The sequence below is a fragment of the Myxocyprinus asiaticus genome, chromosome 36, assembly GCF_019703515.2.
Source record: "Myxocyprinus asiaticus isolate MX2 ecotype Aquarium Trade chromosome 36, UBuf_Myxa_2, whole genome shotgun sequence".
In the NCBI taxonomy this organism is placed as follows: Eukaryota; Metazoa; Chordata; class Actinopteri; order Cypriniformes; family Catostomidae; genus Myxocyprinus; species Myxocyprinus asiaticus.
In genome coordinates this window covers 7,954,297-9,027,500 of record NC_059379.1, presented here as the reverse complement: position 1 = coordinate 9,027,500, position 1,073,204 = coordinate 7,954,297, and the positions used below count along the sequence as shown (strand labels likewise).

Below are 1,073,204 nucleotides of genomic sequence, written 5' to 3'. Positions count from 1 at the left end.
TGATTGTTCAGGCTGGGAAATTATTTCAATGTATTGATTCAGTTGGAGTATTTAACATAAATGGATGGCACAATGTGTTTATATACGGTTAGACAAAATATGCCCTCATAAATGTACATAAATAAATACATACAAAAGCCTGGGGGACAAATGCTGAACCTTAATAAAAAGTTAATGACACTGCATTGACACTAGATGGCAGACTTTTTTCAGATTTTTGTCCTTAAATAAGATGCACTATTCGAATTGTACCACTGTGTGGCACCATTTAAAAAAAAAAAAAAAAAAAAAAAAATATATATATATATATATATATATATATATATATATATATATATATATATATATATATATATATATATATATATATATATTTTATTTTTTTATTCTTCTTTAGAGAACCTTCTCAGACATGTTATGGCATTAGTTTATTGGCACTTACGCAGGAGTTGAGTAAAAAGACAAACAATTATCTGGCAAGCAATATTTATTTTTAATAGATTTTTAACAAACACAAACTTTCATTAGAGGAGCAAATCAAAGGCACAACATAATGAACAGTTTTCATCAGAGTTTGCACTCCTTCAGACTGAATGCACAGAGTTTACAGGTACATGTTCCCTTCAAATGTGTTTTCTGAAGGAGCACCAAGACATAAAATTAAATAAAATTATAATGTTTATAACTGTTAAGTCATGTCAAATCAATTCAACACTATCCAGTTGTAACTTGGTTTTAGTCAAATAATATATATATATATAAAAAATAAAAAAAAAATTACTGTAGGTATTCATATTTATTTGTATTTTCTAGTGCTGGTCCCATGCCAGTACAGACCAAATTATTTGAACATTTTATTGTTTAAAAGGGGACAAATGATCAAATACTGCACACAAAAACATGTCAAGATATCATAGCTTTATTGCAAGTAAAATATTTGTTTCTGCTGTGCATAAAAGTTGCCACTTTGTTCAGTCACAGAATACAATCTGAAAGGGGATTTAGTCATTTAAACATTCTTCGGGCCATTTGACCAACAGAGTATCCATTTCAACAATGAAAACAGACATGTTCAGTTCATCATAACAAAACAATATTGTTTTCGCTGTTGCAGATGAATTAATCTGATCCTGTAATAAACGTGACAATTTCGAAATTATAAGTAATACGTTGAATTCTCTTTTAGTATGCCGTGAGTTACTGTGAGTTATGCGTTTCAGTAGAACAAGAACATCACAAGATGGTAGATATTGCAGCATGTTATGTTTCAAGTATTGAAAAGTGTTGCCAATGCATGCAAAATGTACCACCATCGTGCCAGTCCATAACACATTTTTTCCCAACAATACTGCCACTTTGATGCTTTAGTATATGTTTTTTCACGATCGATTAACTAAAATACAAAAGGGCTATATGTTGTCAGATTGGTGTACTTGGAGAAAAAAAAAAAAAAAAAAAACATGTACCACTATTTCATGTTCCTTCATTTATATTTCATTTCATATTTTTTATTCTGTAGTTGGATTTGAATATGCAGTGTTTAATTATGTAATGCCCTGATTGTGCTGACATCACAAGGCTAACAGGTGATCAAACTCACCAAACACTTTACAAACAAGCAACATTTGTTACACGGACTAAATGAATTACTGCCTTTCTCAAATCCTGCTGCTAATGCTGCTCTTAAAAGTAACTTTCTAAATCCCACTAAAACTATTCTACCCTAGACAGTTGTTAGTACAATTCCTCCATCACATCTCCCAAAACTACATTTATAACCAAGTCATGTGTTACTCAGAACATATTTTGTTTTATTATAAAATTAAAATTTTTAGTGAGTAGTACTGTACAGTATATACAGCATTGTATAGGCACAAACACAATATATTTAAATATGTATTCAAATGTGTTCTAGTTGTGGCTTTCAGTCATGTTATGTCCTTCTAAATAAAAGCTAAATGGCTATAGTTAAAGGAATGGTAAATACATAGCACCATTTTTGTTGGAAAACAGAAAAACAAAGCTTTAAAAATATTAGAAGAAAAAAAACAGCTTTCCTAAACATGGTTTTCTTTACAAATTCTCAATGCAGCTTCATTGGAAACACTTCTTTCACTGTCCCTATAATTTAATACATGCACTTTGTTTAAAATACCTCAAAGCAACTTTGTATATGTATTTTTGGCCTTATAAGGAAAGAAAATGACACACAAACACACATTATGGCTAATTATGCAAGTTTCTGTGACAAAAACACACTCTAGGCACTTAATTAGCGTAAAGAAAAACTTTTCCGAGGTTCTTTGTCAACAGAGCAAACATAAAATACTATTTACATATATGTAAAAAGTGTTATAAATAGGTTTTAACCATAGATACTATATACATCTTCAAATTATGACAGTATTGATTTTGTATTTTTGGGGTGGCAGTTGAGTTGATTTTGAATGACCACCCCGGATGAAGATACTAGGTGATTTCACTTCTCTGTGGGTGCAGAGCGATACATTGGCTTAAGAGCTTTACACGATTGCGGCCACAGAAGGTTGCCACCTCACTCTCGTTTTCTCAAGATGACGTAGATTAAACCACTTATGAGTGCCAGAGGGAAGGCTACCCAGGCCAGGATGTAGCAAAAGCCAAAGGACTCTGATGGATGGACCCACTCGCCATTCATTACTGTATAAATAATAGCTCCACTCATAACGAACAGACCTGGGGGAGTAGAGGATAAGAAACATTAGCTAGTTAGAAATGAAATAGAGACCAAAATACAAACAAATGTCTTTAAAAAACTTATCTATACAGGTGTTGGAACAGATAGTAAAAGAAAATAAGTCAGCATATGGGAACTCATTCAATACTGTTTAAAGGGGTCATGATATGATGGATCAAATTTTCCTTGATCTTTTGACATACCGCACTCTGAAAATGTACTACGTTTTGGAACTCAAAACTTCCTTCTCACTGCAAAAAAAGCATTTGTTGAAACCAAGCTGCCAAAACAATTCGTTCTCTACTTCATCCACATTGTGATGTCACACTGTGGTAGGCATTTGCATCTGACCGCCTCCAAAACAACACATCAACGCCTACTTTAACTTATCACCTCCGTAGCCCCGCCCAGTAGTGGTGAGCAGTGAGATGGCAAGGAGAGAGCAGGTCAGTCAAGAGCCGAGAGACAAACATAAAAGTGGGTATTTACTTTCAAGTCTTAAAGGAGAAGCAGATCCAAAACAGAGCGTTTCTGACAGAGGGTCAAAATGAGGGTGGACAATGATCATGTTTTACAGATATATGTTTTTATTTTATTTTTTTTGGGCAAAAACTTTACTAATATTTTAAGTGAACCTAACATTTTAAAATAATAATAAAAAAGGCATGTCATGACTCCTTTAAAATGCAATGGCACCTCATTTAAATTGGGTTGAGAGAATTTCAATTGTTCCGGAGTGAAAACGTTATTTTTAAATGCTGGTAACCGGTTATAACCGGTTAAATTTGTTCTGATTTTTTTTTTATTTATTTATTTTTTTTTTTTTATGAAACTAAAGGCCAAAGGGTTTATCACAGTAAATTTTTGGAACTACACCACTTCACGTTGCCTGAAAAAATGAAACGTGCTTTGATCCTGAATGAAACTGCTGCATCACACATTTCTTTGGCTAACTGCCCATTGTGGATGTTGCATTCTGTGAATGAAGACAACTATGTATAAATACTAAATACAGTATGCATGCATGGCTAATCCAGATACAAGGAAAATATTATTAGAGGTATATTTCTCAGTTGTTTCTAAGTCTTCAATGAATTATTGTTAGAGATGATGCATTAATACAGATTTGATGCTGCCGGGTTTTGACTGAGATCTTTAAATAAAATTATACTTCACTGTTAATTAACTGCTTGTTATGATTTCTACGCCGATCAATCCACCACACAGGAAAAAAAAAAATTGCTTATTTTCGCTAATTTTGGTGAGGCAACTGGCATATTTGGGCTTGTTTTTCCAGATCAGGTCGCTTGTTTCTCTTGTGAGATCTTTCAACACTGTAATTGGTATTTCACCCACCCATTGGTGCAGAGTACTGTCATTTTTCATTACACATTATTAGACACTAAATATAATCTCCAGACCACAAAATGTCTTGAAAACTTAACAGTCCCCAAACTAATGCTGTATCTGCCCTATTCTTATAACTGTTAAAGTGATAATTCACCCTAAAATATTTTCTGGCATCATTTTACTCACCCTCATATTGTTCCAAACCTGTTGCACTTCCTTTCTTCCATGGAACACAAAACAATTTAGTAGGTAGGATGTTAGCCTCAACCACCGTTCAATGAAAGAGAATTGGGACAGAGGGCCGTCATTCTGCGTAATGTCTGCTTTTGTGTTCCGTGGAAGAAAGGAAGTCATGTGGGTTTGGAACAACATGAGGGTAAATAAATTATGAATTTTCATTTTTAGGTGAACTATCTCTATAACGTCTTCGTGAGAGGAAGGAAACATGACAAGGCACTTTCAGAATGTTACTTACTGTCAGGCAGACCACAAACCACCCCCAGAGTGCCAGTCTTGACATTTTATCTTGTGGCAGCGGCCATGTATCCGGTGCCAATCCAGTGGGCACCTGTAACTGTCTTGCTTTGTGCTGTTTACACCCTCAGCATTCCCATGACATTTAGCTTTCAATTAGAGTGCCCTTCCTATCCAACGTGAGCTACTGACAAGAGCCCTAAAAGCCCTCAGTATCTTCCGAAAGATCAAGCAGCCTTGATGGCGCCCACAGAGCCATTCATCATCCAAGAACCGTAATGATCTACAATAATATTCCATCTTCAATACAGCCTAAAGACTCTAAAATGTAATTTAACGTTCATAATGAGAGCTATAATTTGACATAAATTGCATTTCCAGTTACAGAAAATGGCTGCAAAACTCATCTTTCTATATTTGATCCCTTTACACTGTTTGTGGTAAATGAAGAGAGACACCGCTCATTTAGGTGACCTCCCGGCAAACAATTTTTGGTTCTTTTGGGAATGTTAAACAATGTTAGTTTATGGTTATACAAAATAAAATCTAAAAAGAACATTCTGAGAATGTTAGGAATCGATTTGCCAAAAAATAACCAAATGGAACCATACACTAACGTTAGGTGAATGTTCTGTGTTTGGTGACCTTGCCTATCTGTAATTCCGCATGCTGCAGTATTTAATCTTACGAAATTATAACCACATTATCTGCAGGAAGTCTGTCCACGGCAGAGCACATTAAAGGGTTTTCTGCATTGTCTGCTGTTTAATAAGAGTTGACAGGCCTCATTAGATTAACAAGGCCAAGGCCAAGTCTTTTCATCTAGCAGAATAAAGGCATATGCACCTCCATAGAAACAGAGGAGATCAGTAGATGTCCCTTAGATCTCCATATCAGAAAATCATTATGAGGAAGGTTTTGATCTTTTATTAATAAATGGCAATTGATCTCAGATGACCTGAGCCAGGTGTGTACAGTATAACAAGCTCAAACACGTATGCAATTAAGCAATTTACTGTTGTAATTTGCCTTTCACTGCTCTCTTTCATTTGTACTGTGTGTACTTTGGGTCCATTAACACTGCATGAGAATGTCAGCATGTTGTGCCAGCCTCATTACCATTTACAAAAAAACAAATCGATCTTTTTCCATCGTTCATATTCTGTACTGCAGTCGCATATTTCAGCACAACTACTCATTCTTTATTAAAACTAGTTTCTGCTATTTAGAAATACAGTATTACTTTGTACTATTTTTGGTGGTAGTACACAGCCCCCTAAGGCTGCAGACACTCTTTGTATGGTGCTCATAGCCTTTGGAAAAGGTCATGAGGCGTCAGTGTATAATCTCTCGCTGGAATAACCATGTGGAGAGAAAAATGTTTATGGTCAAAATTGTAAATTGTATCCTTTGTGGATTTTTCCTTTTCTCTCTTTATTTAGCAATTGTTATATATATATATATATATATATATATATATATATATATATATATATATATATATATATATATATATTATTATTATTATTATTTTCTTTTTTATTATTATTATTATTATTTTCTCAAAAAAAACAAACAAACAATTTTTTTATTTTTTATTTTTTTTTTAATTGTATGTGTAACTCTGGCTTGACCACAGTGATATTTGTTGAGGGTTAGGATGGGGTTGGGTTGGGTAGGGAATTAATGGGGGTTAAAAAGGGGATAATTGTTGATTCTGTTCATTAATATTATTCTTTGTTTTGTATTATGTATGGGAATCAATAAAAAAAGTGTTAATCACAAGAAATACAGTAAAAACAAAAATGGATATATGGAGATTATGTACAGCAGTGAGCAAATGTTAAACAAAAACAAACATATCTTATATTTTAGCCTAAAATGTGGGCATTCATAAACAACTTCTTGATGTATTTATCTGGGATGCTTTTTGACAGTATTGAAGGAGTTCCCATGTATGTGGGTACTTGTTAGCTGCTTTTCCTTTCCACTATCCAGTCCAAATCATCCATTTCGATGTTTAATTTTTTTATTTTTTTTATTTTTTAATAATTTTTATTATTATTTTTTGTTGTTGTTGTTGTTAAGGGATTCAAATGTAGGCATAAAATAATTTGTCTACAAAACAAATTTTCAACATTTAAATATAATACTTTAGATCATAAGGTTTATTAGATCATAAGAAACACAAATTTAGTCAGTTGTGTTCAGACTGGTACTGTAATGTCATGATACTCACTAGCAAGGATCTGGAATGCTCCAGTAAGGAAGAAGCGTCCACCCTTTTGGAGTGTGAATAGCTGGCAGAAGAACAGGAGGAGAGACAGGAAGCTGAAGATGATTGACAGGATCATGAGAGCTTGGACTGCCTGGATCCAAACTGCAGTACAGAGAGACAGAGAGAAACCATTTCAATACATTAGTGCATTTACTTATTCCTGAAACCACTTAAGGGAGTTTGAGCTTTATAGAAAAAAAATAAAAATAAATTGCTCATGCAGGGAAAGAACCTCGAACTACAACTAGCAATAAGCAGGTCTTTGTCTTCTATCTCATCTGCCATTATCGATCGATCACAGTAGATTTAGTTGCACTGTTATATTCAACTTTGGACAATACCTTTTAAATTACAGATGATGAGAGATGTGCACTTGGACATTTATTATTGATATCGCCATTGCTGGGAAGAGTCAGCAAAAAAACGAACACAAAATATCAGTTCGTAATGAACTCTTGTTGTTGCCAATATTTTGCATTGAAAGGTTTGACAGTTGTATCATGGATATTGAGCACTGGAGAATTCATGGACTGTCAGCCTGCTTGAAACCCTTAATGCATCGTGTAATCACATAATGAAGATTCTGTTCCTAAAAGCTCTTAGCAGGATACCGGTACCTGATATTGATTCTCTTTAGATGTCCCAAGGCCAAAACAAGGCAGCTTACTAGTAGGTCCATTAACTCTGTAATACCTGCATTTTATGGCTTTAAAAGCCCCATGCTTGTGTGGAAAAAAAAGTTAGTGTTTGCATTAGTCCTGCATTACAGGAAATATTTTTCTCTTGTTTTGCACATATTCGTGATTCACACTGAAAAGAGACATTGATTACAAGACAAAAGCTTAGACTGTTTAGACAATACCTTCTTCCATCAACTGAAAATCAATAGCATACTGTGGGAATGTTGTGTGGGACTGTGGGACTGATGAAGAATGTTGTGGCAGATGTTTTGTTTTAATATGTAGTGTGTTATACTGGCTTTGGAATGTTCCATATGTACACCATATGTAGGCTACACTAGGGTGACAAACTCAGTGTAATGGACAACAGACAGTCAAATTATAAATTTTTGTCTAAGCATTGTTTTCCTTCAATTGAGTTTGTGGAATCGTTTTTTTGCTGTTCTTCCAAAGCATGTGTACAGTCTGGGTGCAATTTACTATGATTATGCAAAACTTGTCTAAGGAGAAAAGGTTTTGTACATAAACATCTGTCCCTCATCTGTGTGCCCAAGCAGTAATAAGTGGAATGCACGGATTGTCCAGCATGTCTATTTCTTCTTCGTGGGTCATTCCTGTAGCATCAGGTTTCCACCTCTCTCTCTATCCTCTCATGTTCAGCTGTGTCTGCCGCTCCCTTTATAGCCACTAGAACAGTCAAGCCCTAAAGAAGAATCAGATGTTCTACTCGCACTTAAAATCAGTTTTTTAACGTGAGTGTAAATAAAATTCAGACCCTATACTCTAGCCTAAACAGACCCCTTGCTTCACCCGAAAGCAGAATCAGCCCCTTTACTCCAGCATAAAGTAGAATCAGACCCTCTAATCTAGTCTAAAGGTGAATCAGACTCTCTAATCCAGCATAAAGCAGAATCAGGCCATTTTCTCCAGCATAAAGTAAAGTCAGACCCCCTAATCTAGTCTAAAGATGAATCAGACTCTCTAGTCCAGCCTAAAGCAGAAACAGACCCCTTGCTTCGCCCTAAAGCAGAATCATGCTATTTACTCCAGCATAAAGTCGAATCAGACCCTCTAATACAGTCTAAAGCAGATGTAGACCCTTTACTTCAGCCTACAGCAGTATCAGACACTCTATTTCAGCCTAAAGCAAAATCAGTCTCTCTAGTCCAGGCCAAATCAGACCCCTTGCTTCACCTGAAAGCAGAATTAGGGCCTTTTCGGCATAAAGTAGGATCAGACCCTCTAATCTAGTCTAAAGATGAATCAGAGTCTCTTGTCCAGTCTAAAGCAGAATCAGACTCACTAGTCCAGCCCAAAGCAGAATCAAACCCTTTACTCCACCGCAAAGTAGAATCAGATCCTCAAATCATGTCTTAAAACAAATCAGACTCACAGAATGAGACCTTTTACTCCAGCATAAAGGATAATCAGACCTTCTATTCCAGTCAAAAGACATAGATACTAGATGATCTAGTCCTGCCTAAAGCAGATTTAGACCCTTTACTGCATAAAGTAGAATCAGACCATCTAATACATTTTAAAGATTAATCATACTGTCCAATCCAGCCTAAAGCAAAATTAAACTCTAAAGCCCAGCCTAAAGCAGAATCAGACCCTTTACTGCGGCCTAAAGAAGATCCAGACCCTCTACTTTAGCCTAAAGCAGAATCAGATCCAGTATTTTAGCTTTCACTTTATTTAAGTTCCTACCATCTGCTTGTATCAGCCTGCAGCTAAGTCCTTTTTTGTACGTAGAAGTCCAGTTTATTTGCATAAATCTCAACAATTGACAGTAATACCATTGCTTCTATACAGAAAATGGATATACTGTAGAAACTGAAAAACCTTCTCAAGATAATTATAGTGAATGCACAAGTCCACAAATTGAGGTTTCTTGTGTGCTAGTGTAAGTAAACATTGGCATTAAAATATGAATGTTCTAGACAGTAAAATATTAGGCTAAAGCTCAGGCAGACATGGATAATCCTAAAAGGAGAAGAAATCCTTATTTATGTGCTTGTAAACATCTCAGAATGGAAACAGTTGTGGAAATGGCATTTGTTCTTTTCAGAATACATCTCACTGGAGACCACATGAGTGGACCATTCTTGTATGCATCCATAAATACAGGGCTCTGCTGCTATCTGTGGATGTATTGGGTTACCACACCCACAATACAAATGATACAATTAGGTTTTATCTCTCAACAATTAAGTAAAAATAGAATAGCATCCTCTTGGGAAGTTCATCTGTTCACTGTTACTAAATCTATTAACCTAAAAATACATCCTCAGTTTATCAATCTTCAAGAAGTAAAAAAAAAACATTTCCTTCCTGAAGAGCTATGACATTTGGAGTTTCCTGATATAAGGTGTGGCTGAAGACTCTTTCTGAGCTTGACAACAACCTAATGTACAGCATTTGTCTTCTGCCATGCATCCACTGCAGTACAGGGAAATACCAATAGCCCTGGCGTATTTCAAGGCAGAAAGTTTTGTTTTTGAAGAGGGTATACTCTGTTTGCATTAACATTTCTACATATGGTCTTTGGTGTGCAGAATGTGGCTTAACAGATGATAAGTAAGCACAAGGGAAACATAACACAAAAGTGTGAGTATGTGTGTGTTCATGTTAGATTCCCAGTTTCATCACTGAAACAGCTCTCTATATCAAGATGATGACTAGGATTTCATGCATGCTTTAGCTGCCAGTGTAGTAGCTTCTCCATGTCAGCTGTTCTTTCTCAGTCCTGGTGTAAAATACACCACTCAGGTGATCCTAGGCAACTTTTTTTTTCTTTTTTTTTCACTTGGTTTGATTGCCTAAGTTCAATAGTGTTCCCTGCAGGTACTGTACTTTTCACGTTTAACACTGTGCAGTAGATTTTAAAGGGATAAAATATTCTGTCATTATTTGCTTACCCTCATGTTGTCCCAAGCCCATTTGACTTTCAACCTTCGGTGGAACCCAAAATATGTTAGGCCACATGACAGCCTCAGTCACCATTCACTTTCATTGTTTGAAAAAAGAAAAAAAGAAAAAAAAAAGAAAAGAAAAGTGAATGGTGACTTATAATAAGACACTGCTTAACATATCCTTTTATGTTCCACTGAGAAAAGAACGTCATATGATTTTGGAAAAACATGATGGGGAGTGACTGATGACATCATTTTCATTTTTGGGTGAACTATCCCTTTTAGAATGCAATGCAAGCTGCTCTCCGAAGGCCGTTCATTCAGATAATCAATGGAAGTTAATGGGGCCAGTCCATAAATGTTACAGTTTAAAAAAGTATAGCCAAATGACGTAAACATTATGCATGTTAACATGATTATAATGTGATAAAATTGCTTACTGACCTTATCTGTGTAAAGTTACATCCAATCCCGAAATTACAAGGTTTCGTTGCCATGACAAAAAAGTTGTAACATTGGATATAACTTCACACAGATTAACTCATGTTAACGTTATAACTCATGTTAACATGTACAAAGTAACATATTGTGGTTATCCTTTTAAAGCAGTGTGTATATTAACGTTTATGCACCGGCACCATTCACTTTTATTAAAAGTGTCCAAAATTGTTTTCTTTTTTTCTAGAGAAAGGAGGGACAAGCCTTTTTTTGTGATCAACATTATGTCATAAATGCTGCTAATTCAGCATTCATCATTGACAATATGAAAATAGCACTACAATTATAACTAAGGGTTTTCTTAACTTTAGGGTTTTTCTTGCAAATGGGCACTGGCCATTAGATGCACCCGTGAAAAACCAGACACCCTCTTTACGGAGAGCTCAGATGTCCATCAAATAACTACTTATGCAGTAGTTGGAAACTTTCAAAGAGAAACAACCTTATTGCTTCTGATCAAGCACAGGGGAGAAGGACAGAAAAGCCCTCTGTGCCCACCCCTGCATCACACCACGCCACACCCTAAACAAATACCGCACATCGTAGCTGCTACGCCAACATACTTGGGAGCTATAAAATAACACAGCGAAGCATTCTGGTCCTGCCTCATTACCAAAACACATAGAGAGGCGGTTCTCGTACTAAAACTATGACATCATCTCACCCTCCGAGAACAGCCAATCCCATAACAGGGCTTCCAGTATCTGCTTGAGAACGCCATAGTTTTCTGTATTGATTTTTTTCTAAATGCACCATACAGCAACCACAAGCCTGCTCTGGCAAACAACTTAAAATGGCAATATAGCAGGTATGCATTGTAACAGAAAACTCAGCAACATACTTGAAAACATTTATTATTTTCTGTCTCTCTAGAAATGACTTAATTCTTGGTTCATAGTTTTGTTAACAATCTTGTCACTGGCATTCTGATGTGGTTATGATTCAAATTACGCCATGTTCGGCCTACGGTTCTCCAATGCTACTCCATCACATACACAGTTTCGTAAAGAGATCAGTTTAAATCTGAGCTGCTTCAAATACTCGACCTCTGCCCCACCCTATATGTTCTCAAACCTCTTTTCACCCCGGCACTTTCCACTCCCAAACAAGGGGCCCGAGCTCAGCCGCGGCAGCCAGACTATTTATACAGTCTGCATGAGCTGATGTTGAAGAGGGAACTGTTGTGGATTTAAACTGCATGCTTGCATTCTCAGCCCTAGATGGCAGTATAGAGGTGTGAGTCAAAATGGGCACACCCACCAAAGAGTGTGGTAAACAAGCAAAGGGGCTTTGACAGTTATGCCAAGTTCAAGCCCTCTGTGAATAACCTGCTATGCTGACATACCAAGGGTGCCTGCAGTCAACTTTTTTTTCAGACGTGAAAGCAACATTATAACTCATTATTGTATATGTATGATTGCATTGCAGATTGCTTTTTGACTTCATTTTGAAATAAAATCGTAGCAAGGTCCTACCTCCAGAGTTTGCAGGGTCACATTTATAGTCTGCATTGATTGTGGTGCAGTTTGTCCAGAGGTCTGAGCTGCTGGTGGGATTCACAACCCATGCCTGTTAGAGGATGTAAGAAACCTTATCAGCAAGAAGATAAAGACATCTGAAACTGTGTCCTTCAGTATCTTTTAGTCTCTAATCGCACGTATCAAGTGTAATAACTAAAGACAGACAGACAGTTTTACTTATGCAGATAGATAGATAGATAGATAGATATTGCAGAACAGTTTTACTTACACTGACTATAGTGGACACGAAGAGCAGCACCAGAGCTGCGATGTGCAGAATGACGATTCCAAGTAAGAGGAGCAGCATGATGTTTCCTCACTGTTCTCTGTAAGCACAGAGAAAGTTTTTACTGATAAAGTACATCAGTGAATAGTTACAATATAGTTACTGAACTACTACAAGCTGTCTGAAAATATTGTATCGTTACAGCTGTTTTAGACAGTGTAGCTCCAGTTAAAATAATTTTATTGGTAGGTACAATGCTATCCATTTGTTTTAACCTTTTTATTTATTGTAATACATTTATATATATATATATATATATATATATATATTTTTTAATCTATGTCTTGTATTCTTATTTTTTGTCTTCCTCTTGAATGATTCTGAAATGGACTGTATTTTTTCTTCTTTTTATCATTTATATGTAAAGTACTGTGTTTGTGTATGAAATTGTGAATGAAATGTGCTAAATAAACTTGACTTGCCCTGCATAGGTAATATAGCCTACACAGTGTAATAATATAATATAATATAATATAATATAATATAATATAAAAAAGTTTAACAGAAAGCTGATTTTTACTTGATACATGTCTTTTAATGTCCATTAATATATCTTTTAAATCTAAACTAGTCTTTCATTTTCCAAACTTTAAAGAAAGTTTGTTTATGGCCATGCAATCGACGCTCACACAGTAAGTCCAGTAAATTAGAACGCAGTTAGTTGACATAAACCCATCAAGTGCACCGTTTTTTTTTTCCATCATCAGTTTGGCGCATACACAGTACAAGTGCTAAACAGCGTCCAACAGATTCTTATATAAACCTTAATAAAACGTCAACGACAGACATGCGTATCCCTCTACAGAGTCATATAGCAGAAGTTTTTGGATGAGCCAAAGCATCAGTCTCTCATACTGTGCTCTCTGATCCACACTCATTTTAAACTCATAAACAGGCAACATACTTTTGTAAATCGCTAAACAGCAGCACAAATCCAACTTACTGAGAGCAAAACGAAGTAAGTCCACAACAATGGATGAAAACACCGAAATGCAGCAGCGCAACTCTTGCCAATGGTACTGCGTACTTCCAAAGTGCAGGTCCCTGTGACTAGATTAATAACCTGTATGGAGCAGCAGTTTTAAAGAGGCTCGTTATAGAAGTCCGACACCCTTTTTCTGCGTGGCTACGTCAGGGCGCGCCCCTCTGTGACAGCGCTGTTCCCAATGGTTCTAGAGCGCGCACCCGTGCGTAATAGCGCAGGAAAACCACCGGGCTCTTAGTCATACACACTTAACAAGCTGTGTTTGGTTCTCATGGATACCAAATTTAGCAGGAACAGTGTATTTTAACAAAGTGATATGATCTTTCGTTGGTGTAACCTAAAATAGATTGATTCAGTCATTATATATATATATATATATATATATATATATATATATATATATATATATATATATATATATACTGTAGCTCTGAAAAAAATTAAGAGACCATGGCAAAATTATCAATTTCTCTGGATTTACTAGGTATGTGTTTGAGTAAAATGAAAATTTTTGTTTTATTCTATAAAGAACTGACAACATTTCTCCCAAATTCCAAATGGATGCTTGCTGAAGCACCCCCAGATCATCACCGATCCTCCACCAAAATTTCACAGTGGGTGCGAGACACCGTGGCTTCACTGCGAGACACAGTGGCTTGAAGGCCTCTCCAGGTCTCTGTCTAACATCGGTGATGATCTGGGGGTGCTTCAGCAAGGCTAGGATCGGGCAGATTCGTCTTTGTGAAGGGTACATAAATCAAGCCACATACAAGGTTATCCTGAAAGAAAACTTGCTTCCTTTTGCTCTGGCAATGTTCCCCAACTCTGAGGATTGGATTTTCCCGTAGGACAGTGCTCCATGCCACACAGCCAGGTCAATCAAGGTGTGGATGGAGGACCACCGGATCAAGACCCTGTCATGGCCAGCCCAATCTCCAGACCTGAACCTCATTGAAAACCTCTGGAATGTGATCAAGAGGAAGATGGATGGCCACAAGCCATCAAACAAAGCTGCTTTAATTTCTGTGGCAGGAGTGAAAAAAAAAAAAAAAAGACACCCAACAGCAATGTGAAAGACTGATAGGGAGCATGTTAAAACACATGAAAGCTGTGATTCAAAATCAGGGTTATTCCACCAAATATTGATTTCTGAACTCTTCCTATGTTAAAATATTAGTATTGTGTTGTTTAAAAATTAATATGTTTTCTTTGCATTATTCAAGGTCTGAAAACACAGCATCTTTTTGTGTTATTTTGACCAGTTGTCATTTTCTGCAAATAAATGCTCTAAATGGCAATATTTTTAATTGGAATTTGGGATAAATGTTGTCAGTACTTTATAGAATAAAACAAAAAATTTCATTTTACTCAGATACATACCTATAAATAGTAAATCCAGATAAACTGATAATTTTGCAGTGGTCTCTTATTTTTTTCCAGAGCTGTATATATACAGTTGTGCTCAAAATTTTGCATACCCTGGCAGAAATTGTGAAATTTTGGCATTGATTTTGAAAATATGACTGATCATGCAAAAAAATTCGTCTTTTATTTAAGGATAGTGATCATATGAAGCCATTTACCATCACGTAGTTGTTTGGCTCCTTTTTAAATCATAATGATAACAGAAATCACCCAAATGACCCTGATCAAAAGTTTACATACCCTTGAATGTTTGGCCTTGTTACAGACACACAAGGTGACACACACAGGTTTAAATGGCAATTAAAGGTTAATTTCCCACACCTGTGGCTTTTTAAATTGCAATTAGTGCCTGTGTTTAAATAGTCAATGTGTTTGTTAGCTCTCACTTGGATGTAATGAGCAGGCTAGACACTGTCGACTGTCAAAAGACCTGCGTATCAAGGTAATAGAAATTTATAAAGATGGAAAAGGTTATAAAAAGATATCCAAAGCCTTGAAAATGCCAGTCAGTACTGTTCAGTCACTTAGTGGGAAATTCGGGGATCTCTTGATACCAAGCCAAGGTCAGGCAGACCAAGAAAGATTTCAGCCACAACTGCCAGAAGAATTGTTCGGGATACAAAGAAAAACCCAGAGGTAACCTCAGGAGAATTACAGGCTGCTCTGGAAAAAGACGGTGTGGTTGTTTCAAGGAGCACAATACGACGATACTTGAACAAAAATGAGCTGCATGGTCGAGTTGCCAGAAAGAAGCCTTTACTGCGCCAATGCCACAAAAAAGCCCGGTTACAATATGCCCGACAACACCTTGACATGCCTCACAGATTCTGGCACACTGTAATTTGGAGTGACGAGACCAAAATAGAGCTTTATGGTCACAACCATAGTTAAAAGATTACCATCCCCACTGTGAAGCATAGTAGTGGCTCACTGATGCTTTGGGGGTGTGTGAGCTCTAAAGGCATGGGGAATCTTGTGAAAATTGATGGCAAGATGAATGTAGCATGTTATCAGAAAATACTGGCAGACACTTTGCATTCTTCTGCACGAAAGCTGCGCATGGGACACTCTTGGACATTACAGCACGACAATGACCCTAAGCACAAGGCCAAGTTGACCCTCCAGTGGTTACAGCAGAAAAAGGTGAAGGTTCTGGAGTAGCCATCACAGTCTCCTGGCCTTAATATCATCGAGCCACTCTGGGGAGATCTCAAACGTGCGGTTCATGCAAGACAACCAAAGACTTTGCATGATCTGGAGGCATTTTGCCAAGACGAATAGGCAGCTATACCACCCAAGAATTTGGGGCCTTATAGACAACTATTACAAAAGACTGCAAGCTGTCATTGAAGCTAAAGGGGGCAATACACAGTATTAAGAACTAAGGGTATGTAGACTTTTGAACAGTCTATTTTAGGTTACACCAACAATATAAATATATATTTTTAAATGTTAACACATGAAGCACATTTTAGGTTAACTGACACATTTTTTTACAGTGTGGTATTACTGGAGACACATGATTATGACAGAATTATTGCAGTTCAACTTTGAACTTTGGACTGTTTCTATAGAAACAGAGCAGACAGAGTATTTGACTGCATTTGTACAGTATACAAATGATGACGTGTGTTTTTAGATATGACTGTAAACATAAACAAATACACAAAAATAGCTTTGGGTCTTGTTTCTTGGCTTATTGAGGGGTGTACTTTTTCTTTTGTGGTTGCCATGAGAACAAAAGATACAAACTTGTTGGATGTTTACTCTCGGTTCTCACTGATACTGTCTGTGTGTGAAAATGAGTATGGCCATTATCTGGCCTTTGGAATGTGCAGAATTCCTCTACAGGAGAGATTCCCCTCCCTTCCTCTCGCTTTTTCAGTCATCAAATAGGAAGTCATCGAAAGTAGGGAGGGCAGCAGAGAGAGACTGAAAGAGTGCTGACTGTTTTTCCTGATATGATAGAGTTCACGAAATGTTGGGTTGATTAGGGAATATCAGTGTCTGGATATTGGACAACTGGGCCTTCTTTTTTAATAATAATAATATAACATGTTTTATATACATGTCTTTTTATTTTTTTTCCACACAGATAAGGCTTTCTGTCGACACTTTGTCAGTTTTATGAGTGCATGTTTTGTGGCCCCTACTTTACAGTCCTATCAGTGGTCAATGGTGCTGTCCGAAGCTCTTAGTGATGTTGATTACATTTGTATGACTACCCATGCAGGTTTCCACAACATTTACATGTTATTTGAGTAGGTGACTTACCAAGTAAATTTTTCAACCCACAAAGCAAATATAAGAAATAAATTGTGACAGATTTGTATTTAAGTTTTTGAACAAAGGTTGATTGTTGAATCCAGTAGCGGTTCTAGCTTGTATGGCGCCTTAGGCAAAACCCGCTTCAACACAACACGCCCCCAAAGTTGTTGATGGGGGGGGGTCTGTGTGGGTGCCTCGTGCCACCCCCCGCAAGATGCCGCCCTGGGAAACTGCCCATGTTGCCCATGCCTAAATCCGCTACTGGTCAAATCAGTTCAGCCCATTGACTATCTGGATGGGAACTAAACTCTTATCCAAATGCTACATCATTGCATATCTGTGAGAGTCCTCAGATCAGGCTTGTTGTCCTTGCTTATCATCCACTGACTAAAGCAGAGAGCAATAATCCCTGTGGTAAATGGAATGTACTGGCGTTCCAGTTACACAATAGAAAGCATGGAGAATGCAAGCTTGACATGAGCATACAGTAAATGGGGCCTTGTGTCCTCGATTTTATTTTTGAGCAAACTGTCCTTTTAACATTTTCGGGTGCATTGATGAACCTGGCCATTGTGGTGGAGTCCTTAGCATTGCAGCTAGGAAAAAAAACAAAATCTGTGCACTTTAAAGGTGCACTCAGTAACGTTTTGTTTGTGTCATCTTGGACTTACACTGGCACCTAGTGGTGTGGATGCAGCATCATTCAAAATCAATAGTTTTCAGTTACATATGCCAATATTGAAATTCACTATTCACAATTAGCCATGATTAATTTAATGCAAGAGTGAAAAGATGGTAACTAAGATTAAGAGAGTAGTCTTCAGCTGGTCATGTTATTCTAAAATGGCAGCCCTCATTAGGACGCCCCTCCCCATGTAAAATAAAACAGCTTTTATAAGTTTACTGATATGACTTAAGTCCTAATGTCATGTGAGTGGTCATGATTACAATGTATTTCTTTAGGAGTACAACTTTTTTAATGGGGAAGAAATTACTGAGTGCACCAATAGAAAGATGTAAATGCTTAATTGATCCTCATTGGAAATTTTGTGAAAAACAGCTGCAATATCAAGTGCAGAGTGCTGAAATGCATAGTAGCTATTCATACAGTATAAGCTAAAAGTCATGGAAAAGTAAAAGACATTAAATTGAAAAAATGCTTAAGTATTTTAATTGATTTCATGCATGTTCATGACTACAAGATCTTCTGTTTCCATCTATTTAACTTTTCACAATAATTTCCTTTCTCCACATGTGATTTCTCAGTTCATTTGGCACGGCTTTGAATTCTTTAAAGTAGCAATTGACCTTATGTTTTCAAGTTGAAGTGGTTTGATCCATCTGATTGAACACAAATCTGCATAGTGCAAGATAATGTGAAGTGTAAGAGAAGTAATCAATAACTTTGGTCCATTTTCCCGTAAGAGAAAGTCTGTAAATTTAAATGTGTATAGTTCTGCAAAAGATTAATTATGTCAACTTTAAAGTGTACACTAGCATATACAGTAGATGGCTTCAAAGCAAATAGCATGGTCTTAAAGTCACAAACCTTAAATTCCAATAAATGTAGGATTTGCATTGATATATGCTGCAAGTAGATCACGATGCACACTGTTTTTGTTAGGGTGTTCCAAATTTTGACTTGCGCTCTGATACATCATATCGCCTCATACATGCCAATGTTTATAAAAGACTTGAGAAGAGAGTGGATGGATGGGATCCATGTCAATGTAAAAGTGTTGAATTCACACACGCACGAACACAAACACACACACACCACCTGACCAGCCTCTAATGTTACACACTACAGCCATTAATAGTGTGTGATTTATATTTGTGAGTCACTGAGAGAAAAGCCCTGACCTAAGTGCTGAGTGAGAGGGGTGTGTGACCCTGTCAGAGAGAAAAAGTGTGTGTTTGGGGTAAGTTAGTGGGCTAAGTGTTTGGTTTTTAAAAGGACTTATCAAACCTGTTTGGGTTTGTAAAGTGATTTTGTCTTCTTGACTCTAAATCCCTGCAGATTGGAAACCAACAAAAGTATATGTGCATGATAAAGGTGCTGGATTGTCTGTATACAAATCTAATATACAAACTGAAGGACTTTTCCACTGATAAGCATAATCATTTATTGTTTTGAAACATATGAGTTTATCCTCATACTCTGGAACAGCTCATTGGGGTTATCAACTTCACACCTTGAGAAGGTTGTGTCATTGAATCATGAGGATTTAGGGAAACTGTCATAAATGTATTAGCATTTATGAAGGGTATTGATAATAAATAATAAAGAGAGTGCATGAATGAAACATTTAAACCATTTAAAGAGGTCTGAGTTTATTTTATAAAGTTCACAGTTATTAGAAAACACAGACGACTTGTCTGTGGGAATAAAAGCAACACTGATCTTTTATGTCCAAAGTGTTGAGAGTAACTAAAGGACTTTCAAGGGCTACCCATTAAAAAAATAAAATAAAATAAAAAGAACCAGATGTTTGGTTACTATTATTCTCATTCAGGCCTGTCATCATATTTTCATTATGCACATGCAGTCTGCACACACAACCAACGCTTACACAATGTACAATATGATACACCATAAGCACACATCCACATCCACACCCACACTAAAGCATGTAGACATACAGATATTCACTTATTTGTTGATCTGGCCTCTCTCTCTTTCACTTCCCCACATTATAATGTTTTGTCACACTTCCTGTGGTTTCCTTGGAGACAATGCCATAAATAAACACCAGCAGACAGTATAAAAGCAGATTCTGAATTCTTGAATCATCAAGCGTGATTCAGCAGGAGACAGAGAGGATGAGAAAGACAGTGTCGAGAAATGTATCTTGGTTTTCCTCTACAATGGTAGTCTCACATAGCTAGACTTTTCACAATCAGCACAAAGTGTGGTCCAGTTTGCAGTTTATTCTGGCCAAGAACTGTTGTGTAGCACCAACCAATCTGAATAAAACTTGATTTCAGCTAGTGCTTGCCATTTATTTATTTTTTTTATTTTTTTATTTTTGTATCAGAAAGTAACTGACTGTGACACAGTCCGTGGGCTGTCTGAGGCTGAGACTAATACAATGTTTATATAAAGAGAATAACAGATCGATCAGCCCTCAGACTTCAAGCAGACAGTTTTTGTGTGGTCTGTAGACTCTTGGCTCTACTAGACTCTTGTCTTCTGCCAACTGAGCTTCTACTCTACACTGGAGTATGGATAGTTTCCTATTGCATTAGGCTATGCTGTGTTAGTTTTTGAATGTGGATGAGGTTACGCAATCAGGAGTGGCTCTGATTAGGGATTCCCCTTCTACCCGTTGTGCTGTGGTCTAACTGCACATTGAATAAGACTGCTGGGTTCACATATCTTGTTTCTGTCAGATTTCCTGTTTTATATGAATGCAACTATGAATGCAACGCACAGGCCAATCATATTTTGGTTAGAGGGCAAACCATGTGAACATGTCAAGGAACGTTCTATTTTTGTCTCTCTTTCTCTCTCTCTGCCTTAAATTTCCATGGTATAGCCATGTTGTTGGAGAATGTGAACAATTTCCTGACTCAGACATTCAGTAGTTCAATCCTGCACTCAGAGGATATTACGATTATAAAAATGCACCTGAAATGTATTACATTATGTCATACAGTGGCGCCACTGTGTCACTTGGTAAAAAGTTAAATAGATAGTTATGACAGTTAAGACAAGAAACTGTACATTTCACCCTAATCACACTTATGAAAAAGGACAGTGCTGGTATCTTGTTACAGTGATGGTATCCATTTCAATGTTTTTCAATAGCACTATACACAGTACATATTATTCTAAAGCAGATTCACACGAATGAGATGATAATACCATGGTGCTTTGAATTATTTCCATATACACGAGGATGCATTAACACATGGGCTTACCGAGGCTTGTGGGGTGTGGGGTGGGGGGTTGTGTGTGTGGAGGGGGGAGGTCAGTCGAGTAATCCACCACCATATTCCCCCATTGAAGACACATATGTAAACACGTTTAGAGGTAGACATTGAAATGAAAACGGAGACAGTGTGCAACATCAAAACTTGTCTGTGCAGCGCATGGTTATAGAGTAACAAAGTTCCACCTTCCACTCCAAAGACTTTGCTTGCTGTTTGGTGGTTAAAAATAAAGCTTTGATATGTCAGGACTGTAGTGAAGATTCCAGAGTACATTCTCGAAGGAGAGGGTTAAGAGTAGAGGGCTAAGGTCATTTATTTTTGTGTCCACTGAATCGTATGTTTTGCTGAGGAGAGGATAGCACGCACGTCCCCAGCTAAAGTTTAGACTTCAGCTTTGTAGTCTTGACATAGATGTGAAGGAGAGAGAGAGTGAGATAGGATGAAGGTGGAACAGGAGAATGTCTCCTCTGTCAGTAACTCTAATTATGTAATGGTGAGAGATTTTTAGAGCTCAGTAATGTGAAAGAAACAATGGTAGCAGCTGTTTCAGAATGAGCAGGCTCTGAACTGTTTTCTGGAATGGACAGAAAAGAGGTTTGATATGAATTGGGAATAGAACTACTGGGAACGCAACCTTTGCCCTAAAAGGAATAGCTCACCCAAAAATGAAAATTTTGTTATAATTTACTCAACCCTATGTCATTCCATCCAAACCCAGTTGTAACAGGTAAGGGATGGACAAGGAGGAGGTGGGAACCGGCAGAACAGTCAACGTAAAATTTAATGACATAAACTCAACTTAAAACAACATATTAATAATGTAACAGCGGCCATGTGTGTCTCTCTCTCTCTCTCTCTAACTGACATCTCTGGCTCCCCTTTATCTCTCTCTCCCGCTGATTAGTTGACTCAGCGCTGTGCACTCTAACGGCCCAGCCACACCCTCCTCCTCGTCACACTCCTCCCCCGCCTGATTCAGGCTGGGGCGCAACTGGCCTACCCCACCCCCCCCCATTTCTGGAGGGGAGACGATGCCCTTCCGGTCATTCCACCCCACCTCCTGGGAACCTGGGGAGAGACGAGGGGAAGGGAGAAGGTGAGCGGGAGAGACACAGAGAGGGAGAGAGAGAAGAGAGAGGAAAACTTGCTTGCCGGTCCCTGGACACGCCGTCGCCTGGTCCTCAGACATGGCTGGATGGCAGCTAGTCCTCCAACCCCTGGTGGACAGAATGACTCCTCCATCCCCTGGCGGATGGCAGCGGTTCCTCCAACTCTCGGCAGCCGGCGGCAACTTCTCCATCCCCTGGTGGACGGCAGTGGCGAGGACTCCAGGATAGCGCATCCCTCCTACCTCCCGGGTTTCGGCATCAGTGTAATGGGTAAAGGATGGGCAAGGAACCGGTAGAACAGTCAACATAAACTTTAATTACATAAACTCAACTTAAAACAACAGAAAACACAGAAGCACACACACATAGAGTGGCCGCGTAGCTCTTGAGTCTCTCTCTCTCAAACTGGTGTTTCCGGCTCCCGTTTATCTCTCTCTCGCACTGATTGGTTGACACAGCGCACGTGACCCCTCACGACCCAGCCACGCCCTCCTCCTCATCACTCCGGTGTTACAATAAAAAAAAAATTTTTTTAAATGTTGTACATTGTATAGTGTATTCCAGTATATTTTTTACTGGACAACAAGACAAAAATACTGATTAAGAGTGCTTTTTTTCAGTATATTTTTCTTCTGTGAAGCAAAAGGAGATACTCTTTTTTTATGACATTTAAGCAGAGTTCACAGATGTTATTCATGATCGTGTTCTACTCCAAAATGGCACTGTTTGACGCATCCTGCCAGGTTTTCTGTCATTAAAGGAAGATTTCAGGTTCAACAGAAATTAAGCTCAATCGAAAGCATTTGTAGCATAATGTGAATACCACAAAAATGAATTTCGACTTGCAAAAATCTAGCTTACAATGCAAGTGAAAGGGGCCAATCCATTAAAGTTAAAATACTCATTGTTTAGAAAGTGTAGCCACAAGATGTGATAAAATCACTTACTAACCTTTTCGATGTAAATGTATATCCATTTTTACAGATTTGTTGCCATGGCAATGTAATGCTGTAAACCGTAATAACCTAAAACCATGTGACATTTATGATATAAACAACTTTGGATCTCAAATAATTAGCTAGATTTAACAGAAGAACTTATGTAAGTGCTCTTATTAAATTATAAGCTTCACATTTCTGCCTTCAAACCCTCCAACAATTTGCCCCATTTACTTCCATTATAAGTGCCTCACTGAAACCTTGATTTTTGTTTTTTAAAGAAAAGGAGGGACGAGTCAGAATGTTTTTTTTTTTTATTTATTTTTTTTGTGGCTAAAAATGCTGTCGGTTAAGCTTAACATGTATTGTTCCAGAATATTCCTTTAATTACATAAAATATATATTTTTTAATAGAACACAAGCATGAACAACTTCTGTCAACTCTGCTTAAACGGCTGTAGCTATTGAGGTACTGCTTCTGAGGTTTCACATGCAGTAGACTGATGCAGAAGTGTACAACATTACAGTGTTGTCACTGGGATCATTGTAGTCTCAGTATGACTTTGAAAGGTTGAAGGTAAATTCAAACACACACACACACACACACACACACACACATTTGGCATTTTTATTGACCTGTGTGACTCTCTCAAGCTTTTAAATTGTATAAAGTGAAAGATTTCAGTGCCAACCCCTGTTTAATTCAAAGTTTTTTCTCCAGTGTCCAGCTGTTTTTGAACCACACTTTCACGAATATAACTACACTGTACTGTTGGCAGATACCATGGTCTAAAGTGGTGTTTTGACAGTGTGTAAAATGAGTCAAAAGAGTACCATGGGACAACTGGACACAGGATGACTCTCATGGGTTGGCAGGGCCTGCTCAGATGTTTCGTCTGTATGTTTTCTTTGCTGGATACCCTTAGAACCACACTTCAGATGTGCAGTAAATGTGGTGAATGATTCTGAGCTGAAAATTGGCCATCAGGTTTTATGACCTTCATAGCTTGCCATAATTCTGCATAAAGATTCCATAAATCCCAGAATGCAAACAATGTTATCTGTGAGACAATAGCCAGTCCCTTCCACCGTAAATCACATATATTATAAGATTTCTAAAATCTCCCTCTCATGTCAATATCCGATCAAACAGAGTCTTATTTGTCTTAAGCACGACATTCCTGCAATATTTCAAAGGTCAGGTTTGAGTAGGAGTGGCGATTAAGCCAGAAGCTCTCAGATACTGTACTCAGATATGTTGATGTCAGTACTCTGCCTCTCAGTCTACAAGACCAAACATTTTAAATTCTAAGGACCACTGTGTACTCAAGACAGGCAGGAAGAATGGGTATGATAACATACCCGAAGTGGAGCGAAAGCTTGAGACTTCAATATTTACTTGGTACACTACTTTTTTTGACAATGAACAAGAAGAACAGAGAACAGACACTCCCTGAGATAATTAGGAATGTCAGATTTGTGGTTGGGTGTTAGCTTGTATTAGATGTTAGCTGGTAACCAAGGTTAAAGTCTCAAGCTTCTTGAGCAAGAAATCCAAACCTTAGGTTGCTCAAAAATGACAAGTCTCTGTAAAATGTTTATTGCAAGTTGCTTTAGATAAAAGCACCAACTTTATGACTTATGCAACCTAGAAACTGACCAGTAGGTGTGTTGTTAAATATTTGCTCACAACTTTAATTTATGTCACAGTAATAAAAAAAATAAATACAATAAAAAAAACAATGCAAAACAAGAGCTTTGATGATTTTTGAATGAGCCACCTCTGCATTCTAGGCAATACCCTTTGGAAAGAAAGAAATCACAAATTAAATATTTTTTTATCAATCAGAGATCTATTGGAGACGTTTACTGACATCTTCTGCTTCTTAGAATATTCTCGTTCTAAAAAAAACCAAACAAACCAAAAAACATCCCAGTAATCTCACAGGATTCCTCTTATGTGAATGATAAAAGGTGCCTTTTCTAGTTTCAACATTATTTGTACTTCAAACCTTTGTTTTGTTGGACAAGAAAAGCTAGCTTCATACCATGTGACCCACATTTGCTTTTCAACCTTTGAAAATGGGTAAAATGTAACAATTTACAGGTCAAGCCACACTGAGAGACCCATATCTCTGGGATTTATCCTTATATACCTTATTTACAGTAGCACCATCTTTGATTTTTAAAAGGAATGAAACCAAGGGATAAACATACCATCTGTGTAATGGCTCACATGGTATAAAGCTGTATAAAGTTCCTAGATCCCATCAGATTTTCCTCAGCTCATGTTGTCTGGAGTTTTTTGCCTATTGAATGTTCTTGGAAAGATATTTTTACAATGTTTTGTCTGCGGAACGATCCAAAAACATTTGAAACTGCAGTACAGACCAACGAAGAGACTGTAAGTCTATCCCTCACAGCCTCATTGCCATTCCCTTCAAAGGATGGTGCTGCTGCAAATAAGGCCTACAGGGCCTTAAAAATGAAGATACAAAATATTTATTTTGTTCTGAACCAGAATCTAAAAGGATATTAAGATATATTTAATATTCCTGGAGTTATAGGCACTCCAACTTTGGAAAAACAACACAACATTTTTGTTTATGTATTTAATTAATTATTATTTTATTTTATTTATTTATTTTATTTTTTCCATTTTTGAAGTCAACAGATTTTATTGATCGACCTACCTGTCTCTGAGTAAAAATAGAATAATGACACTGCCACGTTACTAAGGTTATGTAGTTTTACTGCACAAATTATAGGCAAAAATTGACATTTTGATCCCCCCTATATTCTGTATATATATATATATATATATATATATATATATATATATATATATATATAAATTGAGCCAGGGACCTTTTGGTTGAGTTGACAAGGAAAGACCCACCTGAGATCTCCATTATGTCTCTTAAGCTATGAAAGAGTTACCTCTGAGCAATACTTTTTTTCCTCTGTGTGGTTATATTTAGATATATTGCACCTCAGTTCTTGTGGATACTTTTCTAATAAGTACTGTTTTGTCATCTTTTTATATAGGAACAGAGCTCACTATTCTTAGAGAGCCATGACACCCATTTTATCTCAAGTGTATCTTGTAAAACATGTTACCTACAGAGCAAACTTGAACTTATCCAGGGAGTTTCAAGTGTGTGTTTGAGCAGAGCACCAGCATGTTGTTTGTTAGGGCAAACACGTTCTCCTTCTGAATCAACAAACCCAGATGCTGTGCATACTTTACCCTGAGCCTGCTTGTATGTGACATCTGTTTCTGAAGTAGGTTTGTATTTCATAAGACTATGGTGTGCTCATCTGTGCTGTAGTATACTCAGGGAAGTGTTGAGTCAAGACCACTTTATTTATCAATGACAGTCCTGAAGTAGAACTCTGAACTAAACAAACAAAAGCAAGGTGGTGTGGTTCCTGTCTCTAAACTGTCAGAATCACATCACACTTTGGTAGGAAGTGGGAAAGGATCAAGTTGGTTAACAATCTCAGTTCAACAGATGTCTGGAGCAGTTGAGATCACAAGTAAACTGAACTTTGCATTTATGATCATCTTAATGTTTGTGTAACTACTGATATGAATAAAAAAAAAAAAAAAAAACTTTACATGACTGTAAAGTATTATAAATAATCAAAAGTCTTTTTTATGCAATAATATATTCTTTGTTTAGAGTATTTTACCACATTGATATTTTTCTTAACTAATGATTTATTTCAATCAATCATAACAGTTGCTTAAAAAGCTTTCTTTCTTTTCTTAGTTATTTTTTTTATATTTTATTCCTTATGCATATCACTTTCTAAAACTGATAAACTTCACTTTCATTAACATCCATACTTAAGGTCGCATGCCGGGGGCATCGTATACATTTACAGACACCTCACAAACTTCACATCTAAGTGTCAAGGAGCATTCTTACACAAAGCTGGAATAAACTCAAAGTGCCATTGATGAAATGCATGCAAAACAAAGCTTATTCTGGGAGTATAATTCATTTTCAAGCATAACAGGGCTGAATTTAGAAAATCACCAAAAATCCACCCAAAAATACTTTAATTCTTGTCTCAATGCATATGTGATGATTCGAGTTCAATGCTCTTCGTCAGATTCATTATTTTTTTATTTATGTGTGTGTGATTTTTCTCATAGTTTTAATCGAGCACTAATACTAACTTACAATGTTGGGCATGTGTGTTTAACCTGGTTTATAATCTTACATTAGGGACTGATTACAGTTCATTGTGCTGAATTGATAAAAGTTACTTCACAAGCAGGGATTATTAATTTTTGTGTCCAGACATTCAAAGAACAAGAGACAATCAGTTCTTACAAACAATATTGTGTACTTAAACTAACAGATAGAGGTGAGTGAGACAATAACGGTGAGGTGAGAGGTGCCATTCCACTTATATAAAGAGAAGAAGAATCTGTCAAGCAGTTCCATCTCTTTTAAACGTCAAAGTTTGGATTTGGGTCTGCCAAGCGGGCCATGGTTAAGCATCTGCTAGATTGGGTGTAACTATGTGTAACCGACCAGTCGGGGCGTGCTTGGAAAGCTCTTCCTCAAGCTCATGCATTTCTGCTGATCCAGGAACAGAGAGTTGGCTTTGATTGACAAGTCATGCTCCAGAGTCACTTTCGTCTTTACCAGGTTCTGAAGAGTGTTCTCTGCCTCTATCAACCTCTCTCTCAACTTATGAATGGTGACTTCAATCTCCCTTACCTCAGTAATTAACCTAAAATATAGAGTGAGGGAAGAACATGGAGAAAAGTGAGATTAATACAACTGTACCCTTGATTTTGTCCTAACCCCATTTCTACTCCTCCATGACAATAAACACACATTTTGTCATTTATTTTATGTGACCTTAGTTCCTGAAAGGCTCTTTGCTTAGCTCAGCATCAATTTTCATGCTTTAATGCCATCTAAGATGTGTATGACTTAATTTCTTCTGCAGAACAGATTTTTGGAAGAATATCTCAGCTCTGTTGGTCCATACAATGCAAGTTAATGGTGGCCAGGCCTTTGAAGCTCCAAAAAGGAGATGAAGTATGCATATAGGTAATCCAGAAGACTCCAGTGGTTTAATCAATGTCTTCTGTAGCGATCCAGTTGGCTTTAGGGTTTGGCTTCAAAGGCCAGGCCACCATTCACTTGCATTGTATGGACCTACCGAGCTGAGACATTCTTCCAAAAATCTTCATTTGTGTTCCGCAGAAGAACTTAAGTCATACACATCTTAGATGGCATGAGGCTGAGTAAATAATGAGAGAATTTTCATTTTGGGGTGAACTAACTCTTTAATGCTGGTCTGCTGCTGATGGTTCAATGTAAGAAGTTCACCAGCAAATCTTTACGTAGCATGGTCTTTCTGGTTATCCTTGCTGGTCAAGCTAGTTAGGAAGCCTGGTGAGAACCAGCACCCAGAAGACAATATTTTAAGCAGCTATGCTGGTCTTTTCAGCAGGGCTGTTACCTGTGGTGAGGGTTGTCCCTGCAGAGCTCAATGTTGGGTCTGCGAGTTCTTTCTTCCAGGCGAGTCTGGGCCACTTTAAGCGGGTTCTTTTTGTCTCTGATCGTCTTTTTCAGAGCTTCAATCAGCATTTCAGTCTGGAAGATTTCTTGAAATGTCTAAAGGAATAGGAAAGAGAGAGAGAGAGAGAGAGAGAGAGAGAGAGAGAGAGAGAGAGAGGGAGATGAATGAACAAATGACAGTGTCATTAGAGACTTCTTGAGCCTTCTCAAAGTTACAAATAGTTCAGCTGTGATCCAGTTGTGGGGTAAAAAATACTTAAGGTCCCCATGAAATAGTTTGACGAATGCAATTTTCTTTACTGAGTTGGTGCATTTTCTACTGAAACAGAATGTTGGAGCAGGACATGTTGAAGGGACTGTCCTTTTTAAAAAATAGCCATTGGTTTATGTCACAGACTTGCTTTTGCAAGTCACATTTGGGGGAGGAGACATTCTCAATCAATAAAGCATTTTATTGGTCAAACATTTTTATATAACGCTTGCCCCTTGTCATATTATCTTGTATGTGTACAATATTTTTGGTCTGTTATCCCAGAAAACAAAGACTGTAAATTTAAAATAGTACATTTAATGAGTTTTGTCCAATTTTAGACATTCACTCGCATATACAAGTAGATGGCCTCAAGGCTAATGGACATGGACAAAAATCCACACAAAAAACTGCCTTCGATTTCAATGTAAACTTTATTTTTATTTTTTATTTTTTATTGTATGACAGGCAAAAGAGCTATCTTTTATAAAACATTATGTTTAAAGATGTTAGTTGGGGATGTTAAATGAGAATGTTAGATGTTAGATACAAATGTTAGATTAGTTCTTATACTCCATTAGACTGGTAGATGTACAGTATGAAGGATCTGAAAGGGCTTTATAGTTTCCATAGTAGTAGGTCTATATCTTCCATATATATATAATAATACACAGGATCAAGTGTATACAGTTAACATCTCTAGTATCACAACACTGTGAAAGAGAGCTCAGCACTACCTTCCCTCCCTCGTTAACCCCAACACATTTTGATGTTATTTAATTTTGACGAATCACCATCTCTAATGAAGGCTCTTTACTGGTTACCTCATGCTTCTGATAACAGCTACCAATGGCTTAAACCTTATGGACAGCTGACAGAGAGCCTCTTTATGCACTTCATTAACTTTCTTAACAATAGACTCCAGTGTTTAGTGGCTTCCCATCTAGATCTTTATTACGTGCACATGCAGGCAAGAAATGATTTTGGGTGCTTTTTAAACACAAATATTGAGCAGTAAATTTATTTGGAGCAGTGAGAAGGCCTAATCTCTTTCACAAGATGATAGAGGACTCTTTTCTTTTGTTTTTCTTTTCATCTTGTCTTTTTCTTTTCTTTTCTATGAGCTAGTAAAAATGTCTTAATCTTTTGAAAGAATTCTATGTGCAATGAACACTGTACATCCTGTAGATTATATAAGCTTCCATGGTACTTTGTGACTAAATGTACAATTCTAAGTGATCCCACTAGATGGAATTGTTTTTTTTTTTTGTTGTTGTTTTTTGTTAACATCCCCAATCCTAGGTAATCTAATATTCAACCTAAAGCAGCATATATGAGGTACAATACACACTAATAAATGGGAACTTGACTTATGAGGAGCCAATTTTCACTTTATTTGACTTTTTTTAACTGATTTTAGTATCCTGTGTTTACCTTTGCCAGATGAGTCTGTAGATTGTTCTTGGCATCTGCTGTCTCAGAGATACGGTTGGTGAAGGACACATTTACTGTGTTAAACTGGTTCCACATCTCATTTGAAGTGGCGTTGAGCAGAATCTCAATCTCATCCCTGAGTTTGTGAGAGTTTGTGCGTTCGCTCTGTGAATGTACGATGTTGTCATCAGTGAATTTCGACCAGGAGTCTGGAAGACTGATACTGATAAAGCCATAAAGAGAAAAGTATAATTCCTTCAATCTCAGAATTAAAAACATTTAATTATTGTTTCTTAAAGGGGTCATTCACATCATGAGGAATCTAATTTTCTTAAAGGTACAGCAGCAAAGAAAATCTGTTTCAAGCATTGTAAACACAATAACTGTCCACTACACTCACGAGGGGTCCAGGCGATCGATTCCTCTGTAGTAGCTGATACTGTCAGAGGTGTTCCTGAGATGCTGACACCTGTTGTCAATTCTCTGTGCTGTGACCTTATCACTCAAGTCTCTCTCTAGCTCGTGCTGTGCTGCACGATTCGACCTGAGGAAGTACACACAACACACAGCAGGTGTCCACAAACCATTCAGAATGAATATAACCACAATATGCATTGTGTTTCAAAGATGTCTTGATTATTCATCAAACTTTAAATTCTTCTAAACGAAACAGATGAATACAAAATGGACCATATTGAAGCAAACTTGTAAAAAATACATTTGTTTAAGGTTGTTCTGGAAGACTCACGCTAGTTGAGCAATGGCTTGGCCTAAATGTCGTCTCATTCTCTCCTGACATGACTTAATCACCTCTACCTCCTGCAAAAATGATACAAAAGGACTTACTGACTTAATTATGCTATTGGTTTATGTAATAAAATGTGTTATTTACTTACTGAATTTATGCAAAATACTTAAGAGAGACCAATTTGACAAAAAGCCCCGTAAAAAATAATTTATCCAGTCACCATCACTATAAGTGCTGTTGTTTTGAGATTGTAGGTTTTAAAGGGTTAGTTCACCCTCAAAATAAACAGTCATCATTTATTTAACCATGTTTTTTTTTTTTTTTTTTTTTTTTTGCATTTTTCAATGGAACACAAAAAGGCAGAATGAAAGCCTCTGTCACCATTCACTTTTATTGTATGGAAAAAAAAAAAAGACGCAATGACAGTGAATGGTGACTGAGGCTAACAGATTGCCTAGCATCTCCATTTGTGTTCTAAGGGAGAAAGTAAGTCAAAGGAGTTTGGAACAACATGAGGCTGAGAAAATGATGACACAATTTTCATGTTTGGGTGAACTATTCCTTTAACACTAAGACTTAGTGTTTACATTAAGGCTCAGGTGTCTTTACCTTAATTAGATCTCTCTCTACATCATCATGTACAAGGTCAATAGACATCCGTTTCTCTCGGTGGAACAAACATTCCTGAGACACCTGAAAAGGGAAAAGAGTAAGAAAATATATTTGGGCCACAATCACATTTTCAATTTAATTTGAAAATGCGTTGATTTTGCTAAGTTTACGCTTCTCATCCACACTCAAGCTGTATTTCATTTTGAAAATGCTCTACATTACTGTATACTTCGGAAAAAATACCTTAAGAAACTGAAAATGGAGGTATAAAACTCCATTTGGCCATAGATAGATGATAGATATGTACTGTATTGTATTGTATTGTATTGTATTCTACAATTTTTGGAACAGATGTAAATATGGCTGCAAAGCAACATTTAGCAAACTGGGAGAGTTTTAATGATGGCCACATGGTGTATGACATCATGGTGTTATAATGTGACAGGTGCTTTATTATAAAGAACACTCCCTGACTCAACAAATTGTGACAGTGGAAGTACTAGTAAGCAAATGTATCACCATGGAAATGTCTTGTTTCCTGCCAGATGATGGTGTTACTACACTTGAAACTCATCCAAGACACTAGTCACCATGTTTGTGTGGTCTCTATGGAAACAGTCCCTTGATGTAACTGTTATTGGGTAGATCTATTGTACTTTGAGGTTAGTGTGATTGAGAGTGTATATCTTACACCCTACTAGGTTCTGTTACCAAGTGGTTTCTAACAGTGAGTCACCTGACACTCTGCTGTGGGCTTTTCTAGTTACTGGTGCTTTAACTAGATCACTGTGACCCAAATTTGGTACCTAGCTGAGAAAAAAAAAGAAAAAAAAAAAGAAAAAAAAGAAAGAAAAAAGCAACCCATTTGATTCTAAGTCAAAGACAGAATGGAAAATGTTAATTAAATACTAAAGTATTTTGTTGGCACAAAACAAAACTTTACAAGCATCATAAGTGGACCTCAAAGGAAAATATTAAAGGGATAGTTCACCCAAAATGTGTAATTATTTCATCATTTAGTCACCCCAATGTTGTTCCAAACTGACTTTATTTTTTCCATGGAATGCAAAAGGAGATTTAAAGGAATATTCCGGGTTCAAAGAAGTTAAGCTCAACTGACAGCATTTGTGGCATAATGTTTATTTCTTTGAAAGAAAAAAAAAAAAAGAGGTTAATGTGAGGCACTTAAAATGGAAGTGAATGGGGCCAATTTTTGCAAGTTTGATAGCAGAAATGTGGAGCTTATAATTTTATAATTGCACTTACATTGTTTTGGTTTTTTTTTTCTGTTAAAACTTGTGTATTACCTGAGCTGTAAAATTGTTTGAAACATAATTTGTTTTGTCATTTTAGGGTTTTCGACGTTACATTGACATGGCCATGAAGCTGTACAATAAAAAAAAAATAAAAAAATACACAGAAAAGATTAGTACTCGAATTTATCACACTAAAATCATGTTAATACACATATAGTTTATGTCTTGTGGCAATACCTTAGAAACAGTGAGTTTTTTTTTTTTTAAAGTTTGGTTATTGGCCCCATTCACTTCAATTATAAATTCCTCACTGTAACCCCAATTTTTATTTTTAAAGGAAAGGAGGGACAAGTCGAAATACATTTTTATGGTAACCAACATTATGCCACAAATGCTGTCAGTTGAGCTTAACTTGAATTGATCCCGGAATATTCCTTTACGGAGATTGTTAGCGACTGACAGACTCAGTCACCATTTACTTTCATTGTACGGAAAAAGAGCTGCATTGGCGTTCTTCAAAATTTCTCCTCTTTTGTTCCACGGAAGAAAGTCATGCATGTTTTGAGCAATATGAAGGTTGAGTAAATGATGACAGAATTTTAATTTTGGGTGAACTAAAATAGAGTACAGTATGTCCCCTTTAACAATGAGGAGCCCATCCTTATTTGATTGCACACCAACGTCTAATTCAACAACACTTCTGCCACACACACTGACCTGGAGTGGCCCCTCGGTCTCAGCGAGTGCTCTTTCAAGCCTCCTTTTAACCTCTGTCAGTGCTGCTATCTCTGTCACCATGTTGTCTATCTCATGATTGAGCTCAGATCTCCAGAAGCTGATGTCATTTAGCCTCTCTCCAATGTTCTTGCTGGTGGTCTCCTGAGTTCTGCGGGTCAGCTGGTCCTTATCCTGGATCAGCCGGATTGTGTCCATCCGAAGCCTTTCTGCACTATTCCGGGACGACTCAGACTCCCTGTAGTTACTCTGGTTGGACTTGTACCAGTCATCTGGCATGTAGCGTGTACTAAGAGCTGTCCTATTTGAGGGGTAGAACATGGTCTTGGCCCGGACCAGGTCCAGGTTGTCGCTTTGAAGGCCTGCTACAGTCGGGATAGCACTGCCACTTCTGAAGTAAGAATTAGTTCTCCTGGGCATGTTTGAATTTTGGTTGTAAGTCAGGGCGGGCTGGTGGCTCCTATAACTGGTGATGGAAATTGCCGGCAGGAAATGGCTGGTTTTGGGCCGTGCATAAGTGGCCATTTGGGTGGATCCCATTAGCTCCATGTTTCAATCAAATGGCCACTTCTTTCTAGGGGAATCTGGGGTTAATAACTTTATGTGTGGGCTGCATGTGTGTGACTGTCTCACACAGAAAAACATGGGCATGTGGCCCTAATACACTGGGTTAAATGGCTGAGGGAATGTTGAGATGATGCCATACAGAATAAAGCATCAGAAAAACTGTATTGCATTGCATGCATATGTAACATGTTATTATAATTTTTCCTACGTAACTACATACAGTAAAACAAACAAACAAACAAAAAAAAAAAACATAAATAAAATGCTCTACTGTTCATGTGCATTCAAATATGCATACATATGAAAATATAAGAATCAAAGTATAATTAAACTTCCATCTATTTTAATGTGCATTGGCTAATCTGTTACATTTTAATAATCTTTATTAATGTTATTAATGAAAGCTGTATACGTGTTGTATATACATAAAAGGTATTTGCACACCATTAATATAGTGTCTCTGACCTTAGAAATAACGCTTGCACACCTCTTACATATAAAATACTCTGGTTCATGTGTCATGAACTAACAATGAGTGCTGATTTTACAGAGTTTATTAATCTTGGTTAATATTAATTTATGAAAATAAATTGTTCATTGTTAGTTCATGTTAGTTCATAATGCATTGACTAATGTTATCATATACAACTTTTAATTTCAAGAATGTGTTAGCATATGTTAAAATTAACATTAACCAAGATTAATAATTGCTGAAAATTATTATGTATTGCTAGTTAATCTTAATATTAGTTAAGTATAGTAACAAATACAACTTTATTGTAAAGTGATAGCAATTTATTTTGTTTACCCACAAACTAGCCTACTTAAAACAGATAACATACAATGAATCCATGTAATTGCAAAAAAATATTACTAATGAACATATTTGTATTGTATCGTTTTATTGTTGCAAATCTTTAATATGCTAAAAATTAATGTCTAAAATATGCAGATTTACATAAAACTAATCACACTTACTGAGAAATGAGCAAGGCAAACTATAAACATTTGTAAATGTAAATTAGCAGAATGTATTTTAAACTCACCCTGATTAGGAATCTCATCCGTTACTCTTATGAAGTGCTCACACAGGTGTGCACCTCTGACAGGTGTGAGTGCACATCTTTGCTCAGAACTGTGTGAAGAGCTTTGCGCAGGTGCATGAGATCTCTAACAACACTGATGTGCATTATTGAGAGACAAGCCCTTAACCAGTCAACAAGACTTCTGTCAGAGCTTAAGCCAATCCAGAACACAAGATCCAAGTTTACATTCAGGTAACCAGCAGCAACCAAGTACTTTATCAAATGGATAAATAGGCAGACAAGTCACATGATCAAAGTTGTTGTTTTACCCTGAACACCTATCTATCTATCTATCTATCTATCTATCTATCTATCTATCTATCTATCTGTCTGTCTGTCTGTCTGTCTGTCTGTCTGTTTTCCTTCATTAACTGACAACACAGCATAATCTCACTGAATGCTTTCTGGGCAGCTATCCCCCCTGGTGAGTAATTGCACAATTCTCTGTCCAGTAACCATTCAGAATACATGAATTAGCAGTAACAGTTCAGCAGGTTCAGCGACAACGGGTCACTCGGCTCCTCTGAGAGACAGAGGATGGCATGCAGTAGGCATACATTGTTTGGCATAGTTTCATGTCATTTTATGTCAACCATGCCACTAAAAGTACAATTTGTCATAAATAACTTCAGAAATTTGTTAATATGCTATTATTTATTCTATATTTTTATTTTTTTTTGTTAATACACAAATTCCTTCATACCAAATATTTTTCTTGCAGGCCTCATTATATATATATATATATATATATATATATATATATATATATATATATATATATATATATACACACAATATTGCCAAAAGTATTCGCTCACCCATCCAAATAATTGGATTCAGGTGTTCCAATCACTTCCATGGCCACAGGTGTATAAAATGAAGCACCTAGGCATGCAGACTGCTTCTACAAACATTTGTGAAAGAATGGGCTGCTCTCAGGAGCTCAGTGAATTCCATCGTGGTACTGTGATAGGATGCCACCTGTGCAACAAATCCAGTCGTGAAATTTCCTTGCTACTAAATATTCCACAGTCAACTGTCAGTGGTATTATAACAAAGTGGAAGCGATTGGGAATGACAGCAACTCAGCCACGAAGTGGTAGGCCACGTAAAATGACAGAGCGTGGTCAGCGGATGCTGAGGCGCAGAGTGCGCAGAGGTCGATATCAGTCAATAGCTACAGACTTCCAAAGTTCATGTGGCCTTCAGATTAGCTCAAGAACAGTGCGTAGAGAGCTTCATGGAATGGGTTTCCATGGCCGAGCAGCTGCATCCAAGCCATACATCACCAAGTGCAATGCAAAGCGTCGGATGCAGTGGTGTAAAGCACGCCACCACTGGACTCTAGAGCAGTGGAGACACGTTCTCTGGAGTGATGAATCACGCTTCTCCATCTGGCAATCTGATGGACGAGTCTGAGTTTGGCGGTTGCCAGGAGAACAGTACTTGTCTGACTGCATTGTGCCAACTGTGAAGTTTGGTGGAGGGGGGATTATGGTGTGGGGTTGTTTTTCAGGAGCTGGGCTTGGCCCCTTAGTTCCAGTGAAAGGAACTCTGAATGCTTCAGCATACCAAGAGCGTTTGGACAATTCCATGCTCCCAACTTTGTGGGAACAGTTTGGGGATGGCCCCTTCCTGTTCCAACATGACTGCGCACCAGTGCACAAAGCAAGGTCCATAAAGACATGGATGAGCGAGTTTGGTGTGGAAGAACTTGACTGGCCTGCACAGAGTCCTGACCTCAACCCGATAGAGCACCTTTGGGATGAATTAGAGCAAAGACTGCGAGCCAGGCCTTCTCATCCAACATCAGTGTCTGACCTCACAAATGCGCTTCTGGAAGAATGGTCAAAAATTCCCATAAACACACTCCTAAACCTTGTGGAAAGCCTTCCCAGAAGAGTTGAAGCTGTTATAGCTGCAAAGGGTGGGCCGACGTCATATTAAACCCTATGGATTAAGAATGGGATGTCACTTAAGTTCATATGCGTCTAAAGGCAGATGAGCGAATACTTTTGGCAATATAGTGTATATATATATATATATACACACACACACACACACACAAAAATCATATTGATTAGATATTAGGTGTTGTGCTGTTTTTTCTGTCACAGCCTTAATTTGCAAACTCCACCCAAATTGTAAATAAATTATGGAATTATTAGATAATTTCCCTCATGTTAAGAGGGTTATATTAGTAGACAAACCTATATTCTCATTTCATTCATCAGTGTGCATGCAAGATTTATCAATATATTTATTAAAAAAAAAAAAACACATTTAACTATTTAATTTTAGGCTATTACTTTTTTATTTATTTATTTTTTTTTTTTTTTTTACTTCTGTAGCCTGTTTTATCTTGTGTCTCAAGAATCAGCACAATAGTAATTTCCTTCAATTATGCATTTATGGCTTGATGTTCAAGAGTGCAGGTAATCTCTGTGTTTTTTCTAATCTAATGTTTCAGTTCTGATGACACACTAAAAGCTGAGACTTCAACATATGGTGCATGAATGTTTCAGTATGGCTTTCACTTTGTCTCAATTGACCATCAAACTGAAATGTGTTTGGCATTATCAGGTCTGGATCTATATACAGAGAAAGTAGGCGTATATTTGTTTTTACTGGGAAACACTGTACAGTTAATATTTCATGGAATGAAGTTAAGTTGTTGGGGCAGGGTGTGGCACATCTGGACAGAAAATTGCACTGGAAGTGTAAAGTGAATTCCACCTCTACTTACAACACAGCTGTGTATATAGGCAGATTTTTCCTGTAGGTAATGCATTACTGGAATTTCAACTGAAGTTTCCAGCTAGAGTGAATTTCTTAGAATATAGCACATACCTGTGGAATAAATGTTGTCATTTACATTTACTTATGCAGAATAATTAAAGGGAAATTTCACCCAACTCTGAAATTATTTTACTCACTGTCGGCGTCATGTTGTTCCAAACCTGTGTTTTATACTGAACACAAAATGAGTTGCATGCATCTTTTTTTTTTTTCTTTTTTTTTTTTTTTCACACAATGGAAGTGAACGGTGACTGAGGCTAACATTCTGCCTGATATCTCCTTTTGTATTTCATGGAAAAAAGAAAGTTAAAAAGGTCTGGAACAACATGAGGGCAAGTAAATAATGACTGAATTTCCATTTTGAATGAATAAACATTATATTTATATAGCACTTTTCTGACACTACACTCAAAGCGCTTCACACAGTGAACAGGGGACTCTCCTCAACCACCACCAGTATGCAGCATCCACCTGGATGATGCGACAGCAGCCATAGTGCACCAGTATGCTCACCACACACAGAGAGGAGAGAGTAGAGTGATACAGCCAATAAATGGATGAGGATTATTAGGAGGCCATGACTGATGAAGGTCAGTGGGGGGAATTTGGCCAGGACAGCAGGATTACACCCCTACTCTGATTTTTAATGACCACAGAGAGTCAGGACCTTGGTTTAACATCTCATCTGAAGGACAGTGCTTTTTTACAGTATAGTGTCCCCATCACTATACTGGGGAATTAGGACCCACACACACCACAGGGTGAGCACCCGCTGCTGGCTTCCCTAATACCACTTCCAGCAGCAACCTTAGTTTTCCCCAGGAGAACTCCCATCCAGGTACTGACCAGGTTCAACCCTGCTTATCTTCAATGGACAACCAGTCTTGAGCTACAGGGTGATATGGCTACTGACATTTTGGGTGAACTGTTCCTTTCATAATCAATTCTGCATTAATTATTGCTTTTGAAAGTAACACATCTAATCTGCTCAAGTTTATCCAGCATCTTTTTTGTAGTATGAGCAGTTCAAGGATGTTCAGTGCAGATAAGAGATGTGAGTGTGACAGGAAACTGAAGGAGCTGACAGTGTAAAAGAAACTGAAAGAGTCAAAAATGATCAGAAATTAGTAGTTTCAGAATAAATAAACTCACATAAAGTTAAGAACATGGAAAGAAACCAATGAGAGAGAGGAAATAAAAAACCTAACTAACTGGTTTTAAGCTGCATGAAGGGATAATATAGATATTATATATATTATATAATAGTTGTCTCTACATAAAAGGCTTGGTAGAAGTAGGCTATTTTAACATAATTATTATTATTATTATTATTATTTTTTTTTTTACAAGAAATACGTAATACGTACTTATTAGGTAATAACTGTAGATGTACAACTGTACCCTTTTTACAGTTTGTGGATTTTAGTCAGTGTGCGCGCCATTTTTAATTTGAAGTGAGTAAAAACAAGGCAATGCAGTGTGTTCAATGTGTTGTTCTGTATTAAGGTCCTAGGTCACATCTAATTTCACAACCCATGTTATATATATATATATATATATTTTTTGCATGACAACAACCCACAGTGGCTACCGTTATTTGTTTAGACATTCATCTCTCTGAATGTTGGGAATCTGAGCTATGAATCTGTGAGTTAAGTCAGTGGACACCCTCTAATTATTGCATGGCTCCCAATGCCTCCACTCCCCCCTTTATGAGTATGGGTTACTGTTGCTTTATTAAATATTTATTCAACAGGTTAAGAGACACACATGTGCCCAGGACTGAGGCTAGGTGTCGTGGGTTTATCCTGGGCTGGGGTTGTGACACAGTTCTGAAGAGAGTGTAGACATGTACTGACTCATACAAAAATCTCAAACATGTAAGTTTGTTTGCTGAGGAACAGAATGTGTGTTTATTGTGTGAAGTTTGCTCATGCATAAAAACCACTGTAAAATTTTTGTAGGATGTTGTTCTTACATTTCAAACCTATAACCATATAATTCTAGTAAGTTAAATGCAGCCGTAGGCTGTGCATTTAAAGTCTAGGCCTTCAGTGTGATTCATGCCATTAAGAAAACACAGTTTCACAATGAATAAGACACTATGCCTATCATATATTACATGGCAGTCAACTAATAATACCAACTGGCATTTTAAAAACACGTCCATGCACGAAAGCCAGAACTTGAAACGACACTTAATCCTCAAGCAAGCCTAATTTTAACTGCAGCGTGACTGTTATGTGAAATGAACGTCAAAAATAATATTTTTCATAAGAATCTACCGAAAAGGTCTATAATACCTGGAAAAATCTATCTAATAATATCTGCGATTTAAATGTTGCTTGCAAGAAATTTCGTTTCGTCAGGGTACACGGTAATGCTGCGTTCCATTCAAGTTTGATGAGGGATATTCCCACTTGATATCTCCGACCATAAATGCATTCCATTCCCCGACATTCAGAACTGCAACACTCCCGTTAGCTTAGCAGGGGTTTGACTCTCATTACAGATGTCTCCTAACAACCCAACTTATAAACAATGCTGCAGCGCTAGCATTTGTGCTGCAGGTGTACGATTATCAAAAGAGATTATAATGTTTTATACACCTGTTTCTGCAGGCGATTGTTAAACAAGATTTAATATCATGTAATGTGGAAACGAACTCATTTATCGATATTACTTAATAAAGTGAATGTTTATCAATTACTTTGTATATCTCCCTGAGTGTCGACATGTTTGTGTGACATCATGCCCCTGCATCTCGGCAAAATTGGAGTTGAGAATTTCTGCATGAGCCTACAAGTTGTAATTCTGACTTTAAGATGCATTCCATTGCACTTATCGTAGTAGGAAGTTGTGGAAGAATGGAACGCAGCACTACTTTTCAAAACTTGATCCGACACTGAATGCTCAAGCAGCCTAATTTACACTTGTATACTGATGTTGCTATAACAATGCAAAAAGCACTTACCAATTACTTGAAGTGAAAATCAGCCCTCCTTTCCTGTTTAATAAATTAAGCAATCACATGGTCATGCAGAACAGCTCGTGTTTTTAAATCTATAAGGATCTCTTTCTCAATGGTGATAGTGGCAGTGATGACAGCCGATTGGTCAGCAAGATCTCGCTCGCTTTAAATTACGTCACTTAAAGCGTGATTGCGTCACTCAAGGTCAGCTAGAAGGCCTCAACTGGGACATATCCTAAAGATCACACCCACCAAGAACAAATAAATCAATCTGATTGGCTGATGAATCTGACAATCTGACTTTAGTTGCTCATTCACTTACACTGTTGAGGGATTCTGTGGAAATTCTGAAGGCCTGAGGGGGTGGAGCTCAGACTCACGCACTGCTTTGGCTTCGGGCATGCGATTTGTGAAACGGTTGTCACACTTTGCTTGTAAGCATCAAAGAATAAATTCTGACTGGATAAACTTTTCGTTTTTCTCTATTTGTTTGTAGATTAATTAAGAGTGGAAAGCGATTAAAAATACATAGGCAAAAAGGTGATTGAGAATGAAAGGATGAAAAATATTTATTCATTTGGCATGTTAGGCCAGCAGAGAATTTGCCACTGGTTAAATACATTTTTTATTGATTTGCTCATTAGATTTTGATAGCATGGATTTAGCTGTTTAAAAGAATAGTTCCACTAAAAATGAAAATTGTGTCATTATTTATTCATGTTGTTCCAAACCCATATCATATAGTTCTGCCTTATTTTTTAGGGGAACACAAAAGGAGAAATTTTAAAGAAACATCACTCAGCTCTTTTCATTACAATGACAGTTTATAGTGATTTAAACTCAAGCTTTAAAAATGACAAAAGCGTTATTAAAGGATCAGACAAGAAGTTTTTACAACCTGGCTTAATGGAATCATGTTACTATACCTACATTTACGTTTCTTGTTATACGTATAACAGCAGTTTATTTTTTTATTTTTTTTATGAACACTAGAGGGGCTACATTAACGATGGCTTTTATTCACTTTAACACAAATCACAAGTAAACAACAAATTATCAGTTCATGAACATTCTTCACTCTGTTTCTCACACAATGCTATCTTATGACATCAAAAGACATTTACTACAGTGCATGACTCAATACAATTTAATGTTTACATTATGTACCAACTAAATTTGGTGTGATGTGGTTGCATCAGCAGTTGCATTTTTCATGTAACATTTGCTTTTTATGACACTATCGGTTAGGTTTAGGTTTAAAGTTTAGTGTAGGGAGGTCGATTTTGTTCATTTAAAACTCGATAGATAATTAACCTTCAAAACATCATCTGTTTGGAAGAGCATTTAACTCACTTTTACCATCACACAGTGGATATTTCACTTTGAAACTGCTGCAATACTTGTTGCAAAATGATGTTATGTAATTTTGCAAAAATGTCGCCACAGTCACATGATTTTTATGAGATCAGGCTGAGATTTTCCATGAATAATTCTCAAAATTTCTATCTGTTCCTTTCGCAATGCTTTTACTGTATATGGTTTTTACTGTTCCATGACTACCTTTATGGTTCTTCGATGGAGTTTTTTATTTTTGTTTCTGTTAGGAAGAATAGCTCACCCAAAAATGAAAATACTCATTCACTCACCCTCATGCCATCCCAGATGTATATAACTTTCTTTCTTCAGCAGAACACAAATGGAGTTTTTTAGAAGAATATCTCAGCTCTGTAGGTCCATACAATGCAAGTGAATGGGTGCCAAACATTTATAAATTGTCCTCCCTGCTCAGTCAATCTCCACTTCACTTTCACTTTTACATTCTCCATCTTCTGTTTTTGGTGATTCACATTCTTCATGCATATCGCTCCCTACTGGGCAGGGAGGAGAATTTATGTAAAAACTGACTTAAATATTGATCTGTTTCTCACCAACACCTATCATATTGTGTCTGAACACATGGATTAAACCACTGGAGTAATATGGATTACTTTTATCATCCCTTTATATGGATTTTGGAGCTTCATAGTTTTGGCACCCATTCACTTGCATTGTGAGGACCTACAGAGCTGAAATATTCTTCTAAAAATCTAAATTTGTGTTCTGCAGAAGAAAGTCATACACATCTGGGATGCCAGGGGTGTGAGTAAATCACGAGAGAATTTCAATTTTTGGGTGAACTATCCCGTTAACAGCCATGGTCACTGAACTGCTGTGGAGAAGAGCTGTGTGAACTTTCTTCCAAAAATCTTCTTTTGTGTTCCATAGGAAAAATAAATAAAATAATAATAGCATACAGGTTTGGAATAACATGGGAGTGAGTAAACAATGACAAACTTTTCATTTTTTGGGGTGAACTATCCCTTTGAATATTAGCTTTACTCCCACTTTCAGAGTAGTTCACAACATTCTTGGCTCACCATAGCTCCCCTCCTGTTGCTCTCTCAGCCATGGGACCAGAGTTTCTCAGTGTGAGCCTCCCCAACCAGAGCCCCTCTCTGTTATCCCAATGCGGTTTTCTCCCTGATGTATGTGCTTTTACTAAAATAACACTGCATTAAATCCCTGTTAGGCTTCCCAGCCATCAGTCTACAAAAGGGAACATCTACACTTAATAGTCATCCACCATTTTTAAGTCTTTTTTATTTTAATTTACATGGATGTTTGATAAATGTATTCTCTTTTCATATAAACTCAGCTGTGTAGAATTATACAGACAAGCTTTTGAATGGCATTCTCACAGGTGGTCTAAAATGACAACCGTCGAATTTCTCCATCAACAAAGTAAGCTGAGATTCAAAAGGGCATTTGGCGTTGTGCCATCAGATCTATCTATGGACAAACAGTATGAAGTACACACACACATAAGCAAATTAGACGTTGTGTCACGGTCTTTCCCTCGGTTGAATATGCCCTGTAAAGGCATGAACAACAAACCCATCGATGATGTCCTATATGCCCTCCAAACAGCAAACACCTCCCCATTCCCCATAGGCTTTAGTCTAGAACGTGAGTGTAACATTAGAGTATCCTAAATGTACCCCGGTACTGTGCGTCTGGGGGGGGGGTCTGTGGTGTACTACTGCATGCCATGAATGTGTAAGAGGACAAACCCCATTTTATACATGCTATGGAGTCTTGCAAAGAGTATTATGAGTATAGACGAGCAAAATGGAATTTGAATTCAGTTGGGGTTGTAGTTTGTGCACAATTAATTAACAATTAATTAATAATTAATTGTCTTCCCTAAAGGTGGAGCACATAATTTCTGCACTGCTTTCAAAAACTGTCAGTCTTGCCGTTGGATTAACAGGTTCTTTTGAATCTACAGCACGAAACATACAGTGTGTGATTATATATATATATATATATATATATATATATATATATATATATATATATATATATATATGTGTGTGTGTGTGTGTGTGTGTGTGTGTGTGTGTGTGTGGGTGTGTATGAATGTTCAGAATGTTTATTTGTATATAGTTAAGAACAATTATTGCATTTTATGCCTTTAAAAAGTATTTTAAATGTCATTAAAAAATATTTGTAAACACGTCTTTCTGCAAGAGTCTTATTAGATTAATCTCTGATTTGTTATATCTCTTCTGTTAAAATTTGAAATTATTTAATCATTTGGCAACAATTTTATTTATTTGTTTGTTCTGATATTTCTTCCTCAAAAGTAAGAATCTTTAATGGAACTGTTAAGGGAGCAGAATTGTAAAATTCCTTACAATTCCCATCCCTAATCGGGATACTCAAACAAGCAGAATAATGTTTGATAGAATCACAGTGTTTACACTTTTCAGTTACATTAGCCTACAAATAGCTTATTTAGAGTTATCTCGGTAACACTTTACAATTAAGTGCTATTTGTTAACATTAGTAAACAACATTGGTCAACATGAACTAACAATGAACAACACTTTTACAGCATTTATTAATCTTAGTTACTGTTAATTACAACATTAACTAATACATTTTTCAAATCCAAAGTTGTTCTGGTTAACATTAGTTAATGCACTATGAACTAACATTAACTAACAATGAACAATTGTAATTTTACTAGCTAACAGTAACAAAGCTTAATAAATTCTGTAATAAATATTGTTAGTTAATGATACCTAATGCATTAACTAATGTTAACAAATGACACTTTATTGTAAAGTGTTACCATTATCTCTGCATATTAAGTTGGGAGAGGAGTATTTTAACACTGAAAAAAATCCATACATCAGCTTCAGTGATGAAGATCTTGAGGGTACAATGCAGCAATCTGATGCAATGAATGTCCTATTGGTACTGGAGTTTATCAGGTCAAGAGTATTTAAAATATTATTTAGGAGAGTATTTAGTATTTAGAATGGCAGAGAAAAGACTCACTGATACTTATTCATTTGGATCATCAAAATAATAATAATAATAATAATAATAATGTACATAGATAATTGCTAAGAGTGTCAGATTTAAACTTCCACATGCCAAATGGCTTTGAATGCATGGATAAACTGCTGTGCATTTATTGTGAATCAATGCTCTCTGAGGGTTGGGCAGGATGGGTTTTATGTTAACACTATGAGACCTGACACTAGCTGGTATTTTCAGGGGATCAGATGGACTGAGTGAGACAGAGATAGAACCTAACTCTTGATCACTCAAATGACGGCATAGCAAAGCTCAGGTTTCCATGCTGCAGATGGTTTGATAGCTAGTTATTTGAAGTAAGATGAGGATGGACCGTTCCATCTACATTCCTTTTCGTTACTGGGCCATATAACCTACAATTCCCCTCTTCCATCAGCCTCTACAAAGAACACACGTAATAGTTTGTGGCTCAGTGAGTCTTTTCTCTGCCATTCTAAATACTAAATACTCTTTTAGATCCTAGTCAAGATGATGATTTTTAAAATATCTGGATAAACTTTACATTTAAAAACACGCTATTAAAAGGTTTTTTATTTTTTACAGTATAAAATACTGTTCAATTATATATTGCGTCGTCATCGTTAGAGCATCGTATCTCTATTGAAATAAATTGTGGCTTGAGTGTCTTAACATGAATCTGCTGTGCGAGATGCTCCCAGTGTAGACAGGGTGTTATGATGTTCTATGATCATTAGGATGCTGCCTTAGGCAGCGAGGCAGCTCACTAGGTTTTGGTGTAGAGATAGTTGTGCATTAATTCATACTAATACTACATCAGTAATGAAGTTTCTTTACTAACTATAAGATATCGATTTCATGGAGTTTGTCCTAAATACAGGGTTGGGAGGGTTACTTTTGAAATGTATTCCATTACAGATTACAGAATACATGCTGTAAAATATCATTTGTAACATATTCCATTAGATTACTCAAGGTCAGTAACGTATTCTTAATACTTTGGATTACTTCTTCAGCACTGGTAGATTTTTTTCACTTTTTTTGTCTATAAAAACTCTGCCAGTACAGTAAGACAAAATGTTAAAAATACGTTCTCTGAAAAACCTAAATATCATACGCAAAGTTGTTTCTAAAACAAGTTATATCAAACTGATCTTGTTTTAAGGATTTTTAGATATTTTTACAGGAAAACAATACAAAAATTACTATCAAGAATGCAATTTTTGCCCTAATATCGAAGGTCTTACTAGAAAAAAAGAAATTATGATCCAATGTGAATTTTCTTGATAGAAAAATATAATCGTACCTGGTAATGTGCATGTAAAATGGCAAGAAATAGCATTTTAGTTTAGTGTAAAGCTGACAATTTACACAAGGTTTATTTCTATTTCTTCTGCTCCAAACTTACTTCAAACTTACTTCTCTGTCTGCTCGTATGAATGTTACACATCATAAGAAAGTGTTTCAACACTGTTCAAATGCACTTTGGATCACATCATTTATATGTATAAATGTTTTCCATCTGAAAAGTCTAAATATTAAATGAAAAAAAATGACAATAAAATGCAAAGTCATTTCTTCAGTAATCAAAATACTTTTTGAATGTAACTGTATTCCAATTACCAATGATTTAAATTGTAAATGTAGTGGAATACAGTTATTTATATTTTGTACTTTAAATACGTAATCCCGTTACATGTATTCTGTTACTCCCCAACACTGCCTAAATATGTGTAAATCTTATTCAAATCATTCAGTATAACAACTGTGTATCAGTGACTGGGCTGTGGTTGCCACACACTGTAAAAAGTACATGTTCATTAATATTATATGCATCCACTCTTTGTCACTGTTGCTAAGAGTCACCATAACATCTGAATAGTAGTCACTGAGCCATTAAATCTGATTGGCCAATAGCAGCCCCCCTACTGAGCCATAGATAACTGGAATATGATACTTCTTTTAGAAGAAGAAAATGTGGACACATAAGCCATGTTTAAAAATGTATGGATATAATTGCATTAATGACAAAATAGCAAGTGCTTCTACAAACAAATTATGCTACACCTTTTCGCTGAAGTAACTTCACTTTGCCATGTTTGAAATCAACCAATTGAAGTGATTTTAGTGGATGTATGTAGTCAGTTCCCCTCAAATACTTTTTGCCTGTAGCTGTAAAGCTGATATTACATTTTGTATTGTGTAACATGAAAGTATGTTGAAGTATAGGCCTATGTTCAAATTGGAGGGTAGCAATTAGTGTACATTTAAATCAGGCTTGATTCTAAACAAGTTTAACATTGGACATTTTACGGAGCATGCCAATTTAAAGAATCACGGTTGACAATGAGCTTTTCCATATTGAATTTTGTGCTTTCGATGTGTTTTTTTTTTTTTTTTTTTTTCTTTGGTTAGGTTATTAAGTCTGTGTGATATTAATGCTTTGAAAAACCATAAAAGTGTTGACAACTTGCATATGACGATGTGAGTAACTTTCTAAGTGGCATTTGGAATGTCACAGTTCAGGTGCTGGATCATGTGCCATTTAGATACTTTACTGCCACATTCTAAGCCTCAGTCAGTCTCATAAAAATTATTTCCCGATGGGTGGTCTCTGTAATAGGATAGAGAAGCCAAAATAAAGCCTCTTCTTACTGTGTGGAGAGTTTACTATCTCTGTAGCACAATTTCAGGGTTACAGTTTTTCCCATGTTCCAAGCTTTCCGCAGAGGGGTAATCACCGGCATGCAATGTGGTCATTATTAGTGCCACTAATTTGGCTTTGACTAAGAGAGGCCTCTGAGTCTAGACCACTGAGTGTTAATGTTTGTAATGGTTTTGCATTCTTCTCTGTAGGTCTGCTGGAAAATCCTTGGAGGTACCAAGTATGGTACAGTATTGGATTACATAGTGGAACTATACAGGCGCCAATGATCAGATTAGATTAAACCACAGGGGAACGGGATTTCAGATAAACCCTTGCAAGGCACATTTGTGCTTTTGAAAAGTACTTATTTCAGTAAAGGGTAGACGTACAGCTGCGTGAAGGGTAAATAATGCAGATCATAACTGTTTTAAGATTAAATGTTCTAGCGTTTGTTATGGGCAATAGAACGGGAGCAAAATACGCCATCTACGAACTGAAATCATTTGTTAACTACCTTACATCGTAAGCAAGCATGATACGAGATATGATACACATTCCTCAATTTAGGTCTTCTCTTGGGTGTGAATCAGTCCTTATCAGGTCTAAGGGTTTGACATCACGATGAGGTCTAGACGCATGGCAGAGGTGTGACTAATTAAGAACTTACATGTCTGGAGATCTGGCATTCCCAAATCTGTTTTCATCCATTTTAACTACTCACTAAATATTATGCCTGATTTACTGGAATTGTTGAAACAAATAGTTCTGACTGTAAATTCTGATTGGGTGATCCGTGTTCAGTCTTTGTAAGATGCAGATAAACACACAACAGTGACCGCACAGTTTATACTGAAGGGATGGATTTAACCTTGTACGACCCCGCGTCCACATGCGTGGACATGTATTTTGGCTTCACTATACGCAATGCATAATTTAAATTCATTTAAACTAACTGATCTCAGTTTAGAAGACTCTGGGCTGTCAGCATAGGGTTAACTTTTGACACGTGTCATGTGACAAAACAACATGTTTAGCTCTTTCTAGCACATTAATCACTGTCGATCACTCTACAGTATATTATGTGTTTGATTTAACTATAAGTAATAGATTTATTTAGAATTCTGGTTTGTATGAGTGTATTGTTTTCTTTATGTTCTTCCCAAGCCTCCTCGCAGGCCCTGCATTCCAGCTAGGTCTGAATTCCATGTAACCTTAACAAAATGCAACCTGTTAGTTCTCTCAAATCATCTTTTCCTCCAGAAAATGTTTATGGGCATGTAGCTATGTTTTTGTTATTGAGCAATCTTTCTAGCTAATCAACTTCCATGGAATAGATGTTTCATGGACATCACGAGTAAAGAGGCCACACAACTCATGATATCTATCTAAGTGCTAAAAGTACTTATGGCTATGATAATGAATAGTATGTTTTACTATTGTCATAATACTATGTTTGGAGTAGTTTCTGTAAACTTATGTTTGTTTTGTTTTTTGTTTTTTATGAATCAGAATGTTAAAAAATCTGTAATGAAACTGATTTTGCACATATGCCTATAAATGCTAGTATTTCTGTATTTTAAGTTTGTTCACTTCCTGAACTCATCTGTAACTTCTCTTGCTGATTGTTGCTCTTATAATTGTGGAGAATGGAAAACACCTTGTGTCCAGTTAACACTGTCAATTGATTGCTACTTTGATTCTGTAGTTTTTTTTTTTTTTTCATATTGGTCATTGGCAACCGTAAACAATATACAGTTAAGCCAATATACAATAAAATGAACATTTTGTCATTATTTACTTGTCATTTGTGGAGAACAACCAAACCAGAATTTGGCGACAGTAGGTCGAAAGTTATTCAGCTGAAATCGGTCTGTGCTTACCGAAATGCATGGTATGGGCACGTGTAACTCCAGTTTCTGGGTGAAATATCCACCCAGAGTGGCGCGAAAGGTGAGTATTTTTTTGTTGTTGTAAATCAGTGTTGTAGTATTTGAGACTGGACTCGGTCTTGAACTCGGTTTTGAACTTGGTTTTGGTGGACTTGACCCTCTCCGATCTTGGTCTTGACTTGGACTCAAACAAGTGTGGAATCAAATTTTTTCAAGAGACCAGTCAAGTCCCTTCAAAACAAACAAACAAACAAACAAACAAACAAAAAAGCCAGCTTATTATTATGGCCTGTCTGGCAGCTGATTTCCATCATGCATGCAAGATGAATGTTCACGACTACTGTGTGTGAGAATGGTCATAATGCCTCTCTTGGTGAGATATTTAAATCTGTGTTGACTTGCTCCATCCTCAGAAACAGATACAGATAATTTGCAGATACCAAAGAAATTTACAAGCTTCAAGACATGATCCAGGACTTCAGCAGTTTTTGAAAAACTCTTTTTTTTAAAGACGGAATGCCACGAACCTCCCAAACTTGGGCATATTCAGATAAAAAAAAATATTCCTCATCACCACCTATTTTTTATTTTTATTTTTTACAGCCTTCTAACTTCTAAACTAACATAAAACAATGGAAAGCCAAAAGGTGTGTTTTTTTTAATCAAGTTTTAAATAGCGATGAGCACGAGTACTCGACTATTCGAGTACTCGTTCGGCTTTAAATATTCAACTAGTAAAAACGCTGCTTGAATACTCCCAGTTTAATTTTCCTTTTTGCTTTTGTTTGTGATTGTGTCTTACCTAAATCTTGTCATTACAACTCAGTGCATTGGTAGGTGCTGGGGATACATGACATTGTTAAAGTAATAGTTCACTTACAAGTTCTATTTACCTCATTATTTACAGTGATTGCATCGCTTCAGAAGACTTGTAGAATGTATGGTTCTGTGTAAATCTGAGAGCAAATGTTTTGTTTTGTTTTTTGTCATTTTTGAATCATGATGTTGTTGTCGATGAATATTGCTAATTTTTTAATACGTTGTTGAATTGGCTATAAATAGGCTACAGCCTAATCTATAAATTTCACGTGTCATACCTTTTATTTACTAGCTTTAATTTTATTTACTATGTTTATTATAACATTTATTTATGTTTTAGAATACATGACTATAATACAAAATTACTCGAAATGCCTATCCCTTATTTTAAAGTGCAGTTGTAAAAGCACGTAAATTCTGGTCTTTGCTGTAGTTTTTAAGACCTGAAGTTATAGTACATTAAGACTCTGTTTTGTATATTAGAAATGCTTACTTGGCTTACAATGGTTGGAATAGAATGCAACTGAAGAAACTGTAAAGGTTTCGAAAAAGTTTTTTTCTACTTTCATACATAATTTTTTTTTTTATAATTTTAGATATGGTACAGTAGTACTCTATATTAGGTATATATAATTATAATTATATTTATTTATCACACATTATACATTTGCACATATACAGTGAAATTCTTTTTTTTCACATATCCCAGCTAAGCTGGGGTCAGAGTGCAGGGTCAGCCATGGTACGGCGCCCCTGGAGCAGATAGGGTCAAGGGCCTTGCTCAAGGGCCCAACATTTGATATGGAATGAGCTTAGAGTCAATTTAGTTGTTTACACTGTAGATTTAATGAATTAATTTAGATTGCATTAGGCCTATAATATTAGTGTTAAAACTGAGCCGCCTTTGGTCTCAGTTTTTACTCGGACTTGGCCATCTCCAGTCTTGGTCTTGACTTTTAATCAAACCTTTTTTGTCTTGGTGTTGACTTAGACTCGACCCTCTGTGGTCTTAACCTGGACTCGTACTCGAACGAGCTGGTCTCAACAACATCGCTGGATGTGATACAGTCAACAGGAATGCATATTTTATTAACTATACACCCTAACCATACCCCAACCCTAAACCTAACAGTTAATGAAGTAAAAATGTAATCTTAGAGGGAAAATGCAACCTTCAAATCAAGCTTATCATTGTTTATGTGAACGCAATTACTTCCTGGCTTCCATGGAACTGCTTGTGCTAAGGGCTATTAGTAGCAAAACAGGAAAAGATAAACACATTTTAATTGATGCAAAAATGTCTGATGGGAGATGCCGTCTGTCAATAACTCAGAAGAATGAGGTTGTTTTCAAGGTACCTGAACATAAGGTAACAACATGTCATTTTTCCCATGTGATCATGTTGGAACAACAGCCCCTCTCCCTGTTCATTTTCATTCTATGGAAAGGAACAGCTTAGACATTCTGCAAAACATCTGTATGTTCCACGGAAGAAAGAAAAATGCAAAGTAACTCACAGCCTCTCGTTGCTTTAATAAAATTTTTTAATATAATTTGCATTTACACTTACAGACATCTAAGTAAATGAAGAGATTAGTCAATATTTATCAATGGTCAATTTCAATTGCTTTGCACACTGTGGATCTTTAGCAAACCAAGAAAGACAAAAATGGATTTGGACAACAGACAGAGAAACAAAATACAGACAGAGAGGAAAAATACAGAGGCAAAGAAATGGGAAAGAGAAATAGATATCAAGCATGAACAGAAAGAATGAGACCCCATAAACTGCCACACATGTCTGACAGCACACTCGAGCAGGAATCAGAGAGCCAGAGTTCCTGCCTGCTGTGTATGAATATAGCACTCTGTTCGCTGTCCCAGTCATCACATTCCTTCAGAGCCACACGGCCCAGCGGAGGAGAAGGCAGCAGCCATGGAACCCAGCCAAAATCTGGCTTACAATACATCCAGTCTGCATACTGCACCCAGGCCTGCCAACAACCCCGTCATGCTCCCAAAATGCCACAGCTCATTGTGTTAGTTTTTCTCTGACGTAGGTGTCCAGAGCATTGTAGTCCTGCGGGATCACTAAACGCTCATTTTGAGATTAAACTAGCATGGTGAATGGTAGTTCTACTAACCAAAATAGACACTATGTTGAGAAAATGTTGTATAGCTACAATCAAGTCTTGATGATTCATATTGTAGAAGGCTTATTAGCGTTTTACCGGATTTCTAGTATGCAAGAAGTCAGACAACCAATAAACAATGGACAAATGCATTGTAACTTGTGGCTATTTATATGATACTGCACACAGTAGAAGGCCAAGCCACTTTAGGTGTTTTTAAAGTCTGATTATATAAAATTCTAATTTAGTTAATTACACACGTGTATGAACTTGTATGAATGTCATTGAACTAGACATCAAAATATCAAGTCAAGTGGTATTTATTTTAATCACCCAAATCCCTTCATGATGTCACGCATGGGTGTTTCTCCAGTAAACAGATTTAGCACAATTCTGAGGATAAAATGCTAAAACAGAAAGGATTGTTTTGGAGTTGCATTGGGGTGTGTCGATTCTATGGTAAGTTCACTGTGATTAAAGTGCTTTAAAATGAGGAACAATTATCCTGTTTCGGTGGTACAATGGTCCTAAGAATTCAAGGCTATCTGATTGTAATAGGAACGCTGCCCTCTCTGGTCAGTTAGTATTACTACAGCGGTTTGCTGTGGTCTGGTGGGCTGGATGGTCAACTACGTGTTTTTTATTCCTTGGAGCTCAGCCAGCTATGGAAGAAGTGAGTCATCCAGTACAATTCTTATTCTATACACATACAAACATAAACAGACATACACATATAGAAAGAGATAGATAGAGATAGAGATATATATATATATAGACAGAGAGAGAGAGAGAGAGAGAGAGAATACATTTCTCATTTCGGTCTGTAGAGCCACAAAAAAACAAGTACAAATATGGCATTTTATCCTTTTTATTGGCCAATACACTCCATTTATTCACTTTCAAGGAATGATGATAAAATATCACTCAGTTTCTAGAAAATAAAATTAGGTGGGTAATTTATTGTTACTTCATTATGAAGGATGTTAGTCACTCTTATTGTTATGGATGTATCAAAGCTCAAAGTGTCCCATCAGCAGGTCATGTGTACTGACTCAGCAGCAGACAGTTGTAGGCATTTTATCTTTTGAGCTGGACTAGTGGGTTAGTGTGGCTGTGGAAAAGGTGTGGATCTTTCGCCCAAATGAACAAACTCTGGGCGCTCTGAAATGGTTTGCCGGGAAGAGCATGTCCTTGTAAATGTGACTCATTTTATCCACATTTTTTGGGAATGAGATTAGAAATATCTTTATTATAACTCACACGGAAATAACCAAAAGTCATTTAGTCTGTGTTTGAATCACTGAATCATAAAAAAGATTATGCTATTAAACATTTACCTTTATATTTTAATCACAATGATCAGTTACAATGAATAGAAATTACATCAGAACACTCATTGTGTTGAGAACACTTTCATAAATCAGAACATATTCCTTTTGTACACATCAAAAACAAAATAAGAACTGTGTTCTTGAAATGCTTTGTTGATGTTTCATGCATCAGTAAATCAATAAAGTTCTTAAGGAAAAGTTCAACCAAAAATGAATATTCTGTCATTATTTACTACAGTACATGTCGTTCTAAACCAATATGTCTGTCGGTCTTCTGAAGAACACAAAGGATACATTTTAAAGAATGTCGCAATCAGGAACTCCCTTCAAAGCATAAAAATAAAATAAAAAAACACCCAAAAGTGTCATGAAAGTTGTCCATGCGACTTGTGCATCATATTCCAAGTCTAATGAAGGCATACAATCACTTCATGTAATGAATAGACTGAAATTTAAATAATTATTCGTTCTCAAATCAAATCATTGATCTACTCATGCATAAAGAGCCCAAATCAAACATGGAGAAACATTAAAGGGATAGTTCACAATGCAAGTGCATGGGTGCCAAAAAATGTACGCTCCAAAAAGCACATAAAGACATCATAAAAGTAATCCATGCAAATCCAGTGTTTTAATCCATCTCTTCAGAAGAGATATGATAGGTGTGGGTAAGAAACAGATCAATATTTAAGTCCTTTTTTGCTAGAAATTCTTCTCCCTGCCCAGTAGGGGGCAATATGCATGAATAATGTGAATCACCAAAAACACAAGAAGAATGAAAGTGAAAGTTTAAGATTCACTGAGCAGGGAGGAGAATTTATAGTAAAAAGGACTTAAATATTGATCTGGTTCCCACCCACACCTATCAAATTGCTTCTGAAGACATTAACAACTGGAGTCTTATGGATTACATTTATGATGACTTATGTGATTTTTGGAGACTTCAAAATTTTGGCACCCATCCGCTTTCATTGTACAGACCAAAAGAGTAATTCTTCTAAAAATCTTCATTTGAGTTCAGCAGATGAAAGAAAGTTATACACATCTGGGATGGCATAAGGGAGAGTAAATGATGAGAGTATTTTTATTTTTGGGTGAACTATCCATTTTATAAAATGATACCTCTTGCATACCTCGTGACCAAACGTCATGACATCCCTTAAAATGGGCAACTTCACGTCGGTTTTCCTAGCACCATTAATAACAGAACTGGATTTATTTTAATGTGAATAAATTATTCAAGAAGGCAACAGGACAACTACAACACTAATGCACAAGAAACTTTTGATGCAACCGAAGAGGACCTAAATGGAAACTGCGATCGTTAGTTTCCACAATTACTTAATCGCAACAGCGGTATTAATATTCTCATGAAATATATATTGGCATACTCTTTTATCCAACCCATGTGACTGAGCAAAACTACTCTAATATACCCAGCACTGAAATGGCAGGGGTTACCAACCTGTGGACAGTGGCTGACCTCAGCAGCAGCCTGCACAATGAATCATGCTCTCGTGCTATGACTTGCTCATCCATCCACACATAGACCTAGATGACTGCCCATACCTAACCAAACACACACAGATTGCAAGCCCATGCCAAAGGACAGTACAAATGAGCATGAGAAATAAACTCTCATGTACAGACAAATAAGGTCAAAATAAACTCACATGTACACAAAATTGCTACAAAAATCTGGACCAAGACACATGCATGCCCATATTTAAACACTCAAATATTCACATGACAGCAAACAGAGGCATGCTACGTTAAGATATATGTTTCAGATGAATTTACGAGCATGGTTTCAAGTTAGCTCCCATATGACACACCCTCCTGCAGCACCTTATGGGTCTGTCAAAAGTTTTAATTGAGTGCTTTAGAATTATGGCCATGGCTTGAAATGTGGATTTTTCATCCTGTTAAACTCTAGGATTATTCTGAAATGTATATTATGTATATCTATTGTATAGAAGTTATGACATTAAACAGTCACATTGATATGTTTTCTTTTTTTTTTTTTTTTTTTTTTATGTAGTTGAAAGCATTGACTTTGCTTTGCTTAGGGCTCTTATTCACACTGGAACTGTTTTACTCCACTAAAAGCTGAGGCTTTAAAAAATGCTGAAGTACTGCAGACTTTGTAAAACTAGGACATTAGGAGACACAAAACTGAGCTGTCAACCGAAAACATACAGTATTAGTGTGGATGTGACCTGAGAAAGATTTTGCACTCTTTAGAGGTCACTGATCAATTGTAAGCAAATTTGTGACAGACAAAATTGAAGGGTTAGTTCACCCAAAAATGTTGTTTCTCTCATCATTTACTCACCCTCATGCCATCTCAGATGTGTATGACTTTCTTTCTTCTGCAGAACAAAAACAAAGAAGTATATTTCAGCTCTGTAGGTCCATACAATGCAAGTAAATGGTGGCCAGACTTTTGAAGGTCAAAAAGGCAGAAAAAGGTAACATTAAAGTAATCCATAAGACTCCAGTAGGTTAATCAATGTCATCTGAAATGATCCAATCGGTTTTGGGTGAGATCAGACCAAAATGTAACTCCTTTTAAATCCTGACAGCAGTCTCGTTGGCGATCATGATTTCATGATCGTGCCTGAGACTGCAATGGCAAGATGTACAGGGAAAAAGGAGTTATATTTTGTTCTGTTCTCACCTAAAACCAACTGGATCACTTCAGAAGACATTAATTAAACTACTGGAGTTGAATGAATTACTTTAATGTTGCCTGTATCTGCATTTTGGAGCTTAAAATGTCTGGCCACCATTCACTTGCATTGAAATGACCTACAGAGCTAAGATATTCTTCTAAAAATCTTCATTTGTGTTCTTAAGAAAGAAAGTCACACATCTGGGATGGCATGAGGGTGAGTAAATGTTGAGAAAATTCAAATTTTTGGGTGAACTATCCCTTCAACTCTTTTGCACAGAAGGTAAGATTTCCTTGTTTCCATTTAAGCACACAAGATGTTCTTTGGAACAGTCTCAAATCATCTTGATAACATGGATCATCAGATTTTGCACAAAGTTGTGGAGTCAAGAGAGAAAATAATTCAAACTAGAAGCATTTTCAGAACTAGAACTAGATTTAAACCCCTATTTATATGATACTGATTTCAGTTCTTTTTACATTTGAATGTCTTATAACCCAAATGCAATGGCGGAAAAGACAGACTGTAGATATATACTGTTGCAGGCAAGAAAGTGTCTCTTGTGAACTATCTGAATTAGATTTCAGTAATTTTTGTTGCACATAAATCTCTCAGCCAGAACAGAGTCATCAATTGTCTGGGTTCTGGGATAAACACACTACATTTTGGCCAGCCCCCTTTTTTACATTATTCAGTTATGGTCAAAATAAAATCCAGAAAACAAAAGGCATGGAATGCCTACATATCTCTGGTTCAGTGCAGGAAAAAAAGGGTTCAGTCTTGTTTTATTTGTGGGGTAACATGTTTCCAGGCTCCTCATTCTTTTATCCATCCACCCCCTCTGTCTGTGCATATGAAATGCCATCTGTCTCTGCTCAAGTAGCTGCTAACAAGACTGTTCTTTTCCTGTTGTATCTGCACTGTGTTATCCAGTCAAGAACAGAGCTATTCATTCAGCCAGGGGAAGATAGAAATTTGGGAGAGCGGGTTGGTATGAGAAAATGATTTGTTTGTTTCAGCACCCTGGCCCGATACTGCTTTCTCTGAGGTGATTAAATAATGAATGATGAGTGTGTGAGAACAGTGAATGCCAGCGAGGGAGATGAGAAAATTGTAACAGGAGGCAATTGAAACACAAAATTTCTCCCTTCATAAACAAGCTAGATGGATGAGACTTACTCAGCATATACTGTGAATTCGGTGACAGTAGGTCAAAAGTTCTTTAGCTGAAATCAGTCAAATGAAATAAATTCAAACCACTGCCCTTCAATGGCCAAACCTGGAAGTGTGTTGAAATTATGTGTGAGCTCCAGTTTCCTGGTGAAATGCCTACAGAGTGGTGCCAAAAACTAATTGTAAGGTGAGTTGTTTTTAGTTGTAAATAACATACACAGTCAACGGGAATGCATATTTTACTAACCATACGCCCAAACCCCAACCATAAACCTAACCATCAGTGGAGTAAGCTCTGTAATTGGCAAGTGAAGGATTCAATGGCCCATTGTATATAACTGTGGGTCTTTGATCCAGTTGTGAGACAATTTGGGGGCCCATCATTACCCACATGGCTTTATTTCATAGTGTGTGGATGGACAGAATCCTAACAGCTGAGAATGCAGAGCTATGTGAATGTGAACCTTAGAAGAACGTGACAAGAGCTGAGAGGTCATGCTACACACCTTTCCTATGTTTGGAAACATGTAGGCCGACTGCCAAACTGGTACACTAATGTCAGTGTAACAACTCACTATAGCATTAAATTAACTTGCCTGAAAGTAAGATATACTTTTTTGGATTTTTTAGTTTGTTTGATTGAAAATGAGAAGTGTGTTGCCCAAGCAACCTCCAAGATACAGGTTTTTAGTCCCATGGAAACCAGGAAGTAATCACGTTCACATAAACAACGATAAGCATGATTCAGAGATTGCATTTTTGCACTAAAATATATTTTTTCTAACAACGGTTAGCTTTAGGGTTGGGCTTAGGGTTAGGGTATATGGTTAGTAAAATATACATTCCTGTTGACTGTTTTACATAACAACTAAAAATACAACTCGTTGTTTGCGCCATTCTGTGGACATATTCACCCCGAAACTGGAGCACACACGTGCCCATACATTTAGCAACACTTCCAGCTTCAGCCACTGGGGCAGTGATTTGAATTTTGGTAAGCACAGACCGATTTTACCTGAAATCTTTCAACCCATAGTTGCAGAATTCACAGTGAGATCAGTCTGGACATGCAGACAGCATCATACTACATACTACAAACTATGTGATTTTTAACACTACCAGTCAAAAATTTGGACCAGTCACAAAGTCACTGTGGCAGGGTGAGTGAGAGACAGACACAGTGGGTGTGGAGGTATTTATTGGAAATAATAATAAAAATAACAAGTCCATAAAGGGGATAATAAAGTGTCCAAGGGGAATACTGTTCATAATAAAGGGGGAATTTGACATCCTCACGGTGAGACGGGGCTCCGTGAAGGGCGAAGTAGTGTCCATGGAATGGCCCAGGCATGAGCTGGGTCCGTCGGCTGCACACACTCCCCTCCAGGGTTCACGGCGCGAGAGGCGGCAGCATCCTTGGTGGGCAGGTGAGAGGGGAAGGCGGCCCGGCCTCTAGCCCGTCGGCCACGATGTGTGCAGTTCTCCCCCGGTGACTCATTTAATCGGCCCGGGGGTCCGAGGAGCGGGTCCGGCGGCACATCTTCTCGCTCTCTTGCCCAGCTCCCGTCATGAGCCTGGCTGAAGGGTGGCCCTAAGAGGTGGGGTGACAATGACGAGCCAGAGGGGAGGATCATTCCGCCACAGTCATAAAAACCATGAAATGAAACAAATGGAAGTACTGGAATTATGAAATGACCCAAAATGTTAAACTAATCAAACTGTCTTATATTTTTGATATACAGGTGCAGCTTCTTCAAAGTTGCACCTGTTTACCTAGATTACAGCTCTGCACATTTTGGGCATTCTCTCAGCCAGCTTCATGAGGAGGTCAAAGGTTTTTTTAAGATCATGAGAAACAAATTCAGTGTATCAAGTTTTGACTGGTAGTGTATAGAATTTCATACATTATCAAAACTCAAAGAAAATGGTATCTGAAGAAAAAAAAAATCTGTTAGTGTAAACCCACTTTGTTCATTTCATCAGAACCATCATTCACTTTAGTTTTCTGAATAGCAGTAGAGCGACTGGAGACTGAACTACTACTAACATCATAGATGTCACATAGACTGAGCTATGAAAAAAATCTCACTTTTTTTCTTCCATATCTCCCTCTCTATTTCTGTCTCTCCTGTTTCTCTCTCTGTCTGTGGGTGATGCTCTTGTTCTAGCTCTGTTCTTGGCGTGAAACTTCTTTGGTGTTCCTCCAGTTGTTCGTCTCTGCTCATTTTCCACGTGCCCATCACAAGTCATGCCAGGCCTCCCACGACGGAACTCCCTCATTGGGATGACTGAGCAAAAGTCCTCTATTAACCTCTGGTCTATGGCTGCTTGGGATAGCAGGGGCGTAATCATGACCATTTTTTAATAACCAGGTGAAATTCAGAGGAGTTCCTGCCCTTAGAAACAGCTGCAGGCTCCAGTCTATCTAAGGAGACGAGAATGCCCGCGAGGGACATGCCTGTGGGGTCATTAGTGGTTTTGCCCTGTATGCCATACTGCATTCTAGGTGTTCATCTGTACTGCCAACTCTTCTACTGTCCATCCCATATCTCTACTTAGAAATACACTACTGGTGCTGTCCATGCCAAGAAACTGGATCACTTTGAAAGATACTCTAAGCAATATTGCACATACTGTCATAACACAGGACATATCCAATAATGTGCTTACATTACTGGTATTGTTGTGAATTATTCATTGTGCAATTAGAAATTTTGAGGCTGTCATTCTGCCTAAAATCTCCTTTCGTGTTCTGCATTAAAAAAATGAATGTTCAAAAAGATAAGATGATGACACATTCAATGAGTTCACATGCATTTTTGTGTAAATTATCCCTTAAAAGAGTCTACCACTGGATGCAGTTTTTCCTCCTCCACTGTCTTTTATTCTCGTAATTCTGCATCCACAGTGACAACAGCACGTGCACAGACACACAACACATGCAAAGTTTAAAAGAGATCAATGTAGGATGATAGTATGATATCTATTTTTGCAGTAGGATGGTGAGTGGGCAAAACAATATGGCTGCCCTATCATTTTTTGCCACATTGTTGGTTGAAGCTGCTGTCAGGAGGGACTGGTCCTTACTGTCTGACTGTGACCACACAAACATAAAAAGTAAAAGTGAGAAGGGATTGTTGTCAATTAGGGGCTCTTTCACTTTAATTCCTACAAGGTGGGTGGAATTGCACCATCATGCTTTACCCTCAGCTTTTAATCACCTTTATCACGGCTCTCTGTATGTTTGAGTAATGTGTGACAGTGAAGTTCATTTGAGGTTTCAGAGTGCTCACACCACAGTGAGATATTCTGCAATGAACTCATTTGGGCATGACAGCCAAGTGAAACAGCAAATGCGTTTCCTTTAGCTGCCCCTTAATAGCTTCATAAAGACTATAGTAAATAAAGAGTTCACAGCATCATAAGAGAATGTGTCATGAGACATTTTGAGCAGATCTGTCCACTTACACTAATCTTATCAAGTGTGGAATCAGCATCAAATTATGCTTTTCTCCTTTCAAGTGACTGATGATCGTTTGCCTAGATTCTGATTCATTCTACACAGTTTTCAATCAAATTTCTGTGTAATTTAACAATTTATTTAAAATAAATAAAAATAAAAATAAGTCAGATAAATATGCTTTACAATGTCACTCTTCATTCCAGCCCATGTAAGAATATTAGCAATTTTGATTATGAGAATATTGTGCCAAAAACTGTGCCGTTCACGGCAATCTCCCTTTCATTCCTGTGCGGAGTTCTGCAAAGCTTGTCTGAGTGAGCAATGGTAAACAAGGGGGGAGGAGCTTAGCGAAGCGTCAATTGACAGCTTGTCACAGATGCTGTGATTAGACACACACACACACACACACACACACACACACACAATAATTTATACTGTAATGCACTTACAATAGCAGTTATGGGGCAAGGCGCACATACACTATATTGCCAAAAGTATTCGCTCACCCATCCAAATAACTGAATTCAGGTGTTCCAATCACTTCCATGGCCACAGGTGTATAAAATGAAGCACCTAGGCATGCAGACTGCTTCTACAAACATTTGTGAAAGAATGGGCTGCTCTCAGGAGCTCAGTGAATTCCAGCATGGTACTGTGATAGGATGCCACCTGTACAACAATTCCAGTCATGAAATTTCCTCACCACTAAATATTCCACAGTCAACTGTCAGTGGTATTATAACAAAGTGGAAGAGATTGGGAATGACAGCAATGACAGGCCACGTAAAATGACAGAGCGGGGTCAGTGGATGCTGAGGCGCATAGTGCGCAGAGGTCGCCAACTTTCTGCAGAGTCAATCGCTAGAGACCTCCAAAGTTCATGTGGCCTTCAGATTAGCTCAAGAACAGTGCGTAGAGAGCTTCATGGAATGGGTTTCCATGGCCGAGCAGCTGCATCCAAGCCATACATCACCAAGTGCACTGCAAAGCGTCGGATGCAGTGGTGTAAAGCACGCCGCCACTGGACTCTAGAGCAGTGGAGACACGTTCTCTGGAGTGACGAATCACGCTTCTCCATCTGGCAATCTGATGGACGAGTCTGAGTTTGGCGGTTGGCAGGAGAACGGTACTTGTCTGACTGCATTGTGCCAACTGTGAAGTTTGGTGGAGGGGGGATTATGGTGTGGGGTTGTTTTTCAGGAGCTGGGCTTGGCCCCTTAGTTCCAGTGAAAGGAACTCTGAATGCTTCAACATACCAAGAGATTTTGGACAATTCCATGCTCCCAACTTTGTGGGAACAGTCTGGGGATGGCCCCTTCCTGTTCCAACATGACTGCGCACCAGTGCACAAAGCAAGGTCCATAAAGACATGGATGAGCTAGTTTGGTGTGGAAGAACTTGACTGGCCTGCACAGAGTCCTGACCTCAACTCGATAGAGCACCTTTGGGATGAATTAAAGTGAAGACTGCGAGCCAGGCCTTCTCGTCCAACATCAGTGTCTGACCTCACAAATGCGCTTCTGGAAGAATGGTCAAAAATTCCCATAAACACACTCCTAAACCTTGTGGAAAGCCTTCCCAGAAGAGTTGAAGCTGTTATAGCTGCAAAGGGTGGGCCGACATCATATTAAACCCTATGGATTAAGAATGGGATGTCACTTAAGTTCATATGCGTCTAAAGGCAGATGAGCGAATACTTTTGGCAATATAGTGTATCTTAAACTTTTGTATGCACAACATATGCTGTTGTGATATTTTGTTTTAACAACTTCGCAAGAGGAAATGTCTAGATACAAATGTACTTGCTGGTAAAAGTCTTTTCTTTAACCGATGAGGAATTTAGTAAATGGAAACTTGAGCGGAGACTGCCGGGTTTATGGTGCATTCTGGGCTACTGTTCATGGGAGCTTTGGATCTTTTAAGTGTCCCTGGCATGGATCTTACTTCATTTCTCCTTGTTTCCTGTTGGTATTTCAAAAAGTGTTCTCAGGTTTTCCGAACCTCTGTTCTCCTGTACAGAGTTACAGAAGAATGATGTTTCAGGATGGATACTGACCCTAAAAATAACCAAAATGAATACTGCTTTATTTGAGACAGCAAGCTTAATGAAAAGAGTGTGTGAGAGAGAAAGAAAAAAAAGAAGTACTGGTTAGAAAGTGAAAGAGACATACTGTGCAAATTTGTTCACAATTTTCTATCAGAAAAAAAGTGTAATGAGCTGGTGTTTCATTTTTTACACTTATTTTTTTTTTTTTATAGATATACAGTTTGTTGGAAAAATATATTTATGTATTTTTTTTTTTTTTTTTTTAGTATTAACTGTATTTTATGCTATAATTGTGGCCAGCAAGCTACACATTACAAATGAAAACTAAATGAAAATCTAAGCAGTAGAAAAAAAAAAAAAGAAAAAAAAGACATGGACGGTTGTCCTGTTTCTTTCATGCCGAAGTCTTCGGGAATGTATGTGTCCTTTACTGGCAACTCTGGTACCACCCATGGCATCCACGGCACGCAGGGCTAGGCGGGTTTCACAGCTTATAAATACACCCACTGAACAAGGCCTAAATTCACCATGCAACCTCCCCATCTCATACCTCAGAATGTGTGTGTGTGTGTGTGTGTGTGGTTAGCAGTATGATTTGATATCTACAGTATATTATGGGTGTATGTGTGGGTAAGTTCTGGGTATCAGTTCTGATTTGACTGTGGTGTGTGTATATTTATAGTAGTAAAGAAACTATAGCCTACGCATCTGCAAAACAATTTAATCTGACGAGTGCCCGGCGAGCCTGGACTTGGCATTTAATCTTAAAGACTTCACTCTGAGGTCAGGTTATATAATGTGGACAGAACAACTTTGAGCAGAGGCTGTCATTGTGAAATGTCAGAGAGAAACTAAATGTTAATTTTTCAATTCAATATTACCAAAAATGAAATTCTATTTTAATTTTAAATTAAAAACAAATTCAGTTAGGAGGAAATGCTAAAAGATGTGAGTGTTCACCAGATTTTTACTGTTAATCGACGCTGTCTCCAAAAGAGACCACACGTCCACAAGAGTGTTCAATAAATAAATATAAACCAAACAGCACCATGCTACATTGTTTACTGCAAAGAACACACCAGGCTATTAACAAAAGTACATTCCATTTTAAACTTAAGTGCATACAATTGTAAAATCAAAAGATTTAGCCAGTTCATCTTCTCAAATCTTACGTAAAAAAGTAAAACAAGAAAAGAAACGCTTCAATAGACAGTTATGTTAACTTAGTGTTGCGCGGTAAATTGATGCCACAATACTACTGCAGTACTCAAGCTTAAAAATACTGCCAGTACCACAGTGTTTTTCATTAACTACAGCTTTACTTACAGTAGTAATATTCCCAGATAGTAGTGGTTCTCGATGGTGAAGCAGTGTTTATGGTCAAGACTCAACCTCACTGGTAAGGCATGTATCCAATCCCAGTGCTGCAATGGGGGCTGTTCAAAAAGACTAGATTAGAAACTAAACTAGACTGGAACAAAACACGGGTGTCAATATTGAGCAGTTTAATTGTAAACTTCATGAAAATCGTGCCTTAATGTTTTTGTCTGCTTTAAAATGCATTGCTTAAACTGCAAGACGAGAGCAAGACGCAATGGCCAAAGAAGTCCACCTAAGTCATCATCAGTGCTTAGCACACAACTAAAAATTTGAATACTCAGTTTGTGCACTCAACTGTGCATTTGAATTTTAAATTTGATGAATATTGAAACATCTAAGTCTAATTTGATAGGACTGTTGTTCCAGGACCAACAAAAATGTTGATCCAGCATCATGTCCAATCTGGCGAAATCACGGTAAGCCATACAGTACCACACTGTGTCCCTAAACCACTTATGTAACCACAGATCCAAAACTCACAAATAGAGCAATTTAGTATTCCGTTTGCACATGGATCTTCCATAAAGGATCTGATCTCTCATTTAAGTCACGGGCAAATCCCTCCAATCTGTAGTAAACAGTATTACTCACCAGATGCTTGCCTCCACCTATTAACCAGGCCGGTTGCCATGACGGCAAGGCAAATACTGCTGCAGAACCCTGGAGGTAAGGCCGATGTTTGCGAATAGTTGGGTAAGCAGCGTGTTTACCAGTCAGTGGCTCCTCCTGCTGTCGGTCAGGTTTACAGTGCAAATGTTAGAGGACTTCTAATGTCTCGGCACAGTAATTTGCTATACAAACTTGAACACAGTGGTTGTGAGAGGCCTTACGTCTTGTGTCCTAGTGGTGAGGCTGGTAAAGAAAATGATTTTGATCATGAACTTTGCACCTGCATTTGTCTTATAGGTATTTATATGCAGTATAGAATAAATAATCTAAAGACTATATTAGATTACATAAGCATCCTGGCTCAGCCATAGAAAAAAATTTATTCAGGCACACTGATATACAGTGGGGTCCTAAAGTCTGTGACCACTATTGAAAATGCTTCTATTTTTAATTATTTTCTGAATTAATCCATATTTCAGTACACATGATATTATCAGCATAAGGAAAAAGTTGAAAGTTGTATGTCTCCCATTTGCCTTAATTGCAGCATACACTCGAGCTGACAAATTTGTGCAAAACCTGATGATCCATGTTATCCAGCATGATTTGAGAATGTTTCAAATATTTTGTTCTTCAATGGAACCAAGGAAATCTTTTATGTCATAACTTTTCTTTTCTTTGGATTTCTCAAAATTCTAAACTTTAAATAAAATAACTAATTATGCCATGTTTTCATTTGCATTACTTATACCATGCAATCTGCACACTTCTGCCTTATTCTATGTCATTTTGTGGCGTAAGTAGTATGTTTACAATGAAAATACAACAAAGTGAAGTTTACTATGAGTACCCGGATGATGCACTTCTTCAACCGTCAAAACGGAGCGTGGAATGTGGAATTTTGGACACTTCATGCACTCAGCGCATTCAGCGCACGCAGCTTGCCATACTTAGCAGATGGGGTGGAGTTACATGGCTGCATTGCTGGCCTGACAAAACAATTGTAAATAATGAAGAATGTTGCAACTAGCTAAACATCAGGGAAGACTTCACCTTACAAATGTAAGTTAAATGATTTATCATCAACCCACGCGGTGTGAATGTACGTCGTTTGAGATACGAGTTTTGAACTGAGGCTGGCTAATGCGCTAAAGCTAGCGGCAACACATCGCATGTGTTTGAAATGTCAGTTCCATCAGCTGTTAACCTGTTGATGTGCATGCCTGCCCCCACCCAGAACTGATGTCACTTTGCTTAAATTAGTTCACATATACTATAGAGTCTAGTCTAAATAGAGTTAATAATGTTGACATATTATAAAGATGTATAATTTGTCAACATCATGAACAATTTTGAACAGCACACTATATGGTAAATGTTAACTAATTTAAGCAAAGTAAAGTCAAACCCATGGGTGGGGTCAATGAGCATCAACAGGTTAAACAGCGAATGCATCAGTGTAGTAAAAAAAAAAAAAAATACAAATAAAATTTCCATTTGGGACAATACTACACTTTGAAAATTCATACACTACATGGCTGAGTGCATAAGTGTATGGTGCGCCATTTGGGACACAGCTTGAGACTTTTGGATGACACTTCATGAAATGCATCCTTAAAGGTGTGGCAGTACATTTCAAGTGACAAAAGCCTTTCACATAAAAGGAACCAATGTGACATTCTGAAAGATGATTAACTATTGAAATCCAGCTGCAAAGTATTTATTCACCTCTCTATGCAGTTCATCCTGTATTTGACTGACACCTCTACTTAACCAGTGCAGGAGATCATCTGTTCAAAAAAAGAAACAAAGGAAAGAAAATATTGTTGAGAAAGTAGAAAAACTATGTTTCCCAGCATAGAACAGCAGTCAGCAACAAACTTGGGTCATTCTTGGCACTGGTCCAAGCTCAACAATGGTGCCCCATTAAGACTTAATGGCAGAATGGGGATGCAGGACCATGGGCTTTAAAGTCAAGCTATAATCAAAGAAAATATTCTTATTAAGAATATCTTATTAAGTATTATAAGAGTAAGTATTTAAAGGAAGTGTGTAAGTTCTGCGCTACTAGTGGCACCAAACGGAATTACAAAAATAAAATATGTTTTCAAACAACCTTAGCCAACACCCCTTAGACTCATCACACCCTTTCACACACTCTGATTCCCAATGAACAAATAGGCCATACTCAATAAAAGGTGATAAACATTTAATGTCATAATAAACAAGACCGTTATAACATATACCGGACAGAAAGTGTGGCAGAGGAATTGGGGGATCTAGCACAAGAGAAATGATTTTTGTTCTGGTAACTATTAGTAAGTGTAACGACAGCTCCATTTCTGACCATTTTGGCGCCCTAGGTGAGATTGCTGTTGTTGACGGGTGGAGGTGGCAGTGTATTAGCAACTTGTGTTGTGATCTCGTTATTGGCGCACTCAATTGCCAGAGTGTCCTCATCATTTGTGGTGGTGGTGTGTGTGTGTGTGTGTGTGTGTGTACTCCACCTTGTAAATGGGACACAAATTTTCATTCTGGTTTTACTCTGTTATTTGTGTCTTTTAGCAAGTCTTCGAATATTCACGTAGCTCAGTTTATTTTCCTCTGTGCATGTCTGCCATGGTTGTTCATATTCCCCCAGCTGAAGCAAGCAGCCATGCCCCAAACTCACGCTATATATTGAGCTAGAACTGGATGGGTGGAGCTGAGAGGGCCACTCAAAATATAACCATCAATGTTTTGATAGTGCCTGGGAAGCTCAGTGTTAATACTTTTGGGTGAGGTAAGCCCATGATTGGCTTACTCGTCAATGAACAATAAACTGGGAAAGTAGAATGTATTTTGATGTCAAAAAAGTACACTTCACCTTTAAAAAAAATACACACAATGACCTTGCTAACTTGTGACATGACAAAATCATTATCATACAATCTTCAGTTACACAATATGAAGGGTAGTCATGATCTCTTTAATATAGACCAAGGAAGGTAAGGGTAATGTAGGTGATTAAGTGTTGTAGGGCCTATCTGTTTTCATCTTCATTTCTGGCTTAATGTGTAAGGGAAAGAAACAGCACAGACACCACTTTTTAACTTAGCTAGAGATATCCTGGTAACACTGCTGTTGCTCGAAGACCCTTTGTGGTTCTCCACAGGAAGGAAGTTCACCCAAACTCCACCCAGCAGTGTGCAGGGCCAGAACGTGTCAAGGGGTGGTGCACGTGTCTCTACAATGACAGCAGGAAAAAAACAAAACGAGAGAAATATTTGAAAAAAAAATAACAAGCTTGACACTTACAGTGACATTCAGGATGTGTAGTTTGAGAGGCTTCCAGACACCCTGCTTAGACAAATGTTAATGTCTGCTTAAATTGAGTGAACACAGAAAAAGGCAGCCTGATCTTATGAAAATCATGTGACTGTGGCAACAGGATATTACGTGGATCCTTATATTGTGGTAAAATGTCCACTGTGTGGTGCTAAACGCAAGTAAAATTTGCCAAACAGATGAGGTTTTAAAGTTAATGCTCTATTGAATTTTAAATCAACAAAACCAGCCCTACCTCTTAAACCGAACCGGTAGTGTCATAAAAGCAAATGTGAGATGAAAAATGCAATAGCTGAAGCAACCACATAATTTTGTGGTTCTTCTATGACACTTTCGTCTCACATGCTATACAGTACTCGTACCCCATTCCTTTGCATCATAAGTGCAACACTATATCAGTTGAACTATTGTACAATTTGATCACATTTAAACAAGCTTGTAAATGTAGTTAGTTATGTAATGCAAACATTAAAACGTATCGCGTTTCAAGTCATGCATTGTAGTTAAAGTGTTTTGATGTCCAAAGATAGCATTGTGTGAGGAACAGAGAGAAAAGTAACACTGTGTCCGAAATCACTTACTGTCACATTATGTACTGTATTTGATGAAGGATGCATTTCTTGGTCGGTAAAACAGTACGTTCTTTTAGGAATGCATGCAAGTATTATGAATAGAGTTCGGATATACTTCATCCGGGGATGTAGGTCTTGACCCGTGAACCAAATATATGACGTAAGCAGGGTTGGGGAGTAACGGAATACATGTAACAGGATTACATATTTAAAATACTAAATATAAGCAACTGTATTCCACTACAGTTACAATTTAAATCTTTGGTAACAAGAATAGTTACATTCAAAAAGTATTTTGATTACTGAAGAGATTACTTTGCATTTTATTGTCATTTGTTTCATTTAATATTTAGTCCTTTCAGATGGAAAACATTTATACATATAAATGATGTGATCCAAAGTGCATTTGAACAGCAGTGAAACACTTTCTTATGATGTGTTACATTCATACGAGCAGACAGAGAAGTAAGTTTGAAGTAAATTTGGAGCAGAAGAAATAGAAGTAAACCTTGTGTAAATTGTCAGCTTTACGCTAAGCCAAAATGCTATTTCTAGCCATTTTACATGCACGTTACCAGGCACGATCATATTTTTTTATCAAGAAAATTCACGTTAGATCATAATTTCTTTTTTTCTAGTAAGACCTTTGATGTTAGGGCAAAAACTGTATTCTTGATAATAATTTTGGTATTGTTTTCCCGTAAAAATATCCAAAAATCCTTAAAACAAGATCAGTTTGATTAATCTTGTTTTAGAAACAACACTGCATAAGACATTTAGGTTTTTCAGAGAATGTATTTTTAACATGTGTATTTTGTCTTACTGTACTGTGTACCAGTGCTGAAGAAGTAATCCAAAGTATTTAGAATACGTTACTGACCTTGAGTAATCTAACGAAATACGTTACAAATTATATTTTACAGCATGTATTCTGTAATCTGTAGAGGAATACATTTCAAAAGTAACCCTCCCAACCCTGGATGTAAGAACAACAACCGTGAAAAACAATCTCTGGTTTTGTTAAACAAGCACCATTTAAGCACAAGGAACAACTTTCTTGGTATAAATATATCACTTAAAGTTGAAATGAGCTGTCCAACTCATGGTTCACTGACGATCATTTAAATCCATCTTTTTGAACGTGATGTCACCTCAGCTCCTGAGGGATTATGGGATCATAAAGTGTCCAGTCGATCAGTACTTCAGGATCTCACCGGAAATAGTAAGTCATCCGGGTAATTCTCGCTTACTGTTTTATGAATACTGAGGATTCGGAAATAGTACTCTATTGTCATACTGTTTTTGGCATAATAAATAGTAGGGAAGCATGGATTTTCAGACGTAACATGTTCATAGAATGATAATCTGCCATTTTACGTTGTAGCGCCTGCGGTTTTTATTTCACCAGAAAACTGCCGCGATATATACAAGCCATGTAATACAATTATTTTGGTATTTTAAAGTGATTCTGAGACCAGGTGCTTTTAGATTCAATAATGTTTGTTACAGAAAGGATGTGGTTTATGCTTTAATATTTAAGGGCATTACCTAGCAACAAGAATCCTCTTAAATCTTCTGCAGGAATTATATTTTAGGAATATAGGAAGACATTGAGATGGCTATTACCCAAACCCAAATTACCCAGACTATTACCCAACCCAAATAATAATAGGGCTAAAGGTGTCAGAGAAAAGAACACACAACAAAGCAATATGTTATGGTTCGTGCCTTCATCATATGGTTGTTCCTTTGTGTCTGAAGATTGCTAAAATGTCTGTTTTGTGGCATACTACATGTAATATGTATTTGTTTTGTGTTTTTCCATAATCAACTCTGAGTTTGCAAGTCAACCTGTCCTAATACTTGGGTGCAGTGAAGGGTTTGCCACCAAACAATGTCTTCCATTCATACTGCTATAATTCTCTCACCTGCTCAGGAATTAGACCTAAAATCTATGATGACAGTGGAAAAAAACTGTTTTTCACCCACATTACTCACTGTGGAGATGCATTTTTTTTTTTAAAAAAGCACATTTTTAGAGGGGTCAAGACACCTTTAAGACTTCAATGTAAACGCCCACTGTTCTGATTGGCTAACTTTATGCAGCCCCTCAAATACAGCCATATTTGAAACTCAAACAGAAGAAAATGAACAAACATTGCATTAAAATTTATAAAACTACATTTCAGGGTTAACACATAACGTACACCCAACACATTTCATCTCAATGTATAAAATGTTCCTTAAAGCACAGTAACTATAAAACAGTCATGACATTTGAAACATTCGTGAATTAAACTGTTTACTCACGGTTTTAGTAGTGTTTAACTGCCCCATCCTTCAATAACAGTTCCTTTGCAAAGCTTGAATCATATTGTGACTGGTTCCCAAGCAATGCACGCTGATATGAGCCATAAACACATACAATGCATGCTGAAATGTTGTGAATACGCAAACGTAATACAAGACATGGTGACGTTCGGTGCTTCAACCGGCAACAGGCCAAAGCAGAGACACTGGTCCTCACTAAGGATGGGCGATACCAAACTTTTTTTAATTCGATATGATACCGATACTATTTGTTACATTTTTATCGATACCGATATTTATTATTTCTTAAATGGGTATGTGATTTTTCAAAATAATGGTCATTTGAAAAAAAAAAGAAAAGACGTGGCAGAGGTAATAACTAATAACGGTGCTATCTGTAACTGGATAGGCTTTGCCTCCCTGAAAACTTTCCTGTAACATCTTTTGTCAGACAGAGGGTGCTGCAGGAGACTTGGATGTATGGGCATCTTCTTGTTTTTGTTCAGTCTTCTTATAACTTTGTTTGAAGAGGTTACTCGTGTTGCTGCAGTGCGGCACATTCTTGTCACAAATATTGCATCTTGCTGTATTTTTATCTACAGGTGAATAGTAGCACCACACCACGCTATGTTTCCTTTCTGCCATTCTCTCAATCACTCTCAGTTTGATGCAGAAGTGTGTGACCGTGCGCGGTTGCACGCTTGCTTCTCACGGTCATGTGACATGGGCCAGCTAAATAAGTCAGGGATGTTTTGGCACAAGCATTATACAAAAGTACTGAAAACCAATGGCGGGCCGTGCATTTAAAGTCTAGGCCTTCAGTGTGATTCATGCCATTAAGAAAACACAGTTTCACAATGAATAAGACACCCTATGCCTTTGGACATCACACATTATGTCGCAGCTAACTAGTAATACCAATTGACATTTTAAAAACACGTCCACGCACGAAAGCCAGAACTTGAAATGACACTTAATGCTCAAGCAAGCCTAATTTTAACTGCAGCATGACTGTTTTGTGAAATGAACGTCTCCTGAACAGACATTCAAAAATCATAATTTTTCATATGAATCTTCCAAGGAGGTCTATAATACCTGGACAAATCTATCTAACAATATTTGCGATTTAAATGTTGCTTGCAATAAATCTCGTTTCGTCAGGGTACACCGTTATGCTGCTGCTTGATATCTCCGACCATAAATGCATTCCATTCCCCGATATTCGGAACTACAACACTCCCGTTAGCTTAGCAGGGGTTTGACTCTCATTACAGATGTCTCCTAGCAACCCAACTGATAAACAATGCTGCAGCGCTAGCATTTGTGCTTCAGATGTACAATTATCAAAAGCGATTATAATTTACCATGTTTTATACACCTGTTTCTGCGGGCATTTGTTAAACAAGCTTTAATATCATGTAATGTGGAAACGAACTCATTTGTCAATATTATTAATAAAGTGAATGTTTATCTCTTACTTTGTATATCTCCCTGTGTGTCGACATGTTTGTGTGACATCATGCCCCTGCATCTCGGCGAAATCGGAGTTGAGAATTTCTGCATGAGCCTACAAGTTGTGATTCTGACTTAAAGGTGCATTCCATTGCACTTATCGTAGTAGGAAGTTGTCAAATCCGACTTTCCGAGTTGAATGGAACGCAGCACTTCTTTTCAAAACTTGATCCGACACTGAATGCTCAAGCAGCCTAATTTACACTTAGAAATCTCCTGATGTTGCTATAACAAAAGCACTTACCAATTACTTGAAGTGAAAATCAGCCCTCCTTTCCTGTTTAATAAATTAAGCAATCACACGGTCATGCAGAACATCTTGTGTTTTTAAATCCATAAGGATCTCTTTCTCAACGGCACTACCAGCCGTGATGAGTCAGACAGCTTGATCTTACGCTTTTCGCTCTTGAATTATGTACATCACTTAAAGCGTGATTGCGTCACTCAAGGCCAGCTAGAAGGCCTCGACTGGGACATATCCTAAAGATCACACCCACCAAGAACAAATAAATCAATCTGATTGGCTGATGAATCTGACAATCTGACTTTAGTTGCTCATTCATTTGCACTGTTGAGGGATTCTGTGGAAATTCTGAAGGCCTAAGGGGGTGGAGCTCAGACTCACGCACTGCTTTGGCTTCGGGCATGCGATTTGTGAAACAGTTGTCACGCTTTGCTTGTAAGCATCAAGGAATAAATTCTGACTGGATAAACTTTTCATTTTTCTCTATTTTTTTGTAGATTAATTAAGAGTGGAAAGCGATTAAAAATACATAAGCAAAAAGGTGATTGAGAATAAAATTATTTATTTATTTGGCATGTTAGGCCAGCAGAGGAGGCTTTGCTGGCCCTGAGAAATCGCCAGTGTTGAAAACGTTTAGGAGTGGCATCACTATATAATTTTTATATAATTTTATTATCAATATTTTTTTTCAAGGAATCGATATCAAATAAGTAGCTTGTGAGTATCGATGTATCGATCCTGCAGTATCGATGTGCCCATCCCTAGTCCTCACATCTTCCGTTTTTGTTTACACAGACGTTGGCAGCAGCAGAATGAGATGAGTTTTTAAAAGTTGCGCTTGTACCGCTCTTAAAACGCGCCACACATCGCCGGAAACACATCGAAATGATTAAAGATGTCCATATAGTGCATGTGTACAAAAGACTAAAAACTAAAAATACCACAGATGGGTGCAAAAACGGTCCAGGATGCTTTCAAAACAGCACAACAGCAAGATGAAACAGAATGGGGTCCTAACTTGACATCGCGTCTATTAAAAGCGGCACAAGATGAATGAAAATGGTCAAAGCCGTTCATTTAATGCAGGTTTGCTTAGAAAAACATTTAAATCCAGATGACACATGAAGGTGTCATGTGTAAGTCCCATTTGGTTGAATCTACCATGACAGGCCCTTTCTCCTCTTCATCTGTGTAAGTGTGACTGTCTGAGCACCAGCGGGCTGGGCCAATGGTGCAGTGATGAAAAACAGGTGTTGATGTCATATGCAGATGTATTTGGTCCTAGTTGGAGATGGGAGGGAGATGATCTACTGTAGTAGGTCTATCTATCTATCTATCTATCTATCTATCTATCTATCTATCTATCTATCTATCTGTCTGTCTGTCTGATAAAAAAGCATTCAAATAACGGTACAGCATGCTCATAATTTTGTCTTTGCGAACCATATTTAGTTACTTGTATTATTTTCGAAACTTTTGTTAAGTCATTGATATAATATGTCGTACAATGTGTCACCTCAGAAATTTGCGGCAATCTATCGGTGAAGCAAAACCAAAAACTGACGGGACACATTGACATGGTATAATATAAATATCAATTACAATAAATATCCAATTAAAAACATGCTTTTGATTCAAAACGACGTACGACTTTCCGCAAAAGGCAAGTGATTTGCATTACTGGTTATTTGAAGACAAAAATAGATTTTATGACTGCACGACGCTAAATTGTTGTTTGAGGCTATTTGACGCCATCTGCTGGCCATTACATTAGACAAAATCTAAATGTAGGCAGATCCTTAATGTGGAGCAAACATTTATTTACAATAGTTCTTTCACAAACGTTAAAATAATAATAATTATAATTATAATAATAAAAAAATAAATTAAATAAAAATAATAAAAAAACTCAATTTAAATATAATTATGTATATAATTATTTATTATTATTTTTACAGGCACACTCGTGGGGTAGGCTACAACTCTGGAAATCACTGTGAGCCTTAAAGATCTGATCCAATATTTGTTTCATCAAACTTATATACTCTTTTTTTTTTTTTTTTTTATGCCAAACATAATATACTGGCAGGTTACATAACGAACGAACTGGAAAAACATGTTTTGTTTTTTTGTTTCGTTTTGGCAATAGTGAATGTAAAACTGCTGGTCTATAGACTCGATTCTGCGTGTGTCGCGGACCAACTTCACGACTAATACTCTTACAGGCATATTTTTCTTTGTTAATTATAATTGATTTTGGGGTGTAAATACGGTTTGCTGTTATTACTCAAGGAACAGACGGAATGGCTACCATATCATCAAAAGAAACACACAAGAAAAGAGTTCGGTTTGGTAAGTTTTTCAGGTTTCTCCAAAAGAAAGGAGATAATACATGTTAGCATATTATTGCGAGTCAACTTAAAATAATGGTTAAAACTATCCACTGCCACGAAACGAATGGATCGTCTGTGTCCCTAAAACACACAGCTTGTTTGTTTGTTTGTTTTCATGCAAGCAGATCTCCACATGGGAAACCGAAGTCGACATGTTTTACCCAGAGACGGACACATGCAGCTTCCATACAAACGTGTGTTTAGACGAAAGCGTGGTAAGAAAACATTTTTAATGTTTTATGACGGCCTTATGTTCAGTTACACTACTAAACAATGAAACATAATTAAAAGGTTTAAAAAAAAAAAAAAAAAAAAAATGATAATGATGCTGCCCGGGTCATTGACAAATACGGTTGTCCGAGGTGATAAAAAATAAATATTTAGAGCATTGTTTTTTTACAAAAATATTATTTGATGACTTTAAAAGTGTCATGTGGTGTAACCATAAAGTAAAAGGTATAAAATACTTTATTTTCACTTTAAATAAATGAAAGTGCAAACAGTTAAATAGTTTATTTTTAATTATAAACTTTTTCAAGGTAAAAAAAAAAAAATATGCTTAATTTAATATTTAATCAAAAAATAAAATAATATATATCACGTGGCACCTGTTATTTTTCTCAGCGCTTTTTTGAGGATGCACCAATCACAGTCGTTTGTAAGATTTTTTTTTATTTTTTTTTTATTTTTTTTTTTTTATTTCTTTTATTATTTTTATTATAATTGTCTGGAGATTACACGGGCGGATTTCCATTGGTATTTTACGTCCAATCCTTGAAATTAGTAGATTTAAACAAGTATACTTTTCGTGTACAAAATGTTTCCTGTAAAAAAAAGTCAAAACGTCCTGAGTCTTGCATGCGTCCCAGTGGAGGATTCTTCTTTTTCGTGGTTATTTGAAGACAAACATAGATTTTATGACTGCACGACGCTAAATTGTTGTTTGAGGCTATTTGACGCCATCTGCTGGCCATTACATTAGACAAAATCTAAATGCAGGCCTACAGATTTAACGTGGAACAAACATTTATTTACAATTGTTCTTCTACAACCGTAAAAAAAAAAAGGAATTTTTTTTTTTAATATAATTATGTATATAATTATTCATTATTATTTTTACGGGCACACCGGCAGGGTAGGCTACAGCTCTGTAAATCACTGTGAACCTTAAAGATCTGATCACACTTACACTATATTGCCAAAAGTATTCGCTCACCCATCCAAATAATTGAATTCAGGTGTTCCAATCACTTCCATGGCCACAGGTGTATAAAATGAAGCACCTAGGCATGCAGACTGCTTCTACAAACATTTGTGAAAGAATGGGCCACTCTCAGGAGCTCAGTGAATTCCAGCGTGGTACTGTGATAGGATGCCACCTGTGCAACAAGTCCAGTTGTGAAATTTCCTCGCTACTAAATATTCCACAGTCAACTGTCAGTGGTATTATAACAAAGTGGAATCGATTGGGAATGACAGCAACTCAGCCACGAAGTGGTAGGCCACATAAAATGACAGAGCGGGGTCAGCGGATGCTAAGGCACATAGTGCGCAGAGGTCGCCAACTTTCTGCAGAGTCAATCGCTACAGACCTCCAAAGTTCATGTGGCCTTCAGATTAGCTCAAGAACAGTGCGTAGAGAGCTTCATGGAATGGGTATCCATGGCCGAGCAGCTGCATCCAAGCCATACATCACCAAGTGCAATGCAAAGCGTCGGATGCAGTGGTGTAAAGCACGCCGCCACTGGACTCTAGAGCAGTGGAGACGCGTTCTCTGGAGTGACGAATCACGCTTCTCCATCTGGCAATCTGATGGACGAGTCTGGTTTTGGCGGTTGCCAGGAGAATGGTACTTGTCTGACTGCATTGTGCCAACTGTGAAGTTTGGTGGAGGGGGATTATGGTGTGGGGTTGTTTTTCAGGAGCTGGGCTTGGCCCCTTAGTTCCAGTGAAAGGAACTCTGAATGCTTCAGCATACCAAGAGATTTTGGACAATTCCATGCTCCCAACTTTGTGGGAACAGTTTGGGGATGGCCCCTTCCTGTTCCAACATGACTGCGCACCAGTGCGCAAAGCAAGGTCCATAAAGACATGGATGAGCGAGTTTGGTGTGGAAGAACTTGACTGGCCTGCACAGAGTCCTGACCTCAACCCGATAGAGCACCTTTGGGATGAATTAGAGCGAAGACTGCGAGCCAGGCCTTCTCGTCCAACATCAGTGTCTGACCTCACAAATGCGCTTCTGGAAGAATGGTCAAAAATTCCCATAAACACACTCCTAAACCTTGTGGAAAGCCTTCCCAGAATAGTTGAAGCTGTTATAGCTGCAAAGGGTGGGCCGACGTCATATTAAACCCTATGGATTAAGAATGGGATGTCACTTAAGTTCATATGCGTCTAAAGGCAGGTGAGCGAATACTTTTGGCAATATAGTGTATGTACCCTTTTTTATGCCAAACATAATATACTGGCAGGTTACATAACTTTATATTCAAACGAACTGGAAAAACATGTTTTGTTTTTTGTTTCGTTTTGACAATAGTGAATGTAAAACTGCTGGTCTATAGACTCGATTCTGCGTGTGTCCCGGACCAACTTCACGACTAATACTCTTACAGGCATATTTTTCTTTGTTAATTATAATTGATTTTGGGGTGTAAATGCGGTTTGCTGTTATTACTCAAGGAACAGACGGAATGGCTACCATATCATCAAAAGAAACACACAAGAAAAGAGTTCGGTCTGGTAAATTTTTTCAGGTTTCTCCAAAAGAAAGGAGATAATACATGTTAACATATTATTGTGAGTCAACTTGAAATAATGGTTAAAACTATCCACTGCCACGAAACGAATGGAGCTTCCCCTTCTCGTCTTTTTTCGCTTCCGTATTGTCAGTGTCCCTAAAACACACATTTACAGCTTGTTTGTTTGTTTGTTTTCATGCAAGCAGATCTCCACATGGGAAACCGAAGTCGACATGTTTTACCCAGAGACGGACACATGCAGCTTCCATACAAACGTGTGTTTAGACAAAAGCATGGTAAGAAAACATTTTTAATGTTTTATGACGGCCTTACGTTCAGTTACACTACTAAACAATTACATTTTTTTTATTTATTTTTTTAAAAAAATTTTTATTGATAGATGATGCTACCCGGGTCATTGACAAATATGGTTGTCCGAGGTGATGAAAAATAAATATTTAGAGCATTTTAAAAAAAAAATTTTTTTTATACCAAAATATAATTTGATGACTTTATGGTTACACCACATGACACTTTTAATGTAAAAGGTATAAACTAAAGTGTAAACAAATAATTTATTTTTAATAATAAACTTTTTCAAGGTAAAAATAATATGCTTATTTTAATTTTTAATAATAATAATAATAATATATATATATATATATATATATATATATATATATATATATATATATATATATGATTTAATTTTGTCAAATATCAATATGTTTTATCAGAGTTAATCGACCTTAACAAAATCTGCCTTTTCATTAAAATGTCAAAATGTCGTATTTATTTATTTTGTTTGTTCGTTTGTTTAAACTTCCGATACAGTCACTGGGTCTAAAGGCTCCTTCTGTTTGTTTTGTTTTTGTTGTTTTTTTTTTTTTACTACAAAATGGCAACATATGTTTTCTACACCACATGACTATGATTTTGATGGAAAAAGTTTTCACATTTTATTATAAAAAAATAAATAATTAATAGTAAATGATTATTCTGCTATTCTATTTTTTTTTTTTTTTTAAGAATCTCAGCTTTTCATGAGACTAAAATTAGCCCACTTTAAATTCAGTCATTAAAAAAACATGCTTATCATAGAAAATGTTCATTCAAGTAATTGTTTTGTGTGTATTGCATTTTTTATGTTTTTTTGAATAACTAATTTTTATGATTTACACATTTCAATTTCATTACAAAATTCCATTGTTTAGTTGTTTTCAACTAAATTAATTTAATAAAATATTTGTATTATTATTATTATTTTATTAAAGATTACTTAATTTGGATAGAATTTTTTTTTTTTTTTTATGAAATTGAAATGCGTAAATCTTAAAATAAATTTGAGTGTAAATCCGGATAATATATATATATATATATATATATATATATATATATATATATATATATATATATATATTTTAATGAGTGTCTAGTCATTGACCCACCTATTGCACAGCAGTAAAGCATAAAAGTCTTCTATGTTCTCACACTTGGGAATGACAATGATGCACCAACTCTCAAAAGGATACACAAATGCTCAACACCACTACTTCCTGCAGCCTTGCATACCTTTATATCACTAATAAGGACAGATGTCCTAGTTACTACATTACATGGCAATAAGACTCATGTTTCTTATTTAGATGGCTTGGATGGTAGGCTAATGCTTTATCAACAAGAACCAGGATCAGTTCAGAATTGAATTGAATTTAATCTTTATTGTCCAATCTCATGGAAATTGGTCCCCCACAAGGTGGAATAACACAAGACAATACGAAAACATGCAAACATTCACACTCAGTACTCTGCCTTATACCACCGCATTAAAAATAAAATAAATGATTTAATATACCAAATACATTAATGAGCAAAAAATTCCACAAATAAATAACAACTATCTACCATAAAAAGGACAGATAATAAAAATAATAATTTAATGTGCTTGTGTGTTAATCATACACAGGTATAAAGGAGTCAAATAGGGTCCAAGCTCAGCGGTCCACAGATCATGAATCCCATTCTCACAACCTGCAAGAATTAGCAACACACAGATGCAAAGGTGAGGTGTAATTAAGTGTACACTTTTTATGATTCCGTTATGAGAAATATTCTTCAAAGTATGACTTCTTAAATTGTGTATTGAATAAATTTGTCAGTGCTGTAATCTATCTTGTTGAATGTATTTGTTATTAATTAGGTGATGACTCAAATTTCAAGACACTTCTGTTGAACATGATTGTGAAGGACCTACAACCATTAAGGACCATGGAAGGAGCTTGGTTCCAACATCTCACAAGGAGTCTACAGCCATCTTTGCATATTCCGTTAAATGCCTCCTGGGTTCAAGCTGAGCTTCAGAGACTTTATAGGCATAAGAGAATGGAAGTACAGGCTGCCGTCAATAATTCAAGTAACCTTGTTCTCTCAACTGAGCTGTGGAGCTCAAATGAGTCACTGTTCTATCTGACAGTGTCTTGTCACCTAATCGATGAAAAATGGGAGCTGAAATCCTACGTGCTAGATACAGCTCACCTGCTTGTGGAGCATACAGCAGACAAGGCCGTACAGCAACTTTTGAGAATTGCAAATGAGTGGAACATCACAGAGAAGACTCAGGTGGTGGTCACAAACGTTGACGGCATGAAGAAGGTCCATAAAAATGTTTGTAGATGGATATATATACCCTGTTTTGCCCACACTCTGGATAAAGTGTTCGGAGAAGCCATAGGTGACCCTGACTTGAAACATCTGCTGAGGAAATGTCAGCATATAGTTGCGTTTTTTCACCAGAACAACCAAGCCTCACAAAGTCTCCAGGAGTATTGTTCTCATCTCAAGCTTCAACAAAATGAACTGACTCAGAGCACTGGTCTGAAGTGGCTTCCTACACATCATATGCTCAACAATATCATATTGCAGTGGCCTGCCATTTTTAAGGTTTTTGTCGACAGACGAGAGGATGATCTTTGCCTGAATGAAAATGAAAGAAAAATAGTTGAAGACATTGTAGATGTGCTGAATATTCTGAAGGAGGTTACAGAGGAAATAGGAAGGCAAGGGTACAGCCCAATTTCAAATATCATACCGCTGGTCAAAAAACTGAAGGAGAAACTGAATCGCCTGAAGATGAAGGGGAACAGAATAGCACCGAAACTGTCTGAAAGATGTGACTATCATATCGGCAACATCATTCAAAACCGTTGGTTCAGAGTTAGCACAGCACTGGACCCACAATTCAAAACCAGTGTACTGTTGGACTCTGGTGTTGAAAATGAAATCAGGAGAGAAATACAACCTGAGCACAGCAAATATGACACTGAAGAGTTGGTCTTACAAAAATACTGGAAAATAAAAGACACTCCAGTGAAACCACTTGAATTCTGGAGGAACAAAGATGAGTTTGAAAAACTGGCAACAGTTGCCCGCAAGTACCTGACAGTGGTTTCCACTGCAATTCCAATGGAGCGTGTATATCAACTGGAAGAATCACTGATCGTCAACAGAAGAAGCTGCTTGGAGCCAGAAAATGTCAATATGATGGTGTTTTTGAACAGCAATTAAAAAAAATAATAAAAAAATATAATGTTTGCATATATTAAAATCTAAATAAATAAATCCCTATTTGGAACAGTTTGTAAAAAATGTCATAATTTAAAATATGCTACAATAAAAATAAAATAAAATAAATAAATAAATATTGGTAAACCTTGCCATGCATGGTGGTAAAAATTCTATTGTTTAAAAATTATATTGTTAATGGAACTTTCTGAAATAAATATTGTAAAAAAAATATATATATATGTGTTTTTAGAACTAAAAATTAAAATTCACCTTATAGTTGACTGCGGAAATGTATATTCTGTTTAAAGGAGTGTCCCGGGTTCAATACAAGTCAAATTCAATCGACAGCATTTGTAGCATGATGTTGATTACCTCAAAAATATGTTTGTCTCATCCCTCTTTAAAAAAGAAAAAGAAAAGAAAAATCATGGTTACACAAAGCACTTACAATGAAAGTGAATAGTGCCAATCCATAAACATTAAAATGCACAATGTTTCAAAAGTAGGGTAAGATGGGGTAAGATGCCCCCCTTAAGAACAATGTTCATTTACTTTTAAATGTTAACATATATAGATACATTTTTAGCATGTACAGGATGATGATGCATCATCCAGCATATTATCAGTTAAATAAATAGAAACATTTGCTAATTTTGTTGTCAAAGCAGAAAATAAAAAATTATGAAAAGGGGCCAACTTACCCCACTACTGGGGTAAGATGACCCCCCACCTGGGGCAAGCAGCCTCCCCCGGGTAAACTTGTCCCAGGTGTCATTCGATTTTTACAGAATGTATAAGATACATCTGATATCATTCTTACTAATGTATTTTTTTTTTTTTTAATTTAAAGTAAAATATAAACTCAAATATTTTATGTAATTGTTTATTTTTTGTGAGGGTGAACCTACATTTGGCGGAGACCCCGTCCAGAAGATTTTTAATCACCACCTCTGGAGGAGCTTCTCCCACATCCCGGAGGAGGCTGGAGACATGGAGTCCTAGCAGACCGTGTTTAAGGCCTCCATCACGGAGGTGGCCACTGTGAGCTGTGGCTGGTAGGTTGTTGGTGCCTGTCAGGGTGGCAATCCTAGAACCCTCTGGTGGACACCTGCGGTGAAGGAAGCCATCAGGCTGAAGAAGGAGGCTTTTCGGGATTGGTTAGTCCACAGAACACTGGACTCAGCTGACAGGTACTGGCAGACCAGAAGGACTTCAGGAGCAGTGGTTGTGGAAGCGAGAACCCAGGTGTGGGAGGAGTTTGGGGAGGCCATGGAGAGGGATTTTTGGTCGGCCTCAAAGAGGTTCTAGCAAACCGTAAGACAGCTCAGGCATGGAAAGCAGGGATTTGTCCAGGCCATTGTTGGCTGGGGTGGGGAACTGTTGACCTCGCCTGGTGATATAGTTGAGCGGTGGAAGGAACACTTTGAGGAACTCCTAAACCTGACTATCACACACTCTGGAGGAGGCAGGCATGGAGGACTTGGGGGGGGGGGGGGGTTGACACCCATTTCCATGGTAGAGGTCACTGAGGTAGTCAAAGAGCCCCTAAGTGGCAAGGTGCAAGGGGTGGATGAGATTCACCCCAGATGTTGTTGGGCTGTCATGGCTGACACGCCTTTTCAGCATTATGTGGACTGCTAGGGTGGTACCTAGGGATTGGCAGACAGGTGTGGTGGTTTCCATTTTTAAAAAGGGGGACCGGAGGGTGTGATCCAACTATCGAGGGATCACAGTTCTCAGCCTGCCTGGGAAAGCTTATGCCAGGGTGCTGGGGAGAAGACTCCGGCCAATTGTTGCAGCCTCAGATTAAGGATTCAGTCCCAGTCGTGGAACAGTGGATCGGCTGTTCACCTAAGCGTAGGTTCTAGTGGGGGCAAGGGAGTTTGCTCATCCAGTTTACATGTTGTTTTTGGACTTGGAGAAGGCATACAACTGTATCCCCTGGGATATCCTGTAGGGAATGCTGCGGGAGTATGGGGTGCCGGGGCTGCTAGTGCGTGCCATTCAGTCCCTGTATAACCATTGCGAGAGCTGTGTACGCATCCTCTGCATTAAGTCAAGCTGGTTCACAGTGGGCATTGGACTCTGACAGGCCTGTCCCTTGTCACCAATCTTGTTTGTGATATTCATGGATAAGATCTCAAGGCGCAGCCGAGATGTGGAGTGTGTCCAGATTGGGGGCCTCAGGATGGCATCACTGCTATTTGCAGATGGTATCATCCTGTTGGTATCATCATGCTGTGACCTCCAGCGTACACTTGGGAGGTTTGCAGCCGAATGTGAAGCGGCTGGGATGAGGGTCAGCACCTCCAAGTCTGAGGCCATGGTTCTCTGCCGGAAAAGGGTGGATTGCTTTCTTCAGGTAGGGAGAGAGCTGCTGCCCCAAGTGGAGGAGTTCAAGTATCTCAGGGTCTTGAAAATAAGTGAGAGAAAGTTGGCGCATGAGATTGACAGGCAGATTGGTGCAGCGTCTGCAGTAATGGGTCACTGTACTGGACCATGATGGTGAAGGAGCTGAGCCTGAAGGCAAAGCTCTCAATTTACCAGACGGTGTACGTTCCAACCCTCACCTATGGTCATGAGCTTTGGGTAGTGACCAAAAGAATAAGATCACGAATACAAGCGGCCGAAATGAGCTTTCTTCGTAGGGTGTCAGGGCTCACCCTAAGGGATAGGGTGCGAAGCTCTGACATCTGAGAGAGGCTTGGAGTAGAACCGCTGCTCCTACATGTTGAAAGGAGCCAGTTGAGGTGGTTCGGGTATCTGATTAGGATGCCTCCTTGACGCCTTCCTGCGGAGGTGTTTCGGGCATGTCCAACTGGGAGGAGGCCCAGGGGAAGACCCACAAAACGCTGGAGGGCTTATATCATCGGAGGTGAGCTTCCCTCCCTCCAGGATATATATACAAGGCGGTGTGTGAAAAAAGCTCGGAGGATCATCAGAGACTCCAGCCACCCGAGCCATGGGCTGTTCTCACTGCTACCATCAGGTAGGCGGTATCGCAGCATCAGGACCCGCACCAGCCGACTCCATGATAGCTTCTTCCCCCAAGCAATCAGACTTCTGAACTCTTGATCTCCCACGATCAAAATACATCAGCACTGCACTTTATTACCCTTACTCTTATATCTCACACCGGACTGTCATAAATTATATTATTATTATTATATGTTCTCTCTTAACAACTGACTATCAACCGACAGCCTGAATGTCAATACAGTACAATACTGTACATTCTATATATATATATATATATATATATATATATATATATATTTTTTTTTTTAATATATTTTAATTTTTAATTTTTATTGAATAATGTGTATCTATATAGTGAAAAAAAAAACAAACAAAAAAAACAAAAACAAAACAATAACATCGTATTGTATACTGTACAGTGTATGTTATTATTTGTATATTGTTGTGTGTAATTATGTGTATAACAGATGTTTAAATTGTGATGTGTTAATTTGATGTTATTGTAAATTGGTATATGTCTCATCACTGTCACGACTGCTATGTTGATCGGAACTGCACCCAAGAATTTCACACACCATTGCACTTGTGTATATGGCTGTGTGACAATAAAAGTGATTTGATTTGATTTGATTTGATCTCTCGGCTGGCCTGGGAACACCTCAGGATCCCCCAGGATGAGCTGAAGGATGTGGCCAGGGAAAAGGACGTATGGTCCATAAAGTTTACCTTGTCACTTCAAAATAAAAACAGTATTTTTTACTCCAAAAATCTAAACACGTTACTGTGTCCACAGATCTCCCTTTAACAAAAAGACATAACTTTTAATATCCAACATAATGGAATGTCACAGATCACTATTTTCCAATGACAAGACATTAGATCATTTAACCTCAAAACTGTTTTGGATTGAATAAATCTCACAAATGTTGATATTCAGATGAAATATCAAGATTATGAGGAGCACAGACATTCAATAAAGGTGTTGAGATGAGATTTATTGCCATCTATGGTCAAGAGAAAAAGTTAAGGTGGAGGGTCATCTTACCCTATAGGTACACAATGCAAACATTATATGTGTTAGCATGATTTTAGTGTCCATAAGGAGTGTATTTTAAAGGCATAAACATGTAAATATAGAAGCTGTATATATTTATTGTAAATATGTTTGTGGTAGATCACGTTCTTAATGTGGAAAGGAGGAAGTGTTAGCCGTGTTAATATCCACATGCAAGACATTTATTGTTCCACTTTTCAGTGTCACACACTAAGGGTTTGCTTTTCAGCACAATCCCTGACACACACAAACACATCGACACACACAGCTTCGTGCGTCTCTCTCGAACTGGTGCCCTGGCTTCTCTTTATCTCTCTCCCGGCTGATTGAGATAATTCTCTGGCAGGTGTCCATCCTTACTGCTCAGCCACGTCCTGCTCGCCACATACCCTCATCGCCTGACTCAGGCTGGAGGGCACTGGCATTTCTGGAGGGGAAATGTTGCCCTTTTGGCCGACCTGCTGCCAGATGTTTTTTTTTCTTTCACGCCTCCTGGGAACATGAACAGGATGAGGGGAGGGAGAGGGGAGAGAGAAAGACAGAGAGAGGAGAGAGAGAGAAGAGAAAGAAAAACTTGCCGGTCCCAAACACGCCACCAGACAGTACTCAGCCAACTGCACTGCTTCCGTCACTGACGCCGAGCGATGGCACTGGACCCCCTCAGCCGTCCATTACGGTCACTGGCTGACACACTGCTCTAGCGCCACCAGATCGAGCACTCCCTCGACATTGTTATCTTCAGTCAGCAGCGAGGACTCCATGACAGCGCATCCTTCCTCCATATCCCGGGTTTTGGCACCAGTGTAGTAGATCACGTTCTTAACGTGGAAAGGAGGAAGCAGGAGCCGAGTTAACATCCACACGTAAGACATTTGTTGTTCCACTTTTCAGTGTCACACACCAAGAGTTTGCTTTTCAGCACAATCCACGACACACACAAACACATTGACACACACAGCTTCGTGCATCTCTCTCTCTCTGTCGAACTGGTGCCCTGGCTCCTCTTTATCTCTCTCCCGGTTGATTACTGCTCGGCCACACCCTGCTCACCACAATGTTTAATGTAAATGATGAATCTTTATTGTAAATGTGTAATTAATTGTATGTAAAAAATGAATAAAAATAGGCCAATAAATGTAACTTTGAAAAGAAACAGCAGAATTCATTATATTTGCGCTAAAAAGATGGAGTTTTTTTTTTTTCTTTCTTACAACATTTTAATGTAGCTATCGTTGCCTTAAGTTCACTTCAGTTGTAGTGAAGCGGACTGACCACAAGATGACAGCAGGAACATAAGGTATTTACCTGAAAAGTGAAAATCCTGGCCATTGCAGATAACAGTGCAGTTTCCAGCTTTTAGATTTCATCTTGGCAAACAGTGAAAGTATTGAAAATGAATGCTACAGTCTTGGAAAAGTGGTAATGTCCAAATTTTACAGTTGTAAAGGCCATGATTAATAATAATTTATCCCTAACTAAACTTAAAGGGATAGTTCACCCAAAAATGGGTGATTTACTCACTCTCATGCCATCCCAGAAGTGTATGACTTTCTTTCTTCTGCAGAACACAAATTAAGATATTTAGAATAATATTTTAGCTCTGTAGGTCCTCAAAATGGAAGTGAATGGGTGCCAAAAATTTGAAACTCCAAAATCCACATTAAGGGAGCATAAAAGTATTCCATATGACACCAGTGGTTAAACCCATGTGTTCAGACACGATAAAAAAAGAAACAAAAAGTCAGCATTACCAGCATCACATCAGTTTCTTTCTTCTCTGTCGTATTTTACCGTACTTGTCCCTCTGTACAGGCATGCTTAATTCACAAACAAAAAATGTATAAAAAACATACAAATTAAAAAATCTCACAGATGAGATAGGAAAGGAAGTGGGGGTGCGGTTTTAATCTTCTAAAGCTAATGATGGTCATATACTGTATGAGGTCATTGTACTATAAAACATAATGTAAGTTTCAGAACTCAAAACTTCCTCCTCACTAAAAAAAGAGCATTTGTTGAAATCAAGCTGCCAACTCGTTCTCTAATTCCTCCACATTGTGATGTCACACTGTGGTAGACTTTTGCATCTGACCGCCTCGAAAACAACACATCAACACCTACTTTTCCTTATGACATCCGTAGCCCCGCCCAGTAGTGGTGAGCAGTGAGATGGCAAGAGTAGTAAGCTAAAATAGAGTGTTTCAGAATGAGGGTCAGAATGAGGGTGGAAAATTTTCAAGTTTTACAAATATATGACAAACTTTATAAGTCAACCTCAAGGAACATATTAAAATAATAAAAAAGGTATGTCATGACCCCTTTAAATTATTATAAATTATTATAATAACTTTAAAAGCCTGCATGTGATTCAAAAGAAAAATAATTTCCAAAAGAGCACAATAAATGGTTAAAACCGGCTGTGCTACCAAGAAGCTGAAAATGAAAAGGATAATTAGATGATTTGGTAACACTTTACAATAAGGTTGAATTTGTTAACATTAGTTAATGCATTAGTTAACATGAACCAACAATGAACAACACTTATTTACAGCATTTATTAATCCTGCTTCTTGTTAATTAATACATATACTAACACATTTCTTAACATTAAAAAGGTGTGTAAGTTAACATTACTTAACGAACCAACTGTTTTTAGCTTTCAACTGTGTTTGATATAATGGCAAGTTATTTTCTAACACCAAATTAGCAGTTTAGCATGATTACTCAAGGATAAGGTGTTGGAGTGATGGCTGCTGGAAATGGGGCCTGTCTAGATTTAATCAAAAATGACTTTTTTCAAATAGTGGTGGTGCTGTTTTTTACATCAGTATTGTCCTGACTATAGGCTACTTTGTGTTCAGTTGAATACAGTTGAAAATAACTTTGGTGAATTAAAGTACCAATTTCCTTCCGAAATAGCAAAATCTGTACAATATTCCAAACTTTTGGCCGCCAGTGTATACAACAGTTCAATGAATAAGTAAATGTAAAAAAAATTGGAAAAACTGAGTACGGTCACAAAAAGCGCATTTGTGCATGGAACTACTTTCTTACGTAACAGATCAGAATCTGCCGTTGCTGGTTCAAACCATACGATGCGTCCATGTGTCCATTTATGTATGTATGTATGTATGTGTGTATATATATATATATATATATATATATATATATATATATATATATATATATATATATATATATATATATACACATTTAGCAGGGAAATAAATTTACAGTGCAAATTATGGTTACTCCAGAGATGCTTGTGCATCAGAAGCAGGAAATGTCTCACCCCTTACTGAAGCGGAAAATATTATTGGATTGCAAATATTCAATAGCGTCTGAAATTAACGTTCTGATTGATGGATCAGCCTAGTCGGACTGTCTGTCTTGCCAGTGCCATCAGTTGCACTCCTGCAGCTCCATGCACGTTTAGAGAGAATCTCTGTACACTTTATATATATATATATATATATATATATATATATATATACACACGCACACACAATTCACTTAACGGTGCTGCAGCATCGTGTTAGTAGATTGAAAAAGTATAAATGTGTGTGTGTGTGTGTGTGTGTATATACATATATATATATACTTTTTCAATCTACTAACGCGATGCCGCAGCATCGTTGAGTGAATTTTGTGTTTGTGTATATACAGTTGTGCTCAAATTTTTGCATACCCTTGGAGAACTGGTAATTATATGTACCATTTTTAAAGAAAACATGAGTGAGCAGGCAAAACACATTTCTTTTATTTCTTATGGGATTCATATTCAACTGTAGGTTATAACAGAATGGCACAATCATAAAACAAAACATGGCAATAATGAAAAAAATAAAAATGACCCCTGTTCAAAAGTCTTCATACCCTTAGCTCTTAAAACTGTGTATTGCACCCTTTAGCATCAATGACAGCATGCAGTCTTTTGTAATAGTTGTCTATGAGGCCCCAAATTCTTGCAGGTGGTATAGCTGCCCATTCATCTTGGCAAAATGCCTCCAGGTCATGCAAAGTCTTTGGTCATCTTGAATGAACCGCACGTTTGAGATCTCCCCAGAGTGGCTCGATGATATTAAGGTCAGGAGACTGTGATGGCCACTCCAGAACCTTCACCTTTTTCTGCTGTAACCACTGAAGGGTCAACTTGGCCTTGTGCTTAGGGTCATTGTCATGCTGGAAAGTCCAAGAGCGTCCCATGCGCAGCTTTCGTGCAGAAGAATGCAAATTGTCTGCCAGTATTTTCTGATAACATGCTGCATTCATCTTGCCATAAATTTTCACAAGATTCCCGTGCCTTTAGAGCTCACACAGCCCCAAAACATCAGTGAGCCACCACCATGCTTCACAGTGGGGATGGTATTCTTATCACTATAGGCCTTGTTGACCCCTCTCCAAACATAGCGCTTATGGTTGTGACCAAAAAGCTCTATTTTGGTCTCGTCACTCCAAATTACAGTGTGCCAAGGTGTCAAGGTGTTGTCGGGCATATTGTAACCAGGCTTTTTTTGTGGCATTGGTGCAGTAAAGGCTTCTTTCTGGCAACTCGACCATGTAGCTAATTTTTTTCAAGTATCATCATATTGTGCTCCTTGAAACAACCACACCGTCTTTTTCCAGAGCGGCCTGTATTTCTCCTGAGGTTAACTGTGGGTTTTTCTTTGTATCCCAAACAAATCTTCTGGCAGTTGTGGCTGAAATCTTTCTTGGTCTACCTGACCTTGGCTTGGTATCAAGAGATCCCCGAATTTTCCACTTCTTAATAAGTGATTGAACAGTGCTGACTGGCATTTTCAAGGCTTTGGCTATCTTTTTATATCCTTTTCCATCTTTATGATGTCCCATTACCTTGTTACACAGGTCTTTTGACAGTTCTTTTCTGCTCCCCAAGGCTCAGTATCTAGCCTGCTCAGTGCATCCACGTGAGAGCTAACAAACTCATTGACTATGAGTTGTGGAGCACAGAACCGCTCTGAATACACTGTAATAATGCTTATACGCAATACAGACAGGACAGAGTAGCGTGCATAGACTTTGAAGCGAACAGCTTGATTTATCTATTATTTAATTAAATCGTTGTAGCCCTTTGCAGTTAAATAATCACAATGTATGTGCGTGTCTGTTATATGAATGTATACTGTATTAATGACCGTTAAGTACGCTACAGTATTAAAACATAACATTAAAATGTAAATATGCATGCACATTAAAACATACACTACGTCACTAAAATCCAATACGCATGGGATTAGATCCACTACGTCATCGCACTACAGTCTGCAGCGAGGAGTACTTGGCTTTTCGAGCAACTTTCTATTGAAAGTTGTTGGCAACAGCACTGGCCTGACAAAAATAAACAAGATGGTGAACGGAGCTGTAGCAGATGAGACTGCTGTGGAGAAAACACCTTAAACATCATCCCCATTGTTTGATTTAGGTTTCAATATTTGTACATTTTCACAATATGAAGGCTGATTGTTCTTATTACATCTAATAGCAGGGCTTCGATGTTCATTTAGCTGCACAGCTCGTATCTCGCAGGCTAATTGCTAATGAGCTTCAAGCTCTTCACATATCAGATTGTTCTATTACTGTGTCCATGTTTAGTTGGCTGCTTCGCACTTCTCATTTCTTAGTATTCTATATTAATAATAATATAGAGTTTTCTAAACATCATTTTGTTAGAGACTGAAGAGAATACACAGAACCTTATTTTGTGGCGAGCCACCAACGAAGACTTGTTCACGGGCCACCGAAATGCAGCAACCAAAGGATACGAGGAAGTTACATAATAGCATGAAACGTTATACAGCGTAAATCAAACCAAATGCATTGTATGTTGTGTTTTGAAAGGAATTTTATTTCCCACTATGGAGTGGGTGGCAATATCAGCCTGGCCTGGGTAAAACAAAAAGCAAAAAAGGGAAAATATGAAACAAAAGTATAAGGTAAATATTTGAATATGTAATGATTTTATTAGTGCATTTCACTTTGAAATCACTATTGTTCAGTATATTGTACATTGTAATATATCATACTCACTATAAATGTGCGTTTTTATTTGTATTATAGTCATGTTCCTTTGAGCAACATGCTTCTTTTTATGTTGCTATCATTTGCCTATGCAGGACCTGAAGTGTCCTAAAACGGGAGTCAGCACAGAGGGGGGTGAGACCCCTGCCGCTTCCTGGAAGTGGTACAGTTTGATGGATTGCGATCCTTGAAAAATTAATTTACAAATAAAAGTGTCAGTGATTAGTGTATATGTGAAAAAATTACTTTATGTAAGATTAGTGAAAAACAAATGAGTTAGTGTTAGGGAAATTAGTATTTAAATTTAAGTAAATAAGTAAACATTGTTCGTTGTTATTAAGTTGTTGCTATTGAATGTGTAAGATCCATTAAAGAAAATGTGCATAAGTATAATCAGTGGTGGTGTTCTTTAATTGTATATAAAGTTCAGTTTTACATTTTTATATACCTTGCTATTGTTGATGTGTATCATTTGTCAATTCTTTTCCTTTTGTTTCTATCTTCTATCTATAGCATTTTTCAAATACATAAGACATATTCAAAGAATACAACATATGTACAAACAACAGAATTTAAACACAATAAAACAAAAAAAAAAAATATTACAATTATTAAATATTATTATTATTAAATAATATAGTTAATAATATTAAATTACTAAAACATTACAATTATATGTTAATTACAAGTATTATGTGGGGAATCAAGTAAAAAGCAGTCATCAATCACTGCAATCCAAAGTACAGGTGGTCCAGAAGTGCTGCTGCATAATAATACTCAGCTGCCATTCTCTCTCTTTCCTTTGCTCCACATACAGCATTTGCTGCCTGGACCACAGGTTCATCCTCATCTGCAATGTCCATCTCTTCTGCATCCATGATCTCTCCATTTGTTAGGCATATGTTATGCAGTACTGTGCAACAGGCCACAACTTCAGGGGCATAAGACGGGTGAACCTCCAGGGCTTTCAGGAAGATGGATCGCCACCTGGTTTTCAGCTCACCAAATGCCCTCTCCACAACACTGCATGCTGTTGACAGGTGGTGGTTTAAAGACTGTTGATCTGGAGAGTTTAGAGGGTGCCTGTACGGTGTTATTAATTTGACTGGCTGGGAGAGACAGGGGTATCCACCATCACCCACTATACAGCAGCCTGGCATGGGATAGAGCCTCTGGTAATAGACAGGGCTGTGTTTTAAGACTCTGGCATCGTGGACAGATCCAGGGTAACCGATGAACACATCTAGAAATTTCCCTGATGGCCTGAAACTGGATGGAATAAAATTACATTTTCTATTTAAATATCAAGGGCCATCTGCTGCAGGTGGCTTCAGGCGGACATGGCATCCATCAATGCTGCCCACCACCTTTTTAAAAGCAGCAGGCCCAGCCAGCCTAGCAAAACCACTTCCCATTCCTTGAAGGTCGTCAGCAGAGGGAAGCGAGATGACCTGGCGCATGATGGCAACAATCCTTCTGCTGACTATGGACGGCCCTGTGGACGGTGGAGCGGGGGATGTTGAAGGCCCTGGCAACAACACGATATGATGTTGCACTTGCCAGCCAAAAAAGAAACATAAGTGTCTCCATCACAGGACACCAACCTTGGTCACACTCTTTTCCCAGGGCTATCATCAGACTGTGGAATGACCGCCTTGACAGGCAAAAATTTGGGTGGAGGTCACTGACACCATCAAAATATGTGGTCAGTACGGGCACAGTGGTGTTCAGTTGGGTGTAGTTGTGTGGTCTGTCCTTCTATAAGTTAATAACAAATAATGTAATAAATGCGATGTCACATTTATTGGTTCTTTGTATGTTTGTGTTGGCTGAAACTCCCGTTCAGCATTGACTTTTTCCACCGTTTTACTAAACATATAGCTGCAGTCTTCCAAACTTTGTTCTGTAAGGGGATTTTTGACCAGCTACTTACAAAACAATGCACAAAATGAGATGACAACATAGTAAGAAAAGCTAACAAAGTTATATAACAACTTATTGAGATCAGCTGTAGAGAACACTGGCAATTCACTGTTTGTCATGAGTGTTATTGGCTGGTCGGTGTCCGAGTCCAAAACATCAAGCAGTACTCCTTGCTGCAGATGGTAGCTATTGTTGTTGTTTGGGAAAACTTTACCATGGTGACGAAACATTATCCCGCCCTCTGTTCCATGATGTAATCGGTTCCTGCGTAGAGACCAGCGAGCTTTTGGGGCCAGTGCGGAACCAGGTTTCTGGCCCCGGAACAGCCTTTTCTGTGGTGGAAATTCACGGAACAATTCGAGAATTCGCACCGGCCCAGGAACCCGAACCATGTCAGTGGACAAGGGCTATGATTGGAGGATCGCTTCGGGAATCCAGTTCTGTCTAATGCAGGTTTTTCAAAGGATTACGAATAGACCCAACATGAAAGAAAGTTGCAAATTAAGGATTTTTTTTTTTTTTTTTTGAAGGAAACGTGAGCGGAGCTCTCCCATGCAAAACGTATTTGACAGTTTTCCCATTATTGTGTATGTTGCTAAAGATTTTAATTTTTGAATTACTTTTCTACTTCACAGTGCAGAAAAATGTTCTCAGAACTATATATTAATTGTTGATTTGATAGTGATTTGATATTTTAATTAACGTGTTACCTTTGCTAAAGTATGTAATGCTAATAAATGTCCTGCAAAATAAAGTGTGAATTGCTTTACAAGGTCTGCCAATACCTAAAATTAATGCTTTATAATTATTGTTAAATAATGTTAGTACAGAGCTAACATTAGTAACACATTAGATAATGTTGAAATATGTTACACTTTACAATAAGGTTCACAAACATGCACAATAAACACTTTATTATCATTATTTATCATTAAGTCAACAAACATTAATAATGCATTAATTGATGCTCAAATGGTTTCCACTTTACAATAACATTCACAAATATACATAACAGTTTATTATCATTAATTAAGTCAACAAACATTAGTATCGCATTAATTGATGATAATCAAAGGATTTTCACTTTACAATAAGGTTAAAAAAAATTCCATAATATATTTACTGTGTATATATATATATATATATATATATATATATATATATATTAAGTAAAGTAAAATATCACCCATGAACATTGGAGGGTGACAGTTCTTTCGATATCCCTCCAACTTGTATCCTGCAAAATGAATGTTATCATATACACCTTTCAATTTTGAGAATATACATATCTGAGAGTATATACACTATTTATTATAGGCCTTCATATAAATTAACATTAATAAACACTGTAAAGAGGAGCTGTTCCTTGTTAGTTCACATTAACTATATATCTACAAATTAACAAACCAAGATTAATAAATGCTGTAAAAGGGTGTTGTTCATTGCTAGTTCACATTAGCTAATGTATAAAATGAAACTTAACATTATCTTTGTGTTTGTTTTTGAGTGCCACAGTATACAATAGACTGGCATGTCTTAAGGTCAATATTAGGTCAAAATTGGCAAAAAAGAAACAGCTTTCTCTAGAAACTCATCAGTCAATCATTGTTTTGAGGAATGAAGGCTATACAATGCTTGAAATTGCCAAAAAACTGAAGATTTCATACAAAGGTATACGCTACAGTCTTCAAAGTCAAAGGACAACTGGCTCTAACAAGAACAGAAAGAGATGTGGAAGGCCAGATGTACAACTAAACAAGAGGATATGTACATCAGAGTCTCTAGTTTGAGAAATAGACGCCTCACATGTCCTCAGCTGACAGCTTCATTGAATTCTATCCGCTCAACACCAGTTTCATGTACAACAGCAAAGAGAAGACTCAGGGGTGCAGGCCTTATGGGAAGAATTGCAAAGAAAAAGCCACTTTGTTTTTGCAAGCTAGTTTTTTTTTATTTTTTTTTTTTTTGCCTTTTTCTTGTGATATCAAATCATTTCAATTTAGATTTCTAAGAAGGAAAACATTTTCACTATACACAGAAAGCACATAATAGTACACAAATAAAACAAATAACAATACAATTTTAAGTAGGCTATATATGGTAATACAAGATAACGTGTTAAAGTGAACATTACTACACTCATATTAGCTACAGTGCTTAACAGTTTATTGCATATTATTAATTCGTTTATTAGAGTAATAATAAAGTATTAACAGTTTTCATAGTAGCCTAATAAAAGGAACATTAATGACACCTATTAATTGAAATACATATTTAACATCAAGTTACCATACCATTGTTCTTAGTAGTGTTTTCTACACCATGCCAGCAAGAAACTTACCCTGATATACATTTTGTAAGTTTATGTGGGACTATAATTACAACAGTCATTTTTCTTTAATGAAAAAAATAAAAATAAAATTCTAACACATTTTACATATGTACTGTATATAAATATAAATTATTTTAGAGGGGTAATTTTGTGTGTGTGTGTGTGGGGGGGAGGGGGGGGGGGGTATGCCCACCTCTTCAGACCAACTACACCACTGCCATACACATAAGTTAAAGACTGGCTGTGCTGTGATTTTGGCTATATTTAGATGTAAATGATCATTCAGAAAAAGTTAGAAGCGACAGAATGTCTTTCTTATTTTTTATTTTTTTCTCACACAGCGCACAGCCTCCTGTTAGCTTTTTTTTTTAAATGTATTTTTTTTTTATGTGTGTGTAATGTCCAAGGCTGTGTGTATTTTTATTTATATCTGTATTGTGTGTATATAAGTTTAAAGTTTATTATTATGTGTACAATGTACAGACTTGTCTAAATAAATGATCTGAATTCAGATAGTTCAGAAACAGGAATGAACTAAACCCCTGTGATAGTGAGTGATAAGACAGTGATAAAAGAATAAAAACACTCTTCGGCATTGTGGGTAATGTAGTTGTTCTCCATGAATTCAACAGCTTATTATATAACTTAATTAACACTATACAAGACATAAATACTGTAAAGACGTATTATTTTTATGTGTTAGTTGACGTTAACTAATGCATTGAGTAATGTTAACTTAAACATCTTTTTAATGTTAAGAAATGTGTTAGTATATTAATTACTTAACATTAACCAAGATTAATAAATGCTGTGAATAAGTGTTGTTCATTGTTAGCTAATGTTAACTAAGACATTAAATAATGTTAACAAATGCAGTCTTATTGTAAAGTGTTACCCATTTATTAACCCTAGTAAATGTTAATTTCAACATACAGCCTACTAATACATTTTTGATGGAGGTGAAAATGGATATTTTCTCTCCATTAATACACTAACTGTTGATAGCCACAGTTACCTCCAGCTGTAGTTGGAATGGAAATTGACCACAAGGTAGCAGCAGGAACACAATTATGCTATTTGCCCAGATTCTAGACTTAGCATTGGTCAGAATTTTTTTACTTTCTAATTTAGACCCTAGAAAGTGAAAACACTAGGCAAAGCCTAAAGCTTATTTTCCAGAATTTAGATTGCAGCAGGGCCTAACTCTAGGGGACAGTCACACTGACTAATATGTTTGGCTATTACGTTTTTGCTGGAATAAGTGATAAAAAGAACAAAATAAACAATAATCAGTGGAGATATTTGGAAGTCCTATATATATATATAAGTTGTCATCACACTGAACAGAAGGACTCACTCTTTTGCAAATCATAAATAATAATAAAAATAAATAAAAAACTGAGAATATATGCGTTTCAATTATGAATGGAGGAACCAAATGTTTGGCACATTGCACTCATGACAGAGTTGTACTCTCCATATTTCTACACTTCCATAGAAACTAGTTAATAATCTATACCTATTTAGCCTTGCCTACATAACCTACATAATCAACACTGGTGATCTACAACATGAACAAACAAAACAGCAATGACAACCCTGAACACCAGTACAAATTACAGCCATCTGGTGAAGTTTAACAGCTTTCACTTTTATTGAAAAATATACAGTAACTGTTATTTTGCAGGTGGAACTAAAGCAAGGCCATTGTATACACTGTATATATTATATCAATACAGAATAATAAAGACAAAGTGTCAAAAGAAAAACAGAAAATACTTAGAAATTAAAGAGATACTTTTATTTAGTTAATTACAGCTTTAGTGTTTTGTCAACCATTTTCTGTAGGAGCTAACTGGTGTTCTATTTTTTCATGTTATCTAAAGATTTAGTGTTATAAATTATTGTACTACTGTGGTCCTACAATAATCAGGCAAAGAAGCAATAGAAACCCCCATATCATCATATATAAACGTCCCTGTATGCATTGACTTGGGTACTATTAATGGCCTGAAAGAAAACTACTATTCAAAAAAGCTGTAGATGGAGCCACAGTGCTCTCAAAACCCTGCTGTAGTCCAGCATTCCAGCTCATTTTCAATCTCATAAATTCAGTTCCAGACATATGGCCTTCTTCAAAAGCTTTGCATGCAGCATGATATCTCCGAGACTGCTTCCTTAACCCATTATAGAAACTTAAGAAATTGGTACATTTGCAGATCCCTGTTTGTGCTAGCAGACAAAACGACAATGCAGCATTTCAGCCAAATATAAGGCAGCACGAGTTCCTTATACCCCATTGGCAAAGCCCTTTTCCAAACTATACTATACCCAACTTGAAATCACAGTAAGAAACAGGAAGTCAGCATTTCAATCATCATCTTGATTTTTTTCTTCTCAATCATACTTCACTGGTATTTCTGTACAGAGTGTCATGCTTTTTTCACACACCAATGAAAAACACTGACACAGATGAGATATGAAAGGAAGTGGAGGATTAGTTCTAATCTTTGAGAGCTAAAGGTGGTGCAAAACTTAACTGAGACCACCATGCTAAGGTAAAACACCAATGAGAGTTGACTGAAAATGCAAACTGATGTCTATATCTGTGCAATAGTCCTGTACTATAGAAACCAGAAGTGTAGGAATACAAATAATTCTAGAAAATGCTGGTCTCCGCAGTTCTTAGTGTGTTTGTAATGTCAGATTACAGGGCCGACACAGTTCACTAAACTATAACATTAATAAAAAATAGCAAATGTACAGTAAATGAATAACTAAACATAATGTACATATATCAAAAATGGAAAACTTTTAAATAATCTCTCCAAAACTGTAAGTAACTTGAAAGGATTTTGTGTGATTGAAAAACACCTGAACAACTGTTGATATGGATTGTTTGATGATTTTCATGGTAAATTGGAGTCTATTGGAGTGCTACTGTATCTTGTCAGTATTATGGCAAACTAGGTTACTGTTAGCCTCTATTTTTCTTGGTAATTTATAAAGGTCTCATTATAGAGGACCTTTGAAGTTGAAGCGTTTTCCAAGCGTACCTAATGCAATTCCATTAGGTGCCACTGGTGGTGCAGAAATTAGACATTCATCTTCACCTTCACAGAAAAACATGTTTATTCTTTTAAATTCTTTAAGACTTCCAAAAGGAGTAAATATTAAGAAATTGCATTTTTGTCTAAGTATAACTGATGCAAAAAATCAAAGCACTAACTCTCTAAGTGGCTACTGGTTTTACATGTAAAGTCGCATCAGAGGGTGTTGATCTCTCTTTAAAACCTAAATGCAGGAATACATAGAAATAATTACAAGATTCAGAGATGAAAACCCCTCAGAGCTGATGAGCACTGTTTGAAGTTCTAGGCAATATTCTAGACCCTGAATATAAGAGATGTCTCATCTTTTTCTATCTGATCCTATATGACACTAATGAAAAATATACTTCTGCATAGCCCTCTTGACATCAATCTTTTTAATTCACACTCAAAGAAAAAGCTGACAACAAGTCATTGGTTCAACACCAGCCACTCAACCGCAGACTGCTGCTGTCAAGTAATGCAACGTCACAGTGCTTTCGGTTTCTCTTTCTCTTATCAATCTGAACCTCTACACGTCTACATGATTGAGAATTTCATGTGACCTGACAAGAAATCCTTTAACATGCACAAAGCACATGACAAAGTCCAGATCTACAAAATAAACAACTCCCAACATAAAAAAGTAACATATGCCAGAGATTAAGGCCACATCCACACTAATCTGTTTTCGTTTAAAAATGCAATGATTTTGCTACATTTACGCCATTTATTTTTGCTCATACGCACTAGAATGGTGTTTTTCTCCAGTGAAGACTTTCAAAAACGCCCTCCATAACCACAAACTTTGGAAATGATTAGAAAATTGAAAGTGGAGGTTTAAAACTTAAATTGATTAGTGTAGATATGGCCACACTAAGTGTTCTACTGAACCTCCATATTGGACTTCGAAATCATTTAAGTCATCATTTGATCATCCTCATATCATTTTAATACAATTACTTTCTTTCTGCAGAACCCAAAAGAAGATGTTTTAATGAATATCACGGTCCATCTTTTCAGTAAAATGGCAGGAGATAGTGTCTCACTTTAAAGCTTAAAAAGGACCCAAAACTATAATCAAAGTACTCCATGCGACTCGTTCATGATATTCCAAGTCTTCTGAAGCATACAATGGGTTTTGGTGCCCTGTTTAAGCTTTAAAATGAGGCACTAACTTCTGCCAGTATTAGAAAGACAAACTGAGATATTATTTAAAACTTCTTTTAAATTCAGCATAAGAAAGAAAGTCAAACGGGTTTGGAATGATGTGAGGTTGAGAAGTTCATTTTTAGGTTAACTATCCCTATAATCCTTTACATCATTTTGGTTTTATGTACAAGACTTTATGATGGAATCATTGAGGACAAAAATTGTATAAAAAAAAAAAAGAAAAAAACAGGAATCTTAAGACTGTTGGGTGTTAGTTTGGAAGCATTTGGAAGGCATAGGCAAGTTTTATCCAAGTACTGCGTCATCATCAAATCCAGTGAACATGGAAGTATATGAAGTTTGGTTCAACAAAAAACATTTGTATCAGCACTCTCAGTGGTCAACACTGGAATTCATTAATGATACTCACGGGACTGTAAATTACCATTCTGAAATAGAATTACCTACCCATGGCAAACTCAATCACACAAATATGCAAGCACATTCTTCTCACAAGAGTGGCCGCTCTGGAGAAAGTCTCTAGTAACAGAGAGAGTTTGCATACCTGAACTAGGATTTGTAGTGAAAAAAAGCATACTGAGAATTGTAGGCTAGCTAGGGCTAAAACACACGTTTTCCCTTTTATCTCTACACTATAAACAGTCATTGTCTGTGTGCTAGCCTGAACATCCACCAATTGAGCATAACCCACCTCCACCCCTTTTTTCTGTCCTTACAAAAAACATTCTGGCACCGGGAGGTTTACTTTACACCCTAATCTCATCATCATCATCATCCATGTAGGTGAAGTCCCTGTCATCGTGCACTCTGGGTGAGCTGTACTTGATGTTGTCCATGTTCCCGTCAAATTGGTTGTGGGGCTTTTCTTCAAGGACAGTGGAGCCTGAACTGGAGACGGAACAGCTGTCCAGGTGCTGATGATTTCTGGTATGGAGCTCTGGAGTGTAAGGGTTGGTGCTGAGCCTCTGCCGTGGAGGTCGGATTGGAGGAAGGGTCTCCTCTTCCTCAACCTCGTTGGGAGGGCTCTGGGGTGGCGAACTGCATCCCTCGCTACTTTTTCCCTCTTCAAATCCGAGATCGTCATCGTCCCAGCCTTTCTTGTCCATCACGCTCAGGATGTCCCCCAACATGGAGGGCCCAAGATCGACATGGAAGGACATGATGGACTCGGCGTGTTTCATGCCTCCGGTGTATGGAACCGATGGACGCAAGTCAGTCAGCTCACCGAAATTCCGCTCCTCAAGCTCCAAGTCTGATGCAGTGTGCGCCACAGCTCTGTTAAGCGGCTTTCCACCGGCTTCCGGAAAGTTCTTTAAAGGACTCGAGGACACGCTCTTGGGAAGGTGGATTCGGCCTTGTCCTGCGTCATAGTCGTTCAAATAAGGCAGTGAGATTGCATTCTTTACGTAACTTGGTGAGCTACCAGGAGGTACCAGTTTGGCATTGTCAGGCTTGTCGCGACTGACAGACTGGGAGCGCTTACTGCTTCTGAACGTACGGGACAGGAGGCTCTGTTTAGGTGAGTGCTGTTGCACCTCAGGTTCCCGTGGCGGCTCCCCAGAGCGTGTGCTCAGAAAAGAGGTGTCCCCAAATGCATCCCCTCCTCGACCCACGTGCATAGTGTGCCGGAAATCTCCCAGAGGCGCACTGATCATCTCTGGAGTGAGGTCAGCCCGAGATCGCCGCTTCGACTGTGATGACGTGGACACAAGCTGCTTCAGAATAGGCATGATGATGTTCTCAAATACAGTCAAACAAAATCTAAGTCTTTTGTCACCAAGATGTAGGACGTCCTTTTCACAAAATGTAGATCCAGGACAATGGTCAGGATGAAAACTCCTCCAAGAAACAAGGACACATGGCTATTTTAATTCTTATGAAGAATTCGAATTCATCCGTCTCCAGCCTAAAGTATATGTAAACTGACCTATAGCAGAAGAGAAGAGAATGGGGAAAATAAATGCAATTTTACTATACAAGATTTCAACATATATAGCAAATAATCTCAGACAATTCAAAAGTCAAGTTGAATCTTTGCTGTATTTGAGAGAATTGTAAAAAATAAACTATTAAAAATAGAAATACTTAAGAAATATTGGCCTGGGCCATGCAGATGACATTGCAGGCTAAATTTATGTTTTCAAAAGTTTCCTTTTGTCTTTAAATTGCCCGTTTTCTTAGAATGGAAACTTTGACCAACACAGCCCAGGGAGAAAAATCTGGCCAGCGAACTAACTAGAAGCATTTCACCACAAAAGCCACTTGATGTGTTGCATAACATGAAGAGAGACGTTGAAGTGGTTAGAAAATGAATTCCTGTTGACAATACATCCCATTTGCAATGACCCTTTTAATTGTTCTTGGTTGAGGAAGTTCAGTGGTGAAAGGGTGACACATTGCACGAGTGTTGATTTACAGAGCTCTTGTTACTAAAAGATTTACGGTACCATGGTGGCAACCACTTAAACCAAAGCTCTGTACAATTCCAACTTGACTTACTATAACCATTTGAACCATCTGTTTAATCAAGGGTTAAGTCTGGAATTATGACACACAAATTCCATGCCTATTGACGTTCAGTGAGGAAACGTAGTATTGACTTGCATGAACATGTGAGGGTCAGTGCTGGCGTGGGACACTGGTGCTCTAAAAATTATCCTGAAAAAGCACACAAAAGACTTGAGTAAATTTACTGCTATATCCAGAAAGAAACAAACAAACCTCTACGGTCATGTTGGTGAAAGAATCACTATTGGCTAGTTATTTTTTGTCTTTACTCGCCAGCCTTTTGATGACATGTAAGTGTAATGCAAATGAAAAAGATATAAAGCAAACTGAGAAAGGGGGCATCTTCATATATATATATGACTTCAGAAATATAGTACATTGTACATTTTATTTTTATATTTTTCCTTATCGTTTTAATCAAATTTTTAGCTTTTTAAAAAAGTACAAATGTCACATTCTATCAATTTATATGATGTCATGAAATTGCACATTTAGTAATGATACAAGCTGTGACTGTTTGAAATTTCATAGACATTTTAAACAAAAAATTCACAAGGTTGGAACCTAATAATGAAAATTAGGGCTGTCACGATTATGAAATTTGGCTGACGATTAATTGTCAAACAAATTATTATGATTATGATGATTAATCGCCTGTTTTTGGGCTATGAGGACTAATTGTCTGTTTTAGGTCTTTCATGAATGTGACACTTAATTGTCATTCAGACTGTCACAATGTGTGCTTCATGCACACAACAAAGTAATTTATACAAATTTAGCTTGGGTCATATAATAAAATAAGTTATATGACTTCCTTTCCAGGCTTCAAAACCATATGAATGACAATCAAATGTAAAAGTATACATTTTTAAAATTAAAATAATATTTTAACTATCAAAATACTTCTAAATAACTAAAATCTCTCTCTCTCTCTCTCTCTCTCTCTCTCTCTTTTTTTTTTTTTTGGTAAGATTTAGTCTGTCCATTTTAAATTTTCACACTTTAATGATTCATTTAATATTTTTTTTATTTTTTTTTTTAACCCAGTCAACCTGTATAGCTATTTTATTATATTACATTACATATAGAAAAATATTTCTTCTTTTTTTTTTTCTCCCCAATTTGGAATGTCCAATTCCCAATGCACTCCAAGTCCTCATGGTGGCGTAGTGACTTGCCTCAATCCGGGTGGCGGAGGATGAATCTCAGTTGCCTCCACGTCTGAGACCGTTAACCTGCGCATCTTATCATGTGGTTTGTTGAGCATGTTATTGCGGCGACATAGCGTGTGGAGGCTTCACGCCATCCACCGTGATATCCAGGCACAACTCACCATAGAGCCCCACCAAGAGTGAACCACATTATAGCGACCACGAGCAGGTTACCCCATGTGACTATACCCTCCCTAGCAACCGGGCCAATTTGGTTGCTTAGGAGACCTGACTGGAGTCACTCAGCACACCCTGGGATTCGAACTCGCAAACTCCAGGGGTGGTAGTCAGCATCTTTACCCACAATATTTCTTCCTTAAATTGTTCCCTTCCACACATTATTTTAAGGCTCTCCGACTAACTCACAAACCATTATTTCACAATAAGGAAGACTTTGAGATTCTGTTTCTTGCATTACATTATCTTCATTCTCCACAGAAATAGATTAGGTGGGCATCTCCTGTGTCACTGCTTGTCATTAACACTTTGTGAATGAACCCGCAATGACCACAGATATTTGCCATTACATGGTCGTTAAATGAAAGTGAGACATCACTTACATTTTTGCAGGTGTTTGGCACAAGGCTCTGTGGATGGCGCACAAATCAGAGTGTTTAAGAAGCGGTTCATCTTCACACGCTCTCAAGAGAGCTGCTCTGACATCCGTGGTGCGGTTCGATGAGACGCTCAGGGTGCTTTCACACTAGCACTTCTGGTACGCACCAGAGTCCGAATGACAACAAAATTAGTGCCTGACCGATATATCGGTCAGCCGATATTATCGGCCGATATTAGCCTTTCACCGATATATCGGTATCGGTGTATATTTTACCGACAGGCGCCGATATGAAAACTTTTTTCAGAACATATAATGCAGAAAACAATGCTTTAGAATTGGTGTCATAGCGTAGTTTTTCCAGCAGAGCACGCTCCAACTCCACTGTTTACAGAGCTGACTCTGAGCTGACGGTTGCTCTGCAGGCAGGGCGGAGTTAAACGGTCTCTTCACTTAAATTACTAACTAGTTTGTTAAATACATACTGGAAAGTTAATAAAAAATGACCCCATCATTTTATATAACTAATATAATGCTAACCCTTTCCCTGACAACCATATCACTCATGTTTATCACATCTGTTTGCTGTTAGCCAGCTATAGTTTGTCAGTGCAGTCAGTAATATAGCAGATTGAAAGGTAAACATCAGAGCATCTTTTTGCAGCTCAGCAGACAACGGTGCGGTGGTGGATTGTGTGTGGTGAGTGTTGATTTCACACTTCGCTGTTACCTAGTTGGTGAGACACAATGCTGGAAAGTAAAATAAACCATCCGTCTTTTACTCTCCGTGACAACGAGCTTATAGCTATCTAGCTAATCACGTAACTAATTTCATTGTTGTCAGCTGAGTGGAAGCTAATGTGTAACCAAACTGTTTTGTTTAGGATTCACAGTTTGATACCCCCTTCAACCGAACAATTCCAGTCATTGCACTTATAAAATGTAATATTTAAAAGTCTGGTTTTCCAGACATTAAAATAGGATACATAATAATAGTAGATTTAATAAATAGTATATTTGCCTTGTGTAAATAATAATATATAGGAACTGTATCTAAAATAAATGAGGGGTTATAATACTTACAGGCTGGAAAAATAGACATTTATTCATTTTAATACCCTTTATATATATATATACATTTTTTATTTATTTATTTTTTATTTTTTTGAATGTGTTGAAACTTGACACCGGGCGACGCACCCTAAAAACGGCACCGTTAGATCGGGTTCATGCTGAAGAGCTGCTTAAATGTATGTTTTTTTTTCTTCTCTCGTAAAGTATAAATGCCAACACCACCATATGTCAAAAGGACTGATGCCTGTCAACCAAAATATGAGCTCATTGATGTCATTAAATGAGTCTGCTTTTTTATTCCATCAGTTACACCTGGTCGGAGGCTGCCGTATATATTTAGTTTATACATAGGTTTACATTCTACCTACGCTGCCGTTCAAAAGTTTAGGGTCACTTACTCATTCTTTATGTTTTTATTTATTTTATTTTTTCACATTTTAGAATAATAGTAAAGGCATCACAACTTTGGAATAATAGAAATAGAAATTATGTTGTGACTAAAAAAATCCAAAATAAATCAAAACTATGTTATATTTCAGCATCTTCAAAGTGGCCACACTTTGCCTAGATTTTGCAGAAATGTACTCTTGGCATTTTCTCAACCAACTTCTTGAGGTATCACCCTGGGATGCTTTTTAAACAGTATTGAAGGAGTTCCCATCTATATGCTGGGCACTTAGTGGCTGCTTTTCCTAATTATTCGGTCCAAGTCATCAATTTCAAAAATACAATTTTAGTTTTGTAATTAAATAAATTAATATGGTGGCACAATTATATTTTTGTCTGCAAAACTAATTTCAAACATTTAAGCATACGCCTTCAGATCAAAAGGTTTTTAAGATCATGAGAAACATTTCAGGCAAGTGACCCCAAACTTTTGAACAGTAGTGTAAATTTGATGGTGCAGCGGTCAAATATTTAGTAGAATGTAAATTGTGACTTAGTGCCCATTTACGCCACAACTAGGCTAAGTAACGTACGTATAGCTGGTGCAACCAGCCCCTAATGTTTATTTAGCTATTTATTTTATTTTTATTTATTTTTTATTTAAATGGTCAGCCATTGACTGATACTAAACAGTACTGATGTTTATTTAGCTGTTTTTATTTATTCTTTATTTTAATGGTCAGCAATTGACTTATACTAAACAGTACTGATGTTTATTAAGCTATTTATTGTATTTTTATTTATTCTTTATTTTCTCAGTGTTCATTTCTAGAATTTGTTGACAATGTATAATAATAATAATAATAATAATAATAATAATAGTGTCAAATGTTCTTTGGTAAAAATATTTGTTTAAGAAAGCAGCTTTCTGAGTACCTAAATCGGTGCACAATCCACATAGAAAAGGTCTGTTTTCATTCCAGCTCAAAAATTAGCTATATCGGTCACCATATCGTTATCGGTGAATTTTCCCTCTCTAAAATCGTTATCGGTCTCAAAAATCCCATATTGGTCGGGCTCTAAACAAAATTCGGTTCATTTGGGTGATGTGAACACTGTTTTCCGAACTCGGGTGCGCACTGTGTACCACACCCGAGTCCGCTTGAAAAGGTGGTCTGGGGTACGGTTCATGTGAACTCGGGTGCGGTTTGCTGCTAATATAAACCCAACCATACCAAATCACGGAAGTGAACGGCTATTGATGATGTATAATTTGCATCTTTGCAGGCTCCTGATCGTAATTATTATGGTTTAATGAATTTCTCATGCCAGCTTGTGTCCAAATAAATCGACTTCAGAGAGCAGCTCACATTCTTCACATCTCTTGCAACACGTCTGTGGACTCGCGGCAGACAAACGCTAATTTTCTTCACATCATTCCACATTCAGTGCATCCGTGGCAGACCAACATATTGGTTGTTTTGTGCATGTAAAGTTTTGGTGGTAAATCCAAAGAGATGAATACAGTGAAGCTGATGTCTTCTTGAGTTGTTGCCTAATTACAGTGGTAAACAGCGGACACTTGTACTCATGTTGATGATGTAATCAGACTGCAGTTCGGACCCAAAAAATATGATGTGAACAGAGACCAGCGGGGGCAGTGGGAGGAAATGAACTTGGGTTCGGTCCAAGTAATCGAACCAAGTGTGAAAGCCCTCAGAGTTCAACTGAATGAGACACAAGCGCGTTTTCCCGTGCGCTCATGAGATGCAGCATGAAGGGAAAGACCAGGCTAAATACAGCTTCTTAGGGTGCTTTCACACTTGGTTCGATTGCTTTCATAATAGCAGCGAACCGCACCAGAGTTCACATGAACCGTACCCCAGACTACTTTTTCAAGCAGACTAGAGTGGGGTTCGTGGGTGTGCACCCGAGTTCGGAACACAGCGTTCACACCACCCAAACAAACCGAACTTTGACATCATTCGGGTGCGCACCAAAAGTGCTAGTGTAAAAGCACCCTTAATCACTTGCTTTTCGGTAAAACGTTCTTGGTGCTTCAAGACTACACAACTCAATCACTGACGTGTGAAATGTTAATATTTACTAGCCAGTGGTGAATAACAGACATATTTTAGTCGCATAGCGCAAAATTTACTCGCATATGCGAGTGTTTTACTTGCAATAGACCTTATTCACACTAGCACCATCTTTGATTTTTTAATGGGTATGACAATGAGGCTGTGAGGGCTAGCCTTACCATATCTTCAATGGCATGAATGGTATAAAGCTGTATAAAGCTCCTAGATCACATCTGATTTTCCACAACTCATGTTGTCTAGAGTTTGGTACTTTGTATACTGCATGTTCTTGGACAGATATTTTTAAAATGTTTTTACCGCAGAACGATCCAAAAACATTTTGTAAACTGTAGTACAGCCCATTGAAGAGACTGTAAGTCTGTCCATCACAGCCTCATTGTCATTCACATAAAAAAAATTTAAAAAATCAAAGATGGCACTAGCGTGAATAAGGTCTATGTAGAGGGCTGATAAAGCAAAAATTTAATAAAAGAGTGATATGTAAATCAGAAATTAAAGCTGTTTAATTCTGAAATAGGTCAAATCTAGGGTTGTTACAATTTTTTAATCAGTTTAACAGAAGAGCACATTAAGAAATTACAGACAAAATGTAACTCAAAGTAGCATAATTTGCTTTACAAGTGCAACAAAAAATGTGCGATCGAAGACCACTAAAGGGGTGCATGTGGCCTGAAGCACCAATCCCAGCCACAAATCCCCTTTCTTTCCAAATCCATGTTCACCTTGTGATTACATAACCATGAGCTCAGAGGATCCTGGGAGATCAGAGCAGCAAAAGGCTGCATTTCTTCTTATATTTGACTCCAGCTAGTATGGAATCCACAGTACTATGTGCAAGGCTCTTATATCATCAGAAAATCTAGACCTTTACTCACTGTTCTACTCTACTGCATCTGCCTGAGATATGACTTCCAGACCGAGTGCTGACATGATAGTTTTTCTTTTCCCTTCTTACCTTTCTAATGTTCCCAAACCTCTACTTTTGTCTGCTTCAATCTTTTCATTTATAACTTGGGATGGGAATCATCAGGAATTAAAAAATTCTAAATCTGATTCCAATTCCACAATTCTGGTTCCCATAATGTCCTTTAACGATTTTTAAGGAATAAATTGTTAAAGGCACGATAAGGCATTTATTACCCCATGGAGCCTCTTGTCAAATTAGATAATTTCATATTTCAAATCAATAGTAATAAATTGGAAATAAATCGCATTACAAAACACAATTCTTGCCCCAAAAAAAAAAAAAAAAAAAAAAAAAAAAAAAACGTAATACTGCTTTACAAATATAGCATTTAATGCCAAAAAGCTGATTAATTTGTGCGATGCTAATATAAAATGTAACAAAAAAATAAGACAGTGGCAAGAAGTTTGCACTGGGAGAAGAATGCAAATGCTCCAGAACAGTTAACAAAAATCATTCGTTTCAGGTATTTATTTTTGTAGCCAAGGTAAATGGTCAGAAATTGGAGATGGATGGTGCATTCGTGTCATGTTGTAATAACGCGATTCTGACTTTTAAACCATTACTTTCTTTGTAGAAATCTTAATTGTTGTAAACTCGGTATTCTATGAGAACCCCGACTTGATGTTGTGACATCAGGAAAAAGAACCAAAATGGCATTGGCCTCAACAGTAAGAGGTCCTTTACATATATTTATTTTTGGTGTTCCATTTAATTATAGCCAGTGTCACCTGGTGCGCTTTCTTTGTTCAACATTTTGAAAGAACTTATAAAAGGTGAATTTATGAACTTACATTTGATGAAAATTTTGTCTGTCAACAACAAAGCCACGCATGGATCCGTTTTGGTGTTACCGAGTCAGAGGACGTGAACAGCTCCAAGTAGAATCTCTTAACTACTGTAATTCTGACAGGATGTAAAAGCAGCAGAAGTTTAGGATCCAAAACTTTGTCTGGGTTGAGTACTTGTATACAGTTTCATGCATTGCAAAAACCTAGGTGGAGAATGTACATAGACGGTAGACTTCTGCACACGGTTGCAGAGCAGAAGTAAGATGCATATCGAGGCCATGACCTTTTTGACCCAGCACTAGCAGAGGAAAGTGGCAAAACCCTGTCAGCAAATAGATAGAAATACATACAGCATTGCATGGAGTGTAATGTCATACTGTGTTCTCTACAGTTCTGACTAAGAACCAGTTCTCAATTCCCAACCCTTTTTGTTAACTACTCTTACGCAATATTTTTTCTTTGATTCTACATATCCTTTCTCTCAAATTGATACATATTACATGTCTTGGAAGACTAATGATGACTATATCATCCTATTGTAGAGTCACCGCAGAGGGAATTAAAACAAAGGGAAAGTGAAAAAAAGAGAGAGAAAGAGAATAAGAGAGAATCATATGGATTCAAGTGGTCTTTGAGTTCATGGCAAACCTTTAGATCCCCAGATGGGTGCTGAGATTTATCATTTAATAATCATATTATCTGCTTCTTTACAAAGCAGACGCCTCTTAATGTTGATGACCAACAGCAGACAAAAGACCTTTCTAGACTAATCAATCCCTTAAACAAACCAAGATCACAGACATTGAGTTGTAAAACAAACTTAAAATTCTTTAAAAAAAAAAAAAAAAACACTTGCCCAGTTTCTCTGAAACTACGGTGAAAACATTTCAACAAAGCACTTGTTGCCGTCTAGACGGTTGTCCGTGATTCTCCATGTTTTCAAACATGACTACATAACCACCCCCAGGTTGCATGCATGCCATCTGGATGAATGAGATCTAGGCAACATTATTCCAAAGACACGTCACCCCACCAAAACATTTGCATCTCTGACAACAAAAGCCCGTTGAGGTCAGAAGGGACTGTAGCTCTGCGAGAACAGAAGGGGTTTTGATAAATAAGCTCGTCACTCGAGTCAAAGAACTGGCCGTCCTTGCGGAGGATTCAGCTCTGCCCGCTGGTGGCCTGGCCTCATTGTTAAATCACAGTATATCGACCCCACTACTCAGTGTGCTCTAGATAAATATGTTTTGAGTATGTGTGTGTTTGTATGCATGCACAACAAAGAGAAAGAGAGCCTAGTTCCTGTGTGTGAAGGATTTTTCCATTAAGAATACATTTTGTAATTATTGGAAGTAAAAAATACACCGATCAGCCACTACATTAAAACAGCCTGCCTAATATTGTGTAGGTCCCCCTCGTGCCGCCAAAACAGCGTCAACGCGCATCTCAGAATAGCATTCTGAGATGCTATCTTCTCCCCACAATTTTACAGAGCGGTTATCTGAGTTACCGTAGACTTTGTCAGTTCGAACCAGTCTGGCCATTCTCTGTTGACCTCTCTCATCAATAAGGCATATTCATCTGTAGAACTGCCACTCACTTGATGTTTTTTTGTTTCTGGCACCATTCTGAGTAAATTCTAGAGACTGTTGTGGATGAAAATCCCAGGAGATCAGCAGTTACAGAAATACTCAAACCAGCCAGTCTGGCACCAACAATCATCCATGTGATTATCTAATCAGCCTATCATGTGGCAGCAGTGCAGTGCATAAAATTGTGCAGATACAGGTCAGGAGCTTCAGTTAATGTTCACATCAACCATTAGAAAATGGTTTCCCCAAACATAGGGAAAAATGTGATCTCAGTGATTTGGACCGTGGCATGATTGTTGGTGGCAGATGGGCTAGTTTGAGTATTTCTGTAACTGCTGATCTCCTGGGATTTCCACGCAGAACAGTCTCTAGAGTTTACTCAGAATGGAAAAACATCCAGTGAGTGGCAGTTCTGTAGATGGAAACACCTTGTTGATGAGAGAGGACAACAGAGAATGGCCAGATTGGTTCGAACTGACATGGTCTACAGTAACTCAGATAACCACTCTGTACAACTGTGATGAGAAGAATAGCAACTCATAATGCTATTCTGAGATGCGGGTTGGAGCTGTTTTGGCGGCACGAGGGGGACCTACACAATATTAGGCAGGTGGTTTTAATGTTGTGGCTGATCGGTGTGTTATAAAGCGTATCAAGAATGAGAATTAAGTTAGCCTAATTTGCTGTTATGATAACAAAAAATGCCAACTTTTAAGGAATTAGCTTAAATTTATAACATTTACCATTCAAATCCTAACTGAATTGTAATATGGTGAAAAATATTTCATATTTATCTAAATGTATTTCTTTAATTTATCATTGTTCTTTTTGTTTTTACTCAGTAAATTACTTTTAAATATGGTAAGACAAAGCAAAATGACAAACACAAAGCTTAAATTTCCAAATAGAATTATCCAAATTATCAAAGTTCCAAAAAAAGGTTAGTGTCTTTAGTCCTGTTCATGTCAGTTTCCAGCAATCCCAGCATGTAAACATGCTTCATTAACTGCTAAACTCAAGGGATTTCAGAGCATGTAATTTGTGTTAGGCGTCATTACACATCAGTACAAAATCCTAAAAGCTCCTGAAACTCAGCATACTAGTTAAGCTCTCTCTGGACCAATGTATATGAGTATATCAGAATCCACTGGAGACCCACAACTTCACAGCTGCACAGTGAGGGTCTAACCATCTTCGGGGCCGCACTTCAGCGGGGGCCCATTTTACAGACTAAGATCCAGAATAGCAGGAGACCTACTCTGGTCTCTTCAACATTCCTAAGCATCAAACATGAGCAAACATCTCAGTCTGTCTTGTCTGGCAGGAGGTACTAGAAAAACAAGCAATGTATTGTGTTTTTAAAATATCTTGCAGTTTTTTCTAAGTATGATTGTGCCATCAAACGCACAGTTGGATTAATAATACACTCTTTTACAGTATGCACTCAAGTCACACTTTAAGGAATTAAAGCAATCAGAGTATAAATGATTCACATATTTGCAACAAGCATCTTTTAGATGTTGAAACTTACAAGCACACACCATCTCCCATGATTCATGATCATGCTGTTAACTCATGATGTCACCATCTCTTGCGTAAAGCGCACTCGCATGCAAAGCACATGGTGGGAAATCAGATAAGACTGTTGCAAGTGATGCCAGCTGTCACTTAATGTAAACGGCACTATTTATAGATCTGTTTTAATCTTTTAAGAGAGATCATTACTTATTAAACAGGGTGCTGCTGAGCTCCGGAAGATATCCTAACAATCTACCATCATAACAGCATGTTTCTCTAAATATGGTATGAAACACTGGAACTTTTTACCATGTTTTATACAGACCTATAATCAATAAGATACGAGAGGCTGTGATTTAATGTAAATGTAGTTAAAATCTGCTATATAGCCATCACTATATTTATTTTAGCATGGCTGGAACACTGTATTGACCAATGAACTATCCATTTTATAGTTAAGCATAGTTCACAAATAAAATAAAATAAAATAATGATTAAAAAAATAATTTTATTTAATAAATACCTTTGTAGTTACTTCAAAATGAAGTAAATTTTATTTGTATTATTGCTCAAAACACTTTGTATTGCTTTTAAAGCACTTATAGGTGCAGAATTTTACGTTTAAAATATTTACAACTATCAGAGAGTGAGGTAAAACAATGAAGATTTTTTTAGTAATGGAAAAACATATTAGTAATATCTTCATACAGGCGTGTGGAGAAACGGCCTGTGCCAGACTGTAACTCATTGAGATGTAGGGTAGCAGGATTTGAGACACACTCATCCATTTGATTAACGTCAGGACAGAACCCTGGATAATCCCTTTAAGAACTTAACATCGCTTTTAAGCGTCTCCACTTTTCAATTTAAACTGCAAGGTTGCAGGTGCCGGCAGTAAAACTGACACCTACAATTCTTGCTCATTTGGCACAATGCCCTCCATATTAACAGTTACTGCAGTCAAATCAGTCATAAAACTACCAAAACATAAACTTTTAAAAACATAAAAGCCAGAAAAACTTGAAAGTTAAGTATTAAATGCAAACTCTCTCTGCAAGATACCCTGCAAAAAAACGTACACTATGGTGTGATTCTCGACAAATCAGTTCTGAGCACTGCTGTTATCTGTCAAATAACTGTGATGCATTTTCTCAGTATCAAAATAAGCATCATGCTGTCTATACCTCTAACATGTATGCAAAGTGTGTACATTATCTCTAATGCAAAAGCATCTGTGTGTGTGTGTGTGTGTGTGTGTGTGTGTGTGTGTGTGTGTGTTTCTGACCTATACCTTTGGTGACAAAATTTCAAAATTTCAAAAAATAAAATAAATGCCAAGGTTATTGTTTAGTAAACCTAATTAGTTTCAATTAAAAGAGGACACAAATCAATAGGAAGTTCCAATCTATCTCTGTAAACAGGTTTGTGTAAGAGTGTGTAATCGTCCAATTGTCACAGCACACTTGGCACAAACCTTTTAAACTCCCTAGGGCTTTAATGGACAACACTTACAGAGATCAGGAACTGGTTGAAGAGTGCAGCATAAAAGAAACCTGTGCAATTTTCAAATGTCAACTTGTTATTATTGACTACAATTTCAACCTGTTTTTCCTGTTAACTTTGACTGAATAGAACTGAGACTTCATACAAAGCATCACAACAAGGGGCAACTACATCCACGGCGAAGCAATAATTAAAAAAGAATCTTGCTGCGAAAGTTACTTATAGACACCGTTTACACCTGGTATTAAGATGCGTTTCGGGAGATCCAATCACAAGTGGCAAGCACTAAATACAGGTCTCAATGAGGTCGAAAATGTTTTGTGATCAACTCACAGAAACCACATACGTCAAACACACGTGACCACATCGCATTTGAGGTGTAAACGCTTAACCGTCCTGAATGTGTCAAGGACAGCAGCGAAGCGTCACCCCTTACCTGTCAATCAACTGTTGTGCTAAAACAAGTGTTGAAACTTTGCCAGTTATGTGCTGCTTTAAAACGAACTGTCTGATCAGAAAATTTGAAAAAGCAGATACATACAAGCATGAGAACTTCACAGATTTTCAAGGGGTCACAGATGACAAGCATACACATTTAAAGCTCTGCTAACACAGGTACAGTACTTCACTAAAATAACAGATAATTTTGCTCTAAATGTTACATTTGTGCTTAGAATAAATTTCAACTGCACCTGGGAGAAACAGTGCAATGACATAGTGATTTATGTATGCTGTCATGAAATCAAAGACCCTTCCCTCGAAATCCAAACACAAGTGGTCACAGGAGACATATTTAGTGATCAGGTGTAAACAGTGAAGTGTCTCGCCTGACCGCATGTGATCGGATCACCCGAGACGCATCTTAATACCAGGTGTAAACAGGGTCAAAGTTGATTTCTGGGTTACTATATTAAATATTTCCTTAAATAATGTCCATTAATTATAACAAATGCTTATTTGAAGTTCGCCATTGAAAATTATTACGAGATCTTTATGAAATTTACATCAGGTGAGGGCTAAACATATGTTTGAAGGAAACACACACACACACACACACACACACACGAGTTCAGCCACACCACCTTCCCAGTCGACTTCTGAAAGTTTTCTCTTGGCTTGACCAAGACAGGATATTATGTCAGCTTAGTCTGCATTCGGCAGTCAGTGGGGTAAACAGATATACCATGTGTGTTTGTGCTTTGGGTTTCTCTGCCAAACATGTTGATGCAAACCACAAGGATTAGAATGCAGAAAACACTAAAAACCATGTTCCAACCAGTGAGGTCTCATATGCCACACAAACACACATTTGTTGCCCTTTTACAAAGTGGTTTGAGTTCAGGTTTAACTATATAGCCTACTTCTAAATGAAGCTTTAGCTTTTCTGAAAAGCCACCATTACTGCACATTTTCCAGGAATCATGCTGCTTTTAACTGTCAGTCAACTTCTGCAAGGTGAAAGCTGTCGGTCTGTAATATCTGCGTATAACAGACAGAACTTGGCCCTACTAATCAAGTAGATGATTAACTTTCCACATCCTTTCCACTCCACATTCCTGTCGATGTCCTCTACCAAAAGCCCATGGGTTTGGATTTAGCCGGCAATTCTCTGAGAGCTGTTTTTTTTACACACAAACGGAACACTTCAAGCTCCAGGTTGAGAGGAGGGCAAATAAGGATCCATTTTGAAAACGTAAATGACATAATGGCTCTCTGCTCTGGAACAGCTAAGCTGGTCTGAACTGCTCTTATAGCGTCAAAAAAATTCAGGCCCACAAACCTTTCCAAATGGAGTCATCTCGACTCTGAAGTATCGGCATGTTTTTGACAATTTTTTACAAATGTAATACCTTAAACATTACATTACCCGCTAAGAATATACACCAATGCGAGTGAAAACACTGGAGACTGGAAACTGAAAACAGTCGAATCATGGTACACTTCCATGTTCAGGAAAATCTAACCGCGCGTCTTTGAACTCGCAGAATGCACAAGCGCCTGGAACTATTTGCACTAATTTGTAGGCCCAGAAGGTGGCGATATTCACACTTGAGCCATTGCTGTCACAAAGAAGTGCTAGAGGATGTAATCAGCGGTAAACAACAGGAGACAAAGGTAAAAACAACAACAGTGGATGTGCACGTCAAGAACGAGTGTGTGAGGAGGTTGGGAGATACCAGTGGCGGAGAGGCAGCGGTTTCTAAGCTTGATTCTAGTCCACTCTCTGACAACACAGTGGGTCGCCGCATCCCTGACATGGCACAGGATGTGTTAGTGAGCACCAGGCACAGCCCATTGTTTGCACTCCAAATCGATGAATCCACTGATGTGGCCAGCATAATTCAGTTAATAACTTACGCACTTTTCTTGTTAAACAATAAATGATTAAAAATGATTAAATAATGTCAAACAATCTGTTCAGATGAGTACAATGCCATCGTGTACGTTGTGTCACAAGCAGCCCTCTACATTGCGAGTAAATCACTCGCATATGCGACCAAAAAACATCGGTTATTACCCACTGGCAAGTAAATATTAACATTTCACTCACCAGTGATAGAGTTGTGTAGTGTCGAAGCACCGAGGCCCTTTTACTGAATAAAAAGCAGTTGATTAAGAAGCTGGATTCAGCCTCATCTTTCCCTGCATGCTGTCTCATGAGCGCACAGGAAACAGCACTTGTGTCTCATTCAATTGAACTCCGAGCATCTCAGGGAACCGCACCGCGAATGTCACAAGAGCAGCTCTCTTGAGAGCATGTGAAGATGAACCACTTCTCAAGCACTCTGATGTGCATGCCGTCTACAGAGGCTTGCGCCAAACTCCCGTGAAAATATAAACAAGGTATAAACGTATTCATTTTGTGAACGCAAAGCACTCCGGTTTCACTTAACGGCCATGTAATGGCAAATGTACGTGGTCATTGTGGGTTTATTCACGCAGTGTTAATAACACGCAGTGAGACAGAGGAGATGCCCTGCTCTATTTCTGTGGAGATCATAAAATGCAAGAAACAGAATCTCAAAGTCTTCCTTCACAAGAAATAAGGGCTTATGGGTTAATCAGAGAGCCTTAAAATAATGTGTGAAAGTGAAGAATTTAAGGCAGAAATATTTTACTATTGCATAATATAATATAATATAATATAATATAATATAATATAATATAATATAATATAATAGCTATTCAGGTTGGCTGGGTTACAAGAGAAGCAAAAGAAAACAAAACATTGAAAAAGTCCAATGGATAAAAAGTAAATCGGACAAATAAGAGAGATATATTTTAGTTATTTAGACATATTTTGATAATTAAAATATTATAATTATTTTACATTTTTTACTTTTATATTTGACTGTCATTCATACGTTTTTGAAGCCTGAAAAGGAAATCATATACCCTTATTTTATAGGGTATATGATTAATCATATTAATCATCATAAATCGCAATTATTTGTTTGACAATTAATTGTCAGCCAAATTTCACAATCGTGATCCCTAATTTTCATTATTAGGTTCCTACCTTGTGAATTGTTTTGTTAAAAATGTGTACGAAATTTCAAACAGTGACAACAGCTTGTATCATTATTAAAAATGCGATTTCATGACATCATATAAATTGATAGAATGTGAAATTTGTACATTTTTAAAAAGCTAAAATGTGATTAAAATCATAAAGCAAAATATAAAAATATTTTTTTTTTACAATATACTATATTGTGTGAATATATATGAAGAGGCCCCCTGTCTCAGTTTGCTTAATATATATTTTTAGTTACATTATGCTTACATGTCGTCAAAAGTCTGGCAAGTAAAAACAAAAATTTACTAGCCAATGACGATTCTTTCTCCAACATGATCATAGAGGGTTGCACAAGGGAGGCCCACTGTATTTGACTTTGAAAAACCCTGGACTAAACTCATGAAGAGAAATAGTCCGGTGTCTAAAAGCAGTCGTGGCGCACATGCGACAACCTCCTGTGTATAAGCGCACGGTCTTATGGAGTATACTTTGAAAGGCTCGCCTTTAACTGTACGCAGAATCTGAGTGTTCACATCAAAATCAATGTTTACTTTGGGCTTTACAAGTGCCCATATGCCCAAGAACACTTACCGCTTTGGCCAATGGGAGCAGTGTTTTGCATCAGTAAGCACATACCAATTTTAGCTAAGAAAAGTCAACATATTCAGCATATATCCCATATATTAAAACTGGTGCATATTCAAACCTATGATATCTGTGTTCATTGACTTGACTTCAATCCAGGTGTGACACCTCACATCAGTGTGCAATTTTTTATTCTGAATATGGATGCTCATGAGATTTCAGAAAAGAGGAAAATAATCAGTAAATAGCCACTTAAATTTCAGTTGGTTCCTCATGCAAAGCTATCGTATGTCTTCAGAAGATTTCAAATACAGTGCACAAGTCACATGAACTGCTTTGTTTGGAGCTTGACAGCTGTGGTCAATATAGACTGTTGTTGTATGGGAAAATGTTTCTATGGAAAAACAGCATGAGGGTGAGTAAATAAGGAACTTGGGTGAACTATTCTTTTTGATATACAGTACATTTTATCACTGGGTCTCCCTGGGTGTTGCCGGCAATCTTGTGTCTGGAACACAAAAAGGAGAGTGTTGAAGAAAGGCAGACTCACATCGGGTGGTGCCATCATGGCAGAAGTGTTACAAAGACTGTGTACCAACCAACTGGGTACAGCATTGTGGAACGCACAGGCCACTTCCATCCAGCATCTCATTAGAGAGCAAGAGATAGAAAGACAGAGAGAAAGAGTGAGTCCATGCTGTGTGTCTCGGATGAGTTCTGGTATCTGTGACCCGTCAAGTTTCTCCACACTTGCTGAATCACACCCATGGGGGGGGGGGGTGACATGCAAAAAAGACTCTTACAATGCGAAGCCAAGTGGATCCACTATATGGACTGTGTACATCCTAAAGCATTAAATGAAGAACTTCAATTGTCATGCTTTCTCTGAAGACGTTACTTTACTACTTTGTTCAGAGCATTACATGTAATTATATTTGTTTCTATATCAAGGTAGACATTTTTATAACATATGTTTTCTATTCATCTATGTAGATTCACACCTAGGTTCTGTTAACAGACTTTTTGTATTATGCATTTGTATTTTTTCAGATGTTGTATTGATTTTGTTCACAGAGCATGGTGTGACACTTGTGTATAATTATGTGGTAATTTGTAACTTTGATATTTTGTATTTCCCAAATGTTGCATACGACCATGGGACACTATTTTGTATCTTTATTTGTATGGTTTTGTATTTGGTATTCTGTATTTTTGCTTTTTTTTATGGGGTATTTGGTTTATTCAAGTATTTATATACTGATGTTTGTTTATGTAATGCTTTATTGTTACTTCATTATTCACTTTGTATTTTGGAGTGGTTTGTCTTGTGATTTTGGTTATCATTTGACCTATGTAATCATTTGACCTCTTGTTTAAAGATGGCTCCTGTATTAGGCATCGTTATTAGGCATTGAGGAAGGTCACTCGTGACCGAAACGTTTGCCGTTTTCTAGTAAAGTTTTTCTCGCATTGAGTGTTCTTGTTTTGTTTTATTATTTTTTTTTATTTTTTATTTTCTTGCCTATTTGGATTTCCATGGCCTACGAACCTAGCCAAAGGACTTCTATTAAGGCGCAGTGAGTTTTTGGTAATTTTTTCATTGAATCACACCCTTCACACAATTACAATTTATGAACCACTCTGCTCATGTCAAAAAGCTAAAGAGGATGGACATTTCTCGGCTGACCTAAGAGCTTCTAACTGAGCAATGCAGAGTTCAGATAAACTTGGGGTCGTTCATACTTTTGGTCTGGGTTCAAAAGTTCTAGTTTGAGCAAGGCATTACATATATGCATCTGGCTTACAGTGCATAAATAGCAATAGAGAAGCGATACATTTTTTTTTTTTTTTTTTTATCAGCACATGCATTCCCTAAGAATCGAACTCACGACCTTGGCAATGCTAGAGCCATGCTCTACCAGTTGGGTACAGGAACACAAGCAGCACCAAACGCTTTTGCTGGCTGCTAGAGTTGCAAGAAAAATTATTTTAACCCATGGATTTACCATGAATTTATGCAGAAATTGGTCATAACATTTAATCTGATCTTCAACTGTAAAGAAAATACAGCTTCTGAACTGGCCCAGAGTCCTGACCTTAAACAGATTTAAATGCTTTGGCATAAGAGAACAATTTGCACCAGACAGCGCGAGAATATAGCTGAATTAGAGTAAAACAGTTTTGTAAAGAGGTTTTGTAAAGTTCTGATTTCAAGTTCAGATCTCATCCCAACCTCATCTCAAAATCACTTTACTATACCTACATTTTTGCAAAATGGTTTTACGTGCCTCATTGTACGTATTGTGGCAGTTCAGCAATTGCACTTTTCAGTACACATTTGCTTTTATGATACTATTGGGTAGGTTTAGGTTTAAGGTTTAGGGTAGGGAGGTAGGTTTTTTTTCATTTAAACCTTGATAGAGCATTAACCTTAAAAACCTCATCTGTTTTTCATCTCACATTTGCTTTCATGACACCATCTGTTAGGTTTAGGTTTAAGGTAAGGAGGTAGGTTTTGTTGATTTAAACCTTAAAAGAGCATTAACATTAAAACTGCATCTATTTTAGAGAAAACAACTTGTTTTTAGCACCACAAAATGGACATTTCACCTCGAAACTGCTGAGATTTGTGTAGGAACAACGGTTTACATAACGTTTCCTACATATTTTGACCAATACCTGCAGGTATCTCAACATCAGATTTGTACAACTAAATCAATACCTCTTACCATGTTTGCACTCTATGAAAAATAAAGTAATTACTCCGTATTGTTGTGTCTGTAGTGATGTGTCTAAATTATCAGTCACTGGCAAAGGAGGTTCAGGTTGTCTGCAGTAAAATGTCTGCTATAGGCAGTTTCAAACTAAAAGCAACTTCTTTTACAGGTACACAAGGTAGCCTACCAGTCGAGCAGCATTTTTTTAAGATAGCGCCCATGAAAAGGTATAATTTACAGCTTTCTGCTTTGCCCTCAGGAATTCCCCGTCAGAGTCAAAAGGATACATGAGTGCCTTGAGAAATCCAAACTTGCAACATTCAATGATAAATGACTGATTTCTTTATTCTTAAACAGCTGACTAAGTTCCAACCCTGGGGATCTTCTAGTCAGAGTCAGATTTTTCATATACAAAGAAACCACCGAATACTCCAGAATAGTTTGGCACTGAAACAGTCCTATCCGCATTACCTAAAAAGACAACCTTAAAAGACGAAAACAAGACTTTCAACACCATAAAGATGACAGTGTCTGCTGAGCGAGTTATACACAAACATGACAATCGCTACACAAACAATCATAATTACTCCTTATGTACCTCATTCATTAAACAATTAGAACAAATTTGTGTTTAAATAATTCAACAAATCTGTTCTTACCTAAATGGCCACTTCGAGTTGAATGTGAACATATACGAAAGAATGGTTTTACAAATGATTTACACTGAAATACATTCGTTTAACTTGTGCTTTATGAATAAGGCATAGTGTCTTGAAAATCATGCTGAATGTTAATGGTGTGCAATATTTTTATTTTTTTAAATGGTCTTAAATAGTTATAGATTGAGTCTTGTTGGAATTATGAGTTCTCTCTAACTACCTTTAACAGTTGACGGTGCTGCAATTTTAGTTGTTTCACATGTCACAACAGTCAATTGGGAGAAGTTGGCGCTTTCATACAATGAAAAAATTACAAGTTTCCAACTTGTAATTACGAGTTCAAAAAAGAACGCTTTTACTAAAAATACAACATTCAAATACACGAATACAGCACATTCACAACTCTCCTGCAGTGAACAAATACCAAATAACTTAAGTAAAATAAAAAAAGGACTCATGATTCATCTCTTCAGCTGATAAATCCCTGTAAATTCCCTCGAAGAGTGACTCAATACGGCAGCAGGCATTGTTTACATATGTGAACACATGCATGACGTGGCTCAGGTACTGATTGCTCACACACAGCTGTCAGTGCTGTTCAGCTCTATAAGGTCTGAAAAGATCAAGCTCTAGTCACTTTCCACCCTCAAACCAGCGGTTCATGCTTAGAAAATAAGAGTAGCAAAATTCAGAGAGTTCTGGACTATTTCTCAAAGAAGAATTACATGGTCACTCTTAAGACAATTTAACTTGGTAAGCAAAGTTTCCAACAAAATACCATAGTTATGACAATTATTGTAATACAGTAACTTTGTCATGTTTTATGACAGTGCAGTTAAATTGAAGTAATAACAGCTGTAGTGACTATGCTATATTGGTGGTGGTGGTAACCATGGCACCAAGATCAATGATGTGCCTTTGATAAATATAGTTTCAATGGCATCATTATTTGGAGTACTTTCAATACTAACAACCATGCCCAAATCACTTAATCCAAAATCAACAGCATTTAAAGACAATTACTGATTAAATTACCAGCATTTGAATGAATGTATGAATGAGCTCATCAATAGGAAACACTCTGACCCTCCCTCCCTCAACACACACTGACTAGTGTCTGAGTTTACTGGAGCACACAAGTGTACCTCCATATGACCTGTCCCTGTAAACGCCATACTGTCTGTCCACAAAGATACAGAGCTCATGGAACCAAAGTCAAAATACACTTAAATCAACAGGTTTTGAGTTTGAAGGAGAAATAAAGTAGTGATCAACCGATATGGGTTTTTTAATTGCCGATATCCAGAGAGCAGAGTGGGCCGTTACAATGCCGATATATCACACAATTTAATAAAATAAATAACAAACATAAAATTGCTAAAAAATGTATAAACTCTTATTTAGCAACATATTTACTCAGTTTCACACTAAACTTTAACTTATAATAATATAAAATATACAAATATAAAATAATATTGTATTTAAAATGGTAGATAGCAGTTTTTCTGATTTCTGTTTAGTCATCAAATTTTAGGATAATATATTAGAAAGAAGGAAATAACAGTACACACAGTAGTCCAGCAACCATGGATGGCATGTCCACATTAGCAATAGCATTTTCTCAAAAAATAATGAATCAAACCAATTGCACATTGAGTGCATAGCGAATAAGACATTTACTTATAGCGCACGTGAAATGCTTTTACTGTGAAGTTGCTCTCACGTGCTCGTGCGGATTCAGCGGGAGCAGCAGGAATCTACTGACAGTTTTAACAGCCTGGATCGCCTGCTTGGATTGTCACGGAGTGACCGTCATGATTTGTGAATCAGAGGAACTTTTGATCCTGAAGTTTTGATTCTGGCTGATAGAATACGCGCTTCAGAGGAAGATATTAGATGAGCGCTCGACAGGAAGAAAACGCTGGATTTTCGTGAGGTTCGTGAATTACATCTGTTTAATCGAGATATGCGCATATTTGCAGATGGTATATGACATTAGTTTTATTGATATTTGCCTTTTATCATTAGAAAAGAAAGTTAAAAGTTACAGGGAACTGCTGAGGAGAGGCTGTTAGAATACATGCTTTAGAGGTAAATAAATGAGCGCTCCACAGGATGCTGGATCTGCTGAAGTTGTGAGGTTGGTTTATTACATCTGTTTAAACGAGATATGTGCATATTTGCAGATGGTATATAAGTTTTATTGATATTTGTCTTTTATCTTTAGAAAAGTGACAGGGAACGGTTGAGGAGAGGCTGATAGAATACATGCTTCAGAGGAAGATATATGAGCACTCCAAAGAATGCTGGATCTGATGGTTTATTAAGATACATCTGTTTAAACGAGATATGCTCATATTTGCAGACGGTATATGATATTAATTTTATTGATATTTGCCTTTTTATCATTAGACAAGATAGTTAAAAGTTACAGGGAACTGTTGAGGAGAGAGAGGGAGAATGAAACAGGCAAGCACTTTAACATTATGAGCACAAACGCGTCTGCCGTGGCTCTGATATGCGGACCGTTTAAATGACACTGTGTTACACACCGGTCTATCATTGTAGTAACACGAAGGCATGTAACAACAAAATGAACCATGACTGGTCGTTTACATGTCTGTCGCTTCACATGCAAGCAGGCAATTCTCAGCGCACTCAAGAAACAACTCGGCGAAACGGGAAAATGTATCGGCCGATGCCGATAATTAAAATATTGAGAATATTGAAATTCAGAATACTGGCTGATTTATTGGCCTCTGCGATATTTCGGTTGGCCACTAAAAGTAAGTGTGGCAAGTGTCAATCTCTTTACACAAAAGGGGAAGAAATGTATCTAATCCGGTCATTAGCTACGATTAGACCTCAAAATACATTCTATTCATTGAAACACTGACAGTTCGTTCAATTTGTAAGGGTTGTCTGCTTTAAATAAAAGAAAGTATCACAGGTCAAAATTATGTTCGTTTTTTTATGACATCACTATTAATTGAGTTTATTTTTAAGCATCTGATGATCGATACACATTTTTAAGTACTTTCATTTCTGCTTTTTTTTTTTGTATATAATAACTAAATAATTAATCACTAACCTCTCAAGGTGAACAGCCTGCTTTACAAGACTAATATTGCTCATAGTCAACAAATAATTAAACACACTTTATTTGCAATATACACTTGTCCAAGGCTTTTCACTTAATTACTGTAACTTTAAATTAATAAGCACTTTGCACAATTTGTCTTCCACTATGTGAATCCACTAATCATTTTTTGGGTCATGTCGAACGTTCTTTATGTCTAAAGAACCAATAACTGATTAAGTGGAAAAGTGTAAATATCGGTCAAACTGATTATTGGTCTCTTGTTAAACTGGAGACTTCTAAAATCACACTAATGTGAGCACATGTCAAGGCTGCTTGCAGCTGACTATCCTTACAATTAATGAATTGTTCGTCATTTGGACAAACGCATGGGCTAGTAATATAAGGCAATATAAACATTCTGATGACCACGTGATTGTTCCACTTAAAAAAAAAAGTAATGTAAATTTTCTATGGATATGAGTTACATTGAGCATAATGATGTCAAGTGACAGAGGGCATATGTTATGGATCTATAAGGATACTGGATTACTCAAGTGAAGCCAAGAACATCAGGCATGGAGATGGACTCTAATGAAAAAAATAAATTCCCCTTTTTCTCTTTTCATCAACTGCACGCTTGAGAAAGACCACCTGTTACTCAACAAGAGAGAATTAAAGAGAGTAAATGAACGAGTGTTATGGAGGATGAGAGAAAAGCAATGGAGAGGGGGAAGCAAAAGAGAAAGTAAAGATTAATGTACTGACAAATACACACACACAAAAAAGAAAAGCTTTCACTTTCTCAATGTCTGAAACATTCCCTAAATACAAGGTGTCTTCATACTATTATTCTAATGAACACATAAAAAGAGAACTACAGCTCACTGGCTTTTGGATTTCATATTTGGGAAATATGTTGAATTTGTTAAAGGAATATTCCAAGTTAAAAACGCTGCCACCACCAACATTTTGAAACAACAACAACAACAAAAAAACGTCACTAAACTTTCTGGTCAAAATTTAAATAATATGAAGCTGCATTTTGCAAATTGCATTGCAAAACACCATTGACAATTGTTACTGTATGGCCACTCTCACTATTGACTCTGCCTCTGATGTTATCAAGTTCAGGATAACCATGACTAAAGACTAACATTAATAAACTATCGGAAATTCCACAGGGTTTATGAACCTGAAAGAAGACACTAATGGCAACATAAAAAGAATGAATGCAAGAAAAAAGAGCATTAGTAGCCTATTTCGTAGGTGGCCCTTCTTCGGAAGCAAGCTGCGTGAAATGTGGCTGGGCTAGTAATTGGGTTGTTGTGGGTATAAATAATGTGCGTACAATTTGGACTCACACAGAAACAGGAAACTCGAGAGCAACATAGAGGGAGTGATGTCAATACTGTCAACAAAAATGTGTGGCTCAACCCAAAGATATTCACCTGTAGGGAATATCTAATAGCTGCCAATCCTCTATGATTACAGCGACTGGTTTCACACCTTTCAACACTATCTTTGAACATCACATCATGATTTTTGTCATTCCAAAAATAAGAGAAGGTAAAATAAAAAAAAAGTGAACAACAATCTCCACTAGCTGTAAATCTTATTCTGAAACTCAGTCGCAGTCAACAAATGTCTTCATCTAGAAACCAAAGAGAGGTTACCAAAGCACATGGCTTCTACTAGCTGGATTTTATAAAGAAACCAGTTCTTTTTCAATGAGTTCATTAATGTGTATGAGTTCATTACATAGAAAATGGGTAGTCCATCAATAATTTTCAGTAGAAGATGTAATCAGAATTTATGTCTATCCAAAAGCAATAAATACTGATTATTTTGCAGACAAAACTCAGAAAACAAATCAGAATATAAAATCTTGCTTACAAATATCGTTAACCTGTGACTCTGCCGCAAACAATGCTCTGAATATCTTTCAAAGGTTTGATGCCACTAACCTGGAAAATTTCCAAATCCAGTGATTCAGACAGGCCACACTCTCAATTCGCCAACAGTAAGTCAAAAGTTTTGCAGCTGAAATCAGTTTGTCTACAAAAATTCAAATAAATGTCCCCCAGTGGCCGAAGGAGGAAGTGTTGTTGAACATATGGGCACGTGTGAGCTCCACGTCAAATGTCCAGAGTGGTGCCAAAAGAGAGTTTTATTTTTAGTTGTACATGATGAAATACAGTCAACTGGAATGCAAATTTCATTAACTTTTATTACCCCCAAACCCTAAACCTAACTGTCATTGGAGTAATATTTAAATTTTAGAGGGAAATGCAACCACCATATCACACTCACCATTGTTTATGTGAACGTGATTACTTCCTGGTTCTCATGGGATCAGAACCCGTCTCAGAGGTTGCTTGCGAAAAATGCTTTCAGTAGCACCATTTGATGCAAAAATGTCTAAATGGCAAAATCTGGCAAATTTGGCAAAATCCGGTTGATTTCAGGGTACATGAACATTCAGAAGCAACATGTTGATTTCTTGTTTAATCATGTTGCCAAGAACAGCTCTCTAAGTCAGAACGGGTCTGTATCCTGCACATTGACACTGAACATTATCCTGGCAAATTTAATTAGTTATTTTCTCGAATGCACTCATTGACCCAAACTTGGGACAGAAACAACAATCGAGCTACAGAATCATATGTGAGGCTCACCGGCAACACATCACTAACAAAAGTCAACATCTGACCATAAGTCAAAACTCTTTTCAAAATTTTGGCTTTAACTAGAGAATCAGGAATCCATATCACCATGTGAGGAATCATTTTCATGGCCTCCTTGGTTGTCAAAGCATAGCGGGAGCTTAATAAAAAATTTTTTTTTTTTAAATCAGTTAATAAAGACCTCAAGCTACACTAGTTAACGAAAAGTTAAGCAAGGTCATATGACAGTATTCCTATAGGCTAGTCTCAACAGGGTCTTCTTGGAATTAGAGGAACTGGCTCATTGCCTGGTATCAGTGGGGGTCAGCCTGTAGGAAGGGTGGGTGGTACAGTTTCAGAGGAATACGCTTCTTGGCCTCTATGTCAGATTCCTGAGGACTCAACTGGGCTTGAAGCAGGGAGCTCCGGTCATCTTATTCAAGTTCACAAGGAGACCATGCAAAAATATTAACTCTTGGCAAGACATGCATCTGTGGCTAAAATAGTTTTACTTTCACTTGTGCTCTGATATGAATACAATCCAGAAACTGTATGTGCTGAGAGTTTTTCCAAGTTAAAAGACTTCTACATAAAAAGTTGACAATATCTTGCAGCTATTTCTTTCCTGTCATTGTCTAATAAATAGCATGCTGTGCTGCTCAAAGGCAGTTTTACATCCCAATAAAAAGTGACAGTAAAACATAGGACATCACCATCCATAAAAAACACACGTAAGAAATTTTAAAAATGCAGTAATTTGGAAAAAGATTCCTTTGTTGGAAATTTTAGACTTACTCCTAAATAAATACAATAATCTGCAGAGCACACATGATTTAACAATGGCTAGATAAATGATGTCACTCTTTTTGTTATTCTTCCAGGTCTTCGGCTACTTGCCTACACCAGATGTAAATGGGTGATTTAAGTAAAACCACTGATAATATTAAGTTTAAAATTCAATCTTAAACCCTATAGCTTAAACTTTGTCCCAACACATGGTTTAAGTTCATCACAAAAACAGCAAACAACCTCTGTGACACAATCAAATCAACTGGGTAGGTGTTGAATCTACAGTTTTGTTATCTAGAAAGGGCAGGAAAGCCAACGATAAAATAACCACAATAACGAACAACTTACAGTGAAATTGCTTCTTTTCTTTATTCTTTCTAATTTAATGCAATTTTTTCATTACAAAGCAGCAAAAAAAATAAAAAAAATACATAAATAAAAAAGCAAAAGAAAGCTAAACCTTTAGTACCAGTAGTTAGCACAATCAATGTCACAAAATAACCAACATTTGATTAGTGTTAGAACAATGTGCTAAATCTTAAGTATTTATTTTTCATTTCACATCAGAACTTGTATTTTTACATTTTTCAAAATCCTAAAACCTTGTTTAGTTTTAATGAAAAACTGTGGTCTCAGTCTTTGGACTCAACTGTACACTCAAACATGCAGGCTAAATTTAGGAGGGTTAAGTTTTCAAAGCTCCCTGGTTGAACTTTAGTGCCTCTAAACACAGCTGTTTCAACCTCCCATTGAGTATGTGTCGACAGCTGGGCTGATTACATCAGAAAGAGTATGAGGTCGTCTGACCAGTACAAGTGACTCATGTTGCTGAGTCACAAAAAGGCCAAGTCACTACACTAACATAGGGATTCGTCATACTTTTGCAGTTTAAAGTTGGTGACAATACTTTTACAGAAAAAATACACTTAAGCTTTACGAGGGCTGGGTATTGATACAGATTTCCTGACTCGATTCCAATTCACAAGCTCTCGATTTGATATAGATTCATATGGGTATATTTCAGTTATAATGTCATATGAAAGACATTCTCTCCCAGCTAATGCTGTTAATTATACAGGGACCTTCTAACTAGGTACATTACGAAAATATTAATTTTACAATTTAAATTTTATTCGTTTTTCATCATTTTGGTCACATTTTGGCTTTTTCAAATCCATGTATTCAAACAATACCTAAGACATTATATTTCATGTATTATTTTTTGTAACATTTTTATTGTTTAATTGCATAATTTTGTACTATTTACAAGTATTTACACTGATTTTTTGAGCATGTGCTAGAACCGGTACAGTCTCTTTAACAAAACTGGCTTTTCTGTGAAGAGTGTCTGTAGATGAGCGTTTCTATTTTGGTGGTTTTTTTGTTTTGTTTTTGATCAACAACTCACTGTACAGACCAGAAAGGGTATTAAAATAAAAATTATTTAATGACAAATGGGTCGTATGGATCTCATCTTTGGACACAAATTACACAGAACAACTTTTACTCTCAACACTCAGTGAAAGGATCTCGCTTCTGAATAGTCCACCATTATACTACACCATTAGTGGAATTTGAAAATGTACCAGCCAGTTGCAAATTATATACATTTTAGTCGCACAGCGCGAAATTTGATTGCAAATGCAAGTGATTTCCTCTAACTATAGTGGAGGGTTGCGCACAGAGTAAAAAGGGGATCTTGGGATTTAAAAATCGATATTTAGATCGTTCACATTAAGATTGTGATGCATCGGAAAATAAATTTTCCGATGCATCCCCTATTTAATACATCTTTATGGTATTTTAGTATACGATAAAACATTTGTAATAAATAGCTCCGCCTCTAAAACAACTTTCCTTTTCGGCTAATTTCACCAAGGCTTAGTGGGCTATTGGATAATGTTAATGGTGATGTGTTTATTTATTAATTGTTTATGTGAAAATGCATTCTCCTATTGAAGCTTAATATGCAGAGACATTTATAAGTAAGCCATTCAAAAACTGATTTTCCCCAAAAACGTGACATTTCTCTGTTACTTTAAGTGTTCCAACCGGCCTGACACAGCAACATTTTTTTTTTTGCAAAAAAAAAAAATCTAAAAAAAAATTGCAAACGCTATAGTTAGATACGATTAAAATCCACCAAAGGCTGAATAAGGAATGCCGCTTCCGATCTGATCAGCCGCACGTGTGTGGAGCGCTCCAAATGAACGTGACAGGTTAACAACACGGAGACTGATATAAAAGACCAGTACGATTGTACACATTGTGACTGTAACTCAGCATCTCCATCATGCAGGTATACACCGGTTTAAGACCATAACTGGCCTCGGCGTGTGCATGTTGATGAACGGTCACCTTTCTATTTACCCATAAAAAAAAACATTAGTTATATGACTTTTATGGGTGCTTCAGATAGATCGCTGATTAATGCTTTGTTCTGTGACGAGTTTCAAGTGTACCTCATCTATAGGCAACATTTGGCAAGCGATCATTTTGACAAACTTTGCTAGTTGAATTGTAATGGTAAATTATTTCATACTGCTGCGCTGCTCAGCGTGAACTGCTAGAGGGCGCGTCTCTATCTGCAGGGGTTTATGAATAAACACACAAATTGTTTAATATACAATGAGTACTTTCTAGATAAACTTGATAATTTATAGATATTGATTTTTAGATAACTTTCTAGATAGACTTGATTTAGATAGAATGAATACCTACACTGGCTAAGAATTATTTAGCCGTTTTCTTATTCGATTATTTCTGGACATCTGGGTTTATTAGACGTTAATTTATTTTACGTTTACACTCTGTTGACAACTTCCCCCTGTGGTGCATTTTTCTTGCACACCTTTGTTTCCTATAATGAAAAGAACTTGGATATCTCTAACCAGGTTGCCTTGCATTCTAATAAAGAACATACAATTTGAGTACATTTAAAAGTTGTAAAAAATTGAATTGTGAATCGTCCATAAGTTTGATCAAAATTTAGATTTAATTTTTTTGCCATATCGCCCAGCCCTAACAACAACACACTAACTACCAAAAATCAGCTTTATTCAAGAAATCCTTGTTTATGTTTACATGATATTTAAAATCATGTCCGTCAAATCTCTGCTTTTGACATCAAAACATAAACAGGTATACATGAAACACTTGCGCAAATTTGGGGTAATATATATGTGCCGATCGCTATATGATTAAACCGTTTATGATCTTATCCCAATAAAGGAAAGCCGTTTAAAGCATTTACATGACCTTATGCGTTGACAATGCAAGATTGTGCATGTAAATTCACTCAGTGACTCTATCAATGGTGTAGGTTTAAAGTTTGACCCTGTTTGGCCGATCAATGGAAGACAAGGGGAGTGTTTAAGGAACCTGTTTGAAAACAGTAATTATTTTTACAATTCCATTTGGAGATGCTGGCGGCTCAGAAATCACACACTTCACCTTTAACAAAGCTCCTGTGAAGTGTCAAATGTAGCCTAAACAAAAGAGTGAGAGACCAACACGTGAAAAACCATGAAGAAAAGCGACAGATAAGAATGGTGATAAGAAAGGGAATGGTGTTGGAAAAGAGACCAAAAAGTTGGAATTGGCGGGACAGAGAAAATTTAGTAAGAAAAAAAAAAGCTGAAAAAGAACACACTGCATTAATCTATCCATCTATAGCTCTATATGAAATGCTATATATAGTAAATGCACACCCACACACACACTTGCAGAGTGCAACCTTGACCTATATCAGGGTTCCTCAATAGGTGGCCCACGGGCCACATCTGGCCCACGAGAGACAAATGTTTGGCCAGCGCTAAAGGCCTGTTCACACCAAATCCGTGACGATTTTGCGAGACAAAATTCAGACGAAAGGTCTATAAACACAGAGTCCGTAAAAATAAAAAAATAAAAAACAATTTCACCCCTGTACAGTAGGTGGCGCTGTTGCTGTTCTACAAACATTTATACCAGTCTCCTGCCCTGCCCAGCTGTCAGTGCTAGAAATTAATATATTGAACGCTGCATTTATTTACCTAATTTGACATAACTGTTTCTTTATGTTCTTTCCACGGTGTTGATGCATTCTAAGGAGTATATAATGGGTGTTTTATGCGAGTGAGATGAGTAAAGAGCGTTGTTGTATAAATATATGTCCTATTTATATTTGCGCATGTATTTTGCTACAAGTATATTCCAACGGACTCCCAAAGCCAACTACTATTTTTATAATGTCCGGATTAATGCCTGGATAATATAACACAAGGTACTGTGATACAAATACACGTGGAATAGTGCACAGTAAGAATAACATTGCACAGTAAAAAAAATATGATGCATAGCCTAATATTAAAAAATAATTTATAAGAAAACATTGGCTCACGGTCTTTTCTTTATTGAAATTATTGCAATACTTTGCTATATTATCCTTAAGAACAATAACAATATTAATGCTAATAGGTCTAATAATTGAATCAGCAATTAGGGAAAGTGCAGGGAGATGAGCAGGAACAGTTGACTCGCATGGAGGACATGGAGATCCAGATTGTTCATTAATTTTTATTTTCTTTATTTTTTTTAGAAGGCAAAGTTGTGAAGTTTTGTGTATCTGTATACAAACAAAATGATCATAATTGTTTGAACAAATACTGAGAAATAGAACTTAGAAAAAATCTGAATATTTACGCATTACTCTTTTAATATTAAATAATAACAATAATAAAAGCAGCAGCACAAACACTTTGACATTACATTGACGGCCATGGCCGTTGACTTTGTATTGTTGACACAATTTGGCCCTTGGTGAAAATTAGGGAACCCTGGCCTATATCTTCCCTGCTCCAATTGACTGCAGAAAGGTCTCTCTGCCTACTCCCCATTCCTAACTGAAATATAATGAGCTCAGGATATTAACTAGGCAGCTCTGATTCCAGGTATACACGTTTTGTTTAGTCTATCCAAGGCAGATACTGACCCTCTGGCAGCAGGGTTGCTTGGAGACACTAATGCCACCTCTCATAAATATTGACACCAAGAATGACATAAATGTCAAAGGTTAAGGGTCAGTGCCCAAAACCACACAACACTCAAAAGAGTTATCACAGTTTATTACACACACATATGCTATGGTGGCGATAATTTGGTCCTGAAAGTGATAATCAAAGGTTTAGAAGATAAATTAAGGCTCATTTGGTCTCAGTTTTGACCAACTGATTCTAAATGTAAAAGAAAATGCCTTTTTAAAACCCAGGCCAACCCAGGATGCTCAAAAGTTCATTTTTATTTCATTGTGATGTTGAGACAACCCATTAGAGCCAATCAATTTCACTCTGATAACCTTATACAATAACGGCTTGGGGCATAAGAGTAATAAACTATAAAAATGCAGCCATCTGACCAATATGCATCATATACAAAATGTTAATCTTAACCATCTGTATGTTTTAGAGCATTCAGTGTGGGGGAAAAAGAATACACAAGGGGCTCTTGGAAAACTTCACTGGATTCCTGTTTCAGTGCGACATGGTCTTTTCATTCCTTCAAGCTGTTACATAATACTTCACTCAATTTCAAGAGTAACAATTCACCACTTTTTTTTATTTTTTTAAACCAGACACAAGTAGTCACCTAATAGTCTTTGTATTAGCTCCAATGTCCTGCCAAGCTTTTGGCACAACATTATTAATAACTTACAAAATCACAAACCTCTTGTCTTCCCCTTCAGTTTGCAATCACACACAGCACTCACTGGCAAAGTTCCCCATTAGTAATTGATTGTTAATTCCAAACTCATTTTTCACACACTTGTGCCATGGTACAAATGCACTGGCCTCCGAGACGCAGTTAGTCCTACATATTAAATGTTATCGCATGTTAAACAGGAAAGCTGTGTTTCATGGGGAAATTTAAAAAAGGGAAAAGATCCTTTGATTAAAGATTTATGTGATATCCCACCTATGAACTATAACACAGTCAAAAGTCAATGTACTGAACACAGCCAATAAAGAGCTATGACACATGATAAATGCATACTACAAATATCAGATAGCCTAAAATAATCAAATAACCCCCCAAAATATATTGGCAATATGGCAAATTTTAAAGAACTTACTAAAATAGTAAAAAAAAAAAATAAATAAAAAATAAAAAAAAACTCACTAGGGCCACAAACAGTTGTGAAGCCTATATGATATTCAAATGTGTAAAATACCTGCTTGATTGGCCCCTGTCTGCACTCACACTAACACATCCTCAGATTTCATAAACACAACTAAAACAGATGTTAAACAGAAGAGGGGAAAATTTTTTTATATGGGAATTCTTATCAGTGCAGAACACTTAAACTAGAGATACCTAACTGTTTGTCTTATCTAACATAATACTGTATCTAAAGTTCTGAATCTGGAACATGATTAAAAGGCACAATAGCTTCTTTTAAAAATTAAACTTTTTTAAAATTTTGAAATAAATAAATAAATAAAAGCCTTACCACTTTGTGGTCCCTTCTTTTGGATCCCAGGAGCCCCAATGCCAAGTGGAGCTCCTCTCAGGCAACAACAATGGACCAAGTTCAAAACAATAACGCTCCAAACAATAGTCTCTTGAGTAAATATTAACAGAGCACGGGCTCAGCTTGATATATGTTGCAAATATCCTTCAGACTTTTAACAGCCTTATGTTGCAATCACAGATTTAAAAAAAATGTCAAAGTTGTTAAATAGGACAAACAGCGCTGCATCCGAACGAGCGAGCACTCACGTCCCAGTTGCTCACTGTGCTATGGCGCACTAATGCAGTTCAAGCGTCCTGACTGCACTCAGTCTGTGTGACTGCGCTCCGCCTACAACCCCGCCCCCAAGCGAGCATTCTGAGCGACTTCGCCCCACCCCCTCGCTCATTTTAGGTACCTTCGCCCCGCCCTCCAGCTCTCAGTCAGAGCTTGGTCTCCGCTCCCTAAGCTGTGAACTCCGCCTCCCGCCACCTTTTAAAGGACTAGCGTCGGATTTACGACCAAATCCATGTTCTTTGACAGTGCTGACGTTTATATGTGGGCGGTTTATACAGGCCTGTGCTTTGTAGTAACTTGCATTAAAAGTGATTTAAATTATTGGAAATGTTATAAAAGTTTGATGCAGATATTTTCAAATGCTGTCCACATGAATGTACCAAATACTTATATTTCTGTTACGTATTATATAATGTTTGTAAAGTAGGCTACATATTAATTAATTGTATTTATTTTTAATGTTCATTATTGTTATTTAAATATTTAAATATTTTATAATTTGATGTAATATGTAATTATAATATTTTAATATATTTAAATATAACAACAATCAAAAATGTATAAATAATAATAATAAATGTAGAAGTGTGTATACATTTAAATATTTACATTTTAAAATTTGATTTTGTTTTTTTTTTTGTTTTGTTTTTTGTTTTGTTTTTTTACTTTTTAAGAGTTAACAAATGTGAAAGAACAAACAACTCAAAAGTATTTTGTTTGGCTTTGCTTACATTTTATTCAGGGTGGGGAAAAAACATAATTCTTTCATCAGGCCATATTTTTCAAAGACAAAAGACAAAATAATAATAATAATATTATTATTATTATTATTATTATTATTATTATTATTAATTTCCTCAAAAGACAAAATAATAATAATAATAATAATGGTAATAATAATAATTGCCCAAAGCCAGATGACTGCACACGTTCCTTCAAGTGGTTTAAGGTATTTTCTTTTGCTTCATATTTTCTAGTACAGGATATACAGTTTTGATACTAAACAGTTATTATAATACACTGTTTCCTGATACGCAGGCCATAATATGGGCATATTCAAAAGTCCTTAGATGCAGCTCTGGCAGATAATATTGATGATGTGAACCACACACCACAGTATAACACAAAAAATAAACACATTTATAATTTAATTATATTTATCACACATTTGCACATATACAGTGAAATTCTTTTTTTTCACATATCCCAGCTAAGCTGGGGTCAGAGTGCAGGGTCAGCCATGATACAGCACCCCTGGAGCAGATAGGGTCAAGGGCCTTGCTCAAGGGCCCAACAGTGGCATCTTGGCAGTGCTGGGGCTTGAACCCCTGACCTTCTAATCAATAACCCAGAGCCTTAACTGCTGAGCCACCCTATAAAATGGACAAACTGTATGATGGACATGGGCTGTGGTAACAATAATCATGATGATTGGTGTTATTATCCCCCCCCCCCCAAAAAAAAAAAAAAAAAAAAAAAACATTTTTACACTTGTAATAGTGACATGAGTTTCCTAGAGAGGATACACTTTGTGTTTTTTCTCTCTTTTAAAAAAATCAGCACTTTAAACATTTTTTTAAATAAACATTGAAAAGAGCATGCTATGGATTAAAGTTTGTCATTCCTCATTCCCAAACGAGCAAGTATGATATCAGCAAGGACACCTACATTTCCTCCCAGGTAAATTAAAGCTGACAACTTAACATTAATTAATTTATGTATTGATTCAGGTCTTAGTAAAGGTGATAAAGGTTCAAAATTAGTGTGTTATGAGATGTTACAAGCAGTTCTTTTCGCTTACACTAATGTTATGAGGTTTGCAATCGCTATCAAGTGACACATTTCTCTTTTTATGTGACTGTTATGATCATTTGCCTCAGTTCTGATTCACAGTCTGCACAGTTTTCAGTCAAATTACTGTGTAATTTAACAATTTCTTTTACAAAAAACGTCAGATAAATATGCCTGTGGCAGCGGGGGCGTGGTCAAGCGCACGTCCAGAGAGAGAGAAAGCGGTAAATTACTTAAAAAGTGAGTTCAGAATGACCCTCATTTTTGAGCCCCACACCTTTTAACCTTACAATTATGTCTAACACCTGTCTCTAATTAGAGTGAGCTTGGGGAGAGTGGCATATAAACAGCCATGCCACCGCCAGAAGAGAGAGAGAGAGAGAGAGAGAGAGAGAGAGAGAGAGAGAGAGAGAGAGAGAGAGAGAGAGAGAGAGAGAGAGAGAGAGTGAGAGTGAGAGTGAGAGTGAGAGAGTGAGTGAGTCTGGTACCAGAGTCTCACTTGAAGCTACTGAGTTCGTGACGCTACCGAGTTGTGATAAAGACTTTGTGATGATTAAAAGGCTGTGACTAGGAGCCTGTGATGCTAAAGAGTTTGTGAAGCTGAAGAAGTTACTGTGCCAGTTGTGACTGTGTTATCCCTAAGTTTGTGATTAAAAGCTCACCTGAGACCTGAACCTTCCTGTCCCAGTGACCTCATTCCCTCACAATGCCACTCTTCATTCCAGCCCACGTAATAATGTTATCCATTCTGTTTATGTGGATATTTTGCCAAAAACCCATTCATTCCTATGGGGAGATCTGCAGAGCTTGTCAGAGCGAATGACCGTAACCAAGGGAGGCCGAGCTTAGCGAAGGGTCAAGTCCAATTAAAGACTTTCCCAATGTGAGAGCTTTGAAAGGTTAAAAGGTGTGGGGCTCAAAAATGAGGGTCATTCTGAACTCACTTTTTAAGTAATTTTTATTGGAAATTCACATAGTATCACACAGTAAGGACACAGAAACACTTGAAAACTGATGCACAGTTTAAAATACACTGTATGATATAGTCCTAACTGTAGAGATCACATCAATTTGAAGACAAAGCCACATCCCGGACATTTTTTGCCAATTCTGAAATCCTGGCCGGACGCTTCTTTCAGGTCCAAAAAGAGGACATGTCCTGGAAAAAATGATGGATGGTCACCCTATGTAACCATTTATCAGTACTGAAAGGATGTTAGTTGAACATTTCGCTCAACACAGGGGTAAGAATAAAAAAGAATCCTCTCATGCGGCACCCCAATATCATTTTGTGCCCCAGGCAACCGCCTATGTCACCTATGCGACGGGCCGGCCATGTTTATAACACTTTTTTTGGTTTACTTCTATAAAGATCTGAAAGGCAATGTGTACAAAGCTACACTGTTGCACAAAACAGACAAACATAAGCATATTTTGTGCAATATCTCTGCACTTAAAATCTACCCCTGAACTTTCACTCTACCTCACTGTCAAATACAATGGCTTGCGGGCCAGGCAACATAAAGGATTTTACAGCATACAACAGGCTCTCACAAATTGACACACGCCCTCCATCTTTAGGTCATAAATGTCAGGATTCAACAAGAGCATTAAAACCATTAACTACACATAAAAACATCCAAAATAACATTCAAATGAACCTATAATGTACTATCACAAGTACAGACATAACAATTGTGAATATGCCAATTTCGGCCAATGTAAGGAATTCGGTCAGTAAATTCCCAATAACTTCTAAAACAGGTGATTTCTTCATTATGTGCTCTTATAGTGTTAGCAAACATAGGCTGATCAGTGGGCTCATATATAGTGATAAAGTTCTACTCTTTAATTGCCTTCAAAAGCATCTATCAACTGTTTGATCTCTGTATGGTATATTACCCTATTGTGGAAACAAAATGCAATTTAAAAATTAACACAATTCTCCGATGTAACCACAGACAGGAGCTAACTGTGCAGATGGTTTGTGCATGAACTGCACCTGCAGAGCATTATTGCACCTTTAAATAAAATATTGTGAAGTCCAGATGGTGGTATGGTTAAATATTGGGTAGCAACTTATCATTACATTTATAATCTCCAGAGGACCATTTAGTCAACTCAAGAACCCTATCCTACAGAGAGAAAAAAAAAAAAAAAAAAAACTTATTGATAAGTAGTGTTCTTTGTGGATCTTTTTCAAAAAAAGAACCCTGGCTTGATATATCCTCCATGGCCTGTTTACATTACATGAAAAAAACTACATCGAAAAACAATAATCTAAAATCATCCAAATCTAACAATCATCTCCCTCCTACCATTGTTAGATTGATCTAGTCAGAGATAAGTCAAGATGATCTCTTGATGCCTGACTTAAGACTAACATCCAAAAGCATTGCTTCAAATACCTTCAAACTCCAGACATGCTGTGTTCACAATCCTTATATAACCTGAGATTATATAAGCATATTTTCCTTCTATATCTGCTAGGCCAATGCACATTTATCATTTATCTGCCAAAAGCTATTTAGTTGACTTCAGGTAGCTCAGGAGCACCTGTGTTTTGTTAGATTTTTCTTGCTGTTAAGAACACAAAGTTATATTTTTGGAAGGGGGTACATTCAGTTATTAAAAGTTATGTTCTTTGGACAGTTTTAGACATGGATGATTTTACATTAGTATATATTTTTTTTCAAATCAAAATAATATTTTTAAATTTAAATTGCCTTCAGACAAAGAAAATTATAATTGAAAGACACTGTGGCATGTGGTGAGTTCAAGCATCTCGACCAGCCTCACAGCAACATTGACTCAACGTTGACTCAGTTAAGGGTGGGGCTGTCTGTTTGTCCAAACAATGGAAGATTAGGTGAGTATTTGGGAAAACTGTGTGAAAATAGTATATATATATATATATATATATATATATATTTTTTTTTTAATTATTATTATTTTATTTATTTTTTTCAATTCCAATTAGTGATGCAAATGTCGCAGAAAAGTTTTGTGTTTATACTCCTTTAAAGGAATAGTTCACCCAAAAATGAAAATGTTCTCATCATTTACTCACCCTCATGCCATCCCAGATGTATATGACTTTCTTTCTTCTGAAGAACATAAATTAAGATTTTTAGAAGAATTTCTCAGCTCTTTTGGTCCATACAATTCAAGTAAATGGGTGCCAAAATTTTGAAGCTCAAAAAATCACATACGTCAGCATAGAAGTAATCCATAAGACTCCAGTGGTTAAATCAATGTCTTCAGAAGTGATATGATAGGTGTGGGTGAGAAATAGATCACTTTCACATTTTTCTTCTTGTGTTTATGGTGATTCACATTCTTTATGCATACTGCCCCATACTGGGCAGGGAGAAGAATTTCTAGCAAAAAATGACATAAATATTGATCTGTTTCTCACCCACACCTATCATATCACTTCTGAAGGTATGGATTAAAATGCTGGAGTCATATGGATTACTTTTATGATGCTTTTATATGCTTTTTGGAGAGTAACATTTTTGGCACCCATTCAATTGTATGGACCCACAGAGCTGAAATTGTCTTCTAAAAATCATAATATTTGTTCTTTTTTGGTTGAACTATCCCTTTAAGGAGTTCCAGTTGCTCTGGTGTATTAAGACCAAGGAAATCAGCAAATTAGGTAAAAATTTCCACACATATGAATTATGGGGGATCTTCCTCCATTTACATGCATTCCTGTCTGTGACATCATCACCCTTTAAATACAGGGTTCTCTATCTCTCAACCCACCCTCCTCCTTCTCCTCTTTGTCTATCTGCAGACACAGAATAGGTATTTGAAGAGAAAGATTGGTGTATTTTTGATCACCACAGAGAAAGAAAATGATAAGTGTGTGTAAAGACGGAGAAATAAATGGTCTTTCTTTTTAATATCGTCAAAAAGCATGATGCAAATCGAACCATTGTTGATTGGCTTTATACTGTCTGAACTTGGTGGAGCTGTCCGACTGTAGTCTGTCTAGAGGAAACAGATGTTACCAGCATAACAGGATTGTGCAGGTCTGTTGATACCAATTAGCCACACTCTTTAACCCAATGGGAGCAACAGGGGCTGAGAAACTATGAGTGACAGGAAACACATATGGAGTGGTGGTGGTGTAGTGGACTAAACCACTGAACTGGTAAGCAGAAAGTTGTTGGTTCAATCCCTACAGCCACCACCATTGTGTCCTTGAGCAAGGCACTTAACTCCAGGTTGCTTCAGGGGGATTGTCCCTGTAACAAGGGCACTGTAATTTGCTTTGGATAAGAGCATCTGCCAAATGTAACATATGGCCATCAGAGGGCCAAGACACAATATATACCTGGTGTTAAGATGCATTTTGAGTGATTCAATTATAAGTGGTTAGCGTTAAATACAGGAGTAAACAGGGTGCAAAACGTTTTGTTATTGGATCACAAAAACCACATATGGAGGTAGTCATAAACGCATTTGAGGTCTTAATGCTAATCCGTCCAGAATGTGTCCCGGACAGCAGCGAAGCACCACCCCTCACCTGTCAATCAACCGCTGCACTAAATCAAGAGTTTAAAATTTGCCGGTTATGAGCGGCTTTGTAAGGAAATAACTGTCATATCGGAACATTTGAAAAAGCGAATACATACTGTGTACCTGCACGAGAACTTCATGGATCTTCTTCAGTGTGTCTAAGATTATCATGCAGGCACACAGATGACAAGCAGCCTCAGCAAATTTAGACACTCCAGTAAAATAATGAAGAATTCTGCTTGAAATGTTGCGTTTGAATAAAGATTACATTTCTAAAAACTGCATCTGGGAGGAACAGTGTGCCATTTTTTTTTCTTGCTTTGTTTGTCTTTTATTACTTTTTTGTGGTTTATTATCATGTAGCAGCACACTGACATAGTGACTGATGTATGTCGTCATGAAATTAGAGACCCTCCCCTCGAAATCCAAACAGAAGTGGTCCCAGCAGACACTTTTAAGCGACCAGGTCTAAACAGCGATGTGTCTCACCTGACCACATGTGATCGGATCACCTGAGAAGCATTTAGCAGGTGTAAATGGGGTCAAAGATGGATTTTCACACATACCTTGACTCACACCTGGACCTGCATTTCTAAAATTCTCATTAATCAATGGACTGAATGAATTGGAGCAAACGTTCATATTTTCTCAATTTTTGATGCAGTGACAGAGCAGCTTTTACAAACACTTACGTTTCTTATGCACCGCATTATTCTCATCGGAAATTATGGATTCGCAGCATTCTCTGACACGGCAGATTTTAGTTTTTCTTACTCAAGAACTATGTATCTAATTCTAAGGTCATGACCCTTCAAAGTTCCCTTTCAGATGGCCAAATGGCCATTTGTCAATGTTCAAACCAATAACATTTTCAGAAAACATAATTTATTTAGGAATATACTGTGTTCAGGCAGACTGAGCATGTGATTGACCTTGTTTATACATACAGTTAAATCACTTCACAGAAAAGAAAGAGCAAACAACATCATCAAACCACAAAAATAAGCTGTGCGAGTGCCATTTAGTTCTTTGCTGGCTTCAAGTCGGGTCCCTAAGTCCGTTTTCTTTTATCTTCTGAAACTTTGAATAGCCGCATCAAAGCAAGTGGTGATGAATAATCCATATGGCCCAAAGTACACAGGTACAATACATTTGCTTGGTTGCACAATCTTTGAAATGATATCAGCTATGACATTACATCTGGCCAGATAATCAGAGTGTCCATGTAGTACAGTTATTAGCGGCAAAGATGACATCACTGGCAGTGTCTTTGAAAGATCTCAATGAAGAAGTGTGAGAATAGAAACGTCTTGCTAGGTGTTTGAAGTCCAGCACCGTTTGAAATGCTGGCAAAAAAATGAGCTCTGCTGTTTATTTACGTTTGTATGGGGCAAGTGCGACCTGAAGCTCAGACTGACATCATAGAGTCAAATCAAAAGGAGCAACAAATGACCCCGCCCTCCACATACACACCCACCCACTCACCCACACACGCACGCACATAAACACACACCTGCTTCTGACATAAATAACTCTGAATGCTTAACCCGGGGCAATGTTCAAATACTGAATGAGACTTTTTCATATTTGGTCTCTATCAGTTTCACATGGGAAATATACTCGAGCTCCTATCATCAACTTTACGAACACGATGTACATTTCACCTCCAGAAAAACATTCAAAACACAGATTAGCATGAAGCACTTAATTTGACCTTTGGCCTTTTCAGAGCACTGGTGAAAACTGACCTGTGACATCAATAAATGATGCTGGCCTTCCAACTCAAACATGTGCTAAGTGCAGGCAGGCCTTAACCGGATCATAGTCTCTTAGTCGCATTAGATCAGAATGAACTTTGTAACCTCTTGTAATCACCACAGTACTTTGTCAATAGTGTAAAAACAAAAATACCACAGTAAAACCCTCCATTTTTAGGTTTTGCTTTTTTTTTTTTTCTTGATGTCCTAAACACCGTTAGCAGTCCAAGTGCTGAGATACAACCAACAATTTCTACCTTAGACAGGCCTTGTTTTTTTTTCATGTAATTTCCATGTGTTGGTGCTTTTGTCCAGCATTTATTAACTTACTTTGATGGTGTTTTACTTTGTACTATGAACAAAAACAATCAAATAATAAAAAACAATGCTAATAATAAAAGCAATTGCAAAAAAAAAAAAAAAAGAAGAAAAAAAAAATGTATCAAGCCATGCCGTTTGTTCAGGCAACACAATCAAACCCAAACAAAAAAGTTCACTTATGCTGTTGTTTGTCTTTTCAAGTGACTGTCTTTAATTTTAAGAAGGAAGACAAACACAAGCAAAGAAACTAAAGAGCATATAAACAATACTGTCATCTGTGTGCGATTCAAATAAAGCCCAAATTAAGAAAATTAAAATTAATATGTGATTGCTATGACAAATAAACGTCGTGCAACAGATCCAGGGTTGACGTTTGTTGTTACTCTTCAACAGATGTTTGACCAGGCTTTGGGAAAGTAGAAGATATCCCAGCCTTCATATTTTATTCTTCTGTACCAATATTTTCATTCTATCAAACAAATGAGGAGAAGCCAGCAATTGGGGCTCTTGAGCCAGGGGCCAAACTGCTCGGGGGCCGATAAAGTGTGCCATGCTGGCTGGGCGGGTTTGAGCTCTGCTGGGAGGGAGTGGGAGTCCGGCTGCCCTTGGGTCTGAAGAGGGTGCCAGTCTGGGGCTGGCTCTGAGGAGTGGGTGAACTGAGATGTGGGGGGAACGGGGGTAGAGGGGGCAGAGGTGGTGGAGGGGCACAGGGTTCGGGATCTCCAGACTCCGATTCAGTGTAGTTGTAGGCCTGTGCTCGAGAGATCCCCTTCTGCTGCCTGCGCCACGAGTTGTAGTAGGTGGGGTCGCTGATGTAGTGGTTGACGAATGAATGGGTCTTCTGCAGGTTCGGATCCACCTCGTATTCGCTGTCGCTGCCCTGCAGATGAAGATGGACAAAGACAGAAAAGAATAAGTGATGGGGATGAAATAGCTTCCACAATATCAAATTTGATGGAGGGGAATTACGATTTAAGAAGGTGTCCAGATTCAATCTATAGAACCAGGGGTTGAGCTACAAATGATCATTATCCGTGACTTTGATGGACTGGGTTGTACATTTTCTGCCATACTTTATTTTTATCCATTGTTACGATATTTGTGAAGTAGCGCAGAAAATTGAAGGTTTGAAATGTTGCAGTGCAAAGTATAGGTCAATGCCCCAACAATGCGTGAACTTGGCAAAACAAAGGCAACAACAGAAGTTAAGAAAGACTTAAAGAACTAAAATGATGACTGACAAGCGTGAGTGGTGAAACTGATCGGTTTGCTCAAGAAAACATTTGATAAAAAAATAAAAAATAAATAAAAATAAAAAGCCAAAGGTTTATATCATTGCATCTATAGCAAACTTCAAGTTACCATGTCATTGGAGAGTATAATATTGTAATTCTTGATATTTTTAATGTGACATTGATATCACAAGAACTTCTGTGGCAAGAACTCTTTTGGTTCCACAAAGCATTGTGTTGCAGGTTCTTGGTTTTTTCTTTTAATTCTGCTCTCACAATGTGAAAAAAGACAACAGACATGATTCATTTTGGTCACCAGATTTAATGAACAATATCCTATTCCACTGGACTGCACTTGGAGTCTCTTATATCTCGTCCCGATTCCTCACTTAAGTCATTTAACCAGTCTATTTGCGTGTGGCGTTTATGTATTTTCTCCCATTGTCTCTACTTCTAATCCCTATTAGCATCCTTCACTATGAGAATGTTTCTAAAGTCTGTTTTTAAATGCATCTTTCTGATATGCATTTCTGATAAGAAAAATATAAGTGTATCTATTTGGTATCTGTCTGTTTCTAAATGTCATTTACCTTTCCAATAACGCAACTTCTGCATAGAACGCTCAATGTCTGAACACACACAAGCAGCCACACTTGTTGCTAATGTCAATGGCATGCATTTCCAAATATAGAGCCAAACCAGAGTTGTTCTAGAACCAAAAAAGATCTATAAGACTTTATCTGTTGCTAAAATATCCTTGATGATTTGGAACGACTACAGTACGGATTGGTGCCATTAACATGCAGCATTTTGGGAGTCATATTGTAGGGGTCACCAAATAGAGGGAGATTGAACATGTATTTATGAATCCAATGGAAAGAATAGTGATAGCGAGCACTAGAAAGCATCTTCCTGTCAATCATTGCACAATGCATGTCCTCACCCCTTGAGTTGGAAGAGTATGACGGAGGCCCCCAGTCTTAAAGGAGAAAACAAGCGCCTCCTAGAGGTAAAAAGAGACATGGGGTTTAAAGCATTACAATAAGGGCCATGGTTCTGCCATAAATGGGCCATGTAAGTCATATTTCTTGGAGTATTAAATGTTTTCTTTCTTAAAATTGGTGTAGTACCCTTACAAAAAAATACTCTGGTTGTACCATGGTTCAGTGATGATAACAGATAGTAATACCATAGTACTTTGATATACAGTGGGGTCCAAAAGTCTAAGACCACTAGTGTAAATGCTTCTATTTTGCATTTTTATAATTTAATAGAACATTTTTCATAACATATTATATTATCTGCGTAACAATTCACATGAATTATGTACATGAATTTCAGAATTTCTTCTAATTTCTCAACTCCTCCTTTTGCAGTAATGAAAACATGCATTCAAGCTGGCATGGACTCCACAAGTTTGTGCAAAACATGGTGATCCATGTTATCCAGCATGATTTGAGAATGTTCCAAAGAGCATCTTGTATGCTTCAGTGGAAGCAAGGAAATCTGACCTTTTGAACAATAAAGTTAACAAGGTAACTATTCACAAAAGGTCAAACATAAAAATAAAAAAATAAAATAAAATAAAAAAAATGCAATGGTATTATCAGCATGGTAGTGTCCAAAAAACATTTAACATGGTACATTTTAATGGTAATGCCATGATACTTTCTTGTAAGGGTAATGGGGCTATGAGCATGTCTTCTCAACCTGGTCTTTGACACTTTAATGCATTTGCTGGAACAACCCTGTATGATTGCCTACTACACTCTCTGCTATGACAGCACACTGCACAAGAACAATGGACAACTGTGAAGCTCCATCTTAAACCTGCTCTCCATCAATACCTTCCCACTCATCATTTTGGCATTTCTGGCTTATACTTGCAGGACTGGCTGACGGAGTTGACCACAGATATGTACCAAGTACCAAGTGCCAAGTGCCAACTGGAGATCAGAAAAAAAGGGAGAAAGATCCATCATCGCTCAGGCTTGTATTGGTCGCATATACTTTTAAGCATACAGTTCTAGTCAATCCTCACCACCACTCTCCACATTCCCTGCTTCTTTAATCTCACAGCAATTCAGAATCTGTGAATTTTACTACTGCTGAATTTAGGATCTGATATTCAACTCTGTCTGGCTTAAATGTTGCTCCATCGTTTTGACATACTGTATTTCAACCTTGTTACTGTAATAAAAAATAATTTAATAATGTTATTCACAATGTCCATGTGAACATCACCATTTTGGGTCTCTTAAGTGTTCTCTATAGTCTGCCCTAAAGTACTAAGTGCCAACTGAATAGAGGGGAAAAAAAGAACCATCGTTGCCCAGGCTTTTGGGTTTGGATATCCTTTTAAGCATACTTGTCTGTTTATTCATCCTGTCTAGGAGCAACATCATCATTTTGGGTCTTTTACTGTTATACTATGAAATGGAAGAAAAAAATATGTATTTATTTTTTTGCTTGCAGTTCTTCAACCCTTTTATTTACATACAAACTGTAAACTGTATTTGCACAAAAACCCTGTAAAGCCTCATATATGAAAGAATTGTCAAATTAAACTGTTTTTAGTACCATTAGACAATTTAAAAAAGAAATCGTAAAAAATGTTGTTGTTTTTTATGCATCATATTTGATACATTAGGCTGGTCAATATCCTCCTAAGGCCCAGCAATTCATTTTTGTATAGGACATTTGTTATTTAAGTTTTTCTTGCCCATACATGCTACAGTGGTAAATCTTGGTTTATTATCAGAGGACTCCCTGAGCTTTTCAGAGATACCAAATGTTTGAAAGTTTGGCCATGACAACTTCCTTTCCTTGGTCTATACTGTAAATATGGATTGAAATGTATCACAGTTCAATTCAGCACATCAAATACAAAATGATTAAAATATTATTTTAATTTTTTTCAATAAACAGTTTTTTATCATTTGTATTGTATGCACCAAACACTATATTGACATCAAAAAAGGGAAATTGTAAAAGTTTTTTCACTGGGTCTCAGGAACTTATGGTAAGATGACATTATAATAGCTTGTAATGTAAAATACTGAGATCTTTATAATGACAGGGCAGGCTGCATGAAAATACACAGAAATATTAGTTCACACTTTAAATATATCTTATAAAATGTATATGTCAGAATTTTCAAAGCTCTGTGATTTTTATTTCATTTAATTTTTTTTATAGTGGGCATGAATGGAATGGAATGGTGATTGAGAGATATACCTCAAAAGCCTGTTGTATCATATTTGATGCATGTAATTTCAACATGCTTTTTCAATAAAATAATATACAAAATTTTAACCAAGCATAAGTTGCTTTTATTCAGTGAATACTCATTTTAGAATATCAGTAACAATATAATCATTACTGTCACTTTTACTTCATTAAAATAAGCTGTCATTTATCCCAACATAAGAGTCATTGTTTTGCCAGAGATTAAGACAGGAGCTGTCAAATGTTGTGTATCATATTTGATACATACGGCATTATAGGGTTAAGTTTATTCACCCTGCCCATAAGCACTACTATCATTTTGTGCCTTTACTATGTTAGCTGTAACACTAAAAATGGATGAAAAACAACATAATTTGTTTCATAATTCTTCAACCCTGTTTTTGACATGAAAACTCTTTTATATCAAGTTTATTTACCCTGTCCAAGAGCACTACTGTCATTTTGTGCCTTTTCTCTGTTACACTAAAAATGAGGAAAAGCAACAGAATTTCTTAAAACATTAAGTGTCTTCAAATAAGACAACTATATTAAATATATTTTTGGTGGGAAAACGTTGTGCGCATTACTTATCAATTCAAGGTTCATTTTAGTTGCATGTTAGAGCAAGACGACTGACGATACACACAACTCTCCAGTCCACAGTAATTGTAACATACAGACATATGTGACCCACATGCCTCCACTCAAACTCCACAGTGGAAAGCAGTTTCCCCCAAACCAGCCCCACAACCCCCTTAAATCAGAGCTGTAGCTTTCATGCCAAAGACCTGCTGAATCTGTTTCTTTCCTTTGTGCCATTCTTTACACATGTCAAAGACATTTAAGAAAGTGTTATGAATCATAAAGAAATTTGCCTTTTTTGATATCCCTAAAATAATAATAATAATAATAATAATAATAATAAATAATAATAATTGTTGTTATGGGAAAGTTCCTGAAAAATCCCCTTGATATAAACATTATATTATTCAGGGAAGAACACATGATTGCAATATTGTTATCATATAATTAATAAAAAATAATCAATCATAATTTCAAGCTTCATAAGTAGCTTCTAGTTTTTCCTAAAATTTGGATTTATAATTGCAAAGATTAATGAAGATCACTACTCATGTTCTAAGACTTGGCCTAGTGAATGGTGCATGTATTCCAATATATGTATGAGCAATCATTGTTCAAACCCAGCTTGGATCATTTCTCAGTATACAGGTGCATCTCAATAAATTAGAATGTCGTGGAAAAGTTCATTTATTTCAGTAATTCAACTCAAATTGTGAAATTCGTGTATTAAATAAATTCAATGCACACAGACTGAAGTAGTTTAAGTTTTTGGTTCTTTTAATTGTGATGATTTTGGCTCACATTTAACAAAAACCCACCAATTCACTATCTCAAAAAATTAGAATACATCATAAGACCAATAAAAAAAACATTTTTAGTGAATTGTTGGCCTTCTGGAAAGTATGTTCATTTACTGTATATGTACTCAATACTTGGTAGGGGCTCCTTTTGCTTTAATTACTGCCTCAATTCGGCGTGGCATGAAGGTGATCAGTTTGTGGCACTGCTGAGGTGGTATGGAAGGCCAGGTTTCTTTGACAGTGGCCTTCAGCTCATCTGCATTTTTTGGTCTTTTGTTTCTCATTTTCCTCTTGACAATACCCCATAGATTCTCTATGGGGTTCAGGTCTGGTGAGTTTGCTGGCCAGTCAAGCACACCAACACCATGGTCATTTAACCAACTTTTGGTGCTTTTGGCAGTGTGGGCAGGTGCCAAATCCTGCTGGAAAATGAAATCAGCATCTTTAAAAAGCTGGTCAGCAGAAGGAAGCATGAAGTGCTCCAAAATTTCTTGGTAAACGGGTGCAGTGACTTTGGTTTTCAAAAAACACAATGGACCAACACCAGCAGATGACATTGCACCACAAATCATCACAGACTGTGGAAACTTAACACTGGACTTCAAGCAACTTGGGCTATGAGCTTCTCCACCCTTCCTCCAGACTCTAGGACCTTGGTTTCCAAATGAAATACAAAACTTGCTCTCATCTGAAAAGAGGACTTTGGAACACTGGGCAACAGTCCAGTTCTTCTTCTCCTTAGCCCAGGTAAGACGCCTCTGACGTTGTCTGTGGTTCAGGAGTGGCTTAACAAGAGCAATACGACAACTGTAGCCAAATTCCTTGACATATCTGTGTGTGGTGGCTCTTGATGCCTTGACCCCAGCCTCAGTCCATTCCTTGTGAAGTTCACCCAAATTCTTGAAATGATTTTGCTTGACAATCATAAGGCTGCGGTTCTCTTGGTTGGTTGTGCATCTTTTTCTTCCACACTTTTTCCTTCCACTCAACTTTCTGTTAACATGCTTGGATACAGCACTCTGTGAACAGCCAGCTTCTTTGGCAATGAATGTTTGTGGCTTACCCTCCTTGTGAAGGGTGTCAATGATTGTCTTCTGGACAACTGTCAGATCAGCAGTCTTCCCCATTATTGTGTAGCCTAGTGAACCAAACTGAGAGACCATTTTGAAGGCTCAGGAAACCTTTGCAGGTATTTTGAGTTGATTAGCTGATTGGCATGTCACCATATTCTAATTTTTTGAGATAGTGAATTGGTGGGTTTTTGTTAAATGTGAGCCAAAATCATCACAATTAAAAGAACCAAAGACTTAAACTACTTCAGTCTGTGTGCACTGAATTTATTTAATACACGAGTTTCACAATTTGAGTTGAATTACTGAAATAAACGAACTTTTCCACGACATTCTAATTTATTGAGATGCACCTGTAGTTTCCTTTCATAGCTCAAGTGCCCTATCAATACAAGTGTCAAAAAGTCAACAAACAAACAAATAAATAACTAAATAAATATATCTCGTAACATTATTTCTTGAGAATTTTGAGCATGATTTTACCCTCTTGAATGAGAGCAGCGCTGGGTTTTTAATGAGATGCATTCCAGTCATGCCAACAAATTAAATAACTCAACGAGATGCGAACAAACCACCCTCTAATTTCGCTTTGAAAGCTTTTTTCTGTTCAGCGTGACCTCACAGTGAAGTGAAGCCCAGAAACTGAAGCTACACGCTGACACGGTGTGTGTGTGTGGGTGTGTGTGTGTGTGTGCGTGTTGGTGTGTGGGTTTGTGTGTGGTCATCAAAATATGTCAGTTGACACAGAGCGATGTGATCTAATCCTACCCTCCCACTCTAATACAAGCAGGATATGACAGCTGTTCTCTCCTCTAAAAAATGTTTGCGTCCATTCATCCACTCCTGTTATTCTCTCTTGTAAACCAAGCTATTTGACTTTGATCTATATCAATACTCAGTTTAACTTTAAGATGATAAAGTGTGTTATTTACACTACCTGTCAAAAGTTTGGACACATTTGACTGAATTTTAGTTACTCATGATTCTAAAAACATTTAACTTTAAGGCTTATGCTTGGCTTGAAATTAGTTGCAGACTTAAACTGTGCGTACTTAAGAATTTCTTAAAACTAAAAACACATTAATTTAATTTATTTTAATATATGCAACGCATAATTTAAATGAATTAAAACCGACTGAATACTGTTCACAAGACTCTACACTGTCATTTAAGGGTTAAACTTCTGGCGCACCGTGTCACACGTCTACTACGGGCGCAGCGCCAACAAAAGTACCTCTGGTAAGAAACCTCTAAGTTTTTTTTTTTATTGAAACCTGTTTGGTTGTAAATAGTAGCGTCTCTAGTTTCGTTTGATAAGCTGCTTTAAAAAAATCCATTCATTTTCGCACATCAGCACGCTGATAAAGATTCAGTCCACATATGTGGAAATTAGGACTGCATTCCCTCCAAAAAAAATAAATAAATAAATTAGTTATTTTGAATAATTTTCAACATTAACACATCTGTGGGTCATTTCGCTTCATTTGAATATACATTTTGTTATATTTTATTTTGTTATCACTGAACAATACGGTTCAATTCATTAACATTAGTAAATGCATTATTATATATTCACTACACATTTTCACATTAAGAATAAATGTTTTCATCCAAAAGCTGAAAAATGTTGCTTTCAGAGGCTTTAAATGGAGTTTGGATGAAAATAAGTTGCATTTCGAACTGTTCCGAGACCAGAGCAGACAGACAGCTCATTGGAGGTTAATTCATTCACTAAATAGGGAGCAAGGGAGCAAGGGTGCATCGTATAGCTTTCCTTTGCATCTAAGTGCATTCACTCCTAAAATCTGGCCAAAAGTTCCATTTCAGGCAGCAGATGATGTTAGGAACACTCAACATGTTTGGCAGACATGGGACAATGATAATCCATACATAGATTCAGAATTGTATAATACAACATTTTATTTTAACATGGTTGGCAGTGATTTGATGATGTTGGCCATTACTTTTAATCAGAATGATTAATTCAGCTTTATAGAAAATCAGCTCTAATGTCTATAATGTCTCAAAAACATGAATAACCAACACTCCTGGACACATAATATACAAATTGATATTTTTTTTTTTACTTAACTTAGTCCCACTGTCCACAAATGTGGACATCAATTTGTAGGAAAACTATTTGCTCTAGAATAAAAACAAATCAAATATATAGATATTTTTGCTTGTGTATTAGTTGCTAGTTACAAATCAAAAAGGGAAATGGAAAATGCACACAGCAGTCACACGGCAGTCTCAGGAGGTTAAAATACTACATTTTAAGTTTCGATTTAAAAATTTTTAGGCCATTATACAATTCCAATTCTTCCATTTGTATTATTTGATAGTTTTATAACTTTATTATTATGGGAGGGTGTTTTCGAACTTGACTGGCACCGTATACTACCCAGTAGGAAATTAAAATTCAACAGTATATAGAGATCCATTAGATGAAAGTAATCAAATCAGAAGACATAAGCCATACTATAAGCACCATAAAGGGCAGCTGTGCCAAGCCACCTGGAGGATGAATCCAGTTTCCTTTCATAAGACCTCAAGCAGCGTATTCGCTATGGGACACCATCAGAGTGTCACGTGGTCTGAAGCCCTTATACAATCACACCAATTTATTGGCTGATGGCGTTTAAGCGACGCCCCTGGAGAGCTACGTCATGGGCTCCATAAAGGCTCTCACTTTCATGCCACTGAGTCAGATTTTCTGTTCTTCATTGCACGATTTTGTCTTTGTTTGTTTCTAGCGACTCACATCGAAGCAAGGATTAATTAATTCTCCATTTTGAGTGGCGAACATGTAAGGACATTGTTTATACAACGTAAATTTCAGAGCAATTGTAATAGGGTTTTTCCAAACATTACACAGGGACTGCGGTGCTTTTTGAGGCTTGCAGTTTCTCACCATAAAGCATTATCCCCACTTGTTCCAGTTCCACTGCCTCCAGATTTGGAGCTCCATGTGTGGGAGCCGTTTGGGATTTCAACTTTGTGACTGAGAGGATTGGAGTGTGAATGGACATTGGATTCTTCCTCGTGTTTGTCACTCTCCCCCTGAGCGAAAGAACGAGTCTCATTGGACATGCTCTGAGGCCTAGCTCAGCGGACATTTTCTGATGAGCAAAGTGTGCAAAAGATATACCATGCACATCTTGAGCCATCACCATTATAAAACGCTGTATGAGAGAATTAGTCGTTGGAAGGGAACAAATTGGCCCCTTTGTCCCTATTGTCTTTTTCTATGTCGTTCTGAGAGAATGCACATGAATAAGGCAATGGAGGAGTGGCCTCAGACTCAAAGCAAACTGCTCGTGGCGGAGGGGATCATGCATGGGCCGGTGAGCCCAGCCGCAGAACGAGGGGTTGGGGATAAGAGAATATTCCCCAACGGACTGATGGCGAACCAACGCGCAGAGTGCTTCGTTGGTGCAATTATTCTTTCTATTTGTATACGAGGGTCGTCCAGCCTATGGTGTTTGGATGGGCCAGTGGCAATCCTGGAGATTCAGGACAGCCATGTCCTCATCCGGTCAGACAACAGGACGGTGGTGTCCTACATCAATCGCCAGGGAGGAGATCAATCGCCAGCATCTCCTGGCATGCTGAGGCTGGCACGTCACATTCTTCTGTGGGCACGGGGCAATGTGCTGTCTCTACGAGCCGTACATGTTCCGGTCTGGTTAAATATGGGCTCAGATCTCCTGTCCAGACATTACATGCTCAGATTATGGAACAATTCTGGAGAAGGTTTGGGAGAGAGGAAATGGACCTGTTTGCTTCGAGCGAGACATCACACTGGTTTTCCCTCTCGCCCCCGGCACCACTGGTGCATCAGTGGCCAACAGTGCATCTTTTCACATTTCTACCGATCAGTCTGCTGTGCAGGGCAGCATTTTGGAACCCTGGCCGGACTTGTGGAAGTTATGGGTATGGCCCCTCAATGGCGCGCTCTTTTGAATGATGGGTTATCCCCCACTGTGGTTAATACCATTCTAAATGCTAGAGCTCCATCAACTAGGAGGCTTTATACATTCAGCTGGTGTATTTTTGCTTCTTGGTGTACAGTGCAAATTGAAAATCCAGTTCACTGCCCTGTCGGTGCAGTGCTGGAATTTTTGCAGGAGTGTCACGGGACCGGGGTTTCCCCAGCAGCGCTTAAGGTCTATGTTGCCGCTATAGCAGCTGAGCATGTGCTTATCAATGGAGTCTCTGTCAGTAGACATTCTCTTGTCTTTCATTTTATGTTCGGGGTATGCAGGCTTAGACCTTTTTGTTCCATCCACGTTCCTTTATGGGATTTATCTGTTGTTAAAGAAGTGCTCTCGGGTGCTACGTTCAAGCACTTGGCAACAGTTACTGATACGTTTTTGACTCTTAAAACAGCCCTGCTGGTGGCATTGGCATCGTTTAGAAGAGTTGTTGATTTGCATTCCCTGTCGATCAGTCAATGTATCAATGTATGATCAATGTATGGATTTTGCACCAGGGTGCTCAAGGGGTTAAGACCTCATTTGGGCTATTTGCCCAAGGTTATTTTGACATAATTTCGCTTGCAGACTGTTAATTTTCAGGCTTTCTATCCTCCCCCATTTGAGTTGAAGGAGCATGAAAGTTTGCATATGCTTTGTCCAGTTTGGGCGCTGCGAGTTTATGTTGACTGACCTAGCCAGTGGTATAAGTCAGAAAAGTTGTCTGTTGCTTTGGTGGCGCAACAGGGGTATTTCAGTGTCCAAGAATCAGAATCAAAGACTGTCTCATTGGCTTATTGATGCAATTTCAAGTGCTTACGAAGCGCACGGTTTACCTTCACCTTCGGATATTCGAGCCCATTCCACAAGGAGCATGGCATCCTCATGGTCTTTGGCTAGAGGTGCATCCTTGGAGGGCATTTGTATGGCGGCAGGGTGGTCCTCTCCGCATACATTTGTTAGATTTTATAATCTGGACGAACGTTTGAATCCTGCTTCCCAGGTTTTCTCTGTTGGAACAGGAGTAAACTCATAATTCCTTCTTTTTATTCGGATGATTTAGCTCGCTTGTGCGCTGCTACATGCTTGCCATACGGGCTTAGACAGTTGGCAGCTACTGTTCACATGGTGTGATGTATATCATTCCCATAATGAATACGCAGCTCGAGTTCCTTCGAAAGGGAATGTCTCTGGTTCCCTGAGTGGGCTTAGCTTAGCTGGTAATACTCTCTAGCAGCTGCATAGACTCGTGCCTTCCTACAGAAAATCTGACTCGATGGTGCGAAAGCGAGTGCCTTGATGAAGCCCGTGATGTAGCTCCCTAGGGGTGTCGCTTAAGCACCATCAGCCAATAAATTGGCATGAATGTATAAGGGCTTCAGACCATGTGACACTCAGAAGGTGTCTCATAGCGAATACGCAGCATCTCGTTCCCATTCAGGGAACCAGGGTTATGTAACCAGGTTATCCACATAACGGAGACATTAATTTAGCTGGTGATTTTAGAAATATGACTTGAGCATTGCATGAGAGCGAGAAAAAGCAAGCAAGAAAGAGAGAGGCGATGGAGAGGGGGGTGGACTTAGACAGAATGAATCATCTTACCACATTAAAAATCAATTAGTCTATGATGAATGGCCGAGAGTGTATGAAAAATGGCCATGAAAAAATGGCATTCTCTAGAGTTCCATATTTTCCAAAAAGACACACTGAGGACAAAGTCAAACGTGATTCATTCTGACTGCTCACTATCTTTATAATGGTACAACTTCATAATAAGGTTGAATTTATTAACAGTAGTTAACTACATTAGTTAACATTCCATGAACAATACCTTTACAACATTTATTAATCTCGGTTAGTGTTACTTTCAACATATACTAGTAGAAAACTTTATTTATTTATTTATTTTTTATAAATTATCATTAAATTTTTGTTCTTTTTTAAACAAAAAACCTTAATGTAAGGGTTGTCTCTATAATTATAATGAACATCAAAATTCATGTTTATGGACTGGCCCCATGTACTTCCATTGTAAGTGCCTTTCTGCAACCACAGTTTTTGCTTTTTTTCTAAATAAAAAAAGGACGAGTTGAAATTATTATTATTATTATTATTATTATTTGGTAATCAACATTATGCAGCAAATGCTATTGACTGATCTTATAAAATCTGATTAGATTATATATGTTCAAAAATGAAATATAAAAACAGATTATAGATAAATGCAATGAGCCCTAATTCATGAAACATGACCGGAACGACTTTGGTGTAAATCGTTCGTAAAACCGTTCTGATGTAAATTTTTGGATTCATGAAAGTTTTCATATTGTCAAAACGTTAGTTGGTACGAACAAAATTTACACCTGCTCCTGACCATGTGTAGATCGTGTGTAAGACATTCGAATGTGTTGTGTTCTTTCAGGCAAACTGACATGACTATATTTTGATAGAAGTGAAATTTAATAAGTAATGAAAAAATTAACTAGTAATTAAATGATTGAAATGAACCTTAAAAAATAACATAGATTTGTAAAAAAAAAAAAAAAAAAAGAAAGAAGAAAAAAATCTTAGTTCTGCTGGCATTTATTTTTTTAAAGTATAGTTTTTTTCCTCCAAATTCTGCTTATCATTTTTCCAGCAAAAATGCTTGACATTGGGTGACAAGTTCATGGAAAGACACTGTTTGCATTTGATTCTCGAAAAAATGAATGCCCTCTAACATGACTAGTTGGACAGTTTTTTTTTATTTTTTATTATTTGACACGAGCTCTATAATTTAGGTTTCATAATTTAGTATAGGCATCAATAAACCGCATTCAGTTAATAATGTATGGTCAATGCTAATGCAGTAAACCCATAAATAAACACAACAGGGGAAAAAATTTAAAAAGCCCACACACTGTCGTATAGCTTGCAAATCTGTAATATTTACAACGTTTTTTGTCAAAGATCTTCTTCAGGCATTCTATTAATTTCTCTGAAGATTCTTCCAGTTGCAACCATCATAATTTACTCGAGAAGTTTAATGAATGGTCCAAGCAATGTGCTGCAAACTGAACCAGAGAAGTTAATGGTGTTGGACATCCTCCTCCCGGCATGAACTGAACACTATTTACACTCATGTCAAACTATTTTTATTCACGTCTTGAACTGTTGTTTTTTTTTTTTTTTTTTTTTTTTTATGAAATAGCCTCTGATGTCAGCAAAAACATGCGATGACAGTAAGTCCTCACTTTCTTTGAGATGCTTTTGTGCTTGCTACTCTAAATCAAAATTTTACAATGTGAATGCACTTCATTCATAAAATCTATTTAATTACTGTTCCGAATAGATGTTAACAGCATTTACTTGTGAGTCTGGTGCCTTCCTTATATGGCAATCCATGGGCATGGATTATGATCATTGTAAATGAACGTGCACACGCCCCCCATTTACGAATGATTATGAATTTTACACGCAAATTACGAATTCACTCATATATTTACAGTTTCATGAATGAGGCCCAATAACTTTAAGAATGTAAAATAACTGTAACACATGGCTTGTTGCTTTATTATAAATCACAGAGCATAAGGATTTGTTCTTCTTGTTCACTGACCCCACCACAGTGCCTTCTGGTCACTATTCACTTGCACTGTGAGGACCAACAGAGCTGAGATATTCTTCTAAAAAATGTTGTTTGTGTTCTGCAGAAGAAAGGAAGTCATACACATCTGGGATGGGATGAGGATGAGTAAATCATGAGAGAATTTTCATTTTTGGGTGAATTTTCCCTTTAATCTATATCAAAGTTGCTTGGCAACCATAAATAGCCTACTGTACAGTTAGGCTTGTGAACTACTTTACTTGGTGCAAGAACTGTTTATTCCAATTATAACATTTAATAAATGTAGCTATTTATTCAATATTGGTGTGAGTACACTGTAATGACATCAATTGCTAGTCAAGTCTCCTGTGCGCTTCACGTGAGGAGCGCCAATTGTATGACACATGGAGTTGTTGCCTACTGTTTTTAGAGGGTTCCAACAGAGGGTTCTGTTACATATGGTGCTTCATTTCAATTAGGATTGCATATGTAGCTCACTAGATTTAGGAGCAGAGCCTATGTGTGCTGCACAGTCTCAAAAAAGTTCCCCATCGCATGCTGCAGGACACACTTTCTGGAAGGAACATTCTAAGATGTATCAGAATGTTTTGGACATTAAAAAAAAGTCTAATTACCCACAGGACTTAACACAATTAAAACAGCCAAAACCTCAATTAGGGTAGATCAGACCTTTCCTGGAGGGCGGCATCCTACTTTTGAGAAGGTTTCAGCACAGCGAGTCTTGTCCTATTAAAAGTGTGTAAAACTCCCGCTTAGATATCAACACACATGACATGGACTAATAATTCCACATGGCAGGGTTTGTTACCTGTGAATCTGACATCTCAGATGGTTTCTCTGTGAGACTGCTGCTCTCTGCTGGGATCAGGTCATTGTATTTGGTGCTGACGTCCTCATCGGAGTAGTGAAGGCTGCCTGGACTGGGTCGAGGGGGAGTCCTGAGTGAGAGATGTAGGGTGGTCAGAATGTATTCTATTTTATCTTAATATTTTTAACACAAAATAGACTGAATTTAATGACTGTTATGTGTCACAGGATATGAACTAGGAAGCGTGGGAAGAATTTTAATTTCTACATTTCCAAATATAGTCTATTACATTAGAACAATGCTCAGTGTTCTGTGACAGCAGAGGGAAGATGTTTGGCATATTTTGCTGTAGTCTGTACCGAAGGCATATATATCTGACTGTAATGCTCAGTACAGTATAAACCTTCCTTGGACTGGTTTGGCAGTAACTCTGGCCGGAGACAGTTGTCTCTTTGTAAGTGAATGGGGTACAGTGTGAATGTGTGTGAATTTGTTTGTGTGTGTCAAGTGGGGATTCTTTATGAGCATCATGAGACCACCATGAGATGCTAGCTTGGAGGGTTTTCTGCATAATAAAGTCTCTATGACACACAGCAGTGGAGCACAGGAAAATGCCTTGTGAATTCTGGATTTAAAATATCAGCTATTTAAAATATCAAAACCTCCTTCACTGCCTTTATTGCCTGCAGGGTTTCAGCCTGAAATATATATGTTGCTCTCTCAGAAACCTTTAAAAATGAAGTATGAGTGTTTTAAACAAGTTTTAACAGTGCTCTTTAGGAAACACTGTAGACTTGTTAAGCAAATCTTTGGGTTGAACACCAAGATAACACCAAGATTGACTAAATTTGGTATTTTCTGATATTTCAACACAGAGAAAGAGAGATCATTTCATTTACATTTAGTCATTTATGAGGAATGAGGAACACAGCAAGCAATTTATCATACAAAAGTCAACAGTATATGCAGTATCGCACTGCCAAGTTCTCAAAGTGGCTGGAGCAGAGTTGTAGTCGAGTCCAGCTCATCCGAGTCCAATTCCAGTCTGAGACCAGAGTAGGTTGAGTTCAGGCAAGGCCGAGACCAGAAGAGGGTTGAGTACGAGTCGAGACCGAGTGTGAGACAAAACTGTTTATGAATGCATTAAATGTATAGTTTAAACAACTATTGACTCTAGGCTCATGTATCAAATATACAGTAGGCCTACCTCATTTATTTGATCTTAAGCTTATGTTGGCTAAGCAAAATTACCAGTCGAGCATAAAAATGAATCAAATGCCACATCCTAGGTTAAGTAAACACAATTAAATTACAACTAAGACCAGGGACATGCACAGACATTTTGAGGGGCAGTCACTTCAAATATTGCCTGTTATCACTAAATACTATAATTATGCATAAATAAAATAAAATAAAATAAAATAATAATAATTTGGGTGTGCAAGCTTTCATTTTGTGTGGCATTTGAGGGGCACCTCAGCAAAAGGACAGGGGCTCGAGCCCCTAGAGCCACCCCCTCTGCACATGGCTGATTACGACATGTCAGTGTAAAAAACTTTAATGTGCAAAGTGCCTATGAGCAGTGTCGTTTCTATCAATAAGCGGTATAAGTGGCTGCTTAGGGCTCCCGAGCCATCAGGAGGCCCCACAAAGCAAGATCTTTTTTTATTTTATTTATAAATATACTAAAAGCTGGATGTAAGACTCATCATGAAGCACACCTACAAATCAAGACTGAAAAAAAGGAAAAAGATAAAGGAAGAGAAGGAGAAATGCAGCCAGATCACTGGTAAGAATTGGATGTAAGGCAGCTACCTGGCTAGATGGTGATCGTTCGTTGTCATGCATTAAAATGTAACAATTAGTTAGATAAAGTTATGCACTGTGTCCCATTGTAGATAGTTATTGATTGTTATTTATAGTCATTATTTATAGTCATTTATTTTTAATTTGTATAGTTATTTATTTATTGTTATTTTTATTTTTTATTTTTTGTAAAAAAAAACAAAAGTGTTTTATATTCAAATATTTTGAAGACTGTATTGTGGTGTCATTATTGTAAAAACCTAACACAAATGTATTATATATGACAGTGTTTATAAAGAAAGTTAATCTAAACCTTTACATTAAATGTGTTTACAATTTCCCCAATTGCAGAACTATATTCCATAAATTGTAAGTCAAGTAAACATTTCTGCTTACCTCTGCCCGCATGATTTCATCTATGCATTGCAACCTCTTTTTTCTTTTCTTTTTCTTTTCTTTTTTGCAAAAACAACACCAAACCATTCAATTCTGATGACACTAAGATAAGTATTTTTACATTTTTGTCAATATGTGTAGCATTCATGCAACTAATAGTTCTAGCAAAAGACTTACATTTTATTCAGAGCAACGCAGTGCAACTAATAGAGTAGAACAAAACACAGGTGTCTCGAGACACGTTTTTAACAGTTGATGTTCTTTTTAACTTGACAAAAGAACTTTAAAAATTGTGGCACTCCTGCACGATACACCGAAAACACAGTGATACGTGGTGCAACGATCAATGTTTACGTAGAAAAGCAAATGAAAAACAGAATGGATAGACACAATAACGCATTTGGGGTGAAGGGCCTCTTACTATCATGACACAGCTTGGAAGTTTCTCAAAGTTACCTCTTAATGTAGTCTTTTGTTTCAAATGATTGTAGGTAAATGTCCACTTCATCTAATTATTGGTTTGTTCTCCATTTTCTAAAATATCCTGATGCTGTTTTAATGAGTGAGATACTGCTGCAAATGATTCAGTTAGACAGCAGTCTGAACGAATCAGACTGAATAGTGAACTGATTCATATCTTTTTATCCATTTGGCCAGTTCGTTACTCAGTAGAATGATTTAATCATGAATTTGGAATCACTAGTTCTGAATCTACGTGGCAGACTGAAATCAGCTGAAATCAGATTGAAATCAGTTGGCAAGCTGAAACTGTCAGTCAAAGAAATGTCTATTTTTTTTCTGTATATTTTTTAAACAGGGACTCGACTGGACTCGGGGATAAGTCAGAGTCCACACTTGTTCAAGTCAGAATCAAGACCGAGTCCGAACGCTCACATGTACAAGACCAAGACCATGAAAATATAGTCTTGGACTCGGACTCGAGACCGAGTCTGGTCTCTGAGTCTCAAGGCTGGAGTATTAAAGCAGATAGCGCAGAAAAAAAAAGAGACAGACAAGATGTGTTTTTTTATTATTATTATTTTTAAATAGCACAACTTGGAATTTTCATTACCATTGGCTTCTGATGCTGTATAACAATACAACAAACTTGTCATCCAATCGGTTTAAGTTGTGCTGATGTTTGCAGTATATTTGTGTACGAGCTGTTTGTGCTTTCCTCTCGCTGCACTGTTGAATTTGAACCTCCATTCACATCTTCAGCTTTATCATGATGTCGAGTGAAATACAGCATCATTTATCTAGAATGGATCTGTGAGACTTTTAATACACTGATACAGCAAAACGAATAATAAAATGTAACCCAGAAAATGTATTGGAGTACACAATGAAAAAAAAAACAAGCATTCTCTTGAGGGGACAGCATATACAGAAAGTCAACATTGTGCATTCTGTGGCTGTACAGGATTTATTGCAAAGAGTTTGTTATTTTATAGTTCAGGAGACTTAATGGACTTCCTGATGGATGTCACCTTAGGAAAAATATAAATGGACACAAATGAGACACTGAGACTCTGTTGAAATTAATGTGGATATCATTGCTCAGATAATTTGTTCTTGGAAGAATTTGATGAGAAATGTTTTACTTTTGTTGCCGACTTTGGTATCTTGTCATATCTGAGCACAGTATGAGACCTTTCTGAGTTCTCTTCTCATTTAATGTCATGTTCTTAATTTGATTTTATTGCTGTCGTAAAGGAACAATTGAGATATTAAAGAAATCTCATTTGTAATTTCTCTAGCCAAGACTCAGGACTGAGATAAAACAGTTAGAGTAGGGTGATGTAACCTTTAACCCCATGTTTACCTAACTCAGATTATGGACACTTTTTCAGACCAATCATTCTGTCTCTGTAAACATGCCTGGTCAGCTATTCGCTCTCCAGAACAAAACAAAAATCTTACACGCAAAGTTAAATCACACAGCATGCCTTTCTAGCCTTTGAAAACAACACTCTCTATATCACTGAGATTAAACCAAATGGTCTTTCATATACCACTTCATATCTTTCACTGTCCTACTGGTTGCTTTATGTTTTTTTTTTTTTTTTTTTTTTTTAATTGAATTAACCCAGAAGGAGAACTTAAGCAGAATGTCCTTGCTAGTCTTTTCCAATGGGTGCTATCAAGCTCCATTGTAAAGCATTGTGTGGAAAAGAGCAGTGTAAACATTCTGAAATCGACTCCTTTTGTGTTCCACAGAGGAAAGAAAGTGATGCAGGTTTGGAAGAACATGAGTAACTTAAGTAAATGATGGCATAATTATCATTTTTTGGGGGAACTATCACTTTAAGAATATTTTCAAGTCAATGGAAAACAAATGCTTTTCTCTGAACCCAAAGCTTTTATTCTGATGGTGGTTTTTGTTTGAGAAACCACAGACAGGCAGGCCATGACAGATGCTCAGAAGTATCTTAAAGACCATGCTTTTAGATTTCAAATAAACTTTTAGATCTTATGCGCTCAGGGGGGCATTCTTTGAATCCTGGCAGTATCTTGAACAGAGCTTTGTGTCTTGTGTAACTTGTGCTATGATAAATAATGAAAATGTTTTAGGTTATAACAGCAAGACAGCATGCTTGAATTAATGGGATAGTTCAGCGAAAAATGAAAATTCTCTCATGATTTACTCACCCTCCTGGTATTCCAGATGTGTATGACTTTCTTTCTTCTGCAGATCACAAATTAAGATTTTTTAAATAATATTTCAGCTCTGTACATCCTCACAATGGAAGTAAATTGGTGGCAAAATTTTTAAGCACATAAAGAGCGCATAAAAAGTAATCCATATGTCTCCAGTGGTTAAATCCATGTGTTCAGACAAAATATGATAGGTGTGGGTGAGAAATAGATCAATATTTAATTTATTTTTTATCAAATATTCTCCTCTCTGCCCAGTAGGGGGAGATATGCATTAAGACTGTGAATCACCAAAAACAGAAGAAGAAGAATGGGAAAGTGAAACTGAAGTGGAGACAGACTGAGCAGGTAGGAGAATTTATAGTAAAAAAAAAAAAAAAAAGACTTAAATATTGATCTGTTTCTCACCCTAACCTATCATATCGCTTCAGAAGACATTGATTTAACCACTGGAGTCGTCTGGATTACTTTTAGGCTGCTCTTATGTGGACTTTGGAGCTTCAAAGTTTTGGCACCTATTCACTTACATTGTATGGACCTACAGAGCTGAAATATTATTCTAAAAATCTTAATTTGAGTTCAGCAGATGAAAGAAAGTCATACATTCTGGGAAGGCATGATGGTGAGTAAATGAGAGAATTTTCTTTTGGGTAAACTGTTCCTTTAACTCCATACCCTTTTGGGGAAAGATTTTACCACGCACAAGAAACCCTGAATTCAATACAAATATGCAATACTTAAATATAGGAAAGACAGTGAGCCTGTTTTTCTTTTATATCTAATTTTCTTTTATAATACATATTTTCTATACTTGTTTATCCTTAATATACATTATTAGGATAATAAGTTCAGTTCGGGAGGCCATTTAAATGAGTTCAAATTAGTTATATAAATGCCTTAACAAAGCTAAAAATATTAATCTAATGCACTGACAGCTGAATAAGGTCCGAGCAGGAAAACAAAACATGTTTGTAGAACAGCAACTGTGCCTACTGTAAAGTAGGGTTGGACAATATGGCTTCAGAAATTATATCTCGATATTTTTTAGCAAATTGATGATATATGATATATATCTCGATAATTATGTTTTTTCTTCTGAAATAGTGTTTTTTTAATATTTTTTTTTATTTTTTATTAGAGGAACCATCATTTCATCTAAACAGCCATTGTAGCCAAGTAGAATTAATATTTCAAAGGTATTAAATAAAAATCTATTTAAAAGTTATGAAGGCATGTTTCACAGTTTTTCACTAAATTAACACAAAGGAGAGCAAAATGTAATAATTTTCATTGATTTGCATGTTTATACTTATATTTAACAAACAATCATTCATGGAAGCTTAATAAAAATCTTATTTAACTTCATATATTCTTACTAAAACATTTTTCTTTGTGAATGAACAAGGTGTGCAAAAACTACTTTTTTTTTTTTTTTTTTGGAAACCAGATGAATATTGCATCATACTATTTTCACAGTCTGTCTCTTTCATTCTTCTTCAAGGACTCTTATTTTGAAGCCCCTCTAGTTTTGTTAAGTCTTTGTCAGTCCTTGAAGTGTTTTGTTATGAGGTGTTATGGTGTGCTTAGTTTGAATGTTAAAGATTTAGAGTTTGTTCCACTCCAGCGAGTTGTCACTCCTGTTGAGCCTTTCTTCTGTCTCCACTCCAGTGATTGTCCTACTCCAACGTTTATAATTAAAAGATTAAAAGGAAATGCGTCTCCTCTCTTCCTCTCCAAGATACCCACGTTACAACTATATTATTACTGTGGAACCCAGTCAAGTTTATTATTATAATATAATACTGAATTATTATTTTCAGGATACGGTTTGTTAAATATATATTTCTGTCCTATTTACTTCACCCTGAACTTTTTTTTTTTTTTTCTTTTTTTACCGGGTTGCTGCAGAGTTTTAAAAATCTAATTTAAGACTTAAGACCTTTTTCAAGAACTGAACAAAGCAAATTAATACCATATCCCCATACCAAAACAAACCAACACAATCTCAAAATAAATCATGTATCACAGACTGTTACTTAAACAGGCAGGGGCACACATTCAACATGAATTTAACATTGCTTATCAGTAGAAAAGGATAGGCTATATATGTTTTCCACATATATCACATTCAAATTGGTTTATGTACCATTATATAAATAAATACAAAGTAGAGGTCGACCAATATTGGATTTTGCTGATATGATAATGTGTTGAAAGAAAGGCAATTAATATGCCAATAGTTTTTAAAATCGGTAGCCTATATTAAATATTCTTAGTCTTCCTGTGATGGGGAGGGTCAGACAGAGGCTACAAGAGCCCAAATTGAATTAAATTCCAGATGCACTTTTTAACCAAAAAAAAAAAAAGAAAAAGCGTGGAACTTTTAACTTTAAAGGCTGAAATACACTGGGGACTCAGCTGCTTATTCAAACAGATAATGGAAATAAAATGTGCACTCCTACAATAATCTACAATGTATAACAATATAAACAATTAAAAGTAAACTGTCATATTTCATCAACACTATATCATCATCTTCAAAAGTTGATCATTAGTAATCGCTTGTCATAAATTTCTGATGGCCTAATGATTGCTAACTGCTCTGCAACAGCTGGAAACACTGACAAGCCCCCACGTGTTTGGAGAAAATACAACAGTGCCACAATTTCACTCTGAAGGAATGTGCGTGCATTAATGAAATCATATTCTTTTGAGGTTTGATAATCATATTAGGTCATACCACGATGACGTCTTTCCACTCCCAAATTTAAGACCTCATTAAATGATAATTAAGACTTTTGTTAATTCATTTAAAATATTTAAGACTTTTTTTAGCTTACATTTTGGAAAACTGAATTTAAGACATTTTAAGACTTTTTAAGGATCCACGGGAACCCTGTTTTATTTTGACATTGCAAGTACAGTCGTGTTTATGTCACCTACACCAGGAGCTTTTATTATGAAACGGGAAGTGAAAGGTTTGTATGACAGTTATGAGTTTCTCATCTTGTGAACTGCTGTCAAACTCTCCTTTACTGTTCCTCATTTGTAGATTTTGTATATTAACTTTATAGCGGTTACTAATGTTTGGAATTGTATGAATGCTTGAATCTGCAATACATCACAATGCAGGTGAACTGCGCTACAAACACTAGAGCTGTGTCCCAAATGACACAATATACACTACGCTCTTACAAAATGTACTATGCACTCAGCCATGTAGTGTATGAATTTTCAAAGTGTAGTATCGTCCCAAATGGAACACTTAACGGTTTTTTACTACACGGAAGCATTCACCATTTAACAGCTGATGGAAGTGGCGTTTTAAACCCAAGCATTGTGTTGCTGCAAGCTTTAGTGTGCTATCCACCCTCAGCTCAACACTTACAGTATATCTCAATAATATACATATTCACACAGCATGGTATGATGGTAAAGCGTTTAACTCACTTTTGTAAGGTGCTGTCTTCACAGAAGTTTCGCTAGTTGTCATATTCTCCATTATTTACAATTGTTTTGCCAGATCACCATCGCTGCCGGTAACTGCCCCTTCTGCTATGTACGGCAAGCCATGCGCACTGAGTGCATTAAATGTCCAACATTCCACACTCCATTTTGACTGTTGAAAATGTGCATCATCTGGGTACTCATAGTACACTTCTTATTGTTGCATTTTCGTTGTAAACATACTACTCGCACTTCTTACACTTAAAAATGACGTAACATAGTGCAGAAGTGAGTGGTTTGGGACACACCTTAGGCCATAAGCCCTGCCGCCCACGCGCGTGCACACAGATCAGCGCGTAGCCGGTTGGTTCATTCTGAAGCGCACACAGACCATGTTTATCTGTCTTTAATCGCAGACTTTGGCAGATAAATAATCACATATGATCATATCTCCATTTTGATGTTATTTTGATTAATTTGTGAGATTAGTTTATTGATGCACTCTATGATACTTAATGACCAAATAAAAGGCTAATTAAAATCATCGTGATATTTAGATATTGTTGAATTTGATATCGTCAGCAAAATCATCGCGATTATATCGTGGGTGTTCGTTGTATTGCCCAGCCCTACTGTACAGGGGTAAAAAATAAATAAAATAAAAATAATTTTATCCATTTCGGTCTTGGTGTGAATAGAACTTTTGTCAGCAGTTCGTCTTGCAAATTTGTCCCAAATTTGATGTGAATAGGCCTTTACACCTGCAATTAAGGCTGTACTTGTGACCAGATCACCCAAAACGCATCTTAATACCAGGTGTAAAAATGTCCCATGATTCTCTGAGACTGTAAACTTCCAATCAATCCAACACAGGCACCGTAAGGTTCAAATTTCCACTGTAGAGAGAACAGAGTGTGTGAAACTTAATCTGTGCATTCCTCCTACACCTCTGTCTTCATCTCTGGCCAAATAAAAGATCCTGGCATCCCCTCAAAGACCACAGACCTTTGATCCCTCTCAAGGTGACCCAGGATGAAGGAAGGCAGAGGCTAAGAACTAAGGATTGGTAATGGGGTGGATTTCTCCAACATATTGTCAGATGGGATTGACTACACACCTGGGGCACCTGGATCCATCACTACAGGTGTGTGGAGCTATTCATGGCAATACTGTTACTGCAATCAAAGCCAAATATTAGAGGATTTTAGATGAAAATAGATTAAATGGGATTTTATTTTTTGGTTTATTATATTTTATGATATTCAATTAGTGGTGCTTGTTAAGGCATCACTATTTTCATTCAACACATTAACATTCAGCATAGATGCATTAAGTGAGTATTTTTTTTTTTTAAACACATTTCAGAGAGACAGTGGCAGTATAGGTGAGGTCATGAACTAGAATCTGTTATTGCACTTAGTCTGTGACACGTCAGAAAGAAACAGTCTCATAGTGGAAAAATACGCTTTTTATACTGAGTTTTATGATGGAAAGTAAGATCATATGAAGGTAGCCATTTGGTTATCCCATCACTATTTCCACAATGAGTAAAAAACTCCTCAGTTTGGGCTATTTTTGCTGCATTACTGCCACGTGGTTGAAGTCTTATGGGAGTTTAATAAACTATATGCAAAGCAAAAATAAGCACATATAATAATTGATTTACTACATCATCCGAAAATGGAGTTGCCTTTAAGCAAAGTGACGATACCATTAGGGCGTTAAATTACAACTATTTCTGAGCTTGGATTGAGTCGTTTTTGTTATTACCATTCCAGTCGTTATGTAAAACTCAGTAGCTGACATTGGCATTGAATGCACAGAGCCATTAATCTGTTGAAGGAAGCAAAACTCGCCCACCACATATTTAAACTTGAAACCTATGCATGCAATCAATGCTTTAAAGACAAAAACAGCTACTGATTGAGCAAAAAGATACACTGCGAATAAATAATTTTCATAATCAGTATTTTGTCTTGAGGCATAGAAAGACAAAGACAGACAGAGAGACAAACAGTATCACCCTACAGGAGAGGACAGTAAAAATCCACTCACCTGGTATAGACGCCATTTTTGCGGCAAAATGAATTTTTTACGGAAAGTCTTCGGTTGTTTAGCTCCAGGGCGGGAAAGCTGCTCTCGTCCAGGCTGACCATCTCTCCATGTGTCAGTGCATTACAGTTTGAGTTGTTGCCTGAATGCAGATATGGAGACACTAAGTGATGACAGGCCACAGTTTGGATCCACAAGCTGTGATAACACTGAGCTGTGACATAACTTGAACTGTTGAAGATGCTTTGGGTGTAACTAAATTAATGGAACAGAATTAATTTGGTTTTAGACTTGATCAAAACAACAGGACCAAATGTCACCTAAACCAATTTTCTATTACTATTTATTCTTTAAAGAAAGTCATATGGGTTTGGAGCAACACAAGGGTGAGTAACGACGACAGAATTTTAACTATTCATTTAAGAATACATTACACTACCATCTCACCATAACTTCACAGAGTCTAAAATGTATTTTGAATAATTAAGTCTGACTTTCCTAAAATGTGGTCTTATTTTCCAGTTCTTCACAAACATTGGCTCATGGTCAAAGTATTTATGGAATTACAGTGGATAGTTCGAGAACATGTGGCTATCAGGGTGACTTAACTGTTTGGGAAAACATAGCTGAGACAAAACACCCTGTTCTGAGCTAGCAAGTGGTGTTTGCATGTATACGTGTGTATGTGTAGATATGTGTTTGTGTGAGAAAGTGTGTCTTTGTGTGGAAGGGAAAACTGGGCCTCTCGTGCTTACTCAGTGTATTTAACATGTGTAGTAACCCACACAACTGCCCTGCCCCTCAACACTGTTGTGGTCTGCCTGCTCTCATAGCAGAAAAGCTGACCAAACAGTTACACATGCATACCACACTGATGATGTCACAAGCGCAACAATACTGTTTAATTCCTAATGCCTCTCTAACTGAATGACACTTTGAGATAAACAAATACACTCACAGACAGAAAGACAATCAGACTGATGGATGGATGGATGGATGGATGGACGGATGGATAGCTGGATGGATTGATAGAATGACAGACAGACAGAATGATAGAATGATAGACAGACAGACAGACAGACATATAGATAGATAGATAGAATGACAGACATACAGACAGATAGATAGATAGATAGGACGATGGACGGATGGATGGATCATACCTGAGTCAGATTTCTTTGCATATTTCTTGCTCTGGCCTCTGATAATGAGAATGAAAACTAGCAACAGGATGAAAATGAGGCCGACCAGAGCCACAACCACCAGAAACCACCATTCCTCATAAAATGGAGCCACTTTTTGCGCTGGATGTGGACAAAAAAATGCATCTATCATTAGAAGAATTGGCTTCAGAACTATTTCAGTTAGAACTTAAATGTAACTGCCTCAATATAATAAACATGGAGAAAACTTTGAGGGTTTGAACTAACCTGATATGGATGGGGACGGCTGACTTGGAGACCCATATCCATAGTCATTCACCCCTATCACCCGGAAATCATAGCTGACTCCCTGTTTCAAGATGTCCATGTTGAAGGTGTATGATGTCACTTCCTTGGGAATGTCTTTGATTAAAATGTCCCACAACCCTTCATCTGGAATATTATTTTTAGAAAGGAAAACACCTAGTCATACACAGTAGAATGGTCTATAAAATTAATATCCTTCATAAGTCCTATGGGTCTGATAACCTTAAAGTAATAGTTCACCCAAAAATGATTCATTATTATTTCTTCCTTCATACCAGTTTTCTGTAATTGTTGCCCATGGAAGACAAAGTTTGAATATTGTAGATGAAGATAAGATTGAAGAGCTGGAATATAGTGCACAGGTAATATGGACTACTTTTATTTTTTTATGGTCCTTTTTGGAGTTATTCTATGGACATATTCTATGGAGCTGCATGAAATTATTTTTTGCATTGTGAGGGTGAGTAAATAATGACAGACTTTCTGTGTAAACTATTCCTTTAAAAACACTGACTCTTAAATGGGAGTTTATTATTTTATGCTGAACACTGCAGCAGCTGTCAGAACTAATAATCCAGATGCGAGACCTCATCAAACACACTTTCATCTTTACTGGAGGATCTTGAAAATAGATCACATTTCATTGTAACTACATCCGACATTTTTAATTTACCACTGAGACCCCTCTAGTGTGCTATCAGGAGTTTTTTGGAGAACTGGTTTCATAAGCCAAGCCTGGCAGAGAAATTACATAAAAGGATCTTCAGGGATAAGGGTGAAAATAACTTTCCACCTCAACTAAAGATGAACAGCATGCAAATATGGTCTAGCATACATCACAAAGTATGGGTCTTCAATACACACCATTTCACAAATCAATGCCGTGCACTCTTTTCTCATTTGGGCATGACTTCTCAGTCATCGCGGTAATCTGATCTGCTCTGTTTCAATCAAAGTGCTTACATCAATATATCTCCTTCATCTGACACAAGCTGCCATAAGCACCTTTTTACCAGACTGAGACATATGAAATCACTCTTTTTTTTCTTCTTCTTCTTCTTTGGAATCAAATAGACCTCATGCTAAGCCTGGGCGTGATTGCTTTTAAAGTCAGAGACACTGAATATCTGACTTGGATTTACTCATATACAGTACTTTATACATACTCCTCTAAATCAAAGCAGATTGATATTGATTTAGTTTTATTGTAAACTGCATCACAACCAGCATCTCCCACATGAGCATCACGACTCAACATTTGTGGAGAATCTGCAGTAGCTGCTAGGCTATTTATAATGATCTCACCTGAGGGTCTTGCCTCAATTACATAGCGTGTGATGGGTGCCCGTCCGGGATCCCCATTGGCCCAGTGGATGGTGAGGGCGGAGCCATATCGAGAGATGAAGGGTTCACCAGGAGGGCCCGGGGCTCCTGAATACAAAGAAGAAAAGGTGTTACTCATGAGCTTCTGGTTAAAGAGGACAAAAGAAGGAGAGGCAGACCTAGACCTGTTTTAGAGATTCATGGAGCATTTACACTGATAGCGATTTGCAACGCCAAAATGACCTAAGTCATTCATTTTCGATGAAAGTTGAGAGTGACTGTCGACAATGCAACAAAGTATTTGAATTAAATAATTTTAATTGTAGGGGAACGCAAGTATATTTTTCTGACCCCATTAGCCAATAGTTTTTTACTTGTTTAAAGAACAAACCTCACAAAATTGAACAAATCAATGTTTTGATTCTCAGGTAAATGTATCTTGTTTAAAGATTGTTTAGATATTTTTACTGGAAAACTAGACCAAAATAGTAATTACAAAAGAAAAGAAAAAAGGTTCATGCAGTGCAGTGACCACCGATACAAATGACTAGGCGACCTCCAGTGATCAGTTGCTGTTAGTGTGAACGCCCCAACAGAGATAAGCATTCAGACAGACCTTCTCCAGGTCCTGTGGTGATGTTGGCCTCCACCTCTGGACCGTAGGTAAAAGTTCTGGCGCGGATGCGGAAGTTGTACGTGACTCCGTCAGCCAGATCTTTGATTTTCAGCCACAGGGGGGCATTCCCCTTCATGTCCACTGTCACGATCTTACTGACGCCTGGGGGGGAGGGGGAGTGAAGACAGTCGACACAGGCCACTGAGGACTCTAGACAAACACACTGCTTTTAGTTCAGGCAACAAGGGCTCTAAACACACACGCACACACACACACTATTTCACACACGCACACGGGCTGAATGATCCTTGACAAATATTACAAATAAGAAAGGCACTGACCATCAACAGGCATACAGGGTTCGTAGATGAGTCTGTAGCCCTCAATGATGCCGTTAGGGAAGACAGGCTCGCCCCAGGACACATTGACTGAGGTGGTGGTGAGCTCACTGAAATGGATGAAACTGGGAGCACTGGGAGCTGAAAGAGAGAGAAAACAATTAATAAAACAAAACATTTAATCAGGAGAGAACAGTCTTGTGGCTTCATAGCTTAAATACCTCTGCCTGTCTCCCTTTACAGAGATAAGGTCTTTAAACCCATTTTGGCACAACAAAACAGCTAGAACAAAATTACCTGCCATTCTGTATTTGTTTCTATCTTTGAAAATTCAGAAAAATAGTAGATATAATATAAAGACAAATCTTTTTAAAGGAAAGAAGACAGACACAGACTGAAGAGAAACAAAAGTGAAGAAGAATGATTGATGTATTGTACAGCCTGTACTATCTAGCTCAACTGCACAGCATGAGCCAAAATCATTTCATGCCAGTCAATGTGTTCTTTCAAATACACAGATTTTTCACAAACAAACAAACAAACAAACAAACAAACAAACAACAACAAAAAAACAAGGCTTTCCAAAACAGGTAGCTGCAACCACAAACACCTTTAGACGATAACAATACTAGTACTTCAATAAAAGTACTGTCCCCCTTCAATGGACGCACGCCTGGTGTTGAACTGTCCTAATGAGCCGGGAGGAGGATAAAGACGAGCTGGAGGCGCCAGTTTGAGAGAGAGAGAGAGACACATGCGGCCGCTGTGTGTATGTGTCTGTGTGTTTAAGGTGATTTAATTGATTTATGTCAATATTAATTAATATTAATAGTATTAATATTTTCGTTGACTGCTCAGCCGGTTCCTGCCTCCTCCTTGGCCATCCTTACCCATTACATTGGTTTCCATCCTTCTATTTTAAGGTCACACAGAATATTGCTTCCTTTTTAACAATTGTATTTTTTCTTCAAAAATGTTATTAGAATATAGAGTAACAATAAAAGAACCATCACAGCCCAAAACACAATTGGCTGGAACACCATTTAATTCATCTGATCTGTTCTCAATATACTAATTTGACACTTAACTTTAACATAACCAGTTGAATAATATCGGATGACAAAAAATGATTCCCTTTTGTGGTGACAGAGTGAAAAGCAAATCTCCTCCAGAAAGAAAGAACAATACTGAGACTGTGTCCCACAGCCGCTCAGAGCTGTGAGCCAACGCACAGGCATGCTGAAAGAAACCACAAGAGCTGCATAACAGATTCTGGATAAAAGCAGCAGCTCCTCTGAATTTTAGCATATCGAACTTTAAACATACAAACAAGTGCAGATGGGTTTGTGATGTGTCTTGGCCAGTTGTCAGCAGTGATTCACATTCCAAAAGTTTTTGGACACATAAATAATGAAATCATTTCAAATAGTTTCAATCATTCCAATCCCCTGACTGAAAATAAGTGGAACCCTTTAATCCTGTGTTAGTTATATTCACTTCACCAGAGCCCAGTTTTGCATATGCTTTTTTGCGTATGCATTGCTTTTTGTACATGAAAACCTCAATGCATTTCATCATAATTTTTGAGCGAGCTAAAAGAAACCTTTTAGCCCAGTAAGGAAATTAGCCATTAGGCCTTAACTGTAGGTCATGCACCACATGAAAGCCTCACTGCACTTAGACCACCTTGGACTATGACCTCTCAAAAGTTAAAATCCAACACTTCATAATAACTACATGGTATAAAGTATTTGTAAAGCATTAGTTTGTAGTTAATAGATCATTTATAAATTATTTTTCTACATTATTAATTCATTAAAAAGCTACATATAAATAGTATGTTATTTGTTTCTATTCACTTTAGCAAATTATTTATTATTGTTTAATAAATTAACATATAGGCAGTTTGATAATGTATTTTTTTTTTTTTTTTTTTTTTTAAATCCTTAGTATACAACTTGTTAATCATACCTAACTGATGTATTTTAGTTACAACCAGTGGTAAAGAAGGGTTTATGAGAACATTAAGAAAGCATCAATTCATAGTTAATAAAGATATTAAATATGTAATGAATTGGATACACATTTCTGCTTAATTAATGTGTATATTAATGTTTTAGGATCACTTACTATTTAATCAATTAATGCTTAATAAAGGTTTTAATAAAGCACTTACTAATGGCTAGCTAAGAATTTTGCATGACCTAATCTAAAGTGAGAACTATATATGCCTAATTAAACATTTATTAACATGGTTCAACAGTAAGTATGGCCAGCTGGCCAAGGGCCAGTGTGAGAGTTTCGCACATTTGGGACAGTACTTCATTGTCACTAAATCTTCCATTGATCTTGTAAATGTGTCGTACATGTGTCCTAGTCTGATTATTTCATTTAAATTTCAACTGCAATTTCATTTAAGAAATATCCAGTTCTCTTTTGTTACATTCTTCAAAGTGATGTGTGAAAGCACTGACCCGCTAAAAACATCACAACTTCTGTAATCTGTGTATTAGATTACAGAAAGCGAAACGCTCATTTAATGCGAAGCGTGCAGCACATTCCAGCCTCTTGCTGTGTAACAATCAAATGGCCATGTAGCGAACTGCTTATCCAGAAGTGTGGAACTTCCATCAAACAGACATAGAAACTGACACAGTGACCATCAAAATAAAAGTTCGGTTTAAATGGACGTGTGAAATTGAAAAAATTATGACAAAAAGTATATTACTACTGCATAGTAAAAAAGTAATATTCATTTTAATAATAATAATAATTATTATTATTATTACTATTTTTATTATTATTATAATAATTATTATTTTTAAAATTATATCAGGAATAATAATATTTTTGAAAATTTCACAAGTGTGTTGTAGTGAATGTACGTTTTTAATTTATACAATGATTCTCTGTTGTGCTCACATTATTTAAAAAAAAACTGTTTTAGATTCAGCTTTGAAGATTTTATTGAAGCACTTTTTTTAATACAATAATTTAATTTGATGAACTCTTTATGAATTCATTTGATTAGTCATATTTTGATAAAACAACATGGAATTTAGAAAAATAAAATAGAAAACAGAATTTAGGAAAACAAAGCAGAATTAGGGAAAAAAAATATTTCATCGGGTCCTATTTTTTATGCCTTGCAAACTTAAACATTTGTATTTTCTTTGAAGTGATAAAAGTTGTTGATGTATTGAATATCTAATTTTGCTCATTGAAACTTGTCATCAAAGTGGTGATTTGGCTAAAAAAAATATTATATGGGAGACAAATGTGTCTTCCTGAATAGAGCTCCTTCCGACCTGAATCCTGAAAGCTGAATTCTTTGTTGATCAGCATTCAAATCTTAGGATGTTTCTGTCATACTGCAGACATTTGTACATTAAATACTGTGTTTGTATCTTTTAACTACAAGGATTGGTACAAATCCGCCCCTGCATTCTCTGGAAAATCATTACATAAAATGCCCTATTTAGTAACCACAAACTACTGTTATTGTTCCATCCGGCCCAGCACTGACAAAAGTAACATGTACAGCGTGACAAAGTTGCTTATACACTTCAGCAGCATAGTAAGGATATTTTCACTAATGAAGTTTAATAGGCACTGAATTGGCAACATATAATTTGAAGTCAGTTATATAACGTTACATGCTCTTTCCTATTTCATTTTTTTTTTTTGTTTTTTTTTTTGCCATTTCATCACTGTCATGTGACCATAGTGATGTGCTGGCTGTTTCCAGAGCGTGTGCACAGATTGTAGCGGGATTTTTGGACTTTCCGAAACTGATTTAAACAGTAATTTTAATTGCAATAATGAGAACAAGCCTGCTCATAAAGCTTAATAGGATGGCAAATGCTAAAGTGAGGAAGTGAGGAAGTAAAACAGGAAGTTTAGGTGGGACATATCGAAGGGCTCACCAGCTTGTTGAGTTCTTCCTCTGGTCGGTGGGCTGCGTGGTCCATCCCCGGCTGCATTGAAAGCAGCAACACTGATCATATAGGTAGTATAGCCAGTTAGATTCTTGAGCTTCACTCCTCCCTCTGGCAAGAAGAGAGTCCGCAGTTTCTCTGTCTCGTTTTTCCGTTGATATTCCCAAAAGAAGATCTGCGTGAGGAAAACAATACATCCCATACATGGATGAAAAGAGAAATGCTGTCTATTTTTATGTGCAAGGACACTGCAAGTGCAAGTTGGAGCACAAAAAAATACTTACACATTCCCCTCATTCATTGACTTCTCGACATAAATAGGTGGTTATACTCTTTTGATACTTTCTTTTGGCCAACATCACATAATGCACTTCAACAATGTCAGTGAAAAAAATCCATCCGAAATGGCAGAAAAAGCGAGAGGATCTTTGACTATAAATAAAATTAATTCAAAACAAAAATGTATCAATACAAATAGTTCAGTCTAATTAAAATGTACTATTTTACCCAATATTTGTGTGTGCAATGCATTGTTAAGCTTATTAGAGTAGCAAATCATGAGCTTGACAACATAATGAGTTGCCACTGAATTTATTTAAAATAAGTTGCAGCCTACGTAGAGCATTCTAAATTGTTAATTAATGATGTTTCATTTTTTATTAGAACGCTGCCAATATAGGCAGCTAAAAGTAGGACCATCATAGAGAAAATATGTATTGAAGTCATATTGCAAGCCATTTTCCAATCTGACCTTATAACCCTGAATATCTCCATTCTGAGTCTCCAGCGGAGGCGGGTCCCAAGTCACATCAAATTGCGTGGCAGTAGCTGATTGGATGACCACATTTTGAGGTGGGGCAGTCGGAACTGTGAGAGAAGAGAAGATTGATTAAGCTCTAATGAGCTAAAACATGGTTCCCCTTATGTATTCTGGGATTATATGTAAACAGAATCTTGCAGTTAATAAAGGTTTAACCTGCTTCTCCCACAAAAACTTCCTGCGGTGAACTGATTGGTCCCTCACCCACAGCATTGTACACACTCATTCTGATCTCATAGCGCTTGTGTTTCATTAGATCTACAACAAAAGTACACAAACCGATGTCAAATCATAACACAATAGTACTGATAAGGTGTGTAAAATTGCATTTCAAAGGTTCACACAAAAAATGAAACTCCCAATGTAGTGTCTAAATCCATATGTAGTTCCAAACCAAATACTTAATTTGAAAGCTACAACAAGTAAGATTTTAAGTGAATAAAAATTCAGTCAGGCATGGTCAATTAATGTGAGGAGTAAATAATGGCATACTTTTCAGTTTTGGGTGAACTATTCATTTAATACTTAATACACGGACTACCAAATAAAAATGACAAAAAAATCTGATGTTCTACATATTAAATGTTCTCCTGGGGCCAGTGGACCATCTTTGTTTCATTAGCCTTGACTCAGTCTTTGACCAAGAACTGTGTTGGCTTGAAGCCAGAGTAAAATGAAAAGATGAGTCAATCTGGTTATCTTCATCTGAATTCGATTTTCACACTGGTCTTTTGCAGCTGTCAACAGCAAACAGAAACCAGACCAGTCTTAAATTCGTTACCACTCAGTCTGCTCAGCCTCGAACTCATGAGGTGAGAACAGGCTCACAGATAGCACATAACAGTCAAAACAAGGCCACATGGAGACTGCATATTTTCAACTCTTACGGTAAGTAAATCTTTGCTTGCATTGCATTAGACAGATTCATCAATCAGTTTTATGGACTGGGAAAAAGAGCCAGAGAATGGGGTTGAAGAGAAGAGAAGAGGTTTGAAAATACCAACTAAAGAAAGTAACTTACGGTCCAGTTCATACTGAGTGAGGGAGGATTCGCTGAGGTTCCGTATGCTGTAGGGAGCTTAAGAAGAGAGGAATAGGTGGAAATTGATGAAGAATGGCGAATGAAGAATATTTTTTTTTTTTTTTGTATATACTGTATACTGTATCTGAATGCTTACAGGTGAGTTCTGCCCAGCCGGTTGAAGCGCCGTTGATAGTGTGAACGCTGTAACTTCTGAGCCGGTCATAAAGCAGCTCTCGATATCGGATTCGGAATCCCAGAAGAATTCCATTAATCTTATCCTCAGGAGGTGGCTGAGGACGACAGGTAAAAGACTCAGCAAATATCATCACAAGATAATCAACATTGTCATGAAGTTTTTCTGTGTGATTTGTGGGTAGGGTTGAATAACGCTTTGCAACCACAGGTAATCTGTAATCGGAAGCTGTATAAACACAGCACCCACAATTTTGTCAACTCAGGATTTGAAAAACCCCAGATGTATGTTGCTAAGAGCTGAAGGAAAGACATCTTTCATGCATTGCTTTGGATGAATGCAAGGAAAAACCAGATCAAACCAACAAACTATACTTTGGTGAATTCTAAGCACAAGTTTAATGATCATTCAAGCAAATTCCCCCTAGTAAAGCATGAATGAACTGGTTCTGGGGGAGAAACAAATTTACTCACTCTTTCTCCTCAATGAATAAGGACATGAACCAAAATTTGCTTCCTGAGGCCTTTCAGATCTGCCATCTTTGAAAAGGTAATTCAGGGGTAACTTTAAGAACATGTGTTTAACACACATACTATGCCATCCTGCTTTGTAATTACAAACCATTGATGGATAGGTATGGCTGTTGGGTCGTATGAAACAGAAGACACTTTCCACGAATAGGGTACACTTTGGTATACTTTTACTTTTTTGTATGCATTAGAGCAGAGGTATAAATCCTATGTTTGGGGGCCATGCCATCTGCTGCAGGGCTCCATGTTCCTTTATTCTATTCTATTTGCAAAAGGAACATTTGGGAGTCTAAAATTTATATTTCCTATTGACACACTGAAGCTGAAGATATAAAAAAACATCTTAAGCCAAATGTTTGTGTAAAACATCTTAAGTGCCTAAGACTTTTGCATAAATGTATGTTTTGCAAAACATAAATGGAACTATGGGAATTATGCTGTGACTAAACAAAATCCAAAATAAATAAAAACTGTGTTATATCTTCAAAGTAGTCACCCTTTGCCTAGAATTTGCAGACATGTACTCTTGACATTTTCTTAACCAACTTCTTGAGGTATCACCCTGGGATACTTTTTAAACAGTATTGAAGGAGTTCCCATCTATGTTGGGCACTTATTGGCTGCTTTTCTTTATTATTTGGTCCAAGTCATCAATTTTGTTTTTAATTTTTTTTTTTATTAAATTTTTGTTTTATGTACAGATTTAGCTGTTTTGGAAGGAAATTGGTACTTTAATTAACCAAAGTGGCATTCAGCTGATCACAAAGTATAGTCAGGACATTACTGATGTAAAAAAACAGCACCATCACTATTTGAAAAAAAGTCATTTTTGATCAAATCTAGACAGGCCCCATTTCCAGCAGCCATCACTCCAACACCTTATCCTTGAGTAATCATGCTAAATTGCTAATTTGGTACTAGAAAATCACTTGCCATTATATCAAATACTGCTAAAAGCTATTTGGTTCATTAAATGAAGCTAACATTGTATTTGTGTTTGTTTTTGAGTTGCCACAGTATGCAATAGACTGGCATGTCTTAAGGTCAATATTATGTCAAAAATGGCAAAAAAGAAACAGCTTTCTCTATAAACTCATCAGTCAATCATTGTTTTCAGGAATGAAGGTTATATGATGCTTGAAATTTCCAAAAAACTGAAGATTTCATACAATGGTGTACACTACAGTCTTCAAAGACAAAGGACAACTGGCTCTAACAAGGACAGAAAGAGATGTGGAAAGCCAGATGTACAGCTAAACAAGAGGATAAGTACATCAGAGTCTCTAGTTTGAGAAATAGATGCTTCACATGTTCTCAGCTGACAGCTTCATTGAATTCTACCTGCTCAACACTATTTTCATGTACAACAGTAAAGAGAAGACTCAGGGGGAAGAATTCTTCTTATGGGAAGAATTGGCCACTTTGAAACAGAAAAACACAGACATTGGACAACAGATAATTGGAAAAGAGTGTTATGGATCTTAACCCCATTGAACTTTTGTGGGATCAGCTAGACTGTAAGACAAGACAGCCACATCTATGACAAGTGCTATAGGAAGTGTGGGGTGAAATGTCTCCTGAGTATCTGGACAAACTGACAGCAAGAATGCCAAGGATCTGCAAAGCTGTCATTGCTGCACGTTGATTTTTTGATGAGAACTCTTTGAAGTAGTTTAAGTAGCTAAATATAATTTAAAAAAAATATATATAATTGTAATAGCAACTTTTCACGTTATTAATGTGCTGACTATACATTGTGATCAGTTGAATGCCACTTTGGTGAATTAAAGTACTAATCTCCTTCCGAAACAGCAAAATATGTACATTATTCCAAACTTTTGGCCGCCAGTGTATATACAGGAAAAATAATCTTTTTTTTTTTTTCTGGAAATTAGCTAAATCATGTTTTTTTAAGTATTAAAGATGCACTCAGTATTTTTCTTCATCAAAAATGTTTACTCCTAAAGAAATTAAGTCAGTCTAAGACAATATCCATAATTGTGTACATGTCCCAAATTTCAGTGACAGGGTTTCAAAAATGGCAAACCTCCCATAAAATGGATAGAACATAAAACATCTAATTTAATATTCAGTTTGACCCCCAGAAGTTGACAATCAACATTTTCTGATGGTTTCTGATGATTTCAAATGCCATTTTCAAAGCAGTTCATTTTCGAAATGGTATGGAGAGTGCCATAAACAAAGTAGAAATTCCCACCCCCTTACCTGCCAGCAAATCAGAACTGAGGTTGTGGTGTGTGGTGTGACAGTGAGGATGGTTGGAGCTTCATCTGGGGCTGTAGAGAGAGAAACACAAATAAATGGAGAGACATTGATAGATTCCCTGTGAATCTAATTCCATTTCAAGCACATCAGCTACAATGTCGTACGCTACATAAACACTCAAAGTGTGTCAGAGGACCGCATTGTTAAACAAGCCAAACCTGTCTTACAGTCTGACAAATGGTCGTGGGTTTTTAATAGGCATTATGCACAAGCCTGTTTCACTTCACTGAAGTTGCTTAGGTATAATTTAGTCTCGTAGCAACCAGTGATACTGTATTACCTCATTTACACTACTGCCTCCAGCAATGACATCATCGCTGGAACACAATAGCATCACCTGTGTTCGCAGTAAAAGCTTGGCTGCTATCTTGGCTATAAAACAACCCTCTCGTAATAGGCTACAGGCAGAATAGAATCTGTGTGTGAAGCATAATGGTCAATTCATGTGATGCAGATTACATTCAGAATGACTCTACTATATGGTGTGTGTTTGTATGCGAATGAGTATGACAAGGAATGAAGGATAAAAATCCTAATACATTTTCACCATACAGAAATCGGTTTTAACATTAATGCATAAACCTTTTAAGACCTACCATGAGCTCAGACATAGTTAAGCAATGAAAGGCTTTTAAAGATGGCAAAAGTCTGTGTAATTAATAAATGTCAATATCTGAAAATAGCTTCTACAACTGAAATCCCACCAATCAGGGAAGTCACTGTTGCCATAGAAAACTGTGGCAAAGAAGCTGAGTAGAAACCGCCCACTCCCATGAGGCATTATGATTGACATAATCGAGCTGTTCACCCTACACTCTCAAACTACTTCCATGTTTGTATATACCTGAATATTTTCTCAACTTACAATATTTTGCATTCATGCATATAATCAATGATTATACAGAGCTTACTTAAAATCTAAGTCAAGAGTTTTATATTTAACCATTAGTTTTGATTCAGTTTCACTTACATAGCTAGCATGTTTCTGAAAAAATGTTCTTACCATCCTGTAAAGTAGTGATGGCTTCACTCTCTTCACTGTAGTCACTGTCTCCAATATCATTAGTAGCTTTCACTCTAAACTGATAGGAGGTGAACGGCTTCAGTCTGAAATAAAATCATACACCCACAAATCAAGACAAAAGATGCAGCTCAGAATTTGATTTGCTAATTGTCTCAATAAGTGATGTAAAAAGTGCTATACAAATAATATTAAACTGAATCAAATACTCTCAGTTTGTTTGCTGCTTTAGTACTGTGTCCTTATGCATGAATTAATTTTAATTCAAATCACTAAAAACCTTCCTGCAGAAGCCTTTAATGTGATTGTTGTACCTGTCTACGATGTAGGAACTGGACTCGTGGCTAACGGATGCAGAATGGACTGTCCAGTTCTTCTGAGGCAGCTCTCTGACTTGAATGGTGTAGTACCGTACCGGCGATAAACCATCGCTGCCTGGTTCCCATGACAGCAGCACACTGCGTGCCTGTACGTTTTCCTGGGGCACCGTGGGATGGCTGGTGGGCTGAGGCCGAGCTGGGGGTCAGAAGTCAAACATAAACACAAAATTGTTTTCAGAGGTCATATATTATGATGTTGTATGCACAGTAAGTAACTTAGTTACAACACTTATTTTCTTCATTTTTGTGTGACAGTATTTCAGCTGTTAAAAATAGTCTTATTTTCCAGAACAAAGCTACTTTTTTCAGTATGCAGGAAAAAAAAAAAATTCTTTCTCTTTTACAGTATATAATTGTGAAGTTATTTCATTCAGACAGCAAAAGAACCTGTTCAATAAATGAATAAATGATCAATTCAAGTTCCTATGCCAAGGTCCTAGTAAAATAGGTTAGTTAAATGCTGTAGTTCAAATATTCTAATTTATATATCAGATTTGAAAACATAGTGATTTTCGAATCTGATATATAAATTAGAGTATTTTATAGTTTTATTAGTTATATTTAGTGTAAATGTACTGTATATGTTTAAATTAAATGTTCACACCCTAATCAAGATCCTCATTATTTTTGTGAAAGATAAATACAAAAAATCTGATCTGTTAAATATTTTAAAAGATTTTGCCCGTTTAAACATCTGAAATGTTAGTAGCTTGAAGAAGAGCTAACTACTTTATCAAATGGGCTTTATTAAATAGCTTGACTGTAGTGACTGTTTGAAGCTACATTTTCAAAGTAGCTTCCCTAGCAGCTGGGTTTTATGCATGGACTCATTAAACATAAACTCACTGAACACATATAATCCTACAACACAATGAGTGTTTTAAAAAAATGCACGAGATTATGGTGTATTTATGATTCTCATATCAAATTGTGTAACCATTCTTTGTAAGTCTTTCTGGACCACTGCGCTGCATAAATATTCCAAGGTCTGATTATGATGTTCTAGTAGAGGAATGTGGCTTCGCTTGAGTGGAAACCAGTGCAGCAAAACTTCCGCCAGACTTCTCATACCACACCAAAGCAGGCCTGGCTGGAGGGGATTCATTTGTTTATGGATCAACCTCAGTGGACTGTGAACTTTTCAGTCCATGTAAGACATGGATACACAAACATACTGCACATTCTGTGTCAAATTATGTGTCCCCATGACCCATTCCACCAATAAGATCATGGCTGAGGAATCATAATCAGACCCTTGGTCATTTAGTTTTTGCTTCAAGTCATATAAGAGTCTGATGCTTAGTTTGGATCTTATCCTGCTCCACTAATGATGTGTTACGGTAACATGCATTACCTCTCTTCTCCGTGGTGACCACCAAAGCCTCCGCTGCTTCTCCCCAGCCCTTGCGTGTCTGCGCTCTGATACGGAACACGTAGACGGATTCCGGTCTCAGTCCGGTGACCGTATACTGCCGTGCACTGGAGTTCAACACGTCAAATGTGGCTGTGTTGCTATTGGTGGAGTTTAGGCGATATGTGATCTGATAAGCTGCAGAGGAAACGAGTAACATCACAGAAATCCATAAAGCCGTGTTAAAAATTCCTGCGTTGCTGGTCACCAGCATACAGTATGTTGTGTTTTGAATGCTGATATATTGGTGTCCCTAACAGGCTTCCTAACCTGCAAGTCTCCCATGGTCAACCAGCTTCATCAGAAAGACCATGCTGGTTGACCAACACTGTTTGCTGGTCCATCACCAAGACCAGCACCAAACCAGCACTAAGAAGCATAAACAAGACTTGGCCAGCATGGAAATTGATATTGGTCTAAGCTTGTCATGACCCTTACTTAATTGAATTTAAGAAAGTTTTTATAAGCAATTTAATCTATTTAATTCAAATTAAAACAGTTTAATTGAGCCAATATAATTTAGTTGGAATAGGTCAAATCAATGCAATATATTTGGTTTAACTCAACTTTATTAGATTCATCAACATATTATTTTTTTATGCTGGTCCAACTTAAATGTATTAATTTACTAAGGTTTATTTATTTAATTGTTTTATGTTGGTCCAAATTATAATGCCATCCCAGTATGACTTTTTGTTTACTGCATTACGCAAATTAAGATTTTTAGCAAAGAATATCTTAGCGTGCTGTAGGTCCATACAATGCAAGTGAATGGTGGCCAAAACTTTGAAGCTCCAAATATCACATAAAGGCAGCATAAAAGTAAACCATAAGACTCCAGTGGTTTAATCCATGTCTTTTAAAGCGATCAGATTGGTTTTGGGTGAGAACAGACCAAAATGTAACCCCTTTTTTACTATAAACCTTGACATCTGCAGTCTCCTTGGTGATCATGATTTCAAGCTCCATTACACTTTCTCACACCATCTAGCATGCTGTGCATGCGTTAAGATCTAGGAAGTGTAATCAAGCTTGAAATCATGATCGTGCCAAGAGACTACAATGACAAAATTTACAGTGAAAAAGGAGTTACATTTTGGTCTGTTCTCACCCAATTACATCACTTCAGAAGACATGGATTAAATCACTGGATTCGTATGGGTTACTTTTATGCTGCCTTTATGTGCTTTTTGGTACTTGAAAATTTGGTCACAGTTCACTTGCATTGTATGAAAAAGCAGACATCATATTTCCATTAAAATATTTTGTTTGTGTTCCGTGGAAGTAAGAAAGTCATACAAGTTTGAGACGAAAGCGTAAATGATGAGAGAACAACCATTTTTGGGTGAACTACTCCATTAAATGTGAAAGCAATTGGAAGGAGCTGTAGGTGATGTTTTAAAAAAAAAAAAAAAAAAAAAATACAAAAATTATATATATAGCTTGAAATAGCATAACATGTCCCTACAACCTGACAGATATCACTGAAATAGTTGTCGTAAGAAATCACAATTTTCTCTGTTACAACCCTGGGCTCTGTAAGCAGCAAAACATCTGGACAACATCTGCCATGTTTTTGTTGAATTGTATTGCATGTATTTTTGTTGATATAGGGTTGGCTGACATGTCTTTGGAGCTTGGAGTTTTGGAGAGAGGGCGTGTTGTTGAAATGAACAAAATGCTGGAAGTTAGCAAAACATCTAAAACCACTTAAAACAGCTTTAAAGGAGGATTCTGGGTTCAACACAAGTTTTTCTCAACTGAGAGCATTTGTGGCATAATACTGATTACCACAAAAAGTAATTGTGACTTGCCACTCCTTTTGTTTTTTTAAAAAAAGCACAAATCTGGGTTACAGTGAGGCACTTACAATGGATGTGAATGGGGGACAATCTGTAAATGTCAAAATTCTCACTATTTCAAAAGTATAGCCACAATACATAAACAGTATGTGTATTAACATGATTTTAGTGTGAAAAATTGCATGCTAATATTTTCTGTTAAGTTACATCCAATTTTACAACTTTGTTGCCACGACGATGCAATGTCACCAAACCCTGAAACCTTATAATGACTGTAAAAAGGACAATTTAAACAACTTTACAGCTCAAAATTCATGTAAGTGCTTTTATAAAATTATAAGCTTCACATTTCTGCTTTAAAATCCTCCAATAATTGGCCCATTCACTTCCATTGTAAGTGCCTCACTGTAACCTTATTTTTTTAATTTATTTATTTATTTTTTTTTTAAGAAAAGGACTGACGAGTCAAAATCATTTTTTGTGGTAATCAACATTATGCCACAAATGCTGTCGAGTGAGCTTAAATTGTATTAACCCAGGAATATTCCTTTAAGAATGGGTGAAAAAAGGCTCTGTTCCACAAAAATTTGTAATTCTCTTTGAGTGATATTCAGCACATGTAGCATTAATTAAAAACTAAAATAGAGGGTATTCCGTGAAGAGCTTGAACTCATGATGGTAAAAGAAGGGCATTCTAAAGACACATATTTATGTATAAACACAAACAGATATGCACACATATTTAAATACACAAACACATGACAAACAAGCAAACAAACTTTTGTACCCAGTATGATGCCATTAGGCTGAGAGGGTGGCTGCCAGATGAGTCTGACCGAAGTGGTGCGGACTTCAGGAAATAGAATGACCACGGGTGGCCCGGGCACTAAAAAAAGAACACAATACTTTGTTTTATTCTACAATTTTGCTTTGTATGTTCTTCAAAGTGATTCTTTAGTGAATCTACATATATTGTTTGATTATGTTCAACTCTTTGATGGGGAGATGTTCACCAAAGTCCAAAGGCACAACTTGAAACTTGAAATGTTCTGATAATAAGATTTTGCAATTTTGACAAACAATACCGCACGTTTGATAATCGTCTGATGTTAACTTGTTGTCTCTGTATGCAATGTACTAGTATGCCCACCGTCATCTAGGGTACGCTCCAGGATCGGAGGGGAGCTGGGTCGGCCGTCTCCGATGCGGGTGAATGCTAAGACCTGGATTTCATACAGAACATACTTCCCTAGTCCAGTCAGCTGAACACTGTGGCTGGCATTTCCCTCCACTGTCCAGAACTGCAGAGGAGAGTCCGAGTCCTTCTCCTTATACACCACCTGAAAGTAAGAAAGAGATGGAGAGAGAGAGAGAATACTGTAGTTACTGTAGTAACGTCCACAGTGATACATTTTCATTTGAAAACACATTGATTTTACACCTCTCTTACAAATTGGAACAGCATTTTTCTTGTCTGATTAGGGTCTAACAGACCTTATAGCCCAGGATGAGTCCATTTCGGTCAGGTTCGGGAACTTCAAACCAGCGGACCAGAATGCTGCTGGAAGTGGTGGCAAATGCAGAGACATTTGTAGGACCACAGGAGGGGACTGCATTGAAACAGATGAAGAGAAAAAGAGAGATGTTGGTTTATACAGAACAACGCTCTGGTTGAATGGATGTATTTTTAAATCATCCTTTCTGGATATATCTATGCATTCCAAGTTAACATGGTTGATGTCACAGATGTGCTTATTTTATTAGTGATCTACAAATAGTGCTAAATACTGAAGATTTCTTCAATTTATTTTTCTTCTATATATTTATTTTACATCATAATGCTACATTTTCCAAAATGCTAAAACTTTACAAGTTTATTTCCAAGTTTAATTTAGATTTTGAATCTCAGATTTTCAATGTTGACTTTTGAACCTCACTTTGTGTCTGTGTTCATGTCTGTGTGCATGAACGTGTATGAGATAGGAGGATTAAGTTTGTACCAATCGCTGGACACATATCACAAAGTCAGTGAAGCTTGGAAGACACCAGATTTTGACCATTATTGGAAAGTAACACAGAGAATCACTCTCCGGCACAAATCCCCAGACACCACGTGCAGGATTGCAGTAATTTGATTGGCTGAAATAAAACAGGGGAGTCATGCGTACGGCCCCATGTGTTTCCAATTTCCTCAACACTCATTTATTCCTCCCAAACTCAATTCCCTGAAATCTGGTAACTACAGAGACCAAGCTGAGCGGAAGGAGAGAAAGAGGCAAAAGAGGAATGAAAACACTTACCGGTATGTACCCCACACATACACCCGTGTGTGCAGATCTGTGCCCATTTAAGTTTATTTAAACAGGAAATCTTGTGCCCACGTACAGTGCATACAATTGGATGATTTACGGCTTGCATTAAACTCAACATATGTGAACAATGCAAAGCATTTCAAATTCCATATAATAAAACCGATCTGTCTGATGCTAAAATTTTACCAGATAAGCCTCATCTTGAAGCCGTAAAATAGCCAATATATGCACACATCAATACAATCCTACATTATTGTGGCAATCATTAGTTCATAGAATGATCTTTAATCTTTACATTGACTGGCAACCATAAATGGCCTACAGTTAGGGTAATGAACCATTAAATTAAACGAAAGATATTTTTCGAGTCAATGTTTTGCATATTAAGTGTTAATTTATTTTTAGCCATCACTAAACTGAATTATAATATTATTATTTAATATTTAATAAAGTTAATACAGTATATGATATTAATATTTAATATTTTTTTTAAATCTTATGTTGGACATTGTCAATCCTGTACTCTAGATATCGGCATCGGCTATGATATGTAAAAAACATATTGGCTGACCACTAGTCAAGGGGCCTCTCGTGGCTACTTGCTTTTGTATATAACAAAAAAGCATTTCTTTGGTAAAAAAAAAAAAAAAAAGAAACAAAAAAACATTTTTTTAATTGTTTTATTGTTACTCATGAAGCCTGTTTTCTTCTTACCAGACTCTCGGGTTCTGCCCCTTACGGGCTGACTCCAGGGTCCCGCTCCGATGCCGTTGATGGCCTGAACTCTGACCTCATATTCCGTCCACTCCTCCAAGTCCTCGATGGTGAATTCTCTCTCCAAGCGGTCTGCTATGACATTCAGCAGGGCTTTGGACTGGGCTCCAGTCCTGCTGTACTGTACACGGTAGCCCACAGAATCTGGGTTCCCATTATACTCCCATTCGGGAAGAGGCTGTCAGACAGCAGAGAAAGAGTGAGAAGAAGATATAACAGACATGAGAATAGTTATGTACTGTACATTGGATTTGTGTTTCTGTGCCACATACGTGTCTATTTTCAAGAACATACCACCCATCTAAGCCAAAGGCTGGTCTCGCTGGCTGTCCGCAGGGTTACGTTGGCTGGGGCCATATCAGGAGGAGCCTGCAGGGTCTGGATCTTTCTGGAAGGCTGGCTGGGTGGACTGGTGCCCACTATGTTCACCTGACGCATTCGGAACCTGCAAATCCCATCCCACACTTGTCTAAATAAAACTGTTACACTGTTACGTTTGGTTTAAGTGATCAGATCGCTTTGAAACCCATCTGTATTTAGCACTGACGATTTGTGATCGGACCACCCAAAACTGATGTTAATACCAGATGTAGATCAGAGTTGATGGGACAACATATAAAGAAAGGAATGAACTTTGACTACATAGTGCTCTCAGGCCCTCATGAGGCCTTATTTGACAATGAATTCAAGTAATGAAATATTTGATAAAAAAAAATAATAAAAAAAATAGATGTATTACCTATAGAAGGAATAGGGGTTGAGGCCGGTGACCTCCAGAGAGCGGGCATCAGGTTCATTGGCCAGCTGATGGACTATAACCCAATCCTCGTTTTCTCCCACCACACCGACCTGAGAGCAGAGGAGGGGACAGACTCATTCAAGTGTTCAAGAAAAGATCTAGACATGAATTAGAATGTTTCACCCCCTGGAAAAAGAGTGACCCACCTGGGCCTCCACCTGCCAGCGAGAAATTGAGGTCTTGCCATCGTATCCTGGCTTGAACTGCAGGGTTACTGAGCGAGGGCCAATGTTTGAGATGGCCAGGTTTGTGGGAGGGCCGGGAAGCTCTGAAGAGAGAGAAAGAAATATTCTCTGGTTTACAATGTATTAACTTTTTAGTCTAACTTAGTCTTGAATATTCATGCATAATACATCCTGGGTAGAAGGAATTGTTTTAGATGCAAACATTACAGAGATATGAAAATGTTTATCAGTGTTATGGCGCCCTCTCTAGGTCAGATGTGGTGTTGAAAAATAACATTTAAAGGAATATTCCGGGTTCAATACAAGTTAAGCTCAATCGACAGCATTTGTGAAAAAATAAAGATAAAATAAAATAAAAATAATTTTGACGTGGAATATTCCTTTAACATTCTTCCAGTGCATTGCTCTCTACATTCAAATGAAATGTCATATAAAAATTATATTGACTTTGACAATGTGACATGATTTTACTGATGTTTGACAATGTGAGTCTCGACCTCAGTGTTAAGGTGTTTTGAGTGGTTGTTACAGCATTGCTCTGTGATTGCTAGGGTGTTCTGGGTAGTTACTAGTATTCTTGTTGAGGTTGTAAGTATGTTGTTATATGTTTGCTAGGGTGTTCTGAGTGGTTGTTAGAGCGCTGCTATGCGGTTGCTAGGGTGTTCTGGGTAGTAGCTACGGTGTTCTGGGTGGTTGTTAGCAGTTTGCTATGTGGTTGCTAGGGTGTTCTGAGTGGTTGTTCTGAATTTTGCTATGCAGTTGCTGAGGTGTTCTGAGTAGTTGTAAGAGCTTTGCTATGTGTTTGCTAAGGTGTTCTGGCTAGTTACTAGTGTGTTCTGGCTGGTTGTTAGAGTGTTGCTATGTGGTTGCTTGGGTGTTCTGAGTGGTTGTTAGTGTTGCTTTGAAGGTGCTAGGGTGTTCGGATTAGATGCTAGCATGTTTGCTATGCTGTTGCTGATGTGTTCTAAGAGGTGGTTAGAGCATTGCTACTGTATGTGGTAGCTGCTAGTGTGTTCTGGATGGTTGTCAGTATGTTACTATGTGGATGCTTGTGTTCCTGGAGATTGTTTGCATGTTGCTATGCAGATACCAAGGTGTTCAGAGTGACTGCTAGAGCATTGTTATGCAGTTGCTAAGGTGTTCTGGGTAGTTGTAAGAGCTTTGCTATGTGTTTGCTTGGGTGTTCTCTGTAGCTGCTAGTGTGTTCTGGGTGGTTGTTAGAGTGTTGCTATGTGGTTACTAGCAGGGCCGGAGTGGCAATAGAATAGGGAATATCGGGAGATTTCCCGCTGGGCCGGTCAAAAATTGGGCAGGTTAGGTCCGCATGTTGATTGACAAACTTTCATCATATGTCGCATAACAATTGCCAACAGTCCGTAACATCCGGTATTTAAAGGATCAGAATTGCGTTCCGTATTAGAGCGGACGCAGTCTGTATTTTATCATCTCACACCCAAACAAACGAGAGAGTAGCCTGTGAGAGATGAAACTGATGTGCTTCACTTGACAGTGCGGGAAGGATCACGGAAGATCCATCGAGAACAGATAGGCTACTAATAGCTGAATGGATGAACGTGCTTCAGGTACAAGATCATCACAAGTTTAATACTGACTGCAGTCTCACAATCTCAGTTAATTAATCTCTGAAATCCTCTTCCCTAGCAGTGCAGAATGATAATAGCAAAATAATTTTTTGTCACAAAATAACAGAATACTTAAAGTAAATGAATACAGATGCAACAGCACGACACGGTATGAAAATAATGGGACTTCACAGCTCTCAAAAGATTAAACTCAATGAAACAAACTGCACAGAGTGCATTCAATGTTGTATAACTCTTTAAAACCCTCTTAAAGAGACAATAACCATTTTGCCTTTGTCCTGAACATTTACATTCCAAGTAAAAGAAAAGTACAACTGTGTTATTTTTAGTCTTTTATTTCACTCTTATCATTGTAAAATGGCACGTGTTTGAATGGCATGTAAAAATGTAAAAAAAAAAAATCACTCAAACTTAATTGTTTCACTGGATCTGTTGCTATTTTAATTATCTAAAATACAAAGCACTGACCATGTACTGTGAGCCTGTACATCTTGAAAGAGTTATAAACATTAACAGTTCTATAGTGTTATTATGTGCCTAGATAGTCTTTAAAATAAACTTAGTTTACCCAAAAATGAAATTTCTCTCATCATTTACTCATCCTCATGCCATCCCAGATATGTATGACTTTCTGTCTTCTGCTGAACACAAATTAAGCTTTTTAGAATAATTTCTCAGTTCTGTTGGTCCTTTCAGTGCAAGTGAATGGTGATCAGAACTCAGAAGGTACAAAAATCACATAAATGCAGCATAAAAGTAATCCATACAACTCCAGTGGTTTAATCTATGTCTTCAGAAGCGATATGATAGGTGTTGGTGAGAAACAGATCAATATTTAAGTTTTTTTTTTTTTTTTTTTTTTTTTACTATAAATTCCCCTCCCTGCCCAGTAGGGGGCGATATGCTTATGTAAATCACCAAAAACAGAAGAAGAACTCTTAAGAGAGAAGAGTGCTTATGAAAGTGAAAGTGGAGATTTATAGTAAAAAATTACTTAATTATTGATCTGTTTCTCACTGCTTCTCATTTACTTGCATTGAATGGACCAACAGTTCTTCTAAACATCTTCATTCATGTTCTGCAAAAGAAAGTCATACACAACTGTGATGGCATGAGGGTGAGGAAATGATCAAATATCCCTTTAACATTCACTTATTTTTACAACACATACAATGATGTCTTATGACAAAGTGAAAATCTTAGTGAATGCCGTATGTGGTATAATGACATGGAGAGCTTAAATAATTTTCAAGTAATTACATATGTTGCATATTTTTGCTGTGATCTTGTTTTATTGTTATCATCTTCACCTCCAACCCCCCTTTTGGGTGTGGGCTGACTTGGAAATGACATCCCAGGCTGAATATGAATCCCACTCCGGCCCTGGTTGCTAGGATGTTCGGAGTAGATGCTGTGCTGTGTTGCTATTCTGTTGCTGAGGTGTTCTGAGAGGTTGCTAGAGCATTGCTATTGTATGTGGTTGCTAGGGTGTAATGGGTAGTTGCTTGTATGTTCTGGAAGGTTGTCAGCGTGTTGCTATGTGGTTGCTCATGTGTTCCTGGTGGTTATTGCATGTTGTTATGTAGTTGCCGAAGTGGTCTGTTTTGTTGTTAGAGTGTTGCTGTGTGGTTGCTGAGGTGTTCTGAGTGGTCATTAGAGCATTGCAATGTGGTTGCTAGGGTGTTCTGGGCAGTTGTTCTGTGTTCCTGGTGGTTGTTAGTGTGTTGCAATGTGGTCGCTAGTGTGTTCTTGGTGGTTGTTAGCATGTTGCTATGTAATTTATAGGGTGTTCTGTGTGGTTTCCCGGGCATTGTTATACGGTTGCTAGGGTGTTGCTATACAATTGTTAAGGAGCTCTGGGTGGAAGTAGCAATCACCATTAAAAAATTAAATAGTTGTCACAGTTTTCCCACAATTAAAGGTCACTCAGTTACAGATGCCATTGTAGAAAATCACTGTTCACAATCAACCATGATTAAATTAATCCAAGTATCCAATAACAAGATGGTTATTGAGATTAAGTGAGTAGTATTCAGCTGGTCATGCATTTCAAAAATGGCAGCTCCCATGAGGGCACCCCTGCCCCATGTAGAATAAAACAGCTTTTAGAAGGTTACTGATATGATAGTCCTCATCTCATTTGAGTGGTCATGATTTTATACAAACGTTTCAAAATTAGTTTTCATTTCTTTAGGAGTAAAATGTTTTTAATGGGGAAAAAATTACTGAGTGCACCTTTAAATGTATGAGAGAGGTATTCTGAAAAAGGAACAGGAACAGTGCAACAAATCATTCCCAGTCACAGATATTATCCAGGTTTTTATCAGAAGATGAAATATGTCTACACTTAAACTCTTTGGGAATGACATGAAAACAGAAGGGTCTGCATAACTTTGGGCAACCAGGCTAACATGGTGAGACACCATGACCGTAAAGGATTCATATATCTTTCAACGTTAGCATTTCCTTTTGAATGTGTACAGTTAGTGTATGGTTTGAGTCTGGAAGCCATAAACTGTCTAATGAAGCAATATAGGAAAACGATCTGTGTTGTGGGAGTCATAATCTTGAACTCTACACAGCCAGTGCCTTCTGTCAGTTACTCTGCATGTGTCTGTGCTGCGCAGTTGTAATAATGAGCGTTTAGATATTTAACTTTATAACACTCTGTAGTGCTTTAAATGGGAGCACTAAAATCAGTTGTGGTCTAAATGTTTGGAAGAGGAAAATTAAGGAAAGATTGTGTATATTTCATTATGTGTGTGCTTTTCCCTCTTTTATTAAAGGGGTGTAATTTTTTGTTTAAATAATTTTTCCTATCCCAGCTTAATATACAGACAATTATATGTAGTTCATTTTAGGTTGATTCCCCTGAAAAGTTTAAAAACTGAGGCTCTGTGGCACTATCAAAAGATTGCACTGTTTGTTTGAGCATTTGTTTAACCCTTTACCTGGTGGTACACCTGAGGAGATAGTTGAAGAGGACAGTTGACCCTGACCCTTGGAGGTCATTCCAGCAACCTCAATGGTGTACGTGGTGAGTGCTGTCAGTCCAGTAACTCTGTACTCCAGAGTTAGATTAGGCAGGTAGTGTGTGACTCGTGTATTAGTACGGTTATACTCCTCCCATGATATACGATACCCTAGGAAACAAAAATTAATCATGAGACTAATTATTACAGCACTGCAAATAGTGTATATGATTTTGAGAGCGAGGGCTAGTGATTCAGAAGCTGGGGAGTTAAGGGGACAGTCACACTTAATTTTAGGCATGTGATATGGTAACGGGATATTTTTTATATTTTTGACGTGAACCTTCAGGGCTCCTGATATGAATACATAAAAAATGATAAATAGTAAATATAAAATTTTTGAATATATTGTCTGCACCATTTTCAAGACCACAAGCCATGCATCGTCTGTAAAACGTCTTTTCAGTATACAAAATCATGGGTCAGAGTTTACCAACTTATAATAAGCAGTGAAAGAAAAGGTTCTACCAAGATAGCAATCCTGCTTTAGACAGGGTCGGGTCTTTTTGGGAATCAAATGCAAACTATTATATCTTCTACTGAAATATTTGCCAGATCAAGGAGCTGGAGGAATTGCCTAATACAATGTCAGAATTTAGGCGATCAATGGCATCAAAGCAGGATCCTGGGGTCAGTCTGTACGGGGCAAAACTTGTACCTGTCAGAACACCATTCTTCTCATTGGGTTCTCTCCAGCTCACTTTAAGAGAAGTGTCGAGAATCTCAGTGAAGCTCAGGTGTCCGACAGCACCAGGGGCTGAAAACAGAGATCAGACATCAGTCAAGCTCTGAGAACTTCTCAGGTACAGTATACCTGGAGATTCAGAGGGTCAGAGGCAGTAACAGAAATTAACTTTTGCATTCAAGGGATAGTTCACCCAAAAATGAAAATTCTCCCATCATTTACTCACCCTCATGTCATCCCAGATGTGTATGACTTTCTTTCTTCTGCTGAACACAAACAAGATATTTAGAAGAATATCTCAGCTCTGCAGGTCCTCACAATGCAAGTGAATGGTGAGCAGACTTTTGTAGTTCCAAAAATCACATAAAGGCAGCATAGAAGTAATCAATTTGACTCCAGTGGTTAAATCTATATCTTCAGAAGCAATATAATAGGTGTGGGTGAGAAACAGATACAAAATGAAGTCCTTTTTACTCTAAATCTCCACTTTCACTCTCACTTTTACTTCTAAAAGTGAATGTGAAAGTGGAGATTTAGAGTAAACAAAGGACTTAAATACTGTTCTGTTTCTCACCCACACCTATCATGCCACTTCTGAAGATATGAATTTAACCACTGGAGTCATATGGATTACTTTTATGTTTAATTTATGTGATTTTTGGAGCTACAGAGGTCTGGCCACCATTCTCTTGCATTGTATTGACCTACTGAGCTGAGATATTCTTCTAAAAATCTTAATTTGTGTTCTGCAGAAGAAAGAAAGTCATACACTTCTGGGATGGCATGAGGGGGAGCAAATGATTAGAGAATTTTCATTTTTGGGTGAACTATCCCTTTAAGGGACAATATCTGCCACCTTGATTTGATTTTCATATATATATATATATATATATATATATATATATATATAGTTTTTTCTTTATTGGGGCATATTTTTTCTAAACTATGTCATACTTCTGTCAAATGTAATCAATTAATCTTAATACTGTAATTAGATCTCACATTTTATACAAAAATGTACAGTATATACACACAGATCTATCTACCTAGAATATAATATTAAGAGTCAATTACAAATAAATTGGAGGAATTAATTACAGAGGCATTTTTGCCTCACATTTAAATTTTTGTGGACATTTTTGTCCTTTTTAGTGGCATTTTTGCCACTAATCCCCTTTAATTTTGGACCCTGGTCAGAGGTTATCTCACATCCGCTGCCTCGTATAAATATTTGTCTCTTGAGTACAGTATGTACATAACATGTAATGTTTAAAGTGTATGTGTGTATGAACAGCACTCACTGTCTTCATGTGTACGCAGTCTTCGTGGAGGACTGCGTGGTCCGTCTCCTGGTGTGGTGAAGCAGAGGACGGAGGTGAAGTACTCAGAGAATTTCTTCAGGCCGGTGATGTGGCCCACATGCACGCTGTCCTGAAAGTTTGGCCGAACCGTCACTATTGTCATTTCATCTTCCTTTCCCGGTTCCCATGCCAACAGCTAAAAGAGAGCCAGGGACAACGATAGATTACCAGTTTTCCTTAACTATTTCTAAAAACACTGGAACACCCTGTTGCAATTGCGTTTGGTGATGCTAAAACACTGAGGGGCATATTTTCTAAACAGTTGCACCATTTTAGCACATGGTATTTTAACGCAAACCCTGCATCTTATTTCCATTGCATTCACAGTAAAACTCAGCCAGTTTGAATGTTGTGCCATGCATGTCTATGTTCAGTATTTGTCATTTTTCCTGGACAAAACACACCTCCTTTCTATTCAAAAGATGCATACAGGGGGGCCTGGGTAGCTCAGTGGTAAAAGACACTGGCTACCACCCCTGGAGTTCACCAGCTCACTAGTTCAAATCCCAGGGTGTGCTGAGTGACTCCAGCCAATACTGGTGCAAATACTGCCCACAGAAAGCCAGCTGTAAACAGAGCTTTATTTAAAAGAATCTTTTTGTACATATTCTAGAGATCATGGCAGCAGTCATTTATCAAATGATAAGCAAATGTTGGGGAAGAGTGATGTAACAGGACACTTATCCAGATGTACAGTGTAGTCGAATACACTTTCAGCAATTTAAAGAGCCAATTCACGTGTCTGGATAACAGTTGTGGAGCAATGCCGTACAGTCCCTATACAGTCTGCCAGATTGTGTTAGTCTGCTGCATCCTCCACAACTTGCTTGGGAATTGCATTCGGCAATAATTTTGTTGGCATGTGTGTGGCATTACCTGGTTTACATAACGTCTTTAGTGAATCAGGTTCCAAACAACACAAACAACACTATTGGGGGCACAATTCATTCTAAGCGAATTCCCCCTGAGAATGACTGTATGGTCACAGATTTTCTCTCTTGTCCCAATATACTATTGTGGATTATTGGCATTTCAAACTTTATAGATGCTTGAAAGTCTCCTCAGAGGGCACTAAAGAGGGAATGGGAGCCATAAGATTTTTCTAGAAGGAGCCCGCAGAGGGAAAGCACCACCTGCCTACAAATATTCCAGTCCTGGCTGTTGCAGTCTGGGACTGACGTTAAACCTGGCTAACAAGCCGTTAAGACTAATGTGTCTGGCGGACTGTCTCCATTTTATAACTGTCTTATATTATTACAGTTTTACAGAGACAGCCAGGTTATAAAGAACACAAGTGACAGGCAGATCAATTCTGGACCTCTCAGTAAAACCAAACACAAACCAGCAAAGGAGTGAGAGTGGGGAAGCTGAAACAGATTTTTGGCCATCTTAGCATGAAATCTCTTAAACACTTATAAATTGCACTCTTAGACTAAATGGTTCTGCGTAGAACTTTTAAGGGTTATACCACTCAGCTCATATTTGAAAACCTTAGAAAGATCCATATAGGATCTTTTACAAGGGTTTGATTAAAATAACTCTATATGGTTCTTTGTAGCCAGGTATTGAAGTTTGTTAAGGGAATATTCCAGGTTCAATACAAGTTAAGCACAATCAACAGCATTTGTAGCATAATGTTGATTACCACAAAAATTAATTTCAACTCGTCCCTCCTTTTCTTTAAAAAAAGCAAAAATGGAGGTTCCAGTGAGGCACTTACAATGAAAGTGAATAGGGCCAATTATTGGAGGGTTTAAACACAGAAATGTGAGGTTATAATTTTATAAAAGTACTTGTATTAATTCTTCTGTTAAAACTCATATATTATTGAGCTTTAAAGATGTTTAAATTGTAATTTTTACAGTCATTTTAGGGTTTTAGGGTTTGCTGACTTTACATCGTCATGATAACAAAGTTGCAAAATTGGCTATAATGTTACAAAAAAAAAAAAAAAAGGTTAGAAAGTGATTGTATCACACTAAAATCATGTTAACACATTTTTTTTTCTTGTGACTATATTTTTGAAACTTTGAGCATTTTAACGTTCAAAAATTGGCCCCCATTCGCTTTCATTGTAAGTGCCTCACTGTAACCCAGATTTTTGCTTTTTGTAAAAGAAAAGGAGGGACAAGTCAAAATTAATATTTGTGGTAATCACTATTATGCCACAAATGCTGTTGATTGAGCATAACTTATATTGAACACAGAATCCTCCTTTAAAGAACTTTTTAGGGGTTCCAAAAAATACATATTTTATGGATTTGGTTTTGGTTTAATTGCAACAATAGATACTTTATCATTAAAATAAATTAAAATAAACAATAGCTGTAACACATTAAACTTAATATGTATTATTATGACATTTTTCATTGAATTTTTGTGTCAAAAAGGTTATTTGCTTTTAGAAACTTTTTGGAAAAGGGCTTTTGAAATCGAGTTAAGAGCCCTAGGGATATATATACCACCTAATGAACCTTTTCTCTAAGAGTATAAAAATAAAAGCTGCTTTTAATGCATAATCCTCTCAGTAGCTCATCTCTTTGTTCAGATTTGAATAGAGGATTCTCATTCTTTCAGCGTTTACCTTGTAGCCCTGGTTGATACCATTGATGAACTGTGGGTTCGGGGCTGTCCAAGTGAACCGGATTGTGGTGGAGTTGACGGGCTCTGCTTTCACATTGCCCGGAGCAATGGTGGGAACTGATTGACAGGTAAAATGGAAAAAGGAAAAACCAGAGACAGAAAAAGATGAGACTTCTTTTTTTGGTAACAGAATCGAGTTGCTAAACCTCAGACAACAGATGGGTTCCTTAGCTCTTCTGTCTTCACAAATAACACATATTGTATCCATGGCACACAGCACATCTTCATAACAAAGCAACAGCATTAAACAGTGTTAGAAAAAATAAAAATAAAAAATCAATAAGAATAAATAAATAGAGGAAAATCAGATGAACAAATGGAAGATTGATTGAATAAACAAATAAATGAACAAACAAACAAATAAAATAACATATGAACAACAGAATGAACCACTGAATGACTCAAACAATAAATAAACGAATCAATCAGAAACCCTCACCTCCCTGGAGAGTCCACTCGGTAACCTTATGGCAGTAAACGCCCAGTCCAGCTCCATTATATGCCGCCACTTCAATCTCATAGTTAGTCCAGATGATGAGATCCTCTAACAGCAGGTTGGTGACATCAGGGTTGGAGATATTTTTATACTGGATATCCACAGGCAGACCAGTCAGACGATACCTGAGATAAGTAGAGAGTTATACTGTTACTGTCAAGGACAAATGCAAAGATTTACCAATCTTAACAGATCAGAGATTTTCCCTCATAGAAAGAAGGAGATAACCCTGTTTTAAGGACTTTTATAACCATCTCTAAAAATAAACTTTGTCATCTTGGAAACAGAACTGACTGTTGGTATATGTTTGGCAATACCATCTACAAACAACAGATGGCGACAAAGAACCACTCTAGAAATTTCATGTCACGCTGTGAACTTTTCCTGCGCTGTACTGAGGTGATGACCATATGGCGGTTACCAAGGTCAGTTATCATTATGTATGTTTGCAATACCAAAGACGGCCTTCAGCTTTTCTCAGTGATGAACAGGGAAAATATATAAATAAATGAACAAAAAGTCAATTTCACTGTCATCACTGACAGCAAAGAAAAAGCCCTGAAGTGCTCAAATCCTGGAGTAGCCTTGAAATAATACAATACAATCAAATTTATCCTCAATGCTCCTGTACGGTTTGACAGTTTAGACCAAGTTGAAAAGAGTAATATTGGCATAGGCTTCCCCAGTTATTGCATAAAACAAATAGCAAGTTAATATATTGGTGCAGGCATTAGCAACATATGCATAATAAATATGTTGTGTTATTACAAATTTGTTAACATGTTTTTAACATGTTATTAACATGTTATTACATGTAAAATGTAAATATCATTTTAAAAGCAATAATATGTTAAAAGATAGTTAAAGTGGGTAAAATGAGCTGAGATACTATAGACATGAGTAAACAGGTCTCACCGGATGATGTATCCTCTCAAGATACCATTTTGGTGGCTTTCTGGTGGCGGCTGCCACTGAATCATGATGGACTGGTTGGTACGGCCACTGGCAATGACATTCTGAGGGGGAGCGCTGGGCGGCTCCTCTGGAAGAGACACCCTGGAAGAGAGACGGTAAAAAATTGTTTCATGCTGTATCTCCCGAGATGAGATTATCTAGGCTAGATAAGATTTTTCCTCAAACTTCTGGAGAACCAGAGGGATTTGTGTCCATTCTGGGGGCATTTGCTGAGTATCTCATTTAAGTGTCTAAAAGATTCCTTTCAATCCAAGGGCTTTGATTACATTGATTCTTGAAAGAGACACAATCTCACACATAAACACATCCTAGAATTATACAACTGTACACACAAAGCATAAAGATAAATCCCTCTATAGACACAGGCACTCATTTGCCCCATAAGGGATGAGGCAATTTTCACATGCTGTGACAGAGTGATAGAGTTATCTTTATGGTCAGACAGGGCAGAGCTATGATACTTGGCAGGCTTTTGGAACCTGTGATCAGCTCACCGGTCAGTCTCCTTGCTGAACTGGCCTTTGCCAACATCATTGACGGCACACAGGCGGAACTGGTACGAGCGTGCCGGAATCAGACCATTTACTGTTACAGCGGTCGACTCTGGCTCAATGTTTGCCAACAGGACTGTCCAAGGAGCATCTGTGGATAGCAGATGGTGAAGAACAAGCCAAACAAGCATAAGCTACAGAGCGTGAAGAAATACATCACTTGCTTAAAAAAAAAGAAAAAAAAAAAGAAAAGAAGATTCAGAAAATTAGATTTTACATAAGAGGACATTTTTAAGATCTTATGATGATACAAAGTCTTTCTAAGATCATGGATCTTTAAAACATCTACTTACTGGTGCATTAAAGAACCCAGGAGGGCATCACCTTTACTCTGTTAAAGGGATTGTTCAACCTAAAATGAAAATTCTCTCATCAGTTATTCACCCTCATGCCATCCCAGATGTGTGTGACATTCTTTCTTCTGCAGAACACAAACTAATATTTTAGAAGAATATCGCAGATCTGTAGGTCCATACAATGCAAGTGAATGGTGGCCAGAACTCAGAAGGTCCAAAAAGGACACAAAGGCAGCATAAAATAAATCCATAATTCTCCAGTAAGTAAATCCATGTCTTCAGAAATAATATGATAGGTGTGGGTGAGAAACAGATCAATATTTAAGTCTTTATTTTACTATAAACCTTTGACCAGCCCCAACCTTTAGGTGGCTGAATGTGAACGTGAAAGTCACTTCCAGTAAAAAAAAAAAAAGGACTTAAATATTAATGTGCTCATTATCCACACCTCTCATATCGCTTCAGAAGACATGGATTTAACCACTGGAGTAATTTGGATTATTTCGATGCAGCCTTTATGTCCATTTTGGACCTTTAAAGTTCTGTCCACCATTCACTTGCATTGTGAGGACCAACAGAGCTGAGTTATTCTTCTAAAAATCTTTGTTTGTGTTCTGAAGAAGAAAGAAAGTCATACACATCTGGGATAGCATGAGGGTGAGTAAATGATGAGATAGTTTTCATTTTGGGGTGAACTATCCCTTTAAAGGGTGCACTTTAAAATGGAAATTGTCTCTTCACTCACTCACCCTCTTAATTTGCAGAACGAGAAAATGACAAACTGTCATTGTATGGACAAACACACCTCATACATCCTTTAAAATGTCTTTGTTTGTGTTCTACAGAAGAAGTCATACGAGTTTGAGATGGCATAAAGGTAAGTAAATGATGAGATAATTATCATTTTTGGGTGAACTATTTCTTTAAGTCTTTTTTATTTATTTATTTATTTACTAAAAACAGCCCTTCAAATGTCACATAAGTGACCAGGTTTGATGTCAAAGATGAGATATGCAAGAACAAAGTATATTTGGCATAACTGACATCAAATGGCTATACCTAAATTGAATGTTTGAATAAGATTTGAGAACTATGTTCGAGGGGAAAGGTTTCAGCAAATAACTAGAATTGTGTTATGTTCCTCACACAAAGCTATCTCATGGCTTCAGAACACCTGAAATATAGTACATGAATAGTATTGACTACTTAATGGTGTTTGTTTGTCATTTTTGCTGCTTGACAGTCCCACGGCACTGTGGGAATTCTGCAAAATATTTTCTTTTGTGGTCAATGGAAGAAAATAATAGGGGTTTTGAACAGTATGAGTGAGAATCCAAATACAAAGTGTCCTTGTGAGAACTTTCAAACGTGTCTACTTACTGTTTTCAGATACTTCCAGAATATAGCGGATGAGAGGGCTGTTCCCATCAAAAGGTTTGGCCCATGTCAGATTTATGGCTCTCTTTTCTGTTGTGCTTAACACGGCAGTAGGGTTCTCAGGGGCGTGGGGCAACTGCCTGTGGGTCGTATGTTATTTTAGTCAGAGAAAGAGAGAGAGAGAGAGAGAAAGAGTGTGTGTTTGTGTGTGTGTCTTGATAATAATAATATGTTTTATTCATATAGCGCCTTTCTAAGAGCTCAAGGTTGCTTTACAAGAAAATCACATCATAGATGCAATTACATATACTGTATGTAAAAAAAAGAGCCAGTGTCTTTAATGAGCACTACACAGAACATTACATAAAAAAAACAAAAAAAAAACACTGAACGTCAGTGTAACATTTGAAGGAGGTCACGAGAGCGGGATCTAGGAGCAGCTTAACTTTAATGAAAAAATAAAACAAAATACAAAACAGAAATACAAATCAGGATAAATGCTGGAACAGGGCAAGACTGGGAACCAGGAAGCAAAAACAAATGTAAACAAACAGGATAGAAACCGGAGCACAAACTGGATAGAAACACAACTGACAAAGGTAAAACAGACATCAGGGCAATATATACACAGGGAAAATCGAGGTAAATGAAACACAGGTGAGAACAATAGGGAACAGCTGGTAGTGATCAGGGCAGTGAATTATGGGAAATGTAGTGCAAGGGAGACTAGAGACAGATGACAGAGGCAAAACACAGAGCAAAACAACAGTGAATCATGACAGTCTGATTAAAGGAAAAGTAAAAAGAAGTCAGAAACTATTAAAAAGGAACAAGAAAAATATTGTTCAGAAGTGAATTTGCAGGAGAGAAAATGAGTGCCAAGGTCGAAAAAGCAAAAGAGACAGGAAGGAAAGAAGAGTTTTTTAAAAAAAGGGATATGACAGAGGAAGAAACTGGAAATGAACAAGTGAGTATAAAAGGAATTTTCAATTGGAGATTATCAATTGATCAGGGACAACTGAATCACAGGAAGGAAACAGGATGAATCACAACATCTTTGTTGGAACAGAGAGAGAGAGAAAAAAACAGGTAATGGACAGAAATAATAAAAGAGCAATAAAAGAAAGAAAAAAAAAGACAGACAATAACTGCTGGTATTAAATAATAATAAAAAAATGGCTGAAACAAGACTGAAAAACACATTAGAAATAAAGAATCTGTGAAGGTGATGAACACAGATATTGAAAAAACGAATGATATACGATTCACAGAGAGAGCGCGAACAAATAACCAGAAGAGATAACGGAGTAGGTGGAGAGGGAACAGGGCAGAGAGAACGATTGGAAAGTAGTTTCATCTCTGACCTCACACGTAGATGCGCGCTGCGGGAGTCATTGCCACCTACTGATGTCACTCTGCAGGTGTATGTGCCGATATCACCTGACCAGGTCTGAGTTATGTGCAGCGTTCCGTTGATGTCCAGACGCAGTCTAGGCAGAGACTGAGGGATGATCACCTGACTGTCCTTTTCCCAAACAAACCTAAACATACAAGACCAACACCCACATGTTGTTCATTTAGACAAATTTTAACCTATCCTTACCATATGCATTAGTACTTTGGATTTAGTACTTCAATTTAGTCTGTTATTCTGTTTTTTTCTAACTCTTTCTCCTAAAGATAACCTGAAATGCAATGCATTTAACTTCTATAATATTGATAAATTTCAGAGTGAGAGTGCTTGCTAAGGCAAGAATCACTATCACTATTACGATTAGGTTATTTTTTAAAATTTTTTTTTACTCTATGGATATAAATTATACCTCAAATTATGTAGGTTGTTGAGGAGATGTATGTGCTGTTATTTTTAAAAGCAATCAAACTTATTGTTGCCAGGCGGATGATAAAACGGACATTAAATGACGGATCTGCACCTTATTTAGGGAACAGAATATCTTAAAAACGAGGGCTCTTTAGACTTGAGCAAGTAAGCAATGTCCTAGCAACCACCCAGAACACCCTAGCATCATGACAAGCATTAAACAAGCACCACTCACATTCTCTTTATGAAATATAAAAATCAGGTTTGGAATAATGGGTTAAGGAACACAAGTATTTATTGTTAGTTCATGTTATTTCATAATGCATTAACATATCAAGCTTTTAAACATGCATTAGTATATACTAAAATTAACATTAACCCTGTTTGAAGAAAGATTATGAAAACACTTATTTGTAGAATCTTTAACATAACATAAACCCATGAATCATATACAATAAGACCAGGGACTGCGATCCAACTGCGAATTCAGTGACAGTAGGTTGAAAGTTTTGCTGCTGAAATTGACCCTTTGCAAAGCTCCGCCCCCCTTGGAATGAATGGGAGATTGGTCAGAAACACTTTTAAGGTGGGGCTTAGCGAAGGGTACCGAAATTAGAATCACTGCCCCCAATGGCCAAAGCAGGACGTGTTATTGAATGGATGGGCATGTGTGAGCTCCAGTTTCCATGTGAAATGTCCATAGAGTGGCGCCAAAAGCAAGTAGTATTTTTTGTTGTAAATTATGTAATACAGTCTGCAAGAGTGCACATTTTATTAACCCATTTGCACATACAGTATGATCAAACCGGTATGATTACACAAGGCTGGGCTCAGGCGTGCGTGATCAAACTGGTGCAATCTGCATTCATTCTGCTGTTTACCGAGGGACTGAAGCTGTTGTCATAATGAAACAGCAGCTCAAATAGTCTTTTTAACATCACAATATCTTTATTTTTATGTTACAAACATTAAAATAATCACTGAATAAAAGTATAAAGCCGTTACCTTCAGAGCTGACTGTTTTGATGCAGCGCTGCTGTGGTGTTTTCTGGCGTCGAACAAAGAATTTATAAACAAGTTCTTACCTCTTCCAGGGCTGGGAAAGTGGAAGGGCTATGTTTTTAGAACCGTCTATGTTTCTATGCTATGACGAACTAAGAATCCCATGCTGCATTGCAATGCAAACAATATGATGACGCACATACCCGGCAATCGAGTTCACGATCGCATCTTATCTATCATAATCAATCATCTTAAACATCTACAAACCACATTATATGTTTGATAACATATAATCTGACCTCCAGTGCATCTGCTGTGAAGTGTACGGTGACATTTTTTTCTTTATTACAGTGCACATTAAAGAACTCACGTTGGGGAATCTGTCAGTAGATGAGAAACTCACATGCAAAAGGGTTAACTCTACCCCATAACCCAAACCTCAACCCTGAACCTAACCATCAGTGGAGTACAAATGTTAGTAATTTTAGACCAAAAAAGCAACCTCCACATTTGTGTATGTAAAAGCAGTTACTTCCTGGTTCTCACTGAACCAGATCCCATGTCTCTGAGAATGCTCGCAGAAATCACAAACAGTGGCGCTAGAGTGAAATGAAATTTAATTGATGCAAAAATGTCTGATCAAGGATGACACTTGTCAGTAATTCGGCTGAATTAGGTTGATTTCAAGGCACATGAACTTTCGGAAACAACATGTCGATTTCCAGTGTGATCATTTTGGACTGATCTGGGACCAGCTGTTATTTCAAAGACATTCTGTAGCTACCACATAACACCTGTGTGTTTAAAACACTGTGTTTAACGGATCAGTTACATATTACATTTATCAAAAATACACTGTATTGCATTTAGGGAACATCCAAGGTCATCAGACGCTTCTAAAAGGTGTGTCCAACCTCATGCAATCGATAAGACTCTTCCACACATGCTGGATTCACATGCACAAACACTCGTGATTAATTGCATCATGCTCTGGCTTGTTGGAAATCCTTTTACTGCTGCTATCAATAACTGGCTCCATCCAACACAATTACCCCTCCCTCTCATCCCTCATTCTTTATGAAATAAGCAAGAAGCCTCTGCGGTGTTTGAGAGGAGGTTAGAGGGGACAGAGAGAAAAGGAAGAGGAAGAGAGAGAGACCCACTGAATCAGCTGAAAAACAACTCCTTAAAGTCTTCACTAAGTGAAGTCCACACAAGAATACATTGAGAGGTTTTTAATGAGGGTCTGAATCTCGCCTTCAAATCATTCTTCTCTTCTGTAATAGAGGAAGGTTAAGATTTCTGCAAACCTTCAATTCAGCACACTGACATTTCAGGTAGGCACAGTGGTTGTGCTGTAGTAAAGACACCTCTGCTTAAATCTCCGTGTTCTTAAAGGCACCTCCACTTTAAGGTGCACCTTTACATTTGTGAATGAAAGGGGCAGGGGCTTGTGCCCCTGTGGCCCCAGTTCTGTGCATGTCAGTGGTGGTCTGTATTCTTCTGACTTCCTTTTTTTTGCGCTTACATTTTTGACGATATTTTTGCACCTAAACATGGCCAAAATCATTGCAAACCTACAATCAGTGATATGCAAGCAAAGAAAGGGTGTCATGAACAGCAAAACAGATTCACCGTCAGTCTGTATGTGTAAAATAAACTACTCGCAAGTGCAAGCGGGAAGGCGGGTCTATCTGCTTATTGTAAACAATCAAATTAGGTTTTCCTTGATCAGTTTACTCTGACCTGATTGTTTTTATTTTTGTTTTAGATTTTCTCCCCTTTTTCTTCCCAATTTGGAATGCCCAATTTCCAATGCACTCTAAGTCCTCGTGGTGGTGTTGTGACTCGCCTCAATCCGGGTGGCGGAGGACGAATCTCAGTTGCCTCCGCATCTGAGACTGTCAATCCGTGCATCTTATCATGTGGCTTGTTGAGCGCGTTACCGTGGAGACACATGTGACTCTACCCTCCCTAGCAACCGGGCCAATTTGGTTGCTTAGGAGACCTGGCTGGAGTCACTCAGTATGCCCTGGATTCAAACTCGCGACTCCAGGGGTGGTAGTCAGCGTCAATACTCGCTGAGCTACCCAGGCCCCCGACCTGATTGGTTTAACAACGTGAAAGACAACTTCTTCCTCATAAGGCTCAGCATTGTTCCTCTGGGTATCTCTCCTCTTTTAAATATTAAACTTAAATATAAATACATAAAAAAAATTTTATTGTGAGAGTAAAGTTGAGCCGGCACCTTTTATTGATATAAATATGATTCTCAATCTGGTGTTCAAATGTTTCTTCTTGTTGCTGTATTTTAATTATATTTTAATTACTTTGTATTATCATTGGCATGGCAAATGGGTGGATGGATGGATGGATAGATGGAACTTGCTGGTATCATAGAACTAATTCTAGAAAAGAAAATTTTATAAGTAAACTCTATTTATCAATCTGTTCAGAGAGTTTTGTTTTATATGGCTTATTTATTAATTTGTTTTTAGCATGAGTTCTATGATACCAGCTAATTCCATCTATTCATCAAAATGCCTTGCCAATTGAAATTAAAAGTAAATAGAATTAAAATAATGAACAGCAACAATGAAGAAACATTTGAACACCAGATTGAGAATCATATTTATATCAATAAAATGTGTCGACTCAACTTTACTCTCACAATAAAAGAATGTGTATGTATTAATATTTAAGTTTAATATTTAAGATAGAAGAGATAGAAGAGACCCAGAGGAACAACGCTGAGCCTTATGAAGTAGAAGCTGTCTGTCACATTGTTAAACCAATCAGGTCAGAGTAAGCTGGTCAAGGAAAACCTCATTTGATTGGTTACTAGAAGCAGGTAGACCCGCCTTCCCTCTCGTGCTTTCAAAACTCTTTTCAGTGAGAAATACGAGTCAAAAGTGTGAGTGCAACAAAAGGGAAAACGAAACAGTATATATCGGATTATTTCTGGAAAATATTTATGCCACAAACACAAGTAATTTACATGTTTGCAGTAGTTTATTTTACACATACAGACTGATTCTACGTGGTGAATCCGTTTTGCTGTTCATGACACCCTTTCTTTGCTTGCATATCGCTGATTGTAGGTTTGCAATGTTTTTGACCATGTGTAGGCGAAAAAACAGTGCCAAAATTGTAAGCGCGAAAAAAAAAAGGAAGTCAGAATACAGACCACATTTACTTTGTTAATATGAAATTGCAAATTCACAACACATGAATTACACTTAAGAAAGCATTAAAGTATTGCTACTATTTTTTCGTATGCTTGCAACATGATTTACACATTTACAAACCGTTCTGTGCACATCCAATTTATTTTTACGCTTACAATTTGATTTACGCTTTCACAAATTTTACGCTGCGCATGCACATTTTTCTATCACACTTGTAACTTCATTTACGCTTTTTAAAATCTTACACTGCGCCTGAAATTAATTTAGGAGCTCCAGTTTCCAAGTGAAATATCCACAAAGTGGTGTTAAAAGTGAGTTGTTTTTAGTTGTAAATTATGTAATACAGTCAACATGAATTCATATTTTATGAACCATGTGCCCTAACCCAAACACCAACCCTAAACCTAACTGTCAGTGAAGTACAAATGTAATCTAATTGGGAAACAGTAACCTCTAAATCAAACTCATCACTTATTATGTGAACCACTTAGGCTTCTCACACAACATGCTATCTCTAGGACAACAGGATTAGCTTAAACATTTTATTGATGCAAGATGTCTGATGGGAGATGGTGCATGTCAGTAACTCGGCATAATGGGGTCGATATCGAGTACTGGAAGATGCGGTAGCAACATGACGATTTCCCATGTGATCATGCTGCCCAGATAAACGTTTAAAGACAATAATGTGACGTATTTCAGAGTGAAAGAGAACATTCAGTGGGAAATAATGTATGGAGGGCTTTACTTTACTAGTATTTCACTGTTTGCAAGCATCACTATCACTATTACTCACAATTAAGATTGGAGATTTAAACAAACCACTAACACTAAGGCTACGTTCGCACTACAAGCCTTAGTGCTCAATTCGGATTTATTGCTCAGATCCGATTTTTTTGTTTGTCTGTACATATTATTTTTTTTAAATGTGGCCAATATCAGATTCCAGTGTGAACTGGTCACGGTCCTGAACTGACTCGCATGCGCAAAAGAACAACATCAAAAACATCACATGCAGCACGTTGTCATACGGAAGTAAACATGGAGGCCACTGAAGTCAGCATTTACACGTTCAGATGAGAGAATGGGGGACGGGTGGTTTGCTGGTCTTAGCTGGTCTTAGCTGGTCTCTCAGCCTGGTCAGACAGGTCTGTTGGCTGGTTTTAGAGGGGTTTTGGACACTTTGCAGCTGGTCAGGCTGGGAGACCATATCAGTTAGACCAGCTTCGCCAGGCTGGGAGACTAACTAAGACTTGTTAAAGCTGTTTGTATTCAACAGAGTAGGGAACATAATATCATATACAAAAAAATCTGCATCAGCAGAAAAGTCATTTAAAAAATGTGAAAAGTTGTGTTTAGAGACATGCAAAACTGAGTTGTGAATATATGTCATTAGCCGCACCTGACTGAAACACTGGGATCATGCGTTACACCGCAAGTCATGGTGGCTTTTGTTCCTTTGATGACGCTCTGGTCCTGAGGAGGAATAGTGATGCGTGTACGTGCTGGAAGAATGAAATAAAGTAAATGTACACATCAGTATATGCACAGGAGTGTATAACTTAAACTTAATGAAAACACACTCTCTAATTTACTATCAACTGGTATGGAGCTATGGAGCTGGTATAACTTAAGTACAAAGAATTGAATCTGATCTATACATTTCAAAGCACACACAACACACAAACTCACCCCAGACCACAAGGTCAGCTGATGCCTCATCTATGCCACGAGAGTTGCTGGCCATGCAGGTGTAGGTACCGGCATCTGATATGTGGGAGGGGCTTATGAGTAAACTTCCTGACTCAAGGAGAGTGAACCGTGGAAGCTGAACTGAGCCGCTTGCTAGCACACGCTCCCCTGCAGAGATCACAAACAAATACAAACAACACCAATTTAAAAAAAAGTTGGGATAGTATGGAAAATGCTAATAATAAAAAAGGAGTGATCTGTAAATTCTATTCACCCTGTGCTATATTAAAAGCTCTACAACAACACTTAATTTGATGTTTTACTTTTATTTTACCATTTTAACTGCTTTTTTATTTTTTAAATACGCTAATTTCAAATCAAACGATTGCAAGATGCGTCGCTGAATTATCTGGGCTCGGTCTCATCTGAGATGGAAAGTAGAATAGTGGAATCATGTTTTGCGAGTCCTCATTTCAAATAGTTTTTGGAAAAAAACAACAGTCGTGTAATCTGAAAAAATATAAATAGAAAAAAACACTTAACCATGGTATAATCCCTTTAACACACAGCCTCCAAGCTGTATTGATTTAATATACAGACAGTACATTTAGAATGGAAATCTGATTTAGCTCAGCAGTCAATTAGGCAAGTGATGAGAGCAAATGATTCACCATAAATTATCTATATGATAAATACACATAATAGCAGCCTATGTCAAATCACATATACCTTTTCATGTCTGAACAATGCAAATGTGAAGGCATTGCAGCGAAATGGTGGCAGAAAATAACCAGACAGAGCAGATAAAACCGGAAAAAAGAGGAACAGTGAGGCACTGTAGTGAAGTGCAGGCTGGGAGTTGACGCTTTGTAGTTGTTCTTCATAAATGTGTATGCAAGGAGACAATGAGGGATGTGTGTTCTTCACCTTTCTGCCAGGTGATGGCAGGCCGGGGCGCTCCTGAGGTCTCGCAGTGCAGGATGACTGACATGCCATCAATCACAGTGCTGTCAGAAGGGCCAGCCGTGATGTTTGGGGCGATACCTGTGAGATGATCACATGGAATGTATGAGAAACACACCAGTTGTGGAGATACTAACTAAAAGTAGAAGGATAGTTCACATCAACTAATTTTGATATAACTGAGATCTGCATTGTTTTTGTGCCATTTTTTGCAATCAGAGCGGAGGAATGAATGAACGTTACATTTATATAGTGCTTTTGGACACTACACTCAAAGCAATTCACATAGCATACAGGGGACTCTCCTCAACTACCACCAGTGTGCAACATCCACCTGGATGATGTGACGGCAGCCATAGTCCGCCAGTATGCTCACCACACAGCAGCTATTGGTCGAGAGGAGATAGTAGAGTTATAAAGCCAATTCATGGATGGGGATTATTAGGAGGCCATGATTAATAAGGGCCAGGACACCAGGGTTACACCCCTACTCTTTTATGAGAAGTGCCCTGGGATTTTTAATGACCACAGTGAGTCAGGACCTCGGTTTAACATCTCATCTGAAGGACAGTGCTTTTTTACAGTATAGCATCCCCGTCACTATACTGGGGCATTAGGACCCACAAGGACCGCAGGTTGAGCAGTCTTTACTGGCCTCAATAACACCTCTTCCAGCAGCAACTGTAGTTTTCCCCAGGAAGTCTCCAGGTATTGACCAGGCTCAACCCCACTTAGCTTTAGTGGGCTACCAGTCTTGAGCTACAGGGTGATATGGCTGCACAGATAGCCAACTAGTAGTTCCCTTTCGTAGAGCTCGAGCTGCGTATGATCGCTATGGGACACCTTCTGAGTGTCAAGTGGTCTATAGCCCATATACAATCATGCCAATTTATTGGCTGAAGGCGCTTAAGCGATGCCCCCTAGGGAGCTACGTAACAGGCTCCATAAAGGCACTCGCTTTCGCGCTATTGAGTCAGATTTTCTGCTGTTCAGTGCACAAATTGTCATGTATCGCATGAATAACGTAAAAAAAAAACATTATGTTGAGCATTTTCAAATACATTTTCTATCCGGTGAACAAAAGGAAGTACTACACATATTCCCCCATTATATGCTGGGACCTGTTTAGTGTCTAACCCATTTTTCACTACACCAATTTAGCTCAGTTTCTCCCATAATTTGTGTTTGTGAATGAGCATTGAATATTTTCAACTTGAGTTTTGCCACTGCCTCCATGACCAAAGGTCTCGGGGCATGCATAATATAACTCAATGTACAATAAAAATAGGTCTACACACGAGCATGACGGGCTTTCTGTGTAACGAAGGGTGAGCTCCAATTCTGTGAACGAAATTGGACTGTATAAAGGTGTCTGTTTCTCCCCTGTTTGCCCTTTGGTCAGTATGGGATGAGTTCGCCATTGTACACGCCTTGAATGCCCGACAACCAGAATATGGTTCAGTTTCCCCCCGCAGCTTGCTCTGGGGAGCGAACATTAAAAAAACGCTTCCCGAATTCAGCCTCTGTCTCCATGACCAAGGGTCTTGAGACATGCAAACAGAATTCGATGTTCATCAAGCACAAGTGTTCACAAAACACATAGTGAACATAAGCACCACACATTGTCCCACCATAAAGAATGTTGGGCCGTTGTGGTGAACCAATTTTTCTCAAATATATATTCCCCCCAATGTTCACACACTCTTCCCCATTTAAATACCAGATAAAAGGTTAATTCTGTCATGTGTCCCTGCTGTAAATGCATTTCAGGGCACTCATCATTTATGCCTGAATACAATAAAGGCAGAAATATTATTAAATACCATTCAACCAGCCACAGTAGTAGAGGCGCAAAGGCCCCCTTCTGCTGTGCCGCTGGTTGTGGAGCAGTCGTCAAAAGTAAGTCAAGCACGCTGATTACATATCATGTTACAGGCAAGAGACATGCATTAATTCCTCTGTCTGCCCATCTAGCACCTTGGCAGAAGTTGCAGGGCATTTCGAATGATAGAGCATGGTTATGTCATTCAATTCAGACGGGCTCTGCCAGTATTTAATGGGGTTGTTCCAACAGACGTTTCTGTTCAGGAAGCACTGTTTTTGATTTGGGAAATTTACTCTCTCTTAGAAAAGGGGCAATAGAGGAGATTCCCCCTTCTCAGAGAGAATGCGGCTTTTATAGCTGTTATTTTCTGGTCCCGAAAAAAGACAACGGCTTGTGTCCCATTCTGGATTTGAGACTTTTGAATTTCACTGTAATGAAATGTCAATTCAGAATGCTGATGTAGAAACAAACAATGTCACAAGTACAGCCGGGGTACTGGTTTGTGACAATATATTTGAAGGACGTTTATGTCCATATTCAGATTGCGCCGAAACAAAACAGTCGTTTTCTCAGATTCGCTTTTGGGGGTAAAGTGTACAAATTCTGTGTCCTTAAATTCAGACTTGCACTGGCACCACGCACTTTCACAAAATGCATGGATGCAGCTCTGACGCAGTTGAGGCTTCAAGGCATCTGCATTTTGAATTATTTCGATGATTGGTTGGTGTTAGCTCACTCAGAGATTTTGGCTGCCCAATATCGGGATGTTGCTCTCAGCCATTTGAGCAATCTAGGGCTGCATGTAAACCTAGACAAGGGTGTCCTGTTGCCAGGGCAAAAGACTCTGTTTCTAGGTGTGGAGCTGGACTTACAGGCGATGCAGGCGCACCTGTCTCCAGCTCGTATTCTGTCATTACGCCAGTGTCTAGCGATGTTCAGAGTGGGATGTGTTCTCCCTGTGAGGACATTTCACAGGCTTTTGTGGCTCATGATAGCGGCATCCACTGTCATTCCCCTGAGTATGCTGCATACAAGACATTTTCAGTGCTGGATGAACTCCACAAAGGGACTTCAACCATTGATGCATGTGCTTCGTCCCTTCAGAGTGATGCGTGGGTGCTACCAAACTCTGCTGCCATGGAAACGGACATGCCTTCTGATGTTGGTCGTTTCATTGGGACAGGTGTGTCGTCACAAGGTGATAACAACAGACACCTTCTCCATGGATTGGGGTGCTGTACATGAAGGTCGCCCAGTCCATGGAGTCTGGACGGGCCAGTGGGAATATTGGCACATAAAATGACTGGAGATGCTCACGGTGCTGCTTTCATTACGTTTTTCCTTCTGGAGATTCAGGACAGTCATATCCTCATCCTTTCAGACAACTGGACGGTGGTGTCCTACATCAATCGCCAGTGAGGGGTGCACTCTCCTGCCATGCTAAGGCTGGCACGTTGCATTCTCCTGTGGGCACGGGACAATGTACTATCTCTATGAGCCGTACATGTTCCGGGCCGGTTGAACTTGGGATCTTCTGTCCAGACAGGGTCTGACGCCTGGAGAATGGACATTGCATCCTCAGATTATGGAACAAATCTGGAGAAGGTTCGGCAAAGCAGAAGTGGGCCTGTTCGGTTCAAGCGAGACGTCTCGCTGTACCCTCTGGTTTTCTCTCTCACCCCCGGCACCACTGGAAATCGATGCATTCCACCGATGGCAGCAGAGCATGCAGGTCTGCAGAGGGTTTGGGACGATTGGGTTCGGCATCTGTTAGTGCCGCTGTATTGGCCATCTTAAGTATGGTTTTCGACTTTGGTCTCTCTCCTAGAAAAGATGCCTTGGGAGATTCCAACAGAGAGAACATGATGTCTCAGAGGCGGGGCAGCATTTGGCACCCCAGCCTGACTTTGGAAGTTATGGATGTGGCCCCTCAATGGGGTACTCTTTTGAATGATGGGTTATCCCCCGCTGTGGTTGGCTGGCTTAAACCTTTTCATTTTGCCCAAAGTTATTTCTACATCGTTTCGCTCTCAGACCATTAATTTTCAGGCTTTCTCTCCTTCCCCATTTGAGTCAGAAGAGCATGAAAGGTTACATATGCTTTGCCCAGTTCGGGCGCTGCGAGTTTTTGTTGACCATACTAGCCAGTGGTGTAAGTCAGAACAATTGTTTGTGTGCTTTGGTGGCTGCAACAGAGATGTTTCGGTGTCCAAGCAAAGACTGTCTTATTGGCTTATTGATGCAATTTCGAGTGCTTATGAAGCATGTGATTTACATTTGGGTATTTGAGCCCATTCTGTGAGGAGCATGGCATCCTCTTGGGCTTTGGCTAGAGCTGCATGCTTGGAGGACATTTGTATGGTGGCAGGTTGGTCCTATCTGCATTTATTAGATATTATAATCTGGATGAGGGATTTACTCCTGCTTCCCAGGTTCTCTCTGTTGGAACAGGAGTAAATTCGTAATTAATTTTTTATTAAAATTATTGACGCTTTAGCTCGCTTGTGCGCCGCTATATGCTTGCCACACAGTCTTAGACAGTTAGCTGCTACTGTTCGCATGGTGTGAATGTATTTGTTCCCAAAGCGATCATACGCAGCTCGAGTTCTCCGAAAGGGAATGTCTCGGTTTTGTACGTAACCTTGGTTCCCTAAGGGGAACAAGACGCTGCATAGCTGGCCATACTCTCTAGTAGCTGCATAGGCTCGTGCCTTTTGCAGACTCAATGGTGCAAAAACGAGCACCTTTATGGAGCTCGTGATGTAGCTCCCTAGGGGGCGTCGCTTAAGTGCCATCAGCCAATAAATTGACATGATTGGTTCCAGACCATGTGACACTCGGACAGTGTCCCATTGCAATCATACGCAGCGTCTTGTTCCCCTCAGGGAACCAAGGTTACGTATTTAACCAAGACGCTTGCAATGTAGAAAACCACTTTTAGGACAGCTTGACTGTAGTTTAACTACATTAAATTAGGCATAACATGAAGCTTAAAATAGTTTCAAAGTAGCTTCCCCACTGTTTGTCACATTCGTGAGGGTTGGGAAATCACACAAAGCTCGGTTCACACAGATGAAAGAGTGGCTTAGAAACCAAACAAGCAAAGAAAACAACAAAATTAAATATGAAACAACAGAAGTAGATTCACAAGAAGACACTTCAGTGGGAAATGTAGACAGGCAGTCTAGAGAGGTATACATACAGAGGTGTGCAAGAGATGTGAGTGTGTTGGTGTGTAATGTAAGCAGAGGTAAATAGCAGCTAGATTTGGTGTTTAGTGTTTTAGCAAGCTCTCCTTGTCTCTGAGATACAAGATAAGCTCAGTCACTCCTCCATAAATGCTTGCTTTATCTCTCTCTCTCTCTTTCTGTCTCTTTCTAGCTAACTCTTCCTCTCACAACAGGGTATTAATCACAGCCTTAGCACAACAACAAAAAAATCAGAGCAGCAGCCCGAGATATAATGAGGTACTCAAAGAAAGAAAGGATATGGCATAAAAGGCACTTTCTGAAAGTAGGGTAAAAAAGGGCCAGATTAAAAATTAACTAATACAATTGTTTTTTTTTTTTTTTTTTTTTTATTTTATTTTTATTTTTTTTTATTATTATATAAGCTAGCTACTTATCATGCTAGGTTACATTTATATTACATTATGGAGAGAAATTGTGCCACTCTACTTTTTTACTTGTCTTGGTTCCGGAAGTGATTTTCCCATTCATTTTTTCCACAAGGGTATCCTAGAGCTCTTCATAAAAGCGTTTTAAGCAAAGAAACAAACCAACCAGCTCAGAGGTGAATCACAACATTATAAGCTTTGATTTGAAGCCAAAAATTACTTGAAACAAGACAAAGGTACAAGACTGTGCACTTAACCTCTTTAATGAATTAATGAACTACACTCCCATTAAGCCTTGCGAAAGGTGTAATCATACTAAAAACGATGGATAACAAAGGATATATACTGTATGGTATATATATACAGGGTTGGGAGGGTTACTTTTGAAATGTATTCCACTACAGATTACAGAATACATGCAGTAAAATGTAATTTGTAATGTATTTCATTAGATTACTCAAGGTCAGTAACATATTCTAAATACTTTGGATTACTTCTTCAGCACTGGTAGATTTTTTGCACTTGTTTTGACTATAAAACTCTGCCAGTACAGTAAGACAAAATACATGTTAAAAATACATTTTCTGAAAAACCTAAATATCTTATGCAGTGTTGTTTCTAAAACAAGATCAATCAAATTGATCTTGTTTTGAGGATTTTTAGATATTTATACAGGAAAACAAAACAAAAATTATTATCAAGAATACAATTTTTGCCCTAATATCAAAGGTCTTACTAGAAAAAAGAAATTATGATCCAACGTGAATTTTCTTGATTAGAAAATATGATCGTGCCTGGTAACGTGCATGAACAATGGCTAGAAATAGCATTTTAGCTTAGTGTAAAGCTGACACTTTACACAAGGTTTATTTCTATTTTTTGCGCTCCAAACTTACTTCAAACGTACTTCTCTGTCTGCTCGTATAAATGTAACACCTCATAAGAAAGTGTTTCACCACTGTTCAAATGCACTTTGGATCGCAACATTTATATGTATACATTTTTCCATCTGAAAGGACTAAATATTAAATGAAAAAAATGCCAAAAAATAATCAAAATACTTTTTGAATGTAACTGTATTCTAAATACCAATGATTTCAATTGTAACTGTAGTGGAATACAGTTACTTATATTTTGTATTTTAAATACGTATTCCCGTTACTTATATTTCGTTACTCCCCAACCCTGTATATATATATATACGGAGCTCACGGTAGGTCTGTCTTTGAAGTGAAAATGAATGGGATTTTTACTTTGGGAACAAGATTGTTGCACTCTATTATTTCTAATTTTTCGTAATTGAAAATAAGGCAATTTAATATCTTTGTGTTGATCTATTTGACAATAAAGTCTAGAAAACTTAGGTTTTGATAGACGTGATCCACAACATTTAAATAGTACAACCCATGGAACAAAGTATTTGTTTCCACAGGTATTTGTGGAAAGTGACAGAAAGCTTTTCTGACTGAAAGAGAAAGAGACAGACAGAGAGCGAATGAGAGCTAGAGAGAGAGAGTAAAAATAAATAAATGTCCAAAGGTATTTGTGCATCAGACTATGAGAGGAAGAGAGGCATGCAGAGAAAAGATGTAATCCGGAAAGAAGTGCAGATGGATGAACTTACTGGTAACAGCAAGGTAGGTGTTGGTCTGCACCTCTCCCGCCTGGTTGCGGGCGAAGCACTGAAACATTCCGGTGTCATCAGGCAGAAGGCCGTTCACCTGCAAGCTGCCCCCTGCCAGCACTCTGTAGCGGGGGGTCTTCACTGGGCTGATGGGCACTGCATCCTTATACCATACGATATCAGGCTGAGGGACACCTGAGAGAAGCATTCAGTATGTGCACTAGCAATCAAAACACACTCACTTATTGGACACACCCACTTATTCTTTATTACAACAATTTTCCACATTTTAGATGAATTATAATTATATGAATTATGATATTACCATAAGGTTATTTATTATGGTGTGTTTTATATATATATATATATATATATATATATATATATATATATATATATATATATATATATATATATGTGTGTGTGTGTGTGTCAATTTGTGAAGCATGTCGCTGTCAATATGCCGCAACTATACATTTTTTTTTTTTTTTTTTTTAGTACAAGGTATAAGGAGATCCCACCTCTGGCCTGGCAGGGAATATCCACAACTTTCTCCATCTCAGCTGTGATGTGTTTCTCTGGTTCCTTCACAAACTGAGGTGGTTCTGCAGAAGAAATAGAGAGGGCAGGTCAGAGTCGTAACCTCCACATGTCGACTTTCAGAACAAAATAGCATTTCTGAGAGTTCTGCACCTCTGGTATAGTGCTCCAATGACAAATGGACTTAAGGGGGACATATCATGGGAAACCAGATTTTCACTTATAAAATGTACCATGAAAGCAAAATAAAAGTATCTCAGCTATCACCCAGATCATTTATGCAAACTGAGTTGCAATTATAGCTATTATGTCAGTGCACAAGTCAAATAATTTATTAATAAAGCACATGAAAATATATATATATAAAAAAAGATAAATAAATGAAAAAAAAAACAATATATATATATATATATATATATATATATATATATATATATATATATATATATATATATATATATATATATATAATGAGAATTCATACAAGTGAGGGTAAAGGTAAAGGAAAAGGTAATTTTAAACTAAATTATGCCTATTTTAGGTGTAAGAGAGCACGACTAACATTATAAGTGGACTTTGGGGGGATGGTAATGAATTACAACAGCCAGATAAAAAGGCCATTTGGTTATCTCTAGTTTATATACATTCTCACAGTGTAGCTTCCATTGTACTTAAAAAAAAAACAAACAGTTATATGTAAATCATAGGAAGCTTTGTATAGTTCTAGTGTACAATCCACAAATTCTCTTGAAGAATTTTACTGTAGGCTAAACATGTTTACATGCGTGTATCCTGTATATACAGTATGTATATTACCGAGCACATGCAGGTAGGCTCCAGCGCTGATAGAAGGCACGCTGCTGCTACGTAGAACAGCTTCACACTCGTAGAAGCCAGAGTCACTGACCACCGGACTCAATATTGTCAGTCTACGGTTAAAATCACTCAGACCACTCCTCACCGGAATGCCATCCTTCTTCCAACTGATACTCAGCTTAATTAATGGCCTTACAGAGAATAAAAAATGAGAGAGAGGGTCATTGTCAGCCATGAAGCTTTTGTTTTTCCTACTAATTAAATTTAAAGGAATGTTATACATTCAAAACATCTAATGCTCTATCAACAACATCTGTGACATGCTGTTGATTGTTTGTAAAAGCTAGAACATTTTCAAAATCATCTTTTTAGGGGTAAGACTACTGATGAACTTCTGTTAGTGTGTTTTCAATGTACGGTACAGCAAGTCTGGTTTTTGTATTTGTCTGTGTGTAAATAGTTCCTTTCTGGTATTCTTGCATGTCTCATTCAAAAGTTATAAAGAGATTATCAGGGATATGGTTTCACAAGACTGAGACAGGACTTGGAATGTTGGCTACAATTTTACCTAGACAATGTTAGTAAGTAATTTTATCTCATGTTAAAGGGATAGTTCACTCAAAAATGACAAATTGGTCATATGTCTTACTTTCTTCCACAGAACAAAACAGGAGATGTTAGGCAGAATGACAGCATCAATTACCATTCACTTTCATTGTACGGCAAAAAGATGCAATGAAAGTAATTAGTGATTGAGGCCCATCATTCCGTATCATTCTGCCTACATCTCCTTTTGCATTCAACAGAAGTCATATGGGTTTGGAGCAAGATGAGGTCTAGTAAATGATGACAGAAGTTTCATTTTTGGGTGGACTATCCCTTTAACATGTACAATGCTTATGTCTTGTGGCTATACTTTCTAAACAGTGTGTATTTTTACATTTATCCTGTTGCAATGCACTGCCCTTTAGACTTCCATTGTAAGTTAATTTTTGAATGCAATTTTGTAAATTATCAGCATAGTTTGAATGGAGTTGGGAACTGAAATAATGACAGAAAAGTGATAAGATGACAGATAAAAAGAGTGACAGAATACAAAACAGTTCTCGCCTTGCAATCACTGTAATTAAAATCATCCCCTTTCCATTCAAACTGTACAGCAATTAGAGGTCACTCACCTGGCATTGGCCACACACTCCATGGTGACCTCAGAGGTTCCTGAGATCACACTCGTGTTTCTTGGTGGGATCACAATAGTGGGAGCAATGGGGTCTGCAGGACCACCAACATCTAGAGAAGGAGAGAGAGATGTGAGAATGAGAAGGCGGTGCGAACATGAGCAGGTGTGTTATGACACACAGGTAAAGGACATTCTCGAGTGAGTGTTTGTAATAGAACTCTGATGTGTCATATTCAGGTGTGAGGGTGTCCAGGTGTAACAAGTAGCAGCCAATGTGCCGTACGTGTTTCAGCATGTGACAGGTTTGTGTTTGGAAACAAAATGCATATCCCTGCTTTCTTGTCAGCGACATATGTATGTGTGTGAGTGTGTGTCATGCTGCCTGCAGAGACAGTCGCTGCAAAGCTGTGATACCCAAATACAGCTTCTGGGAAGGACTGTCCTTCTCTCTCTCTCTCTCTCTCTCTCTCTCTCTCTCTCTCTCTCTCTCTCACTCACTCACTCACTGTCTCTAAGTTTCTAAAGTTCTTCCAGCTCTAACCTGAAAATATCAGCCAGATCTTATGAAAACTATGTGACTGCAGCAACAGTTTTGCTAAATTATATTACGTGGTGCATTACAGGTATTGTGGCTGTATCAAGGTGCAATATCAACCTTTTTTAAGGTTAATGTTCTGTCAAGTTTTATGTTATCAAAATCTACCTCCCTACCCTAAACCTTAAACAAAAACCTAACCCATAGAATCATAAAAACAGACTGATCTCATGAAATTTACGTGAACATGACAAAATTTTTGCAATTCAAAATTTTTGTGCTGTATAACACATTTGGCTGCAGTTTTCCAGTGAAATTTCCAGCTGGGGGCGCCAAAAGCGAGTAAAATGGTGTCGTATTCAGACAACGTTTTAAGGTGAATATAAGATGGTTATTTTTGAAACATACCTTCCTAACCTAAAACTTTTGCCTGAACCTAACCAATAGAGTTTTAAAATATAAATGAGACATTTAAAAAAGACATACTTACAAAATCAACACCTTAACCTAACCATTAGTGTTTTTAGACATAAACAAGACCTAAATAACAAAATACCTAATAAATGTCTAGACCCTAACCACTAGTGTTTTGAAAAAGGCACATTTTCTGAACCAACCACATAATTTCCTGCCGCTTCTATGACTCTGTCATGTCACATGTGAGCTTGAGTTCATGGCTGGACTTGTACCATGGTCCTCCGACTCTAAGTCCAACGATCTATCAGGTGAGCTACCACGCAAGCTAATCATAAGGGAATAAGTGTATATACTGTATGTAGGTGGGTCTGTAATACAAGCATTAAAATTTAGAGTTTTTCAAGATGCTTTAGAGTAAAAGTGTGTCAATATCATGAAATAGCAGGTTCTGAGTATTAAAGAGAAAAATAAGCATTTATAAAGTCATTTTCAGCCATTAAAGTCATGATTTGAGTGAAAGTGAATAAAACACACAGTTGGAGCTCCTCTAGTGTTCATTTCACCTGGAAACTGCAGGAAATTTTACCTGGAGACACATTTAACCAGTTTTGCAAAAATGTATACACAGTCACGTTTTCACTATGAGACCAGGTTGCAGCAAAAGTAAATGTGAGATGAAAATGCAATTGCTATGACACTTTCGGCTCACATGCATCTGTGTGTGTACAAACATACTTTCTACAGACAGTGTAATGGGCTGGCCCGTCTTGTTTTCTCCGTTCTTGTCATTTACAGCTTGTACGTAGTATTTTCCAGCATCTGGGGCCACAGTGGAGAGGATGACCAGTGTATTGTCCAGGGTGATGGCTCTGTGAGAAACCAGCAAACAGAATCATGGTCAAAAACCCCCAAATACACCCTGTAAGATTAAAACGTTACATTCAAGCATTGATTTATAATGCTGAATTAGAGACATCACGGTAAAAGCACACACCAAATGTTCACTTTTGCTCTCAAGGCTGATATTTACATGATAAGTTCCCCACGGATATTTTAGAGGGACTGTCGAGAGCTAATTCACTGCCATCTCATTATGCCTATACATATACACAAAGAAAAAGTCTTTAAAAACATGACAGAATTTTGAATATTTATTTTTTGTTGTGTTTACACAGTCGTTGAAGCTGTGACTCATTCCGACATAATGAACAAAGAGACATAATTTCTCCATCTGTCAGTTTCCTCTCCATGAAATGACTTTGCTCCATAAATATCACATAAAATACCAATGGCATCAGAAACCTGCAGCAGCTGCAGAGATAGAAGAAATTTCTTCATAAAAAGACAGACATTAATTATTATCCTTATGATCCATTTTATAGACATTTCAGTCTTTTTATTAAGCCTTTATAAAGTTAAAAACTATTAAAATATATAGGCTAAATAAAACACAATAGGCCCTTTTTACAGATAGGATACACTTTGGGTCCTGTTACTTTTTAAAGCAGTAGAGGTAGGGATGGGCGGATTGATACTAAAGTATTGATACTTCTGATACTGATGTGGTATCAAGAATATCGATCCTCACATAAAAATATCTATTCTGATTTTTAATGTTTTTTTTTTGTGTTTTTTTTAACAAGTTATCGTATTATTTAGATTACATGAATATTAATGCATCTCATAAGCTTCAAAGTGATTTTTTTAATCGATTTTAAGTATGTTTATTTATTGTTTATTTCTACAAAAATCATTAAGGTAAAGTGATAGCGGGATGAAAAAAATAAATAAATGAAAAATAAAACAGCTCATCTAACTTTTTGTTTGACCCCTTATGTTAACAATCAACATTTTCTGACCTTTCACTGAAAAAAAAAAAAAATACAAATAAAATAATAATAATTTTTAATGCATTTCAGGCCTTTTTTTTGTACCCTATTAGTGGAAAGTGCCAGGTAAACTGCCATTCATTGCGCATGTAACCATTGTTTCTCCTCTTAATCAGTACATTCACACATCTCACACTGAATAGCCAGCCACATCCCATCTCCAACCGACCACTCCATTGCTGTCCACTGGGCTGAGTCCTGACACTTCCCCATGGAGTGCCAATTACTGTGCCTCCTTTGTTTACAATCAATGTTTTCTCATTATGAGTGTGTGTTGCACAATTGAGGAAGAATTGTTCGTTCTGCGCGACTGCCCACGACTCATCTCGCACACCCACAGTCTCTGAGCTGGCACCTGCGTTCCCGATCTCGGTTCCTCTAGGGTGCGGAATGCTAATAGGAATGTGTCCATCTCACTGCTGGAATACCAAATGTGTGCTGGAGCCCCTGAGCTGTTCTTGCACAAGGCTGCAGATGCTTACTGATGAAGTCAGCGTATTTTGAGGCAGAATTGACAGATGTTTCACTCAAAACATTTTATCTATTGAATGGGGCCAGTACATAAACGTTAAAATACAAACTGTTTCAAAATTATAGCCACAAGATGTAAACATTATACGTGTTAACATGATTTCAGTGTCAAAAAATCTGGGATTTACTGGTGTTACAGCATTTATAAGACTACAGGGTTTGCCAGTGTTACTTTATCATGAGAACAAAGTTGTAATATTGGATACAACATTACGCAGATAAGGTATAAGCGATTTTATCGCTTTTAATACTTTTGAAATGTTGAGTATTTTGACATCTATGGACTGGCCTCATTCACTTCCATATAGTGAGTGCCTCACTGTAACCACATTTGTTTGTTTTTTGTTTGGTTGTTTGTTCTTTTTAATAAATGAGGGATGATTCAAAATTCCTTTTTTTGTAATCGATATTATGCCACAAATCTTGTCGATTAAGCTTAACCTATATTGAACCTGGAACATTCCTTTAAATCTATTGTGTCTGAATATCAACCTTTGCAAATAAAATCAAAATGTATATAGTTATATTACTATGATATGTCAGAACAAGACCTGATTTTGCTGTGTGGCAAAATTAACCTATTTACTTCTATTTACTCAAAGCACATTCTAGGTCTTATTGTGCTAGTTTTAATTTTATTTATTTATTTATTTATTTATTTTTCATATGTTGTTTTAGAGATGGAGCAAGTTATTACATTTTGTTATCAAGTTATTATTATCAAGTTTATCAAGATAAAACTTTCTTTTTTCTTTTTACAATAGGAATAATTTGCACCAATTTTTGTTTACAATAAGACCTGGAACATGTATTAAGAAAGTAATAATGATTAATATTTCTCTCTTGTTGCCTTCAAAATGTACTTTAAAAGTTACTCTCAATAATAATAATAATAATAATAATAATAATAATAATAATAATAATAATAAATATAGCTGCAAGCAGCAATTAACGGGGTTCAAGCGGCATAGGAACTTTGAGTTCATGTGTTACAAGATATGAAGCATTATTCAGACAGCCAATAAGCACCCCAAATGTAGATAAAGCAATGAAATGTTCAGCAACATCAGGAAAATGTACCTTAGATGTATAGTGCTTTTGATATTTTTGACTGTTATAGCATCACCTATTGCCTAATTTTCATGAAACGTTGCATGCTTTTTCAAAAGCATATTTCATATATGCGTACTAAATGTAATGGAAACGGGTTACTTTGAAGAGACCACACACATTTGTTTAAATAATGTGAAATGTGGAAAATCGACATCAGTGATTCTTGATGGTAAGTTGTTTGGAATGAAGAGGTCTGGCACATGATGTGGAAAAGTTGTGTTTGTAAAACACTATAGAATACACAACAATTTTGCATGCATGTGAAACATGATAGCGTCTTCTGGTGGCCGTTTCGTTTTTTATTTGTCCAGACCTCTGGGGCCAGAAGTCAATATTTCTGAATGGTGTTCTTTTGGATAGACAATTTATGTGATTATTTGTGAATACTGCAGCTATTCATAGACTTGCTATGTTATTCATTTTCATTGCATTGATGAATACTGATTTTCTGAAAACTACGGCTTTTTACATACAGTTTGATGACTGTCCTGCATTTTCAAATAAAGAGATCTTGTCAGCGCACAATTGTTTGGTGCTGTTCTTTGTAAAAAAGTAATGCCATCACTTTCAATGTTGTGTAGATGCATGCTTATGTTCTAACAGAAGATGGAGAGAGATGCTTATTGATAGCACAAGGTATTTACAACAGTTGTATGGTAAATAATTATTAGGATGTTTCATGTGTTGCATGGAGGTTCAGGAAGTGTTTGTGGAAAATGTAAGCATCTTTGATACCAGTGTAAATCTCTGCTTCTTTGAGTTAAAGACATGTCAGAGAATTTCAATGCAAGACAGGTTAAAAAGTATCACCTGAAATGGCAGTATGGATTTAGGAAATGGATATTGCAAGAACCTGAGGTTTCAGAGAAAAGCGTAATGCATATTGACTAAGTTTAAGTAGTAAGAAATGGAGGGTGCTAGGAGTAGCCTACTAAGGATACATTTGAAAGTGTAAATGTAAATGTGAATGCAGTAAGAGTATGTGTTGTGAAAGATACTGACTCCTCAGGAAGGTTTAATATTTGTAGTTCAGTTTAAGGTAATGTGACCTTAACAGCTGACAAGACTATACATACAGTAGTATCTCAGAAAGATTTCTTAGAAATATAAATAATTAAGTGGCTAACAGGGGGTCTAATATACAATACTTATGTAGACAAGAGTGTCTGCAGTGCAGTTCAGGGTATGAGCAGTGTGTGGCATAAAGGATTGTTGAGTTTGAATTTGTATTTGGCATGTCCTTGGTAAAGGGTTACAATTTAACAGGGCACATGAGTGGAATGGGTATTTAAAAGACAAAAAGAAAAGAAAAAACCTACAGGTAGCATGCAGTGTAGCCATCAACACTAAGCTAAGAAGTCAGGCAAGTGATTGACACCTATGGTTCTTGAGGCAAAGTTGATGTGATATGAATAGTGTGTGTCTGTGTGAAACACTGCAAAATACACAACCATTCACATACATATAAATCTTGATATCACAAACTTTCATCACTGTTATAGTGCCACCTACTGTCCGATCTCTGCCAAATGTTGCATGCTTCTTCACAATGATATCCTACCTAAGCTTACTAAATTGTATGAAAATCTGACTCTTCATTTAGGAGTTATTGGCTTTTGGGTAGTCTAGGCCCAGTGGCGTCAATTCACCAAAAGCCAAGGTATGGCAAGTTCCGATGACGTCATCCAGTCCCAAATATTTTAATTCCTGACAACATCAATACGTGCTGCAGCCGCCATCCTCAAATATCATATTGAAGTGCCTTTTTACACACCAAATACTCTATGAAAAGCAGCTTCATATAACTCGTTCAAATACATAGACTACTTGTATCGTACATACTGAAGCCATTTGAAATACTGAAATGCAACCACAGGTAAAATCATAGTAGAGAGAAAAACAACAAAAATGCAATACCACCAGCTTTAACATACGACCACACGCATCTAAAGATAAATCACATAGCTTTGTCTATAACCCCGCGAATTAGAAAGTTGCTGTTACGAGAATGAACAGAAATATAACAATAAAGCCAAGTCTCACTTTCTGATGACCTTAATATCTTTTAATTTGAAAAGCTATCTTTTAATTTAAATTTATTTATTGGCTACTTTATTTAAAATAGTTTAATACTGATGTAAATATTAACTAATTAAACTAAAACAATGATGGCTTCAAGTGTTTCTCCTAAATATTGCTTCAAGTTTTTAAAGTAATTATACAAGAGCCAGTAACAGGCCTAAAGCCGAGTAATCAAATAAAGAACAGTGTAAACAGTGCTTTCATTTTTGCAGTAACAGTAGCAATTCAATATTAAAAAGTGATATAAAACATTAAAAGTAATCTAATGAAAAATAGAACTACTTAAAATATTGACATAATCTTTACTTTGTGATTTTTAGATTTACATTAATACAGAACTAATGCTTTCACAGTTTGACTGATAAGAAGAACTGTCACTGAAATGTATTAATGCTACTAAAGTTATCCAGCCAAGAACGGTGAGTGATTTTCTCTTTTTCTTGTCAATAGCCTACTGATGCTTGATTAATATTAACAATAGGCTTATAACAGCTTCAGAAGGTCTATAAGACACAGATCAGATGTTTTAAGATTTTAGATTTTTGTCATGTCTGCATCATGTAATACATAACGGCTGTATTTATATTAATATCACGTCAAGACGGCAAATATGTTTGTCCCATCTGTTTACACACTCGGAATACATTAACGGCTGTGTCTTTATATCATTTTGCGTCAAGAGGGGCATTTTAAAGCGCTTTTAAATGTTCACGTGCGCAACTCACCCTGAGATAGGAGCGCTCTCTATAGCAGCTGCCATACCCTGCCATACACAATTGAGGCCCCTGTCTAGGCCACACCCATATTTTTAAATAACCCTCTGATAGCCAAGCCAAATAAAAGTTCAACTATGTTTGATAATTATTGATAAAGTCTGTCCAAAGATTACTCCTGTACAGGTTTTGTTTATATCACCTAAAAAACCTAGGATTAGTTCACAAAAGTAGGTTTTATAAAAATTCTCAGATATTTAGCGAACAATTTGATTGACTGGCAAAGTTGTTCAGAATGAGGAGATCTATCATATGATATGAAAAACGTGTGTCTGTGTGAAACATTGCAGAATATACAACCATTCACCTGCATGTAAATCGCGATAGCATAAACCTTATAGAGCCACCTATTGTCCAGTCTCCACTAAATTTTGTATACCTCTTCAAAATGATATATCACATATGCGTACTAAATTTGATAAAAATCTGACTTTTCATTTAGGAGTTATTAGCTTTTGTGTAATCTAGGCCACCACCCTTCAAATTACCCTGTTATAGCCATGCCAAAGAAAAATTGTTGTTGACCTTGTCTAAAAGCTGCTGAAAATTTATTGGTCAATGGCGGCCATGTTTTTCGAGATATGCAACTGTGCTTGTAGACCTTGATAGCACCATGGACAAAGACAATGCATGCAAAATTACAGGTAGATCGGACCAATGGCTCCTTAGTTACAGATATTTTTAGGTTTTTCATTTTAATAGCACCACCAAATGGCCGAGGTGCGCAATTTTTATAATGTATCCTCAGAATGACCCCATACATAAGTTTCCTGGTTTTTGTTCCCTTACTGTTCAAGAGTTAAAGGTGTTTGCGTAAAAGTGGCCAATCACACTTCGTATGTTTTTTACCATTGCGACGATGAATCGAAAGTTAATATTTTTTTTTGATAATTATTGATATTAGAACTCCATAGAATCTTTCTGCACTGGGTTGGTTCTAATCGTTCGAACGGCCTAGGACTAGTTTATAAAAGTAGGTTTAGCAAACAAAAACAACAACAACAACAACAACAACAAAAACGCTAATTGCGAAAGCATTTTAATAAAGTAAATTAAATTGGAGATAGCCATTTGTTTAAATTCACATCTTCAGAAGTGATTTAATAGGTGTGGGTACTAAGTCCTTTTTTACTCTAAACTTAACTCTTTAACTTTCACTTTCAGATGTAAAAGTGAAAGTGGAGATATAGCCCCCCCAAAAAAGCAATTTAATATTGTTCTGTTTCTCATCCACACCTATTATATCACTTCTGATGACATGGATTTAACCACTGGAGTCTTATGGATTACTTCTTTGTTTCCTCTATGTGATTTTTGGAGCTACAAAGGTCTGATCACCATTCACTTGCATTGTATGGACCTACAGAGCTGAACTATTCTTCTAAATATCTTTGTGATCAGCAGAAGAAAGAAAGTCATACACATCTGGGATGGCATGAGGATGAGTAAATATTTGGGTGAACAATCCCTTTAACTTTCCAATTAATAAGTGGCAATGAAGCCAAAAATTAATAAAAAAGTGTTTGCTAAATAACCAATACCATACACTGTCTGCAGAGAGTTGCAGAACTGTTTATAAGCAAGCAGAATCCTCAACATAACAACTGCAATGCACTCTCATTATTAAACCCATGGATTAAAAATTATGTTGGACAAATATACCATGGTTATCTGCCTATTTAAAATTAATTTAGTCCAAAAACACTTCAGCACCTGTAATAAAGACACCACAGACAGATTACACATTAGCTCTGAAACTTAGTGAGCTGCCTTGTAATGCAACATTTAATACTGCATTTATTTTTGATGAACAGTCCTTTTACTATTCCTTTGCTTTATGGAACAGCCTTATGAAGTATTGAAATTACTCATTACATTTATTAATACAATAAGATATATTAATGATTTCATCAGTGCAATTTGGCTTGCTTAACAGCAAACTCTGTCTCATATTCCTACACATTGCTTGAAGATTAACCTTTACAGCAGCACTATAAAGACATTACGTTTCAGAACAGTTGGTTGTCACAGGATATTATATCAAGCTCCTGAAATGATTAATGAGTGCTGTATGATTAGCGCAGCTCAACATAGAGGGATGACATAAGAGCGGATGATTGATTTTAATATATCTCATTCACATTCTTGGTCTCAAATTTCTTCTGGTTTCGGCTCACGTCTGATCACTGCAGACGGATACAGGGCCGGTTAATAAGGGCGAACGGCTGTCGGGTGATGATCAGTAGTGAATATTTCACTCTGCCTGGGTCCTGGTGTGGCAGGTGTCAGAGAGAGTCCCACACAGCTGCTGAATTATGGATTGAAAGAGGGACAGCGAGTAGCAAATTAATCTCAGGTGATTCCGTAAGCCTGAGCGCATAAAGCAAGAATAAAGATACAGACTGAGCAGACCCAGCAGCTAATGAGGCAGTGAAGAACACTAACACTCACATTTATGCATGCATATATGGTACATTGTTATCTCCTTATAGACACATACACATTAGTTTCACACAAAAGCAATCACAATTACACACAAACACACACACATATAATCTACACTGCAATCATAAGACCACGAATGCTTTCTCAAGTTGAAGGACAGTGTACAAATAATAAAGTATACACACATGCACACATACATTATGTATGCAGATACATTGTTATCTCCTGATTGACCCATAAAAATGTGGTTTATATAGACACGCACACACACACACATACACACACACACACACACACACACACACACACACACATGTTGGTGCAGCTATCATTATGAGGACTCTCCATAGACATAATGATTTTTATACTGTACAAATTATAGATTATATCCCCTAACCTTACCCCTAAACCTAACCATCACAGAAACCTTTTTGCATTTTTAAATTTTCAATAAAACATCATTTAGTATGTTTTTTAAGCGACTTAAAAAAAAGGCCACGTAAACCACTTAAACCTGCCCACACACACACAAACACACGCACACACACACACACACTTACTGTAAATATGGTTTACATCGCATGCATATACAACCACAAATTCTTACCCAAGTTGACAAGATAAAGGTCATACATAAACATTTTCGCACATGTCCCACATTACCCATAAATATTGCACATATTCATATTTCTGAAAGATAGGCATGAATATAAAATAAGATTAAACTCATCAACCCATTTTACTACAGTGACACCATATGACAAATTTTAATTATAAACTTATTATTAATGGCAAAAGACATGTAACTCAGATATCCCCATGTGGAATTCTGTGATAAATATAAATTCTTATATATTATGTCAGGAATTTTGACCCAAGTTAATAAATATATTTCATAAATCCCTCATGACACCGGAATATATAGTGAATGAATGTAAAATAAACATTTGAGTGGTGCAGTTCTTCTGATTGTTCTAAGCAATCAAACTTATGGTTTTCACCTGGCAGATGAAAAAAATAGGTGAAAGAATTCCACAGATTTACACTGAAAGAAGGACCCTAGCCATGTCTAGGGACCAGAATATCATAGAGACATTTTAATGGTGGGCCCTTTTGACTTGGTCCAGTAAGCAAACACCTAGCCACCACCTAGAACACCCTAGCAACCACATAGCAACTAGGGATGTCAATTTACAGTCATTTTCATAATTGATCATCGTGGAAATTAATGATCAATTAATCGATTAATCATTAATGTTAATATCGCAAAACGCACGTGGAGGACTCAAAATAATATTTGCATGTAGAATATTGTTTAAATATAATATAAATTATTACACTTACGGAATGCAAGTATTGGCATTTTCCTCTTAAAATATTCTTTAATACATTTAGGCTGTGTTTAGAACAAATTTGTGAGTTTAATTACTGTAAATGAATAAGGCTATTGCTAAAAATAACTTGTATACTGTACATATTTGAGTTCATTAAAACTTATTTCGGACCTTTGGACTTATATTTTTATTTTAAAAAAATAAGTCAAATTATAACACGCTTCTTAAACACAATACTTAACAAACTGTTTCTAAGATAATGGTGAGATATCAGCTGAATGTGCCTTCGTGCTTTCTCGACGACCGCCAACGTAATTGTAGGTTGGATTGAAATAAAGAGATCAACAGTGATTGTTGTCATGTTGTCCTTTAACATACTATCACGGTGTGTGCAGAAAACATTAAAGTTAATTTATAGAGAAACGCTCTAACGGTGTTTACATTGAGCCTGCTTCATCTCTTATCTGTGGATGTGTGGCTCTTCTTCAGTGATTTCAATAAGAAGTGACATGCAGCGCCAAGCACCCTATAGCGGCAGATGACTGTATAGACAGCCTTATCAACGTCTGATTGCATGATTTCTTAATGCATTTGTCCTGAAATTAACTAATCGATGATGATAAGGTTATTTCAGTCAAATTATTAACAGAAATTAATCTATTTTCGATTAATCATTAACATAATAGCAACACACTCAAAGCCACTCAGGACACCTTAGCAACCGCATAGTAATACCTTAACAACCACCCTAGCATCATTGTGGTGACTTTTGCACAGGCAAGCACAACCCACTTTTTTATGTCAAAATCCAGAACCTGTCTGCACCTGTCTTTCCTGCCACTGTCTCTCTCTGATGTGTTTGTACACATGTTTTTGGAAAGATTTCAAGGATTTGGTGATTGGTGACTGTTGTAGGATTTGTCGAATCACAGAACTGAGAAATTAGAATGACTGTGAGCTGTTTTCTCTTCTAAAGCCTTCACCTGACTCAGTTACTGCAAAGTAGCATTTAAGTTTACCAAAGAATGTGTGTAGATAAATGGACTCTGCAACTCTGTTCCAAAAACCTAATGAGCTGCCTACCTACTGTAGAAACTATTTTAAGGCATCATTAGGGGCTTCCTAAAGTTTCCAAAAGGATGGCAGAGTAAAGGCTCTGATACACTCACACCGAAGTTCTTCTTCGTTCTCCACTCAGTGCTAGAAAGAAGGTCGGAACAGCTGAGCAACAGTATATTGTTCGCAAAAATTCAGACCCAACCCACATTGTTGGAGCCAGCATTTAGAAGCGCATTTAAATATGAGACGCATGCTGACAACTGACTACATGTAAAACCATTTTGATATATCAATGACAACATGCCTCATTCTATGAATAGAATCCAGATGAGATCAGTAAAATAAGCAGTTTTAACCACTCAATTATTTAAATTAATATATACAGTATATATGCAGTAGATCACATGTAATTTGTCATGTTTACATTCTGCATTTATGGCACTAATGCTACCACACTTTACACTATAATATGCACCCTCTATTATTGTAACTTATGATGAATTATGTGAAATGAATCCACAAAACATCATTAAAAAAATATATATATATATATATTTTTATTTTTTTACTTGTTTCATGAAGACATCCATATTACTGCAAAGATAGGTATATAAAAGGGTAGGGCAACTCCACATGCACTCCAGTGTGTTTGTGTTGACTGATTTTGACTGAGTGAGTAAAATAACCGAATAAATATGTTGCCGTTAAAGCAGGTGGAGCACCGGGTTATTTAACCACCTATCACGTAGAACAATGGAAGCAAGAAGGTGTTTAACAGCCGACATGAAGTTTTGCTCAAAGTTTATGCTGGCAAGCTGTTTCAAACCACTGTAACAAATTCAAAACTATCTTTTTGGCCAGATTTTCATCTAAATGTACATCAATGTAAATGATGCCACACCCATTCTTTCTTCATTTTCACAAAACGTACATTGTATATTGGAGCTGTAATGCTGTCTTCCAAGATATGCTGCCTTCGAAGATGCCTAATTTTGACCAAAGGCGCCAGGACCGTATGCCATGTCTTATCCAATTTTCGTGAGAGCACTAATTCTAAGTGCAATTTTTGTGCCAGTGCAAAGCGCAAGTGGATATGGGGGGGACTGTTTGCACTACTGTGGGTGTAGGTGCACAAACTATTGGTGTATTGTATGTAAATAAAGTGGTGCAAAGCTCAATTGGCTATTTTCCTGAGAAATAGGTAATTGTGCTAAGACGTTTCAAAACCACCTCTTAACTCATCGCAAAGTTCAAATTCAGTTCCCACATTTGCAGTTTGGAGATTCCACCAGCAGGTGCTAATACAGTTATGTCCAAATTCTGAAAGTACAGAACATCAAACTATGGTCCTGACAATCGCAATTTTTCAGGGGGTAATTGCTTGAGATTTGAATTAAACTTTCAAGAGGTCATGGTTTATTGTTTTCAATTATTTTTATTATTATTTGCATTGTTATGTTTATATGTATTATTATTATTGTATTTATGATTTAATTTGTAGCCTACTAGTAATTTTCCACCTGTTGTTGAGATAGATTTTTAAGTCACTGGATGGATGAATGTGCCAGTAGAAGGACAGACTAAAATGTTTAGATTTGGTATGATTTTTTTTTTTTTTTTACCACTTCATTATTTTGATTATATTTTCATTTCGTTTAAAGTGTAATTTGAATTTAGTGTTTCAATAAATGAATTACATTTATCAAAATCAAAATCTGCCGGTAGAAGTGAAGTGCATTCCAATACAACCACTGTTAACACCAGTCATGATTTGTGTGTCAGTTGATGAAAATGATTAATAGCTAATTCTTACATTCTCTTTAACGTAGCGTACATCTAAATTCTGACGAGAACCACATTTCCGATGGGACATTCTAAAACGCTAAATGTGAAAAATGCATAACTTGGCTTAATGAACTAAAACAGTGACCAAACAGTGACCAAACAGTGACCAAACTGAAGACCAAATTCGGTATGCACCTTATTGATGATGCATTCAATATACAGGCAAGCAGATGAGCCCAGAATCTGAATGCAACATGCAAAGTTGCATATTAAGCGTTTTCTTTATAACGGTTTTCAATAAGAGGAAATCACTTAACGTGCAATTTTGCATTCAGATTCTGGGATCATCTGCTTGCTTGTATATAGTTTGTGTCATCAATAAGGCGCATACTGAATTTGGTCTTCAAATATCACTGTTTTAGCACATTAAGCCACGATAAGCGTTTTTCACGTTAATCGTTTTAGAATGTATAAAAATGGAGCGTGTCACTGCCATAGAAATATGCCTGACATTTCAAGGATGCAGTAAATGCACAAAGAACAAAATTTTCTGTTCCTCTTATACATTGAACCTCAGAATTAATTTGCACATGACCCATCCCATTTGTGCTTTGCGTAGGCGATTTCGCCAAACCCACTTGCACTTAGACTTAGCGCAAGCATGCGTGAAAATATCAAAACTTCCGTGTCCATGCCCACTGACTTTGCGCTTATGATTTTAAGCATCGTGCTGCACTTAATGCTAGTGCTCTTAAAGTAGAGCCCATAACCTTTAAAGAGAAGGCAATCCCAGAATGCTCATCGAAAATATTCATCCAAGATGGCGGATGAGTTGAGATAAATGTTGAATGCAAATATGTTTATATTACTTTCAAATCTAAATGGTTTCAAGTGAAGTGCAATCTTATTAAAAATGTACCCAATATTTGTGTGTGCTGTGTATTCTTATGCTTATTAGTCTCATGTTGTTAGCTTAGCAAAATGCTAACATCTCCCATGTGTTTCATGTGTGGAGCACAATTTATTTGCCTGCTGAGTTGTCAATGTAGAGTGTTTCAAATCAGTCACTTATGAGGTTCCATTTCCATTAGGATGCTGCCTTAGAAGACTGCTGCCAGCAGCATGTCAGCTTACTAGGTCTTAGAGCTGAGCTTGAGCGAGCCTATGCTGTATGTGTGTGTGTGTTTGCTGACCCACTAACAGTTATATGTACACACTGGCAAGTGGAATGGCATTTGCCAGTATAGAGCTCTTTCTCCACTCTCTAGGGAACAGCAGAGACTGTAGTAGATGACCTCTATTACACTTACACAAAAACACACAGCACAAGCCACGGTCCATTTAGTGGGAATAGGACATCGGGTGAATATCACACACACACACACACACACACAGTCACAGTCATGGTATATATATCAGGGAATACTTACACATACTGGCAGAAAACATACACACACAGAGATCTACTGGGCACGCATGCACGCACGCACGCACACACACAGCATTCAAAAACACAAGGCCAGTGTAAACAGAATACAGTGGTCCAATAAAACTGACAGATATAATATGTTTGAATTTTCCAGGGAAATCCTCAGGAATTAAATAACACATACACAACCAACACCTGTCTCACAAACAAAAGGTAATGTTATTTCTACAGCCAATATCTGAATGTTTTTTTTTTTTTTTTTTTTTTTTTGCGGCAGATAAACAAAACTAGTCCCTCTGGTGCCATCAGTGCCTGTTGTAACAAAATCCTTTCTGACACTCTAGTCAAATATATTCAGGTCTCAAATAAAACCTTGGTTTCACCACCCACAAAAACACAACCTGAGCCAGACCATGTGTCTTAAGCATTTAGCCCCAACCATGCCTGCCTAACTGCTGTACGCCTGATATGTCCAAGGAAATCAATTCAGCGCTTGTTTGGATCGAACACCCTTGGGCTCTGTGACCTTAAACATCTGCTGTAGAATGATGATTTAATCCCGATTCAGAGATTCCTCACTGAACATGTTTACATGCACATGGAAATTCCAATTAATAACTTAATTGGGTCATATTTGGAATATGTGTGCATCATGTAACCCCATTAAAGGTGCAATAAACAGTTTTATTTTGGAATACCACACATAAGATGTCCCTAATATCTGTTTGTGTTCCATCTGAGACAATATTTCCCTTAGAAAATGTCATACAATACATGGCCAAGTGCACAGTGTATTGTATAGTGCACAAAGTATAGTACGGCATTTGAGACAACTAACGTACACAGTTTAGTAAACAAATGTGACAAATACTAATCTGACAATTCAAGAGTCACACTTGTTAGTGAGAATGTAGTTAATGTGTCTTGGCACAGGAACTGCCAAATCCTCAACAAACACATGGTTAACAGCATATTGTTTTTGAAAAGAGAAACAACATGACAAGACTGTCAAATGAGTAACAGTTATTCAAACACAAAAGGCTGTTCACCTCTTATCTAAATTGAATTAGAGCTGAAGGGAATAGAATAAAATGGAAAAAGAAACAGAACAGCACCTCTCCTTTAACACTCATTTGGAGTGGAGCTGCTCCTTGAATGTGTTTACCATCAGAGGTTCTGATTATACACAACATTAGCCCTCCCAAATAACACAACAAATCAAATGCAGCCAGTGGAAAAGGGCCTTCAAATTGCATTCCCATCCAATAATGAAAGAGTAATGGCTATTGCAGTTAAATGACTGCCTTTCAAACCGCTCCTTGCTCCCTGTAGGCAGTAAAGTAATGAAGGAAGGGTGTTGTCTCCACCATACCAGAACAGACAAGACTGCTGTGGGACTCACAGGCCGATGGTCAGGGCAACTTCAGAACTGTCTCCAGACTTTAGAATCACAGAATTACCTTCTTGCCGATATTGTTTTGTTATGGAAGGATGGATGGATGGATGGATGGATGGATGAATGTATTTTGGTTTAGATGGACGGACGGACGGACGGACGGAACTGACTTTTGGTTTGTTTTGGTATGGTTTGGATGGACGGATGGATGGATGGATGGATTACATTTTGGTTTAGATAGATGGATGGTATAATGTTTGATATAACATGATGTGTAAGTTAATGATATACGTTTTTTAGACAATATTTTGCTCTTTTTTATGATAAATTAATAAAGAATGAACATGGATGGATGGGATGGATGGTATTTTGGTTTAGTTGGAGTCACCTTATAAAAGCTGTTTTATTCTACTTGGAGAGGGTCCTCAAATGGGGGCTGCCATGTTAGGATCATATGTCCACCTGAAATCTTCTCACTTATTATCGGTAACAAACCTGTTATTGGACACTTTCACTAACGGGTAAAATTAATCATGGCTGAGTGTGAGTAGTGAAATTCTACAGTGGCATCAGTGACTGAAAACTTTTGTGTTTAGATGTCCTAAGATGTCAGTGTTAGTCCAAGATGGATACATAAAAATACATAAAACATTACTGAGTGCATCTTTAAATGCGCATTATATGCTTTGCTATCCACATATTGAAGATATTTTCTCAAAAAGAGAAGCTTGGAAAAAAAGACTGGAGTGACAAGCTTCCTTGAAAGTAGCACAGCTCTCACTAAGGCCAACAGGAGCAGTTGTAGAGCAGGAATGGAGGAAAGAGAGTCCCAGCTGCAGCCTCTCTGCACAAAATTGCTTTAACAAAGGGAAACTTGAGTCAGGGGAGCATGGAGAGAGAAGGTACGTGGCTTCTGCTGGACAAGCTTTACCATTCAACAGCTCAATTTACAAGACATTTTTTTTCATTTTCTTCTTGCCCAACATGAGAACAAAAAAAAAAAAGAAAAAAAAAAGAAAGAAAGAGAGAAAGATATAATTTGGGTAAATTATGGGTAAATGGTGGTCTGGCTTTAGTGGGTGCACACACACAAAAGATGAAGTGTTCTGGGTGAGTAAAATGCTTTTCATGAGTTCTTATAACTTCTCATTTTCTGTAACACACCTATTCATTAAAACCACCTCTTAATAGTACAGTCATTAGCTGGTTTTCCATCCACTTATTTTTATGTGAATCTTGGAATATTTCCAAAAAAAAAAAAAAAAAAAAAAGGGTGAATGGAAACACCATAAGGTAAAATAAAATTCCCAAAATGTGCATAAGAAAAAAAAAAAGAAAAAAAAAAAAAATCAAACTAATATCAAAAATGATCTTATTTACTTTCTTATAAAATAAAAAATAAAAAAACATTTGAGTTCCCATAATCTTTCGTAGAAATGTAATAATTTTCTCCACCATTATATGACATTATATTATATTGTCATGTCATGTCATGTCATATTATATTAATCAACCAATAATATAAAGTTTTATTCAATCCTGATCATACAATATTTACCAATACAAATCTTAATCTACTCTAATCTAATCTAATTTAAATTAATCTACAATATTTAAAGTGCAACCTAAATAGGGTGGCCAGACCTCCCATTTTTCCCGGGACAGTCCCGTATTTAAGCACTTTTTCTAGTGTCCCGACATATTCTGAAAAAAATCGTGTTTTGTCCCATATTTCCCCTCTATTAAAATTCCTCTATTGCCTATGCAGCTTCCTCAGTCACGTGAAAATTCTAATCAAAGGTAGCCAAGGATACGGCTTGTAACCAATAAAATCACACCGTTATCTGAAGTACATGATTGGATTAAACTATCCAATCACAATCCCCTATCAATAGATGTCCAGTTAGTGAACTGATTGAAGAGTCAGTTTGAAAGAGCACACAGATGAAATTGCGGCTGGAAAAATGCCAAGGAAGTGTGCAAGTACATTTAATGAAGATCTTCAAAAAGAGTTTACATTTCTAAAAATGGAGTCACAGACAGAGCCTAGTAAAGTGAGGTGTGAGATTTGTGGAGCTCGCTTTTCCATTGCCCATGGAGGCCGCATCATACAGCATGTTCATACAAAAAAGCATGTGGAAAGTAAGTGTGCCACACCAAGTGTTAGTGATTTTGATGTGAAGCAAAGTTCCGAATCTGACAAGGTGCACACAAGTGAAGGACTTTTTGCTTATCATTCTGTTGTGCACAGCCATAGCTTTCCACATTCATGACCTGAGAAAAGTCTTGCAGGCCAGGCTGGAGGAATCATTCATACCCTCTGACATTAAAAAACAGTCAGATGCGCTGGTTAAAGCTGGTGACATGCGAGTGGATGATTTCTTTTGTGCAGTGAGAAACTTTTACTCAGCATCGGTGGATTATGGAAGTGCACACTGATAAAAATTGCTGCCAGGGAAAAGTACAAGGTGACAACTGTTACAGGTGAGGATGCACCCTATATTTCTCATTGACCTGCGCCTAGGTAAGGATACGTCAATTTCATTTTTGCTGGGAGGGGGCTGTCCTGTTTTCCATAAGCAGGAATCTGGTCACCCTAATCCTAAAGTTACTATTATTTGGGAAAATATCAACAGCACTGTTAATGCACAAATTGGCACTGTAGGAAACACAAGTTTGCAAGTACTGGCAAATGTCATTTTAACATCCAAAACAGTCTGTTGCTAGAATTACAGAAGGATGTGAAAGCAAAACATAATTGTATTGTAGAAACATGGCTGTCTCCAAGACATTAATTATCTTGGTCTGTCCTCTGGACTGTGTAATTGCATGATTAAAGGGGAAAGAGATATAGAAAAGGCGAAAGTTGAGGTAAAAAGATTTGTGCTTCTGAAAACCCTGTTTAAACTCCTTGAGACACACAGGTAGTTTCCACTAAAACGAAGACCACCAAAATGAGTACTATCTAATGAAAAAAAAAAAAAAAAAAATTGTGCGAGAATGAGAGATAAGAATTAACAATTTTAGAGCGGAGAGAGTTTTTCAGTGTTAGAAGTGTTATGACAGTCGAGCAGTCCTCCATGGGCTTCTCGGTCAATGCTACGCTTCTTTCATTTTTCATGGAGTATTTGAAACTGCGATAGAGTTGCCAATGGCCTGATTAAAATTTTATTAAATGATTTTTTTGCAATAAATTTGATCTGCTCCACTCATTTGCACGAGGTAACCTTGGCTTAGAGCTAGACGTAGACATTCACTAACTCTATGTGTGAGACACATAAGAGCAAATGAAGAAGCACCACAGGAGGACAGAGAGAGTGAGGAAGACAGAAAGAATTACAGCAATAGGAGATATCTGGACACATCTTTTACTCACCCTCACGCAATTCCAAACCCATATGACTTTCATTCTTACAAGGAACACCAACTTTGAATTTTTCAAGAATATGGCTGCTCTTGTCCATATAATGAAAGTGAAAGGGGACTGGAGCTATCAAACCTGACACGTCGAATGCATGACATGTCTAACACCACCATATTTGTTTTCAGCGCTAAAGTGGATTTTCTTAGAATAATGAACTAAATTTTGAAATGTCTCACACAAAGCTTGGAATACAGCGCACAAGTAGTTAGGACCCCTTTTATGATAATTTTGGATCATTTACATTAAGTCATTTTAGAGCATAACAGCATATATTTTTTGAACAGAAAGTCAATGGGGTTTGAAAAAAGCTGAGGGTGAGTAAATGATGACATGATTTTCATTTGTGGTTGAACTATTCTGCTGTGAAAACCAAAACATAGTAATACACTACACCAACACTGAAACTGAGAATAAATGGCTTTTTGAAAAAATGGCCCAGCCGAATTATATCTACATTTGTCTCACTCTGTTTTTGAATCCTAAAAGATTGCACCAAAGCTGCCTGTCACAGGACAGATCATAGTATAAGAGACACGATTTTGGTTAAAACTAAATTGATAAAATGCATAATTTCTGTGTTTTTAAATCTCCGGACTAGATGCAAACTCACAAAGAATCCTCAAAATATTCCTCACGTATAATCAAAGTGGAAAGACAAAGACACAAAAGTAAAAGAAAGAGAGAACAGTAAAAGAGGAAAATAAATATTTAGAAACTTACATCCGGCTGCTGGGAGGAATTTTGCGTCCATCTCTGAACCATGTAACCTGCGGCTGGGGGAAACAGCGTATGTGTGGTGCTGGTATGACGGCTCCCTCTCCTTGGGATATGGCTTGGACCCGTTCCCCTTCCTCAAAACCTCCCATATCTGTAGTAAACACAGAGACAATTAATAAACACAGGGACAAAGACTAAGCAAAGAACATGACAGGCATATGTGATATAACTCATGTGTTAACAGACTCTTAGCGGTAAAGGTGTAGTTAACGTCTCGGTTACTGTCGTAACCTCCGTTCCCTGATGGAGGGAACGAGATGTTGTGTTGATGTAGTGACACTAGGGGTCGCTCTTGAGAGCCCCGATCACCTCAGATCTTTGAGAAAAGGCCAATGAGAATTGGCGAGTGGAATTTGCATGCCACATACGGGTATAAAAAGGAGCTGGAATGCAGGATTCATTCAGGTTTTGTGCTGAGGAGCCGAGACACGGTCCCGGCCATTTCAGCGGCTAGTACAGCGTTGTGGCAAGAGGGACACAACGTCTCATTCCCTCCATCAGGGAACGGAGGTTACGACAGTAACCGAGACGTTCCCCTTCTGTCACTCACTCAACGTTGTGTCGATGTAGTGATGCTAGGGGTCCCTATGGAAAAACGCCACAACAGCTGAACTGTGTTACGTGAACTGCCGATGCAGGTGCAAGCAAGCTGCTGCGTGCGTAATAGCAGGTGCATCAGACTGCACATAACCTCCCCCAATGCCCCAAAAGACGTCATGTAGTTCCCCACATCCCTGAAGGGGGGAAGCGACGTAACTATCATGGGAGCAGGCCACGCCATTCTTTCAGGGGGAAAAGACCCCATGGAGACCACATCCTGCCCAAAAGGGGAGGTCAACATGTGGCAATACGACACATGGGCTCAGCAGCCGCACATGGAAGAGGCGCGGTGGTAGGTCCTGCCACGAAAAAGGGGGGGGGACTCTACAAACACAACGACCAAGGGAGACGCGGGTCCAATGACAGGGAGACCGTACCGCGGAATGTACATCACAGGGGTTACCGGAGTAATCAGTACCTGTGGAGCACCTATCCCAGTACAGGGCATATTAGACCCTGTAGTGGGGCTGGCTGCGAACTCCCCCGCCGAGTTTGCAAACCATAGGGCTAGGGAGGAAGGACATCCAGGGTCCACGACTTCGTGAACTTGACTGGGGGTAAAAGTGCACATTTTCACCTCAGGGGAGGGGAAAGGCGCTATATGCAATCGATACACCTGGCCAGCTATTCCATATTACCAAACTCTACCTGTTCGTACCTGAAAGAACATGGGGTGAAACCGGCTCAACCCGGAGATTGTAAAATATTGGAAAGTATTGGGTGTTGCCCAGCCCGCTGCTCTGCAGATGTCTGCTAGAGAGGTGCCATTGGGCAGTGACAATGAGGATACCACACTCCTCATAGAGTGTGCTCGAACCCGTAAGGGGGTGGGCACGGCCTGGTTCGAACACCAATTCGCGAATATATGCCACTTTAGGGCATAACGCTGCCTGGTACAGGGAGCTCTGGCTTCAGTGATCGTGTCTACGACTGCTGGTGGTAGACCGCTTAGACCTTCCACGTCCCGTCCAGGGGCCAGACATGGAGATTCCAGAGGTCTGGGCGCGGATGCCAGAGGGTGCCCCGTCCCTGAGAAAGAAGGTCCTTCCTCAGGGGAATCCGCCAGGGAGGTACTGTCGCAAGGTGCGTGAGGTCCGAGAACCAAGTCTGAGTGGTCCAGTATGGGGCCACGAGGGTGACTTGTTCCTCATCCTCCCTGACCTTGCACAGGGTCTGTGCAAGAAGGCTCACTGGGGGGAATGCGTATTTGTGCAGCCCCCGGGGCCAGCTGTGTGCCAACACATCTGTCCCAAGGGGGGCTCCCATCAGGGAATACCAACGTGGGCAGTGGGAGGATTCCCGGGAAGTGAACAGGTCTACCTGTGCTTTGCCGGATCGACTCCATGAGTATGTGGATGCCCACTTCCCTTAACGGGGCAAGAGCTGCCTCTGCGACTTTTGTGAAGACGCGAGGGGACAGGCCGAAGGGGAGGACCTTGTACTGATACACCTGGCCATCGAAAGCAAACCGTAGGAAGGGTCTGTTTTGAGGTAGAACCGAGACGTGAAAGCACACGTCCTTCAGGTCTACCGCCGCGAACCAATCTTGATGCTGGACGCACGCTGGAATGTGTTTCTGTGTTAGCATCTTGAACGGGAGTTTGTGTAAGGCCCGGTTGAGAACTTGCAGGTCCAAGATTGGCCGCATCCCACCGCCTTTCTTTGGTATGATGAAGGGCTGTAGAACCCTTTCCCCATCTCGGCTGGAGGGACAGGCTCTATTGCGCCCTTGTGTAGAAGGGTCGTGATCTCCACACGCAGGGTGGCGGCATTCTCGCCCTGCACTGAAGTGAAGCGGATGCCGCTGAACCGGGGTGGGCGGGCGCCTGGCGAACTGAATCACGTAGCCGAGTCGGATGGTCCTAGCCAGCCACCGCGATGGGTTGGAAAGCGTTAGCCACGTGTCCAAGCTCCGGGCGAGGGGCACTAAGGGGACGATCACATCTGACGTACCTGGGGGTGGTGCCTTGCGGCGGGGGGTGCAGGCAACGCCACGTCGAGGAGCGTTGCTTCGACCCGAGGCGGCTGTGCTGAGGGGGACCTCAAAGCACTTGCTCTGCGTACCTGGCATAGGGCGGGTTAGTGACTGAGGAGGAGGGCCTCTTGGGCCATCCTCATCACAACCGGCTGGCCGTAGGTGTGGCACGGCCAGGCAAGCGAAGGCGGGAGGGCCAGGTTTGCGGGGCCCTGGCTGAGAATGCTCGGTGTGTGGCAGCCGTGACAACGGCGGCCGTGAACACCGTTTATGTGACCCAAGGAGTGGGGGGGGCGTGGCCATGAGCGGCTCCCCGAACCCAGGAACCAATCACCAAGCCGCGAGCACTCAGGGGAGGCTGGAGGGTTCCAGTCCAACCCGATACTCACGCCGGCCCGGGCAAGCATGGCGGTCAGCTCTGCATCGGCCTCAGACTGGGCGGGCCGACCTGAAGGTGGCAGCCCAGTCGAGTCCTCGGCATCCAACATCGCCAGTGCGTTCTCCGATGCAGCAATCGAAGACTCATCCTGCTCACGGGCCCCGAAAGAGACGTCAAGCTGGCCATGAGGCGGGCTGGTCTCATTTCGGAACCGGACGGGAGCAAACAGGCGTGCTGGGGAACAGGAGGTCTGCAGGGAATTACCCGGTAAGACCGCACCCATTGAACTCCCCAAATTGCCTCCAGTGCCAGCCGGGCCGGCCTCACACCCGTGGGTAGAAGGCACAGTGCGGGGGGTGGATAGAGTGGCTTCCCCTCGGAAGAAGATAAGCCATGACCGCAACGTTGCCATGGTCATATCCTCAAAATGAGAACATCTACAAATGCTGCCTCAGTGTGATCGTTGCCCAGACACGTGAGGCAGCACCAGTGGCCGTCGAGGTGGAGAGATAACGACCGCATCCAGGAATCACACAAAGATCGAAAGGCATCTTTAAAAAGATGCGTCTTTAAAAAGATGTTCAACGTCAATGTGTGTGCTCTAATAGAGAAAATATACTCTTTAGCAGGAATATACACTCTTTTAGCGCTGTCGAAGCGCCCAGGGGCGAAATCTGCACCCGTCGTGCAGAAGGAGAGAGAGCTGCTGGAAATCCGCCGTATATCCAACAGCATACGCTTCTTAAGAGGTGAGTGGAACAGCAGTAGTATTCAGCTCGCTGATAGTACAACAGCTCGGCTCCGAAGAAAAAATCTGAATGAATCCTGCATTCCAGCTCCCTTTTATACCCGTATGTCCGGGTGAGTGGCATGCAAATTCCACTCGCCAATTCTCATTGGCCTTTTCTCAAAGATCTGAGGTGATCGGGGCTCTCAAGAGCGACCCCTAGTGTCACTACATCGATACAACGTCGAGTGAGTGACAGAAGGGCAACCCAAAAATTCACTCGTCCTCATGTTGTTGCAAACCCACATTACTTTAATTTTTCTGTGGAATTCAAAAGATGTTAGTCAGGATTGCAGCCTCATTCACCATTCACTGTCTCAATAAAAAAAAAAAAAAAAATTGACTTGTGTGAATGGTGACTGAGAACATACTGCCTCACTTTTGTGTTCTACAGAAGAAAGAAATTCAGAAATGTTTGGAACAACATGATGGTGAGAAAATTATGACAATTAGAATTTTTGGGTAAACTGTCCCTTTAAATGTGTGTCTAACATTGCCTTCAAGTCCTCATAGGCAGTTCCTACTTAAGAGTTTGTAATTACGACGGGATGTGTGTTCAAGTGATTTTGGTCAAAAAAATATGTATTTGCATTATTATTAAAGTTTGCTATTTGTTATGGCTGCCCACGAGATACACACCACAGCAGAATATTTTGTAACACACCGATACATTGTTTCAGTGTCTGTTACCGTCTGCTTTAACTGGAGAGTGTTTGACAAACGCGTTCTGACAGCACGACAGACATCGTCGCAGTTGTCATCTGACTTAAGATAATACGGGTAGCTAGCTATTGGCCATGACATTGACCAGAAGTGGCTGATCTGAACAGATGTTCACCGTGCACTAAATCAGTAGTCGTTCTCATTTACAATCCTATTTAAAATGTCCTTGTGCTCAAACTTGAACTCTCCCTAGATTTTAAATGAATATTTTCCTCATTATTTCCTCATCAGGGTCATTTTGATGATGTATTTTCTCTCTTCTGTGAAACACAAAAGGAGAACTAGGGAGAATGTCAGAGGAAGTAAAAAAATAGGGTCAGAATGACATTGACTTTACATGCACACCAGAAACTGGCTTATTTCGACAAAGTGGCATTCCTGTTTACATGCACTGCAGCGTATACTTTAATTCTGTATACATGCTGCTTGGTCGGTAAGCAGCTTTCTCCACAGCAACATAATTTCCCTGGGATGCTTGTGTAAATAACAAACATGGTATCCATGGTATTCTCTGTTGCTTCCCTTTATTTCCAGATATTCCAGAGTTGTTGCTGTGTTTGTTTCCTTAACCTTCCATCATGAACTGCAGCAGAATTGTGCTGCAAGGGTGTGGTTTCCCTAATATGTAAAACTCTGTGATTCCCCCAATGTACAGGAGCAAATAAGCATATGTGTGAGATAGTTAATATTTTGTATTGGTGTGTATAAATGGGTAAATTTTATAGTGGATGTGCGTTTTTTGACTGTACTCCCAGAAATGTTGAATTCTTTCCACTGTGTTGACTTGTTGTTTGGCTCCATCCTATGACGTTCGTTATATGGCCTGATCACGCACATACGCACTCCTCAAATCCTGTAAGAATGCCTCTTATGCATTCACGTGGCATAAGATGCATTCTCCAGGAGAAACCCAGGTGTGTTAAACTGCTTTCTAGTAATCCCTTGTGGTGTGATGGTGTAAGGAAAATGACATTCACGTTTACATGACATTTCAGAACACCACTTTCTGCAAAAACCCAGGAATAAACAATTTCCTTAAGTGCATGTAAATTTAGTCATGTTTAAAGTGATAGTTCATCCAAAAATGAAAATTCATTCATAATTAACTCACCTTGTTCCAGACTTTCTTTCTAATATGGAACACACACACACACACACACACAAAAAAATAAAAAATAAATAAAATAAAATAAATGAATGCATGTTTATGAGCACTATGAGAGAAGCTCCTTCACAGTGGCTGAAAAGTGTTTTTTAATGCTAAAAACAATGCAAGTTATCGCGTGAATACAAGGGATGTGCATTTTGAGGGCTAGGGGCTCTAAACCTTTTATAGGGGCATTTTTATAGGGGAATTAAAAAAAAAAAAAACACCAAAGCAATATTTGAAATATAAATGAAATCTTTTATCTATACAGGCAGATAAGTCTTTAGCCAAAGCAGGCACACAGAATTTAAAACATAATGACCTGTAACACATTAAAGGGTTAGTTCCCAAAAATGAAAATTCTCTCATTATTTACTCACCCTCATGATATCCATGATATCTTCACCAGAACACATTTTAAGAAAAATAGAAAAAGATATCTCAGCTCAGTAGGTCCTTAAAATGCAGGTGGATGGTGATCCGACATTTGAAGCTCCAAAAACTGTTTAGTGCTTTTGGTGTGAAAAAAGTTAAATATTTAAGTATTTTTTAATTATAATCCATAGTTTCCGGTAAGCTTTACGAGTGAGTGGTGATCACTAGGCCTCTCGTGTGATGTATTCGCGTTGCCATGTTACGAATGTAATCTCACGCTCTCCTCTCGGTTGAAACATCCAGGATAAGCACACAAATGTACCATTGTGAGTAAAGAAACAGATCAATACAGATCTAAACCAAAACCAACGAAGCTTCTGTACAGCATTCCTCCTCCTCACTTGTAAACAGCGTTGCTCTTCCATGTGTCGCACGTGCCTCAGTTCTCACGTGTCTCACGCACCAAAGCGATTACGTCACATGCACATACCGTTGCTTACCAGAAGCGATGATTTAGAGTTAAAAAATTACTTCAGTGTTGATGTTGTTGAAATTATCCCTTTAAAGACAAATAATGATTCTGAGTAAAGGCGCAGTATCGCCTACCTTTCCAAGTGTATTCTCCAAATACTCCACAATATGCATATATCGTAATTGGGGAAGAAAAGAACAAGTAACTTAATTTGCTTATACAGAAGAGCACAATTATAAACAATGAGGCAGAAATCCAAACTACACTTTCTTAATTTAAAGTGCACATATGTTTCCTCAGTCACGCACCCCACGTCTGTTTCCTCACCAGAACCTATGCATTCAGAAGAATTTAAATAGGATACAGAAGCTGCATGGACTACTTTTATGACTCTTTTGGGGTCCTTTTTAACTGCTGATTTTAAAAGGCGGTGTGACGAGGAGGAGGACGTGGCCTGGCCATGAGGGTGCTGAGTCACCTTATCAGCCTGGAGGGGGATAAAGACGAGCCGGGGGCACCAGTTAGAGAGAGAGAGAGAGAGAGACACACACGTGGCCGCTATGTGTTTTATGTTGTTTCAGTTCTTTTATGTCATTGAAGTTATGTTGACTGTTCTGCCAGTTCCCATCTCCTCCTTGCCCATCCTGAACCCATTATACTGGTACCGAAACCCAGGAAGGAGGAGGGTTGCGCTGTCATGGAGTCCTCGCCGCTGCCGTCCGCCAGGGGATGGAGGAGTGCTGCCAGCCACCGGGAATCAGAGGAACCACTGCCGTCCACCAGGAAGATGAGGAGCCATTCCGTCCGCCAGAGGTCGGAGGACTTGCTGCCGTCCACCAGGGGAGGAGCGGCTGTCATCCGCCAGAGGATGGAGTAGTGGCTGAGGACCAGGCGACGGCGTGTCCGGAGACCGGCGAGTGAGTTTTTCTCTCTCTCTCCTCTCTCTGTCTCTCCGGCGAGTTTTTCTCTCTCTCTCCTCTCTCTGTCCCTCCCCCTTGCTCTTTCCCTCTCCCTCTCCTCGTCTCTCCCAGGGCTCCAGAGAGGCGGGGAAGACCTGCTGGCAGAAGGATGGCCGGAAGGGCAACACCTCTTCTCCAGGAAGGGAGGGGAGTACGTCATGCCAGAGGTTTCCCCGGCCTGAATTGGGCGGTGGAGGAGTGTGAAGAGGGCATGGCCGGGCCGTGAGGGTGAGCGGCCGGCGCTGAGTCACCTAATCAGCCAGGAGGGGGATAAAGATGAGCCGGGGGCACCAGTTCGATCGAGAGAAAGAGACACATGCGGCCGTTGTGTGTGTACATATATGTGTTTTATGTTTTGTTTCAGTTCTTTTATGCCATTAAAGTTACGTTGACTGTTCTGCCTGTTCCCACCTCCTCCTTGCCCATCCTGAACCCGTTACAGGCGGCCTGCGATATTCATTAAAACATTTAAATCTCCTTTTGTGTTCAGCAAAAGAAAGAATGTCATATGGAAACGACAGGAAGATCAGAAAATTATGACAGAATTTTCATTTTTGGGTGAGCTATAATCAAACAAATCAAATGATTCCTTCAATAATTCAATTAAAATGTATCCATTTCAAAAGTTTTCAGCACCTGCCATTAACCACATCCACTTTGACATTTGTTAGTGTTATGTACCCCCTCTTTGTATTAGTTCCAAAATCAACCGAAAACCTTGAAAACAGAGAAATAATTTATGCTCTAATATTTTCATGAATTTTGAGTAGTAAATATTGTTGTTGGCCCTGCGCTCTGACCCCAGCTTAGCTGGGATATGTGAAAAAATAATAATTTCACTGTATATGTGCAAATGTATAATGTGTGATAAATAAAATAAAATTTAATTAAAAAATCAATTTCAATAAGAAACGAAGCTGCAAGCAATTTTGAATAAGGGAAAACAGACAACTTATCAACACTTTTGGACCGATTCAAGGACAGGAACGAACTGTTATATAAACATATTTAATGGGAACCATTTGAAGGACAGTGTTTTTCTGGAGTAAATCAAGGCTCTTGCCGCACTAACCAAGGAAAATCAAACTTGGATAATGGCTGAAAACATCCATTGCGAGGTCAGTGGGTAGTGAAACTTAAACCTGGCTTGACGCACCAGAGACTTGCCTCTCGGTTCAAATGCAACAGCTGTTCCTCATGCTAAACAGATTATAAAATGGAGGAATTAATTAAATTCTGAGAGAGGGAAGTGATTGGCTGTCACAGCCTCATCAATCTAATGAGGAAGTTAGAGTGGAGCAGCTGTAGCATTGGTGAGGATTTTTTATTTTATTTATAAAACAGAGGTACATCACCTCACTGACAGATGCTGTGCCTGTGAAACATACATACATAGATAACACAAGGGCACAATCTGAACGCCTGATCACAATTACACTCACAAGGGCTGTCACACACACAAATCCAAAGTGCTTGAGAGTTACTATGGTTACTCACATGCCACTTGTACTTCGGTTCTCCTCTGTAACAACGCTCCGACCCTGTTCCGCACAATGCACCGATAGAAACCAGTGTGCGATCGGTCCAGAGATGGTATCAAATACCTGTGAGAGATAAAACAGGGTTTATGCTCCAAAAACACACTAATATACAGTGGAATCCAAATGTCTCAAATAGAAAATCTGGGATTCACTATTTGATTTACCAATTGACCCCTGAATTACCAAATGATACATGATGTCTAGCGGTCAGATCAAGCCATTTTTAACCATTTTATGTTTTATTTTTATGCCTATTTCTAAATGACTACATTTTAATGTGTCATTGTAAATTGAATTTATTACAACATAAGTTCAGCATGGCTGACAAAAGTGCTAATGCACCAAGTACCCCTTGGAATATCAACCATAATCTACATTTGCAAATGAACAGATATGTGATTCTCTCAAAAAGAAAAAAGAAAAGTAAAAATATAAGTAAAATAAATGTTTCTAGGTCACTAATCAAAAGCAAATTTGTGAAATGTACCATATTAACTCATTTGTACAAAAGGTCAGGGCCCGTATTCACAAAAAGAAATCTTAAGGCTAAAAGTAGATCCTAATAAAGAAATTTTGTTAAGTCAAGTCAACATTTATTTATAGAGCACATTAAAAACAGTTATATAGATAGATAGATAGACAGATAGATAGATATACATAATAATACATTAATAAATACCTTTAAATACAGCAGCATATACAGTATTTACCTATTTAAACCTATTCTAGGAACTATTCAAAAGCTAAAGAATAAAAATACGTTTCCAAAGAAGATTTAAAAATGGCTAATGAAGAAGCTGACCTCACATGGAAAAGGAGACTGTTCCAGAGACTAGGACCTACCACAGAAAAGCTCTAGTGGGGGAGTAAGGGAGGAGATCACTGATATATTGGGGAGCGAGACCAGGGCTGCGTTCCACTTCACTTTTAACATCCACTCGCAAACTCCCCTAAGCACTTTCTCTCGGGAGAATCCCAGACGCCATTTTGGAAGTCCAAATTCCACTTTGTTAAGTGAGCGAGGGAAGTTTCTACTGACATACCCTCAACCCCTCGATGGAAGTGAAGTTAGGTCAATTAAGCAGTTTAGAAAATGTATATTGAGATTTAACAGCATAATACTTGTAGCTACCTTAAACTATCTGTTTGTCACACAGTTATAGCCTATGTGTTCATTGCTATGTTACCATTTTCTGTAAGGCTTGATTAATCCTTTCTAACAATTAATTCTAATAAAATAAAATTAAACATATGAGATTTATACATAAGCCTCTGAAATTACAGCTACATTTTTCCTGAATCTGTGGTTGCATCAGTCTCTGAAAACGTTGTTTTCTCAGGTGCAAAAATCACTTAATAATTCCACAAACTGACATCAGCCTTCAACATGCTCCAAGTGATCAAGGGTTAAGGGTGTTCAAGTTAAACCCATTGCACGTCTTCCGCCAGTAGTGGGCACTCGCGCAACGTAAGCAATGACGTACATCCTAGTCCGTCAGACGGAGGGAAGTTAGCGAGGGAAGGGCATACAAATTTGAAGTGGAACACAGCCCAGATAGTGCCTTGTAGACATAAAGAAGAATTTTGAAATCTACCCTTAATTTCACAAAAAGCCAGTGTAGAGACGCTAAAACAGGGGAGATGTGATAACTATTTCTTGACCCTGTTAAAAGCTTAGCTACCATTTTTGAACCAGCTGTAGGCGGGATAACACAGTGTGAGGGAGACCAATGTACAATGAGTTACAATAGTCTAACCTTGATGAAATTAGTGAGTGGATCACAATTTTCAGGGGCCAGACTGATGTGAAATAGCTCGGTAAAATGGACAGTAGCTATAACAGGCACTGCTGGCCACACTCAGTAATCGAACGGACCATTGGAGAGACTTGTCTCATCAGAAACAGTATTGTACAGCTGCAAACAGCAATGCATATAAAATGTGCATCAAATGTGCTGCCTGCTCCACTTCATCCTGACCCTCATCGCAACGCAACCCCCGTTCTAGTCTAATAAAAACATTATGAAAAGTACATTTGCTGTTCAGCTGTTTATATATATATATATATATATATATATATATATATATATATATATATATATATATATATTACATTACAATACATTTACATTTACATTTATTCATTTGGCAGACGGTTTTATACAAAGCGACTTACAAAAGAGGAAAACATAAGCGAATCATCTTAAGGAGACAGTGGTACGAAAAGTGCCATATTACAAAGTTTCACTAGCATCAGAATAGTAATACCAGTCAAATATAAAATCTTAGTAGTCCGATGATATCAGACAATGCTGCACAAAGAATTTTAATAATTTTCATTTTGTTTCCAGTACTAAATATTTAACTTCTCAATAAAAACACCCTTAAAATGATTTAAAAGAAGAAGCAAAACTGAGAAGCAAAATTGCTTAGGTTAGATGTAAGTCTGCAAAGATAAAAACATTTTACCAAGGGATATTCAAGATATATTCTTTGAAAACAAGTTCATATCTTAATAAATAATGTTTCTTCATGGTGCAGCATCTAAACTTTGGGCACATGTGACATTTGCAGTCTTATCTATTATAATACAGTTTCTCGTATCGTTAAACTCCGTAATCACATGTCTGGATGGTGAAATGCATATGGCAATTGTATGCAGATGAGGACATGCATAGTAAAAACAGGCGTTTTACACTCCATATATGGTTATTTTGGGGAGGAGATGGGGTGGGGAATGAATCACGTGCATGTACACACAATCTTCCGCTAGCTGGGATTTATTAAGGGAAATATGTGCAGGTTATGGCGTATGTACGGTTTTATAAATCTGATTTTTTTTGTGCGTATGCAAAATCTGACTTTTGTGCTTATGTACACGTTTAGGAAGAAATCTAAGCAGAGTTTTATATATGAGGCCCCAGGTTTTTTTATTGGAAAGAAAACGATTTACTTTAGCGATAGATCTCAGGTGGAAAAAGCTACCCTTTTCAACAACACTGATCTGCTTATTGAAAAGTAGAAACGAGTATAAAACCACTATAAGACTCCTTACATGATCTTGTACATTCGACGACAGAGGACCAAACTGGGCAACCAGGCCAGGTAAGGAGTGTCATGCAGGAACCTAAAATCAGAACTTCGGTTTTGCTTTAATTTAATTGTAAAAAAAAAAAAAAAAAAAAAAAAAAAAGTTTTCCAGCCAATGTTTGATATCTTTGAAGCAATTTAGTGCATTATCAAATGAACACTTCTTGTCTAAGCTCAATTTAGGAACAACTCTTTAGGGGCCAAGTAGGGGCCTGTCACTCCAAATTTCATCTAAGAGTAATTCATGAAGCATTTTAAGGCTAAAAGTAGCTCCTACACCCACAACAGCTTAGAAGTCATCCTGAGGACTTCTATCTCCCTAAGAGTGACTCACAAAACGATCCGAAGCATGGCTGCTGTCGTCAATCCATATTAAAAACAATATATTAGAATATTATTATGACATTGACCATTTAAAAAGGCATCACCTGAATCACAATTGTGTTGATGTATTTTAATTATATAATATTATAAATATTTTAATGTTGACACTGAACTTTAAAAAAGGTATTGCCTGAATGGCGAGGGTGTTTTCATTACTGTAAACTTAGAGATGCAGTTACCTCTCCCACAAATTGAAACAACCAAATTATACTGGAGATAAAGGTTTTTTGACAACTCTGCACTCCCTGGCCACATCAAAATAAAACTGTGTAGTGTGGATAAATTGGGATCGATCGATCAATCAATCAATCAATCAAAAGTCTGTTTGTCTGTCTATCTATGTAATGTATGTATGTATGTACAGTATGTATATGTAGCAAAGGGTATGTTGTTACACTAGATTATTGATTTATTTATTTATTTATTTATTTACTACTAAACCTGGGGTATTTTATTTTGAAAGTACCTTTATTGAATAATTTTGTGTTGTGGAGCAGGTCTGGAGTCACATGGTCACAAGTGTAATTTGTTGTTTTAAATTTTCATTTCATTTACTTTGTGCATATTCCTTTAATGCTGTCTTTTTATTTTTCTATCATTAATAAATTAGTTGATATGAACAAAATGGCAATACTGAGCATATTAATTTACATCATGCGTGATCTTGGGAGTAAAGTCGAGACTTTATCCAGTCTCTTTCTTTTTTGCTGTGCCCCTGCATAATAAGAGGTATCTTTCTAATAGCTCCACAAATTGCTTAAAGATACTTTTATTTACCTGTCTATTTTTGTGGTTAAATATGTTTGTTTGTTTGTTTGTTTTGTTCTCTGAAATATTTGATCATTAATTCATGTTGGGAACATTTTAGAGTATGTTTATTCCGAGTTTTATTTCGGGTAATTATCTCCACTTCATCTGTGGTTCATGTGCATTTTTCTATTAAGAGATCTGGTTAGGGTTGCACCAGCTGTGCGTGAGGTCTCACTTAAGTTGAGACCTAAAGTTCACACTAAGGGCTTAGTTACTACTAGTTAGTTTGTAACTAATCAGCGCTTAATTTGTTTGCACCACCTGTTCTTAAGGAAAGACTTAACTAGTAGGTCATAAGCTCTCTGTAAAGTAATGCATAGTCACATAATATGTTGTTTACCTGAGTTAATCCAATAAACAGATTTGTACACAGAAGTGTTAAAAAGCTGTGAATTTCAATTTGATCTTGTTACGGTTGATGTTCAAACCTTGTTTGCTCACGTAACTGTCAGCTGTAATAAATTATATCCCCATTAATATATGATACATAATAAAAGTACATTTGATAAATAGTATATTTGCCCTGTGTAAACAACAATATATAGGAACTGTATCTAAAATAAATGAGGGGTGATAAATAAATACTAATACAACAGGCTGGAAAAATAGACATTTATTCATTTTAAAATCCTATATATATTTTGAATGTGTTGAAACTTGACACCGGGCGACGCACCCTGAAAACTGCACCGTTAGATCGGTTTCATGCTTCGAAAGGATTGAAGCCTGTCATGCAAAACATGAGCTCATTGATGTCATTAAATATCAGTCTGCTTTTTTATTCCATCCATTACTCCTGGTCGGAGGCTGCCGTAAATATTTAGTTTATACGTAGGGTTACGTTCTACCCAAGTTTAATGGTGCAATGCTCAAATATTTAGTAGTGCGTAAACTGTGACTTAGTGGCCATTTACGCCACAACTAGGCTAAGTTGTAACTTATGTATAGCTGGTGCAACCGGCCCCTGCTCCCTTGCCGTCTAAGTGGCTGCAGATTCACATGGTATTTCTCCATGAAAAGTATATATATACTTGTGAAAGTGCAATATTGCATTTGTGTTCTTTTTTGTATGATCCATTTGACATGTAAAAAGTCAGTTTCTCTCATATCAATTGTACTTAGGAATTATTTGATGATTAACAGGCACAGCCAGGCAAGATATGTGCACCGTGAGAGTGTGTGTTGTTTTTCACTGCAGGTATGTAAATGGATCATGGCTCTTTTATTACTTTTAATTGTATAGTTGTTTATTATAATTTGGGGCATTTGAGAAATTAATCAAATATTTCTAATCTTTGTAATACTTTATATTATTATTATTATTATATCATATCTTAAATAGACATATCATATATTGTCATTATGCATACTATACAAATATTGTCATAATTGTAATATTATAATTCTTTTTTGTTCTCTCTTTTGCTGTACCCCTGCATAATGAGAGGCACAGCTAGGCAAGATATGTGCACCATAAGAGATGCCTGATGTTGTTTTTCAATGCAGTGCAGAGGAGTGTGAATTAATGAACTGTCAGAGCTTTAATATTGTGTGAGAGAGTCCGTCATTCACTTAAACACAACACAACGCAGAAGTAAACCCGATACATACAGTATATATCGTTGTCTGTCTTCACTGACAAATAGCTGTTCCCTGTCTACCAATCACTGTGGGCGATTTAAAAGAGCGTGTTAATTAAACGTGGCGTCATCCATAGCAATGAGGTCAACTCTGCCTTACTCTTATCTTAAGATTTCCTTACTAAAACTTGCTCTTAGCAGTTTTGTGAATAGGTTTTAAGCAAAAACTCCTAGCTAGGAACTCTCTGGAGTACTCCTAGTGGTAAGATAAAAATGTGAATACGGGCCCAGATTTCCTTGTTTCCATTGAAGCACACAAGATGCTCTTTAAAACGGTCTCAAATCATGTTTGCACCATTTTGCACAGACTTAAAGAAATTAAATATAAGAAAAAGCAGATACCATTTGTAATGTCAAGAATCTATGCATTTACTAAAAAAATAAAATGCAAAACAGAAGCTTTGCACTATTGATCTTAAACTTTTGGACCATACTGCACATCAAATATAAACGGTATATCAAGCATTATGCAATGGCAAACTGTCAGCATAGCTTTCATAACTGTTTTAAGTGCATATTTTATATGGATAAACGACTCTCTTGAATTATGTTAGCCTACATGAACATCTCTGTAATCTGTCAAACAGTCACACAAGCACGGCTGAGAGCGCTTTCATTTTTGTATCAATGCATTTTCCTTATCTTTTCCTGGGGCACTTCAGAGAGAATGAAAATACAGCTATAGAATAACCATTTTCTCTATATTCCCACCTCATTATGATGATCTTGGATTCCTCTGCTTCAGTGCAGAATGTAAATATGCTTGCAATACCATGTCCTTCTCAGTAGGTGGCACTTTAACATACTCAACGACCATAAGAAAAATACAATTTGGCTGCCCCCATTTTTTATTGCAGTCCATGAGTGTATAAACAGGCAAGATTCAACCATGTCCCAATAGCTTTAAATTCATCTGTCCATGTCCCCTTCAGTCCTATCAGACAATATGGAAAAACTGCCCAAAATGACATATTGAAGGGCCTTTCCTTTAAAGGTGCAGTATGTAAGATTCAGAAACCCTTGTTATTAATGACACCTGTGGCCATTAAGTAATCTGCAGCCTGTTGCTCACGATCACGCGCACTCCATAGTGACCAAAACAAAGAGACAACGTGATTCACCGGCATCATGATGACAGATAAGGTAGCATAATTACAATTACACAGTTATAATTGTTTTACTTCAAACTTTGAGACCGTATATTATATTTGATTCTCCAGCACTGGAACAGGGCTAAAACAATGTGTGGATATAGGTCTGACTATGCGAGACTGTAGTTTGAAGTAATCACTTTTCTTTGCATGATACATTGACTGCATTTATACCATAGCCTATGTCGGCGTTAGCTAGCTAGCCAGCTTTATCAATAGCTGTCAGCTACATTTGGTGGATGATGACAGTATCTGTTTATAAAATAGACTGTATATTATAAATATGTTGACACAATTCAGTATTGATGTGATTCCATCACAACTGTCATTTTGATATATCAATACGCTATTGTTTTATAATTATAGATTGTGTATATTTTCTGTATAACCAAGTTATGTTACGCTAATGAATGGAGCTTTTTGCATTATCTTGAACATTGTCTAGTGTTATTGTAGTTTACCTTGCTGAATAATTACAGATTAACATTATGTCAGTTACTGTGAATCAGCATACATTACTTTTAGTATAAAGAGAAGATCGTTGAAATTATTTGAAAGTTACGAAGCATGGTAGATTGCAATTCGTCAGCGTTAGCAGGCAAGGTCAAGTTAGCTCAAATTACACAGATCAATCCTTATGGCACTATATTTCACATGGTTTGCAGTTATGTAAGCTCACCTGTCCAATAAGAAGAACGCCAATTCAGGGTCAGTTTTGACCCCCAAAACCGAACGAAGGTCCCTCCAGGAATCAAATACACTGCTGATGTTCATTCTAGTTTTCTCTCGACCACGATCACGTTTCCGCTTGGCCAGACGGGATTCAGTAAATGTTTATTTTTTTTTTTTTTGCTTACTCGGAGTTTGTGTAGGAGTCGATGTTGTGCTGTGAGCCAGACATTTGCTGGATTCCATCTCTAAGATAACGTTACCTAGTGTTGCAGTTTGTTGTCGCTGTTGAATAGCGGACGAGAAGCACTGAGGCAAGGCTCTCGGGAGCGTGCATAAACGTCACATCATTTGGATTTTCCTGGCAAAAGCGACCCGCTCCCTTCACATGAAAATCAGTCTACAGGCTTTAATAGGCAACCTAGGAAGTCCGGGAAGGGCTAATTTTTTAAGTTGCGTTACAAGCCGTTCACACATTGGCAAAAAAGAAGGCGAATATTACATGAAAAAAGTTACACATTGCACCTTTAAATAAATCTGCTAAAAGACACCTTTGTCAACTTAGGAGAGCATTGTGGCCTCAAAGCTTACAGACATGGATTAAAAGGCAAAACACTTTTGCTTTCAGGGAAGACAGAAGACTGTCTTGATTTAAAAGAATGAAACAGCACAGAAATGAGAGAGATAGAGGGAAGGAATGCAAGTGAGAGAGAGAGGAAGATGAGGAGGACACTCTGATACAGTTCTACTCAGCAGTCATTGAGTCTGTCCTCTGCACTTCAGTAACTGTCTGGTTTGGTTCAGCTATGAAATCAGATATCAGAAGACTACAAAGGACAGTTCAGACTGCTGAGAGGATTATTGGTTGCCCCCTGTCCTCCCTTCAAGAACTATACACTTCCAGAGTGAGGTAAAAGGCTGGAAAAATCACTCTAGACCCCACTCACCCTGCCCACTACCTTTTTGAACTATTGCCTTCTGGCCGACACTTCAGAGCTCTGAGCACCAGAACTGTCAGGCACAGGAACAGTTTTTTCCCCTCAGGCTATCCATCTCATGAACAGTTAAATTGCCCCATTGAGCAATAACTATGTGCAATAGTTTAGTCTTTTTTATATTTATCCAACACATCCAACCTCTTCTGCCATTTCATTCCTCTGAAAAAAAAACAAAAAAACATTTGCACTGTACATAACAGATTTGTATTTTGCACTGTACACAACAGATAACAGATTTGTATTAGATTTGCAAAACATATGTGTATGTGTGCATGTATGTATGTATGCGTGTGTCTGTGTGTGTATGTACGTATGTGTATAATTATTATTATTATTATTATTTTTTTTTATCTATGTCTTGCTGCTGTTTTTGTATTGTTGTACACTGGAAGCTCCTGTCACCAAGACAAATTCCTTGTATGTGTAAGCATACTTGGCAATAAAGCTGATTCTGATTCTGAAACTTGTCAAGCCTGTCTAGTTAGGACTTGGTGTACTATACAGTTAAGTTTTATATTGTACTCTGACCTGTGTATAATAATAGCTTTGGTAAAAACACACGTTATCGCACAGAGGCAGCTTGTATACCGACAAAAACCTCATTAAGTTAATTGACTTCTTCTTGTGAAGTGGATGAAATCGGATCACCTTAAAGACCATTTTAATCCGAACAACCGCATCTTCTCTCAGCTCAACTGACCTGGACCCAAATTAAAATAACCTGAAGCCCCCTAGGCCACACATTAATGGATTGGAATGATCGCAGACCTCATGGATCAATGATGAGGGAGATAAAAGAATGAAACAGCACAGAAATGAGAGAGATAGAGGGAAGGAATGCAAGCGAGAGAGAGGAAGATGAGGAGGACACTCTGTGTTTCGATCTAGATGCTTTAAAAAGCCACTGACCTCAGATGGCAATCAATACAAACAATGGAGTAAAGCCGGTAAAGAAATCTGTCCAGACACAGAGAATGAGAGACAGAGAGATTGAAAGAGAGATAATGAGACACAGACAGAAAAAGAGAATTAGAGTAAAGGGAGAACATGATGTGAAGAATATACTGTATATATATATATATATATATAGATATATATATATATATATATATATATATATATATATATATATATATATATATAGATATAGATATAGATATATAACAAGAAGCAGAGAACAATAAAAAGAAGGAAGACACCAAGGGCCAGAGATGGAATATCCATAGGCATATATATTGGAATGTCAGTTGTGTGGCTATTCAGTTTGCAACTGGATTGTGGCAATGTAACAATCTGCCATTCAAAATATATCCATAACTGACCAATTTACAGTTGGGCATAAACATTCAGTGTAAATGTATAATAAAACATGGGAAACAGTAACAGAATAATCATTATCAAAATGAGTTAGAATCAGAGCTGCGGTGCTCATGTGAGTGGTGCAGGTTCTAGTCTAAAACGCAACATGTCCTAATCCCAATCTTTCTCTCTCTGTCCAATAATTTCCTTTTCTCGTCTTCAGTGCCATTCAATATAGAAACAAAATGCCCAAGGATGCTGAAGATGATGAAAAGAGACTTTTAAACGGATACCTCACCCCAAAATCGAAATTCTGTTATCCTTACTTGCTTCCTTCCAAACCTGCATAATTTTCTTTCTTGCGTGGAAAACAAGGATACATTTTGATGAGTGCTGATGCCATTCTTGTTCCATACAATAAAAGTGAATGGTGACTGAGGCCATCAGTCCCTAATATTCTTCCAAACATCTAATTTTGTGTTCTATTGACCTTATTCCTGAGGGTCTTACTGGGGAAACAGATGTGGGATGAACTTCAGACAGAAGTCGTTCTGTAGCATTATGTATTATGGTGCACCAGGTACAGAAATTTGAGCTGTACCTGGTGCACCATTTTTCCAAGCTTTTTTGTCTTTTGTGACATTTTTCCGGTTTATTAATTTATGATGTAGTGATGCTCTATGTCACTAGTGCCCAAAGGAGATGCATTTGTGTGACCAACAGAGATGTGTCTCATCTGACCATATATGATCGGATCACCCGAGATACATCTTAATACTGTGATGATGTGCATTAATTACAATACCTGCTGTTCTTCAAGAATCCAATAGATGGCACTGTGTTACAGAAAATGTTGCAAATGGTTTGAGAAACAGATGTACTACAAGACTAACATGTAATGTGCGATTAGTCAATAAACAGAGACATGTTGAGATGTGAGTCAAAAAGTGAGTCATTTTATTTTGAATCATTGAACAAAACAAATACCAGCTATAAACAAGGTCTTAGTGAGTATTGTATTATGTTTTGCTCAAGTCATTTCGGCTAGAACACGTTACAATGTCCTTACAGAGTTTAGGGATAACATGTGCGGTTCGTGGTTCTACATACATCCTGAGGCCACTTCTTTAAATCATCCTCCCAAACTTCTATTAAAGATGGAACGGCTATCCATATATTGTCCTAATTAAGATCCGTCAGACTGTGCTCACACATCTAGAATGAATGATCAACACCGCAACGAAAAATGTATGGATGTATGATGCAACTACAACTGTGTTTACTTCTTAGCGGAAGTACAGTACCTCCCACATTTCATATAAAGCATCATGGGCGTAGGAATAAGGTGGATAATAAAGAAAAATGTGCTTGGAACAACATGAGGGTGAGTAAATAATGGCACAATTAAATCTTTGGGTGAATTATCCCTTTAAAATTCCTTTAATCTGGTTTAAAACACATGCAAAGTTATTTAAAATGTAATCTTTGTATTCAAATTGATTTATTGTTTTTGAAAAATGTTTATACCATTTTTAACACTTAAGTACTATATATATATATATATATATATATATTACTTATATCTTCAATACATGTAAGTGTACACATCTTAAAGTCAAATTGAATAAAAATTGGCCCATTATTTTATTTTATTTTTTATATTATTATTTTATTTATTTATTTTAACCTCCTGTTATGTTCGGATTTGATCCATTTAAGAGTGTGGTCAAAATGCCTTTGGATTCTCCACAACAAAGATTAATGAATAAGCAAAAAAACAAAAAAACAAAAAAAAAAATATATATATATATATATATATATATATATATATATATATATATATATATATATATATATATATATATATATATTTTATGATATAGTACTTGTTTATATTTATGCAATGTCAAGGTGTTTTGAGTGATTACTATGGCATTGCTATGTGTTTGCTAGGGCATTAATAAATTGTTACTAGATGGTTGCTTACTGGACCAAGTCAAAAGAGACCATTACCAAGTCACTATGTCATCCTGATCCCGAGATATAGCATGTGTGGGACCTTTTAATGGAAATCAAAGGGATTTTTCATCTGCCGGATGGACATTTATAATACAAATCATGATTCTGTATTTGTTTCAAAGAGATACAATGTATAATGTTATTTTTTTCACTCATAATGAATGAATTACTGTAAATCTAATGTAAAAGAATAGTACCACCACTGACATATAACCCTAGGTTTTGCTCTTTCCAAATAAAATGTGTGACAAACAAGCCTATATCAATGTTCATGTTTATATTGAAAAGATGTGTGTTGTGTAGCTACTCTTAACAGATTTTAATATTAACAATATTTTACAACAAAACTGCTTCACTTCGTCACTGTCTGTATGAATTGCATTTTTAATGTACTTTCACATAAATAAATGGACCTGGACACAAAACATGAGCTTCATTGACCCGATATCAGAAGCAAGCAGCATAGAGATCTATCAAAATAGAATTCAGTCCATAACAGCTGTACTTAATATTTATACTCAGACTGATTACATACCTGCATGTCAGCCTAGCCATGTGAGAGGCAAGATCGTGTGGGTGTGGACGGAAACGCCTGGAGTGGTGAAATAGAGTGGCAGGGCTTGAATGACTGGCATCTTGTTAGAACGCAGGAGTTGAGAAGAGCTGTTATTAACAAACTATAATGAAGTATCAAACGATATTAGCGATGGGGTTAGCGTGTTGCAGATCCTGCCAGGCACTGTAAATTGCTTCTTGTGTTAAGTATATTAGTGCTAATAGACTAATTAGGAAGTTTGGGAGGTGGTGGGGGTATACTTATTAGTGTGATAGCAAGGGAAAGCTTCACATATGCCCTGGAACATTTGGCTGATGTTATCAATGCATACTGTACATGCTACACATTGCTATTATTACAAGAGGAAAATAAAGATATTCTTACCGGTGATTCTTGGGTCTGAGTTAAAATTAAATACATGTATGACTTGTCCCTCCTTCCTTCATTCCATCCATCCTTCCATCCATCCTCCCTCCCTTCCTCCCTCCCTCCCTTCCTGTTTTTTTTTTTTTATTTCTTTTTTCTTTTTTTTGAGGTGACATTTTAAGAATATTCTGGCCATTGTTTTCTAAATAATAAAAGTGAATGAGGACTGAGGAACCTTACAGTGGTCCAAAGGACATGTACACGGTACACTAAGTTTTCTGAAGTCATACGATAGCTTTATGTGAGGAACAGACCCAAATTAAAGTAATTATTTAGAGAAATCTTCCTGTCTAGTGGGCTTTTTGCCCAAAGTAGTCTACATGACGTTTAGGCTACATTTTGTGTTTCATTCATTATATGAAAAAGAGTAGCTCAGGATATTCTTAGAAAATTAAATTTTTGTGTTTCACAGAAGAACATCATACAGGTTTGAAACGACATGATGGTGATCAAATAAGTTCACGTGAACTATTCCTTTGAGCAGAAAGATACGTATTCTGACAGGTGGTGCTTAGCTCTGAGTTTAACCTTGCAGAGTTCAGTGAAAAATCAAATTCTGCAACTAGGGCCATATATTCAGGGTGACTTCTTCTCTGTCTTCTCATCTCCCTTCCCTTCTTTCTCTAATGAATATAATTAACCTTTAAAAGAGCTGTGAGCCTGTGCAGCAGGTTGAGGGAGAGTCAGTAGGGACCGGGGCTCCAGACATTGATTGATTGATGTTCCAGCCAACGGAGCACAATGTCAGGTCCCCTTTAATTAGCCTTCCGTTAACGGAGAAGAGAAAGGCACGAGATAGAGCGGAAAAGCCGGAGATGAAGTTCAAATGCTCCCCGACTGAGAAGAGTGACATACAGACACCTGCCTGTGCTGATGTTGCCTTGGTAACCCGTCACTGGTCAGACTGACCGTGACTGTGGCTTTAACATATTCGCAAGAGCAATTACACAACTCTTCAAAAATGTCAGATTAAAAAGTTTCCAGTCAATGAACTTCAGTATACTAGTTTGCTTCAACAGCCACAACTCTTACCTATAAGTAAATGCCCACAAATACGCTTACATCATGACAGCTTGACTTATATGACTGAAGACCTTCACTGTCAACTTCAACTTGAATGTCTTTAACTATTCAATTAAATGCATTTGTACATAATAAAAAAAATAAAAATAATAAAAAAAAAAGATATTGTAAGACTCCTGGAGAGGTTAAAGAACTTAAGGGCTCAAGCTCAAGAATTGAAGAGCATCAGTTGATATGAATATGCTGAAAAGGCATGACTCTGAACAAGGTTCAGATGGCTCATCATTTCAGTGGTGGTCGGCCTTGAATTTAAGGAAGTAGACTGAAATGGAGTAAAATTCAAAGACATTCACGCTGTTGCATTCATCTGCTGTAAGATAACTTTTTAATAAAATATTTTATTTTCCAGTATGTATTATACCTATGAACATGTTATTACAGTCAACACTTTGGATATTTCTGAAAATATCCCATGTGTTTTTATATTTCACGCAGAAATGAAAATTATGTCATCATTTGCTTACCTCTCTGTTGTTCCAAACCTGTATGACATTTTTTTTCCCGCTGAACACAAAAAGAGATGTTAGGCAGAATGTTAGCCTCAGTCACCATTCACTTTCATTGCTTGTATTTTTCAGTACTTTGAAAGTGATTGGTGAGGTTAACATCTCCTTTTGTGTTTCACATAAGGAAGCAAATCATACAGATTTGGAACAAAACAAAGGCTAGAAAATTATGCAAGACTTTTCATTTGATGGTGAAATGTCATTTTTAATAATACATGTTTTAAATAATACCTATATGTTTATACATTATCTGAAAACAATGTGGTGCACATTTGACAGTGCTAACTGGAAAAATGTAATTAATTAAAACAATAATAATATATTTTGATGGCTGCTAATTGTTTTAACAGTATTGTAATGTTAAGATAAATATGTCTAATTAGTGGATAAAGATGAATTCTACATATAAGGGAATAAATAAAATATGAAATTACTAATATTTTGTCACAAGAAGTGTGTTAAATAATGGACATGTTTCTGTGACTGTTACATTCAAAAATTCAAAAATTAGACCAGCTGGCCCAAACTGGTTTATCCTGGTTTAGTGCTAGTCTAGCTGGTGAACCAGCATAGCCACATTGTTCACCAACAAAAAATGCTGGAAAACCTACCAGGTTTCTTAACTAGCTTAACCAATCTCCCTTGGTCAACCAGCCTAATCAGAAAGATCATATGCTGGTTGACCAAGGGAGACTGGTTAAGCTAGTTAAGAAACATTCCAAAACACAACATATTTTATGCTTGTTACCATCAAAGTTGGTTTTCAACAGCGTGATCTGTTATCTTTGAATTTTACGGTAGATCTAGACCGTCTCAGATACAATTTCATCGATGCACACACAAATGCACAGCCAGACAGACACACACACTCATGCTGCAAAGCCAACATTTCATCAATGAAAGAATGCTGTTTGGAAGTCTCATATTTCAGGTACAGAAGAGAATCCATTAGCATTGTCTAGACTTAAAGCACTTATCAGTAAGTGTGCTGGTGTCAGATCACAGAAATCTAGCAAATGCTACAACAGACCACGTAAATGTTTACAGCCAAAAAAGAAAACAATGCGGTGCTTTTTTCTGCTTCAATGTGTCTTTGACCGGTGTACAATGCAGGTGATTTCATTTGGTCTGCAGGCAAAGTAACAAGAAGTGCAGATAATGGCTTCAGAATAATCACTGTATCATTAATGAATGGCACTGCCTTGCAGTAACCAAACAACAGTGGCAGTAGCAGTTATGGTGTCACTAATGGCAGGTTTGATGATATAAGAAAAGTGTGTCTGCTTGGATAAAGAGCAGAAAGAGTTTTATGGGAACACTAGAGAAGCGCGGTTTGTTTTAGTAGTGGCGAAGGACTGTGTAAGTTTCTTTGACTGTAAGCAAATGACTCCAATACAATTGATTTTAAAACTTTTTACCTGGAGGCCAGTAAATGAAGTGTGAAATGATGAGCATTTGCTGTTCCCCCAAAAAACTATTTGGACACATCCAGACATGTAAGTCACACTTAGAAATGTATGAATGTCATTGCATTAGATAACAACTTATCAAACCAAGTGACATATGCAAACTAATGATGCTAGACCTTTTTCTTGAACTAACTTTACATTTCTTTGGCATTTTGAAAGTTATGTTTAACCAGCTGGTGCCAAGGTTGCGAATGCTAAGGTGACAAGTCACTTCCATCTGGTGTAGCTAATCACATTGATAACAGACATGATCCATTAACATTTGAGAACCAGAAAGTGTGTAAAAATGTATTTTTGTGGAAAGTTTTGCTTGAAAAGTGTGCTTAAGCTATATTTCTTAAAATAAATGCCATTTGGTTTGATATATTGTTATCTCATACAATGTAATACTCATGGAATTTTAAGAGTAGCTTAAGTCCAAATACTTCTGAAGGCCACTGTAGATTAAAAATCCATGTATCAAATGCTATCTACACTGGTCAAATGGAAAATAAAACAATGTTAAAACATTGTTAGGGGTTTAACAATTCCCATTAAAATGCATATGGTTCAGATGGTGTAGTGTTTGACAAAGTGTGGTAAAATGTGCTCTATGAAAAATTAATCAGTCACAAAACAATAATAAAAAACAAGGAGAATGTGTGTGGCACGAATGTATATCATAAAATCTTTCACTGAATTTCTATGAGAGCACAGTGAGAACTCGTCCCTGCCAACCTCCAGACAAGGCAAATTACTGCGGTGAACTTGAGGTAATTCATGCAGATCAAACGTGAAATTGTCCCTCTTAGTGTGAAAATATGGTGTTAGAGTCTGCAGCAAGAGTGGAACTTGTTTGCTGAGAAGTTAACATGAGAGAGAAAAAGAGCAAAGTAAAAAAAAACCCAAGGGAAACAAGAGTGAGAAAAGTGAGAACGGCCTTAAAACACGTCTGCTAGTCATCTATCTGGTGATAAAAAAAAGGCTAGATTGCTCTTTATGTCTGTTACTTAATTTCTGGTCTGTTCCTCACACAAAGCTATCAAATGGCTTGGCATTTAAAAACAGAAAAGACTTGGAATAGAGTGCATATAGTAAATATAGTCGTATGGACAGTTCACCAAAAATGAAAATGATCTCATTGTTTATTCACCCTCATGCCATCCCAGATGTATATAACTTTCTTTCTTCTGCAGAACACAAATTAAGATATTTAGAAGAATGTCTCAGCTATGATGGTCCTCACAATGCAAGTGAATGGTGACTAGAAGGTCAAACAATGACATTAAAGAGGCATAAAAGTTATCTATATAAAGTTAAATCCATATCTTCTGAAGAAATATGATAGGAGGTGAGAAATAGATCAATATTAACTCAATCTCCACCTTTGACCAGCCCCAACCAGAAGGTGACTGAATGTAAAAGTGAAAGTGTAGATTTACAGTTAAAAAATGACTTAAATGTTTATCTGTTTCTCACCCACACCTATCATATTGCTTCAGAAAATATGTATTTAACCACTGGAGTCTTGTGGATTACATTAATACTGCCTTTTGGACCTTCAAAGTTCTGGTCACCATTCACTTGCATTGTGAGGACTTATATATTGGGTGAACTATCCCTTTAAAGGTATATTTATTAAGTGTTTTTTATTTTTTATTTTTTTTTGGTACTTGACAGCCCCAGTCCCATCCACTCTCATTGTATGGAAAGAGACAGCTTGGAGATTTAGCCTAACTCATGTAGAGAAAGTCATATAGATTTTTTAAAAACATAAAGGTGAATAGTTGATATCAGAACTTTCATTTTCAAGTGAACTATCTATTTAATCAACTGATGAACCTGTCGACCAAACAAGCAACCAAACAACTAATTGACCAACCAACTGAATGACCAACCAACTAGCCAACTGACGAACCAACTAAGCGAATGATCAATTTACAGACCAACAAACTGACTGACTAACTTACAGACCAACCAAATGACCGACCGACCAACCAACCGACCGACCAACCGACCGGCCAACTGATGAACCAACTGATTGAACAACCAACTGTCCGACCAACTGACAAACTAAGCAAATGTTCGACCGACCAACCAACTGACAGATCTACCAACTGACCCTTTAACCAACCAACTGGCCGACCAACCAACTGACAGACTAACCAACCAACTGACTGACCAACCGACTGGCCAAAAGACGGACCAACCAATCAAACGACCAACTTATGACCAACCAACTGATTGACCAACTGACAGACCAACTAAATGTCAGACCGACCAACCAACCATCAGATAAATCGACTGGTCGACTGACAGACCAACCAAGCAAACGTCCAACTGACCGACCAACCAAACAACTGAACATATGACCAACCAACCAAATGACCGACCAACCGACAGACCAACCAAATGACCGACTAACCTGCCAACTGACCAAACAAATGACCGACCAACCAAATGACTGACCGAATAACCGACCAACCAACCAACTGACTGGCCAACCGACTGGCTCACTGGCCAAACAACTAACTGATCAACTGATTGGCCGACAACCGACAGACCAACCAACCAACCAACTGACCAACCAAATGAACGGCCAACCAGTCGACCAGCTGATCAAACAAACAACTGACCAACCATACAACTGACTAACTGATAACAAACCAACTGAAAGACCAGCCCACCGACCAACCGGCTGACCAACTGACTAACATTGAGAGTCCACCAAAATTGTATACTCACTAATTAAGGGTGGCTTGTTTCATACCGTAATATTTTTCTAAATATGTTTTATTTAATCCTGCAAAGCACATGGTAGTGTCAAACAGAGACATAAAACAACTGAGCTCATCAAATGCACGGGCAGGCTGATATCATTAGTGCCACAATAGCAGACTCAGCTAAGCTGGCATTAGTGAACAACACTATGGCCAGACAACAATTGATTGGGCTCATTTGAGAAAGACTCCTTTGGGTAAAAGAGAATGTGGTCTCACATACACACACACACACACACACACACACACACACACACACACACACACACGTACATCTGTCGGGGGCTAAGTAAGGAAAGGTCATTGTAAGAGCTGGCAAACTTTTATACAACCATTCATCACTCTTTCTCTTTGCATAGACTGTCCATGGCCAAATTACCATTGAACTTTGCTGACCCACACACTTTCACATGCCTTCACCTGTCATAGGGGAGCACACCAGTGACACAGTAGAGATCCCATACAAACACAAGTGTGTGCATATGCCTGACAGTTGGGTTTGCTTCACAAGCTTTGTGAGTTTCTTATGTCGCCCGTTGAAAATCTTGTGAGGTTCTGCTGTGATCAGTGTCACTGGTCTCCTTGACATCTTGAACTGTCTGATTTAGCAATCTCTCACTCACTCTAAAACATTATAATTCATTAATTGTCTGACTCTGCATTTGTTTGTGTGAATGAATCTAAATGTACAAATACAGAGGTCGTGTACGATAAGTAGATTTTAAGATTTTAAGATAATGAGTGTGTTAACATGCAAATTCTTACACCGATTAAGCAACTGACAATGTGTAAGATCATTTAAATACCTTAAATGGTTTTCCTTTATCTGAGTAAAGTAAAAAAAAAAAAAAAAAAAAACGAAAGAAAGAAAACCTTTTAAAACAAAAAACAATTGGCATACAAAGATTTTTGCTCATTACCCCGATTTTGCTGTTGCATGTAAACACCTTCACCAGCGTTCTTACTAGCTGATCCAGTGTGCACAAATGTTGTGGCATGACTGATTAAGTTTTGACATCAAAAACAGAGAATAATTGATGACTCAAATCTCATATAAACACGGTTTTCTTGCATTGCCAGATAAGTTCAATAACCTGATTTTAGGTGGTTATAAGTGATTCAGTGTGCATGTACTCTAAACACACTCACTGTTTACATGAACATCAATTTTCAATTAAAGTCTATATTTATTCTAATAAAAATACATTTAAATGCTTCACATCTATTGCTATATTCCAGCGAGTATGATAATCAACATATTCCAAATAAAAAAAAGATATACACATTTTTATCTTTCTGTCTGAACAACTCTGTTATAGTGAATATTCTGAATAAGTTATTTCTAGATTTCTAGAAACTGGAATATTGCTGGGTAATAGCAATCTGGTTTACAAATTTACATGACGACACATATTCTGATTCATAATATGGTGAAATTGAATTGCAAGTGCATGTAAATGCAGTCATTGTCAGCAAGGGCTTAAAGTAGCTCAGATGATGTGAGATAAGATCAAAAAGTACACATCCCCAAGGACAGCATAGTGACCAGCACACCAGGCTCAAAACTGTACCTCATCCTGTTCCTCAGTGTTAACAGCCACCACTATCTTTTTTTAATTAAATCTCCATTCACAACAGCTCCAGAGTTTACATTATATTCAGAGCAAAGTTAATTAAAGGAAACACTGAATTGGACAACCTGGGTATATTTGATGGCAGATACAATTGTTTTTAAATGCAAATTCTTGCTTTTCCAAATTGTACAATTATTTCTCTGAATCTTTGACTCAGAAAATAAAGATGGAACAAACTGCGTGTGATCACATTCCTGCTGTTCTAATTGCAAGGAGAGGAGAGGTACGATTATAGGTTGTATTAAAATAAAATGAATATTTTATCATTTTAGTTTCTGCCAAAGCTAGGGGAAGATTTGCATGGCTTTTGTTTGAGGTAGAAATGTAGCTTCAACACCATGCTGGTGCTTTTCAAGAGTGGGGATGCAGAGATGTCAACTATGGTGTCTGCAATGTTGCTCCCAAAAGCAGCTCAAAGCACTGCTAAACATTACCTAACCAAGCACAGGACTGTATTTTTGCAAAACTGTACAGGTATGTGCAAAAGCCTCCCATTTCAAATTCAGCGGGGATCTACGAATATGGGCTGTGTGTCCACTTTCTTCTATGGACATATTCATGTAGGAAAAAAATAAATAAATACATAAATATATATATAATAATAATAATAATAATTATATATATATATATATATATATATATATATATATATATATATATATATATATATATATATATATATATCACCATCAGCTTAATATTGTTGTGATATTTACACTTTTTTTTTTTTTTTTACATCAAGCATGATACCATGATACAGTATATAATATACAGTATATACTGTAGCTAATGTACTGTATCCTTTGATAAACATTTCATCGTCAGAGCTGTGTCAGATTTCTTTAAGATCACCTATGTAGTCTTAAAGAAATTGCCACTGAGCTTCAAAACATACTGTTTTAAAGAATTTAAACTTTATGGCAAAAAATGCAGGAAAGCTTATTAAAGCAGTTGCTACACAACACACTCACCTGTACTCCAGTGAGAACCGCGTGAGCTCTGTGTCATTGTGGATCCATTTAAATTCCAAAGGCCAGCTCCCCTCGGCCATACAGGTCAGAACCAATCGGTTCCTCTCCAGATGCAGCTGACTTGGAACTGGTTCTGTCTTAAAGTATGGAGGAACATCATCTGCAGTGAGACACAAAGAAAGAGAGAGACTGAGAAATGGACATGGTCAGTGATGCATAAACCATATATGCATTGTATGCAGCGCATAGGGTCATTTTTTAAACGATCAAGGTGGAATGCCGCCACCCCCCTACACACCAACATTGATGTTGCATACACTGCCATGGCCACTTACTATGAAGTAAACTCGGCAAACTTCTCAAAACAACTTCAAAACATTGTGCAAAGTGGATAACCTATGGCACAAATGACAACCAAACAACAATGGTCTCCCTTAAGTTATAAAAAGGATAATAATCTGATTCAGTTGGATTAACCACATAAATGCAAGCAGTAAACATGTAAAATCTGAATGAGAAAAAAATAAAAATAAAAAAGTGGGAATTAGTTATTATTCAGAAATAACACTCTTTGACCTGCAGCAAATAATGCTCTCAGACTCTTATTGTATTGTGCTCTCAGCCTGCTACTCATATTTGCACATGGAGCTTCAAACATGGCCAATTCTTTTGTTTGCAGTTCTACAAACTTAAAGCCCTGACTCACAAGCTTAAGTTTACTCTCAAGCTCGACTTTAAAGCTTGCAATACCCTGCTGAAAAAAAAAAAAAAAAAAAAAAAAAAAAAAAAACACCTTAAACCAGCCTAAGGCAGTTTGCTGGCTAATGTTCAGACTGATCTAGTTTGATGCTTTTAGAGTGGTTTTGGGCACTTGTCAGATTGGGCAGGCTGGAACAGCTAAGACCAGCGAATCACCTTATTTTGGTTTGAAATGGTCTTTTCAGCAATGCACGTGTCTATATGCATAGTCTAATTTAGTAGCACACAACACAGTCATGTCCTGTCATTCTAAGTTGATCCATCCATGCTCATATACAATCCATGGTAGATTCATGTTCATCTAATGGAAAGATGCCTGGAGCAGATTGGTGTCCTGTTCTTGTAGAAGAAGGAATATCAGGAGAGCTACCCCACTGGTTACTCTCAACATACAGAGCCAGAGAATACAATTTCGGTTCTGATCCTAATCATCAGTGTAAATTTAGAACAAATTAATTGAATGGTTGGATAATACAATTATAAGATTGAATGATAATCAAGCATTCAAATGAAACTGTCAGAATGATCTATTGGGGCGACAGTTTGCGGTACCTCTCTGATTTCACTAATTTAAAGGAGGAAGTTTTAAGCTCTTCGAAGAGGGGGAAAGGAATTCAGTGGATGAATCCCAATCCACATACTTTCACTATGCATTAAAATAATATTAAGGTACATAACAAATATTGGCCAAATGAACTTGAACTGAAATTGCGCCAAATGCCATAACGTTTGATTGGACACACAACTTTTGAAGTCAACAACAAAAGATGTGGGAAGTGTTTTCTCCTTCCTAAGTTGATAAGCCTATTTTATGTCATTCTTAATATGCATGATTATGTGGTTACTAGTTGCATTATAATATTTTATTTAAACATGGCTTTTTTTTCCCCTCTGCTATTCACAACCCAATCAAAATAGAACTGGGATCCATTTTTGGGTTGTGACCCATCAGTTGGGAAACTTTTCATTTGTGGACTGTTCAGCAATGTTTGGGTCTACCATGTTATAAATCTGCATCTTGACACTAGAGACTCCTTCGTTGCTTAGCCGGCTGTTTGCACTGGTGTGCAAGTATTAGCATTGAGCTAACTTCATTAACTTATAATTTTTTATAATCTAAAGCTCAACAAATGGTGTGAGTTTGGGGTGGAACTATCTGTTTGTACAGCAAATCTGTTCGAAAACAGTGATTATTTTTGCAATTCCGTTTGTTGATGCTAGTGGCACAGTAATTGGGCACTTCAGCTTTAACTTTCAGGTTTATACAAAAACTGCTGTGGCAGTTTCAGCCTTGCATTCCTCAGTTTTTCTACTGATAACTGAAAAGGTTCAAAAATAAACTTCATCTTCCATAAGGGACTGTGCACAATTTTAGCCCCAAAAAGCATGCACAGATTATTCCAAAAAGCATGATTACTTTGAAAATCCATGGGAAATATTGTGCCATCCATACGAAAAAGGCCTACCATTTTCAGCATAATGTGATGCAGTAAGTGCTAATCCTAATCTTGCATACTATTTAGGATGAATATTATGCAAATTAAGATTCAACAACAGTAAAGTCTGAAATAAAAGATCTTTAAATGTGCAGTAGCTGGTTATTCACAGGGACACATGAGAATTCAGAAAGAAAGAGTCAGGAGGGGGTAGTGTTAATGTAATGCATGGTTTGGGATATTAGCAAAGTTTTATGAAAATGAGGCAAAAAGAGCCGCGCATGAGAGATTTGATTAGACGAATTAGGCTAATTGTTCCCAAGCGCTTCAAACTCTGCTTTTATCACTGATAGAAAGATAAGGAGACAGGGAGAGAGAGAGAGAGAGACCGAAAATGAGAGATACAGTTAAAACAGGCAGAAGACATTGATCATCGATGAGCATCGGGGCTTGCATTTCTCCCACTCTCATTAGAGAACAAATGATCTGGTTGACTAAAAGCCTTAATGATCCATCAGTGCAGCTAACAAACACCCTGATGGGTCTCCGAGGGGCCCAAATGTAGCAGAGATACAACACTCAGGTCACAGAGTCTCTATTACTGATACAGTAAATGGCAGCAAAGATGGCATAATGCCCTACTGTAACCTTACATGAGCAGACCAGTAACAAGTGCTCTGGAAGCCAATTGTGCAAATTGTACAGGGACTTATGGGACTAGAATCTTAACTGACATATGGAAGCATGCGAATGGAGGAGTCAGTGGGCATTCCAACATGCAACATGAGGGTGAGTAAATGATGGGATTTATTTTAAGGTGAACTTGAAGAGAGAAGGCATTTTTCAAAGTAGTTACCACTGCAAGTCTTCAGAGAAAAAACACCCTAATGGGCACCAGCGTTAGATCCTGACAAGTGAAAAGAGTTGTGCTCAAGAGTTGGTTTTAAAAAGCCTGTCGAAGAAGTTCAAAACAAGAGGTTGGACACTCTCAGAAGCTACACAGCAATTACGGTCACTTTGCGTCTCCTGTGCTTGTTATCATGAGTGTAGAGAGGAAGGTGATGGGTTAGAAGGGGAACCTGGGAGCCACAGTAGTTGTTTCGGCGACAGGTTGTCGAGGAGCCAGAAGGGGTGTGGTGGCTGATCTTGCAAATGTTGCAAAAGCCACATGGAGAATTACTCTTCTTAACTCATTAATGACTATCATACATACATATCCACACACACACACTACCCAGGGGTTAACATACATAATTAAAAAGTCTATCTGGATTCTATTATAAGCATGGGCTCCTTTGGTAACCTTCCCAGTCTGTCTCTCATAATGACAATCACACTTTGGAATCATTAAAGTAAACTAGGAGTCTGCCATAGTTACAAACACACAGATACAAACACATAGACATATTTGGTTACAGTTTCCCAGTGAAATGTCCAACAGGGGCACCTAAAGTGAGTGAAATGGTATTTTAATCAGACAAGGTTTTTAAGGTGAATATTAGATGGAGGATTTAATGAGTAAAACTTACAGTACCTCCACAAGCTAAAACTTAAACCTAGAGTGATCTAAAATCAAGAGGTAGACACAAGACAGAAATCTAGTGTCCAAAAACAAAATGAGAAATAAAAAGCACATTTTTCTGAAGCAACTACACTTCAAAGTCCGAATTCCAGCACTCTAACAGGTGAGCCACCGTAGAAGCTAATCACATGTGTAAATCTGGTAGAGTATTTAATACAAGCATTAAAAGTGTATTGTTTTCAAATGAATCATTATATTCAAATTGTATAGATATCAGGGGGGGCCTGGGTAGCTCAGCAAGCAAGGACGCTGACTACCACACCTGGAGTTGTGAGTTCAAATCCAGGGCATGCTGAGTGACTCCAGCCAGGTCTCCTAAGCAACCAAATTGCCGTGGTTGCTAGGGAAGAAAGAGTCACATGGGGTAACCTCCTCGCGGTCACTATAATGTGGTTCTCGCTCTCGATGGGGCACGTTGTGAGTTATGCGTGAATGCCACGGAGAATAGCGTGAAGCCTCCACACGCACTAGGTCTCCACGGTAATGCGCTCAACAAGCCACATGATAAAATGTGCGGATTGATGGTCTCAGACGCGGAGGCAACTGAGATTCGTCCTCCGCCACCTGGATTGAGGCGAGTCACTACGCCACCACGAGGACTTCGAGTGCTTTGGGAATTGGGCATTCCAAATTGGGGAGAAAAGGGGAGAAAAAAAATGGTTTAGATATCATAACATAGCAATGTATGAGTAATAGTGCAAAAAATAAGTGTTTATAAAGTCATATTTAGTCCTTATACTCTTGATTTGTGTGAAAGTGAATAAAACGCACAGTTGTTGTAGTGCCTCTAGTGTTAATTTTACCTGGAACTGCGACAAAACTAAGAATACGGCACATAAAAGTCAGTTTGCAAAAGTGGTTACAGTATACTGTACTAACATTAATTCTTTGAGACTAGGTTAATTTTACTAAAGCACATGACTTTTATCATTTGCATTGCATATCCAATTACATTTACAAAATTACCCAAACACAATCAAGTTGCAAAGTAGCTCAACTTATAGAGCGTTGTATCTGTAACACGAAGAAGTGAGGCAGGAATCCTGAAAAGTATGCAAGTTGACATGTGTGTCAAAAGTGTCATAGAAGCACCATAAAATGACCTGGTTGCTTCAGCAATCACGTTTTTCATTTCACATTTGCTGTGATGATACTATCGGTTAGGTTAAGGTTTAAGGTTTAGGGTAGGGAGATCGGTTTTGTTGATTTGAAACTTGATAGAGCATTAACCTTTAAAATTTAATCAATTAACAATTAACAATTAACTCACTTTTAGCGGCATAAGTAGACATTGTTTTATTTTTATTTTTTTTCATTGTACTGTATCACAGTAATGAGAACCATCATTCAGAATAATTACCAAAGTGGACACATTAAGTAATGGACAGATTATTATACGCAATATCCTTAACTGCCCATAATGTCACAGTGCAAAAAATAATTTATTTTGGTTTTTGAAGTGAAATGTGACCCAGCATGTTTTTGTGATATTCTCTGAAGAATCCAGTCCTAGTATCAATATTGTTTCGACACTCTTCATGAGACGAGAAAACTCTGTGGTATTCTAGAACAAAATAAATAAGAACAAATAAAAGTACAGCATTCATATGTAAATATTTTGCTCCCAGAATCTCAGTGGTATATCATTTTTATCCCTGCATGGCCTATATAAGGGAGGATCTCCAAAAACAGCCTCATAATTTCAGCTCAAGTGCAGACAGAGAATTCTTCTACACACAGCACCTGCCCAACTGGGGAGTGTGTTTCTCTCTCTGCGTAAGTTTCCCTCAGTGTCCTGCACTACATGCATACTTCATACAGAGTCATTGGAGCCTGAGGGCATTCAGTACATACACACGCACAGAGGGAAGCAAAGGGCAGGTACATGCAGTCAGATACACTGCAGGCAAGCACATACACTTCCAGAGGAACAAATGCATGCACATGGGGGTAAAAAAGACAAATAAACTATATAAAAAGCAAATAAAACTAAAAACACTGCATTTATGCTTGCAAACTGAGAAATGCCTTTTGAAGTTATCATGAAATGCAGTTCACAACTCATTTTACTTTCGCAGTGTGACATATTTCCAAATCCGATTGGAATAGGGTATGTTCATTGAGATGTAATGTAGGCTGGGACTTAATTTTATCTATCCGGCATTGATAGAGTCATGAAAAGTGGGCATTACAGTACATATCAGAATGGAGGTTGAAGGGGAGGGGTTGAAAATGTCTCGGATACGAACGTAACCTTGGTTCCCTGAGGGGGAACGAGACTTTGCCAGAATGAGACTGGGACTACGCCAGTGAGTGAGGTGGTCTGAAGCCTGTATACATTCACGGCAATTTATTTGAATTAAGGAGCTGCATCACAGAACCTATATAGGCGGCTGCTTTGGCGCCATTTCGCCAAAAATGTTCTGCAACAGGCACAAGCCTATGCAGCAGCTAGTGATTATGTCCAGCTTCGCAATGTCTTGTTCCCTCTCAGGGAAACAAGGTTAGGTTCGTAACCGAGACATTCCCTTTCAAGGAAACATCAACATTGCGTAATTACTCAATTGGGATGAGATACCATCACGCCATGCGAACAGTAGCTGCTAACTCTCTAAGCCCGTGTGGCAAGCTTACAATGGTGCATAAGCGAGCTAAAGAAATAGAAATCTTAAAAACTTACTCCTGATCCAACAGAGAGAACTTGGGAAACAGCAGACAAACTCTCATCCAAATTATAAAATCTAACAAAAGTATGCAGAGAGGACCATCCTGCCACCATACAAATGTCTAGGACGCACCTCTAGCCAATTCCCATGATGATGCCATGCTCCTCATAGAATGGGCTCGAATACCCAGAGGCGAAGGCAAACCATGCGCCTCGTAAGCACTACAATCCAATGAGACAGTTTCTGCTTGGACACTGAATCACCCCTGTTGCGGCCACCAAAGCATACAAAATACTGCTCTGACTTACGCCATTGGCTAGTAAGGTCAACATAAACCCGCAGAGCCCGTATTGGGCACAGCATATGCAACCTTTTCTGCTCTTCCGACTCAAATGGTGGAGGAGAAAAGGACTGTAAATTAACAATCTGCGAGTGAAAGGACGTAGAGGTGACTTTAGGCAAATAGCCCAAACAAGGCCTCAGTATGACCTTAAAAACATGGCACAAATTCCATACACAAGGGATTGATCGATACTGATACTAAAAGCTCGAACGAAGCAGCGAGAGTGACTCTGTAGGTAAATCCCATAAAGGGACGCAGACAGGTTATGAAAAGGTCTAAGCCTGAGCACTCTGTGCATAAAATGAGAGACAAGAGGATGTCTCCCAATATAAACTCCATTCAAAGTATTTTCTCATTCTGTTCCCCTGCTATAGTGGCTACATACACTTTAAGCATTGCTGGGGTCACCCTGGCCCAAAATGCAAAAAAAAAAAAAAAAAAAAAAAATGCAGCACTGAACCAACTGGGCAGTGGACTGGATCCTCACTCCATGCTGCACACGAAGAGGCGAAAATACACCATTTACACTTATATATCCTTATTGTTGATGGAGCTCTAGTTTTTAAGATGGTATCAACCACCACGGGGGATATATCATCATTAGAAAAGAGGGCCCTGTTGAGGGGCCAAACCCACAATTTCCATAACTTGGCCCCCCCACCGGCCCATGCCAATGCTGCCCTGCACTGAGACAATATGTCCATTCTGACGTGTATTCCTTCCAGGAGAGAGACCACAGTTGAAAACCATATTTGAGATGGCCAGTACGGCACCACTAACAGAAGCCAAACACAATCCCCCCGAACCCTCTGCAGAACCAAATGCAGCAGGTTGATCGGTGGAAATGTGTAAAGACGTGCTGTTGGTCACTGATGTACCAGCGCATTGATGCCCATCGGTGCCGAGGGCGAGAGAAAAAACCAGAGGGGACAGTGTGACATCTCGCTTGACGCAAACAGGTCCACTTCTGCACTGCTGAACCTCATCCATATTTGTTCTACAATCTGTGGGTGCAATTTCCATTCTCCATGCATCAGAACCTGTCTGGACAGGTGACCTACCCTCAAATTCAACTGGCCCGGAACATGTACTGCTCGTAGAGACAGCATATTGTCCCGTGCTCACAGATGCATGTGACGTGCAACCCAGAGCATGGCACGAGAGCACAACCCTCCCTGATGGTTGATGTTAGCCACCACCATCCTGTCCGACCGGATGAGGATGTGACTGCCCTGAATTTCCGGAAGGAAAAACCTCAAAGCCAACAGCATCGCTAGCATCTACAGACAGTTTATGTGCCAGTTCAGCCACTAAACAGTCCATACTCCTTGAGCAGGATGGTTCTTGTACACAGCATCCCAACCCACAGAGGAGGCATCTGTTGTTATCACTTTGTGGTGACACACCTGTCCCAACTGAACACCCATCTGCAGAAAGCGGTTCCATTTCTATGGTAACAGAGCTTGGTAGCACCTATGCATCACTGATGGGACGAAATGCATGCGTCAGTGGTTGAAGTTCCTTTACAGAGCTCACCCAACACTGAAAAGGTCTCACATGCAATGTACCCAGGGTAATGACAGGGGAAGCCATGATCATAAGCCCCAAAAGCCTGTGAAACATTCTCAAAGGGAGAACGTGTCCCACTTTGAACATCGCTAGACACTTGCGTAATGATAGAACGTGAGCCGGAGACAGGCGCGCCTGCATTGTCTGTGAGTCTAGCTCCACTTCTAGAAACAAACTCGGCAACAGGATGCTCTTGTTTAGGTTAACTCGCAGCCCTAGTCTGCTTAAGTGACTGAGAACGACATCTTGATGTTGGGCAGAGTGAGCTAACACCAACCAATCTTTGAGATAATTTAAACTGTGGATGCCATGACACCTCAAGGGCGTCAGTGCTCCATCCATGCATTTTGAGAACTTATGAGGTGCTAACGTGAGTCTGTAAAGAAGGACACAAACTTTGTACACTTTGCCCCCAAAAGTGAACCTGGGAAAATGCCTGTCTTGGTGTAATATGAATTTGGAAATAAGCATCCTTCAAATCTTTTGTCACAAACCAGTCCCCCGGCTGCACTTGTGACATTATGCTGTAAGAAAAAGCCTGCATTGCTCTCATTCGGATTACCCAATCTGGAGCTCCTCAGATAGCCCATCTTCCCTAGCATTAGAATGGGGAAGAAAGTGTGAAACGGGTTAAAAAAAAAAAAAATAAATAAACTTTTTTTTTTCTTTTACTTGCTCCCCAACGTAAGTCGTGGGGGAAAACTGAACCATAACCTACCTTTAATAGGAAAATTTTGATACCAATTGGCCTCCACTGGCGAATTTTGATACAAATTGTCCTCCATAGTTATTTTGATACCAATTTGCCTACATATAAAAAGTATGACCCAGTGGTTTCTTAAGCAGAAACTATAATCCATCCATACATAAATTATTACATGTTTGATCCTCCATACACAAATCATGACCTACTCGATCATCCATACACGCCAAACCTCAAGTGTCCGATGTGTATTGAACGGCGGACTCGCACAAGGAGAAGCAAGAGCATGACCGACATAGAACTCTAAACACAACTCCTTAACAATGGAAAGACTGCAAAATCAGTGAGAACAGAACTAACACATCTTAAAAGAGGTGAGGAGCGCGAAGTACGTGCCGCCATTGAACAGGGACAGAGATGGCATTTCAGAATCAGAATCAGAATGAGCTTTATTGCCAAGTATGCTTACACATACAAGGAATTTGTCTTGGTGACAGGAGCTTCCAGTACACAACAATACAAAAACAGCAACAAGACTTTCAAAAAATAATTAAAATTGAATAAAAAATAGATAAATATTGAAAAGAAAAATGTATATATAGAATACACAATAGACAATATATATATATATATATATATATATATATATATATATATATACACACACACACACACACATACATACACATACACATATACATACATATACACACAACATACAAACTGAGCGATCGGGGGAGAAGGGCCTTAGTCAGGGAGGTGACCAAGAACCCGATGGTCACTCTGACAGAGCTCCAGCATTTCTCTGTGGAGAGAAGAGAACCTTCCAGAAGAACAACCGTCTCTGCAGCACTCCACCAATCAGGCCTGTATGGTAGAGTGGCTGGACGGAAGCCACTCCTCAGTAAAAGGCACATGACAGCCTGCCTGGAGTTTGCCAAAAGGCACCTGAAGGACTCTCAGACCATGAGAAACAAAGATTGAACTCTTTGGCCTGAATGGCAAGCGTCATGTCTGGAGGAAACCAGGCACCGCTCATCACCTGGCCAATACCATCCCTACAGTGATGCACGGTGGTGGCAGCATCATGCTGTGGGGATGTTTTTCAGCGGCAAGAACTTTGAGACTACTCAGGATCAAGGGAAAGATGAATGCAGCAATGTACAGAGACATCCTTGATGAAAACCTGCTCCAGAGCGCTCTGGACCTCAGACTGGGGTGAAGGTTCATCTTCCAACAGGACAACGACCTTAAGCACACAGCCAAGATAACAAAGGAGTGACTCCGGGACAACTCTGTGAATGTCCTTGAGTGGCCCAGCCAGAGCCCAGACTTGAACCTGATTGAACATCCCAGGAGAGATCTGAAAATGGCTGTGCACCGACGCTCCCCATCCAACCTGATGGAGCTTGAGAGGTCCTGCAAAGAAGAATGGGAGAATCTGCCCAAAAATAGGTGTGCCAAGCTTGTAGCATCATACTCAAAAAGATTTGAGGCTATAATTGGTGCCAAAGGTGCTTCAACAAATTATTGAGCAAAGGCTGTGAATACTTATGTACATGTGATTTTTATTTTTTATTTTATTTTTTTTTTATAAATTTGCAAAGATCTCAAACAAACTTCTTTCACGTTGTCATTATGGGGTATTGTTTGTAGAATTTTAAGGAAAATAATGAATTTAATCCATTTTGGAATAAGGCTGTAACATAACAAAATATGGAAAAAGTGAAGCGCTGTGAATACTTTCCGGATGCACTGTATATACATACATACACACACATACACACATACATATACACATATATGAATATATATATATATATATATATATATATATATATATATATATATATATATATATATATATATATATATATATATATATATATATATATATATATATATATATATATATATACATATACACACTTACACATATGTTTTGCAAATCTAAATACAAATCGGTTATGTTTAGTGCAAGGGAATGTAATGGCAGAAGAGGTTGGATGTGTTGGATAATTATAAAAAGACTAAGCTGTGTATTGCACATTAATTATTGCTCAAAGGGGCAGTTTTAACTGTTTATGAGATGGATAGCCTGGGGGAAAAAACTGCTCCTGTGCCTGACGGTTCTAGTGCTCAGAGCTCTGAAGCGTCGGGCAGAAGGCAATAGTTCAAAAAGGTAGTGGGCAGGGTGAGTTGTGTCCAGAGTGATTTTTACAGCCTTTTTCCTCCCTCTGGAAGTGTATAGTTCTTGAAGGGGGGGCAGGGGGCAACCAATAATCCTCTCAGCAGTCTGAACTGTCCTTTGTAGTCTTCTGATGTCTGATTTCATAGCTGAACCAAACCAGACAGTTATTGAAGTGCAGAGGACAGACTCAATGACCGCTGAGTAGAACTGTATCAGCAGCACCTGTGGCAGGTTGAACTACCTCAACTGGTGAAGGAAGTACAACCTCTGCTGGGCCTTTTTCATAATGGAGTCAATGTGGGTCTCCCACTTCAGGTCCTGTGAGATGGTAGTGCCCAGAAACCTGAATGACTCCACTGCTGCCACAGTGCTGTTTAGAATGGTGAGGGGGGTCAGTGTTGGGGTGTTCCTCCTAAAGTCCACTATCATCTCCACTGTTTTGAGCGTGGTCAGCTCCAGGTTGTTTTGACTGCACCAGACAGCCAGCTGTTTAACCTCCCTTCTATATGCAGACTCATCGTCATCTCGCATGAGGCCGATGACAGTGGTGTCATCTGCAAACTTCAGGAGCTTGACAGAGGTGTCCTTGGCAATGCAGTCATTGATGTAGAGGGAGAAGAGTAGTGGGGAGAGCACACATCCCTGGTGGGCACCAGTGCTGATTGTACAGGTGCTGGAAGTGAATTTCCCCTGTCTCACAAGCTGCTGCCTGTCTGTCAGAAAGCTGGTAATCCACTGACAGATAGACATGGGAACAGAGAGTTGGTGTAATTTAGTCTGGAGAATAGCTGGGATGATGGTGTTGAAAGCCGAACTGAAGTCCACAAAAAGGATCCTTGCATATGTCCCTGGTCTGTCCATTTGTGTCTCTTCACTCGTCAAAGAAAAGATGGCCATGCAACCATTTGAGTTTCACACACTCGCCATCTCCTGATAGGACCCAGGGAGAATAGTAACGCAGATGAAGAACCCCACGAGTCGGTTCACAATATTGTAATGTAGAAAAATGCTCTGAGCCTATTAAGTCATCACAAATACGCGGGAGCTCGCCTGCTGCACAACAGCGCTCAAAAAACAGGAGAGAAAGAAAGACATTTCTGTGAACTCTCTAGGGTGACAAAATAGAAGAAATTAGGTATTTTTAAACAAGTGCCTACCTTTTCTATGGTTCCCGCAATGAAACACCTCTAAACCAGCATTTCCTTGATGGAAAATGGCCTCAGTGATGCGTAACCGTGCCAAACTAAGCCATTCACCAGATAAAGGAGCATGTCTCGTCATCGAGAACAGTGCATCCATCCGGATGGAGAGAGAAACACAAGGGAAAGTCCAGTTCCTCTATCCTTATTCTTATGACAAGAGCCAGAGCCTCAAGGCTCATATAGCTGCTTTCAGAGACCGCATGGTTTGACAGATCCTCGATGATGCGCCATCGGGCCTGTTTAACAATGTGGTTGAATCTGCACACTAACTGCTCATTTACAACGACGCCCTCGTGTGTTGTCACTCAAATGGGAGAACATAGTCCTCGCTTCGGCGTGAGTCACTAGTAACCAACACGAGCTTAGACAAATTTGTGCACTGAAGTAAGAAAATCTGGTGAAATGGTGCCAAAACAGCTGCCTATATGGGTTCCGTGACGCGGCCCACTATGGGTGTCGCTTCAGCGCCATCAGCCGATAAAATGGCATGATTGTATACAGGCTCACTGAAGTAGTCCCAATTGCGTCATTACACAACGTCGATGTTTCCTTGAAAGGGAACTTAGAGAGATTTTTGTTATCAGCTGAAAAGGTTACAAAGATAAACAATTATTGGTATCACTTTACAACAAGGTTCTATTTGTTAAAATTAGTTACTAACATTAGTTAAAATGAACCTACAATGAACAATACTTTTTACAGCATTTATTAATCTAAGTTAATGTTAATGTTAACATACACTAATACATTTTTAAAATCAAAGGTGTATTTGTTAACATAGGTTAATGCCCTATGAACTAGCATGAACTAACAATGAACATTTGTATATTTTTTTTTACAGAATCCATTTCTGAACCAGTTACCCACACATCTTTAACAACCTTAACATCTGTGCAAAGGGTGTTTGCTGGCAGAGTCATCCATGTTGGCTAAAGCACTGTTGTCTTTATTTTTATGTGTGCGTATTGCCATGACAGTCTCTGACCTCCTCCCAGTGAGACACTCAGTTCGAGGCCACCATTCACATACACACACTATAAGAATCATGCTCCATTTCAGTCATGTCAATGGCATTAACTGCTGCTTAATGAATTCCTTTTTCCAGAATGCCTTGATAATTCCTTCAAAATGATTTTGGGTTTGCATCAGTTCAGCAAGACAACCTCTAATATATTGCATCCAAAATTATGAAGTACTGTTTGTGGCTACAGAGAGGGAATTCTAGAGGCCGCCCCCTAGTAAATAAATGCGAATGAATGAATGAGGAGCTGCATTAGAGTAAGGGGCCATTCACACAGGACACATTTTTGTGTTTAAGCTGCATGAAGTGCAACAGAATGAAACAAATGAGGTTTGACACACATGTGTTAAGTTTGAACTAATCTTAAAAATGTGCAGCTCATGGCCGAAGCTTAAAAAAACAGATGTGATGCAACAGCTTTTTAATAGCTATTAGTAGTTAGTACTTAAATAGTCAAGCTACTCTTTTGAAAAAAATAGTTAGCTACACTACAAGCTCCTAACAAAAAGTTGATAACTACCTTAAGGCAATTTTACATATACATAGTCAAATAATTAAAAAAAATAAAATAAAAAAAATAGTGCAAGAACACATCTTCTGTGAACAAAAACATACAGTGACACAAAAAAATCGAAACTAAATAGAAGTTGAACAACGAGTCCTGCAACAGATGGTATGGTCCCCACAGAGCCCGGATCTCAACATACAGTAATTGAGTCAGACTGTGATTACATGAAGAAACAGTAGCAACTGAGCCTAAATTCATAGAAGGACTGTGACAAATCCTCCAAGATGCTTGGAACAACCTACCAATAACCTTGAAAAAATATGCACAGGTATACCTAGAATTGGTGCTGTTTGGTGGTCATAGCAAATGTTAATCTAGCTTTTTTATGTTTACTGCTCTTTGTATGACGTTAATTGATAATAATATAAAGAATAAAAAGTGTATTTATGGCATTATATTTAAAACATCCTCACTGTGCATTTTCCACAAGTGCCTAAAACTTTAAAAAGCTTTAATGTTGCCATTGTTAATTCATTTTTCAGTTGACTATTTTTTTTATTAAGCAACAGTTTGGTAACCAACTGCAGCATGTGCCAGCCAAACTTCACTTCACTCTACTAAGACAGACTTCATAGAGGATTAGTTCATTCGAGATGACTTCAAGGACTTTAACACACACATCACTGGTGGAGTTGACTGCAGGGTAAGGTAACAAACTGCCTTCAGCTATGTTTTTTGACTATTTCAGGTGTGTTTGTGGGTGTGCCTGCCTGTGTGTATGTATGCCCTTTCCAATGTGACTTGTTGCTCTTCATGTTCACTTCAAATGGTCCATTACTGTAATATGTTTCTGTGATGAATATGAAGGTTATGTAGAGACATACTCCATGCCCTTACATATATGCCACTGCTATATTGTCTGCCATAATGTGGGATTAATTATGCTTTCCATAATTATAATGCCTTAATTTGTTTAGTGCAGTCAGTCTAGTGGAGAGATTTTATTCCAGCTCCTGGCGGGGGGGGGGGGATTAAACCAGCTCGCCCACACACACGCTGACGCACACACATGAACACACACGCTCACAGTGTCAAGGTGTTATCAGTCTTCATGAAGTCTGTTTCCTAGAGAGACGGAGAGTGTGTCTGGAAAAGTTCAGTCAAGCCATCTGGACTTTGTTATAATTTATTTTCAGGACATTACCTAGTTCTATCCTGAACTTTTTTTTCACAACACTCTTTTACAAGGTCCAGTTGCTTTGAATGAATCTTTCCAGACATTTTACGATGACCTGGATTAAGTGGAATGTTTTTACAGACATAAGAAAAAAGTGTGTGTTTGACAATATCTGTGAAGTTTGTGGTCCTCCAACACAGATTGAGTCCTCTGCACATTTTTAGTACAGTCCAAGTGTGTACTTGTCTGGCAGATTGTGCCCCCATACATTAACATAATAACAGGACTAACATTGTTCTATTTGCAAAAGAAATGTTTGAGAATATAAATCGATCAACAACAACAACAAAAAGTATCTAATAAAGGGCAAAATACACAATTTGTCCTTCTTCAGAAATCTCCTATAGGCAAATTTTGTTCCCTTTGGTAGGAACTCGAGCTGCGTATTGCATTGGGACATGCCCTGAGTATCACGTGGTTTGAAGCCCTGATACAATCACGCCAATTTATTGGCTGATGGCACTTAAGCGACATCCCTAAGGAGCTATGTCACAGGCTCCATAAAGGTGTTTGCTTCATGTCATTGAGTCAGATTTTCTGTTCTTTAGTGCACGATCTCGTCTGGCCTGTGTTGTACCATGACTCATGTCGAAGCAAGGGTCATTATTATTCTCCCTTCTGAGTGGCAACACAGGATGTAATTTAGGAAGTGCTTACCTCCGTGCAAGCAGTTCATCATCGGTGAAGATTCCCACAACATGTGTATTGCCTGTCTGGGTTTTCGCCACGTGGAGGCCACGTTGGAAGGTTTGGATTGCCCAAAGTTTGATTTAATGAACGTCAGGACGCTCCGTGAAAGGCTCGCCTCCTTTGGAAATTCAGTCAAGTCACGTGCGGACCGCATGTCAGTCAGCGCCACATGGCCGTTTGACTCGTGGGAGGCCGAGGAGATGGGAGTTGTGCAACAGGCCAACCTACGGATCTCTCTGTCACTCTCCCCGGATTCGGCTAGACATTCACCCGTGGAGTTTACACGTGGGCATTTGCATCCTAGCAAAAAAAAAAAAAAACCACACTGCGGTTTTCTTCGGTGTTGAGGATGAGGATGCCATGCCTATGGTGGCATCGGATTCCGATGATCTTGCCGGCTGCTAGGCTAAAGCCTTGCCTCCTAGTGGTCGGATTTCCAGACCTTCAGCAATTTATGTGGAATTGCTGGATTTTATTACACATGCAGTGGAAAAATTGCACCTGGATTGGCAGGATGAAGCACAGTCTGAAGATCATAAATCGATCTTGGATGACTGTTTTTTAGCAGGCCAGCATGCAGCTACACCTCATAGGCCACTCCCTTTTTCCCTGAAATAATCAAATTCCCTTCAACCAGCCTCAGTATTAGAGGATCGAAGGCTTCATCCGCTGTGACGCTGGTTTGGGGGCAGTCGCCAAAAGTAATCCAAGCACGCCATGTAGTGGTTACAGGTCACGCTGCAGGCAAAAGCCAAGCATTAATCCCTATGTCTGCTCGTCTGTCAGCTTGGCAGCAGCTGAAGGGCATTTCGAACTGTGTACTTCGAACGATAAAGCATGGTTACATAATTCAATTCAGGCGAACTCCGCTGGTGTTCAAAAGGGTTGTTCCGACAGACGTTTCTATTCGAGAAGCCCCGTTTTTGATTGGGGATATTCATTCTCTCTTAGAAAAAAGGGCAATAGAGGAGATTCCCCTTTCTCAGAGAGAGTGGGGCTTTTACAGACGTTATTTTTATAGAATTCTGGATTTGAGACGTTTGAATTCCAAACTAATGAAATGTCAGTGCTGACGCAGAAGCATATAGTGTCACAAATGCAGCCGGGGGACTGGTTTGTGACTATATATTTGAAGTACGCTTATTTCCATATTCAGACTGCTTTCTCAGTTTCGCTTTCGAGGCAAAGCGTATAAATTTTGCGTCCTTCCGTTTGGACTTGCACTAGCAAGTCTGTGTTTCTAGGGGTGGAGCTGGATTCACAGGCTCCATAATGGTGATGCAGGCATGTCTGTCTCCAGCTCGCATTCTGTCATTCCACCGCTGTCTAACAATATTCAGAGTGGGACATGTTCTCCCTGCGAGAACATTTCACAGGCTTTTGGGGCTCATGATCGTGGCTTCTGCTGTCATTCCCCTGGGCATGTTGCATGCGAGATCTTTTCAGTGCTGGATGAACTCCACAAATGACCTTCAACCACTGAAGCATGCTTTCCATCTCTTCAAAGTGACACTTTTTGGTGCTACCGAACTCTGTTACCATAGAAACTGACCTGCCTTCTGATGTTGGGCATTCCATTGGGACAGGTGTGTCAGACACCTCCTCCACGGGTTGGGGCACTGTATACGATGGTCTAGCCTAAGTGGTTTGTACGGGACAGCGGCAATATTGGCACATAAACTGTCTGGAGATGTTCACGGTGCTGCTGGCATTAAAATTTTAGGTGATATCCTACATCAATCGCCTGGGAGGAGTGCATTCTCATACCATGGTGCTCTCTACGAGCCGTGCATGTTCCGGGCTGGTTGAATTTAGGGGCGGATCTCCTGTTCAGACAGGGCTTGATGCCCGGAGAGTGGACACTACATCCTCAGATTATGGAACAAATCTGGAGAAAGTTTGGCAGAGGGGAAGTGGATCTGTTCAATTCGAGCGAGACATCACACTGTCCCCTCTGGTTTTCCCTCTCACCCATGGCACCGCTGGGCATCGATGCGTTGGTGCATCAGTGGCCGACAACACATCTTTACGTGTTTCCATCGATCAGTCTGCTGCACGCAGCTCTGCAGAGAGTTTGGGAGGATCAGGTTTGGCTTCTGTTAGTGGTGCTGTTTTGGCCATCTCAAGTATGGTTTTTGACTCTGGTCTCTCTCCTGGAGAAAGTGCCTTGAGAGATTTCAGTCAGAAAAGACATGTTGTCTCAGGCTCAGGCTTTTGGAAGTTATGGGTATGGCTCCTCAACAGGACGCTCTTTTGAACCCGCTGTGGTTGATATCATTCTGAATGATAGAGCTCCATCAACTAGGAAGCTTTCTACATTCAAGTGCCGTATTTTTTCTTCTTGGTGTACAGCGCGAGGTGAAGACCCAGCTCACTTGCAAAAAGTGTTTGGGGACGGGGTTGCCCCCGCAACACTTAGAGTCTATGTTGCCACTATAGCAGCTGAGCATGCGCTTATCAATGGAGTCTCTGTCTGTAGACATTCTCTTGTCTCTCGTTTTATGCATGGGATACGCAGGCTTAGATCTTTTTGTCCCATTCATGTTCTTTCAAGGGATTTATCTGTTGTTTTAGAGGCGTTCTCGGGTGCTCCGTTTGATCCCTTGGCAACAGTCGCTGATACATTTCTGACTCTTAAAATGGCCCTGCTGGTGACATTGGTGTCATTTAAAAGGTTTGGTGATGTGCATGCCCTGTCGATTAATCCTTTATGTATGGATTTTGCGCCAGGGTGTTAAGACCTTGCTTGGGCTATTTGCCCAAGGTCGTTTCAACATCATTTTGCTTGCATACTATTAATTTTCAGGCTTTCTATCCTCCCCCATTTGCTTAAGTGCCATCAGCCAATAAATTGGCATAATTGTATAAGGGCTTCAGACCACGTGACACTCAGGGCGTGCCCCAATGCCATTACGCAGCATCTCGTTTCCACTCAGGGAACCAGGGTTATGCTTCACATAACCGAGACATTTCATTCCATAAAATACTTAATTTAGGTCCTGAATACATAATAAAGCTCATTCTCTTAGAAGCATGAGCAGACAGCCTGGTGCTGTTAGCATAAAGCCATCATGCAGTGTTGGATTTGTGAGGGTCAGAGGCTCTTGCGAGAATTTTTGGAAGATGAATGATAAGGCCTTTGAGCAGTCGGGCCAGACTAATCCACAATTCACCTATAATGAGCTTCTAATGAAGAAACTATTTCCCATTACACTTATGTGTTGTTCAAATACAGAAAAGAAAGAGAGAGGGTTAAGGGAGGGGAGGTGAGGAAAGGAAAAAGCAAAGGAAAGGAAAGGGAAGGGGAAAAAAGGAAAAGGAAAGGAAAGTAATGGAGAAAGGACTATTGAAACTGAAAGGAAAACAGAAAGCAAAGCGAAAGGAAAGGAAAGGAAAAGAAAGAGGAAAGTAGAGGAAAGGAAATAAAAACAAAAGGAATGGAGAAAGGACAATGGAAAATGAAAGGAAAGTAAAAAAAAAGCAAAGCAAATGGAATGGAATGGAATGAAAATGAAAAGGAAATGGAAAGGGAAAGGGAACAGAACAATGAAAGGAAAAAAGGAAAACGAAATGAAAAATGAAAATGGAAAAAATAAAACAAAATGAAAAAGAAAGGAAAACAGGAAAACAAAAACGAAAACCAAAAAGGAAAGGAAAAAGGAAATGAAAAAAGGAAAAGGAAAACAAAAATGAAAGGAAAAATAAAATGAAAAAGGAAAGCAAAAGGGAATGAAAAGAAAAACAAATTGTAAAGGAAATAAGCAAGGATAAAACTTGGGGCTCTATTTCCGTGACTGTACTAGGCACAGCACTACACGCACGACCGTCTTATCCAATTTTTGTTAGCATGCTAATTCTAAGCACTATTTTCATGCCAGGGTAACACACAAGTGGCTGTTGGTGGGAGTGCATGTGCTATCTGTGGGTGTATGCGTGCAAACTGTGGGTGTAATGCATGTTGATGAAGTGGCGCTAATCACAATTTGCTCTTTTCCTGAGAAATAGGTCATTTTGCTAAGACGTCTGAGAATCACGTCTATTCTCGCTGCAAACTCTAATCTTTCTAAATTTTCAGTTTGGGTATTCCACCAACAGTTGATATCAAAAGCTATTGATTGTTTTTAATATTAGCGATGATTTGTGTGTCAGTAAATCAATATGATTAATTATAATTACATTCTGTAAATGTTTAACACAGCCTACATCCAGTTAGTCCTGACAAGCACCACATTTTCATGCAAATACAAGGAACTTGTCACTGTCATTCAACTATGCCTGACATTCAACAAAAACGTAGTTAAAGCGCAAAAGAATGTATGACACAACTGGCCCTTATTTCTATTCTTCTAATGCATTGCTTACAGCCCATTTACATTAATGCATTCTTACAGTATGAATGGTCTGTCTTCATTTATATTGACATTGCTTAACAGGGAATGGGTTATATAATAGGACGCAGATGGCGCAATAACCGAAGAAGAACCTCAGAATTAAATTGCACTTGACCAAACCCATTTAAGCTTAGCGCACACTTTTTCACCAACCAGCAGTCATAACCTAAGATGAAGTGCAAGCATTGCATGAAAATACCAAAACTTCATGCCCATGCCCACTGACTTTGTGTGTATGATGCACTCTGCTTAAGACATAGGGGTCTGAAAATAGGGCCTTTGGTCTTTTGACAGTTGCCAGCAAGCACACACCCAGAAAACCATAGCAAACACATTGTAACCGCCATGCAAAAATACACTCAGAACATCTAATTAACCACACAAATGCCTTGGCAACTACCAGCATCACCATTGCATAGTAGCAGAGAGTTTTGCACAAGCAATCACCACTCACATTATCTTAAAAAATATGTAACATTATACTATGCTTCTGCTGCTTTGGGCACAGATCAATATAGTTATTGCCTTCAGTAAGACTTTATAACATATTGCAAATAAAATATGCAAATATGCTTTGCCATCCTTGCCAACATGCTTCTACATAGACCAATGCATAGTCTGACTCAGCCTCAGGTACTTGCCTCTACAACTGAGCAACTGAGAACAGAAAACCTTGTGTCCCTCGCCTCAGCTTTATTCTACCATATGCCAAGATTGTGCCTAGTAGCCCTGCAGCTGCCAATACACTGGCAGAGAGAACAACCCCTCCCAGCATTCATCCATCAGACAGGTATGACTCACATCAGACCTATTGCACCACTACAGCAGAGATGCTCTGAATCTAGGACACTGTTTAGTTAGTCTGATGTAGCCAGACCTTTGACTAAATGGCATGAGGTATGGTCTATATTAAGTGAGCCAAGACCCACCTAATTAAACTTAGTTCATTTTGTTTTACATGTCTTTTAGGTTCGGGTTTATCTGAAATGTATACCACAATACTAGATAGTTTTAAAGTACTAGAAAAAAAAAAAAAAGGATTCACATAGTGCCGGTTGGACAGAAAACAGTGGAAAACTAGAGAAAATCTGTGTAGATTTATAATTAGATGTCCATCCAAATGCAAAAAAAGTATTATTTCACAGACATAACCACAAATAACTTTTAGTTTAATTTACACTGGTGGCCAAAAGTTTGGAATAATATACGGATTTTGCTGTTTTGGAAGGAAATTGGTACTTTAATTCACCAAAGTGGCATTCAACTGATCACAAAGTATAGTCAGGATGTTACTGATGTAAAAAACAGCAACATCACTATTTGAAAAAAGTTATTTTTGATCAAATCTAGACAGGTCCCATTTCCAGCAGCCATCACTACAACACCTTATCCTTGAGTAATCATGCTATATTGCTAATTTGGTACTAGAAAATCACTTGTCATTATATCAAACACAGTTGAAAGCTGTTTGGTTCGTTAAATGAAGCTTAACATTGTCTTTATGTTTGTTTTTGAGTTGCCACAGTATGCAATAAATTGGCATGTCTTAAGGTCAATATTAGGTCAAAAATGGCAAAAAAGAAACAGCTTTCTCTAGAAACTCATCAGTCAATCATTGTTTTGAGGAATGAAGGATATACAATGCTTGAAATTACCAAAAAATTGAAGATTTCATACAAAGGTGTACACTTCAGTCTTCAAAGACAAAGGACAACTGGCTCTAACAAGGACAGAAAGAGATGTGGAAGGCCCAGATGTACAACTAAACAAGAAAATAAGTACATCAGAGTCTCTAGTTTGAGAAATAGATGCCTCACATGTCCTCAGCTGACAGCTTCATTGAATTCTACCCACTCAACACCAGTTTCATGTACAACAGCAAAGAGAAGACTCAGGGGTGCAGGCCTTATGGGAAGAATTGCAAAGACAAAGCCACTTTTGAAACAGAAAAACAAAAAGAAATCGTTAGAGTGGGCAAAGAAACACAGACATTGGACAACAGATAATTGGAAAAGAGTGTTATGGATCTTAACCCCACTGAGCTTTTGTGGGATCAGCTAGACTGTAAGGTGTGTGAGAAGTGCCCGACAAGACAGCCACATCTATGGCAAGTGCTACAGGATGTGTGGGGTGAAATGTCACCTGAGTATCTGGACAAACTGACAGCTAGAATGCCAAAGATCTGCAAAGCTGTCATGCTGCACGTGGAGGATTTTTTTGATGAGAACTCTTTGAAGTAGTTTAAGAAGTTCTAATTTTTTTTTTCAAATTGTAATAGTAATTTTTCATGTTATTAATGTCCTGACTATACATTGTGATCAGTTGAATGCCACTTTGGTGAATAAAAGTACCAATTTCTTTCCATAAGAGCAAAATCTGAACATTATTCCAAACTTGTGGCCTCCAGTGTATATTATTTAATATACTGCCACAGTAATACATACAGTTAGAAGAAAGACTGATAAAAAAATAAAATAAATAAAATAAAAATAAACTAATAAATTTTAATAAGAATAATCAAAGTATGTGGTGTATGGAAATGTACGTAGGTGTATCTGGGTAATCATCCTCTCTCTCTCTCTCTCTCTCTCTCTCTCTCTCTCTCTCTCTCTCTCTGTTATCATGTCTCCAGACCCAGCTGCTCTATCAAAGAGGCCAATTTTAATGACACCACCATTAACTGGCCTGTCCATCTTCTCTTTTGCCCCACCCCCTTTGGAGACTCTCTCCACCTGAGTGACGATGTCATTACTGGATGCCATGCAGTGACAGCTCTCTCTGCCAGTAAGTCCATCAACATGCACATGATTGACAGCTCCAATGACCCCATCATTCTATTTCATACTTCTTGAAATGTGCGATCTCCTCCCACTGAAGAAACCCACTGACAGGAGACAACTTTCTGGGCTTGTCAGTGGAATTAGACATTATTTCATTTCCCAAGAGAAATTTGAAAATTAAGTACAATTGTGAAGGAAAGAGTGTGAGACGAGGGACAGTAGTCATATGTTCGTGTTTGTGTCTAGTGTGCTGCCCTCTTTAGGACAAAATCTTGCACATGTAACATCTCACAATACAATAGAATAAGCAGAATTTAGTATTAAGTTTTACAACTAGATTAACTTGGAAATATCTGTAAATCAGCATGCTGACATGTAATTAACAGTTGATGAACAATATGTGCATGCCCAAACCAAAGTAGAAATAATTTTAATTTTACAAAATAAATTATTATTATTAAAATAAACAAATACATTTTTTAAATACATACAATAAATGGATTCTAAATTTAATAGGAAGCCAGTGTAAAGATCAAGATTAGTGTTACATGAGACCTTCTAGATGACTTGGTCAGAAGCTTAGCAACAGCACTTTGGACCACTTGTAAGTAGTTCAATGATGTGCTGCTAAGACAGCTGAAGAGAGAATTACAATAGTCAAGGCAGGAGGAGATAAACACATGTATAATCATCTCCATCTCAGCTATGGACACAACTTGCCTGATTTTAGCAATATTCCTCAGCTGATAAAAACAAGAGTGAACCAAACAATTTACATGCTGATCAAGACTCAAAGCATGGTCCATAGAGACACCTAGATTACAGAGAGTATGTTTAACAGAAGAAGATAAAAAGCTAAGACTTTCCATCATTTTCGGGATATTGCCAGCAGGGGCAGAAATTAGGACTTCTGTTTTGTCAGCATTTAGCTGTAGAAAATGATCTGCGATCCAATCTTTTATAGAGGTGATGCAATTCAAAAGTACTGACAGTTTTGAAACGTTTTGAGGCTTAAAAGACATTTACAATTAAATATCATCTGCATAACAGTGATAAGAGATACCTTTAAAATTACTTGTCAATTGCCCTGGAGAAAGTAAATATAATGCAAATAGAATTGGGTCCAGAGCAAAACCTTGTGGAACACCACAAGACAGAGCCAATGAGGCATAATTATGAACAGTATCCGAGAAAGTCCTGTCTGTTAAATACGAGGAGAACCACTTCAAGGCTGTTCCAGAAATACACACCCATTGCCTGAGTCTCTCAACTAATATACCATGATCCATAGTATCAAAAGCGGCACTGAGATCCAGTAGTACCAATACAGAACATTCCCCTGCATCACCCTGCATTAACAGGTTATTCGAGACTCTGAGAAGGGCACTTTCTGTTGAATGCAACTGACGAAAACCAGACTGAAACTTATCCAATATGTTGTGTTCATCCAAGACAGCTGTAAGCTGGTTAGCAGCCACTTTTTCTAAGACCTTAGTTATAAAAGGTTACTTAGAAACAGGCCTGTAATTCTGGGGCAAGGAAGGATCTTTAACATCAGTATACACAGTGCCCTTTCCAGCACACATATTGCCCCCTAATGCCCTAAAGTGTGTGATGTGAAGCTTGATAACGAGCAGGTCCTGAGAATAGCCTTGGTGTTAATGATTCCGGGAATCACACTCTAATCTGACGCAGGATATCATACATATGGCTAGACATATTCCATACATCACATACTTTAATAACTTGAATGTAGGCAACAAACAAAGATGCCTCTCACGGTTTTATTTTTCTGAATAGGTTTTATTTCACCAGTTTGTGCCACCGTCATGTAAAAACAGCTTTTTAGAATCATGTAACAATTTGCAAACAATAATGATGTGTTAGAAACAGAAAAAATACTGCACTTTCAAAACACGAATCCTGTGGAATACAGATTTATTTAGAAGATGGTCAATTTATGTTTCCTGGAATTAAGGCTATTTGATTTGCTTGCATAAAAAATAAAGCCCATGCTACATTGTCTTGTGTAACAGTCAGCTCACTGTTCACCTGATGCATACAGGTATTGCTGTTTTTACTTTTTTAAATGGTGAGATTGCCACAACATTTAATTATTAATATTTTGTTATTGTGTTAGGCCTTTTTCAGAAAAAAAGTCAAAGTGGGCAGTTATTGGCTAGAATAAGCTGCTATGATATGAACATGCTGATGCTGATAGTCAAATGTCTATATGTACATTATGCTCCAATCCAATGGCCCCTTTAGAGTTACTTGTGTAACATATTGGGTGCTTAATCTGCATGTATTATCAGCTTTATTCATGTACTTGGAACTAAAAAGCAGTTAATGAAAATGACAAAATGACAGTCAACAGCTGTTTTAGGGGGAATGCTGCTTAGTTAAGCACCTCTTCAGTGGTGAGAAAACAATTAAAACTTTTTAACAATTAAAAAAAATTGAAGAAGAAAACTGGTGAACTTCTTCAGCTTCTTATCTTTGTCTGTGGTATTCTTGATTTTAAGGTGGCAGTGAAGCTGTGCATGTGACAGCTTTATACCAGTGTAAAAAAGAAGTTTTTGCAATGGAATCTAACAAAGAATAAATTGTTACACATGACTTGATCTTTGCTACAATATCAAGCAGTGAAAATAACAAGTGCAAACATCAATACATACATATGAATTAGGTCTGAGGAGCCAATTACAAATGTTTACAGTACAGCCAGTACAATACAGTGGAACAACGGTAGCAAACAAACCAAAATTATGTTCCATAAACAAGTTTGAAACAAGCGTGTTCTAATCACTCTCAATTTAAAGGCCCTTTCACATGACTTGCTTCAGGGCTTCATCCAACCTGGTTTCATAGAAACACAAAAAGCATAAAAACATAAAGAATCCATGTACAGTATGTATCACATTTGTAAAAAAAAAAAAAAAAAAAAACATTTTAAACTCAATATTGTTACACCTGCAGCGTCTGCTATCTCTCCAGAATGCCACCAGAGGTCTCCATCTCCGGAATTGTAGCTTTCCCTTCACAAACTACATTTCCCATAATTCCCCGCTCAGCCTCATTACTCACTCACCTGTTTCACATTAACCCAGACTATTTAAGTTCTCTGTTTAGCTGCATTCAGTGCCAAGTCTTGTTCTGCCTAGTCTGCAATTCTGAGCATTATTACCATTCCTGTGTTTTTGACTCCTGCCTCTTTATTGTATTTCCCTGCGTGCTTGTGAGTTTTTGGGCCATTTGCCTGTTTATTGGCTTACCCCTCTGTCTCTCGGATTTACTTGGTTTGCATTTCTTGGACTGCCTCCTGTGTCCAAAACAGGACCTTTGCCTGTTTTGTTGTTTATCCTTTTATTTGCTACTTTGTTGCACTGTTCATACATTTATTAAACTGCACATGGATCTTAAAACAACTGCCCCGGCATATGGCGTCTTAAAATTGCAGTGCTCATGGTACATGCTAAAAAAACAGCGAACTGTATAACAGCAACCAAAGACATCCATGCACCCCATGTGTGCTTAGATCATCAATTAAAAAAAGTTTGCAAATAACTAAAATAACGCAAGAACGTGTCCTTTGTGAACAGCCCATGAGTTATCAAACCAGCAAGACAAAGCCACAGAGAATCCTATTGTCTACAACATGACCACTGACCTAAAGACAAAATGCCACCACAGTGAGTCTGTTTGGATTCATTTCCTGGCGTGAAAAGAGCGCAACACCGTCTGAAAGGCAGAAATTATAGAGGAATGTTCCACTGTGTTCCTGATGAGCCATCTCCAGTCTGAATGATAAATGTTCCAGACACCAGGGTTTTCTCTTTAAACAAGCATCTAATGACGCTGCAAATACAATCTCTGCTTGCATCATGTACTGCAATCGATCAGTTCTGTCTTGGAATGATGCAAGGCCGGTCTATTCCACCACCTGGAGTTTGTAGTTGAAAGCCACTTGCGTAGTCAGACTACGACATTTTTTGCCGTTGTGGCAAAAGGTTTGGTTCATACTGTTTATTCTGGTCAAGAACTATCCAATTAGACAAGAGCCATCTGACTAACATGTGAAGCAATCAGTCAAAGTTTATGCTGTTTTACTTTATTAAGGGGCAGAGTTATCTGAAATAGATATCACAGTAGAGCTCTACAGTCTGGTTCCTGAAGTAAAAATGCCGTTCATTTTAACCATAAGGGAATTTATTAACAATAACTTATACACTTTTAAAGACAGACCTACCATGAGCACAGCTGAGGTTAATCAGTGGTATATGCTTCTGCCTGAAGCCATCAGTCTGTGTTGTCATTAATTTTTTTATTGTGTTTAATAGCAGATTTCCTGGTAAAGAAAATTACCCATGATCTGGTTTTGCTTTAAATCAAAGTTTGGAATGCTATGATTCCCCTTTGGAGCTGGTTGGAGTGGTTCTTGCTTAGAACTCTTTTGTGAAGTACTTTATTAAATTTATATGGGGAAAATAAATAAATACATTAAAAAATAACAATAATGGGGGAAAAATACTTCCAGAACCAAGAAGACTAAAGAAGGGTACTGTTGCACTCTACAAGAAAACATATGATGATCTTTATTGTATAAGAAATGTATAAAGGAATGCAATGGGTCATGGTCAGGTCAGCTATTAAGATAATGCAAGTGTTGGTTTTAAGGTCCAATAAAAATCAGACTTGTGCTGTGTCATGTTGAGCACATTTGTAACACACCTACTCTCCAACATGTTGTCATGTATTCCCTGTTTTTGTTTAGAATTTTTGTTGAAATTATTGTTTAGTTCCTGTTTCCTGTTAGTTTTGTAGTCCTTTGTAGTTTCATTTTATGACGGTTTTCCCCTGATTGTTTCCCCAGGTGTTCCTCTTTCCCTTGTTTGCCCCTGTGTATTTAAGTCCTTGTTTCCTTGTCAGTCTTCTCATGTATTGTTTGATGCTCTGTGCTTGGTTTTCTTATATTCTGAGTTATTTTGTTCATCTTTTGTTTACATTAAAGCTGCATTTAGATCCTCATTCCTCACCTGCCTCGTCACACATGTATACACACAGACACTAATTCTCAGACAGCTGTCACAATTGAAGGTCATGGGTATCCCTCACCTTGACCTGTGCCATTAAAGACACACAACAGCATTATGAATTCAGACAGCAATTACCTCAAGGTGTAGTATTGCATGATACATCAAGACATACATAACATCAGCGCAACATCATTTGCCTGCTGGAGTCATTCTGTAATGCATTTTAGCATTTGAGAGTCAAAAGCTTATTTTAGTGAGGGTTAACTGTACACTGCCAAAGCTAGATTTATAAGTTGTTGTATATGCTGTTTTTGTATGGAAGAATATTGTTTCCAGGGTAGTACAAACTTAACTGGGAATTGCCATTTATTTTTAAAGGGTTTTAGTGAGATTTTAACCCTGAATAACCATGTAAAAAGTCCACCATTTCAATTCATTGTATAGCAAGGCCAAACACACAATCACAGAAAAAGCAAAATGCTCAACAAGAGAAAGCACAAACATTGAGAGTGCCAGTGTTTATGGATCACTGAATATAATGGATGCGACATTCATTTAAAATCTCAGCAGAAAACTGCCCTATTTATAACCAAATATAAAGCATTGGTGTTTGGTTATCAGTCCCCTACTGAAAAGACCAGCTTATAACAGCTGAAAACGTATGCTGCAGTCCATTCAACTTGGAAAGTCGGATTTTCTAGCTTCCTACTAGGAAAAGAGCAATGGAACGCCACTTGAACTCAGAATTCCAACTTGGAAACTCCTGTGAACATTTTCAACTCAAATTTCGCCTAGATGCAGGTGCGTGACATCACACAAACATGTCAGCACCCAGGGAGATATACAAAGTAAGTGATAACCATTCACTCTTCTTAAATAATATCGATCAATGAGTCTAAGTTCCTACATAACCCCGGTAGTAAAATATGCTCAGGCCAGTTCCAATTAGAATCTCACCTGCCAGAGCCTATCCCTTTGGCCTGCCTCTGTCTCCTGTATTTGGGCCGGATGCCTGTTTACTTACTCCCCAATTCCGGGAATCAATTGGCCTAAATGTGGCAGCCTGACGCTGCCGAATTTAAGACGGAAATAGCCTGAAGATATAAGTGACAATGCGCCAGAGCTGGCCCGAGTTATGTAACTATGTACAGTTAATAAATGTTACCTTTTAAAGTTGATAATTAATTTTAATTATAGTATATAATAAATAATATATTTTTTTCAAATCTAAATAACCATCTCATTATAAAACTGTAAATGTTCAAGAACTCACTAGAATGCATGAATACATTTACTGACAACATTTTATAAACATATATGTATGTTTACATGTGCATGAAAAAAGAATTATATATATATTATTATTATTATTATTATTATTATTATAATTATTATTATTTTTTTTATTTTTTTTAAAGAGTACAGAGATTCTCTCTAAACATGCATGGAGATGGGGGAGTACAACTGATGGCACTGGCAAGACAAACAGTCCGACTATGCTGATCCACCAATCAGAACGTTCATTTCAGACGTGATCGGATGTGAAACCATGGTTTTACTACAGTAATATTGTAGTAGTAACCATGGTTAATTGTGTGGTAACTATGGTTTAACTAAACCCCATGGTTAAACTATAGATACTGTAGTGAAACCATGGTTAATTTTTGTAAGGGTAAACAAAACAGAAGTCTAATAATTTTCTGTTTAGGCTCAAAAAAATAATGACTTGAATTATGACTAAAAATTATATTTTAAATTACCCTTTTTATCCCAAGAAATAAAAATAAAAAAATAAATCAATTTATAGAAGTATTGGTATCGGTATTGACTATATTGGACTTGAAATTACTGGTATTGAATTAAAAAGAAAATGAGTGGTATCTCCCATCCCTACATGCCACGCATCCCCCCTCTGTCACCAGTACAATGAGAGTCCTCCCACACCTCCCATGTCCGTCTTACTATTTATAAATATTTGTGAATTTCCCATACTGTAGTATTTATTTATATTTTATGTATCATAGGCATTTTTTTTTTCACTAATTCACAACATTAAACGCGTGGTTTACAAATTTCACGACATTAGAGGTGTATGATGTTCATTTTATGATAGACACAAAGTATAATGCAGCCTAATAAAGATCAATCCAAGCTGAATCATTTCCAGAAGTGACCCAGATCAAGTGGCCTGATCTGGACCAGCAGTGTTGAGTCGGAATTGGCCCAGTGCTTTATCGCCATAACTAAAACACACGTGAGGCAGCTGCCTGCGGGCATCACTCTGCCCGGATCATACCTGCCGATGCCGAGTCTCATCTACTGAGCATCTGGCAATGGGATGCCTTTATGGTTGGAGATCGTAGATATCAAGTAGGAATATCCTATATCCGACTTGAATGGAACGCAGCATTAGGTAGAAAAGCTGACAAAACAAACAAACAAACAAACAAACAAAAACTAAACTAAACTAAACTAAACTAAACTAGCAAAACTAAATTAACAAAATAAAACTAAACTATAAACAAAAATATAGCAACAGTGGCAGCAGATAGCAACAATAGCAACAAATATAGCAACTATGAAGCAACAGATCTGTCAGAAGAAAAGTAATTAGTTGTTCTGTCCTCCATGTTGAGGACTACTTTTTCAAACTCCTCCATGACTGTTTGTCCGAGTCGTACAAATTTGAGCATCTGTAGACACTATAACAAAAAGTTTTTTTTTTTTTTTCAGCAGAGTGGTGAGAACACCTGCATTCCAAACAAACAAACAAACAAACAACAAACAAGCAGAAATAATTAAAAAAACAAAACACCTAAAGCCAGCATAAGGTGGTTTGCTAGTCTTAGTGCCTGAACCCCTCTAAAACCTATCAAACTGACCAGCATGACGAGATAAAACAGCTTAGGCTGGTTTAAGAATTTTCCTTTTTTTTCAGCAGGGTTGCGAGAACACTGGCATCCCATGCTGTGGACCAGCATCCATAACACAACATTTGCAAGAGACTAGGTACTACTAACGCGAAAGTTCCTCACAAAGCATTTGGCCTGCCTGGATCCAATCCAAGTATCTACCACAAGTAACAATTAAACTAACAAAAGGCTCAATACTTTCAGAACACGCATGAGGTTTAACGCACAGATGAAGTCTCACACAGACACACAACAATTCTTACTCAAACGTTCACCAGAAATTTAAAAGCTAGACAAGCGGCAGGACTCTCCCTATGAATGACCCATTGCTTTCCGTTCTCAGTTCCTTTCTGATGCAGATGAAGTCCTAATGGATTTTCCAGATGCATTATTCCACCCACTTCTGAGGTTTTCTTTGTGACAAAAGGACAAAATGGTTTCTATCAGGCGACTGAGTAGATGGCAGAGGACTTGGAGATTTTTGAATGGCATAAAGAGGCTGGAACACGTCTTTTGATTTTTGGGTCACATACAAGGTCCTGTTCAAAGTTGTACTAACACAGATATGTGCACACATACACACTATTTTTAACACACACGTCTTTTCCATTTCCCAGTCTTCTTTGCTGAGCATTTCTCTGCTCAGTTTAATAGCAAAACCCCATGTAAACTTACCCAAACTTGAACAAATGTTCAATAATTGTCAAAACTCAGACTATGAAAGGGAAATTCATCATCTTCATCAAGTGAATTAACATGGACTAATTAAAAACTGTGCTTTGGATTATATATTTAAACAAAATTTTGCTTTTGAAAAACATCGCTAGCTGGTCCACCAGCTAGAGAAGCGCCAGACCATCATTATCCCTTTCGTGAGTAGGGTCTAAATGCCTCTGCAGTGCCCCCTAGAGTGAGTTATTTATGCACGTGACACTGCACAGCCGGTAGAGGGGGGCAGAGTGTAGAGTATTATTTTATTACTATTATTATTTTTATTTTTTTTTTTCATTTTTGATTTCTTGACATAAAAATGAATAAAATAAAATACTGTATATAAATTAGTAAACATGTGAACAAATGGGTTATGTCTGCTGTACTGTATTCGTTTTATTTTGTTTTTATAGCTGTAAAAACAAATAAACAAATAATATCAGCAGTCAGTTTGACTTCTCAGACATTGTGTGTGTGTGTTCATGCATGCGTGCGTGCTTGTGTGTGTGACGAGCACTAATGTAAACAGACTTGGCAGCGTGCATTGGATAATCACGCTCACTCAGCATGTTTTCACTGTGAGTGTACGAGATTTAAACTCGTGGTGCTTTTGTGAGAATTTGGATGTCTGTTTCAGAAAAAAACTAAACTAAACAAAAAAAAATCTGCATCTGCACCTAATAAGTAGATGTGGCTGCGTGCATGGGAATATGATGGCTGTGCATATACCAGATGTGAACTGTTATCGTGGTTCTTTGGTGACACATAGGCTGTTTGTTACAAAAAATAAACATATTATATGCTTAAAAAGACTCTTTGAGTAGCTGTTTGTTTGAAGAATGACACTTCTACTAATGTAAACAAATGGCAGCATGCAGCGGAGGAAGATCGGGTGATTGGGTGACATCTCGGCAGCATACTCGCTCAGCAAAGCAACACCACTCTCCCGTTCGTGTTAGGGTTTCCAATTGATTCTCTCAACTCAGTGATGCACCCACTGAGAATCATGTTGAAAGAGCCTTGGGCATAGGTGATTCTGTTTGTAAGGAATGTGGAAATAGAGACTCCAGCCACCATCGTTAAATGCATTTCGGGTACCGGAGCGTCTGACATCAGATCAGATTTACAAGTGCTGGCTAAGGCAAAACGTAGATTTTCTCAAATTTTTATTCATGTCGGCACTAACGATGTCCGGCTTCGCCAGTCGGAGATCACTAGAGATAATGTTAAAGAGGTGTGTGAACTGCAGAAACAATATCAGACACTGTAATATGCCCTGGCCCCCTCCCTGCTCATCATGGTGATAAGGTTTAGAGTAGATTAGTGTCACTGAACGGCTGGATGTCTGAGTGGTGTCCGGAGAATAGCATATGATTTATAGACAATTGGAAAAGTTTTTGGGGTAGACCTGACCTGCTAAAGAGAGATTGACTCCATCCCTCCAGGGAAGGTGCCGCTCTCCTCTCAAATAATTTGGCTCATAGTCTTAATAGTGATAGTATTTAACTAACTAGGGCCCAGGTCAGGAAGCAGACAAACTGGCTAATCCGAACACCTGCTAGCTGCCTTGAGATCTCACACAGGTCACATAAACTACAACACATAGAGACTGTATCACCTAGATATCATATAGAGACTGTGTCTGTTCCCTGAACTACAAAACACAAACCCCTCACAAAATCATAATACAAAATAAAAAATAAAAAAATGATTAAGGTCAAACTTAAAAAGAAAAAATGAAGTTAAACATCATATAAAGATAGGGCTACTAAACATTAGACCTCTTTCAACCAAAGCATTAATTGTAAATGAAATTATTACAGATCATAGTTTGGATATGCACTGTTTGACTGAAACCTGGCTTAAACCGGATGATTAATCTACTCCCCCAGGTTATTGTTATAACAAATGAGCCTCGTCTGAAGGGTCGAGGAGGAGGTGTTGCTACAATTTACAGTGATGTTTTTGGTGTTACTCAGAGGACAGGATATAAGTTTAAGTCTTTTGAACTAATAATGCTTAATGTAACACCATCAAATATAAATAAAAAATCTCTGTCATCTTTTGTCTTTGGTGTATATGGAGTTGATGTTGATAATATAGAAATTCTACTGCAGAGCGATAACATCTCAGATCATTACCTCGTCTCTTGTATGCTGCGATCAGCTAATGTTACTCAATCTACACCAAGCTATCATTAAGGTAGAACAATTCTTTTGACCACTAAAGATAGCTTCACTAATAATGTTCCAGATCTATCTCATACACTCAGTAAGCTCTTGATGAAATTTATGAAATAACATAAAATATAAATACAGTCTTCTCTAGCACTCTTGATAGTGTCGCCCCCCTTCAATTAAAGAAAATTTAAGAAAAAAGCCCTGCACCATGGTACAATGATCACATTCATGCACTCAAGAGAGCAGCTTGGAAAATGGAGTGCAAGTGGAAGAATACAAAATTAGAGGCATTTTGCGGTGCATGAAAGGATAGTGTCTGTAGCTACAGACAGGCACTAAAAGCTGCCAGGTCAGCATATTTTAGCAAACTCATAGAAAATATCCACAACAATCCTAGGTGTTTATTCAGTACTGTGGCTAAATTGGTTAGTAAAAAGCCTCAACTGAATCAGATATTCCGTCGCAGCACAATAGTAATGACTTTACCAGTAGTAATGCCAGTAAATTCTTTACTGATAATATTGAAATAATCAGAAATAAAATTGAAATTATGCAATGTGTCAAACAGTGTCTCATAATATTCCAAACGTGAAACTTCAATCCTTCGCTGTCATCGGTCATGAAGAGCTAACAAAATTTATCGAAACATCAAAAGCCACAACATGAATGTTAGATCAAATACCAAATAAGCTCTTAAAAGATGTATTCCCTGTAATCTCAGAACCTCTTCTTAATATTATTAACTTCTCGCTATCCTTAGGACATGTCCCAAGAAACTTTAAAATGGCAGTTATCAAACGGCTTATTAAGAAGCCACAACTTGATCCTGGAGAATTTGATAATTATAGACCGATTTCAAATATCCAATTTATGTCGAAAATACTAGAAAAGGTTGTGTCCTCGAAATTATATTAATTTCTACAGAGAAATAGTATATATGGTCAATTTCAGTCAGGATTTAGGCCACACCATAGTACAGAGACTATCACTTATCAGAGTTACTAATGACTTGCTGTTATCATCTGATCGCAGCTGCATTTCTCTTCTAGTGCTTTCAGATCTTAGTGTTGCCTTCGACACGATAGATCACGATATTCTCTTGAATAGGCTAGAGAATTATGTTGGCATTTGTGGACTTGCATTAGCTTGGTTTAGGTCCTATTTAGCAGACCACTAACACTTTGTCTGTGTAAACGATGAATTGTCAAATCAAACAAAAGTTAAGTATGGAGTGCTACAGGGATCAGTTTTAGGGCCTCTGCTTTTCTCCTTATATATGCTTCCCCTGGGAGATATTATCAGGAATCATGGAATAAGTTTCCACTGTTATGCCGACCATACCCAACTTTATATTTCTTCGAAACCCAATGAAATTGGGGGGGATCATTGTGCTGCATAATAAACAATGCAACATAAGTCCCGTGGCTATTCCCCAGTTTAATTCTTTTGAATATCTCGTTCTGAGTGTCCCTGCACCATTCACTACTGCCATAGCTACAGTCTACAGGCCTCCCAAGACAAATGTAGATTTTTTTATCAGAGTTTGCAGATCTACTGTCTATGTTGTGCCTCAAGTTTAAGAGAACTCTTATTCTGGGGGACTTTAACATCCACGTTGACAAAGGATTCTGTAATGACAAAGGACTTTTTGTCCTTACTGGAGTGCTTTGATTTGAACCAGCTTGTGGACTGTGCTACACATAATAAAAGTAATTCTTTAGACCTTGTGATTGCAAATGGATCGTTTGTGTCTCAGTTTTCCACCACTGATTTAGGGTTGTCTGACCATTTTGCTATCTTTTTTAATATGGAACTCCCACACACTAACATTTCCTCTTCTCGCACTGTAAATTATTGCAAATGGAAATCCATTGATCTCTCTGATTTCACTGACTTTATTGACTCTTATTTAAGTTGTTTTCCTCCATCTGACCCTCTGGAGGACAAAATTTCTATGTTAAATACTGTTCTCTTGTCTGGCTTGGACTCATTTGCGCCTATGAAATCATGGTCTCTCTCCTTTGTATGTTCTGCTCCCTGGTATAATGATGAGCTGCGCTCTATGAAGGCAGCTTGTCGCAAAATGGAGTGAAGGTGGTGTCTCTCTGGCCTGAACGTACATCACCAGGCTTGGAAAGACCACCTGCATGAATATAAGGCAGAAATTGTATCCGCCAGGTCCCATTATTTTTATCAGATAATTGTCAATAATCAAAGAAATCACAGACAACAGTTTCATACTATTAACAAACTGCTCAAATATAATAGATCCTCTATTGTGCCTGCTTCAACTCACCTTTGAAATACACTACCAGTCAAAAGTTTTGAAACACTTACTCATTCTTTATTATAATTTTTTTTTTTTTTTTTTTTTTTTTTTACATTTTAGAATAATAGTAAAGTCATCAAAACTATGGAATAACATAAATGGAACTATGGGAATTATGTTGTGACTAAACAAAATCCAAAATAAATCATAACTGTGTTATATTTTAGCATCTTCAAAGTAGTCACGCTTTGCCTAGAATTTGCAGACATGTACTCTTAACATTTTCTCAACCAACTTCTTGAGGAATCACCCTGGGATGCTTTTTAAACAGTATTGAAGGAGTTCCCATCTATGTTGGGCACTTATTGGCTGCTTTTCTTTATTATTTGGTCCAAGTCATCAATTTCAAAAACATTTATTTTTATTTTTATTACATTTTAGTTTTATAATGAAATAAATTAATATGGTGGCACAATTATATTTTTGTCTACAAAACTAATTTCAAACATTTAAGCATACGCCTTCAGATCAAGAGATTTTTAAGCTCATGAGAAACATTTCAGTCAAGTGTTTCAAAACTTTTGACCGGTAGTGTAGATTTCTTGATTTTTTTCAGCACCAAGATTCACAATGCTGGTAAATGCATTCTTTATACTCCTGTCTCATCTGCTTCTCCTCTTAGTATTTCTTATTTCTCTGGCACCTCTTTTTCAAATTTCTCCTCACTTGACCTGGTTTCTCTTGGTAACGAGGTATCACAAATGAAAGCTGCCACTTCCATAGCTGATCCTATTCCAACTTGTTTGTTTAAATCATGTTTTGCCTCTTTGTGTCCTGTTGAGTATAATAAATGACTCCCTGTGCACTGGTGTTGTGCCTAAAAAGACTAACTTGAACTTGGACAATCTTAACAACTTTCATCCCATTTCTAATCTTCCATTCCTTGCAAAAAAATTTGAATGAATTGTGTCTTCTCAATTATACACTCATCTCACTGTAAACAATCTTTCTGAGCCTCTTCAATCTGGCTTTCGCAAACTCCACAGCACTGAAACGGCATTAGTTATGGTCACAAATGACTTGTTATTAGCTTTGGACTCTGGCTGTCGGTCAATTCTTATCCTTCTTGATCTCAGTGTCGCTTCTGACACTGTAGATCATTCTCTTTTACTCACTCTTCTTGAGACAGTTTTTGGTGTTACTGATACTGTATTAAACTGGTTCAAGTCTTATCTCTTAGATCGTCGGCAGTTTGTTTCCTTGGGTGGATGTAGGTCCAAAGTTGGTTTGGTTAAATGTGGTGTTCCTCAGGGATCGATTTTGGGCCCCTTACTTTTTAGCATTGACATGTTTCCCATTGGTTAACTCTTAAGATCTCTTGGTCTTAATTATCATTTTTACGCAGATGACACCCAGATTTACATCCAATTCAAAACCTGGTGATTGTGTGGCTGTCGTCTTTCTTGCACAATGTATTACTGAGATAAAAATATGGATGTCTCTAAATTTTCATTGTCTCAGCAGTGACAAGACTGAAGTTATGCTCATTGGTTCACCCCACCAGCTTCGTAAAGCTGGTTCTTTAACCTTAAATATGGATGGCTCTGCTCTGGAGTTTCAAACAAAATTGAAACATTTTAATACCGTTAAAACATCATTCTTTCATCTCAGAAACATTGCAAGACTGCGCCCCATGTTATCTTTCTCGGTTGCTGAAAAACTGATCAATACTTTTGTATTTTCTCGTGTTGATTATTGCAATGCTTTACTTGTTTGGGTCTCTGAATCTACCTTAAATAAGTCGCAGTATGTGCAAAACTCTGCTGATAGAATCTTGACTAGGACCAGGACAAGTGATCACATCACCCCTATCTTGGAGTCCTTGCACTGGCTCCCTGTCAAGTTTCGTGTAGACTTTAAAATTCTCATGCTTACCTACAAGGCTTTGCATGGTTTGGCCCCTCAATACTTGTCTGAACTTTTAATCCCCTACACTCCAATCCGTGATCTCTGCTCCTCTGAATCTGTTTTTTTAACTGTTCCTCCTATTCGTCTACGTTCTACAGGTGACAGGGCTTTCTCTTCTTTTGCTCCAAAATTGTGGAACTCTCTTCCCTCTGAGGTTACACATGCTGAATCTTTTAGTATTTTTAAATCTTCTCTTAAAACTCACTTTTTTAAGGTTGCTTTTCTGTGGTTATTATGTGATTATTATTGTATTCTTTTTAAATTGTTCTGATTGCATGTTTTCTTTTTCTTTTTTGTATTTCAATGTATTTTTATTTTTCTCTTGTAAAGCATTTTGAGATGCAAATTTTCAACAAAGTCGCTATAAATTTTCAGCAAAGTCGCTACAGAATATAAAGTTTTATTATTATTATTATTATTATTATTGGACCAAAAACCTCTAAAAATAAGCTGCTAAAATATAATTTGACTTTCGATGGATGTACTGTTACATCGTCTTCAACAGTGCATAACTTGTAATAAGGTTCTATTTGATACCAATATGTCATTTGAAAATCAAATTTACAATGTTTGTAGAACAGCACTCTTCCACCTGAGAAATATTGCTGAGTTACGACACATGCTCTCTGTTGCTGATGCTGAAAAACTAATTCATGCGTTCATGACCTCAAGACTAGATTATTGTAATGCATTACTGTGAGGATGTCCAGCAAGTTCAATAAATAAACTTAAATTTGTTCAAAATGCAGCAGCCAGAGTGACTAGAACTAAGAAATATGATCACATAAGCCCCATTCTATCGTTGTTACATTAGCTACCTGTTAAATGTCATATTAATTGTAAAATTCTGTTAACTACATATAAAGCTTTGAATGGTCTAGCTCCACAGTCCTTAAGTGACCTTCTACCACGCTATATTCCATCACGTTCATTACGATCGCAAAACTCTGGCATGTTAATAGTTCCTAGAATGTCAAAATCCACAAAAGGAGGTAGATCCTTTTCCTACTTGACTCCTAAACTATGGAATAGTCTTCCTAATGCTGTTCGGGACACAGACACACTCACTCAGTTTAAGTCTAGACTAAAGACTCATCTATTTAGCCAGGCATACACCTAATTTATTCTTCACCACACAATTAGCTGCTTTAGTTAGGTCTGCCTGAACCTGAAACACTGATCATGATCTATAAGTTTGCAAAAAAATGAATGGCATCTACGCTAATATTATTATATTTGTTTCCATGTCTCAACCTCAGGACTCCTATCCTGAGGTCACCAGAACCGGCTGGATCCATCTCCATTCCTGCTTGGTATTGGACTCCACTGCTACGTGTCTCTGATTGATGATGACAAAATGCAGTCGGTACCAGCCAGACATCACTTCAGTCTATTACGATGGACCTCAGAGGATGAACTGATGACAACTCCAACCATAAGACATGGGATACTTCATATGCAATTGCCTGAATCTTGGACTTAGGATAGACCTCATCAAAATTACTGGCCGGTTAAACTGCGAAGCACCTCACTGATCTCGGCTTGCATAACCTTGGTCTAATGATGGACTACAATCTTAAAATGGAATACATAGACTATCAATAAATTTCCAACAAAAAAACTTCATCAGCCAACTAACAAAGGACAATGCATCTATATGAACTTCTGCAGTTAATCCAGGATGAACATCAAAGACATTAGTCATTAATCTAACAGTTCTTACAAAATATTTGTTTAAACACTGGCCCTTAACACTTACTTAGCTTAATAATTTTAAACCATGACTTGCACTGCACATACATAAGTAATATTGCCATTATATTCATACTGCTAGCCAGAGGGGAACTGGCCCCCACTGTGAGCCTGGTTTCTCCCAAGGTTATTTTTCTCCATAAACCAACATCTTATGGAGTTTTGTGTTCCTTGCCACAGTCACACTTGCTCACTGGGTTTCTAAATACAATTATTATTTAATTATTTTTATTTATACTTCATAATCGTATTTAATCAAACTACACAATAGGGATGTAACAGTATGAAATTTTCACGGAATGAAAACCATCACAAAAAATACCACGGTATCACAGTATCACGGCATTATGGTGCTTATCTTATAAACCTTTAATTTTAGGTTTGGCACATGTCTGATAAACACACAGAAACATTTTCTAGTTATAACAAGTTCTTTAATTTCATTTTGTATTTCTTTAGAACACTTTCTTAATCACATGACATAAACATAAGATAATCATATATATATATATATATATATATATTTTATTTTTTTTTTGCAATAAGTCAAATGGTTTTTAATATAATTGAAAAATGTAAAATATGTCAAATCAGATTCATACTCTATATCAAGTCAGGGTAGGTTGTGATGCAAATAATAAGCATATTTATGTTATCTGTGCTGAGGTGGGACTGTTGTTTTAAGCATAAACCTTGTTGAATTTTGATAAATTGCCCTGAAAACACAACATTATATTATATTGTGTAAATATATTGTGTAAATGAAATCAAGTTAATATATCTTGAGAAAAATCTTTTTTGCAGTGTAATGAATGGATGTAATTTTAAAAAGTTTATGAAATCAAATTGAGCCAAACAAGATACAGTTGTGACCTGCTCCAACAAAATGAGACATAAGGATTTTCATTTTATTTTCATTTTTTTTTTTTTAATCATGAAATTCACAAAATAAATATTATTTTGACAGTCTTTGTCATGACCACCAATTACTGTTTTTGCCTCAAGTTCGAGCAGCGTCACTGAGCAACACTCGCGGCCTGCGGGTGTATCATTGTATGTACATTATTACAAGTAGCACAAAATGGAAAATATCAGAGATTTTAAAAGATACAGTATACATTACTAAAATTTTTAATCTGCACGCCAAATCTGTGTTTCAACCGCGGGGAGTCGGCTTGTCATCTAACGTGTGACATTTACCTCATCTAATGCCCATAGTTCATTATTTGACTAGAACAATAAATTCGAGAGGAGTATATTGCCAAAATGTTAAATATAATATTACATTTGTACATTAATTTGTATATGTGAATTATATATTTTTTCTTAATCTGTTATTGATGGCTGAGACTTTTCTCGTTCATTCAAAACACGTTTTGGGGGCAAAATGACCCAAAATGATGGATCAGGTCACATTTAAAGGTAATATATTAATGTTTTACCACAGTAAATTTGACTTCCTGTGGGTTTTTGTTATTTTGCAAATACATCAATGCCTTAGTCTTTCAAAATGTTACAGATAAGCGCTTAGAAAGCAGAAGCACTAATGCAACGTAAGCTTGTAAACCAATTCCAAATAATGGGTAACTAGTCGTGTAAACGTGTATTGCTTATGTATTCTATGAAAGGGGATCTATATTTTTTAATTGATTACCAGACAATTCACAGAGTTTTTCCACTTACATTCATGTCCACAAATTCTTTGGGATGGTGCTCTCGTAGATGGTGCTTCATGTTTGAAGTGTTTCCCGACTGAGCTGGCACTTTTCTCTGACACATTTTGCAAATAGGGTGTCCGTCAACACTGATGTTGCCTCTTGTGTCTTTTAAATAACCAAAATACTCCCACACAGTGGACTTTATCCGCTTAGGTGGGGGGAAAAGAGACTCCCCTGAGTCCGACATTTCGTTCTACACAGCATTCATGTGCTGCTGTCCGTTGGTCTGACATGACGTGTTGAATGCGACTTTCTCATCTTTCATTTAAAAAATTTTTTATTGATTTTTATTATTTTTTTATTATTAAATGAACCATTAGTAAATGGAAATATAATTAATTTACTTGGGATTTTTTACATTTATATATACTATTTTTTTCACACAATACCGTCATTAAGGAAAAGTCAACGGTATGGAAACCGTCTGTTTTTAATACCACGGTATACCATCATACCGTCATACTGTTACATCCCTACTACACAATAATGACTCTAAGACTTTATAGATATTACGGTTTCATTTTCTGTTAATGCATGATTTTCTGTAAAGCTGCTTTGAAACGATGTGTGTTGTGAAAGGCGCTATACAAAAAAATTACTTTACTTGAAGATCGTGTTTGATGTATTGAGTGTGCGTATAAAAGCTTTAAACTTTTTATCGTGGTACTATGGTGATGAATTGGATGTATGTATATAAAATAAACTTATTCTGTGGTTTAAAAGACTGTATTAGTAACTGTCTGAGTGAATATTAATTACAGACGCTTGACCAGCGCAGCCTGTGTCAACGCGAAAGCCGATTTGAATTTGGCAGCTTGCAACGTAACTAGCTGTTGCAGAAACACATATGTGTGACACTACACTGTGGGAGCCAGTTATTAGCCATCACATATGTGTGATGGTAAGTATTAAAGGGTTAACCAACACAAATCATCCTGTGGACCAGTATGGAAATTCATGCTGGTCTTAAAAAGTCTTCTCAGTGAAGGAAGGAGAGTGTAAATTAAAAGAAGTACTTCCTCCTGGAGGGAAGAGCAGCAAGACCATGACAGGGATGTAACAAGAGAGAGACAGATGTTTGGGGACGTGTGCACAGGGTGAATGAGACTTGTACACCTGTCAGGCTGAATAAATACTGCATCTCCAATGAAGATAGAACATGATGGACAACACCAATAAGACAATTACAGAGCATCATTATTCATAAAGTAAATGAGAACAACAACGCAGCATGTCCTTTAAATAAGAACCATGTTCCTTGTGCCAGTGTCTAAGAGACTGACAGATTCAGTCATCATTCACTCACACTGTATGGAGAAAAGATGAAATAATTCAGTGAAAGTGGACCAGCTGTAACTGAGGCCAATATACTGGCTAACATCTGGCTAACATCTCCTTTTATTCCACAGAGGAAAGTCAAACAGGTTTGGGACACAATGAATGTGAGTAATAATAATAATAATAATAATAATAATAATAATAATAATAATAAACTTTATATATACAGTTGTGCTCAAAAGTTTGCATACCCTGGCAGAAATTGTGAAATTTTGGCATTGATTTTGAAAATATGACTGATCATGCAAAAAAAAAACTTTTTATTTAAGGATAGTGATCATAAGAAGCCATTTATCATCACATAGTTGTTTGGCTCCTTTTTAAATCATAATGATAACAGAAATCACTCAAATGGCCCTGATCAAAAGTTTACACACCCTTGAATGTTTGGCCTTGTTACAGACACAAAAGGTGACACACACAGGTTTAAATGGCAATTAAAGGTTAATTTCCCACACAGTTGTGGCTGAATAGAATAAATTGCATTACAGTAATCTAAGCTCGAAAATGCAAAAGCCTGTTTCTTAACATTTTCCAGAGAAAGGTAGCGTCTGACTCTTGCAATATTTCTTATATGATAAAAATCTATCTTTGGAATGTTGCTGATGTGACTTAAAATTCAGAGAACCCCCAGGTTTTTTACTTGCTTTTTATCTGTAGAGCCAGATTTCCTAGACTGCTTAAGATTTCTTCTCTCTGTGCCTCTGTACCAATTATAAGAACTTCTGTTTTTTCATTTATTTTAAGAAAATTGCCACTCATCCACTCTACAATGTTAGAGAGGCAATTTATCAAAGGATTTAGGGCTTCCTTGTCATCTGGCACCACATATATGTATAATTGGGTGTCATCCGCAAAACATTTTACACCATAGTCACCATAATTTCTCCAATTGGAAGCATATACAGGGAGAATAGTAGCGGACCAAGAATTGAACCCTGAGGAACACCATGGAGAAAAACACGCTTGTCAGAGACATGTTCACCAAGGCTAACAAAATAACTTCTGCCACTAAGGTAGGTTTTAAACCATTTCAGTGTGGTTCCAGAGAGTCCAATCAAACATTCAGGTTGGTTAAGAAGTATCTCATGGTCGATCTTATCAAATGCAGCACTTCAAGATGATCAAGAAGAACAAGAATAGAAATGTTTCTATTATCTGTGCTCACTCTGAGATCATTTATTACTCTTACAAGTGCTGTCTCGGAACTGTGACCTCTTCTAAAAACAAAATGAAATGTCTTGCGTAACTCGTTGTGATGCAGGAATGCATCTAACTGTTTTTGCACTGCCTTTTCTAGAATCTTACCTAGGAAAGGCAGGTTGGATATGGGCCTAAAATTACTCAAAACAGAAGAGTCAAGAGTGCGCCTTTTCAGTATAGGCCTCACTAGAGCTGTTTTGAGTGGGTCTGGAAAAATGCCCATCTCCAGAGAGTGATTTACGATGTCAAGTACGTCAAAGATAATACTATATAAAACCTCCTAAAAAAGAAAGTAGGAATGGCATCAAGGGAGCAAGTGGATGATTTCAGCTGTTTAATGATTAACGTAGTTCCCCTTCACTAATTTTATAAAAATAATTCTGATTTCCCCGAGAGTCATCAGCAGGATTTTGATAGGTAGTAGAATTTATGATACTAGCACAGATATTAACAATCTTGTTTTCAAAGAACGATGCAAACTCCTCACATTTTGACTGTGATGCATGGTGTATTTGATTACATGATTGAGAAGGATTTAAAAGCCGGTCAATAGTTAAAAAAAAAAAAAAAAAAAAAAAAACTGTTCTGGAGTTGTTTCCACTGTCACTAATAATCTTGGAGAAATATGCCTGCCTCTCACACTGTAAGGCTTTGCTATAAACACAAATTGAAGATATAAGATATCTCTCGATGGATTATTAATTTGCTTTTCCTCCTGATTTGCTCATCCCTACAACATTCCCTCTTTAACAAGTGAGTTCGCTATTTTTCCAAAGCGTTTCCTGAATCTGTGATTTCTGTTTAGTTTTCTCAGGAGCAACTATGTCAAGAGTTGATCTTAAAGTACAGTTAAAGCGGTTTACTTTTTCATGAATCAATGTAGTTGATGTAATTTCATCAGAGAGAGGCAGAATATGCATGTGGTTTGAGAAATTTGTGTATATAATATAAAAGTATAATCATTTTCAAAAGATTAAAAGCTGGCAAAAGTCAGACGCTTGCATTTAAAAATGTCTGAGAAAATTGCAGCCAGTCCTCCTCCTTGCTTCCCCTCATGAATAAGGTGGATAAAACTGTAATTTTGGTGGGGATGTTTCAATTAAGAGAGAGGCACTGTCTGACTTCAGCCATGTTTCAGTGAAGAAAATAAAATCTAATTTGTGTTCACAAAGAAGATCATTTAAAACAAAGGCCTTATTAGTAAGTGCCCGGATGTTTAACAGGGCCATGTTACGCTTCTTTTCAAGTGCAAACTTATTAGCTGGGCTGCGATTTTCTAGGGATATATAATTCAGGTTAGATCTTCTCCTCAACTGTGTCTGTGCTTTGATATTTCTATCAGAAATGATGGTTTCAATAGTATAGACATTTCTATCGTAAGCAACAGTTTTAAAATCATGCTGGATGCTGGAGATACTTTCTGTATTGTCATAGTTTGGTGAGCTGGTGATGCAAACAGGAGGTGAAAAGGTTGCAATGAGCGGGGAAGGGCAATCGGTGACCGGTGTGTGGTCCGGAGCTGATGTGGACCAGGAGACAGTCAGTCAGTGGTGTGGGGCTGTGGTAACTGCATGCAAAATGTTTGCTGAAAGTGCACGTGTGCCATGGAAGCTGGGGTGGATGACATCTCTGCTAAAAAAGGGAACTCGTTCCCAAAAAAGATGAAAATTATCAATAAAAGAGAAACTGTGGGATGGACAGACTGACTGTAACCATATATGCATAGAAAGCAGCCGACTAAAAGGTCCGATACCTCTGCCCAGCGAGGGGAGGGGCCCAGAGATGAAAATGGACTTTCCACAATTTTAGAATTTGTTAAAAACACGGTTAAAATCCTGTTTTAAAACTTCAGACTGCTGCTTCATGGTGTCGTTCGTTCCAAGATACAAAACAAAATTTCAGACATGCTGGTGTTTGTTGAGCAGAGACAGGATCTATGGTAGCATGTCAGCAAATTTGGCACCAGGTAAGCAGTGGGTCACTGCAGTTTTTGATTTAATATGCCTGACAAAGGAGTCCCCAATGATCAGAATGTGCAGTAGGGGCTCACGGCGAAGAGGCGTAGTCGCAGCTCTGGGAGCGACGTGTCCTCCAGCTGGATTTGACGGAGTGAAAGCCGGCTTCAATCAGTAGCCGGAAGGATGGACCAAGTGGACGGACCATGCCACCACAGCAGGGGAGACCGGTGCATGTCCAGGCAGCGGCTGCGAGGACGAGGTGGGATGAGATTCTCCAGTCAGTGGAGGAAAGTCCTGCTCATCCAGGATATTATACCGGTTGGAAAGCTGAAGTTCATAGGGAGGAGAAGGAGGCGAAGGGAACTTCTTTCACCTTCTGGTCTGAATTGTGGACCAAGGTTCCTAGTTGGGAGTGGAGTTTTGAATTTTTGGGTTTGGTGTGAATGCAATCTTAGCCAATTTCCTTGGTTTAGCACCCTGCTGTAGCCAGAGGTCCTCAGAGTGGGATTTAACAGCTGGGATAGTGGAATCCAACTCGACTTCAGCTGAGTCGGCAGGAGCGGAGCCCACTGCAACCAGAGAGTCCAGGAAACACTCATCATCCCTGATCCGGTAGAAACTGGAAATACGTCCTTCCAGTTCAGCGATAGTCTGGATCAGGTGAAGGCAGCGGTCACACCCGGATGGAGAGGTAAGTGATGTTATGATGGAGTCTTTGTTTAAGACTCCAGTCATTTCCATATTCCAAAAATGTAGTGTTTAACCTCAGCAAAGAAAATAAAAGTAGATGATGACAGAATCTTATTTTTTGGGTGAACTATCCCTTTGAAAAACTCTTTGAGTAGCTGTTTGTTTGACAAATGACAACTACTACTAATGCAAACAAAAGGCAGTACACATCGGAGGAAGATCGCATTTGATGTTTAATATAATTACAATGTCTTATATAATGTTACTTGTGTATAGAGTAAACACAAGCATTTAGTGTTCATAGATTTTATGTTTGTGCATAATTTCCATATTGTATTGTTTACATTTATACATGACGTATGAAAGGTTTTGAGGTCAGAAGTGGGGAATTTCAATTCAAGTATTCCCACCTCCAACTTCCCCTGGAAGTCCGAGTCATAAGAACAGCTGTCTTTGTAAATGTGCGCAAGCTTGCTGGGAAACTGTCAATGGGGACTAAGAGTGGCTGGCAGTGTTAGTTTTCAACTCTGGTGTAAGGGTGAGAAAAAGAGAGGTGAGATGAACAGGGCAGGGTGATCAATTGTTCAGAAGGATGAATGCACAGAAAAAAAAGGGAGAGAGAGGGATAAATTGAGAGAGGGAGACTATGACCTGAGAGTGACACCAAACCACTTACTTCCTCTTGGTTGATTTGCGGTGCACCAATAAACCAACTGGAAAACAATTAATGTTGTCAATGAGCCAACAAATTAAGATATTAATTCAGAGAGACAGCAGCAAGGGGCAGCTGGCCTCCTCTGTTAGTTAGGAGCCGATAAACCATTTACATTCACTCTTTGTGCAACTCTGTCGCCATGTCTGTCTTTCTCTCCACACCTGTTTTTTTTTTTTTTTTTTTTTTTTTTGATAGGCAATTCTTTCATCTTTTAGGCTCCCTTATGCCTTTTCAAACCTGTTTGATTTTCATTCTTGTGTGGAACACCAAATTATACATTTTGAACAATATACTGTTTTTTTTATTCAGGCATTCCAAAAAGGAGGAAAATACACCATTAAATGATCATAAAAGAAGCCCATATGACTTGTGCGTCAGATATATAAAACGTTTGATATCAGGTTTGACGTCAATGACACCAAGCGCAATTGGTTTGTTTGACTCACAAACAAACACAACACACCAGTTTGAATATGCAGAAACGCAAATGAGATTTGAGATCTGTGGTGGAGGGAGATGTTCTGTACAAAAAATGCACGTAATTTTCAGTTTGTTTCATACACAAACCTATCATAAGGTTTGAGAAGATTTTAGCCCATGAGTCACATGGACTACTTTTATGTCAATTTTAAGGTGCTTTATTTGAATTTTTTTGCAGCTCGACAGCATCCATACCCAGTCGGCATCATTATATATATATATATATATATATATGTATATATATAAAAGACCAATGAAAACATTCTGTGTGTCCTATACCGCACAAAAGTAGTGCGAGTAGTATGTTAACACTGAAAATGCAACAAAAAGAAATGTGTTCAGAGTAACCAGATGATGTACTTCTTTAACTGTCAAAATGGAGTATGGAATGTTAGACACTTCATGCGCTCTGCGATCGTGGCTTCAGATCGTACGCACAGCGGAAGGGCCGGAGTTACCTGACTGAGTTGCTGGTCTGACAAAACAATTATAAATAATGGACAATGTAGCAACTAGCGAAACTTCAGTGAAAAAAGCACCTTACAAATGTAAGTTGAATGCTTTACCATCACCCTATGCTGTGTGAATATGTATGTTGTTTGAGATACAAGTGTTGAACAGAGGTTGGCTAATGCGCTAAAGCTAGCGTATGTGTTTGAAATGTCACATCCGTCAGCTGTTAAATGGTGAATGATTCCGTGTACTAAAAAAAATGTTAAGTGTTCCATTTGGGACAATTCCACACTTAGAAAATTCATATACTACATGGCTTAGTGCGTAGTGTATTTTGTAAGTGTATAGTGTATATTGCATCACTTGGGACACAGCTTTTGTCTAACAACTTCTTTGTGTTTAACAGAAGAAGAAAAGTCATATGGGTGACAGAAATGATGACAGAATTGTAATTTTTGGGTACATTATTAATTTAGGAAAGGAATGGGGTCAATTTTGATTTTATGTTCAGTGTTTATTTCAGGTCTCACATTGACTCTAGCTTCTGTCTTTGAGCAAATGCTTTAATTTACAGTATATCCCCTTTGCTGTTTGTGCCTTGAGAATGATAAGAAAGTGCCAACAAAATACTTCAGAACAATTGCTTCCTTTGTATCCACAGATAGATTTTACTGCATAAATTGAAAATATTTGAAATAAAATGTTGTGCATAAAGTTTACCACTTAACATGAACGACACCTGAGCCAAATTTCATGTTTGAAAACAAATCTATAAAATATCTAATACCTGTTTAACCTTATTTGGATGAAACAGCCTTTATTCTATATTAATGGACACTTTCAACTGACTGCAAGCCATTTAGAGACTTGGTGTATTCACAGTAGTGCACTTTATCTAGTGGAAAACCTTGAGACAGAAATAACACACAGATTGCACCGACACCTGGAGAACAAGATGACAAGAAAAGACTCCTCCCCTGGAGAGAGGAGGCAACATTTACTCATTTGATCTTTCCTGCAGTACACAGCAATCAAAGGTAAGACCATCTACAATGCTAATCCAATTAGTAAACAAAAAGAAGAACGCACATACACACATACATAAACTGAGCAGACAGGCAGACCCAGAAAGTACAGACTCAACATAGTGTCACATTCCAAAACTAGGCCGAATAATTAAGAAGGATAGCGAAGAAGACTCTTCAACCTATCAGAATTCAAGGTCATTAGCATTAATTCTGAGTTATTTTACCATCTGTCATGATTGTTTACACTTGCCTGGGTAATAAGACCCTAATTAGTGTATAGTTGTGGGGCTGAGGAATGAGAAATGGAGCAAAATATGGAAGAAAAAGACAGTGTTAATATTAGTTGATGCATACATCTGCTGATTCATTGAGGGGTGGGACAGTAATAGTCCCATTACAATAATATGATTTAAGAATAAATGGCCTGCCTACATCTTCAATGCATCTATCATTTATATTTATGCATTTGGCAGACGATTTTATTCAAAGTGAGTTATAGTGGATTGAAGGTACATTTGATACAGTTTGTGTGTTCCCTGGGAACCGAACTCATGACTTTGACATTGCCAGAGCCATACGCTACCAATCTATCAATTCAACCCTACAAAACTCTTTCTAAAATGCCAGCCAACCAGAGACAGCATCTCAGTTCCAAAACCTAGTGAGCTGCCTTCTGCTGCTACATAGGCAGCTACCTTCTAAGGCAGCATCTAATAGAACCTCATAAGAGATCAATTTGAAATGCTCTACATAAACAGTGACTCAGTGAATCAAATATGTGATTTTTGAAGATTCAAAAGTCTGATCACCATCCACTTGCATTTTAAGGACCTACAGAGCTGAGATATTTTTTCTATGTGTATTCACAATGTGTTCTGCAGAAAGTCATACACACCTGGGATATCATATCATGAGGGTGAGTAAATGATGAGAGAAGTTTCATTTTTGGGTGAATTTAAACACTATTGCTTAGGTTTTAGTTAAAGGTATAGGTTAGGGAGGTAGGTTTTATTCATTTAAAATTCCATAGAGCATTAACCCTAAAAACAAACTTTTAGGGAGAACATTTAACTTGCTTTTAGATCCCCTCAGTGGACATTTCACCTCGAAACTGCAGTGATATGAGAAAATAACCAATTAATTTCATTTAGCAAAAATGTTGCCACATTTCATGACATCAGGTTGAGCTGTTTATAATCAACATTTCTCTTGCTTCCTCTGCCATCTTTGATGGAATTCTTTTTTTTTTTTTTTTTTTTTTTTGCGAACATCACGTTGCATAATGGATTGCTTCTCTGTGAATGATACATGTGAATCTGCCTTAAAACTGTTCTAAAATAAGGTAAAAGTATTTTGGAACAGCTTTGTGTCATGCCTAATGCCTTGAAATGCAGTCGACGTAGGCAGCTCACTGTATGTATGGTCTTTTGACTGTGGTGGGCTGAAACTTGTACATAAAACTTGAGGTGGATCTTTTCAAGCCTTTCAAGACTTATTTCCTTCAATATCTCTGACCGCAAACAATATACTATAGGAACAAACTATTGCAAGAGGTGAAACATGTAAGGCTATGCGTGGACTGCAAATCGTGTGCTTTTAATGGATTTTGTGTTTGCCAATGTGTCCTTGGTTTAGTAAAAGATGTGTACAGCTCATAGCATGGGTTGACAGCACTGACAATGCCTCAGAGCTTATGGGAAATAACCTCAGTTGGCCTCCCAGCATGCTGCCAATTTCCCTCAAAGCTAAAGAAAGTTGAATGCATGACAATACATAATCTCTGCTCCGTAAACAAAGTTCCAGGCTGAAAGTAGAGAGCATTAGCTTCAGAGCAGTAGCCTGGAGCCAAACACGAGGCAGTAGAACAGACCGTGAATCTGCTTGCAAAAGTCAAGGAACCACAACAACAGGGTGAGAAGCTGCTAAAAAAATCCTAACATGAAATTACAGCAGGGAATGAAAAAAGAGATGTATGGAAAAGATAAGTAACCTTTTGCATTTAGGGGCCCTGCGGGTCGCAGGCGTTCTCACATTTAAATGGCATCTACATGCCAGACACACAAAGTTGAAATACACTGCACCAAACATATGTTGATGTAACTTTGAGGTGCGACATCTGTCATACTTCAATCACACAGGTTAAATCATGTTTTGTTAGCCCCACTATGGGGATGTTTCATTTTGATTATTTTAATTGCAGCTGTCAAAGGTACAGACTCGACTTGCTGTAATTTTTAGGATTATGGAGAGGATTTTAGTGCTCTGACATGAAATCTGTTTTTAGTCTTAAATAATATAGCTCACGAAGCCTAAACGTACTCATTCACATCATGTTGGAATTACGTATGAATCAAATCTGATAATAAACTCTATTCTGGATATTCTGAATTCTACATGTATTCTGAATGGTGCAAGATCAAGTCCACATTGTAAGATTGTAGGCAAGTCACAAGTAAACTCTACTTAGTCTTGTAAATACACACATTACATGGTCCACATTGATCCTTTTAACATGACACTCCTAGAATATATTTCCTAGGAAGTTATTTGCTTAAAATATTCAAATGCTGAAAGATCAGCTAGCTTCAGTTATGGACTTGATCCAAAATCAAATCTTGGAGAAACCTTGTGCATGCTTAGACTCTTTTCTTTCTCTCTCTCTCTCTCTCTCTCTCTCTCTCTCTCTCTCTCTCTCTCTCTCTCTCTCTCTCTCTCTCTCTTTTATTATTTCATTTCTACAAGCCATGAACAAAACAAACTTTTTTTTCTTTCTAAAAATGATTCAGAGTCACCCCCAGATGGTATCAGATCTTCAAAGACTCCAACACCAGCTCAGTCAATTAAAAATTAATTAAAGACTTTCCTGATGTGAGGGAATGACTTTTTCTTCCTCAAGCTTTTAAGTGTATTTCTTTTCTTCTTCTTCTTCTTTTTAATCACTCTTTAAAAGACTGTCAAAAATTATTAAACACAACAGGAAAGGCCAATTGATATGACTCTTTATTTTAGAAATAATATATTAGTAGTATTAGTAGTATTATAAGTTGTAATTATTACTCATCCATTTATATATATGATTCCAGTCTTAAAGAACAGTATTTAACTTGCATATTCAGTAATTATATATATTAAAAATAAAAAAACATTGTCTGTGCATTCTGAATCAACATTCTAAATGCAGATAATAATAATATTCCACTCAAATTATGCAAATTTGTATGTAAATCCATTCGCTTTGCTTTCAGACTGCATCCTCAGTAAATCTGAAATACTTTGAAATGAACTCAAATATAAAATGTGGTTTATTTCTTCTGAATAATTCAGCTGTTTGTTTACGTTATTAATATCTCCTGTTTATCACAATGATGTAGAATCAACCACACAAGTGTAGCTCCATCTACACTGAATATTTACATAGTTGACACTGATGACTATATTTATTCAGTCTGATGTTAATCAGACTTTATACAGACAACTATGACATTCTGCCCTTGAATTTCACCGTCTATCCAGACGGCCACAAAGGCCACAGGGTGTCATCGAGATGACAGCTATGTCTTTACAAATGGCCCAAAGCAAAAATATGCACAAAAAAAAAAAAAAAATCTTTGCTAATTTAGTCCTGTTTAAAAGCAGCAATTACAGAATTCACACGATTTAATTATGCCTGCGCAGAAGCACAGCGCATACATTCCTTCCTGTGGGTAATCTGTGTGTAGAGAGATCAAAGCGCATATACACACATCTAACAAAGACACACATGCATGTACACACACCAGGAAGCCAAGTTCAGATAGATCAATTCTCTGGCTGGGCTACCCGCAAACACAATGCTGGGACTTAAATGAAAACAATTACGAAATTACAAAAATGCACAATATCTGCATTTCATGTACATGTGGCCTCTTTCCGTGACACCACATTGACACAATGCAAATACGAGATCAATCGCTCTGATGCTAAAAACAAAGCTAATAATCCAAATGCCTTTGCAATGTTATTGAGCGCCATTTGCACTGCGGTCATTGCCAATTTAGCAAAGTTAATCATGTTTGAAGCAATAGAGAGAGAACACAAGCTAGTGTAGAGAAACTTTCTGCATTAGCGGCTAGCTAAGTGTGCACATGGCTTTGAATAATATGTAGGCATACTGTGGCCTGTAAGAAATGGATAATTAAATATGAGGAAAAATCACAAAATTTAAAGTGATGTCTACAGGTTGAAGGAAAGAGCAAAAGGTTAGCCATAAGCAAAGACAATCAAAATGTAAATGTCACTAGTTCATCTGACTGGAGAGATGTTGAATTGGTTGTTGTAGCAGACCAATTTATGTGTTCAAGTGCAGAGGTTGTAAATATGCATGTGCAAAACAGAGCTGATTTTGCTCTAGGCATGAGCAGATTATACATAAAGTCAGTCACTGATCTGAAAATGAATTATTGTTGTTATTAAATTATAGTTGCTTAACTGTAAATATGTTCTAGAAACCACTAAAAAAAAATAAAATAAATAAATACAAATAAAATAAATCTCTATTTCTCTAAAACTACTTTTTTTTTTTTTTTTTTTTTTTTTTTGCTATTGGTTTTTAAAGGTATACGTAGAAAAAGCAAAAAAACATTTTGGTGACACCAAACGAAGTACAAGATTGGATGTGGTAATGATGACGTTTATGAAACATTGCAAGGGGATATTTGTTAACAATGTTTCTGCAACATTGTGAACATTGTATGCATTTATTATATAAAAAACAAACAAACTGACATCTGTGTTATTATGTAGTATAAAAAAAAAATAAGGCGTAGTTTGCATAAAAAAATATCATAAATAAATAATGCCTTCTAATATATGTATATATATATATATATATGAGCTCTATTATTTAGGTTTCATAATTTAGTATAGGCATCAGTAAATCGCGTTCAGTTGATAACGTATGGTCAGTGGTAATGATGTTAAATAAGCACATCGCGGGCAGATGCGTACACAATACAATGAGGAAAAAAGAAAAAAGAAAAAGCCTGCAAAATGTCATGTAGCTTGGAAATCTATAATATCTTACAGCGTTTCGGTCAAAGACCTTCTTCAGTCATTCTATCAATTTCTTTAAAGATTTGTCCTGTTCTAAGGGAAGTATATCACGGTACATTCTTGGATTTACTCAAGAAGTTTCACTTAATGATGCTGGTGATGTGCTCAACTGAACCAGAGAAGGTTTATTGTGGTGGACATCCAAACTAATTTTTTTTTTTTTACATTAAAGCTTCATGTCAAACCATTTTTATTGACTTCTTGGATTGTTTAATTCAAAAAAGAACCTCTGATGACAGCGAAACATGCAATGACTGTAAGCTTCTCTCTAAGAATGAACATGCGAGCGGTTACTAAATCTATATTTTACGATGTGAATGCACTCCATTAAAAAAAAATAAATGTATTACTGTTTGCATAGATGTTAAAATCTTCATATTCTCATGTAGGCTACTAGCGAGTCTGAAGCCTTCCTTATATGATGTTTTCATGGGCATGGATTATGATAATTGTGAATGAACGTGCATGCACGCTGCATTTACAGACGTTTGGAATTCACTAACATACACACGTTTCACAAAAAAATCTGGGGAGTACGAAGCGTTAGTGAATCCAGTGGAAAGTTTCTGGGAAGCTCCATTTTACGCATAAATTACTCCCAATTTCTTCAGATATTTACTAAATATTAATGAATGAGGCCCACAAATCAGAAAAATAAAAGCTGTTTTTGTGAAAAGTGCTTTAGAAAGTATCTTAAAAGTAAAGTAATTAGTGGTTTGTAGTGGATTACTTTTTAGTTACTTACCCAACAATGTTAGTTTTATATCTCTTGTATAACTAAATAGTCTCTTTCACACATAATATTTCAACTCAAATTAGCATTTCATGTCCATTTCTTTATTTATTTGGCTAAGTAGCCATGCATTAAGCAGGATAATGTATAGTCAGAAAATCATTATCACAAAATAAACCCCTTCAGAATGATTCAAGATCCAAATAGCCTCAAAATTGTCTAAAAATATAATTACATATCCACAATTTTCCTTCCCGAGCAGAACCGTCCAACCATAACGTTTACATCTCCCATGACACATTTGTGCCATGTTTTTTTTTATGCTTGTGTAACACAAATACAAGGAGGTCTAACCAAACAATAAAAAATGGGTAGGGCTACTGCATACAATTGGCCACATTAGCATATGTATTATAGTACGCATCAGCAAATTTGTGCATGTACAACCCATTGTACCAGAGACAAGAGAGATACGTGCACTGTGTGAAAAGCATATTCGGTTTCTGTGTCCTTTTCTGATGTTCTATATGAGCTTTCGGCTGAGATGACAAATGCCTACCGGTCTCACAGTCTGGTCACTTAGACCTATTTCAGTATGACCTCCTGACCCCTACCATCCTTCGCCATCTCACCTTTTGTATTATTACACAGTTACACACTAATAATGTGCACCTTATTTTCTCCTTAACTAGCCCAGCTAGACTTGTGGTGTCACTGACAGATAGTCCCGAACACTGTTTTCCTCTCTACTCTCCTCTAATTTTTCTACTTTTTCATCCAAATGTCTCTACACTGTGTCCCGTCTTTTGATGGGTTATTTTAAGCTATTTCCAGCATCAACTTCCAACCCACTGTCCCTGTGAGAGCTCTCGCAAACAAACCACAGAAACAAGGAAATGCGATCTTGGATGGGGGGAAAAAGCACATAAAGGGCCATTTGCACAAACATACATATAAAGATATAGAGAGTGTATACCGAGCAACACAAAAAAGGGAAAGTGCTAGAAGATTTCCAGATGGAGCTCTTGGAACTCTGGAAATGCTCTTTTCACACATTGTAAAAAAAAAACAACAACAAAAAAACAAACAAAACAAAACAGACTTTAAACCGAGTTTTATTGTTTTCCCACTTTTGTCTATATTATTATTTTTTTATTTTTTGGGGGATTTTCCCTCTTTTTCACCCAATTTGGAATGCCCAATTCCCAGTGCGCTTTATAAGTCCTCGTGGTCGCGTAGTGATTAGCCTCAATCCGGGTGGTGGAGGATGAATCCCAGTTGCCTCCGCGTCTAAGACCATCAACGCATGTTGATGCGCATCTTATCACGTAGCTTGTTGAGTGCATTGCCACGGACACATAGCGCATGTGGAGGCTTTACGCCATCCACCGCGGCATCCGTGCTCAACTCACCATGCGCCCCACCGAGAATGAACCACATTATAGTGACCATGAGGAGGTTACCCCATGTGACTCTACCCTCCCTAGCAACCAGGCCAATTTGGTTGCTTAGGAGACCTGGCTGGAGTCACTCAGCACGCCCTGGGATTCCAACTAGCGAACTAGCGAACTCCAGGGGTGGTAGCCAGCGTATTTTACCACTGAGCTACCCAGGCCCCCATATATTATTATTTTTTTTTACTATGCCTATTTAGCTATTTAGCCACTTCTAGTTTTAACATTTTTTTGTACTTCAGACCTTTGTTATGTTGGACATGAAAAAACTAGCTTCATACCACCCTCATTTGGATTTCAAGCATTGAAAATTGGTAACATTTTGGAGCCACATTGAGAGGCCCATTCCTCTGGGATTTAACCATGGAGGGCCTTAAACATTAAGATACAACAAGGAAAGTTCATTCTAAACCAGAATATGAAAGAGTATTTAGACATCTTTAATAACTCTAGAGTTATGGGCAGTACAGTTTAGGAAAAACAACACAAAAAAGAGGCATAAATTATTGCCATATAATCAGTGTTGGGGAGTAGCTAACTACAAGTATTGACACTACTAATTTAACTAAATTTTTCAGTAGCTTGGCAGTAGCTCAGCTGCTTTTAAAACAGTGTAGCTTTTCCAGTAGCTAATTACTTTTTCCAACAAGTAGCGGTGTAGCACGACTAAACGCTACTTCCAATCGCAAAAATTATGTTTTGGTCAGATTATAACTAATAGCCTTCTTTATTGCGTAGAATCCAAACTTCTACCGGCAAGATGGCAGATCACATACTAAAAAGTGCATTACCGTCATCTATTGGCAGCTTATGATGCCTAACTTGGATAAGAAGAGTCTGTCTGATGGTGATGTAAAGTGACCAACCACAGTTTATTTACTTTTACAAGACATACATGGGTGGGTAAATCTGAAAATGATAAAAGAACACCATTTTATTTTATGAAACAAAGAATGTTTCAGACACTTTGTTGTTAATAGACAACACAACAGCATAGTTACCTTAACTTTTTTTTTAATTAAATAATTAAATAACTTATTATTGCATTTTGAAGGATTTATTTTTGGTTCTGAATATATTTATTTCGTTTCACATTATATGTGTATTATTGGGAGCAGCGACAGAAATAATTCCTATCATACACAACATATTGGTTATGTACGTAACCTTGGTTCCCTTAGGGCAGGTTTTCCCAATTAGTTTTCACCAAGGGCCATATTCTGTCAACAATACAAAGCCAAGGGCCACCGCCCTCAATGTTATGAAAAAGTGTTTGTGCTGCTGCTAATATTATTATTATTATTATTATTACTATTGTTTTGATTGTTTTTGTTAAAAGAGTCGTGACATAAATATCCTGTTTTTTTAGTCAGTTTTACTAGCCTGTTTTATTTATTCAAACAATTATGAACATTTTGTTTGTATACAGAAAAACAAAACTACACAACTTTGCCTGTTGAAAAATAAATAAATAAATAAATAATAAAATAATAAAAACTGAATGAAATAATGAAAAACAAAAATCTTTAATGAACAATCTGGATCTCCATGTTCTCCATGGAACCGTTCCTGCTCATCTCCAAATGGGACCTACTCCCTGCACTTTCCCTAATTGCAAATTCAGTTATTATACCTGTTACCATTAATATTGTTATTGTTCTTCCTTTGATTAATGGGAGTCAAACTGTACCTGTATTAATTTACATATACTCCCCATTCAATGAGAGAAGTGACAGCGACGGGCTGAAGCAACCTCTGATGTTGGGACTTTACTCTGCTGTAGCAATCCTGAGACACTGATCAAGATGTGCACTATCCTGGTTCTTGATGATATTCATTATATAAAACGATGACTCACAGAAGTAGGTGCAGCTGGCACCCCCGAAAATTATATAATTGAACCGTTTGTACTGCAAACACCTGGTCTGTTTTTGAAAGGCTGCTTATGGTGTTTTGTCTTAATTTACATTATTTAATGTATATCATGTTCTCCTGGCATTAAAAATAGCAGAGAGGTTCAGCAATTCGTTTGCACTAAGTTCGTAGTAAAAATATCCCATAAAAATAATCTTTACATGCAGTATTTTACTGTACACAAACGAACTTCAGAACCACACTGCTATTTTTATTGCGAGGAAAATATAACAAAGTATTGCAATAATTTAAAAAAGTAAAGACCGTGAGCCAGTGATTTCTTATTTTTAATATTAGTCCTATGCATCGTATTTTGTACTGTACTATACATGTTATTCTTAATGTGCACTATTGTGCATGTGTATTTGTATCACAGAACCTTGTGTTATATTATCCAGGCATTAATCCAGACATTATACAAAGAGTAGTTGGTTTAGGGAGTCCGTTTACTTGTAGCAAAATACATGTTCAAATATAAACAGGATGATATTTATGCAACATGCGTCAACACCATGGAAAGAACATAATGAAACAGTTATGCCAAAATAGGTAAATAAATGCCTTAACAGTGTTCATCTAGCATTCACAGCTGGGCAGGGCAGGAGACTGGGAAAATGTTTGTAGAACAGCAACAACGCCGCCTACTGTACGAGGGTGAATTTTTTTTGGTTTTATTTTTCACGGACTCTGTGTGTGTTTCGTCGGAGGTTCGTCTCGCAAAATCGTCACAGATTTGGTGTGATCAGGCCTTTGGCGCGGGCCAAACAGTTGTCTCTCGTGGGCCGGATCTGTAACCTTTCATGCTCCTCCAACTTAAATGGGGGAGGAGAGTAAGCCTGAAGATTAATGATCTGTGAGCGAAACGACGTAGAAATAACCTCGGGCAAATAGCCCAAACAAGGTCTTCACACAACTTTTGAATACCTTGGCGCAAAATCCATACACAAAGAATTGACCGACAGGGCATGCAAATCACAGACTCAAACAATGCCAATGTTACTAGCAGTGCCGTCTTGAGGGTTAAAAAACGTATGAGTAACTGTTGTCAAGGGCTCGAATGGAGCACCCGAGAGCACCTCTAAAATAACAGATACACGGACGGGACAGAAAGGTCTAAGCCTGCATACCCCATGCATAAAGCGAGAGACATGTCTACCAACAGAGACTCCATTGATCAGCGCATGTTCAGCTGCTATAGCGACAACATAGACTTTAAGTGTTGCCGGAGCAAACCCGGCCCAGAAATGCTCCTGCAAAAATTACAGCACTGTACCGACAGGGCAGTGAACTGGATTTTCACTTCGCGCTGTACACCAAGAAGCAAAACTACGCCACTTCAACGTATATAGCCTCCTCAGTGATGGAGCTTTAGCATTTAGAATAGTATCAAACACAGTGGGTGATAACCCATCATTCAAAAGAGCACCACATTGAGGTGCCACACCCATAACTCCCACATGTCCGGCCGGGGGTGCCAAATGCTGCCCTGCTCCTGAGACAACATGTTCGCTTTGACTGGAATCTCCCAAGGCTTCTATTCTAGGAGAGAAACCTGAGTCGAAAACCATACTTGAGATGGCCAATACGGCGCCACTAACAGAAGCCGAACACGATCCTCCTGAACCCTCTGCAGAACAGCGTGTCCACTCGCACTCCTATCTTCTCAGACACAAAGCCGAAATCCCAAATGGCTTCAGCACACGGAGCTCCAAATCTGGAGGCCGTAGAACTGGAACAAGTGGGGATAACACCTCGTGGTGAGAAATTGCGAGCCTTGACGAAGCGCTGTTTTCCTTGTCATGTTTGGAAAAAAACACATTGAAATTGCTCTGAAATTTAGGCTGCGTCAAAAACGTTCTTACGTGTTTGCCACTCAATAAAGAGAAACTACAGTTTCAAAGTACCTTCCCCATCACTTCATATAATGCAACCAGGGATACAGAATTCAGCTAAAAAAATAAATATATTTGTTTGTTTTTTTTTTTTTTTTTTTTTTTTACAAATGATGATCCAAATGATGTACAAATGCATGATAACAGGGCATATATCTAAACGTGCAGAGCAATAGTGCAATAGTCGAGTGCAATTTTGGCATTTGAAAGAGCATCTATTATGGTTTTTCAAATAGTACCTTTATGTAGTGTGTTATATAGCTGTTTGTGAATGTAAAAAAGTCTGCAAAGTTTCAAAAATCAAAGTGCACAACAAATGGAGTTATTGACTCTCAAAAGAAAGAAACGATTCTTAACACCTGAAATGAGTCGTTAGTAATTCCACACTTACTTCCTGTATTAACCTACGTAATTTGGTAACAAAAAACCCGCCTCTGGTCTTCACTGGCTGCTCGCGAACAGCTTTGACCCACCCTCAAACACTACACTAAGCGGTAGACCAATCACAACAGACTGGGACATCTGACCAATCAGAGCAGAGTAGGCTCTCTGAAAGGAGGAGTTTAGAATGAATCCTTTAGAACGGATCATTGAACGAGTCGTTTTTGACACTGGGAAAAAAAAGGTAATGCTGCAATTTAAATTATGAGCAAATTAAAGTGTTTTTTGACCTTGGATGCATGTAAATCTATTGTATGAGACCTTTAAAACAAATTTAGGCACGTTTAAAAACCATAATAGGTGCTCTCTTTAAAGAGCTTATTTAGTTTCTGGATCACAGTTGTTGAGAGATGCTGTTCAGTCCCAGTAAAATATGTCAGATTGTGGTAAACTGCTGCATCCTCCACGACCTAGCACTCGGATTTGGGAATAGACCTTATTCACAGTAGCGTCATATTTTATATTTTATTTTTTACGTGAATGAAAACAAGGCTGTGAGTGATAAACGTACCGTCTCTTCAATGGCATGCATAGTATAAAGCTTTATAAAACTCAGATCACACCAGATATTCCACAACTCATGTTTTCTGCAGTTTTCTGAAAAGTTTGGAAAGGTGTGTTTTTTCAAAGTTTCATCAGCAGAACGATCTAAAACACTTTAAACAACAGTACAACCCATTGAAGAGACTGTAAGTCTATCCCTCACAGCCTCATTGCCATTACCGTCAAAAATTTAAGATGGTGCTGCTGTGAATAAGGTCAATTGCATCGTGCAAATTGTGTTCAACTCTAATCGTGTGGCCACATTTGAGCCACTACCTGATATGCATAATTTGTCTAGTGAAACAGGTGCTAAAATACCACAGACAGCACATGCAAGTAAACAGCTATATGAACAGGCACACATTCATTCTTATTAAATTTCCACTACTGTGTTGTGTTTTCCCACTGTTGCCAGTGTTTTCTTTATTTAAGCATATTTAGCTAACCCACTCTCATTTCCACATAAGGAAGGAGAAAACAACTCCAGAGTCTCAGGGTAATGGCTCGAGATGGAAAAACCACTGACCATAGAAATACGAGGGCAAGATGCACTTTCAAGGCTGTTCTCATCCACCCTGTCAGAGAACGAAAAGAACACAGCATCGCTCTATCCCCACTTCAGGCTTTCTCTTTCTCTCTTTCTCAATAATCTTGCGTTGAGGTCTCAAACAAGTTTACACCCTCTGGAATTTAGCAATTCGGTCAGAAGCCCAAACAAGGCTAGGAAAAGTGGCTGTTCCTGGTAATAAGGCCTTAAAGTGGAATAAACCATTTTCAATATTGATTTATTCCATAGACAAAAGAGCAAGTCCCTCTTTGTCATTCAAGAGAAATACTGACCACAACCACATCATTGAGTGAAGTGCATTCTGCTCTGTTCCATACAACAAAAGTATATAGTGACCAGTACTTTTGAACACTGTTAAATCACCATTAAAGTAGTACATATGACTTGTGCCCTTACATTAATTCTAAGTCTGTTATTTATTGTTAATTAAAGGTGTTTTTCAAACTTGGTGAAATGCTTTCAGTTATGAGACACTTAAAAACCAATGGCAAGAAATACAAGTTTGAAATGACATAAGAAAGAGTAAATGATGACAGAATTTTCTATATTGTCTGAACTTTTCCTTTAAGAGTAAGCCATACACAAACAGCAGTTAGTACTTAAGAGAAATACAGTCAGATGATATCATTAAAGTGTGTCGATGAAATCTACTATTGTGTAAGTGTCCATTAAAAAATTAAACCAACTGTATGTTTTTTTTTTATTTTATTTTTTTTATTAAAGTCTCATAGTATTGCAGTTCCTGCTGCTTTCATACAATTCACTTATATCTATCCAGTCTGTTCTTCATAGACACACAACTATTGTCCTTTTCAGAATACCTTCCTAAAACAGTATGGGTCACAGCAAATCTTGTGCTAAATAAATCATTAACAAGCTACATTACAGTAACAAATAAATGACCCAATGATAAGTATAACTGACATTGTTTTGATTCTTACTATTTTAAGCAACATTTATACAGTACACCCATCCATTCATCCATCCATCCATATTTGGGACTGTATGTACAGTTTAATGCATATCCATCAAAATTAGGTCAGATGACAAACCTAAGAAGTAGGACAGTGCGTGCTGCCCCGTTGCTTGGCTTACTCCAATACAGTGGCCTTTTTCTCAAATCTTCATGTCCCAAACTAAAAGGCCTTCTGATCAGCTAAACAATACACTCGCTAAAATGCTGTAATCCAAAGCCTGATGCATGGATATACCAAAATTATCCCAGCCAGATTTTTAAGCTATCGTATGCATGGAAAGCTGATCGGCCTGTACATTGCATGTTAATTAATCCCTAAAAGAAGACATTTCAGCATTAGTCCATGGAAAAAGAATTTGATTCTGAGTCCTCCTAGCTAGCTGTATTTATTTATTTCCTGGTCTATACAGTTAGAAACTATGCTAACTGTAACTGGAAATGACATACAACACCAATCTGTTCTTATGGAAACTCACTACATTTTTGCATAATGATTTTTATGTAGCTTGTTGTACTTATTGGACCAGTTTTCTGGTGAAATGAACACTGAATGCAGTACAACAACAATTACTTTTATTCACTTTCACACAATTCATGAGAAAACAGCAGATTGTCAATTCATAAATAGTAATTTATCTATGTTAACTCTAATTTAGCTCTGTTCCTCACACAATGCTATCTTATGACATCAAAACACAGCACTATAGTGCATGACTTGTAAGGAGACACATTTTAAAGTTTACATCTGGGCCTGAAGCTTTCCTAGTCTTTTGTTTCCGGAAGACCTGGCACAGATCCTCCTCACAGACCATAAGTGCAGGATGAGCAGAAAGAGGAGGAGGAGGGGGCTTCCAGGAGGTGATGGTGTGTATGAATTGAAGATCAGTGTGGGGAAGGGGTGTGAGACTGGGCTTTTCAAACCTGCAGTAAAACACATTCAGTTAATCAGCCATTTGTTGATTGTCTACAGAGCGAGGGGGAGGTGTCTTATACTTGGTAATGCTTTTCAGGCCTTTCCACACAGATGCAAGGTTGTTGGCTGAAAACTGTTTTTTTTTTTTTTTTTTTTTTTCAGCTTTTCAGAGTAGCTTCTTTTAGCCACTCTGATTTCCTTGGTCAGTGTGTTTCTCGCCTGGTTGTACAAGATTGTATCCCCACTTCTGTAAGCATCCTCTTTGGCATGACAAAGCTGTTTAAGTTTTCCTGTAAACCATGGTTCATCATTATTGAATGATAATAATGTCCTAGTAGGGATGCACATATCATCACAAAAACTGATATATGATGTCACAGTATATGTGATATCATCAGTGTTGGGTAAGTTTCTCTAAAAAAGTAATTAATTACTAACTAGTAATTACATCTTCTACAGTATAATTAGATTACTGTTCTAATTACTGTGTCTGAAAAGTAATTGCATTACTTATTGCTAATTATTTTTTAAAACCCTTATCATCCTCGACCAGATGAAAAATACAAGGATAGACATGAAACTGTTCTTTTACTTCTTTCAACAAAAAAAAAGGAAAAAAGAAAAAAGAAAAAAAGAAAAAAAAATCACAGAAACTCAAATAAATGATTCATGAACTGGCCAAAGAATTTAAATTAGAATACATTTTTAACATTAGACGTTAAATTTCGATTTTAAATTCACTATTGTTTTATATAGAATTGTTCTATAGTCTATACAGTACTTAACACAATTACATCAGAAGTAACTGTAATTAAATTACTGAAAAATTAAGAGTAATCTCTTACTTTACTTTTTTAATGAAAAAATTATTTACAGTAATTAATTACTTTGTAATCCATTACACCCAACACTACACATCATATATCAGTTTCTGTGAGGATATGTGAGCCAAAGTGTCATAGACAAAGGGTCATAGACAAACCACAAAAAACAAGTCCCATTTGCTTGTGATAACACTGTTGGTTAGGTTTAGTTTTAAGGTTTAGGGTAGGGAGGTAGGTTTTGTTGATTTAAACTTAATAGAAACTTAACCTTAAAAACCTGTTTAAAAATCTGTTTGGGAGAAAACGTTACTTATTTCACCTCTGAACTGCAGTGTAATGTTTATAGAGCCAAGGCATGAAATCTGGCACAACATTTATGATAACTGTATAAGGATTTTTTTTATTATTATTATTTGGAAACATTGACTGATTTGTGAATCAGTTTCACTGATTCAATAGAGAACAATTCACTTGACATAACTATGGCTTTTAAGTGTAACGGTGGCCAGCTGATAGATAGCCGTGCAATGTGTATAAAACCTCACTCTCCTGACCTCAAGAGGTGCACTAGAGGCTTTAGCCTCCTTGTTAGTGCACCCGCCTCCCATGCCAGAGATGCTGGTTCAAGTCCCATACGGAGCAGGTAGAACAGGAGCATCACAATGGTGCTGTGACCTGTATGGGAATGAGGTTAAGGGGGGTAAGTGTAATGCTGGCCAGCTGATAGATAGCTGTGCAATGTGTATAAAACCTCACTCTCCTGACCTCAAGAGGTGCACTACAGGCTTTAGCCTCCTTGTTAGTGTGCCCGCCTCCCATGCCGGAGACACCAGTTCAAGTCCCGTATGGAGTGCGTAGAACAGGAATGTCACAATGGTGCCGTGACTCAGATGGGAATGAGGTTTAGGGGGTTGAGTGTAATAGTGGCCAGCTGATAGATAGCTGTGCAATGTGTATAAAACTTCACTCTCCTGACCTCAAGAGGTGCACTAACAACTGATGCTAGAGGCTTTAGCCTCCTTGTTAGCACATCTGCCTCTCATGCTGGAGATGCCGGTTTGAGTCTCGTACGGAGCGGGTAGAACAGGATTGTCACACAAGCATGTTTTACTCAACACAAAAGCAATATATCACCGATTAAACCTTTTACAGCACAGCATAATTAGAAAATTTATACACAATATAATTTTTCATGGATCCAGGGTTTTTGAGATTTAATTAACTTTCATGACTTTTCCAGGCCTGGAGAAAAGCATTTAAAATTCCCTGACATTTCCAGGTTTCTATGACAGTAGGAACCTCTGGACTACTGGGAGAGAACAGGTGGGCAGGTTACAAGAAAAACAGTGGTTCTGTGGAAATCCAGCTCAAAACCTCAAATATGTATACAATTCCCTTTAAAACCATAGAACTTGCTTTTCTTTTCAACATATGAGTCATAAGCGCACATGCGAGAAGATAAAGACTCTTTTCTTGCTCTCTGGGGGTGCATGAGTGTCTGGGTGTTCTGACGGCGAGGGCAAGTCTGATCTATTATTACATCTTGAAGGTAGATCAATGAAAACAGAAAATGAATGAAGAAATGGAAATCTAGACAGAATCCAGAGGGTTCTACATCAGAACCAGAGCTCAAACCAGCCAGCTTAAAAGCTCTGAGATAAAGAGGGAAAGAAAATAATAAATAAAAGTTGAATCTGTGCAATGGCATAGTCCATAATTCTCCAGTAGACATGATGGTAATAGGATCAAAGAGTTAGCGTCAATCAGGCAGTATTTCTTTTCTACAGAATGGGGTAAATAAAATGAAAGGGGTGGACTATTTCTTCAAACCATCTTCACTGACTTCTCCAATCCAATCCTCTTGATCCGTTAATGTCCTGAAGGGCTTTTTCTGTGTAACGATTCACAGCCTTATGTCAAGTACTCTAGATTTCAAACAAATTGATAGACCGCCTTCCTTACCTCAGACCACCCATTAATGTCAGAGCTAGTTTTGTTAGAGACAAGAAAAATAGTAATATGTTCTTACCCGTACATTATAACACAACTGTCTTCATGATATTTCTTTTTAAGCTCTTTTTATGACTCTATTGTAAGCTGGCTTGTAATGTGCTTTTGTAGGCTCTGTAAGAGTTCGTTTTTTTCTAAGCAGAGTACACCACATTGAACTATGTCAAATACAACATTTTCAAGCATCATAAATTCCAGCAAACACCGAAAACCAAGCTAAAGGGCAGTTTAAAGGGATATTTCACCCAGAAATTTTAATTCTGTCCTCATTCAGTCACCTTCAGGTTGTTCCAGACCTGTAAGACTATCTTTCTTACATGGAACACAAAAAGGAGATGTAAGGCAGAATGTTTTATAGCACATCCAAAGTACATTTCTTTAGATGTCAATCTTTTTTAAGCCCCACAAGGCCAACACCAAACAAGGCTATTGATCCATAGACTGACTTTATGGTGTGTCTCACATCACTACTAAATCCAAGCATTGATATGCAAGCAGCCATGGCGGGCAACTGTGTCTATTTAAGGCTGCGTGTCAGACGGCTAGAAGTGGAGCAGGCCTTGCAAGAAGTCTTTTAGTTTTTATTGTCTTGAAATAAACTCTGGAAGGACCCACTGGGACTACAGGGGCCCGGCACTGTAGATTCAAAGCGAAAAAGAGTGAGCGAGAAAATTAAAGAGATTAAACATTGTCTCTCTGCCCACAGAGCTTCAGAGAGGGCAGCTTTTGCTCTTCTTTGTTGTATAATCAAAGGTGAATAAAGGAGTAAAGATACAAAAGTGAAATAAAACTAAGCAAGTAATTATTCATCTTATTCTTCTTAAGATGCCATGCATATGCAACCGGTTTCATAAAAATAAAAAATAAAATGCCCTGAAGAATTTTAGCATTTTAGCCTTATGCAAACACAGCGTTTTGGGAATTCGGCAACAATTAGTTCTTTTGAAACAGGAAACTAGATATGCCAGAGGCTGTTTTTAGAGTTTCTACTTTATTGTGCTAAATGTTTAAACATGTTGAGGAAAGATAATTGATTAAAACTCATTCTTAAACAGGAAATTGCTCTGGCGTGCCCCAGTTTTACTTGGGAAGAGAGCTATAATTGCACCTGACTCTAGGCCTCACTTTGATTGTGCATACTGTATGCTGGCTCTCAGCAAACATTATTATCATGGAGATTAATGCAGTCTATTACAATATACAGTATGATGTGCAGTGTGTTTGGCGGGCAGAGCAAGTGATAGTGAGAGATGAAGAAAAGACACATTGCAGCAATAATCAATAATAAGTGGAAGAATAAAAAGAAGACAATGAAAAAAAAAGACTTGTGAATGCAGCATGCTGTATTTTATTTACAATTATTGCCAAAAATTTTCTAATTGTATAACTAGTAATTCAAACATTTTGTAATTGTATATTTATTATACATGCACTATATAGGCACACCTATTTTTGTTCTCCCTGCAGGACTATGCAGAATAATAATAATAATATATATATATATATATATAAATAAATTAAAAATATTAAATATTTAATTAATAAAGATATAATAACGAATAAAAATGATTATATAATAAAAATAACGAATTATAATGATTAAAAGTTCTGAAAAACTTAAAATAATGGTGACCAGTCACAGCATCAAAAATATAGTTTAAGTTATACTTTAATATAAATTATAATCTAAAGTCTTGATTTAAAAAAAAAAAAAAAAAATACCCATGTATTGTGGTATTTCCTCCATAATTATGCATAATGTAAAAAATCGCAGCCTCCTTTGAGGATGACAACTTTAAAACTCTTAGTTATATGAATAATTTTCCAAGACCATAGCTGCATCCGAAACAGCCCCCTATCCACTAAATAGTGCACTATTTCGTGTGTCGGCCATTTTGTAGTGGTGTCCGAAGTCACTCGTTCCCTACTTTTGTTCACTTATTTTTACCCACAATGCACTCTAAATTGAGTGTACATTCGATCATTCTTACCCACAATGCACTCTAATTTTGAGTTCTAATTTGGTGCTGTTTATGGTCAGATGAGGGCGGGATACGCCCAGAAACGCTACCCAGCTTGCATTGGAGATACTGAAGTATAATAAATAAATACAATAATGTAGGCTACATTTGATAAAATGTGTTTACTCTTTATATTAACATATATATTATATTATATTACTGAGGTATAGTGCACTCATTGCCATTCACTACAAAGGTAATAGTGAATGCGTGAATGATTTCGGACACAGCTCATGTCTTGTGATTCTGGCTGCAAATAGCATTAGCCATCAGCATTAGCGCCTAAATACAGAATAGTAAACATTATAAAAAAAACATTATCTTGTGCCTATTTTTTACTTCCAGAGTTGTTATAGCAGTGTGTTTTAATAATCTCATGTGGATTCCAATCATATAACGAGGCAGAAAGCAGATTATTGGCAGGTGAAGATGACAGAAGGTGTACAGCTCTTCTGCAGTTACAGCAACATAAGTATCAATAATCATATACAAATACCAGAGACTGAATGGAAATAATAGACAAACCATACATTTTTGTAATCTTCTATTTATTTACAATAAGTCTCAGCAGTCAACTGATTTGTTTTATGCTTAATACTTATCCTACTATGGTATGGGATGGGGAAGTCCCTGTCATGTGGGCACTCAGGTATGCATGATGTCATAACTTCCACTTTATCTTGAGCATATTTGGAATTAGAAATGAACTTGTGCACCTTCTAGCTTCGTGGAGGTTTGGAAATCAACTTATGAAATAATTACAGTGTGTCAGCGGATCATATCGCACAATTTAGTGGAAAATTGACATAACTAATAACTCTTATGAAGTAAATATGATAATATATCAAAATTTCCATAAATGTGCATACTATTGGACTAAATGTTCTATTGGATGTTGTTCACTGAAGCCTACTATTGACAACTCGTATGGAAATTACAATATTGTATAGTACATGTGTCTTAATAACGGTTTCATTTTCATAACGCTCGCTTTGATATTTTGATATGTTGACATAAATTAAGAAATTACTCAGGCAGGGGCCTGGGTAGCTCAGCGAGTATTGACGCTGACTACCACCCATGGAGTCGTGAGTTCGAATCCAGGGTGTGCTGAGTGACTCCAGCCAGGTCTCCTAGGCAACCAAATTGGCCTGTTGCTGGGGAGGGTAGAGTAACATGGGGTAACCTCCTCGTGGTCACGATTGATGAGGCGCGTGGCGGGTTGTGCGTGGATCGAGGAGTGTAGCATGAGCCTCCACATGCGGAGTCTCCGCGGTGTCATGCACAACAAGCCACATGATAAGATGTGCGGATTGACGGTCTCAGAAGCGGAGGCAACTGAGACTTGTCCTCTGCCACCCGGATTGAGGTGAATAATCGTGCCACCACGAGGACCTACTAAGTAGTGGGAATTGGGCATTCCAAATTGGGAGAAAAGGGGATTAAAAAAAAGAAAAAAAGAAAAAACAAATCACTCAAGCAGTAACATTTCTATTGTGTAACCCTGGCTAAATATCAAAGCTGAAGTATTAGACCTTTCTTATGATGTATAGTTTGTCACGATTAAATAAGAATTGAATGTTAATATCATACAGTTAATGCAAACAATACCAATTGTAAGATAGCTGGCGCTGGCCAGTCATAAAATAAGAACTAACCATAAACAATATTTTGACAGCATTTATTAATCTTAGTTAATGTTAATTAAAACATAAATGTTTTATTTGTAAATGCACTATGAAGTTGAACCAACATTGAAGCATTTTATTTTTATTAACTAACATAACTACTGTACATAACTAATGTTAACAAATAGTAAAATATTTATCTATTGTGATAAATTTATTCGTTAAACTGCATTTTAATGTATGTGAATCAAAACAAATGTAAATAAATATATTATTAATACAAAATATAAATTACACAAATATTACAGAAATATTTTATTGTAAAAATATTATTTGTATTGTATTGCAGTTAAATATCACTCCACTACAATGTGAATTATCAAAATAATGGAATAATAATTAATGGTAATAATAAAAAATTAAATAATAATAATAAAAAAAACATTAACTATCTTAGAAGCTTTTTGGTAATGAGAATTTTGGTGGAGAATGTGATTATTTGTCATGAAAATAATATCAGTTTATTATTACTCTTCTTCTTCTTCTTCTTCTTCTTCTTCTTCTTATTATTATTATTATTATTATTATCTAATGAAATGTGACAAAGACATTTTCAGTGAGATCCTCACTGACATTGAGTTGATTAGACCCTTCTCAGGATGTTATTCTTCTGCTTGTCACACAGGATTTTCACACCACAATTATTCATTTTACAAGTGTCACTATTAGACTCTCACCAGTTGACAAACAAGTCTAGTATAGTGCAAGGGAGCAGAGCAAATCTAGCCCATGTTTTATGACAGATCTTAATCCCTGACGTATTTAAAGAGGAAAACATATTTTTCCAGAGCCAGAAATGGTGATTCAAAGCTCTAGTCTCTTATTTGTGTAAAACAGATTAGAAAGAGGTAGGGATCAAACAAACATATTTACACACACACACAAAAAAGAAAAGATAAATCCTATGATATTGTACAGTACTATGTATCTCAACATGGATACTTCCCTGCTACACAGAATGCAAAAACCAGTATGCCAAATAATTAGGATGTCAGAATTCTCAGTATTTATTACAAAAAGACTTAAGTTCTTTATCTTTATCCATTCTATGAAAGTGTACGGGAATTTGGATGTCCATGTCTCTCAAGTTGAACACTCTTGCTGTTACACTTCCTCTGAAATTGAGTTGTATAGAAAATCTATGAAGCTAATACTGATCAAATACACTATTTCCATGGTCGCTTCTATTGTTACTGGCATATAAAATGATTGATGTAAAGAAAAATGGAGTGGGAAAAATGTTGATGGCATGTCAGAATGATAGATGAAGAGATCTTATCTCAGTAAAATCCTGCTGTTGACTTGCCCTGCCGAGCTCTGAGTCCCCCTCTGAGTTGCCTCCCCTCCTCTGATAGAGGGGCCCTTTCGTGCTGCTGGGATTTGACCCTACCCCATTCCTCTTTTTCTCGCACATTTTTCCTTTCTCTCACTCTATTCTTCCATCCCCACTGGGTCCACTCTCAAACCCAGGGCTTATCCTCCTGCTGATAAAAAAGTAATAAAGCTTCTTAATGCCACATCAGCTTCTTTCCATCCCATCTCTGCGATCCGTAGTGGATTTGGTCCCTGAAAATAGTGCTTTGTTGTTTTATGAAACAAAAGGAGCAGGCAACCGAGTATCTACGGGTTCCCCTGTGGTGTCCAGGTCCATAGCCTGCCATTCTAAAAAGCTAAATAAGCACCAGTCTTACCAAGCACTCCTTTATTGGATACTTCACTGAATGGTCAAGTAAAATGGGTAAAATGGAATGCCAAAAGTGAATATGTTTTATCACAAAATTAAATTAAAATATCAAAATAACCATTATTATTTTCAGGATGATAACTGGACACCACTCATATGTAATGTGAAGAGGTATTGTGAAAACAATGTAGCCTCCAATGTTAGTTCCATGTTATCATGGAATAATGCTACTGCTTCACTGACTACTTAAAAAAAAAACACAACATAACTTTAACACTAATTTTAGCCTCGATTTTTAGGCTGACTCAGTGGATATCAAACATGTGTTATATTTCTGAGCCAACTATCCACTAATACAAAGGAGATCTCGTAGTGTTGAGTCTCACGACTCAAATCTTAAGTCATACGGTGAGCTGCCGATAGTAATTGTGCACATAGGGTGACAAAGCTCAAGAAAGGGAGATGGCGAACAAGCACTCAAGTGGAGTTTAACATTTAATGGCACTCACCTCCAACACGCATTGTCATCCATTGAAGCCATACTGCCCGCATTTTCCCACCTAAGACTGCACCCAAATGTGCTTTGCCCTTGTCTTTCACGACTCAGAACAAAGAATTGCAACAACAGTAGCAACAATCTGCCATGCGGCTAATAGAACGGGAAGGCATGTGTTTGTTTGTGATTGGATGGGATCAACTTGACAATCGGGTAGTGTGTGATCCCCATCGTTTGGTGTGTGATGCCCAGTTTTTGTCTGTAACATTTTTAAAGTCATTAATTGTGTGATGCCTAGTATTTTTAAACGTTTTGTTGTGTAATCCAGCCTTAAGCAGTACACAGTGTACTGCACCTTATTCAGTAAGCTATTATTCCATTATGGACATAGCCGATGACTCTCTTAAAATGTAGAATAATTTTTAAAAGTTATTGTTTTCCTTTCTGCAGGAGAAGAGCTTTTGTTCGGTGTCAGTACAACTTTTTTGCAAACAGAGAGATACAGTACATGTGTGCTGGTCCATCAGTTCAGAATATTCAGCACTAAAGGTCTTTTGCAGAGGTGGAAAGTAACGAATTGCAACGAATTGCAACTATTCTCGTTACAGTACGTGAGAAAGTTTTTTCTATTTTATTTAAGTATAAATAAATAATAGTAATTTTACTTTTAGTTGATTAAAAGTGATGTATTCAACTTCGCTACAGTTATTTTTCACCACAATTACAAAGTACAAATATATATATATATATATATATATATATATATATATATATATATATATATAATATTTATGAATTTTTGGGAAGACTTTCTGCCCTGTCACTATACAAGAACTGTAATACTGTGATTTTCTGCATATTTCATTTTATTCTGGAAAGGAGCCGTTCATTCAGATACGAGGGAACCTTTTTTAAGGTAGGTAATGTTTTAACTGTGTCAAACATAACAAGATGTAGTTTGACATATATGTGGGGATATCTTGTTTACTTGCTACTATATATCTAAAACAAAAGTTTTAAATACCTTAGAAAGATACAATGCCAATAGTGTCAGAAATTAATGGGGACTCGTGGCAAAAATACCACCGAAATTGACAAAAATATCCCAGAAATTCAAAATATTGGGTCAAAAAAATGCCTACGCAATGAGTTCCCATGTTTTATTAATAATATCTGATATAGTTACAACTGCATACGTTGTGATCTTCTTTTGACTTTTCACTGAACATTATTTTTTTCCCCGCCGTCTGGTTCCTCGCACCATCACGCACACAGACATCCACTTCTATCAGTCCGCATCAGTTCGGTATTGTACGTCCATGTTAAATTCCGTAACTGTTCGCCCCTCTTGTCTTAGTGGGTAACACTCTCGCTCACAGCACTGTTCTGTAATTCCCTGCCTTGTGCTGCTGTTTATCTGTCTGGAAAGCCTCACCCGCTAGAGGCCAAAACTGCACAAGGGATGGATAAACTCAGCAAAAAAAGAAACAGCCCTTTTTCTGGACACTGTATTTTAAAGATCATTTTGTAAAAATCCAAATAACTTTACAGATCTTTATTGTAAAGGGTTTAAACAATGTTTTCTATGCTTGTTCAATGAACAATAAACGATTAATGAACATGCACCTGTGGAACGGTCATTAAGACACTAACAGCTTACAGACGGTAGGCAATTAAGGTCACAGTTATAAAAACTTAGGACACTAAAGAGACCTTTTCACTGACTCTGAAAAACACCAAAAGAAAGATGCCCTGGGTCCCTGCTCATCTGCGTGAACGTGCCTTAGGCATGCTGCTTTGTCTCACCAGGGGTGATGGTTGGACTCGTGTTTATCGTCGAAGGAATGAGCGTTACACTGAGGCTTGTACTCTGGAGAGGGATTGATTTGGAGGTGGAGGGTTCATCATGGTCTGGGGCAGTGTGTCACAGCATCATCGGACTTAGCTTGTTGTCATTGCAGGCAATCTCAGCGCTGTGCGTTACAGGGAAGACATCCTCCTCCCTCATGTGGTACCCTGCCTGCAAGCTCATCCTAACATGACCCTCCAGCATGACAATGCCACCAGCCATACTGCTCGTTATGTGCGTGATTTCCTGCAAGACAGGAATGTCAGTGTTCTACCATGGCCAGCGAAGAGCCCGGATATCAATCCCATTGAGCACGTCTGGGAACTGTTGGATCGGAGGGTGAGGGCTTGGGCCATTCCCCCCAGAAATGTCTGGGAACTTGCAAGTGCCTTGGTGGAAGAGTGGGATAACATCTCACAGCAAGAACTGGCAAATGTCCATGAGGAGGAGATGCACTGCAGTACTTAATGCAGCTGGTGGCCACACCAGATACTGACTGTTACTTTTTATTTTAACCCCACCTTTGTTCAGGGGCACATTATTCCATTTCTGTTAGTCACATGTTTGTGAAACTTGTTCAGTTTATGCCTTAGTTGCTGAATCTTTTTATGTTCATACAAATATTTACACATGTTAAGTTTGCTGAAAATAAAAGCAGTTGAAAGTGAGAGGACATTTATTTTTTGCTGAGTTTATAAAGAAGGTATGAGAAATCGCAAAACATAATGTAACCAAATGCTACAATTTAATTCATAATAATATATAATTATGATAAATAACCATAATGTTAATTAAGTCTTTATTATTACAACTGTAATACAATAATACACATACAGAACAACCACTTTTAGTGTTTGAATCAATCATATCTCTCACTAAACTCTGTGTGAAATGTTAATTTTTGCCATATTTTAGTCAGTTGGCATGAAGGAGTTGATAACAGTTTGCTTAATAATCTCATTCCATATCTGGATAATTGCTGCAATATCACTGAGGATAAATTTCCTCCTCTATGATACTGAATTATATTAGATTTGCATAGTAAGTTAACTTAATAGTCAAAATATTTGGACATATGAGAATAAACCTGAGCACTTTATGTTGTTTAGAGATGATTTAGAGACATTAAGAAAGTTGCAAATGGCTATTTCTATTTTAAAAAAAATTTGTATTCTTAAAATTGTCTATTTGTTCAAGAATCCTCTTGCAGCAATGCAGGTCTTTGGCATTGAGAAGCTGCTAGTTAAGGACCTGTGAGGAGTCTGTTTCTCAAACTAGAGACTGTGATTTACTTGTCTTTTTATTGTGCATCTGGGCCATCCACTTCCCTCTCTATCTTGGTTAGAGATTTTTTTTTTTTTTTTTTTCAAAACAGTAATGCATGGAATAGCCTTCATGTCTCTAAAACATTTGAAATTAATTATTTTGGCAATATTTTTTGATCAGTTTAATGCATCCTTGGTGAAAGGAAGCATCAATTTCTTTCAAGAACAAAAATGTCTGTGTTCTAAATATGGAAGCATATATACTCTATATAATATAATTTTCTCATACTTGAGTAGTTTTTAGGAAAACTGCTTCTTTACTCTGACTTGAGTCATAATATTTCTCAGTACTTGTACTCAAATGAATGGTTTTTTCAGTAGCAGTTCTTTTACTTGAGTAAAAAAAAAAAAAAAAAAAAAAAATCAGTACTCTTTCCACCACTGGTCTTTTGTGATGATAATACCCTTTTTGAAGAGCTAAGATAGAGACTCTGGAGGGTTTTGAAATGCTGTTTGAGTAATATTTGAAGAAAATAAGTAATGAGGGTCCATTCAGATGTTACTTGCCACCAGACTAGTTAACCTTCTCTTATTGGCACTCAACATTTCCAGTCAATAGATCGGCTTATTACTCTTTATTGCATGATGCAACAGACCAAACCTAAGCCTTCAAGGCTTCAAGTGTTCAAGATAACCTAAAGAAGTCACAGCTCCAATCAAAACAAAACTTCACCATCATGTTTACTGCCAAGGAGTCATTTAGACAGATGTTTCTCCAGCCAATCAATCTTTATCTATGGAGGGAATTACACCAATGTCCAGTTTCCGGAGGAAATCAATGACAGTGACTTTTTTCACCATAGAAGTTAGGAATCGTCATGGTTACTTGCGTAACCTCCGTTCCCTGATGGAGGGAACGAGACATTGTGTCGATGTAGTGACACTAGGGGTCACTCTTGGGAGGCCGAGACACCTCTGGTCTTTGATAAAAGGCCAATGAAAATTGGTGAGTGGTATTTGCATGCCACTCCCCCGAACATACAGGTATAAAAGGAGCTGGTATGCAACCACTCATTCAGGTTTTATGCTGAGGAGCCGAGACAAGGTCCGGCCATTTCAGCTGGTAGTTCAGCGTTGTGGCAGGAGGGACACAACATCCCTCCATCAGAAAACGGAGGTTACGCAAGTAACCATGACGTTCCTTATCTGTCACTCACTCGATGTTGTGTCGATGTAGTGACACTAGGGGTCCCTATACAAAACGGCGCAACTGGCTGAACTGTGTTACGTGAACTGACGGTGTGTGACGGTCAGACAACTGTGTGCCTTGTAGCCAGCGCACCAGGCCGACACGTAACCTCCCCCAACATAGTTATGAGTGTCGAACGGCCCTTTGGGGACAAGTTGACTACCCAAAAGATAGAGACAGGCTAGCCCAGTCGTGACCTCAATTCCCCTTATTTTTTTCCACTCCCTAAAAAAAAAGGGGGATTATCTGACTGGGCCGACCAGGTCTAGTCGGGGGGTGTCCCTCCCAAGGGGAGGACACCGCGGAGACCACACCTCGCCCAGAGAGAGGGGGGATATTTAAGTGGAAAATACATCACATGGTCTTGCCGATCATGTGAAGAAGTCTCATGGTAGGTCCTACCCAATAGGGGAGGAGTTACTACAAATATGAAGACTGTGGCAGAGGGGCCGCTTAGGTCTTCCGCGTCCCATCCAGGGGCCAGACATGGAGATTCCAGTGGTCTGGTCTGGTCGCGGATACCAGATGGTGCCCCGTCCCTGAGAAAGTAGGTCCTTCCTCAGGGGAATTCGCCACTGGGGCTGTCGCGAGGAGCGTGAGGTCCGAGAACCACGTCTGGGTGGGCCAGTAGGGTGCTACCAGGACGACCTGCTCCTCGTCCTCCCTGACCTTGCACAGTGTCTGTGCAAGGTCTGGGCATACCAGAGCGGGCAGTGGGAGGATTCTTGGGAGGCGAACAGGTCTACCTGTGCCTGTCCGAATCGACTCCAAATCAGCTGGACCACCTGAGGGTGGAGTCTCCACTCACCCCTGAGGGTAACCTGCCATGACAGCGCGTCCGCTGCAGTGTTGAGGTCGCCCGGGATGTGAGTGGCTCGCAGCGACTTGAGGTGCTGCTGACTCCAAAGGAGGAGATAGCGGGCGAGTTCTGACATACAGCGAGAGCGCAGACCGCCTTGGCGGTTGACATATGCTACCATTTCTGCGTTGTCTGTCCGAACTAACACGTGCTTGCCCTGGATCAATGGCCGGAACCTCCGCAGGGCGAGCAGAATTGCCAGCAACTCGAGAAAAGTGATGTGCCAATGCAGCCGTGGGCCCGTCCACAAGGCGGCGGCTGCATTCCTGTTGCAAATGGTGCCCCAGCCCGACGCGCCAGGAGACCTGCTCTAGGGAAATGCCTTCCCGTAGAAACGTGAGGTCGGTCCAAGGGCTGAAGAGGCAGTGACAGACTGGCGTGATGACCACGCGACGTGTCCCGCGGTGCCATGCCCATCTCGGGACTCGAGTCTGAAGCCAGTGCTGAAGCGGTCTCACATGCATCAACCCGAGCAGAGTGGCCACCGCTGAGGATGCCATATGCCCCAGGAGCCTCTGAAAAAACTGAGTCCAACTCCAAACCGAGAAAAGAGATGCTCTGAACCGGGAGGAGCTTGCTCTTTTCCCAGTTGACCCGAAGCTCTAGTCAGCTTAGGTGCGAGAGCACCAGGTCCCTGTGTGCACACAACACATCCCAAGAGTGAGCTAGGATTAGCCAACCATCGGGATAGTTGAGGATGCGAATGCCCACTTCCCTTATTAGGGCAAGGGCTGTCTCTGCGACCTTCGTGAAGATGCGAGGGAACAAGGACAGACTGAAAGGGAGGACCGTGTACTGATATGCTCGACCCTCGAATGCAAACCGCAGGAAGGGTGTGTGTCAAGGTAGAATCGAGACGTGGAAGTACGCATCCTTCAGGTCTACCACTGCGAACCAATCTTGATGCCGGACGCTCGCTAGAGTGCATCTTTGCGTCAGCATCTAGGACGGGAGTCTGTGTAAAGCCCGGTTCAGTACTCGCAGGTCCAAGATTGGCCGCAACCCATCGCCTTTTTCGGTACAATGAAGTAAGGGCTGTAAAACCCCTTCTTTATCTCGGCCGGAGGGACAATTTCGTCAGACGTACCGGCGGGTGGGGCCTTGTGGCGGGGAGGAGTCTGAGGTGCCACACCATGTCGTGGCCGTGCTGAGTTCAGGGACATCGAAGTACTTACCTGGCTCCTTGTGACCACCCCCGGAACATTCTGGGATGGGGGAGGAAGAGGCCTATCCTCGTGACCCGTGGAGACTGTCACATCGAGGGTGGATTTGTGCCACAGCTGGGCACCCAAGGGCAGGTAGACCGCCGCTGGAGCGCCAAACCTGCCAAATAGAATGGTGGATGGTGGTCGTGATGACGGCCGTGCACACCGGATATGTGACCCCCCCCCCCCCGCAAGTGCCTTTATCCACCAGGGGGATTGCCGAATAGCCCTTGGCTGCCCCACCATCGAGGGTAGTGAGGGCGGGGAAGCTGAAAGATCGGGACTGGGCAGTAAAAAGTGCCTCCCACGACCTTGTCAGCTCTTCATGCACTTCCGGGAAGAAAGGAACGGGGGCGGGGTGTGGCTTTGAGCGGTGCTGCGAGCCCAGGAACCAATCATCGAGCCGTGAGGGTTCAGGGGAGAGTGGAGGGTTCCACTTTAGCCCGACGCTCGCGGCTGCCCGTGAAAGCATGTCATCATCTCCACATCAGCCTGTGATTGGAAGACCGCACCCGAAGAGAGGAGCCCAGCTGAGGCTTCTGTGTCTGACTGGATGAGCCCGCTCTACGATGCTGCGCTCGAGAGGTCATCACTTTCGCGGGCTCCGAATAAGAGGTCGAACTCGCCGTGAGACGAGACGGCGGACTCATCCGGAAGCCCGATCGAGGCAGACGAGCGTGCTGGGAAATGGGAGGTCCGTGGGGGGATACCCGGCGGAGATGGTCCCATTGGGGTCCCCAAATCGCCCCCAGTGTTAGCCGCGCTGGCCTCATACCCGTGGGTAGAAGGACCGAGGCGGGGAGCCTCTGTGGTGGCTTGCTTTCTTATGAAGGTAAGCCGCAACCGCATCGTTGCCATGGACATGTTCTCGCAATGAGTACATGATCCATCCACGAAAGCTGTCTCCGCGTGAGCAGTGCCCAGACACGAAAGACAGTGATCGTGACCAGAGAGAGATATCGAGTGCAACCAGGAATAACACAGAAAGGAAAGGCATCTTTAAAAAGACGCGTCTTTAAAAAGACGTTCCGTGTGTGCCACTCTTTTAGAGATATATACTCTTTTAGAGAAATATACTCTTTTAGAGAAATATACTCTTTTGTTTCTGCCGAAGCGCCCATGGGGCATTCTCTGCAGTGCACCAGTGCAGAGGAGGGAGAAGCCGCTGAAATGCGCTGTCAGATCCAGCAGAGGTGAATGAACTGTTGTGGGAATTCAGCTCAGTGAGCATGACCATTCAGCTCTGAAGAGAAAATCTGAATGAGTGGTTGCATACCAGCTCTTTTATACCCGTTATGTTCAGGGGAGTGGCATGCAAATACCACTCGCCAATTATCATTGGCCTTTTATCAAAGACCAGAGGTGTCTCGGGCTCCCAAGAGTGACCCCTAGTGTCACTACATCGACACAACGTCGAGTGAGTGACAGATAGGGAACTATTATACCAACCGATGACACCTTTACAAAGACTTTGAGATAAATGTAACTTTTTTGGTTAAGGCTCTCCAACACTTTGTTTCTCCAAAAATAGTCCAACTTCCATGCCAAACTCTGCTGCTACTGAAACTCAAGCGCCATGGCAAAAAACATTATATTTTATCTGGGTTGCAGTATGAACTGAATTCAATGAGAAAAAAAGAGACTGTGGACCATTAAATAATGCCAAAAACAACTTTCTATTGCATTGTGTTTGCTGGCTACACAAACATAGAGCTTGACCAGTGTAGTCCATTCATGAACAAATGACTCTTATGTGCCAATCCTTTTAATGAATTGCTCAAACAATTCACCAACTAATGAGTCACTGGTCTGAATCATTCTGATGAATCATTCTCTTAAATAACTCATTGAATCAGTCAGAGTGGCTGCTGATTCAACATCTGAATCGCTTACTGAGCCGCATGTCTGACTCGAAATGATGCAAGAACTCCTGAACTGTTATTTACATACAGTATATATATATATATGCTGTATATATATCTTAAAACTATTTATTTGACTGTATATACAGCTCTGGAAAAAATTAAGAGACCAATGCAAAATTATCAGTTTCTCTAGATTTATTATTTATAGGTATGTGTTTGAGTAAAATTAACATTTTAGTTTTATTCTATAAAGTACTGACAACATTCCTCCCAAATTCCAAATAAAAATATTGTCATTTAGAGCATTTATTTTCAGAAAATGACAACTGGTCAAAATAACAAAAAAGATGCAGTGTTTTCAGACCTCGAATAATGAAAAGAAGATCATCACTGATACTACACCAAATTTCACAGTGGGTGAAAGACACTGTGGCTTGAAGGCCTCTCCAGGTCTCCATCTAACCATTAGACGACCAGGTGGAGGATCGATGATGATCTGGTGGTGCTTCAGCAAGGCTGGAATCGGGCAGTTTCGTCTTTGTGGAGGATGCATGAATCAAGCCATACAAGGTTATCCTGGAAGAAAACGTGCTTCCTTCTGCTCTGACAATGTTCCCCAACTCTGAGGATTGTTTTTTTTTATTTTCCAGCAGGACAATGCCCTATGCCACACAGCCAGGTCAATCAATGTGTGGATGGAGGACCACCGGATCAAGACCCTGTCATGGACCCCATTGAAAACCTCTGGAATGTGATCAAGAGGAAGATGGATGGCCACAAGCCATCAAACAAACCGAGCTGCTTGAATTTTTGCGCCAGGAGTGGCATGAAGTCACCCAACAGCAATGTGAAAGACTGGTAGAGAGCATGCCAAGATGCATGAAAGATGTGATTGAAAATCAGGGTTATTCCACCAAATATTGATTTCTGAACTCTTCCTAAGTTAAAACATTAGTATTGTGTTGTGTAAAAATGAATATGAACTTGTTTTCTTTGTATTATTCGAGGTCTGAAAACACTGCATCTTTTTTGTTATTTTGACCAGTTAGCTTTTTCTGCAAATAAATGCTAATGACAATATTTGTATGTGGAATTTGGGAGAAATGTTGTCAGCGCTTTATAGAATAAAACAAAAATGTTCATTTTACTCTAACACATACCTATAAAGTAGGTATATTATATACCTATAAAGATTTACCTATAGTAAATCCAGAGAAACTGATAATTTTGCAGTGGTCTCTTAAATTTTGCCAGAATAACCACTCCACAGATTTACTATTAGCAAACTATAGTTTTGGCAAGTCATTTAGGACATCTACTTTGTGCATGACACAAGTAATTTTTCCAAAAATTGTATAAAGACAGACTTTTTTAACTGACTATATCACAATTCCAGTGGGTCAGACGTTTACATACATTAAGTTAACTGTGCCTTTAAGCAGCTTGGAAAATTCCAGAAAATGATGTCAAGCCTTTATGCAATTAGCCAAATAACTTCTGATAGGTACCTGTGGATGTATTTAAAGGCCTACCATCAAACTCAGTGTGTCTTTGCTTGACATCATGGGAAAATTATAAGAAATCAGCCAAGACCTCAGAATAAAAAATGGTGGATCTCCACATGTCTGGTTCATCCTTGGGAGCAATTCCAAACACCTGAAGGTACCATGTTCATCTGTAAAAACAATAGTACGCTAGTATAAACACCATGGGACCATGCAGCCATTACACCGCACAGGAAGGAGAAGCATTCTGTCTCCTAGAGATGAACGTAGTTTGGTGCGAAAAGTGCAAATCAATCCCAGAACAACAGCAAAGGACCTTGTAAAGATGCTGGAGGAAACAGGTAGACAATTATCTATATCCACAGTAAAACAAGTCTTTTTTATATATCGACATAACCTGAAAGGCTGCTCAGCAAGGAAGAAGCCACAGCTCCAAAACTACCATAAAAAAGCCAGACAACAGTTTGCAAGTGCACATTGGGACAAAGAACTTACTTTTTGGAGATATGTCCTCTGGTCTGATGAAACAAAATGGCCATAATGACCATCGTTATGTTTGGAGGAAAAAGGGTGAGGCTTGCAAGCCGAAGAACACCATCCCATCTATGAAGCATGGGGTTGGCAGCATCATGTTGTGGGGTGCTTTGCTGCAGGAGGGACTGGTGCACTTCACAAAATAGTCATCATAAGGAAGGAAAATGATGTGGATATTTTGAAACAACATCTCAAGACATCAGCCAGGATCTTAAAGCTCAGTCGCAAATGGGTCTTCCAAATGGACAGTGACCCCAAGCATACCTCCCAAGTTGTGGCAAAATGGCATAAGGACAACAAAGTCAAGGTATTAGAGTGGCAATCACAAAACCCTGACCTCAATTTGTGGGCAGAACTGAACAAGCGTGTGAGCAAGGAGGCCTACAAACCTGACTCACTTAAACCAGTTCTGTCTGGAGGAATGGGCCAAAATTCCAGCAACTTATTGTGAGAAGCTTGTGGAAGGCTACCCAAAAGGTTTGACCCAAGTTAAACAATTTAAAGGCAATGCTACCAAATACTAACAAAGTGTATGCAAACTTCTGACCAACTGGGAATGTGATGAAAGAAATAAAAGTTGAAATAAATCATTCTCTCTACTATTATTCTGAAATTTCACATTCTTAAACATGCCTAAGACAGGGAATGTTTTCTATGATTAAAAAGGAATGGAATGAAAAAAAAAAAAAGAATGGTGAAAAATGAGTTTAAATATATTTGGCTAAGGTGTATGTAAACTTCTGACTTCAACTGTGCATATATATATATATATATATATATACACACACACACACACACACACACACACACAAACATTGTCTCTGGCACAGGAAACAGTTGTCTGCTTGAGTGCTTCTCACAAAGACATCATAGTCACTTCTCCACCTATTCTCACGCTAATAAAGATTCCAAAACAACAATAATAAAAATAAATAAATTAATAAATCATAGGAAGAGAATTGTAAGAGAGGACAGAAATAGGAAGGATAGATATCAATAATGACAAGGCTGGCTATTGAGAGTAGTGGTCACCCGATATATCACAGAGGATGATAAATCGGCCGATATTCAGACTTTTTTAATTATCGCATTGGCTGATAAATTTTCCTGTTTGGCCAATTTTTTTCTTGAGGGTGCCGAAAATTCTGCTTGCATGTGAAGCAGAAGAGACATGTAAACAACCAGTCATGGTTTGTTTTGTTGTTACATGCCATCATGTTACTACAATAATAGACCGTTGTGCAACACAGTCTCATTTAAACAGTCCGCATATCAGAGTCGCGGCAGACGCGTTTGAGCTCATAATGTTAAAGTGCTAGCCTGTTTCATTCTGCCTCTCTTAACTTTAATCGTCTTGTCTAATGAGAAAAAGGCAAATATCAATAAAACTAATATCATACACCCTCTGCAAATATGTGCATATCTCGTTTAAACAGATGTAATAAACCAACCTCACACAACTCCGTCCTGTGGAACGCTCATTTATTTACCTCTAAAGCACCCATTCTATCAGCTTCTCCTCAACAGTTCCCTGTAACTTTTCTAATGATAAAAGGCAAATATCAATAAAACTTCTAGTATATACCATCTGCAAATATGCACATATCTCGTTAAAAAAGATGTCATTCACGAACCTCATGAAAATCCAGAGTTTTCTTCCCGACGAGCGCCCATCTAATATCTTCCTCTGAAGCACGTATTCTATCAGCCAGAATAAAAAACTTCAGGATCAGGATCAAAAGTTCCTCTCATTCACAAATCATGATGGTCTGTCTGTAACAATCTAAGTAGGTGATCCAGGCCATTTAAACTGTCAGGAGATGGATCCGCACGAGTGTGTGAGTGCAATTTCAAGGCTGTGTCCGAAACAAGGAAAATGCTGCCTCCGGAGGCTGTACACGGAGGTAGGATGAAAATAAGGTGCTTTTCAAACTGCTTGGAAATCAGTTTCCTTAAGAGTTCCATTCATTCAACACAGCTGTCAGTTAAGCCATTAACTGATTATGCAGCAAGGTAGCAAGTCAGCTGCCTACATTTTCGGATGCAGCCCAAAGTAAAAGCACTTCACGTGTGCTATAAATAAATGTCTTAGTAACTATCACTGTATGTATAATTGGTTTGATTCGATATTTTTTTAGTAAACGATTGCTAATGTGGACATGCCATCCATGGTTGCTGGATTATTGTGTGTACTGTTATTTCCTTCTTCCTAATATATTAACAATTACTTCATGTGCAAATAAACTGTTAAAACTTGATTACTTAATAGAAATCAGAAGAAACTGCTATCTACCATTTAAAATACAATATTTTGTTTCTTTTTTTTTCTTCGTTTTGTGTGAAATGGAATAAATATAGTGGTACATTTATTTATTTATTTATTTATTATTATTATTATTATTATTATTATTATTATTATTATTATTATTATTATTTTAGCAATTTAATGTTTGTTATTTACTATATTTAAATTGTGTGATATATCGGCATTGTATCAGCCTATTGGCTACCCTGTTCTCTGGATATCGGCATCAGCCGTTAAAAAAAACATATCTGTTGATCACTAATTGAGAGCTCCAATGATGAAAGCAGCCCACTCCAAATCTCAGCCAGAGAAGGGTTTGTTGAAAATAAAAGGCAAGGTGGAGGATGGTCAGGATGATGTCTCTGTGGGACAACTTCCAGACAATAAAAGCCATTAAGCTTGCTGTGCCCATTAGGGTGCCTAAAAGCCTGATCCAGACCCTGGCAGCCGGCTCTCCACCTGCCTGCTTGAGTTGACTTGACAGCTCAGTCCAGAGTAACCAGCCTCCATTCCCCTGAAGGCACATCCTGGGTATGTGGGCAGTGAGAGATATGCCTTGATTTGTGAATTCACCCATCTGATTTCTGAGAATACTGTGGTGTTTTCAGTGAAGGTACACAACATAAACATGCCCCATAAGAAAACTATATGTTCAAGTAAAGAATGAGCTCTTCATTTAATATAGAACATGTTACCAAGATTTGAAGTATTTGGAAAACTGTTAAAATTGTTAACATTTTTGTTCCAAACCTGAATGACATTCTTCTTACATGCAGCACAACATGAGATGTTAGGCAGAATGTCGTCATCAGTCACCATTCACTTTCATTGCATCTTTAATATTTTTGTTTTTTTTAGTTCATGGTGACTGAGGCTGCCATTCTGCATTTGTGTGTTTCATGGAAGAAAAGAAGAGTCACACTGGTTCGAAATAACATGAGGGTGAACTATCCCTTTAAAGTCAACATGAAATGAAATCTGATCCTATACACTTTCTTAATAAACATTTTTGGTTGTATGTGCACAAAGTATCAAAAAAAGAAAAAGTTTGTCAGTCTTTCTAAAAACTTGCCAATACTTAACACAGTAATTCAACACCGGTTACATTAACGCAGTGAAAATAACAGCAATATCAGAATATAATGCTAGATTTGAAAATTAAATGTTACCTTTGGAATACGTCGAGAACATGCTGGTCACCATCTTGGTTCCCAGCAGGTAGAGACTCAAATAAATATGGCCTGATTCCTGGGATAACATTTTCATTCTGTCAGCTGCAAACTTTCATGCACATCTGGCTCAGTTCTGGTAAGGAATGCCCATTTTTCAGCATCCAGCCAAATACTGATGGATAAAACCCCCACCCGTGAAGGATAAAGTCCCGCCCTACATTTTTTTTTTTTCCACAGTGAATATTCTGTATCAGTCTGAAATATGTCACATTACAAAAGTAAAGCGCGTTGTGAATGCCCTTATATAGTATGTTGATTTTAACATCTCGTGCCCCTCCAAAGGCACAGTAGTGTGACAAACAGTAGAGTGTTTGTATCCCTGTGCATTTACTGTGTGTTTGACTGTCACAATTAATTAGAAATATTTTTTTTTTTATTTTTTGACAACCAATATACCATTTGAAAGCTTTAATACTCAAGAATGAATATCCAAAAATTATCTTGCTCGTCAATTATTATAGCAACATTACTATTGAAATAATGTTTGGTTATACAATTTTTAGGCTTGTATTAAAGGCAATATTGCACATTGTATTGTACATTATACTGTATAATTTGTATTATTTATTTATTGTTTTTTACTGCACATTTTGTGTATTCTGTATATCACGTATTGTACACCATACGTGTATATTGTACATGTACTGTATATTGTTTTTACTGTGTGCATGGAGCAAAATTCAAAATTCAAGTGCAACTTAATTTGCCAATATGAATTAACATGAATTGTGATTCTAATTCTGATTAAGCGGTGAAAGAGAGCCTAATGGGTTCAGAAATTAACAGAACAAAATCTAATAATATTAAATATAAATATATAAAATATATAAATTGCAACTAATTTGAACAATGTACTTTTGCAGAAACATTGCTAATGTGTCAAAAAGAGACACTCTGATTTCTCATCAATGCAATCATGCATCTATTGACAGTTGTGCTGTGACATCACTTCCTGTCCCTCCAGGCGTACAGATGCAAATCAGACAGACAACTGGGCTTCCAAATCCTAACCTACAGACATGTAAACTGGAATAAGAGACCTAGAAATATAGCACGATGGAAAGAAAAACAAGATAGCATACATATTGCACACTGTCTCTCTTTTCTCTGCTTGTTTCTGTTCTTTCTTTCACTTCTCATTGTCTTTTCTCCTCTATCCTGCAGCATGAAGCGTCTTACATGGCTGCCAAAGCTTCTCCCATCACTTGGAGGCAATCAGAATGTGCCAAGCACATGGGGTGGATTTAGGCATGGGCGACATGGGCAGCCGCCCGGGGCGGCATCTTGCGGGGGTGGCACAAGGCGCCCACACAGACAAGTTGGCGCCCTGAACTCCACCAGCCATCTCATTTCCAACCACCCACAACCACCACCCCCCAGGTTTCACCCAGGCGCCATACAAGCTAGAACCACTACGGCCAGGCATACAGCAGACAAATAGCTCTTTTCCCCTGTGAACTCTACTAGTGCAGCCCATTCCTGAGGAAACATCTTCAGCTGATCTATCAACTGCAGCATGAGAAAACAGACCGCCAGCACACAATGATGCTCAGCCCTAACTGACCATCCTTTCAAGGGACAGTTCACGCAAAAATTCTGTCGTCATGTTGTTCCATATTGTTTGATTTTCCTTATTTTAATTTAATTTTTTATTTAATTTTTTGTGGAACACAAAAGGAGATGTTCATCAGAATGTCCAAACTGCTCTTTTCTATTCAAACAAAGTGAATAATAACTGAAAACATGTCAGAAAAAAAAGTTTGATAGAGATAGCCTATCTCTTTCAAAATCAGTGGCGAATTCTCAGGGCCAGCAAAGCCTTCTCTGCTGGCGTAACATGCCAAATAAAGAAATGTTTTTAATTAATCTACAAACAAATAGAGAAAAACGAAAAGTTTATCCAGTCAGAATTTTTCCTTGATGCTTACAAGCAAAGTGTGACAACTGTTTCACAAATTGCATGCTCCTTAGCCGAAGCAGTGCGTGAGTCTGAGCTCCACCCCCTCAGGCCTTCAGAATTTCTACAGAATCCCTCAACAGTGCAAATGAATGCACATCTAAAGTCAGATTGTCAGATTCTTCAGCCAAACAGATTGATTTATTTGTTCTTGGTGGGTGTTGATCTTTAGGATATGTCCTGGTCGAGGCCTTCTAGCTGGCCTTGAGTGACTCAATCACACTTTAAGTGATGTACGTAATTCAAGAGCGAAAGCGTAAGATCAAGCTGTCTGATGAGTCAGCTATCATCACCATTGAGAAAGAGATCCTTATGGATTTAAAAACATGAGAAGTTCTGCATGACCATGTGATTGCTTAATTAATTAAACAGGAAAGGAGGACTGATTTTCACTTCAAGTAAATGGTAAGTGCTTTTTGCATTGTTATATCCACATCAGGAGTTTTAATTGTAAATGTTAAGTGTAAATTAGGCTGCTTGAGAATTCAGTGTCGGATCAAGTTTTGAAAAGTAGTGCTGTGTTCCATTCAACTCGGAAAGTCATATTTTAAACTTCCTACTAGGAAAAGTGCAATGGAATGCATTTTTAAGTCAGAATTGCAACTAATAGTCTCATGCAGAAATTCTCAACTCCGATTTCCCTGAGATGCAGGGGCATGATGTCACACAAACATGTCCACACTCAGGGAGATATACAAAGTGATAAACATTCACTTTATTAAATAATATCGATAAATGAGTTCCTTTCCATATAACATGATATTAAAGCTTGTTTAACAAACGCCTGCAGAAACAGGTGTATAAAACATTATAATCTCTTTTTGTTTGACAAAAATGCCCCTGAAATTTAAATTGTGGGGCAAAAAAATTCCCCTGTAATAAATGTGTCTTTTTTTGTATTTATAACATCTGATATAGATCTTAAAATTATATTGTAACACTTTTATACACATTTAACATAAAATATGATTTGATGCGTATTTGGTTCTATGGGTGGGAGTTAATATATTTTAAATATTTTATTAAATTTAGGTATTTCAATAAAATAATGACAGTATATTTTGTGTTTAGAAAAAAGAAAAAAAAAACTCATAAACATAAAAAAGGCACCTGAAAATAAAATCCAATAGGCAAATATTGCCCCTTTATATAATTATTAATCTCTGACACTGACAATATGTCATACCAAACCTGTATAAAATTATTTCCTGGGTGGAATTCAAAAGAAAATTTTTAGCTAAATGTCCAGATTGTTCTTTTCCATACAATGGGACTTTCAAGCTACCAAGGGTTTGGAATGTTGGAAAAGAGAGTGAGTTAATGGGTTAACTGTCCTTTATACAGTCTACTGTACAAAACAATGTCAATTTCAAAAATTCAAACAACATTAATTAAACAACAACAATAACAAAACATAATTTTAAAGTGTTACATTAACAATCATAATAAGAATGTATATTGGGAGGAAAAACACCTTTTGTTAACTTGTGCCATGGGTAGCTGAAGTTATTATGTTTAAAAATGTATAACACCACACTGAAAGAAAGTCTCAGTTTGTCAAAGCAAGAGCCTCTTGCCTCTGTGGCTTTGTTCGCTGCTAACTCTTTCTTCTCTAGAAGAAATGTTAATTATTCATAGCAAACCTCTTTTTTATATACATGTTAACAACCAACCCAGGTGCTTCTGAAGGCTTCATGCTAGGCTAATCTCTTTTATACAAAACCATTTACTTTCAAACAGAGTTGAAGAAAGCAGTTTGTCTGACAAAAACTCGCAAGCCAGTGAAGACTTTTAGAAAGCATTTAGACAGGGTGGACTTTGAATATCTCTGTGTGTGATTTGTTTGCGTCATGAGGGTATTGGAAAAGGACAAAATCTTGTGAGTTTTCTGCTAGAGACTCTGAGCACAACATGAAAGTTTGCTCTCACTCCACTAATTTAGCAGAAGAGAACTCCAAGCCAAGAGCCTGAGGGGCGCAAACAAACTCCAACACACCAATACACTTACACATAGTTAGACTCAAATATATATATATATATATATATATATATATATATATATATATATATATATATATATATATATATATATATATAGATAGATAGATAGATAGATTGAGAGAGAGAGAGAGAGAGAGAGAGAGAGAGAGAGAGAGAGAGAGAGAGAGAGAGAGAGAGAGAAGATGAAGAATAACACTTTTCTGCATTTCTCACAAGCTTGTTAGTAGTGTATCCCCCTGTTGCATTTCAGCAAGCCAAGCAAAGTTAAACAACATGTTTCAAGAAACTCTCTAAAGCTAGACTTCACATCAACAACAACTTATTTAACCTTTTTCCTTGTACTTTTTGACACTGTTAGTTTGAACAAACATCCAGATAAAATCAGGACCGTACCCATGTCTCATATCTGTCCAGGATGCTATTTGTCCTAAACGTCTTAGCTTTAGTTTGATTACTCTAAATAGTCAAGTCAAGTCAACCTTTATTTATAGAGCACATTTAAAAAAAACAGATCAAACAAATAAATAAATAATGACAGAGTGATATAAAAACAGATTTAAGATTTAAAGTTAAATATAAAATATAATAAAATAAATAAAAACCTTTAAATACAGCATCGTGTATTTATCCATTTCAAACTATTCAAGGATCTATTCAAAAGTTACAGAATAAAAATATGTTTTTAAAGAAGATTTAATAATGGCTAGTGATGGGAAGGGAGACAATCCATAGATTTGGACCTATCACAGAAAAGGCACGATCACCCTTAGATCTATAGAGGCAATGAGGAACCCTCAATAAAAGTTGATCAGAGGACCTGAGTGCTCAGGTAGGGCAGTAAGGTCACTGATATATAGTGCGAGACCAAATAGTGCCATGTAGACATAAATCGGAATTTTAAAATCGACCCTGAATTTCACAGAAAGCCAGTGTAGAGATGCTAAAACCGGGGAAATATGATCTCTCTTTCTTGACCCTGTTAAAACTAGCTGCCGACTTTTGAACTAGCTGCAGGGGGGAAAGTGCAGTTTGGGGGAGACCGATGTACACTGAGTTACAGTAGTCTAACCTTGATGTAATAAGTGAGTGGATCACAATTTCCAAGTCTTTACGGGAAAGAAAATGTTATATTTGAGCGATAGATCTCAGGTGGAAAAAGCTACCCTTGACAACAACACTGATCTGCTTATTGAAAAGTAACAAGGAGTCTAAAATCACTCCAAGACTCCTTACATGATCATTTGATGACAAAGCACCTAACTGGGCAACCAGGCCAGGTAAGGAGGACATTGTAGGACCTAAAATCAGAACTTCAGTTTTGCTTTTATCTAATTGTAAAAAATTGTTTGTCAGCCAATGTTTGATATCTTTGAAGCAATTTAGTGCATTATCAAATGAACAATCCTTGTCCATCCTCACAGGGAAATCAAACTGTGGATCATCAGCATAACAGTGATAAGATATGCTGTACTTCTGAAAAATAAAGCTCAGAGGAAGCATATACAGTGAAAACAACAAGGGTCCTAAAATCGACCCTTGACGGACACCACACTGTAATTGAAAAAATTACCTAAATTAACAGAGAACGTCCTTTCTTTTAGATAGGAGGAAAACCACAGGAGGGCCATACCCTGGATGCCAACCATACACTCCAGATGATTGAGAAGAATATTAAGGTCGATAGTGTCGAATGCGGCACTGAGATCTAATAAAACTAAAACAACAGGTGAACCTGAATCCATGGAGAGTAAAATATAATTGGTGACCTTCAACAATGCAGATTCCTTGCTGTGCAAGGGTCTGAAACCAGGCTGAAAGGTATCTAAAAAGTTAACTGCATTTAGATAGGAGTAGAGCTGCGAATAAACAACTCTCTCCAAAATCCTTTAAATAAAAGGCAGTCTGGAGATTGGTCTGTAATTGTTATGTATTGCCGGATCCAAAAAATTTTTTAACAAAGGATGTAGAATTGCATGTTTAAAACTTCTTGGAACAACTCCACTTGCTAATGAGCTGTTAATTATAGCTGTCACCCTGGAACTGATAGTCATGAAAACTTCTTTAAGAAGGCACAGAGAAAGAATATCCAGCTTTTAACTGGAACACTTCATCTTGGAGACTACATCTGTTAACTGTTAAGTGAGTCAGGGAGCTGGACGGGAAAGGAATTAATGGTTGATCAAATTGTGCAGGTACAATCGCACCTTTAATCTGCTCAATAAAGAGTAAAGTAGTTTAAAAATGTTTCACAGGTCTCTTGGGTTGCTTCCAGAAAAGCATTTTTAGTTGGGTTTAAAACAGAATCAATTGTTTTGAACAATACTTTTGTTCGATTTGCATTATCAGAGATTAATGTAGAGAAAAAACTTGGCTTTTGCTTCCTTTACACCTCTGATAGGTAGTTAAACACTCCTTTAAAATATCATAAGAGACCTGAAGCTTGTCTCGTTTCCACTTGTGCTCAGCTTTTCTGCACTCTTGTCTGAGAGCGTGGGTGACGTCATTTAGCCAAGGCTGTGAAACACCCTTAATTCTCCTTGGCTTAAGCGGAGTGACATTATCAAGTGTAAAAATAAAACTCCCACTGGACATGGAAGATGAACAGGGAATCAAACACCCTATTTATGACTGCACGTAGCAGTCCTGGCGAAGACCATCGGTGAGTACAGCGGTGTACCAACACACACTGCACACATAACTAAACAATTTACACTGACATAGCTTAGATCTGTGTGAGGTCAATCAAAAATATTTTAGCCTATTTTATAAGATTCACGCATTCCAAAATTCCATCAAATTGATTTGTGTGATGTTTTACAAAATGTAATTAATAAAACGTACATTTTAAGAATCAGTCATTGAAAAAATCGTTCTGATAGACCCTAGATTCTGATAGATTCTCATAGAATAACCTTACTATACCTACATTTTAGTAAAATGACTTATAAGTACTGCAACTCATTGTACGTATTGTGGCAGTTTCCTGGTGAAATGAACAATATGGCGCTACAACAACAACTACTTTTATTCCCTTTCACACAAATCACAATTAAAAGAGCAGATTATCCATTCATAAACACTACAAAATTACATAGTTGCTTCAGCAATTACGTTTTTCATGTCACATTTGCTTTTTCTAACACAATCAGTTGGGTTTAGGTTTAAGAGTGAGGAGGTTGGTGACTTACAGTAAACATAATAAACAAAGTGACATTCACTGATTGCCACATACTTGTGTGATAATGTAACCTACAGATAAAGTGACCAAATGAATCAGTGAATGATTCAGAACACGTTTTTTTGGTGAATGGATGGTAGTACTACCCTAGACCAGGGAACAGCCATTTTAGTCAAAATGCTGATCAGGGTGTTTTAAAGGGCCACACATTGGGCATAACATGACTGACATAATGGATGGGCATAACATTGATAACATTGTTGATAACATTTGGAATGCAATTAAGTTAATGTTCATGATTGTTTATTATTGCTAAAACAGAAAAAAAAAAAAAAAAAAAAAAAAATCTGTTTTATCATGGTCATCGAATTCTAGATTATAAGGTGGTTTAAGGCGTACCAAAATGAAAAGCGAGACCACTTGAAGGGTTTCGAAAACGTGTGTAGCTGTACAGATGTAAACATACACCCCCGTCTCACTCTAATTTCCCTCCTGAGAACCGACTCAGGAGGTGTTATTCAGTTTTTCCATCTCTTCTTCGAGGAGAGTGGAGGATCTCTGTCCGTTGTCTGAGATCGATAGCTGGTTGGAGGGAGATGCGTGGGCCGTGGATCAATCCTAGACGCATTCCGCAGTGCTTTGAGCTTCCGTGGTGGGAGAGCAGCATCATAACAGCAATACGGAAGCAGGGAAGATCAAACAAACCATGGAGGAGAGAGACGAGACAGGGAGGGGATGGCAGGAAGAGGTGAGTAAAGCAATCAGAGAGACACGTGGGACTTCACACATTGAGACAACACTTGGAGAGAAGAGGAAATGGGTAAAATTTGGAAAAGGAGCTCTCAAACTGTGGTAAGAAGTGGAATGAGGCAAGAAGTTGAGTGGAAGAGAATGAAAGAAAAAGAGAAATCCATGATGTTTGCTCTATTCCAAAACCTATTGAGCTGCCTCTGTAGGCAGCATTTTAAGGCATCATATGCACAGACTTGAAGGCTGTTTCAAAAGGTAAGCAGCATTATGCTGCTTTCTAAGATGCCTTATCCTAGGACATCATAGTGTTTCATCATCACAGATTTGCAAAAGCATTGTGACAGAATCCAAGAAGGCTGTCAAAGTGAGAGCAATATTGATAAAAAAAAATGTACGTATAACGCATTCAATACTGACAAGTGTAGATTAAAAACTTTTAATGATGCAGGGAGTTGCTGTCTATGTAGAGTGTTTCAAATCAGACACTTATGAGGTTCCAGCTTGGTTAGAATGCTGCTTCCAAAGGCAGCTGCCTATGTAGGCAGTAGAGAGCAAGGCAGCTCATTAGGGTTTTGGTACAGAGCCTTAGTTTGATCTTTACACTGGCATAGGCATAGGGCGAGCAGGATATGAGAGCAAAACAGAAGTAGAAAAGGTTCAGTTTGGTCAAGACTTGTAAGACATGTTCTTAGACCAACCCTGAATTCAACAACCCCACGGATAAACAATGTAAAATTTTATTCTTTTTCAAGGTTATCTCTTTGGACCCATCACCCCTTACAATAGAATTTCAAACCAGACCTGCTCAAGCCCAACTCTCAAAGAGGAACCTGCCAAAAACGATCCCCAGTACACCTTCATAGACTTTCAGGGTCCATCATGTAAAACTCTTAAAAACATCTATAGTTTGACATTTCCATCAATGTCTATGCCAAGGCAACTAAACTTGAGGCCATTAAATCAATCCAGACAAATTAAACCAGCAGTAACCCTATGTTAGAGAGCAACATTAAATGTAACAGTGCCTACTAGACCATGGAGATCTGTCAATATGATGGGGAAGCCTTCAGATCAGTCCACAACTGATGAAGCCACATAGAAAAATAGTGAAATATCTTTAGCTACAGAGGAACACATCCTGTTGACTAGAATAATCTACTGGAACATTCTCTAACCAGGCAGTTTCTTTATGAATATCTTTTCCTAAATTGTGAAGAACAGCAAAAGCAGAGGAGCCAAAAATTCAGACAGACTGAAATATCTGAAGGATATCTGAAGAGCATATAGTTTCTAAATCTATTTGAAGCACCGAAGGATGAACATTTCATCCTCGAATAAAGGCTGAAATATCTTCAAGCTCAGCTTGTCCATAAGCAAGTTGCCCTGCAGCAGCCAGCAGAAGTAGTAGAGGACATGACCTTCTGTAAAGTTACTTTAAAATGATGTGTTTTTGGAAAAGTGGTGTGCAAATAAAAATGACTTGACTTGAAATAAACCATTTTCAAAAATTTGTCTTTCCATCACAAAAAACAAAAACAAAAAAACTAACAAAAAACAAACAAACATTGTGGTACACATTTAATTGTAATATTTAAGGTTAGGAGTTTGCTAAAAAAATCTATAGTAACATTGATGCTTCCCTTGAAAGCACAACTAACAAGAACATATAAACCCTTGAGCAGAATATACAGTAGACCATTGCACTATAGCCTTTTTTTATTAATTTCAGTTCACACAGGTTCACTCTTTCCCTGCCGTAACAATTATAAATATTTCAAAGAACAATGCACTTTGTCAGAGCTCTCCGAAAAACACTTTTCGGAGGCCTCAGAGGAAAGATGCCTGGAAGCGAGATGCCTGGAAGCTCCTGATCAAAACAAATAAAAGGCTTGTCAGATGGAACAAGATGAGAGAGATGTTCCATCGGGCAGAGACTCCATAGCAGACCTTTATTAGTAATCTGATTCAACATAAATTTTGCTCTGTGGAGCCCAGCAAACAGCAGATTAAATACATGGAGGAATTAAAGAAAAGTCTGAATCAAAGGAGATTAAAGGAGCATTGTTATCCACACATTAGCCATTCATTTCTGCCCTTGTTCCCAAATCAGAATACACGAGGTCTTTTGGGAACGGCTCAAAGTTGCGTCCCCCTCTGACATTTGAAAATGTGTTTGAGTGAGTAATACCAAGGCACACTCAAAGTGAAGTGAGGTCACAGTTTTGTGTTTTTTTAGCCAGTGTCTGTAAGTTTAAAAGCCATCTATATTGTAGTGCACTTCTACAAGTTGACAAAATTAACCTTTTTAATTAACCTTTATTAAAACAGACAGCTGTTTTCTTCTGGGTAAACGGCCCAAAATCTGATGACTGATATTGCACTACACAGATTTTTGTCCAATCAAATGCCCTCAAGAATGATAAAGTCCCTCCCCCTAATAACACCTACAGCCGCCTAGCAAAGATCAAAAAATTGTTCTTGGCTTTGATGTAACTAATATTTATTGACTCACTTAACCATTTAATGGACCCACCCCCAATAAATCAATGGGAAATCTCTACCAAACAGTTAAAAGGGGAGCCCTTCTATATATCCAGCCTAAACCCCATGTTTCCTGTCCTGGAAATGCGTCCAACACAGGGACGGAAACTGTGCTTGTCAAGCAATTTCATGGGGTTTTTAGTGGCGGTTTTATCATATTCAAATATCAACTAGTGTGACCACTGTTGCTATGTGTCGCTCAGGGAATCAGGTTGCTTAAAATTGATGAGCCAATTTAAAAAATAAAATGGATAAAAAATAAATAAATTAAAAAGTAAGCCTGATAGGTTAGTGAGGCATAAGCAATCATGCACTGATAAGGTTGCTTGCCAACCCTTGCCGTATGTTAAGCCTTTGCTAATTGCATACAGTATCTCAAGCAAAAAAAAATAGGCTGATTCACTGAACTTTGAACATTAAAATCTAAGTTTTTAATAGGCTGTAATAGGTATGTTACACAGTATTGTGGGGTGCTAACATTGAGCACTCAGTCTGTGACTGCATGCTAATTTGGATATCTCACACACTGTTGGCTTCTCCGTAAGATTGCCCTGCTGTAAAAGATGAATGATTGCATTCAATAACTTCTGCCTGAAGGTATTACACCTTTCGAGGAAATTTTGAATTTCATGTATTATGCTGTTTTGCCAAAAAAAAAAAAAAAAAAAAAAAAAAAACCTGTATAAAATGTTGTTAGCTTGAACAACATTCTCCCTATCTTCTCCCTATCACTTTAGCTCAGTGAAAAAAAGAAGTTTTCAAGAAGGATGAAATTAGCATACGTTATACTAATATATTACAATTTGTTATGTTACAGTATTTAGCAGCCTGACCTCATTAAAATGAGGTAATATTTAATATAAAAAAATAATAAGTGGTTCAATACATGCATCTTGCAATTCCAAAGTGAAATGTCCACAGAGTGGCGCAGTGAAATTTTCTCCCAAACATAATTGTAAGGGTAATTCTCAGTCCAGTTTTAATCAGCAAAACCTGCTTGCCTGCCCCCTAAACCTCAAGCCTAAACCTAACTCAAAGTATCACAAGAAGCAAATATAATGTGAAAAATGCAATTGCTGAAGCAACAATGTTTCTATGACACATTTGGCTCACATGGTGACTCGGATGCTCTTACTGCCATTTCCTTTTACTCATGGTTTGTGTGCAAGCAAACAAGTCATTGTTGTTGTAGCACCTCTAATGTTCATTTCACCAGGAAACTGCCATGAACTGCCGTACAATGAGGCACGTCTAAATCATTTTGTAAAAATGTAATTATATTAACATGATTCTACGAGACAAGTTTGGTATTCAGTGGGGGATTATTTATGTCCTAAAAGATCCAATAACAAAAGGAGTGTATATGAAAAAATTATTTGGCAAGTAGCCCATGCTTGTGTAAGCGGTAACTACACTATCATTAGGGCAAAAAGCATCTTTCTCTATTGACGGCCATTCAAAAGCAGCCATGCACTAGCCAAACGACTGCAAATGAGATGAATGGGAATGCTAATGGTTAACTCCTTGGTGTAGCTTACTCATTAGGCTAAAGCGAGAAGGGGCCCAACCAAAAAAAAATTTGTCCTAGGGCTCGTGAATTTAAGCAATTAATATTCAGAAATTATCAAAAATACCCATCTATATATTTCCAGAAAATACACATTTCTAAATATGAGTAGGAATGTTTACACAAACTAACCCTTTTCCCCCAGTGCCACATCAATAAATTGCTCACTACATCCCCCACTACTCTACATTAAAGTGTGCGCCCCACTTTCTAAATTTCCTACTCTTCTCTGGCTGCCTATTCCCTCTTTTTCTCCTTCCCTTTTGGGAACGATGACATGGGGCTTGACGGGGAAAATGACTGAGCAGTGTCAGGGCCTGCAGGGGAGAGATAGCTGAGCAAGTTTCATCACAGCTCTCAGGAGTCTCCAGGCAATGAAGAACGGGCATGAGAGAAGATAGAAAGAATGAGGAACGCAGACAGAGGCAAGAGAGGGAGATGGTCAGGGCTTATAAAGGACACACCATGCACCCAATCCCCCATAAAAAACGGATTTATATGAACTTCAATGGTCTGAATTTGGTTAATTTCCCACTCAGTCCCATGACAGTCTGGCTTTCATATTTTTTTTTTTTGGTGCCTCCTGCATAATTTTGGGAAGCTGGTTAAGTATAATGTTTATTCTGTTTTGTTGTGTCAACATGTATCCTAGCTTGACAGGTCAAAGGAATAGTTCAGCCAAAAATGAAGATTTTGTCATCATTTACACACCTTCCTGATGCTTCAAACCCATATTACTTTATTTTTTCCACAAAACACAAAAGGAGATATTTTGCAATCTTTTCGTGCAATTACAAAGAATGGGGACTGGAGCTTTTAAGCTTCAAAAAGGATGCAAAAAGAAATTGGTCGATAAGACTTGTGCACTAAATTGGACGTTTTTTGAAGTCATCTGACAGCTTTTTGTGAGAAACAGATTAAAATAATGTCACTATTGAAAGTGATTGCATTGATTGCATTGAAAAGAGCATGGAAAACAGTCTTCAAAATGTCTCCTTTTGTGTTCTGCAGAAGAAATAAAGTCGTATGAAACGATATGAGGGTGAGTGACATGACAGAATTTAAATTTTTGGGAGAACAATTCTTTTAAACATCAAGGAGAGTTAACTGAAAAACAGATTAAGCCTCCAGTTTAACATGGATTAGGAAGGAAATGTGTCTGAGAACAGAGGCCTATCACTTAAATAAAAATTCAAATGCTGAAATGCCAAAAAAAACAGCTGCTTAATTTCATCCCAAACCAAACTCCAAGCATACTTCCTCCTCAAACGAATCCAAATAAGCTGTCCTCACATCTATAAAATATCAAAGATGATGGCCGCGTTCCATGCTTCTCACACGGAGCGTCAGAAATGGAAGCCCCCATGAATGCAAGGCCAAACCCAGCTGTCGTGTCATGTGCCATCCTAGACTGACTCTCCGTGACTAATCCTTTTCTGGAATGCATGGAGAATTCAGAGGCCATGCTTATGGCATGCCAGCCACGCATGGCGTTTACGAAACCTAGGAGGCTTGGCCAGTGGTGGCCCGTGCACCTACTGTAGGCCTTCAATGCAACTTCAATGTCATTAAAGACATAATTCTTTCAAAAGTTAAAAAAGAATATAAAAAATTCTGTCATCTTTTACTCACCCTCAAGTTTTTGTTTTTTTGTTCATTTGTTTTTTAAAACCCATTTGGCTTTCTGTCTTCCATGGAACACAAAAGGAGATGATGGGCAGAATGTTAGCCTCAGTCACCATTGCATTACATGGAAATAAATAAATAAATACAAATTAAATAATGAGACATTCTGCACAACATCTCATTTTGTATTCAACTGAAGAAAAAGTGCACACAGTTCTTCCTTGTAAACATCATACAATAAAATCTGATAAACTTTTCACCACTATTCGTTAGGACACTGATGAAGTCTGCAAACAGAGTGAAAAGAGATCAAAAATATGAAAAATGAAATGGGGGGAAACACTTTTTATAAGGCTTTGCTGGCCCTGAGAGTTCACCACCTGAACTTGGCACAGATATTGGCAGCAGTGCAGTTGTGTCTAGAGGGAACAGGTGGTGTTGAATGGGTTCAAACGCCCCCCATCCTCACCCCATACCCCTCCATCCTCATGCTTGGCTGACTCTGAGAACAGGTGTGACGGGGCACAAAGGGTTCAGCGCAAAATCAGAGATTAAAAGAGGCTCTAATGCAGATTTTTATTATCAACACATTGTGACGGCCCTGCTGTGCAACCATGAGGTTGTTTTTACAGCTATCCACAAACATTGTGCAATGTCCCCTTTGGAGCCAAAGCCATAAAACAGGCATGCCAGCTTGGATGGCTTTCAGTAAGCAATAACCAGATGGAAACTCTTTGGAGAAGAGACATGGCTTGCACAGAGGATATCCAAGCAGACCTTCAGGGTTCTCATCGTACTGTAGATTCTGATTGCCGTGAAAATTCTCATCCCAACCAATTTCAATTGACTCTATCATCTCGCAGGACTGTAAAGGTCACTTTACGGACTCCACGAACAGTGGCATGGCAGCAAGTTAATAAGAAAGGAAACTAATTGCCCACATGTCCTCACTTTCTGTGCTGTCACTGTATAGGTGGTGGGAGAATCATCCATCATTTGTTGCTTAACAGAGTACTCTTTTGGCATGTAATTGTATTGTTTAAATAAATAGTGTTTCAAACCTATTTGAAAAGTGGCAGATACTATTGCACCCCAAATTAAAAACTAGCATACAGTATAGGGACATCACTACAGTGTGTTTATTGTGCTTATTTAGAGTCCCACAGACACCGTACACCAACCCCTACCCCTACCCCTAACCTTCCCTTACAAAAAGTTTTACTACAGTAACCATAGTATCACCATGGTATTTTGTAGTAAAATCTTAGTAACCACAAAATTAAAACTTGGTTATTAACACCATATTACTGTAGTAAACTCATGGTTAATTTTATCCAGCTCAAACCTATCTACACTCACCGACCTTCACAGTGACCAAATCACTGCAAGGAAATCAACCTTTATATTAATGCTTATGTATTATTATATGTAGCCAGTGGGTTGTAAAGAAACAACAAAGGATACAAAAAATATCTTTTTAGGGTTTTATTCTGACGGCTATTTGAAAAAAAAAAAAAAAAGAAGAGAAAATCAGCGGTCGATGTATTGTATTTAAAAATAATAATAATACAAAACAGAAACTGAAATATGGTACAACGAAATGCAAAAATGAAAAATGGGAATGGAAAATGGAAATACGGTTATAAAATTCGATAGAGGCTAATGTAAAAAGAAAATACAAACAGGGCATTAGCTTTACCATAAACAGTACTTCAACACATACTTAATACATGCTTATATCATTCACAGCATTTTATGCATTTAATACATGCTTAAATCACTCAAAGCATTTTACTTGACCAGGGTTTAAGGACATGCATTGCAGTTTAAAACAAAATAATTCTCATTACACGTTTACTTAATTGGAAAACACTCTGGGTTATAAATTATTAAATAAGATATGATTCCTTCTAAATTTGCATACCCAGTTCTCACATGTGTGCAAATGTGGTCAAACTCCACACATGCAATCCATTTGCATCCTTCAAAAATAACCCATAACAAACACTCAATTTTAACATATGACTCTTGTGAACACATATTTAATGCAATTTAACAGCATTTTATGTAGAAATTTGATATTTACCCAAGTAATTCTCAAATGATGAACAAAACCGGGAGCTCTCTTGCGCAACACTTGTTTTCACATCTCTAACACCAGAGAGTATGGGAAAGCAGGTGTTGCAAAACTCTTAAAGGGGCCACGTCCAATTGGGGAGAGCAATTTCTCTGTTTCCACCAGATTATTTGAGTGCAAATAGCCACACTGTGTGGCAGGTGCTATTTACACCTAGTGCTACTTACACATAATAGTCACTCTGATAAGTTAAATAAGAATAAATATAAAAAAGAAAGCACCAAGAAACTTGACTAGGTCGATTATATTACTAATGTTTTTTTTTTGTTTGTTTGTTTGTTTGTTTGTTTTTTGTTTTTGTTTTGTTTTTTTCAGTTAGGAAAATTATGTTTCTTGGATTCTAACAGTTTAGGTAATTAATTTCTCACTTTTCTTCGGTGTGAGCGTTACCATGCAAGCTCTTGTGTTGGTTTTCCTACCACCCTGGTCTCATTGTGAAAACGTGATTCTGTATACATTTTTGCAAAACTTGTTAAATGTGTCTCCATGTTCAATTCCCTGCAGTTTCCAGGTGAAATGAACACTAGAGGCGTTACAACAACTGTGCGTTTTATTCACTTTCACTCAAATCATGACTTTAAAGGCTGATTCTGACTTTATAAATATTTATTTTTCTTTCTATTACTCAGAACCTGCTCTTTTATGATATCGACACATTTTTGCTCAAACACTTCTGTAGAAAAACATTACATATGAATGCTTTTATTACAGACTCACCTACATATATACACTTATTCATCTTGCATATCTTGTGCAGTAGCTCACCTGATAGGACATTGGACTTCAAGTCAGATGACCGTGGTTCAAATCCAGCCATGAACCCAAGCTGACACGTGACTTTACAGAGCCATAGAAGCAGCTTGAAATGATGTGGTTGCTTCAAAAACTGTGCTTCTTCATTTTGCTTCTACATTTTAAAATACTAATGATTAGGTTTAGGCATTGATAAGGTAAGGATGTCTTTTTTAAATGTCTCATTTATATTTTAAAACTCTATTGGTTAGGTTCAGGCAAAAGTTTTAGGTTTGCGAGGTATGTTTAAAAAAAACAAAAAAACAAATCTAAAATACACTTTAAAACATTGTCTGAATACAACACCATTTTACTTGCTTTTGGCACACCCAGCTGGACATTTCACTAGAAACCTGCAGCCAAACATGATGTACATCACGTACATTTTGAATTGCAAAAATGTTGTCATGTTCATGTACATTTCATGAGATCAGCCTGTTATCTACAGATCCTGAGGTGAACCTAATCAGGTGCTGAGGCCGGAGACTGTGCGCCATTGCAAAGTGAAATAATTGGATCTTTTATTTAAGAGCTGGAAGAAAAACTAGATGCACAAGTTTGTCTTCACCTCTCCTCTTGTTTGCTTCCTACGACACCGAACTTCCTTACATCTCCCAGAGAGCTTAGGGTTGTAAAGAAACAGACTCATTTTCCACCTTGTGAAACAGCAGCTGATTTTATTGCCTATTGAAGTCTTGGTGACCACAGGCAAATAGGTCTGAATGAAAAGGGCAAAAATCAATTATTCAATTTAAGATGACATTTGGATACACAACAGCCAAATGAGCATTGATTGGAGTGTGAAAGGCCCATCTGGCCATACAAAAAGGAAAGCTGTTGACAAGTGGGAGCTCACAAAGTAAATAGGTGAGGTCTCGCACAGCTGCCTCAAATACTGTTCTCTGTTTTCTTAGGTCCTGCTGACATTTTCCCCAGCTCTGTGCTGGAAGTGAGAAATAATCAGGACCAATCGATTCACCGTTGGCACCGATGTTTTTGTGGTTATACCTTTTGTCAGTTGGGAGCAAAAGAAAACTCCAGCTTGAGAAAAAAAAAAAACAAGCCTATAACAGGTACATTAATACCTGCCATATGTACGTTCTCAGTTTTCCTCGCTCTTTTGTGCTTTTTAATTGTCTTTTGCATGCTCTTGTTCCTGTTTAGTGACTGGCAGCTCATCGGAACTGCAACAGCAATCAATACACTCTGTACACCTGAGAAAAGATTTTCATTCTGATTTCTTCTGAACCTGAATGATGTGACAGAGTTGAAACAAGAAGCATGTCTTAAATCATTTCCTCTCATCGGCCACAGATAAACATGGATATGGACACTCAACTCTAGAGATACAACACCCAGTACAAGGTTCTCACATGTCTTGAGCAATAAATTCCATGACTTTTCCAGGGTTCCAACACTTTTTTTAACCAAAGCATATCCATGACTTTTTAACCATTTGTGATTACCAGATAAGCATTTATTTTTTTAAATACTTTGTATTGAGATCAATACGCTAATTAAGCATTGAAACCAATTTGTGAAACACTTTGACGGATTCATTGAAAATAACTGTCTCAAAAGAATAATTTACTCAAAAATAAATCAGACATCACTATTGTTTGTGAGCAAGTTTTAATCTACACAAATCCTACCAACAGCAATATCTGGCCGATTAAATATTTCAGAGCAGCTTATAACTAAAAAACATATATTAATTGTAAAAATGTGCATAATTCAATAAATAGTGTGATTTAATATATTTAAATTAAATATTGTATTGTATTGCATTTGTTCATAATAACTGGATAACTGTTTTTTAAAACATTTTATAGCAATCACTCACAAACAGCAATTCCAACTATTTTACAGCACTGCTTAACTGGAAAAATGTAAACTTTCTATAGAAATGTTCATAAATTTATCAAATGTATTTATTAATGAAATCATTTCTGCATTTATTTATTTATTTTTAATTATTTCATGACTTTTCCAGGACTGAAAATCACACAGAAAATGACCACAGAAACCCTGCAGTTATGAATACAGAACACAGCTTTTGCCCAGACATGCCATCACTTAACAAAACTTTTAGATTGCGAAAACAGGATATGCTGTTTAATAACAGAAACTAAACTTCAAAACTAAGGATACGGTAGAGGGGAAACAATATTGCTCCATGCCTGTCAGACTGCTTTTGTCAGACCAGAGTTACAGAAGGCAAGCCAGGTGGTGGAGATGGTCTGGCAGAGCAGGTCATGCCAACACACAGGGGACCTGCTTACAGAGGCTATGCTAGGACTTTTAGTCTGACCGCATGCCTGGCACCCATTCCCATGCATGTGGAAGCTAGTTTTTGCTGGACTGTGTATTAAGCTGGCACATCGATGGCATGACATGGTGCAAGGACAGCTGCTGAGGGCACGGTTACTCCAGAAAGCTGGACTTGTGTGTGTGTGTGTGTGTGTGTGTGTGTGTGTGTGTGTGTGTGTGTGTGCCACCAGTGCTTGAAATGAAAAAAAAAAAAAAAAAAAAACATAGGTGCCGGTACTCCCCTTTTAAACATACTCCTCCTTTATATTATATTAAAGGGCCCCTTTGATCTGAATGAACAGTTCTTGGCCAGAATCTCCTTCAGTATAACATGCAGCAGATTAAATGCAGGTAGTCAACAAATTTGTTGTGAGACAAACACTCTTTGTCTAGTGGGAGTGACAGGGCAATACTGTCAAGCAGGTACTGTGAAAAGCATAGAGCAGGACTGCAGATAAGGCATACCAGTGAGTACCGACCCACTTTGCCACCAGCTTGATAGAATCTGGAAGCTCCTGCTGTGGCAGAACAGTACCATGGGAGAAAAACTAGAACTGTGGGCATGTATACAATATGTCTGTCTACACACTCCAAATATGGGGTTTCTGCTGTGATTGATGTAGCTGCACTCAGACACAGATTTGAATTACATTGGAACCTGCATAGGATGAAGGCTATTCTACTATGAACCTTGTAAAAAAGAAGGGATTCTGGAATGAATCTGTTTGACATGAGTAATAAAGTATATCTAACATAAGTTGTATAACTATCCTTATTTATAACATGAAAGACAGCAGTCAAAAAAAAAAAAAAAAAAAAAAAGACACCGGTAAAACATATACTATAATATCATTGAATATTTGCAATGTATATGTAGCTTGCAAATAAATATCTTTTCGCTCCATTGAAGAGATTAAACTTTTTTTGTCTGCTTCAAAATTGCCTTCAGACTAGAGAGTAGAGGAGACTTATTCTGCCTCTAACACACACACACACACACACACACACACACATTGGTGCAGCTATGATTATGAGGACTCTCCATAGACATAATGATTTTTATACTGTGCAAATTATAGATTATATCCCCTAACCTTAACCCTACCCCTAAACCAAACCCTCACAAAAAACTTTCTGCATTTTTACATCTTCAATATAACATCGTTTAGTATGTTTTTAAGCAGTTTGAATTATGGGGACACTAGAAATGTCCTCATAAACCACATTTATAGCATAATACCCTTGTAATTACCAGTTTGTAACCTAAAAAAAAAGTCCTCGTAAACCACTTAAACCTGCGCGCACACACACACACACACACACGGTGGCCCGTGCCAATAACACTTTTGCTTCGTCAGTAAACAGTCGACCGTCCTTGTCAGTAAAATGTTTATGTTGTTGGCACAGGCAAGCGGGGCTGGCAGCAGAGCCCTGGACTCGCTGAGAATGGACTCGGAAGCTTCCAGAGACACACAAATAATGACAAAGTGATGAGAGAATAATTGGTGACACTTTACTAGAACATTCTATCATGCAGGGTCTATTCTGAAGCCATGAGCACAGATCAACTCACAAGTGGTGCTTGCTAAGGCAAGCATAAGTATTTGCATTGATCATATTTAGGGTTAGGAGCTTAAAAACAAAACACTAACATGAAGAATTAAGCTGCAGCACTAAACTAATCCTGCACCTTTTGTGTTTCAGACATTAATGATCCCTCAAATTGTGCAGCTTGGTATATATATACTGCCAGCCAAAAGTTTGTAATAATGTATAGATTTTGCTCTTATGGAAAGAAATTGGTACTTTTATTTACCAAAGTGGCATTCAAGGGATCAAAATGTATAGTCAGGACATTAATAATGTGAACAATTACTATTACAATTCCTGTAGCACTTGCCATAGATGTGGCTGTCTTGTCGGGCACTTCACACGCACCTTACAGTCTAGCTGATCCCACAAAATCTCAATGGGGTTAAGCTCCATAACACTCTTTTCCAATTATCTGTTGTCTAATGTCTGTGTTTCTTGCCCACTCTAACCTTTTCTTTTTGTTTTTATGTTTCAAAAGTGGCTTTTTCTTTGCATTTCTTCCCATAAGGCCTGCACCCCTGAGTCTTCTCTTTGCTGTTGTACATGAAACTGGTGTTGAGTGGGTAAAATTCAATGAAGCTGTCAGCTGAGGACATGTGAGGCATCTATTTCTCAAACTAGAGACTCTGATGTACATATCCTCTTGTTTAGTTGTACATCTGGCCTTCCACATCTCTTTCTATCCTTGTTAGAGCCAGTTGTCCTTTGACTTTGAAGACTGTAGTGTACACCTTTGTATGATATCTTCAGATTTTTGGCAATTTCAAGCATTGTATAGCCTTCATTCCTCAAAACAATGATTGTCTGATGAGTTTCTAGAGAAAGCTGTTTCTTTTTTGCCATTTTTGACCAAATGTTGACCTTAAGACATGCCAGTCTATTGCATACTGTGGCAACTCAAAAACAAACACAAAGACAATGTTAAGCTTCATTTAATGAACAAAATAGCTTTCAGCAGTATTTGATATAATGGCAAGTGATTTTTTAGAACCAAATTAGCAATTTTGCATGATTACTCAAGGATAAGGTGTTGGAGTGATGGCTGCTGGAAATGGGGCCTGTCTAGATTTGAACAAAAATGACTTTTTTCAAACAGTAATATCAGTAATGTCCTGACTGTACTTTGTGATCAGTTGAATGCCACTTTGGTGAATATATATATATATATATATATATATATATATATATATATATATGTTGTGGGGTAGATAATAGTGGCATTATTCTACTACATACAATTTTGGATCATTTAAATAATAATAATAATAATAATAATAATAATAATAATAAACACTATATTACAGTAATTTACTTATCTACATTACTGTATTACAGTAATAAGAATATAATGAAAATTACCATTAAGAATATTGGAAATAAAAATAAAAACATCTGGATGCATAACGGTAACAAATTTGGTGGAAAAATGTGCTTATTGTCATGAAAATAATATCACAAATATGACACATTTTAACTGCTCTGAAAACAGGCTTTATTATTATTATTCAAAATATAATATATTTATGCAAATGTAATAATTTAATAAAATTTTTCTTATGAACTTAGGGTGAAATATGACCTGGACACTTTTTTGACAGGTTTCATGATATTCATCTTTTGGAGTAATTCAAAGGATGATGGAGGGGAACTGGTTAATCTTCACTGTGAACTAAAGAGCTCTTATTTTCACCACTCATTTTCCTCCTCTGACCTCACTCCCTCTCCTATCTCTCTCTCTCTCTCTCTCTCTCTCTCTCTCTCTCTCTCTCTCTCCCCCCCCAAGATGATGTGAGATCTCAGCCAAGCTGATAAAAAGAAAGAGACAGGCTATCATGCATTCCTCACACAAATCTGCTGTAATCCACGTGCTGTTGTTATTTTCTTCCCTTTAATCTCCAGTCCCTTTCTTTTCTTGACCTTCTTTTTTGTCATCATCACATTCTTGTTCCTATTTCAGTTTGATAGTGGCCAAATAAAGATGAAAGAAAACACACACATAAAAAAATTAAAAAAATAAAAAAAAAAAATAAAAAAAATAAAAACATTGCCTTGTCAGATGTCATTTCCAGTCAGTCTATCTTGGATCCATAAGTTCTTTGGTTGGTTGCCACTGTCACAGGTTGGGTTTGTTACAAATGCATTACACCAGATGAGGAGGCAGGCAAATCCCCTGCCCCATTAGCAAGAAATAGATGAAACAGGAGGATTACACCCTTCTTATCAAGACCAACAGAATGGAGACCAATGCAACCATATGTGTCATGACCACTATAATCGCACTTGATTAGAGTGAGATGCCCAGCATTGCAGAACAACAGGAAAATGTAGAGACAGACATATTTTATGGTATAACATCTGTCAAGGCACAAACAAAGCTCCATCATCCAGGATACAATAATATCCCATAATGCCAGTGAGTCTGTATCCCATTCTAAACTTTGACAGGCTGTTGTTGTTGTCTGTGTTAAAACCAATACAGCAAACGGAACAGCCAAACAAATGCAAATAGATGAGCTCTCGCATTTCAGTTTTTGCACTGATGTTTTTTTTTTTTTACTTGTTTTTTGTCCTTTCACATTAAATATGCTTCTTTCGAGTGTTGCGTTTCACTGTTGCAGTCATTAAAGCAGTGACGGAGATCAAACGATGATCAGTCAAACAACATTACCCTCACACACACACACACACACACACACAAGGGTTGGCAAAACTCAGCATTTAAGAACTGGCTATCTTTCAATATGTGACCTGGAATTTGAATTTAATTTGCCACTCTCCACAGGATACTGAATTGGAATTTGCATTGGATTGACGGAATTCACTGAATTACAATAAAAAAAATAAAAAATAAAAAAAAATAAAAAAAAATCAATAAAGGCACATATGCCATTAGTCCAAAATAGGTTTTGTGTTTTTACCTGATATGTAAAATATGTTTTTATTTTCAAATGATCAGACATATTTCTCTAAACGAAGTACTGTAAAAACAATTAAAAGCCATTACAACTTTTAATTTTGTAACGCAGCACCACAATCTGTCCTTTATAAAAAAATAAATGACACGGAAATTGGAATCTAATAATTTCATATTATATAGAGAGCTATAACCATTTAAGTTTGCCAATAAATAAAGAAATAAATATACAAACTTGAATCTGAAAATTTCATCGTCCAAGAATGGGTTGTGAATAATTTCATGGTTCATATTTTAGTTTTATTTTTTATAAAAGTTAATTTATACAATATAATAAAATATATAAATAATTATAATATACAGAATATATATGATATTATATTATAAAATATATCTTAAACATTAAATTATATTATTAGCATTTCAAACATTGAGTTTCACAGATCTAGAATGTTTCTAGAAACAACTCATACACTATGTGTATGATTACATTATTATGGGTCATTCACAAAAAAATAAGTAACATTAAAAACTATTCACATACAGCAGTTATATTAATTTATTTGAATTGCATTAAATTTGAATTCTACTTATTAAAATTCGAATGTGAATGACTATCCTGCATAGCTCATTTAATTTAATTCAAGTTCAGGAGTTGAATTGGAAATTAAAAAGCATTCTTACTGTAATTCACTCTGTGTCTCAACACATAAGAAAGCCCTGCTGTGAGCAGTGATGGGCACGTCAGAGTTGTCAGTGTGGAGAGGAGCATTTTCATAGGTTGAACATAAAGCTTGTCAGCATGTGCAGCAATTCTAACACTACATCAGGAGAGGTATGAAGACACTGTCTGACGTTTGAAATGGATCTACCTTTCAGTCTGGCAAATAGAATACACACATACAGCAGAGAGGACGAATCATTCTGACAGCAAGTATTCTGCTGCTATTGAGTCTGAGCTAAATAAGTAAATGCACTGAGGTATACATCGACTGACATTTACACTCACCAATACCAACGAGCAAGAATGATTTTAAACATTAAGGGTGCTTCAGTTGATTTCATCTGTCTTGCTAACTATTCAATGGCACGCCCTCTCTCCAAAATCCCACCCTCCAAAGGCATGTAAGCAAATTGTAATAATAATAATAATATATTAATTTATTTTTTTATTTTTTTTACAAAAAATGGGACATTTCATTTTTGCTGTTGTAAGAGTCTAGGCCTGTTACAGAGACAAGTGCAATTTTTGGGACACCTAAATTAGTAATGTCTGTATGGTAGTAGCTATTCAAGCTATTCACAAAACAAAACAAATCAATGCTTTCAGCTTATTTTTTATAATAAATGTTTACCTGCATTCATTCAGTAGGCCTTCATGCAAAAAAAAAAAAAAAAAAAAAAAAAAATACAAATACAAATACAAATACAAATAAACTTTGCCTTTAACAGTTACTGTTGCTTTCACAGTGTCACCACTTCATGGAATTGCCATTATTATAAGATATTTTAGCGGATCCAGGAATTTAATTAAAATGCATGAAACATTTAACCTTCACATGCAAAACTGTAAATTCAAGGTTATTAGAAAAGGTGAAAATCATTAAATGACCAAGGTCAAATACTGTATATAAAATATTTTACATTTCTTACCTTGATTTGGTGATCCATTGAGTTGAAAGCACCATGATGAGCAAGAGAGAGAGAGAAAGAGAAATAATCATTAGAACTTCTAATAGTGTCTGAGCACATTACTGGATCACAAAAAAAGTGTAATTATACAACTTTACATACAGTATGTTTTTTTTTTTTTTTTTTTTGAAAACAGAGTCCCACACATGTCTTTATACCCCTGCTCAAGGGCTACGGTGAATACATTAACCATCTGTTTCAAAGGCAACACACTATTCCTTTTGACTTCTGTCAAAACAAGCTTTTGGTGCTTAATTCTGATCTGAAAAAGCCTGCATTTAATAAACCTTTACCCAATGGCAATCCCTATTCATCTGCATGCTGGCATCTGAGCTATGGTCCCTTTGTATGCCCGCAGCCTGTTTGTCTCCCTGCAGTCACTGTTTTATTAATGTGGTTGCTCTCAGATTGTCTGATGCACTGTTCAGGCTTCTCAGAATCCATTGAAAATCGCTTTTCCTGGTTGCGTCTCTCCTTCATAGATCACAGAGATGTCCTCGAGATAGCATCCCTTCGGCTGTCAAGACTCACAGCTCAAATAACTCTCCCTGATAGCTGTTTCTGCACCAACTGCATTACATATCTGACCCTGGCACACACACATATGCACACACAAGGGTACACATACGAGAACTGATACGCAGCTAATCTGCGGAGACAAACTGTCAAGGCAAACAGTGTGTAAGAAAAGAGACGAATCATGAAAATAACATTTAACAATGACATCAGACGCTTGTCCACCTCCAACACAAATCCAGACTGTTCATTATCTGAGAAGAACGTTTTGCTCAAGGCAAGAGGAATGAAAAATTATCCAGTCAGGCCTAGTGATATAGCCTTGTACACTGCCTGTGAACAGATGTGGATGAAATTTCTGATAATGCAAGCCTGAAGGGAAGTGATATAAGCAGGCGCACGCAGCAAACATGCACACACACACATAACCTGCGATCTAGGGTTATCACAATACCAAAATATCTTTAAGTCGATGCCAATACCAGTGAAATTCAATGACTCTTGATTCCAATTTTGTTACCACAGCAAAAACTAATATGATTATGTACACACTCATTTATTGAAACAGTTTAATATGAAAATAAATATTAACAAATTAAATCAAAACAATAACATGCTAACGTCAATTATTTTCCAATGAGGGAAAAATTGCTTTTATAAGTAATTATTCAAGACAACAGTCATTAATTAAATGAAGTACAAATATATTATGAACAGTTATTCAAAACAATGTTTTTCTGTTTTTCGCTTCATAATTGTGGTTTGCTTAATATTAAAGGAATGTTCTGGACATGTTCAATACAAGTTAAGCTAAACTGACAGCACTTGTAGTAAAATGTTGATTAGACTTGTCTCTCAAAATAAATAAATAAATAAATAAAATTGTGGTTATAGGAAGCTGGTGAATGGGGCCAGTCCATAAATGCTAAAATACTTACTGTTTCAAAAGTATAACTGTAAGAGGTCAACATTATACATTTTACATGATTTTAGAATGATAATATCACTTCCAAACCTTATCTATGTAAAGTTTTTTCAAGTTTTTTTGTTTGACAATGTAACAACTATAAACACTGTAATCTTGTAAGCGCTATAACTCTGGTAAATCCCTGATTTTATCACACTAAAATCAAGTTAACATGTATTATGTTTATGTGGCTGTACTTTTGAAATAGTGTCAATTTGAATGTTTATGGACTGGCGCAATTCACTTCTATTGTTTGTGTCTTTTTGTAGCCACGTATTTTTTTTTTTTTGTTTTTTTTTAGACAATTCAAACATTTATTTTTTGGGGTAATTTCCTTGACATGCCTTATTAAATAATAATAATAAATAATAAAAAAAAAAAAGTGTCTATTTGTCTGTGATTCTCTCCATCTCTCTCTCTCTTTGGCACTTTCTACTATTTCCCCAAAACTTGGTCTGCGTAGTTTGGAAAACTCACAGTTGACAGCTATGTGAAGGATCCTCTGTTAGTTTGCTGTAACTACAGAGAAAGGTGCTCCAGGTTAGAAGAGAGCCTTTAGTAACAGTCTTTGCCAGTGTCAACCACATCGGTCCAATGATCAAACAACATCATCTCGCTTTAAAGAGTCCTACATCACCACCGAAGTAGTAGCCCGTTTGATTACGCACATCAAAAAGATCATTTCAAGCAGATCTATTGTCAAATTCACTTGAGATTTTGGACAAGAACCAGACATTTTTTTGTCCTCGTTTTGCATCAAGGTGGGGAATCGAAATAGACTTATGACTTCCTCTATGCTGATTAGCTTTAAAATCAAGAGAGTTAGGATGCATGAAAAACTGCAGTTACTCAAACAGTGACCACGTTTACATGCACTTAAAAAATGGTTTATTCCAGGGTTTTAGCAGAAAGCAACGTTCTGAAATGTCATGTAAACAAGAATGCTGATTTCCTTATGCCGTTTAAGGGATTAAGAGAAAACGGTTTAACATACCTAGGTTTCTCTCGGAGAACGCAGCTTAATGTGCTCATGTAAATACATAAGCGGCGCTCTTACGGGTGTTTGAAAGTGCACATGCGTGGAACAGACCGGAATAACAAACATCATAGGATGGAGCCCAACAACATGTCAACACAGCGGAAAGAATTCAACATTTCTGGGAGTACAGAGGGGAAATCACATATACTGTAAACTATACCCATTTATACACACAAATGTAAAATATCGACTGGAATCTTAGAGTTTTATGTAAGAGGGAAACTCCACTACTGCATCGCAATTCAGCTGCAGGTCACAATTGTAAGTGAAGGAATCAATCAAAGCAGCAACTCTGGAATATCTGGAAATAAAGCGAATCAACAGAGAGTAAAATAGCGAAGTTTTCCTCAGATGCCATGTGTGTCATTTACACAAGCGGCGTGAGAAAATTACATTGCTGTGGAGAAAGCTGCTTACTGATGGAGCCGCATGTCTACGGGAGTAAAGAGCATGGCGCTTATACAGTGCATGTAAACAGGAACGCTGTTTTCTCGCAAGAACCTGCTTTCTCGCAATAAGCCGCTTTCTGGTGTCCATGTAACCATAGTCAGTGAGAGCAAGTGTTCCAGAGTAGTGTGGTAAAGTTATTTCATCCACTTAGTTGGGGTTAATTAAGGCAGTTCTTTCCTCCAAATGGAGAAACTTTTTAAATTAAGGAACAATTATGAAATAGCAGAGATCTACAGGAAGTGTAGAGATTAAACAAAGAAAAATTCAAAGGTAAAACACAGCTTGATATGAAAATGCAGCAGAGTTATAAAATAAGCAGAGTGACAAACAAAAGAATGGCTTACGTATTTGCTTACATGGATTAACGTGGCTTCTAACTCTCACTTTACCAGATTCCTGCAGGTATTAAATAAGGATTAAGCTCTGCTTACAGTACTGTTGGTGAGCAGCATACAAAAACGACATAGTTTTCTCATACTGAAAGACATGCTCTCAAAAGAAATGGCTGAAAAGGAATATGTTATACACAGCCAAACAATTTTGTTTGTCATCTGCAAACTTTAGTCTGATGTTTGCTATCGGCTGGAGTAACAGCATGACACGGATGAACCACAACTTCAAATGCCCTCATTAAAAATTATATGAATCTTTTATGGGGTGGAGTTAATGAGCGTGTAATGTGGCCTGTGACGACCAAAGCTAATCGTGGAAAGGTAACAGTAAATATGATGCCAAGGACAGGACAATTTCCATGCCCATAGTTTTGCCATTTCAGATTGTTTTGATCTGTAATGTTTATTTAGAAACTATCACAAAATTTAGCTCAGGGATATGCAATCTGTGAGACATTCAAGATAGTTGTGAAATACTGTCTTGAGACAGAGAGATGACATGAAAAATGGAAAAGTAATAGGAATAAATGGAAACTATCACAAACTGGTCAAGGATTTTCAACTTCAATCACAAAACAACATTAGTCATATTCCTGTGAAAGAAATATCCAGAGATTTCACAGTTTTCAGACAAGGGTTCGAATAATTAATCTCAACTTATTCTTGAGCTGAGTATGTACCATCTAATATTGCAAGTTCATTTCACACTTTTAAGAGGCTTTAAAAATGTGTCTACTGTAATATAATGAAATATTTATGATTTATATGTTGCTTGCAAATACACATATTTATTTATTTGTCAGAATACAGGCTATTTTTGAATGGCTGTCATTGGAGAAAGACACATTTTGTGTCCAGATAGTGTAGTTATGGCATCTATCAGTAGGGGTTTACCATGCTAACCAGTCAAACCTCCACCAGTTGATTCCTAATTTAGTCTAAACTTAAATGACAAAGCGTGACTTAATGGGACCCTACCATAGAGCTCTTTTTCCAAACTAGTCTTTTGTCTGCATGCAAATGATGACTTGATGGATTTTTAGCCTTGGCAAACTTATTAAAGCATACCTTATGCAGCATGTGTCAGATAATTCTGCAAAGACTGATTGACTTAAGGGACAAATTGACACTCAGCAATGTGAATCAATGGGCATGCATCTTTATTGGGGAGCAGGGGGGTCGTTAATCCATTTCGCAGTTGGAATGGGTGGACGAATGTGCCCGGGGTGGATCTATTTGGCTATTAATCTGACCTTCAGATGGTGTGCATGGACAGTGTACTTCTATTGGCTTTTAATTACCTGTTTGAGAAAGTCCATTTCTATGGGCATTGATTATACATTAAGCTTTCGTTCTTCAAAACACAGAGGGGTAAGTAGAGGTCCACCACATTCATTTGGATGAGAAAAAAAAGTAGTTTGTGCATCTATCTATCTATCTATCTGTCTGTCTGTCTGTCTGTCTGTCCGTCCGTCCATCCGTTCTCAATCCACCCTCCCATCCACCCACCCATCCATCCATCCATCCATCCATCCATCCATCCATCCATCCATCCATCTGTCTATCAACAAAAACGCAGTCTAGGTCTACTGCCATGTTCAGAGAGTGATCCAAACCTTCCGATTTAACAAAACTCCAGAAAGACAGACTCTGATGTGTGCCCTAATGGCTACACAGTTTGCCAAGGTGCCACTTTGTGTCAATGTGCATTAACATGCTTTCCGTAACCATTTGTGGCATTGCAAATTGCTACTAGGGATTTGTTCAGACTCTGCAGCTATGGCATCAGTTTTGCCTTTGCTGTGGAGAATTGTTTTACATATCTACTGTACATTTAGTATTGTCCTATGATTAAGAATTATAATGGAATGGTTCTCTTTTCATGTTAATCTGAGTTTTTATCATCAACAGATATGGCCATCAATAGCACTGCACATTTTGTCAGTCACCTATTCAACATTTTTGTATATTAAACATAAAATAAGTTCTGACTGGCTGCATTTTGGTCGAATCATGTAGCTTTTTGCTTTCAGTTTCAAACGTTCGTTTGAAACGTGCCACATCATACCTTACAAAGAAGTAAAACCTTCACCAGTTTCACTCCACAACTAAAAGCAACAGTACATCTAGCTCTTTCTAAGGAACACCCACACTCGTAAATTGCTACCTTAAGAGTCACTAAAATAGCAAAAAATAAATAAATAAATAAAAAAAGAATGGCTATGATGAGGTAAAAAAAAACTCTTTTCCACAAAGTGGCAATGAGTTTTTGAGCACTCTGAATGCTGACATTTAGAGAAAAGTGACAGTTTAACACTTTTTTTTTTTTTTTTTTCTCCTGACAGTGGTTGACACAGTAATTTACTCCTCTTAGGCAAGAATACAAGAGGTAAATACAAAGTGTAAAAAAGGAAAGAGCCAGCCGCCTGGTAAACTAGTGATTGACAGTGACCCTCTGTTTCTGAGGTTACAATTTCAATCTGCCACTCATTTCTCCTGCAATAACTATAATGGAGGGAAGACTACAACAAAAGACAGAAGGATAAAGAAAAAATGAGGAGAGGAGAGAGAGAGAGAGAGAGAAAAAAAAACGTTTCAGGCATCCGACAAGAATTATAGAAAACATGTTTCATTCTTCACATTTTCACCTTACAAGGAAGAGCAGAGGGAATGTGTGCAAAACATTCAAATGGGATTAGTTTCCCTTGTAATGGAAGTTTGGAAATTCTGGTTTTACAGATGAACTTTGTGATTTTAAAACTGTCCGAATCGAACAAATTGCTGAAGTAAAATTGTGGGAGCAAATTACTGTCACCTACCTCCAGAAAACAATCCCAACTTAGTAATAACTACAGAGATCCCAATCTCATCCGAATAAGTACAATACATAAGATCTGTTTCATGTTAAACTAAACTAATCCTGTCCAAATAATGCTCAGAGACACCCATGAAATCAAAATTTGAGTTTTGTGGCTTTTAGTCTATGTCTTGTAGCTTTGAGGCCATCTACAGTAGGCCTATATGCTGTGTGCTCCTAAACATTGACAAAATATACTTTTAGCAGAAAAAAAAAAAAAACACATAAAAATACATCATTTCTCTTCTGAAAACAGACCAAAATATTAATGACTCATCTTGCACTAACTAATTTTGACTTATCTTGCACTAATTAATTTTGTCCAATCAAAAGCTCTAAAAATCATGAGATAATTTCCATTTTTTTGGGTGAACTATCCCTTTAAAATCTCTTGTGGATATGGAGCCTCAGCAAACAATTACAACAGACATCATAGTCACACTTTACCGCATGGAGAAGAACCAGGTATCGCTGTGAATGTTTATGTGTGATTTTACAGCCATCTTTATACAAAACAAGTTTCAGAGCTGAGGTCAAAAATGAGTCATCTGACCACAATTCTTTTTTAGCTTCAAGGCTTCCTTCTTCTGAGGTAACATGAAATAATCTATAATATAAGCTAGAAAGATGTACCAAGAAACAGGAACGTAAACATTGCAACTGATATGACAGCCAACAATAGAATTTTAAAAGCGCCACGGTGTCAAACAAAGTAAAAAACTTGTCTCAGTCACAGTCTGTTTTTGTGAGACACATCGAACATCTGTCTACATTTACCGTGCATTGAGAAGCACAGATCAACGACGAAACAACACAAACCAAAATACAGCTCCCCTGGGATGTGTCCTCCTTAAGTGTACACACTCCACACACAGTCAATGACTGTGACAGGACATATTTGAAATGTTTTCTGCATTTCTCGTCCTGAACTCAATTATAATGAAACCCCCTGTTAATTGCCGCTTTTCCACATGATGGCGAAAATTTGCAGCTCTCAATTCCCAGGCCATGTGTACGCTATTCCACATGTTTTCACTTCATTAAATATTTGACGTTATGACAAATTAGTCCCACTCAAGTTATGATTAACAACTTAGAGCAACAGATGAAGAAAAAAAAAAAATATCTTCACATAAAATGTGCTCAAGTACTACTACTAATTATATTATACATACATATATATATATATATATATATATATATATATATATATATATATATAAAATAGTAAATACAATACAATTAATAATAATAACAACAATAACAATAAATTATTATTATTATTATTATTATTATTATTATTATTATTATAAATAATTGTCTGTTATTTTTGCAAAATGACAAATGACAACTGAAGGTAATGTGTGTGATTTTTATTTATTTTTTTACTTACAAACTTCACCTTAAACATTTGTTATGCGTTTTAAAATAAGCACAAAACACATACAAAAAAAGAAAAAACAAAAAAGAAAAAGAAAAAGAAAAAAAAAGAAAAGAAAAGCCAAAATACACAGTGAAAAGGACTTTCAAATAAATAAGTAAATACGCCTCCAAGGGCTGGCTTTTTTGTTTTCTTTACGTGAAAGGCTAAGGGAAGCTGGATGCAGTTTTTTTTTCTTCTTTTTTTATTTCTTTTCTTTTCTTTTTTTTTTTCGAGTTTAATTATGGCTGAAAGTATTTATGAATGCATGCATTTTAATAAATTCTGAATTGTATGCATGGAGGCGCTGAGTTGCTCAACATCATCTCTGTATTACTCCAAAACAAGAACAATACAAGTGGATCCAGTTAGAACCAATACAATAAAAAGTGAAAATGTGCTAGAAAAGTTGTTAACCTTGAGGAGCTATTTCTACCGCAAGTGACCTTTAAAATTACTTTCATTAGTGTAGCTAACCTAAGCTAGTCAGTTTGATTTAGTCATATTAAAGAAATTATTTTACTTGAATAATACCAGAGAACTTAGATGTTTCCATATTTATTAGGCTACCTGGCAAAACATTTTCACAGCGGATATTTGTATGTTATAAAATTATGACCTAAAAAGAAGGTACAGTAGATTTCCAGTCTGTTTCAGCCTATCATGTTTGCTTTGCTGCTATGAACTGGAGCATGATCCTTCATGGGCATTTACATCCACTCAATCCATTGTGCCTATACAGTATATACTGAATCTGTCAGCCCTCAGTACTGACCTGTGATCAGCTTGCCTAACTCAGTTCAAGTAGAGATGGGCAAAATCAACCAACCAGAAATCTGTGTATCTGTGACTAGCACAAATGCTTTTAATTTTTTAAGCTTTGGCCTATATAAAAATGACCCCTCTAGATTTTTTTTTATTTTTTATTTTTTTAAAATACAAAAATATATACTGTTTATATATTTATTTATACAAAAATAAATAAATAAAATAAAATACACAAAATAAGAAGACTGTATACCAAAAAAAAAAAAAAAAAAAGATATATATATATATATATATATATATATATATATATATATATATATATATATATATATATATATATATGAAATAATAATAATAATAATATACAATATACAGTATACACAAAACAAGAAGACTGTACTGTACTGATATATGTATCATGAGCAATCAAGAGTTCAAAAGTCTGATTGCTTGGGGGAAGAAGCTGTCATGTAGTCGGCTGGTGCGGGTCCTGATGCTGCGATACCGCCTGCCTGATGGTAGCAGTAAGAGCAGCACATGGCTCGGGTGGCTGGAGTCTCTGATGATCCTCTGAGCTTTTTTCACACACCGCCTGGTATATATGTCCTGGAGGGAGGGAAGCTCACCTCCGATGATGTGACTGGCAGTTCGCACCACACTTTGCAGAGCTTTGCGGTTAAGGGCAGTGCTGTTGCCGTACCAGGCAGTGATGCGGCCAGTCAGGATGCTCTCTACAGTGCTGGTGCAGAACCGTGTGAGGATGTGGTGGTTCATTCCAAACTTCCTCAGCTGTCTCAGGAAGAAGATGCGCTGGTGAGCCTTCTTCACAACGGCCTCAGTGTAGATGGACCATGTGAGTTCCTCAGTGATGTGGACACTGAGGAACTTGAAACTGCTGACTCTCTCCACCGGTGCTCCATTGATGTTGATGGGGCTGTGTTCTCTGTCTTTTCTCCTGAAGTCCACCACAAGCTCCTTGGTCTTGCTGACATTGAGGGAGAGGTTGTGCTCCTGACAAATATTTTTGTTTATTCAAAAATGTATCTATAATCCTATCTGTCACTCTTAAAATCAACATAAAATTACAATTGGCCTTATTTCCTTTTTTTTTATTTATTTTTTTATTTTTTTATCTGGTAAATGAAATTCAGAAATGATGTTAAAATCCACAATTTGTCATGGATAATTATTTACTGTGTAATCCATTATTTTGTAAAGGGGGATCAAAATGACAATTTTCAACTCTGATTTTGTAGCAAAAATCCTGGTAAAATGTAAAAAATACAAATAAAAAATAAACAAAAACTTAGAAAGTTGACAATGTCATTATTTTAGTTTTACACAGAGATAGGTAGGTATATTACTAAAATCCGTTGACTTCAGTGCCCCTCTGTGCATTATAAGCCAGTAGTGTGAGTACAAAAACTGGAAACTTTTCTTCAGAGAAAGTATCAACAAAATCAAAAATTTCAGCCAGGGCACAAAGTTGAAATTTAGTTGACATGGAATAAACTGTTTATGTACATTTGTCTTTGTACTATTTATTTAAAATTTAGCCTAATAACTTGCAATGCCTCTAAAACATTTTCATTTTTGGACAATGTCACAAATCCCCCTTAGCTTTCAACCCCTAGACTCCAGTCACCACACTCCTTTCTGGCATGTAACAACCACATTTCTCAATCCATTCAATTTCTTTTTGATAAAATCAAGAACCACCCTACATTTCACTCCTCCTTCTTGCAATAATATGCCATATTACCAGAGAAAAAGGGGCTGTGAATGGCATTTTTAAACACTGAACATCCGCTGTTTTCACTCCGGTGTTAACCAGAGTCATTGAGCATTGAGAAGATGAACTGATATTGAACTCTGTCCTTGAGATGCTGTTCATCTGAAAAAAATAAATAAAATGAGGCCAGGAAAAGGAGTGAACAGTCAGCTTTCTATGTTTCATAAATGGACATGACCGTTCAAGCAGTGTGTGTCTGCTCTGATGTATCTTCTCCAGGAGTGACAGCACACTTGATGGTGATGAGGAAGGATTACATGTTAATCCTGAACTCTCATGGCCCACCGAGTTGAAGCAGGTCACCTGCGGTGGGTCAGATTACAGTTTTAATCTGACACTGAGGGCCGTGATGAGAACCCTTGATAACCCAAGTTCTCTCACCTCTCTCTCTCTCTCTCTCTCTCTCTCTCTCTCTCTCTCTCTCTCTCTCTCTCTCTCTCTCTCTCTCTCTGTCTGGTTCACTCAGTATGTGGTCTAACATCCTTTTGTGAATGAAAATGCTTTGAGGATGGTACTTATATCCAACTCACAGACTGAACACCAAGGGTCCTGAACAGTTTGTGCATGTACTGTAGGGTTGGGAATAGGCATTAATTTCTTCAGAAGTCAGAATTTTGTAAAAATAAAAATAAAAATAAAAATAAAAATGAATTGTGCGTTTGCTGTCTGAATCAAAAGTGATGAAAGAGAGTGCCTCAAATAAAAATAGACACAAACTAGACAACACATCTTTCTATTGCAATTTCTACACAGTATGCAACACCATCCTAACATCACAACCAGTATAGTCTTGCAAACAATTGACTCTTATAAGTTTTTTTAATGAATTGGTCAAAACTATTCACTAATCAGTCTTGATTTTATGAGTTATCGATTTGAATAACTGAATCAGTCACTGAATTGGAATAACTGAGTGGTTCTTGACTCACTAAACTGCAAGTCATTACTTCTGTCATGTCGTTTATCATGTCACACACATACTAAATTGTTTTAGATCTTCAAACGAGATATAACATAAAACAAAGGCAACCTGAGTAAAAACAAAATACAGTTTTCAAATATATATATATATATATATATATATATATATATATATATATATATATATATATATATATATATATATAATTTTTTTTATTAAAGCAAAAAAGTTATCCAACACCTATATCACCCATGTGAAAAACTAAATGCCCCCTTGAACTTAATAGCTGGTTGTGCCACCTTTAGCAGCAACAACTGCAGCCAAATGCTTCCGATAACTGGAGATCAGTCTTTCACAATGCTGTGGTAGAATTTTGGCCCACTCTTCTTTGCAGAACTTCTTTAGTTCAGCCACATTGGAGGGTTTTCAAGCGTGAACTGCCCGTTTAAAGTCCTGCCACAACATCTCAATGGGGTTCAAGTCAGGACTTTGACTAGGCCACTCCAAAACTTTAATTTAGATTCTTTTGAGCCATTCAGATGTGGACTTACTCCTATCCTTTGGATCATTGTCTTGCTGCATGATCCAGTTTGCGCTTGAGCTTCAACTCTCAGACTAATGACCAGACGTTCTCCTTTAGGATTTTCTGGTAGAGAGCAGAATTCAGGTTTCCCTCAGTTACTGCAAGTCGCCCTGGCCCTGAAGCAGCAAAGCATCCCAACACCATCACACTACCACCACCAAGCTTGACCGTAGGTATGATATTCATTTTTTGAATTCTGTGTTTGATTTATGCCAGATGTAACGGGACCCCTGTCTTCCACACAGTTCCACTTTCGACTCATCAGTCCACAGAACAGTTTCCCTAAATGTTTGAGAATCATCAAGGTGTGATTTGGCAAAATTTAGATGAGCCTTAATGTTTTTCTGGGTTAGCAGTGTTTTTTGTCTCGCAACTCTTCCATGGATGGCATTTTTGGCCAGTGTCTTTCAGATAGTGGAGTCATGAACAGTGACCTTTATTGATGTGAGAGAGGCCTACAGTTCCTTGGATGTTGTCCTTTGCTTTTTTGTGACTTCCTGGATGAGTTGTCGCTGTGCTCTTGGAGGAAATTTGGAAGGTTGGCCACTTCAGGGAAGGTTCACTACTGTGCCAAGTTTTCTCCATTTGGAGATAATGGCTCTCACTGTGGTTCTTTGGAGTCCCGGAGCCTTTGAAATAGCTTTGTAACCCTTCCCAGACTGATGTATTTCAATCACCTTTGTCCTCATCATTTCTTGTATTTCTTGCATTTCTTGCATTTCTTTTGACCTTGGCATAATGTACCACTAGGTGAGACCTTTTAGCCAACTTCATGCTGCTGAAAAAGTTATATTGTTGATTTGATTGATCAGGGCTGGTAGTAATCAGGCCTGGGTGTGTCTAGTCCAGATGAACCCCATTATGAATGCAGTTTCATAGATTTGGGGATTTAGTAACTAAGGGAGCAAATACTTTTTTTTAGGCCCAGTTGGTATTGGATAGATTTTTTGCTTCAATAAATAACATTATCATTAAAAACTGTATTTTGTGTTTACTTCCACTGCCTTTGTTTTATGTTAGATTTTTTTTTTGTTTTTGTTTTTTTGAATTTTTGAAACAATTTAGTATGAGATACAGTGGTGTGAAAAAGTGTTTGCTCCCTTCCTGATTTCTTATTTTTTTGCATGTTTGTCACACTTAAATGTTTCAGATCATCAAACAAGTGTAAATATTAGTCAAAGATAACACAAGTAAACACAAAATGCAGTTTTTAAATGAAGGTTGTTATTATTAAGGGAAAACAAAATCCAAACCTACATGGCCCTGTGTGAAAAAGTGTTTGCCCCACCTGTTAAAACATAACTTAACTGTGGTTTATCACACCTGAGTTCAATTTCTCTAGCCACACCCAGGCCTGATTACTGCCACACCTGTTCTCAATCAAGAAATCACTTAAATAGGACCTGCCTGACAAAGTGAAGTAGACCAAAAGATCTTCAAAAGCTAGACATCATGCCGAGATCCAAAGAAATTCAGGAACAAATGAGAAAGAAAGTAATTGAGATCTATCAGTCTGGAAAAGGTTATAAAGCCATTTCTAAAGCTTTGGGACTCCAGAGAACCACAGTGAGAGCCATTATCCACAAATGGTGAAAACATGGAACAGTGGTGAACCTTCCCAGGAGTGGCCGGCCGACCAAAATTACCCCAAGAGCGCAGTGACGACTCATCCAAGAGGTCACAAAAGACCCCACAACAACATCCAAAGAACTGCAGGCCTCACTTGCCTCAGTTAAGGTCAGTGTTCATGACTCCACCATAAGAAAGAGACTGGGCAAAAATGGCCTGCATGGCAGAGTTCCAAGACGAAAACCACTGCTGAGCAAAATGAACATTAAGGCTCGTCTCATTTTTGCCAGAAAACATCTTGATGATCCCCCAAGACTTTTGGGAAAATACTCTGTGGACTGACGAGACAAAAGTTGAACTTTTTGGAAGGTGTGTGTCCCATTACATCTGGCGTATAAGTAACACCGCATTTCAGAAAAAGAACATCATACCAACAGTAAAATATGGTGGTGGTAGTGTGATGGTCTGAGGCTGTTTTGCTGCTTCAGGACCAGGAAGACTTGCTGTGATAAATGGAACCATGAATTCTGCTGTCTACCAAAAAATCCTGAAGGAGAATGTCCGGCCATCTGTTCGTGACCTCAAGCTGAAGTCTTTGACTAATATTTAAACTTGTTTGATGATCTGAAACATTTAAGTGTGACAAACATGCAAAAAAATAAGAAATCAGGAAGGGGGCAAACACTTTTTCACACCACTGTATATACAAATACAGAAGAAATCAGGATGGGGGTATACTTTTCATAGCACTGTATATATATATATATATATATATATATACACACACACACACACAGTTGACATCAGAAGTTATTAAAACTAACTTTTTTTTTAACCACTCCACATATTTAATATTAGCAAAATATAGTTTTGGCAAGTCGTTTAGAACATCTACTTTGTGCATGACATGAGTAATTTTTCCAACAATTGTTTACAGACAGATTGTTTCACTTTTAATTTACTATATCACAATTCCAGTGGGTCAAGAGTTTACTTACGCTAATTTAACTGTGCCTTTAAGCAGCTTCTAAAATTCCAGGAAATGATGCCAAGCCTTTAGAAAATTAGCCAATTAGCTTCTGAAAGGAGGTGTACTGAATTGGTGTACCTATGGATGTATTTTAAGGCCTACCTTCAAACTCAGTGCCTCTTTGCTTGACATCATGGGAAAATCAAATGAAATCAGCCAAGACTTCAAAAAAAAAAAAAAAAAAAAAAAAAAAAAAAATTGTGCACCTCCAGAAGTCTGGTTCATCCTTGGGAGCAATTTCAAATGCCTGAAGGTACCATGTTCATCTGTACAAACAACAGTATGCAAGTATAAACACCATGGGACCATGCAGCCATCATACTGCTCAGGAAGGTGACACATTCTATCTCCTAGAGATGAACGTAGTTTGGTGCGAAAAGTGCATATCAATCACAGAACAACAGCAAAGGACCTTGTGAAGATGCTGGAGAAAACAGGTAGACAAGAAACCATATCCACGGTAAAACGAGTCCTATAACGACATAACCTGAAAGGCTGCTCAGCAAGGAAGAAGCCACTGCTCCAAAACCGCCAAAATAAAAGCCAGACTACAGTTTGCAAGTGCACATGGGGACAAAGAACTTACTTTTTGGAGATATGTCCTCTGGTCTGATGAAACAAAATGGCCATAATGACCATCGTTATGTTTGGAGGAAAAAGGGTGAGGCTTGCAAGCCGAAGAACACCATCCCAACCGTGAAGCATGGGGGTGGCAGCATCATGTTGTGGGGGTGCTTTGCTGCAGGAGGGACTGGTGCACTTCACAAAATAGATGGTATCATGAGGAAGGAAAATTATGTGGATATATTGAAGCAACATCTCAAGATATCAGCCAGGAAGTTAAAGCTCAGTCGCAAATGGGTCATCCAAATGGACAATGCCCCCACGCATACCCCCAAAGTTGTGGCAAAATGGCTTAAGGACAACAAAGTCAAGGTATTGGAGTGACCATCACAAAGCCCTGACCTCAATCCGATTTTGTGGGCAGAACTGAAAAAGCATGTACGAGCAAGGAGGCCTACAAAACTGACTCAGTTACACCAGTTCTGTTTGGAAGAATGGGCCAAAATTCCAGCAACTTATTGTGAGAAGCTTGTAGAAGGCTACCCAAAATGTTTGACCCAAGTTAAACAATTTAAAGGCAATGCTACCAAATACTAACAAAGCGTTTGTAAATTCTTACCCACTGGAAATGTGATGAAATAAATATAAGCTGAAATAAATCATTCTCTCCACTATTATTCTGACATTTCACATTCTTAAAATAAAGTAGTGATCCTAACTGACCTAATACAGGGAATTATTTCTACGATTAAATGTCAGAAATTGTGAAAAACTGAGTTTAAATGGCTATGGTGTATGTAAACTTCTGACTTCAACTGATATACACTACATTTCTTTATGGAATACTTGATTCTGCAGTTGTGTAATAAGCAGCGTAACTAGCAGTCAGATGGTCATTTTCACAATATAAATACCAACAGAACTTAAATGCAAACCAAAGTTTGAATTGAGCTGTTTTTGGAGACTCTGCAGTCTCTTTCTTCTCACAAAATATTGCAATTTGAACTCAAATCAATGTTGAATGTCAGTTTAGTTATTTATTTAATAAGTAGCCATGTAATAAGCAATATAAAGTACAGTTTTCTGGTCATTATCGCGAAATAAACCCCTTCAGGTTAAAACACGACCTAAACCACCCTCTCATACATACATATATATAGATGTACTGTGTATACTGAATGTGTGTGTCTGTGTGTGTGTGTGTGGGTGGGTGTACAGTATGTTCTTCTTCTTCTTTCGGCTTTTGGAGATGCTGTGACCCAGTCGTCTAGCCATCACAATTTGGCCCTTGTCAAAATCTCTCATTTTTCCTCCTTACAACACATGGAATTCAAGAACTGACTGTTCACTTGCTGCCTAATATATCCCACCCCTTAACAGGTACCACTGTAACGAGATAATAAATGTTATTCACTTCACCTGTCAATGGTTTTAATATATGTATATATATATATAAACCAAAAATATTGCTGTTTAGTCTTCATTTAGCATAAATTTGATCAAAATAACTGTTAATGGAATCGTTAAAAAACAGAACTGTTACGTGGAATTAGAACCAGAAAAGTTACAATTCCCATCCCTTGCGTAACAGCTGTTGCCGTGCACACACACTCACACCACCTAATGTCCTTCTCATCTCATCTCAATCCTATTGCTGTAATCCAACTATGATAATACTATTGTTTTTTTGTCTTCAACTCTCCAGTATGTCTGTTTAAGTGGGGATCATGTGGGGATCAGTGACATCATTGCGTTGGGACTATTAATATCCCTTGTTTGTCCTTTTTGTGAATAAGCGCTCACTGGATTAACATACAGATAAAGGCACACGATTGTCACAGTATTATGTTTTATTGATCTGGGAAAAGAGGTACAATGCTTTAGAAGAAATGCATACACTGCTGATTAAAACACACAACACAATGTGGCCATGCAGAGCGCAGATTAATTAACGGACAAACAAGCTTAATTGATTTCTCAGTGACAGTGCAGCGGGGCCTGGAAAGCGAGGGTTATCACCTCCCCAGTCTCACACAGTTCTGAATCTCTCCCATCCTATTAATTAATTGAAGTAACCCACCAGCCTTCTCCTCAAATCACTTCAATGTGGTGTTTATTTTATTTTTGTTAGTTTATTTTACACCACTCAAGACCATTTTGCATCACACGAGTGGATGTAAAAACCTGGCAAAATGTCCAGATGTACTTAAGTTGTGCTCACAATCCTTATATTTGCCAGACCAACCCATGCAGAGCTGTGACAAACATCTGCAGCACTTGACTGTGATCAACTTCACATTTTTATTAAATTCAACATACAATGCTGTTCACATCCCATCTTACTTCTTCTATTTACCAAGAAAAAAAATGTAGGACAGGACTTTCTGGGAATTGTTTGGATTGTAAAAAAGTGATCCAATAATTTTTGACAAAAACATTTTCTTTTTTTAAAAAAGAAAAAAAAAAGTGACTTTTTGAGCTGTGACATTTACGTCAGCAGACAGAGACAGATACAAGTCTATTTCACTATTCCATCTGGTAAAACCTCACTGACAAAACATCAACAGTAATGCTACTGACCCTTGACCTCTTGATACGAGACATTTACCAAAAAAGGAAATATGTTTCAGATGCAGAGCAGGGTATTATATTTTTATTAAAGATTACAAAGACAACCTTTTTGTTATTAGAAATAACACACACCATTTTCTTCCCTTCACAATAAGACCAGGATTGAGTAAAAAGTAAACAAGGTCCATTTTGATTTTACATTTACTTTAAATTACAGCCCAATAAAGGCAATGCAAACTCCAGCTTGTGGTCCAATACATAGTTGTCCCATGAGAGGTGTGCAGAATGAGTGAGCCGTATCCTGAGCATGACTCCTGTTCTTGGCCCCAGAAGCCCTTCATCATAGCATTATAGGAAGAGAACGCAATCCAGGCCTCAATAGAAACCAGATGCCCAAATTATACCATTTCCTGGCTGAATTTTTTCAAGAAGGCCCAGTGCTACTGTCCTGTTGTTTAATGTGAGGGGCTGGGGTCTTTAGATGATTAAAGGAATAATTCACCCATAAATATTAATCCTGACATCATTTATTCACCCCCATGTTATGCAAAACCCATCTGACCTTCTTTCTTTCATAAAACAAAGAAGCAGAAATAAAGAGAATGTGCAAGACACTCATTTCCATACAATTACAATGAACCAGGACTGAAGCTTTCAAGATTTCAAAAGGATGCAAAGGCACTATACGAGTAGTGCTATATTCCAAGTCTTCTGAACTCATATAAGAGCTTTGTGTGAGTAGCAGACAAAATAATTTAGTTATTCATTGATAACCCTGCCCTCCTCCAAATCTCTGAAATAATATATAAGTTATGTGGACTACAAAACTTGTGCATTGACACCATTAATGGGAATTAACAAATTCTACAAAAGATTCTACATGAGATAAACATTTTTATTTTTGGAGTGCTCTTCATGACAGCTAGCCCATTCCTTTAGTGCAAGTGCAACACTCTTTTGATTGAGCTACAGAGCAATTTAATTGTGCCCGCATAAGCTTATAATTGTAGTTGGGTATGTAATGCAAATGTTAAAATGTAAAGGCCTGTTCACACCAAGTCCATTTTTTTTCTGTAAGGATGTTCGTTCCGAATGAGCTTTTATACGGTAACAATGCATTCATATGGCGCTATGCACATCGGGTCCGAAAAATTGTCCACTGACCAAGGCCGTAACCATGTCTTCAACATTGGGGGGACCAAACCATTCCTTTACAATATGCACACATTCACTGTTTGTCTTAAGCCTGATATCCCGAAAACGGCTCCGTTAATGTTTTCACATTCAAAATTATGAATGATATATTGAATCACGTACTGTACGTGACATATTTTTAATTTAAAATGGCGAATTTCACCAAATGGCGAATAGTTTGCACCACTGGAAATTACTGTCGGTCTGTACAACATTTCAATCATAAAATAGTGGGGAATCTTTTATGACACTAACACTCCTAACCTGAACTGCTGACACTGATGTGTGCGTGCTGCATGGCGCTGAAATTATCCACGAGGTTCCCGCTCAACTTCTTAAACTTGAGTCCTGCCTTCATCGATTTGATTGGCTATATCAAATGATATTGACAAGCGGTGTTAACTACTGTACCATTATGTCATTCCTGCAACAACTTAATGACAACTAGTCAGTGCTGCATAATGGACTGCATCGGAACAGCCACAAGGATATCAATTATTGGGGGGGACAATCTGGCCATATCTGATTATGGAGGGGACTTGTCCCCCTCAATGTATATTGTGGTTACGGCCCTGCTGCCGACAATCTGAAGGTTTTTTTTTTTTTTTTTTTTTTTTTATGGAGAGTGTTCTGACTTTTTTTTTTCTTCGGACTGCAATGAAAACTGACTTACCAATGAGATAAGAGCTTTTTATCAGTCGCTGCAGCTGCTCAATCAAGCGTGTTGGTGGCGCTAATCAGCTGGCAAACACCGGCACATGTGCAGCTGATACACTCCCCATAAAATTATATAATTAAAAATACATAGTTGCAGTTCATGAACTCTTGGTACTGTAAACATAAACCCAGGGCCGGTCAACCCATTAGGCGACATAGGCGACCACCAAGGGTGGCATTGCTTCGTGGCCGCTGATCTACCGAGACAATTTTAGCATGTGTTTAATCTGTGTCGAACAAAATGTGCCCTGTGCATTCTGATAATGTGTTGTGACGCCCCCCACAGAACATATAGACCGTGTACTAAATGCCTTAATACCATACTACTCTTACTGTTTCTGTTAGATCTTTGTTTGGCAAAAACAGTGAGAGTAGTATGGATAGTATGCCATTGTGAACATGGCCCTAGATTTACGAGCGCTGGGCTCGTAAATTGGAGCGATGTCTGATGCGTGAAATAATCACTCTTTTGAGTTCGTTCTTCTCAATGAATTAGTCTAATGTGCAAGCTGAATCGTTTGAAGCGCTTTGTCACCCTGTAAAGCAGTAACGGGATGCTTTAGAAGACAGAAAACAAAAACAATGCTGAATGAAGTGGATATTTACTTACAATTAATTGAAACAAAACCTGCAGCTGCATTCAAATGTCATGTGCGAGTGCAAGTGCAGTCTGTGAATGATTGTCTACTGCAGGTAAAGACATTTTCTAAATAAAAGTGTATAAAATACACATGAAAATTACATGAAAGCACTTAAAAGTACCAAAATTATTACCAATTAGTACCAAGCCAATACTATGTTTATTGGACATGTCCCTTAGAGTAGCCTACCATATAAATACCATGATACCATTTCTTCACCAGAACACATTTGAAGAAAAATAGAAAAATATCTTAGATCAGTAAGTCCTTAAAATGCAAATAAATGGAGATTTCTCTTTTGAAGCTCCAAAAATCAAAGACAGTCAGCATAAATGTCATCTATACAACACCAGCTATTAAATTAATGTCTTCTAAAGCAACACAATCACTTTTGGTGCAAAAAAAGATAAATATTTAAGTACTTTTTTAAACTCTAAATCATGCTTCCGTTCAGGAGCGATACGCACGTGTGACGTAATTGCATTGGCATTTGAAACACGTGAGAACTGACGCACGTGGGTCACAGCCAGAAGAGCAGCGCTGTTTACAAGTGAGAAGGAGGAATGCTGTAGCTTGGTTGGTTTTGGTTTAGATCTGTATTGATCTGTTTCTTTATACAATGGTGCGTTTGTGTGCTTATGTAGGATGTCTCAACCAAGTGGAGAATGTGAGATTACCTCTGTATCATGGCAACGCGAATACGTCACACGAGAGACCGCTTGGACTCCACCCTCTCGTGAAGCGTTTGATTATGGTTAAAATGTACTTAAATATTTATCTTTTTTCACACCAAAAGTGATTGTATCACTTTAGAAGACATTAATTTAACCACTGGAGTCATATCGATGATGTTTATGCTGACTGTCTGTGATTTTTGGAGCTTCAAAAGAAAAATCGCCATTTACTTGCATTTTAAGAACCTACTGAGCAAAAAATTTTTTCTATTTTTCTTCAAATGTGTTCTGGTGAAGAAATAGTCATACATGCCTGGGATATCATGAGGGTGAGTAAATAATGAGAGAATATTAATTTTTGGGTGCACTTTCCCTTTAATCCAGGCATAACAAAAATAGAAGTTGGCTTCAGGTGTGATTTGTAATATACTCATAGCAAAATACATGTGCAAATAAATATCCAACAGCGCTCTTTACTCTTTACACTCGCATAAAGAACACAGATTATATATTCCTCAAAATGCATCAACACCATGGAAAGAACATAATGAAACAGTTATACAAAATTAGGTAAATTAATGCTTTAACAGCGATCATTCTATTAATCTCTAACAGCTGAAGGTGCGGACAGGAAATTGGTATAACAACAGCACCGCAACAGCACCGCCTACTGTACAGGAGTGAAATAGTTTTAGACTCTGTGTGAATAGACCTTCTGTCTGAGGTTCGTTTTGCAAAATCGTCACTGATTAACAGACCTTAACACCTTACGAATCATGGGCCTCTAAAGCAGAATTTATTTACATAGAACCAAAGCCTGAAACGTAACCTAACTTAAAACTTTAACACTTTTTTTTTTTTTTTTTGCTGCCCTTGCTAGCTATTTCCTTGTGGAAATACAAATCTAGTTCCTTTTCATTCCTCCATTTCTATTGCTCAGTTCCTGCACTCCGTTCTGTAACATAAGGGCATAGAATGAGAGAGTGTAAAAGTAAACACACAGGTGTGAAACAAGGTGCGTTGTGGAAGTTTACATTTCAAATGTGAAGCACTTTATTTCATGGAACACCTTTGCTTTTCTTGCTCTGTTCCCTGGTGAACTGCGGGACTTTGAATAAATAACGTGTTTGAGAGCTGAGGGTATGCATGCAAAGTCTCAGAGAAGACCTCTAGGGGGCTTTCTCTCTCGCTCTCTCTTGTTTTTATCTGTGAAGTCTCTTTTACTCTGTCTGTCTTTCTGTCGTCGCCATAAATACACCGTCTTACTCTCTCTTTAGCTCTAAGTCCCTCTTTTTTTTTCTCTCTCTCTTCTTAAATCTGCCCTGTAACATTAGGAACTCTGAATGGTTGACAGAAATAGAATAGGAAGTGTCTTAGAGGGTAACGGTGAGGGTAAGACTGTTTTAGAGCATTTTATGAATTTAAATTAAGAGATATTTATATTAAAAGCACATAAATGGGAACACACAAAACTAAGACAAATGCCCACTAACAGTATAAAGCACTGGGCAATATTTCATGAATGAACACACTAGTGTTGGGTTCGAATCCACCTTAGTCGAGTCCGAGTCTTTAAACAATCGAGTCTGAGTTGAGTCCGAGTCCAAAAGAGACCGAGTCCATAACAGTCCGAGTCCAAATGAATCTGTTCATGAATCTGAATTAAAATTGTAACTGTAAACTCAACATCAATATTTTAAGCTTATTTTAAACTTCACAACTAAGAAAAACAGAAGTTTGTCAATATAAATGTAACAAAAACACCTCTGTTGCATTTCATATATACATTTTATGATTAGTATCCTTCAAAGTAGTTTCAGAATGAAAGCATATGCTTTAGGTGTATGAAGACAAAACTGTCCTTCAACACAATCCTTACTGTGTTCTGTTGACATTTCAGTTATTTGTTGATTTTTCCCCTCCACTCAAACATAGACTAAAGAAAGTGAAAGCTGTGTTAGTCATTACAACCAAGGTTATTATGTTTAGAATTTTTATTTAGTTTTTATTTAAACTTCATTTTTAATTTGTCAATTCAATTTAATTTAGTTTTATTTAAAATGATCCCTATCTAAAGAAATAATATATACTGAGATTTCTTTCTGAATCTTTTTTCTCTATCTGCCGACTGATTTGGGAAAATACAGTACATACAAATGAGTCAACACAGTAGTAATTAGCACTCGCTGAGAAGTTACTTATCATGACTTGACTGCAAATGCTACATCCAAAAACACTGAAAAAGCCCACTGATAATATTAGGGCCATGTTGTCACGGACATGATTTTGTAGTTAATTTGCGGGAAACCGCACATTGCAGGGCAGTTCTGCGTGCTGCTCATGTACCTAAATCCCTGATGTGTCCATATGCGTCTTGCAGCAGCTGCCTCAGAAGATAAAAAAAAATAAAAAATTATATTTGCTTGAGCGGAAGCCATGTTGGTCTGCAATCAGTCTGAAATCTTTAAATACCAACCAAATGAATTTTTATTGAGCTCTTCTTTAATCCTCTATGGTACAGTGTTCCAAAAATTACTTATTTTTAATTTATTTTTTTAATTTTTTTTATTTATTTTTTATTTTTTATTTATTTATTTTTTATATAAAATGAAACACCCATTTAATTGGTCAGTGCTATCTCATGGGAGGAGAACTCAAATTCTAACCAATGAAAATGTAAAAAAGCTGTCACATGACTCACAGGGGTCCATTTTGTTTCCTCTTTCAGCACATGTGCACGTCACATGGCTCCATATTTTCTCCAATGAAAAGTGCATTTTTCACTAATTTTCATCCAGATAATCGCCTACAAAAAAATCTGAGTCACCTTCATTGGTAAGTAAATAAGTATTTTCAAAAACTTTACATTATATATCATCAAATGTATCATAGGACATTACAAAAAACTGCATGTTGCATTGAGGCAACATTGTACCGTAATGGAATCGCATAAGACCATACCAGGCATACTTGGTTGGAATAAAAGTATATTTTATTTGTAAGGAAAAGAGTTAGAATTATCTAAATGTATTTGCATTTTTGCATGATTTTGTAATGCATTTAAAAGAATAGTAATTCACATACTATATCTGCACATATTATGATTTAATGCAGGTGATGAATCTCATTTTCTATGGTACTTCAAAAAGGTATAAAGCACAGGTATCACTGCCAGTTGATGAGGGTGAGGATGAGGTGTCATATAGTGATGAGGAAAATGAGGTCATAGTGACAATCCGGCAAGGAGAGTGAGAGTGAGAGTGAGAGCGAGGATGGAGATGAGGATGAAGACGGAAGTACCATATTGGTAGAAAATCAACAGGAAGAAGTTCAGAGTGAGAATGAGGAACCTGGTGAGGTGAAAATGGAGGTACAGTAGCAGGCTTGATTAGAGTACAATGATTGGTAAATTCATTACAATGGATGTCATTTGCAACTCACAATGTTTTGTTTTTTTTTTTTTTTTTTTTCAGAGGCTTGCCAGCAGCAAAACATCCGAGCTAAGAATTAAGAGTGGAAAAAATTCAAGACAATCCTTCCAGTACCACAATGGAGAGGCAGATTGCCGAAGGCAACAGATGTGAAACATCCTGCTGAATACTTTAGAGGCCTTCTCACTAGCAGCTGTATTGACAATATAGTAGAACAAACCAACCTCTATGCCATACAGTTTGGTCCTAGCAAACCACTCAAAGTCACATCTGAGGAGATTGAGCAATTCATTGGCATTTGTTTCAATATGTCAATCTTTGGACTTCCAGGATGCCGAATGTACTGGCAGTCAGCAACAAGGATCGACTGTGTTGCAAACACCATGGCCTTGCATCCTCAACTTTCACAAGCAGTGAGGTGCCATTAGTGAGGAAGGAGATTTTGTGCATATGTGCATGTTTGTAAGGATAAGGTGCATATTAGAATAAGGTTATGGTGATTTTTAATGTTTTACCTTGAAACAACACTGATTGTAATGTTTTGAAATGATAACTTGATGATATGATGGTTTGGTAAAACTTGTGTTCCATGATGGTACAATGTTGCCTGACAGCAACAGCTGGATATGAAATGTTACTTTTTATTAAATATGAAATGTGTAATACATTAAAAACTAGATAAATCTTTTTGTTCAAGTGTTTGGTCAGAGAAATGTATGTTTTCAATAAATATATTTCTTTTTTCTGCATGAAAATGTCAAATATTTCAATTTGTCCATTGTGGTGCAATGTTGCCTTGAGGCAACAAACTTTTAATAAAGAAACACATTTCAAAATAATGAAAATGTTTATTGATATTGTTATAGTGTCCAATTTTAAGCAGGAAAAACTTCACAAATTGTTTTTTCCTCAATGATATCATATTGTGTACCATAGCAAAAACATGGAAATAATATTTTGATTCATAAATTTAACATAATTGTCCTTCAAAAGTGTCAGAGGTATAGGCTAAAATAAAAAATTAAAAAAATGCATACGTTTCATGGTGGTCAATAAAAATACAAATAAAATAAACATTTAAAATAAAAATATAATAACTAACTAAATTAATCTTGTAACATGAAGTTAAGCTTTATACACAAACTCTGTCATTGAATAATACATTTATTTAATAGTCTATAATTAAATTATAAACAAAACATTTCACTGCCCAAAATATCCTAATATTTTATTGTGCATGGTTGAATGTTGTGAATGGTGGACAAATGCTGTAAAAGAATGTATTTTAAGCAGCTCATCAACGCTTTGAAGACAGTCAATCATTAATAAATAGGTGCTGTTTATCTGTTTAGAGTTGCTGTCTGTTTTAGCAATAACGCTTTTGTCCCCCAACTATTTAAAAACATACACAGTTAATTCATCATGCTATAATGGACCAGTTCAAGCTGACAACACTGTGTGGACCACAAGAGACTGCAGAAGCCTACATGTGTGGATACATTACGCCTAAAAAGACTTAATATCCATTATGAATACTATTTTTGTGTATTTTTATTTCGATATGCTGTTTTTAGTAAACTGTGAGAGACATGATGTGGCTGACTTGACTCAATGAAGTTCTTGATTTTAAGTTTTGAACCACGATGAAACTGCGATGTGAGCACCGTCTTGGCTGTACAAACACCACATGCAATTTTGCCAGGTGTCGTGTGAAACTGCCTTGTTTAGATACATACCCGTCTTTATGTTTTCGTCGTGCCAGCCACCTCAGTAGTCGATGTTATACAGTAGTCTCTGTAGTAACATTCAAGCATTTTGGTTGACTGATGAGTGTGCCTGTGCACGTGCGTATATGTGTGTGTGCGTGTTTGCTTAAACACAGTGAAACAACTCTGGCAACATCTACGACTTCAGTGGCTAATACAGCTGCACGCAGACAGAGATGTGTTCATTTATTTCTGTTTTGTTATTTATTTATTTTTTCATTTCATCACAAATGTCATGGACTCGGCTGGACCAGAGACCCAAAGGCTCGAATCCAAGTCACATCCGAGTAGTCCATGACAAGTCCAAGCCCATTAATATTGGACTCGTGACTCGGACTGGAGTCCGAGTCCAAACTCGAGTATCCCAACTCTAGGACGCGCATAAATCTGTATGCAGTTAGAGGTCCCTTGGTGGGAATGTTTATATTTGACAGAAGTGGGATTATGAAAAGATTGAAAGTCTCAGGATTTGGGATAAAACGATTAATAAACTATGGAACAGTAGGAATAAAAATCAATAGAAATATTCAAAGAAAAGAGAACTGAATCTATGGCTAGACAATGTTACAGTGATGCTGATTTACTCTGTGTGAACCGAATGTCCAAATTTTATTACACTATTAGAAAGAAAAAAATCTTTTGGGTTCTATATAGAACCTTTTCTACAAAGAGTATAGTCTTAGCCAGCCACAGACCGTTCACTCACCGTCTGATGCATATTGCACACAAAATGACAAGACATTCGCTTTCCAATATTCTTGCCTCTAAACATCACATAAAATAGCAAGATTTAGTTGGTCACTTTAAATGTTATTAGGAGCGTCTCTTCCTGGATAGAAAGAGAACAGGCTGCAAAATGTACCAGACATTTTGTTAATAATCATAAGTCTGGGTACACACATTCAAAAAAAAAAAAAAAAAATGCGTATTTTTTTTTATTTTTATGATTTTCTCCCCTTTTCTCCCCAATTTGGAATGACCAATTCCCAATGTGCTCTAGGTCCTCGTAGTGGCGTAATGACTCGCCTCAATCTGGGTGGTGGAGGACGAATTTGCCTCCGCATCTGAGACAGTCAATCCGTGCATCTTATCACGTGGCTTGTTGAGCGCGTTACCGCAGAGACATAGCGCGTGTGAAGGCTTCACGCTATTCTCCGTGGCATCCACACACAACTCACCACGCGCCCCACCAAGAGCGAGAACCACATTATAGTGACCACGAGGAGGTTACCCCATGTGACTCTACCCTCCCTAGCAACCGGACCAATTTGGTTGCTTAAGAGACCTGGCTGGAGTCACTCAGCATGCCCTGGATTCAAACTCGTGACTCCAGGGGTGGTAGTCAGCGTCTTTACTTTTAAAAGTAAAAAAGTCTTTTACTTTTATTTTTAAGATTTTTAAGCATTTCAATTTAAAAACAAAATTCCATTAAATTAAGTTGTATAATTTATTAATTAAATAAAACTTTAAATATTTAGTTTTTATTTTTATGTTAAATATTAATAATAATATTAATATTATATATATATATATATATATATATATATATATATATATATATATATATATATATATATATATATATATGTATATTTTTATTTTTTTTTTTATTAAAATGCATAAATCTTAAAATGATGTAAGAGTGCAAAAGGTATGACTTTTACTTCCATAGATAACAACGAACCAACAATGTTACTGTGATTTTTCTAAAGTGTAACTCCTAACCCAAACCCTACACCTAACCATGATTTAAATAGTAGAATCACGGTTGTGTAACACAGAAGAAAGGAAAACGTCAGGGTAATGAACAATCATTCTTAGAATTTTTTCTAAGCTGAACCCCTAACCCAAACCTAACCATGATCTAACCAACGAAAATAACTTCTGTGTACCATGGGAGAAAGAAAACATCAGGGTTTGGAACGAGATGAGGGGAGCATATTACAGTTTATTGACATACATCAGTAATTTGCATTGCATAAGTAAATATGGAATGAGAAAATAAATTTAATAACTAACATTTCCTTTTTTACAGAAGAGTGTTGGATAGGAGGCTAGCTAAAATCTGACACCTGCTTAGTATCGATTTGAAATTCTGTTTGTTGATTGGCTGGTCTCTGTTTTAGGTAAAGTCTCACCTTTTCATACAAGCCAAGTTGTACAATATTTTACGATTTTGCCATCTCATACAAATTATTACCCATTTTCATGAGACTCTGTTGCTTTGTAAGTGAACATGGTCAAAAACAACTTTCACCAAAATATGGCTTCAATACTTCAAACAAGAGTGTAAGACATTTTATTTTTGTTTGTATTGTTAATACTTGTGGGTCATTTTTGAAGCCATTGCACCTAAAGTGTTGCTCCTGAGAAAATTGCTCAGTTTTCCTGCGGGGCTTTAGATTTGTCAAGCAAGGGCTTGTGGGACAGCATACTGTTTTCAGCAGAAGGTTGGCCGACTGCAGCCTGAAGGTATCTGAGCTGTTTCATTCATCTGTTACATTCACAATTAAATATACTGCACCAAACTATGACAGCATGACTGATCAAAAACCAATGGAAACTAACACAAAGTTTCTCCAATGCTCACTTGAATTTATACTACATGGCCAAAAGCAAATGGACATTCCCTTCTAATAAATCGGTTTAGTTAGGCCCCTTAATTCTAGACAAATCTCATTTTTAAGCCAAACAATGACATTTCCAGAGAGAACTAGACATCTAGTGGAGAACCTTAAAAGAAGAGAGGAAGCTGTTAGAGAGGACCAACTCCTTATTAACACCAAATTTAATAGGGTTTTGAATTTAAACATTCAAAAAGCACATATGGGCCACAAACTTTGGCCAGATAGTGTAGACTTAAGAAATTACAACCCACAAACACTCTCAGTCTCTCTTCTGCACTTGCCTAATGCCTAATGAGATTGACAACCGGTTTTGTTCACATCAGGACATCTTCTGCCTCTGGTTGGGGGATAGGAAACTGTCAAGGAGGAAGACATAGTCAAAGCACAAACCAGCAAAGTAGAAAATGCATTGTTTGTCACATCTGTGAATGTCTTCACTGTCAGATCCAGTAAGTTTAGCCATACTGCTTTGAATATGATATACACACGATCTGATGTGACATGCATTGGCACACCTCTTCACAGTGCACTAGAAAATATTCTGTGATGGGCATGACCCCCGAGTGTTCGGAGAGGCTATGCTGGTGACAGCAGCAAAATAGGAGGAGAAGATAAAAATAATGCGATTCCAACACCAGCGTGGCAGGTTTTCAAACTGTATGCTTCAGTGTATGCTAATCTCACAATGGATCTGCCTGGCCGAGACCATAAGCACATTTGAGCCCACATCCACCTCAGTGAACATGGGAAACGACATGGGTGAGAGGCTCATCCCAGACAAAAAAATAAATAACAAATTACAAATTGTTTTCTCTCAGTGACGTCACCTCCCAGTTCCTCATATATATAGAGCCGCTGCTATGGCAGACAGCACAGATCTCACTGAACACTGATCTCATTGTGAACACAGTGTCCACACTGGAAGTGACAGATGTCACATCATGACAGTTTGAGGCCGTCCACAATGGAAGATGCAAGTCACCTCAGAAGGTTCGCTAGCAAAAGACCAATCAGCTATACACTGAAAAAAAAAAAAAAAAAACATATACATATACCTATATATATACCTATATATATATATATATATATATATATATATATAAAGGCATTTCTATGATGCCTTTATCCTGCAATGGAATAAAAAAATAAATAAAAAATGTAATTCTGACATTATATCTCACAAGACTTTGTTTCTCGATATGTACCTTAAATACTCACAATTGTGAGACATAAAGTCGTAATTGCGAGATATAAACTCAGTTGCGAAAGATAAAGTTGCAATTGTGAGTTTATATCATGCAATTACGACTTTTTCTCACAGCTGCGACTTCATATCTTGCAATTACGAATTTCTATCAAGCACTTTGCAACTATATCTTGTGATTCATTGAAACTGCAACTTTAAATCCTGTTGAAATTGCTATTATTATTGAAATTATAAAGAAATTAAGTCACAAATGCGAGATATAATGTTGAAAATCTGAGAAATAAAGCAACTGTAACTTTATATCTCAAAATTTTATCTTGCAACTGCGAGAAATAAAGTAACAACTCTGAAAAATAAAGTCAGAATAATGTTTAGGGCTCTACTTTCATGTGCGCTATAGGCGCAAAACAACGCGCAACGACAGTGCGCAACGTCTTATCTCATTTTCATGAGAGCTCTAATTCTAAGTGCAATTTTCGTGCCAGTGCAAAGCACAAGTGCGCATGGGTGGGGGTGTGTGCGCTATCTGTGGGTGTATTCGTGCAAACTGTGGGTGTACTGTATGTAAATGAAGTGGTGCAAAGTGCACTTTACTATTTTCCTGAGAAATAGGTCATTGTGCTAAGAAGTTTCAGCATCTGTTTTCAGTGCAAATTCTAAAATCAGTTCCTGCATTTGCAGTTTGGGGATTCCACCAGCAGGTGGTAATAAAGTTCTTGTCCGCCCTCTGAAAATATAATGAAACATTAAATTATGTCTCTGACAATCACTGTTGTAGCCGTTTTATGAAACATAACTTTATGAGATTTGTTTAAAACCTTCTAGAAGTCATTGTTTATTTTTCAGTAATTATTATTATTATTATTATTATTATTATTATTATTATACATTTTGATCTAATTTCTGTTAGTCACATGTTGTCATAAAGTGATTTTAAAGTGCTGTCATTGTTTATATCACTGGTGCTTGATAGGGAATGGACTATATAAAAGGACACATGACAGTGCAATGACAGGAGAAGAACCTTAGAATTAAACTGCACTTGACCCAGCCCATTATATTTCTGCATGCACAATTTCACCAAACCCACTTGCATCTAGATTTGTGCATGCTTGCATGAAAAAATAAATAAATAAATAATGGCCATGCCCATTGACTTTGCACATCTGACTTATCACATAGCACTGTGCTTAGTGCTAGCACTCCTAAAGTGGTGAGATCCTGCTTTCATACATTTCACTTAAATGTGTCTTTTTAGATTTTTATCCAAAGCAACTCACACTGGATTCAAGGTATAAGTTTCATCAGTTTGTGTATTTTCTGGGAAACTAACCCATGACCTAGTGGCACCCGCTGAGCGATGAGAATTGCAAAAACATCACAAATAAAATTTGTAGCAATCAATTCATGATATTTATCCATCAATCTTATTTTCCTCCCAATTACTGTGATAATATCAAGGAAAATAAGGAAAGAGTCTTTGATTTGTGCAACAACATGGCAGTCTACACTAGTTCCCTGTTTCCCTCTCTCATTTCAAATAGCTCCATGTCAAGATGTAGTGTTCTCCAATCCTTCATCGTATTCTCCTCATCCTACAGTCCATCAGCACATTCCGGTTTTGACCTGTCTTACTCTCTGACCTGCTCTGTCTCTCCTCTTTTCTGTCTTTCTCGTTCCTTCTCTTCTTTTCTAAATGGCACATTTGCATGTGTAACTCATTCACATGTTTTGATTATTAATAAAAGTATGCAAATGCAATCATCATTATCCCCTCTGTGCACAACAGCTGTTCACAACGTGACGCTGCTGAAATAAATTGACATTCCATAATGCAAGACAAAAAACATGGATCTTTGAATATTGCTCAGTTCTGAAGGCTCTGTCTCTCTACCTCTCTCAATTTCTGAAGATGACGCTGTGAATTCAGGAGTCTATATTTAACAAAAACCAAAATCGAAACACTGATGACAATAAACACCCTTATTATTATAACTTAATTAAATAAAATGTTATAATCAGCAATATGCCCTTACATATGGCTTTATTGAATGTGTTTGTGCGTGTATTCTACGAATACAAAATGCTAATACTGCCGGCGTATTAGCATTATATATAGTGACGCCATTACGTGATGATGTAAATTAACTGGTGAATCGTTTTTTTTTTAAGCAGTTCATTGAAACGAACCATCCAAAAGAACCAGTTCGCAGAAAAGAATCGGACTTCCCATCACTACTTCGAAGAAACAATATAATTTACATGTTTTTTGGATTTTTTTTCTCCCAATTTGGAATGCCCAATTCCCAATGTGCTTTTTAAGTCCTTGTGGTCACGTAATGATTCGCCTCAGTCTGGGTGGTGAAGGACGAATCCCAGTTGCCTCCGCTTCTAAGACCGTCAACCCGTGCATCTTATCACATGGCTTGTTGGTGGTCAGAACAGCTTTCTGTGCTTTAGCACCACCTGTTCTGCTGGTTTTGGGAACTGCAGCAGTTCCTGACACGTGATTCACAGCTCAAATTTTATTGGTCGGGGCATTTCTTTGCCGGGCAGAAAAAGTAATTTGACACACTCACCATAAAAAAAGCTTTGCTTTGTCAGCGCGTGATTCGGCACAAACGTTCGTTCCAGGTGCGAAGGGCTCATTAGGAATTCATTGTTTCCATAAAAAAATTTAATCACGTAGAGAAATCGCGTTGAAGGTTCACGTTTGGTTTAAAAAGGCCTTTAACTGTTTGAAATAAAATTAGGTGCTTGGAAACACTGCCCCGTGCCATTATACGTAAATCCAGCAGTGTGTATTTAGAGGCAGGATGAACAGGTTTACAAGTAACACTGGCCACATGGTTTATAACATAATCTGGATTATAACACATACTAGCCTTTCAATCAGCCTAGAGGGGCTTAGACACACAGAGAGGTATAATCTCTTTCCCTACACGCCTCACCTGTCTGCAGAAAGATTCATACAGATTGGTATGATGGGAAAGGGCATGATTGGGTCATGGGATAAGGGAACAAATGCACTGTGGGAAAGGGCCCTTGTACACAAGAAGGAATATCAGGATGCCAGCTGAGTCAGATTCACGCTGATAAACATGCATGCTTACACGAATGAACAAAAACAATATATATTTACTCAGGCATTGGAACAAAATCCTTTTTGATAAATGCTCAGGGCCCAAGTGATGTGACCTAAATCCTGTTAAAATCTTCCCAGACGACTAGGTCTTACAACTGATTTCAAAACAGGATCAAAATGTTAATGGGCGACATGACAAAGCAGAAATATCCTTAAATTTCAAAGGGTCCTATTACACTTAAACATGTGGGTGTGTGAGTAATGCATTCCAAAGAAATGTAATGGTAATATGTGTGTATGTGGGTTTACTTTAAGCTATACTTTGGGGAAAAATCACCCTCAGAAATTAGGTAAATCTGATAAATCTCCCGATTCAGGACACCCATTCAGGACCAGTCAATGATTACCACAAGGACAGTGGCTTAATAAACAAACATAATAATGTCTTAATTAAAATTGGCAAGTGGCAAAAAGCGCTTGTGTGAGGGTTTAGTTTAGGGGATAGAAAATACCATTAGGTCAGTATAAAAACAATAGAAGTCAATTCAAAGTATCCTCTATTATTCAACCATAATTATGTGTGTATGTGTATTTATGTATGTAAGACAATAGTGAAAATCATAAAAGATGACAGACTGAACAACATGAGGTTGAGTTGGATAGGACAGTATAAACAGCCATGTGCCAACCTACTGTCAGGGCCAACGACCTCTCACATTCCACACTAAATGTTGACCAATCAGAGCAGAGACTGACACCATGCTGAGTCAGTTACCATGGTCCCTTTTGACTCATCAATGCCAGAGTCAAAACATATGCACACATACTCATTCACACTCCATCAAGACAAACACAATCATGCTTTAAAGAGATGTAACGATATAACACAAACTGAAAGAGATTGAAATAAAAAGTTTTCTCCAGTCATTTGTAAGTACATAATCCCAGAGGCTTGTGTGGTTGTCTGGGCATGCAGCCATGGCTATTACAAGTAAAAACACACTAGAAAGGTCTAAAGTACCTGCTAGTTGGATTTCATTGCAGTCGGAAGAAATAAATATTTTAGTGCCTGAATGTAAGACTAAACACCGTTAAATGCTTTAAATGATTAAATGACTGTATGAGGTTACAATAAAAAGAAAGGCAATGTTTCCACACAATAAAGTTGAATGGGGAATGACAAAAAAATAAATAAATAAATAAATAAATAAATAAAATAAAAACACCATGAATGTAGTCTATATGATTCATATTTTATAGATTAAGTCTTTAATTAAAGCCTGAATCCTTGGTTCTCAGAAAAATTTAATTTCATCCGTGAATCTATATGATCCAAGCATTTGAATCCAACCTTAGTTTAAATTAGCCACTCAATCCTAATGTAGGATCCTTTGGAAAGCTTTGCAGAAATACAGTTTTTCCACAAACAGGAACAAAACAACTTCTGGGGTCCTAACTTTACTATTTTTGCTGGTTAAAAGCAGACTACAGTTATAATAGTACCACTTTCAGTGTTGCAGTACCCCAGCTGCTTTCCCTCTCTGAAAACTCACCGGCCGCACTGATTACGTCTGTTGTGGAGGTAGGGACTATGCAAATGACACTACACTGGCGTCACAATGTTTTCATTGTTTTCACCAATTTCAAAACGAGTCACTTTTGCAGGGTGGAAACAATAAGGGCTGGGTTTCCTGATAACATTGCAACTCAAGCATTAACGATCATCTTAAATAATGTTGCTCGTTATTTTACAATGCAGTAATGCCTGTTTCCCAAACCAGCACATAGATCGCTTGTTATAAAGTAGAACTAAAGTGCTTCGTTATGGGAGCTGTCCAGTCTAGAGGTCTTCACGGGTCCACCCTAACCCGAGGATCTGAGACCCGACCCGGGACCCGTAAGGGTTTGGATCCACATTTTATACGGTCAGCCGGGTCAGGTCCCATTCTATTGCTGCGGGTCCCGGGTCTGTTTAACATTATGTGTAATACCCGAGTTAATCCGAGAAGACCTGGCCATGATCAGATAGCAATGATGATGTAAAATTAGGATGAGAAAGTGCGGGACAGGAAATAAGGTGAAAAACAGAGCGGAGCCACAATGAGCTGAGTGACGTCTGAGGCAAAACAGAGTTAAGGCACAAGATAGCAAATTAGCAATGCTAAAGTTAGCAGCCATGGCAATGAACATGCAATCGTTATTATAGTTCAAAAGGGCAAAGAGTCGAAGTTATCTTATGCGAGATACAAAACAAAAAAACTGCAAAACTCATTCTAAACAAGTCGCGTTTGTCATCCGTCACTGTGACAGCAAGTGGACTTTTGAAGCTGAAATAATAAGTGGATTAGCTATGCTGTTTCAATCAGAAAGAGAGGAATCACTGAAAACCTGTATGTATTTTACCAACTTTCTTGGCAAGGAGAATGGATTATATGCATCACGGCCAGGCACAGGGGAGAAGGCTACGTTACATTAGGTAACACAAAGTCTTGTTTTCACAACTTGTAAATTAACTTGTTAATAGCAATCAGCTGTGAAATTGGTGTCGATCAAGTCTGTGTTTCCCGGCCCGGGCCAGGTCCCAGCTTTCAAATAATAGACTGGTCCGGTTCGGGTCCGGCATTTCTCGGTTCTGCATGGGTACGGGTCCAAGCTTTCAAATAATAGACGGGTCCGGTTCGGGTCCAGGTAGTACATTTCCGGGTCTCTTTGGGTTCGGGCATGATTTTTTGGGCCGGCGAAGACCTCTAGTCCAGTCCAAAGGTGCTGATCATTTTGGCCTGTATGTCCAGGTGTTTGTCTTCTCAAAATGAAAATAAGGTGGAAACACTGACAAACATGGAAGTTGTTTGTAACCTTGTTGAGGCGCCAAAATGTATTACCTAACTATTTGTAAGGAACTGGAGGAGGCTGTCGGATTAGAATCCATATGTGGAAGTTTATTAAAACATACAGGCGGAATACAAACTCCAAACAGCAAACAGGTGTCATGGGGCTCAAAAAGGGGCCAAGAGAGCACTGCTGAAGGTTTGCTGACACGGACTATACAAAATCACTGGCGCCAAAAAATTTAGGTAAGCAATTTTGCTTAAAAGGTGTTTTGTGTAGTCTGTTATAAGTTTGACCTGGGTAGTGATAACTCAAAGAGCCTCACAAGTCCCAAACTCATCTGAATGATTAATTGGATAAAATAGAGAACTGGGTTCCAGGTTTCAAAGACTGTGCATGCAAATGTAAATAAGTATTGTAAATAAGTTGAAGCGCACAAAATCCTGTGGATACCGCACTCCTGGTAGGGGTGGGCTGAATAGGCAGGTCCTGCGGATACCACAAACCTAGATAAGGGTGGGCTGAATAGGCAGGTGTGTTTTGAAATTCTGTGGATACAGCTAGATGCAGTGACACCAGTAGGGATAAGGAGCCCGTTTTGAATGGTGGCCTTTGAACTGGCTGAGAAACAATGAGCCCACAATTTGATGGTTGGCATTGTTCTCAAAATAGCACTGCATTTAAGGCTGAATTGGCAGACACGCAAGAGGCATGGTTGCCCAAGAGGGGTGCTGTGATATTTAAGATATTTTATATTTAAAAGCCTGGGCTGAATAGTGTAAAATCTGTTGAATAAGTTATATAGTATATATTAGCATTGAATTAATTAATAGCATTGTTGTTGTATATTGGCTGAGTTGGTTGTTGTGTGTTCATGATGTGTTCATGATGACTGTGTTGTGCTTCTGCTGGCTACAATGTGTTATGCTGTATGTGTGTGAGATTAGACTGTGAGTATGTGGTTGAGTGTGCTGATATATATATATATATATATATATATATATATATATATATATATATGTGTGTGTGTGTGTGTGTGTGTGTGTGTGTGTGTCCATGTGATTGTTTTTCTTGTGAGTACTATAGTATAAAAAGAGCGCATTAGGCTTAGTATTTGATAAAATGAATGATGAAAAAAGTGTGAAAGAATCATTCCAAGAACTAAAAATGTTCCAAGATATTGGTTTTGTCGATTATTTGGACATCATCCAAATTGTAGTCGTTGTGATCCAGATAGAGAGACACAATCATTAATAAAGAAACTAAATTAAAGTTAAGAAAAAGCACCTGTTTATCTCTTCCACAGTGGGAGTAAATGAGTACAGGATTGAGAGTGTGTGACTGAGAGAAGGAGAGCGAAAGGAGGGGTCAAAGTCATAGCTGTGTTTTAGAATTGTATTGCATTTTTTGAGAGCTCTGTTTATAAAGGCCTTGTGTTTGTAAAAAGTGTGAAAGTTTCTGTGTTTTTGAGAGTGTTTATATTAGGGATGTGCGAGACTAGTTGACTAAACAGTTCTGATGCTGCTAGTCGACACTGGAATTACTAGTCGGTTAATATTTCCCCCCATTAAACTGATAATAATTTTTACACATTTACTTTTGGCTTTATATTTTTACAGAGGCTGCATTTAAATTACTGTTATATTAATGTTACATATTTTAAATAGAATTAATAATACAAATATTATTAAAAAAAGAGGATATCTGGAGCAGATACAAAGTTTCATTTCACATCAGGCTGCGTGTGCTTCTTTCCTCTCTCTCGCAGCGCGCGCAGGAAAATGTCCTCTCGCTAGACAAGTAAACTCAGCAAAGTAGTTAGGAAATCATTTTGGTGGTGTGGGAATCGGCTTTCCAAATGTTTGAAAGTCGCTAAGGATGTTTTCACATTTGAGTCTTCTTTACATCTGTGCATGCTGGGATGTTATTTTTCCACTGAGCGGGCTTTTTCAAGTGCAGGATAGCCGCCTCAGGTGAGTCAAGTCCCGTCTTTCACCGGACCATGTCGACGGGTTAATTTTAGTTAATTTTAAAAATATATACTTTTGAGTAAGTAGCCTATAAAATAACTGTTTTAGACTAGGTATGCCATTTTTTTTAATCTGCTGATAAAGAAGGCTATTTTCAACAAGGTGCCGACTGCTTAACATGTTAAACTATCTTTTATTCTGTGTGCACGTCATGTTTAGAGTACATTAGGTTTATTGCAGGCTACATAACAGGCCTATTTTTTCTATCCTATAGCTACTTTTTTTTTTTTTTACATCGTAACTGTTATTGGTTAACGTTCTTTACCGAACAGCTGTCATATTAGATCAATGGTTAATGCACGACTGTACGGCGTGAAATACGCGTGACTTTTCAGCGCATTTTTTTCTCTCTCATAGATTTGGCTTAGTCTACCTGTTAATTATTTTCAACAATGTCCTGGCTGCTTTAATATGCTAAGTAACTTTTACTTGGTGATTTCCGTTTAGAACAGGCTTTTAGGGTTGTTCCATTGATCCTGCACAATTCATTCAATTGTTTTCAATAAATATGTCTATTAAATATTCGCTAATGTTGATTCAGTGAATGCATATCATGTTCCATATTTAATGTACAATCATCATAATTCAAGATGAGCACGCCGCAGATAAATGCCCCTTTTCAGTAGAATTTAGCATCGGATTTGGAATAGATTAAGTATTATAAATGGGTCGCATAAAAACATTTTTTTTTAACTGTTTTCTGAAGGTTGGTTTCTCTTTAGACTAGTCGGTTACAAAACTTCCATTTAAACGACAGTCAAATTAGTCGTATCGCATATCCCTAGTTTGTATCTGTGTCTGAAAGTGTGTGTGAAGTGACTGTGAAGTGTGATTGTTTGTAAAAGTGTGAATGAAAGCAAAAAGTTAACTCTTAGCTGGCTGGACAAAATTCAGCCTTGGGCTGTTCTTTTCATGACATGAAGGAAGCGTAATATAAGATTAACTAAACTGAGAAAGAGCAAGTGGTATATCTGTGCTTAGAGTTAAAGTTCATATCATATTATCTGGACAAACAATAAAGTTTTGAGTCCAGTGTATTACTTTAAATTAAAGTCAACTAAATAATTGGATTTTAAACAAAAGTTGTATTGGAGATAAGTGTTGTTACATTACAATAAGGTATAATTATGGCAAACACTCCAGTGGAAATACTAACATCTAGAAATCCACTGTGTAAAGAATTGACCAAAAAAAAAAAAAAAAAAAAAGGTGAAACTGACTAATAAGAAAAATGTTTCCAAAACCAAATTATATTTTGTAATTTGAGTATGAGAAGCATACCTTCAATGTGAAAACTTCACATTCATATGTCTGTTTTACATTCTGTCTGGTCCAGTTTATGGGAGAATAATTTTTTTTGAACAATATTAAATTAAACAATGTAATGTCTTGATATTTAAATATAAAAACCCATGATTATTTTTTATTTTTTTGAGTATGTGTTTGAGTATATCTGGAGAACAAATTTACATGTGATTTGCAGCTTTATCGGTGTAAACTTGATCAACCAACAAAAATAAGATAGGTAGAGTTTATTATTTTGTTAGGGAATGTCTGATGGAGAGATTAAGTGAGACGCTGCTCTGAATGGGAAAACTCGTCTTTCTTGGTGTCTCCACTCAGACAGGGGTGCCCCGAATTGAGAAAAGATAGATAGCATATTCTTTTAGTTTAGATATTTCTTTTTATTTTATTTTTTATTTTATTTTATATACAAAGAGTAGGCATTGGTTGATCATGGGTACACTGAGAGCTGGTTTTCTGATTTTTATGTGTGGCAGCCTTGTCAACATTGTGATGCTTTTTCCTTGGGTTTGATTTGTGACCAATCATGCCAGATAAAATGTAAAATAAAGTCCCAACCTCCAATAAGGAGGCAGAACTACGCAAACATTGTAAACAGTTTTGCTCAGATGCTCTGATATCTAATAAAATATGTTTTCTTCTTTTGAAAGTGCATAAAATGGAACATGTTATTTGTGCAAATATTGATAATGCTAAGGAAATAATTGGTCATTGGAGGCAGGTGAAACCCATGGAGAAACGTTAAGATCAAATTAAACATCGTAACTTCCTCAATTATGAATGTTAATAACTTCATATTCATGCATCTATTCTGTGTGTTTTTGATACTAACTATGTTTTACCCTTCTTTTGTCATTATTATGTGTATGTTGTTTCACTAACTCATTCTGGAACTAGTCTCTCACCATTGCAGATGACTAGGCCAGATGATTTATTGAAGCTGCTAATACTGCAGGAAGAAATCTGGAGAAAAAGAAGACTGAAAATGATGTGGGCCTTTATCCGATTGGTCCTCCTGCTCTCATTACTGCTGGTAATCATTACTGATTTGCCATTTCTAATGTGGATTAAAATTTCTTAACCTTATTGAATTAAGGTGATGTTTTTAAATTAAACTTCCTAGAAGCTTGACAGAGGCTACCTTTATTTTGTTTTGATGTTAGTCCAGTAGTACAGTAGTAATAGTCCAAGCAAGGGTCATAAACATGATGAGACAGATACACAGCAACCAAATCCAAGACAGTAATCCAAAATCGTAATTGTAATAAACAGGCAGAAAAGTCAATTACATGAAATCCAAAATCACAATGAGAAAACACTCAGTAAAGCAGTGTAAGCTGGCAATACTTCACACTGAGGGTGAGAATGAGCAGAGTATAAAATACACATGAAGCTGATGAGGTAACTGGAAACAGGTGTGGGGAAGATGGCGAGAGCAAAGGATGCTGGGAGCTGTAGTTCAGAACCAGGTTAGTATTCAGGTGATGGCACCCTCTGGCTACTGGATGCTACTGGATGCATGGTCCATGGACTGAGATGTTACACTATTACATAATTTAATTAAATAAATAATTGATGCTCAATCATAAGATTAATGAAAGTGGTGCAATAAATGCATGTAACGTGAATGTACGCTATGTGAATTCATAAGGGGCTCTCACGTAGCCTAAAGTTTTGTTCCTTTGGCAGAAACTGAACAGATGGACACAGAACAGGATTAAAATGATGGGCATCAGTGTTGAACTATTCATAGACCTGTCTAAATATTAATAGATCATCCGGCTAGTTGAAGGTACTGTGTACTTGTAGCCTTACTGCCATTATGCATCATGCAATTTGTTACTGCCTTGTAAAAATACTATAGGTGAGACGATTTGAACAAGCCATTGGAGGAAGAAAGAAGAAGATGGGATAAAGAGAGAGGGAGAGAGAGAGAGAGAGAGAGAGAGAGAGAGAATCTCTCATTGCACACTCTCATTCTAATCTCCTCTGTTAACCATATTTTAATGATTTATTAAGGCATATTTATTTAAATTTTAAACTGTGTTCACATTACTCACGTCTTCTTAAATAATCTGTTTATTATGCTTATCAAAGAAGGCTAATATAATGTTATACTCTATTACGTCTCATACGCAGACTGTGGAGACTGCCTATTGATTTCAATGCGTTTTTTTTTTTTTTTTTTCAACACTTTATTATCCTCTGAAATAGATTCCAATGGCTTTCCAATGATCAAAATATATTAATACAATTTATTAAATGTCCCATTGTCTTTGATAAACTGTGAAAGATGCCAGAAAGATATGTTTAAGTTGCACTTAATGGACTTTAGAGCTGTTCAAAGCTCTCGTTAATTTACGAGCGTTTTTACCAACTACTTAGATAACGATGCTTTTGGGAAATGCGACATAGAGATTAAGTACTACCTAAGTGCTGCTAATTTTTAATTGGACTGGAGATTAAGCTTTGAGTTCTAAAATTTGCAGTATGTTTTTTATAGGGCAATTACCTCTTAATTTGTATGTCAAAATATCAAGGGAAATTTTACTTCCTCATGTCATGACCCCTTTATCAGCCCATGGTCACTGTATGCTTTTGTTGTGTGGAAAAAAGCAGCAGCAATATGCAGCTAAACATCTCCTAAACCCGCCCCCCCCCACCCTCAGAACATCACACTCCAAAGCCCACTAACGCAGCAATTAATTTAATTAAAGTGATTTCTCCTTTCTTCTCGGTCTAATTCATTCTTTTCACTTTTTACCGCACTTTTAGGTGCTCGGTGCAATAATAGATTCCCCCCCCCCCCCCTCTTTGCTTCACACTGAGAGCGTCCACATGCATCCAGTCTGAGCGGCTCTTCATTAGCGGTTGTTTAAAGCAGAGCTTTCATGTCACACTTATTTTGTGCGTTCACCTCTCTCACACACACTCACTAAAGTATGGATAGTTTGAACATGCCAATATAAAGATGCACAAGTGAGGCTAGCTAATTAGCTGCAGCGCGACTCAGCAGGTTCACGTCCTTTCTGAGGTTTGACTGCATCTGACATTTAAAAGATTATAAAAATGTCAAATACCATAATTCTTTGATACATACCATTTCATAATAGACTTCAAAAGTCTGGACACACTTGACTGAATTGGCATGTCTTTTGATCTTAAAAGAAACTTTTTGATCTAAAGGCTTGCTGTATGCTGAAATGCTTTTAGTTTTAAAACCAGTTGCTGTTTTTTTTTTTTTTTTTTTTTTAACCATTATTCCCACGTTTTCTTGTGGGCATGGTACCATGATAATATTGTGTGTTTGGACAAGTATTATTTTTTCTTTTATTTATTTCTTTTATTTTTTATTATTATGATTATTATATATATATTTGTTTTTGTATTTATTTATTTATTTGTAGATGGGTACCATGGCAATTTCATGTTTTGTTTTGTTTTATTTTGGACATTCACTGTAATTATACCATTCTTTTTATATAATTGTAATTTGTGAAAATGTTACATGGTATTACCATGTTTTATGTATTGGTACCATGGCATTGCCATGTTTTTTGCACATGTACCATGGTTATTATTTTTTTTGGATGGTACACTGATAACCATGTAATAATCTAATTTCATGGATTTGTACCACAGTAATAGCATGGTTGTTTGGACATGGTTCCATGGTAATAACTTGGTGTTTGGATATGTTACATGGTAATCTTTGAAGTACTTGTAAAAACCATGGTACATGAATATTGTAATCATTCAGTACCATGACATACATAGCATTACCATTACCACAATAACATGATACCCCGCAGAACTTTTTTGTAAGAGTATTTTATCTCAATTATTTAGGCCTATATAACAATCGAAAAACATTTATGTTATCAACATAAACCACATCTGATCTGGGATTTCTTAAAATAGCTAATTGCATTCTAATAAAACACTACCGAAAGAAGCTCCAGAGCTTTCACCGTTTCTACGGTGACAGCTGCACAGACTTCTGAGATCTCTTACTGTGGGTTCCAGCTGTTATTTCCTGATCAAGCAAACCCCTGGGGCCACTCTTCTCCCTCCAGATCACCTTGCTTCTACTTTTTCAACTATATACTAATTTTCCACACACTCCTCTAACACGTACCTACCTGCAAAACCTGTCAATACCAGCAGCAATTATGCAGCCCCGGCATCACCCTCCCCAGGTGTGGTATGTACCACCAGCTGGGGGGAAACGAAGTCATCCTCTGTCACCCAAAAACTCAGCATGTGTTAAGAGAGCGAGAGACACCGGGAAAGGTGTGCTCCAGAGTGCATGTGTGATTACAGTCTGATAAAAAACACACATGATAAGAGGAAAAGAGGAGGAAGGAAGACAGACAAAAATAATTTTCTTAAATGGATAGTTCTTTGAAGAATGAATATTCTGTAGTTATTTACTCCCTCGTTTTTTTCCCAAACCCATAAGAGAGAAACTTCCGTAGAACACCAGAAGAGATGTTAAGCACACTGCTAACCTCAGTCAGTCACCATTTAATTTCATTGTATGAAAAAAAAAAAAAAAAGATGCAATGTATGAGAATGGTGACTGAGGCTAACATTCTGCCTAACATCTCCTGTAGTGTTTCACAGAAGAATGAAAGTCATATGGGTATAGAACAATATGATGGTGAGTAAATGATGATTGAATTTTACATTGTTGGTTAATTATTTAAAAAGCAATTATGCCTAAATTTCCCATTGAAAACATTCAAACAAAGGAATTTGTGAAGCCAAAATCGCATGCAACATTAAGCCTTTTTACATGGCCAATAATATTGGTCAATGGTGCCATCTACGGTCTGATATTGCCCTTTAACTACTGCACATCCATGTATCAGACCGCTTATCCGGATGACTGTGTGATCTCTATAAGCAGGGGCGGACTGGCCATCGGGAGAACCGGGACTTTTCCTGATGGGCCGGCCGCGATCGCGTTATACAGAACCGGCCACAAAACGGCGCCGCAATATGCCGAATGGGCAGTGATAGGCAGAAAAGGACAGTGTATAAAGGACTTTGTGTATAAAAATAAATCATTCAATAATTAAATAATAATTGTATTTAGAACCCCAGTGAGCAAGCCGAAGGCAACTGTGGCAAGGAACGCAAAACTCCATAAGATGTTGGTTAATGGAGAAAAATAACATTTACATTTATGCATTTGGCAGACGCTTTTATCCAAAGTGACTTACAGTGCAATTATTACAGGGACAATTCCCCCGGAGCAACCTGGAGTTAAGTGCCTTGCTCAAGGACACAATGGTGATGGCTGTGGGGATTGAACCAGCAACCTTCTGATTAACAGTTATGTGCTTTAGCCCACTATGCCATCACCACTCACCAAGTGATAAGCAAGAAATAACCTTGGGAGAAACCATGCTCACAGTGGGGATCAGTTCCCCTCTGGCTAAACAGCATGAATTTAATGCCAATATTAGTTATTTGTGTACAGTGCAAGTCATGGTTTAAAAATGGCAAACTAAGTAAGTGTTAAGGTCCAGTGTTTAAACAAAGATTTTATTTTATTTTATTTTTTATTTTATTTTTTATGAACTGTAAGCTAATGTCTTTGAAGTCCAGCCTGGATTAACTGCAAAAGTTCACATATATCCTTTGTTAGTTGGCTAATGAAGGCTTTTGTTAGCAATTAATTGATAGTCTATGTATTCCATTTAAAGAGTGTAGTCCATCAATAGATAAAGGTGATGCAGGCAAAGATCAATGAGGTGCATTGCAGTTCAGCCAGGTCATTTCGGTGAGGTTCGGTGGGGTCCGTCCTAAATCCAAGTTTCAGGCAGTGGCATATGAAGTATCCGATGTCTTACAGTTGGAGCTGGCATCAGTTCATCCTCTGAAGTCCATCTTATAAGACCGAAGTGATGTCTGGCTAGCACTGGCTGTAGTTTGTCGTCATCACTCAGCGACACGTAGCAGTGGAGTCCGATACCAAGCAGGAACGGAGCTGGATCTGGCCAGCTCTGGTAACCTTGGAATATTTATCCCGGGGTTGAGACAGGGAAACAAATAGAATAATATTGGCGTAGATGCCATTCAATTTATTGCAGATTTATAGATTATGAGAAATGTTTCTGAGAAATGTTTCTGGTTCCGGCAGACCTAACTAAAGCAGCCTATTTGTGAGTTGATGGATAAATAGATAAGTCTTTAGTCTAGACTTAAACTCAGTGAGTGTGTCTGCGCCCCAATCTGAGTTAGGGAAAATATTCCAAAGTTTAGGAGCCAAATAGGAAAAGGATCTACCTCCTTTTGTGGATTTTGATATTCTAGGAACTATTAACAGGCCAGAATTTTGTGATCGCAATGAATGTGATGGAATATAGTGTGACAGAAGGTCACTTAAGTACCGTGGAGCTAGACCATTCAAAGCTTTGTATGTAGTTAAAATAATTTTAAAATTAATATGAAATTTAACAGGTAGCCAGTGTAACGACGATTGAATGGGGCTAATATGATCATATTTCTTGGTTCTAGTCAGCACTGTGGCAGCTGCATTTTGAACCAATTGAAGTTTACTTATTGAACTTGCAGTGCATCCTCCCAGTAATGCATTACAATAATCTAGTCTTGAGGTCATGAACGCATGAATTAGATTTTCGGCATCAGCAACAGAGAGTATGTGTCGTAACTTATGCTTATGCTAACTTATCGTAGCAATATTTCTGAGGTGGAAGAATGCTGTTCTACAAACATTGGAAATTTGATTTTCAAAGGACAGATTGGTATCAAATATAACACCCAAGTTCTTCGCTGTAGAAGACGATGTAACAGTACATCCATTGAGAGTCAAATTATATATTAGCAGCTTATTTTCAGAGGTTTTTGGTCCAATAATTAGTACCTCTGTTTTGTTGGAATTGAGTAAAAGGAAATTTCTGGCCATTCAATCTTTGATTTCATTGATACACTCTGCTAATTTGGAGAATTGTAATATAAGAAATATAAGTTGGGTATCGTCCGCATAACAGTGGAAACTTATTCCACGATTCCTGATAATATCTCCCAGGGGAAGCATATATAAGGAGAAAAGAAGAGGCCCTAAAACTGATCCCTGTGGCACTCCATACTTAACTTTTGTTTGATTTGAAAATTCCTCGTTTACACATACAGTGTGGTAGCAGTCTGATAAATAGGATCTAAACCATGCTAATACAAGTCCACTAATGCCAACATAATTCTCCAGCCTATTCAAGAGAATGTCATGATCTATCATGTAGAAGGCCGCACTAAGATCTAAAAGCACTAGATAAGAAATACAGCCACGATCAGATGATAAGAGCAAGTCATTTGTAACTCTGATAAGTGCAGTCTCTGTACTGTGATGGGCCTAAATCCTGACTGAAATTGTTCATATATACCATTTTTCTGTAAAAATAAACATAGTTGGGATGACACTACCTTCTCTAGTATTTTCGACATAAATGGGAGATTTGAAATTGGTCTATAATTAGCCAATTCTCCAGGATCAATCTGTGGCTTCTTAATAAGCGGTTTGATAACTGCCATTTGAAAGTTTCTTGGGACATGCCCTAAGGATATCGAAGAGTTAATAATATTAAGAAGAGGTTCTGAGATTACAGGGAATACCTCTTAAGAGCTTAGTTGATATTGATCTAACATACTTGTTGTGGCTTTTGATTTTTGTTAAGTTTTGTTAGCTCTTCATGGCCTATGACAGTGAAGGATTGAAGTTCACTTCACTTTTATTGTCACACAACCATATACACAAGTGCAATAGTGGGTGAAAGTCTTAGGTGCAGTTCCGAACAACATAGCAGTCGTGACAGTGATGAGACATAGATGAGATATATACCAATTACAATAAACAGATTTACACATCACAATTTACATATCTAATATACACATAATTACACACAACACTATATACAAATAATAATATACAATATACAGTATACAATACACACAATATAGAATATTGTACAGTATACAATACACAATATAGAATGCACAGTAGGTTGTATTGTACTGTATTGACATTCAGGCTGTCGGTTGATAGTAAGTTGTTAAGAGATAATATAATATAATAATAATATAATTTATGACAGTCCGGTGTGAGATATAAGAGTAAGAGTAATAAAGTGCAGTGCTGATGTATTTTGATCGTGGGAGATCAAGAGTTCAAAAGTCTGATTGCTTGTGGGAAGAAGCTATCATGAAGTCGGCTGGAGGCTGTTGGTTGATAGTCAGTTGCCAGTGTGTTGTTAAGAGAGATTATAATTTAAGACAGTCCAGTGTGAGATAATAAGATTCATAAAGTGCAGTGCTGATGTGTATTGATCGTGAGAGATCAAGAGTTCAGAAGTTGCTTTACTACTTAAGCATTACTAGTTCAAAAGACTTATATCCTGTCCTCTGAGTAACACCAAAAACTTCACTGTAAATTGTAGCAATACCAAATCGACCCTTCAGACAAGACTCATGTTTATAACAATAACCTTGGGGAGTAGATTAATTTAATCTAATATATTCAGTCAAGCAGAGCGCATCCAAACTATGATCTGTAATAATTTCATTTACAATTAGTGCTTTGGTTGAAACAGATCTAATGTTTAGTAGCCCTGACTTTATATGATGCTTATCTTAAATTGTTTTTTTTTTTTTTTTTTTTTAAGTTTGACCTTAATCAGATTTTTTCTAAATGATTTAGTGAGGGGTTTGTGTTTGGTAGTTAGGGGAACAGACACAGTCCCTATATGATATCTAGGTGATACAGTCTCTATGTGTTGTAGTTTATGTGACCTGTGTGATGTCTCAAGGCAGCTAGCAGACGTTCGGATTAACCAGTTTGTCTGCTTCCTGACCTGGGCCCCAGTTAGTCAAATACTATCACTATTAAAACTATAAGCCAAATTACTCGAGAGGAGAGCGGCACCTTCCCTGGAGGGATGGAGTCCATCTCTCTTTAGCAGGTCAGGTCTACCACAAAAACTCTTCCAACTGTCTATAAATCCTATGCTGTTCTCCAGACACCACTCAGATATCCAGCCATTCAGTGACACTAATCTACTCTAAACCTCATCACCACGATGAGCAGGGAGGGGGCCAGAGCATATTACAGTGTGACATCGTTTTTGCAAGTTCAAACACCTCTTTAACATTATCTTTAGTGATCTCCGACTGGCGAAAAAAAATGAATAAAAATTTTAGAAATCTACATTTAGCATTAGCCAGCACTTGTAAATTTGATCTGAAGTCAGACACTCGAGCCCCGGAAATGCATTTAGCAATGGTGGCTGGAGTCTCTTTTTCCACGTTCCTTACAATAGAATCACATATGACCAAGGCTCTTTCAAAATGTTTCTCAATGGGTGCATCACTGAGTCAGGAGAATTGATTGTAAACCCTAACGGGAACAGGAGAGTGGTGTAGTTTTGCTGAGTGAGTATGCTGGATGAGTATGCCACATCCAAGACAGTATATACCGGCTTCTCTTTCACACTGACCTCCACTAGCGTTTGGATACGTGTCTCTAACTCATTAAACTTCTCTGTCAGCCTGACTAATTCCTTAAATTTATCACATGTAAATCCCTCACTGCTGACGAAAGAAGCTATAGTAAACATGTGGAATGCAATGCAGGAAGAAATAACATGAGCGGATGCCATGACTTACCGCAATTATTTATTGTTGTTGTTATGGTTGTTCTTGAGCAGCGAGGGTTTGGGATCAATGTGGTTCGATGGGGTTCCTGATCAGTAGAGGTTTGAGATTGATGCAATAATCTGTGTAAAACACAGTGGAGAAAAGGAATCCACACAGTCGAGACACTAAATGTAGACAAGCAGAGAAAAAAAAGAAAGAAAAAAAGAGAGAAAACGGGTGCGCATGGTAAAATACACGCAGCTGAAACAGCAGAAAAGCGGAAAAAAAACTAAGCACGCGGCAAAATGGCAAAGGATAAAACGATGAACGTATAAGAAGAATAAGCAATGCTAAGCAGGCTAGCAAACTACAAACACAGACTCGTGCAGTGTGCCGGCAGCAACCGGAACAGGAATTCAGCAAGTCTTGAGGTTGCAGCAAGAGGTGGATTTCAGCTGTTCAGCAATTTATTAAGTGGGATAATGTACAGTCTGTCTGCTTCACATCGGGGTTCTGATCACCCTGTGATAATCTAGCGAACGTGATAATCTAGTTAGTGTCTGTTTTCCTGCCTTCCAGCAAAGACTGGGTGAGCGTTAAGTTACATAATTAATATTCATGAGTATTAATGAATGTGTCCCTATACATTTCAGGTTCCTACGCCCCTTTTTAAAACAAGAAAAAAAGATTTGCCAGTAGGGAAAGAAAAGTAAACTTTCTCCTTTTTATTTTTAAAATGCTCTTTTTCTTCTCAATTATATATATATTTGAGGATATTCAGATATGTATATTTTTAATTGGAATACAAGGCAAGAATACAGATGAAGGCAGATTTTTATCTGGGCGACTAAAGGTAAAACTCATGTCCAAATTCATCAGAGGGAGAAATGAATTCCTCCCCCTCATCTCATTATCAATTTGAGTTAAATCTTTTTGCGTTTGTTTGCCTTGCCTCATACATTTGCGTATTGAGTGCATGATTGCCACTCTGGGAAATAGAGTGCTCATGCTTTTTTATCCGAGAAAGGATATATACACCCAAATTGGTGGTTAGCAGTTGTTTTTTTGTATTAAACAACACAGGCAGACATAAAACATTGTCACATAACCAGAAATAAATGTTTTAGTCAGTCTACTCAAGGACCAACGGCAGCTAAATTACATGCTATGAGAGACCCTTCTTTCCCCTGCTGACACGAGCAGAATCAGGGCATTCTAAGGTGAAATCAGATCAGAATTGAAGTGTTATGCTTTCCAGTGTGAAATCCATTCAGATGTCCAAATCCAACAATGGGCTCCGGCATGCTGAAGCTCCTAACTGAGAAGTGATGTAAGAGCTATTTGTGCCCACCATCGTAACTCCAGAATCACAATGGCCCAGAAAAGGGTAATGTGTTAGAGTGAGTATAATAATGTGACGCATTGAGCCACAAACCTGCAGTGTAAAGGGTTGTTCTCAACACATTTTCGTTTTTGTGTCATTACACAGTGTTTTTCAATTGTTTTTCTATATAGCATGTGCAAGATGGACATCCTTGACTGCTGCACAAAAATCCAACAATTTATTTCAGCATCACACACAGGAGTGCTGTGTCTTTAAAACGCATGTCAGATTAACAAGAATGTAAACTTTTAAAAAATGCATCAGGAGACGTGTTTTTTTTTTTAATTTTTTTTTTATTCATTGTACTGCTCTAGCTTTTTTAAGCGCAATAGCACATTTGGTCTGTATGGCATTTAACAGTTTATACTTTCCATTCATCAAAAAGTAAAAAAAAAATTCAACTTAAACTATATACACAAGCTCCAATATTAGCTTTATTGCACCACCAAAAGACTGTCCAGAATATTAACTATTCAAATTTGTCAACAAACATGCACGTAATGCACAATCCTTAATACACAAAGGCCCTGATTTACAAAATTGTTGCGTGTATAAAACATGTGCAAACTTGATAACAAAAAAATGTCAGAGCTGATCTACTAATGTGGTGTTCTGAGGATTGTATCTTTCAGATGCATAAAATAGCAGGTCTTGGCAATTTGTGAGTGTTTCCCTGAAATGTAATTTAGATGTGTGCCTCCAAATGCACAAAATAAAGGACAGTGTTGATGCAAATGGAATAAACTGCACCCACAAAATGATTTATGATGCCAAAAAGTCATTTCAGAAATGGAAACTGCAAGAGCAAATTATTAAAAATGAAAGACTTGTATTAATCTGAATCACACTGTGCATCATGTCATTGTGGCAAAACAGACACTTTGAGAATGGAGAATACATTAAATACAAATTAATGACATGCATTAATGTTATACAAAATTATTTCTAATAAGAACTCATAAATCATAACTGATAACATTACTTATGATCATACAACTCTTATGACTTTAAGATGAATTTAGCCTGCTAACAATTTATCTACAAATTCTGTTGCATTTTAGTGTTTTAAATATTATTTTTAAACTGCAAGGTATTGCGGAATATCATCTCGTACCCGCGAAACGAACACTGGTTCTCTCCCGTGCAGTCTCCATGTCTCCCTCAGATAAATTTACCATGGTCAAGATAATTGCAGTTAGAAATTCAGATTTCATTTTATGTACATCAGTGGTATGATGCCACGTTTTTTTATTTTTTTTTATTTTTTGCTATAGTGATGCTAAAGGCACAGAAATTACAAATTTAACCTTTAAAAAAAATAAGCATTATAAATATTCCAAATTCTTAATATAACTCATAATGTAACATCATATTATATACTTAGTTTGTTTCTAAGTTGAACAACTGTATAATTCAGTGTCCTTCATTGCTGCAAAGTAACAAACTTGTTAGAGGTAGAGTAAATAAATAATGTATAAAGCTACAGTTTTCTTTTCTTATGAGAGAGTGCCTGAACAGAGCAAACTGGCCCTGTGCTTGGAAAGTCACATAAGAGCAAAGGTAAGAAGAATCTGACCCGGGGCTCTGGGAGCCAAGTAGCCTGCAGCCATACATACGTACACACACACACATACACATACCAAATCCAATCACTTTATATAGTGGAGACACAATATCTTTCAAATTAAAACCAGAGATCAATTCACTGTGGGATGCACCAATATTATTATTATTTTTTATTTTTATTTTTTTTTATTGTGGTAGGCCTATTTGCCAATACGATAGCAGTGTTTTTAGTAATGCTGTAATTTTACTTATAACTTATTTTCAAATCAGTGCACTCAATCACACAGTTGTCTGCTCATGCAACAGCAGAAGCTCCTTGATAACGAATCTGATACATAGAGGTTGTTTATCTCGAAAAATCTCCAATTTGCAAATATTCTGTTGTACATGTGCATTTGGCAGACACTTTTATCCAAAGTAGCATACATTTCATTGAATGTATTTTCTTACAGGAATAGTTCACCCAATTTACTCAACCTCATGTTGTTCCAAACCTGTATGAATTGCTTTGCCCACTGTGGAGGTGGGGACGTGGTGGAGCATTCGTTCAGAGAGAGAGAAAGCGGTAAGTGTGCACATTCCTGAGCACAATATGTCTAACACCTGTATATGATTGCAGTGAGCAATGGGGAGAGCAATATAAGGAGGAACCATGCCAGAGACTGGGAGAGAGAGAGCTAGCACACGCATGCCCTGACTGTGTTCCATTTAAATGAATATTTTGAGTTAAGGAAATAAAAGATTACCTGTTTGTGTTGAAGTCACATTTCCCATTTCCTCCTTGTCTCCACTAATGAACCCCGTTACACTGGTGCCGAAACCCAGGATTTTGGAGTCCTCACCGTTGGCGGAAGTCATCAAGTCCCTCGCCAGTATGCACCATGCTCAACATCAGGCTCTGCTTGAGCTGCGCCAAGACCAAAATCGGCAATTCCAGGAGGTGCTCCGGGCTAAAGCAGAGGACCAGCAGGCGATCCGGAGCTTACTGCATCAGGAGAAAGTCCCGGCCGTGACCCTGGACACAGCAGCTCCCATGCCTCTGGTCACCCTCATGAAAATGGTGGCAGAAGCTGATTCGGAGGCATTTCTAGATCTCTTCGAGAGGACGGCTGAGACCTTGAGCTGGCCACGTACTCAATGGGCACTCCATCTCATCCCATTGTTGTCCGGTGAAGCCCAGCTTGTGGTGCAACAACTACCAGCAGCAAGAAGAAGTCCATCATGCAGCGGGTCGGTCGCAGCCCCAAACAGCACCGACAACATTTCCATTCGATGAAAATGGATGTGCGTGGCTGCCTGTTTTCCTTCATGCATCAGCTCCGTGTTGCCTACCAGAAGTGGCTGCTGGCTCAGGACTGCGACACGGAGGGTGTCATCAATCTCGTGGTGCTGGTACAGCTGATCCATCGTCTGCCGGAAGGAATGGCATAGTGCGTCCAGTGCCACCACCAGCGTCTCTGGTGTCAGCGTATCCGAGGGCGGAGCCCTCTCACTCTGTCTCCCCTCCCTCTTGTTTTTCTCCTTCTCATCTCACTCACTCTGTCCCTGTCATGCAGCCTGTCCTGGTACCCCGGAGGCAAGGAAAGGTACCGCCGAAGCCAGCTCCCCATTCCTGGGGATTTCCCTGCTGCCGGTGACAACGATGTCTCTTTGTTCTCCCCCTCAGGTGGTTGAACCCACTGTTGCAAGTGCAGGTGTAATGCCTGGGCCAGCCGGTTGGAGTCATGGGGAACCCGGGCATGTCCGGGACCTATGTACCATGATGGAGGTGGGAACATTGGTCGAGGTCCCCAACACTCCGCAGGCCACCCTCGATCGAGCCTGAGCATACAGAATACCTGTGAGTATACTGGCTGTAATCAGACCACTATCCAACAATGTTTGGTTCAAGACGAGGCTTTGGGCGCAAATAAAAGGGTGAAGATGCATTATGTACATGGGGATATTCACAATTACCATGTAGTGACACTAAATATTACATTTTGGGGGCAAAAGCATAGAGTGGAGTTTGTGGTTAGTTCCCACCTCAACCATCCACCTATCCTGGGGACTAATTGGCCCTATTAAAAGGAATATGTGTAGATGGGTCCTGCGAGAAAGTTGTTAAATGTGAGATGTGCGATGTGCTGGCTGGGGAGGCAGAGCCAGGGCTGTCTACGTCAGCTCCACGTCAGGATGACACAAGGGAGAGGGAAGTCCTGACTTCCCCAGACCTTAGAGGATTCCCTGCAGGGGATTTTCCTCTGGAGCAGACGTGAGACGAAAACCTGAGACACACCTTCAACCAAGTAAAGATAAGTGATGGTCAATGCCTTCAGCCAGACATCGAACTCTCATACTCATATTTTTATATTATAAATGATCGGTTGTATCGAGTGATGCAGGATGCTCAGACAAAAGGAGATACAACCCAGTTGTTGATACCAAAGAGCCGTCAGGAAATGTTATTCCAGACAGCTCATCATAGTCCGACGGTGAGTCACTTAGGGCGAGAAAAAACACTAAACCGTCTAATGGCCCATTTCTATTGGCCGGGCATTCATACGGATGTTTGCAGGTGGTGTGCGGCATGCCGTGAATGTCAGCTGGTGAATCCATCAGCCACCCCAAGAGCACCTTTGCGCCAGCTTCCTTTGATTGAAGTCCCCTTCGAAAGAACTGGTATGGAACTCATCGGGCCAGTAGAGTGGATGGCACACAGACATCGCTTTGTTTGGGTTCTGGTAGACTATGCAACACAATATCTGGAAGCAGTGCCCCTGTGCAACATCTCAGCACGTAGTTTTACGGAAGCACTCTTCAGAATTATCTCCAGAGTGGGGGTTCTGAAAGAAATCCTCACTGATCAGGGCACTACATTTATGTCACGGACACTACGCGAACTACTATGTGAATTATTGGGTATCAAATAAATTTGCACCAGTGTTTACCACCCGCAAACAGATGGGTTGGTGGAACGGTTTAATAAAACCCTGAAGAATATGATTTGTAAGTTCATACACAAGGATGCTAGAAATTGGGATAAGTGGCTCGAACCCCTATTATTTGCAGTGCAAGAGGTCCCACAGGCCTCCACAGGGTTTTCCCCATTCGAGCTGCTGTATGGACGGCGACCTCGCAGTGTGCTCAACGTCATGCATGAAGCTTGGGAGGAGGGACCTTCAAAAAGCAAAAATGAAATTCAGTACATTCTTGATCTTAGAGCAAAACTCCACACTTTGGGTCAACTAACACAGGAGAATTTGCTACAAGCACAAGAAAGGACAAAGCCGACTGTATGATAGGGGAGCTTGGCTATGAGAATTCACACCAGGAGATAAAGTGCTTGTATTACTCCCCATATTGAGCTCCAAATTACTTGTCAAGTAGCAAGGGCCCTGTGAGGTCACACGACGAGTGGGGGATCTCAATTATGAGGTAAAATGAACAAATAGAGGTGACGCATGTCAAATATACCACCTCCTGAAATTATGGAGGGAGGCAGTCCCCGTGACGTTGGCACCGGTAGTTCTGGAGAGGGCGGAGCTCAGGCCAGAGGTGAACATAAAAGCCAATCATGTCACCCCGGTCACTTGTGGAGACTACCTCTCACCGTCTCAAATCACAGAGGTTGCCAAGTTGCAGAAAGAATTTTAAGACATGTTCTCATCTCTGCCTGGTCATACAAACCTTATACATCACATCATTGAAACTATGCCCGGGGTAGTGGTACGCAGTCGCCCCTACCGGTTTCCCGCGCACAAGAAAAAGTAGTTCGGGAAGAATTAGATGCAATGCTTGATATGGGGTTAATAGAAGAATCCCACAGCGATTAGTCCAACCCAGTCGTTTTAGTCCTTAAGAGCGACGGTTCTGCGTGGATTACAGAAAAGTCAATGTGGTGTCTAAATTTGACACATACCCAGTGCCTCGTATTAATGTGCTGCTCGATCAGTTGGGCACAGCTCACTTTTTATTCAACGCTGGATTTGACAAAGGGTTATTGGCGAATCCCCTTAATGCCGATGTCCCTTGAAAAATGGCATTCTCCACACCGTTTGGTTTACACTAATTTGTGACACTTCTGTTCAGTAATTATTTGGACATCAATAGCCCGCTGACTGATCTCATTAAAAAGAGAGCTCCAGACCGGGTCCAGTGGAAGGAGCAGTGTCAACAGGCATTTACACAGGTGAAAGCTGCACTTTGTGGCGGGCCAGTTTTACATGCACCTAATTTCTCTCTCCCATTTGTTTTACAGACGGACGCTTCGGACAGGGGGCTGGGGGCAATGCTCTCGCAGGTGGAGTAGGAGGAGCGGCCGGTGCTGTACATTAGTCGCAAGCTATCACAGAGAGAGACTAAGTACAGCACCATTGAAAAGGAATGTCTGGCCATCAAATGGGCTATTCTCACCCTCCGATACTATCTGTTCGGGCGGGCCTTCATCACGCACCACTCCAGTGGCTCCACCGCATGAAGGATACTAATGGGTGGATCACCCATTGGTATCTGGCTTTATAGCCTTTTAAGTTTGTGGTGGTCCACAGACCAGGGGTGCGGATGACTTTCTCTCCAGAAATGGGGGGGGGGGGGCAGGCCAGATGGCTCCCTGGCCTGAGTTGGGCGGTGGGGGTATGTGGAGGTGGGGGCGTGGTGGAGTGTTCGTTTGAAGAGAAACCAGCAAGGGTACACTCACCTAAGCACAATATGTCTAACACCTGTTCTGATTGCAGTGAGCAATAGGGAGAGTGATATAAGGAGGAACCACACCAGAGACTGGGAGAGAGAGAGAGCTAGCACACACATGCCCTGACTGTGTTCCATTTAAATGAATTTGCTGAGTTAAGGAAATAAAAGATTACCTGTTTGAGTTGAAGTCACGTTTCACGTTTCCTCCTTGTCTCCACTAATGTACCCAGTCACATCCACATAAGGAGATATTAGGCAGAATGACCGTTTTTGTAACCATTCACTTTAATTGTAAAGAAAAAAATGCACTGAAAGTGAAAGGTGTCTAAGTGTCAGTCTCTAACAATCTCCCTTCTTTTGTGTTTCATTGAAGAAAGTCATACGGGTATGGAACAACGTAAAGGAATATTCCGGGTTCAATACATGGTAAGCTCAATTGACAGCATATGTGGCATAATATTGATTACCATAAAAATAAGCTTGACTCGTCCCTCCTTTCCTTTAAAAAAAAAAAAAAAAAGCAAAATCTAGGTTCCAGTGAGGTACTTACAATGGAAGTGTTAAAATACTCACTTTTTCAAAAGTATAGCCACAAGACATAAACAATATGTGTGTAAACATGATTTTAGTGTGACAAAATCACTAAAATCTCTAACCTTTTCTGTGTGAGGTTCTAGACAATTTTATTACTTCGATGCCATGACGATGTAGTCAACATACCCTAAAATGACTGCAAAAAATGACGATTTAAACAATGTTACAGCTTAAATAATACATGAGTTTTAACAGAAGAATTAACGTAAGTGCTTTTATAAAATAAAATAAAACAATGTCCCCATTCACTTCCATTGTAAATGCCTCACTGTAACCTTGATTTTTGCTTAACTTGCAACAAGTTGATTGAGCTTAACTTGTATTGAACCTGGAATATTCCTTTAAGGGTGATTAAATAATGACAGAATTGTCTTCTTTTTTTTTTTTTTTTTTTAAAAAAGCTTTAATCAGAATTTTTGTCTTATTTTACAATAAAAAAATAAAATTAAATAATAATAAATAAAGTTATGTCACGGCGATGAACATACATTTGCTTGCATGTATGCTGCATGGTACTGGTTTTTAGTGTCAGAGCACTTTAATGAGTGTGAATAAGAGTATATGAGCTCAGTACCAGACTTGTGCATCACTTTAATCCACCAACTAATCTGATGCAGATTCTAATCAAGAATAAGAAAACCGCTTCTTCTAAATGTTGATGCTACAAAAGTTGTTACTATGGTGTTTTGTTTCAAAGTGAAGGTTACTGCTTGTTAGGGTGTGGAGACAATGTGCTGTATGTGAGCAACAGCTCAACCGTACCATCAGCGTGACATGATGACAGTGGTTGTTTGCCTGTAATAGGGCTGGTGGGCGGCACAGCTCTCCGCATCTTTCCCGCTGTTCTAAGGACATACTGACACTCCATGCACATTCACCAGTTAAACTACCAACCCACACATACAAACACACACACAGCTTGTCGAAATGTCTACCATCTTATCTCACACAAACAACAACCTTCTGACTATTATCGCAAGATTTTATGTAGAAATTCCTCTCTAGAATACAGATAATGAGGGCCAATCAAAATAACTTCTCGAGAGCTAATTATCTGGGTATGAGACATTTCACCCTTGTTTTAAACACTGTCTGATGAACAGCATTAAAAGTATCCACATGCCTGGTGCAATAGAATTGTTATCATTTAAATGTAACTGTAAAAAAAAAAAAAAAAAAAAAACTTGCTGCTGAAATCGGTCTGTGCTTACTGAAATTCAAATCATTTCCCCACTGATCCATACATATGGACTCCAGTTGTTATTTATTTATTTTTTTTTTTATCTTAAAACACATAACGTTGACTACAATAGTTACAACAGGTCCATATTAGTTTTATTCTTTAAAAATGACACACACCTGTATGCGCTCCCATGCACACAAAAACCTTAACAAAAGTTTTTTTTTTTTTCACTCGTATCTAATCTGACCCAGGTTATAAACAGTCAAGAGATGTAAAAGGGACCAAAATAGATCTCTGTCTGTCACATAACAGAGGCCTCGATGATTCCTGCTGCACTGAATAACGAGTAAACATATCTAACACCTCAGCCACATTCCCAGACAAGATGACCCATCAGAGCCCCCTCTTATCAAACCGGACCTTGAATAGATCCATGGTGAGGCCAGATGCCTCCTGACAATTGACAGCACTCCCACAACTTCAAGAATGGACGTAATTATGAATTGACTCCAAAAAAATGCAAAAAAAAAATAAAATAAAAATAAGTGTTGCTGCTGGATGTGTTGGATACAAGAATGATTTGCCTCACAAACATATCTCAGAGGCAACTCAGCACACAACAACTTTTAACTCTGGCAGATATGTGTGCCTGTGGCATGCTGGCTTTAAAATGAATTAGAGCAGATGTGGACTTTTTCTGAAAAAGTTCAGTACTGCCAGTTATTCTCTTGTTTTATTTGATGTGATAAAATGGACCGGTAAAAATCGTGCCCTGAGTCACTGCTGACTTGATGGTTTTGTAGTTAGTGAGCATACGACGGAGATTTAGACAGCAGTACTATTTTATTTTGTAGGTAAATGCAACAAAAAATGTACATCATTGAAATAGAATACTGCTGAGCAGGAGGGAATTAAATGTTTGATATAATTTTGTATTTCCTTGCAATAGTTCAGTGTTTCCTCGCAGTTTTGCATTCTCTCAAAATAAAGTTGTGTTCTCTCACAATAGCTTTAGGTTCCCTTCCAAAACCTTTCAATAGTTTGCGTTCCAACCATTAACCATAGTTGTTGGGGTCGTTGTGCATGCATGACCTCAATTTCTTTTTCGCTATAATATTTTTATTTATTTTTTTAGCTCTCTGTTACATTTTAATGCTTAATTAAACAAATTGATGACACTTTTATTAATGGAGTAGGCCTGTTAATATAATGATATATAAAGCTTGATAATTTGTCAGAAAATTCAATGCAATTATTTTGTATTCATGATTATTTTCCAAAATATACAAAAGATGAAAATATAAATAGTGGGATAATTTACTCTACAAAAGGAAAAATAAAACTGGGTTTAGATTACATTCACTGGTTCAAAAACTTAATTTTGGATAAGAAATTAATGCATAATGCATTGTGTTGAACAGATGAATGCACAACTCTAAGAAGATTCCAAATCTTTCTGAACATCCTTTGTATTTATGGAGTAGTGGTGTACCACAAATCTGTGAATAACGACAACTGATTATTCAACACAATTAGAAAAATTACTAAGTAGGCCTGTATGCTCAATAATCAATGTAAAAGCCATTCAACCTCTCTAATAAGCTTCTACAAAGTGCTGCTATCCCTACAGACAGTAATGAGGTGAATTAACAAGTCACATGGCTAACATGACAGCTTCACTGAAGCTATGACCCTCAAGATGATCTCAGGCAGCCATCACAAACTCTTTTATGTACCTACTAAAAGAACTTATGTCTTTCAATATAAATTAGAAAACTCCTTACTCTAAATGGAACCCTGGTGTGCTATTAAATCACTTTGCCATGCTATTTCATGCAGACTGCAAAATGCCACACTTCCTGCAGGTGTCGCATTAAAAGGCTTCCCCAACTGCCTGTGACAGGGCTAAATTCCTGAGTTGTGTAGTTCATGGAGAATAACATAGCACAGATGGTAATTAAACCCTAAGACTGCATGTTAAAGAGTTGGTTCACTGAGAGAAAAAAAAAAAAGGAAACTGTAATTTAATCACCCTCATGTCTTTCCAAACCTGTGTTGCTTTCTTTCTTTTGTTGAACACAAAAGGAGATATTTTAAAGCATGTTTGATCTGCTCTTTTCCATACAATGGAAGCAGATGGTGATTTTTACTGCCAAGCTCAAAAAAGCACCATAAAAGTAGTCTATACTTTATGTCTTGTGGGCTATATTCCAAGTCTTCTGAAGACACAAAATAGTTTAACTCTTTCCTTCTACCACAGCTTTTAAAATTTTGCAGTCTTGTCAGGTTCTCACGTGATATTTGACAAAATTTGTGGCACGTTTGTATATGAGGAAGTGTGAATGAAATTTGAGACAGGGCTGTATAGTGCAACAGTTTTGCTCGAATTTGCGTTTACAAATTTGAATATGTGACATCAGAAATGCACAAAAAAAAAACAAAAAAAACAATGAGAGAGGCAGAAACTGATTTTTTTTTTATTTTTTTTAGTTTACTAGCACCAGTGCTAACAGCTAAAAAAGTAGGCATACAACTCTGATTTGAGAGCTAAGGCAGAGGGGAATATTTTCAGCGATTAATGACTGAAATTGCATTCTGTTCCTCACCCAAAGATATTGTATGGCTTTAAAAGACTTGAAATATAGTGCATGAGTCATGTGGACTACTTTTATGGTACTGTTTTTTGTCATAACAACAGTTGCTAGGATTTTTTACAGAATTAAGAAAGTCATACGGGTTTTTAATAACACAAGGTTTTGTTGTTTTGGGGGTAATTGTTCTTAAGCATTTTTTTTTAACCTCCCCCAACCTTTTTTTTTTTAACCTTCTGTCTTTTTTACACAGGGTAGAAAGGCAGATGCAACATCATAGGTCTGAGCTCACACCCAGCTGTGTGTAGGGGGTGGTGAAATAATTGCAGCCTGCCTACAGATAATGTCATGGACAAGAGATGGTTAATAATTCATGGCCTCAGATGGATGAGGGTGTGTGGGTGGAAACAGTGGCTGATGTTTTAGCCAAAGGCAAAGGGGAAGTGATGGAGAAGGTCTGAAAACATTTAAAAAACACACTGTCTGATGCCACAGTCAGTTAGGACAAAAATGAGGGGACCCCTCTGGCCCTAGATAAATAATGAAGAAATATATTAATATTTGCAAAATATTCTCTGTCTTAAAAGTCATTGTTAAAGACATAGTTCACACAAAAACTACGCCATTTACTCACCCTTAGGGAATTTAAAACCTGTATGACTTCCTTTCTTCCATAGAATACAGATAGTAAAGAATATCCTCTAAATATTCTAATATTTGAAGAATATCCTGGCCACTCTTTTCCAAATAATGAAAGTAAATAGGGACTGTGACTGTAAAGATAAAACATTACAAAAAAGCACCATAAAAGTATTATAAAAGAAGTTAATATGACTGTATTCCAAGTATTCTGAAGACATATGATAGTTTTGAGTGAGGAACAGACCAAAACTGTAGTTATTATTTGCTGAAAACCTCGCCACCCACTGTAGCTCTCAAAAAACAAAATTGCCACCATTAGATGTTCTGTCAGGATTGATGTCAATGACTTTTGGTCATAAGACATCCAAAATCCAATTATGTTTGTCAGAGCTTATCAGGGAAGATTATTAGTGATTTTCAAAACAAATTAAATTTCGGTCTGTTACACACACACTAAGCTATCGCATGACTTCAGAAGACTTGGAAATAAAGCACACCAGTCATATGGACTAATTTTATAGTGTTTTTTTTTTTTTTTTTTTATTTTTTTAGCTTAACAGTATGAATCACCATCCACTTTCATTCTGCCTAACGTTTGTGTTTCACAAAAGAAAGAAAATAATAAAGTGTTGGAATGACATCAGGGTGGGTAAATGATGACTGGGCTTTTATCATTCCTTTGAGTGTGTCAAAAATGCTTCATTACTGCAAGTCTTTAACACATTGAATTTCTCTCTCTGTCTTTTTCTCCCACTAAACATGCACAAAAACTGAAATTGCAATTATTTGTCATCATTTGGCCCTTTCTATCCGCTCTGTCATCTGCAGCTCTTTGGATCTATATCATAAAACCTTGACATCTAGAACACAAACAGTGACTTCAGACTGACACAGATGGAACCAGCTTCTCGTCTTTTCTCCCATGTCAATTTCTGACAGAACCTCATGCATCAACCAATGGCTCAGACGGGCTATGAATAGCGATACTCTTTTGCATGGTTAAGGCCACAGACGGTACAACAACAACAGCCACTGGGGAACAATGACAGAGCTCAGACACTTCAAGTAGGGCCAGAGGTCTGACTCAGGGCATGAGCTCACCACACCATGCCATCATGTGTGTTTGTGTCCATCTTTGTATGTGTGTTCAGGTTGAGATGTGAATGAAAAGCCATTAATCTTCACTGATCTGACAGCTGGCCTTGTTCGCTGCCACTCTAAGAACATCTCAGACCTTCTCCTCCGGCCTATGCCAACCTTGTTATGCCTGATACTGTGATAAGGGGTTGCTCTGTTTGTTCCCTCACATAGAAAATCAGCCTTTCTCCAGGCCCTGCTAAATATATATTTTTCATGTTCTCTTGTACATTGTTAATAAAGGTGAACACATTCTGTCTTGGCCCAAATAAGTAAAAATCTGAATGTCCAAAAGACATTAAAGGAATGTTCCGGGTTCAATACAATTAGGCTCAACTGACAGAGTTTGTGGCATAATGTTGATTACCACAAGGATAAAATAAATACATAATATTCTTAATATTAATCATCATATTCATATTCACATTAATATTAATAATAATTTCAACGTATTTATTTTTGGTTAGTTATTTTTAAAGAAAAAGAAGAAAAAAATAATGTGGTTACACATTTGTGGCACTTACAATGGAAGTAAATGGGGCCAGTTCATAAACAAAAAAACACACATTTTCAAAGGTATAGCCACAAGACATAAGCATTATACGTGTTAACATGATTTAAGTGCAGTACCGCCACACCCTATACACATATTACGCAGTCTGCGTAGGGCACCAACTCTCTATGGGGGCACCAGAAACTCCACCGGCTGCCCTTCATCGCATGTTTTAGGTTACTCAAGGACCCGATAGCAGTCGTGGAACACAGACGTGGAAACACAGTCTCCTTGCAACTTCAACCACATCAGATTATTGCCTTGCACCCCCCTCCACCCCCTCCTTCCCCAGTCCGACAATCGCGGAACTCTGCGTAGGGCATCAATTTGACCAGCGCCGGCCCTGTTTAAATGTGATTGTAACAAGGTTAAAATGGGAAAGGAGTAGGTGGGAACCGGCTGAACCGTCAAAATAATGGTTTAATGAAAACTTTAATGTACACACTGCAGCTGCGTGTGGCTCTCTGTGGCCCGATTGGGGGTCAGGCGTGCATAGTCATGGCCCGGCCTCGCCCTCCTCCTCATCACACTCCTCCCTCTTTTGCCTCAGGCCGGAGAACTATGACATACAGCCTAAATGTGACTTTTGGACCGTCAAAGTGCTGACACCCGTGTACTTGCATTATAAGGACCTGACAGAGCTCTATCTTCTTCTAAAAATCTTCAGTTGTGTTCTGCTGAAGCAAGACAGTCATAAACATCTGGGATGGCAACAGGGTAAGTAAATATGAGATAATTTTCATTTCTGGGCGAACTATTCCTTTAAGGCATACCACTCTTAAATAGTACCCCATGAGCGCTATTCAAGTTGCTCCTTATGTAAATCATTCCAATCTGTCACTATGAAGTTCCATTTCACTTAGAATGCTGTCTTTGAAGACAGCTGTCTATGTAGGGAGTAGACAGCAAAGCAGTTCACTAGGTTTTAAAAAAGAGATACATTTGCAAAAATGCAATTTCTTTATTGCAGTTAAAATTATATCTAATACATATCTGTTAAACATAGTTTACATGTAATGCCGTCAACATTTAATATGTTTGCGAAATGCAGGGCTTTACTATTGCCTGAAACTCTATTTAATGCTTTTGCTGCTAATGTTAATTACACTCTACACTAAACTGGTCCCTTGCGCAACTTGTCTGTACACAATGTTCTTGTTTATTTTCCTCTAAACACTTTCTTTACCTGTGATAGCAAATGTTCCAGTGTACTTTAAGACAGAATCTTCAATCATCTTTTACAGGCCTATCTCTTCAAGGCACGTTTCAGGGTTACAACATTGAGATTGTTGGGGGGGGCTTTCGGAAGGGGGCCTCCAAATGGCTAATTTACAAGGAACCCATACCACAAAGAGTAAGCTGACTAGTTACATTGTCTGGATTCAGTCAGACTTAGCAAAAAAGTGCATTTGTGTGCCATGTCACATAAAGTCCGATATACAGTAATTGTGTCAAAATTTGGAAATTGCAGGGTTATAGAGAAACTCTTTCTAAACCATATCATGTATAATCAGAGCTTTATTGAGCACTGGATTGACAGCTGTATCCTGCTGCTTTGTGAATATTGCCTAGGTGCTTTTTTTTATTATTATTTTATTTTATTTTGTATTTTAAAAAAATATATATTTTTTTTTTATAAAAGACTGAATTCTTAGAGGTAAGACTATCCTTTCCCTCAAATCTAGTGGTTAGGCCAAGGAAACCTTTAAATGAACTCCTAAAACTCCACCATATGATTAGAGGCACTGATTTAATGTGCATGTAACCACATAAAAGAAAATAGAACAAAGACTTGTTCTTGTTCAAAATGGTGAATGATCTGAATGCTTGGAATAGAGGTGAGGACCTAGTCAAAAGTTAAATAAACATTTTAGAATAAATACACAAAAACAAAAGAATCATGATGTTTGTGTGCGTTTGGGCTGTGTGTGTTTGCATACTGGGGTTTCTGGTGTGATTTTGAATAAACTTCAGTTCCGCGCGGTGTCTTTTCAAAACAGCTGGAGTTGCTGTTTGTCCCGGTGTGGTTTGGCATTATGGAACATCTGGCCACTAAAATGAAAAAATATTTCTCCTGACTAGATACATCCCTGCCCCAAAACAGAAAAGATGGATAGAGAAAACCTCTAAGATGTTCCACTGTAGAAATAAATTTTGGAGTGTCCCATAAACTGGAGTAGATCTCTATTCTCTGCAGAGTCTGAAAGAGCTCGGTGACACACTCATGATGGGAACTTCAACCCCAAAATTCCTCTGTTTGAGGAGTAAACTAGAAGAGCACAGCGGGAACATACATGGGGGTGAGTTTTAAACAACATAGTCTCATGACAACTCATAATATATATATATATATATATATTTTTATTTTTTTTCGAAAGGTACATTTTTCTAAGAGACCAACCAATCAACAAACAGGATTTAAAATTGATACACTATAAGCATAAAATTTATAGCTAGTCTCCTACATTTTTTTTTTTTTAAGAAAGGAAACGTCTATGAACAAACTTTGTTACGCTTTTTTTTTCGAACAATTCCCCCTTATGCCATTGACCGAACAAACAGATAGTCCTGCCCCAAACTCATGCCACTGGTCCAGTCAATGTGATGGGCTGCTCAAAACAAACTTGGTATATTAATGATTAAACGATAATCATTTCAATGTCGATTAAGATTATTTATTGTCAATTAATTAATTTCAAAACAAATGTGTTCAGTAATCATGCCAGCAGATATTAAAAATAATGTCTTCACAGTCATCCGCCACTTGAGAGTGCTTGTGCGCTGCATGTCACATCTTGTCCGCACCACAGAAGAAGAACCACAATGTTATCAGTGTTGAAGCGTTTTTCTAAAAAAGTAGCATTATGCTTTCTGCATGCACCAAGATAGTACAACATGAAAACAAGCACTTTTGATCTGCCGGTCTCTTGTTTCATCCCAACCTACAATGAAGGTACATTCACCTGACATCTCACCAGCACTTGATAAATGCTATGTTATATAGGCTACTGTGTTTATGCAGTGTTATGATTAGACTTCATTTCAAATGAAAAAAAGAAAAGTCCAAAGGTCCATAATACCCCACAATCCACAACGTAAAGTTTTAATGAACTCTAATATGTATCTTGCTTGGGAAAGCCAACCTAGTGATATACTATTTAAAATTATTATTAATGGTGCTTGCAAAGCATTTATTATTATTCTTCCATACACTTTTTTGGCACCTAACTCATCCCGCACCATTTGTCGTAGACCCACAAATGAGGTGTCAAAATGACCGGCCAATTGAGGACACCTGTGCTATACATTTTCTAAGGGATGGGTATGGTGCACCCCTGGGCAGCAAAAAAACATTACAAAAAGTCCCATAGGGTACTATGGGAAGAGATTTTTTTCCTGCTATGACAAGTCAAAGCAAGAAATTTGTCGGATCAAATCTCCCATTCAGAATGTCATTGAGACATGGGTGTGGGCTCATTTCACTCGGGCTACCAATCATTCTTTAAGTATTATCTTGGAGCCACGCCCTAGCAACCATTTACAACACCCTAGCAACCACCCCCATAGACTTCCATTCAAAATGGCTCAACCAAGTAACAAAACACAAATCTCTGCACCATAACATCGTAGAGAATACGATAGATCTATCTGTTTGTCTGTCTGTCTGTCTGTCTATCTATCTATCTATAAACTTACAGACTAGGCTTTTTCAAGCCAACCTAAAGTTTGTCCACAGACTTTTCAATCTTATTACATTTGTAGTTGTTAAGATATGTACACTCTTAATCTTACCCTTAAACCTATCCCTACCCCAACCCTTAGTCTAAATCCTAGCTCTTAACCCTAACCCTACCACTAACCCTACTGCTAAACATGCCCGTACCTCAACATCAGTAGAGGCAAATTTGAACCTTGTGAGAATTTTGCTGAACATCATGGAGTTGCAGTATGTAACCAATCCTGCTCAACCTGCTCCGCTCGGGAGGTGGACATGCTAACGAGGAGGCTAAAGGCTACAGCCTCTTGCGTCAGTCACTGGTGCACCTCTTGAGGCCAGGGTAGTGATGTTTACACACACTGCACAGCACATACCAGCCGGCTACCATTACACTCACCCCCCTAAACCTCACTCCCATCCAGGTCATGGCATCACTGTAACCGGTCCTGCTCGACCTGCTCTGAGCGGGATTCGAACCGGTGTTAGCCGGCATGGGAGGCAGCACACTAATGAGGAGGCTAAAGGCTACAATCTCTAGCATCAGTCGCTAGTGCACCTCTTGAGGCCAGGAAAGTGAGGTTTACACACACTGCACAGCACGTACCAGCTAGCTACCATTACAAGTACATAATAAATACTTTGTATTGTATTTATTTTAATGTTAGTACATAGTAAAGACACCTAATTTAAAGTGGCATCTAACATATTTTCAGCAGAATTCCCTCCAGAATTAGAAGAGAAAACATGATAAAAGTGCACACATTCTGTGCAGGTCTATGACAACATCATCAGCCCACTTAAAAAAATCTAGCAGCATGTAGATCTTTTTCTTTTTATCCTCTCTCCATTCTAACACTCCCTTACATCATGGCTTAATTACACACCTCTGTTCCAGCACCCAGCACTACTTTGTTCTCTCATTTAAGGGATCTTTAATTAGCAATGGCAGAGAGGGAACCAATGTCCCTGTCCTTCTCTTTCTTATTCCTGCTTATTCTCTCCATCTTGCGACATTCACTGCTCTCCCCTCTCCAAACTATTCATTAAAACCATCTATATATCTCCATCTGCCATCAAGACTTTCCAGCCCTCTTAATTTCTTTCCCTCCATCTCTCTCTCTCTCTCTCTCTCTCTCTCTCTCTCTAAGGAATTACCTTTAACTGCCACCACCTGAGTGCATGTCAATTAATTTAATTTCTATTGATTTGGTGAGATCCAGCCAGTCCGGTGCACATATTGGTGACTATTCGGTTGTTTCACACTTGGCTTAAGTGCTTATTACAAACCAGAGTTTGAATCACCCCCCTTCCATCTATTTTCACATTGTACTTTTGTGCCAGTCACCGTGTATACTACAGTACCAGTACAGGTAACAACTCTAATTTCACTGTGTTATCAGACTGTTTTCACTGTGAATACAGTGCTAGTATGTTAAAAAAAATAAAATCTGTTATTTGAAATTTGAAGCTCCACTCCCATCGTGTAATAAAGGTGAGGAGGCTTCAAAGTGGACTCTCAAAGGGAGGGGGACCAGACACCAGACATACAGTACTTCTGCAGGAGGGCAAGATATCTAAGATTTGAAAACACTAATAAAGTCCTTGTCAGTGTGAAAAAGCTGACGGGGTTGTTTATGCAGATCAAGGTGGGTACAGAATGTTGACAGTCACTCTGTTTCAAAATCTAGTTAGCTGCCTATGTAGGCAGCATTTTAAGGCATCATAGGCGCTCTGAATGTGAATGCTGTTTCAACAGTTAGGCAGCATGTTTATGATGCTGCCTTGGAACTTAGCTACCTATGTAGGCAGTAGGCAAAAGACACCTCACTATGTTTTGGAACAGAGCTGATGGCATGCAGCGACTTATAAGGTTCCATTCCAGTTCTGTGGGATGCTGCCTAAGAAGGTAGCTGCCTTTGTAGGCAGCAAGCTAGCTTAAGGCCTGAGATTGTTGAATTGGATGACTATATCTCTCCTGCTGTTTAACTCCAAGCCTACTGGAGCTAGGCCAACAGCTCTCCCAGGACTCTCCGCTCATCTAGTGGAAGGATAATGCACCCAGCGGTACTGCACTGCAGTGGTCTGATTATTTAATATTCCTCTGGTGTCCACAGTGAGCACTTTAGATACACCGGTTATGACCTGGACTTCATTTAATGCTGAGCTGAGCTGACAGGTTGCTGTCATTAGAAATGCTTTTGAAAAGATAGAGTAAAGAGATTCAGTCGATGCAGATTTGATAAATAAAACGTTATCACTTACGGTTTTTGCAATGCAATTAGGTTGCAATGCTGATTTGGTTTATCTGGTACTTGTTTACAGCCAATTAGGGAAATATGAGCAGAAATACAACATTAGGGTGTGGAATCGCCAACTACCTCAAGATACGATACACATCACAATACACATCACAATTCAATACATTGCAATGCATCATGAGATCATAATTGGATCATGATTGAAACTGTGCTGAATGCCAATGGATGGATGGATGGATGGATGGATGGATGGATCCATGAATGGAATTCGAATGGCCAAGTTCTAAAATTTCCACAACCCAAATAGATGTATTATTGATAGATAAAAAAATAAAAATAAAAAAATAAAATCTGTCTAATCCCCACTGAAATGACCATCTCTTAGACCAGCATGGTTTTCCATGGTTTATCCTTAGTTTATAATGGTTTGGTACTGGTTTGGTGCTGGTCTGGCAAGTGGATCAGCATAGCCATGCTTTTAACCAGCAAAACTTAGCTGGTGAAGCTGTTTAACCAAGTGGTCTTGCTCGTTAACCTAGTTAGGCAGCCTGGTGGAGACACCAGCAACCCGTGCTGGCAAACAACATCCAAAGAATGAGAAATGCTGGTCTTTTCAGCAGTGATATCAGGCTAAATGGACTTACAGTACTGACCTACCCTGCTTGTTTGACAGATGCGTGAAACGGCTTCAAATCAATTCTTCAAAAGTCAGAGCAAAACCTTCCGCCTACACAAGAAAAAACAAAAAACAAAACTCAAACCTCGTTTAAGCTCTAAACTTTCCCAGACCTGAAGTCATAATGGCAAAAGGCACTCAAAGGCCCCCATCCATCCACATTTTACAACAAAGTTCTATCGACATACACAGTCTCAGGTCCAGGAAACTAATCCACTTATCAGTCCTTTGTATCATCAAGTAAACTGCCGGCAGTCGAGTGCCAAATGCATCTAGGTCTCATCAGTGCTACCTCTCCCATCCGTACAGCTCGGGTCCACAGAGGAATAAAAATGAGCTGGGATCAATTTGCGATGTTTACCGGAAAGGCCTCTGATTACCCCAAACATTTATTGGTTTACATTGTGCTGATTTATTTATGTGTGTTAAGCGATGAATGGCAAGCGAGATGGCTTTTATTACTCATCTTTTATGAGAGAGAGAGAGAGAGAGAGAGAGAGAGAAGGCAAGGCGGGAGATGGTCAAGCATTGCCAGGCTCAATAATGTAATCGTCAGTGAGTAAATGTGCACCTTTCATTTTGTTCTCCATGTCCATATTGCAATGCCACAGAGAGCTTTTTTTTTTTTTTTTTTTTAAATGAGAGATTTAATCAAAGCAATGGCAACAAAGTGAAAAACGTTTAGCTTGATCAGAGTTGAGAGAAGTTATTAGTCCCTGGCGCTAAACTTAGAGATGGAGGACTAGCATTGTACAGCTGGAAAGTATGCAATAAATTAGTCATAAATCAATGCAGACTCAGTTGTCAGCTTTACACAGTTCAGTTTCAACTTTCAGCTTTCCATTAAATGACTCTCCAACATTCATTGGCCTTACATCTGGCCCATGGTCTTCAAGATCTATACCTCCATCCTCAATCAACAGTATTATAGCCATCACGATTAGGTCATAGCCTAGGTCACTCCACAGGCAGCAACAAAGCCAACTAAGGTTTTCTCATGATGGCCCAAAGGATAGTTTATTGACCAGAGGTTGTACTTTCATAAAGAATTAATAGAGATTTGTTTAAGTGTCATATATCATTGCTGTCTAGGAGAAGCAACTGAGATATTAAAGAAATCTCATTTGTGAGTTATCTTTCTTATCTGGACCCCTCTCACCCTTGAAGTACATATAAGAGTCACAGTATCTGCAAAAGCGACATAATATGCTTGATTCTCCCTGCTCAGTCTCCAAGCAGATGATGTGACAACTCAGCGGCAGCAAATCACAGTGATGGAGTGGGTGTAACTTTGACAGTGTGATGAAAAATTCCACATCAAGCAGGAGGTAGATGGACCTCATAAATCTTGATCCAAGGGTCTCCAGTCAATATGCTGGGTGTAAATTGTGGCTCACTCTTCATAAGTGGGAACAGCCCACCCAATCGCCACCCACAAACTCTCTGGACTGTATTGGACCATTCAAAGTCCCACTTCCCTCATCTGAGGCCTGGGTCATGTAATCATAGCCAATATCGACAGATCACCTGCTACAAAAAGAAGCAAAAAATGGGTCCCAATAGCTGAATATGGTACATTCCTATATGTACAAAAAACATATACTGTAGTTTGTTTTGGAAGGCTTCACCAGCCAGGCTTGTTCAGTAAAGCAGACTGACCAGAAAGACTATGCTGTTGGCTATGATTTTGTTGGTCCACCATCTAGACAAGCACAAAATTCATGCTGGTCTAAGCTGGTCTTTTTAGCGGGCTTTGCTGCTAATAGTTTTTTGAAGGGTGACATAATACAGAATGACACCACATGAACTGTGTTTTCCAAAACCATTGTATGCATTATGTATAACATAGTGAAGTCTTGTCAAATATACAAACGTCAACTCAGACGGTGTGAGCTGAAGCATATGCCTGCATTGTGCAGACTCACCAAAATAAATTTCAATTCACGTCTGACAGCACTCTACAACATGGAAGTCAATGCTTAACATTACCTATTTTCAAAAGCATACATCATCTTCAATAATCCCCCAGCACCCTCTTCCCTTGCATGTAGCAGACAGCATAAAGGGCCATGTATGACTAAATTAATTCATGCCTTCACAATGATCATGTATGACATAAAGGTAATATTCTGCAATAAGTGGCATTGGGCGGCCTTGCTGTCAAGCGTATTATAGGATTTAGCTTTGAATCTAAAAGGTGGCTAATGAGTGGCCAGCATAACTACTTAGGAAAGAAATGTTTCTCAAAATGGTTAAAAAAAAAAAAAAAGAAAAAAACGTACAGTACTGTGCAAAAGTCTTAGGCAGATAAGATGTTTCTCAAAAGCATTTGTCTTAGGATGGTTATTTATATTTTCAACTTAAGTGTGTCAATAGGAAATATAAATGTTAGACTACCAAACATTACTTTTGCAAATTAGAACAGAAGTACAGGCAGTGCTGCAACAGGTAACATGGCCCCCACAAAGTCCCCCACTGAACATTGTGTCAGTCTGAGATTACAAAAAGACAGAGAAGCAATTGAGACTGTGGCAAATTCTCCAAGAAGCTTGGAACATCCTATCTGCCAACAACCAAGAAAAACTGTGTCCAGGTGTACCTAGGAGAATTGGTGCTGTTTTATAGGCAAAGGTGGTCACACCGAATATTGATTTAGCTTTTTAATGTTTACTGGACATTGTATGGCATTAAGTGATAAATGAAAACTATATATGTCATTATTTTTGAAGATGTCCTCACTATGCAACATTTTTCACAAGTGCCTAAACCTTTTGCACAGTACTGTATTTGTTGTCCTGAACATCTTACAAATGAAGTGTGCAATTTATATACCTCTAGCATCACCAAAAGGAATTTCAAAAATAATTACTGCTTTCAAACAGACAACCTCGTAATGCATCTCCAAGCAAATAAATCCAAAATTGTGAGATAAATGTTAATTATAATATATTTATTTCATGTAATACTGAAAATTGTCAAAAAAAAGTTCGATTAAAAATATTTATAAATAAATATTAATAAATATTTGACTAAATATTTGTGTGTGCCATGTGCTTTATACTTATTAGAGTATTGTGTTGTTAGCTTAGCAACGTGCTAATATCAAACTCTATTGAAATCAGTTGTAAGTGAAGCTCCCAGGCAGAGCTCTATTTGTGTGGCATGCGGAGATGCTGTCTATGTAGAGTGTTCTAGAAGGCAGCAGACAGCGAGGCAGCTCACTAATTTTTGAAAACCAGGCAGAGTTTTCTTTCCTTTTCAATGTGTTAAACTGTGTGCATATTATATCATTAAATATACATACATGCAGTATATTCTGGCTTGGTATAAAGGTGATATCACTGTAAAAATCATTTGTTCTTGCTGATCAAATCCAAGAAGGATTTTGCTTAGGGCCCCCCTATGCTGAGAAACAGCCCTGATACTCTACATGCAAAAAGTTTTCTTCAAAGAGCTAACCTCAGTTCGACAATTTAAGGCTGTATAAACAATAAGCAAATTGTAATCACAAGGCTATAGAGAGTGTTTTAAACTACAAATCCAATTTTATATTCTCAATATTTCTATGAAGTGCTACAGTGAGACAAAGCAGCATGACAGGAGAGGAGAGTACCCCGTAGTGTTTTAAACAGTCAGAGCGGGTGTTGAATGTCAGAGGAACTGTGGTGACTACAGGTGGCTGTGAGAAGCTGAGAATTATCTGAGAACATTCAGTTTAAAAGAAACCAAGTAAACATAAATTATGTAAACCATAATTAGCCTTCCCATGATGCTCATCTATTACTTGTTGCATATCAGCAGATGTCTTATGAATGTGGGGTGAATAAAAATAGAGGAAATAGAAATTGTGGGCAGCTGGCTGCCCTCCTCTTGTTTGTTTATCTGCACAGGAAGCATCAGGTGCCAAGCAGTCTGCCATTTTTTAATCATTGATAATGGCGTCTCTTGAGAGTTGAGCTGAAACGAGCCCAGGCAATGCTGAAAGGCTATTAGCCAGGACTCTTAGACCTCTGTGCATTAATTGTGTTATTTATGTGACCGTTGCTCTAATAATTCTGACATGATTTTCTAATTGACACTGACGCTGCTTTATTGGAGACAATTATAATAATTATCATTAATCATACCATCATTAATATTGTCTTCAAAATCATGCTTTAACAGATTATTACCAGACTGATTACACTGTGAATTCGGCAACAGTAGGTTGAAAATCCTTCAGATAAAATCAGTCGTGCTTACCGAAATTTGAACCACTGCCACAGTGGCCAAAGCTGGATGTGTTGTTGAACATATAGATATGTGTGAGAGCTCCAGTTTCTGGGTGAAATGTCCACAGTGTGGCGCCAAAATAAAGTTGTATTTTTAGTTGTAATTCAGTTAACAGGAATGCACATTTTATTAACCATAACCCCTAACTCAAACACCAACCCTAGACATTGTGAAATCAATGTGTCTTCAAAAGAAAATGTATTAGTGTGGATGTGGCCTGCGTAGGCAGTACACAGCGAAGCAATCAGTTAGATGCATTTCCCTTGCTGTTCTGTTCTACAGGCTATAATTTGCTGGTTAGAGAATTGCACAACTCTAAGGAAAGAACAGAGGACTTTTTCTTCTGCAACTTTAGCATCATTAGTCATTAGGTCCTGAGGGACTTGATGACATCACGATATAGCAAACAAATGGCTCATAATCACAGTCGTAATGTGGATACGGGTGTCATTAGCAGTGCTATTTATTTCCCCAGTGCTAGTTGAGCAAGAGCAACTCTCATTTTCCTTCACACTCTCTCTCTCTCTCCTTATGGCAGAGTGACTTATTGTCTCTGACAAGAACGACAGCTTCACCTTCCCGTGTTGATCCTCCAAACCCTACAGTGTGGAGCTGCTTATTTGTGCAGCTTTGCCAAAGCTGCAGCTGATCCGGAGTCAGTGCTAGCACTCTGGTGCTAAATGTGAGTCCGGTGCCCGTGATTCAACACAACACACCACGAGACAAGAGAGCAGAGCCTCGGATTAGCCAGACAGATTCCCCCCGAGCAAGGCCAGAAAACCAAGATGGATTCAGGAAGCGTTTCAAAGTAGGAAACCTTTCCAAATAGATTTTAGAGAGAAGTGGGCTGTCTAGACAGATAAGGAGCATCTAACAAGTAATAACCTTTGAGAGTAAAAAGAGTTTTTTGTGTCCAAAAGTATGTGGACATTAACAGGTCTGACTAGGCCCCTTGATTTCAGTGAAGACACATCGTATTGATACAGCCTACAAAGACATTCTAGAGAGAGCTTTAAACTTTGCAGCAACAGTTTTGGCCTCAACAGTAGGGCCAAGAGACATAAAACTTACTGGTACGATTCTGTCTCCACACACAAGATAGGATGAACATACCCCAAATATAAAAAAACAAGCATGAACGTTTCACTATGTTGCATCATGCTTGGAGATGTCATCAGCTGTCTGTCACCTCGCCACCATGATGAGCCCTCTGTCATTCTAGCAGGGACCTGCATGAAGCCACTCTGTAGGAGCAAGGAAAGTCTGGAAGGACTTTCCATCAATTCAATCAATAACTGAAACAAATTGGGCACAAAATGAAGCTGGCCCTTTGAGGTTTCACCAACAGATGTTCGTTTGTTTGTTTGTTTGTTTGTTTGTTTGTTTGAAAATATCTTCTTTATATAATTATTTTAAAGCCATAATTGTTCATTAAAAATGTATTTCACTAAATGTATTCAAATTTAATATGACTTTTTTTATTTTATTTATTTATTTTTTTATATATATTTTGGCTAAAAATAAATAAATAAAGGTAAAACATAAAATAAATAAATAAAAAAAACCCTCCAAAAATCAATTCCAGGGGACAAATCCCATTCCTTAAAAATTAAAATTAAAAATGTAATCCATGATTCTGACTCTGCTGAAATTGTAGCCATCAGTCAAAATGATTTTTCACCAGCAAGAACTGAGATTTATGTACAGAAGAAAACCTCTAATAAAAAAAAAAAATAAATAAATAAAAAAAACTGCTGCAGTGACAGATCACCCTCTCCACTACAAAAGCTTTTCACTTTTTGCAAGCAATCAAAAAAACAACTGGTGACAAACAAAAGGTTGATCATCAAATGAAAGTGAGGCCCCTGTTAAAAAGATCAGCATAACCAGCATGCAATTACCCTTCTGGTCTAAACTGGTTAGTGCTGATTTGGAGCAGGTCTAGCTGGTGGACCAGCATAGCCATGCTTTACACCAGCAAAACCTAACTGATGAGGTCAGTTGACTAGCATGACCAGCAAGTGAAGCTCCTTAAACTGGCCAAGAAGCCTGGCGAAAACACCAGCACACCAATATCGCATTGCTGGGGGACCAGCACACAAAACACAACTTATGGAGAAAAGGCCCCTTAACTCAATTTTAATTCAATACATTTCTTGATAAAGAAGTCCTTTTTTGCTTTGGTTCAGTCGATTGTTATTGTTATGAACAGCTGAACATCGCAATCATAAAACTATGCCACACCAGCGAGGAAAACAATTAATCTTTGAGTAGTCTATAGCTTTCGCCTGCTCTTTCCTCACTTGTGCTGTCAGCTCACACTGATTTTTATTTTCTGCAAATGATATTTTAAAGTTTTCTCCAAACTCAATACAGTTTAATTCATTAGCAGGGGAAACTGTCAACAAGAAGGCCCACTGAGGGGTCCACCAAAAGCATGGGGAACGATTACAAAGTGAACCATTTACAAATTACTGACCTACGTAAGACTGTAACAACTAATTTTATTGTATTGTTAAAGTAAGCACTTTAATCCTGTTTTTGAGTACTGCAATCATTCGCAAAGCAAAATGTAAAGTCTTTCATCTAAGGTGAGCTAGAGTTGTTCCAAACTCATATGCTGTTTTATAAGCTGCAAAAATGACAAAAAAAGCACAATAAAAGTAGTTCGCATGACTTATAATGTCATACTGTACAACTGCTTTATGTAAGGAACAGACATACATTTTGTTGTCAATTTTACACTACGAAAGCTCTGAAATTTCACTTGCACCCATCTTCAGATAAAAACAACAACAACAACAAAACATGTAATTGTGTTTAACGTCATTGATTAACGTTCCTCATACAAACATACTACATACTTGATATAGAGTACATTGTCACTTTAGTCTGTTGTTGTATGGAAAAGAGGTTTATGAAGGCTCTTCAAAACTACTCATTTGTGTTCCACACACACACACACACACAAAAAAAGAGCATATGGGTTTGGAATTACATTAAGATGAGTAAATAATTACATAATTTTCTTTTCTGGGCAAACTAGTCTTTTAAATGCATAAAAACACAAACAACAAAATAATACTTACAAATTAAAATCTTCTTCCAATTCCTTGGTAATACATACTGATTGTTTCAGGCCTCTATAGCCAATCATACAAAATAAATAAATAAATTAAAAATTCCTTTATTCCAAAATCAAAACAGATACAAAATAATTGCCTACCTGTTTTTTTTTTTTTTTTTTTTTTTTTTCATCAAATGTGAGACATCAGAAAATCAGAGCGAATAAGAAAAACAGAGAATGTTTAAGTAGGTAAAAAAAGTGGTGTCGATGCTGTCTCATTTAATCTGCACATAGTCATTAAAATGAGACGGACCCGACCCTCCCTGTGGCCACACAAATGACTCAGCACAATACATTTCTCCCAATTACAGATCTGCTCCACTCATTTCACTGGCCTAAAAACATTCTGCTTATTAAAAAGAAATAAAGTCATAACCCAGGCAAATACACCCATGGTTTGTTGTTTACCCAAACCGCAACATGCTTATTAAGGGACTGTATAACTACTGGCGAGGCTTAAACCCTGAATGGCTTCCAGCGTCCCCAAATGAAGAGAAAGAGGAAATGGTGTGGAAGGGGATGGACTAATGGGATGTGATAAAGATTTAAATAAATTTCAACTTTATTTTTTTATCATTTACTCATCTTCATGTCATTCCAACCCTATTTTACCTATTTTGTTTCTTCTGGGAAACACAAAAGGAGGCAAAACATCCAAACTGTCATTTGCATTCAGTTCAAAACGTACTGCTTCGCGATTGGTGACATGACATGTGAAAACCAGTGGCATCTGCTGTCAGGGATGTCAAAAACATGATCACATGGGAGGTTGGAATGTTGCTTCTGACACTTCCAGTATGCTAGGATCGGCCACATTTTGCCAACACACTGACAAACACAGATATGTTTCCATTGTCTCCAGTATTTAAAAAAAGCTTCACAGGACCTATAGACTAATAGAGCGGATGAGCCGTATGAACTTTTTTCTGATACTTTTATGAGCTTGGCAATATAAATACAGATTTTTTGTATGGAAAAGAGCAACTTCTCTCATGTTTCACAAAAGAAAGCAGATAGCATAGGGTTTGATTTTGATTTTCTGTATGAGTATAATTTAGATTAGAGTATGGGTTTCTGTAAACGCTTTGAAATGATGTGTATTGTGAAAAGAGCTATACAATAAAAATAACTTGACTTGAGGGTTTGAACGACAATAACTGTTTATTTTTGGGTGTACTATTCCTTTAAGAAAGTAAATAGGGTCAATTCAGATTTAATGTTAACTTTGATAGAGTTTGTGGAGGAGAAGAGAAATGGAACATGTGGGGAGAAATGGAAAAGAGTTTCTTTCATCTTGTACTTTGAGTACCACCTACATCATACTGCAGAGCTCTCAATATCTCTCTCTATTTCTTTTTTTCTATATACACACACTGTATACATACTGTATATGTAGATCTACTAACATCAAACGCAACCATTCACACACTTACACACCTAAATCATGTAAGTAGACAAGACTAAGAATAGAGACGAGTCCAACTCTAATGGATGCCATCTGAAAGAGCTCCTTCAAAGAATGACAATGCCTCCATTTCTGTTCTCTGAGGCCCATACAATCAAAAAACTTTGTTCTTTCTCTTTTCATCAGGCTGCCAAATCATCATCTTCAATCAGGTGTACAGCTCTCTCTTTCCTGCAGTAATAGATTAATATTTTCAAAACAGATTAAGTGATACTGCTGGAAGCCTCAACCAATGAGAAGAGCACCTCCAACGGGAAGAGAATGAACTCCTTTCCTTTTGTTTTAATGCATAATTCATGGGGGAATTTTCCTAAAGGAAAATAAATACTGTTTATTTGCATTCCCATACATAGTCATACATATTTAGATATTACCATGCATGCTTCATCTTAACCCATTTGTAATATGGATATAATTAGGAACTGATGGGATTTTCTTTTTTTTTTTTTTTTTTTTTTTTTACATTCATAAACAAAAAGAATGTAAAAAGTTTAGAGTGAGCAGTTTGGATCTGATCCTGTTTTGCTGACCACGAAGAAATACATTTATGCATCAACTTTGTCTTAGATGTTCCTCCTAATATACCTTTTAGGAAAATAAATAAATAAATAAAAATAGACAGTTGCCAAAATTAGAGATTTGGTGCCATACAGTAAGTGCACAGAGCTATAAAGTTAGTGATGATAGCATACCTCAGATAAAATGTGATGGTTATATTGAAGTCTTTGACTTTTGACTGCAGACTGGTATATTGGTAAATTGGAGCAGTTTTAGACATTGTAGAGGAGCCATATGAGAAATAATGGGGACATTTTCTCAGGAGAAATATCTGAGAAGCAGGAGACTTTAGAAAACATCTACACTGGATCTCCATTTAACTTCATTGATGTCTAGGAAAAATAGTTTAGATATTAAATAGATATAATTTGTGATTTTTCATTCCTATTGGGACTTTTATTCATTTAGCATTTATACAATTCATCCCAATGTGTTCATAAAAAAAAAAATTAAAAAAATCCATTGTATTTCACTATTTCTTTCTAGTGTTTCCTTTAGGATTTTTGTTTTCAGCAGTGGTGCTGCTGTGCGCACGTCCACAAGCCTGCAAGGCCGGACACATATTTATGCACATTGGTGGAGCAATAGCTTAAAATGACTTAAAATCATTTAGATGGGTTATTCATTTTCGACTTGTCGTGTGTGTTTATTATTTACTGGGAGCTTTTGACACTTGAAGTGCTCAGAAAATCACTTTCACTATTTTTATTAAACATAAACACCAATAGAAAATATAAACCTATCTAAAAGAACATACACGTCACCACAGGGCTCCAGACTAACATATGAAAGTGTTGGCACCAGCACCTGATTTGGTAGCAACAGTGGAAAAATAAATATTTTTTGTCCTTAATTAAAATAATAATTAATGATAGAAACTAATAAAAATAGTTACATTATTATATATATATATATATATATATATATATATATATATATATATATATATATATTATTTTGCGCTGAAATGCACATTAAACAGTATGGCATTTATATAGACAGATATATAAATATATTGATTTTGACTTGATGCAACAGTAACATCTGTTTATTTATATATAGGCCTACCTAGTTTATATAGGGCTAGATTGAAATAGTCTGCATGTGATCCTACTGATTAAGCCCAGTCATCTATTTGAATTTCTGAAGGCAAACAATGCCAGTTGCTTTTTCCTACAATCAAAGAGCAGATTCTAGAACCAATTTTACACCGAAGAAAAACTGATTGCTTGGTCCATAATAATTATGAAAAGTTGCCATAGTTCCTCCATTAGTGTCCACAGTTTAAAGTGAAATTTGTAACTAGATCACAGGTGGCCACTGGTAAAACCAAGCATGGCTCCTTACTACGATAGTAACTCAACAAAACTATGGCATTTTTGTTGTGAAATGACAGAAACTATACATTAAGAAACCATAAAATAATAATAATAATAATAATAAATAAAAAAATAGAAAGTTTTTGAAACTGACATAATTGCAACAGAAATAAATTATTTAATTAGACTATATATATATATATATATATATATATATATATATATATATATATATATATATATATATAATATCAAAATATTTAGCATGAACAGAACACATTGCACATCTGCCAAAATACCATTGTTAACACAGTAAGTGTTACTACAGTAAATCCAAGGTACAATTTTGTTAGGATGGTGATGTGTGGATTGTACAGCCTTATAATTTTTGTTCTGGTCAGTATTTTTTATAATGGTGTGCCACTGAACATGGTTTTAAATTCATTAGATCACCAAGGCAAGAGACACTAAAGGTTTTCATGGGGTTTTTCCACAGCCAAATTCAAATTAGTTTCGCATTTCGCGCTACATTTCTCACAGTCCTGTTTATAATGATTTGTGCTGCGTGGGTGACACTACTCTGCACTGGCACTGCTCTGTTCATTGAGCTGGCTGATCATTGATCTGGGTAGTGGCTAGTGCTGTTACATTCTGTTTTTCTCATACGAAACAGAAAACAGACGCATCATGCATAAACAGCGAGAGTTGGCAAACTCTGTAGTCTCTGTGACCTCTAAAAAAATGTAAGACTCACAGGCAGGAAAAAATTATTGCAAGACGCGACCTTTTAGTCGCAGTCTGGAGACCTATATTTCTGCTACCTTTGCCAAAGAAGTTATCAGAGTAAAAGACTTTCCGCTAGAATGTCGGGTCTCCTGCTTCTCTGTTGTGTATGTGTACGCACTCGTGAATAGCCTTTGATGGGCTGCTATATGATGACGTCATTGTGAATACGTGCGTGTATATAGTGGAGTCCCTTTTGCTTTATACAAGTGTCCCATTTGACTGCACGCAGTATAAGCATGCAACTGACTGGTTCTGGCAAGTGTTACATTGCGTCATGGATATTAATGGACCATGTGAAATGTCAATAGATATTATCGCCACTCACAATTCAGCAGTGGCGCAGCGGCGCTCCTGAATGCATATAGGTGAAACATTGCTTTCCTCCTGTATTGCCGCATTCATAACCAAGGTGTTGGACTCAAGCTTATTCAAGAGAAAAATCTCATGTTGCACTAAAATAGATGACCCAGAGTGCCGTGCTGGGATGGGGTACAAGAATTTCCCATTCAATCTGCCTGCTTTACCTTCACGGAGTCTCCATCCATTACACCAATGGAGAGTAAATGAATAGGATTTCAATATTTCTTCTGAAATAAATAATGAATGTGAGTATTTGCTTTGAAAGTCATTGTGGCCGGTCCCATATGTCACGGAGGCTTGGCAGCTTGCTGCATACGCAATGACAAATATCAGACAAATATCTCCCTATCAGACTCAGTGCCTGATTTTTCCGTTTACAAACTCCCTCTGGCTGACAATCATTCTTTGTCGGTTTAGTCATTGCTTCATTCATGAAAGAGTCTAATATCTGCTCTCCAGATAGCTCTTCCCTTAAAACTACATCACTCATGCTAAATGCCTGTTCTCTATAACTTATTACGATTATACACAGCATGCAAAATCACACAGGAAGATGAAACAACTGGAAAGGCTCCTCACTAGCTGGTCTCAGAGTCTGGTGAAATTGGCAAAGCTGGTTTAATTTGCTGGTTTTAGAAGGGTTTTGGGCTTATGACAGCTCATGACAGCTTGTACACTTGACACCAACTTGACCTGATCATACTGAATTCAGCCACAATTAGGTCAAAAGCTGCTGCTGAAATCGGTCTGTTCCAACAAAATTCGAATCACTGCCCCCAGTGGCCGAAGCTGGAAGTGATTTGTGCAACACAACACGTGGACTCCAGTTTCTCTGTGAAATTTCCAAAGAGTGGCACTAAAAGCAAGTCTTTTTTTTAAGTTGTAAATCATGTAATACAGTCATCAGTTTTTTTTTTTTTTTTTTGCACCATGATGGCGCCGCAGATGGCCGCCACGGTGTGGAGCGCTCCTATTCTTTTGTTGTTTTTGTTTGTTTGTCCTGTGTTTAGTAATCTTTTTCCAATCAGTTTTACCAGGGACGAACTGCTGAACATTCGGAAGCATATACCAGACAATCTTTTCCTGGTTTTTGAATATTCGGACACTTTGCTGGACATTTTAGTCGGAGGCGCAGCTTTTTGTTCAAGAGATGCAGGTGAGGGAGACGAGCAGGCACACTAGTCAAGCTTCATCGGCGCGGCTTTCGAAAAGCACTGCTGAGCATTCATCTAGCGAATCTCCACTCTCTCCCTAACAAAACGGACAAACTAAATCTCCTCACCCGTACAAACAAGGACTTTTCAACCTCTGCTGCCTTGTGCTTCACAGAAACCTGGCTGAGTGAAGCCATTCCGGACAGCGCGTTACATCTGCTGGGCTTTCAGCTGTTCAGAGCGGATCACATCGTGGATTTAATGGGGGAAAAGAGAGGCGGTGGAACATGCTTTTACATCAATAAAAGTTGGTGTACAGATGTAACAACGTTAAAGAAGATGTGCTGTCCTAATTTGGAAGCGCTCCTTATTAACTGTAAGCCTTTCTACTCGGTGCGGGAGTTTTCTTTGTTTATTCTGGTGAGTGTTTATATCGCGCCAAACGCGTGTGTGAATGCAGCGCTGCAACAGCTGGCTGATCAGATCACAGACACAGAACAACAATACCCGGACTCAGTTATTATTATTCTTGGGGGATTTAACAAAGCAAACCTCACACGTGAACTGCCCAAATACAAACAGCACATTACATGCCCCAACAGAGACAGAAATATACTGGATCATTGCTACAAAACAATAAAGGATGCATATCACTCTGTCCCTAGAGCAGCTTTGGGACTCTCTGATCACTGCCTGGTTCATCTTCTTCCAACCTACAGACAGAAACTAAAATCTGCTAAGCATGTAGTAAGGACTGTAATGAAATGGACCAATGAAGCAGAGCTGGAACTACAAGCCTGCTTTGACTACACTGCTTGGAGTGTTTTTGTGGCTTCAGACACCAATCTGGACAAGCTCACAGATACTGTGACATTATATATATGTTTCAGTGAGGATATGTGCATTCCCACTAGGACTTATTTAACATTTAACAATGACAAACCATGGTTTACAGCAGAACTCAGGCAGCTACATCAGACCAAAGAGGATGCTTACAGAGTTGGGGATAAAGTCTTGTACAATCAGGCCAGGAACACACTGAATAAGGGAATCAGAGTGGCTAAAAGAAGATACTCTGCGAAGCTGAAAAACAAGTTTTCAGCTAACGACCCTGCATCAGTGTGGGGTGGCATGAAACAACTTACGAATTATAGGATTCCTGCCCCCAACCCTGTGGTGGACAAAACAACTGGCTGACGATCTGAATATGTTCTACTGTAGATTTGAAAGGCCCAATCTCACACCCCACACCCGCTCTGACCTTCACTTCACACAAACACCAACACCTCCTGCAACCCCCCTCCTCCCCCTCCTGCTACTGAACCTGCAGTTAAGATCTGTGAAGAAGAGGTGTCCCATGTCTTCCGAAAACAAAAGATAAGGAAAGCACAGGGCCCAGATGGCGTTTTACCCGTATGTCTTAGATCCTGTGCTAACCAGCTGGCCCCCATCTTCACACTGACTTTCAATAGATCACTGGAGCAGTGTGAAGTCCCATGCTGCTTCAAATGCTCAATCATCATTCCTGTCCCAAAGAAACCAAAAATCACAGGACTTAATGACTACAGACCTGTCGCCCTGACACCTGTGGTCATAAAATCATTTGAGAGGCTGGTGTTGGCCTACCTGAAGGACATCACGGGACCCTTTCTAGATCCCCTTCAATTTGCTTATCGAGCGAACAGGTCTGTGGAGGATGCAGTCAACATGGGATTGCACCATATCCTGCAACATCTGGACAGACCAGGGATATATGCAAGGATCCTTTTTGTGGACTTCAGTTCAGCTTTCAAAAGCATCATCCCAGCTATACTCCAGACTAAACTACACAAGCTCTCTGTTCCCAAGTCTATCTGTCAGTGGATTACCAGCTTTCTGATGGACAGGCAGCAGCTTGTGAGACAGGGGAAATTCACTTCCAGCACCTGTACAATCAGCACGGGTGCCCCCCAGGGGTGTGTGCTCTCCCCACTACTCTTCTCCCTCTACACCAATGACTGCATCACCAAGGACCCCTCTGTCAAGCTCCTGAAGTTTTCAGATGACACCACTGTCATCGGCCTCATCCGAGATGACAATGAGTCTGCATACAGAAGGGAGGTTAAACAGCTGGCTGTCTGGTACAGTCCAAACAACCTTGAGCTGAACACGCTTAAAATGGTGGAGATAATTGTGGACTTTAGGAGGAACACCCCAACACCATTCTAAACAGCACTGTGGCAGCAGTGGAGTCATTCAGGTTCCTGGGCACTACCATCTCACAGGACCTGAAGTGGGAGACCCACACTGACTCCATTGTAAAAAAGTCCCAGCAGAGGTTGTACTTCTTTCGCCAGTTGAGGAAGTTCAACCTGCCACAGGCGCTGCTGATACAGTTCAACTCAGCAGTCACCGAGTCTGTCCTCTGCACTTCAATAACTGTCTGGTTTGGTTCAGCTATGAAATCGGATATCAGAAGACTACAACGGACAGTTCAGACTGCTGAGAGGATTATTGGTTGCCCCCTGCCCTCCCTTCAAGAACTATACACTTCCAGAGTGAGGAAAAAGGCTGGAAAAATCACTCTGGACCCCACTCACCCTGCCCACTACCTTTTTGAACTGTTGCCTTCTGGCCGATGCTTCAGAGCTCTGAGCACCAGAACCATCAGGCACAGGAACAGTTTTTTTCCCTCAGGCTATCCATCTCATGAACAGTTAAACTGCCCCATTGAACAATAATTATATGCAATTCACAGTCTAGTCTTTTTATATTTATCCAACACATCCAACCTCTTCTGCCATTACATTCCCTTGCACTGTATATAACAGATTTGTATTTAGATTTGCACTATGTATGTGTGTCTGTGTGTGTATGTATATGTATGTATGTGTGTGTGTGCGTGTATATATATATATATATATATATATAATATTGTCTTATTGTGTATTCTATATATACATTATTTTCTATTCGATTTTTATTTATTTATTTATTCATTCAATTTGTAATTATTTTTTATTATTATCTCTGTCTTGCTGCTGTTTTGTATTGTTGTGCACTGGAAGCTCCTGTCACCAAGACAAATTCCTTGTACGTGTAAGCATACTTGGCAATAAAGCTCATTCTGATTCTGATTCTGATTAGGACTGCATCTTTTATTAACCATATGCCCTAATCCAAACCCCAACCCTAAACCTAACCATCAGTAGAGTAAAAATGTAATTTCAGAGCGATAATGAAACTTTCAAACCAAGATCACTATTGTTTATATGAATGTGATTACTTCCTGGTTCCGACAGGACAAGAAATCGTGTCTTGAAGGTTTCTCATACAATGCTGATAGCGCTAGAGGGAAATACTGTACATTCATGCTTGAATTAATGCAAAAATGTTTTATGGGGAATCTTCATTTTTGGGTGAACTATTTGTCACGGCCCCGGTGAGTTCGCCGGTTTGTTTTGGTTGTTTTGGTTGTCTCTCCCTCATGCGTGTCAGGTGCTGTCGGCATGCGTGATCGGCGTTTCGGCGATTTGCGTGAACACTGATTGTTCCTATGGGAACAATGATCATGCCACTAATTTTCATGCTGACAGCACCTGTTCTCCGTTGATTGTCTGCCTACTTAAACCCTTCGTTGTTTCATGTTTTTTGCTAGATTGTTGTTGTGTGTTGTTGTAACTCACCTCGCTCTCTCTGCCTCAGCCGGTCCTCTATCGTGTTTCTGTGTTGGTTGCCAGTCTCTGCCCATGTGTCTGGAGTGTGGTTACCTTCCAGCCTGCTGCTGTGCTTGCCTTTGTGCCCACTCGCTCTTCACCAGAGGTTTCCTCTCGGATCTACCCTCTACATTGCCATGACTGTAGGGCTTTACTGGTTGTTTAGATCAGTGTTATTATCAGAAATAATTATTAATTATTTCTTTAGTTATTAATTAATATTTAAATTAATTAATTGAATCTAACTCATTAAAACCTCATATGGGGCTCCAGTAAATGTAGTGCGCTACGTTTAGGAGCGGGTTTGGTTATTAGCAATAATCAATAATTATCAAAGATAATTATAAATTATTAAAATCAATAGAACATTGATGAGAATCAATGCTAGCTTTTTTTTAATCCTTTAAATCAACAATTATCAAAGATAATCACCAATCATTAACATCGATGAAACATTAATTAAAATTAACACTAGCTTATTGATCATTCAAATTCAACAATCATCAAAGATAATTATCAATTATCAAAAATCAATAGAATATTAATAAGGATTAACATTGACGGGGCACCACCCTGGAATCAGGGACTAATAACCAGATAGTATAACAGTCTCAATATTAGATTGTTTTCTTAGGAAAATCGACATCCGAAGAATATCGATTTCCGGAAAAAAAACAAAACAATGAATGAAGGCTTGAATCCGAGCACTGACATCCCGTCAGCATGACACAGGTGTATGCAAAACAAACCAAAATACTTCTCTTCGTAATATAACTAAGTTTATTTATGAAGTAATATCAATTAATAATTAATACAATGCAGTCAATAAACTTCCGACTTACAACTACAAACTAAACAGTGATATGATTAGATATGGAAATCAAAATAATCCTATAACACATGAGGGGGGGTGTGTGTGTGTGTGTGTGTGTGTGTAAGGAGGGATGCGCATGAAATGGCGGACGTGACTCTCGTGGAGAGTATGTCACGCGAGACTTCCGGCCAGGGAATATGACCGCGAATGTGGGCAGAGAGAAACCAGTCAATGGTAGCTTAGGAACAAAGCTGAGCTTTATCACGAAGCTATCTACTAGCCAAAAATGTGTGCCAGAATGTTTGTGAGGGGTCGCGTGTGTGTGTGTGTGTGTGGTTAGTACGAGAGAGAGAATTAAGTGACGGCCCCAAAGCCGATTTCGCAATCGTGGGAGAGAAAGCAGCTGTTAGTTTATCACTCAGAGACGCGGTGGACGGCTCGTAAACAGTCCCGCGTTCTTTGATTCTTTAATGGATAAACTCAGTTTGCCGGTCTCACCCGCGATGGCGGAAATGCAGAACAGCCCAATGTGGTTGGACCACAATACAGCAAATCAAATTCGTGATAATTAATACCCTGTGTATTTACGGACATGGTAGTCCATAAACTGTACAAGCAAAAACCTTGAAACACAAGAATAACACACTATAATATTCTATCTCTGCCCAGACGTAAACCTCTTACTTGAATCGCATGAGGATGCAGGTGGAATGTGTGTTCATCCGTCCTTGAAATCAGACTCGGTTCCTCGAGGCTTGGATGGTGATGGGAGGCCGTTTCCTCGCTCTGTCGGCGGGCGGTACGGCTGCTGATTCTCGGCGGGCTGGTGGAGAAATCAGAAACGTCGACTTGATTGAAGATGGAAGAGAAATCTTTAATCTCTTCACTTCTGCAGGAAAATGGATGAAGATGCGGATTGCTCGGCAGTCTCCTTCGGATCCGTTAGAGTGTTCGGTTGAACACAGAGTAATCTCAACTCGTCCAGCAAGATGGAGATTGTATGGCCACAGTTTCAAGTCGGACATTACTTCCTTGTGCCACGAGACTGCACCTGAGAGCAACGATGAGCTGCGTCTACCCACAGCGAGCAAAGTTGCTGGAAGCAAATCCCGGAAGCATTTCAGAGGTATTTCTACTCCTGATGATGTCATGGTTGGGATGCGTTCTGTCGTGTGCCTCATCCAATAGGACTTGAGAGTTCGACCCTTTAGTGAGCAAGGCTTCATGGGATTTGTAGTCTGTTTTGGACTCCCTTTGTTTGATTTTTGCGCGATTTTTATCAGTATAATTTATGACTTATGTGGGGGCCTGAGTTAGGTTTTATGACTGTGTAAGGCCTGCCTTTGTCTTCTATCTGAATACATGAGACCCAACAACGCATACACGTCTACAAACATACTCTTCGCTAAGGATTCCTCACAAATCTGCTTTCACACTGCCACAACGCACACATGCCTATGAACATCACATCACCTTCCCGCTGCAGTTGGTGCTGGGTCCCTTACTGTTTGCCAGCCCTGCTGTGCTTATGAGTCCCTGTTATTAATAAATTTGAACTGTTGATCTGCTCTTGGTTCTCTTGCTTGGCGGTGTGACACTATTCTTTGAATCTTGATTTTATCGACAGTGAACACGAAAAATGTTTAGGCAGTCTAGGTCCATGACCTTGGTGGATATGAAGTTCCAGCCAGAGAGACTTTCAGAAAGGACTGATAAAGTCGAGAAGATTTTCTGGAGTTCTTTATCCCTGGGAGAGCACAGCATCTGTGATTAAGAGCAAAATCTTCAAACGACTGGGCAAAATGCCCACAGCTGTGCCCCCACTCTGCTGTTCTTGCCCATGTGTTTTTTTTATTTATTTTTTTTTAGTAAGGAATGAAGTTGCTGCTGTGTTTTAGTAAAAGGAAACAAAGAGAATAGTCGACAGTTGGCGGGTACGTGTAAACAACAGCGTCCAAATGGTTCGGCCGCTTTATCGTCCTGCTGCCGGTACATTTAGGATTTGGCATGACTCCATTTAGAGACTGGGAAACTGTTTAGTCATGCGTTTGTTTTATGGTGTGGATCTGTGTGTGTTCAAAAGATGTGTTGAATACTAAAAGGAAAAGTCTGTAATAGTAAATGATCCTTTTTTGGGATAACTAGCAATTCTACTATTGCTGCCATATATGTATATAATCATATGTATTATGTGAATACAAAAGTGATTGCACTTCCTTCTTTAATTTATTTTCAACTGATCCAATTTCAATCTTTAATTGAAAACCAAACTGATTTTACAAACACATCTATCTAAATAAACATTGTTTTATGGCTTGGTATATCTCACTTTATCCCTACTTTAGGGTCCTTTAAAAACTTAAAAACAAAAGTCAAAACTGTCAGAATCATGTCAGAGCTTGTTGCTCCTTGATTTTCTCGGCGAGATCACCATATACTATTTTCACCATTCAGCCTGTCACTATGAAGCCATTTCTCTCAATTATCATCTTATTTGAGGGCAATTTAGCACTCTACGTGATAGATGGGGAAAATGAGAGGTGTGGATTGAAGACAACACATCTTTTAATTGGGAATGGGAGAAACAATAGAGAGAGGTTTCCTTAATTTTTGGTTTGATAGTAAAACCAGAGGGAAAAGAGGACACACACACACACACACACACACACACACACACACACACACACACACACACACACACCTGGGTGTTTTATTCTCTTTTTTATCATATCAATAGTGCTTGTTTAAGGCAATAATCACAATTACTATTGCCCATACTTTCACCTCACCCCAGAACACATCAGCAGCCCATTGCAACATCCTGAAAATCACTTATGGGGCTTTTCCACTGCACGGTACAGTTCGACTCGACTCGACTCTGCTTGCTTTTTGAGGGTTTTCCACTGTGGATAGTACCTGGTACCTGATACTTTTTTTAGTACCACCTCGGTCGAGGTTCCAAGTGAGCCGAGCCGATACTAAATGTGACGTCAAAACCCTGCAGATCACTGACTGGTCAGAGAGAATCATCACTACCAGCATTACTGGATTTGCAACACAAGACATCAACCCGCTAGTTTTAAAGTTAGCAACAGCGACAGCAATATCATTTGTTCACGCAACTTTCGAATTGTAAAAAGAAATGGCTGTGTGCAAAATCACGCCGTGGTCAGTAAACGAGGTGCAGACGTTCCTCTCTTTAGCAACTAACGAAACAACGCGAAACAAAAAAGTCTTTCAGGAAGTGTCTCAGCAGTTGGCTGCACACTGCTACCACCAGAACTACCAACAGTGTAGGGAAAAGTAAAAAAAAAAACGTAAAAGTGACTACAGAACCATCAAGGACCACAACAGCCGGAGTGGTTCAAACAGAAGAAAGTGGAAGTGGTTCGACCAAATGGATGCTATCTATGGCAATAGACCGGCGAGCAATGGGAGGGAGAGTGCCCTGGACTTGGCGTTGTTGGAGTCCACGATGGAGGATGGTACATTTTGTTACATTAACTCTATATTCTACTTGAAAGCTTCACTTTATTTAGTTGACCAGCTACTGGAAAGCTTGCTTCTGAAACAACCAGGCCAATTTAACTGTTACACTTGTGTAAAATCACCATGCAACAACTGCTTTATGCAGCACAATGAGCTAGTAGCTAACAGCTAGCAGTCGTGTTATTGTTTATGGTCAGTAATGTTTGTGTCGTGTTTAAGATAATTTCACGGCAGTAGAGGCGGTGCAGCTATGACTATCAGCCTATAATCCCACACACGTTGAGGCGGCACTAAACTGCAGTGGAAAAGCAAGCTCAGAAAAGTAAAGCGAGCCGAGTCGAACCGTAATGTGCAGTGGAAAAGTACCATTAGAAAACCTTAGCAGCCTCTTAGCAAGATGTTAAAAATGACTAAACACCTAAGTAGCCTCTTAGAAAGATGCTAAAATGACATAGAAAACCTTAGCAGCATTCTAGTAACATGTAAATTGACTTAGAACACCTAGCAGCCTCCTAGAGAGATACTAAAAAATATTAAAAACACCACAGTCTCATAGCAACATGCTAAAAACGACTTAGAAAACCTTAGCAGCCTCTTAGCGAGATGCAAACATGACTAAGAACACCACCGTCTCATATCAACATACCAAAACATCTTAGAAAACCATAGCAGCCTCATATCAAGATTCTAATAAATGACTTAGAACATATTAGCAGTCTCTTAGCAGGATGTGGAAAATTACTGAACACCTGAGTAGCCTCTTAGAAAGATGTTTAAAATGACATAGTGAACACCAAAGCAGCCTCTTAGTAAAATGCTACAATGACTTAGAACACCTTAGCAGCCTCTTAGCAACATGCTACAATACTTAAAACATCTTAACAGCCTCTTAACCACCTGCTAACATGACTTGGAACACCTAAGCAACTGCATTGAAATGCCCTGACAACCATCCATAACATGCATTGTGGTGGTGAGCTTTGCAAGCCAAATGTAAACATCTAGTTTGCATAATTGCACACACACACACTGTATGTATAATATCGCAATACACTACATCTTACTACATGACTTTAACTGTACCCCAGGTTAAGCTGGTGTATAGCTGGCTTAGCTAGTCCAACTGACTTTCATCCGTGCCCAAAAGCCTTCTAAAACAATAAAAACAGACCAGCCTACCTGACTTGACCAGGCTGGCAGAACAGCATTTAATTTTATTTATTTTTCAGAAAGGAGTATGCTGAGTGGTCAACCTCCAGCAATTTAATTGCTAAATCTAAAGTGGACCAAATTGCCTGATGGCGTCATGCAAGGAAACAGCATACAACACCTCTTTACGAACTCATTTCTATTCCTTCATTACCACGGTCCACCTGTCTCTCTCCCAATGCACTAGATAGAACAAGGCAGTCTGTTTTCCCTCGCTCTCCCTAATGGAATGAGCATACAGTTTACAAATTAAAAAATTATATCTGCGGGCTAGAGCGGCACAAGACTGTGAACCAAGACACTACAGCGTGCCAGAGCGGCAGCATTTTAACACGTTGACAAGAGCAGAGGAAAACGGTGAAAACGGCAGTCTGCCTTTATTTAATTTGACTCATCTTTACACTGTGTACAGCTGCCGCAGAGATGCTTGATGTTGAAACTCACGGCTTGTTTTTTTTAGTTTTTTTTTTTTTTTTTTTTTTAAGGTAATTGAGTGGAAATTAAATATTATGTATTATATGGGGTGTCCAAGCCTGTGTACAAAGCGGAGATGAATGGCAAGATAATTCTGGGTAACTGTGTCTAATTTGCAATTAAAGATGCAGATCTTATTAAAATCCACTGGTGTAAGTTTCTGTGTAAGAGCTGCTGTGGGTTGCATAAGCTGAGGGTATTTAAGTCTCTCCCTTGCTCGGTCTGATCTGTGCACTTGTTGCGCTCTGCCGCGGTCAATATACACATCTATGGCACAGCAAATTATTTCATATGAATACACTATGTGAATTCCCTGCCGCAACCCTTCTCTTCCTCTCATTACTGGGCTCCTCTCTCGTGAGACAGTCTTATGTCGGCACAGCTGTGTACATTCCCCCACAAGCCGACACAGACTGGGCACTCAAGGAACTGTATGGGAGTATAAGTGAGCAGGAAACCGCGCACCCTGAGTCCGCGTTCATTGTGACCGGTAAATAAAGCCAGTTTAAAATCAGTCGCACCAAAATATCACCAGCACATTAGTTTCAACACACGAGAGGACCGGGTTTTGGACCATTGCTACTCTCCCTTCCGGGATGGCTACAAATCCCTCCCCTGCCCACCATTTGGCAAATTGGACCACTCTTCCATTCTGCTTCTGCCCGCTTACAGGCAGAAATTGAAACAGGAAGCACCCACCCTCAGAACGATCCAGTGCTGGTTGGACCAATCAGACTCTATGCTACAAGACTGTTTTGATCACACGGACTGGGAGATGTTCCGGTCCGCCTCTGATGACGACATGTGTTTCATCAGAACGTGCGTAGAGGACGTGGTTCCGACCAGAACAATACGGATCTATCCGAATCAGAAACCTTGGAATAATAGTGATGTTCGCACGGCACTTAATGTGCGGACCTCCGCTTTTAATTCCGGGAACACGGAGGAGCATAAACAAGCCAGTTATGCCCTACGAAAAACCGCAAATCAGAACCGCAAAACGCCAGTACAGGAGCAAGATTGAAGGACAGTTTAACACCACCAACTCTAGAAGCATGTGGCAGGGAATTAATATCATCACGGACTTTAAAGGGAATAAAAACTCCGTTATGAACACCGCTGCCTCTCTCCCGGATGAGCTAAATACTTTTTATGCTCGTTTTGAGGGAAATAACACCGCCCTCGCGGAGAGAGCTCTCGTGGCTGAAGCTACAGAGGTTAGTTCACTCTCCGTCTCTGTAGCGGATGTAACCCGATCCTTCAGACGGGTGAATATCCGCAAAGCCGCGGGCCCAGACGGCATTCCGGGCCGCGTCATCAGAGGGTGCGCAAACCAGCTGGCTGGTGTTTTTACGGACATTTTCAACCTTTCCCTCTCTTTGTCTGTAGTCCCCACATGCTTTAAAACATCCACCATTGTGCCTGTTCCAAAACAATCAAAAATAACTTGCTTACATGACTGGCGTCCTGTTGCTCTGACCCCCATCATCAGCAAATGCTTTGAGAGACTAATCAGAGATTACATCTGCTCTGTATTGCCTCTCTCTCTTGACCCACTGCAGTTTGCTTACCGCAACATCCACTCCACTGATGATGCCGTTGCATCTACAATACACACTGCTCTCTCCCACCTGGAAAAAAGAACACTTATGTGAGAATGCTGTTTGTAGACTACAGCTCAGCATTCAACACCATAGTGCCCTCCAAGCTAGATGAGAAACTCCGGGCTCTGGGCTTAAACAGGTCGCTGTGCAGCTGGATCCTGGACTTCCTGTCAAGCAGACGCCAGGTGGTAAGAATAGGCAGCAACATCTCCTCTTCACTGACCCTCAACACTGGAGCCCCACAGGGCTGTGTTCTCAGCCCACTCCTGTATTCCCTGTACACACATGACTGTGTGGCAACACATAGCTCCAATGCATCATTAAGTTTGCTGATGACACGACAGTGGTAGGTCTGATCACTGACAATGATGAAACAGCCTACAGAGAGGAGGTGCACATTCTGACACACTGGTGTCAGGAGCACAACCTCTCCCTCAACGTCAGTAAGACAAAGGAGCTTGTGGTGGACTTCAGAAGAAAAGACAGAGAACACAGTCCCATCACCATCAATGGAGCACCAGTGGAGAGAGTCAGCAGCTTCAAGTTCCTGGGTGTCCACATCACTGAGGAACTCACATGGTCCATCCACACTGAAGTCGTTGTGAAAAAGGCTCATCAGCGCCTCTTCTTTCTGAGATGGCTGAGGAAGTCTGGAATGAACCGCCATATCCTCACACGGTTCTACACCTGCACTGTAGAGAGCATCCTGACTGGCTGCATCTCCGCCTGGTATGGCAATAGCACCGCCCACAACCGCAAAGCACTGCAAAGGGTGGTGCGAACTGCCAGACACATCATCGGAGGTGAGCTTCCCTCCCTCCAGGAAATATATACAAGGCGGTGTGTGAAAAAAGCTCGGAGGATCATCAGAGACTCCAGCCACCCGAGCCATGGGCTGTTCTCACTGCTACCATCAGGCAGGCGATATCGCAGCATCAGGACCCGCACCAGCCGACTCCATGATAGCTTCTTCCCCCAAGCAATCAGACTTCTGAACTCTTGATCTCCCACGATCAAATACATCAGCACTGCACTTTATTACCCTTACTCTTATATCTCACACCGGACTGTCATAAATTATATTATTATTATATTATATTCTCTCTTAACAACTTACTATCAACCGACAGCCTGAATGTCAATACAGTACAATACTGTACATTCTATATATACTATATATACTATTTTATATATTTTTATTTTTTATTTTTATTGAATAATGTGTATCTATATAGTGCGTATTGTATACTGTACAGTGTATGTTATTATTTGTATATTGTTGAGTGTAATTATGTTTACATCAGTTGTTTAAATTGTGTTGTGTTAATTTGATGTTATTGTAAATTGGTACTGTCTCATCACTGTCACGACTGCTATGTTGATCGGAACTGCACCCTAGAATTTCACACACCATTGCACTTGTGTATATGGCTGTGTGACAATAAAGTGATTTGATTTGATTTGATTTTGATTCAATCTCTATTTATCGCATGTTTGTTCTCTCTCTCATTCTAGAATAAATACACACTTTTTTACAGGATCTTATAAGCTTCATATCTCCCTTCCCCCCTTCTCAAAATTTGTCTCTTTCTTGCCTCAATTTCTGTCACACACATACTCTGTCTCTCTTTCATGGGCTGTTCACAAAGGAGTGCAAACCAATATGCTGATAACTACTAAAAATCAGCTTATTAAAAAAATCTGACAATGCAAGAAAAAAGTTCCATGAAACTTGAAATCATCGGGTTTTGACTTCAAAACGTATACAGACACATAGCACAACACGTGTGCATATTGAATACAGTAAGAATGTTGGTAAAGGTGTTTACATGCAATGCAAAAATTGGGGAAATGGGGGAAAAAATCTACATTATAAAGGAATAAAGGAAATTCATTTAAGGCGTTTACAATGACAAACACACATTTTCGAATATGACATTTAGGAAGTAGAATTAAAATGGAATAACATTCAAAGAAATTCACGTAGCTGCTGTAAGTGAAGTTTTTAACAGTATATGTAATTTTCAGTATATTTTACCCATAAATGTGTCATCATATTTCATAATCACATACAGCATATTTCCACAAAAAAAAAAAAAAAAAAGGAAAAGTGTGTGTGTTTGTGCATGTGTGCATGTCTGCATCTGTGTAAACCAACACAGGCAGAGCCAAGATGATGCGGATGGCAGCCCCTGAGTACCATAACACTTTTCCAATCATTTGGACCCTCTGTCTGTGTTCACTACTGAGCTGCTGAGCAGATGCTGAGACACATCACAGGATTTATAAGCCAAATACTTGCACACACACAGAACAAAAAAATGGCCCAAAATGGATCCTTGGGGGATGCCAAATTAAAACCAGTACAAATGCAGCACGTAGGGTAAATTCCACCATGTGCCCTCTCAACCTCCAAGATATATCAGCAAACCTGAATGCACAAACTGATTCACAGGAGAGAATATTTTTGACTGGGTAGTTTTCTAATTGGCTAAAAAGCATGGGCTGCTCCCTTAACTCTTTTTAACAATGTTTACAGAGCGTTTTTGCAATGTTTGAAAAATTACAAAATTTGGCACGAAAAAATGGCCCCAAATGCAACCATTTATTTATATATATATTTTTTGGCTTCTATATCTGTTTTGTACAGAAAAAGACTGCTGAAAGGAGGATTTGAGGGTAGACAGTTTAGGCTGGGGTCAGTTTAAGCTCTTCAAAGTGTCTGCTCGGGGTAGTCAGAGTGAATGTAGGCTGGATAAGGCTCCATTTTGTTATTTTTTTGCAAAATTTGCATTTAATGCATGTCACTTTAACTGGGCCAATCAACATCCCCTCTCCCTGCAAGAGGGAGTGGTTCAAACTGATTTGAACCACGCTAAAAAATAAATAAATAAATCCAGCACAAATTCAAAATGTCATGGCTAAATTATATGTTCTGCACACAACAGCAAACTCGCACTTCTCCAAGCCTGGAGATTAATTAGCCTGACAGACAAAAACAGATCATACTCCAAACATTTTAAAAGCTACCTGCAGGGTATGATGATATATTTGGCTGCAAAAAAGGGGAAGAATTGAACACTTGAGGAAATCCAAATGCCACGCCCCCAAATTGACAATTTACATTTCTTAATGAAGCAAAAAAAAAAGTTGATTTACCCCTCCAGCCCCCTTTACCAAAACTAACTGTGAGAAAAAAATAAAAAATAAATAAAAATCGCCCACACGGTCCCGATGTTTTGCAGCCCAAGGCAGTTCTTCTGTGCAAGCAGTGGCGGATTTAGGCATGGGTGACATGGCCAGCTGCCCACGGCGGCACAAGTCACCCACTCAGACACTCAAGTTGGTGCCCCCCCCCCAAATACCCAACCGACTTTAGTGTATAGACTTAGACAGTTGAAAAAGCACTCTGGAACTATACTGTCAAAAGTTCAAAATTGACAAATAGCTCTTGTTGCCATTTCTAACAAGCCCACAATGTTAGCTGAGGCCTTTACATGCACAATAGGTCACACAACATCTTCAGTAAGCCTGATATCAAGATACAGTAATATATTAATACTGTACAGGTGCTTGTATGTAATAACAATGAGCAGTCTATTTCAAACGTTACATTTGCGGAGAGAATAAAATTCAAGTCAGTTTGGAAGCAATAGTGTGCTGTTTTTTTTTTTTTTCTTTTTCTTTTTTTTTTCTTTATCAACTTACAGTAAATCTTTCAAAAGAGAAAAGAGAGAGAGAGAGAGAGAGAGAGAGAGAGGACGCTAAGAGAACAATGTGAAATGTGACAAGGCATGTTTAATTAAATTTCACATGCGGTGGAGAATCAGATACAGGAAACTCATACAAACTCTTTGGTCACCCAGAGAATCAGATTAGATTTGTTTTCAGGGCTGCTATTAATTTATAGCAAAAGCGCTCCCCTGATAAGTGAATTGCTTGGTTGTAATTGATAGCCTGAAGGATTCTGAGCAAGAACGAGGCCATGAAAGGTCCACCAATAACAACACAGAAGGATTAGTAGAAAAGGGAAAAGATCAATGGTCATTGATCATTCATCATGTCACTCTGCGCTTTGGTTAAAAAGCTGGAGCAGGTAGGTGGGACCTCCAGGTGTTAAAATGTGCTTTGCTAACTTCCACCATTTTGTTAACTTGAAGAAATTTCAGCAAACCCAAACACACAAAATGATTCATAAGCAGAGAGTGTTTCTGATTGGCTAGTTTTCTTATACACCACCATTAAAAATGTTGTTCACACTTATTCAACCTTTTTTGGTTGAATTTTCCAAATTTTAGGTTGAACATAAAGTCATCAAAACTATAATAGAAGTTCTGGAAATTCTGGAGAGACCAAAAATATCAAACAAATCAAAACGTTCTTCAACTCTGCTTTTTTCTCACTTTCAGGTTCAACAACGAACTTTTTATTTATTATTTATTATTTTTAATTTTGCCATTTGTTTATTTTTTAAATAAAACAACTATTTTATTTGATTTATTTTCAATTATTATATATATATATATATATATATATATATATATATATATATATATATATATATATATATATTATTTTTATTTATTTTTTGTATTGTTTAAAATAAAAAAATAAAAGAGTATTTATTTATTTACCCAAGGTAGGAAAATTAACAAGCAGCGAAATAATACTCCAGTTAGATCTGAGGTATAACTGCATTGCACCTGCCCTTGCACCAGTGGTATAGTTGGGGACATACGCAAGTATATGCCATATGCTTCCTTTTTTCCCAGAGCAGTTTGCATATAATGACTTTTGAGGATCAATATTTGTGTATACCCTCAGTATACCCACTTGTTTTGCTGCTTCAGAACTCCATAATCTACTGTTGTTTTAGTTTCCCTTTAACTGTATTGAATGCTGTATTGTGAAACTGGAGATTCTTTGTTGTAACTGGTGCATTATCACTTGAATTCTACCATTCCCCATCCCTGACAACCATTGTCACCACCATCATCGACTGAAGGAATTTATGAGAGTGAGTGGAGAGAGTCACCCTCACGCTGAAGCAGTAACAGGTAAAATGAATTAACAAAATGCCAAACTTCCTGTAAAATAAGGAATTGTCCCTTAATTAAAATAAAAAATAGCATTCCATATGAAATCCATACGTAATGCCGTTTGTCCCGTATTTCAGCGTCACACACCCAAACTGCTGAGAATGTTTCACAAATCAAGAGAAATGGACCTGAAACACACACACCTTTCGCGTGAGTTCTGTGAGATATCGCATGTTGCTTTACAGGGAAGCTACACTTGACAGAAATGGCTGAGGGAAAGATCAGTGACAATCAATGTGTGTTTTCTGTCATAAGCAAGATAATTGTATCAAAATCATATAGCATTCGAGTGCATGTTAATTGTTTCCCACCATTGGGATTTTAAAACACCAGTAAACGCACCTATTCGTGACATACCATTATATTTTAATGCATATGTCAGAGCTCGTTCAGGAAGAGAGAGAGAGAGAGAGGTAAGAACTGAATTACTGCATTAATTCAAAATAAAAGTGCAGTAGTACAGGTTTAGTTAAAACACTTAACATGACTGTCTTACATTTCCGTATGATAAACACTATTTTCTGCCAAAACAACAACACTAACACAATGAGAAATACACTATTTTCATGATAAGCCTTTTCTCTCTCTTTCTCTCTTCTTCCTGCTGTTGTATTAAAGTGTTTTTCATTTTAAGTTTATTAGGGGATGTTCACACTGAACACGTTTTTGCATCCATCCACACTGTTTTTCAATGTTAAGCAGCTTCTCATGCAGGAACGCCTTTAAATATGGGTCATTCCGACAATTCTTTGACATTTAAGTCCCCATTACTAGTGTGTGTGGTATTCATATTGTTTAATTTCACCCGATTACAATTTTGATTGGCTTGTTAAAAATAATAATAAAAACTTTTTATAATGTTACACACTTCTGTGGGCTTAAAAGTTCAATTTTAATAATTGAAATCCTTGTCTATTGCACTGTGTCACTTCCTCATGTCCCACATACAGTTAAGAGTTTAGTGTTACATTCTCTCACTAACATGTATTCATTTGTAATAAATGTGTAATTTTAACACTGATAGTGGAGGTTTTTTGTGTCCCTTGATTTATTGCACACCTTGTTATGTCATGATACCATGACCTTTCATTGAAGATATATGTTAGGAAATAACACCACACACACTGGAGGTGGACATCAGCCATTCTGCAAAATTACTTTGAGTTATTTGAAATGTATAACTCTATTGTTTAATTTATGTTTTCCTTTATTCTGTAGTGCTAGTCATACGTCATCAAGCATAACATGTCCACCCTATTATGGGAAGATATATGGGAAATTAATATAATTTTAAAGTTTCACTATACAGTATTTATGTTAACAGAAATAAAATCATAAATATTAGTTTACAAATGTTTCCTAGATATCAATCACAGACCATGTAGTGGCTCATTTATTCACTGAATGTCCACCCTGATGCTGCCCATTTAACTGGGTGGACATCAGAATTGTTTTATTTAGCTTCACCAGTATGACTAATACAATATTGTCCCTGTAATGATGAAACATGAAGAAATTTGTAAAAGTATGTTTTATTTTTCAAAAGTTTCAAAGTTTTGTTTGTAATCATGAATATTTGATGAGTTGAAACCATTCCATAAGCATAGTGCCATATGCTAACAATCAAATAATGAGCAGCCAGCAAAGTCCCTCAACATGTCAGCCTTCAGCGCTGTGGGAAACACCGGTATTTTGGGTGCCAAGGGCTCTGAGCGTGTGCGCCCAGTCCTGCTAACTTACAGGGAACTTTTGTTAAAATCCTCTGATGCAATACTAACAGTGGGTATCATTCGTGCATACATACAGTACATGAAACATGGAATGTGTTATATACTTTATTATTGGAATTTTAATAATATTTCAGTGCTCTGGGATAGGAAATGAACATTTGTGCACATTTATTAATTAATGAACCCCAACATATTTAGGATTTATGTTTAAGGGTAAACAGCATACGACTCAGTCTTAAAAATAATTAATCCTCTTGATAATGTTAAATCTGCTTTACCAACAGAAGGTCTGGCTGCAGATTTGTGTATGTCAGCAAAACCGATTGACTGATGAGCAGCAAGTATGATGTATTGATACCTATTTTCGACAGACCCCTGAGAACTTCCTTTCAGACTAGTTCTCCATATGCTGATGAAGTACAGGTCTGAGCTATTAATGATTGTCACTAGAGACTAATTGCTGGGAGTGCAATTTAATCAAGGGTTTAATGCAATTTGTATCTAGAAAACAAGCCCACAGTCAACATTGGCAAAATCATCTGAAACCTACGAACTCAACTTTCAAAACATGGCGCGGATTTAAAGTTCACTGCTTAAAAGCTATAGCATATCAATGCTTCGGTATGATTTATGAATGTTCCATTACACATTCAGGTACGGATGTTGAATTAATGATATCACGAGCAATGCCGTATGGTTCTGCGATGCATCACGTGTAGAATTTAATTGTACCCATTTACCGAGTTCAGTGATTGAACTCTCAGGGATATCAGGCACAGGCTGGGCATCTGAAGTAGACATAATCTTAAGTCTTAAAGGGTCACCCAAAAATGAAAATGTTGGTCATTGGGCAATTTGGAAAAGCTCAACTTAATTTTCAGTTTTGTTTTTTTGGGTTTTTTTTTTGGGGGGGGTGGGGGGGTTATTATAGAGCTTCCCTCTACTTCCTTTAACTGCAGGAGAAGAACCCCCCACCAATAATGGAAAAATACCACCAAAGTAAAATTACTGTATCTTACAATAAATTGTTTATTGCCAAAGTGGTCCTGGCTGATAGATAAATCAGTTTCTTGCAAGTTTCTAGTGTTCACCCGAGCGGAGTGTGAACATCTGTCTGTCACACTATCACACAATCTAGTGCTGTATACGTGTGTGTATGTGTGTGGTGAGTTTTATTAGACACTAAATTACAGTGATAAAATTACTGTCTACTGCATCAGTGAGTTAGAGGTAAATGAGCAAGAGTGTGTGTGTGTGTGTGTGTGTGTGTGTGTGTGTGTGTGTGTGTCCCTAGGCTCTGTGCTGCAGCTGTGTTCCTATGTTTCTTTGTGGCTGATAATGGTCGTTCAGAGTCACACATTAGCTGCTAACACCTGCTACATTATTGAATGGATGGGAAATTACAGAGGTCAGTTTTTAATCTTCTAAATGCAGGACACATAAACATGCAAGTGACACATTGGAACACACACACACAAAAAAAAAAAAAAAAAAAAAATTACAACGTAAAGCACCATAATGGGATGGAATGACAGAACACCTTGAGCTCATTCTCTGATGTGATGTTGATCATTTTCATTGAATTATTTTTTCCCCTTCATAAAAATAAAGTGAATGGTTACTGAGGCTAACATTCTGACTAACATCTCCTGAAGTGTTCATACGGGTCTGGAACAACATGAGGGTTTACGTTTTTCAGTAAAACTATCCTTTTAAGGATCCTTATCTATTGAGCATTAGCTAATCAGACTGCTGATTTCAATGTACTGCAATTAGTAGGATGCAGAAAGGAAAATTAAAGTGCTTTGCGGACTAGGAGGCCAATGTTATGGGTGCATACTGATTAACACCAATAGATACAGGGTAAAGACATAGGGACCCGCAGAATGATCTCAAGAGAGAAGGGGGACAAGGTACATATTCAATTTATAATGGTCCATGTCAAGGACACACACAAACAGGATTTATCATGCATCAAACATGGCAGTAGTTTATACACTCATCCACAAGTGGAAAATTGGATGCAGATTAGTTTGATTACAAAATTGCCTTTATTAATTATCATAATTACTAAATTGCTCTTTACAGTATGTTTACATAGGATACATGAGTTACTTTTAATCATCTATCTGGTGCCTTTTAAATTCAACATAGGCTTTTCTACTTCAGAGTTCTATGGGAAGACATGTTGGCATTAATCCCCCATCAGCCATGTTGGCATCAATTAAAATGTGTTTATCGTCTCCCATAGTGCAACCTCAAATATATGGGTTCTGGTCACATGGGAACCAGAAAGTAATCGCATTTACAAAAACAATGGTGAATGCAGTTCTGATGTAGCATTTTTGCTCTAAATTAAATTTTTACTCCACTGACGGTTAGGTTCAGGGTTGGGGTTTGGGTTAGGTGGTAGAGTTCATAAAATATGCGTTCCTGTTGACTGTATTACATCATTTACAACAAAAAATAAAACTCGCTTTTGGTGCCACTCTGTGGACATGTCACAAGGAAAATGGAGCTCACATGTGTCCATGCTTTTAACAATACATCCAGCTTCGGACACTAGGGGCAGTGGTTTGAATTTTGGTAAGCACAGACCGATTACTGACTAACTACTTTAGCCTAATTTAATATATACACAAAAAAAAAAATATACACAACAGTGTTCCTTTCTGTCTGTTTTCTTTCTAAATTCCTCTCTCTCTCTCTTTTCATCTAGCCATTTTCCTATGGCCTAACTTGCCAGGGAAATGTTTTTTTCTCTGTGCCTCTCCATTCCTTTTTTGGTCTTTAATTAACACTAATTAAGCTCTCCCTCGTTTGTTCCATTTTTCTCAGTGGGTGAGAGCGGGGTGAATAATTGGATGGAGTGAGGAAGATGGATAGCTCCTCCTGAGCCCTCGGTTTGTTCAGGAATCTTTGCTGTGTGTTCCATCCTTTTAACAACCTTCCTCTTTAGGTCAAAACTCCTGGGCACCCTCATGCATACCTTATTTATCAAACCATATTAATTTTCCTGTCATGACTGTGCATAGCATGCATAGTGTATTTACTGGGTAAGAATAATGTTAATAATGAGTTAATATTTTTGGGGCGATTTTTGGCTTTTGTATTGCAATTGGTTCTCCAAGACAGTAATGAGATTCTATGGAGAGCAAATGGAGATGTATTTATTTTATATTTTTTCAAACAAAAACATATTAGCGTGGACTCAGTTTCCGAACGTCACTGGTAAGAAAAATTAAAGGTAGCAAAATTAAATGCTTTTCAAAACAAAACGTATTCGTGTGGAAATGGCCTTACAACCTGTCTACATCAGGCACGTCTGTTGACACAACACGCCGGGTGTTTTCAGTGTTGAAAGATTCATTGATCATATGGGTTCTATTGTTTTTGGTGCACTGTGCTACATCGCCTGGTCCAGTCATGTAGACAAGGTTTTAATCTAAAAAAAAAAATGTGTCAGGAATTGATTTTACTGTTACGCGCCTTTAATAGATCTTCTGTTGATAAGCTGGTAAAAACAAAGCATTTATGAGCAGCTTTGTGAAATATCATTACAGTCTCTCATGCAGTATATGAATGAACACTCCAAGAGAGCCTGTCCTCATCTTCCTGAACAGACAAGTGTGTGAATTAGAAACAGACAGAGTAAGAACTTTAGAAGCTCCTTCAGACAGGCTAATTAGACCCTTACAAGAATCCTCTCCTGCTATTGGCTCAGAGAATGTGTGAATGTGTATGAGAGTGTGTGTGCTTGAAACAGATCATTCTAGTCTGTCCATAAAGCAGAACTCTACCCCTCGGGCAAGAATCTAGCTGCTGTGTTCATAATGAAAAATATCTGGGAAACATATTTGGAAGGTTTGTTATTTTTACTCATTAAAACTGTAGATCATCCCTGTGCCCAGAGGAAATGCTGTTCCTACAGTACCTCCCCAAAAGGGTGATATGAGCTATGTTCACAGAATACAAACAATTTATTTTCAGATAAAGAAAATTAAAGGTTCCATAGTTTTGAATGACTATGATGATAAGAGCACAAATTGATGGAAATGGATCAAAAAATGCTCTCATCTCTGGGCAAGAACTGATACTTCACAGTTGAGTTTGTTTGGATTACTAGAGTGCAGAAACTGGTGTCTTTCTATGTGCTCTGAAATGTACTATTAAGGTGAATGGAGAGGCAGTGACCAACGCTTGGCAGAGAGCACCACCTCTTTTGTCACATTAGGGTTATTCAAGCCATAGAAATAAGTAAATATCTACTGAAATAATATATATCGACCTCCACAAACCACATTACATACTCAACATCTGTGTTAAGATTTCTGCCCAGCCTAAAAGTCAACATGAAACAATGTTTGCAACCCATTTTACTTTCATAATGTATTATATTCCTAAAGGTTAAACAGCAAAACTTTATGTTATATTCAGGAATTGATTTGATCGTGAAAAGTTATCTCTATAGGTGATTGGAGTGGTGGGGTTGAAAAAGTAAGAGGGCTTGATGACATCAAGCTATTACATCTTGATGAAAGGTTTATATTGAATGGATGGATGGATGGATGGATGGATGGATGGATGGACGGACGGACAGACTAGACCAGAAATGTGCATTAAGAAAGTAAATGGGGTCCATTTTGATTTCATGTTGACATCAAATGTTTACTGAATATGAGCTATTTATGGCAAAATCACACACACACACACACACACACACACACACACACACACACACACACACACATATATATATATATATATATATATATATATACATAAATATAAATAATAATAAAACTAATTTTAATTATTCTGTCACACTCCCACACTCTCTAATCACAAATCTTGTTTTAGTCTTTAACTGCTTGGAGTTTTAATCACAGTTATATTGTGTTCCCAGCAAAGGATACTCTTTGTTTCTTTGGTTATTAGTAAAATGTGAAATTTCTCATTTTAAATGAGAATGGAGGAGAGAGAACACACACTTGCAAACGTGCAATTGTGTTAATGAAATAAAAATAGTCTGTTAGTAATTATTCTCTGGTTTCACAAGCCTTTTAAAGAGTGTCCAACCTCAGATTTATCACACCTAAATATGAGCTGCTGCAAATAAAATAAAAGATGTAATTGGCTTACCTTTTTTGGTAGCAGTTCCAGGGAAGCAGTACCGGAAAAATAAAAAGGAAAAAGAGGAACAGAATATTAGTCAAGCTCATTTTAATTGTGACATCTGCATATATATATATTGAAGAATAACATAAATGGAACTATGGGAATTATGTTGTGACTAAACAAAATCTAAAATAAATCAAAACTGTGTTATATTTTAGCATCTTCAAAGTAGTCACCCTTTGCCTAGAATTTGCAGACATGTACTCTTGACATTTTCTCAACCAACTTCTTGAGGTATCACCCTGGGATACTTTTTAAACAGTACTGAAGGAGTTCCCATCTATGTGGGGCACTTATTGGCTGCTTTTCTTTATTATTTGGTTTAAGTCACCAGTTTCAAAAACTTTTTTTTTTTTTATTTTTTTTATTAAATTTTAGTTTTATAATGAAATAAATTAATATGGTGGCACAATTATATTTTTGTCTACAAAACTAATTTCAAACATTTAAGCATACGCCTTCAGATCAAAAGATTTTTAAGATCATGAGAAACATTTCAGTCAAGTGTTTCAAAATTTTTGACCGGTAGTGTATATATATATATTCTTCTCTACAATATTTTTGCAATTAATTTGTCTCTATTCAAGACTCCATTAAAAACTTTTAAAAGATAATTTCAGTCTTAGGTGTACTAAAGTCTTGCACTGACATACATTGATATAATGTGCTGCATTCATATTATATCCAACATTTATGATATCATCCTAATATTTCAATACTAAACTTCAAATGGTCTTCTTTCTTACATCTATTTGCATACTCAATTGTCACTAGTCTTGTCTTCCTTGCATATACAGTATACCATTTATAGCCATCTTTGCACTACACCGTGATTATCTGTTGCTTATTGCAAGCAGCCAACAGAAAACAAAATTCAGAATTTAATTTACACAGAACCAAAGCCTAAACCTAATCTCACCTAAAACTTTACCACTGTTATTTAGCTGCCTCACTGGAATTTTATTCAGGAAATGCACATTTAGTTTCATATTTTTTTTTTCTCCTTTGAATTAAAAGCTCAAGGCAAAGACCTGTGGCATTATTTTTCACTTTGACTTGTGTCACACAGAGAAATATGTGAGGAAAGACAAAGAAACAGTGAAATAAATAAAAAATAAATACAAAAAAAATACAAAATTAAAAAAAAGTACAAAGTTGGCAAGATGGATTGCAATTATCTCATTAAAACATGTTAATTACCCAGGTAAATGTTGTGCATCATCAATTTACTGGATCACAAAGTCACAGGGAAAAAAAATTAATTAAAAATTCACGCAATTATAAGCTGGTGAGTAATGTGGTAATCAATAGAGCAAGCCTACTTTTAATCTGTCTCACTCTATCCATCTTTTTCTTGTCCTCTAAACACAGACTGAAGTGTTACTAGTTGTTGTCTGAGCAGCAGTGAGAATATTGATTAGCATGACATCTGTTATGATAAAGGTATTTGTGTACCGTTATGTCACACTGATCCTATAGCAAGAGCCAATTAAAACATGACAAAACATGGGCTGTATTTAAAGTTACCAGCAGACTGGGAGATAAATGCTGTGTGCTTTAATTTCCCATGTAATTACCCACAAACAAATAGGTTCTGTTCCAAAACCTAGTGTACTGACTTGCTGTCTACTGACTACGTAGGCAGCTGCCTTCTAAAGGGCCATTTAGACTGTTAACCCTTGGGCTAAAAAAAGGTAAACACCTTGCAATGAATAGACCAGAACGCAGGTGTCGAAAATTTTTAACCTGATACTATGTCTAAAAAAATGCAACGCTCCTGCGTGAGATGTAGAAAAAAAAAAAGAAGAAGAAGAGAGAGACACAGCACAACTGTTAAAAACGTCCAGAAAGCGCATTTTTGTCACAACAACCTTGTAATTGACTAATTTCGAATACTCTACGTAGGCAGCAACTCAGGCCACATCCACGCTATTATGTTTTCGTTTGAAAACGCATTGTTTTTGTTATGTTTACTCCTCTCATCCACACTGGAACAGTACTTCCTTCCACCGAAAATAGAGACTTTCCAAAATACCATTCTTTGGGAAACAATGATGTTAGTTAATGCATTTCTAGTACAAAGCACACAGGATTCCAGTACAGTTTAGTGTTAGCATGTTGCTAAATCCACATCTACATGCTAAGGCCACAGCCACACTAATTCGTTTTTGTTTCCTTTTTGTTTTTGTTTCCCAAAGTCATTGTTTATCAATGTATGTGGAAATGAAGAACGTTTTTGAAAGTCTCCATTTTCGGTGGAATAAAAAAGCTTTCAAGAGACCGGCGTAAACGCAGCAAAATGAATGTGTTTTCAAACAAAAACGTATAAGTGTGGACATGGCCTAAGCTAACAATGTGATACATTAATAAGCATATACAGAAAACAGAGCACACACAAATATTGTGTAAAAAAAAAAAAAAAGTACATTTTTAATTACATTTTACTATATGTAACAATTTTTATAATCAACTTTTCCCTTGCTTCGTTAGGCATCTGAGTTGTTTTTTTTTTTTTTCTCTCAATGAGGACTTTCACTAAATTTTGAAACAGAGCCTACTCCTTCCCTCTGCTCAATGCAACAGGCTCTGTCTAAAGTGTTAAAAGAGTATGATTATGCTTTACGGACCACAGACTGAGCAGCAAACATTTTATGGCCTGTGTCTTATTTCCTCTTTAGTGGTAGTGAATAAATATCCGGCGGCTCGCCTGCCCGCTGTTTTCAAACATTTTCCTGCATTGAGTCTATAAAAGCCACTGGGAAGGGAGGACATCTGTGACCTTGCGACATTGAAGGAACAAGTCATGGATGCAGGCTGTATACTAAAGAGATTCATGATGAACACACTCCAGAGAGAAAGAAATGTGAGAATGGAACTAACACAACAATGAACGAAACCAATATGAAGTAAGATACAATGTACTCAAGCTGACTTGTATTGCTAAAAACAGTGTCGTTAAGACAGCATCCCAGCTAACAATTTAATGTTTAAATTTTATTATTATTATTATTATTATTATTATTATTATTATATTGTGATTGTGTGAATGTGAAAATATCTTTTTTTTTTCTTTTACACAAGTAGAATGTTATTTAAAGGTTAACACAGAATACCTGAAAACGTGAAGAAGTCCTAAAACGTATTTTTCAAAATTCTTTATTGGTTTTCACACTCAGTGTTTGAGGGTACGTTTACACGACAACGATGTACTAAAAATGGAAACGTTTTTCCTTTGCGTTTTTGAAAAGTTTCGCATACAAGCGACAACGTTGTCGACACGATCCCCGTTCACACAGATCCACGAAAACGACTAAAAGCGCTGTATTATGCATGCCAGGCCAGTAGTTGGCGATGTCAATTTGTAAAGAAACACTACGCACCTGCGCACATAAGCATTCTTCCACAGAGCGGTGAATACAAACAATGAAGATGGAGAAAGCATCGAGCAATTTTGTCTGGACGGACGATGAGGTTGCTTTATTACTACAATTATTTTGCTGGAGAAGAGTCAATAAACTCAAAATCTTGAGCAGCACAAACACAGTCCTGTAGTCCGCCATTGTAGTTTTGAATGTCTCATGCATTGTTCTGAAGTACACGTGCGCATGCCTATAGACTGAACTCTCATGATTATTCAATAAACTAATTTTTACCATCACTTCGTCTCCTGCCTTCTTCTGTATTTCCCCTGCTGACTCTTGGGCTGGTAGGAGCTGTTGATGTTGAGTGGTTTTGGAGATCAGACAGAACTCTGATATATGGATATCTTCTGACGGAGAGAGACGTCTTGTGTACACTGGATCTAACATGCATTTTCACTGCCTCATGTTTTCATATTCTAAGCATATCATTGAATACTGTACATGGCATCATATCTCTGTCTATAGGCTATATACATAAGCGGTGGGTGAATGAATTGCAGGGTAAAGGTATATCAAATAAAATTAAGTAAATAAATAAATAACATTTAAAATACAAAACATTTATCCCATCTGAATCCATACATTAATTTCCAGATTTTCAAATTGCAGGTTCTGCCTACTCTACAATGTTCACACTCCATACAAAACACTCCAAATGAATATTGTTGATTATTGTTATTTGCACAGACACCAGTATTCATATTGATAATTATACATTTCAAATTGATGCCTATCAATCCATCATTCTTTATATAACACATAATACGCGTGCGCATGACGTCATCGTTTTCACAAATTCGTGTTTTTGTATGTTTACACGGAGACGATAACGACATCATTTTCAAAAACTTGCACTTTGAAACCTGTTTTCAAAAGTTTGCGTTTTCAGGCCCCAAAACGCCGTTGTCATGTAAACGAACAGCCAATACGCATAAAAAGTTTTCCGTTTTTAGTTGAAAACATTGTCGTGTAAACGGCCCCTAAATAACATACAATGTTGTACTAAGAAAGTGTTCTCCTAGCATTAAGATATCTTTTACTGAAAACCAATAATGTCATTAGGACATTCTACAGTATTAACTTGAACAACATTTGTTGCTAACCTTTACAAAACGTTAACCAAAGTTGCTGGAACATTCTCTGTCAGGAGGGATGATATATGAAATCTCTATTTACTGATTTATTTACAGATTATGATTCATCATAATGCCCCGTAGCAACTTTTCCTTTCTGCTGATGTAGCTATACATTAGAATTCCCAGATATGTTACTTATGCCTAAATTAAATAAAAAATGTTGCCAGTTCAACAAGACAAAATACATGTATATAAAAGATACATCCTCTGAAAACAAGCCTTTATCTCTCTCTCAGTTTTTCCTGTGTTGCATAGTGAGGATGTCTAAAAATAATGCCAAAATAGTTTTCATTTATCAATTAACGTCATACAAAGTCCAGTAAACATAATAATATGAATAATAATATTAATAATAACAAAAATAATAACAAAAATAAGCTAAATCAATATTTGGTGTGACAACCTTTGCCCTCAAAACAGCACCAATTCTCCTAGATACACCTGGACACTGTTTTTATTGGATGTTAGCAGATACGATGTTCCAAGTTTCTTGAAGAACTTGCCACAGTTCTTCTATCTATTTAGGCTGTCTCAGTTGCTTCTGTCTCTTCATGTAATCCGAGTCTGACTCAATGATGTTAAGATCTGGGCTCTGTGGGGGCCATACCAACTGTTGTAGGGCTCCTAGTTCTTCGCAGCTGAATAGAACAACTCTATTTGCAAAGGGAATGTTGAAATCTAAAATATTGAAAATGACTGTTTTAAGACAAGGTTTTGTGAAAAATATAATGCGGATATGATTTTTAGTCTTACACACAAACACGTGCGCACACACACACTCACACACGCACACACACTCACTCACACACAAACACACACACACACACACACACACACACACACACACACACATACATATATACATATATACGTATGTATATATATATATATATATATATATATATATATATATATATATATATATATATATATATATATATATAAACTCTCACTTAGCACCAGTATCACGGTTAACTGAAAAATATTAACTTGATATAAGTTAATGATCTACTAAATGAGCTAAGAAAGCCAATCTATTTGTCCGCTCTTCGCCTGCAGCTGCCTAAATGCCACCCATATCAGCAGGTTTCTTCTAATTATGGACTGAAAATCTCCTCAACCCACTGCTCGATATTTATGAACACTTTAAATTCAGTAATAAATGACAGCCAGGGCTTAAAATATGTTACTGATCCCCTGCTGACTAGTTTAAGATATTTATTTGAGACTAAAGAGAATGGTTCTATGAGGTGAGGGGAAATCCGAGCTGGTTAAAGAAGGCAGATGGTTGGAAATAAAGGGAAGGGAAAAGTGCCGGGACTCTGTTTTTGTCATTACATGAAGGGCTTTCTTTCGAATCTGGAATTTATGAGTCAACTCACTATAGAGTTCACCAAAGGATCATGGATTTAGAATGTGTCAAACACAGTTAAAGCGATAGTTCACCCCAAAATGAAAATACTGTTATCATTTACTACCCCTTATGTTGTTCCAGACTGTAGAATACAAAATATGTTAGGAAGAATATATATATATATATATATATATATATATATATATATACATACATACATATCACTGCTCTTAGCTGGATAACTTGGCGTTTTAAATGTACTGTATATTAATATTGACTATAAATTAATACTTTACTAAATAAAATAGAGTGTGCTGAAGAGCTTTTTGTTTTTTTGTTTTTTTTTCAGTGGTATCAAAATTGGTATAGAGAGTCATGATACTTCACTGGTATTGGTGTCGACCACTGAAGTTTTGGCATTGTGACAACTCTACTCTAAACAGAAATATTTCCAATTTCATCTGTAGTCAGGTACTAACAATTCTTGAATCCATCAGCAATAGGAGAAAATAATTGTAGAAAAGAAAGCGCTGTCCTCCTGCACAGCATAACACATCTATTCGACTAATTGTAATCAAGCCTTACAGAATCACCAATCAAACCTGCCACCATTTTAAAATCTGAGCCACAGTAAGGCTTGTCAAAGGTCTCATTAAGATAATTACAGAGTAACTCTTATTGTCAGCACCCTTTGCCCTCATGCATGAGGTATTGAAGTACTGAATTGTAATTATAGAGCATTTTCCCCCTGCACAATTGTCTCTCGGCTCAAATTTGATACCGACTGATGAGTATAATTAGGTGGACAAATTCTTCTTACAACAGAATGAGCTGGCGTTCAAGTGAATCCTTGATGAGAAAAATTGAAAGTGATTTGTTTATTACCAAGCTGCTTTATGCACAACACAAGTACAACAAAGTGACAGATTGGACTGTAAGGCCTTTAGTGTTTTAGTGCATGTCTAAATAGCCACAGTTGCCTAATGGATAAGGCACTGACCTCCTAAATCAAGGATTGTGGATTTGAGACCCATCTAGGGTGGGTTTCAGTGCAACGAAAGCACACTGGGTCCATAACCGAGAGGTCAATGAATCAGAACTGTCTACTTAGAATTGCCATTATTTTAGTGGACAATTTATTTGCTTGTCACACAGAAAAACTGTGTATAATCCTCTGACAGAGAGATTTGTACTTTAAGGCTCAGAGTGTGTAACCCGAAGGTTGCTGTTTCAATCCCTACATAAAAAGCCATAAATTCCAACAATAAAGTTTCAATTCTACTGTATTTAGGCCTATGTATAAGTCACATTATTGATGCATCAATCAACAAACTTTAAGTGTAATTATAATTTTAAATGCAACAAGCTTTAGCTGATTTCACAGGTCAATTTTACATTCTAAGATTACTGTGTTTGGCTACTGTTAAAACTCAAAAGCTCTGTTCACACAGACGGCGATTTTACAACTGGATGTTGCAGATTAGCTGTATATAGTGGACGTCCCTTCGCTGGATGACCTAATTTCATTGGTGGGCTGCACAACTGGACATTATGAAAATGTTTTTACAAATTGGGTGTATTACTGGGAAAGCGATATTTACTCAGTAAATACCAAAAGTCATCTCAAAGAAAAATAAATAAATGCATTGTTGACTTCACTTAAGCTATTTTTATTTTTTTTATTTTTTTTTTCATATTCTTATTAGTTTTAATTAAGTTACCACTACACTGTAGTACATTATCTCTCAGGAGACTCCACTGTCTTCACTCCCACTGGTAGTTGCCGTATCACTACTCATTTTCATAAAGTTAAACAGTTCTCAACTTTGCTGCATTGCTTTTTTCTTGTGTCACCTCAAGTCGGCAGTTCTCAGTTAAACATTGATACAATGACAAACCGAAGAAAGTTATTAGTGTGAACGCCCCTTTACTGTTATACTTACATACATACAGTCAGATACACCCTTCTAAAGTTCGACTCTCGGATGACACACGTGTTCACATTTCCAAAATCCTCTGAATCTTGGTAGCATCGCCATCTCTAGAAGCCCTACATGCTGTCACCCACCTCAGCCAACATCCACGCAACAGGGCCGGAGGGCTTTGAATCACATTCCCACACTTCCTAGCAAATTACTGCCTCGTGATTGCAATCAATAATCCGATAGATGCCGCTACACATAGCCGTTAGGGACCAGGGACAAATGCCCATCAGAGCTGAAAAGCAGTGGGGGGAGGGACGTTGTGTAAGTATGGGGTCATGTAATGCATGAAAACACACACTGTGGCATTCCTATCCTGCTTTTGAATGTTATTGACCCAAAGGTAGCAAATTTAAAACAAGCAAAATGATTTCTCATGTTGACAGTTGTGTAAAATAAAAAAGGGTGAACAAGAGACAGGGAAATGAAAAAATTAGACAACCGCATTAATTTAGTTGACATACGGATATAATGGCAAGCAAAGAAAGTGTGATGGAGTGAAAGAGAGATGGTAAGAAAAAGTGTGATGACAGATAGTATAAGATGAAAAGAGAATGAAATTGCAGAGAGGACAATAATGGATAGAAGGGACAGAGAGTCTCTCTTCCTCTCTAGAACTTCCATCTATTTGTTATTCTTTGACAAAATGCCCAGCTTCCGTCCATTTCTCTTTTTCTCCCTTTTCATTCAATGAGTTTTCTGTTCTCTGTTGTGTCTTTTTTCCATTTGTCTTATTGCCATCTTCAGCTCTGGTTCCATCACCCTCCAAAAAGGTAAAAAAAATAAAATAAAATAAAAAAAAGACAGGCATAATCATTTTCATCTATTCATTATGTACTCCTTCCAACTTGTATCCACTTTTCAAAAGTTTAACCAAAATGGAAATTCTGTCATCAATTATTCACCCTCTTGTTATTCCAAACCCATTTAACTATTTATTTTGTGGAACACAAAAAGTACATTTTAAAAGAATATGCTGGCCAATCTGTTCAATATGATGAAATTAAATGGGGACTGTGGCAATCAAGGTCCATAATGACAAAAAGCACCATTATAAGAGTATCATAAGCGTAGTTCACACAATTTTAGCGCTATATTCCAAGTCTTCTGAAGAAATACATAAGGTTTGTGTAAAAAACAGACATTTAAATCACAATTCACTCATTCAATCAACTTTAATGGTGTTTTATTTTTCCATTTTGGAGCTTGAAAAAGAGCAGCTCGAATATTCTTCAAAAGTTCACCTTCTGTTTTTACAGAAGGAAAAAAAAAAGCCACACATGTTTGGAATGAGATAACTGTCAATAAATAATGAACTTTCAGTTTGGGGGGAAATAATCCAGTAACTAAATACCCATTCAATATTCCCGTTTTAAAAATGCCTAAGATAATAAATTAAATCTAATTCCTTTCTCTTCTTTTCTCTACCTCCCTCTCTCATCTCCTTATTTACACAGCTGATTCGGAGATTACATTCTGATTACTTAGATTCGAGATTACAACTGTACTCATACACACACCACACATCCCCCAATTTTCTGCTCTGTCATTTCTCTGCACAGTGGACATTTTTAAATATGCCACTGTTTGCCATGGTTAAATGTTCATTCACCTCTCGGGGCCACACTGCTTTCCTGACACAGGGCCAACACGAGTCGGCAGTGGGAAACTGAGCGCTGTGTGTGTGTGTGTGTGAGCATGAGGGCCCTACAATCACACTGGGTTTAATTGCCTGTGTAAAATTAGATCTGACCGCATGTCAAATGCATCTATGCGAGAGACTATTTCATCTACCGACAAGATACAATGTTGCAATTTTCCATTCCAAAAGCCATCTGAGTATGATGGGCATTGTTGTGTGTGAATACTGTATTATTATTATTCCTTTGGATTGACATCTTTTCAGAGTAATACTGACTAGACATTATCATCAAATGACTAAAACTACAACTACAAAATAATATACTGTATATATATATATATATATATATATATATATATATATATATATATATATTACACACACACACACACACACACACACACACACACACACACTGGTGGCCAAAAGTTTAGAATAATGTACATATTTTGCTCTAATGGAAAGCAATTGGTACTTTTATTCAACAAAGTGCCATTCAACTGATCACAATGTATAGTCAGGACATTAATAATGTGAAAAATTACTATTACAATTTGAAAAAACAAAAAACAAATTCAGAACTTCTTAAAATACTTCAAAGAATTCTCATCAAAAAATCCTCCACGTGCAGCATGACAGCTTTGTAGATCCTTGGCATTCTAGCTGTCAGTTTATCCAGATACTCAGGTGACATTTCACCCCACGCTTCCTGTAGCACTTGCCATAGATGTGGCTGTCTTGTCGGCCACTTCTCATGCACCTTACAGTCTAGCTGATCCCACAAAATCTCAATGGGGTTAAGATCCAGAACACTCTTATCCAATTATCTGTTGTCCAATGTCTGTTTCTTTGCCCACTCTAACCTTTTCTTTTTGTTTTTCTGTTTCAAAAGTGGCTTTTTCTTTGCAATTCTTCCCATAAGGCCTGAACCCTGAGTCTTCTCTTTACTGTTGTACATGAAACTGGTGTTGAGTGGGTAAAATTCAATGAAGCTGTCAGCTGAGAACATGTGAAGCATCTATTTCTCAAACAAGAGACTCTGATGTACTTATCCTCTTGTTTAGCTGTACATCTGGCCTTCCACATCTCTTTCTGTCCTTTAGAGCCAGTTGTCCTTTGTCTTTGAAGACTGCAGCGTATACCTTTGTATGAAAGCTTCAGTTTTTTGCAATTTCAAGCATTGTATAGCCTTCGTTCCTCAAAACAATGATTGACTGATGAGTTTGTAAAGAAAGCTGTTTCTTTTTTGCCATTTTTTACCTAATATTGACTTAAGACATGCCAGTCTATTGCATACTGTGGCAAATCAAAAACAAAGACAATGTTAAGCTTAATTTAACGAACCCAATTAGCTTTCAGCAGTATTTGATATAATGGCAAGTGATTTTCTAGTACCAGCAATTAGGATTAGCAATTTAGCATGATTACTCAAGGATAAGGTGTTGGAGTGATGGCTGCTGGAAATGGGGCCTGTCTAGATTTGATCAAAAATGACTTTTTTCAAATAGTGATGGTGCTGTTTTTTACATCAGTAATGTCCTGACTATACTTTGTGATCAGTTGAATGCCGCTTTGGTGAATTAAAGTACCAATTTCCTTCTGAAACAGCAAAATCTATACATTATTCCAAACTTTTGCCTGCCATATATACAGTGATCAGCCACAACATTAAAACCACTGAGAGGTGAAGTTAATAACATGTATTATCTCATTACAATGGCACCTGTCAAGGGGTGGAATATATTAGGCAGCAAGTGAATGGTCAGTTCTTGAATTTCATGTGTTGGAAGCAGGAAAATGGGCAAGTGTAAGTATCTGAGAGACTTTGAAAAGGGCCAAATTGTGATGGCTGGACGACTTGGTCAGAGCATCTCCAAATTGGCAGGTCTTGTGGGGTGTTCACAGTATGCAGTGGTTAGTACCTACCAAAAGTGGTCCAAAGAAGGACAAGCGGTGAACCGGCTTCAGGGTCATGGGCGCCCAAGGCTCATTGATGCATGTGGGGAGCGAAGGCTAGCCTTCTGATCCAATCGCACAGAAGAGCTACTGTAGCACAAATTGCTGAAAAACGTAATTTTGGCCATGATAGAAAGGTGTTATAACACATAGTGCATCGCAGCTTGCTGCGTATGGGGCTGTGTAGCCACAGACTGGTCAGAGTGCCCATGCTGACCCCTGTCCACCACCGAAAGTGCCTACAATGGGCACGTGTGCGTCAGAACTGGACCATGGAGCAATGGAAAAAGGTGACCTGGTCTGATGAATCACATTTTCTTTCAGATCATGTGGATGGCGGGGTGCGTGTGTATCATTTACCAGGGGAAGAGATGACAGCAGGATGCACCATGGGAAGAAGGCAGGCTAGCGGAGACAATGTGATGCTCTGGGCAATGTTCTGCTGGGAAACTTTGGGACCTGGCATTCATGTGAATGTTACTTTGACACATACCACCTACCAAAAGATTGCTGTAGACCATGTACACCCCTTCATGCCAATGGTATTCCATGATGGCAGTGTCCTCTTTCAGCAGGATAATGTGCCTTGCCACACTGCAAAAATTGTTCAGGAATGGTTTGAGGAACATGCCAAAGAGTTCAAGGTGTTGACTTGGCCTCCAAATTCCCCAGATCTCAATCTGATTGAGCATCTATGGGATGTGCTGGACCAACAAGTCCGATCCATGGAGACCCCACCTCGCAACTTACAGGACTTAAAGGACCTGCTGCTAACGTCTTGGTGCCAAATACCACAGGACACCTTCAGAGGTTTTGTGGAGTCCATGCCTCGACGGGTCAGAGCTATTTTGGCGGCACGAGAGGGACCTACACGATATTAGGCAGGCTGTTTTAGTGTTGTGGCTGATCGGAGTTTATATATATATATATATGGATGTACTGTTATGTCGTCTTCTTCTGCAAATAACTTAGGTGTTATATTTGATACCAATATGTCCTTTGAAAATCAGATTTCCAATGTTTGTAGAACAGCATTCATCCACCTGAGAAATATTGCTAAGTTACGACATCTGCTCTCTTTTGCTAATGCTGAAAAATTAATTAATGCGTTCATGAACTCAAGACTAGTTTATTGTAATGCATTACTGGGAGGATGTCCAGCAAGTTCAATAAATGAACTTCAATTGCTTCAAAATGCAGCTGCCAGAGTGCTGACTAGAACCAAGAAATATTATCATATTATCCCAATTTACATTTACATTTTGTATTAATTTTAAAATTATGTTAACTACATACAAAGCTTTGAATGTTCTAGCTCCACAGTACTTAAGTGAACTTCTGACACGCTATATTCCGTCACGTTCATTACGATCAAAAAATTATGGCTTGTTAATAATTCCAAGAATATAAAAATCCACAATAGGTAGATCCTTTTCATATTTTGCTCCTAAAATATGGAATAGTCACCCTAACAGTATTCGGGATGCAGACACACTCACTCAGTTTAAGTCTAGACTAAAGACTCATCTATTTAGCCAGGCATACACCTAATTTATCCATCAACTCAAAATTAGGCTGCTTTAGTTAGGTCTGCCAGAACCAGAAACATCCATCATGATCTATAACTCTGCATAAAATTGAATGGCATCTACGCTACTATTATTCTATTTGTTTCAATGTCTCATCTTCAGGATTCCTATCCCGAGGTTACCAGAGCCTGCCAGATCCAGCTCCGTTCCTGCTTGGTGTCGGACTCCACTGCTACGTGTCGCTGAGTGATGATGACAAACTACAGCCGGTGCTAGCCAGACATCACTTCAGTCTTTTGACTTCAGAGGATGAACCGATGCCAACTCCAAATCCAACTGTAAGACATCGGATACTTCATATGCCACTGCCTGAACATTGGACTTAGGATGGACCCCACCAAACCTCACCGAAATGCCCTGCAGGTTGAACTGCAATGCACCTCATAATTTATCTCTGCCTGCATCACCATTGTCTATTGATGGACTATACTCTTGAAATGGAATACATAGACTATCATTTAACTGCCAACAAAAGCCTTCATCAACCAACTAACAAAGGATAATGCATCAATGTGAACTTCTGCAGTTAATCCAGGATGGACTTCAAAGACATTAGTCATTAATCTTAAAGTTCATAAAAATATTTCATTTTAATTTTTAAAACACTGGACCTTAACTCTTACTTAATTTACAAATTTAAAACCATGATTTGCACTTCACACAAATAACTAATATTAGCATTATATTCATGTTGTTTAGCCAGAGGGGAACTGGCCTCCACAGTGAACCTGGTTTCTCCCAAGGTTATTTTTCTCCTTTAACCAATCTCTTATGGACTTTTGTGTTCCTTGCCACAGTCACCTTCAGCTTGCTCGCAGGGGTCCTAATACAATAATTATTTAATTATTTAATTTCTATACACATTTTACAATCATATTTAATCAAACTACACAATGATCACTGTAAGACGTTATAGATATTACAGTTTCATTATTTATTTATTTATTTATTTATTTATTTAATACATGATTTGTGTTGTGAAAAGTGCTATACAAATAAAAATGATTGTGGCAGCGTGGTCGTGGTCAAGCGTCCGTCCGGAGAGAAAGAAAGCGGTAAGGGCGCTTGCACCTGAGCGCCATTAGCCGTAAGCTCTCATAAGTACAGCACCGTGGAAAAGGAGTGTCTCGCCATCAAGTGGGCAGTCCTCACTCTCCGGTACTACCTGTTGGGACGGGTCTTCACCCTCTGCTTGGATCACGCCCCACTCCAGTGGCTCCACCGCATGAAAGATACCAACATGCAGATCACCCGTTGGTATCTGGCTCTTAAGCCGTTTAAGTTCATGGTGGTCCACAGACCGGATGGCTGTCGCCGACTTCCACTCCGGAAATGGGGGGGGGGGGAGTGGTAGGCAGGCCGGATGCCTCCCCGGCCTGAGTCGGGCGGTTGGGATATGTGGCAGCGGGGGCGTGGTCAAGTGTCCGTCCGGAGAGAGAGAAAGCGGTAAGGGCACTTGCACCTGAGCTAGATTATGTTTAACACCTGTCTCTAATTCCAGTGAGCATGGGGAGAGCAGCATATAAACAGCCATGCCACCAGCAGTCAGAGAGAGAGAGTCTGGCAGAAGGAAGGCCACGGTGCTACAGAAGCTGTTGTGCTTAATCTATTGTGTATGTGAAGCTGATATGTTTAAGTAACTATATGCCTGTGAAGCTGATGTGTTTAAGTAACTATGTGCCTGTGAAACTAATGAGTTTGTGAAATTGTAAAGCACTGAGGTAGCCGATTAAAACTCTTACCTGAACCTGGAAACCCCGCTTCCCTGTGTTCTCCTTCCCTTCTGCCTGTGAAGCAGTGTCACAATGATGACTTGACTTGACTTGCTGCTTCTGCATTTTCACTTCTCACATGAGACTCCACAAATTTATTAAATATTGATCTTTACCCTGGTAGGTATATATTTGTTGAGCTCTCTTTCAAGAAACCTGATTTAGTCTTGAAACAAAATCTAAATTCATTGAAAATTAAAACTGAGGACATGGGTGAAGGTCAAATTTAACTAAAAAAAAAAAAAAAGATCCTACAGAATTCCCACCTGTCCTACAGAAACCATTCTGAAATAATAAGTCAAGCAATCTTGCTTCAGAGGCAAAGACAGCGAGATAAAATCAGACGTGTCTCCCATGACAAAAGACACATCAGTTTCCAATCTCATCTGCACTAACTGTAAATGAAATATTAAACTTTGCATATATACAGGACATTAGCGGCTAACCTCGGCACTTTTCAATCATATCTGGGGCGTAACGGGCAAGTCTAGGGATCAGAGAACAGCCATGAAGGAATCCTGAAAGATCTGTCGTTTCTATCCACAATATCCCAGAGTTAAATTACAGCTCACATAGGATGGGCCAGAATGGAGAACACACAGGGATACAGAGATAAAGAATTGACACAAACATACAAATGAGCTCCGTGCAGCACCAAGAGTGAATCACCAACCCATCTCATTCAACACAACACTCCATAATAAATACTAACAGAAAAAGGTGCAAGATCTAGAAAGACTCTTTCAAACGTCATGAATCACATGACTGAAATAAAACCCAACAGTCTCCCATTCATTCTTCTCCACATACAAATTAATCATTAATTAATGATAACTTATAAACCTTTAAATACAGACCTAACATGAGTTTAGAGGCTGTTAATCAATGCTATATGCTTCTGTTGAAGCATCCCTCTGCATTATTTAAACTTAATTTATAAAATATCATGTTGCATGGCAGAATTCCTGGTTAAGTATTAGACTACCCATAAATATTGAAGAGAAAGATCCACCAAGCAGAGAACAGAGGCAAACAAAACACAGCAAAAGACCTTTGCTTTTATTTTTATGACACACTGTGAATGACCAATTTGAGTCAGTCACCCTAAACTCTCAAACTACATTATATGCTGTATATATCCATTGTTTAACTTCAAGTTTAAGAGTAAAATACTTAAAGTAACATATCACATCAGTCATCAGTCTATGAATGTTTTGTATACATATCATAATACATACATCCATAGACAAAATAAAGGCTGACAGGCCATATGCGGCCCATGGGCTGCCTGTTGAGAACCTTGGGTCTATGAAATGAGAGAGGAGCATTGGACGGTTGAAAATTGAATGCAATACTTTATGACATCTGGGGTACAACAACTAGAGAAGCTCATTAAATGGAACTTGGCACCCAGGGATCCATTTGGTCATAAATACACTCTCTCAGGTATTACAAAACATGTACTAGCAAAAGCAACCCAAGGTGGAAATTTTATCACACCGCCACTTCTTGAGACTTAAGCCAGTAGGCAAATGTTTGGTGGATGTCTGTTCAGTGCAAATATCAGCTTTAATCCAAAACCGCTAAGTGAATATCATCTTTAATCCAGCCAAGGAGGTCAAAAATACCTGGACAGAGCTAACCACTTTTATTGCATCTTATATCCATACAATAAAATATAACATTGGCTGAAACTGACATTCGGCCTAACATCTCCCTTTGTGTTACACAGAGGAAAGAGAGTGTGGAACAGCTTGAGAAAATAACATATTTTTTTATTTTATTTATTTATTTATTTATCGGTGGGGGGGGGGGGGGGGGAACTATCCCTTTATCTGGCCCATGGTAACCACATAAATCCTGAACCCTGGTTTCAGTAAAAAAACAAACTAAATCACAGATGTTGCTATTACAAAATATGTAAATGGCCAAGTGTGCATATGGCTGATGCATTCTGAAACACACTCCCATGAAAATCCAAAACAAACATACATATCTGTGCATAAACAAATATGCAATAGCACACTTACATGTTATTTTAAGTGAAAACAGTCCAAGCCACTCGCCTCACTCTGAATGACATTTAAATATTCATGTGCTCTTCATTATCGTACAGCTCAACCTTCCAACAAGTGTTTTTGCCAATAAGAAAATGGAGATTTGCAAGTAATGGTGCGGAAACTCACTGGCAGTCTTCCCCTCTCTACCGTTCAAAGCACGACGTGGCCACATCACAACACATGGAGCTGTTGCAGAGAATATGAGACTCCCTTTCCAGTCAATTTGATTTATTAAACAATTATTGAATATGCCACCAAATAAAAGTCTTTGACAAACAAGCCTGTGTAAATCTTGTGGGTCCCCTCTCTGTTAAATTATTTATGCCTTTGTGAATAATTCACGAAGTTATGCGAACAAATAAATTAATAAATAAATTGTCTAAACAATCAGAAATGAAAACAAATATGTTGTCGTCACCGCTCTGCCTGATCCTACTCTTCTGATGACGAGAAACTCGGAGGCCGTTCTGGAAATCGAGATGGTTGAGTCGATAAAAATCCGCTTGGCTGTCAGTCACATTTACATTTAAGGGTTATTATGATGATGACATTATGAGCCCCTCAGAAGGTTTGATAGATTGAAAGCTGCTTAACAGACCTAGAGTAATAACTTGATTGACAATTGCTGGCAGAGCAGACTCATACATGGAATTAGGGAGACTGATGTCAGTTTAAAAGACTGAAAAGAACACATTCACACGAGCACGCACGCACACACACACACACACACACACACACACACACACATAATAATAATACTAAACTACTCAAAACATTTTAATCTGTGGTGGCTGGTGCTTTTCAAGTGTGGGGAAGCACAGATGTCACTTGTTAAATGGAAAAAATGTGTACTCGTTTCTTTTTTTGGTGTCTGCAATGTTGCTTCCAAAAGCTGCTCTGCAAACTTCTACTAATCTGTGATATTACTCAAAAATAATTGACAAAGCTCAGAACTGTATTTTTACATTATTTACAAATGCCAATGGGCAAAAAAACAACAACATTATATATACAGGTAAAAGTGCTATGACAGACTTTTAACTATATCTGTATCGCCAAGTACATTTCTTCCAAAAAATATTCTGTCTATTCTATATTTATTATATTTTACCTCATAGATATGAATTGGTGTCTATTGGCATCTGTTTACCTCCCATGGTGGGCGGGACCTCCTTACCAACTGTATCTACTGTACACAGAGAAGGCAGCCTAACAGAACGGCACACTACATTACATGAATGAAAGTCCCACTGTCCAATAAACAATCTGATAGATTGTCTAATGCAAATGGTGCTTATGTCACTCTAATAGACTCTTAATGAAGCACAATATCTGGACAGGACACAGAGTGACACTTTTAAAGTCTCTTCTCTGATGACCATTGATTTGTATTCTATTAGAATCAAGCATGCAGATATGTACCATAGACTCTGTCTGCTGTGTGTCCATGTGTCTGACTCCTATACACATTCATATAGACAGATGAAGTTCACTGATGAAACAGTGTTATGAAAATACCCCACGATAATCCAAATGATGTGGAGAAAGCTATTTTTTCACGGGAAATTGGTGTCAAGGTGATCTGCCAATAACCCTTGATCAATGAGTTGCAAAATGTAAATGGGTCAATGTGACAAGTTCAAAGTAATTATAACATTCAATATATATATATATATATATATGAAAAGGCCGTTTTGTCAAGGTCAAGTGGAGTAACCCTAAAAAACTTGGGAGGGTTTTTGAGGGCACTTGTTTTTGGAGAGGGTGTGAGGGGGTAATAAGACTTTTATTCATATGAATGATTTTGTGCACTCGTGTATTCAATGTGTGAGGAAAGTATTTCCTTACATTTTATTTAATAGTTGCACCACTTTTTAAAATGATGAAATATTTATTTATTTTGTAGAAAATGCTATCCATCTTTTTCCTGGGAGTCTTACTGGGGAAACAAATGTGGGCGGGATTTCCGCTGGAAGTCATTCTATACCATTCCCTAGCTCTGGCTGCTGTCATTTTTGACCCTGTTTACAGCTGGTAATAAGACGCATTTTGGATGATCCGATCGCAAATGGTCAGCGCTAAATATAGTTGTAAACAGGGTGCAAAATGTGTTGTGATTGGATCACTAAAAACACACACAGAGGTAGTCAAAAACCACATCGCATTTGAGGATTAAAACGCCGTCCCTTATGCTGATACGGCCAACAGATGCTCAGTAGAGGGTGTCTGAGTAAAAAAGTGAGTGTGTGTATGTGTCACAGCCCAGACACACAGGCAACAAGGGGCTTAACAAAAAGACTGACTGCAATGGGAGAGAATGTTAACAACTGTAGAGAGGGCACAAGAGCGAACAGGTGTGAACAAAAAGAAAGAAAAGACAGCTGTGTGTGTGTGTGTGTGTGTCTGAGAGAGAGAGAGAGAGAGAGAGAGAGAGAGAGAGAGAGAGAGAGAGAGAGAGAGAGAGGGAGAGAGAGAGTAAACCCCAGGGAATGAACAAATGGAGTGGGACAATAAAAAGCTCTTCTCAGGAGGATGGATAGACCCGAGAAAGAGAGAGAGAGAGAGAGATAGAGAACATGTGTCTTAATGTCACTGAAGGGTGAAGCTGAATTCTACATGCTGAAATGGTTTTCCTCAGTTAGACAACAGAGAGTCATTAGAGAAAGAGTCAGGTACATATATGCATGTGTATGTCAAACACATACAGTATACAGTATATATATACTGTATACACTGTATATATATATATATATATATACACTGTATATATATATATATATATATATATATATATATATATATACACTGATCAGCCACAACATTAAAACCACCTGCCTAATATTGCGTAGGCCCCCTTCTTGCCACCGAAACATCTCAGAATTGGAAGCAGTAACTCTGATTCAGTGATTTGTTTACATCAACACCTCAAAGTGTTAACAGAAGACTACATATGGCGTTTTCATACCATTTTTTTATTTATTTATTATTATTAAAATGTGTATTACAAATGTTGTTCTTCAATAATATATTATTGCATATACAGTAAGTCAGAATGATAAATATTCGTGTTCACTTAGCAAAAAAAAAAATAACTTTATTATTATTATTATTATTAATAATAATATAATTTTAGCTGTATCACCCAGGCTAGCTACTGTATGTAATGCATATTGAGCTTTCTAATGATTAGGTGGCTAGAGCTCAGGCACCAGAAAGCTTATGATTTGTTGTTTTTCCAGCAGGCTGGAATTGCCAGCGCAGAGTTAGTGATGGTATCCTGGATTACAAGGACTAGCCGGAGCACAGGTGTAGGATTACAAGCAGGGGTCACACCACCCTAACCATGGCCCCTCGCTACAGTTAATGCAAAGCATATCTCTTCCCCCAACAATAAACCCTCTTCCCTTTGAAACCTACAGCCCATTTAATCCCACCATTACTTTCATTTTTATCTTTGTGCCATGTATATGCATTCCTGATACCTGACCTATCCCAAGAACATTGGCAGAAATGGGTACTGCCTTGGAGCTATAGTCATTGCAGACACACAGAATATAAGCAGTTGTTGGCATTTGTTAAGACATTACACATATTCACAGCTCACATCCAATTACATGAACTAGGGATGTGTCAGAATCTGAATACCTTATTTGGAAAGGCACGAATAATGACTTCAAAACAAATAACTTTAAATGTATATTGCTATCCTAATTATGCATAATTATACAGCTGCATTTTATAATTTGAATTTAGCATCGTCTGTGATGCTTTCAGAACAGACCTGCAACACTGTTGAGAACCACTGATATAGTCATGCCAGAGTCAGGTAGTTTTTTCTCTCTACCTTTTCAGCTTTTTCACTCATCCGTCCTACTGTACGGTTATGAGCCCACTGAGGTCCAGTCTGTAATTGATTGGAGCAAGGCCAAGGCGATGCTAAGTTGAGCTTTCCTTCAAAGTCACGCAGCGACCCCTGCTAAGTTGGCCACTTCTGAAATTTCAATAAGCATCTATTTGAAATGCTTTGGGGATGTGACCTTGTCACCCTGAAAACTGCAGCGAAGAAACTACAGAATTGCAGTGGAGAGTGCGTCTCTGCCTTAAGGCAGAGAAGGTCATAGAAGGCTATGGAAGGTCATAGGAGGGTAGATGAGAAAATAAAATCCACTAAATATGTCACTAATTTCACCACCATGGCAAATTAATTAAGTGTCTGTCATCTTGTGTCCCACCAATTTGTAGCATATTACATTCTGATTAGGCATGGCAAGTTCCCTTATCATTTCCCCAATGCAATAATGTGTTAAAGCTTACAGAGTCAACTGTTTTATTTTGAAATGGATTCACGAAATGTCTCAAATATGTCACAGTATATTCTGAGCAGATGATGGCTTCTTTGAAGTGCTTAATGAAGCCTCGAAACCTCATGAAAGCTTTTAGAACTAGCAATAACAGCTTCTGATTGATGTTTTATTTGTCTTACATTTCTAGGACAGATGAATACATCTTGAGAGAGAGAGAAAGAGCTAGAACTAAAGATCGACCATATAAAACGTTTTTTTTTTTTTTTTTTTTTAATTGTAGTCTAATAAAACCTTTTTAATTAAATCAGTTTCATTAGACAACCTTCAACATGATAAATCTATGTAGTTTGTACATGCGCAAAAATTCATATTGAGTCATTTAATAGATTCCTTGTCTTGGCTTCAGGGCTCCACTTGCAAATGGTGTTTAACCTGAGAGAAATATTAAATGAGATTGTGATTATGAAAACAATTGTCTGAGGTACGATTTGAAGCAAACCAAACAAATTATCATATTAGTCAATAGGGCTTAAGTCAAATGAAATAACTTACAAATGGAAACTCATTATACAGGCCATGGAAACAAATATGTTTCTTCTTTTCAGTCTCATCAGTCTCAACTGTTCCTGCTTTGTTTTTTAAGTGGATGTACAGTAAGCACATCCATCCTGTATGGTATCTAATACATGCATGCATTTTTACATGAAATACCAAAGTCAATATGAAATCAAAATGTACCATAGTTGCCTTCTTATTGCACATTCCTGGTCCGGTTGTGCACAATTCATTGGTGCACATTATTGAAAGCAAAACAAAATATTTGTTCTTTATAATATTTTATCAAAATGTACAACCTGGTGTAATGATAAATCGTAAAAATAGTACTAGATGGCCAAATCCTACGAAATCTTTCTAGCTGTCTCGAATAAAAATGTACAACTTTAACTAAAATAGAGAAAATAAATAAAAGAACCAATAAACTATGTTATTACAATTTTGTTCTAAGTGTAATCCCTAACCCAAACCTAAACCTTACCATCAAGTCTAACCCCTGACCTAAACCCTAAACTTGAAGGAATATTCCAGGTTCAATACAAGTTAAACTCAATCTACAGCATTTGTGGCATAATGTTGATTACCACAAAAATTAAATTTTGACTCGTCCCTCCTTTTCTTAAAAAAGATTCTTATTACAGCGAGAAGTGGAACTTATAGCCTTACACTTACAATGGAAGAGAATGTGGCCAATTTTCGGAGGTCTTAAAGGCAGAAATGTGAAGCTTATAATTTTATAAAAGCATTTACGGACAGTCCGAAACTCACTCTCTCGCACTGCCGTACCTCGTCTCTCAGGCTTAATCAGCCTAATTAGGGGCCGGGTGTGCGGAATCACGACCCAGCCCCACCCTCCGCCCTGCCACAAAGGGTTTTAGCTTTTGTTGACATTACAACATCAAGGCAACAAAGTTGTAAAATTGGTTATAACTTTACACAGAAAAGGTTAGTAAGTGATTTTATCACACTAAAATCATGCTTACACACATATTGTTTTTCTTGTGGCTATATTTGAAAAAGTAAGTATTTTAACGTTAAAAAATTGGTCCCCGTTCACTTCCATAAGTGCCTCATTGTAACCCAGATTTTAACTTTTTGTGGGACCAGTCAAAATTTATTTTTGTGGTAATCAACGTTATATCACAAATGCTATCGATTTTAATCATGATTTTGTAAACCACAGAAGAAAACATTGGGGTTTGGAACGAAATGAAGGAAGTGTATTACAGATTATTGACATACATCAGCCATTTGTTTTGGATACATAAATATGGAAAGAATAACTACATTTGTTCATAAAGGTTTCCTTTCTTAAAATAAAGTGTTGGATACAATGCCTGAATTGTATAGATTTGAAATTCTGTTTGTCTATATGAGAATAAAAGTTGTATGTTTTCGTACGAGTCAACTCATACGATATCTTACGATTTTCCATTTCATACAAGTTACGAGTTGTCATGAGACTATATTGAAATGTACTAATATGCTTCACCTCTTTCCCTTTTGGCTGACATCAAAAATCCCCTACTTATCAACCCCTCCTTTCCAAACAGCTTCATATGTGTCGCCCAATTGACAACCCAGTCAATTCCTGATGGATAAAATTAAGTCCTGCCCTACCATTTTCCTCTTGACTCCTGTTTCACAATATCAGATTATGAAGTAAAATGGGTTACGATTGGCATTTCAAATCTACTTAAGAAAGCAAAATCTTTTGTAGTTGACTTCAACTACATCAGCTACCTTGAACCGCAATTTCTCCTAAATTGAAAAACTGCTGCAGATACGCACAAAATAACCTCTCGCAGTCCCACCTGTGTTCATCTTTCCCTGGCCTCTCATGTAGCCAGGGCCTTGGAAAAATCATTCCCATTTGAAACGAAAACACTATAAAGGGGAGAGGAAACATCTGTGTCAAAGAGCGAGGCCCTGAACACGCAGGGACAAAACAGCCCTTCAGATTTCCATCTGGTTTCAGTCACAGACAGAGAACAGTGGGAGTTCTGCAGAAGTAGAGACCAGTTTACACCACACCGAGGACAAGAGTCTGTTCAAGGGTATCAGATGACAGAACAGTAGGCTGAAAAATGGAGAGTCTTCTACTGGCCTCCCATTGGGAGGGCCTGAAAGACATTCGGGCACTGGGACGGACAGGGAAGGAGGTTACGAGTGTATGTTTTCACTTAAAGAAATAGTAAAATACAATTCTGTCATTATTTACTCGCACACGTCTTTCAAAAAACATGCACTGTTATTTTCTTAGTGGAACAGATAAGTGTAAGTTTCCATGCAGTTACATTCAATGGAGAAAATTAAGCTTTCAGAAAGAAAAAAAAAAAAAAATGATACAAAATCACCATGAAAGTGGTCAATATGAAGTCATATGGTAAGTTATGCGAGAAACAGTTTTTTAGCAATTTTTGAGTCGAGTGAGCTGTTAACGATCAAATCATTAAATCAGTGAGTTGAACTCAAGAACTACAGCAGATTCATAAACAAATGGTTTTCTGAACCAAATCAAAAGATTCATTCACAAACTGATGATAATTTCTTCTCTGAAGAGCTCACCAACAAGTTTTTTTTATTTATTTTTTTAGTAAATAACAACTTAAAATTTTTTTAACAATAAATCAATAAATAAACTACTTCATGGTGCTTCTGCAACCTTTTTGAAGCCTGAAAATGTATTTCCCTCTTCATTGTAGAAATTGCAAGAGCATGGAAAACATGTCTTCAAAATTTCCACCTTCTAGTTTGGGATGACACGAGGGTGAGTAAATAATGATAGGATTTATCAGATGCCAATAGAAGACATAGAGGATGTGGAGGAGGCTTCAGCCAATTGGGTGGGAGGTTTTGTGCAAATGGGGTCCCAAAGAGATCGACGTGATGATTGTGGGTTTGTGGAGGTCGGAGAACTTCTGATATGCAACCATTCCAGTGTGGCCGCAGCTGTCACTGGGGACTCAGTTGTTGAAAGAAGACATTCAGCCTGCTATTGCAAAGGCCGTCAAAACCAGAACAATTATGATAGAAACCCCCTATGGCATCAACAACAAAGAAAATAGCCCTTTCACTCTGTTAACTCTTGTATTTGAAATGAGGCCCCATAATACAGATGTATTACCATCGCAGACAACTCTGCTTTAAAGATAGATCTCATGTATCTTGCACAGTTTTTGCTTGTGAATGAATTACAACGCAATTCAAAAGCACACATTTTGAATATTTGTCATGGTTTGTATATAACCAGAGGGGCTTGACCTGTTCTCTTGACTGCAAGTGTCATTTTGAAAGAACCCAATGTTTTATGGTGTACTGCTTTAAATGTGTGCAATATATCTGCAGAAACATTGAATAGGCAGTAACCTTTGGAGACCCAACAGGGCCAAATCATTTTGTATTCTTATTTCTATTTTCTCTAATTATTTTGATTTTAAAAGGTATAGCTCATCAAAAAATAAAAATTCTGTCATAATCAACTCACCCTTATGCCATTTAAAACCAGAACAACTTTAGGCTCATTACAGTTTGCAAGTTCTGCGCAGAACCGATCACCAGCAGGTGCATGTTGAATAGAAATATGTCCGACTTGCTGTGATGTCATCAGGGACTAAAAACAAAACCGGGAGCAAACCCAGTATTTTTAGATTCCGGTTCAGAAGTTCCGCAGTCTCCTTTCCAAAAGGTTACCGGTTAGAAAAAAATAAAAGAATGGTTAATAACATTATTTTTAAAATGACAGTACTCTGCACTAATGGGTGGGTGAAATACCAATCGCATTGTTGCCAGATCTTGCAAGAGAAACATGCAACCTGGTCTGGAAAAACAAGTCCAAAATAAGCCACTTGCCTCACCAAAATAAGTGAGCTATTTTCTTTTTTCTCTATGTGGTGGATTTATCAGCATAGAAATCATAACAAGCAGTTAATTAACAGTAAAGTATCATTTTATTTTACAGATCTGCTTCTGAGTCAAAACCCGGCAGCATCAAATCTGTATTAATGCATCATATCTAACAATAATTCAATGAAGACTTGGAAACAACAGAGGAAAGTCCTTTTTATCACGTTTCATTTTTTGGGCAACATGAAGTGGTGTAGTTCCAAAAATGAACTGTGATAAACCCTTTGGCCTTTAGTTTCATGAACAAATTATCGGAACAAACTTAACTGGTAATAACTGTTTACCAGTATATACTGTATATATAAACGTTTCACTCCAGAACAATTGAAAATCACTTTGTTACGTTCTGCTAAAAATGTCATTTGTTTTTGGTTTTCGTTTTCATTCCTTGAACCGTTTTTAGTCCCTGGATGTCACGACGACGTATGTCAAAAAGGGCTGTGCAGTATACCGGTACTAACGAAATATCGCAATACCAAATATGTAAAAGGGTACGATATCATGTTGTTGTTGTTCATTTTGGTACCATATTAAAGTATGCTCCCATTAACAAAATATAATGTAATGTGAGAGTTTTGAGATGAAATCAAAGACCATTTGAAAATAATAATAAAAAAAGTCTCGATATGGCCAAGTGTGATCATTAAACAGCAGAAGGATGTCATTTAATGAAATAATATAGTCACATGCGCTATGCGCCACAGAACAAATGAGAGGCACCTGTATGCTCTGTCATCTCCTTCACACACACAAGCAGACGTGCACACAAACGCAACACACACTACTAATGCTTGATTTTCTTGCAGTGTGTCCAATAGCATCCATCTGCAGAGCCGCAGAGCAAAGTGTTTAGTGTATAATTGGCTGTGAACTCCGAAAGGACAGTTTTCACCGTTGCAGCTCAGAGATTTCAGCTCGCGAGTCATGGGACGCTTGATATAACGAACCCTTCACAAACAGGAAGAACTTCAATGGTCTTTCAAAATAAAAGTCCAGCTGAAATAAGAGTTCTATTCAACCGGACACATGAAATTGAAGACATTACGACAGAAAAATATTACTACTGTATAAAAGTTTAATATTCAAAGTAGTCACAATAATACTCATTATAACAATAATACAATATTAAATGGTTATATTATTAGTATTATTATTTGTAAGCAATATCACAAAAGCAAGTGTACTGAATATCAGCATGTTTTGTTCAGCCATGGCAGACTTTTGCCTCAGGTAATCAGATTGCTTTCAATTAATGTTGTCATTAATACTGTAAAGCTCTGGTCTGCATCTTTTTTTCTTTTTTTCTTTTTTTACCAAAAATAATATATACAGTATATATTATAATTGTTGAAATATAATTATTGTCTCTATATTATTGAAATTTATTATATTTTTATTTGATTAAAGCTGTACAGTATGTATTTGATTAAACACAATTTGATCATAACATTTAATTAAAACATTTAACACGGAAAATGTTGGTATCTGAGCAATGCAACTCTGGCGCCGTAGCTGCTTTTTCCGAGCTGCACAAACTGCAAGCACGATGGGAAATTACTTGCTGATGATACAGCTTAGTGCTCATTGGCTTAAACAACCATGATGCTTTGTTTGATGATTTTTTTTTTATGTTTGATGTTTCATCTCGTATATCATGTTTTTATGTGTATAAATTATGTATGAATATTCCCAACACTCTAACAATCTCTGTATTGGATATGTGATTGTTATTATATTTCTGAAGGCATGTCTTTTATTAAACTAAAAATGGATGGAAAGACAAGTCTTAAGGGGGAAATTAAATAACAGGTAAATGGGTGTCTTGCAAATATTTATTTTCATGTAAAAGCTACATAAGTTAAATTATATCTACTTATCAGCAACAAAGCACATGAACATGAATCTCGTGATATCTGCCTTTGATATCATAGGTGGCTGATTCGAGAAGTGAGAACTGTCAGATTTGACAGCTCCTATTCCACTCTTTCCCTGACTGCAGCCGAATACTCTCGTCTACTTTCAAGACGAGACGTTTGGCATCTCAAACGAGTCTATTCTTTCTTATGTGAAACACAAAAGGAGACTATTAATAATTTTATTAAATGAATATTTTGATCTGTCTTTTCAATACCTTGAAAGTTTATAGTAACTCAATTTAAAGCTTTAAAAGGACCAAAAGGTCTCATGGGTCATATTCCAAGACTTCTAAAGGTACAGCTTAAAAAATAAAATAAAAAAAATAAAAACAAAATATGGAAAATCAGTAATTTTTCACAAAACATCTGACATCCGCTGCACATTTATAAATGTGTTTGTTCACAGTGGCATGTGTTCGCACAAAAACATGCAGTGTTTTTTGGTGCTAAACAATGCAATTTTTTTAGGCTGAGTAAATAATTTGGGTACTATTCCTTTAAACTTCTTTCTCCCAATCCAGCTCAATATGATATAAGTAAGCCATACAAGTAAGTTATTTGTAGGTTGATTTCTCAGAAAAGTGCGAACACTGTGACTCTGTGGTGCTATCAAAATTTCTCTTTTTATTTGAGTATGCCGACCAGCCTGACACAGTCACATAGGCTCAACTAATGGTGTGAGTTTGAGGCGGGACTATCTGCTTCTCCAATTAATGGCAAATGGGTGGAGTGTTTTAGAAAGCTGTATGAAAACGATGATTAATTTTGCAATTCCGTATACTGAAGCCAATGGCGCAGAAATAGCTCTTTAATTTTCATTTTTATACAGCTTTAACTAAACAAATCAATGCAAGAACAGACAGAGGAAACAGAAGGAACATTTGAAGTGCCAGGGGATCATGTACAAAAGTGTCACAGCAGATGAAACATTGTGAGTCTTGAGGCTGAAGAATTTGAAAAAAAGAGGAAAACATATAATTTAACTGCTACACTGAATACACACTGCAAGATAAACAATGTCTTTGCATACATTTCCATAGACTGAAGTTCATTTGGGTTCATTTGCACAGTCAGTCAAATTATAATGGTGTGTAAGTGCTCTCAGCAATACACACACTTAAATAAACACACACAGAGAGATCTGTAAACTGAAAGACAGCTAAGATAGAAAACTGAGGCAGTCCCTGCATTCTTCTGTATTTTCACCCGTTTTCTCCACAATATTCTAATTCAATCCTGTCTGTTTTCTTTATCCAACAAGACTGGAGATGTTCACTTGTCACTTTCTGGTCAGTGATGCATCAAAAACTTTGCTCTTTCTGCTTTTCTTGCATGTCAGTGGGCCAGCAGGATCCTGTGGAGACCAAACCGATGGGGCTTTGGAAAAGTAGATCTTCCCACAACTGTCTGAAGCTTGGATTGGCACTTGGGTAAATGTTTGCCAGAATTCCGAACACATCTTGTGCTGATTAGTCGGTGCTGGTGATCAATAACCACCCTTACAAAAAATCTAGAGTTGCCGCAAACTTGCTGCAAACCTGCCGCAATTTCGCCACTCATTCATTTTCACATGCAAATGAGCTTTGCGGCAAAGTCTTCACTGTCGCCAAAGGTTTGCTGCAGGTTCACCACTACCGGTGAAGAGATGCAAACTTCTGGCTAACATGTGGGGCAAAAAGCAAGGTCATTTGAATTTGAAAATAATGAGTGGTGAATTTGCGTCAAGTTTGCTAGAACTTGTTTTTTTATTTTATTTTTTAGAGACATACGTGTGCTATCTGGGTTCAAATTAAACACTCTCAGAACATTGCTGATCTGTTCTGTGAAAGAACAAGTAGCAAAAACGTACAGGTAAAAGCTCAAAGTGTAGGTCCTTTGCATTGAAATGTGTAATTTATGTGCCACTAACAGCACCAAATAGAATTGCAAAAATAATATCTGTTTCTAAGGCCCAAACAGTTAGTCCTGCCCCAAATTCAAACCATTGTTTGAGCCCATATGTTGATGGGTTGCTCAGACAGAGCAATGTTAAAAGTACCACAGAGCCACAGTGTTTACACTTTTCAGGGAAATCAACCAACTTATAGTTGTCTTTGCAATTTAACTGGGATAAGAGAAAGTGTTTTATCAAAAGACTATCGAGACTATGAAGAGAGTAGCCAAAGCTACAGTATGGCAAGATCTATACCATACTTGCAGCATTTTTCAGTCATGCACACACAAACTGATGGTGGGCCGCACCCAGTGTCTCCACAGACTCTCCGTCTGCCCTTGGTTTGTGGTCAAGTAGTGTGACTATATATGGAAAAATAAATTGTAAGCTTGAGCTCATGTCCCCTTGTAAGGTCTTACCAACCGAGGCCTCAAAACCAACCACAGCCTAAAACAGTGTGTACAATCCCACATCCTTACAGAAAAAATGTGGTTTAGAATCCAAACAATGAGGGAAATTCAAGTTTGGCCACATAAATTATGGCAATTTACAGGAACAGAGGTTTGCATCCCTATTCTATCTTTTGTTTTAATCCTGTAACCAATGATTAATGTCTTTTTCAAGGACAGTGCACAAACACCACATTTCTGGTATCTGGCTGAGTGAATCGAAGATTTTAAAGCTATAGAATTTGCACAAAAATTTACATTTGAATTAAAAGTTTAATTAAACTCAAATAAGGGTAGGGATGTACAAAATTACTGAACATATTTTCAAAGTTCAGTGAATTCATTTTAGAGAACTTCTGCATAATTAGGCTGGTTTTGTGCTCACCAGTACCCGATTGGAAACGTTTCTTAAGGGGTGTTTACATAAAATGTGTCTGAAAACAGCTAGATGGATTACACGGAATAAAACAGAATGTAGGGGTCTCGAGGGATGGTTAAGCCTAAAATGTAAATTTACACATCCTAATGTTGCTCTAAACCCTCAGTACTGTGCAAAAGTTTTAGGCACTTGTGAAAAATGTTGCATAGTGAGGATGTCTTCAAAAATAATGACATAAATTGTTTTCATTTATCATTTAATGTCATCCAAAGTCCAGTAAAGATAAAAAGGCTAAATCAATATTCGGTGTGACCACTTTTGCCTTTAAAACAGCACCAATTCTCCTAGGTACACCTGGACACCATTTTTCTTGGTTGTTGGCAGATAGGATGTTCCAAGCTTCTTGGAGAATTTGCCACAGTTATTCTATCTATTTAGGCTGTCTCAATTGCTTCTGTCTCTTCATGTAATCTCAGACTGACACAATGTTCAGTGGGGGGGCTCTGTGGGGGCAGTGACATCTGTTGCAGGGCTTCCTATTCCTCTATTCTAATCTTTTCTATTTGCAAAAGTAATGTTTGGGAGTCTAACATTTATTTTTCCTATAGACACACTAAAGCTGAAGATATAAATAACCATCTTAAGACAAATGCTTTTGTGAAACATCTTATGTGCTTACTTTCTTGGACTACGATGACTACATCAATAACATCAAACCTCACTGGTTTTTGCTAATCCACTTGTTGGTTGATGGACTGCTAGCTGAGCTGACCCCTCCCCAATGTGTGGTTGCACATTGGCTGAGCAGTCAAGCAAGCAATTGCATGTTCTTCTATCTTAAAACTCTCTGCCATGACGAATGGACTCATTTAGGCCAGCACCTGGTTGAGTTTTAGATCCCATCGGTGTGTGTTTGTGTATTTCCACTTCATTATTTTCAGTCCTAGGGCTGGGATGAGCCTGGGTGGGCTGCCACTTCCATGGTGCAGTGCCACTTCAGAGAGACTGGGCACAGGGGGAGGGACAGAACCAATCTTGTCCATATGGTTGGATTTAAAATTTCTCCTGGTGGTTCTAAGCCTTTCTTCACCCTCCGAATCAACCGTGTATATGTTTTGTGAGGAGTTGTCCTGTGCAGCCACCTATGAAAAATCCGCTTTGAGGCTTGCTGCTGTAAATGTGACTGAGGGTTATGCGGGCGGCCATGGCCATCAACAGTGCCACAGTTAAACCAGCTTGAACAGAACTGACATACCTCGGTAATGTTCCAGATTAAGCTTCAAATCATCACATAGTCTGTGCCTTGCAAGCTCATAGGTAGCTTCTAATAGTGATGTGCAAAACTAAATATTTTCAAAATCAATTAGTGAGCAGTTGCCTGAACGACTAGTCAACTGATCACAAATGAAAATTAAATCATCAATTACTTAAACCTCTATGTCAAACACTGAAAACTGTTTTTTTTTTTTTTTTTTTTTCATGGTACACAAAAAGATGTTTGAGAGAATGCAATGAAAAAATGTGAATGGTGACTGCAGCTAACATTATGCCTTGGGTTCATCTATTCCAGATCGGGTGCATTTCTTATTGGGGTCAATGATGTGATGCTCATTTTTTAATTTAATTTTATTATTATTATTATTTTATTTTATTTTATTTAAGTTATATAAATAATACAAGTATCATTAAAATATAAAATTCTAGAAATTCTAGTAAAATTCTCGTAGTTGTTTCTTAAAGAAAAGATAAGCAGTGAAACAATTTGCTTTTAAAATTGTAATAATACTTTACAGGTAGGGGGTCTGGGTAGCTCAATGAGTAAAGACACTGACTACTACCCCTGGAGTCGCGAGTTCGAATCCAGGGTGTGCTGAGTGACTTTCAGCTAGGTCTCCTAAGCAACCAAATTGGCCCGGTTGCTAGGGAGGGTAGAGTCATATGGGGTAACCTCCTTTTGGTCACTATAATGTAGTTCTCGCCCTCGGTGGGGTGCATGGTGAGTTGTGCGTGGATGCCGCGGGGAATAGCGTGAAGCCTCCACATGCAATATGTCTCCGCGGTAACGCGCTTAACAAGCCACATGATAAGATGCGCAGATTGACGGTCTCAGATGCGGAGGCAACTGAGATTCATCCTCCGCCACCCAGATTGAGGCGAGTCACAATGCTTCCACGAGGACTTAGAGCGCATGGGGAATTGGGCATTCCAAATTGGGGGGAAAAGGGGAGAAAAAATACAATTAAAAAAATTAAAAAATAAATATTTACAGGTGGTGTAACCAGCATGTACAATAGGTTGACATTTTGTTGTCATGTCACAAAAATAAAATAATTAAACACATATAAAAAAAGTAAAAATATAACAGAGATCACCCCTTTAGACCCTCAAGACTTTTTTTTTCATCAGATAGTTTCACATTTTTATGAAGAAACATTTTGTTTCTTGCTCAAAACTGTGTGATATTTGTGTGTGTGTGTGTGTGTTTGTGTGTGTGTGTATTTCAAATATTTTTGAAAACATTTTTGAAATTATTTATTAAGCTGTGAACACTCACGTATTCATGGTGCAAGGAAAGTATTTCAATGCCTTTTACTTAGTGGTTACACCACATTAAATTTTTAAAGTCATAAATGTTTTTTTTTTTTTTGGAAAATGCTGGGTTTTTTTTTTTTGGTTTTTTTGTTGTTTTTTTTATGAAACTAACATGGACACAAAGATTAAATTTCTATGAACTTGAAATACTTGTTTTAAACTAGATTTTATTGTAAAATTAGTCAATCTCACTAATCGACAAGTTGGTTGTTGGATAACAAAAAAATAACCTGACCATCGCAAAATATCGCTAGTCCCTACATGCTACCCTGTTCACGGCACACAGATTGTGATCACAACCATAAAGGCTTCATAACAACAACTGTTCTACATCATGAGCAGCTTGTAGCAATTACAAGCCCATCTACACTGTTGATTCAATACAAATGAGGGACTATCAGCCGCTGTGAATGTGTTTGTGCTAGATGTTCACAAAGTCTGCACACAACTGCATTAAGCCTTCATAATGCCTCCGACAGCTGAACCCAGAGAAAAGCCTTTTATCTGTGTCTCCAATCTGAGTAATGGACTATCACCCTTTATCCCAGAATAGCACAGGTCTCTCAACAGATTGGCAAATCAGACTCATCTATTACATTCGCTCCCTGCCCATCCACAGCCTTAGAAGGGGATACAAGAGTAATCTGGGAAAAGGATTATTGCCTCGAAACAATCCGCCAGTCTTTCCTGTGGAGTGAAAAATTCAACTGGGTCTCGAGCATCACGGCACACCTTATGCGATAACACATAAGTACTGACCTCATGGCATATATTTAAAAAACGCCATGCAATGTGGTGGTTATTGATAGACCGATACTGTATCAGCCAAGATGAATAATCTGCCGATACAGAACAACAGAAGTGTTGGCTTCCCCTTGTGTCAGTTTAATATACATACATGCATACAGGACTGTGCAAAATGTTTAGGCACTTGGGAAAAATGTTGCATAGTGAGGATGTCTTATAAAATAATGCCATTAATAGTTTACATTTATCAATTAACGTCATACAAAATCAATCAATATTTGGTGTGACCACCTTTACCTTCAAAACAGCACCAATTCTCCTAGATACACCTCGATACAGTTTTTCTTGGTTGTTGGCAGATATGATGTTCTAAGCTTCTTGGAGAATTTGCCACAGTTCTTCTATCTATTTCGGCTGTCTCTTCTTGTAATCCCAGACTGACTCAATATTCAGTGGGAGGCTCTGTAGAGACCATGCCATCTGTTGCAGGGCTCCATGTTCTTCTATTCTATTTGCAAAAGAAATGTTTGGGAGTCTAAAATGTATATTTCCTATTGACACACTAAAGCTGAAAATATAAATAACCATCTTAAGACAAATGATTTTTTGAAGCATCTTATGTGCCTAAGACTTTTGCACAGTACTATATATATATATATATATATATATATATATATATATATATATATATATATACACACACACACACACACACACACACACACACACACACACACACACACAAATAATACATTTATACTATTTAAATTGTATTTGCCTTAATGTATGCCAGTGTGGTTTGATTATGTTCACTTATTTAATCAAGATGTATAACAAAAATATTATAAAATTTACTTTGGAGGGTAGAATTCTCCCCCCAAAAAAAAAAAAAAAAAAACAGCAAAAAAAAAAACATATATTCTAATTTAAGAGGGCTTTATACTAGGTGTTTGAAACCAGCTTACAAAACCCCTAACAGAGAAAACACAAATTTGCACAATCCACTTTAGATTCTAAATCATATCGTTACTGAGATATAACCCTTGTGACAACTTCCCTGTGTGACATCTAACCCCCAGTCTCCCCTATGTACGCTGACATAACACTGGCCACTCTGTTCTGTAGACATTATTATTGGCATCTGCCATTAAAAACCCATATTGTTTGACTACAAGTGGTAGATGACCAAATCACGTAAAACATACCGTGAAAAGAGTGCACAACAACTCATTCCCTCCCAAAGCTACTCGATCAAAAGGGTCGTGAAAATAAATTAAATATAAGAAATGTCAAAGGAGTGAAAAGGACATGGTCAAAACAGCTCTGCATGAATCAATCCATGATGTGCTCATTTAGTGCTTTCATAGCCCACAGACTATTGAGTTCTGCATAGTCCACAGGCCTTAAATGTCTTTTTTCGACCAGCCCATGCCCCTGTTGAGTGAAGGAAAGGAGGGTGTCAATTTTTTCACTCAGAAGAGGCAGTGTTAGAGGAGATTTGACAGGGCCACTTTTCCATTTTATTTATCTGTTCAATAAAAATCACCTTGATGAGCTTCAAGGATCAATAGGGCATCTCCACCCCCTCTTCGAGTGAGTTAAATCCCCAAACACACACACTAACTGTCCACATTAGTGACAATCGTTCTCTCAACCTCTGACCACAAACTTCTGTAATCATCTGTAGCTTCAAGATCAAATCTACAAAGTGTGCAGGACCAACAGCTTGATGGCCACATAATACACACCATCAGGTTTTTACATTTCACTTTTTACATGACAGGACGGATCTTAACAATGGAACTCCAGACCTCTCAACCAAAGCTTTAAGTGTGATACACAACTTTAAATAATTCAGTCTCTAGGGGTTTTAACGAGTATTTGTAGGTGATTCAATAAGCACTTGAGATGAAAAGAAAGCTTGCGTAATGTGCAAATGATCACTTGTGGAATCACACAAGGGGAATTATAATCACACCGGTTTCATCTTACACACACATCGAAAGGTATTGAAGCCTTCTTTCAACATATTCATAAACTATGAGATTTTGAGGGAATAATCTTAATAACCACATTAGATCTATGGTTAAGGCCATTTGGAAAGTGATATCTTCAATGATCACATAACAAACTCAACCACATAGTTATGACTGCAATATATTTAAATAAAAAGTCCTTGATGTAACTGATTATTTGTTTTTCTGCTGGCACAGAATTAATTACTTTTAGCAAGGTCCATACGGTCATCGAAATCCTAGAAAAGTCATGGAAATTATAAATTGTGTTTTCCAGGCCAGGAAATGTCATGGAAAAAACAAGTTAACACTGAATGTTTTGGAAAAGTCATGAAATTTTCGTACAAAATATTTTTAGCAATACACGTGTTTGCCGCGATCGTGAAGTAACGTGAATAAGCGCTATTCGTACTGCACGGAGCAGCAGTATGCAAAATGCGTTGCTGCGTAAACAGTAGTTTGTGAATAGGCGCAGCACCATGCGGTGGCACTTTTGCACTTCACTAATGCTAGAGAAGTTTGCTCACGATTGCTCAAATTCATATGGATAGTTTATAAGTAAAGGAATTATTAAATTTCATATTTACATTAAAGTTGGCATGAAATGGAAGTTACGACCGACTTCCATATTGTGACGTATTTCTGAGTGAAACAGCTTATCGAACAAGAAAAAAATCTAGGGCAGGGATTTGAGTTTATCCGCTGGTTGTTCATTGGATTGTGAAAATATGGGCATTGCATAGCAGAACGGAGGCAGATCTGAATGCCAGTTTGCAGTGGACACACACACACACCCCTACCACATGCTGCTCGAGTCAGAGCTGGTTATCGGTGAAATTGAGCAGCGATCTCAACACATTTATTATCAAACTGACAACATAAACGCACAAGCACATCGCAGTCTTACAAAGAGGCTGTAGCCATTGAAAAACGAGTGAATAAAAGATAACCATATTTTAATGTTTTGAATCACAATACACTAAATATAAAGGGAAAAAAAAAAAACACTTACTTGTGCGGTGCATCCCAAGATAACTGCACTCAACAATATAAATAAACTCCAGAGGCATCCGGAGCATTGTATTCATTAGTGATCACCTCAGCAATTCAGGCATGAAATGTCTCGAACACAACTGCGAATTCGTTGTTATTCCTTCTCATTTGAAATGTAAATTCAAGCCAGCTGACCCGTAACCAAGGAAGTTTGGTTTAAGGAATGATAGTTTTGAAGGAAAACAGACAAAAATAACATTGCCATCTTCAACAACATGCGAATGGCGTTTCGTTCTACTCTATGCAAGGTTGTGGTATTTATAAGAAAGGAGCAGGGTTTAAGCAGACTAAATGATTGGAGAAGTCCTGCATATGTCACCAGAGAGAAGTCTGTCTTTTAACCGGAAGATCAAGTTATTACATTTTGATTAAAGATTACGAGGAAAAAAAATAAATAAATAAATAAATACATAAAAATAAAATGTCTGCATTGATGAATTGTTCACAATAAGATCAAAAACATTTAAGATCAATAACATTTAACATTTAGAAAATAGATAGGGTGAATTTCCATTTCATGCCGACTTTAATGTTTGAATATATTAAGGCTTTGAATGTTTGTATGTAATAACTCACTATGTTAATTAAGCTTATGGTGATGTTTGCTTGCGAGTCTGAGCAGTTTAAATTGTCCACTTCTTGGTGAGCAATCATTAAAAGTCTCAGAATCACCTACATTCTCCTGTTTTTTAATGGAAAACATAAGAGAAGACGTGTGCCTATTGTCACTGATGTCTCTTGATCTTTCCCCCAGCCGCTTCAGTCGAGTTTTGCGTCCGTGTACCGGAGCAACAGTCGATGTGAGGGCTCTCCCGTGAAAGGTGTCTGTTTCAAGCCTATTCCTCTCAATTTGTTTTCCATTCTAATGTGTAATTATTAACATTGACAACTGTATGTGAAACTGATGCAAATGCAAATATACTGTATATAGAGCCTAGGCTATATAAACGTTCTCAGTTGTTTGGATGTGAGGCGCAAAAATACGGGACAAACTGCGTCCTGTGTTGATTTAATATTAAACGCAATTCTGTTTCCTTTAGTACTGAATGATTCCGTATTATACGTGACGGTTTATATTTTGAAGAACAAACGAAACAAAAGTCATCTATGCGCATGTCTGATTTGCAGTTTACACAGAATTTGCATTTGAAGAATGTGGTGCTCGGAGTTTAATTAACGTTAAATCCAGCGGTTAACATTTTACTGTATATGCATAGCCTATATACTGGCATATTTTCCACTATTTTTTTTTTTTTTAATAAGAAAAAAGTGGCTTGTAAAAAAATTGAAGTGGGCATTAAAAAGCTGACAGTGAGAAATCCAAAAAAATTGGTGAGAGGACAAGACAAGGCAAAAACAATGTGCTCAGCAAAAAATAAATAAATAAATAAATAAAACTTTAGGCTATTGAATTATTACAAATCTGTGTCACTGCTTTGTTGTATTGTGTAAGGTGTATGTTTTGACTTATGTACACAGTGCTGAATTTTATTTTCCACAATTGGGGAGAAACTAGGGCTGTCAATCGATTAAAAATTGTAATCGAATTAATTACATGATATGGCAAGTAATTAATTGAATTAATTGCAATTGATCGCATATATAAATATTTGCTGAGAAAGCCCCTCAAATAACAATAATTCAATAACAACATATAATGATCAAATAATTATAAATAGTTATATTTAAATAATTATAAAAAGTCATTTGTATTATAAAAAATAATAATTCAGGTAATTAAAATGCATTACATTGTGGCAGACAAGTAAAGCATTGCTTAGACAAAATATGGCTTTAGAAGGAAATATATTTATTTCCATATTATTGAACATAATCCTTTCATTGGCCTACAGTCCACAGCAATCCATTTTGCAATTAAATTAGTCAATCTGTCTAGAGATATATTTATTATAAGGGGTTTTCTAAGGATGCGTCAATGTAAACGTGTGTCAGACAACTCTTTTGGGGCATCTCACTTTGGTTGTGTTGCACCATAAACACATAGTTTTTAGGTCGCTGTGTCAAGTAAAAAATGGTTTGAAACATGTCTTGAGATCCATGTATTTGGAATTGTGCTAATTTTTAACTGTGTTTGAATGCAAGAATGCATCTTCATCTTGTGATGTCGAAACGGTCAAGCACGCCTGAGTGTGGTTTGTTCAACAGTTGTGCTTTGCAAATAGAGCTGGAGTTTTGCTTACTGCCCCCTGCTGAAAACAGGTGGTACTTCAAGCTTGAATTGCTCCAATGGTAGAACTATTTTTGGTGTTTTTGGTTTCTTTTATTTCAAGTTGTTTCGTCGCTATTAGTGTACAATCAGCAAACGCTCTTAAATCTTCAAACCGCAACTGATGTTCTGCCTAATCAAGTCCAGAGAGGCCCAAAAGACCCCCCCCCCTCCCTTCCTAGCATCCTTACCGACATGCCTACGCCACCCTCTGTTCCTCCTTCCTGGGAAAAAAGTGCCGAAAAAGACGGGGAAAGCGGGGAGGTGTGGCCGTCAAGCTCAAGCTCCTGCTTTTGTTCAGGCAGTGAGTCTAGTCTTTGTCTGGACATGTTTACGTGTTATGGTGATTGCAAACGATTCATCAACTGGCGTTCATCAGTCCCTACATACTAATGGAATATCCCCATCATACCGATCTCGTGTGATCAGCTGCCCCTGCACTGCTCATCTCGCCTGCGTCATGGCGGTGTGTCGATTCATCATCTCCGCCCGCTGTGTCGGGCAACACAGCCATCCGAGGACCTAGTGCAGATAAAGATGGCCTTGGTGAATGCGAGATCCATGGTAAACAAGACTTTTATTCTTAATTACTTTTTTACCTCGTGAGCCCTGTATTTTCTATTTATTACTGAAACGTGGCTCTCTACTGGAGGTTCGTCTCCTTTCTCTGATGTCCTACCACCCAGCTGCAAATTATTTAACTCCCTTCGAATGGTGAGACGGGGAGGCGGTTTGGCCAAAATTTTTAAAGAACACTTTCACTGTCGGATTTCACAAAGGAATACATATAAGAGCTTCGAACTGCAATTGTTGGTTTTGAATTCTGAGATCCCTCTGGCTGTGGCCTTGGTCTATCGGCCACCAAAATCACAAAGATTTTCTCGCTGAATCTTCCTGGGGGGTATTATTCCTCATTTTGATAGACTCTGACAAGATCGTGGGAGGCACCTTTTACTGCCCGGTCCCGATCTTCCAGCTCCCCCACTCTCGCTACCCTCAATGGTGGAGCGGCCAGGGGGTACTCGGTGATCCCCCAGGTGGATAAGGCTCTCGTGGTGCACTTATGTCCGCAGAGCACCGCCACCTGGCGAGGGTGCCCGAGACTCCTGTCCAGGGCCTGTAGGTTTATGTCATCCCTGATGGCTAAGGCCTACAGTGCCGCTGGACAAGCCACCTCCGCCCTGCATGCCATGGCTCTCCTGCAAGAACACCAAGCCAAGGCGCTAAAAGAACTGCACGAGGGTAGTTCTGACATGGGATTGATGCAGGAACTGCATTCAGCGACCGACTTCGCTCTCCGGGCGATGAAGGTCATGGCACGGTCTCTCGGGCAGACAGTGTCCACCCTCGTGGTCCAGGAGCGCCACCTTTGGCTCAACTTGGTTGAGATGTGAGAGGATGACGAGGCATGGTTCCTTGATGACCCCATCTCCCAGGTTGGCCTATTTGGCGACACCGTCAAGGACTTTGCCTAGCAGTTCTCGACGGTAAAGCAGCAGACGGAGGCCATACCTCACATCCTGCCCCAGCATGGCGCAAGACCCCACACCTTGTCTACTCATCGCCAAGGGCGTCTTCCTGCTGCAACGACATCAGCTCCGCCGCAGCCTGCTCCCATGGCCCGGCCCCGGCGTAGAACCCAGTGCTTCGATGTCCCTGGACTCAGCATGGCCACGGGGCTTGGATCCCCTCGACGTGGCACCTCAAGCTCCGCCCTGCCGCGAGGCCCCACCTGCCGGTACGTCCGATGTGATCATTCCCTTGGTCCCCCTCACCCGGAGTTTGGGTGCGTGGCTCGCGCTTTACAACCAGTCACGATGGCTGGTCTGGACCATCTGACTCGGCTACTTGATTCAGTTCGCCAGGTGCCCGCCCAGGTTCAGTGGCATCCGCTTCACCTCGGTGAAGGATGAGAACACTGCTACCTTGCATGCAGAGATTGCTAAACTTCTGCACAAGGGTGCGATAGAGCCTTTCCCTCCAGCCGGGTTCTACAGTCTTTACTTCATCGTACCAAAGAAAGGCGGTGGGTTGCAACCAATCCTGGACCTGCGAGTACTGAAACGGGCTTTGTACAGACTCCCGTTCAAGATGCTGACGCAAAAGCGCATTCTAGCAAGTGTCCGGCATCAAGATTGGTTCATGGCAGTAGACATTAAGGACGTGTACTTACATGTCTCGGTTTTACCTCGACACAGACCCTTCCTGCGGTTTTCCTTCGAAGGCCAGGCGAACCAGTACAAGGTCCTCCCCTTCGGCCTGTCCCTGTCCCCTCGCGTCTTCATGAAGGTCGCAGAGGCAGCCCTTGCCCCGCTAAGGGAAGTGGGAATCTGCATCCTCAACTATCTCAATGACTAACTGATCCTAGCTCACTCTCGAGAGTAACTGTGCACACACAGGGACCGCGAGCTTCGGCACCTCAGCCGACTGGGGCTTCAGATCAACTGGGAGAAGAGCAAGCTCTCCCCGGTTCAGAGCGGGAGTGTGTCTTTGGCAGAAATCTACAGAGCAACAGGCTGGGCAGCACCAAACACCTTTGCAAGGTTCTACAATCTCCGGGTTGAGTCGGTCTCGTCCCGAGTAGTGGCAGGCACAAGCAAGTAAGTTCTGGTACAACTGGCCGGGTGTACCGCTTGAGCATAGCGCCTTTCCCCTCCCTTGAGGGGAAGACGTGTGCTCTTGACTCCCAGTAATGTTCACAGACTGTGATCCATGGATGACTTTCCTCCTTAGCCCTGTGGCAGTTGAGTTTGTGGAGAAACTTGCTGCCGGCTCAGTAAATGCACTAATGAGGCCCTGCACTGAGGTAGGTGCTCTGCATGTGCTGGTTCCCCCGAAGGCCTCCCCATGTGATATTTTCCGCAAAATCGTTTCCCTGTCAGTAAACTGTGTCTTCCTTGGGCAGGGGCCCCTCTGCCCCCGGTCACCATGCTTTGTAGAAACACCTCCCCCTTTGGGTACCTACCATGGGACCTCTCCACATGACATACTTCCAACAAGGCTCGGTAAGACCATGTGACATATTTCCACTCAAAATACCCCCCCCCCCCCCCTTTGGACCCCTAGTGTCACTACATCAACACAACCTCGAGTGAGTGACAGATAGGGAACGTTATGGTTACTTTCGTAACCTCCGTTCCCTGATGGAGAGAACGAGACGTTGCGTCCCTCTTGCCACAACGCTGGACTACCTGCTGAAATGGCCGGGACCTTATCTCGGCTCCTCAGTGCAAAACCTGAATGAGTGGTTGCATACCAGCTCCTTTTATACCCGTATGTCCGGGGGAGTGGAATGCAAATTCCACTCGCTAATTCTCATTGGCCTTTTAAAAAAAAAAGATCAGAGGTGTTTGGGGCTCCCAAGAGTGACCCCTAGTGTCACTACATCGACACATTGTCTCGTTCCCTCCATCAGGGAATGGAGGTTATGAAAGTAACCATTTATACAGGCAGTGATGAGTGAGTGAATTGAGTGCAGGTGTGGTGAATTAGAAATCGGATGATGAGGAGCGGAGCACTGAGGGAAGTGCAGAGCCCGAGGGAGGCGTGACAATGACAAAGTTTTCACACATACATGAGTTCGCTGGAAAAACAGCATGGGCACAGCCGATGAATTCATATATCGACCCTCTGTTTCTTTCGATGGTCTGAAATCATTAGGGGTAAAATGTTTATGGCACACCCTCCAATATTTGAGAGAATGTAGGGGTGTACTGATATCCAGGTTCAGCGCGATAAGCCAGAGCTTCAATCACTCATGATCATATATAGGCAATCGATGAAAAGTTAATATTTTTCCCGGCGTTCATTTTCGTTGGGGTTTCTGAAGGTTGAAGCATCCAGGATACACACACCAAACTACCATTTTGAACAATACACTTATACAAATACAAATCTACAGCAAAGACAATTAAACTTTTGTACAGCGCTCCTCTTGTAAACAATGACATGCTTCCTGCCTCCTCCTCCACGTGACGCATGACCTTGCCAACGAGCTTACGTCATTCCTCTCATGAGTGAGCGTCACAGAGATGTACGGAAGTGAACATTTGCAGTTAAAAAGTATATAAGTATTGTTTTGTTTCTAAAAATAATCAATCGTTTGGGTTCAGAAGAACTTTACTTGTCGACTGGAGTCGAGTGGATTATTTTGATGCACCCTAAATATGCATTTTGGACCATCAAAAAATGGAGTACATTCACTTGCATTCTTTAGAGGCCTGAAATGAAATCCTAAAAATCTTAAATTCTGTTTTGATGAAGAAAGAAACTCATATACATCTTGGATGGCCTGAGTGTGAGTAAATTATCAGTACATTTTCATTTTTGGGTGAACTATTCCAAGTCTAAATTCACAGTTAAATGAAATAAATAAATAAATAAATAAAATAAAAACAATAAAAACAATAAGAAGCACCAGAAAAAAAGACAATATGATCCAAAACACAGTTTTGTCTTTAATAAAAAAAATACTACTGTTGCAGTTAATGATTAGTTTATAAATTTCACATTTCACATGTGCATGTGTATTACAGGCTCTTTATCAGCTGACATCCTTCCTTCAAATATTTTATTACGTATTGTTTCATGTATACTTGTACAGACAAATAAAGACTGTAGCTCAACTACGCAAAACCCGCTGTGGCTTGATTAAACATCCTGGTTACTTGCGTAACCTCTGTTCCATGATGGAGGGAACGAGACGTTGTGTCAATGTAGTGACACTAGGGGTCACTCTTGGGAGCTTGAAACACCTCTGTTCTTTGATAAAAGGCCAATGAAAATTGGCGAGTGGTATTTGCATACCACTCCCCCGAACATACGGGTATAAAAGGAGATGGTATGCAACCACTCATTTAGGTTTTGTGCTGAGGAGCCATGACAAGGTCCTGGCCAATTCAGCGGGTAGTCCAGCACTGTGGCAGGAGGGACACAATGTCTCGTTCCTTCCATCAGGGAACAGAGGTTACGCAAGTAACCAGGATGTTCCCTATCTGTCACTCACTTGACGTTGTGTCGATGTAGTGACACTAGGGGTCCCTATACGAAATGCCACAACTGGCGGTGTGTGACGGGCAGACCACTGTGTGCCTCATAGCCAGCGCACCAGGCCGACACGTAACCTCCCCCAACGCTGTTATGGGTGTCAAACGGCCCTTCGGGGACAAGTCGACTGCCCAAAAGACAGAGACAGGCTAACCCAGTCATGGCCTCTTATACTCTTTTTTTTTTTTCCTCTCCCCAGAAAAAGAGTTAGCCACCAGGTCTACATTGGGGGGGGGGGGTGTCCCTACCAAGGGGAAGACACCGCGGAGACCACATCCTGCCCAGAAAGGGGGGGGGGGGTATTTTGAATGGAAATACGTCACATGGTCTTGCCGAGCTTTGTCGGAAGTATGTCATGTGGAGAAGTCCCATGGTAGGTCCTACCCTACGGGGGAGGAGTTTCTACAAACATGGTGACTGGGGCAGAGGGGCCTCTGCCCAAGGAAGATGCAGTTTACCAACAGGGAAACGAATTAGCGGAAGATATACGTCGCATGGTGTTACCTATGGGGAACAAACACATGTGGAGCACCTACCCCAATACAGGGCTTAGTTAGCACATGTACTGAGCCAGCAGCGAGTTTCTCCGCAAACTCGTCTGCCACAGGGCTCGGAGGAAATCATCCAGGGAACACAGTTTGTGAACACTACTGGGTGTCAACAGCGCACGTCTTCAGCTCAGGGGAAGTGAAATGCGCTATGCGCAAATGATACACCTGGCCAGCTGTCCCGGACTTACCTGCTTGTGCCTGCCACTACACGGGACGAAACCGGTTCCACCTGGAGATTGTAGAACCTCGCAAAGGTGTTACCCAGCCTGCTGCTCTGCAAATGTCTGTTAGAGAGGTGCCACTGGTCAAGGCCCAGGAGGCCGCCACACTCCTGTTAGAATGGGCTCGTAGCCCTGCCGGGGGAGGCACATCCTGGGCGTGATATGCCATTGTTATGTCGTCAATGAGCCAGTGGGCGATCCTCTGCTTGGAGACAGCGCTTCCTTCCGCTGTCCAACAAAGCAGACAAAGAGCTTCTCAGAGAATGTAAAGCTCTGCGTGCGATCCAAATAGATGTGTAAAGCATGCACCGGACACAGCAACGTCAGGGCTGGGTCTGCTTCCTCCTGGGGCAGCGCTTGCAGGTTCACCACCTGATCCCTAAAAGGGGTCGTGGGAACCTTGGGCACATAGCCCAGTCGGGGTCTCAGGATCATTTGAGAGTAGCCCAGACTTAACTCCAGGGATGTTTCACTGACAGAGAACGCTTGCAGGTCTCCTATCCTCTTGATAGAAGTGAGTGCAGTCAGGAGGGCAGTCTTCAAAGAGAGTGCCTTAAGCTCAGCTGATTGCAGGGGCTCAAAAGGGGCTCCCTGTAGACCCTGAAGAACTACAGAGAGGTCCCATGAGGGAATGAGGCCTGGTCTGAAGGGATTCAACCTCCTGGCGCCTCTCAGGAACCTGATGATCAGGTCGTGCTTCCCTAAGGACTTACCGTCCACTGTGTCAAGGTGTGCCGCTACAGCGGCTACATACACCTTCAAGGTGGAGGGGGACAGCCACCCTTCCAACCTCTCCTGCAGGAAGGAAAGCACCAATCCGACTGCGCATCTCTGGGGGTCTTCGCGTCGGGAAGAACACCACTTAGAGAACAGATGCTACTTCAAGGCATACAGGCACCTCGAAGAGGGGGCCCAAGCCTAAGTGATTGTGTCTACCACTGCGGATGGTAGGCCACTTAAGTCTTCCATGTCCCATCCAGGGGCCAGACATGGAGATTCCAGAGGTCTGGTCGCGGGTGCCAGATGGTGCCCTGCCCCTGAGAAATAAGGTCTTTCCTCAGGGGAATTCGCCGGGGGGGGGGGCTGTCGCAAGGAGCGTGAGGTCTGAGAACCACGTCTGGGTGGGCCAGTAAGGTGCTACCAGGACGACCTGCTCCTCATCCTCCCTGACCTTGCACAGGGTCTGTGCAAGTAGGCTTACTGGGGGAAATGCATATTTGCGTAGTCCAGGGGGCCAGCTGTGTGCCAGCGCATCTATACTGAGAGGTGCCTCGGTCAGGGCGTACCAGAGCGGACAGTGGGAGGATTCTTGGGAAGCGAACAGGTCTTCCTGTTCCTGCCCGAATTGACTCCAAATCAGCTGGACCACCTGAGGGTGCAGTCTCCACTCTCCCCTGAGGGTTGACTGTCGTGACAGCGCGTCCGCTGCAGTGTTGAGGTCACCCGGGATGTGAGTGGCCTGCTGCGACTTGAGGTGCTGCTGACTCCAGAGGAGGAGACGGCGGGCGAGTTGTGACATACAACGGGAGTGTAAACTGCCTTGATGGTTGATGTATGCCACCGTTGCCGTGTTGTCTGTCTGAACTAACACATGATTGCCCTGGATCAACGGCCGAAACCTCCGCAGAGCGAGCAGAATTGCCAACAACTCGAGGCAGTTGATGTGCCAATGCAGCCGCTGGCCCATTGCATGCAGCGCCCCAGCCCATTTTGGAGGCATCTGTCGTAACCACGACGCGCCTGGAGACCTGCTCTAGGGGAACGCCTGCCCGTAGAAATATGAGATCGGTCCAAGGGCTGAAGAAGCGGTGACAGACTGGCGTGATGGCCACGCGATGTGTCCCGCGGTGCCATGCCCATCTCGGGACTCGAGTCTGGAGCCAGTGCTGAAGCGGTCTCATATGCATCAACCCAAGCGGAGTGGCCACCACTGAGGATGCCATATGCCCCAGGAGCCTCTGAAACAGTTTCAGTGGAACCGCTGTCTTCTGTTTGAACGCCTTCAAACAGGTCAGCACCGACTGTGCGTGCTCGTTTGTGAGGCATGCTGTCATCGAGACTGAGTCCAACCCCAAGCTGAGAAAAGAGATGTTCTGAACCGGGAGGAGCTTGCTCTTTCCCCAATTGACCCGAAGCCCTAGTCGGCTGAGGTGCGATGGCACCAGGTCCCTGTGTGCACACAACACATCCCGAGAGTGAGCTAGGATTAGCCAATCGTCGAGATAGTTGAGGATGTGAATGCCCACTTCCCTTAACGGGGCAAGGGCTGCCTCTGCGACCTTCATGAAGACACGAGGGGACAAGGACGGGCCAAAAGGGAGGACCTTGTACTGATACACCCTACCCTCGAATGCAAACCGCAGGAAGGGTCTGTGTCAAGGTAGAATCGATACGTGGAAGTACGCGTCCTTCGGGTCTACGGCTGCGAACAAATCTTGATGCTGGATGCTCCCTAGAATGTGTTTTTGCATCAGCATCTTGAACGGGAGTCTGTGTTAAGCCCGGTTCAGTATGTGCAGGTTCAAGATTGGCCGCAACCCATCTCCTTTCTTCGGTACAATGAAGTAGGGGCTGTAAAAGCCCTTCTTCACCTTGGCCAGGCTCTATCGCACCCTTCCGTAGGAGGGTAGCAATTTCCACACGCAAGGTAGCGCCGTTCTCGCCCTTCACTGAGGTGAAGTGGACGACGCTGAACCTGGGCGGATGCCTGGTGAACTGAATTGCGTAGCCGAGTCGGACGGTCCGGACCAGCCGTCGCGACTTGTTGGAAAGCACACGTCCAAGCTCCGGGTGAGGGGGACCAAGGGGACAATCTCGTCGGACGTACCGGCGGGTGGGGCCTCACGGCGTGGCGGAGTCTGAGGTGCCATGCCGTGTCGTAGCCGTGCTGAGTTCAGGGACATCGGAGCACTTACTTGGCTCCTTGTGACCACCCCCAGAAAAGCCTGGGACGGGGGAGGAAGAGGCCTGTCCTCTTGACCCATGGAGACCGTCACATCGGGGGCAGATTTGTGCCACAGCTGGGCGCGCAGGGGCGGGGAGACCACCACTGGAGCGCCAAACCTGCCAAAATGGAATGGTGGACGGTGGTCATGATGACGGCAATGTGCACTGGTATGTGACCCAGGGAACAAGGAAACCACTCTTTTGCTGAACTCTTGGGTATTGCAGCCACTTGAGCATGCGGCAAAATTAAATGAAAAGGTAACAAAAGATTCTACTCCCGGCCCTCCACCAGGGGATGGAGTGGTCTGCTTACCAGCTCCAGAGCAGCGGGTTTCGTCGTCCCTGGGTCACCCGTCTCAGGGGCGCTTTGAGCCTTTCGCGGGTTCTTGGCGGCCGGCCGTGAGATGGGTGAATTCTGCTTCCTGTGGTGGGCTCCATGCCAGGGCCAGGCCACAGGGGCAGGCTGCAGTGGAGTCGGTGCAGTCACCACAGGGGGACGCCCTTGGCAATGAACAGACAAGGTGTGGGATCTTGAGCCGTGCTGGGGCAGGATGTGCCAGATAACCTCCATCTGCTGCTTCACTGCCGAGAACTGCTGGGCAAAGTCCTCGATGGTGTCACCGAACAGGCCAGCCTGGGAAATGGGGGCGCCATGAAACCGTGCCTTGTAGGCCTCTCCCATCTCGACCAGGTTGAGCCAAAGGTGGCGCTCCTGGAACACCAAGGTGGACATCGCCCGCCCGAGAGACCGCGCCGTGACCTTCGTTGCTGGAGAGCGAGGTCGGTCGCCGAGCACAGCTCCTGCATCAATCCCGGGGTGGAACTACCCTCGTGCAGTTCCTTTAGCGCCTTGGCTTGGTGGACCTGCAGGAGAGCCATGGCGTGCAGGGCAGAGGCGGCTTGTCCAGCGGCACTGTAGGCTGTAAGGGATGACAAAAACCTACAGGCCTTGGACGGGAGCTTTGGGCGCCCGCGCCAGGTGACAGCGCTCTGCGGGCATAGGTGCACTGCGAGCGCCTTATCCACCGGGGGGATCGAAAGACAGCGATCGTGACCGTCAGAAGGTGAGAGATAACGACAGCAACCAGGAATAACACAAAAACGGAAATTCATCTTTAAAAAGACACGTCTTTAAAAAGACATTCCATGTGTGCCGCTCTTTTAGAGAAATATACTCTTTTTTTAGAATATACTCTTTTATTTCTGCCGAAGTGCCCAGGGGTGTTCTCTGCAGTGCACCAGTGCAGAGGAGGGAGAAGCCGCTGAAATGCGCCATCAGATCCAGCAGAGGTGAATGAACAGCCATGGGAATTCAGCTCAGTGAGCATCGACCGTTCGGCTCCGAAGAGAAAATCTGAATGAGAGGTTGCATACCAGCTCCTTTTATACCCGTATGTTCAGGGGAGTGGTATGCAAATACCACTCGCCAATTTTCATTGGCCTTTTATCAAAGACCAGAGGTGTTTCGGGCTCCCAAGAATGACCCCTAGTGTCACTACATCGACACAACTTCAAGTGAGTGACAGATAGGGAACTCGTAGTTTCCCTCTATACAAATTGCTTTATATCATGCACATTCACCTCTAATTTGGGCACTTTTTCCTCATTAAGTGGTTCTAAGTCCAAAATCTGCAGATATAATCTGTTTGGGGTTTTAATGAAACTGTCTGGGAGTCAACACCTCTTCTGGCTGAACACTGTTATTGGCTCTCTGGAGTTAAGAGTCACTTCACCTGCTAGAGTCCAGAGTGTGAACACAAGACAAGTTGGCATTGACAAATCCAGGCTAATCTGCTGGGGCAAGACCCTAAACAAGTCTGCTAAAGCTTATTGATTTCTAGTACATCCAGCAAAACCTCCCATCAACACTGCCACTGCCCATGTCTTTATACAAGGGCAGGAAGATATATTGAACACTCTTGATTTTGCTGGTGATATAAAATTAAGCAACATTGTGAATACTGCAATGATTTTAATGGGCTTTTAATTTGGCCATTACGTTTATAAAAGAGTTTGTCATTAAACTAGTTTTAAAATCTTCAGTAGCAATATTTCAGTAGCAAAACAAAGAGGTGTATAGTAACCAAGTACATATGGTACAGTAATACTTACTGTCCTTAATAACCATTTTGAATATTTCTACTTTACTTGAAACTTTTTTGTCTGAAACACTATGAACGTTGTTAAATACTGAAGAAGTTACAGTATGTGTGATAAGATTTGTTCAAGTTTCCCACCTATCCTTGATAACTGTTCATATATGTAATACTTAGCCATTCACAAGTCAGTACAGTGTGGTTACCTCTTACGTTTATCCCTTATGTTGTGTTCAGGTCATTTTGATCCTTTTTTTTATTATATATATATATATATATATATATATATATATAGAGAGAGAGAGAGAGAGAGAGATAGATAGAGAGAGAGAGAGAGAGATATGTAAAAAAAAATAAATAAATAAAAATACAACCTTCTTTACATTTTATTCGTTTTATTTCACTTTGTTACACCTGTTGTGTTCCCGGTCATAAATGATTGGCCATTTGAAATGAATAGGCAGGGCTACAGAAAAAGAAGAAAAAAAAGTTAGTCTTCAGGAGCCTGTCCAACCATCTGATGTACATGTGTACTTGCACACATAAAGCCCTCGGAGTCTCTGACATGTGTACACACTCATACACACACACACATACACATACCTACAAACATACACTCACACAAACACACACCATACACACACACACACGTGTTGGTGCGGCTATCCTTATGAGGACTCTCCATAGACATAATGATTTTTATACTGTACGAACCATAGATTCTATCTCCTAACCCTAACCCTACAAAAAAACGTTTTGCATTTTTACGTTTTCAAAAAAACATCATGTCGTGTTCTCAGTAAGAAATGAAATGCATGAGGTAAAAAAAAAATAAAAAAATAAAATACAAAATAGCGTTCAGGAGCCTGTCCAACCATTAGATGAGCACACATGTGCATGTGCAACATAAACACACACACACACACACACACACACACACACACACACACACACACACACACACACACACACACACACACACACACCCCCTTTGATTCTTTGACATCCTAGGCAACTTCTGAGCCTTTCTTGACTCAATAAGAATAAAAGAACATTGGAAAAGAACACTGGAAAAAAAATATATATATTATGACAAAGTGTTTTGGGAACTTTCACATCCACTCATTCACACACACACACACACACACCCTTTGATATCCCAGGCAACTTCTGAACTATCATTCACCCCACAGAAACAAAGGAACAAAGGAAAAACATTATAACAATGTGTTTTGGGGAACTTTCACATTCTCACAAAGAGTAAGAACAATGCATGAGTAATAATTATGTGATAAACAGCACAGACAATTTTCAGAATAATCAATAAATAATGCTATTTTAGTTCCAAAGTTCCAAAAGTATGAAAAAAAAAAAAAAAAAAAAAAATATATATATATATATATATATATATATATATATATATATATATATATATATATATATATATATATATAGTGAAAATATATTGATAAAGAGAGATTTATATACATTTTAATGGCCCTGTCATTTTTGACTGGGAACACCACAAGTGTGACTTTCTGCCATTATTTACAAAATAAAAGAGTAAAAAAAAATAAAATAAATAAAAACAACGTTTTTAACATTAAAACAAAGTAGCATGATAACTAGGACAGACGATTGTATGTATGTTATTTAATATAGTAAAAAATATCCATTAAACAGTTTTTAACGCAAAAATTGAGTTCCATTAACTTGTATGCCTATTGTCAATAAATTCCAAAAAGAGGTACAAAACCTGTTCTAGTTACTAGAAATCAAGTTGAAAAAAATATATAATGCAATATTTAGTGATAATATATGGGTTATGTGAGAATCATAAACCATTACACTGAGTCAGTCATTTTGACCCGGGAACACAAGGAGGGGTAGCCAATGAGGAACACAGCACAAGACCATCTGTATGTCTTACAATGTCTAAAAATGATATTTGCAAAACCAATGTAACCTGAAATGATCAAATTGTACAAAGAGTACAGGTAAATGGTTAAAGCCATTTACCTGTACTTTTGATGCTTATGTACATTAAATATCAGTTACTTTAATACTTTTACTTAAGTATTTTTCTCATTTGCTACATTAACTTTTAATTGAGTCAATTTCCATAAAGATATCTTTACTTTTACTTTAGTATAAAGATTGGGTACTTTATACAACACTGGCAAAAATGGCATTAAGAGTTGGTAAGTTTCACTAATTTCGGTAAATCAGTTCAAGCTGTCTGGTCCGATAAATTGTTTCAAAATAATGATTCATTGTTTCTGTATCAGATATATTATTTTTGCATATAAATCAAAATAATTATATATTTTTCTTTGTGGATATTAAGTAGAAAATCAGTGTACAAACATGCCTTGATCATTTTAAATGAAATTTTATACTTTTTGCATTAAACATGTATAGTTGCCTATATGACCGTTTGGTTAAAATTATGGTTTCATTTGACTAAAAAAAAAAAAAAAAAAAAAAAAAGGACATATCAAATATCAAGTGCCCAGCCCCACTTCACACCATCTGCACACTTATGTATGGCGGTTTCCTCCTAATGTATTGTAAGGAATTACAGTCACACCCAGTAAAGAGACCAGTATGTACAATAAAGACCAGGAGTAAGAGTTGAAGTTTCAATCAATAGAGAGAGAGAGTTTACAGAAGACAAATTTCTCCACATTTCCAAAAGCAAAATACAGAAACAGAAAATGAGTTGAGGATCTAACCTCAAACTAACTTCAATTACAGAAACAACAGTAATTATAGGCATATGTAAATGAATTGACATCATCTCTTATGAGTACGGAGATCTGATAGGTGAACAGTACAGACAATTCTAGAAATCTTACAAACATGACATTCTATTTAACTATGCGAATGCAATCATTCAAAAGATTATATTTTTAAAACACTAAGTCAAGTTGGTAAGCAGAAATGGGTCAGAGGTGAGTCTTCTGTTTAGATAAACTAACTTCCAGTTCCTTTGACACATGATTCTCAAAACTACAAACAATCCCTCCAATGACATCATTAGACAGAACACAACATAAACTATATTTTCTCTCAATGTTGAGACACGCTCACTGGGACTCAGGCCTTATCCAGATGTATATTTGTTCTCTGGGAGCCAGGCTAAATGAGAAAGCACTGTTAACTGCATTCCTGACATGACCTGTATCATTCATAAATTTAACATAATCGGAATAAATGCACATGACTAAAAACACTTTGATTACCTTCTGATTGTAACAATTGCTAGTAAATGTAATCAACTCATCAATAGGCTGTAGAGACAGGGGTAAATCAACCCCTTCACTATGCATACATAGACCAAAAAAATGCTAGGCACAGCTTCTATGTTACCATGAGAAAGAAGGAAGCAATTTGTGCCAGTCCCCTCAAAGTCAAATGACATCTTCTGTTTTCTTCATCCTTGCTTTAGGGGGACACCGTGGTTGGTTGAGTCACGTTCTGTGCCCACTAAGGACTCTAAGAAGCTGGCATCTGGTGCCAAAGCTTTGCTATTCATTAATTTTAATGAACACTATTGACTTGTTAGATTCCTGTGTGAATCTGGTTTTATGAGTGCTGTCATCCTGCCGGCAGTAAAGACGCTCGCTTCACCTCTCTGTGGAGACATGCAACCAAAACAATGATCTATTGTATCCTAAGACTATTAAGTAGAGAGGAAGAGAAAAATAAATAGCAGAGGTAGGAGTGAGGTGGGATGATAAACAATTGTGTATGTATGAAACCAGGAGAAGAGAAAGAGCAAGTGTGAGTGGTAAACAAAGAAAGAGAACTACTATTTCACCGCTTTGATGCAGATTAAAGGTGAAGTAATTTCTGTGCCATGAGCAGTACCAAACAGAATTAAAAAAAAAAAAAAAAAAAAAAAAAAATAATAAAAATAATAAACATAATTAAAATATTCCCTTTAAGAGCTCACTGATCAGCCACAACATTAATACCACTGACAGGTGAAGTGAATAAAATGTATTATCTCGTTACAGTAGCACCTGTCAAGGGGTGGGATATATTAGGCAGTGTACAGTCAGTTCTTGAATTTCATGTGTTAGAAGCAGGAAAAATGGGCAAGTGTAAGGATCTGAGCGACTTTGACAAGGGCCAAATTGTGATGCTAGACGACTGGGTCAGAGCATATCTAAAACAGCAGATTTTGTAGGGTGTTTCTTGTATGCAGTGGTTAGTACCTACCAAAAGTGGTCCAAAGAAGGACAACTGGTGAACAGGCGACAGGGTCATGGGCACCCAAGGCTCACTGATGCACGTGGGGAGCGAAGGCTAGCCCGTCTAGTCCAATCCCACAGAAGAGCTACTGTAGCACAAATTGCTGAAAAACATAATGCTGGCCATGATAGAAAGGTGTCAGAACACACAGTGCATCGTAGCTTGCTGCGTATGGGGCTGCGTGCCCATGCTGACCCCTGTCCACCGCCGAAAGCACCTATATTGCATTGCACATGAGCGTCAGAACTAGACCATGGAGCAATAGAAGAAGTTGGCCTGGTCTGATGAATCATGTTTTCTTTCAGATCACGTGGACAGCCGGCTGCATGTGTGTTGGGCCTCATGTGTTCAGATAGAAGACAAAGGCAGGCCTAACAGTCATAAAAACATAACTCAAGCCCCACCTTCTAAGTCGTAAATTTTACTGATACAAATCGCGCAAAATCAAACAAAGGGAGTTCAAAACAGACTACAGATCCATGAAGCCTTGCCCTCTAAAGGATTGAGCTCTCAACTCCTATTGGATGAGGCACACAACAGAACGTCCCTCAAACATAACATCATCAGGAGTTCAAATAATTCTGAAATGCTTAAAGATTTCACTTCCAGCGACTTAGTTCACCGAATACGGACGTAGCTTTTTGCTGCTCTCCCGTGCAGCCTCGTGGCATAAGGAAGTAATGTCCGACTTGAAACTGTAGCCATACAATCTCCATCTCGCTGGACGAGTTGAGATTACTCTGTGTTCAACCGAACACTCTAACAGACCCAAACGAGACCGCTGAGCAATTCGCATCTTCATCCGTTGGCCTACAGAAGTGAAGAGATTAAAGATTTCTCTTCCATCTTCAATCAAGTCGACATTTCTGAGTTCTCCGCCAGCCCGCCGAGAATCAACAGCCGTACCGCCCGCTGACAATCAACAGCCGTACCGCCCGCCCACAGAGCGAGGAAACGGCCTCCCGTCATCACCCGAGCCTCAAAGAACCGGGTCAAAGTTAAAGGACGGAGGAAAACACATTCTACCTGTGTCCTCATGCGATTCAAGTAAGAGGTTTACGACTGGGCAGAGACAGAATATTATAGTGTGTTATTCTTGTGTTTCAAGATTTTTGCTTGTACAGTTTATGGACCGCCATGTCCGCTCATTATTAATACTCAGGGTATTAATTATCACAAATTTGTTTTGCTGTATTGTGGTCCAACCAAATTGGATTGTTGTGCATTTTCGCCAACGCGGGTGAGATAGAAACTGAGTTCATCCATTAGAGTCAAATAACGCAGGACTTTTACGAGCCCCGCTCGTAAAACCACGTCTCTGAGTGATGAGCACAGCTGCTTTCTCTCCAGCTATCGCGAAATCAGCTTTCGGGCTGTCACTTAATAATCTCTCTCTCTCTCTCTCACTAACCACACTGACACACACACACACACACACACACACACACACACACACACACACACACACACATACACACACACACACACACACACACACACTGTCACACACACACACCTTATGTGTTATAGGATTATTTTTATTTCCATATCTAATCATATCACTGTTTAGTTTGTAGTTGTAAGTCGGAAGTTTATTGACTGCATTGTATTAATTATTAATTGATATTACTGCATAAATAAACTTTGTTTATATTACAAAGAGAAGTGTTTTGGTCTGTTTTGCATACGCCTGTGTCATGCTGATGGGATGTCAGTGCTCGGATTCAAACCTTCATTCATTGTTTTTTCCCCGAAAATCGATATTCTTCGGATGTCGATTTTCCTAAGAAAACAATCTAATATTGAGACTGTTTTAATATTTGGTTATTAGTCCCTAATTCTAGGGTGGTGTCCCGTCAATGTTAATCCTTATTAATATTCTATTGATTTTTGATAATTGATAATTATCTTTGATGATTGTTGAATTTGAATGATCAATAAGCTAGTGTTAATTTTAATTAATGTTTCATCGATGTTAACAATTAATGATTATCTTTGATAATTGTTGATTTTAAAGGATTAAAAAAGCTAACATTGATTCAAATCAATGTTCTATTGATTTCAATAATTAGTAATTATCTTTGATAATTATTAATTATTGCTAATAACCAAACTTGCTCCTAAACGTAGCACACTACATTTACTGGAGCCCCATATGAGGTTTTAATGAGTTAGATCCAATTAATTAATTTAAATATTAATTAATAACTACAGAAATAATTATTAATTATTTCTGATAGTAACACTGATCTAAACAACCAGTAAAGCCCTACATGTGCGTTGTTTACCTGGGGAAGAGATGGCAGCAGGATGCACCATGAGAAGAAGGAAGGCCGGCGGAGGCAGTGTGATGCTGGGATACCTTGGGTCCTGGCATTCATGTGGATGTTACTTTGACACGTACCACCTACCTAAAGATTGCTGCAGATCATGTACACCCCTTCATGGCAACGGTATTCCCTGATGGCAGTGTCCACTTTCAGCAGGATAATGCACCCTGCCACACTGCAAAAATTGTTCAGGAATGGTTTGAGGAACATGACAAAGAGTTCAAGGTGTTGACTTGGCCTCCAAGTTCCCCAGATCTCAATCCGTTGGAACATCTATGGTATGTGCTGGACCAACAAGTCCGATCCATGCAGTCCCCACCTCGCAACTTACAGGACTTAAAGGATCTGCTGCTAACATCTTGGTGCCAGATACCACAGAGCACCTTCAGAGGTTATGTAGAGTCCATGCCTTGACAGGTCAGAGCTGTTTTGGCGGCACGAGCGGGACTTACACGATATTAGGCAGGTGGTTTTATTATTGTGGCTGATTGGTATGTACTACATAAAACTATCTACTGTGTGTCAGATGAAGGCATTGTGTGAGTTAGCAAGTAATAGAGGGAGGGATGTGTGCTGTGGCATATTCTTTCCATAATGTACCTCTTATCAATAAACAAAAAAGCACCCTAGTTGAAGGCACTCCTCTTTTGGTTTGGTAGAACTTCTCCACCCATACTATAGAATGAGTAAGCTCTTTCAGTCTCCAGGGATATTGCTTTCACTCTTTAATTCACTCTATTATTTCTCGCTCAATTCTCCGCTAATCTGCACTGAGAAACATTTAAGCTTGTGTTTTGATATTGAGTTAATTGGAAGGAAAAACACAGCCATGTAGAGTCTAAATCAGTGCTGTGTTTGATCTTATTGAGTCCATCTGTTGAATTTGTATAAAGGACAGCGAGATGCCAGCAAACACTGTCAATCAAATCCAAGATCACTGTCTCGGTTTCCCAGAGGAACCCTGTCCTTTGTCTCATTACAGTCCTTCCTGTGCTGCTTGCACCCAGACAGAGATTTTATTTTTTCATGTAATGACAGAAAGGTTGGTTGTAGGCATTCATTATTGATGACATTCCTGAAGTGGCACTTCATAATATATAGAACCCAGGCCTATTTACCCGATCAGGAGTGCCCAGGGAGACATTTGTCAGAAGGAGAGAGTGGCAATAGCTGAAAAGTCTCTGTACCCCTGGCAGGGAGGTAAAGGGCACATGGGCTTGGTATTAGTCAGGAGGGTTAATAAAGGCAGTGATTTCAAATCTGAACGTGAGATGATACACTTTGGTGTCTCAGGCTTCTATAAAGATGCTTTCAAAGACATCGCAATAGATGAAATTCGGTCATTATGTAATGAGAGTGAATAAAAATATAACAGAATTTTAATTTTTTGGGTGAACAGTTCCTTTAAATCACAGTTTCTCTACAATATCTCTCCTTACATGAGAGAAAGCAAAGTGATCCAGGACTGAGGAAATGCAGGAGCTTATCTACATGCTCCATGGATCCTTCCTGATTAAGGTAAGGATGTCAGGAATGAATGAAATCTGTGTGAGAGTGAATGAAGGGCCCTTTGGAGAGGGCCGTCAGGCCAATGGAGAGCAAGCAGCCTCAACTCAAGGTCTGGCTAAAGCATTATTACACTATTATTTGCCGCTACAAACACAAACTCCTTTCACAGAGAGGCCCAATTAGAGTGGCAGAGATGCTTGGAATACATTACGCATTTTTCTTTTTTATACAGGTGGTATGTTAGACCAGCAGGCATTCTGTGTTCAAAGATAACACACTTGCTGTAGAAATGAACTGATGCAAGACTGTTAAGAAAACAGAACAATCGATTGAGAGCTTTGGAACGCCGTGTTGAATGAGACTTCTGGTATCAAACTGACCTTTAGAGAGTTTAATGGTTTCGTAATTGCTAAATAATTTAACATAGTTTTGCGATCTACAATTACTTGTCACATTCACACCTACAACCCAAGGACGAGCAAACAAACAAACGAGAAATATTTATTCTGCTTGTAGGTACATGTACAAAACCTTGTGTCTTTTGTAGTGCCTTATCATTACAGCTCGAGGGGAGATAACGAAAAAAGAAGGAAGACCTTGTACGCAGCCAGCTACTTTGAACCTTCCTCGTTCTCAATTTGTCGATGCCACATGGTGCGTTCTAATCTGTGCCCTGGAAATGGCAGTTGCCTGTCAATGTGCAGAATTTGATTCTGGTCCAACTCTCGCAGTCAAAACCAGCTTTGCTTGAGCTTTAAAGGAATAGTTCACCCAAAAATGAAAATGCTGGCATTATTTACTCACTCCCTTTGTCGTCCCAAACCCAAATTACTTTATCTCTTCCGTGGAACAAAAAGGTGAAATTTGGGGAATATCCTGGCCACTCTTGTCCATGTAATGAAAGCATAGAGGGACTGGGGTTCTCAAAAAAAAAAAAAAAAAACAGCATAGGAATATCATAAAAGTGATACATGTGTTTTCTGCATTATATTACAAGTCTTCTAAAGTCATACACTAGCTTTGTGTGAGGAAAATATAAAAATGTAAGTTGTTATTCACTGATAATCTTCCGTTCAGTAAGCTGTTTACGGCTGTGACTGGACCATTGTGTCACTGAGTTGAAGTCTGAGAACCGGATTTTAATCATGAACTAATCATTCAGACTGGTTTTGTGAACTAGACCAACTGATTCATTGAAAATATCTTCCATGAATGGGCGGATATCAAGATTTCCAGTGAATGACAATTTTAAAAACGATCATATGGCTTCAGAAAATTTAGAATATAGCACACAAGTCATATGGATCACTGTTATGACACATTTATGGTGCTTTTTATGTCATTTTGTAACTTGACAGCCCTAATTCACTTTCACATACATTATATGGAAGAAATTGGGATGAGAATAGGGCTGGGTAAAATATATACATTTTAAGATTATTATTAATATTATATATATATATATATATATATATATATTTTTTTTTATTATTATTTATTTATTTTAAGATTTTACGATCACAATTTTCCTTTGAATGATCCCGATATAAATTTCTTAAAATCCCAAGATTTATATTTTACTTTAAAGTGTAATTTAGTTTTGGTTGTGTTTATTATTATATTTGTATTGAACTGTATAGTTTGGTTCCCTGATTATTATATTCAGCTATATTGAACTGCATAGTTTGGCCACAGTTGTTAATTTTTTTATTAATAGTTTCATTGTGTACCAAGTTAGAAGTTTTACAAAGCATGTAAGCAAATGGATTTAAGCAAAAATGGACAATGTAACTGAAATATACTCTAATGAATCAGAACCGAATAGAATAGAACTAAGAGCTTGTGAAATGGAATTGTATCAAATCAGGATATCTGCATTGATACCCAGTCCAAGGCAAAAATATTCACCTAAACATTTACCATTTCTGTTTCACATACGAAAGAAAGTCATATGGGATTGGAACAACATGAAGGTGAGTAAATGATGATATATTTTTATTTCTGGGTGAAATATACCCTTTAACATTATATTTGTACATTTCTAAATTCATACAGCCAGACTGTGTCTTGAAAGAATCAAACGCTTCTTAACTTCGCTCTCGTGAGTTCATCACAGAATGTAAAAACTTTACAAATACCATATACCATTTCAGAGCTCAATTAAATCAATGATCAAGAAAGCATGCTGTCTGCTATGTAGACTTGTGTCAGGGCACAGGTATGAAACGTGGTCAAGATGCTACTGGTGGAGGTGAGGAACAAAATATGCATCTTTGTGAGCTGTGATTCAGGAGACACTGTGAAAAATTGAATTAGGGGGCACATGATAGAAGTGTCACCCTCCAAGATCTGTCCACTTCATATAGACGGAGTGTGTTCAGACCATTGCAAGTCTCAGCTGATATATTTGGAGGCATCTAGAATGAGATAGCCCTGATTATTGCATGTGTGTGCATGAATGAGTGTGTATTTAGTGTGTGCTCCTGAGTGCATTTCAAAATCCATCCATCCATCCAGAAATTCATATGCACACCAATAAGAATAACAGGCCTCATACTATAAAATGTGAGGTTTAAGTATGTCAGGGCCAGAAGGGGTTTCTTGCCCAGATCCTGCTCTGAGAGCTGAAAGTAGGTTATCTGGCTTTAGGACTGAAGCTGGAAAATGAGGAGGAAAATAACTGAGAGGAAACAAGAGCGACTCATATGTGGAAACCACATAAGGCGAAGGGAAGGGGATGCAGGGAGACTGATAGAGGGAAGACAGAGAGAGAGGTGGAGCAGGGAGCTCGGGGGCAGCCTGAGAGCCCGTCTTTAATTGGCAGGGTAGTGTGAGCCTGGATGACCACCAAGCAGGACTAGCATTAATGTCCAGAGGGAAGAGCCGGACCCTGGCACCACCCTAACCAGCCTCTCCAATCCTGCACAGTGCTCCATTTCCCTCCGTTTCTGCCTTACCACAATCCCACAGGCACTTCCATCTGCCTCTCTCAACCACACGCCCTCATTACAGAGAGAGAGAGAGAGAGAGAGAGAGAGAAAGAGAGAAAGTAGGAGACTCAAGGAAACAAAGAAGGAATATTTGTTCTAAGATTGACTTTCAAAAATGTCCCTGCATTTCTTTACAGCAAATATTTGCCATGAGCAAGGTAATGTTACTGAACATTTGACTAGAATATCCAGCATGTTTTACTCAATAAACAGAACTTGGTAAAAGGGTTGCATGCAAAATGTTGTACACAACTAAGCATTAAGACATGTTAAGTAATAGTAATAATAATAATAATAATAATAATAAAAATACTACTACTAATAATAATATTATATATATATATTTATAAGCATAAACCTTATAAAATGTGTGTATACAGTGCATTCATAAAGAATTCAGACCCTTTCCTTTTTTCACATTTTGTTATGTTGCAGCCTTTAATGGTTTATTTTTTTTTCACATCAATCTACACTCCATACCCCATAATGACAAAGCAAAAAAAAACAAAAAAAAACAAAAAAAAAAAAAAACAAATAATTGTTTTTGATAATTTTTCAATTTTTAAAAAAAAGAATAGTCTGAAATATCCTATTGGCATAAGTATTTAGACCCTTAACTCAGTACTTAGTTGAAGCACCTTCGGCAGCTATTACAGCCTCAAGTACTTTTTGGATATGATGCAACAATCATTGCACACCTGGATTTGGGGATTTTCTGCCAATCTTCTCTGCAGATCCTCTCAAGCTCTGTCAGGTTGGTTGGGGACCATCGATGGACAGCCATTTTCAGGTCTCTTCAGAGATGTTTGTTTAGGTTCAAGTCCAGGCTCTGGCTGGGCCACTCAAGGACATTTACAGAGTTGTCCCTAAGCCACTCTTGAATTATCTTGGCTGTGTGCTTGGGGTCATTGTCCTGTTGGAAGTTGAACCTTTAGCCCAGTCTGAGGTCCTGAGTGCTCTGGACCAGGTTTTCATTAACTCTCTGGGGTCTGAGGGTGTTTTGGGCCCTGGAGAAGTTTTGACATGCCTTTGTGATTTTTTTCAGTTGCTTAAAAACATATTAATGGCTAAAGTCTGATAACACTGTATTCAGCACAAACTGGGCTACAATAATATGTGAACAACATGTATGTATATGTTTGTATTTTTGAGAAAATAACGTTTATGCGTGGTTTTTGAAAAAACAACATTTAAATCACTGAAATAAGGCCATATAACACATACTAAACATTTGTTCACAAGACTTTTGAGAACTGGATCTTGTAGCCTAGAGTTTTTGCTACAAAAATGATGTGAAAACCATCCTGATCACTCATTCACACAAAACAATATAGTCATTTAACTTTTGTAAGACACTTTTAGTGTTAGAAAGGCATACGCGAGGAGGCGTGGATGATCATGAATATTGATGTGATTCACACCTGAGGAGACAAAGACCCCTCCCCTGAGAGAGAATGAATGTGAGGAGACTTAATGATTGAATGTATTGTTTGTAGCTTATTCACAAAATCAAGTTTAAGTTAAAAGAAGTAATCTGACTATACGTTTTCTTTACATAAAGACTTTACTTAAAAACTTTAGACCTACACTACCGTTTAAAAGATTTTAGATCTGTAAGATTTTTTTATGTTTTTAAAAGAAGTCTCTTCTGCTCACCAAGGCTGCATTTATTTGATCCAAAATACAGCAAAAACAGTGATATTGTGAAATATTTTGACAATTTAAAATAACTTTTCTACTTGAATATATTGTAAAATGCTATTTATTCCTGTGATCAAAGCTGAATTTTCAGCATCATTACTGCAGTCTTCAGTGTCACATGATCCTTCAGAAATCATTCTAATATGCTGATTTTCAAATATGGGCATATTTACAGCACATTTTACACATTTACACCCGAACATATACTTGCAAGCACAAGCTTTGTTGATGATAATGAGGCAGCATAAACACTAGTTAAAATATAATCTAAACATTTGTATTATTTTTATATCATATTACATATCATATTTATATCATACAGCATACAATTTAAATACCTGCTTTAGCCGAAACAACATTTAAATGTAACTAAAACTTGCCTATTAGAACATATTTCAAATTTCAATACTCTGAATCCTGGCTGGCAAGTCTGGAAATAGTCCAACTAGTAAAATATGTACATGTTTATATGAAATAGCATGTCAACTAATATGCAAGTAAAGACTTACTCATCCAAAATTGTATCCTCGGCTGGATCAAGTCGCTCTTCAAAATCCAAACGTTCATCGTCGGATTTCCGCTCTTCTTCTGAGGAAAATGTGAACTCCTCGTTACTATCCAGGAGCTTCCTCTCCTGTGTAGCGTGCCATCTTCCAAACGCGCAGAAAAGTGAATGAACTTGATGCTTTTTAAGGCGCTGTTGGGGGCGTTTACCATTTGCATTGATCGCCTCAGCACATTACCGTATGAATGGCGTGCTCTGCTGGTGGGTGTGATCACATTAGGGATAATTAGTTGAGCCATGAGAAACTGTACATCTCTTTGTTTCATACAGATTACATTGCAGGAGAATATTTGTTTAAATTGGAATTGTTTTATTTAAAAGTAGACATTTTAAGCTTTCTTTAGACATATGTTTCATGTTTGTGTGATAAGTATTCGCGGAGTTTCAGTTCATTTTTGTGACGTGTTTCAGAAAGATGCTCGCGGAGACAGAGACGGCTGAAAGCACACCCTGTTTATTTTCTTTATTTTACAAAATCACAAGGTTTTGTTGTTATTGTGAGTGTACAAAAATAAAAGTAGACCCTTTATAGTCTCTAATGATGTCTTACACTTATCTGTATGCCCAAAAATGATGGAGTATTTTAAGTTGTTTCCGCTGTTATGAGGAAAAAATCCAGTAGGATGCGCCGACGCGTCCATCGACCCCAGAGGTTTAAGGATATCTCTGTATTTTGCTGTGTTCAGCTTTCCTTCAACCCTGCCCAGTCCCCGCCGCTGAAAAACAGATCGGTGGAGTGTTGCAGTGATGGTTGTCCTTCTGCAAGTCTCTCCCTTCTCCACACATGATCTCTGGAGCTCAACCAGAATGACCATCGGGTTCTTGGTCACCTCTCTTACCATGGCCCTTCAAACATTTTTGTAGGCTTCCCCAAATCTGTACCTCGACACAGTCCTGTCTCTGAGCTCTGCAGGCAGTTCCTTTGACCTTATTAGTTTTTGCTCTGATATGCATTTTCAGCTGTGAGACCTTAATTAATTTAATTTGACTCAGGTGGAATCCAATCAAAGTGTAGAAACATCTCAAAAGATGATTCAGAGAAATGGCATGCACCTGAGCTAAATTTCAGGTGTCATTGCAAAGGATCTGAATACTTATAACAATGTGAGATTCCATTTTTTTAATTTTTTTTTTAATATAAATTAGCAAAGTTTCTGTTAAAAAAATCTGTTTTGTGCTTTGTCATTATTGAGTATGCAGTGTAGATTGGTTTGATTGGGTCTGAATACTTTATGAATGCACTGTATATATAGTATACAGTATATATACAGTATATCAGTATACTGTATATAATCATAGTTAATGTTAATTAATCAAAATATTCTTGTTTATAGTTGTTTTCTTTTAATTCCTATACTGTGAATTAACTAACGCTGACTTGTTACTTTTCATTTTAAAAATGTATCATCAAATACACTGTATGAATTTGCATAAACCAAGATTAATAAATGATGTTTTTTCTCCTTCATAAGTAAATGTATCTTATTTAAAAAATGTTTAGATATTGGTACAGGAAAACAAGTCAAACAAACTGAATAAGTATAGAATATAGAATATATATACATATAATGCTGCACTAAAAGGGGTCAAAAGTAATTAGTTAGCAGTAGTGTGCCAGTGACCGTTGATAGACGAATTCCGAGCAGGTGGCCTCCTCCTTGCATACTTAAATGGTAAAAAGACAGAGCGTCTGACCACTGCGGTCACTGTGTTTATGTTAGTTTTGACGAGAGTTAAGCAAGTTTTGACAAGAGTAACGGTGCTTGGAATAATGGAGTGATGACTCACTTACACTACTCATACACACAGTTTACTCAACTCTAAAAACTTTAATGACTCTATTACAAAGAAACCATCACTCTTCTAATGTACATTCTACTGCTTGGACATTCCTGAGGGACAAACATCAGCATACTCAGGAAGAGTTTATTTTATTGTGGCAGACAGACCAAACAAGACAGCTAAAAGTTTTTGGAGGGGACAGACTTGAACAGTGCAGGAAAAGTGCTTTGGGATTATATTTAAGGCAATGGCTCTACTAGAAGCTACTCTCTACACAAACAAACTTTGAATACAGTGATATAACACTTACACATAAAAATCCATCTTTATTATACAATGTGACAAAATAAAATGCTCAGTGGTGGTGGTGGGGGACTCTTTATAAACATTATTAGCCTTATTATCTTGAAAATCTTATATATTATCATGGCTCATGAATATTAAGCAACGTAACATTCTGTCAGTAGTCCTAACAGATTTGCTGAAAGTGCATGCTATAGCCAGAATGGCCCGAAGTATTGATGACTCCTCTTGCATGCAAACTATGGTCTAAAAACAATAGGATATAATTAACAATAATAATAATAATAATAATAATAATAATAATGCAAAATAAAAATAGCAATGAACCTGCAATATCAATGCATATAGCATATCATGATTTGTCAGTGCTAAATCTCGAAACATACTCTACGCAAGTACATGAACCCAGAGGCTTCTAGCTGCGAAATTTCAAAGCTCCAAGTTGCATTCCAAAATGTGTCAGACCGCAATTCACAGCTCAAAGCAACTATGCGTTGCATTCTCAACTTTGCCACTTGGGGCACTTTAGCGGACATTATTGTGAACTGTCTGCTTCTACTGTGAATTTTCTCTTTGAAGTCAACTACTGTCAAGGTGGAACAACAGTTTGAAGAAAATATTGCTGAGCAAGAAAGTTCAAGTCAATATATTAAATCACAACTTACCTGAATAATAACACATCCTGTTTTATGGCACAAACTTTTGAAGGTAACTCTATGAGTACTTGAGTACTGAGATTTGTTGCCACCACAATAATGCAAGAAAGTTATATATGTTCAACCAGACTATGCATTGACATTGAGTTGGCCAAGCACTAGGATCTGCGTTTACGTACTGGCATAAAGTATGTTTCTGGCCTAATGCTAGTACTATATTTCCTTTTCCAGTTTCCAGTTGATTGTGAAGTTAGCGGCTGTTATGTATTCATTTCGATAGTGGCTTTATTGCTTTCATTCATGGTACAAGCTGTAAACAAAAGTAAGTCTAGTGGCTATTCAAAAAGAGAAACAAGCTCTTTGATATGTCCCACCCAAACTTCCTGTTTCAGTGGGAAAAACGGCAACACACTAAAGAAAATTGTGCACTTCAAATCATTTCATGGGGTCTTTAAACTGATATTTTAGAAGTCTGACTGAATACAACATCTAATGCTTATAAAAAGGTAACTCGTTGCGTACAACAGCTAATGAAAAGCTTGAGTAGTTTCAGTCAATGAAAATGAGGCACTTGTTTCTTGAGAGGAAACCATGCATTCTTTACACAATGCAACTTATTAAATGCATGAGGAAAAATGGCATGCGTCGCCGTCTCCCTCTATATGCGAAGCAGCTGAATTGTGTTGTTTCAAGACTGAAGGGCTCTCTATTTTGTACCAATCATCTCACCTTGAATTTGTGAAGTTTCTCTCTGCATTTGATACAGAAACTGTATGGCAGAGGAGATCTCTCAGTTGCCCGTATTTTCTTGCTAAACAAAAGCCTTTACATTTTAATTACACTGAAATGATTGACTGTTGTGTATTAATCTCTTCTTCTCATTAAACCCTGTTTTTCTCTGTCTCTCCCTTTCTTCCACTCTATCAGAGTGACAGAGAGCAAAGCCTCGTGGGATGTGAGGACACACATTTCTGAAGGAAGCCGATTGTATGTGCAAGTGTGTGTGTTTGTGTGGCAAAGGAATCTTGGATGCTGGGAGATGTGGCCTGGTGTCACTTGCAAAAGAGCTCTCTCATTAGAGTGGCACTGTCTGACATAATACAAATTATCTTCCAGCTTTTGAAAAACCCATTTTTCAGTTACTACAAAGGGAGTGTGGGTTAGCAGCTCGATGCTCTACAGATCTGCATTCATTACACTGACATCAATCCAGGCGTTACACTCTTAAAAACAGGCCTACTTGTTTGATAAATGGTTTTAAAGCTTAATGCCGTAGAAGACGGTGGACACAACAGTCAAAGATGTCCTTCTAGCACATGCTTACATAGAAAAACAATAGAAGTGCATATGGATACAAACTCATGTATGGTATGAACAGCCCCTTAAAATCCTGCCAAACATTACTGGCATTTTCACATCGCCCCAACACCAGAGATTCAGTGTTTCTTGGGGCAGTGTGAACTATTAAGAGTTGTTAAGTGTATTAATTTTGAATCATGCATTTGGTTCATATTATAACCAATCATATTCAATCACAGATAAAAATGTCCATTAAAGCAAGCTCATTTTTCTCTTGCTCTGTCACCCTCTAAAATGTCACCCCTTCCCTCCTTTTCCACTCAGGCAGTCATTATAACCTTGGCCTGGTGCACTTTGCTAGTTTCCGGAAATGCTGCGCATGCTTATCTGTACAAACAAGGCTCTCGGCGATCAAGGTTACAATCCTGGAGGATGAGCAGACAAAAGCAGCAACAATCACAACAAGCACTTCAGATTTCCACAAAACCTCGCTCAGTGTTCCAAGCATACCAGAAACACTGAATACACCCCCATACAATCAGAAATGAGAAGTGCTTTCAGAGGGAGAGTTTTTACATGCACCCGCAGAGGAGAAGAGACAGGAGCGGTATACTTCTTTTCTTTTTCTCTTTTAATCAGTGGAAAGGTTTGTTTCATGTCTCATAAACCTCTTGGTCTTGTTTAACAAAGCGGGCTGACATTTCCATTAACGGGAAACAGGGGAAACTGATATGCACAGACATTAAATGGCATTAATACAGTGACTCAATATATAGAAATCTGATCTAAGCTTCAGAAGCATTCAGAATAATTACTGTCTCTTCAAAAAGGACAGATAGTGTGAACAGTGAATGTCTGTGTGCATTTGGTTATGTACGAGTTTTTTTCTCTTTTTTTTTTTTCCAAACCAAGACATCTGTTCTGTGATCTGATGGAGCTCTGTGTGTGTAAGAGAGAGAGAGTTAGATCAGTTTCTGTGTGGTAACCACCCTCCTATCTGTCCTGGCATCTGTTATGTGAACTGACACAGGAAGAAGTTTTGCATTTATGTGTGTGAATATGCATTTTTCTTTACAGGATTACTGGGATAGTTCACCCAAAACAAAAGTTAACATTATTTATTCCAAACCCATGCTACTTAGGGCAGGTCCACGATAATATGTTTTCATTTGTAAATGTATTAATTGGTGGATTAGTGTGGACAGGCAAAACAGAGATATTCCAAAACAATGACATATTTGTTGTCATTTGATGGAGTCACGTGATTCATTCAACCCAAACCAATTAAGATGGCAACCCATGATGCAGTGTCATTGTTGTGCCATGCTATTCACTTTGATAGTGTTGTTAAAATAAATAAATGTTACTACTTTGTACAACCTTCACATTGCATTCCCTCAAAGTTTATTCAGAATTGCTGTCCAGCTGCAGAACACGAGGACAATTGTGTTTCAGACCTAACGTGGAAATTATGCATGGCCACATTTATTACGGGGTTTTTAGCGTTTTTAGACATTTTGGTGTGGACGAACAACTTTTGGAAATCTTTGAAAATGGCAAGTGTGGATGGAGAGCATCATGGAAATGTCCTGGTTACTTTCGTAACCTCCCTTCCCTGATGGAGGGAATGAGACGTTGTGTCGATGAAGTGACACTAGGGGTCGCCCTTGGGAGCCCCGAACACCTCTGATCTTTGAAAAAAGGCCAATGGGAATTGGCGAGTGGAATTCGCATGCCACTCCCCCGGAAATACAGGTATAAAAGGAGCTGGCTCGCAACCACTCATTCAGGTTTTGTGCTGAGGAGCCGAGACAAGGTCCCGGCCATTTCAGTGGGTAGTTTAGTGTTGTGGCAAAAGGGACATGTAGTGACACTAGGGGTCCCTATACAAAACGCCACAACAACTGAACTGCATTACGCGGACTGGCAGTGCGAGACGGGCAGACCGCTGTGCCTAATAGCCAGCACACTAGCCCGTCACGTAACCTCCCCCGACGCTCCTACGAGCGTCGAACGGTCCCCTGTACTTCTGGGATAAGTCGACTGTCCAAAAAATGGGGACAGGCTAGCCCGACCGTGGCCTCTTCTCCTCTTTTTTCTCTCCAAAAAGAGTGGAAATCGTTTACCGACTGGGGGTCATAAATGTCTGCGAACCAGGAAATACACACAAATGGAGAGGCATCTTTAAAAAGACACTCTCCATTAATGCCACTCTTTTAGAAGGGAAAATATCCTCTTTCAGTAGGAAGAATATACTTTTTTAGCTGCTGAAGCTCTGCATTTCACCAGTGCAAGAGGGGGAGAAGTCGCTGTAATGCGCTGTAAATCCAAGGTGAATGGATCGGCAGAGTAATTCAGCTCGCTGAACACAACAGCTCGGCTCCGAAGAGAAAATCTGAATGAGTGGTTGCAAGCCAGCTCCTTTTATACCCGTATGTGGGAGTGGCATGCAAATTCCACTCGGCAATTCCCATAGGCCTTTTTACAAAGATCAGAGGTGTTCGGGGCTCCCAAGGGTGACCCCTAGTGTCACTACATCGACACAACGTAGAGTGAGTGACAGATAGGGAACACTATTTTCATATTTATCTGGATAAATGTGTGTGTAGCCTTAGGCCACATCGACACTAATCTGTTTTCAGTTTCCTAACCTTATAATTTTCCAAAGTACGTGGTAACAGAGGGTGTTTTCTAAACGCTCCATTTTCAGTGGATGAATGTGCCGTGTGGATGAGAGCGTAAAAGTAGCAAAATGAAAGGGTTCTATTTATTGTATTTTTATTTTATTTTAATTGTATTTACAAAAACATTTTGGTGTGAATGTGGCCTTAATTTCTCTTCATGAACACGTATAACATTTTGAAGTATGTTTACGCACCTTTTGCCATTAGGCAAAGGTTCACAGTGATCACATCTGCTGAGCTCCATAAAGGACAAAAAAACATCATTAAAGTACTATTAAAGAAGTTCATACAACTCATGCACTGTATTCCATGTATTCTAAAGTAGTATGATAGCTTTGTGTAATAAACACAAAAATTTAAGCCATTTTTCACTGATAATCTTCACCTCCATCGAAGCTCATGGCTAGACCATGCTCATACCAAGAATTAAAAAATGATGTGTCGTATATGGTAACAGCACACACTAGAACCAATGCGGTTTTGGCGTTAATGAATCTGGACATGGAAACAGGCAAATTACGAGCTAGACACGAGCTTCAGCAGAGTTGAAGATTATCAGGGAATAACAACTTAAACTTCACTTTGCTCCTTACACAAACCTATCTTAAGGCTTCAGAAGACTTGAAATATAGTGCCTACATCTTTGGACTACTTTTAAGATGCTTTGATAGTGCTTTTTTCTTTTCTTTTTTTTACTTTTTGGAGATTGACGGCTGTGGTCACTATGAACTGTCGCTATATGGCAAGAGCTGCGTAAAGACTCTTGATAAATTCTCCTTTTGTGCTCGAAAACAGCATACAGGTTTGGAAGGACATGAGGGTGAGTAAATAATGTCAGATTTTTCATATTTGAGAGAACTACTACTTTAAGCTCTTTATCCATCTGGCCTCCAGGCAGTGAAGCCACTTTTCTCAAAACCTGTGTACCTGCAACATAACTGAGTAAGCTTTGGGCCACCCAGTACTAAAAAAGGCCAATAAAAGCACAATAAGCATCAGTAACATAACAGGGCAGAAAGCTAACACGTTATTTTTCCTCTAGGCTGGGAGAGACAGAGAAAGCAGGATTGTGATTGTAATTGCATGTTGAAAAAGAAGAAAATGGATGCGAGGCCCTCAAGGCAAACAAAGAGAAACCAAGACAGGGATATAAATGAGCTAATCAAAGACCACGGCCCATAAACCGTTCTCTCAGAGAGGAACGGACAATGGTAACACACACCACACACTAATATCATCGCAACGATAAGAACAGAAAGGACAGAAATGTAAGGAGAAATAAACGAGTGCAGGAGTCGCTCTGGTTAGGCATTAGAATGACAGACTGCATTCATTACTGCGATTCCATCACTGAATGGTGAAGGCATATATCCTCACGGCCTGATGAGGCCCTGACAGGGCAAAAACAGCCATGCAAGGTTTGCTTCTTATGGCCTTAAGACAGACTAAGACAGAGAAAGGTATCGTACTGCTCTCAAACACACACACACACACACACACACACACACACACACACACACACACACTTATGTTTATAAGTTGAGGAGAATGCACAAAGTAAACACAGAGATCTGAACTGAAACTGTCTGGGCTCCTAGTTTGTCCTACTGGGTGTGTTCTTGTGTTCAAAAACGCAAGATGAAGGGCAATGGAATGGAACAGAACATTTTTCAAAGTATGCGGTACTAGAGAGCGTTTTCAAATTCTTGAAACACTTGAGACTTTTTTGGCTTACAAAAATGACATTGTGGCTGACAGGCATAGAATAAAAAAAAAAAAAATATGATTTTCAACCAAAAACATACAAGTTCAGGGTAAGTCAGTCCACTCTGTGGCCATCTTTAGAACGCTTCCTTGAATGGGGAAAGAACATATTTTAAATCAACAGTAAAAGCTGACAATGATATCATAAATTGTGCTTCTTTAGCTCAGATCACACTAAAACAAAAAAACAAAAAACATTATTTTTCAGGCTGGGTCAGCTAATGCGCATGCACATTCTCGAGTTGACTGATGATGTCTGCATCTAAAAGGTAATTGGCTCTTTTACCTGTAAGTCTGGACTTCCTTTTATATATCCGTTGGCTGTTCCAATTTCTCCAATTCATTTTAATGCCAGTGGTCTGTCTCTGCTAAACTGTCTCCGCCTCAGACTTTTATTGTCTGCTGACATCACAAATCACTCGAGTTCATCAAGCCCATTTGTTCAACAATGATTTGGCCACTGGAGGCACTACCTCGAATTTTAGTGAGCACAGACTGATTTCTGCTGAAGGATTTTTTACCTACTGTCACCAAATTCACAGTGCGAACAGTCTGCTTAAAAACATCAACACTCACGGTCCAAGGTGCTTAAAATGTAGAGGAATAACATGCAGCAGGCATGTTTACGCAGACCAACTTTACATAATGGCACAGACGAAAGGCAAGTATACATCCTGTGTTTCCACTCACTTAATCTTTCCTTCCCGGTACAATCACACTTTACACTAAAGCCTTTTAAATATTTTTCAGAGTACATTTTGATTGTATTGATCTCCATTCACTTCCTCTCTCCCAACCCACTATCTCTCTCTCTCTCTCTCTCTCTCTGTGTGTGTGTTCAAATGAGACATATTAATGCTATAACACTAAATACTGTATCAGAGTGTGAACAATGCAACACTACCAGTGACATCCCATCGCTCACTCACATTGTCCTTTAAAAACACAAACCATCTGATCAAACATATGAAGCATGAATTCTGTACAATCAGGATGCAGACACTGTTTTTTCAGAAGTAAAAGAATTCAAAATGAACTCATTTCAGAAATTCAGGCAACACTGTGTACTTTATCAAATTTTTAAAAAAAGCTGATGACAACTGTTGTGCATAATTTTTGCATTTTTCATCATTTTTCAAAAACGTTATTACTTTAAAAAGCAGAATATTTAATATGAGTGTATGATGTGAGGGATAATGTACAGTTAGTTGGTAATTCTTTCTAAATATCCCAGACATGTTGAAGTTGAAGGGGTTTATTTTGCAATAGTGACTGGCTGGCTGTACATTATCCCACTTATTACATGGATACCCCCCCCCCCCCCCCCCGACATTCCCAGGATCAATTCAAATCCATTTTTAGTTCATGATGAGCTTTGACCCAAGATAAATTCTAGTTGGGTTAATTCAATAACTCGGGTGAGCTGACCAGACCCTAGCGTGAATATTCCCACAGTCTCTGTTTCCACAGCCTTCAAAAGAGAAGAAAGAGAAGGTCAAATATCCAGAGGAAACATGACCTCTGACCCCTAACCTCTCACCTCTGAGACTTGCCCACCTCTCCGGTGATGGACAAATGTCTAAAAAGTCTACATAGTCCTTTCAAGCTATTTAAAACTTAACATTCCATAGATTAATGAATCAACGGTATTCCATGTGGTCCTAGGAAAGTGACTATATACTAAAATGTTCCAAAAGAAGCTTAGAAATTTTTATATTGAGAGGTATTGAAGGTCCAAAGAATCAGACTCATTGTGAAAATTCGGTGATAGTCAAGAAAATATCATAAATACTATTTAATTCCTCCTCTTTTTTTTGTCATGCTGCTTATATACAAATTATACAATCAGCATGACAATTTGAGTAAAAAGTTGAACTGAAAAGTTGAATTTAAGAATTTCTTAGTATTCGGTGTGTCCACCTTTGCTTTAATGGCAGTATGCACTCGAGCTGGCATGTAGTCCATAAGCTTGAGCAAAACCTCATGATATATGTTCTCCAGCATGATTTGAGAATGCAAATCTTACATTTTGTGCAGAGTTAACATGTTCAAAAGTCACAACATTTGATTTGTGACATAATAGTGCAGAATCTAAAATGAGTTTTATATTCATTTGCTTCATTTATGTATTATTATAATAAAAATGAAAATTTAAATCAGTGATCATTTACTCACCCTCATGTTGTTCCAAACCTGTATGACTTCCTTTCTTCCGTGGAACACCAGAAGAGATGTAAAGCATAATGAGTTGCTCTATTTCATGAAAAAAATACAATAAAATAAAACAGGAGTGTCTTTAACATCCTCCATGAGTTTATAGTTTTTGAGCACTGGGACTGCCTTCAGAACATGCACCCAAGCACTACTATCACTCTCACCCAGCCTAACAAACTGGGCTGCACAACCCCGAAAACTAATAATGAGTAAACACAGAAATGAGCTGCTTTCATGGTCCTCTAATAGCCAGAGCTGGCTTCAGAGCCTTGGGTTTTGCTTGGTGATTTTACAGCGGCCCCAGTTTAATGCAGATCTTAATTAAGGTGAAACTAAGATCCCCAGGGCCCTCACTTGTGCTATTACATCAAACTGTTGAGAATTTACGAGGCATCATGGGGCAAACAAAACAGACGCACTGAGACTCACACACACACACTGAACCCACAAATGTGCTAAAATACAGAGACAAGCTGTGTTATATACAGTCTCTAATTTAACAAGCCAAGAGTTACCCTGGGTGCATCCAAAACAGCTCTTCACCAGCATGACAACAACTAATTAATGCACTTCTGAAGAGGCCAATTCACAGTATATACAGTATATATACAAATGCAATACACTTTCTCCAGTGGCCATAGCGGTAACTGTTGTTGAGCCTATGCGCACTTGTGAGCTCTGAGTGAAATGTCCATGGAGAGGCACTAAAGGCGAGTTGCAGAGCGTGTTGTTTTCGGCAGTACAGGCTGTAATACAGTGAAGAGGAATGCATATTTTAGAAACTGTTACTTTAACCCCATTCACCCACCCCCAAAACTAAACCTATCCATCTGTGAAGTAAAAATGTAATGCTAAAGGGGAAAATGCAACCTCCGCATTGTGATTACTTCCTGGTTTTCATGGGGGATCTGAACCCAGGTCTCCTATGCTTTTGTCGCAATGCGCTTCTGGTCGCGCCGTAGGGTACGGTAAACATTCAGGAGCCGATGCAAAAATTATAGGAAATGGCCTAGTTGGTTAGTTGCCATAAAGAGGTCACTCCTAGGGTACTAGGACTATCAGAAACAACAAGCTGACTTTCCATGTGAACATGTTGAACAATTAGAAAGCGTTAAAAAGTTAGAAAGTTGAAATATATTATATAAACTTAAACTGTACAATAGTTGATTTGAAGTAGTAGATAAATATCCAAAGTAATATGCATTGCACAACGTATCTTTGGAGTATAACGGTGATGGTTAAAACACCTACTGAATATAATCAAATGGATACAAATTCCAAAATGCATTTTCAAACATCTATCAAAGGGCTTGCCTTTCATCTTTTGGTGTGCCTTTCAATGTCTTCCAGCATTCTGTGTAGTGTTCCACTGCTGTGGTCAGAGTTTAAAAGCGGTCTGCCTAAATATCAGCACTGTCTTCTCAAATGCCACAATGACATGATGAACAACTACTTGCTGTTCTTCAACTTTATAAAGAAAAAAATAAGGAGAAAGGAAAAGCGATCTCCAAAGAACAGAGTCAGGGGAAAAGTCTGATGTCTTTTAAAGGTGAATGTGTAAAAGTTTCCTCTTAAAAGAGACTTGATTGTACAAAGTGAGGTATCTAAGTATTGCTCTAAAATCAATTCAACTCTACTCTGAATGCAATAGACCATTTTTACAGTAGCGCCATCTTTTATTTTCAAGGGGAATGACAACAAGGCTGTGAGGGGTAGATTTACCATCTCTTCAATGGCACGAATGGTATAAAGCTGTATAAAGCTCCTAGATCACATTTGATTTTCCACAACTCATGTTGTCTGGAGTTCTTTGTCTACTGAATGTTATTTGACAGATATGTTATCAATGTTTTGTCCACAAACTATCCAAACATACTTTAAACTGCAGTACAGCCCATTGAAGAGACTGTAAGTCTATCCCTCACAGCCTCGTTGTCATTCCCATTAAAAATTATAGATGACGCTAGCTTGAATAAGGTCTATTCCCCTTTATCCACATCACAATTTTCTTTTACCCGTAAAACACAAAAAGTCAGAGCTTCTGTTTTCCATACAGTGAAAGTAGATGGTGATTTACACAGCAAAAACAACTCCACTAAGGTCCATACAACCCATGTACTACAGTATATTCCAAGTCTTTTAAAGCAATACAATATTTTTGCTTGAGGAACAGACCAAAATGTAAGCTGTTAGTCATAAATAATCTTCCCCTCCATCAGAACTCTAAAATCTCATTTGTGCTTGTGTTCAATTGTGTCATGCCAGTTTGATGTCACTAATAAAAAAATAAAATAAAAAAAGACATAGATTTTTGTCTTTTTGGAGCTTGGAGGAATAAATCACCATTTACTTTCCTTGTATGTAAAACAGAAGCTCAGACATTCGTCCTAATATCTCCTTTTTCCAGAAGAAACAATAGAAAGTTGGAAGCACATGGTGGGTGAGTAAATGATTACATTTTCATTTATGGGTGAACTATTTCAAATTTGATGATTATTCAGTCAGTCTCAGCGACCTCTAAGATCAATAAGAGTGTATATGCATTTCAACAAATTTATATCCAGTCCAAAAAATGGACTGCCAATACATGTGCAGAAACCGTGAAAAAAAGACAGCAGACCGCATTTGAGTCGCATTGCTTTCTTACTATATAACTAAATTCATTCAGAATTACAAAAATTGTGAGATATGGAAAACTTGAGCATACTAATAGCCCATCCTATCCGCTATAGTTCACACACATATGATGATGCACTTCTGGGACATGATATATAGAAATACAGTATTTGCAACAGAATGTACTGTGTGATGTGTGCATTCTTACCCCTGCCTTATGGGACACAGATAGGGCACAGAAGATCAAATAAGCATGAGGGGTGAGTAAGGGTGAGATGTGGCAGTCAGACAGAGAGATAAAGATAAGATAAGATAAAATGAAGGTGTTCGGTGATCTTTCGTGAGCTTTATACTTTTCCCCATAAGGCAGTATGTTAGCTAATCTTCACAGCATGCTCAAGAAGTCCTTACACTCCCCGACAGTAGAGCAGTAATGGAAATCTATGCTGAAGCCCTTAGGACTGAATCAGGAGAAGGGAGGGCTGTGTTAAGTAAACTAGCACACTGTGTGAGGACAAGGACAAATAATACATGTTAGCATGCTTGTGAGTGGGACTTCATTTTCTAAAGAAGTACAATGTGAATTTCATTGAATAGTGACTTAAATTCCCATCTGTTCATCAGAGAAAGCTATTATATGCACGGCTTCAGAAGACTTTGCATATAGCGCACAAGTCATATGGACAACTTTATGATACTTTCATGGTGTGTTTGTTATTTTTTATTTTATTTTATTTCATCCATTTGTGAAGCTTGTACTAATGCAGTCATTATTAAGAGTCATAGTATGGTAAGATGTGTGTAAACGTTAATTAAAAATATCTACTTTTGCATTCCACATAAATAAACGTAACAGCACATTTAGTTTGGAACGACATGAGGGTTGGTAAATATATATATATATATATATATATATATATATATATATATATATATATATATATATATATATATATTATTATATATAGTTTTACTATATTTGTCATTACGTTTGGCAGATCGAAAAACCTGACACACACACACACACACACACACCAGCATCTAGAGCACTTCACAGCAGGTGTAGTTCCTATCTGACACAAGATTACCTCATTGCATACTTCAGCGTTGGTAGAACACTTATCTGTGCTCATCACACACTCATTCACAAGCCCTCAGAGCGACACACACAAACACACACACGCACACGCACAAACACACGCATGCACACACGCACGCACGCACACACACGCACGCGCACACACTGTTTGGCTCATTCTTCTGTTTAATGAGTGTTAGCAGCAGTCTCTCTCAGCATTAGCAACCCTGTCACTACAGATTAGCACTGCAACAGTAAGCCCTGTCTTCATTGCACATTGTGTTCACTTGTACAAAAGTTTTGTTTGTGGTGTGGACACATGAATTGGCTGAGCAATATATATTATCAGCTTTTTAACAATATTCAATATAATTTAAGTGTTTGTCCTGAAATTGTTTATAAGGGTGGGTTTCTTTTTCAATCAGAGAAACCATAATTTCAACCAAACAGCCATTGTAGCCAAGTAGATTTCAAACATTTAAACGGATAGTTCACCTAAACATGAAAATGATCTCATCCTTTACTTAAGTGATAAGTAACAAATCGTTGATTTAGAGTTTTGAATTGATGAATTGAAACAAGCCGTTTGAACTGATTCTCGAAAATCCATTGAACTTACCTTCACCAATTTGGAATGCCCAACTCCCAATGTGCTTTTTAAGTCCTCGTGGTCACGTAGTGATTTGCCTCAGTCCGGGTGGCGGAGGACGAAACCCAGTTGCCTCCACGTCTGAGACTGTCAACATGCGCATCTTATCACGTGGCTTGTTGAGTGCATTGCCACGGAGACATAGCACGTGTGGAGGCTTCACGCCATCCACCACGGCAACCACGCTCAACTTACCATGCGCCCCACCAAGAACAAACCATATTATAGTGACCACGAGGAGGTTACCCCATGTGACTCTACCCTCCCTAGCAACCAGGCCAATTTGGTTGCTTAGGAGACCTAGCTGGAGTCACTCAGCACGCCCTGAGAAATAGTGAACTCCAGGAGTGGTAGCCAGCGTCTTTATCACTGAGCTACCCAGGCCCCTATCTTCACCATTTTTGCTGAGGTTTAAATCAGAGACATAATAAAAACAAAAAAGGAGATATTAGGCATAATTTTAGGGAGTGACAGCTCCACACACAACATTCACTTTTGCTGTGTGCAAAAAAAAAAAAAAAAAGTGAATGGTGACTAAGGCTAACATTTTCCCTAATATAAACAACTCTTTATGCCTTCCACAGAAGAAAGTCATCCGAGTTTGGAACAACATGAGGGTGAGTAAATGATGACAGAATTTACATTTATGGCTTCTATCCTTTTGAAAATGCAACAAAAGCACATTAAAATTCACAACATTGCATAATTACTTTGCCAGCAAAATCATTGCCTGTATACTGTGAATATTTGATATTTCACCTAGCTCTAGTTACTTGCTATAATCACTACACTTGTTTATGTGGGATATGTGTGTATAAGAGAATGCATGTTCCGAGACTGTGTAAGAAACTGCACAAATTATTTTCTTCTCCCTGCAACTCAGCAGGAGATTTTTCCTCATCTCTCACCAAAGCTCCATCTACTGTTCCAGCAGCAGGTGTTGGAACCACCAATATGATCAATCCCCCAGAGAACAGCGGGAGGCTGTGAGAGCTCAGGAACACACACCTTGACTTCACGATAACACACTCTGACTGCACACACACACACATACAAACACCATGGTACCATAACCAGAAATAATACCATATTTTCATGTTTCCACACTGTCCATTGCCTCTGATTACTGCATTCTAGCCTTTGGACAATACATTATTCTCCGTAGTTATTATTAAAAGGATTTTAAAAAAAAACATCTGCTATCTTTTACTCCCAATATGACGTTCTTTTATTTCTATGGAACACAAAAGGAGATATTAGGCAGTATATTTTAGCCTCAATCACCATTCACTTTCACTGCATCTTTTTTCCATACAATGAAAGTGAATGGTAACTGGCTTACTGTGTTTATGAAATGGCACCAACAACAATTTGATAAACATCACCAAAGTTCCATATAATTTAATATTAATAAAAAATTCTAAGTAATATGTCCTTGTGCTAACTGAGTGCTATTCTAAGTAATATGTCCTTATGCTAACTGAGTGCTGTTTATGGTTGCCAAGCAATGTCACAACATGGCGCATTACTATAAAATGTGCAGTGAAAGATATGTGTTTAATGGAGTTATAAACAAAGCTTTGGGAGGAGCTTACTAATCTTATCCTATTAACCACTTACACAAAAAAAAAAAAAAAAAAAAAAAAAACATATTTAAGCAGAGCTTACCTCTCTCCCAGCACTCATCACCTCTAGCAACCCTCCACCTCCCCAACTCCACCTACACTCATCACCCACTAGTTAATATAGTATGAGGAGATGGGGGATGGATTACAAGACTACAATGACTTTGAATAGAGTCAGAACTATCTGTTATTTGAATATGCATTTCCCTTCTCCTTGTTATAATAAATAGCATTATTAATCACTTCTCTGATGTATCTAGCTCCTTTTAAATTACATATGCACTCTTCATCTTGAGTGCATGGTCATAGTGGAGCAGTTTAGTGAAAAACGAGGAGAACACTCATCAGCTATATGGCAGCTATATATTTCTTTTCCATCATGTAATAATAACACAATGAGGCACTAATCAAGAATGTTTCCTAGAATGTCCCTCTGTCTCCAGTAGCATTGGAAAGACTGATACATTTTAGTGAATGGGTCTGTTCCAATTCATTGAGGAAAACTTTATAATTTGACAAACATTTGAAACATTTGAAATCAAAATTGACACAATTTCCTAATGTAACGTTCTTTATCTTATTGTGCATGATTCATCTGTGCTTGTTATATTTTTCAAATAAATAAAATGTCTTCAGAAGCTTTTATCAAAATAATAATACAATATACGTAGGAATAACTTTCCCCACATTTTAAATGACTTTCCTTTTCATCTGATGTCAATTCAATGATCTGATTTTATATAAAATGCTGCACAGTTAACTTTTTAACAACTTTTCAATAGAGTAGCTTGACTGCAGTTCAGCTACTTAATTTTATGTGTCGTATCCATTTGAATGCAGTAGTCAATTGTGCCATTGCTATGTTGTCTACAGTAAATGTGGTGGAATGACACTGAAATAAATTAGCATCCCTGCTAACAAAAGCTTGGACAAGCATGAAAATTAAAGTATGTCACAGACTGTCCTGGCAGTTCAATGGCTGTCTCTGGGCAGCTGCCATCCCCATTACAGAAAACAGCCCTATGCCTGCGTGGCCAATTCAACTGCTAACATCATAAGCACTGGACCGAAATTGAGGCAGAGACAGACAGCTAAATAAAAGAGAACGAGAGGTTGGAGGGACAGTGAATAATTTATGCTTGTTGAACTTTTGCAGATGGGAATTCAACTGCATATTTAAGCCATGTTGAAGAATTCAACAGTAAGCAGAGCACATCACTACAGAACTAATCAAACGTTCTGTTTTTCTGGAGGAAATATAATGAGCAGCTAAAAGAGAAAAGGACTCTGGACTTTTGAGGGACTGTTTAGTCTTGCATCAGTGAAACTCAATTGCTGGTTCTAGTCTCACGTAACCAGACTTCAGTTTATTGGTACAAAGCCGGCCCTGTTGAAAAGACCAGAATAGCTTGTCTCTAGCAGACGCCAGCATAGATTTCGTAGCTGGTCTCCAGCATGAGATGCTGATATGCTGGACTGCCTGTTAGACTTTTTAACTAGTTTAACCAGCAAACCAGCATCCGATACTGGGAACCAGCAGACCAGCATCCCATGTTGTGTTTTGGATGTTGTTCCCCAGCATCATATGACGGTGTGCTGATATCCTTGTTAGACTTTTAAACTAGTTTAACCAATAAACCAGCATCTGATATTGGGAACCAACAAACCAGCATCCCTTGTTCTGTTTTGGGTGCTGGTCACCAGCATGTGATGCTGGTATATCTATTAGGCTTCTTAACTTGTTTAACCAGTAACAAGAATCCCATACTAGAGACCAGCAAACCAGCATCCCATGTTGTGTTTTGGATGCTGGTACCCAGCATGAGATACTGGTGTGCAGGTTTCCCTTCTTATTAAGTTTAACCAGCAAACCAGCAAACCAGCATCCCATACAAGCGAGCGACAAAACAGCATCCCATGAGTTTTTGAAGCTGTTGTGCTGGTTTCATTGTCACAATTCTTAAATTGTTTAACCAGCAAACCACCGTAACTTGATGTGTTTTGGATGCTGGTGTGCTGGTATCCCATGATGTGTTCTGGATGCTGGTCCCCAGCATGGGATTCTAGTGTCCTGGTCAGGCTTCTTAACTAGTTTAACATAGCAAGACTTCAATGATCGACCAGCTTTACCAAAGCCATGCTGGTTGACAAATATTATCAGCTTAGTTATTCTGGTGAACAGCATGGCCAGCTGGTTCGTGATAGCTGTGCGGTATGTGTAAACCTCACTCCCCTGGCCTAAAGAGGTGCACTAGCGACTGACGCTAGAGACTGTAGCCTTTAGCATCCTCGTTAGCGTGCATGCCTCCCATGCTGGCTGACACCAGTTAGAATCCTCTTGGAGCGGGTCGAGCAGGACCGGTTACAGTGGTGCTGTGACCCGGATGGGAGTGAGGTTTAGGCGGGTGAGTGTAAAGTGAACCAGCTGGTATGTGATAGCTGTTAGAATCCTCTCGGAGCGGGTTGAGCAGGACCATTGCACTGGTCTAAGCTGGTCTTTACAAGAGTGTGGCCCACATTGCATCTTAGTCTGGGCAAAAACTACCCACTTACACTGGAAGTGACCTTCTGACCCACATGCAAGGCGTCCAACCAGATTGTTTTTTTATGTGACATTTAAAGGGTTCATGAAATCTTTTTTATAGTTTCATTATCTTCCCTGAGGTCCACTGATAATGTTAGTAAAGCTGTTTTTTTTTTTTACATTTTGTAATATATGATAATTATCCACCCTTTCTCTGACCATCTTTCTGAAAAGCTTGAGTTTTGCCTCAGCTCCTCCTTTACACTTCAATGTAAGCACCCTCTGTTATGAATGGCTAACAGCGTGCAGCCCCTGAAATTCAGCCATTTTTGAAACTCAATCGGAATAAAATAAACAAGCACCAAAACATTATTAGAAATGTACATTTCACTGTTTACACATAACACACATCCACACACTGCATCTGAATATATTACACTATTCATCTCAAGCACAACTGTTAACACTCACACCCTGTCTACACCGGACACTATAATCAATGATGCTGTCTACCGTGGAAGCATCCGTTGCTGCATGTCACTCCAACAGTAAACAAACAGGTGTCCCGTTCCATTTTGCACTGGCGCTAGTACTGGCAACAACACAAAGCAATGTTTCAGAAAGTTAGTGTCGATGCACCAGGTGTAGACAACCCGTTGTGTCACGTCAACGGATGTTCCCGGTGTAGACAGCATGTCAGCATCGTAAAACAATCATGATATTTGAAATATTAATGAATTGAACTCTTTATTTACATCTTTGATCTAGTCCATTAGTGTTTTTAACTGCCCCATATCCTTCAGTGACAATTCCTTGGCAAAGACTCTTTTATGACTGCTTCACAAGACACACACATCTTGTTTATCTTCCTGCACTGAGGTGCACATCGCTGGAAACAAATCAAAACGGTCAAAGACGTCCATCTAGTACGTGTTTAGATACACCAACAATTAAAATTAGAGCTGATAGGCAAAAGAACAGTTTGTTGAGCAGTTAAAGCAACAAACAACAGGAGCCACAGCAGCTGATGAAACACATCTCTTCAGAGCTCAAACTTGACACCGTGTCTTTTAAAATCGTGCCAGAGAGATGACAACAGTCAAAGACGTCTGCACAGTACATGTTTGTATAAAACAATAATTCAAAATAGTCCAGATGGGTCCCTTTTCGTGTTCAGGAGTAGTGAGGCCACAGACAGTAGGACTTTTGTGCTTCTCTCTGTCTGTTTACGAGCCAAGTGAGCACCAGTGGGCGGGGCCGTGGGTGCGATGATTTTAAAATAGGCGTTGATATTTTTACTGTAGAGGCCGTCTTGAATTAATGAGAGCCGAGTAGAAAAAGGGATGTTTTGTCAGCTTGGTTTCAATAAATGCTTTTATTGCATTGGGGATTAAGTTTTGAGTTCTGGAATTTACAGTATGTTTTATATTAGAATAACCTCTTATATGTCAAAATATCAAGGAAAATTTGATTCCTCATTACATGTAAGGACTATAATGTTGGTAAATCAGAAATCAGTGAAACCACAATAATATATTTGCCAAATAGATAAAATAATAATAATGATAATAAAGCATTGCAGGGGGCAAGATCATGAAGAGATTTGTAAACTATGATGAGAATATTAATGTTCTAGGGAATTCACATGAGGAAGAATTGCTGAATTGGCCAAGTATGCAAAGTTCAAATCTTTGAATGTTTGAGGTACAGAGTAGCAATTAAATTAGATACCCACAAGCAGAATAATGCCGTTGATAATATCTGTACGTATACTTTTGGTCAGACAGAATTTTTTATTAAAAAATAAACAACCCTTAAATATGCACAATTATAGTTGAAAAGATGCCAGCTTCATGTCTGAATACCCAAAGTATATAAAGTGCTGATTTATTACACTTTTGCTTACCAAGCCACAATATTGAAACCAATGAATGCATGCAATCATCATTTGAAGTCTGTTTGAAGTCTGAATTAAACATAATAATGAGTTTAAAAATCTGAATCCAGCAAAAACATCAGCATTATTATCATCAGATTTTGAAAGGCTTATGACAGACGTCACTGCTTGCTTTCATACTGATTGGCTGCTGTCTGGCTTTTTTGCCCCTCATCTGAAAAAAACGAGCATTTCTCAACTTTTTGATGCTCTCAGCTGCTCTCAATGCTTGTTCTGCGCTGCTTTCAATCACCATTGTGAGTGTAACACTAGGCTCCCACAGGAAAGAATTGAAAACGCATGCTTAGCTCCACTCACCATGCACCAGTAACTCCTCCGTTCGTGCGTGAAAGAAGGCAGGCCGATATATTGTTTTATTAGTTACAAACCCGACCCGAACCCGAAGTCATACTTGGAAAAACTGACCCAAGCTCCTCCCAAAACCTGATGGGTATTCAGGTCACATCAAGCTCGGGTTGTGTTGCAGACCTCTAGTCCCTTTACATGTTGCTCAGACAGTCTCTTCCTGTCTAAGTGGAAAGCTCTTGGCCAGAATAAGATGTAAGACCAGACTTTATAACCGACAGCCAAAAGACTGACTAAAGAAGTCTATATCATCTGAGAAGCCATAACTTAAATTACAATAGCTTAGAAATACTAACCAAAGTGCTCCACAGTGTTCTTAAACAGTAGAAAGCGTTTCTCCCTTTAGGAACAGTAGCACTCTCTCCACTGGCCTGTTTCACCACAGGCCATATTCTACACTTTGAAGATAAATCTTCCTCCTACACTGCCTCTGCCTCCAGACTAAAGGGGTCTCTACCCTTCAGGGCTCCTTCACGGCAGGTTAGCCCGCTTCAAAAGTTTCTTCTTCCCCCTGCAGTGATCAATTGGCCCCTGCCGGAAGGACCAGGTTTACTATCATTAGGCTAACACAGTATGCTACAACTCTATTAGCTGACTAATCCAGGTGAACTAACTATTATTAGTCATTTAAAATGACAGGAAGGCTTCATCCTTTATGTATTTCTTCCAAATATAAACTCAATTTTTACCTTGTCTCCCTCAATCTTTCAAACCCTCAATCACACACTCTCTTCCTCTTTCTTTTTCTCATGGGTGAATACACTCAATGTTCTGGAACATCCTCCCTCTCTCTCTCTCTCTCTCTCTCTCTCTCTCTCTCACACACACACACACACACACACACACACTGGACCTGTGGGTAGATTTGAGGGCTTGAACTCTCCCAGCATGTTTAATGCAGAAGCATAGGCTGAATACTTCTGATAACTTTCAGACAACTTGACACAAGCTCGCCACAGACTGTCCAAGCACACTACACCAAGATAAAATCAAACACTGTTTAAAAGCCTATGTTAAGCACAATGTTAAGCATCTTTGGATTGAATTTTTTCAACAGTAAAGACTCTAACTTTGACCTACGTCTGCATTTCTCAATGCCTCATGGAGTGAAGCATCAGCTACAAGACCTGTAACACAGCACTCAAAGTTCTTGCTCTTTCAGTTTTCTTTGCTGCTAGTCTTTCAAAGTGTTGCCAACTCGCATGACCTATGATATGTTTTCAAACTTTTTGATGCCAAGAACCCCCAATGTACTTTTTTCTACCAACTATTAGATAATAGCAACAAGCTTCAAAGCAGCTACAATGACAATAAAAATGGTCTTACAAACGCCAGTGAGCACAAACAGATCTCACAGTGAAATCGGAAACAGTAGGTTGACTTTTATTTAGATAAAATCCAACTGTGCTTACCGAAATGTGAAACACTGCCCCTAATGGCCAATGTGGTAAGTGTTGTTGGGCATAAGAGCACATGTGAGCTCCATTATTCAGGGTGAAATGTCCACAGAGGGGTGCAAAAAAGCGAGTTGTGAAGTGAGTTGTTTTCAGATGTACAAGCTGTAATACAGTGAAGAGGAATGCATTCTTAATAAACTATACCCCCAAACCCCAAAACTAAACCTAACCATCAATGGAGTAAAAATTTGTTACAGGGGGAGAAAAAAAACAACCTCCGAATCACACTCATCACTGATTATGCAAACGTGATAACTTACTAATTTCAATGCGGGATCTGAATTCAGGTCTCCCACGCTGCTGATGCAACGGACTTCCAATCATGCCACAAGGGAAGGTAAACTGCCACTTTCAGAAACAATATGCCAACTTCCGGTGTGATCATGTTGGTGAGCAAGCTAATGGTGACCATGGCAAGGATAAATTCCCTAGAAAGGTAGTACAAGACCCCATAGGCAGAGAAAAAAACAATTTCTCTATCGGCTATTTAGAAAATAGGTCAACGCTTTAAAACAACAGGTGATTTTGCCAGAAAGAAGGAATCTGGGAGGCCGAAAGCCTCTTCATGCAGGGATGACCACCTGCTTAAATGTACAGTTCTCAAAGACAGAACAAAAAGGCCTAACTGTCAGCAGAATTCAAGACCTCAGAAAACAACACTCTTTCAAGAAGAACAATAAGCAGAACATTCTCTAATGCAGGTTTTGCGTCTAGAAGATGTGTTCAAAAGCCATTGCTATCTCAGAAAAACATCAAAGACAGAATTACGTTTTTGGCAGAATATGGAAAGTTTGAATCAGAGTGGTTCAGAAGAGATGTTTGGAGTGAAGAATCACAATGTTCTGTTGCATGGTGATGCTCCAGAGAGGTGTCTTCAAAGATCTGGTGAGAAATACAATAGTGAATGCATCTCTACCACAGTGACGCATGGATGAAGAGGTGTCACGTGGGGGGGAGCCTTTTCAGCTTCTGGTACTGGTGAGAAGCTTCACTGTGAAATGTCAATTAATGCTTTGGAATATAGGAGAATCTTTTGCTGAAAGGCTTGCTTCCCACAATTGAAAAGTTGTTTTCTAAATAGGAATGGTCAGATGATATTTTTCAACAAGACAATGCTCCTGCCCACACTGCAAAGACCACCAAGAAGTGGCTTGAGAACAAGTCAGTCAGGCTCAGATTTGAGTCCAGATTTGAACCCTATAGAGAATATTTGGGCTCATCAACTGTTTAAAGCCATCAAAATTGACTCTTCTTTCTGTAAAAAGCTGTCTGCGAGTTTACCCACAAGGATTAAACATTTAAAGAAATGAAAGGGAAAAACTATCCCATACTAAGTTACTTTATCTTTATCTATTTGTTCAGTTCTTGCTAATTTCCTGACCAATTATTTGTGGTGAAGACCATTAAAAGCTTAATGTTTTGACATTTTGCAGCCCCCTGGGGGTCCCTGGACAGTTTAAAAAAACTCTGTCAGGGGGATACAAACATTTGAGAGGCTGAGTTTTTAAGGGAGTCCCTTACTGTCCCTTACTCCAATAACAGGGTGGTTACTGAGATTAATCAAGTATCATTCAGCTGGTCATGTGATTCTAACATGGCAGCACTCATGAGTGGACCCTCTCCATGTAGAATTAAACAGCTTTTACTAATACGACTGGAGTCTTCATCTCATGTAAGTGGTCGTGATTTTATACACGTTTCAAAAATACTATTCATTTCCTTGGGAGTAAAACTTTTTTATTAATGAACATATTACTGAGTGCATCTTTAAGTAACATGACAGCATTCTGTAAGAAGGCACCTTGAGGCAAATGTCACTATTTTTTTACGTTATTTTCATGAGATACAAACTGTAAAATTTAAAACAAAAGCGATATTTTGAACATGAAAATGTATAACTTGTGCCCTTGCGTGTTGGAAAATAGCAAATATAATAACAGTATCTGTACAGAAAAAGCACACAGTAATTTTACACAGTCTCAAACCTGAATGACTTTATTTCTTCCATGGAACAAATTTTTTTTATTTATTTATTATTATTTTAGTCTTTCTAATTTTTTTGTCATATAAAGAAAGTGACTCTGGGCTCTCAGGCTCCATCAAGAAAACAAAAAAAACTGTAAAATGGTAAAAAAGATGGTAAAAGCAGTCGATGCCACTCATACACTTCCAAGTCTTCGGAAGCCATAAGATCACTCTGTATTATGAACAGACCAAAATTTAAGTCGTTATTCAAACTACATTCAAAACATAGAGGGACATTTTAGATAGAAGAGTAGAGTATTCAGTGAAGACATGTATTTGACCTTTAGAAAACACAAAAAGACACATTAGGTAGAATGTTCAGCCTTAGTCACTATTCATTTTTATTCTATGGAAAAACAATGCAATGGAAGTGGATCATGACTGAGGCTAACATTCATCTTCAGTTGTCCATAAAAGCAAAAAAAAAAAAAAAAAAAGTAATTAGTTAAATTCTGGGTGAACTATCCCTTTAACACACTTTACAGTTGACTGACAAGTGGAATTGCTGTGTACTGAATAACACAATACAGAACTATTAAACAGCATCTATTTCTGTACAGCAGCTTGTGATGCTACAATCAGTCATGCATCAGAGAAGCATGGCCTCTGATGCAGAGAAACTGAGTGACATGGCATGCTCCAGCATTGGCTCTGAAACACAATGACTCTTGTGGTTTCATTATGGCATAGCATGGCTGTATAGAACTCGAACAACACAAAGACCACACTCCTTCAGTCACAATTGGCTAGATATGGTCCCCATTCAGCAAAACACTCTCCTCTCTATTGAAAAGACATGAACAGGGGAAAAAAAAAATCTTGGCTCTATGAAAGCAGAGCTGAAAATAAGCACATCATATACAGAATACAGAAATATATACAGAAATAACAAGCAAAGATATGGAGAGCGGAGTGTGCTGACCAAGACTCTGAATATCATCAGCCATAAATTATAATGGCCAGACACTCAGAAGACAAGATACAGGGCAAGATTAATAGCTTGGCTCTGAGACCACAATCAGCCGTTGTTAAAACAGTGGTTCTTTCTTATTTTCCATGCAGCACCTATTGCACTGGCTGTATGAGTTCATAAATGGCTGCTGGCTGAGGCAGGTAGTAGAGCATATTGAAGGAAGCCTCATTAACAGGATGAAAGACTGTCTGAGCCGAAGTTTACATTCACAGCTCAAGTTTCTATGATTTTACTGCACTATGTGCAGGAAAAAGGAAAAATAAAAAAATAAAAAAATACGCATATGTTGGGGAAATTAATCCAGAGGGGCGAGTGTGCCAGACTCATTAATGCCAGAGATGATTTAGCAGAGATTTGCCACTTCTATTAAAATGGGAGACACTGGGACACTCAACCAAGGAGCTCTGTGTGCCCAATAGTCAACGGATGTTGAAAGGAAGTCCCGACTTACAGTTAAAGCTACAGATATGACCTGTCAATCAATTCTAGAATGCACATGCGCATTAGCTATACAAGCAGAACAGTTTTGTTTTTTAGCATAATATGAAGTAAATAATCACAATTTATGATTCCAGTATTGTCAGATTTTATTGCTGAGTTGAAATATGTTCTTTAATCGTAATCTTGACCAACCTTTTTTTGAGATTTTGGTCTTTCTCCATTCAAGTAGCTGCATTGGCATGACTGGAAATAGCCTCCCAATAGCGTTCCAAAGATGGCTGACAGTGGACTGACTTGCTAGAAAGACTTTGCTAATGCAGACAGGCATGCACTCCTGGTTGCAAACATTAGGCATGGATGACACCACTTATTTATTTTCAAACTGATACTAAGCAGTGTCAAGGTCAGTATTGTCAATATCAAAACACATCGAAGAGTATAACTGCACAACTCAAAATATAGGCACATTTACTGTATTTACCAATGTTTCAGCTATCAGCCATTTTCAATGTATGTAATATCAAAACACAAACAGTACCTATTAATATAAAGGGACATGTCACAACTATATTCAAAATACCAAAGTATGCAATCAAAAGGCAGAGATTTATGGTAAATATGAACTGAATATGAAAAATGAAACATACCAGAGTAGTCCATTAAGTCTAATAAAAGACCAACCTCTGAACAACACAACGTTTCTCTGTGAATTTGAACCATTTAGGTCTAGACTGAAAATGATCAGACTCTTGTTTTGTTTTTGTTTTTGTTTTGTTTTTTTAGTGTTTTATTATTATTATTATTATTATTATTATTATTATTATTAATTACCAACAGCTATTACAGAATATGGTCAACCTTTTAAAAACAACACACAAACCCATCAAAATCAATGTCAGAAGGGAGTAGGATGATTTCTATTCCATACAACTATTTGTTTTCACATGTGAATAATAATAATAATAATAATAATAATAATAATAATAATAATAAAATGCACAGAATTATAATTTTTTATGAGGATCAGTCTCCTCAGTACAACATTATTACTGAAAATATCAACACTTCAAGATCTGTTCATCCCTAGTACACATATAACATGCACAAACACACAAAAAGTAAAACTGATGCTCAAAACTGATCTCAATAAAGGGAATTTAGAAAACACAACATATTCTCACCTGATACATGCCGTATAGAGTGTACAGTATATTCCATGGGGTCAATGTTGCTCAGTTGCTTCAGCAGTTGCAGGCAGATGCCATCACCAGTATGCAGGTAACAAACATATTTCATCATTGACAGTGTCATGCTAAATTCAGTCCTTCCCACTGAATCCAGAACCTCTTGGAGACCCTCTTGTCTGATTTGATAATTACTACAACTACTGTTCTGATTATAGTATACGTAGTAACGTGTGTAGGGTCTGCTGCGAAAGCAGGATAATCAGTTAGCAAGAAGCTAGCAGGCTAACCAGTAAGTGCAAAGCTAGCAGGCCAAGCAATCACCTTGCTAATTGAAGGCTAACTTAAAACAAAGAAAACAAATGTGGCCATCTGTGTTATATATAATTTAATTATGTTTTTGCAACATATAAATCACCAAAAAATTATTATATTACTGTAGATATTTCTTCAGTGACAGATTGAGGGCTGTTAACAGTGTGAAATGGACTTGTGTTGTTCCCTGTCCACTGCAAGGAATTCTAATTCTGCCTTCATATGCTTTTGGAATTATCGTAAATACGAGTTTCACACTCGGAAGTTGCACATGAATGACCCCTTAAATCGTAATTACGACTGGGAAACTCTAAGATACTTTTGATACCTGAGTGTCCAGGATGGGAGGAGTCCTAAACTTCCAACATGGTGGAGGAGAGTACAGTTTCTGTAATGAATGACAGGTTTTGTTCATTTTTGTATATTGTACATTAGTTTTAGTATTTATTTGTATTTTGTATATTAGCAATCATTCTATCCATGCTGTACATTTTTACGTTGTGAAAATAGCTTGTATTTGGCCAAAATTCCATTATCGTCAGCAAGCTTACCGAGTAATATACACTATATTGCCAAAAGTATTCGCTCATCTGCCTTTAGACACATATGAATTTGAGTGACATCCCATTCTTAATCCATAGGGTTTAATATGACGTCGGCCCACCCTTTGCAGCTATTACAGCTTCAACTCTTCTGGGAAGGCTTTCCACAAGGTTTAGGAGTGTGTTTATGGGAATTTTTGACCATTCTTCCAGAAGCGCATTTGTGAGGTCAGACACTGATGTTGGATGAGAAGGCCTGGCTCGCAGTCTTCGCTCTAATTCATCCCAAAGATGCTCTATCGGGTTGAGGTCAGGACTCTGTGCAGGCCAGTCAAGTTCTTCCACACCAAACTCGCTCATCCATGTCTTTATGGACCTTGCTTTGTGCACTGGTGTGCAGTCATGTTGGAACAGGAAGGGGTCATCCCCAAACTGTTCCCACAAAGTTGGGAGCATGGAATTGTCCAAAATCTCTTGGTATGCTGAAGCATTCAGAGTTCCTTTCACTGGAACTAAGGGGCCAAGCCCAGCTCCTGAAAAACAACCCCACACCATAATCCCCCCTCCACCAAACTTCACAGTTGGCACAATGCAGTCAGACAAGTACCGTTCTCCTGGCAACCGCCAAACCCAGACTCATCCATCAGATTGCCAGATGGAGAAGCATGATTCATCACTCCAGAGAATGCGTCTCCACTGCTCTAGAGTCCAGTGGTGGCGTGCTTTACACCACTGCATTCGACGCTTTGCATTGCACTTGGTGATGTATGGCTTGGATGCAGCTGCTCGGCCATGGAAACCCATTCCATGAAGCTCTCTACGCACTGTTCTTGAGCTAATCTGAAGGCCACATGAACTTTGGAGGTCTGTAGCGATTGACTCTGCAGAAAGTTGGCGACCTCTGCGTACTATGCGCCTCAGCATCCGCTGACCCCGCTCTGTCATTTTACGTGGCCTACCACTTCATGGCTGAGTTGCTGTCATTCCCAATCGCTTCCACTTTGTTATAATACCACTGACATTTGACTGTGGAATATTTAGTAGCGAGGAAATTTCACGACTGGACTTGTTACACAGGTGGCATCCTATCACAGTACCACGCTGGAATTCACTGAGCTCCTGAGAGCAGCCCATTCTTTCACAAATGTTTGTAGAAGCAGTCTGCATGCCTAGGTGGTTCATTTTATACACCTGTGGCCATGGAAGTGATTGGAACACCTGAATTCAATTATTTGGATGGGTGAGCGAATACTTTTGGCAATATAGTGTATATTATGGTGTCAAAATAAACATTTATTCAAGAAATATGTATGAATGAACCTGGCGTCGTCCATGTTTCCTGTTTTTTCTGACAACAAAGCACTTGAACACAATGTACTCGTAATTACCAAAAGTGGGAAATAGGCTAATTCTGATAGCACAGGAAGGCAGCATAATATAGAGTGATCAGTCACATGGCATTTATGGCATCTGATTGGTTCACAAAAAGAATAAAAAATAAAAACATTTCGGAACAGTGTCCTTAGTACTCAAGAAGCAAAAATGGCAGCATCCAAGTTGAATATTTCCAGGCCTGGAGGTCATTGATATGAATGGGAATGCCAACTGATTGTTTTCTCCAAAGTGCTGGGTACAGTAAGTTACTCGAAAAAGTAATCCGCTATAGAATACTAAATAATTTAATTTACTTTCTAAAACCCCTACAAATGCTTCCAAACTAGAGTGCAAACTAGAGTTCTTACAGTAAAACAAATTCAAAATAATGTCTGTATTTCCTCCTTGTCCATTGCTGTAAATATGCCATACACAGCACCACACATTCCCCACTTACAATGACTTGTTAGTAAGCACACACCCTTTACTATAGAAATAAAAACAATGTTATTTTAGAAACATCTGTAATCCAAATAATATAATACATAAACAACATTTAATATAAACAACCTTTTGACTAAAACATCTTTAGATTACAGTAACTAAGTTTTTACTAAGATAACAGTAACTTTTTAATGGCGTTACAACCATATGGATGTAGACATGCTGCTTCCAATTTTCCCAATATTTACATTTATGCATTTGGCAGATGCTTTTATCCAAAGCGACTTACAGTCTACTTATTACAGGGACAATCCCACCGGAGCAATCTGGAGTTAAGTGCCTTGCTCAAGAACACAATGGTGATGGCTGTGGGGATTGAACCAGCAACCTTCTGATTACCAGTTATGTGCTTTAGCCCACTATGCCACCACCACCACCACTCACCCTATGCCACCACCACTCACGGATCTAAGAAATTATTCCCATGAATTCATACAGAGATCATGGCAGTTCACTTCCAGTACTTTCAGAAACAGTTTTAACATCAGATAGAGAGAAAAAAGATAACAAAACAGAGCTGCAATAAAAGCAACTTTTGGAGCAAGAGAGAGAGACAGAAGAAGAGAAATAAAGAAAGACAGGGGGAGTGATCACTAAAAAGCAGAAGTGGCATCAAACAGAGCGTTATTCCACAAGAAAAGGGCCAGGGGAGGCTGATCCATCTTTACCAATATGGGTAGCCAACAGAAGACATGCTAGTGTGTCTGCCAACTGCATCTCACACACATGGCACTCTCCAACCTCGCTGCAGTGATGAGGCAAGTTCTGTTAACCATTAGCATAGTGGAATGCTGGAATAGAACATGCTATAAGAATCCTGACAGGGTTTATGGTTGTTTTCATTAGTGATGTCAGCATGCATTTCAGAAGGGAGACAGGTTTATAGAGGGTAATTCATATGACTTGTATGGAGTGTGGTAGTATGTTGTAACCAATTTCACTCTTGTTAAACACTTAGTACAGTGTATTGACCTGCATTTTGCAAAATACTAGTGAAGAGTAGGTACAGATATTACTGGTGCTCTCCTATGTCACTTTCTGTAATTAATTGGATGGGCAACTGGCATGGATATGCCTCAAGGAGCTCCATTAGATGTGCTGCCACAGGCAGCTAGAGTAAAGTGGTGTACAACCTGTAAAAGACAAACTTGTCATTCAACAAACCAGAAAGAAAAAGCAACTGTCTGCTACATAGTTTGTTGCTGGGCCTAAAGCAGCTTTGGTTAAGAATAGGGATTTGCATGTGTTCCCGTGTACTAGGTACCTGGAAATGACAGCAATGAGCATGTTTACAGGCACAATCTTATACATGCCTAAACATCGATTATGCTTAAGAAGCAAGGTGTAAGGTCATGTAAACACCTTAAATTGTGTTCCTGTATCAGGATTAAGTCATAAACAGTGCAAGTAAAAACTCATTGACACACAGATTTTTGACCATTACACTGATTCAGATACCTTTAGTGCCATTCCTACTGGCCTATCTAATGTGTTCAAGTGTTTTGTTTATGCTTGATTACATGTTGACATTAAAATCATATAATGATAAAATGATTTCAAAACTCATGTAAGTTTTGAAATTGTGTTTCTTACGCTGTTTTTATTTTATTTTTTTAATCAGCTGATTTTTTAGAGTTATCAATGTATTGCTGTGCATTTTTAACACACTCAAAGATGGATAATAAAAACACAATAATTCTGTTACTTGACTTTTTCTAACATCAAAATATTTCACACCTATTGATATCCAGTTAAAACTACACAGAAAAAAAGTGGCCTTTTAATTGCTTTGAAGTTTGTTTTTTTTTTTGGGAAAATGTTCCTGTAGTTCAACTTCAACTTCAACATGGTGCTTGGGAACACACAAACTGATAAGCATCAGCCAAATGCATAAATGTAAAATGTAAATGGTCAATGGAACAAAATGTGGGGGTCTTGAGACGTGAACTATTTTTAACTTGGCACGCCATTAAAACGCAACACTCATGGCGTAAGACACTGAAAAACAGCAAGAAACAATGCAATGGCCAAAAATGTCTAAAGTACCATCATTAAAGAGACATGTTCACCACATCCATGCCACCAGGAAATAAGACATACACCAATCAGCCACAACATTAAAACCACCTGCTTAATATCATGTAACAAGGCCCCCCTCATGCCGCCAAAGCAGCTCTGACCCATCAAGGCATGGAAAGAAACATCCACATGAATGCCAGGACCCAAGGTTTCCCAGCAGAACATTGCCCAGAGCATCACACTGCCTCCACCTACCTGCCTTCTTCCCACAGAGCATCCTGCTGCTATCTATTCACCAGATAAACGACACACACGCACCCAGCCATCCACATGATCTAAAAGAAAACGTGATTCATCAAACCAAGCCGCCTTCTTCCATTGCTCCATGGTACAGTTCTGACGCTCACATGACCATTGTAGGCGCTTTTGCCGGTGGACAAGGGTTTGTATGGGCACTCTGACTGGTCTGCGGCTACGCAGCCCCATACGCAGTAAGCTGCGATGCACTGTGTGTTCTGACACCTTTCTATCATGGCTAGCATTACGTTTTTCAGCAGTTTGTGCTACAGTGGGACCGGACCAGATGGGTTAGCCTTCGGTCCCCATGCACATTAATGAGCCTTGGGCACCCATGACCCTGTCGCTGGTTCACCGGTTGTCCTTCCTTGGACCACATTTGGTAGGTAATAAACACTGCATACCGGGAACACCCCACAAGACCTGCCATTTTGGAGATGGTCTGACTCAGTCATCTAGCCATCACAATTTGGCCCTTGTCAAAGTCGCTCAGATCCTTTCGCTTGTCCATTTTTCCTGCTTCCGAAACATGAAATGCAATAACTGACTGTTCACTTGCTGCCTAATATGTCCCACCCCTTGACAAGTGCCATTGTAACGAGATAATAAATGCTATTCACTTCGTCTGTCAGTGGTTTTAATGTTGTGGTAAGTAAAACCTGACAGTGTATTGTGAAAGAAAGTACTTACACATTAGTTCTTCTGTAACATAAGCCATACGTCAGCATCCATTATGCCCTTTGTTTTTCTTTAGAAAATTACAGTACACTTTTTTTGTTTGTCCTCATCGGCTGTGGCATTTGGTCTTTCAGCACCTGCTATTTTAAGTATATAAGTGCAGGTGGTATGTCAAAGGGTCAATGCCGTGCTGTGCAATGATATGGTTGTGAGAAACATGCTGAGGGGGACGAAAACTGCACTGGTTTAAACTGAGACTATGACAGAATCTAGCTGCAGCCACATCTATACACAGATTAGCACACAAATGGATTTTTTCACATTTTAGGGTTCATATCATGAGAAAACATAATTTTTACACCTAATTTACATCAGGGTTATTTAATGTTTTTTTTTTTTTTTTTTTTCATTTTTTAATTGTTTTTTATTTGTTATTTTTTTATTTATAGTTGCAAAGGGGCATGACACAGCAAAAAAAAAAAAAAAAAAAAAAGCAAAAAAAAATACAAAAGAAAGATTATTACCTAAATTTGGCGACATTTTTGAAAAATAACATTGTGATGTTCATTACACATATTGCGGCAGTTCCAAGGTAAAATGTGAACTCTAACGCGTTAAAAGCTAGTTAAATGTTCTCCCAAACAGTTGAGGTATTAAGGTTAATAATCTATGGAGTTTTAAATGAACAAAACCTACCTCCCTGAACATTAATGATCATCACATGACTTAAAGACTACTCTTCTGAAGAAACCCTCATGCCAGAAATCTAAAAGTAGTCCCTTTGTTTCATTCATTTAGTAACACACGGACACTTAAAAATTAGATATTTCCTGTGTCACATGCTAAAAACACATTACCAAGACACAGAGCTAAAGCAGACTCCCTTATGAGACTCTCATGTTTGCAATGGACAACATAATTCTTTTTGTAGGACATCTCATCTTAAATCCATGAACATTTAACCCTCTATAATGCACAGAATCTACCTTTTTGTACCAAAATGTACACAATACTTAGCCTTGCTAGATAATTCTGAAAATTATGTTGTTATGACCTGTAATCACTTTTTGTTAACTGACAAATTTATGATTATAATCTTTAATTTTGTCTTATTCATGTCATATTACTTGAATGGTAACCATTCATGATAAAGCACATCATGTTTACTATCGTTGAGATTCTTTCTGCATTTCAGTAATGTTTATGTTCATTAATTTTTGATATATTCAGTTGTATCCGAGATATATAAAATGTATGATTAAAACATATACTTTATGAACGGGAAATGGGAGTCTTCACAGACAAAGGCTCATCAATCACCTTCAGAAGGAGGAACAGAAATTACCATGTGACCCCACAGAAGACATTTCTGATTGGCTCAAGACACCTTTGAGGTGCGGACAACCTCAACAGTACAAAGCCTCCTCATCAAGAAAGCTCTGCTCTTACTCTCTCTTACTTCTTACTCTCATCCTCTTCAGCTCTCTTCATCCTCTGTGCTCTTGCCCTTGTGGCTCTTAGCCCTCACTCCAGCGCCCCTCTGTCCTTGCACAATATAGAGTCCAGAAAATCTTGGAGTGCAAAGTTCCGAGGAAGCTCTTCTCACTCTCTGCTCTTCAACTCACACACGTGATGGGGAGTCGTGAGTCTCCCTCGCAGAAGGCCTCGCTTCAAAGCCCCGCCTTATCATCCCAGCAACAAACTATCCACGATCTTAACAGAGGTCCACAACATCGACGGAACAACCAGAATTTTCTACTGACACAGCCACTGAACCAAAGCAACGCACGGAAACGCATCGACATGCAAATACATCTCCAGACTTTTTCTGAAAGTGCTGGTGTTTCTTTAATATAATTTTAGGAATCCGACTGCAAATTGAGTTAGACTCAAAGAAGTATCGAATGGTTCTCAAGGCATTGTCTATAGACCCCATAAAGTTCAATTTCTCTGTACAGATCATTTCATTCACCTTCTGTTACAATTTACTCACCAACTTGTTTGTCATGTTTGTCTATGTGTTTAGATTAGCAATAAAGTCTTGTTTGTATTCAAAGTTAATTTGACTGTGGTATATTTTGAAAATCTTGTCACTTGATTTTTTTAAAAGACCTGCGCTCCAAAGCTCGAACCATATCTAAACATATTTGTGATATTATTTTCAATAGCCATGAGAATAGTATTACTCTAAGCTAATTCCTTACATATAAATTGTGAGCAGATCCAATGAGCCCATTGTATTACATATTAATGGTGGAGAATTTTATTCAGATTTACAATCTGATCATTTGTCATTTATCCTTTTTATAATGGTGGTCGAACGTGGCTAATTCCATCATACAGTTTCCTACATATTATTGGTGAAGGTACGCAGGCACTTTAATCCATACCGTGTACATTTATACTACCTAATTTCCCTATATAAATGTAGTTTATGTAATGCAAACGTTAAAAATTATCACCTTACAAGTCATGTGCTACAGTAAAATTGTTTTGATGTCATAAGATAGCACTGTGTGAGGAACAGGGAAAAAGTAAGTGGTTTTGAAGTAATAATCTGCCGTTTTGTGTGAAAGTGAATAAAAGTCATTGTTGTTGTACCTAACAATTTGTTTATTTCATCTAGAATCTGTGTGCAAAGTGAAAATCATTTTGCAAAAATGTAGGTACTGTAACATGACATTGTGAGACCAGGTTGTCATTTATTTTTCTAGTTTTTCAGTAAAATATCAAAACATCCTCAAAATGCAACATTAGCACCTGGGCCCGTATTCACAAAGATTTTTATCTTACCACTAAGAGTTCTCCAAAGAGTTCCTAGCTGAGATGTTTTGCTTAAAAGCTATTCACAAAACTGCTAAGAACAATTTTTACTAAGGAAATCTTAATGTAAATGTAAGGCGGAGTTGACCTTGTTGCTATGGATGACGTCATATTTTATTAGCGTGCTCTTTTAAGTCGCCTAAAGTGATCGGTAGACAGGGAAGCACTATTTTTCAGCAAAATCCTCATAGACAGTTAGCGGGATATAAATAACAAATAAATATTTATAGATAGATATACAGATGGATGGACAGGACAGACAGACAGATACATAGATAGATAGATAGATAGATATGAATATTTATTCATCCTGTGTTGGTGCAATGAAACAAGCATGAAACTGGTGAGCCCCTCTTCTTGGGCAGCATGAGGACCAACTGGCCACCGCCAAACAGGCTGTGGACTCTCTTGATGCCAAGGTCAATGATCTCCAGGCCCAGCTCAACCAGCTCTGGGTCGATCAGACCATGGTCCTGCCCGCCGCCACGGCTACCGCCATTGCCGCTGCAACTCCCGCTTCCTCTTTACCAGAGCCCCATGTTAATCCTCCACCTTGCTACTCTGGTGAGCCCACATTTTCCATTCATTCCTAACACAATGCTCTGTTGTTTTCTCTTTGCAACCTAAGACTTTTGCTGCAGAGACCACCAAGGTGGCTTATGTGTTCACTTTGCTCACTGGCCGTGCTCGGGAGTGGGGAACTACTGTGTGGGAGGCAAAGGCTCCATTCTGTGCCAACTTTGAAGACTTCTCGGCAGAGATGATCAAGGTTTTTGATCGGTCAGTGCATGGGAGGGAGGCAGCTTGCCATCTTGCGATGCTTCAAGAGGGTGATCGGTCTGTGGCGGATTATTCCAGAGAATTCTGGACTCTGGTGGCTTCTAGAAACTGGAACGCCACTGCTCAGTCTGATATGTTCCTGCATGGGCTGGCTGATGAAGTTAAAGATGAACTGTATGTACACAACTTAGCTACACAACTCAATGACCTGGTGGCATTGGCTATTCGTGTGGATAAGTGGCTGGCTATTTGTCATCAGGCTCGAGCTTCCAATTCTAAATTTTCGGCATCCTGTCCACTATAGCCAACGCTCGTCATTAGTTGGGGCAGTTTATCACCTTTATCTTACTCCCCCAGAGCATATACTCTCCTCCCAGCCATCTTGCAGTGGGGCAGCATTTCCCATCAGTGGTCTGTTCTGATTGATTGCCTGGAGTACATCCAGTCTGCTAAGGGTCTTAATTCTTGTCAGGCCCGATGGGCACTCTTTTTTGGGCGCTTCAGCTTCACCTTGTCATATCATTTATGTTCCAAAAACCTTAAACCGGATGTTCTCTCCCAAAAGTTTGATGTCCCGAGTGTCAGCCCCTCCCCCGATACCATTCTGCCTGTGGGATGGGTGGTGGGAGCTGTTGTTTGGAATATTGAGCAACGGGTGAGAGAGGATCTTGCCTTGGTTGAGGCACCTAACATGTGCCCGGAGGGACTGCTTTTTGTTCCTGTGTCGGTTAGGTCCTCCGACCTTCAGTGGGGCCACTCATCCAAGTTAGTCTGTCATCCGGGTGTGAGGAGGACACTGGATGCTGTCCACCAGTGATTTTGGTGGCCTGCCATGGCTGAGGATGTTCACTGGTTTGTGGCTGCCTGCTTGGTCTGTGCGCACAACAAATCTAACAACAATCCTCCCATTGGTATCTTCCAAACCCTCCCCATCCCCTCCCACCCCTGGTCCCATATTGCCCTGGATTTTGTCACTGGGCTGCCTCTATCCAGTGGTAATACGGTGATCCTCACCATTGTGGACCATTTTTCCTAGGCGGTCCATTTTATTCCCCATCCCAAACTCCCCTCAGCTAAGGAGACTGTACTGGTGGTGGACCATGTTTTCCTGATACATGGCCTTCCGGTGGATGTGGTCTCCAACAGGGAGCCCCAGTTAATTTCTAAATTCTGGAGTTCTGTCAGCAGATTGGCACTTCGGTAAGTCTGTCATCAGGATTCCATCTTCAAACCAATGGGCAGTCTGAGCAGGCCAACCAGGACCTTGAGCGGATGCTCCAATGCCTGGCTTCCCATAAGCCCTCATCCTGGAGTCAGCAGCTAACATGGGCCGAATATGCCCATAACTCCTTGACCGTGTCATCTACTGGTCTTTCCCCTTTCCAGTGCTGTCTTAGTTACCAGCCCCCTCTCTTTCATTCACAGGAGGCAGAAGCCTTGGTTCCCTCAGTCCAAACTTTTATTGAGCAGTGCTGTCACACTTGGAGGAGAGCTAGGAAAGCGCTCCTCTGGACTGAGGGACACACTAAGGCTGTGGCTGATCGTCACCAGTCTCGGGCACCTACTTATGTTTGCAGGCAGAGGGTGTGGCTCTCCACCAGGGACCTGCCTCTCAGGATGTCGGCTCGCAAGCTGGCACCTCAGTTCATCGGGTTATACCCTATAATTAAGGTGCTCAGTCCAGCAGTGGTTCAGCTTAAGCTTCCGCTCTCTGCGAAGAGTACATCTTGGATTCCATGTGTCCCATATTAAACCTGCTTGTCTAAGCTCCCACAGTCCACCCGTTTCATCCCCACCCCCACCTCCCCATATTATGGTTGGGGTCCCCGTTTACACTGTCAGGAGATTGCTGGATGCCAGGAGGTGGGGACAGGGATTCCAATATATTGTGGACTGGGAGACGTATGCCAGAGAGGGATTGCTGGATGCCAGGAGGTGGGGATGGGGATTCCAATACATTGTGGACCGGTGGAGAGATGTTGGGTTCCAGCCCGGGACATTCTGGATCACTCGCTCATCGAGGAATTCCATCTACATGTGTCTGTTTGGTTCTTTTTGACAAGTGCCATGTGCTGACTATGTTCTGCTAACCTATTGGCTAATTAGTTTATCATCATGGCTACTCATTATGATCGGCACCTGTTCCTCATTCCACACTGATCTCCTTCCCTATATATTCACCTCTCGTAAGCTGTCTTGTGTCAGATTGTTTTGTGCTGTTACCATTCAGTCCAGCCATAATTTCTAGTAATCTGTCAGTTTGTCTGTTTAGTCTGCCCAGTTTCGACTCCTGCCTGCCTCCTGACTTTGAATCTCTGCCTCACCCTGGAAGCATTACGGACTGTTTATACCCTGGTTCTGACCTCTGCCTGTCATTACGGTTCTCTCTTCACCTCAGCCTGTTTTGGATATATCTCTGCCATGCCCTTTGGATTATTGCTGGTCGCCCTCTCTCTCTGCCGGGGTGATAACTCCTCAGTTTGGGATTACAGCCTGTCTTTGTTGTTGTTTTTCAAATAAAGAACTCTCTTCATCACAGCTCTTGAGTTCTCAAGGTATTTCATGACAGGAGCTACTTTTAGCATTAAAATGCTTCATGAATTACTCTTAGATTAAAATTTTACGAGTCCTAAAATTAGGAGTGACACACCCCTTATTTTTATGAGTTGCTCCTAAATTTCCACATTAGGAGCTACTTTTAGCCTAAAGATTTTTTGTAAATATGGGTCCTGTTTTCTTATATCTTGAATAATATCTTATTTCTTGATTTAAGTTTATTTTTTCAGTTTTTGTTCTTTATTTTATATAACACAATCTTTTTTAGGTTTATTTTATTTTTTTTTTTTTTTTTTTTTTTTTTTTTGCAATGTTGCAGTTAAATATATCACTTTTTGATGTTTTATGATTTAAAGAGCTTTACCGATTTACCCAGATTTCAAGGCCACTCCTGTGGCACATTTCTTGCATTTACACTAAAAAGAATGTCGTTTGGCTTTTCAACTTAAAGAAAGAGGAGAGAGACACACAGAGTGAAATCAAAAGAGAGAGAGAGAGAGAGATTTGGTCATTGTGTGCCATGGCAGATTGCGAAGACTAGCCATTTTGCAGGCAGTGTACATTTTCTTTGAATTCAGTAGTCTACCTGAATAAGTTCACAGGCCGAAAGAGGCTATTTCCATCCTTTAAGAGGGTATGAGTGGGGTTGTGTACGTGGTATGTGGTTGTGCCGTAAACACGTTCACAGACAAATACTCCAATCAACATCTGTTCACAAGCCCCTTTTGTTCCTCTACAGTTGCTTAAAAAAGGCTGTCAACTTGCTCTGAAATGGTTGCTTTGCCATTATTTTGTTTGTTCAATGGGAAGCCCTCCAATTCCTCCTTCAGTCTCTTATTTCCTTATTTTGTCTTTGATTACAGGGCTGCAAAATGTCTCCAAACTGAAGGCTGATTTGCCCCTCTTGTCACACATGGGCAGCACCAAGGCCATTACATCCAGATGTATAGCATCTGGTCTATCTTGCCTGTCTTTCTCTTTTCTCTTTCTCTCTTCTGGGCTTTAGGGGTCTCTGAACTGCACATTCTCTCTCAACACTTTGTCTAGTATGTCTATTAAAAGGCCCACCCACTTTGTACTGCTGTGGGGCCAAGACAGGCAGCCTTCATGCTGCATGCAAAATTACTGCCATGCCCGTGCCCCAGCTGGTGGGGTTCAGTCTATTAGAAACACTATCAGAGAGCATTTGAAACTGATAACATTATAACACTTTGAATTGCAGAACTAGCATTACCTATGCAATACCTTTGGCAATAACTTTTGGCAAAATTTAAATTTGAAAGTTGCAACTAAAAACTGGATTTGAAGTGGACTTTAAAGGTGCGTGTGTAATGTGTGGGCCACAGGTGTCACCAAACAGAATTTTATGAACACTCCTCATATTATTCATTGGTTAGACAAACAGATATCATCAAACAGATAGTCCCATCCCAAAAGTATGCCAGTTGTTGAGTCAAAGTTGCTCAAACAAACATAAGAATATTTTGATTCCATTGTTTGGAAAAAGTTCACCTAAAGGTGGATATTTGAGGATTTTAAAGGTGAAGTGTGTCATTTCTGCACCACTACCAAATGGAATTGGAAATAACCTACAGATGGATTACTTATAGTTTTCTCTGCATATTAACCTTGTATAATGGGTTCAGGATGGGCAAGGAGGAGGCAGGAACCGGCAGGACAGTCAACATAGCTTTAATGACGTAACTGAACTTAAAACAACATAAAAAGATGGGAACTTAAAACAACATAAAAAAACAAACACACACACACACACAGCACGGCCATGTGTGTCTCTCTCTCTCTCCCAGACTGGCATCTCCAGCTCTCCTTTATCTCTCTCTACCACTGATTGACTCAGCGCCGGCCATGCACCCTCATGGCCCGGCCACGCCTCCTCCTTGTCACACCTTGGATGGGAGAAAGTATTTTAAATACTTTACACACATTGCTTCAACAGCAGCGATGTACATGTTTTTTTTTTTTTTTTTTTTTTTTACCAGACACAATCGCTAAAGGAACAGACAGCTAAGAAGCTAGTACTTCTATTACCCTGTGCTTTTATGCTTTATAGAGCTGAGAACAGAGGACTTCGGAATGGGGAAGAACTTCAGCATCCAGCGTGCTGCTCTTTCCTGTTTAATAACAAACATATATCCTCTCCTCCATTTCCAAATGGCGGTGCAAATGCTGTTTGAGACGGAAAAACGGCCACACAAATTAAAGATTCTGTAGGTGTAAAACCATTTTTTGGCTGCTTTCCCCACTATCTGCAGCCACCATAACTGCCATATAATCTTGCGTGATGAATTGTCATTTGGTCCCAGTGTTAATTTCCTAGCAAACTACTCACAGTGCTGCACAAAACACTATATAACAAGGCCTTTTTACCCTGACTTCTACCCTGAGAGAGGTTTACTCTGACTTCTGCTGGTCAATATATTTTAGTAAAAAGGATTTAACTCATGTAAAATAATTAAAATGTAGGTACCACTTTGACTTTTGCTTGAACCATATTATTCCTGATAGCTAAAAGAATTTGTACAATATAATGGCAAAAACTGTTTAGTAATATTAGCAAGTATTAAAGCAATGGCAATATTACTTTGATGTGTGCTCTTATTTGCGATACAGTGGGTTAATACACAGTATTTCAATTGACCCAGGTCTCTCCTGTTTGTCTTTTGTTTTGTGGAACATGATAAGGACTGTAAAAAGGAATAACAAATTGCTCACCAGTTTGGCAATTAATCAATTAGAAATCGCAAATCAATATTTCTTTCCCCTTCCAGCCTGGCAGGCTGACAGCAATCAGATGTAATTAAAATTGTAGCTATTGACAAATCAAGATGTATGAAGGACCGGCATGCCACTGCACCTGACTGAAGAGCACATGATGGGTTATGTATGACTTTTAGATGAAAATATAACATTGGTATATAATGTACAAGTAATTCACAACTTTTTATTTTATTTCCAAACACAAATATACTTTGAATCAAACAATAAATACTACTACTACTACTACTACTACTACTACTACTAATAATAATAATAATAAGTAATGATAATAACAAAATTAAAAATAAATAAATAAAAATTGCCTACTAACAAAATAAGTTATACATGTATACACTTACAAATTTTCTTGTTGGCAAAGTCACCATAAGATCTCTGAAATGAGATAAGTGCCAGGTTGTTCAGTTTATTCTGTGGCATTACTGCTCTCGGGTAGTTTTATCAAGTCTTAACTTGCTAACTGACATTTACACAGGGTCCAAAATTAACTTAAAATATTACAAAACATATTTATATACATATACTCATATTTATTATTATATTTATCATTATTATATTTATATTGTTATATTTATTTTTTATAATTTGTTTATTATAAAAAATATTTATATAAAAAAGTATTTCTAAATAGCCATGAAAACATATTTTGCATTATTTTAATTCAAATGTATTTTTGTTTCTATGACAGTGAAATTCTTTACCTGTTTTTTATTTGTTTGTTTGTTTGTTCCACCTTGTATATTTGTGACAAACAACACTTTTTCATTTTTCATCACTTTTTTTTTTTTTAATTCATTGTTTCATAAGTCGTCATGATTTTGTTCCTTATAAATACTTTTGGTGGCTTAATGTTAGGAAAATTCCACATTTAGCCTGTCTCATTGAGATCTTGAGAAAAAACTTCAGGCATCATACTGTAGATTAACATCTGATGATTAACTTACCACTGATGTAAAAGAGGTTTGAAGGTGCGTGAGTCACGGCAGATATTTCTTTTTTTTTTTTTTTTTACAGAAAATTTGATTTGTGCTCGTCACTTTATTTAGCAAGGTAAGATTATTGTTCACACTGTTAAATGTAAATTGTGTATTTGCTAATAATGTGACCAGCAAACTGGTGAATAATTTATTTATAAGTCTTTCAGTGGGCCCCCCTCCAGCAAGGGCCCCTGTTATTCAGGTCCACCATTACCCCTGGTTCGATGCCCCTGTATGTATCTTACAGTTTATTGCTTGTGCCACTGATACTGAAGTTCAACTTAACTGAAGGAGAATAATACATTTTATAAGGTACTGATAATTTAAGGGAAAGTTGAAGAGGTTGGCATGTGCAGAAAGATTATTATTATTATTATTATTATTATATATATATATATATATATATATATATATATATTTTTTTTTTTTTTTTTTTTGATGCGGTGGGTTTTTCAAGGGTTTGTGTAGGAGGAAACTGCTCTCATCTTTAACACTGAAGAAAAGTATGAAACTGTATCTGAAAAAAGATCTCATCAGAGAGACCACCCTGGGTCAACCTTCAGCCAACACAATGCCTTCCAGGAAAATAAAGGAATGGAAAGATTTCAACTCCACACTCATCAAGTTGAGCTGCACATGTATGCTGTATAAAGTATTGTCAGTTTGATATGTCGATAAAAATTCTTACAATTGTGAATTCAAGAAGAGAACTCAGAAGGCTAATTGCACAGAGATAGGAATCACAATATGTCCAATAAATAGAATGAATACTTTTGTCATTGTACACATGGCTGGCCTGTGGCATAGGGCGCAAAATGACAGTGGGGTGCTGCATGAGAGAATTCTTTTTTTTACCCCTGTGCAAAATGTTTCACTACCATCCTTTCAGTACCGATAAATGGTTACATAGGGTGACCATACGTCATTTTATTCCAGGACATATCCTCTTTTCGGACCTGAAAGAAGCGTCCGGCTGGGATATCAAAATTAGTTAAAAATGTCCGGGATGTGGCTTTGTCTTCATATTGATGTGCTCTCTACAGTTAAGACCAAATCCTACAGTGTATTTTAAACTGTGTGTCAGTTTTCAAGCGTTTTGTTGTCCTTACTGTGTGATACTATGTGAATTTACATAAAAAGTGAGTTCAGAATGACCCTCATTTTTGCGCCCCACACCTTTTAGCCTTTCAAAGCTCACACAGTGTATGGGAAGTCTTCAAAGGGACTTGACCCTTTGCTAAGCTCCGCCCCCCTTGGTTACAGTCGTTCTCTCTGACAAGCTCTGCAGATCTCCCCATAAGAATGAATGGGTTTTTGGCAAAATATCCACATAAATGGAATGGATCATATTATTATGTGGGCTGGAATGAAGAGTGACATTGTAAAGCATATTTATCTGAATTTTTTGTAAAATAAATTGTTAAATTACACAGTAATTTGATTGAAAACTGTGCAGACTGTGAATCAGAATTGAGGCAAACGATCATAACAGTCACATAAAAAGAGAAAAGTGTCATTTGGTAGCGATTGCAAACCTCATAACATTAGTGTATGTGAAAATAACTGCTTGTAACATCTCATAACACACTAATTTTGATGCTGTGAACCTTTATTTACTATCACCTTTACTAAGACCTGAATCAATATGTAAATAAATTAATGTTCAGTTGTTAGCTTTAATTTACTTTGGAGGAAATGTGATGTCATACATGTTCATTTGGGAATGAGAAATGACACACTTTAATCCATAGCATGCTCTTTTCAATATTTATGTTTTTTAAACCAAAGAAAAAACACTGAGTGTATCCTCTCTAGGTACCTCGTGTCACTATTACAAGTGTACCAGCAACAAAGGTTTAAACATATTTTGGATAATTTAGATAAATCCAGCTTAAAACGACTCAAACACACATTACTCCCGTAGGCTCTCATTGTAAAAAGGCAAATGTTTGTCAGAGAAATGGCGGTGGGCCAACAGTTGCTAAGACAGGACTGGTCAGAAACGGTTTTTAGGTGGGGCATAGCAAAGGGTCAATAGGGCATAGGGATGATCACTTCAGAATGGAATGCAACCTATATTGACACAGCATCAAATATAGGGTACAATGGGGCTAAAGGCTCTGTGGTGTCACTTTAATTTTGTTTTCTCCCAAAACACTACACAGCATAAAAACTACCACAGTACTTTCCTAAACACCCATTTGTCACTATGAACTGCAAAAGGTTCCTCTTCTATAAGATCACTGTGTGTAATGTCTAAAGGTTTATTTTGAGGCAATTTGAGCTAATATTTATTTATTTATTTTTTTTAAATGTTGTAAATTTATGTAGCTAATAAATATCCTGGAAATTATCACATTTATTTTGAAACAAAATACTTATTTGTCATTTTCAATTTTGTTCAAGGTGATTATATATATATATATATATATATATATATATATATATATATATATATATATATATATATATATATATAAATCAATTCAATAACTGTCCAGTAAGTGAAAGGATAATATTTGTAGTAAAAAGCTCCCCTGTTGCAGGGGCGAAAGGCCCGTATTAAACACATTGTTTTTCTTAAGTGGGGGGAATTGATTTGCAATCTGAAATCTTGCCTGGGGCCCCAACAGAATCTGGGCCGGCACTGATTGTACACAATAACATTTTCAATTCTGCTTTTTCTTTAGCAATTTAGTTGCTAATAATAAATGAAATGGAGGGTCTCTGAAATAGTGTAACATCTGAAGTTGTTACCCATCCTACCAACCACCAGAGGGAGCTCTCTCCTGAATACTGATCTTCACCCATTTCTTCACTGCTCATTTCCTGTTTACCACATGTATATATAGCCATGCAGTTCCATTGTTCTGTGTGAAGTATTGCCAGTTTACCCTGCCTTACCACGTGTTTTTCCATTGCCATTGTTTATTGATTCATGTAATGACCATTGCCTGTTTTTCTGGATTTACTGCTTATTGGATAACCCTTTGTTTTGTTTGCCTGGTTGGACTGTCTGTTTGGTTCATTGGATTTATCTGCCTGCTCCAGGCTGCATTTGCACACCAGTGCAAGGTTTTAAAGGGTTATCAAGACCAGCTGAACAACCTATGAGCCGCCAACGAATGTTTGACTCACTACATTCACTCACTGCCAGCTCCCCATGCTAAACCGGTAACTCACTACATTCACTCACTGCCAGCTCCCCATGCTAAACCGGTAAGCCTTGCTTTTCCTGACTAGTTTGATGGTTCTGCTGAGAAATGCCGGAGTTTTTTACGACAGTGTAAAGTTTATTTCTCTACTCAACCTGAATTGTTTAATCAAGATGCCAAGAAATGTACCTTTATTATTGCTCTGCTTACCGGTAAAGCACTCGATTGGCCGCTGCTGTTTGGGACAAAGATCCTCAAATCCAGATCTCGTTTGACTACTTCATTCAACAGATCCACAAAGTCTTCGAGTATCCAGTGGGTGGTCAAGATATCTCTGTTCAGCTGCTTCATTTATGCCAGGGCCATCAATCTGCAGCAGACTACGCAATTCTGTTCAGGATGCTAGCGGCTCAAAGTGGGTGGAACGATGTCGCTCTGAAAACTGTTTTCCGCCAGGGGCTTCACCAAGAACTCAAGGTTGAACTGACATGCAAGGGTGAGGATTCTACTCTGAATTCATTACCATGGCTATCAAGATGGATAACCTGCTTCGTAATGCTCCACAGCCATAGTTTCACTCCACTTCTAATTCTACAGTCTCAGTACAGGCACAGGCATCCACTGAATCACCCAAACCCAAGCAAGTTGTTTACACCCGTGTTTTTATGGAGGAACGCCAACGTTGACATAACGAAAACTTTGATATTACTGTGGTGAATCAGGTCCTCTCAATGCTGCATGCTCACACGAAATCAAGATCCCTTGAATCAAGGATGAAAGTGAGTACCACAAATTTTATATCACTTATCCTTCACAGTTTTCTGTTGCCTGTAGAGATCTCCATTGGTGATCATATAAAATGTTACAGCTTTAGTGGATTATGGGGCTGCTGTGAATCTCATAAATCAAGAGATCGCGCAAGAACTCAATATACCCACCGTTCAATGCATTCCAACGATTAATATCACCACAGTTGACAACGCTCCCATTGGTACTGGTATAACCCAACAGACTGTCCCATAACCATCAAGATTGGACTATTTCATGTGGAGAACATTTCACTGTATGTCAAACTCACCCAATCACGCTTTTATCCTGGGTCATCCCTGGCTGGCCATCCACAATCCTTCTATATCCTGGAACCAAGGTGAGCTCACAAAATGGTCAAGTTTCTGTCATGAACATTGTCTCCATGTTGCTGTCTCCATGCCTTGTCTTACCACCAGCATTGAAAGCCCTGAATTCCAAACAGTAACCATGATTCCCGAGAAGTATGCAGAATTCAATGAAGTTTTAGTAAAGTCAAAGCTACTCAACTTCCTCCTCACCATCCATGGGACTGCGCCATTGAACTTCTGCCTAATACAGCTCTACCGAGAAGCAAGGCTTATCCATTGTCACGCTCTGAGATGCTAGCTATGAAAACTTACATCTGGGAAGCCCTTGCCTCTGGTTACATCCGTCCCTCCACCTCTCCAGCAGCTGCAGGTTTTTTTCTTCATGGAGAAAAAGGATGGAGGTCTACGTCCATGTATCAACTATGGAGGCCTGAACTCTGTCACCTTGAAATACCGTTACCCACTGCCACTTATCCCCTCAGCCCTTGAACAACTCTGTGAGGCTAAGATTTATACTAAGCTCGATCTAAGAAGTGCTTATAACCTCATCAGAATCAGAGAAGGAGATGAGTGGAAAACTGCATCACCACCAGGGGGCACTATGAATATCTGGTCATGCTGTATGGACTTCATACACCCCTTCTGTTTTCCAGTCTTTAGTCAATGAGATTTTCAGAGACCTACTGAATCAGTGTGTGGTGGCCTACATTGATGACATCATCTACTCTCAAAACAAAAAACAACATATCCAACATGTCAGAACAGTCCTATCATGTCTCCAGGAACACCGGTTATTTGTCAAGGTAGAGAAATGTGAGTTTCATATCTCCCATACCACATTCCTAGGTTACAATATCAGCCACCAAGGTGTAGAAATGGATGTCTCTAAAATCACAGCAGTTACCGAATGGCCTCGAACTTCCACAATCAAAGAACTACAGCAATTTCTGGGCTTTGCCAATTTCTACCGCTGCTTCATCAGAAACTACAGTATCATTGCAGCACCGCTCACGTCATTGCTCAAGGGAAAACCCAACAAGTTGCCATGGAACGACGGCGCATACCAAGCCTTCATCTCCCTCAAGTCAAGCTTTACAATCTCCTATACTGAAACACCCCGACCCCCAATCTTCCTTTCGTCATTGAAGTAGATGCTTCTGATTGTGTGATTGGAGCGGTCCTGTCACAATGTCACGGTACCCCAGGCAAGTTTTACCCTTTTGCATTTTTCTCCAGAAAGTTAAATTCTGCTGAACAAAACTATGTGGGGAACAAGGATTAAAGAGGGCAGTCCATCCGTTCCATGTTATCACTGATCACAAGTACCTTGAATGCATCAAGGCAGCCAAGAGACTGAATTCACATCAAGCCCGATGGTCATTGTTCTTCACCAGGTTACATTTTACCGTCACTTACCACCCTGGCAGCAAGAATAGCAAATCGGATGCATTTTCACGCAGGCATGATCCACCCCACATCCGACCTCATCCTGCATCAATCCTACCACCATATGTCATCATTGCACCGATTAGTTGGGATATCATCAAATCAAATCACTTTATTGTCACACAGCCATATACACAAGTGCAATGGTGTGTGAAATTCTTGGGTGCAGTTCCGATCAACATAGCAGTCGTGACAGTGATGAGACAGTACCAATTTACAATAACTCCAAATTAACACAACACAATTTAAACATCTTATATACACATAATTACACTCAACAATATACAAATAATAACATACACTGTACAGTATACAATACGCACTATATAGATACACATTATTCAATAAAAATAAAAAATAAAATAAAAAGTGTATATATAGAATGTACAGTATTGTACTGTATTGACATTCAGCTGTCGGTTGATGGTCAGTTATTAAGAGAGAATATAATAATAATATAATTTATGACAGTCCGGTGTGAGATTCAAGAGTAAGGGTAATAAAGTGCAGTGCTGATGTATTTGATCGTGGGAGATCAAGAGTTCAGAAGTCTGATTGCTTGGGGGAAGAAGCTATCATGAAGTTGGCTGGTGCGGGTCCTGATGCTGCGATACCGCCTACCTGATGGTAGCAGTGAGAACAACCCAGGGCTCGGGTGGCTGGAGTCTCTGATGATCCTCCGAGCTTTTTTCACACACCGCCTTGTATATATTTCCTGGAGGGAGGGAAGCTCGCCTCTGATGTGTCTGGCAGTTTGCACCACCCTTTGCAGTGCTATGCGGTTGTGGGCGGCACTATTGCCGTACCAGGAAGTGATGCAGCCAGTCAGGATGCTCTCTACTGTGCAGGTATAGAACCGTGTGAGGATGTGGCGGTTCATTCCAAACTTCCTCAGCCGTCTCAGGAAGAAGAGGTGCTGATGAGCCTTCTTCACAATGACTTCAGTGTGGATGGACCATGTGAGTTCCTCAGTGATGTGGACACCTAGGAACTTGAAGCTGCTGACTCTCTCCACTGGTGCTCCATTGATGGTGATGGGACTGTGTTCTCTGTCTTTTCACCTGAAGTCCACCACAAGCTCCTTTGTCTTACTGACGTTGAGGGAGAGGTTGTGCTCCTGACACCAGTGTGTCAGAGTGTGCACCTCCTCTCTGTAGGCTGTTTCATCATTGTTAGTGATCAGACCTACCACCGTCGTGTCATCAGCAAACTTAATGATGGCATTGGAGCTATGTGTTGCCACACAGTCATGTGTGTACAAGGAATACAGTAGTGGGCTGAGAACACAGCCCTGTGGGGCTCCAGTGTTGAGGGTCAGTGATGAGATGTTGCTGCCTATTCTAACCACCTGGCATCTGCTTGACAGGAAGTCCAGGATCCAGCTACACAGCGATCTGTTTAAGCCCAGAGCCTGGAGTTTCTTCTCTAGCTTGGAGGGCACTATGGTGTTGAATGCTGAGCTGTAGTCTACAAACAGCATTCTCACATAAGTGTTCTTTTTTTCCAGGTGGGAGAGAGCAGTGTGTATTGTAGATGCAAGGGCATCATCAGTGGAGCGGTTGTTGCGGTAAGCAAACTGCAATGGGTCCAGTGATGGAGGCAGCACAGAGCAGATATAGTCTCTGATTAGTCTCTCAAAGCATTTGCTGATGATGGGGGTCAGAGCAACAGGACGTCAGTCATTTAAACAAGTTATTTTTGATTGTTTTGGAACAGGCACAATGGTGGATGTTTTAAAGCATGTGGGGACTACAGACAGAGAGGGAAAGGTTGAAAATGTCCATAAAAACACCAGCCAGCTGGTTCGCGCACGCTCTGACGCGGCCCGGAATGCCGTCTGGGCCCACGGTTTTGCGGATATTCACCCGTCTGAAGGATCGGGTTACATCCGCTACAGAGATGGAGAGTGAACTAACCTCTGTAGCTTCAGCCGCGAGAGCTCTCTCCGCGAGGGCGGTGTTATGTCCCTCGACATGAGCATAAAATGTATTTAGCTCATCCGGGAGGGAGGCAGCGGTATTCCCTTTAAAGTCCGTGATGATGTTAATTCCCTGCTACATGCTTCTAGAGTTGGTGGTGTTAAACTGTCCTTCAATCTTGTTCCTGTACTGGCATTCTGCGGTTCTGAAGGGCATAACTGGCTTGTTTATGCTCCTCCGCATTCCCGGAATTAAAAGCGGAGGTCCGCACATTAAGTGCCATGCGAACATCGCTATTAATCCAAGGTTTCTGATTCGGATAGATCCGTACTGTTCTGGTCGGAACCACGTCCTCTACGCACGTTCTGATGAAGCACATCACGCTATCAGTGTAAAGCTCGATGTCGTCATCAGAGGCGGACCGGAACATCTCCCAGTCCGTGTGATCAAAACAGTCCTGTAGCGTAGAGTCTGATTGGTCCGACCAGCACTGGATCGTTCTGAGGGTGGGTGCTTCCTGTTTCAATTTCTGCCTGTAAGCGGGCAGAAGCAGAATGGAAGAGTAGTCCGATTTGCCAGAAGAGTGGTCCGATTTGCGGAAGAATCATGGAAGAAATACAATGAGCACAACCGCACGAACCGTCACCACCTGACTGACAGGTGGAATGTTTAAACCATGAGACTGGCAGATATCTTCGGAGCTACTGTAGCCGTGAACAGGAAAAGTGGAACGACTTCTTGCCCTGGGCCGAATACACACATAATTCCCTCACTCATACCTCTACAGGGCTAACCCCCTTCCAATGCGTGCTGGGCTACCAACCCTTGATGTTCCCTTGGTCAGGAGAACCATCTACAGTGCCAGCGGCGGACGATTGGATTAGGCGGAGCAAGAGGGTGTGGGACAGCGCACATATCCAGCTACAGCAAGCAGTCCGAGCACAACGCTTCCAGGCTGACTGGCGGAGGTGCCCTCACCCCAATTATCAGCCTGGACAGAGGGTCTGGTTATCCACAAGGGATCTCAAGCTGCGGCTACCCTGCAGGAAGCTCAGTCCAAGGTATGTGGGTCCGTTCAGAATTATCCGTCAAATAAACCTAGTAACTTACCGATTAGAGCTTCCTGCTAACTACCGCATCTCTCCTTCCTTCCATGTGTCCTTGCTGAAACCGGTCCACCCGGTGTCTGGCCCTGGAATCCCGAATCCTGAGCCTCCACCTCCATTGGAGGTTGATGGAGCACCTGTGTATATGGTCGGAGAGATCATGGACTCAAGGCGACGAGGGAGCCAGATGCAATACTTGGTGGACTGGGAAGGCTTCGGACCAGAGGAGAGATCGTGGGTAGCCGCCAAGGACATATTAGACCCGTCCATGATCCAAGAGTTCCACCAAACTCATCCTAATCATCCAGTACCACGACCAAGGGGACATCCCAGCAGAAGAACACCAGGAGTTGTTTGTAGAGGGGTGGGGGGTTCTGTAACATCTGAGGTTGTTACTCATCCTACCAACCACCAGAGGGAGCCCTCTCCCGAATACTGATCTTCAACCATATCTTCACTGCTCATTTCCTGTTAACCACGAGTGTATATATAGCCATGCAGTTCCATTGTTCTGTGCGAAGTATTGCCAGTTTACCCTGCCTTACTGAGCATTTTTCCATTGCCATTGTTTATTGATTCATGTTATGACCATTGCCTGTTTTTCTGGATTTACTGCTTTTTGGTTAACCCTTTGTTTTGTTTGCCTGGTTGGACTGTCTATTTGATTTTGGATTTATCTGCCTGCTTTACGACTACGTCTCCCTGCCTGTTGTTTTGGATTGTTTGCTTGTGTCTCTTTTAATAAACTTCCTGCACATGGATCCAGTTCGTTACAAATAGCAGGAGAAAAAAGTTTTATTTATTTATTTTTTCCAGTCATTTAATCTAGACAATATAGAGTGTGCTAAAAAAAGTTCATGGAGAGCATCTTGGAGAAGAATATTTTACACTCCAGTTGTACACTTTTACACTTGGCACCTGTCAAGGGGTGGGATATATTAGGCAGCAAGTGAACAGTCAGTTCTTGAATTTCATGTGTTTGGAAGCAGGACAAATGGGCAAGCATAAGGATCTGAGTGACTTCGACAAGGGCCAAATTGTGATGGCTAGATGACTGGGTAAGAGCATCTCCAAAATGACAGGTCTTGTGGGGTGTTCCCGATATGTAGTGGTTAGCACCTACCAAAAGAGGTCCAAGGAAGGACAACCAGTGGACCGCCAACAGGGTCATGGGCATTCAAGGCTCAATGATGCGTGTGGGGATCGAAGGCTAGCCCATCTGGTCCGATCCCACAGAACAGCTACTGTTGCAGAAATTGCTGAAAAACGTAATGCTGGCCATGATTGAAAGGTGTAAGAACACACAATGCATTGCAGCTTGCTGCGTAGCTGCAGACTGGTCAGAGTGCCCATGCTGACCCCTGTCCACCACCAAAAGCGCCTACAATGGGCATGTGACGGTCAGCACTATGGGAAGAAGGCAGGCCAGCAGAGGCAGTGTGATGCTCTAGGCAATGTTCTGCTGGGAAACCTTAGGTTCTGGCATTCATGTGTTACTTTCCATGCCTCAATGGATCAGAGCTGTTTTGGCGGCACGAGGGGGACCTACATGGTATTAGGCAGGTGGTTTTAATGTTGTGGCTGATCGGTGTGTATATGTGTATATATATATATATATATATATATATATATATATATCTACCCCCCCCCCCCCCCAAATCAACTTCCACACATGTCATCCTTGTCAAAATATAGATGGATGGATGGATGAATAGATAAGTAATTATCTATCTATCTATCTATTCAAGTAATTTTTTCTGGTTTCCAAAATATCTAAATATTCTTCAGAAAATATATATTTACTAGAGAGGTAAAAAGACATAAGATATTAGATCTTGTTTTCAGATAAATCTTACAAAACTATATAAATTACTTTCTAATGGGATCAGAAAATAAACCTAATTCAAAGGGAAAACACATTTATTTTTCTCATCCTATTGGAAAATAGCTTTTTTTTATTTTATTTTATTTTTTTCTTGATTTAAGAATAAACCTCTCTAAATTGTGATAGATTTTTCTAAAAACAAGACTGAAAACCTTATGTAACTTTGCTTCTTAATTACATGTTCTTGTTTTGATGAAGAGATTTAGCCATTTTTTACCTGAAAACAAGACAAAAATACTAAGAAAAAATCTTATTTTATGCAGTGTGAACAATTTTGAATGCAAAGCCTTTCTAAATGCTACCCAAATCCTGACTTCACCCAATGTGAAAATGATTGTCATGATATTCATACAGACCACCTCATTTACCTGGAGGATTATAGGAAAAGATTTTCTTGACAACCTATGGCGCATCACATGCAATTATCAGATAAACAGTACAATTTAAGAGATAATCACCATGATGATGAGACAACCAAAATAACATTAGCATTATGACAATATGTGTAAAGCACTGTTGGTCATCTAAAAACTCTCAAAGAGGTGATGAAAATGCCAGTTTGTTTATGGGCACAATGGCATTCCTCGCCCCCATCTGCTGTAATGCATTCACTCATCAAAGTGAAGCACCCGACTAATCAAAGTTAGGGTAATTACACTCCCACATCCCTCTTCTTTCAAAATGGCAACAGCTGTTTGCTGTAATTCAAGGGAAGCATATGGTTACAGTTGATTAACCCTGAAGGGAAAAGTGTTTTATTATTTCCAACGGCGGATGGGTAAATAAGTCCTCAAAAGGACTGAGAAAAAAGTTTAAGACTTCTGAAAATGAAGGGAGCGTATCTGCAGGAATTGATCAGGGGTCCTGGCTTCCTCTAGCGAGTGGCTTCTGCTCCTTGGCATTGATTGATTAAGCTCCTCTGTGGTCTGTGAGAGGTGACATCTTCATGGAGAGAGTGGCAGGCACCATATGCTCATTGACATGCATATGCACACACACACGCACAGTCGCATGCTTCCGTGTTAACAGGATATAGTGTGATAAAATTGCTTACTAGCCTTTTCTGTGTAAAATTATATCCAATGTTACAACTACGTTGCCATGACAACATAACGCTATAAACCCTAAAATGACTGTAAAAATTACAATTTAAACAACTTTACAGATCAAAAAATAAACGAGTTTCACAGAAAAATTTCTGTAAGTGCTTTTATAAAATAATAAGCTTCAGATTTCTGCCTTTTAACCCTTAAAAAATTGGCCCCATTCACGCTCATTGTGTGCCTCGCTATAACCTCGATCTTTGCTCGTTTTTCTTTTTTAAAGAAAACATGGGACAATTCAAAATTATTTTGGGGGGTAATCAGCATTACGCCACAAATGCTGTCAACTGAGCTTAACTGGTAGTAAACCCAAAATACTCCTTTAATTGAATTAAGCACTATATCTAATTGTGAATTTTTGACCACAAACTCTCAAGTGTCTCTTCTAAAAAGAGACCACAACTGTGCTTGTAGTCCAAAGGCATCGTAACTGCAACAATTCTAGTTTGCAAATGTCATTTCTTGGGTTTGTGTTCAAAATGAGGGTGCAGAGTGGAGAGGTTTAGGAGACAGTGATATGAGTTCTGCAATGCAAATCCTAGTAGGCCTAGAGAGATGTACTGTATGTGTGAAAAAGCAACAGTGAAACAGTAAAGAATAGATTCATTAAGTTAGGGTTAAGTAGGGTGTTTGTATAGAGTTAAAGTAAAAATGAAATCAAAATTGATTGTATTTACTTTCTAAATTGTACACAATTTGTCACAATATGGTACAAACAGTGCACATTATTCCAAATAAATATTTTTATTTTAATTTGATCTATTATTTATTTTATTTTATTTTTTATCTTCATAATTGTTTAAGCAAATTGTATAAACTTGTATCTAAAACAACTTTCTTATCTTTACCTTAGACTTTCTCAAACCTCCCAACCATGTGATTTTATTATGGTAATGCCCACTTTTCATGATCCGATTAAATCCCAATAAATAAAATCGCAACGTAGTCTCACAGAATGAATGTTACTATAACTAAATTTTTGCAAACTGACTTTTATGTGCAGCATTCTATGTTTGGATAAGTTTTCTGGTGAAATTAACACTAGAGGCACTACATAAACTGTGTGCTTATTCACTTTTACACAAATCACATCTACAAAGGCTAATTATGATTTTATAAAGACTTTTATTACTATTGCACTATTACTTCTATGTTATGAAATCTATCCACTTTCACTATAATGCATCATTTGAATAGCAATACATTTTAACACTTGTATTAAAAACTCTCCTGATTAGCTTCTGTTGAGTGTTGGACTTTGGACTCGGAAGTCAGAAGTTCTAGCCCAGCCAAACATGCAAGCTGACACATGAAACAAAGTGTTATAGAAGCAACACGAAATTATGTGCTTGCTCCACAAAATGTGCTTTTCATTTCACATTTTGTTTTTGGACCCTATCAATTAGGTTTAGGTGTTGGTTAAGGGTAAGAATTGTTATTTTGCTAAAATTTGCCATGGTCACGTAATGTTCATGAGATCAGGCTTTAAAATCAAGCCCCGTCTTACATTTATGTCTCGTTAAATATACTGTTTCATTTCAAAACAAGTCAGATTAAAGCAGTAAATTGGGTCATACATTTTATGTTGACTTTAATAGCCATGCATCATGTGCTCATGGAACAGTCTTTAAATGTTTCTTGAATACAGAAATACACACGTATACTTCTCACAGCCCACTGCATTTTTCAGTTGCAGAGCTGTCAAAGACGCTATGTACCCCCTACCAAACCCACTCCCTGTGTTTTAGCCTTGTGGCACGTGGCTTGCATCGAGATCATTAACGCCTAAGGGAATACAGTATGTGGCACCATACCAGTGTCATGATGGCAGTTACAGGTCCAATTATTCACAAGAATTCTGAGATTGCTGGCCTTTTTAGCTTACAAACACACACACAAACACACGCTTGCGCAAGTAACCTGAGGGAGCATCAATTACAGGGTTCAGAGGTGGCATCATAAGCAGGGGCCGATCTCATTGCATTTCCATTCCAAGTGCACGGCTCAGTGCTTGAGAGTGTAAGACTCAAAGGCCTCATAAACGATGTGTCACACGGCAGTCCGCTCATTACCATACTGCCACGTGCTGTCTGACTCTGGTAAACAACCCCAAAAGCGTCTCATGCAGTCTCTTCACTTTGCATAATTGTACTTTAAAAGGCCTGGGATTCGGCTGACTATTATACATTGAATGAGTACTTGAGTGCGGGGCTCTCCGATTGAATGTGAAAGTAGGTTTGTCTGATTTTCTGCATTAATAACTTTAAAGGAGTTATGGGCTCTGCTGAGTCACAGAAAATGGGCAACACCAAAGAGGCCTGTACATAGCAGGGATCATAAAAGGAAAAGGAGTTTAGCTACAAGTGGACGTGTAAGGTTTGCAGTTCCATTGGGTGTTATTATTAACAATGCAGTGTGAACTGTTCTGCTTTGCTTTTGTCATTCCTCTTGGTTGAGGATCAAAGAGCAGTTGACTGCTGTAAAAAAGGGTTATTTTTTGTGGTTCTTTGAAGCATTTTAGGTACTGCCTTTCCTATTAAGAACCAGTGTTGGGGAAGCTACTTTGAAACTGTAGCTTCCAAAGGTACAAGTTAATCATACTGTAACTTAAAGTAACTAATCTGCACCCAAGCTACTCTTTTGAAAAATAACCTAGTTAGCTACACAACAAGTCACTAACAAAAAGTACTGTAGCAGACTACATTGAGGCTATTCAAAGGAATATTCGGTGTTCATTACAAGTTAGGAACAATCAGCAGCAACTGTGGCAATAATGTTGATCACCACAAAAAAATTATTTTGACTTGTCCCTCCTTTTCTTTAAAAAGTAAAAATGGAGGTTACAGTGAGGCACCTACTATGGAAGTGAATGGAGCCAATTTTTTGAGAGTTTAAAGGCAGAAATGTGAAGCTTCTAATTTTATAAAAGCACTTGCATTAATTCTTCTTTTAGCTTGTGTATTATTTGAGCTGTAAAGAGCTATGAAGACAGGTTAGTGTTTGTGGCTATACTATTGAAACAGTTAATATTTTAACGTTTACGAATTGGCCCCCTTCACTTCCACTGTAAGTGCCTCACTGTAACCCAGATTTTTTTTATTTTTTAAATAAAAGGAGTGACAAGTCGAAATAATTTTTTGTGGTAATCAACACTATGCCACAAATGCTGTCGATTGAACTTAACTGGTACTGAACCCGGAAAATTCCTTTAACTTGTATTGAAGCCGGAACATTAAGAAAGGACATCAATTTAAATCGAACTAATTTAGGAATTATTGAACTCTGCTATCAATTTCTGAATACATATTTAAATATTGTCATCGTATAAATCTAGTTATAGTCCATATAAATAGTCATATGGACTTTAAACAGTTATATTAATAAATCATCTTAAATATTGTTATATATTAAAAGATCTTGCGCCACAAAAACACTTTTCAGATTCGGTATAAATAAAACTAAAATATATATATATAATTTATTAATTTATTTAAACAGCAGGCGAGAAACAGCAGTAATTAACTAAATATTTAACTTAATAAGAAGCAAAGTGACCGGCTCTAGTAAATTGTTTATTTGAACTACTTCATTTACATAACATGAACCATCTCAAAGAATTGAAATGGACTTTTCAATGTTACATATCATTGAATCTACATGAACTGTCAGAATAAACCTGTTCACTAAAATGAATGGGATTTATGTGTCATTACAGATTCTTCAGATCAATGTATTTGTTTTGGGGTTCTTTAAATCACCTGTACATAGATGGTTTACTAAAAACTAAAGAATAAAAAAAAAAAAATGTCCTTTGTGAAACTTAATTTGTTTTGCATTGAGCTCTTTTTATCAAACACAGGCATGGAGGTCATCCATATTATTTAAATTCAACAGACACTTATATAACATTTTGCAGGCCTCCTGTACATTGTATCAGATTGCATGTTCTCTTGGAATTGAACCCACAACTTTAGCACTGCAAGTGCCATGCTCTATCAGTTGAGCTACAATAACTACTGTCTAGTCTAATATCAGGTGTGGTTCTGCTCAGGCAATTCTTGAATAGCATTGCAACGGTATGAGATTTTCACGGTACGATAACCATCTCAGAAAATTTCACGGTATCACGGTATACGGTATTACACAATTATTTATTTTTTTATTTTTTTTGGTTGAACAAAAGCTTTATTATAATTGAAACTTGAATCCATTTTTTTTAATGGAAGTATGTGTAAAAAAAAACATTTGAATATAAATTAAATACATAGAATAAATAATAAAGCTAACAGAATTATAATAATAAACCGAATTATAATCATGATAAAAAAAATAGCATGTTATATAACTAAAGCATGTTAGTTTACTTGTTAGCATAGCATGTTAAATTAACTACTAAATGAAAAATAACATCAGCTGTGAGCTTTTAAAGTAATGTCCTATGATTATTAATAATTAACATATACTTTAGGTGAGCGACAGCACAGCCAGACTTCTCCTGTCTGTACCTTTAACTCAGTGGTTCTCAACTGGTTTTGCTTCAGGATCAGATTTTACATTGGAAATCAAGTGGCAACCCACCAGAGTAAAAATGTAACCTGTATTTAATGTATCCTGGGTCGCATTTCCTTTTATGTTGAATAGTTTGTTCATGGTTTTCAAGTACAAGGACATGCATCAAGTGACATCAACAACAAAAGCGACAGGAAGTTTTCTCTCCCCCCTTTTAAAAATTGAAGAGCATATTTACTTATATGAGCCCATTATTATCCTGTTTGTTTCTAATTTCAAACATAATTCAAACAGAACATACATATTACACAGGAGGAAAGGCTCCTCGTTACCATGGTTAGGTCAGTGTAGCTAGTCTTAAATAATAGTAATAATAATAACAAATTATAGTATTTATGAAAAAATAAATACTAGCTGAAACACATCTTGAAACTTTAACTACAACTGCCACTGTTGATATAAAATGAGGTCTAATAGATTCTACCTTTAGATTATTTCATATGAAACTATAACATTTTGTCAAAATATAGCAGTTACTTTTATTCATGTAAAATCGTGAAACAAATTTGTAAAGGTGATGAACAAAAATTAGCTCATAGCACAGTATTGCTCTTTTCCTCCTCAGTGCTGTTTGGCATGTCAGGGCCGCCTACTGTTTGAGAGGTTCGACTTGACTTCCTAGAATTGAAATTGGTCACATCAGTTTTGAGGTCTGCGCTCCGCAATATCGAGGGAAGCCCAGTTGTTGCACGTGCACACCAGAGATCAGAGCAGATTATTAGCGCGAGCTGGTTTCGTTACACTCGTGCGAAAGTGCAGATGAGAAGCCTTTAGCTGATTGCGAGATTATCATTAAATCTGCCTCGGCAGTCCTAAATAGGCTATCACTTGGGCGGCTGCCGAAATATCTTCAATGAGAGAACCATGTCATTGTTCTTTTCCTGCTGTCCGAGACCCAGTCCGAATAGACCTGCAACCCACCAGTCGAGAAACATTGCTTTAACTCACACACTCATGTCAGACTCACTTCTCTCTGACATTTTCTCCACTGCATGTGTGTGTGTGTGTGTGGGGCAAGTTGACGAATCTGACAGGCAGTCGAGGAGGAAAGGAGATGTGCACGCGCAGGTGAGATTCTCCGTCCGGTTGCATTTTTTTTCTCAATACCGTAGATAAGCAAATGTACATGGTATGATAATCGTAAATTTTCATAACGTGGTATACCGTGAAACCAGTATACCGCTGCAACCCTATTCTTGAAGAGCTGACAATTGGCTGCAGGAGATGGAAAATGTGGGCAGGACAAGGGCGGGAAGAAGCTTTCCAGGCTGAAACGCTCGGGTGTGGCGATAGCATCAGATTCACACAGGCTGTGCATGTCATTGAGTTATCACACATCCTGAAATGCCATTCCCTATAAGGCCTCTTCCCCCTCTGATGAGTTTCTGCCTTGATCCAAGCCAGACCTGACATCAGTGAGAGGAAGAAACCTGTGACTTCAAAGAACCCACTGCAGGCAAACACACAATATGGAAAAGAGCCCAGCGTTGACTCAACATTTCAAACCTCAATGCTCCCACAGCAGAGACGCTTAACTTGCTGCCTCACGCCCACTAATATCCCTGCACACAGGAGATCACAAAACGCTCCTCTTTAGAGCTGATTTCAGACCAAATGGATCTTTATTAAAGAACGATTGCAAAGATTCAGCCATAAACCATATTGGCTGGTGACCAATTTTTCCCAAATCGGGAAGAGGTCGAGTTTACACAACCTTAGAATAGCTGAGACTCTAGAATGGTTACTATGCAGACGGTCATGCAGGCAGTCATGTTGATCCCATAGAGGCACAAGCTATGAGCCATATGTCTGAGCTTGTGGACTGGATTTCCATATGGCCAATGGCGTACAATTTGTAGAGCTTAGCTTGCATGGCAAGCACATGGGTTTGATTCCCAAAGAACACACAAACTGAAACAAACAGCCTGATCTCATGGAAGTTATGTGACTGTTGTGATATTTTTGATAAATCATATTACATGGCTCATTACAAGCATCGCGGCAGTTCCAAGGTGAAATATTCACTGAGTGGCGCTAAAAGCAAGTTATATTTTGTCCCAAACAAGATTAGTTTTTTATGGTTAATTCTCTATTGAGTTTTAAACCAACAAAACCTACCTCACTACCCTAAACATAAAACTAAACCTAACCGATAGTGGCATAAAAGCAAATGTGACATTGAAAACGCAATTGCTGAAGTAACCCTGTCATTTTTTGGCGATTCTATGACTTATGTGTCGACTCACATGCTGTTCAGGACTCATACCCTTGTCCTTTTCATCGCAAGTGCAACGCTTTATCAGTTGAGCTACTGCGCAATATGGTCACACTTGAACAACCTTGTAAATGTAGTTGGTTATGTAATGCAAACGTTAAAATGTATCGCCTTACAAGTCATGCACTCTAGAAAAAGTGTTTAGATGTCATTAGTTAGCACTGTGCGATGAACTGGGCAAAATGAAACTATTTATGAACTTATAATCTGCCGTTTTACTCATGATGTGTGTGAAAGTGAATAAAAGTCATTGTTGTAGCACATCTAGTGTTCATTTTTACCAGAAGGTGCTGCAATATGTACAACAAACCATGTAAAAATAATTTAGCAAAAACGTAGGTATAGTAACGTAGGTATAGTAATTTTCAAATACATTTCAAATGTAAATGAACATTCTGTGCCACAATGTGAAAGAGATGATTTAAGAAACTAGTATCCTTTCAAATAACAAGAATGACAAAGAATCAATTTGAGCTGGGCGGGAGGTATAGAAAGAAAAAAAAAAACTTTCAAACTCTTTTATTTTGTTCTTGTAAGCAACCTCTAGCAGTCCCCTTATTTACTGCGACTTCAAAGAGCAAGTGCTTCAAATGTACCGATTAAAAAGGTTGGAATACACAGAGCAAATGAAACAGAGTGCCCCTGGAGTGACAATAAGCACATTTCACATGAAATGTGAGTAATGACAGCGAATTGTAGCGATGCATCAATTACGCCCCTTCACTGGCACCCCTGAGTGCCCCCTATCTATAGCTCTTTTCATCTCCCTCAAACTTACTCCAGAGTAAGATATTATCAGCATCATTAGCTGTTCTCCTTTTAGATTTAGAGTGTCTATTCTGATACACATGATATAAGACAAGCTCTTAAAAAGATAGATTTTTTTTTTTTTTTCCCAAACAATGAAAATGAATGGTGACTGAGGCTGTGAGGCCATAACATTCTACCTAACATCTGCTTCTGTGTTTTTCTTGCAAGAAAGAAAGTTTGGAACAACATAAGGATGAGTAAATAATGACAGAATGTACAATTCTTGGTGAACTATCCCTCTAAATTGAGCTGCCTAAAGATCCCAAAGTTTTCCCTAATAATAAAACATTTGTTTGATGCATAGCATATTTGTGTCACCGCTTTTTGACCACTTAGCAAAAGCAAATAGCAGCTGCTAAGAAACCAGGCATTTTCCTTGTGAGTTTGTAACTGGCACAGCAGCAAAATGCACTCAAAGTGTGTTTTAGATGGAGCCATGTCACCAAAGTACAGGCGAAACAGAGCAACACTTAGAAGTCAGGCACTAAGGCTATATCCTGGTCTACTCTTGTGCAGTCACAACTTCAGTGGTCATGACTCAACTCACTAGGCCACATAATGCCTGCTTCAGTGGGCTCTGAGAGACCATTTAAAACATGCACCTTGGCTAAATGCCTTGCTGGCACAGTCCTTGAACTTAGTATTTGGGTATGCGTCAGTGTATGTGAGCGCATTTGTCTGCATTTGTTGGCCATGCTTTAGTCCAAGGAGCTCTAATCACGAACAGATTTGTCCGAGCGTTTTAAATGCAGCTTCTTTTTGTGGCGAGCATGAAGGATTAGCATGTCTAATCATAAAATGAACAGATGGTTGAAAAGAGCTAAATTTAGTGAAATAATGAATGTAGGAAGAGAAATTATGCCACACTTGATTTAGCAAACACACTTCATTATTATCTGATTAGCATGAAAAAAAAAAATAGTGTGGTATATCACATACTAATTTCCTCTACCTCTATGTCTCCCTTTATTTATTTTGCTTTCCTTCTCTCCCTAAAGTTCAGATATTTAATATGTGCAGACCCCAGTGTTAGCACTCCAAAATGGATGTAATATTTCTCCAATATATCCAGTTCTCAGTGATTATGTCGAGGACTTCTATGTGGAGGCTACTACACTTCCCCAGGTGAGTTGAGACAGTGTGTCATTAGGCTCTACGGGAAACTTAGAGGTACCTGTCTGACAGAACAAGCAATTTCCATATTTGTTACTCTGTATTCTGCTCTCTAGCTTTTTAAAAGCTATAGCTGAGGTATAATTAAGGACAGACTTGGATTTGTGGCTGCATGCTTGCAGTGATAAATGCACTGATAAAGAGTATAACTGTTTCGATGTCAAAATACGTTCTCCAATTCCAGAGACAAGTCAGCCATTAGAAGGTTTCCAGCAAACAGCGTATGGTATTTTTCGGGAACCATTTTCTAACGTTCTAGGAACATCCTTTTGAGGTTTTATTTTTGTATAACCATAAACTAAGACTCCCAAAATGTTGCATCTAGGTTTTTTTTGGGCAACCCTAATGAGAACTTATCTAGAATGTTCTCTAATGGTTATTTTTAGGTTTTATTTTTATAACCACCCTCCCAGAACGTCAATCACTAATCAAAGATAACATCTGAATGTCTGCTTTGGGAACATTCTGAAAAACATAAATCTAATCTTTCTGAAACATTCTAGGAACCAAAAATTGTTAGTTTTGTTGATTTGGAAGAAAAGTATAAACACTGTGGCTCTGTGATGCTATCAAAACATTGCTTTGTTTGCTTGAGCATTCTGAGCAGAGGCCTGTACCATGATGCCGGTTTCGTTGGTTAGCCAGGTAAGTTATAGTTTAGTTTGCCTCAACCCCAGGTTTTAGGTACCATGAAAGTTGGTCTGCTTTTAGCAGTATTCATCGCCATAACAACTTACACTACACGGCTAACCTGCTCCGTAGCAGGTTTTGTTCTGGATTACAGACCACTAACAGATGCTGAACCAATCAGCTGTGAGTAAAAGGACATCTCTGATGCAATCAAGTCACTCCCCCGTGTCTCTTAAAGCACACTTTACAAATACAATCATAGAAATCCACAAAATTGACTCTTCAGGACAAATAATTTATTTGAGAATCTAAATGTAGATTTTCAGCAGATAGAGTATTGTATTTTAATTAAAATTTAACAGATTTTTAGCCATAGCAAAAAATATCTTTGAAAATATAAACATAATATATTAGGCTATCTATAAAACAGCCAGTAAGATGGATTAATACCTGCAAAAAATAATTGTTTTTAAAATATTAAAAGCTCAAGATTGCTATGGAAAGGGGTGAATGCCACCCAAATGCCTTCTTTCTTTCATGGACTCGAGATGAACATACAGTATTTTACTTGATGTTATAATAATATATGCAATAAGCAATATAAGCAATTCAGAAAATATGTATTTTATAAAAATAACAAATACATCTTATTGCATACCATTTTTTTTTTTTTTTTTGCATACAGTATTCCAAGTATTGATTAATATCTATTAATATAAGTTTTTAATTAATCAATAGTAGCTTTTTTTATTATTTTTTTATAAGACAATGTACAAATTGTACATCAAGAAAGACAAATAATAATAATAATAATAATAATAATAACAATAATAATGATAAAGGCATCACCTCCTTATATATATATATATATATATATATATATATATATATATATATATATATATATATATATATATATATATATTAAATGAGATAGGACATCATACCTCATATTTTAAATAATTTTGTTCAAAAATCAAGAATCTGAGGGAAACAATCAATCTAAATTAATTTATATATATATATATATATATATATATATATATATATATATAAAGCAAATCCCATTTATGTTCACATTCCAGACTTTTTTTATTAATTTTAAATGTTACTTTCTTCATTTGGTATATTTCTGAAATTGTTTCTCTCCATCTTTGAAATTTTGGGGGTTCTGTTTTAAGCCAATTTTTTGGGGGGAATCTGTTTCAAAGCTGCTATTCTGATTACCCTAAATATTTTGTGTTCAGTTTTATTTCTTAAGGACAATGGCATTTTACCCAAAATAAGGTTTTCTGGATGTATTTCTATTGAGCAGTTAAAAATTAAATTAACCTGCCTAATCACTTCATTCCAATAAACTGTCGATTTAGAGCACTTATATAATTTGCATATAATTTGATTGTAATGAGCCTTTTATTTTTTCTTCACAATTTCTTCAACAATCCTCTTTTAACATGCTATTGTATATACTTTAAATAACAGTTGTTCTCAAAAATCTCATTTGTATCTTCCAAGCATATTCCCTCCAAACACTGGATTGAGTAGTATGGAATGTATTATATGATATATCTTCCCAGTCTTGCTGACTAATTTGTATTTTTAATTCATCCTCCCACCTACATAGAATTTTATTCAGAGTGTCCTGTATATCTCTTTCAAGCGCACTCTTTAAAATTCCTAACATTTTTATTGGATTAGTTGTATTGTATGTATCAATTATATACAGTTGTGCTCAAAAGTTTACGTACCCTGGTAGAAACTGTGAAATTTTGTCATTGATTTTGAAAATATGACTGATCATGCAAAAAAACTTTTAGTTAAGGATAGTGATCATATGAAGCCATTTATTATCATATAGTTGTTTGGCTCCTTTTTAAATCATAATGATAACAGAAATCACTCAATGGCCCTGATCAAAAGTTTACATACCCTTGAATGTTTGGCCTTGTTACAGACACACAAGGTGACACACACAGGTTTAAATGGCAATTAAAGGTTAATTTCCCACACCTGTGGCTTTTAAAATTGCAATTAGTGTCTGTGTATAAATAGACAATGAGTTTGTTAGCTCTCACATGGATGCACTGAGCAGGCTAGATACTGAGCCATGGGGAGCAGAAAAGAACTGTCAAAAGACCTGCGTAACAAGGTAATGGAAATTTATAAAGATGGAAAAGGATATAAAAAGATATCCAAAGCCTTGAAAATGCCAGTCAGTACTGTTCAATCACTTATTAATAGGTGGAAAATTCTGGTATATCTTGATACCAAGCCAAGGTCAGGTAGACCAGGAAAATTTCAGCCACAACTGCCAGAAGATTTGTTCGGGATATAAAGAAAAACCCACAGGTAACCTCAGGAGAAATACAGGCTGCTCTGGAAAAAGACGGTGTGGTTGTTTCAAGGAGCACAATACAACGATACTTGAACAAAAATGAGCTGCATGGTCGATTTGCCAGAAAGAAGCCTTTACTGTGCCAATGCCACAAAAAAGCCCGGTTACAATATGCCCGACAACACCTTGACAGGCCTCACAGCTTCTGGCACACTGTAATTTGGAGTGACGAGACCAAAATAGAGCTTTAGGGTCACATCCATAAGCGCTATGTTTGGAGAGGGGTCAACAAGGCCAGTAGTGAAAAGAATATCATCCCCACTGTGAAGCATGGTGGTGGCTCACTGATGTTTTGGGGGAGTGTGAGCTCTAAAGGCACAGGGAATCTTGTGAAAATTGATGGCAAGATGAATGCAGCATGTTATCAGAAAATACTGGCAGACAATTTGCATTCTTCTGCACGAATGCTGCGCATGGGACACTCTTGGACTTTCCAGCACGACAATGACCCTAAGCACAAGGCCAAGTTGTCCCTCCAGTGGTTACAGCAGAAAAAGGTGAAGGTTCTGGAGTGGCCATCACAGTCTCCTGACCTTAATATCATCGAGCCACCTCTGGGGAGATCTCAAACGTGCGGTACATGCAAGACGATCAAAGACTTTGCATGACCTGGAGGCATTTTGCCAAGATGAATGGGCAGCTATACCACCTGCAAGAATTTGGGGCCTCATAGACAACTATTACAAAAGACTGCACGCTGTCATTGATGTTAAAGGGGGCAATACACAGTATTAAGAACTAGGGGTATGCAGACTTTTGAACAGGGGTCATTTAATTTTTTTTTTTTTTGCCATGTTTTGTTTTATGATTGTACCATTCTGTTAAACCTACAGTTGAATATGAATCCCATAAGAAATAAAAGAAATGTGTTTTGACTGCTCACTCATGTTTTCTTTAAAAATGGTACATATATTACCAATTCTCCAAGGGTATGCAAACTTTTGAGCACAACTGTAATTTATTAGTGGATGCATTTCCTTTTTTATTTCTTTTACTTTAACTTCTGTTAATAAATATCTTCTTACCAGTAAATAATTACAAAAATGTGAATTTGGAAGCTCATAATTTTTTTGTAGGTTTGAAAAGGTATCCATTCCTTTATCAGTGAACAGTTGGTGATATATTTTCAGACCTCTATCTGCCCAAAACTTAAATGTATTACCTAATCTATTTGGCATGAAATCAGGATCTTTAGCAATTTATTTTAAATTAACTATATCTTTCTTAATTGTACTATTTTTTTTGTTTTTGTTTTTGTTTTTGTTTTTTTCTAACCAAATTCAAAAAGTACTTTAAATACAAATAGTATCTATTGATTCAAATGTGTTTATTTGTTTGGGTAGGAACAGGGGTACACTAATAGGTTCCCCCATTTGATACATTCCCATCTTCCTCCATGTCACTTTATATTCTTCATTCATCCAAATCAATATAGGTTGAATTTGGGCAGCTTTATAATAATTTATTAAATTTGGGAATTCTAGTCCTCCAAGCCTTTTTTTACAACTTAAGAATTTTAAGACTAATTCTAGGTTTCCCATTATCCCATATATATTTACAAACAAGTTTATTCCATTGTCTAAAAACACTTTTTGATATACTACCTGGTAGATTTTGAAAAAGGAAAATACACTTAGGGAGAATATTCATCTTTATAGTCTCTATTCGTTTTGTAATCAATAGGAGCCTATATTTATTTGTAATAGTTTTGAATGATATATAAAGTTTCCAATTCAAATAAATATAAAAGCTTTTATTTTTTAAATAAATTTAAGCTTTTAAAATTAATAAGCCCATATGTTCTTTTTGTGGGCCTATGAATTCACTTACGCATTGATATACCAGCTGTTTTAGATTTTTTATTACATTAAGAATTTGTTTGCAGCAGATCTCTTGAGCTCTCGTAGCAGCCGCAGTTTCTTCTTGTTGTGTAAATGTATTTAATTGCTTCATAATTTTACAGTTATCCCTTGTATTGTGTAAATCATGTGTTTTAAGTCTTTATGATTCCATGCTGATCTATTGTGCAGTGTAAATGCATTTAATTTATTTATATTTTTAAAACAATGGCTTGTGTACAGTAAAAATGAATTTAAATTCTTATTTTCATAACCATCAGCTTTCAGCAGAGAGGTAAATCCCTCTCTGGGATTTATGAGAGTGACTCACGAGAAGTGAATCGCGTTCTCTCACACGACTGATTGTGCACTGGAAACGTCACTCATTCATGTGCACGAGCGCGTAATCTAATCTTAAAGTCAGGATCGAAGCCTGAGTTGACAGAAAGTTGATGAGCTACATCATGGTACCAATTAAGCCTGATTGGATTGGTTTGAATTTGTCAACCTGAAACCAATCCTGAAACCCTGAGTTCGTTCAGCGATCTTCATGGTACAGGCCTCAGCACAATGCAGCAACATTGGCTCAAACAATGGTGTCATTTTGGGGCGGGACTAACTATTTGTCAACCAATGAAAGACGGCAGGTGTGTTCAAAAACCTGTATGAAAACATTATTATTTATCATTTATCATTATCATTATTTTTGTAATTCCACTGAGTAATGTTAATGGTGATGAAATTACACACTTTTAAGATAGATGTGGGTGTTCCTTTAACTTTGGACACTGTTAGCACTGTGGACTTCTAGAAAGTCAAGTCTCGTATAACACTTTTCACAATTCCAATGTTTTTTTTTATTATTATTATTTTTTTTTAAATTATTATTCTGAAAGTCCTAGTTATGGAAATTTCAACCACAGTGTCATTTCCACCACATCTCAATTTCCGCACTGTTTATTAGAATTCCGTTTTGAACTGAAATGACGACTTCTTTGTCTTGCTAATGCTAATTTCATAGCTTACATTTCATGTATCCAAAATGCACACAAATAATTTTACACTTTTTTGTAGAATTTGGCAAAATTACAGCTTGATTGAAAATGACACCCAATAAAAAATACTCTGCTTACAAGTTATGTTCTGTAGTCACCACTTGTCTCATATTTCATCTCAAGCATGCTCTTTTCATAGATTAATACTTAAAGTATGGTAATAGGACCTGGCTAAAGGAATAAAATCTGTACATTAAAGTCATTTGAAAAGTCCCAAAAATAAATTATGAATACGTGGAACACAAAAGGAGATGTTACTCAGACCACCTGTACACAATTTTATTTTCTAACGTCAATGTCAATGTCAAGTATGTACAGTAGTAACGGAGAGTGTTTTTCGAAATTTTTTGGTGGAGGACAACACTGTTCTAGTGAGGATAATGCATAAATGTGACAGACAGACTCAGTCTCCATTGACTTTCATTGTATGAAAAAAAGAGCAGTGTCAACAAAAACATTTCCTCTTGGGTTCCATGGAAGACAGGAAGTCATATAGGTTTGGGACAACATGGGGGTGAGTAAATGATGACAGAATTTTTATTTTTAGGTGAACATGCCCTTTTAATGCTCTGTCAGTGATTTTCAGGACACATTTTAGGATGCATACATCTGTATCGCTTCCATTAAATTCCTAAAGGAAATCACATAACAGAACAATGGCATTTTGCTTAAAGCTTACAAGAAATAGTTTTAGAGTTTAGACACTAGACTTAGAACTTACAAAATGATGTCAGAGTTTTGTCTGATGAATGATAGGGATGCATTCAGGAATCTGAAATAGTTTTGGACATATGCTGATCATCTTTTTTTTATTTTATTTTATTTAAAGTTGAGCCACAGATGCACAACAGAAGAGGAATTGTCAGAGGTAACCTCAACCCCCTATATGTGCATTTGGAATTCAGGCATTGAAAAGGCCTGAGGCATCGCCCACAGCATCAGTATGTCCGAAGAAGACAGTGACCCCCCCTCTAGACCCAGGCAGACGTAGCAGGGAGTGTGGGAGGAGTGACCTTCACACCTGTCTTGTTTATCATACTGTGGCGGAAAAAAGAAGAAGACATCCGATCGATGCAGTTCCTATACTCTGTCTCCGGGTACTAAGGTGAGTCAAGTGCCAGGGGGCCTCTTTATATAAAAAAGTAAAGAGGACTCAATACATCTGTTTCGAGTGTCGAGAGTAAGCCGACATTTGTTAAAATCTCTAGGAGTTGCCAATATCAGAGTGTTTTGGGGCGCTGTGAATCAATCCATTGGTCTTGATTTTGAAAAAGTACTGCAGATGTACCTCCAAGCTTGAAATACCCAAGGATGAACTTTTGTTGCTTGGCTACCCTACTTCTTAAACAGCCTCGTTTACTAGTCTTGGCTAATTTAAGATGGTCTTAGCTGGTTTATGGGTAAATGATGTGATGCTATTTTTTTTTCTTTCTTTATTTCTTCCCATATCAATTATCAAGTTATGAAAATTTTTTTTTTTAAAAAATGCAATTAACACAAAACAATTATTTGAATGCACCTCTACTATGATCGACTTTTCCCATTCCTGAGTTTTAACTAATTTATGTGTGTGTGTCTAAGTGTGGTAACCGTCTGGAGACAGTAATAAAAAATAAGATAAATAATTAAATAAAATAAATCATTAAATAAAACAATTAAAAGCTGAAATTCTTGAAAAAAATGGCATACATACTAATCTTTTATTACGTTTATTATTATTATTATTATTATTATTATTATTATTAAAAGCATTGAAATTTAGTTTCAAAACACTATGAATTCTTGAAAACAAAAATAAAATATTTCCACCAAATCAAAGACAGTTGGTTTAACCAATATGCAGGTAGGCAATCTGTTGAAAAATAAAATTAAATAAATATATATATATATATATATGTATGTTTTATATCCTCATGACTGTTTCCAAAAAAATATCAGATATTGTTCAAGCTCCTTTTGGATAGGGTGGCCAGACCTCCCATTTTTCCCAGGACAGTCCCATATTTAAGCACTTTTTATAGTGTCCTGACTTATTCTGAAGAAATCGTGTTTTGTCCCATATTTCCCCTCTCCTAAAATTTCTCTATCGCCTATGCGGCTTCCTCAGTCACGTGAGTATTCTAATCAAAGGTATCCAAGGATACGGCTTATCCCTTATCAATAGATGTCCAGTTAGTGAACTGATTGAAGAGTCAGTTTGAAAGAGCACACAGATAAAATTGCAGCTGGAAAAAATGTCAAGGAAGCATGCATGTACATTTAATGAAGATCTTCAAAAATAGTTTAAATTTCTAAAAAAGGAGTTACAGACAGAGCCTAGTAAAGTGAGGTGTGAGATTAGTGGAGCTTGCTTTTCCATCGCCCATGGAGGCCACACCGACATCGCGGAGCATGTTCATACAAAAAAGCATGTGGATGCTGCTAAAAGTAAGTGTGCCACACCAAGTGTTAGCGATTTTTTTGTGATGCAAAATTCAGAATCTGACAAGGTGCACGCAAGTGAAGGACTTTTTGCTTATCATTCTGTTGTGCACAGCCATAGCTTTGCATATTCATGACTTGAGAAAAGTCTTGCAGGCCAGGTTGGAGGAATCATTCATTCCCTCTGATATTAAAAAGCAGTTGGATTCCCTGGTTGAAGCTGGTGACATGCGAGCGGATGATTTATTTTGTTCAGTGAGAAACTTTTATACAGCATCGGTGGATTACCTTCAAAATTGGAGCCGCTCATAGAAGAACACAGAAAAACTTGAGTGGGCCCTACTGAGAGACATCCCAGAGTGGAAAGACATTCAGAGCAGCCTCGAACACTTCTACTCCAGAATCCCTGCTCTCAGTTTGATTGATGAAACCATGCTCTTTGATGAGTGGGCTTACGTGAAAAAACATTGTCACTCATATCTCCATCAAAATATCTTTGTTTGTATTCCGCAGAAGAAAGAAAGTCAATCAAGTTTGAGATGGTATAAAGATGAGTAAATGATGAGAGAATTATCTTCTTATGTGAACTATTCCTTTAAGATGTTTTTATTCTGCAGTGTAAACCTCGTTAACATTGGGGATAGGTCAGGGGAGGATATACCCAAATATGGTTTAGATACGAATTCAGTAAAACGAAGCGAAAATGTTCCCCTTAAGTGCTTCACATCTGCGGGCGTTGAGGCACTTTGAGAAAAAGACAGTGCATCAAAGAAGAGGCTTTCAGTTGAAGAGCATCATCAAATCACAACCAACCCTAATCAATGTGTCATTACCTTCACTTCAAGCATCACAGCCAAGCAGAGAATGATATTCGGCAGTAAGGTTTTCTATTTCACTGCTATGGCGGCAATGGAGGCATCATAATATGCTCACCACTGAGTTCAGGTGAGTTATGGTCATGGCCCTGCCACACTCCCTAGACTTCATCCCTTAACAGCATGCTAACAAAGCTAGCCATCTGAAGGTGAATGATTTACACATGCCAGTTGTTGGGTGTACTTTAAAATGGTCCCATTTTCATGAATAATGAGCGCACAAGCCTGCTCTTGGCATGGCTTCACGGAATCAGGACTTGGTATTACCCATCTCAACAGATCTGGTTTTATATCTGTGTTTTTCTGTGTGTTCATTGTATTGTGTCCAGAAAAAAGGAAACATTTTGTGTGACAAGCGATCAAAGCTTTATAGCTCCTAATAAAGCTATGCTATGCTAAAGCTATGCTATGCTAATTTTGTCCTTACCAGCCTCAATGAGCAGCAGGACATTAGGACAGTGACTTGGTTTCTATTTTTGGGCCATTGTGCTCAGTAACTCTGCCCACCACGAGATTCTATTGGTTCAAAATGCTAGATGTTCACATTTTCTTAAGAAAATTTGAATGGTGCTTGCCCATGCAAAACTCGTGGCCATGATGCTAGGGTGTTATGATTGGTTGCCAAGTTGTTGCTATACATTTCTTTTCTTTTTTTTTTTTCTTTTTTTTTTTTTTTTTTTGCTATGTGGTTGCTAGGGCTTTCTGGGTAGTTGCTAGGTTCTTGCTTACAAGACCAAATCAAAAGAGTCCATTCCCAAGTCGTTATGATATTTTAGTATCTAGATTTGGCTCGCAGCCCTCTTTCAATGTAAGTCCATGTGAGAGATTTTTTTTTTTTTTTTGTAGTCCAGCATGTGAAAATTTTAAATCCAGTTGCTTAGAAAAGTAATAGCACATTATCCTCAACAAGTCACATTATTTGAAGAGTCATTCATGTCCAAATGGTGCAGGATGTGTAACACACCAAAGTTTAATTTTTAGGACAAGGGGTTTGTTCAAATCCCTTAGCAAGCACCACATTTTTTTTTTTTTTTTTTTTTTTTCTCAATATAACAAAATGCACTTCATTAAGACTCTGGTAAACACTTATTTATACAGTCTACACAAAGAAAATCAAAACCAACTGTTCCCGTAAGCCCTCGCAGTTCTGTTCATTAATATATCCCCATTTATCTCTGATGGAGGCTTGTATCCTCTGTTGAGTGGAAGTGTCTCAATGGATTTTACATTAAAACCCTACCAAGATTCTGAAAGCTGGATCATAAGCACGGTGGTGGAATCTGTTTTAATGATGGTAAGGTGAGAGTCCTTAACCCCAGGAATCCCTCTCAGACCACCTGCAAAGATGTGTCCTTGTATGAATCTACTGACACCACAGATCATTGGGTGCTGCAAAACAGTGGTTCTAAAGTAATGGGTTGCGACCCAAAAAAAAAAAAAAAAATAAAAAAAATAGATCAAAGGTCTGTTCTGATGGGAAAGTCAATGCTAAATGCAAACAATAAAATGCAACTAACCATATATTCATGCAAAGATAAGATTGTAAAATAAATAGGCTTAACCAATATTCAATATATTGTGTTGTTAACGTCAGAAACTGTATGGATAATTAAACTCTACAGTATTTTGGTGTAAATTCTGTCACTTGGTTGAAGCTATTTAAATTAGAAAGATGCAATTATGGACATGTTGTTTGAGTTGTCATCATACCCCCCCAAAAAAAGCATGAACAAAACATCAACTATACAAGGTAAATAATATACGACACACATTACATTAAATACCGGTTCGCTTACAATGACCACATTTTGTGCAATGATTTACTGGCTTCAGGCATAATCTGTTTTATGTAATGTTACACTGAAAAAAATAAAATAAAATGTTGTCTTATTTTGGTACAAAATATCTAAACATCCTTATAACAACAATAACAACAACAAAAATAAATATTAATTAATTAATTGAGACAGAATGGCATAAGACATTAAGTCTTGTTTTCAGAAAAAAATCAAACACAATTTGGTAGGGTAGTGCTTGATACAAGAAGAAAAAAAAAAACTATTTGCCTGTTGGGTAAAAATAAATAAATAAACGTGTTTTACCTTTGAATCAAGTTTTTATTTTCTTACCCCATTGCTGTTTTTTTTCTTTTTTTTCTTTCTTGTTATAGGCATAAACGTTACTAAATTGTGTTCGATTTCTTTGAAAACAAGATATCTTGTGTTGTTTTGCTTCTCAAGTAAAATGATCTTGTTTTAAGAATGTTTAGATACTTTTATTGGAACGCAAGACAAAAAGAGTTAGAAAGAAAACATTTTTTGCAGTCTATATGAATATAATTAAAGAGTAAACCATTTAAATGTTTGATATTAAAGACATTTATACACCATTCTGGTACTGTGTTGGGTCACCACTTGATGTGTAATGTAAAATATGGGTTCTGAAGGCAAAACCAATTTAGTACCGCTGCTGTAAACCCACCCTGCTGTAATACACGCACCCTCTTTCTGCTTGTCTAATTTTTTCTTTCCCTCTCCTCACGCTCCGTTTCCATCCAAATACACACATACACACAAGCACACACAAAAAAACTGTTACCCTAATCCATCCAATGTGTAAGTTATCCATCTACTGTAAATGTCAGGTTAGACAGCATACACTCATGAATGATGGATAAATGGCACATTCTTAGTTTGGTGTGTTTCCCTCCCCAGGTAGCATTATAGAACAACCATTTTCCCCGATCCAGGGCTTAGTGTCCGTAGCTATCATGCATACCCCACACTCCCACCTGTGCTTGCATAACAACTTCCTTCTAAGCATCCCAGCTATGCTAAAACAGAGACAAGAAGAGAATACCTTCAAGCAAGAGATGTGTGAGACCAAGTCTGAGCAATGCATTTTAGCAACATTGCATTGCAGTGGGAAAAATATCTTGTTGCACTGGAAAATATAAGAAAATATTTTTGCACTTGTGTTCTGCCCTGCACATTTTGTCAAAACTGAGTTATGACCAAAATCAGGTCTATAGATTATAATCTGCCTTCTGACAGATGGGCTTGGCTCAACATGCGCATATCTAATCAGTGCATTACGATGTGTGTGTGCGCAACACATTTGGCTAGATAATCATAATATTAGAAGTATTTTTATCTCATTTTCAGTGGTATAAGTTAATAAGTAGATAAGGGAATAGTTCATCCAAATCTGTCGATTTAGTCATCTCCATGTCATTCCAAATCCATATGACTTTCTTTCTCACACAAAAGAAGAGGTTTTAATTAATATTGTGAGGTATCTTTTCAAAACAAAGGCAGTGGATATTGCCTCAATTTAAAGCTTAAATAGGACCCAAAAGTCTCATAAAAGTAGTCCATGAAACTCCTACGTCATATTCCAAGTCTTATGAAGGCAAACGACATGTCCATACAACCATCAACTATAAGTCATTCTGAGGTGAAAATGCTGATGTCCTCTATGCCTTTATGAGCGTTATAAGAGAAGCTCATTCACAGTGGCATGCATGTTCATGCGAGAACAATTCAATGCAAGTTCTTGCGTAAGCGGCATGAGGGTGAGTACATTGACAGGATTTTCATTTTTGGGTGAACTATTCCTATAAGCATATTTACTGCATTTTGGTTTTGTAGAGCAGTACAGATATGTTTAAATGAGCCAGCATCTATTTTTTTCTTTTTTTTTTTTTTACAGAAAAGATTCAAGCATCTTTGCTTGCTTCTATTGCTTCTATCCATTTTTAGGCAGAAAGCTCAAAAGTGAATGATCAGAGGCATGCAAGCTGCTGTTGCTCTCCTGTCATCTACAAAATTTCAACAAAAATGTACCCTGCTTGAAACCATCAACTACGTAGGGAGGCAAATTACCACAAGTGGCCAGTTAGAAATGCCTTTCATTCCACATGCAGAGCAACTCATGTAAGCATTTTCTATCCCTTTCTGTGTCACAGACTCCTGTGCCCCCAAAATGGGGGAAAAACATCAAGTGGTCAATATTGCAATGAAAATTGCAGAGAAAATGTTCCATCTCTTTTATGTCAAGACTATCTCTAGATCTACAGGTGTGTATCAAAATGGTTCCATTTTAGTTGATTAGTTGTAAAATGTCAATATTCCCATTTTGTCAGTACCAAGTCTGACTAATTAAAATAATGAATCCCCATATCATCAATTCTCACATAAGAGGATGAAAGCACACTGATAAGTCACATCAGATAAGCACACAACATTTTACAAGAAAATCATATATGAGGCATTTGGTGAGCTCTCTTTAAGAGAGCTCTCCCACTATGTGCAATCATAAAGCAGGCAAGAGGTTCATTAATTTTGATGGTTAATCTACATCCTTCATTAATTGGCTCTGGTTAATTTCGTAATTTCGTACCCATGTCGTTTATAATAACATCATTGCGCAAAAGAACGCTTTGGATGTGTGTGGTCTGAATTTCAATACGCTTTTCCATACAGAAAAAAGTTGTACAAAAAAAAAAAAAAAAAAAAAATATATATATATATATATATATATATATATATATATATAGTCTGCTGTTTTTGTATTGTTGTACACTGGAAGCTCCTGTCACCAAGACAAATTCCTTGTATGTGTAAGCATACTTGGCAATAAAGCTGATTCTGATTCTGATAATAATAATAATAATAATAATAATAATAATAATAAAAATAATAACATTTTATATATATATACATATACATGGGCGGATCAAGTACAGTAATAATTGCAGGTTACTCCTTTATTCAGTCTATTTGGTCTAATAGATTGGTGAATGCAAAAGGATGTACAGGATGTGTCTACAACACATCCTGTACAGTGACTCAATGAGAGAGAGAGAGAGAGAGAGAGAGAGAGAGAGAGAGAGAGAGAGAGAGCGCTGATTGGCACACACCTCTCAAATATAAAGCATGACTGGGCAAGATACCCTTTTACTTTTCAATTTTGTGCCAACTGAAGGATCACACGTTTCTATTTATTTCCATAAACAATACTGAATAATACATTGCATGCTCAATTCATTTGTATACATTAAAATTTATCACTAAATTGTACCTTGTTATTGAGGGGGTCTTCCCCATGTACTGTGATTAAGCTTCAAAACTCCATAAACTGTAAATCTATCAGTCTCACTCTGCGTCTTAAGAGACCGTTCATTTCCATTCAAGACTTTGCAAAAGTCAGTCTTGATTTGCTGAGGGCTAACTAACTTAAAGCAGTCACTTACCTTGCGCGGATGCCAGATGAAGGACCACCGACAACAATACTACAATCCAACAGAGTATCCTTCTTGGTTTGCCCGAACTCCCAAACATTGCCAGAAGAGCAGGTGGAGAGGTATTGAACGGCTTTGTCCGGAACGCCGGGCACATGTTGCTCCTCCACAGTGCTGCCACTGTTGAGTGTGTGGACGGCGTGTAAATGACTGAAGCGTGTGCGGTCTCTGGTGCGTCCTGCGCCTTTGCGCAACTGATGCAAGGCACGAATCAATTAAAGACTGATCCTTCAACCATATGGCACATTAATATAGCAGTCTTGAATATTGTGTAACTCAACTGTAGGTCTAAGTTTGTGAACAATATTTGAAATATTGTAAAACTTTGCGCACGGGAGACCGTGTATCACGCACTAACAGTCTATAAGGAGTCCAAATGCACAGAAATGCGCCTTTTCGTCAGCGATCTCCACTATTTTGCATTTGCTGCGGTTTCATTTAACTAAACATATGTTTAATAACACAACATATTCCCAATCCAGAGCGCAGCCACCTTTAGTTCAATAACTGTTGATAAGTGTTTCCAGAGTAGCCTGTTATTCGCCAAGTGACATTCACTCATTCGTCTGTGCGTAAAAAATCATGTCCATTTGTCATTCCAATAAACTAAAAGTTATTATCTGTCCGCGCTACTTTTCTATTTGATATCCACAAGATGAGTCCTTTGCTGTGACGGACCTCCGGTTCACAGAGTCCGCCCAGATGCAGAATAAGCTTCAATCGGCATAAGTAACTTCTCAAGTCCCGTTTGACTGCGCCGTGCTATCGTTTTGTCCAAACGAACCATGCTGTGCGCAAAACTCCGCTGTGATGGTGGGAAACGGAATCACAGAGGGTTCTGTTATCGGTGTGTGTCGCGCAGGAACCTTCGGTATGAAGCGCTGGAAATCTTGAGCATCATATGAGCAGCGTATCGGGGACAGCAATGGGCACGGAGGGTGCTGACTCACGGTGCCACCGCGCGGTGAGCTCCAATAAGACACAGTGAGATAGACAAGCGCGCTCTTGCTACTGAATGCACTGGAATGGACATGTAGGAGGCAGCTTAACGATTATTCTTAAAAGGATAAATGATCAGCCATCACGACAACTAGTGTGTGCCTCTTTTACACATCGCATCGCTCTCTAATAGTGATTAGTAGATAGACTGTCAATGCTTCTGTTTGCGGAGCTGACCTTGATTGGTATTGACATCCTTGACTGATCAGTCCTTACTTTTGGGAATTCAAGTGGCACTAATACAACTGATTCTATATATATATATATATATATATATATATATATATATATATATATATATATATATATATATATATATATATCCTACTCTCTGTTTGTCTGTCTGTCTATCTAGTATGTCTGTTTGTCTATCTGTCTATTTACCTATGAGTCTGTCTGTTGGTCTGTCTCACTTCCTCTCTGTGCATTGGTTTTGCCATATGTGTGCCTCTGTCTTTCCATCAGTCTTTTGTTTGTTTCTTTGTTCTGAAAAATACAAATATGAATGTATCAGGAGGATCACAAATCGTCATTTAATTGCAATTTAGTGCTATTGTAGCACTGCTAAATTTGTTGGCTCCATGTGACAGATTATGTTTGTGTTTTTGTTATATATATATATATATATATATATATATAAAACAGCATCTGCTAAATGAATAAAAGCAAATGTTAATGTGTATTTATTACCATGAAATCAACTCTTTGACCCTTTTTAAAGTCAATCTAAGGTACATTCACATACCCATACCTCAAAATACAATCAGTTATTTCACTTGGCTATAAAAGTGTATTTTGGCAGGGAATAGTGATCTTAAAGGAATAGTCCTCCCAGAAATAAAATTATGTTAACAATTACTCACCCTCTTGTCAAACTAATCATGACTTCCTTTCTTCAGCGAAACAAAAAAGGAAAATGGTGAAGAATGTATATAATAAAAGTGAATGTGGCCCCAGGCCATCAGGCTAAAAAATAAACAAACAAAAAACAAACAAGAAAACAAACCCCAAAAAAATACATGGTGAAATTTGAATCAAAATAATGAAACATTATCTCATTTTTAGTTCAAGTCAGTCTTTGCTAGTGGGTTGTAAATTAGCCACATAAGAGATGCTAATAAAACCATTTTTATTTGTATAGCACTTTTCACAACACACATAATTTCAAAGCAGCTTTACAGAAAATCATGCATTAACAGAAAATGAAACTGTTATATCAATAAAGTCTTAGAATCATCATTTGTCATTGACATCATTTATGATTGTAATTTGTTAATAAAAATAAAACAACAAAATAATTAAATAATAATTGTATTTAGAACCCCAGTGAGCAAGCCGAAGGCGACTGTGGCAAGGAACACAAAACTCCATAAGATGTTGGTTAATGGAGAAAAATAACATTGGGAGAATCCAAGCTCACTGTAGGGGCCAGTTCCCCTCTGGCTAATCAGCATGAATATAATGCCAATATTAGGGATCGAGCCAGAAGAGATTAGACACTAGACAGCGAGAGACTACAATGATAACAAAATAAAGTGTAAAAAAGTGATATGTACAGCAAAGCACATCAGTCAAATGAATTGTTTGAAATCTTCGGCTAGTGTCTAGCTCTAATGATCGACTTTAGAGCTTGTACTCTACTGAGCGCACAGAGACAGCACTTGCAAAGTCAGTGTGCATGCACACACATGCATAAGTGTGTGCAAATGCAAAACACATGCATATCTATGTGCATTGATTTACTGTGGCAGTAGTTTCACCAGATTGGAGGTCAGATGGCAGAACAAGCCAACATCAGTGGGCTACATTACAGGTCTGATTTCTACTTCTGCAAAGCCTGCTCACCTACATACCCAACATACACACACATACTCACACACATATTTCAAAGACTATTGATCTCCCTTGGCCTGTGGGGGGAAAAAAACCCAACAACTTCCACATCAAGCTGCACTCCTCTGGGTTAATCATACATGTCAGAGGGCCAAATCTAATCTGTGAATAATCTTGTAAAGCACCTTTACAGCCAGGTAGGGAGGACTGGAAGTCAACTGGCCTTCTTACCCCATGAGTCACAGGGGAGACGTGGTACTGGAGCTGAGTTTGTAAATATAGGTGATCTGGCATGCAAGAAGTGAATTTGGGGTTCAAATGGATTTCAGACTGAAAGTTTGGTAGAAGCATGTTTGTTTAACCCCACATTTAAAACCACTTAAAGGGATAGTTCACCCAAAAATGCAAATTCTCTCATGATTCACTCACCCTCCTGTCATCCCAGATGTCTTTCTTCTGCAGAACACAAAAGAAAATTTTAAAAGAATATTTCAGCTCTGTAGTCCATACAATGCAAGTGAATGGGTGCCAACATGGGTGCCAACACTTTGAAGCTACAAAATCCAAATAAAGGGAGCATAAAAATAATCCATATGACTTCAGTGGTTAATTACATGTGTTCAGACACAATATGGTAGGAATGGGTGAGAAACAGATGAATATTTAAGTCATTTTTTGTCATAAATTACCCTCCCTCCCCAGTCGGAGGCAATATGCATGAATAATGTGAATCACCAAAAACAGAAGGAGAAAGTGAAAGTGAAAGAAAAATTACTAAAATATTGATTTGTTTCTCACCCACACCTATCATATTGCTTCTGAATATATGGATTTGACCACCAGAGTCGTCTGGAGTACTTTTATGTTTTCCTTATGTGGATTTTGGATCCTCAAAATTTTGGCACCCATTCACATGCATTGTATGGACCTTCAGAGCTGAGATATTCTTCTAAAAAACTTGGGTTGTGTTCTGCTGAAGAAAGAAAGTCATACACATATGGAATGTCATGAGGTTGAGTAATTGATGAGAGACTTTTTTTTTTAAAAATTTTAGGTGAACTATCCCTAAATTGCTGCCTATGTTTGCAGCTCACTAGGTTTTGGAACAGAGGCACTTTGTTGTGTTTTAACAAACCTCATGAGGTGGCAACTGCTAAAGACCACAAATGTTTAACCCTCTCTTTGTGACAGATGAGGGAGGTCCAAAAACTCTTTCAAATGATCACCTGGGGCTGTTCAACTAGGTGAGAGAGACACAGACTAAATAAGATAAAGGGCTTTTCATCAATTAGATGAACTACCTCGTACTGTTCTCAATCATTTAAAACAGACTAAGAGATGAGAGGTGTCACTTTAGAATTCACTTGTGTATGGGATCTCACACAGAATGTAATCTTCATGAAATATGACTGGCAGTAAACCTGTTGCATGCACACCAATATGCTGATAACTCCCAAAAATCAGCTTATTTAAAACATCGGACAAAGCAAGAAAACAGCGTTTTGCACATAACACTTGCGTACATTTGATAAGCTGGTAGGAACGCCGTTAAGGTGTTTACATGCAACGCAAAATCTATACTTGTCCATTAAGGAAATGTAATACATTTACATGACCATACATGTTGTGGGTTTATTAGGCATAATCGGTGTTAGAATGTGCATGTAAACAGGTTCACTACTGTTAAAGGTAGAAAAAGAAAAAGGGAAAGCTGTGAGCTGGAATAGTGCTCCTTCTGGAAAGACTTACAGCGTTTACTATTAAATGGACATCCTTTTGTGGTTTCAAATTAACATATGGCAAAAAAGCAATAACTCAGTTGTTATTTTTTATTTTTTCACAAAATTGGTGTTGCAGAATGATATGACATAGATTGCAGTGACAGACCAAACATGATATATAAACCAGATTTTTAAATTTTTGGAAGAAACATACTAGTGTTGAGGGTGGTAGCCAGAGCATTGCTATGTGGTTGCTATGGGTGTCTGGGTGGTTGCTTACTGGCCCAAGTCTGGTGCCTGCAGATTACTACAGATTTTTCAGGTTTTATTACCTGCAAGACAAAACATTTGTAACCTCCATCACTCAATAGCACACATCTTCTCAACAAGCCTCATGATTTAAAGGAATAGTGGAGAGGTAATTTCACCCAAAAATGAAATTTCTCTCATAATTTACTCACCCTCATGCCATCCCAGATGAGTATGACTTTTTTCCTCAGCAGAACACAACTAAGATTTTTTTGGAAAAATATTTTAGCTCTGTAGGTCCTCACAATGCAAGTGAATGAGTGCTAACTTTTTGAAGCACCAAAATTGTAAATATAGCCATCATAAAAGTAATCCATACGACTCCAGTGTATTAACCTCTTCATGAGAGGGTCTAAATTCCTCTGCAGTGCCCCTGGAGTGAGTTATTTTTGCATGTGACACTGCACAGCCGGTAGATGGGGGCAGAGTGTAGACAAGTATTTTTATTTAAAAAAAAAAAAAAAATTGAAAAAAAAATTGAAAAAAAAAAAAAATACTGTATATTATATAGTAAACGTGATCAAATGGGTTATGTCTGCGAGTTTTAAACTGTTATCGTGGTACTTTTGTGATAGTTTGGCTGTCTGTTTTAGAAAACAAATCTGATGCCTGAAAAGACAGTTTGAGTTGCTGTTTGTGTGAATGAAAACTGCATCTGCACCTAATCAGCAGACATGGCTGCGTGCATTGGAAGATCGTGTTTAGATGGCTGTGCATATACAAGTTGTGAACTGTTATCGTGGTACTTTGGTGACAATTTGACTGTTTGTTACATAAAATAAATGTATTATGTGCTTGAAAAGTCCAAGAAATATCTGTGAGCACTTAACCAGTCATTAAGAAAAAAAATAAAAAAATAAAAAAATTTCTGTTGCACTTTATTCTATTTTGAATACTATTATGATGTTAGTGATACTTTGTAATACAGCACTTTTTATACCACTGTCTCCTAAGATGATTCGCTTATGTTTTCCTCTCTTGTAAGTGCTTTGGATAAAAGCATCTGCCAAATGAATAAATGTAAATGTAAATGTAAAAATGAAAAGACTCGAGTAGCTGTTTGTTTGACAAATGACAGCCCCTACTAATGTAAACAAATGGCAGCATGCATCGGAGGAAGATCACATTTGATGTATTGACTGTGTGTATAAGAGCTGTAAACTTTTTATCGTGGCACTTTGGTGACGAGTTGGATGTATTTATATAAAATAAACTTGTTCTGTGGTTTAAAAGACTGTATGAGTAACTGTTTGAGAGAATATAAATCACAGACGCTTGTCCAGCGCAGCCTGTATCGGCGTGAAATCTGATTCGAATCTGGCAGTTTGTAATGTAACTCGCTGTTGCAGAAACACATATGTGTGACGCTTCTCTGCGGGGCCCAGTTATTAGCCATCACATATGTGTGACGGTATGTATGAAAGCATTCATTAATGTCTTCTGAAGCAAAATGCTAGGTGTGTGTAAGAAATAGATCAATATTGAAATTTTTGTTTTTACTAAAAATGTTTGCTTCTGGCCAGCTGTGGTATGCACATTCACGAGGTTAGAGATAATCTCATAGAAGAGATTATCCTCTAGAGATGTATAATCACCTGACAATGTAAAGTTAGCTGCCGTTTACAGAATCGCTGCGTTTTGTTTTATCTAAATGGCTGCTGTCAAACAGCTCATGCTTTTTCTGGAGTGTAATGTACGGGTTTCCTTGAGACCACAAGGCTGATGAGAGAAATGAGAGAGAGGAATTTAGGAATGAATGAAGAAACATACCTCTGTTTGTGTGATTTACACCAGGAGAAGACGGACACATCCCACACATGTTACTAATGATGTCACTAACAACTAATTGTTCAAATGAGCATTCGCTATGCTCCGTCCCCCCTTTGTCTAAGCATCTGAGCCGAATGCTAAGAACACTGGTTCAGCCCAAAAAAAAAAAAAAAGAAAAAAAAAAGTATATATATATATATATATATATATATATATATATATATATATATATATTATACATACAGGGTTGGGAGGGTTACTTTTTGAATGTATTTCACTACAGATTACAGAATACATGCTGTAAAATGTAATTTGTAACATATTCCATTAGATTACTCAAGGTCAGTAACGTATTCTAAATACTTTGGATTACTTTTTCAGCACTGGTTAGATTTTTTCACTTGTTTTGATTGGGTCCTATTAATATTAAAGGTCTTACTAGACAAAAAGAAATTATGATCCAACGTGAATTTTCTTGATATAAAAATATGATCGTGCCTGGTAACGTGCATGTAAAATGGCTAGAAATAGCATTTTAGCTTAGTGTAAAGCTGACAATTTACACAAGGTTTATTTCTATTTCTTCTGCTCCAAATTTACTTCAAACTTACTTATCTGTCTACTCGTATGAATGTAACACATCACAAGAAAGTGTTTTACCACTGTTCAAATGCATTTTGGACCGCTAAATTTATATGTTTAAATGTTTATATATATATATATATATATATATATATATATATATATATATATATATATATATATATATATATACACACAGTATATTGTTTATTTATTTATTTCAAATAATAAATATTATGTCCAGATTTTCAAAGTGACTTTATTTCAGTTTCATTGATTAGGCTTTAAAGGGTTCATGACATGCCTTTTTTATTATCTTAATATGTTCATTAAGGTTCACTTATAATTTTAAAGTGTTTTGCACAAAAACAGTCAAATATTTGTAAAAAACAAAAATAAAACAATTTCTGACCCTCTGTCAGAAACGTTCAATTTTGGATCTGCTTCTCCTTTAAGACTTGACAGTAAACACCCACTGTTGTGATTGTCTCTCTGCTCTTCACTACTGGGCAGATCTACGGAAGTAATAAGATCAAGTAAATGTGATGTTGATGTGTTGTTGTGGAGGCGGTCAGATACAAATGTCTACCACAGTGTGACATCACAATATGGAGGAAATAAAGAATGAATCTTTTAGCAGCTCGTTTCAAAAAATGATTTTTATTTTTCCTTTTCTTTTTTCTTTTTTTTAGTTCTGAAACTTACGATATTATTTATTGTACCATGACCTCTTATATATTAAAATATCAAGACCTATTTGATTCCTCATGCCATGACCCCTTTAAATATATAGTTTTGGCTATGTTGTGGGAAGCGGTTTTAAATTGCTTTTGTACATAAATAAATAGAAAAAAAAAATAAAAATGCATTTTACTTAGATGTGAATGAGTAACTCAGGTAGTTTGCTTTAAATTAAAATAGTTACACTTGACTCATTAGCTATCACTTCCAAAAAGTAATGTGATTACACATACAGTAACATTGCCGATTACACTGGACAGAGAAGACCGAAGACTATATCGACTTTACCTTATTTCATGTGTTATATCGTCCTCATTTAGTTTTTCATTTTCTGGTCTTGCTCGATTGAAAATCACTTTAACTGTATAGTCTTGCCAATACAGTTTCTTAAACGGAACTGAAGTTATAAAAGACAGAGAAGGTATCGCATCAGCAGGTTTCTGATGCCCAAGCCAGTGTCAGTGTGCTGTCACACTCTTGGATGAGTAAACAACATTTGAAAGGAAAAGAAAGGACGAGAGAGAGGAAAGAGAGCCCCCGTTTCTCAGCAGGTACCTACAGCGACATTAATAGTCTGATAGACAAACTAATTAATGTAAGATGCTTTAATCATGGGAATTATGACCGATGAAGAGAGGATAAAAAAGCCAGAAGAGTTTGCTGGAAATAAATTTGTTTTAAAATGAGACCAGGGGGGAAAAAATAAAAATAAAAAGCTTTTTTTCTGTGGAACACAGGAGATGTTAGACAGAATATTCTGTCTCAGTCACCATTTACTTTAATTATATGAAAAAAAAAAGATGCAATGAAATTGAATAATAATTAAAAAATAAATAAATAAAAAATAAATCTCCGTTGTCTTTTGCCCTTGCTACAGTATGTAAATCACCCGGGCCGTATTCTGATTTCCTTGGTGAATTTGCTAATTTTCTATCAGATCTAGTAGTTACTGTGGATAGAGCTTTATTTGTTGGTGACTTCAACATTGACAAAGATTATTTATCACAAGCATAATGGAAATGACACATTGGGATTAGCATTTATCGATATTCTCAACTCTCTTGGAGTCAGACAAAACGTGACCGGACCAACTCATCGCCATAATCATACACTACATTTAATTCTGTCATATGTAGTTGATGTTAATACTATAGAAATTCTGCCGCAGAGTGATGACATCTCGGATCATTACCTCATCTCTTGTATGCTGCAATCAGCTAATTTTACTCAATTTACATCATGCTATCATTCAGGTAGAACTATTCTTTCAACCACTAAAGATAGCTTCACTAATAATCTTCCAGATTTATCTCATATACTCAGTTAGCCAAAAAGTCTAGCAGAACTCGAAGTAATAACAGAAAATATAAATACAGTCTTCTCTAGCACTCTTGATAGTGACGCCCCCTTTCGGTTAAAGAAAATTAAAGAAAAAAGCCCCGCACCATGGTACAATGATCACACTAATGTTCTCAAGATAGCAGCTCGGAAAATGGAGCGCAAGTGGAAGAATACAAAATTAGAGGCATTTCGTGGTGCATGGCAGGACAGTGTCTGTAGCTACAGACAGGCACTAAAAGCTGCCAGGTCAGCATATTTTAGCAAACTCATAGAAAATAACCACAACAATCCTAGGTGTTTATTCAGTACTTAGGAATAAAGCCTCGACTGAACCAGATATTCCGTCGCAGCACAATAGTAATGACTTCATGAATTTCTTTACTGATAAAATTAAAATAATAATAAATAAAATTGGAATTATGCAATCATCTGTCACAGTACCACAGAAAACAGTGTCTCATAATTTTCCTCATGAGCAACTTCAATCCTTCGCTGACATAGGTCATGAAGAGCTAACAAAACTTATTGAAACATCAAAAGCCACCACATGTATGTTAGATACAATACCAACTAATCTCTTATAGAGATATTCCCTGTATTCTCAGAACCTCTTCTGAGAATACAGAAGAGGTTTTATATTATTATAATATTATTAACTCCTCGCTATCCTTAGGATATGTCCCAAGAAACATTAAAATGGCAGTTCTCAAACCGTGTATTAAGAAGCCACAGCATGATCCTGGAGAGTTGGCTAATTATAAACCAATTTCAAATCTCCCGTTTATGTTGAAAATACTAGAAAAGGTAGTGTCCTCCCAGCTATGTTCATTTCTACAGAGAAATAGTATATATGAACAATTTCAGTCAGGATTTAGGCCCCATCACAGTACAGAGACTGCACTTATCAGAGTTACAAATGACTTGCTTTTATTATCTGATCACGGCTGCATTTCTCTTCTATTGCTTTTAGATCTTAGGTCTGCCTTCCGCACCATAGATCACGACATTCTCTTGAATAGGCTTGAGAATTATGTTGGCATTTGTGGACTTGCATTAGCATGGTTTAGGTCCTATTTAGCAGACCGCTACCACTTTGTCTGTGTAAACGAGGAATTGCCAAATAGAAAAAAAAGTTAAGTATGGAGTGCCACAGGGATCAGTTTTAGGACCTCAGCTTTTCTCCTTATATATGCTTCCCATGGGAGATATTATCAGGAATCGTGGAATAAGTTTCCAGTGTTATGCCGATGATACCAAACTTTATATTTCTCCGAAACCGGACAAAATTTCACAATTCTCCAAATTAGCAGAGTGTATCAATGAAATCAAAGATTGGATGGCCAGAAATTTCTTTCTACTCAATTCCGACAAAACAGAGGTACTAATTATTGGACCAAAAACCTCTAAAAATAAGCAGCTAAAATATTATTTGACTCTCGATGGATGTACTGTTACATCGTCTTCTTCAGCGAAGAATTTAGGTGTTATATTTTATACCAATCTGTCCTTTGAAAATCAAATTTTCAATGTTTGTAGAACAGCATTCTTCCACCTCAGAAATATTGCTAAGTTACGACACATGCTTTCTGTTGCTGATGCCGAAAAACTAATTCAAGCATTCATGACCACAAGACTAGATTATTGTAATGCATTACAGTTCATACAAAATCTTTGTTTAAACACTGGCCCTTAAATAGGACCTATTATGCAAAATTCACTTTTACATGGTGTTTGAACATAAATGTGAGTCGGCAGTGTGTGTACACAACCACCCTACAATGTTAAAAGTCCCCCCACTCCTCTTTCTTATATTTCTATTAATCAAAAACAGTGTCTCAAAATGACTGGTTTTCGTATCCACTCTAAAGTGACATCACTTTAGAGCAGGCCACGCCCACGACTGGTGACGGACTCCACCCTATTATCATAGATCCTCCCCTGAGCCATCGACACACAGTCCGCCATTTTTTTCCGTGCTGGAGCAGCTACGGTGAGAAGAATAATGTCTCAACTTTGTATGTGTCATAAGTGTTGTTGTTGGCTGTAAAAGTGAACATAATAGTCTTCATGTACTCCCAGCATCAGAGCCACTGAAGACGCAGTGGACAAGTTTTGTTTTTGAAGAAAATGTGGCCCAAAACATACCAAAATCCGTGTATGTTTGTGCAAATCATTTTACACTGGACTGCTTTGTGAATGAGGGTCAATATAAAGCAGGATTTTCAAAAAATTTGACTCTCAAGCATGGATCAGTACCAGCTGTTCGTGTTCCAGCTTTATATCCTGAAGATGTAAGTATCGCACTTTATATTATGTGAATGTTTGCAAATCGCCTTTCCGAATGTGCTTGTTAGCTGATTCCACGGCTAATGCAGCTAAAGTTACCATTGTCTCTCATTGTATTCACAGAGACCAGAGCTATGTCGTTATAGCTTGTTTGCACATGACGTCACGTCACTGCGTTGCTGTGGCGTGAAATGCAGATGGAGGGCAGGAAGTGATTTTCTACATAAGATGCACTATTACAAACTCAAAATGCCTATGTTTTGCGTCGTTTACGGTTGCTCATACATATATGACTGAACTTCGGTATTTACGGTGTCAGTAATATTGCTTCTGATTTGTTGTTGCTATAGTATCCGAAGCACGAGCTGTAAAGGCACAGCCCTCTTCCAGAAAGGGGGCGGGGAGCAGCAGCTCATTTGCATTTAAAGAGACACACACGAAAACAGCGTGTTTTTGATTCCACCCAAAAAGAGGCATTTACAACATGGTATAATAAATGATTCGTGGGGTATTTTGAGCTGAAACTTCACAGACACATTCTGGGGACACCTGAGACTTATATTACAGCTTGTAAAAAGGGGCATAATAGGTCTCCTTTAAAATTATTTAGTTTGCTCATTATAAACCATGACTTGCACTGCACATAAATAACTAATATAGGCATTATAACCATGCTGTTTAGCCAGAGGAGAACTGGCCCCCACAGTGAACCTGGTTTCTCCCAAAGTTATTTTTCTCCATTAACCAACATCTTATGGAGTTTTGTGTTCCTTGCCACAGTCACCTTTGGCTAGCTCACTGAGGTTCTACATACAATTATTATTTAATTATTTGTTTTTATACACAATTTACATTCATATTTAATAAAATTACACAATGATGAAATGCATGATTTAAAAGCTGCTTTGAAATGAGGTGTGTTGTGAAATTAATTTGACTTGACTAGTGATTCCTGTTTTCTCTTCCACTATTTGGAATATATTGAATACATATGAAATTGGTCAAGCGTGATTCATAGATATACTGTATATCAAACATCTCAGTGAGCAGATCAAGGTGTGGTGTTTCGGTTCATCCAGAAGAGTCAAAAGTCGCATATATACTTTTTTTCTATTTATTTCTGTTTCTTGGTGTCTTGAAGGAAAAAAAAAATATTCAGTGTGAGAAAATGGATGGTAAGTCATGATAGTCTGACACTCTTACACCTTGGTGGCATCACCCTATCGAACAAAGAGTCAGAGTGAGAGGTTATGGTTAGGCCAAAAAGTTTCTAGATAAAAGCCAAACAGACTTTGGCTATGCTCAAGTGTTCTTGTGTTCTTCTAGGCTACTGCCACTGCACAGCTCATCTATTTAATTCACAGAGAGCAAATGGCAGAAATAGAAGCACCGGCTGAAATGTACTCCCATGAACTAAACGTTAACAATGTCTGATTCCAAGGAGGTATGCCGTATAATATCGGGAGAATATGTTAGCAGTCCAGTTCTTCACTATGGCAGTTGCTCGGCTGGGGCAGGACCTAGGGCACTGTGATTTCCGCGATGTGGATAACATGGACAGAATGGCAAAATTAAGTCGTAAAAATTAAATTAACAATACAATGCAGAATTTCACGACATTTGCCATATTTGGTATAAAATAATTGTACATCCTAGTGTGATTATTAAACTGCAAAAGACTTTGATTTAATTCAATAAATGTATAGTCTGCATGTCCTGCACTCTTCAAAGTGAATATGTTAATACTCTGAAAAAAAAAACAGATCATGAACAACATGTTTGCACTATCTCTCTCTCTCTCTCTCTCTCTCTCTCTCTCTCTCTCTCTCTCTCTCTGTGTGTGTGTGTTTTTGTATAGTAGATTAGGGGTGTTCAAACTGTGGGCCGTAGGATGTGCTAGAGGGTCCAGGAAAAATATCAGAGAGAAATAGTTAAAAATGTTTCTTACCACATTCAGTATAAATTACTCACAACATTTAAAGCTCTACATGGTCTTTCCCCTCCTTACATCACAGATCTTAATCATCCCTACACACCATCTTGCTCACTCAGCTCTTCTGACTCCGGTTTACTACTGATCCCACGTTATAAACTAACATCACTGGGTGGCAGGGCTTTTAGCACTACTGCTCCAACATTATGGAACTCTATCCCACAATCTGTCCATGACCTCAACACCATACATGGTTTCAAAACACACCTCAAAACATATCTCTTTGCCATATGTCATTCTGACTCTTAATTTATCAGCTTTTCTGCTTTTTTATGTATATATTTGCTTGCTACTTCTAAAGCGACCTTGAGTTTGTAGAAAGGCGCTATATAAAATAAATGTATTTGTAATGATTGTTGGGCCTCATGTATTCAGATAGAAGACAAAGGCAGGCCTAACACAAGTCGTAAAACCTAACTCAGCCCCCACACATTCCATGTCGTAAATTTTACTGATCAAAATCGTGCCAAAATCAAACAAAGGGAGTCCAAAACAGACTACAAATCCATGAAGCCTTGCTCACTAAAGGATCGAATTCTCAACTCCTATTGGATGAGGCACACAACAGAACGTCCCTCAAACATGACATCATCAGGACTTCAAATAATTCTGAAATGCTTCCAGAATTCGCTTCCAGCGACTTCCAGCGAATATAGACGTAGCTTTTGCTGCTCTCCGGTGCAACCTGTGGCACAAGGAAGTAATGTCCGACTTGAAACTGTAGCCATACAATCTCCATCTCGCTGGACGAGCTGAGATTACTCTGTGTTCAACCAAACACTCTAACGGATCCGAAGGAGACCGCCGAGCAATTTGCATCTTCATCCGTTTGCCTACAGAAGTGAAGAGATTAAAGATTTCTCTTCCATCTTCAATTAAGTCGACATTTCTGAGTTCTCCGCCAGCCCGCCGAGAATCAACAGCCGTACTGCCCGCTGACAATCAACAGCCGTACCGCCCGCCAACAGAGCGAGGAAACGGCCTCCCATCATCACACGAGCCTCAAGGAACCGGGTCAAAGTTAAAGGACGGAGGAAAACACATTCTACCTGTGTCCTCATGTGATTCAAGTAAGAGGTTATGTCTGGGCAGAGATAGAATATTATAGTGTGTTATTCTTGTGTTTCAAGGTTTTTGCTTGTACAGTTTACGGACCGCCATGTCCGCTCATTATTAATACTCAGGGTATTAATTATCACGAATTTGTTTTGCTGTATTGTGGTCCAACCAAATTGGATTGTTGTGCAATTTCGCCATCGCGGGTGAGACAGCAACTGAGTTCATCCACTAAATAGTCAAAGTACGCGGGACTGTTTACGAGCCATCCACCGCGACTCTGAGCGATGAACTAAACAGCTGTTTTCTCTCCCACGATCGCGAAATCAGCTTTAGGGCCGTCACTTCTCTCTCTCTCGTACTAACCACACACACACACACACACACACACGCAGGCACGCGACCTCTCACAAACATTCTGGCACACATTTTGGTTCATAGATAGCTTAAATGCTAAAGCCCAGCTTTGTCCCTAAGCTATTGTACAAGCGGATATACGCGGAAACTGGTAGACGCCATCTCCGCCCCCATTCGCGGTCATATTCCCTGGCCGGAAGTCTCGCGTGACATACTCTCCACGAGAGTCACGTCCGCTATTTCGTCCCTCCTTACACACACACTGTCACACACACACACCCTATGTTTTATAGAATTATGTTTATTTCCATATCTAATCATATCACTGTTTAGTTTGTAGTTGTAAGTCAGAAGTTAATTGACTGCATTGTATTAATTATTAATTGATATTACTGCATAAATAAACGTTTGTTTATATTACAAAGAGAAGTGTTTTGGTTTGTTTTGGTTTTGCATACGCCTGTGTCATGCTGACGGGATGTCAGTGCTCGGATTCAAACCTTCATTCATTGTTTTTTTCCCGAAATTGATATTCTTCGGATGTCGATTTTCCTAAGAAAACAATCTAATATTGAGACTGTTTTAATATTTGGTTACTAGTCCCTGATTCCAGGGTGGTGCCCCATCAGTGTTAATCCTTATTAATATTCTATTGATTTTTGATAATTGATAATTATCTTTGATGATTGTTGAATTTGAATGATCAATAAGCTAGTGTTAATTTTAATTAATGTTTCATCGATGTTAACAATTAACGATTATCTTTGATAATTGTTGATTTTAAAGGATTAAAAAAGCTAACATTGATTCTCATCAATGTTCTATTGATTTTTAATAATAAGTAATTATCTTTGATAATTATTAATTATTGCTAATAACCAAACTTGCTCCTAAACGTAGCACACTACATTTACTGGAGCCCCATATGAGGTTTTAATGAGTTAGATCCAATTAATTAATTTAAATATTAATTAATAACTACAGAAATAATTATTAATTATTTCTGATAGTAACACTGATCTAAACAACCAGTAAAGCCCTACATGATGTTGACTAAACATGACATGAAACAGGAAATAAACTTTTCAAAATAAAAGACATGAAAAACATGAATCAACAAAATACACAACATATCCCCCCCACTAAGGGGCAGCTCCCGACGCCCCAACACATGAACAAACACATAAAACATGACATCATTTCAAAAGCTGGGGGGGGGGGGGTATTGAGGCATGGCTTAGAATGACATGGCATGGGGCATGGCCTGGCGAAACAGGGCGTGGGGCATGCGACCAGGGCAGAGTCAATGGAAGGCAGAGCCATGAGAGACTTGAAGGGTGACACCATGGAACTTGGTACCCAGAGAGTAGCCAAAGACTCGAAGGGCCAGGGTGGAGCCGATGGCAGGGAGGACCAAGGCGGTGCTGGAGGCTCAGTGGAGCAAGGTGGAGCTGGGGGATCGGAAGACTGAGGTGGAGCCGGTGGGACTGAGGACTAAGGCAGAGCTGTAGGGAAGGAGGTCCCTGGTGGAGCTGATGGATCAGAGGGACGATATATTGAGCCAGGCTGTGGGTACTCTGACCACCTGGCATCAACCAAGAGATAGACTCATTCAGTCCAAATCGGAAACAGTCCTTGAAGGCCACCTCATTAAAATCCACCCGATATGCCAGAGTGCCAAAATCCTCCGCATAGTCCTCCAGGGGACGATTCTCCTGACATAGGCGGAGGAGCTGGATTGCTGGGTTCATTGTAGGTCAGGTATTCTGTAACAATGTTGACTAAACATGACATGAAACTGGAAATACACTTTTCAAAATAAAAGACATGAAAAACATGAATCAACAAAATACACATGACAGTATTATTATTATTATTATTATTATTATTGTAGGACTTTGATGCAGAAGATAACTATGAAAAATTCAAGAATTCTACACAGAATGATTTAAATACAGAATTTACACTGACTTTCTCCTGAGCTATAAAGCGATTCGGACTGGCGCCAGCATGTCTGGATGTCGTGCATCTGGCAAATATTAACTGCCGTAAAAACAGTGGGGAATCTTGGGAAAGGCACAGTGAAGCTCATCTGTCTTTGTTGTTAATCAGATAAACCCCCAAACTAACTCCTCACATGACTGGCCATTTGCTGAGGGACTACTCTTTTCATGATCACCAGAGAAACCTATTGTTGGAAACCTAGTGTTCTTCAATATAACCAACTCTCCACATTTAAATCTATTATACTAATCAGGAGGCATGTTTCCAGCTCACCAGCTCACATGAAGCTTCATTCATGAACAGCTGACATGGACCTTGGCCTTTTCTCTTTCACTACAATCCAAATACACAGACATGTGTAGGATTATATTACAAATATGGACAAATGCATCCTAGAACATTATGTTTTTCATAACGTGAAATGTATTATCCATGCTAAAAATAATAATAAAAAAATAAAGTTTTATGAAGTTTTACCATGCATTATAACATAATTATATAATAATTTAATAAGAAAGTACAGGAGTTTGGTATGTAATCGATTGTCTCTTAAATTCCAGAATGATGGTGTGAAGTATTTTCGGGTTATTTGCAGTTATAGTTTTCTTATGAAATGCATGATTAAAATGTTCACTTTTTGAGCTGGAAACTGACAAACCTTAGAACAAAGGCCATAAATGAATTATCTTGATGGGAGGACACTTCGACCATGAACCCTCTGAAAAGCTGCCTCTGATTGGCTTAGAGCCTTGTTTGGGGTGTGAACAAACCGGATGGGTTGAAAGACCAGCCTGGACAACCTCCTTGTGTTCTTCTCTTGCTCCACGCTCCACTTCCTCCTCAGCTTCTCATCCTCCACGCTCTGGCCCTCATTGCTTGCAGCCTTGCCCCGGTGCCCATAAAATTGTAGAAAAGCAGGAACGCTCAGAGTAAAGCTCTAAGAAGCCCTTCTCTTCTCTGCGCTATGACTCACAACGTGACGGGGAGTCACGAGCCCTTCATGTGGAAGGCCTCGCTTCAAAGCCCCACCTTATCATCCCAGCAACGGACATCACAATCTTAACAGAGGTCCAAACATCGAAACCCTCTGAAAAGCCACCTCTGATTGGCTTAGAGCCTTGTTTGGGGTGTGAACAAACCGTATGGGTTAAAAGACCAGCCTTGCTGAAAGTGCTGGTGGCTCTCTAATATATTTCAAGTTACCGGATTGCAAATCGAGTTAGTATCAGTGGTTCTTAAGGCATTGTCTACAGACTCCATAAAGTTCATTTTCTCTGTATAGATCATTTAATTCACCTTCTGTCACTTTACTCACCAACCTGTTTCATGTTTGTATGTGTTAGATTAATTTTATGTTTAGATTAGCAATAAAGTCTTGTTTGTATTCAAAGGTAATTTGATTGTGGTATATTTTGATATATAATATCGTCACTTGATTTTTCAAAGATTTGGCCCTAAATCTATACCTAAAATATTTGTGATATTGTTTTCAATAAGCCATGAGAATAATATTACTCCAATAAGTTAATTAATCATAATTCCCTTATTAATGCTAATTCCTTACAATAGAAATTGTGAGCGGATACTACGATCCGTTGTATTACGATTTTAATGGTGGAGAATTAAAATTTTGCACAAAAAAAAAAAAAACAACTCCTGCGCTATGTAGCAAAACCAAATTTGTATAATTGTTGTAAATATCTGTAAGCTATACTAGAATCTGTATCTTTCAGAGCAACATGGACAAGTACTCCATGATGCATATTCTTTATAGTATCACACTTACTATTTTTGTCACTCAGTATAAATGAGACTTTATACAGTGCATCCGGAAAGTATTCACAGCGCTTCACTTTTTCCACATTTTGTTATGTTACAGCCTTATTCCAAAATGGATTAAATTCATTATTTTCCTCAAAATTGTACAAACAATACCCCATAATGACAAAGTGAAAGAAGTTTGTTTGAAATCTTTGCAAATTTATTAAAAAGAAAAAACGAAAAGAAAAAAAAAAAAAAAAATCACATGTACATAAGTATTCCCAGCCTTTGCCATGCCACTCAAAATTGAGCTCAGTTGCATCATGTTTCCACTGATCATCCTTGAGATGTTTCTACAACTTGACTGGAGTCCACCTGTGGTAAATTAAATTGATTGGACATGATTTGGAAAGGCACACACCTGTCTATATAAGGTCCCACAGTTAACAGTGCATGTCAGAGCACAAACCAAGCCATGAAGTCCAAGGAATTGTCTGTAGCCTTCCAAAACAGGATTGTATCGAGCCACAGATCTGGGGAAGGGTACAAAAACATTTCTGCAGCATTGAAGGTCCCAATGAGCACAGTGGCCTCCATCATCTGTAAATGGAAGAAGTTTGGAACCACCAGGACTCTTCCTAGAGCTGGCCGCCTGGCCAAACTGAGCGATCGGGGGAGAAGGGCCTTAGTCAGGGAGGTGACCAAGAAACCGATGGTCACTCTGACAGAGCTCCAGCATTTATCTGTGGAGAGAGGAGAACCTTCCAGAAGAACAACCATCTCTGCAGCACTCCACCAATCAGACCTGTATGGTAGAGTGGCCAGACGGAAGCCACTCCTCAGTAAAAAGCACATGACAGCCCGCCTGGAGTTTGCCAAGAGGCACCTGAAGGACTCTCAGACCATGAGAAACAAAGATTGAACTCTTTGGCCTGAATGGCAAGTGTAATGTCTGGAGGAAACCAGGCACTGCTCATCACCTGGCCAATACCATCCCTACAGTGAAGCATGGTGGTGGCAGCATCATGCTGTGGGGATGTTTTTCAGCGGCAGGAACTGGGAGACTAGTCAGGATCGAGGGAAAGATGAATGCAGCATTGTACAGAGACATCCTTGATGAAAACCTGCTCCAGAGCACTCTGGACCTCAGACTGGGGCGAAGGTTCATCTTCCAACAGGACAACGACCCTAAGCACACAGCCAAGATAACAAAGGAGTGGCTCCTGGACAACTCTGTGAATGTCCTTGAGTGGCCCAGCCAGAGCCCAGACTTGAACCCGATTGAACATCTCTGGAGAGATCTGAAAATGGCTATGCACCGACGCTCCCCATCCAACCTGATGGAGCTTGAGAGGTCCTGCAACGAAAAATGGGAGAAACTGCCCAAAAATAGGTGTGCCAAGCTTGTAGCATCATACTCAAAAAGACTTGAGGCTGTAATTGGTACCAAAGGTGCTTCAACAAAGTACTGAGCAAAGGCTGTGAATACTTATGTATATTTGATTTTTTCTTTCCGTTTTTTTTTATTTTTAATAAATTTGCAAAGATTTCAAACAAACTTCTTTCACATTGTCATTATGGGGTATTGTTTGTAAAATTCTGAGGAAAATAATTAATTTAATCCATTTTGGAATAAGGCTGTAACATAACAAAATGTGGAAAAAGTGAAGCGCTGTGAATACTTTCCAGATGCACTGTACATTAAGATAAATACAGTTGCAATCAAAAATATTTAACCCCACCAAGACAGTAAAGATTTACAAAGGTAAGCTTTTCTGATGACCCATAATTTTTAAACTTCACATCTATATCAGCTGAGTGGCACATTCAAAGTCATAGTGTGAATATATAACCTAATATTTCTAAATAGCAGGATTTTTTAAAAATACAGCCATGTCATAATTATTCAACCCCTATTGCATGTAGCTGTTTCTTAAATATGTAAGGCTACACAAGTAATTGTTTTTAAACAAAATTAAGTCATCAATCTGCAATGGCAATTATTTAAGTTTTAAAATTTAAGTTTAGCATTGTAAGCAAAAATGTATTTCTATGCAAAAAATGCAATTAAAAATAAGCTGTCTCAAAAGCTAATAGAGGAGATTATTTCATTACACAAGAAAGGTCATGGCTAAAAGTACATCTCCAAGGCACTTCAATTTCCAGTAGACAAAGTTGGCAGCACCATTCATACATTTTTTAAATATGGTACAACAGCAACCTTCTTGGGGTTTGGAAGAAAGCAAAACTTAACCAAGGGAAATGTTGACTTGAATATTCAAGACAAAATTAGGAAAGACCTGTGGAGTCCTGGAAGAAGGTTTTATAGACGTATGACACTAAACTGAAAATGAGTTTTAGACCCATGGGTCAGCAGTACGTCTGGAGTAAGATGACAAGGTGATGACAAGAACGACACCATCCCCACAGTCAAGCATGGAGGTGGGTCAGTCCTGTTATGGGGGTGTTTTGTGGTTGCAGGAAACGGCTATTCTGACTATGTGACTGACACCATGGATTCTTTCAGGTAGCAGGCCATTTTGGCATGAAAAAGGTGATGCCTTCAGTGTGTAAATTGAAGCTTGGTGATCACTAAAATTTCCAGCAAGACAATAAGACCAAGGATACATCAAAGTTGCCCAACATCTGTTTCAGGGATAGGTCCTGGAATGTCCTTTAATGGCCCTTTCAGTCCATCATTAAAATCCCATTGCAAACCTTTGTTGGTATTTCAAGGAAGCAGTGGCAGCACAGAAACCAAAGAATGTCAATGAGCTGGAAGCTTTTGCTCATGAGAAATGTGTAAAAATTCTAATAGAGAGGTGTCCAAAGCCTGAGAACACTTACCTGAAATATTTATTTGCTGTTATTAAGGATAAAGTATGCTCCACAAATGATTGACGTTGGGGGTTGAATATTTTTGACATGACATTTGTGGAGCGAATTAGTTATTTTTTATTTTAAAATTTGGGTAAACTGAACTCTTTGTTCTCAAAATCACTCAAATGTGTATTAAAAACTTGCTTTGACTGTTTACTGAGGTTTTAGTTGATGTGTTTTAATTCACATCACCAGAATGTAATGCTGGTCAGGGGGGTTGAATAATTTCAATTGCAACTGTTGCTGGGGGGGCCTCGCAAGGGGATCATCATATTTGGGGGTCCTTGGCCTCGAAAGGTTAGAAAACCCCTGTAAGAGATTACAGAGAGAAACTGTGAAGCACACAGCACATGCAGACTATGTATTTTATTAAATTGCAGTAATTTTGTGGTTTAATAATTGCACTGGGCCATATAGTGAACTGCTTATCTGGGAGGTGAGCAACAACCATCAAATATACATAGAAACTGAATGGTCCCTCCTCAGTTGTCCACAAAAATAAAAGATTGATTTAACTGGACATGATGAAATCGAAGAAATTACGACAGACATAAATAATTATAATAAAATAAAAATAAAATAGCCTAATATTCAATTAAGCAACAACAACAACAACAACAACAACAACAATAATAATAATAAGGGGCTAACTGGTCCAAGCTAACCAGCTAAACCTTGACCCTTTGTTTGATTCACAACAAAATCATTATTTGACCCTGAACTTCTAGATATTTGCAAAGCATTTGACTTCACTTAATTAAAAGCATGGATAAGTAAATAAAATGTATTTTAGCACAAAACTTAAATGTGCAATGCAGTATAGTTAGTTCTCTGATCACTATGAATGCAAACTTGGTTTTATGAACTAGTTTATTCATCAACAAATTAACCGATGATATGTTTGGGATGGAATCCTAGCAAACTGCTAACTAAATACTGTGCAGTATACATTGTACATGCTATTCTTTAAAAATAGTATAAAAAAAGATAAACCTTTCCAAAAGTAGTATGCTACATTGTCACAAGACCTCATCACAATGCATGTGACTGACCTCGTTATCATCATTGGAATATATATGTTTTATCTTTTTCATTTTTAATCTAATTTTAATCTAATACCATACCAATCTGATGGTCAAATAATGAGTATGGAAAGAGATATAAAAAATAAAGATTTATATTAATTCTAGCTCATTCATTACGCTAGAAATGGAAGGTCAAGTTGAGTGCATTGCCTTGCGGGCTACCGTTCTCCCTAAAGTGTACTTTTCACATACTAAGCACATTATACATACTATAGACAGAAAAAGTATGTATGGTGGAATTAGTAGCACTAGTTAGTATGGTGGTATACTATTCCGAACATAACAATCCTTCTTAAGGCTACTCAGCATTCTGTGACCCTTTGTTTGTCACATACACAAGCATATTCCCCAGAATACCTAAACAAATGAACCATAGTATGACCAAAATACTCACTGAAATCCAGCTTACTATGGTCTTTAACACAAAATGCTAATATAATTGAAAAAAAGAGTCCTACATCCATAAGGAACAAACGCACAAAATCATGCCTATCTTGTTACAGTGTTTGTGTGCTATCTTCTCAATGTGGCTCACAAGGTTCAACTCGGCTAATAACAACCCAGATTCCTATTCAATGCAAGGACGACAGCTTATAAAAATAATCCCTGTCTCCATTGTTTTGTGACTTGCTGCCTCAGTTGCTTGTTCAGAAATGCTATACAGCTGTGATTGTACTCCACATTCCTTCATATGCCTCCCACTACACCATGGAGGGAAGTGATAACCAAAGCCATTCACCTCTTCGCCACACACAAAAGTCGACTGAGAAAGGCAGTGGAGAGAGTGAGAGAAAGGAAAAGAGGAAGATAATGTACATATGTGAGTAGGAGGCCGCCCACTGTAAGTTTTTATGAAGTCATGACACTAACAGTATATCTGGTTTGGTTTTATGCTGGTACTTGGTTATCAATGGGAAGATTTTTCAGATAAGAAATCTTTTACAAGGTTGCAGATAGTAAGATTCTAACAGGTGGTGTAGGCTGCAGAACATCTCTTCCCTTTTGTAATGTTCTTCAAGTGAAAGAGACACTATCGTGATTACACATATCGTGGCAGTTCCGAGGTAAAAATGACCATTGTGTGGCAATCAAGGTGAGTTCAATTTTCTCCCAAACATTGTTTTTTTAAAGGGATAGTTCACCCAACATTGAAAATAATCTCATCATTTACTCACCCTCATACCATTCAAGATGTGTATGACTTTCTTTCTTCTGCAAAACACAAACGAAGATTTTTAAAAGAATATTTCAGCTATATTGGTCCTCACAATGCAAGTGAATGGCGACCAGAACTTTGAAGGTCTAAAAGGGACATACACACATTTTTAAAAGTAATCCTTAAGACTCCAGTGGTTAAATCAATATCTTCTGAAGCGATATGATAGATTTGGGTGAGAAACAGATCAATATTTATGTCCTTTGTTTTTACTGAAAATGAATACTTTCACATTCAGCCTCCTACTAGTTGGGGCTGTTCAAAGGTGAAGATTGATAGTAAAAAAGGACTTTAATATTAATCTGTTTCTCACCCACACCTATCATATTGTTTCAGAAGATATGGATATAACCACTGGAGTCATTTGGATTACTTTTATGCTGCCTTTATAACCTTTTAAGACCTTCTGAGTTCTGGACACCATTCACTTGCATTGTGAGGACCAACAGGGCTGAGATATTCTTCTAAAAATCTTAATTTGTGTTCTGCTGAAGAAAGAAAATCATACACATCTGGGATGGCATGAAGGTGAGTAAATGATGAGAGAATTGTCATTTTTGGGTGAACTATCCATTTAAGGTTAATGCTGTATCGAGTTTTAAATAAATGAAACCTAACTACCTAAACCTTAAACCTAAACCTAACCCATAATAGAAATCACTGAAGCAAACTACATCATTTTGTGGTTCTTCTTTGACACTTTCAGCTCACATGTCGACTTGTGTACAATTCAGATCTTGTATCCCGATCCTTTGATGATTGTCGATTTTAGGAGAATCACCCCATCACTGACCCTGCTCACCATTCTAAACAGCACTGTGGCAGTAGTGGAGTCATTCAGGGTCCTGGGCACTACCATCTCACAGGACCTGAAGTGGGACACCCACATTGACTCCATTGTGAAAAAGGCCCAGCAGAGGTTGTACTTCCTGCCAGTTGTGGAAGTTCAACCTGCCACAGGCGCTGCTGATACAGTTCTACTCAGCAGTCATTGAGTCTGTCCTCTGCACTTCAATAACTGTCTGGTTTGGTTCAGCTACAAAATCGGACATCAGAAGACTACAAAGGACAGTTTGGACTGCTGAGAGGATTATTGGTTGCCTCCTGCCCTCCCTTCAAGAACTGTACACTTCCAGAGTGAGGAAAAGGACTGGAAAAATCACTCTGGACCCCACTCACCCCAGCCCACTTCCTTTTTGAACTGTTGCCTTCTGGGTGGTGCTACAGAGCCCTGAGCACCAGAAACATCAGGCACAGGAGCAGTTTTTTTTTCCCTTCAGGCTATCCATCTCATGAACAGTTAAAACTGCCCCACTGAGCAATAATTATGTGCAATACATAGCTTAGTCTATTTATTTTCATCCAACATATCCTACCTCTTCTGCCATACATAACCTTGCATCTGTATATAACAAATTTGTATTTTATATTGGTAGTGGTGGTGTAGTGGGCTAAAGCACATAATTGGTCATCAGAAGGTTGCTGGTTCAATTCCCACAACCATCACCATTGTGTCCATGAGCAAGGGTCCAGGTTACTCCAGGGGGATTGTCCCTGTAATAAGTGCACTGTAAGTCACTTTGGATAAAAGTGTCTGCCAAATGCATAAATGTAAATAAATGTTGTATGTGTAAGCATGCTTGGCAATAAAGCTCATTCTGTTTTGGATTTTGATTCTTTGCATTGCAAGTGCAATGCTCTATTAGCTCTAGTTGAGCTACTGCGTAATTTGATCGCACTCAAACAAGCCTGCAAATGTAGTTGGTTATGTAATATAAACGTTAAAACGTGTTGCCTTATAAGCACTATAGTAAATATTTTTTGATGTTATAAGATTGCACTGTGTGAGAAACAGTGAAACATTTGTTGCACATGATTTGTTTGAAAGGGAATAAAAGTAATTATTGTTGTAGTGCCTCTAGTGTTCATTTCACCAGGAAAGTGCGACAATACGTACAATGAGCCATGTAAAATGTCATGGTTACTGGTATAACCTCCGTTCCCTGATGGAGGGAATGAGATGTTGGTGTCGATGTAGTGACACTAGGGGTCACTCTTGGGAGCCCGAGATACCTCTGGTCTTTGATAAAAGGCCAATGAAAATTGGCGAGTGGTATTTGCATGCCACTCCTCCGAACATACGGGTATAAAAGGAGCTTGTATGCAACCACTCATTCAGGTTTTACGCTGAGGAGCCGATATAAGGTCCGGCCATTTCAGCGGGTAGTTCAGCGTTGTGGCAGGAGGGACCAACGTCTCGTTCCCTCCATCAGGGAACGGAGGTTACACCAGTAACCATGATGTTCCCTATCTGTCACTCACTCGACATTGGTGTCGATGTAGTGACACTAGGGGTCCCTATACAAAACACCACAAGGCTGAACGGTGTTACGTGAACTGGCGGTGTGCGGTGGGCAGACTTGCTGTGTGCCTCATAGCCAGCACACCAGGTCGACACGTAACCTCCCCCAACACAGTTATGAGTGTCGAACGGCCCTTTTTGGGGACAAGTCGACTACCCAAAGATAGAGACAGGCTTAACCCAGTCGTGGCCTCTTTCCCCTTCTCTTTTTCCACTCCCTAAAAAAGAAGGGGGATTATCCGACTGGGCCGCCAGGTCTAGTCGGGTGGTGTCCCTCCCAAGGGGAGGACACCACGGAGACCACACTTCGCCCCAAGAGAGGGGGGGATATTTAAGTGGAAGAATACATCACATGGTCTTTCCAACCAAGTGGAGAGCCTTCAAGGTAGATCCTGCCCAATGGGGGAGGAGTTACTACAACATGGAGACTGGGGCAGAGAGGCTCTGCCCAAGGAAGACGCAATTTGCCAGCAGGGAAATGATTTAGCGGAAGATATAGATCACATGGGGTTAGCCTTACAGGGAACCGCCACATGCGGAGCACCTGCTCCAGAACCGGGCTCTTAGTTAGCGCGTGTACTGGGCCGGCAGCGAGTCTCTCTGAAAACTCGACTGCCACAGGGCTCGGAGGAAGTCAACCAGGGAACAACTTTTGTGAACACTACTGGGAATTAACAGCGCACGTCTTCAGCTCAAAAGGAGGTGGAAGGCACTATGTGCAATTGATACACCCGGCCGGCTATCCCGGGCTTATCCGCTTATGTTGCGTGCCACTACCTGGGACGAAACCAGTTCCACCCGGAGGTTGTAGAACCTTGCAAAGGTGTTGGGTGTTGCCCAGCCCGCTGCTCTGCAAATGTCTGTTAGAGAGGCACCTCTGGCCAGGGCCCAAGAAGCCGCTACACCACGGGTAGAATGGGCTCATAGCCCTACCGGGGGCGGCATGTTTTGGGCAAGATATGCCATAGTTAAGGCGTCAATGAGCCAGTGGGCGATCCTCTGCTTGGAGACAGCGCTTCCTTTCCGCTGTGCACCAAAGCAGACAAAGAGCTGCTCAGAGACTCTAAAGCTCTGCGTGCGATCCAAATAGATGCGTAAAGCGCACACCGGACACAGCAACGACAGGGCTGGATCTGCCTCCTCCTGAGGCAGCGCTTGCAGGTTCACCACCTGGTCCCTAAAAGGAGTGGTGGGAACCTTGGGCACATAGCCTGGTCGGGGTCTCAGGATCACGTGAGAATAGCTCGGACCGAACTCCAGGCACATTTCGTTGACAGAGAACGCTTGCAGGTCACCTACCCTCTTGATGGAAGTGAGCACAGTCAGGAGGGCAGTCTTCAAGGAGAGTGCCTTAAGCTCGGCTGACTGCAAAGCTCAAAGGGGGCTCTCTGAAGACCCTGAAAAACTACAGAGGTCCGATGAGGGAACGAGGCGCTGCCTGGAGGGATTCAGCCTCTTAGGAACCTAATGATCAGATCATGCTTCCCTAAGGACTTACCATCGACTGCATCGTGGTGTGCTGCTATGGCAGCAACGTACACCTTCAAGGTGGAAGGGGACAGCCTCCCTTCCAACCTCTCTTGCAGGAAGGAAAGCACTGATCTAACTGCGCATCTCTGGGGGTCTTCCCGATGGGAAGAACACCACTTAGCGAACAGACGCCACTTAAAGGCATACAGGCGCCTCGTAAAGGGAGCCCTAGCCTGAGTGAACGTGTCTACCATCGCAGGTGGGAGACAGTTTAGGTCTTCCGCGTCCCGTCCAGGGGCCAGACATGGAGATTCCAGAGGTCTGGGCGCGGGTGCCGGATGGTGCCCCTTCCCTGAGAAAGAAGGTCCTTCCTCAGGGGAATTTGCCAGGAGGGAGCTGTCGCGAGGAGCGTGAGGTCCAAGCACCACGTCTGAGCAGGCCAGTAGGGTGCTTACCAGGACGACCTTCTCCTCGTCCTCCCTGACCTTGCACAGGGTCTGTGCAAGCAGGCTCACTGGGGGAAAATGCATATTTGCGAATGCCAGGGGACCAGCTGTGTGCCAGCGCATCTATGCCGAGGAAGGTCTCAGTCAGGGCGTACCAGAGCGGGCAGTGGGGAGGATTCTTGGGAGGCAAACAGGTGCACCTGTGCCTGTCAAATCGACTCCAAATCAGCTGGATCACCTGAAGGTGGAGTTTCCACTCTCCCTTGAGGGTAACCTTTTGTGACGGTGCGTCCGCCGTAGTGTTGAGGTTGCCGGGGATGTGAGTGGCTCGCAGCGACTTGAGGTGCTGCTGACTCTGTTGGAGGAGACGGTGGGCGAGTTGTGACATACAGCGGGAGCGCAGACCGCCTTGGAGGTTGACATATGCTATCGCTGCCATGCTGTCCGTCCGAACTAGCACGTGCTTGCCCTGGATCAATGGCCGGAACCTCCGCAGGGTGAGCAGAACTGCCAGTAACTCGAGGCAGTTGATGTGCCAACGCAGCCGCGGACCCGTCCAGAGGCCGGCGGCTGCGTGCCCATTGCAAACAGCGCTCAGCCCATTTTGGAGGTGTCTGTCATGACCACGACGCGCCTGAGACCAGTTCTAGGGGAACACCTGCTCGTAGAATCGAGAGGTCGGTCCAAGGGCTGAAAAGACGATGACAGACCGATGTAATGGCCACGCGGTGAGTCCCGTGGCACCATGCCTGTCTCGGGACTCGAGTCTGGAGCCAGTGCTGAAGCGGCCTCATATGCATCTACCCGAGCGGGGTGGCCACCGCCGAGGATGCCATATGCCCCAGGAGCCTCTGAAAAAGTTTCAGTGGAACCACTGTTTTCTGTTTGAATGCCTTCAAACAGGCCAGCACTGACTAGGCGCGATCGCTCGTAAGGCGCGCCGTCAAGGAGACTGAGTCCAACTCCAAACCGAGAAAAGAGATGATCTGAACCGGGAGGAGCTTGCTCTTTTCCCAGTTGACCCAAAGCCCTAGTCGGCTGAGGTGTGAGAGCACCATGTCCCTATGTGCGCACAACAAGTCTCGAGAGTGAGCTAAGATTAGCCAGACGTCGAGATAGTTGAGAATGCGAATGCCCACCTCCCTTAAGGGGGAAGGGCAGCCTCTGCGATCTTTGTAAAGATGTGAGGAGACAGGGACAGGCCGAAAGGGAGGACTTTGTACTGATACACCTGACCCTCCAATGCGAACCGCAGGAAGGGTCTGTGTCGAGGAAGGATCGAGACGTGAAAGTACGTATCCTTCAGGTCTACCGCCGCGAACCAATCTTGATGCCGGACGCTCACTAGAATGCGTCTTTGCGTCAGCATCTTGAACGGGAGTCTGTGTAAAGCCCGGTTCAGTACTCGCAGGTCCAAGATTGGCCACGACCCACCACCTTTTTTCGGTACAATGAAGTAGGGGCTGTAAAACCCTTTCTTCATCTTGGCTGGAGGGACAGGTTCTATCGCGTCCTTCCGTAGTAGGGTAGCGATCTCCGCGCAAGGTAGCAGCGTTTTCGTCTTTCACCAAGGTGAAGTGGACACCGCTGAACCTGGGCGGATGCCCGGCAAAGCGAATCGCGCAGCCGAGTCGGACGGTCCGGACCAGCCCTCGTGATGGATTGGAAGGCGCAAGCCATGCGTCCAAGTTCCACGCAAGGGGGACCAAAGGGACAATGTCATCGGATGTACCGGCAGGTGGGGCCTTGCGGTGGGGCAGAGCTCGAGGTGCCACACCACGTTGTGGCCGTGCTGAGTCCGAGGACATCGAAGCACTTACCTGGCTCCTTGTGACCACCCCCGGAACAGCCTGGGACGGGGGAGGAAGAGGCCTGTCCTCGTGACCCGTGGAGACTGTCACATTGGGGGCGGATTTGTGCCACAGCTGGGCGCTCAGGGCGGGAGACCGCCGCTGGAGCGCCAACCTGCCAAATGGATTGGTGGACGGTGGTCATGATGCCAGCCATACACACCGGATACGTGACCCAGGGAACAAGGAAACCACTCTTGCTGAGCTCTTGAGCCAAAGGTGGCGCTCCTGGACCACTAGTGTGGCCATCGTCCGCCCGAGAGACCGCGCCGTGACCTCCGTCGCTCGGAGAGCGAGGCCGGTCGCAGAGCGCAGTTCCTGCATCAATCCCAGGGCGGAACTACCCTCGTGCAGTTCCTTTAGCGCCTTGGCGGACTTGCAGGAGAGCCATGGCATGCAGGGCGGAGGCGGCTTGTCCAGTGGCACCGTAAGCCTTGGCCGTCAGAGACGACGTAAACCTACAGGCCTTGGACGGGGGCTTTGGGCTCCCGCGCCAGGTGGCGGCACTCTGCGGGCATAGGTGCACCGCGAGCGCCTTTATCCACCGGGGGATTGCCGAATAACCCTTGGCCACCCCACCATCAAGGGTAGTGAGAGCGGGGAAGCTGAAAAGATCGGGACCGGGCAGTAAAAAGTGCCTCCCGCGACCTTGTCAGCTCTTCATGCACTTCCGGGAAGAAAGGAACGGGGGCGGTGCGTGGCTTTGAGTGGTGCCGCAAGCCCAGGAACCAATCACCGAGCCGCGAGGGTTCAGGGAAGAGCGGTGAATCCACTCTAACCGACGCTCGCAGCTGCCCGGGAAAGCATGTCGTCATCTGCGCGTCAGCCTGTGACTGGGCGATCGACCCCGAAGGGAGGAGCCCAGCTGAGGCTTCCGACTGGACGAGCCCGCTCTCCGATGCTGCGCTCAAGAGCTCATCACTTTCGCGGGCTCCGAATAAGAGGTCGAACTCGCCGTGAGATGAGCCGGCGGACTCACCGGGAAGCCCGATCGGGGCAGACGAGTGTGCTGGGGAATGGGAGGTCCGCGGGGGGATACCCGGCGGAGGCATACCTTTGGGGTCCCCAAATTGCCCCCAGTGCTAGCCGCGCTGGCCTCAAACCCGTGGGTAAAAGGACCGAGGCGGGAACCTCTGGGGAGGCTCGCTTCCTTACGAAGGCGAGCCGCGACCGCAACGTTGCCATAGACATATTCTCGCAATGAGAACATGACCATCCACGAATGCTGTCTCCGCGTGAGCAGTGCCCAGACACGAAAGACAGTGATCATGACCGTTAGAAGGTGAGAGATAATGAGCACAACCAGGAATAACACACAATCGGAAAAGCATCTTTAAAAAGACGCGTCTTTAAAAAGACGTTCCATGTGTGTGCTCTTTTAGAGAAATATATACTCTTTTAGAGGGGAAAAATGCTCTTTCAGAAAATATACTCTCTAGTTTTTCTGCCGAAGCGCCCAGGGGCGTTCTCTGCAGTGCACCAGTGCAGAGGAGGGAGAAGCCGCTGAAATGCACCATCAGATCCAGCAGAGGTGAATGAACAGTAGTATTCAGCTCAGTGAGCATGACCGTTCGGCTCCGAAGAGAAAATCTGAATGAGTGGTTGCATACCAGCAACTTTTATACCCGTATGTTCGGGGGAGTGGCATGCAAATACCACTTGCCAATTTTCATTGGCCTTTTATCAAAGACCAGAGGTGTCTCGTGCTCCCAAGAGTGACCCCTAGTGTCACTACATCGACACCAACGTCGAGTGAGTGACAGATAGGGAACTTTGCAGAAATGTAGGTACAGTTATGTGTTTCTGTGAGACCAGGATGAAATTTCCACATATTTCTCACCATATAATGAAAATAAATAGTGACTCCAAGCTTTCAAGCTCCATAAAAGACAAAATAACACCATAAATTCACAGTAAAATAGTCGATATTACTCATGCACTATTTTCCAAGCCTAAATCAAACATGTTGATCCGTCAATGACATCAAAACTCATTGGTTCTTGAGTTATGATGTCATGACTTTTGGTTTCAAGACACGTATGAGGTTTGATGTTATTTTCATGCGGCCATATTTGATCTGGTCGCTGTATACCTATAATTGATCAATGATTTGATTTGATCCTGAATAATGACATAAATTTAAGTCACTATATTTTCATGAAACTGATGTTTTGCTTTGATGTTATGTTAGACAGGTGGCACGGTCTGGTGGCGGTAATCTACATAATCTGACCTGGTGGGATATTTCAATTAAACAGGTAAAGGTCTTATTACTTTATTGATGGGCTCACCCTTGTATATAAGACGTCATTCATACAGGTCATCATAGAATGTCTTGTGGAATTTATTCATAATATTTGCTGTGGAAAAACATGTCCAGATGCTCCAGCATAATGTCTACAAGACCTCCGGGTATATTAAGCTACTTGAAATTTACACACACACACATAGACACACAAAATGAACTAGCAGTGACAAAGCACTGGAGCTATAGCGGAGCTGCTCTCAGTAAAGCCAGGGGCTTTCTGGCCTTTTATTAGCTGAAAGGGGAAAATGAATATTAATCTCCTTTAAAGCTGAAATGGAGCATCTTATTTAAAAATGGATCAAATCCAATATTGAATTGGGGATAAAGAGCCATGTCTGACTGATCTGAGCTGTCACTTGGTGTGAAGCGGATGCATTCTCTAATTTCTCAGCTGTGTAGGGAAAGTAAACCAATCCTATCGCCATCTAAGACAACGGGACTCTTAGGGATGGACATTTCTGGTGGGCCGGTCATCAAATCTATGGTTGGGAACCAAGAACCGTTTCTTGTTTAGAATCGGTTCCATACATGTAAAAAGAAAAAAAAAAGAAAAAAGAAAAACAGAACCGTTGACTTGCAGTTCTGTTAATGGTTCACAAACGTGCAATTTTTCACCGATACAGAACATCACTGTACTGAAAGTACTCTGACAGTGTTTCCTGCAGTGCAATTCAGCGACAGCACTGCCTCACTACTGAATCTACAGTACACTGCAAAACATCCAGCATGACCAGAGTACTCAGATTTTCTAAACCACCACATTTAGATTGTAATGTGAAAATTGCATATCAAAATACATTGGACAAAATATATTACACACAGTATATTGCATATATTATACTTAAAAATAAAGCAGGTATCAAATACATATGTAATTCCTATAGTGTGGGATTATATGCTGTAATGGGTCAGCACTGGTCCCAGTCCATCCCAGTCTCTCTTTAACCCCTGAGGGCTTAAAATAGGGCAACCTGTAAATATACCGCTCTGTAGCTGCAACGCACAAACAAATCTGAACAGGCAAGCATTGCACTGCAACTCAAAACAGGGTCTCAGAAGCCCAGTGGTAATTGGATAGAATAGTAAGCCTGCTGGACACCAACATCAAACAGGTCATTGATGTGTCTCCACCTCTTGATTTCAGGAGAGGGGGATAGTTAACAAGAAGCTTGCAAGCTCCCAAAGTTGAATTCTGATCCTTTTAATATCCCAGTTCATTATCTTCCACTGGTTTCTCTGGCAACAACAGTTTTCACCATTTTAAAAGAAGAATGTTGGGTTCAAATGGCACCTGGTGCTTTAACTAAAGTTGTGCACCGCACAGAGGATCAACTACCTTTAGAAGAGGGTTCAGCCTGCCTGGACCACCTTAGGGGTCTTTAGAAGTTATGAGATTTATGACATCTAAAACTGGGCTTCAAAGCAATTGCAATATGGTCAAAAGTAATTTGGTGATAATTGCTGAAAATAATTCATCAAGTATCACCTTATTTAAACTTCCCAATTATGTTCTACCATGGGGACCCGTTAGAGACCACTCAAGAGTAAAACTGCATTGCTCAGAGATCGCTCTTTCATTGCTTCCATTCTTCTTCTTGTATTTAGGTAAGGATGTCCGATACCTGTTTTTTTTTTTTTTTTTTCTAAACTCCATATTAACAGTTTATTTAAATTTTATCATCAAAATGGTGTTTAAATAAATGAATGAATTAAAACTTTAATTAAATGAAATATAACAATTTTCAACATAATATTGTATTATGTTTTTATCAAATAATGTGCTTATATACAGAACCTCACAGCACAATCCAAAATACAAAAATTGAGTTATATTTTGTCAAATAAAGTGCTGCATAACAGAACATCACAGATGTTATATACTGTATAAGTATAATACAATTACTACTGATGTATTATTATTATTATTAGTAGTAGTAGTAGTAGTAGTAGTAGTACAGTGAAGTTTACATAACTTTACTGTAGTGGTATATTTCTGTCATACTTTTGCCTTTAAATGTAGCTTTTATTTGGACAGAGCTTTTATTCTGAAGTGTTTCTGTGTTGTTTTGACCAAGGAGCTCTGATGTTATGATGGCAGATTCCCACTCTGGAAAAGCATGTGACACAAAGTGATTATTAAACTGCAAAAAGCTGCTATTTAATTAAATATGTATGCACTCTGTATGTGCCTCGCGCTACAATGTGAACAACACTCCACACATTCACAAGCGCTCACATTTAAATTACATGCAAATGATATATTTATTTCCTTAAATCGCAGCTTTTGCAGTTAAATAATCTCACTAGAAGATAACATACTGTAATTTTAATTTGTGGGCTGAATGTTTACATAATGACATTCGTACATCAGATGGTATCTGTTTTTGGTATCTGAGCATTTTTACGAGTATGAGTACCAGTAAATAAGCGCATATCGGACCCAATATCAATACCAGTAACGGTATCGGGACATCCCTAATTTTTGGTGATTCATATTCTTCATGCATATCACTCCCTACTGGGCAGGGAGATGAATTTCAAGTAAAAAAATGACTTAAATATTGATCTGTTTCTCACCCACACTTATATCGATTATGAAGATATGGATTTATGTGCTTTTTGTAGTGTCAAAATGTTGGTACCCATTCACTTGCATTGTATGGACCTACAGAGCTGAGATATTCATCTAAAAATCATAATTTGTGTTCTGCAGAAGAAAGAAAGTCATACACATTTGGGATGGCATGAGGGTGAGTAAATGATGAGAGCATTTTCATTTTTGGGTGAACTATCCCTTTAAGCAAACGTCTCTATTAGATCTCCATTTTGTAGTATTGCTTTCTAGGAGCAACATTTGAGATATTACAGAGATCTCATTTGTGATTTTTTTCCTTTCCCATGGGTAGGTTTGACATATCACAGCATTACAGCAAAAAAAAAAAAAAAAAAAAAAAGACAGTTCTACAAGACTGAGTAGAACTTATGGATTATAATGAGCACATTTGCATAAAAAGTTATACAAAACCTTTGCACTGCAGATTACTGAAAGTTCATCCATATGTTGTTGTCAACACAAATGCATAAAAACACGTCTGTATATTAGTAGATGCAGGAAGCAGGAAACAGATGTTGGAGAATGTGTTTTTTTCTTTTCATTTCATATATGGTCCTGCCTTTGTTATATTTAATGCCTTCTCTTGTTTTGAAGAACACATAATGATGTTCTACTGTGCTCGGGCAAGCTATAGATCAAACGTGGCTCATTTATTCTCTAAGTACACAATATTCTCTCCGCCCTTCTCAGAGCTCTTGGGTACAGCATGTTGTATATGTCTTATATTTGGAGAGCTGTTGTACTGTCTATTGACTTGTATTTCCTGACATCCACTAATAAAAACAATGTTAGATGTATCAAAGCTAAATCAACTTCCATTCAATGTTTAGAACAACTGTAGCATTGGGCTGAAATATTACAAGTAGGGCTGTCGATTTAGCACGTTAATTCAGTGTGATTATATACACACACTAGAAGAAAAACAAAACAATAAATTAATCACAATTAATCATGTCACCGGACCGTAATGTTGGGCCTCATGTATTCAGATAGAAGACAAAGGCAGGCCTAACACAGTCGTAAAAACCCAACTCAGTCCCCACACACCAAGTCATAAATCTTACTGATAAAAATTGCGCCAAAATCAAACAAAGGGAGTCCAAAACAGACTACAAATCCCATGAAGCCTTGCTCACTAAAGGATCGAACTCTCAACTCCTATTGGATGAGGCACACGACAGAATGCACCTCAAACCATGACATCATCAGGAGTAGAAATGCTTCCGGGATTTGCTTCCAGCAACTTTGTTTGCAGTGTGTAGACGCAGCTCATCGCTGCTCTCAGGTGCAACCTCGTGGCACAAGGAAGTAACGTCCGACTTGAAACTGTGGCCATACAATCTCCATCTCGCTGGACGAGTTGAGATTACTCTGTGTTCAACCGAACACTCTAACGGATCCGAAGGAGACCGCCGAGCAATCCGCATCTTCATCCGTTTGCCTGCAGAAGTGAAGAGATTAAAGATTTCTCTTCCATCTTCAATCAAGTCGACATTTCTGAGTTCTCCGCCAGCCCGCCGAGAATCAACAGCCGTGCCCGCCAACAGAGCAAGGAAACTGCTTCCCGTCATCACACGAGCCTCAAGGAACCAGGTTGGAATTAAAGGACGGATGAACACACATTCTGTCCTCATGCAATTCAAGTAAGAGGTTTACGTCTGGGCAGAGATAGAATATTATAGTGTGTTATTCTTGTGTTTCAAGTTTTTTTTTTCTTGTACAGTTTACGGACCACCATGTCCGCTCATTATTAATATTCAGGGTATTAATCATCACAAATTTGTTTTGCTGTATTGTGGTCCAACCAAATTGGACTGTTGTGCATTTTCGCCATCGCAGGAGAAACCGGCAAACTGAGTTATCCATTAAAGAGTCAAAGAACGCAGGACTTTTACGAGCCGTCCACCGCGTCTTTGAGATATAAACAAAAAGCTGCTTTCTCTCCCACGATCTCAAAATCGGCTTTAGGGCCGTCACTTTATTCTCTCTCTCTTGTACTAACCACACACACACACACACACACCTTATGTGTTATAGAATTATTTTTATTTCCATATCTAATCATATCACTGTTTAGTTTGTAGTTGTAAGTCGGAAGTGTATTGACTGCATTGTATTAATTATTAATTGATATTACTGCATAAATAAACTTAGTTATATTACGAAGAGAAGTGTTTTGGTTTGTTTTGCATACACCTGTGTCATGCTGACGGGATGTCAGTGCTCGGATTCAAGCCTTCATTCATTGTTTTTTTTCCCGAAAATCGATATTCTTCGGATGTCGATTTTCCTAAGAAAACAATCTAATATTGAGACTGTTTTACTATCTGGTTATTAGTCCCTGATTCCAGGGTGGTGCCCCGTCAATGTTAATCCTTATTAATATTCTGTTGATTTTTGATAATTGATAATTATTTTTGATGATTGTTGAATTTGAATGATCAATAAGCTAGTGTTAATTTTAATTAATGTTTCGTCGATGTTAACAATTAACGATTATCTTTGATAATTGTTGATTTAAAGGATTAAAAAAAGCTAACATTGATTCTCATCAATGTTCTATTGATTTTAATAATTAATAATTATATTTGATAATTATTAATTATTACTAATAACCAAACTTGCTCCTAAATGTAGCACACTACATTTACTGGAGCCCATTATGAGGTTTTAATGAGTTAGATTCAACTAATTAATTTAAATATTGATTAATAACTACAGAAATAATTATTAATTATTTCTGATAGTAACACTGATCTAAACAACCAGTAAAGCCCTACAGTAATAAGGAATTTTGCTAACCATTGGAGCAATTTCAAGCTTACTACCTTCATGTTTTTATGACTCGTAGTCAGCAGGAGGTGGTATTCGCAACTTCAGCTGTACAGGCAACAAACCACACTTCACTGACAGCAGACAGCACAAGACGAGGTTCTTGAGTGTAATACTGCTGGATGGACAGCAATTCCTAATGCAAGGGTGTGCAAAGTTTATTTGTGAACAAAAACATCCTATTAGCCTATTAAAGGCGCAAATCCAGTGTAATCATTTGTTTCTATAAAAGTGAAGTATGTAATTTAAAAACCAAACCGAAGGTAGGTTTTACTGATTTAAAACTCAATAAAACATTAACCTTGAAAACATAATTTATTTGGGAGAACATTTGACACATTTAGCAGTACACAGTAAACATTTCTCTTTGAAACGGCTGAAATTCATGCAATTAACAATGTAATGTCATTTTGCAAAAATGTCGCCACAGTCACGTAATTTTCATGAGATCAGGCTGCAAAAATTATGACCAGGTTTGGGGAGTAACGGAATACATGTAACGGGAATACGTATTTAAAATACAAAATATAAATAACTGTATTCCACTAGTTACAATTTAAATCATTGGTATTTAGAATACAGTTACATTCAAAAAGTATTTTGATTACTGAAGAGATTACTTTGCATTTTATTGTCATTTGTTTAATTTAATATTTAGTCTTTTCAGATGAAAAACATTTATACATATAAATGATTCAATCCAAAGTGTCTATCAAAATGAGGAATAATACCCCTCAGGAAGTCAGCGAGAAAATCTTGGTTTTGGTGGACAATAGACCAAGGCCACAGCCAGAGGGATTTCAGAATCCAAAACCAACAATTGCAGTTTGAAGCTGTTATATGTATTCCTTTGTAAAATCAGACAATAAAAGTGTTCTTTAAAAATTCGAGGGGAGTTAAAGTATTTGCAGCTGGGTGGTAGTGTAACGGGAGCCAGCTGGTAGACAGCTGTGCAGTGTGTAAACCTCACTCTCCTGACCTCAAGAGGTGCACTAGCGACTGACGCTAGAGGCTGTAGCCTTTAGCCTCCATGTTAGCGCACCCGCCTCTCATGCAGGAGATGCCGGTACGAGTCCCATTCGGAGCAGGGCAACCAGGGCTTGTTACAGTAGGAGATCAGAGAAAGGAGACAAATTTCCAGTATAGAGCCATGTTTCAGTAATAAATAGAAAATCTAGGGCCCACGAGGTAAAAAAGTCATTAAGAATAAAAGTCTTGTTTGCCATGGATCTCGCATTGACCAAGGCCATCTTTATCTGCACTAGGTCCTTGGATGGCTGCTTTGCCCGACGCAGAGGGCGGAGATGATGAATCGACACACCGCCATGGCACAGGTGAGGTGAGCAGTGCAGGGGCAGCTGATCACACGAGATCGGTACGATGGGGATATTCCAGTAGTATGTAGGGATTGATGAATGCCAGTTGATGAATTGTTTGCAATCACCATAACGTGTAAACATGTCCAGACAAAGACTACACTCACTGCTTGACCAAAGCAGGAGCTTGAGCTTGACGGCCACAATTCCCTGCTTTCCCCATCTTTTCTGGTGCTTTTTCCCAGGAAGGAGGTACAGAGGGCGGCGTAGGCATGTCGGTAAGGATGCTAGGAAGGGAGGGGGAGAGTCTTTTGGGCCTCTCTGGACTTGATTAGGCAGAACATCAGTTGCGTTTGAAGATTTAAAAGCGTTTGCTGATCGTACACTAATAGCAGCGAAACAACTTGATATAAAAGAAACCAAAAACACATTAAAACAAACAAACTAACAGACGTAGCAGACAACAGATGGCAAGCCACACAAAACGGCGCCATCTTGGCTCATTATTTGTATGATATCTAATTAGGGCAAAAATCATATTCTTGATAATCATTTTTGTATTGTTTTCCTGTATAAATATCTAAAAATCTTTGTTGATTTATCTTGTTTTAGAAACAACACTGCATACGATATTTAGGTTTTTCAGAGAATGTATTTTTAACATGTGTATTTTGTCTTACTGTACTGACAGAGTTTTTATAGTCAAAGCAAGTGAAAAAATCTACCAGTGCTGAAGAAGTAATCCAAAGTATTTAGAATACTTTACTGACCTTGAGTAATCTAACGAAATATGTTACAAATTACATTTTACAGCATGTATTCTGGAATCTGTAGTGGAATTCATTTCAAAAGTAACCCTCCCAACCTTGATTATGACCTACGCACTTCCCATATCTACTAAACAAATAGTTCCACCTCAAACTCAGGCCATTGGTTGAGCCAATTTATAAATGGTCCAGATGCTCACACAAACAGAGCAATGCTTTGAAAATGTCACATTAAAGGGATAGTTCACCCAAAAATGAAAATTCTCTCATCATTTACATGCCGTCATGACATCCAAGATGTGTATGACTTTCTTTCTTCTGCAGAACATATACAAAGATTTTTAGAATAATATCTGTAGGTCCATACAATGCAAGTGAATTGTGGCCAGAACTTTGAAGGTCCAAATATCACATAAAGGCATCATAAAAGTAATCCATATGACTCCAGTAGTTTAATCAGTGTCTTCTGAAGCAATCCAATCTGTTTTGGGTGAGAACAAACCAAAATATGTACATCTTGCCATTGCAGTCTCTAGACACGATCATGATTTCAAGCTCGATTACACTTCCTAGAGCTTGACACATGTGCAGAGCAATAGATGACTATAGGAAATGTAATCAATCTTGAAATCACGATCGCCAAATAGACTGCTGTCAAGATTTATATTGAAAAAGGAATTACATTTTGGTCTGTTCTCACAAAAAAAAAAAACGATTTGATCACTTCAGAAGACATTGATTTACCCACTGGAGTCATATGGATTACTTTTATGATGCCTTTATTTGATATTTGGACCTTCTGAGTTTTGGCACCATTCACCTGTCACGGCCCCGTCACTCTGTAAGTCTGGGTTTTGGTCTGACAAGACCGTTGTATTATCGTCCCTTTGTGTTCCGTTGTCTGTCTTTGTGTGAGCACGCAGTTTTGTTTGTATTCCCTGCTGTGCACTCTTTGGTCTGTCTTGTTTCATGTCGGGAGCACGGTGTCTGGATCCTGACTTCCTGTCTGATTCGGTTTACGTCTGTGTCGGGATCCGGACACTGGTGCTCCATGTCTGTCTGTTACTGACATGGGTGCATCGCGCTTATGTCATCTTGGCAGCATGCACTCGCATCAATAGTTTATGTCTGTTTCTCATGGACACAGGTGCCCTTCGCGCTCTCGTTGTGCTGCGCACCCGGTTCGCGAGCTGTCACTTCGGTCTGAGATTTCGGGTTTGTGTGTGGCCGAACACTCACACAGGTGTCTTGTCTTGTTTTTATCGCCTGTTGCGTGCATCGCGTGGCGTTTGCCTCGCGATGTACGCTCAGGTTTAATTTAGTGTGAGAATGCGTGGCATCGCTTTGTTTGGCATGGGAGTATATTGTCACACCTGCCCTGTCTTGTTAACCCGTTTGATTTCTCTCCCTGTTTTAGTCTCCTCGTGTTTGCTGTCCAGTGCCAGTTCGTCTTGTTTCCAGTCTTGTGTGTTCCAGTCTGTCTTGTTTGTTGGTCTTGTTCGTGTCAGTCCTGTTTATCAGCCCTGTTCCTCTTCGGTCCATTCGGTCCTGATACCCCGTTACCCTCTGCTCCAGCCCTGGATTATTAGTTTTTGTTTGTTTCCCCCTTGTGGGAGTTTTGGTTTGTTTTTGATTCATTTTTGTATTTAAATAAATTCCTTGTTTTTAGAATCTTTGCGCTTGGGTCCTAAGCCTCTGTCATTCTCTGCAATCGTGACATTCTCTGACAGAACCTACAAAGCTGATATATTCTTCTAAATATATTTGTTTGCGTTCTGCAGAAGAAAGAAAGTCAGACACATCTGGGTTGGTGTGAGGGTGAGAAAATGATGAAAGAATTGTCATTTTTGGGTGAACTATCCCTTAAAATTAAAGTAATTACAAAATAAATTACACACTTTACCTTTAAAGGCTGCCCTTATTATTCACAAAATGCTATATGTTTCTTTTTAATTCTAACAATGCAAAATGTACTTTTTTCTAAAATAAAAAAAATGAAGGGAGATTTGTTGTCTTTCAGTATAGCAACAACACATCTACCATTCAAACATATAAAGATTGGTCTCCGAATTACAAGATAATTAGGTATAAAATATATAAAATCTCATTTGTTTTATTTTTTAATTCAGTACCATTGGCTCAAAGTCACAACACACACACACACACACATTTATTTCTCTGAACTACTTCCTGTACGTGGTCGAACAGAGACTATAAATCAATACATGAGCTAGTTTAAAGAATAGCATATACATTTAGTATACATTAACTGTCATTTTAATACAGCACACATGGACGGTGTTTAATCAATATCATTTTAACTAGGATAGCGTCTATCTGTCAATGATACGTTGGCCCTCCAGGGACGTGAAGAAATACATCCAGAATTTAAGTTAAATGTTCCCATGAGAGAAGTTTCACTCGTCTGCTTAATTATGAATTATACGAACATTAAAGGCTGCAGTAAAGCAAACTGAGTTTTGGATGAGAGTCTCTATAGAGCCACGTGGATATTCATAGATGAGCCCATGGATATTTTATGTTGCATGTGTTAAACACATGACAACTTGTAGAAACCAGTGTTGTGTCTTTATGAGCAATTTAACTAAATACTATATACATGAAATGAACAGCAAAATAAAAAAGCCTGTCTGGTTTGATTAAAAATTCATTTTCTCATGCAATTTCTTCATTTTTCTCTGAAAGTACCTCAGATATTATGTTGACACACTGCTGAATAAGATATTTTTTTTATTTTTTTATTTTATTTGAACAGTTCACATTAAAGACTCTGAAAATAATGCTGAAGATAATGTCCTTAAAGATGAAGTGTGTAATAACTGTAGTTTTTTCCCATTGCAGACAATCAAAAATCCCCAACCACACCCATCTATCTATCTATCTATCTATCTATCTACAAACTTTACCTATCTACTTATCTTTGCAATTTTGTATGCTGAAGAACTGATAAACCTCGCCTTTAAATATTTTAAGAGAAGACATTTTACCATGGAAAGAAAGAAGAGACCGAGATATTGAAAGTATTTGTGAAAATCTGTCAGTAATTTTTATTTTATTGTTTTGCTTTTAAAAAAAAAAAATAATAATAATTAAAAAAAAATAAAAGTCCACATTTTCTAATCCTGGTGGAACAGACAGCCTGGAAAAGAGAGGAAATATGTGGAAGACAGAGAGAGAGGCAAAGATCTCCAAGAACTTGATCTCGGCAGTCTGACTGCTGTCTAATTTCCAAGTAAGGGAGCCAGAAGTGTCCCCAATTCCCCTTTATCCATACATAAAGTTCCCAATTAGAGCTCCCGGTGGTTCAGTGTCAACGGCTGTGCTGGAGAGATCCGTGATGGAGGCCTCAACCAGCAGGTGCACAGCAGCTCATGGTAATTGACACACTGAGAGAGGGGGAAAAAAAACTGCTCTCTCTTGAGTTCTTCTTCTTTCTCTGTGCAGATAGTCAAGCACCTGACAGCAAATCACTAGTTTTTCCATTGTACTATCACTCACTCTCTAGTTTCTATCAGCCTCGGTTCTCCGCTTCCTTGTATTTAAAGCATGAGATATCAGCAGTGCTCATGTTCTTTTTGGGAGTATTTAGAACCACTAGTCTCTAGAGTTATGATTATAAAATGGTGTCAATCGAGTTGCATCGCTCGATATTGCACCACAACCATGTGAGTGGATATGTCTTTTGTGGCTATGGGGCTTTATCAGTCCATTTTAAAAGTGCACTCAGTGTTTTTTTTTTTTTGTTTTGTTTTGTTTTTTTTTTTTTGCAAGTTGCTAAACTTTTAAACAGAAAGAAATGAATAGTATTGAAAAAAAAAAATGGTTTGGACCAAATTAATCAACAATGATCACACTGGAAATCAACATGTTGCTTCCGAAAGATCACATACCCTAAAATCAACACTATTCTGCCAAATTACTGACAAGTGCCATCCCCCCATAAGACATTTTTGCATCATTACAACTGTGGTCACCTTTCCATTTAATATGACTGATAGTAGGTTCTGGTCTCATGGGAACCAGGAAGTAATTGCATTCACATAAACAATGATGAGCATGATTCAGAAGTTGCATTTTCGCTCTAAAAATGAATACTTACTCCACTGACAGTTAGGTTTAGGCTTGGGGTTTGGGCATTTGGTAAATAAAACTGACGTTCCTGTTGACTTTATTACTTCATTTTTTAACAAAAAATACAACTCGCTTTTGACACCACTGTGGACGTTTCACCCAGAAACCGAATCACACACATGCACATATGTTAAACATTTCTAGCTTTGGCCACTAGGGGCAGTGATTAGAATTTCAGTAAGCACAGACAATTTCAGTTGAAGAACTTTCGGCCTACTATTGGCAAATTCACAGTGAGATCATTAATGAGCGTTGCCATGTTGGGATCATATTACCAGTAGAATATTGCTCAATATCCCTAACCCTAACATTGTTTACTGAGGCGGAATGCTGTGTCCTCCCAGACACGGGTGGAACGTTGTTATGGACCATGCACGGCACGGACAGGTTACCGTCTCCAGGACGTGAGTGGGGTCCAAGTTGGGGTGGCAAGTGGGGTAGCAAAGCAAATTTTTTGGGTGGCTGCTGCCAGCCCGTGCCACACTTCTGGTCACACCCTCGGGTTACTGTATTTAGCTGCACTAGTCTTCAAAATTCTGATTACAAAAAGCCGCCGCGTGAGTTGCATCGCTCAATATTACGATACAACCCTGCGAGTGCATTTATCTTTCATCACTATGGGTTTTTTATCAGTCCATTCCAAGTGAATTTCTGCCTGCTATGTGCATTCCAAGTCTTTATTAGACTTACTAGTTGAAATACTATCACATATTCTCTGATTCGTGTCACCGGTCATAGTTGGTTGCACCTGTGAGCTGATTTTCATTGATCTCAATTACCTGTCTGCTTGGGCAGCCACCAAATAGGGAAATATGGAGAAATAAAATCTGAGTCCTTTCAGTTCATTTTCTATATTCTGTCTCTGGCAATAGAGCAGGCTACAGCACCAATCTGGTTGAAATAGATTTTTCCTCTCACAAGCATTAAAGATCAGACATATCAGGCTAGTATAGAGCTATTTCGTCTATTCCTTTATTCATTTCAATAATTCATGGTCTCAAGGGAAATTATTTCAGGGAAAGAGTTTTCAATTACATTGTGGCTGCAGAGCAACAGTTTTTTCTTTTTTTTTTTTTTTTTTGCTGTACATGTACAGAGCTCAGGAAAAGATGGCAACAATGAAATATTGGTTTGAAATCTCACATTTGTACATCATGATGTAAAAGTGAATTTCAAAATATACTAATAAATATGTAGATAAAGAACCAAAATGAACCAACCCTGCAGATAAATGAGCTGAACATTTTCTGAATAACAGGCAGAAAGAACATTGTAGAACACTGAATTTTGTAGGAGAGAGGTTTTGTGTTCGGAGTGTTTGCAGATTTCTTCACTGCTGTAGGCTGTAAAAAAATATCTTTACCTATAGTGAGAAGGTTTCACTGCAGTGGGTCTAGCATAACAGGAGAATAATTGTCTGTCTTCCCCATCCACTTGTCAAGTCTAGCATCCTAAACCTACTATATATTTAGAATTCAGTTAGAAATCCAGTTTGACAGTCCTGTGGTCAGAGATGAGAAGGAGATGGTTGTATTTGAAGGTTTAAATGTCACACAAATTTAATTTCTGTGTTTATTTACTTAACGCTTATTTTGTTCCAGACCCAAATGCTGCTATTTTTTCAGTGAAACATAAAAGGAGAACAATTTGAAAATAGTGTTTTTTTTTTCCCCCTTCAACACAACAATTCAGAATGTCAAAAAAAAATAAAATAAAATAAATAAATAAATAAAAAATTGATTTTAATAGGAAAAACATTGTGTACAACAAACAAAAGAGAAGGGTCTGGGTTTTGAACGAGCATTCTTACAATTTTCCCTAACTCAAACCCCAAACCTAAACCTAACCATAAAGTGTAACCCCCTGCTCCCCCCCCCCCCCCCCCAAAAAAAAATAAATAAAAAAAAATAAAAAAAACTAGTGTGCCAATAAAGAAAGAAAGCATTATGCTTGGAATGAGACGAGGGCAGTGCGTTACAGATTATTGACAGCTAATTACATCAGTACTATGTGTTTGTTTTGATTGTCTATGGGAATAAAAGTTGTACCTTTTAGTACGAGTCAGGTCAGTGAGTTGTTATTAGACTATGTTAGATAATCTTCCACTCCACCAAAGCTCTGAAAAGTACTAATACTGTAAATGAGTGAACAGCAACCTAAAATTCTGTCTATGCTTCACACAAAGCTATCAATGGCTTAAGAAGAGTTGGAATATAGTGAACGAGTCAAATGGATGACTGTTTCTGTGCTTTTTGTCCTGTCTAAGGCTTGACAACCATGCTCACTTTGAACTATCGCTGTATGGAATAAGATATGTGAGAATATTCTTCAAAACTTCTCCTTTAATGCTCAAGAGAGATATAAACAGAACACAGGTTTGGACTAACATTGAGGTGAGTAAATAATGACATTTTCATTTTTGGATGAACTATTCCTTTAAGTTGTGCACATCTGCAAGTGTGTGTGGGGGCAAATGTAAAGATGCAGGTGTGAAAGATACCTGTAGTTATTTCTCACTTATTTATTTTTTTACTTTTGAGAAGTTGTTGCCTTGTTATTTCCTGTTATGTCTAGAATGTCTTTTATAACGTTCTCATGCATTATGTATAGCTTCTGCATGTTTGTTTGTGTTTATCTTAAAGGGGTCATGACATGAGGATTCACATTTTACTTAATCTTTTAACACACCATATATGAGGCCATTGTACTATAAAAAAATAAATAAATAAATAAAAATAAAAAACGTACTATACGTTTCAGAACTCAAAACATCCTCATATTATTTGGTAAAACCAAGCTGCAAAATTATACATTCTTTACTTCCTCTACATTGTGATGTCACACTGTGGTAGATATTTGCATCTGACCACCTCCACAACACATCAATGGCTACTTTACAGTGGTGTGAAAAAGTGTTTGCCCCCTTCCTGATTTCTTATTTTTTTGCATGTTTGTCACACTTAAATGTTTCAGACCATCAAACAAGTTTAAGTATTAGTCAAAGATAACACAAGTAAACACAAAATGCAGTTTTTAAATGAAGGTTGTTATTATTAAGGGAAAACAAAATCCAAACCTACATGGCCCTGTGTGAAAAAGTGATTGCCCCCTAAACCTAATAACTGGTTGGGCCACCCTTAGCAGCAACAACTGCAATCAAGCGTTTGCGATAACTTGCAATGGGTCTTTTACAGCGCTGTGGAGGAATTTTGACCCACTCATCTTTGCAGAATTGTTGTAATTCAGCCACATTGGAGGGTTTTCGAGCATGAACTGCCTTTTTAAGGTCATGCCACAGCATCTCAATAGGATTCAGGTCAGGACTTTGACTAGGCCACTCCAAAGTCTTCATTTTGTTTTTCTTCAGCCATTCAGAGGTGGACTTGCTGGTGTGTTTTGGATCATTGTCCTGCTGCAGAACCCAAGTTCGCTTCAGCTTGAGGTCACGAACAGATGGCCGGACATTCTCCTTCAGGATTTTTTGGTAGACAGCAGAAATCATGGTTCCATTTATCACAGCAAGTCTTCCAGGTCCTGAAGAAGCAAAACAGCCCCAGACCATCACACTACCACCACCATATTTTACTGCTGGTATGATGTTCTTTTTCTGAAATGCGGTGTTACTTTTACGCCAGATGTAATGGGACACACACCTTCCAAAATGTTCAACTTTTGTCTCATCAGTCCACAGAGTATTTTCCCAAAAGTCTTGGGGATCATCAAGATGTTTTCTGGCAAAAATGAGACGAGCCTTAATGTTCTTTTTGCTCAGCAGTGGTTTTCGTCTTGGAACTCTGCCATGCAGGCCATTTTTGCCCAGTCTCTTTCTTATGGTGGAGTCATGAACACTGACCTTAACTGAGGCAAGTGAGGCCTGCAGTTCTTTGGATGTTGTTGTGGGGTCTTTTGTGACCTCTTGGATGAGTCGTCGCTGCGCTCTTGGGGTAATTTTGGTCGGCCGGCCACTCCTGGGAAGGTTCACCACTGTTCCATGTTTTCGCCATTTGTGGATAATGACTCTCACTGTGGTTCTCTGGAGTCCCAAAGCTTTAGAAATGGCTTTATAACCTTTTCCAGACTGATAGATCTCAATTACTTTCTTTCTCATTTGTTCCTGAATTTCTTTGGATCTCGGCATGATGTCTAGCTTTTGAAGATCTTTTGGTCTACTTCACTTTATCAGGCAGGTCCTATTTAAGTGATTTCTTGATTGAGAACAGGTGTGGCAGTAATCAGGCCTGGGTGTGGCTAGAGAAATTGAACTCAGGTGTGATAAACCACAGTTAAGTTTGTTTTAACAGGTGGGGCAAACACTTTTTCACACAGGGCCATGTAGGTTTGGATTTTGTTTTCCCTTAATAATAACAACCTTCATTTATAAACTGCATTTTGTGTTTACTTGTGTTATCTTTGACTAATATTTAAACTTGTTTGATGATCTGAAACATTTAAGTGTGACAAACATGCAAAAAAATAAGAAATCAGGAAGGGGGCAAACACTTTTTCACACCACTGTTATCTTATCATCCCAGTAGTGGTGAGCAGTGAGATGGCAAGGAGAGAGAGCAGGTCAGTCAAGAGCAGAGAGCCAATCATAAAAGTGGGTGTTTACTGTCACGTCTTAAAGGAGAAGCAGCACCAAATCTGAGCGTTTCTGACAGAGGGTCAAAATGAGGATGGAAAATAATCATGTTTTACAAATATATAACAATTTTTTTTTTTTTTTTTTTTGTGTGTGTGTTAAAAATATAAACAAACAAATAAATACATAACAAATAAATAAAACTTTACAAATATTACAACCATATTTATAAAAAAAAAAAAATAAAAAAAAATAAAAAACTGGAACATATCATGACCCCTATAATCTAATGGCAGGTGTAAAATCCATGTGTCTGTGTACTAAAATTAACTAAATCTAGGCAGTGGATTCTAGGCAAGATAATTTGGCACATCTAACATAGAAAATAGACATATCAATAAATCATGCATATTCACTTTTGATAAACTACCTTATTGCTAAGACTACACTGATTTTCCACTGTGTTCTGTTTAAATTGTGTATTTAGCAAATATGTGCCAGTAATAAACTGACTACAACTATGAGGCTTTAACGCTTAAAATAAATAAATAAATAAATAAATAAATAAATAATAATAATAATAATAATAATAATAACAACAACAACAATAATAATAATAGTAATAATAACAATAATAGACCTACATATTATTTATTTATTTGTTTGTTTGTTTATTTGCTTATTTCAATGAAAGTAACTACAGTACAGAAAAGTCCTGGAGTATAAGACAAAAAAAACAAAAAAAAACAAAAGCTATATAATGAAACACTAAGTTCACTTATTACCTTGTTTATTTATTTATTTTGTTTATATATTCATTTATTTGCGTTATGATTCCTGTTGCTTATACTTAGGGCTAAGGATTTTAACAAATCCAATAGTGTAACATTAACACATGTCACTCATTTACTGATTTGTATGAGAAATACAATCATATACAATATCTGTCTTCAATGTATTTCAACATTTTATAAATGCAGAACTCTATGAACCTCAAAGGATTCCTAAATATTAGCACTTCTCTAAATGTGTTCATACTTGAAAGGGTTTATGTTTTATACACTGTAAAAATGTTAAAATTATATGTTTGATTGTCTATTTAAATGTACAAAAATGTACAAGTACCAAAACCACAGTTTGCATTCGAATACCGATAATAAATTCAACCCCCTTTCATGTTTGTGTAAATATAGTTAATAGGTTGATGGCCAGAGATTTGACAGGGAACATTAATTTATTATTTTCTTCATGAACATTTTGAAGATAGTTTTCACTTCCACTCTTAAATACACAAACCAGCACTGAGCCAGCAAATGATCCACTGATATATCCAACATTTCTGAAATATTGGTACACTTTACAATAAGGTCCCATTTGTTAACATTAGTTAACAATATTAAACATGAACTAACAATGAACAATACTTTTAAAGCATTTATTAATCTTAGTTAATTTTAATTTCAACATATACTAATATTTTTAAAAAAGTTGTATTTGTTAACATTAGTTAATGCACTATGAACTAACATGAACTAACAATGAACAAATGTATTTTTATTAACAAGCATTAACAAAGATTTGGCAGTGAACCGCAATGAACCGCCACATCCTCACACGGTTCTACACCTGCGCTGTAGAGAGCATCCTGACTGGCTGCATCTCCACCTGGTACGGCAATAGCACCGCCCACAACCGCAAAGCACAGCAAAGGGTGGTGCGAACTGCCAGACACATCATCGGAGGTGAGCTTCCCTCCCTCCAGGAAATATATACAAGGCGGTGTGTGAAAAAAGCTCAGAGGATCATCAGAGACTCCAGCCACCCGAGCCATGGGCTGTTCTCACTGCTACCATCAGGTAGGCGGTATCGCAGCATCAGGACCCGCACCAACCGACTCCATGACAGCTTCTTCCCCCAAGCAATCAGACTTCTGAACTCTTGATCTCCCACGATCAAAATACATCAGCACTGCACTTTATTACCCTTACTCTTATATCTCACACCGGACTGTCAAAAATTCTATTATTATTATTATATTATATTCTCTCTTAACAACTGACTATCAACCGACAGCCTGAATGTCAATACAGTACAATACTGTACATTCTATATATATATACTTTTTTATATATTTTTATTTTTTATTTTTATTGAATAATGTGTATCTATATAGTGCGTATTGAATACTGTACAGTGTATGTTATTATTTGTATACTGTTGAGTGTAATTATGTGTATAACAGATGTTTAAATTGTGTTGTGTTAATTTGATGTTATTGTAAATTGGTATATGTCTCATCACTGTCACGACTGCTATGTTGATCGGAACTGCACCCAAGAATTTCACACACCATTGCACTTGTGTATATGGCTGTGTGACAATAAAGCGATTTGATTTGATTTGATTTAATTAATAAATGCTGTGAAAAATATATTGTTCATTTAAGTTCATGATACATAATGTATTAACTAATGTTAACAAATGGAACCTTATTGTAAAGTGTTACAGAAATATGTATTAACAGGTGTTTCTGCTCATCATGATATACTCAAAGAAACATAGGATCCAGCAATAGAACACAACAATGGAGGGTAAATTAAAACAGCAGTAGTACAACACTCTGCTGTCACCCTATGGGACTGTGATTAGTCTGAGAAAAGCATTGAATAAAGGCACAGATAACATAACATGAGAGGTTACATCAGTAACTTTGTGATGAAGCCAGGAAAACATACATAGACCTTCTTAGGATCTCCTCCCTGGTGTCTGCTAAGAGCTCATAGGAAAGCAAAATCACAATATCTCAATTAATTCTCCTTAATAGCATTGAGATTGAATAGAGAGCAAATGTATATGTCTCCTAAAAAAAAGACAGAATTCTAAAATAATGTTCGACATTGGATGAACTATTCCTTTAAATTCACTGAGCTCTGAAAGAGTGCACACCACTGTTTAAAATGAAACATAGCTCCAAAGAGGCACTATCACTGTCCGTGTAATCAATACAGTACCGTCTGCAAAAGTCTTCAGAGTTCAAACCAGTCTCCACCAGCCTCTTCAAAATCAGTTCAGAAGTACTGAAAGAGTCCCTCCTCTGTTTCTTGCTCTTTCTATCTTGTCCTTTTCCCTGGCTTGCACATACAGTATATTCCTGCATTGCTGCAGTCTAATTACATTCTCTCGACTTCAAGTCAATGAAAGGACATGAGAAGGCAAACGGGTTGTTGCTTTTCTATGTTTTGATGGCTTGAGTGTAAAGAGATTTGTAAAGGTAGAAAAGGAATTTTGTTCCTCGTGCAATTACTGCATCATACCGGCATTAAGACTAGATTCCTTTATTAAATACCCTGATAATAAAACATAATGTGCTCTTTAAAGATGAATCATGCCTTCTAAGGCTTAAATGATTCATTGGCCACACGTTTGCTCTCTGTGGGTGTAAAGCTGTCCAACGCTCTATGAGCTGGGGTCAAACGCTGAAGTCCTTCTTGAGTGGCTATAGTTGATGCAGGGATGCGTCATATCTCAGAGGGAAAGCATGGAACATTACCTGAATTAATTATGAATTACAAAGATGCTTTTCACCCATTATTCAACAGAAAAGACCAGCGCTAATGCCTTTTGAGATATTAGTTCCTGCAGTGTCTTTCAGGCAATGTGAGATAAAAAAAATCTATTATAAAGTCTATTTAACTCCTTAAAGGAACGTCTCGGGTTTAATACACCTGAAATCGACAGCATTTGTGACAATGTTGATTACCAAAAAAAAAAAGATTTCCAACCACTCCCTTGTTTGTTAAAAATTAATAATAATAAATCACGGATACAGTAAAACACTTAAAATGGAAGTGAATGGAGCCAGCCCATAAACATCAATACACACATTGTTTCAAAAGTATAGCTACAATACATAAATATTATACATGTTAACATGATTTTGGTCTGATAAAATCACTTACTAACATTATCTGTGTAAAATTAAATCCAATATTACAACTTTGTTGTCATGACAATGTAATGACAGTAAACCCTGTATTCTGTTAAATGATTTAACAGTGGTAAATCCCTTAATTTATCACACTTAAGTCATGTTAACACATATTTTGTTTGTCTTCTGGCTATAATTTTGACACAGTGTGTATTTTTGCATTTATGGACAGGTTCCTTTCACTTCTATTGTACAGTAAGGACTTTACTGTAACCGCGATGTTTTATTTTTATTTATTTATTTATTTTTTATGCCACAAATGCTGTCGATTGAGCTTAACTAGTATTGAACCTGGAATATTACTTTAATGTATTGAATAATGCATTATTCATCAATGCACGTTATTCTTAAAAAATAAAATCTTTCATCTAAACTGTATAAATTGCACAGCGTCTCAAACAACTTTACTTTTCGGTTGACACAAATCGCTCTTATTTTAGATGGGAAATGGCAGCTACTCTGAATAAATACATATGTAAGTTAGTTCTCTTTCTACAATTTCAGTTTCATAGTTTTTGTTGACTTTTCTGACTATAATTTCAAAATGTTGAAAATAATAATAATAATAATACATTGAGTAGTTGAGCCCAAACATTTGAGTGGTAGTGTAAATTGTGAGTGTTATATGGCATCTGCAATTGTGGTTGCAGTTTTCAGTCAATTCCAGTGAGGGCCTGCCTAAAATTGATCACAAAACCCACACAGGCAGAAATCTGAGGGTGATAGCAAGAAGGGAAGTGAATTTCCCAGCCACCTAAAATGGTGGTTATAAACTTCTGCTATTTTAAACCATTATTTCAGAACAAAAAGTAGTTTTGATATATAAAAAGATTTCCCGAGGTACTCAGAATAGGGCTGTGGCTCTGGATTGTACTAGACAAGGGGTCGGCAACCTTTTTGACATGGAGTGCTATTTTATTTTTGTTCCTGGTCAGTGGCTGTGCCATGTGTTTATGCAGGGTGTACCTGCATGCTGGGTTGGAAATCTTAAGGATTAATAGTGCTGTTTTCCTTATTACATCATGTGTTGCTCTGAAGGAAAATAGAATCAAATGAAAAACTGAATTTAGGCTATCATCCGTGCAGCCTGACCGAATTACTCGGCGATTAACCGAAAATGAAGCGCTGCCGGCTCGCAATGCACAAATGGCTTGCACACGCTGCATGAGTCTGTTGGGTATACTGCAGTCTCGTCACATTTTAACTTTTTGTTTAGCCTCCTATTCAGCTCATGAAAACATGCTGCGTGATCATGAGGAAGGATTACATCAAGATTTAGATTGGAATGCAGGTACGGAATTTATATAAATAAAATAGTTTACTCCTCTCTCGCCGTTGCTGGCGTACCAGTGATTACCCCTCAGCATGCCAACGTTGGCACGCATGCCATAGGTTGCCGACCCCTGTACTAGACTAAACCATATCGAGACATACAAAAGCACCTAAAGAAGGAAACCACATTCAAAATTCTACATGAAACCAAAATGGGCACTGCTCACTTTGTAAAATACATGTTCTTGGTCGACTGCATGATTTTTTTCATGTTCTATTCACGATTCACCAGTGCAGATTATTCCGATTTTATTTATATTTTATTTTTTATTTTTTTTTAAATCTAGTGTAATAGCTTAAAGATTTTCAGTAACAAAACAACCTGAAGTCATTCATTTCCAATGAGATTTGGCAATTTCTGGTGACCGCTTGCGATGGGGCAAAGCTGAACTGAGCTCAACTTTAGGCAAATAAGCAGTGACACAATGCAAAGACTACCAATGGGAGTGAAGACAGTAATCCGCTGCCTGATATAGCTGGATACTGCATACGAATGACTACTTGCAACCAACAGCACAAAGACTTGGTAAACTCAAGCAACTGAATCACTGTGTGAGAATAGGCTTCTTTGGCTCTTTTCAGCTGACATCTTCTATATCATGTGGACGGGAAAAATAATATCAACCAACAGACAAATAGCTATTTAGCCATTATTTTAGGCTACTTCATATATACTATTGTCTGATTTGGATGCATTAAGGCAAACATAGTTCCAGATTATCCATGCACATACGGACACATGTAAACACACATACAGACTCTTCCTTGTTCTAAGACAGTGGTCAGACAAAAGCTGACATTATTGATTGAACTTGTGTTCTGATAGCCTCTCTATGCCCACGGTCACACCCTCTTTGTGTTCTGCAGATGCTCTGAAACGGCAGCGATCGATACGACAGCGGCTTATTATTCTCTAACCTGGGGCTTCCTTTGTTGTTGATGATTTTTTTCAGTTTCAGCTCAATGAAACATATCTGAACTTTAATAAATATCATCTTGTGTTCAGTGAAGGGTACACAGGGAGACTTGATGTATAAGGTGGTAGAAACCAAACCCTCTTGGTCCTTTAAATGTGTGTGATGTTTTTGGTGAGTCATAATGCTTTAACGTAATGACAACTGGATCGATTTACAATAAGGTTGTATTTGTTAACAGTAGTTAACTACATTATTTTAACATGAACTAACAATGAACAATACTTTTACAGCACTTACTGCATCAATGTATTATATTAGTTAATGTATTATGATCAGACATGTACTAAAAATGTTTTTTTTTCTTTTTATAAAATTAACATTAACAAAGATTAAAAAATGCTGTTAAAATATATCATTCATTGGTAGTTCATGATTTACTAATGTTAACAAATACAACCTTATTGTAAAGTGTTACCACTAGATACATTGCTCTTTTCCACATAGGTATGAATTATATGTCTTACATTTTCAATTTTTCCCCCTATATATATATATATATATATATATATATATATATATATATATATATATATATATATATATATATATATATATATATATATATTATTATTATTATTTATTTTTTCCCACACATTTCCAATCTCTTTTTGACACTTAAAATTAAATTGACTTATTTATTCATTTATTTATTTATTGATGCTGTACCCTTTGTAGGTCAGCTGCGACCAATGCCAATGCCCTCTTCACATGTGAAATTAGATTAAGCATTTTGCTTGTGCACGGGCTGCAGGTTTGCAAGTTTTGCACTGTCAAATCCTTCAGTAAAAGCTTCTTAAAGCTTAAAAATATACTTCAGCCACTCGTTTCTAATGCAAGGATCTGTTGGAAGGATATGCAGAGCGGCAGGTGCTACACCAAGTCAGGAACAGTACAAGGTTTGGCAAACTTTCCCACATTTTACTCTCATCATTATTTCTTCTGGCTTTCAGGAATAAAAGTATCTATCCCTCTACTCCTTAATTCCTTTCCATGATTGAGTGGGTCAAGTTTCTGAGCACCAAATAGGCATAGCTGACGTGTATGTGTTGGCAGTCATGTTAATGTATTTTGGTTTCAGATGTCAAAAACCCAAGGATTTTGGAACAAGCCATTTTTGCAACTTAGTTTCAATAAATGGTCTTTTTAACTACATGCATATTTTTCAAAATCAAAATCAAATCACTTTTATTGTCACACAGCCATATGCAGTTCCGATCAACATAGCAGTCGTGACAGTGATGAGACATATACCAATTTACAATAACATCAAATTAACACAACACAATTTAAAGTCTAAAATACACATAATTACACACAACACAATATACAAATAATAACATACACTGTACAGTATACAATACACACAATATAGATACACATTATTCAATAAAAAAAGTATATATAGTATATATAGAATGTACAGTAGGTTGTATTGTACTGTATTGACATTCAGGCTGTCGGTTGATAGTAAGATGTTAAGAGAGAATATAATATAATATAATATAATTTATGACAGTCCAGTGTGAGATATAAGAGTAAGAGTAATAAAGTGCAGTGCTGATGTATTTTGATCATGGGAGATCAAGAGTTCAAAAGTCTGATTGCTTGGGGGAAGAAGCTATCATGGAGTCGGCTGGTGTGGGTCCTGATGCTGCGATATCGCCTGCCTGATGGTAGCAGTGAGAACAGCCCATGGCTCGGGTGGCTGGAGTCTCTGATGATCCTCTGAGCTTTTTTCACACACCGCCTGGTATAAATGTCCTGGAGGGAGGGAAGCTCACCTCTGATGATATGTCTGGCAGTTCGCACCACCCTTTGCAGTGCTTTGCGGTTGTGGGCTGTGCTATTGCCATACCAGGCGGAGATGCAGCCAGTCAGGATGCTCTCTACAGTGCAGGTGTAGAACCGTGTGAGGATGTGGCGGTTCATTCCAAACTTCCTCAGCCGTATCAGGAAGAAGAGGCACTGATGAGCCTTCTTCACAACGACTTCAGTGTGGATGGACCATGTGAGTTCCTCAGTGATGTGGACACCCAGGAACTTGAAGCTGCTGACTCTCTCCACTGGTGCTCCATTGATGGTGATGGGACTGTGTTCTCTGTCTTTTCTTCTGAAGTCCACCACAAGCTCCTTTGTCTTACTGACGTTGAGGGAGAGGTTGTGCTCCTGACACCAGTGTGTCAGAGTGTGCACCTCCTCTCTGTAGGCTGTTTCATCATTGTCAGTGATCGGACCTACCACCGTCATGTCATCAGCAAACTTAATGATGGCATTGGAGCTATGTGTTGCCACACAGTCATGTGTGTACAGGGAATACAGGAGTGGGCTGAGAACACAGCCCTGTGGGGCTCCAGTGTTGAGGGTCAGTGAAGAGGAGATGTTGCTGCCTATTCTTACCACCTGGCGTCTGCTTGACAGGAAGTCCAGGATCCAGCTGCACAGTGATCTGTTTAAGCCCAGAGCCCAGAGTTTCTCATCTAGCTTGGAGGGCACTATGGTGTTGAATGCTGAGCTGTAGTCTACAAACAACATTCTCACATAAGTGTTCTTTTTTTCCAGGTGGGAGAGAGCAGTGTATATTGTAGATGCAATGGCATCATCAGTGGAGCGGTTGTTGTGGTAAGCAAACTGCAATGGGTCTAGATAGAGAGGCAGCACAGAGCAGATGTAATCTCTGATTAGTCTCTCAAAGCATTTGCTGATGATGGGGGTCAGAGCAACAGGACACCAGTCATTTAAGCAAGTGATTTTTGATTGCTTTGGAACAGGCACAATGGTGGATGTTTTAAAGCATGTGGGGACTACAGACAAAGAGAGGGAAATGTTGAAAATGTCCGTTAAAACACCAGCCAGCTGGTTAGCACACGCTCTGATGACGCGGCCCGGAATGCCATCTGGGCCCGGGGCTTTGCAGATATTCACCCGTCGGAAGGATCGGGTTACATCCACTACAGAGACGGAGAGTGAACTAACCTCTGTAGCTTCGGCCGCGAGAGCTCTCTCCGCGAGGGCAGTGTTATTCCCTCAAAACGAGCATAAAAAGTATTTAACTCATCCGGGAGAGAGGCAGCGGTGTTCATGGCGGAGTTTTTATTCCCTTTAAAGTCCGTGATGATGTTAACTCCCTGCCACATGCTTCTAGAGTTGGTGGTGTTAAACTGTCCTTCAATCTTGTTCCTGTACTGGCGTTTTGCTCTTCTGATTTTTCGGAGGGCATAACTGGCTTGTTTATGCTCCTCCACGTTCCCGGAATTAAATGCGGAGGTCTGCACATTAAGTGCTGCGCGAACATCACTATTTATCCATGGCTTCTGGTTAGGATAGATCCATGTTGTTCTGGTTGGAACGACGTCCTCTACGCACCTTCTGATGAAACACATTACGCTATCAGCGTAAAGCTTGATGTCATCATCAGAGGCTGACCGGAACATCTCCCAGTCCGTGTGATCAAAACAGTCTTGTAGCGTAGAGTCTGATTGGTCCGACCAGCATTGGATCGTTCTTAGGGTGGGTGCTTTCTGTTTCAGTTTCTGCCTGTAAGCGGGCAGAAGCAGAATGGAAGAGCGGTCCGATTTGCCAAATGGTGGGCAGGGGAGGGATTTGTAGCCATCCCAGAAGGGAGAGTAGCAATAGTCCAAAACCCGGTCCCCTCGTGTGTTGAAACTAATGTGCTGGTGGTATTTTGGTGCGACTGATTTGAAACTGGCTTTATTAAAGTCCCCGGTCACAATGAACGCGGCCTCAGGGTGTGCGGTTTCCTGCTCACTTATACTCCCATACAGTTCCTTGAGTGCCCGGTCTGTGTCGGCTTGTGGGGGGATGTACATAGCAGTGATAATGACTGCTGTGAATTCCCTCGGTAGCCAGAATGGTCGACACAGAAGCATGAGAAATTCCAGATCAGGAGAGCAGAAAGACTTGATAGAATGTACGTTCCTCTGATCACACCAGGATTTGTTGATCATAAAACATACACCACCACCTCTGCTTTTACCTGAGATTTCTTTCGCTCTGTCCGCTCAGTGCACGGAGAACCCCGCAGGTTCAATGGCTGAGTCTGGAATCTCCGCAGACATCCAAGTTTCCGTAAGGCAGATAATGCAGCAGTCCCTTGTCTCTCGTTGGAAAGAGATCCGCGCTTTCAGCTCGTAGAGTTTGTTATCCAGAGACTGAACATTTGCTAGCAGAATACTGGGTAGCAGGGGTCGATTTGCACAGCGTCTTACTCTGATGAGAACGCCGGCTCTATTTCCCCTTTTCCTCCGATGTTTCCGCGGCCGGGCTGCCCAGACAAAGGGCTCCGCTTGCGTGTTTGTAAACAGCGGGTCGGCATTGAGGAATTTGAAGTCCGGTTTACGGTGTGAAATTGCTGAACCAATGTCCAAAAGTGTTTGTCTGTCATAGACAATAAGGCAGACAACATCCAAGACAAAAGACATAAGAATTGTAAACAAAACAAACAAAACACTACCATGTTGTGTCGGAGCTCGCAACGCAGCAGCCATAGTCGGCACCATCTTGAGTCCAAATAAAGGACTCAAGATGGCGAATGTATGAGGACTCAGGACATGTATGCAATCTTTTAATGACTATTTCAATGTTTTTCATATTTCTGTTATCCTGGAGAAAGAAAAATTCTTAAAACTCTAAAAGACCTTCACAAAATTTTGCAATTTCATGCATTGAAACATCCTTCATGTCTGTCTGCCTCTTTACCTTCTTCTCCTTCTATCTTACTCAACCTCATAGTGTGTCCCCTTGTCACCTGTTTGTTCAGTGTCAATGGCATCTACTGATGAAAGCTGTTTTGATCTCAGTTTGATTTGCTTCGTTCAAACCCGATGGTTTAACCTGTCCAAGTGTCCAAAACCCTTCTAAAACCAGCCAACCAGATCAGTCTGGCTAGGCTGGAAGATCTGCAAAGACCAGCACACTTGGGATGGATTAAGATTTTGTTTTTTCAGTAGGTTACACACTACCCATTTCTTCATGCAACCTGTGGTACACAACAACTAACAGACCTGCAAGTGTCACAGTCAGGCAATGAACCAAAATTGGTCCAGTGAAAAAAAGACAGTAAACACACTCAGTTTCCCCCATAAGTCACCTATTTTTGAGGGGATTGTCTCTGCAAGTCTTTAAGGTTCCAGTGGGATACTGTGAGAGGATAAAAAAAGTTTTAGGATGGTTTATTGTTAGCAATGATAAGGCTTAGAGTCCTATCAAATCTTGACCCCATTAGACTTCACTGTCTTCTCTCAAATGTCTTTCTCTGAAACAAAGGACAGCACCAGGACCAGCTATCAGAGAACTCTCGCCAGCTATCTGTAACAGATCAATACATACGACTCCCACACACCCGTGGAGTGTTGGCTGACATACAGAATCCACACACACACACACACACACACACACACACACACACACACACACACACACAAGCCTGCCAACGCCAGAAACAGTGCATCAAATCTCCATCACATTAGAGAATTTCGACTGGAAGTCTTTTTTAGCATTCATGTCTGATTATGTAATACAGCTCTGGCTGTACCGTGCCATGGTCCGATCTCTGGTTCAAGCCATGTAATATGGAATCAACTGCTCACCCTTTTCTTAGATCCACTGATATGCAGTACCAATTTTGCTTAGATTATTAAAAAGCTGTAGCTATAAAAGAAAAGGGTTTTAATCCAGAATCATTTACATCCAAATTGACATCAGCACATCAAAATATCATAACTTGAGATCAAAAGACCACTAGACCAACACACTGTAAAAGGTTTCACTGTTATTTGTATATTTATGTATGTACTCCATTATTGCTGATTCAGCATTTATTTTTATTTTCTGTGTGATATTTATCTTTTGAAAAAAAAAAAAAAAAAAATCTAGAAAATATACAGCGGGATTCACTAGTGAAAATGCTTCTTCACGCCACAGTGAAGAATTGTATACTCTTTTATAATTTAATGCAAATGTTTTCATTAAAAATTTAATTATCAGAATAACAATTTGAGCAAAGTAGCTGAAATCACCGGATTGTAGGGTTCCCCCACCTCCGAAATCCCAATTTAACCCCTGTGAACAACTGACAAGTGACCAAACAACTTTCATACTGAAATGGCACTATAGTGACTTTTTGTCTGCACCATCAATATGTCACCCTTGGTCTGTTGCTCACACCCCCAAAATGTCACCTTGGTCCGTATTTTAAATATCACTCTGTATTTAACTAATTGTGGAGAAATTCAATATTTTGTCCAAGGCTACATTTTTAAATTAAACAAGTGTAAAATTATGTAATCATTTGCTCATTACTTTATCATTTAGTTTTTATTTTGTTTGCTGTGGGACACAAAGGAAGTTTTCGGAATGTCCAAGATGTGGCTCATTAAATGAGAAAAGCACGATAAAATGATCATGCAAGTAATCCTCTATTCTTGCAGTGTATTCCGAGTCTTCCTAAACTGTATGATGGCCTTGTGTGAGAAAAACATAATTTAAATCTTCATTGTTCCCATTCACCATACATCTCAAATCCCACATTCACTTAAAGGGGTCATAAAATGCTCTTTTTTTATATAGTTTATTATCCTCGCTGAGGCCCACTGATAATGTTAGTGAAGTTTTTTTTTTTTTGTTTGTTTGTTTGTTTTGTTTTTTTCTCACCAAAACAGTCATAATTTAGCAATATATGATCAAACACAGCCATATTGAAATTCAATTGGAAAAGAATGAACAACCCAATAGAACCCATTACAATCAATGATGCTGTCTGCCATGGAAGCGTCCATTGCAGTAAACAGTAAATAGATCTCCTGTTCTATTTTGCGCTGCTATATAATGTATATATGTATATGTAAAAAAATTGCCGAAACAGAAAAATCTGTACATATATATGTATGTATGTGTGTATATATATATATATATATATATATATATACATAGTGTGAGAAAATCTAAAACAAAAAAACAGCTAGATGATGAAAGACGAGCAAATCTCCAACCCACCGATAATTTTGCTGTAGTGTTGAATCTCCTATAACTGAACAAACAGCCTTCTTTTTCTGTGCTCTGTTTATTTCTGTTTTCTTTATCAACAAGATCTTCTCACCCTCAACTGGCCAAACCCACATGGGCTTTACATGAAAAATCTCTCTCATTAGTTTCAAACCAACTTGTCAGAGAGCAATAATGCAATGTTCTGCAGCCCCTTTGAGATGAATTCCAAATTCAGCTGTGTGTGTGTGCATGTTTTGAGGTGGGTCCGATGCCTAAAGGGGATTTATCCACTTTTAAACATGAAATGCTTTGAGAAAGATAATTTACATATCAATTAAATATTAAAGGCAGGTCATTTGGCTCCTCGTGTAATGTGTACACACATTTCAGATCTCTGGAGGTTAACACCAGACCCGACCCTTGCTGTGCACACACACAATTTCTCTGTCCAGCAGCATGCACATACACACACTCCTGTTCATTAATCATGGTGGTAGGTGTGTGTGACAGGTGAGCAGAAGGTGCGACAGAGTTTCACCTCTCTCTGCGCTCGGCAGGAATATAAACATCATGTAGCAGAGTTCACCCGCTTCATCCAGACCTTTCTTTTTTCCTTCTCTTTTTTACAATTTGGTGATTTTTCCTTGCCTGTTTGCACTTTTAATTAAAGTGTTGTCTCCAGGCTCCCTTACCACCCTCTTCACTTCCTCTACACACATCTGATGTATGTATGTACATTAACGTATGTACATTAACACATATGATCAGGCCCACATGGAATCTATGCCTGGAAAACTTAATAAAAATTTAAAAAAAAAACACCATTCATTTATAAAATTACACACATCCCCATACATGCACATTTGTTTATTAAATATTTATCAGATGTAATTAATGTTGTTAGTTACCCAGAAAAGTGTAGGACTCCCAACTATGCTCCCAGCTATATGCATTTGACCATATTTAAATCCGTTTTGCAGAATATACACTGGCAGCCAAAGGTTTGGAATAATGTACATATTTTGCTGTTTCGGAAGAAAATTGGTACTTTAATTCACCAAAGTGGCATTCAACTGATCACACAGTATAGTCAGGACATTACTAATGTAAAAAACAGTGCCATCACTATTTGAAAAAAAAGAACTTTTTGATTAAATCAAGACAGACCCCATTTCCAACAGCCATCACTCCAACACCTTATCCTTGAGTAATCATGCTAAATTGCTAATTTGGTGCTAGAAAATCAAAACAATTTGTATTTGTTTTTGAGTTGCCACAGCATGCAATAGACTGGCATGTTTTAAGGTCAATATTAGGTCAAAAATGGCAAAAAAGAAAACAGCTTTCTCTAGAAACTTGTCAGTGAATCATTGTTTTGAGGAATGAAGGCTATTTCATTCAAAGGTGAACATTACAGTCTTCAAAGTCAAAGGACAACTGGCTCTAACAAGGAAGAAAGAGATGTGGAAGGCCAGATGTACAACTAAACAAGAGGATAAGTACATCAGAGTCTCTAGTTTGAGAAATAGATGCCTCACATGTCCTCAGTTGACAGCTTCATTGAATTCTACCCACTCAACACCAGTTTCATGTACAACAGCAAAGAGAAGACTCAGGGGTGCAGGCCTTATGGGAAGAATTGCAAAGAAAAAAAAAACAAATTTTTAAACTGAAATACAAAAAGAAAAGGTTAGAGTGGGCAAAGAAACACAGACATTGAACAACAGATAATTGGAAAAGAGTGTTCTGGATCTTAACCCCATTGAGCTTTTGTGGGATCAGCTAGACTGTAAGGTGTGTGAGAAGTGCCCGACAAGACAGCCACATCCATGGTAAGTGCTACAGGAAGCGTGAGGTGAAATGTCACCTGAGTATCTGGACAAACTCCACTTTTTTGATGAGAACACTTTGAAGTAGTTTAAGAAGTTCTGAAATGTTTTTTTTTTTTCAAATTGTAATACAAATTTTTCACATTATTAATGTCCTGAATATACATTGTGATCAGTTGAATGCCACTTTGGTGAATATATATATATATATATATATATATATATATATATATATATATATATATATATATATATATATATATACAAACACTACCGGTCAAAAGTTTTGAAACACTTGACTGAAATGTTTCTCATGATCTTAAAAATCTTTTGATCTGAAGGTGTATGCTTAAATGTTTGAAATTAGTTTTTTAGACAAAAATATAATTGTGCCAACATATGAATTTATTTCATTATAAAAATACAATTTAATTACAATACAAAAAGTTTTTGAAATTGATGACTTTGACCAAATAATTAAGAAAAGCAGCCAATAAGTGCCCCACATAGATGGAAACTCCTTCAATACTGTTTAAAAAGTATCCCAGGGTGATACCTCAAGAAGTTGGTTGAGAAAATGTCAAGAGTACATGTCTGCAAATTCTAGGCAAAGGGTGACTACTTTGAAGATGCTAAAATATAACACAGTTTTTATTTATTTTAGATTTTGTTTAGTCACAACATAATTCCCATAGTTCCATTTATGTTATTCCATAGTTTTTATGATATATATATAAAATAAAGAATAAGTGTTTCAAAACTTTTGACCGGTAGTGTGTGTGTGTGATATATATATATATATATATATATATATATATATATATATATATATATATATATATATATATTCTGCTAAATGGATCTGCAAAAAAATGCTATCTGATTTCTGTCTAGGCTTATAGGAGCTGTTAATCTGTGGCAACTGTTAAAATGTTAAATCAGGTAACTAAACATTAGCTGTATTTTACTAAATAAGGTTGCACAACCAACCATACTTTTTAAAGAAACAGTTCATCGAAAAATAAAAAATTATGTAATGTTGTTCCAAACCCAAATACTGTCATTTGTTTTTCTTTTTTTTTTTTTTTTTTTTTTTTTTGTGGAACACAAAATGAGATATTTTAAGAATCTTGACAAGTAACCAGTCTTTCTATTGATGCAAGAATAAATGCAATATACCTAAGAAGATACTTGAAACATGTCAAAATTAGAATGCAGGCCATATTAAAAATGTGCACAAATATTAGTAACTAGCTGAATTGATTGATGCTATGCAAAAAAAGTAGTTCCCTTTCGTATTTCACTTTGATGCTGAGTCAGAGCTGATGCTTTGGGAACACACAAGTGGTCACGTGGTTGGAAGCCCTTATCCAATCAAGCCAGTTTATTAGCTGATGATGCTTAAGCGACGCCCACTTTACCTCAGGTACCTGACGCCCCACACTCCTGTCTGAGGGAATGCTGCATTTGAATCCCAAGGAATCCGAGTGGAAAACATCAAAGTAAGTACAAGCAGTAATATGACGATAATTAAAGATAAATGTTTATAGAGAAATAAGAAACATCTAATGTTATTGAAAGGATCAAGTTTTGGGGCTGTTTACAAAGGACACGTTCTTGCTTTCCGTCTGCCTTATTTTTAAGTGTTGGTACGTCTGTAGTTGTTGTGTTGCATCTCGCTGTTTTTTCCTTCCCGCATCATGAGGGTTGCATTTTTCAGATGGTTCGTCAGTTGAAAGCGGTTCAAAATTTTAAAATGAGTCTCGAGACCCATGTTTCGCTGCTTTTTCTTGCACTGTGAGAGTTGTGTTTTTAAGACAGTGCGTCACGTTAAGCATTAAATGAGACCCACGTGTTCACTATTGCGTTGCGTTCCATCTTGCTGTTTTGGGCACAAGAACACATCTTATGTGAACGGCCACACAGTAAATGAGATTTTGGGGAGTATTGTGTGTGATGACTTCATGTCTTTAACATTAACACTGATTATATATTATTTTCTTTCAGTGATCACTTGATCCTGGTGGCCCTGCTCTGACTGACAATGACCTCTCCTTCAATCTGTATACATTTGTATCCTCGTTACCTTTTTAACTGCTGAATATTTTGTGTAGTCTTTTACTTAAATGGATTGTTCACTCAAAAAATAAAATTCTCTCATTATTTACTCAACCTCATGCCATCCCAGATGTGTATAACTTTCTTTCTTCAGCCGAAACATACAAAGATTTTTAGAAGAATATTTCAGCTCTGTAGGTCCATACATAATGCAAGTGAATGGTGACCAGAACGTTGTAGCTCCAAAAATCACATAAAGGCAGCATAAAAGTAATTTGTACAACATGTGAAAATGGAATTTAAATGTTTTTCTGTCAGTGTAAATGTTCACTTTCCCATGGCCACTGTGTTAAACAAGAGATTTCAGGTCATATTCATACAGCTGTATTTATTTATTTTTTAATAGTACAAGTACTTAAATGTGAAAATGTGGAATTTTATTTTAACTTTTAAGTTCCAATGTTGCAAATTTTGTGCAAATATATGTAGCTAAAAATATTATTACACAAGCAATATGACATCATATAGATAGAATAGACTAATTTGTAAATTTTATAAATATCTAAAATGTGGTTAAAATCATATAAAACAATATATAATAAAATAAAATAATATTTTGCATAGTAAAAGATGTTATATTGAATTTAGCTACATTTCAATACAATGTATGTATAGGGGTGTAACGTTCTCACGGTTCAGTTTGTATTGGTTTTGGTACGGTTTGGTATTTGCTTTGTTCAGAAAAAAAAATATTACTGCCAAATCCAAAGAATATTCTATTTGGTAAGCACTTCAACAGGTTTGCCCTTAAATAACAATCATTGTTTTACAACAGTAACCATAGTTTAACCATGGCATTTGTAGTAAAATCATAGAAACCACAATATAAACATGGTTACTGTCATGGTTACAATATATAGTAAAACCATGTTTAATTTTCATAACTAAAAAAACAAAAAACATTTTCTCTAATTACTAAATCAACATTTGAACTTAATACCTGCACTAATACGCTACATGCATCAACATAAAATGCACTTAAAACTCATCTCAACATATATTGAATATTCAGAAGCTGTACATTACTATAGAAGGAATAACCTTGCTATTAAAACGCACACAAGAAGTGATGTTGTGATAATGCTGATCGAGTATTTTAATAATACGTAGAAATCCCACATGAACATCCCAAGCGCTTTAGTTATTGTTTCATGTCTGTCCGAATTAACACTGTGTGCCTGCTTAAAAATGGAAAGGAGTGTTTGCAATTTTGGCTCACATGAGGCTATTTCCCTGGGTGATGTTGGTGTAAAAGATTAATCACGTATCAATGTATTACTATAATGGCATCTTAATGCCATTAATCGGAGCACATTATTGACCCTGGCGATAGATTACAGCCATGCGAGGAAAAAGGAAGAACTTGCGTGCACATTTTAAATAAACCCTCGTGCGCATTATTGACATGTATTACCAGAATACAGCACTTGTGTCGAGCTATGTCTGCAAACAGTGCCTGTTTTGTAAATGTCTTTTGACAATCACTGTTGTAATTGACTGCAAAAAGAAAATGTTCCCATAAAGGAGAAACGCAGGGGCCTTCTCTATCAGTGGCTCGTTTTCTCCACTTGCCATTTTCAACTACACACAATGCGTCCAGAACTGTGATGTCATCAAGTTGACCCATGTGAAACACAGGTGGAACGTATCCATCTATAGATCCATTCAAGTGCATTCAAGTCTGTGACGCTTTGTTTTCTTGACCAAAACTTGTGCTCCAGATGCGTCATTAAACTTGAGGTGAACCAATCGCAGTGCCAGTGCTTCCCGAACAGTAGGTGGCGAACTGTACGTTACACCCCCAGATATATATATATATATATATATATATATATATATATATATATATATACACACACACACACACAGTATATATATATAAATGTATCGCAAACCCCGTTATGACACATTTGAATCTTTATTGGAATGACTGTTAGTTGTGTTGCCAATGCATGATGTTAAAACAAAGAGAACAGAAACAATATAATATCCAGTAATTTATTATGACTTTCTTTCTCTCTCCCCCCACCCCTGTACAAGCTATATATTCTATCCCCTACCCCTAAACCTCACAGAAAACTTTATACATTTTTAATAAAACATTGTTTAGTATGTTTTTTAAGCCATTTTAATTACAGGGACACTAGGGGTGTCCTCATAAACCACATTTCTAGCATAACCTTCGTAATTACTATTGTGTAACCTAAAAAAATGTCCTCGTAAACCACAAAAAACAACTCTCTCTCTCTCTTTCTCTCTCTCACACACACACACACACACACACACACACACACACACGCACACACATGTTGCTGTGGCTATCCTTATGAGGAATCTCCATAGACATAATTATGTTTATACTGTATGAACTATAGATTCTATACCCTAACCCTAACCCTACCCCTAAACCTAACCATTTTTAAATTTTCAAAAAAAAAACAAAAAAAAAAAAACATTGTTTAGTATGTTTTTTAAGCGATTTGAATTATGGGGGCTCTAGAAATGTCCTCATAAACCACATTTATAGTATAATACCGTTATACCACCCAAACCCGCCCACACATACAGACACACACACAAACACACACACACAGAGAGTTTTGTTTGATGTTCAGTTTTCAGAGTTGCGACAAGACTAACTTTCTCATGTCAAATGCACTAAAGAGGACTTTATGGTTAAAGTTCAATAATAAAGAAGCATTCTTAAATGTGTTGTCTTTTACTGTAATATCAGTAATGAAATTCAGTTGGTCTTATTAAAATTAAGATAGTTATTTACAAACTGTACATTTGGGTGTCCAGCTATACGACCCACATAGCACAAATGCCTGTTTTCCTTATTCCATATGTATCACTTTATATAAAAAATAAAATAAAATAAAAACTAAATGTAATGAAAAACTAAAACTAAACTATAAAATATTTTAGAAAATTCAAACTAAACTAAAACTAACAAATAACTAACAAACAAAACAAAAACTAAACTAAATTGGAGCGGAAAATGTAAAACGAAATAGAAATAAAAACTAAATTATACATAGTGCACAATTTTTGCAGATCACTTAATGATTGATTACACTGAACAAGTTTTTGCATCCATCTGTGCAGTTTATCAATTGTTTTCCTATGTAAACTTGCTACACGGACGTCTTGCTGTTTTTTTGCAGCGTAGTGTGCAGGAGCCCCGTGTTTTTTTTTTTTTATAATGCCGTGTCAAGTTAAAAAAAATAAATAATAGATTTTCAACTGTTAAACAAAATGTCTGGAGAAACCTGTGCTCTATTTGAGGAACTGTGCCTAGTGAACACCTCCTTATGATGTCTTTATATTGCTTTTTGTCCTTTTTGGAGCTTGACAGACATGTCCAATGTGAACTGTTATTGTATGGAAAAAGCAGCGTAAAGATTGTTAAAAATGTTTTATTTTGTGTTCTACAAGAAAAAATAAAAATAAAAAAAGGTGAGTATATAATGATGGACTTCCCAGCATTGGGTGAACCATTGCTCTAAGTGTCATTTTAACAGTGTACATTGCAGTTCATACTGTAATATGATTTTTACATGCAATATTTCAACATAATGTATCTACCTAATTTTTTTTTTTTTTTTCCTTATCTGTTACCCTATGAATATGTGTGAGAGAGATAGAGGCAGAAACAGAACAGAGAGATAAGAGATTGAGGAAGACACTGGCTAAAAGCATTTCAAACCAGATCTGATGTTTATTAAAGACTCCTCTCCCAGCAGGCCCACACTGCACCTTAATTATGGAAGTCCTTTATTCATCTCTCACTTACTCAACACCCACCCATCCTCATCATTTCTCCCCACAGGCTTACTCTCTCCATCTCTCTTTTATATTGTGATTTCCCTTCACTTGAGGTGGTATCAGAGTATTGGATCTGTGGTGGTGCCCTACAGAGAGCTGTGATGCTATTTCACAACAGTTGAGTTCTTGATGTTTGTTTTCCATCTCCATTAGTAGTAACATTCCTTAGATGAAGTTAATTAACTCTGAGATACTGAACAGCCCAGAAGAAATACACTTATTGCTGTAGTTTTCTTAAAGATTCTAAATGAAGATTTTAAAGGCAGCTGTTAATGATACAGTAGTTAGTGTTTGCAACATAAATGCAAACAAACCAAAACAGCAGTATAAAAATACAGCATAATATAGGGAGTTTTTACACTTGGTCAATTCATGAGTTTTTACTGATTGGATTGCTAAAATGATTGAATAAGCACATTCCATTTACGCTTGGCCACATCAATATCTCCGCCAAACAGATATACATCAGATCTTCAATTCCCTCACTATATGCAAATATGGAAGTTCACTTCCATGATTATGCTAATGCCTGGTAGCGAATATAAAAGATGTGATTTATTATTTGATTCAAAACGTCTTTGCTCCATGCTCAGATATATGTGTGTGCACGTGCTGTATATTTTCTCCATCTGGGCTTGTCATAGTCCATGCCGTTATGTCAGTGTTTAGTTTCAGTTTGGGGTGTAAAAATGCATCGATGCATCCATCTATCAAAGAAATTTCGATGCATCGATTACAAAACTTTATTTCAAAATATTCATATATATATATATATATATATATATATATATATATATATATATATATATATATATATATATATACTGTATATACACAAATATATACAGTGAGTTCTTTGAGAGTGTAGGGTGGATCTTGCTTCAGGTTTGTGGATGATGCGGTTCCTTACCAGGAATTCAGCAATTAAACATGATTTTTATAAAACTGAATTACAATAGACAAAGCTTTTTTTTTCTGGATGGCTTGGCTTCAGTCATTTTTAGTCAATGGCAGATCTCTAAAAAGTCTCTCTCTCTCTCTCTCTCTCTCTCTCTCTCTCTCTCTCTCTCTCTCTCTTTTTTTTTCTACACAGTTCTTTCACTCAGTCTCCATATCACTTAAAATGTTGACATCAGCTGAGCAGCATTTTTGGTTTAAACATTCACAGCATCTGTGTTTTGTCAGACGTTCTGACCTGTGCTGTCATGATTGAGCCGGACAAAACAAAATATATATATATATATATATATATATATATATATATATATATATATATATATTATGCTTTATTAACAATAACGAAAGCTTGTAAACTGGGTTATTGCTGCAGAAAGCTTCACATGAACCTCTCATGTAAGGAGTAGGAAACAGCAAGAACTGACACATTTCCCCTCAACTTTAGTGTCGGGTAAAAAAAATAAAAAAAATAAAATGGAAAAAAAATGAAGGGAGCAAATGTTGGTTTTCCTTTAAAAACATACTGACAATAAGAAATAAAGGAGATCATGTGGGTAGTGACCACATCAAGGTAGTGAAAGTTTGAAGCTCTCTATCCAAGTCATCATTTGTCTGCCCACGATCCCTGTCTCTAAGAACTGGGTTGAAACCTCCAACTAAAGTCGAGTATTCGCTGTCTCTCAATTATTTCTCTAATTTGTGGACTTCCTGCCTGCATCTCTGAGGTTACATCCCCTATTATTTTGTTAACTGGTGATTTGGCCCAGTTGTAGAACAGTGAGTTAAGTGATAGAACTTTGTTTTCTATGTCAATTACTGTCAGCCCCCTACTCACAGATTTCTCCAAAGCCTCCCACGCTTGCACATTATTCCTCTCTTTTTAGAACAGTTATTTGCATAATTTATTTACAAGTTTTGAAATAACTTTCAGTCTCTCAGACACAATAACCATAGCACATACAGCAGGGCCATCGCTAGTGAGTTGAAAGTTGGTGACAATTCTAACTATACTCCAGTAGTTACGCTATAGGCCCCTACTCTATGCTAAATGGTCATAGATACAGCTTGTATGCTAAGAGTTAAATCAAACCACAAAAACATTCAATTTTGGTGAAATAAGTCTCCAAATCAATGTCTCCCCTCATTAAAATAATTGTTTAGACACAATGGCTTATTCACGCCAATATAAATTACTTCAGGATGACAAATAGCACCGCCCCAACCAATGAACACCACCAATCAGCATTCAGAACACAGACACTGTTCTTAGAACAGTTTTGGTTTTCACTATGGCGATTCTGCATTGTGAGTCTGACGCAAAGTTAAAATATCGGAAATGACTGGAGACTAAAAAGACACACACTGGAAAGTATCAGTAGATAAAACAAAAACAATTCTGGGTATCAGAAATGAGTGGAAAAGAATGAGCTGAAGGCCACGAGAACTGCAGGAGCCCAGTCTATCAAACTTAATTTTCCAAGACAGGTAAAAGCATAGTAGGGATGTCAAACTGGATGGACCCTAATCAAATCTGGTCAAAATCCCCATCTTGGTGAGGTATTAATGTAAAAAGATTTGGTTTGTATAATGCACAGGGAAAAAACAAACCAAAAAAAAATATATAAAAAATTGTGTGTATCTAAACAGGATGCTGTCACCCATTCATCAGACTTCGAAGCTCATTCCATTCTCCACTCCCTCTCTCCAGACTATTAATCAAATGCACCTGCGGCTCATCTCTATGTAATCAAGGACACAATATATACTCACCTCTGTCAGTAAAGCTTTGTCTAGTCTTGAATCTGACCTATTAGACCGCACTGCTTTCACATAGTGTATTTTCTCTCATCTTCCTTTGTGGAAAATTGTGTTTCTCTCGTTTACTCCATTGCGGATTATATTCAAGTTCTCAGCTAAGTGCCCGTTTGCCATCATTGTTTGTTCTGTAAAATTTTCATCTACTGTTTGTCAGCTGTCTACCATTTGATGCTGCTATTCACTGCTGTGCCCATTATCTGCTGCTGCTTCTGTAAATAAAGGTCCCAGCCTTTGGGTTCAAGTCCAACTACTTGTGTATTCCTTTGCATGACAGAAGACTAGACCATCAGTATGAACCCAGTGGGATCAGAGTGGCAGCGAATAGCCGATGGCATCGAAGCCCTGACACAGCAGCTTCACAGAACACTCTCTGCTTCAGCCTCCAGCGCTCCGGCTCCCTCAATCTCTCCGCCTTCCCTTGCCACTTCTTCAGACACCAGCACTTCCTCAGGCCAGCAGCAGATCAGTGCAGATGCCAGTAACCTCACCACCGCTTCTCCTTCAGTGCCAATTACTCTTTCACCTCCGTCTGGACCACTCGCCAAGCCTGCTAATTATTCCGGTTCGGCAGAGGAATGTGACGGCTTCCTGCTGCGGTGTTCGCTGGCCCTAGAGATGCAGCCGCACTGATTTCCTACTGAAAGATCAAAGGTGGCTTACATCATCTCTCTGCTGACTGGAAGAGCTCTGCAATGGGCCACAACTATATGGAATCAAGGAGGGCAGGTAACACAATCTGTTGACACTTTCGTCTCCCATTTCCGACAATTTTTCTCACACCCCACTGGAGATTCACACGCTGCTGAACAGCTGACCCGACCCCGCCAAGGCAAGAAATCCATCATGGATTACGCTCTTGCTTTTCGCATGCTTGCAGCAGCCAGTCGATGAAGCCGCTCTCATCACCACCTACCGCCAGGGGCTCAATCCCTCCCTTAGATTGCAACTTGCTGGGGTAGAGGAATCTGTAGGCCTAGAGAGGCTAATACAAATGTCTATCCGTGTATCTCACCACATGCAAGCTTGTAGAAATGAGCCGCTGCACCTCCTTGCCGACCAAATGGCAACTCCCACATCATCTCACCGCACTCTTGATGCACCAGATGAACCCATGCAGCATGGCATAAGAGTATACAGCAGAGCATAAGAGGAGAAATTACCATCATCTGTGTATTTACTGCAAAGCACTGGACCACCTGCTGTCTGCATGTCCTGTTCGCCTTCCAAGAATAACAGTGAGCTCTCTTCTATGCAAGCCAACTGTGTCTGCGCCATAAAGTATGCCAACAGTAGTTCCCTTTGACAATCTCTCTGCCACTTTAGATGTCCTCATTGACTCGGGCTCCGCGGGGAACTTCATATCCTGGACGCTCTGTGTAAAATTTTAACTCAGCGAAGTCCCATGTGTGCAGCCGCTCCCTGTCCACTCTGTAGTTGGAACCACTACTGGGCTCCGGTTACATTACCTCCCAAACAAAACCCCTCACCATCCAGATTGACGTCCTGCATTCCGAGTCTTTACCACTCCTCATCCTCAAAGGTGCCACATCCGACACAGTTCTGGGACGTCCATGACTGGAACTCCACAACCCTGTTCTGTCTTGGACTTCATGAGAAGTTTGTTTCTGGGGACGACATTGTTTTCATGGATGTCTGGCTGTTCCTCTCTTTCGCTGACCACATTTGAGTTCCTACTCTTCTTCCTCCTCTCTGCACCTCAGTCGAGAGTCCCTCCATAAACCAAGACTTAACTATTCCCTCCATCTAAAACAAATTCCTGGATGTGTTCAGTCCTCAACGGGCCTCACAACTGCCTACACATCGCTCCTGGGACTGTGCCATTAACCTGCTACCGGGAGCTCCTCTGCCTAGAGGAAGTGTATCCCCTCTCACTGCCAGAACAACGGGCAATGGAAGAGTACATAGAGGAAGCTCTCATGCAAGGTTACATTCATCCTTCCATGTCACCGGTAGCATCCAGCTTCTTCTTTGTGGCTAAAAAAGATGGCAGATTGAGACCATGCAGCGACTATCGTGCACTTAATAAAATTTCACACACAACAGTCTCTAGAATTTACTCCGAATGGTGCCAAAAGCAAAAAAAAAAAAAAAAAAAAAAAAAACATCCAGTGAGGGCCAGTTCTTTGGACGAAAATGCCTTATTGATGAGAGAGGTCAACAGAGAATGGCCAGACTGGTTAGAACTGACAAAGTCTATGGTAACTCAGATAGCCTCTCTGTACAATTGTGGTGAGAAGAATAGCATCTCAGAATGCTATTCTGAGATGCGGGTTGGCGCTGTTTTGGTGGCACAAGGGGGACCTACAGAATATTAGGCAGGTGGTTTTAATGTAGAGGCTGATCGGTGTACATATATATATATATATATATATATATATATATATATATATATATATATATATATATATATATATATATAATTTTTGAGCACGGCTGTGATCTCCGCATTAAACTATGGACAATATACCATTAGCAAATATACACTTGTTGTGCTGGGAGCGATTCCACCAACATGCATCTCTGAAATACTGGTAAAGGTGCAGGTGTGAAACACAGAAATCTTGGGGTGCAGTTAGTTCCTGATTAAATTAACCTAAGCCGCCCCTTTGCCCTCCCTGAACAGATGTCCCCCAGTGCATATACAGTACATGTCCCCACCACACATATTTTTTCTCAAACTTTGTCTGTTTGTAGTTAATTCTCATTCTCTTTGTCTTGTTTACCTCACATCTCATTCCTCCCTCCCCGACTCGACCTGTTTTCAGTTATTACTGGGAGGCAATGAGATTGGTAATTGTGGTCGGCGTGGGAGCGCCCTAAACGCCTTCCCCTCTGTGAACGTTTGAAGTTCTGCTTTCTTTCTCCATGATGGATTTTTAATGATCTCCTCTATAAATGCAAAGCCAGTTGTTGATGGCAGCAATAACAATAACTATCAACAAACTCTCAAACAGGCCAATTAAAAAGAAGGTGATATTATGAACTGCTCATCCACAAAGGTTAAATTAAGCAGATGAGACTATCTTGCATAAATCAGTCTTCATGACACTAAATTCACTGTCAGCAGAATAAAGGGTTTTCTTTGTGATCTCAAACAGGGCTGGGAAATCTTCAGAGCACTTTGGGGGAATAATGTATATGATCGCACATTATATCAAAGAAAAATCCTACACATTTTTTCAAAGATCTTGTACAGACACATCATTCATTTGCATGATGCAATTCTGTCCGCCTCTGTCTAAACAGTGAGAGGAGAACAATTGACTGTCAAGGTTAATTTTATTTTTAATGTTTTTCACTTTAATGTCTTTAAATTTAAATTACTCTTTGACAGCTTGAGGGGAGATATATATTGTGAATTTGTTGATGGATTTACCTATTTATCACCAAAACGACCAACCAACCAATCAACCAATCAACCAACCAACTCAATTAACCTTGACAGTCAATTGTTCTCCTCTCGCCACAGGGCAGTGGTGGCTCAGTGGTTAAGGCTCTGGGTTACTGATCAGAAGGTCAGGGGTTCAAGCCCCAGCACTGCCAAGATGCCACTGTTGGGCCCTTGACCAAGGCCCTTGACCCTATCTACTCCAGGGGCACTGTATCATGGCTGACCCTGCACTCTGACCCCAGCTTGGCTGGGATATGTGGAAAAAAAAAATGTCACTGTATATGTGCAAATGTATGACATGTGAAAAATAAATACAATTATTATTATAATCAACCAACAACCAGCCAACAAAAGGCAAATAGACAAATGTAAATGCAAACAACTGCCCCATCAACTTCCATTGTAGGTGGATTTCAAAGTTCTTGCAAACACTGCAATATCAAAGTTAAACATTTGACTATACTTCTAACATCAAGCAATGAATTAGACTCCATTACCACTTTGTTCCACAGACAATTTCAGCCTTATCAGTGTGCTATCTGTTTTTTTTTTATTTTTTTATTATTATTTTTATTTATATATTTATTTATTTATTGTAAACTATACTTTCCAATAATTTTAAGATGAAAGTTTTAACATCTCTCAATTATTTACATCTATGCAATGTTCAGCATAAAAATTGAATCAATAGCAATTTCATCTTTGCAATATTTGCATACTAAATTGAACCTTTACTAAGCTCAAACACTTGTCAGAAAAACGGTGGACGGCAACAGTTGCTAAGATAGGATTGGTTAGAAACACTTTTTAGGCAGGGCTTAGCGAAGGGCCAATTTAAACCAGTCTTCTTTCTTACATCTGTTTGCAGACTGAGTTGTGATTGGTCTTGCATTCATTTAATATATTTAACCATTTATAGCCACCTTTACATTGCACATTGACTATTATATGTTGATTGCTGTGTGCAGCCAACTTACAATAAGATGCATGCTCAGTGTCATGATAATGGCACAGCCTCTTTAATGAAGAATTGCATTAACACAGAACCAAAGACTAAAACCTAAACTTACCTAAAACCAATCCTTCTGCTGCTTTGCAGGCACTGGCATTTCCTTTAGGATGCAAATCTAGTTCTGTTTGTTTTTACAAACTGAGGGACAAGTGGAATGTATTTGCTGTGGTAATCTACAACATACCACAGATACTATAAATAGTGCTTAACTCATATAGAACCCGGCACATTCATTTAAAGGTAATTAACCTCAAACTCATATTTATGGTTCGTGATTGATGCTTTCCTTAGATGATTAGCCTGCTGTTGAGAGAACCAGCATACGTGCAATAAAACCACATACTTATTTACCACTAAGCGATGCATGTTTGTGTTAACAGAGCAGAGGCTTTGGAAATGTCCCCGTCTGCAGTCAAGCATGGCCTTCTTCCTACAGGTGACCCCTCCCCTCGCAGCATAATTGTTGTAATTACGGTATAATTTGGGAGTTGTTTGAGGCTATTTCTCATTTGTGATATCATTAAACTATGTATTTAGTGTGACCTGTAGGCTAGTGCTGGCCACAGATGCACGCTCAAATTAGCTCTACAGTCATTCTAATGAAACCAAATGAAATGAGCCCATGGGTTTGCATGGTGGGTGTTTTCTGTGTGCAGCTGGGCCTTGTGTAAAGTGTAGCTGGCAGTCATGGGCAATTAGCGCCTACTCGAAAGGTGAAGAGGCATTTCAAAGGCTCATGAATGCTTCCAAGGGTAATAACTCCACTGGAACACACTTAGAAATTTTGGAAAGGGTAATCCGTTTTGGAGTGGGTAACAGAAAGATAGTGTACTTTTTAATGGGATTGTTAAGTGCGGATGTGTTGACATAATGCAGCTTGCCATGAGGGGTTCACCATTCTCATTCCTTGTAACATTATCAAGTTCCATTTTTATAGGTTTTGTAGGTCACAGGAAAGTTTTTGGTGTACAAGAACCTTAGTGAGGCCCTTTCACTTGATTTGGGTCAAAGTTGCCCAATGCTTTGAACTCTACAAAGAGTCAGCCACAGCGTTACACCATTGCACAACTGTCAAGCTTCAGAATATGCTGGAAAAAATTAAATAAAAATGCTTAAGATGGTTTGCTGGATTTAGCTGGTTTTAGAGGGGTTTTGACCACCTGTCATCAGTGGCAGTGGCAGTACCAGTCAGTAATACTACGCTGAAGATAAATAATACAAAGAAATCCAAGCATTTTAATAAAAAATATATAATTTGTAATCTCATTCAACTGTACAAAATACACACAATCAAACATTAACCTGGCAAGATTGCATAATTAATTTTTTGAGCAAGGGAATGCAGTGCTTAAAGATCAGACAATCTCAACTTTGAATGTGTTTGCCACTGACTTTTAAAAACGCAGCCAATTATTACCGGACTATTTGCATGACATATGCAATGTCTATCTTTGCAATGACAAGTCCAACTTTGCACCTGAGTTAGTGATTTTCAGACAGGATTTTGTCTCATGTCTTTTAGAAAACAAGTGATGTTTAGTCATGGTGCCTCAGTGTTTTAGCTTATTTAAATTCACCAAAAGCATCCCAAGACACTAAACCTTTGTGAACCCACTTTCCCACTTGGATCATGAACTCAAGATGGCGCCGAGTATGGCTGCTGCGTTGCGAGCTCAGACACAACACTGTAGTGTTTTCTTTGTTTTGTGTACAATTCTTATGTTTTTTGTATTGGATGTTGTCTGCCTTATTGTCTATGACAGACAAACACTTTTGGACATTGGTTCAGCAATTACACACCGTAAACCGGACTTCAAATTCCTCAATGCCGACCCGCTGTTTACAAACACGCAAGCGGAGCCCTTTGTCTGGGCTGCCCGGCCGCGGAAACGCAGGAGGAAAAGGGGAAATAGAGCTGGCGTTCCCATCAGAGTAAGACGTCGCGCAAATCGACCCCCGCTACCCAGTATTCTACTGGCAAATGTTCAGTCTCTGGATAACAAGCTCTGCGAGCTGAAAGCGCGGATCTCTTTCCAACGAAAGATGAGGGACTGCTGCATTATCTGCCTAACAGAAACTTGGATGTCTGCTGAGATTCCAGATTCAGCCACTGAACCTGCGGGGTTCTCCGTGCACAGAGCGGACAGAGCCAAAGACCTCTCAGGTAAAAGCAGAGGTGGTTGTGTATGTTTTATGATCAACAAATCCTGGTGTGATCAGAGGAACGTACATTTATCAAGTCTTTCTGCTCTCCTGATCTGGAATTTCTCATGCTTCTGTGTCGACCATTCTGGCTACCGAGGGAATTCACAGCGGTCATTATCACTGCTGTGTACATCCCGCCACAAGCCGACACAGACCGGGCACTCAAGGAACTATATGGGATTATAAGCAAGCAGGAAACCGCGCACCCTGAGGCCGCGTTCATTGTGACCGGGGACTTTAATAAAGCCAGTTTCAAATCAGTCGCACCAAAATACCACCAACATATTAGTTTTAACACACGAGGGGACCGGGTTTTGGACCATTGCTACTCTCCCTTCTGGGATGGCTACAAATCCCTCCCCCGCCCACAATTTGGCAAATCGGACCACTCTTCCATTCTGCTTCTGCCCGCTTACAGGCAGAAACTGAAACAGGAAGCACCCACCCTCAGAACGATCCAGTGCTGGTCGGACCAATCAGACTCTACGCTACAAGACTGTTTTGATCACGCGGACTGGGAGATGTTCCGGTCCGCCTCTGATGACGACATCGAGCTTTACGCTGTTAGCGTAATGTGTTTCATCAGAAAGTGCGTAGAGGACGCTAAATATTTTTATGCTCGTTTTGAGGGAAATAACACCGCTTTCGCGGAGAGAGCTCTCGCGGCCGAAGCTACAGAGGTTAGTTCACTCTCCATCTCTGTAGCGGATGTAACCCGATCCTTCCGACGGGTGAATATCCACAAAGCCACGGGTCCAGACGGCATTCCGGACCATGTCGTCAGAGTGTGCGTGAACCAACTGGCTGGTGTTTTTACGGACATTTTCAACCTTTCCCTCTCTTTGTCTGTAGTCCCCACATGCTTTAAAACATCCACCATTGTGCCTGTTCCAAAGCAATACAAAATAACTTGCTTAAATGACTGGCGTCCTGTTGCTCTGACCACCATCATCAGCAAATGCTTTGAGAGACTAATCAGAGATTACATCTGCTCTCTGCTGCCTCCCTCACAAACCCATTGCAGTTTGCTTACTGCAACAACCGCTCCACTGATGATGCCATTGCATCTACAATACACACTGCTCTCTCCCACCTGGAAAAAAAGAACACTTATGTGAGAATGCTGTTTGTAGACTACAGCTCAGCATTCAACACCATAGTGTCCTCCAAGCTTGATGAGAAACTCCGGGCTCTGGGCTTAAACAGCTCACTGTGCAGCTGGATCCTGGACTTCCTGTCAAGCAGATGCCAGGTGGTTAGAATAGGCAGCAATATCTCCTCATCACTGACCCTCAACACTGGAGCCCTGCAGGGCTGTGTACTCAGCCCACTCCTGTATTCCCTGTACACACATGACTGTGTGGCAACACACAGCTCCAATGCCATCATTAAGTTTGCTGATGACATGACGGTGGTAGGTCTGATCACTGACAATGATGAAACAGCCTACAGAGAGGAGGTGCACACTCTGACACACTGCTGTCAGGAGCACAACCTCTCCCTCAACGTCAGTAAGTCAAAGGAGCTTGTGGTGGACTTCAGGAGAAGAGATAGAGAACACAGTCCGATCACCATCAATGGAGCACCAGAGGAGAGAGTCCACAGCTTCAAGTTCCTGGGTGTCCACATCACTGAGGAACTAACATGGTCCATCCACACTGAAGCCGTTGTGAAGAAGGCTCATCAGCACCTCTTCTTCCTGAGATGGCTGAGGAAGTTTGGAATGAACCGCCACATTCTCACACGGTTCTACACCTGCACTGTAGAGAGCATCCTGACTGGCTGCATCTCCGCCCGGTACGGCAATAGCACAGCCCACAACCGCAAAGCACTGCAAAGGGTGGTGCGAACTGCCAGACACATCATCGGAGTTGAGCCTCCCTCCCTCCAGGACATATATACCAGGCGGTGTGTGAAAAAAGCTCAGAGGATCATCAGAGACTCCAGCCACCCGAGCCATGGGCTGTCCTCACTGCTACCATCAGGCATTCGGTATCGCAGCATCAGGACCCGCACCAGCCGAATTCATGACAGCTTCTTCCCCCAAGCCATCAGACTTTTGAACTCTTGATTTCCCACGATCAAAATACATCAGCACTGCACTTTATTACTCGTACTCTTATATCTCACACCGGACTGTCATAAATTATATTATTATTATATTATATTCTCTCTTAACAACTTACTATCAACCGACAGCCTGAATGTCAATACAGTACAATACAACCTACTGTACATTCTATACATACTATATATACTATATTTTTTATTGTATAATGTGTATTCTATATTGTGTGTATTGTATATTGTACATTGTATGTTATTATTTGTATATTGTGTTGTGTGTAATTATGTGTATATTAGATTTTAAATTGTGTTGTAAATCTGATGTTTATTGTAAATTGTTTCATCACTGTCACGACTACTATGTTGCTCGGAACTGCACCCAAGAATTTCACACACTATTGCACTTGTGTATATGGTTGTGTGACAATAAAAGTGATTTGATTTGATTTCTCAACAAGTCCTTTTTCTTTTTGCAATATATCAAAGCCAATGGCAGGACTTTTCTGTTCACATGTTCATATGTATATTTCCACTGTACACTTACCACTTTCTTTCAACCTAAAGAACACTTTTCTTTCACCTTTCTGTGATGTTGTATGCAATACTTTTAATATAGAGATCGGAGCTGCACATGCTTTTGTTGAAAGATGCACTGAGGCTCTGATATGAGTGATGCGAAAAGGCCTTTACAGATGAAATGTAGGCACCAGTTTACTTTCCCATTCAAACAAAAAGCAAATTCAAAAGTGTTTACTGTAGGCCAACATCCTTTTAATACCATCTGATCTATAAAGGAGTTAAAAAGTCTGCAATAAAAATCTGATTCCAAATCTTATTTAAACCTGGAAAATAAATAATGTTTTAAAATAAAAAAAGAAACATTATGACCCAAAGTGAATTAAAAATATTTACGATTCTGCACTATTTCAAGGTCACTACGAAAATATGATAACATGAATCATCAGGTTTTGCACAAACTTGTGGAGTTCATGCCAGATTGAGTGCATGCTGTCATTAAAGCATAAGGGGGGCATACCAAATACTAAAAACATTATGAAATTAATGTCAACTTTTCAATTTAACATTTCACTTCAGTTGTTTTGCTGATAATGAATAATACAACATTTTCAAAATATCATTATTTTTTTAATAAAATGACATTCTGCAATCTGGTATAACTCTGATGCTGCCATATTTGTCTGGCTATGATTTAGATTTCATTGTACCAAATCAAGACAGACTCATAGCAAATGGGAGATGAGAGAAAAAAGAGAAGAAAGGAACAACGAGAGCCGCTGGGAAGATGCAGTCATAAAAAAAAGCCAGAGATAGAGTCACTGATTGGGGTGAGGGAGGAGGCGATGCTAAGCACTTGAAATAGAAGGTCTATTTACCGGAGTCTGATTGCATATCCATTCAGAAAGGTCACACCAAGAGACCCCTTTTTGGTGTCTGTAATCTGGTTGCTTCATGTTCTGCAATTAACAGATTATTTACATAAGCATGCATGTGAAAACCACACTTTTAGATGTGCCATGTTTCTCTTCCACTCCCTCAAACCTTTCAGTCTGGCTTCACCGCCTCTTGTTCCTGCTATCCAAACAGGCACAATCTTCTCGCTTCATTTTACCAGTACCTTCATTAAACTGTGATTTTCTCAGATTGCCTCTTCCAGGTTTGATCACATTTAGATAACAAACTGGAGCAGTTCATCGAAATTGCGGAGAGATCTCATTCATTTTCGAAGGTGTTTGTGCAAAATTTTGGTCAGTTTGGATAGACACAGATAGACAATATCATCAAATTGACTGCATGTAAAATATAAAGCCTTTGACATATGCACAACTTTAGACATATACAAATCTTTGCAAAGCTTCTAAAAGATTGGTTGGAACCTTTGTGATGGCGCTGCCGCAGGTGACCGATTTCAATACTCAGACTCAGTCCCATAGTGGAACTCTCATTTATTAGTAAATGATGGAGAAACATTGCCCCAAAAATACCTTTTTATTCCCATATGGGACCCAGATGGGACTAATGAAAGTAAAGTCTTTACACTCTTTGTATGGCTGAATTTAATCATCATCAAAGTTCAACAAGTATGAAATGTAAGTGAAACATTTGCATTAACATTTGAGACATCAATGTGTGTTTCACTCATTTACAGATTTGTGTGAGTGTGTGTGCTGTTAATAGTTCCAACCAGTCTTTAGAAATCAGAACAGCATGAAACCCTTATAATGTCTAATTACGTAAATGCATTAGTTTTTAGTTTTTTTTTTTGTTGTTGTTGTTTTTACAATCGCTAGGACCCATTTCTCAATACTAGGTTTTTCACTTTTTCAAAACTCTTCACATAGTTCTCCTAACCAACTTTCAGCTTGGCACAGCAATTAATTTCACTAAACTACCAAAACACTGCATACATGTCTCAAATCAACTCATTCTTCCATAACCCTAGCAAAGGTTGTCACCCAACAAGCACACTTTGTCACTCATAAAACAATGACCTAAAACACTAACAACAGGTAGAATAACAATGTTTTCTTTTGTAAAAAAAAAAAAATTACAAAACAAGAATGACACCTCCCTACTGTTTAGAATTCACTGCAGTATTTTACAGGAATGAATCAGACATGATGCAATATGCTTCAATATGTTTTATGTAATTTTTTGGCATTGAGTGTTTCCAAAATACAATAATTTTTATATACACCATCTACCGATACAGATATAGTAGCAATGCTACTCAACCCTGTCTTCTGCATTTGGCCACAGGTTCTTGTCCACATCACATCTTATGCCATCTTGGGCAATACACCTAGGAAAGAAAATGTTGGCATGCCTGGTCCATCCCTGGCAATTTTCTGCCGATATGTCTAGGCATCCAGCATGCACTGCGTCCAGGAGGGACATTTGATCATGTGGACGGTGGTCATAAACCCTCCACCTCCACGAGGAAAATAATTCCTCTATGGGGTTGAGGAATGGAGAGTAAGGTGGGAGGAAAAGTGAAACCATCCTGGCATGGGCTGCAAACCACTCTGTGACTGCACGGGAGTGGTGAAATGCAACATTGTCTCGTACAATTACAAACGTTGGCTGATTCGCCTCACTGCAACCCTTTCCTCATCTGGCACAACCCTGACATAGAGGTCATCCAGGAATGAAATGAGACGCTTGGTGTTGTATGGCCCAATTAGCGGTTTGTGTAATAGCAATCCAGGAAATTGCTGCACACATTATGATGTTGGCACCACTCTGGCCTGGGACATCCACTGTGGCTCTTTTTCCAATCAAATTACTTCCTCACCAGCCAAGTTGAAACCAGCCTCATCTTTCAAGATGAATATGTGGGGTGTTTGCTGGCTTCAATCTCCATGACTCTCTAAAATAAACCCACAAGGCAACATAAGAGTTAGTCTGTTACAGTAGTTTACATTATACCTAAAACATGCCTTGGTGTGCCTCTGCCATATTTGGTTTTGTTCAAAACCAGTTCTGTATTTTACAGTCATCTTACCTGGTCATATTGTTTCCTGAGTTGCTTGACTCATTCAGAGTTCCTCTCAAAGGGTACAACTGCTTCATTCTGACTTAATGTTGTTTCAGGACTCTAGAAATAGTTATGCTTACATTATGAATATTTCCAAATGTAATGTTGTCTGCCAACACTCTGTCCCGAATCTCTGTGAGTTTTATGCCATTGTTTCTGATGACCATATCAATGATTGCAGTTTCCTGCACAGCAGTGAAAATAATACCTGTCCCACTGGTGGGAGGTAACCACTGGGTCCTAAGCAGAAATACAAAAACAATTACACACAAGTGGGTTTGGAGGCTTTGCACAATTTACTTCTGTAATGTGCAGTTCAGTCAGATGCCCTTGCAGAATCTTATCTGTTGTTATGCCAGAAATTTCTCACAATAGATGCCACTGTTGAGCATTGCAGATTTGGCTGCACTCTCTGACCAGCCTTTCTCATTGATAGACCACAATTTATTACATGATCAATTATAGTAGCCCTAATCTCATCTGAGACTACAGCTCTTGATCTTCCTCTCAGTCTTATTCCACCATGCATACGTACTCCTCTCCCTCTCCCTCTCCCAGCCACTCTTCTTCCTCTGTCAGCCACTTCTCTATCTCTGGCTGGGTCCATGTTTAAATTACAGTATAAAATTATTCCTAAGATGTCCCCTTTTGTATAGATGGTTACGAAAATGAAAGACTAACACCTGGGTAGGTGTTCAGCTACAACAGGAATGAGCTGTGGTTGGTCTAATTGTTTTGGTAGTATTTAATTTTTTAGACTTGGAATATATTTCAATACGGTATTACTGTAGAAATTTTGTGTTATGTTTGGTTTTGAACTTAAATTTAACAGTTTTGAAAAGATTATGTAAACATGTGCAAATTGGCCTGTAGGTACCTAGAGTTTTGGAGGTTGTTGTGCTTGAGTGAGAAAAGAATTCATGTAATTTGAAAAATGTAGTCACTGAATGCATTTTGCACCAAAGCAATGAAAAATGATCCACAGTTTAGCCCACATAGACTGCTGTTTTGCTCAGTGTGAAGAGTTTTGAAAAAGTGACCTAAGTATTGAGAAATATGTCCTAGCGATAGTAAACGTAACTGCAATAAATAAATGTAACAGAGTTAAACTCATTTAATTAATCTAATTTACTATACATAAAAAATAAAAAAAATCAGCCTATGAATTCAATAATTTATGAACCTCTCAATGTAAAAAAAAAAAAAGTACTTCTCTAAAGTTGCACTCAGATAAAAAGGTTCACGTTTTAAATGCTGTCAGTATATCGATAGTACAAGTTTTAGTGTCTATCCAAATGTGTGCTAGAACCACTTTTTTATGTACCTGTATGAATACCCATGAATACTAATTAGATCATGTTGGATAGTAAAATTTTTCTGTAAATTTGGCACTTCTGAACTGCATAATTGTAAATCACTTAAAGACAATTAAATGCATTTTCATTTCATCGGTTTCTAGGTTTTGATTAAACACCGGTTATTAATATTCATCCTCTTTAATTCTTAATTATGCTTTGGGTCAGTGTTCATGGCTCACTGCAATCTAAGATCCCCATACTGTATTTAATTTAAAAGATTGTGCGTTCAGTTCTCCATTTAATCATGTGAAAATCAAACAATCAAAAGTTATTTTATTTAAGTATTTGGAGTTAAAATTATGGTTAAGCACAAAATTGTGTCTCCTCCTCTCATCCAAAACAAAGAAAAGAAAGCAATTATAAGGATAGCTCCCTGTCTTTAGGTCAGTATTAATACATACAGCACTTCTTATTGTCTGCTTTTCCTGAGTGGATTCAAGAGACCTTTGAACATCAAAGCTGCTGGCTTCTCTTCTTTTTTTTTTTTTTTTTTTTTGCTCTTACTGTTTCCCTTTCTCCCTTTCTTTTGCGCACCCTCTTTTTCGGCCCCTGATATGTTATTTAAAGTTGCACTTTGATGTTGGTCAGCCTTTCTAAAACTCGACCTCTCCCCTCCCCTCGCCCCCTCCCCACACACACTAGTGTGTTATGTTGCATTAGCAGTGTGCTGAATAGTGGCTGGTGGTGGTCATGAAAATATGTCATACTTTTGTTCTGTTGAACACAAAATGAGATGTTAGGCAGAATAACTGCCTCAGTCACCCTTCACTGTCATTGTATGAAAAAAGAAAAATATGCAATGAAAGCATACCTGCTAATGTAAATGGTCCGTACTTGTGAGGAATGGCATCCGGTGAGTTTCTGGTACCCCTCTAAGGTAAGATGGTGCCTCCGTAGGGAGTAGGTGCCCTATATAATACACGTATAGGGAGTGGCAGTACTGGTCAGAAATACTACACTGAAGATAAATAATACAAAGAAATCCAAGCATTTTAATCAAAAATATATAATTTGTAATCTCATTCAACTGTACAAAATACACACAATCAAACATTAAGTACCTATACAGCATACAAAATTTAGTTTTGTTGACAGAATGGATGGATGTATATGACAGAGTTTGTGCATGTGTGTATGTGTATGTGAGTGAGTCTGTAAGAGTTTGTGGGTCGGTGAGAGTGATAAAGGTGCATAATATACAGTGCATCCAGAAAGTATTCACAGTGCTTCACTTTTTCCACATTTTGTTATGTTACAGCCTTATTCCAAAATGGATTAAATTCATTATTTTCCTCAAAATTCTACAAACAATACCCCATAATGACAACATGAACGAAGTTTGTTTGAAATCTTTGCAAAGTTATTAAAAATAAAAAACGAAAAAAAATCACATGTACATAAGTATTCACAGACTTTGCCATGACACTCAAAATTTAGCTCAGGTGCATCCTGTTTCCACTGATCATCCTTGAGATGTTTCTACAACTTGACTGGAGTCCACCTGTGGTACATTCAGTTGATTACACATGATTTGGAAAGGCACACACCTGCCTATATAAGGTCCCACAGTTAACAGTGCATGTCAGAGCACAAACCAAGCCATGAAGTCCAAGGAATTGTCTGTAGACCTCCGAGACAAGATTGTATTGAGGCACAGATCTGGGGAAGGGTACAGAAAAAGTTCTGCAGCATTGAAGGTCCCAATGAGCACAGTGGCCTCCATCATCCGTAAATGGAAGAAGTTTGGAACCACCAGGACTCTAGAGCTGGCTGCCTGGCCAAACTGAGCGATCGGGGGAGAAGGGCCTTAGTCAGGGAGGTGACCAAGAACCCGATGGTCACTCTGACAGAGCTCCAGCATTTCTCTGTGGAGAGAGGAGAACCTTCCAGAAGAACAACCATCTCTGCAGCACTCCACCAATCAGGCCTGTATGGTAGTGTGGCCAGACGGAAGCCACTCAGTAAAATTCACATGACAACCCGCCTGGAGTTTGCCAAAAGGCACCCGAAGGACTCTCAGACCATGAGAAACAAAGATTGAACTCTTTGGCCTGAATGGCAAGCGTCATGTCTGGAGGAAACCAGGCACCGCTCATCACCTGGCCATTACCATCCATACGGTAAAATGGTGGTGGCAGCATGTGGGGATGTTTTTCAGCGGCAGGAACTGGGAGACTAGTCAGGATCGAGGGAAAGATGAATGCAGCAATGTACAGAGACATCCTTGATGAAAACCTGCTCCAGAGCGCTCTGGACCTCAGACTGGGGCGAAGGTTCATCTTCCAACAGGACAACGACCCTATGCACACAGCCAAGATAACAAAGGAGTGGCTACGGGACAACTCTGTGAATGTCCTTGAGTGGCCCAGCCAGAGCCCAGACTTGAACCCGATTGCACATCTCTGGAGAGATCTGAAAATGGCTGTGCCAAATGGTTCCCCATCCAACCTGATGGAGCTTGAGAGGTCCTGCAAAGAAGAATGGGAGAAACTGCCCAAAAATAGGTGTGCCAAGCTTTAGCATCATACTCAAAAAGACTTGAGGCTGAAATTGGTGCCAAAGGTGCTTCAACAAAGTATTGAGCAAAGGCTGTGAATACTTATGTACATGTGATTTTTTTGGTTTGTTTTTTTTTTTTTTTTTTTTTTTTTTTAAATTTGCAAAGATTTCAAACAAACTTCTTTCACGTTGTCATCATGGGGTATTGTTTGTAGAATTTTGACGAAAATAATGAATTTAATCAATATTGGAATAAGGCTGTAACATAACAAAATGTGGAAAAAGTGAAGCGCTGTGAATACTTTCCGGATGCACTGTATATATAAAGCAAAACAGATATTCACTCATGCTTATGCACTGTATCCATTTTAGCATGTTGCTGTCTCGACGACACTGCAAATGCAACGTTCGAACAAGCAGTAAGAAGCCTACATAGCGACGTAACGTTCTTCTATATGCATTGTTGCCCCCAACTTACCTGGAGGTCTAATACATTCTCATGAGCAAAGTGTGGATGCCGAAAATCACGAGTTTATTGGGACAAATTGTAAATCAGGAGGAGGGATGGAAAAACGGGAGAAACCCGGTAATAGTTGTTGCCAGGTATGTGAAAGTGAATGGTGACTGAGACTACACTACTACCAAAAAGCTTTTGTGATCCACAGAAGAAAATATCATATGGGTTTGGAGAGAATGGAGGTAAATTCTTTAAGACTTTCTTAATGTATTTATGACTTTATTTTTATTTGCTTGAGTTTTTTTTTTTTTTTTTTTTTATAGTGGCATCAAACAATGTTCAGTGTGTCATGTATTCCCTGTTTTTGTCTAGACTTTTATGTTAATTCTTGTTTAGTTCCCCGTTCCGGTTTCCTATGTTAGTTTTGTAGTCCTTGGTAGTTTTATTTCATGATTGGTTCACCCTGATTGTTTTCCCATGTGTTCCTTGTTCCCTCAGTGTTTCCTCAGGTGTTCCTTGTTTTCCCTGTTTTCTTTGTTAGTCTTCACATGTGTTGTCATGTTCTGTGCTTGGTTCCCTGTGTTTTGTTTCATTTTATTCTGAGTACTTTGTTTATCTTTTGTTTCATTTAAAGCTGCATTTAGATCCTCATTCCTCACCTGCCTCGTCACACAGTGTTAATAAATGAACTAGACCCCACACTGTGTCTGTATTACAATAATAATCTTGTTTTTAGTTTTAGATTGTAAATTTACTCAGGCACACAGTTTTAGCATCCTGTGCCGCTGCCAGAAGCATAAGCTAACACCCCTATACTAATCCCTCAACACTGTGACCAGCAATGTTACAAAAATATACTGACGTGGGGGTGCAGAGGAACATGGAAGCTAAATCCGCAGACATTAATTTTAACAAAGGTCTCAAAGCGAGGTGTTGAAGCCTAGTCATGTAATGCCTGACATTTCAAGTCAATCCAATATCTCATTGTTCCTTGCTTTCTCCTAGTGAAACAAGAGTAGGATTAATTGTTAGATGTATTTGTGGATCAAAATTTGATTGCCAGTCCCAAAGTTCTGAAAAAAACAAAAAAACAAAAAAGAAATTCAAAATATAGTGCTCTATTTCCAGTGGTAAAATAAGGCCATCTTTAGCTGGACATCTTTGATTTATTATAATTATTTATTATAATTGTAATTTTGTTCATCACCTTGTCTAGAATATATATATATATATATATATATATATATATATATGTGGTCTGATTGTCTTAGTGGGTCTAGTCAGTTTTTTGGACACTCATCAGCTGGTCAGGCTGGGAGACCAGATGGCCAACAAGCTGAGCACCAGCCTGGTCAAACTGGGACACCAGCCTGCAACTTAAACCAACTAAGACCAACAAACAAGAGTTGACAGAGAAAGTTGTTGAACAAAATTGATAGTTAGTTTTCAGTGTGATGTTGCACCAAGATCAAGTCTGATACAAGAAACTAGTCCAACCTAGTTTTGTGGTGAAGTAGTAATAATAAGACAAGATGGTGAAATTATAAGGAATTATACAAATTGGCTTCCATACTCCCATTATTTTTATGGCCCAAGCACAGAGAGTGTGAAAGCCCTATTGTTCTTCTAAGGATTATTATTAGGCCACAAGCACTGAAAGTGAGGAGACCCTATTGTTCTTCTAAGGATTATTATTATTATTATTATTATTATTATTATTATTAGGTCCCAAGCACTGGAAGTGCGGAGACCCTATTGTTCTTCTAAGGATTATTAGGGCCCGAGCACTGAAAGTGCAGAGGCCCTATTGTTCTTCTATGGATCATTATTATTGTTATCAGTAGTAGAAGTATTAGTAGTAGTAGTAGTATTAGGGCCCAAGCAATGAAACTGCAGAGGCCCTATTGTTCTTCTAAGGATTATTAGGGCCCAAGCACTGAAAGTGCAGAGACCCTCTTGTTATTCTAAGGATTATTATTAGGGCCCAAACACTGAAAGTGCAGAGGCCCTATTGTTCTTCTAAGGATCATTATTATTGTTATCAGTAGTAGTAGTAGTAGTAGTAGTAGTAGTAGTAGTAGTAGTATTAGGGCCCAAACAATGAAAGTGTGGAGGACCTATTGTTAATCTAAGGATTATTATTATCATCATTATTATTAGGGCCCAAGGACTGAAAGTGTGGAGACCCTATTGTTCTTCTAAGGATTATTAGGGCCCATGCACTGAAAGTGCAGGGGGGCTCTGTAGCACCCATTTGAAAATGTTCATGTAATAGGGGCTCTGTAGCACCCTCATTTTCACCTACAGTCACCAAAAATGGTACATATATAGTTCTCATCAAGCCGAACAACTTTCATACTCACACTCATTAGCTCCGCCCAACAGGAAGTCGGCAATTTTGGATTTTCTGAAAATCGCAGGCAGTGAACTTTTAAATACTCCTCCTAGGTGATTCATTTGACTGGCACCAAATTTGTGCAACATCATGCCAAGACATTGTAGATGCTAAATGATTTTTGATATTTTGAATGGTGTTGCCATAGCAAAGCAATAAATTTATGGTGAAAAATGGAAAACAGGAAGAGCCTTATATCTTCTGTGTGTATTGTGTGATTTTGATGTCAGTTCAGTTGTATGTTTGGAAATGGGGCTGATCACATTGATGCAGCTATTTTTGGTCACAGTCATAGCACCACCAAATGGCAGCAGGAAGTATGGCACATTTAACAGACTTTGAAATAGCCCTCTTGTGTTTACATGAATTGCTTTAATTTTTTTTAGAATAATGTCAAGACACTGCAGATGTAAAACTGTAAAATAATATTTGATGTTTTAAATACTGATGCCATGGCCACGCATTAATTGTTATTATTCCTTTCTTCCTTTATTTGGGTGTTTTTGAGGCACTTGGCATGCTTAAAATGTCATTAGGATTGGGCAAAAATTCACACAAAGGCGTGTAGGGGGGCTCTGTAGCGCCCCCTTGAAAATGGGCATGTAACAGGGTCTCTGTAGCACCTCCATTTTCACCTACAGTCACCAAAATTGGTACATATATAGTTCTCATCAAGCCGGACAACTTTCATAAGTACAGTCATTAGGTCTGCCCAAGAGAAAGTTGGACATTCTGGATTTTTTTTAATATCGCATTCTTTGAACTTTTAAATATTCCTCCTAATTGAATCATGAGACTGTCACCACATTTAGACAACATTATGCCAAGACATTGAAGATGCTAAATTGCAAGGGATTTTTGTTATCTTGAATGGTGTTGCCATGGCGAGGCAATAAATTAATGGCCAAAAATGGTAAACAGGAAGTGTCTTATATCTTCTCCTTGCATTGTGTGATTTAGATCAAAATTGAGCTGTATGTTTGGTAATGGGGGCTGATCACATGGATGTGGCTATTGTGGGTCACGGTCATAGTGCCATCAACTGGCAGCAGGAAGTGTGGCACTTACAACAGACTTTGAAATAGTCCTCTTACATTTTCCCAAATTGCTTCAAAATTGGGAAATGTCAGGACACAGCTGATGTAAAATTGTGAAGGGATTCTTGATATCTTAAATAGTGTTGTCATGGCAATGGATCAAATTACATGATGTTGTAGTGTATTCGGGTGAATTTGACAAGCTGGCAACAATAGATGTGACATTTCAAATAGACTTAAAAAAAAAAAAAAAATCTAATCAAATTTACTCAGACTAGTGTCAGATTTAATAAGGTAAAGGGATTCTTGATATCGTACATTATATTATCATAGCCACAGGTCAAATAACAATATTCATTTTTGGACTGTTCAAGGGTATTCCAACACTTGCCATCATTTTCACATTTATTACATTTGCAACACACATCAAAGTTGTTAACCATTATGTCGGAGCAGAAGTTAAGACATAGTATCTTACTTGTTTACTCGACCAAATACGTTTGTCCATCATGCACTGTTTTCCGAAAGCCACTGGGTGGAAATTGATCCATGGTGCTTGGGCCCGTCATCGCTGTTTGCAGCTATATTACTGTTATTATGTTTTTTTTTTTTTTTTGTAACCCCTAACCCAAACCTGAACATTAGGTTTAACACCTCACCCAAACCTCAAACTTAACTATGATTTTTATAGGAAAATCACTTGTGTAAAACAGTAGAAAGAGAAACATCAGGATACTGAACAAGTGTTCTTATAATTTTTCCTAAATTTACCTCCAACCCAAACACCAAATCTAAACCTAACCATAAAATCGAACAGCTTTCCTAAACCCTAAACCTAAGCTATGATTTTAATAGGAAAATAACTTTTGAGTACTATGGAAGAAAGAAAACATCACGTTTGGAATGAGACAAGAGAAGTGTATTACAGGTTATTGACACGCATCAGTCATGTGTATTGCACAAATAAATATGGAATGAGTAACCAAACTGCATAACACCCACTTTGATAACCTGCAAAAACAGTGAATAGTGAAAATATTTGTCTTTGAATATTTCAGCATCTACTGCCCTTCTACTCTCATCACTTTTCTGAGGGGGGCTGCACATGTTCTCAAGCATTTTCTCTTTGAACATCAGTGGAATTATTTAGTATTATGTGCAGAACTCTATCTATGTTGACTGTTTGCGCCCATACTGTATAAACCATACGGCTTTAATTATTATTATTATTATTATTATTATTATTATTATTGTTATTATTTTTATTATTTTTATTTTTATTTATTTAAGTTTTAAGCAAGCAATAATTAGATTTATAACTGTTTAGTCATGCAATCTTGTATAACACTTAAAATAATATTCTGGGTTCAATACAACTTAAGCTATATCGACAGCATTTTTGGCATAATGTTGATTACCACAAAAATAATTTTGACTTTGAAATATAAACAAATTGTTTGGTTTGAACCACTTTCAACATCTGGTTTACGTAATTACTACAAGTGGTATAATGGCGCCTCCAAGTAACCTTTTTTTTGGAAGTATACTTACATAAATCATTATGGAACAAAGAGTTTTGATCATATTGACTTCACAATTGTGTCAGACCTTCATCAGACATGTGGCATTATTTTATAAATAATATTTGCGGTCACTATTCAAAATATTTTAATAGCTCTAACTATTATTTATAATATATATATATATATATATATATATATATATATATATATATATATATATATATATATATATATATATTAAAATGATCAATTTTTATTCTTGAATAACAAATGTCTAAGTGTCTTCTTTCAAACGAGCCCAAGTTTGTTTTTATAGACCAAATGGTTCAAGAACTGGAAGAGTTTTACTTTGGGTATGTCGTTTTCAACCTCATGCACAAAAAGAGGCCGGATGTTAAGCTCAGGCTTAATAGTTCCTGATATATAAACATCATACTAATAGCACAACAAGACATGACAGTGTTCCTCGTTTTAACACTTCACATTCTATATACAGTGCACACATATACAGTACATGTTTTCTATATACTGTATATTCACACAAGCATACACAGTGTCAAAAATCCTCACTGCTGAGTCATACTGTTTCATGTTTAAAGCTGGAGTGTGCTAGCTAATCACCATCTCAGTTCAACAGAGAAAAGTTGAGGAGCAGAAAAAATGCAGACACTTAGATAGCAAGATGAGAGCCCATGGGAGTCTGCCTGCAACTGTGGCAGAAGCAGTAGTTGAAAGCAAGGAAAAGTAAGATTAATGATGGTAGGAGAGGACTTCTCAGGATGGCGATACTCGAGGTGCACTTTACATCCCTGCGAAACACAGAACCTGTGACTTCCTGTCTACGCTGTCCATTCAACTTTTACCAGAGAGCAAAGAGACGATTGTCTGCAGAATAGAGAAACCACAGCCTTGAAATCTGCCGGTGAATTCTTTGAATTTTATCACTTTTATCACCTGTTTTTACTATGGTAATGCTCAGTGGTAGATGTTGTTAAATGGCCTCAAGAGACATTATTATTCATAAATGAGGATACACTGACCACAAAAAGCATTTGGACACTTGAGCCACACTTAAAATTGTATGAATGTCACTGCACTAGATGCTTGCTCTAGAGGTACCCAAACGTTTTCCTGCGAAGGGCAAAAAATCAAACTTGATTGAGGGCTGTGTGCCGAAAGTAAACGTTGCATTATAACAAACATTCTCTGGTAACCTTATGATCCTTTTATGTCAAATACTTTAATTTAAACAATTAATTCAATTTTAAAATGGCATTAATCAATAATTGCAAAGTTGCGTGATCGCTGCATTGCATAATGTGCGTTGTTACTGAAACGAAATTATTGTTATTATTTATTTTCTCATTCACATATTTCCAAATATGAGGAGGAGATGACAGCATTTCTCCAGATTTGGAATGAGGAGCTATATATATATATATATATATATATATATATATACAGGTGCATCTCAATAAATTAGAATGTCGTGGAAAAGTTCATTTATTTCAGTAATTCAACTCAAATTGTGAAACTCGTGTATTAAATAAATTCAATGCACACAGACTGAAGTAGTTTAAGTCTTTGGTTCTTTTAATTGTGATGATTTTGGCTCACATTTAACAAAAACCCACCAATTCACTATCTCAACAAATTAGAATACATCATAAGACCAATAAAAAAAAACATTTTTAGTGAATTGTTGGCCTTCTGGAAAGTATGTTCATTTACTGTATATATACTCAATACTTGGTAGGGGCTCCTTTTGCTTTAATTACTGTCTCAATTCGGTGTGGCATGGAGGTGATCAGTTTGTGGCACTGCTGAGGTGGTATGGAAGCCCAGGTTTCTTTGACAGTGGCCTTCAGCTCATCTGCATTTTTTGGTCTCTTGTTTCTCATTTTCCTCTTGACAATACCCCATAGATTCTCTATGGGGTTCAGGTCTGGTGAGTTTGCTGGCCAGTCAAGCACACCAACACCATGGTCATTTAACCAACTTTTGGTGCTTTTGGCAGTGTGGCAGTGACGTTCAAATCCTGCTGGAAAATGAAATCAGCATCTTTAAAAAGCTGGTCAGCAGAAGGAAGCATGAAGTGCTCCAAAATTTCTTGGTAAATGGGTGCAGTGACTTTGGTTTTCAAAAAACACATTGGACCAACACCAGCAACTGACATTGCACCCCAAATCATCACAGACTGTGGAAACTTAACACTGGACTTCAAGCAACTTGGGCTATGAGCTTCTCCACCCTTCCTCCAGACTCTAGGACCTTGGTTTCCAAATCAAATACAAAACTTGCTCTCATCTGAAAAGAGGACTTTGGACTACTGGGCAACAGTCCAGTTCTTCTTCTCCTTAGCCCAGATAAGACGCCTCTGACGTTGTCTGTGGTTCAGGAGTGGCTTAACAAGAGGTATACGACAACTGTAGCCTAATTCCTTGACACGTCTGTGTGTGGTGGCTCTTGATGCCTTGACCCCAGCCTCAGTCCATTCCTTGTGAAGTTCACCCAAATTCTTGAATCGATTTTGCTTGACAATCCTCATAAGGCTGCGGTTCTCTCGGTTGTTGTGCATCTTTTTCTTCCACACTTTTTCCTTCCACTTAACTTTCTGTTAACATGCTTGGATACAGCACTCTGTGAACAGCCAGCTTCTTTGGCAATGAATGTTTGTGGCTTACCCTCCTTGTGAAGGGTGTCAATGATTGTCTTCTGGACAACTGTCAGATCAGCAGTCAGCACCATGATTGTGTAGCCTAGTGAACAAAACTGAGAGACCAGGAAACTTTTGCAGGTGTTTTGAGTTGATTATCTGATTGGCATGTCACCATATTCTAATTTGTTGAGATAGTGAATTGGTGGGTTTTTGTTAAATGTGAGCCAAAATCATCACAATTAAAAGAACCAAAGACTTAAACTACTTCAGTCTGTGTGCATTGAATTTATTTAATACACGAGTTTCACAATTTGAGTTGAATTACTGAAATAAATGAACTTTTCCACAACATTCTAATTTATTGAGACGCACCTGTATATATATATATATATATATATATAACAGAGCAACTCCATGTCAATTGAATAAAACAATGCAAAAATAAACATAATGAACATCAGAGATATGATTCATACACCAAAAGTGGTTAATGTTCTGTAAAATTATTATTGTATCATTAATAACATTTTATTTAACATCAAGGCAAATTAACATATCTAGATTTTTTTTTGTGTGTGTGTTAATATTATTATTAACTACATTGTAGCATTTGTTATTTTTAGTGCGGGATAGAACTGATGCAGAGCGTGAGAAGCAAACAGTGCCCGTCTGTACGCATTTATGACGCGAGCATCCGCCACTGACTCTGCAACATCTGCACAACGGACGGCACAGAACTAATAATGTTCAGTGAAAATCCAAATGATCGCAATGGATATATTTAGAACTATATCAGATTGCAGGGGATTTTTTTTGCCCAGAGCCCCCATTAATTTCTGACCCTGAATGGAACTAGAGATGGATATGAGAGATGTAACAGGTCTCGCTTCACCATAGGCCTACAGCTGGTACATTACACGAAGCATTTTGCTATTTATGCCTTTCTTGCAAATGTGCTGCATTATGACTAATGATGGAGCGTCAAGATATGAAAGGTGCCATCAAGTGCTTGCAATGTTAACAGCTTTGTTGATTATGAACAGTAACGATATAATTTTATTGCGTCGCTCGCTTACAGAGATGTGGTATAACGTCATTTGCATGTGGAATTAACCAGTTTAGAAAGGTTGAAATATCTGTAACATCATAAGTTCAGTAACTACGCGACAAAGCATGCGTTCACACTAAATTTAACAAGTGCTCAGACGCACTGCTGACAGCTGCAAGAGAGAGAGAGGGAGAGACAGAGCAGATTTACTCGCACAGCTTCTGTAATTACAGTTTGATACAAAAATACGTTTATTAATTTGATTTTGATTCTGTATTTACTGGTTTACTAATTTGCAGCTGCACTGTAAAGTGAATAAAAGTGTGTGGGAATTTTCTGCATTATGAACGTGGAACTTGCAGGTACGTATGTTTAAAATTGTGTGCAAAACCCGCAACCCCGTGCCGAATCCCAGCAAACTGTATTATATTAAAATATGAAAGTTGCCCTGGTTCCCCTCCTTTATGATTTCATTATACAAAAAACATTCAATAGCTTTTTCTTTTTTTTTTTCAATGTTTTCCCCTCTTGTCATACATGGCAAAGCGGGTCAAATAAAATGTCATTACGGTGGGCCCTGGTTTGGGCATCTCTACTCTTGAACTTTTCTCTGAACTAACTACACTTGTCTTAGCCATTTTCAATAATTGGTCCCAAGGTTATTCTTAGAGATGTCAGTTCCCCTCAAGTTTACAAAGGTGTCTTTGCAGAGTAACCACACGTGTAAGTCATCACATTAAAGGAATAGTACACCAAGAGACTTCTTTGCTCTGAAATGGATGGCAGTGAGCATGTTTATATGAAAAAAAAAACAAAAAAAAAAAAAAAAAAAACAACTTATTTAAGAAATCTGACAACGGCAAGTACTTGAAATCATTGGGTCTTTATTTGGCTTTCACGTTAAAATATAAACATTTATGTGCACAACACTTACGCACATTTCATTAGCCAGTAAGAATGCAGGGAAGGTGTTTAAATGCAATACGGAATTGGGGTAGTAAGCAAAAATCTACACGTCAATTGGTTTGTTCAATAACAGTTTTTGACCTTACCCTGATAAAAGAACACACTTAATTTAAATTATGAACAAACTTTTTACTAATAAGATTAAATAGAAAAAGTGATATTCCTTTAAATAAACAACATTCTGCAACAGTGAAAAAGTGACGATCATTTCAATTATTGGGTGTAAATCAGCCACTCTTGCATTCTTAAAAATGTTATCATGGTTACACAAACAATTCATTCACAATTGCCCACAGAAAGCCCTGCTTTGATGTTGTAACAACTGTGCGAACAGGCAGATACACATGAGACAGTCAATGTCGACAGTCAGCCTGTTGTTTGTCAGAGAGAAATATAAAGTGATAACTGCTTATTGTCTTTCACAGCAAGAGAGGATGTGTGGGCAGCACTTCTCTTTTGCTTGTGTTACAATTTTGTGACCCTTTTCCCTCATGGTCAGATGCCCATCAGAGCAATTTATCACAGTTTTTCAAGACAGAGCCCTCAAGCAAGCAACCGATGTCCATTTCCTATATAAATAAAATATAGGGCAATCTGTATAACAGCAAGTTAATTCTTTGTGAGTTACTGTAAGTAGTCAAGGTGTTTAGAGTTTTTAGCATAGTGACAATTTTTGAATCTGATCAGTGCTTAACTTAAATCAAACCCTTAAAAGGATCTGTCTCATATACCCTGTTGAAAACAAACCAGGTTTGGGCTGGTTTAGCTGGTCTCCCAACAGATGGAATGCTTAAAAGAAGTAAATAAATTCATAAAGGTTACGTTTACGTATGACTCTATTTGTACTGATTACATAAGCATTGTATTTAATAAATATTTGCTTGTGTAATGAGAGCCAGCCAGTATGTGATAGCTGTGCGGTATGTGTCAACCTTACTCTCCTAGCCTCAAGAGTCGCACTAGCGACTGACACTAGAGGCTGCAGCCTTTAGCCTCTTCGTTAGCACGCCCGCCTCCCATGCTGACTGATGCCGGTTCAAATCAAGTTTGGAGCGGATCGAGCAGGACCGGTTACACTTGGTTATGTCTAAAGTTCATTTAAATTTGTTCTAGATCATTAGACATGATGTTAGGGTGCCTTAGAAGCCTGTCTGAAACCAGTTGCTTAGGAGGTACCTTCATAAAAAATTGCTGTCAATTAAGTCATACACTGGCTTGGCAGCAAGGCAGCTGCCTTGGGTTGCGGAAACAGCCTAGACCTCCAGAAGCAGGTGGAAGCAGGACTGAGCACCCTTTCCAAAGACATACCAACCTCAAGGCATAAAGCAATTACTTGTATCCAGTAATACTTTATACGAACCCTTTATTGTTAGCTCCTCACTGATTTTCCTGTAATTCATTTGCTAGAGAATTGCATTTAGACAGAAGGAGTGGTTCTACACTGCCAAATGCCCATAATGAACCATGTCTTTGGCCTTGAAAAGCACAACGTAGGACACTCAGTCCCAAGGAGGCAGAAATGGACACAGAGCTTCTCACATTTTTGTTCCAGGACAAGTTCACCTCCAACTGAGCGACAACGGCGGAGACCGAAGTGCTGGAAGAAACTTCAGACTTTAATGGGATTACTCCGACACATGCTAATCGAGTGAGCGCAGGTGGAGAATTAAAAAGATCACAGCCTCATGACGAGCTGAGAAACATGCTTAAAATGGAGAAGGCATTATGCAACCGTCCTTAAAACCATTCTCATTTTTTGCTGGCAGTCACTGCTTGTAAAACTGGACCAGCCGGAAATCCAACCCATAGAAAAAAAATAAAATAAATAAATAATTCACAAATGAGATCTTATCATAAATGTTTAAATTGAGAGCAAACTGAGACCTTAACTGAAGTCTCCTGCTTCCGAGAAAAAAAAAAAAAAAAACATCTACTCTAGAGCTTCAGAAGAGATCTCAAAATGTGGTCTAATTTGCTAAGACACCAAAATATGCAATCAAAAGTAAGATATCTTAAGATGAACTCAAACATTTCTTATCAAACTCTTCCAAGACCAAATTATCTAAGCTATGCTATCCATATTACTGTAATTCTATAGCTCTATACCCTTGATAGATACAATTGACTTTTTGTGTCCATTATTTTTGTTTATTTCTCATTATTTTTATTTATATTTCTAACCCAATCCACAGTAACTTTACAATTATATATCTTGAATTGTATTTGTTTGCTGTTGAATTTGACATTGAATATGTTTTCAGATGTGTTTTCATTTATTATTATTATTATTATTATTATTATTATTAAGTTGAAAGTAATAAACTGTGATTCTTCATTTTATACTTCACTATGAAAGGCTTGCTTTTAAACTAAAGGAGGAAAATAGTTTTTTGCATGTTGCCTTTTAATTTATTTGTCATTTGGGGCTCTTCAAAGTTTGTGGGAAAATTTTATTTTTGATTACGAGTCATTCTGCAAAAAGAAGAGAGAAAGAAAAACAAATAAATTTACAAAGTGATGGGCAATCAAACTGCCAAGATTTCTCGGCACAAAAATAAATGTGGTTTGTGGCGTAATCATGATATTTAGAAGCAGGTTACCTAAACCTCTGTGAAACTGTAGCTGACTTCTAAAGGAAAAATGGAGGGGTTTTAAAATGATACATTGTTAAGAATGATTACAAATGACTGTACCAAATGCTTTTTTTTTTTTTTTTCTTTTTTTTTTTTTTTGGTATATATAAAAGAATTAATCTGATTTGCAATCACTTTTTGAGCACCAGAAATTAATTATTTTAAGGGGAAAAAATTAGTCATTTAAAGACATAAGAAGAGTTTGATAAGTTTCTTAATTTTCTTCAGGGATTGTTACTTCCTGATGATAGCTAATCTTCAGAGACACCTCAAAATGAACTGCTCTGTCACCAACAAAATTGGTGTGCGTATTTACCTCAAGCAAAGCTAAACAGCAATATCCTGTAGATGCAAATGAAATTCAAACCAGTCATATGAAATGTTAATAACAAGAAAAAAAAAAACAAACAAAAAAAAAAACATGTACCCAATTTGAGTTCAATGAGTCCTCAAGATGTGGTGCTAACAGACAATTAAGGCAAGCTGGGGGGAAAAAAATCATTTCACAAAAATATCCTTTATCCATACAAATTAAGTCCTGCCCTCTATGCAGACATTTGTTCTAGTCCCTTGCTTACGTTAAAGAGCGAGTTAAAATTGCATAATATTATGAATGTCTGAACCCCTAGGAAATTAAAAGATATTACCCCAAGTTTCCTTGTGTGACACTATTTCTACTCAGAATGAAAACAATACAAACAAACAACCAATCTAAGGTCTCCCAGAGCATACAAACAAGGAAAACACAATGAGCCAATATTATCTAAGAGGTCAATGTTTAGCTGGTTAGCGCTGATCACATGGACACTAGCTGCTGGGACTGGCCCCTGCTGGTATACCCATAACTAATGTAGGTGCTCAATAATGCACATTATTGGCCATTCAAAAGTAACCGTGCATTCTAAACATGATCACATGGGAATTCGTGTTGTTTCTAAGAGTTCCAGTACTCTAGGATCGGCCACAATATGCCAACTCACTGACAAGCGCCATCTCCTATCAGACATTTTGCAGTGTCAATGATCCCACTAATTTTCATTCTTGCTGGGCAAATCCTATTTCTATTGGGTGAAACCTTCGGGCACTTGAGCAGAAAAATATACATACATTGGTGGCCAAATGTTTGGAATAATGTACAGATTTTGCTCATATGGAAATAAATTGGTACTTTTATTCACCAAAGTGGCATTCAACTGATCACAATGTATAGTCAGGACATTAATAACATGAAAAATTACTATTACAATTTGACAAAAAAAAATTAACTTCTTAAACTACTTCCAAGAGTTCTCATCAAAAAATCCTCCACATTCAGCAATGACAGCTTTGCAGATCCTTGGCATTCTAGCTGTCAGTTTGTCCAGATACTCAGGTGACATTTCTCCCCATGCTTCCTGTAGCATTTGCCATAGATGTGGCTGTCTTGTCAGGCACTTCTCACGCACCTTACAGTATAGCTGATCCCACAAAATCTCAATGGGTTAAGATCCATAACACTCTTTTCCAATTATCTGTTGTCCATTATCTGGGTTTCTTTGCCCACTCTAACCATTTCTTTTTGTTTTTCTGTATCAAAAGTGGCTTTTCTTTGCAATTCTTCCCATAAGTCCTGCACCCCTGAGTCTTCTCTTTACTGTTGTACAAGAAACTGGTGTTGAGCGGATAGAATTCAATGAAGCTGTCAGCTGAGGACATGTGAGGCGTCTATTTCTCAAACTAGAGACTGATGTACTTATCCTCTTGTTTAGTTGTACATCTGGCCTTCCACATCTCTTTCTGTCCTTGTTAGAGCCAGTTGTCCTTTGACTTTGAAGACTGTAGTGTACACCTTTGTATGAAATCTTCAGTTGTTTGGCAATTTCAAGCATTGCATAGCCTTTATTCTTCAAAACAATGATTGACTGACGAGTTTCTAGAGAAAGCTGTTACTTTTTTTGCCATTTTTGACCAAATATTGACCTTAAGACATGACAGTCTATTGTATACTGTGGCAACTCAAAAAACAAACACAAAGACAATGTTAAGCTACATTTAATGAAACAAATAGCTTTCAGCTGTGTTGATATAATGGCAAGTGATTTTCTAGTACCAAATTAGCAATTTAACATGATTACTCAAGGATAAGGTGTAGGAGTGATGGCTGCTGGAAATTCTATCTAGATTTGATCAAAAATTACTTTTTTTCAAATAGTGATGGTGCTGTTTTTTACATCAGTAATGTCCTGACTATACTTTGTGATCAGCTGAATGCCACTTTGGTGAATTAAAGTACCAATTTCCTTCCAATACAGCAAAATATGTACATTATTCCCAGGGTTGGGAGGGTTACTTTTGAAATGTATTCCACTACAGATTACAGAATACATGCTGTAAAATGTAATTTGTAATGTATTCCATTAGATTACTCAAGTCAGTAATGTATTCTAAATACTTTGGATTACTTTTAGATTTTTTCACTTGTTTTGACTATAATAACTCTGCCAGAACTGTTAGACAAAATACACGTTAAAAATACATTCTCTGAAAAACTTAAATATCTTATGCAGTGTTGTTTCTAAAACAAGATAAATCTAATTGATCTTGTTATAAGGATTTTTTAAATATATTTTTACAGGAAAACAATAAAAAAATTAGCATCAAGAAAAAGAGTTTTGCCCTAATATCAAAGGTCTTAAAAAAAAAAAAAAAAAAGGAGTTATGATCCAAAGTGAATTTTCTCGATAAAAAAATATGATCGTGCCTGGTAACGTGCATGTAAAATGGCTAGAAATAGCATTTTAGCTTAGCATAAATCTGACAATTTACACAAGATTTATTTCTATTTCTTCTGCTCGTATGAATGTAACACATCATAAGAAAGTGTTTCACCGCTGTTCAAATGCACTTTGGATCGCATCATTTATATGTATAAATGTTTTCTATCTGAAAGGACTAAATATTAAATGAAACAAATGACAATAAAATGCAACATAATTTCTTCAGTAATCAAAATACTTTTTGAATGTAACTGTATTCTAATTACCAATGATTTAAACTGTAACTGTAGTGGAATACAGTTACTTATATTTTGTATTTTAAATACGTAATCCCGTTACATATATTCCGTTACTCCCCAACCCTGATTATTCCAAACTTTTGGTTGCCAGTGTGTGTGTATATATATATATATATATATATATATATATATATATATATATATATATATATATATATATATATATACCAAAAAAATGTGTGTGTGTTACCAATACCGGTGAAATTTCACAATTCTGAATATTTGAAATTTCAATACCACAGTTCAATTGATAATTACCCACATATGCATTGCACAGAATTGTTTATCCTCCACAATTGTGTTGCAAGAAAACATCTCCAGTAACAAACAAATACCTGCTGAGCTAACAGGAGTGTTGCAGTTTCATCATATATCAAATTGCATTGGGCAATGGAATGTTTTGTAATATGAGATCAGAGAAATCAAGTAGAAATACATCCCAAATCTGACATTGAATGGAACACAGCATAAGTCCCCATGATCAAGATGGCAGCATTAAAATCACAGAGGCCCTGTGCCTGCTGAGCAACTGTCATTAAGATGAATGGGAATGCTAACAGATAGCTTTCTGTAAGTATTATAGGCCTCTTTGCTCTGTGTTGACTCTACAGCTCTGGTATAAGTCTGTTTGCTGCCCTAGGCCTTATGAAGAGGAAAACTGGTCTACACTAGCTCGCAAGTTAATTAGATGAATGTACAGTCTACTGTACAGTCATTTCTATGCCTATATGTGCTCGTTAAGACCAAAATTATCCATTATATAATGAAGAATACCACATTTCTGAACCATAACATTGCTAAATTCTGACTGTCATTTTGGAATAAACAGAAAGGAATAAAGCATTAAACAACAATGGAACATGGATAAAGCAGTTTGGGAGAAAATATAAAGGTGAATGACATGGATGTGAGAAGACAAAAAGGGATAAAACAGATTTGTAAAGGCCACCATTTACAAATCTATCGTACACCCAACCAGGCTTTGGATTGAGGGATTAGATCGCATTACTTAGGCTGCTTTTGTGTAGTCAAATCCTGGGTGGAAAGAAACCCAGAGAGGCTTCTGCTGAAACAGAAAAAAAAAAAAAAAAAAAAAAAGAATCCTCTGGAAAACCTCACACTCTTTGTCTCCCTATCACTCCTATCTTTTCCTTTTCAATCTCCTGTGCTCATTCCCTTTCTGCTCACAGTTCTCGCTTCTCTCTTTCTTTCATGCCCTGCATTTTTAATACTCTCACACATGCAGTGTATAGACTATGACCTGAGATCCATCTCTTTCAGTGCATGCTAGTTCTGAAAACCTTATTACTTCACACTCGCCACATCTTTCCAGCGGGCATGGAAAGTTTTATAAAACAAACAAATAAATAAATAATGGGCCACAGTTTTTGCATGCAAACAAGAGAAAGTGTAAAGAGGAAAATGGGAGAAATGCCCCTGCTTACAGACCAGCTTAGACCAACATGAATTTCCATGCTGGTTTAGTGTTGGTATAGATGGTAAAGCTCTAAATCAGCATGTTCTTTTTCTGGTTAATCTAGTTACTATGGCTTTTGGGGACACCAGCCTACAGTACTGTTATACCATGTTGGGAACCAGCATCCAGAACACAACATACAGTATGCTGGTGACCACCATCTCTTTTCAGCATGGGAGTTCCAAGGAATTCTCAATAAGGATTTGCAAAACCATTATATTATTAATAATACTAACACATTTTCAGAATCAACTATTAATTTGTTTGCCTGAATGACTAGTCAGCTAATCAGTCTTAAGGAAGGACTGTATAATTAGACTGGTTTAAGGGTCACCTGATCCCAATCAGATGTGCTTCTTAGGAGCTTAGATCAAATGTGTTCTTGCACTCATAAACACATGGCAATTTGACAATGATCTTGGCAGGACGCTCAAAAAAAAAAAACATAAAAAGCATGAGATGCGCAAAACGGTCAAAGATTATAAATGAATAATCTAGATGAACTAGTCAACCTCACTAACACATACTGTTGACCCATCCCTAATCCTCAAGAGAAGAAAGAGAGCATGAGAAAATGCAGTCTCTCACAGTTTGTAAGAGCTGGACAGGTTATTTTTATGTGCCTGCTGTGAATTGTGAATAGAGTCCAATTTTTGGCTTATTAATGCAGCACAAAATTTGAGTCATGACTCAGCCTCTTTATTACTATGTTTCATTGTTACATGCCTCTATATGATGCCAATTCTACTCTTTTATTTACTGCTAGGGTTAAAGCTCCCCTGGTACAGTATATCAAAGTTTTTTATGATGGTTCCCTATGGTGACAGGCTCTAGTTCCTTTTTATTTGTTGTTTAGTGGCTGATTGACTGGATATTTTCTGCTGTGAAAAGTGGCAGTCTTCCTGCACCTTGTAGTGACTTACAAAATACACTAATAGTCAGGGGTGTAAAGTAATAAATTACAAATACTCACGTTACTGTAATTAAGTAGTTTTTCCCAGGAATTGTACTTTAAGTCGTTTAAAATATTTATACTTTTACTTGAGTACATTTTAAGTGCTGTAACTACTTTTACTGCGCTATTTTCCCTCTGTCTCTGTTCCCTACTTCCCTGTCCTGATTTTAATCTATCAACATGATTGGCTAGGGAGAGTCTCGTGACTCCCGTCAAATCAAATCACATGTAAAAAACTTGAATGGCAGCTGTAGATCCAGCGCCAACTGTTATGGATGTGGAGGATGCCTTAAACAGTTCAACATTTGAACATCACAGCCGCACCTGAAAGGGCTTTTCACAGTGAAAAAGGCCAATTGCTTGACTGTATCGTGTGAGTTTAACTTGCTCAAGCCAGATATCATCATTAATCTTGCCTCTAATTTTAAGAAATATATCGAGGTAAATTTCATATTTCTGCTTTCTAGATTCTGTGTGTCTATAATGTAGCCTGTAATTTAACTATATATCACTGAGATTATTGGGTTGATGTGAGAGATTAAGGCAATGTTATCAATAGGGCTGAGTGATAAAACTATCTTGATGTTTATTTAAAAAAAAGAAAAAGAAAGAAAGAGAGAGAGAGAGAGATGTCCTCGATATCGATGATAAACTTTTGAGTAATTTTCTATACTTAGCCTATGTTCTACATCTAGACCAGGGGTGTTCATTACATCGATCGTGATAACATGACAACCACTGGTTGGTTGATCTAGATAAAAAGATTGACATTTTATTTCCAGGTGTCTGTAGCTGCGTGCTGTTTGATTGACAGGTGGCTAATGTTTGTGCACTAATGCGGTTACGCACCTAAACGATCAAATACACTTCATAATTCCACCAATGCTCGTCTTGGTGAGGCATTAATGTAAACGCAGTAGGTTTGGTCTAAAGTGAACGTAAACAGTGGGACAAAAAGCGTATTTGCATCAAAATTTCAGAACTTGAAATGTACATGTAACCGAATAGAGCACTGTCTAGTAGGCTATGTCATACAAAGGCTATTAATCAAACAACTATAACAAGGAAACGAGAAAACCCCTCACTAGGCTGAATAACTTGAGTAGCTTTAAAAGTATTAATGTAATAGAATAAAACAGGGACATTTTTTTTTTTTTTTGTAATTAACATTTTTTATTAAATCATACAATAACAATGAAATGTAAAACAGATATATATATATATATATATATATATATATATATATATATATATATATATATATATATACAATCATAAATACATACACATACATACATACATACATTCATGCACACACATAATAATCATACTAACTATATTACGCTACTATCTCCACACCCCGCCCGAGAGCCCTCCAAAAAACCCAAATACCTGCCCCATTTCCTTATAAACATATCCAAGCCACCCCATCTTCCCGATGACACCTCCTCATAAGCTGCCACCCTCCCCACCTCCGTGCACCACTCCGGATATGGGGGCACACCAGCTGACCTCCAACCCCTCAAAATAACCTGCCTGGCGATCATCACACAGGTCAGAACCCAGTTCTCTATATGGCCATCCCCCATATCGATGACCACCCCATCGCCCAGAACACAAAGTCTGGGGCAAAACGAAACCCGAGTGCCCACCACGTCGCGCACAAAATTCTGAACCTCCGACCAGAATTTCTGGATCTCGACTCATCACCAAAAAACATGGGCCATGTCTCCATCCTCCAATTGGCATCTCCAGCAGGTGGGTGTGTCTTTAAGACCAAGCCTATACAGTCTAGAGGGGGTCCAATAAAATCTATTGTTGGGCCTCATGTATTCAGATAGAAGACAAAGGCAGGCCTAACACAGTCGTAAAACCTAACTCAGGCCCACATACCAAGTCATAAATTTTACTGATAAAATGTCCAAAACAGACTACAAATTCCATGAAGCCTTGCTCACTAAAGGATCGAACTCTCAACTCCTATTGGATGAGGCACACGACAGAACGCACCTCAACCATGACATCATCAGGAGTAGAAATACCTCTGAAATGCTTCCGGGATTTGCTTCCAGCAACTTTGCTCGCCGTGTGTAGACGCAGCTCATCGCTGTTCTCAGGTGTAGCCTCGTGGCACAAGGAAGTAACGTACGACTTGAAACTGTGGCCATACAATCTCCATCTTGCTGGACGAGTTGAGATTACTCTGTGTTCCACCAAACACTCTAACGGATCTGAAGGAGACCGCTGAGCAATCCGCATCTTCATCCGTTTGCCTGCAGAAGTGAAGAGAGAAAAGATTTCTCTTCCATCTTCAATCAAGTCAACGTTGCTGATTTCTCCACCAGCCCACCGAGACAGAGTGAGGAAATGGCCTCCCGTCATCTCCCGAGCCTCAAGGAACCGAGTCGGAGTTAAAGGACGGATGAATACACATTCTACGTCCTCATACGATTCAAGTAAGAGATTTACGTCTGGGCAGAGATAGAATATTATAGTGTGTTATTCTTGTGTATCAACGTTATTGCTTGTACAGTTTACGGACCGCCGTGTCTGCTCATTGCGATTAATACTCAGGGTATTAATTATCACGAATGAGATTTGCTGTATTGTAGTCCAACCACATTGGACTGTTGTGCATTTCCGCCATCGTGGGTGAGACCGGCAAACTGAGTTTATCCATTAAAGAATCAAAGACCGTGGGACGGTTTACGAGTCGTCCACCTCGTCTCTGACTGATAAACTAACAGCTGCTTTCTCTCCCACGATCGTGAAACCGGCTTTGGGGCCGTCACTTAATTCTCTCTCTCTCTCGTACTAACCACACACACACACACACACACACACGCGACACCTTACAAACATTCTCGCACACATTTTTGGCTAGTAGATAGCTTCGTGATAAAGCTCAGCTTTGTCCCTAAGCTATCGTACAAGCGGATACACGTGGTAACTGGTAGACGCCATTGACTGGTTTCTCTCCACCCACATTCGCGGCCATATTCTCTGGCCGGAAGTCTCGCATGACATACTCTCCACAAGAGTCACGTCTGCCATTTTGTGTGCATCCCTCCTTACACACACGCATACACACACACACACACACACACACACACACACATACACCCCCTCATGTGTTATAGGATTATTTTGATTTCCATATCTAATCATATCACTGTTTAGTTTGTAGTTGTAAGTCGGAAGTTTATTAACTGCATTGTATTAATTATTAATTGATATTACTGCATAAATAAACTTTGTTATATAACAAAAAGAAGTGTTTTGGTTTGTTTTGCATACACCTGTGCCATGCTGACGGGATGTCAGTGCTCGGATTCAAGCCTTCATTCATTGTTTTTTTCCCGAAAATCGATATTCTTCAGATGTCGATTTTCCTAAGAAAACAATCTAATATTGAGACTGTTATACTTCTGGTTATTAGTCCCTGATTCCAGGGTGGTGCCCCATCAATATTAATCCTTATTAGTTTTCTATTGATTTTTGATAATTGATAATTATCTTTGATGACTGTTGAATTTGAATGATCAATAAGCTAGTGTTAATTTTAAATAATGTTTCATCGATGTTAATGATTGGTGATTATCTTTGATAACTGTTGATTTAAAGGATTAAAAAAGCTAACATTGATTCTCATCAATGTTCTGTTTATTTTAATAATTAATAATTATCTTTGATAATTATTAATTATTGCTAATAACCAAACCCGCTCCTAAACGTAGCGCACTACATTTACTGGAGCCCCATATGAGGTTTTAATGAGTTAGATTCAATTAATTAATTTAAATATTAATTAATAACTAAATAAATATTATCAATTATTTCTGATAGTAACACTGATCTAAACAACCAGTAAAGCCCTACACTATGCAAAATTTTGAATTGTATAAGATGCACCCTTGCATCTCTAGTTGCAGACTTAACATTTTTAAGAATCTAAGCCCACACTCCTTCCTCCAATGCCAAGTTGAAATCTTTCTCCCATACTCTCTTGAGAGAAGTTAAGGCTCCGTCCCCCATACTCTGAATTAACAGGGAGTAGTACACTGATGCCTCATGACCTTTTCTAAAAGCCGTAATCACCTCTCCCAAAGCATTTGCATCCTTAGGGGGGTGTGTGCTACGCCCAAAAATAGTACAAAGCAGGTGGCGCAGTTGTAAATACCTATAAAACTGAGGTCTGGGGATCCCAAAATGTTGGACCAACTTTTCAAATGATCTCAACACTCCACTTTCATATAGGTCACCGAGTGTAGCAACCCCCCTTCACAATCCACTCTGGCCAGCAGAAAGGGGACTTGCCAATACACAATCTTGGGTTCTGCCATATGCTCGAGGCAACATTTAAATAAGTGTCCAATTTAAACAATCTGGACACTTTAGTCCATACCTAGTGTAAATGTGAAATAATGTGGTGTAACTTAACTTTTCTGATTAGTTTTATAGAGATGCTTTGTAATGGCGAAATAGGGGCAAGAACTGCCTGTTCAATAACAAACCAGGAAGGGGCTCTCTCTGGTGGAAGTGACCAATGAGCCAAATGTCTGAGACTGAACACAGAGTAATAAAACAAAATCTTGGGTAGGCCTAGCCCACCTTTGTCTATCGGCCTATGTAACTTATTAAAATGCAATCTGGGACGTTTCCCATTCCAAATGAAGGACTTTGCTATGCTATCAAATTGCTTGAAATAAGAGAGGGGGACATCTACAGGGAGAGACTGTAGCAGGTAGTTAAATTTTGAAATACAATTCATTTTAATAACATTAACCTTCCCAATCATCGATAAATATATTGAAGCCCACCTGCCCACATTGCTCTAAAACCTTTTTATTAAAGGGTCAATATTAACACTAACTAAATCAGACAAATTTGCTGGGAATATAATCCCCAAATACTTAATGCCCTGTTTGGGCCACTGGAAGGTACCCGGCTGGAAAGCCGTTACTGGACAGTACACTGTCAGAGCCAAAGCTACGGATTTAGACCAATTGACTTTGTATCCTGAGAACTTGGAAAAGGAATAAATAATTCTGTGGAGGCAAGGCATAGATCTAATAGATTCAGAGACAAATAATAAAATATCATCTGCGTAAAGCAGAAACGTATGCGCCACACCTCCCGCAACCACCCCTGAAAAATTATCCTCCTTTCTTATCGCGGCTGCTAATGGTTTCAGGGCAAGACAGAACAATAATGGGGAAAGAGGGAAGCGCTGCCGAGTGCCCCATTCAGAGTAAAATAATCTGAAATTAATCAATTTGTTTGTACCGCTGCTACAGTGTGTCTATAAAGTAACTTAATCCAACCAATAAATGTACTCCCGAACCCATACATTTCCAAAATCTTAAAAAGATAATCCCATTCTACCATATCAAATGCCTTTTCAGCGTCAAGTGAGATGGAGACTGATCATTCGCTACTGACCACATGATATTGATGAGACGCCTAATGTTATCAGAAGAGCTATGGCCCCGAATAAATCCCACCTGATCTATATGTATAAGAGATGTCATAACTTTACTTAATCGATTAGCCAAAATTTTTGACAAAATTTTTACATCTAGTTGGATCAGAGAGATTGGATGGTAACTTTTACACTCGCTTGGATCTTTGTCCTTTTTAAGAATCAGACTGATCTGGGCTTGTGTCATAGTTGGAGGAAGCTTTCCATTCTTTAATGATTCAGTATAAACTTCTAACAAAAGTGGAGCCAGTTCTGTAGCATAGGATCTAAAAAATTCTGCGGCAAAACCATCTGGCCCCGGAGCCTTGCCAGTAGGTAGGGACTTAATTACCTCGTCAAGCTCCTTCGAGGTTATCTCAGAATCAAGATAATTTTTTTGCTTAATCGTCAGTTTAGGAAGATCTAATGGTTCCACAAAGTTCTAATATCTTCATCAGTAGACGAAGATGTGGAACTATAAAGATCAAAATAGAACTAAAGAAAATAGTAAAAATTTCACCACCAGCAGATTTCACTGAGGGAATGATAGAAAGAGACTCTCTCTGCTTTATATATCTAGCCAAAAGATTCCCTGCTTTGTCACCCGACTCAAAGTATGACTGTCTTGCCCTGAATAACCAAAACTCCACTTTCCGCGACAAAATAGTGTTATATCTATATTTAAATCGGGTCAATTCTCTGAGGTCATCAGCTGACATACGGCGCTTCAGCTCTGCCTCTGCACTTTTAATATTTCCTTCCAACTCCACGAGTTCTCGTGCTTTGGATTTTTTGATGAATGAGGCATACTGTATGATCCAACCCCTAAGAACCGCCTTAAGTGCCTCCCAAGCCACTCACTTAGGATACTGAGGACCAGTTGGTCTCCATATAAACATTGATTTCAGTCTTTAACAGGAAATCAGGATTTTGCAAAAGGGACACATTAAGGCGCCAACTATATGATTTATTTTTCTCTGTATATGGCAACATCTCTAAACTCACCAGGGCATGATCTGAGACTAAGATGTTTCCAGTTGAACAATCAACAACAGATGAAATGAGGGATTTGGATATAAAAAAAATAAAAAAATCTATTCTAGAATAAACCTTATGGACTGATGAAAAAAGTATAGTCCCTACCAGATGGGTTCAAAAGTCTCCAAATATCGGTAAGACCAAGATTTTTACACATCCTGTGAAGCGTCAATGTTGCTCTAGGGGGTTTACACACTTTTGCTTCACTGTGATCAAGGATTGAGTCCATCAAAAGATTAAAGTCTCCTCCCAATATTATATCACGAGGGGTGCCAGCGGTTTGCAGCATCCCTTCAAGATCTATAAAAAAGCCCTGATCATCAATGATAGGTGCGTCAATATTAGCCAAAATCAACCTTTGCCCTAATCTTCAGTCTGTTTGAGATATTTGAATTGAAGATGTTTATTAATCAATATAATGACTCCCTTGCTCTTACTTGAGCCAGCACAACAAAAAAAAACATGTCCACCCCATATCTTCCCAAATGTTTCAGCTTCCTGCGGGGAGAGATGTGTTTCTTGAAGAAAAACTATATAATATTTCTTACATTTAAGAAAAGTAATAACCTTCCTTCTTTTTATGGGGTGCCCCAACCCATTTACATTCCATGTGGAGAGAGATAGTACACTCATATTAACATTTGACATTTTGATATAGTAGAAAAAATAAATTGTGTGTCAAAAACAAAATTATACAGACCACATTCCCCATTAGTGAAACAATAAAACCCAAACTTCCCCCCAAACAAAACAAACAGAAAAAAGAAAAACGTGCGCATTAACCCCGTGCACGAAAGCGTCAACTGGCGACAATCCCTCTAAACTCAAAAGGTCCATGAACGCCCACCAGCCCCCAAGACAACTTTGCCATCGGATTGCTCAATTTTGCCTCACAAATTTGTGAGGCAAAATTACATAACAGAAAATACTTTGTAAAATATACCCCAGCCAATAGGAAGAATGAACACAAAGAACATGTAGATTCATTCACAGAACTGTCTCAAAGGTGTGATATTCCACAAAACAAATTCCAGCTGATATAAAACCATTCAGATATGTTCAGTGAGCCGGCTGTTATAAGTTCAATGGATGATGTAATCATTCCAATGTCCTGTAAAAATACTCAACAAAACAAACTCCAGCCAGCAGGAGGAATAAGCATGAAGAATGAACAGATTAATCCACAGCTGTTCCAAAGGAGTGTTATTCAATAGAACAAGTTCCAGCCACTAGGCGGAACCAATAGAAAAAGAAACAAAACCGGCATCCCGGTTCCCCGGATGGTCGAGTCAATTCACTCGGAGGCCGCATAAAAGTATATACCATGACTTACACAATCCATCAACTTTATAAAAGACATCTTTTGTGTGAGCATGTAGATATTTTGCGGTCATCCGTAGTGTCCACTCTCAAACTGGCCGGGAACTTCAATGCAAATGTAATCTTTCGTCAATGCAAAAGTTTCTTTAAGGAAAAGTGTTATTCACAAAACAAGCTCCAGCCGCTCGGCGGAGCCAACGCAAAAAGCAAAAAGAAACCGAAATGATGCCCAGCTTCCTCAAAAGCCAGAGTAAGTACAGCGAATCGACCCACTCACATGAGAAACACCCAATGGCTTACTCACCCACTGATTCATTCAAGACATTGCCTGATTGGGACATGTAAATACTTTGCGACCAACCTTCGTTTCTTTCATTCCTTGAACTGATCGCGTTTCTCTCTTGTCAAACTCGCAATGTCCGGGAACAAGAAAATATTATGGTTCTTACAAGAAAGCTTCCTTTTGCTCCTCGCTTGGCACAACACAAGATCTTTATCGGATGATCTCAGAAATCTGGCCAGAATCAATCGGGGCCTGTCTCCCTCAGCAAATCTGTGAGCTGGAACTCTGTGAGCTCGCTCGATTTCCAGCTTGTTGCCTGTTATGTCGAGCAGACTTGGGAAAAGCTCATCTAGGAATTTCACCATATTTCTGCCCTCCTCATGCTCAGGAATTCCAACAATTCGAACGTTATTTATGCGGCTTCTATTCTCAAGATCTTCAAGCTTTTCAAGGAGATGTTCCAAATCAACTTTGGTCGCAGGCAGATTAGCAGTTAATTCCCTCTCCGAAGATTCCAGAAAATCGATTCGTCTCTCAACATCAGTCACTCTTGTAACTATCTCAGAGAATTTTATTTCCATCGCCGTAATCGATCGATGTATTACAGCAAGATCCTCCAAGTTAGCAAGAACCTTCGTCAAGATTACCGACATGTTGGACAACTGACGCTGGATCACCTCTCCCACCGCGCCATCCAAATCGAGTCCCTGGTCTGTAGGCCTGTTGGGGTTTCATCCTGAACACGTAAGTGTCTTTTAATGTCTCCAGAGCCCGAGGATTTTGACTTCTTTGCCATGTTTTGCCTCAAAGAGCAAATGTGTAACTGGGTGTATCAAATTTAACCAGATTATAACATGAAAATAATAAAAAATTTAGCAAAGTGAGCAGAGCTCGTCACTCACACATCTGCTTCTTGCATGGCGTCACGTGACCCCCCAAACAGTGACATTTTTAATAATAATAAATTTGTAATAATATTGTTAGTTTATATATATATATATATATATATATATATATATATATATATATATATATATATATATATAATACTGACCCCTGATGTAGAGAGTGTGTTAATTTGTATAATAAATTACCAGGAAAGTAGAGATGATAAAATTATTTATAATCATGCTTAGCCTTTATCAAGTTTTTTATAATGCCTGATAGAAAAGTATCAACCATTGTAGAGCATTGCTTCAGGCAGAATAGTCCCACCAGTCACAAACCTCAGAAAACTGTGCATCATGCATTAGATGAGAACACAAGTATTGCTGGGCTTAAAAGATACAAGAACTAAATCAATGTGGAACACTGTATCTCAAAAGGAGGACAATATGCCCCCTCCCCATGTGCTACTTAAAGAAATAGTTCACTCAAAAATAAAATTTCTCTCATCATTTAATCACCCTCATGTCATCCCAGATGTGTATGACTTTCTTTCTTCTGCAGAACACAAATTAAGATTCTTAGAAGAATATTTCACTCTGGTCCATACAATAAAAGTGAATGGGTGCCAAAATGTTGACACTCCAAAAAGCATATAAATGCAGCACAAAAGTAATCCATATGACTCCAGTGGATAAATTCATGTCTTCAGAAGTTATATGATAGGTGTGGAAGAGAAACAGATCAATATTTAAGTACATTTTTGCTAGAAATTCTTCTCCTTGCCCAGTTGATGGTGATATGCATGAAGAATGTGAATCACCAAAAACAAAAGAAGAAAGTGAAAGTTACAGTGGAGATTGACTGAGCAGGGGGAGAATTTTTAGTAAAAATTGACCTGTTTCTCACCCAACCTATCATATCTCTTCTGAAGACATGGATTTAACCACTGGAGTCACATGGATTAGGCTACTTTTATGCTGACGCATGTGATTTTTGGAGCTTCAAAATTTTGGCACCTATTCACTTGCATTGTATGGACCAAAAGTGCTGAGATATTCTTCTAAAAATCTTAATTTGTGTTCTGCTGAAGAAATAAAGTCATACACATCTGGGATGGTATAAGGGTGACTAAATGATGAGAGAATTTTCATTTTTGTGTGAATTATTACTTTAAAGCCCAATGTGGCCCCTGTACCAAACAACTGCTCTACCGCTTCTATTGTGCGGGACATGACACGTCAAGTGATCCTGCTTTTTTTTTTTTTTCATATCTTGCATTGTTTTGAACATGTTTTATGCGCAACAATAACTCTATCAGTCAGCATCAAGGAAAATTTAGACCCTACAAAAACTGATTTTAATGTAATTGATTCATACATTATGATATTGAAAATAACTTTCATCTTTTCATTTCTGTAATCATGTCAGATTCTGTAAATCAGATTCATGTAGTGTTTACATTATCATAGATAAGTGATGTATTTTAAAAGTTGTCAATCACAGACACCTATAAAATACCTATATTTTTTATTGTTTCTGGCAAACAGCCATAAAAGGGAATGTAAATTATGGTATGTGTGCTACATTTTTAAATTGCAGCATAGAGTTTTTATTATAAAGGGGCATAGCTTTCACAACTCAGTACTCAATACTCATTACTCATGAGTACTTTTAAATGAGCTACTCGTTTACTCTTACTTGAGTAGTTTTTAGGACAGGTACTTTTACTCTACTCAAACTACATTTTTTAAGAAGTAACAGTACTTTTACTTGAGTATTATTTTTCAGTACTCTTTCCACCCCTGCTAATAGTCACCTGAACAATAAGAACCATTACACTTAAGTCGATTTTTCACGGTGGCATTAGTGTTGAAGATTCTCAATTCCATCTTTGACACTGCATAAACTATTATGCTATTGAACACACTCCTTTATCCAACCTGGTCTCGTAGAAAGATGTTACAATATCTATATTTTTGCAGGATGATTTTTACCTGCCTTGTATGTATTGTGTTTCCTGGTAAAATGAACACAAGGCGCTAAAACAACAATGACTTTTATTTCTTTTCACACAAATCACGAGTTAACAGATTATCAGTTCATAAACATTTATATTTGGCCCTGTTTCTCACACTTTTTGGTATTTTATGACATCAAACTTTTACTATATGTCATGACTTGTAAGGCAATACATGTTAGCGTTTAGAATTATGTTTAAGGTTTTAGGGTAGGGAGGTTGGTTTTGTTGTTTTTAAAATTCACTAGTGCGTAAACCATACCACACATTGGACATTTCACCTCGGAATTGCAGCGATACGTGTACAGAATCATGTAATATAATTTTGCAATACTTCTGCCATAGTCACATAATTTTCCTGAGATCAGGCTGCCTTTATACAAAAAGTCAATATATCGACAAACTATGTGACAACAACGGCATGTAGCCTTTAAGTATTTCTCAATGAAGTAAACCTTGCTTCAAGTTCAAATAATTAAAGCAAGTAAAAAATAAAATGAAGAACATAAAAAGTAATAATAATTACAAGCAACAGTATTAACAACAAGATCAAGTATTACATTAAACATTAAGAAATTGAAAAACATACATAAATTATCAAATAAAACTACTTAAACTCTTACTCTTCAATGCATCATTTTTAAATATAATTCTGTAATACTGATTCAGTGCTCTCAGAGTTTAACTGAGACATAGGACTGTAATTAAAATTAGCTTTACAGTATATTTTTTCCCTCTCTTTTTGCAAAATGTCCAGAACTGAAACCACATGTAGCACTAGGGAGGTGTTGGACCACTGTTAATTCTACAAATGCAGATAAGACAATCACCTCAAGGGATAGTTCGCCCAAAAATAATAAAAATTCAAGGTTTACAGGTTTAGAGCAACATGATTACATGATTAAATAATTTACTGTTTTGGATGAACTAACCCTTTAAATTGTAGATACATTATATAGCAACATTGCAAATTATAACTGGTTGTCCAAGATGTTTTTGTTGATATACTGTTACAGCCAAACCACTGTCAAATCAGCTGAACACAATGAATGTGTGAAAATAATCCCCTTAAGAAAACATGCATTTGCATGCCAACAATGAATCACAAAAATAATTGCAACCAACAGTGAAACCCTCCGATTTGTCAAGTGTCAAGATAACAATAATTTCTTCCTTGAAGGGCATAAAAGTACTCCTTAATCATACTGTATATATGTGAGACAAGCAAGAAATACTAACAGGCCTCTGCTATCAATGGTTGAGTCAATGGGCTGTAGCACACTGAATAGAATCAGGAAAGACAGGCTGTGCTTTTAGTATGCCATCGGCCTCTCTGTGTTAGCAAGACGTGACAGGGCCCAGAATTCTGTCTGTCACTTCTAGACCTCTTTTGCAGATTTTAATAACTCTTGTCCTAGCAACAACTGCAAAAGTCTATGTATGGGGGCTTGGGTAGCTCAGCAAGTAAAGACGCTGATTACCACAACTGGAGTCGCAAGTTCGAATCCAGGGCATGCTGAGTGACTCCAGTCAGGCTTCCTAAGCAACCAATTGGCCCAGTTGCTAGGATGGGTAGAGTCACGTTGGGTTAACCACCTCGTGGATGCTATAATGTGGTTCTCACTCTCGGTAGGGCGCGTGGTGAGTTGTGCGTGGATGCCGTGGAGAATAGCGAGAAGCCTCCATACGTGCTAGGTCTCCGCGGTAACACACTCAACAAGCCACGTGATAAGATGCGTGGACTGACAGTCTCAGATGCAGAAGCAACTGAGATTTGTCCTCCGCCACCCGGACTGAGGCAAGTCATTATGCCACCACGAGGACGTAGAGCACATTGGGAATTGGGCAATCCAAATTGGGGAGAAAAAAAAAAAAAAAGTTCTGTGAATTCTAACTTTAAGCCTAGAAGTATGATTATTTATTTATTTATGTCAAAACTTTGACCTGTCTTAAGGTGCAGAGACCACATTATGGATGCCCAGAACAAGTAATGCACAGAACAAGTAATGCACAAAATAAGTCTGGATCTTTCAAAGCTACTCATAACTTAAAGATATACTACTTTCAACACTGCAAAAAATAATTTACTTATCTAAATACTGTATTCTTAAAACAAGATATAATTTACTTGATAACCAAAACGGCATAAAATATAAGGTCTTGTTTTAAGAGAAAATTTATTTTTCTCTAACCCTATTGGCAAATAGTTTATTTATTTTCTTATTTTAAGCACAAACCTCACTAAATTTTGTTAGATTTCTCTGAAAACAAGACAAAATACCTTATGCAGTTTTGCTTGTCAAATACATTTATTTTGTTTTAAGAATATTTTTGATATTTTTACTGGAAAGCAAGACAAAAATACTACAATACTAAAGATTTTTGCAAAATAGTAAGCTAACAAGTGAATTCAAGCAATATATTGAAGCTAATTAAGGACAAAAATATTTCTAAACATAACTAAACAGCAGTTCTGATTTTAAAATGTTATAATACTACCTCTTATTTTTTTAATTAATTTTTTTATGGTAACAATTTACAATAAAGTTCCATTAATGCATTAGGTATTATTAACAAACAATGAACACTATTTATATATATTTATTTATATTTGTCAATGTTAGTAAATAAAAATGCATTTGTTCATTGTTAGTTCATAGTGCATTAACTAATAACAAACACTTAATAACATTTTAATAACTTTAATAACTAATAATAATTTTATTAGTAAAATACATTAACCAAGACTGTTAAATGCTGTAGAAGTATTGTTCATAGTTAGTTCATGTGAATTGATGTTGTTAATGTTAACAAATGGAACCTTATTGCAAAGTGTTTCCTTTTAAAAAAATCTTCATTGTTTTTGTTTAACATAAATACTGTTCTGAATCAGAACAGTGTTATGTTGCACACTCAAGTGAACCAGCAGGGACTCAAGAAAATGTATTTTATTTCATTTACTTGAACTGTCTAAATGAACCAATTTACTAAAAAATTATTGGACTTACCAAAGCTAAATATAAGTGAATAGGTGAAATTGTTTATTTTAACTGGTTTGTTTCCATAAACTTTCCAAATGTACCAATTCACTTATAACCCCAATTCTGAAAAAGTTGGGACAGTATGAAAAATGCTAAGAAAACAAAAAGGAGTGATTTGTAAATTATATTCACCCTTTGCTATATTGAAAGCACCACAACTACACAATGTTGTTTTACCTTTTTATTTTTTTTATTTATTTTTTTTTATGTACAGTAATTTCAAATCAGATGATTGCAACATGCTCCAAAAAAATACAGGGGCAATTTAAGACTTATAACAATTTGACGAGTTGAAATAACAAGGCAATGTGAAACAGGAGATGTTAAACAGGTGAGGCAATTGTGTCATAGTGCTGTATACTGTATAAGGAGCCTCCAAAAAACAGCCTAGACTTCAAGAGCAAGGATCGTTCAAGATTTATCAATTTGCCAACAGGTGCTTCAGCAAATAATCCAGCACTTTGAGAACAATGTTCCCCAAAGACAAATTTGAAGGATTTGGGGCATTTCACCCTCTACAGTGCACAATATATACTGCGTGCACAATTATTAGGCAAGTGAGTATTCTGATCTTATCATTATTTCCATGCAAACTTTCTAACTCCAAACCATATAAACTTGAATGCTTATTAGATTCAATAATTTTCAGGTGATATATATTTGTGTAATGAGGGAGGGTGTGGCGAAAGTGACTAACACCTTATATCAAGGTATGCATAATTATTAGGCAGCTTCATTACCTAAGGTAAAATGGGCCAAAAAAGAGATTTAACTGACACTGAAAAGTAAAAAATTGTAAAATGGCTTTCAGACGGATGCAGCAATGTTGAAATAGCTCAACTATTGATGCGTGGCCACCGGACAATCAAACGTTTTGTTGCGAATATTCAACTGGGGCGCAAAAACTCACAGAGAAGAAAAGGCGCAAATTAACTGCAAAAGACTTGAGAAGAATTAAACGTGAAGCTACCAGGAACCCATTATCCTCCAGTGCCACCATATTCCAGAACTGCAACCTACCTGGAGTGTCCAGAAGGTGTCAAGTGCTCAGAGACATGGACAAGGTGAAGAAGGCTGCAACACGACCACCACTGAATAAGATTCACAAGCTGAAGTGTCAAGATTGGGCAAAGAAATACCTGAAGACAGATTTTTCAAAGGTTTTATGGACAGATGAAATGAGAGGGACTCTTGATGGACCAGATGGATGGGCCTGTGGCTGGATCACTAATGGACACAGGGCACCACTTCGAGTCAGGCACATGCAAGGTGGAGGAGAGGTACTGGTGTGGGCTGTTATCATTAAGGATGAGGTAGTTGGACCTTTTTGAGTTGAAGATGGACTGAAACTCAACTCCCAAACCTACTGCCAGTTTCTGGAAAGTACTTTCTTCAAGCAGTGGTACAGGAAGAAGTCCTCAGCATTCAAGAAGGCCATAATCTTTATGCAGGACAATGCTCCATCACATGCATCCAAGTACTCCACTGCTTGGTTAGCCTGTAGGGCCCTCAAAGATGCTCAAATAATGACTTGGCCCCCTTCCTCACCTGATTTAAATCCTATTGAGAACTTGTGGGCCCTACTCAAATGTGAGATTTACAGTGAGGGAAGACAATACACCTCTTTGAACAGCATTTGGGAGGCTGTGGTTGCTGCTTCAGCGAAAGTTGATTGTGAACAGATCAAGAAACTGACAGACTCCATGGATGGAAGGCTCATGGTAGTTATCGAAAAGAAGGGTGGCTATTTGGTCACTGAATATTTTTGAAAGGCCAAAAAAGTTATTTAATTGTCATTTTGTGTTAATTATTTGTTGCACTTACTCTAAAAATTGAGAATAATCAATTGAGTTGGGAGAAATTATTTTTGTAATTTAGTTACCTAATAATTGTGCACATAGTTGTCTAATAATTGTGCATACTTATATATTCCCCTGAGAAACACAAAACTCACTTTTCCTTTGTTAAAAATTCAGGTTTGAGGTTCAATAAAATTTTGGATCGACTGAGAGCATTGTGTTTGTTCAACAATATAATTAATCCTGAGGAATACAATTTGCCTAATAATTGTGCACACAGTGTAGTTAAAAGTTTCAAGGAATCTGGTCAAATCTCAGTGCGTAAAGGGCAAAACGAAAACCACTTCTGAATGTGCGTGATCTCTGATCCCTCAGACGTCACTGTCTTAAAAAATGTCATTCATCTGTAATGGATATCATGAACATAGGCTTGGGATAACTTTAGTAAGCCTTTGTTAGTCAACACCACTCACCACTGCACCCACAGATGCAAGTTAAAACTTTACTATGCAAAGCAGAAGCCATACATCAACATGGTCCAGAAGCTCTGCCGACTTCTCTGGGCTTGGTCTCATCTTAGATGGAAAGTAGAACAGTGGAACTGTGCCGAAGAATCCACATTTCAAAAGTTTTTGATAAACACAGCCTTCGTGTTATCCGGGCCAAAGAGGAAAATGACCATTCAAGCTGTTATTAGCATCAGGTCCAAAAGCCAGTGTCTGTATGGGTCAGGGGTGTGTTAGTGCCCATGGCATGGGTAACTCGCACATCTGTGAGAACACCATGAATGCAGACAGATATGTAAAAATTTAAGCACACCATCCGGCAACGAAGACCCTGTACAATTGTGCAGCAAAAGACCTACATAATGGATGAATGGGGGAAAATTCCACTTTCTAAACTTAACAAACTTGTGTCTTTAGTGCCCAAATACTTAATAAGTGTTATTAGAAGAAATGGTGATGTTTCACAATGGTAAACACTTGACTGTCCCAACTTTTTTGGAGCGCGTTGCAATCATCTGATATGAAATTACTGTACATAAAAAAATAAAAAAATAATAAATAAACAATGAAATTCACAGGTTAAAACATCATATACTGTGCAGTTGTAGAGCTTTCAATATAGCAAAGGGTGATTATAATTTACAAATCACTATTTTTTGTTTTTATTTGCATTTTTCATACTGTCCCAACTTTTTTTCAAATTGGGGTTTAAACAATTTGGTCTTCCCAGCACTACATATGAAAGAGAGGATTGTTTAGGTGAGCAAGTTGGATTGTTTGGCTCGCTTGGCTGTATTTCTGTGTGCGCAATACAATGTGAATAATATAGCATTTTGTAACGCTACACCGCTACTCAATGAAAAAAAGTGAGTGTTTGAGTTGTTAGACTGATTCAAATCATCAAAATGTGCTGCATCATAACTGGATATACAATATTGAGGCTGCTGAATTAAAACTGAATCTTTTTAAGTGATTCATTAAAAAGAACCAGCTCACAGGAGTCATTCATCCATGAATCCAACCTCACTAGTCGCGATGTATGTGGCTTGCAACCAGTGAGATCAACATAATAGAAATCTGTGTTGTTTATCTGATGTCTTTGTATTATTTTTTGCGGTGCCCAGTCTTTCTTTCTCATCACATTCAAATCTACAAGCTCACAACCCTAGATATTACCCTGCAGTTTGTCAAATGTATCTTCTTAGATTAGATTAATTTAGTTTTGCTGAAATAATTTTAAGATTTATGCTTGACCATCCTCGCTTTCAAAATAGTCTGTGAGATAAACGTACTCAGCAGAGTAAGTTTATCCCAATTCTGAGATGATACACTAGAAGCAGAAAAAATTAAATAAAAAAATGTCTGCAATAGGCATTTGCAAGTGATGCACAACAACTCTGGCTTCAGTCACACTCAAATTCAAAACCTAATAAATTTTACCATCATTTTGGACCAGGCTACCAGCCGTGCATAATTCATCCATGTTCATGACCACGCTAGCCAAATTACAAAACCCCAATGTATAAGAAGACTTCAGGACACACAGTATGTCTTAAAAGTGCAGACATTCTCTCTAACCACGTCAGATATTTCAGTCTTACTGTTTGTTCTCTTAATGACGCCAATCTACAGTATAAGTGTGATACTCCCTGCTTACACCTTTCATCTTGGAGATTAACTTTAAAATATCTATGGCGAAACTACAGAGCTAGTAACCATTTGAAATGGTGCTGTTAAATTTGAGCCACTTTAGTCATTGCACCATCAGGTTCATCCACGCCACCTTGACTGTGTCTAATCTATTTACAGTAAATGCATTACAATTGGCTCTCATGCCAGGATAGATTCTGCTGCGCTTCTTTAAGGACTTCCACATTTTTAGGGTCTGTACCAATTTAAGCAGAATTTCAATTTCAGAGTTTTTGAGACAAGGCACTGTGTCAAGGTTTTTTTTTTGTTTTTTTTTTGTTTTTTTTTTTTGTAGCGCAAGGAGTTCTTGGTGTAAATGACCCATTATTCAGTTGCATGACAGAGGCTCATCTGTTTTAAGTGTAGCTTTTCCAGTTTTAAGCTACTTTTTCCCCAACAAGTAGCAGTGTAACATAAAATACTGCATTGCTGTTTTTTGTCACATTGTAGTTTATTCTATTTTATATCCTTCAGATGGTTAGTGTAAAAAAAAAAAAAAAAGCTATATATATATATATATATATATATATATATATATATATATATATATATATATATATATATATATATGCTATACATTGGAGTCCCTATGTAAATATTTAGTTAAATGTTGCTGTACTGTATAAATTAATATAACAACAACAATACGTTTGTTTGTGTGTGTGTGTGTGTGTGTGTGTGCGCGCACACCAATTTAGCTGTTCAAATTGAATGCTGTCACTCTAACTGGGATTGTTTATTTATTCAAAAATATAGCAACAAAAAGCATCTTCTTTGCTCTAAGTGCATATAGTGTTAGATGCTATTTGCACCCTGATGCAAATAGTGGCAGATACAAGAATTTGCACCCCTACTTAAATATAACATACAGCATAGGAGCATCACTGCAGCCTTTATATTGCGTGTATTTAGCATCCCAATGACACCCTACACCAACCCCTACCCCTAAACCTAACCTTCCCTTACAAAAATATAAACATGGTTTTACAATGGTAACCATAGTATCACCATGGTATGTTGTAGTAAAATCATAGTAACCACAAAATTAAACATGGTTACTATAGTAATACCATATTAGTAACAGTAAATTATAGTTTCCATGAAAAACATGGTTACAATATTACTATAGTAAATTTTTTGTAAGTTTATTTTGGTATGGGTTAGTCTCCCAAGACTTTCGCAAAAGGAGCAATACAATCTACAAACGTCTAAGCTGACCTGTGTGAGAAGGCCATCACCCCTCTTGCTCTGGACGAGGAAAGGAATATGTGCGATCGACAGACCCCACCTTTTACCCAGATCAAACCCTTCTCTCAACTTCCCTACCTTCACCGTGGCCAAATCTCTGAAGGAAATCAATCTTTATATCATAAGTATACTGTAGTAGTATTCAAGGAAATATTAAGAGTGGAGACAGGAAACCGTATGGAAAAAAAAAGGGTGGGGCATAAGGCAGATTCGAGCTCAAGTCCCATGCTCAAAAAAGCACATACACACAGTTGTTACACCCCAAACCACTTCAGCAAGACCAAAAGAGCAGTTTGTCGTGAACTTCTGTGTTTCCACCAGACAATTAAAATGCAAAAATCTGTGTGGGAGGTGCTATTTACATCTGGTGGAAACAGTCATTCCGTATTAAAAATGCACTCAAGTAGCATCAGTGACATTAGCAACCTTATGTTAGTTAACAGAAGTATTTAAATTGAAGTAGGCTAAACTAAAATATTCAGTTACTGTAGCTCACAAGCTAGCTGGTTAACCTATCTTAGCATGCTGCTAGCCAATTAGCCTGCAGACTTAGAATTAGGGCTGAAATGATTAGTCAACATTATCGACAACGTCGACAATAAAATATTGTTGAAAAAAAAAAAATAACAATTTCAAATAGTCATTTGATCTTATTTAACGTAACATAAGATCACATTCAACTCTGATGATGCGCGAGAGCAGCACTGCAGTTCATGCCTGACTGAGGAAAAGACGAATTACACAGCTCACAGTTCAGATAAACTCCAAACCTTCCAAACAGCTTAAAGTGATGTAAATCGCAAAGTATGAGGGAATGCAAAAATACAAATAAGTACGTATATACAGATGCACTCTCGTTGTGCAATAAGCGGAACCGGAGCCTTTTAAAGGAAACACCCCGGCATTACGTCTTAAATGCAGTTATATTTAATGCGTTATAGCTTTATTAAAGTTCAAATAATATGGAATTAAATCATGTAAATAGCTACAAACTCTGAAACTGGCATTTCTTTGTGTGGTCAGCGCCTCTTCTATGAGTTGTGAAGTGTCTCGATCTAAGGGGGAGAGATTGAAACTGCACCTGGCTTAGACATACTCTGTCATGGGGATGCTCATCCCTTGAATTTCTTTAATGAATTTAACATAATAAAACTTTATTTTTGTTTTTTTATTCAGTGATTGTCATTTAGAGGTATTTTTAAAATATGATTTTGTCCTCTTTATTGTTAGTAAACATGTTTAATATAACCATTTAATCTGTTAAAAGCTAATGATTAATCATTGCAATAATCATTGAATAGTCAATTAATCGCTCTAATAATCTTTAGATTAATCGATTATCAAAATAGTTAGTTGCAGCCCTACTTAGAATACGGTTAATTGATTAGCCTGCTGGCTTAGCATACCACTTGTTATTTAGCTTGATAGCTCAGTATACTGCTGATTAGCCTGTTAGCTTGCAGTGTAAAAGAGCAGTTTGACTGTAGATTAACTATAAATTATGAGTAGTTTACAGAATGACATACTACAATTTCAAAGCAGCTTCCCCAACACTGCTCTTATCTTCTTATCTCTTACTACACCTTTATCTTCCTCATCTTAAGACATCTTTTCTCCTCCTCAGCAAGCCCCCTCTTCCTCTCTCTATTCAAATTTGTTTTCTTCAAGGTCATTGATGGTGATTAATTTTTTTTTTTTTTTTGCCTCTGAGCTGTAATGCAATCTTTCTGTCATCGTCTAGAGGTGTTCCATCTCTGTGTCGACAAATCACACACATATTGCTCACAAACTAGTTTGAAATGCAAATCCTATTTAAATCTGTCACTTGCTGGCAAGCGCAGCCAAGGCCTGGGAGACGAAGATCGACCTGTGTCAAGAGATCAAAGCAATTTGCAAAGCGAGGGCAAATTTGTTATAAAACATCCTTGCCAAGATGTGCCCTATGGCTCCTAGTCCACACAGGGATGCAGCTATGACTGTTTCCATCCAAGCTGTGAATTTAATTTATGCAAAAAAACATATTATCGCAAAAATAATGTGCAAATAAAGCTGCATTTCCATCCAAGAGTGTTCAAAATGATGAAGTCGTCACTTCCGAAGAAATTGTAGCCACTGTGATTTTAAATTTCTTATATAAAATAATGGCGGTTTAGAACATGCAGACAAAACACTCTAAAAAACTTTGTCTCATGTTTGGGAGCAACAGCACGTCACACACGTCAAAAGTGTCAATAAACCTTCTCTTCCGTACAGTTCAAGTTTGTTTTTGACTTATTTGCTCTGCAAACTCTTTGTAGGCATTGGATTTTCTAGACACTGTTATTTCAGGATGACCAGAGCAACATTTCAGATGCGATGACTGGTCCGCTGGTTAATCCAGTAATGAACGAGTTTTCCAGTCACATGACCTTTTTGATGCACAACTTTTATTCCTAACAAATTCAATAGGAGTTTATTCTGTGAATGTGTTACCATCATAGTTTATTTGCATTTCTTTTTATTGAATAAAAAATGTATCCACCTCAAACAAGTGTATAATTTTTTTAATGCACATTTTGGAGATTTATTCGCATCTTCGGGTTTCCATCCAGAAGTTTTTATGCAATATCCCAAAATGTGCATAAAAAAACATTGATGGAAACATAACTTATGCAATGCAACTGATCTCTGATGATCCATGTTAACCAATTCCATCTGCATGCAATGAAAGACAACTGTAGGTTCTACTGGTTGTTTAGATCAGTGTTACTATCAGAAATAATTAATAATTATTTATTTAGTTATTAATTAATATTGAAATTAAATAATAGAACCTTATACCGGGCTCCAGTAAATGTAGTGCGCTACGTTCAGGAATAATAAGATAATTATTAATTATTAAAATCAATAGAACATTGGTGAGAATAAATGTTAGCTTTTTTAATCCTTTAAATCAACAATTATCAAATATAATCATTAATTATTAACATCAATGAAACATTGATTAAAATTAACACTAGCTTATTGATCCTTCATATTCAACAATCATCAAAGATAATTATCAATTATCAAAAATCAATTGAATATTAATAAGGATTAATATCGCCGGGGCACCACCCTGGAATCAGGGACTAATAACCAGATAGTATAACAGTCTCAATATTAGATTGTTCTCTTAGGAAAATCGACATCCGAAGAATATCGATTTTCGAAAGAAACAAATACAATGAAGGCTTGAATCCGAGCACTGACATCCTCTGTATGTGGTGTATGCAAAACAAACCAAAACACTTCTCTTTGAAATATAACAAAGTTTATTTATGCAGTAATATCAATTAATAATCAATACAATGCAGTCAATTAACTTCCGACTTACAACTACAAACTAAATAGTGACATGATTAGATATGGTAACCAAAATAAGCCTATAACACATAAGAGGAAGGTGTGTGTGTGTGTGTGTGTGTGTGTGTGTAGAGAGAGAGAGAGAATGGGTGTGTGTGTGTGTAAGGAGGGACGTGCACAAAATGGCGGACGTGACTCTCGTGGAGAGTACGTCATGCGAGATTTCCGGCCAGAGAATATGGCTGCGAATGTGGGCGGAGGGAAGCCGGTCAATGGTGTCTGCCAGTTTACTGAATGCCTCCGCTTGTACGATAACTTAGGGACAAAGCTGAGCTTTATCACGAAGTTATCTACTAGCCAAAAGTGTGTGCGAGAATGTTTGTGAGGGGTCGCGTGTGTGTGTGTGGTTAGTACGAGAGAGAGAGAGAGAGAGAAAAGTGGTGGCACCAAAGCCGGTTTCGCGATCGTGGGAGAGAAAGCAGCTGTTAGTTTATCACTCAGAGATGTGGTGGACGGCTCGTAAACCATCCCACGGTCTTTGATTCTTTAATGGATAAACTCAGTTTGCCGGTCTCATCCGTGATGGCGGAAATACACAACAGTCCAATTTGGTTGGACTACAACACAGCAGATCACATTCGTGATAACAGTACATTACAGTAATACCTTGAGTATTATTAGCAGAAATGAGCAGACCTGGCGGTCCGTAAACTGTACAAGCAATAACCTTGATACACAAGAATAACACACTATAATATTCTATCTCTGCCCAGACATAAACCTCTTACTTGAATCGTATGAGGACACAGACGACTGTGTGTTCATCCGTCCTTTAACTCTGACTCGGTTCCTCGAGGCTCGGGTGATGACGAGAGGCCGTTTCCTCGCTCTGTCGGTGGGCGGTACGGCTGCTGATTCTCGGCGGGCTGCCGGAGAAATCAGTGACGTCGACTTGATTGAAGATAAATCTTTTTTCTCTTCACATCTGCAGGCAAACGGATGAAGATGCGGATTGCTCTGCGATCTCCTTCGGATCCGTTAGAGTGTTCGGTGAAACACAGAGTAATCTCAGCTCGTCCAGCGAGATGGAGATTGTATGGCCACAGTTTCAATTAGTACGTTACTTCCTTGTGCCACGAGGCTACACCTGAGAGCAGCGATGAGCTGCATCTACGCACGGGGAGCAAAGTTGCTGGAAGCAAATCCCGGAAGCATCTCAGAGGTATTTCTACTCCTGATGACATCATGTTTGAGGGGCATTCTGTCGTGTGCCTCATCCAATAGGAGTTGAGAGTTCAATCCTTTAGTGAGCGAGGCTTCATGGGATTTGTAGTCTGTTTTGGACTCCCTTTGATTTTGGTGCGGTTTTTATCAGTAAGATTTATGACGGAGGCCTCAGTCAGGCTTTTACAACTGTTAGGCCTGCCTTTGTTTTCTATCTGAATACATGAGGCCCAACACAACACAACAGCATTGAGTTCCATTAAGTACTGTATGTTTGAAAAGAAATGCAACATTGTGTATGAAAATTATGAATATGCAGAATGATCAAACAAACACTGCAATATTTTTTATAGCTCTACCTAGATGTGGGGTGTGTCTCAATGCTAAGACCGCATTCTCATTCTTGAGAAAATCAGTCTTGCCTAACTACCTTGTAAGAGCGAACTCGCAAGACATGAGGTCATATAATGCATCTATGCAAGCTGACATTGAAAAACAGCCATGGATTTTACAGTTTTCAAGGAATAAGATGGCATACTCCAGGGTGGAGCCGCAAGGACAAGGAGCAGAAGACAGACCAGGGAGCACAGGCAGTACTAGCCAAGTGGGGGAGGGTGGGGTAAACCATGGAGGTGAATCCAAGTTAGGGGCAGGGTTAAGTGGCAAAGGAAGAGTGACCAGGAAAGGGGCAGGGTACAGTGGCCGGGAAGGAGGCTTCAGGAAGGGGGCGGGGTCTGGCGTGGGATAAGTTCGGGCAGCCTAGGAGCCGGGATGAGGTCTGGCAGCTACAAGACAGGGGAGAAGACATGGATGACGTTAGCAGCCGCTTGGTAGGTGTCAAACTGGGTGGTGGCTGCTGGCAAAGGGTCAGGCTGGGCGGTGGCCACTGGCGAAGGGTCAGGCTGGATGGCGGCCACTGGCGAAGGGTCAGGCTGGGTGGCATCCTGGTGGCCAGCAGCAGGCTTGGCTACATCCTGGTGGTCAACATGGGCTCAGCCTCCTCCTGGCAGTCAGCCACGGGCTCGGCTGCCTCCTGATGGTCAGTAGTGGGCTCGGCTACCTCCTGATGGTCAGCAGCCTCCTGGCGGTCAGCAGTGGGCTCAGCCACCTCGTGGTGGTCAGCCACAGGCTTGGTCACCTCCTGGTGTGTCAGTCACCTCCTGACGGTCAGCAGCGGACTCGGCCGCCTCCTGGTGGTCAGCTGCAGGCTTGGCTGCCACCTGGCATGTCAGTCACCTCCTGGCGGACAGTCGCAGGCCTGGCCGCCTCCTGGTGTGTCAGTCACCTCTTGACGATCAGCAGTGGGCTCGACTGCCTCCAGTCGGTCAATGATGGGCTCGGCGGACACCTCCAGGGGTCCAGCAGTGGCCAGGGCAGGCACTCCAGGGGCCTGGAAGCAGTCAGGGCGGGCGCCTCCAGGGGTCTGGCAATAGAGGAGGTCCATTTCGTCCTATTTCCTCTAGACTGATGACTCTCTAGGGCAGGTATGTCCAAGGAAACAGTGATGGGGTTGTGACAAACTAGAACTGATATGACAATTTCCCAAACCAATAAACACATGAACAAGATGGTCACATGACAACATAAAATCAAGACACAAATAAAAACTAGAACATAATGCATAACAATGTGACGTTATAACAATATTTCCGACTCTGCATTATTATTTGTAGATACTGCTGCCACAAAAGGATAACCAGAGATAATATTTTGAATATTTAAAGCAAGCTATCGCAATAACTCCACACTGCGACTGTGCATGTGCATTCTTGTGGTGCCATCAGCCAGTCAGCATTGTCATGACATCCTTTTCCTGCGGCTACAGAGTGATAGTCATGTGGCATCAATGGTTCAGGTGGATGGCTCAAAAAAATAAAAAAATAAAAAATTTGCCCAGAACTGAGAGCATCCCAGCACCTATGTTAAAATAGCACACATTTCATGTCTGTTTGTCATTCTTTGTGTCTATTTTTCTGGCCTGTCAAACCTTTTTAGTTCATTTCAAACAATGTAAAATAAAGAACAGATAGAATCAGAGAATTTTAGCAAACAGAATTTGTTACATTTTTTCACACGTCTTTTTTGAAGACAACCAAATAGACAATAGTGATCTCTAATCGCAATCAAACACATCAATCCATTTCTTCTATAAGCCACTAAATTATGCATTCTCCCCAAATAAAGGTCTCATCACTGCTGCCGAGATATCAGCTTGACATATGCATTAGGTGGAGAGACGATGATGAAATCCAGTTGCAAAGCTGTGAAAACTCAAACCTCATAACCTGGGGTGTCACACTTTTAACAAAATAGGAGAAAGAGAAAAAAAGGACGCCGTCAGATCAATATCCCAATCCAACCGGTACTCTCTTCCCACCCTGTTACCTTCAGAAGCATTTTGAGTGATGACAGCATGCAAGATTATATGGGACTGGTAAGGCGGTCTTATGGGACATGGTCTACTCTGCAGTGTTGATTAAAGGCTTAGAACAGGGTACAAGAGGAAAGGCACACATGCTCTACCCACACTGGAGCGTGCAATCCCAGCCGGAGCAGCTGCAGCGGAAGACTGTCGAGAGTCTGCTCCAGTGTCCGGATGGAGTTGCAGGTTAATGTGGCATCTCATGGCAAGAGGGGGCAGGGGATGTAATTATGCCAAGGCTGAGTGCTTACATTAATGAAGTTTTAGGGCTCCACATTTCCTCGGGCCTCCTTAATGAGCCTTACGCATAATTAGCAGCTCGCTTGATGAAATTGTTAGGCCGGAGACAGCTCTCTCCCCTGCTGCAGACGAAGTGCTCTACAGCGCCGCTCTTTGGCTCAAAGAAACTCAGACCCACACTGATCAAAAGGAGGCTTCCAAGATGGCTTTTGTTGTGTAGGATATGAGCGATCATCCATACCAAGTTGTGCCCTCAGGCATGATAATGAGCATGCAGTATGTCTTACAGATCTCTCTTTTGTAGTTATTCCATGTGGACATGCATTTAAGTCTCAGCATTAATTCCGCTAATTGCTGACATATTTAGACTTATGATCAACACTAAATCAAACATTCGTATTTGAGGGTGTGAACCCATAAAAAAGGACAAGTGTGTTTTTTGTCATAGTGTTAACAGAATGCCATTTTTTGTAAACCCTTGCATTTTTTCTATTATGTCCATGCAAAGCACCATTCCTATTGAAAACAATGAATTTGGAGCATTCTCTGATGCAGTGTAAACTCTAGTGTGTAGGCGCCATAAGAGATGTATGAAGTTGTGAAGTCAGAGGCTCTTTCCTTGACAAAATCCTTTCAAAGTGTTCACAGAAAATGCATTTGCAACATATGTGAATACCCTGTGTAAATAGGGACATAGTAACCAATGCTATAGATAACCTGACACACTGTATACTACCTTTTATGTCAATCCACACCCCTTTGGGGTTCAGAGGTAACATGAATACACGCACACACACACAGTCATTTCCCAGTATCACACTCCATCAGTTGTGACATGGATTAACACTTTTCTTTTACACCTTTCTTCCTCATCTCTTCCTGTTTCTTGACATATAAAAAGCTCAGATCTTAAGCCCAGTTCAGAAAAGACAAGCAAACCCTCTTTCATGACAAAACCCTTGTGTTTTCATCACTGATTTCGTCAAATTCAAGGCTGCATCACAGGATTTGGCAGTCAAACCTCTTAGTGCATCTCAACAGAGCAGCAATAGAGCCTGGCAGCTCTCTAGAGACTGCTAGATTAGCCGAAAGGGGTGTTTGTTTTCATCGTAGACATCTGGAAGGCTCTACAGAATGTGTATACAGAGTGGCGGCCTACTTAACCTTTCTGGTAGTGTTCCATGTCAGTCATAGTTGGCTTTGAGATTTGGGAGTAAAGAAAGATGCAGGGTTGAGGGCAAATTGACCTTGTGTCAGGAGATCACAAGGGTGAAACCCCAATGGACGCTTTAAATAGTGAGTGTATCAGTCTGGTTGTGGTGGTGGAAGTCCACCTGACAGTACATACACTCACATACATTTCAGCCCACAGGAGTTAAAGATTGATAGGGTGTAATTGCCCTCCATGCACTGCCTTAGCCATGAATCAAAGAACCTATGAAGAGAATGGGGGTTGCATGATTAAATGTGTGTGTGTATGTGTGCATGTTGGTGCATTTCCATGGGCTCTGACGTTCGTTGCTATAACCCTTCCCTCTTGCTACAGTTACACACCTACAGTCATTACACCTCAACACTCCACTGATGCACTAAATTGCTGTTTTGGCAACCAAAATATTTCTCATCAGAGGGTTAGACTTAAATTAAATTAGGGTTAATTGGTATGGTACGATATTGTCTTCGAGTTGGCCTGCATTCATCACATCAACCTCTGAACTCCAGGACGTCATTGCTGTACTCGTTAAATTCTTAGCGATATATAATGTCAGCCTCTTTAACACCTTGTTGAGTGGAGCATAATGACAATGTCTTCGAACACACAAGTGAACAATGTGTGGAAAGCTTCTGAGGGACTAACAACACAAAGGAAATTTGGAGAGCAGACAAATGCAATATTCTGGACATTTGTGGCTGCTGAATAACAGACTGTTTAACCTCGTTGTTGTATTTTCACACTTCAGGGGCCATATGTACAAAGCTGCTTAGAGTAAAATTGCAGTCTTAAGTGTATCAAAATTCTAAGAATGGCATTATTTGCTCTTATTCTTAAGTGTGATTCATAAAGGTTCATGAGTATTAAGATTTGGTCTCAGCTCTTAAACTCTTTAAGAGTGCTGGAGAGGTATCCTAACCTCAAAAATAATTACTTTAAATAGGCTTCTCTTGGAGTGTGCACACATGCGTTTCAACCAAACGGAGCGCAGCAACAGAGAAAGAGACCACAATCGTTTTGACTAAAATACTGATTTTTATCAAATGTTGATATGTTGAACGTCAGATATACCTCTTGAACTGTGTATAACTGAAACCTTACATGTATCTGTAATTGTATTATAATAAGTTTGTTTTATTATTATTTCATTAAGAGATTTAAAATATCCTTCTACCTTAAAACTGTGGACAAACGCTTGATAATGTGAAGAGCATATGCAATACATATTGCAACATTTTGTGCACAATGCATAGAGTAAACTTATACATTTAGATTTTGTGTAGCCTTCAATTTGCACATTGTTTAGAGGACAACATTTGGCAAAAATTAACCCATTAAATCATTTATGAATGAATGAATGAATGGTGTCATACCAGCTGGGACAAATTACCCTTGCAGGCTCACTATTGGCTGATTCAGTGTTTGAGGGCGGCCATTTTGAGTAGACATCACTGTAGTCCTTATTTCACAAGACTTAAGTGTCACCTCAGTTAGTACTTAAGAAAAGTACTGAAAAGAAAAGAAAATACATTTTAAAATCTTAAAAAAAGGTTTAAATTTTATGGGATCTTTAATCTCAAATCATGTTTGAAAAAAAAAAAAATAACGTATTTTTAGGCTGGTCCAGCTAATGCACAAACATGTTCTAGCGTAAATAACAAAAGTCTCTTAACTAAAATGTAGATTTCTGAAACTTTGTTTCCAATAGCCACCATATAGAACATTGCAATTTATGTGGTCTGTGGCAAACACAGTGGTCTGTCTCCTCCTCTAATACTGTTACTGTTGGAGGTCACCATGATAAGCCGCCGCTCTCCTCTGAGGAATTACGGAAACTTGAAATGTAGCAGAAAATATATTAAGATCAATACAGAGTCATGCTGACAAGATGACAACAACAGATATGCATCAAAAGACACAGAATGTTGCTAAACAGAATCGATACTTTGAATCACCATTAGTCAAGCTGATTTCAAAAAGAGTTATCCTGCCTCGTTTAGTGTGGTCATGCTATTCTCACTCTCTCTTCCTGCCCTCCTTTCCAGACACCCCTCTCTTTATTTATTTGCTCGGGTCTCATCCAATTGAGCGAGAGATCCCTCCATGAAAAGGGCAGGCTGCCAAGCCACGGCGGCTGTGACAGAGCAATGCATTAGGACATTAAGACACCCACTCCCTAGCTGAAAATCAATCACTCACTTCTGCATGCATTATGGGCAGAGAAGGGCGCCTGGCAGATTGCTTAATGCATCCACACCACACGGCTTCTCCCAGAGCATGGGCTGCATTCGAGCCAGCTCTACCATGATGTCCTTTCTGTTCTAATAATTCCCCTGTTGAAGAAGAAGGTGGGGATCTGAAGACACTAAAATGACTCTTTCTCAGATGAAGAGGCAACTCTTGGCTTTCAGAGCATTTTGGCTGGAAGGTTGTTAACTTGAGTCTAGCAGGGCATCACAAGGGTATTTTTGCAAGATAAATAGTAAGTTCAAACTGTGACACTGGGAATTATAAGTATAGTTTTTAAAATAAAAAAAGAAAAAGAAAAAGAAAAAGAAAAAGAAAAGAAAGGTCCTGACTCTGTTTCCATTGTTTTTCTATTAAAACTAGACAGACGTCTCATGCCCAGCTGTTTTTCAGCATCTCTCGCAGGAGCGCCACACATTTTTTTGACACATTTCTTTTACACCGTGTCGGGTAAAAAAAGAACCTTAACATTTAAAAGTGTTTTGCTAGACACCTATGTTCAGTTACAGCCTACAGTGTTGTGCTGCACTTAGCTATTTTTAGCAGAAGAATATGTTCGGTCTGAACAGCCCCATAGTTTGTCGTCTGACCATTGGTAAACCCCCCAATCTGTCTTCATGTAGGAAGATACAGGTATTTGTAACTGTCTACCAGTGTTAGGGAAAGCTAATATAATTTAAAATTTTAGCTTCTCATAATTTCTAGTTGTTAGAAAAGGTAGTTAGCAACACTGTACATTAATAATAAACAGTAGCTAATTTAAGTGAACACAGCTATTTATGTAAACAATATCTGTTAGATAATTACCAGAATATGATGTATTTTTCAGGCACCAATAAAAAAATAAAAAAATATCAATTATAGTCACATTACTATACCTACATTTTTACAAAATGATTTTTACTCACCGTTATAGGGCAGTTTCCTGGTGAAATATATGCTAGAGGTGCTAAAACAGCAACTTTTACTCTCTTTCACAAATTACAAGGGCAGATTATCATTTCATAAACACTACCTATTTCACCCTGTTTCTCACACAATGCGAAATCAAAACACTTTTACTACAGTGCATGACTTGCAAGGCATTACATTAAAATACAATCTGTAGGCACTTTAGTTATGACCAGTGAGTAATGACTTGAGTTATTAAAATGTACCATCTGAAAGAACTAATTTGCTAAAATAAATGGTCCGAACCAACAGATTCACTGGAACTAATTGGACTTCCCAATGTCCTCTCAATTGTAAGGCTAGCAATGTAATGTGACATAAATACTGTATAGTGATGTAGCATTGTCACATTACACCACTGCTTGCTGGAAAAATGTACTTTCCTCAAGAACAGCTGAGCTGCTTTCATGCCACAGGATAATGTTGCTAGATTCAAGTTAAAAATGTTGCTATATATCAGGTTAAAAGGTAACATTAAGGGAACCATTTATCTTGGTAACAATTTGAAAAAAAGTTAAAACAAATCATCAGGAGTGAATTTCAACAGTAACTGTGATTTATTTTCACCCAAAAGTAAAAATATGTATGGCAAGGCTGCCCAGATCCAATCTACATGTAAATAAGTAGTCTCAACATCAGGTGTTACCTTAATGTATAATTTTGCTGTTGGAGGGTCTATTTTATCCACTTTCTGTAGATTTTGCACTCGTTGGAACATTAATTCGAAGTAGTTATCTGCACTGCACTCTCCAATGCACCCTGATAAGTTATAACAGAATGACAAAATGGCTCATGAAAACAAATGGAACAGAACTTAAATCCTACAGCTACTGTAAATGTTTTTCGACCTTCTTGGTAGTTAATATTATCTAATTCACTAAAGTTTTCTGTAGTTCTTTAGTTAAAAACTCAGTTTTGAATGGAAAGCAATGATCCTTAATTGATTTATTCATCTATTCAAAATGGCATTGATATTTTTTTAATAGGGCATACTTAGCACTGATATACAGAATACAGTAGTTAGTAAAGCCATCTGTAATCAGTTAACATCTGTTATATTTCACTCAGTAGGAGAGAATCTGGATCTGTAGGTGTTTTTTTTTTTTTTTTTTTTTTTTTGGTGAAAAATTGTTTTTTTATTAATTTAAAAAATATAATTTAAAAGTAAGAATCTGCCTTCCTGTGTGTGTTGATTTTAATTAGATAACTTTTTATACAGATTTGTTTATAGAAGTGCCAGTTAAATCAAACTGAAAAACAGATACAACCAAGTTTCTGACTTTGTATTATTAGATATATTCAGCTGAAGGTTTTTGACACATTAATCAAACAAAATAATCTGACAGCTGTTGAGCTATTGAGCGTTTGTAGGAGTTTGGTGTTTCAAGATGTGAAATGATTTCTCCACAGAGTTTCAGTCCATTGTTTATTTTTAGCAAGAGGTAATTAAGCATTCATTCCAGGATTGATGCAGAGTTTTTAAAATCAAATTTAAGATCTTTTTCAAGACCTGAACTAATAAAAGTAATACCATATCCCCATACCAAAACAAACCAAAACATCTCAAAATAAATCATATATCACAGACTCTTACTTTAACAGGCAGGGGCACACATTCAACATGGCCTTAGCATTGCTTATCAGTAAAACAGGGTAGGCTATATGCAAGTTTAAAATACTCAAGACATGTTTTCCACATTTATATCACATTCAAATTGGTTTATGTACCATTATATAAATAAATACCAATTAGAGGTTGACTGATATTGGATTGTGCTGATTCTATAATGTGTTGGAAGGAAGCCAGTTAGTCTACCAATATTTTTTTTTATTTTTATTTTTTTTTATTGGTTGCCTATATTAATTCAAAAGCAAACAAAAACAGGCTTTGACCTTACCAACATGTTCCATTATTATTTGAGTGCCTAAAAGCCAGTTCTCCAGCTCAACAACACTGTTTCCACCATAAAAGCCAGTCATCACTTCAGATGATTGGTTTGTTGTTTTTCCACCAGGGACTTGAGCCGCAGTGCTCAGGATGATGTAGAGTGTGTGGCCCAGACAGGGGGAGCCAGGTGCATTCTATACTTTACTAGATAGATAACAGCTTCCCCCCGATGATGAGATTCACCTGCTACTGAAAAGGCAGCTACCAATGGCATATATGCCCACCCGTACAGTCGTACATTTCCCATACATTTGAATAATAGCCCTGTGATATAACAGGCAGGCTGTGCTAAGCAGGTTTTGTTAGGAAAGCCTCCCTCATTTTAAAACTCTCTCCCACCTTCACCCAATCAATTCTTTCCACTTAGCCTCACAAAACTGGGAAATGATGGGCCACCCTAACACCTGTCTGTGTAACAAGAAACTCATAAAAGGAGCTGCTTCCTCATGCATGGGGTCTGTGAATCATCTGCCGCTGCTTTCTGCATTGAGGCAGGGAAGTTTAGTGATAAAAAATACTGTGTATCACTTGCTCATTTAGAGAAAATGAATGTTATAGATTGATAGAAGAGCTTTCTCAGATAGAGGTCTGTCTTTATCGAGTTTCTTGGAAATGCTGTACTGACACATGTATAGGTAAATTTTCATGCATTTAGATAGACACTGAAATGTATCAACATATTGACAGCATTGCAATGTTGATGGATTGACAGATGCAAGGAGGGCTCAGGAAACATGTTTGTAAACAGTCTATTTTTGCAACTCTATTTGGTGATAGTAGTGGTGCATAACATACACTGGCGGCCAAAAGTTTGGAATAATGTACAGATTTTGCTGTTTCGGAAGGAAATTTGTACTTTATTTACCAAAGTGGCATTCAACTGATCACATGTCTTAAAGCCAATATTAGGTCAAAATGACAAAAAGAAACCGATTTCTCTAGAAACTCAATGTTTTAAGGAATAAAGGCTATACAATGCTTGACATTGACAAAAAAAAACTGAAGATTTCATACAAAGGTGTACACTACAGTCTTCAAAGACAAAGGACAACTGGCTCTAACAAGGAAAGAGATGTGGAAGGCCCAGATACAACTAAACAAGAGGATAAGTACATCAGAGTCCCTAGTTTGAGAAATAGAAGCCTCACATGTCCTCAGCTGACAGCTTCATTGAATTCTACCCACTCAACGCCAGTTTCATGTACACCAGTAAAGAGAAGACTCAGGGGTGCAGGCCTTATGGGAAGAATTGCAAAGAAAAGCCACTTTTGAAACAGAAAAACAAAAAGAAAAGGTTAGTGGGCAAAGAAACAGACACTGGACAACAGATAATTGGAAAAGAGTGTTATGGATCTTATAGTTTCTCGATTGCTTAAACATTTCTTGAAATTATGCCTCCTTTTCTCGAAACTCTAAACACAAATCCATAACTTCTCACCCAATTCCCCAAACTTCCTGTTTTCAGGTCAAAATGAAGCTCTCCACTCAAAACAATTCAATCTTGCTGAAAAACCAAATTTTGCTCTCAGACATGACACACAAGCCCTCAAAAACACACTACAACATAGTCTTACACACTGGTGAGATAAACTTAAAACAATACTTCAAAAACCGGTAATAAGTTATGTTGCTTGTGGTTCTCCCCCTCAAAAACCTTTTCACATGATGAACACAAAAGACACAAATGTATACATTTGCACATTTTTTATTCCTTAATGTACTGTGCAGTACAATACACCAAACAACAAAATTATTCTGCCTCAGCATCCCGTCTTTGGTCTGGGACAGGCCAGAGAATCTCGTTAACATCACAGGCTATATTGGCCCTTGCCAGGCAGCAGGGGTAAAATCCTCTGGCATGCCTGATCCACCCCTGGCACACATCAACGGAAATGTCTAGGCAGGCTTCTTCCATGGCCTGGAGGAGGTGAACATGGATGTGAGGTTCTCAGTCATACTTTCCACCGCCATGCCGAAAAAAAACTCCTCTATCGGGTTTAGAAAGGGAGTGTATGCAGGCAGAAAGATGTTGGAAAACCTCGGGTTATTGGTAAACCAGTCACGAACCAGAGCAGTGCGATGGAAGCTGACGTTAATCCAAACAACAACGTAGTGAGGCTGCTTTGGTTGTGCTGGCTCCCTCATAGTCATACCATGGACAAGGACATGGTCAACTAGAGTGGCACGAATTTCATCGGAGACTGCTTGTCTCCTTGCCCTTCTTCTTCCTCTTCTTCCTCTTCTTCCTCCTCCTCCTCCTCCTCTTCCTATTGCTCTTGCTCTTCCTCCTCCTCCTCTCCGGTGTCCTCAACCTCTTCATTCACATCTCTCTAGATCCATTGTTCCAAAACTGAATGAACTGACTTGGGCCCTTTTATCTATCTATTGAAGGTTCTGATTGGTATGTGATCAATTTTGACTCTTAGTGTTTCCACCTGTGTAATTGTGTGCTAATTGAGCTCAAGCTGTGCTGACTGGAGTGAACATTACTGAATGCTTGTGCTTTCTAAATGACCACATGGTGTAGTCAATGAGAAATTAAGGGATTTGTGTGTAGAGTTTTGCAGTAACAGTTCAACAAATCTGACTCATGTGTCAAAACAGGGGAATAGTGTTTATAGTTTAGGGAAATGGGTGTGCTTTTTGATAAATGGCATTATGGTTTTTAAATTTTAGTTCAAAAGCCTGGTTATAGTGTTTAAGCAATCGAGAAAAACTGTAAACCCACTGAGCATTTGTGGGATCAGCTAGACTGTAAGGTGCATGAGAAGTGCTCGACAAGACAGCCACATCTATGGCAAGTGCTACAGGAAGCGTAGGGTGAAATGTCACCTGAGTATCTGGACAAACTGACAGCTAGAATGCCAAAGATCTGCAAAGCTGTCATTGCTGCATGTGGAGGATTTTTTGATGAGAACTCTTTGAAGTAGTTTAAGATTTTTATTTTATTTATTTATTTATTTTTTTATTTATTTTTATTTTTTAATTGTAATAGTAATTTTTCACGTTATTAATGTCCTGACTATGCATTGTGATCAGATGAATGCCACTTTGGTGAATAAAAGTACCAATTTCTTTACATAGGAGCAAAATCTGTACATTATTCCAAACTTTTTTTGCATCATTTTTGCATCAGTCCACCTCCGGAACAACACATCAGTGCCAACTTTACCTTATTACTTCTGTAGCCCCACTCAGTAGGTGGCAAGGAAAGACCAGGTCAGTCAAGAGCAGAAAGCCAATCATAACAGTGGGCGTTCACTGTCAATTCTTAAAAGAATTGCAGCACCAAAACAGAGTGTTCCTGACAGATGGTCAAAATGAGGATGGAAAATGATCATGTTTTGCAAATATATGACTGTAAAAAACATATTAAAATAATAAAAAAGGCATGTCATGACCCCTTTAAAGGCAGAAATGTGAGTGGTGGTGGCGTAGTGGACTAAAGCACTGAACTGGTAAGCAAAAGGTTGTTGGTTCAATTCCCACAGCCACCACCATTGTGTCCTTGAGCAAGGCACTTAACTCCAGGTTGCTTCAGGGGGACTGTTCTTGTAATAAGGGCACTGTAAGTCACTTTGGATAAAAGCATCTGCCAAATGCATAAATGTACATAAGTTCTTTGTTTAAAACATATGAATTAGTTGAGCTGTAAAGTCAAATCAGCAATTTGGGGAGGAAGATACTGGGATTACAGGGTTTATAATGTTAAGTTGCCATGGCATCTAATTTGAAAAATTAAATGTAACTAACTATGCACAGAAAAGATTAGTAAGCTATTTTATCACACTAAAATCATGTGGACAGGAATACTGCTGTCTTGTGGCTCCTTTTTTGAGAAAGTTTATGGATTGGCCCCCATTCAATTCTGTTGTAATTGTCTCACTCTTACCCAGATTTATTTTTATTTTTTTTGAAGAAGAAAAGGAGGGATAAGTTTAAATTATTTTGTGGTAATCAATATTATACCACAAATGCTGTTGATTGAGCTTAACGTGTACTGAACTCAGAATATTCCTTTAAAATATGTTATGCCTCGGAAAGTGCATACAGAAAGGTTTTAGAAGCTGTCCATATGTTGATATTGTACATTGGATCAGTGTCTATCCAAGTGTACAAAAAATATACATTTGCTCCAACCACACTTTAATATATACCTATGAAAATTAATAATAAGAGCTCACTGAGAGACACAACAGCACTGTACGTTGCTGCTTTTCAGTGTCCGCAGGTGGGGTGCACAAGTAAATCCTGTCTAACACACTTAATTCTGTGGTCAGAGCTGATGACAGCTATTAGGAGGAGTGTCGGGAACAGATCAGCTGAGCATGACTTTAATCTAATTCGTTGTCAGTTCCTGTGAATGTCAGAGAGCAAAGATGATTCCCTCTGAGGACAGGGAACAGAAAGGCCATCCATGAGGTTCTGAGGGTAGACAGGCCAGAGATACTCAAAGATGGTGGTCCACCAGATCAATGCATTGTCCTTACATAAAGCACAGAATATAAATGTTACTCATTTTCAAAGGTTATGTACTTAGATTTTACACCTTTTGCCTCCTGCTCTCTCGGCCAGTGAAGGCCATGTTGTTGCATTCATGTGGTTGAATTGCCCTTTCACTAAGGCAATTGCATGACTGAGTTTGGTGGGGTAAAATACATACTGGATTTGCTCTGCATATCATAAGACAAACAATTGTAGGTATATATGGTGCAAAACGGTCCAATAGAGTGAGACCACTAGTGAAAATGTTTCTTTTGCATTCTTTTCTAAATTACTACTAATATTTTCATTACACTGCAAATTATATTATCAGCACAATAATTTTAGCGAAAGCTAGACAACTATCTAAATAACTTGATGGATGGATGGAACTACTGGATAGTGAGAGATGTACAGCATAAAAGGAATCATCGTACATTCCCATTTCAGTACAAGCATTCATGACTGGGCATTTAGCCAAGGCATGGGTATCTAATACAAAATGCTCCGGCAACTCAACTGAGACCTCTGAGCAGCTGAACTGCTCTGAAATCCTTAAAGGTCACCCACACTTTAAAAGAATTGATTTGAATATATTTTCAAGGCACTGGTGAGAGAGGAGGTCTGGGTATAATCTTTTCTTTCATCCCTCTGCTCTTGAGCTGTCTGTAATGGGGAGCTGTGACACCAACAATAAAGGAGGAAGTGAGGCAAGAAACCCCTGAGAAATACTTCCTTTAGTTATAGTACCTCACTAAATTAATCACCTTGCTTATTCTGTCAATATTTGTTTTGAATTATTAGTTTATTATTTTGACGTTTCAAGCAGATGGTCTATGGCAGCCTATAGAGTTGTATGTGGCAAAAAGTTTTTAAGTGAGTCTCTCAAAACCTCTAGCGCCACCAAATGTAACAAATGTTACAAACATTTTAGCATTTTAGCATTCCTGTTGATTGTATTACATAATTTGAATATAAAACTACAACTCACTTTTGGCCCCATTCTGTAGACATTTCACTTGGAAACTGAAGCTCGCATGTGCCCATACATTCAACAACACTTCAAGCTTTGACCACTGGGGGACAGTGATTCGAAATCTGGTATGCATAGATCTATTTCAGCAGCAAAACTTTTCACCTACTGATGCCGAATTTACAGTGTGATCAGTGCGGACGCCAATCGGGAAGTGAGGCTGTGTCATCGCAATGCTTTAAGGTATTAAGAAGAAACTTGCTATGTATTATTGCCGTAATACCTGAGCACACTGGAGCAGTTGTGTGACAGTGCTACATATTGACTAAAGTGTCATAAATAATAAATATATATTCTTGGAATATTTTGGCCTAAACTCAAAGCTTTATGTCTACTTCTATAATCCTACAAATCCTACATTTCCACCTTTTAAACCTCTCAGCCTTATTATATTAGTAGATAATGAATTTATAAAGAATATTTCCCTGAATACTGGACATTTACAATATTAAAAACCAGAACTTTTTTTTTTTATTTTATTTATTTATTTTTTTAGTTTTTGCCAGATTATTATTATTTTTTTAGATTCTTGAGATAAGGGACAAAACATGTCTTACAGTACATACGAAAGTCATATTTATTTAAAAAATAAATACATTCATAAGAATAAAAATACTGAAAACATTAAATCTAAAGGACATGTTAAACTCTTTTTAAACATTTATTACTTATATATTGTAATAATTTCATTAGAATTTTTGAAAATGCATGCTCTATACTTGGAAGCACATGTAATTTAACCTGTCCTCAGCAAGAGGTCACAATGTTAAACTGCCAAACAAAGTGTTTAAAAATGCAACATATTCATAAATGCAAATATGAAATGAATGTTGAGATCTGAAATATATCAAACAATACATAAAGTAAACTTTAAATAATATTTTCCATAAAAAAAACTACCTAACAAATTTGTGTCCTCAATTTGTGTCAACTGAAAATGTCAACGTCAGCCTTTCCCACTTCCTGCTCATGGTGGATGCAAAAGTAGGACACATGACACACACTACCGGTCAAAAGTTTTGAAACACTTACTCATTCTTTATTATAATTGTTTTTCCACATTTTAGAATAATAGAAAAGTCATCAAAACTATGGAATAACATAAGTGGAACTATGGGAATTATATTGTGACTAAACAAAATCCAAAATAAATCAAAACTGTGTTATATTTTAGCATCTTCAAAGTAGTCACCCTCTGCCTAGAATTTGCAGACATGTACTCTTGACATTTTCTCAACTAACTTCTTGAGGTATCACCCTGGGATGCTTTTTAAACAGTATTGAAGGAGTTCCCATCTATGTTGGACACTTACTGGCTGCTTTTCTTTATTATTTGGTCCAAGTCATCAATTTCAAAAACTTTTTTATTTTTTTATTTTAGTTTTATAATAACTAAAATAATTAAATAAATTAATATGGTTGCACGATTATATTTTTGTCTATAAAACTAATTTCAAACATTTAAGCATACGCCTTCAGATCAAAATATCGAAACCAAAAAGGTTTCAAAACTTTTGACCGGTAGTGTATATATATATATATATATATATATATATATATATAGATATAGATATATTCATATTTTAAACAAACAATGTTGAAGTCGCTGTGGTCACAGTTTCAACATATCATCTCTGTCATTCCCATTGTGACAATTTCTGTTATAATTGTCAATTTTGGCATTTTAGTTTAGGTTAAAGAGGAATAAAACAAAATGGCTCCAGTGTACAACACATGGCTAAGATGGAAAAATATTAAATGTTGTCAACTCCGTCAGAATTTTCAGAATAGTGTGAAAACAGAAAGAAAATTTTAAAGAATGTATCTGATCACTTACCTCATTTACTGGACACCATAATTAGATAATTTAATGTTTTACACTATCAAACTAAAATAGCATGCTTTTTAGTGTGTCTGACTGGGTTGACACAAAATACAGACATTTATTCACTTCATTACACAGAAGTTATGAAGTGAATAAATTTCCATTTTCAGAAAAAAGAAGTGTTTTTATAAAAACTTGTTCCCTTACATGGTTCGTTAGCTGATACCTTTGTCTACAAATATATTAATTTCAAAATAATTTAGTATTAAAAATAAAAACTCAGATTTAAAATGTTTTGTCCCTTATCTCAAGAATCAGTGTTTTATTTGCATTTTTATTGCGTTTTATAGAAGCCACTCCACTGTGATCAGTACAAATGATTGGAAAGCGGTTTGAGGGAATTCTAGTACATAAAGTCGCTTTGAAGGTGAGAAATCCTTTGAAATGTCAAACAAAATTCTGTTTACGTATATTATAAGCTTCTCAGATCTTCATTGCAAATATCAGACAGTGAGCGCTAGCAAATAGACCACCAGTCAGCATCACACATTATACATTACATCCCATTATCCTTGTGAAGGCTTTTTAATAAAGGCTGAGGCTGCTGGGAATGCTTCTCAATGCACTAGGGGTCATTCCGGAATGTTTCGCACAGCAATATTTGACCAGGAAGGCTCTATGAAGTTGTGCTTTGTTGGCAATTATTTGCCTATATTTTTTTTTTTACTTTGTCCACACTGCTCAATAAATAAACAAAGGAACCTAATGAAACAAATTGGTTCCAACAAAAATTATTGTTAATAAATCATTCAGGACAAGCATATTGATTATACATGCCGTGTTTTCTTGGCCTCTAGAGAGCACGCCGAACTTCACACAATGGCACTTGTCCCCAAAAGTTGAATCAATATTCAGGAGTGCATATTTGAGGCCTGGGGGGACCTGGACCTCTTGTGTATATAAAATCACCTCGGAAGATAAATCCACTCTTCTCTTTCCATAAAAAAAAAAAAAAAAAAAAACATTATAAATTAAATAATAAGGTAGACCCTGCACAATAAATAAATAAATAAACCAAATAAAGCTGCTAAACCTGATGTGTGTCACGCATTGAACGGTTCGTGATGAGCATGGGCGCATTAAGGTTTTGTCCGGACTGCACGCTTCTGCTGACTAGCACTGTTTAATCACACTTTAAGATTTGGAATGCAGCTGCGAAGGACTTCAACATGTCGATAGACTAAAATTCATACTCCTTTCTCTCGCTGCCGCTCACGTGCGAGTGAGTGATTATTACAAATGCCAATGGTGGATCAAACAATAATTTGCGGACCCCCTGCGGTACAACTGCGGACCTCCTGTTGAAGACCCTTGCTATGTACTGTATATTAGAACTAAGTCAGATTTGGGTCGACTACACAAATACACACAATGAATAACTATTAAAATAAACAGAGCCTCTAAAGCCTAATTACTGCAGTCCAGAAAGTTTGAATCTGTTATAAGCATCTTTAAAGTTCTTAATATGAATTCTAAAAACGGACGCATTTCTCTCTGCACAGAGACACTGGATTGCACTAGATGGCTCTTATGATTTGGAGTCCTTTATTAAAAAAATATACTCCTCTCTATTGTGTCATCAGCACTGTTTGTCTTTAATCATGTGCTATTAATTGCAAGTGTGGCAAATGATATTAACAGGGATGCTGTGAAATGTCACGCCAGCCAGTCATCAGGGTTACCAAGCATCTTTAAGTGGAACTGTGCAAACCATAGCGCATTAATACCCTTTCCCCCTTTGTCCCCTGACATTTCCATCCCTACAAATACAGAAAGCAGGAAAACCTTGCCTGTTTCGGCCAGAGAAACTGTTAACCTTTCCCAGCACCTTATTCTGACCACCAAGGCCAATTTTATTCATTATCTTTTGCCTTTAAATTGTCAGATCATGTCCTTTCAGACTGAGACCTCTAGACATAATGTCAACACATGGTCAGTCACTAATCACCGTGTGCCTCAGGTTGACAGCCATGTGCCGTACACACTGGTAAATGGTTATGGATGGGGCACCATGTTACTCTGTCGTGTGAAAGACAGCGGTAAGAAAGCATGATGATGGAGAGGGTTTTCAAAACTTTACAATGTCTGGTGACCCTGAGGTGAGAAACATGGAGATCCAAGGCTAGGTGGCAAGAATGAGTGACAGACCTCGTAAATATAACTTATTATGGCCTAGTACTAACACCTTTTTTTTTGTTTTTGTAATTAGAGACACTTAAGGGAAAAACACAGCAAGTTCTCCTACTTTTTACTCTTGTGAATATTTCTCAGGGTAGGTTTATTTTTGAAAGTCAATTTGTGTATATCATATACATATTTTGCCCTTTTGTAACCACAAAAGCAGGGAATGTTGTCACACAATATGGGGTAAGTTGTCACTGTGGATTAAACAATCATTGGACAGCTTTTAAAGGCTTTTTAATAAAATAAACTGTAAAACAATTTAATTAATTTGTGAAATCATAAAAAAATTAAAAAAAATTAAAAAAATTGGAACAGATAAGATATACAAATATATCAAATGGTTTATTTGGCCAACAAAACTGCCAATGAATGAACTGAATACAGTTCCAACATATGAATCATACTGTACATGACAACCTGCTCTAACCTGACAATTATGAAAAAACAAAAAATCAAAAATGGTTTTAAATTTATAGAATTTAAGTGTATACAGTATATGAAATAAAAAAAAAAAAAAAAATTGAGTTTACCCTCGTCAGAATGCCATTGTGGTTATATTGTGTTCAATAGTCAAGAGTTATTTAAAAAATATGGTCATGTTGGAATTTTAGTTTGGAGGATAATTCACAAAATTATTCTAATTTAAGATAGTTTTGAACTAGGTTTTTGAAACCAACATACGAAACCACTGCTAGAGCAAACAAGCATTTGTGTAATTGGACTTCTGAATGTAAACCTTGAAGACACTGAGATATAGCCCTTGTGATAACTGCCTTGTGTGACAACTAGCCTGGGTCAACCCTATATTTGAGGGAAGTTTTGCAAGTAAACAGAGATAAATATTTGCAAAGCTGTTTTCATCCTCTTCGGCTGATCTTAAATCATTCATGGCTAAAATGTTTTTTTTGTTTGTTTTGTTTTGTTTTTTACATTCTCATAGAAGGGAAATCTGCCAGCACAATGATCAACAACTTTATGACAGTTCATCACATTGCCATGAATATGTTCCATTATCTGTATCGTCATCACTTAAAAAAAATCTACATCTGAGAACCAGATCTCAAAAAACAGTATTTAATTCTAAGCATGTCATTGTTGCACACTAAAAGCATTCCAACACATGAGAACGGATGGAGCCTTTTCCAGTTTTTAGGACTGCTTTTGTCCTTGGTTTTACTCTGCTAATACACAGAAAACGCACAGCCCATCAGGGTGGGGAGTAACGGAATACATGTAATGGGATTATGTATTTAAAATACAAAATATAAGTAACTGTATTCCACTACAGTTACAATTTAAATCATTGGTAATTAGAATACAGTTACATTCAAAAAGTATTTTGATTACCAAAGAGATTACTTTTGCATTTTATTGTCATTTGTTTCATTTAATATTTAGTCCTTTCAGATGGAAAACATTTATACATATAAATGATGTGATCCAAGTGTGTTACATTCATACGAGCAGACAGAGAAGTAAGTTTGAAGTAAGTTTGGAGCAAAAGAAATAGAAATAAACCTTGTGTAAATTGTCAGCTTTACGCTAAACTAAAATGCTATTTCTAGCCATTTTACATGCACATGTTACCAGGCACGATCATATTTTTTTATCAAGAAAACTTTTTTTCTAGTAAGACCTTTGATATTAGGGCAAAAATCATATTTTTGATAATAATTTTTGTATTGTTTTCCTGTAAAAATATCTAAAAGTCCTTAAAACAAGATCAATTTGCTTTATCTTGTTTTAGAAACAACACTGCATAAGATATTTAGGTTTTTCAGAGAATGTATTTTTAACATGTGCATTTTGTCTTACTGTACTGGCAGAGTTTTTATCGTCAAAACAAGTGAAAATATCTACCAGTGCTGAAGAAGTAATCCAAAGTATTTAGAATACATTACTGACCTTGAGTAATCTAACGGAATATGTTAAAAATTACATTTTACAGCATGTTTTCTGTAATCTGTAGTGGAATAAATTTCAAAGTAACCCTCCAAACCATGCGGCCCATGACGCAAACAGGAAAGCAAAGAGAAAAAGACGAGAGTGTGCTGAGGGCTTCTGTATGCCACTTTACGCTAGTAATCTACTTACCTGACGAAAAAGGCGTGTAGAAAAATAAATGTAAGCTACAATACTAGTTAAACCATCATCATAAAACCATGAAGATTCACTGAACACACTTTTTTATTAACTTTTATTTACTTCAGACAAATATTAGCAAACTTTGCAAGCTAGAAACAACTAAAAGCGCTGTAAGTTGCCTTAGTGTTGGCTAACTGACAATCGTACGTCGTACGTTCTACAGCCATTCCACCAGCACGGTTGAGAACGGTAGAGTACGGTTAACTATATATATAAATATACACTCAGTGACCACTTTATTAGGTACACCTGCACATGTACTTAATCATGTGATTATCTAATCAGCCCAATGTGTGACAGCAGTGCATAAAATCTAGGGCTGTGAATAGATTAAGATATTTTAACTAATTAATTTCACATTAATCGCAAATAAATTATGGTACATGATACATTACCAAAAAAACAAAAAAATAAATAAAATCACCATAAATATATTTACTTTACACTTTGTCTCAGATGACTAGCAAGAAATTGGTTAGTCATCATTTATTTTAATTATTTAAATTGTACATCTATCTATCTATCTATCTATCTATCTATCTATCTATCTATCTATACTATACTATTATTATTATTATAATTTTATTTATTTATTTATTTTTGCCGATATTTTTAATTAGACACATTTTTACAGGTATTAATCTTTGAAACATGTATATGTATACATGCTATATAATCATGTTGTAATTACAATTTGGGCAAGATCTTCTGCCGTTTTCCAGTGGACTTTTTTTTTTAATAATAAGATCAAATGAATCAATTCCTCAATTCAGTATTACGGACAGTCATCCCATCATAAACTGCCTACTCATGTGTCCATATTTATATCCGTGTCTCCGGTTAAAAGAATTGAGGCGCACTTTACAATATGGAATAGCCTCAAGCCCAGGCCCGGGACAAAAGGTCCAGTTGTCCCCACTTATCGGCAGCCCTGCCTGGCAGTACCTTGCTGAACGGCCAGATCCTTCAGTCTCTATCGCGCACATGCTGGGTCTCTCTTGGGCGGTTTCACTTTTGAATATTTGACTTTAATATTTTCATATTAAAGTCAGTGAGCGTTTTCGCGTGATAAGAAGAGATGCAGCAGCTTGACCATATCACTCACCTGTTTGCGGATAAAGTCTTCATTCTCCATATAGTAAATCTGCTCCCATGTTTATTATGTCCAAGGCATGCGTTGTGCACAATGAATAAGTGTGCACTGCTTCATACAATCAGTTTCTGTGTGAGGATGTGCAGTTGAGTCAAGCAGGTACCTCCTGAAAATGTATATACAGTTGAAATCAGAAGTTTTCATACACTTAGGTTGAAGTCATTAAAACTAATTTTTTAACCACTCCACAGATTTCATATTAGCAAACTATAGTTTTGGCAAGTCATTTAGGACATCTACTTTGTGCATGACATGAGTAATTTTTCCAACAACTGTTTACAGACAGATTGTTTCACTTTTAATTGACTATATCACAATTCAAATCAAATCAAATCACATTTATTGTCACACAGCCATGTACACAAGTGCAATGGTGTGTGAAATTCTTGGGTGCAGTTCCGATCAATATAGCAGTCGTGACAGTGATGAGACATATACTAATTTACAATAACATCAGATTAACACAACACAATTTAAAGTCTAATATACACATAATTACACACAACACAATATACAAATAATAACATACACTGTACAGTATACAATATGCACAATATAGATACACATTATTCAATAAAAAAAAAAGTATATATAGTAGTATACAGGTGCATCTCAATAAATTAGAATGTCGTGGAAAAGTTCATTTATTTCAGTAATTCAACTCAAATTGTGAAACTCGTGTATTAAATAAATTCAATGCACACAGACTGAAGTAGTTTAAGTCTTTGGTTCTTTTAATTGTGATGATTTTGGCTCACATTTAACAAAAACCCACCAATTCACTATATCAAAAAATTAGAATATGGTGACATACCAATCAGCTAATCAACTCAAAACACCTGCAAAGGTTTCCTGAGCCTTCAAAATGGTCTCTCAGTTTGGTTCACTAGGTTACACAATCATGGGGAAGACTGCTGATCTGACATTTGTCCAGAAGACAATCATTGACACCCTTCACAAGGAGGGTAAGCCACAAACATTCATTGCCAAAGAAGCTGGCTGTTCACAGAGTGCTGTATCCAAGCATGTTAACAGAAAGTTGAGTGGAAGGAAAAAGTGTGGAAGAAAAAGATGCACAACCAACCGAGAGAACCGCAGCCTTATGATTGTCAAGCAAAATCGATTCAAGAATTTGGGTGAACTTCACAAGGAATGGACTGAGGCTGGGGTCAAGGCATCAAGAGCCACCACACACAGACATGTCAAGGAATTTGGCTACAGTTGTCGTATTCCTATTGTTAAGCCAGAGACAACGTCAGAGGCATCTTACCTGGGCTAAGGAGAAGAAGAACTGGACTGTTGCCCAGTGTTCCAAAGTCCTCTTTTCAGATGAGAGCAAGTTTTGTATTTCATTTGGAAACCAAGGTCCTAGAGTCTGAAGGAAGGGTGGAGAAGCTCATAGCCCAAGTTGCTGGAAGTCCAGTGTTAAGTTTCCACAGTCTGTGATGATTTGGGGTGCAATGTCATCTGCTGGTGTTGGTCCATTGTGTTTTTTGAAAACCAAAGTCACTGCACCCGTTTACCAAGAAATTTTGGAGCACTTCATGCTTCCTTCTGCTGACCAGCTTTTTAAAGATGCTGATTTCATTTTCCAGCAGGATTTGGCACCTGCCCACACTGCCAAAAGCACCAAAAGTTGGTTAAATGACCATGGTGTTGGTGTGCTTGACTGGCCAGCAAACTCACCAGACCTGAACCCCATAGAGAATCTATGGGGTATTGTCAAGAGGAAAATGAGAAACAAGAGACCAAAAAATGCAGATGAGCTGAAGGCCACTGTCAAAGAAACCTGGGCTTCCATACCACCTCAGCAGTGCCACAAACTGATCACCTCCATGCCACGCCGAACTGAGGCAGTAATTAAAGCAAAAGGAGCCCCTACCAAGTATACATATACAGTAAATGAACATACTTTCCAGAAGGCCAACAATTCACTAAAAATGTTTTTTTTTTATTGGTCTTATGATGTATTCTAATTTTTTGAGATAGTGAATTGGTGGGTTTTTGTTAAATGTGAGCCAAAATCATCACAGTTAAAAGAACCAAAGACTTAAACTACTTCAGTCTGTGTGCACTGAATTTATTTAATACACGAGTTTCACAATTTGAGTTGAATTACTGAAATAAATGAACTTTTCCACGACATTCTAATTTATTGAGATGCACCTGTACAGTAGGTTGTATTGTACTGTATTGACATTCAGGCTGTCGGTTGATAGTAAGTTGTTAAGAGAGAATATATATAATAATAATATAATTTATGACAGTCCGGTGTGAAATATAAGAGTAGAGTAATAAAGTGCAGAGCTGATGTATTTTGATCGTGGGAGATCAAGAGTTCAAGAGTCTGATTGCTTGGGGGAAGAAGCTATCATGGAGTCGGCTGGTGTGGGTCCTGATGCTGCGATATCGCCTGCCTGATGGTAGCAGTGAGAACAGCCCATGGCTCGGGTGGCTGGAGTCTCTGATGATCCTCCGAGTTTTTTCACACACCGCCTTGTATATATGCCCTGGAGGGAGGGAAGCTCACCTCCGATGATGTGTCTGGCAGTTCGCACCACCCTTTGCAGTGCTTTGCGGTTGTGGGCGGTGCTATTGCCATACCAGGCGGAGATGCAGCCAGTCAGGATGCTCTCTACAGTGCTGGTGTAGAACCGTGTGAGGATGTGGCGGTTCATGCCAAACTTCCTCAGCCGTCTCAGGAAGAAGAGGCGCTGATGAGCCTTCTTCACAACGACTTCAGTGTGGATGGACCATGTGAGTTCCTCAGTGATGTGGACACCCAGGAACTTGAAGCTGCTGACTCTCTCCACTGGTGCTCCATTGATGGTGATGGGACTGTGTTCTCTGTCTTTCCTTTTGAAGTCTACCACAAGCTCCTTTGTCTTACTGACGTTGAGGGAGAGGTTGCACTCCTGACACCAGTGTGTCAAAGTGTGCACCTCCTCTCTGTAGGCTGTTTCATCATTGTCAGTGATCAGACCTACCACCGTTGTGTCATCAGCAAACATAATGATGGCATTGGAGCTATGTGTTGCCACACAGTCGTGTGTACAAGGAATACAAGAGTGGGCTGAAAACACAGCCCTGTGGGGCTCCAGTGTTGAGGGTCAGTGATGAGGAGATGTTGCTGCCTATTCTAACCACCTGGTGTCTGCTTGACAGGAAGTCTAGGATCCAGCTGCACAGCGAGCTGTTTAAGCCCAGAGCCTGAAGTTTCTCATCTAGCTTGGAGGGCACTATGGTGTTGAATGCTGAGCTGTAGGCACTATGGTGTTGAATGCTGAGCTGTAGTCTACAAACAGCATTCTCACATAAGTGTTCTTTTTTTCCAGGTGGGAGAGAGCAGTGTGTATTGTAGATGCAATGGCATCATCAGTGGAGCGGTTGTTGTGGTAAGCAAACTGCAATAGGTCAAGAGAGAAAGGCAGCACAGAGAAGATGTAATCTCTGATTAGTCTCTCAAAGCATTTGCTGATGATGGGGGTCAGAGCAACAGGACACCAGTCATTTAAGCAAGTTATTTTTGATTGTTTTGGAACAGGCACAATGGTGGATGTTTTAAAGCATGTGGGGACTACAGACAAAGAGAGGGAAAGGTTGAAAATGTCCGTAAAAACACCAGCCAGCTGGTTCGCGCACACTCTGATGACATGGCCCGGAATGCCGTCTGGGCCCGCGGCTTTGCGGATATTCACCCATCGAAAGGATCGGGTTACATCCGCTACAGAGACAGAGAGTGAACTAACCTCTGAGAGCTCTTTCCCTCAAAACGAGCATAAAAAGTATTTAGCTCATCCGGGAGAGAGGCAGTGGTGTTCATGGCGGAGTTTTTATTCCCTTTAAAGTCCGTTATGATGTTAATTCCCTGCCACATGCTTCTAGAGTTGGTGGTGTTAAACTGTCCTTCAATCTTGTTTCTGTACTGGCATTTTGCTGTTCTGATAGTTTTTCGGAGGGCATAACTGGCTTGTTTATGCTCCTCCGTGTTCCCGGAATTGAAAGCAGAGGTCTGCACATTAAGTGCCGCGTGAACATCGCTATTTATCCATGGCTTCTGGTTCGGGTAGATCCATATTGTTCTGGTCGGTACTACGTCCTCCATGTATTTTTTGATGAAACACATTACGCTATCAGTGTAAACCTCGATGTCATCTTCAGAGGCGGACCGGAACATCTCCCAGTCCGTGTGATCAAAACAGTCCTGTAACATAGAGTCTGATTGGTCCGACCAGCACTGGATCGTTCTGAGGGTGGGTGCTTCCTGTTTCAGTTTCTGCCTGTAAGCGGGCAGAAGCAGAAAGGAAGAGTGGTCTGATTTGCCAAATGGTGGGCGGGGGAGGGATTTGTAGCCGTCCCGGAAAGGAGAGTAGCAATGGTCCAAAACCCGGTCCCCTCATGTCAATTCCAGTGGGTCAGAAGTTTACATACACTAAGTTAAAGGAAATGATCTCAAGCCTTTAGACAATTAGCCAGTTAGCTACTGATAGGAGGTGTACTGAACTGGAGGTGTACCTGTGGCTGTATTATAAGGCCTACCTTCAAACTCAGTGCCTCTGCTTTTTCTCATCACTATCACGACTGCTATGTTGATCGGAACTGCACCCAAGAATTTCACACACCATTGCACTTGTGTATATGGCTGTGTGACAATAAAAGTGATTTGATTTGATTTGACATCATAGGAAAATCAAAATAAATCAGCCAAAACCTCAAAAAAAAAAAAATAATAAAATAAATAAATAAAAAAAAATCAAAATGCCTGAAGGTACCATGTTCATCTGTACAAACAATAGTATGCAATTATAAACACCATGGGACCACACAGCCATCATACTTCTCAGGAAGGAGACGCATTCCATCTCCTAGAGATGAACATAGTTTGGTGCCAAAAGAGCAAATCAATCGCAGATAAAAAATCAATTGAACCAAATAGCAAAGGACCTTGTGAAGATGCTGGAGAAAACAGGTATACAAGTATCTATATCCACAGTTAAACGAGTCCTTTATTGACATAACCTGAAAGGCTGCTCAGCAAGAAAGAAGCCAATGCTGCAAAAACGCCATAAAAAAGCCAGACTACAGTTTGCAAGTGCACATAGGGACAAAGATCTTACTTTTTGGAGAAATTTCCTCTGGTCTGATGAAACAAAAATGTAACTTTTTGGCCATAATGTCCATCGTTACGTTTGGGGGGGAAAGGGTGAGGCTTGCAAGCCAAAGAACACCATCCCAACCGTGAAGCATGGGGTGGCAGCATCATGTTGTGGGGGTGCTTTGCTGCATGAGGGACTGGTGCACTTCACAAAAAAGGGTGGCATCATGAGGAAGAAAAATTATGTGGATATATTGAAGCAACATCTCAAGACATCAGCTAGGAAGTTAAAGCTTGGTCGCAAATGGGTCTTCCAAATGGACAATGACCCCAAGCATACCTCCAAAGTTGTGGCAAAATGGCTTAAGGACAACAAAGTCAAGGTACTGCAGTGGCCATCACAAAGCACTGACCACAATCCGATAGACAATTTGTAGGTAGAACTGCAAAAGCGTGTGCGAGCAAGGAGGCCTACAAACCTGACTCAGTTACACCAGTTCTGTCAGGAGGAATGGGCCAAAAGTCCAGCAACTAATTGTGAGAAGCTTGCAGAAGGCTACCCAAAACGTTTGACCCAAGTTAAACAATTTAAAGGCAATGCTACTAAATACTAACAAAGTGTATGTAAACTTTTGACTCACTAGGAATGTGATGAAAGAAATAAAAGCTGAAATAAATAATTTTCTCTACTATTATTCTGACATTTCAAATTCTTAAAATAAAGTAGTGATCCTAACTGACCTAAGACAGGGAATTTTTTCTACAATTAAATGTCAGTAATTGTGAAAATCTGAGTTTAAATGTATTTGGCTAAGGTGTATGTACATTTCTGACTTCAACTGTATGTCAATGTAAGCCACAGAAAGTGGGAAAAACACATTAGTGAAGTGTTGCCCATTGCACAAAAGTTCCTGGGTTTGTTCCTGGCAGGAAGCAGATGTCTTAACCCTGCCCCAACCCTAATCAGAGCCTGTAAGGCTGAGAAGCCTGCCAGGAACATCTCAGGACACCTTTCTCCTATTGCGTGAAGTTTAAAAAAAAACAAAAAACAGATACTGCATTAATTGCGTTATTTATTTTTTTACACGTTAAACAAAAAATATGAATAGCAGAAAATATTAATCCCAGCCCTAATAAAATCATACAGATACAGGTCAGGAGCTTCAGTTAATGTTCACATCAACCATCAGAATAGGGATAAAATTTGATCTCAGTGATTTTGACTGTGGCATGATTTTTGGTGCCAAATGGGCTGGTTTGATTATTTCTGTAACTGCTGATCTCTTGGGATTTTCAAGCACAATAGTCTCTAGAGTTACTCAGAATGGTGCCAAAAACAAAAAAACATCCACTGAGCGGCAGTTCTGCGGACGGAAATGCCGAGGTCAACAGAGAATGGCCAGACTGGTTCGAGCTGACTGAAAGGCTACGCTAACTCAGATAACCTCTCTGTTCAATTGTAGTGAGCAGAATAACATCTCAGAATGCACAACATTTCGAACCTTTAGGTGGAGCTTTGTGTAAGGAACAGACCAGAATTTAAGTTAATTTCCAAAATCCAAATTTCCAGTCTAAAATGCTGGGGAATATTTTAAGTGACTAACAACTTACATTCCAGTCTGTTTATCAATAAACATTTGGGGTGATTTTTTTCTCCTTTTTGGAGCATGACAGCCGTAGTCACGCTGAACTGCTGTTGTATGGAAAAAAGGAGTGTGTACATTCTCCACAATGTCTTCTTTTGTGTTCCAATGAAAAAAATAAAAAAAACAGCATACATGTTTGGATCTGCATGAGAGTGAGTAAATAATGACAGAACGTTATAATGTGGAACGTTATCAGTCGATTATCATGCGCTACATGGACGGGTTTAGCTGTTGCGCACCTTCTCTGTGTTTACAACAGCATCTCCCGCTGAACGTGTTTACATACGTGCCCTCCCGAGAACATCGACGGGGGAGAATACCACGGGAGAATTTTCCTACTACTGGAACAAAACTGTTGCATTCTATTATTTTGAGTCTTTTGTTTTTAACACAATTGTTACCTACTGTATCATGAAGCTGTTTTGGCACTCATGCCAGACTGTTCGTATATTTGATGGAATTATCTAATCTTGTGGCTTGCATCTAGTTTCCATCTAGTTCTAAATAAAAAGAGAAAATAATTGAATGAGATAAGTACCTTTCAACTATAAAGTATAAATTGCTGGATTATAAAAAAAAAAATAAAATAAAATAAAATAAATAGCCAAAATCTAATGGATAGTTAATATAAACACCATTTTCTTTTTTATTTCCATTAAAACCCTATATTGTGATTAATACCATTACAGTGATATAAAATTACTGCTACCATGGTATACGATTTTGGTCATACCTCCAACCCTTAAAATCACTCTATTTTATTACACTTGATCCATCCTGATCCATGTAAAAGAACATACATCTACCATCAATCAAAATTCCTATGCACAATGCACTGTTTCTTTGAGATTTGTGCAGTATGCGTAAACAAGCTGACTCTACCGAATGCATTAAACCTTAAAGAATGATTGACTATGAACAGGGCAGGTTAATGAACTGCTGTTGTTTTGAGAGAAATGTATCGCCTCTGTGTGCCTGTCCGTCATAGTGAGTTATGGACAGCGGTGCATCACAGCGGCATGACAAAACCCAGGCCTGGGCAACACCCTGCTTTTATTTAATGCACTTTTTATAACCTGCATAAATAAGAGACCTGTTTAAGAGTGCACTCAGATGGAGCATGTGGCTAAGTATTTTCCTTTCTGCTCGCAACCTCTTCTGATGCTTGTCACACAAGGGCAAAAGAGCACTGCTACTATTTAGTAATGCAAAGAGATAAGCCTGAATCACATTTAAATTTAGGTCACAAAAAGACACACTGGTGAGAGAGTCAAGAAAAAGAGTAGTTAATTAAAAATTGGAAGCAAGTTTGCAGTAGCATCCACAAGCTGTATTCAGTTATAGTGGTTCTGAAATGGTTTGTCTCAGGGTATTCTTGTAATGCATACCTTACTTTTTAACTAGTTTAATTGTACAGCACTTTGGCCAATTATTGTTTTTAAATTTGCTATATACATAAATGTGACTGACTAGCTGACTGACAGGGCCAGAACAAGTAAACAAAAATGTCCTTGGGCAAATATTGAGCGCATTTACATGCATGTTCTTACACAATTATGCTTAATAAGCCGACAACACATGTGGTCATGTAAATGCAATAAACGGTGTTCCTTTATCGTTGTAAGGTCATAAATGGCATAAGAATAAATCGGTTGACACGGGTAGATTTTTGCCCATTATGCCAATTACGCATGGCATGTTAACATCTTTACCGGTGTTCTCACCGGCTTATCCAGTGTGTGCACCTGTTGAGCGCATGTCTCTTCAAGGTTTGACGTCAAAAGCAGAGACTATCACGATCGTTTCAAATGTAAACAGTTTTCTTGCTTTGTCAGAGTTTTTAAATAAGCTGATTTTTGGGAGTAAGCAGCATATTTGTGTGCATGTAAACATGCTCACTGAAGTTTATTAAAGGTCGTGTGTGTATCTTTGCTTAAAATGCAGACACAACTAGGTTTACTAAGTTAGCCATTCATAGGTTGATTCAATTGAATATCGTCAACATTGTGGCTCTGTTTGTTTAAGAATCCCAAATAGCCTGATTCAGTAACATTAGTACACTTCACCTTTTATATTAACAGTTTTCAAAGATGAGAGTGCGGATGTCATGTCGTCTCACCCTGGTGGCCAAATTAATTTGTCAAAATACCATGTTTAATTGGATTCATGGCCATTGACCTTGCACGGCATGCACACCAACATGCATTGCAAATGTTTTCTCCTATCCTTTAAATGTTGATTAGCCAATAAGCTTATAATTTTGCTATCCCAACTATGCATGATTATTTGGTTAGTTACTTTCTAAAATGATTAGCATTGTTTTTTTAAAGACTGATCTCACTGTGAATTAAGCAATAGTAGGTCGAAATTTCTTCATATGAAATTGGTCTGTGCTTACCAAAATTCGAACCAATTCCCCCAGTGGCCAAAGCTGGAAGTGTTGTTGAACATATGGGATTGAGTGCGCTCCAGTTTCTGGGTGAAATGTCCACAGAGTTATGCCAAAAGCTAATTGATTTTAGTTGTAAATAATGTAATAAAGTCACAGGAATGCATATTTTATTAACCATTTGCCCAAACCCCAACCCTAAACCTAACCGTCAGTGGAGTACAAATGTAATCTTAGAGGGAAAATGCAACTTCCGAATTTGGCTCACCATTGATTATGTGAATGCAATCAACCTGTTTCTCCAAGGCTTCTCACGCAACACCCTATCAGTAACATCACAGGGAAAGGTAAACACATTTGAATTAATGCAAAGACGTCTGATGGGAGATGGTGCTTGCCAGTCAGTCAGCAGAATGTAGTCATGTCGGGGTACCGGAATATTCAGTAATGAGTTTTCAGAACTATCAGAATTATCATGTTCCTTTTTCCACTATGAAACTTTTTGACCTGTAAATGGTGGGTCACAACCCAACAGTTAAGAGACACTTTAAACTTTTACACATTAAACTTTCAGCAGAACACAAAAGCACAATTTAAGGCTAGCTATTTTCAAAGTTAAACTGATTAATATCAGCTAAATCACCTTCAGTGTTCTAATGGAACATAGTCTGACGCTGGGCACCAGGACACACACTTAGAACAGTGCTACTGTAAGTCTTAATATAGCTCTGTAGGCACTTTCCTAGTCAAAGCAAGGGCTAAATCAGGAGAGGACGACAGCTCTAGAGTATCAGATCACAAAAATGACACATGCGACCTACACAAGGAGTCTCACAAGGTGGGAAAGAAGTCAATGTGGTCTGGCACCATGCCCTTCACCTTCTCTCTCCTGTAACCTTCTCTCTCTCTCTCTCTCTCTCTCTCTCTCTCTCTCTCTCTCTCTCTCTCTCTCTCTCTCAGTCTGTCTTTCTTTTTCTCTTTCGAGAGAAGCCCTTTGCTTGCTTTGGTAGCTGTGGCCCATGTCAGCCATTTATCTCACTTGGGTGGTAGTGGCGTCTCCTTGTTTTACTAGCTGCAGAATGAAAAAGTAATGACTCGTTTCCCTTCCAATGTTTTGTCTTGTTGTTCAGGTTTTGTGGGTGTGCAGCTACAGAGAAAGAAAGAAAGAAAGGTCTATAATGCACAATTCACTTGTCTGTTTCCTACTGGGATCTGTAATGTAACATCTGCACATTAACAAATGTGCCTGAGTGCTAAACATCACCACATGCTGTATCTATAATCACTTGATTTTTTTTCTACTGTTTTTACAGTTGCGCTATTACAAACAGTTATCATACCCTTCCTGCACATACTAGATGTATATGGATTTATAATCATTGTCTTAATTTTAAAATGGAAAACCAAAGCTATGATTGCCTGAGAGACTGTATATACAACATTTAGTGGCAACAAGATGTGCCAACTTGCTTAAATATCCATCTATTGTCTCTTGCAATGCAGTTGGCAAAGTGGATGGGATCTTGATCAGTAAATCTGCTAATTCAGGTAGAAGAGATGGTTAATAGACATACTTCCCCTGATGTATGGGGAAGGAACACAGTATGGGGATAAAAGAAGGATTTATTTACACTCAGGGAGGAAGAAAGAAACGCTCAGAAATTCATCACAACAAGGAAGTAAAGTAGGTCGGAACTTCTGTTTTATGTCGACTTTAAAGACTTCTATGTAAATGCCCTCCCCGCATTTGAAACTCATGGGCTGTGGGTTTGCGGTCAAGTACAATGTAGTATACACTGTGCCATTTTGAAATGCGGAAATGTTGCGCAAACTGATAAGGTCATGCTGACATCAGGGACTTTGTTAAAATACTAATTTCTATCAGTGGGATCCTTTAGGGATCTTCAGAACAAATGGTGCTAGAGGCAGCCAGGAACAGCACAAGGTTTGCCAAACTTTCCTACATTTCACTCTTATAATTAGGTCTTCTGGTATCTGGGATAATATCTTTCCTATCTTACTTCCTCCACGGTACCTTATTTGACAGGGTGGGTGAAGTTTTGAATATCAAATAGGCATTGCTGATGTATAAATGTGGCCAGTCATGTGTGCATGAGTTCAAATATATTCATCTGTCTGATGCTAGAATGTTGTTTTGAGTCCTGAAAGTTACAGTTTTCATAAAGTTGTACAATGGACTCTTGTCTTAAAAATATCATGGAAAATAAGATTTCTCATGATCTGCACCCATATAGTTTTACTTTCCCCACTCAGTCTTTCATAAAAAGCCTAGCTTGCCTTATGCAGTACCTCACCACATAATTATGCAGAAATGCTTTCTTTAATCGCAAGATTCTGAGACCCAACAATTCAACACCCCCTTGTCTCCCATCCTGCATTGCTGTCCAAGTAGGCAGCCCATCTTCCCTCTCACTGTTATTAAATAAAACCCCCAGACAGGTGTGATGGAGAGCCACTCAGTGCTAGAGCAGGACCCTCAAATATGAGGAGGGTCTAAAATATGAGCACTCTGACAGCTCGCTTACCAATCCAAATTAAAAAAGTCAGAGTGCCTGGCTTTACACTGCCCACAACGGTGTGGCCGTATTTTATACCGGCGGTGAAGCTGCTCTGCACATCCTCCATCCACGCTTGACAGGGCTGGTAAATCTGGCCTCGTTTGGCTTGGTGTGTAAACAGTTATTCATCTCAGGCAGGAGCAAGGGACAGACCTCAGCTCATCTTCTGCAGTGCTGGCATCTCTTGGAAGGAGAGATTTGTTTAAAACAGAAAGCATTTAGTTGTTCACATTTCAGAGAATCTTGAAAAAGCAGTCATGATATCAGAAGTGATTTGGATGTATAATATTGAGCTTTCCCATGAAAACAGATTTAGAGGAGTTAAAAAAATAAATAAATAAAAATAAAATAAAACAAGCTTTATCATCATGTCAGTAAGGCTGTATGAATTGTGGAATCCAAAAACTGACCATTACGTTGGAATTACGACAGTCAACACCGTATGTTGTGGTCAAGTAACTCAACTGAGCATGGCGCTTGCAATGCCAAAGTCATAGGTTGGATTCCCAAAGTGATGCACATACTGATAAAACATATGACTTGATCAATCAATTTATTTTTATTTATTTTTTATCTTTTCTTTAGTCATAATTTTGGTGTTTAGATAAAAGTATCCTTTAAATATAGTCAATATTCTTTAATTATAGTCAAGTTTACTCTGACTAAAATGACAAAAAAAAATTTGACAATAATGTGCAAAAACATATTTTATTTGACAATAATGTGCAAACTTACAAAAAAATATGTATCAAACTGTAACAGACCAAACTTAAACCAACTTTTCAAATATTTCAGATATTGTATAAACTACTTTTTTATTTTTTTTATTTTAAAGATGTACTGTATATGTTTAATACGTAAGAACCGACATGAGCAAACTGTCAAACCTTAGTTATACTGAAGTATGAGCTACTTTTTAGAAGTTCCTCTCCCGTGTATTCCTTATATTTAGACAGTTTAGGATATTGCGTTATGTGTAGTGTATTGTTTAAGGAGACAGCATATTCACAACACAAGTTATGCATTCTGACTAAAGTGTAATTTAGTTTTAGTTCAGCTGTTCATTCACTTCATTGTCTGTGCAGAAGTTTTAATATTAAGTGTATATTGTGGATGTAGCTGATTAAACACATATTAAAGATAAAGATATGTTCCAGATTCAATACAAGTTAAGCTCAATCAACATCATTTGTGGCATAATGTTGAGTACCACAAAAATTTATTTTGACTCGGCCCTCCTTTTCTTTAAAAAAAGCAAAAATCTTGGTTCCACTTTCAATGGAAATGAGTGTTTTTTTTTTTTTAACATTAAAATTCTAACTGTCTCAAAAGTACAGCCACAAGACACAAACAATATGCATGTAAACATGATTTAAGTGTGATAGAATCACTTACTAACCTTTTCTGTGTGAAGTTATAGCCAATTTTACAACTTGCCAACAGTTAAAGATGTCCATCTAGCACATTTACATAAATGAAACAATTGAAAAACAGTGCTGATGATGGACATAAAAAAGGCATTCAGTGTGAACTTCCCCTAAGTCACTTTGGATAAATCTGCAATTGCATAAAATGTTCATGCAACACTAAGTTTTACACTAGATGCTGGTGTCTACTTTGAGAAGCTGGTGTGATGGTATCCCTTCCAGGCTTAACCAGCAAGACTTTGTTGGTCAACCAACTTTATCAGAAAGACTAAATATGTTTGACCACTCAAGCTATGTTTTGCTGGTTGACCAGGATGGAAAGTTATGCTGGTCTTTTTAGCATGAAATGCTCAATTGTAAACACAGAACTTTTAAGAAGGGTTTGTTGAACTTTGGCCATCTAAACCACAATCAAACAGTGTACTGATTTGCACTAATGATCTTTACTGTGTATACTGATTCAGTGAGCTTGAAGCAGAGTGGCTAACAGAGCTGATGACACCGAATGAAGCTTTTTCTCGAATTATCAGCCGTGGGAGCTGTAGATAGACAGTGCTAACATCTGCTAACAACCACTAAACATTAAAGTGTAAATTCACACAGTGCAGCATTAACCTCAATCTACACCCACATGTTGGTTTGTCCATAAACAAGGTTCAAGTTTCACGAACTTGTGCGGGATTTGTTAAGTAGAGCAAAGATAAGCTCTCATTCTTAGCTAAATCAAAATAAGCCTCCCTTTTCTCATTTAAAACATTTAAACAGACACTGGCAGACACATTTTATATAAAGTGACTTACAGTGCCTACTAAAAAACAAACATCTTAAAACAATCTAAGATGGTTTGCTGGTCTTAGCTGGTTTAAGTTGGGTTAAGCTGGTCCAGCTGGTCTTGGGATGGTCTAGCTGGTCTTTCAGCCTGGTCAAACTGGTGCGCAAGCTAGTCTCCAAGTCCAACCATTTGAAAAGTGCCTTAAACCTCTTTAAAACTTGCCAAAAGACCAGCCTGACCAATCTAAAACCCTCAAACCATTTTTGACTGATTTGAAGACTTCTGGTCAGCTGGATTACATGTCATATATTGTATGTGTTCCCTAACCCATGACCATTGTTAGTGCAATGCTCTCCCAGTTGAGCTACAAGAAGGCGATAAAACAAATAATAAAAACAAACCCATTTTTGTGAATAAAAACAAAACTTTGGTGTTAAGTTTTGTGTTTTTTGAGGAAGTGACACAATTTGTCTGACACTGCAGATATGGTGCAGAATTCCATGTCTAGGAGTCTATAAGAAATAAAAAATTAAAAAATAACCTAAGGTGTGATAATTATTCGAGTCAGTTCCTCACATCTGTCATCAATGTAACATTCATGATTTGCAGCCATTAAACTGTCACCTCCACTCTCACATCACATGAAATAATTTTGTGTTTGAGAGAGAGACAAACTGTGAAAAAGAGAAAGATAATTTGGGTAAAATATGGAGGTAGGGGTAGGTGGAAAATGAGAAATGAGTTTCTCACTGGGAGAAGAAAAAGAGATTAGATAATAGGGTAAGAAGGCAAGGAAAAGTTTGAGGCAGATCGAGAGAAATGAAAAATGAGGAAAATGAGTGTGCGAGAAAGAAATGAAGGATGGATGAGGATGAAAACGAGAGAGAGAGAAACTATGCCACAGTCAAGGACAAATTTGGAAAGCGAGCAACTTATACCAATGATGTTTTCCTCTTATTAACCTTCATGAGTGCTGTGGAAAGACAGTATACTCAAACAGAAGACTTGTCATTTTTAGACCCAATAACCTAAAAAAAAAATAAATAAAAAGCCATTTTTAATTATGCTGCTTTTCGAAATACCTCTTCAACTGTGTCTTTTGATCACGTTTTGCAGTATGGCATGAAAATAAATTAACACTTGCAATTTTCAACTATAACAAATTACATTTAATTAATCTGTGTTGCTTGTTTACTGTTGTACGTGTGGTCAATTAGACAATAACTTGCTGCATATTTTATGCCACAGATTCTGGGAAATTTCTGTACCTCTCTGTACATTCTGGCACTCCTAATTTTGTTGCCATTGCACTAAGCCTTAAATGCTGTTGATTTTGCAGCACTAACATGAAAGAGCATTTTGTTGTGCCCGTTTTCAGGAATAGGGAGGGGGATGACTTCCACCCCTGAGTCCAGTTTAGATCCAGCGCTGTGACTAATTAAATTTGTGTGGTGATGGGGGCGTGGTCGTGTGTCTGTTTGCGGGAGAGAGGGAGTGGTGTGGGTCATCAAGCTGGTTGACATAATTTCTAACAGCTGTTTCTCATTACAGTAATAGTGGAGAGAGCCCTTAAAACAGCTGAACATGCCAGAGAATAGAGAGAGAGATAACGAGTGTGCTGCGTTGCCATCTGTTTACATTGAGTGTTGAATATATTGAGTATTTGTAAAGAAGTTTATGTTTATTTTGAGAGTGTGGATTATTGAACTGAGTGAAAAACATTAAAAAGAGTGCATACATTGCACACGAAGGCAAAGAAAATAAAAGCCGTACCTGAAGCGTGTCACTGCTCCCTGTCTCCTCATTTCCCCACACGAACCCTGATGTGGTGTCACACAGGTGACGAAACCCAGGAAGAAATTAGATGAGATACGTCGTCATGGAGTCCTCACCACTGGGCGAGGTGATCAAGACTCTCACCGGCATCCAGCAGAACCAGCATCAGGCCCTCGTCGAGCTGCGGCTGGAGCAGTATTTTCAACTCCTGCTCCAGGCCCAAGCGGAGGACCAACAGGCGTTCCGGAGCCTGATCAGACACGAAGAGGTTGCTGCAGTGGCCCCGGAGCCCACCTCGACTGTCCAGCTGGTCACACTTGAGAAAATGGGGCAGGCCGACGATCCAGAAGCCTACCTCGATTTCTTCAAGAAGATGGCCGAAGTTTGGGAATGGCCACCTGACCAGTGGGCAGCCGTCTGTTGCTGTTACTCTCCAGGGAAGCGCAGCTAGCTCCCTGCAGCCAACCTCCTCGTCTCTGCTGACTTGAAGAGAGACATTCTGCAGTGGGTTGGCCAAACCCCCGAACAGAGCCGACTGCATTTCCACGCCCTGAAGCTGTGCAAACATGGCTGCTCGCCTTCGCACAGCAGCTCCGGGATGCCTTCCAGAAATGGTTGCTGGCGGGGGAACCCCGCGGCACCGAGGACATCGTGAACCAGGTGGTACTCCCCAAGCTTTGGTTGATTCTGGCTGTTCTCAAGCCTCCATCCACCAACGTTTGTTACAAGACTGGGCATTGGGCACAAATAGTAGGTTGAAGGTGCGTGCGGTGTGAGGCCGCGTTCATTGTGACTGGGGACTTTAACAAAGCCAACTTCAAGTCAATCGCACCGAAATACTTCCAACACATCAGTTTCAACACACGAGGGGACCGGGTTTTGGACCATTGCTACTCTCCCCTCCAGGATGGCTACAAATCCCTTCCCCGTCCACCATTTGGCAAATCGGACCACTCTTCCATTCTGCTTCTGCCCACTTACAGGCAGAAACTGAAACAGGAAGCACCCAACCTCAGAACACTCCAGTGATGGTCAGACCAATCAGACTCTACGCTACAAGACTGTTTTGATCACACGGACAGGGAGATGTTCCGGTCCACCTCAAATGACGACATTGAGCTTTACACTGATAGCGTAATGTGTTTCATCAGGAAGTGTGTAGAGGACGCCGTTCCGACCAAAACAATACGGATCTATCCGAACCAGAAGCCATGGATTAATAGCGATGTTCGTGCGGCACTTAATGTGTGGACCTCTGCTTTTAATTCCGGGAATGCAGAGGAGCATAAACAAGCCAGTTATGCACTCCAAAAAACTATCAGAACAGCAAAACGCCAGTACAGGAACAAGATTGAAGGACAGTTTAACACCACCAACTCTAGAAGCATGTTGCAGGGAATTAACATCATCATAGACTTTAAAGGGAATAAAAACTCCTCCGTGAACACTGCTGCATCTCTCCCGGATGAACTAAATAATTTTTATGCTCGTTTCGAGGGAAATAACACCACCCTCGCGGAGAGAGCTCTCGTGGCCGAAGCTACAGAGGTTAGTTCACTCTCCATCTCTGTAGCGGATGTAACACGATCCTTCCGACAGGTGAATATCCGCAAAGCCGTGGGTCCAGACGGCATTCCGGGCCACGTCATCAGAGCATGCGCAAACCAACTGGCTGGTGTTTATACGGACATTTTCAACCTTTCCCTCTCCTTGTCTGTAGTCCCCACATGCTTCAAAACATCCACCATTGTGCCTGTTCCAAAGCAATCCAAAATCACCTGCTTAAATGACTGGCATCCTGTTGCTCTGACCCCCATCATCAGCAAATGCTTTGAGAGACTAATTAGAGATAACATCTGCTCTGTGCTGCCTCTCTCTCTAGACCCATTGCAGTTTGCTTACTGCAACAACCGCTCCACTGATGATGCCATTGCATCTACAATACACACTGCTCTCTCCCACCTGGAAAAAAAGAACACTTATGTGAGAATGCTGTTTGTAGACTACAGCTCAGTATTCAACACCATAGTCCCCTCCAAGCTTGATGAGAAACTCCGGGCTCTGGGCTTAAACAGCTCACTGTGCAGCTGGATCCCGGACTTCCTGTCAAGCAGACGCCAGGTGGTTAGAATGGGCAGTAACATCTCCTCATCACTGACCCTCGACACTGGAGCCCCACAGGGCTGTGTTCTCAGCCCACTCTTGTATTCTCTGTACACACATGACTGTGTGGCAACACATAGCTCCAATGCCATCATTAAGTTTGCTGATGACACGACAGTGGTAGGTCTGATCACTGACAATGATGAAACAGCCTACAGAGAGGAGGTGCACACTCTGACACACTGGTGTCAGGAGCACAACCTCTCCCTCAATGTCAGTAAGACAAAGGAGCTTGTGGCGGACTTCAGAAGAAAAGACAGATAACACAGTCCCATCACCATCAATGGAGCACCAGTGGAGAGAGTCAGCAGCTTCAAGCTCCTGGGTGTCCACATCACTGAAGAACTCACATGGTCCATCCACACTGAAGTTGTTGTGAAGAAGGCTCATCAGTGCCTCTTCTTCCTGAGATGGCTGAGGAAGTTTGGAATGAACCACCACATCCTCACACGGTTCTACACCTGTGCTGTAGAAAGCATCCTGACTGGCTGCATCTCCGCCTGGTATGGCAATAGCACCACTCACAACCGCAAAGCACTGCAAAGGGTGGTGCGAACTGTCAGACACATCATCAGAGGTGAGCTTCCCTCCCTCCAGGACATATATACCAGGCAGTGTGTGAAAAAAGCTCAGAGGATCATCAGAGACTCCAGCCACCCGAGCTATGGGCTGTTCTCACTGTTACCATCAGGCAGGCGGTATCGCAGCATCAGGACCCACACCAGCAGACTTCATGATAGCTTCTTCCCCCAAGCAATCAGACTTTTGAACTCTTGATCTCCAACGATCAAAATACATAAGCACTGCACTTTATTAATATTATAATCTTATTATCTCACACTGGACTGTCATAAATTATATTATTATTATATTATATTCTCTCTTAACAACTTACTATCAACCGACAGCCTGAATGTCAATACAGTACAATACAACCTAATGTACATTCTACATATACTCTATATACTTTTTTATTGAATAATGTGTATCTATATTGTGTGTATTGTATACTGTACAGTGTATGTTATTATTTGTATATTGTGTTGTGTATATTAGATTTTAAATTGTGTTGTGTAAATCTGATGTTTATTGTAATTGGTATATGTCTTAAAACTGTCACGACTGCTATGTTGCTCATAACTGCACCCAAGAATTTCACACACCATTGCACTTGTGTATATGGTTGTGTGACAATAAAAGTGATTTGATTTTGATTTGATATTCACACGTATCTGGTGGTTACCACTGAGATACTATTCAGGGGAAGAAAACATAGAATGGAGGCCACAGTTAATTCCTGCCTCACCCATCCGCTAATTTTGGGGACGAATTGGCCTAATTTCAAGAATTTGTTAAGGGAAATATGTGCAGATGGGTCCTGTGAAATAATGCCTCGGTTTGTGACGTGCGATGCTATGGCTGGGGAGGCACTGATGTGTGAGTGGGCAAATTACGTAAAGGAATATTTCACCTAAAAATGAAAATTATCTAATCATTTCCTCAACCTTATGCCAACCCACATGTTTATGACTTTCTTTCATCTGCTGAACTCAAATGAAGATTTTTAGAAGAATTTCTCAGCTCTGCATGTCCATACAGTGCAACTGAATGGGTGCCAAAAGTTTGAAGCTCCAAAAATCACATATGTCAGCATTAAAGTAATCCATAAGACTCCAGTGGTTATATCTATATCTTCAGAAGAGCTATGATAGGTGTGGGAGAGAAACAGATAAATATTTATGTCATTCTTTACTATAAATTTTCCTCCCTGCTCAGGCAATCTCCACTTTAACTTTCCTTTTCACATTCTTCTTCTTATGGTTTGTTGATACATGTTCTTCATGCGTATCGCCCCCTACTGGGCAGGAAGAATTTCTAGCATTAAAGTACTTAAATATTGATCTGTTTCTCACCCAATGGATTAAACCACTGAAGTCTTATGGGTAACATTTATGATGCATTTATGTACTTTATGGAGTGTAAAAGAAAGCTGAAAGCAACACAGAAAGCTGTTTTGACCACCAACATAAATGCTGAATCAGTGTGTGTTTCATTTGCATCAAATGCCTTAAAAACGGGGAAATTGTTTTTTCCTATGGGTTCCCTTAATATGTAAATAATATTGCTGCATCACTGCCTTGCATCTCCTTTAAAAAGCTCTCTGATCTTAAATGGATTGTCTTCATATATTGCTGTATTTTTTCCTTTGCATTTAATCGTACATGAGTTCTCTTATATCTCTAACATATATCACGGCGATGTTTGCCTTTTTATCACATTTTTTTAATAAACTGTAGGGATCTTAAGTGTTTTTATTCGCCAAATATTAATAAATTTAATGTTGTGAATTACAGTGCACTGTATGTCTTTGTATCAAAATGTCTTTGTGTACCAAAAATGTGGTTTTTGTCTCCTCAAAATTGTTATTTCTGTGCAAGTCAAGTCAAGTGGCTTTTATTGTCATTTCAACCATATACAGCTAGTACAGTACACAGTGAAACAAAACAACGTTCCTCCAGGACCATGGTGCTGCATAAAACAACATAAAACAAACACAGAAATGTAAGCACAGCGCAGTTCTAGTGTGAAGACAAGCAGCTGTACATCATCGCACCATTAGCTAGGTAACATCCAGCTATGAACACAGACTTATTCACTGCTCCTTACCTTTATCCAGGATCAGCAGCTCCTTGCCGCAATACATGTCTGCAAGTTTCCGGCTTCTCAGTGGGATCACTTTCTCTTGAAATGATAATAGACATGTTCCGACCTCTCCAGGTCACATTCGAACCAGTGCACAGAACATCTCTTGAAGCCCACCTTCCCTTCCCAACAACGCCATCACTTCATCTCAACTTCTGCCCGTATCAAACCCATGGGGAGTAAACAATCAGCAAACCCAGATCTTTATCCATATCTCATTCACTTAGGAGATCTCCCTCAATCGAACCACCGCGTCCACCTCAATCGGAATGCACGACCCAGTGCGGAAGGAGTGCGCTCCTTGACAAGTCTGTCAAAATCATTGGCTCAGACAGCAGCTGATTTCCATTAGAAATAAGCGAAGTTCTCAATCATATCCATCAAATGCATTCAGATTATAGTCATGGGTCTAGGCCTTCTGTTGCCAATGCTGTCTGTTCATCATAACACATCTGCATCAATATCAAAAGCCAATATTTCAGGTCAACAGCGCATTTGCTCTCATAGTAATGGCAAGCAATCACGCATTCTCAGCGTGATAGCATGAGATGAGGGTAACTCGGCTAAGGTTCACTCGCTATCATTCACCGTGTTGCATGCTTAAATATGTTCTCCATCAGGGAATTAAGATCATTATTCAGGCATGTCATGATGTACAGTGCTCATTGCACGGGTCTCATCACTCCAATCAGTAAGATGTCCCTGTTTTGTTGGTCGCTCTTCGCTCTAAATCGTGTAGCGGGCGAATTTCAATACAAGTATCATCCCTATGCCCAACTCACTATGAAAGACAGAGCTCTTGATATAGGCACTCTGAAGGGAGCATGACATCACAGTTTAAATGTAGCCTTCACTAAAGTCTTGTGAAAGGGTCCTTCATGAAATAAATAACAACTTCTTTTTTCGGTACAACATTTCAAGCGGTGTTCCCTTTCTAAGCGCCTTCAAGGGCGCATTAATGCCACTTTGAAAATGCAGGGTTTTCTTACTCTATACATCTACTTCCACGTTCTCCATCGGAAGCACTATTGTTTCGGCACACTTCTGACACCTAGTGGTAGGCTCCGCTCTGCATTCCCTTATTCATCAAATAATTTCATTACCAGTGTAATGCATTTTGCGCCTTATATGATCAGGTTATACAAAGGGTGATTCCTATTTCACAGCGTATTTACATTTTATTACTCATTCAGGCATCATTAAAGTGCAGAAATTTGTATCGTATGTGTCTCTTCATAAATCATTCACTTTCATCTCTGTTCGGACGGTGTTTCAATCGATGGAGATTTTCAAGCATTGGGGCTTTATCAATGTTCCAAATTTCAAAGCGCATATGAGTTTAACAGTCATGTCAGCTAACTACATTACATTTTAATTTAAGTATCAACGCATTTCAGTTTGATGCTGTTTACTTTTATGCGCCGTGGTTGGGGATGTTACATTTAGTAGTAGGTAAGTTAGGTTTGGCAATCATTGGATAAAACCTGTGCCGAGTCAAAGCTCATTATTTTCATCTTGCTACTGTTAATTTCTGTTCCTGCTGGTAAGTCATAAGCTCCCTCCTAATGCTTTCACGTTATTTCTTCAACTACGTTGCCAAATGCTTTATTGTTTTTAAAGTTATCGATGTTTTTTGCTCCATTCAATGGGGGGGGGGTGGGGTGGATATATACATTTTGCATTCAGGGCAGCTCTCGTCTAGCAGCAGGCAGTAGGATTCGTTCCTGTGGACATTACAGTGCCGGATTGGTGTTCTTGAAGCAGATACCGAAATTCAGTCCACGGAAGCTGCATGTCATGGACCATGCATGATCTGCTGGTTTTACGGGTAAAATAAAAAAAAAATAAAGAATAAATAAAAACCTTCAACATCTTCAAATTTGTTTTTGCCATTATGCTCAATTTCCCACAGATGCAAGCTTCCCCACCTCTCTATCTCTAGACCGATCATTAGTTCACATTTCCTCCTTCCAGAGCAGTTCCAGTCTCATATTCAATCTCCCACCCCCTCAGGCCACCTCATTTCACATGCGCATCATTCATCAAGGTCGCTCCATCTCTCGCCTCACGCTATCATTTCGTCAGTAACACTGAAAATGTATCTATCGACGACCGCTGCTGATCGGACCTCAAATTTGATCCCTGTGTCTTATCACCGGAACTGTTTCCCCCTTTTCCATAACAAAACCCTGAAACCTTCTTTTTCACTCATCTACCACCGCCATATCAAAGGCTGCCCTCCTCTTGGCTCCTTAGCCCCTACTAAGATATTTGACATGGCAGAGCTCCAACTGAACCCCATTCTCTCAGTCAAGCACATTCCCAGGTTTTTAATTCATCGTTACTCTCTTTCTCATTCAGGAGTTCCATCAACATGTCTATTCACCAGCATACTACTATCCTCTGCCCACACCTTTAGAACCTTCTGCTGGTCTATGCCCCTCACTCATCCCCTTAGATTCCACTAAAACTCATTCAGAAAGGACTCGCCCAGCCCACGCTCATTTCACCTCTTTTCTCTAACACTCCTAAACCTACCACCTGGGATGCTGTTGTAGCATAACATTATCTATAACCTCCAGCTCTTCCTGCCCAATACCCCCCGCATATTCTGAAAATTAGTTCACAATATGCATCTGATCCCTCAAATATTTCAGCCCCTCCCCTAGTCTCGTGGCACTCTTTCAGAATTGGCTGCTCATCAAGGACTACCAGAACCCACAATCAGATGCTCAGGCACTGGTCTTCCTCATCCTCCAGAAATATACTTGACCCAACCCCAACACATGCTCAAGCCTCTTCAGCCATAAGTTTTCATACCTATCTGCTGGCAGTTGGGGGCCTCACTGCCCATCCACATCTTTCCCATACTTATCAAATTTAAGCCGTCTATTGTCCTGCAAGGACACCGCATAACCACATCCACCCTCCTCACCAAGGCTTTCACAATCCCAGCATGGTTTCCCTTGCATATGGTTCATCTTCAAATGTTGTTTTCTTTCAACGAAAGGTATTGCAAGCAACGTTGCAATTATCGTATGGCTTTAAGCTACGTTGTTCATCTTTTGGCAAAGATACTCCAAACAATGCCTGCCCTCATCGGAGAGTTCATAATCAAATGTTTATCTTTCAACAAAGATACTGCACAACAACGCTGGCCTAACGTAGGGCCTCATACCACGTTGTTCATCTTTGGCAAAGATTTTGCACAACCAGGGGCTCCTCGACAGAGGGCCCAAAATCTTACTCGAGGACAAGGAAAAAATTACACTCAAGGACAAAATTAAAATCGAGGACATAAAACTCAAGGGCAAAAAATGCCCCTCTATCATAAAAGCATTAGTAAACACAAGCACGGCTTTTCCTGCTGCAAAGTTATTGCACAACCATGCCAGGGATACAGAATATTTCATGCCAAGTGTCAATTCTAGATCTTCACATCTCCTTTTTCTCTTCTCTAGATTGAACGCCAAACACAAGACCTGGTTCGTAACCTGACCGGATCTTCTCTTTTCGGGGTAGTATTTTATTTCTCTCTTTTGGGGTAGGCTCCTCGCCCCTGCCTCCTATCTCCGGCAGGATCTGATGGTTCTGCTTCGGACTGCCAGACGGGGCTTACACCAAAGAGAGACATTACGTTCCTGTTTTATTTTCATCAAATAAATGTAATCTCAAACTTTACTCAAATCTGCGAGTCTTCCTGATAGAAATTACATTCCTGTTTTATACAATCTATCACATTGCTGTTTCAGTGTGCTAACATGACAAACTTCACTTCCCCACCACCACCAGTTGAGTCTCGTCCTGCACGGAGGTAGGCTCCTCGCATGCCTCGAAGCCGAGCTTGTTAGCAGAAGCAGCACATGAGTTTGAGCTCCACACCGTAAGGCCTTCAGAATTTCCACTGAATCACTCAACACTGCAAATGAATGCGCATCTAATGTCAGACTGTCAGATTCATCAACAAATCAGATTGATTTATTTGTTCTTGGTGGGTGTGGTCTTTAGGATATGTCCCAGTCCAGGCCTTCTAGCTGGCCTTAAGTGACGCAATCACGCTTTAAGTGATGCACGTAATTTGAAAGCGCAGAGCGCGAGATCTTGCTGACGAGTCGGCTGTCATCACTGCCATTCTCGCCATTGAGAAAGAGATCCTTATAGATTTAAAAACCTGAGATGTTCTGCATGATCGTGCGATTGATTAATTAAACAGGAAAGGAGGACTTCAGGTAAATTGGTAAGTGCTTTTTGCATTGTTATAGCAACATTAGGAGTTTTCTAAATGTAAATTAGGCTGCTTGAGCATTCAGTATAGGATCAAGTTTTGAAAAGTAAGCGTGTACCCTGACGAAACAAAATTTATTGCAAGCAAAATTTAAATTGCAAATATTAGAAAACTTTTTCTTGGTATTAGACCTCCTTGACTTTCGTGCGTGGACATGTTTTTAAAATGGCAATTGGTATTATTAATTGACTACCACATAATTTATGATAGGCATATGGTGTCTTATTCATTGTGAAACTGTGTTTTCTTAATGGCATGAATCACACTGAAGGCCTAGACTTAAAATGCACGGCCCATGGCTGAAAGGGAAACAGATAAACAAGCAAATAAACAGAAAAACATAAATAACTAAAAAAAGGGATATTAGAACATTCAAAAGCCATAGATGGGGCATCTAATATGGGTAAAAGTTCAAGGCTCTACAGCAGTCCAGGGTCTTTGTTGCCTTGGTGTTCCTTACACCCTCCAGAGTTTCAAGGTACTGATAGAGCTCAAATTTAAATTGCCCAAAATGTGGGATTTGCTTTGGCCATCTAAATTTATGGATATAATATTTGCCTAAAATAATAAGTAGGTTCATGAAAAAACGTCCTGGTTACTTGCATAACCTCCGTTCCCTGATGGAGGGAACGAGATGTTGTGTCGATGTAGTGACACTAGGGGTCACTCTTGGGAGCCGAGACACCTCTGGTCTTTGATAAAATCCTATGAAAATTGGCGAGTGGTATTTGCATGCCACTCCCCCGGACATACTGGTATAAAAGGAGCTGGTATGCAACCACTCATTCAGGTTTTATGCTGAGGAGCCGAGACAAGGCCCAGCCATTTCAGCGGATAGTTCAGCGTTGTGGCAGGAGGGACACAACTTTTCGTTCCCTCCATCAGGGAACGGAGGTTACGCAAGTAACCAGGACATATCCTATCTGTCACTCACTCGACGTTGTGTCGATGTAGTGACACTAGGGGTCCCTATACAAAACGCCGCAACTGGCTGAACTGTGTTACGTGAACTGGCGGTGTGTGATGGGCAGACAACTATGTGCCTCGTAGCCAGCGAACCAGGCCAACATGTAACCTCCCCCAACATAGTTATGAGTGTCGAACGGCCCTTTGGGGACAAGTCGACTACCCAAAAAGATAGAGACAGGCTAACCCAGTGGTGGCCTCTTTTCCCCTTCTTTTTTTCCACTCCCTAGAAAACAAGGGGGATTATCTGACTGGGCCGCCAGGTCTAGTTGGGGGGTGTCCCTCCCAAGGGGAGGATACCGCGGAGACCACACCTCGCCCAAAGAGGGGGGGATATTTAAGTGGAAAATACGTCACATGGTCTTGCCGACCATGTGGAGAAGTCTCATGGTGGATCCTACCCAATGGGGGAGGAGTTACTACAAACATGGAGACTGTGGCAGAGGGGGTTCTGCCCAAGGAGGACGCAGTTTGCCAACAGGGAAACGAATTAGCAGAAGATATTCATCGCATGGGGTTACCTTACAGGGAACCGCCACATGCAGAGCACCTACCCCAGAACAGGGCTCTTAGTTAGCATGTGTACTGGGCCGGCAGCGAGTCTCTCCGAAAACTCGACTGCCACAGGGCTCGGAGGAAGTCAACCAGGGAACATATTTTGTGAACACTACAGGGAATTAATGGCGCACGCCTTCAGCTCAGAGGAGGTGAAAAGCACTATGTGCAAGCAATACACCCGGCCACTATCCCGGGCTTATCGGCTTGTATTGCGAGCCACTACCTGGATGAAACCGGCTCCACCCAGAAGTTGTAGAACCTTGCAAAGGTGTTGGGTGTTGCCCAGCCCGCTGCTCTGCAAATGTCTGTTAGAGAGGCACCCCTGGCCAGGGTCCAGGAGGCCGCTACACTCCTGGTAGAATGGGCTCATAGCCCTACCGGGGGTGGCATGACTTGGGCGTGATATGCCATAGCTATGGCATCAATGAGCCAGTGGGCGATCCTCTGCTTGGAGACAGCACTTCCTTTCTGCTGTGCACCAAAGTATACAAAGAGCTGCTCAGAGATCCTAAAGCTCTGCGTGCGATCCAAATAGATGCATAAAGCATGCACCGGACACAACAACGACAGGGCTAGGTCTGTCTCCTCCTGGGGCAGCGCTCGCAGGTTCACCACCTGGTCCCTAAAAGGGGTTGTGGGAACTTTGGGCACATAGTCCGGTCAGGGTCTCAAGATTATGTGAGAGTCGCCCGGACTGAACTCCAGGCACGTTTCACTGACAGAGAACGCTTGAAGGTCTCCTACCCTCTTGATGGAAGTGAGTGCAGTTAAGAGGGCAGTCTTCAAGGAGAGTGCCTTAAGCTCAGCTAACTGCAAAGGCTCAAAGGGGGCTCTCTGTAGACCCTGAAGAACTACAGAGAGGTCCCATGAGGGAACGAGGCGCGGTCTGGAGGGGTTCAGCCTCCTGGCACCTCTCAGTAACCTGTTGATCAGGTCGTGCTTCCCTAAGGACTTACCGTCCACGGTGTCATGGTGTGCTGCTATAGCAGCAATGTACACCTTCAAGGTGGAAGGGGACATCCGCCCTTCCAACCTCTCCTGCAGGAAGGAAAGCACCGATCCGACTGCGCATCTCTGGGGGTCTTCCCATTGTGAAGAACACCACTTAGCGAACAGATGCCACTTCAAGGCATACAGGCCTCTCATAGAGGGGATCCTAGCCTGAGTGATCGTGTCTACCACTGCGGGTGGTAGACCGCTTAGGTCTTCCACGTCCCATCCAGGGGCCAGACATGGAGATTCCAGAGGTCTTGTCGCGGGTGCCAGATGGTGCCCCGTCCCTGAGAAAAAAGGTCCTTCCTCAGGGGAATTCGCCAGGGGGGGCTGTCGCGAGGAGCGTGAGGTCCAAGAACCACATCTGGGTGGGCCAGTAGTGTGCTACCAGGACGACCTGCTCCTCGTCCTCCCTGACCTTGCACAGAGTCTGTGCAAGTAGGCTCACTGGGGAAATGCATATTTGCGTAGGCCAGGAGGCCAGTTGTGTGCCAGCGCGTCTATGCTGAGAGGTGCCTCGGTCAAGGCGTACCTTGAGGATTCTTGGGAGGCGAACAGGTCTACCTGTGCCTGTCCAAATCGACTCCAAATCAGCTGGACCACCTGAGGGTGGAGTCTCCACTCTCCCCTGAGGGTAACCTGCCATGACAGCGCTTCCGCTGCAGTGTTGAGGTCGCCCGGGATGTGAGTGACTCGCAGCGACTTGAAGTGCTGCTGACTCCAGATGAGGAGATGGTGGGCGAGTTGTGACATACAACGAGAGCGAAGACCGCCTTGGTGGTTGACATATGCTACCATTGCCATGTTGTCTGTCCGAACTAACACGTGCTTGCCCTGGATCAACGGCTGGAACCTCTGCAGGGCGAGCAGAATTGCCAACAACTCGAGGCAATTGATGTGCCAACGCAGCCACTTGCCCGTCCATAAGCCGGGGGCTGCGTGCCCGTGGCAAACAGCGCCCCATCCCATTTTGGAGGCATCTGTCATGATCACGATGTGCCTGGAGACCTGCTCTAGGGGAACACCTGCCCGTAGAAACGAAAGGTCGGTCCAAGGGCTGAAGAGACGGTGACAGACTGGCGTGATGGCCACGCGATGTGTCCTGCGGCGCCATGCCCATCTCGGGACTCAAGTCTGAAGCCAGTGCTGAAGTGGTCTCATATGCATCAACCCGAGCGGGGTGGCCACCGCTGAGGATGCCATATGCCCCAGGAGCCTCTGAAAGAGTTTCAGTGGAACTGCTGTTTTCTGTTTGAATGCCTTCAAACAGGTCAGCACCGACTGTGCGCGCTCGTTCGTGAGGTGCGCTGTCAATGAGACTGAGTCCAACTCCAAACCGAGAAAAGAGATGCTCTGAACTGGGAGGAGCTTGACACGATGCCCTAATCAGCTGAGGTGTGCAAGCACCAAGTCCCTGTGTGCACACAACATGTCCCGAGAGTGAGCTAGGATTAGCCAGTCGTCGAGATAGTTGAGAATACGAATGCCCACTTCCCTTAACGGGGCAAGAGCTGCCTCTGTGACCTTCGTGAAGATGCGAGGGAACAAGGTGCGGGATCTTGAGCCGCGCCGGGGCAGGATATGCCGGATAGCTTCCATCTGCTGCTTCACCGTTGAGAACTGCTGGGAAAAGTCCTCGATGGTGTCGCCGAATAGGCCAGCCTGGGAGATGGGGGCAGCAAGGAACCATGTCTTGTCAGCCTCACCCATCTCGACCAGGTTGAGCCAAAGGTGGCGCTCCTGGACCACTAATGTGGACATCGTCCGCCCGAGAGACCGCGCCGTGACCTTCATCACTCGGAGAGTGATCTTGCATCAGATCTGGGGCAGAACTACCCTCGTGCAGTTCTTTTTGGGCCTTGGCTTGGTGGACCTGCAGGAGAGCCATGGCGTGCAGGGCAGAGGTGGCTTGTCCAGCAGCGCTGTAGGCTTTGGCCGTCAGGGACAACGTGAACCTACAGGGCATGGACGAGAGCTTTGGGCGTCCACGCCAGCTGGCGGCGCTCTGTGAGCATAGGTGCACTGCGAGCGCCTTATCCACCAGGGGAATCGCCATATAGCCCCTGCCGACCCGCCATCGAGGGTAGTGAGGGTGGGGGAACTGAGAAATCGGGACCGGGCAGTAAAAGGTGCCTTCCAAGATTTTGTCAGCTCCTCGTGCACTTCTGTGAAGAAAGGCACTGGAGCGGGGCGTGGCTGCATTGAGCGGCGCCGCGAGCCCAGGAACCAATCATCGAGCCGCGAGGGGAGAGCGGAGGATTACACTCTAGCCCGACGCTCGTGGCCGCCCGGGAAAGCATGTCCATCATCTCTACATCAGCCTGTGACTGGGCAATCGTCCCCGAAGGGGGGAAACCAGCTGAGGCTTCTGCATCCGACTGGACAAGCCCGCTCTCCGATGCTGCGCTCGAGAGCTCATCAGCTTCGCGGGCTCCAAACAAGTGGTTGAACTCGCCGTGAGATGAGCCAGCGGACTCATCCGGAAGCCCAATCGGTACAGACGAGCGTGCTGGGGAATGGGAGGTCCGCGGGGGGATACCCGGTGGAGGCGGTCCCATTGGGTTCCCCAAATCGCCCCCAGTGCTAGCGTGACCGCAACGTTGCCATGGTCATGTTCTCGCAGTGAGAACATGAACCATTGTGACCGTCTGAAGTTGAGAGGTAACGACCGCAACCAGGAATAACACACAATCGAAAAGGCATCTTTAAAAAGACGCGTCTTTAAAAAGACGTTCTGTGTGTGCCGCTCTTTTAGAGAAATATACTCTTTCAGGAAAATATAGTGCACCAGTGCAGAGGAGGGAGAAGCCGCTGAAATTCGCCATCAGATCCAGCAAAGGTGAATGAACAGTCGTGAGAATTCAGCTCAGTGAGCATAACCGTTCGGCTCCGAAGATAATATCTGAATGATTGGTTGCATACCAGCTCCTTTTATACCCATATGTCCGGGGAGTGGCATGCAAATACCACTCGCCAATTTTCATTGGTCTTTTATCAAATACCAGAGGTCTCTTGGGCTCCCAATAGTGATCCCTAGTGTCACAACATCAACACAACATCGAGTGAGTGACAGATAGGGAATATATTTTCTTTTCTAAGGGTTTATCATAAAAAATAAATAAAACTTTAACTTCCAAAATAATGTCAGTTCCAGTGATCTTCTTAAAAAAAAAAAAAAAAAAAATCAGTTACACTAAAACAATTTAGTTTCAAATACAATAAATAAAATTAAAAAAAATAAAATATGCACAATATTCTCAATGCTGAACACACGTCAAGTCAATATCTTTTTCTTTTTCAATATCTCCTTATGACCTGATTTACACGGTAAATGCAATGAATCATTTTAAACAAAACATCCCTTATTTTATTGGTGTCACAATATCTCCTAAAGACCGTGAAAACGTCCTCCCACTTAATATCTTGAAAACGTGAATTCCAAAATTTTTGCTAGGGGTATCTTAACTGGCTGGCAAATCTGTCTAAGGAATTGTCATTTATTATCAATAATACTCAAACCATTTAATATTAAATTAAAGTCAACCGTAGGATTCGAATCTACAACTTCAGCAAAATGCAAAAACTGAAGGAGTCCAGATGGAATAGCATCAAGGACAATTGCTTATTCCTTAGTAGATACTGAAAGTTTATATTTGTCAGTGTATGAAAGTAGATAACCATTGGGGTGGAACAATTGTGTCACCAATAAGATGTTATTTTTAAATCAATATTCAAAGAAAAGTGTTTTATTTTTATACTTGATATCGTTATTATTCCAAATCAAACATCTACGAGGACAGAAATTGTGTTTATGCGCCTCAGCCATGATAACAGTGTTTGCCTATGAAAGTTAGTTTAATGGGAATTTTGCTAATATCAAAGTTACAGTTGAGGAGGAATTCAATTCCACCAACTTTTCTAAAAATCAAATTTGGGATATAGTACCACAATTTATTATTTGATTTAATGCAATTCTGAATCCATTTAATATAAAAAATTGTATTAGATGTGTCAGAGTCAATAACATTTAAACCACCTTTTTGAAAAGGATTACATAATACACCTCTATTTAGGTAATGTGGCGTATTCTTCCAAATAAAGTTATACATTTTATTATTAACCTGTTTAATTATTGACTGTGGAATATCTAAGACAATTTCTGCATAAACTAATCTTGACAACCCTTCAGCCTTTGACAGCAATATTCTACCACTCAAAGATAAGTCTCTAAATAACCAACAATTAAATTTATTTTGTACTTGATCAATTAGTGGAAGATAGTTCAAATCATTTCTCTTCATTTGATTTTTGACATATTTTAATCATCAAGTATGAAACTTGATAATTAATTGGAATGCCATGTAATTTTGTCAAACCCTCAGGGATTTCTTTCAAAGCAAACAGTACACACTTATTAATATTTATATTTAAATATGATATTAAAGAGAAACTATTTAAACACTCAAGTGCTGTGGTGATTTCCATATCACTCCTCAAAAATAACATATCATCAGCAAGTTGAGAACATTTTATTTCTTTATCAAAAAAACAAATGCCTTGAAATGGGCTCTTTTTAATATGAAGAAACATCACTTGCATAACTAATAAAAATAAGAAGGGAGCTGCAGGGTCTCCTTGTTTTACATCTCTGGGGCTTGTTCCAAAGGGTAGTTTAATAGAGCCATTTAAATCACTATATAGTATACGGAAAAAGCAAAACAAGAGTATCCACTAAAAAAGCCTGATCAACAGAATCAAATGCTTTGTAATAATCTATAAACAAAATATAGCTTTCATCATTAATTAAGTAATTGTAGCCAATTAGGTCCAAAATTAAGCATATATTATTTCCAATAAATCTGCCATGCATAAATCCAGATTGGCAATGATCAATGATTTGATCCAAACATAATTTCAATCTTTCTGCAAGCAGAATTGATAACAATTTGCATCATAATTCATTAATGTTATAGGCCTCCAGTTATCAATACTAAGTGGATCGTTACCTGATTTTGGTAGAAGGGTAAGTATACTCTGAGGCATTGTGGGCAACATTTTCTCAGCTTCCAATATTTCATGAAAAACATGTAAAAGAATTACAGAAAGGTCTTCTTGAAAGGTCTTATCAAATTCGCCAGTTAAACCATTGTTACCTGGTGATTTATTGTTTTTTAATTTAGCAATGCTTTTTTTTTTTTTTTTGTATTTCATCCAATGTTATTTCCTTATCACATATGTTTTTGGAGTCTTTATCAATAGTTTTAGAATATGTTTTAATTGAGTCAAAGAATGATCCTGCATCTCTAATATCCTCATCTTTTGTATATATATATATATTTTTTTTATAAAAGCTTATTACAAATTGAGAGATCTCATATGAATCTGCCGAAACGTTTGAATCAATTCTAAGTCTCTTTAGTGAAGACAGTTCTGTATTTCTCTTTTCCAATTTAAATAAATATTTGGAATTCTTCTCTCCTTCTTCCAACCATTTACGCCTCGACCTAACAAATGCTCCTTTAGCTTGATTCTCAAATATTTTATCTAATTCTAATTGCAATTTGGCTAACACATCCTTAGGAGTGAGCTGCTTGTTCCCTACTTTTGTTCACTCGTTCTTACCCACAATGCACTCTAATTTTGAATGTACATTAATATAACATAATAAAATGTAGTGAGGCAAAACATACACATACATAAAAATAAAAAAATAAAAATATATATATATACAGAATTTCGCCATTAAGCTGAATAATCCTTTATTTACTAAATAATTAACTGAGGTGATATTATTTTAACTCAGGAGACTGTACACAGTGAAAATGATAATTCTGTGGATGATTTAAAAATTCAGTTAAAACATGTAGGTTATGATAACTTTGGTGCTGTTTATTTATGGTCGGATGAGAAATGCTATCCAGCTTGTATTGGAGTTTAAAGATACTAAAGTATAACAAATAAATACAATAACGTACATTTGTTAAAATGTGTTTACTCTTTATATTAACATATATATTAAAAACGACAAAAATAATCAAGATTTATTGTATTGTATTAATATATCATTTAATAAGAATAACAAGTAAGGCCCAAGTATTTTAAAAGTTAATATGTGACTTTGTTTTTGTGACAGCCCTAGAGCTCTGACGCACTGTGTATATGTCAGCTTCCGAATTCACTTGCTCAATTCATTCACTCACTGCTGAGATATAGTGCACTCACTGCCATTCTTTTTATAGGAAACAGTGAATGAGTGAACGATATCAGACACAGCATTTTCTTTTTTCGTTCTGCTTGTAAAGTACTTCTCATCCGTCATAGGTGGAGAGCAGACCAGCTGAAAGGTGCTTTGCACCACCTACCGTACCGGGGTAAAATTGTTTGTCGTTTAGCGCCACCTATTGTAAATGCATACATAAGTTATACTGGGGTGAAAAGGGCCAAAACCTGCCCAGTTTGGGTAGCTGTGTCCGATACCAGGAAAATGCTGCCTTTGGAGTCTGTATACAGAGGCAGGATGAAAATAAGGTGCTTTTCAAACTGTTCGGAGACCAGTTTCCTTAAAAGTTCCATTCATTCAAAACAGCTGTCAGTTAAGCCATTAACTGATTAGGCAGCAAGTCAGCTGCCTACGCTTTCGGATGCAGCCCGAATGTGGTAGATGAGTCAAATATTAGAGGAGTGGGGAGAGACACAGAAAGAAAAAAAAAAAACAAGTTCATTTGAATGGACTGGGGACAAAAAGTCGTATATATTTTTCTAAATGATTCACGGTCCATTACCACACCCTCCACGGTATTTGCACATTTTAGCACAATGTGTGGACTTTTCAGATGGTTCCTTACCCACCTTAGGCAAAATTTCCAACTTGTATTAATGTTAAATTTGCGATCTGGAATGATTTCACCGTGACGGCATCTGACCAGGCTTAAATACGTGACAAATCGCGTCCCGCATCGATTCGAAATGGGACGCCTCATTTCATCTTTAAATACGGGGCGATCCTGTATTTTTCGAGAGGGGTGGCAACCCTAAGTATAACTTCTTAATTTACTAGACACAGTGTAAATAATCATGATGCACAATATGATGGAAACTGGCAAGATGAAAATAAAGAGCTAAAGTTAGCCATTGCTTAGAGAAGCATTGAAAATAGGCTAAGTATACATGAGGGTGTCAACTTGAAGTTTATTATTATTATTATTTGTACTGCATGTAATTCCACTGATTTCTGTATCAAATAGGATTGAATGTTTTAGAGGGAGACAACCCAACTCATACCACAAAATGTAACAATGTATAAAATCCACCAGTAATACTTATTGATATTTGTGCTCTTGTTTTCCCAACAAAAATGATGATTTCACTTCCTTGAGGATGGTGTCATTAAGGAAATGACTTAGTTAGGATGAAAAGTGATATTGAGGACATAGAATATATAAATTTCTAATTAAACCAATATTCCTGAGAAAACTTTTGTTTGAAAAATGTTCATAATGTATCAAGGAAGGGAAAAATGAAGACACCTGAAATGCTTCCTAATAACTTGCCAGTTTTTCTTTTTAGAAGTTAGTACATCCCTCCCTTGGGACATGGCAAAAATGGTAACATACATTACGTAAAACCCAAGTAGTGAAATAACTTAAAATTCTATGTCCAAATAATTGTAAAACTGTAATAATATAAAACTGGTATGATATCCATTTTTTCAAATATTTTAAAATAAATTTTATCCTAAATCCACCTTTTTTCTGAACACAGAAGTGTTCCACGATTCAGCTGTTTTCAGTTTCCAGTCTCCATTGTTTTCACTTGCATCGGTGTAAATTCTTAGCATGTTGTGTTATGTTTAAGGTATTACATTTGTAAAAATGGACAAAAAAAAAAAAATATGCCGATACTTCACAGTGTCAAGATGACTGTTTTTTTAAAGACAGTGCCTTGTGCTGAGTGACTCCAGCCAGGTCTCCTAAGCAACCAAGTTGGCCCAGTTGCTAGGGAGGGTAGAGTCACATGGGGTAACCTCCTCATTGTCGCTATAATGTGTATTTCTCACTCTCGGTGGGGCACGTGGTGAGTTGTGCGTGGATGCTGCGGAGAATTGCGTGAAGCCTCCATAGTCTCTGCGGTAACGCGCTCAACAAGCCACGTGATAAGATGTGCGGATTGACGGTCTCAGATGCAGAGGCAACTGAGATTCATCCTCCGCCACCCGGATTGGGGCGAGTCACTATGCCACCACGAGGACTTAGAGCGCAATGGGAATTGGGCATTCCAAATAAAAAAATTAAAAAAGACAGTGCCTGAGTGTGTATGACACGAAGCAATGGTCCGAGTTTAGTTACGTTGATATTATTAATTATTCTGAGTTGTTATGACGGCCAACAACTGCACAAGTTGGCTCTATCACTTTCCCTTTTTGCTTGCAGACTCTTCTCTGTTTGAGGTCTCTTCATTTTCAAAAAGGGTGATTCCCCAGAGGGTTGCCTTTTTGAATGATCCATGGTCAATTTTGCTCATTTGTTGTGGCTACAAGCTTTCAGCTTTAAACTACTACCACAGTGCTGTACATCACGCTAGTAGTAGCTCCGGACCTTCTTTTCTTTGTTTACGTCAGAAGCTGACTGGCGGAAGTATGCAATTTCCTGCCAAATCTGTCTTGCCACTCTAAAATATAAATCATTATTATAGGCTTACCATAATGAATCAGGGTAAGGCAAAAACACGGTTTCAAAGACGGTGTACTTGCTCATTGATTTTTTTTTTTTTTTTTTTTTTCATTTCTAACAAAAAAATATGACAGTGTAGCTTTAAGACCTATATGATGAGCACATTAAAATGTTTTATGAAACTGCAAAGGAATGACCTAGCTAGATTTGTTTGCCCTGCCTGTTCAATCATTTCAAAGGAAGTCATTAAAGCACTTAAGATAACTTTACAATAGATGTTCTCCAGTTAAATACATTAGTCAAGGATTTTCCTGAACAAAAAGGTACTTTATTCTGCATTATATCCTCTGTGACCTTTCTGTGCCTGTCCTTAAAAATACTATAGCTATACTCTTATTAAACATTGCATTTGGCATTTATGTACCTGAAGTTGTTTTTCAGTTCAGAAAATTTGTGTTGAGGTCATTTGCAAGCTGAACTTGTTACTTTTTCTTTAGAAAAAAGTAAATGAACTTAATCATTATACATCCAAGAAGTAAACATGGCATGTTCAGTTAGCCTGAACTTTTAAAGGAGTCATGGAGATTAAAATTATCTGTAAACTTTTTTGAATAAAATACAGTTTGAACAAAATTTTCAGTATATTTGCAAAGGTTTTCATTCACTCTAGTGGATTTTATTGCTAATCAAAGTTTCTATTCAGAGTTGACTCAAATGATGAGTCAAAGCCTTTTAATGGAAGAAGCTTCTGAGGAACTCAGAGACATTGAATCAAGTATTACACATAGAACATTCTTAACATATATAAATCTTTAAAAAAAAAAAAAAAAAAAAAAAATAAAGAAAATGAATAGAAATTAAAAAATGAATACTCCTTGATGCTTGTACATCATTTAAGGTGTAAACAAATCCCTCTTTCACAGGTAAAATATATTTCTTGTTAATTAATAGTTATGCCTCTTACTGTATGCCTTTATTATATTTTCATTTTATTTTCTTTATTTTTTTTTTTTTTTTTTTACAAATAGAATAAGTTTTCACTGGTAGTTGGTCACTCTTGTGATTAAATGGGTACACGCATGATGTGTGCAGCATAACTAAAATAGTTCCCCTTACCTTAACTGTAATTTAACTGCCTTGAAGAACATGAGTTTATGTGCCATGCATATTCAAATATAACTTGGTATTAAATAATTTTGCTTGTATCATGTCAGAGATTGTCTAGTAAAAGTATAAAATGAAAATGACTGTGATTATCTTTTTGAAAGAACTATCACACAAAGCATAAGGACTGTAAAAAAATAAATAACAATATATTGAGTATTATACATTTTTATTTAAGACTACGAGTGTAGAGAGAGAGAGAGAAAAAAAAAGAATTCTACTGCCTTCATTGACATCAAAAGACAACAATTACAGTACATTGTGCTCTCATGGACAAACTACTTTCATTAGAGCTCCTTTCTCAAGCAAGTTTCCAGGAATTGTTATTATAAAACGGGGACCACCAGAACTTATTTCAACCCACCAGAGTTGAACTAATTTAAAAGTACAGTGTAGTGTACAATTGTACTGTCGCAATACACACCAATGTTTTGAGTGTGTTATTATATTTTCAGTTTAATTGTAAATCCATCCATCCATCCATTCACCCATCCATCCATCTGTCTGTCCACCCGTCCATCCATACATCCATCTAAATTTGTTAAAAAAAATAAAATAATAAATTCTTAATGAATGAGGAATCTTACTAAACACTCATCTTAGAAGAAAAGTTCACCCAAAAATGTAATTTCTGTTAATATGCGGCTGTTGTTGTTTGTGACCTGTGAGATTGTGAGATTCATTCACATATACAAAAACAAATATAGCCTGTTTAGGAATAATGGAATTAATTAAACGTAAAAAGACTGCAAACCTGCTCACTTTTGCAGCTTTTCAGCTCAGGTGCAAGTACTTTTAAAGTCCTACAAAGTACATCAGACTTGTGTTGTATCTCTTTCAATTCTAAGCATTTTATTTTCCTTTTTTTTTCCCTTCAAAAGCATGTTTTTGCTTTTAGATATTGAGTGGACTAGTCATCATAAGCAAAGGCTTTTTATTTATTGCCTAAACTTTAAAGAGTGCTATCGATGTTTTCTTTTGTTAGCCTCTCCAAGGAAAAAAAAAACGTACTGACCTTCTTTCTGAGAATCCAAAGCATGGTGCATCATATTTGCAATTTTGACTTTTATCAAAAGGAGACAAATATTAGTGCCAAAACATAAGATTAAAATAATAAATTATCTGTTCCAAACCTAGTGAGCAGACCTTCTAGACAGCATTTTTAGACATCAAAGGCATGAAGTTTGCGATACCAGACACGATGCGACAGAGCAACAAAAGGAATATTTTCCATGTTAATCAGAAATGTTGTCCTAACCAGCCTTGATAGCAACAAATTGAAAAACGAGAGGACATTCTGCTGATCGTTTGATTAAGTGTTTGTATTACTTTGGCGCTGTGTCAGGTAGCCCTGTCTGACGTGAACAGTAAAAAAAGAAAATAATAAATTGTCGACTAAGTAAAAGAAGTGTTAACTTTAAATTAAATAACCAAAAACTATCCATTAAAATATTGAAGTAAAATGAAAATAAATTAATAAAATGCATTTAAATTTGACCCACTATTTGTGTGTAACCCCCTACAACAGGCACAATTCCCAGGGGGACAGAGGGGACATGTCATCCCACTTTATTGTAGCTGAAGGTAGATAAAATATGTGCTGTCTTTATGTTGTAAGCGATAGTATTCTCATGAAGTCACACCAGAGAAGTTTGATATTCCTGGGATATTCGGCACTGGTGCGTAAGGGACTGTCTAAAAAGTCCATAAACTGCATCAAAACATCAAAGGATTACAAGCATTAATTCAGTTGACTTGCACATTCTAACATGAAAACTGTAATTAAAAAAAAAAAAAAAAAAAAAAAAAATTTAATAAATTCGAATATGATCACATTCTGAATTTAAAGGTTGTAGTGGGCTGCAAGTGTGTTGGCTGAGTTTTTTTTTTTTTTTTTTTTTTTTTTTGGTGAAATAATTGAATAATTTATATAAATCACTAAAACTATATTTTAATTAACAAAGGGTGTAGCAGGCTCCTAGTGGGATGCATGACTTACAGGTCATATTATAGGACATAGTTGTCACAAATGTCTAATTATATGGATACAGTTTTTAATTATTTAAAAACAAAATCACTAAAATTCACCAAAATTATAATTTCACATTCTAAAGGCTGTAGTAGGCTAAAATAATCCTAACAGTTTTTACTTATATAAACTTGATAAATATATAACTCTTTATTTATATGCACTTAATAAATAATCATATATAAATGATAGGAACAAAATTTAATTTTTGGCATGGCGTGAACTGTGTATGTTTGTAATTTTAACTAGTATTATTATTATGGATAATTTGGTGTTTTGTGTGTGTATGTGTGTGTGTGTGTGCGTGTGTGTAGTGATAGGTAAATAGGTAAATAGTGTGTATGAAGGTTATGAAATATGATTTAAAAAAAAAAAATCTATTGATGTTTTTTTTTCCCCTTCAAAATAAATAAATAAAATAATAATAATTTAAAAAAAAAGATGGTGTGTGAATGAGTACTGTTGTCCTAGCGACCGGGGTTCAAATCCGGATTTTATCCCACTCTTTTTTTCCCATAATTTCCTGATTCCACTCTTAATATTTCCTTTAATACTACTTATAATAATAGATAAAAATGAATATAAATGTTGATTTCATCACAGTGATTTGGTCACGGTGAATTTCGAGAGAAGAGTTTGATCTTCTAGTTAGATAGGAGCTACACTGGCATGACTGAAAACAGCCTCCTGAGAGCGTTCCGTGTCCGGTGTAGACAGGGTGTTACCTCTAGTGGTCTCTGAACATAAAGCTGAGGTATGAGAAACTATTTTAACATAGAAAAAATTCACTCATTACCTTTAAATAAAGAAGAAGAAAAAAAAGTGCCAGCTGGAAAGCAGCAACTTCTGGCGATCCCTACTGTTTTACCTCAACTTTTCACTTTAGTGAGTGAAATACGAGGTTCGTCTTTGATTTGACGGTCTTGTGACAGTCGCTGCACCTGGAAGCTGTCCTTGGGGAAGCATGACATCAGCAGGATGTAATGTTTTTTTTTTTTTTTTTTTTTTTTTTGCCGGGGTGAAAAATGCCTTTGTCTCTTTTCAGTTTGGTAGTTAGGTCCCTGGCGATGGGGCTCATGTCAGAAATGAGCACTGCCCACTGGTGCGTTTGGCCTTTAGAGGAACATCAGGGCAGAGAGAGAGAGGCTGAGGCTGAGGCTGCACTCGACCAGTGAGCTACAGACAGCTGTTCAACATCCATCAAGGATTAGCTGAAGTCTGAAAATCTGGATTGCAAACAGATACCAAAAAGATGGGCATTCTAAAGGAAGTAGAAAAACATGCTGCACATTCTACACTGTAAATTACAAATAAACAGAATATAAACTGCACCGATGGAGATCATATGACTTCTGTCAGAAATAATATGAGGGGAGACGGACCACTTGGACATATCGTAATGCTCATTATGGAATGGAAGTTCCACCTTTCAATTAATAGAGTTTGTTTCCTCTAGAACATGCATGCCAGGGGCATACCAACCACTATAACTGGTGGGGGCAAGTCCCCCTCGCTTTCAGAAATTTGTATGTTCGTTCCTCCCACTTTTTTGGAAAATTAAACATTGTATTAAGAGTTTCTGCGAGTGTGCAAAAAACTGCAGCTGCCTGCTGAAAAGGACATATTTAAGAGCCAGCAATAGCCTGTGCTAACCAGTTGCTTAACTTAACTAAACAAACATTCAGGCAGTAAGCAGTAAGCTTTAAATCCACCACGGCCAGCGTCGTCAGCTTTTCATCAAGGACTGCTGGGTGAACAAAGTCAGATTTATTGTCATTTTTTACAAACTGATGATAGGAAACTAAAAACAAATTAAAGTGGATGAGGCCTTGGAATACTCCAGATTTATCAACATTAGAACAAAGGCAAGAACAAACGTAAGCGTGTATGCACCTGTTGTGAATCTGGCGAAGATTTTACGAAGTAAAGAAGTACTTTTTTTCTGCACCCACAAATACTGGACTTCTACATATTTATTAGTGAATGAGACCTAATGCATGTTTTCTTTGTTTACCCACATTATCTTAGCTGCATGGACATTCTCTCCACTCACAAACTCTTCAACAACATAGTCCTGGATTTGACAGAAATGGCAAAGAAAGCAGATGCTGTGTGATGCAGTGCAAGTAATTTACATAAGGTAAAGACCTACTGGCTAGTTGACAACTTTTCTGAATGACAAGTAAAAATTAGTAGTTGTGTAATCCCTACTGCACACAAACCTCAAAACTATGCAAGGATAAATCACTGATGTTTATTTTTCATGACATTTAACACTGTACAGCGTAATATGATGAAGAATGACTTCTTTTGCCAATCGCTTTACTGAAATTATTGGTTTTAGAACTTTTCTCCACAGAGTTGGTGCATGAGCTATTATTCATGCAGTTTTACAGAAATGTCACTCTGACCATCTGCTTGTCCTTACAGTCATGCATTCTTCTCCTCCTGCTGACAGTAGACAAATTACAGTTTACAGCAGAATGCCAGAAGCTTCATGTTTACTGTCTTCGGGAAAGTAAATACGTATTGAGCAAATGTAATTTATTATGCTTAGAGAAACTTAGAGGGAAAACGAGTTCTTCTAAATGTATTAGAATTGCTCATTCCCTTATAAAACTTGTCAAAAGTTGAAACAATAGACAACTGTTAAATTCTTATGCCTCATTTCAGTGTGCAAACAAAACAGTCAGTACTGTTCTTTTGTTTTCTATTGAACTAAAAAGCTTTGTTGCATGAATCAATATTTATTCTGCAGTAATGCAGCTGTCTAATTTAATGATTCACTCATTTAATTAGATAATTGTCATCAATTATCACCATCAAGCATCAACTGTGATTAAAAGTGCATCTGGGTAATAGTGAATGCTACAGGAGGGTGATGGCATGGAAGTAATTAGGATGAGCCAATAAGACTACATGTGTGTTAGACTCAAGTGATGCACTTGATGTCAATAAGTCAAGTCAAAATTATTTGTATAGCGCTTTTCACAACAAGCGTTGTTTCAAAGCAGCTGTACATGAAGTTATGCTATAACAGAAAATGAATGAATTTAATGCCAATATTAGTTATTTATGTTTAGAACTATTAGTGGTTAAAAAGTGTTGTGGGTCAATGATTAAAAAAAATATATATTTTGTATGAACTATAAGTTTTAGTGTTAAAGTCCTTGAAGTCATCCCAAATTAACTGAGGAAATACACGTAGGTGCATTGTCCTTGATGTTGGCCAATGAAGGCTTTTGTTAGTGGTTAATTTATGTTCTATGTAGTATAAGAGAGTGTTGTCCCTCCTTTGACCAAGTTGATATAGGTATCATTCAGTGAGGAGTATCGCAGTCCGGCTGGAAGCTGATGGCAGGTAATTTTGGTGAACTCCATCCAGAGCCCATGCTTCAGACAGTGACTCATGAAGAATCCCATGTCTTTGAGTTTGCATCAATTCATCCTCTGTGAAGTTTATGTTAGTAGACTGAAGTGAAGTCTGGCTGGCACATGCTGCAGTTGGTCATCATCACTAAGTGACTCAGTGGGAATCAGTCATCAGGCATGACCGGAGATGGATCTGGCAGGCTCTGGTAACCACGGGATATAATCCCAAGGTTTAGACAAGGAAATAAATAGAATAAAATTAGCGTAGATGTCATTCACTTTAAAGCAGGGTTAATTAACACCTGGCCTCTTTTTGTGCATGAGCTTGAAAACGTCATACCCAAAGTAAAACTCTTCCAGTTCTTGAACCCTTTGGTCTACAAACACAAACTTGGGCTCGTTTGAAAGTAGACACTTAGACATTTGTTATTCAAGAATAAAAAGATATCATTGTAGTATTAAAAAAAATGTTAGAGCTATTCAAATATTTTGAATAGTGACCGCAATTATTATTTATTAATTTTTTTTTTTTTTTTTTTTAAATATGCAAGAATATGTGCAGTGCCCCCATAACAAATCTGATACAAAGCCACATGTCTGATGAAGGTCTGACACAATTTTGAAGTCGATATGACCAAAACGGTTTGGAGTGGAACTTCAATAAATTGCCCTTTGAAGGTCTCTGTGTTGTTCTGTCTTTTCTGAGCACTGAAGTAAAGCAATTATTGTTAATTTATACTTTACAAATTGATTTTGTTATTAATTTTATCTGACTCCAATTTTATATTAATCTGACTCCAATTTAAGTTGACCTCTAATTTAAATTACAGCTCTAATTACTTTCTGATCATTTTTTTTAATATAACATTTTTAAGTTATTGATTACTCTATATCTTCTTCTGTTCATTGTCCTTTCGATCAGTACTCAATTGTCGCTTTGGAGTCTTACGCCGGCCATTATTAAATTACGTAAACCTCCTGAAAAAGATAGCCATTTCCGTTCTTAGTTAGCGGTTGTAGGGTTAACTAATATCATCTGGTTTGGCTTGTCTCATACCCAAACTATATTGCCGCTTAGTCACGTACATACAACTTGCTAAGACGGGCGGTGAGCAGTGACTGAGAGTCTTTATATGGCTTTCTCCTACCCGGTTGTCTTAGGTGGTTGTCCTACCTGGTTGTCCTGGGTGGTTTCTCCTATATTAAAGCTCCAGTATGGACTACACCCTGGTCTAATGAAATTCAAATCCTACCCAGTTGTCCTAGGTGGTTGGCCTACCTGGATGTCCTGGGTGGTTTCTAATACACTGCGGTAACAAAGGTACCCTATAGTGATCTATCGGCCACAATGATTCCAGAAAAATTCAGAATAAATCAAATAATAACAATTTATTTGTCAGGTAGGGTATAAAACATTGTTACAAAATTCAAATAAAAGCCAATTTCACACATGATCAGAATAAACAAGCATTACTAAAAATAAGATAAGAATCAAGAGATATACCTGACAATGGGAAAACTACATGCAACGGCAAAGCATGGGAGATCTGGCTTACAGATTCCTGGTAGAGAAAACTACACACAGCAATTGTGTGGGATATCTGAATACAGATTCCCCGAGCTATTGGCCAACCTTCCTTAAATATCCAGACAGAAAACATTGTGTACCAAATGAATTTATCACACTGTGGTGATATTCATGTGAAGATTTCAGCTTTGTAAACAATGCAAAGGTGATTTGCAATTTATCACACGAGATTTCAGCTTTTGTGAGAGAGTTCTATGACGTTGATTCTCGCAGAGTTCTTTGACTTTTACCGGAAATGGTGCCTTTTGTGTGTAGACATCCTGGTGCCAGCCTTACAACCACTTGTAGTAACTCAATGATCAAAGTGGTTCAAAATACACAATTCATTTATATTTCAATGAAAAATATACCACACAAATCAAAATATACATGAAGATATAATTTGTATCATTATTTGGGAATATATTATAATGCATTCCATATATATTTATGCATTTTATAAACAATGTGAAAAGAACATTACAATTTGAAATGTTGCAATGGAAATAAACTTTTACTTACAATAAAGATGCTTCTGTTCATTTTTTCCCTACAAATGTAAATTGACTTAGTCATTTTTTCAGAGCGTTTGCTCTGCCGTTCACTCACGGTCTTTAGCCACTGCCTCAAGCTGAGGAGCCTTGCTCTCCTCGGCCTCGATCACCATCAGTGAAGCCTGGAGCACACTTGCTCCCAATGCAAATTGAACGAAAAGCAGTGGAAAAAAAATTACTAAATCAATGCATTGGGAGCACATGTGCTCCGGGGTCTAACTCAAGGTGAGCAATGCCGGGGAGGGTGGCTCATCTCAGCTTGAATGACATGTCCAAGCCTCCTGGATGTGCAGTTTAACAGGGGGTTTGATGAAAAAATGCAGTAAGGAGCGTGTGTTCTCCATACCCTCAGTGATGGTGACTGAAGCCAAGGAGGGTGAATCAGATCGCGGGTCCAAAAGCCAAGTTCTTTGTCAAAAGTATGGCAGTAACACGCTATAACTGCACACTGTGCGTAAAAGCGCACAAACAAACACAACCCACGGTTTTCCACTCTGAACCTTCACGAATCGGCATCAGGGATATATACAACCCTCATATCGTTGTTTTCATTGTTTCATTAGCTACACGACCCATCAGTCAAAAATGATCTCACTGGCCGGCTTTATCCAGAGACAAACATGGATGATGCAAATATTTACATCACTCATGTCGACTGTCCTGTTTGGCTATATTGAGTGGCTACCCAATCACAACTGCACAGAAAATTTTGTTGGAGGGCTATTTTTTTTTTCGTAAGATCCTCCCAAATATCATGTTTGGGTGTTTTGCTACTGAAACGTACACAGAGTGCAAGATTTTGCAGAGAACGGACATGAATGATAACATACTGAATATGTAAAACCTGAACAAAGAGAGATTGATCAATATTTCTTCATATTTGTACATTTTTGGACTAAAATCTCTAATGGATTTTATTTATTGGAATCTTGCAATGAAAAGCATACTGAAATTTGGAGGATTGTGCTCATCTGTGTTTGGCTGGAAGACAATAAAGGTCAGAACTTCTTTTCACTATTGACACATTTAATAAAATATCAAATCTTGAGACCCAGATCTTTCAAATTATATATTGGATGTCAATATTAGTTTACAATTTTGACCCACCCATCGTTAAGAGTTTAAAGAATAAGTGAAGTGTTTTTAGTTCCGGCAGGCCTGACTAAATCAGCATATCTATTAATTATAAATTAGTTGTATGCCTGGCTGAATTGATAAGTCTTTAGTCTAGACTTAAACTGAAAAAGTGTGTCTGAGTTCTGAACACTGAGGAAGACTATTCCATATTTTAGGAGCCAAATATGAAAATGATCTCCCTCCTTTTGTGGATTTTGATATTATCGGTATTGTTAACAGGCCGGAGTTTTGCGATCGTAGAAAGCGCGATGGATTATAGCATGATAGAAGATCACTTACTGTAAGTACTTTGGAGCTAGACCATTCAAAGCTTTGTAAGTAATTAACAGAATTTTAAAATTAATATGAAACTTATCAGGTAGCCAATGTAACGCCAATAAAATGGGGCTGATCATATGATCATATTTTGTGATTCTAGTTAGCACTCTCGCTGCTGCATTTTTAACCAACTGAATTGTATTTATTAAACCTGCATGACATCCGCCTAGTTATGCATTACAATAATCTAATCTTAAAGTCATGAACGCATGAATGCGTTTTTTGGCATCAGAAACAGATAGCATGTGTCATAACTTAGCAATATGTCTGAGGTGGAAAAATGCAGTTCTACAAATATTTAACATTTGTTTTTCAAAGGTTAGATTTCTATCAAATAACACCTATTTATTTATTTATTTGTATTTATTTATTTTTTGCTGTAGAAATTCACATTATAGTACATCCATCAAGAGTCAGATTATATTTTAGTATCTTATTTTTTTGAGGTTTTTGTTCCAATAATTAGTACTTCTGTTTTATCGGAATTGAGTAGAAGGAAATTTCTAGCCATCCACTGTTTGATATCATTTATACAGTTTGTTAAATTGGAAAATTGTGAAATTTTGTCGGGTTTCTAAGAAATATAAATTTGGGTATCGTTGGCATAACAGTGAAAACGAATTCCATAGTTCCTGATAAAGTCTTATAAAACTGAGGCCCTAAAACTGATCCCTGTGGCACTCCATACTTAACTTAATCTGACAGTTCCTCATTTACACAGACAAAGTGGTAGCTGTCAGAGAGATAGTACCTAAACCAAGCAAATGCCTGTCCACAAATGCCAACATAATTCTCCAGCCTATCTAAGAGAATGTCATGATCTATGGTGTCGAAGGCAACACTAAGATCTAAAAATACTAGAAGAGAAATGCAGCCGCGATCAGATGATAGAAGCAAGTCATTCGTAACTCTGATAAGTGTAGTCTCTGTACTATGATGGGGCCTAAATCCTGACTGAAATTCTTCATATATACCATTTCTCTGTAAAAATGAACATAGTTGGGAGGACACTACCTTTTCTAGTATTTTCGACATAAATGGGAGATTTGAAATCTGTCTATAATTAGCCAATTCTTCTGGATCAAGCTGTGGCTTCTTGATAAGCGGTTTGATAACTGCCAGTTTAACGTTTCTTGGGACATGCCCTAAGGATAATGAGGAGTTAATAATATTAAGAAGAGGTTCTGAGATTACAGGAAACACCTCTTTTAGGAGTTTAGTTGGTATTGGATCTAACAATCATGTTGTTGATTTTGATGTTTTGATCATTTTTGTTAGTTCTTCCTGACCTATAACAACAAAGGACTGAAGTTGCTCATAGGGAATAAATGTAGTCTTCTGGGGTGCTGTGGCAGACAGATGCATAATTCCAATTTTGTTTCTGATGATTTCGATTTTATCAGTGAAGAAATTCATGAAGTCATTACTATTATGCTGTGATGGAATATCTGGTTCAATAGAAGTTTTATTCCTAACTAATTTAGCCACAGTACTGAATAAACACCTAGGTATGTTATGGTTATTTTCTATGAGTTTGCTCAAATATGCAGACCTGGCAATTTTTAGAGCCTGTCTGTAGTTAGAGACACTATCCTTCCATGCACTGGGAAATACCTCTAATTTTGTATTCTTCCACTTACGCTCCATTTTCCAAGCTGCTCTCTTGCGAGCATGAGTGTGATCATTGTATCATGGTGTGGAATTTTTCTCTTTAACTTTCTCAAAGGGGGCACTATCTAGAGTGCTAAAGAGGACTGTGTTCATACTTTCTGTGACAACATTAAGTTCTTCATGAACTTTTTGGCATACTGAGTATTTGAGACAAGACTGGAAGATTATTAGTGAAGCTATCTTTAGTAGTTGAAACAATAGTTCTACCTGAACAATAATGTTGCGTAGATTGAGTTATCCTTGCTAAACACAGCATACAAGAGATGAGGTAATGATCAGAAATATCATCGCTCTGTGGAATAATTTCTATATTATCAACATAAATTCGATATGACAAAATTAGATCTAGCATATGATTTTGGCGATGGGTTGGACCTGTCACATTTTGTCTAACACCAACAGAGTTGAGAATATTGATAAATGCTAATCCCAGTGTATCATTTTTGTTATCTATGTGGATGTTGAAGTCACTGACGATTAAATCTCTATCCACAGCAACCACTAGATCTGACAGAAAATCAGCAAATTCATGAAGGAATTCAGAATATGGCCCTGGTGGTCTATATACTGTTGCAAGAACAAAAGACGACAAATATATATATATACATATATATATATACACTATATTGCCAAAAGTATTCGCTCACCCATCCAAATAAATGAATTCAGGTGTTCCAATCACTTCCATGGCCACAGGTGTATAAAATGAAGCACCTAGACATGCAGACTGCTTCTACAAACATTTGTGAAAGAATGGGCCACTCTCAGGAGCTCAGTGAATTTCAGCGTGGTACTGTGATAGGATGCCACCTGTGCAACAAGTCCAGTCGTGAAATTTCCTCGCTACTAAATATTCCACAGTCAACTGTCAGTGGTATAATAACAAAGTGGAAGTGATTGGGAATGACAGCAACTCAGCCACGAAGTGGTAGGCCACGTAAAATGACAGAGCGGGGTCAGCGGATGCTGAGGCGCATAGTGCGCAGAGGTCGCCAACTTTCTGCAGAGTCAATCGCTACAGACCTCCAAAGTTCATGTGGCCTTCAGATTAGCTCAAGAACAGTGCGTAGAGAGCTTCATGGAATGGGTTTCCATGGCCGAGCAGCTGCATCCAAGCCATACATCACCAAGTACAATGCAAAGCGTCGGATGCAGTGGTGTAAAGCACGCCGCCACTGGACTCTAGAGCAGTGGAGACATGTTCTCTGGAGTGACGAATCACGCTTCTCCATCTGGCAATCTGATGGATGAGTCTGGGTTTGGCGGTTGCCAGGAGAACAGTACTTGTCTGACTGCATTGTGCCAACTGTGAAGTTTGGTGGAGGGGGGATTATGGTGTGGGGTTGTTTTTCAGGAGCTGGGCTTGGCCCCTTAGTTCCAGTGAAAGGAACTCTGAATGCTTCAGCATACCAAGAGATTTTGGACAATTCCATGCTCCCAACTTTGTGGGAACAGTTTGGGGATGGCCCCTTCCTGTTCCAACATGACTGCACACCAGTGCACAAAGCAAGGTCCATAAAAACATGGATGAGCGAGTTTGGTGTGGAAGAACTTGACTGGCCTGCACCTAGTCCTGACCTCAACCTGATAGAGCACCTTTGGGATGAATTAGAGCGAAGACTGCGAGCCAGGCCTTATCGTCCAACATCAGTGTCTGACCTCACAAATGCGCTAAGGAGGAAAGTCATCCAGGGACCACTTGTGAACTTGTGAACATGACTGGGAGTCAAAAGCGCACGTCTTCACCTCAGGGGAGGGAAAGGTGCTATGCGCAAGCGGTACACCTGGCCAGCTGCCGCGTAACTCACCTGCTCGTACCTGACAATATATGGGACGAGACCGGCTCAACCCGGAGAGTGTAGAACCTCGCAAAGGTGTTGGGTGTTGCCCAGCCCGCTGCTCTGCAGATGTCTGCCAAAGAGGCACCATTGGTCAGGGCCCAAGAGGCCGCCACACTCCTAGTAGAGTGGGCTCGTAGCCCCACAGGGGGCGGCACGTCCTGAGCGTGATATGCCATCACTATGGCTGGCGTCCGTCGTAACCACGACGTGCCTGGAGACCTGCTCTAGGGGAACCCCTGCCAGTAGAAATGCTAGGTCGGTCCAAGGGCTGGAGAAGTGGTGACAGATGAGCGTGACAACCACGTGATGTGTCCCACGGCACCATGCCCATCTTGGGACTCAAGTCTGAAGCCAGTGCTGAAGCGATCTTATATGCATCAACCCGAGCGGTGTGGCCACCGCTGAGGATGCCATATGCACCAGGAGCCTCTGAAAAATTATCAGTGGAACCGCTGTCCTCTGTCTGAATGCCTTCAGACAGTCCAGCACTGACTGTGCGCGCTCGTTCATGAGGCGTGCCGACATTGAGACTGAGTCCAACTCCAAGCCGAGAAAAGAGATGCTCTGAACCGGGGAGAGCTTGCTCTTTTCCCAGTTGACCCGAAGCCCCAGCTTCATCGAGATAGTTGAGGATGCGGATGCCCACTTCCCTTAGTGGGGCAAGGGCTGCCTCTGCGACCCTCGTGAAGATGCGAGGGGACAAGGACAGGCCGTAGGGGGAGGACCTTGTACTGGTACGCCCGGCCCTCGAAGCAAACCGCAGGAAGGGTCTGTGTCGAGATAAAACCGATATGTGGAAATACGTGTCCTTCAGGTCTACCGCCGTGAGCCAATCTTGATGCCGGATGCTCGCTAGAATGCATTTTTGCATCAGCATCTTGAACAAGAGTCTGTGCAAAGCCCGGTTCAGTACTCGCAGGTCCAAGATTGGCCGCAACCCACCGCCTTTCTTCGGTAATATGAAGTAGGGGCTGTAAAACCCCTTCTTCATTTCAGCCGGAGGGACAGGCTCTATCGTGCCCTTCTGTAGAAGGGTAGCGATCTCCACACGCAAGGTAGCGGCATTCTCGCCCTTCACCGAGGTGAAGCGGATGCCACTGAACCTGGGCGGGTGCCTGGCGAACTGAATTGCGTAGCCGAGTTGGACGGTCCGGGTCAGCCATCGCAACGGGTTGGGAAGTGCAAGCCATGTGTCCAAGCTCCGGGCGAGGGGGACCAAGGAGACAATCTCGTCGGACATACCAGCAGGTGAGTCTGAGGCGCCACGTAGAGAGGGCTTGAGCCCCATGGCCGTGCTGAGTCCAGGGACATCAAAGCACTTACCTGGCTCCTGATTCCCACCTTAGGATCGGCCGGGGAGGGGGGAGGAGGAATATCATCCCCGCAGTCCATCAGAACCAACCTGGTGTGGGCGTGTTTGTGCCATACCTGCCATAAAGGAACGGTGGCCGGTGGTCATGATAACAATGTCCATGAGCACCAGATATGTGACCCAGGGAATGAGGAAACCACTCCTTTTCTGAACATGTAGGTGCAGCAGCCCTTCGGGCATACGGCGAATCAACGAAAAGGCAAATAATTCTCCTCCCGGCCCTCCACCGGGGGATGGAGTGTTCTGCTTACCATCTCTAGGCCTACAGAAGATCTCCACGTGCCTGGGTCGCCAGTTTCAGGGGCGCTTCGAAGCCTTCCTCGGATTCTTGGTGGCTGGCCATGAGACGGGTGGTGTCTGCTTCCTGCGGGTGCCTCCATGCCGGGGGCCGGGCCACGGTGGAGCCAGTGTTGTCGCCCTTGGCGACAAGCAGACGAGGTGCGAGGTCTTGAACCGCGCCAATGCAGGATGTGCTGAATTGCCTCCGTCTGCTGTTTCACCGCCGAGAACTGCTGGGTGAAGTCCTCGACAGTGTTGCCGAACAGGCTGACCTGGGAGACGGGGGCATCAAGGAACCGTACCTTGTCAGTTTCCCACATCTCGAACCAAGTTGAGCCATAGGTGACCAGTCGAGTCCTCAGCATCAGACTGGACAGCCTGCTCTCCGATGCTTCTATCGAGAGCTCATCCACTTCGCGAGCACCGAAACAAGATCGTGAACTCACCCTGAGATGAGTCGGCGGTCTCATCCCAGCAGGGCAAACAAGCATACTGGGGAATGGGAGGTCCTTGGGGAGTGAACCAGTGGAGTGGCTCCCATTGGGTTCCCCAAATCGCCCCCAGTGCTAACCGACACAGCCTCAAACCCGTAGGTAGAAGGATCGAGGCGGGGAGCCGCTGGGGTGGTCTTTCCCTCTAACGAAGGAAAAACCATGACTGCAAAGTTGCCATGGTCACGCTCTCACAGTGAGAACATGACCCGTCCACGAACGCTGTCTCCGCATGGGCAGCACCCAAGCACGTAAGACCGTGATCGTGGCCATCGGAAGTGGAGAGGTAATGACCGCAACCAAGAAAATACACAAACAGAGAGGTATCTTTAAAAAGACGCTCTCCGTTAATGCCACTCTTTAGAAGGAAAAATATACTCTTTCAGTAGGAAGAATATACTCTTTTAGCTGCTGAAGCACCCAGGGGCATTCTCTGCACTTCACCAGTGCAAGAGGGGGAGAAGCCGCTGTAATGTGCCATAAATCCAACAGCTTTTCGAGGTGAATGGATTGGCAGAGTAATTCAGCTCGCTGAACACAACCGCTCGGCTCCAAAGAGAAAATCTGAATGAGCAGTTGCAAGCCAGCTCCTGGTGTTCCTTCATGAGGTGTTTGGGGCTCGCAAGAGTGACCCCTAGTGTCACTACATCGACACAACATTGAGTGAATGACAGATAGGGAACAGCTGTTTAAACCACAGCTGTTTCCTGTGGTGACAACCATGCTTTAAAACATGTAGCCTTATGGGCCATTCACACCAAACACATTTTTCATCCATCTGTCCTGTTTTTCAAATGTTTTTCTATATAAACATGCGCTAGATGAATATATTTGACCGTTGTGCCGCGTTCAACTGTTATTTCAGCGTCTCACACAGGAGTGCCACGTTTTTATATGCCGTGTCAACAGGATTGGGGAGTAACAAAATACATGAAATGGGAATATGTATTTAAAATACAAAATATAAGTAACTGTATTCCACTACAGTTACAATTTAAATCATTGGTATTTAGAGTACAGTTACATTCAAAACGTATTTTGATTACTGAAGAGATTACTTTGCATTTTATTGTCATTTGTTTCATTTAATATTTAGTCCTTTCAGATCGAAAACATTTATACATATAAATGATGCGTTCCAAAGAGCGTTTGAGCAATGGTGAAACACTTTCTTATGATGTGTTACATTCATATGAGCAGACAGAGAAGTAAGTTTGAAGTAAGTTTGGAGCAGAAGAAATAGAAATAAACCTTGTGTAAATTGTCAGCTTTACGCTAAGCTAAAATGCTATTTCTAGCCATTTTACATGCACGTTACCAGGCATAATCATATTTTTTTATCAAGAAAATTCACATTGGATCATAATTTCTTTTATTCTAGTAAGACCTTCGATATTAGGGCAAAAATCATATTCTTGATAATATTTTTTGTATTGTTTTCCTGTAAAAATATCTAAAAATCCTTAAAACAAGATTAATTTGATTTATCTTGTTTTAGAAACAACACTGCATAAGATATTTAGGTTTTTCAGAGAATGTATTTTTAACATGTGTATTTTGTCTTACTGTACTGGCAGAGTTTTTATAGTCAAAACAAGTGAAAATATCTACCAGTGCTGAAGAAGTAATCCAAAGTATTTAGAATATGTTAGTGACCTTGAGTAATCTAACGAAATACGTTACAAATTACATTTTACAGCATGTATTCTGTAATCTGTAGTGGAATACATTTCAAACGTAACCCTCCCAACTCTGTGTGTCAAATCAAAATCAGTGTCAACTTTTAAGGTTTCTTGAGACACATACTTTTTTTAGTGCTGTGTCTAACATTTTTTAGCACAAGAATTGCTTCAGCAAGCACCACAAATAAATTTAAAATGTTAAAATATACAGTAATACCTACTCCATTTTCCCACAACACAACACTAAATTTTGTATTATTTTTATTGATCCAAAACATCAATCTGTGACATTTCAAAGTTTCTTTGGAGCAAAATACAGCACTTCTTCGCAAAGTGCTTGCGTTTTAACTCTCCTACGTTCACATACTGTACGTATCAATGGAAGTAAATGGAACAAAAATCTAGTGTGACCGCCCCATTAGACTGAACACATAACTTGTACTCCTGCCTCTGATGAGGCCTGACATGCATCATTACATTATTATAATTAAACTTAGTGAGGACCTTGAATCACAGTTGCTCTTCTAAGTACACTGTGAGATTCTACACTATATTTAAAGTCCAGATCAGAAGTAATTAAAGATCAAAAAAAAAAAAAAAAGGATTGAAAGTAAAAAAAAAAGATATATATATATATATATTTTTTTTTTTTAATATTTAGAAATATGAGATTATTTTCTGAGTAATATGAGATTATTGACCCTGGGCCATACACATTCAAACTCCATAACATCCATTAGGGCATGTCCATCTATAATCAGAACATTGTGTTATTTAGATTGACATCAAACGGATCTGCTCAAACCAGTAGAGGAACATGACATTCCGTTTTCTGCATTGTCCTTAAATGGAATGTTTGTCCGCAAATGCTCTTACAGTTAAGAAAACAAAATCTGTTGCACAAAGAAAAGGTAGAAGCAAATCTCTGTAGCGCCACATAGCGCCATGCCATTTTGATATTAAAGTCCATTCAGGTGAGGAAATTCAAACAGGAACAGAGTGTGGGACAAAAAATACTTCCATTGCAATCTTAAACCGTTTAGTACGCTTTGCCTGGAAATGGAACAGGCTCGGGGCAGCCTTTATCAAATTGTAAAATGGCTTTGACACCTTGGGCCCCAAGAGTCTGACCTTTCAGAATGGAAGCGTTCCTCACCCATCTGGCTATTGGGCAGTCTGTGGGCGAGGGTCATCGGTCATTAGTCTATGAGAGAAAAGGCAGGAGGTGGTTGAAATGGCTTTCTTACTTCCTGAATGAAAGGTGGTGAGTCTGTGTGCATTGGATGAAATGTTGAAATGGCTGTTCCAGCCATGAACCTTCAAAATATTCTGAAAGTTGTATTCATCACTGCCTGTGTTCATTGTTTACCTGGTGCAGCATAGAGCCTTACCTAAGATTCAGGACTGGCTGGGAGACAGAAATAACAGGTTTTCTGAAGGATAAAACAGTATTATCTATGCATATCTACTAACCACCTGAACCTTGTGTAGAAACCATTACTCATTTTTTCTCTTCTCCAAGCCAAATAAGACCTTAAAGGGATAGTTAGCCCAAAGAATGTGAATTCAGTCATTTCTTACTCATGTTGTTCAAAACCTGTATGAACACAAAAAGAGATGTTAAGCAGAATGACAGCCTCAGTCACCATTCACTTTTATTGCATTTTTGTTCCATACAAAGTTAGTGAAAGGTGACTAAAGCTGTCAGTCCCTAACATTTTGCTTAACATCTCCTTTAGTGTCCCACAGAAGAAAGAAAGTCATACAGGTTTGGAAATATCCCAATACCCTTTATGCTATTACCACCTGCGGAAAACAGTAGGTAAAGGGAATTTCATATAAAATAGATGTTTATGTCTAATTTCTATTGATCACAGCAGCAATAATGCATGAAATTACAATTAAATGATGGAGATGAGGGCATTTAACATAACCTGGAAAATCCAGGCATGTCCTCCAAATTTTAACATTTAGAACTGACCCACAAGATCGGCAATTGCGTTTTGCAAATTGTGTTCAGCACAAATTTTGTGGGTGTGTTTGCACATAATTCCTTTAGCAAACCGGGCGCTGAAACAATGCAAACAGAAAACGTGCATATAAAAGTTGCTGTCAGCAGCCGGTCACAATGAATTCTTACTGAATTCCCCATTCTGTGTAGAACAGTTTCCCAAAGAACTTCAGCAGTAATCTGACTGGATCTGACTCTTTTTTTTTTTTTTTTTCAAACCCTTTCAGACTCATTACCTTTCAAACTAACAGAACACCCACCACTTCCACTTGTTTACCTTTCTGTCCTGTTCACCAGCCGGTCTCCAGGGATGTGGAGAACTTTGAAGTTGTCTCCTGGGATAAGCTTGATTTGGAGGGAATGGGACTGGTGCATTATCACACTTTGATCAGTGCTCCATTTTCCCCTGTTCCTGCACGCTTTCATAGTGGTTTAGACACCTTACCAAGACTGTCCCCAGAGGGGGATGATAAAAAAATGCTCAAATGTTGCTCTTTCATTGCTCACAACCAGTTGCGAATTCTCAGGGCCAGCTACGCCTTCTCTGCTGGCCTAACATGCCAAATAAATAAATATTTTTCATCCTTTCATTCTCAATCACCTTTTTTCCTATGTATTTTGAATTGCTTTCCGCTCTTAATTAATCTACAAACAAATAGAGAAAAACAAAAAGTTTTCAGTCAGAATTTATTCCTTGATGCTTACAAGCGAAGTGTGACAGCTGTTTCACAAATCGCATGCCGAGCTTGTTAGCAGAAGCAGCGTGTGAGTTTGAGCTCCACCCCGTCAGGCCTTCGGAATTTCCACAGAATCCCTCAAAAATGCAAATGAATGAGCAACTAAAGTCAGATTGTCAGATTCATCAGCCAATCAGATCGATTTATTTGTTCTTGGTGGGTGTGATCTTTAGGATATGTCCTGGTCGAGACCTTCTAGCTGGCCTTGAGTGACACAATCACGCTTTAAGTGATGTACATAATTTGAAAGCGAAGAGCGCAAGATTGTCATCACTGCCACTATCGCCATTGAGAAAGAGATCCTTATGGATTTAAAAACACAAGATGTTCTGCATGACTGTGTGATTTCTTAATTTATTAAACAGGAATGGAGGACTGATTTTCATTTCAAGTAAATTTGTAAGTGTTTCTTGCATTGTTATAGCAACATCAGGAGTTTTCTAAGTGTAAATTAGGCTGCTGGAGCGTTCAGTGTCGGATCAAGTTTTGAAAAGTAGTGGCCGAACTTGGAAATTCGGATTTTCTAAATTCCTACTAGGAAAAGTGCAATGGAATGCATCTTGAAGTCAGAATTACAACTTGTAGGCTCGTGCAGAAATTCTCAACTCTGATTTCGCCGAGATCCAGGGGCATGATGTCACATAAATATGTCGACACTCAGGGAGATATACAAAGTAAGTGATAAACATTCACTTTATTAAATAATATTGATAAATGAGTTCATTTCCACATTACATGATATTAAATCTTGTTTAACAAACGCCTGCAGAAACAGGTGTATAAAACATTATAATCTCTTTTGATAATCATAAACCTGAAGCACAAATGCTAGCGCTGCAGCATTGTTTAACAGTTGGGTTGATAGGAGACATCTCTAATGAGAGTCAAACCCCTGCTAAGCTAACGGAAGCATTGCAGTTATGTTTCCTTAAATGTCATCTTCCAAATATCAGGAAAAGGAATGAATTTATGGTCGGAGATATCAAGTAGGAATATCCAACATCCAACTTCAATGGAACGCAGCATAAATGTGTACCCTGACAAAACGAATATTTACAAAGCAATATTTAAATCGCAAATATTATTAGATATATTTTTCCAGGTATTATAGACCTCCTTGGTAGAGTCATATGAAAAATTATAATTTTTGACGTTAATTTCACAAAACAGTTATGCTGCAGTTAAAATTAGGCTTGCTTGAGCATTAAGTGTCATTTCAAGTTCTGGCATTCATGCGAGGATGTGTTTTTAAAATGTAATTTGGTATTATTTGTTGACTGCCACGTAATGTATGATAGGCATAGCATCTTATTCATTGTGAAACTGTGTTTTCTTAATGGCATTAATTGCACTGAAGGCCTAGACTTAAAATGCATGGCCCGCGGCTGCTCACGACTTAATGAAGTTCTCATTCATGTGCCAGATGATTCTCATGAAGAGATCATTTTGTCTTTGAAGAATATGATGAGAAGTGTTGAAATTGATATTGAACTCTGACTGTTAATGAAAGACTTCAGTATCTAAGCAAATCTGACCCTAAACAGTGACTCAAAATGCCAAATTAAAGTAGATTAAACAACAAAATTGATAATTTTGCTTTATTGCATTACTTTTCCTGTCAGTTTAATTAAAATAATTGTATGTATTAGTATAATATGTGTAAAAAGATAACTGTGAATTTATTCATTTTTAAATAACTTCTGACATTACATCTAAGCCTCAAATGGGCCTCAAAAAACTTTTGGTTATTCTACACATGCAGTAAAGGCTGCCCGACAGGACCCAACAAGCTGTCTGGGTTTGGGTTAGTTTTTTCAAGTAGCTAGGGTGAGTTAGGGGCTACTCACATACATATACTGCATATATATATATATATATATATATATATATACATATATATACCGATCAGCCACAACATTAAAACCACCTGCCTAATGTTGTGTAGGTCCCCCTCGTGCCACCAAAACAGCGCCAACCAACATCTCAGAATAGCACTGTTCTGCTCTCTACAATTGTACAGAGTGGTTATCGGAGTTACCGTAGACTTTGTCAGTTTGAACCAGTCTGGCCATTCTTTGTTGACCTCTCTCATCAACAAGGCATTTCCGTCCACAGAACTGCCACTCACTGGATGTTTTTTGTTTTTGGCACCATTCGGAGTAAATTCTAGAGACTTGTGTGTGAAAATCCCAGGAGATCAGCAGTTATAGAAATACTCAAACCAGCCCATCTGGCACCAACAATCATCCATGCGATTATCTAATCAGCCAATCGTGTGGCAGCAATTCAGTGCATAAAATCATTCAGATGCAGGTCAAGAGCTTCAGTTAATGTTCACATCAACCATCAGAATGGGGAAAAATGTTATCTCAGTGATTTGGGCCGTGGCATTATTACTGGTGCCAGATGGGCTGGTTTTGAGTATTTCTGTAACTGCTGATCTCCTGGGATTTTCATGCACAACAGTCTCTAGAATTTACTCCAAATGGTGCCAAAAACAAAAAAACATCCAGTGAGCGGCAGTTCTGTGGACAGACCGAGAATGGCCTGACTGGTTTGAACTGACTAAGTCTACGGTAACTCTGTACAATTGTGGTGAGAAGAATATCATCTCAGAATGCTATTCTGAGATGCGGGTTGGCACTGTTTTGGTGGCACGAGGAGGACCTACACAATATTAGGCAGGTGGTTTTAATTTTGTGGCTGATCGGTATGTGTGTATGTATATATATATATATATATATATATATATATATATATATATATATATATATATATATATATATATATAATATAATATTCCAATTGTTTTTCTATGTAAACACGCACTGAATGGATGTTTTTGACTGTTGCATCGCATCTCTTTTTGCAGCGTCTAGCACAGGACCACCCAATTTTTTAGACACCGTGTCCAGTTAAAAAGAACATACATTTTTATAAACAAATCTCAAGACACCTGTGTTGTGTTTCATTAGTTGCACTGCTTCAAGCTTTTTTAGTGCTGGTGTCATAAAAACTTTCTGAAAAAGGACTTCAGGTGATTTATTTTATTTATTTATTTATTTATTTATTTTTATTTAATGTGAGTGATTTTGTCATTTGAAGGTCTATGTGTGGTGCTATTTGTGCTCATAGTTCTTTGTGCACGTTATTCGCTGCTATTTTCAGTAATGTTTTACACAAATTCATTGCATTAAACATTCTTTAGTCCCGACTCCAAAACAAATATCTGTATAACCATTCGTGAACCCTTGCGGTTATCCGAATATTACAGACAGTTACCGTGCACATCTCTTTAAAAAACCTCATCTGTCAGGTAGGATTTGCTTTCACCATCCTGTGCGTTTCAGCGTCACCCTGGAATTGGAGCTCATTTGCCAATCAACCTTGGAATGCAGACACTGATCGGCATCACCTGTGAACGATCAGCTGGAGGGGATTTAAATGCCGGAGGAAGAGGAAGATGGTGAGCATCAACTCCAAGGCATGACACTAATCCTCTTTTCTCTCTCTCTCAATTATAGACTCCAGCAACGAGTGAGCGCCGATCACCGCATGCATTCTGTGGAAACTTAATGAAACACTGGATTTATGAACACAGACACCCTGGCACACTCACCCTGCCCTTGCACCGAAGACACCATGCACCATTAAGTTCTTCTTTTTACTTATTGTCACAATAAAACACCCCTTTTGTGGGACTGTTCACTTGAGAATAATTGTCTGTGCCTCATTCATCCTGCCACACTGGTGGAGAATGCTGGCTGAAATGAAGAAACTGAGGTCAGACAATGAAACTTACCCCAATTCTCTGTCTGGTTTTTCCACAGGTCCAGCTCTCTCTCTGGAAACAATAGAAGAGCTCATGCGTCAGCTCGCGAACATCTCCCTCCGCCAGCAACAAATCACGGGGCAACTTTCAGCACGTCAAAAGCGGGCAGAACAGGAGCTCATGCAGCTGAGATTGGAAGCCGCTGCTCATGTACCAATCCCCGAACCTAATCTTAGGAAGAGCAGCTGTTGGCCCAAGCTGTCTAACCTGCCAGTCACTGTGGGCAAAACCGCAGGGGACCCCGCCCAAGACAACGGAGACACCTGGTGTTGCTGGCCACTGACAGCGAGCGAGATGGTGAGTTGAGAGTGTTTGCTCCTAATGTATATTCTAACCTCTTCCAACAGATAATGGAGGGGGGCGTGTTCGGCATTGAACAGCGGGAGGACGACCACCTAAGAAACTGCTGGTCCCAGGTCAGAGTAGTCAATGGCAAGGCACGACTTCCTGCCCACCACCCCTCTCCTCACTTCGTTGTGGAAAATGGCCTGTTTTACTTTGTCGCTCACAGGCGGGGGGGAGGAGAAACGCCTCTTAGTGGTGCCGCGTACGAAGACTGAGACTGTGCTCGAGTTGGCCCACTCACATCCCATGGCCAGGCACTTAGGGATTGAGAACACCACCCGACAAATTAGGGGCCGGTTCCATTGGCCCGGACTAGACGTGGAAGTGAGGCGCTATTGCCAGAGCTGCGCAGTCTGCCAAAGAATGGCTCCACGATGACCTCCCCCCAGCCCCCTCATACCCCTGCCCATCATCGAGGTGCCCTTCGAACGCATCATGATGGACCTGGTGGGACCACTGCCGAAGTCTGCCCGGGGAGATGAGCACATCCTGGTCATAGTGGATTATGTGACTCGGTACCCCGAAGTAGTGCTACTGAGGAAAGCCACCTCCAAGAACATCGCTAGAGAGCTGTTCCTGATGTTCAGCCGAGTCGGCATCCCAAAAGAGATCCTCACTGACCATGGCACTCCGTTTATGTCCTGGCTCATGGCTGACGTGTGCATGCTGCTGCAGGTGAAACAACTCTGCACCTCGGTTTACCACCCCCAGACAGATGGATTAGTGGAATGTTTCAACCAGACCCTAAAACGGATGTTGAAGCGGGTGGTAACTGAGGATGGGCACGATTGGGACCTTATGATACCCTGTGTGCTGTTTGGCATCAGGGAAGTGCCTCAGGCATCCACTGGATTCATGCCCTTCGAGTTACTGTTCGGTCGCCAGCCATGGGGCCTACTAGACATTGCCCGGGAGGCTTGGGAGCAACAGCCCTCGCCACACCGAACAGTAATTGAGCATGAACGTGAGATGAGAGAGAGGATCAAGAAAGTGATGCCCCTGGTGCACGAACATCTGGCAGAGGCCCTGTCCGGGCCCAACAGCGGAAGTATGACCACCCTTCCCAAGCTCATGAATTTCAACCCAGAGACCGGGTCCTGGTGCTGATCCCCTGTGCCACGTCTGGCAGGGTCCCTACACCATGGTGGTACGGACAGGGCCGGTAACGTATAGCATCCAGCAGCCGGAACGAAGACGAGCGGGGCAGATCTATCACAATAACCTCCTCAAACGCTGGACCGATCCTGAGAAACGGGTCGTCGGGTACACCCAAACAGAGGCCCTAGTGGTAGATCTAGGAAACCAACTCTCTGTGAATCAAAGGAAGGAATTAGAAGCCCTGGTCAGGCAGTTCAGTGACGTGTTTTCCAGTTGCCCCAGGCGGACCAGCATGATCCATCATGAAATTTGCACACCTCCTGGAACCATCGTGCAGTGGGAGGACCACCTAGATCGCCTGCGGAGGGTGCTGACCGAACTGACCGGGTCTGATCATGCCCCAGGAACAGAAAGTGGAGGCAGTACACTCCTTTGGCCGACCAACCACCAAAACCCAGGTACGTACATTCCTTGGGTTGGCGGGATATTATCAATGCTTCATACCTCACTTCTCCACTATAGCCTGTCCCCTAACAGACCTTACCAAGAAGGGGCAGCCTGAGAAGGTGCAATGGAGCTGCCCTGCAGAGGAAGCCTTCCAGAAGTTGAAGAATGCCCTGGCCTCAGCTCAGGAAAGTATCCCGTGACTTTCAGCATTGCCCTGGAATTGGAGCTCATTTGCCAGTCAACCGTGGAATGCGAACGCTGATCGGTGTCACCTGGGAACGATCAGCTGGAGGGGATTTAAACACCGGAGGAAGAGGAAGACGGTGAGCATCAACTCCAAGACATGACACTAATCCTCTTCTCTCTCTCAATTCCAGACTCCAGCAACAAGTGAGCGCCGATCACCACATGCATTCCGTGACAACTTCACGAAACAACGGATTCACAAACACAGACACCCCGGCACGTTCACTCCGCCCTTGCACCGAAGACACCATGCACCATTAAGTTCTTCTTTTACTTATTGTCACAATAAAACACCCCCTTTGTGGGACTGTGCACTTGAGAATAATTGTCTGTGCCTCGTTCATCCTGCCACATGGACATTTTACCTCAAAACTGCCGCAATATGTGAAAGGAGCCACACGATTTCATTTGAGACAAGCTGGTATCGGCCGAGCATTTCGGTGGAAAATGGGTAAACTCAGGAGAATTTGTTAAAAGTCTGTTTTTGCTGTCTATTAATTGCATTGCTGTGTTGGAGAAACAGCTGAGATATTTAAGAGATCTCAATTGTGTTTTATTTCCTCCATGTGGGAATAGAGCAAGAACCTTTATCGGCACTCAGAGGTGTTGCTGGCTCCACAAAAATCCATAAACTCGCCAGAGGAGCCACACCTCTTAACGTGTGGTAATTTCCTCACATTAGTGTGCTAATATTTAGTTTAAACACCCAGGGGAGCGGTAATCAAGAGCTCCCCCTCGATATCTCTTAATTTCCAATCTCTCTCTCTCTCTCTCTCTCTCTCTCTCTCTCTGTTCTTCTAGAATTGCTTTGAATGTCAGTGAAGTGATTATATGTACATGCTAACAGTTCTCCTTTTTCTTTTTACTCTTTCTCCTCCCTGCTCCCACTCTTTTCTTTGTGTTTCCTCTCCAGTGCCACAGAATCAGAGTGGGCATGGGCAATACAGAGGTGACATTTCAGGCAGACAGATTAGGCCCCTCTCCAATTAATTTCTCCTCCCTTCCCAGCATTAAATACACAATCAGGCAAAGGCAAAATGTCAACAAAACAAACGAGCAAGTGCCACATGACTGACAATTACCACATAGCGGCTCAGAAATGCCAATATGTTAAAAGCACCACCGCCTTCTGAGATGAACGAAGGGCCAAATATCCTTGTTTAGGAGTGTATGTGTGTGTGTGTGTGTGTGTGGGTGGGGGGGGGGGGGTTCAGCCAAATACACAGCACTGATCTTTTGGTACTCTATCTGTAGGATGTGATTTATAGCGTTTATTTGCCAGAGGAGGAAAAGCTAAAAACAGCTTGTTTGTTTCAGCAAAACATCACCTCAAAATCACAACATCTCAATCCACTCATGTCAATATGACATCTCAGATAAGAACATGAGCTATTTTATCTATTCTCTTTAACCTTTTCATGAGTAAGATCTAAATTCCTCTGCAGTGCCCCCTGGAGTGAGTTATTTTTGCATGTGACACTGCACAGCCAGTAGAGGGGGGCAGAGTGTAGACAAGTATTTTTTATTTTATTTTATTTTTTTTATTTCTTGTCATTTAAAAAAACTGTATATAATATAGTAAACATATGAACAATTTTGATTTTATTTATTTTTTATTTTTTTATATAGCTGTAAAAAAGCTAATTAATAAATAATATCAGCAGTCCGGCTTGCCTATGCTGTTTGACATCTCAGACATTGTGTGTGTGTGGGTGGGTTTGGGTGGCTTAAGAGGAAATTTTTTTGTAGGTTACAAACTGGTAATTACAAGGGTATTATGCTATAAATGTTGTTTATGAGGACATTTCTAGTGTCCCCATAATTTAAATTGCTTAAACATACAAAAATTATTATTTTTTTTTTTTTTTTGAAAATGTAAAAATGCAGAAAGTTTTTTGTGAAGGTTAGGTTTAGGGGTAAGGTTAGAGGATAGAATATATAGTTTGTACAGTATAAAAATCATTATGTCTTTGGAGAGTCCTCATAATGATAGCTGCACCAACATATGTGTGTGTGTGTGTGTGTGTGTTGTGTGTGTGTGTGTGTGTGTGTGTGTGTGTGTGTGTGTGTGGGCAGGTTTAAGTGGTTTACGATGACTTTTTTTTTAGGTTACAAACTGGTAATTACAAGGGTATTATGTTATAAATGTGGTTTATGAGGACATTTCTATTGTCCCCATAATTCAATTCACTTAAAAAAACATACTAAACAATGTTTTATTGAAGATGTAAAAATGCAGAAAGTTTTTTGTGAGGGTTAGTTTTAGGGTTAGGGGATAGAATCTATAGTTTGTACAGTATAAAAATCATAATGTCTATGGAGAGTCCTCATAATGATAGCTGCACCAACATTGTGTGTGTGTGTGTGTGTGTGTGTGTGTGTGTGTGTGTGTGTGTGTGTGACAAGTGCTAATGTAAACAGACTTGGCTGCATGCATCGGATAATCACGCTCGATCAGCATCTGTGAGTATACGAGTTTTAATCAGTTATCGTGGTGCTTTTGTGATAGTTTCTCTTTCAGAAAACAAATGTATTATATGCCTGAAAAGACTGTTTGAGTTGCTGTTTGTGTGAAAGAAAACCACATCTGCACCTAATAAGTAGTCATGGCTGCATGCATGGGAAGATCACGTTTAGATATGATGGCTGTGCATATACAAGCTGTGAACTGTTATTGTGGTACTTTGGTGACAATTAGTCTGTTTGTTACATAAAATAAACATATTATGTGCTTGAAAAGACTTTGAGTAGCACCGCTACAGAATGACAACCGCTACTAATCTAAGCAAATGGCAGCACACATTGGAGAAAGACTGCATTTGATGTATTGACAGTGCATATAAGAGCTGTAAACTTTTAATCGTGGGACTTTGGTGACGAGTTGAATGTATATGTGTATATATATATATATATATATATATATATATATATATATATATATATATATATATATCAAATAAACGTATTCTGTGGTTTAAAAGACTGTATGAGTAACTGTTAACTGTTTAAGTGTATATAAATCACAGACACTTGACCAGCGCAGCCTGTGTCTACGTGAAAACCAATTTGAATCTGGTAGCTTGTAACGTAACTGGCTGTTGCAGAAACACATATGTGTGACACTACTCTGCAAGGCCCAGTTATTAACTGTCACATATGTGTGACGGTATGTATGAAAGGGTCAATACCATCTTTCTTACATTGAAATTAACAAATGAACAGTGTTGGGTGTGATCTGATTACAAAGTAATTAGTCGCTGTAATAAAATTACTTTTAAAGTCAAAAAGTAGTGTAAAGCATTACATTTTAAGTTATTGTTATCAGATTAGTTACTGATTTTCAATTAGGCAAGGCAAGGCAAGTTTATTTATATAGCACATTTCAAACACAATGGCAATTCAAAGTCCTTTACATATAAATTATAAAGAAAATACAAGATAAAATTAGCATTGCCTTACCATTTATGCGCTGAAACTTAACTCTGGAATAATATGAAACAATGCAACAGTCCCCTCTATGCAGTCTGAACTTGTTTAGAATGTTGAATCTTTGTGACAGCTGCGCTGAAAACAATCTAGATGTAGCACAAAGAATGAAACAGAGCACAGGTGTCTTAACATGCGTTTTTGACAATTTGAAGTTCTTTTTAAATTGACATGGTGTTTAAAATATGCTGGTCCTGCGCAAGACGCTGCAGAAATAGCGAGACGTGGTGCAAATGTCAAATACATTCATCCAGCATATTTTTAAACAATGGGAAAATGGAACAAATGCGTGCAAAAACATATTCGGTGTGAACGACCCCTAACTCGTCCGTTCGTACGTGTCTGTAAGTGAAAGCACGTGCACGAAACAAGTTCGGTAAGCCTGTTTATTTTTTTATTAATTTCAAACCCGAACCCGAAGTCCTACTTGAAACCTGACCTGAACCTGGCCCGAAACCCATCGGTTCTCTGGTCCAGTTGGGCCCGGGTCGGGTTGCAGACCTCTAGTTCCAGCTGCAGGCGGCATAATAGCTAAACACTGTCTCACCGTGTTTTGAGTGAACCCTCTGTATGTCTAACTGACTTGATCCTAATGATCTGAGAGGTCTGTTAAGTTTATATTCAACAAGCATATCTTAAATGTATTTAGGTCCTAGGCTATTGAGCGATTTATAAACGAGTAATAGTACTTTAAAATCAATTCTAAATGTAACTGGAAGCCAGTGTAAAGACCTGAGGACTGGAGTAATATGCTCTGATTTTTTATTTCGGGTGAGAATTCTGTCAGCAGATTCTGAATGAGCTGCAGGTGTCTTTTTGGGAAGGCCGGTGAGGAATCCATTGCAGTAGTCCACCCTACTGGTGATTGATGCATGAACAAGTTTCTGTAAGTCTTGACTGGATACAAAACATCTAATTCTGGCTATATTTTTGAGATGATAGTAGGCTGATTTAGTTATTGCTTTGATGTGACTACTGAAACTAAGGTCTCCAAAATGACACCAAGAGTTCTCACGTACATAAGGAATATATATATATATATATATATATATATATATATATATATATATATATATATATATATATATATATATATATATATATATACAGGTGCATCTCAATAAATTAGAATGTCATGGAAAAGTTCATTTATTTCAGTAATTCAATTTGTTAAATGTGAGCCAAAATCATCACAATTAAAAGAACCAAAGACTTAAACTACTTCAGTCTGTGTGCATTGAATTTATTTAATACACGAGTTTCACAATTTGAGTTGAATTACAGAAATAAATGAACTTTTCCATGACATTCTAATTTATTGAGATGCACCTGTATATATATGGGTGATAGAAGAAAGTGCACACAGAACATTACAGTGAGACACAGAATATAAAACAAGGTAAGAGTATAAATAGACATACAAATAATAGGACATATAACAGTATGGCATATGTACATGTGAAAGTGGTAATGTATGTGCAAGGTAGGGGTATGTACAGTTATTGAACTAAATATGTGAATTTACATATGTACATGAGATATTTATTTACATTATTGCACTATGGGGGAGCATTTAAGTGCATTGTTTGAGTTTCACATTTCTAAAATAATATTATTTATGTATAATGCATTTGAATTATGAATTCATATGTGCATCTATATGTCTGTTTGGATTGCACTGTATGGATTGCACTGGTACAGCATGTAACTTTCAGCGCTAAGGTAATGTGTTCGATTCCCAGGGAAAATACAAACTGATGCCTTGAAAGCACTGTCAGTTGCTTTGGATAATAGTGTGTGCCAAGTGAGTATCTGTGTATTTAAATAGGCTTGGAAGGATCTATGAACCCAATTTTATCTAGGCAATGGCCCAAGTCTGGCCCATAAAATCATACAAAACATTTTAAGAAATTATCCAGAACAAATGGAGAGCTTTATTTTTCTTCAGCATGCTTACCGTAGACTTGTTTACAGAGTGGAAAGACCCCTTCAAAGTTGAGAAATTGAACGTACAGATGCTAACTTTAAAAGTTATAACTTGTTATGCCAACTTTTAACATTTTGGAATTATGTTGATTTCTTGAACATACATGAACTTGGATAGTTGATGCCTTTGTCACGTCCACACAGCAAAGATTTATTTGAGCTGCATAGTAACCTGGCAACCACTCATTATTTTAAATATAACAGCAAGTAATAAAGTAGTCAGAAAATTTACAAAAAGAACCTGAACACCTACATGCAAATACTTACCTACCCAGGATGAGCACAGTAATGTAAAAATAAATCATGTGGCCAGTTTCATATTGTACATTATTTCAACCCTGGTAAAAACTGTTATATATATATATATATATATTCTCTTGTAAACTGAACTTGATGTTAAAAAACAAAACAAGCATTAAAATCCTAAAAGGTTGCTGCTGTATATTATTGTCTGCTGTAAAAAAGAACAGTTCGTCTCTGCACGTGTATATAATGTAATTCAAAATAAATAATGCAATTGTAATAGAAAAAAAAAAGTCTAGCTAAGAAAAAAAACATTATGCTCAGACAAAGACAGGGTTTTTCTCTTCAGTGACAGGGTCGTCCATTACACAAAGAAATGGACAGTGAGACAAAGAATAACAAAACTAAAATAAAGCAAAAAATAAATAAATGTATACATAAAAAAAATAATATTTAGAAATGCACAATAAGACTAAGAATAGTCTGTGTACAGATCAGTGTCAGAAATATTTTGTCTAATAATTTAGAACATAAATTGTCTCATTCACTTAGGTCTCATCCATTTTTAATACAATTCACCCTAAGAATGAAATTAACATCAACTCATATATTTATGCCATATTATATGCCATAACATGTATAACTAACTAGGACTATAATAGAATATTAAGAACAATATCAGATGCTACAAAGAATAACATAATTCATTACTACGGCATTTTTGCCCCTACAATTTAAATTTTGAGGGGCATTTTTGGTGGAATTTTGGTGGCCTCGACTGGTGGCCATTTAATTTATCCAGACTAAAGAACAGCTTCTTTCCAATGGCTGTCAGGATGCATTAAAAAATAAATAAATAAATAAATAAATAAATAAATAAATAAAACACTTTTGAGTACCAGAACTCAACAAACTGTATCCAAATCCACATACATCCACATACTTCAGCACATCAGAAGTTTTCTAATCTATCAGATTTGACTGAATCCTCCCATATCCCCCACCCATAATCTGTCTGCACTGTATCACAGGTTGTTTATATTGTACTGTAAATTGTATAGGTTTTTGATACTATATTGTATGGTGTATATCGTGGGGTATATTTGTACTGTTTAATGTATATAGTATTGTATTGCACAAATGCACACATCACCTTTATACACTGGTTCTTATATGTTGCATTGTACCTACAACAATTTCCACCGGCCCAGCTGTGTGGCAATAAACATTTCTAATCTAATCTAATCTCTCTCTCTCTCTCTCTCTCTCTCTCTCTCTCTCTCTCTCTCTCTCTCTCTCTCTCTCTCTCTCTCTATATATATATATATATATATATGTGTGTGTATAATGTATATATATATGTAGATGATATATATATATATATATATATATATATATATATATATATATATATATATATATACATTTACATATATATGTATATATGTATATAAAATTAAGGGTGAAATGTGTGTAAGTATGAAGTACAGAGCATTTAAAAGTTTTGGCACAGAAAAATGTGACATTTTACCAAAATAGCAATGTTTCATCTGATTTGTAGACTGTACATCTGACAGATGTCTGCACTGCTTGGAGGTGTTTTGAAGGTGACAGTGTCACCAGAGCTGAAGAGCTGAACATCTGCAGTGGAACTCCAGAACAGAATAAACCAACATTCAAACTCAACCACAGTTTCAAGCTGTTTCTGCTGGAAAACAATTTCAGTGGAATGCCACAACAGCATCTCTCCTACCATGCCATCTGTTGCACCCCTTAAGTCTACGGAATGTTTGATAATGACAGACACACAGAGACAGCGATGGAGAGGTATCCCCTAGAAGGAGTATTTGAGCACAGAGGACAGTATCACCAAATTAAGTAATAGCAGAGTAGGAAGGAGAAATAAAAAGAGAGAGAGGGATAGATAATTTAGCTAGTTTTTAAACTGTCATTATAGAATTTTTTTTTCATCATTACTCAATATTATTTATATTACAAACCCTTATTACCACTTATCAGCTCTTTCATTTCGGCATGACACTAACCTATTGTGCTGCTACAGTGCAGAATCTAGGCAGCCTTTTCTCCCAGTGTGAAGGCTGTTTGAAAAGGCATAATTATAGCCAAAATTCTAAGGGGCCGTTCACACCAAATAGGCTTTTTACATCTATCTGTGCTGTTTTTTTTAATTGTTTTTCAATATAAACCTGCCCTAGATGCAGGCCCAATAGGGGGCAAATTTCCATGGAGGCCTAAAAAATGACTTTAAATAATTTAAAATGAGTTATATTGAAATATAATAACTTGATTTAAATGCTGAAATTAGCTAAAAACCATGATGAATGCCTACTTATAAACTGACAGTTCCTGAAACATCTGGAATCCTGAAATCAATCACGATAATCATTTTAATCTATTGACACCCCAAGTTTCAATGGATTCAAATATTGTCTTGGACAGTGAGGGTAGCTTTAGAGTCAAAAAGGTATAGAACCACTGCGCAAAATAAACGTTATGACCATTGTCTCAAAATAGCTTCTCGCTATGTTTTCAGCATCTCGCAAGCAAGTGCCTCGTTTTTAAGATGCTGTATCAAGTTAAAAGAACTGCAGATTTTATAAATGCATCTCGAGACATATGCATTCAGTTCCATTCATTGTGCTGCATCTAGATTTAAAAAAAAAAAAAAAAAAAAAAAAATTATGCAAGAATACCTTCAGACTGAACGGTACCTTAGGCAGCATTGCATGTATCGTTTGCAGAGAGTACAATTTCAATGCAAGTGACAATGTTTGATTATATAGTATATAGTAGTCGATTATAAATATGGGTTATAAGTTGTTGTTTCTTTATCAACATCAAGATTTTAGGCTAAAATGTATCTATGCGTAAGGGAAAGTGTATGTTTTAGGTGCTCTGCTGTTTTTTTTTTATTATTTTTTTTTTTTTTACAATTTTTAATCACCTTTTTGCATTTTAAATTGTCCTATGGTGTGGAAAAAAAAAAATGTAAAATTCAAATATTCCGTGTAGCTTTCCAACCCAGTCTCATGTGAAGTCGTAATAATAGTAAAAGAAGTTGAAATCGAGTTGGCCTGTACTAGAACTTACGACTTTCACTCCTATACAGAGAAAACTAAACAAACCAACAAACAATGTTATTACAATATTTAATAAGTTTAAGCCCTAACCCAAACCTAAACCTAACCATAAACCTTTTTTTATTTATATTTTTATTTTGGTTGATCGAGGGGATTATTATTATTTATTTATTTTTACTTTTGTACAAGCTAGGTCATATCTTACGATTTTGCCATCTTGTACGACTTAAGAGTTTTCATTAGACTATGTTGAGCCTTCTAATTAATATGAGAACAATAAAAATGTGTACATAATAATAATCATTTAAAAATTAACAAAATGCTCTCCAAAAGAATCTTAGATGGAGTAGAACATGTGAACTACCCATATACTTCAAATTCATTAAAAACTGAAAAGTATTGATACAAACAAGCTAATAATAATTTAAATATTTCTGTATGCATGTATACATATGTATGAACTTTTATGCTTATTAGATTATCACAGTGGTAGTTTTGTAACATGAGAATGCCAAACTCTATTAAGAACAAATTGTGGGTGATGTAACCCAAGCACTTCATGTGAGTTTTGTATGTGAATGACATTTCAAGTCAGTTACTAATGTCATTCCATTTCAGTTAGGATGTGTTGTATTAGGTCAACAATAGATAGCAAGACAGCTCACTAGGTTTTAAAACAGAGCCATTGCCAAACCCGGAGGCTTGCAGCTTACAAGACTAAGAGTGAAATGAATGGTACATAACGCTCCTAAACACAGCTCTGTTTGTTCATTCTGTAACGTCGGCTGGTAATGACAGGCAGATGAAGATGATGATGATGTGAAGGACCCAAGTGCAGTTTATTCATAAACGTGAAAACCAAAAACCGTGAACAGAAACATAAACATGAACTAGACTGGACTTGGCTTGACTTGACATGGCTTAACTTGAGTTGACTTGACTTGACAACCAACCAACGATACATTAACAATACCTGAACAAAGGACCATGGCAAACATGAGGGTATAAATACATGGACAAGGGTAACAAGACAACCAATGAACAGACAGAACTATAAACAAGATAACAAGACTAATAAGCTAAAACCAATGAAAAGACAAGACTGATAATGAGTAACTCAAACAATGAACCAATGAAAACAAGACACATGAACATGGAGGGAATCAGGATATCACATGACCAGGAAACACATGACTATAAAACAGAAAATCACATGACATGAAACACATGACTATAGAACAGGAAATCACATGACATGAAACATAAAACATGAACAAAAACACATTAAATGTGACATATCCCCCCAACTAGGGGGATATAAACACAAACACAAAGTTCACTGCGATGGAGCTGGGGGGGGGGGTTGGCAGTGGTGGCTTGACGTGACTACATGGCATGATGTGGTAACATGGTACAGCAGGATCCTGACTTGGATGCTGACTCATTGGCTGTGGCAGGCATGAGGGCTGGCCGTAGAGCGGAGGTTGACCTGGACCATGGAGCAGAAGCGGGCCTGAACTGTGGAGCAGAGGTGGGCCTGGACCATGGAGCAGAGGATTGCTTGTGACATGGCATGGAGCAGTCTGGGACTTGGCTGTGACATGGCATGGAGCAGACTGAGGTTCGGCTGTGACATGGCGTGAAGGAGAATGAGGCGTTATTGTGACAGGCTCAGGTATTGCTGTGACATGGCATGGATCAGGCTGAGGTGTTGCTGTGACATGGCATGGAGCAGGATGAGGCATTGCTGTGACAAGGCATGGAGCAGGCTAAGGCATTGCTGTGATATGGCATGGCATGAAGCAGGCTGAGGCGTTGCTGTGACATGGCATGGAGCAGGCTGAGGCATTGCTGTGACATGGCATGGAGCAGACTCAGGCGTGGCTGTGACATGGCATGGAGCTGACTCTGGTGTGGCTGTGACATGGCATGGAGCTGACTCTGGTGTGGCTGTGACATGGCATGGAGCTGACTCTGGTGTGGCTGTGACATGACATGGGGCAGACTCAGGATCTGGGGTAGAAGGTGGTGCAAGCTGTGGGACCATGACATGGAACCCTGGCTCGGCGGCCATGACTTGACTTGACAACCAACCAACGATACATTAACAATACCTGAACAAAGGACCATGGCAAACATGAGGGTATAAATACATGGACAAGGGTAACAAGACAACAAATGAACAAACAGAACTATAAACAAGATAACAAGACTAATAAGCTAAAACCAATGAAAAGACAAGACTGATAATGAGTAACTCAAACAATGAACCAATGAAAACAAGACACATGAACATGGAGGGAAACAGGATATCACATGACCAGGAAACACATGACTATAAAACTGAAAATCACATGACATTAAACAAATGACTATAGAACAGGAAATCACATGACATGAAACACAAAACATGAACAAAAACACATTAAACGTGACACATACTGTATGTTTGCCATTGCGTACTCTTATGTGGTCAAAGGATGAGCAATTCCCATCCCTTAGATCCCAAGGCATTGCGATCATTCATTAAATACACAACCCATGCATGATATCCGGTCTGTATTTCCTGAGGTAATAGTTCACACATTCACACACACATTTAGCTTTTCATCATTTTGATACGTATTACTTGGGCATTTTTTTTGCCTGGGTGATACACAAAATTTAACCTTTCAGAGCCAGCCCACATTAACATCTGTTTTCAGCTCTGATAATAGCAATGGCCTTTTCAAAACCCAGAAATATCAAGTCACTCAAAACACATTGTTTATGATGGACGAGGCTCCAGGCTATGACATGAAAGGTTTTATATATAATTAATTCCCAAATCAGATAATAAATAAGAGGCTGAAACGCAATGGTTTTCCCTCACTCCCTTTATTTTTCAAAATTAATTAGTAATTAGTCTGTGTGGTAGAGTAGTTGTCATATCCACACATCTGGCAGTCCAAATACTAGCGCTCTCTCTCTCTCTCTTTGTGCACATGCGCAAGTGTTGCGAGTGAGTGAGATGCGTGGTTGAGAGTTTGGTGAGTGTTTACTCTTCTTTTCTTAGTTCTGTCTTGTTTTATATGTTATCTTTGTACTATTTTTGAAAGTTTAAATAAGAGAAGTTAGGGGTAGCGGCCAGATTTGTTTTTTTCTGACGGCCTTGCCTCTGAACAAGGCATGGCGTTTGTACAGCTGACGTCTCTGCATGGTATTTAAGATACCATGTGCAGCTTGGCTCTGGGAATGGTAGTAGGACATAGCTGCATAAAGTCAGCATCAAGGATGAACAGCGCAGTTGTACTTTTTCTAGTGTCATTTGAAAAGGTCAACTTAGTTGTTGAGCGAGGGGTAGTTATTAAAGATGAGAAAGATGAAAGAGCTTCCCACTTGTCAGTCCCGCAAAGAAAGTTGTTCTCCCTAATGTGCCCCCGTTTATTAGTGACAAGATAATAGAACGTGAATTTTCAAGACATGGGCACATCTTTTCAGCTATTAAAAAGATAACACTTGGTTGCAAGTCTCCTCTTTTCAAACATGTTGTCTCGTTTAGGAAACAAGTTCATATGATTCTGAAAAGTGATTTGGAAGAACTGAATATTGCGTATAAGTTCAGGGTTGAAGGATTTGATTATGTAATTTTCTGCAACAACTGAAACTATTAAATATTTTAGGTGCGGGAAAGAGGGGCATTTAGCTTGCTCATGCCCGGAGCAAATGGAAGATTTGCAGGTTGACTCAGATGAACGAAATGCGGCTCAGACTAGTGGCGTTAGAGCTGCAAGTAGTGCGGTCATAACTGCCGAGTCTCAGTCGGAACAAACAGCACATTGTAGTAACATGGAGCTGAAAATTGATAGACCAGAGCATGATGTAGCGATAAACAGTGAGAAAGAGAAAAGAACTGATGCAGAGGAAGAAAGTGATACCACAGATGCTGGGGTGTTACATGGGAAAGCAGTTAATGAAATTGTGGAGACAGATTTTCAGGAGGAAAGGGCAATAATGACAGATGAGGATGCTATGTTTAAAATCCCTGTTGTGAAAAGAAAAGCAGAAAAGAGTGAATGGGGTTCAAAATCAAAGAAGTCAATAAGAAAAAGTCAAGGGTCAGTAAAAGATAAGGAAGACTGTAATACTGAGGAAATGCCTGATGATATTCTGCTGATGACTCTTCAGTAGCTAATTTTGGGGACATAGAATACTCAGATTCCACAGTGATGGTACATGAGAGTAAAAATAAAAGTCATAAAACCAATACATGTGCTGGTGTTGGAATTTTCTTTGCAAAGCACTTTCTTCCATTGTCTTATGAGATGGAGGAGATTATTGAAGGAAGACTTTTAAAGATTGTTGCAAAATATGATACTGTATCACTTAGGGGTGTGCAGTTGCGCCATTATCTGTATTTGTATCTGTATCTGTTCATATGACAAAATTATCTGTATCTGTCTCTGTATTCAGATAGAACCGGGCATTGGCGGGGCATAAACCGGAAGTATATCAAAACTACATTAAACGCCCATTTTTAAGTATTACTCTTACATTTATAGTTTCTATTAATAAACTATGCCTTGTATATGCCTTTTCACAATAATAGCCTAATAATAATAATAATAATAATAATAATAATAATAATAATATACAATTATTATTTTAAAAAATATTATTTTTTTATTTTTATTTTCTTACCAGATGAAGCTGAATTTGTAGGCTACATTAACTGTGGAATATGTTGTGGTTTATCCTGGTATTTCAGATATCAATATCTGCAAGAAACAGAATTTTCATTTGTCTGTGCATGTATAACAACATTATTCTGGAGGCATGGGATGTTAAGCAAAATGTGAAATTTCAAGCACACATTTTGCAGTGAATAATAAATACAAATTCAAACATTAAAAAATAAATAAATAAATAAATAAAGCCTACAAACAGGTGAAAGTCCCATAAGTCTATCAGGATTTTTTTACGATAGGACACCATTATTTAATTAAATATTAATAATAATAATAATAATAATAATAATAATGTTAAATTTATATAGTGCTTTACCAGAGTTCAAGAACACTTAACATTCTCAAATTTAGCACAGTTTAAAGAAGAAGAAGAAAAGCATGTTTCAGTTTCTTTGTTTTACATAAGGAGGGATATTCCTAATAGATGAATACTCCATGGAGCATTTAAACCTTTATAGAGCATTTTAACTTTTTTTTTTCAGAATAAAGTCATAACCAGTTAATAACCTTAAACGCTGATATGAATATAAATGTGGTCAACTTTAAGAGACGGATCACGAGCTCCGACATGAAATCATCACTTCAGGTCAGGAATTTAACATCGCACTCAGGTTTTGGCTATAAATGAACACATGGGAATCATGTGTGAATCGTGTGATACATTAACATAGACATATCAAGAAGTGGAAAGTGTATATGATGTCGTATCTTAGTTAATGTTACACTTGACAAGCTCCAAACGCACACAATTAACAGAGACTGCAAACGGAGTCGAGACCGTGCACATCCATTCTGAAATCACAACGTACGCATTTTCATTCATAAGGTTTACATTTTAGAAATATTGGCTGCACAGATTCATAAATTTGTTGTAATTGTGGGTATGTTTAGTTAAAATGTTGCTTTATCCTTTGCTTTTTGGATAATCAGTCAAATTAATATTTGTTTTATTTTATTCGGATGAATCCCTTATTCGTATTGAAGTCATTATTCGTGCCTATCCGAATAAGGTATTCGGCTTCGGGCACATCCCTAGTATCACTTGTTCTAATAAACGTATATGCTGCAGTAATGGCAGCTGATAGACTTATATTTTTAGAAACTTTGTCAAATATCATACAATACTGTGATCCTGAACATTATCTTCTGTATGGTGAAAATAACACGTGGAAGAAAGGAGCTAGTCTCTTTCTGGAACAAGTTGGAGGTTTGGGACTCACAAAAAATATTTTTTGGACTAAGTGTGTAGAAAGGGACTTGAAAGGACTTTCTACGCATTGTTATAGCGTTTTAAAAGCATGGGCATCCGTGAAAATATAAAGGACTACACCTACATTGTCTCTCTATTGGCTATTAAAAGAGCCTTTAGTGAGAGGGGCAAGACTATAAATATTTGAAATGGCAATATCTGGGATGATTAACAGTTTAACAAACACAAAAGTTTGAGACATTTGTTGGACATTTCTGGATGTAGTTTTGAGGGAGTACATGCAACAGCACAACGCTTAGAAATACAATCAAGGAGAATAATAGGAGCATTTCTGGAAAGAGTTTTATGTAAAGAAGATTTGGACTTGATTATGGAATGCAACAATGGACATGCACCTGACATGAGTGATCCTTTCCCAGATATGGAAATTTCACCTGATTTTACAGAAGAAGACAGTTCTCATCAACTGCTTGATGCCAGAATAGTAAATGGTTTAGAATTATGTTCAGTCGTTGGAAAAATTTATATGAACTAAGTGTTAAGGTGTTAAACAAAATTTAGCTTAAGGGTAGGACAAACAGTATTGAAAATGATTGTAAACCTAATGGGAGAATTTACTGGAGATTTGCAGTGGAGAATACTGCAAGATATTATTACTGCAAATTAGTTTACTAGTATTATAAACAGGTCAATTGAAAGGAAATGTCCTTTCTGTGAGCACAGAGAAACAATGTTCCACTGTTTTTTATAATGTGATAGATTTAAGGTTTTATATTTAAGACTTCAAGCTTTGTTTGCAGATTTTAAGGTTTTATTTTCTAATGTTGGTTTTATTTATGGTTATAAATATTGGAGAGAAAATAGAAAAAAGGGGCAGTTATTACATTTTATTGTTGGCCAAGCAAAGAAAGCAATATTTTTGACATGAAAGGAAAAAAAAAAAAATAGAAGGGCGAGAAGGACAGGATGTTGATGAAGTTTTTAAAAACTTGATAAAAGCAAGAATAAGACTATAGTTTTTGTTTCACAAATCTATGAAGAACATTGAAGGTTTTAAGAATGTATGGGATTATGAGGATATGTTGTGCTCTGTTATAGATGATGAATTACTATTTTCGATATGCATTGAGTGAAGTATATGGAATTTTTAAAGTGTAAAATGGAATAATATGTGTTTTTTCTTTAGTTTTTGAGTGTAGAGTAATTATTGGGTGGTTTTTAATGTATGATCTGTATCTGTAAAACTTGTTTCTATTAAAGTATGTTTCAAATTCTCTCTCTCTCTCTCTCTCTCTCTCTCTCTCTCTCTCTCCCTCTCTTTCTCAACATGAATGAACTATATGCTTTTACCTTTAAGGTATGAGAGAGCAGGGGTGGGGTCTGTGAGAGATTCTGACTGGAAAGAATAGAGAATTAGGCTGCATGTATGATGTAATGAGAGAAAATTATTCACACATAGAGAAAATGCCAAGGAGAGCTGCATGTTCCAGGGCATTCATCCAGATCACTGTCTTCTATTCCTCATTTATTCCCCCTATAGATGTTTGAAACCAAGATGGACCATTTGAAACATCATAAACAGCCTACAACAGCTGTTTGCTAAATGAGAGATAGTGCAAGCTGAATTCTCTCTCTGTCTTCAAGGCGTCAAGGCTTATTACACCTGTAGGGCTCAAAAAGCTTCTGAAATCTGAAACGCACTCCATCGCCTCCAGGAACATAAACAAGCACATCATTGATGCAGTCTGGCACACATTTTGAATGCATGAGTTGAGTTTGTGTGTGTGTGTGTGTGTGCCTGAAATGGCAAAAGGTGAAATATGAACTTAGAAGCATTCATCTGAATATTAATAAGCCATAATCAATGCACATGGGGCCTACAGATTATTGGTAAGGTGAGGAATGTGTTCCACCAATTTATTTAGTACATTAACAGATACGATGATCTGTCAGGGCTATTTTGACTTTATTAAGATTAGTGGCCAAACTGAAGGTCTGATCTTCACTTTGAGAAACTAAATTGTAAGGCAAAAACAGCATTAAAACTTAGAAATTTAGATATATGTTTACATAGATAGATTCAACGTATATTAATACATAAACAATTTAAAATAAAAGTTGTATTTGTTAACATTAGTTAATGCTCTATAAACGAACCTGAACTAACAATGAACAATTGCATTTTTATTAACTAATATTGACAAAGATTAATACATGCTGTAAAACATATATTGTTCATTGTTTGTTCATCATACCTAAGGCATTAAGTAATGTTAATGAGCAGAAGCTTATTGTAAAGTGTTACCGATAATTCTCATTCATAAGGGTCAAACTATCTATCTATATGTATATATATATATATATATATATACAGGTGCATCTCAATAAATTAGAATGTCGTGGAAAAGTTCATTTATTTCAGTAATTCAACTCAAATTGTGAAACTCGTGTATTAAATAAATTCAGTGCACACAGACTGAAGTAGTTTAAGTCTTTGGTTCTTTTAATTGTGATGATTTTGGCTCACATTTAACAAAAACCCACCAATTCACTATCTCAAAAAATTAGAATATGGTGACATGCCAATCAGCTAATCAACTCAAAACACCTGCAAAGATTTCCTGAGCCTTCAAAATGGTCTCTCAGTTTGGTTCACTAGGCTACACAATCATGGGGAAGACTGCTGATCTGACAGTTGTCCAGAAGACAATCATTGACACAATTCACAAGGAGGGTAAGCCACAAACATTCATTGCCAAAGAAGCTGGCTGTTCACAGAGTGCTGTATCCAAGCATGTTAACAGAAAGTTGAGTGGAAGGGAAAAGTGTGGAAGAAAAAGATGCACAACCAACCGAGAGAACCGCAGCCTTATGATTGTCAAGCAAAATCGATTCAAGAATTTGGGTGAACTTCACAAGGAATGGACTGAGGCTGGGGTCAAGGCATCAAGAGCCACCACACACAGACGTGTCAAGGAATTTGGCTACAGTTGTCGTATTCCTCTTGTTAAGCCACTCCTGAACCACAGACAACGTCAGAGGCGTCTTATCTGGGCTAAGGAGAAGAAGAACTGGACTGTTGCCCAGTGGTCCAAAGTCCTCTTTTCAGATGAGAGCAAGTTTTGTATTTCATTTGGAAACCAAGGTCCTAGAGTCTGGAGGAAGGGTGGAGAAGCTCATAGCCCAAGTTGCTTGAAGTCCAGTGTTAAGTTTCATCTGCTGGTGTTGGTCCATTGTATTTTTTGAAAACCAAAGTCACTGCACCCGTTTACCAAGAAATTTTGGAGCACTTCATGCTTCCTTCTGCTGACCAGCTTTTTAAAGATGCTGATTTCATTTTCCAGCAGGATTTGGCACCTGCCCACACTGCCAAAAGCACCAAAAGTTGGTTAAATGACCATGGTGTTGGTGTGCTTGACTGGCCAGCAAACTCACCAGACCTGAACCCCATAGAGAATCTATGGGGTATTGTCAAGAGGAAAATGAGAAACAAGAGACCAAAAAATGCAGATGAGCTGAAGGCCACTGTCAAAGAAACCTGGGCTTCCATACCACCTCAGCAGTGCCACAAACTGATCACCTCCATGCCACGCCGAATTGAGGCAGTAATTAAAGCAAAAGGAGCCCCTACCAAGTATTGAGCACATATACAGTAAATGAACATACTTTCCAGAAGGCCAACAATTCACTAAAAATGTTTTTTTTATTGGTCTTATGATGTATTCTAATTTTTTGAGATAGTGAATTGGTGGGTTTTTGTTAAATGTGAGCCAAAATCGTCACAATTAAAAGAACCAAAGACTTAAACTACTTCAGTCTGTGTGCATTGAATTTATTTAATACACGAGTTTCACAATTTGAGTTGAATTACTGAAATAAATGAACTTTTCCACGACATTCTAATTTATTGAGATGCACCTGTATATATATATATATATATATATATATATATATATATACTCACTGGCCATTTTATTAGGTACACCTGTACATCTACTAATTCATGCGATTATCTAATCAGCCAATCGTGTGGCAGCAGTGTAATGTATAAAATCATGCATATATGGGTCAGGAGCTTCAGTTAATGTTCACATCAACCATCAGAATGGGGAAAAATTTGATCTCAGTGATTTAGACCGTGGCATGATTTTTGGTGCCAGATGGGCTGGTTTGAGTATTTCTGTAACTGCTGATCTCCTGGGATTTTCACATGCAACAATCTTGTGTATAGAGTGTACAGAGAATGGTGTGAAAAACAAAAAACAACCAGTGAGTTGCAGTTCTTTGGACGAAAACGCCTTGTTGATGATAGAGGTAAACGGAGAATGGCCAGACTGGTTCGAGCTGACAGAAAGGCTACGGTAACTCAGGTATCCCCTCTGTACAATTGTATTGAGTAGAATAGCATCTCAGAATGCACAACATGTCGAACCTTGAGGCGGATGGGTTACAACGGCAGAAGACCATGTTGGGTTCCACTTCTTCGTCAGTCAAGAACAGAAAACTGAGGCTGCAGTGTGCCTACCGTTTGTATACCTCAGCAGAAATCCAGATTTGTCAGACCAGGCGATGTTTTTCAAATCGTCTAATGTCCAGATTTGGTGAGCCTGTGCCCACTGCAGACTCAGTTTCCTGTTCTAAGCTGACAGTAGTGGTACCCGGAAGGGTCTTCTGCTGCTGTAGCCCATCCGCCTCAATGTTCAACATGTTGTGTGTTCAGAAATGCTTTTCTGCATAGCACTGTTGTGACGTTTGTTTATTTGGTTTACAGTCACCTTCCTGTCAGCTTGGACTAGTTTGGCCATTCTCCTCTGACCTCTGAATTTAATAAATATATATTACTTTTAAATTTTTTGACAAGGCTTTCTCAATCCAACATCATAGTTTGTCTTGAAAAACTATCAACCTTAACATCTACGTATATATTAAGTTGTTATTTATAGCACTTGATTCATATGTACTACTCTTATTGTGCTTTCATTATTTATTTAATATTTTTGTACTTTTTGGAGCTTGACAGATTGTTTCACTCTAAAATGTCCTTGTATAGCGATGTGTATAAATTTTTCTCCTTTTGCGTTCAATAAAAAAAAAAAAAAAAAAAAAATATTAATAATAAAAAAATTTTAAAAATGCTGCAGCATATTGGAGCATGTTGGAATTAGGGGGAGTAAATAATTTTTGATTGAAAATGTTTTTATTTTTTTTATCTTCTAAGTAATTATTTTTGTTTCGGGCAGTGGGGGGGGGCAGTGGGTGGGGGTTGCATGTTGTGTGCTTAGTGGTCTTTTGATGTAGGGGCATTAACATTTTTAATAAATCATACTTGTCATTATTATCTTTTCTAAAATACAATTATTTGGGGAACCCCCCACTGTCTATTTTCTGTTTCTTATGGGGGGTCCCTAATGCCTAATGGGGGGGCCAGCCCCCCCCCCACTCAAGTCGAGCACTGCTCTCGGGATGGTATGACTGACAACAGCAGTTGTAGATGGCTGGGTTTTGGTTTCATGAAAATGTATTTTTAAAAAGTCATGCTGATATGCATGTATGTGTGTGTAAAACGTGTGTAAAACAAATCTGTGTACAAAGGTTTGCTCGCAAAAATCATTATTCAAAAATAGGTTAATGTGGGAGTCTTGTGATGCTATGTGAGGGCTGGTTGCTTAAAGGCGAGCTCCACTTAAACTTTGCTTCAATTATCCATTTAAGCAATTTTAACCTGTGAGAACTGTAATAGTTTTGTGTGTTAAACTGTGCTGGGAGGGCATGATGTCAAAAAAATTATTAATTATCGGCCTGTGGGGACATTAAAAAACATTTACACTCTCACACATAGGACACCCCTCAGGATCAAGATGGCAGAGGTTCAGTCGATAGTGACAGCAGCGAACATTTATGCAGTGCTGACAAAAATGAGAACGCCCCCAAAGTTGTTTGGGGGTGCCGCCCCCCGACAAGATGCCACCCTGGGCAACTGCACATGTCGCCCATGCCTAAATCCGCCACTGCTCCCAAGGTTATTTTTCTCCATTAACCAACATCTTATGGTGTTCTGTGTTCCTTGCCACAGTCGCCTTTGGCTTGCTCACTGGGATTCTAAATACAATTAGTATTTAATTATATTTTTTATACACAATTTACAATCATATTTAATCAAATTAAACAATGATGACTCTAAGACAGTGGTTCTCAATCTTTTTTTGATGAACGCCCCCCTACTTCATTCCCTTACCCCCAACTGCTCAGACTGAAAGCAGAGACTTTGTGTTAAGAAAGAAACATAAAACACAATATTTGGATTATTTGCTTAATTTGCTCGATGCAACATCGATGCATTGCATAATTTAAATGTTTTGTTAAGAGTGGTGGATTAAGACAGTCAGATGGGAGAAGATGCCTGTCACGAATCCCGCCTCTGTAGTTCCTCCCGCTCACCACCAGAGGGCTCCATCACCTGAGTATTGACTCTAACTCTCCGGACTCCATTTCCCATAATCCCCGTACCTGGCACTTATTACCTCCTCACCTGTTGCCTATCTAATCAGCTATTTAAGACTCACTCTCACTCTCTGTCTTTACAAAGTCTTGTTTTACCCTGGCTGACATTTCTGAGTGTTATCTGTATTTACCTCTTGCTGGTTTTGTGACCGTGGTTACTACTATTGCTGGTGATTATTTGGCAGCTGTGGTAATTTGTTTTTTAAAATGAATTCTAGGGTAAAAAAACAATCACCATAATGTTATAAATTTACACTCAATGTTAATAAAATGTATAATATATATAAAAAAATAAATAAATACGCTGCTAAATAAGGCAGAAACGTCATCACAGTGTGTGAAAAAGGTCTATTGAGACGTATCCACCTACAGATCCATACAGCTGCATTAGCGGAGGTTGTGACTTTGGCTCTATATTTGATGCTGCTAAACCAGATACTTCAGATGCATCGCTAGACTTCAGAATAAGATGAACTGTGGTACAAATGCATACCAACTCGTATAATGTAGTCTAGATAAACATTTGAATTCAAACAGGAACTTGACGATTGATTTGATTAACATGATTGATTAACACCCCCCATTTGTAACCTAAAGCCCCCCTCTCTACTAATTTGCTCTCAGTGCCTCCTGGCATCCTTTGAATGCCCAATGTTGAGAACCCCTGCTCTAAGACTTTATAGATATTACAGTTTCATTTTCTGTTAATGCATGATTTTCTGTAAAGCTGCTTTGAAACGATGTGTGTTGTGAAAAGCACTATACAAATAAAAATTGCTTGAGTTGACTTGACAATATGTCACACTTTAATATAGGTAAAATGTTTCTCTCCACGTGGAATGTTAATGGGCTGGGGCACCCTATAAAAAGAAGGAAGATTGTATCTTTTCTAAAGCATAAAAAAAATGATATAGGAAAGGTGGCGCTTTAATACATCCCTTCTACATGACCCAGCATTTCAACAAATGTTAAAGATAGAAGTTAATGCTTATGTAGGAACCAATTGGTCCACAGTGTCCTCTGTGTACGTGGCATTGTAGGTGCTTCAGGCAGTTTTAGGGGGTGGATCATGCAATATGCCTCAATCATTAAAAAGATCAAAGCACATGAATTCATAGAATTGAAAAAAAGAGTATTAAAAGTGCTGAAACAGAGCTGAAGCACCAAATATCATCCATTGGTCTTAGATAGCTAAAATATAGGTACAATATTATTTTGTCACAGAAGGTAGAGTTTTGGTTATTCAGGGCTAGACAGACATACTGCATTATGAGTCAGGGGACAAGGCAGGGAGACTTCTTGCCAGATACATAAAACAGAGAGAGAGAGTCTTCTGGAGGCAATATATTTACTTCTCCCACATATATTAATAAAGCCTTTAAAAAAGTCTGTTTCAATCTTTATAGTTCCACGTCTTCTGATAAGGATATTAGCAACTTTGTAGAGCCATTAGAACTTCCTAATTTGACGAATGAACAAAAATACTTTCTTGACTCAGATATTAATTTGGAGGAGCTTTATGAGGTAATTAAAGCCTTGCCAACAGGTAAGGCACCGGGGCCAGATGGTTTTGCTGCAGATTTTTTAGATCTTATTTAACAGAACTGGCTCCACTTATGTTAGAAGTTTACACAGAGTCATTAAAGAAAGGTGAACTACCGCCAACCATGATGCAAGCCCTGATCAGTCTCATTCATAAAAAAGATAAAGACCTAAATGAATGTAAAAGTTATAGTCCAATTTATCTGATCCAATCAGATGTAAAAAATATCGTATAAAATTCTGGCTAATCGATTAACAGGGTAATTAAATCTATTATACATATAGATCAAGTGGGGTTTATACGTGTTCGTAGTTCTTCTGATAATATTAGAAGTTTTATAAATATTATGTGGTCAGAAGCGGATGATCAGACCACGATCGCTGCAATTTCACTTGACACCGAGAAGGTGTTTGATAGGGTGGAATGGGACTAACATGTAGGGAGAATTGGTCTAAATCGGAAGCTCTTTCTCTGACAACATATTGCCCTGCCACGTCTTTCCAACATGGCACCTTTCAATGGCCCAAGCAAGGCATTAGGTATTTAGGAATTTTATTTCCAGCAAATTTGAGAGATTTATTTAGAGTTAATTTTGACCCATTAATGAAAAGTTTCTTGCGTGATGTGGATAGGTGGGCTTCACTACATCTGACTATGGCAGGGAAGGTCAGTATTATAAAAATGAATTGTATCCCCAAATTCAATTATCTACTACAGTCTCTCCCTCTAGAAGTTCCTCTTTCTTATTTTAAACAATTTGATAGAATATCTAAGACTTTTATTTGGAATGGTAAACAACCTCGGTTGCATTTCAATAAGTTACATAGACCAACTGGCAAAGGAGGCTTAGGCCTCCCCAAAATGTGGTTTTATTACTATGCTTTTAATCTCAGACACCTGGCCCATTGGTCTCTTCCATCCGAAAGAGCCCCTCCCTGGTACAACATTGAACAAGTGGTCCTTGCCCCAATCTCACCATTGCAAAGTCTTTCTATTAAATTGCCTAGAGAAGCAAAAATGCATCCTATTTTTTCACATTTACATTCAGTATGGACAAAGGTTTCTCATATGTTCAATTCTGATACTTACCTAAATGTTTCCTCAAGTATATGGCTGTACCCCCAAATTATGTATTAACAAGTCCCCCTTTTGCTGGAAAGAATGGATTGAGAGGGGTGTTGCTACACTTGATGACCTTTATGAAAACAGAGCATTGAGATCATTTTAAAATATAACCCAGCAATTCAGGATTTCTAGATCTCAATATTTCAGGTATTTATGCCATCTACTTTGTACTATTTTTGGTGATAGTACACAGCCCCGTAAAGCTGCAGACACCCTATGTATGGTGCTCACAGCCTTTGGAATGGGTCATGAAGCATCAGTGTATTATTCCTTGTAGATTTAGGGTCTTGGTGACAGGGCCTTAACTGTTCTTAAGAGGTTATAGGAAAGAGATTTGAACTTGGTATTGGAGGATGGAGAGTGGGAAAGGTTTTTAAAAAAATATTACAACTATATCTAGGGATGCAAGGGTATGCCGTAGTCAGTTTAATATTTTGCATAATTTCTACTGGACTCACTCTAGATTATTTAGGCTTGGTCTAAAAGACACATCTACTTGCTGGCGAAGCCATTTGGAGGATGGAGACATAGATTCAAGCGCTAAGATTCAAGAATTCTGGGTAAGAGTCCACAATTTTATCTGTGAGGGTTTAGATACTCAGATTTCATTTTGCCCTAGACTATGTATATTGGGTGATGGGGCAGTCATTAAAGTAGGTGACAAATATACAAAAAGCTGGGTCCAAACTAGTCTAATGATAAGATAATTGTTAGAGGATGGAAGTCAGTTGGCGCTCCCTCATTTCAAGAATGGTTCACCAAATTGGGTAGGGTGGTGGCATGTGAAAAATGTCATATAAACAGCTTGGCAAAATAAACATGTATGGTAAGAAATGGGACAGGAATTTGGCCTTTCTGGAGGGCTCTCAGTGAGGACCATGAGGAGAGAAACATAATTGTGGTGGTATTTGTAAATACTATTCTTTGTGCAATTCTTTCTTTTCTTTTCTCTTTTTTTTTTTTTTTTTTGTTGTTGATTTTTATATTTTTTATGTTCACAAATATGTTAAAATTGAGTATTTGTTATGGGTTATTTTTGAAGGATGCATATGGATTGCATGTGTGGAGTTTGACCACGTTTGTGTACATGCGAGAACTGGGTATGCAAATTTAGTATTGATCATATCTCATTTAATGATTTATAGCCCAGAGTGTTTCCCAATTAAGTAAACATGTGTAATGAGAACATGTGTAATGAGAATTTTATTGATACAGTACATGTACTTAAAGCCTGGTTAAATGCATAAAATTGCTTTGAGTGATTTAAACATGTATTATATTTGTGTTGAGGCATGTGGATAGGCTAATGCCCTGTTTGTGTTTGCATTTGACATTAGCCTCTACTGTATTTCATTGTACCTTATTTCATTACCATTTTTTTTCATTCAACCATGCTTTATTTTGCTAAATTTATTATTATTCTTTTAAATATATACATATATATACAGGTGCATCTCAATAAATTAGAATGTTGTGGAAAAGTTCATTTATTTCAGTAATTCAACTCAAATTGTGAAACTCGTGTATTAAATAAATTCAATGCACACAGACTGAAGTAGTTTAAGTCTTTGGTTCTTTTAATTGTAATGATTTTGGCTCACATTTAACAAAAACCCACCAATTCACTATCTCAAAAAATTAGAATATGGTGACATGCCAATCAGCTAATCAACTCAAAACACCTGCAAAGGTTTCCTGAGCCTTCAAAATGGTTTCTCAGTTTTGTTCACTAGGCTACACAATCATGGGGAAGACTGCTGATCTGACAGTTGTCCAGAAGACAATCACTGACACCCTTCACAAGGAGGGTAAGCCACAAACATTCATTGCCAAAAAGCTGGCTGTTCACAGAGTGCTGTATCCAAGCATGTTAACAGAAAGTTGAGTGGAAGGAAAGAGTGTGGAAGAAAAAGATGCACAACCAACCAAGAGAACCGCAGCCTTATGAGGATTGTCAAGCAAAATCGATTCAAGAATTTGGGTGAACTTCACAAGGAATGGACTGAGGCTGGGGTCAAGACATCAAGAGCCACCACACACAGACGTGTCAAGGAATTTGGCTACAGTTGTTGTATTCCTCTTGTTAAGCCACTCCTGAACCACAGACAACGTCAGAGGCATCTTACCTGGGCTAAGGAGAAGAAGAACTGGACTGCTGCCCAGTGGTCCAAAGTCCTCTTTTCAGATGAGAGCAAGTTTTGTATTTCATTTGGAAACCAAGGTCCTAGAGTCTGGAGGAAGGGTGGAGAAGCTCATAGCCCAAGTTGCTTGAAGTCCAGTGTTAAGTTTCCACAGTCTGTGATGATTTGGGGTGCAATGTCATCTGCTGGTGTTGGTCCATTGTGTTTTTTGAAAACCAAAGTAACTGCACCTGTTTACCAAGAAATTTTGGAGCATTTAATGCTTCCTTCTGCTGACCAGCTTTTTAAAGATGCTGATTTCATTTTCCAGCAGGATTTGGCACCTGCCCACACTGCCAAAAGCACCAAAAGTTGGTTAAATGACCATGGTGTTGGTGTGCTTGACTGGCCAGCAAACTCACCAGACCTGAACCCCATAGAGAATCTATGGGGTATTGTCAAGAGGAAAATGAGAAACAAGAGACCAAAAAATGCAGATGAGCTGAAGGCCACTGTCAAAGAAACCTGGGCTTCCATACCACCTCGGCAGTGCCACAAATTGATCACCTCCATGCCACGCCAAATTGAGGCAGTAATTAAAGCAAAAGGAGCCCCTACCAAGTATTGAGTACATATACAGTAAATGAACATACTTTCCAGAAGGCCAACAATTCACTAAAAATGTTTTTTTTATTGGTCTTATGATGTATTCTAATTTTTTGAGATGGTGAATTGGTGGGTTTTTGTTAAATGTGAGCCAAAATCATCACAATTAAAAGAACCAAAGACTTAAACTACTTCAGTCTGTGTGCATTGAATTTATTTAATACACGAGTTTCACAATTTGAGTTGAATTACTGAAATAAATGAACTTTTCCACGACATTCTAATTTATTGAGATGCACCTGTATATATATATATATATATGGCCCATCGACCGCTGTTTTTCTTTTTTTTTCTTTTTTTTTTTACAGCCATCAGATAACCCCCCCGCCACCAAAATAGTTTTGTTTCCAGTGTGGTTATTTGCAGCCCATCGGCTGCATAAAAAATACAAAAATACAGAATACATGTATTATAACCATAACAAAACAAAACAAAATATGTGTGTGTGTGTGTGTGTGTGTGTGCATTATTATTCTTATTATAAATTATGACAATAATAACATAAATGTCTATTAACTAAATTAATTCAATATAATAACTAAATATCCTTACAGTAAGTCCTGTTTCAGAGTAACAAAAATAATGTGTGCCAATTACTGACTGTGGTCAGATTATAACTATTCAGGTTTATCAACAATAGAACAAGGGCAAGAACAAATGTATGTGTGTATGCACCAATTTAGTGAATGAGACCCAGTTACTCTATATAAGTGTTTGGGAAATCACCTGATTGGCCTTAATAAGTGTATATAAACTTTAAATTGTGAAAGTGGGACTTTTTTATGGTCTGCCAAGGTCTTCTATGCAAAACAGTTTTAAATTGCATTATAGGTAATGGAATTCCACTGATTAAACACAGAGTAAAATTATGACGAACTAACTGTGTGAAAAATGGACAAGGGGAAAAAAGATGTTCATCTTCACCTCCCACTTGCTATTTGTTTAGTCATCTGAGTTAAAACTGCAGTCATGACCAGCCATTCCATTTGTTTTGAGTAGATAATGATGTGCCTCTGGTTCATTTAGGAGATGCAGAAATTTAATTCACCTTATGGGAGAGTGAAAGCAATTAAACTGGGAAACATTTTATGTTGCAATTACTATAATTCCAAATTATTGCTCACATAAACTGACAGATATTATAACATAGCTCATTTGTACACGACAATGGGAGTCTTTGCTTATATGGATTTTCCTTTCGTTTAAGGCGATTGGAAATTACAATTACCTATTGGGTAATGGTTTATATTTCATTTCATTTTTTAACAATCAACTGTTAATGACTCCAGGTTTCTTTCCTGTGTTGACATATTTCCTTTTGAAATCACATTTTATTTTAAGTAGCCAATAGGCTTCAGTTTTTTTGTTACAGGCCTGAAATATGATTTGCTACTTGCTGTTGCTAGACAAAGTTTCAGGTATTAGGTGAACATTCTCATTCTAAAGACCATTTTTTTGAACAAAAATTGGGATATGCCCCTGAGTGCAAGATGAGTGATTAATATTTTTGGTCTGTCAATTTTAAATGTGTACATCTGCTATAAAATGAATTTGAACTTTCACTAGCATTTCGATGACCTTAAAGCTAACAGATATGGTTCTAAAAGCCACAAATGTCCCATTTTAATTTCTTGCAGTCTTTAAGAACCACTGTGTGATGCTAGAAAGTAAAAGAAAGATAGAAAGAGAATGAGCAAAACTTATTAAATCTATTGTGGGATGAAAACAAAGCCACAGTTCAGTAATCAAACCGCAGACATCAGCCAAGATATGAAAGAGAGGATACTAATGCTTCTTTCCTGTAAACATGTTAATAGCAGTGCCCTTGGGCTGATATAAGTTTACCAGCAGAGCACAGATCCTCTTAAAAAGTTAATAAAACACATGCCTCCTCTACAGCCTTCAACTAAATGTTTCCCTGCCAGTGTTGTGTATATGAGAATGCCCTGGGAGATATATGGAATTGATATTGATAAACAAATAATGAAACAGGTGTACTTTATCGATCACCCTGAAGGAAAGTCAGATAAATAAGCATGAATGATGTAACAAGGAGGAGGGCATGGCCGGGCCGAGAGGATGCACGCCTGGTGCTGAGTTGCCCAATCAGTGGGAGAGAGATAAAAGGAGGAGCCGGGGACACCAGAGAGAGAGAAAGAGAGAAACACACGGAGCAGTGTTCGTATGTGTGCGCTTTTGTTTATGTTAAGTCTTCGTCAGTGTTTTATTAAAAGTCTGTTGATAGTTATCTGGTTCCTGCTTCCTCTTTCCCAAACAAATACAGATCCATTGCACTGGTGCTGAAACCCAGGACTGGAGGAAGACATGCCATCAGAGAGCCCTCACCACTGATGGAGGATCGCAACGCCGTGGAGAGGATTGGTTCGATGGTACTGGAGCAGTCCACCAGGAGACAGAGGATCCGCTGCCATCCGCCAGGAGGAGAAGGAGCTGTTACTGCCCGCAAGAGGACGGAGGAGTCACTGCTGTCCGCCAGGAAGTGGAGGAGCCTTTGCCTCCGCCAGGGGACAGAGGACCCGCTGCTGTCTACCGGGAGACGGAGGAACCGCTGCTGTCCACCAGGGGATGGAGGAGCTGCTGCCGGCCACCAGGAGGCAGAATCCATTGCCATCTCCTGGCATCGCGGAGGATCGCTGGACAGCAGGAACCGGAATTTTTCTTTTCTCTCTCTTTCTCCATATCTTTCTCTTTCATTCTCTTTCTCTCTCCCCTCCCCTCATCCTACCCAGGTACCCAGAAGGTGGGGAAGACCAGCCAGTGATTGAATGGCCGAAGGGGCAACTCCTCCCCACCATTTATTGTTATCCAGTTCCTGCTTCCTCCTTTCCCGACCAAGTAGAGATCCATTACAAATGCTTTTAGCCATTTAAAATTGTCATCACAAGTTTGTTACCACATAATTCTATAACAAATAGATGGTCAGATTCTGTGTTTTGTAGGGGATGGATTATAGACAGCAAACTGCTTATCTGCAAACTGCTAAGCCTTTGCAATACTTTGTGTTAACTGAAAGTGAATGCAGATATTGTGCATTTAATTCTAGGTTAACAACCCAGTGTCACTGAACCTGAGAGTGAGATACAGGATGTAACAATGATGAATTAGAATGTTGCATTGGAGAGTTATAGAGCATTAAATGTGCCCTTACTGGATGAAGCGTTGTTTACTCACAGCTGGTCATGCATTTAAAATCATTATCATAATAATGTGCGGTGCATACTCGATGGACTGGCAGAGTGCTCTATGCTTGTGGTAAACAGATGATGTAGTATTGAAAAGGCTTGTGAACAACTAATGTGTGTAGGAGAAATAATTTCTCATTGGGAGAAATAAGACCAATTCAAGACCAGATAAACATTTACATTTAAATATATTAAACTTTTATCCAAAGTAACTTACAAAATGAGCAAGGATACAACATAAGCAATGATTTTAATTGCATGACCAGCTGTGAGTAAACAACGCTTCATCCGGTAAGGGCACATTTAACGCTCAATAACTCTCCAATGCAACATTCTAATTATACACCATCATCGTTACATCCTGTATCTCACTCGCAGGTTCAGTGACACTGGGTTGTTAACCTAGAAATAAATGCAAAATATCTGCATTCACTTTCAAAGTGACAGTTACATGAAAAATGCTGCAGTACAAAGTTTCAATTGTAACCGTAGAGTACTAGCCAAGTGCTCATGAAAAAGTTGTCCTTAGCGGGTTTTTTGTTTTATTTTTTTTTTTTTTTTTTTTTGAAGACAGAGAGGGATTCTGCCTCACAGATGGATTTGGGGAGGTCGTACACCCATCGGGGTACAGTGAAATAAAGTGATTTTGTGCCTCTTTGTGTTGGTATGGGGCTAAAGGTTCCATGGGGTAAAAGGCTCCATTTATTTTATTTTCTCCAAAAAAATAAATAGCAACAAAAACTACCACAGTACTTTCCTGATTACCTGTTTGTCACTATGCACTGCAAAATTTGATCCATGAGATCTCTGCGTGTGGTGTCTAAAGGTTGATTTTGAGGCAATTTGATCTAATTTGTAATATTTTTTTTAAATGTTGCAAATGTATGTAGCTAATGAAGATCCCTGAAATTAACAGGAATTGCTTGTTTATCATTTTGAGTTTTGTTTAAGGTCATAAAATCGAACATTTTTCAATAACTTTCCAATGAGTGAAAGGATAGTATTTGGGGTAAAAAGCCCCACTGCAGGAGTTAAAGACCCCTATTTAACAGTTTTTCTGAAGTGGGGGGAATAGATTTCTTATGAAAAATGTTCAAAGTGGGCTCACATTGAATCATCCAATCATAATAGAGATTAGTTTGTTTACAGAATACTTGAGATGTAATAAAATGCCAAATGTGTTTGAAATTAACAGGAAATGGTTGACTTTTTTCTGAGGCAGTTTTGAGTAAGCATCATCTTAATTTGTTACTCAAAAAGCTTGGTGTCTCAAAATTATTTGCATTAGTTGACAAATGTTGCACTATAACTATTGCCCCTATATCTACACAATATCACTTTAAACCCCCTAGCGGGCTTTTACCCCAAGTGAGGGAGCCTTTTACCCCACCGCTTTGCAGTAGGGTACAGCAGGGAGCCCTGATTGCATACATATCCATTAAATGTTAATGTATCACTAAAGCTTACATTTTCAGCACCATGGACAAGGTCAAGAATAAAATAATATATATACTGTATATATTCTAACTGCCTCTTTAAAAGCCCAGTGGGATACGTTATTAGTTGTGCCTGCTATTAGCTTTCTTAGCAATCTGAATTAAAGGCAGAAAATAAAACATACAAAAAACAAAAACAAAAAAAATCCCTTAGACTTGCACTGAACTTTTTTTGTACCTTATTCCCATTTGATTTTCTAAAACTGTAATAACTAAAATAAAAGGAAATACAAATTAATTAATTAATTAATTGTAAATTTACCATATGGAAAATCTGTACAACAATGGAAATGGTCCAAAAACTAGTTTTTCTTAAATATTATACATTTTTAATACAAAATGTAAAACCCATTTTTTTATTTAATTATCATTTTATTATTATTATTTGATTTTTTATTTTATTTATTATTATTATTATTATTATTATTATTATGCTATTTACATATAAATGCAATTCTAATATGATAAATATTTCCAAATAGTATAAGATGGCACTATCTATAAAAAAATAAATAAATAAAATAATAATAAAAAATAAAAAAAATCCTAATGAGAAAATGCATTAGTGGAAATCGTCATGGTTACTGGTGTAACCTCCGTTCCCTGATGGAGGGAACGAGACATTGGTGTCGATGTAGTGACATTAGGGGTCACTCTTGGGAGTCCGAGACACCTCTGGTCTTTGATAAAAGGCCAATGAAAACTGGCGAGTGGTATTTGCATGCCACTCCCCCGGACATACGGGTATGCAACCACTCATTCAGGTTTTACGCTGAGGAGCCGATATAAGGTCCGGCCATTTCAGCGGGTAGTTCAGCATTGTGGCAGGAGGGACCAACGTCTCGTTCCCTCCATCAGGGAACGGAGGTTACACCAGTAACCATGACGTTCCCTATCTGTCACTCACTCGATGTTGGTGTCGATGTAGTGACACTAGGGGTCCCTATACAAAACGCCACAAGGCTGAACTGTGTTATGTGAACTGGCGGTGTGTGGTGGGCAGATTTGCTGTGTGCCTCATAGCCAGCACACCAGGTCGACACGTAACCTCCCCCAACACAGTTATGAGTGTCGAACAGCCCTTTTTGGGGACAAGTCGACTACCCAAAGATAGAGACAGGCTTAACCCAATCGTGGCCTCTTTTCCCCTTCTCTTTTTCCACTCCCTAAAAAAGAAGGGAGATTATCTGACTGGGCCGCCAGGTCTAGTCGGGGGGTGTCCCTCCCAAGGGGAGGACAACGCGGAGACCACACCTCGCCCCAAGAGAGGGGGGGATATTTAAGTGGAAGAATACGTCACATGGTCTTTCCAACCATGTGGAGAGCCTTCAAGGTAGATCCTGCCCAATGGGGGAGGAGTTACTACAAACATGGAGACTGGGGCAGAAGGGCTCTGCCCAAGGAAGACACAGTTTGCCAGCAGGGAAACGAATTAGCGGAAGATATAGATCGCATGGGGTTAGCCTAACAGGGAACCACCACATGCGGAGCACCTACCCCAGAACCGGGCTCTTAGTTAGCGCGTGTACTGGGCCGGCAGCGAGTCTCTCTGAAAACTCGACTGCCACAGGGCTCGGAGGAAGTCAACCAGGGAACAACTTTTGTGAACACTACTGGGAATTAACGGTGCATGTCTTCAGCTCAAAAGGAGGTGGAAGGTGCTATGTGCAAGCGATACACCCGGCCAGCTATCCCGGGCTTATCCGCTTGTGTTGCGTGCCACTACCTGGGATGAAACCGGTTCCACCTGGAGGTTGTAGAACCTTGCAAAGGTGTTGGGTGTTGCCCAGCCCGCTGCTCTGCAAATGTCTGTTAGAGAGGCACCTCTGGCCAAGGCCCAAGAAGCCACTACACCACGGGTAGAATGAGCTCGTAGCCCTACCGGGGGCAGCATGTTTTGGGCGAGATATGCCATAGTTATGGCGTCAACGAGCCAGTGGGTGATCCTCTGCTTGGAGACAGCGCTTACTTTCCGATGTGCACCAAAAGCAGACAAAGAGCTGCTCAGAGATTCTAAAGCTCTGCGTGCGATCCAAATAGATGCGTAAAGCGCGCACCAGACACAGCGATGACAGGGCTGGGTCTGCCTCCTCCTGGGGCATCGCTTGCAGGTTCACCACCTAGTCCCTAAGGGGGTGGTGGGAACCTTGGGCACATAGCCCGGTCAGGGTCTCAGGATCACGTGAGAGTAACCTGGACCGAACTCCAGGCACGTTTCGCTGACAGAGAACACTTGCAGGTCACCTACCCTCTTGATGGAAGTGAATGCAGTCAGGAGGGCAGTCTTCAAGGAGAGTGCCTTAAGCTCGGCTGACTGCAAAGGCTCAAAGGGGGCTCTCTGTAGACCCTGAAGAACTACAGAGGTCTGATGAGGGAACGAGGCGTGGCCTGGAGGGATTCAGCCTCCTGGCGCCTCTTAGGAACCTGATGATCAGGTCGTGCTTCCCTAAGGACTTACCGTCGACTGCGTCGTGGTGTGCTGCTATGGCAGCAACGTACACCTTCAAGGTGGAAGGGGACAGCCTCCCTTCCAACCTCTCTTGCAGGAAGGAAAGCACTGATCTGACTGCGCATCTCTGGGGGTCTTCCCGACGGAAAGAACACCACTTAGTGAACAGACGCCACTTAAAGGCATACAGGCGTCTCATAGAGGGAGCCCTAGCCTGAGTGATCGTGTCTACCATCGCAGGTGGGAGACAGCTTAGGTCTTCCACGTCCCGTCCAGGGGCCAGACATGGATATTCCAGAGGTCTGGGCGCGGATGCCGGATGGTGCCCCTTCCCTGAGAAAGAAGGTCCTTCCTCAGGGGAATTTGCCAGGGGGGAGCTGTCGCGAGGAGCGTGAGGTCCGAGCACCATGTCTGGGCGGGCCAGTAGTGTGCTACGAGGATGACCTGCTCCTCGTCCTCCCTGACCTTGCACAGGGTCTGTGCAAGCAGGCTCACTGGGGGAAAAGCATATTTGCGAATGCCAGGGGGCCAGCTGTGTGCCAGCACATCTATGCCAAGGGAGGCCTCGGTCAGGGCATACCAGTGCGGGCAGTGGGGAGGATTATTGGGAGGCGAACAGGTGCACCTGTGCCTGTCGAATCGACTCCAAATCAGCTGGACCACCTGAAGGTGGAGTCTCCACTCTCCTCCGAGGGTAACCTGTTGTGTCGGCACGTCCGCTGTAGTGTTGAGGTTGCCCGGGATGTGAGTGGCTTGCAGCGACTTGAGGTGCTGCTGACTCCAGAGGAGGAGACGGCAGGTGAGTTGTGACATACAACGAGAGCGCAAACCACCTTGGCGGTTGACATATGCTACCACTGTCGTGTTGTCTGTCTGAACTAACACGTGCTTGCCCTGGATCAATGGCTGAAACCTCCGCAGGGTGAGCAGAATTGCCAACAACTCGAGGCAGTTGATGTGCCAATGCAGTTGCGGACCTGTCCAGAGGCCGGCGGTTGCGTGCCCATTGCAAACGGCGCCCCAGCCCATTTTGGAGGCGTCTGTCGTGACCATGACGCGCCTGGGGACCAGTTCTAGTGGAACACCTGCCCGTAGGAACGAGAGGTCGGTCCAAGGGCTGAAAAGACGGTGACAGACCAACGTGATGGCCACACGGTGTGTCTCATGACGCCATGGCTGTCTCGGGACTTGAGTCTGGAGCCAGTGCTGAAGCGGCCTCATATGCATCAACCCGAGTGGGGTGGCCACCGCCGAGGATGCCATATACCCCAGGAGCCTCTGAGGGAGTTTCAGTGGAACCGCTGTTCCCTGTTTGAATGCCTTCAAACAGGCCAGCACCGACTGGGCACGCTCGTTCGTAAGGCGTGCCGTCAAGGAGACTGAGTCCAACTCCAAACTGAGAAAAGAGATGCTCTGAACCGGGAGGAGCTTGCTCTTTTCCCAGTTGACCCGAAGTCTTAGTCGGCTGAGGTGTGAGAGCACCAGGTCCCTGTGTGCGCACAACACGTCTCAAGAGTGAGCTAGGATTAGCCAGTCGTCGAGATAGTTGAGAACGCGAATGCCCACCTCCCTTAACGGGGCAAGGGCAGCCTCGGCAACCATCGTAAAGACGCGAGGAGACAGGGACAGGCCGAAAGGGAGGACTTTGTACTGATACGCCTGACCCTCGAACGCGAACCACAGGAAGGGTCTGTGTCGAGGAAGGATCGAGGCGTGGAAGTACGCATCCTTCAAGTCTACCGCCGCGAACCAATCTTGATGCCGGGCGCTCACCAGAATATGTTTTCGCTTCAGCATCTTGAACGGGAGTCTGTGTAAAGCCTAGTTCAGAACTCACAAGTCCAAGATTAGCCTCAACCCACCGCCTTTTTTCGGTATGATGAGGTAGGGGCTGAAAAAAATACCCCTTCTTCATCTCGGCTGGAGGGACAGGTTCTATCACGTCTTTCCGTAGGAGGGTAGCGATCTCCGCGCAAGGTAGCAACGTTTTCATCTTTCACCAAGGTGAAGTGGACACCGCTGAACCTGGGCGGATGCCCGGCGAAGTGAATCGCACAGCTGAGTCAGACAGTCCGGACCAGCCCTCATGACGGATTGGAAAGCGCAAGCCATGCGTCCAAGTTCCGCGCAAGGGGGACCAAAGGGACAACGTCATCGGATGTACCGGCAGGTGGGGCCTCGCAGCGGGGCGGAGCTCGAGGTGCCACACCACATCGTGGCCATGCTGAGTCTAAGGACATCGAAGCACTTACCTGGGACGGGGGAGGAAGAGGTCTGTCCTCGTGACCCGTGGAGACTGTCACATCGGGGGTGGATTTGTGCCACAGCTGGGCACTTAGGGGCGGGAGACCGCCGCTGGAGCGCCAAACCTGCCAAATGGAGTGGTGGACGGTGGTCGTGATGACAGCCGTACACACCGGATATGTGACCCAGGGAACAAGGAAACCACTCTTGCTGAGCTCTTGGGTACTGCAGCCACTTGGGCATGCAGCGCAATTAAATGCAAAAGGTAACAAAAAGATGAAGATCTGCTTACCAGCTCCAGAGCAGTGGGTTTCGTTGTCCCTGGGTCACCCGTCTCAAGGGCGCTTTGAAGCCTTTCACAGGTTCTGGGCGGCCGCGAGACGGGTGGCGTCTGCTTCCTGCGGTGGGCTCCACGCCGGGGCCGGGCTGCGGTGGAGCCGGTGCAGTCACCGCAGGGGGACGGCCTTGGCGATGAGTAGACGGGGTGTGGGATCTTGAGCCGTGCCGGGACAGGATATGCAGGCTTGCATCCATCTACTGCTCTACCATCGAGAACTCGCCGTGAGACGAGCCGGCAGACTCACCCGGAAGCCCGATTGGGGCAGACGAGCGTGCTGGGGAATGGGAGGTCTGCGGGGGGATACCCGGTGGAGGTGGTCCCATTGGGGTCCCCAAATCGCCCCCAGTGCTAGCCGCGCTGGCCTCATACCTGTGGATAAAAGGACCGAGGTGGGATCCTCTGGGGTGGCTCGCTTTCTCACAAAGGCGAGCCGCGACCGCAACGTTGCCATGGACATATTCTCGCAATGAGAACACGACCATCCACGAACACTGTCTCTGCATGAGCAGTGCCCAGACACGGAAGACAGTGGTTGTGACTGTTAGAAGGCGAGAGATAACGAGGACAACCAGGAATAACACACAATCGGAAAAGCATCTTTAAAAAGACGCGTCTTTAAAAAGACGTTACATGTGTGCACTCTTTTAGAGAAATATATACTCTTTTACAGGGGAAAAATGCTCTTTCAGAAAATATACTCTCTAGCTTTTCTGCCGAAGCGCCCAGGGGCGTTCTCTGCAGTGCACCAGTGCAGAGGGGGGAGAAGCCGCTGAAATGCGCCGTCAGATCCAACAGAGGTGAATGAACAGTAGTATTCAGCTCAATGAACATGACCGTTCGGCTCCGAAGAGAAAATCTGAATGAGTGGTTGCATACCAGCTCCTTTTATACCCGTATGTCCGGGGGAGTGGCATGCAAATACCACTCGCCAATTTTCATTGGCCTTTCATCAAAGACCAGAGGTGTCTCGGGCTCCCAAGAGTGACCCCTAGTGTCACTACATCGACACCAACATCGAGTGAGTGACAGATATGGAACCATTGTTGCCATATGACAGCATTAAAATGTTCTAAATTCACAACATTACCATGCAGCTGGGTGCAACTACAGTAACGCCTTCCAAAACGGTCAGAAATATAGTAACCATCGATAACAAACTACATTTCACAGACCACATCTCAAAGACCGCAAGATCATGTATATTTACACTTTACAATATCAGGAAGATAAGACCATTCCTCTCTGAACATGCCACACAACTTGTTCAGTCATTTGTCATAACTAGACTGGACTACTGAAATGCTCTCATTGCAGGCCTCACTGCATGTGCAGTTAGACCCCTGCAAATGATCCAGAATGCAGCAGCACGTCTGGTTTTTAATCAACCAAAGAGAGCGCATGTTACACCACTCCTTGTCTCTCTTCAATGGCTGCCGGTTGATGCACGTATCAAGTTCAATGCTCTGATGCTGGCATACAGAACAGTCACTGGGTCTGCTCCAGCATACCTAAAATAATTTCTTCAGAGCTACGCACCCACTAGAAGCCTGCGGTCAGCTAAGGAACGTCGCCTTGTTGTACCAACACAAAGAGGCACTAAAACACTTTCCCGGACTTTCAGCTTCATCGTACCACATTGGTGGAATGACCTTCCCAACTCCATCCGTGAAGCTGACTCATTTTCTGTCTTCAGAAAATGGCTAAAAACACATCTTTTCCATGAGCACTTAAACAGTCACTGAAAAAAGAAATAATAATAATAATAATAATAATAATAATAATAATAATTACTTGTTACACTTTAATCTGTTTTGAATGCTATTCTGATGCTAGTGAAACGTTGTAATATGGCACTTTTCATACCACTGTCTCCTTAAGATGATTCGCTTATGTTTTTCCTCTTTTCTAAGTTGCTTTGGATAAAAGCGTCTGCCAAATGAATAAATGTAAATGTATATTTCTATAAAAGTATTTTATATAAAGTTGATCAGTTAACAAGAAAATATAATTAAGACACCATACCATACAGGGCTAAGGGTACAATTACATACCCAAAACACTAACTAGAAGTGCATAAACCCCTTGCGGGGTACCAACCTAATGACAGCCCGTATTCCTTATTTAGTACTTCCTTTCTGAGAGTGAAGGAGGTACCCGAGCCATATCTAGCGACCAGAATATAAATATAGATATTTTTGGGGTTGCTTCCTTGGATTTGGGCCAGTGAGAAACCACTAAGCAACCAACCAGGACAACCTAGCCACTGCTTAGCAAAACCCTAGTAACCACCCAGAACACCCTACCAACCTCATAGCAATGCCCTGGCAACCACCCACAACACCCCATTTTATACTGATGTTGCATTTACAGCTTTTGAGAACACTTGTACTGCTTTGCTTGTTCTGGTTGGATGTTTTAATACATTTTGGCCTGATCAATTTAAAAGCAATAACTAAGCAAAAGTATATAACTTTTGTCATTTTCATAAAAAATAAAAATAAATAAAAAATAAAATAAAAAAGTAGTTTCATAACTTTATGAATTATACATTTGCCTTTAAAAGAAAATTAACATCCAAATATGAAACATATGCATTCTGGAACAGAAACAATTAAAATAGGCAAGTTCACAGAAATGTTAAATGAGAATAGAAGTGTCACAATGTATGCAAATGGAATCGCACAAAACTTGAAGCATAAAGTTTAAATAAAAGAACACACATTCTCTTAAATAACATGGTTTTAAGAAGCCTCAGTTTGTGTAGATATGCAAATATCTATGACCAACTCTGACCACTAGGTACTTTCCAAAACACCAACAAAAGTAAAGCCATACTAGAGTTAATACAGCAAAGCGAATAACAATTAATCTCCCTGAAAGAGGGTTTTAAATAGGTGATGGGACTAAGTTTGAGCTTTGAAGTTTATGTTTTGGACAGCACAAGGATGTCAAGCTGAAGTTAATGAGCAGGATTTAGCCGCATGCTTAAACCTCTGAAGTAAAACTACATGATTAGCTAAGTACAATAAGAGCAGGCCCAAAATAACTATATGGGTGAAGCTAAATGCTTTGCATTGGACAGTTGAAATGCATTAATAATGCTTGCATAAAAAGCCCATTAGACTGCCATTTGTGCCCAATTTTTCTGAATGGTTTCATGCATATAGTCGTGTTAATAGTGTCCTATATGAACATGTTCTGCATTTATTTTCCCCAGGTTTTTTTTTTTTCTTTTTTTTTGAAAATCGTATTTGAATGTGCGGTAACTATAGTTGCCGGTGGGCAAATATGTTGTATGCACCCCTTCAATGTCAAATTTGAATAGGATGAGAACATTTGGCATCTAACTCAAAATAACTGCTTTCAACAGATCAATCTTTATTCATAAAAATATTTATTATGTATAAAATTGTAAGAACATTCGCTGCGAACCCAAAAAAAATCTGCCTCTAGCTTATAATCTCTTGAATATGAAAACACTTAAAAATGTCCAAATTATCTTGAACACATGGGGATTTAAACAGTCATCAACAAACCCACCAAGTGGTGGAACATAGTGCAGACATTAAGTTGCTCAAACAGGGCATTGTGTATCAAAACGTTAAATTAAAATAAATAGAATGAAGAAAAAATAACATCAGTGCATACAGGCAATTTCTTTCAAAAGACATTCGGAATGGGAAGTTATGTCATACGTGTCCTCCCCGCTCTCCCTTTCTATCTCTCTTTCTCCCTCCATTCCTCTCCCTCCTGGGTAGAGTTTTAGTGGTTCACATGAAAGACCACGAAGCACTCAACATACAAGGCAACACCGCATTTCTCACATGCAAAGGGTGTGCGTCCATCACATTTTCGACACCTCATGTACTTTCTCCCTGTGTTGTGGGGCCAGTGGTTCGAGTTGTCAAATCTGGCAGCCTCACATATTGCAGAGGCCAACACTGACCTTCTTCCATGCCCCTGTGGCCTCATCCCATGGCGCTGGAGGAGACTCTTGGCAACCAGCCTTTGGAAGGAGAGGAGATCTCTGTATCCCTCTTTGCATGACCTGTATGAATGGATGAATGAATGAATTTTCAATTGGTGGGTTTTGAATGAATTAAATAATTAATAAATACATGTTTTGTTTTTGTGTCATGCCACCTAAGATATAGACCCCATCCTTCCACCCTGCCACCCCGCAGCCTCACCTCCCACTTCCCATTACACCCCCATGTATCTATAATAACACCAGGCGTTGACCATAGCACTGTTGAGTGCCCAGCTGTAGCATGGCCACCACCATTTCTTTGATCAGATGCCAATACGGTAACGGTTCACACATTGGTCATGCAGGTCAACACCTCCCATATGTACACTGTAGCTCTTTATACATGTTTCACTTTATCCACTGCATGTTTCTGTTTGTTCCATCGTTGAGTGTCGACATCTGAGTATTCCTTCTCCATATTGGTCACAACAGTGACCACGCTGTTGTCATTCCATCTCACAATCAGTTTTCCATTTTCAACAAGGAATTCAGCATCACCTCTTGAGGTCTTCCAGAAGCTCTTTGCTGGTGTCAGTGGGATATCAAAGATACGATTTTCCCGAAGTGTGCCACAACTGCCGTAGACCCTTTTGGTCATCTCATCAACCAGGGTGGGGGTTGTGAATAGGTTGTCATGAAAGAACTTGCATCCAGGTGGCACTCCAGCTTTCTCTGCCAAGCCAAGAACCACACTTGGACCCTGACCCAGTCCAGCTTCAACGAGTCGAGTGTGGCAACCTGCGTATGGCTCCATCTGGTAGACAAATCCAGATGAGGATGCAAGACTCCAGACCTTGTAGCCAAAGCGAATGGGCTTCCCCCTGATGAATTGCTTGCATCTATCCCTACCAAAGTACCCAATCATCATCTCATCCACTGTTCGAGTTTATATTCCGAAATAGTCATGGTTTTGTTGACTTTATTCAGCTCCTCAAACGCACCTTGAAGAAAGGGTCATCTGTGATATTCATGTTATCCACATCATGAATAGAATCATCAGATCCATCGCTGTCACAATCTGCATCATGAGCTTTCTTCTCAGACTCTGGCACAGCTGTAACATTTGAGATAGTTGCAGGAGGATTATCTGCATCAAGGATATCCAAAACCTCTGCCAAGGTATACCTGAAAGAATTTTTTATTTATTTATTTATTTTATTTTTTTAAATCAGAGGCCCATAGTATTCAATGGCTGACTGAAATAGGTGATTTCATATAATAATGTAAATGTAAACTCTTTTCTGAATTTCAACATTATAATGGAATCATAAGCTGCTAGTCAAAAAATAATTAGTGTCCTTGACCGATTAGAATGAAACACATCCAAACTGGATGAAGGGGCCTCAAGATTTTGCCCCTTGCAGGACATAATATCATAAAAGGGAGAAAAAAGATAACCTACAGCAATTAATCCCATGCTTTAAATTATGTTTAGCAAAAAGCACTAAACAAGACCAATAACCTTGATTTATTAACCTATTAACACAGTATACCCCATTACCCCCATGATATATGTACTTACAAGGCATTTGCCCGCCAGCCATGCTTCTTGGAAGTAGGGGTAGGAAGTTGACAGCCTCATGTGACAGGAAAGAAGTGAATACCATTTTTTTTTTCTCTTGAAATCCTTTATTTGGTTGTTTGCTTGCATGTCATTGAGATATAAAACATGGATAACATCTAGAAAAATACTTACAAAAGGAAAATGACAACTATACACTGCAGCAACTATAGTTGCTGGTGGGCTTAAAGAAATCAGATTCCTTGCCTTCTTGCAAATCCATTTAAAAGTGAGGTCAACAAGAAGTCATAGAAGTAATGAAATAATAATTGTTCTCAGCAGGTACATTTTGTCAAGGCAAAGTTATTTTACATTGCAAATGTACCTTAAATCCCAGAGGGGCGAGAGAGAAAATGGTAATAAAATCAGTGATCAATTGAAATACGTAGGTGTTGAATAACTGACCCTGTGATTGAGAGTTACACCTAGTCAGTCAATGGAAAGCATAGGGCATTTTCAGGAGACAGGGACATTACTTTTGTCAATTAAATCTTTATGGAAATGATGGTCTGAGCTATTAACCATGGCTCTTTGTTGTTCATCTGATGAATGGCATCATATGACCCATGAAATGTCAGCAAATAGTGAAGACAGCGCTGAAGCAGCAGGATGGGTAATTGAAAATGGTCTTAGATTTCAAACTATCTGATTTTAAATACAGTGTATGTGAGAGAAAGCATCATTAATATTAGTCACACAGATCCTGTTGTTAATTGTTTCTTAAAAATGAATACACACTCGAACAACAATCCATCAAGTGGGCATATTTATACTTACCTATGGCCAAATCCAACGTAGTCTCATGACAACTCGTAATAATCTGTCTGGGATGGCAAAATCATAAGATACCACATGAAAAACTATGGCTTTTACTACAGGTCTATATTTCAGCTAGTCTCCTATAAAACACTTTACTTTATGAAAGGAAACATTATTTATTTATTCATAAAATAAATTATTTTATAAATTGAAATCCTGGTTAGGTTTGGGGTTTGGGTAAGGGGTTAGACTTTATGGTTAAATTTGGGTTAGGGGTTAAACTTAAGAAAAATCATTAAAACATTTTTTGTTGGTTCATTAATTTTTCTTTATGGGAGTAATAGTTTATAGTAGCAATTTTGTGTGATATATTACAATTTCACCATCTCATTCCATTATTACGACTTGTCATGAGACAGGGTTGAGTGAATCTCACAAAAACCTGTCAAGAACAAGTCCAAGTAAAATAATAAAAATAAAATCAAAAGTGAGTATTAAGAAATTATATTTTGCACAAATAAAATATTACTTTCATTACAATATACGGTAGTCCCCCTCACATTTTCATTAGTAATGCAAAAGTACACCGATCAGCCACAACATTAATACCATCTGCCTAATATTGTGTAGGTTCCCCTCGTACTGCCAAAACAGCACCAACCATGCGGGTTAACGTTATCCAGAGTAACATTCTGAGATGCTATTCTTCTTATCACAATTGTACTGTCAGGGTTGTATGTGTTTTGTTCCATGCCATGTTTGTTCCTGTTTCCTTGTCATGTGATCTTGTCATGTGGTCCCCTGATCATGTGATTTCATGTTTCCCTCCATGTTCATGTGTCTTGTTTTCATTGGTTTATTGTCTTGTTACCTTGTTATCAGTTCTGTCTTGTCAATGGTTATCATTGTCATGTTTCTCCCTTGTCCTTGTATTTAAGCCTCCTGTTTGCCATTGTCCATTGTCAGGTATTGTTAATGTAACATAGTCGAGTCGAGTCGTGTCGTGTCGTGTCGTGTCGTGTCGTGTCGTGTCGTGTCGTGTCGTGTCGAGTCGTGTCGTGTCGTTCATGTTTTGTTCACATTTGGTTTTACGATTGTTGGATTCCACGCTTGTAAAATAAACTGCACTTGGGTTCTTCACATCATCGTCTCTTCGCCTACGTTACATGTACAGAGCAGTTATCTGAGTTACCTTAGACTTTGTCAATTCTAACCAGTCTGGCCATTCTCTGTTGGCCTCTCTCATCAACAAGGCATTTCTGTCCACAGAACTGCTGCTCACTGGATGTTTTTCTTTTGTTTTTGGTACCATTCAGAGTAAATTCTAGAGACTGTTGTGTGTGAAAATCACAGGAGATCAGCAGTTATAGAAATACTCAGACCAGCCCATCTGGCACCAGCAATCATCCATGCGATTATCTAATCAGTCAATTGTGTGGCAGCAGTGTAGTGCATAAAATCATGCAGATACAGGTAAGGAGCTTCAGTTATTGTTCACCTCAACCATCAGATTGAGGAAAAAATGTGATCTCAGTGATTTGGACCGTGGCATGATTGTTGGTGCCAGATGGGCTGGTTTAAGTATTTCTGTTACTGCTTATCTCCTTTTTGATTTTCATGCACATCAGTCTCTAGAATTTACTCTGAATGGTGCCAAACACACACACACACACACACACACACACACACACACACACACACACACAAATACATCCAGTGAGTGGAAGTTCTGTGGACGGAAATGCCTTGTTGATGAGAGAGGTCAACAGAGAATGGCCAGAATAGTTTGAACTGACAAACTCTACGGTAACTCAGATGACCGCTCTGTACAATTGTGGTGAGAAGAATAGCACCTCAGAATGCTATTCTGAGATGTGAGTTGGTGATGTTTTGGCTGCACGATGGGGACCTACACAAAATTAGGCAGGTGGTTTTAATGTTGTTGCTGATCGGTATATATGTTTTAAATTATAAAATATTTATCCATCATCATATTGTATTACAGTTTTTTTTTATGTGCTAAAGCACAGTACAGTGTATTACAGTAATGAGAACCACCACTGAGGATAAAATTAATTACAAAAAAAAAAAAAACCTCTAAAGTAAAATGTCCAAACGCATTATGGTAATGAGAATTTGGAGGAAAAGGTCTTAATTGTCATGAAAATAAATGTAAAATGCAAGGAATCATAATGGTCCTTAAACATCCAATATGGTCTTTATGCAAAACATAATTCCTTATTTTGTTCCTTAATTCCTGATTTGGGGGTAAAACGTGATTTGAACATGTGAGACACAACCCTAAATTGTGTGCTTTGTCTATACCCCCACCAATCAGCACCATCCCTGCTCCAGCAAACATCCAGGGTAAATTCTGGGCCTTGTGCCCATCACTGTCAAGCAGAGAGCCTGTGTTTTTTTGTTTTGTTTTTTTAATCACTGGAGGAGGGCTGAAGGCAGAGGTCTAAAGCTGATTTCTGGGCACCTCCAGCCCTTTTCTATGCGCTCTTACACCATTTGGCACTATTACAAGCCTGGCATCCATTTGCCTGCCAGATCCCTTCAATTGTTGGCCCAAGTGGTGCAGTAATTTGGATAATCTTGTTCTCTTTGAGGAAAAACAAGTGTCTTGGACTGTCCCCCTGTTTAAGGTCTTTCAAAGGACACCATTGCAATTTAGCATGATATTACAAACACAAGCATCATAATTTAGGATTACAAAAGAACTATTGCTTCATAAAATGGTTAATTAAACAATAATGTGATCTGAGAAGGACTGCGGAGGCACCAACACAAAGGCTACCATAAATAAATTATATCCTCATATATATTAAGATTCTAGTTTAAAGACTTTGCAGTCTATTCTGGTCAAGAACCACCTGTTTAGACAAGAGAATGTGTCTGACTGACATGGAAAGCATTCAACCAGTTCATTTGTTTTATGTGCCATTTAGGGACAGGTTTAAATTAATTCACTAGTTGATTCAAATTCAAAAAGTTCAAAAGTACTACCTTTAGAGGCTGTATACAGAGGTAGGAAGACATCAAGTCACGTCCATATCCAATGTTTGCATTACATCTTGTCTACTAAGATGCCTTCATCTGGTCATATTTTGAAACCATACATACTGTAGATCCAGACTTTACTGACATTGAGATACCAAAATCTGCCATGTGCAGTTTGCTGGTTGGTTGAAAGAATAGACATGGCATCCAACCAAGAGGGTGAAAGCAATAACTGACCCTTCGCTAAGCCCTGCCCCCCTTGGTTATGGTCGCTCCCTCTGACAAGCTCTGCAGAACTCCCAATATGAATGAATGGGAGATTGCCGTGAACGGTGTGTTTTTTGGCACAATATTCTCATAAACGGAATGGATAATATTCTTAAGTGGGGCAGGTATGAAGAGTGACATTGTAAGGCATATTTATCTGACATTTGTTAAATTGTTAAATTACACAGTAATTTCATTGAAAACTGTGGAGACTGTAAATCAGAATCAAGGAAAACAATTATCAGTCACTTGAAAAAAGAATAGTGTCATTTGATAGCAATTACACACCTGATAACATTAACTGCTTATAATGTCTCATAACACAGTCACTTTGATGCTGCAAAACTTTTAGATCATTAGATATGCCTTGGAAGGCAGCACAAAACCAGTGTCCTTATGTAACCAGTCCTGCTCGACCTGCTCTGAGTGGAATTCGAACTGGCATCAGCCAGCATGGGAGGTGGGCGCGCTTACAAGGAGGCTAAAGGCTACAGCCTCTAGCATCAGTTGCTAGTACACCTCTTGAGGCCAGGGGAGTGAGGTTTACACACACTGCACAGCTATCATGTACCAGCTGGCTCCTGTTACAAGGTGCCTTAATATGCAAACCGCTACCTGTGAAATCATGACTGGACAGTGAGGCATCAAGGAAGCTGCCTTAACTTTCAGATGCAGCCACAATATGACAGTAATAAACCACCCTGGAGAAACAAATACAAATCATGGTTTGTCAGTCTGTGTAAACAATTAAGCAAAAAATACTTAAACAGACTTTGTGATCAAAATTAATGTCCTCCCAAAATAATAAGTAAAGTTTATTTCACAAACAAATTGTGTATATCTAGTTAACTTGCTACAAAGTTCCTCAAACAAAATTCTTGAGTATCTTTCAAAGATTTAATACCACTAACCTTGACCTCACAAACTTTGCCAAATCCAGTGAGTAGTTAGTCCACAAAAGAACAAAATCTTGTTTTTGTAAAGATTTTGTAGCAAGAAAATGTAATAAAAACCTGTTCACAATAACTCAACTAAGTTCCATAAAGCAAGCTCTGAAACTTTGCGATTTCAGCAAGCGTATGCCATATTTGCATGCAGTATGGTCTTTTATTGAACTGACTGTGCATGGGCAGTCGAGCTGAGACTATGCCAGATTCAGAAATCAGGATTCCCATAAGACCAGCCTCATGAAAAACAAAGTTACTTTGTTGAGCCTCTAATGATCTTTCACTATAATTGTAACTCTATAATGAATCTGAGAAATATACTCAAACATTTAATTTACCTTAGTCCCCATTGTGTTCCTAACTCTTCCTCTCCTATTGACTTTCTTCCCCTCTCTCTCTCTCTCTTTCTCTCTAAGACCCAGAAGTCCTTGGGACTAAAAATAGTCTTAAATATTAGGTCTTCGGCTGGTTTGAATTCTGAATTAATAGATCCAGTCAATCTCTGTCCCTGCCACCCAATGCTGCCTTAGATGTTGGAGAGCTGAACTTATTTGGGGTCACCTGCACTGCAAGAAGCCATCCATACATGTCCCTGTTGGTGGTGATTGTCCCGACTGGCATTGATTTTGAATGTTATCCAAAGTTAGTTAGTGAAGATATTTGACCCAGCTGAGAAAGTTTGTTGCTTTGTGCGCCGCAAACATTGTCGGCCACAGCGAGGTGTAATTACGGTGTCTGCCTCCTGTTGAGCAACACAGATGCTCATTTCTTCTAAATGCCATTAAGAGCACAGCTGAAAAACGGAGGGCTATTTTAGGTAAAAATGCTGAGGACCACAGCAAGAAGTCATAAAGTAAATAATTCCAGGGTGGGACAGAGGGCAGACAGTGAGGTATTGAGCTTTTCACATCAGACAGAGACCCAGGGAGACTCATTCTGGCAGACAGGAAGATTCATTCAAACATATTAGCCTGAGAGTCGTTTGCATTTTGGAGGGTTTCCAAGTTTCCAACTTAGTATAATTCACCACTTTGGTGAACATACAGCTAGCTGGGTACAGGGGTCATTTTAAATCAATTAAAATTGACTTGAAGTAGAGAAAGTCAACCATAAAGTGTGATTAAAGTTGTTATGTTTGTTTTACACATCACTAATGAGGTTCATTAGTAAGTGGCCTCCAAATGAAAAAATAGTAGGCTACCAGAACTGGAGGTCTTATAACCAGGCCCACACAGAATTCAAAATTGGAACTCCCATCATTCATGAATTTTGCAAGAAGTTGTTCTTGTGTATTCATTTTTTAAAACATTTGGCAAATTTGATAATGCTATCAGCTAAGGATGTCCAAAACAATATATTCTCAAAATCGATTAGTCAGCGGGGTGCCTGAATGACATGTCAGCTAATCGGTCTTAAAGAAGCCCTGACATTAAATAACTAGATGGATCACAAGAGAATGGAACACAATGCAAAATGTCTCGAGGTGCATTTTTAAAAGTGGACAGTGTTTTCAACTTGACACACTGCCCTTAAAACCGGATTTGCATGGCGCAAAATGCTCAAAAGAAAAGAAAAAGTTGCAACAAAGTCAAAGACATCTGTCTGTATGTGAAGCTGTAGCAGTGTTGCTTTAAATAGAAAAGTAAAGACACAACAACTTATCAGAGAAATTGTTAGCGTGCAACAGCATGGTGGCTCAGTGGCTAGCACTGCTGTTTCACAGCAAGAAGGTCCCAGGTTTGAGCCCTGGCTTGGGGGGGGGAGTTTGCATGTTCTCCCTGTGTTTGCATGGGTTTCCTCTGGGTGCTCTGGTTTCACCCAAAGACATGCAGTTCAGGTGAAATTGGAGACTTTGTCTGAGTCTGAAACCTGCTAGTCTGTCTTGTTGCCTCACTGTTCTATCAGTCATTGACTTAACAGACTGCATTTGCATATGAAGGTACTGCCAGAATCTGGTTTCAAACAGGCTACTGAGGCAGAATAACATCACATTGTTGCTAGGATACCAGCAACTGGTGTCAACTAAAGGTAATGCATCTGCTTCATTCATCCAACTGAACCACAATGGTCTAATAATCTAGAACAAAATCAAGAGTTTTTCCGATAGCCAAGTGTATATTTAAAAACTACTTTCTTGCTTGAAATGGATTCAAAAGTTGGGAATAGTGAATAAAAACCTACATTTATACATAAATTGGCCATCAACTGCCTCTTCGGCCACCGTAGATTCACGCACACAGGATTGTGGGATTTGATAGGCAGCGAAGGATACACCTATGCTGCCTTCAAAAATCTGTCAGATGAAGGTATCTCAGTAGACAGGATGTGACACGAACACTGGATTCGGACATGCCTTGATCCCTTCCTACCTCCGTATACAGCCTCCAGAGGCAGCATTTTCATGGTTTTGGATGCAGCCTCCGTCTCTAAAATTTGGAGCCCGTAGGTATGAGTGTGAATTTGTATGTCTGTGTGTGTACTGCCCTGTGATGAACTTGCCACCTGTCCAGGGTGTTCCCCTGACTTCGGCCCAGAGACAGCTGGGATAGGCTCCAGCACTACCCCGCAACCCTGCTTAGGAAAAGCAGCTTAGAAAATGAATGATGAATGAGTGTTAGTGTGCAAACTGTTTTACATCTAAAGTACAGCATGGTCTTTGCACTAATTAAGGCCACATCAACACTAATTATTTTTAATTTGAGAACCCATTTTTCAGTTTCCAAATGTTATCATTTTCCAAAGTATGACATTTTTGAGAAGCTTCGTTTTTGGTGGAAGAATATGCTGTTCTGGTGTGGATGAGTTGCATTAACATAGCAATATCAACGCAAAACACTGCAAGATTCAAGCAAAAACATATTAGTGTGGATGTGGCCTAAAGCACCACCGCAAAAAATATCAAAACTAAAAAACTAAAAAAAGAACTAAAATATCTAAAGCTAGTCGACCTTACTAATCAACTGTTGGACGACTAGTCGACCATTGTGACCGACCCCTACCGATTAAGTCTTGCACTTTAAGCTCTATTTGACACATTTTACCATGTTTAAATCCATTCTACAGAATTCTTCAAATTTTCCCCTAAACTTTAAATTAAAAAACAGATAAGGGTTAAAAATGCAACAGATTCCATCTGGGCCAGCTCATCAGTCATGAATTCAAACTGGCCAATTAGGAAACAGAAATTGACGGGTTTTGTTTGTTTGTTTGTTTTTTGATGGTAAAATAGTTGCGGCACTGAGGAGTAATCAAGGGAATGTTTGAATATTCAACTACTGGGCCCGACATTTAATTCCTTCTCTGGTCAGCGCCCCTTATGAGAGGGAAAGTGACAAAATAGCAATGAGCAGAGAAGAGGGAATTTGCATTTGAATGTGCCTGTCGGAATCACTTTGGTGGGGAACGATAGTAGGCAAGGATTTGGCAACCCCCTAGGGACAACAGCAAACAGGGGTATAAGCAGCCCCCTAGAATCTGAAATTTAGAAAGGTGGAGTTAGGCTGCTATGAATTAGGAAGGAGTGAGAAGATGTCAAAATTGTACCCATGAACATTAAGAGAGATGACTTCATTTTACTCTGAATATGGCTTCCACTGTGTTAATAGGATACAAATAAACAACTACTGTACATGACAGCATGTACAGTATTACAAATTAAATTGTGAAAGAAGAAAAACATAGTCTATTGTAGTTTCTTTTTATTTATTTTTTTATTCTTTCCTATTATTCCCACCCCCCAACCCTAACCCTCTAGGTAGTGCTGGGCAGTATGACCAAAAATCTGTATCACAGTATTTTTTAAGATTCTGGTAGTTTCACGGTATGTCGCTGCATTTATAATTTTTTTTATTTTTTTTTTATTTGCATGACTGGGCCTTTATATAGGTTTATAGTGGCTTATTTTACTGTCAGGAGTGCATAGAATATAAAAACATTGTAATGTCATATACTGAAGGCTTTGATTACTATAGGGTTTGCTTGGCCCCACAAAATGACACAATAAATTAAGGAATGCATGAAACAGTTGCAGAATGTAAACAATTTTTAATATGCAAACTGCAATGTAGTAAAAACAGAACTTAAAAATAAATAGATATGCCAACAACTTTAACACTGCTTCCTTTTCAAAATGAAATATTTTAAAATAGTTGTATAAACACCATAAACTTACCTAATATACTCAAAAGTATTTAAGGATTCAAATAAATATTTCTGAAACGTTCTATTGCACAAGTAAAAAACAAGCCTAATATTAATTAATTCACATAATTTTATCCTTCAAGCCAAGGTATTCAAGTATTAAAATGGCTGTTGCTCAGTCACAATTCCCTTGGTTCTCCATTTACAAACAAAACATTCCGAATTTTAATTTGCATTAATATTATCCTTCAAAGTACACTATTCATATTCATAGGGCTATATTGCTCTTGTTTTTCCCATTGGAAAAATTATTAATCCACATTTAAACTCACAGTAATAATATCCTTTGATGTCATCATCTTGGTACATAAGCAGGAAACATTATGCACATTACCTGCACATATCGCCCTTACAAATACAGGCTTTGGTAATTAAAACTCATCAAGACATTACAAATTTTGTGCCAGGAAAACCAGCCTGTCCACAATATCTGGTTTCAGTGTGGACCCGTGGCAGGTGACAATGTTCCCACCAGTGCTGAAAGCTCTCTCAGATGGGGCACTGGTGGCAGGAATACACAGATACTTCCTGGCTAGCTTTACTACATGAGGGAAATTTGCATGGTGGCATTTCCACCACTCCAAAGGGTCTGTGTCACTGTCACCCTCCACGGTCTGCAGGTAGCTGCTCAGCTCCACTTTAATAGTCTCCTCGTCTGAGAGATTTGCTGTGCTGCTGCTACAGACCTTGGGAGAGCTGATGAAGTATCAGTGGTTTCTGCCTGTTGCTCTGTGAGCAGTGATTTGATCTCTTCTACTGCTCTAGCTTTGATGTCATCCAACTTTTTATTCTTTATGTAGGTAGTTTTGAAGCAGGATCAAGAAGAGAAGCCATGTCCAGCAGGTCAACTATGCCAGGATCTGAGTACTTTTCATTCAAGTAGGTTAGAATGGTTGTCTTCATGTCCTTGATCAGTTGAGTGTCATTTTCTCCCTCAGCAAGAATGGTTTCATTGAAGAGATGGAGTACTGGCTTGTGGTATGAGACACTAACATAGTGTTCACCAACATAGTGAACTACTGAAGTGGGCTCAAGCCAGCTGGGCACCAAGTGCCTTGTTTTCTTTTCAACTTTCAACACCTGACTTATGGCTCTCTCCTGCTCAACCAGTCTTTGGATCATCGTTTGTCGCGATCCCCACCTAGTAGGTGTCTCTGTTGTGAGCTAGTGCTTTGGCAGGCCGAGTTCATACTGAGCAATGGCCAGGACTCTCTTCCTTTTCCACGAGTACGAGAAGGCACCAACAATTTTTTTGCACACACCGACTGCACATTCTGTGCAGGCATCTTTTACACTTCTCTCTGTAAAAACAACAAAAAAACAATGTTTAGTACTTTTTTGCTATTACAGAAATATTAAAGCCTGCTTGTTAAAATAATAATAATAATAATAATAATAATAATAATAATTTAAAAGAAGACTTAGAAATGCCCTGCTGTCAAAAACAATTGATTTGGAACAATAATGATCACTCTTAGACACTGTTGTTCATACTGTAAATATGGCAATTACTCATGCTTTTAAAACAATAATTCTACACATATTTTATATGTGTAATTTTTGAACACTAATATTTATGTGTGGAGGTGAGGGCATGGTCCATATCCATCTTATAGGCAGCTGCTTTAGCGCCATTTTGCAATATTTTCTTTCTTCAGTGCACGATTTGTCTAAGCCCATGTTTGTTACTAGCGACTCACATCGAAGCGAGGATTATATAAATATTCTCCCTTTTGAGTGGCAACACAGGATGTCTTTTAGGAAGTGCTTACCTCCATGTACGCGGTTCATCATTGACAAGGATCCCCACGATATATGTGTGAGCTGTCTGGGCTTTCGCCACATGGAAGCTGCGTTGGAGGCCTCAGACTGCCCGCAGTGCGAGTCGCTGAACATCAGGACGCTCTGCACGAGGCTCGCCTCCTTACCCGGTGATTTGGGTAAGCCGCAATTTCTTTCTGGCCGCGTGTCTGCCAGCACCTTGCGGCAGCTTGACACATGGGAGGCCGGTGTGGACGCTGAGGAGGAAGGTGAGCAGCAGGCCCACCTTCGGCTCTCTCTGTCCCTCTCCCTGGACTTGGTGTGGCGTTCTCCCATGTAATTTGCACATCAAGGCCTTGCCTCCTAGCGGACGTTTTCCAATCCCTCAGCAACTGTGGCAGCGGGGGCGTGGTCAAGCATCTCTCCGGAGAGAGAGAAAGCGGTAAATTCGCTTACACCTGAGTTAAATTATGTCTAACACCTGTCTCTAATTTCAGTGAGCACGGGGAGAGCGGCATAAATAGAGCCACACAGCAGGTAGATGAGAGAGAGAGCCTGGGCACCAGAGAGCCAATTGTGAAGCCAAGAGTTGATTATTTCAAGAGTTTATTTTTGCGAAGTAGTTTGTATATTTTTAGAGTGAGTCATTGAACAGTGTAAGAGCCCTGAATGAGTGCATTTGCTGCAGTAAGGAGAATAAAACGCTTACCTGAACCAGGAAATCTGCTTCTCACCCCCTCCTTCCACTGAGAAGTGTTACACTGGTGCCGAAACCCGGGAAAAAGTTCGAAGATGGACGGAAGTCACCCTGTAGAGTCCTCCCAGTTGGCTGAGATCCTCCAAGCCCTCACTGGCTTGCATCGGAGCCTCCAGCAATCCCTGCTTGAGCTCCAGCAAGATCAAGACCGCCGGTTTGTGGATCTCATGCGCACTCAAGCAGAGGACCGACAGGCGATCCAGAGCCTCCTCAGCCAGGAGGCATCCCCAGCCATGACCCTGGACACCCACACGCCGTTACCCCCGCCTGCGTTACAGAAGATGGGGGTGGCGGACGACCCAGAGGCATTCCTGGATCTCTTCGAGCGCGCCGCCGAGATCTGGGGCTGGCCGCTCGGCCAGTGGGCGGCCCGACTCATACCGCTGCTGTCCGGGGAAGCCCAGCTCGCGGCTCAACAACTACCAGCGATGATTCTCCTGGCCTACGGAGACTTAAAGAAAGCCATCCTGCAACGGGTTGGTCGGAGTCCGGAAGAAAGTCGTCAGCTCTTCCGGAACCTGAAGCTGGAGAACTCCGACTGCCCGTTTGCCTTCACCCAACGGCTCCTCGATGCCTGCCGAAGATGGTTGCTAGCGGGGGACCGCGGTGTCGACAGGATCATCGACTAGGTGGTACTGGAGCAACAAATACATCGACAGCCAAAGGGGACGGTGGAGTGGGTCCAGTGCCACCGCCCGGCGTCGCTGGAGGAAGCCGTCCGGCTTGCAGAGGACCACATGGCGGTGATCCCGATGGCGGAAGAGCCCTCCTACTCTCTCTCTCCTCCCCCTGTCTCATTCCCCTCCCCTCTCTCCTCTCGTTCTGCTCTCTCCCCAGGGCCCGTTCCTGCCCCACGCAGATGAGGAGGACTTCAGCCCCTCCCCTTCTCAGGGAATTCCCTGAGGGGGATTTCCCTTTGGAGCAGTCGCGAGACGAAACCCTCAAAAACGCCTTCGACCAAGTGAGAGTCATCGATGGTCAATGACTCCAGCCTGACATCGCCCTTTCATACCCCTATTTTGCGATTATAAATGAGCGGTTGTATAGAGTGACACAGGACATTCAGACTAAAGAGGATACAACACAACTTTTGATACCACGGAGCCATCGAGAAATGGTATTCCAGGCGGCTCATTATAATCCCATGGCAGGTCACGTAGGAGAAAGGAAAACACTGAACCGTCTAATAGCCCACTTCTATTGGCCGGGTATTGGCGCCGATGTCCGCAGGTGGTGTGCGGCATGCCGCGAATGCCAGCTGGTTAACCCACCGGCCACCCCAAAAGCGCCATTGCGCCCTCTTCCATTGATCGAGGTCCCCTTTGAGAGAATTGGAATGGACCTCGTCGGGCCATTAGAACAGTCAGCACACGGACATCGCTTTGTATTGGTCCTTGTGGACTATGCAACACGATATCCGGAAGCAGTGCCTCTTCGCAACATCTCAGCACGCAGTGTTGCGGAGGCAATCTTCAAAATAATCTCCCAGGTGGGAATTCCGAAAGAAATCCTCACCGATCAGGGCACAACGTTTATGTCACGGACACTACGCGAGCTGTATGAATTGTTGAGTATTAAATCAATTCGCACCAGCGTGTACCATCCTCAAAAGGATGGCTTGGTGGAACGATTTAATAAAACCCTCAAAAACATGATTTGTAAGTTCGTGCACAACAATGCTAGAAATTGGGATAAATGGCACGACCCCCTGTTATTCACAGTACGAGAGGTCCTGCAAGCCTCCACTGGCTTCTCCCCATTCGAGCTGCTATATGGGCGACGCCCACACGGTGTGCTTGATGTATTGCGAGAGGCATGGGAGGAGGGACCTTCAAATAGTAAGAATGAAATTCAACACGTTCTTGATCTTAGAGCAAAACTCCACACTTTGGGACAACTAACACAGGAGAATTTGCTCCAAGCTCAAGAATGACAGCGCTGACTGTATGACAGGGGAACTCAGCTAAGGGAATTTGCCCCGGGAGATAAAGTGCTTTTATTACTTCCCACATCGAGCTCTAAATTACTCACCAAGTGGCAAGGACCCTTTGAGGTCACACGACGAGTGGGAGATCTCGATTATGAAGTTAAACAAACCGATAGAGGGGGCACACATCAAATATACCACCTCAACCTCCTGGAATTGTGGAGGGAGGCGGTCCCTGTGATGTTGGCTATGTTAGTTCCAGAGAAGGCGGAGCTCGGACCGGAGGTGAGTTCAAAACATAAACAGTTCACCCCGGTCACTTGCGGAGACCACCTCTCACCGAGTCAACTCACGGAGGTTGCTAGGTTGCAACAGGATTTTGTGGATGTGTTCTCCCCTCTACCGGGTCGTACGAACCTCATTCACCACCACATCGAGACCGAGCCAGGGTTTCGTGGTACGTAGCCACCCCTACCGATTACCCGAACACAAGAAGAAAATCGTTCGGGAAGAATTGGATGCATTGCTCGATATGGGGGTAACAGAAGAATCCCACAGCGATTGGTCCAGCCCAGTTGTTCTAGTGCCTAAGAGCTACGGGTCTGTACGGTTCTGTGTGGATTATAGGAAAGTCTACATGGTGTCTAAATTTGATGTGTATCCAATGCCTCACGTTGATGAGTTGCTCGATCGGTTGGGCACTGCTCGATTTTATTCGACATTGGATTTGACGAAGGGTTATTGGCATATCCCCTTGACACCAATTTCCCGTGAAAAACCTCCTTCTCCACACCGTTTGGATAACACCAGTTTGTGACTCTTCCGTTCGTTTTGTTTGGAGCCCCGGCTACATTTCAGCATCTCATGGACCGAATCCTCAGACCGCATTCAGCTTACGCCGCTGCCTATTTAGATGACATCATCATTTACAGCAATGATTGGCAGTGGCACATGCAACATCTGAGGGGGGTTCTGAGATCGCTGCGCCGAGTGGGACTCACAGCAAACCCAAAGAAGTGCGCCATTGGGCGGGTGGAAGTACGGTATCTGGGGTTCCACTTGGACCAGGGACAGGTGCATCCCCAAATTGACAAGACAGCGGCGATTGCGACCTGCCCGAGGCCCAAGACCAAAAAGGGGGTGAGACAGTTCCTGGGGCTGGCTGGCTGGCTATTATAGAAGGTTCGTGCCTAATTATTCGGACGTCACCAGCCCGCTGACTGATCTCACTAAAAAGGGAGCACCAGACCCGGTCCAGTGGATGGAGCAGTCTCAGCGAGCGTTCACGCAAGTGGGGGCGTGGTCAAGCATCTCTCCGGAGAGAGAGAAAGCGGTAAGGGCGCTTACACCTGAGCTAAATTATGTCTAACACCTGTCTCTAATTTCAGTGAGCACGGGAGAGCGGCTTAAAAGAGCCACACCGCCAGCAGTCGGAGAGAGAGATTGGCACAAGGAAGGCCACGGTGTTATATGTTGTTATGCTGATGATGTAATGAAGTGGGACGCTTTAAGTAACTATTTGCTTGTGAAACTCTTGAGTTTGTGTGGAAATGTAAGCGACAGGGTGCACAATTAAACGCCTACCTGAACCAGGAAATCTTGCTTCTCGCCTCCTTCTTTCCACTGAGAAGTGTTACAGTGTCACTTAAGCGCCATCAGCCAATGAATTGGCATGATTGTATACAGGCTTCAGACCACGTGACTCACTGAAGTAGTCCCAATTGCGTCATAATGCAACATCTCGTTCCCTCTCAGAACCAAGGTTACATTCGGAACCGAGACATTTTATGATTCAACCTCTATAGGGTCAAAAGTTACACTGTGTAGCTTTAAAATAGAATCTATATTTTACGTTTTTAATCATAGAAAAGTGTCTGAATTAATAAAAATTCAACAATTAACAATGATGCAGAAATTATTTAAACTAGGTCCATCAACTGGATGTTTTATTTCAACATCATTCAAAATAAGCCTATCACTGGCCTACAGTCCATAATAATACATTCAACAATCAAGTTTGACAATATGAGGAAGATTTAAGTCATATCCACACTCTAACCCATTTAAGTTTGAAACCTCTGTTTTCAGTTTCCTAAAGTCATAGTTTTCCAAAGTACGTGGTTATGCAGAACATTTTCTAAATGCTTCAGTTTTGGTGGAGGAAAACGGCGCTCTAGTATGGATGAGTTTTCAGACAAAAACATATTAGTGTGGAAGTGGCCTTAGTAACTTTCACACAGAACAAGTTCTTGTGTGAGACTTTACATTCTTTACATCTGTAATTCCACATTTTACAGTTAATTCCATTTTTATGACTGTATTCCGAAATTTCTGTTCATGTGTTCTGCATCAGTATGATATATTCATAATATTGAGTGATAATCTCAGCTATACAAACACCTTATACAGTGTCAAAGTTGAATTAAACATGCTGGTTGGATCAGCTATTCTTCCATAAGCATTGTGTCTCTCATAAGTGTTTTTCAATGTTTGAGGGCATACAGTAAAACACACACACACAGCAAGAGACACTCTCCCTCTCAGAGTTGTGGGACACAGGGACACAGACACACTGGAGACAAGAGAGGAACCGTAGACGACCCTAAAGACAGTACTGAAATGATAAACGTCCAACCGCTGCCTCCTGCTCTTACCTAAATCTCCTCCAAAGTTTGACTTTATTTGTTCTCTCCAGACCTTCCCGCCATTTAACCTTGTTAGTCTCCTCAATATATCTGACCTTAGTTTCTGTCTGTTATTACAGTTACATTGCTAAATCCATGTTTATTGGGCAAACATCATGTGCTTGCACATCCCATTCCAAGTTAATAAACCTGTCTCATTGTGTGTCGGACCCCAAACAGATTTTGCCTAAAATTTAATTTCAGCCCACTATTCTCTACTCAGACACGTCCACCATCCTTTCACAGAAGTTAAGTGTCATAATTTTATTATGCTTGACATGGGACCAAAGCAGGCAGACAGAAAGATTACTGGACCCTGGCCAATGCGAAAAATATCGAGTTTCCATCTTGTGGTTTAGCATTGTTATCATTTCCACATTATTTTTTCACCGTCCCTGATCTCTTCATAGCCCTTATCCTGTATACTGTGAATTGTATTTGTAGAGAAAGACTGGAAATGGGGATAGACAGAGCAGCTGTCTCTCAGTGGAAAGGATCGATGTAATGCTCTCTGGGCTCTGGGTGTACAGAATTAAATTGGGCAGAGATATGGCCCTGCATTGCTTTGCATCGAGGGGATCTCATTTCTGTCAGGGAACATTGGTGCTGTTTGAGTGGTATGCATGAGTTAGGCGAGGGATTCATGGATCCCTTCGGTCTTCCATGTCAGATGGCTTCAATTCTCCGTTTCCAACCTCAAAGCAACCCCTCCTGCAATTCACAAGTCCTTCTCTTATTTATGTATCAATGTAATCTGCTGTGGAAGTGTGACCCTGTGTCCTCATGATGAAGTGTGGCCATCTGCAAAAACAGGATGAATAGTGGAGCAATTGTCTTAAAATTGCCTCCGGCTGCTCAGATGCATTTCTCTTAGTCTTGCTTTCAATTCAGTGCCCCGTCCATTTTTATGTGTGTGTTTACATGTGTTTGTGGACCTGGGAAATCATTCCATCAGTAATCCAGAGTTGATGGTTACTGTGAGTGAACGCTGTGCAAGCATGCTTTTCTAGATAAAGAAGGTAAAAAACTGTTAAATTGCACCATGGATAATACCAGGGGCATTTTACCAGGGGCATTTTCTCCAAGGAGGCATAGGGAGGCATTTTACAGAATAAAATAAAATACAATAAAACAGATAAAAAATAATTGTCTGTACAAAAATAAAATGAATTGCACAAATGTTCCCTCTGAGATAGATAATATGAAACATTGGAAGAAAAAAAAAATATTTTGAAGATCACATTTTAATTGGGGTGGAGGAAATGAAGATTTTAAGTGCAGGAAAACAAATTACCTTGTTGCACAATGATTCACTGAGCAAGAATTCTAAATTGGTGTCCACCCAGCCACCTGCCAGACAGTCTGTAATTTATATGGCAATGTGAGTACCTGAGCTGTCTTTTCCATATCTAAAGGTTGGCAGAAGTAAAACTAATTGCACAGAAGCATCTGTGCAGAAATACTGACACTGGACCTCTCATTCAAGTCAAGTCAAGTCAAGTAATTTTGATTTGTATAGCGCTTTTCACAACACACATCGTTTCAAAGCAGCTTTACAGGAAATCATGCATTAACAAAAAATGAAACTGTAATATCTATAAAGTCTTAGAGTGATCATTGTGTAGTTTGATTAAATATGATTGTAAATTGTGCATAGAAATTAAATAATTAAATAATATTTATATTTATAACCCCTGTGAGCAAGCTGAATGCGACAGTGGCAAGGAACACAAAACTCCATAAGATGTTGGTTAATGGAGAAAAATAACTTTGGAAGAAACCAGGCTCACAGTTGGACCAGGTCCCCTCTGGCTAAACAACATGAATATAATGCCAATATTAGTTATTTGTGTGAAGTGCAAATCATGGTTTTAAATTTGTAAATTAAGCATTAAGGTCTATTGTTTATAAAAATATATATCTTTTTTTAACTTTTAGATTAATGACTAATGTCTTTGAAGTCCATCCTGGATTAACTGCAGAAGTTCACATTGATGCATTGTCCTTTGTTAGTTGGCTGATGAAGGCTTTTGTTGGCAATTAAATGAGAGTCTATGTATTCCATAGTGTAGTCCATCAATAGACAAAGGTGATGCAGGCAGAGATCAATGAGGTGCATTGCAGTTCAACCTGCAGGTCATTTCGGTGAGGTTAGGTGGGGTCCATCCTAAAAAAAATAATAATAATAATATTAGTGTAGATGCCATTCAGTTTTATGCAGAATTATAGATCATGATGGATGTTTCTGGTTCTGGCAGACCTAACTAAAGCAGCCTAATTGTGAGTTGATGGATAAATTAGGTGTATGCCTGGCTAAATAGATGAGTCTTTAGTCTAGACTTAAACTGAGTATGTCTGCATCCCGAACAGTGTTAGGGAGACTATTCCATAGTGTAGGAGCCAAGTATGAAAAGGATCTACCTCCTTTTGTGGATTTTGATATTCTTGGAATTTTTAAAAAGCCATAATTTTGTGATCGTAATGAACGTGACGGAATATAGCGTGTCAGAAGTTCACTTAAGTACTGTGGAGCTAGACCATTCAAAGCTTTGTATGTAGTTAACAGAAGTTTAAAATTAATACGAAATTTAACAGGTAGCCAATGTAAGGATGATAGAATGGGGCAAATATGATCATATTTCTTGGTTCTAGTCAGCACTCTCATCCAAATTTACCTGCCTGTTTGCAGAACTTGAAATTGGTTTATTTTTGTCTTTTTAGCTCTGTCTTACCCACTTTTATTCTATCTCAGATGTCACTGCTTTTTCTCACTCACCAAAAACCAATACAACATATTTCACGTATTGCATATCTTGACTTAAGCATTTATTTATTTCAGCCAGTGGCAAAAAACAAACAAAACTGATCCATGTAAAAGAAAAAAGTAAAAAAAAAAAAAAAAAAAAAACAGTCAATAAAGGACAGTTCACCCAAAAATGCAAATTCTGTCATAATTTACTCCAACAAATGCCTATCTTCCATGGAACACAAAAAGAGATTGTTAGGCAGAATGTTAGCTTCAGTCCCCATTCACTTTCATTACATCATCTTTCGCATTTCATGGAAGAGTTAAAGTCATACGAGTTAGGAACAACATGATGGTGAGTAAATGACAGAATTTGCATTGCTTTTTTGTTTGTTTTTTTTAATCCCCTTTTCTCCCCAATTTTGGAATGCCCAATTCCCACTACTTACTAGGTCCTCATGGTGACGTTTTTACTCACCTCATTCCGGGTGGCGGAGGACAAGTCTCAGTTGCCTCCACTTCTGAGACTGTCAATCCACGCATCTTATCATGTGGCTTGCTGTGCATGACACCGCGGAGACTCACAGCATGTGGAGACTCATGCTACTCTCCGCGATCCATGCACAACTTACCACGTGCCCCATTGAGAGCGAGAACCACTTAATCGTGATCATGAGGAGGTTACCCCATGTAACTCTACCCCCCCAGTAACTGGGCCAATTTGGTTGCTTATTCGAACTCGCGACTCCAGGGGTGGTAGTCAGCGTCAAAACTCGCTGAGCTACACAGACCCCCAGAATTTGCATTTTTGAGTTTTTATAACTTTGATGCCATGATGACGGTGAAACCTATAAGCAATAAAATGTAAAATGTTTACATCTTGTGGCCATGCTTTTAAAATAATATGTACAAATATCATTGATAGATATATAATTATGGGATGAGTCAAAAACATTACAGCTCACAGGAGGGGGTGATTATAAGTGAAAAACTACTTCAATTTTGGTCTGTTCCACACACAACGGGAACATGTGGCTTAACACAACTTGGAATATAGCACACAATTCACCATAATAGGCTACTTTGATGGTGCTTTTTGTTGTATTAAGCAAAAAAAATATAAAATAAAAATAAAAATGTTCTCTTTTGTGTTTAAAAAAAAAAAAAAAAAAAAAAAAAAAAACAGCATTCAGGTTTGGAATGACATAAGGGTGTGTAAATAGAGACAGAATTTTCATTTCTAGGTGAACTGTTCCATTATAAGACCTAATAGCAACAAATACTTTAACTGATTTTAAGCATAAATGTGTGCAAACACTTATTCCATTCTGGTGCAACCCACAACGACTGCCAAAACTAAACGTTTCACTGTCAGGACTAGTGTATTTCACTGTCAGCAATTACATGTATAATAGCCATAACAATTTCCCACTCAAGTTTTTAATGGCATTTAAGCCATCAAAAAAAGAGTGTTTTCTTTATCACTTTATTGCTTTTTTTTTTTCACACCTGTGAAAAATGGTTAGAGACATGAAATAAACAAGCAGCCTTTATAAACGAGCTGTATCTATGCCAAGTCATAGTCATTTGCCAAGACTTGTGACAAAGTAGTGGCAAAATGCAGTAGCTTCATGTTTTACTCCATATTGTGGATATGCTTTGTAGTCATTTCCACTCACAGTGAGCGAATGTCTGGTACGATCAATCCAGACACGTTCGCTCCATCAACACCGACCACATTACTTAATAATGTTCTCCGTCCGACTGGCCTGAGTGATGGAGGTTATTAGACGTGTTTTGGAGTGCCTGGCCAGTAACACAAACACCGGAGGGACTCGCTGCGGAGTGTCTATACACGGCACCATCTGCTGTATGCCAGAACAGGTGCAGAGCTGCATCCTGTAGTGAGTTAATGATTGTAATCACAGGCAGCATCCAGGCTGAGATTCTAATCTCCTCCACATGGCGGATCTCTCTCCCCCCAGACAACAGGGTCACTTTGTGATGATGTCATAATGGGTCTACTGTGGATTACCTCATGCTGAGAACTGTGTTTTAAAGGAAAAGTCTTGATTTACTCACCCTCATGTCATTCCAAATCCATATGACTTTCCATAGAACAAAAAAAGGAGAATATTTGAAAAATATCCTGGTTACTCTTGTCCATATAATGAATGTGAATGAGGACATGGGCTGTCATGCTATTATTATTATTATTATTATTTTATAATATTAAACATTATACAGCAGGAAATGTATTACATCACTATAAAAAAATAAAAAAATTTAAAAAAAAAAAAGTGCCAGGGGAAAGTAAAATAAGCAAAATAAGGTGTAAAAATACAGTACATATATATGTTAGAAATGTCTATATAACACGTTAATTCAGTGTGATTAATTATATAAAGAATAATGTGTTAAAAATTAACACAATTAATCATGACACCGGACCGTAATAGGAATATTCAGAGCAATTAAATCTTGAAGTACCACCTGTTTTCTCCAGGGAGCAGTAAGCAAAACTACAGCTGTATAGGCAATGTGCAGCTTATACAGAGAACAAACCACACTTACTGGTCTGACAGCAGTGTCAGATTCTTAAGTTTTTAGTAGCCAAGGTTGGGGTGTTCCAGAAGAAGAGCGGGACATGGACGTTGGACTTCAATAGCTTTTATTAGAGTTCATCAGATTGCATATAGTTCTTCTTGGTGATACACAGAGATGTTTATCTGTGTCTTCGTCAACGTCGAAGTTGTTGACTTTGTCTGTTTTCCGTTGTTTCCATCTAATGCTTAAGTGAGAATAGGTGCTTTATATACACAGGTTTATGCATGCCTTTGCAACTCTCTTCTTAGCAAATGTACAAACAAGGTAAGATGCAAAGCACCCTGCTGCAAGGATGTGCAGGTTGTATTTTGGAAGCTTCCGAAATAGGAGCAGAACCCTATATGACCCTTTTGACCCTGACCTTACAGAGACCAGTGCCTAACCTCTTGACAGTAACAGATATACATAGAGCATTATATTCTGTTTTCTTCAGCAGACAACACCAGATGAGCATGCATTCTGGCGTTCAAACACTGCTTCTAATCTGAATGCAGGGATCTCAAGACGTGTTTCTTTAAATTTCAAACTATATTTAACTTGACACAGTGACCTAAAATGTTATGTTTATGATGCAATGCAACCAAAGTTTTGGTAAGTACCTTAACAGCCCTAGTCCCTCTCTCAATTTTATTATATGGAAATGTGTCCAGGACATTTTTACAAAAATCACCTTGTCTACTACAGAATAAAGAAACTCATACAGGTTTGGAATGACCTAAGGGTGTGTAAATAATGACAGAATTTAAAATTATGTGTGAACTATTCTTTTAATGTCAGAGAAGTTCCTTTTCCTAAGAGACTTGTAAATGCTTAAGCAGGACCAATAGTTTGTTTATTACTAAGGAGAAATGCCAAGCACAGAAGTCTGTTATCTTCAAGAGGAAGAAAGAGGACATGGGAGATTGGGAAATGCTGACTTGGGAATCATTTAGTCTTCCATAAATAGAGGCAATATATAAGATATTAGCATTTTGTTCCCTGTCTGTCACTCACTCGACGTTGTGTCGATGTAGTGACACTAGGGGTTTGATCTTGAGAGCCTCAATCACCTTTGCTTAAAATAGAAAAGGCCAATGAAAATTGCCGAGTGGAATTTGCATGCCACTCTCCGCCCCGGACAAATGGGTATAAAAGGAGATGGCGTGCATCACTCATTCAGATTTTTTCTTCGGAGCTGAATGCATGCTTGTGTTCGTCCTCTCACCTTTCGCTTACGCTGCTGGATTTTATGGTGCATATCAGCGGTCACCCTTGCACGGTCGAGTGCTGTGCTTCCCCTGGGTGCTTCGGCGGCTGAGTCCACGGGTGCTAAAAGAGTATATTCAAAAGAGTATATTTCCTTCTAAAAGAGCTCGCGCAAACACTTGCCGTCTTTTTAAAGATGTCCTTCCGCATTTGCACTACTGGATGTGGCCGTTATCTCTCCCCTCCGGACAGCCATGAAATTTGTCTCGAGTGCTTGGAGCGCCAGCACGCCGAGGCAGCTTTCGTGGAAGGGTTATGTTCTCATTGTGAGAACATGCCCATTAGAACGTTGCGGTCGCGGCTCACTTCCTTCTTCATGAAGCAAGGAGCCACTGCAGCTGCTCCCCGACCCACTCCGTTCTGGGCTGATGCTCAGCCGGCCGGGTCGGCAAGCACCGCAGGCGATCTGGATGCGGATATGGGAGCGTTTTTGCCAGCTCAACCCCCGCGGACCTCCCATCCTCCAGCACGCTCGTTCTATCCAGAAGAGCTGTCGAGCGATACACGCGGTTCACCTCAGGGCGTATTTAATGTGTCGTTCGTGGCTCCGACGAGGATGAGCTTTCGGTCGCAGCCCAGCATGGGCTTCTGCTAGTGGAAGCAGACGAATCTTCTAAGCTCCCACCGACGGGCGGTAGAGCACAGGATGAGGCGGATGCTGAGATGGCAGCCGTGCTTGCTGCGAACATCGGGCTGAAGTGGAACCCTCCACCCTGCCCTGAGTGTTCGCGGCTGGATGATTGGTTTCTGGGCATGGAGCGCGACTCACGGCCGTGCCTTTCTTCCCGGAAGTGCACGAGGAGCTAACGAAGTCGTGGAAGGCACCTTTTTCTGCCTGTACATGCTTCGTGGGCTTGTCCATCCTAACTACTCGACAGCGGAGCGGCTAAGGAATGTGTCGAGCTCCCCCAGGTGGAGTGCACCGTAGCGGTGCGTTTATTCCCGCAGGGTGCAGCCACCTGGCGTGACTGACCAAGGCTCCCTTCCAAAGCCTGTAAGTTCTCTTCCTCATTAATAACAAAGGCTTACAAGCCACAGGTCAAGCTGCTTCCACCCTGCACGCCATGGCCATCCTCCCCTCATCCATACCCTGGCAGAAATTATGAAATTTTGGCATTGATTTTGAAAATATGACTGATCATGCAGAAAAAACTTTTATTTAAGGATAGTGATCATATGAAGCCATTTATCATCACATAGTTGTTTGGCTCCTTTTTAAATCATAATGATAACAGAAATCACCCAAATGGCCCTGATCAAAAGTTTACATACCCTTGAATGTTTTGCCTTGTTACAGACACACAAGGTGACACACACAGGTTTAAATGGCAATTAAAGTTTAATTTCCCACACCTGTGGCTTTTTAAATTGCAATTAGTGCCTGTGTATAAATAGTCAATGAGTTTGTTAGCTCTCACATGGATGCACTGAGCAGGTGAGATACTGAGCCATGGGGAGCAGAAAAGAACTGTCAAAAGACCTGCGTAACAAGGTAATGGAACTTTATAAAGATGAAAAAGGATATAAAAAGATATCCAAAGCCTTGAAAATGCCAGTCAGTACTGTTCAATCACTTATTAAGAAGTGGAAAATTCAGGGATCTCTTGATACCAAGCCAAGGTCAGGTAGTCCAGGAAAGATTTCAGCCACAACTGCCAGACGAATTGTTCGGGATACAAAGAAAAACCCACAGGTAACCTCAGAAGAAATACAGGCTGCTCTGGAAAAAGACAGTGTGGTTGTTTCAAGGAGCACAATACTATGATACTTGAACAAAATGAGCTGCATGGTCGAGTTGCCAGAAAGAAGCCTTTACTGCACCAATGCCACAAAAATGCCCGGTTACAATATGCCCGACAACACCTTGACACGCCTCACAGCTTCTGGCACACTGTAATTTGGAGTGACGAGACCAAAATAGAGCTTTATGGTCACAACCATAAGCGCTATGTTTGGAGAGGGGTCAACAAGGCCTATAGTGAAAAGAATACCATCCCCACTGTGAAGCATGGTGGTGGCTCACTGATGTTTTGGGGGTTTGTGAGCTCTAAAGGCACGGGAATGCAGCATGTTATCAGAAAATGCTGGCAGACAATTTGCGTTCTTCTGCACGAAAGCTGCGCATGGGACGCTCTTGGACTTTCCAGCACGACAGTGACCCCAAGCACAAGGCTAAGTTGACCCTCCAGTGGTTACAGCAGAAAAAGGTGAAGGTTCTGGAGTGGCCATCACAGTCTCCTGACCTTAATATCATCGAGCCACTCTGGGGAGATCTCAAACGTGCGGTTCATGCAAGATGACCAAAGACTTTGCATGACCTGGAGGCATTTTCCAAGATGAATGGGCAGCTATACCACCTGCAAGAATTTGGGGCCTCATAGACAACTATTACAAAAGACTGCATGCTGTCATTGATGCTAAAGGGGGCAATACACAGTATTAAGAACTAAGGGTATGCAGACTTTTGAACAGGGGTCATTTCATTTTTTTCTTTGTTGCCATGTTTTGTTTTATGATTGTGCCATTCTGTTATAACCTACAACTGAATATGAATCCCATAAGAAATAAAATAAATGTGTTTTGCCTGCTCACTCATGTTTTCTTTAAAAATGGTACATATATTACCAATTCTCAAAGGGTATGCAAACTTTTGAGCACAACTGTATATAACATTTGTATTTCAATAATTACTATATACACTGTATATATATATATATATATATATATATATATATATATATATATATATATATCCCCAATGAATATGCATGAAAAATCAGTGTGAAATCTGTTCTTTTTTTTTTTTTTTTGCTTATCTATTTTTTGTTCTTTAAGAGTCCTTGAGAGACATGTTTGGGTGTTGAGTTTGTAATTTATAACTTTTTTTATTATCTTTTTTTGCACTCTCAAAGACGTCATAATTAAACTTGGTTTAAAGTATCTTGAAAAATGACTGGTGTCCCATGTGAATGCTGGGTTTGCAAAAAAAAAGCTAATTTAGGATCACCTTGGGTCCTTAAAATAAAGATTTTTATCTATTATGTCTCAGAAAGTTACAGCGCTATTTTATGCACTTAAGTTTCATTTTTCTTCTTTAGACAGTTCTTGTTTCAAACTGTCTCATTCACACAAATCTCCCTCCCACTCTCCCTCCCAACTCTCCAATCTCATTTATTCCACTCTCCGGCTCTATCTTCCACCTTTTCTATTTTCTGTAATCTTAAGAAAGGTGTCACCGTCTGTCGTCAGGCAGTGTTGCCGCCCGACATCTGAACCAGCCCCAGGAACATAGTCAATAAAGCTATCTAATTGAGTGCCACTGGCTGCTGTTTATTGACAAAATAAGACCAGGGAATTAGGTGCATCGCCCAAAGCAGTCACCTTCCAAGCGTCCTGACAGCTGTCCACTTTCAATCCATCAAATGTTCATCCTGGTCCTCCAGGTGTCAAAGGATAGTTACCAGGCTGCAAGTGAAAATAAACACTCAATTTATGAGTATGTGAATGAAAGAGGGTGAGACAGTAAAAGTAAGATGGAATGGGAAAGAGCGTTTCTACGAGAATGGCTCTTTTCCAATACCTATTGAGCTGTCTATATAGGCACCATTTTCACAGATGCATTCCTATCACATAGACTGTTCCAAAACGTAGGCAGCATAATTATGATGCCTTCTAAGATACATTGTTTTGGCCAGATTTGAAAGAGTTACCCCCCTCCCCCCATTTCCATAGCAATGCATTATGAGATACGACGCCTTCTCTGCAACCCCATAATGCACTGCAATGCGAATTTCCATCAAAAATGTCAAGAAATGTTGATTTTAAATGTCTTTCATTCCATACTGAATCCAATAGTTGTGTGTGCAATGCATTTTTATGCTTATTACATAATCTGTTTGAATCGTCCATAAAAGTCGATGTCATCACACCAGTAATTCTGATTCATTCTAATTCACAAATGTAGAAAAGCAAATTCTATTGGAATCAGTTCTGAGTTGTGTTTCATGTGAGTTAGTTGTATGATGCCTATGTACCATGTTCCTAATCAGTCACTTATGAGATTACATTTTAGTTACTATGCTGCCTAACAGTGAATATGTTCTGTCCACGCTGTTTTCCTGCAGTATGCAAACATATGCTAGACCAGTGGTTCTCAACCTTTCACTCCAAAGCCCCCATTGTCCAAGATAATATTTTAAGGCCCCCTCCCCACGGAAACTAGGAGTGACCATAGTTTAAAATAATTAATCACAATTAAGTTACTGTTTATAAGTTGTAGGCCTCTTGATTTTAGGCGTTTTTGCCATTTTAACTATGTTTATTTTAAAATAACTTTCTTTTAATACTTTCTAGTCATCCTGCAGCCCCCTTGGACATTTGCTCTGGCCCATGGGCCTCAGGCCCCTGATTGAAAACCACTGAGCTAGAGGGACGTCTTTGACCGTTGTGTCATGCATTGCTGTTTTTTTTTTTTTTTTCGCGACAGGTTTTTTTAGACACCATGTCAAGTTAAAAAGAACTTAAATTCTGTTTTCTGCATTCGTGGCACTGTGTCTAACTTTTTAGCTTATGAGCACGTCTAGTACGAACGGCCCCTTCGAAGGCAGCAAACAGCAAGGTAGCTCACTAGGCTTTGGAACTGAAAGTGTAATAGGGAGAGGGCGAGAGAGAGAGAGAGAGAGAGAGAGAGAGAGAGAGAGAGAGAGAGAGAGAGAGAGAGAGAGAGAGAGAGAGAAAATTGCCTTTTGTCTATTTCTGTGACCATATATGTGAACTGGTCCTCATTTCCTGAGCTACTAACTTGACAGCTAATTAGCTCTGCAGAACCAAAGGCAACATTGCATCCTATCCCTGAGCCACAATGGCTAATTGATTAACGCTGCCACTTATAAACACAAACTGAGCATGGCGTTAGTGATAAGACTCCCTCAGCTCCATCTCACAGCACCTGCCTAATGAGAGGACAAGCAGAACCACGTCTCAGATGAGATGAGGTGAAATGAGACACTACCATCCCCTATCTGTCACCCAGGAAAGCTCTTATCAGCTCCCCTTTATTCTCGCAAATTAACTTTAATACTGACATAAGACGAAGGGGGGCTCACGTCTGCATTGGCAGTTTTAATTGACTGTTATCACCTCGCCAGAGTTGAGGAGATGAAAAAGCTGTAGATTTGAGGAGATGAAAAAGCTGTAGAAGAGCAAAAAATCCACTTTTACCCCTCAACCGCTACACTGTAGGTAGATGAAGTGTTGTAAAACCCCCACACTACTGTTTCATCTCTCTTTTACTCCTCCACCTTTGTCTTTTTCTTGGCAGTCATAGATAGCGGGAATGATTGGGAATGGTCTTAACGACAGGGAGAAGACGTGGTTGCCATGTGCGCACTTGTGACATTGATGTACGAGCAAGCCAAGCTTCTGATAATTCGTCACTCACAGACTCGGTGAGCTCCATTAATCAAAAACAGCACAGTCAAGCTGTCTCCTCTACTAAAAACCCGTCCAGCAAAAGATCTGACCTCTGCAGCTACCTATGATGGCAGACCTGGTCTTCTTGGTGTGTTAAAGCTGAATTGAGAATTATACAGATAAGAGAAGCTACTGATTGTAAATCAGTAAAAGGGTGTAGTTCTTCTACCTGAGCACAGGTAAAGGTTAATAGCAAGCTATTAGAGTTTTCAGTGTTATTTGTATAGTGCTTTTTTCACAAAACAGAATGTTTCAAAGCAACTTTAGAGAAAGTAATGCTTACAAATCCCCCTCAGTGAGCAAGACAAAGGTGACAAGCCAAAGGTGACATGTTTTTCAGACTACCGAACGTGGTTTGTAAATTGTAAAACTAAACATCAAGTCAAGTCATTTTTATTTGTATAGCACTTTTCACAACAGACGTTGTTTCAAAGTAGCTGTACAGGAAATTATGCTATAACAGAAAATAAAGCCAATAATGCTATTTGATAAAAATGCGATTGCTGCATTAATAAGTAAATAATATTTGTATTTAGACCCACAGTGAGGCAGCCAAAGGCAACTTTGGCAACAAAAAAAAAAGAAGAAAAAAAAAAAAAAAGAAAACTCCATAAGATGTTGGTTAACTGAGAAAAAATAACCTTGGGAGAATCAATGACCACGTTTACATGCACTTGAGAAGAGAAGGGATTTAGCAGAAAGTGGCGTCCTGAAAGGTCATGTAAACATGAATGCTGATTTCCGTATGCCGTTTAAGGGATTAAGTGAAAGCAGTTCAACACACCTAGGTTTCTCTCGGAAAACACGTCATAATGTGGTCATGTAAACACATGAACGGCATTCTGATGGGTGTTTGAAGAGTGTGCATGCATGGAACAGAATGGGATAACAAACGTAGGATGGAACCCAACAAGTCAACACAGTGGAAAGAATTCAACATTTATGGGAGTCTATTGGGAATCCACATACACTATAAATCAGGGGTACTCAATAGGCGGACTCCGGTCCGGATCCGTATCGAAAGACAATTAAATCCAGACCGAGCTCTGAATCTTTGTGCTAGTTATCTGACACCTGGCTAAATGATTATGTAAGCATACTTGTATACGCGCACAGAGCGTAAATAAGTAGCGTTCAGCGCTAGAGAGAAATATTTCTCATTTGAAGTTCCAGTAGTGTCTGGCAAACTGAAGACTCTTGAGTTAGTTGTTGGATGAGAGCAGTTTCTTTTTTTAAAAAACCCTCCCAAACAACTTGTGGTGATGCAGGTGATGTCTGATTGTAGTTTTGGAGACTTTCTGACCCCAAGACCCAACTAATTCCTGAAATTCTTCAGCTGTGATTCTTGGAGAATTTTTGGCCATTTGAACCATCCTCCTCACCGTGCGTGGAGACAATATAGACACATGTCCTCTTTCAGGCCGATTCGTAACATCTCCAGTTGATTGGAACTTCTTAATTATTACCCTGATGGTGGAAATGGGTATTTTCAATGCTTTAGCTATTTTCTTATAGCCACTTCCCATTTTTTGAAGCTCAACAACATTTTGCTGCACATCATAACTTTATTCTTTGGTCTTACCCATTGTGATGGATGACTAAGAGAATTTGGCCTGTGTGTTACCTCATATTTATACCCATGTGAAACAGGAAGTCATGGCTGAACGTTTCATGTTCCTTGTCACCCAGAGGTACTAACAATTTAAAATTTGAATGGGAATAAATTTCAGATATATTTTACACATAAGAATTTCTAAGGGTGCCAGTAATTGTGGCAAACGTGTTTTGGAGAAAAATATTTAATTATGAGATTTTATCCCCCTTTCAGTTAGTTTACTTCAATTAATGGTTAGATTTTTGTGAATATTTTGAAATAAAAGATCAAAAGGATATACAATAAAGACATATTTTTCACAGCCTTCTTTGCTCATATTTACCAAGGGTGCCAATATTTTTGGCCACAACTGTTTGTGATTCAGACAGTTCAGCTAAGCAGGTTTGTGTCTGGACAAGTTAACGTGGCCCCTTTAGACTATAACATTTTTTCCGTCTAGATTTAGCTGTATTAATCACCATGTTATGAGCCTTTCATAATAAACAGATTTTTGTTCTAATTTTGTGAAAATTAATCATGGCATGATAGCAAGGAAAGCCATTTTTATACTTAAATTAAGCAAACAGCTATTTAATGTTTCACTGTTATTATTTAAATTGTTTGTTTGTTGTTAGTAGATTCTCACTTTAAGGAAAACATAAAAATGGTCCATTCAGACTTTTACATTTTTATACATTTTCTCTCAGTGGACACCCCTGAACCCCAATACAGCATTTTTAATCTTTCAAAAGGCCTCCTATGTTCCATGCACAGGTATAGATTCTGAATGTAAAAAAATATTTAAACACAAAAACTTGACTGCTGTCATTCAGCTTCAGAACGAACTGTTGATCTTATCGTTTAACATTCATCACCAAGTGCCCTCGACCGATGAAGTCTTGATGAAATATTTTAATCTTTTGGTAGAAAAGATCTCTCAGACCCCACTACTTTAGCGGTCTCTGGGCCCACAATGTCCTTATCTCTGCCCAGTTTTGAAGAGACTATTCTGACTATTTGTTTTTTTACAAAGTACTATTGCTGCTTACATGGCAAGTTATAAAAATTATTCAAAAAAAGATACATATAACTACTGACCATGTAAGCTATACAGAGGTTCGGGAGGAGACAAATCACAGCCAATGAGCACGAGTATATAAGCCGCTGCTTACCTCCTTCTTGTGACAACTCTCCTGACATGAGAGTCTTTCCGGCATTCGGCCCCACCCATTGCCCACGAACAGACCCAGGCAGATGGATCATAAGATGCAACTTCCATGCAAAGCATTTGGCTCCACCAGAACAGCTCTTCCATCCAGTCACGTTATTCAACAGAAGCTGCCATAGCAGCTCTATGTTTTTAGCAGTATATAAATAATTTGTATTGTATTTTTTTACCGTCTTTCTTTCAATGCTCCATTCGACGAAGCAGTTTATAGCGTGAAGTTGCTGCCGCAAACTGCCTGCTCCTGCACTTTAAAAATGTGAAACAGCTCTCTATGACTGCTCATATGTTCACTTATCTAAACTTTCCACCCAGAAAGCAGTGCCAGCTGCCTCTGCGAATGGGCGCTGTTCCGGCTTCACGCCATTAGAATTCAATTTTTTGAAAGCGAGAGAAACAAAGATTAACTATTCAAGCCAACCACCATTTCAACCCCCAGGATTTTTAATCAGGTTCTGCCGCACAGGTGGTGCCCTTCAGCCTCATTCCCTCGCTGCAGCTTGTTTAGGGCATGCTCTATCCAGCGATTGTTCGTCATCGTCTAACATGAATATCACGATTGTTTCTCCCTCCAAAGTGCCCTTCAGAGCGTGATTTATGCTGGACTTACCCATTCGAATGCCATGAGCTCTCTCACTCCATAGAGCAGTCTCCCGTTCGAATCGCAGTGTGAGCCCTCCCTTTCGAATGCAGCGTGACCAACTCTCGTGCTTATTTTCCCCATTTGATTGCTTGCTGGGCTTACCCGTTCGAATGCCGTGAGCTCTCTCTCTCCATAGAACAGTCTCCCATTCAAATCGCAGTGTGAGCCCTCCCTTTCGAATGCAGCGTGACCAAATCTCGTGCTCATTTTCCCCCTTTCGATTGCTTGCTGGGCTTACCTGTTCGAATGCCGTGAGCTCTCTCTCTCTATAGAGCAGTCTCCCATTCGAATCGCAGTGTGAGCCCTCCCTTTCGAACGCAGCGCAAACCAACTCTTGTTCACATTTTCCCCGTTCGATTGCTTGCTGGGCTTACACGTTCAAATGCCGTGAGCTCTCTCACTCCATAGAGCAGTCTCCCGTTCGAATTGCAGTGTGAGCCCTCCCTTTCGGATGCAGCATGAGCCAACTCTCATTCTCACCTTCCCCATTTGAATGCATGCTCAGCTTACCTGTTCAAACGCCGTGAGATAAACCTCTCTCTCTTAGAACAGTCTCCCGTTTGAATCGCAATGTGAGCCCTCCCTTTCGAACGCAGCATGAGCCAACTCTCATTGTCACCTTCCCTGTTCGCATACTGTGAGCCCATCCACTTCTACGACGAGTGGTGATCTCTCATTGGAATCGCAGCGTAGCCCTCTCGCCCAGCCATCGTACAAGAATGCACCTTCAAACAAACGCGTAAAGCACTCCTTCTATACAGATTTTTGGGGGAAGAACAATTCAGAAGCATCCGCTAAGCCAGTTTACCAAATAGAATTGTTGCTGGCTTGCTGTCCTAAATACTTTCTGCCATAGTCATGGTACTGTTCTTTCATCTTAATGCTTTTTAGGAGTAATCAGGACTCGAGTCGAGTCTCGAGCTCCGAGCCCTCCAGTATACGGACAGCAAGCCAAATACGTTTACTGTAATTTTACAAACTACTGAAATTATTTTCCGGACCTTTACTGAGAAGGAAAGTAGAGAACGGACCTCTCGGAACTTTAATTGAGTGCCCCTGCTATAAACTACACCCATTTACACTCACCAATGTAAAAAAGCGACTGTCCTTCAGTTCACATACAGTATGTGCTGGTACACTGGGGCAATCCTGGAGTTTTATGTAAGAGGGAAACCCCACTATTGCAGTGCCATTTTAGCAGCAGGTCGTGATAGAAAGTGAAGGAAACAAACAGCAACAATTCTGGAATATCTGGAAATAAATCGAAGCAACAGAGAATAAAATAGCAAAGTCTTTCTCGTATCCCATGTTTGTTATTTACACAAGCATCGCAGGAAGAGAAAGTTGCTTACTGACCAAGCCGCATGTATTCGGGAGTAAAGAGTACACAGCTTATACAGTGCATGCAAACAGGAACACTTTTTCACAAGAACCCGCTGTCTCGCAATAAGGTGCTTTCTGGTGTCCACGTATACATAGTCATTGCTCACTTTGGGGGCCAGTGTCCTTTTGGCCAAGGTTCAGACAGTAGAACATGAAGAATCCCATGTCATGGAATTTGCATCAAGTCTTTAACAAGATTAACTTAGTGATACATTATAAATATTCTAATGGAGCGTTCACGTCATGTCATAACTACCATAATGAGATTCTGACTTGTAAAAAAATATACACATCTTTGTAGAACTCATAATTACAATCTGTAAACTCTGACTTGACAATCCTGACGCAATGTAAAATGAACCAGTATCGCAGCAGCCTTAACAGTTAAAGGTAGTCAAAAATTTCTGTTTGATATGCATTTGTTGTTATGCCATTGTTACCTGGACCGCATTCTTTGTTTTTAAACGTTTTGTACTCCGTTACTTTTACTTGAGCACATTTTTGGAGAAAATTTTCTTTTAAGAGTAGGTTTAATAGTGGGTACTTTTTACTCTTACTCAAGTACATTTCTAATTATTATTATTTTTTACTTTTACTTCATTACAATGGGCAACATACCCTTCATTACATTACTGGTTTTAATTAAATAAGTTTTAATAAATGCGTAATTTATTGAGAGATTTTTGAATGGGACTTTTACGACAGCTGAACTTTGTCACTTGAGTTGAGGTTATGGCTGCAACAGCAAGCATGCCAAACAAACACATTCATCATGCAATGGCTTCATTTTACACCAAGACAAGTGGATATTTAAAGATTAGAATTGCAGCTACAACTTAAGAAAACTCATTGCGGTGAGTTTTGGTGATTTTGATAATGTGAGCTTGTCTGTGTTGTGGTGATGGTCATTTTCAGGGTGATTCTGTTACTCTGAGTTCTTATGACATCAGTTTCTAAGTATTCATTTTGATATCAGTGCTGAAATATATCATAAAATATATGAAATATATGTCTACTGTATAAATCCATGTAAACATCTGCATGAAGTGTAAATGCCTTTTGCTCTGCCTATTATGTGCGTGCATGAAAACTGGAGCGTATCTCTGCACGTGCACACTGCACAGCAACTTTGCGTTTGACAGATGCGGCACATTTTTCTCATGGACAACAAAGAACAAGCTCTGAACTTCAATAAACCTAACACGCTTCCAAATACAGAAATAAGGTGCAGTTTACCCTTACTGTACAGTACTAATTATCTAAATTCTTTCTACACTGAAAATACTGTAACTATGAATCCATTTAGGACTTTAAAATGCTGTGAAATAGCGAAGGTAGCCATTAATATAGCATGATCTTGCTTATTTTTATTCAGCATTATATATGATGGGGCCTGTGGAAAATTGTTCACATTTTTCAACTTAATAATTAACAGAAACTGGTTTCCAAACTTCTTTTCTAATTGACAGATTCGTCCATATGTGACAAGCATCCTTAAAGTGATAGTTCAGCCATAAATTAATGTTCCGTCATTTCCCCGTACTCATGATGTTTCAAACCAGTGTGACTTTCTGTATTTTGTGGAACCCAAAAGATGTTAGACAGAATTTTAAAGACTGACAGTCTCAGTCACCATTACTTTTTAAAATATGGAGGAAAAAAACATGCAATTAAAGTAAATTGTGACTATAAGGTTAACATTCTCTCTGACATCTCCTTAATTGTGTTGCATTGAAGTCAAGTCATTTTTATTTGTATCGTTTCAAAGCAGCTTTACAGAAAATCATGCATTAACAAAAATGAAACTATAATAGCTATAAAGTCTCATTGTGTAGTTTGATTAAATATGATTGTAAATTGTGTATAAAAATGAAATAAATAATAATTGTATTTAGAACCCCTGTGAGCAAGCTGAAGGCGACTGTGGCAAGGAACACAAAACTCCATAAGATGTTGATTAATGGAGAAAAAATAACCTTGGGAGAAACCAGGCTCACTGTGGGGGCCAGTTCCCCTCTGGCTAACCAGCATGTATATAATGCCAATATTAGTTATTTATGTGCAGTGCAGGTCATGGTTTAAGATTAGTAAACTAAGTAAGTGTTAAGGTCCAGTGTTTAAAAAAATATTATTTTATTTTTTATTTTTTTATGAACTGTAAGGTTAATAAATAATGTCTTTGAAGTCATTCCTGGATTAACTGCAGAAGTTCACACAGATGCATTGTCCTTTGTTGGTTGGCTTATGAAGGCTTTTGTTGGCATTTAAATGATGCATTTAAAGGAGGTTCATGCAGGATGGACACGGGAGGCGGTTCAAAGTCTACGTGAGTCAACCTTTAATGTAAGTGTCTTTAGCTCTCAACAAAATATCTGCTTTCAGCATCACATTAACACATCAGCTTTACAACTTCTCAGATTCACAATAACACTTCAGCTTCACAATATCAAGCACCCAGGTAGCGACTCTAGACTCTCTTATATACCACTCTCCCCAAGCTTACTGTAATTGGAAACAGGTGTTAGTCATTATCTGGCTCAGGTGTATGCACCCTTACCACTTTCTCTCCCTCCGGACGAACGCTCGACCACGCCCCTGCTGCCACATCTGTGTATTCCATTTCAAGAGTGTAGTCCATCAATAGATAAAGGTGATGCAGGCAGAGATCAATGAGGTGCATCGCAGTTCAACCGGCAGGTCATTTCGGTGAGGTTCGGTGGGGTACATCCTAAGTCCAAGAAGTATATGAAGTATCCGATGTCTTACAGTTGGAGTTGGCAACAGTTCATCCTCTGAAGTCCATCGTAAAAAGACTGAAATGATGTCTGGCTAGCACCGGCTACATTTAGTCGTCATCACTCGGAAACACATAGCAGTGGAGTCCGACACCAAGCAGGAACGGTGCTGGATCTGGCCGGCTCTGGTAACCTCGGGATATGAATCCCGATGTTGAGACATGGAAACAAATAGAATAATTTTAGCATAGATGTCACTCAATTTTATGCAGAGTTATAGATTATGATAGATGTTTCTGGTTCCAGCAGACCTAACTAAAGCAGCCTAATTCTGAGTTAATGGATAAATTAGCTGTATGCTGGCTAAATAGATGAGTCTTCAGTCTAGACATAAACTGAGGGTGTCTGCATCCCGAACAGTGTTAGGGAGACTATTTCATTCCATAGTTTAGAAGCCAAATAGGAAAAGGATTGTGAAGAGGAGGAGGGTGTTGCTGGGCCGTGAGGGTGCACTGCCGGCGCTGAGTCAACTAATCAGCGAGAGAGAGAGAAAGGGGAGACGGAGATGCCAGTTCGGGAGAGAGAGAGACACACGCGGCCACTGTGTGTGTGTGTGCGCGTCTATGTGTTTTATGTTGTTTTAAGTTGAGTTTGTTATTAAAGTTTATGTTGACTGTTTTGCCAGTTCCTGCCTCCTTCTTGCACATCCGGCAGTAGGACAGCCAGAAGGGCAACACCTCCCCTCCAGGAAGGGAGGGGGGTGAATTACGTCATGTCAGAGGTTTCCCCGGCCTGAATCAGGCGACGGAGTGTGACGAGGAAGAGGGCGTGGCTGGGCCTTAACGATGGACGCCCTGCACAGAATCAGCCCAATCAGCGGGAGAGGGATAAAGAGGAGCCGGGGATGCCAGTTCGAGGGAGAGAGACACGTGGCCACTGTGTGTGTTTATGTTTGTTTAAATTCAGTTCTGTCATTAAAGTTTACATTGATTGTTCAGCCAGTTCCTGCCTCCTCCTTGCCCATCCTTTGAATATGTTACAAGGATCTACCTCCTTTTGTGGATTTTGATATTCTAGGAACTATCAACAAGCCAGAATTTTTTTTTGATCGTAATGAACGTGATGGAATATAGCGTGTCAAAAGGTCACTTAAATATTGTGCAGCTAGAACATTCAAAGCTTTGTATGTAGTTAACAGAATTTTAAAATTAATACAAAACTTTAACAGGTGTTAAATGTAAATGTAAAGGTAAATGTAGCAATGATAGAATGGGGCTAATATGATCATATTTCTTGGTTCTAGTCAGCACTCTGGCAGCTGCATTTTGAACCAATTGAAGTTTATTTATTGAACTTGCTGGACATCCTCCCAGTAATGCATTACAATAATCTAGTCTTGAGGTCATGAATTAGTTTTTCGGCATCAGCAAAAGAGAGCATATGTCGTAAATTTGCAATATTTCTGAGGTGGAAGGATGCTGTTCTACAAACATTGGAAATTAGATTTTCAAATGACAGACTGGTATCAAATATAACACCCAAGTTCTTCGCTGTAGAAGACAATGTAATACATCCTTCGAGAGTCAAATTATATTTTAGCGGCTTATTTTTAGAGGTTTTTGGTCCAATAATTAGTACCTGTTTTGTCGGAATTGAGTAGAAGGACATTTCTGGCCATCCAATCTTTCATTTCATTGATACACTCTGCTAATTTGGAGAATTGTGAATTTTCGTTGGGTTTAGAAGAAATATAAATTTGGGTATTGTCGGCATAACAGTGGAAACTTATTCCATGATTCCAGATAATATCTCCTAGGGGAAGCATGTATAAGGAGAAAAGCAGAGGCCCTAAAACTGATCCCTGTGGCACTCCATACTCCGAGGTGGGTAGTAACGCTCTACATTTACTAAAATAAAATAAATAAATACTTTTACTTTGTTACAATGGGTAGCGTTCCTGTTATTACATTACTGGTTTTAATTTAAAAAGTGTTAATAAATGCATAACTTTTTGAGATTTTTGAATGGGACTCTTACGTCAGAGGAACTTCACAGCAGCATGCAGTCACTCGAGTTGCGTTCAACATTACAGAAGCAAGCGTGCAAAACAAATATTTCTTCACACAATGCCTTCATTTTACACCAAGGCAAGGGCATATTTCAAGATGAAAATTGCAGCTCCAACTAAAGAAAACAAGGTGAGGTAAGTTTTAGAGATTGTGACAATGTGGGCTAGTCTATGTCATGGTGATACTCATTCATTTTCAGCGTGAATCTGTAACTGTGGCCTCTTATGACCTCAGTTTCTAAGTATGCATTTTTATATCAGTGCTGCAACATATCAGTGCCTACTGTATAAATCCTTGTAAACGTCCATGTTAAGTGCAAATGTTTTGCCCTGCCTATCGCGATTGAGCAATTTTGCACGTGCAAGGCACGCACAGTGTTTGACAGATGTGGGCGGCTTTGTCTTGTGGAAAACAAGATTCCAAACACAGAGATAAGTTGCAATTTACCCTTAGTGTACAGAACTAATTATCTAAATTCTTTCTACACTGAAAATGCAGGACCGTCACTTAACTAAATTCACGCAGGACATAAAAAGCTGTGAATTAACGAAAGAATGAATTGCTGCAGTGTATAATTAAACATTATATATAACTTGGGACTGTGTGACATTGTTCATGTTTTTCACTGTACATTTTTGTATGCAGAGGGGTAATCACTGGCACGCCAGCAAAGGCGAGAGAGAAGTAGTCTATTTTATTTATATAAATTTTGCACCTGCATTTTAGTCTACATCTTGATGTAATCCTTCCTCATGATCACGTAGCATGTTTTCATGAGTTGAATGGGAGGCTAAACAAAAAGTTAAATTGTGACGAGATGGCAGTATACCCAACAGAGTCGTTTAGCGCGTGCAAGCCTATTGCATATCACGAGCCGCAGCGCTTCACTTTCAGTTAATCGCGTGAGTAAACGCGCCCACTTTGCTTTGGTCAGGGTGCACGGATGACAGCCTACATTCCGTGTTTCATTTGTTTCTTTTTGCTTTCAGAACAACACGTGATGTGATAAGGAAAATATCACTATTAATCCTTGAGATTTCCAACCCAGCATACTGGTACACCATCCTTAAATGCTCAAAATTACATTAAATGATTAAAAGAGAAAACATAAACCCACATCAAGTGGTGTCTAGTGGAGTCTATTCAAAATATTAATTAAACCTGGAAATAAAGTTTCAGGATTTTGCAGATGCAATTCACCGAAAAGGGCTAAAGAGTTGATCGGCTAGTGATGTGTGAATGGTTTGCATGCGCAGCGCGAGTCTCATTACACTTTAATAGTGTTTAGCCTCCCATTCAGCTGATGAAAACATGCTGCGTGATCATGAGGAAGGATTACATCAGATGTAGATTGGAATTTGTGAAAAACTTCATATAAATAAAATAGCCTGCTCCTCTATCGCTGTTGCTTGCATACTAGTGATTACCCCTCTGCGTGATTTTGATAAAGGTATGACATTATATATGAAATATTTAAGATTACACACAATTTTGTGATCAGTAATCAAATAAACAAATTTGTGACATTTACTTTAGCCATTGTCCAGGACAATAAAAAATGGCACTCCATGTCAAAAAGGTGTGCAGTTATGCTGGTCTTTTCAGCAGGGACAGCTAGCGAAGAGAAACGTAGAAACAAACTTTCTGACAACACAACCCATCACCAGAATTTTCCCAAAATACTCACCATTTTTCCCCCCTTGCATAGCATGCATTAATTCCTGTAGAGAATGATTTAGCCTAAAAGGAAATTTCTTCAGAGGCCTTGGGAGTGGCTCTGTCAGTCTGCTGCTGTCTCTCTGCAAATGCCAGCTCATTTCTCATCCCCAGTTGCACATTTGGAGCATATGCACCATTCCCTGTTCAATCTTACGCATTTTTTTTGCCAAAATGCTCATCAACAATGATGAGGAAGGGCCTGAAGTTTTCCTGGCCTTCATTTTGCTCACACAGTTCTTGTGGTAGTTGGCAGAGGGTGGCAGGGAATGGTGCAGGCATGATTTGATGGACTGCAGTCTCTGAAGAACTAAATTTTACAGAAAAATGCAGAAATGAACAGTGATGGCCACTTGCTTTCTCTTGGGCATAGGAGTGCTTTTTATTGCATGAGGGTCGAGCAGAGTGAAATACAAGGAAGACTGCAAATGTTTGGAGACAAATTAAAAGCACAGTTTTCAGGCAAGTTGCCTGAGAGATACAACTCTCAGCCTATACTACTCTCAACTGTTTTAAAACTTCCATTACTACATAAAGCATGGTTAACCACAGCTTGTATATGGCAGTCTAGGAACCGGAGTCTCTAGACTTCATTCTCCAGCTGTCCGCCTATGCCATCTGAAAGGAAAATGGCTGCTGGCGACATCTAAATGTACACATAGTCCACCTAGTGGTAACTAGTCGCAAAGCAACCTGGCACATCTGCCCTAACATTTAGACTTTAATAAAGACTGAGACATCCACAGTCGTCCCTTCTAGACAAATCATCTATGTCCTTTCCAGGTTGCAGGTAATTGAGTCAGTTCATGATTCATTTATTGTTCCCTTGTTTGTGTGGTTTCAAGGGTTTACTGCAATAGAGTAAACTATTAGCATATATTATTTGTCCTTTGTTTTTTCTTGAACAAGCCAAGCTGCTTAAAATCATAGTCAAAATTCACTCACTGACCACTTTATTAGGTACACCTGTACACCTACTTTATCATGCAATTATCTAATCAGCCAATCGTGTGGCAGCAGTGCATACAATCAAGCAGATACGGGTCAGGAGCTTCAGTTAATGTTCACATCAACCATTAGAATGGGGAAAAAAAATATGATCTAAGTGATTTAGGCCGTGGCATGATTGTTGGTGCCAGACAGGCTGGCTTGAGTATTTCTGTAATTGCTGATCTCCTGGGATTTTCACACACAACAGTCTCTAGAGTTTACTCAGAATGGTGCCAAAAACAACAAACATTCAGTGAGCAGAGGTTCTGCAGATGAAAGCCTTGTTGATGAGAGAGGTCAACAGAAAAAATGGCCAGACTGGTTCGAGCTGACAGAAAGGCTACGGTAATTTAGATAACCCCTCTGTACAATTGTAGAGAGCAGAATAGCATCTCAGAATGTACAACACATCGAACCTTGAGGCGGATGGGCTACAACCATGTTTGGTTCCACTTCTGTCAGCCTAGAACAGAAAGCTGAGGCTTCATTGAGCCTGCCATCGGTGTACCTCAGCAGAATTTGAGATTCAACAGACCAGGCCATGTTTTTCCAATCTTTAACTGTCCAGTTTTGGTGAACCTGTGCCCACTGCAGCCTCAGCTTTCTGAGATTTGCAGCACGAATGTGCTGCTGACAAATCTGCAGAAATTGTGTGATACAAATATGTCAGCATGGAGCAGAATCTCAAAGGAATGTTTCCAACAGCTTGTGGAATCCATGCCACAATGAATTAAGGCTGTTTTGAGAGCAAAGGGAGGCCCTACCCAGTGTTATTATAGTGTTCCTTATAAAGTGCTCAGTGAGTGTACATGCTTTGTCTTACTCAGGGTGGTGCTGATGTTTCAGTGATTGACTTGATTTATATTTGACATTGCTATTTGATGAAGAAACAAAATAAAAGTAAACTATAGCAAGTACAACACATGAACAGTATGATATGACTATTGTCATTTGGGTGTACTTATGTAAGTTGTGCATATATTTAGACTCAAACCATGCCTGAGAATATATATGTGTAACCTACATGTAATTTATGTGTAGCTTATGTGTATCTTATGTGTATCTTGTGTTATGTGTAGTTCAATGTTTTTGACAGCCAGCTGTGTCTCATGAAATTTCAGTGTGAAAGCAATGAATCCTGTTCTAGATTTGTCCTGATTTGTTGCATTATCTCTTTGATTTATGAAACATTAAATATCAAAATAAATAAAAAATATATTTCATTCTATTACTTTCTAATTGTCTTGAAAATATTTTGAAAATGGTACACTACTTGGGCAATTTATAGATCCATTTGTGATAGATATAAGTGCCGGGTCTCTAAAAACCCGAATATGTAAGACTGTTTGGGATAATTTAAATTGAAAATTGAAAAATTAACCTCAATAAAATTATACGATTTTTATTATTATAAGACTTAATATCTTATTACATTTGACTTCTCAAGTAAATGTATCATGTTTTAAGGATGTTATATTTGTATATAATATTTTTATCAGAAAACAAGAAAAAGAATACTAAGAATTTTCTTTCTTTCTTTCTTTCTTTCTTTCTTTCATTATTTTTCCCATGAAGGACAGTTACTATTCAAACTTATCTTCATTTGCCTTTGTTTTTTCTGGATCAGATATCAAACTGCTGGATGTTCATTAAAGCCGTCCACAATGGAGACCGATTCTTAACATTTGCAATCTCCAGATTCACTCTTAAAGCTGCCATATTTTTATGATTAGTAGATAAATGTGTTTCCGAAAGGAGATATTGTTACATGGAAAAAGAGAGATTGAGCACAAACTAGTTAATGTCACGTCTATAGCAGCTTTCCACTTTCTTTATCAGTGTCTGACTGAGAAAGACAATCAGCCTTGAATAGTGTCTGATTCATCATATATACAGACCAGAAGATGTGCATTTTCAGCTTCAATAGCCTAATGGTTGTCTAGTTCTGAATTCGGATCAGCAGACAGAGGTCAGAACCTTTTCTAAAGCAAACAACTTGTTGTGGAAAATGTCTATTTTACCCAAATCAAATGATTGCAAGCTCTGCATCGCTTCATATAAACAAACACACGCACATTAACTTAAAATGGACAGCACTTGCAGTTTTTGCTGCATCTAGAATTCTCAACGAAAGTCTTACAGTAAGCAGCTGAGATTGCAGTGCTGGCATTTTAAAAGAGGTGCTGGAACTGTGCTGGTATTTGTACATGAGTTAACATACTAAGTAGGCACTGCGGTAGCTGAGCTGTGAATATTCATGACTGGATCTGTGCCATGTTGATGGCTCTAAAATCCTATTTTCTGAAGCTTCATTTCATTAAGAGAGCAAATAGCTGCACTAAAATCCAAAATTATTTGTAAATTCCTCTTGCATTTTAAACTAATTCTCATTGTCAGTGCAGAAGCAGGCTGGTGTGACTGCCATGAGTAATCATGATATCTGCTGAACACAAACGAAGATTTTTAGAAGAATATCTCAGCTCTGTAGGTCCTTACAATGCAAGTAAATGGGTGCCAATATTTTGAAGCTCCAAAATCCCCATAAGGGCAACAAAAAAGTACTCCAGATGACTCTGGTGGTTAAATCCATATCTTCTAAAGCAATATGATAGTTATGGATTTAACCACTGGAGTCGTATGGATTACTTTTATGCTCCATTTATGTGGATTTTGGAGCTTCAAAATTTTGTCACCCATTCACCTGCACTGTATGGACCTACAGAGCTGAAATATTTTTCTAAAGCAGGGGTGTCAAACTCGGTTCCTGGAGGGCCACAGTCCAGCAGAGTTTAGCTCCAACCCTAATTAAACACACCTGAAGCAGCTAATCAAGGTCTTCAGGAGTGCTTGAAGATTACAAGGAGGCATTTGGAGCAGGGCTGGAACCAAACACTGCAGGGCTGCAGCCCTCCAGGAACTGAGTTTGACACCCCTGTTCTAAAGGCATGGACATGTTGAAATGGCATACTGTATCTGCTTTGTACATCCAGAACTCTGCCACTGTTATATACTGTATATTAAAGCTGTCAAAATTAACACGTTATTCATGCCCGTCGCTAGGGGTAGGCTACCGGGGCTTAAGTCAAGAATGTTTTCAGTAAAGCCTGAATGTTTTAATGATCATGTCAAAAGTACCAGTGCTTCGTAAGCTGATACTAACAAATAAATATATTTGAATATTTATATATTTAAACAGTATCAATAACACCAAATACTAGTCAAACTAATTTCAGTACCCACATACCCAGTCTTGTTGATGGCTTCTGTGTATGTGCTCACAAGAAGAGTGCCCATGACTCGCTATTGCAGCTGTGTGTGAACGTTCAAACGCCTTGTATTGGTGAGATATGGGAAACTTTGTTGAGTGTGTTGGGAACCTGAGCACTTTCATCCAGATGCAGTAAGTACTAAATACTTAAATATACTGTAAAACAAATAGTAATATACAGGTGTGCTTGAGGAATTTGCAAACTCTTAGTCACGAGCCAGGACAGTTGCATTTTTGCCAAAATTCTTTATTAAGACATGATACCAAAAACCTAGAAAACTGGCAAAACTAGCAAAAAAATGTCCTAATAAGCACCTGTTTCAGCCCATTAAAAGCCTTCTTTCTTCTACTGTAAACTAACTTAAAGCACCTGATGAATCAATAAAAAGGCTTTAAAACTGTCTGTTGTACACAATGTGTGTTGAACTACAGAAAAGCGAAAAGACAAAAGTGTTTGTTGTTTTTTTTATTGCGTTTTAAAGTACATAGCATTCAAAGCATGCAACTGTAACATTTAAACTTTTATTATAAAGTGTACTACATTCCAATATTTCATCAAAAGATGGCCCCATACATATTTACAAAGGTCTGAGCTAATGCTGTATTCCATTCAAGTCGAATTTGGGATATTTTCTACTTGATTTCTCTGATCTCTGACCATAAAGGCATTCCATTACCAGATGCTAGGAAGATGACATTTAAGGAAACAAAACTGCAATGCTCTAGCAAAGTCTTTTTAGCAAGTCAGGTCACTCGGCGGCCATTTTTGGAATGTTCACGGGCAACTATTTATGTAAACATGTAGCATACACATGCAGTTCCTACTTGAATGGGGTCAAGTGGTCAAGTTTACGATCAGCAGTACAATTAACCATGCTTTATACAACTGTTTCTATAGGCATTTGTTAAACAGGCGTTAAAATCCTGTAATGTAGGAGCTATGACTCAATTATCAATATTATTTAATAAAAGTGAATGTTTATTATGTACTTTACATATCTCCCCAAGTGCAAACATTTTTGTGTGATATCACCACCTGCATCTGGGCAAGTTTCCAAGTTGAAATTCCAACTTCAAGTGGCATTCCATTGCACTTTTCCTAGTAGGAAGTTGGAAAATCTGACTTTCAGAGTTGAATGGAACGCAGCCTAATTCTGCCTTCAAGTGCACCTATGAAGCTTGTATGTCCAAGTTGGGCATTTGTTACTAAGACATGTCATGTATTCAAGTGGGAAACAAAATACGGAATAAGCCAAACATAAACAATTACGCAATAAACGATGGCAAAAGTTATTTTTCTGTTGTACCGATGAATAAACATTAGTGAATAAACATGCACCACTTATAAATGACATACATGATTTATTAATGCATGGCATCTAACATATTATTAATTAATTTGCTTAAAACAAACTGCAAAGGGTGCATCATTACTTGAATGTCATATATAACAAATTAATAGTATTGAAATAAATTAAAGAAGTTGAAATAATTTTTCAAAATCATTGCTTTTCATAATCTTTCATGTCGACACACCACTTGCAGCATCCCAACTTGACTTTGCAGTATCATTCATGTGCTTGGAACTCGTGATTGCAATATTTCCGACTCCACTTGAAGGGCACATCAGCCCCACTGACCCTAGATCTGGCCCTTGTATTAATACATGCAGCTAACTAAAAATGTTTAACACTTTAAAAAAAAAAAAAGTTTTTTTTTAATTAATTGCAGTGTTAATGCGTTAATTTTGCCAACTGTAATATTAACACATTTTAATTGAATCAACCATCATTAATGGATCAAAATAAGAAGGGGTGTTGTACCTCATTTTCAGGGAAGCAAATGCAAAGATGTTAAGGCATGTGGGTATGCAGAAATCTGATTTGACTTAGTGATGGGTCATTCATGAACGATTCATTCATTTTGAATGAATCTTTTATGTGACTCAGAAGAACAAGTAGTCTCAGAGAGTGATTCGTTAATTTTGTGTTGGCCGCGCATGCGCATTGCGCAACCTCCGTTCATTTGTTATGTGAAAACTGCATAGGCACTGTACAGGAAACAGAAATGATTAGTTCACCTATTGAGTCTTCTTGTCCAAGTCATTTGTTCTTTTGTCACGTGACAGCTGTATATGCTATAGTGTATACGGCTGTCACGTGACAAAAAAATGAATGACTCGGACCAAAAGAGTTGAAAAGTGAACTAATCTTTCTGTTTCTCATTATTTGTCCTTGGCTGCATTATAATTTTTTCCTTATTGGGACTATAATCAAAATTTGCGTAAGTAGACGTGTTGGTGGGGATTTGGCTATTGAAAATTTAACATTTTAATTTAATTCTGCTCAAATTAATGAAATGACTTGAATAAAGATTTGTTCATTTTGCTGAACGAGACTCAAAGATCCAAGTCAGTAAAATTATCCGATCTTCCCATCATTAATTTGACTGAATTTGACTGTAAATGCCCCATTGCCCCACCATGCAAACATCAGAAAGACTCACTGTGAAAAAGGTGAGCAACTCAATCACACCATTACCTAAAAGTAAGCAGCAAGCTAAACTATCCAGCCAGTGTTAATATCTCCATCAAACAACATTAGCTAACATGGATTAATTATAATAGTAATAATAATATTATTAATAATAATGATAATAATAATAAAATGAATTTAGCTTAAGCAAACACAATGCATTTTCATTTGAAAGGCAGAGGAAGCTGGCTGATGGCTAGCTAAGTTTAACTAACCATAATGCTAACATGAAGCAGCCTTACCTTCAATGTTGATGATGTGCCTCCTAATCCAATTGCTGTGCCATGCCTCTGCCCATTTTTCCACATAAAAATAGTAAATTGTGGTAGCAACTCCAGCTCCAGTTTTGGTGGTTGAAGACATTGTTTACCTTTACTTTTGTGGTTTTCCACCCAAGTCTCATTTTCATAGTCAAAATGGTAGCCAGATGAAAAAGAGAATCATATTTTCTTTTTTACATTAAGTTTTATGATGCTTTATGATTGCATATTAAGAGGCTACATGGAATATTTGTGCTTGGAAAAAAAAATCAGGACTATTAATTGAACAGCATTAGGAATGTAGCAGCATGTATAACTTTTTGAAATGTCACCTTTTTCATGTTGTTTATAAAGTTCATGTCCATGTTATGTCACCTCAATATAGAAATGAAAAGATACTTGAGACATCATTTTGGGTTCCTTAGATTGCCACACCTGCAGAACCTTTTGGAGAACCTCTAGGCACCCTTTCAAAAGGGACAGTTCACTGAGAAACTTCCAAAATGGAACCCAAAATATCCTAAAAGAACTCCAAAGATGGTCTATGGTTCCTCCAATAACCCCATCATGAGGAAAATCTTTTATCTGAGGCACCTTCAAAAGGGTGCAGATAAGTTCTGAGTGTTTCACCAGTTTTGAAATCTGAGAAACCCCAAATGGTGCCTCAAGTATCCTTTTGTAACAGTTGGCTGCTGGCAATGGTGAAGACGATGACGTGAAGATGAAGAACCCAAGTGCAGTTTACAAACGTGATAACCAATAACCCTAACTACAAATGTGAAACAAACTTGACTATGGCTAAAAACGTGGCCTGACAAACATCTAAGCTCACATTCAATACTTGACAACGCAAACATGAGGGCTTAAATACAAGACATGGGAGAACATAAACCAATGAACAAACAGAACTGATAACAAGCTAATTAAAGAATCCAATGAAAACATGACACATGAACATGGAGGGAAAACATGAAATCACATGACAAGGGAACAGGAACTAAACTTTTCAAAATAAAAGACATGAATCAACAAAATACATATGACATATCCCCCCCACTAAGGGGCAGCTCCCGATGCCCCAACACAAACAAAACACGTAAAACATAACATAAATTCAAAGTTCTGTAGGGAGCTGGGGGTGGGGGGGTGTGTCTTGAGGCATGGTGTGGCGAGAGGGCAAGGGGCATGGGACCAGGGCAGAGTCCGTGGGGGGTGGAGCCATGAGAGGCTCGAGGGGTGGAGCCATGGAAGGCGGAGCCATGAGAGGCTCGAGGGTAGCTGAAGACTCAAAGGGCCAGGGTGGAGCCGATGGCAGGGAGGACCAAGGTGGTGCTGGAGGCTCAGAGGAGCAAGGCAGAGCTGGGGGATTGGAAGACTGAGGTGGAGCCGTTGGGACTGAGGACCAAGGTGGAGCCATAGGGAAGGAGGTCCCCGGTGGAGCTGACAGATCGGAGGGATGAGGCGCAGCCAGAGGATCGGAGAGCCAAAGCGGAGCCAGGTGACCGACAGACCAAGGAGTAGCTGGAGGGACAAGGGACCCCAGCAAAGCCGACAGGCTGAAGGATAGCAGTGGAGCCGAGGGAACGCAGAGCTGAGGCAATGTCGAGGGACTGACAGGCCAAGGCGAAGTCCAGGGCTCGGAGGGTCCAGGCGAGGTCGGAGGACCGAAAGTTCCCCTTGCCTGCTCAGGAGAACTAAAGGTGGGTATAAAGGTGGGAACCATCTCCAGGTCCAACGGAGCAGGTGTGGCTGTGACATGGCATGGAGCAAAAGATGGCGCTAGCTCAGCGACCATGTCGTGGAACTCTGGCTCAGTGGCGGCCATGTCGTGGAACTCTGGCTCAGCATCCGCCTCCCCCACAGTGAACGTGGAACCAATGATCTGTAGGGCAAGGTCGTTATATTGAGCCAGGCTGAGGGAACTGCAACCACCAGGCATCAAGGAGGAGATCGGCTCACTTAACCCCACTCTAAAAATGTCCTTGAGGGTGACCACATTAAAATCCACCTGGCTGGCCAGAGCGAAAAAGTACTCTACGTACTCCTCCAGGGGACGATTCCCCTGACGTAGCCGCATGAGTTGAACTGCTGGGTTCATAGTTCGGTCAAGTATTCTGTAACGTAGTTGGCTGCTGGCAATGATGAAGACGATGACGTGAAGATGAAGAACCCAAGTGCAGTTTATTTACAAACGTGATAACCAATAACCCTAACTACAAACATGAAACAAAACATAAACATGAACTTGACTATGGCTAAAACCGTGGCCTGACATAAACATCTACACTCACATTCAATACTTGACTACTAGACAATGCAAACATGAGGGCTTAAATACAAGACATGGGAGAACATAAACCAATGAACAAACAGAACTGATAACAAGCTAATTAAACAATAAACCAATGAAAACATGACACATGAACATGGAGGGAAAACATGAAATCACATGTCAAGGGAACAGGAACTAAACATTTCAAAATAAAAGACATGTATCAACAAAATACACGACACTTTTAATTTTTACAGAATAAACATGCTTGAAAACATGATACACCTCCTGTCAGTTTCACAAGAATATGCAAAGAATATGTTATTTAAATAAAGGTTACCCTTATATGCACTTCCTGGCATTTTCAACCTTAACCTGCTGTGTCATGTTTCTTTCTTCGAAACAAACCTTTGCTTCTCAGCATGAAAAAACACAGCTAGATGAAACTAAACACTTTCTGTGACTGAAAGATGGATATATCACTAGATAAAATGGCTCACTAATAAAAACAAAAGGCTCACTTGTCAGCGTGTGGACTCAAGATGCTTTACCAGTTCCATGTCCCCTTCATTACACCTTTCCTGTTGTAGACTCAATCCCTGTATGAGCAAACCCCATCCCAACAACTTCCTCTCACAAGCCTACAGTTATTGGCACAGTCAGATGTCTTGTCTTCCACTTTTCTGCCTGTTTTATCTTCCATTCTATAGTAGCCATTGATGTTTCCCTCACTATGACTAGTAGGGTTATTTTAGCATTCGGACTGGATTCATTGTGGTGAGCCAGGCTATGCCACTTTTTAATATCTGAGTGGAGCTTGTGTTGGAAATGTGAAGCAGACAGCAAGGGTGAGAATTTATTACCTGGCCTCTTTTCCTACCAGCACCAGCTGCTGCCTCGCACATTCCATCTCATCCCCGAAATTGAGACCCTGTCCTCTGCATATATTCTAGCCCCATTACAATGTCAGATATCCAGTCCTGAGATGGCGCCTGCTGCTTGCACACTGTCAGTCAGTAGGCAACCTGCTTCAACAACTTGACCCCCATCTGCTACTTCTTACCTTTTTATTCCCATCTCGGGATTCATTGCTCATGCCGAGCGGGCTCTCAGCTACATATTTATTTGCAGATAGGCCAGTGTGCTTAATGTTTCCAGGTCTTGGTGGAAATGGCTCGTAGTTGACTTGAATTTGATGTTTTACATCTGTGGCGAAGGAGATGTTACGGAGATGTAGATCTGAAATGCATGTGGAGCGATCTGAAATGTGGCCATGTTGTTAGACACACTGTGACATATAGTCCCACCCTCTCTCTATACATTTAGATGGGGCAGTGGTGGCTCAGTGGCTAAGGCTCTGGGTTACTAATCAGACGGTTGGGGGTTCAAGCCCCAACACTGCCAAGTTGCCACTGTTGGGTCTTTGAGCAAGGCCCTTGACCCTGTCTGCTCCAGGGGCACTGTATCATGGCTGACCCTGCGCTCTGACCCCAGCTTAGCTGGGATATGTGAAAAAAAGAGTTTCACTGTATATGTGCAAATGTATAATGTGTGATAAACAAATATAATTATAATTAAATTATAGACTGACATGTTTGTCTAAAGCAGCAAAGCTATACATGTTTTTATCAGTATGTTTTTCCCTTGGAAACAAATCCACAACCTTGCTGTTATGAGTGCCATGATTTGTGATAGATCTTCTTTTTACATTTACACATTTGAGAGACACTTTTGTCCAAGTTTACTTCAAATGTATATCCCAAATGCACTGTATCAGTTCATGCATTCCCTGGGAATCAAGCCCATAACCTCTGTATTGGTCGCATCCTAGTCTATCAATTGAGTTACTGAAATGTTATTGCATTTTATTCAGCTAATTTGTTCCAGTTTCATGGATGCATGTGGATGCATGTGAATGCATATGCACTTCTATAGGGTAAAATTATGAGTTTTTATTAAATGGGTAGTTCTGACTTGCACTGAGCCACAGTTAAAGCTGTTGTAAAATGCAGATAAACGTATACCTATGAACAAACATTCTATATTAGCATCTGTTAACAGCCAATAGCTAAGCATATAAACTATTTTACTTAGTGGAAGAAATGTTTTTTGTGTTGTTGTATTGTTGATTGCTGTTGTTGCTTAGGGAGCTGCTGTATAATTTTATAAAAGCATACTGATATATTTATTCAAATCAGCTTTGAGTGCATTACAAGTATAATTTTTTTATTACAATGATTTCCTTGGGAATCGAACCCACAAACAATATCGATATTGCAATATGCATATCGCAAGGGCGTGTGATTGTCTGGGCGTGCGATTGTCACTGGGTGTGTGTGTGCGTGCAGTGTGCATAGGCGCTGACTCAAATGATGGAGCATGTCATCAGCCGCTGTGGATCTGTGTGGATATATCAAAGGATGGATTTCAATTAATGGTTTGTCCTGTGAAATCATTCCTATCAGTCTCAAGTTCAGCGCAGACTGACAACAAGCATGTAAAACGAAAGTAGAAATTGAATTACTATGGCAAGCACTTCTGGACATAATTTTTCTAAATAAAAGACCCACATTGAATTAACTAATTTTTAAATTAATATAAACTTGAATTACAGTGTAAAAAAAAAAAAAAAAAAAAAAAAAAAAAAATTAATAAAATATTTTTTAACACATATTGTTTTAGGATGTCCCACAATATGTTTAAATTATCTCTATATTCATATGTTTATTACAGAAAATATAAATAATTGAAGGTTAACTTTAATATGTACTACAGAGCTAATGGTAAAACTATACATATGCACAGTCTATATGCAGTATTGATCTCTGGGAGAGATGGTCCTTTTTTATTTCAATAAACTTAAGTTTATTTGGGCGGTGGGTGTTCCGATGCTCTGCATGCTCCGATGATATCATCATAGGATTATCGTATTGCATAACACATTTTCCAACAATGTATTGCATATCACATTTTTCCTCCATATTGTGCAGCCCTACATTGGATGCATATGCACTTCCACAGAGTAAAATGATCGTTCTGACTCGTGATGAGCCATGTGTTGTAAAATGCAGATAAACATGTGACCAAACATTGTATATTAATGTGCCCAATTTCTATGTTGCTTGGCCACTGTTAACAACCTACAATTAGGGTAATAAACTATATTACTTGGTGGAAGAAATGTTTATTGTCATTATTAATATTAATGAATAGAATTGCATTGGTGGCTTTTATCATATTGCTATTGTTGCTTGGGGAGCTACGGTGTAATTTAATTAAAGCAATAAGCCACTCAATGCACTATGCACTCAGCTTCACATCTGTAGGGCATGGCTTTTTGTGGCTTTTGTTGTGATAATGCCATGACAAAAGAGTAGCATGTGGTCATTGATAATGAGAATTGTGCTAATACACCGACCAAGGTCATTAGAGTAATGCAATATTAGGTTGAAACAAAGCTGGAGTGTTTGTACAGATTCATAGAACTCTAATCTGCAGTATGTTAATGTTCTCTTGGTCTCATTACTGTGGTCTACATTATTTTACTAATCTAATAGACCCTCGTTTTTTTTTTTTTTTTTTTTTTTTTTTTACTGTGGTGATACTTCCAAGGGCCTTAAGATCTCTTATGACCAGTTCTTCTTTTGTTAAGGTCTTAGACCCAAAATTTAATGAGTTTCCATAGTTGTCCTAAAAGGTAACCTTGAATTAATTATAATAAGAATGGCTCAGTACCTGCTGTACCTTGTAGGAGAGCCAAAGAGCTTCAGATTTTCTTTGTACCTAGCATATAAATAGCAATCAGAATCAGAATCAGAATTAACTTTATTGCCAAGTATGCTTACACATACAAGGAATTTGTCTTGGTGACAGATGCTTCCAGTGCACAAACAATGCAACAACAAGACATAGATAATAATAATAATAATAATATATATATATATTTTTTAATAAAAATAAAAAGTGAATAGAAAATATAAGTATATATAGAAAAATACAATAAGACAAATATATATATATATATATATATATATATATATATATATATATATATATATATATATATATATATATTAGTATGTACAAATACAAATCTGTTATATACAGAATGTGCAAAGGAATGTAATGGCAGAAGAGGTAGGATAACTCTATACTGTGCATAGCTCAGATTTGGACTTCCAAGTCAAGTAATTTTTGTCTTGCACATTCCATCCAAGCGCTTTTCACAACACACATCATTTCAAAGCAGCTTTACAGAAAATCATGCGTTAACAAAAAACGAAACTGTTATATCTATAAAGCCTTAAATTGATCATTGTGTAGTTTGATTCAATATGATTGTAAATTGTGTATAGAAATTAAAGAGCCCATATTATGCTCATTTACAGGTTCATAATTTTATTTTGGGGGTCTACTAGAATAGGTTTACATGCTTTAATGTTAAAAAAACACATATTTTTCTCATACTGTACATTGCTGCAGCACCTCTTTTCACCCTCTGTCTGAAACGCTCTGTTGTAGCTCCTGTCTCTTTAAAGTCCCCCCTTCCGAAAAGCCCAGTCTGTCTTTGATTGGTCAACCGCTTAGAGCGTGTCGGAAATGTAACGGCCCTTACCATAAATGAGGCTGTGTCTCGTTTGGAAGGCTGCGTCCTCCAGAGGTCGCATTTGTCAGCCGCATACGTCATCAAGGCTGTCTCGTTTCATAAAAGCGAGTAGGACACTTCGAATGCAGCCTTGGAATGCGACCTTCTTTCACAGGAATTCGGAGGATGCATGAGGTGTTTCCTTCATGGGCACTCACAACCCACAATTCTTTGCTTCAACTGCCAATTTGCCCGTAAATATGATGTTCAAATGCAAGTAATGTTAATTCCCAAGTTGAAGTACCTCAGTAGATGGGTGCAGATTATATAATATGTATAATTATATTAATATATAATTAAAATAAAGTACTAAAGACTTTAGACTAAAACTACACCTGTAAAATCTATGTTCTTTTCTCTCTACATCATTATAACTCTCCTAAAATTTACCTCATACCTTCCCTTCCAAAGGGAATTTGTTACCTTCTCACTCAAAGCGCTCACACTTGTTAAAGAGTGTCGTGTCGTTTAAACGAGACTTGTTTAAAGGAGGATGCTCGGTATACTTCAGCCTCCAAAGGACACGTCCTACCTAGCATGAAGCCTTCGAAACGAGACACAGCCCGCGTTTCAGCTCCCGAGGATTCCTGAGCAGCGCAATCCTAAGGCGGAATTATGCAAATGTGTTACATAGTGACGTAGCTATGTCATGGAAGTAATGGCTGGACTGCAAACCAGGTGTTTCAGGCAGTTCAGGAGCAGTGTTTTCTGTGGGAGAGAGTAACTCCCTTTAGCGTGGACTTTGTGCTTTGTAACTTTGCAGACCTTTTACATGCACAAACAGCTATGTATATTATACACTAAAGGAAAGGTAAAATCCCAAAAAGCAAAATAGGTCCTCTTTAATAATAATAATTGTATTTAGAACCCCTGTGAGCAAGCTGAAAGCGACTGTGGCAAGGAACACAAAACTCCATAAGATGTTGGTTAATGTAGAAAAATAACCTTGAGAAAAACCAGGCTCACTGTGGGGCCAGTTCCCCTCTGGCTAACCAGCATGAATATAATGCCAATATTAGTTATTTATGTGCAGTGCAGGTCATGGTTTAAGATTCGTTTTTTTTTTTTTTTTTTTTTTTTTTTTTTATGAACTGTAAGATTAATAACTAATGTCTTTGAAGTCCATCCTGGATTAACTGCAGAAGTTCACATAAATGCATTGTCCTTTGTTAGTTGGTTGATGAAGGCTTTTGTTGGCAATTAAATTATAGTCTATGTATTCCATTTCAATCCATCATAGACAAAGGTGATCCAGGCAGAGATCAATTAGGTGCATCACAGTTCAACAGGCAGGTCATTTCGGTGAGGTTCGGTGGGGTCCATCCTAAGTCCAAGGTTCAGGCAGTAGCATATGAAGTATCCGATGTCTTACAGTTGGAGTTGGCATCAGTTCATCCTCTGAAGTCCATCGTAAAAGACTGAAGTGATGTCTGGCTAGCACCGGCTGCATTTAGTCATCATCACTCAAAGACACATAGCAGTGGAGTCCGACACCAAGCAGGAAAGGAGCTGGATCTGGCTGGCTCTGGTAAAATACCCTTCTAAAAAAGAGTTTTGATGTGTTTTAGAGTCCCTATTAGAATAAAAGGAGGTACGAAGACATAAGAAGTGAACAAAAAAGCTCTATGAGTCAAAAAAAAAAAAACCCGCACATTCTTAGGGGCCGCATTAAGGTACCGCGGGGCCCTGGGGCTTTCCCTTCCGCTGGGCCCTGCCAATTGTCGGCCAGGGGTGACCAAGCGCTACACGGACGTCTAGCGCTGTTGCAGTGTATGGGATGAAATTAGACTCAAAATTAATAACAAATGCATCCATACTTATCCGTAAATGTGATAAATGTTGCAAATGTATCTTAGAATCCACAGACAAATGCCTTTCAACTTGTGTCTGTGAAATTCAAAATTAAATGAATGTGCTGGGATTTGTACAAATAGAGATATTTGTGAACACAAATGTTCCCTTTTGTATAAATGTATCACAATTTGTGTATACAACCAAGGGAAAATGTTCCGAATCAAACACAAATTGTTCTTGTGAAGCATTGAATGTGCATTTGTGGAACAAGAGATACACACACATTCACTGACATCTATTTGTGTCCATTCCCTTTAATTAATTTACATTTTGAGACTTCCTTTCTGCTGATTTTGCCTTGCACAATCCACATATAACTTTGTGTGTGAGCAAAGCAGCTACCACTAGATGGTGGTCTCATTTTACAGATTTACCATCAGGCGGGGCCTGGTTTATTCACAGGGTCAATGAGCAAACACTCCACACCTCAAGCAGAGGCTGACATCAGCAGAAAGGATCAAAGGTTTGTCTCAATTTCTCTCATATAACCAAGGATAATATCATATTTTAAAAGGCGAAAAAAGCCCATTTTAGAGTGCAAGTCCTGGTGACAATGCGTTTGTGTTACATGTCAGTAGCTTCTAGTTAACAGGATTCCAACACCTGATTGACTGTGTCATTGTTTCTGGCACCAGTCAGCATTAAAGTCTGCTGTTTTAATCTTAACAAAGTTTATAGACAGTTGGTGGTGGGTTGCACCAACAAGGAATCTTAATCTGTTGCACTAAACTTGAAACCTTGTTTAAAGATAATCGTGGTTACATTTGCGAGTATGCTGGCTCATCTTGTTGGCAGCGCAAATACCCGCTTCCCCATTGTTTACATGCTGAGACATGAGACAAACGGATCTCTCGAAGAGAAGGAGAGCATTAATTTGGCATTTATCGTGAGCACTTACAAGCGGCAGGTGTTTGTTATTGTATGCCTCCTCTCTCATACTCGCTTCAGTCAGCAGCCTTCGCTCTTTATTTCTGATCACAACAGTAGTGCTGACGTGAGGGCAGGCGGTCGATCCGAGACCCATGCGGTCCTCTTTTTCTTAAATTATGCTGCCATATTCAAGGCTTGTGACATTGTACATGCTGCTGAGACATTTTCTTAACCTGCTTGATCGTCCCTGTGTACTATTGATCTACAGGTAGGTTCAGAATTCAACAGGATGGACAAAATTAATCACAGATGAAGGTTTTAATAAAAATTTTAATCTCTGATTTGTTAAACCGTGTTTAAAATTAAGTGGTGCAACACAACTCAAATTAAAATAAAATCTGAATCAACAAACACTGGATTAGCTTTAAACTCGTCTTAATTGAATCCTTATTGGTGCAACCCACCCCGAAACTTTTGTCTACATAATTGTCACAGCATGAGTACAGTTCTTAATGTTGTAGTATCCAAACACCTGTCACTGTTGCATCCTTTCTTAGGTTTCACTTTGAGAAGCCGTTACTTCTTGGTCCCATGTAACACAATTAGATTGTACAACTCATACTGTATCGTTTTTAAATTGCTATTGGAAGAAAAGAAAAAAAAAAAAAACAAGGTATAAATGCAGAAGAACAGCAGCACAGCTACAAGTGCCTTTATAAGTGCCATATGAAACTCATGTGTCTTTTACATAATTTCATTGTAAAACTAAGGAATGCAGTACATCTTTAGGGGGGAAAAAGGGGGCAATAATCTAGGTTTCAAATTGTAATTTATGTTACTACGAAACACAAACAAAATTTGGGTGAAATTTTATATAAAAAATACACTTAAGGATAGTTTACACACATCTAATAAATGCATGTGTACATCTACAAATTAATATCCATAGAAAAAAGGGAGAAAAATACTTGCAAACTGCTAACTTTACAGTTTAATGACAATGTTTCGACTCCGAATGAGTCTTCATCAGGTCAAACAAAATGAAACATTTTGTTTGTTCTGTTTGGGTTGAAACAATTTCATTAAACTGGAACGTCAGCAGTGTGCCATTTTTCTCCCTTTTTCTACACATTTTATTTACGGCTTTTGGCTGTTTGTTTTTAAATCCCCTCCTGCTAAATAATGAACAGGGTCGGGAGGGTTACTTTTGAAATGTATTCCACTACAGATTACAGAATACATGCTGTAAAATGTAATTTGTAACATATTCCATTAGATTACTCAAGGTCAGTAACCTACTCTAAATACTTTGGATTACTTCTTCAGCACTGGTAGATTTTTTTTCACTTGTTTTGACTATAAAAACTCTGCCAGTACAGTAAGACAAAATACACATGTTAAAAATACATTCACTGATAAACTTAAATATCTTATGCAGTGTTGTTTTTAAAACAAGTTAAATCAAATTGATCTTGTTTTAAGGATTTTTAGATATTTTTACAGGAAAACAATACAAAAATTATCATCAAGAATAAGATTTTTGCCCTAATATCAAAGGTCTTACTAGAAAAAAGAAATTATGAACTACCGTGAATTTTCTTGATAAAAAAAATATGACCATACCTGGTAACGTGTATGTAAAATGGCTAGAAATAGCATTTTAGCTTAGCGTAAAGCTGACAATTTACACAAGGTTTATTTCTATTTCTTCTGCTTAAAACTTACTTCAAACTTACGTCTCTGTCTGCTCATATGAATGTAACACATCATAAAAAAGTGTTTCACTGCTGTTCAAATGCACTTTGGATCACATCATTTATATGTATAAATGTTTTCCATCTGAAAGGACTAAATATTAAATGAAACAAATGACAATAAAATGCAAAGTAATCTCTTCAGTAATCAAAATACTTTTTTGAATGCAACTGTATTCTAATTACCAATGATTGAAATTGTACCTGTAGTGGAACACAGTTACTTATATTTTGTATTTTAAATATGTAATCCCATTACATGTATTCCGTTACTCCTCAGCCCTGATAATGAAAGACTATTTTAGAAACATTTTCAGACCTTCTCTTATTATACTGTTACATCATTTCTCAGGGTTCACTGTCAGAAGCTGTTACTTCTTGGTCTCATATAAGGCATCAGTGCAGAAGAAGTGCCTGCATTAAACATGAATCACGATTACAGATGATTAGCTGAAGAGCACATACTTTATATTAAGATTAATACAAGATCTGCTGTTGTAGAAATTGGTTTTCATGTTATGTAAATGTATTTCATAAAAACGATTTTACAATAAGGCTACAAATATCAAGCATTTCTTAAAAGTGATAGTTCAAATGAAAATTCTCTCATAATTTATTCACCCTCCTGGCATCCCAGATGTGTATGATTTCTCTCGTATTCTCTTTAACACTCTTGTGTTGTTATGGCAGACCAGTTCAATGCTATTCATTCATAAGAAATACAAATGTCCTTTTAAACAGTGGGCCTCATTCATGAAATACGAGCAGAACACATTTTTGCATAAATCGTTCTGACGTAAATTCTCCTATTCATTAATTTTTTTGTATTTTCTAAACGTTAGTTGGTACCAATGAAATTTACACCTGCTCCAGACCATGTATAAATCGTGTGTAAGACATCCGAACATATTGTATTCTTTCAGGTAAACTGGCATGACTAAATTTTGATTGATAGAAGTGAAATTAAATAAGTAAAGAAAAAAAAAAGAAGAACAAAAAAAGAAGGAAAAAAAAAGCTTTGTTTACTTTTTAAATCATAGCCTATAGGCCTACTTATTTAGAAATATTTTTTTTACTGCTTGAATTAATTTTTTCAAAGTATAACTCTGTTTATCGTTTTGAGTTGATTGATTTTTCTTGAAGAAATGAATCCCCTCTAACATGACTGGTTGGACCGTTTTTTTTTTTTTTTTAAATTATTATTATTTATTTATTTTAATATGAGCTCTATAATTTAGGTTTCATAATGTAGTATAGGTATCGGTAAATCGCGTTCAGTTGATAAAGTATGGTCAATGCTAATGCTGATAAACCCATATATAAACACACTGAGGGCAGGTACGTACACAATACTATGGGGGAAAAATAGAAAAAGCCTGCAAACTGTCGTATAGCTTGCAAATCTGTAATATCTTACAGTGTTTTGGTCAAAGATCTTCTTCAGGCATTCTATTAATTTATGCATGTATATCACTGTTACCATCATGATTTAGGCCCTACCCGAGAAGTTTCACAGATGATGCTGGCAATGCACTCAACTGAACCAGAGAAGGTTAATGGTGGTGGACATCCTCCTCCCGGTGTGAACTGAAAATTTTTAACACTCATGTAAAACCATTTTTATTGACTTCTTGAACTGTTTGACTCACAATAGAGCAAAAAACATGCAATTACAGTAAGTCCTTACTTTCTTTGAGATGCTATTGTGCTTGCTATATCAAAACTGTATGATGTGGATGCACTTCATATATAAAAACAATTTCATTACTGTTCCACAGATGTTAAAAGCGTTTACTAGCAAGTCTGGTGCCTTCCTTATATGGAAGGCACCAGGATTTGATAATTGCATGGATTATGATAATTGTGAATGAACGTGCACATGCCCCCTCTTTACGAATGTTTGGAATTCACTAACATACACGTTTCTGGGGAGTATGAATCGTTTGTGAATCTGATGGAAAGTTTTCGGAAAGGTACATTTTACGCGTAAATTACTCAAAATGTATTCATATATTTATGAAAGTTTCATGAATGAGGCCCGTTCTCAGGAAGTATATGGCTGTGGGGTACAGGAGGACTGAATATCGAGGACACTGGAGTAATTGTGGTTTCTGCATCACAAAAAGATTGACACTGCTGTAGGACCTTTGTGCAACTGGTAAGGCATAACAAGGCTTCATGGCAACAACCTTGTTTTATTGTGTAACATTTTAAACAGGTTGATGTGTAGTTATTAATTATTTTAAATGGATCCGTCAAGATTGCTCTTGCCCTGGCTAGAGGTATCTATCAGTTCCAGACAACTGACACGACACCATGCAGCAGGAATGAGGACAGGTTACCTCAAGCAAAATGCCACAGAGCTTTAGCTGTGATGTTCTATTCCATTTCCATAGAAAAAAGGTAGAAAAATGGCACACTGCTGACATTCCAGTTTAATGAAATTGTTAGATGTGTGTAAACTATAAAATTGTACCCAAATTTAGTTGTGTTTTGTAGTAACATAAATTACAATTTGAAACCTAGATTATCAGCCCCTTTTTTTTCCCCTAAAGACGTACTGCATCATTTAGTTTTACAATGAAATTATGTAAAAGACACTTGAGTTTCACATATTGTACTCTAGTGAACTGACTTGAATTTGAGTCTTTTTTTTTTACAGACACACTTTCTTAAAACCTTACTTTAAATGCTGTGTTAAAACAATATTTACATATTTAAACCGACAGTTAACTAAAATAATAAAACTATAATTGTTTACTCGCATCCCATGAAAGAGGTTGAGTAACAACATAAGGGTGAGTAAATGATGACAACTTTCATTCTATTTTCATCTTTACAAAACGAAGTCCTGGCAAAAGAAGACAAAGTTAATTATTTATGTAAATATGTATTGCACTATCATTTGAAGACATGGAAAAATAACTTAAAAAGTCTGACTTCACATCAAAGAATAATAAAGGATCATATTCATTTTAAAATGTATCCTGTACTGGAGCTGGAATAAGTGAGTTTGGGAGCAGGAGAGTCAAGTGTTGTTGATGGGTAATGCACAGGAAAAATCTGAAAGGGTATAAGCAATGAGTTAATGATCATTGTCTGAATCTGAAATAGTATATCATGGAATTAATATCTATTGCCTTATTGGGGAAGAAACATATTTATTATTTACATTTACATAATGTGGAAACCAATTCTTACATAAGCAGATCTTGTATAAACCTTAATATAAAGTATTTATGGTGTGTACTCTTCAGTTTATCGTCAGTAAACATGATTCATGTTTTATAAAGGCACTTGTAACTGTGCTGCTGTTCTACATTTATAAAAAAAAAAAAAAATGTTTTTTTTTTTTGTACCAATAACAATTTAAAAACAATACAGTATGAGTTGTACTATTGAATTGTGTTACATGAGACCAAGAAGTAACGGCTTCTCAAAGTGAAACCTAAGAAAGGATGCAACAGTGTCAGGTGTTTGGATACTACAACATTAAGAACTGTACTCATGCTGTGACAATTATGTAGACAAACGTTTCGGGGTGGGCTGCACCAATAAGTTTTAAATTAAGCAGAGTTTAAAGCTAATCCAGGGTTTGTTGACCCAACATTTATTTTAATATAAGTTGTGTTGCACCACTTAATTTTAAATACGGTTTAACGTTTTAATGATTGAGTCCGATTTGGTGAACTGGTTCAACACGTTCATTAAAAAGAACCGGTTCAAAAGAAGGATTCATTCACGAACTGGACATCACTACTGTTGTGATCAGAAATAAAGAGCGCAGGCTGCCGACTGAAGCGAGTATGAGAGAGGAGGGAAACAATAACATACACCTGTTACTTGTAAGCACTCTTGTTAAATGCCGAATTAACACTCTCCTTCTCTTCGAGAGACCCGTTTGTCTCATGTCTCTGCATGTAAACAATGGGGAAGCGGGTAATAACGCTGCCAACAAGATGAGCCATCGTACTCGCCAATGTAACCGTGATTATTTTTCAAAATCATTTAAGGTTCAAAGTTTAGTGCAACAGAATTATCAGATTTCTTGTTGGTGCAACCTACTGTCAGGTGTTGGATCCTATTAACTAGAAGCTACTGACATGTAAAACAAACGTATTGTCACCAGGACTTGCATTCTAAATTTTTTTTTTTTTTTTTTTTTCGCCTTTTGAAATATGATATCCTTGGTTATATATGAGAGAAATTGAGACAAACCTTTGATCCTTTCTGCTGATGTCAGCCTCTATTTGCTTGAAGTGTAGAGCGCTTGCTCACTGACCTTGTGTATAAACCAAGCGCCGCCTGATGGTACATCTGTAAAATGAGACCACCATATAGTGGTAGCTGCTTTGCTCACACACAAAGTTACGTGTGGATTGTGCAAGGCAAAACCAGCAGAAAGGAAGTCTCAAAATTAAAATGACTCAAAGGGAATGGACACAAATAGATGTCAATGTATGTGTGTGTATCTCTTGTTCCACAAATGACTTCACAAGAACAATTTGTGTTTGATTTGGAACATCTCCCTTTGGTTGCACACACAAATTGTGATGTGTTTGTACAAAAAGGAACACTTGTATTCACAAATCGGGCTCTATTTGTACAAATTCCAACACATTTAATTCATGATAAATTTCACAGATACAAGTTGAAATGCATTTTTTGAGGGTTGAAATACACATTTGTTAAGTTTTTTTCAAATTAATGGGTAGATATGCACACATTTATGAATAAATTTAGGACTTATCCATTGGTAGTTGTTTGTGTGTGAGTCGGCCATTGTAAAAACAACAAAACAAAAGTCTCAAAATTCAAGTGAATCAAACAGAATCAATACAAATAGACATAAATGAATGTATACGTGTCACTTGATCCACAAATATACATTCAGTACTTCACAAGACCATTTTGCGTTTGATTTGGAACATCTTTTCTTGGCTGTATACACAATCTGTGATACATTTATACAAAAGGGAACATTTGTGTTGACAAATATGACTCTATTTGTACAAATCCCAGCACATTAATTCAATTTTGAATTTCATAGACACCATTTGAAAGGCATTTGTCTGTGAATTGTAAGATACATTTGCAACATTTATCAAATTGACGGATAAGTATGCACACATTTATTGATCATTTTGAGTCTAATTTCATACCATACATATGTCTCCATGTTTACATCTGTGCCTCACGCTGCACGTTTACATGTGCATGCTTGCGTGAACGTTGATGGGGAAGAATAGTGGTGTGGGAGTTAGGGGCCCCTCTGCAGCCAAGGGCCCCAGGGCTTCAGCCCAGGTAAGCACGTGCGTTAATGCGGCCATGCACATGATGGGGCAAAATAAACTGCCCAGAATATTAATTTGGAAATATTAGTCTTTTGCGTTACAGTATCTTAGTATTCCACCCATGTTTGCCTAATAAAGAGCATTGTTTCACTTGCATTTTGATGCCTTTCTATATTCACTGTGGAACGCAACAGCAATAATCACACTTGCCCACACTCAACAGCAATTACGACGCTGTTGCTCCTTATGGGTTCTCCTCTATCAATTCATTAGAGCTCTAATTTTGGCTCTTTTCTATCAAGTAAGATTGGGCTAAACAATTATTGCTGCCATTGCTTTAATCCACTGCATGCTCAGTCCTTGTTAATTTGATTTTCGGCACAGCTTCCTCACTTTTGAAGAACCCCTTCTGTTATCAGGTTCGGCACTAGTTTTTTTGGTCCCCAGAATGTGACTTAATGGTATGTTTTGATAGAACAGTTTCTCTCGGCTCTTTAACAGGGTCGCTATGGCTCCTTCAGCCCTTTTAAGCTTTTGTTAAACCACTTGTTAAAACAGTGTGCTGTTTGTCTCCATTTTTGCAGGCCATCGACAGTCTTTTCCACATGACCTGTCACGTATAAGCCACTAAACCCTAATTATGTAGGAAGCACAGCTGTGTTGTCACTTACCATGTCTCTAGTTAGAAACTAAAGCCGCTGTGTGTGCCGCCCACTTAAGTTTTGATTCACATGTAGGGACATTTGCAGCAATTACATTTAGGCCATGATATGCACTGTGGAGCTGTGGGAAATAATACTGGGCAGGTATTATCAAAGTCCCATTAAAGGGGTCATGAAATGGAAAATCAAATTTTCCTTGATATTTAAATATATAAGAGGTAACTGTACTATAAAACTAAAAACTTCCTCCCCAGTCTAAAAAGAGCTTTTATAGTTCCCACCTGTTTGAAATGTCTCGTTTTGAAAACTGTGTGTTCGTGACGTCATGAGACATTGCTCAGTTGTATTTACATGCCCCACAACATGTATCATCTTACACATGGACGTGGACCGCTTGTGAACTAGTCATAATACGATTCAAGCTTTGCAAAGGAACTTTTATTGAAGAATGGGGCAGTTAAAAACATTTGGACTTGACAGCAAAACGTCATGGTTACTGGTGTAACCTCCGTTCCCTGATGGAGGGAACGAGACGTTGGTGTCGATGTATTTGCATGCCACTCCCCCGAACATACGGGTATAAAAGGAGCTGGTATGCAACCATTCATTCAGGTTTTATGCTGAGGAGCCGATATAAGGTCCATCCATTTCAGCGGGTAGTTCAACATTGTGGCAGGAGGGACCAACGTCTCGTTCCCTCCATCAGGGAACGGAGGTTACACCAGTAACCATGATGTTCCCTATCTGTCACTCACTCGACGTTGGTGTCGATGTAGTGACACTAGGGGTCCCTATACAAAACGCCACAAGGCTGAACTGTGCTACGTGAACTGGCGGTGTGTGGTGGGTAGACTTGCTGTGTGCCTCATAGCCAGCACACCAGTTCGACACGTAACCTCCCCAACACAGTTATGAGTGTCGAACGGCCCTTTTTGGGGACAAGTCGACTACCCAGAGATAGAGACAGGCTTAACCCAGTCGTGGCCTCTTTCCCCTTCTCTTTTTCCACTCCCTAAAAAAAGAAGGGGGATTATCCGACTGGGCCGCAAGGTCTAGTTGGGGGGTGTCCCTCCCAAGGGGAGGACACCGCGGAGACCACACCTCGCCCCAAGAAAGGGGGGGATATTTAAGTGGAAGAATACATCACATGGTCTTTCCAACCATGTGGAGAGCCTTCAAGGTAGATCCTGCCCAATGGGGGAGGAGTTAATACAACATGGAGACTGGGGCAGAGGGGCTCTTCCCAAGGAAGATGCAGTTTGCCAGCAGGGAAACGAATTAGCGGAAGATCCCATGGGGTTAGCTTTACAGGGAACCGCCACATGCGGAGCACCTACCCCAGAACCGGGCTCTTAGTTAGTGTGTGTACTGGGCCGGCAGTGAGTCTCTCCAAAAACTCGACTGCCACAGGGCTCGGAGGAAGTCAACCAGGAACAAGTTTTGTGAACACTACTGGGAATTAACAGCGCACGTCTTCAGCTCAAAAGGAGGTGGAAGGCGCTATGTGCAAGCAATACACCCGGCCGGCTATCCCGGGCTTATCCGCTTGTGTTGCGTGCCACTACCTGGGATGAAACCGGTTCCACCTGGAGGTTGTAGAACCTTGCAAAGGTGTTGGGTGTTGCCCAGCCCACTGCTCTGCAAATGTCTGTTAGAGAAGCACCTCTGGCCAGGGCCCAAGAAGCCGCTACACCATGGGTAGAATGGGCTCGTAGCCCTACCGGGGGCAGCATGTTTTGGGCGAGATATGCCATAGTTATGGCGTCAACGAGCCAGTGGGTGATCCTCTGCTTGGAGACAGCGCTTCCTTTCCGCTGTGCACCAAAGCAGACAAAGAGCTGCTCAGAGATTCTAAAGCTCTGCGTGCGATCCAAATAGATGCGCACCGGACACAGCAACAACAGGGCTGGGTCTGCCTCCTCCTGGGCAGCGCTTGCAGGTTCACCACCTGGTCCCTCAAAGGAGTGGTGGGAACCTTGGGCACATAGCCCGGTCGGGGTCTCAGGATCACGTGAGAATAGCCCGGACCGAACTCCAGGCACATTTTGCTGACAGAGAACGCTTGCAGGTCACCTACCCTCTTGATGGAAGTGAGCGCAGTCAGGAGGGCAGTCTTCAAGGAGAGTGCCTTAAGCTCGGCTGACTGCAAAGCTCAAAGGGGGCTCTCTGTAGACCCTGAAAAACTACAGAGGTCCGATGAGGGAACGAGGCGTGGCCTGGAGGGATTCAGCCTCCTGGTGCCTCTTAGGAACCTGATCATCAGATCATGCTTCCCTAAGGACTTACCGTCGACTGCGTCATGGTGTGCTGCTATGGCAGCAACGTACACCTTCAAGGTGGAAGGGGACATCCTCCCTTCCAACCTCTCTTGCAGGAAGGAAACCACTGATCTGACTGTGCATCTCTGGGGGTCTTCCCGATGGGAAGAACACCACTTAGCTAACAGATGCCACTTAAAGGCATACAGGCACCTCGTAGAGGGAGCCCTAGCTTGAACGTGTCTACCATCACAGGTGGGAGACAGCTTAGATCTTCCACGTCCCATCCAGGAGCCGGACATGGAGATACCAGAGGTCTGGGCGCGGGTGCCGGATGGTGCCCCTTCCCTGAGAAAGAAGGTCCTACCTCAGGGGAATTTGCCCGGGGCGAGCTGTCGCGAGGAGCGTGAGGTCCGAGCACCACGTCTGGGTGGGCCAGTAGGGTGCTTACAAGGACGACCTTCTCCTCGTCCTCCCTGACCTTGCACAGGGTCTGTGCAAGCAGGCTCACTGGGGGAAAACGCATATTTGCGAATGCCAGGGGACCAGCTGTGTGCCAGTACGTCTATGCCAAGGAAGGCCTCGGTCAGGGCGTACCAGAGCGGGCAGTGGGGAGGATTCTTGGGAGGCAAACAGGTGCACCTGTGCCTGTCGAATCGACTCCAAATCAGCTGGACCACCTGAAGGTGGAGTCTCCACTCTCCCTTGAGGGTAACCTGTTGTGACGGCGCGTCCGCCGAAGTGTTGAGGTTGCCCGGGATGTGAGTGGCTTGCAGCGACTTAAGGTGCTGCTGACTCCGTTGGAGGAGACGGCGGGCGAGTTATGACATACAGCGGGAGCGCAGACCGCCTTGGCGGTTGACATATGCTACTGCTGCCATGCTGTCTGTCTGAACTAGCACGTGCTTGCCCTGGATCAACGGCCGGAACCTCTGCAGGGCAAGCAGAATTGCCAGTAACTCGAGGCAGTTGATGTGCCAACGCAGCCGCGGACCCGTCCAGAGGCTGGCGGCTGCGTGCCCGTTGCCAACAGTGCCCCAGCCTGTTTTGGAGGCGTCTGTCGTGACCACGACGTGCCTGGAGACCAGTTCTAGGAGAACACCTGCTCGTAGAAATGAGAGGTCGGTCCAAGGGCTGAAAAGACGGTGACAGACCGACGTAATGGCCACGCGGTGTGTCCCGTGGTGCCATGCCTGTCTCGGGATTTGAGTCTGGAGCCAGTGCTGAAGTGGCCTCATATGCATCAACCCGAGTGGGGTGGCCACCGCCGAGGATGCCATATGCCCCAGGAGCCTCTGAAAAAGTTTCAGTGGAACCGCTGTTTTCTGTTTGAATGCCTTCAAACAGGCTAGCACCGACTGGGCACGCTCATTCGTAAGGTGCGCCATCAAGGAGACTGAGTCCAACTCCAAACCGAGAAAAGAGATGCTCTGAACCAGGAGGAGCTTGCTCTTTTCCCAGTTGACCCGAAGCCCTAGTCGGCTGAGGTGTGAGAGCACCAGGTCCCTGTGTGCGCATAACACGTCTCGAGAGTGAGCTAAGATTAGCCAGTCATCGAGATAGTTGAGAATGCGAATGCCCACCTCCCTTAACGTGGCAAGGGCAGCCTCTGCGATCTTCATGGCTGAAAAACCCTTTCTTCATCTCGGCTTGAGGGACAGGTTCTATCACGTCCTTCCGTAGGAGGGTAGCGATCTCCGTGCAAGGTAGCAGCGTTTTCGCCTTTCACCAAGGTGAAGTGGACACCGCTGAACCTGGGCGGATGCCTGGCGAAGTGTATCACGCAGCCGAGTCGGACGGTCCGGACCAGCCCTCGTGACGGACTGGAAGGCGCAAGCCATGCATCCAAGTTCCGCGCAAGGGGGACCAAAGGGAGAACGTCATCGGATGTACCGGCAGGTGGGGCCTCGCGGTGGGGTGGAGCTTGAGGTGCCACACCACGTCGTGGCTGTGCTGAGTCCGAGGACATTGAAGCACTTACCTGGCTCCTTGTGACCACCCCCGGAACAGCCTGGGATGGGGGAGGAAGAGGCCTGTCCTCGTGACCCGTGGAGACTGTCACATCGGGGGCGGATTTGTGCCACAGCTGGGCGCTCAGGGCGGGAGACCGCAACGTTGCCATGGACATATTCTCGCAATGAGAACATGACCATCCACGAACGCTGTCTCCGCATGAGCAGTGCCCAGACACGAAAGACAGTGATCGTGACCGTTAGAAGGCGAGAGATAACGAGCACAACCAGGAATAACACACAATCGGAAAAGCATCTTTAAAAAGACGCGTCTTTAAAAAGACGTTCTGTGTGTGCGCTCTTTTAGAGAAATATATACTCTAGTTTTTCTGCCGAAGCGCCCAGGGGCATTCTCTGCAGTGCACCAGTGCAGAGGAGGGAGAAGCCGCTGAAATGCGCCGTCAGATCCAGCAAAGGTGAATGAACAGTAGTATTCAGCTCAGTGAGCATGACCGTTCGGCTCCGAAGAGAAAATCTGAATGAGTGGTTGCATACCAGCTCCTTTTATACCCGTATGTTCGGGGGAGTGGCATGCAAATACCACTCACCAATTTTCATTGGCCTTTTATCAAAGACCAGAGGTGTCTCAGGCTCCCAAGAGTGACCCCTAGTGTCACTACATCGACACCAACGTCGGGTGAGTGACAGATAGGGAACTGTGAGTAAACAGTTTAATTCATGAATGTTTCATATTTCATGATGGAAGATAATAAAATTATAAAAAAAAAAAACAAAAACAAAAAAAATAATACATTCAATGACCCCTTTCAGGGAAATAGGGCAGCGATATGGCTACAAAAATCATATCTCAATATTTTTCATCCTATTGAAGATATTCGATATATCTCGATAATTATGTAATTGCTCTGAAAAGTCAAAAGCCAAGTACATTCAATATTTTAAAGGCATTGAATAAAAATCTATTTAAAAATAAAGGCATGTTTCCCCACAGTTTTCCACTTGACATTTTCATTGATATGCACTTTATGATTTCTATTTCTATTTTATATACAGTACAATGGTAGTTATCTAGCTTAATAAAAAACATTATTTACCTTCATATATTTTACTAAAACAATTTATTTATTTATTTATTTATTTATTTTGGGGGGGAATGAAGAAGTTGTGCCAAAAATACTCCACTTAATTTTTGAAACCCAGTTAAATATATCATTTTACTTCATTATTGGTACCCAGTCAGTTTTATTCTTAAAATATAATACTGAATTATCACTAATATTTTGAGGATTATATTTGTTAAATTTTGATGTAATATATTTATGTCCTGTTTACTTCACCTTCACCAGGAGCTTTTATTATGACATTGAAAGTGCAGTGTGTAGTTTTTAATGATCTTGCTAGAAGGGCTCTGGTGAAACGCTGTCATTTCCTCCTTTTCTGTTATACTGTTGCACGTTTGTAGATGTGTATAAGTACTTGTAGCAGTCACTAATGTTTGGAATTGCATGAATACTTGAACATGCAGTATTTTTTATTTTTTTATTTTTTTCACAATGCATGTGAAATGCTCTAAAAGGGGTCATTCCTATGTTCCCAGGGTCCTATGTTCCCCAGTTCCCAGGGTCATATAGGGTCCTATGTTCCCATGGTCCTATGTTCCCAAGATTTATAGGGTTAGGGTTAATATTTATGAAATAAACATTATATGAATAATATTTATGAAATATTTTAAAATATTTTGAAATATTTTAACTTGAAATGGGTCAAATTTTACCCGAACACAATAGGAGGGTTTTATGTGTGTTAACAGAGTATTGAAGTGAGGAACTTCAGAAAATAGATACACTCCCCTCTAAAAGCGCTAAAACCACGAGCACATAAGCCCCACACATGCACAAAACAGCACGTCACCCAAGCACACACAGACCGTTTTTATCTGTCTTCGCAGCTTTTTAGAGTTTAATAATCACATTTGACCATATCCCAATTTTAATGTTATTTTGATGAATTGTGCAGCCCTGAAGGATCGTGAAATTGGTCTACTGAGACGCTCTTTATGAAACTTATCCTGTTAATCTTGAGCTCATTTTCTCAGCTCAGGCCTGAATTGGACATACTCATTAATACTGTAGTTCATCACCTCACCTGTTGCTGTAGTTCATCACCTCTTTGTATTACACTCATATTTGTGGTCTGCTTTGACAGGAGACACTTGAGAGTTTGTTGCCCAGTTGTTAGAATTTATTAAATGCCATTTAAAAACAGTTAAAAAAGCTCAAATTTATAGGCACTGATCTGCAATTTATTTACATAATATATTTTTTTATTAAATTATATATGACACTGGCTTTAAAAGGCTTAGAGGCGCAATGGAGCTCAAGCCACAAGTCTGATAATGTTATATTCAAATCTGATGATGATAACTTTAAAAATATCTTTAAATGTTTCAATAATATCTTCAATATTATATTCAACAGTAAAATCTGGCAACAAATGTACCATAAATACGCCTCCCAGCCTAATACTGTGTAGGTGTGCGTGTTTTAGAGTAAACAAACATTATTAAAAAGATAATTGGCTCTTTTAACTGAAAGGCAGGACTTTAAATCCTATAGACACCATATTAAGTGTTGTGATCTCATAACATTTTACGAGTTTGCCTGCCCACATAATCTTTGAGTGATACAGGGTAAACGTATGTGGCTCAAGGAAGAGACTCGATTTGAGCTCTAGATTTACCCCCCAAAAAGTTGCTTAGAATAAAAGGACAGCAAGCACGTGGATAGATCATAAGTTAAAATGTATAGATTATTATATCCTTTGATGTGTATGCAACCATGACAAATAATGCTGTAGTAGAACCGTTTATTAAGTGCAATTAACCCCCAAAATGGGTGAAAGAAACGCCAAATCAAAGGCCGATGGAAGTGCTAAATCTTGTTAAACTGCACCAAAGCAACCGGCTTGCGGAGGCATCCTTGTGCAAGGATCGGCTCTGGGTGGAACATTTAGACGAAGAGGCCAGTATACAGCCATAGGGAGTTGTATCATATGTATATTGCACTGAAGCAGCCTGCTTGTGGAGGCAGCCTCACGCAAGTGCCCATTCCGGATGGAAGGTTTAGGTGAAAGGACCTGTATTCGAACTTAGAAATTGAGTGCGACTGTAAGAGAATCAAAAGGTTAGTTAGGAAAACAGGGAAATTTCATTTGTACACACTTGTAAGGGGAGCAAAAGGCAAGTTAGGAAAACATGGCGATTCCATTTGTACACACCTGTAAGGAAAGCAAAAGTTTAGTTAGGAAAACATAATTCCATTTGATACACACACACTTCATGCCCACACCAAGACCTACGGTACATACACAAGTGCACATTCATTCAACACACACAGACACAAGCAGACTCTCAGTATGAATCAGTCCAGGTGTCTTGCTCTGCTGGTCACAGTTTAATGAACACTAACACCACATTGAGATGGATGCAGGCCAGACCTGCTAGTGTTTTTACATGAAACACTCTGCAGAGTGCCAGAAGGAGCGATGGAGGAAACCCAGAAGCTTCTTGCTTCTTTGCAGGAATAACTGTTAAAGAAATAGTTCACCCAAAAATGAAAATCCAGTCATTATCTACTCACCTTAATGCCATATTTTCTGTAAAAAATTTTTTAAAAAAAATCAATAAAATAATAATTATAATAATTAGAAGAATCGTCACATATCTTTTTTCTTACAATGTGTTCAAATTGACCACATCTATAAATATAAAAAAGGAAAAAAGCACCATCAAAGTAGTTCATATGACTTATGCGCTATATTCCAAGTCTTCTGTAGACATTTGACAGTTTTGTGTGAGAAACACACTAAACAGAACAGAAAATGAAGTTAAGAAAATGTATTCACATTCATTTTCAGATTCAAAAATAGCATGCCGAGGCTTTGCAGAAAATTTGACATCATTGATGCCAAAAGCCATTGGTTTATGCATACTGTATGTCTTAAATTGTTGTCTGTTCCTCACAAAAGGCTATAGTATCACCATGAGCTGAGTGAGCAGTCTTCTAAATTTCTCCTCGTGTTCCACAGAAAAAATAAATTAAAATTAAATAAAAAATAACATAACATAAACAATATGAGGGTGAGTAAATAATGAAAGAATTTTCATTTTTGGGTAAACTATCCCTTTAATATTATTGCTCAAATACACTACTGCTTTACTTAGTGCTATAGTACATTGAAACCAGCAGCTACTGTCGCATGAGTGATGTTTGCATCAATATTTTTGTTGCTGTCAATAGTTCCCACAGTTTTAACAGATTAAAGATTGCATTTACAGTAAATAAGAGCTGTTTGTTTTCACTCATTTGTCAAATTGGGCAGTTCTTCTACTAAGCCTGAATGCAGCACATCTACCTAATGGACAGACTGTCAGTGACTGAACTGATGGAATGGAACAACAATTCATGTAACTTCTCACAAGCTGTAACTTTAGAACAGCATGAACGCTGTTATAATTCAACAGGAACTCATTCCCCATGGGAAATTTTACATCGGTTTCAAAAGAAATCACTTAATGCAAACCCATTGGGGCGCAGTTGGTCTATTGTCAGTACACGCCCATTTAAAAGCCTCCAACAGCCGCTTTAATGCTAACCATGGCTCGCGACTCAGAAATAAAAGCAATTTAAAGTGTTTGGGAAACTGTGTTGTTTAATTTGGCCGGAACGTTTGTTTGAAATAAACAGCGTGCCATTGCATCAAGGGCAACCAGAACGACTACACAGTTGTCCAGGTGGGGAATAACCTCAGGCACATGAATCAAATCTAAAACTCAGCATGTTCACAGAGAAGAGGCTGGAAATCTGACAGTAAATCTGCCCTGCTTTGGGCCCCATCCAAAGATCAATATCTGCTGTGGGAAAGGGAGATGCAAGGGGGGCGAGGGATTATTAAGCAAGGTTGATGACTTTTCAGCTTGGTGATGGCAAGCAATTTGTGGTACTTCATTGTGTAACCTACTAGCAATTAGAATGACCTGTTAACTGGGCTTGGATACAGTTTATGAGCCAAGATGGGGCATTGCGTGGTTGAATGCGCAATAGAATCTCTTTGATTGATCAAGTCATTTTCAAAAATTCAATATACTCTGCTGCATAACTGCATTGATTTGAAAGAACGTGTAATTTGTATCAATTGTTGCAAAAGCCAGTGCCTCCCAATACTGATTACTAAGGCTATATACCGTATAAAGTCATTTGTACCCATACTTACTTTGCTAATTTAATTATACATCTATTTTATTGTAAGGTATTGCTGTGATTCATAATAGAATGCAACAGTCGGGTTCTGGAAGTATGTTGTAAAAATCCCATACATTTTCTCCATAATTAAAACAGATTTTTAACAATAACATTTCAACTTTTAAGAAAAGACCTTTAGTTGTCACGTCTAGATGTGTTTATGTTCATGTTTTGTGTTAATGTCTTTTATTTTGAAAACTAGTTCCATGTCATGTTATTTCCTGTTTCCCTGCCATGTCATATTATTTTCTGTTTCCATGTTTAGTAATGTGATTATCCTGTTTCCCTCTATGTTCATGTGTCTTGTTTTCATTGGTTTATTGTCTTGTTAACTCGTTATCAGTTCTAGTTTGTCATTGGTTTATTAGTCTTGTTATCTTGTTTATAGTTCTGTCTGTTTATTAGTTGTCTTGTTACCCAAGTCAAGTTTATAGTTAAGGTTCATGTTTCCTGTTCATATTTATGTTTATGTTTTCATTTCACATCTTGGGTTTCCAGATTATGGATTTACTGCACCATGTAAATAAACTGCACATGGGTTCTTCACATCATCATCGTCTTTGTCTGCCTGTCATTGCCAGTGACGTTACAGAATACAAAGCAGTTCAGCTTCTTTGTCTACGTCAGGGGAATCATCCCCTGGAGGAATACGTTGAGGAATTCTGCGCTCTGGCCTGCAGGGTGGATTTTAATGAGGAGGCCCTCAAAGACATTTTCATTTTTGTGCTTAATGAGCCAGTCAGCTCCATGATGCCTGGTGGCAAAATCCAATGGACTCTGGCTCAGTTTATGGACTATGCCCTATTGCTGAGTGGTTCACCTTTCACTGTGGGAGTGGCTGATGAGGGACTCAGCACTCCCACAAAGCCTGCCATATTCCACGAGCCGGATCCCACACCTGCCACGTTCCACGAGCCAGCGTCCTACATCATGGACGCCGAGCCAGCGTTCCACGTCATGGCCGCCGAGGCAGCGTCCCACGTCATGGCCGCCGAGCCAGCTTCCCACGTCATGGCCGCCGAGCCAGCGTCCCACGTCATGGCTGCCGAGCCAGCATCCCACGTCATGGCCGCCGAGCCAGCGCCAATGCCTGTAGCCTCGACCGTCCCAAAGCCAATGCCTGCAGCCTTGACCGTCCCTGTAACCACGCTCCCAGCTGTCCGGAAAAGGAAGAGAAGGAAAAGGACACCTTTTCCCCAGTCTCTACCAGTGTTCACGACCACAGAGGTCGTTCCAGAGTCTCTGCCAGTGTTCACGACCACGGAGGTCGTTCCAGAGTCTCTGCCAGTGTTCACGACCACGGAGGTCTTTCCCAAGTCTCTGCCAGTGTTCACGACCACAAAAGTTGTTCCCAAGTCTCTACCCATGCTCACGACCATGGAGGTCATTTTCCAGTCATTCAGGAGCCTCGAGCCTCCCATGGCTCTGCCTTCCACGGCTTTGCCCCTCGAGCCTCCCACGGCTCCGCCTTCCACGGCTTCGCTCCTCGAGCCTCCCATGGCTACGCCTTCCACAGCCATGCCAGAGTCTCTCCCTGCCATGTCACAGCCATGTCAGAGTCTGCTCCCTGCCATGTCACAGCCACGCCTGAGTCTGCTCCCTGCCATGTCACAGCCACGCCTGAGTCTGCTCCAGGTCATGTCACAGCAACGCCTCAGCCTGCTCCCTGCCATGTCACAGCAACGTCCGAGTCTGCTCCCTGCCATATCACAGCCATGCCTGAGTCTGCTCCAGGTCATGTTACAGCCGAACCTCAGTCTTCTCCATGCCATCTCACAGCCAAGCTTCAGTCTGCTCCATGCTATGTCTCAACCAATCCCCAGACTGCTCCATGCCATGTCACAAGCAAGCCTTTGCTCCACGGTCCAGGCCCGCCTCTGCTCCATGGTCCAGAGCCACCTTTGCTCCATGGTCCAGACCCGCCTCCAGTCTATGAGCCAGTGCTCACGCCTGACAAGGCCAATGAGTCAGCACCACACCTACAATAGCCAAGTCAGTGATCCTGCCGAACCGTTACCACGTTATGCCATGTAGCCACGTCAAGTTGCCACTGCTGTCATGTAAATAAACTGCACATGAGTTCTTCACATCATCGTCATCTTTGTCTGCCTGTCATTGCCAGCGACGTTACATTAGTGAGCTCAGAGGTTGTTGATTAGAGCTTCAATTGAAGCCATCAGTCTTAAATTTTTTCTTATTATTATTTTCTTCTTCTTATTATTATTATTATTATTATTTTGTGTGTGTTTAATAGCGAAATTCCTGGTGAAGAGCTATACTACCCATGGATCTCAAAAAGAAAGATCCACCAATTAAAGAGTCGCAGTAAACTGTTACACCAGCAGCGCCTGCTATCTCTCCTGAATGCCACCAGAGGTCGCCATCTCCTGAGTACTAACCCTTCCTTCAGGAACTACATTTCCAATAACCTTTCGTTCAGACTGATTACTCACCCACCTGTTTCACATTATCGCTAAGTTCCCTGTTTACAGGCATTCAGTGCAAAGTCTTGCTCTGCCTAGTCTGCAATTCTGAGTGATATTTACCATTACTGTTTTCCCTGTGCTTTGACTCCTGCCTGTTCATTGTATTTCCCAGCCTGCTTTTGTGTTTTTGAACCTATTGCCTGTTTACTGGATTACCCCTCTTTCTCTCGGATTTACTTGGTTTGCCTTTCTTGGACTGTCTTCCTGTGTACGAACACTTGCCTGCTTTTGTTTACCCTTTGATTTGCTACTTTTGTACTGTTTATACTTTTATTAAACTGCATATGGATCTTAACATTACTGCCCCAGCGTCTTCGCTACATAAACAAACAGCAGCAAAGAAATGGCACAATCAGCTCTCATTAAATTATGTCTCCTTACATTCTCAAACTGCATATATATTTGTTATATCTGAATATTTTGCAATGCATTTAAAATATATTGTTTCTGTACTTATAATCAACAACTAAAAATCAGTAGTTTTATGTATTTACATTTTTAATTCAATTAATTTAGTCATGCACAATGATTCATGGGATTGAAATTCATTGCCTCATTAAAGGCATTAAGTACACAGTCTTGTGTTTTCATCACTTTGAACAATTTTCAAATACTTTCTTAAAATCAAAGCTTGTAATGTTGTGATTCACCTCGAAGCTGGTTGGTTTGGTTCATTGCTAAGAATGCTTTTTGAAGAGTATTATTTTATGGAATCCCTATGGGAAAATGAAACACACAGGAACACAATGAAAAAACACATTCTAAACCGAGACAAAAAAAGTAGGCTGGCATTGTTGCGCTACAGCTTCAGCTGAGTATGTGGTTCAACTTAATGTGGTCTTTTTCTTACCTTATTTATTGGACATGTCCAGTTCACATGAACCTTCAAGGACATCATTTTGATGGACTTGCAATCAAGGGAGTTAGATTTTCTCATGTTTAATGTCCCACTCCTGAAGCAATGACAACAGTCGTCTGTCATGTAGTCATTACATTATCTGCACGCTGCTATTTTGTTTTTCTGTCATAATCTTGGAACATCAGTGCTATGGAACTTCAACAACCTAACAAGCTTTTTCACTACCCCGAATGCTTTTGTTTGTGTTCACAGTCACTAGAAAAGTAGTGCAGTGAGTCAAATCTAGGCCTGGTTTGAGAAGGCCCTCAGGCAAGCTTGAGACTCGTCTGGTTAATTGGCGCCAATGAAGAGAGGGTCTTGGCATGAATCCCAAAGCCAGAGTTGAGACTAACCCATGTGGATCAGAGTAATACCCTTGAGAGTTTTGGCATTATTAACCACCTCCATGAGACAGCAAAGGTTTGGATCACACTCGCTCTTTAAGTTGGTTAAAAGTGCACTGTATGTCCATATCATGGCATGTTTCAGCTTTTGTGTGATTTTAGCTGCTGGTGAAAGTGTATCTATGAATCAGATTCAAGCAGATTTAAAGGTGAAGATTTATTTAAGATATTTCTTTTTCCTTTTATTATGAATTAGATTTGCCCACCCCAAATCTGATGCCTCATAGGTCATAGACCTTAAAGGCTTAGTTCACCCAAACATGAAAAAATAAATAAATAAATAAATAAATAAAATACAAAATTTGTTACAAACCCACATGACTTTCTTCTGTGGAACACAGAAGGAGATATAAGGCAGAATGGATTGCATCTTTTTATTTATTTTTTTCCATACAATGAAAGCGAATGGCGACTGACACTTTCACTCTACCTAACATTCTACCAACCATTTGTATTCTAAGAAGGAAAGAAAGATATACTGAATTAGAACAACATGAGGGTGGAAAAAAATATTAGATCATTTTTATTAACCCTTTTGTTATTTTTAAGCAATTGTTTTGACATGTTTAAGAGTTAAAAACAGTGTAAAAATACTTTTAATATTGTATTTGGTCAAATGCGTTTGGACTCTCCACAACAATGAATAAATTTAAAATGTAAAAAAAATAGTTATATAGTTATATATATAGTTATATATATATATATATATATATATATATATATATATATATATATATATATATATATATATAGATAGATAGATCACCGATATACTGATTCCTTCGAACTCTGGTGCTGGCGACGGCACCTGCGCATTCCCTGGGTTGCAAGGAAAACGAACCAGTTGGTCTTAGACCGAATCAAACCAGGATGTTCACTGGAATCATCTATGACTAAAGTCAAGTTATCATATTATGGTCATATTATGAGAAGAACTGATTCCCTTGAAAAGACAATCATACTTGGAAAAATGGAAGGCAAAAGAAGACCAGGAAGACCAAGAATGTGATGGTTAGATTCCATCAAGAACAATACTAACATCAGCCTCCATAGAATCACCTAGAGTCAGACTCGACTGACTGGATAGTACAACAACAATGTATGTATAAGTGTATATATATATATATATATATATATATATATACACACACACACTACCGGTCAAAACTTTTGAAACACTTGACTGAAATGTTTCTCATGATCTTAAAAATCTTTTGATCTGAAGGCGTATGCTTAATTGTGCCACCATATTAATTTTTAATTAATAATTAAATTCATTTTTGAAATTGATGGCTTAGACCAAATAGTAAAGAAAAGCAGCCAATAAGTGCCCAACATAGATGGGAACTCCTTCAATACTGTTTAAAAAGCATCCCAGGGTGATACCTCAAGAAGTTGGTTGAGAAAATGTGAAGAGTACATGTCTGCAAATTCTAGGCAAAGGGTGACTACTTTGAAGATGCTAAAATAAAACACAGTTTTTATTTATTTTGGATTTTGTTTAGTCACATCATAATTCCCATAGTTCCATTTATGTTATTCCATAGTTTTGATGACTTTACTATTATTCTAAAATGTGAAGAAAACAATTATAATAAAGAATAAGTGTTTCAAAACTTTTGACCGGTTGTGTGTGTGTGTATACATATATATATATATATATATATATATATATATATATATATACAGGTGCATCTCAATAAATTAGAATGTCGTGGAAAAGTTAATTTATTTCAATAATTCAACTCAAATTGTGAAACTCGTGTATTAAATAAATTCAATGTACACAGACTGAAGTAGTTTAAGTCTTTGGTTCTTTTAATTTAGATGATTTTGGCTTACATTTAACAAAAACCCACCAATTCACTATCTCAAAAAATTAGAATACATCATAAGACCAATAAAAAAAACATTTTTAGTGAATTGTTGGCCTTCTGGAAAGTATGTTCATTTACTGTATATGTACTCAATACTTGGTAGGGGCTCCTTTTGCTTTAATTACTGCCTCAATTCGGCGTGGCATGGAGGTGATCAGTTTGTGGCACTGCCGAGGTGGTATGGAAGCCCAGGTTTCTTTGACAGTGGCCTTCAGCTCATCTGAATTTTTTGGTCTCTTGTTTCTCATTTTCCTCTTGACAATACCCCATAGATTCTCTATGGGGTTCAGGTCTGGTGAGTTTGCAGGCCAGTCAAGCACACCAACACCATGGTCATTTAACCAACTTTTGGTGCTTTTGGCAGTGTGGGCAGGTGCCAAATCCTGCTAGAAAATGAAATCAGCATCTTTAAAAAGCTGGTCAGCAGAAGGAAGCATGAAGTGCTCCAAAATTTCTTGGTAAACGGGTGCAGTGACATTGGTTTTCAAAAAACACAATGGACCAACACCAGCAGATGACATTGCACCCCAAATCATCACAGACTATGGAAACTTAACACTGGACTTCAAGCAACTTGGGCTATGAGCTTCTCCACCCTTCCTCCAGACTCTAGGACCTTGGTTTCCAAATGAAATACAAAACTTGCTCTCATCTGAAAAGAGGACTTTGGACCACTGGGCAACAGTCCAGTTCTTCTTCTCCTTAGCCCAGGTAAGACGCCTCTGACGTTGTCTGTGGTTCAGGAGTGGCTTAACAAGAGGAATACGACAACTGTAGCCAAATTCCTTGACACGTCTGTGTGTGGTGGCTCTTGATGCCTTGACCCCAGCCTCAGTCCATTCCTTGTGAAGTTCACCCAAATTCTTGAATTGATTTTGCTTGACAATCCTCATAAGGCTGCGGTTCTCTCGGTTGGTTGTGCATCTTTTTCTTCCACACTTTTTCCTTCCACTCAACTTTCTGTTAACATGCTTGGATACAGCACCCTGTGAACAGCCAGCTTCTTTGGAAATGAATGTTTGTGGCTTACCCTCCTTGTGAAGGGTGTCAATGATTGTCTTCTGGACAACTGTCAGATCAGCAGTCTTCCCCATGATTGTGTAGCCTAGTGAACCAAACTGAGAGACCATTTTGAAGGCTCAGGAAACCTTTGCAGGTGTTTTGAGTTGATTAGCTGATTGGCATGTCACCATATTCTAATTTTTTGAGATAGTGAATTGGTGGGTTTTTGTTAAATGTGAGCCAAAATCATCACAATTAAAAGAACCAAAGACTTAAACTACTTCAGTCTGTGTGCATTGAATTTATTTAATACACGAGTTTCACAATTTGAGTTGAATTACTGAAATAAATGAACTTTTCCATGACATTCTAATTTATTGAGATGCACCTGTATATATAGATAGATAGATATAAAAAAACACATCTCCAAGTCTCTATGACATCCTAACTTTATACAGTATGTGTGGGGATCTTTACAATAGAATTCTATGGTACTTTTCGATCATTTTCGACTGCTGGGCGGACATGTATATACAGTATATACAGTACTGAGCAAAGGTTTTAGGCACATGAGATGTTTCACAAAAAAGATTTATCTTAAGAAGGTTATTTGTATTGTCAGCTTTAGTGTGTTAATGGGAAATATACATTTTAGACTCCCAAACATTCCTTTTGCAAACAGAATAGAATACTAGAACAGGGAGCCCTGCAACAGATGGTATGGCCCACACAGAGCCCACCACTGAAAATTGAGTCAGTCTGGGATTACATGCAGAAGCAATTGAAACAACCTAAAAAGATTGGAAAAACTGTGGCGAATTTGCCAAGAAGCTCGGAACATCCTATCTGCCAACAACTAAGAAAAACTATGTCCAGGTGTACCTGGGAGAATTGGTGCTGTTTTGAAGGCAATGGTGGTCACACCGAATATTGATTTACCTTTTTTATGTTTACTGGACTTTGTATGACATTAATTGATATATGAAAACTATTTATGGCATTATTTTTGAAGACATTCTCACTATACAACATTTTTCACAAGTGCCTAAAATGGCACAGTAGTGTATATTTTATAATATAACATTTTGATGAATATAAGGAATGACAGTTTTTATTTTTATTTTTTTATTATTATTTATTTATTTTTTATTTTTTTTTATTTTTTTTGAGCTGATAGAATATGTAAGTGTTCCATTTATCAGCTTAGCATATTGACCGTAAAATAATAGTACCACCACTGACATATAGGTGGCATTCTTTTGAGTTAAAATGCTACTAAAAAAGTTTGTGTTCAGTGTGAAAAACATGTCAATATACAGAATGTTTATGATCAAAAAGGGATGAGTGCTTTATATCTACTGTATTCTACTGGGTCTTTTTTTAACAGAACGCTTGTTAGGAATTTTCTCACAAAACAAAATGGTTAAATACACCAAAACATTGAATTTACTTTGATGCATTTTCCAGATGCTTTTATCCAAAGTGACTTATTTTCTTGCAGTGCATTCAAGGTGTACATTTTATCCATCATGTGTTGCCAGGAAATCGAACCCATGACTTTGGCATTGCCAGCACCATTCTCTACAACTTGAGCTACAGGAACACAAATTGACATGCTATGGCTGAAACTAGTTTGTTCCAGTAAGGCTTCCAGAGGCTAAATATTGTAACAGATATATAACCATCCGTAGTCACATTTGTGTAGTTTTCTTTTGCACATCATCACACAGAGATTTAAAGAGGACTCTGACAATTCTCTAGGGATTTTACAATATAGATGGTATTCATGCAAATTTGCCTGTATTTGCTTTTCGTGCATGGACCTGTGTCTCTGCAGGGAAGAGGGAATCTGGCTACATCTCCCCTGGGCAGCTTCAGGCAGAGGTGTTAACAGAACCCCATGTGAATCAGCATCTCTCAGTCTACACTATCATTAGCCCAGGGGTGGTTTGGAAGGAGAGCAAGGGACACATCTCTTCTCATTTACCATCTTTTTTCACTCTCCACTCACCTTTTATGTCTTCACGAGTCATTATTCCCCATCCAGAGACATGTGGTTGGTGTGACACTCATTGCATGGGCATGCACGGATAAATAAATTTTTTTTTTGTCAAAATCATTCGTCATGTGGGTTCACTCAAGCCAAGTCAAATCTCTCTCGCTTCCTCTCACTCACTTGACCTCTTTGTTTGCTTTTTCGTTAACACTTTACAATACGGGTGCATTAATATGCATTAATTCATGCTTAACTAATGCACAGATTATATTGAGTTAATGTATGACTCATGATTAACTAAGACATTCATTAATGATTGCCACATCAGCAACTAATACAGAGTCTGTCTGATTAATATGTAAAGTCATATATGAATTGCTATTAATTAAATGTGTCATCATGGATTAATTCCCTAACAACTTAATAGTGTTAATTAATGTGTTAATTACCACAATGAGCCAAAACCATGTATTTGAACTACCACCCAATACGGGTGCACTAATATGCATTAAAACATGCTTAATTACTGCATTATTACTGCATATTCATGTGTTAATTACAAAAACTACTTAATGATGAGTTAATAGTCATGTGCCTCAACAAGTAAAGTCATAACATAATGATATCTTTGTAAACCATTAGTTAATGATTCATTAAAACAAATACTGATACAGCCAAAGTACTGCCTAAAAAGTCATGACTTGTGAACTAATTTATCATTAATGACCATCATTAGACTATATAAAAGCTGTTTATTTAACATCGGTTTCCAAAAACATTGCCTCACTAAAGAAAAAAAAAGGATGCAGAGATAAAGAGATATACAAAATATCACACACACAGTATATAACACTGTTAATAAAATATCCTTGCAGCCATGATGTTAAATGCTAAAGCTGATGTTTGCCATCTTTGGTAAACTGTTTATTGTTGTTAAATTAATGTTTAATGAATGTTAAAACCTTCGTTTTGCTCAAAAGTTTCCAAAAAATAAAACATTACATTAAAACATATACAAAATACAAGATAATTAAATATATATCCCCCTCTCTATGACCACTGACTATTTACTTAATGTCAAAAGTTCCAAAAACATGCCTTCAAAAAAATAAAAAATAAGAATAAAAAAATAAAAACTGGCTCATGGGCTGAGCTGCACTAAAGCACTGTGAAACCAAACAAAATGGCAGATGACTATTCTAAATGTTTCTTATTAGAACTACTGGAACCATAGCAGTCATAACCAGTAACATAAAACTGCTAATAAAATGTCCTTACAGCCATGACAATTTGAGGGACTCGACATGGAGGCGAAGGTAGAATTCAAATGCAGGAATTTTAATAAACTCAGCAGACAAATCCAAAACACAAGGCAGAGACATAGTCGATGAAGCAGGCAAAGTAATAGTGACAAGTAATCAGTCCAACCAGGCAAACAAAGCAAAACAGTAATCCAACAATCGGTAATCCAATAAGACAGGCACAATGGTCATAACCAGAAGGCAATGAAACGGGCAATGGAAAAATGCTCGGTAAGGCAGTGAAATAACTGGCAATACTTTGCAAAGTATCTATGGAAAGGTATGGCTATATATACACAGTGCAAACAGGAAGTAAACGTAGAAGAAACAGTTCATGGCTAGTATTCGGGAGAGGGCTCCCTCTGGTGGTTGGCTGAATGGATACCAGCCTCATTCGTTACAGAACCACCCCCCCCCCCCCTGAACAACTCCCAGTGTTCTCCTTCTGGGTCGTCCCCTTGGTCGTGGTGCAGGACGATTCGGGAACAAGGATGGATCCAGTATGTCTTTGGCAGCTATCCATGATCTCTCCTCCGGACCGTAGCCTTCCCAGTCTACCAGGTACTGCATCTGCCCCCCCCCCCCCCCCCCCCAACAACGAGACTCCATGATTTCCTTGACCATGTACGCAGGTGATCTGTCGATCTCCAATGGAGGAGGTGGCTCAGCATCCGTGGTTCCAGGGCCAGATGCCGGGTGGACCGGTTTCAGCAACGACACATGAAAGGAGGGAGAGATGCGGTAGTTAGCATGAAGCTCCAATCGGTATGTTACAGGATTGATCTGTCTAATAAATCTGAACAGACCAACATACCTGGGGCTGAGCTTCCTGCAGGGTAGCCGCAACTTGAGGTCCCATGTGGACAACCAGACCCTCTGACTGGGCTGGTAGTTGGGGTGGGGACGCCTCCGTCAATCAGCTTGGATCCATTGGGCCTGGATGGCCTGCCGCAGTCTTACGTGCACGCTGTCCCACACCTGCTCGCTCCGCCTGATCCAATCATCCACCGCTGGCATCGTAGAGGGTTCACCTGACCAAGGAAACATTGGAGGTTGGTAGCCCAGCACACATTGGAAGGGAATGAGTCCAGTAGAGGAGTGAGTGAAGGAGTTCTGAGCATATTTCCTCCCATGGTCGGAATCACTCCACTTCTGCTGCTCATTACTGCAGTATGATCTGAGATATCTGCCTATCTCTTGGTTCAGCCTCTCCACCTGTCCGTTTGCTTGAGGATGATATCCAGACGTGAGACTGACGTTGATGTCTAGCTGCTTGCAGAAGGCCTGCCAGACTCTGGAGGTGAACTGGGGTCCCCGATCAGACACAATGTCTTCTGGCAGGCTATAGATCCTGAAAACTTGGTGGAAAAGAGTGTTAGCAGTCTCCATGGCAGTAGGTAGACCTTTCATGGGGATTAATCTACATGACTTTGAGAAACAATCTATGATAACAAATATGGTGGTATACTCATTGGAGTTTGGCAGATCAGTGATGAAGTTGACAGACAGGTGGGACCAGGGTCTCTGAGGGATAGGCAGTGGTTGTAGAAGGCCGGCTGGCAGTTCTCTGGGGGTTTTCGTCTGTGCACAAACTTGACATGCCTTAACATATGCAGTGACATCATTAATGAGTGAAGGCCACCAGAATGAGTGAGGAGGATTGTGACGACGGGAAAGAGCATCAGCTTTGCTGTTCTTACTGCCAGGGCGGTAGGTGACTGTGAATTGGAATCTTGTAAAGACGAGTGACCACAGGCTTGTCGTGGGTTGAGTCATTTTGCTCCCTTGATGTATTCAAGGTTATTATGGTCGGTGATTACTTGAAACGGATGGACAGACCTTTAAGCCAGCGGCGCCACTCTTCTAACGAAGCCTTCATGGAGAGTAACTCTTTGTTAACATCATAGTTCCTTTCAGCTGAGTTTAGTTTACGTGAGAAGAAGGTACAAGGATAACGTTTTCCAGGGTTACTATGGCATTGAGAGAGAACCGCCCCGATGCCACAGTCTGATGCATCAACTTCCAATATAAACGGTTGGTTAGGATCGGGGTGCTTGAGAATGGGGGCGGTCGTGAAACTTGTCTTGAGGGCTTCGAAGGCCTTCTGAGCAGAATCACTCCATGTTCATTTGTATGGTTTGCCTTTGAGCAGTGACGTTAAAGGGGCAGAGATGAAAATGTAGTTGCAGATAAACCTTCTGTAAAAGTTCACAAAACCCAGAAAATGCTGTAACTCCTTAGCAGTATTGGGTCTTGGCCATTCTGTAATTGCCTGGATCTTGGAATTATCCATCTCAACACCTTTATGATGGATGATATACCCCAAGAATGTTGTATGGGTAGTGTGGAACTCACATTTCTCTGCTTTCACGTAGAGTTGGTGCTTCTGAAGGTGTGAGAGGACCATTTTGACATCTTTGATATGTTGTGCTTTATCTTGGGAGTAAATGAGTATGTCGTAGATGTAGGCTATGACAAACTTGTTGAGGAGGTCTCTGAAGATTTAATTGATGAATGATTGGAACACAGCTGGTGTGTTGGCCAGGCCACAAGGCATCACCTGGTACTCATAGTGCCCCCTAGTGTTGATGAATGCAGTTTTCCACTCATCTCCTTCTATAATACAGATGAGATTGTAAGCACTTCACAAATCAAGCTTAGTGTAGATGCATGCTTCATGTAGTTGTTCTAGTGCAGATGGAACAAGAGGGAGTGGGTACCTGTATTCGATTGTTACTGTGTTCAAACCTTGGTAATCAATACATGGACAAAACCCTCCATCTTTTTTCTCAATGAAGAAAAAGCCTGCTGTAGCTAGTGAGATGGAAGGACGAATGAAACCTGAAGCTAGAGCCTCCTCAACGTATGTTTCCATGGCCATGGTTTCAGGTCTTGATAGGCTTTGCTCCTGCAAGGTGCCATGTTGGGCAGTAACTCAATAGTGCAGTCCCATGGACAATGAGGGGGTAGTTGAGTTGCCTTGATTTTACTAAAAACTTCAGAAAACCCTGAGTATTCCTTGGGAATTTTGATTTGGGCTTGCATCTCTGGATTTCTGATGCTAGTGGTTAAACATGGCATGGTTACTTTGACATGGAGACAATTTGAATGGCAGTACTCTGACCATTGTTTTAGCTCACCCTGGTTCCAGGAGATGATGGGATTGTGGACAGCCAGCCATGGATGACCCAGGATAATATGCTTGGGTGAGTTGATAACATTAAGAGATAGTTTCTGTGTGAAATAATCCAATTCGTAATGTCACTGGAACAGTTTGGTGAGTGATGCCTGTGCCAATGGGTGCATTAACCACAGCAGTAATGTTAATGGCGGGTATGAAAGGTACTGTTGGGATGTGGAGTTCATGCACAAGATCTTGATGAATCAAATTTACAGCAGCCCCTGAGTCGACTAATGCAGAAACACTTGAGTTTATCATCAAATGAGAGTTCAATGGGAAGAGAAAAACTGAGGTGCATGGGAGATTAAATATATTCATGGTTCTCACTTTTGCTCTTGAGCAGTGATATTTCTTGCCTTTGTTAGGGCATGCAGAATTTTGATGACTCCTTTCACCACAGTAGTAACATAGTCCATCATTATGATGACAATCACGTTCTTCAATAGAAACTCTAGTATAGGTGATCTGCATAGGTTCAGGGGCTTCGGGGCATGCCTGGCCTTGACTATGGACTAATGAGTGTGACTTGGGGCTAATCTTTGAACGTGGTGAATTACGCAGTAAATTATCAATCTTTACAGCCAATGAAATGAATTCTGTGGGAGTTGAATCCTCACCCTTGCATGCAGTCCCTCTCTGAAAACAGTCTTGAGAGCGATATCATTCCATCCACTTTGAGCCGCTAATGTCCTGAAGTGTATAGTTAAGTCAGCTGCAGAATGTGAACTCTGTCGTAAATTAAGCAGCTGAACAGAAATATCTTTACCTCCCTCAGGGTATTCAAACACTTCATGGATCTGTGAAGCAAAGTAATCGAATGAAGTTTGGAGTTGCCTATCATACTCCCAAACAGCAGAGGCGCAGTCTAAAATTTTTCCGGTAAGCAATGTCATCATAAATGCGCATTTCTTTAAATCCTGACTGAATGACTCTGGTTGATTGGAGAAATATATTCTTCATTGACGTAGAAATCCCTTTCTCTGGTGAGCCATCAAACTTATCAGGAAGAGTGAATCTTACCAGTGTAGCTTGAGTGGATGGAAGAGAGCAGATATAGAGGGTGAGGCTCTCATTTGCAGCTCTTAGGTTGTTCAGTTGCTCTTGGTAACCTTTGAGAAGTTCGCTCTGGTAAGCAAAGGAAGCCTGGAGCTGAGAAACTTCCGCTGGATTCATTGGTGGCGAAGTATTCTGTGAGGGACTCGACATGGAGGTGAAGGTAGAATCCAAATGCAGGAAGTTTAATAAACTCAGCAGACAAATCCAAAACACAAGGCAGAGACGTAGTCGATGAAGCAGGCAAAGTAGTAGTGACAACTAATCAGTCCAACCAGGCAAACAAAGCAAAAGAGTAATCCAACAATCGGTAATCCAATAAAACAGGCACAATGATCATAACAAGAATGCAATGAAACAGGCAATGGAAAACCACTCGGTAAGGCAGTGAAATAACTGGCAATACTTCACAAAGTATCTATGGAAAGGCATGGCTTTATATACAGTGCAAACAGGAAGTAAACGTAGAAAAAACAGTTCATGGCTAGTATTCGGGAGAGGGCTTCCTCTGGCGGTTGGCTGAATGGATACCAGCCTCATTCGTTACAGACAAACTGTCAACAGGGCTAATGTAACCTGAAAAGGAAATGAGGAGAAATCATTCTGAGCCATAGACATAACGCATGCTGCCACTACTAACACCAATACTTACAGGTAAGTTACATTTACTTTTAAGGGCATAGCACTGGCTTACAGTCAGTCTAACCCTAACTATTCAATCAAATAATTTTAATTAAGAGTTTGTATCATATCATGTGGCATCTTTCAGAATTACACACATACTGTACACCTGTAAATTTACAACTATTCAAACACATTTTCATATAGTACCTCTTCTGAAATCACCAGCCTGTGAGTTCTTTGATTTCTTCTTTTTTGGTTCTTCTTTTTATCCTTCTTTTTCTTTGGTAAGGGCTCTGATTCTGATTAATCTGAGCTGGAGTCATCTGAAGACATTGTATCTTCTGCTACCTGCTGGGATGCTGTAGGGTTCTGGTAAGGTGGCAGTTCAGTAATTTCAGCTTTCAGTTTAAGGGCTGTGACAGAAAAAAATAGGATACAGAGATAGTTATATCTGCTGTGTGTCTTGAACTGAAGAAAAAACAAAAATAAAAGAGTTTGATTTTAACAAACTGAAAAACTGAAACAAACTGACCCAAGAAACTAAAATTATGTTTGTTGAAATAAACATAAAACTGAATGTAATTGCAAGCCATTAGATAGGTGATATAGCCATGTTTTACAAGCAGGGTGTGCCGAGGATGTGGAGGAAGTGATATTATGGATGGAGGATTCAAATTACGCCTGGTAGGGATGGTTTAAAGTTAAAAACGTCTTAATGATGGATTTGTTGTCAGCTTTTTGCTGTACAAGATGCTAACTGATCAACATGTAGATTACCATGATGTTTTTATTCAGCTGTTTGGACTCTCACTATGTTGGCACCCATTCACTTCAGAGAATCCTTTGGTAAATAAGTGATTTCATTCTAAATATATATATATATATATATATATATATATATATATATATATATATATATATATATATATATATTCTTTCACTTATTTTTCAGGCATCCTCACACAGGAAGTATATGTATTCACATAGAAATTAACCAAATGCAACTATTTTTAAATAAATGCCGACGATACATGTGAGTAAAAATTTTTTACTTCAAAATTATTTAGCAACATATAATCAATTTAAGTTTAACATGTTTGAATAGCCTTACTTCTCTGTGCCACAATATTCAGTAATTGTCCATTTGTGCCACTGAAAAAACTTACCATCTTCCAGTCTCTCTCTGAGAAAATTTCTCTCTTCAATCAAAGACTCCACCTTTCCCTTCAGATTATGGATCTTCTCCTTCAACATCTCAACTGTTTGTTTTGCTTTGGACAGAGCTATTTGGGCAGTTGGAGCCTCTTCTAAAAGACAAATCAAAGAAAAATGTGTAGGCATGAACAAAGTGTGCAGATGACAAGGAAATATTTGCACAGTGTCAGAAATATGAATGTTTTATGCAGCCCCTATGAATGTTTTAATTTCATTTCTTTAATTTGTTATTTTTAAATTAGTGGTATTTCCAATTTCCAACATTTTATCACACAACAGGCTATCTGCATACCTTTACATTTACCATTACAAGAATACAATGCAAGTGTCACTGTCTGTCTCCCTCATTTTCTTCAAGGACTCTTATTTTGAAGTTTTTCCCTGGACTTCATTTCCCAGAATTCACAGCCCTCATCATTCCCACCTGCTCATCATCCTCACCTGTATTCCATTCCCTCATTTAATTCTTTGTATATAAATACTCTCTAGTTTTGCCCATTCCTTTGTCAGTCCTTGAAGTGTTCCGTTGAGTTATTGTAGTATTGCTATATTGTTAAAGTGTTTTCTTGGTTTGCTATTTTGTTATGTTAGCTCCAGTGTTTGTTCCACTCCAGCGTTTGTTCCACTCCAGCGTTTATAATTAAAGGATAGAAAGAATCTACTCCTGCGTCTCCTCTCTTCCTCTTCCACTCCTCGTACCCAACGTTACAGCAAGACAGTCTGACTGACTGTTAACAACTAAAGCAAGAATACGCTCCATTATTATATATGTATGTGATATTTTGTATATCTCTTTTTTTTTTTCTGCATCCTTTTTTTTTTTTTTTTTCTTTAGAGAGGCAATGTTTTTGGAAACCGATGTTAAATAAACAGCTTTTATAAAGTCCAGTGATGGTCATTAATGATAACTTAATTCTCAAGTCATGACTTTCTAGGCAGTACTTTGATTGTATCAATATTTGTTTTAATGAATATTTAACTAATGATTTACAAAGATATCATTATGTTATGACTTTACTTGTTGAGGCACATGACTATTAACTCATCATTAAGTAATTGAGTAATTAACACATGAATTTGCAGTAATAATGCAGTAATTAAGCATGTATTAATGCATATTAGGGCACCCGTATTGGGTGGAAGTTCAAATACATGGCTTTGGCTCATTGTGGTAATTAACACATTAATTAACACTATTAGTTCATATAATAAGTTGTTAGGGAATGAATCCACAATTACACATTTAATTAATAACAATTCATATATGACTTAATATATTAATCAGACAGACTCTTTATTAGTTGCTGATGTGGCAATCATTAATGAATGGCTTAGTTAATCATGAGTCATACATTAACTCAATATTATCTGTGCATTAGTTAAGCATTAATTAATGCTTATTAATGCACCCATATTGTAAAGTGTTACCACTTTTTTTTTAATGAAATCAGGTGTCACATTTCTGAGTTGGAAATAGAACCATGATACTGTATATACAATCTTGCAAAATGATTGTTACATGGCTTGTTGTAAATAACCCAGCATTTTTCAGCTGAATGATCACTTGAAGTGCTTCAACAACAATGACTTATATTCCTTTTTAAGACAAATCATGAGTTAAAGGGCATATGATCAGTTCATAAACACTTACTTTTTGTCCTGTTCCTCACACAATGCTATCTTATAACATCAAAAGACTTTTACTATGGTGCATGACTTGTAAGCCGATATATTTTATTCTTTGCATTACAAAACCATCTACATTTATACGTTTGTTCAAATGTAATCAAATTGCCACGGAAGCTTAACTGAAAGAGTGATGCAAAAGAACGGGGTACGAGTTCTGAAGAGTATGCAAGTCGTTATATGAGCCGAAGTGTCATAGAAGAACCACAAAATTTCATGGTTGCTTATGCTTTTTTCAAGTCACATTTGTTTTTTGTTTTTTATTTGTCTTTTAGAAGAGGCTCCAACTGCCCATATAGCTCTGTCCAAAGCAAAACAAACAGCTGAGATGCTGAAGGAGAAGATCCATAATCTGTCATAATTTATTTGTGAACTTTATCCTTACACCTGCCAGAATACACTCCAATGTGCATTTTTCATGTTGTTTTGAAATAATACAAGGCATTTAAGGCAATAATGAAATATAATATATGCCAGTAGGGTAATTTTAATTTGAACTAACATAAGTAAGCCCTATACATAAAAGAAAAAAGGCAGTTGAGTGATTTTGGGCTAAAAAAGTGGGGGTTCCACTGTCCCTCTCACCAGGTGTGTAGGTTTAGTTTTTTTTTTTTTTTTTTGCAGATCGCAAAAAATTGAGCTTAATTCAAAGGCTGACTGCTAACTTAGAAAATGGCCTTATCTCAAGCACAAACACATGCAAAATCTGCAAATCCAGGGGGATACCATCTCAGATACCATCTAGTGCAAGAACAATCCAGTCACTAGCTTAATTCAAACCGATTGACTTTGTAAAGTGTCACAATTTCACAATTGATGAAACCTTCATCAGCTGATTGAATACAAGCTTCTGAGTCATGACCGGCCCAGAAGCCAATCACCTGAGTGCTTTTTGCCCCAGCAGGCAATTCCACAAGAGTATTCAGATCAATTTAGCAGAGTAATGGCTTTGTCTGAGTTTTGTATGCACGTTTAATTTGTCACCCCTCAAGCAGCCCTGCCCCAGATTTGCACTTTTCTGCATTAAACAGTCAATCCAAAGTTGGATCGAATCAGCACTGACCAGGATTCTCGTTCCTGCGGTCTCTGAACCTTTATCAGTTTTAATAAAGTGAAACCTCAGAGAGGCTGGGAAAAAGAATGCTAAGAGGGGAGTGTGATGTTCAGTGTGGCGCAAGCCAAACAAATGATAAAAAGGACATTTTGAAACACAGGACTGGTGTGTAAATACACAGTGGTGTATTTAGGAGTTTGTAGGAGTGCAGTGAGTGGCGCAGCTCAAAAGGAATTTCAATAAACCAGAGCCAAAACTGCCATAGACATAGAAGGGAATGCATCAGTGTAGTGTGTAATTTCGGCACCACTAGCATCACCAAATGGAATTGTATAAATGATGGCTGTTTTCAAACAGGTTTCCTGGACACTCCCCCTGTATGCCATTGGGTAGTCAAAAAGATAGTTCCACCCTAAATTCACAACATTGGTTGAGCCAGTCTTGCTGTGTTGGATTGGTTGGGGAGCAAACTGGGAACAAACAGAGCAAAGTTTGGATAGCCCCACAAAAAAAAAGTGTTTTCAGAGGAATCTCTACGAACAAAGACTACGAGCAATAAGTAAGCAGTCTGATATGATAAAAAAATACAAATAAAAAAAAAAAGCGTGATGGTAACATTTTTGAAAATTTATATTACATGGCTCCTTACACGTATCGTGCCAGTTTCGAGGTGAAAAGTGATGCTGAAAGCGAGTTAAATTTTCTTAAGATTAACGGTCTATCAAGTTCTACATCAACAAAAATGACCTCCCTATCCTAAAACTTAAACCAGAAAGTTAGTGTCATAAAACGCAAATTTGAGATGAAAAATGCAATTTCTGAAAGGAAATAAAACAAAAGTCATTGTATGTTGACGACTAGTCGAACATCATGACCCAATCATAAATACAACATATGCTGTTTATTTTTTCAACAGGGTGAGTAGAACGTGAATTGGTGTGCGTGTATGCACATCTGTTATAAACAACTTCAGACTGGATGTAACTGAGCACTACTAGACCTCTGATTCATGTCTGACTCTGGGCTGAATTGATTACAGCAGCTGTCTGATTGCTGACCGTCCATCTGCTACGGCCAATCTAAATTGCAACTCCTCCGAGGGTCTCGGCGCCCCTCCCTATTCCAGTCCAGCGCTGATAAATTCAGCCCTCACTCCCCTCTGCCATGCCAACGCAGGAAACGACTCACCATCTCTGGGGCAATTTTCCTGGAGATTGAATTGAAGTGATTTATGAGTGCCAGCCATGGCATGCAGGACTCATGACTACATGACGATGAATGTTGTGAACTCGGCGAGAAAACTGAGAATGTTCTTTTGTGGGCACGAAAATGAGTCACACTGATTTGAATGAGAAAGATGTACAATCTCATCTTCTTCCCTGTGCAACGTGATTGTTTTGACTGTGTGTATACTTTTGTGTTCTTTATTGCAGGTTACTTGGGTTTTTGGGAAGACTTTTCAAAGAGCAGGGGGTATAAGGCATAAATGCTTAAATATGGCACTTTCTATGAACAGGGTGTAAAATAGGGCCTTACAGCTGCACTACGGAAGACATTTTGGTTAAAAATTAACAAAATTCCATTATATAATGAGTACATAAAAAATAAAAAATCAGTGTTCAAAACAATGTCCTTCACTACGGTACAATGATTCACTAAGATAAGCCTACAAAAATTATTTGTATTTTGAGCAGCTTTGAACTGGCGCAAAATTGCAGGCTTACATAATTTGTCCTTGCGTCTTTACGTCATGTCCGTAAACACAGAAAAGAAGTACCGGCAGGGCTCTGGTACCAGATGTGATGTGTTCAAGCTGGGGAAACTATACACTGTACAGTTCAGTCAGTCACTGTCACACAGTTCAGGACAGCATCGCAGCAGTCTGGATGGATGTTTATCTGTTAACTCTTTGGCAAAGTTGTTTACTTGCTATACTGCTTAGATATATTTTCCGGTAGGGATGTTGAAGCTCATATTGGTTGTCATGCTTTAATGAATAGAACATGACTCATGGTTTGCCGATCACCATATGTTCATAAGTTTCATTTTTGTTTTCTGTGAATTTACTGTAACATGACTCCTAAGTATTTTATAATATTGCTGCAGTTTCAATATTTCCCCAAGTTTGTGTCTTAAAATGTGTGTGCCACTGTTTTCTCATTTCTTTCACCCCAGTCGCAGAAATGCACAAGTTATCACTTTCATTTATTTAATTTTTTTGGCAGATACTAATCTATTTAAAAGCCACTATTCAAGATACTGCAAGGTAGTTCCTCATGAAATGTGTTATCATCTCTAGTTGTTTATGATGTAATTATTTCATAGCACAGTAGGCTAATATTAATTTGTTTTGCATGTAACCATCTCTCTAGCTTTACTGCTAAACAAACAATTAAGGAAACATATTATTTTAATTGTTATATAGCATATTTCTGCATATTGTTTTCATGTTTAATAAAGTATATTTTATTCTCATCATTATAGAATCCTCTTTTAATTTTTTAATTTAGAGTGTTTTTCTGTGCAAGTAATATTTTGGTTATAAATGTTTAATCGAATAACATAATAACAACATGAAAACTGCACGTCATGACTCCGCCTCTTGAAATAAAAAATAAGAAATAAATAAAAAATGTTGGCATAAGTAGTGCAGAATAAACTTTTCGAATAATTTATTTAAAAAAATAATAATAATAAGCAGTGAAACAGATTTGTTTTATATTATTAATATTTGAAAAAAAAAATGTTGACCACCAAATTAAAAACTACAGCAGATATTTATGTCAAATTGTGTTTTTAGTAAATAAATCATACAGTTAATAAATACAAAATATTTAAATACTATGTTTAATTGAATTAATTTGAATACCACTTTAATAAACTGTAACAATTCTGACACTGTTGTATGATTTTATTTGTTGTTTAAACAAATGATGTGTTTAAAACTAGCTACTTTTCATGCTAGGTTAATTCTATGTTAGATAATAGTTTGTATAACAAGTGTACCGTACTCGTGGAATGTGCCATATATCTGAACCTTTTTTCATCCATATGCATGTTCAGGCAGGTGTAAGACATTTTGCATTTGAACATCACATATGAAACACTGTTAATATTTCATTGTCCCACATAATGTATCTATATATCAGGGTCACATATTTGCTAGTGAAAGCAAGCTGCAATCCAACACTGTAATTCAAGAGGAAAAGTGTAGGAGAATTGATCAGCCAGAAAGGCCAAACACTGCAGTTGAAAGAAAACTTTTGTGCTGCATTAAAAGAAAACCAGCAGTCATATCCCGTGGGGAGAGAAGTATAACTTTGATATTCAATATTTTCCGGAAGGACACAAATGGGTAAAGGTCTTGTTTTCAGAATTAAGCTGTAGGTTCGCAAAAGTCATGGGAGTGTGTGATTCTATCAGTCAGAACAGCAACTGCAAACACATTTACCTCATGCGAATAAAGACATCGAAAAAGTATAATTCTGTTTACTGACATTTTAAGTGTCAGCACACCCAAGGGGTGCATGCATATTCATGCATTACATTTTCCAAAAAAAGAATGTGAACGCAGTAAAAGTATTGAAATTCCCAAAACAGTCACCTACCTCTCCAAACATAAGTTGTATCCAAAATTGCACCCTATTCCCTATATAGTGCACTCTTTATACCCCATAATGAACTCTGATCTGCCAAAGCTCTTTTGCCCATAATGCAAAGCGGAGAGGACTCCTGCGCTGCTGTTTCTACATTTCAAGTATCATCTATCTTGGTCTAAATGCAAAATAAATAAATATGTGCAATAATATATGATTATATTATATTATTATATATTATTATTATAATAATAATATATAATAATAACGTATGCCTCCCTCCATCCATTTTAAACACAATGACAGTCGATCGATCCGTACGGCTGCTCACTGTAATAGTCTCCCTCCACAATTATAAGGACATTGTGTTTTGTTGTTCATTTAATATGGCTAGGGTTTGGGGAATGTCTCTTAAAAATGTAACCACTACTTCTCAAATATTGATCCTGATCTGTCATGGCCAGAGATGTGATGAGCTTATAGTTTCATTCTGTCTTTTTTTTCTCCAGAGATGAGTTTGAGATGCCCGAGGCAGCATGTTTTAATTATACACATTACATATGCTCCACTGAATTACAATGGCAGTTCTTTAATTATGCAGTTCATCAAAATCTAAATACAGAAATGTCATCTAGCTTCAAACCGACTTACAGTTTCCCTCACACCTGAAATATATTTGAAAAAGCCCTCATTTTCAGAAAAGGCATAATTTAGATGTCTTTATTAGAATAGAAGCCTTCATTTTGGTTACATGTTATACACACATTTTTGCATATATAGAGTGAAATTTTTTTTTTTTTGCATATCCCAGCTAAGCTGGGGTCAGAGTGCAGGGTCAGCCATGATACAGCACCCCTGGAGCAGAGAGGTTAAGTCAAGGGCCAGGGGACTTGCTCAAGGGCCCAACAGTGGCATCTTGGTGGTGCTGGGGCTTGAACCCCTGACCTTCTGGTCAGTAACCCAAAGCCTTAACCACTGAGCCACCTCTGCCCCTCATTTTCTACAAACAGGTGTATCATTTGTAAGATGACTTTTAAGACACCACAAATACCCTGCTTCACTCTCAGGTTGCAGACAGATCTGATTTGATGTGTGTGTGCGAATGCACTGACATAAATGTGAGACAGCCATTTGTCAGTTCTGTTTACACTTAACCTCTTTTCTCTATGTTATTTTCAACTTTTCATCTTATATCTCATCTCTCATACTTTCCCATCTATGGAAGAAGTTTGTGACCCCAATTTTTACTATACTGATATTTTTGACGGCACCTTTTCTCAACTTAGGTTCATCTTTTAACAGTCTACAGTTGTCATTAGGAAAAGACTAGATACATATTGTCCTTGACTCTTTGAGTTGAGATTCCAATTTCAATGTCATTGCACATTTTTACAAGCTGTTTGATTGTAATAAGCCCATTGCAGCATTAATGTGTCAATCAAAATTGCAGTATTTGGATTTGTCTCATTGCAAATAAACAAATGCAAAATAGAAATAGAAGAACTACAGATAAAAAATTGCAGTAAATGCATATTCATGTTATTTGTTCTACTGCAGGCTTTTGATTATGATAATAAACATAATGTATTAGATATATTAAGTACAGTCATTAAAGTTATTGCAAAGATGAATGAAAACAAACTAATGTGTTCTTTCTTTTTTGCAGTTACGGTCTGATAGGAATAACTTTATAAAGATAGTTTAGGCTGTAAGTGCATGTAGGCTATGCATATGTCAGATTCGTTTTATTAGCACTTGTGGTCACAAAACTCGAAGATTTTGCATTGACAACTCATTTTCCAAAATAAAACAAGACTGTCTGCCTAAAATTATAGTTATGAACAATATACCAGTGGGAATCTTTACTTTTACTAAAGTAAAGCAAAAAAGTGTTAAAATGTCAGGGGGGGAAATGGTGACCAGTTGGCGTGATTTTTTTCCCAAACCACGCCGGGTAGGAACATTTTCACTAGTCATCTCAATCACGCAGTCACCTGTGAATAGTTCAGACTTCAGAAAGATTGTGAATTGATCCGATGTCAACAAACGGTAAGATACACCTGGGGCACGTTCAATCTCAAAACGGTGTGCACCGTTTTGCTACGGTTTCCGGATTGAATGACATTTTTCCTCGAAACGGTGTGAAATGGTGTGCAACGGGCTTTAAGGTACGTTTTCTCTTGTTTGGTGGGTGTGTCAGAGGTGTTATCCAATCAGCAACAACATGTATATAAACCCCGCTGTATTAAAAGGCAGTGTGCATAACGGATCCAACTAAAGTCCTTTACAAATGTGTCCACTGCAGCTTGGTGTATGCAACAATTGAAGACATTAAAAGAAATGTTTGCCACTGAAATGCAAGGCAAATGTTGGATCACCATAATTAGGAACCACAGTTTCCACATATCCCTTCACTCGATTGGGATGTTCTCTGCTATTCTGGATGGCAAGGGCAGTGACTGTAACATCGAGCATAGTATTAAACATGTATTTAAACCGAAAATTATTCGAAAAGAATGCAAAGAATGGCCTCCTCAGCTGCCATAGTTGCAACGCTTGCGTAACACAACAGGGTGTTCAACACACCACCGTTTCCGTTTAAATAAACGTTTTGCTACGTTTTGTCAGGGCCCCCCCACCCCGCACCCCACAGAGCTCACAAGATTGCGATGGGGAAAAGGTGCCCCGAAGTGTGCCGCCCCGCCCCGCCCCTGGCTCACATGGGAGAAAGGTGCCCCAAATCGAGCCACCCCGCCCCTGCAGAGTGGTCGCAAGATCGCGATGGGGGAAACGTGCCCCGAATTGTTCCTGACAGGCTACTCAGCCTTAAAGGCTATAATATATATAATTTATATATTATATTTTACATGTATATGTGTATATTCAGTATATACATACACACACACACACATCTATCTCTCTCTCTCTCTCTCTCTCTCTCTCTCTCTCTCTCTCATATATATATATATATATATATATATATATATATATATATATATATATTATCCAAAAATGAAAATTCTCTAATTTACTCACCTTCATGCCATTCCAGAAACATGGCTTTCTTTCTTTTGCAGAATACAAATGAATATTTTTAGAAGAATATTACAGCTCTGTAGGGCCATAAAATGCAAGTGAATGTTGGCCAGAACTTTGATGCTCCAAAAAGCACATAAAGGCAGCATAAAAGTAATCCATAAGACTCCAGTGGTTAAATATATGTCTTCAGAAGCAACATGATAGATGTGGGTGAGAAACAGATCAATATTTAAGTCCCTTTTTACTCTAAATCTCCACTCTCACTTTCAGACATGAAAGTGAAACTAAACAGGCATCAGATGTGACTTTCAGATGTGAAAGTGGAGATTTTGAGTATAAATAGGATCTAAATATTGCTATGTTTCTCATGTTGTTGTTGTTGACATTAAGGGGGGTGCCACATTGGATCTTGCCTAGGGCACCAAGTAAGCTAGAACCACCACTGGACAGAGGTTAACACCATAGTGCACAGAAAAAAAAATGTGTCATTATGCACCATTTTAAGGTTTTTGCTTGTTTGTTTTTCTAATTTGTAAATTGTATGTAATGTCTTTTTTCTGTAATTTTTAATGCATTTTTTTCTTCTATTTTGTATATTTAATTATAATAATAATAATAAATGTAAAAAACAAATCCCACTTGGCATAGTGTTGTGTGACCAATCAGCACTGCATTTAAGGTGACCAATGAAAACGTTCCTGAGGGTTTAGTCATGACTGCGGGGCATGGTTTGGGCTTAAGTGTTTTGGGGAAAAATATCAAGGGACCAGTTGCAGGACCTTAAATATACACTTTGCCTTGAATGGTCAATAGAAAAAAAAGTCCATGGACACATTATGCATTAAGTCGTCAAAGTACAAAACCCTTGTATTTTTCAGCAAATTAGTTGACTGACAGGTAAGCAAGCAGTGAGTAAGACTTAAATACAAATTAAGCTCAATTGACAGCATTTGTAGCATAATGATGATTACCTCAAATAAGATATCCCTCATTTATAAAAGAAAAAAAGAAAAAATCCCAGTTGCAATAAGGCACTTACAATGGAAGTGAATGGGTCCAGTACATAAATATTAAAATACACACTGTTTCAAAAGTATAGCCACAAGATGTAAACCTTTTAAATGTTATCATGATTTTAGTATGTTAAAATCGCTTAATAACCTTAATCTGTGTAAACTTATATCCAATATTACAACTTCGTTGTGATGACGACCTAATGGTGAAATGCTGAAACTCTGGTAAATCCCTGATTTTGTCACACTACAATCATGTTAACACATATAATGTTTAGCCTATGTCTTGTTGCTAAACTTTTGAAACCATGTGTATTTTAATGTTTATGGACGGGCCCCATTTACTTCCAGTATAAGTGCTGTACTGTTACCGCAATTTTTTTTTATATATTTTTTTTTATGCAAAAATGGGACAAGGTAATATATATATATATATATATATATATATATATATATATATATATATATATATATATATATATATACATATACACAGGGTTGGGGAGTAACAAAATACATGTAACGGGATTACGTATTTAAAATACAAAATATAAATAACAGTATTCCACTGTATTTAGAGTACAGTTACATTCAAAAAGTATTTTGATTACTGATTAGATTACTTTGCATTTTATTGTCATTTGTTTAATTTAATATTTAGTCCTTTCAGATGGAAAACATTTATACATATAAATGATGTGATCCAAAGTGCATTTGAACGGCGGTGAAACACTTTCTTATGATGAGTTACATTCATACGAGCAGACAGAGAAGTAAATTTGAAGTAAGTTTGGAGCAGAAGAAATAGAAATAAACCTTGTGTAAATTGTCAGCTTTATGCTAACCTTAAATGCTATTTCTAGCCATTGTACATGCACGTTACCAGGCACGATCATATTTTTCTATCAAGAAAATTCTCGTTAGATCATAATTTCTTTTCTAGTAAGACCTTTGATATTAGGGCACAAATCATATTCTTGATCATAATTTTTGTACTCTTTTCCTGTAAAAATATCTAAAAATCCTTAAAACAAGATCAATTTGATTTATCTTGTTTTAGAAACATTTTATTTGTATTTTTTTTTTTTTTTTTTGGCATTTGACATTATGCCACAAATTCTGCTTATTGAGCTTAACTTGTATTGAACCCAGAACATTCCTTTAATACCAGGTGTTTTCCTAAACTTTTGAGGAGTATGCAGGTATGCACTTTATTCCAAAAAAAAAAAAAAGGTCAGCCATTGAACTTGACATTAAAAGATTAAGAGATATATTTCTCTCCATGAAGACATTCCAGATAACCTTGCCGCACAGCTGAAGTTATCTTAAAATATTAAAGGAGGAAAATACTTTACTTAATTCACTGCACTAGAGCAAAACTGAGGTATAAGACCTTTTTAGAACCGATTGCTACTTCCTTTAGATTGAGTGGCCACCGTTTGAAAGGAAAATATCACCCTGTAGAGTAAATTAATACTCTCTCTCTCTCATATTGTTATTGTTATTCTCACATCTAAAGGCAAGCCATCAGCATTTTTCATTAATATGAGTAATTACAGAAAAAAGACTTTGTGGCAGGCGAGCGAGGCCTTTCAAATGTCACCTCTTTTAAATTAGTCTGACAACAAAGCTTGAAAACGGCACTGCTATAATGATCCGATTTTAATTGCTCAGAATCAAACAGTGAGGGACCAATTACCATAGCGCTCATTGTTAAGGTTGTTCAGGCCTCAGTTTTGGTTTTTAAATAAAGGTGACCCAGCTTGGCATACGCTACACCAGGAGGCTTTTTTGAACGTGAGCTTGCGATGAGGCACAAAAGCCATGGAAATGAGTATGTGGCGAGAACACACAGTGTTCGGTTGTGAACCTCGGCGAACACACAAAAGGAAGTAATTTCTAAAGTCCTCTGCATGATCTGGCTTGGAGGGTGAGAGCTGAAATCGTTTCTCCCTTCCTGACTCATTCCTCTCCAGGGATCGGAGATAGAAATGACCTCTAACTCATACAATGTGACTGCGGGAGTATCATTCATTGGAAAAGTGGATTAATTATTGTGGAAATTGACTGTTAATTCCTCTCTTATCTCTGTTCAGCCGATTGGCTAAAAACGACTGCTGTGCCCCCTCTAAGTTCCCAGGGGTGTTAACTATGTCTCATTTGTCCTGGTGATTGGGGCATTCTGATTCTTTTTTTATTTTTTATATATATACATTATTATTATACATTTATTATTATTTTTTTTTTTTTTTTGCAGGGACTCGTGACTAATTCTTTTGCCTGGCTACTCAAAGTCCAACAGTGCAAATGCAATAAAAGCAACACTCTGGTTGCCAGCACAGAGCTGGGTTTGAACTCAGTCCACTGATGGTTATTAAAGCCATAGTTCACACAAAAAGGAAAGTGCTTTCATCAATTTGTCTTACCCTCAAAGCATTCCAAACCAGTGCAACATAAAATATGACAGTAAGTACAGTACATGATGGCAAAATTGAATGTATAGGTAAACTAACTGCTTTAATTGTCCAAACGGTAAGAGAAGGGCAATTCCCTAACCTAACTCTAACTCTAACCTAGCCTTAACCCTATCCTTAACCCTAACCCTAAGATTTTTTTCCATTTTGCCTGCTAGCACCTTAGTACCTATAATCTTATTTATTTTTTTATTTTTTATTTTTTATCCTTTAGAGAAAAATGTACATCTATCACTATCCCAGCTTTCTGTGTTCATTATTTTCCCATTTCACATTCAATTTACACATGTTGATAAAGTGGAAGACAAATTTTATCTGGTTAACAATCATGAAGAATGGGCGAGAAAGTCAAATACAAGGAATGCCAGGGAGATTATGGAAAAGAGAGAGAAACCGACTCATCTGAACACCTTATCATTTATGCATGAGAAGGGTGCTTGAGAATTTTGAAGCTACAAACATTCTCCATGCTCTGTCCTTCATTCATCTCAAGACCGAATAAATGTAATATATGCACCATTGATATTAACTCTCGCACACACTGTTATACTTGATTTAACTTTTGTTTTTACATTTGTGCATTCAGACTTTTACAAACAGTGGCACAGAAATATGCATATTGATGATACCTATATATTTCTTTTTTACAGTACATTTACAATAGTAATTGTTTTGTCATATCCCTCTAAGGTACATTATTGCCATATGGAAACTTGGAATCAAATCTTTTTCCTTCACTTTCTTGTTGTTCAGAAAAAGAAAAAAAAACAATGCAGGGATTAAAAAAGCAGACTTTAAAGTAATCAATAATATGCTTTTTTAAAATGAAATAATTACAACAACAACAACAACAACAACAATAATAATAATAATAATAATAATAATAATAATAATTGTTTTTATTAATATGTATTATTATTATTTTTATTGTAATTATTATTATGATATGCTGTAGTAATGATCACAGATATTGTTACTTCTACTACTACTACTACTACTAATAATAATAATAATATGTAATTTTATTATTATTATTATTATTATTATTATTATTATTATTATTATAACTGAAATCCACTGAAATGTCCAAGTTGCCATATATATATATATATATATATATATATATATATATATATATATATACAACAACAACAATAATAATAATAATAATAATAATAATAATAATAATAATAATAATAATAATTGTTTTTATTAATATATTATTATTATTATTATTATTATTATTTTACTTTTGAGTTTAAATATTTTGTCAAAGAGTTTAATGGTTTAAAAAATCCATCATTAGAACATCATGCATACCCTAGAAATATATACATATACAAAATGGTCCGATATAACTGCATTAAAAGAAAAGTTCACCCAAAATGAAAATTCTCTTATCATTTACTCCCCCTCATGCCATCCCAGATGTGTATGACTTTTCTTTCTTCTGCAGAAAATAAATGAAGATTTTTAGAAAAAATATCTCATATCTGTTAGGCCATATTATGCATCTCACACTCTTAATTTATTGTTTTTGGTTTGTTTTGCAACATTACAAAACACTGCAGCAAGAGATCCATTTTGTGTGTGACTGATGTGTTTTTACATTCAAATAAGATTAGGTGCAAAAGTGTGCACTGGCTGTGATAAGTTGTCAAGAATCTCACTAAAAATATATGTATGTATGGCAAGCAAATGGTGTTAAATGCTTTTATTTGGCAGGAGATGCTCAATATCCTTTGGCAACAAGCTTTCATCACATTCTCATAATCTCCCACAAACTGAACCTCCAGAAGGTAGAGCAGGCAGAAGGACGATACAATTGAATGAAATCTCTGACAAGTGTACAGGAGGGAGTTCTCACCTTTAGTCCATCTCTTATCCTCAAAAATCCATCACTGACCCTGAAACCATGGCTGGAGTCAAGTCTCTCAGAACCCAGAGAACAATCCATGAAATTAGACTTGCTGTTAGCGCAAAAAAAAAAAAAAAAAAAAAAAAAAAACCTGTGGGAGAGGTACACAGGTTGCAGTCTTTACTGTGTGTGTCTTAAGTTTAAGTGAAGGACTAGGAATAGACATAAAATAAAATAAGAATATAGACTAGACACTTGCCACAACTGCAGTAAAAGTGCACAACAGGTTAATATCTTGACTGCTGGTTGGCACTTGTGGCTGTAAGATTCTAGAGGGCAGTACAGAATAATAATAATAATAATAATAATAATAATAATAATAATAATAACAAAACACTTTATTTTATATAGTGCCTTTAAAGAGGCCTCTCAAGGCTCTTTACATAGAAAGGAAGAAAAAAAAATACAGAGCTTCATACAAATAGAATAAACATGCATCTCGAAACAGCTAATGATAAAACACATTAAATAAAATGATAATAATAAATTAATTTGAAAACAATAGGATGAAATAAAAACCTCCTGGAAAAAAAATTAGTTTTAAGATATGATTTAAATTCACTAAAAGACTGAACTTCTCTAAGTTCTGAGGATAGAGAGTTCCATAGTTTCAGAGCCTAAGAAGAGAAGGCCCTGTCACCCATAGAGCGTAAACGAGTCTGAGGAACAGTTAAAAGACCAGATTTAGAGGAGCGGAGATTGCGCTTTGGGGTGTACAGGGTTAAAAGCTTCAGACAAATATTGGGGAACTAAACCATGCAAAGCCTTGTAGGTAAGCATAAGAATTTTAAAATCAACACGAAACCTGACAGGGAGCCAGTGCAAGGATTCCAAAATAGGAGTGATGTGATCATTTGCCCTGGCCCTAGTCAGGATTCTGGCAGCTGAATTTTGAACATATTGCAATTTATTTAATGTAGATTTTGAGACCCTAGCAAGAAGAGCATTGCAGTAATCAGTGTGAGAGAAGACGCAAGTACTGATCAGCTTTTCAGCCACAGAGAATGATAACACAGGGCACAGTCTTGCAATGTTTCTGAGATGATAAAAGGATGTTTTAACAGTATTTTTTTCATGAGGATCAAATTACAAATTTGTGTCAAATATAACACCAAGATTTTTATTTTTGTTTGAAGCTCCAAAACTGAGCCCTTAATGGACAGAGTTAAGGAGCCAGCCTTACGGAGCTGGTGATGAGACCCAATAAGCATAACTTCTGTCTTCTTACTGTTAAGACAAAGAACATTTTGAGCCATCCAAGTATTTATCTCAGAAATACAGTTATAGCAAAAGGCGTCTGCCAAATTTTCACCAGGTTTGGAATTAATTTAGATCTGTGTGTCATCTGCATAGAAATTATAATTAAGACCCAGTGATCTTAAAAGCTGAACAAGAGGAAAAATATAAATACTAAAATGTAAAGGGCCCAAAATTGAACCCTGTGGGACACCAGAGTGGACTGAACCAATCTTAGACCTGTAACCACATAGAGCGACAAACTGCCTACGATCAGAGAGATAGGACTTGAACCAGTTTAATGCAAGTACCGGAGAAACCAAAGACAGATTCAAGATGGATGAGTAAGACAGTGTGATCAACAGTGTTGAATGCAGCACTGAGATCAAGAAGGATGAGAATTGAAAAGAGCCTGAGTCTGAAGCCATTAACAAGTCATTAGTGACCTTGACTAGAGCCGTTTCTGTACTATGAAATTTACGAAAACCAGACTGAAATGGACTGTGTAATTGAGAGGCAACAGCTCACTCTAAAGCTTTTGCAAGGAAGGGAAGATTTTAAATGGGACGGAAGTGCCTCAAATTGTCCAAATCCATATTAGGCTTTTTGGGAACTGTAGTTACAGCAGCAATTTTAAATGCTGCAGGCACAACACCAGTACGCAAAGAGTCATTTATTATGTCCAAGACAATGGGACACAGAGAGGCAAAACAGGATTTGAATAGACTAGTCGGTAGAGGATCAACTATGCTAGTGGTTGCTTTCATATGTGATACCTCATTACTTAGGATAACATGATCGTGTTGAGAGAAATTTGAGAGAGGTGTGCCGGAGAAATAAGACAGTCTGCGGAATGAAACCGAAAAGACAGATATGGTAGCAAGAACATTTTTACAAACAGTGTCTTAGTGCTAAAAGAGTCTAAAAACATGTTACAAAGTGGAGGTGATGCAGGCAAGGTGGTGGAACAATTACACTTGAGCAATCTGTTAATAGTATTGAAAAGATGTCTCAGATTATTTTGATTATTTACAATTATTCCAGAAAAATAACTGGATCTGGCAGATTTGATTTCTTCTTTATAATCAAGTAAGTTGTCTTTCCAAGCCTGGTAATATACGTTCTGGCCAGAAAGATGCCACTTTCGCTCCATTTTATAACAAGCAGCCTTCACTGAGTGCAGATTGTCATTATACCAGGGAGCAGAACACAAAGAATAGATAGTCCGTGATTTCAGTGGAGCAAAATCATCTAAGCCAGATGTGAGAACAGTGTTTAACAGAGAAATCTTGCCTTCAAGAAGATCAGAAGAAGAAAAACAACTTCAATAAGAAACAATAAAGTTTGTAAAAGCTGACAAATCAATAGATTTCCATTTACGATATTTTACAGTATGAGAAGAAGAATTCATGTTTGGTAATTCCATATTAAAAAAGATGGCTAAATGGTCAGAAAGACCTAAATCAACAGAGGAAAACTAGAACCATTTGCAATAACAAGGTCCATGGTGTGGCCTTTGTTATGTGTAGAACAGTTAACAAACTGGATCAAATCAAAACACTCCAATAAAGACAGAAAGTCCTTTGTCAGTACTGAGTCTTTTGAATCAATGTGGATGTTAAAGTCCCCCAAAATAAGAATTATCTTGAACTTGAGCCACAGCAGAGACAACAAATCAGCAAACTCAGACAAAAAGGATTCATTAGTCTTAGGAGGTCTATAGACTGTAGTGATGATGGTAGTGTGAGGGGCAGATACACTGAGAATGAGGCACTCAAATGAAGTGACCTGTAGTACAGAGACTGGACTTATGTTGTATTTTAGGTTGTGAAGCATCATAATACCCCCACCTCTGCCAGAGAGTTGTGGGAGATCAAACAACCAGTAATTTGATTAAAGAGGAGACCATCACTCTGTTTATGCCATGTTTCTGTTAAGCAAAAAAAGTATAGTTTTATTTTCTGTTATAATGTCCAATTACAACAGAGCCTTGTTATTCACAGAGCTTGCATTAAATAATGCCGTTTTAACAAGACTCGGAGATAGAGAAGAAGACGGGGAAACCTCCAGACATAGAAGCGATGACAAATTGTTAAAATCAACGCTAGAATAAAACAGTCTTTTGGCTTTCCGCTGAAACAGTGGAATAGAGATGGCAGTTGAAGAAGAGGAGACAAAACTGCGTCTTGAACTGCGATGCATGTAGCGTTTTGGACGCAATATTACATTATTTTGACAAAGTTCATGAGTGTCTTTCAGCAAATAATAGTTCCATTTTAAATTCAATAGCTGCCGTGCAGTGTACCTTAAAGCCATGAAAGGACCCACATCCACAGTAGCCTAAAAGAGACAAAAATCCTGGACAAGGCGACGGCAGGGTTGACTCCACCACAGGAAGCTCACAGATAATAACAGCAGTCCAAAGTTTAAAAGGTAATCCCACATCGCAACTAAGAATAAATAAAGTAGTGCTCAGACTATAAAAACTTACTTCGAGGCTCCAGAAATCTGTGCTACCTGTAAAATAAATAAATAAACATTTAAACGGTGAGAGGAGCAGCAGCCAAACGTGCCAGCATTCCCTATCAACCGGAAGTAGCTGTGAAAGTATGGGTCAGGGCTTGGCAGGTAAGCATAGTCCAGTTATCGCCTGCTGGAAGATGCCGTAACTACACATCTGAGGGTCAAAAAGCATCTTTCTCCACTGACATTCTTTCAAAAGTTGCAGTGTATTCTAACAAAATTATCTTTTTTAAGCAACATAAAAATAACTATTTTGTTATGTTATAGTAAATGTTCTACCAGTGACATATTTTCTTTGTATGGCTCTTAAAGTGTAAAATGGACTTATATTTTTCCAAACTGATCACATTTTGAATTCGTTGACAGTAGGCCGAAAGTTTTGATTCTAAAATTGGTCTGTGCTTACTGAAACTAAAATCACTGCATCACTGCATTTCGGTTGAGTGCGTATTACTGCGAGATGAGTCGAATTGCTTCGTTACCTCATCTGTGCTATGTGTGATTAGAATTTTATATCTCTATATTTGTTGTTTTTAATAAACAACTGACAGTAAAGAACAGAAAGGATAATAAAAGAGACATTATTGAATGACAAATGGATTGTGTGGATCTCATCTTTGGACACACATTACATGGAATGAGTCAAACCATATATTTACTCTCAACAAGCAGTGAAAGGATCTTGATACTGAACTTCTTCACCACTATATCAATCACTGGTGAGTGAAAAAAATTAACATTTACCATCCAATAGCTAATCACAGTAATTTTTAGTCACCCAGCATGAAATTCGGTTGCATATACAAGTGATTTACTCACATCGATTTTGGATTTAAGAATCAATACCGGGATCATTCAAATTCAAATTTATCTTTTTACCCACCCCTAAAACTGGGTGTTCTTTTGGTGCCATCAGCCAATAAGTGATATCATGACATCTTTTACCTGCTGGGTATTACCTGCTATTTGGTGGTGATCCTCTGCCTAGATGTCACGCTCCACGGGGTTGTTGTGTCTCGTTAAAGGGATAGTTCACCCAAAAATTAAAAGCCTCTCATCATTTACCCACCCTCATGCCATCCCAGTTGTGTATAATGTTCTATCTTCATTCTTCAATTATCTCAGCTCTGTAGGTCCTCACAATGCAAGTGAATGGTGACCAGACCTTTGAATTTCCAAAAATCAAATAAAGTCAGCATAAAAGTAATCCATACATTTCCACTGGTTAAATCCATATCTTCTCAAGCAATATGATAGGTGTGGCTGAGAAACAGATCAATATTTATGTAATTTTTTTTACTATAAATATCCACCTTTAACCAGCCCAGTAGGTGGCGACATGCGCAAAGCGAATGTGAATCACCAAAAAAACAACAGAAAACTGTGGAAGTGAAAGTGGACATTTATAATACAAAAGGACTTAAATATTAATTTGTTTCTTACCCACACTTATAAGAATAGCTGAGCTATTCTTCTACAAATCTTTGTTCATGTTTTGCAGAAGAAAGAGTCATACACATCTGAGATGGCATGAGGGCAAGTAATGAGAGAATTTTCATTTTTGGTTTAAAAACGTGTCTCATTCATCAGTTGCCGAATTTCTCCATCCATTTCTTGCAGTAATCAGGAAAGACATTTGATGGGACTGTCCAGTTTTTTACTTCTTCATACTTTGAATTAATACACCTCAAATTCTAAAATAATTATTCACTCATGTAATGTTGAGAGAATGGTGCGTGATTATATGTTTCACTTCCTCTCTCTCTCTTTCTCTCTCTCTCACTCCCTTTCCCTTTTTTTTTTGTTTTTTCTTTTTTTTTTTTTTTTTTTTTGCCAGATATCTTTCATAATCGTTTAGACAATCTTTTTTTAAAAGAGAAGATAAGTGATAAGGGAGATTTTAGGAGAAAAAGGATGAGTTCAACTCTCATGCTCCTGTGTGACACCATATAAACGACTCCGCTAATTCGGACTGACATTTCAGTTTTAACGGTGGCCAGGAAAAAGTTATTTGTGAAAAACATGAAATTATGTGCTCTCAGAAGATACAGAGAGAGCAAGTACACCCATGGTGTGCAGCAGACTTTTGTTAGAACAATGATTCATTTGAACCATCATTCTGAATAATACATAACACAAGCACATGGTAGCACACATCACCACTAAATATATCACATGATGCATGCTAATAGATTATTTTGGTGCCAACACAAACATGTTTTACACCCAGATTACAATAAGTAGCATTTCTTTTTTTCAGTTACAGTAAGATACAGGGGCTATATTGTACATTTCTGTAGCATTTAATATTTTCCCTGGAAGTTTGTTCATAAGTTTAGTCATGGTTTTTTGCCACAATAACAGTCATTCATTTTAAATGGACATTTTATACCATCTTTTTAACCCTTACACGTGAACTCACTGATAAATCGTGCACAATGTGACCAGAATTTTAAGCATAGAATACACAATAACCAAACTTTATATGTGCAGGCTGGGCAGATATTTTGCTATGTAAACAAGCAGCATACTAGTGCAGCTCCTATCGAATCTCAAAAACGGTTGGTATAGATTACAAACAAAGAACATATTTAAAATCAGCAGTAAAATCTGACAACATTGGTATCATAAACTATGCTTCTTTAGCTCAGATCTCACTAAAAAACAAAATTTTCCTGGCTTGTCTAGCTAATGCGCATGAGCATTCTCGAGTTGATTGACAGAAGATGTCAGGTGATCAGATATCTAGGTGATTGGCTCTTTTATTTGTAAGGCAGTGCTTCCTTTTCTACATCCATTGGCCGTTGGGCGTTCCAATCTCTCCCATTCATTTTAATAGAAGTGGCCCGTCTCTGCTGAATAGTCTTTGGTAAAATCTGAATAGTTTGAATGCATTGTTAGTAAGCAAAGCTTTTAAGAGTGCAACAGCAGAAATCTGCACTTCTTATCTGCTTGCCAGTCTGTGCTGTTCTTGTTGTGTAAACACCCTTCACTTTCAATTATCTATCTGACTCATTGTTTCCATTTACCAATTAGACTGTGACAGCGTGGCAATAAGGAGAAACTTAACAATTAGAAGAGGCATGCTGAAATCTGATATATGGAAATGCATGTAAAATACATATTATGTCCATGTATAATGTTCACTGATATAAAAAATGCCATATACGTCTACATATATGCAACATACATTTTAAAATACAACAAAGAATAATGGTTGTTTTTCGTATTTGTAACATATTTTCCCAAACATATTTTTACACATATATGAAACATCTCTCTACGTCACATATATTTCACATACAGTACATATATTAGATCATACAGTATACATGAAAAACCATGCTCTCTGCTTCATGTTTACACATGCACTTTAGTACGTATATACAGTATGCATATGTGATATAGTAATATAAAAAATATTTGAATTATATATATTTATGTTCTATCCATTTCTTTTAAACTTTTTAAAGTGGAAAAGTGTTTTACTTACCTGCACCTTTAAATAGCTGTATTAAAGAGTATTTGTTTTTGCAGGTTGACATGGCAGTCCTGGTGCTGACAGCTTTCATTAAGTGTTCATAAAAATGCATATGATAAATGTAAACATGCTTTTTCAAGGTTATGTGTTTGAGTCTTTTCAGTTTGCCAGCTGTTAACATCTTCTGAGTGCTATATTCAGTTCCTCACTTTACTGATCAAAACTAGAGAAAGTCTCAAGAGTTGCAGTGCTTCCAAAGAAAGATAAAGAGAGAAATACTTCTTATAGATAAAGAAAGAAAGATTTATTTGACTTGTTTATGTCTTGTGCTGGCTCTTCTCCTACAAGTACACTTGTATGTGAAAAATAATTGGTGTTTCTCTTTAGGTTTGTCCAGTGAAATCCAAAACCTTCTGACCCACAACCTATTTTCTCCCAGTGTCCTTAGCCCCAGTGCTGTCACCCATTCATTTACATACAGTATATGGCTTTCTCCTGCCCACACAGTCCCAGCTTCTTCTCATAAGATGAAGCGAAAGAACAGTGAAAAGCTGGAAAAATGGCAACAAGTCCAGTAGGTTAGCCAGCACAATGATTTATAATTTAGTAACTATAATGCAGTATAGCAGGATAACATGAGCATGGACTGTACACTGGCTTTTTGTTTGATATTCTCATGGAGGCTGTCCTTGGTATTTGAATAAGGCTGAAGTTGTTTGATCAGCTTTTTCTTACTCAGTGCCCCAAAAAGCTTTCAGTAGAGTCAAAGTGAAGTAGTGCGCATTCAATGTACACCGATCAGCCACAACATTAAAACCACCTGCCTAATATTGTGTAGGTCCCCCTTGTGCCACCAAAACAGCACCAAACTGCATCTCAGAATAGCATTCTGAGATGATATTCTTCTCACCACAATTGTACAGAGCGGTTATCTGAGTTACTGTAGACTTTGTCAGTTAGAATCAGTCTGGCCATTCTCTGTTGACCACTCTCATCAACAAGGTATTTCCATCTGCAGAACTGCCACTCTTGGGATGTTTTTTTGTTTTTGCCAACATTCTGAGTAAATTCTAGAGACTGTTGTGTGTGAAAATCCATGATTTATGCACTGCACTTCTGCCACAAGATTGGCTGATTAGATAATCACATGAAATGCGATGATTGTTGGTGCCAGACTGGCTGGTTTGAAAATTTCTGTAACTGCTGATCTCCTGGGATTTTCACACACAACAGTATTAGGCAGGTGGTTTTAATGTTGTGGCTGATCAGTATATGTTCATAGACAGAGGTTTTCACTGTGATTAAATCAGTGATCTTTCAATCTATCCAATTTACCAGACAATAGATTGCAACAGGAGGGTTTTGGAAGTAAAAATCCCATTAACTGAGAAATTAACTTTTAGCGATAACATAAAAAAAGCCTTTCATAACAGACCCACTGTGAGCCTACAAGGTTGTTAAGTGAGAGTATATGCTTCTGAAAATGCCACAAGTCAATATGATTTCAATTTAATTAAAAAAGTGTTTAATTGCTGAATTCCAATACTAGAACTTTACTGCCCGTGATCCTAAAGAAAGATCCACCAATCACAAAAGTTGCTGTTACTATAGAAAAAAGGAAACATGGCAAAATAGTAATCTTTTTCTTCTTCTTTCTAGCGCTTTTCCTGCCGTGTTGCAGGGTCCACAGTTTTGCAAGATGCTTTCCATTTGCTGCGGTCCAAAGCATCTTCCGGGTCGACTCCAATGGCACAAATGTCATCTTTAATACAGTCCATCTAATGTTTCTTGAGACAGCCATGGGGAAGCTTGCCAGCTGGATCTAACCTCGTTGCCGTTTTCGCTACAGATGCTTCCTCTCTTCGCACTGCGTGCTTATACCACCGTAGTTACGCCTACGAAACCTAGCACCATCCGTACGTCAGTGTTGGCCACACAATCCATTCTTTTAAGCCACAGTGCTCATCAAAGCATTCGCATCTCCATCGTGCTTCTTTGTTGCAGGCCAGCATTCGGTACCGTAGTTTAGAGTTTTGTCAAATCAACAAAACATCCTCCCCACCCTAAACCTAAACCTAGCTGACAGTGTCATAAAAAGCAAAAGTGAGATGAAAAGCAAGTGAGGTTTTCAAGGCTATTGCTTTATCCAGTTTTTAATCAACAAAACCTACTCCTCTCTACCCTAAACCTTAAATCTAAACCTAACCGATTATGTCATAAAAGCAAATTTGAGATGAAAACCACAATAATTGAAGCAACCACACCATTTTGTGGTGCTTCTCTGACACTTTTGGCTTACATGACGACTTGCGTGCTCTTCAGGACTCATAACCCGGTCCTTATCATTGCAAATGCAACACTTTATCAGTTGAGCTACCAGTTTGATTGCACCTGAACAAGCTTGTAAATGTATTTGATGATATAATGCAAACATTACAACGTATCGCCTTACAAGCAATGCTCTATAGTAAATGTCTTTAGATGTCATAAGATAGCTTTGCGTTAGCACCTCTAGTGTTCATTTCACCACAAAACTGCTGCAACACATACAACGAGCCACATAAAAATAAATTGAGACTGGGTAGATTCTGGTCTTTTCAGCAGGAAAGCAGTGAATCCCAGCATTTGTTTCACCATTGTGCTTGCATTCAGGCATGTATGCATGCAATGTCATTGCTTACTGTTGTGATAGAGCTTCCTAATCTTCCTCTGCCAAGTTACACCTTACTGTTCTGTTTAGTCTTGTCAGGCCATTAGCTAGAGACACATTAGGAACAACAGGCTGTGGTCATTTTTTATTTTTTCCTTGCCTTAATCGTTGATTAAAAAGGGCCTGGTATTTTATTTCACCTCCACAGTAGCCTATTCCTCTGCCTGACAGATAGTTTTGCATATTCCCTATCAGAGGGGGCATTTATTTAGATGTCAAAGAATTAGATTAGAGCCAAAAGGATTGATTCCTTGCCACGACCAGGCTAAAGAGAACATAATAATAATAATAAAAGCCAGCATCTGAACATGACGGTTGTGCACACATACAGATAAACTAAACACTTCATTCTAGAACATCTTTTAATGTGAAATGGCAAAATAAAAAACAAACACACTTATTAAAAATATATATATTTTAAGCTTTGACTTCTTGAATCTTATTGTAGTATAAAGCCCAACACAAAATAATTTTATAAATATCACACATATCATTAAGCATGTGAGCCTAAAACAAATACAAATTAATGAATTAAATAAATAAATCACATAAATCTAGTGTATTCTTTTCTAATGTGAAATTTAGAGTGGAAATACAGATAAATGAATGAATAGAGGGGAAGTAAAGTTCACTCATTAATGTGTTTATCCAGTTCATTATCTATTATTTGTCTTTGTCTTTTTTGTGTGTCACTAGTGCTGGGGTTTGTGGCTTTGCCCAAAAAAAATGTAATACCCTTTATATCGCTTTGACACATTTAGTCACATAATGGCATTTAATTGCAGAATTTTGGTCTATTACAACACTGGCTGATTAATAGTCATTAGACTTTGTACGTAACATTTTCATTAGTAGACGTTTACAGTATTTAAATGTAAAATATAAACATTTAAACTCATGCATTTGACAGCTGCTTTTATTTAAAGTGACTTATTAGTAAAACATATAACTTGAATGCACTGTATATGCATACCGTGGGAACTGAACCCATGTCCTAGATGTTGCAAGCACCATGCTCATGGTACAGTTTTATTATACCTAAATTATAAGTAAGTAATTATAAGTATAAGTCATATCACACTTTAAACATTCCCACACTACAAAAAATCCTTAAATCTGAAACCACCAACCAAAATGTGTAACCACATTAAAAAAATTACCACTGCACAAGTAAAGGGACACATTTTGCAATAACACAAACAGAAAACCAATCAGCAGAGAGTATAATGACAGCACAACTAATCACAGACAGCAGTTGGCTAAACCAGTTACACATGACTTTGTCACCAAGAGGGCATTATTCTTCTGCATAGAAGGTTGTACACATGATTGAAGCAGACAGTGGCAGATGCTCTCCAAGTGCTACTCTGCAGTTTAAGTTGTGTGGTTGTTTAAGAAGTTAAGCAATGGTCTCTCTCTTGTTGCTTTGGATTGTGTGGGAAATTAGTTATGAATACTGTATGTTAGCATGGAATAGTGTAAAAATGCACTATTCAGCAAGCTTTCATACAGACTGTGAGACTGCAATTATCTCATATGGAAATTTGAAAAAAGACTGCATAATTTTCTAATCCTGGGTACAGAAGAGAACATGAAATTCACAAGACATTTCTAGCCTCCCACTCACAAGAGAAGTGAAAGGATATTCCAAGAGAACAACTACACTCTACCCAAATGCTGGGTTGAGGCTGTTGGGTGAAGAAGTTGAGTTGATTTGACTCAATTTGGGTTGGTAAATGTTTTAAACCTGTAACCCAGCACTGCTGGGCTGGGAAAGTGGATGTGAAAGAAACCATATACGTCGTGCATCCTTAAGTACAGTTTAAAATCTTTATGAAGGCTGCCGATCGAGAGAAAGAGCGCCAACGCTGGAAACTGGGAGATGTAAGTTGTAAGTTAATTTATTTGTTTATTTTGTAATTTTTTTTTAACATATGAAGAAGGAATAATTAGAGAAGGACAGTTGAATCACTTAAAATAATGCGCATTCTGAGGTGATATTGTGGCAAGAAGCAAAGCGACTATTACGCCTCAGATGTGCATTAACTTTCAAAATTTCAATGGTTTGGATTCAGTTATTCTGCTGATACCGCGGTTACCACGCATATAATACATAACAACCACACATACATTTGTTTGTCTCAACGTATTTTCAGGTTTTCAGCTAGGGTTTATAACTATTCACTGAATAACCTGTAACCGCATTGCTGTGTTGCGGATGCTGCGTGAAATTTCAAACAACTGAAGTGTGCGAGAGATGACGCTGGAGACACGAAAGTCATTTTTTGAACTTTTTTGTTTATATTTTTATTTTCAATAAGCATTATTTGTCGACGGACCAACGCACCACCGAGGTTGTGCATTCAGGGGTCTGGAATCAATTATTCCACTTATCCCATGATTAACATACATTTATTTGAGCACATCTTTCAGATTTCAGTCAGGACGCTCTTTTGTGTTAAACTAATTTCTTACCCCAACATTTTCATTTAAACTAGCTATTTTGCCCCCTAGAAACCCAGACATGCTTCTGGCAGCCCTTATGAAAATTATTCTTGGTTTTACTGCAGCAAATGCCCAAACTTACTCTACGCAGTGTCCATATAGTAACGATGGTTTTATTTACTATAGTAAAATTGTAGTTACCATGACTATAACCATAGTTAATGTTGTGGCTATTATGGTTTTTCTACAAATATCATAGTTAAGCTATGTTTACTAGTAAAACCAGGGGTAATTTTTGTAAATATCTGACAGTGTTTGTCTTTCTTTTTTTTACACTGACATCTAAAGACTTTCTCAGTTTTGAATCCTGTGCTCAGAGACAAGATCCTGCACTTTGCCAACAGAGAGAAGTGGCTCTTCATCTGCTTTCCACTGTGTAAACTATCACAGCAGGTACTGGGGAGAAATAACTTTATACATATTTAAGAGAACAGCAAGACAGTGCTGTCATTTAGGTTTAACTATTTAAATTATATTAAGGAAATAGTACACCCCAACATTTAAATTCTGTCATTACTTACACACACTCATGCCATTACAAACAAAAGGAAAAAGTTTGAATAATTTTTAAAAAAGGACTCCCTGTTGTCCTCCCTGTCACATAGTGACCAGTCTGTCAAGCTCCAAACTGGTTATTAAAGCACCAATAAAGTCTTTATGTTTTGTGCACTATATTCCAAGTCTTCTGAAGCCACAAGATAGCTTTGTGTGAGGCAGAGACCAAATTTATGCAGTTCTATTTATACAAATAACCATTATACTGTTCTCAAATATATTATGCTGCAGGTTAGATGTCAATACTGTCAAATGTCATTTTTTCTTGTATGTCTCATGATTAACTGTCATGACATCAAATCTGTGACATATTTGATTAGAGAGCTGCATGCTGAGTTGCAGGAATTATTTGATTTTAAAAATTATTATAGTCGTCCTGTTCCTCATACTGTACAAATGTATTGTTTAGCCCAGAAGACTTGAAATACAGTGCACAGTAGGGTTGCATGGTTTACTGGTACTAACGAATTATCGCGATTCCCAAAATATTTAAACGGTACGATATCATCTTGTTGCTAATTTCGGTACCATATTACAGTGTTTAGCAAAATGATATGAGATGTAATAAATTTGAGATGAAATCAATGACAATTTGAAAATAAAATAAAAAACCTCTGGATATGGCCAAGTGTGATAATTAAACAGCAGAAGGATGTAATTTAATTAAATAATATACAGAATGAACAAGAGGTGCCGCTTGCTCTGTCATATGATTCACACACACACACACACACACACACACACACACACACACACACACTTAAGCCTGATTTATACTATGCAAGAATCCAAACTTTTTTTCTCATGGATGAACTAAAGCACACTGGGCGAACGAAGCCGGCATTTATACTATGCGCAACGTAATTTTAAAATGAGTTTGTTTAGGGTGATGTCATGATGTTTAATGTACTGCTCCAGCCACAGTAATGCCAATGTAACCTGGGGAAAAATAAGACAACATTTCAATTGTGAAACTGGTTATTAAAGCCCTTAATTAAGTGTATTGTCCATACGGTGTGCACAGATGTCCTTCTCATCTAGTGATAAAATGTTACGCTGGCCCTTTAAGAAACAGGAATGTGAGTTACCTTTCTGCCAAGGAGTGTCGCGAGGCCAAGTATGAATGGGGAGCCAGCAAGAGTTCACTGTTACATGTATATCAAGCCTTAATAAGTTCTAGTATAGACTATGGGTGTGCAGTGTATGGGGCTGGATCTAAATCAGAATTGAAGAAATTGGATAATTTACAGTCTAGAGCACTAAGAATCTGTTGTGGAGCAATAAGATCAATCCCTTTAGATGCCATCAGGGTTGAAATGGGGGAGATGCCATTAGACGGCAAAACTAACTATGACGTATTGGGTTAACTTGCAAGGAAGTGACAACAATCATCGCACACTCAAGTTTTCTGGGAACACAAAAATAATGGAGGAAATAGCTTTGGATGGAAATATGAACAGTGGGTCAAGGATTGTGGTATGGAGAATGAAGTCATCTGCCCTAATATGCCATTACATGGTGTGCCAGTATGGAACTTTCCTGAACCTATTGTTGAAATGAGATTATTAGAGGCCCGGGAAAAAGCAGAAGAAGGGTACTGTAGTAGTAATGAAATCAATGCTTTTATGAGAGGAACATTTTACTCTTTTATGCAGATGTTTGCAGATGGATCTAAAGATCCATTTAATCAAAAAGTTGGTATAGGAGTATATATTCTGAGATTTAAGACATAAATATGTCTAAGAATAACTGATAAATTGTCTGTATATTCCACAGAGTTAATTACTATAATAGTAGGGCTACAATGGATTGAACAGACTAAGCCAATTAGGACTGTAATTTGTTCGGATTCGTCATCAGCTCTTAAAAGTATAATGTCTACAAGAACTGACAGAGAAGATCTACTGATGGAAATCTATATCTACAGTGTACTTTTGTTGGATACCGGCACACATTGGGATAGCAGGGAATGAAACAGCTGATAAGATAGCAAAAAAAAAAAAAAAAAAAAAGAATTAAAGAAAAACTTGGGAAGGGTACCCCTGGGAAGAAGTTAGATAAAATCAGTGATTAAAAAGAAACTAGTAAATGTATGGCAACAAAGGTGGGTAAATAGCAGCACAGGGAGATGGTATTATAATATTGTAAAATTAGTAGGAAAGAAAAATTATATGGAAGGTATAGAAAGGAAGAAGTAATGATCTCTAGATTAAGATTGGGACACACAGGATTAAATTCAACACTTGCAATAATGGGGAAGCATGAAAATGGTATGTGTGATGAATGTGATGTTTTAGAAACAGTAGAGCATGTATTTTTTTAAATGTAACAAATATAATGATCAACGTAGTAGTCTTTTTAATAATATAAAGGATAGACCAGTAAATGTCACGGACCTCTTGGGAAAGGGTCTGAGAGATTCTCAGACATATAGGGCTGTTTTAAACTTTAAGGAATACAGGACTAGAGCATAGGATATAATGTATGGGGATCATGGTGCTTCTGCCCATCCTGGAGGTTGAGGAGCCCAGTGTGGAAGCTGGAGGAGCTGAACACGCAGCACCAGCCGAAGAGTGAGCTCTGATCCTCTGGGGTGGGTGGGGCATTACATCCTCATATATATATATATACAGGTGCATCTCAATAAATTAGAATGTCGTGGAAAAGTTCATTTATTTCAGTAATTCAACTCAAATTGTGAAACTCGTGTATTAAATAAATTCAATGCACACAGACTGAAGTAGTTTAAGTCTCTGGTTCTTTTAATTGTGATGATTTTGGCTCACATTTAACAAAAACCCACCAATTCACTATCTCAAAAAATTAGAATACATCATAAGACCAATAAAAAAAACATTTTTAGTGAATTGTTGGCCTTCTGGAAAGTATGTTCATTTACTGTATATGTACTCAATACTTGGTAGGGGCTCCTTTTGCTTTAATTACTGCCTCAATTCGGCGTGGCATGGAGGTGATCAGTTTGTGGCACTGCTGAGGTGGTACGGAAGCCTAGGTTTCTTTGACAGTGGCCTTCAGCTCATCTGCATTTTTTGGTCTCATGTTTCTCATTTTCCTCTTGACAATACCCCATAGATTCTCTATGGGGTTCAGGTCTGGTGAGTTTGCTGGCCAGTCAAGCACACCAACACCATGGTCATTTAACCAACTTTTGGTGCTTTTGGCAGTGTGGGCAGGTGCCAAATCCTGCTGGAAAATGAAATCAGCATCTTTAAAAAGCTGGTCAGCAGAAGGAAGCATGAAGTGCTCCAAAATGTCTTGGTAAACGGGTGCAGTGACTTTGGTTTTCAAAAAACACAATGGACCAACACCAGCAGATGACATTGCACCCCAAATCATCACAGACTGTGGAAACTTAACACTGGACTTCAAGCAACTTGGGCTATGAGCTTCTCCACCCTTCCTCCAGACTCTAGGACCTTGGTTTCCAAATGAAATACAAAACTTGCTCTCATCTGAAAAGAGGACTTTGGACCACTGGGCAACAGTCCAGTTCTTCTTCTCCTCAGCCCAGGTAAGACGCCTCTGATGTTGTTTGTGGTTCAGGAGTGGCTTAACAAGAGGAATACGACAACTGTAGCCAAATTCCTTGACATGTCTGTGTCTTGATGCCTTGACCCCAGCCTCAGTCCATTCCTTGTGAAGTTCACCCAAATTCTTGAATCGATTTTGCTTGACAATCATAAGGCTGCGGTTCTCTCGGTTGGTTGTGCATCTTTTTCTTCCACACTTTTTCCTTCCACTCAACTTTCTGTTAACATGCTTGGATACAGCACTCTGTGAACAGCCAGCTTCTTTGGCAATGAATGTTTGTGGCTTACCCTCCTTGTGAAGGGTGTCAATGATTGTCTTCTGGACAACTGTCAGATCAGCAGTCTTCCCCATGATTGTGTAGCCTAGTGAACCAAACTGAGAGACCATTTTGAAGGCTCAGGAAACCTTTGCAGGTGTTTTGAGTTGATTAGCTGATTGGCATGTCACCATATTCTAATTTTTTGAGATAGTGAATTGGTGGGTTTTTGTTAAATGTGAGCCAAAATCATCACAATTAAAAGAACCAAAGACTTAAACTACTTCAGTCTGTGTGCATTGAATTTATTTAATACACGAGTTTCACAATTTGAGTTGAATTACTGAAATAAATAAACTTTTCCACGACATTCTAATTTATTGAGATGCACCTGTATATATATATATATATATATATATATATATATATATATATATATAAAATTACAGATGCATCACTCATGTAAGCTATACAGTAGGTGGTGGTTATACTCCTAAGGAGTGAGCGGCCATTAACAAGATGAAGAAGAAGGAGTGTCGTGAGAGTTTACATGTGAGCAGCACGATTTAGAATGTGGTTCAGGTGGTGCTTATGCAGTGAGAAGTTGATAAAACAATAAAATAGCGAGAAATATGTACTTATAGTGACATATAAACTAATTCGCAGTGTGTTTGTGACACGGATGGCTGTGGGTCTCGCCAATTGACGCCGATTTCAGTTGAGACGTTTCTCCTCGTGTGAGAGCAAATCTCATCATTATTTCTCAAAGAGCGCAAGTGTTGATGAAATATCAATATTTAAGTGACGCTGAAAGCATTTTGTGCACAATCATATGTGGAGTAGGGTGTTTAAGTGTATTTTTCTTGTTTGATCAAGAGGGGAGAAAAATGTGCTCTATATGCCCTCTGTGTGTATTTCCGAGCGGCGGTGAAGAATCAGAGTGAGTTTTTTTATTTGTTTTAAAAGTGTTTGTGTTCATTTAAAAGTGTATTTCCTAAAAATGAAGTAATAATGTTCCTGTAACTTCATGTTTTCAAAATGTTAAGGTAAGTTTTTGTATTATGTTTTGTACTGAACACAGAGAGAGAGGGGTTCATCAAATGCTGTGTGTCACTGTGTACATGTGCCAGTGTGATGATCAACAGTAAGTTTCATTTGTTTAATTAATTTCCAAAGTGGCACTAGCGTGTTTATTCACTACTGTGAGTGTTTAAATAGCAAAATGTGTGTAATGCTCAAAATGTATTAATTAGAACAGAAAGATGTAAAGTGTGAGGGCATATTTCTTTCTGATTTATTTATTTTATTTTATTTTATTTTTTTTATTTTTTTTTTGTTCAATTGAAGCAGCCTTATGTGGTATGTCATGCATACAAATGTTATATTTGTTTATGTATGTTTTTCTTTGGGATAAGAGGCTGCTACTGTTGTCTATGCTGACCATTTTGTCTAGGCTGACTGCTGTTGTCTATTTTGTCTATGTTGTCTATGCGGTCTATTCTGTCTATGTTGACCACGTTGTCTATGTTGTTTATTTCACCAAGGTTGTCTATACTGCCTAGGGAAAGAGAAAAAGAGACAGATTCATTTTGTTACTCTCAATTCTGTAAATCAATATAAGATCATTTTTCCTGCCTGAGTTCCAAATTCCCCAAATACTGCATAATTAACGCTGCGCTGTTACAAGTGCAGTCTGGAATAAAACAACCCCAATTTATAATAATTTTATCCTGTGCCCTGTTGTTGTCATTTATTTCACATCACTGGGCCACACCAATAAGGCAGGTATTTCTCTATGTGGATCGCCGCTTTTAGCACTGTATCGCATATTTCTTTTATTAAACATGTCACAGAGCCACTTCCACTTTTGGCAACAAGTTATTTGATCTGAGTTCATAAAAACTCTAATCTCTCTCCACACTTTTCTCATGGCCACATTGTCTTTGTGGAGTTTGTGCTGCGAATCAAATAAAAAAAGTGTACATCTGCCCACTTTGAGAGATGGGTTTCAGAGTTATCCATTTTAACGATAGTAACCTAGGTAACAACTCCTCAGCTGGCACGCACAATTGTAAATAAAACCGTCATGTCCAAACCACACCCACCATTAGTTTTAACCAATCATCAATACTCTTCGACCAGCTGAGATCTCCTAGGTCAAGAATTTCAGAGATGTGTGCGAACAGGAGAAATATCACATGGCAAAACACATTGGCAGAATAAAAAAAAAGTCACTGCACTTCGTCATCATTTGTAGGCGAACTAAGCAAAGCTAGTTGGCCCAGTAAGTATAAATTAGCCTTTAAACACATGCATACCCCTTACTGAAGTTACTGTCCTCTAAATGTAGATCAATGATCCGATATCTGCTGCAAAGTGGAAAATTCCACTCTTAATTGCAACATCTGTTTCCATTAATACTTAATTTGTAGTTCACTTTTTGCCTTTCCCCTAATAACTGAAACAGTTATCTTTGCTAGATAATTTTCTGCTGATCTGATGAAGTATAGGTTGGCTGTAGTTTGAACATTTGCTATAGTAACTAAAATGGGATTCCACTCTATTAATAACAACTAACCACTGCATACTTGTATCTGACCTCTAATTTCTGTCTTATTTTATTGATTATTTATTTGTGGCTGAGTCAGTAGAGAGAGATCAGGAAACTATGAAGAATGTGTTCAATGGGACTGGGCCATAAAGCAGCTTAGATTTGAAACTGGGTCTTCCAAATGAGCACCACAGCCCAATGTGTCTTGACCAGGGTCCAATTTTTCTTTTTTTCTTTTTTTTTCTTTTTTTTTTTTTGGTGCCACAGTCACTACTCAATGGTGGGTAAATTGAGAAAATATGCTGTCCATAAATACTGTATTCCTTACTGGCCATTTGTCAAAAATATATTATTATTATTATTATTTTTTATTATTATTATTATTTTTTTTTTTGGATGAATATTCCATATATATGTTCCCACCTTTATATGAAGACTCTATTTGAAGAATATCAGTCATGATTTAGGCCTCATCATAGTCCAGAGACTGCACTTATCAGAGTTACAAATGACTTGTTCTTATCAACTGATCGTGGCTGCATATCTATTCTAGTGCTTTTAGATCTTAGTGCTGCCTTCAACACAATAGATCACAGCATTCTCTTGGATAGGCTTGAGAATTATGTTGACATTTGTGGACAGGCATTAGCTTGGTTTATGTCCTAATAGCCAACCACTACCACTTTGTCTGTGTAAACGTGGAACTGTCAGATCAAACTAAATTTCAGTACGGAGTGCCACAGGGATCAGTTTTAGGGCCTCTTTTCTCCTTATATATGCTTCCCCTGGGAGATATTATCAGGAACCATGGAATTAGTTTTCACTGTTATGCCGACGATACCCAACTTTATATTTCTTCAAAACCTGACAAAATGTAAAAATTTTCCAAATGGGCAGAGTGTATAAATAATATCAAATATTGGATGGCTAGAAATGTCCTTCTACTCAATTCCAACAAAATTATTGAGTAAAACAACTAATTATTGGAAAAAACCTCTAAAAATAGCCGCTAAAATATAATTTGACTCTCGATGGATGCACTGTTACGTTGTCTTCTACAGCAAAAAATGTAGGTGTTATATTTGATAGCTATCTATCTTTTGAAAAACACATTTTCAGTGTTTGTAGAACAGCATTCTTCCACCTCAGAAATATTCAACCCAGGCTCACTGGAAATACATGACTTTGCCTACCTTGCTTAGTTACGACACATGCTCTCTGTTTCTGATGCCGAAAAAACAAATTCTCATGTTCATGACCTCAGGATCAGATTATTGTAATGGATTTCTGGAAGGATATCCTGCAGGTTCACTAAATAAACTTCAATTGGTTCAGAATTCAGCAGCTAGAGTGCTGACTAGAACCAAGAAATATGATCATTACCCCCATTTTATCGTCATTACATTGGATACTTGTTAAGTTTCGTATTAATTTAAAAATTCTGTTAATTACTTACAAAGCTTTGAATGGTTTAGCTCCACAGTACTTAAGTGACCTATCGCGCTATAATCCATCACGTTTAATCGCAAAATTCCGGCCTGTTAATATACAGAGAATATCAAAATCTACAAAAGAAGGGAGCTCATTTTCCTAGTTGGCTCCTAAACTATGGAATTGTCTTCCTACCAGTTGTTCAGGACTCAGACACACTCTCTCAGTTCAGTTTAATTCTAGAATAAAGACTCATCTATTCATCCAGGCATACACTTAATGTATCCCTCAACTCATAGTTATGCTGCTTTAGTTAGGTCTGCTGGAACCGGAAACACTACTCTTATTCTATAACCCTGCTTTAAAGTGAATGGCATCTTCACTCATATTATTCTACTTGTTTCCCTGTCTCAACCTCGGGATACATGTCCTGAGGTTACCAGAACCTGCCAGATCCAGCTCCGGTCCTGCCTGATGTCCGACTCCCACTGCTACATCTCACTGAGTGATGGTGACCAACTGCGGCCTGTGCCAGCCAGACTTCACTTCAGTCTACTTCGATGGAACTCACAGAGGATGAATTGATGCCAACTCCAAGACATGGGATACTTCATGTGCCACTGCCTGAACCCTGGATTCAGGATGAACTTCACCAAAATTACCTGCCATAAGCCAAGTCAAGCCAGACTGCGATGCCCCTTACTAACTGTTCCCTGAATCATATTGGTCAAAGAATGGACTACACTCTTTAATACATAGACGATTAAGTAACTGCCAATTAAAGCCTTCATCAGACATATCAAAGGACTCTGCATCTACGTGCACTTTCACAGTTAATACAGCATGGACTTCAAAGACTTTGTCAATAATCTTACAGTTCATGCATCATCTTTTTTTTTTAAACATTGGCCCCTAACATTTATTTAGTTTACTCATTTAAACCATGACTTGTTCTACACATAAATAACTAATATTGGCATTATATTCATACTGTTTAGCCAGAAGGGTCCTGGCCCCCACAGTGAGCCTTGATTCTCCCATGGATGTTTTTTTCCATTAACTAACATCTTATGGAATTTTTTGTTCTATGACATGGTCACCTTTGGCTTGCTCACCTGGGGGTATAAAAAAATAAAAAAATAATTTACTTATTAAAGCACAATCTCCAATCACATTTTTATAATATAGCACAATGATGAATAAGACATTACAGCTTTATTTTTGTTATATCAGTATTTCCTGTGCAGCTGCTTTGAAATGACCTCTGTTGTGAAAAGCGCTGTACAAATAGAAAATGGCTTGACTTCACTGATGGTAAGGTTAGGGTTGGGGTTATGATTAGTGGTTATAGTTAATAAAATATGCATTCCTATTAACTTTATTACATCATTTACAACTAAAAATAAAAATGTTTAGCTTTTGACGCCATTCTGTGGACATTTCACCTAGAAACTGGAGCTCACACGTGCAAATATGTTCAACAACACTTCCAGCTCAGGCAATTTGGTACAGTGATTCAAATTTTAGTAAGCACAATAAGCTTTCTCAACCTACAGAAAATGTTGTCCTACTGTTGCCAAGTTCACTGTGTGATCAGTCTGAATAAACTTATGATGCTAATTTTTTGCTGAGATAAAAGATGTTTGAAGAAGCACAAGTCATGACATTTTTCTTAAAGAGAAGGTTTGTATGTCTTTGATTTTGAATTGGTTACATCATCAATGAGGGTCAGACCACTGCTCTTATAATTCATCTTGTGTCATATATTATATCGAAGTTCCTAATAAAGGTAGAGTAACTTTGTTTACTTACCAAAGCCATTGTTAGTCACATTCGGTGATTGGTGAGTGCTAATTTTGGACCCAAGACTGGGCCACATGCACTAACCTCTAGGCCACAGCTTTGACTTGACTCATATGCTGTCTGATTTTAATGGCCAGTGGGAATGAGGGATTTCTGTTTTGCTCGACTGCCTCTTTTTAACTAGTCAGTCTCTTCTTAACACAATTTCTGATGAAGTAGATGCTGAGAGGATAAGAAGAGGGCTGCTTCTTCTTCAGTGTTCTCATTCCAGACAGAGTTGAAGAGATCATGGAAAGCAATTCCCAGACAGGCCAGGAGGACAAGTCTCAGGAACATTATATGACTTGTTCTCTCAGCTAGTCACCCAACAGATGGCCCTGTGTAGATAATGTTATAAATACAGAGGACTGACTGGTACAGGGATCACACAAGAGAAAGACAGAGAGACAGGAAAGAGTGTCTTTAGTGCAGGGCTGTGTAAAATTCATAACTGAATTGAGAATGCTTTTTAAATTTCAGGTCAAGTCCTGAATTTGTATTGAGGTGGCCAGCAGGATTGTAATTAACATTTGAATTTAAGGAAGTAGAATTAAAATGGAGTGAAATTCAAAGAAATTCCTATGACTGCCGTAGATGTTGTTTTTAATAATACATATCATTTTTCACTCTGATAATCATATGCACATGGGGGTATTTATAGATTAATTATTATAATAATTCTAGTATGATTAACAGTTGTAACAGTATAAGGACGGGCAAGGAGGGAGGTGGGAACTGGCTGAACAGTCAGTGTAAAATGTAATGATATAAATTAACTTAAAACAACATAAATGAACAGACACACATGCAGCGCTGCCACGTGCGTCTCTCTCTCTCTCTCTCTCTCTCTCTCTCTCTCTCGAACAGGCACCTCCGGCTTGTCTTTATCCCCCTCCTGGCTGATTAGGCCGATTCAGGGCCGGCCGTGTGTTCTCACGGCCCAGTCCCACCCTCCTCCTCATCACAACAGTATAATAGAAATATTATAATAATTACAGGATGATATACAGTATATATATATATATATATATATATATATATATATATATATATATATATATATATATATATATATATATTACAGTTAAAGTACAGGCAAGGAGGAGGGGGGAACCGGCTGAACAGTCAACATAAATTTTAATGATATAAATGAACTTAAAACAACATTAAACATGAAGACACACAGACACACATGCAGCATGGCCACGTGCGTCTCTCTCTCTCGAACTGGGGTCTCCAGCCCCCCTTTATCTCGTTCTCCCGCTGATCATCTGATTCAGTGCCGGCCGTGCACCCTCACGGCCCGGCCAAGCCCTCCTCCACATCAAACTCCTCCCCCACCCGATTCAGGCTGGGGTGTCATCGGTCTGACTTACAGACCCCCCCCCCAACTCTGGAGGGGAGACGCTGCCCTTTCCAGCTGTTCTGTCAGCCAGTGGTCCACCCCGCCTCCTGAGAACCTGGGGGAGAGACAAAGGGAGGCATGGGGAGAGGGAAAGGGCAAGCGGAAGACACAGAGAGAGAGCGAGAGAAAAGTTGCTCGCCAGCCCCCGGACATGCTGTCGCCTGGCCCTCAACCAATCCTCCCCTTCTGGAGGATGACAGCTCACTCCTCCCCCGGAGGATGGCAGTGAGCCCTCCAACCCCTGGCAGATGGACGCGGGTGCTCCTCTGATGGACGGCAGCATCCCTCCTCCTTCCCGGGTTTTGGTACCAATGTAACAGTTAAAGGATGGGCAAGGAGGAGGCGGGAACCGGCTGAACAGTCAACATAAAGTTTAAAGATATAAATTAACCTAAAACAACATAAAACATAAGGACACACATGCAGCGCGGCCACATGTGTCTCTCTCTCTCGAACTGGCGTCTCTGGCTCCCCTTTATCTCGCTCTCCTGCTGATCATCTGATTCAGGGCCAGCCGTGCACCCTCACGGCCCAGCCATGCCCTCCTCCTCTTCACAATATATATATTTTGTAGTGCTGTATGGCAAAATTAAAATCTGTTTTTATATAATTTATATTATTTTGAGATAATTTTTTTGTATATCAATTCAATGAAATCCCCCTTCATGTCATTTCAGTTCAAAAGCAAACCTATTCTTAAATTGAATTTTGTGCAACTCTGCTAAAGTAATAAAAGAAAAAAAAATGCTTATGAGAAAGAATGACCTGAAGTCATGATGATTAGGAATGTTTGGTGATACAAAAGGTCTTGACAACATTTACAAGCATTTATGTTTAGCACTTTAAAAATACTAGTGCAAGACGTGGCCTTTACTGTTCCAAATGTAAGGTTACATTGGAAGAAATGCAAGCAGAATCATAAATAATATTTCAATGGCATTGTCCAAATGAAAGAGCTCCAGGGAAATCTATATGTCTCACTATCTGCTGACCTTAAAGTTCAACATTTTGTTTGCCATTTTTTCACTGCCTGGTTACCAGAGTCATGGCATTCCTGTTAGTAACTGCTGTTGTCTGCACATTATCTGAGTTCTATCTCTCTGTCCTTATTTCATATTCTGAGCACCAGAGTAATAGAAAAATTGCTTCAAATTTTAAGCCTGGGGCCAATTTATTCTTAAAAAGTAAGTGCTTCTCTTGACTGAGACCTATTACTAGTCTTTTTTGAGCAGTGGTCTGTCTGTGTGATTTTTCTTTTTTCTGTGATAAGATGGCAGTTACAATAAGGAGCTCAGCTCCCTCATGGCTCTGTGGCGACTAGCAGGGGAGAAAGGAATGGATTTCATAAGGAAGGGCCATACTCGGGGGTGCTGAAGCTCAGGCAGCACGTTTGCAGAGGTGAGATAAAGCTTTATATTCTGGTCTTCTTGCTGTTTTTAGTAAGGATGCCGAGAAGTACTTGGGAGTTGTGAGTTGTGTGGTTTGTGGCAGCCACAACTCAGAAAAAATATGATGCCTAATACTGATAAATCAACAAAGCATGCATTGCTGGCCTAAACATTAAACCTAACCAAAAACAAATTTGACATGAGAAATGCAATTGCAAAAGCAACCACGTCATATTCTGGCACTTTCAGCTTACGTGTCTCAGGACTCAAACCCTGGTCCTTTGCATCACAAGTACAACACTTCATCAGTTGTACTAGCGTAATTTGATTGCAATTAAACAGGCTTGTAAATGTAGTTGTTTATGTAATGAAAGTGTTAAAATGTATCACCTTATGAGTCGTGTTTGAAGTCATAAGATAGTATTGTGTGAGGAACAGGGTGAAAAGTATTTTTTTCAAATATTTTTTTATATTTTTGTAAAAAAAATAAAAAAAATATTTGTTTATGAATTTATAGCCTGACCTTTTTCTCGTAATTTGTATGAAACTAAATAAAATTCAATGTTGTTTTAGCGCCTCTAGTGTTCATTTCATAGAATGAGCCAGTAAACATCATGTAACAAAATGTTGGTATAGTAATGTGATTCAATGAGACCATGATGTAAAAGCATGTCTCGAGACACCTGTGTCCGTGCTGCTGCATCTAACTTTTTTAACCTTTTTTTTTTTTTTTTGCTGACAATCAGGTTCCACTGTAGACCTCACCATGTCAAACTGACCCGCCATTATTAATTACAACTCAACATCCGAATTTACCAATTTTCCCTCAACAACTGATCATAAATCATTAACCTACTTATTACAAATTTCCTAGTGCATATTTCAGTCATTTTATGTATAGTAAGTCAAATATTTTTATGCAAATAAAAGAGTCATAATTTTTCTTTCATAAGAAACTTTAATTTTAATTTGTTAATTTTTTTTTCAAAAACATTTGTTAAACATGTCTCATCTATATCATTGTATCCGTCTCCAAACACACTTTTGGGTGTGTGAAAAAGTTTTGTTTGTGTGTGAGTGTGTCTGTATGTATCTTTGTATCTGTGCAGAATATATGTACTGTATGTGTGTGTGTGTGTGTGTGTGTGTGTGTGTGTGTGTGTGTGTATGTATCTTTGTATCTGTGCAGTTATGTAGTGTATACATGTGTGTGTCTGTCTGTATCTTTGTATCTGTGCAGTATGTATGTACCGTATACGTGTGTGTGCGTGCGTGTGTGTGAGAATGAGTGTACTTTTTGGAATTGACCCTTCACTAAGCTCCGCCCCCCTTGGTTACCATTGCTCGCTCTGACAAGCTCTGCAAAACTACCCATTGGAATGAATGGGAGATTGTCGCGAACGATGCGTTTTTGGCAAAATATTCTCATAAACGGAATGGATAATATTTTTACGTGGGCTTATATGAAGAGTGACATTGTTATGCATATTTATCAGAAGTTCTTTGTTGAAGAAACTGTAAAATTACACAGCAATTTGACTGAAAACTGTGGAGACTGTGAAACAGAATAAAGGCAAACTATTACAGTCACTTGAAAAGAGAAAAACTTAATTTAATAAAAATTACACATCTAATAACATTAGCATAAGTGAACTGAGCTGTTTAAACGTCTCATAACAACACATTCATTTTGAAGCTGTGAACTGTTTATTTACTATCACTTTTACTATGACTTAAATCAATACATTAATTAATTAACATTCAGTTATTCGCTTTAATTTACCTTGGAACAAATGTAGGTGTCTTTGCAGTTGTTTTGTGTTCATTGAGGAATTAGGGCTGACACAGTTTAATCCACAACATGCTCTTCTCCAGATTTATTTTAAAAAGATTTTTTTAAAAGAAAGAAAAACATTGCGGGTATCCACTCTGGGTAACTCAGGTCACTATTACAAATGATCCGGCAACAACACGTTTTACATTTTTTTGGATAATTTTGATAAAATCCCACTTAAAAGTACTAAAACACATATTACTTCCATAGGCTGTCATTGGAAAATAGCAAACGCATGTCAGTGTAATGGCGGCAGGGCAACAGTTGCTAAGACAGGATTGGTCAGAAGCGCTTTTAAGGCGGGGCTTAGCGAAGGGTCAATTGTGCTACCATTTTGCAGCTTTCCTGTAAGTCTTTATTTTAACCGGGTCAAATTGACTCGGAGGGTCTACAAAAGGTACTTGTTTTATAACTTCCTTTTAAAAAACATACAATTATATTTTTTACATCATCAGGTTCAGATCGCCTCTGTGGAGGATGTCATGAAGCTTCAGGCCGAGAAGTTAAAGTTCAGTTGATGTAAATCGGTGTTAAAATCTAAAATGGGTCAAATTGACCTGGAAGGTCCTTCAAGGGTTAAAAAATAATATTAACAAGAAAAATGAAAAACTACTTTCTGCTCTTAATTTATTTCTTGTTTATATTGGACTGTTTCCTTAAGTACTTGAAATACATGAAGCAAAATATACTAAGAAAATGCATTGTTTAATTTAGTTATTAAATATTTGAACAGTGTGTTCAGTAGCATATTTGTTTTTGCTTTAGTATTGAAACTGGTATCGAGAACCATGAAATATCGCTGGTATTGGGATTGACGACTGAAATTTTGCCCTAGTACTAATAATAACTTCTTTACAGTACAAGTTCAGACCTGCAACTGCACCAGTTTTACTGTTCTAACTGTAATTCACCCGATTTCAATGTGCTTTTGAGATGGTTTTAATTTAATCAAAAATAATTACTGAGAAAATGCATCATCTGAAAACTGCAGACATGGCTCTAGAAAATTGCTTTTCATTTTTCTCTCCCTTTTCAGCCCCTGATTAACCTTGAACTTTACACAATGTCCTTGTAAAAAGTAAATTCAATAAGACAGAGACCAGGGGCTTGTCTAAGCCATTAGAAAATAAATGGCTTGTCTGCAGAAAAAGAGAGAGGAAATAAGAAATGCGCTCTGCCGATTTCCATGTATTTATAAAAGGCCGTCTATATCATGTTCCTAGTTCCTGGTAAGCAGGGAACTCTCGTCCTGATGTGTTTGCACTGGGCTGAATGGTAGAGTAACTGTGTAAGCATAAAAAAAATAAATGTTACATTTAAAGTTCTGCTCATAAGTGTATATACCCCTTGCAGAATCTGCAAGATGTTTAGGGTTATTAGTAGTACGGCTTAAGTCCAATTCGGACGGCAGTTATTTTACATGGGGACGTGAGGTAATTCCAGCATTTACAGGGGGTAGTCAGTGATTTTATTGCCATCCAAATCCGAAATGTCTGTGTTTTCCTCCCACCTCCAGCAAGAAAATTCCCAGCCAAATTACCTACTGTTTTTTGACAAACACCAAGGTCGTGTGGTAATTTAATTACCGTCCGAATCCACATCTCTGATTTTATAATCCAAAAGCCATTTTGGAAATCCTTTTTGACCACTGCTAAGTGCCGTATGTTTGCGCTGCGCATGGTAACAGCTCTGGCGGTAATGGACAGTTGTGAAAGTTGGAGGATTGTGTAACAGAAATTTTTGAAATAATTCACAGTAATAAAATGATGTCACCGCTTCACCATAGTGAGTGGGAACTCTTAAATAGAAGGGAAAGAAAAACGAGAGCCAGATCACACAATCTTTTGAAATGGTCCATTATTATGACAGCAATGTAATAAAATTGTAATATATCACATTTTAATATAGAAACGTTTACTAAATACATTTATACATAGGGCTTGTATGACTACTGGTTTATATTGGTCAAGTAGTCCCAGAAAAGTTGCCGTGTTAATGTCTATCTTATTTAAAAGGTTTCATTTTCACCTCCACTTTTTAAACACTGACAGATAATTCCAAATGATGTCTGTCATTTTGATAAAATATAAGAAAACCATTTTTACCATAGCTCCTCAAATTTTGAGTTTTGAGTCTTTACGGTCCTTGATATGTGCGGCTTCTATATTTCCTTGCGTGCACTTAGGAGAGAGCGTGTAAGCGGCGCAACTGAAGTGACGTGGGTGAGGAAATATTCGTACCCCCCCCATTAACAGATTTATTTGGCTGCGTTGATAAACAGTTTTGTCCCTACAGTTTCTTGATTCATTTAATTGCTCTTCACAATAATTTTGGCTTGTTCCGTATGTGAAAATGTACACTGTAAATGTCCGCAGCGCTTTGCAGTGTGGTTCACTCATGCTTTCAAATTTTTGTTTTCACTTTAGCGAAATTCCAAACATATTTAAATGCAAATACAGAGGACAATCTGAATCAAAATTGATTAATTTTCCATATAACAAGCACAGCTGCAATCATGTGATCGACAAAAAGTCTCGCTCGTCCCCCGTGTCATCCGGATTAATTGTCATCCGAACGCATGAACGAATGTACTTTTACAGACATCACCCTGAGAAACAATTGCCATCTGAATAGGGCTTTAGATGAAGCAATTTGACACAATAGAGATTTACATATATTCCACAAGACAAACTAATAACTGAAAGTACACAAATTATCCTGTTCAAAAGTTTGCACACCATTGTTGTTGGTCGAGAGCTGTAAGGAGATAGCTGCTGCCTCAGAAACAATGAAAAATTAGTAATTCTGGAAGATGGTGTATGTTTTGTGTGTATGCTTGTGTCAGTTTATGAATATTTCACCAACTGGCAAAAAGATTATCAGATTGCATTGCTCTCCTGCTGAAGTGTGTGAGAGATAGTAAACTATCAGAATGAAAAATACTCTAGGTGTTTATTTATCTTGCACAGTAGCATTAATGATGGTGAAGGCAGTGCATGTGCGCACAAATGCATATGAAGGCATAAAAGTGAATAAGCTGTTTGGCAGTTTAACAGAGAATTAGAGTCTCTGGCAGGGATGAGTTTGGGGAAACTGAAATGGAGGAAAAGTGGCAACGTGTAACGTTGGTGTCTAGGAGTAGATGAGGAAGAGGAGATGCAGGAGTGGAATCTTTAAATCTTTTAATTATAATCGTTGGCGTAGAAACAAACTATATAGCTAAACATAACACTTCACTAACTCAACGTAACACTTCAAGGACTGACAAAGGAGTGGGTAAAGCTAGAGGATATTTATACAAAAGGAACTAATGAGGGAATGGAATACAGGTGAGGATAATAAGAAACAGATGGAAGTGATGAGGGCAGTGCACTATGGGCAATGAAGTCTGGGGGAAAACTTCAAAATAAGAGTCCTTGAAGAAGATGATGGAGACAGACTGTGTCACAATGACAGTTTGAAAGTTAATTAAATTAGCCCTTGAAAATGAAAAAGAAGCAATGCAACTGTGTGAGCTGCCTGTACACAGTGTATATTTTATCCTTCATTTGTGTAAATTGCTCTAGTTTGGGATCAAGTCAGCCTTGCTGGGCTTCATCGGATATTTATGAATTTTAAACTAGAAAAGGAAAGTTTCTCCAGACAAACTTTGCATGTTGGCTTGATAAAGCCTTGTCTGCAAGATTCAAATGGTTCGAAGGGTACTTTGAAGTTTGAAAGTTATATAGGCTTGGTGTACTTCTTTGAATACTTGGAGAGATTTGAAGTTTGAACATTGCCTAGTTTAAGTAATTGGGCCATTTGAAGAAAAATTTGACAATGGAAATGATGTAGGTTTTAGAATGAGTTTCATAATGTGTTCTAAGTAGTTACTAGGAGGTTTCTAGGGTGCTCTGAGTGGATGTTAGGGTGTTGCTAGGCGGTTGCTAGGGTGTTCTGGCTGGTTGCAAGGCAGTTACTATACAGATACTATATAGAATCAGACTACACTGGTCAGGTTGTATGTGTTTGATCCACTTTAAAGAACGGGCTCATAACAGTCATTTGTTCGGAAATCTAATTACATGGTGTACGTTTCTGATTCACTGAAAAGAACAAGCTCAAAAGAGTCAATTGTTAGGGAATCAGACTAAACTGGTCATGCTGTATGTTTTTGATTCACTGAAAAGAACAGGCTCATAAGAGTAATTAAGTCAGGAATCGGACTACACTCGTTGTTCTTTATGTTTCTGATTCACTTAAAAGAACTGGCTTATGAGAGTCATTCGTTTATGAATCGGACTACACTGGTTGTGTCGTAAGTTTTTGATTTACTTAAAAAAAAAAAAAAAAAACCTTAATAAGAGTCATCCATTTGGGAATCAGTCTAAACTGCTGGATGTTTCTGATTCACCAAGAAGAACTGTCTAATAAGAGTCATTATTTGCGAATCGTAGTACACTGGTTTGAAAAATAACAGTATTGGATTTGTTAAACAAACATAATTTAAGGCTTTTGAGTCTTACTGAGTAATCAGCAATTTCCACAAAAGCTTCCAAAGAAGTTCATATCAACCTACTACGTGACTTTTTGGTGTTTTTAGTACAATTTAAGTTATTCCAAGGCCTTAGTTTTGACCCTGTAATGAATAATTTTAGAAGGCGATAATTTTATTAATTGTACATCCACTTTGACCATAAAAAAAACAACATAACCACGCTGTATCTGACCATGACTCTTGGCATATTTACATAAACACAACTGTTAATTCATCCATCCACACACCTGTAGAATGAATTAGCAGGAATGCAAGATACATTCGGAGTAGAGATGTGGAAGGTCATGTTGGAGGGCAGACAGCATTTGCATACAGCATGCTGACTCAGAATCAGTAAGAACAAAACCGGCATATCTTATTGGCCATGCATTGTCCCTGTCCTCCATTACAAGTGGGGAAAATCACATCAGGAATATACATGGTATGAATTTTTAGGAGCATTTATTACCCTACTGGTAAGTCCTCTTTATGCTATTGCCATCTGTCCGATGTGACCTCTGCTTATCTTCAGAGGAGAGATGCGTCAATTGTGGCAAACCTGAATATGGAGAAATGCTAAGATTATGCAGGTCTCAGAGGCAGAACAGGTGTTGAATACTGCAAGAAGTATTTCATTAACGATACAGAAACAATGAAGGATATCCTTCAACACTGGATGTAGTGCTTGAAAATAATAAGACTTTAAAAGTTAAACGTTTTTTTTTTTTTTTTTTTGCCTAGAGGTCCACTTATAATGTTTGTTATTTTTTTATGTTTTTTTTTTTTTATTTTTTATTTTTTTATAATTAAACGGTCAGTTTTTGTTTTGTTTTGTTTTTTTCTTTTGCTGCTGTGCCTTTAAGAAACATTGATGTGAAATAAGCACTGCTTAGCTGCGGGTTTGCTGTCACATCCAATATAGTTTTGAAACAGCACCATCCATCAATAACAGGATCTTTTGCCAAGCCTGCATTACATTGTGATTCACAAAACAATCTGTGCTGAAATGGACAGCACAAACTGTTTATATTGGATTGAAATGATCAGGAACGTTAGTAAAAATAAACTTGAGGATCCTTTGGAAGGATATGCAGAGCTGTAGGTGCTACACACAGCCAGGAACAACACAAGATTTGACCAATTTTTCCATTTGGCCAATTTGTTTCTTGAGGGTGCTAGAAATCGCCTGCTGCATGTGAAGCAACTCAGATATGTAAACGACCTATCACGGTTTGTTTTGTTACGTTGCGGCAGATGCGTTTGAGCTCATAAGGTTAAAAGTGCATGCCTGTTTCTTTATCCCTCTCTCTCTTCAACAGTTCCCTGTAACTTTTAATTGTCTTGTATAATGATAAAAAGGCAAATATCAGTAAAACTAATATCATATACCGTCTGCAAATATGCGCATATCTCGTTTAAACAGATGTAATAAACGAACCTCACACAACTTCAGCAGATCCAGCATCATGTGGAGTGCTTATTTATTTACCTCTAAAGCATGTATTCTAACAGTCTCTCCTCAACAGTTCTATGTAACTTTTCTAAAGATAAAAAGCAAATATCAATAAAACTTTTACGAACCTCACGAAAATCCAGCGTATTCTTCCCGTCGAGCGCTCATCTAATATCTTCCTCTGAAGCACGTATTCTATCAGCCAGAATCAAAACTTCAGGATCAGGATCAAAAGTTCCTCTGATTCACAAATCATGCCGGTCAGTCCGTGACAATCCAAGCAGGCGATCCAGGCCGATTAAACTGTCAGTAGATTGCTGCTCACGCTGGATCCGCACGAGCATGTGAGTGCATCTTCAAAGTAAAAGCGCTTCACACGTGATGTAAGTAAATGTCTTATTTACCATGCACTGTATGTACAATTGGTTTGATTTGGTATTTTTTGAGAAAATGCGATTGCTAACGTGGACAGGCCATAAGTTAACATTTTTGTGTGAAATTGAGTAAATATAGTGCTAAAAAAAAGAGTTTATAATTTTTTTTTTTTTTTTTTTTTTTTTTTTTGTGCAATTTTCTGTTTATGTTATTTACTATATTAAATTGTGTAATATATCGGCATTGTATCGGCCTATCGGTCACCCTGCTCTCTGGATATCAGCATCAGCCATTAAAAAACCCATAACGGTCAACCACTAGTCAAGACTGCTGTGAACACTAAATTTTCCATCTTTGTCTTGAACATCACTCAAAATGGATGTACTTGCAGCTGTACATCAAAGCAATATGTGGGCTGTGTAGGATCAGATTTATCTACATGCCAGCTGCGGCAGCCTTGAATAATAGAGGATTGTCCCTCTATTTCCGCCTGGGAGAATGAAACATTACTCTAAAGTTCCCCACAAATGGAAAACTAAAGAACAATGACAGTGAAAACATGTCCTTGGGCTGTTCCTTTAGCGTATGCAATGATAATGATGTTGGAAATGCATATTGTTTATTCTGAGAGACATTGTATCAAAGATTCAATGCGGTAAGGTTTGACTCACTCATATCTCCATAGGAACGGAGCACTTTTCTGACTTTCCTATTTACTCAAGTGCAAACTCCACTGAAATGTCTTGTTTTTCCCAAATTTAAAGGGATAGCTTATCCAAAAATGAAAATTGTCATTATTTACTCACCCGTATGTTGTCCCAAACCTGAAAGCTTTACTTTCTTTGGCAGAACGTTAATCTCAGTCACCATTCACTTTCAATGTATGGGAAAAATATGCAATGTAGTGCTAACATTCTGCCTAAAAGCTCCTTTTAGAAAGTCATTGGTTTTTAATAACATGATGGATGATGAATGATACCAGAATCTTCATTTTTGACTGATCTGTCCTTTTAAACCATGAGAAAATGGAGGAAACAACTCTGTTCTGATTCTGATTGCATTTATTCATGGTCTAAGGTGGGCGAATGTGATGGAGAGGAAATATAATTTCACAGCCTATAAGGCTTTTAACTCATCTAGCAAACAAAAAGAGCTATGTGAGCACTTGTGCGTGGGGGGGCTCACTCAGACCATAAGAGTGCCAGGTTGGAGACCCCAGTGGTCCTGTGATGGAGCCCTGTGATAGGTCAAGGACTCTCAGTTGGGCTACTAGTGTGTAAACATGGTAAAAGTGGCATGCACTTCTGACCTGATATAATCAGTGCACTTACAATTAGAATGACAAAGCAGAGAGAAAGAGAGTGAAAGTTAACTTTCTCCTTTTCCTTGAACTCAAAGATATTGTTACAGTCCAGCTATATGTTTAAGGAGTTCACTCAAAAATGCAAATTCTCTCATCATTTACTCACCACTATGTTGTTTTTACGAGTTTGCCTGCCCATATAATCTTTGAGTGATTAAGGTAAATGTATGTGGCTTGCTGTCTGCAAAGGAGGGGCTCGAGGAAGAGGCTCGACTCGAGCTCTAAATTTACCCCCCAAAAAGATGCTTAGAATAAAAGGACAGCAAGCACATGGTCATAAGTGCTTTTTGATCATTTTTATAGAGTATTATATCCTTTGAAGTGTATGCGACCATGACAAATAATGCAGTAGTAGAACAGTTTATTAAGCGCAGTGTTCGATTTGTACACACCTGTAAGGGAAGAAAAAGTTTAGTTAAGGAAACACGACAATTACAGTTACATTTGAGTGGGGCACTGCTGCGGCAGAATCAAAAGGCGAAAGGGGGTACTGCTGCAGCAATATTGAGCGTGGGCGGGGCACTGCTGCGGCAGTATCAAGTGGGGCACTACTGCGGCAGTATCAAGCTCAGACTGGATTATTTCTCTTGTTAAAGGACTCAGATCTGATAAATTCAATAAAGGATCCCTGACGTTGGTCATCAGCATCTTTTGAACATTATATTAGACACAATTCTAAAGATATCATCGAACCTCAAAAGTTTATGATTTCTTAACGTGTAATACCATGTAATAAATGTCTAACTTGCTCAGGTGGTTGCTGGGTTGAATCATGGCACTCCATAATGTATTCACATTTGTCTGCCGTTCCAGATTCTACCATCTAGCAGCTTAGTGCATCCACTAAGATTTGCGCATTCCATTTTCAGCGATCGAAATTAACCATAATGAATTATCTCAACATCGTTACCTCAACATCAATTTTCGGCCAGCCGGCTGAAATACACATAGTAAGCCATTAGCATAAGCCATTCGGCCAAGCTGGCCGAGGCACACATAGTTAGTATACATCGATTAACATGGCTCTCTGGAGCACCAGCAGTACATAAGTCTTGGTAGATCAGCATAGTTGGGGGGAGGGGTTTATGCTTTTTTTGCGTTCGACTGCTTTGTTGGGGGGGGGGGGGGTCATCTCCATGCTTCACCTTGTATGTCTGAGCATGTCTAGCAGTAGCAAGTCCTCGTACTTGCTCTGCAGCAGCAGCAGCGTAGCAGATCTAGTCTGCCAAGACCAAACTTATTAACTCATCATTTCCATTACTAAATGCATTCTAAAACCATTTCCGTGAGTTGTCATGACTGAACTTAGATTCATGGCATCCGCTGGAGAGGGGGCTGCACTTGCTCTGGCAGAGTGGAAAACCTCGGACTGCTAATGCTTATTTAAGGAGAAAGCATGCGGACTGCTAATGCTTATTTGAGGGGGGAAAACATGCAGTCGACATTTCAGGAACATGAGTCTAGAGCAAGAGAAAACAAATATTAGTGACAAAAGGATGGCACAGCCACCGTTGCAGCCGCTGGGTCATCACAGAAGGAAGAAGCTAGTTGAATTTGTGGAGAATGGTTCTTTGTCTGCTTATGCCTTAAGGCTGGGATGGAAAAGTTGAACTTAGGGAAATGTTTTAATTATGATGTTGAGAAGAATCTCTGGATCATCTGAGTAATAATTATATGCATGCATATAAAATATGTACACCCCTGTATGCTTCTAAAAATTGTGTAGTTTTAGGAACAATAATGTGAGCGACAGAAAAAAATCTGGGAATAAAAGAGCTGTAGCTCTGTACTTATCCCAATAAAGTTATTCTAATTCCTTACTTACCTGCTACTAAGTGTTAATGCCCTGACCACGAACACATACTGTATGTGGTGAACAGGAGAAAATGACTAAATTGCATTGATAAAATAAATGTAATGTTATTCAACTAATGAAGAGAACATTAATGGGGTGCTTATGTTTTGACCATCATATACAGAAAAAGAACTGTATGTGGAAGCTTGAGTAATGAAGCTTGATTTTCAAACGTTTGTGATAAATCCCCATTGTTTAGAAAGCTTCATAATCCTATACTAATAATTAATCATTTTAGTAACCCATAAAATACAAATCTCTAAACCAGGGGTATTCAGTTAAAGTTTCAAGAGGTCCGGTCTCTACATTTCCTTCCCAGCAAAGGTCCAGAAAATAATATCTTGCACGATGTCAGTAGTCAGTATGGCTTTGAAATTATTTTTATTTTTATAGTTATTATAATTTTCCATGTTGGCAGCAAAAGTACTTTGTAAAAGAATCTTCAAAGCAGAGATGAGGACACTGGCCCAGAGACAAAGCAAAGCAGTGGGGTGTGAGGGATCTTTTCTACCAAAAGATTAGGCTAATATATTTCATAGAGTTCATTAGTCGAGGGCACTTGGATATTAATATTACAAGATAAGATCAACATTTGTTTTCAAGCTGGGTGACAGCAGTCCAGTTTTTGTGTTTTAATATTTTTAAATTTGGAATATTTTTATTATTATTATTACATTCAGATTCCTATGTATGGGACGTAGGAGTACTTTTGACTGAGAAATATAGGTTACTGTATGGTGGTTCAGGGGTAACCCCTGAGAGAAAATTTAGAAAATGTAAAAGTCTGCATGGACCATGTTAATATTTTCCTAATGTGAGAATCTAATAACAATAAACTAACAATTTACATCTTAAAAATACTGTTTGCTTAAGTATAAATGGGCTGACTATGAAATAATGGGAACGTTCTCATCAGAAGCAGAGATATCTACTAGCCAGGCTAACTAATCATTTCTATTAATTATAACTAATAATCAGAGATGATGACATAATTTTCACAAAATTAAAACAAAAAACTTTGTTATGAAAGGAACGGAACATGCTGATTAATAAAGCTAAATTTATACGGAAAAAGATGTTAGTCTAAAAAGGTGACACGTGAACTTGTCCTGTCAGAAACCTGCTTTAGCTGAACCGTCTGAGTCATTTATCAGACAGATAAAGATAGTTTTACTTTGCTTTATTCTTATTTTCTCCAGTGTGTTTTAGCAAAAGATGCCAGTCTTCATCTACATTGCTGCTCACTGTGTCTCCGCTGCTGTTGTTAAAATAACTCTGCGTAGCCTAATCAGGCTTTATGCGATGCCTCGTGTATATCACGAGGGAGAGAGGCAACACACGCAGAGCAGGAAATGAGTATTGTTCGGCGCTTGAGAAAAAGATGATATAGTGTTGATCGCCCCTGAGTGCTTGTGGTGTGTATAGCTCTGTTGTTTTGAAGCACTGCTGACTAAAACTGTAGAAACGTTAAGATAGAACAACCGTTGTCATTATCTCATGGTCCGGATGGAACCAAGCTGGGGTCCGGACTCGGACTGCAGTCCGCTAATTGGCGAGCGCTGCTCTAAACTGTAATGATGCCAGAATGACTCATGAAACATAGCTGGATATAGGAATTCATGCCTTGATTTGTCTTGAATTAGAGCAGCAATCTTCGTTGTGCTGTTGATGAAATATGGAAATATAATGAGCAATGTCTACCACTAGTTGTCGGAGGGCACACAGCAATGGATGGTAATTCTCCTTAAGGAGAACAGTTGATGTAGACATATGAAGTCAAGAAACACTTTGCAATTTGACGAGCAATAGGAGCAACTAGCAGAACATGAGAAGCATCATCTCAATTTAATGGATGTAATCAGACCCCTTACACTGAAGAACATATACAAAATGGCATGCATGAATATTTGAACCTGATTCCCGTTGGGGAGTACACTCAGGAATGAAAAAACTTTGGTAAACAGATCAACATTTGTGAACCAAAACTCGGTCACCTGCGTGACGAAGAGAACCACGTAATCCAAGTAACCAAGCAAAATGTAATACTGCCGCTTGATAAGCTAAACTGATGCAGTATGAGGGATATGATGAACGGATAATTGAGAATATTGATTGCAGAAGCCTGAAACCCCATCCATTACCTGCTGTACAATATTGATGACTTCCTGGGAATACAGATTTAGGAAAAATTTTATGTGACCAACGAAATAAAATTATATGAGAATAGAGATCTGCAGCTTTGCACTGCATACCAAAATGCGGGAGAAATGGTCTTGCTGGGAATTACAGCTTTAGAAATTATAATATGAGCAAAAGCATAAAAATTATCTGAGAATAAAAAGAGCTGCAGCTCTGCACTGCACACGGGTATGCAGGACAAATGGATTGCGATCATTATTGAATGGATTGAGAGTGAGAGACAGCTGAAGCGCAGTAATTAAGCTGAGTGGAACCACCTGTGTGTGGGAATTAAATACCTCCTTAAATTGAAACTGCAATTGAAAGACAGATTAGAACACAACAGTTAAAATGGCAGCCGCGGATGCTGCAAAGTATAAAAATAGAGATTTTTATCTGTTGAATAACGTGATTATTTGCGATGGAGGAGCTTATCTGAAGAGGGCAAACGCTTCGCAGCAGAGCTGCATGTGGGCAAGCAGGTGGGGCCAGATGCCGGAAAGACTGTCGCTAGAATGAGGTAAACGGCAGCTTATATATTCTGCAGCCTGCAGGTTGATTGTCAAATTAGATGAGCAAGCTCCTCTTGAATTTATGTTTAAGATCTCCATTTAAACCTGTATAGCTGTGTCCCAAACAACACATTATACACTATGCACTAACAAAATGTACTATGCACTATGCACCATGTAGTGTATCAATGTATTATCTTCTCAAATGGAACACTTAACGTTTTTTTATATATATATATATATATATCTATATATACACGGAAGCGTAAACATACTTCTTGCACTACTTACACTTCAAAATGACGTAAAATAGTGCAGAAGTGTGCGGTTTGGGATGCACCATGTCTTTCTCTCTTACATGGAACACCAATGAAGATGTTAGGCAGAATGATTCTTTGTTATCATTCATCATTGTAATTTTATTATAGCTAACAGTCTGCTTAACATCTCCTTTTGTAAAGTCATACATGTTTGGATGACACTATTTTTTTTATTTTATTTGTTTTTTTGTTTTGTTTTTTATGGGGGGTGGACTATCCTTTAATGCCTTTTCAAATGTCCTTTTCTACACTGTGGGAATCAAATTCACGGTGTGCAGATCTCATTCCCTTCTACAGAATAACCATCTGCTCTTATATTCACTCTTGTTTTATATTTCTAAACTTGAGACAGAAGAACTACTCAGAAAGAAATATGATCCTCTCAGTATATTACATGTAAAATAAATAAATAAAAAAAAAAGTTCAAACAAATTGCTGCACAGAACTTTTATATAAGTTTAGTCATTATCTGCGCATGATATATGATGTCACATCAGTTTGGTGGAACAGAGTAAAGACAAATGGTTTCACCTGCGTGTCACATTCACTTTAAAAAATAGTAACACTTGATGAAACTGTAGGAAGGTGCTGCATTTCAACAGTGTGATCATAAGTTAAAGGAATAGTTCACCCAAAAATGAAAATTTGCTGATAATTTACTCACCTTCAGGCCATCCAAGATGCATCTGAGTTTCTTTCTTCATCAAAACAGAATTTAAGATTTTTAGGATTTCATTTCAGGCCTCCTCCTTTAAACAATGCAAGTGAATGTACTCCATTTTTGACGGTCCAAAATGCATATTTAGGGTGCATCAAAATAATCCACACGATTCTAGTCGACAAATAAAGTTCTTCTGAACGCAAACGATTGATAATTTTTAGAAACAAAATGTTCGCTTCCGTACATCTCTGCTCATGAGAAGGATGACGTAAGCTCTTTGGTAAGGTCACGCGTTACGTGGAGGAGGAGGAAGGAAGCACGTCATTGTTTACAAGAGAAACTTGCACAGACAAAGCACCGTTCACAAAACAAAACAGTCCAAAACTATATATATATATATATATATATATATATATATATATATATATATATATATATATATAAAAATCCTAATAATAAAAAATATTTACTGCAGTAAATAACCATCCTTTATTTCGGAGCAATGGCGTTGCGTTATCTAATTGTGCTTTTACTTTAGCAGAAATATTTAGGCTATATGACTGTCAGGAATTCAAGCCTCACAAGTTGTAGTTAGTGAAACCAAGTGCGAGAGCATTTACCGAGATTTACAGGGTTTACACAGAGAGACAGTGAAGTGGCGTGAAGGTGAGTTATGCAGGCAGTGACAACGTTTTCACACATACCTGAGTTCACTGAAAAACAGCACGGGCACAGCCGATGAATTCAGATATCGACCCTTTGTTTCTTTCAATGGTCTGAAATCCTCAGGGGTAAAATGTTCACTACACACCCTCCAATATTTAGAGAATGTAGGGGTGTACTGAGATCCAGATTCAGCGCGATAAGCCAGAGCTTCAATCACTCATGATCATGTATAGGCAATCGATGAAAAGTTAATATTTTTCCCGCCGTGCATTTTCTTTGGGATTTCTGAAGGTTGAAGCATCCATGATACACATATCAAACGACCATTTTGAACAATACACTTATACAAATACAAATCTACAGCAAAGACAATTAAACTTTTGTACAGTGCTGCTCCTCTTGTAAACAATGACATGCTTCCTGCCTCCTCCTCCATGTGATTTTTGTTGATGATGTCATTTTTGGGTGAACTATTCCTTTAAATCTTGTCTTAGATGTTTTTAAAAAAGAGAATCAGAAATGGCAACTGTGAGCGTGTGAATGTTTAGCACTCGTTTGGATTGTGTGAACTCACCTGTGCTATGTTATAGGATAAAAATAAGGAGACAAAAACTGGTGTCTTTTTAGAGTGATACTACTATATTTTTCACTATAAAAACTAAAATATACTCACCATTTTGATTTTCCACACTGGCGGAACCCTTTGGAGAACCTCTGATGTACCCTTTGAAAAGGGCCAGCTCATGGAGGAACTTTCAAAATGGAACCCATAAGCTGCTGCAAGAACTCCAAAGATTGTCAATAGTTCTTCCAGTAGCCAAATTCTAAAGGAAAGGCTTTGAGGCACTTGATATATACTGTATATATAAAATCATTGAGTATGTAATGATATTTGAGACACCTTCAAAAGGGTGCCTAGATGTTCCCCAGAGGATTCTCCCAATGTGGCATTCTAATGAATATGAAATGTACACCAAGTATCAACTCATTTTTACAGTGAGTATTTTTGTTGCATCTTTACTGGTCTCACAAAGCCAAATTTTGGAAATGTGGAAAGTCTGGTCCACATTTCAGGTCATTCTGACTAAAAAATGCACATTTAGACAGGAAGGGTTTGTCTCACTGAACATAAAGTGACCACCCACAGATCATTTCATGTAACGTTTAAGGCTGTGTAAATCTGAAATCAATGATAGGACAGAGTGACACACAATAAAGTGGTAGCTCATTCAAATAATGACATGGCAGTCTCAGAGAAAGGTTGCTGCACCAGAAGTGGTAACTTTAGCAGCCTAGTATCTGTAAATACATTTTTGTTTCCAGGCAGACTGGTAAAAACTTTTCACTCCTGGAAAATGCATAAAGTCAGCCAATCAGATTGGACCTCACAGTTTGGAGAAAGGTCTTTCATTTGAGGGTGCCTTGTGCATCATTACGTCTGTGGTGTAGACATCTTTACTATTCAAAAAACACATTGCATCATTAGCAAACAACTGGTCAAAAACACTGTCTGGGAATGGATCTGAAAAAAATCCATTGAGCAGATTTTTATTTAATTCAAGTCTTTAACTTCAGATGCACGTTACCCACCCCAGGCCAGGTGGAGTGAGTGGATAATTTAAAGTTGGATAATGAACTGTAGAAAGAGAGAGAAATACCATGTGACGATAAGTGGGTGTAAGCTCTGGCAGTGTTTAATTGAATCTCGTCTTAATAGATTTTCTTCCTATTAAATTTCAAAGAAATAGTATCTTTTTTTTCAATGCATAACCAATCTTGACATTCACTGTAGTTTCAATATCACATGTCCATGTTAAGCAGAAACACTCATTAACAGACAACTGTAACAAGACTGTAGATCCCGCCTTGTAGGGGAAAATTACAACGTTACCCTGGAAGACATAAAAGGGAAAGGACCTTGGTCCCCACTCTGGTACTTTGAGCCTCAGTATGCACAGTATGTGTATATGTTTTAGCTTACCTATTGTATGATATACTACAGGAATAGGAAGTGTAGGCTTCAGGCAATTAGATGTCAATACGGCAGCTTCCTGAAGTATAAGAAGGTGATGCAAAGTAATAACTCAAGTTCACATTCCCACCCTCCTAAACCTAATAGCGTAAGTGAGACGCCCCTACTCCAAGGTAAGTTTCACAAATAACTGTCAGCTGTATTTTAATAATTTATTTTTTCCTTCCTTAGGAAACTGGAATGTTTTCTAAAAAGATTGGTTACAATTGAATGAAGTAATAAAATAAAACAAATAAGTTCTCTGAAATTTTCTTCTAACCTTGGTAAACCTTCAAAGGTTTAACAATTTCAAACACTTTTATATAACACCTCAGATATAAGTTTCCCAAAATTAATTTCAATATCAGGACATGTAAATTGATTTACTAACAACACTGGGTGTTTCAAACAAAACTCTGAATTATATCAAGGACTCTTGTAGTTCAATTCAAATGATTCACTTTAAATAACTCTGAACTCTGATGACCTTTGTAACTTCGTTCAAACGACTCTTATGAATCAACTTATGATTCGGTTTCCTTTTGACTCAGTTCTCACATCAAACAGTTCAAATCCCAGTTCAAGCTCTGTTCAAACAAACACTCAGTTTGGTTCAGTCTATATCAGTAAAGTGTTCGTGTGTGTGTGTGTGTGTGTGTGTGTGTGTGTGTGTGTGTGTGTGTGTGTGTGTGTGTGTGTGTGTGTGTGTGTGTGTGTGTGTGTGTGTGTGTGTGTGTGTGTGTAAAGAACATTTGTACCAGACTGTAGCGACGATGACTTTGATGCGTTGACTTGCGATGACTGGTGATTTGTGATGACTTGCAACAATGAGACAAACAGGTGAAGAGATGTCATCAGGATGGCAGGGTAATAAACACAAAAGAGAACACCAGAGAAGCCTCAGCACGGCCCAGGAAAACTCAGGAACTTTCTGGAACAAAATGGTGCAGCTCAGCCACAGCACGCACGTGACCCGCCTGAACAGGGTCTGACCCACAAAAAAATGCTTCTTGAAAGCAAAACTTGATCGTAGGCAACTGTCAGACTCTCCCAAAATGCCAAAGTACCTAAAAAAAAAAAAAAAAAAAAAAAGGAAATCACTCTGTGCAAAACTAACTTTTACTCAGAAACACAGTATGATTCTTAAAAATGCTTAAATTCAGCATGACACCAGAAACAACAGTGTTCTGAATGAAACTCACGGCTCTAGCAACTCTCTCTCGTGCACTCAGCCAGTCACTAACATCGTTCTCCATTCGATGACGCAATCAACTGAACTTCTGCTTCAACTACGTCTCCAGTTTCACACGATCACGTCAGTGTACACTTAACTCACGAAACTTAAACTGACTGTGTACTACTGTCTTCCATTACATTTCCAGTGGAAAAAAAATGTCGTCGACTTACACAGCGATCACGGCGTGTCTGCTTAATAATCCCTCTCTCCCCCACACACCGGAGACAGCGCAACCCATCAAAATAAAAGTCCCTTAGAGAAAAATATCACCGTTACACAACAACAGTCCAAGTTCAATACACAAATTCTCAAAGTCTTTTCAAGGTCCAGGTGTCTTTGCGCATTATTTCTTACTCATTAAAGTTCCAATACCACATAGTCTGTAAAGAAATTTTTTTTTTTTTTTTCAAACATTAGTAACGCTGTTTACATAACTCTTAGAATAAAAGATTAATGCCTTTTACACATTGAATTCAGTTTCACATTGACCACGTTTCACACTTGGAGGCTGCCATCTTGGATCTAACTCATTTCACTCAGCGGCATTTTGGCTCTGCACCACTTACAGTAATTTCAGTTAAACTCAATCATGTTTTCTCCGAACAGTCAAATGAACATACGATCTCCTTTTACAACATTTTTAAACTCATTCATATATTTTCAAAGATTGGAACTTTAAACCCTTATCTTTGATGACTCATTTTTCTTATATGCATGAATCCAACACTAGCTGAACATAGACATTAAATAAATGTTTTTACACAGAGAAAGAACATCTTAACACATTCCCTGCACACTGTGAAACATACTGTTTACTTTCTAATAATTAATTCACATTCTTAACCCATTTGCTCACCTGTAGAAAGAGAGAGAAATACCATGAGACGACAAGTGGGTGTAAGCTCTGGCAGCGTTTAATTGAATCTGGCTAGATCTTGCAGCACTTCTTATACACCAGCGCTAAGCGCTCTCTACAGGAGGCAATAATAATTTCAACCCAAACCTCTTAATTCAACCCAAACCTCTCGTAATACATCATGAATGTTTTAATTAAACAACTGAACTTTATTACTTTGAAATGGTAATAAACAATACAAAAATAAAATGTAAAGGAACTGGGGGGGGGGGGGTATTTTTTTCATCTTTGGATATAATTTCCAGTCCACTACACACACTACACACACAGACTTCTCCTCTGCAACCACAAGATCTATGTGCTAAAACAACGGGGTCAGGGTTTGGCTGGTTAGCTTCAGCAGTTCACCCCTACTGCTAGATGCCCTAACTGTATCAGTATTTCATCAGTGCATTCTGATTAAAAACATTTATTTATTTATTTATTGTTGCAAGCAATATACAAATTGACAGAAATTCATTGCCTGCCTTGTATGCATCTTACAGTTTAAATATATATATTTGTCAGGAGATATTCCACACATCTTTATTTATATACAGTATTGTTTTTACAGAAAAGCAATCTGAACCAAATCTCAGTTCCAAAATCAAAGACCTCATTTTGTCTTCCTTAATATAGTCAAACTCTGCCTCTGGACAAAATAAAAGTGCACATTTCTCCAAAAATGTAACTTTCCCTCCAAAACATGTGACATGGAACAAAACAAGTGCCTCGTGAGACAGATAAATGTGGAGTATATTTTTCAGGTGCTCATCAAAAAGGTGAAACCTCCCTCCATGTAACTAACCTGAAGTGCTTGTCTGCAGTTGTCCTGGCAACTGACAGTGCCAGTCGAATTACCTGGAAACCAAACTAAGCATTTTCTCTGTCAAATATATAAAATAGCATCAAATAAGTGGCCTCTTTGTGTCATGCAACTCCCTTCACACTCCCTCACCTGAGTGTGATGACCTTTCTGCCGTTAAGCCCCAGCACACTACTAAGCGTGGTGACAGATTTTATTCAATAGTCTTCCATTACAGACCCATTAGCCATGTCCATCTGCGTGTACCTGCAAGACAAATGGGCGGCCCATTGCATCTCATCTCCAGTCTAAAGGCTTTTATTGCCCCGCAAGGGGTCCAAACATGACCCTCACAGTTAGTGTGGCCAGTCAGTGATGGGGCCATTAGTAAAGGCTCAGTGCAGAGGGAAGGTTCTCTTTTCATTGTGTTGAACTGGAAAAATGAGTGTAAGACCTCTAATATAAGGTGGTTTGCATAATTGTTATATGTTAAAATATATATGGAATTAGATTTGTGCCAATTGTTTTGAACTTAGGTTTTCAAGAAACAAATAAAAATATAGCTGCAAGCAGCAATACTTCAAGCCAATTATCAGCAGCTTGAGCAGCGAAAGAAGCATCGTGAGAATTCTGATGAATGCTGTAGGAGTTAAAGATAAAAAATAAAAAAAAACATCTATGGCCATGTTTCTCAAGATACACTACTGTTCTATTTTCATATACTAGTTGCACATTAAAATCTCTATCATCAGCAGAACAAAAGTGCTTGCTCTTTTGGCTATTAGTACATTGATAAAGAGCGTTTACTCAAGGTTGTGCAGAGGGTGTTAAGTGCAACATTGCACACTATACATTGTTTTGTGTATTCTCAATCACTTTTTTGGAAAACAATTGGAAAAGTCCGTTTTTACATCCATAGAGTTATATGCAGTACATTTATAGACATCTATGCAATATTTAGTTTAATCCAATTTAAACTAAAAAAAGTTGATTATTTCCATGATATTAACTTAAACCAATTTATCTAATTGATTGAAATATTTCAAGCAAGCACATTTAGCCATTGTTTACTACAGGGCATCCAGAATTCACAATGACCCCCCAGGGCAAGGTCCTAAAATATTATCATTTTACTAAGCAAATGCAACATCCTTAATTCCACTTTTTTTTCAAATCTGGTACATTAAAATTTGTTTGTGAAACAATTCTAAACAACAAAAACTTATTTGCTAATATTTTCATGCATGGTCTGCAAATAATCAGCAGATTTCAATTTCATGTTGATTGGACAAATGTTATAGGAGTAATAGCAACGACAAAACATTTACATAAAATCAAATCATGGCCAACCATGGTATTATTGTTCTCTGCATGACCCACACAATCTAACAAGACCAGTCTCACAAAAATGCAAACATATAGCCTCAAGTCCACTTTGGCGTGCTCAGTGTCAAATTTGTTGATGATTGGCCAATGGCTGCTATGTTTCTCAATATATGCAACTGTCCTCATGATCAATGATGGCAACTCCCACAAAGACACTGAATGCAAAGAAACTGCATGCAAATTTTGAAATTAATCGGACCAATGTTTCTATATTTAGAGCCACTTTCATATTGTTCCCTGTTATAGCGCCACCAAATGGCCAAACCCTGCAACTTTTTCTGTGTTTCCGCAACCTCAGGCTGAGCCCTTATATAAGTGTCAAGTTTGGTGAAAATATTTCATTTCACTTAAGAGTTATATCAATTTACGTAAAAGCAGAGACCACTTTTAAAATTCATCGGCCTGTTTTTGGCATGTTCTCTTTTATTTTATGAAATTTACTAATGACGCTTCTTATTTTGGTGGTTTCGTTCCGATCCGAAAGTAGTTTCGGAACTATTTTCGAAGTGGCAACAGGCCATAAGGTGAACCATAGCAAATATGGTATCGTTGCGCTGGCAAGTCCTCCCAAACTTAACAAGACCAGTCCTGTGAAAGTTGACCAAAGCCACTAAAAGTTATAAGCTCACAAAGTAAAAAAGAAAAAAACAATTTTCCACCACTAGGTGGCACCAAGCTTCTCAGGCACCTTCAGGGCATGGTACTGATGACACATACAAAGTTTCATAACTATACTCCAATGCGTTCATAAAATACAGCATTTTGCGACAAAATTCAAAATGGCCGATGCCCAAAATGGCCGACATGGGAAAATTGGGTATCGTTTGACTCGGAATGTTTCACTGAATCTAAAGAGACCAGTTTTGGCCAAAGCATTAGAGTTATAAGCCAAAATAGCCATTTTTGTTATCTCCTGACCAGTAGGGGGCAGTGTGGCAAAACACTGCAGGTGATCTCAAGGCATGATGGCGATGACACATACTAAGTTTTGTCACAATCCGTCAAAGCGTTACGGAGATACAGCATGAAGTCCATTTTGCCGTGCTCGCCATCAATTTCGTGAAGCCATTTCTCAGGAACGATTTCAAACATAGAAAAAAAAAGTGATACATTTTGTGTAGCAAAATAGTAAAACAATTTTGGTGGAAATCGGACAGAAATTGTAGGAGTAGCGAAAAAATTTGTTTCCTTAAAATTCTAAATGCCGGAAAATCTAGTGGGTGGAAATTGAAACCAAGGTATGCATTTGACTTGGCATGAGATCAAGAATCAGGAGAAAAAAGAACTTTGTCTCTAGGACTTACAGTTTAAAAGTTATTAGCGTAAACATGAGTGAAAATTTCACCTGTTGGTGTTGCTAAAGGGTTTGAGTTACAGACTACAAATGTATCATTTGTGTAATTGTAATACAAAATTTAATGACCTCGTTTTTCTTTATAATTATTTTTCTTCTATTATAACATTGTCTTATTTATTAGCTGCCATATACTGTATTTTAGATGTCATGATATGGTGTTAACCAGATATAGGCAATTACTCAATTTTATGAATTGTGCATGCCAGAATAGGGTAATTATTACAATTAGGTGACATTTAAGTCCTCAGTAAGAGTTGTGGTATTTAGTATTGATTCATTTTACATGATTACAATTTTAATTGGCTTGGTAAAAATAAAAGACTATTATACACTGTTTTTAAATAAATCATTTTAGTTATTGCACTAGTTTCATTTCTTCAGAACTGCAAAATGTCAAATTGTAATGTTATGAAATGATGTCACATACTGGAGGCGACATCAGCCATTCAGCAAAATAATTTAAAGAGTTATTTGAAGTGTATACCTCTTGTTTTATGTTTTTCTTTGTGTAATTTAAAAAAAAATCAATATAAATTTACAAATATGTTTGCTAGATATCATTCGCAAACTATGTAGTGGTTAATTTATCTAGTGAATGTCCACCCTGTTATTTTCCACCCTGACCCAAACTAGGGTTTTAATGATGAAACATAAAGATACTTAAAGTATGTTTTCAAAAGTTTCAACAGCAAAATAGCACTGAATTCTAGGAATGACCCAATAACATATAATAGCCTAATCTGCACTCTTCTCTTCTGTCTTAAGGATGATGTGACTTGTCGGGATCAAAGAGAAATGTCACTTCTCCGGGTATGTTCGCAGCCGCCCGGGCAAGCAAGGCTGCCAACTCAGCATCTACTTTGTCCTGAGCTCTACCTCCCGAGAGCGGGAGCTCAGTAGACTCATCTGCTTCCAAAAGCAGGAGCCCACCCTCAGATGCTGCGACCGATAACTCATCCTCGTCGCGAGCCCCGAACGAGACATTAAATACGCCCTGAGGCAGACCGCCTGCCTCGCTCGTGAACTCTACCGGGCAGAACGAGCGTGCTGGGGGATGGGAGGTCTGCGGGAACTGAGCCGGCGGAGAAGCTCCCATATCTACATCCAAATCGCCCACGGCACTTGCCAACCCAGCCTCCTGAGTTTCAACGCAGGATGGACCGGGTCGGGAAGCAGCCGTGGTGGCGCTCTGCTTCACGAAGAAGGAAGAGAGCCGCAACCGCAACGTTCTCATGGGCAAGTTCTCACAGTGAAAACATGACCCATCCACAAAAGCTGCCTTGGTGTGCTGGCTACCCAAGCACTCGAGACAGATTTTGTGACCATCTGGTGGGGAGAGATAACAGCCACACCCAGCAGCACAAAGGCGAAAGGACATCTTTAAAAAGACGCCAATCATTTGTGCGAGCTCTTTTAGAGAAAATATACTCTTTTGAATATACTCGTTTTTACACCTGTGGACTTGAAGCACCCAGGGGAAGCACAACACTTGACTGTGCGAGGGTGACCGCTGATACGTGCCGTAATTCCAGCGGCAATAGCAAGGTGACGGGATGAACACACACATGCGCTCAGCTACGAAGAACAAGTCTGAATGAGTGGTGCACGCCATCTCCTTTTATACCGTATGTCTGGGACGGAGAGTGGCATGCAAATTCCACTCACCAATTTTCATTGGCCAATGAAATAAAGCAAAGGTGATTGGGGCTCTCAAGAGCGAACCCCTAGTGTCACTACATCGACATAACTTTGAGTGAGTGACAGACAGGGAATATATGTTTACACATGCTGGTGGTATAGTATATAAAGATTTAATCATATTTTAAAGGTCCACCATGGTTAGTTGTTCTAAAGTTTTTAGGCTTTTATGTAGTCATAATGGTGTGTAAGCTAACTAGCCAATGTTCATACCATTTCCTGCAGGAACAAGTGCAAGAAAATATTTTACAGTGGATGCTAACAAAGTTCAGCTTGATGTCTCACAATGAAATTATAGATTTAGATTACCTCCTGGACATTGCTTGTCAAGAACTGACTCTGGCAACTGCTGCATCACATCATATTAACATCCCAGAGGAATTAATTAGGGGTCTACAGGAGTTAATCGACACAGTGAGTTTACTGGTTCCTTCCAAAGAAACACCAGCAAATGCATCAGATGTTGTAACTGTCACTTGAGACGGCCACATCTGGATATTAGCAGGAATGATCTCGAAGGCCTTCTCTCTTCTGCTCTTCCTGTAGAACATCTTGCTCACCTCTGTGGAGTTTCAAGGAGAACTATGAACCTAAGATTGAAAGAACACTCTCTCTCTGTCAGAGGCTGCTATTGCAGCTTTCTGGATGGTGAACTTGATCAAGTTGTAAGATCAATAAAATTAAGAATGCCCCATGCAGGTTACAGACTGGTGAAAGGTGAACTGTTGGCCAGAGGGCACCGTATACAGTGGTGCAGGGTGAGGGCCAGTATGCAACGGGTGGATGGAGCTGGAATGTTAGCCAGGATTTGGTTTTATAGCTCACAGAAGTTATTCCGTTCCTGTGCCCCTTTCTCTGGTTTGTGTTGACACCAACCATAAACTGATCACGTGAGTTTTTGCTCTCATACTCTCTCACTATTGAACGTGCACACACATACAGTGCATCCGGAAAGTATTCACAGCACTTCACTTTTTCCACATTTTGTTATGTTACAGCCTTATTCCAAAATGGATTAAATTCATTATTTTCCTCAAAATTCTACAAACAATACCCTATAATGACAACATGAAAGAAGTTTGTTTGAAATCTTTGCAAATTTATAAAAAAATAAATTAAAAAAAATCACATGTACATAAGTATTCACAGCCTTTGCTCAATACTTTGTTGAAGCACCTTTGGCACCAATTACAGCCTCAAGTCTTTTTGAGTATGATGCTACAAGCTTGGCACACCTATTTTTGGGCAGTTTCTCCCATTCTTCTTTGCAGGACCTCTCAAGCTCCATCAGGTTGGATGGGGAGTGTCGGTGCACAGCCATTTTCAGATCTCTCCAGAGATGTTCAATCGGGTTCAAGTCTGGGCTCTGGCTGAGCCACTCAAGGACATTCACAGAGTTGTCCCGTAGCCACTCCTTTGTTATCTTGGCTGTGTGCTTTGGGTCGTTGTCCTGTTGGAAGATGAACCTTCACCCCAGTCTGAGAGCTCACTCTGGAGCAGGTTTTCATCAAGGATGTCTCTGTACATTGCTGCATTCATTTTTCTCTCGATCCTGACTAGTCTCCCAGTTCCTGCCGCTGAAAAACATCCCCACAGCATGATGCTGCCACCACCATGCTTCACTGTAGGGATGGTATTGGCCAGGTGATGAGTGGTGCCTGGTTTCCTCCAGAAATGACGCTTGCCATTCAGGCCAAAGTGTTCAATCTTTGTTTCTCATGGTCTGAGAGTCCTTCAGGTGCCTTTTGGCAAACTCCAGGCAGGCTGTCATGTGCCTTTTACCGAGGAGTGGCCTGATTGGTGGAGTGCTGCAGAGATGGTTGTTCTTCTGGAAGGTTCTCCTCTCTCCACAGAGAAATGCTGGATCTCTGTCGGAGTGAACATCGGGTTCTTGGTCACCTCCCTGACTAAGGCCCTTCTCCCCCGATTGCTCAATTTGGCCAGGCGGCCAGCTCTAGGAAGAGTCCTGGTGGTTCCAAACTTCTTCCATTTACGGATGATGGAGGCCACCGTGCTCATTGGGACCTTCAATGCTGCAGAAATTTTCTCTACCCTTCCCCAGATCTATGCCTCAATACAATCCTATCTCAGAGGTCTACAGACAATTCCTTGGACTTCATGGCTTGGTTTGTGCTCTGACATGCACTTTTAAATGTGGGACCTTATCTGACAGGTGTGTGCCTTTCCAATCATGTCCAATCAACTGAATTTACCACAGGTGGACTCCAATCAAGTTGTAGAAACATCTCAAGGATGATCAGTGGAAACAGGATGCACCTGAGCTCAATTTTGAGTGTCATGGCAAAGGCTATGAATACTTATGCACATGTGATTTTTTTTTTCGTTTTTTATTTTTAATAAATTTGCAAAGATTTCAAACAAACTTCTTTCACGTTGTCATTATGGGGTATTATTTGTAGAATTGAGGAAAATAATTAATTTAATCCATTTTGGAATAAGGCTGTAACATAACAAAATGTGGAAAAAGTGAAGCGCTGTGAATACTTTCCAGATGCACTGTACACACACAAAATCTTTCTTTTTTTTCACTCACTGATGCATGCACTTGAACACGCATCTAGATTAAACTAAACAAATGAACCACCATCAATTAATAGTGTAGTTCATCTTCATCTTGTGTCTGTATTTCCCTTCAGATTCAATACTGTGATATTTGGTGGGATTGATGGATTCTCAAGGAAGGTACTGTTTGTCCAAGTCTGCACATGGTCTGTTTTTTTGGGGTTTTTTTTGGTCAATCCTCTTACTAAACATTGACAGCCAAATTAAATATTGTACAAAAATATTCTGCCACAAGAACCTCTTTTTCATAGATCCTATATCTATAGGCAAACTCCACGCGATGCACGCAACAGGCAACAAAAACAAGACAGGACACCTGTGTGAGAGTTCGGCCACACACACCCCCGACACCTTAGACTGAAGTGACCGAACCTCAGCACAACATGAAGGCGGCTCGCGACCCGTGTGCGCAACGCGAGTGCGAAAACTGTGTACGCAAGACAGGCATGCTGCCAAGATGACATAAGCGTGATGCACCCATGTCAATAACAGACAGATATGGAGCAAGAGTGTCCGGATCCTGACACAGACAGGAAGTCAGGATTCAGACACCGTGCTCCCGACTTGAAAAAAGATGGACTGAAGAGCACACGGCAGGGAATACAACCAAAACAGTGTGCTCACACAAAGACAGACAACGAAACACTAGACAGACATGGGACAGTGATGCCACGGTCCTTTCAGACAAAAACCCAGACTGACAGAGTGACAGGACCGTGACAACAATACTCTAAGATAATGTTCTTAGTACTTTTTTCAGTATTAAATAATTTGTAACAGTCTTAAAATATTTGTATTAGTGCACTCCTAGGTCATACCAGATGCTTTGTAGAGAAGCCGACCTCCAGATGCCGACTTCATTTTTGGGTATGTATCAGTGAAAAAGCTTGAGAAAGCTAAAATTAATTAAAACCTAAAATAAGATTATTTATACCAATTGATATTGCAAAAAAAAAAAAAAAAAAACTAATTGTGAAACAGCAATACCATTGTAGGATGGAAGAAAAGCTGTATATATAAGAGAAAACTATACTTGTAGATGACCTCTGAATGAGCCAAGTCTTCTGGTATTGATAGATTTCTTTTTCCTTAACCAGTCTGCATAAACTGTAGCTCCTCAGCTGATGAAGGGTTCATGTCTGAATTTTTATTGAAAAGGAACACTGAAAATACAAAAGGTTTCCACAGTTTGTGGACCTTTGCTGGCTTGTTACAGAAAATCCTGGAAAAGACCTTCAAGAGAAAATAATAATAAATACTGTAAGTCAATCATGGAATACATGTTGTGCAATATTACAAATACTTTTCATACCTACTCAGCATTTAATAGATATTTAATTGACCTCATAATTCTCCCTGATGACTAATAATGTTAAAATGATAATGTACGAATTCTGTTCCATACAGGAAGTGTTGTTGTTTACTTGCAGCGTGAAGCATTTACATGTTTCCACTGATCATGCTATAAATAAATGGTGGGGGTTGGGGTGGTGGTGGGGGGTGCAATTTTAGAATACCAAGATCAGAGCCTTGCTGCAGAATAAAGATCTGTCTGAGATTATCTGTGCTAACATTACATGTACACTTTATGCGTATAATGCAAGTACCATCAGTGAATGTAGGCAATATGTTGATGTATAAATGTATAAAACGCCATCATAGTTCCGCACTCAGTCATCCTACTACATCATCTGGCTAACTGTAGTTGTTTTGCAGACGTGTGAATTACTATTACATTTACAAGTGATTAAAAACTTTAAAAGCATGTAATAAGTGGGCTAAATCAAGACAGAACTGTATAATGTTCACGCCTCACCTGATACGAAAAAAGCCCAACCTTTATTGATTTTTCATATTATTTTACTAACACTGACTTACCTCATGCTGCCTTGATTGTCGGGGCCAGTTGCACCAGCTATACATAAGTTACAACTTAGCCTAGTTGTGGCATAAATGGGCACTAATTCACAATTTACTCTCTACTATGTAAGCGTTGCAACATTAAACTTAGGTAGAACGTAACCATACATATAAACTAAATATTTATGGAAGCCTCCGACCAGGAGTAAAGGTTGGAATAAAAAAGCAGACTCATTCAATGACATCAATGTGCTCATGTTTTGGTTGACAGGCTTCAGTCCTTTTGACATATATGATGATGTTGCATAGCACATGTTTAAATTTACGGGAGAAAACATTATGTAAAAAACTTCTTCAGCATGAAACCGATCTAACGGTGCACTTTCCTGTGTATGCCGCTCAGTGTCAAGTTTCAACATATACGAAATATATAAGATATTAAAATGAATAAATGTCTATTTTTCCAGCCTGTTGTATTAGTATTTATTTCTTTATTGCCCTTTATTAATTTTATATACAGTTATTAAATATTGTTATTTATATAGGCTAAATATACCATTAACGATATCTTGTTTTATTACTTATCGTATTTCAATGGGGATATCATTTATTACAGCTGACAGGTACAATACAATACAATATACATTTTATTTCTATAGCACATTTAAAACAACAGCAGTTGACCAAAGTGCTTTCCAACAGATTAAATTAAATAATGTAAACATTTACCTACACATACAACACATAGCACAAGTTCACTCTGCTAAAATGCAAATACATAATCAAACTCAAATTATATTTAAAAACATAAGATCAAACTTCAAAACCTTTTAACTTATAAAAAAAAGTCATCCTATATTATAGTTTTAAAATATATACAGCCAATTAGCTCTAGTCAGATGTAAAAGACATGCTGAAAAGATACGTCTTCAAACTCGATTTAAAAATATCCACTGTCGGGGAAAATTTGATATGCAATGGAAGAGAGTTCCATAATCGGAGTGCAGCCACAGAAAAGGCCCAATCACCCTTAGATTTTAATCTAGATTTAGGGACAAGGAGTACCATCTTGTTAGAGGACCTCAGTTGTCTGGCATTTTGATGAAAAATTAAAAGGTCAGTTATATATTGTGGCGCAATGCCATGAAAAGCTTTAAACACAAATAAAATCATTTTAAATTGAATCCTAAATCTAACAGGCAACCAATGTAAGGACGCTAAGACTGGAGTAATACTATCTCTCTTCTTTGAGCAGGTCAACAGCCTGGCTGCTGCATTCTGCACCAACTGAAGACAGGATAATTGGCACTGAGAGATGCCAATATATAACGAATTACAGTTGTCAATGCGTGAAGATACAAATGCATGAATAATGGTTTCCAAGACTTTAGTGGAAAGAATCAACTTCTTCAATACTCTTAGTTGATAGAAACCTGCCTTTACAACACTGGTAACCTGCTTGTCAAAAAAGGTTTGAACATCAACCATAACAAGATCAAACTGAAATTGACGGCTTTTTAACACTTCTGTGTACAAATTTCAAGGCTGCCTATTGGATAAATACAGGAAAACATCATATTATGTGACTACGCATTACTTTACAGAGAGCTTATGACCTACTAGTTAAGTCTTTCCTTAAGAACAGGTGGTGCAACCAAATTAAGCACTGATTTAGTTACAAACTAACTAGTAGTTACTAAGCCCTTAGTGTGAACTTTACATCTCAACTTAAGTGAGACCTTACGCACAGCTGGTGCAACCCTACCCTGAACTTTCTACTTCCTCCCAGGTCAAGCAGCTGAGCTGTCACTCCAAATCTCACTAGCCAATTAGATGGAATGCCTGTTAAGCCCCACCCACACGAGAGGATTGTGCCAGAACTGCGAACGAAAACTCTGGGAGCGTAAATGAAAACTTTGGAAGCTTGACTGAAAATGATTGCAGCGCATTCGTAGGTCCTGATCAGCGAACGCAAGCAGAGAATAGCGTTTTCATTTTATTGTTTTCAGTTTCAGATTGTATTTATTCATTTTCAGTTTATATTTTTGTTTGTTTCTTGAAAACTTACGTTCAAAACAATTGGCACAAATCTAATTCCATACTAAGAGGACAAATGTGAAGTGGACTTTATATGCAATTTTTCTTCATTTACTTCATTTACTTATACAGCTATAAAGTCAGAAAAAGTTCTCGACTTGTTTTGGATGTGTAGCCTACATAAAACATATGGCATGCAGCTGATCCACCCAAAATACATATTTCAATGTAAGTTGTATTTATATAAAAACTTTTTGCAATTACAATATCAAGGGAAATATTCACAATTCAGATTTTTTTCATAATCATGAAACCCTAACCGTTTGTCATTGTTCCAGTAAAAATGTACGATTTAATTCATAGTTTTCATTATACTGTAGTTATAGTATTATTATATTTTCCAGCATTCTTGCAAATAAGAAACAAATAAATAAAATAATAATAATGAATATGTTTTAATTAACTAGAAAATATTAATTAATAAATATTTTAAAAATCTGATGCATATAAATAATGTGGCTTAAAATAACTAAAATGTTTTCTTTTTTGTTTTTTTCTTTTTTTTTTCATGGTGGGGCCAGTGAAAATGTGGAAAGGGCACAGTGAAAAAAAAACATTCGTTGGCTCAACAAAGTGTGCAAATAAACTGCTTCTGTCAGAAACGTAATATTTTTTTTAGCTTTACTTCATTTGCATTAATGTGTACAACACAAAATATAAATTGAACTTGAAGTGATGCATAAAGTAAATGAATAATTGTGAGTTCCTTGAACAATTTTTGGCTTAAAACAATCCAAATAATTATTTATAAACTTACATACTCTGTGCTAAGGGTAGGTGAAATATGAGTCGCAATGTTCCAGATCTTGCAAGAGAAACAAGCGACCTGGTCTGGACAAACAAGCCTAAAATAAGCCACTTGCCTTTTTAAAATAAGCGAAAATAAGCAATTGCATTCTTTTCCTGTGTGTTGGATTTATCCGCACAGAAATCGTACCAAGCATATACAGTTTATTCAAGTATAATCTTAATATAAACAAGTATAAAACAAGTATAATTCTCAGTCAAAATCTGGCAGCATCAAATCTGTATTAAAGCATCATATCTAACAATAATTCAGTGAAGACTTGGAAACAACTGAGAAATATACTTTATACCTCTAATGTTTTCCTTGTACCTGGATTAGCTGTGCACGTATTTGTAGTAATTATAAATACAGTAGTTGTTATAAAGGTCTTCGTAGACAGAATTCTTCATCCACTAAGGGCAATTAGGCAAAGAAATTAGTGATGCAGTGGATTCTTTCAGGATCAAAGCACGTTACATTTTTTTAGGAGAACACAAGGTGGTGTAATTCCAAAATTTTACTGTGATAAACCCTTTGGCCTAAGGTTTAATGAAAAAAATATCAGAATGAAAATGTACCAGTTATAACAGGTTACCAGCATTTAAAAAATAACGTTTTCACTCCAGAACAATTGAAAATGACTTTGTTTCTCTTTTTCGGTTACATTCTGCAAAAAAAAAAAAAAAATTTGTTTGTTTTTGGTTTTTGTTCCTTGAACCATTTTTAATCCCTGGTTGTGACCTTTCACCTTCAGACTTTCTGGATGTTATGCAGTTTTAAATAGTAAAAAAAAAAAAAGAAAAAAATAGTTTTGTTGTTGTTTTTGTTTGTTTGTATTTTGTAGATAAATGAATCAAATTTGAACTAAAAATATTTCCCATTTTCTCAAATTTAGCCCCTAGCCCCATACTGTTGCCCATTCTGACTGCTGGAAAAGGCAATAGAGAAATAGGCATTTGTGAAATAGGCATATACTAAAATTGTAAAATGTACACTGCTGATTTTCAGAAACTGAAATCAGAAATTGTTGTAATATAGCTGAGATAATGTACAGTTCCCAAAGTGATTGAAATTAACATAAATTAAGACATCCTTTGGCAATGTTTGCCAAGTTTTAAAACTTTTTTATTTATTCTTTAAAATTCTTTTTAAATTATGTTAATTCAATAATATTCAGAATGTTGCCCCTTTTCCCCATTCATTATACACTTTGGGACCACAACAAAATAGATTTTCATTACTGTACAACGTTTTAGAGGCGTTTGAATGGTTTTTAATACTGGTCAAAAATGACCTGAAGGACAAAAGGAGGGTGCAGTGTCTTAAGACAATAGGAGGGTTAATGCATTAGGTATCATGAACTAACAATGAACAAAATATTTTTAAAGCATTTATTAATCTTTGTTAATGTTTGTTTACAAAATACAATTATTCATTGTTAGTTCATGTTAGTTCATAGTGCTTTAACTAATGTTAACATATTAAACTTTTGATTTTAAAAATGTACTAGTATATGTTGAAATTAACATTAACCAAGATTAATGCATGCTGTAAAAGTATTATTCATTGTTAGTTCATGTTAACTAATGTAGTTAACCAATGTTAATAAATGAAACCTTATTGTAAAGTATTACCAATCACTTAAGTTTGTTTGGCCAAAATAAACTTTTGGGTCATTTATAGTTCTTATTAAGAATTCATAGTTCTTTTTAGTATTATTGATGCTGTTTTACTGTAATTAGTTGTTTTGTGTAAAGTCACCATTAGGGTGATTAGTGTCCCCGTTAGTGAAGTTGAATTCTGTTCAATCCATGTATATGCATTTCTTAAGTGCAGATTGATTTAGGGAATCAAGTTTACTGACTGACCTTGGCCATTATTTTCTTTTGAGCCAATTAAATTAAGTATAAACAATAATATAAATGTTCATTTTAAACATTGTGCTATAAGTTGTTAAATCTTATTCATGTGACATACCTTTTTAAATAAATAAAGTTGAATGAACTGATACATTTGTGTATATCTAACAAAGATTTCCTAGTTATGCTGACATAAAATGATTATTAGTTGAATTTACTTAAAAAGCGTGATGCAAAAATGCTACATATATTTTAAGTTCATCCAACACATTGCACATTTGTGGTGCAAGTAACTGAACTAATGGCTCAATCAGACCAGCAGAAAAAAATATTTATTGTTGAGCCTTGATTTTGATTTCTAATTACTAAACAACTCATACTCTCAAACACCTTTAAGCTGTAGAGCTCTTGCTGGCATCATTTTAAGTTTAAGTCTAGCAGCAACATTTCTCAAAGTATAACACGCAAAGCATTAACCTCGTAACATAAGAATGTCAATGATGTCACAGACAACTAGTTGTCAACTGTGGTTTCATTCACACAGCTGAAAATTTAAGCCACTTCGGTTATAGAATGAGGTTCTCTTTTATAATTAAACCGAGTTTGAACATTACCATATTTAGCACTCACAACCGTATTCTGCTGCTGTGTTCGCCATACTGTGGGAAAAGACTAAGAGTAACATATTCATCTCACACACAATTCTTGTCTTTTCATGCTCAGTCCTCTTTCTCCTCCCCCAGCTCCCCTGGTTCTTCTCTCAACTTCCCTCTCATTCTCTTCTCTCTTTTTCTATCTCTTTCCCCCAGATACTCAGCCCCTGACCCTCCCGGTGGGGAAAAATTAGAAGCTCAGAGTTGCACAAAAGCAGTAGAGACCTATTAATTTCACACTGGCAACCTTCACGCTAAGCTGACAAGACAGCCGTTTAATTGTGCTAACCTGATGTCCGCAGACCAACCCCACTGTCCCTAATGACTACTGCAGGAGAATACCAAGGAGCCCCTTACCTTACCTTTATTAAAGCTGGAGAGGTCTGGACATTATTCCCTCACTGTCCTCTCTTTCCCAGCCCCGGCTTTCCATTTTTGATGAAAGCGACAGGCTGAACTGGGACACAGTTCACCGACAGGGTTCTACATAGACTGCCAATCACTGGTGGTCATGGTGTAGCATGGTATTTGAAGGCCGGGAACATATTTTTGCAGGGTTGAGGGCCAATTTACAAATGACAGAGACCAGATGTAGCACTTTTAGAATTATTAATTCATTATAAAAAATTTATACACAATTCAAATCAAATCAAATCATTTTATTGTCACACAGCCATATACACAAGTGCAATGGTGTGTGAAATTCTAGGGTGCAGTTCCGATCAACATAGCAGTCGTGACAGTGATGAGACATGTACCAATTTACAATAACATCAAATTAACACAGCACAATTTAAACATCTGATATACACATAATTACACTCAACAATATACAAATAATAACATACACTGTACAGTATACAATACGCACTATATAGATACACATTATTCAATAAAAAAATAAAAAATAAAAATATATAAAAAAGTATATATAGTATATATAGAATGTACAGTATTGTGCTGTATTGACATTCAGGCTGTCTGTTGATAGTCAGTTGTTAAGAGAGAATATAATATAATAATAATAGAATTTATGACAGTCCGGTGTGAGATATAAGAGTAAGGGTAATAAAGTGCAGTGCTGATGTATTTTGATCATGGGAGATCAAGAGTTCAGAAGTCTGATTGCTTGGGGGAAGAAGCTGTCATGGAGCGATACCGCCTACCTAATGGTAGCAGTGAGAACAGCCCATGGCTCGGGTGGCTGGAGTCTCTGATGATCCTCCGAGCTTTTTTCACACACCGCCTTGTATATATTTCCTGGAGGGAGGGAAGCTCACCTCCGATGATGTGTCTGACAGTTCGCACCACCCTTTGCAGTGCTTTGCGGTTGTGGGCGGTGCTATTGCCGTACTAGGCGGAGATGCAGCCAGTCAGGATGCTCTCTACAGTGCAGGTGTAGAACCGTGTGAGGATGTGGCGGTTCATTCCAAACTTCCTCAGCCGTCTCAGGAAGAAGAGGCGCTGATGAGCCTTCTTCACAACGACTTCAGTGTGGATGGACCATGTGAGTTCCTCAGTGATGTGGACACCCAGGAACTTGAAGCTGCTGACTCTCTCCACTGGTGCTCCATTGATGGTGATGGGACTGTGTTCTCTGTCTTTTCTTCTGAAGTCCACCACAAGCTCCTTCATCTTACTGACATTGACGGAGAGGTTGTGCTCCTGACACCAGTGTGTCAGAGTGTGCACCTCCTCTCTGTAGGCTGTTTCATCATTGTCAGTGATCAGACCTACCACCGTCATGTCATCAGCAAACTTAATGATGACGTTGGAGCTATGTGTTGCCACACAGTCATGTGTGTACAAGGAATACAGGAGTGGGCTGAGAACACAGCCCTGTGGGGCTCCAGTGTTGAGGGTCAATGATGAGAAGATGTTGCTGCCTATTCTAACCACCTGGCGTCTGCTTGACAGGAAGTCCAGGATCCAGCTGCACAGCGAGCTGTTTAAGCCCAGAGCCCGGAGTTTCTCATCTAGCTTGGAGGGCACTATGGTGTTGAATGTTGAGCTGTAGTCTACAAACAGCATTCTCACATAAGTGTTCTTTTTTCCCAGGTGGGAGAGAGCAGTGTGTATTGTAGATGCAATGGCATCATCAGTGGAGCAGTTGTTGCGGTAAGCAAACTGCAACGGGTCAAGAGAGAGAGGCAGCACAGAGCAGATGTAATCTCTGATTAGTCTCTCAAAGCATTTGCTGATGATGGGGGTCAGAGCAACAGGACGCCAGTCATTTAAGCAAGTTATTTTTGATTGCTTTGGAACAGGCACAATGGTGAATGTTTTAAAGCATGTGGGGACTACAGACAAAGAGAGGGAAAGGTTGAAAGTGTCCGTAAAAACACCAGCCAGCTGGTTCATGCACGCTCTGATGACGCGGCCCGGAATGCCGTCTGGGCCCGCGGCTTTGCGGATATTCACCCGTCGGAAGGATCGGGTTACATCCGCTACAGAGACGGAGAGTGAACTAACCTCTGTAGCTTCATCCGCGAGAGCTCTCTCCGCGAGGGCGGTGTTATATCCCTCAAAACGAGCATAAAATGTATTTAGCTCATCCGGGAGAGAGGCAGCGTTGTTCATGGTGGAGTTTTTATTCCCTTTAAAGTCCGTGATGATGTTAATTCCCTGCCACATGTTTCTAGAGTTGGTGGTGTTAAACTGTCCTTCAATCTTGCTCCTGTACTAGCGTTTTGCGGTTCTGATAGTTTTTCGGAGGGCATAACTGGCTTGTTTATGCTCCTCCACGTTCCCGGAATAAAAAGCGGAGGTCCGCACATTAAGTGCCGCGCAAACATCGTTATTTATCCGTGGTTTCTGATTCGGATAAATCCATATTGTTCTGGTCGGAACCATGTCCTCCACACACTTTTTGATGAAACACATTACGCTATCAGCGTAAAGCTTGATGTCGTCATCAGAGGCGGACCGGAACATCTCCCAGTCCGTGTGATCAAAACAGTCTTGTAGCATGGAATCTGACTGGTCCGACCAGCACTGGATCGTTCTGAGGGTGGGTGCTTCCTGTTTCAGTTTCTGCCTGTAAGCGGGCAGAAGCAGAATGGAAGAGTGGTCCGATTTGCCAAATGGTGGGCGGGGGAGGGATTTGTAGCCATCCCGGAAGGGAGAGTAGCAATGGTCCAAAACCCGGTCCCCTCGTGTGTTGAAACTAATGTGCTGGTGGTATTTTGGTGCGACTGATTTTAAACTGGCTTTGTTAAAGTCCCCGGTCACAATGAACGCTGCCTCAGGGTGCGTGGTTTCCTGCTCACTTATACTCCCATACAATTCCTTGATTGCCCAGTCTGTGTCGGCTTGTGGCGGGATGTACACAGCTGTGATAATGACATCTGTGAATTCCCTCGGTAGCCAGAATGGTCGACACAGAAGCGTAAGAAATTCCAGATCAGGAGAGCAGAAAGACTTGACAGAATGTACATTCCTCTGACCACACCAGGATTTGTTGATCATAAAACATACACCACCTCCTCTGCTTTTACCTGAGAGGTCTTTGGCTCTGTCCGCTCGGTGCACAGAGAACCCCGTGGGTTCAATGGCCGAGTCTGGAATCTCCGCAGACATCCAAGTTTCCGTAAGGCAGATAATGCAGCAGTCCCTTGTATCTCGCTGGAAAGAGATCCGCGCTTTCAGTTCGCAGAGCTTGTTATCCAGAGACTGAACATTTGCCAGTAGAATAGTGGGTAGCGGGGGTCGATTTGCGCGGCGTCTTACTCTGACGAGAACGCCGGCTCTGTTTCCCCTTTTCCTTTTGCGTTTCCGTGGCCGTGCTGCCCAGACAAAGGGCTCCGCTTGCGTGTTTGTGAACAGCGGGTCGGCATTGAGAAATTTGAAGTCCGGTTTATGGTGTGAAATTGCTGAACCAATGTCCAAAAGTGTTTGTCTGTCGTAGACAATAAGGCAGACAACATCCAAGACAAAAAACATAAGAATTGTGAACAAAACAAACAAAACACTACTATGTTGTGTCGGAGCTCGCAACGCAGCAGCCATACTCGGCACCATCTTGAGCCAATTTACAATCATATTTAATCAAACTACACAATGATCACTGTAAGACTTTATAGATATTACAGTTTCATTTTCTGTAAAAGCATGATTTTATGTGAAGCTGCTTGAAACGAGGTGTGTTGTGAAAAGCGCTGTAGCGAATTTGGTAGTATAAATGTACACGGGATGGGTTAAAGTGCCCACATACCTCCACCATTATATGTAGGGAAACAGTATGTGTGAGCTAGGAACTAAATTAAACTGTCCTTATTCTACAATATTATGTAAGGAAATATATAATGGAATTAGTCGTGTTCGACAACCATTATAAATTAGATAAATGACAAATAATTAGATTATTTGTCTGAATAAAATTCTCCACCATTAAAATCGTAAAACAACGTCTTGTTGTATCCGCTCACAATTTCTATTGTAAGGAATTAGCTTTAATAAGGGAATTATGATGAATTCTCTTATTGGAGTAATATTATTCTCATGGTTTATTGAAAATGATATTACACATATTTAGGTACAGCTTTGAAGCTAAATCTTTTAAAAACAGGAATGAGACTATTTATCAAAATATGCCACAGTCAAATTATCTTTAAAAGGGAAATATGAATAATTAATCACAACTCGTTATAATTAATTATAAATATTTGGATCAGTTAACAGAATTAACTTGATGTAGCTGAATTAACATTACAATCAATTAATCTGTTCGTCCAGTGAACACTCAGTATTGATCGTCTATCAACTCTCAGAAAGGATATTTTTCTTGGCCACAGAAAAATAACTCTTTCTTAGCATGTAGCTGTGATCAAATCACACATGATTCTGGTTGCTTTGTTTCTGCAAATCAGTGCCAATGGTCCTTTAGAGAGCTCGCAGACATAAATGTGAATGGTCCTCTATTTTCCTTAAATAGTAAAGGTGCTGAATGCAATTAATTTTGGATTAAATGCTCTTAATATGATGATGGCCCCAATGTGTAAGAATTTTAAAATTTGTCACATTTATTTCAAAAATAAACACTGTTCTTTTGAAGTTCACACAGTACATTCAACTAGCATATATAAATAACGTGCAATGACTTCATGACTTCAACAGGCCACACTTCACATATTCTTTGACACACACTTCATTTGTGCAGTGCCCATTAAGGAAATCATCTAATAGCCTGAAATATACCACATGGCAAGAACTGAGAAATGTACTGTATGTATTGTAATAGAGAAATTAATAAGATAGTTGTTTGCTGCAATGTTGTTTATATTTTACAGCCAAGATCAGTGGTTGCCAAACTTTTCCTAACTTTGTAACCTTTTTCAGATTTACTCACTCTGTCTACCCCAGGGAGGCCTTTTGCCTTATTGTGTACAGAACAATTAATAATATAGGATAAATGGCAGCATATGGTTTGGAATAATATAAGGGTGAGTTTTTTTGATGAAATATTCCTTTAACTGGTGGCTCCCTCTTTGAGCAAAGACCTGTCAAGGACACAGCCAAAATAAAATTGTTGCAGTTAATTTACTTTGGACTCTTTTGAAAGAAGACACTTAGGAGATTGTTTTGAAATCTAGCTATATCGGCAGGGATTATTCTATTTATTTACATATTTATGATTGCTTCCACTTTTTTCTTCTGGATTCAAAGATGAATTCTGGTCAATGAAAGTCGTCCTGGACAAAGAGACATGATAAATGTCAATAAACATACACTCTAAAAAAATGCTGGATTTTGGGTCATTTTGGCAACCCAGCGCTGGGTCCAATAGGGATGAACTCAACGCTGGGTTGTTCTGACCCACAGGTTTGGGTTAAAAGTTTGACCCAGCATGCTGTTTTTTGTTTTGTTTTTTTACCCAAATATTAGTTAAAAATTATTATTCTGCTGGGTTAAAATTTAAACCATCCCGGAAGGGAGAGTAGCAGTGGTCCAAAACCCGGTCCCCTCGTGTGTTAAAACTGATGTGTTGGTGGTATTTTGGTGTGATTGATTTGAGATTGGCTTTGTTAAAGACCCCGGTCACAATGAACGTGGCCTCAGGGTGTGCGGTTTCCTGCTTGCTTATAATCCCATACAGTTCCTTGAGTGCCCAGTGTGTCGGTTTGTGGCGGGATGTACACAGCTGTGATAATGACCGCTGTGAATTCCCTCAGTAGTCAGAATGGTTGACACAGAAGCATGAGAAATTCCAGATCAGAAGAGCAGAAAGACCAGAATCACACTTCACAACCCCCAAAAATGGTCATAAAAGCACCATAAACAACGTTAAGCAACTGTGCACTAGGGTTGCTCCAATGCCAAAATTTTGGCTTTGGTACGATACCAGCCCTGGTACCTCAGTATCGATACTAAATCGATAGTGTAATCAGCAAATAAAAAGCCTCAGATTTTTGATGACATTACACAGAAAATGACTTGTTTAAAATGATGCATTTTCCATTTACATTTTTCTGGATTCCATGTTAAATGTTTTAATTAAATGTTATGATCAAATGGTGTTTAATCAAATTGATACATACAGTTTTAATCAAATAAAAATATAATAATTATTATTTATTTATTGTTTTTACCAAAAAATTGCAATTTTATTTTTGGTAAAATAAAATGCTGCACAACAGAGCTTCACAGTATTAATGAAAACATCAAGGAAGAAAATCTGATTACCTGTGGCAAAAGGCTGCTTGTGTTTGTGATACTGCTTACAGATAATAATAATAATAATAATAATAAAACCATTTAATACTACATAATTGTTATTATGAGTATTATTGCTACTTTTTGAATATTACATTTTTATTCAGTGGTATATATTTCTGTCTTCAGTTTCATGCATCTTAAATAGAGCTTTCATGTTAGCGGGATTTTAATTTGACAGACCTTTGAATTCTTCCTGTTTTTACGGGTTAGTTATGTTAAGCTTCCCATTAATGCTGGTATACTCCTGTCATGACTCTCAAGCTGAAATCTCAGAGCTGCACCCAAGGAGTTAAGTGTTAACAGCCGTTTATACTCTAAACACACTACATGAAAGTTAATCACCAGCAGTGTGTGTTGAGTTTGTGTGAGTGTGTGCGCGTGCGTGTGCCCATGTGTGTGTGTGTGTGTGTGTGTGTGAGGGAGAGAGAGAGACACTCTTCCCAGTCAAACTGCATTGAGCGGCATCTGTTTCACAATGTCACAAAAATATTTCTCACACACACAATTTCTCCACAACAATTAAAATGAAATTATCTGCAGCCCCTGCAACCCCCCTACCCCCCACCCCCTTCTTCACAAAAATTAGCAATTGGGCAAATCTATTTTCTGACATGACTAATGCAATTAGTGATTAATGAGTGTGAAGACAAAGTGGGAAAAGATAGGGTGGGTTCAGAATGGATGAAGAGAAGACATGCAAGAAAATGAAAAACTGATACTAAGCTGTTCCAAAAGGTAAGCAATATGATATAGCTGAATTCTAAGACACCCCATTAATTAAAACAGTTCAATCTAATTAAAATTGTCTATTTTATCCAACAGTAGTGTCTGCTGTATAGTTTTTGTTTATTAGTTAGCATAGTTAGTTTACCAACTAACACCAACCTCTTATCACTGCCTGTAGAGCAGTCCAAAATGGTCACTTATGAGGTTCTATATATGTTAGTAAGCTGCCTTCCTTGCTGGAAAAAACAAACAAACAAAAAAAACATATTAAACCAGCATAGGCTGGTGTAACAATTCAATGATGGCAAAGGAGGATGCTGGGACCGGCTTGACACAACACATACACATTTATTGTCCATAAACTTTTCAGTGTCACACAATAAGTCTTTTCAGCCGTAACATTCAACACACGTTCTGCTATTCAGCAGACGTTCAACATAACGTCACACACAAAGACATCGCTCATGCGTCTCTCTCTCCCCATCTGCTGCAGTCTCTCCTCTCCTCAAATACTCCCACCGCCCCTCACTGGAACACAAGACTGGTGGGGCACACAGGTGGAACTCATTCACCACTTATCTTCCCAGCCTCACTCTGCCCAGATGCCGCTCGGCCCCGCCCTGCTCACCAAAGCTGTTTTAAGCTAGTCTAGCTGGTCTCCCAGCCTGGTCAGGCTGGTCTGTTGGCTGTTTTAGAGAGGTTTTTGGTGCTTTTCAGGTGATCAGGCTAGCCAAACCAGCTAAATCAGCTGAGCTAGGATATGTTTTGGAACATAGTCAAAAACTAGGGCTTCACCATCCAGCAAACTGAACCTCATAGCTTAGTTACAAAAGTTTAGAAACGGCAATATAGAGAGAGAGAGAGAGAGAGAGAGAGAGAGAGAGAGAGAGAGAGAGAGAGAGAGAGAGCTATTGAAACAGTTCACCTTGCAGAGGACACGACCATGGCACGAGAGTCCTTCTCAATAATTGTTTCCTTTTTCTCTTTTTTCAAATCAGACATAATGGCAATCAGGGAACTAATTTTCTACAGATTGGATTTGACATTTGACATGGGCATGCCAAATCTAATAAATATGGTCTTTATGCTTGTGATGATTTTACATGCACATCCAGAGTGCATAGACGAGGTCAAGCAGGAGAGAACAGAAAATAAATAATTGTGAAATGGTTTTAGAGCCTTTCGGAAAACCAGGAGTGACTGTTAACTTTCAAATGCTTTATTACACATTTTTTAACCATTAATAACCATTAATATGACAACATAAGAAAGACAGCACCTCTTGTAGATACTCTGCTCTTCAATTATTCACAATACAGAATAGCTTGCTCATTTAACATCAAACCATGATATAAATTATGTGCTGGCTGTTTGTTTCATAATTTATATGCAAAAGTTTATTCTTGCTTCTGAAAGCCTTAAAGGAATAGTTTGTGACAAACAAGCTCCTCTATACCACTTAGATTTGCCTCAGGCTAAAATCTCTCTTCTTATAATGCATTTCGTTTAAGTTTACTATCATTTAATTTTCATGGTTTGCTACCACCATGTCTCGCAGAGCCAGTCAGCTTTTATACAGCATATGGGTGAACCTTTAGATTCAGTTGGTGTAATGTAGGGAATTATTTACATTCACAATCATACAATTAAGAGTAACTTAAAACTGTGATGCTAAAGGAATTCTATTTATGTCAAAGCATAGACTGAATTCGTTATATCACCATTAAGCCATTAGGTATATTACCAACAGTCTTTAGAGACGCCTCACTTTTGTCAAACCCTTTTCTCATTAAGAAAGTGATGAAAGCAGAATATGAAAGGAGAGGGAAGAAATATCAGATTTGGGAACCAATTTGAAACCTTTGGTCTCTTTTTAAGTGCTGCACTGTGGTCTTTCTCTGGTTCATTCACATTGCTCCCATTCCTCCTGTTGTATCTCTGTTTTCTTTTCCCCTGAACAGGATGGAAGCCATTATGTTGACACTCTAAATGGAGGTTTAATGACCTGTTGATCCCATACTGCTATGGTTGGAAATAAGCAGCCATACAGGGAAATGGTATTTAGTACTGTCCCATTATGGTGTCTTTTGAGTCTTTGAAAAGTAAGACATTCAAAGACCCAGGGGGGCATGGTATATGGAATGGAAACATTTTAATAAGGGAAAAGAAAAGAAAAGAAAAGAAAAGAAAAGAAAAGAAAAGAAAAGAAAAGAAGAGAAAAGGTAGGCTAAATAACTTCTAATTGTGCAAATATAGTGGGGTCCAAAAGACAGGTATCAAACCAGGAAATAGTTTTACGATTTATAAAAATGTGAAACAAAGAAGTTATGATGTGTAAATCATAGTACATTTAATAGTTCAACTTAATAATAATGAAATTAGTAATACAATATTGTATTAAAGGTGCACCCAGTCATTTTTTCCTCATTAGAAAAGTTTTACTCCAAAATAAATTAATTGTAATTTTGAAACAAATGTCTAAAATTATGACAGCTTACATGAGAAGAGGGCTCAAGTCATATCAGTAACCATATAAAAGCTGTTTAAATCTACATGGAGAGGGTCCCCTCAATAGGACTGCCATATGGAGATCACATGACCAGCCATATACTACTCGCTTAATTTCAGTAACCACTGTTACTGCACGCTTTAACTCTTGGAATAAAAGAATCAAGGCTGACTGAGAATTGTGAATTTCACAAAGGTATCTGTAAATGAAAACTATTGATTTTGAATGATGCTGCATCCATGCCTTTTGGTGTCACTGTAAGTCCAAAATGACACTGTAAATGAGTTCTCAAGATGGGCAAGGAGGAAGCATGGACCAGCTTGACAAACATGTAGACATTTTTATTGACACTTGTGCAACAAGACTTCTTTGCTTTTCAACATCACATAAAAAGTGCACCACTTTTTAGCAGTCACGTTTAAACTCATCGACAAACAGACAGACAGATTTGTGCGTCTCCTTAAATACTCATGCCGCCACTCACTGGAACACGAGACCAGTGTGGCACACAGGTGGAACTCATTCATCACTTATCGTCCCAGACTCGCTCAGCCTAGACGACACTCGGCCTAACCCTGCTCACCACATACTCCCATCGCCAAACTCAGGCCGGGGAATTCTCCCCCCCCCCCCCCCATTTCTAGGAAGGGAGCATTGGCACATCAGGATGGTCTTCGGGTCCTAAACGCACGTGCCTGGGAGTGGGAACAGGATGAGGTAGAGGAGAGGAGATGGGCTCCCTGGCCCAGGACACACTGTCTACTGGTCCTCAGGCACTCCTCCACCCCCTGGCGGACAACAGCCGCTCATCCATCCCCTGGTGGACAGCAGCGGTTCCTCCGCCTCCCAGCAGATTGCAGCGAGTCCTCCATCACCTGGCGGATGGTAGCGGTTCTTCCGGCTCCTGGCAGTTGGCAGAGACTCCTCCGTCCCCTGGCAGATGGCAGATGCAAGGACTCCACGACAGCACATCCTTCCTCCTTCATGGGATTCGGCACCAGTGTAATGAGTTCTCAAGATGGGCAAGGAGGAAGCTAGGTCCAGCTTGACAAACACATAGACATTTTTATTGACACTTTTTAGTGTACAACAAGACTTCTTCACTTTTCAGCGTCACATACAAAACGCACCGCTTTTCAGCAGTCATGTTTAAACTCATCAGCACACACACAGACAGACAGCTTCATGCGTCTCTCTCTCACACCATCTGCCGCTGTCTCCTCTCCTTAAATACTCCCACCACCCCTCACTGGAACGCGAGACCGGTTTGGCACACAGGTGGAACTCATTCACCACTTATCTTCCCAGCCTCGCTCTGCTCAGACGCCACTCGGCCCCACCCTGCTCGCCACAGACACAAACAAAAAAATTACTGTGTGCATCTTTAAATTAGAAAATTGCAAAATAGAAACATTTCCATTACTGGTCTCAGACTTTTGGAGCCCACTGTACATTCACCGTATTTTTATCCTGTCTACACGTCAACCAGGAATAAAAGAATATACTATTTGCAAAGTCTATTTAACATCAGAGATTAAATTATTTTTTTAACTGTCCGAGGCTCAAATAAACAGATCTCAGCATCAAGCAAAGAGAAGTTGGAAGGGCAGGCCAGTAAGATATTACATTATTAATCACTGCAGTTTGCACTCTTGAGATATTCAAAGACCACACCCTCAAAAGCAAGCGGTGAGGTCCACAATATTGAGTTAAATATCAATGAGTCACTGCTCCTATAATGCTCCAAGACGTGTTGTGAATTCCCACTAAAACTCTGGTGATGATTTGAAAACTGGCTCCTCCTGCTTCTCTCTCTGAATTCAGGATTGAGTTTATCACACATTAGTCAGCCTGGCTCTCACAAAGACACTGAAACTTGCCTTGAAAATTCCCTTAAAAAAGCCATGCTGTGGTAATCCCCCACCTTGTATGTAGCTGAGTAATGATCATACAGAGCCCGCTAATCTGGATTTAGAGTTTGAAACACTGCCACTAGCAGCGAGTCCCATCCGCAGCTGTTATTTCCCCCCAAATCTCCTCAGAAGATATTCACCTGGCAAAGACAGGGACAAGAGAACTAAAGGAATGCCAGCTGAGAAACGTCTGGCAGAGCAGACATTCCTGGATATAGACGGATTTAGTGAAACCTGCCCCAGGAATTAGCCTCTATTTATCCCACCAGGTAGACAGATGGTTTTGTTGGGAGACATTTCAGCTGCATTGTTGTAGCACTACAATTTTTAGAAGGTGCTGTCATCTGAGAGCTTTATTTTACTTTGATGAGTCCAAACAATATGAATAATGACTGCAATTTGCCATTATTATAGATCAACTAGTCTCATAACAATGTGAATGAGATGGCAAAATCCATAGAAAATTCCATAGAGATCAACCAATCAATCAACCAACAAATAAATCGATACAATACAGTCGTCAAGTTTTAGCTAGCCTCCTATACAACACTTTATTTTAAGAAAGGAAACATCTGTGAACAAATCTGGTGTCCCATTGGACTAAAATCTGCGTAGTACAAGGTGAGTGAAAAAGAAATCATTTAAATTTGATGTGTATATCTGCTTATAAGGAATTGTGAACCTTTAAGAGTACACTAGCAGGGATGGGTAAAAATACTGATTTTCTGATGCATCGCAGTCTTCATTAAAACAATCCTGATACTGATTCTTAAATACCAAGATTGATGCAAGTAAATCACTCACACTTATGCATCCAAATTTCATGCTATGCTGAAAATTAGCCACTGGTTGGTTAATTTTCAGATATTATTCACCAGTGAAGAAGTTCAGCACTGCTATACTTTCACTGCGTGTTGAGCAAAAAAGTTTGCTTGGCTCATTCCATGTAATGTGTGTCCACAGACGAGATGCACGCATCCATTTGTCATTATAATGTCTCTTTTAATACCCTTTCTGTTCATTACAGTCAGTTGTTGATTAAAAAAAAAAAAAAAAATAGAAACCTTTATTTCTACTCACACAAAGCACGAATGATATAAAGAAGCCATGTGACATTTGTGCCTTTCAAGTGGACTCGGAAATATCGTAATTACGAGTTCCGAGCACATGAATGACTCAGTGAAGTAGAAAGTTCAAGTGTGAAACTCGGAATTCTAGATGATACCTGAGTTGCCGAGATGGGAGGAGTTGTAAACTTTCAACATGGCGGAGGATAGTATGATTTCAGTAGTGAATGACAGGTTTTATTCATTTTTCTAAATACAGCTAATTGTTAACGCTTGTAGTTTCGGTCATATTCATGTATGTACATCAGCAAACATTTGATGCATTTTGTAAATTTTTTACACCATGAAAATAGCTTGTATATGACCAAAATTCCATTAGCGTCAGCGGAGTAATGTATTATGCTGACAAAATAAAAGTTCCTCAAAAAATATGTCTGAATGAACCTGGCGTCGTCCATGTTTACTGTTCTTTCCCACAATAAAGCACTTGAATTACTTGAATTCTCGTAATTACCACTTCAGAAGTAGAAAGTAGGATAATTCCGATAGCACGTGAAGGCAGCATTTACTCTGGTTAATCTGCACTCAACCAAAAAGCTTCTGTCTGACTGCTGTTCTTAAAGAGACTATTTTAGCACTTGATCTCAATGTAAATATGTGCAAATAGTACAAATTAAGCATGTGAACAATAACCATGTAATATATACAGTATTTATAATTTGCAATTTCAAGACATCATATTTTTTGATGGAATACAAGGAATTTGGCCATTTTTAGAAAGCTAAAATTTGACTAATGAAAAAAGTATTTTTAAAATCAATATTTTCGTAATGTACGTAGTAAGAAGGTACCTCTGGTTAAAAAGAGCATGTTCAAGAGGTCTTTTATTCCAACTGCTATTAGAATTAGAAAGCAGAGAAGGGTATTTTTTTAATTTATCTTTTATGTTTTTAATGTATGCATTGTTAATATATATGTTTTTTTTTTTTTTAGCCTTTCATCAAAGCTAAATTTCTTCCCCTATGGCAGTGGTTTCCAACCTTTTTTCCTTGGAGCCCCCCCCCCCTACTTACAGGTGCATCTCAATAAATTAGAATGTCGTGGAAAAGTTCATTTATTTCAGTAATTCAACTCAAATTGTGAAACTCATGTATTAAATAAATTCAATGCACACAGACTGAAGTAGTTTAAGTCTTTGGTTCTTTTAATTGTGATGATTTTGGCTCACATTTAACAAAAACCCACCAATTCACTATCTCAAAAAATTAGAATATGGTGACATGCCAATCAGCTAATCAACTCAAAACACCTGCAAACGTTTCCTGAGCCTTCAAAATGGTCTCTCAGTTTGGTTCACTAGGCTACACAATCATGGGGAAGACTGCTGATCTGACAGTTGTCCAGAAGACAATCACTGACACCCTTCACAAGGAGGGTAAGCCACAAACATTCATTGCCAAAGAAGCTGACTGTTCACAGAGTGCTGTATCCAAGCATGTTAACAGAAAGTTGAGTGGAAGGAAAAAGTGTGGAAGAAAAAGATGCACAACCAACCGAGAGAACCGCAGCCTTATGAATGTCAAGCAAAATCGATTCAAGAATTTGGGTGAACTTCACAAGGAATGGACTGAGGCTGGGGTCAAGGCATCAAGAGCCACCACACACAGACATGTCAAGGAATTTGGCTACAGTTGTCGTATTCCTCTTGTTAAGCCACTCCTGAACCACAGACAACGTCAGAGGCGTCTTACCTGGGCTAAGGAGAAGAAGAACTGGACTGTTGCCCAGTGGTCCAAAGTCCTCTTTTCAGATGAGAGCAAGTTTTGTATTTCATTTGGAAACCAAGGTCCTAGAGTCTGGAGGAAGGGTGGAGAAGCTCATAGCCCAAGTTGCTTGAAGTCCAGTGTTAAGTTTCCACAGTCTGTGATGATTTGGGGTGCAATGTCATCTGCTGGTGTTGATCCATTGTGTTTTTTGAAAACCAATGTCACTGCACCCGTTTACCAAGAACTTTTGGAGCACTTCATGCTTCCTTCTGCTGACCAGCTTTTTAAAGATGCTGATTTCATTTTCCAGCAGGATTTGGCACCTGCCCACACTGCCAAAAGCACCAAAAGTTGGTTTAATGACCATGGTGTTGGTGTGCTTGACTGGCCAGCAAACTCACCAGACCTGAACCCCATAGAGAATCTATGGGGTATTGTCAAGAGGAAAATGAGAAACAAGAGACCAAAAAATGCAGATGAGCTGAAGGCCATTGTCAAAGAAACCTGGACTTCCATACCACCTCAGCAGTGCCACAAACTGATCACCTCCATGCCACGCCGAATTGAGGCAGTAATTAAAGCAAAAGGAGCCCCTACCAAGTATTGAGTACATATACAGTAAATGAACATACTTTCCAACAATTCACTAAAAATGTTTTTTTTATTGGTCTTATGATATATTCTAATTTTTTGAGATAGTGAATTGGTGGGTTTTTGTTAAATGTGAGCCAAAATCATCACAATTAAAAGAACCAAAGACTTAAACTACTTCAGTCTGTGTGCATTGAATTTATTTAATACACGAGTTTCACAATTTGAGTTGAATTACTGAAATAAATGAACTTTTCCATGACATTCTAATTTATTGAGATGCACCTGTATATCTAAGAAAAGCTTAGCTGAGCTCAGCATGCTCATCTTCACAGCCGATGTATTTCATGTCCTCGAGACTGCAAATGTAAGGGTCCATCACCCACGATTCCTCTGATAAGTATTCATCAACATCAGCAAAACAGGATTTAATTTCCTCCTGAAGCATGTTCATGTGCCAGGTAAACTCAGTGCATAAAGACGCAGGCAGAGTGCCACCAGACTGTTTCATCAGCAGTAGAAATTTTTGTAGCTCCCCTTTTTAAATTTTTCCAACTCTGTACTCGGCAAGAGCATCTTTGCACTGCATGATGTTTGTGCATCTGCTTGTTTGTCTCATTGTAGAGAGTGAATGTATCCGCGAGGTATGCCTTTTTGATCCAAAACGCGTCAGTCAGCTGTTCACACAGTGGTCGATTGTGATCTTGCAAGAATTCCTTTATTTTTTCCTGCAGTTCCATAAAACGCACAAGCACTTGTCCACGCGACAACCAGCGTACCTCTGTGTTTAACAGCAGTGTTTGATGTGCTTCATCCTCACACAGCTGGGCAAACAGTCTCTTGTTAGTAGGGCGAGCCTTAATGAAGTTTACAACTTTAACAACAGTTGCCAGAGTTTTACTTAGGCTATGTTCAGACTGCAGGCAAATCTGATTTAATCTCAAATCAGATCTTTTCAGGCAGACTGTCCACACTATTAATTGCAAGTGATCAAATCAGATTTGCGCGTTCAGACATAACCAACCTATCTATCGTACCCACGTGACAATGCTTTCAAAACAGTTGCTGGAAAAATGGAAGTGCATCATCTCGCTCTCCAAATAAGCGTCCTGTCCAGTCACGGTGTAGAACTCCTCCGTTGCACAAGAAAATCTCTGCGATGGAGGAGACTGGTAAATATTGTGATGTTCAGTGCTGCAGTCACTGATTTTTGACATCATCGTTGTTTGTCGCGTTAAGAGTGACGCAAAAGACCATTTGAAATCCGATTTGAGCAGCCAGAGTGTCCGGACTGAGACGCATCTTAATAAATCAGATTTCAATCGCATTTGAAACCACCTCCCGATGTGGTTTGAATCAGATTCAGAAAAATCTGATTTTATGTGTTTTTTTTTTTTTGCTGTCCAGACAATCAAAAACTCATCTGGATACAATCTGGATATGCAAAAAAACAGATTTTTAGTGGCAGTCTGAACAAGGCCTAAGGTCTTCCAAAAGTTTTTTACTGGCCAATGCTTGGCGATGTAGCATGCAGTGGAAAATTGCGCACCCCGGGGCTTTTTCCTCCAATCGGCTGTTAAATCCCTTGTTTTTATCCATCAACGCTGCAGCCCCATCAGTGCAGCATGCAACAATATTCTCGTAGGGCAGATTGTTGGACGAGAGACAAAAGTCCATAGCTATAAATATATCTTGGCCTGTTGTTTTTGTGGCTAGATTGGTAGAATTGGTAGATTGGCACATAAACGATGAGCACGGATTCGTCTGTCAGGGTTGTATGTGTTTGTTTATGTTTTTCATGTCTTATATTTTGAAAGTTTAGTTCCTGTTCCTGTTTCATGTCATGTGATTTCATGTTTCCCACCAGTGTCTTGTTTTCATTGGTTTATTGATTTGTTTCCTTGTTATCAGTTCCGTCTTGTCATTGGTTATCAAGTCAAGTCAAGTCAAGTTCATGTTTTTGTATTTTGTTCACATTTGGAGTTACGGGTTTTGGATTTCACGATTGATAATAAACTGCACTTGGGTTCTTCACATCCTCATCGTCTTGTCTTCATCCTCTTCAGCCTACCCCAATGTTACATCATCTGACACTGTTGTTGTTTCATCCAACTGAATGGCAAAGGGAACATTCCTAAGCTTCTCATGCAGCTGGTTTTGACAATCTCCAGCCATTTTATCAATTCTGTATTTGACAGTGTTGTCAGAGAGTGGAACGGCTCTCTCTTTATCCACCACCTGTGGGCCACACGGCCTCTCTACAATTTTCAGGCAGGTGGGTTTGATTAGTTGCTCTCCAATTTTGTGCGGCTTTTTAGCCTTGGCAATTAATAGCGAACACTCAAATGACACCTCCGTGGCTCTGTGTAAATCACTGCCTGCTCTTTCAAATGCTTTTCTGATGTCTGTGGATCTTTTTGATAGTGCCAACTGCTTCTTCCTCTCATAAAAATCCTGACTTTCACCAACAGTCTCCTGGTGTTTTGTTTCCTGGTGTCGTTGCATTTTACTTGGCTTCATGCTGTCATTAGCTAGCTTCTCGCTATTCTGGCCGAGTCCTGTCCGGTCCTTCAATAAAACCGAAGTTAAGATAACTCTCGAGATATAACCTTTCTTTTTTGATGATGAATCATCAGCACTTTTACGTTTCTTAGACATGTTGTTTTATTCAGGAAAAACGAGCTGCTAGCTGAAACTGACTGAGTTCAATGACGCGGGTCATTGACGTGCACACATTTTTTTTTTTTTCGGGGAATTACCACTTTTACGTTTCTCTGCCATTATTATTATTTTTTAGATTGGACTTGACATTGCAAGCATACTGTATTAATTTTACAATTAAATTATAGTGGAACATTTTATGCACGTTTGACCTCAAAGCAAATGAGATCACGCACCCGCCGTGTGAACTCTGGCGCCCCCTTAAGGGGGTGCGGACCCCAGGTTGGGAACCACTGCCCTATGGGATAGGC

At 38.5% G+C, this 1,073,204-nt stretch overlaps 5 protein-coding genes and 1 long non-coding RNA gene across 9 annotated transcripts; 2 read left to right on the top strand and 4 right to left on the bottom strand.

Moving 5' to 3' along the window:
* Nucleotides 1-903: 903 nt before the first annotated feature.
* On the bottom strand, nt 904-13,827 carry pmp22b (peripheral myelin protein 22b). Its single transcript, XM_051673669.1, has 5 exons — nt 13,661-13,827; nt 12,661-12,757; nt 12,387-12,480; nt 6,780-6,920; nt 904-2,715 (listed from the first exon to the last, which is right to left on the bottom strand). The coding sequence occupies exons 2-5, from the start codon at nt 12,736-12,738 to the stop codon at nt 2,555-2,557; spliced, it is 474 nt and encodes a 157-aa protein (XP_051529629.1). The 5' UTR covers nt 12,739-12,757; nt 13,661-13,827; the 3' UTR covers nt 904-2,554.
* Nucleotides 13,828-26,726: 12,899 nt separating this feature from the next.
* On the bottom strand, nt 26,727-34,808 carry LOC127426706 (tektin-3-like). Its single transcript, XM_051673665.1, has 7 exons — nt 33,948-34,808; nt 31,972-32,055; nt 31,363-31,433; nt 31,015-31,158; nt 30,615-30,837; nt 28,872-29,026; nt 26,727-28,130 (listed from the first exon to the last, which is right to left on the bottom strand). Exons 1-7 carry the CDS (start codon nt 34,512-34,514, stop codon nt 27,914-27,916), a joined length of 1,461 nt encoding a protein of 486 aa, XP_051529625.1. The 5' UTR covers nt 34,515-34,808; the 3' UTR covers nt 26,727-27,913.
* Nucleotides 34,809-76,038: 41,230 nt separating this feature from the next.
* LOC127426705 (E3 SUMO-protein ligase ZBED1-like) lies at nt 76,039-83,044 on the top strand. Of its 3 annotated transcripts, none has more exons than XM_051673662.1 (5): nt 76,039-76,255; nt 76,422-76,511; nt 79,244-79,336; nt 81,007-81,102; nt 81,241-83,044. In XM_051673662.1, the coding sequence occupies exons 1-5, from the start codon at nt 76,207-76,209 to the stop codon at nt 82,602-82,604; spliced, it is 1,692 nt and encodes a 563-aa protein (XP_051529622.1). In that variant the 5' UTR covers nt 76,039-76,206; the 3' UTR covers nt 82,605-83,044. The 3 variants fall into 3 exon arrangements, with proteins under 3 accessions (XP_051529622.1, XP_051529623.1, XP_051529624.1); XM_051673663.1 differs by having other exon boundaries at nt 79,247-79,336; nt 81,241-83,043; XM_051673664.1 differs by lacking the exon at nt 76,422-76,511 and having other exon boundaries at nt 79,247-79,336.
* A 15,517-nt stretch (nt 83,045-98,561) lies between these two features.
* LOC127426709 (cdc42 effector protein 4-like) lies at nt 98,562-136,188 on the bottom strand. The gene is made up of 2 exons (XM_051673668.1): nt 135,905-136,188; nt 98,562-103,120 (listed from the first exon to the last, which is right to left on the bottom strand). Exon 2 carries the CDS (start codon nt 102,921-102,923, stop codon nt 101,940-101,942), a length of 984 nt encoding a protein of 327 aa, XP_051529628.1. The 5' UTR covers nt 102,924-103,120; nt 135,905-136,188; the 3' UTR covers nt 98,562-101,939.
* A 7,208-nt stretch (nt 136,189-143,396) lies between these two features.
* On the bottom strand, nt 143,397-634,090 carry sdk2b (sidekick cell adhesion molecule 2b). 2 transcript variants are annotated; one of them, XM_051673659.1, is made up of 47 exons: nt 633,227-634,090; nt 274,187-274,346; nt 252,679-252,785; nt 243,708-243,855; nt 224,463-224,596; nt 222,774-222,885; nt 221,596-221,786; nt 220,761-220,844; nt 220,240-220,434; nt 213,139-213,255; nt 212,212-212,379; nt 211,922-212,024; nt 205,872-206,048; nt 204,511-204,647; nt 202,778-202,925; nt 202,224-202,364; nt 201,252-201,433; nt 200,754-200,869; nt 198,110-198,305; nt 196,782-196,880; nt 196,043-196,234; nt 191,449-191,570; nt 191,243-191,352; nt 190,798-190,948; nt 190,444-190,681; nt 188,912-189,027; nt 188,568-188,757; nt 188,205-188,303; nt 185,559-185,753; nt 184,139-184,340; nt 183,807-183,910; nt 182,744-182,814; nt 179,949-180,084; nt 179,792-179,848; nt 178,927-179,028; nt 178,702-178,817; nt 177,939-178,125; nt 174,016-174,153; nt 173,675-173,884; nt 173,041-173,166; nt 171,697-171,861; nt 171,430-171,570; nt 170,270-170,408; nt 159,908-160,037; nt 159,769-159,825; nt 146,776-146,835; nt 143,397-145,480 (listed from the first exon to the last, which is right to left on the bottom strand). In XM_051673659.1, the coding sequence occupies exons 1-47, from the start codon at nt 633,369-633,371 to the stop codon at nt 145,073-145,075; spliced, it is 6,822 nt and encodes a 2,273-aa protein (XP_051529619.1). In that variant the 5' UTR covers nt 633,372-634,090; the 3' UTR covers nt 143,397-145,072. The 2 variants fall into 2 exon arrangements, with proteins under 2 accessions (XP_051529619.1, XP_051529620.1); XM_051673660.1 differs by lacking the exon at nt 159,769-159,825.
* On the top strand, nt 592,828-596,419 carry LOC127426712 (uncharacterized). Its single transcript, XR_007894845.1, has 2 exons — nt 592,828-593,733; nt 593,806-596,419. It is a non-coding gene; the product is annotated as an uncharacterized LOC127426712 (long non-coding RNA).
* Nucleotides 634,091-1,073,204: the final 439,114 nt, after the last annotated feature.

Bases quoted from the DNA above. Each gene is read 5' to 3' on its own strand.
- pmp22b (XM_051673669.1), bottom strand. From the start codon at position 12,738: ATGCTGCTCCTCTTACTTGGAATCGTCATTCTGCACATCGCAGCTCTG. The intron at 6,921-12,386 runs GTAGGACCTTGC...TCTGTACTGCAG, and splicing joins TGACCCTGCAAACTCTGGAG to TTTGGATCCAGGCAGTCCAA. The intron at 2,716-6,779 runs GTGAGTATCATG...CTACTCCCCCAG, and splicing joins AGCATTCCAGATCCTTGCTA to GTCTGTTCGTTATGAGTGGA.
- sdk2b (XM_051673659.1), bottom strand. From the start codon at position 633,371: ATGTGCCCGGCGTTCCGGACAAAGCCGTTCAATACCTCTCCACCTGCT. The intron at 190,949-191,242 runs GTAATACATCTA...TGGGATTTGCAG, and splicing joins AACCCCTATTCCTTCTATAG to GTTCCGAATGCGTCAGGTGA. The intron at 188,758-188,911 runs GTCTGTTAGACC...TCTTACTTTCAG, and splicing joins GACTCATCCTGGGCTATAAG to GTGGTGTATAAGGAGAAGGA.
- LOC127426706 (XM_051673665.1), bottom strand. From the start codon at position 34,514: ATGGAGCTAATGGGATCCACCCAAATGGCCACTTATGCACGGCCCAAA. The intron at 31,159-31,362 runs GTGAGTCTTCCA...GTACTTCCTCAG, and splicing joins CAAGCCATTGCTCAACTAGC to GTCGAATCGTGCAGCACAGC. The intron at 30,838-31,014 runs GTGAGTGTAGTG...TGGCTTTATCAG, and splicing joins ATCGATCGCCTGGACCCCTC to TATCAGTCTTCCAGACTCCT.
- LOC127426709 (XM_051673668.1), bottom strand. From the start codon at position 102,923: ATGCCTATTCTGAAGCAGCTTGTGTCCACGTCATCACAGTCGAAGCGG.
- LOC127426705 (XM_051673662.1), top strand. From the start codon at position 76,207: ATGGCTACCATATCATCAAAAGAAACACACAAGAAAAGAGTTCGGTTT. The intron at 76,256-76,421 runs GTAAGTTTTTCA...TCATGCAAGCAG, and splicing joins CAAGAAAAGAGTTCGGTTTG to ATCTCCACATGGGAAACCGA. The intron at 76,512-79,243 runs GTAAGAAAACAT...TTTTCATGCAAG, and splicing joins TGTGTTTAGACGAAAGCGTG to CAGATCTCCACATGGGAAAC.